General features: G+C 34.8%; 1 protein-coding gene, 2 long non-coding RNA genes and 1 pseudogene across 14 annotated transcripts; 2 read left to right on the forward strand and 2 right to left on the reverse strand.

Annotated features, from left to right (window-relative positions):
- The first annotated feature begins 188308 nt into the window (after window positions 1–188308).
- On the forward strand, window positions 188309–190681 carry LOC106008947 (protein kinase C iota type pseudogene; annotated as a pseudogene).
- A 119798-nt stretch (window positions 190682–310479) lies between these two features.
- Window positions 310480–930867, forward strand: Dgkb (diacylglycerol kinase beta). Of its 10 annotated transcripts, none has more exons than XM_004839601.4 (26): window positions 310481–310777; window positions 377224–377480; window positions 441760–441836; window positions 445608–445628; window positions 456009–456162; window positions 466113–466253; window positions 475406–475455; window positions 478335–478409; window positions 481908–482027; window positions 490217–490334; window positions 492630–492718; window positions 492798–492914; window positions 502922–503020; window positions 527231–527266; window positions 535665–535781; window positions 541531–541604; window positions 547115–547189; window positions 563548–563633; window positions 565758–565847; window positions 571384–571544; window positions 660155–660219; window positions 770909–770999; window positions 778152–778347; window positions 903960–904080; window positions 905022–905082; window positions 929830–930867. In XM_004839601.4, the coding sequence occupies exons 2-26, from the start codon at window positions 377411–377413 to the stop codon at window positions 929935–929937; spliced, it is 2412 nt and encodes an 803-aa protein (XP_004839658.2). In that variant the 5' UTR covers window positions 310481–310777; window positions 377224–377410; the 3' UTR covers window positions 929938–930867. The 10 variants fall into 10 exon arrangements, with proteins under 10 accessions (XP_004839662.2, XP_021109818.2, XP_004839658.2 ...); XM_021254156.2 differs by having other exon boundaries at window positions 310484–310777; window positions 527234–527266; XM_004839602.4 differs by lacking the exon at window positions 310481–310777 and adding an exon at window positions 310922–311300.
- LOC110348126 (uncharacterized) lies at window positions 585828–588876 on the reverse strand. The gene is made up of 4 exons (XR_002393119.2): window positions 588757–588876; window positions 587715–587767; window positions 587085–587316; window positions 585828–586223 (listed from the first exon to the last, which is right to left on the reverse strand). It is a non-coding gene; the product is annotated as an uncharacterized LOC110348126 (long non-coding RNA).
- Window positions 841847–862349, reverse strand: LOC110348125 (uncharacterized). 3 transcript variants are annotated; one of them, XR_015449377.1, is made up of 5 exons: window positions 861817–862349; window positions 860028–860118; window positions 858033–858192; window positions 852842–857659; window positions 841847–844059 (listed from the first exon to the last, which is right to left on the reverse strand). It is a non-coding gene; the product is annotated as an uncharacterized LOC110348125 (long non-coding RNA). The 3 variants fall into 3 exon arrangements; XR_015449376.1 differs by having other exon boundaries at window positions 852842–855830; window positions 857513–858192; XR_015449375.1 differs by having other exon boundaries at window positions 852842–858192.
- Window positions 930868–1046156: the final 115289 nt, after the last annotated feature.

Genomic DNA, 1046156 nt, shown 5'->3' on the forward strand with positions numbered 1-1046156 from the left:
TTTTTTTACTCTATATTCTATCTGAACTAAATGCTCCTCACTCTGAGAACCACACAACATTTAAGCACTTTATTAATGACAATTATTTAGATGTATTAGATTTTTACTGCTGCATAAGAATATCATGACAAATTTAACAGCTTAATTAACACATGGTTTTCTTTCAGTTTCTATGGGTCAGGAGACCAGGAATGGCTTTTCCTAGTTGTCTGAAATGCTGCAAATAAGCAGCCTGGGCCGTGATCCTATCTGAGGCTTGACTGGGGAACAATCTACGTTTCCTTACTCACATAGTTGCTGGCAGCATTCAGTTCTTGACATATGGGAGTGAGAGCCTCACTGGAATGTTCAATGAGTTCCTTTTCATACAGACCTTTCCAACATGGACCTTTTCTCCAAAAATCCAGAAAAGGAAGAGCATTGCAACTGGATGTAACCTGATCACAGAAGTGACAGCCTGCAGCCTTCATCCTGTCCTACTATTTATAAATAAATCACAAGCTCCACCACCCTCAAAGACACAAGAACCAGGAATTAGGAATCATGCAGCCCATCTTAGAGTTGGTCCATCACACGTCTACCCTATCTACCATTGTAATCATCTTGAATTTCTAGTCCTCCTTATTCTTTCCTCTTTCTTTTCTCCACAGTCCTTACCAACTTCTAATACACAGTATTTTTTTTTGAGGGGGGTAAAAGAGTTAGACACTCTTCAGCCACTAAATGGAAATCAGATCTTCAATTAAATTTCAGGGTCTGTTTCTCTGAAAAGACCTAAAAATGGTATCAACTCTTTGATGTATTGCCATTGCTTGTACTAATAATGACTCTTGATCAGAATTGGGAAGAACTGTGAATGAACTATAAGTACATAAAATGGCTGTCATATTTTGAGCTCTTCTAAAGGTTGTGAAGTCTTGAAAACAGCATGTCCTTTGCAGCATACACTGAAAGTTGGAGCTATGGGATTGTTGAAGGCAGCATTAGCACTTGTGTGGATGGAGCCCTAAGGCAGAGCTGTGCTGACAAACAGCTCCCTACCTGTTCAGATGGACTGAATTCCCTGATACTTGCCACTGTGCCACCCCCAGGACTCCACAGAAAGTGATGTGCAGCACTGCCTTTCCAGCAAGCTGCAGCTCTTGTCCTGCATCCTTTTGTGTAGATCAGGTAGTCCATGGATCTGAATTACTGATAGAGAACAAAGACACCTTGATAAAGCTTGGTAATTACTGTCTGCCTCCTGGTTTTAGAGCACCAATTCCTTAAGGGCAAGGACTTCTCACTGTTTTGTCCACCAGTGGTGCTAAACATGCCACCCCTACTTTTCTCCTTCATTCTAAGGGTGTAGTGGCTTCCTTTCTGCACTGACTCCTCCGTTTGGCTTCTTAGCTCTTTCTTTCACCACAGATGTAACAAATTTCCTGCATTAAATCTTGTTTTAATTACCCACTATATATATATTTTTTACTTTCCCGGTTGGTACTTGATTGGTATAAATCTCCAGTCTCTGATTAAGTTCAAAATTCCAGATCTCAGTGTGAGAGAATTTAATTGCCTTGTATTTGGCCAGGAATCCATTTTTAAATGTGTCAGCCATAGAACAAAGAAACAAGGCCACGTAGTAAGTGTGTGGCTGATGGGAACAGTAAGGGCTACCTGAAAGAAAGAGAGAGCGTTGTGAGCTGGGCTAGAATATTAATATTCCAAGTAAGCTGTCATGTATCATATTAACATACTCAAGCAAAACTTTCTGGAGGGCTGGGGATTTAGCTCAGTGGTTTCGCTGCCTGCTGCACATGTGCAAGGACCCGAGTTTGATCCCCGGTACCAAAAAAAAAAAACACTTGCTGGGACACAAAGACACATAGAGACATGTATTAATAAAGTTTGTTGACTCTGAAAAAGTGTTTTGTCTGCTAAAATATTCAGATACAAATTTTAAACATAGGTATCCCACTGTACTTTCTCATTTTAACCTTACAACATAATTCAGGGCTGAATCTTTTCAAATGTTTTTAAGTGGTCTTCTCTGGAATTTCTGCAACATTAGATTTATATCTGCAAATCAATTCAGTGACACAAACCAGTATGTGTGTATGTGCATGTGTATGTGCTTTAATTTCCGTTTAGGCTCATTTCTTCTGAATCTTCTACTCACTGGAATATATTACTAAAGCATCAGACAGTCTGAATAATGCTTGAATGCTACCAGACTGTGGTTCTACCTAGTATAAAATAAATAGGTCATTAATTTTCATAAGTAGCATATATTTCATTTATTGTACACCTTAATCTTTCATGTATATGAGTCTGATTTCCTTACCAAGGAAATCTAGCCAATTTTTTAATATCTTTGGATTCTTTCTGCAGTAGAGGGATTATCAATATTTTTTGACAACTAACTTGATCATTAAAATAATTAACAAATTGTGATGGTTTGACACAAGGCTTCACACACATTGCTCCCCAGGGTTCATCTAGGGTAACTAAGGTCAGTCAATGAACAGGTATATTGGGCTTTAGCTAATAAGTTTACAATAATAAGTGATGAGAGTACAATTATATTAAATTATTAAAGAGTTCAACAACAATTACAAAAAAATTGAGGACAAATCCGTAAGTGGAATGTAATCACTTGTCTACTAGCCTAGGATAAATACTGACAGATACAACCTTGTAAAAGGCTATTTATTTAAAAAAACAAGATAGTAATTCAAGATTTTAAATCTTTCTTTGGACATCATCGTAAGAGAAAATATTGTATGTCTACAGCTCTCCAGCTAAATTTTAGAATCCATTAAACTATGATATTAAGTCATAATTCTTTTCTGATTTTACATCTGGGAAAACTGTTTTAGGAGAAGGGAATTTCCTGCCCCTCACCCAGACACTAGTATGTCTCTGGGAAATTTGGAGATATAGGTGTGCTTTCTCTCGCACTATCTACCACCTCCTGGCTGTTCCCTTCTCTATCCCCAGGACTCTACGTCAGAATATCCATCGCCTTGATTCCAACCTGCACCACGCTCTTCCATGCTCTGCTTGGGCCTGCCTTCAGCTGAAACTCAACTTTTCTTCGTAAACAGAGTCATGCTTAATAATTATCTTTTAAAATATTTTTTCATCCTGATTAAAACTATCATTTCTTTCACACAGTAAATATGAGCTAGCAAAAATCAATGACATTAAAACATTTTACACTCCATGAAATATTATTGTATCTTTCCCATAGGTATTCTAATGTTAGGAGATCCTTATTAAATTAAATGACCTTACCTTCATCTTTCTGTATTCCCTTAGCTACCATTCATCTTTATTCCTCATCTTCACACAAGAATTTGTCACCCATTTTGTCATTGCTACACCCAGTTTTCTCAACTTACAATTTTCATGCTGATATTCTATCATTAAAGTCAGCAAAATACTTTTAGTTACTAAATTCAAGTGCCATTATTTAAATTTTTACCTAGCTGCTGTGAAGATTTCACAAGATTTAAATATTAACTCTTCCTTGAAAAACAATTGCTATTATTTTGGTTTCAGAGGCATATAAAGTTCAGGTTTTGTCTCTAGACGTTTCTTCTTAATTGTATAGTCTCCATTGTCTTGGAGTTTTCTTGATGTCCATAAATGATTTTTGTATTTTCTTAAATGATGGAAAATCAAGCTCATCAATACTCATCTATTAGATTAACCTTTTCTCAGAGGATGTAGAAAAATGCATCTTTCCATGTTATCAAAAATTTGAGGGTATGTGAGGGAAGTAAAAGAGCAAAGGAGGGCATGTCTGAAATGGTGCTATTGATTGACATTATAGAAACAGAATTATCAAGTCATTTCCTTGCTTAAAGTTCTATACTTTTCTCGAATCAAGACCTCTGAGGTCATCTTGGCTCTGAGGACATCAAAGCAAACTGATGTCATCTACATAGTCATTCAGCATCATTTCTTATCATTCTCCTAGATGGATCCTATGCTGTGGCTCTCAATTGGCCATAAGACCATATATATTTGTGTGCCACCACACTCAAATTCAATCTCCATGAGAAATGTCATGAATCTCTTGAAGCACTCATTCCTTCTAAACTTGGTTTAGTAAGAGCCCTGACATTTTTACCTTGGGGTGGTGGAAGAAAAATTTTCAAGACATTACAGGGCCTTATATAGTCTAGATGGGAATAAGATTTTTCTTAACATAGCTGTGTCCAACTAATAGTAATTAGCATCCAAGTTCAAAGTCCTTGCTATCCCAGTGCTATGTAATGTATTCTAAAATTCTTATTTGCTATACTATAACAATAAAAACCTTCACTTATTTTATAACTAATAAACACCTGACTAAAGAGAAACAATAACTCCATTCAAGATAATACAAAGTTCAAAACTGAATATTCACTGCTGTTTTTAGTTTATTCAAATACACATAAAATGAAATTATTTTTACTGTTATTCTTATATGGCAAAAACAATATTTGCTTATTGTAGAATTCTTTATAATCTCTACCTTTATAAAATGTTACAGTAGGTCCATTAACAAAACAAAAAGGAAGCCATCATTTGGTTCTGTAACCTTCCAACACTTTATATTTGTGTTCACACTATTTTTATAAATATAAAGATTGTATATAACATACAGTTTTATAACCAATACTGCAACTTGAAAATCTTTTGTGAATATAGGACATAAAATTATTTGCAGCATTTTAAATAGGTGATTAACACTTGTTTTGATTGGGAAACTATAATTTATCTTTTTCTATAATTTTGGAGATATAAATTATTTATCAATTTTTGTGGTATAACAGGTACTATAAGATTAATGTGCTAATATACTATTCCAGATACTCATGATTTCTTACTTTAGTCCATATTCCTAATAATAGAATTATATTTAGTCACGGCTTATTGTCTTATTTTAGATTTTTTTAACACTTCGCTAATTTTCCAAGGATTATTTCAATTGTTATTTTCAATAGCAATGTGTGAATTATTTTTCTCATATATTTTATAATAAATTCATACATTTATAACAAATTCACACATTTATAACAAATTCATTTTCTTAGTTCATTTTCTTCTGTTGCTGAGACAAAAATACCTGAAGACAGGTGAATATAAAGAAAATAAGTTTCTTTAGCCCATAGTATTGGAGCCTGAAAGTCCAATTAGCCATTAGAGCTAATAAGACAGTGGGCAGCGCCATTGGTTCAGCCTTTCTTGAGGGTTTTTGGCTATATAGCAACATGAAAGGTAGCATCATGGCCAGACTGTATTCCAGAGGGAGAGCAGTTACTTGGTGATACAGGAAGTGAGAGCTGCATTTTTTATAACAACTCACTTTCAGGAGAATGAGCCCAGGTACCATGAAAGCTGCAGTCACTAACCACTAGCCGCCAGCTCTTAAAAATTCCATGTTTCAACATCACTATATTGGAGACCCAACTTCTAACATATGAACCTTTAGGGGAAAAATTCAAATCATATCCAAACATACACCTTTTAGTTTTCATTTCATTGACTATCAGTTAATTTGTCATTTAAAATATCTATTTTCTCATAAAGAAAGTTGAAGTTGAATGGATAAAAAGATCAGGAGAAAATCTAAGAATAGTATCACAGAATCCAAAGAAGTAAAATTTCAAGCAAAGCTCTGTGACCAATGGCAAATGCTTCATAGAGGTGAATTAACTGAAGGACAGAAAGAAGACCCAGCACAGTGTACTTGACAAGTTTATGGGAGTCTCGGAAAATAGATTCCTATTCATGGTTGAAGCTTCAATTTGAAGATAGAAAGCAGGGCAATGACTATGGAATAGGCTTTTTAGAAGAATAGCTTTCAAGAAGAGAAAAGGATGCTCAGTAGAAAGGACAAAGCGGTAAGAGAGCAAAAGGAAAAATTGAGTCTTAAATCTTAAAATATGTAATAGGAAGTGAGAAGCTCTAGATCCAGGAAAAAAAATGCTATGTCTAGCCAGGTATGTACTGAGACAGCTAGATATTGGATCAAGACCAAGGGAGATGAATCATCATTGAAGACCCTCTTACCATGGGAAGAAGAGACAAGATGGTAAAAATATGAAGTGTGAGCTTACGTGGTGGCTATGAAAATTTGAGAATGCTCTGTTTGACAGCTACTACCTTTTGTTAGGGAAGAATGAATCATAATTAGTAGTATAAAAAATCTTCAAGTCATTTCTTATTAGCTCTAATGGCAAGTGGAAAAATCTATTGCATTTGGAATTATAAGACACAAAGTTTCATTTTTAGCAGCTTCCCCAAATTGTCAATATATAAACATTACTTTGATGGGTATTTTAATTAGCAGCAGGTCACAATGCAAATTTATTTATTAGTTAAATTAATTCTATTGTATATTTAATGTAACTTATTCAGTTTGGAAATGCTTATGTATATCATCCACTGGAAGCTATTTTGTAAAACCAGCATCCTTAGAGAGCTATTGCTGGGATATGTAATCATTCTGGCATAAAACTTAATCCCTAGATATGCAGTCTGAATTATTGCATGATTTCTTTATCTTTAGTAAGTGAAGGCTTGTGATGAAATAGACGAGCCATTTAATCAGCTTTAAAAAAGGCTATCGGTTATGTATTCTAGGAAAATACTTTTATTTTCTATGGTAAGACATCTCTTAATCATATTGGACAGTTTCATTGTATGTTCAATAAAGGGAATGAACAATGGAAACATTTATGTAGTGTCTGATTGTCTGGGGATGATGATCTTTAAGATGCAGACCTATTATTTAATCCTTTTGGGGATTCTCTTCTACTTCTCTGTCCTTCCTTTAAGCTCTGGTTTCTGTACTAATCCTAGGGAGAAAATATAAGCATTTATGTTATTTCTGGATTGGCAAATTAGACTTGTACTTGAGTTAAATAACATTCTTAATTAACTCAAAGTAAAGATGGTTAAGTTATCATGAGTAATCATTGTAGCATTGTCTCCCTTTTTAATAATAAGGAAAATGATCCATAATTCTGGGCACTGAGGATGTATATATGAAACCTTTCCAATTTGTAGGTTCATATTCTGCAGTTTGAATATTTATGGTGCACAAGATCTCTGTGATGGTGATTTATTTTTCCTGAGCCTCATGGGGTGCAGACTGACTTCCCAAGTTGGGAGAGAATCAAAAAAAGAAAGGAAAGCAGAATGCTATTTTGTTCTCTATTGGACTAATTAGGAATCTAGGGCTAATTTAGAAGACTGCAAATCTCCGACTCCATATCAGTCAAAAAGATTAGTTAAGACTTAATATAGTGTTTCCTAAGGTCAAAGGAGAAGAAGCATATTCCTGAGTACCAGATCATGGTGGGGGGGTGAAAATGTGTGGACTGCCATTGTAATCTGGTGGAATAGGAGACAAATTGGGAGCGAGGGCATCTTTCATTGTAGTTGAAGAAAAAGGAACTGAAAGCTTTGCAACGGAATGTTTCCTATATAACAACCTCATCTATTAGAGGCTAGTACTTCCCAAATGATCTAGAATACCCTGATCATTTGCTCTTGACGTTTTCATCCGTGGAGTCCACACTAATCTTTATTTTAAATTTTACATCGTCCACAATTCCGTTTGAGTAAATACTGTTTTATATTGTGTTTAGTTAAGATGGGAAAGAAGCTTTGATCTTGTCAGTGTACTTATAGTGTAAACTATTAATTCAATAGAATGGATAGGTTTATTCCTTTGCTTGCCTTTATTAGATTTTGTTCCAGGATATACACTAGTGAGTGGGGTGGTGGTGGTGTTTTAAAGTTCCCGAAATGCATAAAAAGGTACAAAATGGAATAAAAAGATAAACAATATATAGCTTCTATTTTGGAGGAACAACAAAAATATATGAGTGAAAATCAAAAATACATGATATTCCTTTTTAATATTTGAATATATTTTAATAGATAATAACCTGTTTCTAAATATCAAATTGATGGACAGAATTTACATATTGAAAACATTTATTTCCTATGATGTTATATGTTTTACATGTTTGCAAGTATTTCTTTATATAACTGTGAATAAATATGCATTTTATTTTCCCTTCATTCTTACAAATACTAACTTACTATACATATACCATTTGCCTCTGGTTCAAGTTTTACTTAGATATATAATCAAAATGCTTTACAAAAAAGATAAGTGGAAAATTACTTCTAGCTCAGGGGAGGTGAGGGTTTTCAAGGGAGAATATTTGATTTATGACCTAAACTATGTGGTTGCAGAGGTAAAAAATTTTGTATAAAAAGAATATCAAAAGCCCATGTGCTGGAAAATGGAAATTCAGGGGATTATTAAAAAATAACAAATAGGTTCTGGCCTATAAATAAAGAGGGTAGTAGGAGTCAAAATTGGGACACTGGTTTAGGGGGAAATGTGGGTAATTTTGGCTGAAATTTTCTGTTTTGAAAAACTCTACAGATCATGAATTTTTGGAGTTAGTATTTCTGTTTTGATGACTACTAACATCTCTTTGCCTCAAAAGCTCAAAAATTTTTATATTGCTACTTAAAATGTTTAAATCCAACTTAAAGTGTAACTGGCGTATGTTTTGATCACTCTGTAACTTCTCTCTTTGAAATGCTCCAGCCATGATCTCTGCGAATTCATCTCAGTTTGGTGTCAAATAACATTTACACTCTCCATGGCTCTCAACTGTGAGCCAACATTAGAAAAACAGAGATTTTTTCCAAGTCCCAAACAGAGAATAAACTAGGTAGATTTGAATTGATTTAAGTTTTTGCTTTGTCTAGTTAATAAGTTTTCTGTGTAAGCGAGGTCTGTGAATTTTAGCCAGATGCTTTTCTGGGTCTCCGGGTGATAAAATACTAGGATTCTGGAGAATAGCTGTTAGGAGAACAAAGAAACAGATAGATGTCTACCACCCACCTTCAAAAAGATACTTTGCTTGGGTTCCATTTAAAGATGTCCATTTTCCTCATGATCTGGAGCTAATGAGTAGGTTTGTAAAGGCAATTCATTGAATCTACCACTCTCTGAATATCAATATTAAAGAGCTTTTTAAATATAGATCTATTTTTACAGGATGTCCCATTATAAAAACAAAATAATAAAATGTGGTTTTAAAGTGATATAGGAAATTTTTTCATCTTTTCATCCTTCCACCCATACCCTCTATCCCAAATCCTTAGCTATTTGCTTGTTTTTCCATTTAAAAAAAATCTATCTTGTATTTTAAATTAGTGAACCTGGTATTTTTGTAGTGTCTATTGTTATAGATACTATACTTAATATCATTTACCAAACTTTTCTAATACAACAAATTAATGTTTTAGTATAGCTAAGTAATTACTGGGTGACATAATTTCTGATAATTATCCATGTATTTATTTTCTATTTTACGTATGTGGCTTAGGGTGTGTTTTTCTCTGAAGCTTTTATTCTATAATGAGGAAGGTGAAAATCATGTAAATATTTAGGTCCTTCTCTAGTACAATCTCAGTTTTATTGATTATTAATAGATGCTCCTAACTTGTTTTATATGGTATAGTTCCTAATTCAATGGTTCACTGGTCAATTTGTTTGATTTGGTACCTAGAATCCTTATATGCCCAGGAGGTAATGGATCTTGTTGACCACCACTATGCAGTACTCCCATAAGTCTTTTTTATTCTTCTCTAGTTTTCAGTCTTAAAACGATAAATATTACCAGTGAAATTTGATTCTAAACTCTGTGGTTAAAAAGTAAGTAAGATCCACCCTTAATTTCATCTCCCCAACTCTATATTGCAAAATACTTGCCTGTGGACGAAATTAGAATTTGAATCCAATTTTCACTACCTATTAGATCTTTGAACTAGATGGTTTTCAAATCCCTTATATTTCCTCTTGAGTCCAAGAGATCATATGTAGTAGGCAGAATCTTAAAATGAGTCTCCAAGATTTTCTACCCTCATTTTTGGACTGCAAGTCAATGCTTTGTTATGCCCTGATTACATCCAGCAAAGAGGTAATTAAGGGTAGCTATCATTTGATTTTTAAATTAATCAAAAGGTTGAGATTTAGGTGGGCGTAATTTAATCATGACAGCACATTAAAACAAAGAGTTTCCTCTGGTTGATGACAGATGATGAAGCTTCAGAAATCCCAGGCTTGAGAAGGATTCCATGTGGCCTACTCAGAAGCTTGAAGCTCAAAGATGCTATGCGACAAGGAATCTGGGCATGCTCTCAAGCTGGAAGACAGCAGCAGCAGCAAAACAGTAGACTCATTTTAAGATTCTGCCGACTACACATAATCTCTTGGACTCCAGAAGTATTTTGGAATATAGAGTTGTAGAGATGAAAAAGCCACTTAGAATTTGATTTAAAGAATTACAAAACAAAATGGTTGTTTAAAAAATTTATAGTATTTTGTTTTATATCTGTAAAAATATACAACTTTCAGTAACCACATCTCTTACTTGTATACCACCTACCATGATTTGCTGAATATTCCAAATTCCTTCTCCATGTGACATGAGCTCTCATATCCCACCTTATAAATAGCTGCTGTTCTGTGCTTCTTCTACCACCTAGCATAACCAGTGAAATTCCTAAAAGAAATAAAAGTATAGAAGCCAGAATAAGGAAACAAAATAATTTGCTGATACAAATGGAACCTGAATTAACCAGAGTAAGACAGAAATTTTCAATTTAGCAATGGTGCAAAAGTAATAGGCATTCAGTAGAAACTGTGCTTTGAATTTTGAATCTGGGTGTTGTCTGGACTAGTCGTATGCGCTACAGTCCTTTTCATGATCCCAGGTAGCACAGTGACCCATAGCTCCCAGTCAGCTGCGAAATCAGGAAGGGAAAATACTGCTACTCTCCAATGTACTGTGTCGCTAAGCATGATATTAAGTAGGTTAGATAGATTAAATGCAATTTGGGCCAGTGTTGTTTTCAATTTAGGATGGATTTTTTGGGATATAACCCTGTTGTAAGTCCTGGAACTGGAATTTGTATCTCCAAACTCTGCATGTCTTGAACAAAATGGATTGAGAGGAGTCCGTTGCTTGTGGTAGATGTACTGATTTGGTAATTCCACAATTGGATGAAATAAATTTTATCTATGTTTATTTCTAGCCCAACATCTAAAGCTTAGTCTTGTTATATTATTTGTATGATAACGAACAAAGTTGGGTCCAAACAATGTCATGACGAATGACAGAGATGAGAAAATTAAGAATATTTTACTAAGATCTAGAGCAGTACCGGGTGTCTCCTTGGAGCCAGTAGGCAACAGTGATGGGCCAACTGTAAAGACAGAAGCAGCACAAGCCCCGCTCCTGACATTAGTCCTTAAAAGTGTTGAAATCTAGAACCAGTAGACTTGTCTTTGTCTGCACTAAACAATACTGAGACCAAACATGCCCTTTCCTTGTTGCTCCTGTGTTAAAGAATACTGAGATCCACAAAGGCATTATTTACTCCAGGATGTAAGTACTTGGCTCTAGTGTTGAGACTGTAAATGTCTAAAAGCACTTATTTACCAAGAATAATATATTTTTATTAAGCCTCACTTCCAATCATAAACTATCCTAAAAATCCTAACATGACCATTTATTTTAAACAGGTTTCCACCCTTCCAGACTCATCTCTAAATCAGTTTTCCCAGGCCATATAACCCTATAAAAAAGGTCCTCCAAATTCCCTCCTCTATGATACACCGAGGAGTCTTAGTTTTCTCATAGGTAGTTACCTCTTCCTGAAGTAGGTCTAATCACAGGTTCTTTTGATGACCTTTACTGAAGACTTGACTTTCCACTGATAGAGAGAGAAAAACTTCTAAGAGTCCAATGAATGCTTCCACATTTACACGTTGTATCTGTTGTTCTCCTTTTCTAGGGTAGAAGAACGGACATGGCAACGTCAGTAGGTGAGAACCTTAACTTCCCATGGAGCTCATTGTTACCTAAAGGTCATCTCCTGTCTGATTTCCCTAATCTTAGCTACTGAATATCATAAAATGTTGGCTTGATCCCAAGGCTAATCTTAACAACGTGACCACATGGTATCTCTGGATATTTACCTTTCCTGATGGGAACTGACATTTCCTGACATAGATTATTTCTTCTTTTGGCACCATGTATTCAATATGGCAGAAAGTTAAGGCTGGACAGAATCTACATCCAGCTGGTATGATGCACAAACATGTGTTCAGTACATAAAGACAGAGTTTGAATTCTACTTTCACTGTCCCTTTTTTCTACACCCTAAAGAAATTCATTAACTTCACTGAGCTGGTTTGCTCATTTAGAAAAAAAGTCTTTTTGATGTTATTAGAATTAAATAGCAACAATTTAAAAGTGAAAGTTTATTGTATGGATCTGAACATACTGCATTTTTTTAATTCCTTTGTACTTTCCTTCGCTTTAATAATGTTGTAAGTCTCAAAAATCTAAGGCCTTGAAAAATTGTCCCATAGAATATATTGTCAATTGAACAATATCTCTAGTTATTAGAAATATGGAATATGGAATTGACAGTGACTTGAACAATCATTGGAATTATTTATATTCGACACAGCTTTTCTTTCAAGTTGATTTTCTTCTTAACCATAAAAAAGAGTAAGTTATACTCATCTGTAAGATAAAAAGATGCCCGAGTTATGCCTTTACTTACCGAAGTTCAGGTGAGAAGTGGCATGGAAAGTAAAACACAGAGGGAACATTTGAAGAGAGAATTGACTGGGCTAGAAGGTGCCCTCCATTAGCTTTTACCTTTTTTAGTTGTTGTCAAATGAAAACTGGTCACCAAGGGTTATTGTCAGATAAAATACAGGTGTTCAATTCAACATTCCTTTCAGATAACACTGATACACAGTTCCAGTATGTCTCAATATTGGAACATATTTATACTAAAAACATATTCCTTGTTAATCTTTCAACTTTGACTAAGTATCCTAAATATTTATTTATTAAATACAGTAACTATTAGGAACAGAATCGGCATACTTGGCATTTAGTATATATTTAATAAGGAGGCATTTATTATATTATCCTTTTCATGCACTTTGACTGCCTGTTAAGTGGTAGCATGTTTCTTTTTTAAAATTTTCTCTTGGCAAGAGCAATTATCTTTTAGTAGCAAATTAAAACATCAGAAGATAAAACAAGATATTTTTAAGGGAAAATATTAGTTTCTAGTGAAAGAATGAGGAAATACACATTTTACAACAGCTTTTTCTTACAAGTTCTAGCCAACATGTAAGGCTAAATATGTGAGGTTCCCTAAATATTTTGATTTAATGCAACAAGGTGCTCATATTATTACTATTATAAGGTTATCAAATAAGGACCATCTACATAGTTAATTGATAACAAGTTAAAATGTTTATAAGACACCCTGATTAATTTATAAATTGGCCTGATTGGGTTATTAAGATAAATGGTACTTTAAGCTCATATTAAAATGTCTACCTAAAACAGTTAAATTACATGGCAAGCATATTACTTTCAAACAAATACAAAAATTTCCCCAGGGCTATTTTAAGAGGCGTATAGAACTTGATGTGCCCACACAGAGTCAGACTGAGAACTAAATCATATGATTTCCATGTACTCCATGGCTATTTATATTTATTTATATTTATATTATATTTATTTATATTTCTATGTACTACATAACTACTATTCCCTTTTCTTTAGCTTGACTCTGTGATCTCCAGTAACTCTGGCCCAGGCAAATTGCTTTGGAGTTTGTTACAGAAACTACCGTATTGCACCATTTTATTTTTTAAAAATATTTTTGGTACGAGGGATTGAACTTGAGACCTTGTGCTTGTGAGGCAGGCAATGGAAACACTGAGCTAAATCCTCGGCCCAAGATTGCACCATTTTCAACAGAACTCATGAATAGTTTGTGCTCTGAGGTTCTTTAAATCCTTTTCCTCAAATATTGTCACATCCATGTATCTTGGACTATTTTAAAATTTTTTATTTTAATATAATACAAGTAGATATTAATACAGAAAATATAAAAGCTGTTATATGAAAAATATTTTTTCATAACAAAAATGATTACAGAATAACAATGGTAAATATGCTGTATCATGATAGAAAATGATTATATTTTCATTTGCTTATCTCTCAGCTCATTTCTTAATAATTCTATACCTTTTTTGTGCTTAAATCCTTTTAAATATTCACAAAGTATCTCACATTCTGTATAATTTTGAACAATGTCTTCCTACTTCACAATAAGTTTTATTCTTTTTGGTCTTTATTTTCACTTTCAGTTTTTCACACCAGAGAGACAATGCAATATTTACACACGTGTGTTAGATTTATTTCACTTAAGAGTACGTTCTTCAAGTGCATACATTTACCTAGAAATGTCTCAAGTTTATCCTTCTTTGTGACTGCATTATTCTTCTTTATGGCTCCATTATATTAAAAAAGCATATCTTTTTTATCCATTAGTCAGTTGATGGGAATTTGGGTTGTTTCCAAGATTTAGCCACTACAGACTGTGCCACTAACAAGATTATACACCATCACCAAGTAGGATTCATTCTGAGGATGCAGTGATGGTTTAACATACACAAGTCAATAAATGTAATATACCATATCAACAGAGCCGAAGGCAAAAATCACATGATCATCTCAAGAGATGCAGAAAAAACATTTGACAAAGTGCAACACCCATTCATGATAAAAAAAAAAAATCCACAGAAAAGTGGAATAGATGATCTTTACCTCAGTCTGATAAAAGACATCTATGAGAAACCAACAGCCAACATCATATTAAATGGACAAAAACTGAAAGCTTTCCCCGTAAAATCAGGAACAAGACAAGGATGCCCATTCTCACCATTCCCATTCAATATAGTTCTGGAAACATTAACCAGAGAAATCAGGCAAAAGAAAGAAATAAAAGGAATAAAGATAGAAAAGGAAGAAGTTAAATTATCATTATTCATGGATTACGTGATACCTTATATGTAAGACCCAAAAATTTCACCAAAAGATTTCTAGATTCAATAACCAAATTCAGTAGCGTATCTGGGTACAAAATCAACACTCAAAAATCAATAGCATTCCAGTACACAAATAACAAACACAGAAGGAGAAATTAGTGAAACAATACCTTTCACAATAGCATCAAAAAAAGGAAATAATTGGGAATCAGTCTCACAAAGGAAGTAAAAGATCTTTACATTGAAAGTTACAGTACTCTGAAGAAGGATATCAAAGAGGATATCAGAAAGTGGAAAGACATCCCTTGCTTGTGGGTAGGAAGAACCAACATAGTAAAGATGGCCATACTCCCAAAATTTTTATATAGATTTAACACAATCTCAATCAAAATACCTTTAGCATATCTCACAGAAATAGAGAAAGCATTCTTAAATTCATTTGGAATCAGAAGAGACCTAGAATAGCAAAAACAATGTTGGGCAACAAAGGCAAGGCAGGAGGAATCACAATCCCTGACTTGAAATTTTACTACAGAGTTTCTATGATAAAAACAGCCTGGAGGAATAGGCAAAACGAAACAAACAAACAAAAAACAAAACCAGACCTGAAGGTAAATGGAACAGACTAGAAGATGCAGAAAGAACCTCAAACACACTCAGCCACCTTATCAGCCATCAAACCCGTTCACTGGAAGAAAGATAGCCTGTTTAATAAACAGTGCTGGAAAATCTGGCTTTCTACATTTTGAAAACTAAAACTAGACCCATGTCTCTTACCATGCATGAAACTAAAATCAAAGTGGTTCAAAGATCTAAATATTAAAACAGAAACACTAAATCTGCTGGAAGAGAAAATAGGTAGAATGCTTGAGGACGTAGGAGTAGGCAAAGACTTCATGAACAAAAACAAGACCATGCGGGCGAAGTACTACAAAGAATCAACAACTGGCAAATCTTCTTACTGAAAAGCTTTTGCACAACAAAAGAAATCACCAACAGAGAGAAAAGACAACTCACAGAGTGGGGAAAAATTGTAGCCAGTGGTTCCTCAGACAAAGGAGTAATATCTAGAACAAAATAAGAATTGAAAAAATCAGTCTACCCAAATTTAAAGACCCAATTGAAAAATTGGCATCTGAGATGCATGCACACTTCTAAGATGAAGAAGTAGAAATAGAAAATAAATACATGAAAAAGTGTTCAGTATCACTAATCATTTGAGAGATGCAAATTAAAACAATGCTGAGATTCTATCTCACTCCAGAAAAAATGACTATTCTCAAGAAATCAACCACCAACAATGCTGGTGGGACTGTGGGGAGAAAGGAACCCTTCTCCATTGTTGGTGGGAGTGAAGACTGGTGCAACCACTGTGGAAATCAGTATGGAGATACCTCAAAGAACTAGGATTAGAAGTCCTATTAACCCAGCTATTACCCTGCTGGGGATCTTCCCAAAAGAACTAAAAGAATCATACCACAGCAATATATGCACACCCATGTTTATAATGTCTTGAACTATTTTATCTTGGTTTTTAATCAGTTCAAACAACACACCACTTTTCAAGAACTGTCTTAAGCCTGACATCCGGATTTGGACAAATTCCAACGTTCATTCCTTTTTCAAAGACATTGCCATGCCACTTAAAGTGGGAATTTCCTTTAGAACAGTCAGTGATGAGCAGCAGTATCTCATCAACAAGGTGTGTGGGTGAAGTTTAGGGAATTCGCTTTCAAGTTAATGATACAGATCTAGAACTAGACTTCCTGAGTTTAAATCACAGGTATGGCAGTTATTACCTATGTAACCTAGGCACGTTATTTAACCTCTCTGTGTTTCCCATTTCCTCATATGTATAAGGAAGATAGTGATACTAATGTCATTTTGTGGATTAATATATTTATATCTGCACAGCATTTAAAAATAACTGATAATTATTGATAAGGGTACAAATTATTAAAAGATAGCACATTTAAAGCATTTTTAAAATTTAAAATTAAATATTCTTATATTTTTAATGATTTTTACTGTATAAAATAGCTATATTCACAGTAGTAGTATGTAAAATTCTTATTGTTTTCTTTTAGTTGAGCAATTTTAACTTTCTCTAATTCTCTGAAACCCAGGCTTTTTGATTTCCCTTTTTTTTTTTTTAACCTAGATACTAATTTTAATTTACATGCTAATTTTCCCTGTGAATTTAAAAGTATTAGTTTATAAATAAAATGAATGATAAAGAAAGAATAATTTAAAAATTATTCTGAAGTCATGAGCCAAATGAATTGTAAAATGTGTGTGTGTGTATATATATATATATATATATGTATAAATATGGAAAAATGGAAAAATGCACCAGATATCTGTTTTAAAGGCAAGGAAGAATTTATTGAAATTGTTGCAATAGGAGACAAAACTACTGCAATACAGGAGAAAAGTGAAACTCAATTCCATGGACACAAAGAGAGGAGGATGGAGGATGTTAAATGCTGGGTAACCTAATGAGAAGGTCCTCAGGCCATTGAGGGGAAAGTTAGTGAGTGGGATTTGACCACCCTATTTTACTAATTGGCACCTGTTAAAGTTCAGCCCTCTCTCGGAAACCCAGACAAAGAGAGGACCCTGTTATTCCTGACAGTTAAATTTCTAAGAGTTGGCTACCACGTCCCTGAGAGAGATAATCCTGCTTGATAAATTTGGCAAGAACCTAGGCAAGTTTCATCACAAAGAAGTGAAGAAAAAAATTATAATTTCCTCTTCTCTAAAGTAAGTACAATACTGTAAGAAAAAGGAAGTTGGATTTAGGGTGATGTTGTATTGATTAGCCTTCTCATTGCTCTGACCAACACCTAACACTCACCACTGAAAGGAGGGAATGGTTGATTTGGCTAATGGTTTCAGAATATGTAGTCCAAATAACATAGCAGCAGGACGTAATGCTGCAGAATTGCACACTTAATGGCACCTGGGAAACAGAGCCCAGGGGAAGAGCTCCAGAGAGAAACAGACATTCCAGAACACCACCTCCTTCTGACCACCCCAACTGGGCACCACCTGATAAGAGAACATGAAGCTATGAACTCGATGGGTGAATCTGCTGGTGTTAGAGTGACCCTGTGTTCAGTCACCTCTCTAGAAATCTGAATCTGGTCAAATTGACAACTGATTTTAACTCCCACAGGCTTATATTTAAAAATAAGTCTGATTAAAATTAGGTCTCGCTCAGGGGAACATTAAAGTTTGTTTGTGTCCACGTATGGTTATGTAAATCTATATGATATAAAGAAAACCATAACTAGTTTCTACTTGCAGTGGAAATGTTCCTCCTAACTTTTAATTTTATTCTTATAGAAGTACAGGTTTTAGTTTTCCTGCTGTCTGATATTTTATTTTCTAAAACAAATTTTTAATTTCCTAGATTCATATGGGCAGATTCCAGATATAAATTACCACAAAAAATATCTTTCCTTAGCTCTAATCTGTATTAGTCCGTTTTTTCATTACCATAATGAAAAACCTGGTGCTGGTCACTTTATGGATAAGAGGTCCATTTGGATGACAGTTCTAGAGGTTCAAGAGCATGACACCAACATCAGCTCTGTTCTGCCTGAGTCCTTGGGACAGATAACATCACAACATGGGGACATGCATTAGTAAAAGCAAATGAGGAAGCTAACAAGTGCCTCAGGCTCAGGTTTCTGCTTCTGTCACTACTGTCTTGCACTCTAACTCAAGGATCTCATTAGAGCTACCCTAATTTCTTTCAAGGGCTGCATACCAAATGGTCTCAGCACCTCCCCTAGACCTCCACTTATTGCAAGTTTCACCACCACTCACAAGTCAACAACAAAGGACAAGTTTCCAACACATGAAGTTTTAGGGGCTCACAAGAACTGTCCAACAGTAGCATAATCCATATATGTTACACAGACGAGTCGCAGACTAGTAGACGCTAGCTTAAATTCCTCCTTCACATTTTTTCCCCTCAAATGAAAAACACACAGGGGAAGAAGAAAGAAAGGAACCCTGCCTGAGCTTTTTCCTTCCCTCCATGCTACTTTCATCTGCTCTGGTAAAAATGTCTGAAAATTCTGACACAAGCCTGACCCTGCAAGGAAGAAAGAACACACAATGTGGGAGACATCATTTTTCTACCCACAGGTTCTGGATCTCAGCTGCTGCTTCTGGAAGATGCTTCTTGTTCTCTCTCTCTTGTCTGGTGTGAACATGTGCAGGCTCAGAGTGTGGTAGCAAAACAATCTTTGGAAAGTACTAAGAGTTACAAGGCAAGTTTGAGGTTGATTGCACAATGTTGTAGAATGAAAAGTGGTCAGAGGAACTTTATTTTAATCATACATAACTCATCAAGTTTTATATTGAGATTTCGGTATCCTCTGTTTCTAAGATGACTATTTCTTAATTGATCATGTTTTTAAGTCATGAATGTGCCTATCATTCCCCTACTTCATAGAGTTACAGTATTTGGAAAAATCTCAAGAAAAATTTGGTGACTGAATAGAAAGTGGAAGTAGGGCATAGTGGTACACACCTGTGATCCCAGCTACTTCAAGATCTGTCTGGGGAGTTTAGCAATTGAGCAAGACTTTGCCTCAAAATTAAAAAGAAAAATGGGCCAGGGACAGAGCTCACTGCAAAGGCCCTGGGTTCAAACCTCAGCACTGGGGAAAAACAAAGAAATTTGAAGAACAATTTGAGGTATATAAAAGTTATCAGACCAACATGTTACCACTAACTAGGAATTCGATTACAGTTTTCTGGTTGTTTTTAATTAGCACAACTTCCAATAGGTAACAAGAGAACACCAACCCTAACTCTCTTCATCTTTAAAATGTATCTTGCCAGTGTACTTGTTAGTTGCCTTTCACTTTATTGAACCTTCCAATTCTGTAATCTATGACAGGTCACTCTAAGATATTGAGTTACACACTTCAGTCCTGTAACCAATTATTCTTTCTGTATGTTTCTTATGTTCCTTTCTAACCAGGGATCAGACAATGCCATTTTCACTTCTAACATCTGATATAGATATTTTATAACAGTAATCTTTATCTCCCTTTGCCACATTTACCTGTCAAAAGCTCCTGTTTTTGTTCTCCTAAACGATTTGTTAGTAAAGCACATAAGCATTATGACTTCCATCAAATTTATGATAAAATACAATAAAGCCTGACTTAGAAATAGCAACTATAATGTAGTTTAATTGAGGTCTATAAAATATTATCTTAATAAATCCTGTTTAAAATATTAGATAGTAGCTGGGGATTTAGCTCAGTGGTTCCGGCGCCTGCCTCGCAAGTGCAAGGTCCCAAGTTCAATCCCCAGTACCAAAAATAAAAATAAAATAAAATAAAATATTAGACTGTGTTATCTAACCATTTCCTGATGATCAAAGTTTATCTTTTTTCTTTAAAAATTCATAATTATTGCTTTCAGTAAAGAAATCATTCTCAAGTCTTTAAATCTTTATATACTGGTCATATTTTCTAGTGTATAACTCGAATTTCTTAGGTTTCCCTGACTTCCTCATGACATAGTGACATAGAGAATAGTGCATTATTTTCTTTCACATCATATTTCTTTACAATGTAAAAAGCCTTGTAGGAAGTTGCCCCTGAAGTCTTTGTCTGGTAATAACATTGTCTCTCAGAATCTTCCTGTGAAGCACACCAAACGACATAGGTCACCTTTGGTGGCGAAGTTCTCTATGGTATAATCTATCCTGATGGATCCATAAATGGAAAATCATGTGGGGTTTATATTGTGAAACACAGTGTTGCCTTGTTTACCAGTTTGTTTCATAAAAATAAAGTTGTTGGTTTTGTTTGTTTTGCTACTGGGGATTGAACTTAGGACCTTGTGCTTGAAAGGCAGGCTGTGGAAACACTGAGCTAAATCCCCACCCCACAAAAATAATGTTTTAAATTACTTTCCATAGTAAATTATTTCCTTCTTCTCTGCAAAGAGAGTGAAATGGACAGTCACCCGTGTTGGTGCCAGGTATTTCACATACATGTGCCCAAGAATCCCTGGCCTTTGGTGGTTATAGTGATAACAATCACTACTTTTCTTATTTAGGATCTGCGTGCCAAAGCAATAATTAGTTCAGTCCTCAGGAAAACAAAACAAAACAGAAAACAACTGATTTTTTATCATAGCAACACCAACTGGAACTACCACTTTCTAGTGATTGTTTCTAGTGTCTATGAACAGTGAAATGAATTTTTAATTATGATACTCTGAACCAAACTTACTCACTAGAGCATAGATGAGGAAACACTACTGAAGTCAAGCTTTAGAGTATTTACTTGACAGAACAAAAATTGAATTTCATTTTAGTTAGTTAGTACTCTATTCATTCTTTATGTATTTGCCATAGGGTAGGAGTTTTGCAAAGTTCTGGTGATGGAAACACAACTGACGTAAAACTTTTGTTTTCTGTTAGGAAAAAAACAGTGGGGAAGATAAACATGTATCAATAATTTCAGTCCAGTACAATAAATCATAAGAGATTGCTAGAAAACTATTGGATAAAACAACTCAAAGCTAATGGTCTGGGTGCAAGTTTTAGAGGAGGAGCTCATAGAACATGGACTGGAGTCATTCAAGGAAGAGGAAATCTGTAGCACAGGACATGTGTAGTAGAGGTACACATGCAGGTTGGGAACAGAAAAGACTGAAAATGTAGGTAGGGCCAGATCTAAGGATATTCCTGTTGGAAACCGGAGGTCTACAGTCTACCTTTTTTTCTCTACCACCTAAGAATGATATTTGATGTGGTTTTCCATGGCTTGCCATGTCTGAATAGAATAGGAAGCAAAAGATAAAGAATGTTTGGGGGGGCACATAAAATGTCATAAAATTCAAATTTCAGTGTGCATGAAGTATTATATGAGCATAGTTTTGTTCACTTAAAAGTAATTTAGGGTACTGTTATACTAGGATGGCAAAATTCAGCTGTTCAAATGCAGCTGACATGGCCTGCAAAGCCTGAAATATTTACTCTCTGGTCCATTTCAGCAGGTTTTTGCTGACTCTGCTGTAACCCAAAGACTTAAGAGTTTATCCTATTAGAGAAAAAAGTATGCTGAAAGGTTTAGTAGGTGAAAGCATCTAGGTAAGAGCTCTTTTGTAAACTGTTCTCTTAGGCTGCCTATTTTGAGAATAGTTCACAGGTGGGCAAAACCCCAGAGCAGGGAGTCAAGTTATTTTTGAACACTTAAGATGCTGGGAGGGTGAGGAAGGTAGGCAAATAATATGACACTAACCATGGGAGGAACAAACATTCACAAGGAATGAAGTGCTTAGGAACTGTAAAGAAGCAGCTATATCCTTTTGAGAAAGGCAATGAGGACATCCAATGGGAAAGCTCACGTTATGATTTTTGATAAGCATAAAATTGGCTATGATCTACAGAGAGAAGCGGTGGAAAGGGTTGTTTTTGAAGTTTTACTGGTCATATTTCAGGTGAAGATTTAATTTGATCTTTCCTAGTGTGATTTGTTTTATAACCTAGCTAAATCCTTTTATGTTTGATTAAAATCCTTTGAAATGTACCCAACTGCACACTTCAGGAATGTTTGTTGTATGAGCATTATTTGCTTGTTTGTAGTCAGACATATTTTCTGTCTCTCCCTTGCTTTACTCCATATTTCAGGAACTAAACTCTGCAAATGATACTGTCCAGGTCTTAATCCCCTCTGTTCTATCTAGCTTGGGCCCCAGTAAGTGAAGAGTGGGAAATTAATGGTTGAGAAGAAAGGAAAATCCAGAGCCTTTTGCCTTTCTCTGCTTGGGCAGCATATTTCACGGCCTTGTGTCTTCAAGTTTCTTGCTTTTATGGAGAGTTTTCACTTTGGTTTGCTAGAACATTGAGTCCCGTATTCTGTTGAGGCCATTCTCCCTCTTAGGCATTCCAGCCTAGATAGCAAAGGCTTCTTGCCATGGTAAATGTATTACTGTTGTTTTCTAAATATGACTCATTGTCTCTTGTCAGTTTTTATGTTCTTGCATAACTTTTTATTGACTCCTTCTTTACTACTTTTATTCATTTATTGATTATTTTTATATGTTTGCAATGCTGAGGCTCAAAGCCAGGGGCTCATGCATGCTAGGCAGGCACTCTTTAACTACTGAGCTACATCCTAGCCCTTCTTTTGTTTTTAACTGCGGTAAAATATACACAATCTGAAGTTGACCAATGTGACCATTTTAAGTGCAAAACTTAGAATATTTCAAGTAAACATCTTAAGGGTAAAATTCAGTGCCATTGAGTAAATTCCCAATGCTTTATAACCCTCATCACTATATATTTCCAAAATAAAACTGTTACACAGTAACTCCCTATTTCTCCCCACACCCTTGGGAACCTCTGTTCTCTGCTATCGCTTTTCTAAATGGTTCTCCATGTTCTGTTCCCTCTTTATTTCTTCCTAGAGCGGGCTGCATTTTCTTACCTGATGCACACTCAGGTTATAGGAAGATAGTGGGGTTTCTTCTAGCCAGGCAGCCAAGCATTCACAATACCAAGCTGTGGCTAGCACTCTGGACACATTCATTTACCCAATTCAATTTAAGGTGCCTTTCGTACTTATTAGCATTTCAAAACAAATTAAATACTCATGTAAAAACTGTAGATTTCAAGATTATTAATTCCCTTTCTCCTTTCCTGATGTTTTCAGTTTTCTTTCTTCTTATAATTCTTGCCTGTTTTTAAATTTGGCTTTCTTGGAGACAATCAATATGAATCAAAAATAACAAATGTGTGTTTCTTTGGAACAGTAGTAAAGAATCATGATGTCAGTTTCCATCTGTGCTACCATCTAATATTTTATAATCTCTCTCTCTTGCTCTTTTTTTTCCTTTCGCAGTGCTAGGGATTGAGCCTAGAGCCTTCTCTTTGAGTTCGTCTTTCTTCTTTTCTTTCTTCTCATTTATACTTTTGAGACAAGACCTCACTAAGTTGTTAAATTGCCCAGGATGGGCTCAGATTTGCTATTCTGCCTCTGCCTCCAGAGTGCTGAAATTATATGTACGCACCACACTTGTTTCAATTTATTGTTTAAAATACGTTGTTCATTTTTTTCTCTTAAAACTTCTGTACTCTTCTTCTTCCCTTTTTCTAAATTCCTTTCCTCCCAGTTCCTGCTGAAAAGCAACTACCTATATGTGTGATATGTTGGAATTTTTTCTATAGTATTGTGAATGTGCATAGTTTGTATATTTAATGTTTAATATTAGTGTAATTACTGTGTTTTTATAGAATATTGGAGTGCTGAACTTTAATTACAGCAATTTTGTTAGGCAAAACCTCCCTTGACTTAGGATCTACTTTTTGGCAGATGTTTTATTCACTGCTGTGTAAGACACATTCTTCAGATCTTAGCATGGATAGTCCAAGTCATAAAAACAGAACTCTTTCCATAAAATGCTTTGACATTTATTGCCCGATCACTTTCAGCTCTCCTACAGCCCTCTTTTCCTTCAAGTTAGTTGTGGTGTAAAACCAACATTTTTATTCCTCGTGAATTCTGATATGTGATTAAGACCGTGGTTTATTAAAGAGAGCACCAGGATGGGAACACTGGGGAAAGGGAGAGACAGAGGGGGGAAGTACATGAGTGTTAAATCTCTTTTATTCCCCAAATCTGTGACCTTGTGCAAGTCATGGAGCTTCACAAATCCTATTTCTCCAAATTCATGTGGACATTCCTGATGTCATCTCTTCCCATCTCTGCTAAGGAGAAGACTGATATTGCCAGCTAGATCCTTGGTCCATTTTTGTGTGGAATAAGCAAATGGGCAGTGGGATGAAACAAAAAGAATGCTTTGGATTAAAAATGCCACTTTCATAGCTGAAGAAAAGTGAAATAAACATTTAGAAAATGTGAGGAGAGAAATAAAAAATCATTTAGGAGAATTTTAGAAGAAAGATCTTTTAAGAAGGTATCATTATGTGATAAACACAACTTTGGAAAAAAGAGGATAAAGAGTATTTTTAAGAGATCCTAAAAGCATTTTATTTTCCACACATAGCACCTGTCATGGCTTGTGTCCAGATGTTCCCCCAAGCCTCATGTGGTCATAAGTGGGGCTTTGTCAGAGGTGTCTAAATCTAGAAAGTGATGCTGGGATTAAGGATGTGTGATAAATAAATTAGTTCACTGATTAGTTTGGCCTAATTCTGAGTGTAGATAATGGGAAGCCCCACCCTGGGTGTCAGTGCTACCTGCTTTAAGCATAGGTAGCCTGGACAAGATAAAAGGGACAGAAGGAACAGGAAGAAGACCACTTGCTGCTTGCTACTTCACTGCTTTGCTACCTGCTGCCTGTCATGAACTGTTTCTCCCCTACAATGCCCATCTGCCATGTCACCTGGCCTTCTAGCCAGCCAACTATGAACTGAAACCACTATAAACTGTGATATACAATAAACCTTTCTTTAACCTTAGATGTAGAGTATTTTGTCTCAGCAGTGAGAAAAGTAGCTATGACAGCAACCTTTGGGATTTTCTTGAGTCTGCAGTAGATGTGTACATTGCTATCATTTGGGATGTTCAGCTTGGTGTTACTTTAATCACATCACAATGATATATCTGAGCTACAAAGTTACATACCTTTTTTGCCACTTATATATTATAAGAGATGCTGAGGAAAAGGAAGAAACAGGTGTTGAGAATCACCTCTCATTTTACCCTCACAGTAACCTGCAAAGCTGGCAACACTATTGGCACAGATAATTTAGGAATGCCTAGAAAATGTACAGTCCTAGCCCAGATCCTGATTTTTTTTGCAAAATGAAATATGCATGATGATTTATTTCTTATGCAACGCTACTGAAAAAACAGTGATGCACACTTGCTTAAATGTCCTGGTGTTGAAAACTTTTTTGTTTGTTTGTTTCTTGAGACCGAGTCTCACTATGTAGTTCAGACTGGCATTGAATTTGCTATGTAGCCCAGGCTGGCCTCAAACTCACGGCAATCCTCCTGCCTCAGGCTCCCAAGTGCTGTAATTACAGGCGTGCGCCACCACACCCAGCTCTAACACATTATTTTTTTATTTTAAAACAAGCTGGCATCATAAAATGTGCAACATTTATATTATGTTAGGCACAAAAGAGGACCTCAGAGAAAGCTCTTGATATGAGAAATGATAATCTATACCTTCAGATGGGTGGGGCATTTTGAGGAACCATCATTGATTTACTTTGTTGGGGTCCAGGAAAGATAAATGTAGCAGCAGAGTCCTTCAAACCATCCTTTTTATAGGTTTCAAATATAAAAGTCAAGCAAGCTTTCCAATATAACAGAAGGTAGCAGGGATCATATTCCTATCCTACCGGAACTTTTTTTTTTTTCCAGTACCTGGGATGGAACTCAAGATCTTGTGCTTGGCAGGCAGGGGCAGCCTACTGGAAGTTCTGTGCTGTAAACTGACCATAAAATTGACACACTCAGTAATTAAGGAAAAACTAAGGAGGGAGAGTTAATGCTTTGTGATGGTCTACAAAAACCTCTGCTGTTGATGTTCTAAGTTATAAATGAGTTGTTTTGACATATTATTATTATCTGTGACTCAACTGGGTGAAAAATTTGAGCCACCATCTAGTGGAATAGCTAACTGAAGCAGCAAGCCAAAACTGAGAGTTCAGTTCTTAATACTATATGGTATAAGCCAGCCTGAAAATCAGAGAAAGAGACGACTCCTGAGACAGCAATCCAGTTTCAGGTGAGGTGGACCCACAACGACATGGGCTTAAAAGTCTCCAGCAGTTTTAGGATCCCTGGGCTGTAGAGAGCAAAGGGGAAGGACTAGGAGTGAATGCACTGGGTACAAAGGGAGAGTGAGGAAGTGTCTTCAAGGATTTCCACTCTTCTCCAAAGGCAGGGGATCCAGCCAGGCCTCAGGTACAAGAGCTCAAGGAATGAAGAGGCCTCCACTGGGAATGTGAATATGAAAGTGCTGTGCTCACTAGCAGCCCTGAGTCTGACACTGGAAATGCCTTCCAGAAGCACCAGGCACTGGTTGTGCCCCAGGTCTGCTGTGAGGAAGGCAGCTCTCCTTTGAGTCTTCCAGGTAAAGCCTTTTGTAATTGCTTATGCACAGGCCTGAAAAATTTCACATACCCTTTTCACTGGGAGCCAGCCTCAATTATCTTTATGGGTGAATTCTGACCAAGAAATTTGCAGAGTACCAATTAGCTTATAACTGTAAGTGGAAAATTACTTGAGCTTTTGTATTCTTGGTCATGGAAGAAAAATGACAATATTTGCCTTTTCCCCCTCCTTTTTGGCACAAAATTCTTGAAACTTTTGTACCCAGCTACCAGTATGTTCCTGTTATTGTCACTTTTCCACTTCCTTTATCTTTTTCTTTATAATTGTTGTCTTTTAATGGGAGAAGTAATCATTTTACAAAATATGGTTTAAAATTTTGCATGTGACTGTGTGTAGGCACTTATGGTTTTAAAATGAGGAATTAATCTAAGTTGTACAAGTTATAATATTAATTTGGAATTAATGAATTAAAAATGGGAAATATAGTTCATATTTAACTATTGCTGGGAGTTGCAAATTGACAATTGTAGGAATAATCTCAAAGTACCAAATATCAAGAAGCTATTTCTCATTTCCTTTACAGAATAGCATCTTACATATTTTGGGTTCTATAGTAGCCAATATTTTATTAGAGGATGCGAGCCTCCTCTTTATTTTGATTTGCAAAATATTTAAAAGTTCAAAAAAATATTTAAAAGTTCAAACAATTAGTAGTTTATATTTTCTTTTTAATTTTTCTTAAGCTTTGGCACAACTTACATTTTAATTCTTATGAGAGAATCGATTCTTTTTTATTTGAACTTGAAATGACTGGAAGTTTTAAGAAGTTTCCAAAGTTATCTGTTTTCCTTTGTGTTGAACCTACTTTTCAGAGGGCTATTTGTCATTTTTTTTTTTGAAGGGTAATGGGAAATGTGTAAGTGGAGAGAACTTTCTAGCATAAAGTAATGAGAGTAACAAGACAAAAAGCACAGCCTCTTGGGGATAGCCTTTATATTTAAAAAATGCAACCATTAAAATTTACCTTTAATCTTGCATGTTTTGTCTATATGAATTGAACACAGTGTGAAGGAATTTTGTGGAATGAATGTGTGCCATGTTTATGTCTAGTATCATTGTAAACATGATAAAATTATCAATGAAACTCACTAATTTGATCCTGAAGTGCAGAGCTGTTGTTCAATGAATCATCAGTGTTTGTAGGAGGCATCACTGTAGCTAATAGAGCAGGAATAGGACCCAGATGTTTTCTGAAAAGTCCGTTGCGTTGAGGCAGGGAGCCTCACTAAAGTGTAGGCGGCCATATGGAAGTGAAGGTTGGAAACATCCCATTACAAGTCATATATCACTGAGCTGACAGCAAAGGTTTCAGCTTGTTTTCATTTAAATCATGAAAGCAGCTGCTCAGCTGTCTAGCTGTATTAAGTTTAACCCCTTTTCCTGGCAATTGAATTCAGTAATTTATGCAATTTTGATTGGATCACTGCGTGAATATCATTTGGAAAGCGTTTACTTATCCTTGTCCCTTAAATTCACATCCAGATCTATGATTGGCTAATTTTTCTCCTGAATGAGAATGCTTACAGATAATGCACCTGGCTGAATCTATTAAGGTGAATCACAGAGGAATATTGTAATTTCAGCTTTGGCAGATAATTACCATGGCAAAACATGAATAAATGCCAGATAATTTTCTAAGAAATCATCTAATATCTACCAGTGTCTTTTCTTTTTTCTTTAATTTTTCTCTTTCTTTTTTCTGTTTCCCCTGGTGACTCGCTCTTTTACTTCTCTGTCCTGCATGTACTCTGAAAATGGGATTCTGCACATTCACATTTTAGTTTGGCTTTTGCACTTTTCCCCAAGTGTTCTTCCGGTTTCTTTCTCTTAATTTTTCCTTAACCCTCTCTCCATGTGTTTCTCTTTTCTTGTGTTCTACCTTTTTTAAAAGCCATTCTCTAGCTCTTTTAAAATCTTTTATCAACATTTGGTACACCTTCAACTCAGGTTTTGACCATACGTACCTCCAGTTACCTGTTAATTTAGACGCATTTTATCACTTGCCCACGAAGTGGAGACTTACACTATTGCCTGTTTGAAAAGTATACACTTTACTTTCCTGTGAAAAGAAACAATGTGGAAAGAAAAATGAGCTTTATTCCAAACAATAGGAGAAACTGGTAAAATGGAAGGAAGGTGGTTATAGGGAAACACATAAAGCTAATGCAAAGGTTTTGCATTTGTTTAGATTTTTCAGATTATTACACATGTAATAACACTCTTCCTTAGCTACAATTAAAGGTTTTACTTTTCCTCTACTAAGTGATATTTTGTCACAGATACTCAATGTGAGGGATGTGCTTTTTATTTTTTCATTGATCTTGTAATGACTTTTTGTTGAGTTATGTTTTATGGATATGATATTCAGATAGTGACTTCAATAGTGAGTTATACACATAAAGATCAGAATTCCTAAAATTGTTGGAGGTTAAGATATGAGAGTAATTTAGATTGCTGTTAAGTGATAAAATGATTTGCTATGGATCAGTGAACATTCTGACATCTTCGAGGTTATTTTCCTTAAACAAAATAAATGCCCTGTGCAGACAGACCTACCCCAAGTGAAACGCTTACCCCACAATTCTACTTTTCTTTAAAAAAATCTCATGGCTTCATAAATTAAGTTACACACTGGACCATCAAGGATTATTTGTTACTATGAGACATGTAGACAATTATGTTGTGATTAATTTTATATTCATTTTAGGAATAAGCACAAGACTGTCCTTAGAATTAGTGTAATATGAATTGACTTCACACATTTGATCTTGACTTTTCTAAAGAAGGTCATATCTGACATGATTAAATATCACAGTGTCCCTGTGGTGAAGATAGAAACCATGTCTTTCCTGTGGACCATTTTCCTAGTGTGCCTGTTTGATTTTTGATATGGCTGTAGTCTATTGACATCTGAAGAAAAGTGTGTGGTCAGGCATCATGGAGAGGTGTAATAGAGTGCATTCTTCTGAATTTTGGACAATTTCCAGGCTCAGGTTTGATGAGATTTTAGTCAATAATATCTGATGTGAGAAAGGCTGGTTTCTATTAGGGCTGAGGCCTACTAGGCCTGGGACAAATAAAGCAAGGGCAAACCTTGGCCACAACTACATATGCGGAATATGCAGTGAGAAACCACACATCACAATGGAAGCTGATTTGTCTCACCTAGTCATTCACAAAGTATTTACTGAGAATATCTTTGAGTCAGGCAGCAGGCTAAATGAGAGCTGAGTGGGAAAGACAGAAGCAAACTCTTGGCTCTTGGCTGTAAGAGGAATGTTCTTGTTCATGCAGGTTCCACACTCATGACCCAAGTGCCTCCTCCCATAGCATCACACTGCAGGTGAGCATTTTGACAACTGAAGTTACCAAGAGACAGAGGACCATAGGTGCCCAAACACTCAGCCCATATGGAAGCCAGAGACCTGTTCAAAACAGTAAAACCCTGCTGTGAATAAAATGTGTGCCCATAGTCATGTTCTAGAACTCTTCGGAAAATGAGCATGGCCAGGTGCACCATCCTGCTGGGGAAAGAGCTGATGTTGGACTTCTGTGTTTAATTTAGATCTTTATTTCTTCTTAGTCCCCACACATAGTACTCCTGAGAAATCAGTGTGAATACACTTTATATATCAGAGGTTCATCAGATTAATAAAGCTTCTATTTGACAGCCTGAAAAAAGAGGCTTCACTTCTGTTTGTTCAGAATATGTATGTGTGTATATATATGTGTATATATATATATACATATATATACACATATATATACCACACTTTCTGATAAAGCTGCTGCTGAAATTTAGATATTTGCATATTTATAATATACATTACCCTTTGTTAGGAATCAATTAATTATATAATTTGGAGTAATTCAAATGCTCTAAAAAAGCTATTCCTCTGATATTAAATTTAGTCATCATTACAATAAATGTTAAATGGATAGGACAAGTACTAATAAAGATATGGTGGGAAAATATGTGCTTCACGGAAAACTATGCATCATCTAGACACTAGGGAAAACCTACTGGGTATGAGAGCCTAGTTCCATATAAATTGATTTATGATCATATAAATTATAGATAACTGGTAACTTAATCCTTAGCCATAAACATGTAAATTCTCTCCTGTCTAGTCTTAACTATACTTATACCGGTGTGGCAAAGACAATTTTGCCTCCCCTGGGACATTTATTTTAATATTCTACAAATGTCTCTGTTCTTTACATGCTCTTTTAAACAAATTATAAACTCTGTGTAGTTGGCTCAGTGAATATAATCTTTAATAAATTGCCTTTATTATATCTATATGAGAATCACTTTTTCCTAAAGATTAGCTTTTCACTAGAACAAAGTATTTCAAGGTAAAAATAATGATATCACTGAAACTACAGTTTTATTAAAATTTATCTGATAATTTTTTGTTCTATGTTAGGTAATGATACAATTTTTAATAACCCTTAGTATACTAAATTGAACAGAAGTAATGATGGAATTAGAAATAGAAGTATTGTGACATCTTGGGTTTTCTTCACACCTTTTTTCTTTTTTTTTTTTGTACCGTGACTGCACTCAGGACCTTGCACTTGCACGGCAGGAGCGGTGACACTAAGATAAATCCCTGGCCCTTTTCACATCTTAAAGGTACTGATAGAAACTAGATTTCAATATTTTCTTTAAAGTGTCTTTTGGTAACTCATTCAATTTACTGGACTCTATAACTATTTTGCTTTACATCCACAATAATCTTAAAGTGGCATTTAAATCAAATATACAGTTTACTCAAAGTTAATACTTGATCCTTATGTATATCCAGGTTACACACACAAGCACACACATATATTCATCTCCATGCATAGCTATATAGTCATATTTTGAGGCATTTTAGAAAATTTTACTGTAGAATGCATATTAGATTTGTCAGTAGTGAATTTCTTGAATGTGGTAATATTTTTGTAAGTATGTAGGAAAATGTTCTTCTTAATAACTCTATGTTAAAGTATATAAAGTAAATGTCTATTCCCAATTTCAGATGTTCAGAAATATTTTGAAATGGGCAGGGAACAGAGAGGGAAGGAGGAAAAGCACACATGGTAAGGTGTACGTAAGGAAATCCACCTGTATCCGTGAGCTCTGAGGATTTATCCCACCTGGGATCAAACATTTTCTGAAAAATAATTGCATCTGTACTAAACATGCTCAGATCATTTTCTGTCATTATTTCCTGAGAAATGTGCTGTAATGATTATCTGTATAGCATTTACATTGTCTTAGTTATTATAAGTGACACTGAGATGAGTTAAAGGTTCCTGAAGGATATGAGTAGGTTACACACAATGCCCTGTTTTATACCAGGCACCTGAGCACCCATGTTTTTGATATCCCAGGGGGTCTGGACTGGGTTTACCACATATGGAGAGAAGACTATTTAATGTGTGAAAGACATAGAGACATAGAAATATCTGTAGTGATATCTTTGTCTTTTTTTATAAATTAAAAAATATTCATTATAAAGGTAGGGGGAAAATAAACATTTATTATAAAAAATAACAGGCGAGTAGTTATAACCACTTCATCCATAAAGACATACCTAGATATTATTTATAACTACTGAATATTGCTAATCATGAGCCAATTAGCAATATAAAAAGAGTACCAAACTTGAAAGAATTTTTGTTTAAGGAACTATTTGGTTAATGTTAAAGATTACCAAATTCAAATCCCTCAATTTTTTTGGTATCTTTTTAAATTTCTCTATTTTGTTTCTAAAATATTTTGAGCCTCTTGTCTAAACTTGTTAATCAGACTGTGTCTGATTTTATTTTTATTTCTAAAATCAAAAGTTAAATTTGTATCCCACTTATCTGTAAACTAATGGATTAAGCTAATTACCAATTCTTGACTAGCATCAAGATTCTATTGACCAAAACATAACAAAAAATTCCATTACAAGACTGTTTCCCAAACACATTAGGCCCATTAATATGAGTAGTCTTCTTTCTAAAATGTTTTAATACAGTGATTAAAAAGTAGCCAGCCAAAGGCATAGCTCCATGGTACAGCACTTGTGAAGCATGTGCAAGACCCTGGGTTCACTCCCCATTACCACAAAAGGAAAGGAATAGGGAAGGAAAGAAAGAAAGAAAGAAAGAAAAAAAGAAAGAAAGAAAGAGAGAGAGAGAGAAATAAAGGAAGAAAGAAAGAAGAGGGAAGGAAGGAAGGAAGGAAAAAGAAAGAGAGAAAGAAAGAAGAAAGAAGGAAGGAAGGAAAGAAAAAGAAAAAAGAAAGAAAGAAAGAAAGAAGGAAGGAAGGAAAGAAAGAAGGAAAGAAAGAAAAGAAAGAAATAAAGAAAGAAGGAAAGAAAGAAGAAAGAAGGAAAGAAAGAAAGAAAGAAAGAAGGCAAGAGAGACAGAAAGAGGGAGGAAGGAGGGAGGGAGGGAAAGAGAGAGAGAGGGAGAGAGAGAAGAAAGGAAGGTCAAATGGACCGATTTGAAACTTGTATTTTGCATTCTACTACTACTTGACAGTACAGTACCTACTATACTGTACTACTGTAGTATCTACTTGATAGTATAGTATCTCAAAGTGAAACTGCAGAGTTAGATTAGGAGTTTTAATATCCAAATTGAATAATTATATAATTATAAGATCACTATGTAAGCTATCTGCATTTTACTTGTGAAGTTTGAGGCATTTGGAAGTCAAATTGCTATGAAACAAATAAAACAGTATCCCCATATTGAGCAATCACCTGCTACTTCATAGATACTATAAAAGAGATAAACGTGCTTCTTATGTTGAGAGAGAGAGGGTGAGTGGGTATTTTTTGAAGCAAGCAAGTGTTTAAGTTTAATTCATTCACTTTAACAATAGTTTTACAAAATAAAAAAATGAATAGGTTGCATACAAACATTAGCTTTGTACAACTGATTCCACAACTTACTTCCAGGGAGCCTGCAAACAAAGCCAAGAAAGCATATCCTGCTCTTCAGCAAGAAAAAAAAAAATATCAAAGTTGACTGCTATGAAATCAAGACTCTGTACTTGATTTTTTTAGAGGGAAGAGAGGATTATGTGAATGGCTGTCATTATTGCCCTTTGTCTCAGCAAGGGAAATAAAGAATTCAAGGAGAAAAACAACAAGGGATTTTTTTCTTAGTCATGTCATTTTCTCCTCCTTTTCGGTGATTATGATGTAGGTAAAGTTGTTATTTCATGAAAGGCACCTCCGCAGCCCTCAGCATTATCAGCCAGCTTCCAGAGTCCTGATAGATGACTTATAAGAGCCCTGCTCTGGCCCAGGGAACTGACAGATGGACTTCACTTTCAGAGGGCTTGGAATAGATTCATGGAAATCACCCTGTCACTCTGATCCAACACACATGTCCTCAATATCCAGAAGCCAAATGGGGGCCAAATGATTCTTCTACCTTTTTTTATTGGCTCTGTACCAAGGAAAAATCCAGATTTAGAGGGGAAAAGATACTTACACAGTTTACCTCTCCTTCTAGTTTTGAGGATGTAAAACACCACCATCCTATAAAGAATTCCAGGGTTTTAATTTTATTTTTCCTATTGTCTCAAATCTATTGAATGCTTTCATGGTTCTTTTTATTGTTATACAATTTGTGAATATCATCACAGACAATAGCATGATTACCAGCCTACCTATCCTTCTGAGTCATTTAAAATTAGATTAATGCAGGGGACACATAACTGTGTATGATAATTATAATAGGATATATTGATATAGATGAATTTCTAGTTCTATGCTTATTGCACAGTTTTAAATTTAATCATCTTTAAAATGAGGCTATTTTCCCATTGAAATAATTTATAAATCCAAACTTAATGAAATATTCTGGATTAATATATTATTTTTAATGAGCCTTTAATATGCATAAAACAATATTGCAATTTAGAAGGAGACAACTTGTATTTGATATTTTCTCTCACATTAAAGCACAACTGAGTAGGTATATATGATGGATAATAGCCAATGTAATAGACAGGATGTACTTGATCCACTAAGAGAAACAAGGTAAAAAAATTCAGGAATTTATAGGAAGTAGATATTATCTATTTTTCAGTGGAACTGAGATCATGGAAAAATTCAGGAGAAGATAACACTGAGGCCCACCTTCAAGATCGGGCAGGTGTTGAAGTGGAAGTGGAGGTGGAACAGAACCAGAGGAGGTGATTGGGAAGGGAATTGTGCAACAGGCGAGATCTGGGTTGCATTCGGGAAACAAGAAATAAGCTGTCTGGCTTGTCTGGAAATATGTTAGAGGATTATCAGGGGAGCAAAAACATATTTTCTTACGGATATACTCCTTGGAGAACTCATTCACTCTCGTGGTATAATCCCTTCAAATGCTTTACATCCACCTTTCTCTATCCCCATAGCCAATATCACTGCGGTCTGGCCTCTGTCATCATTCTCTCATTGAGACAGTGTCCTAATGGAACTCTCCGGGGTGCCAGTCTATCTTCCCCACCACAGTGGTGTTTAAGAATGACTCTGATCATAACTCTCCCTGATAAGAACTCCTTAATCCATTGCCAGCCCTGTCGTACATGTAATTGTGGCATGGCTTATAGTGGCCTCCGTGCACTGGGCTTCCCTTGCCTTTGTCTTCCTTCTCTCCCTCATGTACCATCTCCCTCTCCAGCCGGTAGGAGTGTTACCTACTCTGAAATTTTCTTAAACTTTCGCAGCTCTTGTTAAGTCTTCTTTTTTTTTTTTATTTGAAAATACTTTTTAGTATTGGCTATGTAGATCAGTGATAGAGGGCTTGCCTGTCAGGCTCAAGGTTGCGGATTCAATCCCCGGCACTGACGGTAAAATCAAATTAAACCATAGCTTTTCCAAAATACAGAAAAATAAAAACAGATAGATACAACCATGACTTAAAATTATCCAAATTTAAGCAAATATAGTTTTTATCTAGATTTCTGAAAGGAAATATGCTTTTATCTAAACATTTGGAGTTCAACTCTCTACCTCGTCTTCCTCCCTGTGAGGGTGATCGTTCTGCAGCCTATTAGGAAAACCATGAAGAGGCGAGCCACACGGCTTCCAAAATAGTAAAACAGGAATCTAAAACACACAGCCCACTCACGCAGGCACACTATCATCAATACACTAATAGCATTTCCCATTCCTCTGCATGCTAATGTGTTTCCATGCATTATGTAACCTTACCCGATGGGGAGCATCATATTTTACTGCTTAAGTAATTAAACAAATAATAGCAGATTGTTGCATTTTCATTCAATTTTGTTTCTCAAACTTATTGACCTTAGAATATGAACCTCCAATTTTATCTACGTATGTAATTTGTTGTATATATCGTGATTTACGTATTTCCTTTTTTCTTATTTATTTCCTTTCTAAAATTTAAATGCATCCCATAATTATGATACACAGTATTTTGATTTAGTTGTATTTAATAATCTACCTTTAAAATTATGCTGACCTAAAAATTATTAAACACTATATTATTTTATATACTAGTGTTTGTTTATAATTTTTTTAATTTATTCTTTTTATTATTTGTCTCTATTAGTCATTCTGGTCTGTATATCGTATATACGTTTTTGATTTAAAATGAAACATCCTTTATTTCTCACTACATGGATTTGAAAATATAAATGTTCCATATGTGATTGAAAATAATCAATATTCTCTAATTGTTTATATGTAATATGTTGACTAATGTATAAATGTGTTTAATCATGCTTAAATCTAGTTTCTTCTTAAAATTTCATCATATAAACTGCATTTCTGAGCAAGATATGTTAAAATATCCAGCTATCCACCTATTTATTGTCTTGTGGATTTAATTTTATAACTATTGATTTCTTTTCTGTGAGTGCTCTTAAAATTATATTATTGACATATCCATATATATGTTCACTATATTTGTATTCATTTTAAATATCATTTAATTTTATTAAATATTTATTTTTAAATCTTAAAACTTTTGCCTTAAAATTGAGTTTGTCAGATATCACTATTGTTATTTTTCTTAAGTGGCTTGATGTATATTAGTCATTTTTGCTTTAAGTATTTCCCTGTCACTGTTTGTATGCATGTATGTATGTTTATATGTACATGTAAGTGTGCTCTTTACAGCAGAGGAAAGCAACAGATTGAAGAGACAGCCTACAGAATGGAAAAAATGTTAGCTACTCCTCAAACAAAGGACTAATATCTAGAATATGTAAAGAACAACAAAAAAAATCAGAACACCCCAATTTAAAGACCCAATTAAAACTGGGCATCTTAAATGAATAGACATTTCTCACATGAAGAAATACAAACAGCCTATAAATACATTTTTAAAAGTTCAACATCACTGACCATTCAAGAAATACAAATTAAAAGATCACTGAGATTCCGTCTCACCCCAGAAAGAATGGCTACCATGAAGAAACTAATCAGTAACAAATGCTGGCCAGGCTGCCAAGAAAGAAACCTTCTCCACTGTTAATGAGACCATAAACTGATACAACCAATATGGAAACCAGTCTGGAAATTCCTCAAAAACCTAAAAATAGAAATTCCACTTGACCCAGCAATTCTCCTTCTAGGTATCTTCCCAGGAGAGCTAAAGACATCATACCACAGAGATGTATGAATGTCAATGTTTATAACAGTGCAATTCATAATTGCTAAATCTTGGAAACAGCCTGCAGATCCATCAACAAATGAATGGATGAAGAAAATGTGATATTTATATACAATAGAGTACTATTTTGCCACGAAGGATAAACTTGAGTTAATTTAGGAAAATAGATAAATCTTGAGACTGTAATATTAAGTGAAGTAACTCAGACACACAAACTTAAATATTGCATGATTTCTCTTATTTTCCATATATATGGAAATTAAAGACAGATAGTGGGGAAAAAAAGAAAACAAAAGGTATTGTAATACAACATGGGCAATGTATCTAAAAGTGTACCTTGACTTACTACAATTGTCTTACATGTTTTCTTTGTTCTTTGGCCTTTTAGCCTGGTTTTCAATCTATATATGTGATAATTAACTTTGTAAGGTCATATAAATTAATCTGATGCTGGAAAAATAAAAGGGGATTGAAGGGAAGGAGAAAAATTGAAATGTGTTATGCACATGTATCAATTCCCCTCAATGAATATAATCATTATGTGCTGCAGTCATGTACTAATAAAAGCAAAAAAGTGTGTATATGTGTGTGTGTTTGTGTGTGTGTGTGTATGTGTTTATATATATAGTCAATTTCTTATTTGGCAAGTAAAAATTATTGACATATATTATAATTTCTGACTTATTTGATATATTATTCATCACATTTTGTTTTTGCAAGAGTAGTTTTTCCTACATTTACTATGCTTTTCTCCTCCCTTTTTGCTTTATATTACATTCACTATGTTGTGTGCATGTTCATGCATGTTTGTATATTTACAAAATTGGGTTTTAGTAATATGGAAAATATAATTGGAGTTCTTTTGGTGATTAGTCTCACAACCTTAATGTTTAGCAGATTTACTAATTTTTAAAGTATAACTCCTTTACCTTCAGTATGAGTGCCCATTATTGGCTATTTAATTCAACCTAGTTTTTAATATTCAATTAGTTATTATTGATTTATATCATTCAATTTATTATAAATGGGTACATGTTCATTAGCTCAACCACCCATCCCCAATACTACACTGGTCTCATTTTGCTTTTTGTTTTTTTTTTTTCTTTTCTGGATTTTTCCTTCCCCTATTTCCTTCCAGTTTAATTTTATTCTTTTGGAAGTATAAATTGTTCATGAATACTCAACAATGATTTGTAATTAGTGAACTGATTTTGTTATGTGAAAATACTTTTAATTTACCCTTGATCTTTAATCAACAATTTAGCTAATATTGTTCCTTAGGATGACATTTGAAATTTAAAGAAAAAAATTTGAGAGAAAATCATTATTTGATCAAAAGTGTGATACAACAATTTGTACTTTTACTGGTAATGTAACATAACTTTTGTTTTTGATTTTCATTAAGATTTATTTCTTTGTCCTCAATCTTTTAGACTTTTCACTAAGATACATCTAATCTTTCTGTTTCCTCTTAACCTCCTTGAGATTTGTTTTAATTCCTCAATTGAGGAGTCCTTGCATTCTTCCTTTGGTCAGTTCTGAAATGTGATTGCCCAGTATCATTTCTGGTGTTACCTCTGCACCACTGTGTTCATTTTCTCATACTTCAACTCCAAGCAGGCACATGTTAACACTGCTCATTCACATCTCCAACTCATTTTTGTATTTTTGTTTCTTGGCTGCTACGGCATTTCCTTCTTTCAGTTTCCTAATTTTGTTTACTCATCACTGTATTGGATTGTAATTTTAATAATTACATTTATTTTGAAATTCTTATCTTCTTTGTTTATATTTACTTTATTTTTCTTAATCTTTTATTCTTTTCTCCCTGTTTTTATTTTTAATCTCTTTAAAACTTTTAAGAATTATTTTTTGTAATGCATTTCCATCTTCCTCATTAAGGTTATATTTGTGGTGGAAATTCTTCATTTGTTACACCCATTACAATGTCACCATGTTTGTGATGTGCATGTGTGTGCCCATGCGTTTACATTATTAATATGAGCTCATTGTCAGTTGGGATTGTTGTATCGCTGGGCTTCTTGTGTGCCTTGGTTTATGAAAGAGCCTCTGTGTTCTCAACCTTTCTTTCTTTTGGGTCCCCAGCAGTTTCATGTGACAGGCCCAGATTTATGTTAATTTCTCAGCTTTAGAGCTCTGAGCCACTCCCACTTGTGGAAAAATTTGGCCTTTCAGGTTCTCACAGTATTCCCCCATCTATATCATGAGGCTAACTAAAAACTTCTTTACTACTTCTCTGGGCCAGAGTTTGTTTTCCTAGTACCTTTTTGTAGATTATTTATAGGATCGTTTATAGGATTATTTCCAGCTACCACAAGTTCCACAAATCCGAGGTCACATTTCCTGATTCCAACTGAGTATCATGACGCCAGCTGTCTCTGTGTTCCCTCTCCCCTCTGCTCTTTTTCCTAGAATGTAGTATTTACTTTTTCTCTTTTGAGATAAGCTATATACTAGGTTTTCAGAGAGCACTTATTTTGTGTATTTCAACATATCCATAGTAGAAGAGAATGTGAGAATGAGATATATCTATGTATCTATATTTCACACTGTAAAACATTGGCAAAGGCATTGCTTCTCTGTCACCTTGATTCTAAGACATATCTAGGAATACAGTGCACACTCACATGGTATCTGTTTCTATACTGATCCTAGAGCTTTTCACTCTGCCATGAAATAGTTTTATGCTCTATATTGAAAAAGTAGAAAAATAATAAACTTCATTTTATCTGGCATATGCTTGAATCCAGGATGCAATTTGACCCCAAAGAATTTTTATTACGTAGAATATTTGTGACACTTAAAAAGTTTTTGTCATTACTGTTTAATCTTATCACTGCTGTTGCTCATGACTAATACATATGGGATTCCAATCCAAAGATCTGCCTTGTTTGTTGACCTTAGTATAAATTAATTGTTACAGTGTGAGAACCAAGACTTGAGATTTAGTATTACTTACCACCGTGTCTACAGTTTTAAAAAAAATGAAAGTAAAAGAAATTCTGTAAAATGATAGCAATGGAGAAAGCAGTGTTTCCTAAGGCCCCAGGAGAGCAAGCAATTCCTTCAAGGGCCAGAGAGAGATGGGGTTTGAACAAAAAGCCATGAATTCTCTTTCTGATTGCTGCTTTGCCTGAAGGTTTTCTGGAAACATTACAGTACTAGTTAGAGTGTTTTCCAGCATTTAAATGCACTAGAGTATGATTGTATTATGTGTTGACCCTGATTTATGTTGAAAACTCAGCAATATTTTTCCAGAAGTGCTTTGTGTATGTGCAAGCCTTTGAGGCCTGGCTTCATCTGAGAGTTGAGTGACTCACCTCAGTGTACTGTTCATTTATTTAGATGGCTTGACTCTAAGAGGAATATTTGAATATCTAGTGGTATTTCAGTAAAATAAGTATCATAAAACAGATATGGCTTGTTTAAAATATCTTACCATGATGTAATATGTCAATGTTCAATTATATGTTTGCATCCACCTTAAAAAATTTTGTCTCCAGAGAAAAACTGATTGTCATAATACCACATTTCCATTAAACCCACATCCTAGGCATTCTGATTTCCAAATTCCTAAAACCCTCAAGTTAATATATTCCATGTTGTGGGGTTAATTTACATAAAGCTCTGGAGCTCCTGCTGCACTGTTTCACATCTTGGTAGCTTTGATATTCTCCACAGTGCTACACACAAATATTCTAACTGGTTTTCACAGAGACAAGTTATGATTATCAGCAGGAATTAGTTTCACACAGTGATCTCTAACCGTATTGTACTAAAACATTACCCAGGCCCCCTTATTCCTGAACTCTATTTTGCAGTCCCTATAAAACACATCTGCTCCCACGGTATGCGTTTTGAAGCTTAAATGCACTGATATCATTCCGACTGACCCGGCCACTGAACCCACGTGGGAGAATTGCTGTCCACAGCTCAAGCCGTGTTGAGTCTTCAGGCCTTATGGAACCTTGGAACTCACTTCACCACAGTGAAGAAAGGAAAAAGGAATAAAGAAAAAAGAAAAAGTGAAAGACAAAGAACATTTCTGCATATGAGTTCTTTCTTCCGGTTAGAGCACAAAGAAATTTAGCCGATAATACAAATAGAACAATATTCACTCTCGTGGTGGTATCAAAGGTCACAACAGTCTTCTCATTCCAGGATTTGCTGAAGTTTCTCTAATATTATTGATTCATAACAAGGGGAATTCTTGAAGTAAATACTCTCTGGTGGACTGGTTTATTGCAAAAGATCATAACTAAGTAAAGAAAAAGATAGAATTCAAATCTAAGATTATCCAGTTCCTCTTAGAAAGCCTTGATTTGTCACATTTGTTGTTGCAAAATTTATATCGAATTTTTCATTTGAATATTTGAAATAAAACTTCTGATTACGTAGTCTGTTAAAGCATCATCTTGGCAAAGATGCAGTCAGAATTAGCAATGGATACAAAAGGCAATAGGCAGTTAAAACATCATTTTAAAACATATTTTTCATGTCAAAGAAGCCAAATTAAATGTTCTGTATTATGAAGACATAGGAGAGTAAGATCATATGTACATTTAAACTACTGTCAGAATTTGGAAATACCACTAACACCAAGATGTGTTTCACCATCTCATTTGATCCTTACCAAAGTAATTACATACATTGAACACATACTAGAGTAAAAGAGGCTCGATTTTAAAAGTAGAAAATATCAAACCTTATGAGACAGCTTTATTTTATTTATAAGACAAATCTTATAAGACAACCAGACATATTAGAGTTTTCCACCCATTTTTCAGGCTAGATTTGCTAACTTGCCAGGTGTCTTCATATATACTTATCTTTGGTCACTTTCTTTAGCACACAGGTTCTCAAACCTGAGTATGTGAAAGGATTACCATAATGAGATTGTACACACAAGCTAAGCATGGTAGTGCAAGCCTGTAATTTCAGAATCCTGGGAGGTAAAAGTAGCAAATTTGCAAGCTCCAGACCAGCCTGCACAATCTAGGAGGACCCTGTTTCAGAAAATAAAAATCATCTAAGAATGTAGCTCAGTGCAAAGGGCCTGGGTTCTATTTTGAGTACCAAATAAAGGGGCATGGCAGATTGTATACATAAAATAATTTACTTTGTACTGTAGCGGGTGTTTAAGGGATTGTCTAAGGTGATTTAAACTCTGGTCAATTTTGTTGGATGTGCAAACTTCAAAAGCTAACTGAGGACATTCCACTTGCCCTTACTGATTCATCAAAACTATTAGCCCTTTTCCCCAGAATCCATAAAATACGCTTTTTTTTTTTTTGAAACAGGAGATGGAACTCAGGACCTTGCACTTGCCAGGCAGGCGTTGGTACCACTGAGCTAAACCTCCGGCCCTAAAATACACTTTTTGACATAATTATAATCACATCCGCAGCTACAAAGACACGTTCTGAATATTCGTACAGTCCTGAAGGGTAATTTATTCATTATTTAATATATTATGCTACAAGTTTTCCACAAAAGAATTAGATGCTTCCCAAAAGAAGTAAAAATAGTCAATAAGTACAAATGGTTAATAAATATATTAAAATAATATTCATTATCTTTAGCCACTAAAACTAAATTGAGAATCCAGCTTACTGTGGACAGCTTGGTTTTCATCAAGAATTCAAGAAAAAATAATACTGGCAAGGATGTGGGGCAAAAGCAATTATTCTATCCTGCTCATGGGAATATCAATTAGTTCAGTCCCTTTGGAAATCAATATGGAGTTCCTCAAGGGACTCAAAATAGAAATACCATTTGCTCCAACTATACCAGTGCTTGGTATATCCCCAAAGGAACTAATGTCAACTACCATAGGGATAATTGCACTCTCATGATTATGTGGTACAATATACAATAACTAAGATGTGAAATCAACTTAGGTGCCCATAAATTGATAAATGGGATATATATATATATATATACACAAATATGTATATACATACATATTTGTATATATAAATTCTGCCTTAAAAGTACAACATTTTGTCATTTGCAGAAAAATAAATTAATCTGGAAATCATCATGTTGAACAAAATAAACCAAAATCAGAAATGCAAATATCACATTTTCTCCCTAATATGTTGAATTTAGAGAATATGATATTATGGTTTGTGTCCAGATGCCCCCCCCCCCAAAGCCTCATGCAGTCATAGGTGGAGCTTTTCAGAGGTGCCTGGATCTAGAGTGTTTGATGCTGGGATTAAGGATGCCATGCTGGGATTAAGGGCAGGCCCCCTCCTGGATGTGAGGGGCAGGCCCCCTCCTGGATGTGAGTGCTATTTGCCCTGCCTCCATAGAATCCAGACACAGGAAGAAGGTGCCGTTGCTGCTGCTGCTTTGCTAATTTGCTGCTTTGCTGCTTTCTGCAGGCCATGAACTATTTCTCCTCTGCTATGCTCCTCTGCCAGGCCAAACCTGCCTTTCAGCCAGCCAGCTATGAACTGAAACCTCTACAACTGTGAGCCAAAATAGACTTTTCCTCCTTTAACTTTAGGAGTTGAGTATTTTCTGTCAAAAATGAGAAAAGGTAACTAAGACAGATGGCAAGAAATTAGAAAAGAGGCCACAATTAGGCAAGTGGAAGGAAAGAAGTAGAAGGGCAGAGGGATGTAAGGGCAGGTAATAGGGGTGTCTTAAGTTATTTTCTCATCTCTAGGAAAAAATACCTGACACTCATAATTTAAAGTAGGAGAGTTCTATTTTAGCACACGGATTTTAGCAGAATCAATTCTTCTTTAGCTGGTAACAAGGGAAGAAGGGCATGGTGGAAGGGACTGTTGCTAGCTTCCGGTAGACAGGAAGCAGACAGGGAAGAGGAGGAAAGTGCACTCTTCCAGGTCAAGCCCCAAGAGACCCCATCTTCCGTTCAGACCCCCCATCCTGCTAAGAGCACATTTGGCTACAGGTTTCATCAGTGGATTAACTAACTGATGAGTTTCGCTCCCCTGTGATCCAATCACTTGCCACATACATGAGAATTTTGGGAGATATTTTAGATCTAAACAATAGGGAGCATGGATATGATCAAAATGCATTATATATATTGAAAGCTCCCTTACCAGAGGGTAAGGAAGAGGAATGAGTAGCGTGTTTAAAGTGCATGTACAAATCTGCCAAAATTAAACTCTTTAATATGTATAGCCAATATCCACTAATAAAAACATGGGAAAAAAGAAAAATTTAGAAGATGACTATCCTGTATTTTTGGTGTCATAAGTAAAGAATTACAACAAGAATGATGCGAGGATACTAGGATATTTTTCAAAAGGCTGATATAAAAACATAACAAGAGCATTAAACTCCATGTTCTTAACAGATACAGTGCTTAATTTAAATATTCCAAACAGTGCTGAACTATCATTGCAGTCACCCACTAAACTCTTACTCCACTTTATAGAATTACAATTTCCCAACAACTGTCTTATGTCTACAGCTTTTAAAATATAATTTTGCCATATTAACCACAAAAGAAGAGCTAAAATCCCTCAGGTTCCAAATGGTACTTATAATACAAATCTCCTTATCTCCTTATCTGTTTTCATTTGTAATTTTGAATCTTTTTAGCAAAATAATAGTATACCTCAAGAGTCTATCTTACATCTATGCAGTACTCTATAGTTGTTAAAACTAATTCAAAAGTTATCTATAACCTTGTCAAAAATCAAGAAATCTATCATTCTCATTTTATAGATATAGAAATTTAAAATCTAAGTGACCTCCTGAGGCAAAATAGTTTGTTTTGAATTGGGACAGCATAGTCATCTTATTTTTTTTTCAGAGTTCTTTTAGTTTTACTAAGGGTGTATTAATTGCAGCATATACACAGTGTAAACTTTGTCTATTTACTAATTTAACAAGGATATTTTTTATAAAAGTTTTATGCTTTTGAATTTGATCATTTTATTCCAAACTACTTTTCTAATAAGTTTAAAAATATTCCTTCTACTTCTATTGCTTTTATTTAAAAGCATCTGTTATTTGAAAATGTCCAATTTAAAACCCAGATCAGAGAATAGATTCTACTACCTAGGAAGAAATAAAATTACCAAAAAGACAATGATGTATTAAAGAGAGTTGGCCGGACTCATTTTGGTGAATTACCAATGTAATAATAAGTGAGGATCTTAAGATGGAAAATTAAATACAATTCTAATCTTTAACTGTGATAGGAGCGTAACCTTGATACGTAGAAATTGAACGGTCAATTAGAGGTATATAGATTACCAAAGCTCCACTTAATTTTTATAATGTTTAAGTAAATTCTTCTTAAATATATCAAATATAAAAAAAGTTTTTAAAACTTTGCATTTGTGATCTATAAGAGTGAGTTATTTAGAATTTCAGTTTTCAAATATGAAATCCAGACAGTGGATATATCCTGTAAAAGCCAAGAAATTCTATCTTAGTTAAAACTTAAAATATTTGAACACCTTCTCTAGGATTGTAGATCTAATATTAATATGAGAAGAGAACCTGATGATATTTCACTACTATACTTTCAGGGAGATTTAACATATATTAAGATTTTCAAATTATATTTTTGAATATGTGTATATAAAAGGACATTTTGCTCTAATGCAAATGGATAATGAAATATGTGATTGCTTTTTTGCTTTGGTCGTTGGAAAAGGAAGAAATCAAATTAAGTGCACATTTGGACCTTGGAATTTTATAAAATACGTATTTAAAATCTCGTCCTTCAAATATGGAGGTTTCACATCTTCTCAGTACTTTCTGTAAGTTGAACACCTTCCCAGTAGACCATGATCTCATGTTCCCTTCAATAATTTTTGCTTTCATACTTAATACTTTTATTGTTATCATCATCATCATTACTTTTTAGAGCAGAGGAGAGGCGGGTTGTTGGAACGGGCTCACACCTTTTTTATAGCTGAAAAGCTAGAAAATATGCTGTTTGAATGTCTGTAGTGTTTATGTAATCAGTACCTATGTTGCCAAGGCTTATTGAAAACAGGTGGGTGCCTGCCGCCTGCTTTTCCCTTTGTTGGAACCTTTGCCAGAACAGGTAGTCAAAAATGGAAAGTAAGGGAAAATTCAGGCATCTGGGTGTCTCTCAGGAAACCAGCTGTGGCTTCCTTAGGAAGCAGTCATTGTTTCCCACCAGCCAAGGCTGCTTATACCCTTGAGTCCAGTTCTGGCACGACTGGCTTAGAAGGATGCAGTTTATGATTTAGGACTTATGCGAGAAGCCATTTGGGCAGCCCCATCTCTGGCAGAACACTGTGAGAAATTCCCCAAGCTGCAAGCCATATGTGGGCTGCTGGCCTTCTACTTGCCCGTCCTGGGAGACTCATCTATTTATTCAGGCTCCAATCATCCCTTTGACACAAGCAAAAACAATATGAAAGGATCATTTCAAAACATGTATTTCTAAGATAGACTGCCCTATTTTTAAAACCGGACATCACTATCATTTCTGTAGACATGGCATTTTCCTCTAAAAATGAAATCATTTTTCAGGATTTTAGTGTTTGCTTACTGGATAGTAGACAAATACAAAGACTTTTCTTGATGGCACACTAAATATCCTCAATAAACAGTAATGAATGGTATTCCGTCTTGTAAAAACATGCTCCTTCAGATTTAATTTTTTGTACATTAATTAGAGATTTTTTTTTCTGTGAGACACCCTAGGGTTCTTGATTGGTCATAAAGTTTCCAGGGGGAGCATTACTCTTGAATACACTGAAAATCATTGTGCAGTTGTGACAGGATTCTTGGAGATAGGGGGCTGCCATGAAATCAGCACAAATATGGTATTTTGATAGAAGATTAGAACTGCAAGGTTGAAACAGAGCTCTGAGATTAAAATCTAAGCCTTTTGAAATTCATTAGTCAGAAATAAAACAGTATTAGAGAGTTTTACTACTTTGAATTTAGATTAGATGTCATGTTTGTCATCTTCAGAGTTATATTAAGACATTTCAGATGGGGATTAATCCAACAACATTTTGTTAAAAAATCTTTAGTTTCAAAACACACTGGATATGAGGCAATTTTGAGGGGATAGTAGGCATATTCAGGAAAAGTTAAATACAGTTTAATTTCTAGTTGTAGAACTTTTGGACAGAAATATGGAAGGGAATAACAAAAGTTGGAATAATGGATTCTTAAACTCATTGAACTATCTTATAGTTCAAATGAACCAACCAAAAGTGCAGTCATAATTTCTAAGGCATGAGGTTGGGTTATTTTAATGGATTCAAGAGGGGCCTTGATATCATTTTCTACTCCTCTTTATTTCTAACTTCTTAAAAACTGTAACAGGTCCTTCTGAGAAAATTTTCATTGCCCTACTTTTTAAAGTTTCCTTTTCACATCCATAAAAAGAAAAGAATGTGATGTTTCTTGGGAAGTACAAGAGGAAGACTATTTATGTAGAAAGACTCTTTCTGTAAAATGTATCATCTTTTCTAAATTATTTTCTCCAACATAGTGGTGACCAATTTCTCCATTATCTCTTCCCCAAAATTGTATTTGATTCCTTATTCGTTTGATCTATTCAACCCCCTCTTTATTGTTTCTCTATTTTTATTGAAGGGAAGGCTCTAAAATCTCTTTATTTTCTATGGCATTCAGAGTCATTAGGATCAATGGGATCAATAGAAAAATAATGGACATAGTCTACTTACCCCATAAATATAAATCATGTTTAATCAACTTTTGTTTTCTCTTTAATTTTTCTGTGTGCATTAACTTTGGTAAATAGGGGATTATTTTTTTTTGTATCTGTTGTTTTCACAAACTTCAAACAAAAAAATTGAAAGCCTAAACATGAAAAAGCTCAGAAGGAAGCTATCGATATTAAGGGCCTATATAGCAAAATATTTAGAAATTTTCCAGAAAACAAACTTAGACAGGAGATATATCATTGTTTATAATGAAAAACCAAGAATTCATTATTATCAAAAGTAATTTTAAAATTTATATTGCCAGATTGCCGTATTCTCAAAAGAGTAACTGGCAATATTGGAATTGTTTAAAGTTGAATATCAAGAAAGTCACTTAAATTTTGAATTCAAAGAACAAAAATCCACAGATGTTTTTGAGAAATATAGCATGTATTTTCACTTTATGCTAATTATGGTTTATACAATTTCAACCAGATGGGTTTGTACGCACGGTAGCTAATTCATGCCAACTGTCTTGAACTATATTCTCTGAATTATAGGTAAACTTTAGAGATCTATAACTGACATTTAATCTTGTTACAAATATTTATGGTTTTAGAGTGTTGTTGTGATAGCTCATCTGTGACCTGATTGGACAATAGGGGAATGTCTGAGAATACTGTAAAAAAAAATGCACATTTTCTTGGGGAATTTAGACATGAATACATTTTTGTTCCCAATAAAAGATAATTCTGTCAGTGGAACTGAAGAAGTGGTTGAAATAAATGATACTGCATTTGTTGTATAAATTAAGCTAGTATTTTTTGACGCTCTTATGGTAAGTGTTCTTTGTTTCTACGAAGTACTAAAATAATGAAATATCTGATTTTTAGTGTTTACAAGTCAGTTAAAGGATTTTAAAACATTGAGTTAATTTTTTTTGTTTTCTAAAATTCAATCATAATGTCTTTAGTGTATTTTTTGTTAAAAATTGATATCAGAAAATATTTAATTACTGAAGTGTATATTCTTTTGAAAAAAGGCATCGTTACCATATTGACATTCACAAAAACTTTATTTTTATATTTTTTCAATTAGAAACCTTATTATACGTTTAAAACCTAATGTAAAATGTTTGACTTAAAGTTAAAATAGTAATAAATTCTCCTATGACCTCTTACCAAGCATAGCTATTACTATACTTTATCTTGAATAAGGTATATACATAAAGACAAAATAAGAATGCAAGACTTCAAAGTAATAGATAGGTACAATATCTGGAAATTATTTTTGTGAAGCTGTACTTTGCCCTTGTCTGCATATAACTAAATATCTTGGTCATCTACAGAATAGAAAGGACTTCAAAACAAAATTTTTATGTTTCTTTTGTGTTGGAATTTGTAAAGCTAAGTTTGTGAAAAATTCCAGGGAAAAACTATGACTTCTGATGTTTTCATTCCAAAATGACCTTCAATACATTTTGCTCCACTTTCTTTGCTACCTCTGTGCTTCTTTGTTCTCTTTCATTAATGAGGAAGAGAGATGTTTTCTAGAGATTCAGATTTGACTTCTGATTGAATTCTTATTTGTACGCTATGAATGGTCATCTCTCCCAAAACCAAAATGCATGTCAAAAATTATAGTTAGCAAATAGTTGGTTTTATTTTTATCCAAATAATTTAATAAAATAATGCATGTTTAATGTTTTTTCATTAAAATACACTTTTGCTGTTGTGGTTTTTTAAATAGTTGTGTTGAATTGCCAGTTACCTGGTATTTTAGCTATCCCCAAAATGCAATTTAATATTTAAAATAATTCTGGTTCCTTCCTTGGAAAGGTAGAATATGCAACTTTTCCCATCAATAAAATAAATTAACTCATTTAACATGTTTATTCAATTTATCAATCAGGGATGTGTACAAAATTATACTGTTCCCGTTACTAGGCATAAAATTAAGGGACGTAAATGTTTTCTATTTAAATAATTACCACAATAAATGCTTATCTGAGAATCACCATAAATTTTAACTTTTTCAGAGATTTTATTTCTCTTGTGAATAATTCTTCACGTGTCTTAAAGCTTTCATTTTATTGTCAGTTTACTGAAAGGTTAATTATATGAGAAGTCTTTTTATTTTATCAACTACATGAAGGTCATAGAATGTTGCTACCTATCTGTAATTGAAACAACCCACTGCTCCAGGTGATATTTTCTTCTTTGCACATCAGGTCATTGATTAATAGATGCAGTAGGTGTATTCTAGCCAGGAGTGACAGATACTATTTGTTTTACTTCCCAGGAATCTCAGCTCTGATGCCTGTACTTCTGACGGAGTCTGTACAGATGTTCTCTACATTTCTTCAACCTCTCCAAAAAGTTCGTCAACTGGCAGGTGGCTAATCTGAACAACTAATGAAGTTTTAAGATAAATGTTCTACCTTTTTCCATAATTTGAGGGTTTGCAATCTGAGGACACACCATATTCACACAATCATACTTACTCCTTTATTATTATATTAGATACCTGATTTCCTCCCTTTGAACAATGCCTCTGAGAAACAGAAGGAACTGGGAGAAGCAGCAGAATAACACTACAGTCGCTGCTGATGTTTAAATATGGAGAAGCTGCTCGGATTAGCCACCTACCAGTTGATGAACTTGTTGGGAAGAGCTGGAGGAAACAGAGAGAGCATCTGTATAGGCTGAAGTTCAAGCATCAGTGTTTGGGGCCCTCGGAAACCAAGGAAATAGCCTGAAAACAAGGTTCACTAATGATGTGTGAGCGTATGGAGGACGACACCAAGAATGAACTTCCTCTGTTTCATATTTTGCATCCAGCTGTTAAAATCATGGAACTTGCCCAGACCTAGGATAAAATAAGTGTGCATTGAGTTTGTATATATCCAGAATAATGTGGATTAGAGAAAAATATTGAAAAAAGAGCTGTAGTTTCCATTTATTATTCTGCTAGCCTAAGTGGTAATTCTCCTGTCTTCATTTCATAAATATTTGATTGACAAAGGCTTTAAGGAACTATTATCTGAAGTGACAGATTTAATCTAAACAGCTCCAGACGCCTAAAATCGGCAACCTGAGGCAAAAGTCAAGGGAAAAGTTAGGCAAAGGAAAATTTTAAATGGAATGACTACAATAATCAAGTAGTTATGAGTCTATGAGGAGTAATTCTGTAGCTTAGTTATATATGTAACATATATTTAAACTTATTATATATTATGTTCACACACCTTCAAAAATATAAAAGCAAATCTGTTTCTTTCTGTTTAAATATTTCTAAGAGAATAGGATGCATATTTCAGAGTCATACATATTTTTAGGAGGACATGTTTATTTTATTTAATTTCTACGATCTTGTGTACATCTTGATTTTATTTTATATAAGAACTTCAATTTTCATCTTCAAAGTACTGATTTGAAAAGGACTCAGAAACCTAGCTGTCATTGAAAAAAAAATACCAAGCAAGCCCAGGTGATTACTATTAAAAAGAAATGAATTCACTATGGACGTTCCCATTCATCTAACTGACTTAGCCAATTATGCATATAGATTTTGGAGAAGACACAGTAAGTGTGAAACATTTTCCCAGTTGTAATGATTAGTAGTTGTGTGACTCGTTGTAAAACCACACATATTGAGTCTGTTGCCTCATCACCCTAATGAATAACAGTCCCCAAGTGTGTCATGAGGATTAGCCATCATAATCTCATAGAGGGCCCTCAGACAATGCCTAGCCTGACCACTGACCTCTGCTGCACATTAGAAGAATGTGATTCATTCTCACCCTTGTGGTTCACCAGTTGTCTGTCTTTTTGGAATGGTAACACACAGGAGCCCAGAACAAACACAGATTGAAGAAACCTGCACATTCCAACAGTGGAGTTTTGCTAGGAAGTTAAATGTATTTTAGGTATTCGAAAAGGGAAGATGTTTGTGATTTCCTTAGGGATGAGGACTGCATGAAAGTGGGATTTCAAAGATGGAAGAACTTGGCTATACAGAGGTGAATTATTAATGAAGGCAGAAACTATAATTGTTGTCTTCTTCACTTTCTTTTTAGATCAAAATTCTTAATATTGCTGGGGATCCAGGCAAGAGTATGAATTGTAAGGGAGTGAAGAAACGGGAATTACGACAAAAAATTTTACATACAGTTTTAAAGGTTTGTTTGGAATAATTATCTTCATTTTTTTCTCATGGAGATAACCCTTATGACTGTAGATGCCAGATTCAAAACCAATAAAAATTTTATTGCCAAATATATTTCAGATTCCAATACCTTGACCAACACAAGGTACCTATTAGTTGTTTGATGAATATTCTGGATCCAAACTCAATTTTTATTCTGATGTTTCAGATTGGTAATCTCTGTCCCTCTTCCAAAAATGTCATCTCAACTAGCCTGTCAACCTGGGCAAAATCAACTCATTGTACAGCTCCAAGGGCTTTCACAAATACTCCCCAATCTCAGTATTGTTTTACCTGGCAACACCATGAGCAATCTCATAAGGTCATTTCTCTTGAATTACAGTCAAAAGAAGCAAAATGAAAACCAGCCTTTAAATATATTGTATTTGACTTCTGCGACAACTTCAAAATGTTAATATTATTCTTGACTTCTGCTTCAATAAAACTGTCAATTTTATTTTTAGTATTTTGTGTGTGTTGTAGGTGTTACAGGCTGAAAGGAATGCATGGATTTGAAGAAAGCTCTCAGACTGGCTATAGTGAAGGGTCATGGTTCTCTAGAAAGAATCAGGAGGTTTACATGAACGTGGAAGAGAACCCACTCATAAATCCAAATGTCAATGTTTGGCAAGTGTTTGGGTTCATATTATTTTGTTCTTTTGCTGTTTTTAGTTGTGGTGGTAGTGGTGTACCACCTCCCCTGTAATGGCCTTAATAGCAAATTCAGCACAGCTCAAGACATTTTTGAGAATTAAGTGTTGGTCTTTGAATGGGCCTTGGCTTCCCTTCACCACCCCATCCCAGAATGTTCCTAGGCCTCTGTCCTATTACTTCTTTTGTATATTTTAATAGGTCTTTCAGGAACTGTGATTGTCTTCCTGGGGACAGACAACTGGTCCAATTTTAATAGATTGGAAAGGAAATTTGCACAATTTTTAAAAACTGGAGAGACTCTCCTACTTCTATTTCAATAACAATGGCTGTTTGGACCTCATTCTCTTTCATCCTTATTTGGATACTTAGTCGCCCACAAGGGAGACCACGAGGCCACCCTATAGCTTAATTTTAGAGCACTGATGGTGAGAGGGGGAAGGATTCATTTAGGAAAACCTGATGCTGCAAATACTATCACCAGTGCACAGACCTATGTCTTTATGTGATTAGATTATGCAGAGTAAAAACATTCCACAACAGTAATTCTTACTAAAGATGTGTAATCTTTCTTTCTGGGATCACTAGAAATCAAACAGCATTGTACAGCTAATTTTTGGTGATTTATTGTGAGTGTCTGAATTATCTGAAAGCAAGGGAATGAACTGAATGCCCTCTTGAGGCTATTATGATTTAGTAAGGTCTTCAATCTTAAAGAGAATTTTGCAGCTACATTTTTACACTCAATAAGATCAAAAGTTGGAGAAGGTAAATCAGTTTCAGTGTGTTGAATTTAAATCATTTTGGGTGAAATTCACAGTAGGCTAGATCATTGCCTCAGAGAGGAATGATTCTTTAACAATGTTTTTATTCCTCCTATTCCAAATGCTTCTTAAACTACATAAGCAATGACATCATTTAATATAGTGCATACAGCAGGCAATACCCCAAATGCTAGAAAAAAGTTATATTTTGTTTAATATATAATTTATACAGTCCTATCCCTTACCCCAGATATGTGAGTTTAAAGAAAAAAATAGGAATGATTTTCTTTAACTTTCATTCCCTCCTTCACATAACAGGCTTTAAATTAAAGTGGCTGAATTCTATCAGTGAACAATTGCTGGATTTATTTTAAATAATTGAACTGTCTAAAATGTTTATGTTCATGTTTCCCTAGGAAGTTATTTTAAATGTTGAATGAAACTATTTATTCAGATTTTTTTCCAGACTTTTTTTTCAATTTGTATTGCTTTATGGGGAGTAAGAAGCATGAAACAACTTGCCTCTGGCCCTAAGTATACACTTCTCTTGTTTTAATCATTTGTCATAACTGTGATATACTATTAATGCATATGGAAATATAATTCTTACATAATGCTTATATGAATCATTTCTTTAATGAAATGTAAACATACTTGCTCATTCTTACTTGTTTTTTACATTTACTATTTTCTATTAAAATTAAAGTCCTTAACAGCAACTCTCCTTTTCTTGTAGTTGAAAAACAAATATTTCACATGCATTGATGTTAAATACATGGGTATTCTCTAAAACAATTATAAAAAGAGGAAGGAAAACCTCAGAAATAGTAAAAAAAAAATAACATTGCATTTGCTTGGATTCAACCACCTCTCCTTTGATGTCTTCTAAAATTATGCTTAGATACATATTTGTAATGATGAAAAGTTATTACAGTAGTGGTCTACCTAATCCTGCATTTATCTTTGCAAACCACATAACACAAGGATGCAGAAAGAAATGTAATTATAATAAAAATGAATGGAATTTGACAGAACAGTTTTTTCAACAGGTTCATATAGGATGCATATGCCTAATATATTTAGTCACTTTGTTTTAGGAGATTGAAGAGCTTGCTGTAATTCTGTGTTATTTAAAATTGTCAAAATAATATTAATAAAATTCTGTAAGTAAAGTTGTCCAAGGCACATGTGTACACTGATTATTGGAATCTTAAAAGCTGCAAGCATTTCATTACAAAAGAACTGACAAGAATGAGTGGCATAAAGTTCAGGTAAGGCAGACTGAAGAAAGTTTAAAATAATTTCTTTCTTTCTTTTGGTATTCTTAGATTTCATGTTATTAAATACTAAAAAAGAATTAATGTTCTTCACTCTTTGTATTCATGAATGGATTAAGAAAACCAATTGGTTGATTAACCTCATTTATAAGTATGTTATTTGAGCTTTGAAAAGAGAAAAATATGGAATTGTTAAAGAATCAGACTGACTCATGATGTTAAAGAATTGTTAAAGAATCAGAGGACTCATGATGCAGGACTGAGGCATTTATTTTTCAAGCTGGGACAGCAGCAGAAGATTAACTTCTGCATGATGGAGAAATTAACAAATTATATCTCAAGCATCAGAAGTGGGTTTGGCTTTACTTCATTCATCTTTTTATACTTCCTAATTAAACCCAGAGTTAGAGAAAATACTTAACTCCATAAATATTAAACCCTACTTTTATAATAATAAAGTCTACTTTTGTTCTTTACCAAGAATATTTGCTGGAGTTTGCAGATATAGAAACATACTACAGCAGGGAGCCCTCTGGTGGCTTGAAATTACTAAATTCATAGTGTAAAAGTTCTGGAGATCCAGATTCTATATCCTAAAGACTTTTCAGTCTATAGGTGACATTTGGTAATGGAAAAGAAAGGAACTTTTTATGAATCTTCAAATAGACTTTTAGTATATCAGAATAGTTTAATCAGTTTCTCGGGAATGATCCATTTCTCTCTTCTCGCTTCTTCTCCCTCTCATCCTCTCTTCTTTCTTCTTTCTCTTTCTCTATCTCCCTCCCTTCATAGGCAGATAGGTAAGACAGCTAGCTAGCTAGATGCATAGATGATAGATGCTTGAATATATGTGAATTTATAGGAGTGGCTTAAATGAGTTTAATAATGGAAATAAATCCAGTGGTACTTCAGTATTTCTCACTAATTGGTTCCAGGAGATGTGAAGAGTACTAAAAATGATGAGCACCAAACAAATTGTCTTGGCTGGAAAGGATCATGAGTCATGAGACAGTGGACTCTGGCAAGGTCTAGCTTGTTTCCCGAGTACCAATCAAACAAAGAATACCAGGACAAGTTTTTCATTTCAAACTGTGTAGTGTACCAAATCCTGTGTGTTTCAAAGCAGTGGGGTACTGAGTTATGACTGTAATTCAAGAATTACAAAATATTCTCTTCTTGTGAAATTTAGTTTTCTTCCAGTAAACTAACATTTGTCCATTCTCTCTTAGCTTCTTTCACTATGATTGTGAACAGTTTTGTTTTGGAAATGCATGTTTCAAGACAAAAATTCCTAGGCTTTTGAACATGAACACAGTTTCCAGTTAGGTAGCGTGTCCCTAGGACTGTGGTACCTTGACCAGGCTGTTTTGTTCTTCACCTTCAACCTTGCTAATGTTGAATTAATGTTCTAGTCCAGTTTTGTCTTGTCCAGCACTAAGAGATGTTGACAGATCGTATAAATTTTAGTAATGTCATAAATTGATCTTGAGTGATACCATGTAATTTATGCTTACTGTTGACTATAAGGACTTTAATTCTTCCTCCCTCTTCCCCTCAAGAGAAAAAACACTAAAAATAGGGCTCATAAATTACCTGTCACTTCTAATGGAGAGATGACAGCAAAGGCATAATTATTAGCTTTTGCTAATAATGATGAGGACAGTCAGTTTTGATGATCTAACATAAGGACATTAAAAGCAATTATTTATTGAGGAACACTCTATTAGCATTTTTACCTAATTTATCCTTTAAAATCCTGTGAATTGGATGCTGTTAACATCATTTTGCAGAAAAGAATTCTGAGCCTGAGAGGTTAAGTAAATTGTGGAAGCTCATCAAGCATAATAGGCAGCCAAAAACTTTATAATCTCTCTGAAATCAAACGTCAAATCCATGATATTTCTCTATATGTTATCAGGTCTCCAGGGCAAATCTGAGAATTCTAGGCAGGATTTTATTTCCACAGTATTGCCTATTCAACTTGATGCTCCTGGGTACAAAATAAAGTTTAAAGTTTGAGTATTTCAGTTAGAGTACTAGTGGCAACATGCATGACTCCTGAACTTTTAAGAGTGTTAATGCCCAAGGTTTATTTGTAGGCTTGCCATGTGTTTAGATAAAGTTTATTCCTATACTTGGGTTGTCCATTTTCTCTAGAGTTGTCCAACATTTTAGTTCTATTTCTTATATGATGGATTTCTCCATCATTTCATCCCTCTAATCATTTTTATGAAACCTAATGTAATCATCTCAAGGCCATGATATTCAGTAATCCATATCTTTTTGTTGCTGTTGCTGTTACCGGGGATCAAACTTGGGACTTTGTGCTTGCAAGGCAGGCGGCAGAACCACTGAGCTAAATCCCCAGCCCAGCAATCCATATCTTTAATTGTGTATCATGTGTTCAGTCAAATTCCCAGAGCATATGAACATTATCAACTTAGGTTACTATTTATTAGAGGATCCTAAAGTACACTTTACCAGTGCTATGCAATTTAATTCTTCAGTGAGGAATCTGCAATAAAACCAGTGTGTTGAATTCCTTAAAGCATCCTATACACTCCCTGTACAGTAGGAGAGCAACAGTAGAAAGAGTTCCCTTTTTTTGTTAGCCCTCATTTGATCACATTTATAATCCCAGAAATGCTAAGGATGAAAAACAGAGAAAACAGTTGGACTGTCAGAATCTTAATATATTGTTTATGTCATGATTTTCACAACTCTATGGAAGTAGCGGGGCTCCATTTTAAGCTCACTTCAATGAAAGGAAAATAACTGACTACATCCTACCTGTTACCAGAGCAGATTTTATTTTTCAAATCTCACTCCACTCCTGCCACCACTTCAACTCAGTCGCAGAACAACTTACCATCCTCCTTGCCCAAAGACACATGTGGAAAATGTTTTTAGCTGAATTTGTACACATTGATGGTTTTCTCTTGTGAGTTGGGTCTTTTGAAATTCTGTCATTCTAACACCAATTCAGTCATTATGTCCAACCAACCCAGGCACCCTGTATCTATAAACCACAAAAAGTTCATTGTTTGGATGTGTTTCTTCTTTATTTTAGCAGCATCAAACCTACAGTAATAACCTGCATATATTTACATTACAAGAGACAGGACAAAGAAATTTTTCTTGTTAAGCATCATGGTTACATGTGGGTTTATTTTTTAAATGCCTGGTTAGAATGTTGGATTTAATAAAATTCAGGTGATATGAATAAGACATCCTGGAGGTACATATCTGTAATTCCAATGCTCTGGTAGGGTGAATCATGAGGATCCTAAGTTTGAGCCCAATCTGGACAATTTAGTGACTTCATGAGAACCTGTCTCAAAATAAAAACAAATTAAAACACCCGAGGATGTAACTCAGTGCAAAAGCCCTGAGCTCAAACTTGAGTACTGAAAAAAAAAATTAAGGCCAGAAAATACATATTTTTCAAAGCTTTCTTAATGATACAGTACAAGTGATATAATCAATGTATAATGAAAGACGGCTCAGGTTGGGAGTATAGGTTTGTGGTAGAGAGCAGTGTTAAATATACTGGGTTACGTTAGGTAGACCTTATTTAATACTTCTAGTTTCTGCCAGGGTCACTTGCAATAGTGTGAGAGATACATGTGCATTGAAGAAAGAACTCTCTGTAACACAAAGTTAAATATAAAAGGTGTCTATAAATGGTTTCTGTTTCATTCCTCTTCCTATCTAGACAAAATAAAACTAAGGTTTCCCTTTTAGACAAAGTGCACAGCGTACATTTTAACTTGAAGATAAAATAATGTTCCATTATGACAATCAGTTAAGGTTAGCTAATTCGTTCCAGGAAGGAGATATTGGGAGATCATCTAACAATGACACCTGGCAGCCACTTTGTACACAAAGAGGTCTTGCCTTGAATTATGCAATATGCTATGAGATGAATAAAGTCATCAGGCTGCCAATATCCCTAAAATTTAAAAATGCATATTTAAAAATAGTTAATGTTTCTCCAAGAAATCTTTGCTTAATATATAAGTTTCATAAAATGTCCATCCATACATGCTATTTGCAGGGTGGGATAGCTCAGTGATATCACATATGGCATGAAAACTAGAACAAAGAAATGTACTGAAGCAACATCATTTTCTTTTTCAAAAGTTTGCACTTACTTTAAGAAGAATGTGTTCAAAGTGGCTGATGTAGCACAAACAACTATGGAAAGCATGGGGACTCTGGGAAATTTAACTTTATTTAGATGAAAAGACTTTCGAGTTCACTTCAGTTACTTAACTATTAAAATTTTTGTGTGCACAAACAGAAAGTGACACTAAAATGTCATTGTGCTGGCTCCCTTAGTCAAAAGACTCTGCAATCTGTTAAAAGATACCAGGTTCACCTCAGTGTTGTTTGATAAACAACCATCCAGCCACTGAACCAAAGCAATGTTTACCAGCTCATCTTATCAACTGTGAGACGTATGATACTGCAGTGCCCTTAAAGTGTTTAGTAGTGAATATCAGAATATATTTGGTGATGACATGGTTTTGGTGAATTATTGTGTAGTGATAAAATAAAGTATTATTTCTAAACTAAAAAAAAATTATGGCAGGAAATCATTTAAAATTGTTTTAGACATACAATTAGGAATAGATATAAAGAAGTATATTCTCAAACTTTAAAAATGCTTATAAATAAGTTACCTAAAAAGTTGTTACCTAAAATTTACCTAAAAATGTAAGTTACCTAAAAAATTGTTTGTCACTAAGATCCTAATTCAGAAAAGGATGTATCAACATGACAGTACATTTTGTTGCAGACAGCAAACATATTTAAGTAATATGTGAACCTTCAGAGAACTATTTTGTAAACCAAAAATATGTCTTCCAACAATATGGAAATTTTTAGTAGAGTCTGTTGAAGTTGGTACATTTTTTTTCAAGACCAGTTGGAAATCCTTCATAGGAATCAAGAAATACTGACAAAATTTCTCAGGTTTCAAAGCTGTAAGTGATATTCAATTATTGAAAACCAAGCTTGAGAACAGGGGATATTTATTGATATTTACCCTGGGAAAAGAGGGAAGGCCAGAAGAGAGTACAAAATAAGAGATGAAATGCCATGCGACATTTAACTCTGAATGATAATTAAACTGAAAAATACCTTCCTTTGTGAGGATTAAAAAATACATACATTAATAAAACTTCTATTTTTAAAGGTATAAGTTTACGTTGTACACTGAAATGGAATAAAATCTAAAAAGCCTACAAGCTTGCATTATCTAGATTTGGTGAAGCACTAAAAAAGTAATAAAGACAAATTACTTGATAAATTCAGTTTGTAAAATAATTTTGAACCCAGTAATTCTGAATGAAAATTTAAGATATATGAATACTGTTTTAGCTATTTACTTATCTATTTCAATAAGAAAATACCGCGAACTTCCTGTTTCTTCTAGGCTTAGTTTTTGGTACATGTAAGGACAATATTTTCTTACTAAAAATGCAGAGAAAAGTCAATTGCAAGTGTCAAAAATTGCATGTATTAACCATTGGATAAAAGTCTGAATAAAAATAAAGGTCATTTTAAGTGAAAATTTAAAATAATAAGACTAAGAAATTTATTAGTGTAACATTTATAAACAATAATTACTTTTTCTACATTATTTTAATATTCCAAAATTGAGATAATCAATGCAAGGTGTTTTTTATTATTTGTTTTATTTACATGGTTTATTATTTTTATTGTTTTAAAAGAATTTTATTTTTGGTGACACTTTTGACAATATTATTGCATACATCAAGCAATATATTAAAACAGATTTTTGGTAAAAGTACAAATGTGTGTGCATGTGTGTGTGTGTGAGTGTGTGAGCGAGAGAGACAGAAAGAGACAAAGACAGATTGACAGAGTAAGAGAAAGAGGGATTGATTGAACGCAAGAGAGAAACCTATTTGGTTTATAATTTAAATCAATTAACCCTTTGTAAGCAGTTCATAAGTATCTTAGAGAGAATAGATGTGTCTATGTTGAAATGCCAGATATGAGATTGAGCACTTATGATATTATGTATTCTAAACATATCAATTTAGCAAGTAAAAGCATTCCTGAGTTAATGCCTTAAAAACCTTTACTAAGTGATAAAAATTGATCTACTCTATTGAAACCCTTGAAAGATAATTTTTGATCATTGATCAACATAAGAATCCATTCAATTTGGTCATGACTTATTCTACAGCTTTTAGTTATAAGACAATTAATTATTTACACATGAAAACACATCTGATCAAAGCTCATGCCGAGCAGTTTGACACTCAGTCTCCACTATGGCATCTGAGTGGCACAGCATTTCTGTTTGTGGGCTGAATTTCAGTTGTATTGAGACACCACGTCCTCCCAAGGCAGATATACGAAATCTGGACCCAAGGAGAAGGCCTCTGGTATCTGCATAAATAAATAGCTCCCCAGAGGGATCATTCACAACCTAATAATCTGTAAGAACCCTTGTTTTAAAGGAGAGGAAAAGAGGCTTCATATGTTCTCTAGTGTTTAGCAAGAGATCATGTCACTTGATAGTGTTTCTTGTAACCAGAAGCTTCCTTTTTAGCTTGTGATTGCTGGTTTTCGACTTGTCTGAAATTTTCTTTCCTTTTGTATCAAGAAGAAAATTTTACCTCAATTTCTTTAAACTATGAATTCTATATGCTATCTTCAGCAAAATCCCTGGGACTACTTTTAAGCTATTTAAAATAACTCCTCCCCTTAAAAATGGCTTAAATGGTAACACTTATAGCCAGTAGTTGAGTTTCTTGAATTTTCCCTGGCTGTAGAAAACATAATGTGCCAATTACTTTTAGTAATGCCAATTTTGACTGTCTGACACAGAAAGTGGTTGAGAAACATTTAGAACACAGGTCTCATAACCATTCTGGTTGTCTATTACCTTGGAATTTTTGGAGAAAAATGAAATACCTTGTGAGGTATGGTGCATATGTTTATAACCCCAACTACTCAGGAACCTGATATAGGACATTCACAAGTTTGAAGCTAGCTTATATCAAAAACAAAAACCAGAACCCAATGAACAAATGGAGGCCAAGATCAGATTATGTCAATGCTCCCTCATGACTCTGAGTTCCTTATGAGCAGTTAATTTAAATTATACTTCAATCTTTAAAAGTAATAAAATTATTTATGATCAAATTTGAATTTCTTCAATAACATATTAGTCATGAATTAATAAGTCTTTATTTCATAATATGGTCATTAGAATCAACTCAATGGGGAGAGTCATAGAGAGAGGATAAGGGACATAGGAAATTATAGTGCAAAAATTAAAATTTCCATCATCCATTTAAGGATCATAGAACAATTTATAAATTTTAATTCTTATTTTTCAGATATACCTCACTTTTAATGTCTATTATCCTTCCTTTGCTATGGAGATTTTGTTCTGTTACTCCTATTTCTTTTACATCCCTTATTCTTTCCATTATAGTTAAGGAAAGTTTATATGGGACCATGGGAATAGCTCAGTGATGGGGCAATTTTCTAGCATGCGTGAGGTCCTAAGTTTGATCCCCAGCATCTAAAATCATGTTTTATATAACTTGTGGTCTACTTTATCTTCTCTGTGCTTTTTACATCTATTAGAGTTTTCACTAAATAATAAATTATCTTTAACATTTTAATCACTTGTTTGAATTAAAAAGCTGAGGTAGCTCCTTAATGAATATTTCCTCTACTATTAAAAATCCACTAACAGATGTTCAATGCATATATGGCATTAGGAATCTTGAGAACACAGACTTTACAAACAAATTGGCCAATTCAGGTCCTCTTGTGCATACATACAGATGTGAGTAACTGCAGGTTGAGGCAGGAGATTAGGGCATGGCAAAATGGCTAGGCAAGTGGGCCTGTTCCATTAATCATGGGGATCCAGGACACATGTGCAGAACAATTTCCAAGCCCTACACCTGGTACCTACAAGAGAATGCTATCTTTCATTCTTCTGGCACAAGATCAAGCAAGTTTTTGTTAGGACACCCTAGATAAGATATCAGAATGTGGGATATAGAAGATGGCGGCCATTAACCACGTGGCTGATGTGAGACTTTACACCACCTTCTCCGTAGTGTAGAATGTACTTCTTTTCTTACTTTTAATTGGCCTGCACTCACTCTGCAGAGCATGCTCTTTTTCCAACTTTAAAAATCTTTAATCAATGCAAAATCTCACTGCCCTTTGGGCGTTTCCTATCCAATTCTTTGTTCAGGCCAACAAGTGCCTGAAAAGACCCACGGAAGGTATTCACAGCACCCCAAGCCTCAGGTAACAAAATGGCAAAAAGGAAGTCCCCAGAACATAAAAGAAAATTGCCTCCCCCCTCAGGAACATTTGAAGGGTTTAATTTTTCATTAAATATGAATGTTGAAAAACATTTACTTAAGGAACTGGTATAATTTTTTAAATAAATGTAACTTATAAGCTTAAAAATATTTATCTTTCTGTGCTGGAATATTTGAGACCAAGATCAACTACATAATTTGCATCATTTTGATACTGTAATTGAAAATTTCTCCCACAACTCTGTGTCCCCATGAGACTCCAAAAACTCAGATGGAAAGAGGGAAGTACTGTGTATTGCTGATAAGAAAGAGGATGTTGTCCCAAAATACTTCCTAGCTGACTTAAATTCATCCAGCAGCAACTGCACCACAATGTTGAGATATTTTTTTCAGCCCTGTAATTAATTGGAGCCTTTGAAATTTTTATAACATGATATACTATTTTCCTAAGTCATTGGAAAAGAAAAATAAATTCTAAAGAAATGTTAAATCGGTTGACATCTTTTAAGAATTCTCGCGAACTCCTATTTTTAAGTCCCATTTATAATCAAGTCCATTTTGTCATGGCAGTTTTTATAACTCTTGAATCACTCTCCTAATTTTTAAAAAAACTTTTACTGGTGGCTTACTTTCACCTTCTCTAAAATCATTTTTGTCAGAATTCTCAGGATTTCCATATCCACATAAATTTTCTTCCTAGTAGCTTGGCATCTCATCTCCATGATGTTCCTGGCCCAGTGATCCATGTTGCATTAGGCACATTATCATCCCAAAAAAGAGCAATCCCTTACAGTGTGTTAATCTGAAACATCTTATTATATTCTCTTACCACCACATGCTGTCTTTCCATGTCATATCCCTTTGGATTCCACCACCATTTACCGTCTGAGACATTTCTATCATGTTTTTATTGTCTATCCCCTCCTCATGTATTTACCTACTTACTTCACAGGTAGTTTAATTTCAAGGTTAATTATATTTCTCTTTCAGTCTTAATACACTGCAGTGCAGGTTCAACCCAGGTCCATTATCTGTCTGTATCCATGTTTCTGAATATGTCTATGGAAACATAAAACTGCTCTCATCTATTCACAGTTACTTTCTCAAATGAGCTCTTAATTCTGTCCAGCAAGCATCCAGACAATTGGTTCATAACCCTCAAACTATCAGTACACTCTTGGCCTTGGTTGAAGAACTTGTTCATGTATCACTGAATTGAAAAAATAAAAATAAATTACCATCATCAAAGGGACTTTTATCTACCTAACATCATCACACAAAGATGTTCCTTTCGGTCAGAGTCCACCTTTGCTCAGAGACCCATTGAATCTCTGGACTTCCACCCCTGCTCCCATCCGTCTTGGCCTGATTGGATATAGCTTCCAAAATTCTCAATTCTCCTCTATGTAGCACATTGTTTTAGTTAATATGGATTATTATTATTCAGTTAATACAGATTTTTAAAATTATTCTTATTTTCCTTCTGTTTTAAGAAAGCTGTTTGCTCATCCCTTCTCTATTTCCAGCTTGCCCTATTTGTCTTCATCACTTTACCTTGAATTTTCTTCACACAGTTGGATATAATCAGCTAGCAGTTTCTCACTTCTCACATTTTCCGTGGCTACACTTCAGCTGCACTTCACCCTCACACTTCCACTGACACTGTTCTTATTGATGAGGCACAAGTCCAGTATTAATCCCCATAGTCAGATATCAGCCTTTACTTAACTCCCCACAGCTTCTGACTCTCAGCATTCTTTCCTCCTTTATATACATTTTTTTTAGTTCACAGAATGCTCCACATGTCCCACACGCTTTCCCCCTAAATTCACAGGCCCTTCTTGCTGGGGTTTTCTCATTTCCACACTGTCTAATATTCTCAGTGTTGAAGATTTAGAACTTCATCCTTAAATATTGTTTTCTTAAATGTTAATGCTATTTCCCTCCCTGTGTCATCCAATCCCATAGAGCTACCAAAACCACCAAAGTGCATCTCGCACTGTAACTCTCCCTGTAATTGCACACTCATGTCCTTATTTACATCACTTCTTCAAGCATAGAAAAAGAAAAAATAAAAAGAGAAAGAAAATAAAAAATAATTTAGGATAACATTTCCTATGTGCCAGGTACTATTCTTAGTAAGTTGTATGTAATACCTCATATAATCTTTACAAGAATTTCATGAGGTAGAAAGTAAAGTCCTCATTTTTTATCTTAGAAAAATGAATATGAAATTAAGCAATTTACTTAAAGTCATACAACAGGTAATGATACTAATTTAAGCCTACGCAGTCTCATTCCAAAATCCATACTGTTGCCCTAAAAAGCTGTTGAGCAACCACAAGGCATCTTTCAGGTGGTGACAATAGTGACCCTGTTGTTCCCTCACATCAGCAGTGTGTGCACTACACACACACACACACACACACACACAAACACACACACACTTCCCCAAAGCATGTTCATTATTTTTTCTCTTTTTAACATATCCAATCTGCTACAGATTTACTAATTTTTATATCTTCTGTTTTTTTTCACTGAGTCCCTAAGAGCAAGAATTTGTTGTTTTGCTCGCTGCTCTTTTCATAGATCCTCAAATAATGGCTAGCACATGGGAGGTGCTCATTTAATATAAATGGACACCCTTATATTAAAGACTGTATATATAACTCAAGGAAAAACTCGAACTCTTTCAATCTCAATTTTGGCTGGCTCCCAAGAAAATGGTTCCCAACCAGCTCCAAATTCAGGAAGATTGTAGAAACCCAGGAGGGACAGATATTCTCTAAAATTAACTGTACGACCCTTGATTGTTAATACAGACGTTGATGAAATTGAGAGTTCAGAAGAAGATGATGGTGAGAATTTCTGTGGAGAATTTGGTGATGTGAAGATCCAGCTGTGAATCCTTCCACAGGGGCAAGAGAACAGCCCTCTCCTCTTCAGAGTCCAATAAAGAGCTTTGTCTTCATTCTCGGAAGGCTATGTATTGCTCCTGTGGACTTCTGTTTGTTTCCACCTGTCTCAGCTAGTGCCTAGTGACTGCATTTGGGCTATAATCACACTCAGGAAGCACTGCATCTTCAGTGTCTATGCACTAAAGCAGGACAGGGCTATGAGAGGTGCAAAGGCATCTGGGATGACAGTGTCAGCCAAGAGGTAATGCAGATGTAAAGCTGGTTGCTGGGTAGAGTCAGAACCTGCTGCTGCTGAGGAGGCACCCCCTTGTTAGGAATCTGTTGGTTAGCTTTAAACACCTCTAGAGCAAAGACAAACTGTGTGAAATCAGAGGTAGCTAGGGAGGCCTTTCTTAACTCTTCCCTCTGCATTTATCTCGATTGGGCTCTGGGCTTCGGGAGAGATAGAAGATGTGATAGAGTAAAAAGAAATCAAGACCAAGTCTTCAAATCCCTCCCTCCCTCTCCCTCTCCCCCCCCCATAATTATTCACTGCACATGTTCCACCTGCAGTTGGAAAAATTGGGTAGATGGGAGCTGCGAAGATTAGACTCTAACTTCAATAGAGTGTGTTTTTCAAATATAGGCATTGGCCTATTAATTTCTAAACTAAGGATATTAATAAGATGATGGTGAGTCAAGGAGTTTTATTATCACTCAATAATCACATAAAATAAGAACGTTGCTTAAAACGCCATCCAATGAAAAACAGCTCTCTAGACAGGGTTGAGAACATGAAAGTTATTTTCTTTTGTTATCTATGAGTCCTGGTTTATCAGTTTACTGGTCACATATTCCAATATGCAAACAGGGAATATCTCCTTATAAAAATGACTTTACAGTTACAGGATGCAATGTTTAAGCTTTATGGAGGATAAATGACATGTCCTAAATTTGCAAATAAATGAAACATTGGTGGTTACTCTTATTTGCAAAACAATAAAATTTAAGAAAAATTGTATAAAAATCACTTGAAATTGCTGCTTTGAGAATTCTGGGTAAGGTTTATTTATTTACTCTTTGTTAAAATAAAAAGAAAATCATCTTATAAATTGCTTCTATGGCTAGTGGTGTGGGAAAGGTGACTAGGTCTAAATTAAGTTTCTTCTCTATTTCAGCATTTTTTGAAAGACTGAAAAGGAAATAAGACTGATGCAGAAATTCATTCTTTCTTTCCAAATTTTCCTTTTCCCATATGAGCAAAGCCTGGAAGTGCACAGACACATTAGGAAATGTTTCCACTGCGTGGGAGAAACATCTGCAGAGTACACCATGGACCACCAGAAGTGGAGTGAGAGGGAAGCATGTGGGGGCAGAGGCGGCAGACAATGGAAGAAAAACTGGAAGCTGCTTGGGACCCAATGCAGCCCAGCTGAATTGCCTAACCTTCAGTTTACCTTTTGCATTATGTAAGAAACCATAGCATTCATAGTTAAACCAATTCTTAAGAACAGTGATGAAACAGAGTTCATAGCATGCTTTTTTAGACTTTTTCCTCCTGTGAGTATGGGAAATATTGAGTGCACAAATCCCTTTACAGAGCCTAGCTGGGTGGTTTTCATGAGTTTCTGCCTCTTTGGCCTTGACAGCCATTTATTAAGGTGGCTATGTGAATGACCGGGAGCTATAGTCCTCTTCTCAAACCAGAGGGAAGCACAGGAAAGGCTGATGAATTCATTGTAAAACATCAGGGGTGAGAAGGGCCCTGGAAATGCAAATGATTATCATTAGAAAGTAATATGTGACTACTGAAGAAACATTTGAAAGAATAATGTGGTCTAGCAAAACAATCCTGCAATCTGCATTCAATCAAAACTGACCAAAAACGCTTGCAGTGATCCTTTGTATTGTGGGGAGCCAAATGCTTTCTGGAACTCATGAAGAAAGCTTACAAAGTGGCATATTACCAACAGAATATTAGCAAAACAATAACCAGCCTTAGAGTTGACTTTTCCAATAAAGAGGAGATTCTCCAACTGCAATGGCCAAGGTATTGAAAATGACAAGAATATTTATGTACCTGTCAAATGCTTATGGATATGCTTTATTTTATGGGTATGTTTGCTTTATTCTATGGCACTTGGGACTGGATATACTGCCTACCAAAAAAACTTATGTATGAGGACAATTAAAATTCAGTATACAGAGTGCTGAAAATCATATGGGGCAGAGCTATATTTAGAAAATTGGACAAGAAGAAAGAATACTAAGAACTGTTGGAACCCGCATAATTAATTTTGATTCTGATTCAATTTAATAAGACTCTTATGTGCAGCGGTACGGAAATTCTATTAACCTTATTCTCATAGAAAATAGGGTATAAATTCTTCATTGATTGTAGTTTTTCCTGCTTGCCTTTGGTTCCTAGCATTAGTGAGACAGGCTTTAGGGCTCTACTCTTCAAAAATAAAAGCTCTAACCCTGGCCATGATTAAGTTTCTGAGAAATCATGTGCTTTACCCTCTTCTGATCATGCCTGGCATCCATGAGCAAGGCAGCCTCCTTGGGATGCCAACAGGCAGTTGTAGGTAGAAGCCCTGTCATCTTCCAAGAAGAACTGCTGCTTATCCAGGAGATGGATTTGTAAAGTTCCCAGTTTAGAAGATATTAAGCAAACTCATGTATCCAGGTCCTCATTCACCTTCATACTAGAAGAGGTTGTTCAAAAAAAATACTGTAAAGTTAGAAAGAAATTGGGACCAACCCAATGTGTTTACTGCTAAAATGAAGCAGACAAATGAAAAGGCCAGTAAACAAGTACCTTAGATTTTCTAATTTAAATGTTCCGTACCTTTTAGTCTATATTTATTTTCCATATAAAATTAAAGCCAATATTTAATAAAAAATGGGGCATTGAAGATTGACATTAGATAAGCTGGTGCCCTCTTTAAATTTTTATAAAAGAAATATCTTTCTTGAATTTTGGCCCTATAGAAATAGCTTTTCTTGGTATTGTGGAAGAAGTATAAAAATAGATTTATATTTTATCATCAATGCATAGCAGAAAATGTACTTGCACAATAAAACAATTCATTTGTAGCTCTTATGATTCCCCTAAATAAACTTGCTTGATTGCTTTTTATTTCTTCCATTATTTCTTCCTTTCTTTATCTCTCTACTTTTTATCCTAAGGCAGATATCATCTAATTTCTTTGAAAGTTATAAAAATTCAAATATGCACCCTAGTATTAGGAAATGAGTTTTGAGACTTGCTAAGTGTATAATATTTGTAAAAATATTCAGATTTGGAGATATGAGGAAAGTAAATGAAATTAAAGTATATTTCTGCAGGAAGTGTTATTTTTAGCAATATTTTAAACTACTTATTAACACATACTGAATTTTCTACCTAATTAAAATATAGTCAACAATAACAATCATACTATAGGAAACTGCTTCCAAAGGAGTAGTTATCCAATTTTCTGAGTTTAATAAACTGAAATTATTAAAATCCCTGTTGTGTTTTTTGAGCTCCTCAATGAAGAAATTAAAAGTAATTGTTTTTATGTACTTTTTGATTTGAGTATAACTTTGATAAAAAAGGTCTAATTTGTTATAACTGCAATTTGGCTACAAAACAGCTAATAAATGCTATAGAATATTAATTCCTTGCATTTGAATTAACTCATGAATCATCCATTGACTCTATTAAGTAACTATTATCTCCATTTTATGATTCAGAAAATAGCCTTTGAGAGAATAAGCAACTTTCTAATACATAGTAATACAATGGCTAAAAGTTAGAATCCAAAGGAAAACCAGGAGGATGTGAATCTAGAATCTAGTGAATTAAAAGCCAAGAACAAGATCTAGGCAAATCAAGGTGTTGGAGAATGGTATTAATAAAGAAGCAAGAAAAGTGATCTATAAAATAATATTCTGCATATTGGAAATTGAACCCTCAAATATTTTAACAGGTAATTAAAATGAGTGCTCTACTTGAGAACTTCAAACACCTTGTACATTGTTCCCTTTCACCTTATAGAATAATGGAGCAAGAGTATTAGTTAAGATCCATTTCCTTGGAATTTCTTCCCATTGTGTAGGTTTTGGAAATGAGGAACTTTTATTTTTTCTAAAGTTAAAGCTTCTTTTTGGCAAAGAAAACACATAAATGCAATAGGATAGATATATAAAGGTGAATCTTCCTCAATTATTAATATATGGCGTTATGATGAAAACAGTTTAGGTTTGTTTGAACAAAAAAGGTATATTTTCCAAATCTTAGGTAAATTTTATTGTGGAGAAATACATATGACATAAATTTTTAGCATTTTAACCATTTTAAGTCCATGGGACAATGACATTAAATATATCATTTCATGCTAAATACTTCTCTTTGTTTAGTATGAACTGTTAATAGACAGACTCAGGGGGGAAGACACAGGAAGAAATATCAGGTTATAGGAGCAAGCAACATATAAAACAATGAACTCCTTAGACAAACTCAAAAAAACAAGAACAAACAGATCTGTATTCAAACCCATCACTACAGGATATCTTTGCACTGTGTCCATAAATAAAGACGATTACATAGTAAATGGTTCTCAGATTTCTCCATAGCAATATTCTACAGGAATACAGTGTAGGAAAACCCACAAAGGTCTCAGAGAAAATGAAGTTTAACCTAAAATCCTGTATCAGCTAATCTATTTGTGGGGTAGATAGGCAGATCGAGATACAGTCACATAATAACTCGAAGTTTTCACTGAAAAATTCCTCTCTTAATGAGTTATTACAGAAAGTGGGAAAAAGAAAATAATTAAGAAGAATAGATGGTCTGGGAAAGAGTTGATTCAATTCCTTCAAGAAGGTACTGAAAGGGTATACCAGTATAATGTTCAGTCCCACTAGCTAAGAAAGAACCAACAAGGAGGTCTTCAGACTGAGAAGGGACAAGGGACTGGAATACATCAGATATCATTAAGAACTTGGAAATAACTTAGGTCTTGTGAAAGCATAGAAATGAAAATTAATTTTCATTTTTGCCCCCAGTATTTTCTACTGAGAGACATAGCAATGGCCATTGGACCCATAAAAGAATTAGATACCATCATGTAGTGAACAGTTTTCACCTCTTGCAATCCACTCATTGAAATAAATTTACAGCTGTTGAACAGAATGTTTGCAGTTAAGCTTAGAATTATAATACTGTAGGTTCTGAAGGCAAAGAGGGAGGGGCAAGAATGGTGGAAGCCCCAACTGTTTTATGGAGCAGAGTCAAGTCATATTGTTCAAAGAAAATGGATAAAGACATTGAAGAAATATGGAGGCTTAAGAAAGTCATCTGAAGTCCAGACAAACTGAGTTATAGCAGGTGATAGAGGTAAGACGATTACTCTCTTATAAAGGTAAATCCACAGACAATGTTCACATTTTGTAAACTAAAAATGTTATAAAAGTGTTTTGAGATTGTATTACAAACAAGTAGAAAAAAAACCCCAAGAAAATGGTAAGATAATTTCAGCTTCTGAAAACTAGAACTTTTGGTAGACAGGGAGGTTTTTGTTTTTTGTTTTTCAAGCAATGCATTTTTGATAACAGTGAAAGCAATTATCTGGGCCATGGTAGAGCATGCCTGTATTCCCGGCACTCAGGGAGCTGAGACAGGAGGATAACAAGTTCTTGCCCAGTCCAATCAACTTAGTGACTTAGCAAGATTCTGTCTCAAAATAACTCATAAGAATAGCCTAGGGATGTAGCTCTGTGAGAAGGTCCTGGGTTCAATCGCTCTTACCCTGCCCTCCAAAAAGCAATTAATTGATGGAAAGTAAGGATTAGAATGATGGGGTGTTTAAAACCAGCAAACTACAAAAGGCACATAAGGCACATTTTCCTTTTTTTTCATTGACTCAAATATCAACCTTTTTTTTTTGTACATGTCAAAGTCATAAACCTCATCTCATTAAAAGCAATGAATTTACTGGGTTTTTTTGGGGGGGGTAATGAGTGGGTGGATTCTCTCATCTGTAAAAGTAATTTAGATTCTACAAAAAATGTTTTTAAATCCTAGATTTTCTCCTTCAATTTTAAGCTTATTACATGTGCATTATCTTTTAGTGTTAAAGAAGTACTTCTACAAATACATTCATAACAAATCTACCTTCTGCAACTATGACATACCCAGTAGTGACGGATTAAATGATATATCTTGGTCACATGATTAATCAGTGACAAGTAACAAGAAACCATGTCTCTTTAACTCTTGACCCAAGAGACAAGTGCTTACACTTTTTTTTTTTTTTTTTTGTACTGGGGATTACACTTTTGTTTAGGTGTATACAGCGTTTTGTAGATTCCAAAAGAAACTTTAATTTCAGTAACACAATTTTAATTCTGTCAAAGGGTACAAAACTTCCAGCTATAAAATGAATAATTTAGTTATTTTATGTGGACTATAGTTAGTAATATATGGCTTAGTTGAAATTTGCTAAGGCAAATTGCTTAAATGTACAATTTGTGTCCACATGTTTGCTCGTGCTTACACACACACACAATGGTACATAACTATGTGCTATGGAAGATGTGTTAATTAATTTAATTTTTAAATTTTGGTAATCAATACACACTACTTGAGTCATCATGTAGGGCACTACAGATATATACAAGTTTTGTTTGTCCATTACATCTCAATAAAGGTAAAAAAATGCTTTCTCAGTGTATTTTGCCTTGATACAGGAGAACATGGACAGTGAAACTCGGTCTCTAGCATTGTTTCTGGTCTCAGATAGGAAAGGTTCCTTCGCATGTTTACTTCTGGCACTGAAATATCACTTCGCTTACCAGCTCCCGGACAAAATGAGCGCGCACAGATGGGGAACTTGCATGTGGTTTGCCACTTATCCCTCTGGATCCCAGGACTCATCATCACATAGAGAAAGGAAGAGGAGCAAAGCCTGAGGAAACAAAATAGTGAATTTCTTTATTATGCTTCCACCATAGTAAAAGGAAATCTAAATGACAAATGTGTGGGTTTTTTTTATTTTGCATTTAATAAATTAAGTATGTTGAAGTATTGAAGTAGAAAAGTAAAATACGGTTAAGTTTAGATTAACAAAATGGTAATAATGAAAGAAAAATGGCTGGCATAATGTGAGTTTTGTTTTTTGTTTCTCTGAAGACTGTCCCACGGCTACTCTTCCTGTATGAAGGCATCATTGCTTCCTTATGACCTCGGTGTAGAAGATTTATGCATCAGCTCCGGGAACTACACACCTAATCCATGAAAATAGATTAGGGCTTGAGGCATCCTGATGAAGCAGGATTACATACAAATTTAGTAATTAATACCCTTCCCATTTTAAACAGATTTCTCAACTCTCAATTCTTTTCAGAATCAGGTATATTGTTGCTGAATTAATTTGAAAAATCTAGTAATAGTTACTCTAAACATGATGCTTTATTTATGGTCAATTAAAGTTTTGTGACAGTGAAAATGGAATGGATGACAAGGGCTGATTATGTTTTTAAATACATAAATACACATATATGGTATATCTATATCTATCTACCTATAGAAAAAGAGAGAATTTGAAAGATTAAAAAGCCATGTGAAAATATGTAATCTTTTTTTTTAACCATAAAATCATTTGTTATATCAACATTGAGAAGTGGAAATCAAAGATGTGGGAATAGATCTTATAATGATGGGAAATAGAATAAAATAGTCACAAACAGCAAAGGAAATGATTATCCAGAAAACTTCAGATGTTTCCTTATTATTTTTCCATTTTAAGTGTAAGAAACCCTATAATATAGTAATATTAAATGACTAGCTCTTTTCTTTTTTGCTAGTGACATCTATTGGAAAGCAGAAGAATATATTTTTATTTATTTTATGGAGGCAAATAAAAACTAATCAAAATTTAATCTCCAAATTCCAGTTAAAAACTACTCCCAAAGACTACATAATTCAAGAGATCCAAGATCTTAGAACCTGTTGTTGTCATCTTCAAAGTTGCCCGCATATTTCTGAACTATAAACCTGGTTCAGAAATACTGGTTTAAGCAGAGTCAGCCTAGAGTATTTCTTTTTTTAGGTTAATTTTTAATAATAAATTTTATTTTATTTTATTCAATTTTAATAAAATCCTTTTCTAATTGTCCTAAAACACAGTTAGATGGGTTTTCAATCTTTGCCTTTTTTTAAGTCAGTGATTTTTATTGTAAACCAATTGAATATCCATTAAAACTCATGCATGCCTGGTAATATGCTCATGATTCAAATTAATAATTGAACGTTAAGTAATAAAGGAGTAAATTTTTGCATAAATTCAAGTTTTTCATGTCAGGATCTCCGAAGAATGTTCTTCTTATCACTTGGACCAATAATATGGAGAGGAAAAAAAGTTTTCTGAAATAATTTAATTGATTAAATATGTGAATATCCTTTTACAATATTTTTGGAATATTTCAATTGACTTCTAAACCTGTTTGCTACTTCGACAAAGTTATTTGTGCTCAGGAAATCATTTAGGCCACTACTGGTTGAGCATCCCTGATCTGCAAATATGGAATCTGAAATGCTATGAAATTCACAGCTTTTTCAGTATTGTCATGACGTCATGGGTAGAAAATTCCAAATCTATCCTGGTCAAAATACAGGTGCACTAAAATACTTTGTTAAATATCCTCCATGATGTGTGTATAAGGTGTGCATGAAACATGAGTGAATTTTGTCTTTAGACTTAGCTTTCATACTCAAGATTTTTCAGTGTAAATTCCATATTAAGCTGGGTTGAAACCTTCTCAAAGATCCCATCTTTTTTCTCTGAGCTTTTACAAATATTAGAAAATCACACATGTGATGAGAAAATATTTTTCTCAAAATGTAACTTATTTCATTTTTTGATTAAATTAGATTTAAAATTGCAGGCAAATACAGTATTTATAATATATGATTACATTATAAATATGAATAATATAAGATAGTAAACATGCTAATTCTTATCTCACCTCTCCTAATGTTCTCTCCTCCTCCCAGGTAAAATTGTTAACTTTATTTTTCTGGTCTTCATGTATTTACATATCTGTGAAGATATATACAAAAAAGTTATGGTGCATATTTCTATATACTTATTTATACACATCTATATATTGGAAGAAAACATTAATTTTAGAAATTCATGATATACTTAGAAGTAACAAAACTTTATAAAAGAAGTAACAGTTTTCTAAATGTACTATCAAGAAACACTTAATCTTCTATATTTTCAAAACACAATTTCAGATTTTTAATATCTATAAACAAAATTATAAGAAAGCAGATAAAATAGGAATGTGATTTATGTTCTTTTAAATTTAAAATGTATTACATTTAATGTGAATTTTGCAGAATTAAGAAATTTGAAATAAAGCCAGAAAAATGACTTTAAATAATGATTTCTACACCCTGAAAGATATTATTCCTTAGGAAATATTCCTTAGCAAACATAAGAGGGAAAATTGAGTGATAATATGAAAGAAATAACATTTTTCCTTGAACCATGTTTTCAGATTTATACAGTATCTATTTCCTCTTTACTATGTAAAAGAAAATTCATTTGGTCCGAATTTGTTTTGTGTTACCTATCCCCCTTTTTTATCGGCTCTATCATGGCCATGGTGATATAATCATAAGGACTACTAGTAATAGTTTTATATTTATCTATGTTATATTTTTTTCTGTATTTCGATTCACTCTTCTGTGCTCTTCTCACGTTTATTCTGAATCTCAGAACAATCACCTGTGGGCCAGATACTATGGCTTAATTGGACTTTTTCTTTTTTAATAAGAAACAGCTCCTAATCTTAGAATTGTAAGAAATCAATGCAGCTTTAAAATTTTTTAGCATCAATATCATTCATATAAAAGGCCAACTGAACAGACAATTTATTCCCTAAAAGTAGATGACTTTTTCTCCTTTCCTATAAAACAAGATGTATCATGTTGTCATTGATTTTGCTTTCATTTTTTAAAAAAATCTATATTACAATAACCTTTGAATGGGCACCATTGTGTGCTTTGTTCCTTTCTGGAGACATTTAAGTAAATTTATTTGATAGAACTAAGGTGAAAAATCCAATTCACCAAGAAGTACACACACAGTAAGAGCAGATATAAAACCATCTTATTTTTTAAGCAGATGTAATAGGTTGTAATTATTTCCAAAGCCCCTGTCTATGACATTTCCCTCTGAGCTGAATTATTTGTATTCTTTGTGATACCAAGATGTCTCAGATAGGACACGATGACTGCATAGCGTTTGGATCCATCCGAATGCAGATGAGGGAAAGCAGAGGGCCATCTGTCTGTTCCCCAGATTTTCCTAGAGCTCCACGTACAGTCCTCCAAAACTGGCAGTTTGGCCTTTTCTTCTCAACTCCCCTGTCTCTTCCTCTCCACTCATTCTGGATCCTGGATATGCATACACCTAGATGTGATAAGAGCCTCAGCATGCTGAGCCCTAAGAATGGGTTGTACAACACCGGGACTGGAGTTGGAGGGTCTCCCCTGGGTCTCTCTCCAGACTTTCATAAGTGAATGTGCTCATTTATCGGTAACGAAGTTGCAGCCTGTCAACAAATGCTGTTTGTCACTCCTACTGAATCAAGTATCATGTTTTTAAAGTCTTGATGTTTAGTCAATCCAGACATGAACACTGACTCTCTCATTGCTGGGGTTAACAAAATGACTGGTTACAATCACGCGGTGACCACTGTGGGACTCACATTAATAAGTACTATTTTCAGCTGAGGATGAATGGTTTTGGTGGGAATTCAGACTGCAGAGTTAGCTGGTGTGTTCCCATCTACTGAGAAAGACTTACTGAGATTCACCAGGTGCCTGAGAATCCATCCACATAGACAGTTCCCTACATCATTTTGGGATGTTGGCAATCTTGTACCCGAAGATTAGCCATAAATAATCTTTTCTCCTCATTTCGGAGGCTGATGTTTACTCAGGGATACAATGAATCCTTATATTACTTTGGGTTTTTCTTCCCTACAAACAATTATCTTTAAAATACAATCTGAGGGCTGGGGATTTAGCTCAGTGGTTCTGGCGCCTGCCCTGCAAGTGCAAGGTCCTGAGTTCAATCCCCAGTACCAAAACAAAACAAAACAAAACAATCTGAGCCTCCAAGCTTTTCTGTAGTAGATGAACTCCCTGATATCTTTGTGTTGGAAAAGAAAAGAAGAGCGGTCTTTTTTCATGGTCTTTTTAGATGTGGTTGAGAATTTAGAGGTGAGGTTATCCTACACTCTGGTTACTTGTTCTATAGTGGCCTATAGTGTTAAATCACAGAGGGGGCTACTTAGATATCGTATGTTCCTACATCTTTGAGATAACTATTTCTTCACAGTTTCTGACATGCTGTAAATTTAGCTTACATCTGTGGCATGAAACTCCCTGTGAGATCCTCCGGTTTCTTGATGTTTATCGCAGTGTTTATAATGGTTTAAAGGAAATTAAATGTCAATTACTGAGAAATTCACTGGACATAAATACTAACACACATATACAACAGAATATTAGGCAGCCAATTAAATAATGATGAAAATCTTACTGCTTAATGAAAGAAAGTGCTGGCTCAAAACACCGATTACTAAAGGATGAGAATGGATATACCTTCCATGCAGAAGAATGGAAAATTTATGTGGAAACTGGGCCCTCAAGGAGTTCAAAACTAACTGCCTACACGGGAAGTATAGGCTCTTCATAGTGACTTCCTTCAAGAGTATGTCATGGGAAGGGAGAAAATGTACTCATTACACTGAGAAACACTATGTGATGAAGTTCATCTCCGTACTACAGAATATCGACAGGATGTGATGGAAATAGGACTATCTCTCTGGACATCCCTCCTGTGGATGCAAAGTCTGCTATGGCAACAGAAAGTCCTTCAAATTCAAACATAGTGGCATAGTGACATTCTACAAAGTTCCTAATTCAGTTTTGGTTTTTTTTGCTTTGTTTTTTCAATACTGAGCATACCCAGAGTTCAGTCTCACTGCATTGTCCAGGCTGGGCCTCAACTTGTTAATCCTCCTGTTCCAGTCTCTTAAGTAGCTAGGATGACAGGCATGTGCTGCCACACCAGTAACCAGTACTCTTTCAACACTAAAGAGGTTTTAAAATACAAGAAAATCTCAGAAACTACCATACCAAGAGGAAACTGAGACAAAATGATTGCTACATAGAAGGTGGTGTCTGTCCTAGTTGGGTTCCTTGGATAAAATCTGAGGAGATATGAATACAGTATGGATTTTAGTTAGTAATGGTGTGTTAACAATGGCTCATTAACTGTTATGACTGTACTGTGCTAATGTATTAACAGTATGGAATCTATGGGAACACATGATGTTCTGTACTGTATTTAACCACTTGTCTGGAAAACTAATTATAATATGAATATTTAAATATAAACATCATGCCTACTATATGCCTTTGTTATTAAAAAACACATATTCCTGTGTATACCTATATGAATTGTGAGATATCCAAAATTATATTATAATATGAGAACCTCGTTTGCTCCTTAATGATGGACTTTTTTTCCTTTTGTGTATTTGTACATTTTAATTATTTATTCCCTATATAATGAAAAATTAACAATTATAGACCATTCAGTCTGCTTCCTGTTTTTACACAAACTAGGAAATAAGAATGGGATTTTTCTTTTCTTATTTAAAAATTAATTTTATTGTTATATTTTAGATATACATAATGATCACATTCATCAAATGGAATTTGTACCTGTACATGATATATCTTGATTCTATTTTTCCCCTTCCCCTCCCCTCCCTTCAACCTCTCTTCTCTTCCTTATTTAAAAGAGCTTTGTTTCCATTTTTTTCCTTCTATTCTCTCTTTTTTTCTTTTCCCCTTAAATTGGACATGGTGTCACGCACCTGTAATCCCAGCACTGAGGATGCTGAGGCCAGAGGATCATTATAATTTCCAGGCCAGCCCGGGCTCTATAATGAGTTCAAGACCAGCCCATACAGTGAGACCTTGTCTAAAAAAAAAAAAACAGAACAAATCAAAAAAGAGTAATAAAAATGTAATATTGTGACACAAGAAAATAATAGACAAATTTCAATGTCCAAAAATATAGTTTGTTGGCCATCGCCATATTCATTTTTTCATATACTGTTGATGACTGTTCTCGTACTAGATGTTGGCAGAGTTGAGGAATCATGACAAAAACCATCTGGCCTCCAAAGCCAAAAATATTCACTGGCCAGCGCTTTAATGGGAATCTTTTGCCAACCCCTGAACTAGAGTCAGTTAGGAATGCCTGCACCTCTCTGTCATGGAGAGCATCAGACTCTGCAGTCCTCTGTCTTTTTCTTTACCAAGCCATACCAAGCACCACTCCTTGGCTTATTCTGCCAAAGGTCTGACAGACAAGTGGGATTTGCTGTTGAACAACTCTCAGAATGCTCTCCCACTGTCTATTTCAAATTATATCAAAAAATGTTGTTCCATTGAGTCTTCCAGAATTTCTGCAGAGAGTTGCATTAAAGATATAGCTGTGTCCTTGTAAAGTTTAGGAATTTGCAAGGAAAGAATTCACCAATTGTTGGATTCGTTTTCATATTCAGCATTATTAACATCTTAATTCTGTTTCCTTTGAGTCAAATATTTCTTTTCTTTTCCATTTTTTTTTTCAGTGGTACCAGGGATTGAACTCAAGACCTTGCGCTTGTGAGGCAGGCACAGTGCCACTGACCTAAATTCCTTGCCCTTGAGTTACATGTTTCTGCAGTCTCCAAACTGAACTGAGTGTGAGCTCCATCTAGTGACTGAGCATGCATCGTCTTCCAGTTTCTCTGGTGTCTTAGGAAATGTTTCTATTGGCTCTTACTAGAAAAATGCTTAGGCTTAAAAATGGTCCCAACTCCTAAAGAAAGATGGTCCCTCTTACAGAATTAAGCAGTGCAGAGCTAAATGGAAACCAGATCATGGAGTTGATACACAACCCTCTGGAACTGCTTTGAATCCAAGGTTAATCCTTCCCAATCCTTTTCTTGGCTGTTTGCATGATTGTATGTTGGGCAGTACTTACTGGATGACCAGGTGGTAAGCTAAAATTTTTGAGCTTTTAGAACCTCAATCATGCCTTTTAGATTAAAAACAATAAGTACTGGTCTAACCGTTATTCCATAAAAGACCTATAAAGCCTTCCTGTATTGTTGTAGCTGCTTTTCCTGAATCCTTTCTTTCTGTGCTGACTACTGACCTGTACCTTTACTGAGGCAGTGATGCTGGTCTTCAGAGTCTTCAGTGGGTTTCTGTGCTGCCAACAGGTCACCTAGAGCCTTTGTACTTATTGTCTTATGAGGTACTTGTGGTCCTAGGGAACTGCTGGGACTTTCTCCGACCCTGTGCGTTCTCTGAGATCTGTTGTTTCTACTGAGACATCCCACCACGTATAGGCAAGATTGCTCTGTGATTTCATGAATGATGTGACTATATCCCACATTTAGTAAGGTTTGGAATTGCTCCCCAGGACAAAGCATTTAAAAGTTCAATACCACTTCAGTTTCAGGAACATCTTCCAAAAGTGCACTATTTGGAATTTTCAAAGTCTATTGACACGCAGTTAAAAGATATGCAGGCATATGATGCCAAAGTACTGGTAATGGCCTGTAAATTAGGGTTTCAGGCTTGATTTGCTCTAAGAGAAACTTAAAGCGGTTGAAAAGCTTTCAGATTGGTAATGTTGGCCAAAGAACCTTAGAGACACGTGAACCTTTAGTTCTGTTTGATCTGAGAACACAGTGAACTGGCTGATGTATTATACTTGTTAAAACATTTCCCTATGTTATTTTCTTTCATTTTAGTATTTAATGCATAGAATTCCTCCTCAATATGCAAACTTTAAAGCACATTGTCTGCTGCATTCTACAACTTAAGCATGGGCTGCTATAGAAAGCAATATAATGTCGTTATCTGGGGTTCTTTGTTCCCGTGGACTCCAGCTTCCCAAGCAGAACATTGCTTGGAATATGCCTGATTATTATTAATAGACATACAATTCTTCCTAAATAGTTCTTGTGAATACACAAAGTTTAAAGTCAACTTTATTCCTTAAATGTAGATGTGTATTATATTTAATAACTAGCCTCAATAGTAGTGTTTTAAAAGTTGTTTACCTTCAAAATATATGTAATCCAATCTTATTACATCATTTATCATAAACAATATTTATAAATGTACCACAGAATATTCTTTCATATATTTCAGTGAAGCTTCATTTACATTTTGTTGGACATTGTTTAGATCTATATAATACACTCACTGTTACAAATTTGCATGACTCTTGGTGCTGTTGAGATAACTGTAAGTTTGTGTCAAATAAAGATATCTTGTCTAAGAATTTCTATACAAAATTTAGAATATCAATTAAAACTATAAAAATACTCCAATGTGGAAAAAGTGTAACAGGATTTCGCTTCTTGTCCCTCTAACTCCCCACTGAATGCTCTGCTGTAATGACTTAGAGCCATTTCACATCAAGCCATGTCTTGATCTTCCTCTTTCTCTCAGTCTTGCTCCATCTGAAGATTTCTCTATCTTTTGTCAGAAACACCACACTTCTATTTGCACAGGCTAAAAGCATTGGTCATCCTTGACTACTCTTTCCTGAATCCCCTCCATCAACTCCATTCCATCAAGAAGTACTGTTGGGGGTGTACTCACAAGAGCCTGTGTTGGGAATGTGGCCACTTCTCCCTGACATTGTCTTCCCTCTGAGTTAATGGTCATCTTTTCCATTTTGGAACACAACAACACCTTTCTCATCAGTATTTCTACTTTCTCTTCTTTCCCCTTCAGCCTCTTAAACTACAAAAGCCATGGTGATTGATTTTTTTTTAAATTAATTTTATTGGTACATTTTAGGTATACAATATGATAACATTCATCACTGGAAATTTTCACCTTTACATAATCTCTCTTAGTTTTTATTTTTCCCCTGCCCTCCATTCAACCCCTCCATCCCTCCCTATTTACAAAGACTTTGTTACCATTTTCTCATTTTCTCATATTAATTCCAATCCCTTCTTTCCTTTCCCCTACCCCCCCACTTCTTCTTTCCCTTTGTTCCTTTTTTTCCTATATCCCATTATCTATTATATCTTTTATTCCTAATTTACACTTTCAGTTTCTCACACTAGAGAAAATATTCGGTATTTACACGTGTCCTATTTTTTTCACTTAAGAGTATCACCTCAATATGCATCCACTTAGCAATAAATGTCTCTAATTTATCGTTTTTTATGGCCGAGTAGTACTCCACTTTATTTTAAAAAACCACATTTTGTTTATGCAGTCTCCAGTTGGTGGGCATATGGGTTGCTTCCAAGTTTTGGCTATTACAAATTGTGTGGCTATGAACATGGGTGTACATATATCACTGTGGTATGATTCTTTTAATTCTTTGGGGAAGATCCCCAGCATGGGAGTAGCTGGGTCAAATGGGACTTCCAGTCCTAGTTCTTTGAGGTATCTCCATACTGATTTCCACAGTGGTTGCACCAGTCTGCACTGCCACCAGCAGTGGAGCAGGGTTCCTCTTTCCCCATAGCCATGCCAGCAGTTGTATTGGTTGATTTCTTGGTAAGCAGCCCTTCTTTGTGGTGTGAGGTGGAATCTCAGCGTTGTTTCATTTGCATCTCTCAAATGACCAGTGATGTTGAACATTTTTTCATATATTTAATTGATTTTTCTACTTCTTTTTCTGAGAAATGTCTGTTCATTTCAGATGCCCATTTTTGGATTGGGTCTTTGAATTTGGGAGGTCTGATTCTTTTAAAGTTCTTTATAGATTCTAGACAGTAGATCTTTGTCTGAGGAACAGCAGGTGAAAATATTTTCCTACTTTATAGGTTGTCTGTTCACACTGTTGGTGGTTTCTCTCCCTGTGCAGAAGCTTTTGAATAGGAAGAGATCCCACTTGTTGATTGTTTGCTAGTTCATGGGCCACTGAGGTTTTGTTCATAAAACCTTTTCCTACAGCAATGCTTTCAAGAGTTCTACCTAACCTCTGTTCCAGCCAACTCAGCATTTCTGATTTAATATTTAGATCTTTAATCCATTTCAATTTCAGTTTAGTGAATGGTGAGAAATACAGGTCTGGTTTTAGTCTTTGGCAAGTAGAAATCCAGTTTCTCCAGCACCATTTATTAAAGAGGCTATCTTTCGTCCAGTGATGGTGTTTGGCTCCTTTGTCAAAGATGAGGTGGCTGAGTGTGTCTGGAGTTGTCTCTGCATCTTCTAATCTGTTCCACCGGTCCTCAGGTCTGTTTGCCAGTACCATGCTGTTTTTATCACAGTAGCTTTGTAGTATACCCTCAAGTTGGGGGTTGTGATGCCCTCTGCCATATCTCTGTGGCCTAGAATTGCCTTTGATATTCTGGGTCTCTTCTTATTCCAAATGAAATCATGGATTATTTTCTCAAGGTCCATGAAATATGCTTCTGGGATTTCAATTGGGATTGCATTGAATCTATATAGCAGTTTTGGAAGTATGGCCATTTTCACTATATTGATTCTTCCTACCCAGGAGCAAGGGATGTCTTTCCATTTTCTGATATTATCTTCAATCTCTCTTTTCAGAGTGCAATCGTTTTCAGAGAAGAGGTCTTTGATTTCTTTTGTTAGGTTGATTCCCAGGTATTTCAGTTTTTTGGATGCTATTGTGAAAGGAAATGTTTGCCCAGTTTCTCTCTCAGTGAGTCTGTTGTTTGTGTAGAGAAAAACGATTGATTTTTGTGTACTGACCTTGTATCCAGCTACTCTATTGAATTTGGTTATTAAGTCTAGACAACTTTTGGTGGAGTTCTTGGGGTCTTCTATATAGAGTATCATGTCATCGGCAAATAATGATCATATGAAGTCTTAGTTTCTTATCTTTATTCCTTTTATTTCTTTCTCTTGTCTAATTGTCGCAGCTAATGTTTCCAACACTATATTGAACAGGAGTGGTGAGAGTGGACATACTTGTCTTGTTCCTGATTTTAGTTTGAAGGATTTCACTTTTTGAACATTTAGTATGATATTGGCTGTTGGATTTTCATAGATGGCTTTTATCAGATTGAGGTAGCGACTATCTATTCTAAATTTTTGTAGGGTTTTTATCATAAATGTGAGTTGGATTTTGTCAAATGCTTTTTCTGCTTCTATTGAGATGATAATATGGTTTTTGTCCTTTGCTCTATTAATATAGTGTATTACATTTATTGATTTGAGTATGTTGTAACATCTCTGCATCCCTGGGATGAATCCCACTTGGTCAGGGTGTATGATCTTCTTGATGATCTTCTGCATTCTATTTGCCAATATCTTATTAAGGATTTTTGCATCTATTTTCATTAGTGAGATTGGCCTATCATTCTCTTTTTTGGTTGGGTCTTTCTCTGTTTTGGGGATCAAGGTGATGCTTGCTTCCAGGAATGAATTCAGGAGTTTTGCTTCCCTTTCAATTTCATTGAAGAGTTTAAACACTAGTAGCAGTACTTCCCCTCTAAATGTCTTGTAGAATTCAGCAGTGAAGCCATCAGAAGCCAGGCTTTTCTTAATTGGTGAGTTTTTAATTAGTTTTTCAAATTCAATGATTGATATTAGGTTGTTTAGAATTTTTAGGTCTTCTTCATTCAACTTTGGTAATTCATTGTATCTAGAAATCTGTCCATTTCTTCTGTGTTTTCCATCTTTCAGAGTATAGGCTCTCAGAGTCCGTATTGATGATCCTCTGGATTTCTGCATTTCATCCTTTTCATTCCCACATGGATTTGGGCTTTTTCTTTCCTTTTTCTGATAAGGTTGGCTAAGGGTTTATCAATTTTGTTTATTCTTTCAAAGAAACATCTCTTGGCTTCATTGATTTTTTGTATCATTCTCTTAGTCTCCATTGCATTGATTTCTGCTCTGATCTTTATAATTTCCTCCCTTGTATGGGCCTTGTGTTTATCCTGCTCTTCCTTTTCTAGAAGCTTGAAGTTGAGCATTAGGTTGTTTAAGTGGGCTCAGTCTGTTTTGCTAATATGAGTATTCACTGCTATGAATTTCCCTCATAAGACTGCTTTCATTGTGTCCCATAGATTCTGATATGTTGTATTGTCATTGTCATTTAATTGTAGGAACTGTATAATATCTTCTTTAATTTCCTCTGTGACCCATTGATTATTCAGAAGTATGTTAATTTTCAGGTGTTTATGAAATTCTTGGAGTTTCTTTTGCGATTGATCTCCAATTTAATTGCACCATGGTCTGATAACATACAGGGGGTAATTTCAATTCCTTTGTACTTACTTAAACATGTTCTATGAGTGAGTATGTGGTGTATTTTGAAGAATGACCTGCGTGCAACTGAAAAGAATATGTATTCTGATTTTGTGGGGTGAAACACTCTGTAAACATTTATTAAGTTCATTTGCTCAAGAGTTTGATATGAGTTCTAATATTTCTTTGCTTGTTTTTTGTCTAGTTGATCTATTTTTGACAGTGGGGTGTTGAGGACCGCCCTACTATTGTACTACTGCTGTTTTGATTTTTCATGTCTGTTAGCATTTGTTTTATATACTTGGGGACACTAGTGTTTGGTGCATATATGTTTATGATTGTCATCTCTTACTCTTGGATTGTTCCCTTTACAAGGATGTATTGTGCTTCTTTGTCTCTCTTAATTACTGTTAGTTTGAAATCCACTTGATTTGCAAAAAAGATAGCTACTCCTGCTTTTTGGGGGGTTCTTGTTGTTTGGGGTGTTGTTTTCCACCCTTTAAGTTTACATCTGTGAGTTTCTTTTTCAATTAAGTATATTTCTTGTATGCACAATATTGTTGGATCTTGCTTCTTGACCCATTCTGCTAGTCTATTTCTTTTGATTGGTGAATTGAGACCATTAACATTGATGCTTATAACTGATATGTATTTACTTATCATTGTCATGACTTCTTTTGTTGTTGTTGGATTCTCCCCCCTTGCATTTAATTTCTTGTCGTGCCTGATGGATTAATTCTACTGGGCTTCCTGGGGTTGTGATGCTCATTGTCTTTTCCTAGAGTATTGTCTAAAATTTTTTGGAGTGCTGGTTTGGTATTCATGGAGTTCCTAAGGTGCTCTTTGTCATGAAAGTATCTTATTTCTCCACCAATTTTGAAAGATAGTTTTGCAGGGTACATCAGTCTGGGTTGGAAGCTGTTTTCCTTTAGGGCTTAAAATTCATCACTCCAAGCTCTTCTTACCTTGAGTGTTTTTGTTGAGAAGTCTGCCGTGATTCTGATGGGCTTTCCTTTGTATGTGATTTGTTTCTTTTCTCTAAATGCTTGTAGAATTTTGTTCTTCTGTTGGGTTTCTGGAATCTTAACTATTATATGCCTATGTGTAGATTATTTTTTTGATCAAGGCTAGTTGGAGTCTTATATGCCTCACTTATCTGTATGTCAAGTTCTTTCCTCCTATTTGGGAAGTTTTCTGCCATCACTTCTGTGAAGTTTTTTTTTTTTGTATTGTCTGCACTCTCTCCTGTTTCTTCATTGACTCTGATCAGTCATACGTTATTCTTCTTTGCAGAATAACAGGTGCTAGACTGATCTAACATCCAGTAGCTGCTGGATTGATTTCTCGAGGTCCCTTACTATTTTAAAGAAATTTTTCTTTCCATGATCACTAATTGAAATCTTATCTTATATATCTGAAATTCTGGTCTCACACTGGCTCATTCTGCTGCATAGACTTGCAATGGAGTTTTAATCTCCTGGAAATTTGTTTGCATCTGTTTTATGGATTTCATTTGTTTTCTATGTTGGGATTCCACCATGTTCCTCAGCTCCTCTATTTTTTAATCTGTGTCATCTCTAGATTTATTAATCATGTCTTGGACTATGGACACAATCTATGCTGCTATCTGAGAAGTTATTTCTGATTTCATTTTGTCACCAGATCCTCTTTTGTTGCCAGTTCAGGGAGTCCAGTGGTTGAGTATCAGATTGTTCCATCTCGTTTCCCTTTGGGGTTGCTTTAGGTGATCTGGAAGTCAGGATTTGAGACTTGTTTATGTTTCTTCTTATTTCAACAGGGGGGAGGGTTACTGCTGGTGCCTGTGTGGCTCACCTCCTGGGTGCTAGGCGTGACTCTGCTCCTCAGCACTGGGGGCAGTGGTGATGGGGTGATAGTAATTGATTGATTTGAACATAGTTGAATCCTCTTTCTTCTCTGTTCAAGAGCTAAAATCAGCACCTTATTTCACTGAGAATTAAAGTGAAATTCTTTAGCCAAAGGGCCATGTATGACTGGTGCCCTATTCCTTTCAGACCTCTCTCTCTCTGTCTCTCTCTCTTCCCCCTCACATCAGCTTCTTTGTTATTGCACATCTTCCTGTCTTAGAGCTCTGCATGAACCACTCTAAACACCAGAGAGCTCTCCTCACATGCTCACATATCTCATGTCTAATCTTTCCATTGCTTTTCAATTCTTTGCTCAAGCATCCTAGGTGATTCATCTTAGTAGAGCTACCTGCTTTCCCCTTCTTCAGGGTAAGAGAGCCTCCTTATCTGTATCTATTTTATCTACTTGTTTCTATCACATTTCCAGCATCTTTATAATAGACACTTATTATGTTTATTATTTGCTATTTGTGACCCTCTATATGCAAAATCCCTGGAGTTTTTATCAGTTTTGTTCACAAATATCCCCAAAACACCTTGAGCAATGCCTGGCACAGGTAGATAGATACATGATTACTGAATGAGTGAGTAAATGAAGTAAATGCATTAGTGTAATTATGAATCAGTTAGGATAAGCATACATTATTTTGTATTTGTGTACAATAATATCTTCAGTTCTTTAGTATAAAGCATTAACATGCTTTCAATTTTCTTTTAACTTTTAATGACAAAGAGTACATATAATTTTACATACTTTACTTTCCAATTTTGTGCATGCCCTCCAGTAGTTTTAAAACATTCTAATTATTTTTGTCTTATATCTGATTGTAAGAAATAAAAATATGTCATTTTGATTCAAGTAACACAAGAATGCCATTAGAGTAAGAGGAGGAAAACTTTCCAGATCTGCTACTATAGAACTCTAGATAAGGTAATTGAAATACTTTAGTTTGTATTTCCCTACATATAGACTAGTATGTACTTTGTCAATCATGTCTTTTATTTTTTCCATACTGGGGATAGAACTCAGGACCTTGTGCTTCGTATGTCTTTTATTTGAAAGAGTTAAAATGGATAACACTAGTGTGATCATTTTGAGAACTATAAGCCTCCATTATTCTCTAACTCTGTTATAGTTATCTTTCAGACTCTTTCATAGTGGTATTTATCGTAACTAGAGGGAAATAGTTATTGTATTTTTCATTTCTAAGCACATACCCTGAATTAGCTTAGAAATCCTTTGAAGAGCTCTGTTATAGTTTAAATACAGCGTGTACCCTTCAAAACTCACATTCATATTTAATCTCCATAATGAAGTACTAAGAAGGTAGAAACAATGAAACTCTGGTGTTTAGAGGTGAGTCATTTGGGAAGTCACAGAGATTAAAATCATTGAGTTGGAACCCCCATAATTGAATCCTGGTAGCTTTAGAAGAAGAGGAAGAGAGAACAGGAAAGACATACAGCACTCCTCCTATGTAGAAGATAAATCTTGTTTATTTCTGCATCTATCATAATAGGAAGAGTATCAGACTCATGGTAGGTATATTATTCAGGATTCTCTGGAAAAACAAAACCCATAAGGCAGAAAGCAATTTTTTGACAAAATTTATGGAGGCTGGAAAGTCCAAAATCTACAGGGGAGGCTGATGGGCTGGAGATGCCACTCATGTCTAAAGGCTATCTGCAGGTAGAATTTGCTCTTCCTCAGTGAATATTAGCCTTTTTTTTTCTACAGGCTTTCAACTCATTAGATGAGATCCATTCATACTATAAAGTATAATCCCTTTAACTCAAAGGTTGCTAATTTAAAAATAATTAATATAATTTAAAAACACTTCATAACAATATTCAGATTAGCTTTTGGGCAAATAGACTGGGTTCCAAGGCCTAGCCAAGTGGGCATATGACATTAAGCACCATCGTTAGTGACTAACAACAAAAAGTACACTCTGAACTCAAGATTCATGATGGAACTGAGAAAACTGGAGAATCCAGAGAATCATTGTTTGGCCACTTTTTTCCTTCCAAGTAATATATCTGATTTGCAGTTAGTATTTTGTATCTCCAACATTGTTCTTCCTCGAATTCAGCTTTTTTGTTTCCCTGCAAGAAAGTTACACAGCTACTGAATTTTTATCATCTTAGTACCAACCACCTACAGAGAGCTGGTACGAGATATTTATACTTCACGAAAGGCAGACTGAAGAAAGTTTAAAATAATTTCTTCCTTTCTTCTTTAATTCTTAGATTTCACGCTACTATTCAGAGTTACAAATATGAAAAAAATTAATGATCTTCATTGTTTGTTCATCAATGGATTAAGAACACCAATTGGTTGATTAACCTCATTTATAAGTATGTTATTTGAGCTTTGAAAAGAGAAAAAATATGGAATCATTTTGTATTTATTTTAAGGGCCAAATTGAATTTAAATGTTTTCTTGGTTAATTTTATTGTTTCCTAAGGAGTCCACATTGATTAAAGTACTGTCCTAAGTCATGGGATATATTATACAAAATTTCCTTTGGGGAGGAAATTAAAATTTAATTCAGAGACAGGAAACAAATAAAGGCAAATTGATGCTGAGGCTTTACAAGCATAGCACTCTAGGCCATTTTGAATTAAGAATGGGCTTATTTTATTCATGTTCCCTCCACTTTGGGGCAGATTCATGTGTATGGCATTATTTCCTACAGCAAGAATACTATTGTGATTCTACCCTCACAGATGAGTAAGAGACAAAACTCAAAAAATCAAATGTGTTATGAGAAAAACCATAAGGCAGAACACATCAATGGTGGTTACTTGGGGCTAGATTTTACTGTTGTCATTGACATTATATTTTGTTATCATATGTTTTTTAAAGTATTTTCCCCACAATTGTGTTCCCCACAAAAATGAAATCATTTCTTAATGCTTCTCTTTTACCAAAGAATCTCAGAACTTCCCTCCGGTTCTAAGGCACCCATGTCTTCTAGCAATGCTTCTCAAACTTGCATCATGAGAGCAGTTGCCAAGGGATGCTCATTAAAATCCATATTGCTGAGTTCTAATCCAAAACCAAGTAACAGGGCTAATTTCTCCTTCAGCCACAGTCCACTACACTTTCAGAGATCTATGCAAAGGTAAAAATCTGAAGAAAAAAACATATAATCTATTTTGGCTTATATTTAGTTTCATATTAACATTGTCATAAAATGTTTAATATTTTATGGATAAAACAGTCCACTGAAGATAATAATAGAGAGCCCTTGAAAATGAGAAGCTGCCCTGCCTTATAACCAGAATATTCGCAAGAAGAGCCCATGGAAACTGTACTTAAACATTCACAAGCAAGTTTTTGAAACCCTTTCCTTGAGTAATATTTAAAAATATGACCTTTCTGGTTTCAGTCAGGACTCAGTCAGTGAGATGCAATCATTGTGAGTAGTATGGCCTAACGGATCTGTTAAAGGAGTTAGGCTTTACACAATTGTTGTAGGTGCAGAGGAACAAGATCTGGAAAAGTGATTTGGAGGACTGGAAAAGTCCCCAGCCAGATCTCCTGAGTATGAGCCCGGATAGAAAGGTGAGAGCTAGCAAGAGTCCAGGAAGCCACACTTGTCCAGCTCCAGCTGAGGGAGTCAGACCAGGATGTGAAGGCGGCCAGGCAGTCTCTTCCAGAGTGGGCCTCTGCTGGGAGGGTGGGAGGAGGGCCACTGTCACCAGGACATTCAGCCTGCCAAGAGAATGGGACACAGACAGGAAACAGGCAAGCTGGTATGCACCTGTAGGCCCTGCTGTGGACCTTCTGAAAGCAATGACAGCTTCTTCACTTCTGCCTTCCAAATCTCCTTTAGGTCTCTCATTCCCTGATACTGACCTGGAAGCATACAGGAAAATGATTCTGGGAAAAGTAATTATAGCTTGGCTGAGTTGACTACAAATCCCTGCATCTTTTGACCTTTCAATGCGGAATCATTTTCACCTACATAACACATGCTCCAATCTATGGGCTTAGGCAGGAGTACACTCTCCCCATGACTCTAGGAGAGATTTTGTTTGTTTGTTTGTTTTGTTTTGTTTGGTACCTGGGGGTCAAACTCCTGTCCTTGTCCTTGCGCTTGTGAGGCAAGTGGCGGCACCACTGAGCTAAATTCCCGGCCCAAAGACTCTAATGCTGCCTCCAGTCTTCTCATTTACTAGCTGTCTGCTCTGGTGAGGTTGTCCTACTTTCTTGACCCTCATGTTCTTTCTTTGTATGACAATGGAGGTAGTAAGACAACATTCTCCCAAGAAGTTTTGTGAGAATTAAATGAGATAAATAAGGTAGATTGTTTTTGTTTTATACCAGACTGTGAGATACATGGTAACTGTAAATTACTGCTATTATTATTAATAAAATAGATTAAAATTCAAGTGAGTGACTGTAAAATCTATTGAGATAGTTCTAAATCTGCATTAATCACAGCGTTATTTGCTGTTGTAAGAATTCAACACAGAAAGAAGAATCAGACTACCTATAAATGAAACCATGACTGGATCATTAGCTTTTTAGCAGCAACTTTGAAAACCTGTAGGGGCCAGGGATTTAGTCGGGCTGGAGATTTAGCTTAGTGGTTCTGACGACTGCCTCTCAAGCACAAGGTCCTGAGTTCAATCCGTGTGTACTAAGAATTAAAAAAAAAAAAACAGTAGGAAGAAAATGAGAATAATATTTTCAATGTGTTAAGAGAAAACTGCTGTCACTCTAGAACTATATCTACTCAGCTGTCTTTGGAGAATTAAGCTAACTTTGAAATGACCAATACACTTTTACTTTTTGCTTATAAAGCCAATCTCCCCTGTTCAGCTCATTGGAATACTTATTCTATTTTATGGAATAAAGTGTTGCCCAAATCTAGAATAAAAAATAAAGCTAAATAAAATCATTTAAAATAATGTCAAAATACACTTCTCACATTAGCGATCTACCACTAATAAATCTTTCCTTGCAGAAATACTAAAATATGTGCTTAAGTAGAAGAATGATTATCCCAGGAAGAAGAGCCCAAATATAAGAAATAATAGTGAGTAAACAGGTAAAATGTAATTAAGAACAAATAAATATTAACTAAATATTAACTAAATTAACTAAAAAAATTAACTAAATTAAAAATGAAATTAATTATTTTAGTTACTGACTCATTCTAATACACATTGTCACTGAGCTAGATACACCAGAGTTCTAGGACACTGTTAGAGTGTCATTGCTATAGGAAGCACTGCCAATTTAGCTGTCTTGCTTTAACTGGAACTTCCTATCTTACTCTATTAGAAAATATTCTAAAATTAGCATGTGACATTGAGGCTATAAAAAGCATAGTGTATACTCAATCAAAGTCAAAACAATAATACCCAATTAGGTAAAAGTCTGGTCTCTAATTCAAGGACAGAATATGTTTCATATTCTTTTAATCATTACAGCTTTTCAAGGACTGTTCTTTGGCAGTTTATGCCTGGGACACTGAGGATGAGGAATGTGTCTCCGAGATCACCAAGCAACAGCAGAGCAAGAGCCTTGGCTTCAGACCCTGAAAAGCACTTCATTGCCTGGACTTGGACTCTTCCTATGAAATATTTTGTACTATTTAACAATTAGCTGGATCTATAAACTAAATGATAGAGGAGCTATTAAAAATGCACATGCAAAACTATGGACACACTAAATTCTTTAGAGCAGAGACAGCTTTGAATCTTTACATTTAAAACCCATTAACTTTTTTTGCTATTAATATTTCAGTGATATTCAAAAACTGGTTTATATTTTAGAAGACAGCGTCATGATCAGGGATAATTACAAAAGTCTGTGGCGAACATGTTATGATGATACTTGCATCTGTATCCTCCAGGAAGGAAGTGCGCACCTTTAAGATTAAGGGTTTTTTTGATGTACAGGGGACTGAACTCAGGACTTTGAGCTTGCCAGGTAGGCGTGGTGCCATGGGCCTGTATCCCCAGCCCTAAGATTAAATTTTTATGCTCTGGCCAAAATGTATAAGTAATTTTAAAAAGTAACAAGAATAATAGAGAATGGTCTTTTTTGTTTTTAGTTTTAATAAAGCTGTCATGAAGACTCAGACCCAAGACAACCAATATATTTAACCATCTCATTTTAACAAAGAGAACTTTGACAAAAAAATAGCTGGTTACTTCTTTTGTCTAGACAAAATCACTTTGTAGATTGTACTGAGCTAAGCCTAGGAAGTGATAAAATTACACAATGTTGGAGCCAAGTTTTCTTGCAACACTAAATAATTCTATCACATCATTCTTTCTTTTAGTAATTCATTTGGGGTTACAATATTTGAGTCACATATTAAGCTTAGTGTTTAATATGTAACTTATTTATATCCTATTCTCTATTATTCCCTGCAATGATTGAGTTCTAATTTTATACAACACATATCTTGTTTTAACACACATTTTGGTGTTATGCTAATAGCAAAAGTACCAGTCAATGGCTATTCATATGCTGTAGAAATATAATGGAAATTTGGAACATTCTTAAAAGATAAAACATTTACACAGCATTTCTATGTCTAATATACATCAATTGCTTGCCCCCTAAAGACTCTAATGTATGACCACCAGGAGACAAGAATATTCACAAGAGCATTATGAAGAATAAAAACAAATTGGAAGTGATTCTACAGCTTGTTTTCATGAGTATGAATATCACAAGCACTGAAAATGAATAAATAACACCTGCACACATCATTGTGGATGAAACACAGAAACAGTTCTGAGTGGATAAAAAGCATGCTTGGCAGTGCCATTTTAGAAGACTCATAAACGAACTTAAAAATACATGCTAACTAGAGTTACAGATGATTTGTGATAAAACTACTAAAGACATGGCAAGTAAATGATGAATATAAAATTCTAGAATGTGGTTACTTAGTTGAGAGTAGGTTAAAGAAGAGACAGGAAGACACAGACTGAAGGAAAGGTATTGAGGACGGTCTAGAGATTTAATATAAGTGATTAGTTTGGAGAAGTCAGGAGGATGATTGTTTTGTTATTAAATTTCTTAAGTTACGTGTATCAGAGATATGTGTCTATACAATGCTATTTATAATGTGCCAAATAGTATTAATAATATTTTAAAACAACTAATTGAAATAGCTGATTTGCAATTTTTAAGGATTATATTTATAAAGTCAGATCTTACAGGAACCCTACGCATTTTTGTCTTCCTCTAAGAAGACTCAATTGTCTGTGGATCAGCTTCACTAAAGTTAATTGATATTTTACCATCTCAAGCTGTTTTTATTTTTGAAAAAGTAAGTATTGAAACATTGGCATTTATGTGATGGTTTGTTCTGCTGCTCATTGGTTAATTGAGTCTTGATTGTATGTTCCACAATGTATGGCCTAGAGAGCCAAGTTATTTTAAATGCTTTCTGCTTAATTTATGATTCTGCATTTGTGCATAGAATATATTTCTCACATAGATAATTGGATTTTTTTATGCCACTAAACTTGATGAATACTGACCCAACAGCTCATTACTTCAAGATTCTACACAATATTTGGGATGTCATAATGATAATTTAGCTTGACCAAGTGGAGCAGTGAAATCTAATTACATGCCATGTTGTATACTCTGCTTAAATCATCTAGAAGGGAGTGAAAACATCAGGCTTACTTAACATGTACTTCACCATTACTGTTTAACTTCAATTTCATAAATAAACATTTTCTGAACATATGAGCGAATGAGACAGCATGCCCTTGTCCTCAGGACTCTAAAAAATGGGTGCAGAATAAATGACAATTATGCAACATCAACCTATCAGTAGACTATGCACTAGAAAGGGGAATCTCAAAGAGAAAGGGTGATTTTAATTAGGTTTGGGCCCAAGGAGGTAAAGATGGAGGAACTTGGGAGTTGGGATAGATTTGAAATGAGCATTCAATATCATTTGGAGGGTAGAGAAAAAAATGGCCTTAGAGTATGAGCCTAAAAGTATAAGCAAAAGGGCAAAATCAACTTGGGGGCCCGAAAATGATGAAGAGACTGGTTCTCTAAAAATGGTGAAAGAATGAATTTTTAAAGTTAAAGCCTTCTATATTGTTTAAATGGCTCATCTCTCCCCTATCTGTTCTCCTTGACATTATCAGATTACTCCTTTAAAAGCATGTCCAATTGTTGCACTCCCCAGCTTCAAAATATTAGCTCACCTCCTTTTCTCATGGTAACTTCTAGGGCTAATCTCAAGAGCCTTCTAGATAAGATCAGAACAGTTCTCATGAGCCATTGTTCCTACTAATCTCCCGAAGTAAATCTGTTTCATAAAAAGTCAAATCTATCTACTATCTTCCATCTTTGATTTGTATGTTGGTTTCCATTTGCTTTTACATGTCTACGTCAGCCACCATGCTATCACAGCCTTTGGCAACTATTTCAAGATGTGTAGCAAGTCGTACTTCTTCCAGAACTTTCCCTCAATCTCTGAAAAATGATTTCTTCTTCAAAATTCTGTACAGCACATTGAAGATAATAATAAATCATTAGTAACTTGGATGAGAAGAAAGATCACTAAGAAAGTGGGAAAATCATAGATAAAAATAAAAGAGAAATCTCCAGGCCCAAAGAACGTAAGTTGTCAGATTAAAACATCCGTGAGGTTTCCAGTAAAAAGTATAATAACAATTTGTCCAATATACATCATGTTTACATTTTTGAAGGATGCAAAAGACATTAAAATTTTTCTAGAGATACAAATCATTGACAAATGGAGCAAAAATTACCAGCAACTCTGTATCCCTGAACTTTGTGGAAGAAAGGCTTCAAATCCTAAGAGAATAATTTTCAGTTTAGGATTCTAGATCCAGAAAACCAACAACTACATATGGAATGTAGATAAATAAAACATTTTCAGATATGCAAGGCCCAAGACAGCTTATATTCCAATGGATCTGTTTGTCAATATTTTATAGGGTTGTACTTTGACAAACCAAGGAATAAAACCAAGGAAAGACTCATGAAATCTAGAAAAAAGAGGCTTTCAGTAGAATGTAGGGCAAGGAATCCACTTGTGACATCGTTGTGGCAGATCTAGAAAGTATTCCAAAAGGAAGATTTTGGAGTGGAAAATCTTGACAAAGTTAAATAGTAGAATAAGTAGAGTTTCCTCCGTACAAAATAACAACAATAGCAAAGATGGTTTTGGTAAAAAATTCATTATTTTCATATGAAATAAAAAAAATACGGCATAACTTTTAGCAATTTATGAATGGCAAAAAAAAGCATACTGTTTTCCCTTCCTGCTAGGAACTTTCATTTTAAGTGGTTCAGAGTCCATGGGCACAAAGGACACAAAAGAAAAAGAATGTGGTCACAGCACAGTGCCACAGACTTGAATCTTAAGAATAATGTAAATGCTCCTTTTTTATTATTTATTTTATAGTTAACCAATAATAAAGCAATGAGCGCTCAGTTGTGGAGTAGAATGCAAGTGTAAATACTTTGTGTAAAAAGAATAATGCAGCCAGCAGCCTGTGGGGGTTAAAAACAAGGAAAACTGTGCAAGAGAGAGGAGGGAAACGTGTACCCTTATTTGACAGTGTGAAGTATCAAAGTCCCCTAAAGGTAAAGATACTTTGCCAAATTATGAAATTATCTAGTTGTTTCAATATACGTTTTAAAGATAGATATTTAGAATAATAATATAATTAATAATTATTTCATAAAGAAAGTGTGAAGAAGGGGTAGTGAAAGCAAAAAAAAGAAGAAAAAGGAGAAGAAAAAGGAGAAGACTAGAACTTAAGAAGAAAAAAGAAAGCAAAAGCCAAAAACATCCCCAGAACAGTCTTGATTTTTCAGAGGTGAAAATTAATATCATTTAATACAGTTGATATAATAATAATTAGAGGATCCACACATACTTGGTCATTGTGATAGCAAATACTGAAGAATAGAAAATGAAAACTTTTTTTAAAGGGGCCCTCTGGGGAGAAAGACTTTGGTATGAAAAATAATTGTCTTTTATCCTTAATTCTCTATTATTTGCTACTACATGAATGTACACTGATAAAAGCAGAGAATTTTTAAAGCAATATTCCTTGTTATTTAAACATAATATTTTTATTTTTGTAAAACAAAGATTTACATTCATAATTTAAATTAATCTGTTTGCAAACATTTAAAACAAGATTTGCCAAAGGCCAGGGATTTAGCTCAGTGGTTTCGCTGCCTGCTGCGTAAGTGCAAGGACCCAAGTTCGATCCCCGGTACCAAAAAAAAAAAAAAAAAAAAAAGATTTGGCTATGAAAAAATATATGGGTCATTAACTTACCGTGGAATTTTTTTTTTAGTCCAGAAGGAAAAAAATTCTGTATACAGATTTAAGAGGTGATATTTCACAGATTTAGAGAGGAATGGACTAATCAAGCAGAGGGACTGATCAAGGATTACACTCAATTTTGATCCCTTTCTGTGTTCTATTTTCACAGGGAGTCTTCATAATCAGACTAAAAATTCCCAAAAGTATCACATTTAGTAGAAAATAAACTATAGACAAGTATGTATATATACAAACACCAAAAAAGGTCTAACAAATTTGATTGCTATGCGTGTTAGTCAGCTTTCTGCTATTGTTAACAAATACCTGAGTTAAATCACTTATAAAGGAAAAGAGTTGATGAGCTAATAATTTCAGAGGTCTCAGTCTATGATAATTGGACTGGTTGCTCTGAGAATGAGTACATCACAGCAGAAGTGCTTGGCAGAGTACAACCAGGAGTAAAAAGGTAGAGAGCAGAGTCCCACTACCCCCTTGGAGGGAACACCGCTAATGACCGGTAGACCTTTCTGTGAACTCTAGTTTTTAACCTTAGATATAAAAGCAAACTCTTTCTTAAATAGTTACACGTACCAGGTGTACAATTACTATGGCATGAGTACCTACCTGTGTGTTTGTAGGTGACTGATGTTAAACTGTGATATTTAAGCCTTCAGTTTGGTTACAGCGTGTTTTGAGAGTGTGTCATCTTTTCTAGTGTGTTGTCTATGAAACATACCACAGATTATGGCAAATACTGTTATGATTATTGTTTAAATATTTATAGATTGTAACTAAAATAAAAATCATGTATTTCCTTATATAATCATAACAAATATAAATTTGTACTATTTAATTTTTTTCACATTTCAGTACACACAACTCACGAATATATCTTTGGGATATACATAACCAACACTGTAAAACTTTTGTAGTTTAATCTCCCTCTCAAGGGTTAAAGTTTCCAACATCTCAATAGTGCCACTGGAGGCCAAGATTTTAAACACGTATGTCTGTGGGAGATATTCCGCATTCAAGCTATAGCTCTATGTTGTTGTTCTTAAACATAGATAGTTGAAAATCCATACAGATAGATATTTCCTAAACAGAATGGATAGTGAAGTGTATTAGCCAGCTTTTCCACTGCTAGGACGAAATACATGACATATGCAATGTAAAGGAGAAAAGATTTATTTTGGCTCTTGGTTTCAGACCATGTAGGCTGTCTCCAGGGTAGAAACATCCCAGAAGGTCGTGACTGAAGAAAGCTGCTGAATCATTGGCAATTCAGATGCAGAGAGTAAGAAAAGAGTCAGAGGAACGACATGCTTCAAACCCATGCCCCGGTGACCTACTCTTTCCCAGCAGGCTCTAGTCTTAATAGGCATTCAGCTATCAATTCATCCGTGGTATTGATGAGACTGGCACCTGTGACCTCATCGCTTTCCAAAATTCCTACCTTTGAACACATCAGACATTGGGGGATATTTTGATCTAAACCATAACAGATAGAAATTTAATTTTAAATGTTTGTGATTTTAAAATAGAGTCAGCACAGAATTATATATTTGCTAAAAACATGTGAACTTCCTTCATTTGTAAACTAAAACTTCTCACTGTTGATTTCAGTTATTTCCTCATCACATCACCATCAGCTCTCAATTATGTAGATGGCAAGTGTTTTACAGTGTTTTTATACCTAGCAAATGCTATAGTAAATGTGCCCTGTTAGCGTTTGCATCTAAAATGTCCCCCAAAAGTCTCACCTTTGGAGGCGTGGCCTGCTTGGAAAGAGCGGGTCACTGGAGGTCTGCTTTGGAGGGTGTATGAGGGTCCCAGATCCTCCCTTCTCTCTCTGCTTCCTGGATGTCATGAGTTGAGCACCTTTCCTCTGCCATGCCCTCAATGCCATGCTGTTTCTGTCTTGAAGCCAGCCAACAATAGATTGAAACTGTGAGTGAATATAAACTGCCCCTTCTCTAAGTAGTAGGTGTCAAGTATTTTTGTCCCAGTTACAAGAAAGTGATTAATATATGTCCCAACCCCACTATCAGCCTACTTTCTTCCTTTCCCTCCTCAAAACTCCCAGTTCCCTTGATTCATGAAAATGGTATTTATCTCTTAACTTTATAGATGTCACTATTGGTTCCTAGGTTTTCTCTCTCATTCACTGGCATTTTTTTAGCTCCAGTTACATTTTCTCTCTGTTTTCCCTTTTATGATTTGTGGTAGATAGCCCATCCCAAGATCTTCACCTCCTGCTATTCACACGCTTATAATCAGGACTTGTGACTTGTTGGTGACCAATACAAAATAGCAAGAGTGAGGGGACATCAGTCCCACAGTTATGTTATGGACGGTCTGTTTTGTGAAGAGACCACATACCTTACTGGGGTTGATGAAGCAAGTGTGCACGTTAAGAAATGCCTGTGAGAAAGCGAACAAGGCAAATCCAGAGCTTCGAGAAACCTCCAAACAACTGAAGACTCAGGCCTACAAGTGTAAGGAGCTGTATTCTCCCAAAGACTTGTGATCTTGCAAACAGACTTATCCCTAAGTGAAACTTCACGATGAGACTCGGTCCTAGTAACATCTTAATTGCCACGTTGTAGAAATTCAAGCAGAAAAACCTAAGCAAACCATGCCTGGACTCCTGCTCCACAAATGTATATTTTTAAGCCACTAAAATATGGTAGTATTTTCAGTAGTAATACAACTAGTACAAAAATAGAATATTCTTGGATATCTGTCTATCTCTGTATATGTCTGTCTAAATGTTGGCTATATCCACCTCTAGCAACTTTCAGTATTATATTGGAAATAACCACTTCCCTAATGATACTCTTGATTAGGATATGTCAGTAATTATAACTCCAACAAAAAGTGTACTTCAAGAATTCCACTTTGAGTTTACCACCTTCCATTTCACAGCTCACATGTTCTGTTGTCTGCTGCAGTATATTTTCGATCACAAAACCTCTGGTTGTCATGACTTATCTCTTCCTCATTCTCTCCCCTTTCGATATCCCTCAGATTCCCTGGTCTTTATGATTATTATACCCCTAGAACTCATTTCAGCGCCATGGCTATCTTTTTATCTATTGTGTTACAAGTACTCTTGTTGGAGTTAATTATCCACTTTTCCTCTCAGCTAAGTGGTTGAATATTGCTACAGAAGCTCACACAATAGGAATAGCTACTGTCATTCTAAAACTATGATTACAATTCCTAAATGGGCTTGTCAATCATTGCTTGTCAATCATTACCTAGCACACACTCTCCAACTTTCCTCAAAGGAGTATAACATTCACAGTTCCCTCAGCAAATCTCCACAAAATGCTAAATAGCTAATTTGTCATAAACAATAGAGACCTTGGAATAAGTTCCATGGGTACACCCAGTTTCTCACTAAACAAAGTCACTTAACAATGGTTGTTGTAATAGAAAAATGGTTTTATCAGAGTTGAATCACACCACACCTGGACGAGCCAGTCATGTCCCCTCTTCACCTCCCGAAACTATGCCTGCATTTGTGTGTTTTTTCTCCTGCACTATAAATATGTCATCTTATTACCAGCATTCTTACTACCACTAGTAATCTTCTGTTGCAAACAAATACAAATGAGGAAAGAACCTTCCCTGACCTCATATCGTCTGTGCTATTTCTGTTTTGTTGTTTTCTCCCTTGAAAAGATGAAGACCTTCACCATTTTCAGTCCTTTGGTCCTTTCTTTCATATGCTATTTTTAACCCATTCCAGTTGATCTCTGATCACAATCATTTCCCTGAGGTTGCCTTTATTAATGTCACCAGTTACTTCCATGTTGTCACATTCACTTCCAGACCTTGGCTTCATGACCCAGTAGCAATTTTTGTGATAAATAGCAATTGCCCTCTGTAACCTGTCTTCTTTTGGATTCAATTACATCACTCTCCTCAGTGTGTTCTCTTGCCTCCAAGTCGGCCCCTTGTAACCTCATTTGCTGGTTTGTACAAATGGTCTACTGTCACTGTTGTCCCACTAGCGTTGGGGTTTTTGAAAGAAGAATGGCCAAATGTTAACACAATGTGCCATACAGTAATCATTGTTTACTTATTAACTGAGTTAAGAATATTATTTTGTCTAGTTGTGAAGAGGTAGCTTGGCCTGTGTTTCCCATTCTGGTTGCTTATGAGCTATGGGAACCTGATAAAGGCTAAGGGCTGGGAGAATATTAAGTGAAATACCACGCATTAGAATAATTGTAGTGTACTCCATGTGAATGCCAGAACAACTTCAGTTGTTGTCAGGACTCACTTTAGTGTCCTCTCCTCAGGGACACCTTCATTGACAGTTGTATCTAAAGAGACCTGTAGTCTCAAGTCACATCAGATCACTCTGTTTATGGTATTTACCATTCATGGATAGTATTTGATTGGCATTTGTCTTCCCACACTATTGGCTCATTAGGAACTGAATCCCAAATCTCAAGGTAGTGCCTTAAATAGAAAATGATTTCATTTAAATACTAATAAATTGCTGTTGAATGAATTCATGAACATATAAATATGTATAATATTCTTTTAGTCCCCTGAGATCAGCAAATACTGAGGTTGTCTATTTGTAATTTTTATTTGATAGTCTTCAGGGTTATAATCCAGTGCTGCGTGCTAACTTCTGTGTGGCTCAGGAACAATTCTCCACCCTTCTCTACTCTTCCAGGTCTCAGAAGTCTGAAGTATGCAAAGCCATTTATAGGTGTTTTCACTCTGGTATCTGAGAAAAAGCCAATTGGGAGGTCAGCAGGAGATGGGTCCTCCATCCTCCACTCTTTCCAGGAAAGACTCCTACTTTTATTGATTCATTTATTGATCATTAATTTTTTGTTTGGTGTAACTATGATAATTTTTTCAACCTTTGCTGTTACTAAATCTACATTACAGTTTTGTTCTCTGGATTTTCTTTACGTCTTTCAACTACATTTATAAATTGCACCTTATTAAACCATTCTCCAATATACTGAGTACACATCTATTTTTGCTGAAATACTGACTGATAAAAATGCAGAATGAAGATGACATGTCTGCTGTGTAAGCACATATTACCTTATATTTCTCACACCCTTCTCAGCCTGTAGTTGGGCTAGAAATGATTTCAGTTTATCTTCAGGCGTCCAAACCACTATTTCACTATCACTAAGAAGAGTCAACTCATTTCTTCATGCCTTGTTAGGGTGAGGATAAGGGAAAAGAGGAAAAGCACTGAAGTAAGCTGTGGATGTACTGGCCGCGGGTTAACAGCCCTTGAGTCAGTTTTAGGAAGCAGATGATCACTAACATTAGATGCTGTTACCCTTGAAGTCACAAAACTCTTATTCCACTTTTCTCCCCTTCCAAAAACACTGTCTTATTCAGTAAAGACAGAAACTATTCTACAGATAAACAAATTGTCATTTTAAAAATAAAACCATTGTCTAAAAACCAAGGCTATCAGCAAGCTGTGTCAAAAATCTTTACCTTTTAATATGTGCATCTGAAGTTGCCTCCTTTTGAAATAAGGGGTTTTCATCCAGCCACGAAAAAAATTGTAAGCAAAGACAGATTTGAAACAGAATGTTATAACTATTTTCACTTAAAATTATAAGAGTTCTTAAAACTTAATGAATTATTTTTAAACATGAAAGAAGAAAATGTAAATAAAGTTTCTGAAATGTAATTACAATAATAAATTTGAAAAACAATGACCTAAACAAACCCATGTAGTCAGAGAGCATACTTAAATGTATTTTGCACCATTTAAAATAAACTGTGTTTCTAGTTTGATTCATAAACCAAGTCAACTAACATTAAGAACTGCAAAGAGGGCATGAATTGTATGCAGCATTTTACGATTTCCTATTTCCATAACACATGTCCTAGACCCCCAATTCCTTTACAATGCAGGTTTTTCAATTCTTACTTTAAATTAAACCTTTGGGATTACTCAGGCATGACTGATACACTTAGACAATATCAGGCATGCAATACACACTACGTGCCTTTGATTTACCTGACAAGCGACAACAAGGGTGTTATTGAGCTAAGCAGAAACACTATCACCGAATGAATATTTGCAGGACTTGCCTGTGGTATTGTTATACAAGACCAGAACTCCTGTTCAATATCCTGTCTGGGGAGCAGACTTTACCAGATGCTTCCAAAGAAGGGCAAAGCCACCCATAATGCAGTAGGATGGATATGCAATTTTATACCTCGGAGGGAGAACACTTCATCCTGCCTCAGGTGGTAGGACACTCTACATACTGTTATATCCCTATGAGGTTTGGTATCCTAAAAGAATGTATATTTAAGGATTTTGGTAATGTAGACTTTATCTTTCAAAGAGTAACAAGTTTTTCCTATAAAATACCATAATAGGGAATATTAAATTGCTTATTATTAGTTGCTTTTCCCAATTTTTCACACAAAAAGAATTCTTTTATTTTAAAAATATGTGGAACATATAGTATCATCTTCATACGTTTACTGTTTTCTTAACTCATGCCCTATACATGTATACTATGAAAAAATTCACTAAACTTTGTAGTAGAGGTAAACACGACTCTCTGCATAAGTTGCAAGGCTATATGTAAATCTGATCAATGGCCAAAAAATACACGCAAGGAAATAGAACTCTGAGCCAAAACTCTGGAGCCACCAGCTGGGAAAGCCACATGGTAGCCTCTGTAGGAGACAGTCTAGGAGTCTGGCTCAAATTCATGAATCAATTGTGCCAAAGTGATTGACTTAGTGCAACACTTCCTGTTTCTGTATCCTGCCCAACTCCCCTGATTGCCTCTGGCTAAGGATCATCCAGAGAAAATTAAACATGCTGCCCAAATAGGTTTGCAAGTTCAAAAGCAGCCTGAAAAGCCGAACTGTCTGAAAATTTAAAAAAATAAAAAGGTTGGGGGCAGCTCAATGGGAAGGCCCTTTGTTTAGTCCTCAGTACTACACACACACACATACACACACATGCACACTCATGCACACACACACACACACACAAATTAGTGCCCAGTTCATCATATAAGAAACCACACTTCTGGCCAGGCTACTTTCTGCTTCCACCAATGATCTCCAGTTAGAGTGCAGCTCAAGCTGTCTCTCCTCACTAGGAACCCCGCAAGACTCCGGTGGCCTTTGAGTAGCTGGCTCCCTCACCACAGGCAGCTGCAAATAAACAGCCTCAGTTTTACAAGCATCTTTTGCCCCTCTACTACTAGTGATTGGACCCAGGACCTTTCCACTGAGTTACATCACTGTACCTTTTAATTTCTGAGATAAGATCTCAGTAAATTGCTAAGTTACCAAGACTGAGCTCAAACTGGTAAACTTACTGGCACAGCCTCTCAAGAATGCAAGCAACACACACACACACACACACACACACACACACACACACATTTACAATTTTCCTAAGATGTATCATTAGTGACATTATAGGTGAAACAGATGTAAAAACTTTAAATATTTATGAAAATTTACAGTGAGTAGATGGTAATTTCTAAATCAGAACCCATGTCTTATGATTTCACACTAAGTATAATTTCTATTACGCTGGTTGAGTCTCATAAGAAAAGTGTTTATATGAGTGAGACTTTAGGGCAGGGGGTGCTGTCATGCCTGGTTCCCAGCTCACTCTTCGTAAAGAATCTATAACTACATTGAATGCCTGAAGCTTGTGACTACTAACTCTAGTATTGGAATAGCATTCCTTACTAGGGAATACTCCTACTGTGAAATAACTGTAAATACCATTTCCTATATCTGGTGACTCAGAGATATTCTATTTAATTCTTAAATAAAACTTTGAAGGGAAGTGACACTGTCTTGATTTTTGGGTATGAAAATTGAGATTCAGGGAGCTGAATTAATGTGTCTGAGATTAGACAGCTGATGTTGTTAGGATTCATTCCCTTGTCTATTTAATTTTACACTTCTTCCAGGAGCTCCTCCTTCCTCAGAAATAGAGCACCTACTTGACTCTCTTGTTGTTTTACTTGGCCCTGAAGAACATACTGGTTGCTCAGTCACTTTATGCCATTTCTTTCAGCTGATGGTTATTATATCCATTATCTGGAAGAGAAGCACAAAAAAAATTGTAAATATAAACATTTTAGGGAGAATGTTCTTAAAAAAAAAATGCATTGCTGAAGGAAGAGTTTAATAATACTGACGCATTCTAACAATAAGGCAGAGTCAAAAGTTAAAAAATGAGAAAAGTTCTAGAACAAGTTTTCATGGCCCTGTCTTTATTATATTGTTATTTATATATAATAAAAATCTTCTTAGGAGTAAGTTATGAAGTTCTAGGTAGTCCAAATAGAAATATAACTCCATTGTATTTCTTTTTAATAGTATTTGTTTGCAATCCACAATAATTGCATTCATCTTGGGGAACTGGTACTCATGCATCTTGATGCTTTCTGCTCCCCCCCAGCATCCTCTGCTCTCCACTTCTACTTCTCCAATCCCCTTCTCATCTCCACAGAGTCTACTTCCTTGTTTCCTACCAGCTCTTTTATTTTTCTGTTTAAATTATTTATATTTAGAGTTTCTTATATTAGAAAAGCCATGAAATATATGACTTTTTGTGTCTCCAAATTTCTTCCAAAATTATGATGCATCATTGGTCAGTTCATAATCTGTGGCATTTCTGGCCACAACCTCAGACTAGAAATCACTCAGTTCCCCTTGCATTGGTTATTTTGAGAGGAGGGCACAGGAGGAGGGGAAAAGAAAGACACGGCTCAGTCTCTGCGCTCTGAAGACAAGCACATGCATTCAGACTGAACATGACAAAACTATTATATATGTTTTCCAAGATCTAAGATCTACACATGCATAATACCATTGTCATAGATAAAACAGGTACGATTTTGTGAATGGAGGTAAATTTTTCTTGGCTGTAATGAAAGTACTTTTAGTATTTTTTAAGTAGGTGGCTTACAGGTCAGTCATCATTTCTCCCCTGAAATCATATCTTTCCAAGGCTATAGTTGCAATTTTTCACATTTCCAAAGTGCTTTGTAATTTCACTATAAAATTTACCAGCCTTATTTTCACAATGATTTCTGGGCCCTTCTCTGTTCATCCACAACCATTAGGCTCCATTTTCCTTGGCAATGGCTCCTTGTGTCTTATTCACTTTCAGAAATTAGGGGCTACTCTGAGTTCAGGCTTTGTAGGAGACATTATTCTCCAAAATAGCCACTGAATGTCTGAATCCACCTACAACCAATCATAACAGTTATGTCACATTCTTAGAAGTAGTTAGCCAATATTTCCCCTGAGACACATCTAAGAAATGTATCTATGTTAGGGCCGAGGATTTAGCTCAGTGGTTTCGCTGCCTGCTGCGCAAGCGCAAGGGCCCGAGTTTGATCCCTAGTACCAAAGAAAAAAGAAATGTATCTATGTTGCTGAAAAGTGCTTTCTTTAGTTATACATGAAAGAAACATCGTTTGAATACTGAAGAGATGGAGAAGAAGTCAACAGCATCTTCAACCAACTTCCATATGACAGAAGATCAGGACCTTGTGAGAGCAAATCAAATATTTTGAGAGAAGGAGAAGGCTTTATGTAATTCAAATTAAGTGACGCTGGACATTGGACAAAACTTAGCAAATTGCTTCAGTGTCTGTTAAGAATTTTCTCATATCTTGGATCATGCTCCACTTACTACAGCACAAAATGTAGTGCTAGAAAATCCTGTAATCACAATAATTGAAATTCCAAAATACTGTAATTGAGAAAAAGCCTCATTGTGTACATTGAATTACACAGAAAGCGTGTATCCAAGGAGACCATGGCCACCAGGGAGGTAAGTGGCTCAAGTGAAAGAGAAGGTGGCCAGTGTTGCTGCTACTCTTGTTGTTGGCTTTGTTTTGGCTTTTGTTGTGTTTTGCCTGCCTGTTCTAGTCCTTAACTATATGTGTGTAACAATGGCAGTGCACCAAACTCATGGCTTTTTTGTCAAATATTCATCAGAAATGTAACCTGAAAACTGTGACCTTCCGGAAATCTTTAGACCATGCTTTTGATTACCAATTTGAGATACTTCAGAAGAATATCTGAGATTGGCATACATATTTAACAGACAAGCTATAAAAAGCTATCTGAGTAAGAACATTGTCCTAATGGTGAGAACGTGCACTCTCTAGGCTAAATTACTTGATTTTATTGCTGCTCATGTCATAATTTTTCTGTGATCTAAATAAACTGTTCAATGCTTTATTTAGAATCAGAGTTAACTAAATTATTCTTCCATTCAATAACAAGTATTTTATCCAAAATTACTAAGCTCACTTTTGCCTCATTATTACTAATTAATTTTTATGATCATGTTTCTACCTAGAAACTGGAAGATTTTAGGCAGGTCACTTAACTTCTTGAAGACTCATTTAAGGATTGGATATGTGGCATCTGCTTCATGAGTCTGTTATGAGAGTAAACAACAGTAATGTGCTATAGAACACTGTAAAATTTGATCTATGTGAATATTCACACAAAGGTTAATGAGTCCTTTCTCTATCCCAGGCACAGTTCTAGGCATTTAAAATATTAAAAAAATTAAGGAAAGTTTCATATGTCTTGTAGCTTTAAGTTTACAAAAAAAGATTAAATACAATTAAAACTATATGTTCTATTAGAATTTTAGAGGCTCTAAGATTTAAAATATATAAACAGCATAGGCAATAAGATTGGCAGTCTTGGGGGTGACTTACTGAAGTTTAAATTAGAGGTCAGGATAGATAGCATTGAGCAAGTAAGTTTATATAGCTAAAGGCTTGCCAGAGGTAAAGGAGTTAGTTCTAGGGATATCTGGGAAAGAGAATGACAGGAAGAGAGTGGGTAGTACAGGCCCCCTAGGATAGGAGCGTGGCTAGCATATACTAGACAGTAAGTAGGGTGAAGTGGCTGGAGAAAAGACACATGGTTCTGACCTCAGTCAGAAGGCCACATGAGGGCCACAGCAAGCCATGGTAATCCTCCATGGGTCACAGTAACAACTTTTATTTTTTCAGTACCAAAGATTGAACTCAGGGCCTTTATACCAATCTCCATCCCCAACCCCCTCCCTTTTATTTTTTTTTGAGATAGAACTCGCTAAGTCACCAAGTTACATGTTGTTTTCCCCCTGAGTGAAGTGTTTCGGAAAGAAATATAACCTGATCATAGTAATCTTAAAAGTATCACTCTGGCTACCTTGCTAAAGTAAAATGTAGCCACCCAAACAGGCCCATATCCAGGGGATGTGACTCGTACCAAGAGAGGCTGCGAAGCTGGAAGTGGATGGAATGTGGTTGGGGTTTGAAAGTTTTTAGCAAAAATTTCATGTTAAAGAATGGCTGTTGTAATGAGTTAAATAGTATAATAAAAGTCAACTGCAAGGATTTGGGTCTGAGTAACAAGAAGGCTAAAAGCATGAGAAAAATATGGAGTAAGCAAAATTGTGAGAAGAGCAGGTGTAGAGAAACAAGCGAAACAATGATTTCGAGATCTCTGTCTCAGATGTTAGGCAACTGAATATATGAATATCTCATTTGTAACAAGAGTTAGAGCTACAAATGTTACTTTAGCACTCAGGGGCACTGTGACAATACGTAAAGTCATGAAGTCTGTTAAGATCGTGGAGATGGTGGATTGCAGATAAGAATGTAGATAGAGTCAATGGCTGAGCCTGTAGGCAGATTGAAATTAAGAAGCTGGAAAGAAACTGAGGCACAAAAAAGTAGATTGAGAAGGAGGGAATGTGGTATAAGAAAAAAACTAAGGACAGTTGTAAGCAGGCAAAGGGAGAGAGGAAAAAGGCAGGGGAAAAAGTAGATAGATGATAGATAGATGATACATAGATAGATACATAGATAATTATTTTAGCTCAGGCTGCTTACTAAAGAAATGTGGATTGGGAGGCTTAAGCAACAGTTATTTAGTCCTCACAGTTCTGGAAGCTAGGAAATCCAAGATTAAGAAGTCCACACATCTGGTTCTATGGGCCATTTCCTGGCTCACCAATGACCTCCTAGTCGGAGGTGCCTCTCAGCGTGGAGAGAAGGCCAACTCTGGTCTCTTCCTACAAGAACAGTAATTCCATTACGGAGTCCCATTCTTGTGACTTTATCTAAAACTAGTTACCTCTCCCAAAGGCCACAGATCTAAAAACAACTCCATTGGGAGCCATGGATTTAATGTACAAATTGGAACAATCAGTGAACAACGTATTAACATATACCAAAAAGAAGATATGCATCAAATGCTGCTCATATGTCAGGTAAGCTGGTTTATAAGAATTGAATATGAGATTTATCAATTGAAGATCTTGAGTGACTCTGGAAAGTGCTTCTGGTGGAAGGATGGGGGTGAACCTGGTTGGGGGTGAACCTGTATGGGGGTGACTTTGAAGAGACTGGCAGAAAGGGATCTGGACTCAGTGAATAGACCCAACTTTTCAAGCTCTGGAGGGAAATGAAACAAAGTTCTGAAAAAACTTAGTTGTTTTTGCAGTTGGTGGGCACCCAAATAGCAATGTTTCTATACTTACAGAAATGACCCAGGAAAAAGTAAATGCTCAAATTATGAGTGCAAAGCAGAAATGGCTGGAAAGGTGTTCTGAAGTTGGGCAAATAGGAGAAAATGCAGTGAAGAAGAGGAGAGCCTGTGCTTTAATCTAATCTGAGGATTTGTCAAAGTGTGACGACTAAATCTGTGACAACTAAATCTGGGGAACTGGTCAATGTGTCCTGAGATTGCATCCTAATTCTCCTTTGTAGGTTATTATAGGGAACAGGGGAAGGGGACGTTACCAGAACCTCTGCAATGAGTCTTGGTCTCCTGCGAGCCACGGCAGCACACGGCGAATTACAGGAAAGGTAGAAAACTGAGACTGAGAAGAAGCTGAGCTTCGTGTCTGATCAGTGCTGCTCTGGGCAGCAAAGACGACAGCTCCTAGCTTACTGTACCTTTTATTCAGTACATGGGGAGAAACAAATGTGAGAGTTCAGTACATCCTGGGTAAACAAGATGTAACAGTCCAAGAACAATGAGGAACTGAGTAGATGTTTGTTCTCCTAGGATGTTTTCAGCTCCCAGGGTGTTTCTTGTCCTGGAGAATCACAGCATCACTGGATCATTGAGGTCTCAGTTGTGACCAGAGGCCAAAATGGAGTCATTCCGTAGCTGGGCTGTAGACAAGAGAACTAGGCTAACCAAATGATTTTACCCTAAAATTATGTAGCATTGCTCCTGACAGGTTATGAACTGTTTAGCCCATATTGAAGCTGAGAGAAAACTTTTCTTAAAAAGTTATGTAGTGTCTAGGCGAGTATACTGATTATACAGCAGTGTAAATGGCCCATTTGGAGTTCATGGTTTTATGTTAAAGATTAAGGCAGTCAACAGATTGCATGTTTTCCCCCATCCATACCTAGCATGAAGGGTATAAAGTGTCATAAATTTTATGTAATCAATCAGAAGACATCCACAAGTCAGAGAGGGACAAGGAAACTGAGGATGTGGACAAGACAGTGTTTATAATGCCTGACATGAGAGGTTAGGCTGGGAATGGATGGGAAAGAGGCATTTAAAAGAAGGGTACTTAAAGGTGTATATTGCTAAATGTTAACATTGTAAAAACTGTAAGTATTAACTTAGAGAAGATATTTTATTGATATTAGTCAAAGTATCCATTCCTGGCATAATCTTTTCTATCAACTGAATTTGTAACTGTGTATTCTTGATTATAGGGGGCATCTTAATACTACACACAGTGTATTACAAATAGATTCATAATTTGCTTATAAATTTATAGACTTAATTGGGTAGGGAGCAAAATTCCTATTTTATCCCAATTTTGAGAACCAGCCACAGATTGATATGTAAATTGATTTCTTCTTTTTCAATCCTTTGCAATTATGTTTTCCAATTTTTAACTTGGTTTGCGATCATTTATAAGGTTTCAATCATATCAGCATTTATGTTGATATATATGTGTGCACTATTTAAATTTAATTATATACTGCTCATTATTCATGGGCAATCCAAATGTCCCTAAATTTAGAGATCTTTGTATGTCAGCATTGTACAGTTTCATTTACAAGGATATATTCAACTTGCAAAGTAGCCATGCATTGTCGTGTAAATGAGTCCCTGTGTTTATTTTTTCTTCTCTGTGTTTTGAATGGCTACAACATGTTCGCTGCTTATTCATTTCTTTCCAAGCAGGTGGGTGGAATCTCTATCAGTGACATTCAGATCAAACAATTTTCTGTTCATATCCAGTTTTTCTAAAGGTCAAAAGAAGAAAGAGAAATTGATAGCTCACTTCAGTGTTTTCCAATGCTGGATATGTGACAGAATCACTAGGTAAGCTATTAAAAGATACAGACACAGGGGCTTTGTCTCAGACTGCTAAATCAGAACATCTCGAGGACGGGCAGCATGGGCGTACGCCTCCGTGCGTTTTAAAAATTCTTCCGGTGGTCCTTATGGGCAGCCATGGCTGAAAACTAACAGCTTAAAAACTTTTTATTTGTCAAGTCATGTCAAGCTGTGCTTCCTTCCACAAATATAATCAGAGTTTGACAAAAGCAAATTACAATCGTTATTTATCTGGTTTTATAAGTCCTGAAAATACCACCAGAAAACTACCTGCATGAAAGACAGACATTCATGATGCAAACGACCTTTTCAAAAAGGAAAAACCAATCATTTGTGACCTTCTGTTCTTTGTTAGAAAGGAAAACTGACAGACTAGTGAGCTTGTATTGAGAAATTATGATCAATTTTAATATCATCAATAGTGGAAAGTTTCAGTCAAATTAAAAATTGTTCCCTGGAGAGCACCTCTTACTAGAGGGCAGAATGGAATAGTTTATTACTGCATGGACCTAAAATCATAATCCACACTGCATTTTACATTAAAATGTGCTTATCATTTGTTTTTAAGCCAATAATAAATTTAAAATCTAAATTTCAATTCTATGAGTCAGTTTTGAGTTTCCCATCTTAAATATTTATTATGTTACATATATGTCATTTTAAAAAGTTTCACCTAATTTAACACTGACTGTCATGTACTTCTGGTTGTTTTATAAACTTGATATTTATCCATCTGCTTTTCAATCAACAGTATAGATCAAAATTATGGTCTCCACTAAAAAGCACAAGTTTTGGAAGTATGGCCATTTTCACTATGTTGATCCTTCCCACCCAGGAGCAAGGGATGTCTTTCCATTTTCTGATATCATCTTCAATCTCTCTTTTCATAGTGCTATAGTTTTCATAGAAGAGGTCTTTGATTTATTTTGTTAGGTTGATTCCTAGGTATTTCAAGTTTTGGGATGCTATTGTGAGAGGAATTGTTTGCCCTATTTCTCTCTCGCTGAGTCTATTGTTCATGTAGAGGAAAGCTATTGATTTCTGTATGTTGATCTTGTATCCAGCTACCCTACTGAATTTGGTTCTTAAGTCTAGAAGACTTCTGTGGAGTTCTTGGGGTCTTCTATATACAGTATCATGTCATTTGCAAATAATGACAATTTGATTTCTTCATTTCCTATTTTTATTCCTTTTATTTCTTTCTCTTGTCTAACTGCCGTGGCTAATGTTTCCAAAACTATATTGAACAGGAGTGGTGATAGTGGACATCTTGTCTTCTTTCTGATTTTATTGTAAAGGATTTCAGTTTTTGACCATTTAGTATGATATTGGCTGTTGGTTTTTCATAGATGGCTTTTATTAGATTGAGGTAGAGACCATCTACTCCAAATTTTTGTAGGGTTTTTATCATGAATGTGTGTTGGATTTTGTCAAATGCTTTATCTGCATCTGTTGAGATGATCTGCTATATAGATTCAATCCAATCCCAATTGAAATCCCAGAAACATACTTCATGGACCTTGAGAAAATAATCCAAAAATACATTTGGAACAAGTAGAGACCCAGAATAGCAAAAGCAATTCTAGGTAACAGAGACATGGCAGGGAGTATTACAACCCCCACCTTGAAGGTACACTACAAAGCTACTGTGATAAAAACAGCATGGTACTGGCAAAGAAACAGGCCTGAGGACAATTGGAACAGATTAGAAGATGCAGAAACAACGCCAGACACACTCAGCCACCTCATCTTTGACAAAGGGGCCAAACACCCTCACTGGATGAAAGATAGCCTCTTTAATAAATGGTGCTGGAGAAATTGGGTTTCAACTTGCCAAAGACTAAAACTACACCGATATCTCTCACCATGCGCTACACTAAAATCAAAATGGATTAAAGATCTAAATATTAAAACAGAAATGCTGAATTGGCTGGAACAGAGGTTAGGTAGACTTCTTGAAGACATTGGTATAGAAAAAGATTTTATGAACAAAACCTCAGTTGCCCATGTACTAGCACAAACAATCACCAAGTGGGATCTCTTCTTGCTAAAAAGCTTCTGCACAGCAAGAGAAATCACCAGTAATGTGAAGAGACAACATACAATGTGGGAAAAAATTTTTCACCAGCTGTCCTGCAGACACAGGTCTACTATCTTAAATCTATAAAGAACTTAAAAAAATAAGACCTCCCAAATTTAGAGGCCCAATGCAAAAATGAATATCTGAAATGAACAGACATTTCTCTGACAAAGAAGTAGAAATGGCAAATAAACATAAATGCATGAAAAAATGTTCAACATCACTGCTCATTTGAGAGATGCAAATGAAAATAACTCTGAGATTCCACCTCACCCCAGAAAGAATGGCTGCTCTCAAGAAATCAGCCAATAATAAATGCTGGTGATACTGTGGGGAAAGAGGAACCCTGCTGCGTTGCTGGTGGGAGTGTAGACTGGTGCGACCACTGTGGAAATCAGTATACAGATACCTCAAAGAACTAGGACTGGAAGTCCCATTTGACCCCACTATTTCCCTGCTGGGGATCTTCCCCAAAGAATTAAAAGAATCATACCACATTAATATATGTGCACCCGTGTTCATAGCAGCACAGTTTGTAATAGCTAAAACTTGGAAACAGCCCAAATGCCCATCAACTGGAGACTGGATAAAGAAAATGTGGTTTTGTTTTTTTTTTAAATAAAATGGAGTACCACTCAGCCATAAAAAATGAGTATTAGAGACATTTATTTCTAAATGGATGCACATTGAGGCAATACTCTTAAGTGAAATAAATAGGACACACATGTGTAAATAAGGAATAGTTTCTCTAGTGTGAGAAACTGAAAATATAAATAAGGACTAAAAGGTATAATAAATATGGTGAAATAGGAAGAAAGGGGGCAAAGGGAAAGGGGTAGAGGGAAGGAAAGAAGGGAATGGAATTAATATGAGAAAATGAAAAATAAGCAAACAAATTCTTTGTAAATAGGGAGGGATGGAGGGGTTGAAGGGAGGGCAGGGGAAGGGGGAAAAATAAGAACCAAGAGATTATGCAAAGGTGCAAATTTCCAATGATGAATGTCATTATATTGTATACCTAAAATGTACCAATAAAAGGACATACAGTTAAAAAAAATTCCCCACGATAAATAAATAAATAAATAAATAGCACAAGTTTTTAACATCTAAGCAATTAGATCAGTGTAATAATTTACAAATGTTATCCCTTTTTCAGAAAAACACAAAGCTTCTTTCTTCACCACTTGTCCACAGATATTAAAAAGCATGCCTCCTTTTAGAATTACAATTTTTTGAGTTTCAAAAATTCACAAATTTATTTAAGCTCTACTACAACAAGGTGTAGAATAGGACTCAAAAATTTTAGAAATTTCATACAAATCAAAGTTAAACATCCTAATACAGTTTCTACTAATCCACTAATCATTCCCTTCATATAACCCCCAAGCCTTGGAAACCCCTAAGTTCAACACAATGCCTTGCAAAACTGTTTCTGTTTAAATAAAACTTTACAAGCTAATACGATAATTTATGTGAAGATGATAATTATCTGGAAATTGCTAATTTTAAGAAAAATAAATAAATTTAGAAAACTTTCTGTCCCTTACTTCATACCAAAGAACTTACTTATAAAACTACTGTACAAATAGAGCATGATATTGTATTTTAAAATCATAAAGTTCAACAAAGCAGGACAGTGGGGTAAAGGAAACACTTTTCAAAAAAATAGTGTAAAGATACACAGATATGGAAAAAATAAACATTGATCTTATCTCACACCATAGAGAAAAATATAAATATCAGATATGTAAAATATAGAACAGTGAAACTCTAAAACTTGTATGAGAAAACATCGGACCTGCTTGTGCAAATGACATTGAAATGGAAAACGAGTTTTGCACACAAATACTGAGTCCTTGGGTATTCAGCAAAACAGTAACTCAGGTGCTAATATAAAGGAATTTTACGGATTTGATGAAAGTACCATAAACTTTGCAAGATTATTTGGAGCCAGACATTATATAATTTGAAAATAAAAATTGATAATCTGTAAAACATTAGTGAAATAAAAAGGATTAATATGTATTCTAGGTGACTGGGAGGGTTGAAGAGGGGGATGAGAAGGTTGTAAGAATTTTACAATATGCATCAAAATATTTTATTTTATTCAGAATTTCTAAGCATAATAACTAAGACCAATATCAGAAATCCAGAATTTGTAATTAGAAAGCAGTCAATAACAGAAATACATTATTATACCTATAGCAGAGTGACCAACAAAAAAATAGAAAATTTTAAGTTACTGAATGATTACTTAACATATCCATGATGTATTTTGAAAATACTATAAAATTAGTTGAATATATACTTTAGCAATATATCTAAACTTATTCTGATATTTATAGCTACTACTTTTTAAAAACTCTAATAATATGTAGTATTGATTTCTCCTTAATCTAAATACTAAACCTATAGTTTTAAAAATACCTTAATATAAAAAATTGACATGATCCAGTACTGTCCAAATCAACTGTAGTCTTTGCATTTAAAATTAAATGACAAAAATAAGATATGTAAAGAAGATTTATAGTGAGCCATCACTATAAAACCTACTGAAGAAAATAAACATAAAAGAAATAGAAATAATAGTAGGATACAAAGAAATCACATACCAAACACAAAAACACGTGAGTTAAAAATAGCAAACTGATTTATATAAAAAAGAAATATTTCATTAAAATATATAATTGAATCATTGCATATTACATTTACCTTAATTCCAGTTAGCCTATTTTAAAGTTTTTGTTTAAATAGAGCTTCAAGTGTGTGTAAAACAATTTCTATGTAACACAGCTTTGTAATCATTTGGTTAACTAATTATATTTGATTTGATGGTTTAGTTAATTGTATTTGCATTTGATTTCATGGAAGCATTTGAATGTGAGCACACATTTGCACATACACTTGGATGTGAGGAGAAACAGTTTATCATTAAGGCCTTAACAGAAACTTAATTGGTTTAATTGAGAAAAGACAATTGTAAGTACGTTTTTGGGATGTCTGTAGAAATGGGCTGGTAAGCAATGGATATGTCTACATGAAATTATGAAGTATGGAAATTGTCCTCCTCCAGCCTTTACTTCCATGTGCTAGTCCCTAATTTAGGCTTTGAGCATGTGCTTATTAAATACAGTCTCTGCCAATATTTGCTGTAAGAAAATTTCTGAGAGGACCCCTCAGCACGCCCAACAGCAACCAGCCTAGCGGTACAGCGGCCTGCAACTCCCCCTCCAACCCCCCTCCCCCACCATGTGTGGCTACCTGGCTGTGTCTCTACCTGGTTCCACACTACAGAGGCAGAGGAGGGCATAAAGGCCATTGTCCTGAGCTGCAGAACTGAACAACAGATAGAGGCCCTCTCTCAGGCTACTTGATGAAAACTGAAACCCATTGGAAAAGTGAAGAGAATCTCTGCAATAAAGGCACACCAGACCACTGTACTTGGTAAGTTGGAGGGATCATCACCTCCCATCAGAACCTGGACTGTCTTCAGGGGAAGGGGATCTGGAAGCTGCACTAGAGCCTTGCAGAGTTCAACTCAGCAGGAGGTCAGAGATCTCAACTTGGGCCTTGCAGCCATAACTCTGCTTGAATTTCATGGGTCTGTGACTGGCTTGCTAAGACTCATTAACTTATATCTGCACAATGCTTCTCATGTTGTCTATTGTGACAGCAGAGACATACCCAGAAGGAGGCCCTTCATTTTTATCTTTTGTTTGTTATTTTCAAAATTATTATTAGCATTCTTTTTGCTCTTATTTTTAATTTTTTTTTCTACTTTTTTCAAATTTTTATTTTTCTCTTTTGTTCTTTCTTTTCTCTTTTCTATCTCTTTCTCTCTCTCACTGGCTCCCTTGCTGTCCCACATTGTCCTTCATCTCCCTTTGTGTTCCTGTTCTGGCCACAAACCATATTTTTTTCTTTATTTTTCTTTCTCTTGCCTGTGAACTCTGGGCTCATTGCTAACCTTCCCCTATCCTTCTATCCACCTATCCCTCCCACCCCAACTCCTTCTAACTCCCCATCGCAAAGGGTAAAGTTGCTATATTGAAGAGTTTATTCACTATAAACGTATGTTGGGTTGGTCCTCAATTTTGATTTAATTCGCACAGTTAAAGGTGATAGATTAATAACTACCACAAATTGTCATTTTTTAAGACATACTTGATGCTATGATGTTGCTGAGTATATCACTTGGGCTAAGGTGTTTTGATTGATCTAATCAGTTGTCCTTCCTGATATAATTAAAAGGAGATAGCCTCAGAGTCATTAAACACTCAAAACCTAAAGACCGGCTATATTTGGAAGACACCTCTGGGAAGCAATAATTCCATAAAGTTTCTAAATACAAGCAACAAAGACACTTACAATAAGCAATTTTGGAGTATCAACCCAGGAATTAAACCAAGGACAATACCAAAAACAAAAAATGAGAAGACATTTAGCAAGGCACAAACTCAGACTTCCATCCCACAAAAGGCAAATTCTGGGGGAAATGAGACAGAAAATTCTGATAATCAACCACCTGTACACCCTAAACTGATAGCATAGGAAGTAACAAAACAGATGAATGAGGCTCTAGAAAAATTCAAAGCAGAAATAATTTCCCAAATAACTACAGAGATAGTGGCCAGAGTGAAAGACATGATTAGAGGCTCTAGAACAGAAACAGACAAAAAAATAGATGAGATCAGAAACATGCTGGAAGCCATAAATACCCAGCATAAGAAAGAAATGGAAACCATGATCGCCCAAATTAAGAGAAATGGAAACCATGGTTGCCCAAATTAAGAAAGAAATGGAATCCATGAAACAGATTCACACAAATATTCAGGAGATTAAAAACTCCATTGAAAGTATCCTCAGCAGATTAAGGGAATCTGAAGATAGAATATCAGATATAGAAGACAGGATCGTGGTTAAAGACCATGAAAACAGAGATTTCTTAAAAATATTAAGGGACCAAGAGAAATCAATCCAACAGCTGCTAGATGATGCAAAGAGAAACATAAGACTGTTAGGACTCCATGAAAAAACAGGAGAAAGCACAATTGACATAAAAAACTGTTCACAGAAATAATAGTGGAAAACTTCCCAGACAGAAGTAGAGAATTGGACATACAGATAAGTGAGGCATATAGAACTCCAACTAGGCATGATCAAAACAAAAAAAATCTACATCTAGACATATAATAGTCAAGATCTCAGAAACCCAACAGAAAAACAAAATACTACAGGCAGTTAGAAAACAAACAAATCACCTACAAAGGAAAGCCCATCAGAATCACAGCAGACTTCTCAACACAAACCCTCAAGTCAAGGAAAGCCTGGAGTGAAGTATTTCAAATCCTAAAAGAAAATAACTTCCAACCTAGACTGTTGTATCCTGCAAAATTATCTTTTAAATTCAATGGGGAAATTTGATACTTTCACGAGAAACAACACCTGAGAAATTTTCTGAACACCAAACCAGCACTCCAAACAGTTCTAAATAATGTCCTAGAAAAAGAAGGTCACAATTCCATGAGCCCCAACAGAGGGAAGGCACCAAGCAAGGTAAGAAACTAAAGGGAAAGGGGGGAAATAAGAAGTAAAAGAACCAATAACAGTAAAAGATAATGACAAGGATGAGTCAATATCTATCAATTATAACCATCAATGTGAATGGCCTCAATTCACCAATCAAAAGAAATAGACTGGCAGAATGGATTAAGAAGCAAAATCCAACAATATGCTGTATAAAAGAAACACTGCTAATTCAAAAAGAAATTCATAGACTGAAGTAAGAGGATGGAAAACAGTTCTCCACACTACAGGAACCCAGAAAAAAGCAGAGGTAGCAATCTTATTTGCAGACAAAGTAGATTTCAAACCAAAACTAATTAAGAGAGACAAAGATGTTCACTACATAATTGTGAAGGGAACAATCCAAGAGGAAGAGATGACAAGAGATGACAATAATAAATATATATGCACCAAATACAAATGTCCCCAACTACTCAAAACAAATATTAATTAAGACATCCCTTGCTCCTGGGTAGGAAGAACGAATATAGTGAAAATGGCAATACTTCCAAAATTACTATGTAGATTTAATGCAATGCTGATTGAAATTCCAACAATATACTTCACAGAACTAGAGAAAACAACTCAAAAATTCATTTAGAACTAGAAAAGACCTAGAATATCAAAAGCAATTCTAGCCAACAAAGACATGGCAGAGGGTATCACAATCCCCAACTTGAAACTATACTACAAAGCTACTGTGATAAAAACAGCATGATACTGGCTAAGGAACAGAATTGAAGCTCAGTGGAATAGTCTAGAATATGCAGAAACAACTCCAGACATACTCAGCCACCTCATCTTTGACAAAGGAGCCAACCACCCTCATTGGAAGAAAGATAGCCTATTTAATAAATGGTGTTGGCAAAACTGGATTTCATCCTGCCAAAGATTACACTTGATCTTAGCCAAGAGGCCGAGAAGAGATTCCTGCCAAAGATTAAAATTACACCCATATCTATCACAATGCACCAAACTAAGATCGAAGTGGATTAAAGATCTAAATATTAAGACAGAAACACTAAACTTGCTGGAAGATAAGTTAGGTAGAACTCTTGAAGACATTGGCATAGTAAAAAACTATATGAACAAAACCTCAGTAGCACAGGAACTAGCACAAAGAATCAACAACTGGGATCTCATCTTATTAAAAAAGATTCTGCACTGGAAGAGAAATCACCAACAGAACTAAGAGACAACATATAATCTGGGGAAAAAATTTTAGCAGCTGTACCTCAGACAAAGGTCTACCATCTAGAATATATAAAGAACTGAAAAAAATCAGACCCCCAAATTCAAAGACCCAATTCAAAAATGGGCATCTGAAATGAACAGATATTTCTCAGACAAGGAAGTAAAAGCAGCAAACAAATATATGAAAAAGTGTTCTACATCACTGGTCATTTGAGAGATGCAGATGAAAACAATGCTGAGATTCTACCTCACACCACAAAGAAGGGCTGCTATCAAGAAATCAACCAATAACAAATGTTGGCTGGGGTGTGGGGAGAAAGGAACACTTCTCCACTGTTGGTGGGAGTGCAGACTGTTGCAAGCACTATGGAAATCAGTATGGGGATACCTCAAAGAACTAGGACTAGAGGTCCCATTTGACCCAGCTATTACCCTGCTGGGTATTTCCCAAAAGAAAAGGATCATACCACAGCGATATATGTGCACCGATGTTTATAGTGGCACAATTTGTAATACCCAAAGCTTGAAAACAGCCCAAGTGCCCATAAAATGGAAACTGGATAAAGAAGATGTGGTTTTTAATAAAATGGAGTACTACTCAGCCATAAAGAATGTGAAACTAGAGACATTTATAACTACATGGATGCATATTGAGGTCATACTCTTAAGTGAAATAAATAGGACACACATGTGTAATACCATATAGTTTCTCTAGTGTGAGAAACTGAAAGTGTAAATAAAGATTAAAATGAATAATTGATAATTTGGAATAGGAAGAAATAGTCCAAAAGGGTAGGGAAAGTGGGAGGGGAAGGGGAAAGGAAAGAAGGAAAATGAAAAATTATGAGAAAAGAAAAAAAATGGAAACAAAGTCTAAGTAAGTATGGAAGGGTGGAGGGGGAGAAGGGTGTACAGGTAATGGGAAAAAATAAGAATGAAGATGCATCATGTATGGTATGTATGTATGCATGTAGGTACAAGCACCCAATGATGAATGTAAACCTAAAATGTAAAAATAAAAGAACTTAACCAAAAAAAAGAAAAGAACTTTTCTGAAACATATGTAACATTTATGAATACGCAATAAAACTTGGCTAATAGTATACACAAATAAAAGCAAAGAGAATTAATTCACTTTTCAAATGACCTGTTCTGAAATATATGCTTTTAAACAAAAGTTAAAACTTTATTAGATAAAATGAAAGATTCATTATAGGATATTCAGGTGTGATTCAGAAGATTTGAGTAATTTTATGTTTTAGTTTTTAATTTTGGTTTTTAGCAGAGCTGTAATAACCCTCTCAAAATTTTCTATGCATATAAAAATTTATTCTACATTAGGTTTGACTGATTCTGGAATAGGTGCTTCCTGTTTCCATAGGAAAATTAAAGAATTTTAGGAAAGAACCATAGAACAGTATTTCTTCAGATAAAAACAGAATAGAACATGTACTTTAATCACTATCTTATTCCTTAGTCTCTGCAATTTACTGAGATAGCATTTAAAATATTCCTGACACTTAGAAGGCTTGTGACACACACTGATTGAATGGATGAATGCATTTTATCTGCAGTGGGCATGAAAAATGCATTTATGCCAGAGGAAAGATTAAAAGAGTTAGATTTTAAACCTATCAAAAGCACATTATCTTTCCAAGTGTGGCTTCAATGTGACAAGATCTCTTCAAAATTCTTTCCTGAAAGAAATAGGTTATATATATTTTAAAAGCAGAATATCATTTTTGGTTAGATTATGTATTTGAATATATATTTTTATGCCTGGAGAGCATTAATTCTCAGTCGTTGTTTGAAAGAAAATTTTATTCTTCTAAGCATATCCTCAAAGTGAATTATTTAAATTCATGTCAATCTTCAAGAAATACTCATGGCTTCAAGGATTTAAAAGAGTAAAGGTAGTTTTAAAAAACAAGAAGTACTTTACAGCTATTAAAAGACTGGAAATCCTGAAGGCCAATAGGCAATAATATGATTTTTCAATATGCCCAATATATTTTAATTGATACAAATATTGTATAAGATTGCAAGACTACTCTTTATGCCAATTTAAAAAGTAAGAAAAATTTTCATCTCATAGAGCCTTTGTTAACAAATACTCTCAACTTTTCTGACATTCTCATCCAAGACATTTCTAATATATGTTAATGTGCCACATTATTGTTTAATATTTGGACACATAACATTAAACTGTACTCATTTGAATGAAGCATGAACCTTTGTCGTGATTTGTGATCCATCAACTGTTTTAATATATACTTTTAAGAAAAGCAATAAGCCAGGTGACAGAGAGTGTAGCCGTGATTTATGAGCAATGAATGATATCTGGACTGCAAAATAATTACACTGGATACTGACCCTTAATGAGCAGTTACCACCAACACTAGAAAAATATCACGACAACGTTATTAGAAATAAATCTGAAATGTTGAAAGACAAGAAAATATTTCTTTATTGTAAGTAGAAACTTAATAATATATGAAGCACTAAAATACCAGCTTTCTAGGGATGAGAAGCCCTTGCTTCTCAAATTTATAATTAAAAACCACATAGAGCCTGACTCATGTGGTCAGCGAGAATGATGAGTTTTGTTATGTGATTTAAACAGAAATGACATGGTCGGTTTTTGTACAGAAAGAAAAACAAAAACAAAAAAACTATAACCTCAAAGATTGGAAATTTTGCAAGCAGAAAGAATAATTGAGAATGTAACCTATCAGATGAGGATCATGAACAGAGATCTGAATTATTGTAGAGGAAGTAGGAGTACTGATATAAGAATAGATTCAAAATGATGCTTATGATAATGATGATGTTAATGTTAGTGGGTGATGTTGATGTTGATGTGATGTGACAATGATTACAACTTTGAGTACTTACATAATGATATATACTGTGGAAAGTTTAGTACATAAATTGCATCAGATTATCCTCAGGACAGCCCTAGGAAGTTAGGTTTCTTTGTATTTTCATTTGGAAGAGGAAATTAATCCTAAAAAAATTTGAGCTTGAGCAAGATCAGAGAGTTTCTAAATTTTTTAATTTTTAATCAGGCTATCTAGAGCTCTTGCTTTAATGAAAATTTATTATTTCATATCTGAGGAAAAATTCAGCAGTTAAAATAGTCAACTTGATAATAGAGGATGAATGGAATTAAGGAAGAATTTAGGATTTTCTCCAATATGCATAATTAGTTAATTAATATAAGGATAGTCTTATTTATTGTTGCTGAAACTGTGGAGGTAGCTGTTAGATTGCTGGATAATTACTAGTCATGGAAAGAGTAGCAGTCTATTGAAATCTGCACAAAATGAACGTTTGGATTTATTTATCTAAAGAGATAAACATACTAGGAAATTTCCTAAAGATGACAGAATAAAGAAAAGTATTTTGTAGAACCACATGGCCAGACCAGGAGTCAGCAGTTATTGAATTGACTTAATACAGTTTTGGAGTTTTTGTTCTTTTTTATTAATGCTTCCTGTTTTTTCTTATTCTATTTCTTCTTTAATATACTTTAAAAGTAATCTAAAAATAAAGTAATCTGAAAAATTTCAACTCAAGATTATTTTATTTTACGAGAAGCTAAAAGTTAAGTAAAAAATGTTAACAAAATTCACAAAGAGACCTGCATCTTCAAATATACATCCTCTGCCAGGCCTGGTGGCACACACCTGCAATCTCACTACTCCAGGTGGCTGAGGCAGGATTGCCATTCAACCCCAGCCTCATCAACTTAGTTAGTTGGCACAACCCTGTCCCCAAATAAAAAATAAATACACAATCCGTAGTACAATGATCAGAATGTTTACTGTTTCCATAATGAGATCTGAAAAATATTCCTATCCCTTCTCATTTAATTTCAACACTCACTCTTTGATTTTTATTCTACATATTACATTGCAATATTTGTACCATGTCTAATTTTTGCAACTTTATTGGATTTTCACATGAGATCAGCTGTTCTGATAATTATGATTTTATTGTTTCTTTCATGGATATCACATTTCACTGTAAAAAACACTGTGAACACCATTGAAAAATGACTAGAGTGTATATAATTTTCTTTATAACACAAATCTGTAAATTTTGATAATTTTTAATTTTTAAATTTATAATGATTAATCTTTAAAAGTCAATGAAGTCTGAGATAATCTTTTTAGCATGTTACAAAGAAGAAAGAAAAATGAAGGAAGGAAGAAAGGAAGGAAGGAAGAAAGAAAGAAAGAAAGAAAGAAAGAAAGAAAGAAAGAAAGAAAGAAAGAGAGAGAAGAAGGAAAACAGGGAGATTGGTAATTAAGATTAAATACTTCCAAAGGAAAAATAGAAAGTTTGATATTTTAGTTGAATGGTTTCTCGATTTCTAAGGAATTGTTTCATGTTGGCAGTGTGGGTAAAAACAGCCTGGACATCATGCAAGCTTGGTAGTGACATTCTGTCAGCATGGGGGTCCACCTGGGGAGAAAGAATGTCTTCTCCTAAATGGACAGTTAATGAGATATTTAAAAGATCATAAATGAAATGTGTTCCCAGAACGAGGTCTATACACATTTTGTGAGGCCTCCTGTTTATTGATTTATTCCTAAAAATCTCTTGGGTTCATGTACTGCTGTAGTGGAGTAGAGATTGAAGACAAATTGAACACATATTTAGAGGAAGTGCCCAGTGGGAGTATCAGAGGTAGCAGCTCTCATCAATAATATTTTAGGGTCTCTTGCTTGATTAAAAATAATTGACTAATTAAATAGATATTTCTTTTCTAATGTTGTTTACATTGTGTTCAATTTTGATTGTCAGTAATTTCTTCTGAACAAACAAAACTATGTTTTAAAGAAAAATTATTAGCCTCATTATCTGTCTCACTGCAAATAACTTAGCTGTGTCTAAACAAAGAAAGTAAATGAATATGAAAGTAAATCAATATGGAGATACCTCGAACCAAGTGGAAGTGGGAGGGTAGGAAAAAGGGAAGAAGGGAAAAGAAAAAATATGAGAAAAGGAAAAAATGGAAACAAAGTCTTCGTAAATAGGGAAGGGTGGGGGGGGTGAAGGGAGGGCAGGGGAATGGGGAAAAATAAGAACCAAGATACGTCATGTAAAAGGTACAAGATCTCAAAGATGGATGTAACTGTATTGTATACCTAAAATGTACCAATAAACTTAATGAACAAAAAAATATAGTAAATGAAGGATTGGTCAATTAAGGAAGGAATTGGTTATCAACTAGTCAGACTAAATCATGCTGTCTTTTCTCAAGTTTTCTGAATAATAGTCTCAATTCTCCACTTTCATTTTCTATCCATATAATGGAAAAAGAAAATTAAAATTGATGCAAGTATTTATATGGTTTATAATCATATGTTTAAGCAGAAGCTTTAAGAAGACAGAATAAAGTAAGCACTGGTAATAAGACTCTTGGAAAGTAATCAGCCAGTTCAAAACACACACAGCATTTGAGTGGAGAATTCAATGAAAAACAATTTGTATAAATATGATAGTGACATTCATTTGGTCTCAAGAAGTTCATAATCTATTGGGAAAAGTTGATACATTCACTGATATTTTAATGCAATTTTTCATGTTATCAGGGTGAGTATTTAGCAGAATTATGTCATACAAAAACATAGATCAGCAATATTTAACCAACATAAGAGTTCAAGAAAAATGTACTGTACATACATGCACATATACACACACGGATAAAAGTGTATCTGCACATATACATGCACATATGAGTGTATAGTTTCTCTACATCAAAGTATTTATACATATGTATATTAATCTAGAGTAAAAGCAACTCTAAAATGAAGAAATACAATAATGCCTCGATTCATTATGTGTCTGTTTGCAAATGATTTGGTAAGCAAACAGAAGCATTCGACAAAATTGTGCTTCCATTCACAAACTCTTTATGGGATGACTAACACAACCATGCCCATCTTCCCCCACAAAAATACAAATACAGCCATCTTCCCCAGAATTGTGGAATAAATGAAGTTTGTGAACTGATGTACCAGTGTATAGCAATCAGTAAAGGTATTACATTTACAAACATTTAAATGCATCACAAAACTCATACCTTTCATTAGTAAGTTTACAGAAATAACTATTAATTCCTTGTATCACATATATTCCAACATAGGAAATTGTTAGAAAAAGTGAAAAACTTCAATGATTTCTATTTTTTCAGCATTTCACAATATGTCTATCATGTGATGTTGCTATGCCTCAGACAGGATGGGTACACAAGTCAATGATTTGTCACTTACAGCTGAAATTACAGAGAACATTAACATTTTGAGATATTCAGGGATTAGAATGTCACTGAAAACTGGTTCAGTACACAATGAAGAGAGTTGAGCCAGAACCTCAGATAGGTTAAGGTGAGAATGAAAATCCACCCACACTGACCATTCTGTTCTTGTCTATCTTTCTTTGTGGCTTTCTTACTACTGGACCATTTAAAATATTTGAAAAAAGATGACTCTTAAAATATTTTATTCTTGAGTTTTGCATTTTTATCAGAAGGATATTTCAAAATATCAAGTCCTCCATGCAGCTAACAAAGAATTCTTGAGTTGTGCATCCTATTCATGACATTTACAGTGTCATTTAACACCATCTGTTGTGAGCACTTTAATCAGTCTTTTGCAGTAAGCACATAGCATTGGATTCAGAGCCTTGAAAGAATTAGCTCAAGTACATCACCCAATCTAGAGACTGCCAATTTTCTTTACAAAATTTTAAACCAATTAATATTCTAATTTAATGAGGTAGGATAAATTAAGTTATTCTGCTTTAAAAATACCAAATTAGGGGCCAGAATTTAGCTCAGTGGCACCGCACCTGCCTTGCAAGCGCAAGGTTGGGAGTTCGATCCCCAGTACCACAAAAAAAAAAGACAAAAAATCCCCCCAAAACCCCAGAAAGAAATACAAAATTAAAAATACCAGAATAAAACCAAGTATATTTCTTATTTATGAGATACTTTTTATGGTGAGTGTTCCACTCTAGCTGTCCTCACTATAGGATCCTGGCTCACAGAATAGTTGGCATCTAATTTATTGTTGAAAAAACAATAGCCCACAGGACAAGTTGAATGCACTCACACTCTTTTTGTAAATAAAGTTTTATTGCGTTAAGACCATGCACATCTGTTCACATATTATTTATGAATATCTCTAATTAAAACGACGCACTAATATAGCCACAAAAAGCTCCCAAAGTCTGAGCTGTTTTCTCTCTTACCCTTTAGTGACCCCTGAACTGGTACATTCTATTTGGGCACTGTGGCAGATGGAAAGAAAGCTAGCCTTGTGCATCATGATCTGGCTTGTGAAGTTTCATACCTAAACTGACTGAACTTCACGAACCGTCTTTTTCAAGCAAAAATCCCAGATTCTATTGATCATAACTTACTTCCAGTTTAGCACTCTCTGCTTGCTAACTTTACATTGTACAGATAGCTAAACTGAGGATGAAAATTGTGGATCACATTTTCCCCTGAAATTTTAGACTTTGTGCTATTGTTTTATAATGTTCAGTATTCATGTGAAGAATTCTGAGGTCATGCTTATCCCCTGACCTCTTTACCACTCACTTTTGTAGATGATATACTGAAAAATTATTTCCTTATTGTGAAAATATATTTTTTCTTTTATTAGTACATGTTTGCAGTGAATGATGAATAAATTTATCTTGGGGGGTGGGTACATGTACATAATGCAGCTTCTTTTTGTTTTTAATCCCCTCCCCCTTCCCACCTACCTCCTTCCCTCTCCCTCTAAGTCCACTTCTGCTATTTTCAGTCTCTGTTATTATTATTCTTGGCTCATGTTTTTGACATATAATGCTTACATTCATTGAGGTTAAGTTTCCTGTACGTGGCATATCTTAATTCTATTTATGTCCCCTTCCCCTCCCCCTCTCTGCTTGCCTTCAGTCTTCTGGACTTTTACACACGTGCAAGAGATCTATCCCCTTTTTACCTTGTATCCAGCCTTTATTATTCTCTTTGTACTTCACCTTATTCAAATGGGAAACACCATATTGTACTTAAGCATGTGTGATTGATTTATTTCACTCAACAGTAGATTTTCCAGATGCATCCATCTTCCTACAAATGTCTCAACATATATTCTTTTATATAGCTGAGTAGTATTCCATCATTTATAGTTACCATATTTTCTGTATTCATTTGTCTGTTGATGGGTATATCAGTTGCTATAAAAAATTGTGTTTCGGGTGGGGGATTTAGCTCAGTAGTGCCACTCCTGCCTCGCAAGCTCAAGGCCCTGAGTTTGCTCCCCAGTACCAAAAAAAAAAAAACAAGAAAGAGATTGTGTTTCTATTAACCAGAACACCTGACAGCGTAAATTGCTTGTGAAATAATCTAATTAGGTTTTTTCAGTAACACAACATTCTATTTCAATATACTGATTTAGTTCTTCCTTCATTTATATATTTCCAATATAAATTTATTGTTTGGTTCTACTAACACGAATGATCCACATGTTAGGTCATCTTTGTTCTCCATATCTAAAATATTTTTTCTAGTTGTCTTAATCAGTTCTTTTTTCCTCTAGTTGATACGCACAGTAATTATTTTAAGTACTTTCTTCTGCAATTATGTCTGTCCTTTTTTTTTCTTTCTTTTAAGCTTTTGGAATAGCATTTACTTACCGCATGATTTGGTTCCTCTAAACCTGTGCTCTTTTTATTCATGCTCACACATTATCATCTCATGTCTGATGTCTCTTCTTATTAAAAATTAGCTATCTTTAACTTCTTATTCACAAAAAAATACTGGTGAGTTTATTTTGTATGGATCTCCTGGGTTTCATTTTATTTCAGAATTTAATAATTCAGATTTTGGTGATCCTTACATTTTCTTCCTGTTGCCTTTTTACATTTTACTCATTTCTAACTTGAAGAATTTTTATTAATTATTTTCTGATGCAGTGCAAATACTTTCATTCATTTCTTTTATTATGTTAAGGTTTTTTGCCTCAACAATTAAGGTGCTATTTAAGAGATATGAACTAGACTGGAGTCTTTTGATTTGTTTTCTAAGGATTTGATTTGTTTTCTAAGGATTTGAGTAGGGATGTGTGTGCGTGTGTGTGTGTGTGTGTGTGTGTGTGTGTGTGTATGTGTAGATAGGTAGTGAAAGGATAAATGTGAGCTCAGGTCAAAATTGCTAAGTATTAACCACATGTCTAGGATGAAAATGACAGTTTTTTCAGTATATCAGATATAAAGTCTACTTTCCATTATTGGCATATATTTTATCATTTTGGAGGGATAATCTGAAGCTTTGAAGCGTTTCCCAGTTGCACTTGAATACTTTAGCTTTTGAAAAAAATAATACCCTATGTTTCATCCTTTCCTACTATACCCACATTCTCAGAGCTGCATAATATTTTCATGCCATCATTTAAAGAAAAGAAATAGGAAAAAATGGTAATGCACTTTGGTGATAATGTCATTTATTTGTCAGAACATGGGGTAGGATTATCCCTAGACTTTCTTTTCTGTGTTTTTCATAGAACACTCAAATTATCATATCTTTTGTCTTCCAGATGGAAAAATCCCAATATTTTTCTAGGAATAAGTAGCTTTAGGTAATAGAATCATTTCAGATCTTCCCATGTAATTTTTCTCTGATTACTGAAATAAAATGCAGTCTTCTATCAGTACTTCCTTCTACAGTAATACACGAGGAATTTCTCTGTGTTGGTTGTTAAGGCAACCTTCATCTTTACTTCAAATTAAACAAGATAGAAACATTATTTCCAAATCTTATGTGGCCACCAACATAAGAGCATCGCCAATCTTCTAGTAGTACAAGTTACTGGAATACTTTGTTTCTTCTTGAATATGGATATTATATATATATATATGTAAATTATACATGTGCTTAAATTGTAGCACAAGACTTTCATCCTTTGGTGAGAATGGGGGTTACTTTTGGCATTTATATTCTGGCTTTTTCTCAAAAAAATCAATTACTATACATTAGGTGTATAAATGAATAGTTAATGTATACCTGAAATCTATAAGGCCTTCAGCTTTTCCTTTCTTTTCTCCCATCCCTCATAAATATATTACATGAAATATACTACATGCTGTCTGCTTTTGGAAAAATTATGAATAACATTCTCAGCCATTACTTTAGGTTTTAAGACTAAGGATGAAACTCAGCTCAGTGCCTGTGGGGATAAACACAATCATTCATTCATTACAATTTATAAATAAATAAATGCAAAATGTTACCAAAAATTGATACTTGAGTAAACCACTTTCAGAATCAAGAATCACTGCTCTTTGACGGATCAATTAATGATTACTTTTTTCTATTTCTTGTCTCCTTCACAGGGCAGTTATGATACTCCATGTGGAAATACCAGAGCCGTCTCTAAAATGACATGTGACATTTAAATGTTTAAATCGCCATTTTCAGTCTTTATATAAATCTGATGATTTTCTACTCTCAAGCAGAGAGTCTGTAATTCCTTCCTGGTGTGTTTTGCACAGGATCAGACCAACATCACACATGGAATGTATTTGTAAAGAGACACACAGAATTATGTCATACCCAGAGGGGAAAATCATCAGGTAACAGCCCTCCATTCGTAGCATTAATCATATTTCTGTGACTGAGAGAAGTAAGAGTGGAGCTTGTTATTACACCATATGACCTCTGTCTCAGCTCCAATTTGGGTGTGGCAAATCTGTTGACCGCTCTTCATACTGGGTCATTGGATGTTAAGTCAGGATAATAACATATAATACCTTCTCACTGGCTCGGGCTTCATAAAGTGATTTTATATTTTTTTTTATGTTTCATGAAAATTTTATACCACTTAGGTGCTAATAATTCTTCCTGGCATAGAAAATTAAGACATAGTCTCCTATGATAATTTGGAGAAGATCTTAAGTTTATAAGTAGATTACATCACTTTGATATCATAGCTTTAGGGTTATTGGTATTAAAAAATTAAAATGTAAGGGATAGGGATATTGGAATTGGAGGAAGGTGATAGTATGGAATTTTAAAGACAAGATTTGATATTCAGGAAGATAATGTAAATTAACACTTGGGAAAATTTAGTAAACATCTTGGATAAAAGGGTAGTTGGCTGGCCTCAAATTCACAGCGGTCCTACTGCCTCAGCTTTCTGAGTGCTGGAATTACAAGTGTGTGCCACCAAGCTCAGCTCGTTGGAGTGTTTGTTACACCTCAAAGTTTGGTAACTTGAGTAGAGTGAGCATTAAAAGAACATTGGCATACATTGGCATACATTGGTAGACAGGGAAAAATAATAGAAAGAACATAAGTTATTACCATGTAATTTATCCATTACTGCAGCCAGTCATTCTGGTTATGATCATTTCCATATGTAATATTAAATTTCTGTAGTGCCAAGTTATTTTTTGTTTGGCTTTCTTTTTTATGTGTATGAGGGCTGATACTGGTTATCCAATACTTTAAAATATGTATTTATATAAGGCATTCTGAGATGCACTTGAAGGCATTGAAAAGAAGTTAGAATTGTGTTTGTTCAAAATTATAGGCTACATTATGCAAATTTAAAGCAGGGGAGGACCTTAGATAACTTAATTTTCTTTCCACTCATCATTTTCTGCTGAATACATTGAACTCCAGAAGTATTAATTGGATGACCAAAGCACTCCATGTCTCTATATTTAGAAGGACTTCATTTGGAGCTATATTAAAAACACTTGTTTTTATTCCTTGTTCAATTTTCTTTCCACTATACTATACTTTTCCTAGAATCCTAGAAACAAAATCAAGTGATTTTAATTATTACTTTGAAACCTTGTTATGTAGTTGACTCTTTTTGCAAAATCTGTGGTATTTATGAATTTTCCATGATAACCAAAAGACTGGGCTGAACTATTGGTGTTTGCAAGTCACTGTCCATGGTGCTACGGTACTGAAGAGAGCAAAGGTACTTTCTAATTACCATCGAACTCTTCTTGCTTTATGTCAGCAGACAATCATATCCACATGGTATCATTTTTAAATGTAAATTTTATGTGCTGATTTTAAAATAGCATGCTCTTCAGATTCCCTCATTTTTCTGGCAATTTAACTGAATATCTTATTACATTAGATTCTGTTATATTATTATCATCGGTATACAGGCATGCTATTAGTTTTTTCTCCTTAAATAAGACCTATTTTTGATAACATCTTTCTCTTCATTTCATTCATTTGGAACAAAATTCAAAAGAACTGTCTGGACTTACTATTTTTTTATTTCCTATCATTCTACATCTGATGCACTTTGATCAGTCTTCCCAAACAGTCTATTAAAAAAGATGCCAACACTGCAAACTCTAATGATGAATTCCTCATGTTCTTGTTTTATCTATTAACACAATTTCAGTAAACATGTATTTGTGAAATACCTGTGTATATTCAAAACTTTGCAAAAACCAGACAAAATTTCTGCTTTGGTAGGGTTAAATTCTAGTAACTTATCATAGTTGAAAAATCTATTCTTCCTTTTGTCCTGTGGCTTCCAGAAGAATAATCTCACCTTTTTTTTCACATAACTAACACTGCATACTTTCTCAAGATATTTTATGGAACATATGAAAAAATATTCAACATCGCTGGTCATTGGAGAGATGCAAATGAAAACAATGCTGAGATTCCACCTCACTCCAGAAAGAATGGCTGCTCTCAAGAAATCAACCAATAATAAATGCTGGTGATACTGTGGGGAAAGAGGAACCCTGCTGCATTGCTGGTGGGAGTGTAGACTGGTGCAACCACTGTGGAAATCAGTATGGAAATACCTCAAAGAACTAGGACTGGAAGTCCCATTTGACCCTGCTATTCCCCTGCTGGGTATCTTCCCCAAAGAATTAAAAGAATCATACCACATTGATATATGTGCACCCATGTTCATAGCAGCACAGTTTGCAATAGCTACAACTTGGAAACAGCCCAAATGCCCATCAACTGGAGACTGGATAAAGAAAATGTGGGGTTTTTTTATAAAATGGAGTACTACTCAGCCATCGAAACTGAGAAATTAGAGACATTTCTTGCTAAATGGATGGACATCGAGGCTATACTCTTTAGCAAAATAAACAGGACACACATGTGTAAATACCGAATAGTTTGTCTAGTGTGAGAAACTGAAAGTGTAAATAAGGACTAAAAGGTGTAACAGATAATGTGAAATAGGAAGAAAAGGGGCAAAAGGGAAAGGGAAGTGGGAGGGGTAGGGGAAAGAAAAGAAGAGAATGGAATTAATATGAGAAAATGGAAACAAAGTTTTTGTAAATAGGGAGGGATGGAGGGGTTGAAGGGAGGGCAGGGGAAGGGGAAAAAATAACCAAGCGAGTATGTAAAGATGCCTATCTCCCAGGATGAATGACATTATATTGCACACCTAAAATGTACCAATAAAAGGATATACCAAAAAAAAGATGTTTTACGGTTCTTTCTTTTCTCCATGACCACAGTATTACAGAATCACAAAGTTAAGCAAATTTATTCTCTTTTTCTTCCTGTAGTCACTGACTTGTTAATCTCACTGATTTTTGTGGCTTTGAATTACACTTTTTTAAAAAAATTCAAACATATATCTCTAGCACCTATCTCCTGTACTTGTCTATAATTGTTGATTAACTCGGATGACTACAAATTATCATATAAATAACATGACAATATTAATATGATTGTATCATGATTTTATCCTCAAAATCTTTTGCAGCTCAGTTGGTGAAAACTCCATCTTTAATGGTCACGTTCCTCTAAACCTCCCTGTCTTGTCTGATATTTTTCTACATACTATTGACAGTCTCCCTGATATGATTTTTGCCCTGCATCATTTATTTTCAGTTCAGCAGACAGTGTGAGCTCTATAAAGTATAAGTTGGATTGTTGTCCATCCTCTCCTCCAGGCCAACTAGAGACTTCTATCTGGTTTTCAGCAACGTCCTTAAAAAAGCTCTAAGACAACATATGCTCTTGTCCTCCACATCTTCTTTCTTCCACTGCTACTTCTTCCTCTCTCACACACTGCAGATACCAGTGTTTCCCTGATGCACTTCTAGTCTAGAGCCAGTGTGCTCTTGCAACCCTAGCTTTAGTTACCCTTTCTTCCTGAAATGCTATTTTGCCCAGGTATCCCTTGGACTTCCTCATCTACATCACTGTAGGTTAAAGAGTCCCTTTCTATAAAGGGATCACAAAAACAACAACAAATGTTGCTGAAAATGGTGAAAGCATAATGATAAGTTGACCATATAATAAAAAGACCAGTAAACCACATTTAAACCGCCAAAACTGTTTTTATATTCTTAACAGTACATGTGCCATACTTTTTTGACCCTAATAGCATAGATTATCTCTTTAAAATTATGTATTTGGCTCCAACAGTATGCACAAAACTTTAGTATATGTTTTCATTTATAAAATTTGATACAAGGACTAATATTGTCCCTCAATTACAGAAAAAAGAGACTCAGTATCTTTCACCAGGCCACATGGCTTGTGAGTGATTAAACTTTATAGATGCATGTCTATTAATTAATGCATTATTCACATGCCTTAATAACATAACAGTATGAACATTTATAAAAATAATTGAGCTTTTATTCAAATTGTCTACTTTTTTACAAGTCTTTTAAAAAGGTTAAATTATTTTGGTTCTAGAAGATTTTAATTTTCTCCTTTTTAATTTACAAGAATTTTTATACAGTCATATAAAACAATAAGTCATGGATTTCCATGTGAAAGTAGAATTTTGTATCATTCAGAACTTCAAAGTCTATAGAATTTTAACCAGCAATCAGATATTTCAATTTTCATCCTGATCCTGGCTGGTCTCAGGCATTATTCAATGGCTCTATTTCTTCAGGATTTGAGAAAAACTATTATATAAATGAGAATGGACTGGAAGAATCTTTAGTAACATTGAAAGAGAAGTTAAATAAATCTTGAACATCATGTTGGGCTAAGACCATAATGGATCCAACAAAGTTTGAAGACAACCTTGAAACTCTTTAGTATTTCTGTATAACATGCACAGCCAATTTAGAAATTTCCAATGCTTTCAATCAGTTCACTTCATTAAAATATGATAAGTTTATACTGTGATAGTTCAATTTTCCCACTACAGTAATTTAATGTTAGTCCATGACTACATACTGTTTGATTATTTATATAAATATAGCTATCTGAAACACTTTTTATAATTTAGTAATTTTAAAATAAACATTTCAAATATTAGAGGAAAAGAAATCTAAATTGAAAAGAGAGAATAAAAGGGAATTTAAAATCTTAGAGAAAATAGTATCTTGATCCTGGAGCAAGCAGGAAATAAGAGGCCAGTTTTCAGGATTTTTGTAGGAAAAAAATCCCAAGGAGCATACATTAGTGAAATCAAGTGTTTTCCTAAACTTCCTCATAATCTGCTGTGGGAGATAATTAGTAGTTTCCCACATCTTTGCCTGCTTTGATTCATCATCTTTGAAACGAGAAATTATGTAACAAATAAATAGGTTTCTGATCAAGAACCTGATGCTTTGGGTATAATTATCCTGCCAAAATTTATTTTTATACTTCATTCCATTCTTTTATTTTTACTTCTAGTTCTTAACATTTCTTCTTCAATTTATAATAGTGGTTGATGGCTTAGTGTCTAACCTTGATGAGACAATCTTGAAATGAAATAAAACGCTAGGTACATGATATAGTCAAGAGAATCTAATTCCTAATATTTCAGTTGCCTTGGTCCAAATATAATGAAGATAGCAGCTTGTCTAAAACAAAACAAAAAACAAGAAGAGAAAGGAAGAAGTCAATTGGCCTTGACCTGGTCAAAAAGGAAAATTGACTTTATTATTCTTGTAGAATATTAGGTTTTGGCACAGAAAATATTTCCTAGGACATGGTTTATAAGTTTATTTCACCAAAGGTAAAACAACCTTTTCTTTTATCAAAGAGATCATATAGTTCAACTTGATGAACCAATTATTTCTTCTGATATCTGCTATCTGTAATTGTATTTCCAGAGTCTCTCAGTAGTTTGACCACTTTGTGTATGAGTATGGGATGATTAGTGAGTGGAAAGATACATTTTTTTCCTGTGATATGAGGGGTTGTTGAACTCAGAGGCTTTGTACTGAGATACAGTCTCATGTTTTTATTATTGTCAATTGTGAAACAAAGTCTTCTCAAGTAGCTAGGTTGCCCAGCCCTGGAAGGGACTTGTTATCTTCCACCCTCAGCCTCCCAGGCAGCAGGGTTTAAAGCCCTTGGCCACCATACCCTTGGCCACCATACTCAGCCACCATACCTGGCTTACTCAATGATTTTAATGCCACTCAGACCTAGGTATAAAATACAGCTTGACTTTCTTTTATTCTTCTTTTCTTGTCCTTTTTCTTTTTTCTTTATGGATTCATTTGTTTCAATTTATTGCTATGAGAAAAAATTGATATCACTTAAAGCCATAACTACAGAAGTGTTCAGATATCATTGTTATCAAAGGGAAACTACAAGAAATTTAGATGTATTATTAAGATGTAATAAGATGAAATTAAGATGTAAATTAAGATGTAATAGCTCCCCATAATAAATGTAATGATTGTGTACAGCAAACACATACTAATACAAATTTTAAAAAATTTTAAACACACTAATAAGAAAAGAGAGGTTATACAACTGGATAGTAAGTATATGGGAAAGATTTGAAATGCAAAGTTTTCTTCATAAGCTTCATAATTTGTGCAGATGAATGTGACCTATATAGCTGTAGTGAATTCTGTATTCTTTATAAGACATGTCTCTTTTTGTAGTAGCTCTGAAAAAAAAAAATAAGAGAAAGGCATAGCTGGTACAGTGAATTCAAACGTTACATTAGGCTTTGATGTCCAAGGCTCGATACTCTACAGAAAAGGAAGATTTAAAATGTTATTCAAAAGGAAAGATTTCGCATATATTCAAGATTTTTCTCAGGTGCCTCCTCCCCTTCTGTCCTCTCCTTTGCACAGCAACGTGAGCATCATGTAGGGATAACTAGGCTTCCAAGTGGAGGGCAGAGGGAGGTTGTGGATATTTACCTTTCCTGTCTTACCTCTCCTCTCCTAGTCATGTATCCTGGAACCTCCACTCAACCTGGATTCAGAATTCTCACAATGCTTTAAAGCCACTTGTGACTGGCAGCCATTCAGTTTCCATTCTTCAAATTCCACTTTATGCAGACCAGAGTAGTGGAGATCATTAGATGAAATCCTAGACATGGAGCATTCATCTGTGGGAGCTCGGACTCTCCTCTACTGTGGTTAGTGTTTGACCACCCTGGGGGATCTCATCGCCTCACTGACTTCTGCATCCTTATTTTCCCACCATGGGCACCGCCGTGAAGGTTAACAATTTCCAACAGCACCCCAGGCAACCGTTCCCTTTTTTCACAACACTGATCTCTCGTTTACGACACAGTATTTTCCTGGTTGTCTTCTACGTCTTGTGCCTCTTTCTTAGTTTCAATTCTGCTGATTCCTAATGCTGATTTTATGTTCTAATATAAACATGGTGCATATTTTTCATTGTTTTGGATCTTTCTCTCTTCCACATAAATAATAGTATTCCTATATATATGATCTGTCTTTTTCTAGATAATGTATCTCTTTATACATATTTTTTCTATATATACATGATAATACATATAAAACACTATTGAAAAGAGAAATAGTTATATCCAAACAAATTCACAACATGTTGTATTATATTTTTAAATATTTGGAAATAGCTTCCAATCAATTATTGTGGTATAAATTAGAAAAATGCTCTATAATATTAGCATTGTTTACATTGGAAGATAAGCATTTCATATGCATTCATATTATTTATTTCATGTACTATGTATGTATATTGATATATTATTTATACATATATCATAATTAATTTGTATTTACATATATTAAAGAGCTAAAATATTTTTTAAAGGATCAATAAGATAATCTGCAAATTTTTTGCATATTTTATTAGTATTTATTTTGCTTATTTTTAGATACAGGTTTTTATTAGATTCATTAGATATATGTGGCATTTACGTATGTTGAAATGATAGCATATGTATCACATGCTGATAATATTTTACGGCTCAAATGACCAAAATTACCAATGTGGAAACACTGCTTATTTCTCATTAAATGTGTTCATTCATCTAAATATACTGTCTATCACTCTTCTATGATTCATTGAATTGTTATTGGAACTATCATGGGCACCAAGCTTAAAAAAAGGTGTCACTCACACAGTTTATAATAGCTAAAACTTGGAAACAGCCCAATTGCCCATCAACTGGAGACTGGATAAAGAAAATGTATATTTTTATAAAACGGAGTACTACTCAGCCATAAGGAATGAGAAACTAGAGACATTTATAGCTAAATGGATGCACATTGAGGCCATACTCTTAAGTGAAATAAATAGGACACACATGTGTAAATACCAAATAGTTTCTCTGGTTTGAGAAACTGAAAGTGCACATAAGGATCAAAATGTATAATTGATAATGTGAAATAGGAAGAAAAGGAGAAGTGTGAGCTCAGGGAAGGGGAAAGGAAAGAAAGGAAAGGATTAAATACAAGGAAAGGAAAAATGGAAACAAAGTTTTGTAAACAGGAAGGGATGGAACAGTTGAAGGGGGGGGGAATGGGGAAAAATAAGAACCAAGATACATCATGTAAAGGTACAAGATACCAAGGATGAATGTAACCATACTGTATACCTAAAATGTACTAATAAACTAATGAATAAAAAAGTATAGCTTAAAACCATGCATCAGTTTGGTTCTGACACTCTAATGCTGCATATCAAAACATCTGAAAGCTCACTCAATGGCTTCACATAGTAGTATTCACTCATGCATAAGCCTATGGCTTCGCCATTTCATCTGGGTTTGACCAATTCACCTGGAATCTTGCTGGGCTGGGAACTGAACCCCTGCGAGCTGATGCAGACTAACTGCAAAGAGTAGAGCAGCCAGCAGTGCCCCTGGGTGGTTAGTGGTCTGCGCTCCACTTATCTAATCCTCTACCCTGAGCCTGTTCTCATAGTGACCCCAAGGTTCAAAGGCACAGATGAAAGTTAAGAAATACATTTCTAAGCCTCTGCTTCTGAAACACTTGCCAGTATTCCATTGACCAAAGCAATTCACAAGGCCAGATCTATTGAAAAAGCACAGCCAGAGAGACAGAGGGATAGAATAAGCGTCTAATAGTGCGACCAATCTACAACATATGGTAGGAGTGCATGCAGTGTTATAAAAGATCTTAATCATTTGTAGAACATTACATAGCTTTTCCTCTTTGGCCATTCTCTTTTGAGGAGTCTATGCATTTTACACAGACATACAGATGATTGAAATTTATAATCTGGTTGAGGAGGATAAGTCTAATAAAATAATTCCAGAGTATATGGCATGGAGATCTGATAGACCTTAGCAAAGTATTCTTGTATTTGGGGAATTATCAAAATATTTCCGCATGTTTAGGCTATCCACAAAAGCTTTGTGAGAAGAAAGCACTGAATATAAAGGAGGTTGTCTTCTTGAGATCCTATGACTTAACCCCTTGTGCTTACTTTGCAAACTACAAGTCAGTAAGCACAGAAGTATATGTAACTCTCATAAAACCTTCTGGATAGATTCCACGTTTCACATTTGCACATGGTCTCACTACGTGCTTCATTTTATAATTCAGGTTTTTTCTCTTTCATCCAGACTCCCAAGAGGATCGACGTTCTGCAACTCACCCTGATTCAATGAACTGTACTAATGACTTAGTAAAGAACTCTTGACTAAAACCTGCATCACAAAATCACTCACATTCAGTTCAGTGTCTTTCAAATAACCAGTGAGGGTATGATTATCCAATTCCTTCATGTTTTACTAGAAATCATCTTGATATGCTGCAAATCAGTTTAAAATATAGAAATAAGATAAATATATATGGAAATTGGCACATGGCTAGACACAAATACACAGCAGTATTAACATGTCAGGTAAAAATTTAAACCATCTTTCCTCCCTGGTTTAATGTTCTGTATCAGCTGACTTTTAAAATAATTTGTCATCAAGAGACGTCAACTCTCATGTAAAACTAAGGTTACTCCTATTGATCAAGAATACTATTGGGTATACAATTACAATGAAGTACTTTATTTGAGGAAGCAATTTAAAAACTTGGCCTACCTATGCAAGCTTTGGGGCCTGGTTTCAGAAATTTGGTCCAGAGAAAGTGTATGAAATGCTTAGGGCATGTTTCCTGGCTGCTTCTTACATCACTTTTTCTGATTCTTTAGCCAAAACTCGTAGTTTCAAGAGTTGGATGTTGATTGCCAATGTGTTACTAATAAAAAGTTAAGCCCTCAGATTTCCAAACCAGACATATTTGCAAAAAACATTGAAATTTTTATTCTTCTTCCTGTATCAGCTATTCATCTCACACTCCTGAAAAGCAATGCATGACTTCATTCATTATGATCTGTGCTTCAGTCTGAACAATTCAGGAATATTCACCACGATTTTCTATTAATGAGTTAAAGATGTTCATAAACAAAGCCAATGAATAATTCATATAAAATCCAGTGCATGTGCTCTAATGATGAATAATCATGAACTGATCTGGAATTTGTTAATGACTTATGAATATTTATCTCTAGATGGTACTCCTGTGCAATTCACAATTTCATGAAAACCGTTTCCTTTCACATTTCATCCTGTACTTTGGCTGAAGATGCCTTTGGGACCATTCAGCATCTTTCCTAGACGATTTCATACTATAAAAATTGTGGATATGATGTCATCTGCAGACCTTACTCAACACACTAAAGCCTATTTATTTTCATAATTTCAATCTAGTAGATATTTCTCAGCTATGTTGTCTTTTGCCATATGATCTTCTTATGCATGATGGAAAGATTGCCATATGAAGCCCTCTTAACTGGTCAGATGTGAGGATGTGAAAAAAAAATAAACCAAGCTTAGAAGTGAATGCTGGAAATAGCATTTTCCTGAAGCAGCCACTAATCTTCTGCCAGGTGCAGAATGAGCTGCTTTTCACTGAATGTCTTACTATGCCCTCTGGCCACTTGCAAATTGGAAATTTCACAAGCAACAACTTTGGGCCCGGTATTTATAGGAGATGACACACTTCAGCCTGGGCCTGCCATCAGCTGGCCCTTTGCAGGGTGGAGAGAATTAATATGGAATATTTTTGAAACTCTTCTCTTCCTAGTGCTTGGCAATCATTTATCGGTTAATCCTTTTCTGAGGGAGGTCAGACCTCTGCTTGGATTTTCTCATGAAGTATTTCACACAGATGTGAAATAATCTCTAAAAGGCCACAGTGCAGCCAACTAGGGTAATAAAAATAATAAGAGACAGACTTGGGCAAATTGGGGCACAAAATTCTATATTTTCCATTGCCCACCTGGAGACGCTTTTTGAGCACTTCCCATAACAAAAGCAGAGTTATTGTTCATGATATATCACAAACCCTTCTCAACAGATCTGCATGGAAGCCCATTTAACTTGTAGTCCTACCCTAAGAAGTAGATGTTGTCATTATCTATGCTACACAAATGAGGAAACTGAGGCATATAGTGGATGAGTCAGTTGCCCTGGACAATGTTAGTTAGTCCTGCCCTGAGACTCAGATCTTTTCACCAAGCCTGCAGGCTGGGTTTGTAGCCCCTCATGTTTTTGCTGCCCAACTTTTGCCACCTCAGTCATGGTCATCCCGGCTTAGCTTGTTCGGTACATTTCTGCTGAGTCCTCCCCATGGAGCTTCTTTTCTATCCAGTTCCTCACTGTCTTTTCTGTGGTAGGCAGCTACTATATTAGGGTACCATAAGATTTTACTCTATCACTGAGGTATTTGAAAAGACAGAACCTTCAAAAATTCTTGTTAGATATCATCTAAGTGAATCAATACAGTTTCCCCTTTGAAAGGACCACCTCTTGGGTGAAATTTTATGCCACCGTTTTCTACAGAAGATCTTAAAAGTTACCAGGTCCGCGGGAGGAACAGAATTATGTCCTGCAGGTGGGGATGGATTCAGAACCAACTGATGTGCCAGACGTAAGGGTTAGGCTTACACTGAACCAGGAAAGCACATTGCATTTTTGTCCAAACTTATATTCATTCTGCCAGGATACATAGCTAAGTGCAAATGTCTTTCTGGGAGTGTTCAGGTGAATTACAGGTAAATTCCATTGGTGTCATACATTGGGTGGTTAAATTCCACAATTTAAAAGGAAAGCTAATGGTTCCTCTGAGATCACTCTCCATTCATGACGATTATTCCATTTAGGGTGAGAAAAGACAGGTCTGTGAGCTGTTTTGCATTCCTAAGTGTTCAGGACTCTTACACACTCTTTTTGTCATTCATCTGTAGACCAAGCTTTTAAATATATGTGTATATTTTAAAAATACTTTTTCATAGATCCCTCCCCATTGCATCAAAAGCATAACAGTATTTGAATGATCAATAATGATTCATAAATATTAATGGTATTGTGAGAATTATACCTTATAATTCCCCAAAAGTTTGCAAATAGTTAAAGGTAAAAATAATATACAACAAAGAAAGAAATTGTGAAGTGTATTTAAGATGCTGAACTGGAGAAGCTAGACTGTACAAGCATTTTTTAATCACCAAGAGCTTGATGTTCACAGCAGATATTTTCAACATAGGTTCAGTGTTTTCCAAGGAAGGACTAGTTAGTATTCAAGATGCCTGTAAGACTGTAGGAAAATTATTTTATTCTTTCTTATGAGTAACATGTGTGCATTTATCTCCAAATAAAATAGTCTGATCAAGCATCACGAAAATAAATCCTCTGTTACTAAAATTAATAGCAGTATTAAACAGGCATATCATACCTTGTAGCTTTTAAAATTTTTACCTTTTTCAACTTGCTAATGTTTTGGGTAACTGTTACACTTTATAACATAAATTATTCCTTTGTAAACTTTTATTTTGGGAAGGTAGTCTGCTCATTCTATACTTTATAATACTTTTTAAATCATAATTGCTCTTTTGGAAAATAATGTTTTATTTAGAATAAATACTGTGCATGTATCAGTTCATTTATCCTTTTATGTCTTTCCTAGGTACTAACTTTCATTATCCTTGTTTTAAAAAGAAAACAAAAATTGAGACACAAAGAGATTAATTTAGTTACTAAGAGTCATCAGTTAGGAAATGGTCATGTTGGGGGTAAACGTAAGCTTTAAAATATCTATCCTGAATCCTGAAGCAATATCCTTACATTGTTTATACTGCCCAGCGATACAAAGCTGATGATGAATATGCCCTTTCTTTACATTATCAGTACTACTTCTCTCATGCTCTGCTTTTCATTAGTACACGTTTGCAGTACATACTGGAGTGAACTTGAGTGGAGTTGGTATGTGGACATGACATATCTTAATTTCGTTATTCAGCCCCTTTCCCTCCCTCTTGCACTTCTCCCTCCATCTCATGATCCAATTCCCATATGAGAAAGTTCTATTTCCCTACTTCCTATTATCTTTTATTTTGTGCTTCATTCGTAGTTTGGATTTCTTATATAAGAGACACAATGTGATATTTTATTATCTCCAGATTCCTAACCATATAGATGATAAATATTTCTTTATGTTACAATGTTAGTTAGGCATTACTTACTGGCTTACATTACGGAAGGGGAGGGTTCAGCTAGTAGAGGTCTCCCCTACTTTGGCACTCCACATGTTCTATAGCCGTCTCCTGAAAATGCTAACATCTCACTCTCTGATTAAATCAATTTCCAGTGTTCATATTCTCATAGTTTTATAAATATCACTCTCTGTGGAGCCATTGACAGAACTTTCACACTTTATTTTTCTACTTAGGACACTTATACTTCACTTTGTAAATGGGTTTTTCTTTGTCCTGGAAATTTCTTTTCAGTTCTTTCACTATATGTATCACCATCTTATCACAAAACTCTCTGAAACTACTAGACAGATTAGTCTCAATATGCTCAAATACTCCATAAATAGTTAAAAGTTCCCCTCTTGCCCTGATATGTCCCTTCTTGACTTTCCTTTCCTCTTGTTCCCATCTCACCAATTTGTTCACAAACCCTTACATCTGGCCTTGGAAAATTACCATTTTTTCTTTTTCCTGGGAAATTCCTCCTCCTCTACGCTCTGCTAGATCCTCTTTAACTTGATCTCATATCTTACCTTTTTCTATGCGGTCTCTAATTTTCATGGTGTACACTGAATATACGGAATTGTGGGCTGGGTTTACTCAATCAGCCTTAGGTTTACACTTTCTAAGCAAAGAAATCAGATGCCTTAATTCCACAAACAGAATTTTATATTCTTCCTTTTTGTTATTCAACCCTATTTTCTTTTGTTCCTTGTTTATTTTGGCCAGATGTTCCAAATAAGTATTAATGTCTACCACATTTTTCAATATTAATGTGAGTGAATCTAGTATCTTATTAGCTCTTACTTTAAGTGATTTCTTTTTTATTTCCCAAGTAATTTTAACTTTAAGAACAGTTTAACTGAATTCCCTAGTGATGTCTATTAAGGTAATTGTGAACTTTGCTTTTTTCTTTTAGTGTCTCGAAATCTGGTATAGTGATTTTAAAATGTTATTCTTTAATTGCTAGTAAATTAGTCAGTTCTTCACCACCAAATACATGAGACAAATAATTTATGTAGAAAATGAAGCTTATTTAGTGCCCAGATTTGGAAGATAAAGTCCAAACAGACAACGCCAGCTCCTGGCACTCCATAGTTGTTTCAATGACCTAAGCATTCATTTAGGATTTTAATGTCTGCAATTACTGTTTTTTTTTGTTGTTTTTGTTTTTTGGGGGTACCAGGGATTGAACTCGGGGCCTTGTGCTTGTGCAGCAGGCAGCAAAACCACTGAGCTAAATCCCCGGCCCTGCAATTACCTTTTTTAAAAACAATTCTTTTATTGGTACATTTTAGGTATACAATATGTTTACATTTATCATTGGGTGCTTGTACCTGTACATGATGTATCTTGGTTCTTATTTTGTTCCCCATTACCTGTGTGCCCTTCACCCCCTCCACCTTTCCCTATTTACATAGATTTCGTTTCAATTTTTTCTTTTCTCATAATTTTTCCTTTCCCTTCTTTCCTTTCCCCTTCCCCTCCTTTTATTTCTTACATGATATTTTAGGCCTCCTAAATATTGCTAAATGTTTAGCATTGATTGAACCTGTGTTCTATGCATATGGGGCTATGTGTAAAAATTAACTATGCTAAGTCCAAGTGATAGATGTTATTCACCAAATTAATCACTTGTTTTGTTTGTGCCCCCTCTCCATGAGAGATTTCAAGTTATAGCTTCCAAAGAATGAGGAAAGTAACACAAAATCTGATTTTGGGGGGGGGGTACCAGGATCGAACTCGGGGCCTTGCGCTTGCGAGACAGGCCCCAGAACTACAGAGCTAAATCCTTGGCCCCAAAATCTGATTTTTAAAACACTGGTTGAAGCCTTTCAAATAAGCAGTGCCAGATCAGTTTTCACTGGACATGTGTCACTGAAGGGACAAGATAAATTGACCAATAGTGTTCAGTTTCATGGTGAGTAATCTTCCAATTTTTATTCTTTTGTGAAGTTTGTTAGATTAGCTTTTTCAACTTTTATAACTTCTCCATCCATCTATGAAACAAACTCCCATATTCTGAATTAAATTTTACATATCTTGATGAAGGAAACTTTAAAAGATTATATAAAATGGAATTACCCATTCTTTGCAAACTTTAGAGAGTTCATGTGTATGTTATAGTATACTAGACCTTAACTTTGGATGCAGTTCTTGAATTTTTATAATATTTTATGTGATTATCAATCTATACATATTTTCTTCATGAATCAATATATATATATATGCATGAAAATATATAATCATGGTTTAAAGTATTTTAGTCTGTATGTGGGCACAGTTTTTGTTTTTTAATAGTATTCTTAGTTTCATGACATATGTTAGAAGTATTCAGCCACATAAAGTCCTCAAAACTGAAGAAATACTACAGGATCTGGGAATCAAGAATAACAGTGCTTTTTATTTTATCTGAAGATAAAATATTCAGTCATGTGGAAACATACCAAAACTGGTTTGAAGAGGATCTGCTCAGATATTTAAAACTGAGGTTAGTTTCTCACTCATTTTTTCAGACATGGAAAGTATTTCTTGACACAGAAAGATACTTAATTAACATTACTGCAAAGGCAGTCACAGCACAAATTCAACATGAGAATTAGTGGAGAATTCTAGGGTTTCTCAAGGGAAGCCCACGAGATATGTGGGGCGAAACTAACTGAGAAAGGCATGATTTTCTGAGTCCCTGTATATATTTGTGTGTTCGAAATTTCAAAAAACGTAAAACAAAAGACCAAACATCTGTTAAATGGGAGCAATTACATGTGCATTTTTATTCCTCAAATTCTACCACATTTTCCAATGGTTATTTAATTTTAGATCAATCATTTTGAAAATCACTTGGTATAATTAAAATTTATTTATTGTATAGCTCAAATTAATTGTGGTTTTCTCCTGAAACTGTACATAGACCATAACAGAATGTCACAGGCCTAAATGACATTGCATGTAAAATATTCTGACTTTGCGTATTTGCATAGCACTATTTTCTAGAGGAAAAATAATTATCTGTAGAAATAGAATTATTCTACTCTAAAATATCTATCAAACTCTTAAGGGATACCAAATCATGAAAAATTTCAGGATTACTGATTTACTTTTTAACACCATAATAACGGTTTCATTGCTTAAAGCCTTTACTACTTATTTCGGGTCTTAATCGACACTAGCTTTTAGTTTATAACACTTTAGGTCTAAAACACTTTTAGGTTAATAAAATATCCCTAATAGCAGTATTGTATTATTGTTAAATTAATAAAAATGTCTCTGTTTTTTTAACCATGTAGCAAGATTTTGTTATCTGATTATAAATTACATTATGTAATATTTATCAATATTTCACTATGAGTTTTTAATCAGGAATGGATACTGTTTTCTATTTTTAAAAGTGGAGATTCATCAAAATTATCATTGGTTTTGTCCTTTAAAGATGTGTGAACAATCAAATTCATAAATTTGCTAAGAATATTCTTGAATTTCTAGTACAATGCAGTATAAAAATTATATAAGATAAGCACATGAATAAATCTGTTCACTACAGACAATGTGATGCCAGAAAAGATTTTCTCCCCTTTTCATACCACTCATAGCACAAAACAAGCCAATCCCTAGATAGTGTTACCTCAGTTCATGAACACTTTTGATTGTGAACAATTTGTTGTTCGCCAAAATTCTATTTTGTTTGGGACCTCTGCATGAGGTGATGAACAGGATGGCAGTCCAGTCACCTTTCCCTCCTGAACACAAACGTGGCCACCTTTTCCAAAATCATGGAACGAATTAAGTTAGCACACTGAGGAACTACTCTAGAACAAGAGAAAAGACATTAGCATTCAGTAATGAGCCATATATATTGAAATATCCATATGTTCGGTTAGGCTAAATTTGCGAAACTATGAAAATGCTTCTGAAAACTTAGTGAAGATATCCACTAGAGAAAGTGAGATGAACAAAATAATCCCACAGAATTTGGCAGCTTTAACAGACCAATTTGTTATTTCTTTTAATAAAGGAAGCTATTCTTTCTTTCTTTTTTCTTTTTGGTACCGGGGATCAAACTCATGTCCTTGTGCTTGCGGGGCAGGCAGTGGAACCACTGAGCTAAATCCCGCCCCCAATAAAGGAAATTATTAAGGGACTGCCCAAGAAGCACCAGATTTCAATGATTTCACAGATTTCTTCTACCAGAACTTCAAACAACAGTTAGTCTCAAGGGTTGGAAAATCACTCCAAAGCAGTGAGAGTGAGGGAAGCTTTCAAATCTCTTAAGAAATCAAGTCTAAAACCAAAATTTTTTGTCTTACCTAAAGTTGGTGCTTATCTGGGTTTGTTCTTGTGTGGAGGTAGTGCCAAGAAAGTATGAAAGACTTTTGTCCTGCTATTTGATGAATTACTTCTTTTTTCCTCATGTTATTTTAAAATACTAGTATTCTGTGTCACCATATTGTATTAAGGGTGTAGATTTGTGCATCATTAAGTTTCAATTCCTGCTTGGCTGTTAGTCAGTTATTACTAGATGAAAAGGCATAGTACGAATTTTAAGGTAGGTGTATCATACATTTGTTCTACTGTGGGCACAGGTTTTAGCCTTAATGTCTTTGTAAAATATATTCATGTTTACATTATTGTGTGACTTTTCCCATCAAAGTTTTTGCCTTGAGTTCTACTTTGCCTTATAGTCACTAATATTCATTTTTTCATTCTTGTTCTTTTTTCCATTGTTATAAAGCTTTTATTCTCCTTTTATTTTTAACTTTCCTAAGTCATACTAAGGACCTCATAAATTCTACTGGAGATTAAATGATTTAATATATGTACAGATTACTTTTAAAAGTGCCTGAAGCCTAATAAACTGCATGCCATTTTTGGTAAACAAAATATGCTTAGATTTAAAAAACAATCTTGTATAAGGGTTTTAAATTATTGTATAAAAATTGCTTATATTATGGGCCTTAGATTCATTTATACTTCAAATTTCTTTGCATCTTGGTTTTCTAGCTTCTTGGTCCATCAGTTACCATGGTAACCAACTCCATGTGGCCATGCTGTTCTGCCTTCCTGAGGCAGAGTCCTGTGATCCTCCTACAATGTTCATGTATCACATGACATATAATTGGCTTCCCCAGGGGCTGCCAAAGGATCAAACAATGCAGCCTGAAATTCAGAGATAGAAACTCCCATCAGGTGAAACTTCACCAGTGAGAAACTGGCTATACAGAGAAGATAAACTTCCCTCTCTACCCTTCTCTTCAGTTGAGTATAGAAGTAGACTCCTTAGAATAGCCCTGTTCACCTGAATTGATACCCATGTCTCTTGGTGAAACAGTGGCTGTTCATGAAATTTACACATTGAGTCCTGTCTTTATTGTACAATTTCCATCCCTTTATGAATTTTTGAAACAACAATGAACTCAGGACCTAGTAAATCAGGGATAATGAGTTCATGGAATAGCAATTTAAACTTAGGGTTGCTTATTGTCCCATTGTTGAGTTACCTCTACCTAGAAAACCCCAGCAACATGCTGACAGATGTTCTCAGAATCTATTCACAATCACATAATGGGATATGGAATTTATTTTATATCACCTACTGGTTTTAATCAGAGATCCCATTTGACATCCTACTCATCAAAAACAAAACAAAATCCTTGTCAAAAGTTTTGGATTACATACCTCCTTTGGCAGAAATATTTTCTTGTAGTTTACTCTTGCTTGAATTACTCATCCACTGGGACTCACTTACAGCTACCATTCTTCAACAGCTTGTGATAAATGAAGCAAACAATGTACTTCAGTGTACTATATGCTGCTTCTAAAATCTCCCAAATCATAAAATCACTGTATTTATTTCCAAGTGAGAGCAAGCACAAGGTACATTTATCTTGGAAGGTATATTCCAGAATACCTTACAACATTGGCTCCCTGTACCTCTAAAGTTTACCAATGAACTAAGTCTCTCAATACTCGTACAATTTCTCCAGAGGTGTGCTGATAATAAGACAGCTAGTTTAAAAACAAACAAACTATTTTTAGATTTTTCAATTTTTTCATACAAATACTCTGACTATGGTTGATTTCAAACTATTCACAGTTCAACTGAATATTCCTTGAAAAGAAGACACATGAATCTTTTCAAGTTATTGCAAACAGGGCCGGGGATTTAGCTCAGTGGTTCCACTGCTTGCCTTGCAAGCACAAGGTGCCAAGCCTGATTCCCAGTACCAAAAGAAAAAAAAAAAGTTATTGCTAACAAGCTCAGGCCAGATAAGAGACACAAGTGCATCTGCCAGTATAAATGAGGTTGTTCTTAAAGACCCTGAGTCACAAACGTGACTGACAGTTAGGTACTGGGACATGTCCCTGGCAGAAGAAGAACCCATGAAAGACACACTAGAAACGACTTCCCCCAATCCCAGTAGGCAAGGGTTGCTACTCACCCTGGCACTGAAACCCTAGGGTAGCTGATTGCTTTCCAAACAGATGTTCTGTGATGTAATCAAGAAAAAGAAAAGTCCATGCAGACACATTATGACAGAGGAAAGAGAACTAATATGAGTGTTGTATTGATCTTATACTGCTAGCCTTAATATAAAAAAAGCCTTCCTTGTGCATCTCATGAAGAAACTTTTGCCAAAGGAATTGCTTCATAGTAAATATCATAGGCCGCATTGAACCAATTCAATCTCTTTCACCCAGGCACAGCAGTTGAAGTGGAGATGACTCTTTGAGTACTTTACAGTAGAAGACCATCATCCCACACAGTGATACAAACAGCATGTTTGTACTGTCCCACTAGGGGCACGGAGGGAACAGAATGGAGCCCAGTGCCTTGAATCCTCCAGCTTTTCTTTTTCTTTTTTATGCTGACTTTTCATGTTTAAATTTGTTTTCATTATAATTGTAATTGTACACATTTATGGGGCACAGTGTAATAACTCTCTCTATATGTTATATAATTATTGAGTATTTTATGTTATTATACTGCTAATTGCTGCATTATATACTGATATATTTTATAACTATAACTGAATACAGCTGTAATGAAACTGTGTACTACAATTATGTGTGGCAATTTATTTGGAAAGAACCTTAGAATAGAAAGGAGTCGTGAAGATGCCTTTAGAATAGTAAGAATAATACATTATTTTACATATTTCTTTTCATAAATATAATTCTTGCCAAATGTTATCATCTTTCTTCATTCTCTTGGTAGCAAACAAAAGAGAAACTTTCATTTTAAAACCTTTGGCAAAGATAAAATACATAACAAGGACTATATCCCAAGCATCCAACTCAGTAAGTCGTCACAAAATTTACCATGATGTAAGTGTCGCTTGGGTAAGGAGAGAAGGCATTATTATCAGAATACTCCCTAGTGTGTTTGTTATAATTAGTAACCCTAAGTATAGCCATAATCATTTTTCTGACTTCTAAGAGCAAGAATCAATTCTGATTTTAAAAATCTATTAATATAAATAGAATCATACATGATGTAATCTTTCACACTGCTTTTCTTTTTATTAACATTTTATTTATTAAATTTCTCCACAGTGTTGTTAGTAGTATATCACACAGTGTTCTGGTGCAGTGTCCTGTTGTGAGAATATTTCGTCACAGCTATGTAGTGACTTAAGGAAGGAGAAGACAGATGAGTATTTGTAAAACATTCACAGGCTTTTAAGATAGTGTTTTGTGGAGTTTCTATTTGCATCTTTTGCACGTTCTTCTGCTGGGTTTTCTGCCTTTCTCTTACGGTTGAACTTTTTTTGGGTGTCAGTTTTTGTTGGTATATGCATTACAAATATTTTCTCTACGCTGTATGCTGATTTTGCTATTTTTACCGAGCAAAAGTCTAATTAAGAGAGAAAACCTAAAAGCTTCCATACATGTATTCCATCCTACACTATTTTTTAAAAGACCTTATTATATCCTTTGATGTATTCAAAAGTAAATGTGTGATTTATACAAGTTTCTAAGAGAACATTTTCCACCATTGACTTTCCATTACTACAATGATAAGGCTATTTTGCCAAAGCAAGACATTGGAATACAAAATAAGTTTCTATCAAATGATTAAAGAGTTGGGAAGTATCTATTTTTAGCAAACCACCACATGGTTGACATTGTGATCAGTATTTGTGTAAATTTATCTCTTATCGTTAGCACTTAAATATTTTCATATATTCCTTTTTCCCAGGGAATAAGAAAGTTATAAATTTTTTCTTCCACCTTTTTGGGTAGCTGAATTGATAATTCTTCTTATGGATGAGTGCACATAAATGAAGATGTACATCAAGTAATACATCTATACATGTAATTTTAAAATAACAAATTACCAGAGGGAATGATGAAAATAACATTTCACACATGAAGACATTTTAGGTAAAAGGAATAAGCTTGGAAGCTTTTATTATGATTTGCATAAAATATGTGGGTTTAGCTCAGCAGAGAGGATGTCAGATTTCCTGTAACAAAAACCATTGAACTAAAGACTTTTAAATTTTATATACATACACATATAACAATTTTCCCATTGGAAAAATAAGTTAGAATGGTGTAGGTAGGACTAGCAGATTAGTTTTGAAACATGTTAAAGCAGTTAAGTTTTTTAAAGTATGTCTTAAGAACAGTCATTACTAAACAAAATAATGTGCCTATAAGTAGGAGTGCGAATAAAACATAATAGGGGAACAGTAATTCCAGTATTATGATGGTATTATTATTTTGCAATTTTAACTGAATAGCCTAAGTTTTTTCTATTGACTGCAGTGATGAAATTGTACAACCTATTTTCTTGTCTGGATTTTTTTTTATGACTAATGACTGAAGAACAAATGTTTCTCTGAATTAATTTTCATGTCCAATCAATCTTTGAGTAGACATCTTCTTTTCTATTTTTCTAATGCTTGAATTGGAAATTTTAAATCTAAATTGAAATATGTTCGCTGATGTATTCCATACATTTTCCCTTGTGTTCTTGAATGTTTTTCGAGGAATAAGATGCCATTAAAAAAGGAGACAAAAGATATTTGAAAGTATTCTCTAACATAACTTTTATGTTATATTTGTAACTATGAAATAATACTGCATTTAAACCACAGCTACTTCTTTGCAAATTAAACCCTATATACACACATTCCAATATTCATGATACAAGTCAATTAAATAAGCCATGTGATCCTCATTTTCCTTGAAGTTTTATCTCAAAACATATATAACAAGGTGGGGATGGTAGCACATGCCTGTACTCTCAGCACTGTCAGAGGATGAGCAGAAGGAACACAAATTTGAGCCCAGGCTGGTCAATTCAGTGACTTAGTGAGATCCTGTTTTAACTAAAAATAAAATAAAATTAAAATAAAAGGGCTGGAGATGTAGCTCAGTGTGAAGTCCCAAGATTCAGTCCTCAATGTAAAACAACACACACACACACACACACACACACACACACACACACTAATTGGAAATAGATTAGGGTAGATGCATAGCTTCTTTTATTGCCAAATTTATTCAAATCAAGTGACTAAATGGAGCCATCACTGATTATGTGGAAAAGAAGGCAATAAAGGAATGGAGATATCTGCCCCTTATTTTGAAACCAAGGGAGAAATGTAGCAGGCATGAAGTAAGGACACTGATGGAAGACTCTCTGGAGGTCAGCGAGGGTGCTTTTAATCCTCTGTGTTGTAGGAAAGTGTAACTGGATTTGAGATTAGTCAGCTCATCTGTGCTTCATTCCCTTGGGAGTAGATCGCCTATCTTTTAGATTATAAAAGTTTCAGTAATAGTGTCCTCCTAGGAGTAAAGTTATAAATGTCCAAATGACCGGACCCATCTGAATATCTTCACACATAAAATACTTTTGACATTTGATTTTGACAATTATGTCAGGGTGAACACAGGGGTTTTACTTCTTTTAGGTAATAGGTCAGCATATTTAAAGTATTCTTCTTACAGTGTGGCAGCTTCCTTTACTGTAGTTACAAACTTGAACTGGTATATCTGAAGATATGTTGCAGAAAGTTGCAGCCTGTTAGAAAGAGATTAAAATTTTAGGTGACACCAGTGTCTGAAATATTTTAACGCAGGTACAATTTTAAAGCACTCTACACATAATGCAATATGTGCTGCACACACCCTGTCCTTTCTGTCAAGCCAGCCCTTTGAAGGTGGAATACACAAATATCTTATGTTTGCCTTCGAATATTTAAATGCTATATGAAGAAACCTTCATAGAATACTAACAAGTCTAAAACTACTTTTTGATAAATCTTTAATGTTCCTCTAATATTTACTAGAATCTGCAGAAGCAGAAAGCATCAGCAAGAAAAAAAGCCACTAGCAAAAATCATTGAAAACCAGTCACCTAGGATACAATCTTTGAGCCTAAAAATGAAATTATTTATATTTTAAATGTCTACATGAAAATATTCACTGACACAAGGAACTGACATTAAAAAGTGTTCTGGAGTCTTACACTCACATGTTCAATCAGAATGTAACAAAAGGTGAAATTTCTTTTTCCATTTAATCAATCTACCATTTGACATAAAAATCCTGATATTTGTTTTTATTCAGAAAAACATTTTTGCTTCACCCAAAGTAACATCAAAATAAACACCAGTTACATTTTCCCTAGGTAAATTTTCGTGACTTTTATGTAACTGGGCTTCCTTTATGATTTTATGATATTAATATATCATATAGGGGAGAGTATGCAGTCCTTTCCTCCAAGGGAGATTTTAGGGTGCTAGGACAAAATGCTGATTAGTCATGCTGCACTTTTATTATTGGAAGATATAGGAATAACCCTGATCTATCTGGCTTCTAGATCACCAGCTTATTGATCACCATCTGGCAGAAAGAGTCCACATACTTAGAGCAGGGTAGGTCCAATAGGTTAAAGCGGGAGGGTGAAAAGTACTTCTGATCAATGAAAAAGCCCTGAAAGTTTGCATGCTACCAGTCTCTCTTGGCTTCATATCATATGTATTTCAGATATATTTTTCATGGAGTTGGCATTCAATGTACTCTATGTACTATTTTTTGATAGGAAAGAACAACAAACATTGAATTTTCAGTATTATAATCTGAGATTGTTAATGTATGACCCCAAAATAGCGTTGGCATATTGAACACAAAATATCCACTATAGTGTTTTCCACATACATTTTTCCTAATACAAAAGCAATATAAATTCAATATAAGCATTTTAATTAATGCAGAAATTTAAATGTAAAAGTATTCTTCGGAAAGTATGATTTTCAAAATGTAAAATTCATGCACATATACAGTGAATATGTGTCAAAGTTTCTTTAATTGATTAACGGAGGAATTAATAGGATATACAAATAGTTGCTATTGCCAGTGGATATTTGTAAGCACTTTTAAAAGGAAAATCTAAGAACAAATAGTTTCTCTTGTTTATTTTTATTAATTGTAAAAGCATTGGATTTTGTTGACATTTTCATGTACGCATATAACATCTTTTGATCATATTCAACCTCCTCCATACGTTTTTGTTTTAGATATAAAAATAATTTATGACTTACAAGGGAATATAATGAAATACTTAAAGGCTTTTTTTGTCAGGAGGAAAACTGCGAGCTACTATGCTACATCATAATTTTTAAAATTCCAATCACAAAATAAATAGTAATATCAAACAGAAACAATCTGATAAAAATTAAAATAGGTTCTAACTGTCTTCATGAAAACAGCACACCAATATTACACTGAAAAAAATAGTATATTCTCTTTTGTATTTTTTTAAATCTTAAATGATTCTCGATAATCCTGCCATTTTGATAAGTACTCTTCAGAGATTATTCTTTGAATGTATATTTTTCAAAAATATGAAACTCATGCACATAGAGAATGAACGCGTGTCAAAGTTGCTTTAATTCATAACAGCAGTTGAATCGTTATGCAGGTCAACAGCAGGCATTGATACGTTGAGTGCTATAGTTCTTGAGTGCTGTAGTGCGAATCCTTGTGTCCCCCGAAAGGGCTACATTTAAACCTTCTCCTCTCCCCAGGTGACAGTAGAGGGTGGAGCCTTTGGGGAGTGATTAGATTGTGGGGACAAAAGTCTCATGAATGTGGGTTGTGCCCTTATAGGAGACTCCGGAGAGGGCTGTCACTTTTCCACCACATTAGGCTAGAGAGAGAAGCTGGTTGCAAGTAAAGATGTGGGCATTCATGGGACGCTGCCTCTGGTAGCACAGTGATCTTGGACCTCACATCCGCCTGCACTGTGAAAACCAATTTTCTATTGTGTATAAGCCTAGCCCCTAGTACTTTTTATATAGTAACTTTAAAAAACTAAGACATTAAGCATATGATTCTGAGCAATTATTGAAGCTCTACCAGAGAAATAAGTCTGTCTAGAAATTCTCATGAAGAATCTCATTTTTGATGTTTACAAGCTTATATTTTTTCATCTTTTACACCAAGACCAGAAACCCTAGCTCTCCTATATATTTGAGAAATTTTATTTTCTATGAGATGTGTAAAATCCTGATAGACCTCTGATCTATCAGGAAAGACTCTTTCCTTCCCTTCAATAAGCACACACTCACATGTAGAATTGCTCCTCCAGTATGAGTTTGCAGATTCTGTTAAATGAGAAGTGCCCTCAGTATGATAGTTTAGATATCACCCATCGTTTTTCCAGTTATATTTTAGTAAAAGGAAAAGAAATTTTTTACTTAATCTACGAAAAATCACTGTACTTTTTATAAAAGTACAAAAAACAATAGAAACATTTACTTCTGAATTATGAGTGAGTGAGATTGGCAAACTGAGGGATAGATTAAGAAAAGAACCAGCTTATTATGTAGCCAACAGAAAATAGAACAATAAAATTATTACAGCAATATTGCAGACAACTCCAATTCAATTTTTCGCTTTAGTTCATTGATCCCAGTAGTACTAATTCATTCTTTTGCTGAGTCAAATGTCACCTGTCTGCTTTTAAGGAAGTTTTAACTTCCAGATTTTAAAGGCCCTGGAGGCCCTGGCTCATCTTCAAGTACAGCAAGACAATTGTCTAAGTGATCTCAGCTTTGAGCTCAAAAACCAGAAACTGTGTCTGTTTCTTGAAGCTTCAATAGTCAAAGCCTTGGAATGTTTCTTTCTATGCAACTATAAGCATAGCATTCTTTTTTGCAGACAAAAATGTACAACAAAGCCTTCAGTCAAGCATAAGACGAAAGCAGAAAGCATCTGTAGATACCAAATGGATGTGGTGCATTTTTTTAAAGAAACCAAGTGCATCAGGTTAGAGAGCAGGCAACTTGTGTGGTGCAGTACAATGAATAACCCTTTCATAAGAACTTTATCAATGCCATTTCTTACAGCCTATTAGAGAGGGCATTGACAAATCTCGAGAGCCTTCAAATCTATACTGTAAATTGTACAGTTCCTGGAATATTTAATTTTTTCACATTTTACTTGTATAAAATCATCCTTTGGATTGAAATCTCTTCCCATGGAGTAATCTTCTAATCATGTGAAGCTAGTCAAGAAATACAGACCATATCAAATGAACCTAATTATTCCTTCTGGAGAAGATTCTTAAGAATAAGCTTGGATGATTCCTCACAAATTCTCTGAGGCGCCTGAACTTTAGTTTTAGTTTGAAAGACATCACTTTTTTTTCTACTAAATCAATGTTCTTATTTGATCCAACCACAATAAAATGGATTGAAGTAGCAGATTTGATCACTTAATTCAAAGTTTCATGGATGCCTAAGGAGAATTAATTAAAGTGGCAAGATGACATTTTAAGTAAATATTGATTGTTAAAGCTGCACAGTTGTTTGGACCTCTGCTCCTCTAGATATGAGCAATATTTTTTTTCATTGTTTAAAACACAAGAGCCCAAGAATTATGCAGTTATTCTGGTGAGGCTGCACAACTCAGCTGTCTGGGTACAACCACTTTTAAAACTCCTTGTTAAGAAAGGACTAAATATTTCCATTGTCACTTTAATGGATAAAATATTCAGTTCTGGATATGTGACAGTATGGAAATCATCAGTGTATTTATAAATGTATTACTGATAAACTCATCAAAGTAAAATTTTGCCATATGTAACATATTTTAAAATGCTTCATTTCATCTGAGGCTCATTTTGTAGAAAATTTATATACAGGGTAAATGAAATTAATTTCTCTGAAACTTTCTGAAACTGGCTAAAGCAAGTGTTCTCTTTTACTTGACTTCTATGTATTCTGAAATGACCGGAGAAGTTTATGTCAAAATCTCTCTTTTTTTCCTCTTCAAAGAAATTATTTCATAAACAGAGTTTGTTTTTACACCATTAGCCTTCCTTGTATAGTCTCAAGCATCCATATTACTTACAACTTTTAATCAATCTGACTCTACTACACAGAGAAAACTGGAAGGTGGATAAGGTTGGTAACTGGCAAATGGCAGAATGTTTTGGCAGAGAGCAAAGGCTCATTAGGAGAGTAATGGTCCTCTACAGATTGCTTCATCCATTTACTCATTCTTAGAGTGGATACATCGGCATGCTCATTAACTTGACCTAAAGTACCTCCACTTTGTGAAACATTAAGGAAACAAATAAAGAAGAATAAATATGGACATGCATATGTGCTAGGATTTGAATGTGCCCTCCAAAGATTTTATGTTGCAAGCTCAGTCTCCAATGCAGCAGGATGTGGACCGGTGGGATTTTGAGACCTGATCAAGATATGAGCACTCTGCTATTGTGAATGAATTAATCTACTCATAGATTCATGGAATAGTGCATTCATGGTTGAATGGGCTGTCACAGAAGTAGCACATGAGAGAAACAGGCTCTCCGTAGCTTACTTGCTCCATCTCACTATGTGATACCCTCCCTCTTGTTATGATGCAAGAAGAAAGCTCTCACCAGGACTGGCACCATCCTCTTGGACCTCCCAGCCTTCAGAAATAGGAGTTAAACAAATGTCTGTCCTAGGTTAGTTACTCAGTCTGTGGTATTCAATTATAGCAGCAGAAAACAGATAATATGTATGTATAATATATTTTATACATAACTAATATATATCATTTTAATTTTATATAAATATATGTTATTGCAATTATAGAAATGCACATTTCAGTATTCCATCATCACTATATCACCAGGCATCTAGATATTATTTATTAATTGCTCTAATATATAACAGTCCAAATCTTTAAGTTAAATAAGGCTATTAGAAGTTATTTTAAGTTCACATATCTAAAGCCATGTAGAATACAATTGTTATTTCCTCTTCAGACATTAGAATATTTAAAGTTTTAAATTTTAAGATATTTTTGTTTCCTTGGGGATTTTTGAATTCTCTAAAGTTTGCTTTACGTTACTATATTTAATCTCCAAATAAATTAAAACAAACTCCTTCAATGTAAGAGACTGTAACTCAATTTACTGATATACTCTGAAAAGAGGAAATTATTTCAAAGCCATGACAAGTGGAATATATCTCTCAGCACAAACACAACCACAGATAAAACTTGTCGCTCCAATTCTTCAACCTAAGTCAGAAGTCAACAGCAAGCAGAGTGCATCTGGAGTTGTGGCCCAGTGCTTGAACACTTGCTTAGCATATGCAAAGAACGGGCTTCCATCCCCAACCATAAATACACAGATAAACTCAGAAGAAAAGTGTCACAGCTATAGATCTGAAAGGGTTTCCTACTTTCAGTGGGCAAAAACATGTTTTCTTGATTGAGTTAAACTCCCAAATAGAAGAGCACACAAACAAATAAACAACTAAATATTCCAGAAAATAAGCATTTCACAGCTGACAAAGCATAGATGTTCATGTCAATGGAAATTACCAAATGCTCAGATGATAAAAACCAAACCTGATTAAGAACCTAAAACAAAAAACAGAATGAAGGAAGGGACACAGAGAGGCAGAAGAAGAGAAAGGGGAGGAGGAGGAGGAGGAGGAGGAGGAGGAGGAGGAGAGAGAGAGAGAGAGAGAGAGAGAGAGAGAGAGAGAGAGAGAGAGAGAGACCTATTTAGCAACACTTAAGAATAACTATAAGGATTCAAAAAATATTTATAACCTATTAATGAAAAATCACAGAAATAGTAAGGCTTGGACCTACCTTTGAGAAGCTGGGGAATTTTAAGCACAGAACAAAGAGTAGAAAGAATAAGAGTAGGTGATTGATGTAAGAATATGATTGTTAATTAGATTACAATATTGGCTAATGTCTCACATAGCAACAAAACCATAACCTTTGGGCCAGTATTTTATAACAGAAATCTACAAGTTAAGATGTAACATCACAGAGTCTGAGCTACAGTTAAATAATGAGTAGGAGATTAAAAAATATGTTCCTCTATGACCTAGAAAATTAAATGACACATTAGAAAAGGCCAAGAATGGCATTAAAAGAAAAATATGTATGCTCTATTCAATTTTTTTCTATTTCAAAGTTTGTATATTATTTCTTTATACTCTTTACTTTCAATTATCAGAGAAAACTTCTTTGTACACATTTTATTTTATGCATATACTTATATTTGGGAACTTTATAAGGATTCTTAGAATATGTAGCTTAATAGCTTCATATTTTTCTCAATGGGATATACTCTACCTATTTCATTTTTTGATCTCATAGTCCATTAAAATGACTAAATGATTTTATGTTGCATCTATTTTACCTTACTACATGCCTTCATTTCTTATATTAACTAACTACAATAACATCAGTTATTACATTTTGAGTTCTTAGTATTTTAAATTTTATATTAAAAGTAAACATGTAGAATATAATATATATAATGTTATAATATATATAATGTTAGAATATAATATAATGTTTTGTTGCAGTAAAGTGGTTTGAAAGTATTACTCTGAAATTATTTTTTTCTGTTTGTTGTGGACATCTGTCTCTGCAAATGAGGAAATGTCTTGTTAATAAATGAGATGTTGAAGCATGCTTAATTTTCCAATTGAATGAAAATAATACATAGTTGTGTTCAGCTGGTTTATTGGTAGTCATGTATGCTCACTTTTTATTTAGATGACTTGCTATCCCAGGAAGAGAAGCTAAGTCTCGTCATACTATATTATTTATTCTCTGTAACATCCCATGTATTCTATCTAGTCTCTCAGGCAAGCCCTGAAGGATACTAGAAATTATATAAATAGATTTTTGAGAAAAATAAGAAAAATTTGAATAAAGGAGATGTGATATAAGAATAGAAGGAGAAAAAAAGGGAGAAAAGGATTAAAGGGAAAAAGGATTAAAGGGAAAAACATACTTTTGAGAAGGAACAAAGCCCTATATACACCTTCATCTCTGCCTCAGTAAATTCATTATAGATTTATTGCATTTGTCTTGTTTGCTGATTTTCACAGATAATTCTAATATTTACTATATAATTATATTTTATTCTGTCCTTTTAATCTACAGAGAGCATTCCTTACAATAAAATCTTATGTATGTGGTTAAATATTGGCCAAAGTTTTAAATTATAACAATTATTTTTAATTTGTATTTCAAAGAGTTCATTTCAAAATATTTTTAAATTTTAGATGCCATTAAATTGCTGTAATTTATTACAGATTTTATTTGCTTCCCCTATTTTATGAAGACATTTCTTTCATGGTAGAGAGATCAATTTAACAGTCCTTTTAATTGAAATGCATAGTACTCTTTTGTGTGCTTTATTTTTCTACCCCAAACTTATTCTATGAAAGAAATATAAAACAATGTTTAAGTTTATTTATACATGTGAGTATATTTATTCAATGAAAAAATATCTTCTTAGCCTGCTTGTTTAGCAAGGCATTGTAAGAGGCTTTAATAGGACTGAAAAAAAATAAATTTCTGTTTTGAAAAGATATAAAATCTATTGCTTGAAATGTCATTAATATAATTTCAATATATACATATTTTACACATTAGGAAATTGAGATTAATTGCCAGATCTAATCAGTCACACCTAACTTTGGGAATGGTGAAAATCAATTATGCATTATACTTTCCCCCTTCTCCAGATTTCAAGGAGCTTTCAAATATGTTACTTCCTTTAATCCTTTCAACTTTAAAAAGGAAGAAAAGCAAAAATTGAAACAGATTTAGAGTTGTCAAATGACTTGTTTCAGGTAAAAATGTGGAGTTGAAGATGCTTTTCAGACTTCTGAAGAGTTCCAGTCCTTTCTCATGGTATCTTGAACTCCATCTAGGGAAAAACATTGCTTACAATAAAAATGGAACCATTGAGTGGGGCCCTTTCTCTTCTTCCCTGTCACCAGCATCTTTGTTCCAAAGTCCAAAGGACAAGGGCCTGGCTGTGTGCTGTAGAGTACATACACAGATGTGGATAAATCCAAATTGCAGACTTCTGTTTTCTCCACACACTGTAAGGAAAAATTGGATGGGTGTAAATGTCTCTGGTCCCACTCTTTTGAAAATCATTAAGGCAAATGTTTGCTCCAGTCCATTCCAGCCCAATTATTCTGCTTCACCTGTTGGTTATAACTCTATGACAAAACAGAACTTCCTAGCAAAAAAGGTGGATTTTTTTTGTATACAAGAAGTTTCTAATTACAGTCCTTTGCAGCTAATTTTTTAACTATCATATACTCCGTTACTGAGACATATATTTAGTCTATATTTAATAAAAACATAAACGTTCAGTTAGATAGGAAGCCTTACTGGGTCTAAAATCACCAGTATGTGTAATCATAGACTTAAATTTTCTGGAGCCTATGTTGCAATATATGTGTAATTAGTCTAAAAAAAAATCAATGTTGATCTTATCTAAAAATACTACCTGCCATAATATGAAAAGGTAAATAATTCCCTAATACCTAATATACCAGAAATATTAAGTTTTATAATTTTTCTAATAAATTTGAGAATATAAATTCCTCAAACCCTGCAAAGCTTTTATTTTCAATTTCTTGAATTGTTAGCCTTTTGAACAAGAACATTTCCTTTCAAAACAGTCTAAGTATGACGTATTGTTGCTATAACATGTCAATTTGAATTACATCTTGTAATATATTATACTTAGAAGAGTACACTGCTTTGGAGCTCTCTTATAAAGCTTTTATATGAGTGAATCTCTCATAAAAGGTGTAAATATGTACACTTTAAATTTCCCTTTTCCATTTTTTTCATCAAGCAGAAGGAATTGGTTTGTCATATTTGCATAATCAAATCATGTATTTATTGAGGTACTATGTTAGCATCATCAGATTTTTTTAAAAACAGTACTTACTGAGAAATTGAATAAGATACTTTCCTTAGAAGACACAGGATTTTGGTAAGGAACTTTTCGAAAATTGGGATTTTAGAAGAAAGTGTCAACAGCTTTTTGCACAACATATATATGATGTCAACAAGGATTAGTTTTAATTCCTCCTGACATTCAGTTAATCCTATCTTCCCTATCCAAAGCAGTTCCATATGATACATGGTGAGGAAAAATTCAAGCTTGCATTGACTTAAATTTTAGAAATGTTATATCACTTTTTTTTTGCCCATATGCCCAGTTTGTCTCACTAAGAAACTTTACCTTTGATTAGATTTTTTTCAAATAATGCTAGTATATAGTTAAGATGATACATCTACTCAGTCAATTTCAAGTTCCCATTATTTTGAGGCATATTCCTCATGGATTTGCTGTGGTCCAATTTTAAATTTTTAGAAACCCATTAGCAATGCTTATGCTTAAGAGTCCAAGTGTAGAAATTTTGATAATTCTAGAATTATAATAAGGATAATATTAAAACTTGCAAAATATTGAAGCTACACTATAGATTAAATAAGTAATTTTGTTAATGTAGTTTTAAATTTTTTTAAATTATCACAAAGAGGGTGAAATATAGGGTCCTTCTTACCATTTGACCCTTTCCAGAAATACTGGCCCCAGTAGCAGTCTCAGTAGCTCTCTGATGGCTTCAAACATAAAGTTTTATTTTTCTTTTTCCAGCTTTGCTAATTGTGTGCTTTGTTTTGTTTTGTGCTAGTGGTTGAAGCCAGGTTCTTATGCATGCCAAGTCCACCATTGTCACTGAACTGCACTGCTGACCCCTGCTATTGTTCTTGAGAAGATCATTGCTCTTATATCAGCTAGTTTCCCACAGAGAAAAACCTCTCTCTCTCCCCCCCCCTTTACAAGACTCAACATTAACTATAAGATGCATGTGCAATCATGACTTCTGGTGTTATAATACATAACACTGAGTAATTCATTTTGAAAGATTCAAAAACATTTCTAACGTACACAGGGAAAAACCGACATACTCTCTTTTCTTGGAATCACACTATTGCTTGTACAGTGACCAGAGCAAATTTAAAGAGAAGAGTTTATGAGCTCCCCTATTACACCCACAGCCCTCCTGTGGTTTGTCTAGGTTTGCACAGATGCAGTTGGTTTTGAGTAAAACAGTCACCAGAGCCTGTGCAGGAAGGTATAGCCTTGAGGACCCTAGCCAGAAGCAGAGCTGTAGTAAATGCCGGATCCAGGAAGTGCTTATGTATGGTCACAGTAACGTCTTCCAAGTTGTAGTGTGGCAGGTGTGTGGTGTGTTGGTGTTGTCATCTGAATCATGGAAACAAGGCTCCAGTTTGAGATTCCCTTGGACATTCTGATATGTGCTACTTTGGTTATTTTTATTGTAAAAGTGGGTATGACTTTGTGGGCAAAGAGCTAGCCTGGAGTCCTTCTGCTGAGAGTAAAGTAGGTCAGTGACAAGAGTGGACACGCTACAGCAGCCTTGGGAGCTCTAGAATCATCCAAGTGGAAGTCAGACTTTTGATGGTACAAACTGTGAGTTTGTCCTCACTGAGTAAAGATGCGAACAGGCCTAACTTTTTACTGAGGGATGCTTAAAGACATTCTCCAGGAAGAACAGAAAAGCCAGTAACAAACAATTGCATTTCAGGCAGTGCTGATACCTTGTCTCTATGCAGTACCACGTGAACCCGTCCAGAATTTCTTCAAGTAATTTCAGAAGCTATAAAACAGTGTCAGAAGGAAATTGTTAATGCAGTTGATGAAAATGTTCAGCTTCAGAAAGCTGCTTACCCAAGAAGCTGCTGGAAGGAAATGAATGAGAAAGCTGAAGGAACTGAAAAACATATAGCTAGAAAGCATCCGTATACAAAAGAGGAGGTCAATTATAAAAAGAGCCAGTCAAATTCTCTGAGTCAATTTGTGCTGAAGAGGATGAATTAACCTGCTTTCTTTAGAGGAGAGTACACAAATGAGGACAAATTGCCAAATTAAAAAAAGCGTCAGAAAAGGGAAAGCGAGATTATCAATGGGACACTGGTTAAAAGCTCAATGATCGTTCCTAAAGACAAAGAATCCTGAAAAGAATAACATAGGTACTATTTTGCTTTATTGTTCTTTTGTTTTGTATGTAGTAAGTACAGCAGCTTCATTTATTGCAGATTATGAGAAGGATGGTAGCAAGAACAGGGAGAGGGTGCAGGGAAAGAGGATGAAGGCAAAAGGTGCTGGAATGAAAGGAGAAAGGCGGCTGAAGTGTGAAAGGGGAGTGAAAGGGCCTCCACAACTCAGGCTTCTAGTATTGGCAGGGTCAGACGCTGCTGATCCAAGGTGCCTCCCACTCACTGTCTTTCTCTCTCTCTGATATCAGCAATCTGCAAGACTTCCTAAATTTAAACCCAGGTGATCATTAAGTTTGTCCTAAATTTAAGCCCCGATGACCATTAGGGTGGTCCTAAGCTTACACCTGCATGACCCTTAGTGTAGTGGCATTTATAGCTGAAAGAAGGGAAGGGAATGACTCAGATCCTTTCTTTTAAACTGTACTAGCCCCCTCCAGAGCCCTGGTCCCCTAAAATCTTTGAGGGGAGTTGAAGGAGGAAGTTCTCTCCTCTATAGCTACTTCCAGCTGAATAGGGTCATCTGCCGTACATACACAGAGCCCAAGGAACTCTTGCCCTGACTGATCTAGGAGTTCAAGGGAGCTGAGACCTTCCTTGGAAGATTTCTTGATGAACCCTGCATAGGGAAGCAGGCTCTGGTCTGAAATTATGGTCAGCATCAGTAGTTTGACAGTATTTTAGAACTATGGACAAGGAAAGTAGGATTCTTCCTTTAGGGACAAATATAACCCCTGTGTTTCAGCTGTTAGGAGACCTAGACCTCTCTGATATTGTACGGCCAGTGCTGTTAGTGAAGCCATCTGGTCTTGAAGGAAGGGAATACTTAGAGCAAGTTCATCTAGGCTGTTAAGTTCTTAGATGCCATGGATTTCAAAATACTATTTTAAAAAACTCAATCAAATCAGGCATCTTGACAGTGAGAAAATGCAGTTTATGAGCTGGATTCAAAAGCTTCCGCTTAAAACTCCAGACACTGCCTCAAGTAATAAAGAATGTGAAATGTGACTTTGAAGAAAATCAATTGAAGAGGAAATTTATGGCTTTGAAAAAGAGGAGAAACTTCCCAAAGCATATGAGCACTTCAACCTCACACATCAAGACTGTGACTCCTTCGGGAGTATGACAGAAGGGCTAGAGAAACAGCTCAAATATCCGTTTGCTTCAGAGATGGATTGTCTTTCAAAAGAAGGTTTGTCAGCTACTGTATGCCCTAGAAAATGCTCAAAGACAAGGAGAAAAAATGGTCACAAGAGGCAGAAACTGGCTCAGGTAGAGTCGGAATCTAGATGGTTCCAAGTGGGTCCCTTTGCACCTGCTGTTTCCCCTGTAGCCCGGGCAGTGGCCAAGAGGGTCAAGACAGTGACGGCACCCTTAGGTGCCCAGTGAGCGGTGGGGTGGGCAGGGATGGCTCGGGAACACAGAGTGAAGTGCAGTATGGATGAAGGATTACAGAAGCCAAATTCTTAATGTCCACACACACAGCAGAATGTTGGCTTTGGAGTCTGTGTTGCAGTTAATTCTGATTGATGCTTTCTTGATTTTACTTATTACTTACTTCACATGGCATTTGCTTTATTCAAATTACATATAATTATAAACTCTAAGACATTGTTCTCAGCGTATAGATGGTTTTAATATAGTGCTTCAGAATATATAATTATTTTATTGAACCCAGTCTGTAATTACATGTTCTAATTTCTTTAACTTTCTCACTATTCCTTAAACAATAACTGAAGTTAGACTTGACTAAGGGAACAATTGAAGCAGCTAATATCATTTTTATTTGATAGGAGATATGGCACCAAAATGTAATGTTTAATTGAAAAAATATGATTGATCTTAAAGCACTACAAGAAAATCACCAAATCAAACACAACCACACACCAACCAAATTCATTAGTATTTTTGTTAATTTTGTCTTAATTTCAAAGTTTGATTTTGGAACATTGATATTTGATAACCATTTATTCTCATTTTGTTCATTATTTGTACCCTCTTTGATGTTATTTATAATGTTGTAAGACCAAGGGCCTTACCAAACGCTCCGAGGAGCTGACTGCAGCGAAGAACAACCAGGAAGGAACACACTGGACAAGTTGGAAAGTAAAACAGACCTTTATTAGTCTGGCCAGACGGCACTTCCAAAGCAAAGTAGCTTAGAGAGGCAACTGGCTCAGAGTTTGAAGCTGTTTTTATAGGGGGTCTCAGGGGAAGTTGGCAAGCAGAAATACAAAAGCGGAGGAGAGAGATAAAACAGACCTTTTACAGATTGTCCTTAAGATAACATATTCAGATATGGAGTTGGGAGAGCATGACAGAACACTACGCACACAACAGACCTTCCTGGCACAACAATAAGCACATCCCTGGAACTTGATGTCTACCTGGTGATCCATAACAGAAGCAGAAAGTTGGGGCCCTATTACAAAGATGGAGTAACTGTTGTTCAGTCTTACAATGTGGCTTACTTTGTAAACATTCAGAAATGTTATGTGGTCAAAGAATGATTGTATGCATCTGTGTTTCATTTTTGATTTAGAAGCAATCTCCTCAGTATTATTTTGTTTTAAAATTTCTATTCCCCTCTGATGTTTTTATGCTCACAATTTTTTACATAAATCCTATTCTGCTTTGCATAAAGAAAGAATTAGAAATCCAACATAATTTTTCCCAAAATATTTCTGCAGTTTTCACAGCAGGGTTGTGAGGAAACACATACTTTCTAATTATTTAAACTGTCACTTTCATGAATTAAATTTCCATATGTTTTCAAGTCTTTGGCCAGTTCTTTTTAAACAGTAATCATTGGAATTTTAAAAACTCATATCAACAGTTCTGCATTTAAAAAACTGTTTAAGCTGTGTGTGTGTGCGCACACACCTGTAATCCTGCCACTCAGGAAGCTGAGGCAGGAGGATCACCATGAGTTCAAGGCAAGCCTGGACTGCATAGTGAGACCTTCTCTCAAAAAACAAAACAAAAATTAAAAAATAAAAAATTGTCCACTCTTCAATTTTTTTTTAAAAAATCTTTCATATGAATGTAATAAAATATGATCAAGTCTTCTTCCTGTTCTCATAGATGCAAAATTCAAAGATTAATTTAGACTTAACTTTTGTCTAATGCTTTTTCTCTAAGAACAAGCATATTTTATGTTTATTTGTAGTTTAATTCATGTATTAAAGTTTTCTTCATTTAAATACGATCCATCTATTTTTAAGTTTGTCAGTAGGCCTTTGATGGTACAAACAATCTGGAATATTTAATATTTTAAGATATCTATCCTTGTTTTCCTATTTCCCCCCTTTCTTTCCTTCATTATGCCTCAAGTATAATGCCTTAAGAAAGTGTTATGATGGGAGGATCAACCACAAATGTACAGAATATGATGGCCTTTTATTTGGAAAAACTTAAACTTTACAATAAGTAGATGATTTTGGACAATGAAGAATACATGTTGACAACAGAAATGATGATAACAGAAGCCACCCCTCTAACTACCGTCCCGCAAAAGCACTTGTATACACCCTACTTAAACTTCCCTAAAATCTTAGAAAAATAAAAGAGAGTGGGACAGGGCTAGGTTTTCTAGTATTCGTGTTTCTTGCAAACTTATTTGAGCTCATACAAGCTTTCTGTGCAGCAGGCTGAAGGACCTAATGATCTTTGATGACCACGGTGATACTTGCTGCAAGAGATACAGGGAGGAGCAAAGCTCATCGTCATGGAGAAAGCCTGGTCAAAATGTGGCCACCTTCTCAATAGGCAAACACAGTAATGCCCTCCAGAAATCTCCTTTACCACAAACTCATACTCAGTGCATTCAGTTTCTTTTTATTTGCTCCTATACCCTGGCATTTGTGGATTCACTTGAAATCATAGATACTACCACATTCATTGTTTTTGTTGCTTCACAGAAGTTATGAGCTGACACATCAGTCTGTTGTCTTTTACACAATTCCATAGAACGCTAAAACTAGAGAAAAATGTGTTTTCCTTGGACCATTTGCTTCATGTACTCCATATTTCACTAAATTTGGAATGTAATTTCATAGCATTGACACTTAGGGCTGTAATTCTTTCCAGGTTTCACTCTTAGGTCTTTATTAATGAACTTTTAATGTTGCATATGCCATGTAATACAAATGTAAATAAGTAGTCAACAGCACTAAATACCAAATAATCTGCTGAATCACAATAGTTTGGGGAACAGAAAAAAAAAAAAATACCAGAAGTACTTCCAAGGTCATCCTCCATGACTTGCAGGAACAGGTACAAAACATGAGATTTTGTTTTATTGATTTGAAGCATTAATGAGCTGCTGATCTTTTTTCATAATTATAATTAACATATAAGGCTTTACCATTTCCATGCATAACTCTGAGCGTTGAGAAACTTACATGCTCAAACTATAAAATGGTTTCATCACCCTCTAAAAAGATATTCAACTTCTTTGAAACCTTTCTTCTTCAGGCTCCAAGCCCACATCTGTTCCCTGATCCTTTAGTTTTGCTGCTGTAACAATGTCCTACAAATGGAAAAAAAAATGGTACCTAGGCTTTGGACCTGACTTCTTTTACACAGCTTTACTCATTTTGTTGCCTGTGTCAGAACTTCTTGCTTTCTATTATTAAGCACTATTCTATACTGTACCACAGTTTATTTGTCTACCCACTAGTTAAAGGAAATTTGGGTTGTTTCTATCTTGAGGTAATTACAAATAAAACTACTATAAACATGCTTATAGTCTTAATGCCAAAAAGGATTGCTGGGTCATAAACTAAATTAATGTTAATTAGTTACTTTCAATTTATTTTCCAGCATGGATGTACAATAGTATTTCCCATTCTTCCACCAATGTGTGAACATAATACTTGCCAGCACTTTATATTTTTCTTTTCAATAATGATATATGTAAACTGTGGTCTGAGGCACAGTGAATGTTTAAATTTTTGAAAAATTATTATAGTAAGGGATACATTGACATCAATCCCCCTCAGAATAATTCTCTTTGTTTCATAGTTATCCCATTTTTTTTGCCAGTTTCCGAAGCAGTTGTGGAAGTCTTCTTTCATGAATGTCTTTCGTAGTGTCATTGTGGTTACCTGAATATCCTGATTCAGTTGAAAACATTTACCTTGCATAGACATTTTCACTTTGGAGGAAAGCCAGAAGGCAGGTCCTGTGAATAAGATGTAGAGGATACACTATAATGTTTCCATTTGACAGAAACTTTGGTAAATGTTTTTAATCAATCTCAAGGCAGCACTTTGGTCTTGTATCAGAGAAATGTTTGCTTATAAAAATTTTCAAAGACTTGATATGTTTTCTGCTAAAAGAGTAACAGTTTTGGGATTTACATTTATGTCAAATCATTTTTGAGTTACTTTTTAAATCATCCAATGTACAATTGAAAGTACATTTTATGTCTTATATATATCCAATGATTCCAGCTGCCTTTGTTGGAAGGTCCATTCTTTCCACACTAAATTATTTTCTTTCTACTTTTGATGAAAATCAGTTGGGCTCATGTATTAGTCTATTTCTGGACTCTCTATTCTGTTCTGTTGACATATAAGTTCTGTTGATTTACATAATGTGTCAAAGACCACATGGTGATGAAAATTGTTGCTATCTATGATGTTAAATCTGGAGATACTGCAGTAAGAATTATTCAACATAGTTTTTATTTTTAAAATTGTTTTAGCTTTTATAGTTCCTTTGCCTTTCCATATGGTTAATTTAATAATAAAGTATTAGTTTCTGAACATGGTCCTGTAGAGTATTTGTTTGGGATTTTATTGTGTCTACAGAGTAGTATGAAAAGCTCTGGCTGGGACTGACAGGCTTTGCAGAATCAAGAGTGCAAGGTGACCCCTCCTTCCTGGGGGAGGATGTCCCTGGCATGTTTGAATAATTCACTGGGTGACAGGGAACTGAAATCTGATACTGGGGAATTTCACACAGAGGTATTATGCAATCCTAAAAAGGAACAAAATCCTGCCATTTGCAATAGAATAGATAAACTTGGATTGCATACACTAAAGGAAATAAGCCAGTCACAGGACAGCAGATGCTGCATTATTCCACTTATATGAGGTATCTACAGTAACCAAACTCACAGAAGCAATAAATAGAATAGTGATTGCCAAAAGCTGTGGTGATAGGAAAATATGGAATTATTTGATGTGTAGAAAGTTTGTCATGTAACATGAATAAGTTGCAGCAATAACTGTGCAGCATCATGCCTATTGTTAAGGTACTGTACTGTGTACTTCACATAGTGTTACGAATGTAGATGTCTTAGTTTCTTTCTCACTGCTGAGGCACAATACCTGCCATGTGCAAATAAAAGGAGGGTTTATTTTGGCCCACACTTTTTAAACATTTCAGTCTATAGTTAACTGGCTCCAAGGCAGGGCGATAGGGCAGAGGGCCATGGCAGAGGACAAGCACTCCATGGTATGGCAGCAGGAAGCAGAGAGAGCGGGATGAAGCAGGGAGGGAGGCAGATACCGTGGACACCAGAGCTATGATGGGGCCTGGTACACAACTTGGGTTACAGCCAGAATTTTAGATTTAACTTATAAACAAAGTCTTGAGTTATGACCCAAATGACAGCTGCTTATGCTTCCAGATGGTCTCAGACACAGATTTACCTCTTAAAGAACTCTGGAAGGAACATTACAACATCTTTTCCTGGGTAAGGTCAATTGAGAAATCCTGGGCCAATGACTCTCCAAGGACACTGAGATCGCCGGGGTACAGGAGAGAGACTTTGAAGACAGTGTAGAGAAGTGTGAGCCTTCAACTGACCAACTGGAGTTACAGCCAGCCCTCGGGAATGAATTGAGTTTTAAGTAAAGGGTGCACTGTATGCCCTTCCAGGCCACGCTCTCAGAGACCCACCTCCTCTGACCAGGTTTCACCTCCCTCTTCACATTTAGCTATAAGCTCATCGATGGGTTGGACAAATCACTGATAAGTACCATGCCCCATGATTCTGGGACCTTCCAGAAGCCCCAGCTGTGAGCTCATGAGGCTTTAGGGGGACGTCCAGGTAGGAACCATAACAGTAGATATCATGTGAAATGTCCTATACAGCATTAAAACAGAAAAGCAAAAGGAAACTTTTAGAGGTTATGAATCTGCCTGTCCCATTGGTTGTGGCGATGGTTTCCCAGGAGTGTGCACACACCAAACTCATCAAATTGGATTTGTTAGTAATACGAAGCCTCCCGACTGGGCGCTGAGTCTCTGTGAGCAGAGAGGAGAGGGAAACTCAGACAGGACACTCAAAGCGCACCTCTTGCATCTCCATTTTGTGTTCAGTATCTCTCCTGATATTATAGAATTTGCCATGTTTAAATGTAATGGGATCTCTGATACTAATTAAAACCGTAATATTTGCCAATTAGTGCATTTTGAAGATGGTAAATTTAATTAGAAAACTATCTTGCAGAAGTGCAAAAGTTAACTGAGTCATTTTTAATCTTTTTAGTACATGAATTCTTTTAATAAGTTTTTGGATTTCTAATTGGGATAATTTGTGGATTTTCTTTTTCAGTTTTGCGTGCCTGTTTGATTTCTCCCTTTGTGTCCAGGCTTCTCCTTCTTTACCTCGCTTCTATTCTTTTTTTTTCTGTTTTGTTTTTATTTGTCACTGTATATACATCAGAGCGTGTGGGGGCCCCTCTCCTCACTACTCATGCATACGTTGTCTTCCCCCAGAGATCCCCAATGTCAGTACCATTAGTAGCCTCCTACATGGCAATGATTGCATCACATGTTCTAAGGACCCTGAGTGAGCCAGTTTTGAGATAATCTGGGTACAGTAGCATCTTAGGCATTTTCCCTACCACTCAATATAAGTCAAAATGCTTGTTGCTACAGAGACAAAACAGCAGAAGATTATAGTGAAGAAGTGCTGACCCATAATCTACATGGGATGGCAATGAAGCCGTGCTGTGGGTTTATCTCTCCCTCTGTGCAGGTTTATCTTTCTTCCCCTCATTACTCTGTGTACAATTTCCCTCTCAATGTTTTAGATTCTAACCACATGTAATCAGGACTTTCAATTTCTGTTTATGTCTGATCATGCACAGAACAGGATGCATTCTGGGTGGTTACAGGGAAACACTCATAAACCCAGCAGCCTGATTCACATATGCTCATCTTCTCCTCCGAGAAGTGCCAGTCAATGTCCCTGGTGAAGAGCCCACATCTATTAGTGTTACTGAGTCACTGAGGTTCAGGGCCATTGAGCCTCATGAATACAAGATGGCATGCTGGTAAGCAGCAGTACTAACCAAAGCCCCAGAGCACTAGGTAGGTTTTATTTTTTTTTCTTTTGTTTTTTGGTACCAGGAATCAAACTCAGGACTTTGCACTTGTGAGGCAGGCAACAGAACCACTGAGCTAAATCCTCAGCCCAACTAGGCAGGTTTTATGCATTGGGAGAGTAGCTGAGTTACTTTCTTTGTTGCATTGAGAGAGGCAAATACCAAATCCTCCTTCCCCTTCTCTTTTGTAATCAGTTCCTGGACCAGAAGCTACCAGGGACATGTACTCTCTACCTTTGCAGGTCAGAAAAGAACACATGACAGCAACAAGGGAAGCTTCAGTACAGAAGATGAACAAAGGAGCTGACCTTGGCTGAAATCAGTGACTCTGGTGAAACCAGCAGTTATCAGGCTTGATTATGCCCAGGGTAGTAGTCTTCTCTATTTCCACAAAACTCACAAGGGCCCATTCTCAGCCCTTTCTTTCCTAAAACATTTTTCCTTTCTTGTTGGTTCATGCTATTCATCATGTCAGTTGTTTTAATTGTCTCCTATTGACCACATTTGTGTACAGTAATTTTAAAAATGCCTACCTCAAGCAGTCAGTGACAGTCACTAGGCCAGATACAATGAGCACAGAGCACATATTGGTTAAGGCAGTTTTTGTCGCCTTTACAGGTGGGAGCTTAGAGAAGACCTTGCAAACCCAGGTTGAATGTGACAGTAGATCATGCTGTTTGGTCAGTTAATGTAAAGTCTACTCTCAGGGATTTGAATGTTTTAGGATGGGAAGAAATGGCAGTGCTTCAACAAGGTAACAAAATGTGTTCAAGCAAGTTACCATGCTCACCAGCAATTGGTGAGTCCATTCTGAGGAGCCTTCTCTGTATCACAGAAGTTACTTAGCAAAGACTAGGTAGTTATAGCTCACCGGGTGTCCTAGATCCTGGCTGGGTTATTGTGTCTTTTATGCCATTTGTGTTAATATCCTTATATTCACAACATTGATGAAGGAGGGGCTTTGCCTTAGCCTTAGGCTGAGCAGGATTGTCAATCACATGACACTTAACACTGGACACGTGAGATCAACCACAGTTTACGGGCCACACGGAATCAGAGACTGTGGGAGGACACCCCATGACACACAAGTCCACACAGGGTTCACATTTAGGAAAGAATAAACAAGCAAGGGCTGTGGGAGGCAGGCTCTGTAGTACCAAGAAGGTGGGATGAACTCTTGATTTCTGAAGAGGATGCGATTAATGGACTTCTTCAAAAATTTCCTTGCACTGACAGAAAAATGAAACCCACTATTCAGAGATAGGCAGAAAGTGACTGTGGTTTCTTTGACTCTGGGACTTTCAAAAAAGAGGAACGGGAAAAGAACTTGTAATGAGGACACTCAAGCCTTGACTCTAGCCAGTCTCACAGCAGTTATAACATTTGGCTTAATTTTACACCATAAGCAACTTTTGGATTGTATCAGATTTTGGGGGATGCATTTTAAAGCTCTGTTAGGTACATTAACATTTAAATCTATTGCTCCTTCTTGAAACATGGATCTCTTTATCACATTTGAAAGCAAGTATTAGATAGGGGACTTTGTCTACTATATATAAAGGAGCTCACAGCTCAATAAAAGACAAATAATTAAATTTTAAAATGAACAAAGACATTACTTCCAAGTATAGGCAAGAAGCACGTGAACATGTTCATGTGGTCAACATTTTATGCAAATAAAAACCACGACATGTTATCAAGTCAGACACTTTACAATGGTTATAATAAAAATGACAAAATAAAAATTATCAGAAAGTATGCAAAGCAGTTAGAATCCTCATAATTTGTTTGTGATAATACAGGGTACTTTGGAAAAGAGTTTGGTAATTACTCCAAAAGTTAAAGAGTTACTATATGATCAAAAAATTTCATTGCTAGTTATATACACAAAAGCATTGGAAACATATGTCCAAATAAAATCTTGTTGGTGATTGGTAATAGCAACATTGTTTGGATTAATCAACAATACCATGGAATATTCTTGGATAACAAAGAAAAATGAAGTACTGATACAAGCTTCAATATGGATGATTCCTGAAAACATTCTTAGGGTTAAGAAGCCAGTCATAGGAAATTGCATATTGCATTATTTCATTTATAGGAAATGTCTAAATAGGGAAGTCTATACAGTTGGAAATTAGATTAGTGGTTACTTTGATTTGGAGGGTTTAGGAATAAATAAAATTGAGAGTGAACGTTGATGGCTATAGAGCTTCTTTTGGGGATGATGAATATATGCTAAAATTGATAGTAATGATGATTGTACTACATTGCCTTTATACAAAGGAATTGTAGAGTAGAGGACTTCATTTTTAATTTAAGAAGTCCTCAGAAGAGAAAAGAAAAAAAATGAGAAAAGAAGGAAAAAATGGAAACAAAGCTTTTGTAAGTGAGGAAGGAACATGGGTTGAAGGGATGGTGGGGGAATGGGAAAAAAGGGAATTAAGATATATAATGTACAGATGCAAATTCCCTGTGATGACTGCCATCATTATGTATATATCAGAAATGTACCAATAACCTTAATTAATAAAAAAATAATAAAAAGGAACTAAGTCCTACCAATCTCACAGGAGATACTCTGAGGGTAGTAAACAAAGACCTATGACTTATTCATTTTCCCCATCACTGAGAAACAATACTGGAGATCTGCAAGTTACAGGGGAAAGGTTTGTTTTGGATCATGGCTTTTCCACAATTAAGTCCATATTTGGCTGCCCAGAAAGGAAGGGCGTGGTGGAAGGATCTGGAACAGGACAGCTGCTCATGTATAGCAGCCAGGGAGCAGAGAAGGGAGGCGCCAGGGAGGGAGATGTGCCTTCCGGAGCAAGGCCCCAGTTTTTTCCCACTACTCGCAGCCAGGCCCTAACTTCCAAAAGCACACTCAGCTGGTGAACTTATTAGTGGGTGAATCCACTGAAGAGTATGGAGTCTGTGACCTAATCACCTTCCAAAACCCCACCCCTAAGCACATGTGTTTGGGGAGACATTGTGGATTTTTCAATGCATAAGAGCACACTGCCTCAACTCATTTTATGGGGCCAGCATAACTCATATTAAAAACAAAAGACTTTAAAAGGAGAGGTGCATAGTGGTCTATGCTAACATCCTAAAATAAACATAATTAGAAACACATAAAAGGCATAATACACCAAAAAAAATTGAATTTATTTCAGGAATACAAGGCAGCTTATAACATTCAAACTTTTATGTAGTTCATATATTTCTCGGATAAAAATGAGAAAAGTGAGGTAATTTAATTAATAGATGCATGAAATGCATTTAATAAAATTCAACAGCAAATCGCGAGTTTAAAAATGAAAACCTCATAAGCGAACTAGGAGCCAAATGATTTTCTCAATCCAAAATACTTTGTCACTATTCCTAATAGAAATTCCTAAATATATACAAATTCCTAGAACCAACACTAACTATAATGGCAAAAATTTGAAAACTCTTTCTAGCTCAAAAAAATTACAAACTTATCTCCTCTTGTTCTCTTATTCAATCTATTTCCTAGAGATATTAATTAATTCAGCAAAGTCAGAGAATAAAATATGTCATGATAGGAAATAAAACAAGGGAATTTTTTTCTTCCTATGTTTATGTGGAAATACAAAAGAATCTACCATTAATCTTTAATCTAAGAAGCCTGGTATCACTTATAGATTTCTTTGAATTAATTTGTAGATATTAAAAACTGATAAGTATTTTAAGTAATGATATTAATATCAAATGCAGGTATATTGGGGTCTATTTATAAAAATACAGATGCAAGAACCTTATACTAGGGTAAATCCACTAAATATTAGAGGAATATATTAGAGGAATTGAGAAAGGCTAAATAGAAGGAGATAACAGTCATAATACAAAGGCTTATAATGTACAGATATGATTGATCCTCTAATTTCACTGTGTCCATATTAAAATTCAAGTGGCTATTCTCATGAGAATTAAGGAGATTGTTCTACAATTTATATGACAACACAGAGGGAGGCTTAGAATGGTGAACAAATGAGATTTCTTCTCATTGCCTCGCTCCTTACTTGGTGTTGTCCTTCACTTATGACAGCACCATTTCCCGAAATCATTTCCCACAAGCCCTGTACTATTTTTCAAAAATTAGAATATCTACATTAAATTTGGAGAGATATACCATTTGTGAACCATTTCAGACACTGAAGCTAGCAGTCCTTAAAGCAAGAAAATACAAATAGTTATTTTGCTCTTCTCTGACAGACACAAGACAAATTGCATTCAGTTCCCTTCTGATGTTGATTGCAGGGTTCTGCTATGAAAAGTCAGGGATAAAATAAGTTTTATTTTGAACTTCATGGATTTACCGATTCTATAGTTACCTTACATTTCATAATTATTCTGGTCTCATCCAGTTTATATCTTCCACAAACTCCTCAGTCCTTTTGTTTGCAAAGTTGTTGCAATCTTTTGCAGTAATCAGAAGAGATATATTTTATTAATTTTTATTTTGGTACTCAGTTTTTCATAATGAGAGAAAAATCTAAGCATCCAATCACCCATGTTGACTGCTATATTTCATTACTACCCAGGTGTTTTCTACCAGTATAATAACTATTCTAAGTAACACAATAAAGGAAATTCATGATGTGTAGTTGCTCTCTGCACATCAAAAAATAAATAAATAAAATTTATAAAGAGGAAACCATCCTATACCCTTAAAAAAGTAACATTTCCTAGTTGTTTGGAGCTTTTATAAGCTGCACAGTAAAATATTTTTCATTCCTAGTAAAATTAAGCATCTCATATTTTATAAAAAGATTGTATAAAACAAAGCTTTCAGTAAAGGATATATAACTTGTATATCTACTATTCAAGCCCTGGAATTTATTATTAATATAGCCAAATAAAGTGAGTATATTTTGAACATTAGGAAGTGCATTTGTGCATTTTTATGAATTGGTTTCTTCCTTAGCTTATTGCAAAGCCTCTATAAAATTGAATGCCTGAAAGATTTTAATAGGAAATAATTGACTTTCCATTCATTTAGTACTCCTAGTGGTCATTTCTATTTGCTTGGCACTAAATAACCTAGACTTAGAAGCGAGGGTTGACTTTAGTAGCTTTGGCATAAATGGAAAATTGATATATTGTTTTTTAAAAGGAAGCAGAACTGGTTGTATTAAAAACATGGGACTATCTTACTTCTCAAATATAAAATACTGTATGTCCTAATTCCAACATCTTTAATACTTTTTGGATCTCCATCTCAATTGTCACTACCTTAGTTTAACCCCAGTTATTTCCCAGCTACATCTTTAGAGTTCAGCTACAAAAATTTCTCACAGATGAAGTTAGTTCTTATTCAGACTTGAATGGGGTTACCAACTCTATAGTGACCTTAATTTATACTAGTCTCATCCAGTTCATATCTATCTGGTCTTATATCTGTCTTTCTACTGTCCAAACATTTTCCACATTGGAGACAGAGAAATTCTAATAATATGCAAAACAATTTTATATCATTTTCTTGTTTAAAGTTTTTGAATGTTTTCCCAATGGTCCCATCCTGTGCTGTCTCCCTAGTAGATGTGATCAAAATATACAGTAAGTGCTTAAATTAAAAAATATAACATATAGGCATTCATCCCCCTCCAAATACTCTCCCTCCATTTGAGCACACTTGCCACTTCCTGAAGCAGTTCTACAAGTCCTCTTGGTACAATATGTATTAAAAATGCATGAATACCGCTGCTGAGTGTCATCCAATGGAAAGGCAGACAAATAAAAATGTTATGGTATTTCCTTGCCACCTTATTCAGCAGATTTAGTATCCTTGGAAGGCTGGCTCTTCTCTAGAGTCAAAATGAGCATGCAAAGTAAACATTGTGAATGAGTTCAGGATGTCAAGGCAGGCACAACCATGTAACAAGACGCTCGGGAAATAGGATCTCCAAAACTGCTTTAGAAAGGGGCAAGAATGTTGGGAGAAATGTGTTTAAAGGTAGATAGAATATATTGAAGATGAATGCAATATGTCGTTCAATGTGGTAATTTAAAAAAATTTAAACATAGCACACTTAGTGATTGCATCTCCTATTCTACGTATTGTGATCTTTGTAAGCTTTTCCACTGAGATGAGATTTTAGTCTCTTTGAAATCTTTATGTTTTTTCTTCTGTTGGGAAAACATTTGCTTTTTATTCCTTTACAACCAGATTAGTATCGTGTTTATATTTTGAGAAACTTCTATTTACTACCTACTGTTTGACAAGTACTGTGATAATATTGGTGAGAAACATCATAGTTACTGACTCCACGGACAACACAGTCATTGTTTGGTACTGGATTTTTTAAAAAAATCCATCAGATTTGACACTCTATGCATTTTGACATGAAACTTTTATTCTGGTGCTCATCATTTGTTTGGTACTTCAAGTGCAAGCCAGACCTTAGTGTCAAGTGCCTCGTGACTTTTATGCTTTCCAGCCAAAACATTTCATTTGTTACTCACTGGTGTTGGTATTCACTGTGACTCCCAGAAGCAATTAATGATGAATACTAAGGTACCACTCTATGGGCCAGGGACAAAAATAAACATGGAGCAAACCCTGTGCAAATAAACTGCATTTATGAAAGTGACTAAATAGAAAAGAAAACACTTGTGTCATGGAGACATATAATAAGAGCCCAATAAAGAGATTTCATATAATCGTAGAAGGCAGAGAAATTCTGCAAGAAGAAATGATGATGACTAATCTATAAATGAAGAGCAGTAAACTAGGCGAAATGAAAGCAGCAGCATCATAGGTGGAGATGGGAAGGGGATCTGGGGATTGGAGGGACAAAGAGGGGCACAGCAAGGTAGGGGTGTAAACATGATTAAGATGCAGGATGTGTGTCTACCAACACACTGAGACGAATATAATCATTATGTACACAAACAAATACCAAACGCAAAGAAGAATGATGGCCTGAATTTCAATTCCTGAAGGCTTCCTGACATCCAAGATGACACTAATGTGCCTGTGCAAATGAGTTCATTGCCACCTACCCTTCTGTTGATCTCCTCTGTCTCTCGGTTCAGTTTCCCTTTCTGAGTCACTTCCTGTCATTGATAATCTTCTAGTTTGTGGTTTGGGGTGATAGCTTTCATTACAAAGATTAACATCCAGAACAAGGATATAACCTTCTCTCCTTCCCCCACACCATGCACCATGTCCAGAGGACAGCAGTGACGGGCCTGCCAGGGCATGTGCGTGGGCACCACTGCAGGTTGGACCCGCTCTGTGTTCACTGCCATACCCAGGACCGAGGTCTTTCACCCAAGAAGGCACAGGGGAAGATCCATGGCAGCCAGAAGCCGCCATGCTCATATTTGAAGATTCTTCACTTCTTTGAGAGTAGTACTCATTTTGAGAGTTGACTTGGTTTTCTTTAAATACTTAGAAAAAAGAGACATTTAAACCCTAAGAAATCCTTTTCACTAAGGTAAACATTTTTTACATAATCTCAAATATAATTTTCCACATAGAAAGCTGTTATGGTGGAATACTTGAAATCCTATCATTTATTAGAATCCAGAAGCTTTTTATAACCACAGGAGACACAGAAAATTTTAAGAAGCTTTTCCAGCTTTTATAAGAGCTAAATCTTTTTCTACACTTACTCGTAAAGCCAGAATTGGTCATACTAACATTTCCATTTATATTTCAAATTATATTTTCACCCGTGAAATCCTTTAACACATGGTAAATTCCTCCATAGAGAACATGGTGTATCAATTATGGAAATATTTCACCATCCTCAATAAAATCTAGCATGCATGAAAATATAAATGAAGAAAATAAGCAGTTCAAAGTAAAATGGATAATATTAGACAAATTGCAATATTGATTGTGTCATTTTAAGAGCTGCCAATCAATGTTGCTTATAATAATAAATTTCAGAGCTGAGAGTGGCATTTTGCTTTATCCTTCAGAATCCCTAGGAATCACCTAATAGTACAAAGAAAATAATGCCATAATCCCTAATGTCCTACAGTAATATGCTTTTCTAAATTATGCTGAAACTATACATAGCAACAATTTCCTTTAAGAAGAATCAGTTTTTACAACACAAATATATTGAGCACTTAATGCCACTGGAGGTATATCAGTGAATAAAAGAAAGTTCCCTGAATTCATAGTTTATTTGCTAGAAAGTTTTAACAGCTATTTATTATCTTGGTCACTTTCTCATTGCTAGAACAAAATACTGCAATGTCTGCAATGTAAAGGATGACAGATTTATTCCACAACTTAAAGGATGAGAGATTTATTTGGGCACATGTTTTCAGGTTATGGTTGTTTGGTTCCATGGTGGGAAATGTCTGGTAGAAGAGTCTAAAGGAGGAAAGCTTTATGTCATGGCAACCAGGAAGCAGAGCGAGAAGGGAAGAAGCACTTAGGAATATAAACACTTCCAGGTCAAGGCCCCTGTGACCTCTCCCAACTTTGCCCCATCTCCAACAGCAAGTCAGCTATAATTCATATCATCTTCCAAATACCCTACTTCAGAACACATGAGGCTTTTGGGGGACATTCTAGATCTAAATCATAACAGTTATATTCATATGTATGCGAATACAGTACTTCACATTTATTTCTCAGTGCATATGTGATGTCAGTTGACCTGTCCTTCCCTCGGTCCCCTACAAATTGTTCCTTACCTTGGAGAAATGAGCCCATTTCATAAACTGGTTTCCATCCAAATAAATAAAGAAGGACCTCATCGAGCCTATCAAATGCTGCATTGTCACTCACAGGTAGAGTCCAATTAGCTAAGTTTTCAGACACCAAAAACTATTAAAATTTTCATATTATTTTCTCTTTGTCTGAGGAACAGCTGGCAAATTGACTTACATAGAAATAGCAACAAGTCTCCTATGCAGATACTGAACAACTGTAGGTAATTTTTCTCTGTGGACACAATCTGGGGAAAGCCAAACTGTAATCAGTAGATTGCTTTCAGGACAAGGCAATGGGAGTTAAAGGTAGGTCTCACGTGTTCACATCATCAGGCTGAAAATCATGTGCTAATTGCAGGGTTCTATGAAGTGCTGAGCTCTAACTTTCTATGGAAATGATTTTGCCTCCTCTGGTATCATTCTAAAATATATACAAAGAGAAAGGAACACACATGGCTCTGGGAGGCTGATTCTAAAAACAGCATCCTGATTGTCTAACCTGCAATGTTCTAACTCATTCCTCCCACTGCCCTTGACTCAGATTCACCATCCTGGGAAGGGAATAGAAAGAAGGGAGGAAAACTGTGCAAAATGAATTGTACCTGCCACTGCTTTCATTAAATACACAACATTCTTTACTTTCCAATTGACCTGCCTTAGCAAACTGTAACACTGAATTTCAGTCAAGCATTCCCTTTTGTTTTTCTGAATACACAGTTAACCTTTTTTTCTAGTTAATGACTAAAGAATTATTTAAAATTTAAGGTAATTTGTAACTTACAAGCCTCCACAAAATCAATCAATCAATCAATCAATCAATCAATCAAACTTCTTTCTACTTTTGTATAGCCAAAGAAAGATGTTTTGAGATTTGGTGAAGTGGTGTCTCCATTTTCTATAATTTCCCTTGTAGATATCTCCAGAGTATTGCCGAGGAGAATAGGAAATAAATGTACACATTTTCCCACAAGACATATATTGAGGGAGAAGTTATGATGAAAACTAAAAGTAATTCTATTTTCAGCCTGGTAGATGATATGTTTAATCATTCACTAAGTAGAAGGCAAAAACCAACTCTTTGTTTCCCAATGGCGTTTCTCCTACTTCCACCTCTTCCTCAAAAAGATTAACTTTGATTGCTTTTAATAATTTGGTATGTGTTTTACTCTCTACTCCCTATTTGGAACTGCTCTTTGGTTATTTTCTTTTTTTTCTAATCAATTTAGGTGACACCCAGTGCTCTAGGCCTAAAAATACTTGCAGAAAGGCCAACCACAAACTTTGTCCTGTAATCTTTGAACAAAGGTCAATCGGGGTGATAAAGTTAAAACACTCACACTTTTTAATTAATTTGAGATGAATAAGTGGAATTTGAAAAAGGAAGTCACGGTAACCTTATGAGTAGTTACTTACAAATAGAATTGTAAATTTGAAAATTCTCCTCTATTTTCAAATGGTTTTTATAATGCACATTCTCTGTACTTACTTTTGATTGGTTTTTCCTTAGATTGCTCAATTTTTCCTAGTATAGTTATATATTTTAGAAATTCACCTTAAATTTAAAATATAATAATATATAAAAAGAAAAATGATTGTGCAGTGTCTTGACTGAAAAGGAAAATGATAGTTTCATGGTTTAATGATTTCCTAGTTTTAAAGAGAAATCTCCATGCATTAGCTGGTAGAGTTTCAGAAGCTGGTGAGATATTTGTTTATCAGTTTACTTGTTAGCTTTCAGTACTCCAGTGTAATCTCCTTTATATCTTGAAATCCCCATACCCTATTTGTCCTTTCATATTTTTTTCTCTTAAATCCATATCTGACACAGCCATCTCCATTTATTCTAATCCATTTAAAGTTCTCTTTAAGACTTTAATTCCTTCATCTACATGGGCAGAGTACTCTACTATATTACCAAAGACTTCCTGAGATTTATATTCAAACATATAAATCTTTCCTAACTTTCAGCTTTAGATACCCTCTTTGTCTCTGAGCACACATGATTGAACTTCATTTAATATTTTAAGATCTTAAATTTTGACCTTTGCTGCCTGTGTGCCCCATGTTGTTTCTGCTCTGCCATATCTGTTTGTCATCCCTGCCTTGGAGTTGGCTGATTATGGACTGAAACCTCTACGAACTGGACTGGAGTCGTGGCTGAGAGGGGCAATGAATGCCAGCCACACACCAGAAGGTACTGACCCCCCTATAAACACACCAGCTGCAGCGGGAGTCCATGGCACTCCTGCCACCACACACAGGTGCTCAGGCCTCGGCGTCCAGCAGCCGCTGGGCTCGGCTCTGAGGCACAGCTCTAACTTCTACTGTGATACTGAAGAAAAATTGTGAGAAGAGAAATCTTTGCCATAGTTCTGCTCTCAGCAAGAAAGATTTGTGCCTCTCATCATGCACAGCAGCGGTGGTATCCATCAGTGTCTTGTAGATGTTCTTTCAAGGAATACTACTATGAATGTCCATTAATGGAATGTTGCTCCAAGAATGATGCAGGCAGGGTCAGCTGAAGAAGACACGATGCAACCAGACTCATGGTCCCTAATACTGAAGATATTTGATGTCTTTATATTCTGAGATGGTTCTTTATGCCGTGATAATTGAACCAGGATGCTGATTTCTGTGACGAGAACAGGATCTGGGAGTGAGGGGAAGACAAGGAGCTGTGCTGCCTCCTCTTGGACATCAGAGAGCCCCTATGATGGAGATGCAGAAGCCACACCAGACCCATATACAGGATCTTGTTCTGTAGTTCGGGCTGGCCTTGAACACAGTATGTAGCTGAGGCTGACTTCAAATGCATATCCTCAGTCTCCCGGTGTTGGGATTACAAGCATCCTCCACCACATCTGGAAGCAGTTAACAATTTGCTGGCAACACATGACCTGACACTCTCTTCCTAATAAAGGCTGCTGCTCCCAGCTGGCCACACAGTCATGAAGGGTAAACAAGCGGTGCTCCAAAGGAGACTGTCCTGTACAAGCTGTCTTCTTCAGGTTCACCTCTTTGCAGATCCTGAAATCAAGATATCAATAGCTCAACATTGCTGGTATCAGGTTGACCCTCACATAGAAGAAATTTGTTATACAACTTTCTACAGTAGGCCCAGGGACACCATAGCCACATAAAATCCTCAGATGCACTTCACAGTGCAAAACAGCCCAAAACTGGAGGAGCAGAGCGCCCCCCCACGCCTTGCCAAGGAGGTGAGCTGCGTGGGTGCCAGCAGCATCACTCTCCCCCAACCCTGGAGGCTGCGCTGAGACAGTATTGGGTTCCACAGCACGGACGTGCAGGGGGTCATAAAGGACATTGTTCTGAGTCCAGAATATAGAGCAGAAGTGAGCAACAGAAAGACAGCCTCTCTCAGGCTCCTTGATGAAAATGGAAGCCCATTGGAAAAGTGAAGAAAATCTCTGCAATAAAGGCACCCCAGACCACTGTAGTTGCACACTGAATCAGGCAGGATGGTGTGTGACTGCAGTCCCAGCACTCTGGACAGCTGAGGTAAGAAGGGCACATGGTGGAGTCCAGCCCAACAAAATTTGGTGAGTTAGTGAAACCCTTAGTGGGTATCTGAAGTAAAATATCTGAGGATATAGTTCACTGAGGAGATGCAGAGTACAAGGCCCAGTAATGCAAAAGTAAAAAACGAACAGATAGATGAGAAATAGAAAAAATATGCATAAATACTTAGATAAAAATAACAAAATAAGTGGCCACTGATTTATTTAGTGAAGAAAAAATGGCTGTCACAGGCAGAGAAAGGGGGAGAGTCCCCACAGTCCCAGGCCTGACTCTCTTGACAACGCAGAAGGTTGTGGAAGAATCACATAGAGACCAAAAGCTTAGACCCAAAGTCGTACTTTTATTCAGCAAGCATGAAAGAGTACAGCTGCCTTCTCTCAGAGAGACAGTCAGGGGTGCCTGAAACAGAGCCACCATTGCAGGGGGCTCAAGATACTGGTTTTATAGTAGTTGGGGCCTCTCCTGCCTCTGGACTGAGGGTGCCCCTACTTGATTGGTTAATAATTAACTTAGCTCATTACTAGGGACACCAGGGAATGGTCTTTTCAGGGGCCTTTTACGTCTTAGGGCCAAGGTTCTATTTCCTTTAGATCTTAGCAAACCAAGCTTCGCAGGGTACAGCGTGAAGAGGAGGTGCAACCTCAGCAGACTGTCAGCTTTTCATGAGTGGTTAAGCCTGTTCTGCCAGCTACCTGAACTCCTTTGGTGAGGGGCTCATCTCTCCTTGCCTAGGGGTCTCTATCCCTACAGGGCTATGGGTTTTTCTATTACATGGAGACTCAGGTTATGGAACCCCCAAGACATGAGGACACTTCCTTGGCAACATCTCCAAACAGAACGTGGAACCCTTGCTAACGACATCACAATCTAGTAACTGGCATCTCCCAAGCCCACTTGGCTGGAGACGCTCAACAGCAAACATGCTGAGCTGCTTCTCCACTTCGAGAGGCCACAGCCTCAGGACCCCAGGTAGAGAAAGTATCTGTGAAAGAATAAGAAGATGGCTGACTCCATCCAGATGCCGCAGGCCATGCTGCAGCAGCCACACAACTGTCACAGACACTCCAGGGAAGGTCTCCCCGGGAGTGAGCACCAGTGACCTACCCAAATCAAGGTACCCCAGTGAAGTCTCTCTAAGCCCAAATAGCAGCACAGAAACTGGGAAGAGCATGGGACAAGTATCACCAGGCCCAGAAACATGCAGTAGCTCTGGGCAGGCCTCCCTAGAGCTGGGCACAAAAAACCTAGAGTGTCAAAGTCCAGGAGGGGAGACTGAAGTCATAGCCACCGGCCCCTGAAAGACACCGAGAAGCCTGGTGTACATCCGTCCAGGCCTGGCCGGCACTATTGGAAACAACTTCACAAAGAGCCTTGCAGGATTCTGACCAGCATGGCCCCTGCAGGCAGTCAGGCCACTCTCATTCTCTGAGCCCTGCCTGCCTGTTTCCCTGGGCAGCCAACTCATCGATGGTCCCTTCTTCCCAGGCACCTCCACCACCCACACCTCTACGCGATCAGCCCTGATTTTGGGAAGAGACCTCATGACAAGGTCTCTTGATAATTCCATCCATTTTGAGGGCCTGAGTGAGAAACATAGAGATGTGTGGTATTTGGACAATAATCAGCTTTACACCACATGCTGGGTAGAGGATGAAGGAGACCGCTATTCTGTGTCACCTCAGTTGGAATTAGAAGAGGGCATTAGGCTTTCTGAGCTAAAGAAAGATTCTGAGCTCTTAATTCACGCATCGCCTTGTATACCCAAACATCCTAAAGTGCCTTGTCCAGGAGAAGAGAAATCTATCTGCCACAGAGCTGCAGGCCACTGGAGAAAGCTGTATCATGCAAACGGCCACACTTTTCAGGCCAAACGCTTTAGCAGGCTGCGAGCTCGCTGTGCTGTCTGCACAGACCATGTAGGGGGCCTTGGCCGCCAGGTGTATAAGTCCACCAACTGCAAACTCTCAGTTCACAAGAAGTGCCATAAACTTCTCACAATTGAATGTGGGAAGGATTCTTTACCATCAGAGCCCACGGTGCCAGTCGATCCATCATCCATGGCTTCAGACCCTGCACACACAGTGATCCCACATAACCTTTCCACTCATGAGGCTTTAGAACAAGTTGATGAAGAGAATGAGGCAGGGAACACCGGGAAAGTGGCAAAGCTTCATCTGGTCTAGGTCTTGAGGACTTTCATTTGCTCAGTGTGATTGGCAGAGGAAGTTATGGGAAAGTACTGTTAGTCCAACTGAAAAAATCAGATAGTATGTATGCCATGAAAGTAGTGAATAAAGACCATTTCTACATTCATCGGGTACAGAAAGAGAACCACATTCTACAACAGACATCCAATTATCCTTTTCTAGTTGCACTGCATGCTTGCTTCCAGACAGAAGGCAGACTGTTCCTTGTTCTAGACTATGTCAATGGGGGAGATCTACTGTTTCATGTGCACCAACAAAGAATGCTTCCTGAAGAACATGCCAGGTTTTACTCTGCAGAAATCAGTTTAGCAGTCAACTATCTTCATCAGCAAGGAATTCTTTACAGAAATTTAAAATTGGAAAATGTATTACTGGACTCAGAAGGGCACATTAAACTCATCGATTATTGCTTAAGAAAGGAAGGCTTACAGCCAGGAGATACTACCCGCAGTTTCTGTGGCACTCCTAATTACATGGCTCCAGAAATTATAAGAGGGGAAGATTACAGTTTCAGTGTGGACTGGTGGGCTCTTGGAGTACTGATGTATGAGATGATGATCAGAGAGTCTCCATTCCCTCTTGATGAGAGCTCTGATAGCCCTTATGAAAACACAATCGGGTATCTCTTGCAAGTAATTTTGGAAAGAGACATTTTCATACCTCATCATCTGTCTATTAAAGGTGCAAGCATCCTGGAAAGTTTTCTGAACAGGAACCCAAAAGAACGACTGGGTTGTCATCCTCAAAGGGGCTTTGCTGATGTTCAGGAGCATCCATTCTTTCAAAATGTGGACTGGGACATGATGGAGGGAAAGCAGGTAGTGCCTCCTTTTAAACCAAATATCTCTGAGGGATTTGGTTTGGACAACTTTGATTCTGAATATACTAATGAACCTGTCCGGCTCACCCCAGATGATAGTGACATTGTGAGGGAACTTGATGGATATGAATTTTCAGGTTTTGAGTATATCAATCCTCTTACAATGTGTGAAGAAGAAGGGGTCTGATCCCCATTTTTCAACTATGTATTTCACTTATTGTGCCATTTAATGCTTGGAAAAACTTGTTATCAGCCTGGATAGAATTAACCATTTCAGAATTTTCTGGAAGCTAATTTTAACTTATTGGTTTGAAGTTATATTTAGATGTAATACTGGATGCTTACAGTCTATGGTAGAGAATATGGAATTTTTTGTTCATAGATTAGATTTTTGTGAACTGATTTAAATAACAATGTGGTAATCACTTGTTAACCACACTTGTATATACATTCCATTTGTTGACTGGTGTGGGGGGCCTTGCCCCCCCGCTAGAACTCTTGAGTGCCTTTTACGGACATATCCGGGCCTGCTGCAAATCTACCCGGCAACAAGGAAGTAGCCCCAGTACCCTCCTCTTGCTCCTCCCCTCTAGCCCTACGGTATATATGTTGTAGCAGCTTCTGCAATAAACGGGACTTGATCAGAAACCTGTCTTGTCTCCATCTCTCGTGTCCCCTGTCCCCTGTCATCCTCGCTCCCCCTCTAGGGTCTTCGTTGACTTACCCGCGGGCCGGGACAAGTGGCGCCCAACGTGGGGCCAGAGAACGGGGGATCCAGTGAAGGACGCTGCTCAGGGGCCCTAAGATTAAGATTGAGGAACAAAGAGCACACTCGGCACAGGAGAGGCTTGCAATTGACGTAGACCTGCCATCTTTTTCGCACCTCGGTAAGTTGAGCAGCGATTATGGGACAGGGCATTAGTCAGCACGAATTGTTCGTGCAAGGTCTCAAGGAGACATTACAGGCACGAGGGGTAAAGGTTACAGTTAAACAATTGCTGAAATTTTTTGATTATATTAAAGATCTTTGTCCTTGGTTCCCTGCCAAGGGAACCATTGACGAAAAGAGATGGAAAAGGGTAGGGGAAGCTCTTCAGGATTACTATGCCGCTTGCGGACCCGGAAAGGTCCCGATTGTGGCGTTCTCTTATTGGAATTTGATCAATGATATCATTTCTCAAAAGACGAGGGACCCACTGGTAGCTCAAGCTATCCAGGTTGGAGAGATAGCCCTCCGCACTGGTGAAGATCCAACGCCTCCAGGCGACTCCGACACAGTCTCCTGGGATGCCAGTATGGCGCCGGGACCCAGGCCCGTCAAGGCCACCACTTCCTCGCCAGACGAGGAAGAGGACTTGATGTCCTTTGACAGTGACAATGATCCCGCCCCCAACAGACGTAACGCTCCCTCGGACCAATCCCAGACGGCCACGATCCCTGCCAAGCCCTATAAGGCAAAGCTTCGCCCGACCCCCGCTTCCTCTCCCTCCGCCCCTGCTTCCGAAGCAGCCCCACCCCTGCGGAAGGTTCCGCCCCTATACCCCTCCCTTCAAGCCTATCGCTGCCCGCCTCCATCCCCAGATCCGCCCCAAAATGGCTCCGGGACTGACGAGTCTGCGGGGGGGGCACTGCGGGGCAGCTCTGGGTGCCCCCCTCCTTACATTCCTCCGGGCCCCGACACTCCCGCTCTGGCATATCCTGTTGTTGATCCCCAAAAGGAACTCCGGGACAAAATAGACTTCCTCAAAGAACAGATAAGGTTAGAAAAGGAACATCAAGAACTTATTACCCAGCTTGAAGGCTTACGAACAGGCAAGGCCCATAAAAATGTCCGTAGAGAAGACACCCTTAAGCCACGACCCCCCATTAGAGGGGCGACCCCCAGGGTGCCATCTGGATCAAGGGTACCCCTAGAACTTGAACCTGTGGAAGTCTTCCCTGTAACTGAGACTGCTGACGCACAAGGCCAGGCATGGAGACACCATAGCGGTTTCGATTTCAAGGTTATTAAAGAACTTAAAATGGCTGCAGCTCAATACGGGGCCACTGCACCTTACACCATGGCTATTTTAGAATCGATGGCAGAAAATTGGCTCACCCCAATTGATTGGCAGACTCTGGCCCGCGCCACCCTTACAGGAGGTGATTATTTGTTATGGAAATCTGAATATGTTGAAAATTGCCAAGAAACTGCTAGGCGCAATGCTCAGGCGGGGAATGGATGGGTGCTTGACATGCTCCTTGGGGAGGGGGCCTACGCCGCTAACGACCAACAAATGCAATTTGATGTGGGGTTGTATGCCCAGATTCAGACCACAGCCACTAGGGCCTGGAGAAAACTCCCCTCCAAAGGAGACGTAAGTGCCTCCCTCACTAATATCCGGCAGGGGCCAGACGAGCCGTTTGCGGACTTTGTCCACCGCCTTCTCATGGCGGCAGGCCGAATTTTTGGGAGCGCGGAGACGGGGACGGATTTCGTTAAACAGCTTGCTTTTGAAAATGCCAATACCGCCTGTCAGGCCGCTATCCGCCCCTATAAAAAGAAAACTGACCTTTCCGGCTACATTCGCCTTTGCTCTGAGATTGGGGCCACCTACCAACAGGGCCTTGCCATGGCAGCTGCCATGCAAGGCTTCACAGTCAAACAATTCCTGCAGCGCCACGTCGGCAATAAGTGCTTCCGGTGTGGGGCCACCGGCCATTTTGCTAGAGAATGCCCGACCTCTAAAATGCAGGGCCCCAACGCTCCACCCCCAGGGCCCTGCCCCCGATGCAGTCGGGGGAGGCATTGGGCGAGTGAGTGCCCATCCAAGACTGACGCCCAGGGCCGGCCCCTCCCCCCTCCCCAGGGTTCGAATTCGGGAAACGGGAGAGGGGGCCAGCCCCGGGCCCCCAATTCCAAGCAAATTTACGGGGCGCTCAATTTTGCTCCAGTAAACAGCAATCCATTTCAGACCTTGTCAGAGCCACAAAAGGAAGTGCCGGATTGGACCTCAGTGCCACCACCCACACAGTATTGACCCCAGAAATGGGAGTCCAGGCCCTCGCCACAGGAATTTTTGGACCCCTCCCTAAAGAGACCTTTGGCCTCGTAGTAGGCAGAAGCAGCACCACCATGAGTGGACTGCTGGTATACCCAGGAGTGATTGATAACGACTACTCCAGGGAAATTAAAGTTATGGTTTCTTCCCCCAAAGTTATCAACACCATTCAATCAGGCCAAAGATTTGCTCAACTGTTACTCCTTCCCCTTCTCTCTACCTCTAATAAGATGCTTAACAACGCCCGAGGCAGCCAGGGATTCGGCTCATCCGATGTCTACTGGTCGGAGATACTTTCAGCACAGAAGCCTCTCATGACCTTGTGGTTAGATGGGAGACAGTTTTCTGGATTGGTAGACACTGGGGCTGACGTAACTATCATAAAGGGAGAAGACTGGCCTCGGGCGTGGCCATTAAAAGACACCCTCACCCATCTCAGAGGTATAGGTCAGAGTCAAAATCCTAAACAAAGTGCCAAAGATCTGACCTGGAGAGACCAAGATGGTAATCAGGGCACCATTCAACCTTATATCATCTCAGGGTTACCCATTAATCTATGGGGGAGAGGCCTATTATCACAAATGGGGATGATTATTTCTAGCCCTAATGAAATTGTCACTATGCAGATGTTTAAAAATGGGTACGTTCTAGGAAAAGGGCTAGGTAAAAACTCTACAGGCATTATACACCCCATTGAGCCAGTCCTTCGGCCTCCCCGAGCAGGGTTAGGCCATTTTCCATAGGGGTCATTGACACTCCTGCGGTCCATACTGAAAAGATCACCTGGCTCTCAGATGATCCGGTATGGGTCGATCAATGGCCCCTTTCCAAAAGTAAGTTATTAGCGGCTCAGCAGCTGGTGCAGGAACAGCTTCATGCTGGCCATATCATCCCCAGTAATTCCCCATGGAATACTCCCATCTTTGTCATTAAAAAAAGGTCAGGAAAATGGAGACTCTTACAAGATCTTAGAGCAGTCAATAAGACCATGGTACTTATGGGAGCTTTACAACCCGGTCTTCCCTCACTGGTAGCCATCCCCCTTGGATACTATAAGGTTATTATTGATTTAAAAGACTGTTTTTTCACCATTCCCTTACACCCTGCTGATCAAAAACGCTTTGCATTTAGCCTTCTGGTGACCAATTTCTGTGCCCCAATGCAGCGCTTTCAATGGCTAGTGCTGCCCCAAGGCATGGCCAATAGTCCCACCCTATGCCAGTCATTTGTGGCCGCAGCCCTCCAATCCACCCGAGACAATTGGCCTCAAATGTACATTGTCCATTATATGGATGATGTCCTAGTGGCGGGACAGCTAGGAAGTGAGGTTTTAGCCTGTTATGCTGACCTCCGGCAGGCCCTTGAATCTCGTGGCCTCCAGATTGCCCCTGATAAGGTTCAGCTAAAAGACCCCTACACTTACCTCGGATTTCAGATGAAGGGACATAACATTTCCTCTCAAAAGCTTACCTTACGGCTGGACAATCTTAAAACCTTAAATGACTTCCAAAAATTGCTCGGAGATATAAATTGGCTCATGCCATATTTAAAACTTACTAAACATGACCTAAAACCTCTCTATGATACCCTACAAGGTGATAGCCACCCCACTTCACCTCGGGAGCTCACTGCCGAGGGGCGCAAAGCCATTAGCACGGTAGAACAAGCCATCCAAAATCAAACAATTACCTTTATAGATTATAACTCTCCTTTACAGTATGTTATCTGCAAAACCTCTCTCTCTCCCACTGCTGTTTTCTGGCAAACTGCTCCCCTTATGTGGGTTCATCTCCCGGTTTCCCCTAAACGGGTCTTCTATCCCTATTATGTTGCAGTTGCAGACCTGGTTATCTTAGGCAGAGACCATGGAAAAATGTATTTTGGAAAAGAACCTGATATCATTATCCAACCCTACCCTAAAGATCAAATCGATTGGCTTATGCAGACTACCGATTCCTGGCCAATTGCTCTCGCTTCTTATTCAGGGTTAATAGACAATCACTATCCTCCAAACAAACTTATTGACTTTACCAATAGACATGAATTCATTTTCCCAAAAGTCACTTCCTGTTCTCCTCTACCAGAAGCCCTATTAGTTTTTACAGATGGTTCTTCCACCGGGATAGCTGCCTATGTGTGGGACAATAACATTGTCCAATTCCAAACCAGCCGTTCTTCAGCCCAAATAACCGAGCTACATGCAGTTATAGCGGTCTTTTCTGCATTCCCTGAACAAGCCTTTAATCTCTTTACTGACAGTGCTTACATTGCTCAATCTGTTCCCCTATTAGAGACATGTGGATTGATAAAACACGCTTCTCAAACTGGTGGTCTTTTTATTCAACTACAAGATCTAATCAGAAAAAGATCCAAGCCTTTTTTTATTGGGCACCTTCGTGCCCACTCTAACCTACCTGGCACACTTACAGAAGGCAGCCGGTTAGCAGATCTGGCCACAAGACCTCAGGCTTTTGCCAACTCACTAAGTATTGATGCCTCCATTCAGATTGACCAGGCACAAAAGGCACACCATTTACATCACCTTAATGCTCGCACGCTTCGCCTTATGTATAAACTTACTAGGGAACAAGCTAGACAAATTGTTAAAACCTGCCCTGCGTGCACTCTTCATCTTCCCACACCTCATCTGGGAGTTAATCCTCGTGGCTTGATTCCAAATGCCCTATGGCAAATGGACATCACACATTACCCTGAATTTGGAAATCTTAAATATATACATGTCAACATTGATACATATAGTGGATTTATATTTGCCACCCTACAGTCCGGGGAAGCTACTAAACATGTAATTGCCCACCTTCTAGTTGCCATCTCAGTACTTGGATGTCCACAGCAAATTAAGACAGACAATGGTCCAGGCTATGCCAGTTCTGGCTTCTCAAAGTTTTGCAAGCAATTAGAAATAACACACATAACGGGAATCCCATATAATCCACAGGGACAAGGCATTATAGAAAGAGCCAACCTCACACTCAAAATTACATTAGATAAAATAAAAAGAGGGGAATGTTACCCTATCAAGGGGTCACCTAGAAACCTGATATCACATGCACTATTTATTCTTAACTTCTTAAATTTGGATGCCAAAGGTTTATCTGCAGCCAACCGTTTCTGGCAACCAGAGACACAAAAACAATTTGCCTCTGTGATGTGGAGAGACCCCCTGGACCACTCATGGCATGGGCCTGATCCCGTACTCGTCTGGGGCCGAGGGTCAGTGTGTGTTTACTCCAAGGAAATGAAGTCAGCCAGGTGGCTTCCAGAACGCTTAGTAAAACAAGTTGATAAGCGTGTTGATGATGCCGATGATCCAACATTGTCCAATTTCAACCAGTTAACAATGGCGTCTACAATTACAATCTAATAATCATAAAGAGAATAGTATAATTCAATTTGGCTAGTTATATTTGGGTGCACCCTAATTTATACACTGTATCATATGTTTGTCTATTGTCTGTTGTTTGTGTTCGTACAGTTGAGCTCAATGTTTCCCTTCCTCTTCAAAGGATATTCGCCTATTGTTAAATTGACTTATAGATAATATTATTAAACTAAAGACATGCTTTTCTTCCCAGGTTGTTAATTGATCAAAGTACCACTGAAATTTATTTTATGAAAGTGACGTGCATTGTCACCCACATGCAACAATCAAATTGCAATTAACAGTTACGAAATAAAAAGATATATATTCTTAATTGTTTGTCAAAACGATTATAGATGGGAACTCCCTTTGATGAATATAGAAGTGGCCACCCAGAAAATGATTATTCTGGTCTTAATTCATTAAAGGGACCCCCTAGTAAATTTTATATTATATAATCTTATGGGAGACATATCACAATGAATATTATCTAAATATGTTATAAATTGATTGTATTGGTTGTCCTTGATATTTAAGCACTGAATATGTTGTTACAAAATGTTTATATTGGTTAAGTTCTGAATATGTTATTGTAGTATGTCCACATTGGTTATCTTCAAAAGCTTAATCAGGTTAGCCTAACTCTCTTATCTACAGCCCAGCCTTGTTTACATCGCAGGACGAAATTTTGCTTACAGGTTAAAGAGATGACATCCCTGAATCTGTTGCATGGTCTGTTGCTGTTCCTGGCCACCACAGGCCCCAATTCATGTATTTTATGGTGGCGGGCCTTCAGATCAGCTCAGGGAAGAGCGAATACAAAACAACTGGAGACTATCATCCAAGAGATGTACCCCTCCCTAAATTATCATCCACTGGTCCTTCCCAAACCTGGAGGCCCAGACCCTGACGCCCAAACCCTGAGTGTCCTAGAGGCCACTTATCATTTGATCAATACATCCAACCCAGCCTTTGCTGCAGATTGTTGGCTATGCTTGACTCTTGGCACACCCCTGCCCCTCGCCTTGCCAGTTGTCGACCAAACTAACTATGCCAACAGTTCTAGTTATAATTGCAGTTTTTCTCTGCCCTTCAGGGTCCAGCCAGTACAGTTCAATGCCTCAGTTTGCTATCTAAATACAGGCCACAACAATAGTTTCGATATACGTGTTGGAGTCCAAAATTTCTCTCTCTGCTCGGTAGTGCTTAATGGCCCTGCCACCATTTGCCCTGCCCCGGGTCACATGCTCGTCTGTGGAGGGAGCTTGGCATTCACCTCCCTCCCTACTAATTGGACTGGGCTGTGCATGGTGGCGACTGTCCTCCCGGACATCTCCCTTATTCCTGGAGATGAGCCAGTGCCCTTGCCCAGCTTTGACTATATCGCTGGGCGACATAAAAGGGCCGTCTCACTGGTCCCCTTGCTCGTGGGGCTAGAGGTGTCCGGCGCCCTTGCCACTGGCTCTGCTGGCGTCGGAGTGGCGTTACATTCCTATGCCAAATTATCCAACCAGTTGATTAATGATGTTCAAGCTCTCTCCAACACTCTTACAGATATACAAGATCAGAGTGATTCTCTGGCTGAGGTGGTCCTTCAAAATAGAAGGGGCCTGGACCTCCTCATGGCAAAACAAGGAGGGATTTGCATAGCCCTAAATGAACATTGTTGTTTTTATGCCAATAAATCTGGGATCATCAGGGGAAAAATTCACGAACTTCAGGAAGATTTAAACAGACAACGACAAGAATTCACTCAAAATCCCCTCTGGACTGGCCTCAATGGTTTCCTCCCTTATCTCCTCCCTTTGCTGGGACCCTTATTGGGTCTACTCTTGCTCATTTCTTTAGGGCCCATACTTTATAACAAAATCATGGCCTTTCTTAGAGCCCAGATAGAGGCAATAAAAACAGCGCCCATACAGGTCTACTATAATAGATTGGCAATGGCTGACCAGGACGAATGTCGGACCATCAATTAGGTCCTTGCCGTGGCGAAGTGTTCTCGCCCCACCTGGTGAGTGGGCTGGCAAGCCAATGACGGGCAACTGAGCAAGCGTGCCATGCAATGAGAGAGCCCTCGTGTGCCGCCTAAGACAGGTGCCAGAGCCTTGATTCTCTGGTTAACCGATGACGGGTAAGGTGCACGGTGCAGACACGTATGTTGCTCTGACCCAAGACAGGCTCAGCCCCCGCAGGCTTGGCTCTCCTGACGCCTTTCTTATAATTATAATTTTAAAGGGGAGGACCTGTGGGGGGCCTTGCCCCCCCCCCAGAACTCTTGAGTGCCTTTTACGGACATATCCGGGCCTGCTGAAAATCTACCCAGCAACAAGGAAGTAGCCCCAGTACCCTCCTCTTGCTCCTCCCCTCTCGCCCTACGGTATATATGTTGTAGCAACTTCCGCAATAAACGAGACTTGATCAGAAACCTGTCTTGTCTCCATCTCTCGTGTCCCCTGTCCCCTCTCATCCTCGCTCCCCCTCTAGGGTCTTCGTTGACTTACCCGCGGGCTGGGACAGACTGGGACACAATGCCTAATGCTTTTTCTTTGTACTTACGGTACAAGAAAACAACTTGTCTTTTCAGTAAAAATATCTTACCTATGCTAGTTTCTCTCCAACCACATTTTCGAAACTGACCACCTTTTGGGGTCATTTCATGTAGGCTTCAGGGAAATCCAAAAAATAACAACAATTGTGAATAAAAACACATATACCTGTATCTTTTTTATACAAAGAAAATACATTGTACGACCACAGGCTTTGGAAAGGTAATGGTTCTCATGAAATGGGGCATCTGAAAGGGGTTGGAGGATGATTTATTAAATGTTTATGTTTTGAACTGTTCTGAATTTAAAACTTGATCATTAACTAAAATTAAATTAAACTAAGGTTGTACGATTATAACTTATTTACATTTAGATGATGATGGTTACCTTTCAAATCCTTGGGATAAAAACGATACTTTTTAAAACAGAAGGATGATGTATAGCATCCTAATTTTAGTTAGGGTGGTTTTTGTTTTTCAATATTTTAAATAATAAGATTAACTGTATATTTTATAGAGAACTGCACTACAAATATGTTTTCAACTATTTTCTTAGTATTTAAGCATTATGTCAGTTCTTTTCATGTCATATAGAAACCGTCTCAAAATACTCTTTAGGGGAATAAGTCAGTTTATAATCAGAATGCTTGACATTCTGGTGTTCCAAAAAAATTTATTTTGCATAAACCTGTAGTCAGATCATTTTATGCATATGCAGCTTGGGTTAAATTTCAAGTACTGTGTTCAGCACTGGTATATTTACTGTATCAATTTGTTTTGTTTTGATTTCTGTAGTGTAGAACACTGCCTCAGTCATCATAATGTAATCTGTGTTGTGTTCTTCTTTTTTCATGTTACAGCTTTTAAATAAAACATTTAATATAAATCCAAAAAAGAAAGATGTTAAATTTTGCCATTATGCCTTTACTTATTGTTATGAGTTTTTCACTATGTCACATGAGGAAATATTGAAGAAATAGACCTCCTTTTTGTCATGGAAAAAATAACCTTCTGGATGCTTACTAGAATTATTTATTATGAGGGTGCTATCTAGGAACATGCAATAACTCACATAAGAATGGGCAGGAAACATTTCCAAACACATTGTTAAATAATTCATTTAAAAAGTCATTACTTTGGGAACATGTTATCCTTTAAAAAGATTTGGGTTAAAAATAAAGAAAATATAATATAATTTTTAAAGCACAGAACAGACCTTTGAAAGCATTTTGAAATTCAATCTTTTATTTTCTTAGATCTCTTTGGCAATTTAATCTAGATCTCACAAGAGTTCATTAACATTCTAAGACCATTACTTGAAAAAGAAACATGAAGGGAAAAATAATTACCCCTTAGTGAGAACTGAAAAATGAAAGTGAGGAAATACTTTGTAATTTAACTCTTGAGTTTTCAAGAAATTGAGATTAATTTAATATTATTTATAATTATTTTCTTAGTGAAGTAGATGGTTCTATGGACACTACCATCAAGAGTTGGAAAAAAAGCCCACAAAACTTGACTTTAGTTGTCCTAAGTTACCTAATCAACTTCTGGAGCATATATTTAAAAAATAATTGTAATTATCTTTTTATAATTTTTATGTATTTTAATTCAGAGTATGAATATTAGTCTAGTTATTGCAGAATTATCTGAATTTTATAAATATGTTGGTAAGATATCAATTTTAATAATAATAATATAATGAGGATGACATTTTTCTCCACATTTTCTATTTCATTTTGTGTTTGTGACCATCAGTGTCTGCTTTACTCATGTTTTCACCCTATTCCTTTTTTTTACCTTATTCTTTATTACTTACCTATTTTTCCCAACACAAAACTGTCAGATTCTGCTGTCACTTACACTTCCTGTTTTTAAGAAAAAAAAAAAAAAAAAGACCTTGATTTTTAGATTGGTGAGTCCATTTTTTGGTTAATTTACCACAGTGCTATTTTGACAGTAAATCTTTCATATCAGCGCAAATTCTCCTGGATGTTCAACCAGAGAATATGGATTCTAAAATACATTGAAAATTGCAAAAAAAAAACCAGATAAAAACTCATGTCGTGATCCCAGGAATTCAGCTGGAGGAGAATCCCCCAGGACCAGTTAATTTCTGCTGTCCTTTCTGTGAGACAGATCAAGGCACCATCCCTTTGCAGCCGAACATTCCACAAATGGTACTTCATGTGTGCCCACAATCCAGTGATCCATCAATGTGTATACTGTCAAGTCTTTCTTGAATACAGAGTTCTGTTAGCTTATGATCTTCTCTGTCACAGAACTAGCCTAAGAATTTATCCCATGTGATCATTTCAGTGTTTATTCTCCTTATTTCCTAAGCCCTGCACACACACAGTAGATAATAGAGGAATAGAGACAAAGAGGGTTTTTTCCCTACTGCTGGGAGAAACTATGCTTTATCTAAACTAGGTAGAGATTTTAGTTTAGCCTTTGTTTCCCATGGTACTAGAAACTCCTGTAAGAGAAAAAAAGCTCAGAAATGCCTCATAGTGACTAGTGGAATTTCTGATCCTTTCAAGATGGTGGTTGATGTTGACAAAATAGATTAAATGAAGCATTACATACAAAGATATTATTTGTAAAGTAAGTTTAGTTCTCCATGACAATAAATTCAAAGTATAAATGTATGTAGTTCATGTTTAGGATATTCTTTCACTTCTATATAGGATATAACAATCAGTAAAGTGGTTTCATGCATCACAAAAATGAGTATAGTTTATATAAAATATGAGCGAGAGAATGAAAAAAACAAAGCTAAAGATGTTTGTTGTGAAACATATTACTTTTTTCTTTCAGGTTAGCTGCAAGGCAGTAAGGAGGCCACTCAGGGTATTATGCCTTCAGACAACTAACTGGCCAATCAAAGGAAACAATTTTATTCATAGAAAGATTCCCTTGACAAGTTTTGGTGCACACATACCAGGTTGACTCTATTATACATATGAAAGTTACCTTCTAACACTTCCTTTTTAGCATATGTCTGCATATGCTTCTTTTGTCAAAATTTCACAAAGCAGAGCCAAAAATCAAGTGACATAGCTAAAATTGCTCACTGAAAAACATCACTTTCATTTGAAGTAATAAAAACTTACATTTCTTTTTTGTTTCACTATATTTTTTTAATCAGGATGTGCTTTCCATTTATAACATAATATTGATATAGTATTCTAGTAGATACTTCAAATTTCTGACTGCAAAACCAAACCTCTAAATGCAAAGCCACCACCAAACATATGCCCCTATATTAGCCTATGTAAACCTTATTTCCTCTGCTGTTTGAGAAGAGGAACTTAAATGTTCTATATCTGATCCTCCTATGCATATTACCTCTATAACAAGAGATCAGTGGGGCATTACTTAGGAAGAAAGTAGCAGAATTACAGACCCTGTAGAAGTCCTGCTCAGTAGTGTTTTTAGGCTACTGCAGACTCAGGCTTTTACTTGAGATGATTTGATGTGGTTTACATGTTATCAGGAACTCTGTATATAGTTATTGAAAGTATAATGTAAGGGAAGTAAGTGAATTCCATTAAAAGGATGTTGGTAATCATCCAGGAAAGAGTGGATAATAGCTTGAGAAGTGCAAATATAGAGGCGATGAGAAGAGTTAGGATGCTGGATAAAGCATTTGTTAATGGGAGAGATGGAGTGTAAAAGGAAGAGGAAAATCAAAATTGACTCTAGTCTTATCATTTCTATTGAAGCAGCTTTAATAGAGTTGTGTGTGCCTGTTGTGGAAATAATCTAAAGAATCAGATAAACTGCATTAAATGGGATTATTTCAGTCATCTAGATATTGAGCAGAAAATGTCCTGAATTGGTGAAAAGATATCCAGCCTAGCTCAAATACGTACCACTCAAGTAAGGAGATTTTTCTCTTATCAGTTTGGTAAAAGTACAAAGTTAGATACTACACAAAACCATAAGATGTGAGAGGGTAGGAATTTTCATACACTGTGTGCATGTGAGCCAGCATCTTGGAGGATCATTGAGGAGTAATGCGATCCATTAAAGGTAGACATTCTTGTTTAGTTTTTAGCCAGAGATTCTACACTTTGAAATTCAGCCAATAAAAGATTTTTAGATATCTTTCACATACAAGGATAAATTCTATACCTTTGCAATAAAACCCTGAGTACAACCTAAATGCTCATAGATCATTGATTCAATAAATCATTCATCTATTATATATGCATCACTATCCCATTATATTCCTATTTCCCATTCTTATTCCCTATTCTCACTCCCCATTCCTATTCCCCAGTAAATTTTCCTGCTTTAAAAAAAAAATAAAGTATGTAAAAAGTTAAACTAAAATTTTTAGGGTATATCATCTTAGTATAAATGTACACATTAATATTTATATACTATATATAGATGGATGCTTTTATGTGCAAGTGAAAATTTTTGATACAGATGCAAATTGTCAACATACCCCTTGTAAGGAGAATTGTTGCCTATGAAGAGATCCCTATGAAACAGAAATTTTTGAATTGACCAATTTTTATAAACACGTATTACACATTTAATTCTAAGCATAATAATTTATAAATATAAATGTGCTAATTTTTATAGTATCTGGGATTGAACCCATTACCTTTATATTTAGGTAAATTCCCAGAGTTGTTGCCACTTTTTTCTGAGGTAGGGTCTTTTTGGTCACTAATCTTCCCAGCCTGGGCTTGAACATGTGATTCTCCTGATTAAGGATGGCAGAGCGCTGGGCTTGCCACCATACCATATTCCATGTGTTAACTTTTGAATTGCTTTAATTTGAATTTATTCTAAAACATCTATGACATCTAAAACACCTGGTTAAAAATTACCTACCTTCCTTATTAAATATCTCTTAAATTCTTATTTTTGGGCTTAAAATAATTGAGTTGTTCTTTTATATTTAATAAAGATAGAACCAATTTACCAATTGCTAAACTTAACATTTGGTTTTCTGTATTTATTTTATTCAACCGCTTATAAGTATTGCATTGCATTTCATTAGCTACTATCTATGGGTGGATGACTTGTAGGTGACAACTGTCCCTTGAATATTTTTCCTCCCAATTTAGTCACTTTCCTCATTTCTGGGACAAAATACTTTACACACATGATGTAAAGAAGGAGAAGTTCATTTTGGGTTCATAGTTTTTTAGAGATTTCAGTCAATGTGTGGTTGTCTCCAATGCACAAAGAGCGGGATGGAAGGGTCCAGTAGAGGAAAGTTGCTCACATCCTGGAGGCCAAATAGGAGAGAGAAAAGGGAGACATTGGAAAGATTATATCTCTCCATGCCATACCCCCAGGGACCACATCTTCCACCAGATCCCACCTGGTATAAGCAAGTCAGCTATATCATCCTCTGATGATTCATTTACCTGCCGAAATCCCTGCCTATGAGCACATACAAATTGTGGAGGACATTCTTGATCAAAACCATAGCATTCCACTCTTGGCACCCAAAAGACTCATGCTAATCTCTATGCAGAAAGCAGTTAGTCCATCTCTATGAGTGAGAAATCTATTAAACATTTAAGCATTGCTAAAAAGTCAAAACACAAGTTCTCCTCTAAGACTCAAGGCAAACTCTCAGATATGAGCACCTGGCACAATAAAAAAGAAAGTCAAACTTCTGACATACAATGGCACAGGGTAAACACTCCATTCCAAAAGGAAGGCATAGAGGGATAGAAACCACTGAGACTAAAGCAAGACTGAAACTCAGCAGAACAAACTACATTCTCTGCATTTCTCTGCCCACCACATAGGAGAATGTGTTCTGACAAGATGTGAATTACAAAAGGTTTGTGTGGCCATGCTCCCAAAGCATTGCTGGTTTCAGCTCTTATAGCCTCTTTCTGAGGGTGGTTCCACTCACTCCCTACACTTTTCTCAAATGGACCATGTCACTAGTTTCTCCAACTTCCAGAAGATTCCAAAGTACCTTTGACTTCAGTCAGTGTCATGCACTACCCTCTTAGGGGCACATTGCCTGGCCTCCCCGGACTTCTGAAATTTGAGTGGAAGCCTCCATGATCTCATAACTTTTGAATTCTGAATGCTCTTTAAACCAGCACCATGTGGATGATGGCAAAGTCTTCTGCCGGCTCTAGAAATAGCCAGGCCCTTTTGTGTCATGGCTCCAGAAGCCTTTGAGTGCCTGAATGGTTGAACACTGTGAAAGGAATCCTAGTTAATCAATGCCTTAGGCAGCCTTTCTCAAGCAGAGTGCTCCAGTGGTCTCATCTCCAAGAAAAGCCTTTCGATTTTGCCTCTCTTAACTTGAATAGGGCTGTTACTGTCCTCATGCTAAGTGCTTGGCTTTTTTCAATGCTAATCATTTCAGCAATCAAGACTTCCTCATTCATAACTTTATAGTCCCCAATTTTACAGGCCCCAACAGCATAGAAGCTCTCTTTCTGGTCATCACCCAATGTTTTCTAAGTATTTTGTTCTGCTTCTCACATTAAATATGGCTCAAAGCTGCCAGCAGGACTCATGCCACAACATTGGGGTGCCTTGAAAGTTTCTACACAAGTTGATTAGTCTTCCTCCATTAATGTCAGTATTTGACAAAGTCTCAGAAAATGAGCAGAATGTGGACAAATTTTCTGCCAAAACGTAACACCTATGATCTCCAGTCCAACTGTTAATGGAGTCCTTATTGCAAGCTGAAACCTTCTCAGCCTAGCTTTTCCTATCTACATTTTTATCACCATGTGGTCTTCTAAGCTCTGACCAGATTCTACCAACAAGTTGGTTCATAGCATTGTGGGCTTACCTAGCCAGCATCTCCAAACTTTTCCAAACTCCTGTTAACCTATTCTAAAAGCGTCTAGACCACATTATTAGAGGTAATAGCTACAGCAACACCATACTTCTCTGGTACCAAAATCAGTTTCAGTCACTTTCCTTGTTGCTAGACAAAATACCCAACATCCACAAATTAAAGGAGAAGTTTATTTTGCTGCAGAGTTATTAGACTTTTCAGTCCATAGTCTGCTGGCTCCAAGGCAGAAAGAGCATGGCTGAAGACTTTGTTAGAAGAAAGCTGCTCATGCTGTAGTGGCCAGGAATCAAAGCCAGAAGCAAGGAATCAGAAATAGAGAGAAAGCATTCCAGGCCAGGCCCCAGTGGCCCACCTCTTTCTACTGGACCCAGTCTCCTAAGAGCAAGTCTGTTCTATCATCCCCCCAATTCAACCACTTTCCACAAGCCCTGCCTATGAATGCATGAAGCCTTTGGAGGACATTTTAATTTAAGCCATGACATCTCCCAACTATTTTTCCTTTAATTCTTTTACTGTGTCATAGTTTGTGTTTAGATGTTCTCCAAGAGCCTCATGAGTTCAAGAGCAGATCTTTTGGAAGGCAAATAAATTATGCAGACACTCCAACTAACTTGCTCTAGGAAGATAGAACCTGGTTAATGATATTCCTTGGGAGTGTGACCTGAAAAGACAGATCTCCATTTCCAGCTCCTTCCTTCTCTCTCTGTTTCCTAGCCACCACAACATGAAAAACTTTCCTCTACCCAGGTCCTTCTGCCATGCCACTCCTGTGTTTAAGTCTGCTGAACATGAGCTGAAAACTTCTGAACTGTGAGCCAAAAAAACCCCCTCTACTCTAAGTTACATGTGCTGGGTGTATTGTTCCAGCAAAAAGAAAAGTGAGGAAGGCAAGTTGGCGGGATCTCCTCTCCCATGGGATTCCTTTATGCCAAGGCTCTGTCTCCAAATCAGGAATTTTTCCCTGGAGGTGCACGGGCCTCAAAGTTACTCTTAGAACTTAAATGGTACATGAACGTGGAGTAAGAAAATGAGTAATACTCATACATTAACTAACCTTTTACTTAAAATTTAACCATAGACAAGAAGCCACAATCATATTACTATATCTGTATCTCTGTCACTAAAAGAAATTGAGTGCTCACATATCATACAATAGTTATTGTGAATACTTGCTTTATTGTTATTCTCAAATACCTAGTAGTCCCTATTTTGAAATTATAATAATTAGATTTTTCGGTAGAAATAGTGTTTCATTTACTAGCAAGGATGCAGATGTGTGACTATAGCTTGTATGGCCTTTATAAATACTTGTTTCATTATATTTTAATGTATATGTTTGTTACCTATTTATTTAATTCTATACATTTACACTTATACAAAAAAGTTCTTGCAGACTTCCCCGGTTTATTAGAGAGAACACAAAAAGGTTACAAATAATCTTCCCTTGGGTTAGCCTGCTCATCATTTCTCAGATTTCAGTACTTACAAAAATGAGTATGATCCTTGAATCTGTCTCTTCAGTAAGATTTCTCTTCTGAACTAGAATGTCAGAACAACTCATGGTCAGGTTAAACTTAGCTGTCCTAGTTGAAACTCAACATTTGTCTGTTATCCTACCCTTCTTCATCTGAATCCTCATTTTTCCCTGTAATGGTCACATGGGGCACACCAATCTAATTTGGCTCACTGAAAATCATGTAGCCATTTTCTGCTCTGGCTTAATAGAAAGACAAGGAGAAAAATTCTATTCTGCAATTTTTATGTCAAGACCTTTAGGGATTTGCAACTTAATTTCATTTTATTTTCACCACAGTCTGAACACAAAGAAAACTATTGAGCCCTGTGCATGCAAAAAGACTGTCTAGCTTGGGAAAACTGAGTATTATTAAATAGCAAACAATAAGACTCAGCATAGGTCTGTCAAATTCAAAAGCCTGTGCTATTGTTTTCTTTCCATTCTTTTTAAGAAGGATTGAAGAGAAAAAAGAGGAATGAGGAAAAAAATAATTAAGATATATTATGTGCAGGTACAAATTCCCTATGATGAATGCAATAATTATGTATATCAAAAGTGTACCAATAAAATTAAGTTTTTAAAAGCCTATGCTTTCTCTATCATATAGGATGTCAGTGGATCGCATTGTTTTTCTGATCATAGTTGAAATGTAGCATCTCAAGGAAGAAGGGTCCATTCTTTTCCCATAGCTTACAAATATGTAGATCACTATGATAGAATCATATGCTATCAGTGATGAAAATCTGAACTTTGCATATTTTATTTTCTCACTGTGAGTAAAACAAACAAAATTATCACAGACTAGTAGAATCTTGAAATGTTCCACCTTAAGTGTGATCTTTATATTTAATATAAAAATGCTCTCAGGATAACGATTTTTCTGAAAATAGAATATTTGCTTATTATGCAGTTTTAAAACTTCCTAATATCCCAAAGAAACAAGTAGAGTTTTATCTAATCTCTTATTGCGAATTAAATATTAGCAAGTATTAGCAATGTTTTGTTTTGTTTTGTTTTCTTATTCTGCATCCTGCTGTGGTTACTACTGGATCACAAGAGCATCACTCCTGGATTTTCTTCCTTTTGTGATGGTAGATGTTTCTACTGGGCAAGAATCTATCATCATCTTTCATAATTTCCTTCTCCATTCACAGCCAAGACAGTCACCTTTTGGTTAAGATTGTATATCTACCCGTAGACTGATTGTTCCTACTTGAAATAATTTTGTATGTAAATACCTGGATAAGTTACTGTCATAAACTACATATCCATATCAGGCCAAAAATAAATTAATAATTGTAAAATATGCGTAGCTTTGTACATTTTAAGGTCCATTGTATTCTTTATTTAAATAATTTAATAGTATCACAAAAGGTAGATTGCTACCTTCTCATACTTGAAGAAATTTTAAAAGTGGCATATTAGGGATTTACCAGAAATCTTAGAATGGATTATAGAATGAGTAGAGCCAGAAACCAATTGCTCTGGCTTCTAAAGCACAATATTGGGGCAGGGGATTTAGCTCAGTGGCTCTGCCACCTGCCTTGCAAGTGTAAGGACCCGAGTTCAATCCCAGGTACCAGAAAAGATAAAAAATTAAAGCACAACATTCCCCACTACATCAAGATCAATATTACCCATCTGAATGATTTATGAGGTATTAATGCTATAACAAACATATTCAAATTCAAATAGATTATGGTTAATTTGATTCAAGAAATATATTTTACTTGATTTGTTACAAAATTTATTGCAGTTTTTTTTCAGATTAATTCAACCAAAATAGAAGAATAAATTTTTCCATGCAATTTGGAACATCTATAAGTAGGTGCCATTTCTCTCTCTTTCTTTGTGTGTGTGTGTGTGTGTGTGTGTGTGTGTGTTTGATTCCTTAAACCAAATATAATTATGCCTCTAGAGAAAGAATTCCAGGTAGGTAAATTGAGTGTCCTAAATTTGACCTACATTTTTATATAAGATTATATTTTTCTTCCTGAACTCATATACTAATTGTAAAAATTTGTATTTAGTTCAAAAGCTGAACATTTTAAGCATCTATAACCTAGCAAATGCTAGCTCTTTAGTCCTACCTCCCAATAACTAAGTGATCTTAGTCATTTCTGGATATGAAAATAGACTTAGAAAAATTTAATATCTGGAAAATATTCCATTAGAACCTCAATATCCTTTTCTTGGTCCCTTTGCTCAGCTCTTTCTGTATTTCAGGGTCTCGATGTTCATGGTCTCGCTGCCCTTCAAAATCCATGAAGGTTCAGTTGCTATCAAACGTGATGATAATTTAACTGAAAATAAGTTCTGTTGATTGAACATAGAGACAGAATTCATTTTCCTCTTGAGTTATAGTCTCCGTAATTGCTGTGTTGAACCAATATATATGGGTGGAATTTTTTCTTACAGTTCTTTAACATTTAGCACTTTCATACCTGGCTTACAACATATTCTGTCAGCTGAAACCTAGGCTTTGATTTCGTGGGCTCAAAAGGATTGTCTTTGCACCGTAGTTTCAGTTCAGTTTATAATCCAGACAGAACTGCAGGCTATTCACTGTAGCCACAGAGGGTCCAATCACCAGGTTATATATTGAATCCAGAGGCCCAGAATATTGAAGTGTGTGGCCTTGGCAGCAACTGGCCTTTTAATAATGGAATGAAAATGTTTCAGCTGGTCTACCCTGACTAAGCTGGGGAGGCTTTTCATTATATTCATGTTCATATGCCATGATCAGACAATTTGATTTAACTGGTCTAGGGTGGGCCTAGGGATAGGAAAATATTAAATGATCCTTAAATGACTCTCATTTCCAGCCAAGGTTTAGGCCCATTGACATAGCCCCCATGAGTATCACTGTTCATCAGTTGAGTAGAAGACAGGATGCCAGGTGATACCTCTAATTTGCTTTCTATTTTGATCAAGATCACAGCAAAGGATAGACATGATAAGGTAAATCTGATAACTATCATATAAAGAAATATTAGAAAAAATAATTGGCACCAGTTGTTTAATTTAGGATTACTTCTCTTTGGTTTTTCGTTTGTTTGTTTTTTGTTTTTTTGAGATAGGGTCTTGCTATGTACTTCAGGATAGCCTTGAACTCACCATGTAACCCAGGCTGGCCTTGAACTCTTGGTGTTCTTCCTGCTTCAGTCTGCCGAGTGCGAGGGTTACAGGCATGCCACTATGCTCTGCCCAGTCTCTTTTGTTATGTTTAAAATGAGAACAGAGGACTGGGGATTTAGCTCAGCAGTGCCAGGCCTGCCTGGCAAGCCCAAGGTCCTGAGTTTGAGTATTGGTACCAAAAAAAAAACCGAGAATAGAATACATCTTAGTTACTTTTTTTGTTGCTGAGACAAAATACCTGACATTCAAAGTTAAAGGGGGAAGGGTTTATTTGGCTCAGTTTGTAGAGGTTTCAGTTCATAATTGGCTGGCTCCAAGGCAAGGTGGCATGGCAGATGGGCATTGCAGAGGAGAAACAGTTCATGGTGGGTGGAAGGTAGCAAAGCAAGACTTAGCAGAATCTTTATGCCCCTTTTATATTCTATCAAGGCTACTGAGATTAGAGTGGTGCCAAACCAATCAGTGCACTGATTTAGTAATTACACCCCCTTAATCCCAGCATCACATGCTCTAGATACAGCTACCTCTGAAAAACACCCACCTATATGCATATGAGGCTTTGTGGGGACATCTAGACAAAAAAATAATAAATTTGTATAACCATGATTTTGGCTTGTTTTTCTATATAAATAGTAGTAGGTTGGCTTTAGTAGCTTTAGTCTCTACTATTCTGCATGTAACAAAGACATGAATATAATAATTTCAAATACTCGTCTTTATTTCTTCTATTTTTTTAAGACTAACCTTCCTACTAAGTGATGTGCACTTGGTGCTTCATACAGAATAGCCATAGTTTTTCACTGATGTATAGCTTCTATACTTCGAAAGTAATTTGGGAGATATGATTTCAACACGGAGATATTAGAATCATTAACTGCCAGTAGTTTGTGAGGCATTTTCAATTTATACCATTCATGGGAACAAAAAAATCCAGGGTGTGTGTGTGTGTGTGTGTGTGTGTGTATGTATGTATATATATATATATATATGTATATGTATATGTATATATATAAAATTTATAAGGTTTGATCAAAAATTACAATGTATGTTTAAATTAAAAATCATGACAATAAAAGACACAACCATTCAACCCTCACAAAATATTCCTGTTTGCTTTAAATACCCCATTTTTTTGTCATTTTCTGAGGCAGTTCTAGAAGTCCTCCTTCTTGATTGTTTTTAGGTGTGCTATGGTGGCTATATCAATATCCTGATGATTCAAAACATTTACCTTTCATGGTTATTTTGAATTTGAGAAAGAGCCAGAAGTCACACAACTCCAGATCTGGTGAATAAGGCAGATGAGGACATACTATAATGTTTTTATGAGACTGCTCTTCCATTAGCTGGCACTGGGCAGAAGCATTCACCAAATTGTTGATCATGCCTCACGTAGATACAAAAGAGACTTTTGAAACTGCTTCAGAATGTGGCAATATGATAAATGTGTTCAAAGCAAGGAAGAGTATTTAGAGGGACATTAATGTCAACATGTCTTTTACTGTAATAATTTTTAATCACCCATTGTGATTTTGATCACACTTAGTAACTTGGAATCTGAGTAAATAAGTCTGGGTATTGAAGTTTTCAATGTCAGAAAATGCAAGAATGGAAGAGACACTAAAGGATAGATAAGAAAGTAGTTGGAAAGTTAAGATGCAGTGAAATATTTTGATTGCATTAGGAGTGGGCAGGGGCAGGCAGGAATGCACATACATCTGCATTGCAAAGGGAAAAGGTTAGTCTAAGCAAGCTTTCCTAGAGAAGGAAAATATTTTGTTTAAAAGGTAATGTATTTTGTTTTATTTTTTTAAAAGTGTTCTGAAAAATGATTTATTAGAGGTAGATACAGGGATGCACTCAGGTCTGGCGCATGGGTGCTCAAAGAAATAAACCACCAAAGGTAATGGATTAAAAGGATGAGCTGAAATATAATAATATAATATGTAATTTGGATGGCAACATATAATTAATAATATCCTTATTGAACATAAGAAAGTTGTAAAATATATAATCTTGGTTGGCCAGTTACAATCATCAACTAACTCTATGTGTCCTTAGAAAAAAGGATTGCAATTTTTTTCAATTTTAAATTACTTTTAGAGAATATAGTAATGTTAAATGTCTCCTCTTCTATCACTTTCCTAATCACGAAATATTTTATGCCAAGAGATAGGATTTCCTTTTGGTACTGTAAAGAAACAATACTGCTTTCAGTTACATAAAAATGAGTTTTAAAAAAGAACAATCAGTAAAACACTCTTGTGAAAATTTGCAATACCTGATCCTTCTTGGGAATGCAGTTTTAGAGGAGTTTAGGTAGTAGATATTCAGCTTTTGTGAAGGAACTACAAAGCTTTTATATGGTTTTGTGAATATCCGTGTGTATTTATTCCTTTCCCTTCTTCCCTTTCCATTACCTTCCCACTTAAGTCTTTGTAAATAGGGAGAGGTGAATGGGTTGAAGGGAGGGCAGGGGAATGAAGAAAAATGTAAGAATTAAGACGCATCTTGTAAAGGTTCAAATTTGCAATGATGAATGTCATCATATTGTTTACCTAAAATGTACCAAAAAAATTAATGAATAAAAATTTCATTTGAAATCCGTGTATGTTTCTAAATATTTTTATCTTCATAACCTTCCTGCATGGGTTAGGGAAATGCTGGGAAACCACAGGATAGCAGGGAAACAGTTACTGTGATTCAGTAATGACAATGCCACTTAGTCCACGACTTACTAAATATTAGCACTTGTCACTATCCTCCAGGGAGGAGTCTTGTAGGGAACTCAGTTTGTTTGAATGTCAAAGACCTTTAAACAGGCTTTTCAAGGACAAGTTTTCCAATAAATAAATTATTGTGTATTTTAAAAATCCACAATGAGAAGACGTATAATTAGCTCTTGAGAAAGTTTAAATGGGAATATACTCATGAATATATACATGTTTATAAATTTAGCCACCATTTGTCCTTTTTGTATATTTAACTTAGTTTACATTACATGCTCTGGGCCCTTAACATCTTTTATGCCGAAGAAATTGATCTTGATTTGCCTTCAATGTATTATGGAATTCGATGTCAATTTAGGGCCATCTCATCATAGGGATGCTTCTCAGAAATATTTTCTCTACACTGTAGAGTCAGGTACTATGCAAAAGGAGATAGAACTCACTGTTTTGCTCCTCAACTGGACAGTGTCATAATGCGATTAACACTGACATAAGAAAGCTATGTTTTTCCAGAGGACAACTGTGGACAGGCATTTCGGTTGAGATGAGATCAGGTGTTCTGTCAGAGCTGTGTAATATCTTGGACCCATCATTTATATTCTCTCATCCATAACCTTCTCTTCTTTTGAGACAGGTTCTCGCTATGTAGTTCAGGCAGAACTTGAACTCACTTTGTGGCCCAGGCTGGCCTCCAACTCACAGCAATCCTCCTGTCTTAGTCTCTTGAATTCTGGGATTATAGATCTGTGCCACCACGCCCAGCAACCCTTTTATTTATAAACTGGAGATGACAATTTTGTCTTGTAGAGGAAGTTTAAGGATTATTTTTTAAATCCTGTTTAAACTATAATGGATTATACAAATAATTGTTTGCTAATATTTTTATTACAATTTCTCAAAAGTAGATGAGATATCAAATACATAATGCTTCACATACTTTTGTTTGTTTGTTTTCTTCTCCAAAGAACCTTCTTGGAGAATGTCCTGGTTATCAGGCCTCACATACACACACACACACACTGCAATTGCCTCTCTGTATCTGTGGGTTCCACATCCATAGATTCAGCAAACTGCAGAAAGAAAACTTTCAGGAAAACATTACTTCTGTATTGAACATGTAGTTTCCTTGTCATTATTCCCTGAACAATATACGACACTTTTGTACACAGTTTTTACATTGTATTACGTATTGTTAGTAATGAGATGATTTAAATTATATGGGAGGACACATGTAGGCTATGCACAAACACTACCCTATTTTGTATAAGTGACTTGAGGATCTGTAGATCTGGCTTTTCACAGGAGAGATGGATTGGTGGGGGTCCTGGACCCAATCTCCCACAGCTACCATGGGATGCTTATACACTAACTTAGTGGATAGTAATTTTTCACACAATTTTGTGCATCAGGAATTTGAAAACCTTGGCTGGGGAAAAATCTGTGATCCACCTATGATGTCAGTTGGGGCTATTGGAACCAGACTCTGACTTCAATAGGCTTCTTCGCTCACATGTTTGGAGTCTTGGCTCCTGGGCATGTCCCTCCTTCCACTCAGCATCTCATTATTTTTTAAAAAATCTCCATGTGGATTTGGCTTCTCACAGCCCGCTGATCTTGGCCTAGTCACTCTTCTTGTGTGGTGGCTGCCTTAAAAGTGTGAGATACTGCCAAGCTCGGGTAAAGGGTCTGCTCAGAATCAGCAGCATGACTTCTCAAGTATTCTATTGTCTAAAACAGTCACAGGGCTCTGTAGGTTCAAAGGAGAGGGGACAAACTGGGCTTCTTAATAGGAGAATGGCCAGATCAGCTGTGTTTTGAATTAGATCTGACCCACTATCTTTTTTTGAAGCAGAGCATTTTTTGGTACATTTTACATATACATAAGGATATCATTCATCATAGGGAATTTGTACCTGAAGGTGATATATCTTGCTTCTTAAAAAACGACCCACTATCTTTTCAAACTTGTTCTTTTTCTGATATACTTTTATAAATGGGCACTTAGAATTTCTTACATGATACAAAACATACATATATACACAGAACATGGTATGCCAAAGGCAGCTGCAATCTTCTATTTTATCATCTAGAAATATCCATTTACTTGACATTTGCCCTTGCTTTTGGTACACTGGTAATTGATAGCACTGTAGTCACCTTCGGTGTCAACTGTGTGAAATTTCAAGATGGAATATTTACAGCTTATTTTGTCGAAAGTATTCTAAGTCCAGAGTATAACAGAAGGGTGATTCTGAAGACAGCCAGCCTGCTGATGAAAATATTTTAAGATATTGATACTATGGAGCATCTACCTCCTCTGCATAAAACCACTCATGTTTTTCCTAAACCTTAAGTGTGGAAATACATTTGTGGTGTAGATAATATATCAGTGTGGATGATAAGGTCACTTTATTCCTCAGAAGAGTTCATTAAGGACACAACTGCATTTCCTCCTTGTGTAGGAAAATAGAGCTTCCATTTTTCTAATACTTTCATGAGTTTTCTTATTAGTACTTCTTGCTATAATACCATGACCTTTACAATGACTTTAGTAACCATGACAAAAAGCTGACTGTGGCCATCCCTAAATATCCTGAAGTAGACAAGGAACTATTTGCTGTTGTTTGTTTTTAACCATATTAAAACCATCCAGGGAAATTTCAGCATTGGTTTTAATGTCCTATTGATTGTTTCATCCTCTTGTTATCTGTTGTTTTGTTTTCTCCATTCAATTTATTCCCTTTCTAAAAAGATTTGATCATTCAGCAAGGTCATGGACACCTCAGGAAGATTCACACCCTCCATCTATGTCAGGTTCTTGCATTCTATTATGGTCCTTTCTCTACCTCCTATCTATATTCCACTCACTTCTTTGATTTAAAATTTTATTTATGAAGGGGTTCACAATATCAAATGCTTAGCAGTGCTTCCCAGGAAACACTGAGGAATCATTCAGGCTGGATGCAAATAAAAATGGCTTCTGGCTTTATATATTTTTTTCCAATTTCTCCATTTGTTTACACAATTCAGACATAGGTAAAACAATATTCCTCTAGTGTAAGATGAAATATCATCAGTGGTAGGTGACACTCAACCACATGTGGAGAGCACAGGGAAGGGTGGAGAGTGTGAAACATGCGAGGGCACAGCCCTGATGATGGATCACAGGTCTGCTTACTTCAGGGGACCGAGGTCATGCGAAAATGTAGTTACTCTTACAAAATTCCACCTTAATATAATACAATATAAACTCCTCTAATTTGTCAATGATTATTAAAAATTAAAAACAAATTTATTCTATGCCAGTTGAACGTATTCACAATCCAAATTTTGTCTATGGACCATTAGTTTATAAATCTGTTCTTGACTGTTTACTTCCTCCTAATCATACATTGACATCCAACTGATTCCATGATATCTTCATCAACTATCTTAAAGTCACTACATTTAATTTGCTTTCTTTTCCTCTCAAATTTTACTACACAGGAAATGGCATCATTGTCAACTTACTAATCAGCCTTATTCGTTTTTTCTATTTTTCCAAATAATCTATTTCATCAACAAGTTCTGTCATCTCTAAAATCCAAAATCTAGCAAGAATACCTCTTTTTACTTTGTCTTCAGAAGCATCGTCTGTAGCTCTGCTCCAACTTCCTCCCCTGGACTAATGTAACAGCTTTCAGATTGATCTCTGCTTCCATCCTTTCTCCTTTTTAATGTATGCCCTGTCAGAACTTGAGACATATGTAACAACAATAAGCAAAACAATACGAACAACAGCTTCATTTTTCCAAATAAATTCTTTCAGTGACTTCCATTGCAGTTGGAATAAAAGTCATACTTTCATCCACCACCTACCTCTTGCTGACGTGGTTCCCTCACTCTCTGTTTTCAAGCCACATTAACCTGTGCCCTGTCATTGAGGATGCCAAGCTCTCATCTATTTCAACATGGCAGCTTTTGCTTCTCCCCCGAGGCTCTGAAGAATTGGCTCTGAATTTCATGTTTCTGCTATAATGTCTCTTCAGATACATGTTTTCTGACCATCTTATCTACAGCAGCTTGCTGTACTCAGATTCTCACTATAACATCACTATATCTAGGCCCGGGGGGATTTAGCTCAGTGTTTCCACCATCTGCCTCACAAGTACGATCCCCAGTACCCCTCAACAAAAAGTGCACATCCCCGTATCTATTTCTCCACAAATATGTCACACTTCTCTTACAGTTTTGCTTGTTTCTTTACTAGCTATCAGTCTCTCCTCCAATAAACACTCTGTGAAAGCAGTCTGGCCTGTGATATTTTCAAAACAAATACTTGACTTAATAAACGGTACGAGTGCATGTAGACACATATAGCATGAAAACATCGTGTGTGTGTGTGTGTGTGTGTGTGTGTGTGTGTTACTGTGTGTTGAACTTGGGGTTTTGACTCTGAGCTACTTCTCCAGCCTTTATTTTTATTTTTTATTTTAAGACAGACTTTCTAAGTAACTAACTTGCCCAGGCTGGGCTCAAACTTATGGTCTTCCTGTTTCAGCCTCCCAGAGCGCTGCAATTACATGCATGGATCACCACAGTCAGCAAGAACATCACTGTTTTATAGAAAACTTCGAGTTCTTACCAAGCACTGTGTACCTTTACCTGTATATATCAATCACACCTGTCAGCAACGGCATTCTTTACCTTTTTCCACCAGCCACATCAGTTCCTCACTAACTGTCTCCATAGATTCTGTTTCATCTCTCAATTCATACTCCCTTTAGCTAAGTAATGCACATTTTGAACTTCCTTCAAATGTCAACTGATGGTTGCTTTGTCAGTGAGGCTTTCCCTGCAGGATTCCTCTCCCATCACCTGAGATTGGCTCCGTTATTCCTAAATTTTACTTTCATGTACCTTTTGTATTCATTCTTCTCCTGATTGCAATTAACCTACTCTCTTGTCACTATTTATTTGCAATCCCTAAGGTCCAGGCTGTCATGTTCACTGCAACCTTACCACCTTCTTAAAAACATCCTGGAGCAGAGTTGAGACTACATCAGTATTTGTTGACAAGCAAGTACTTATTTACTTGTGGATTAGAGGCAAGTGGCAAAGAAGAATTCACTTTTATGCCACCCCTGTCTCTCCGGAGCACACATTAATTAACTTTAACGGAAATCAGTCAATCCGGCAGAGGTACTCACACTGATAATACAGGGCTTTCATTCTATAAAATCACCTCCGTTATTTGGGGATGAATTGAGGGATTTGCATGTGTGCTTATGAGCCACTCTTGTCAGCCACCATGAAGTCTGCTGGTTTCTTTCTTCTTCTTCATTCACTGGTTTATTCCTTTTGTCAGCAGCAGAGCCTAGTGAAGTTACCTTGCCTATATCCCCCAATGTGTCGGCAAGGGAGAGTTCCATGTATCACCCTTTGGTATACAGTCAATCTCTGTCAACATAAGCGCTACTGCTGGGCTGCAAATGTCCTGTTTAGAAACATTCAGTATGGACTCATTCCACCGGCTAATAGTCAAAAAAAGCAAGAAATTGCCCTGGTGCCTTTTGAATTACACCTTGTGACAATAATTGGATTCTGGTGGTATGCAGATTTTTTCAAGTTTTAATTTCTCTATACTTTATGTATTTCCCACTATCTCTCTAAGGAGTCAGTGATTAATCCATGTATGCCTTATTGAGATACAAAAACTCCATGCTTTTCTCAGAATCACTTGTCCTCTTAATAAATGGGTGTGTTAAGTTTCAACCACATTTTCCTCCTAGGAGAATCCTTTCATATACTTTGTAAACATAGATATCTGAAGAATACAACTCGTCCACTTCCCAGTCATGGAATACATTTGAGGATCTTCAAAACACTTCTAAATTTTATTTCAGTGGGAATCAACAAATGTGGCCACCAGGTAGAGCTGGGTGAGTATTGAGGGCTTGTGGAAAAAAAAAAAAAATGCTTCCGTTCAAGCATAATGAACTACCTGGAATTGTTTATTGTGACACTACATGGGCAAAATAATTCATATGGTTTCAGTACCACAGGGCAGGTAATGGACCTAGCAGACGTACAGATTTACAGCAGTCATCAGGGATCCAAGCCCAAGCCTCCTCTTTCTTGTTTTTTGCACACTTTGCATAAAAAAGGGAAAACTAATGTGAGATCAAGGACTAAGAATGGTGAAGAGTCTGCTCTTTTGCAGAAAATGTTCTTTCAATGTGAGCAGTGAGTACACTTTTCCACGGGAAAAATAAAATTTCCACTCAAATAAATCTGCCACACTTTAGGACCCAATGCAAAACAGCGATAGACACTGAGCAGTCTAGAGATCCCCAACCTGCCCTGGGCTGCCTTCAAGGAGTCAACTTGAGCTCTGAATACTGAAGTGAATCAGGGACTGAAAAATACAGAAACTTCAGGAGAGACTCCAGATGAGATATGGTGCTAAAATGAAGAGTTGGCCCCAAACAGAAACATTACTCTTAGGAAAATTAGTAAAGATGGAATCCTTGAGAGCAAACATTAAATCAAGAAGAATTAAAATCATTAAGGGAAATACAAATAAACTGAAGAAAGATTTTACCATCTGTACAAAGCCCTGCTTGTAAAGAGGGACAAATGAGGATGAATGAGTATGAAAAGTATTATGCCATATAACTTACTTTAGCAAAGAACTCATATATGTGTGTATATACATGTATAATTTTTGAAATATTTAAATACATTGTGTGATTCAAGAATGCATCCACATAACAATTAACACTGTTTGCACTGAAATGTCTTTGTTGTTTTCTTACCACGTGCCACAGTGCTAACATTAATACCTCCTGACAGTGGTGAGAGATTATAAAGAAAGCATTTTCCACAGTAGGTACAATGTACTCCAATGTGCAGAACCACTGGAATTCTTGTAATTAAATCAAACTCCCACCAGGGGGAGCAAGGGAATAAATCACAAAGCCCTGTATCCAAGCACCTTTCCAACCAAAGGTACATTTGATTCCAGAGGAAACTAGGAAAAGGCTCGATATAGATCTTTTTCTTCTCCTTCTTCTTTTGGTGAATCACTTGCAGCTTGCATTTCTCTGTAGGCAGTTTCTTTCAGATTTATTTTCTCGGTTTTCTCAGCAGCTTTTTTTGGTTGTAAATCCACGCTGTGACTGAGCAGCAGAGCAATATTCCAGCAAGCTCCAGCAGGGTTGCACTTTGCAACAAAATTTTTAGAACCTCGCACGCTCCTTTACAGCAGTCTTTCCCAGTGCCTCACCAGAGTCACTGAGAGGGGATAGAATTTGAAGAGGAGGGGACACAAGGCTTAGGGAAGCTTTTGGAACTACTTAAAACTCAGAAAGAGGAACAGGGGAAGAGGACAGGTCAGCACTGCAGAAGGTCATTACCAAACGCAATCAGCATCCGTTTCTAAACCCCCCCCCTTGACGTGTCTTTTGTGTCTCCCAGGCAACCCAGGCCTGCCCACCTCTCCACCCGCAGCCCACAGCCTGGCTCCCTCCCCTTCCCACTCCGGACTGACTGACCTCAGTGCAGATTTTAAAGGGGTTGTTTGTACCTGGATGGTCGTGGGTAGATGTGAAGAAGAGGAGAACAAGGGGGGGGGGGAGAGCGTGAAGACTTCTAAGGCCTAGCAGTTGTGATTTTTGTGTTTTATTGGTTCCCACTCTTTGTCGGAACATCACCCTTGTCAGTTTGGAAGTATCTTATTCCTTGCTGTGAACATCAGATGGCATGAAAAATGCTCTTCTTTGCCCTGGACATGGTAGTGTGCACATGCTTAGATGCATACTCAAGTACTTCTCTCCATTTTCCACGTGTTCTGGTTACAGGTGTAAATCTTTCATTAGAACTAGTTTCTTGTGAGATGAGCAATGTTTCAAGTTCATTCTAGGGTCTCTAGTAAACAGTAAAGAAACAGAATAATGTGTATATGTATGTATGTATATCACGGTAGTAATAGTTGAGTGATTAAGTGGTATTGGAAGAAAAAGATGGGGCACTTTAATTATTTTAAGTAATATTTTAGCATATATGTATGTGCTAAAGTATATATATGGAATATACATATATACTTCTGAACATTAGAAAATGAATTCAAAATTAAAATATATAGGTGTATTTAAAATGACATTGGAAAAATTAAGTTATAGATTCTAAATAACCAGGTAACTTCAATAACCCCCAAACATTTGTTGAGTGCTTTTTGGAGTCCAGGCACTATTTTAAGCACTCATTTGATTCTCAAAAGAACCCTAGGATATAAGTATTTTATCATATTTTTATTTCAAATAAGAGAACTGATGAATAAAGAAAATTCATTCAAGATTATTTACCAAAACATCCACCAATTGTACTACTGCTTCTCACGTTCAAATTTATTCATACTTCATTTATGATATTATATACGTTGTGTATTCTTTTTAGAGAGAGCATAAGAAAGGTACACAGCTTCGTAGCATTAAATTTAACCAGCCCTTGTGTCAACTTAACAAGTCTACTGAATAATCTCATAGATTTTGAGGTCACAATTGCGTTCACTTCTCTGCTCCATTATACAGCAGCCTGGCAGGCTAGATGGGGTTTCCACCTGTGTACACTGCTGTAAGAATCCTTCTTTCTTCCAATGTGCCCACTTCCCCTTAGATTTCCATTCTACGCACTGCCACCATGCATGTCACTTATTTTGTCCCCATCCCGATTTTAGATATTGTCTTCTTCCTTCTAGATAGAGAATAACAGATCTGAAAAGCTTATTTAAAAACACTGTAGTTTTACAGTCCTCTCCTAGGACACAGGCACTTGTAACAAAGATTCAGTAAGTACTGAAAGTGCTTACCCCAACACCATGGTTCATTTGTGAAATATTGAAGGGACGAGATCCTGACCGCAACTAAGTCCTGAATTGCATTATCTTACTTATTTGCATTTTTTTCTAAGCCTCAACTGTGGGCATCTCCACATTAGTCCTAGATAATGCAGAAGCGAGACTTTGCAGTGCTTTCCACACCTGCACAGACTCCTCTTGGGAACTCTAGTTGTGGGCTAATTGGAGTGATACAGCCCCAAATCAGGCCTCTCAAATCTTTGAACTGGTTTTCCTTGCAGGGGAAAATTTTATGGGATAGAAATCAATCTCAAAGACTGCCCATTTCATTTTATACAGTGTTCTTGAATGTGACATTGAAATGGTTTATCTCACAGAAAAACTTGCTCCCCTCATTGCAGACCCTGGACTTGAGAGGTAAAAAAAAATGTAGGGCCAGGGATTTAGCTCAGTGGCACTGTGCCTGGTGCGCAAGCACAAGGTCCTGAGTTCTTTCCCCAGTACCAAAAAAGAAATATTATTTCCAAAGGGATCTATTTCACTAGCTTGAAAACCTGCTTCTAATCTCCAAGAATAAGAAATTTTCCTTGAGCTCTATTCAGGCTATACCTTGTTGAACACTAGGGAAAAGAAGTACTTTGGTGCCTCTTGTATAGATGGTAGATTTGGTTCCATTTCTCAGGACCTTTCTCATGACCACAGGGTTTGGCAATGACCTAAGAGCATTCAGATTGAGGAAGAGTGCAGTTTGAGTTTGGAAAAAGACAATCCTCTGCACTAACATTCACACCAGAGAACTGTCTCTTTGGCTTAAATTATCAGGAAATATTAACTTGCCAAAGAATGGACTATCCCTGCTATTAAGAAATAGCAGTACTATGAAGTGAGGTAGGGCTAGAGCTAGAAGGTATCTGAACTCAGTGAGAATGATATTTCTCATTCCTAAAAGAAACTTCCAACTCAAAATATCTCAACAGGGGCCGAGGATTTAGCTCAGTGGTTCCGCCACCTGCCTCACAAGTCCGATCCTGGGTACCAAAAAAACAAAAACAAAAACAAACAAATACACAAAACTCAACAAATAAGACAATGTGTTATTTTGCATCATAAGGACTTTGGAGACAAGCTGAGGCCAGAATGAATGAATCAGGATCAAAAATGCTGGTCCTAGGGGGTTAGAAAGGCTGTGACACCTTTCCTCTTCTATGAGAGTAAAGGTCAACATGACATTTTTGTAACAGAAGCCACATTAAAGCTGGGTGTGGTGACCTAGGCCTGTAATCCCAGCACTCTGGGAGGCTGAGATGGGCAGCTGAGGCTGCATGTCAGCAAGTTCAAGCCCAGCCTGGACAACTTAGCCACTGAATGACACACTGTCTAAAAAATAACTGAAAAATATTAAAAAGGGCTTGCCAATGTAGCTCACTGCAAAGTACCTAGTTTCAATATACTTAGCATGCCAAAGTTCCATAATTTGAGGTGTTGTTTTCCACAAACCAACATTACTAAAGACAGAGATTTTTCATTGTGATTACCTTCTGCCTTTGCAACAATTTTGGCTGAGTTCCTTGACGTTGTCCATTTAAGAACACAGTATGATCTTTTACTTCCAAGAATCACATCCTCAAATTACACCATTTAATAATGCCCCAAAGTAAGGGGAGTAGGTAGTCTATAGGGAAGGGAATGCAGTCTCTTTGTCTGCTCTAGAAAGGGCTGGAAGTTTTCCTGGAGGCTGTCTCCGTTGACCTACCTCCCATCTCGCAGCCTCATTTTCCCAGTTCCAAGGAAATCACTGGCAAGATGAATGTCAGTGCCTTGATTGAAGTAACCAGCATCGTGGTTTATCCTGACACAAGAGCCACACCTGTGGAGCCAAGGGGATTCTGTCAGCAAAGAAGTAGGTGAATAGAACATCCTGTCTGAGAAGGAGTCAGTCAGTGCATCCCAGGGACAGCCTAGGAAGTTAACCATGAACTATCACCTCTGCTACAACTCTGGTCTGTTATGCTGTAGTCCCGACTGAAGTCTTGACACCTTTGTCCAGCTTCGCTGTGGGCCCTCAAGCTTCTGGGTGCTCAACTCTGAGTCAGAGTGGTACAGAGTGCCTTGGGGGTACAACCCAGAACTTTCAAGATTATGACAGGAGTGTTTAGGGAAACTAAACATGGAGGGAAAGCAGAATCTTGAGGCAGGAGTTGGAGTTACAAGATTCATCTGCCTGTGCTACAGTGATATTTCTGGTCCGATCTCCTCATTGAAAGATTCACCCATGAATTCAACAAATCTTATACAAACATCTAGCATACACGCAGGTTTTGTTGTAGCACTGAGGATCTATCAGTAAACAAAATGGACAGACATTTATGTCCATAGTGCTTACCTTTAAGGTAGTGAGGAAAGTAACACTTAAAGATAAATAAGATAAGGAAATTATTAGGCACACTACCAGATCAGAAGCCCTGTAAATAAATACAACAGGGAAGAAACTAGAAGGAACTAGGAAATGAGTAATTGTATATAGGGTAGTCAGGAACATTTCATTGAGAAATCACATATAAGGAAAGACTTGAAAGAGGCCAGGGAGTTGGTTATGCTAATGTTCCTGTGGGAAGAGCATTCTGAACAAGTGTGCAGACCTTACAGCATGAGGGTGCTGGTAGACCACAGGAACAACGGGGCCTGTCAAGTCTTTGAGCTACAGCTAGATGAAACCAGGGTGTCCATGGGCCCTGTTCTTTGTCAGTCTAATTTGTAAGGCTCTGCCCTGAATCTAAGCTAAGAAGAGGAACAGGATGTTTCAAAAGTCCTATTTCTCTAGTGACAGAGTTCTCTCCAGCAAAATGGCTTCTAATCCCGCAGCTGTAGAATCCAACTTTCTTAGCTTGGGCAGGTCAGGCCATCTTTCCAGATCTCATTTTGCTTCATGTATAACAGTACGTTATCTTTTCCATAGTACCTGAGACTGATTACAGAGTCAATATTCTGTAACACTTAGTGTTCCACAGTTGATGAGGCAAGCAACTCACTTTTCATATGTAATTAAGAATACTGTAACAATTTCACACAAAAAATCGTTCAAATGGCTTCCAAAATGGGCACAAGAAACAATTCAATTCAGAAAAGAATTATTGTGAGTACTATCAGCCTACGAACTGTAGGAATTTCTAATGGTTTGAATATTTAGTTACTAAAATATTTGTTTATAAATAAGATGTTAATAATGTGTTTTTATAAATTTGAGTAATTGCAATTTTTGCTTCTCCCAAAAAATACTGTCCTTTGGTCTTTGTAGGCTAACTGTAAAGGATCAAAAATGTTAATTAAAACCAAAGGCATTAGTTTTTTCTCAGTACATTTCAGAAAGTCTCAAATACAACACCGCATCAAATAAGCAGATCACTGTCAGGTTCTAAAGTCTGCATCAACCTTCAGTTTTTCTATCATATTCATTTTTAAAATCAACAGAAGATGTATTTTCTGAGCACAAAAGATTTATTCTACAGCCAGAATCAGCCCTCAGTGAGTCACATTACATAGTAGACATTTTTTATTCTTTCGTCCAAAGGAACTAATTATAAATTTGTTGAGAAAATGAAATGTTGTATAAATCATTCTCATAAGTTGCCCGTTCAAAGGTTGTTAATTCTTTCATTGACTACACATGAGATAGGCCTGCTATTCTCTAGGCACTAATTTATATCTTGGAGGGAGAGGTATTAATCCCCAGGCACCTGAAACTTTGCCTAGTCTGTTCATCTTCAGCACTTCAGTGTCAAATGGCATAACTTACTAAAAACCGCATATCATGTTGTTAGAGATATAATTCTTAAAGAAATCTTGCTGTATCATATATTTAAATCTAGTTATTGACCACGACTTGCCATTTTTCATTCTTTACCTGGGACTAACAAGTAAGATGGAATTTCAAACAACTTTTTGTAAATAAAGGATTTTTCAACTAGATCAGTGAAACTTACTTGTGCATCTCACTAACTGCAGGGACCATAGTTTAGGTTAAAGAAATTGGAGCTGGAATCAGAAGTTTAAGCTCTAACCATGTTCACTTCTGTGGATGAGAAAATCTGTCCCAATTTTTGAGTTGAGGCTCCATGTGTGCAGTGGACCCAGTGAATGGTGCCTCTCCAGGTTTTCTTGAGGCTTAGTAAAATGGAGTGTCTTATTATTCTCACTTCTCAAATTATACCCTATTATGCTGAAGTACAAGACATTAATTTTTAGTTTTAAAATAACTAAATTTGCTGTAGAATTATAATATAATATATATATACTAAAAGGAATACAATAATTAATAACTTTCAAATACTTGAAATTTTATTTAGAATGCTTCTTTGTTGATATAATTGATCAGATAAGAGAACTAAAAATGTACTAATTTATTTCTATTTTTTAAATTTTGTTATTAGCAAACCAGAATACAAACTCAAAACAAAGCAGGGACAGAAAGAAAGTATCTTTCCCTCTGTTTATCTAAAAAATATGACTAAGGGTAATTCATTCTGAAATGGGAACTTTATGCTTCCCAATAGCACACAAGACCCATGAGACTATTTTTCCTCTGCAGCACAATATCACCCTTCAGAGATTTACTAAAGGTGACAAAGGCATCCCACAGGTAGGATTGATTAACTCATCAGGATTTGTTAGGCTCAATGAGATAATAAAATAAGATACCTACTGAGAGATTTTAGAAGCTCAACAGAGAATGGAAAAGGAACTGAAGTAACTGAAAGGGTATCAACATATATGAGTTGAAATTATCTTTTAACCTTCTACAATCAATTTAAAGACTCCAAGGAACAGGATATAAATTATGACAATGCCCAGTATGAGAAAGTTTCCGTTATATATCACTCATCTCAAGAAGAAGGAGCTATCAATTTTAGCCAAATGTTAGCCTCACATTTTCAACACTATGTCTCCAAAAGCTTTCTAATTTTCCTGCCTTACTAAAGATGATGCTTTAAAATATATACTTTAGACATTTACACATTGGCATTTTGTCCTTATGGACTCAGCATGCTTTATAAGTGCTATAAGACTCTAAGATGATAGCACAGAAGTGGATACTTGGAACGAGAAATAAATTCTCAATATGATGGAATACATGAAGTATAATTCTCATTATAAAATAATTTTGTACCTAGTTATAGAACTATGACTTTAAAAACTCGCTAAAATTTCCCTTTTCTTTTTAAATCCTTTATGGGAACTGCAGCAAGAAACAGGCTAAAGTGATGATCATGTAAGGTGATGTTCTGAAAGAGAATGAAGGGAAAATGTCATAAATAATTGTTTAATATTTTATTCATGTTTAAATAGTTTAATCAAATGTTAACAATTATGTATGTAAACCAAATGCACTTGCAGCTCATGAACTGTTACGTGATGTATATTCCACATAAATACCTCTAAAGTTGTTCCTTTCTTCTATGGGATAGCAATTGAATAGTCAACGGAAATCACTTAATAGCTATGCTGCATTTGGTGTACCACTTGTCTCATGCAGTTCCCCACCAATTTTGAGGAAGAAAAAGAGCAAAATTAGAACTAAGCTGTTATGCCATTGACAAAATAATAAGTAGGAACCCAATAAAATATGGTGAAGGAACAAAGGCATGAACATCCCAGTACAGAAGACATTTATCTCCACCACATGTAAAAACTAGTTTAATATTTCAGAGAGAAAATATAACTAAAAGAATTGAGGAGAAAATAGTTGTCAAATCCCTGCATGCATTCAGGACAGGAAGTGGTTATTTTAAGAAAGTCTTAATACTGTGTTTAATAAGAGGCTCATTTGAACTTCTTTTTTAAATAAATCTTAAGTTAATATTTAACTTTGCTTATTCCTTTAAACAGGAGAGAAGCTGACAATATGTCCTACAACACAAAAGAGATATAAAATCATTGCAGTAGATGCTGATCTTGGGGCCAATGCACAAACTCCCTCAGCTAGTGCATGGCTCACAGCAATGGTATGGGGCCTCCCCAGTAAATGCTTTCTACCAAAAAGGCCATTCAGTGTAGGAATGGAAGGGTGTAAATGCCAAACCTCCTCCTGCCTTTGGGTGCAGTGTGAAGGGCTGTGGGATCTTCAAAGTTCCCCAATGGATCAACTAAATCCAGATTCAAATCTCTTGCCTTTCACCTTCTCTTTCTGCCCAATCCTTAGTGTCCTCCACCCCAACCCCTGTTCATGTTAAGAAACCAAATGTAAATGTCAGTCTCAGAGTCTGCCTCCTGGAAAGCCTAACCTTTCCAGTGACTCCTTCCTAATTGATCATATTTTAAAATTGCAAACACCATAACAAAAAATCAGAAAAGCTGTGCATTTTCCAATTACTTTGTCATGATTTTATTAAAACGTTTTGCTTATTTGTCTCACAAATTCTTATAATGATTCTCAGATGTTTTTTACTACATTGTTGATCAAATTCTAATCACATCAAGAATACAAGACACTATTTCTTTTCTATATGGTGACAATCTTGATTTAATAAGGACAAAGATAAATGAAAGGTCACTGAATTCAGTCTGGTTATAGTTTTCAAAAGCCAGTAGACTATGAAGATTCTCTTCAGCCCTCCAAATTAACAGTAGTCATCATTATTCTGAGACATCCATGCCAGACAGTACATTCAGATTTACATTCCCAGATCTTGGACTACTGAAAAAATAAGTTTAAAAGAAATAAATCAGGAGTTAAATCAGGAACAGTGCCTAACTTTTATTAGATGCAGTGTATATTAAAGCAAAAGTAAATATACTAATGGAAAATAATCTTTCATTTACACTGTTTACTATGTACTTCATCACACTAGTTATTTTTCATACATTTTGGCTAACCTTACAAATACTATAAAATAAATACTATTAGTATACACAAGAAAAAGAGAAATGAAGTTTATGATTATTAAGTAACTTGGATGGCTATATTTACTTATTTGTAGTTTTGAATCCTACTGACCAAAGGGACATACCTGGAGTCATAAATGATAATTTTATGAGTTTGGCTTAGCAAGAGAGAGCAATTTATAGGCAAGCCTTAAGAATTTCATGTTCTGAGGAAATTATAGGGTTCTGGGGCTTTGTTTACATGGCTTGAAAGAGTTTGAAATATAGAATCATTTAAGATTGATGGTTGAAACAGCAGACTTGCTGATTTGTTATTGACTGGTTATGGTCTCTTAGTATTGAGATTTTTTTTTCTTTGCAGCACTGGAAATTGAACATGGGGCCTTTGCACTGAGCTACAGCCCCGGTCCTTTTTCGTTTTTCATTTTGAGACACATCTCACTAAGTCACTGTTCAGCCTCCCAAAATATTGGGATTATGGACATGCCCCACCATTCCCAGCCTTTAGTAGAGATCTTTAAGAGTAAAAGTGCACTGTCATTTCCATAATCCATAGTTTATTATTGTGAGTTATAAATGAGTAGCTTAAAGAGAACCTATAAGCACTTCCTCAATTGTCTTGACTCCCATTTCTGTTATCTGAGGACATCTAGGAAAGTCTACCTGGGCCCACTTTAGCTTTTCCACACCATTAGTAGCATGCACAGGATAGCTAAAATATGGGTAGATTAAGTTGCCTTCATTTACATTTAAGACTTTATTAAGGGTAATTTGTGATACATTTTGGTATGAGTCGAATCATCAGCTTTCTCTTTAACTGGGTAAATACATCATTTTTTGTTTTCATTTTTCAGGATTGGATATTATTGATCTTAGTTACTTCTACTAACATTTTTTAAAAAGTAAATTTTGGAGTAAACAGCTGAAAACAGCAAAGTACAATGGAAGGATTTGATGAGGAGTTTATTGTTTAGCGTCATATAATTAGGAATCAATAAACTCTTCAGAGGTAGAAAATGGTATCACAAAATTATTACTGGAATTATATTGGGAAACTATATAAAAAGTAATGCAGATTTCAAATCAAAAAATAGGAAAAATTACTACAATAGATTTAAAAAGCTACAGCTGTTATTGAGCACTATATCAATTTCATTTCAGCAATAATTTCAGACATTTCTAATGTCTTAAACTCACTGAGCTGTTAATGTTGCTTTCTCCCTAAATAAGAAAATCAAATTGAGCTGGTTAAGAACAAATCATTTTGAAATATGTCCTCTTCTGTTTCTCCCAGGCCTTAGAAGGCAGAACATGAGTGACTTCACATGACCTTCCAACAATACAGAGATGGGATTTACTTTGCAAGTGTCAGGCTGGACACGCTCATGGCCACTGCAGAAGAGTGGCATGGGGAATATAATGAACCTTCACCTAGTTCTAGAGTAGAATCTAGTGATATGTCTTGACAAAGACCCTTTTCAACATTTGAAGCACTTATTCTGAAATTTCAGAGTGAGTCATTTAGGGTTGTTCTGACTAGTGGACCTAATAAATTCTCCTGTAAGCTAAAACCTCAGCCACTTACTATATCTTGGGAGTTGGGGCTCAGAAATTGAGGTAGAACTCAGCAAGACAATTCTTCTGCTTGACACGAACAGGAGGAAGATCACAAGTCTTATTCAGTGGGGGCTGAAATAAACTGGAGAACCTAAAGCTAGATCAGAGACAGGTCTGAATCCTTAGCAGGGCTGGTTGGAACACTGAGCTTTGCTGGGTTTCTCTTCTTTATGTTTTCACGTAGTCTGACCATATGATATCCTTAGCTAGGTAGCTGCACTTTTTAAATGGATCCTCAAGAACCCCTCTGCTCTTCTTAATAGGTAAATGCAGAAGTAAGATGGTTTTATTCGTGAAAACTCTGTGGGCCAAAGTTGCCATAGACTAGCAAACATTAAAAGACATGGTAAGGAGACCTTACCTCTTGGGGAGGAAAATGTCAAAGTTTGGGGGCCATTCTTAATTTGCTGTAGAAGTGTGAGAAGTGAGATGAGCCCTCCACCATCTGCTTTGTACACATGGCACACGCAGAATCTGCACACCTCAGCCTGTGCATGTCAGCCATGGAAAAACAAAAATGCCTGAAAGTCGTAAACACTGAGCATCACTCATTGTGAAGCCCTCTGGTGTCTTTTTCAGAAAATATATTATTTGCCCCCATCATAGAAAAATGTAGCTCGTGCACAATTTGGAGTGCTCACATTCACCAATTTTCAAAACAACTAAGTTGAGTTATAAAGTAGAGAGTTGGAATGAGGAGAAACTTCCGGGTAGTGATCTACACATTGAAAGGACATGCTTTTACTTTATGTAAATCAGATAATATATATTTATATATACTATTTGAATTTTATTCAGTGTATAACAACCTCAATTTTGAAAATGAATTTGATTCTTGAATATCATTGTTTTAAAACAAGACAGAATTTTTCTCTTGAATATTATTTATGTAAAGGTGTTTTCAAATCCAAAAATCACATGATTGATCACTTAAAATAATATATTATGGTGACTAACATGTAATTTCATGTTTTTCAAAATCAGTAATCCATTAAGAAACACATCCATTTCAATGCCCAACATCCTATGAACCATAAATCAAGAGTTACTGATGTATAAACATGCCATCAAGGTAAATTGGCTATAATTGTATAATTGGAATTATATAATTGCAAATAAATTGCAAGTTGAATTTTTTAAACTTAAATATTACTGTTTGATTTTATTTTAATAACTGAGCTTTATGACTTAACTAATTAAACATAAAACACATTCGATTACAATGTTCAGCCTAGTTGCAATTAAAAGTTATTTCTATTTCCATAACATTCTTAGGTTCACATACATATTCATAGTGTATTTGGAATGATTCCTGCCCCATCTCTGATAAAGCACTCTCTTGCATACCTCATGGATTTAATTGATTTTCAACAATGTTATTTAAGTCTAGAGAAGATATATGTATAAAGTCTTCAAAATAAATAATGTGTTCAGATATTCCTTTCACGTTTTATGTATGGATTCACTTATCTTCTAACACTAATGTTATTAAAGGTACAATTTTCTGATAGTTACATAATTTCAACATTGAGTTTCATAACATCTTTGGGTAGATCATATCTGCGCTCATCACATATTTGTATATCTGCATATGACTTGCCAACTAGATGTGAAACACCTAAGTGTATAACACTGTTTTGTAAAAGCAATATATACAATTTTAGGATTTTGACATTTACTGAGCTCTTTAATTCATTCGGCAATATTAACTGGGCACTTATAATTTCTATTCCAGGATATAATGATGAACAAGTTCAATCTAAGCCCCTTTGTACTGAATTTACATTTTATTGGAGGGAGAAGAAAATGAAATAGTAAGAAAAATAAATACATATAATGTGAGATGGGAATTATTGCCATAACAAGGTAAGCCAGGGGAAAGTTCAAATGATAGGTACATTGAGCAAGGAAACTATTTTAGTGTCTTTTCTAGCTTCCAGACCCCACCTGCACGTTGGCTTATGTTTCTTCTTCCTATTTCTCCAACTTCCTGTTTCTGAAATCATACATTCTGCATGCTCTCTGATTTTCTGCCTCACTCCTCTAAGAACTCCTATGATTACGCAGTGCCTCGCTGGGCAATCCAGGATAGTCTCCCCACCTCAAGATCTTAAACTAAATCACATCTGCAGAGTTTCTTTTACCTAGAATGTGACAGTCACATGTTCTAGGAAATACGATATAGATTTTAGGGGGCCAGTATTCAGCCTATTACATTTGCTTTGAGGATTAAATTAGATAAACTAGATAAAGTACCTATCTTGCTGTCTGGCACACACACATTAACAGTTAATATGTCCTATGTTTCTTTCTCTCACCTCTTTATTCTACTCAGTTTGTCTGTATTGCATTGTGGTTACAGCACCCAAATACTAATGAGGCTTTGCTGCTTTATCTGTAAATTTAAATATATTTATAATATTCTCTCTAGGGGTATAGTGATGAATGATATTGACTTCATTTCTGTCCTTAACTCACATTTGAGGAAATAAACAATAAAATCCACACACAAAAATTTTTGCAATTTTATATATAAAATTATATATTAATTAGTACCATAAAATAATTTGGCAATTTAGTCAGGAAAGAAGGGTCATGCATGGCTCACTGTCTCCGTTTCTTTAGCACGTCTCAAATGTTACCTTTATAGAAAGGATTTGACTGATCTAAAGTCTTGCCTCTTCTCTCTGTTCTGGTTGCTAGAAAAGGCAAGGAGACTGATAATATCTTAGCATTCCAGTAAAAAACTACTCTTGTCAACCACCACCTTGAAATTAGCTCCATGAAACAGACTTGAGCCTTCTGGCCTCTAGAACAGTAAATGCATAAATTTGCACTGCAGTACACCTCCAAACTTGGAATAATTTATTATGGCAGCAACTAGAAATTAATATAGAATCCCAGTTAGATAATTTAAGTAAGCTTTAAGTAACTTGTTCAATATCACAATACCTCTGTAACAGAAAGTTAAATGCTGTTTTCCTATGCTGTTAGCCAAACTTTAAATGCCTATCATAATAAACAGAATTCACTTCCAAATTCTAGAATGTCCAGGAGTTATCTTATTGTATTGAATAAAATATAGAGGCCACATTTTTTTGAGCCACCTATATTTTTACATGCTTTTGTACTTGTTTGAAAAATCTTTGGTAACCACTGACTCTCTTTAAGATTTTCTGTAGTTTTAAGGGTGAAATAGAGCATTTTAGGCAGCAATCACATGTGACTCACTTAGCACAAGGCCTGACCTTCACATAGTTATCCTCACAGACCATCCGGAAGAGATAAGGCCAGGTCTAGAGTTGACAGAAATAAGGAATCCATCTGGGATGTTGAGTTGAGAGTCCAAAGCGGAAAAATAAGATGTGGAGGTTGAGTCTCTCCCAAGGCAAGAGGATCTCAGAAACTCATGCAAAGACCAAATATGCCTTGAAAAAAAGCAGGCTGTGTCATCATGCATCAGAATCACCTGATGAGCCATATTGTGAAGTGCTCATGAGCCGTAGAAATTCAAATACTTATGAACTATAGAAACTCACAGTCCTTTCTTAGTGTTTTATAAATTTCTCTGTAGAACTTACATAATTGAAGCTTTAGGCCTGTTTATTGTTTGGCCTCTTCTATGGGAGAGTACACAGCTTAAACAGCCCACTACCTCAGAGAGAAGCGAGGTGCAAGGGATGAGATGTTTGCACTCTCATCAGGGGAAGTGGAATGGATGCATGGGCAAATCATAGAAGCTTCGATTTTCTTTAATGCAGTCTGTGAAAGAGGGAAATCCACCAGGAGGAGGAGACTCAGAGACTGACACCAATACTACAACACTATACATTGTGTACTCATAAAAATTCACAGATGTCCCTAAAATCAGTCATATAGGAACCCTGACATCCACAGACGGCAAAGGCTGGAGTTGGGTAATTAGGAAAGGAAGATCTTGGCATCTCTTCCACCAACTCCCTTTAATCTCCTAAAAGGGGGAGGAGGCAGAAGAAGAACAATGATGGAAAATGAAAGAAAAGTCAAAACACCCTTTCTTACTTGGAGACTTTAAGCCATACATTAGTTCTGAACTGTGAAGAAGAAACTCTGAATGGAGGTAGAGACTGGAGCTCAGATTTACACTGGAGTGGGATTGAGACTAGAACTCTCATTTAGACTGGAAGGAACATCTAAATAACTGAGAGTGAGTCATACCGTTTGAAAAGGAAGTAGGAGTGACTTGGAAGTTATGAGATTTGCATGCTGTGCTATTAGAGAGTGGGAAAGTTGAATAGTTGGTGGAAAATCAAGGTTATTCTGGCACACATTTCCATCAGATGTAGCCCACTCAGTGAATTAATCAACCTCTGAGGATGTGGGATGCAACAGCATTCTTACCTGACACATAGAGAGATCAGTGAAGAGTTCTGAAGACTGCTGACCCTACCTAGTGCCTTAATTCTCTCCCAACAGCATTTTTTGCCTGCATCCAAAACAGTGTACACATTTGCCACCCCGAATGATACAAGATGAATTTTGAAAAAAATACTATTTTCTTTTCTTTTCTATTGAAGTTCCAAAACATGTTATTATGTGAAGTGCCTCTTAACCTCTATTTTTGCCCTCACTTCTTTCATTCTAATTGTTAATATTTTATTCATGCATTTGAGCATCTTTGTCTGGAAAGTGTGGTCTGAGGGCAGAGGTCAGTTTTAGTCAGTAGGAAGAGGGAAAACCAAAAAACTTGTATGATTTCATCCATTTTCCAATCACACATTGTGTGTACAAAGGCTTATTTTATTTTATGCCAAATTATGTGCATATTACCATAGAAATAGGGTTATTTTAATCAACTTTCCATAATCACTTCTGAATTACATCTGGGAAGTTAAAGTGCTTTAAGAATGGAGTCAGATGTAATAGCTTAGAAAAACTGAATGTTTGTTTATATGGAATAATCTAAAGCACAACTTCCTAAAATCCAATCACTATAACCATTGCTCTGAAGCTGTTAAAAGTGAGAATTTTGAGCCTTACCTTAAATCTACTAAATCAGAAACTCTGGTACCCAGGGCCAGGATCCCTCAGTATTAAGCACACACTTTCCAGGTGATTGTGGTGGGTGCTAAATCCTGCGGTCCATGGAGAAATGTTCCAATCAGGTCTGTGTGTGTGTGTGTGTGTGTGTGTGTGTGTGTGTGTGTGCATAGGAGTGGGGAGTCTGCATTTTTTGTTCCACTTAGTCACTCAGAGACCCAAACCCCTGTATCTCTGAAATCCTCAGCTTACTCACATTAAAAACAGAAAAGAGCACAAAATAGTACATTTGAGAAGTTTCATAGGACAGTTGTATTGCTTCTCACATATCTTTGGAAAGAAATTCAATACGTGGTCACAGCTAATTACAAGGGAAGCTGAGAATATAATACAGCTAAAAAATAATATGCCTAGCTACTCCACAAGAAGGGAGAAGGAATTTTGTTGGACAGTTGCTATTCTCTACAACAGTTACATAATTATCTTTGGGTGACCAAGTATATTATAGATGTGTATTATTTCTTTTTCTCTTACATCTCTATTGCTTTTACTTTAATTCAGTCACCCCCTTTAATTCTGGCATTGATCAAGTATACTATTCATGGACATTCAGGTGAGAGGGTAATTAAAAAAGAGGAAAGAATTGATAGTGTCATATGCTAATGAAAAACCAACTAAATGCAGACTAATAATGTGCTCTAGATTTAGGAAAAAGGAGGCATTGGTAATCTCAGGAAAATGGTACCCTAATATGATGTACAGAAGATATGTTCATAAGGAGTGTGTAAGTACATTGGAGTTGAAAAAATGGAGATAGCAAAATATAAATAATTTTAAAAAGAAAAATGACTATGATCTAGAAGAGAGATTGGGGTGTAAGTGGAGAAAGACATGGAATAGAGTCAATGATTACATGTTGCTGTAAAATACATGTCTGAGATGGTATATTATTTACTTTCCAATCACTGGGAATAGATATTGAACACATTCAACTTAAAAAATAGAGTTTTGTTTGGGCTCACAGTTCCTAGGGGCTCAGTCCATGACTGGTTCCCTCCAAGGTGGAAACAGCATGACACAAGGATACGGAAGACGAAAACTGCTCAACTCATGGGAGGGGGAAGCAGAGAGAGAGAGGGAAGGAGCCACAGGCAAGCTAACACCCTTTCAGCCCCCACCCCAAGGACCTGCCTTTTCTAACCAGGTTTCCACCTTCTAATAGCACATATATGAGTAAATGCCCTCGTGATCCAAGCACTTTCCAAACACATGGTACTTTGGGGGGATATGTTAGATCTAAGCCATAAGAGATGGTGTGTGCAAATATTCAGAAATTGAGTAATATTCCTGCAAAGGTATAAGGGTCCAAAGGGACAGATTGGAGGATTGACAAAATGTAACAGGAAGCAGGATATGTTTACAGATGGAGTGGAAAATTGGTGCAATCACTGGGAAATTGAGAAAGAAAGCCTCAGACTAACAAAACTAGATTACTGAGTAGGACTAAAGACATAGACTTTAAGACATTTTGCAAAATCTACAATCATCATGATCACATGGTAATGTTACACTGGGTTGCTATATTCATTTGGATTTTTAAAACTCTAAAAATTAGACCTATGAGTTTCTCTTTCTATATTTTTTCCATTTTAAAAACATCTCACTTTCCAAGAGTAAGAATGCTGATATTTTATTTTTTTCTATAACTGCTTAATCATTGTAAGGAATTCCCTAGTCAGTAGGTGTATAACAAATACAGAACTTTGTAAAATTTACTAAATCTCCTAAGGCTTCAAAATAAGCACTCACATGGGAGGTTTTAAAGAGCTGACTTCATTTTATTGGAATTATAGAAAATTCTAAAAATGAAGTCATCAAATGAACTTATTCCTCATGTTTATAAAATTAATTAAGAATATTGACTAAAGGTTTTAACATACCATTTCTGCTCCAAGGAATCTAAAACCCATGCATTTCTCAAACATGTAATATAATAGGTAACATATTTCTTTTAAGACCAAATTTCTTGGTGTTTACAAATTGTGGGGCGACTTGGATGTCATGCCCAGTCCTCGCAGTCTGGAAGCTCTGAGCCTCTGAGTGCAGTAGGCACATGGCAGAAGGTCCTCATGTTCCCTTGAAAACTGAGTCAAGATTAGGCCATCTAGGAGATTAGGCCAATCAAGAGATTCTAATTCCTGCTCTAGTGTCAGGTTTCATACGCTATGCAAATGCTAGAGTATTGTATAATGTGTCACTTCTCAAGCCACAATATAGATGGTACGCAACTTAAAAATAGTCCCACTTACAAATTTTCAACTTTAGGATGGCAAGAAGCAAAATGAATTAAGTACAAACCTTAATTCATATTTTGAATTTTGATCTTTTCCTAGGGTAATGATACATGGTACGACTTTCTCTAGATGCTAGGCAGCAGCACTGGGCTGAAGCTCTCCGTCAGCCATGTGAGCAAGAGGGGAAACAACCAATATTCTATAGTGCACTTGTGTTGCTAAGCTATGATTTTCAGTTGGCTAAGTAAGAGAAATGTGTTCTCAACTTATATTTTCAATTTACAATGGGTTTATCCAGTTGTAATCCTGTCACAAGTCAGGGAGCCTCTGTATTCTTTTAGGTCTCACATAATTGTTCCTGAAAACCCTTGCCAATGCCCTTACAATTTTGAACACTTATTAGGAATTAAAATACTTAATTTGATCTACAAAATTATATTTAATTTATCAAACTAGGCATATGGTCTGTCTTTGAAAACAGTCTTTGAAGCACTCTAGTAGGTGGTTGATGGTTAATAGAGCTGTCCAAGTAACTGCTCGTGTTCTTCAGTCATTATTGGTAAAGGCACAGAAAACTTTTTGCTACTTGAGATTTCTGTACTAGTTCATTTTTCACTTGATCTCTACTAAAGGTGAATATCAGAAGAAGACTTCTTTTTTAAAATTAATTTTATTGGTACATTTTAGGTATACAATATAATAACATTTGACCCAGGTATTCCCCTGCTGGGTATCTTCCCCAAAGAATTAAAAGCATCATACCACAGCAATAAATGTGCATCCATGTTCATAGCAGCACAATTTGTAATAGCTAAAACTTGGAAGCAATCCAGTTTCCCATCAACTGGAGACTGGATAAAGAAAATGTGATTTTTAAAAATAAAATGGAGTACTACTCTGCCATAAAAAATGAGAAATTAGAGACATTTATAGGTAAATGAATGCACATTGAGGCCATACTCTTAAGTGAAATAAATAGGACACACATGTATAAATACCGAATCGAAGAAGACTTCTTCAAGGTTACCCTTTAGTGAAACTTTTTATCTCTTTAGAAGATTAAAAACAAAAAAGTACTCTATCAAATTAGATTGTCAAAGGTCTTACAAGTCAGTATTGGATTGTTTATCTTTTCTTTTCATTTTTCTTCCTGGGCTGAGAATTGAAGACATTGCCTCATATTTGCAGAGCAAGTGTTCTACCAATGACCCATACCCCAAGCACCAAATGATTTCTATTGTGATGAATGCAATGTAAAGTTGGGTCTCACAGACTGCATATATTGAAAAAATTTGTAGAATTACTATGTTTTTCTGGGAATTTTACAAGTTTTCTAAAGTTTTTGCACTGCCTGAGCTACAACAAAGCCCAAAAAAGGACCACAGACCACAGAAGAGAACTATCAGTTTACATGAACCAATTCATGTAAATGGCTTAAATTCTATATATGAATAATTTTTGGAATAATTTTAACATGTTTGTTTCTGTGGTCAAGAAGTCAAATACATAATCCCCTCAGAATATTAAACAAGATGAGAAAAAATATGTGTAAACTGAAATGTAGGATAGTTGCATTTCTTTCTTTCTTTCTTTCTTTCTTTCTTTCTTTCTTTTTTTCTTTCTTTTTTTCTTCCTTCCTTCCTTCCTTCTTTTCTTTTTTTTTTTGTACCAGAGATCATACTCCAGTCCTCAAGCTTGCGAGGCAGGTAGCGGAACCACTGAGCTAAATCTCTGGCTGCGTTTCATTCTTATAGAAGTGCTTTGAATGTTAGTTTGACTCTTATATTCTTAAATTTTATTGAATTTAGATTATCTAATTTTTAGAACATGAATTTTTATTCTGTAGTTATATTTAAAGCTTAGCTATGTAAAGATTTTCTCTATTGATTATACATTAATTTTTAGTTTTTGCTGTTTCACGAGAAAATTAAAATGTTTAATTTCCAGTTCAAATCTTCACTGTCTTATCTATTAATACAAAGTTCATAAATACTTGGTATTCTTCATTACTTTTATGTCCATTTCTTCTTTCAACAAATATTTACCTCCATTTTCTACAGGAGGCATTTTTCTAAAGATTGTTGATACATAAAGGAAAGATTTAAACAAAAACCTATCTTGATGAAGCAATTATTACATTTGAAAGACATAGAAAATAAGGTTACATAGTTGGTAATAAAATATAGAAAAAAGCAAAGCAGAATAAGAAAGCAGGGGGGTAATGACAGATATGGTGCTGCGGGAGGGTCTCTGATAGGAGATGTTTGAGCAAAGATATGACAAGTACATTCATCAAGTTTCTGTAGTGAAAGAGACCTACTGGGATATGTATAGAGATGTATGAAAGGAAATTTTGTGGGGGAATTGGCCCACGTGTTTATTGTAGCGGAGATGTTTTGCAACAGGCCATCTGTGAGCAAGAGACAGGTTTGCCAGTAACATATCTCAGTCTCAGCCAAAGTCACCAGCTAGAGAAGCCAATTGTGTAAGTCTCAGCCTAGGACCAAACCCCGAGACCCTGCAGAGATGCTGCCATATGTCCTGGAGTCCAAAAGCTTAGGAGTTCAAGCTGAGTACTCAAAAGCTGAGTACTGTTCAAGGCAGCACAAAATTCTATCCCATTTTATGTGTTAGTCTGTTTTGTGTTCCTGTAACAAAATGCCCGATTTATAAATCATCACATGATGAGACGCCAAATGTGCTAACTGGAGTCTCTCTCTTAATATAAAGCTACAAATGCCATCATAGGGATGCCACCCTTACAGTCTCATCCTAATCACTTCCTAAAGCCCCTGCCTCAAAATACTATTAATGTATACGTTTGAAAATTCAGTTTTTAACCCAGTAATTTTGGGGGCCACCTTCAAAGCACAGTAGTGTTGACTCCAATGAGGACTTCTGAGAGAAAGCAATAAGGCTGGTGTGTATTTAGGGAAGATCACCTGACCTATGGGCCTGGAGCAGAGAGAGTGCAAAGGGCTGGCTGTTCAGTGAGATGGTCAGCAGCAGTGGATGGGGCAGTCCATTTGGGGCTAGAAGCCATGGCAAGACTTGGACTCCAATTAAGGTGGAAACATACTGTGAGGGTCAGGCAGAGGAAAGGGATATTCTTATTTAGCAGCAAAGGATTATTCTGGCTGCTGGGTGGAATATAGCCTTTTGAGAGATGAGTTAAAACAGGGAAGCCAGTCAGAGTATTTTAATAACTTCTATCAAAGACTTTGGTGACTTGGAGAAAGGAAAAAGGTGGGATAATTATAATTATGAGAAATGTACTTTGACATTATTGGAAATTACACACATGAAATAGATAGTTGTAGGTATGAATCTGTAGTTCTGGAGGAGGACCAAAGCAGATAGATAAATTTCAGAAGTTTTAGTGTATAATTTTTTTTAGGATCTTTTTATTAGATGGGGTCACCCCATAAACACTATTAAAAAACAATAACAAAGGTAATAGTGGTAGGAACTAAGTCCCCTGACATTCAACATTAAACTGCTGGGGGAATGAGGGAAAGCCACTGACAGAGACTGGAAAGGAACATTAAGGAGTTAGCAAAAGATCCTAAAGAAGGTGGTATTGTTAAAGCCAAAAGACAGAATTGTTAACCAGATCTGTTGCTGTTAGGCTAAGAAAGCAAAACACTGAGATTTGGTCTTTAAAAGTAGATTTGCAAATGAAAATATATTCTTTTTAGATCATGATATACAATGTATTTACCACTGTTATTCTCTAATAATTTTGTTATGAAAATTTATTCTTTTATAGAATGGTTTTTATATTTTCTTTATTAATATTTCTTTGTGTTATATTAAAATTTAAAAAGAGAATGTGAAAGTTGCTGCTTCTTCTGAGAAGATAATCATGAAAAATCCAGTATGATTTTTATTATCTATAGTGAAACAATCTTGATTTATTTCACCTAATTTTTCTTCATATTTAATATTCCTTGTATATTGATGCTAAAGTACATTCTAATAAAGAAGGGAACAAAATATTTAATATCCCTTTCCTTATACTCAGATCTATTATTTGGTATTGTGTTTTAGTTTTGGTTATAAAATCTATAGCAACACATTAAATAGTTCACACTTCCAACTAAGCAAGTGAAACACCACTTATAGGAGCCTCACTGTAAAGTTCGCCATGTGAAGGAGCTGTAATCACTCATCCATGTGTTCCAAGTTATTTTCATAAATTTATGGCTGAGTTCTGCTTGGAATTAAATTTCAAATTAGATTCTCCCTACCCTAAGTGAATTATAAATTACAGACTAGAGCAGAACATGGTAGTAACATTTATAATTTTACCAAGATATCTTTGGAGTAAAATCTTCTAAGTCTCATTTGTTGTTATATATTTACAGAACACATAACCCTATATTAGGTTTTATTTCTTTAAAACATAATTAGTGTCACGATTTTCATGTTCTTTCATTTAAAATGATAATAGAATGTATTTGTTGAGTTTTTACTGGAGTGCAGTATGCTTTTATAGTAAATATCACAGTTTTTTTTATTTGCAGAAGTTGTCATAATTATGATTGAATTTAGATTTGCATAATTATGTAAATTGTCATTAGCTCATGCATTCACAGAGTTCAAACATATTCATACATTTTAAAGTATAACACCTACCCTACATGCCATCCAGTAATTCTCTCCCATCTCCTCCACTGACCTTCATTCACCCTTTTAGCTAATTATTAATGGAAAGGTTTTCATATTCACTTAGCTTATCAAACCAGTGTAATTCTTATTTTGCCCCTCTTTTTGCACAAATGTGTTTTATATATACTGATCTACACTTTGCTTTTTTACTGAGCAATATATGTAAATGCCACCTCTAGTTTTAGTTTTTTGAGGAACCTGATTTCACAGTGATTGTATTAGTTTACATCACGACCAACCATACAGAAACTTTTCGTTACATCCTCACCGGCATTGTGTGTTTGTGTGTGTGTGTGTGTGTGTGTGCATGTGAGAGAGAGAGAGAGAGAGACAGCCAGCATGCCAGCATGCTCTTAATGACAGCCATTCTGATGGGATTCAGATGGAATCTCAGTTGTTTTGATTTGTATTTGTCTAACGGGTAAATATTTTTTCATGTATTTATTGATCTTTTGTGGTTCTTCATTTTGAAATAAATGTCGTGATGTAAAGTTACTTCAGATGCTATGATATATACAAGAAATTGTGAATATTTTTTGTAAGAGCCACTATAACAATAAAACAGATTAGTAAGGTTGCAAGATCATGTCAAATGTGAATAAAGATAGTTTAATTTTTGTCTTGTCATTATGCGTTCCTGTTATGCATCAATTCCCTTTTAGCACTAGCAAGAACTTCTATTAAGTTTTATACAAAACAAACTCAAACAAAAATATTTCAAGTAAAAAATAATTATACTAATATCTCATGAATATAAATATAAATATTTCAAAGTAGCCAAATTCAACAATGCAAAAAGATAAAAGATCAAAATTAATAGATTTATCACAGGAATGCAAGATCGGTACAACATTTAAAAATAAACCATATTAACTAAATAGAAAATCATGTGCTCATGTCAGTAGGAGAAGGGAATTTCTTAAATAAAAATCCAACATCCTTGAGTGATAACAATTGTCATCAAATTAAAGACAAACGGAAATTCCTCAATTTGACTAAGAGCATATTGGGAAAGTCTACAACTAACATCATACTTAATGGTAAAAGACAAAATCTCTTGCTCTGAGTACAGGAAGAAGAACATTGTCTGCCACTTAGAAATACTGAGGACTTCTAAGTCTGTATTTTTCCTTTCACTTTCCAAAATATCCTTTTCTCCACAGGATTTTATGTTAAGAATTTCATATTTGTAATTCTACTGACAATTTCAATTTCCAATAGTTTTTTTGTTATATATGGAAATTGAATGAAACTAATTTTTGTGTTGAAATTGTATCCTGCAATCTAAACTGATGGATATGTGGGTATATAGATGTTTATAATATTCTCATTACCATTTTAATATCTCTAAAATATTTAGTGATGTCTCTTGTTCCTACTCCTCAGTATGTGTGTCAATCAAGTTAAAACTTTATTAATTACATTGATAATCTCAATAAAACATTATTGTATTTTCATTAATTTTTATCTAACATATTTCTTGATTGGTATTTCAGTATATTGTGCTCTGATCTTAACTATTTTCTTCTATTTACTTAGATTGTACATTGCTCCTTTTATTTTTCTAGCTTTCAAAGAGGGAACTGAGATCATTCATTGAGAACTTTATACTTTCTAAGTGTTCGATGCTATAGATCCCCCTGAGAAATTTGTTTTAGTATCATTCCAGTTACATGTTGGATTATTATTTTCACTTAGTTCAAAAGAAATTTACTTATTCTTCTATTTTTTTCTCAACCAAAAATTAAATATGTATATCTGTACATGTGTACACACATATATAACATATATAAAAATATCTAATATATAAAAATAAATATATATAACATATACATAAAATATATATAATATATATAAATAAATATATATAACATATATATGTTATTTGTTGAATTATGTCTCTCAAAAGTGTTGAACTTCTATCCCTGAGGACCTCAAATGAGATGGTAATTGGAGATAAGTCAAAAAATGTGATTAAGTAAAAATGAAATATTTATGTTGGTCCTATTTCCATAAAAGGAGGAGATGAAGACACAGGAACACACAGAAAGAAGACCTCAGAGAGAACTTGTGCATCTGTAAGCCAAGAGAAAGCCTGCAGAAGAAACCAACCCAAAGAAGACTCTCATCTCAGACTTGTAGTATCCAGAATTGTGAGAAGATTATTTTCTGGAGTTTAATTCACCCAGAGTGTGGTTATAGCAGCCCTAACAAACTACTACTTCTCTCTCTCTCTCTCTCTCTCTCTCTCTCTCTCTCTCTCTCTCTCTCTCTCTCTCTCTCTCCTATCTCAAAAAGGTTTTTTTCCTCTTATGTTAGTGCAAAGAGCCCGTGAAAAGACCAAAAATTTACAGTGACAGTCATTACCATTTATTCAATAGAACAAATTTTAACACTTAACCCCAGCTACTAATAGAGCTGAGGCAAGAAGATCTGAAGTTCAAGGCCAACGTGTTCAATTTAGTGACGCCCTATCTCAAAAAGGGGGTGGTGAGTTGAGGATGCAGCTCAGTGGTACACCAACTGCCTACTGGCCCTGAGGTCCTGAGTTCCATCCTGGGAGAAAAGAGAACTTTTGGAATAAGATAACTATATTAATTTATTATCACATTAGAGCTACATATGCAGTGTTAAAGGAATCATAAACAGAACAAAGAAATTATAAATATCTGAACTTTTATGTGAGGTGCTTTTTTGAATTTTTGTTATTGCTTTAGCTCATAATTAAAATGATATATACATCTATTTCTGAGTATTTAGGAATAAGTGTATATAACACATATATATACATACATATAATTTCTAAACACACAAAAGTTACTTGCACATCTCTACATAGTATATTTATAATATTTTTCTTCCTATCTCAGATAATAATGGGTTTTGAAAATGTTAATATCTCCCTAACCCAATCATTTTAAAACAAAATTTTTCAAAGAAAAAGGAAAAGATATTATTACTAATCTTGTTTTTCCTATGCTGTAATATAGATTTACTGTTTACTGTTGTGGTTTATAACTGATATTTTGACCCTGTTTCCAGGCCTTGGCTGGAGACTGCTCAGCTTCCCTTTCTGAGGCACTGATTGATTCCACATCCCAACCCTTTCCTTTATCAGGCTCTCATAGCCTTAGCCATCACACACCTAGCCAAATGAGCCCAGAGCAAGCTTCATACAACTAGGCAGTTTTAATCAGTCTAAAGGAAACCTGAGAATCAGAGCTAAACCCACCTTGCTGGCTGTAGCTACTCTGCCTAGCTGTACCCTACATCTCTTTGTTGCTCCTACTATGTCTCTGAATGCAGTTCTATGTGTGGGGCTGCCAGACTTACCTGTCTCAGTAGTAGTTGTATGGAAGAAGAAAATCTGCCTTTCATCTCTCCAAGTCTCATTGGGTCATATTCTGTCATCCAAAGAATCCTTAAATCTCATAAAACAATCAGTGTTGTGAGCTCAGCAGGATGGCTGTGACTGTAGACTCTTGGACAGCTTCTCAGGAAACTGTTTTGGGTTTCCTAATCAGTTCCAGACCACGGACAGAAAACGATCAACAGAACTTGAGCTTGTGTTTTAGTCTGTTGGCTGATGCTATGTCTGCCTGTGTTTGCCATGTCTCTTCAGGTCTTTTGGAATATTCTCAACAAGCTGGGATAATAATGGATTAAACTATGGAGCCAGACACAAGCCTAGCTGAAGACCTGCCTTTCAGCCATAGAAGTAACTGAGCTTTCTGCAGTTGGCATTTCATTGTGCTTTCAGTCAGTTTATGTTTAACAGAGACCTACTTCAGGAGCCCTCACTTCCTTGGCACCCATGTTTGTTATTATTTGATCCAGAATCCTGGATTACAAAATGGTTCAGGAAATGCCTGTGGAGGAAGATGTCAACTCAGTTACCCCATGATAGAGAAATGGCATCTGTGTCTCACTGTTAGAGTTGCTAAGGTGGGATAGCAGCCTCTCTTCTCTGCTGCATAATTTATTGTTGCCATAAGGGAATTTTCTGTCCTCCCTCCCAGACACTCAGGAATATTATGAATTCTTGGAGATATTCAGCCCAATGTCTAATTAGAAAAAGCCATCTGGGACATGGAAATAAATATCTCATCGCAGCATCTTCCTTGTATTAGTTACTTTCTTGCCTCTATAGCAAAATGCTTACAGCAGTAAACTAAAGGAGGAGAATTTTATTTTGGCTCACAGTTTTAGAATATTCAGTCCATGGTTGGTTGGCAGCAAAGCAGAAAATAGCATGGTGGAAGGGCATGGTGAAGGCAAGCTGCTCAGCCCATGGCAGCCAGGAAGCAGAGACAAGAGAAGGAAGGAGCTGGGGACAAGAATACTCTCTTCCAGGCTCCACCCTCAGTGACCTACCTCTTCCAACCAGGCCCCACCTCCTAACAACACACTCAGTTATGAACTCAACCATCCATTGATTAATCCAGTGATGGTACAAGACCCTCGTGATCCAGTCACTTTTCAAAAGCACCACTTCTGAACACATGAGATGTTAGAGGGACACTTACTTCTATAACACCCCTTACAACACCAGCACAAGTTACCTAATTGCTTAAATAAGGTAATGCCAGCCAGTGTGATCAGACCTTAATGTGGCCCTCTATGGCTGGATGTGAAAGCACTGCCACTTCAGACAAGGGAGCTACTGTACTGTGCTCCTCCAAGAAGAAGATGCTACAGTCTCAAGAGATACCCAGTCCTTTAGTGGTGAACTTGGAAGCTTTGGAAAAACAGGGAGGTCCCTGTGAGCCACACCAGCAGGCACTTTCCCCAGTCTTTTCCTGTGGCTATGTAGATTGTCTAGATTATCAATTATGAGATAGAAACAGAAACCAAAAAACACAGCTTCAGGTGACCAGTAGCCCAAAACATGGGGGAGGGTGGGGTGCATGGAATGAATATAGTTGTTCATAAAAGAAACTAACAAAAGATCCAAAATTTGATAAAATAAATTGTGTGACCACAAGAAAATAAGTCCTCTGGACTTTTATGCCCCTATGTTGTGAGTTCTAAATAAATTTTAACATTTGCTAAAATATTCCCATTGACAGAGCTTCATAGATTTAATCTTACTAAGTCTCAAATTATGGTTACACCATGAGATCCAACTGAACTTACATATTTAGAACCTGTAATATAGTAGCTGAATATCATATATAGAAAAATAGTTATTAGTCACTTTAACTATAATCTCTTTTCAATTTCCCAGTGCTGTAGTATTTATTGGCTTAAAATATCCCATTCTGGGCAAAGGAGCCTGGAAATCATGGGAGATAAATTAAAAACAAATAAAGATTGGGACTCCATAGATTCTCCATTTTAAAATAGTTAAGATGGTTCAATATACATTATAAAACAATATTCAAGAATTAAAACTAATTACATGAGATGTTGTTAATAAAGATGTGATTATACCCACTGCCTTTTCACTTAATAGGCCACTTTACCTGTTCTTGAATATTTAAGAAATTTAAAAATAAAGAATGGTTCCTCTGATGGTTTATTGAAACATGTTTTTTCTTAAATTCTTTTATTGGTGCATTGTAGGTATACAACACATTTACATTTTTCATTGGGAACTTGTACCTTTACATGATGCATCTTGGTTCTTATTTTTCCCCATTCCTAGCCCTCCCTTCACGCCCTCCACCCTTCCCTATTTACAAAGACTTTGTTTCCATTTTTTCCATTTCTCATCATTTTTCCTTTCCCTTCTTTATTGAAACTTTAATAGACCTATACACATCCCCATACTCAATGCCCGATGTTGTACAAAATTTTAACTTTATTCAACCAAACAGCAATAAATATTTTGATATTCTAGGCTTTACTAATATGTTTTCAGTGGCTGTTTCAATGCCTTTTTAGTTGGACTCTGCCTTCATATCTACCAAAGGAGTAGCTCAAAGGCTTCACTATTCCATACCCTCTGGTGCACCCAGACAAGAGCTTAGTGGCACGCACCTTTCTCCAGATGTGCAGGGGTGACATTGCACCCAAAACATCTCCCAGAAGCAGTTGCATTTGACACCCTCATGGACATAACTGTCCAATATCTTTTAGTCCTTTTGAGTTCTGATGTCATTATATTTCTCATTTCCCAACTCTTCTTAATCTCTCTGGTACTGCTACTGACAAATCAGATCATTTAAATGTGGCTCCTCTGACAAAATGCCTCTCAAGTCTGTCCAAATTAAAATCACCTGGCCCTGCAGGGCAGAGCATTGGCTGCTTTCCCCTGGCTACCTCAAGTGGCTCCTCATCTGACTGCATGTGACTGTGATTCTGTTGCCTGTGCAGTGGCCCTGACACGGGAACACCTGGCCTTAGTGTTGTCCCTGTGCGCTGAAGAATCTTCTTTATCTGGGCAGTTAGAAGCTCAACCACAGTGCACACTCATGGGATCACATGGTGGAAGGACCACTTGCTCAGCACTATGACAAGTGTGGCAAACACTTTAGCAGGGGCTGCCATATGAATCATCACATTCTGATTCACACTGTGGAAATGCCTTTTATTTGTGCATTTAGCAGATGTGATCTAAAAATTTAAAATAAAATTTAATTGGAAGAAAGATGTTGCCTGTGAAAGAAATATGTAAGCAATTTTGAAGGACATGGGAAGAAAATGAAAAACACCAGCAGCTGAAAAGCCATCAGTGCCAACATAAAAATGAACCACTATTCCAGTGTAACCCTGAAGGATATGGGAAACAGTTGCTTACCTTGCAGGCTGAAAAACATGATAAAGTCCACAAGGGAAAAATATGTCAAGAGAGAAGCCCTTCAGTGGCAAAACAAGGAAGGAGCATCCAAAATCCACAAGAGAACTCCGTAAAAGGAGAATAATGTAATGATGCCATAAAAATTCAAATGTGGAGTTATCTCAAGCAATGCATGAAAACTCACATCTCAGAAAAGGATATATGCTAAGGTCCAAAAGAAGACTGTAGCAGAACCCACACAGCTGTGTTTAATCTCTAGAGCTATATTCTCTTTTCATGAAGAAAAGCGCCCATTTACGTGTGAACATGACAGATGTGGCAAAATGTTTGAGACAAAAGAGTCGCACACGGCATGATTTCCACAGGAAGAGAATGAAGATCTCTTGAAAAATGGTGTTTGGTCTCTTACTTCAATGAATATATTCCTCCTAATAGAAAACATGAACAGATCTTAACTTTGCCTAAAAATAGTCATTAAGCTCTATTGATCTGAACAATCACAGTACTTATCCTCAGCTAAAGATCAGACTGGAAGGACTGAAGAACAATGGGCTCAGTAATTTTCTCTCAAAAGTCCATTTTTTCTTTATTAAAATCATTGATTTTGGGGAAATGGCAGTCCCTTCTGTTACTGTCCTTCAACACTTCCAGTGGGGGCTTTGTCCACCTCCTGACACACCTCCTAGAGTCTCCGGACCACCTGTGATGGCCTTGTTTCCATGAGCTGCTGATAAAAGATGCCAACCCCTGGCTCTGTGCTCTATACCATCAAACCAGAAGCGCTGGCCATATACTGAGTTCTCCTCCATACAGAGACCCCCACAGAGACTAAGCCCACGGCTCTTCATGCCCAGTTGTCCATTATGTTTTATGTCTTAAAATCAGCACCCCACAAACTCGGCACTGCTACAGAGATCTGGATACAAGATGGAGCTGAAGATGGGCCTTCTGCCATATTTCCCCTGGAGGACAGAGTGGCCTCTGTTTCCTTATCTTCCTTGAAAGACACCATCGTACTGGAGGAAATCAGCCTTTCCCCAGGCACTTGGGGAATCTGGAGGAGCTTTTTGGGATTAACTGAGTAAACAGCAACAACAATTCAGTATATGGAGAAACTGATAAGCGCCATAAGTGATTAACCTCGGTAGAATCCTGTGGCTTTCTATCCTTTATCGTGTTACTGATAAAGAATATGTTATGGTTTCTATTCAGATGTCCACCCAAGAGCTTCAAGTGCTCCAAGGTGAGACTTTGGAAAGGGGATTGGTTATGGAAGTCTATATCTGATTTGTTGTTAGGAGGTAGGTCTCCTCAGAAAGGTGTGGCCTGAGAGGTTTTACTTCTCTCCCCAGCTCCCTTTGCTTTCAGCTTCCTTTGCACATGAGATGAACAGCTTTTTCTCCACCATGCCCCTCTATAATGCCATTCCACCTTGGATCCAGCTGACTGTGGACTGAAACTTGAGCCAAAATGAACATCTCCTCCCTTAAGTAGTGGGTGTTAAGTATTTTGTCCCAGAAATGAAAAAAGTAACTAAGACAGGACAGGACCTGAGGGTCAGCAGAATTAGCCAAAGAGTCATTTTAGTACTGTCTGCTTGGTCATCATATTACCCCACCTGCACATTTGTAGACATTCTTGGATCATTGCATAAGAGGTGTTACTTCATAGTAAAGAACTTCATGATTTTCCTACCTTACAGATATCCGCAATCTAAATCAAAGTCCACATGTCTCCACATGTACTGAGGCCACAAAACAAATGTTCATGGAGACATTCTTCACTCTCTTTGGAGTTCCAGGAATTAGTGATAGTTAAAGACCCACATATCACTTCTCAAAATTCTGAACTCTGTGACCTTGAAAAAAAATTCAACAAAGCTTTCTTTTCCTAAATAGACCCTAGATAACTAGTTTAATTTAAAGGCCTAATGCACTCCCATGAGAACTCTTATTTAAGATGTAGAATAACAAATATATTCCTATATTTGTCTATGTCGTGATTCAAACATTTAATATCTTTCAATTCAAGGCCCTTTATCCTACTCAGACCTTATACCAACCTTAAAACCCATTTCCATTTCTTACATGTAAAGAGGATGTGATGCTTCACTTCTATAAACATAAATGTTTATTACATGGTTGGCCCTTTAATATTCCCTCCTGTTTTCAAGATTTTTAATTCAACCTTTATCCCCAAAAGACAGGAAGATGGATGAAAATCAAGGGTTTCTCTTGGAACTGTTAACCATAGATTACTCCCATTGGTATGGGAGCCACTGGAGCCTAACCACACAACATCTGAGAGACCTTCTTCAACATTTAGGTAATAAAGGGTAGATGATTGATTCAGTCCCTCCCTCTGGTCCTTTTCAAGGAAGTAAAAGTACTTTGCATGGCCATTTCCATTCCCTTAGTATGGACCACCAAGGAGACTGATAGAAAACTCCTCTTAATAAGTAAAATAAAAATAACACTCACAGATTAAAATGAAATCAACAGCACATCTCCAGATAGTGAAATAGACATCCTCTTATTGGCAAGATATGATGGAGGAAAGTTATGATCAGGTAGCTAAGCCCAGTCAAATGCAGCTATCCACCATCCGTTGGTTTCATTATTATTGGTGTGGATGTTTTCATGGGTTTCTACTCCAGGTTCAAAACGCCAAGTGAGCCATTATTTCACTATGATAAATACTGAGCAGGACATTTCAGGGAGTTGGGCCACAATGTAAGGACTTAGCTGGCAAACCAGGAACAAAAAACCAGAAACAAAGAGCCCGTGATCTACTTTGGATGGACTCCCTCTGCAGGCTACTTTTTTACATTTCAAAGATAATTGCTTTTTAATGGTTCATGTTTCCTTCCATGCTGAGTTTTATCCATTTCTATCCATTTTTAAGTCATAACAGAATGTGTTAGACTTTATAAAGACTTAGCACACCTCATCTTTCTTTTTCACATTAAGTTTATTGGTACATTTTAGGTATAAAATACAGTTACATTCATCATTGGGATCCGCAGGCTACTTTTGACATGCGAAGCTCCTCTCTTCCACAGGAGGAGAATGTAAAAATATGTGACACCCTATTAACAGCATGTACCTAAGTAGCTTAAAACCTATTACCGCAGAGCCTTGGAGTGTCTGGGAGCTTTTAGGTTCAGCTGTGCTTCTTGTAGCTTTGATGGTTCCAGTTGGATTTGCTTCCAGATTGTGTTACTTAGGATCTGGATTTTGGTCTAATTGTAGCAACATCACAAGGGCCAATAACTCCTTTTTCAGTTGTGCATGCATCCAGTGTCAATTTAAAGGATATTTACAACTCAAGCCTGCCGCTCCAACGTTGGCTTTAAGTTTAGCAAGAGGATCTGCATCACTATGACATCCACAGACAACACACCCTTCAACTCAGACAGGTATGTGCTGAGAAAAGATAGCTCAGTCCCATATCCTAGGCCCCATTCTCCTGGCTCGGGAGCTTGTCCTTGGAGTTGCCATCCTGTCAGATAATGTTGCACCACCCAAAGATCTCACAGTGAGAGATGGCTGCATCTTCTGTGCCAGAGTCAACTTGCATCCAGACACCGAAACCACCACACCAGAGGCATCTTCAGCCTGCCTCTCCTGAAGACCTGACAAATTAAACACAGGTTATAATTACACGTTGTTTTTTTTTCTTTTTGACATTAGGGATTCTATCACATTTCTTGAGGTACTCGTTTACTTAATTTATGATCTTGGTGTACTTCCATATCTAAAAGAAATTTTTGTGAAGATTACTACTGTCTGCGTTATTCTCTTCTTTTTAAAATAAAAGTAGAAAATTTTTATTAATTTTCTAGCTTTTACATTTTTATTAGTACATGTTTGTAGTACATAATGATCACATACATCTTGGGGCGTTGGTACACATGCAGAGCACATCTTAATGCTTTTTACTTCCTTTTCTCCCCGCCCCACCCTGAATGAATGGACATTATTGCCAATGACTGGCCAAGCAAAGACTGGACCACCCACTCTCTTATCCTTCAGCTCACTACCAAGACCTCCTGCCCTTCTCTCTGACCATCACCATCACAGCTCCTCCCTTTGCTTCTGTAAAATGATCGCTGATGTTTTCATAAACCTCACCAATCTACCAGTTCGTTTTCTCCAACAACAAAAAATGACTGTACCTGCCACCTCGGCTCATGAGACATACCATGAGATTATGAGAAAAATAGTACAATTCATACTTTAAACACTCTTTACAATTCCATCCAGGCATTATTTTTCTGATTATTTTTTTTGCCATGTATGTCTGACACATGCTTACCGACTGGCCTACCAGGACTCCTTATATTGCTACTTATTTGCTTTCTTTCAACTCTCACCATGATTTCTGACACTTTTTACAAATGTCATATGTTTATAGTTGTAAACCACTCTCCATTTTTGAGGCCTATCTGGGGCCTAGTCTCTCCCCCTTTCTAGGAAGTTTGTTCTTTTTTTTTTTTCCCAACCTCAGTTCACCATGCTGGGACTCCTGTAAACACACCCTGTTCTAGGACCAAGTACCAGAAAACCAGAGACAGCCTCTAGCCCCAGACTCTGCAAATGTTGTAACTAGCAAGTCCGTGGGAAGTCTGTGAGATCCAGCTTACCTCACCCATTACCCTGAAGCTATACCTCACTGCTACCCTGCACAGTTGCAACTGGCTGTGGGACGCGGGCTGGCAACCATCTCTCTGTGGAGTTGTAAGTAACAAAAACTCCTCATTTTTCTGTCTGTCAGTGCACCATGCACGCCATCAAAAAGTCTATGTCATACATAACATCGAGGCTGCTAGAATTATAAAGTGATTAGAGAAATGTCCTATCCAAACTTGAAATTTTCTAAATTATTAGAATTGGCCCAACCCAAGAAAAGTCATGTTATTTAAAAAAAATGGATGTGACATTTCTATCTCAATATGTCCACATAATTTAAATGTCAAAAGAAGAATAAACTCACATTAATTAATCAGAAAGGTTCTTTTTTGTCTCAGTGTATCTGTTCAAATCAATTTTATCTGTTTCTTCCAAACTCAGTGTCTTCATCATTGGTATTCTATATTGCACTCTTCAATACAGTAGCTAGTATATGCAATTAAAATTAAAACATTTGAAAATTTTAACTAAAATTATTTTTTAAATCAATTAAAATTAAAGATGGGCTCTAGATATAGCTCAGTGGTAAAGCCTTTGTTTAGCATGTAAGAAGCCTTGGGTTCAATCCCCAGTACCACAAAAATAAAAAGAAAGAAAGAAAGAAAACGAACAGTGTTCAAATCTAGTACTGGTTTTTGAGGTAGCCAAAGTATGGAAATTGCAGAAACCATCACCTCCCTAATGCTTCCTGTATCGCAGAACAAATATCTCTGTATTACAGGCGCATGTGTTTATACTGCTTCACCCAGCCATGGTCACAGTGTGAGACCAGGCAGGGTAGTCTTTGTGACTGCCTTATTCATCTACCTACTTTGCTTTAGTTAGAGTAATGTGCTGACATAGGTATGGTTTAACCAACTTTCTCTAATATTCTACATAATGTTGGCAAGGTACAATCTGGATTGTGGTTTCCTAGCCATAAGATTAACATATAGATACCTAACTCAAATGTCATGAGGGTTTTAAAAGCTAAAATATGCAGAGGTCCTGAGGCAGTTGTGCTCAGGAAATGTTGATTTTTTTAATATATAAAGGGCAGATAAAGTAAGTAGTGCATTTTCTACGTTGCATTCTAAAAATCCCTTTTCAATGTATATATCTGATGTGTATACCTATAAAATTCTGATATATAAATCTATTATATAGAGTATGATACATGTAATTCTGATATATGTCTGATATACAAATTTACTTGCATATAAATCTATATATATGCAAATTATATATATGTATATAATTTGAGATGTATAGCTTTTTCTGTCTTTTTATCTATCTTAGGCAGACATTGGGACTGTGTTGGTAGTGCCGAGTATCAGGTGCAAAGAAATTTGTGCTGAGACCAAATTTAGCAAGGCGGGAGGACCTCATCTCTGCCCATGAAAGCTGATGGGATGGCACAGTTGCCATCTCTGCAGCAATGGCTGAGCCAAGAAAGATTAAGGTCACATAACCCGACTCCAGAAAAAAGAGATTGGCAGGGATTTGAGCTGCATGGGGACGTGGGAACAGTGAAAAAAGAGCTAATACATAGGAGCCAAAACAGTCATACCATGTTCTGCCTCCGGGGTCCAAATTGGCTCACATTAAACCAATCTGAGATGGCAGAGCACAAACTAAATATTGAAAACTCCAAATATCAAATAGGCTAGTTGTTTAGATCTTTTATATGAAAATTCAATCTTTTATTAATAATACTGAAGCTAAAGCAGCTCTATGAAAGCTATCTTTTTTGATGGAGTGTTTAATTAACATAGCAACATTTTAATCAGCTTAGAGTTTTCACTGCAGATTGGTATTTATGATCACACCTAAGTCATTCCTTTTTACAAAACTTAGAAAGGGAACAAAAGATCAATACTGCTTTTCAAAGTCCGACCAATGAGAGAAATTAATGAAGCAAATAGGTAATTGAATGTAATTCAGCTAAAGCTTTCATCATTTATATTTGATGAATTGAGTGTCTTGAACAAAAATAGGCAAATGTTTAAGTGAAGATCTTTAGCTAGTCTGGAGTCTAGGTGTTATAAAATGTATTTTACCCAGACAGTCTCTGATATTCCTTGATTTAAATTATAACTAATTACTCTCAGCTGGTAAGGAATGGATGCCTGGCCAGATTCACACATCCATGAAGAACACCATAAGTAGTGTTCTGAAAATGAGGCTGCCTCATCAGCCAGGGACACACGTGTCTAGGATTCAGAGGGGGAGTCATTTTCTCCAAAATGTTCACCATGGGGTCACTTAATAGTTTGCATTGGAAGTTCTTTGTGAATGATTTATTTTTAAATAAATCCTCTGATTGTTTTTGTGAAAAGTTCGAGTATGTCTGATGTTAAAATAACTAGTTTTTTAAAAGAAACTATTTAAATATACAAAAATGCTGATTATTTTTCAATTTTAATATAATGCTGGACAGAAAATTGGGATTCTCTATCTCCAAGAGGCTTTGCCAATGCTGGTCTCATTGTTTTTCAGGATGACAGACTGCATAGCACTGGAGTCAGAGACTATTGAACCATGCAAGAGCAGAACATCTGAAGTTTCAGTAACAGCCAGGGAGGTGGTAACTGAAAGCATTTTGCCCAGGTTTTGTAGGATGAAATCCAGAATTGGGGATTATCACCACAATATCACTCTTGGAGTCCAAAAAAATTAAAAAGGATTTAAAAAAATAATTATACTGAACTCTTGGACTGGAGAAGCTTTAATATTTGGCAAAGGTGCTTGATAGAAAAACCTCCCTGAGCAACCATGATCTCTTGGGTATGCTCACCCATATCTTCATCATCCCTTCAGACATTTGCATTTTTTCTGTATACCACATTAGATATATTTATCAATTAGTCAAAGCCCTGAGTGTTTTAACTGAAGAAAAGTTCATTTACCTGTAATAGACAAAATAGCATATTTTACAGCATTTCCAACTGTAAAATACAAGGGGAGTCAGAGCTGATATTTTCCTCAGATAAATCGCTGCACTGATTACCATGAAGTACATTGATGTCACTATCACTATGACAACATTATGACAAGAACTAGTCACTGTAAGCTACCTAGTAAAAGGAAATGTCATCTGGATTTCTGAATAAAATGTAACACATAGGACCTCTGCTTTTGTACATAGATTACTAACCAAATGGTTAGGGAATGTTGAATCACACTTGGAAGAGGAAATAGTGGCTGCTAGTGTTTCTCCTAAGGTAAGATTTGAATATTTGCAGAATGTATACTCTAACTTTTTGGTGAATTTGAAGGCAAGTAATGTCTTATTGTCACAATACAGGGAACTATTTGATGTAATAAACACCTGTCTCATATTTACTTATTTGTGTTTTGCATTCAAGAGAATAAAACATAGCAAGAGAAATGAATGGGGTATCTAAATAATTCGGTGATCTATTTGAAGGTTATGTGAAGTAATATTTGATTCAGTCTTTGTATTTTTAGCATATTGTATAATTTTTAATTTTCAGCTTTTTAAGATAGAAGTGAGTCACCCACTTGTACTATTTCATTTTTAATTAAGCCAAGATTGAAACTCATCTTTTCTTTGTTAATTTAAATAAATAACTTGAGTCCCACATGTTCTCTGCTCCTCTCCCCTCAAGGGCATTCTATGAAAAAGAAATGTAGACTTTCCTTATGAAGGGAATACTAGTCATCACAAATACTATTCATTTGTAAATCTCCTCTGCCAATAGTTTTGGATCATTTATGCTCAATTTTGTACTTGTTTTAGTTTGTACAGTAGAGTGTCAGCATTCTGACATTTGCTGTTTAGAGAACTGTATCACCACATGATGTGCCACGAAATAGTTGACAAATGGCAATTTTCACAGTAATGTTTGCCTTTTATTGGATCTGAGCTAAATCTGAAACTCTTCCGAGGAATTCCATCCTCATAGGTCTGGGCTGATTTATAAAAAGAAATATATATATAATCTGTTTCGAATTCAAAATTCTAGAAGTTTTCAGTAAACAATTAAGAGATGTGACTGCCATGTATTATACAATAAATTGGCTATAAACATGGAAGTGGTCACTTTATACCCTTATATCCTCTTAGATACATAAACCTGATCAAAAGGCTATTTTCTTCTGTAATGCATCATTTGGTGCTGGATACACTGAAAGAAAAATAAAATATTCTTGGTGGGAGACTGTGTTATTTAGAGTATATTACCTGATGTAAAAACAAATATGTTTCACCATGCTTCAAATGCCCACCTGTGACAAGTGAGAAAAAGAAGTGAACATGGAGAATAAGTAGTTTACAATGCTTTTGAGAAATTATATAATTAATATCTTAGTATTCTTTCCATATTTTACTGTATCAACATCTACTTTAAAGCTCAGATGTCCATATTCTCATTATATTAAGTAGTGCTTATTTTCCTTTATCATACTAATGTATATGTATTATATACCATATAAACAAAGGAGAAAATAAATAATATTCAATGAAGAATGTTTTGAGTATAACTTAAACAGCATTTTAAACAAAAGTTAAATATGGAAAAGTGTAGATATAAATGGAAGAAAGAAATACAATCAAAAGTACATAGGCTACTTAGAAATCTCAAGAGAGGAACATTTCACACTTGAATTTTTATGAAAACACTTCAAAATTGATTGTATTGAGATTTATTTTCATGAAGTATACTTCCCTTACAAAATATAGTTTCTATTTAACATTAGTTTTAGCAGAGCATATTGTATGATGGAAGAAATCTGTTCAGCATCATCAATCTAACTTATTTTTCATTTATTACAAGCGTTAGATTTCCTACAACTTATATAAAGCTCACCTATTTTCCATGACCTCCACCCATATGTACACATGCTTTTTATTTAGAGAGTTGGGTTTAGTATGTGCCAATTCTTCCCAGTAATCTAAATTATATATTTCATAATTTTCTTATTATCTTTCTTTAAAAACTTTTAAACAAATACATTTGGAACCCACTTCCTGAATAATTTTTTATTTGAAGATTGAAGGAATATATTTTTGCACATTTTGACAAAATGAAGACATCAACAATCGTATTTTTAATAAGAAGCAACCAAATATTAGGAAATATATTTAAGATCTATTGGAATATTACTCAATGTTGTCTGCCACTTTAATGTGATGTTAATTCTTAGTGTATTATTTTCAATTTATGTAAGTTCAGTGATTTAATAGCAAGTCAGAGATATAAGTTAGACAGGTAAGGTTTTTCTTCCTCTTCCTTTTGGATTTAAAAATGCTCATGGGTTAGTTAATGGCTCTAGAATTAAATAGTATTGTTATAAAATTGAGACAAAAGATAAGCAAAATCTTTGCTTTCATACACAGACACTGATTTATTCTGGTTTGCCAGAATATGTTACAATAAATATATTTTGTATTCCTTATAGTGAGACTATATATGAAGAATTTGTTTATTTGCAAAGCATGGTGAAAATGACATTTGTGAACAGAATTGAGAGTCTAGACCCCGACTTTCAATATACATAGGATCTCAAGAAAAAATGGCTGTCATTGCTTCCTGTTGTAATATCATCTTCATTTTCCTTAAGAATATTTTCAATATGATTTTATAGCAAGTTTAAACTTTCCTGTGACTTAAAAAGTAAATAAATAAAAGGTTTAACTTATTCAAGAATTTTTCACATATGGTTTTGCCTTTGATAATTTTAATGGACTTGTAATTTTTTATTTCATTATTTTTCCTGAATAAGCCTAATTGGTTTCATAAATGCTTGTTTTAAATTCAGTTGACTCTGCCTTACAGTTAGAATATAGAACATTGGCTAGATATTTTTACTGAGCTACAAATCTTGATCTAAATAGTCATTTACAAAGCATTATATTTAACATCCACAGAGTTAGATATTTTTTGGCTCAAATTTTCTGCCAAGAATGCACCGCAAACCTTATGTTAATATTATGCAGAAGTGGAAAAGGAGGTAGGAAACTGTATTTTCTGCAACACAAATGAGTATTTTTCTCCTAGTGTCCCAGAGTTCAGCAAACATGGGAACACCTTGATGTATATTTATTTATGATTATTATTCTTTTCATCAGCCTAGGCATTCATCCACCTCTGAGATACACGGGTCTTATTTACTTGCTATCACCATCTGGCAGAAAATATTTTGAGTTGAGCAGAGCAGCAAAAGGATAATCCCACCTGCAGACACTGCTCAGCTGAGAAATTCACCGTAACAATGGAAATCATTATGGAGTATGCACCAGCTTCCTTTTCATTCGTCCCACAATAGTTTACCTTACTTGACTCCTGAGGGAAGAGGAAAAGAAATTTTAATTATTTTTCATTCAGATTTGCATTTGAAGTTAAGGCTTTGCACTAAGATAGTTAAGGAACCCTTTGACATTTTGACTCCCTCTGCCCACTCTGTGTTCTCCATCCCATCCTTCAGTACTGTGGATCTTCATTCCAGCTGCCTATTCACAAATGATGTCCATGGCAAGGGAGGCACTGGGGGTAACCTTTGAGGGAAAAAGTCTGAGGAATGTGACCTAGTGTGATCTCAGCTCCCAGATGCTAAATGGACAACTTTGGAGGATGATCACAAAAAAGCAACTTGGGGAATAAGCAGGAAAATGTGAGGGTGATTTGGGCTGCTTTTCTTTTGTGACTGATGAAATGGGAGCATTTTGCAGATGATTAACTGCCTTCTTGTCATTTCTCCTTTGAGTCACTAATTCAATTATTTGTTCCCCTTTTGCCTTGAGTTATAAATGTTTTTCATTTATACATTCAACTCATATTTACTGAGCACTTTGGTTTGATAAATCCCTTTATATTTACTTTATTATGTTCCAAACTTGTTTTTGCCTAGGGTTTACATTTTTCCATTATCTTGTGCTATTTCTTCACAGCTTTTGTCAGCTCTTGAAGCCATTCTGTTTATCTGCTACTCTATCTCTTTCCCTCTTAGAAAGCATAAGTTTAATGAGAAAAATAAATTTTTCATGTTTTGTAAAGGTGACTTTCCCAGACTCAGCGTGGCCCTTGCTTGGCATATGGAAATATTGATGCTGATAGTTAATCTTCCTTCTTCTCCTCCTCCTCTTTCTCATTTTCATCATCACAGGAGCAGTGAATAGTTACAGTTTTTAGATATTTACCCAACAAATGAAAGAATGTATGATTGAAGTTATACATTAGGATTTATTATATTAACAGGACTCAAGTCATGTTACTCTACGGGATGATTACTGTTAACATAAATTTTCACTTTCAAATAAATCAAATTTTCCTAGCCAGAGGTATCATCAATAGTTCCTTTTTAGTAACCCCCTACATTTGTGTTAGGAATTAAAATAACTTTGCTGAGCTCAAAAATGTGAAAGGGGTATTCACTTATTTATGGTACCCTAAGGATTAAGGGAAACCAACGGAAACATCCAGCTACCGCCTTCCCTGTGTCTCTGGTCATCAACTGGTGCTGCGATTATGGTTGCTGTTTTATCTTACATGCAGCGCAACACTGAAGAGGGAAATCAAAATTATTTTGATAGACTGTAAAAGTCAAAAGGAAGGGCTAGAATTTTGCAGAATTTTTAAAATACTTTTATTGGTACATTTTTAGGTATGCAACACATTTACATTTCTCATTGGGAACTTGTACCTTTACATGATGCATCTTGCTTCTTATTTTTTTCCCATTCTTAGCCCTTCCTTCACCCTCTCCATCCTTCCCTATTTACAAAGAATTTGTTTCCATTTTTTCCATTTCTCATAATTTTTCCTTTCCCTTCTTTCCTTTCCCCTGCCCCTCCACTACCTCTACTCCTTTGGACCATTTCTTCCTATTTCACATTATCAATTATTCATTCTAATCATTGGAACATTTTAGGTATACAATATAATGACATTCATCATTGGAAATTTGCACCTTTACATAATCTCTCTTCGTTCTTATTTTTCACTCTTTCCCCTCCCTTCTGCAAATGAAAACAACACTGAGATTCCACTTCACCCCAGAAAGAATGGCTGCTATCAGGAAATCAACCAATAACAAATGCTGGCGGGGCTGTGCGGAAAGAGGAACCTTACTCCACTGCTGGTGGGAGTGTAGACTGGTGCAACCAATGTGGAAATCAGTATGGAGATACCTCAAAGAACTAGGACTGGAAGTCCCAGTTGACCCAACTATTCCCCTGTTGGGGATCTTCCCCAAAGAATTATAAGAATCATACCACAGTGATGTATGTGCACCCATGTTCATAGCAACACAATTTGTAATAGCTAAAACTTGGAAACAGCCCAGCTTCTCATCAACTGGAGACTGGATAAAGAAAATGTGTTTTTTTTTATAAAATGGAGTACTACTCAGCCATAAAAAATGAGAAATTACTGACATTTATAGCTAAATGGATGCACATTGAGGCAATACTCTTAAGTGAAATAAATAGGACACACATGTATAAGTACCAAATAGTTTCTCTAGTGTGAGAAACTGAAAGTGTAAATAAGGACTAAAAGGTATAATGGAAAAATGGAAACAAAACCTTTGTAAATTGGGAAGGATGGAGTGGTTGAATTTTGCAGAAATTAATGGAATCACTTGTGATTTTATTTACCAAAATACTTGCTGAAGCACAATAAGAAATACATGGACTAGCAGTATTAATATAGAGAGGAAATATCATTATTTGTATGGTGAAAAGCATGGTATATATAATAAAAACATAAAATATTATATGTTTTAATAAACTGATGTTCAAATGAAACATACCATGAACTACATTTCAAGAGAGATACTAAAATCTGTTTTCATTTTAAAAAGCTCATTTTCCTTTATTCTATGCTTTCTCTCTGCAAGAGGCCAAAGCTTGCATAGGAAATGGTGGAGTAAAGAATGAGCAACTCTTTCTCAGTGCGATTATAGGGTGAGTCTTTGCAATAGATGTTAGAAAGGGATGGATGACACTCAAGTCCCTTCCGAGTCCCCAAATTAATGGAAAAGGCATTTAAGAGCTTTGTATTTCTATTCATCAAAAGTAGAACATACAAATGTTTTTTTCACAAAGAGTTCTATTGAAGATCTGTGAACTTATTTCATTTGCAATCTTTAAATGAGTCACAAATGCACAATTACTGTAGACCTCTTACCTTCCACTGTGAAAGTATTCCTGTTGCATTTAGCTTGATTCAAGGAGTCATATGCACAGACAATAAATAAATACAAGTAAATAAATTCAAATGAAATGTTCTAAAACCTGAAGTTAGGAACTCAGCTTATAAAAACTTGCTCACATTCTAAGTGTTCTTTTGCCTCAACTAAGAGAAACATTAATATTTCTCATTAATCTGAGAGTAAGTCAATGGAAGATTGTTTTTGTTATCCTTGTATTTCAGTGATTTGTTGAAAAGAGGAAGGGCAAATAAAGATCAACTTACTTGGGATACAAAGAGAATCATGTAGATATTCATCACTTTTGTACTCCTGGTAACAGCAGAAAGTGGTGAAATGTGTGTCAGTGTCTACCTTCTCTATTGTACAGAGTAGCTGAGAGGGCTATGACTAGCTCTATTTCTCCATGCCTTTGTCAGAAATAAGAATGGCCAATAGCTCCCAGCAATTATTACAGCAGGTTCACACTCTGGATTGACCTCCTTAGCGATCTCTGTCACTTCTCTCTCCTCTCTTTCTTCTCTTTCCTCTCCTCTCCTCCTCTTTCTCTTTCTTTTTCTTTCTCTTTCACTTTCTCTCTTTCCCTCTTTCTCTCTTTCTTTCATTCATTCTTTCTTTCTTTTCTTTGTTATCTCCTCCCTTTCCTTCCTCTCTCTGTCTCTCTATTTCTCTCTGTGTGTCTCTCTCTGTCTCTGTCTCTGTCTCCCCCCCTCTCTCCTTTTGCTTTAATATTTATCTGGCTAAATTTTTCCAGTGGATTTTATTAGTTTAGTATAGTTAACGTATTTTACTCTAAGTATTTTAAGCAAAATTATTGTCCCATAATGTAATTTCAAGTTATTAATCTCTAACATTATATTTTACAAGAAAATACATCTGAAATTATGTCAGAATTTTATGTTCTTTGTTGTTATGCTTTTGTTTGTTTGTTTGTTTGTTTTTGAGACAAGGTCTTGCTTTGTACCCCAGGCTGGTCTCGAACTAACAATCCTGCCCCAGCCTCTTAAGTGCTGGGATTATAGGCATGGGCAACATTTAATTATTATTGAAAAGCACTCTTCTTACAAGGATCACCCACATGATGTTAATGTCAGAAAGCACTCGTCCCTTTGGGTTCTCTGTGGATGAAATGAAGGGTTGTTCTTTACTTTCTTATGCAGGAGTTTTAAAATTCTTTCAGAGTTTTCCTAGCATATATGGACTAATTTTTTCATTTAAAATATTTCCATCTTTTGGGTAAAGACAATCTTGTAGCTAACCAGATGAAATTGCAGTCTAAAAAGTTATAATTAATCCAGATGTTCGGCTGAATAAATATGTATTATCTATGTACCACTAAATAGCTTTCGTTCCTTGTAAAAGCTTGCATTACATGTAGAATGAGTGTGTTGGAATCTACTGTAAAAGGTAAAATTCATGCATTGTATTATACCTTTTAAAGATAAAATTCTTTAGGGTTTTGGATAGCAAGACTTTGCTGACATTTTTATTTAACCTTCTACAATTTGGATTTTATATACTATGTTTTATCTAAATTTTCCTAATAATTGGTCATATTCCCTTCTCTAATTCACAGTAACTTGTATTTTCATATTTGAGTTTACAAAAATAGAAAAGAGAAGAAAAGAAAAGAGGTGAAAAAAAATAAAATTTAAAAATTAATTAGACTGTCTGAGGTTATGGAATTGGGCCAAAGAGAAAAATCTAAACAGATCTCTTAGCTGGTCAGTCTGATTCCACAATGGCAGTAATAGCTGAGGCTGTAAACAATACTGACTGAGTACCCCCTTAAAAACCTCTACCACTCTTGTTTAGGCCAAATGAAATTTGTGTGAGTATCATAAAACTAATTATCAGGAAAGAATATTAGAAAGCCATACCCTGTTTCCCCTCCTTTTTTGCAGGATTCACACTGAATCAGTCCATATCCTCTGTTATCTTGTTTGTGTCATTCAAAATGTATCCATCCATTCTTAGAGTATGTGGACCAATACTATATGTTGCTTCAGCTGGTTTTAATTGGGTCTCCAACACTTGGAAGTACTAGAATCCTAAATACCATAAAAGTCCCTAATTTCTATTTTAAGTTTCTCTGCCTGGTTCAAGTGATCATACTTCTTGCTTCTAATGTTATTTAATGGATAATAGTCAATTTCATGTTCACCTTTTCTCCATATCTTGGCAGAAAAATGTCTTCAAATCTTTCAGAGCTTTTCATTTCCCTTTGGACATCCAACTTCTGTTCACAAACTTTCAATTGTATTAGAATAAATTCCAGTATCCTGTACATAACATGCAAGTTCTTTTTTTTTTTCTTTTCTTGGATAAAGTCTTTGTAAAACTTACTATGTGCCATGGGCCAGGGATTTAGCTCAGTGGTTTCACGGCCTGCTACACAAGCACAAAGACCCGAGTTTGATCCCCAGTACCAAAAAACAAAACAAAACAAACAAACTTGCTGTGTGCCTTATTCTCTATTTGGCCACAAATTTATACAAAATACTACTTTGTTTTGAAACTCCATGTCTTATGGTTTAACATATTTTGTAAATCTGCCTTATTCTTATTCAAAACTCATCTGATAACACAAATAATTCTTTCCAAAATTCTCCAGATATCTCCAATGGAAAAATCTCTCCCCAGATTTCTATACTTTTCTCAAGTATAATCGATTTTCACTTCTACTACTGCAGTTTTTTCTGAATAAATTTATTATAACAAATACATATGTGTGTGCATGCATATATATAAAATTTATTTTTACCTTTTTTCCTATTAATTTTATCTAGTACTACTCAGGGCAAGGTCTGTACTTTCTATTGTCAGTTTGGGACAGTGCTTAGAGGATGATAGATTTTTTTCAAAATATTACAAAAATTAGAGTAAAATATCTACCTACTAAATACAAAGGACCTAAAAAAAACTCAGTAAATATTAGCTCTTGAATGTAAATACAGCAAATATATAAAACCAGGAGCTCTTGAACAAACCCACCTGGCAGTCAAATCTTTCTATATCAGTACCTAGCATATCAGGCAGTTGTCCAAAAGACATCTCTGAATTTTAGAAAGCAAACTGATTATCAAAAGTCAGATGTACTACCTTTTGTTTTATTCAAATTTGAATTAAGCTTTTAGGGAATATCTTGTTAATTTTGCATAAAGAGGTTAAACTGTTTTGGAATTCTTAAATATTTATTGATTTCACATATGTAGACTAAAAAGTTTAAATTCTAACTGTTCCTCTAAGATTTATTGTGGCTAATCGATTGATTACTTCAATCAGTGCTTAGTAGGAACTTACACTGAATTTGATTAAAGGAACAAAAGTGGGCATCACATGATTTTCCTCGGCTTACTCCCACCTTTTGTTAAGAAATTAAAAGCATATTTGTGTTTTTATGTATTTATTTGATCCTCTGCAAATCCCTTTTGCAGAGACACCCTGAACTTCCACATGGAGTTTTTGATCACAAATATCTTCTGAGACCACAGGAAGAACCATTAAGCAAGAAAAATAATCAAAGGCCACCAAATACATTTTTAAGCTTCGAGTTGTGGGAAAGGGGTCCTTTTTCTTGGAATGGGAACCTAAAAGATGAGATTCTGTAACCAGATTTGGTCAGTGGCTCCAGATTTGTCAAGATGACTTATTCCAAAGAATGAGACAAGCAGGCTAGGAGAAGCTGACACGGGAGTAGGAGAGAGTGGAACATGCAAATGGGCCGGTGGTCCATGGCATTCAGTTTGCATAATGAGCTAATAGAGAACACATCTTGCCCAAGCTATTTTAGTGCAGTTTCTGTCACTTGCAATCATAGTTAATAGATGAATATTTATATTTTGTTTAATGAAAACTAATAAATATAAAGAAATATTAATATTAATATTACTTGAAATAATTTTAGGAACATTTATTAACCTTTCTACTACAATTGTGTTTTCTACTACTCTACACACACACACAGAAATGCATGTATTTTCAAGGAATTTCATAAACATTAATGTCTTCTCGACAGGAGGGATACATGCTTCATTCTATTTTCAGACAGAAAAAGAGATAATAATTTGGTTTATCAGATAAGAGAAGGCTTTTGTTCCTAAACATAAATATGGTCTATCCCAGAATAAACCATTTCATTAAAAACATAAAAATATGATTTTGATTTTTGAAAAAGGCAACACAACAGTTTTTCTGTTATTGCTATTCTTTTAATCCCTGCCCGAGGAAGGGAAAAATTGCAATGCTTCTAAAATTCTACTGTATGAATACTGAATGCTAATAAAGGCAGTCATTCAAAAACTAAAAAATGACATTCATCTCTGAAATTAAAGAAATAGGAGCATTCAGGCTGAGATAGATAAGTTGTTTTCTCTATTTTGAGGATCTGGAAGTGCTTCATAAAAAACATGAAAACCTCTAAACAGTAATAGATTAAACTGATAGTGATTGGCGATTATAGACTTGTGCCATCCTGTTCAGATTTACAATTTTTCTCAAATAAATATCTTAAGGTTTGTGAGATTATGAGTATAAATAATTCAAAAACTTAACACCCCACATAATATCAAATCAAAGAGGATGTATTTTTACCTAATGGATGGTATTACAGTTAATCAGGCTCCAATACTTCGGCTTAGTGTTATATAGGAGAAAAGTTCTGTATTATGTGAATATTGTATCCTTTGAAAAGCAGAGTAGAAAATTTTACTCAAATGAATGCAGAGCGGGGAAAACAATCAGGATTTTGTAGGAGGAACTTTCAGACTATATTCTGGATTTGATGAAATCTACCATCCTAACACCGAGGTCTGCAAGAAAGTTTACCTATAACATTCCTGTTATACAAAATGGCCTGAATTTTCTATCATATTTTGTTCATTTACAGGCTGTAGCCACATCAAGAGCAGTGATCTTCACTTAAATTCTGGGATGGCCTAGGAGTTAATATCTAGGAACTGTCTATCTCCCTGGTCACACTCATCAAAGCCCAGCAGGGGTTCTTTCTCTATTCTGCATGAGACATTTCCAGGATTGCCATATCAATACATATAAGGCAAATAAGAAAGAATGTATTCTGATCAACTTGGTAAGAACAATTAATTGAGACAGAACCATTAAATAATATTCCAAATTATGTGTTATGAAATTAGGAAAATTTTTCTTATGAAAATATTTTGGGATTACCTCAGGACTTGCCTTAGTGGAAGAATGAGATAAAAGAGAATCAAGTCAAATGAGGTGAAAACAAGTTCAAATATTTTCAATATATGGCAAACATTCATGAATAAAATAAAAAATAGAAAAGCAAAACAGCTGGACACATGACAAAGACTGAATACAGAAAGTAGAAAAAGTAATTTCTAAACCAGAAAACATATCAAAACAACCAGTACAGTCTTTAAAGACCTGCAGGTTGCATCACTCTGGGAAATTAACCATGCTAATCCAACTTCTACAATAAACTATTTTCAAAAAGAATAGGAACACTTACACGTGAAAGAGAGTTTAAGGAATTGTAACATGTCTCACAAAGCTTTTAATTGGGAAGTCACACTTTGACATGTTTGTTCACAGCCATTTTGCCTGAAAGTTAGGAAATAAAACATTTACCAATGGCTTATATTTGACTTGGATTGACAGCAAGAGAAGCATTTGTTATTATAAGTTATGAAATCTGAGAGGAAGAGAAGATAAATGCATTTATAGTACTAAGTGTACAATATTCAGTTGACTTTAGAATGGATAAAAAATAATCTGTTGTGTGACATTGATATCAATATCACAAGTTGACACTAGTTAGTATAAAATAAAGTTTTAGGAAGCAATTACCATTTTCACTGTCAATCCACTCCTTGACTAAAATTGCTCTGACTTCATTGTACAAAATGCTATTTGTAGAATGAATTTTCTCAAATTATAATGAGTAATGTATATTTGATTTTTTTCTACTGTTGCTTACCTGTTAACACTACAGTAATATTTTGGAGGATATTTTTGAAATATATTTTATTTAAAAATAACGTAATTCTTAGATCAATCTTACAAAGCAGAAAAAAATCAAGTCAAGAGATTATTTGTAGTTTTAGTAACTATAAGTACTAATATTTAGCTAATTTAAAATTTTTCAAGAGAAATATTCTCTTTATAATCAAATGGCACGTAAAGCCTAAGGTCCTTTGTTTTGATTTAAGACATCGCAATGTGGCATGCTAGTACATATTATTAAAGCATTACGTATTTTGAAGAAGTCCGTAATAGTCTATCAAGTGAATCAAATGAATTCCACACACCTCAGTGTTTGAATCTTATGTCTTCAACTCTTCAACTTTAAAATCTGTAATGCTAACGGATGAAACAGGCTCATCTTCGTTAACACATATTTGCAGCTTAGTTGGAAAATTGGTCTCTGAAATACACACAGAGGTAGATCTCCAACTTGTAACCAATGCCCTTTGTCAAAAATGACTGATGATAAATTTCATCTTCCCCATGAAAATACAGTAAAATATGACCACTTTGTGTAGAAGTCATAAAAGGAAATTTATGTTCTTTCTTATGATTTGATATCAATCATTTTGCTTGAAGAAAAACATAGCTGTTTTTCTAAGACATTCAATAACTTTACATGGATTTACAGATATTCCTATTCACAGTCCTTTTCCTATGAAATGACAAAATCTTTTGGGTAAATTGGCTTAAAGTGAGAAAGAAATACTAGAGAAAACTATTGTTGTTTTTCTTTCTTTACTTTCAGTGAAAAATCTAATGATAAATAGCTATCCACATTTCTCCACAACAATTATTTTAGAAGAATTACTGTCACTTCTACAGACATGAAATGTTTAAATTACTGAGCTATCCTGTGACCTCTCTTAGGTTGACAACTTGGAGCCGTTATTTAGCTACCACAACAATATGTAATTTAGTGACAAATGTTGTTTCTAGGTTACAAATGAGTTATGTTCTCCTCAGTGAACTCTAGGACTGTAAATACGCAAATTAGTTTCATCTTCCAAATCCTAAATAAAAATTTTTAAATTCAAGAAACTAAGGCTGTGGCTAGGGGTGTATCTCAGTGGTAAAGTATGTATTTGCCATGTAACAGATTCTGGGTTTCACACACACACACACACACACACACACACACACACACGAACAAAAGAAAGAAAAATGGAGACAAGAAAAAGAAAATGAGTCATAAAGGCAAATTTAGTGAACCAAGATATATAACTCATCCCCCACCTAAAATTCTCTAAAAGAATAAAAATTGTTTTTAAAATTCTCTAGTCCACTGACAAACATAGGTGTAAAATCAGTAATCCAGGTAAAAAATCAATCTGTCAAAATCACACCTGTTCATAGGAACCAGCTATAATCGATGAGAAAATGTAACTTGAAAAAAATTAAAATTCCAAGCATAAAATATCAATAAATTTATGCTAGTTCTAAGAAGAAATGTAAATGTTTTATTGAGGAATACAAAAGATCTAAGCAAATAGAAAAATATTCAGTATTTCCAAATGAGAAGCTACATTTATAAAAATGTTAAGTTTCAACAATTTCCCCTCTTAGTTTTTTACGTAAGTCAATATGATTCCAAACAAAACAGAAAATAATAATACCAGATCAACACCAATGATTTTTTCAATCAAATGACTGAAATCTATTACATCAACAATGCCCAGAATAAAACTTTTGAGGTATGTTGTTAGGTTATTCTTTGATTTCAGACATACAAATCTAGATCACTTATTCAGAGAGCAACTTGGGCATTTCTTCATGCTCAGAATTTTAACCCACTTAAAGGTTCATTTCTGCAAGAGGCTTCCAGCACATGGAGGATGGAGTTCCTCCTAAAATTACCTAGATGTGTGCCCATTGGGTGGCAGGCTTCTTTCTTGAGGAAAATAGTTAGATACGTAAGTGAGAAGATGATAAAAATATGGCCAAGCATGTGCATAATACTACTGTGGAAATATACAAAGAAGCTGGAAAATTTGAAGCCATGAAAATGTTGGTCATTTTAATTCAAAGAAGCTTTGGCACACTTAGTAATAAAACCAACCATTAATGGAAGAATACCAGGCCTTTTTTGCTAAAATACTGAAAAGTGATTTTGGAAGTCTCTCTTTCTCTCTCTCTCTCCTCTCCTTTTATTAACATTTGTGTGTGTGTGTGTGTGTGTGTGTGTGTGTGTGTGTGTGTACAAGTGTTCATGGGGCAAGTTGGGCTTAAAAATTTAGGACACCTATGAATTCAGTTTTACAACTCCTCTATCTGCCATCTTCTCCCTTCACTCATCTGGAATCTTGTTTCATGTAGCCTTCTCTTCGGGCCAGCACCCATCTTCAGGGATCCAAGGAACCCACTACTAGTGGCTTTAGCTACTGACTGGAAAATGGGAAACAAATACTGATCATCAAATGGCGATGCTGATGTGCACAGTGATATGGGTGTCAGGGCTGACTGTATGTTAATTTGACTCCCCTGAACTGATGCTGCCAAAATTCTTCCAACGATGCAAGAAAATTTTATTTATTTAGTCAGTTTTTCTAGTACCAGGAACCGAATTCAGGACCTTATGCTTGCTAGGCAGTTGAAGCACCACTTAGCTATACCCCCAGCAAGAAAATTTAGATATTTATGAGGGAATCATATTAATTCATTTAAATTATACATGTACAATGTAACAGATTCTTCACGTGTGCAAGCATTTATCAAATAACAATTTATCAACTAAAATATATTTTTAAAACAATACTTATAAAGTTTATGTTTTTAGAGTGCTGTGTGGACTAAATTTTGCAATTTCACTGTATTTTTGTGTTCACTTGCATCACACATTTAAATCTCCATAAATGAGACTATTTGTTCTAATTCAATTATATAACATCAGGCACTGTACATATACTATTTTGAGGAAGGCATTTTAAAACCTGTAGTATACCTGTAATAATCATGGTAATATATTGTGTTAATTTTATGTGAAAAATAATTGCTTGCAAAGCAAGGTATGCGGCAGTGGGAAAGTTTCAAAACCATTGTCAAGTGAATAATAGCTAGTTTCAGGACATGCCTTCATATATATTCCTCTCCATCTTTTTTTTTTTTTTGGTACTGGGGATCGAACTAGGGTCCTTGCACTGGCGCAGCAGACAGCGAAACCACTGAGCTAAATCCCTGGCCCCCTCTCCATCTGTTTAGGCTGTTTTATATGAAGTCTTCCTCAATTTTTCCAGCTAGAGCTAATTTATTTCTTATCTTCTCATGCTCTTTTGAAACATAATTACTGTGTTCTACTTTGTACTCTAAGTGATTGCATAAAAAAGTGTCTCCAGTACTAGATCTTGTGTTTTCACCCATGTGGTTGGCAGCACGGAATAAATAACTCTTTATATACATCGAATCAGCATTTTAAACCTTTCTTCTGGTATATTTCCAGAAAATGCTATAAAAATGTAATTTAGAAAGAAAAGAGTGTCAGGAATTTTCAAATTCTATTTGGTAATTTATTTTTGGATGCACTGAATCAGGCTAAAGATTTTTCAAAATGTTTTTATGTTCTTTCTGTTCTACATAAAATGGGGCAAAATACTGAATCAGACACTACAATCCAAACTAGAAAATATTAACCATGAAACTATGAAACTGCAATGGCTCAAAAATTCAGATTTGAGGTTTTCATAGCCTCCAAAAAATTTTAGTGTATGATTGAGACTTTGAAGTTAGAGATTTCATTCCTTTGCAATGGATTTGTGAAGGTAGGATTAGAAGGTGGAAGCCAGACAGAGGAAGACAGGAAGAAAAGCTATAAGAATGTTTAACTTTATATAATTGCTCTTTGGCTCTGTGTGTGTGTGTGTGTGTGTGTAAATGTCCCTGTGTATATGTGGTATGGGGGATTTTCACCCTTTTCCACCTAAGAGAAGTACAGTATCATTTCTCAGATACAAAGAAAAGTCTACCTTAATACCAACTCAAGTTGGTCAATTGAAGGTACAGGCTCCTCTACACATCCTTCAGAGTTTCACCCCTGTATACAGGCAGGTCTCAGGGTCACAATTATACATTTTCTATGAAATACTCTGTAGAGAGAGGAGATAAGGCTTATTTATCACTAGCATCAGTTTCAGTGAAATATTTTAACTGACTTCATTGTTGCCTTTCTGTCCCTTTCTTGTGTTGAAGTTTTCAAGCATTTCTCTGTTCCTTTGGGTTCTGACTTCTTTCCTAAATTCAGCAATTTTGGAAGCAAGCAACTTAAATCTTTACTGAACTGGAAAGTTGATATGGACCATTATCCATTTCCCTGAGATGCCTACTTTCTTTTGAGTCACCTTTGGGGTGTTTTTATCCTCAGACATTTAGAACTTTCAGAAAGAAGTTAATTGAATATAAAGAAGTACCTCTGAGGACAAAGTTTCGTGTAAATGAAAAGGCATAGTCGGATAATTTTGGAAGAGCAGGCAGAATGAGAAGAAGTCAGAAGAATCTCAGCATTGAAGAAATTAAAAGAGAATGAGATGCATGTGAAAAGATTAAAAAGCACTAACTTCTAACAATCACTGTCCATGTATATTCTTTGTATTTTCACTTCTCTTATTCACACTGAAACTGCAAGAAAAAAAAATGATTTTGTATCTGTCCTATCTTCTCCATTAGCTACATTTGTACACCTATCTTGTCTGCAGAGCAGAGTCATCTAGAGGAGTCTTAAAAAACCCCAATCATATCAGAATTTCTGGTAGTAGCACTTGAGCATGGGTGACTTTAGAGTACCCGAGACAATTTTTACTACGGAGCAGCCGCGTTTCAGATGTAATGCTGTAATGCAAATGAGAGTGGCCTGTTTTCATCCCTCTCTCATCATGAAGTCTAGCTTAATGGGCTCATGAGTTGGTAACTACCTAGGTAGTTGTTGGCTGTTTGATGCTTGTCTTGACTGCAAGGTTGTAAGTCTCATGACACAAGACCACAGCAACACATTTTCTAACCTGATGCAAATTAGGTACTCAATATATCTATTTAAATAAATTAATTGAAGAACAAAAGGTGGGGGAGGAGACATTTAAAAACAATCACAAAATCAAATATTTAGCTTTCACAAATTAAGTGCTCGTTAGCCTCGGAAAGTCATGTTATTGAAATGAGGAGGGTATGAAGCATATTACTGAGTATTGATTGAATGAGTTTCAGAAAACTGTGATGAAATATTAAGGCTGAATTACAGTCAGAGAAATTAATAAGCTGAGATAATGAGGTTATTTATATTTAATTTTCCTTTTAGAGGTTAGGTACTTTCAACTATCCTATACACTGAGCAGAAAAGACTAGAAGTGGTAGATAACCAAAAGGTACTACAAAAGATATGACTAATTATACCAGATAACTGCATTGTAGCATTGAAATCAGGAATAAAAACAGAAGATTGGCTCTGAAAAGATGAAAGGCCACATATTATTCTGTGTTCAAAGTTGAATTGTAGGAGTATATAATGCTAAGGTAGACTGGAATGTGATGGAAATGAAATGGATACTGTAATTCTAAGTTATATTACTTTTCGCTTAATTTCAGAAATATTATGTATAGGTATTACATACAATGAATTCTTCCTCTACATAAAACATGCCATAAATATAAGGCAATAATAAGTAAACCAGCAATTCTAATACCAAAACTAAACCCCAGAATATTTCTGTTCTCTCTCTCACCATCTCTGAGTTCTCTTCCATCATGTGGCCCCTTCTATGCCTTTTCCTTTATGCAGAGGTAAGCACACTTTAATTTTGTGTCTACTAGCTATTCAATTAATTTTTACCACATATATGATTCTAACAGCCTATTGTTGTGTTTCATTGATTTTAGAATTTTATGAAATATTAAGTAGTCTTGTGTGAGATCATTTTAGCCAGTAACATATTTCCCGTTAATGTTGCTTTGGCTTTAGTTGTCCAAGTATTTCTTTCTCTATTTTTTGGAAGAGCAGTATTGAGATATAATTCTCTTTCCAAACATTTCACCCATTTAACATTTGTTTAGTGTATTTACAGAGTATTGTAACTATCATGGAAATCAAGTTTAGAACATATGCACAAAAGAAACTCTGTAACTATTCGCATTCACCTTCCATTTCTCCCCAAACATTACCTAGCCTTAGCAAACATGAATTGACTTTGTCTCTGTGGATTTGCTTGTTCTAGAAATTACATTTAAATGTAATTGCATAATATTTGGAATTTTGTGATAACTTTTTTCACTTAGAATAATGTTTTCAAGGTTAATACACATTGTAGTGTGTATTAACATTGTAGTATTTCATTTCTTCTGTCTGAATAATAGTCCATTATATGGAAAAAACATATTTTTATTTAGTTGTGATAGATATTCATTGAGGTTGTGTATTATGCTATTATGAACATTCAGGCACAAATTTAAATGCATGATCATGTTTACCAGGGGCCTAAAGAGTAGATTTGCTAGGTCAAATGATAACTTTTTGAGGACCTGTCAAGCTATTTTCTCCTGTATTAGCACTATAATACAACCCCACCAGCTGTGTATGAGTTTTCTGCTTTCTTCACATTCATGAAAATTTCTGTTTCTCATGTAAGAGAAATCATGATATTTAAGCTTGAATATCTGATTTATTTCATTTAACATTATGGTAGCAAGATCCATCCATTTACCTACAAATGACTCACATTTACCTTTCTTTATGACAGAGTAATGATACATAAATACCACAAGCTCTCATATGAGAAACACAAAGTATAAATAAATTAAAGTGTAAAATAAAAGATAAATAAGAGGAAATAAGAAGATAGAACTTTGGCAAAGAGACTAGGGGACCAGGAGATGTTGGGAGGGAGAAGGGAAGGAGAGGCTGGGGAAGGAAACAGAAAAAAGAATTAAAATGAGTTATGCACTGTTCCAACTCCTCTAAATGAATGCAGTCATTATGTACTGCAAACATGCACTAGTAAAACAATTGTAAATGTGTTATCATCTATACTTTTACTATATCATCTTAGTATGTAAAAGAGATGTGGATCGCATGATGAATTAGATTTGGATTTTCATGTGATTTTTGAGCATTTTTCATGTGTTTATTAGCTATTTGCATATATTCTTTGGAGAAATATCTGTTAGCAATTTCCCCCTTTTAAACTGAATTATTAATCTTCTTACTATTGAATTTTAAGTTCTCTTTCCTTATTCTAGGTACAATTTCTTTGTCATATATATGATTTGCAAATATCTTCTTTCATTCAGTGAATTATGTTTTAATATTTTAATGGTATTCTGTGAAGGACCGAAGTTTTAAATTTTGAAGTTCAATTTATTTTTTTTTCTTTTATTGCTTGACTTTTGGCAAACTATCTAGGAAGTCATTGGCAAATTTAAGATTGTAATATTTACTCTGATGATTTCTACTAATACGTAGTTTTGTGGTTTTTATTCTTACATTTAGGCTTATGGTAAAGTTTTAGAAAATTTTTGTAATGGGGTTCTGCATATAGGTAATCATCAGTGTAGCATGATAGAATCTTGGTCCATTCCACTCTATCCCACTTAAGGATGAATGAGTCCTCCAGCATATCCACACTGTACATGTTATCCACCCGTTAGTCACTTTGTACTCATATAGCTTATCAGATTGGCCATCTGATACTGCAGTACTTGTGTTTAAATAAGCCACATTTTACTTACTGTTCCCAAAGCAGAAGTGCTGTGGTGCTGGCAATCACATATGCCAAAGAGGAGATGTATGATGCTTTCTGTAATAAAAGAATGAGAATTCTCAACTTAATAAAGGGAAAATAACTCATGCTGGGGCTGCTAAAATCTACAATAAATTATTGTTAGACTCTTATTTTTTTATTTTGAGACAGGCTCTCACTATGTAGTTCAGGCTGGCCTTGAATTCACTATGTAGCTCATTCTGACCTCGAACTCATGGGGATCCTTCTGCCTCAAACTCCAGAGTGCTGGGATTACAGGCATGTGTCACCATGCCCAGCTGTTAGTCTTTTATTGTGCCTAACTTAGAAATTAAATTTTATTGTAGATACGTCTGGTATAAAAATATAGCATATATAGTGTTTGGTATGATTCTTTGTTTCAGCCATCCATTGGGGTCTTAAAACATACCCCCAATGTGAGGAAACACACACACACACACACACACACACATTCAATTTTGTTTGTTTTGAATGTGCTTCACATACATAAACCTGGAAGAATACTCTTCCTGTATGGATATTATTCAATATATATTATTGCATGATTTTAGAATTACATTAAATTGACTCCTAAGTGTTTAGTTTAATCTCATTACTTTAACATCAGAGTTCAGTTTAATATATACATATTTTCTATATAGGTTTCACAAAGTCAAGGATGCAAGAATAACTCATCTCAAGTACAAGTTCATGTGCTAACAATAATTCAACCAGAAACAAGTGAAATGCCAGAAACATAAATTAAAAGATTCTTAAGAGAACAGTTTTGTTTTTTTCCATTTCTATATAAAGGAGTTTGTTTTACAAGCAAAGTAACAAATGGCTTAAAACAATCATCTTGTTGCTAGGCTCCTGGATACCTAAACAGACCTTACACTTTTTAGGTTTAAGCATAACAAACTGAAGCATTATAAAGACCCTTAGTAAAATAAGAAAATGATTCATAAGAAAAATTGTATTTTCTCTTTTCTAGTAAACGTCCTTGGTATTATATACAAAACACATCCTTTTTTGTTAGATTTCTTTTTTCATTCTTTCCTTTATGTAACAAAAACCTAAGGATGTTAATGAATCTCTTTTAAAATATAACCCTTAAAATATTTATTGGAACATAGCTTATTACCTCTAATTGTTAAAAATATATTGCTTAATTTCAAAATATGTTTCACTTATGCCTATCAGATAAAATAGGTGGGTCATCTTGTTGAATTACACAAGCTGTGGAGTATAATAAAAATTAGATCTGCTTCAAGAGACTTGATTCAAATGTCAGAGGAAAGTTGAGAAGAAGTGTAAGATATTTGGTCAACAACATGAGAATGGTAAACAAGCCTTGAAATGGATCATAAGAAGACCTGCAGAATACTACCATTTCTATTATTCACTAGCCCAGTGATTTGTGGCAAGTCCTTCCTGCCCATTTTGGAGAGGTCTTATTTTCACCACTTATATAACCAAAAGGATCCCTTTGTGATGCAGGGCATTCAGAAATATGAAGATATTATATTTGTATATTTGTGTCTGTACATTTTTGAGGTGGTGATGAGGATATATTATTGAGCCACATTATATAAAAATTTACAGGTTGCAATATCATAGTACAAAACGTGAAGTTTACATGCAGTGCATATGTATGGGGGGGGTTCAGTCTGCACCAAAGATTCACATGATCAGGATGTGAAAAAATATAGCAAGCCGGTGTAAAATCAAGTGGGCATTTGGCCTAAAGAAAGGTGGTAGTTAAGGAAATGGAGATTTTGCTCTGAAAGCATTGGGCTATGACTTTTTCCCTAAAACTCTATGTCAAAAGTCAAGGTTAAATTCATAGGAAGTGTTACTTAGATGACAAAAAAAAATACAAATGCTGTTGATCTTATATGGAATTAATGTACTAAATCAAATGGGAAAAAAGTATAGAAAACATACAAAAACAAAATATTAGGTAGTGCACACATTATTAACATATTAAAATTCAAAAAAAAGGACAGGAATACTCACATGTTAATATTTTAATTATCAGCTCAGTCATATATCAAGTGCTAACACATATTCATATGTACATATATATTTAATTACAGCAGCATAGTAAAATGGGTACTAAAATATTTTCACCTTGAAATTCAAACTTTTTCTTTCTGGTAATTACAGGCATGTGAAGCTGCAGGTAAAAAATTATTAGTTGGCTGCTATAATTTTGTCATTTTCTTCATATGAATATATGGCATGTGATACTGATGAGTCATCAAATAATAAATAAGAATTGTGTTAATTCTAAATGGTGACATAAGTATAATAAATAAACATTAGCAAAGGGGACATTGGTGTTTGACAATACCTTGCTATTTAATATATCTTGTTATCTAAAACAGATGTTTTTATATTCACTTGACATTCTAGCCCCTTAATGCATTTTGAAATTATCATTTTAATATGTAATTCTTTTTAATACTGTATTTGATATTTAGAATTTCCATGATAGTAGATGCATCATATTTCTGGTTGAGATAACAATTATAATAGACTGATGGAGGTACTGCTCATTTGCGTTTGAAATATTACAGCGAAACCTTGGAGTTTCCAATGTTTCTCAAGGACACAGACTGTTGGTGCGTGTCCCTCAGCCTTGAGGATACTTCTCTCTGAAAGCAATGAAAGCTCACCTCAAAGTATCATTTCTCTGACCAGTCTTTGTGCCCCTTCTTTCTCTTTAGGGCAAAAAGAAAGACTTCCATACTTCCATTCTGGTCCAGTAGTATTTTAGTTACAGGATTACCCATTTAGACATCCCTGATTCAAGATAAGGAAAAAAAACCTTAAAGAACTTACTTTACCTAATCTAAAAATTTTTTTACTTAAAATCTAGAGTTCTCGTAACAAGGATATAGGGGTAAGGCCCAGTAGCTATAGAATAAGAAGACAATATTATTGGTCACCTTCTATTTTTCAGTCTATTTGAATTGATAAGTCTTTCATTCATAGGATGAACAAAGATCATCCTATGAACAAATGAACACAAATGAGTGTAGCTGTACAGAAATAAATGATTTATTGAATTCTAAATTTAACTCTTACTACTGGGCCTGGTGGCACACACCTGTAATCTAATCCCAACACTGGGAGGCTGAAGTAGGCATATAACAAGTGTGTAAAAGTTATAAAAATAAATGTTTTTAAAAAGGGCTTGGGTGTAGCTCATTGTGAAGGCCCTGGGTTCAAACCCTTGTACTAAATGAATAAATAAATAAATGCCATTTCTAAGATCAGAATTACAAGTGGTGATGTAAAAGACTTGAAAACTGCCTGTTTTTCTACCCATTTTTATTTTTTTCTATCCATATTTTATTTTTATGTTTATTTTTTATATCCATATTTTTATTTTTTAAATCTATGCCCACATTATTCATCTCATCCTTTCGGTATGTTTCTGTTCTTCTCAAACCTAAAATTGATTGTGAGTTTTAAAATTTTTATGTGATATGATTATGTGATTGGGGTTTGAACCCTTTTGCTAATTACCGACATATTTCTCTGAAGAAGCAACAAAATGAGTACAAAATAAATTTTCAAATTTGCTATTTTTTAATACTTAATTCCTCATTATTAGTTATTTAAGGACCACTTCAATAATTTATATAAACTATAATCATATATCTCTACAAATAACTGTATATATTCAAAATTATGCATAACATTTCTACGGTGAGCATTCATTCTCTTTCTTTTTTTTTTTTTTTTTTTTTGGTACCAGGGATTGAACTCAGGTCCTTGTGTTTGCACAGCAGGCAGCGAAACCACTGAGCTAAGTCCCCAGCCTGACCATTCATTCTCTCTGAATCCATTGAAGTATCTCTTACATCCAGGAACGAATGATACAAAAAGAAAGTATGTTTCAAAATAACACTGGTAAACATCATTTCTTTCCCATTCAGTTCATTCGACTAATTTTTATTAGCTAGATCCCATAATGATAGAGATCTATAAATTCAATAACAAATACTTTTACAGATACTGCAAATTCCTCATAAGAGCTGCCCTCATACAATCTCAGAATGAAATTCTTTTTCATTTCACAGAATACTAGTCTTTGAATAAACATTTTGCTAATTTTTGAACATATGTGATTTTAAAATGTTTGTAATGCAAAATGCTTGATTATCTTTTGTTAATACAAAATGAAAGTTGCTCACATGATTTACAAGTGCTTTGTTTGCATTTTAATTCTTTTCTCATTATTTTTCTTTTCCCTTCCTTTCCCTCTCCCTCCTCCCTTGTGTCCTTCCTATTTGAATATTTTCTTCCCATTTCATAATATCTATTATGAATTTTTGTCCTCATTTACACTTTCGGTTTCTCACACCAGAGAAACAATACAATATTTACACATGTGTCCGATTAATTTCACTTAAGTGTATAGTCTCTAGGTGCATCCGTTTAACTATAAATATTGCAAGTTTATCCTTCTAAATGGCTGAGTAGTACTCCATTGTATTAAAAAAAAAACACATCTTCTTCATCCATTCATCAATTCATAAACATTTAGATTGTTTCCAAGATTTAGCTCTTACAAACTGTGCTGCTATGAAGAGGAGTGTGCATATATCACAGTGGTATGATGCTGTTAATTCTTTTGGAACGACACCGGGAAGGGGTAGAGCTTGGTCAAATGGAACTTTAGTCCTAGTTTTTGAGGAATCTCCACACTGATTTCCACTGTTGCACCGGTCTATACTCCCACCAATAGTAGAGAAGGGTTCCTTTCTCCCTCACAGCCCCGCCAGCATTTGTTATTGGTTGGGTTCTTCATATATTTTAGGTATCACTCTTTGGTCTCTGGAACAGCTGTCAAAATTTCTTTCCCATTCTGTTGTTGTCTCTTTACTTTGTTGGTGGTAAATATGTGATTTTGATATAACACATTTCAGTTTGTAATCATTCTCTCTATCCATATGCTACTAAAGTTAATTGGCCTTTGCTTTGGGCAAGAATAAGTAAGTTACCTCATCAATTTTCATGAAACTTTTCCTCATGTCTAGTGTTTAAACCCTTCATATCATAAGAAAGAAGTATGATTTGTGTGCTGAATATTCAACTATACATACGTTTATATTCCTGAAGTCTGACTTCAAATATGTTACTTGAAAGAAACTAAAGAATTGTTAAAAATCAATTAACAACATGCTATATCACCATAAAATTAAAATACCTAGAATCTCTAGCAGGGCATGGTGTAATCACAACACTTGGGAGGCTGAGGTTGGAGGATCACCATAAGTTCAAAGCCAGCCTGAGGTACATAGTGAGTTCAAGGCCGGCTTGATTTAATACAAAATGAGACCCTGTCTCAAAAACAAACAAATAAAATTCTAGAATCTCATCTTAGTCTAAACAGTTGTTTAACAAAACTTAAATAGATCTTATCAATGCTTTTAGTTTTTATAGACTAATAACATACAGACTGTTAGATTTTGAATAAAGCTTTTGCATTCTTAGCAAATTGTAATTGCAGACACATGTGCCTTTTAAAAAGATTTGCATGATTTCAAAAATATGTTCGTCTTTGTCTCAACAGATGTATTTATATATTTGCTTTAATAAGGTAAAAAGTACAACTGAAAGACTTGCTTATTTATTTGGCTATGAGAAAAACTCATAAACTTAATTATGTGCTTGCCTATTATAATCAGTGCATCTCATGTCTACCAATGACCTTTCTAAGACTCTCTTTCATTGCTATATATTCTACTTTACCTCCTAGATACATTTCTTAGGATTATATTCAGGAGCCCTTTCAAACCTTTTGAAAATAGATAACATATGCACATTTTAAAGCAATTTGATATTTTGTGTATTCTGAATTTTTAGAGACCACATGCAGAATGTTCAAGGTTTCATAGCTCACTTTTTGCACATATGTGTAGACAAATGTGTGTGTCTACTTGTGTATTTGGGTGTTTTTATATGTATGCGCATATACATTAGAGCAGGAATGGGAGACACTATAAAACAGAGAACAGGACAGGCATCTTGTATACAAATTGCCCTTAATGTGTGCTACAATATTTTGATACATATATTAATCATCTTCCCATTTTACCAAATATATATGTTCTCATCTTCCTGTATTACAACTTATGAATGTTTACAAAGTATGTTATAAAAGGACTGACAATGAACTTGAAGTTAAAAAAAAACCTGCACCCATACATATATGTGATTGTGATTAGTTATGGCTTATTTGCCTAGCTGGATTGCTGTAATTTACATATGCATGACATTTGCTCTCCTTTCACAGGAATTATCTTTACATAGGTGATCCTTTAGTAAACTTTATATCCAATCAAATTTGAACATAATTAGAAAACTAAGCTACATTTAGAACATGAAAAAAGCATTTTTAATCTAAGTTCTAGTAGTAATAAATTGATTCATTCATTGATAGCAAGTACACTGTAAAAACCATGGTCACCCATATTATCTGGATAATAAAAATGTATATATGTGTGTGTGGGTATGTGTGCATAGAAAATCTAAAATATCTAGACCAATAATTGGTTTTATTAACCAATGACTTAAGGAAGTCATTATAAGGGTACATTAAACTGGTATGTGGTTTCAAATATGGATGCCTGTAAAAGTGTAATTTTACTTTTTAGTATCCCCCTAAAAACACCTCTGAAACAATGATCATGAGGTCAAACTAACTCAGTGTTTGTCATTTTCCTTGCCTCACTACTGAACTGAGTCCCTGAATTTATGTAATGAGTAAACCACGCATCTTGCCTTTCTTTAGTAACCATTAGCTTTCTACCAACTAAAAGATTTCTGAGATACATGAGTGTCAGTTGTGCTAAAATATCCTTGAAAATTCAGACTAAGTCACTTCTGCCACTCTTACAAGGCCTTTTGTTCTGTTTCGCAGAATTTGAATACTGCACACAGGATTTTGAGTAAAGAAACAATTTCTTGCTGTCAAGGTTAAGGATAAAACACAGTTCTGATTACTTCATAGGCCACAGAATACTTACATATCATCAAAATTTCATGCAAGTGATGATTCTAATGTTGAGATAGTCTTTAGAATATACAGAAAATAGTCTGACTATTACAATAACTTTAATACTGTGGAACAATACATATTGTTTGGGTCCCTACTTGTTGATTAGCACAAAATAAAATACATAAACTATAAATATTTAGAAATTATTTGGCTTTGAGGAGTTTAATATACTTCATGAGGAATATATATATGTGTGTGTGTGTGTGTGTGTGTGTGTGTGTGTGTGTGTGTTTCAAAATGTCCACACAGAATGGAAAAGCATTTAGTTGTGGAATCTGGAAGTTTGAATTTATGGTCTCAGAAAGAATGTGCAAAAATGAATTTCTCTGTTTTAAGTGTATCTCAGATTGTTTCTAATAAGAAACTGCCAAGCAGTAAGTCAAACTGTTACTTCTGATAGGTAATACTGTGTTGGTTAATATTCTATTGTTTGTAAGACTGATTTATTTCAATTTAAGTAAAAAAGAGAAGAACATTAGAAAAATCAAAGTTGAATATCCACACCTTGGGAGGAAACAAATATAGGGCAGTTACCGCTGTGATAGGAATTATAGGATCATGGCAATGATTTAGTTCTAACCTTTCTTGTGTAGCACTGAAAAAGCTAGAAAGGCAAGTTCTATTGGTGTAGAATTGTGGAGATCAAAGTAACAGTTGTAGCATGATCACATGGGAAAGGGAGAAGGATTTACCAAATCGCAAACTATGTGTGCTGGAAAACTGGGTGGAAAGAATGCTTAGCAGGCAAACAGGGCTCACTTCTCTTTCTCAGTTCTTCTTTTCTTCTTTTCTGTTTCCCTTGGAAACATGAAAGCTCTTTATAGGCAAATGAAAATTAACCAAGTCATTTAAGAATGAGAAAGGGATGGGAAATTTATAGTATGGATAGTATGTGCTACTCCCTCTACCCTCTAGAAACTTCCATAACCTTTATCTTTATCCTTCTTCTTCTTTTTTTTTTTTTTTTTTCATACTGGGGATCGAACTCGGGTCCTTGCACTTGTGCAGCAGGCGCCGGAACCACTGAGCTAAATCCCTGGCCCAATCCTTCTTCTATTCTGTTCCCAAAATAAGGTTCTTCTTCATTCAAACCCAATACTTTTACTGGTCATTTTGATCCAATTTAGTCTACTTTTCTCTGAGACTTCTCCATCAATTTTCTCCATTCTTGTTTGTTCAGTCAATTTCTTCCTGTCTGGTGACCTCACCTGCCTCTCGTAACACATCCTCTTTCAGACAAGACAAAACCAAATATATCAGATTTGTTATTGTCTCAACCAGACTGTCTCTCTTTCTCCTTGTTGCTTTTTATTAAAAACAATTACTCTATGTCCGCTACATTCATTTTCTGTTCCCTGTGTATTACCTATATCTTGCTGTTTGATCTTGCAGATTCCATAATTCTTTAAAAAGGATTTCATAGCTAACAAGTAAAATAATTTTATTTACATCCTTATGCTCTCATATTATATGTAGTTTCTGACTTCTGATAGACTTCTCTAAATATTCATGTTCAGATCAATTTTCTTCTTCTAAGGCATCCTTCTGTCACTTCTATGGCATTTCTTTATTGCTTACCTCCAAAATATGGATGTTCTCCCTCCTCCAATATTTCCATTTCATGCCACTCTTTACCATGAGATGAACTAAATGTGTGTGTGTGTATATATATGTGTGTGTGTATGTGTGTGTGAAAGTGTATATTATATATACATATATATATATATATATACACACATATGTATGTGGGAAAACACATTTCTAATAATGGGTTAGAGACTTTCACCTCATGGCATGCTGAAATGGAACTCATTTTCCCTATGAAATCCACAGAAGATACTAACATCTTCACTTCTGCTACTAACTCAGCTTTCTTTCCTCAACCATGTTAAAAACCCATACTAATAACTCTGAAAAAAATCACTCATCTTAATTTGTTCTTTCTCAGTCTCATGGTCAACATCCCCAGATTAGCTTCCCATTATCTGTAGTATCACTTCTCCAAGTATGATTGACAAATCAACAACACAGATATCTCCAGGAAAATTTTTGGCAATAAAAAATTCCCATGCCTTTTTGAATCAGGGTGAATTTATCGGAGCAATTTTGTAAAGCACTTTTCTACAGAATATGAGTTAGATATTGTGGAGAGAGAGAGAGAGAGAGAGAGAGAGAGAGAGAAAGGAAGGAAGTGGAGAAATGGGAAAGAAAAGAATGTGTGGAGATGAAGGAGGAAAAGGAATAGTAGAAAGAGGAGCTGAGAGGAGAAGGGAGGGAAAGACAGAAGAACAGAAACATTTTTTTCTGCTTTGGAAAATCCACACTATAATTAGCCCACTTAAAGGGAAGGTAGGCTCTTACAATAAAGAAAGAACCTTCTGCACGTACTATACATCGAAGGTCTTAAACACAGAAACATATGTATATACATAGTGACTCTTCTATGTTCACTAATTTCCTTTTATATATTTATATGAATTTATTGCTATTATTTATCTCATAATTTAAATGCAAATATGCAATGGACATTTTTCTGCAAATGCTTTTGGAATAATTTCATTAAATTTGTGTTTGTGTAAACTTTCCTGTCAGAAGTTGTCTGCTGGCATATTTTTAGAAGAAAAAAAATACTTGGTAGACCTTGTGATGATTGGCGTGTGTTATTGAATCTCACTGAGAGTCTTGTGATTCCTTTCAAATCTAGTTTGTCTTGCCACTGCTGTAAGAGAAAGTTTGGCTTTCTCCTCTATAAATACCTGAGGGTGACTCACTCACACCTTTTACATGTTTTCACAATAAATGTTGTCTTTGCTGTTAGCGATTTTCTTTAAAGCCATCTAGTTTGCAGATCGATAAATGCTGCCAAAGGGACTTTAAATGTGGATGCCATTTGCAGGCTTATTAGCGCACGCACAGAGGCAAGGCTTGGTATCACTGAGTTGTCAGCTGATATATTCAGAAAGAAGCAGACATTTGAATGCTTTTCTGTCCAATAATGCTCAAATTGGCTCTAAGGCTTATCGCGGTGTTTGTAATATGCTTTTAGAAACACAAGACTTCCAATGTAACATTGGGCTGGAGATAAAATTTTGACTGAAAGAAATTCAGTTATATGGGTTTGCTTGGGTTTGCTTCACTAACTGATGAAAAAAGCATGAATGTCAAAAGTTGGGCACATGTCAGATATAAATCAATATAGCACATGCAGTTTTAAACCAAGTTAAGGCGTTGATTGAAAGAGAGCTTCCTTATTTTTGGTACCGGGGATTGAACTCAGGACCTTGCACTTTCGAGGCAGGTGGCAGAACCACTGAGCTAAATCCCCTGCCCTAGAGCTTCCTTATTATAATTGCCTAGCTTTGACTGTTTTTCATGTGCTTAAGTGAGTATTAATTCTTAAATATACTTCTCTTTGCATATTAATTTTACATGATGGAATTTATTATATCAAGCAGAATATTATTTTAGAGATTTAATTAGCATCAGGTATTGATAGAATATGTATAAAACAATTACTTGAAGGTCTCAAAATCGACTCTTAATTATTTCTTATTAGTTAAATCTTCTCTATGAATGTCTTCAACCAGCACATTCAAAAAGTAGATGAATTTCAAAATGATAATTAAAGAATAAATAAGTGAATACTAATTTTTAATTCAGTGAGATCATGGATTGGAGATGTGTAATTTGCAAAATTTTCCTGCCCTCACAAGATTAAAAATCCAATAGATTACCAAGTAATGGCTTGTGTTTATTTATAACATATTTTGAATTTATATTTAAAATGCTTAGTTGAAGGATCATCACACAAATAAGTAAGTTTTATATAAATCTTTGTGTTACTGTGGATTTTTGTCTGCATCTCCTAGCCTTTTTTATTTATTTTGAGGCAGGGTGGTTTCAAAATTGTGATGCTCCTGCCTCAGCCTCTATAGTAACTGGGATTACAGGCGTGAGCTATTGCCCTGGCTCATTAAAATTTTGTTAAAAGTGACTTTTCTATGACCAATATGTTAAATAAGGAATTTTGAATATTAGTGATATCCGAGAGGAAATAATTGAATTTTCTACTCATCAAACAGAAATTAAAATTATTTATGAGATTGAAACACTGGAAACTTGCTTATTGAAAACAGAGTGAACAGGTAATTAAAATGCTCACTCCTGGAGAAACTGACCATCTGCAGATACAAAACAGTTAAAAAGTGGACAACTCTTAGCATTTTGCTGTTATGGTAGAAAAAAAGTAGTCCCGGCAGGACTTGGTTTTTCTACAGAGCCGGGGGGTAAATTCTAGAGAGGAATATATTGGGATGGCATAACTGAGAAACAAGCTTTCACAGTTCTTGGTTGATTAGGAAGATAGATAGATAGATAGAGATACAGTAATTCCTTGTAATTTTCATACATCAGCTGAACAGAGAAACATCTGAGACTATTGAAAATTAGACATTTTTAGCTCTTAAAGATTAATTGTAAGGGAAGAGCACCATAAATGAATAGCACCAGAGAACAAAGTATAAAAACCAAGAAATTCATATTCTGAAGAAGCTCGACTTCTGGTCTTTCTAAAATTAGAATTCACATATTCATAGTACCTCTTTTGCTTTTCTAACTTTGTGTACAAAAGTGCCACTGGGTTCTTCGAAAACAAGCACATACGCAACATTTTCCAAGAGAACCCAAGAATAACACACAGAGTTTTAGCCACCTGGGTTCCCCAGCTTCCTTGCTCCCAACCTCCACCCAGCAACGTTGCTAATTTCCTACCTTCTGATGATACTTCAGGCTCTGAAGCCTCGGGGGTCATACCCACTTTTTGTAGATCTCATTTTATCATTACCTCTCTAATGTTAATTATCTATATATTCATTAAATGACCTGTGCTTAAAATTCTCAGCTTGTTTTCTATATTTAAAACTGAAGGAGTTTGCCCATGGGGACAGCTTAAAGTGATGTGTTTCAAGGAGTGTAGTTCTGTAGTTTTTTTGATTAATAAAATGAATAATAATCTGGAAGAATGATGTTATTTGGAAGAACTGCTGGGAATTCCAGTAGCAGAAACGGTGCAACCTGGTTTTAACAACAAAGGTCACCGGTGACATATTGAAGAGCAGTTTTGGTTACATTGAGTAGGCTACAGGTAGGGAGGAGCTGAATGAAGCGTGAGGAAGTTAATCCAGCATGTGTATATCACTACTTAGAAAAAAACTAGCTTAGAAAGAAGAGAGGAAGCTGGAAATATGGCACAGTGACTGGAAACTTGCCTAGCAAGCCTGAGAACCTGGTTTCAATCCCTAGCACCAAAAGACAGAACAGAGAATCCTATAACGTGAAAGAAGCAAGTGTAATCAGTGATAACTATCTGGGTGTCACAGAGAAAAGAACGTAAGTGGTTGCTTCTTCTTTTTTTTTTTTTTTGAGATGCTAATACCTTAACTAAAATTCTGACAAAATTTTCATTACTTAGAGTATTTTAGGTATATCAGTCAGTGCTGACTGACAGAGAAATAGATTTAATGTAAACTATATAAATATACAAGGATTTACAAGGTAGGTTACAATGGCCAACTGCGTAATCAGGTGTAAAAGGATGCAAAAGGGCTGTCTGCATGCTGGAGACCCGAAGGGTCCAGTCCGAGGTCACAGGCCTGGGGCTCACTGTGGAGTCCGATGCAAGTCCTCTCAGGAGGCTAAAGGATCTGTGCTGGAAGCCAGGGGAAAGGTGAAAGTGAAGACTGGAGCTCCTCCGAAGAAACAGAAGGGAGCCTTTCTTCTTCTTCATTTCCCTTTTATTCCGTCCAGGCTGCAAGCCTGTGGGTTGGTGCCACTCACACCCAGGGTCTTCTGTCTTCAGCAAATCCCTGCAGCCGCACCCAGAACCATGCTGATCCAATTTAGTTGTCATTTCTTATTCAAGTGGACACAAAAGTTAACTACTATCATAGGATAACTAAGTATTTAAATGGTTACTATTTTTGAATAATTATTAAAAGTCTTTGAATGACTGCTATGAAATAATTTTCTACAAAATCACCCACAAGGATGCAAACTGTATTAGTTCAAGACCTCAGGTCTAAGGTACCAATGCATGGCAAGTAGTAGCTTCTCACTACTTATTTGCTGTAAAATTAATCTGTATATTAGTGTAGCCATGTCATTAACTGTTACACACAAAGGTGATTTTAAGTAGATTTTTGTTTCCAAGTTGAAAGCACATCAGCAATAAAATTTTATTTAGTGAGATTTTCAAATTCTCAAGGTGCTCCAGTTATTATCTTGTCAGATCATCTAGATATAGCACGATGAGGGATGTATTTGTTGGAGTAATCGTGCCTTGATTAGCCTGGCTCAGAATTTGTCTATAATTGCCTCCAAACAAACTGATCAACAATGTAATTCTCATAAATCGAATATGTAACAGGAACCTCAGAATCAAGTATTTTAAATCAATATGCACACATAAATACTTAGGAAAGAAAAAAGATGAAAACTGGTTTGTATTTTTGAAAACTTATTTTGAATTTTCTGGGTATGTTTTCTGACATTATAGACATGAATATAGCTTGAGGAAAAATGAGACAATTATTATCTAAAGACATACTATTTGCCTTCACAGTAAGCAGGAAGGCAGTAGACCTTTTGAAAAATAAATAAAATTTTATCGGTAAATATTAACTTCAGTATTTCTTGACCATGACTTCTGGGTATAGTGCTTCAGGTTTTGTCTAGGAGGCTACGCTGAAGTTATGGTTTTACAATTTGTCAGATAGAGTGCTGAAGCAAAACAATGCAAAGCAAAATAAAACCTAGCTAGCATCCTCGTAGGTCAGAATAGACTTTTTTAAAAGGTGAGGATACCATAGAACACATGTTCTGCCAGTCCCGCTTTTGGAAAACAAACTAAGAAGTTAGAGAAAGTATTTTAAATTTAAATTACTAAAATGGAAATAAAATTAGTACTTAATATCTCAAACAAGTGAATACAAGAAGCAGACAGATGAGCATAGACTAAAGCCACTTTTTCTGTCTCGAGAGCATCTGCTAAAATGGACGTGAGTGTCATGTCACCAGGAAACAGGAGACAGCCTGTGGTAGAGGAGACCACTGTCCTCCCAACAGTTCCATAAAATCAGAACCCCAAAATGTAATTCATCCCTGAAACAGATGAGTGGAAATATATATATATATATATACCACCTAGCCACTGAAATAGAGAGGAACCTTAAGCGAAGTGGCCTGCTTTCTAATTTGATGTGTAGTGTAAATTCACTATAGTGAATTTGTAATGATAAATATGCACCTTCACTACCTATACCCCAAATTCTCAATAAATGGTTTAAAAACCAAAGCTCAGAATATTGATTGGTTGGTTGATTGATTTTCATGTAGGACTGAACCCAGAACCTTCTCCTTGAGCTAAATCCCCAGCCCCATTCCAGTTTTTTTTTTTTTTTTCTTTTAATTTTGAGACAGGGTGTCCCTAAGTCACGACTTCCTCAGGCTGGGCTAAAATTTGCAATCCTCCTGCCTCAAGATTTATAATGAAATGGTTCTTTATTGGAAGGATCATCAGGAACTCTCCAGACAGAAGCAACTGCATGTCTCCAGTGAAGAATATTGGTTTACAGGAAAGCCATCTTAAAATTTTCATGGTAAATCTTTTTTTTTGGTGCGCCGGGCGGGGGGGGGGGGGCGCGGGTACTGGGGATCGAACTTGGGTTCTTGCGCTTGCGCAGCAGGCAATGAAACCACTGAGCTAAATCCCCAGCCCTTTCATGGTAAATCTTAAGGGAGAATAAACAGATTGCTAAAACACTTAAAACACACAAAAGAATGTAGACTACTAGCAAAAGACAGAAGAAATTAAAAATATCAGATTCAGGCGCAAACCCATTAAGTATTGAATATACCAGACATGAAAGAGAATATACATTCATTAATTAAATTCAAAATATAAAATTGTGAGCGAGAAGCTAACACATAAAAATTGGTTAATCCGATTGGTAAAAACAAAATAAAAGTATTTTTTAAAACACTGGAAAAATGGACTTCTGCTTCCATGACAACAGAAGACAACTTTTTCACAGATTCTACCATTTAATAATTTAAAAATTTCTAAACAAAATTTCAGAATAATTTTAAAAGTGGTCAGATTTGGGAAGATAGAAAAAGAAAGCAGGCTGTCTAGGAGCACACATTCAAATATAAAACAACAACAAAAAAACAGTTATTATACCAAGAACTAGAAAAATCATGAATTAAATCAGAAAAAAAAAGTAAACATGCTGATACCAAAAGGAATCAAAAGCTATAGATGTCAGATGAGAATTTTTAAAGAGCCATAATATAAATTGCTTCAAAAAGCAATTACAAAGTTTCTTAAAATGAGTAAAATGTTGTATAAAATGTAATTCATCACATCAACAAGTTAAAGAAAAACATATGTAATCATCTCAATAGATGTAAACAAAAGTGTTTGGAAAATATTTACATGTATTCTCGATAAAAATTCTTGACAAACAAGAAACATGAGCATGGGGTTAGAAAGGACACCTTCATTTAACAAGGAGGAAAAACGTTACAGTTAAGAATATATCTAAAGATAAAGGACTGCATGTTCAGAATCAGGAAAAGATTTCTGTTCTCCTCACTCATATTCCACCCCATACCAATAGTTTAGCCACTTGATAAAACAAGGAAGAAAGTAAAAATAGGTTAAAAGTGAAGAGAAAAGAATTATCTCTCTTACAGAAGACATGATTATCTACATAGAATATCTGATAGAATCTAAAACTTCAAACAAATGAAAAACTCCTAGAATAGTGAGTTTTGCAACTTTGCATAATATAAGATTAAACAGAAATTGATTTTGTTTGTACTAAAAGTGAACATATGAAAATTGAAATTAGAAACATAGTATCACTTATAGTTCCCCCCCAAAAGAAAATATTTCATATAAAGAAACAGTTTGAGGGCCTGGGATTTAGCTCAGTGGTTCCACCTCCTGCCTTGCAAGTGAAAGGTCCTCAGTTCAATCCCTGGTACAAAAAAAACGAAAAAGAAAGAAAGAAAGAAAGAAAGAAAGAAAGAAAGAAAGAAAGAAAGAAAGAAAGAAAGAAAGAAAGAAAGAAAGAAAAGACAAGAAACAGTTTGTTTGGGTTTGGTGGCACACACCTGTGATCTTAGCAACACAGGACACTCACAAGTACAAGAGCAGCCAGGGTTATTTACTGAGAGCCTATCTCAAAATAAAATGAAAAGGGCTGCAGATGTAGCACTGTGATATAGTACCTCTGACTTCAATCCCCAGTGCAACAAAAGTAAACACACAAATAAAACTAGAGGAAATAGTTTTATAATGCTCTTCCATTTTGACTTTTCTTCCAACATTCTATTCTACGTCTTTAGTTATGAAGATGCCTCCCTCTCTACCAAAACTTCGCGTTCATGAATATCACTTGAGAAAGATGATTTTTGCTCCAGGCTCTAAAATGTTCCTAAAAAGTTTTGGCTTACTACAAGTGGATGAACTAATACTATGATGGGATAACTTTTAATTTATGCATTGTGCTTTTTTATAATGCTTTTTAAAGTTCAGATGGAGCTATTACTAAAAAGCAGCTTGCAACACACTTTTTAATCAAAACATGTTGAAATGTCAAAACACTAAGGTTAGGAACAACTATTCCATGCTGCTACCAAAGTGAGTTTTTTAGAAATGTAAATTTCAATAGTAAAATTTCTTTTAAAAAAAAGATATAATCACAGTATTTGTAACAAATTTCTGTCCGACAAATTTAAAAATATTTAGTATGATTGCGAAAGTCGTGGTTCAAGTTCTTGCTTTTTGCTCCTGACCTCTACCTGAAATCGCTCTACCTGAAAGTTTTACACATCCTTCTATCTGAAATGTAAACCATTTCACTCAATATGAATATTTGAGGGCAGATAATTCTTTGTTGTGAGGAGAATTGTTGGAAGGTTTTTAGTAGACCCCTTGGTCTTTCATCATTGTACGCCATTGTCACTGCATGGACCTTGGTGAGGACATCAGAGACATGTGCAGATCTCACAAATGCTCTCCAGGGAGTAAAACAATACTGTGGGAAACCAATGTGTTATAAAAGCTACTTTCATTTCCCACATGACCCCTGTTAGTTTCTAGTTCAGTCCTCAGTTTGATACAGATATTACCTTTGCTTTTCACCTTTTGCAGAGCAGTGTAAACTACACAGAAAAATTGAGTAAACAATACAGAGAGTACTGACATACCTCATTTTCACCCCATTTTCCAAACACTTGTCTTGCAATAGTTTCCTATATTACTTACAAATAAAGGACCAGTATTGGTTGACATCAGTATTGTTAAAGTCCCCGGTTTACATTCAAGTTCACTATTTGTGCTGTATTGTTCTATGAGGTCTATTAAATACATAATTTATGTACCCATTATTAGAGCATCATGAAATTATTTTTTGCTAGCTCTCTGTACATGTTTGCAGTACACAATATTTACATTCATCTTGGGAAGTGGGCACATGAATGTGAAATAGCTCGTTTCTTTTGTAATGCCTTTCCCCTTCCCTCCTCCCTCCACCCTCTACCTCTAAATCCCTTTTCCTTATTTTCATTCTTGTTATTAATTTTAACTTATGATATATAATGCTCCCATGTATTGAGGATATTATGTTCCTATACTTGGAATAACTTTTTTTTTTTTTTTTGTACCAGGGATCGAACTTGGGACCTTGCGCTTGTGAGGCAGGCGCCGGAACCACTGAGCTAAATCCCTGGCTGGAATATCTTAATTCTACTTACTTACCCTTCTCCTCGCCTTGTCCCCTTACCCTCTCTTCTGGACGCTTTCCCATTTATAGGAGATCTTCCCCACCGTGTGTGATGGCACTTGCCTGTAATCCCATTACTCTGGAGACTGAGGCAGGAGGATCACCACAAGGGTGAGAGCAGACTGAATTACATACTGAGACCCTGTTTTGAAAAGCAAAATAAAACAAACAAATAAACAAAAAACTCTAGAGATCTATCTATTTTCTTAGTCTTCATCCTTTAGTATTCTCTTTGTTAGTACTTTACCTTATTCAAGTGGTAGATACCATAAGATATTTAAGCTTGTGTAAATAGTTTATTTCAGTCAATCTTATATTTTCCGATGTATCCACTTTCCTACAAATGTCTTGAATGTCCTTCCTTATACTCAAGTAATATTCCATTACTATAGATCCCACATTTTCTTTATCCATTTGTCTGCTGATGGGTATACTGAATGCTTCCAGGATTTAGCTATTATGAATTGTGCTGCTATAAAAGTTCATTTGGTATATTTATTTCTTTGAAGAAGATATCTAGGAAAAGAATAGCTAGATCATATAGAATTTCTGAATTCAATTCTTTGAGAAATCTCCATACTGATTTCCATACTTTGTAGTGTAGTAGTCTGCATTTCTACCAACAAATTAGGAGGGTTCCTTTATCATCACAGCCACACCAACATTTGTTATTCTCTGACTTCTTTATAATTGATATTCTTTCCATGTGAAAGGTGGAACCTTAGTGTTGTTTTAATTTGCATTTCTATAAAGTCTAGACATGTTGAAAAATTTTTATATATTTCTTGGTCTTTTTTACATCTTCTGAGAAGTGTCTATTCATTTAATTTGTCCATTTCTTGATTGTTTCTTTTACTTTAGGTGGTAATTTTTTCTTGAGTTCCTTACATATTCTAGATATTAGTCTTGTGTCTGAGGAATAACTGACAAATAGATTTTCCCATTCTATAGGTTTTCCTCTTCACTGTAGTAATTAATTCGTTTCCTGAAACCCTGAGGATTATTAGAAACGATTTTGAAAACTCATGCTACAATAAATTTAAGAATAATGTCCAGAAGAAATGGATAAATTTCTAGAAACACATTACCTACTAAAAATGAACAGAAATGGTATAAAATCTAAGTAGAATAATAGCAAGCAATGACATTGAAAGAGTAATAATACCCTCTCTCAATCAGGATAATTCCAGAATTTATTCTTGATTCACAGGTAAATTTTACCAGACCTTTAGAGAATTATTACCAATGTTCCTCAAATTTTTCTATGAAACAAAAATGGAGTAATGCTGCCAAATTCATTCTATGAAGTTAATATTGCCCTGATATCAAAACTAGACAATGACCCAACAACAATGAAAAAGGAAAATGACAGCTAATATCTTTGATAAACATATTTGCAAAATCTTCAAAAAGGTTCTCTCAAACAGAATTCAATAACACATTACAAAGATCATGAACAAATAAGTTTCATAGAAAGAATTCAAGGATGGCTCAACATATGCAAACCATTAAATGTAACACATCAGATAAATATCATCAAGGAAAAAATCACAACATTTTCTAAACAGATATAGAAAACTAATTCCCATAAATTCAACCTCCTTTCATTATAAACCCTGAAGAAAATAGTGAAATAAGTCCTTTTGCTCAAAGCAATAAAAGCCATATATGACAAACCCACAGCCAACATAATCATGAACAGGGAAAAAATGAAAATGTTCCCCATAAAATCTGCAATAAGAAAATGATCTTCCCTCTCTTATCTTCTGTTCATATAGTGCTTAAAATGCTATCCAGAGAAATGAGGCAAAAGAAATAGATACAAATGGAAAAAAACGTAGTCAAATTATCCCTATATGTAGATATGACTCTTTGTGGAAGACACGAGAAACTACTCTGGAACATGGTCCTGGTGCAAAAACAGAGATGTAGACCAATGCAATGGAACAGAGCAGACACAGAATCAAACCCATGCATACACAGCCATCTGATTCTTGACGAGGGAGCCAAAACACACATAGAGAAAACACATCATTAAAAGACATTGCTAAGAAAATTGGATATACACATGCAAAAGACTTAAACTAGATCACCCTCACTCACTTGTACTAAAATCAAATCAAAATTGACAAAGACCTAGGGGAAAAAAAGCAGAAACTGAAACTGCTAGAAGAAAACTGAAACACTTCAAGATATGGACACAAGCAATGACTTCATGAAAAGAACCCTGATTACTGCAGGAAGAATTTTCAAGTATGAACAAATTAAAAAGCTTCTGTACTGCAAAGGACAGTCAACAGAGTGAAGAGGCAACCTAGACAGTGCAAGAAAATATCTGCTAGTTACTCTTCTGGTGAAGTTTATTATTTAGAACACATAGAGAGCTAGAAAAAAATTAATTCCACAAAACAAATAACTAATCAATAAGTGAGTAAATGAACAGAACATTTCTCAAAAGAAGTACAAATGGCCAATAAATATGTGAAAAAAATGTTAAAAATCTTTAGCAATTAGGAAAATGCAAATCAAAATGACATTGAGATTCCATCTCAACCAAGTCAACATAGCTATCATAAAGAATTAAAAAAATGCTGGTAAGGATACAAGATGCGAGAGGAGAAGGAATTATTTTACATCGTTGGTGCAAATGTAAACTAGTAAAGGCATCATAATAATCAGTAGGGATATTCCTGAAAAGATCAAAGTAAAGATACTATTTGATGTAGCTATACCACTCAACAGTATTTTTCTGTTTAGTCACCTTCTTCCTGCCTGAGACACAGTAGCTACCACCCAGTACTTAAAGGAGGAAAGATTTATTTTGACTCACATTTCAATCTCATGGACTGGCTCAAAAGCAGGATAGCATGGCAGAAACACCTGGCAGAGGAGAGCTGTTCATGGCACGGTGGACAGGAAATTGAGAGTTTAGGAAGGAACTGGGGAGGGAGATAAACCCTTCCATACCATACCTATGAGCACATGAGGCTCATGAAGGACAACTAGATATAAATTATTACAATTCTCCCCCAAATTCAAAGCAGCTTATTGTAGTGATCCATGCGTACACATGTTTATTACAGGGTAATGCACAGTAACTAAGCAATGAAAACAGTCTGATGCCTGTCAAGAGGTAAATGGAGAAATAAAGCATGGTACCACATGGAATATAATTCTACTATAAAGAAGGATGTAATCATATTATCTACAGAAAAATAGATGAAAGTGGAGACTATTTTGTCAGTTGAAATAAACCAGTCACAATGTTAAATATCATATTTTCTCTTTTGTGAGCCATCTAGAAATAAGTGATAACAGGAATATAGAAGGTAGATTATCAAAGATGTGGAAAGGAATGGGGGAAAGGAAGAAGAGGGAAATGAGGATGAAAATAGTCAAAATATGTTATATGCACATAAAAATATAACAACACCAATCTTTTTATTTTATTTTCTATATTACTAATACTCACTGGTAAAATAAAATAAATTGTAGAGTTTAAAGACATAGAACTGTTACCTACCTTGATTCTATCATTACACTTATGTATATGTTTAAATTATCACATGTATGCCATAAATGTATACAATTAAAATAATAATAGTGTATTATAAAAAAGATTTTTCAAAATTTTAACTTCATTTATCACCCCTCTGATGTTTTTCCTTGCTTCGATAAATCTGAGTTTCTGAATTATATATTTTATTTCATTATATATTTTATATATATATATAACCCTATATATATATATTATATATATTTTATTTCATCTGAATAATTTATTTAACATTGTTTTTACAAGGTAGGAGTATAGATGATTCGCTGATTTTTTTTATGAGAACTATTTCTCCTTTACTTTGAAGCATAGTTTCATTGCATACGAAATCTTAGTTTAGTGAACATTTTTCTTTTAACACTTTGTTATACTCCAAATCACTGTTCTTGTTCTTTCAGAGGTCAGACATTTCTTTCCACTGGCTTCTTTGAGAATTTCCTGTCTGAATTTGCTTTCCCTCAGTTTGAACATTATAGGCCCAGGTCTGGTTTCTTTTGTTTAGTTTTCTACTCTGTTTGTTTGTTTTTCTTGGCTGGTGTTCTCTGAGTTTCTTGGATCTGTGATTAAGTGGCTTTCGTTAATTTTGGAAAATTCTCAACTGGGCAATATTTCTTCTTGTGCTTTCCTTTTTTTTTTTTCTTGTCCTCAAGATAATCTTCATTATGTAATATTTACGTTATAACCATTTTTAATCACCTCATAATTCTTTTATGTCGTTTTCTACTTTTTCATTTTTTTCCTCTGCATTCATTTCAAATAAACTGCTTTTTCATATCTTTATGCCTCTGAATTCTCTTCCTAGCTCTGTTCAGTCTGCTAATAAGACCATTTTAAACCTTCAATATTTTTACTATAGTGCTAGGGTTTTTGCCTTCTTAGATTCTCTTTTGAATTTTTCATAAAGTATTTGTCTCATAATATTACAGATCTCTTCTTGAATGTTGTCTGCATTAGAGACTTTAATATTAATCATTGTTAAATTTCCTACTTAATTTTTTGCTGTAAGCCAAACATCTTGTGTCATGTAATAAAACTAAGTAATTATGTTTTAGTATGATGAGTTATATTAATATGAGCTCATTCAACCTCTGCTGTATTGTAGGTAAGCCATGCAGGATTAAATTTCCTCTAGTTTCTTTTTCTTCTTATTTTGTGTTATTTTTTTGTCTGAGAAGTTTTAAATCACAGTCTGCATATTGCACATTCTGTTGTAATCCTGGTTGATAAGTGGTACATGTTAGAGAAAGGAAATTCATATGAACCTGTGGGTAAATCTTGATGTTTTTAGTGGATCTGAATCCCTTGGCAGTGCCCTTAGATAAATATATGAGCCTTTAGTTTTTCATTTCCTTATATAAAGTAAGAATAGAAGATGGAGTAGGAGTTGTTTAGCTGGACTTTCCAGTTCAGAGAACGCAGTGGCAAAGTATCTTCATTGAGAGCGGTCTTTTGTTATAGAATACATTCTGAGCTTATTTCAAAATGGATACTTTTCCCTGGCATATTTCAAAGCAGTTACTTTTTCCTTTCTCTTCCAAAGTGCAAGCCTAAGGGATTTCCTCCTGGCTTCACCGCGAGAACTTGGAGAGAGAGGCTTAAATGCCACCGCCATTCACTACCTCCACCCGTTTCTGCTGGTCAGCTGATCTCAGCTCTGATTTTAGGCAGGTATTTGATTGTCTCTTCAGCTTGGGGTGACACTCTGCCCTGTGACCTCTATTCTCTGATGGATCCAAGAGCACTGATTTTCAGTTTGTTCTTGGTCTGAAGGTGGGAGTAATGACTTCCAAGCTTTTGGAATGTGGAGTGGAAGCTGGAAAGTTAGGAGAATTTACCATTTTTTTAATCCATGAAAATTCTGATCAAGTATCAACTACTACTGGGAAACCTTCCATACCATTTCCTTCCCGTTATAATTTCATTTAACTTGTCCTCTTTTCCTTCCTAACACTCTCCTGCTCTGTAATCTTAGAATGGCTTGTCAGGCTCTGCCTCATGTAATAACCACAGTGTAAGTGGAATATGTATGTTTTGTGTTTGAATTTACTGTGCCTGTCGAGTACGTAGAACACAATGTTCTTGTACAAGGATAATGAATATGATGATGAGTATGATGCCTCCCTAAAAAAAAAAAATAAATAAAGTGGACCCTGGAGTTTTGACTGACCTGACATACAAACAACTTGGGTTACAACCCAAATTTTAGTCTTAAATTATGAGCAAAGTCTTGAGTTAAGACCTGAATGCTGACTGCTTGTGCTTCCAGATGGTCTCAGATACAGCCCTTAAAGAGTTCTAGAAGGGGTATTACAGCATACTTTCCTGTGTGGGGTGAATTGAGAAATCCTGGGCCACTGTCTCTCTAAGGACACTGAGATCTGCTTTGAAGAAAGTGTGTCCCAAAATTATATAGGAGAGAGACTTTGAAGGCAGTTGACCAACTTGAGTTACAACCAGCTCTTGGGAATGAATTGAGTCTCTATGTTGTGTCCATTGAATATGTTTTCATGAGAATTAGAGATATTAATATGGATTTTTAGAGGACATATGACAAATGACAATAATTGTGAAAAAATATATAATTACTGAACACATAAGTGATGTGGGAATTGACAGAAGGTCGAAACTGTGTGTTTTCCAGATGAAGGAAAAATCTTGAGTATAAAACAAAGAATTGCTGGGTGCTAGGCAAAGGTAGCTTGGGTCACAGAGGCATCAGTCTTGCAAAGCAAAAAGATATCTGAGCAAAGGTATGATGAGAAATGTCAGGACAGTAGCATGAAGACACTGATCCAAGGTGCCAGAACACTGTGTGTAAGGCTAACTGGCTGAGCAGAATGCTTGACACTCTCATTTCTTTATGTGGTGAAGGCAAGGTCATCTGCTCTGAGTCAGAATGTTGAATGAAGTGAGAGCCTTGAAGAGAATATCTTGCATAAGGGTGATAAAATTGAGAGAATAATTTCCTTTGACAAGATAAATAAGAGGCAGTGTCTTCATTGGGAAAATCTTGAGTGGAGCAGAGGAGAGTTTTCCGTATAAGTCAAGATGAAAGGTGGTCTGTAGGTGATTCAAAGCTGGGTATGTGTGGGCCAAACAGAAGTGTGGAACACTAAGCAACTTACAAGAGCAATGGAGGCTGAAGCCACCACTGACATCATGAAAATGACCGAAGTGATAAAGCAGGCACCTTGAGAAGTTGGCATCAGATTAATCCTAGTTGATTGTAACTAAGGAGAGAAATAATGATGAATTTTTGTGGATGAATGTACAGAAAAACTAAATACTTTTGATTTTTAACACCATTAAAATAGTTCTGAATTCTCATGTAAACTACTCAAGAGCCCACTTGCTGATCTTCCTGGTATTTGTCTCTTTTTATTTTCATATATTTTATGTATTACCAAAGGTTAGACCACCCTAACCATTCCCAAAATAAACTCATCCCTTCCTTTGAGGGAAACTCTACATGTTTAAATGTTGCTTCATTTAAATATTAATGTTCTTATTGCAGTCAACTTTTTTCTGGCTACTTGGTGCAAAATTATATCATTCAACAAATAGTTGATTAACTATGCAACTATCATAGTTTGAGCTTAGAAATATTAGGACTTAGGACTATTTGGACATGAATTATCTAAGGGTGTTTCTGCAGGAAATTTATTAGCTCCAATAGCTTCACATGGTTTGGAAGGCTAGGTTTGTGACCTTGGTAGCATGGATACCTTGATTTAATTCCAATAAAATTGGATTCAAGAAAAATCAGAGTTTCTTATCAAAAGAAACCTCTCACTCTGTAGAAGCAAACAGAAAATAAAATAGGTACAGAACAACCAGAATTCAGATGTGTTTTGAACATAGTCCAGGCATTTAGCTCTTTGCCTCTGCCTCCTTTTATCTGGCATTTTTGTACTGATTTAGTGACATATATTACTTTAATATGTTACTGTGCAAATGGATAAAATGCATATCAAAGAAACCTCCATTAAATTAACTATTTTCCCTTGTTTTTATTGTCACATCTTCGGTTTTTCATCTAAGGTTAAATGAAACAGTGTTGCATCTATTTGGCTGCCCTGGGTCATGGATCCCAGACGCTGACCCAAATTTTGAGCAAAGGTGAAGCTCTTATAGCTGAGGGCACTCATGAGAATCTCAGGTGGACAAACATAGACTTGGAAAAATCAGTCTGCATTTTGAAGAAAAACTACAAAAAAAAGAATAGATTAACCAAATATTCCTGAATTTCTTAGTTCAATTTAAACTTGGACTGGACTTGTGTGTCTGTGTGTGTGTGTGTGTGTGTGTGTGTGTCACTGGGAATTAAAGCCAGAGCCTCACCCTGAACTACATTGCTAGCCCTTTTTATTTTTATTTGCTGTTCTGAGACAGGGTCTTGTGAAATCACCAAGTTGTCCAAACTGGATTCAAACTTGCAATTCACCTGCCTCAGCTTCCCAGAGTGCTGGGAATTACAGGTATTAACCACCATCCTTTGCATAGACTTTGATCATTAAACTCCAGTGAAGAAGTGCCAGACACAGGGCTAAGTGTTGATGTTATATTGTTGTGAGTGACAAATATTAAATATTAAACAAAAATATACTATGTAAAAATATTTATCCTAAGTCTCATGAAAGAAAAATAGGAAAATATGATGTATACTGAAATATAAAATTTACAATACAGTACTTGGGATAAGCGGCTTAAAATATTTTCAGCATTTGGACAGATCCTTGTAAATATACGTGTATGTAAGTATTGCAAATTTCTGATCCCATACATTTTCAAAAAAATTTAAAATAGGAACTAAAATAAGATTTTTCTGTTCTACCTTTTAGTTTATAATGTAATTGGAGAGAGACACAGAAAAACGTACAACGAGGACTAGCGATATAGTTCAGCTCACAGTGCTCACCTAGCATACAAAAGGCTCTAGGCTGGATCATCAGCATAGCAAAAAAAGAAAAAGACAAACAAAACCATTGATGAGTATAAAAATATAACATGTTTCACTGTACATTATAAAGTCAATGTGAATTAATGGCTCTAAATAGTCATTTCTTACTTTGGCATAAAGTATATCTTACACAAACTATAAATTGCAGTAAATACTCAAATAGTTATGAAAAGTATATAATGTGAGGAACCTTGAATTTGAAGCTTAATAAATCATCTTATGTCATGTATACCCAATACATACATCAAACAGAGTATACCTCATATACTCAACATTAAGTGGTCAGAAAGTACATATTAAAAACTGTACTTCCAGTTGATTCAAAGCTAATATAAAGGATAGACATTTCAAGTATTAATTATATTTGATACTTGTTAAACAAAGACTAATAATCACCTGTTATATTGCTTTAAACATCCTAATTACAAATTTGAATGGCATTTACTTGGTAGAAGCAGAGAAGCAAAATGGCAGAACTGTTAGTTTTCTCCTCTGGAGCTGGATTATGAAGATTCAGTTGGTTTGTTTTCCCAACAGATTATATGTCCTCAGATGAATTAGCTGTGTGTATTTCTATAATTCATCTGAAAATTGGAAGTGATAACAGTATCTATCTCATAAGATAGAGGTAATAGTTAAATGAGGTGACATTTGTTAGTCATGTATCTCTTACAGACGAGCATGAAAGTGTGTGTTCTTAATAAAAATGAACACATTTTGGTGAATAAAAAAGAGAACAAAACATGAGCATAAAGAAAAATGCTACTTCAGTTTTTAAAAAAGTATTTTGGAAGAAAACTTTTTAATAAAAATAAATTATTTTCTATAAGTATTATTTTTATAGATTTTAATAGCATATTTTTGTTTATATAAAGCATCATGATAGCACAGCTTCCCAAGATTATTACAGTGAGGGGCAATTTTTCCCCCAAAGTTTTTATGTCCTATTGACATAAAAGTACTTCCAGGGTAAATAATCTCTCTGAATTTATATCACACAAATGGAGTAAAGAGTAACTGATTTTTAAAAATCTAAATTATTATTTTAATTGTGCAATGTATTCTTATCTGCTCCTTGACATTTAAGGAAGACCATTTGAAATTTTAATTTTGGATATTAGCCAAGAAAACTTAGTTTTAAGTCCTCAGTTTTACTGGAGACCCCTGAAGAATTACTGGAAACCTCTGTAGTAGGCTCCAGTTTCCTGCCCTGTGTATGATGCAGGCCTGAGAAATCAAACTAAAAGATCAACCTAGGAGAGAAAGTGGGGTGCCAGGACAGCCAATGCAGGTGCAACTGATGAAGGCACTGGTCTTTCCAAGCCACTGATTTTTATTTTTCGTCAGTTAGGATAAATGCGAGCTATGTGCAAGGGCAGGACTATGTGTGAGGATGTGCAGTCGTGCAGTTTCTACGGAAATCAATCTAAACAAGAGTGATAAAGGACAAGACAAAGAATTCTCAGATTAGGAACAGAATAGACAAAATATATGGTTGTAATTAGAACGTTGTCCTAATACAAAGGTTTTAGTTGTGGAAATGGAATTTGGGTGCTAGTTACTCTGACCTCCGCACTTCGGATTTGGTCAGACTCACTTCTACAAACAAGCCTGTTGTGGGGTTAACTCTTTACAGCCTGCTTTGGGAATAATCAATATTGCTGTCCCCTGCAAGTTGTGTATATTTATAACTATGTTTAAAACCTCAAAGAAGAAGTCTTTTTATTTCCGTAATTATAATTAAATACATTTTCACAATACTCCAAGAAGATGTTTGAAGAGGAATTCCAATAATGTGATATATATTATCATATTGATATTTATAAAAAAGAAAAGTCTTTTAAAAGCACATAGGAATTATTAGAAGAAAACATTCAAAAAAATATCCCCTTTCAGGTAATGTTTCTTTATGCTAAGATGTTTGCAAATCTGACATTAAAAAAATGGTTACAATATCCAGACAAGAACTCATTCACTATAGATGAAATGAATTGACTTTAAAAGCCACAGCTGTTTGTGCTGCATGTGTCACAAACATGATTAAGGTTTTCCTCTTCTACTCTTTGAGCTGGAGGCAAAGAAATTGTACAATAGAAAGCCATCACAAAGAACATTAGACAGACTTTAATTTTGCAACATTTATTGAGGATTATAAAAAGTTTTTCTATTTTCCAAACACATTTTATTATTTTAATATCCATACTTACCTGCCAGCCAATATAGACCAAGAAAGTCAATTGAAAAATGCATCTTCGGTTTCACAAACTATCTTCAAAGACAAATATCACACAGGGGCTGATTTTACAACAGTGAGGGTAAGGATAATACATTTTGTTCTTCAGTTTCTGCAACTGTATTTCATCTGTCTATTCAAAAAAAAATGCTCCATTAAATGCATCCCTAAACCTTATCTATATGTATTTCCATTTTTAATGGACACTGAAGGTAGCTATGATTACAGTTGCAATTTTGTTCAGACTCATTTTTTCAGGTTACTGACCTTTCTGGAAATTACAGAAATCCAAATGGCAATTTAGTAAAATTTTACCTTAACATTAAATCACATGTATAAAATACAGCACAGCAGCAGCAGTAACAACAACAACAAAAATTATTCAAGCCCCTTTTTATCTGCATTTTCACTTAAAGTATTCTTTTATTATAAATTATAAACTAGATTTAATCATTTCAATTCCTTAAAGCTTCTGTAGCAATTTGCTTGAAATTTGTAGATGATCTTTCAAAAATTTAGGTATTGAATAGAGATTATCTTTTCTCTTTAAAACTGTGATTTAATATGATTTTTTTATCATATTCTGTGCCAATAGAATAGAAAAAATCTTTTTAGTGCCTTCTTTTTGCAGTTTTGTGCAAATTTGAATTTAATTTGTCCTGTAAGTCCAGTAAAGAGACAGAGAAATGGCCACCAGCTTGTGGGGGAGAGCTGAGGGGTTCCCTTCCAGAGGTAGATCAGGCATAGACGAGGTCAAAGTTAAATCTACCTATCTTGCTTTTTAAACAAACAAACAAAAAATCACCACAGAATATGCATGTCCTGTCCTTCTGTAAATCATTGGTCTAAATAATAAAGTGAGGTCATGCAATATAAAATATGAGCATTTTCAGGAACTCTGTGTGTGCTACCATTGCTAAATTAATTATCCCGTACTCTGCATCCATCACGAAGACAGCCAAATAAATGGCTGGGCTCTATTACATTCTGTTCATTTCCCACATAAAACCTCAATTGCAAAACTACAATTTCTCTGTCACAGGTTTCCTATTTTACACTTTTAATCATTTTTTGTTGCATTATCTGTAGTTTCTTAATTATGTATCTAGCTTGGGAACTCACATGTTGGAGGTGCCTAAGAAAGTTTGAATGAAGAGTTTTTCACCAATGTATATTATTTATCATTGCTCAGTCAGACTGCCTTCACCACCTTTATGTTTTCTGAAGTAGAGCAAGAATTCTTGCTCCATGATTTAACAATTGTCTCCCAGTTCAGCGATATGCTTACTACCTCTAAATAAATCATATGTATCCTCCCATCTCCACTGAGATACAGCTTTGCTTATAGATAAATAAATGAAAAATAATTCTTGTTATATACTTAAACAAAAACTTCAGAAATGGTGGTTTCAATGAAAAGAAGAGGCACTAGTCTTAGAATCTGCTCTTCCTGTGTGTGTGTGTGTGTGTGTGTGTGTGTGTGTGTCCATGTGCACACAGAGGCACATGAAGAGCTCTGCCAGGCACCCTTCTTTGTTTTACATGTTCCATATGCCTTGATTCACTCAATGACTCTATAATTATCCTGACTTTATAGGTGAGAAAATTGATCCAAGTCATACAGCCAATCATTAAAAGAGCTGGGAATTGAAATGTGCCAGCTTTGTGCCATCCTAGAATCCAGTGGAAAAACTGCTAAAATGGCCTTCCCAGCAACAAGGTGCAGTGATCTCTTTGGTTAGTTCCCTCTGCTGTAAAAGATGAGAATTGGATTACATGAGGTCTAAAGGCCAAGCCAAATCCAATGTTTTATGACCATTATTCTTCTAAAGGGAGTTCAATAAAATCAAGACTTTTCCGAGTCTCTCATAACTTTCCAAGCTACATCTAGTGATTCATAGATTTGAATCGAATGGGAACGTTTCTATATGTCAATCAGTTCCACTTAGAAAGTAGCCCTCATCACTTAAGATAAGTTTGGTTGATTTAAATCATGTGTGCACATATATTTAAATGACTTGATTGTTCTAAGACATAAAATATTTAAGCATTTCAAATAAAAATTAAGAATACATTTATTTCTGAGACAATATTTTCTTTAAAAAGCAGATGTATGACCTGATGCTTAAGAAATGTTTTTTGGATATAACTAATATGACAAGGTAATTTTTGAGCATCAGTTTACACCAAGGGCTGTGATTAAAATAGATTCATATCTGCAAAAAAGAAATAGTTGTACTTTATGATGTAAGTCATTTCTTCTCATTTTTGTTTCTTCTCCTTTTGTTTGCTTTTCATTTAACAATTATCTTATTGAGAGGAACAAAAAGTCAATGACAATCCCTAACACTTTAGGAACTCACTCACATCCATAACTGTGTACTCACCTATTTTCTTTAAGCTTGTAATCTAGTACACACAAGACTAGGGTCAGACTTGGAATTTAAAAGGCTGTGGGAGGGAGCTCTACATTTACCAGGGATTAAATAAATCCTTCATGTTTCTGGTTTGTCAAATGGTCAGGAAATGAGATTTAGAGAATTTTATTGATTGCATTTGGAGAGTAAAAATGCATTTTGGAGTGCTATTGGGCATAGATATTTATTATGCATTTTTGTGAGGTTTGTGAGTGATAGACCTGAAAGGATACTTAGAGACCATGAAATTGAGTCACTTCCCTAATGTGGCACAGTTATTTAACATCAGAAAAAAGATAGAAAGGATTCAAGCACCTTTATTCCCAGCTAATTTATCTTCCTAATTCCCTGAACTCTTAGATTATTTCCTTCACTCACTTTTTTACTCAAAAACTATTCGCTATGATCATGGCATGTTCTCAGCACTTTGCAAGATACTGGAGCTACATGAATGAACTATAGGGACTTGGCTTCTGCAGTAGCAGATCTTGCAAACTTTCTCCAGGAAAAGAGTATTACTGAACTAATTATTTGAGAACACATATTTTTATGATGAATGAGATTTAGTTGAATGTAACATTAGGTATTTCCTGTTTTCATAAAATTTATTTTATTAATGAGTGTGTATAGAGCAAGTTCATTTGCTATCACTATGTTTTTAGATTAATTATAAAAAGATATCCATGAAGTTTATGAAATCCAGAGAATCATCTTAGAATAATGGACCGGGGATTGTAAAGCAGTGATCGGTAAAATTTCTCACAAATTGGAAATTCCTTAGTTCTAAGAGTCAGGAATTAAGAATTACTCATCATTCTTCAACTGATTTTCTTTCTCTATTACCAAAGTGTTGTGATTTTGTCAAGAAAATTGTTTTACCTTGTTTCAAGAATGAAATATGCAATTTAAAAGCCCTCCTACTTAGTGCTACTCATAACCAATTATTTTAATATCTTGTGTACTTCTGTCACTACCCAGACCAGACTTTTAGACACTTGCTTATTTGTAATAAAAAAACTAATAAATTAAGTCTCTGAGGAATGTTTAAATGCTCTTTCTAGATATACTTGAAATGTAAAATATTAGGATAATGTTGAGGGAGAAAAAAACCACTAAGATAGGTAACTCTTACTAATTCTGGCACAATTAGTAAGTGGTAAGTGGGGGGGGGGCAGAATAAACTTAAACTATCTGTGGATAAGTTGGCTTTCTGTATTAGAATGTGTTTCCAGGTGGTGAGGACTGCTATTTTACACTGACATGCATACACATATAAAAACAGAAAGATCCTCTTTAGAGTTTTAGAACTGTTGTGCTTTATATAATAGTTATTTGATACAAAAAAAACATGAAAAGGTGAAAATACGTGGCATCATGTTTTATTAGCATTTTGAGATTTTCAAAATACTGGATATGCTTAGCACTTAAGCCATTGGGGAATTTTAAGATATACTATTAACCAATAATGATTTCTGCTGCAAATATAGTTAAGTTGATTTTGGTAAATAGATATTTATTGGATAATTGGTAAGATTTGTTCATTAGCTGGTCTTTGCTTAGCTAAAGGAAATAATTTCTATATAAATGAATCAGAAAGAAGCAGTGTTTAACTATTTTGTGTTCTTGTCTTCATTTTGGGTTTTTTTTTATATTCCCAAGGGCTGTCTTCTTTCTGTGTTCTCTTCTATACTCCGGTAAATCCTCACAACTAGGTAAACACAGAGCAAACATGGAAAGTACTCAGAGCAAGGCTGAAATATATAAGGTATGCATTACAAACAATATCCAAAAGAAATGTTTATTTTAGCTCAGACAAGTGAAGGCTGAAAGTAGATTAAAAGTACTGTTAAATGATGTGGGGGAGTTAGGAGGAGTTCTTCATGATTACTCATTTTATTACACAACAAGAACACGAAGGCAAATCATTGCTAGAGTAAATGGTGTGAGACATTAAGATGCATTATACTGGGAGTTTGGGGGTTGGAGAATGCCTTTAACTTCTAAATTCTGGTAAATATCTCCTTGCTTGAGATTACGTTGGAGACAAATGAGGGCAGAGGATGAGTGCCTAATAAGCATAAGGAGGGTGAGTAGGTGGACAGCAGTAAGGAGTTTTCATCAGGATATGTAGCTGATGGAGTGATATCAGTAGACATCGTCTTTAATAACTATCAGATTTTGCAGTTCTATAAAATAACGCGGTTACTGACTACCATACCTTTTATTATCCAATGCATTATTTTGCACATTTGGCTCAAAAATCATCATTTTCATCTGAGCCCTGATTGGTTGCATATGCATACAGTTTCCCTGTTAATACTCAACTGTTGTGCTACTTAATCCTTCTGGACCCTCCAGTTACCTGCTCCCAGATCACTAAATTGGAAAGCAGGAGAGCGCGCCACTGCTGGAATTGGTGGAAGGGGGTGAGGTAGCTGGTGGCTGAACAATAAATGACCCATCAAAAAGTACAGTTAGAATGGCGAGGGGAGAAGGTATCGATCCGCTTTCCCGGTGGAGGAGGGGAAACGCACCCTGAACTGTAGCAATTGTGGTGAATAATCCAGTTTAAAGTCTCATTCCCAGCCACTCATACCTGCACAGGCTCCCCGCGTCATAACTCAGGCAGCAGTTAAACAGCTGTGAAGCCAGCCCTGTCTCCCTGTCTCATTTTTCCCTGAGCTCCAACAGCTATAGTAGCAACAGCGGCGGCAGCCAGAGCCAGGCAGGGCTGTTGCTCGCAGCCTCACAGATTTCCTCCTCTCGCCACACACACACTGCACTGACTTCCAGTCTCCACGCGTCTTGATGCAAAGCAAGGACTAAGAGAGGTGAAAGCAGAGTGTTAGTCACGGACAACAGGTATTCGCTCCACGACCAATTCGGGTTGCTCCTGGGTGTTTATGGGCGCGGGGAACGCGATGTTCGTGCGTGACACCTAGCTGGAGCGCGAGCCCGGAACCCCGGAGGTGGCCGCGGTGCAGGAGGAGGGGGGCGCGGTGGGAGGAGTGCGACGTGGGGAAGGGGGAGACGCCAGAACTGTCTTCCAGGCTCCGGAAACCCACGTCTTTCATCCCCCGCTGTTTTCGAGTTGCAAGTGATCAGGGGGCTGGTGGACGGCGGGCAGCCTGTGGTGGTGTCGCCGGGAAGTCGATTTCCACCTCCCAGGCGCTGGCTCGGGCCGTGCCTTCGGGAAGGGGAAGGGGGCAGCAGGAGGGAGGTGGACGCGGTGCGCGGAGCTCGTGAGGCTGCGCTCCCAGGAAGCCGAGCAGAGGGAGGGCGCGGGCACCGAGCCCTGAGAGCGAGCGAGCGAGCGGCGTCCGTCCTCTCCCAGCTGCCGGCGCGCTCACCTCCAGCTGCGCCCGCCTGCTTGCACCGCACTGCAGTAAGTTCCGCCGCCGAGCCCGAGTGAGCGCAGTGGCTTGGGGTGCGGGGGGGACGGGACCCGCGGAGGCTTGGCGAGCGAAGTTGGGAGAGCACAGCTTCGGGTTTCCGTGAAATGCGTAATCGGTTTGGTCCCAGACTCCTGTCCTAGCTACGCTCTGACCCTGGTACTCTCTTTTGCTTTTTGCTGCTGGATACCTTTGCTTAGTTAGGTCTGCAGAAAGTGCCCGGTCCCTTGTGATTTTAGGCAAAAGCACCGGTAAATGTGTGCTAGATTTATTGTAAGAGCGGTCTCCTGAAAGTTACTGATGAGCTAGCAGCTTCCTTATTACAAATCAAACCCTAAGAGGCTGGTTTAGAATTTCAAATGCCCTAGTAAATTGTTATTACAAGTTTCACTCCAGATTTATTTCCTAATCTGTAAAATAAACAAGCAGAGACAGAATAAAATGTCATTGATTGACATTATTGAAGGAAAATAAAATGTGATCTCTGTCTCTAGATAACTGCTAAGCAACAGCCTAGGGGACACTTAAGTGATAAACATTTAAATGCTCTTTACTAGGTGGGATGTAGAGTTTCCTCAGTTTCTTACTGGGGCAATGATCTCCACTTGCTCAACAGTGTCTTCCTTGTAATTTCAAAGTGGTGATTTTCACATAGATGGGTTTATACTTGGAAACTAAGCAGCATTATGTTCACTGGCACAACAAGAAGGCTGAGTAAACTTTTAAAAAACAACTTCAGCTGGTTGCTCAAATTGCAGATAACCAACTCTTTTAAAAATAGGTCAGCAAAGGGCCAGGCCATTGTGAAACAAATGACCAAATACACATGAGGACTGGCAAAGCACTAAAGGTCTTTTTCTAAAAGAGAAAGTGGAAATAATTAATCTAAAATGTTGGGGTATCTAGCCAATTCCTTTCACACAGACTAGTTTTTTGTTTTGCTTTTTAATAATGAAAAAGAAAGAGTAAAGGGGGCATGGAACACAAAAATGTTAGACTTAGTTGGAGGATCATGGGAGAAATCACCATATTATTACAAATTTCTCCAAGACAGATTATTGCCACAACAGAAGTCACCTAAAACAGGATCTAGATTTCTATGCTGGGCACTTCCATAGGCTAGCATAAATCTATAGGAAGAAGTAATTTAAAACTTTTTAAATAGCTATTGTGAAATGCAAAATAAGTCTGGAATCTTCTGTCTTGAGAAATGAAGAAATTAAGTATCATTTTTATTCTATTATTTCAATTTTAAATTATATTACTCATTCCCTAATCTATCTAATTTTCATTATGTTGCTAAAAATAAAGCGTCTTCCACATGTAATTTGAATTGTTTTGTGAAATTAGCTACTCATCTTAAATATTTCTAAGATATAAAGGCTTACTTAGAATTTTTGACGTTGTTGGAATAACTAATTTGATATAGGCAATCTGTTCTATGGGCCAAATTTCTTTATGCATAAATTCTAAGGGTGACTTTTGAATCAGAGCAAAATATCTAGGGAAATGTTATGATAGTGCCTATCTGGGAATAGTTAAAATTTTTAGCAACAATTAAAAAGAAAAGGAAACATCTTCATAGAACCTGAGAATATAAGTTGGAGTGAGTTTTCAAACATTTTTGTGTTACTCTAAAATGGACTATGACTTGAACCTGAGATATTTCACTATGGAAATGGAAAATCAAGGTAGGCATACTGAAAATTTTATTAATGATAGAAACTTAACTAAGTAGAGTTGAGCTGCAGACACTTTCCTTGTCCTACTGGTAAACAGAGCTTATATCTGAAAAGGAGATTGGCAAAAACAAATTTTAAGTAAAGTAATTATTTTCATATTTAAACCATTGGTGAGGTTTGTTGGAATGATGTCTGAACTGGGAAGCATCCTCTGTCTCACGATGAAAGACCTGTGACTTGACAAACTAAAGGTTGCTGTTAGTCCCTAAATGTAATGTTGTCCACCAATAATGACGATGATGTGCTAGCTAGACTTGAAATGACATTTTAAGATTATGCTCTCCTGGATGTTTCTGCTCTCAACTGTCCTTAGGAACAGAGATGTATTTAGATATATCCATGACACTGATGCACAATTCTCTTAAGAGTAATACCTCTTTCCCAGGAGCACTGGCCACAGGACACTTCAGGCAAAATTGTGAATATGCCTCTTCCTTTTGCCTCTCTCCTGTCTTCAGCATTTTCTCTCTTTTATAAAACATCGACATAAAATAACATCAAGTAAGAATTGCAAGCACTTGTTCACCATTTGGTATTAACAGTGAAGAAGATTCACTCCTTGAGAGCCTCCTGGATTATTTCCATGTAAGATTTGGTCACACAGTGAATGAATGAGTATTGGCAGTTACTGTGACCACAGTGACTGCAGGTAGTATAGTAGGTCAAGTGGTTTGAGTATGGCATTTCTTTTATGTTATAACAACTTTACGAGATTGCATTCTCTCCCATTGAGAGGAAACTCAGTCCCACGGAGAATTAAAAACCTGCAGAAAGCAATTTACTTGGTATATGATCAGTCAGGATTAGATCCCAGTGTGACTAACTCCCCTAATCACTTTGCTGTCTGTTCTATTAAAATGGTACTCTGCTATGGATCAGGGGAGGAGTAAGCATATCCGCTGGGAATGCCATGGGTGATGAATACTTGAGAAATCATGCCTGGCAAGAGATTTCCCTTCTCTGCTGATACCCAAGACTGCAACCACCTAATTTGGAACCTAAATTGAACCCACCTCTAAATCTGAGATAATCACCATTGCAATTTCAGTTCCCCTTTGACTTCACAAACTGTGGAAATGAAACTGGGAACATTGTCAGAAAGGAAGATGATAGAGTTAATAAAGAAGGAAAGAAGTTGGAAGATAAAGAAATTAGATGACATGGTTGCAGGGAGTATTAAGATGCATTTGGAATCCATCCTGAGGAACTAAAAAAAATAACAAATGCTTTAGTCTGTGTATGGCATGGAGATCTTTAAAGTTCCATACTTGAATGATCTCTTTAAGTAGTGGTTAACATCTCTTCAAAGGGTTTTAAGGGTCTGATTATAAAAGGGAGGCATATCTTCAGATAACCCTACCATACTTTTGTAAAGCAGAAAAAATTATGATTCAAAGAAAAGTGGGTTGTGGAGGAGTCCAGATGATTACTGGAAGGTTAGAACAGTGCTGAAAAGACCACTGGTTCTTGCACCGTCATCTCCTGCACATTTGTCAGGAAGCAAAAGACCATTTCCAACTAGTAAGAATAAAAACAGAAAGGTTCATGTAGATAAAATTTGAAGAGTAATGGAGGCTAACATGATTACTGTCACTTGTCTCCTTGTCACAAAAGACAACAAACACTAAGAAAGAATAAAGGGAAAATGTTATAGGCACAGAGCCAAGTAGTATTTTAGGATCGGTCTTTCTCAGGATGCTAAATTTAAACAGCTGATATTCTTTTTTAAGGATAATCTGAGTCAACAATTTGAAATGAAAAATTTGTCTTTAATAGGGAGTTAGTGTTGCATTGTAAATTTGAAACACTATGTCCTTGACTCAGTTATTTCTGATTGGCAATATGCCAACCACTATAGATGCAAGGAACACAACAGCTGTTACCTTCAAGTTCAGAAAATCAATGAATATGCCACATAACCAGAGCTAATGCTGGTAAGGTGCTGTCAGATTCATACGTGGGGTAGAAGATTCCAAGTACATTCACATTGTTGGCTCTGATTCATTCTCTTGTCTTTTTGACATTTCACACTGGGGATGGGAATGGAGTTCTGAAAGCTGGCTTTTCAATGTAGTATTGCAATTGAGTTTCTTGCCCATCAGCTCCCATCCTCTTCCAGTTTAAAAATAATGGTAGCGAGTTTGCTGAGGGTGTACTATATGCCAGTTGCTCTTAAAAACATCTTGCACATTTAATCTTGACAGTACTTTATAGACTATCCTATTAGAATTCTCTTTCCTATTTTATAAAAGAGCAAGCTGAAGAAACAATAATAATGTTAAGCAATTTTTTTCCTCGCTGTAAATTGGCAGAAGTAGAGCCCGGTCTTCAGTCCAGCCTGGGTCTATGGACCATTCTTTTAACTAAAAGTCTCTAGGTCCACTATTCACTGTGACTGCCTTATAACCCTCTAAGCTTATGCTATTTTGCACCTCCTCCATCTCTGCTTAGACTTGTCTTTCTGTAATTTATTTTTTGACAACCAAACTCCTCTGCCGTCACTCCACACTAATGTGTCATGACACTATAAGGATTCTGTTTAGATTCTACAACTGGTCCACCTGCCTATGCTTCCTCTGAAACTTCTGTGTTTATCTTTATTATTTGAATATGCTACAGATAGTTGAAATCTTCTGGCTTCTACATTGAAGAACAAAATGAAGATGACTTATTTATCTATGGAACTTTAGTACTTAGAATATTGTCCAACAAAGTATTAGAGCTCAATAAATAAATACTTCTTTTAAATAATCAACCCCATGGCGAGAGGGGGGATACTCACTGTCACAATATTTAGCCTTTACCCTAAAAAGACTGGAGAATTTTCTTTCAATCTATAAGTTATGAGCCAGAGAGTATTTCAGGCAAATAGCCTGAAAATAGTATTAAACAGTAATTTAGTGTGTCTGTATTTTGACTGTGATCTGTCACATGAGGTCAGGTGTGAAGTATTTTACTTGGGGTATCATAACAACACTCAAGTTTCTGATTTGGGAGCATTTCAAATTTTAGATTTTTGGATTAGGGCTGCTCAACTGGCATTACTTGCTTAGACTATAGGAATGGGGTTTTTGATGTATGACAGATGGCATTTATTTCTAGACTACAAAATAGACTTGTTATTTGTATCTAATTCATTGCATTTAAGTAATTGACGTATCTTTAGAGAGAAAATAAAAGCAAATATTAGGATAAGAGATGAGCCGACGAGGTTCTTTTCTTTTAGGACAGTAGTATGAAGTTGTGAAATGATTCTTCTGTTGGTTTCTTGAATTCTTCCTTTGAGCAGAAACAGCTTAGAAGATTTAATTCATTCAGAGTTAACAAATGGAGAATCATTTCTGCAAGCAGACATGAGATACTTCCGGACTACTAAAGAAGAGTGAATATTTCACTATTTAAGAATATCTAACTCTTTAAGAGTTACTGGATATAAAATATGACTTTCTAAGTACATTTTAAAGCCTAACATTTTAGCTCAAATCATTGTATTGTATTCTTTATAGTCCACATGAATCAGTTACTAAAGAATTATAATCAGGGGGAATACAGATGGGTAGGAAAATGTGGCAGTTATTTAAAACATATTTGGACTTTCACCAACAGAGTGATCTTAGGATAATATTACCTTGGTGAAACACCTGGACCTTACTTTATATTTTCTTTTCCTTTAAAGAATCTTATGTTTTGAATGTGCAAGGGGAGATGGGTTGGTGGATAATGATGTGGAGGAATCAACTGCACATATACTTTCTCAGTAGGCAAAGAGGCTTACTTGAACTTCATAATTCCCTTCTTAGGTAATGACATGGGAGTAAAAACTTGGTCTTCATAAGCAGATATCTTGGGTTCAAATCCTTACTACTTGGCTAAACTTGAAGAGGTGATTTAAGTTCTGTGATTTAGATTTCTTCTTGTGATGGAGAGATAATGAAATTTTTAACATGGATAACTTAGATAATACATAACCTACCCAAGCGAGTGATTGATATACTATTAATTCACAGAAATTTTTATTCCCTTCCCATTACATAAAACCATGATGAGAGCTCTTTTTTCTTCCTTTCTCATTCTTAAAACATAGGGTTGCTGTCCATTTGGTATACCAAATTATATTCTGCCTTGCTTTGCATTGACTGCTCTTCTCTTTGCAGCTAAACATACTGGGAAAATGTGACCTCTTATAAGGAAACCTGTTATTTATCACCCAGATCAATTCCCTTTGATTTATATGAGCCAGAAAGGAGGAAGAAATAGAGGCACTGTGGGAAAGAATTACAGGCTCCTTGACCTGAAAACAGCTTCAAGCAGAAAAGATGAGTTTGTAGCTTACTCAGCAACTTGTTTTGCTGATACAGGAATATAAGGCGGTGCTTCTTCCTTGGCCTTGCACCAAGGAATCCCTTTGGTGGTTAAAGAGAAGAAATAAGACAGGAATTTTGCTTGTCATGCTTTTCATGGTGTGTGTTTTGGAAATTCTATGTCATATTCAGCTATTGATGGGAAGGTGGAGCTATTAGGTGGAGCTATTAAGAGTATAACCTTAAGAGACAGAACTGCGTACAGCAAGACCTTGCATCCCATTTCATGCCTGGGTCATCCACAGGCTACTCTGAAGCTCTGTGCCAGGATGGGTGAAGGGTGAGGAAGCATAATAGACAAGGTACTACAGTACTAATCGCTGCCCTTTGGTGAAAGAGACAGACAAAAGCAAACACACCTTAGCAAGGGAACAATAGCATCATTTCTTGTTGCTGCTCCTCCTGCTGTTGTAATAGTGCTGGGAAAGAAACACAAAGCTAATATTGAATTACCTGGGAACCGGCTGGTTTCCAGTCTCATAAAGACCGCTCCCCCACGTCACAGTTTTCATTGTAGGCCTGGTCTGTGTGGGTGACAAAAATGTAAGAGTAACGGTGAGTTCAAGGCATTGTACATCGGAAGTAATGCTTAAGACCAACCCAGATGAGTTCACAGTGAATCAGAATTTCAGAATTATCAAGCAAAACATTTCCATTCAGTCAAAAGCATGACTCCCACGTTGCTTTTCCCTTTCCCTTTATATTACAGGATTATTCAGCTTGGGGCAGCGTTTAAAGATTAGAAAAATGCAAGTGCTTAATGTTGCTTAGTAACTTATCTTGCCTGTCATTTTGTGCTGCACATCAACGACTTGCAACTTCCCCACACTTGTCCCAAATTACTAGAATCGAGAAAGAGCACACAGGCTGATGAGTCACTTTGCTACCGTGTTGTTCTTAGTAAGAGTTCTGATTGCCAAGAGGGGCACAGTATTGCTTCATAATGCTGCTTGCCACAGGATATGTGAGAACTTTCTATTTTGCCGTAGAGGTTCCTTCCCTGAGACACATTAAAGAAAGCATACTGCAAAAACCATTCAGGGGAGGGCTGTTGTTTGGTCTGGGCTCTCTACTTCTCTGGATGTGGTTTGTCCAAACTCTGCTAGACATATTCGGAAAGTGATGTGGTCAGATTTTTGAGCTTCAGATGGAAATTCTGTTTTGGGCCTGTTGATGCTTTTCCTATTCAAGCTACTTGCTACTTGGAGGTAACTACGTGGTGGTACACATGGTACTTGGGCAACTATACTGTTTTTATAAGGACACTTAAACATCAAAGAATGGCATGAATGTGGCTGTGATAGTCATTTTGAGAGCTGAGTGAATATCCTTTTATTCTTGATATTAATAACATTGTATGAAAAAAAAGAATCTATTAGATTTGTTGTATTTGTCAAGACTTTAGCAATGATTTATTGATCAAATGTTTTACTGAACAATCGAACAATCAAAGATATATTGAAGTATTTAACACCTGTATTTTATTATCAAAAAGGATCCTGGACAGAGCAAACATACCGTATCCTCTGCTTCTTTAACATCTTTTTGATTGAAACTAATGAGCCAAAATGCAAACTATTTAAGAATTAAAGAAAAACTATTTGAAGAATGTGAATATATGTGTTAAAAGAAGGAAAGAGAAAGAATTCTTTATTTAAGCATTAAAGTTAAATAGCTATTTTTTTTAAAAAATTAAGAATGCTATAGTTCTTGGGATGTAATCATATGTTGAAATCTGTAAATTAGGATGAAGTACAAACTTTCTTGACCTTCTTTCATCACAGAATTCCTTCTTCTATGAGTAGGCATGAGCATGTTTTTGAAAAGTCCATTGTACAGTTTAGAAAGCACTGTGCTATTAGCATGCCGTTAGTCTTTCAAAAATTTTAAGCACATATCAGACATCAGACCAGTAGTTTCTGGAAAGAAAATTATGACTAGAATCTGACTGTAACTCTAAGGAGCTCCTAAATTGGGATTAAAAGATATTGATGTAGACATTTTAATACTGTGTTCTATCTGCAGTGGTACAAGTAGCCACATGTTGCCATAGAAGATGCTATTTATTTACTAGGCTGATAATTTTGACTCTGAATTGAGTCTTGTGAGACTAAAAATTCATTTAAAAATAGCCAATAAAAGCACCTCTAAATGTATTAGAGATAATTTTTCTTTTATTTTCTCATGAAAACCAAGATTCCAGTCATCCAAGCCTAACTCTTGAGTGAACAGTTATATGAAAAAGAAATGAGAACAACAAATTAGGAAAGATTCAGTTGTATAAATGGTAATTGAACCCTTGGGAGAAGAACTGGAGTGAAAAAAGATGATAGTTTTAGGAAGAAACCTTAGGGCATCCTAATAGAGTATATTGAAGTAGATAATCTTGCAAAGATTTGAAGTGAATTGTCAGAGAAGGAGAACCTCAACAACAAAAATCTGTGGCATTCTAAAAACCAGGAAAGAACGACCTGTAAAAAGGACAAAGTAATTGTCTCTGTTGGACGTTGCCAACAGTTTAATTGAGATGAGGACTACAAAACATCAGATGCATTCGAACACAGGGTGAACATTGGTAAAGATGGATCAGCTAAAGATGTATTTGCTGAAGTCATGGGAAGGGGGCGAAAGCCAGATGAAAATGTGTTGAATGAGTGGGAGTTCAGGAAAGCAAGGCAGAATGACTCACTCAGAAAGTTTTATCTATGAGGGTTTAACGAAAGACAGAGCTTTTTCTGGAGAATAATAGAAGTTTGAAGAAGATTTTATTTTTCTGAGAAGGTAATTTTTTTTGGAGCGTGATAAAATTGTAGAAAAGAAAAAGGACACTTGATGAGTATGTAAGAAGGTGGGAGGATAAAATCTAAGACATATGTGTGGGGCAGGGGTTCATTTTGATGCAGAGGAGCAACTGCTACAAATAAAGGGGGTGAGAAAGGAGCAATCTGGATGGATGTGCAGGTTTTGTAGTGCTAAGGTGAAAATATACCAGGGATTTAAATTTTCTTGATAGTTTGAGTAAAGTGGACAAAATTTGAAGTTTTGGACAAGTTCTGATACTTAACAGAGTCTATATTTTTATGTGGGCAATATTTGGAGGAGGGGTTCTATTTGAATGGTGATCCCAAATTTTCAATGGTAACAATTTATCTCAATGTATAACTCTACTCAGCTGCTTGGGATGTGGCACAGAAAACACAAATAGAAAGCCAGGAGTGGTAGTGCACGCCTATAATCCAAAAACAAGAATAGAGTTGATTCAAGTTGTATGGTTTTCATTTGCTTTGATTTTTAAAATACTACCACCTGTACTCCAGGTTCATCTCTCTTCTTCTATTATTCAATCACATTTAGAAATCTGAAAGGTGATGTCTTCTTACCCATATCTCCTTTCGTCATTGGGTTTGGCTAAGAATATGGGTTGGCAAGTCAACTGCTTTTGGCAGAATCCCTTAACCACCTTATCTACGTTAACATTCTTCTCCATTTGATGTTAATCATTGGTAATTAATGTCTCCAAATCTTGGTGTTCCTGGGAACTCTCACTTTTAGAATCATGATGCAGTAATCACATTCCTTTCCCTATTTCCACCAAGCCCCAGTACCTGGCACACCTCGTTTTCTTCCAATGATGCTTTGCTCTTTTTCCATACTATTCAACTTACTCATATAGTAAGGGTGGAACTTAAATGACTGCCTGGCTCAAATTTTTAATTCTTTCAACTCTTTTCATTCCATTTTATATCTGGAAAAAAATCTTTCCTCTTTTTGACCAAGGAATCTCACTTTACTTTTTCACTTGAGACATTGATGCTATTGAAAATCAAAAACGATGAAAATGGGTGTCATAATGAATTTATAATCTTCCGTCTCAAGCGGACCTAGGTAATGCTGCTAAGTGACCACGTTCTCTTTTTCATTCCACTCTTCTCAGCAGCCTTCTCATGAAACCCTCTCAAACACTCACTTCATATTTCTTTAAGAAAAGAGGAAGTTGAGTGGTTTAACCTTTTTCTCTTTGTGTCATTTATTTTTAATTTTGGTACTGGCATTTACCCATTGAATTACAGGTGGATCTTAATTTTAGGACGATTCTTATCCATCATACTTCCACCTTACTTCCCACCAACCCTCACCTTTTATGTATCTTTTGCTTTCAAAGAGTCATAGTGTATCTCTTCTTTACATCTTCAGAACTGTCTGTTGCCACTCTATTCCTTCAATCCTGTGTTCTTTTGACCTCAAGCTGCTTAAAGTATCCTAACTGCTAGCACTGCTTTTTCACCTTACATGTACTCTCATCGTGTCTTGCATATTTTTTTAACTTCTTTGAACAAGTACCTGGCACAAAACAGATACCTAAAAAGCACTGAATTACTGAATGAGCTCTGATAATTATCCCTTTTAAATTGGAGATGCTGAGTTATTTCATAAAACATGTCTTTGGGTCATTGGTATTTTTTTACCATTAGTCTACCTACTCTCTTAAAGAGATTTATGACCATTTCCTTTATTCTCTTCCAAAATACACTATGTCTTCTTTATCCATTTATCAGTATTATTTGTACTTTCTCAAGTGCTGTCACTTAGCAACTCACCCCCTCCCCCAGTACTTAATAGGAAGTATATTTTCTCATCCAAGAGATAATATTAAATTTCCCAATTTTGAGAGAATATGAGTATTCTCAGTTTGACCAAGTATGATATTTAGAGCTTTGCTTTAGCAGTTTTAGCAGCCTGAGTTAGATATAGCCATTTGTTTTAATTGTTACATTTTATGAACTGATTATTGGTATTCAAATTGAGAACCTGGACCTACAAAAGGGAAAAGATAAGGGTTCTTTTGAGTATTTGACAAGAATAAGCATGAAGACTTTGAGGACTCATAGCAAGTAAACAGAGGGTTAAAGAGGTCACACATGTGGATGGAATAGAAGATTCCCTCCTCTGCTTTTTCCAGCACTTTGTCACTTTCTCAGTGTCTCTGATTTAAATAATGCTTTGAAATAGTAAGAGAAAACAATGTTTTCCCCAATCATCTCAAATACTACAAGAAATGTGAAAAATGTTCATTAGTGTTTGTTTTTTAAAAGCATGCTTTCTAGATATGTTTTAGGAGTAGGCAGTCTCAGGTCCTTGATTTCTCAGAACCCTGTCTCCCCACACTGGCTTTCTTTCCATAGAAACCTAATGGATTTTCCTAATGAGGCAAACAAAGACATTTTAGAAGGAAAGCATGATTTATCAAGGCTCATCTTCAAGTGGATTCATCCATAACAGTAGACTATTTTGCAAGTGGGTATTTTGCATTTAAAGATACAAATCTTTAAGAAATCATAGACTGAGGTTGTACCTGGAATAACTTTTGAATTTATAATATATCTTTTCTATATAATTTTACCTGAGCAATATGAATAAGATCATCTGTGACCTAAAAAATAGCATATCTACTCAGTTTGGCTGGAATACAATATACCATGTGTTCTCATTGATTTTATCCATGATTTTTTTCATTAATTTTATTCATATATTTTAGGTATAATATGCTGACATTCATAATTGGGAATTTGTACCTTTACATAATATATCTTGGTTCTTATGCTTTTTCCCCATTCCCCTGCCCTTCGTTCAACTTCTTTTTTTTTAAGCCATAATTTTGTAAGGAAGAAAAAAGAATGTGGAATGAGAAGATTCTCAGACTGGCAAATTCCCATTGATTTTTTGATTAGGTAAATTATGATAAACTGATGCATTTCTAAATGCACCTGTACTTAAAATGTTTCTTTTTTTATTAGTACTAAACATTACTGAGAGGGGCTAATGTATTTCTCTATGATATTTATCCCAGGCCATACAGGTAAAAATGAAAAGCTAATTTTAAGTTTGGAGAAATGAATTCCTTGATAGATCAAAACTGACAATTATGTCTACCTTGGTTGGGTAAAAATTCACCCTGTCTTATGTTGTCCAGATGCCACTAATTCTATGGTTTGAATTTTTTTTCCCAAAGGTGGGATTTTTATATTCTCATTTTATGGCCTTTTCTCTTCAGTCTCTTCTTCATTTGCTAAAGAAATTAAGCATAGGGGCCAGGGATTTAGCTCAGTGGTGCCGTCGCCTGCCTCGCAAGCACAAGGTCCTGAGTTTGATCCCCGGTAGAAAAAAAAAAAGAAATAAAGTATAAACTATTCATTTACCCCTTAGAGGACTTACATTTTTTTCCAGTGAGTAGCTACGGTTGGCTTATCGCTGCCCAAGGGATAGTAATCATCCTCTGCTGGTGTGATTGGCAGTTCCAGTTTGCTAAACGAAGCACTGACTTCTGAGATGAATGTCTGCTCCCATCTCCTTCCAGGGGAGGTCTGTGACAGGTCATGACCAGGCCTCCTGTACTGGCAGTGTGGATGGTCTGGTGAAGTACTGAGGAATAAGTTGCAGAACCGTGATTCTCTAGATCAACATAGTTCCCCAAAATGAAAGTGACCAGTCCCTTAGTGCTGCCAGGGTTTCCTACCCAGGTGGGTATAAAAAAATCAAACTCGTGCTCTACACTTTGCTGATTGGGAAGATTACTTGCTCTGCATGGGATGCTGGTGGTGCTGAACTTTGGAAATCCCCTTGTGTGGAATAAAACAAAGCCTCAGGGAGGATCTACTCACTTGCATGTTTAATCTTGTGCTTATTCTTTGCGAGGATTATTTGCTAGTATGATAGTAAATCAAAGAGAACACTAAGCATAGCTGAGTCATGGTCCTCTTCCTTGCCAGTGCTAGAACCTGAGCAAGCTTTTCTGTTTTGACTAGTTTAGAGTCAATAATAATGTCCTTACTGGACTGGCTTGTAGATTCATTGTTGCTTTATGTATAATATAATTAACATTTTCTGGCTGCTCCAATTCTGTAGAATTTCTCTTCATCCATGTCATACTCACCAAGGTGTAAACTGTATAATCTTGTTAATGTTTGCAAAATCATTAAGCATAAAAAAAATTCTGGTAGGCCAAGAAGCATTACCAGAATCTTATTCACTTTAACTTCTCAGTTTCAATATTCAAATAAGGTTGAATCACTACCTGCATGTATCCAACTTTAAAGCTTAAATCCAAAACAATATTCTTCCCACACAGTTTTCTGATATATAAATTCACTATAAAAAGATGAAAATGAAGGAGAAAGACCAATACAATTTTTGAAGAATTAACAAGTATTGTCTTTCGATTACTCAGTCTTTTATATCCACTCTGGTTTCAGTTTACCTTTCGGCCTCCCAATGACTTTATTTTCTTATTTTCCTAAATCTCCCTTATATGTTGACCCTAATGCTTGAACAAAATGTAATGTATTCTAAGCAATGATCCAATTTTGCTATTTTCAGGCGTGTAGCTCCTTATTTACACAAAGAGGAAAATGAAGAGGGCCAATCTTTTACATTTTAGGATAGAGAATAAGCAAAACATTTAAGTGGACAACCGAGGGGTTTTGGTCCAATGGTGCAGGACATTAAAACACTGGTATATGGAATTAAAGGAACCTACATGATAGGAATAATACTTACTATGCCGTATTAAACATTAGGGGCTCTGTCTCTGCTTCCCATTACTTAATTGGCTAATTGTAATCTTCTGTCATGTGGCTCATACTTAAATTGGTCTTAAATATATAGTAATTTCCTAGTTATGAAATGTATTTACTTATTAGCAACTGTTGTCATACTTACATTTACTATTTTGGGTATCTTTACTCTTCATTGTAACTTTATTCTCTTTTGTCATTGGTAAGACCACAGTACTCTAATAATTTTTTTATTTATTCAAGCAGTCAAAAGCATTTAATAAAAGCAAATTGACAGGCTCTAAGAAAACAATGTTAGTCAAATGCATAAACAGTTTCTATCCCCAGTGAGTTTTCAGTTTAATGAGAGTGATTGACATTATTTGCTTACCCATTATCTAATTTAACAAACACATTTTGAACATCTCCTTGATACCAAGTTCTAAGCATGGGAAATTCAATGTTCAATATTGATTTCAGTGCTCAACATTATATTCAAAAACTCATGTTTTTGTAGAAGAGATAGAAAGTAAAGATTGAATGCCTACTATAATTTTCCATAAAAGAAAATAAATAAGAGCAGGAAGAAAGAATGATGGAGAGCGGGTCATATATTAAATGACTTATTTTTAAAATATGACTTATTCTTTGTATTAGTCAGGGTTCCTTGGCACAACAAAATCAGTAGAATATATAAGTATAACTAGGCAATGGGATATATATGAATAATTATGCCAAAGCAAAATGATATATACTTATGAATAAATATGTACAATTATGCATATATATATTTAAGCAATAGATTTGTTAGGCAGCCTTACAATATCACAGCTGAAAGAGTTCACAATGGCTGTATCTGGGATCAGAGGTGGAAGAATACGCGATGGCCATGTATTCGAAGGAGAACTAGAGGGTCCAGTAGCTGCCCAGACCAAGAAAATGGAAACCAGAGAACAAGAAGGGTCAAGGATAAGCATGAATCCAAGCTCACTGAGTTGCCAGTGCATATCTGTCTTGGAAACCTGAGAAACTGGAGATGACTGTCCAAAGGCAGTGGAGAAGACTGGACCTCTTCCAAAACAGAAGCATTTCCTTCTTTCCCTTTTTAATCTGTTTAGTCTATCAGCCTATTGGCTGATGCCACCCACATCAGGGAGGGTCCTCCCCGCTCTGTTTCCTGATTTATGTTGATCATCCACAGATATACCCAGAACTGCCTTACTAACCTGTTGGGAGGTTCTTTCTCAAGTCATGTTGACATATCACAATTAATGGTCACATTCTTCTACAAAAATAAACGTAAATATTAAATGCCTTTAAGATATTCAAGTGGGGATAGTAAATAGATAGTTGGATATATGAGGCTGAAATTAAAGGAAGTTGTTGAAGATAAGATACGGAAGGTGTATGTATACCTAGAAGGTGCAGAGATATCCTAGGCATTGTGTATATATGGGAAAGAAGGTCCAGTGCCAAGCCTTGGCATGAACCAATGTTTTATATTAGAGAATAAGTAGAGAAATCTGCAAAAGTAACTGACTGAACAGCAAGAGAACGCCAGAAGGACGCTCTGCCCAGGATGACAAGTAACCAAGTGTATCAAGAAGAAAATGTGACTGAAATATGTCAGTTATTTCTGAGGAGCAGCAGGAAGACCTTGGATTGACTACAGGATGGAAAAGAATGGTTTTTACTCATCCTGAAGAGGGAAATTTCATTGGAATGGTTGAAACAAAAGCCTGATTGAAGCAGATTAAAGTGTTCATTGCTGGTATTGAAAAGGAAAGACAAATTTAATAACCACACAAATAAATTGGAACTCACACCTGAGATGTTCTAAATTAACAGTATTATTTGATTTAATCCAGAGGATTGAAATGGGTTTCTTCAAAAAGAAAGCATGATTATAAGTAGAGAAGTGTGAAGGTTGTATTAGTACTAACGAGATCTATAATGAAGGTAAAGCGTGTATAAGGGGGTGAGTGCAAGGGAAAGTTGAGAGCTAAAAGAAGCCCATTTTGCCTGGAACAGATTAAATGGGTCTTATGGTTCAAGACTGTTTTGTCTTTGACCTCAGGGCACTGGGAATGATAGGGAATTAAGTGACATAGGAACATGTGACAATGTAATGTACTAGAGGGCACGGGGCAAATTGTAGGTCAGCCAGATGGAAGTTGGCATCCTGTCAAAAATCCTTGTAGTAATAAAGATGAGGGGATATTTTAGCCTGGATTATACTAGTATTATTGTAATTGGTGAGAAAGATGAATTTTAGTGATATTTATGGAGTGTCACTTGACGAGGTTTGTGACAGTCTAAAGGTGACTATCTCAGGAAATGGGTTGGGGGAGTCAGGAATGACATGTAGACTTCTGGCGTTTGCAGCAGAAGAGGTAGTTTTGCATCAGTGGAGCAAGAACTGGGACGAGATTTCTTTGGCTTCCTATTATTTCTGCGAAGCTAATGAATTCAACTTAAACAGGAATCTTCTGAGGCATTCTGGTAAGCCTACAAGACTGTTCTGTCTATACAGTGTATCCTACTCACAAAATAATGTCAAAACTGAGTTCATTAGCATCTCTCCAAACTGTCCTTCCCATATTCAGATGATCTCAGTCATCTCGGAATACTCCCTGCTCCTGGCTTCCTCCCTCCTAGCTTTCATTTTATCTTTTTTTTTTTTTTGGTATGGGGGAATCGAACTCAGGACCTTGCACTTGCGAGGCAGGTGGCAGAAACACTGAGTTAATCCCGGCCCCTCTAGCTTTCATTTTAGCTGGTTCAAATTCCATCACTTGAATTTTGCTGTTTCTCTCTCTCTCCTTCCTTTCCATTTCTGCCCTTCCTAGGCAGTTTCAGACTTTTGAATGTAACCCAGCTGTACTTACATCCTGTTCTCTTCTTCATTTCTGGCCTCTTCCTTGTTTATGCATTTCTTGCTTGATCCTTTTTCTCTATCTTTACTGTCAATTTCTCTATAGCATCGTTATGATTTACATCTAAATACTCCCCAAGCCTCAGGTGCTCAAAGGTGGGGCTTTTGGAAGGCTGTTGCGTTATGGGGATTTATAGTGCCTTGCTGTTAAGAGGCGGGGGTCTGGTCTGAAGTCTTGAACCAACTGGTTATCCAGGAGGCAGACAGCACAGCTACAAGCCAGTGGCTTTGCACTCTGCTTCCGCCCATGAGGTAGCAGCTTCCCTTCTCCCCAGACACTCCCACTATTACATTCTGCCTTGGAGCTGGAGGGCTACTGACTGAAACTTCTACAGATTGTAAGCCAAATAAACCTTTCCTCCTTTAATTCGCAGGGGTCAGTTTTTGTGTCTCAGTACAAGAAAGTAACTATGACAAGCATATTCATCTTTTCCTGTTTTCTTTCCTAACATAGTTCCCCTTCCCTTCTAAATAAGCTATAGATCCACTTTGTTGGGGCATTTAGAAAATAACAAATTAAAAAAAAAATCTGTAGATTCCTCTTAGCTTGTCACCATGGTTAGCACAGGGATTAAAAAGTACCTGGTTTAAATTAGTTACTTAGTAGTTCAGTTATTTTGGTTGAATTATTTAATCATAGTATTCAATTGTTAAATAGACTTAATTGCAACAGTTTGTTTGCATGGCTAGTGTTTGACCTAAATTTATCCTCACAGGATAGCTTATGGTACAAAATGAGCACCAGTGAATGCAGTTTCTGCCATTCCGTCATGCTGGTGGCCTGCACTACGCCGCGTCTGTGAACATGTGCACACTGGTCCATTTATTGAGCATGTCTTTCAGTTTCTCTTGTTGGGCCATCTTATACCCCTTGCATTCTTCTGCCTGGAATGTTTTGCCCTTCCTCTCTCGGCAGATCCTTCTCAGGGCACAACTTCATTCCATCTCACTTCTTTCCTCTTTTCCAGCACGTTATCACTCAGAAACATCCTTTTTACTCCCAACCTTTCTTCTACCTCAACTACAGGTTCTGTTATACTGCATTTTACATAGTTTGACATGTTATCTTATTAGCTCATGTACTTATGTAGGTTTTTTATACGTGCAGTGCATGGTAGCCCTTGACTACAGGGAATTTATTTACGTGCCTTTGTAGTCATCACATTACTTGTGAATGAATGATTGCAATGCAAGCGGACAGTCCCTTCGGTACTGGTGTGCGCTCTCTCTTTGCCTTCCTGCACAGAGTGGTTCTGGCTCTCTTCTCCACAAGGAACATTGTATTACCTGTCCCAGATCTTCTCTATTCAGGACAGGAGTTGTTAGGTCAGCAGCCTTCAAAACCAATCAAGTCTAATGCCTTTTCCTATGCTCAGAGCTCAAAGTGCATTTTCACGAAGCTCTTCTGGCAACCTTGTATTTTGTGTTCTAAATTTCTAATTTCTTGTTGTTCCCTCACCTCAGTTTTACATAATTTGAAAGAATCAGTTTTAGAGAAGTGATGGTACACAAGCCTCCAACCATTTCACTCAGAGATCTCCAATAATTAGCTTCTTTTAAAATGGCATAGAAGAGAATATTCAATATATTTTCTGTTTCCTGCCTGATTTCCTCTAGTCTGAGCTCTGCCTCACAATGGCCGTAAGGAGCATGAGCTGCCGGGTTTTTTTTTTTTTTTTTTTTTTTAGGATGTTCCACAAGCCTGAATTGAGATTGATTCTCATTTTATTCATGGCTATACTTGGTAGTAATTTACAAAGCCTGAGATGAGGGTTTATTTTTCCCCTCTGAAGGCTTCAAGGATGTTTTTGTCAGGATTTGGAAAATGGGCTCTAGGAGCAGAATGATAAATGGAGTGCTGTCTCAGAAAAAAGTCAGGCTCTCAGGGAACATATTTATCTCCGTTTGGGAAGCAGAGCAGGATAAGTACAGATCTTTTAAAAAGCTGTGAAAAGTTTCTAAGGTAAAGGAGAAGGTCAATGTGACATGGCTTTATATTTATTTATAACTTACGGTCTGCCTTGGAATAACAAAAAAACTAAAGTCTATGGTGATTCAAAATTGAACTTTTTTCCCAATGCTAGCACAGTACTGAGGAAACTTGACAGCTTCATTGCTCTTAATGGGACTTGTGGTTTTAATGTATCGTACACAGAAAGTAAAAACAGAATTTATTTAGAAGGGGGCTTGATTCAGAAAGGAGAGACAGAAGCCTTTCCTAATAACCCAACTGTATATTGTAAAGGAGCAAAGTTAGCCTAAGACAAGAAGAGGGAAGGAGGCAATAGATCTAAAAAAAAAATCTTTGTACATTCATTCTAACATCTCATTCTTTTTCCCTGGAAAGTATGTCTTTGTTTTATCTGGAATGACATTTAACTTTTCTATGCTTCTTAAAACTTCTGCCATTATCTTTAAACCCACTCTAACCATGGCCCATATTTCATGGAGAAATATAAAGGAGAAATTAAAACATTAAACTCAATGCTGCCCACTGATGTATAAATCTGCCCCAGCCCTGCCTTCTCTCCTTTCTGCTATTCAGAGAGAAGCAGCGGGGGTCACCTGTGGCATCCCACCCTTCTGTGTCCTACCCATCAGTTACTCATTGCCATGTGCACTTTCTCCCTCCTCACTGACTCTTCTCCACACTGCCAAACACTTCCATACTTAGTTTTTGACTTTTTACCTTCAAAATATATTTTTCTCTCTTTAAGCATTCTATTTGAGATCGCCAAAATCTCTTGCCTAGGAAATGGGTAGATTTAAAAGAAAAAAAATGCTAAAAATATGTCATTCATAAACTATAAAATGAAGTTATTTCAAAGATTTTACTTAACTCAATAATGAAGAAATAAAATATCAGTAATGATTAAAAGAATAATTGGAACATAGGAGATTTATAGCTTTGAGAGATTAAAAGAATGCATAAATAAATTTATCAAAAGGCACAAAAGTACTTAATGTATAGAAGGTAATAAATACTAAACTTTGGCTTATGGTACAAAATTCATTTGTATTTCTTATAGGGATAAGTCATTTCAATAAGTTTTTCTTAAAGACTATTATTGGGATTTTGTTCAATTTTTTAGAGTTAACCATTACTCTTAAAGGGTTGTAGCAGATCCAGATGAAGAGTAAACAGGAAGATAAACAGAAAGTACGTAACCTAGGAAATGAGAAAGTGTCCAGACAGTGTGTTCCTGGCATAAAACAGCCTGACTATGGCAAAAGGAGAACTGGTAATCATTTGCATATTTTCAAATGCTAATAAATGTTTATGAATTAACTATATGCATACAGCCTGGACTCCCAGTCTACTTTCTACAAAATGGAAGAATGTTGTTTTGACAGTTTTAGTATATGAAAATTTAAAGCATCTTTACTAAAAAGTTACATAAAAATCAAAACAAGTGATTTGTGGCGGGGGGGGGCAGTTCTCGATATCGGGCAAAAGATTAATTTTTCCAGTGTTCAAGGACATCCTAAAATCCCATTCCATATTATGACAGACCCATAGAAGTAATTCAATAAAAACAATCGATTTACAGAAGTCATTGTAATGGCCAAACATGTAAAAAGAGGAATAATATGAGTAGTTGTCATAGGAATGAAATAATGATCACAACACCAACAATAACAGTAAAATCCAAAGTTCATCCATAAGACTAGGAAATTTTAAAACATTTGATTGCATCTAATGTTGGCAAGGGTGTGAGGAAATGGCTTTTTTATGAACTGTCAGCAATTCTGGAAATTATTGTGAAATACTAGGAAAGTATTTGGTCGTAACTTATTAAAATTCAAATTTTTATGTATTTTGGCATAAGAGAGCATTGGTATTTATTTACTCAATAAAATAAAGATGCAAAAGTAGAAAGATGTATGACAAAGAATTTTTATTGCAACATTATGTAGTATAACATAAACTTAGGACCAGGAGCAAATAAACTTCAATACTGATATAGCTGAGGTAGTAGCAAAGGATTATTCCCTAAATATACAATGAAGTCATTGTATAAACAATGAAAAATTTATACACAGAGCTTTATTAATGATTATAAGTTAAGTTTAACTTTGGTTTGAGGCTTCTAGAGATGTTACCAGTTTTGATATTTACACATATTGTAAAATACACCACTAATTTCATAGCAATATATGAGATTTAAAATTACTCCACAATATTATGTCTTTATTCTCATCTTTAATGTCTTTCAGGATTTTTTCCCCTCATTAGAACGCAGTCCAAAACCTATACAAGCATGCAGTGCAATTCAGCTCTTGCCTATTCCTCAAACTTGAGAAGTTTTCTCAAACTCCTCAAACTTTACTGACTGTAGCACTGTCCACCTATTTCTAGAAACAATATCCAGCTTTCAGATTATTTTGAAAAATTGCTGATCTTTCTTATTTGAGAACTTGAAAACTTCCTGCTCACTTCCTCTGCCTGGAACCACTTTTGCCATATTCTGGCTGTTAAAATTTTGTCTCTTCCCTAAAATACCACATTAATCTTTTAATAGAAATTAAGTTCTCTAGTTATGAATTTTCATAAGGATTCTGAAGAATATAACTTTTCAAATAGAAGCTAAATTTGCATCTTATGAAGCTGAGAATTGCTAAGCAATATGAAGATTTTGATATGCTTTCTATGATGAGCTAGAAAAGTATTCATTAAATGTAATTTTGTAAAACCAGAGTCCTCTTACAAGAGAAAAGGGGGATGAGACATACAACTGATATGCATTAGTCACTTTGAACAGCTCCTGGATTATTTCACTTATAAAGAATCTCAACTCATCACACAAAAGCCTTATGCCCTGGGATTCTTTCAGCGTACTGTTAATTTACTGTGGAGAAGAATGAATATCCTGCTTGATTTTTTTTTTTTTTTCTTCTCAGCTCCAGGGTCCACTACTATAGACATTTATCTTGGATAATGGGATTTTACAAGTTTGTTTATTAACATACATATTTAGAATCATAGAAAAAATTTTTAGGCTTTATAGTTTAAGTCATTGCAGATATTGAAACAAGTTGGCTACTAGGGTTACAACATTTGAAACACGTACATATTTACATAGAAAGCAACTATTAATTTAAGAGATTTAGACAAGTTAAAACACTAAATATCAAAATAACTTGAATGAAGAACCAAATGATTTATGCTTAGGAAACTAAATCACACCTGAATTGATTGAAACTATCCACACTTTTCAAGTGATATATATTTTACAGCATTCACTTACTAAATACAAAGTATAAACGTTTACCATAATAAATTGTTCCATTACATACATTTGCCCAACATGAACATATTATACATCTAAACAGGATATTTTATACCTCAAGTCGAAAATAATTCCAAAGATAGTAATATAAACCATTTATATTCATCCTTACTGCACATTACCATATGAACTACCATTTAGACATACTTTACTTTTTTCCTAGAGCAAATTTATCTGGAATCTGTTTGATATTTTGTGCTTACTCATCAGGTAAGATCATAGTATTTTTAATTTTCCAATAAAAGCCTGAATTGTGAGCTCTAAAATACAGTGGCTTGCAGAGCTACAGAATTTAGTTTTTTGGGGTTTTTTTTTGGTACCGGTGATCAAACTCGGGACCTTGCACTTGTGAGGCAGGTGACAGAACCACTGAGCTAAATCCCGGGCCCAATATAGAATTTATTTTGGTAGTGGTGTTGAAATAGATGTTGATGGCCTTGAATACAAAGTTGAGTGGCCTAGAAATCTTATAACCTGTAGCCCATTAAGCAAAATATGCAAGACTCATAATCAATTTAATACAATGGATGCAAAATTAGTTTGTAGGATGTTTTAATATATCACATGATATGAATAATAGATATCTAGCTCTTAATTTTTTATACTAGGTAAATGTGTAGTTTATAAGGCCTCTATTAACATAGGGATTATGTAATAAAATATGTAGTATGATCGCTGATAGTCGTAAATCTTCAACATAGAACCATTACAACTATAAAAAAGAAAGATTAAAAACAATTAGTGAAGAGTATTATTCTGCATCATTACTTATGAAAGCAGATGAAATAAAAGTGGAAGAAGAAAGTATTCTGAATTATTATCAGTATGCTTTTTCTTTTTTCTTGTCAATATAGATTATATATTTATTTGTGCAAGTCATACAATTTTTGTTGACAGACTATGTGTTATCTATTTTATTGGAATAATATTACTGAATTGTTTTATGTTATCAAATAATCAAAAAGTTACCATTGGTTAGTTGTAATGAAAATCTATTTCTGTCCTTCTGTAGAACTTTTGTTACAAATGTGAATTCTTCTTTTCAATACGCAACCAAATAAAATAGGTACTAGATCTACAGAAAAGCATAAAATACTGATTATCCCCTGAAATCTGGATGTTTCATTTGAATGTCTCATATGTGATTTTATCCTATAATATATTGTCATATTTTCAAAAACTTTGACAGACTGTTTGTAGAACTCTGCACTGTAGGTGATTATTTTATTATCTCCCAAGAAAAGTTAAACTTTTACATTAACTTGGTAAAAAACACTTAGTAAACATCTGTCACGAACTTGATTGTCTGGACACATAGAAACAAAAGCAGTTACATATGAGTTACCAACCATTATCATATGCAAACCAGGCAAGTTGTGTACGGGGATAATGGAATGAAACACCAGAGTGACTGCCCAAATTTTTCAGAAGAATATTTGATATTTGAGTAGGAATGAGACTAAAATGTTGGTCATATTTCAGCAATAATATCACAGGGGTTAAATCACATGTGTAAATTCTTAAAGATTGGAAAGAGTAAGAATGTGGTACATTTTAATAAGGCTTCCCTAGCTTCCCAGAATTATCACATGAAAAAAACCTTTTTATTAAATATCGTGTGTATGTTCTTCACACTTTTTACACACAAGTCTAAAAGTACAAATATATTCATAATTATCTTCTCAGTGCTAATGAGTTATTAGCACTTAAAATGCAAATGATAAACCAGGAGCATTGATTAATTATCTTTGTTATGTATTATTTTCTTTGCTTTTCTTTCTTTTTTTATTCTTTTTGCTTTTTTCTGCTTTTTCTGTGACAGGGTCTTTCTATATGGTTCAGGCTGCCCTTGAACTCACAGAAATCCCCTTGCCTCAGTCTCTGAAATAATTTTCTTTTATTAAATTAGTGTATATTACTTATCTTTTAGGTAACATAAGCTACATATGAAAAGTAATTTCAAATGAAGTTTAGGTTTACTGATTTGATTCAAATTAATACAAATATTTGCATTGAATAGTATATTTTTTTGAGTCACAGTGCACTTTGAGTGTCAAAAAAGATATTAGAAAGAATAGAGAATTCTAGATGGTAAATAAACATAGAGGAATTAAACTTACTTTATATGTATCTTGTAGACATAGCTCCATTTATTTGTAATCACTTCTCTTTATATGATATTGATTAAACTGTAGTTATAGTATCATATGTTTTATATTCTTTCTCTGTCCTTCAAGAAAATTTATCTTAACTCCTTCCCATTTAGTTAATGACACATCAGACTTCCAAGAAAATGAGTTATTTTTTAAAAGAGAAGAAAAATCTCTTACTATGAAAAGATTCCTATAGGATTATGCAAAAATAACTAGTTGTTGAAAAATTTTTTATCCACAAGTTAGCAAAATAAAAATAAAAGAATTTGAGATGGGAAAACTAGTCCAAAGATATTTTTTCCACCTACTTACTTGAAAATTTACATGCAGGGGGCTGTGTCATCTGAGACATTATGATGCATCTAATAATAAATCTGAGTGGGGGACTGATTCTGCATAAAGTTTTTAATCTCAAAGTACGATAAATTGTGCTGCCATTGTTGGTTTTCCTTTTTGATGAATTCAAACTTTTGTACCAATAGTTATCAACTTCTTTTGTCAGTTTTTTCACATAGAGGAAAGATATCCACTATACCATTGCATGTGTGTGTATAAATAATTTCCACAATTATATACTGTATTATAAAGTAGTACAAAAGTTTTCCTCACTATAATTCTTTGGTAAGATTTATAGATAAGAAAATTGAGATTCTGATATATTATGTGCCCCAATAGTATTAATATAAATGATTCAAACAGTATGTTTATATTATTTGTCTAGATTAAATTTCAAATGTAGGCAATGCATGATGTTTCTGGTGCTAAGCTATCAAATAACTTGTCTCCACAAAGATTGCATTATGGTAAGTGTATGTCTACTCAAATGATCAATGAGCTCAATTGTGGAATAATAAATCTTGATGAAGCAGAAATGGTCCAGGCAACCAAAGAGCCTGAGGCAGAGCAGTGGATCTGAGGCTTGATTTGTGTTTACCAAACAGATTTCTTGGTGGTAAGTCTGCGCTTGTGTGTCCTTATAACTTTTACTGAATAGTCACTGAATATTTACTTCATCTTAAACTAGAATATCGAAACTTCTTTGTCTAATGCATTGAGTCTCCTCATTAAATTTTTTTCAAAGACACATCTCTTTTCCCAAAGATATCTAAAAATTATGCTGTATATTGTATCTTTCAGTTTCAGAATTGCAATCTATATTTTTTCATGTTTTGATTAATAAAATTGTTATTCATACTTTTGAACTTATCGCCTATGTAATATTTTACAAGGAAGTTACTAATATAATATATAAATATAGCCGTTACTGGATGATACATATTATATTTTTAAAGAGAAAAAAATAAATAATATTTATATAAATTTCATTCAAATTAGAGATCTTCATTAATAGTGTATTTATAATTTGAACTGTAAGGATAACTGTGTAGAAACTATGGAGCACACAATTATAATGATTGTGCATGTACATCTTATTGCAAAATATGTACATATATATGCATATATAAAGTATATATGCTTCTATGATTAGTTAATTGGGGTGATTAACATCAGGATACAGATATGTTTTCAAAATTTTAAAAATGCAATGTAATTGAACTTCTGTTGTTGGCTATGATTGACTTTCTAAACTTAAAATAAGCTTATCGTTTTCCTGCTTTATTATTTCCTTTATCATTTGATTAGAGTATGAGAAAATTAATCCATTACATATTTTAAGATATTGTCAGTAATGGTACTATTAATCAGTCTATTACAATGATGAGAACATTATTTGAAAATGCTGATTTGTCTTTACCATTGAGTAAGTAAAGATGGGCTAACATGAGTGAGTGAATGGATGATTTAAAAGGTGTAAAGGCAAAAGGCAGTGGCTGCATTGACCTTCTGTGTCAGAAAGCTACAAACAGACAAGAACTTTCTGAAGATCAAAAGGATTATTTCTATGATGATTAGCTGACAGTGTTCAAACTTCTGTTTCTTAGCTAGGATGCTTTTCATTTTAGGGTACTTGGAATTTTCCCTTATTTGAGTATTTTCTTCTACATGATTCTTATTTTGATTACCTGTCTAGAATTTACACTTTGGCATTAGAGACAAAGAACTGTATTCAAAGGATTCTTAATGTGTTGTCATTTATAAGTGTTTGTATTCTCATCTTCAAATAAAATCTGGAATTCTTAACTCCTTTCAGACTGGCTCACAATTCTAAGTTAAACATATATTGCACAAAATATAAATATTTTAGAAACCCAGTAGCCATTCTTAACAGTCAGAATTGAGGGTAGAATAGTGTTTTAAAGCAAAGGAACCTGAGTGCTTACTCTTGTGAAAGTGTCTAATGTCATCAAAATGACCCAAGTTCAATTTTAGAAGTTTTGCTGTAGCTTGCGATTTTGAAACAATTATGATGATGGCACTGTACTGTATAAGCATTATTTAATAGACTGTATTTTTAATTCAACCAAAGCTTTACCTAAATCTACCCTAAATCAAGACCTGTGCTAGGCATTGAGAGTGCAGAATTTTAAGATGAACACTTCTATGTAGTTACTTAGTGCAACATCCATGATTCTAAAGCAAGGGTTGATAAATTGGTTTCATGGAGTGTAGTAGCATCAATAAACTACTAGTATTTGTCTACAGTGCTGTGTAGAGAGGGATTCTGAGCCTGCCTCTAGGCTCAAAACAAAATACTTGAGTCATTTATTTATGACTCTGGCTGTTTGAGTATTGGGGAGTACATTGGCTACTGGTAGCAGGTATATTATATATTTGTTACCTCTGTTCCATCACTTTCTTAATTAGAAATAGCATTTCATTGTAGAAATTAGCATAATTTTAAAATGGCCCATGTATGTAGTGAATAGTATAAGCAAATTGATACATAACAGATTCTTACTAAACTAAACCCCAGTGATGACTTATGATGCTTGAGTCTTCATTTTTCATAAACTCACATTTATTTTTAGGTCTAGTGAATCACTGTTTTGCCCTTTGTTTGATGAACTTAAGGAGTTTTATGTTCTTGAGACTCTCAATCCTGTCTTGGAGATAACTTTATTTTGGTCAAAGCGCTTTATCAATCATAGAAGTTTTAACAAAATCTTTAGAGAACACTAACATTTTAAAATTCTAAAGGTTAAAAGTACAGAAACCAAAAGAGTAGATAATGGAAATTCACTTTTCTAGTATTTTAGTTACTTTCTTGTTGCTGAGACACAATACCCAACACTCACAAATTAATTGGCTCACAGTTCGCAGAGGTTTCAGTTCATAGCCTGCTGGATCCAAGGCTGTATGGCAGAGGAGAAACAGTTCGTGGCAGGGCAGGCAGGAAGCTGAGAAAGGAATTAAGGTGGGAGAGAGGGAGATACATCCATCCAACCACACCCTCAGGGACCCACCTCATTTCACCTCCCAACAACATATTTAAATATAAACTCATCACTGCACTATTCCACTGATGAGTATCATGTGTCTGTAACCCAGTCACTTCCTCTAAAGGCCTGCGTATGAATTCATGGGATATTAGGGGGACATCTAGATAAAACCATAACAGCTACATAGTGATCAGATAACACCTGTACATGCCATCCATTTTTATAACTTTCCTGTATATAGCTCTTAGCATAATAAATATCTTAATTTGTTTATGAAATATAAATAGTGCTGGATATGCAGTAAAGGGTCATTAGATGCTTATAATTCATAATTTGATAAATGATCTGTGTGTTCCTGAAATATTTTTCAACATTTCTATACATGTTTCATAAAATATTTTTAACAACTCTGCTATGCATATTTTGTAAGACCTGAGTCCCAGTACTTGTTAATTAACATTGTTATATAGAGTATACCAAACATCAAGGCATTTTAGCATATCAAAACAGAAAATAAGAAGAAATATATAAATACATGATTATGTAGTTCTGACTCTAAAGAGTGAATCAGAAGAAGGTGGGCCATAATAGCTAGTGGGAAATTTTCTGATGAAGATCAGACTTTGTACATTGACAAACTCCCCTTTCTGGGTCTGTCTTTCAAACGTCAGCCCCTGGTAACAGAACCAGTAAGTTCCCATGAACCATGGCACAGTGAAGTGGGTGCAATTGATAGCAATATATATTTAAAAATTGCTAATACAGATTTTACATATTCTAAAAAATGGTAAGCATGTGTTAGACTGATTTGATCATTCCACGGTTTACATATTTATTGAAACATCACATTGTACCCCACAAATATGTGCAATTATTATCTACCAATTAAACATACAATGCTATTTATGGAAAGGAAGTCAGAATTGTTAGTCTTTGTCCATAAGTAGACAATTGGGAAAAGAATTTTTCATAGATGATTGGAAAAATATCCTTAACTGAAGGCAAAGATATTTTCTGAATGATATATTCGTAAATTTATGTATTTATTCATTTCATTTTGCTCAGTTATTAATAAATCTTGTTTAAGTGCACAAAATGCAGAAGCTACTAGGTAGTATAAACAGGATATAGAGAGGGTACTTCAGTAGAAGGATCTTACTTCAGGGGTACGATACCTAGCTGAGGATCCCCAGTCAATATATGATTATGTGGGCTTGGAGGTCAGGTGAGAACAAGGATCAGTGATAAGTTTAGAAGGCTTTTTCACATAGGTGGAAGTGGAATCCATAGATATGAATAAGAATCCTCAGGGAATAGCATGTAGAACCATAGGACACAAAAGATACAAATCTGGGTTCAATATTAAAAGTGTTGACAAAAGAAGAAAAATTGATAAAGGAATTTTTAAAATGTTGATTATGAAACATTAATATTGTCTTCCAAACCATGAACTGAATCTTCTGGTATAGTATGAACAGATTAGTGAATGATCTCTCTTTTTTTTTTTTTCTTTTTTTCCCCCATTAACTTTATTGGTACATTTTAGGTATAAAATACAGTTACATTCATCATTGGGATCTTGTACCATTACATGAGTCTCTTGGTTCTTATTTTTTTTCCCCTTCCCTTGCCCTCCCTTCACCCCCTCCACCCTTCCCTATTTGCAAACACCTTGTTTCGATTTTTTTCCTCTTCTCATATTTTTTCCTTTCCTTTTTTTCCCTTCCCCTACCCCTCCCAATTCCCCTGGTCTTTTAGACGTTTTCTTCCTGTTACACAATATCAGTTATACATTTTTTAAATTACAATATTAAGATCTAGGAGACATCACCACAGATTTTACAGAATTTAAAAGGATATAGAAAGCATATTACAAAAATCTTTTTGAAATAAATTTGACAACTTCTAAGAAGTAACTTCAAATTAATGAAACTAATTCTGGAGAAAATATAAAATTTGAATAGCACCTATTAAAGAAAGTATATTCCTAGCTTGAAAACCTACCTATATGACAACAGCAGGCTCATAAACATTTTAACTGATACATTATATCAAACATTTAAAACAGAAAAAAGAAGGAACACTTCTCCCCTTATTTTAGGAACTCAACATTGTGGTAATCCTAAAACTGGATAAAGATAATAGAAGAAAAAAGTATGAACATAGATAGAAATTTGTTTAACAAAACAAACTTTTAGAAGTCAGATCTGGCAGTATGTAGAAAGTGGTTTTATTATAGGGATGGCAGTGTTGGTTCAGCATTGGAAGATCCACCCCCAAAAGTAATCATTTTAACAGAGGAAAGGAGAGAGCCATATGATCCTGTCACTAGTTGGAGAAAGAGTATTGGACTAAATTCTACAGCTGTTCATGGTAAAAGCTATCAGGAGAGTAGAAGTAGAACAGAACCTTCTCAACAGATCAAAGACATGTACTCCATACTTCCAACAAAAACTCCTTCTATGAATGGAGATGATACAATGCTTTCTCTCTAAAGTGGGGAACAAGGGCATATATGCCTACTCTTCATCTGTCCATTAGACTTTGAAACACAGGTATAAACCAAAATAGTCTGGCAATAAAATAACACAATTAAGATAGGATTGGCAAGATAGAAGCAAAATCTTTATATGTAGATGAAATGATCATCTACAGAGAAAATACTAAGAAATTTCTAGGAGCCACTAGAACTTGTACTTGAATTTAGCAGGATTGGAAAACACAAGGTATATATAAAAATTCAGGTCTTTGTATACTTGCTATAAATGAAGAACTGGATATTGAAATTTAAAAGTTATGTAGGAATGCAAAGGACCCAGAAAAGCCAAAAACAAAAACAAAAACAGTGTTGGAAGATGTTTAGCACTCAATTTTAAGACTTCTTCTAAAGCTACAGTAATCGAGGCAGTGTTGGTGTAAGGAAAGAGATATAGATCATTTGAATAAAACAGAGAATCTAGAAATAGAACCACACATATATGGTCCACTGAGTTTTGAAAGATTATTTAACATTAGCATTTTATAGAATATAAACTCGATTCAAGAGCCTAGGAAGAGATAGTGTCTTCAACAAATGGCACTAGAACACCTGGTATCCGTATATAAAAAATTAACCTCAATCCTTTTTTTCCATACATGAAAATAACTTGAAGGGATCTATGAACCTAAATAAGAAAGCCTAAAAGTATAAAACTTTAAGAAGAAATTATAAGGGAAAATATTTATGAATTCAGGGTAGGCAAGAACTACCTAGGATACAAAAAACATGATGTATAAAAGAAAAAAAATTGATGAGATTCCATCAAAATTTAGAACTTTAAATGACATCATTAAAATGAAAAGTAGTCCTTAAACAGACCATATTTACAATGCATATAAACTATGACCAGAATATATAAAGAATTCTTAGAGCTCATTAATAGACAACCCAATTAAAATGTAGACATAAGAAGATGATAAATAGCCAGTATAGCACAAGGAACTGTGTGCAATTCTAGAATCAGAAAAATACTAATCAGTACAATAATAAGATTGAATTATACACTCATTAGGGAGACGAAGTCAAAAGTTTTAAAAGCCTTGTCATGACTTTTTCTTTTTGTTAGATTCTCCCCCTTTGCGTTTAATTTGTCATGCCCAATGGATTCATTCTGCTGGGTTTCCTGGGGTTGTGATCCTCATTGTCTTTTCCTAGGGTATTGTCTAAAATTTTTTGGAGTGCCGGTTTGGTATTCATGAAGTTCCTGAGGTGCTCTTTATCATGAAAGTATCTCATTTCTCCATCAATTTTGAAAGATAGTTTTGGAGGGTACATCAATCTGGGTTGCAGGCTGTCTTCCTTTAGGGCTTGAAATACATCACTCCAAGCTCTTCTTGCCTTGAGGGTTTGGATTGAGAAGTCTGCTGTGATTCTGATGGGCTTTCCTTTGTATGTGATTTATTTCTTTTCTCTCACTACTTGTAGAATTTTATTCTTCTGTTGGATTTCTGGAATCCTAACAATTATATGCCTATGTGTAGATTTTTTTTGATTAAGGTTAACTGGAGTCCTATATGCCTCACTTATATGTATGTCAAGTTCTTTTCCCCTCCTTAGAAAGTTTTCTGCCATCACTTCTGTGAACAGTTTTTTCATGTCATCTGCATTCTCTCCTCTTTCTTCATTGACTCCAATCAGTCTTATGTTATTCTTCTTTGCATCATCTAGCAGCTGCTGGATTGATTTCTCATGTTCCCTTACAATTTTAAAGCATTTTTTCTTTTCCTCCTCACTAATTGCAATCTTATCTTCTATATGTGAAATTCTATCCTCACATTGGTTCATTCTGCTGCGCAGACTTTCAATGGAGTTTTTAATCTCTCGGAAATCTGTTTGTATCTGTTTTATGGATTCCATTTGTTTCCTATGTTGGAATTCCATCATGTTCCTCAGATCCTCTATTTTTTTTATGTGTCCTCTCTAGATTTATTAATCATGTCTTGCACCATGATGAAAATCTTTGCTTGTATCTGAGTAATTATTTCTTATTTCATTTTTCCCTGATCCTCTTTTGCTGCCAGTTCCGAGAGTCCAGGTGGTTGAGTATCAGAGTGTTCCATCTCATTTCCCTTTGAGGTTGCTGTAGGTGATCTGAAAGTCTGTTTTTGAGACTTGTTTATGTGTCTTCTCATTTCCACAGTGGGTGGGGGGTGCTTCTGGGGCCCACGCAGCTCACCTTCTATCCCCTAGGAGCTTGGGATGGCAGCGGGGGAGCTTCCTTCCGGGTGCTGGAACCTGCTGAGCTTCTCTGCCCTAGGAGCCTGTGATGGAGGCAGGGGAGCTTCCTTCCCGGTGCTGGGACCCACTGAGCTTCACTCCTGATCTCTTGTTTCTTTTCCTGTCATGATCTAAAAATACTGACCAGATAACTGAAAATTCATGTAAATGCAAGCCACATTACTTTAAAATATATATCGAAATGGTATATAATTGTTTAAAATGTAAGTTAGATAATGGGTACAGAAATTTTAATGTATAGTGATGTGTATAATATGGTTTCCAATCAGTGACCTATTTTTATATCATTCTGTAAGAATTAACTTTCAGAAAAAAACCCATTGAGTTAAAATTGATCATATTCTTTTTCAGAAGTAAACTAAGTAACTGTTTTTATGAATTAATTAATATAAGGATCAGCATTAATAATACTATTATATAATGGAAGATTACACATTTTCACAAAATGGAAAGAATGCTCCCTATTTAGAGAAATGTATACTTATAAAATTATAATTAATTATTTTAATAATAGAAAACCTTTTGAGCTTTAAAATACACAGGAAATTATGACTTAGGTAAAACAAGTCTTTAGTTCCATGAAACAAGACAGAATTTCAAAACCTCCAAAGTGGATCCTGATGTGAAGTAAAAACCAATGCTGAATTCTTAATTAAATTTCATTTTCCAAAACTATGCAGGTTGCTTTTAGTTTTTCATTACTCATTGGGATAAGAAATGGAAGGTTTCCCTGTGTAGAATTACCAATTTAACAAGATAGCATTTCTCAGCTTTGCAGACTTCATTGTTTTACCAATTGTCATGCCAAGACAGAATTCTTAACATTTAGTTATGAAAAATACTGGTGATATTTAGATTACAACATCTAGAAGGACTGTCCTCACAGTTTGATAAATATGTTCTATCTTTACCTCCAAGACAAACAGTGGTGAGGGTTTCTTTCTTCCAGATATCTTCATGGAGCTGTTTTATGTCTTCATCTTCCTTGAGGAATTCAAAATTTGCATCCAGGCAGAGGAGCAGAAAAGGAAGAGTTTAATAACACTGAACAAGTGCTTAAATATACAACAGGGACCATGCTAGCTTCCGAAGCCTTTAATTTCACAACTCCTTGGGAGTAGACACTTTCTTTTATTAAATGAAAAGAGGATGAAAAATAGAAAATTGGTGAATGTAAAAGGATGAGAAATTGTTCATGAAAAATAAAAGGATGGGAATAGTCAGATGGGAATGGTGAGTAATTGTGGGTACAGTCTAAACTTTTCAGGTCTGTGATGTGAAAATCCTCAAAAAGATGATAGAGACAAGCTTGGGGCCAAGTATCAGAGGGATCAGCAATAAAGGAGATAGGTAGGGAGATGCTTTGTCTCAGAAAATGTGTACAATAGCTGCTGCACATGTATTTTACTGCACAACCTTAGGTAAAACCCATATTATTGTCAATGTAAGATTTACCCCAAGAGGCTTCTTGGTTAGATCAGAGCCAGAAGATGGTCTGGTTTCATGAAGGGATGTTCCTGAAGATAAAAGGTTGGAATCAGTCAGTCTATCTGACTCCAAATTGTGTTGTTCTGTTGCTACATCCTTGTGCGAAGAATTTGAAATCAGCTGTAAATCCAGTGGGCAGTACCAGAAGAGCACTGCTGAACCTTCCATGGCAGTACCTTAGTGCTGTGTTAATTATGTATCAGAAGATAGCTGGTTTAATTGCTTTGTTCAATATTTAAGTTAAAATTAGAAATCAGTTAAAAATCAATCCCAGTTGTCATTATTCTACGGATAAGAATCCTAAGAAACTGCTTTTCTTTGGCTCTACTATTTATTTGTAAACATGATTCTCAAAGGACAAAATGGAGCACTCAGTTTCTCATATTATTAAGGATAAAAAAGAAAATATGATTCATTAGGGGTATGTATATTGGTTGATTACATTTGTTTTAAATAATTTATAAATATTTGAAATTATTATTTTTCACAAACAATTCAGCAAATGAGTCTGAAAAAAATACTGCTTTCAGAAAAAATAGTGTCTTCAGAAAACAAAATTACCTTCTAAATTTAAGGTGTCATTTAACCACTAATATTTCGGTAAAAGAAAATTCCATATTTTATTTATTATTATAAACATATGTGAACAGAAAATGCTGGCTTTAAAATATTTACCTCCCATTACAAATTAGTTCTTTGGTTTTGTACCGTGATTGAACTCGGTCTTTGCGCATGGGAGGCAGGTGGTAGAATCACTGAGCTAAATCCCCAGCCCATGCAAATTAGTTCTTAAATCACTAGAAACAAAATACATGACCTTTCAGAAATACAGCTTAATTAAAAATGGACATTATTTGAAATATTACTTAATAAGTACATGTGAATGTATTAAAAACAGGTCTGCTCTTTTCAGATACTTAGGTTGCTTATTACATAATCATCAGCATCAAAAACAGCCCACTAATCTTATGCCTTACAATATGTAAAGAAATACTACTTTTTTTTTCCTGTTACAGGGTTTGTCAGCCTGGCATTATTAACCTTCAAAACCAGATGAGGCTTTGTTGTGACAGCTGAGTATAACCAGGATACTCCCAGCCCACAGCAGTGAAAATATTCCTCTGGATATTGACCCACATCTCCTGGAGACAAAAATATCTCTAGTTGAAACTCATTGCTCTATAAAAAAATTAGCTTTCTCCATCTGAAATATGTTAATGATATGTATTTTATTGCTTAAAAATTACATAAATTTTTCATAATTATTGCAAAATAATTTAAACATCTTCTTTACATTTACTTTTTAGAAACTTTTTTAGTATGGCTCCAAAATTTAATATTAGCACATAATACTCTATTCCTATGATCTAAAAACATTGTTTCCTGCTAATGAACAAATCAATAAAAGTTATTTTATTTGAGGAAAATCTTCAGAGGATTTAAAATAATAAGTTGAGATACCTAATTAGGCTGAAAACAAATATATTTGACACTAATTAACATCTATTTGGCAGTCTCCATACATGGGTCACACTTTGGAAAGTAATAGGAAGAGAAGAAATCCATCCTTGAGATTAATTAAAATTTGAGTATGCTCAGCATAGAGTTCTGCATGTTCTTCATGGTTGCATTTGTAGAGCATCCTGTCTATGAATGGATTATTTTGTCAGGGTCTGTCAAGTTTATTGGCTGCTACTCTCATTTTACTTTTTGAAATAAAGTTATTTGATATCAATTGTGTTTCTCCCTAGTATAATAAATGACAATTAAGGTCACATAATTTTCTAAAGAAGAGTCAAATAAAAATATTATTGAAAAATTAGGCCTCATTATACTCTAAATTTGATTGAAGCTGTTTCAATATATAAAACTAGACCATTTTTCTAGTTTTATCATGTAAGTTAGTTCTTAAATGACAATTAAGATCTTGATAACAGAACATAAGATGCTAACTGCTAAATATTTATTGAAATAAAAACCTTAAAAATCTATGCCCCAGGCCTATTGAAAGATTGAGACTCAATTTTGAAATCATCCTAGTTACTTTCTCATTGCTGGGACAAAATACCTGACACACAAATTTAAAGAAGGAAAGGTTTATTTTAGCTTACTATTTGTAGACGTTTCAGTTCATAGTTGGCAGGTACCAAGGCAGGGTGGCATGGAAGAGGAGCATGGGAGAGGAGAAACAGTCCATGGCATTGTAGGCATAAAGCAGAGCAGCTTTAAAGGAGAAGCAATAGAAATAGAGATAGAGAGATAGAGATAGATAGATAGATAGATAGACAGACAGACAGATAGATAGATATAGACTTGTTTGGCCACACCCACAGGGACCCGTCTCTGCCTACCTTAACTTTTACACAAACCTACTGTGGTTTTTTTTAGTTCAATTAAAGAAATGAACATTTATAGATGTCATCCACTGTATTAATCACTCCTTTCTTAGTTGATAAGTCATCATCCATACTTTAAAATTTTTAAAATTAATATTATTGGTACATGGGACCGGGGATTTAGCTCAGTGGTTCCACCACCTGCCTTGCAACCACAAGGACCTGAGTTTGATCCCCTGCACCAAATATATATATATATATATATATATGGTACATGTTTAACATACATAATGATCACATTTATCATAGGAATTTGACCCTGTACACAATCTTAATTCTTTTTCATATTTCCTTCTCTTCCCTTCTATCCTTCTTCCCCTCTCCATTTACAACAACTTGTTTCTATTTTTTTCCTTCCATTCTTATTTATGTCTTATCCTTATTCTCTTCCTTCCCTTTGCCTTCTTCCCTTCCTTGTTCCCATTCCTACTTGAACACTTTTTTTCTACTTCCCAATATCAGTCCTCAATTTTGGTCTTTATTTATCCTTTGATTTTCTCACACAAGAGAAAAAATGCAATATTTAAACATGTGTGTCTGATTTATTTCACTTGAAATTATGTTCTCAAGGCACATCCATTTACCTAAAACTGTATTGAGTTTAGATTTCTTTATAGCAGAGTAGTACTCCTCTGTATAAAAAAAACCCCACATTTTCTTTATCTATTTATCCCTGGATGGACATCTGGAGTGTTTCCAATATTTAACTATTACAAAATGTATTGCTGTAAACATAGATGTGCATATATTGTTGCAGTAGAGTGTTTGAACTCTTTTCAGAAGACACCTAGATGGGGAACTAAATAGACACTTCTCAGATGAAGAGTACAAACAGCAAATAAATACATGAAAAAATGTTCAACATCATTGGTTATTCCCTCTGACTCCAGAAAGAATGGCTATCATCAAGAAATCAGCCAGTAACAAATGCTGTCAAGGCTATGGGAGAAAAGTAACCCTTCTCCATTTCTGGTGTTAGTGTACATTGGTACAACCAATATGAAGGTCACTATGGAGATTCCCCAAGAAACTAGAATAAAGGTTCCATTTTACACAGCTCTTCCCCTTCTAGATATCTTCCCAGAAGAGTTAAAAGCAATACTTTATAATTTTAACTGTGGAATATCTCTAGAATTGCATTTTCTCCTCATCTGTCCTGGTAGGGGAGTCATATCTACACGTCTATATTTCTACTTGTACCCATGGAAAGCCTCATAATTACTAGCTCTGTCTCCAGTCTCTGCTGCTAAGGCTAGCAAAATTCTACCTGAAATATGAAAGAAACCATGAAATTCTCCTGGTGGTACTTTTAAAACATCTACTTATCACCTAAAGAATAACATAACTTCAGCCTAGATTCTAACTCTGGTTTGTTTGTTTGTTTGTTTTGGTTTTCCTCGTGGTTTTTCATCTCTTTGTCCTCACCTCCTGCTTATTGCCCTCAACAGACTTGTAACATTCCAGGCTGTTACACATTTCTCTGTACATGTATTATTCCCTCTGCTTGGCTAATTCCCAGGGGCTTTTATAGGATCCTGCTCAGAATCCTGTTTTCTGTGAAACTTTCTATCTAATGCTCAGAGTCAGCTGTTTTTTATGCATGAACATAGTTTATAATTCCGTTTGTGTTTATTTCCCTGTATTTTGAGTGGATACTCATGCTTACATACCATTCCCAACCAGACTGTGTGATTCTCTATCACAAGCATAGTAATTTTAATTATCTTGGTACCACTAGAATAACACTGGGGCTTTTTAGATGCTATTTAAATGTTTATTTGCTTTGATGGAGCATTTTTAATGTATGAATGGAACATTAAAATGTTCTAGTCCTATAATACGAGTGTATATATGAGTGTGTGTGAGGTTTTTTTGACCTTTTTTAGGGGAATTCTCCCATAGACTTTATTTTTTAAATGATTTAACAAATCATAACTACCTACAGGAGTGTATCTATACAAAACCTTTGTATAAAATTAAAATAAGGTAGGATAATTTCTGAAAACAAACTAAATTAGTTGAAAAATGTTTACATAATATTAATTTTGCAGAGTCAGTGTCTCACTTCTAAATTAGTATTTTGTAAAATTTAACATATACTTGCCAAAACTCATTCTTGTCACAAAAAATAAGTTGGTGGGGAAATGGATTTGTTAATTTGAATGACTGACTATTCCTATAATGTATTAATAGATCAAAACATAACATTGTGCCATATATATGTGCTTATCAATTAAAATAAATTACATTTTACAACTCTATTTTAATTAATATTATAATATTTTAAAAATTCGACTATATAGTTAACAGTTTTAACTATATAGTGTCTACTATATAGTGTCTATAAATATATATCTATAATAATGTGCACTATAATATAAATAATATAAATAAATATAATATATAAATAAATATAATATAATATAAATGTATGGTCATATAAAATAATATAAATAAATACATAGTGTCTACTATATAGTTAAAAGTATGTATGCATTTTCTTTGGGGCGTGTAGTGATTTTCCACTTTCTCGTTCATTAAAATTACATGGTTTAGAAGTCAGTATAAAACTAAAATATTCAGGCCGGGATTTAGCTCAGTGGTTTCGCTGCCTGCTGCACAAGTGCAAGGACCCGAGTTCGATCCCCGGTACCAAAAGAACCCCTAAAATATTCAAAATTGTAACTAATATAAATATTGTAACCATAATCAAATTGTACAACCGATGTCTTCTGAAATATAAAATGAGAAAAACAATATTTGCAAACCTTAAGAAACAAATGATGAATACATAGTATGAAATGTTATATTAAGAAAATTAGCAAGAAAAATTAAAGAAAACAATAGAAAAATAGATAACAGATAATTGACATACATATTTACTAATACAAACATCTAATAAACATAAAAATTTTCACAACTCTGTAAAACTGAAAGAGCTGCAATTTAAAATGTCTTCACACTTCTGGACTATCAGATAAAAATAAATTTAAAATAGTTCTGTTAAAAATAACATTGAACAGGGCCGGGGATTTAACTCAGTGTTTCCAGCCCCTGCTTTGCAAGTGCAAGGTCCCGAGTTTGATCCCCAGTACCAAAAATAAATTAATAATAATAATAATGAACAGAAGCTTTCTGCTGTGACCCAAGATGTATTTCCTGGTTCTTTATGCTAGTAGTTTTATGATTCACTTATATAGTATCTGCATAAAATTATTTCTTTTGAAAATAATTTCAAATAATCTTTTCAGTGCAATTACTGGAAATAAATTAAAAGTAAATTTTGTGGTTTTATGATCTGTGGAATACACTTCATAATGTAGGACTAAAGTAATTAAGACAGGATACACATATTCAAAAATGGTAAAGTTGAATCAGAAGAAAGTTCATTGCATGTGAAAACAAAACTAAACACAGTAAATTGTAAATGGAAATGTACAAATTTAGTCTCTTCACTTTTTTCATTGAAGCACAAATTTTAAATGAAAAATTAAATATGAATTTATGCATAAGAGTATTAACAAATATGGTAGATACACATGGCTGAGAGTAAGGTTCTTCTATTAGACTACATGAGTTTGAATTGTTTCCCTCACTTACTAAGTGTATGATTTTGGGGAAATGGTGAAAGTAATTTAAACTCTTCAACTTTTTTATTTATAGCAGAAATATCTCATCTAGAAAGTTGTTGTAATGACCAAGTAAAAAACATACCTAGTTATAGAGAGCTCTTTAGAAATGTTAGCTCTTATTGTAACACAGAGCATGGTGATGGAATAGAACATTAAGGTCAGGTTTCCATCACACTGTTAAAAATGTTAGATAATCAATTTGTAAGGAGGAACTTTTTATTTCTACTTATGGCTTTGGAATTCGCAATTCCAGGTGATTTGGCTCCATTATTTTTGTGCCCTTGATAAAGCAGAGCATTGTGTTGGGAAGCCCATGGTGGAACAAAGCTGCTCACCTCCCAGTGGCCAGGGAGGAGAGAGAGTGGGTGGAGGGAAGGAGGGAGACTGAAAGAAACACAGACAGAGAAAGAGACAGAGAAAGAGACAGGAAGAGAGAGAGAGAGAGAGAGAGAGAGAGAGAGAGAGAGAGAGAGATACAAGGTGCCCAATATCCCCTGGATGTGTATGCTTCACAATGACCTAACTTCTTTCCATTAGATTCTGCCTCCTAAAGGTACACTAAGTCTCAATAGTGCCACAAGATAGGGACCACACCTTTATGCCTTTGGAGGGAATTTAAAATGCAAACCATAATCTCAGAGTCACAGAAGTCTGTTAATGACAACTTATTATTTACTGTAAATTTGATATGATGACAGATGTTGAGCATCTTTACCACATATGTAAACACAAACAATGGCAACCTTGCACTAATGGATATGTTGAATTGATTGTAGTAATCACTTTATAATATATATCAAATCGTCCCCTTGTACAATTTGAATAAACAGTTGTCCTTCAGTATCCATAGAAGTCTGGCCTATGATCTCCATGAATGCCAATACCCAGACATGGTCATTTGCATATAACTATGAACTTCCTAAATTATCCCCCTAGGTTACCTAAAATATCTGACACAATATAAATATTATATGCATATTTGTCTAATATAATGTAAATATTATGAACATAATTGTCATACTGTATTGTTAGTAACTATTATGAAAACATGTCAGTACATGCTTAGTACAGTCATAAGTTTTTAAAAATATGCTTTCTATCCATGGTTTGTGTGCAGTTGGTGAACCTGTGGATATACCACTCATGCATGCAGAACTTGCAGAGATGGAGTTCAGCAGTATGCAATTTTTACTTTCAATTTACTTCTATAAAGCTGAGTGAAATAAGAATGAGTGTGAAAAGGTTCTCAATTTCATTAAAGTCAAGGAAATTAAATTTAAAAACATAGTAGGGTGTCATTTCACACCCACCACACTGGCATTTACACAGTGCCAGTGATCATACAGAGGTATCATTGGTGATAATACAGAGCAGCAGGACCTGGTGGAGGAAAAACAAATGGGAAAACTTTGCAAAATAAGGAGGTGTTACCTCACAGGTAACACAGGAACAGAGTGCTTATGGAAGCATTTCCATAAAAGACAAAAATTATAAGCATCTCAGTAACCTCAATGATGGGAGGGAACATCCTGATATATTTGGACGATGGAATAGAGCACAATGGTGAAAATGAATGAGGTGCAGTTTATGTCAGCATGGAAGAGCTCGAATACAGACTGAAAGAATGAAGCAAACACAGAAGAAAAAAATGCATCATGAATCCATCAGTACAAAGCTCAAACAGGCAAATCTGTACAGACTATTGATTCTGGATGCAGGAGATGGGGGAAAAACTATGCAGAATGATAAAGATAGAGTTAGGAACATGGTGGGAAAGGAAGGCTCTGAGGGAGAGACAAACAAGATACTTGAGTGCTGGTAATATCCTCTTTCATAAACTTGGTCAGGGGTATAAAGGAGTGTATTGCTATTCTTTCAACTTTTTACAAATATTTTACGTTTTCTATAGGCATATTTTACAACTAAAATATTTTCAATAGTGAAAAATAGAACTATATTTTAAAATTACTCCCAAGAATTTTTAATTTTTAACTGTATTGGTAATTTCTTAAATACGGCTTATACTGAAAACCCAATATTTTAATACACATTTTATTAAATTATCTATTCAGAACTTACTTCCTTTTTGAATATGTAACTGAGAAAAAGAGCTTTGTACATCTTATTGAATACTAGGGGATCTGAGAAATATAAACTATAAAAATAATCATTAAACATAAATTTATAAGATTCATATACCAAATATTCTAGCAAGAGAATTACAATAGTCTAGAATTTACTACACACATATGCAATAAAATAAATTGTGTGAAAAATCACATAAGTTTTGAATTTCAAATTTGATTTTCCCCAGTATCGGAAACTTACATCACCAGTAAGAAAAAATTTTTTTTCAATTCATTAATTTTATTGGTACATTTTAGGTCTACAATATGTTGACATTCATTATTGGGAATTTGTACCTTTATAGAATATATCTTGTTTCCTATTTTTCCCCATTCCCCTCCCCTCCTTCAACTCTTCCACCCTTAACTACATACAAAGACTTTGTTTCCATTTTTTTCCTTTTCTTATATTATTCCTTTTCCTTCTTTCCTTTCCCCTACCCCTCCCACTTCCCCTTCCCCTTTGGACCTTTTCTTCCTATTTCACATTATCTATTATACCTTTTAGTCCTTATTTACACTTTCAGTTTCTCACACCAGAGAAACTATTTGATATTTACATGTGTGTCATATTTATTCACTTAAGAGTATGGCCTCAATGTGGATCCATTTAGCTATAAATGTCTCTAATTTCTCATTCTTTGTGGCTGAGTAGTACTCCATTTTATTAAAAACAAAAACAAAAATATTTTCTTTATCCAGTCTCCAGCTGATGGGAAATCGGAGTGTTTCCTTTTTAGCTGTTAAAAACTATGCAAGATGAACATGAGTGTATGTATATCGCTGTGGTAAGATTCTTTTCTCTCTCTCTTTTTTTTTTTTTTAATGGACCAGTGATCGAACTCAGGACCTTTCACTTTCGAGGCAGGCGGCAGCACCTCTGAGTTAAATCCCCTGCCCCGTTTCCTTTAATTCTTTGGGTAAGATCCCCAGCAGTGGAATAGCGGGGTCAAATGGGACTTCCAATCCTAGTTCTTGGAGGTATCTCCGTACTGATTTCCACAGTGGTTGCACCAGTCTACACTCCCACCAGCAGTGGAGCAGGGTTCCTCTTTCCTCACAGCCCCGCCAGTGTTTGTTATTGGTTGATTTCTTGATAGCAGCCATTCTTTCTGGGGTGAAGTGGAATCTCAGCATTGTTTTCATTTGCATCTCTCAAATGACCAATGATGTTGAACATTGTTTCATATGTTTATTTGCTGTTTCTACATCTTGTCTGAGAAATGTCTGTTCATTTCAGATGCCCAATTAATTTTCAGGGATGTAATCTAGAATGCACTGTTAATGAGGAAAGTACATGCTATCTTCTATGCTTTGGCTTTGTGCCCCCAAAAGTTCATGTGCTGGAAGCATAGTGCCTACTGTGATGAGTTTTGAGAGATGGTAGAATCTTTAAAAAGTGGAGCCCAGGACTGAGATATAGCTCAGTAGTAGAGGACTTGCTTAACAAGTGCCAGGTTCTAGGTTCAAACGTCAACATCAGAAAAAAAAAAAAAAAAAAAAAAAAAAAGGAAAGAGGCTGCATGGGATGTAATTGGGTCATTCGGAGCAGTACACGCAAAGATTTCATAGAGGGAGTTTGTTTTGCAGCAGTGAGTTGTTGTAAAGCCAGGCCACCCCATGCATTTGACTTCTTCCATACAGCCAGTTTGCTCTCCATTTCTCCACCATTTTTTAACCCATTCAGGGAGGTCATAAGCAGAGGTTGAACAAATGAGGCTGCTAATCTTCTACTTTCAGCCACAGTAATTGCGATCTAAGTAAACCTCTTTTTTTTATAAGTGTCCAGACTCAGATGTTTTATTATGGCAAAAGCAAAGAAACTAATACAACATCTTTTTTAAATTCCAAGAAAAAATCTATGAATTCAATATTTAGAGTCACATAAACTTTAGAAAAGGTAATAATGTCCATGCATTTTCTTTTCAAAGCATGCGCACAGATTTACATAATTTGGCATACTATAATAGAGTGCTCAAAAATTACTTGAATCTGTGCATGAATAACAACATCCTGTGGAAAATACTAAAATATAGAGAAGATTGTTTTATGCAGTCTTCTAGACATAACGTACAATTGTGCCCTTTGAAACTACAAAAATTATATCTAACTTTAACATGTAATTAAAACTTGATCTTGATTAATATTCTACCAATGAAATACTTATCTCTGAGGAATTACATTTTAGCCCATTTTAGAATGTGATGAAAACAGAATAGAACAGTTATCTGTGGAAAATCACACAAAATAATACCATTTTAAAATAATTTCATTTTTATTCCCAATTTAGATTTTATCTACAATTCAGTAATTAATTTTTCCAAGCACAAATCTATTAGGCATCATGCACACATAGGAAAGAAATTGTCAGGTAAAAGGGCCGAAGACCAAGACCAGACCAGGCCACAACAAGCCTTTATTAGGGGAATAGATCTGCCGGGCTGTCTCTGAACAAAGGAGAGACAAAAGCAATATGGCTGGGGCAGGGAGAGTCTTTTATAGAGACTGGGGTGGGGCTTGTAGGGGCTGAGGCGGGGTTGAGTGAGGTAGTGACTAGGGAATGGAGGAGCCGGTGATGTCACTAGGTGGTAGGAGGTGAGCAAGTATTAGGTTACTGTCTAGGTTGGAACAGGGGCATGCTGGGAAGAAGGGTTTGTTCTTTGGTGGGAGCAACCATCTTGGCATGATGTCACACAGGGGAGGGGGCAAGGCACCATAGGAAGAGGGCAGCTACTATACTTAATAGCTGCTGAGGTGGTGGGAGACCTATCAGAAATAAACAATGTGAGACATATAAATTTATTTATCATCAGAGTTCAGATTTAGGTCAAGAAGCACTTATGTTAGAAGAGGGAATGAATTATAAAGAATCAATGAAATTTCTCTTTTGTTAGAAAAACTACTTTTTTATAGGTTAGAAATTGAACACATTTTAAGTAATTGCTTTCTACTTTAAAATTGAAGAAATTAAAATGACAGAAATTGTAGATTATATTTTTAGTGTACATTAAGCTGTTTCTAGAGGCACATTAGTGTTAGTATATAGCATTAACACTGAAACGCCAAAGCTGCATATTTATTATTTCATTGCTCGATGAAATATTTTTTATTGTAATCTAATTCATGACAATGAAGAATAAGTATGTGTGTGTCATCAAACTACTTCTTACTTCATGGTAAATTTTTCTGATCATATTGCACATATTTTTGCTTCTAGACTTGACATATAACATTGGATATATGCTATGTTCAATAGAGTGTCCATCATCTGTACTGTGATTATAAACCAAATACTCACCAGATAAGCAGATATGCATTTTAGTTGTTTGCATTTATATGAGAAAGGAAAGGAGAGAGGAAAGAAAAATACTTAACCACATAAACATTTAATAAACTTATATAAAGTATATTTTGACTTGAGAATTTAGCAGTCATCTTCAAAAGCTTGGTAAACAAATAGATAAAGTTATTTGTGAATTCTAATGACACCAATGATGAAAAAATCCAGAAAATGCATCTTTCCTGTCGTTTGAGCTTTTTCTTTTATACTATTGCTTTGGTTTCTCTTTTGTTCTATGGACTACATCTTGCTTACTTTGAAGATAGAAAGCAGTGGTCCCAAGTTCTCTTGGTGAACCTTTTGAAGTCAGACTTTTCTATCTTCTTTCTCACTCACATGTACAGTCTGTTTCTGATTGAAAAAATACATATGTAATGAAGTAGAAACAACATACTGTGACTGTTTTCATGTGTGACTAGATAATCCAATCTCATTACTGAGAAAAATAAGCATCATCAGAATTGCACTTCTCTTTTTCCTTGATATTCAGATCTCTTGTCCAAGACCAATCTCTTTTTGCCCACACTTCGGTTTCCTGCTCCTGACATCTGCTCACAGCCCACCCTCTGCCGGAATCATTCTTGATTACTTAGCCTGGTGTTTTTATTGCCTGGAATGCTTTCATATTCTAGCTTTCATATTCTAGCAACACGTAATTCAAGATCAAAATTCATCACACTTCTTTTTGTAGCCTTCCTTAATCTCTTCAGTCATAATCACACTTCCACCTCTATGCTTCTGAAGCCCTCCATTATTCATTCCACTGCTTCACAGAAAGAAAAATATGGTTAAATCTGTGTTTGTAAACAGGCTCTGAGATCATGAAGATCTGGAACCAGTGTTTAATTATTAACCAGTATTTTTCCCAGAACCTAAAACAGTGAAGCACACTTGTACTCAATGAAAGTTTGCTTTGAGTATTTGTGCACTGTCTCTTCTAGTTTTTATTGACTGCTTTGATGATTTTCTTGATACACTTTCTCTTTTCCTGTAGTCCTTGATCTACTGCTACCTCACAACATGAAAACTTTGTATTCTTTATGCTACTTTGCCAAATAATGACAACACATCATCTGAAGACTGAGCATGCTGTGTCTGAAGCAGCCACTCCACTTGAAAAGTCTTACTTGTCTCTGATTCACAGGGCAGGATCTTAATCAAATTTAGATGTTACCATTTCTTTTTACACATCTTCTTCTCCTTTCACATGCATTCATATTTCTGTGCATATTTTCTATTTTATTTTTCTCAAAAATGCATTAATATCTTAAAATGAATAGAAAATTATTATCTTTCTTTGATGTGTTTTACTGTTAGTCTTTAATTTGCTTTTATCTGTAGTCAATCTTAAACATATAGATAAACTGTGGACAATCTGGAAGTGGCAATTAATAGAAGAACATAAATTAAAACCTAGGCATTTCCTGTAAAGCAACATCTTATTGAAGCAATTAAAACAAACAAAAAAAAAGACAAGCCCTAGAGTGTGGTTCCTGGGTATATTTTGCAGTGTTGTATGCCAATATTGAAAAAACACTTTTACCTTGAAACACCAATTCTTAGCCAGATTCTTGGGTATTTACTTACACTATGATAAACTATGCTGTTATATGTTATAGACATATGAACCCTAATTATAATTAAGATCTGGCATCTTTTGAGCATTATTCTAAAAGGTCACAAGACAACAAAATTATTTTCCATATTGCCAAAGAATTATTCACATTAGGCACATATTTCTAGATTTGATGTTTTTAAAGCATATATTTATTCTTTCCTATAATATTAAAAATGTACAATGAATTATAAAAGTCAGTACATTTAGGTAAAGTAAAGTTTTAAATCTTGACAAGTGCACCAGCAAATAAACATACATATATAGTAAAAAAGAGGTTTATAGAAGTTATATAGTAGAGTGTAAATGAAGAACTGCTGTATATGAGAAATAAACCAAAATCATGTATGTAGAGCTCTCATCTGCAGATTCCACCAATTGCATATTGAAAATGTTTGGGGGAATGAAATTGTGTCGCTGCTGAACATATACACACTTTTTGTCATTCCCTAAACAATGCAATAAAAAGCATTATTTTTGTAGCTTTTATACTGCATTAGGTATCATAAGCTATTTAGGGATGATTCAAAATATACAAAGATTTATGTAGAGTGAATGCAAATATTCTCCAACTGTGTATAAAGGTCTTGAAGATCTGTAAAATTTGGAATCCACAGGAGACTCTACAATAAATCCCTCACTGGTAACAGGGATGTCTGTATTTCAAAGGCAACATGATAAAGTATATATAGACAGGAAGTATATCAAACAGGATATCTGAATATTTTTGGACATATCTAAAAGTTCTCTGTGTCCTAGAATCTGAAATATGCAAATGAACGTAAAATAAAATGCCAATTCAGAACCATTGTACTGATTTTCTACACTAAAACAAATGCAGTACTTTAATTTTTTCATATTCAAAAAATACCTGTACATTATCTCTTGGTTTCTATAAATCAGGATTCTGGGCATAGTTTGGCTGAGTTGTCAGAGCCTCACAAAACTGAAATCAAGGTGTTTGCCGGACTCTGTTCTCATCTGGAGGTTTGATTAAGTTCCATTCTCTTGCTTTTTGAGGTTGCTGGTAGAGGCTGTAAGATTCATGGAATCTTCTCTCTTCAAAGTCAGCAACAGAGGAGTGGGGTGGAGAGAGAGAAAGTCTCTGTTGCTTTAATTCTCAGCTTCTAGACCCTCTTCTAAAAGTTTTACTTCACCAGATAAGTCAATGCAGAATTATCTCCCTCTTGGGTGTACAATTAACTGATAATGAACTTTCATTAAGTCTCAGAATATCATTAAGTGATTTATATAATGTAATCTAATCAAAGGAGTGGCTTCCTAGCAGCATGTTCTATTGGTTAGAAACAAATCACAAATTCTATTCAAATTCAAGGAGAAGGAATGACCCAAGGGCAACTTCTGGTGTTCATCCTAAGGCATTGTCCTCACACTTATGAGGAAGGATTTAAGAAGCTGGCTCAGTTCATCCTGACTAAGCGTTTGATAGCTTACAGTAAAACATACTTTCAATTCAGCAATGCCATGCATACAGAGACATCCAAAAGATGCATATGATATGTTTATTGAACGATTGGTGCAATTTTAGTGATGATAACTTATATTTAAAATGTAAATGCTCATGAATAGATAAGTAGAATACTAAATTTGGTGGAAGAGCACATGGTAGAGGAACTTGTTGACTACATGGTGGATGGGTAGCCAAAAGAGAGAAGAGCTTTGGGTCCCAATATCACCTTTGAGAGAATGTCCCTAAAGACTAATTTCTTTCCATTAGACCCCATTTCCATCCCAGTGACTCCAAGGCTTTCAACTACTCGCCTTTATGGTATGTATTAGTCAGCTTTCCAATCACAGAGAAAAAACACAGAGACAACCACAGTTTAAAGAAGAATCCTGTACTTAATTTGGCTCACAGTGTCAGGGGATTCAGTCACTGGGTGGTAGGTACCAAGGCAGAAATATCATGGCATAAGTTTCTAGTAGAGCCAGGATGGTTTGTTCACAGTAACTGTGTAGCAGACCAAGGAAACTGTGCCTGAGAGGATAAGACAAGAGATCATGTACAATAGAGAAGGTCATTCCTGCAAGTCCCATACAGATATACCAGGAGTGTGCTTCACTATTCTTCTAGGCATGTCTTAATCTACTGAGTTGATGTGTCAGGATTAACAGTCATAATCCCTTTCAGGGGTTTGATGCATGGCATTCCAATCCTTCCTTTGAAATCTAGGTGGAAACCTCCCTGAACCCATGATGCTTACACTCTGCATGACAGTAAAAGCAGCATCACATGGATAACACCAAGTGGAACCAGAGAGAGGTCCCATTGGTCCATAGTTTCAGCAGCAGGCTCTGAGTACATGGATGGCTGCACCTGGCAAAATCAATCCCAAGGAAGCAATTCCCTAGGAAGTATTTCTTTCTCTTTTTCTTTTCTTTTTTCCCTTTCTTTCCTTCCTTCCCTTCTTTCTTCGTTTTCTTCCCTTCCTTCCTTCCTTTCTTTCTTTCTTTCATTTTTGATAGAGGTTTGCTACAGGCTGGCCTCCAATCCAGCATATAACCTAGGTTAGACTTGAACTCATGGCAATCCTCCTTCCTCAGTCTCCCTACAGCTGGGATTACAGGCAAGTGCCACCATGCCCAAATTGAGGCTTTTCTTCAGTAGGTGTCCCAAAGACTATCCTTTCAAAAAGAATTTGACATGTTTTCACCCTGAACCCTGTTGTGGATGGAGTCTTAGTGATTCCTGAGATGCTCTCAAGGCATCTTTTTTCATAGCTCTGTACAAAGTACTTGGATTATTTTTAACCACACTAGTATCTTTAGGAGCCACACCTTCTTTGGCCCAAACTTAACACATGATTGGTTTTGAGCCAAAATTTAAGTTTTTCAAATTTTTCTATTCTGACATTTGCCTCCAATTCTCACTAAAAACCTGGTAAAAGCAGTCAGCAGTACCCATGTCACAGTTTGAATGTCAGGATGTCTTATTTTTTGTACCAGAATAGTTAGTTCACCATCCTTAATATCAGTCTTCTGTAAAGTCTTACAAAATGGGAAAAATATAGAAAATTTTCCACCAGAGTATAACATACATGACGTCCAATCCTATCTCCAATAGAGTTCTTGTTCTCAGCTAAAACCTTCCAAGACTGGCCCTTTTATTATCTACATTCCTATTAATATTCTAGTCTAGTTCTATTCTAGAACTCTAGCAACTTTTGCCCATCTAGCACTGCTCACAATATTCTAAGGTTTCTCTAGCCTACGACTCCAAACCTTTCCAAACTCCTGCCTCAAACCAGTTTCACCTTCTGAACCATATGGTCAGATATAGTCACACCAATTACCACATTTCTCTTGTACCAATTTTCTGTATTAGTCACTTTCCCCCTCCCTCAGACACAAGTCTAGATATTTACAAGATAAAAAAGAAGAGATTCATTTTGGTTCACAGTTTTAGGGATTCACTCCAGGTTGGGTGACTTTAAGGCAGAAACATCATGGCAGACAAGCATGACAAAGCAAAAATATTTGTTTCATGGCAGCCAGGTGTAGGGAACAGGGGAAGGGGACGTTACCAGAACCTCTGCAGTTAGTCCTGGTCTCCTGCGAGCCACGGCAGCACACGGCGAATTACAGGAAAGGTAGAAAAATGAGACCGAGAAGAAGCTGAGCTTTGGGTCTGATCAGTGCTTCTCTGGGCAGCAAAGACAAAGCCTGCACCTCACCACACCTTTTATTCAGTACATCGGGAGAAACAAATGTAACAAATGACTTGCAGAGAGTTCAACAGTTCACATTGGGATAAACAAGGTATAACGGAAGGCTTGCAGAGAGTTCAGTACATCTCCGGCAAACAAGATGTTAATCAGTCCAAGAACAATGAGGAACTGAGCAGATGTTTGTTCTCCCAGGATGTTTCTTGTCCTGGAGAATCACAGCATCACTGGATCACTGAAGTCTCAGTTGTGACCGGAGGCCAAACTGGAGTTATTCTGTAGCTGGGCTGTAGGCAAGAGAACTAGGCTAACCAAATGATTTATCCCTAGAATTATGTAGCATTGCTCCCAACAGCCAGGGGGCCCAGCAAGGAAATAGTGCCCAAGAAAAACAGTGAGAGACCACTTATAGTAACCAAAGGGACAACCCTATGATCCACCCGAACATACCCACTGGGTTGCTTCACTAATCAGCCAGGGGTTTCTTTATCTAGTGAGCTTGACATATCAGGATTAGCAGTCACAATGCATAATTAAGATGCAAACCATAAGATGGTGTGAATTTATCTAAGTGCAGAAAAATAAAATATCTACTTACCAGTTGGAGAAAATCCAATTGTAACTATAACTTTTATATTTTCAATGAGAATCTGATTTCAAAGCATAGTACAGATTCTTTGTGTGTTCCCTTCTACTGAGAAAGTTTTCTAATTTTAGTCCAGAATTTTTCAACTCGTTGAAATAAGACTCAGGAGGTTAAGGAGGGAATATTCATAAGTTAAAATTTGTTCATTTTTGAATTCCTTATAAAAATACTGTGAATGCTATCAGAACATTTTGTGATCCATTGTGACCAATAAGTCTGATATGTAGACTTTATTGGATTTAGCAGATGAGTAAAGCGTTCTCCTACAGTATCTGGATGGCATCTCTTGATTTCCTACAGACTCCACTACAACTTTGGATTTATTCCCAGTTTCATGCAATGGTTTTTCAGTGAATCCTTACCTGGCCTTCCCGGCCTTCCTTTGAAATCTAGGTGGAAGCTTCTCTCACCTGAAACTCTTACGTTTTGCATGCAGGTAGAACCAGCTGCACATGGATGATGTAAAGGTCTGCTGTCAGGGTAAGCAGAGCCAGGCCCCTTTGGAACATGACTGCGGCAACCTTTTTAGCTCCTGGATGGCTGATAAGAGCAAAATCAATTACAAGAAACCAGTCCTTAGGGGGCCCTTCCTTAGAAAGTGTCCCTGAAAGTTTGACAGTTTTGCACCCTTGTGTCTTCAAAGTGTGGAGTCTTGTAGACCCCCGAGATGCCATTAAGAGATTTTAGTTAATATCCCTATACAAAGCACTTGGTTCCTTGTTACTGGTGCTAATTTACTCAGCACCCACTTTTTTTGGCCCCAAGTTTACGCATGGTCCCATTCAGGCAAAAATTTAAGTTTTCCAAATTTTTCTGCTCTGTCTTTAGCCTCCAATTCTCACCTGTAAATCTGATTAAAAGCAGCCAGCAGTACCCAAGCCACAGTCTGATGTTGGTTTGTATTGAAATTTCCTCTTCCAGATTAATTTCCCCACTGCCCTTAATCTTAGCCTCTAGTAAAGTCCTGGGGTATTGACAAAATATAGACAAATTTCCTGCCAGAAAATATCACACATGGTCCCTACTGCCTGTGGAGCCAGAACCTGGTCTTTACCGTCTGCGTTTTCATCAGCGTTCTGATCTTCTAAGATCTGTCCAGATCACCCATCAGGCACTGCTTACAACATTCTAGGGTTTAGCTTCCAAAACTTTCCAAATTCCTCCTACAAACAAGTTTCAAAGGAAGCTAAACCATATGGTTAGGTACAGTCACAACAATGACCCTACTTCTCTGGTACGAATTTTCTGTATTACTCAGCTTTCTGTTGCTGGACTTAACACCTAACATTCACAACTTAAATGTGGAAATGTTTAATTGGCTCATGTTTTAAGCCTATAATTGGCTTGCTCCAAGGCAGAAACATCATGATGGAAGGTTGTGAAAAGAACAAAGCTGCTTAGCTCATGGTAATCAAAAAGCAGAAAAATGGAACAGAGTGGAAGAGTAGCAGGCAAGAGCAGTGCATGAAACTCTGTGGGAATGCGGGCAAAGTTGCAGTGGAGTCCTTAGGATGCCAAAGATGCCAGAAAGTGGAATGTTCATGGAGGAAATACATAGGCAATTAGTGGACCCATTACAAGATTGAGGCCAAGTGGTCCATGGAATTGGGGATACCTGAGCCTTTTAGAAGCCATATTTTACCCCCATCTGCCCTGGATGTCAGATAGAGATATAGGACTTGGTGTTCTCCCTGTTGAATTTTAGTCTTTCTTTGCTCCTATTCCTTTCTGTCTCCTGTTCCTCCCTTTTGTAATGGGAATATTGACCCTTTGGCATGGTGCCTTGGGATTATGCAACTTGTTTTTGATTTTTAAAGAGATTCACAGCTAAGAGTATGCCTTAAGTCTAAGACAAGTCTGGGATTTGTACTTTTGAAAATGCTGAAAATATTAAGATTTTGGAGAAAAGATTATTGCATATACAGTTGTATGTGGGGCTAGTTGTATTATGTTAGTCAGAGTTATGTACTTGTTATTATTTTTAATTGGAGATTAATAACGGTTTAATGAGATGTGTTTGGGTGTGAAGATGCAAAAGATGAGTTCTGACCATTGGTTCTGATATGTCAAATTCATTGCATTAAGAAACACCTAAGAAATTAATGAAGCATACTCCTGGCTTTGTCTGGGTGGGTCGTGGGCTTGTGGCCTTGGGTACTAGATATGGTCCCTCACTCACTCCTGTCTGGCACTATTCTTCAGCTCTTTTTCCCAGCACCACATACTGAGAAGCTTTCTTCCTCCACGTCCTTTTCCCATGATGTTTCTGCCACGAAGTCTGCCAACCATAGACTGAACACATGAGCCAATTAATCCTTCCCTTTATTAAGTGGCATACAGCAATATGGAAAGCTACATTGCACCCTGATGATATCTCATTGTTAAGTGTGATAAAAATATGTGTTCCAGAGATTCAAGTGCATTAATAAGTTTAGAATTATAAGCAATTATTTGTTTTCATGTATATCCTATAACTTAATACATTGGTCCTAAATATCATTATACAATGACAACATTTTTATATGTTGTTTTCCACATATTCCAAATTAAGTTTTTATCTATAGATTGTGCCTTCTTTATCAGAATAAAAATATTAAAGATAGGTTTTAGCCAAACTTCATAGGAACAAACGTCATATATAATCAACAACAACTAGTAAGTTACTATTTAGAAACTAAATTGAAAAGAAAAATTATCTCAAGAAAGGATCTAATCTCCATAAAATTATTGTATTACAAAAAACCTTTTAGTAAGTAAAGTAGTATTTGAGATTTTACTTAAAGAGCTTAAGCAGTTACAAGTAGAAAGGCAAAACTATGAATCAGTCTCTGAGAAAATGTGTACATGGATCTTTGTGTGTGTGTGTGTGTGTGTGTGTGTGTGTGTGTGTCCTATCTGTGGTGGGAGTGTGCAAGTTCATGCCTGTGTCTGTGCTTGTTTGCCTATTTGTTGTGTTGGAGTCAGCTATGTCTGTTGGTCAATGGATACGGATTTACATAATCTAAATTCCAGTACTCTGTCCTTTTCTAGCGTGTCCTATAAAAATATTTATAACAAATGCCTCAATAGTAAAACTATATCTACTTAAGTAGAAGGAATGTACGTTTTCTCTGTGACCAAACTGTGAAGAAATAATCTATGAGTTGAAAGTGATCACACAGGGTAATTTAGGCCCTCCCTGGACTTCTAAGTGCTGCTAAATATAGGCCATCCTAGCCAGGCGATGTGGAGGTGCACACTTTCTCCATTAATATCCATGCAGCTCCAGCTCTCTGATAATAGACCTGATTTAAAATATTTCAACCTACTTTCACACTTTGAATTCTTCTTAAGAAGAGTATTTTAAATTTGGGAGTTCTGATTTTTTAAAGTTCTTTATATATTCTAGGTAGTAGACCTTTATTTGAGAAACAGCTGGTAATTATTTTTCCCACGTTGTGGGTTGTCTCTTCATACTGTTGGTGGTTTCTCTTGCTGTGCAGAAGCTTTTTAATAAGATGAGATCCCACTTGTTGATACTTTGTGCTAGTTCATGTGCGGTTTTGTTCATAAAATCTTTTCCTACACAAATGTCTTCAAGAGTTCTACCTAACCTCTCTTCCAGCTGGTTTAGTGTTTCTGTTTTAATATTTTGATCTTTGATCCATTTCTATTTAAAGACACAATCCAAAAATGGGCATCTAAAATGAACAGACAAAGAAGTAGAAACAGCAAAATAAACGTACAAAAAAATGTTCAACATCACTGGTCTCCCAAGAGATGCAAATGAAAACAACCCTGAGATTTCACTTCACTCCAGAAAGAATGGCTGCTATCAAGAAATCAACCAATAACAAATGCTGCTGGGGCTTTGGGGAAAAAGGAACTCTTCTTCATTGTTGGTGGGAGTGTAGACTGGTGCAACCACTGTGGAATTCACTATGGAAATACCTCAAAGAACTAGGGTTAGAGATTCCTTTTGACCCAGCTATTCCCTTTCTGGGTATCTTCCCAAAAGAATTAAAAGAATCATACCACGGTGATGTATGTACACCCATGTTCATAGTGGCACATTTTGTAATAGCTAAAACTTGGAAACACCCGAATTTCCTGTCAACTGGTGACTAGATAAAGAAAAGTGTGTGTGTGCTTTGTTTTTTTATAAAGTAGAGTACTACTCATCCAGAAAAAATGAGAAAGTAAAGACCTTTATAGCTAAATGGATGCATATTGAAGCCATACTCTTGAGTGAAATATATAGGACACACATATGTAAATACTGAATAGTTTCTCTGGTGTGCAAAATTGAAAGTGTTAATTAGGATCAAAATGTATAATAGATAGTATGAAACAGGAAGATAAGGCCTGGATGAAGGAGGAGTCAGAGTGGTTGGGGAAAGGAAAGGAATAAATATGAAAAAAAAGAAAATACGGAAACAAAGTCTTTGTAAATAGGGAGAGGTTGAGTGGTTGAAAGGAGGGCAGGGGAATGGGAAAAAATAAGAACCAAGATGTATTGTGTCAAGGTGCAAATTCCCACAGATGAATGGCATCATAATGTAAACCTAAAATTTAGTGATAAACTTAATGAATTAAAAAAAGAAAGAATTTATTTTCATTATCTGTTTTTCCAAAGTTGTATTAGAATTTTTGTTATTTGGTTGTCAGTAATTCTTTTCTTTCGAGGGCTGTTCCTCAGTTATCTTGAATGGATTACACTCTATTACACAATTATTGTAGTCCAAATTCAATTTTTTTTAAAAAAAATCATTTTTGCTTATAAAAACTTACTTTTTCTTCCTTTCTATGGGCCCATTAGCATATAGAAGAGATTAAGTAGTCAATTACTCCTTTCCCAATTACAGAGACAAGCTTCTATAGATTAAGATTAAAAGTATATAACATGTGAAACATAACCCTTCTATCAGTTCAGTCATCTAATGTAATAGATGTGGAGTATGTGGTAATCTGCAGGTGCCTTACACAAGAGACTACATCCCCCTGATATCATTTGTATTCTTTATCTCCAAGATAGGAATCAAGTATAAAGAATATAAATATCGAAGTGACAATTTTAGATAGTTTCAGCTCCAAAGTTGCATGCCTAAAAAGGCATACATTTAACCACCTTAGAATTCATGGTTGAATTATATATGTTTAACTTTGCAAATTGGACATTATCCTATGGGTAACAAAGGACTGTTAAAGGAGGTCAGATGTGTGGGGGGGTCACATATAGTGATGGAATTTTACAAAGAGTTTCTTGATTGTAGTATAAGTAATGGAATAAAATGAGCTTGCTACTAGAGACTGAAGAAAGATTTGATTAAAATGTGAAGTATTCCAATGGCCAGAGGAGCAGACACAAAGTATAACTTGCTTTTAGGATTTCATGTGAAAATTCACACAAATTGCCATTTTTAGACAAATTTTTAAAAATTATATTCTAAAACTTTCTCAAATTCACTTCTAAAAGATTTAACACTTTGTTATTAAAACATTTCTAGATTTACAACCTTGACAATTAAGCAAAATGATTATTTTATCACGCAAGGAAAGGCAACATTTCATATTTCAATACTAGCAACAATAGAGAAAACCAAAGGAAAAAAATGACTTTGTAAATGTTTCTCAGTGGTGTTTTTGGTGAACCAGGATATATGTACATAACTTAGGGTAGTGGATATTTTTTGGACCAAAATAAAATTATACACAGTCAAAATATATTTCACTGTGTGTAAATTGAATGTAGCTCTTTGTTTCTATATTCTGTAATTTTGCAAGGATTACTTGTTTCTCTGAGCAGACATCAAATATCATTTTGTAAAACGGTCCCCAGTGTGTCTCAACATTGATTGTCCTTAGGCAATTGTGTACTCTAGCTTGAAGTTGAGTAACAGCATTAATTTCACTAGGAATTAATTTTTCTACAAACTAAAGATTGGAATATATTAGTTTCCTGCCGGTGGTCATCAATTTCCAGGAGGTGCCCAAGGAGACTAAATTTATTACTTGTAAGTAATACAAAAATTAGTACAGTTAATAAACACATGCATTCTTAATTTAATATAAAGTTTGAATGCACATTATGTTATAGATTCTTTGAGAAAAGAGTTAATAGTCGGATAATTATTTTTAGTAGTTTCCACTTTCTTAAACTGGGCACAGAACATTGTAAAGATAAATTTATCAATTTGCAATAATCAATATTCTAAGGAATATCTATTTCTGTTGAAAATGCCCCAGGTCAGACAGATTGAGAAAGCCATTCAGTTATTCCTCCTTACTCAGTTTTCAATCTTGAGCCTGAAGAAAAATGTCTTTTATCTTTTTTTGTTTTTACCTCTCAATTTCAGCTCAAATTTATATTTGAAAAATCTTGAAAAGAGACACAAATATGCCTTGTTTCCTGACAAAGAAATCAAAATCAGGCTTACAAAATCAGTCTTTTCTGCTGCTGGGTTCGGGATTCTTAACATTTAAAAAAAATTGTTATTCCAGAGTCTCATTTTTTTTTCTTTTATTCTCGGACTCTTACTTCTTCAGCAATCCATGTCTACAGGTCCCAGTTTGGAAGGAGACACAGAATAAATATTTACGTCTAAGAGGGGCATGTTAATGCATGCCTGTGATTCTGGAAGGCTGAGAGGCTGAAGCAGGAGGGTTGCAAGTTTAAGCTCAACCTGGGCAGTTTAGTGACCTATGGAGAACATGTCTCAAAAAAATAAACTGCTTTGGATGAAGCCAACTATGAAAGCACTGATTCTGATTCATAATACTGAGGGGGGAAAGACATAGACAAAATCCTTTAGAGAAAAAACAGAGTTCTCAAGGAATAGAGTCAGCCACCTCACACTCAATTCAGGATTGCATGTTGAAAAAGATTCTCTGCCTAGGGGTGATTCTCATTTTCATCCAGCCTCCAATTCTCTATTCTACAAAGAGTTTTTAAAGTCATATGTGAAAAGAAAGAGAACTAAAAATTCTCTTAAAGTCACTTTCTTAAGCACAATAAAGTAAAATAATAAACCAAGCTCAAAATGCTGACTCTATAAATGTGCACAATACAAAGCTGGTTATATTTCTCTGTTTTGCATCACCAAAGAATTCCCTGGAATGTTCTCTTTTGGATCTTTTATGTATCAGCAGAGTCCCAAAATAACACAATTATGAATCTTATATTGAGCCACCCACGTATTCTTTCATAAGGGTTGTAGGTTTGCACCCCCTGGGAAATATATGTATATATTCCAATACTATATATAGATCTTAAATCTTTATTTATAAAACAAAAGAAAGCAAGCTTTCATTTCTTTCGTACTGTGCACATGTTAATTCTTTAAATTCTAATGGCTTTGTGAAGTGTGCGGCTGCTACCCACTTTTTATAAGAAAGGAAATTGAGATTGAGATAAGTGAAGTAATTCACTTTCCACAGGGAAGAAACCAGGAAGAAACCTGGCTCAGAATCTGAATGCAAATGCAGATCTCTCTGGTTCAACATGGAAAGAATATAATTATTTTTCCTTCAGATGCCTTAGTCTGCAAATTAATAATTTAAGAGCAAGGTGACCATTATAGTTCCAAATTAATCAAGGATAACATCCCATCGACTTAAATCTGCCTGCTGTTTTTACTGCATGCCTTCATTAAGATGGCTTTCCTACATTCCTATAATTTTTCATAGTTTTTCACTGTTATTTCCTTCTTTCCTGTTCAATTCCTAACTCCATTCTCAGCTGATTACTGAGGTTTATCCATTGTTGAGAAACAGAAGTAATTGACTAGAAATTTTCCACTTCCTAAACAATCTTCAAAACTACTTATGTTGGCACTCCTAAGATTGACCTCTACCCTCACGTGTTTTCTAGAACTTGCCTACTGGTGCCTTTTGAAGAATTTTGAAACAGTTGTCAGTTCCTTTGTCTTCTGGTGTTTGAAACTCTCTTGTGAATAAACCCTTTAAACAATTCAAAAATATGTTCCAATAATTTCTATCAAAAAGTGGAAGAAGACACACACACACACACACACACCAAAACAAACAAATGAACACAATAACTGAGTTCACATTCTCCTCTGTTAGCTACTTCTCACAACCACACTTCTCAAAAAGTTGATGATCTCCACAGTCTATTTTTAAACTGACTTTCTCTGATCTGACCTGCCCAGATTCAAACGAACTATCCTTGCTACAATCACCTTGTTGCAATGGGTTCCTTTAATCATCTTACTTAATTGCTCAGCAATTTTAGAGGTGTCTTCTACCTTCTCCTTAAAGGCTTTCTTTCTGTGTTGCTGTTGTTGTTGTTGTTGTATTCTTTGACACCAGATTCTTCTACTTCTTTTTCTAGGGTACAGTAGATGAAGTCTCTTTTCTATTTCCAGTTTCTAAATGTGGGAAATTCCTTGGGGGTTTATTCTTTGCCCTTTTTCTTCCACTACAGTTTTGCTCCAGATGCATCAGGCAGTTCATATTTGCAAGTTTAGGTCTGTCCTTTGCTTTCCTCATCTTACTCTAGGCCTGGTGAGACTGTTTGGTGTTGGTGTGACTTCATTAAGAGTGTTCTTTGCCCTCTGCCTTAGCGTTAGGTTTGGTCAGGCTGAGGCACTGGATCATATTGAGGTTTTGGAGAAGGATAAATCAGGGAATTTATTATCTCAACTCCTTCCCAGCTAAGTCACTCTAACAGGGATGTGTGTTTTCCCTCCAAGGCATAACTCTTGTCTCAGCCTATTTTACGCTGCTAGAACAGTATCTCAAAAAGTGAGTAATTTATAATGAAGAGAAATATATTTCCTTACAGTTCTAGAATCCAAGGTAGAGTTGATAATAACATCCTGCATGGGTCTTTTTCTATGTTACCACATAGTGGAAGGTAGAAGAACAAAGAGACAAAAGGAGACCTGCAGAGCCCTCAGAGCCCAATCACTTCTCAGAGGTCCAAACTCTCATCGTTTCTCGGACTTTTGGCTAAAATCACGTGTAGAGGTCCAAACTCTTAATGCTGTTACAATGGCAGCTAAAAGTTAACTTGAGTTTAGAGGGAACAAACAAGCCATAGCCACTCTTGTCACATAACACATTGTATATAGAGTCCCTTCAGGCACAGGGTTGCTAAACTCCCAACCATTAGAAGTACAGGACACAACCCCATCCTCTGTTAGCTTTTCTAATACTTTTCCACACATCCTAAATAATCCTTTCATTATTGAACTCTTAATTACCCAGTTTAAGTGCCCATCCATTTTGTACTGGGAGTTTTGACACTTGAGACCCTTTGCCAGAAAACACGGAGATGGAATTAGTAATCTAAAAGCTTCCGGTAAGTTGTTCAAAGGAAACATAAAAGGAGTGGAAAAGCAAGCAGGGTTGGGCAGGAAAATTCTTGAGATTATGATGCAGATCTGATGCAGGTGAAAAAAGAGGAGATACAGGATAGACTCAGACCGCAGTGTGGGACTGAACATTGTGTTTATTTAAACAAATATGGGGCAGTGAAGAATGCTCACTGACCAAAGAGGTGTGGGTTTTCCTCTTGTGTCTCTGGTCTCTGTCCAAAAAGTGGGATCTTTGTGTAAATGCTACGTCAGTAGAGGCTGTGGGCCAATTATGGTCTTTGCCGCTTCATGGCAAATCCTCTCTTAAGGCAGAGCTTAGTGGCTCAATGGGTGTTGTTAACCCATAGCATTAAATACTGTCTATACTGGATAACTCATAATGTTGTATCCCCTATGTCTCTTTTTGTAGCTTAACTTATCTCTACCTGCTAGTGCTTTCAACTATGTTGTATGACATTCTTCTCAAATTTTGCAAATCTCAAAATAAAATATTGAAAGTTTTCTTGCTAAACCTGGAACTCTCTTATTGAAGAATTCTTCAAATTCTACCTTTTTATTTCTTGTGTTGAAGCCAGAAATATAGAGGTCATTTTTACTTCCCTCATCTTGAGTACAACATAGTTTATTTGTTATCAAACTATGTTTCAGATATACATCTAGACTATGCCTTTTAGTTCATCTTTAAGGCCACGTCTCCCCTTACAGCCATGAGCTCTTTTCTAGTACTGGAACAGCCTACTAAATGATTTTCCCGCTTCTATTCTTGTCCCTTTCCTATCCCCTGGTCAGAGTGGACTTCTTAACATATTCATCAGAAAAGTTAATCTTCTGAATAAAATCCTTTATTGGTTTCAGCATTTACTTCAAAAATCATGTACTATCCTTAATCTGACCCCTAAGGAGAGTCCTGATGTTGCCTGACCTATTTTTCCATCTAGTCTTCCTGCTGCTTCTTGCTCACCAGAGTCCAATCACAGCTGCCTTCTTCAGAGACTTTCTCAGTATTTCTAGTTTTTCCCCTCCCTTCTGGACTGCTTCCCAGACTGTTTGTGGCCTTACTCAGGGGCTTAATTGTTAATCAACTTTTATTATTCAGTTTAAAGGAATCTTTCTCTATAGGCTGCTTACTGGGTATTTCAAACTGATCTAGAAATCCAGAATTCCTACAGAATTCTGGTGCCTTTTTTTTTCATATAACTCTCTACACTTTACCTGGGGCAGTTGGTTTATTTAATGTAGATCCTGCATCCTAGACAAGATCGACGAGCTCAGATCCCTTGTCTACCTAGCCACTCACTATATCCCCAGCATCTGGCACAGTGCCCTGCATGGCTTTGGGCTCAGTTTAGAATTCTTTCCACAGTTAAATTAATACATACTTATAAATACAAACCATGCATTCAATAATCCATTAGTTTGATCCTACTTTTCATTCAACTGTTCTGTGATTATACTTGGCCTTGCCCTTTTTCTGACCTCCAGGATATTTCCACTGCTTACCATACGATTTGGAGTTTATAATCTTTGAGACCCACTGAATATTTCCAGTCATTATAACACCTTAAATTTGTATACACATGTTCTTCAGTGTGCCTTAATGCTTACCAACTCTTTTTTTTCGCTTAAATTCTTTTATTGGTACATTTTAGGTATACAATATATTTACATTTATCATTGGGTACTTGTACCTATATATATGATGTATCTTGGTCCTTATTTTTTCCCCATTCCCTGTCTTCCCATCACCCCCTCCATCCTTCCCTATTTACAAACTGAAAGTGTAAATAAGGATTAAAATGATTAAAAAGAATAATTGATAATTTGAAATAGGAAGAAAAATTCCAAAGGGGTGGGGGAAGTGGGAGGAGAAGGGGAAAGGAAAGAAGGGAAAGGAAAAATTATAAAAATGGAAAAAATGGAAACAACTCTTATTCAATGATTGGGCTGACTTCTAATAATTATTTAAAAATCTACTTAAATGTGACTAGCAAATAATGCATTTAGCCCATCAGATGTATTTGTCTAGATATTACCAAATGGCTATTTCATGAAAAGATTGACTCGTTCCTCCTTAATTATGGAGAATGTGTTTTAGCCCAGGAACAATGGGCCAAAGAGCCTTCTTCAACTCCTCCAACATATTATTTCTTGCCAACAACTAAGCAAAGTGGCACATCTATTGACTAGATGAAAAAGCCAGAATTAGACTGCTTTCCAAAAGCCAGTAAAGTGGATACCTCCTGGCACTCGTTTTTGTGCCTAAAGAAAGCCTTCTGCAGTAGAACAGAAAGTCTGTGAATGCACCATAGGGGTTCCCTGCTGAATATTGCCACATTCTTTCTCCTCATTTATGAAGAGACAGAAACTGTAAGCTCTGCTGTCATTTTCATCACCCTCTGAACATGAAGAATAGCTACACCTCTGAGCAACATTCCTCTTTTCACAGGCTTGGGATGTATTGGTTTAACTAGTGAAAAAATTTCACCAAGAAAGGATTCTCCAGCTACACCCCAGTTAATTAAGTCTAGCAAAACTGAATTTAAAATGACTAATCAACTGAGATCCTAAAGTCTTTATAATAATACTATTTGCTGAGCAGTAGTTCACTTGGTCATTCAATTTAAAATCACCGACTCATACAAACTCTTTCTCCATTAGTTTTTTATTTCTTTGGACATAATATTTTATCATAAAATGTTTAACTTGCAATATCCAATATTTGTCTCCTGACACTAGAATTTGGGGCAACAAAAGTGGCTTTGTGCTCTGATGGGCTCAATTAATTATCTCTATTACAGTTTCTTAATCAATTGCTGATAACTTGTCAGATGACCTGTGAGTCATTTTAGCTCATGATTATGCAAGGACAAGTGGGATTTGGGAATTCACCACATTAACAAAAGAAGAAAGCTCAATGGGTAGTTAAGAAGTTATTGTAACAATAAAAAAGAATGAAACCATATGAAGATACTAACTTTATTTTCCAAAATTCAAGGTGATCAGTTTTCTGGACTTTTCTTGTAGTCCTCTCATTATTTCTTATTGCCTTCAAGACAGTGTCCAAATTTCTGTACTCAGAATTGAAATCCCTCCAAATGCTGGCTTCTTGCTGGTTTCTCTAATTAGTATCTTTGCTCTACTAAATTTTAAGCTACTAAAACAGGAAGTGGCCCGAATTTGTTCTGCTGTCATTTGTTCGCCCTCTCTGGTCTAGTTTACTGGAATGTCCTCTGCTGAGCTCATGGCTTCCATTCTGAAATTTAACTTGACAGTATAAGGAACTGCTGGGTTTACAGCCAATGTGCCACCATCCAAGTAAGAAGAAGGTGTAAGCGATCAAATTGCTTAAAGACTTCTTCCCACCTGTTTATTCCAATAAAACTTTCCTGTTTGGGTGGACCACTATCTTCTTACAACTCTTGACCACTTCTTTATGAGGGGAAACTGGAGATGCAGTCACATGCATGGAGATACATACACCCAATAAAATTGGGCTCCTGTTAACAAGGGAGCAAGGAGAATGGATATTGAGGGGACTTCTAACAGTCTCTGCTGCACCTACCAGATTCTAGTTACCCACTGTCACCTTCCTCACATGTTGAAATGGGAAATTATAGCATCTCCCAGAGTAGCGCGGTGAAGCCTCAGTAATGAAATGCAAAGTGCTGTTAGTCAAGTGGCATGCAATGCTGTAAGCCTTCGATAAAGCTAACATATTATTAGAGTGAGCATTATTTTTGTGTCTTGTATATGTTTTATCTTTGCTATATCTTCTGTGTCTTAAAATTTTGGCTAGTATCCAAGGGAGCACAACAGATAATGTTAGAACAAACTAATCAACTACTATTATCATCAGTTGAGATTTTGGGGCCACAGAAACAGATTTGTGCCCATTTAATCTTTGAGTTTTAAAATATTTATTTAAAAATTTTAATTAAATTACAACTGTACACATGCATGGGATACAGTGCAATATCATGGTATATGAATACAATTAATCTTTACTAAAAGAATGACACTAACTTCTGCAGGTAATGCAGTAGTTGGAGAGTTAGACTTAGACAAGGACAAGTATCCAATTATTTCTGTATTGATGTAGGTCCAGCTGTTTTCACCCCATCCTCCAATCATTCCAATCAACATTTAAAGCCTCGGGAGACAGCGTGTAACGTGTCAAATGTGACTGAATCATCGGTCTCCCCCTGGATAGGGGGACAGAACACATTGTTTTATACCAAAGCTGCAAGCTACTGGCCAGAAGCAAAAGAGTTAGGATGAAATCAGTGTGAACGATGAAATTAGCAGAAGAATACTGGGTAGAAGACGTACAAGAATGTTCATCTCATGCCCCCATCTCTTTTAGGTTCCTCTACAATTTGTACTCTTCACACAAGTATTATTTTGTTTTTCTCATTAAATAGAAAACTGCCATCTTGTAGAACTGAATCTAAGAAGCTTGAAGAAGAGCCCCCCACCCCGGAGTGATTTTTTTCTGTTATTTTTTTTTAAGGCGAGAATGACAAGGGTGTATATGACAAGGAGGCCCTGGGGTTGCTACTGTAGAATAGCAAAGAGATGCAGAAGAAGGTCAAGGCCATAAAACCAAATGGACCTTGAAACTTTGGCTAATGAAGCATATATGAATAATCCTATTGATACTATCAGAAACTAGATAATTCTTTCTAAATACTTCCTTTTCTATGAAGACCATAATGTTCGTCTGATGGATTACTGAGGAGCAGATTACAGTCTCCAATAAAAGCTGAAAACAGATGGCTTTTCACTTTGTTTACCTTTACAGATTTGCTGGTGAATCTAAAGTCCATGACAACCTAGGGATTTATTTAAAAAAATGATTCACACTAGAATCATCTACTGTCATTTAAAAGAGTCTTTAAAATATTTGAAATTACTTCAATATGGCAAATTTGCTGGATTTTTTTTAAATCACAAAACTAAAATTATTCTCTTTATTTGATTGTTATGGAAAGAATTTGTAGGACCCTCAAAATAAACTTGCGTGGTGGCAAATATATGTGCTACTGCAAATATATGTGCTTCCCACCAAGTATTAGAACTCTATTAAATTAGCAAATTTTATTTGCATTGGCCTACAGTACTGATTTATAATCCTTTAATGATTTGGGTCTAGATTTTTAATGTAATATTTACATTTTAAAATATTGATGGGTCCAGACTGATAAAAATGATGTCTTGGTCTTGGAATGTGGAATTTATAAAACTTAACATAAAAATTTACTTTGGTAGAGCTAGACCTTGTAAAATATTCTTCACATTTGTTCTCTTAATTGTTTTTGTTTCTATTATTTACTCTTAGGAAATAGGAATCAAATATAATAAAAGCAAACATTGAAAGATCTAGTATTATACAAAGTAAAATAAATTTGAAATTCATTACTCAGAGACTGACAGTCCTTAACATTTTATAAAAATCACTCAATTTTCCTTTTGCAACATGATGCTAATCTTTTGATCTGTATGTTTTTCTTCTTACAGTCCTGTAACACATTGTTGAAACTGCAGACATCCACGGCAGTTCCACGTGGACAGATTGTATACTTTGACAGCTGTAGGTATTTCATCATGAAGTACACCATGCGGAATCTTTGAAGCATACAATTCTGCCCAGCACCCTAATAAAGAATCCCTAGCCTGGTATGTAAGAGAGCTCCTCGTGTCCGCCATGACAAACCAGGAAAAATGGGCCCACCTCAGCCCCTCAGAATTTTCACAACTTCAGAAATACGCCGAGTGTGAGTATTTACATTTATTATGTGTTTTCATTTGGCATTTGGGTTGAAGAAGGTATCATTCATTTACAAGAACAGATCACGGAGCCTGTTTGTGGTGGGGACAGGTGCAGATGTGTCCTCTGTGTTTGAAACTCAGTTGAGTTGAGGCACGTTTTGCACATGTGAGAAAAAAGAAAAGATAACATTAAATCCATTCTCAAATCTAGAAGGGAAGAAAGTAGGATGTGAGATGCAAACTGGCATGGAAAACTCTGCACCTATAGTAGAAGCAGAGCAAAAGACTGGAAGGAAGCCTGATAGTAGTGTAACAGAGAACAGGAGGACAGATGGCAAAGGCAGTGAGGAAGCAGAGGGTTGGGTCAAAAGCAATGTTTTACTTGAGTCAATGTGGTTTAACTCAGTTGTCAAGAGGAAGGGGCAAGTGATTTCATTTCTATTTGTTAAGCAACCATTTCAAAAAGGACTAGAAGTAGTGAGTCATCCACGCACTCCCGAATTACAATGAGAAGATTGCAAAAAAGAGAGAAAGTGTGGAGGACCTTAAAGCAAAGTGTTTAGAGTGCATACGGATCTAAATGATAGCCCATAATTGACTGCACACTAGGCTATTTTAAAATAAGTTTCTTCTTGCATATGCAATAAGATTTTACTCCCAAGATTTTTTTAATCTGTGGATTTTCAGGAATACATCTTTTACACAAAATGAGTTTGGGCTAAAATATACACAGCAGCTGAGTCAAGGTATTGAAGAAAGAAATTGAAACAACTAATAGTAGGTAACCAAGGGGTTAGAATATGAGTAGGGAAAATATGTAGAAAATGTGATAGGAATGTTATCGGTGGAGGGGAGAACTTAGTAATTCACAGAGTACAGTGTAAGAAATGGAAAAGAAAAGAGGAAGCGACAGAATGTAAGAATGAAAGAAACAGAAATAGAAGTCACTGGTACTATTATGCAGAGCGATGGCGTGGTATAGAGAAGATGAGCACCAGGCATGGATTGAAGGGTATGAAACAAAACCAGAGAAAACGGTTAAACATGAGAGGGGACTGAGAATGTGCCGAAATAAATCTGATTAAAGTAACAAATACCAACACATGTATAGGATAATGATATATTAGGGAATGCTAATAAATACTCTATACTCTGCAAATGCTAGATTTGGAAGTATCCTTCAGCCTCCTTAACCAGAGAGCTGAGGTACTCTAAGTGAGGATATGAGAAAACTGCTGAGAATTTTAAAGAAAGTTCTAAATCTAAATTACACATGTCTACATATTTGGGCAATAATCTTAAAAATATTACCATCATTATGTTTGGTGAGGTCAGAAACTTTTTACAAGAAATAATCATCCTCATACTCAAAACTGTGTAGGTCACTGAAAGCCCAAAGCATTCATTTATCCAAAGGAAAATATGGCACAAAATGACTGCATACACGTGCTTCCATTCTTACATGTAATATTTCCTAAACTGAAAAATATGATCTTCCTATGATTTCCAAATTTTGTATACCCCTTGATACTATAATATATCCAATTATGAAGTCAATATTTCTGGACAGTATCTTTAGGGTTGGAATTCATGCTAGTGCCACAGGAGGTGCAAACATGAACAATTATGGATACTTCTCTCAAAGAATTTACAGTTTAATGAAGAGTGAAAAATAATGGATAAATAATTGTATATGTTGGTAGAATCTTATAAGTGAAATCAAGCAAAGTTTAAGGATCTAGAGGGTTTTAATATTTATTTGGAGGTTAAAAAAAAAAAAGAAAGTTTTCTCAGAAAAAGTAGGATGTGAAAAGTATCCTGAAAAGAAGATTTAACATAAATGACAAAGAAACTGAGAGTGATAAAAAGGAGATTTCATATATATTTGAGGAAGGGAGATGAGTCACATTCAGCCAGGTCACAAGTTGAGGTAATAAGTGTAATTATATTTTATTAGCTAAGGAATATGGGAATTTGGGAGCATAGTTTGACTTACAATGATATTACTTTCCAGTAAGTATAGTTTTAGTAAAACACGGGTTCACTTGAAATTATATTTAACTTATATAACTTATCAAACATCATAGCTCAGCCACACTTAACCATGTAGAGTATCAGTCGTTCATCATCATAATCACATCTAACTAGAAATTGCAGCTCACAGCAGCTGCTCAGGGTTGCCATAGAGTATTGTAGCTCAGAAAAAAATCAGAAATTATAATTTGAGGTAGAGCTTCTGCTGAGTGAAAATCACTTTTACTCTGTTAATGTAAAGTTGAAATTTTGAAAGTCAAACCAGTGTAAGCGGGGGAACATAGACATATAAGACTGTAAGAATGCTGGAATTAGTAATCAATTGTATAGATACTTAAAACAAATCCTAATAAAAATGAGTGTAAGTGTAAAATTGGAATATATTGATATTAAACTTAATAAGTGTTTAGTAAATTGGTAGAAGGAAGTGACCTAGTATGTTTTTAAAGGACATTGCTAAAAAGTATATTATGAGAGGACAAAGTAGAGATTAATTGTGATGAAAAATATAGTTCCCATACCATGATCATAATATATGTTACTAAATTGTGAAGACAACATAAAAGTGCTAAATTTATTCTTCCAAGACATTTCTAGGAAAGAAATAGGAAGCAAAGAATCTCACTGTTAGAATTTATTGCCATTGTCAAAAAATAAATAAAAAAACTAGAACCATGCCTATCATTTGAAGATCATACAAGTAATTCACTTTTCATGCTGTTCAGTACGTGTGAACAATTCTCGAGGGCATTTAGAGGTCATATTTTTCATTGCAATATGGTAGCAGCAAAATGGCATTCTTGCAAAAGTAGTATGTTGAATATTGATATTAATTATTTTCTGTCTTTTAAAAATTAGTTTATATATATTAAATAAGTAAATTTTAGCTGATGATTTAAGGGTAAATTTACAACATGCTAAGAGTGTACATGCTATATATTAAGTATTTGTTTTATATTATTTTTGAAATGAAGTGGGGCTGTGGAACTCTTGAACAAGATGAGTGAGCTTATGGAACTTCTAACCTTGGAAAACCAAATCATGTGGAACACCATAGAGTTTACTTCCTCAAATCGTGCCTGATTTTGGATTCTCACAGTTGCCATGATACACACTGTAACTCTGATTGTTCTCCTAACTTCTTGGCTATTCTTGAAATTAATAGAGACTCAATGTGGTGACCCTGGCACATCTTTCTTGGTTTGGCAGATAGCACTTCAGACCTCTTATGTGGACCTCCTGGCCCAACTCTACTTTAGATACTGGACTTTGAACAAATTATGTAACATCTCTATGTCTCATTATCTGTGCTTGTAAAATAATAAGATATGAAAAAAATAAATACGATCAGTGTTGTAAGTCTTAAATTGAATGAACTATTTACATGAAGTAAGGAGGACAGTGTCTGGCATATTGTTAGTGAAAAACTGTTTATAATCATTACATTAATAGAGAGAGAATGCTGTGTTCTCTTGGCCGTCTGAACATATTGTTAATGACCAAGTAGAAAAGTGCCACACTTTGCAGCATGAAGAGTCAGTATCTTTTAAAAAAATTTTTTTGCTATAGGACTAGATACTGCTCACAAGGTAGAAGCTTCTGGTGCTTTTGGCAGCTTAGCCCTGTGTTGTCCCCACAAATGCTGGAGGCAGCTAACGTGGAGTGTGCTGTGGCTGCCTGCAGCATGCTGTGACCATGCTCTTGTTTAAAACGGGTTTCAGACTGTGTCACTCCACAGGAAGCTTCTGTATAATTTCCTGCTCTACTTTTTATATAAAGTCATCTGAACAGTTACAAGACAGAAAGCTCTCACTCCTGCCGTGAGCTTATCACAAATTGAGTTTGTCACATTATTGGTCTGTGAATCTTTCCTGCTTGGTTTCTGAGGATGGCAAAGTTTTAAGGGACTCCAAGTGTTTCCATGAGTAAGAATATCGTCTATCCAAAACCTACATGATCTTTTCAAGTGATTCATTATCTGCCCACATAATGTCACTTTGGATTAGCTTTTTGGTTGTCATAATAAAGTGTGTTATATGGTATGGCATCTAAATAATTTGTGGAAAATCCTGTGTTGTTATGATGGGAACACTTCCAAATATTCATGAGTTTCATATTGTTGATAGCATCCACGTATGTAGAGATTTGCAAAATACTGGTGAGTTGTGGCCCAGTGTACCTAATGTTAAAATCCAGTTTCTTCCATGGGAGAGAAACACTCAGCATGACCTAATGAAAAGAACACTAGGTTTGCAGACAACAATAGTTGATGGTAATAATTGAGTCCCAGTTCTCTCTTGTAGCTATTAGTAGTAAGTCCTTGGGAATATTACGAAACTACCTGGGCCTAAGTTTTCTCACCTAAAAAGTGGAATCAAAATATTTCTCAAGGCAGAATTTAATAAAACAACCATCAGCATCACTGTAAATAATAGAATTTTAGTTCCCTTTTAAAAATAATGTACGAGTACTACCTCACTTAATCTTTACCATAAACTTGGGAAGGAGGTAGATTATCTTCCCCTAGGATTAAATGTCACTGGCAGATTAGCTGGCACAATAATTCTTTGCACAATAAGTGACAAAAAGATCAAAACAGTAGTAATTTAAGATTGGCATGTAAAAGATCTTTTATAAATAATATTTCCAAAATAGGAAAAGATAGAACCCAGGTTTAAGATGCTAATATTTGTATTAGCCACAGTCTTCCTCTGAAGGTTTTTTTTCATATGACAATGCAAAAGAATCCCAGCTGCTAAGTAAACCATTGGACCCAACAAGTATTTGTGATTTCCTACTCTGATGCATTGAGCTGTGCCCTATGTGGACCTAGAGTTGCTCTACCTAACACAGAAGCAGGTTTCATCATTCTATCCACACTCACTCTTTTTGTCTCCGGAATCACATTTAATAAACACACGGGGCCGGGAGTGGTGATGTACACCTGTGATCCCAGCACTCAGAAGGCTGAGGCAGGAGCATCACCTCAGGTCCAGGCCAGCTTGGGCTACAGAGTGAGTTCAAGGATAGTCTGAATTGCATAGCAAGACCCTATCAAACAAACAAACAAAAAAAGACAAACAAAAACATTGGAAGAGGAAGAGAAATAATGAGAAAATCATGAAGCAATTGTAAGGAAGACATAAGTCCTTTTCCATTTTAAGAGTTTCTCTTCTCTCCTCCAGAAACCCTTCCATCTAGTAGGAGGATCTAATAGCATGTGTCTTTGAGAAATGTTTTGTGCTGGATTCACACAAGATAGGATACAGAAAGAGCAGGAGCAAAGACTCAATTTCCTTTGATATGTGCATTTAATTCATTGTTAAGCAAATTTAGATCTCATGTGAGCCCTCTTTCCAATGTATCATGCTGAGATTAGCTTTTACTTCTGTCCCATGCCCTGTGTTAGATTGGCTCTATTTTGGGAGGCCAAACCACTTATTGATAATTACTCTCTTTATACAAGACAAAAGGATAAATGGCACAGGGCCACTTAGCATAGTGTCTGAGAACACAAAATTTGTTGTCAGATAAAATTGGACTCTAGTTCTCATCTGTGGGGTATACCTGAGTTTTCATATAGGCTTGTGCTGATGATTGAATGTGAAATGGTATGGAAGTACTCTAAATTCAGTGTTTTTGTTATGCTTTTGGTCATTATAAACATTGTGACAGTGGTGGCTCAGGTACTTTAATTTTAGAGGACTTCATTTCTCCTTTGATTTAGACTTTCTCAATTATACTACCTATCCAGAATATCTTGATTTTCCTACAATGTCTCGATTTTGCTCTAACACTTGGTTTGAAATTTGAATCTGTATCCCTATTTCACATAATGTATGTCTCTCTTTCCTGACCCTGTTTCTTCGGAATCACATTGATTAGCTCAGAAGTTCCTGGCCCTGACCCAGATAGTATTTCTGGAATGTATGTTGGCTGTATAATCTCTCTTGCCTCTTCTCTGGGTATGCTTCATGTTTGTTGAGCTGCTTCAAATAGAATTTCCTTTTGGTTTGTTTTTCCCTTGTCCATATGTCTCGGAATCTCTCAATATCTAAATCTTGTAAAGCAAAAGAAAATAATAGCTAGGAATGCCTAAATTCTCATTATTTAATGCCCTAAAATGTGTAATTTTTGATGTTTTAAATATCTCTCCTTCAATTTTTCAAATGTACCCCAGATCAGTTTTATTTGAATTTGTGATTAAATTTGAAGTGATGACTTCTGTAAAGTAGTGGTCAGATTGAGCCAAATTATGCTATGAGTGAAAAGTTCATAAATTCTCAGTGGCTTAAGAAGTTATAAGTTTATTTTTTTGCTCCTATTACATTTTTGATGAGTCAGCAAGTGCTTTCATCTTACACTCTGCTCAATGGAGTCGTAGACAAGACAGAGCAGCCTTTAGCTCTGAAAATGGGGGTTTGCTCTCGAGGGAGAGAAAAAAGAAGTGGATAGTGCCTCTTAGATCTTTCCTCTGGTAGAAATAGCCTAAATTTTTTTTCCCTGGGGAAATCATATGACCATATTACTTCCAGGTCAACGTAGAAAAGTTACTCTTCTTCCATCTTCCCAGTGTATTTGATCCTGTGATCAATATTGCAGGAGGAAAACGCACCCTTTGGAACATTAGAAAAATCATTAAAATCTCTTTTAGCATCTATTTCTTCATGTATAAAGTGAAGGTAATAATCCCTAAGTATAAATAATAAATCCTGATCTTATTATTGATAATATTTCAGCAAACTATAAACAATATTACTAAGGTTTATGTATTTTAACTATATACTTCAGCGTTAACTCAATTTTAGTTTAAAAGTTGTTATTTGCTGATATTTCCTTAGTTGCCGCCATCTGTATTGTTATAAGAGATGCCACAGGAAAAAAGAAGATAAACAATAACTACTACTGAACTAAACTAAAACAAAAGCAAAAGCAAGTCAATATATAGGCAAGGAACTTAATTTTCTTCCTTCATCATTTATTTAGCAAACCGTATTTAGTACTACTTACAATCGGTATTATGGTTGAATAGTGTGATACTTTTAATGAAAGCATTTACAGTCTGGACAGAGAGACATGGCAAATGAAGATATAGTCATGGAATGCATTCTCTGAGTCATATATGCCAGATTCTAAGAAAGCTTTGAATTCTGCTTTGTGTGGATAGAAGTTGAAAGAGGAACGGGATTTTAATTTTTATTGAAAGGATTGCATAGAAGTGAGAGATGCAAAAAAGGTCCAAGCAGTTATTAGAACATGTTCAGTGACATGAAAAAATTTGGCCATTAGGGAAGAATTTGTGGTGCCTGTTGGTGTATGTGCATATTGGAGTGTGAGCATGGATGTGTGTATTAGTACTGGAGGTGCGGGGGGTGGTGAGGAATTCAGCAACAGTCACAAAAGTTTAGCCATGAATGGCATTAGTAAAAAAATTGTCTCTCAATTTTGGGAGACAAGGTGGATATTGAATTTAGGGATGATGAAATTATAAGACTAGTTTCAGAAGGAACTAAATGTATCTTCAATGAAAAGGGAAGTAAAAAATAACTCAGGAAGATGTTTTACTAGTAAAGCTTGTTGAATATGCAAGGTTATCAGAAGGTGAAGGCATTGTTATGAGTGAGGCAAGCATATATTAGAAAGAGTACAGTATCTGGAGGGAAATGAACCAAATGCAATCTTCAATTAGATATGGGACTAAGGAAGAAGGATAGGGTATTTCAGAACTAAGCCAATGTGGTTCATTCAGTCCAGGAAAGGAATAAAATGGAGAAGGACTGAGGGATGGAGGGAAAGAGAGGGAGAGGTAGAGAGAGAGGGAGAGGGAGAGGGAGACAGAGAGAGAAGGAGTTTAAAGAAAAAAACAGAGTGTTTTTATTTTGCACAATTGAATCATAGGCTCCCATAGGTATCAGACTGAGGTATAAATTAAAAACTTTTACATACAGGTCAGCAAAACTATTGAAGCCAGAGATCCAGAGTGGAGCTGCCTTTGCACTGTGAGTGGTAGGACAGTCATGAACATAGATGAGATGGTTCAGTGGAGGCTGACTGGGGAGAGAAGGAAAGGGAGGGGACTCTAGGGAGCATTGCATCTCTAAGACAGCTGGAAGATGAGATCCGTGGAAAACACTGGAAAATGGTCACCAAGAAAGAAGGAAGAAGTAAATGATTTTCCTCAATCTAGAGAGGAACAGTATTTTCAAAAGGTGAGGTCTAACTTAAGAAAATAACCAAGATGCATGCAGGGTCATCAACATTTGGAAATGGATTTTAATCTATAGTTTTAAATGAATCATGGAAAAAGTGAAATTAATGGAAAAGAAGAGAGGCATAATACATATAAACTCTTTTATGGACTGTAACGCTGAAAAGACTACAGCTAAGGTGAGAGATTTTATTCTTCACATAAGGAAGACACACATGATTGTTTGGCAAATGGGGCAAAAAGAAGTGAAAATTTCATAATATAAGGGAAACAATTTGTGACAAAGTCTGTAATCCTATGACCAAATATGTATTTTGTTGTGGGTTTATTTAATTTACTTCGGTCTATCTGTACTATTATTTTCTTAATATATTAGTTTTGGCTTTTAGCAAGTTACATAACCTTTCTAAATTTTAATTTTCCCAACTTTGTAATTAAGAAAATAATTGCTTTCTCAAAGATTGTTTTAAGATTCAAAAATATTTTATGTGAAAATGCTTTTTAAACAGCAAAGTAGCATATGTAAGTTAATTATTGATTTCATTGTTACCATTAGGATGTTTTGCTTTTTCTTTCTACTACCTCTACTTTTTCGGGGTTCAATATCTTTGCTACTCCCCAAAACATATTTCTGTTTTTACTCTTTATTGAATTGTGCAGTTTGCGTCCCTGAAACACTGTGAAAAATGCACTCCTGCTCAAGGCAGCCCTATTTTCCTCTTTTCTGCTTTGAACACAACTTATCTTCAAATCTTGCAGCCCCTTTTAAAGCCTTCCCTAGGCATCTTAAGAAGCAAGGATACCCAAACTGTATATTGAAAACCAGAACATCGCCGAGAATGTGGAGGGTCTGAGATACTGCCATACACCATGGTCAGTTAGCTGCAGGTCCATGGCTGCTAGAGGGAGCTGTGAGGTGCCCAGGTTACAGACAGGACTGTGGGAATCATGTCACAGTAGGCAGCATGTTGGCAGTGCTTTGGGTGCTTCAGTGTTCACAGAGACACAAAGAGAGCTGAGGGTCATCTGCTCAGTGTGTTGTGTCACAGAAGGAGGGAAATCTACTTTTAGGAAACATGTTTGGACAGGTAACAAATCTGCTCTGTGCCCAAAGAGTCCGAATCTCTGTCTCCCAAGATTATTTGCTACAAAATTGTCCTTGAAATGGCATTCTGGAACAAAAGCATTCTGCTTCCCAGACCAACAGAAACATGAAAGAAAGCCCAAGAATTGTCTTCGCATAAATATAAACTTATAGTATCCATGAAAACCATGGTGTCCAGATTGTGATGAAAATATAGACTTTCCCTCTGGGCTGCCTTTTGGTACGTGCAAAGCTATTCTTGAGTTGTTGCCAAGAATTTCTTTATTTTGTTCTCTGACCCCTTTCTTTTCTTTTCCCTTTGCCTTATTCTTAACATTCTCAAATTCATCCCATTGGTGCCCTACAATTTGAAAGCAGGATTCTTACTAACTTGTTTGTATTTGCCCAGGGAATATGAAAGGGAATCTAGTTTCTGGCATTTTACAGCTTACTCATGAAAAATGGACTCAATTCTTCCTTTTTTTTTTTTTTTTTGAAAAAAGAAACAAGTCTTTAAAAACACATTCACACATATAGCATACACACCTCTTTTCTGTAAGTATCAGTCACTATTAACTGTAGGTGCTTTATTGTAGAACATAGAATGGGCAGATTTGGGAGAAGGTGACATTCAGCTCCAATCTACCCCATCTCCAGTTTTTCAAAATGCTTTGAAAACTCCTGGAAGTGAGTGAATGTCCAGGGCACTGTTGACCTTCCTACCCTTGGAGCTCTGTGCTATTTGAGCTGCTGTGGTTGCTAAATGATGAATGATTTCCAGAAATTTTTCAATGGAATTTCTTACCAGATTAAGATAATCACTGTCCCTTGAAACTGACCTCAAAACTAAGGTCAGTGGGAAGCCAAAACTCTCACGGTGAAATTTTCTAAAAGAAGTAATATGCTGGTGGCAATCACAGCTTTGCAATGGACAGGATAGTCCCCCAAATGTTTATAATATTCTGTCGATATTCACGGGTTTATAGTTTCCCTATGAATATTAGAGAATTGATATCATATTTAAAAAATTCTTCCTTTCAAAATTCTCTCTTTAGAAATAGAATCAAAAGCATTGGCTTAGTTAGCAGGGCTTCAGGGGGAAAGTCTATAATGAAAAGAAGCCAATAACTTTCATGGAAGAGAGAATACATTTTAATTATTGGTGGGATATGATTTGGTATAACTATTGAAATTTATTAAAAAGATCAACATGGGCTGGGGATTTAGCTCAATGGTTTTGCTGCCTGCTGCACAAGGGCAAGGACCCGAGTACCAAAAATTCCCTGGTACCAAAAAAAATGGTCAAAGTACCTGATTCTGATATGTATCTCTTTCTGTCTAGAATCATTCTAAGTATACTTTCCTAGAAGGACACAATATTCCTCCCACTCTTCTTGCCATATTTTCCTCACAGGTGCCAGGAAAAAACAAAATGAACAAAACAAAACAAGAACAAACTTAAATATTTTGGACTCTCTTGAGCTAGAATAACTGCTCAGCAATATCTAGTGTCTTCTCTTTTCCTAGTTGTCAAATCATCTCCAATGCTCTCCCTCTTGTTGTGTTTCAAAGACATCAGGTATTACTCTCAGCATCTCTGAGAAATATTTCTGAAGCTGCAGTAACTGTTGCCACATACCATTTATGAGGCACTACTATTTGGTGCCTCTCGGTTAGTGATAATTTCTGCCATTTGAAAAGATGCTTTCTTACAATAGCACCTGGGACATCTTTTTCTTCTTTCATTATTGGCTGTCATCATTGTGCTAATTTTCTTTTTCTTAGTTTATTGACCATCATGATATAAAGGGCATACTGTTTAGAACTTCGAAATTCACCATTAGCTGATCAATACAATATCTCATGGCACATGGCCACGTAAGGGCAGCATGCTAAGATGCCAGTCTATCTGTATTGTAAGTGGAGAAAGATGTTAGAATTGACTCCAGTTAGTAACATTATTCTGGGTATAGACTCTGGGTCCACCTGTACCACTTCTCCAATATTGTTCTCTTCTGGCGGCTCCAGGGCCTCCTGCCATGTGCAGATAACTTGGTATACTCAGACTGGCAAGAGTTATGCCAACAATCACTGTAGGGAAATGTGAACAGCAATACACATAGAAGGACTAAATAGTCATAGTCCCCTGAATTCTTTCTCTGGACCTCTTCTTCATGTTAGCATAAACAGTTTGGATATTTGCACCTTCCTTATGCTACTGCAGGATAGGAGCTCCTGTGAGATACTACTTATTACCAGCAGCCCTACCCAATCCTATACTATGGAATTTTGTCCAATTCTAGGAAGGAAACCTTCAGAAACATAATTTTCCAGTTGTGGCACACGCTCAGCCGACTGTACTGGTAGCAGAAGGTGGGGTGTCCTTTTGAAGCAATCTCATGTACTTACCCAAGATACCACCCCTACTCATGAAGGTGAGAGTTGGAAGTGCTCACTCCAACTATCTATTGTGTCCACCAACACCTAGGCTTTCAAGTGGAGACACACACACACACACAAACACACACACACAAACACACACACACATATATATTTATATGTATATATATTTATATATATATATTTCTATGTGTATATATATATATATAGATAGATATAGAGAGAGAGAGAGAGAGAGAGAGAGAGAGAGAGAGTTCATATATAGTCATGCCTCTGGAACTATTTCTATTTTTTCCTGATTGTTCATAACCACTGTCTTGTCTTTTGCTTTTGCTTGAAACAATCAGAATCATAATGATGTCCTAACATCTTAGGGAGGGAGATTGATGTTGGTGGCAGAATTTGACACTGGGTCATATATTGCTCCTAACAGCTCTTGATTGAGTCTTAACATGGTTCTTTTCCTTAAGCTTTCCTTTCGACCTTTCTTTGGAAAACTACAGTGTATCACAAAACTGCACATAGTTTGTTTTTTCTCGCTTGCTGGTCAAGGACTCACGTGTGTATCCTGGCATTTTATGACATTTTGAATATTTTCTCTTCAATCTGTTGATAGCACAGACGTCCGTGAGACAGGTGCTTTTGCTTTCTGCAAGCATCTCCAAATTCTCCACATCAAAGCTTTCATTTTAAGCCTCCCGCAATTCACTTGTGTTTTATAGCCAGTATTTCTGATGTATAAATATAGCTTATTCAAATATTTCTTCCCCGAAGCTTTCTTAGTAGTCTCACAAATATTTTGAAATTTAGCACCTAGTGACATATGGTAAAACCCGGATTCCCTAACCCTTATTGCCACACAAAGCCTGTGTGTGCCTGGTTTATGTATATGCCACAGTGTATCCCAAAGAACCTATCTTCTCCGTAATGTGTCCCCAAATTTTGTTATAAATATTGCATAATAAATATGGGGTGAATTCTATAACCCAGTCCCTTACCCAATATTTCTTGGAGGAAATTTCTTTGAGGGATCATTCTGATATACTCGCATAATAGAGCTTGGTCTTAATCTTGGAGTAGAAATGACATTTACAAAATTTGTGTTCCTTCATCATGTCCACTGCTGGGGACAGTTGTCTCCACATTGTTCATATTTCTCTCTCAAAGTGCTCTGTACATCTCTGTCATCAATGCACATCCACAATAGAGTGTGTTGGAGCTTTCAGGAGAGACAGTTGTGCAGATTAAAATTTTAAGCAATGCTTCCTCCAGTTGTTTCCATAGTATTTATTTCTCCTCACTGTGCATTAAAGGGAGGCCAGGTACAGTGTGTCTTCCACAGCCAACATGAGTAGCTCACAAAAGGCACAAAGAGTACAAAGAATGGGGAAGAACACATGCTCATTTGTTCTGTGACCTTTCCTCTCTTTCCCTTCCTCTTTCCTTTGTCATCATTTGTAGCAAGTTGGCTTCCTCCTGCCTGAGTACTGCAAGCTCAGAGCTAGTAAGACTATTATTTTGGTGTCCTATGTAGAATGTGTCAGCTGTTTATTATTCACGGGATCATCCCACAGAAGAAAAAGATGCTTTCTCGCGTCTATGTTAGAGTATTCAGAGTAGTGTTTTTAAAGCAAGCCAAAGATTTACATGGTGATATTTATTATCACTCAGGGCATAGCTTTGATGTCAAATAAAACATAATATCTAACATTTAGAAAGATCTTAGTATGAGTGCATTATAGGTCACATTATTCTATATGCCCATGTTTTAACTATATTAACATGTTACTATCCACAGGAAATCTACAAGGCAAGTGATTATTACTATTGTCATTTACAGATAAGGAAGTGAAGCTCAAATAAGTTCAATAATTTTCCTAAAGTCACAAAAATTTTCAATTATAGAGGGATCATTCAAACTCAGTGGATTATTTCTAGAATCCATGCATTTAGCCACTCTGCTGCACTTGCTCTTGATACAGTGTCTTTTGGGTGATCATTCACTAAAAACCAAAGCACAAACCAGTCCAAATTGCTCCTCAACACAAATGAAAATAGAAAGGAAGACAACTAATAAAGGGGTCAGGAAACTAAATTCCACCAAAAATGGAATAGTTCATAAAACAAAAATGATTACTGTGACCAAGAAGATGAAATACAAAATATTGTGTTTCCTGGAACCCTCTGAGATGGGAAATGAGTAATTTTGCAAGTGTTTTCAGTGTATCCTTAAGGCAGATTGGAAAATAGTTCTGATGGACAGGGAGTTTACAGTCATTCTGAAAGCAGTGAGAGACTCATGAAATAATCAGAGTTTATGGGCAGAGGCTTCCTTGAGAGGGTGTATTTTTTCTGGGCAGAATTCATTTCCAGGATTCAGTAAGAAGGAGGATGAGGTCAACCAAGGAGTTTGAGCAAGTGCTTAAAGGCTGGCCTCATTTTCTCTGCAAGTTTAACTCTGCTTGTGTGTGCATGGCCCTGAGCAGTGCAGGCCAAATCAAACATGCTGCCTCAGGCAGCAGCAGCAAGGTATAATACAGTAAGCATGCAGAGGAATTTTGGAGAGTTCATGCAACTGACAAAAATGACACAAATTAGGCTAAAGCTCCTCCATATGTTAAAGTCCCTTTGCCCTCCATCTTACAGTATATCCTTTATTAATATATTGCAGAGGTTACAGTTCAGTGGTTTTTTTAATTACAGAGTTAATTTTAAAGAAAAGAGAAATTGCCTGAACCTTTTAAAATATATTTTTGGCTAGTGACAGTGTCATATTTTTAGCCAGTAGCCCCTGAAACACAACCCCTATCTGGAGAGTAGTACATAAAGTTAGATAAGATGTAACATAGGGGTCTCTTTTCATTGATTGTAGAATCACACAATTTTAAACTTTTTGATTCTTTTCATAACGTGATCTGTTCCATGTTTAGTACTCCCAACAGCAATAGCATTTTAGTGGACACATAAATTGAAGCAAGGCTATGTTTGTACAGAATATATGTATACACAGAACACATATATCCATACTGTATATTATATACGCACGTATACACAGAGCTCATGTCTACAAGGTAAGCAGAGATTTCTCAGAGCATTCATTGTCACCACCACTGCTCCACTGTGGCCTGAGCAGGGTGAAATGCTCCTCCATCCACACCTGCTGGATGATCACCATGATCCTCACAGTAAAAGACCAGGTCAACATAGCAATTTTAATAGGTTGATTATAAGTAAGCTGAATTGCTTTTGTTATCTCTGAGGCAGTGGACTTTAGTTGTATCAAAGCAAATCATAATACAAATTTTTTCCAAATTGAGAATAAAGGAAGAAACTTTTCAGGACCTTAATGCTTTTGTAATGTTTATGAAATAGCCTTCTGAATTCTGATGAGGAATATTTAATTAATTTTATTCCTTAAAATACATTTTGTCCTCCTCTCACTTTTTCTCTATCCTCTCTTCCCTCCTCCTTCTGTTTCTCTCCTAATTCTTCCTTCACCGCCCACTATGACCTTTCTCCATCATAAAATGAAAAAGAGAAAAGAAGATATCCTATCTGGCAAAAATTATTATATCTTTAACAAGAAACCTTATTTACTTGATCAATCAAGACAAAATAACAATAAAGAGAAAATCATATGAATATAAATCCGTGGGTGTACAGGTTATATTAATACAGTTTGGTGACCAAGAGTAATTGAAAAAATAAAATTATATTCTTAAAATATATTCTGAAGTGTATATTCTTTTCAGGTAATCTGCAACTCCCTTATAGATTTTTTAACCTGAATTTCATTGTTTTTATTGTATTTATTTTAGTGGCAAGTTGTTTATTTAGGGATATTAAATTTTAAACCTTTCTTTTTTTTTTTCAGCACCACGAATCAAACTCAGGACCTTGTGCTTGGGAGGCAGGCACAGGACAAAAATCCCTGACTGCTTTCCTTTTTCTTATTAGACTTTAGTGAACTTAATAATTTTAACTCTGACATTATTAAGCATGGACAGTGAACTTTTTAGTTAATTCTTTGAAACTTGCCAAAAATAATAAAAATCCTTTATGTCTTTGTTGTCTTTTCTTTAATAAGATGTCATAACTATGTTTTTCCTCTAAAATCTAATCTCTGATATATAAAAATAGCATATATTTAATATACCACAGAGATCAATAAATTCCCACCTTTAGGAATAAAAAACACTAAATGAGAAGACAAAAATAGTTTTTAGAAGAATAAATTAAAATTACATGTTGTACCTTATCTACATATTTCATTACTGTCTTCATTAATTTAGTAGTTCTTTCTCCTTAATTTAATCTAGTTTGTGCTGAAACCTCACTGCTTCCTTAATTGCAGTTTTGATCAGCTTTTTCATTTAATTATCTTTTAATGTGAAAAGATATGTTCAACTTTTATATTTGAGTGAAATAAGAAAATGAGACATACACTTAATTCTTAAATTTTAAATTTTAATTTGCAATAAGAGTATATAAATTGTTTCAGTCCTTGGCGAATTCAATTGAAAATGGATTGGATCATCCCATTGTACGTATAATGTTGAGGCCTGGGGATTTAGCTCAGTGGTTCCTAAGCCTGCCTCCCAAGCACAAGGTCCCATGTTTGATCCCCTGTACAAAAAAAAAAAAAAAAACAACAAAAAGTTGAGTTAAAAGGTATTATATATGAAGATATCCCTGATTTCTGAGATGGGATAATAATGTTTATGGAAATAGGACTTCACTACCAGAACTTTACGTGTTTAATTGTGTTTGTTAGAGCAGTAATGGAAGAAACTAACTCTTATCTCTTATTCCATTTTTTATATTCATCCTCCCTTGAACTCACTAGCTGCCATGTTCATTGATTTCAAGGACTTCCCCCAATCTGTAACTCTTCACCTACTTAACCCTTCTATTTACTTTCATTCTTTCAACCTTTAAGAAAGAGCTGTAGAATTGCTTGTTCTATAAGAGCTTGGCTAGACTTCTCTATATACTGTTTTATTTATCTGACTGACTTCTGCTGTCAATAATCTCTGGAACCATTAAGGCTAAGATTGTAACTTTCAATGTTTTTTACTTATTTCACCTGAGCTCTTCAAAATATATGACTAGATAACCAATCATACCTTTAAAATCCTTACTTTTAAAACTAGACCCATACCTATTACCATGCACTAAACTAAGATCGAAGTGGATTAAAGATCTAAATATTAAAAGAGGAACACTAAACTTGCTGGAAGATAAGTTAGGTAGAACTCTTGAAGACGTTGGCATAGGAAAAGACTTTACAAACAAAACCTCAGTAGCATGCGAAGTAGCACAAAGAATCAACAACTGGAATCTCATCTTATTAAGAAGCTTCTGCACTGCAAGAGAAACCACCAACAGAGCTAACAGACAAACTACAATGTGGGAAAAATTTTTTAGCATCTGTACCTTAGACAAAAGACTATTATCTAGAATATATAAAGAAATGAAAAAATCAGACTTCCCAAATTCAAAGACCCAGTTCAAAAATGGGCATCTGAAATGAACAGATATTTCTCAGAACAAGAAGTAAAAGCAGCAAATAAATATATGAAAAAACGTTCAACATCACAGTCATTCAAGAGATGCAGATGAAAACAATGCTGAGATTCCACCTTACCCCAGAAAGAATGGCTGCTATCAAGAAATCAACCAATAACAAATGCTGGCGGGGTTGTGGGGAAAAAGGAACCCTTCTCCACTGCTGGTGGGAGTGCAGGCTGGTGCAACCACTGTGGAAATAAGTATGAAGATATCTCAAAGAGCTAGGACTAGAGGTCCCATATGACCCAGCTATTCCCCTGCTGGGTATCTTCCCAAAAGAATTAAAAGAATCATACCACAGCGAAATATGTCCACCCATGTTTATAGTGGACCAGTTTGTAATAGCTAAACTGTGGAAGCAACATAAGTGCCCATCAACTGGAAACTGGATAAAGAAGATGTGGGTTTTTTTATAAAATGAAGTACTACCCAGCCATAAAAAACAAGAAACTAGAGTCATTTATAGCTAAATGGATGCATACCAAGGCCACACTCTTAAATGAAATAAATAGGACATACATGTGTAAATACCGAATAGTTTCTCTAGTGTGAGAAATTGATAATGTAAATAAGGGTTAAAATGATTAAAATGAATAATTGATAATTTGAAACAGGATGAAAGGTCCAAAGACGTAGGGGTTAAGGGAGGGGAAGGGGAAAGGAAAGAAGGGAAAGGAAAAAATTATGAGAAAATAAAAAAATGGAAATGAAGTCTATTTAAATAGGGAAGCGTGCACAGGTAATAGGGAAGAAATAACAATCAAGATATATCATGTACAAGTACAAACACCCAATGCTAAATGTAAATGTACTGCATACCTAAAATGTACCAATAACGGAAATTAAGAAAAAAATAAAATAAAATACTTTACTTTTCTTACTTCCAGATCCATGATTTCTTCTTTCTTAGCCAAATTCTGGACTATTCTTTCCCCCTTTTATAAGTTTTTCCTTCCACTCCTCCTGACTTCTAAATATTGTGCTGTTCCTGTATTACTCTCCCTTTGGAAACTTAACTTTAATTTCCTATATGATCATCTGTTCCAGTGCTTTAAATATCACATATGTGACAATGACTCCCAAATGTATATTTCTGAGTCAATCTCAAGTTCATTTCTAAATATGCAGCTGTCTAGTTCACATCTTCGATTAGATGGTTCCCTAGATTTTCACATTTAACAATTTAAAAATGGAATTCATGATTCTCTTTATGCTCCATCGAAATAATGTAAAAACAAAGCACAACTCTGCTCCTCCTGTTACTCCTTGCATTTTGAGTTCACATTATCATGTTCATTGTATAAATTTTAAAAAATTATTGCTCATACTTGATACTCATGTTGTGTTAAATCTCAACATATAAACTTTAACAAATCAATTTACTAAAAACAATCTCCCCATTTCTACTTTTTGCTGCACTCCTAGTTACCTGTGTTTCTTCTAAACTACCACAGTACACTCCTTCTTGATTGTGCTGTTTTCATAGTCCAACTGCCAAGTCTTTCTCCAACATATTCTCTTCAGAGAAGCCTCCGAATCCCTTGGAAGATATAAATCAAACTATGTCATTACCCTGATCAAAACCTTGCAGTCCCATTGTATAAAAGGTAAGGTCACTTCCTTACTGTTCACTGTAAGATGTACATGACCAGACTGTGGCCCACTTTTCAAAAATACCAGCTATCATGCCCTCTTGCTTGATATGCTTATCCACAGTAATTTTCTTGTCCTCTATTCCCTTCTCCTACAAATATTTTCCTGTTGATTTTCCTCAGGATACATACTTTTCATCTTTCAATGTTCAGTTAAAATTGAAATTCCTCTGGGAGTCTTCTACTGGAGAGTTGAATTCTTCCTCCCAGATATTCCCTATCTCTATGTTCTCTTCATTTCCTTCACCATAATGAATATGATTTCGATTTATGCATTTGTTATTTTAATTATTTTCAATACTTCTAGTTTTTGAAGGTACTTGCTTATTCACAAATATCTAACTTACACTGATAGCACTTAGCACCTAATAAGCACTTAATAAATATGGATCAATGAATCAATTAACTCAATATAAATAGAGAAAATAACCCCAACCTTCATATATAGAGAGGGACATGTTAAAGAGTAGCAGGTGATTTGATATAATTTAAGTTCTACTGACTTTAAGAGTTCACTCTTCTTTATCAAAGGTATGTTATTGGCTTATGTGCACATAGACTTTTAAAAAAATACCTAAGTGATTGGATGACTATGGACTTAGGGGAATAAAGCTTCCTGAAATCTAGATGAACATACCCAGAGAGGAGACAGATATTACGTATGTGAATACCTGAGGTTTTTCTTAAAAGCCTGGTTTGAGATAATTATAAAGTCTTTGCCAAAAAAGTGTTTTGTGGACACACTGTGGTTCTCTGGGTCTCAACTTTAGGTATAGAGCCACATGATGCTCCAGACTTTTTAAAGTTCTAGCCATGAGGTGAATCTCTACAACAATTTTGGGTTAGAGTTTCTTGCCTTAAGCCCAGCAGAAAGGCCCTGTCAAGGCAGGAGAACCACACCCTGTGGCATTTCACACATGGTGCAGTCAACATTTTCCACCTATCCATCCAATATCAACTGTACCAATGTTCTAAGTATTTGCTGCTTTCTTGTACTTCTGATTAAACTTGAAATGATTTGAATCTTTTAGTAAGTTTAGCTGATTTAATACTTTAGTTGATTGGTAACCACGATGGTAAAACATTTAAATGATTTGAGATGATTTAAAATGACCAATCTAGGGAAATTTTTGCGTGTACTATGATGATAAACAACAAAAAGACTCTCACTTTCAAGATTTCTTTAAGATCCTAGAATTTTATGAATGATACTATAAACTATCTGTTAAAATATACTGTGTTGCGAGCAATTCTGAAAACAATTAAAGAAACACTCGTATATCCTAATGTTGCAGAATACAAGATTGCCTACCTATTCTAATAAAATTCTCATCAATGAGAAACAATACCCAATACCTGTAATGCAAAAGAGGAGAGGTTTATTGTGGTTCAAAGTTGGTAGAGATTTCATGTTGACTGTATCCAAAGCAAGGTAACATGGCAGAAGAACATGGTGGAGGAAAAGCTGCTCACCTTATGGAATCAAGGAAGCAGAAAGAGCAAAAGGAGAAGCCTGAGAGGGAAAAAACCCCTTCCTAGGCATGCACCTACTGATCTGCCTCTTCAGACCACTTCCTGACAGCAAGTTATTAAGCCTACATAATCCACTTATCTTCCAAAAGCCTCACCTGTGAGAGCACATGAGAATCTTGTTATATATAACTATATATAACTATATATATAGTTATATATAGTTATATATATAAAACTATATAGTTATATATATAGTTATATATATAGTTATATATATAGTTATATATATAGTTATATATATATAGTTATATATATATATATATATATATATATATAATAGGTTCCCAGTTATGCCTTAAAGCCATAGAGCATCATTAGATAAATGATGTTGTGTTATTGGATAACTCCTACTATGAGCTGGCATCAGGAAATATACTGAAATAAAGAAAAATGTTGTTCTCCTCTTCTCTACTTTCTTTCTTCAGAGAACCCTTTTCCCAAAAGGATTCCCAAACACTACATGAGATTTGTGTGTCCGGTCTTGGGATTATAAAGACCTCTGATACTTATTCCTATTCTAGTTTCAAAGTCTTTGGAGTTTGTTGCATTTATTGGTGATGCCATTCATCTGACACTTCATTTAGTTTTATGACTTTACCTAGTATGTTTATTTCATACATTTTTAAAAACTTTTAAGGCATACTGTGTAGGTTAAAAAATGAGCTTAGAATAAAACTGCAAATATTAGAATTTAATCTACAGTTACACAATTTTGCATATGAAACTTCATCTTTAAATCTCAATTTCTTCATCGATAAAATGTAGATAAATCTGTGGGCCAGGGATTTAGCTCAGTGGTTCCTCCACCCGCCTTGCAAGTGCAAAGTCCTGAGTTTGATCCCTGGTACCAAAAAAAAAAATGTAGATAAATCTCATAGGAACATAGTGCTAGTAATTATATTACTGTTCATTATTGTTATTGGTCTAGAAAATAAGTATCTTACAAATAGAATATGTGTATGCTGAGGGCAAGTTTCTATTCTCATTTGTCGTCTAGGACTATACACATGCATACTTTGTATAGATGATATTAAAAAAAAGAAACAGAATGTGGAAAGAGAATGAAGTGTTGGCATTGGAAGTGACAGAGTATAGGGCAAAAGAAACCAGGAAGGAGAGAAATATGAGGAGAGCAGTAGCATAAAGAAGAACTCAAAGACCCTAAAGATTAGATATGCTCAGTCATTTCAACAAATAGCTAAATATTAGCTACCCTATATTCATTTTAGGTCCTGCAATTTAAAAAGTAAAATAAGGTAGATTTGTAGTAAGTATAACATCTGAGTTCAAATTTCTGTGCTTCTTTATAGTGACGCTCCTTTTACTTTTTCTATGCCTCCTTCAAATATCACCACCTCTATATGTAGTTATGGATCATACAGTAATTCAGATACAATGTAGTCTGTTTTCTGTTGCCACCAAAACAGACAGGAGAAGTCTTAGCAAAAATGATTTTGACTCACATTTCTGGAGGTGCAAGATTGGGGACTGCATCTAGTGATGGCCTTCTAGCAGCTGTGGTGGCAAGAAACAGTACAAATGTGTGTTCTCTCTTCCCTCCTCTTCTTATAAGGTCACTGGTATTCAGTCATGAGGGCTCCGCCTTGATGACTGTATCTAATCCTGCTCTCCTCCTAAAGCCCCCACGTCTAAATATCACAGTCATATTAAATTGCTGTCCTCTTAATACCTCAACAATAGGGCTTAAATTTCAGTTCAGGAGCCTTTAATGGACACAGTCAAAATATAATCAAACCATAGCAATTCTCAACAGTAATTAACATGCCATATCTCTAAAATGATTACCTTCTCTTTACTGGCAAGGTAGACTCCTCCATTCCACACTTAAAATTTGAATTGAAAATCCTGACTGACAAAATGATCTATCTGGAAATGATTGTATTCTGTGTTCTTTGCATTGTTTTCTAAGCTGCTACCACCTTTGTTTCTGTTTCCCTTGTGGTACTTTTGTTTTATAGTTTCTTTCTTCATCTCCTTTGCTCCAAGCTTTACCCAGAAGTTTGTAGAGACTGTATCAGGAGGCAGGGGGCAGAAAGGAAAGGGTTGCCCACCGGAATCTAATGAGTTGTTTTTCCTTACTGCTGGGAACCATGGCAAGTCAGCCTGGCTATTTATTGCTCTCTTTTTTGTATGCACGTTAGCATTTTCCTCAGAACCTGCTGTTTCAAGATTATAGAACTGTATGCATTTGAGGGGGCAGAGTTAAGTTTTTGAATTAATAGTGAATAGAAATCGGACTTCCCCTGATTCATATATTTCCTTTATAATTTTGGAAAATACCTTTAAACTGTTCTCAATAGTCACTTGGAGGAGGGACAATGGACAAATTTCCCATTATTTTTCAGACAAATGTGCTTAGCTGTTAAAGGCCCCCTTCAGTGAATGCATGGAGGTTTAAGGCTCTTAAGAATTCATGTTCTAATCTTGTGGAACATTGGTATTATCACAGTTTCCTAGCAGAAGTCACGATTTGTATCCCCAGGGGAAAATCTGGAGTTTTTCCCAGTTGGTATCTGGGTTGCTCTCTCTTATATTAGCACATAATAGAGAAATTCAGAGTCAAGCTTGGCAAATATATGAGATGCCTATTGATTGTTTTTGTTACCTGAACTGATTCTTGCTATCAGCATCATGCCATAATGCGTGCACCTCTATATGCACATACATGTACATTTCTGTTATTATGCACTAATAGGAAGAGATTTAAAATAGACACCATTGTGTACTATATCATTATTGTCCATATCTGTGGCAGTAATATGGGGATAGACACCAAGTAGACAATTGGTTTTGAGAAAATAATCTAAACATTGTGTCATTTGTGGTTATTTTAGATGAAAACGTGCATTTCCCTGGCAAGAAGGAAAAATGTATGTTAATTAAAACACCTAATTCTGACTTAAATTCTAAAACTGAATGCATTTCTACAGAAGAATAGATATTAAGCACTTCAAAAAAAGAAAAAAAATTTGAGTTTGGGCTTTTTTGCAAATTAATTCTTAGTTTTAGTGTAACTAGATACTTATTATGATTGACAAAGTGAAACTTGCAACATGTCAAACTAAGATAGGTTGGTAATCGGACAAATAAAATATCTCAATGACAATTAACATTTGGCCACATGGATATATTACGTGTGGTAGATATACCCATAAAGCTCTATCATCAAAAGTGATACTTAAGATCCCAGAGAAAGAGGTTATTATGAAATTAAAGTAGCCTGGACACAGGCTTCAGGAAGGTCTTAACCCTAGATATTTCCCTAAATCTCAAAAACTGAAATTGATTCTGAACTCTTAGTAGGAATACAAAAAGAAGAAAAATATCTGTTGATATATATTATGAGAAGAATCGTTATGCATACAGTAATAGTCTGACCTTTGATGTGTGAAGTGTGTACTATTAGCGGTGTAGAACATAAGGTCAAACTTATTGTCAGGAGTGTATCTATGAGTGACATTTGTACAGAAATACTTGCTATCAGCACATATTGGTTTAGTGTTCTTGTGGCTGGTATTATAATCAAAGAAATGACAGAATGCAGATATTTCCCAATAATGATGTTTATCAATATGTAAATATTGTGTTAAGTCCTTCACTCACGTTATTCATTTAATATTTGCATCAAATGAATGAGACTGTAAGCCGGGTTTAGAGGGGTAACATATGTTTACAGGCAGAAGCTGAACTTAGGTCTGTTATTTTGATGAGTAGCCACAAATCTGTCTAATAAAAGCCAGAGACCAAAAGAAAACACACACACACACACACACACACACACTCACATGTAGTGATTGTTTCAATAACCTACCAGTGTCAATATGGATAAGAGTTAAGAAAAACAAATGGCAAATGTCAATCTTTGTGGAGGAGGCAATAATAGCAATCCTGACTCAAAGTGGCAACAATATATGTCTCTCTCTCTCTCTCCCTCTCTCTCTCTTTCTCTCTCTCTTTTTTATTTAACATAAGGGAGAAGTAATGCAGCTTCAGTGTGGATTTTTAAAAAGCTCAATATTTTAATTAAATGTTTTTTCATCACTGCAGTTTTCTACTCTTGGTGCTGATTTGACCTCGGTATCATAATAAAGTGCCAACAACAGACATAGCCAATATCTAGAAGTGGATAGAAGACTAGCAGTTCTTGTGGCTGTGTTTTATAAGAGAAGATACTTTCTCCTGAAGCTCCATGCAAGACAGGCTCTGCCATCCCACTGAATAGAATTAGTTAACACAGCCACACCAGAACCAATCTCTAGTCTTCGTGAATTACACATGTGAGAATAGATTCAGATTCCTTCGTATCTTTAACTTTGGTTCTTGAACAACCAAGAGATAAACCAAAATGCACAGTTGAGGAAAAGTCATGACCCAAAAAGATTAGAAGCAATCACTAAAACCAAATATAAATAAAATGATTTTCAAGTCAATACCCAAAATGTGGTGATAGAATAGAAAGTTCCAAACTGATTCATCAAAAACAAATACATAACTTTAAGTTCTTAGTTCTTAGTTCTCCTGTGGCAACACAAATTCCTTAATAATGTAAGCATTGTATCATAACTTTTGAGGATAATTTAATGAAGATTTTTTTTAAAAATTGCTCAAGTATTCAATCAAAGAAGACATGTATCACAGAAGACATGTATCACAGAAGACATGAAATACAAAGGTTTAGAAATATAAAACAAGAAGACAATAAATGCAGATTTAATTTCTTAGAAAGCAGGAAGGAAAAGGGGCTGAATAAAGGAACGAAGGTATGCTATGCATATGTACCAACTTCCGACAAAGAATATAAACCTTTTATACTATACACAAGTATGAATAATCCAAAATAAAAAATAAAGTTAAAGTCTGACTACAAAGAGGTTCTAATAGATACATGTAATAGGAAATGAAGCAAGAAGACTAAGTAAGAAAGGAATGAGGTCAGTGTTCCTTTAGACTACGGTATGTGGCGGCTGTTAAACCGCTCTGCATTCCTCCTCTCTGGTGCTGCTGCAGGCGTACCCAGCCTGGTGGGGCTATACTGTAGCGTGCTTTATGTTTGTGTCATCTGTCTTTCTCCATACTGTTTACTTATGTGATAGCTTGACATTTCCAAGAGCACTCCTGATTAGGAAAATTGGGGAAATGCACTTGATGGGTATACTAAATATGAGAGTACTTTGTTTATTGCAATTGAAGTAAAAAGTTAAATGCTGCATTATTTATAACTGCTTATCTATATATTTATTCCTTTCCTCTAAATACAGGCTAATAGAAATAGCTGGAAGTAAGGGACACTAAATGTATTAAGAATTCAGGTAGTGAAAGTCCTTGGAATAGTTCTCATTATTAATGAAATTATGATACTGTTTTCACAAATGCCTTGAACACTCTTACGAGGTCATTGAAAAAGAAACAGATGACTTTTGCTATGAGTATTGGTTCTCTGAATTTTATGAGCTTAGGTTTTCTATTTTTATATCATATACATCACTGTGTTTATTTTTCTCCTTGGTTCAGATCCTATGTCCTTAAGTCTGTATTTACCAGTAGGGAAGAAGTTTGGAATTTGTATTAACTGTGGGTTGGGGGTTAAAAAAGGACAAGAGCTGCAGAGGCACTGAGCTGGTGCTACAAATTTGCTGAGGCGCAATTTCACAAGGCTGAATTTAACTTCACCAAGTACATGTGGCATTTTAGTTGTTGAGATAATATTGTCTTAAAAACGAGTTTTTACTGCCAAAAATAGTTTGCATGTGGGAGCTGAGAAAAGAATTAATTGAGTGAATAAGGTTGAAGGATTGAAGCCTGGGGTATTTTACAAGATAGATTCCAAAAGAAAATGTGAACTGGGATAATTTATGTAGGACTCTGGGAGCTCTGGCTTAGAATATTCTACAGATATTTTTAATTTTCAGAAGTCTGTGTGGTAATATTTCCACATGTGAAGCAAAATAATATTAAAGAACGATTTTAGAAGGGTATAGTGGAATCAGAAGTAGGAAATAATGAGCACTGAAAATTACAATATCCATGGGAATGAATACATTTGTTCTACTACAAAGAAAATCTGCAAGTGCTATAAGCACAAAATGGAAAGATTTTAATTTGTTCCATTCTTAAGTGAAAAAAAATTCAGTATCGTTTTAATGAAAGAAAACCAGGAAAGATAATTGAGTCTAGCTTTATGGCTCACCTTTCTTAGTCTCAGGGCAATTTCTTATTATAACATGTCATTTATGTTTGCAGTATGCATACATTGTTTCAAGTTTGCAGGAAAAACTTAAATAAATTAGGGATTAAGCCAGATAGAACCTTATCATCTGAATGAATTAATTGTTCAATATAGTTCTGGAAACATTAGCCACAGCAATTAGAAAAGAGAAAGAAATAAAAGGAATAAAGATAGGAAAAGAAGTTAAACTGTCATTATTTGCTGACAATATGATACTTTATATAGAAGACCCCCAAAACCCCACCAAAAGACTTCTAGACTTAATTGACAGATTCAGTAGAGTAGCTGGATACAAGGTCAACACTCAAAAAACAATAACCTTCTTGTACACAAATAACAGACTCACTGAGAGAGAAATTAGGGAAACAATTCCTTTTACAATAGTATCCAAAAAAATGAAATATCTAGGAATCAATCTAACAAAGGAAGCAAAAGACCTCTACACTGAAAACTACAGCATTCTGAAAAAAGAGATTGAAGAGGATATAAGAAAATGGAAAGACATCCCTTGCTCCTGGGTAGGAAGAACCAATATAGTGAAAATGGCCATACTTCCAAAACTACTATATAGATTTAATGCAATGCCAATTGAAATTCCAACAATATACTTCACAGAACTAGAGAAAACAATCCAAAAATTCATTTGGAACCATAAGAGACCTAGAATAGCTACAGAAATTCTAAGCAACAGAGACATGGCTGGGGGTATCACAATCTCCAACTTGAAACTATACTACAAAGCTACTGTGATAAAATCAGCATGGTACTGGCAAAGGAACAGACCTGAGGATCAGTGGAATAGATTAGAAGATCCAGAAACAACTCCAGACATGCTCAGCAACCTCATCTTTGACAAAGGAGCCAACCACCATCATTGGAGGAAAGATAGCCTATTTAATAAATGATGTTGGAAAATCTGGATCTCAACCTGCCAAAGATTAAAACTAGACCCATACCTATCACCGTGCCCTAAACTAAGACCAAAGTGGATTAAAGATATAAATATTAAGACAGAAACTCTAAATTTGCTGGAAGATAAGTTAGGTAGAACTCTTGAAGATATTGGCATAGGAAAAGACTTTATGAACAAAACCTCAGCAGCGTGGGAACTAGCAGAAAGAATCAGCAACTGGGATCTCATCTTATTAAAAAGCTTCTGCACTGCAAAAGAAACCACCAACAGAGCTAACAGACAACCTACAATATGGGAAAAAACTTTTAGCAGCTGTACATCAGACAAAGGACTACTATCTAGATTATATAAAGAATTGTAAAAAATCAGACCTCCCAAATTCAAAGACCCAATTCAAAAATGGGCATCTGAAATGAACAGACATTTCTCAGACAAAGAAGTAAAAACAGCAAACAAATATATGAAAAAATGTTCAACATCACTCGTCATTCAAGAGATGCAGATGAAAACAACCCTGAGATTCCACCTCACCCATGAAAGAATAGCTGCTATCAAGAAATCAACAAATAACATGCTGGGGGGGTTGTGGGAAGAAAGGAACCCTTCTCCATTGTTGGTGGGAGTGCAGACTGGTGCAACCACGGTGGAAATCAGTATGGGGATACCTCAAAGAACTAGGACTAGAGGTCCCATATGACCCAGCTATTCCCCTGCTGAGTATCTTCCCAAAAGAATTAAAGAATCATACCACAGTGATATATGTGCACCCATGTTTATAGTGGCACAGTTTGTAATAGCTAAAGCTTGGAAGCAGCCCAAGTCCCCATCAGCTGGAAACTGGATAAAGAAAATGTGGTTTTTTTACAAAATGGAGTACTACTCAGCCATAAAGAATGAAAACTTAGAGTCATTTATAGCTAAATGGATGCATATCGAGGCCATACATTTAAACGAAATAAATAGGACACACATGTGTAAATATTGAATAGTTTCACTAGTGTGAGAAAGTGATAGTGTAAATAAGGGTTAAAATGATTAAAATGAATAATTGATGATTTGAAATAGGAAAAAATGTCCAAAGATGAAGGAGTGAAGGGAGGAAGGAAAAGAAGGAAAGGAAAAACTATGAGAAAAGAAAAAAAATGGAAATGAAACTTATGTAAATAGGGAAGGGTGGAGGGGGAGAAGGACGCACAGGTAATGGGAAAAAAAGTAAGAACCAAGATACATCATGTATAGGTACAAACACCCAATGATAAATGTAAATGAAATGTATACCTAAAATGTACCAATAAAATTAATTTTAAAAAAAGATAAAGAATTGATTAGTACCAATTTACTTATGTGCCAGACTTTGTGGAAATAGAAATAAATGCAATCCTAAAATTTTTCAATTGGAAATGTACACAGATATATTTTTTCATATTAAGACAACACCTTCTCAGCCCTAAAGTATACCAGGGGATGGCATAGAAAGAAAGTGTTTTGTATGCCCGTCATGGCAGTACAGGGTAAGAAGACGAATTATCTTGAGCAAAGAACTACATTCAATATTTTAAACTTTCTTTTCTCCTTTTCCCTTCAAACCCTGAAACACTACTGTATCATTGGCAATATATTATTATAGAAATTCAGTTTGAGAATTTTTTGGGGGGTAGGTACATAGTGCCTTTTAAATTTAAGAAAAAATAGTACTGGCCCCAAAAATTCTCTTGGTATTATATAAATTTTTAGTAATAAAAACATTTTAGAGGTTCCATAATTTGTTTGGTATTTCTTGGGGAAATTCTACATTTGTTACACTTATAGAAGTTAAAATATGACCTCTATGTTCCTGGGGATGGTGGCACCGCCTCATTTAATTTACCTACTCCTCACTCCTAGCTTCTCTTGAAATTAAAGTCTCAAACTTGATGTTCACTCACTCTTTGATATGATATTGGAAACGTGGCCTCTATTAGGATTTAACCTCAAGTGTCACAGATTGACAACTCCTAGGACTATAATTTAAGATATTAAAAGAATTGGAAATTGAATCATAATTAAAACTATGTGAAAAACATCAGAGAGAAACGAAATGCCTAATAAAAGTAAAATCATGTAAATCCTTAGATTTCTAGGTAGACTTGTGAGGTATGCTGAATGTGTTTGTCTTTTAAAGTAGTTTAATTACACTTCTTCACAATAGGTATAAAGATAATTCTAGGAGAAAATTCAGCCTACTATAAATTTATCAATTTCACATGATTTTTTTCTTATGTTCTCTTTAATCTCTGTTAAAAATGAGTTATTTTAATTTTCATAGCATTTGTAAATTTCGACCAATTTCAAATATAAATGGAGGATGGCTTATAGGACAGACATATTCCAAAATTAAAAAGAATTTGGAGCTGTACCTCAGGTGTTAGCTATTTAGCCCTCTATGTTTTCTGCTGAGGATGTTGAAAGTTAACTATGTGTGTTAGTTACTTTTCTCTCATTGCTGAGACAAAATACCTGACACCCAAAATTAAAAGGGAAAGGTTTATTTGGCTTACAGCTCTTAAAAGTTTCAGTTCATAATCAGCCAACTCCAAGGCAGGGATGACAAACAGGCACGGCAGAGCAGAAACAACATGGCACATGAAGCAGCAAAGGTAACAAGGGATTTTAGCAGCATCTCTCTGCCCCTTTTATCTTATTCAGACTACAGGGATTAGGGGGGTACCAAATTAATCACTCACAAGTTGTGGTTTAGTAATCACACACCCTTAATCCCAGGATCACACATTCCAGATTCAACTACCTCTGAAAGAGAAAGTCCCACCTCATCCCCATGAGGCTTTGGGGCGGGGGGCATGTAAACACAAACCATAACACTATGTTACTTGAGTTTTATAAAGGTACCCTGTTGATGAAAGACAGGTCTCGGTGAGAACCTAGTGTACTTGTATCTTAGAGTTTTTCCCACCTCTACATGAGGACCCTCTTTATCATTTGCTGGTAAAATGAAAACTGAATTAAAAGCAAACATTCTGGTTTCTTCAGTTTCTACCTGGGTTGCTGTAAATACTGGTGCCTGTGTTTTACTTCCTTTTTGAAAATCTCTTCTGCTACATTCATTTTTCTGCAATTATTATTTTCATCAAGTCTTTACCCTGTGTAAAACTCCTTTACTGTCCACAGATTTAAGCTCAATGTCTTAATTATATCTTTGAAAATCTTAATGGTGAAATCTTTTTTTTCTGTCAAATGTTCTTATTATAGTTCATTTGGACTCGTCACACACAGTTTCGGAGGAAGACAGTGAACATTTTGGAAGTATAGATGCACAGTTCTTGAATAATATTGCATACTTTCTACAACCTGTCCCTTCAATTTGCCTTCTTATATTCCTGTTGTGTTTTATATAGGGCTTTTCTTCCTTAAGAACTTATTCGCTTCACAATTCTATTTTCTGTGTAATAAATAGAAAATATTTTTGACACAAATGTTTTGAGGAACATTCAGGAAATTATTTTCTTTTATATAAATATCACTTACAGAAATATTTGTTATTCTAGCATAAAGAGAATAATTATTTGTAATTCATGAACTTACTTAAAAAGAAACTGCTAAAATCATTCTTATGACAAAAGAAGATATTGAATTATCGTTTGGATATTAGATTATGAATGGCGCTCATTTATTTTAGGTATTTTAATGGTGGACATTATCATTTTAGAAGAGAATATTTTTCCTAGGAGTTGCATGCTGAAAAATGCATACATGAAGTGTCATGAAGTCTATGAAATAGTTTTAAACAATAACAAAAATCTGTATGTACACATACATATGAAATAAAAATAGTGCAAAATACTACAAGTGTCAAAGCTAGTTGGTTGCAAAACTTTCATAATGTTGAACTTTTTACACCAAAAACACAAAGGACTGTTACCCTATCCAGATGCTCTGGGGCAGTGATACTCAAGTCTCTCCTACCACCACGTTCTCATGAAAAACAGGAGCTTCCAGGCCTGAGATGAGAGGATTTGTGTGTGGGCAGTTCGCAGGACTTCACTATCAACTCCCCCTTTCTACCTCACTTATGTAGCTTCTGATACGCAGGAATACCGATCTCTCTTCAGTGTGAGTTGACACCAGTTTGGTTAACTATTTTTCAAATCCAGTATTTCATTTCTTCATAGTGAATACTGACCATGACAATTTCTGAAGTTAATGAATATTCTTTCCATGGGTCAGAAGGAAAACTATATTCATTTTCTGCCAACTCATGATATTAGACTCAAAATTGTAGATAAATTACTATTAACTATATTAATATAAAATTACTATTAACTATATTAATATAATCTATGAAAACTAGTGCTTACTCATATTCATTCATTCATCTTACTAAATAGTTGAGGTGGGTATCCTGATAGGAAATGAGCATGAAATGGTTAACAAGACATGACCTATATCTTACAGAAACACACAGTCATCATATAATAGGTATTACACAGGAGAGAATAAGCAATTGTAATAGATGGTCAGTGAAGTAAGACTCACAGAGAGAAACTAAATTCTAAAAGGCTACTGCAAAGAGAGACAACGTAACAAAGAGAATTTCTATTCTAAACTGAAAAGTTCCAGTACTGTTCCACTTTCTGATACAACTCCTTGCCCTCAAGAATTTGTCTTTATCTTTCAGTGCTCATTTTTCTCTCCCAGAGCTTTATTGTCTTTATTGCATTTAGCAAGGAGACTCCAGTAGTCTTGGGTGAATACCCTATTAGTTTGAGACCCTGGCAGAAAAAGCTCTCATTATTTCTAAATATTCAGGGAAAACCTAAGAGCTAACAATGCCAACGAGTATCTCAGCTCATTACCACAAAAAATTACAGTGGTTCTGCTTGCTCAGACCTATGTATATGTTCGTGCCTGTGGTCATGGATTAGGGCAGACCTCGAGAGCAACATGATTTGACAGCAGAGTCAAAGGGGGAAGTGGAAATTTCTACGAGTACCAAATAGGGAGATAAGATGATACTCATTGCTTAGAATAAAAATATGTGATCATTAAAAGGTATTAAGGAAAAATACTGGAAGAAACTATATATTCCCAAAGATGATACCTGAATTAAGAACATGAGTATAGTGCCATAGTTTTAAATTTCCAACTTAATAAATTGTATATAGCAGTGTAGGTGCTACTTATCTGATTTTATAAATCAGAAACAGTTATTAATTGCCCATTTATGTTTATTATTGTTTTTATTTGGAATCAGGTTATTTATATTTCTAGTAGTAAAAAACTAGAAGTGGTATGAGTTTAAAATTTAAGTTGTGTGTGTACATGAACCAAATTATTTTTATGATCTTTACTGCGGGCTCTATACCCATTAGTGAGTTGTGTATTATAATGCTAGGCAATAATCCTTTATAGAGAACAAACAAGATTAAGTTAAAATGATCCAAATATCAATTGAAAAGAAATGCTTTCTTTTTGAACCTCACAACATTACACTTTGAGCAAAATTTAGACCTCCATGAAGACTGCAAATTAAGCATGAGTCATCACAAGAATGGATGCAATGTGGCTATGCAAATAGATGATGGTGTAAGCAAAGCATGCCATGCCACTTGGAACACAAATTTGTAAAAACAAACAGACAAACAAACAAACAACAAAAAAAAAAAAACTTCAACTCTTTTAATGTAAAATATAAGGAACTACTATTAGTTATTGTTTCTAGCATATTAAAAAAAATACTGAAATTATTACATCCAAAAATTTTAGAAGATTAAAATTAGACTACCCTGCAGTAATTTAAGTTAGTATAATGATATTTTCTAAAAGAGAATTACAAGTATGGAATATACTTTAATTGAAAGATTTTAGGTTCAGCATATTTTATACAAATTTGGGTAAAATTATTTTGGATGGAAGACTTGCAGGTTTAGAAAAAGCCTGTGCCAACAATAAATAAACATAAGGATCATTTACTTGGAATTCTTTTTTTTTTTTTTTTTGGTGCCAGGAATTGAACTCAGGACCTTATGCTTTTGAGGCAGTCATCAGCACCACTGAGCTAAATCCCCAGCCCTACTTGGAATTCTTGTAAAGACAGAATTGTAACTTCACATCTTTCATATCAACACTTTACTAGTCTTGATAAATTAGATATTTTAAAAATTGATAAAAATGATTGTTTTTGAAAAAAATAAGGCATGCATCTCCATGGACTACAAGAAAAGAAACGCAAAACTGTACATAAAATAAAATATGCAGGCTTGCTGAACTTTGCTTTTGGCTCCAACAAAAGGAAATGAGAGTTCAGGTTCTTTATATCAATGAGTACTGGAAAAACCCTGTGAAAGATGAGATACCAGTGGCAGACTCAGGTACTATAGTGAATCAAATCAGTTAATGAAGAAAAGTTCAGCAACAATGTGCTTGCTACCTGGGATATCATATATAGAGAAGAACAAAGCAGTTAGACATTTACAACTAACTTGTTTGGTGATGCTCCCCATTTTACTGTTGGTGCTCCCCAAGGCAGCTGCCTACAGTGTGTAGAGGGTATACTACCCAGTTCTCAATGATCTCACTCACTTTGTTGTCTAAGTGGATAGGCTGATAAGAGTTATGTAGTGGTAATTCCATGCTGAAGCCCAGAAAATAATAATTCAACTATATAAATCTTGCTTATAGGCAGTAGTCTTTAAGACTGAATGGAAGCATTTATAAATCTGAAAAGAAAGAGGTGAAAATAGTACAAAGAGTATCATCCACTCAAGATGTATCTACAAATTAAGGCATGGTATTCAATAAAACCAATCCAAAGGAAAGCAGCCAGCAAAAAATCAATTGTAAGGAAATGGTTAATAAGGAAAATAAGACTAAAATGTTCAGCACCATGAAAAAGAAATGGAATTTATAAGCAGACAACAGCAACAAGTCATAGTAAATTAAAATAAATAGAAGAAAAACAATTAGCAGGTGTACTTCAAACGAGCCAAAAAATCTCTTGGAAATAAAATAGTTTCTGAGCTGATGTCAACACAACAGATGGGGAAAATATTCATATTGAACACAAAGAAATTAGTGAATTGAGAGAGAGTAGAGGATTATTCTCTAAATATAGCATTTAGAATACATTGAAATAATAAAGAAACAGTTTAGACATAACTGAATAAATTCACAATATGTCACATATGATTATTAGGAGTCCTGGGAAAGAGAATGAAAATTGATAGGTAATATTTGGAAAAAATAAATTACATGGATTATATATTATTGATGGAAGGCATGAGTCTTCTAATTAAAGTGAACACCCACTGCTGATTAGGAAAGATAGAGAGAAGGTGATGGGCAGATGGGGAGTGGATGGAATAATAGAAATGGGTAAAGTGACTGGCATGAATACAGATGCATAAAGGTCCTTAGAAAGGTAAAAATAGAAATATAGGAAAAAGATCCATAGAATAAATGGGAAAACTGCAATATACACAAAATAAGGAGAAAAACCTTAAATTCAGCTAAAAAGAAAAAATCTTACCTGGGGATGCAGATCAAGAACAGAGTACCTCCCTAGCTTGCTCAGCACTTTGGATTTAATCCTCAACACTGAAAAATCAGAAATTGATGACAGCATCCCTGCATCTTCTTCAATAACAGATGTCAGGAATAAATGGAAAAGTAACCAGAAATTTTTGAGAAAACTAACTATAAAAGCAGAATTCAATAAATTAGTAATGTTTCATTTATGTGGGAAGATAAAAATGAAGTCAAAAATTTAGTATGTTTTGTTTGTTTATTTGAAAAGAAAATAACAATCTAGGTAACAGTTACTTCGGAAAATGAGGATGAGGTTTACTTGTAACTGAAATGTGTAAAAATTCTTTAGAACAAATACAGGGATATTGAAGTATTTTAAATATTGTTAGAAAATTATATTGATCATTTTATTATAATTAAAGGGTAGTCAGTTTAAAAGTGCTATCTGTAGTTTTCAAACACCATATTAAACACTAAATATACAGCGAGTTTTACTTATTCTCCAAAGTCAGAAACAAAAAAGGAATGAGCAAATAAAAACTCATTGTAGCTGAAACAGAGATACAAAACAGGTGGAAGAAATAGATTAAAAAGCAATCATAATAAATTCAAACATGTTAACTTAGCCACAAAAGGGCCATGTTCAACAACTTTGGTGAAGAAGAAAGCCATTTGATGTTTTAAAAGCAAACAAAAACTAACAAGTAAGACACATACGATATCAAAAGAGAAAATGAAATGACAAATAATTATAGAAATTATGACCACTAGTTATAAATACCACACACATATATAGCTATATGACTATTGGGTAAAAGAATTAAAAACAAAAGCATTGATAAGGGCAGAGAGATATTTATCTTTGTACTTGGTGATTCAAACTAATATACGAATAAGTGAGGCAAATAAATCATCCTCTCTTTCAAATGTTTGCTCACATGACTGCATGTGCTCCCAGAGGCTGCCATTCAATCTTCTATTTAGATTATAAGCTACTCCCACTGGCAAACTTTAAACCTTTCTCATCTGCTTTAGTTTTCATGTCACTATCACCTTCTCAATTTAAAAATTATATTTATAGTTAATTTCCTGTTTTTATATCATGAGTGGAAAATTTTGAAAACATTTATGAAAATGAAGACATGTATATAAATATTAGAAAAACAAATAGTCTTTCTAAATGTACATGCGTGGATAAAAGTTTAGAGAACACATGAACATTTGGGATGGGAAAGATCCACTTCAGCTCTGGAATTGTGATATTGTGATTATTTTAAAAGAGAATGGGAGGAATGTATACACAGACTTTAATAGATCTATAATTTTTATGTTGATTTTCGTAAATGAACTGAAGAAAAATACAATATTTTAACATTTGTAAAATCCATGAAATAGTTTCACAGGCTTTCATGATTTTGCTCTCTAATTGTTCTGTTCTGAAATATTACTAAAAATAATACCACCCAGTATAATTTGATAAAACTTCAACATTATCTTACAAATTAAATTATTTTAAGAATGTTAAAAGAAAAGGTTTTTTAAATGCTCAGAGAAATTCACAGCAATTAAAAATATTGCTTTGTAAAATCTTTGAAAAATAAGCTGAAAAAGAGAAACATACTATTGACATTATCAAGGTGCTGAGATCTTGTTAAGTCTGTGCTTTATATACAACAAAACTTATAGCAGTTTAATGATTAGAATAGGTATTTGCAGAAAAAATTATTGCATTCATAAAATCAATAAAAAGAGAAAATAAGAGTAACACAAAAAGGAATAGAAGTCTTTACTTGTCATTTAACATTAGATTGTTGTATGACTGGTGGCAGTAGTTTTGTTAATTGAAAGGTAAATCAAGTCTAGAAATGATTAATATCATCCTAATCATATGTTATTTATAATATAATGGCCAACTCTTGATGCGAAAGGACCATTCCCAGACTTTGACAACATTAGAGTTGTCCAGTAAAAGAACCAGCAGTGTGTGTGTGTGTGTGTGTGTGTGTGTGTGTGTGTGTGTCCATGTCAAGGGATGGGGTTGGACTATTTTGAAGAGGAGGCTCACAAGATTGTGGAAGCCAAGAAATTCCATAATCTGCTGATGCAAGGTAGGGACTCAGAAAAGCTGATGGTGTAATTTGGTCTAAGTTTGAAAGCTTTAGAACCAAGGTAGCCAATGGCATAAATAGCAGTCCAAGGGGTGGAGAAGATGAGATATGATATTACAGGTCAATTTGGAAGGCAGAAAAAGGGGGTGGGTTCCTTCTTCCTTTACTCTTAATCTAATGTCAGTGTATTGTATGATGATAACCCACACTTGGGAGAGACTTCTACTTTATTGAGTCAACAGATTCAAATATGAATTTCCTCTAGAAACACTCTCATGGGTACACGCAGAAGTAAAGTTTAGTCTGAACCCCCCACAGCTGATCAATTTGACACATAAAACTAGTTATCTATCATAAGTCTACCACATGTCAACTTGGAACCCACACATACTTCTTAAATCATACTTAACCTCTAAATAAAGACAATAATAAAGTCATTATTCTGAGGAACATGATACAACTATCCCTCCTGCAACCAGAACTGCACTTGCTCTTCCTTAGAAGAGGAAGTAAAGACCTTGGATGATGTGTGATTGTCTTCATATTCCCTAACTTAAGTAGTAAGATGTCAAATTAGCAATGCTTTACTATGATATAAAATGTATCCACGCTACATGACAAGACAATAGGAGAGGAAATAAATACATGTACACATACTCATAACAAACTAAGGAGGAAATACTTATGGCAATTACCACTCTTATTTCCTTTTTCTCTGTAACTGGTATCTTGGTAGTAGTTAGCACTTAAACTACTTTCTACCATTATCCATGTTGCATTCGCTAGCATTCACCAAGTACCTCAATCAGTCATGGTTCTTTGTCTTCAATCCTGAGGAACTGAGACCATTATTATTCCTACTTGCATTGGCTTTATATTGTTTCCAATTGACGTTAGTCACACAGTGGGTTAATACTACGAGATGTCCTAAAGAATGTCCTGTATTACAGACACTCTGCCTTAACTGTATTGTGAAATATTTCAGTTCTCCCCTGGTAGTCAAGACCTGTGACACCGGCCAGCATTGTAACTCTCTTTTTTTGCCTGTTGATTCAAAGTTATCAGGCACTCAATTGGCTGGGTAAAAATCTCAACCTCCAGTCCAATGGAAGCAATGTGTACCCTGGTGGAAGTCTTCTTTTCTCTTAGGCCAGCAGACAATAAAGCTGTGAGTATGGGAATCAAAAATTTTGCCAGTGGTCACTCAGGATCATATTAAGTTATGCCACTTCCATTTTCACCCTTTATTTTGGGACTCATAAGTCCAGGCTATTGGAGAAACAGTACCACATATTGGACCCAGGCTCAGAATACACTGAGTCTCCTGGATGACCTTGCCTTAAGCCTGCAAGGTATTGCCACCTCGCCGGCACTATATCTGTCTTAATAGACATTATGTCATGTTTAATCCAGGTTCTTCAAAATGGTAAAAGATATAATAAGACCCACGAACCCCATGAGCACAGGCACATTTTGTACTTTATTTGCTATGAGGTGAGTTGGTAAATTAAAACCAGTGCTGTGAAGATTGCAATGTTAAGACAGTCTATAAGACTACAGATGAAGATGAGGATAGTAGTTTTGGCAGAAGCATGGGGTACAGTAAAGGCAAATCCATATCCAAAATGTCTATTCCAGTACAAACAAAATATTTCCCCTTCCAAAATGGAGGCAGTCCAATGGAATCAATGTGGCATGAGATAGCTGACTGATCCCCTCCAAAGAATGGTGTTGTACTGGAGACTCAGTGTTGGTCTCTGCTTCTGCAAGACTGTACACTCAGAGCGGAGCATAACCAGGCTAGCCTCAGTGGGTGAAATCCGTGATAATTCCCATCATTCCCAGCATAGTTACTCTTTGGCTAATGAAGGTGGTGGCGAGGGAAATGGCCACATATGGTTAGACTTCTAACGTTTAACTGAAATAGAAGTTCCTCAGTTTTACTTTGGTTTCCATTCTCTGACAGGCAAATGAGTTACGATACATCTAGAGAAGTTCATACTTCTAATTCCTAGGGTAGTTAGCAAACTGTTCTCAATGGAATGGATCAACATGACATTTTGTGGAAGTGAAAGGCAAAGAAGGCTCCTCTCAGGTCCTAAATCATGTTATAGGACCTGAGGATTGAATTATTCCTGAGATGAGATAGTGAGGTTGTATTGCTGGCCCTGTAGGTGTGGAAAACAACCTACTTCTGGTTGACTTTATGGGAAAATATGCATTAAAGCAAATTTTCTAGGTGAATAGCTGCATACTGTATACCAGTGGATGTGCTAAATTGCTCTACACATTTGGTACAGAACCTTCAGTTTGAGTCAACACCCAGTTAATCTTATGATAATGCATTGTTACTCAACCTTATAGTTATCCTGTGTTTATGAAAGCTGAATGTACTAATGAGGCTCAGAAAAACAAACATAGAAGGCACAGTAGTCAATGCATCTAGGAAACAGAAAGAGACAATATTGTACTTGAAAAAGTGAGATGTGTAGGGAGGAACAAGCAGGATCTTTATTCTTGAAGTAGCATAGCTGGGAATGTCATGTGCCAGTCAGGAAGAGAGAAATAATCCAATAATTGTCTTTTCTGAATCTATGTTATATTATCTGTCATTTCTGTCTTGTAACATGTATTTTGATAGCTTTCTTCCAGAATGGCTACTGTTGTTTTTCTTAAATGTCACTATAATATTTATGCAAAATAGCCGATGTACCTGTTTTTTTTTTCTAGGCAATCTAAGTTTCTTTTGTATTTTCAACTTATTTTCTGTAAAATGTATGTTATACATAAATAAGTTTGGCTTGTACCCTTTTCTTCTCAAATCGTAATTGTCGATTTTCCTTCACAGGATTTTTTGTGTTTGTGTATCTTTTCATATATCTGTGTTTTGCTTTTTAAAATTTTTATTAGCACATATTTGCAGTGCGTGTGGTTACATTCATCCTGAAGAGAAAGTACATGTACATAATACAGCTTGTGTCTTTTTTTGTTGTTGTCTATTTTGGTACTGGGGATTGGACTTAGGACCTTGTGCTTGTGCACCAGGCACCAGAACCACTGAGCTAAATCCCCAACATCCTAGCTTGTGTCTTTTTAACCCTTTTCCTCTTCCCATACACCTCCCTCCCTCTGCTTCTAAGTCCACTTTCCCCGTTTTTATTCTTGTTGTTATTATGAATCCTAGTTCATGGTTATGACATGTTTTTCTTTTTTCTTTAATCAAAACATTAGTGTTTCAGATGAAAGAACATTTTCTTTGTATTTTTAATTTATATTTTCTTACCTGATGCAATCAAGACATTTAAAGCAGAAGCAATTTCCAGTAGAATATCTTTCTATACGCATTATGTTTCCAAGAAACATTTGCTATAGTAGATATAATGGAAAATATTTAGGGAATATTAGGAAAATTAAGGAATAATAATAATAATGCAGGTTGTGGTCCCTAATCTTAAAATCTCAAATCTGAAGAGCTCCAAAAATCTCTCCAGTACTAAGCTGATACAATGGAAAATTCCACACCTGACCACATGTAAGAAGGTATAGCTAAGATACAAGTAAACTGAAAATAATTTATAAAATTTCCACTGCAATATTTGGGTAACTATATGTGAAACAAATAAATTTTCTGCTTAGGCCTGGTCTCCTCTCCCAAAATAACTTATTATATACATATGCTAATATGCCAAAATCTGAAGAAAAAAACCCTAAATCCTGAAGCATTTTGATTTCCAAACTTTTCATATAGGGAATACTCAATCTGTGCTGTAAATATGGTGCCTTTTACTTAAAGCCTTTATGCAGAAAGATGAAGAATAATCACATTAAACAAACTAAAGCTATTCTAACATTACATTTGCAAAGGAATATTCAAAGTTTACTTAAAAGATTCTTTGTTTGATTTATGTTTCATTGTCTCACTTGGGTATACCAGCCCATAGTAACTGTGTGTCGAAAGCTATTTCAGGGTACTAGGTTGTCATTTATGGAAGGATTAGAAAAGGTGTCTTATTTTTCCCAAAACATATAAAAACCTTTCTTTAGTTTTGTCATTGCTCAGCTACTTGAGTTGAGGATTTCCTAGTCCAGGCCTTCTCTTAGTCTTCCAAGAAGTATTATTTATTGCCTTTCTATTTCTATATCCTAACTCCCAGAAATAAATAGAGAGTAGTGGTGATAATAATAGAGGTTTTTAAATCTATTAAAGCACATGATAGTATACCAAGTAGTACTTTACATTTACTATTTAATTTTGTTGCATCATTTTAAGGTTAATACAATAATTACCAGTAATGTAATAGATTATATTAAAATATATTAAGAAATCTGCAAATATCATATGGCTAGAAAACAAAAAGCCCTGGACTTTAAATTCAGGGTTGTTTGAAACTGTGTCCAGTCTTGCCTCTGACTGAAGTCTCAGCTAAGCTTTCTAAGCATTTCTGTGAAGACAGCAAGAAAATGCTTATGGGAAAGGTCATTCCCTTCATAATAAAAATTTCCCTTCATGCATTTCCTTACCTCGGTTTTCTGTTGATAAATCTTTTATTACTTTCTTATTTACCTCTCCATTATTTATTTTTGAAAACATAAGAAAAATCTAATATACATTAATTTCCTTTCTTAAACAAAATTTCTCTAAAATATGTATTCTTTTGTGTTCTGATTTTTAATTAAATCCTTGCTCTATTGCCATAGTAGTTTCCAGAGTCTTTTCTCATTATTTCCTTGTAGCTTTTGTTTTCTTCATTACCTAATGAAATCTTCTACCTGTCCTTTGCTGAGTATCCTTTGTGTATATTTGTCTCATTATTTGGATAATATCCTTCTGTCACTCATAGCAATTGGCGAATTCATCTCTTATTTGTACATAGTTATAGTGATAAAGTCATTTAGAATAGATATCCCATAGGGTTATTGGGAGAAAGTAGTTACTGAGAAGCTAAGAAGTTAACTGATAAATTAGAATACACAATTAAATTGTAAATGTGGGAAACACCAAAACATACCTCCAAACATATTTTTATCTTTAAGGTTAAAGATACATGGACTTAAATCATTTCTCTACTTGGGGATCAACAAACCTGGACAAATGGTTTAGCTTCTCTAATCTTCATTGAGTTCCTCTGTTGCAATGGGGAAAACAACGTACCTCACATTGTTTTGAAGATGAATGAGATAATTAACCCAGTTCTGAATACTGTGTGATGTATAGTAGGTACAAGAGGTATACTTTCTTTCTTTTCTATATCATATTGTCCTAATTAATATTACACTAATATGACTATTAACTGGTTTTCTATTTTCATCTAATTTGTCAGTAAAATATTTAAGATGAAACTGTCTATCTTGGAATATATCACTGATATTTCCACCTAGTTGGCTGTTTTAAGGAACCCAGTGTAAAATTTTTTAGAATATTCTTTAAACAATTTCACCTGCCAAGATGCCCTGTGGTCTTTGTCATTTTGGCAAGAGGAACAAGTTGCTATGGAATATTTGATAAAGGAATAGCCAATCAGAAGAGTGGTGCACGTGTATCCAATTTCCAATGGAAACTATTAGATGCTTTATGTTAAAGCTAGAAACAACCTCTGTAAGGCATGTGGATAAACTAAGCAAGGATCATATGCTAGCACAGCATAGCATATTATTATAAAGACTATAAGTGAATAGTATATGGAAAACTTACAAATTAGTTTAATTGCTACTTACTGCTTCCACGAACTTTCCCCCAATTATAAATGTTACTGCTTTGAAAATTTGGGGACATAAACATTTTAATTCTCTTGCATCTAAATGTACGTGAAGAAAAAATTTTAAAACAATTACATTATTGGGAGGAGAGAATTGAGCTTGGGGAAAGGTGATACATTTCCATTTCATTTAGACTGGTAGAATGGTGACCCCAATAATTAATTATATTGTTTATGTCCACATATAAAATATGAAGCAACCACAAAACACATGTGAGTAAATACATTGAAAAACACTGAATGTAAACCCAAATAGACTCTGGTAGGTGAAATTTTCCAGTCCATTCCTCAGCTTCTGCACTGTGTAGAGCAATTATGCAGGATTTGTACTTGACAACCCCTGTCCCCATGCCACAGTGAATGCCAGTCACAACAGATGCACCTGCACCACATAGGCAGGAGAAATAGAAGACACCTTCTCAGTCTCTTCCTGCACAGTGCAGTTCTTGTGGGCTCTAGCAGATACTGGTGGGAAAGAGCTAGTGAGATGTGGTCCTCCAGACTAAGTTGTCATGCTGGACCACACCTGGGCTTCAAGGATTGTAAAACATTTCTATAATTTTCTTTTTATCTACAAATAAGCTTCTCACTCTATCCTCATAGGCTCTTCCAGAAATCTATTTATCTTTGTCCATTTTGTGGTACTATAAAGAATACCTGAGACTGGGTTATTTATAAAGAAGAGAAAATAATTTCTCACAGTAGTGGAGGCTGAGAAGTTCAAGGTCAAGAACCGCAATCTGGCAAGAGTCGTCTTGCTGTGTCATCCCACAGCAGAAGGCAGAAGGTCAATGGAGAACATGAGGATATGCAAGACCAGAGGTCCAGCTCATCGTCTTATGAAGAGTCCATTCCTGATTCACTCCTGTGATAAAGGCATCAACCCTTTCATTAGACCACAACCTCACAATCTAAGCCCTCTTAAAGTTTCCACTTGTCAATTCTCAATGCAGCAATATTGAAAGATGGGGAGGACTCAAGCCATAAAACAATTCATCTGCCCTATCTGTACTTCAAAGAAGTTGCCATTCTTTGGAATTAATTTCAACAAGTTGTTTTGAGATCTCATCTCACTGATGGATTAAAAATTATTTGTTTACAAATTAATTTTATTAATTTTATTGGTACTCTTGATATACAGAATGATCCTATTCATCATATGGAATTTGTACCTGTACATGATATAACTTGATGCTTCTTTTTTTTTCCCATTCTCCTCCCTTCCTATCTAATTTTGTTTCCTCCCATATTTACAAGTGTTGTTTCGATTTTTTCCTTCTAGTCCCTTTTTCCCATTTTCATTCCTTCCTTTCCCCTTTCCCTTGTTCTCTTTCACATTTGAACATTTTCTTCCTGCTTCCCAATATCTATCATCCATTTTGGTCCTTATTTGCATTTTCAGTCCCTCACACAAGAGAAATAATGTAATATTTAAACACGAGTGTCTAATTTATTTCACTTAAATGTATAGTCTCAAGATGCATCCATTTACATAAAAATGTTTCAAATTTAACCTTCTTTTTGGCAGAGTAGTACCCCATTGTATATCAAAAACACATTTTCTGTATCCATTCATCAGTTGATGGGCATCTGGGCTCTTTCCAAGATTTAGCTATTACAAATTGTGCTGCTATAAACAGGAGTATACACATATCACTGTGGTATGATGCTTTTAATTCTTTTGAAAAAATACCAAGAACAGGAATAGTTGGGTCCAATGAAACCTCTAGTTTTAGTTTTTCAGGAATCTCCATGCTGATTTCCGTATTGTTTGTACTAATTTACAATCGCATCAGTACTGGAGAAGCATTCCTTTTGCCTCACAGCCTTGCCAGCATTTGATATTGGTTCGTTTTTTGATGAAAGCCATTCTTTCTGGAGTGAAATGGGATCTCAGTGTTGTTTTAATTTACATTACTTGAAAGACCAGTTATGTTGAATATTTTTTGAATATTTATTTGCTATTTGTAATTGTTCATCTGAGAAGTGGCTATTCATTTCAGGTGCCCATTTTTGGATTGGGTCTTTATATTTTTTTGAACCAGAGATCGAAACTCAGGACCTTGTGCTTGCGAGGCAGGCTGTGGAACCACTGAACTAAACCCCCGGCTGGGATCTTTAAATTTGAGGGGCCTGATTTTTTTAGTTCTTTATATATTCTAGATATTTGCCCCTTGAAGAATAGGCAATAAAAAGATTTTTCCTATTTTGGGGCTGTCTCTTCACTCTATCAGTGGTTTCATTTGCTGTTCAAAAGCTTTTTAGTATGATGAGATTCTAGTTGTTGATTCTCTGTAATATTTCCTGTGCCATCAGTTTTGTTCACAAAGTCTTTGCCTACATCTATGTCATCAAGACTTTTGCCTATTATATTCCAACAGATTAAGTATTTTTGTTTTAATATTTAGATCTTTGATCAATTTTGATTTTAGTTTAATTCTTGGTGAGAGATATGAGCCTCGGTTTAATCTTCACCAGGTGGAAAGCCAGTTTTTTACTAAAAAAACCTATCTTTCTTCCAGTGAAGGTGTTCGGCCCCTTTGCCAAAGATAAGATGGATGTATTTGAAAGTGTTTCTGTATCTTCTATTCTGTTCCATTGATGTTTGGGTCTGATTTTTATTTTATTTTTTTGCCAGTACCATGCTGTTTTTATTACAGTAGCTTTTAGTATAATTTTAAATTAGGGATTGTGATGTCGCCTGCCTTTCCTTTGTTGCTCAGAATTGCTTTTGCCATTCTAGGTCTCCTTTGGTTCCAAATGAATTTGTTTTCTCTAGTTCTGTAGATATGCTATTGGTATTTTGATCAAGATTGCATTAAATCCTTGTAACAATTTTGGAAGTATGCCCATTTTGACTACATTCGTTCTGCCTATCCAAGAACAAGGGCTATCTTTGCATTTTCTGATATCTTCTTCCATCTCCTTTTTCAGAGTGCTGTAGTTTTATCTCCTTCATTAGGTTGATTCCTTAGTATTTCATTTTGTTTCATGCTATTGTGAAAGGTGTTGTTTCCCTAATTTCTCTCTCAGTGTCTGTTATTTGTGTACAGGAATGCTTTAGTTTTTGAGTGCTGACATTGTATCCTCTTACCCTAATGAATTTGCTTATTAAATCTAGAAGTCTTTTGGTAGAATTTTTGGGGTTTTCTGTATAGAGTATCATGTCATTCACAAATAATGATAATTTAATTTCATCCATTCCTATCCTATAAGATATTTCTTTTTATTATATTTGCTAGGGATGATATTGATTTACAGATTTAAGAAGATGTGACTCTAAACTTAGTTTTATTTTACAATAATTTTCTGCTGGTGAAGTTTTTTTAAAAAAATTGCTAATATATGTAAAATTTAATGTGTACATATTCTAATCCAACATTCTACTTTAAAATTCTATCCTACTGTTATTGCCATAGGCAAAAAGACTGTGTTCATTGAAAAAGTTGGCCTTTTATCAAACCAAGTAATGGTGTGAAAATTGCTGTCATAAAAACTACTATCTGGTCTTTTGTATTGCTATATAGAGCACGCAAAATGCAGAATGAAAACACGAGATACTTTTGTTCAAAGAATGCTTCTTCTAGAATAAATATAGAATGAAGAACAGGTTGTTTTTACTGAAAAGCCTTCCTAACGAGTATCATGTAGCTTTTAAATTACTCGTAATTTTTATTAATACTTTTCTGAATCCTGTAAAGTTAAGTCAGGTAGAAAGTTTGGTATTTATTATTTTTGCAGTAAAATATAAAATGCACTAATTGTAATAAATAGCTACAAAATTTCATAAAGCATAAAACAAAATTACTTGTAATTCTATTAAGCACTGTACAAAGCTAAATAAAATAATACAGTGATAATAGCTGTATTTTACAAAATTGATTGGTAAGCTTGATAGTCTGTGTATTTCCAATTTAACTAAAAAAGGACAAAAGTGCTCTAAAAACATAAATCATGCTGGTAAGATATGAATACAACTCACACACAACTAGTCATAGTCCAAACAAGAAATTTCTAAGGGAGATGAATTTTGAAAATAATTTTCTCCCAAAGAAATTAAAAATTGTTTTGTAAATAATTCTTTGAAATTAGGGAATAAAAAGTTACATCATAGTTTTCTTTAGTCTCCAGGTCTTTCAACTGTTGCAAAAAAAAGACCTGTTCTCCTTCATATCTGAAAATTATGATTTTTCAATTATGATTGTTCAGGTAAAATTTATTCTAAATTTTGGCAGTAATATTTTTAAATTGATGCTTTAGAAATAATGTAATTCATGACATTTTAATGCACAGTGGCTGTGTATTTTGAGGTTAAGCTTTAGTATTTGATTTTCAATTTAGAACTTCAACTTTTTAGAGTATGCTTAAGTTGCTTTGTGACACACATTCCCACTTATGACTTCTCTCTCATATATTTTTGATGTAAGTGACCTTGGATATCTAATTCAATTCTAAGAAGACCTTGCATTGTTTCTGTTCGGTCAGGAAAGGAACATCAGTGAGTGAATTTAATTAAATTTAACTGAATCATATTAAGGTTTATGTGATATCTATCTGTCTATCTATTTATCTATCTCTCTCTCTATATATATATCTTTAATTAGCTAAATGTAAGGAGTAGATATTTAGAGCCAAAACAAATCAAATGTCAAGGCAAAAAGATTAGAAAATGAAGAATGAAATCTTTTCCTAGAGTTAATGAGTGTACCAGGTATTTTCTATATATTTTCAAGAAACTATTAATAAGATACATGAGAATCATTGAAAAACATCAATTTGCTTTTTATAAACATTTTCAACGCCATGTTATTTATACCATAATCCTTTTTCTTTTATAATCTTAGACATCCAAAGTTTTATGACTAAATAAGTGTGTAATACTAATGACAAATGGGAAAATATAAATTTAAAAAATTTCAGAATATTTAGTTGACTCTTGCTCTTTTCCTGAAGAAGGTACATTGTTACTGTGACCCTACTATAACCGCCAGCAGGGATATTGGAGATTTTATTGTGAGAGAGTTAGAACTTTCCTTCATGATAGCTTTGTATCCATAAAAGAAAGAGGAAATTCCTCCTCCAGCAGTGTGGCAAACCAGACGTACTGAAAAATCTTTCAAAAATATACATTGAAATATATCAGAGTTCATAAGAAGTATGGAAAATTTTCAAATCACCTTTCAAAAATGAATGAATAAAGAAAAAGAAAGAAAGACAAAGAGCTGATATGGGAAAGAGAATAGAAAAATGGAGCCAGATTGTTCTGGAGGCCAGCCTAATACCAGGAAATTAATGCAATCTAAGTGTACAAATAACTGTAGTAAATTTCTTATAATGATTAAAAAAAGAAGATAACTAATATCCTATGGAAATGTCATAAGACTTGGAAGGAAAATGAAGACAGTCAAAAAGTTAAATGTTTATATTTGAGTAAAATCATACTTTAATAATGTCTATTCCTCTTGCTCTGCTTTCTATTAAATTGTACATTGTTTCTTACTGGTTCATGGAGGTTTTCAAAATATATTCAGGACACTGATCCATTGTCAGTTTTAAGTGTGGCCCAATAGTATTTTCTGTTATGTGACCTCTTCTTACTTCCTCCATGTTGACTTTGTATGGGTAGCACCTTCTTGCTGCACCCTATTCACATGTTTCCTGTCTTCTTCTTGTGCCTTACAATAATTTATGTGTTGTTTAAGAAATGTTTTCCTGTTACAAAGTCACCGATATAATCTCTTCCATTTTTTCAATGAAAATATTAGGTTTTTGCCTTTTTAGCATAAGCCTATAATGTGATTTTATTGTATTTTTAAAATGTTTCCAAAGAGATTCATTTTCTCCAAACAGTATCATCTTTTAATTGATGTCCACTATCATTCCTATCGTAGTGTATTTAACATATCCCCATATCTTTTTCTTGATTTCATTATTTTTCTGTTCGTTTGATAATTCCACATTATCTAAGTTGATACAATTTTATTTTAAAATTTACTGTTTCACAAGACAGGCTGCCCCCCTTGCTCTCCATCAGGAGAGAGTGATACATTATTATTTTTTTATCTTTCATTTAATTTTAGGATCTATTTTCTTTAACTCTTGCCATTTTCTTAATTTTCACTGAGATAATTGTTATAATATTATTAAATCCACAGATTAATTTCTGAAGAATTGATTTTTTTGAACATCAGATCTTCCTCATGAAGTATCTGTTATTGTTTAATTAAATAAATTTTAACATTTTTGTAAAGTTTTAAATTTTCTCTATTTTTAACTTTGTTTAAATTTAGTTTAGGAAGAGTACATTTTTTTAAATTACATCTTTCTTCTTCAATTTATAATTTTTATTTGTTTAGTATGAAAAGTAAAACAAAATCACATTTTTTCTATATTACACTTACTATAATCAACCTGGTTAGCTCAAAGATTGACGTACTACATTTAGCAATCTATGAGATTTGATCAAAAGGTATGGTTTATGTTTAAAATTTTAAAAAAAATTGTCACAGTGAATCATTCCCCTTAATCCCTCTCAAAATACTCTGCCCTCTGAACACACTAATGCCATTGTTCTTGACATTTTCTGAAGCAGTTCTGGAATCCTCTTTCATGATTGTCTTTCCTTGCACTTTCTTATGCTGTTGGGCTGCCAGCATGGTTTGAATCAACTCAAAACATTTATGTTCCTGGTTGTTTTGACTTTGGGGGAGATAAAGAAGTTTCAACTTGCCAGAGCCAGTAGATAAGCTGGGTGAGAAACATACACATGTTGTTTCTAAGTTCCTGCCTTTCCCTGGGATAGTGCTTGTCAACAGCATTCACATATTTTTTTTATCACACTTCATAAAGACAGTCATGAAAGAGGACTTTCAAAATTGCTTCAGAAAGTGACAAAAATGAGATAAGTCTGTTTGAAGCTAAGGGGATGGGGTATTTAGAGGGGAATTAATGGCAGGATTTCTTCTACTGAACTAATTTTTAATTTAAACCTTCATCATACCTCATATTCTAAGTAATTATTCTGTTTGTAGTTTCTTCTATCATTATTAATTACTTTATTCATACATGTTTTCAGAACATAATGATTTCATTTATCACAGTAAATGTGATTGTACATGACACATCCTCTTTCTCATTCGCGACTCCTCCTGTCTGTCTCTGCTCCTTCCAACTCTTGGTTCTCTTTCCATTTACAAAAGCTCTATTTCCATTTTTTCTTTAATTCTTTGTTTCCATCCCCTTTCTCTCCCTTTGCTCTCATCTTTCCATCTTGTTCCCTTTCCCATTTAAGAAAAATCTCCATACTTCCTATTGTCTGAATTTTATTTTGCTCTTTATTTATTTTCTGGATTTCTCAAATAAGAAAAATCATGCACTATTTTTCCTGTGTGTTTGATTTATTTCACTTAATAGTATGGTCTCAAGATGCATCCATTTACCTACAAATGCCTGGCTTATCAATGCTGCTTACTGGTTTTGAAAATGTTATATACAAAGAAAAGCTAAATACTGAAGTAAATCGATATCTCTACATAAAATACAAAGTTATTTATTTAAAAATGAAATTTGAAAGTCAACTCTTCTTTCAATCTCTTCTAACTGAATGTATAAAATATAAAACCAGTTATTTTTAGTTGACTGAATATTTCCTCATGAATAACTTTGCATGAGCCCACAAGTGATTATTTTCTCTTTACTCTGTGAAAAAGCGAAACCTCAAGCAAGAGGAAAGATGATACCATCTGCCAATGACTACAGAGTAATTAGTACTAGAAAATCAATTACTTATTTTTATACTATCTATGAAATGAGATTTGATTCATGAGTAGCTAGAATGGTTATTTAAAAATAGATTTTAATGTGATCCATGTAGCACATAAAATGACTTTTATGCAAGGTATTTTATGTGATAGGTGCTATGGGGGAAAATCTAAGAAAATAAGTAATGATCATTTTCTTCAGAGCTTGCAGTACAAAAGATTACCCAAATCGTCATCTCTATTTGTTCATGCAATCATCATCATCAGCAGCATCAGATTCAAGGAATATATTTCCCATAGTACCACAGGAATCTTTGCTCTTTTGTCTCCTTTCTGCTTCACAAGAATTTTCATCAGCTGTCCTTTTTATCTTAAAGAACATGATCCTCAAAGATCATTCTATTACAATGCAAGTAAAACAGAATTTACTACTAATGCCGAGGTTTACTTAATTATTCCCTGCGATATGAAACCTGGGTGGACATGGCATTTTAATTTAAGCCTACAATTACTGTAGCTAGAATGCAAGTAGATTTGCTTCAGTTATACAGTTTTTCCAGATTTTATACACAAGAACCATGATGTCCCTCTTTTACTCAAATCAGTTCAAACTTCCTGAAGGTCAGTTTAGCAGGATGTAACAAAAATCTTAAAATGTGGGAAATTTTTGACTGTGCTGTTTTGAGGAATTTGTAGTGAGAACAAAATGAAGTATATCCCCATGAAATATGAATATTGCTTTTATTATATTATTAATATAAAATTATAGTAATTTAAATCCTCAAAAATGAATGAAAATCTGGCACAACTATACAAAGAAATATTATTCACCTGATAACACAGATAGTAAACATAAGTACTTATGAAGAAAATTGAAATATATGATATAAAAAGCACCTTGAAATTGCCACATAATGTATGAAGTCATGGTTATGATTTCTGATCGCAGTTTTAGAAACATATATTATGTTCACTTATTGAAAATATCCTAGAAATATATCATTGAACAGATAACATTAGTCATTTCCAGATTTAGAAATTATGAAAGGTTACATCTTTTTATATTTAAATTAGTGTTCATTATTAATTATATCATCATAAAATTACAATAATCACACCTGTAATCTAAAAACCCCTTCTGGTTTAACAGCAAAAGAATACAAACCACTTAATATGATCCAAGCAATAAGAGTCAAGACATGTAAAGCAATCTGTTAGGGAAAAAAGATTAACAAAAGGGAGGAAAGAAATAGGAGAAATCTAAGACAATAACAAATTGTTTTTTAAAAGTCTCACAAGCTTGGATAAATTGGCTGCCGATTTCACTTAGGTGACCATCTATCTTTATTAACTAAGATTTCCTAAGAAAATTTAGTGATTTTTGAATCTACTGCATATGACATTATAGATTCTATGATTGATAAAAGACTCACTGATTTCCAATGACAATCTAATTAAGATTTAAATAACATTTTCAAAAGGCCAGTTGCATAAAAGTCATTAATTAGGAGACCTTACTCATAGCAAAATTCAAGAAAAATCAGTATGCTAAGTAGTAAATAATAAATGATAAATAATTGATAATCCTACAGGAATAAGAGGAAAATTAAAATTTCTACTTTACACTACTTGTTCCTTGTTCTTGGTTTTTCTGAAATTTCAAAATTTTTTTTCAATATGAAATGAACTATATCTTCAGCTCTTTTTTTTTTTTTTTTGAGACAGGTTGCCTTAAGTTGCCTAGGGGCTACACCTTGGGATTCTCCTTCTTCAGCCTTCCAGAGTGTTGGAATTACAGGCATGCACCACCATGATCATTTTGTAATTTCAGATTTTAAACGAAACAAATATGCAATCAGCTTTGAATATTCACTCCCATTCTGTGTGTGTTTGGACAATTTGCTTTAGGCAGCTCTCTGACAAGGTAACAATTGTAGTTCAGTTTTTTAGAAGTCACTTTACTTAGACCAGATCATCTTTGACTTTGCAGGAAGAAATATTTTCCTACTCTTAATGTCTTCCTGTTACAGAGAGATTAAGACGTTTTCTCCAAGGCTTGAAATCTTTTCATCCCAGTCATTCAGGTAGACTGATAATTGTCCCTTACATCCCTGTCAACCTATAGGTCAGGTCAAAGCATACTACTACGAATAAAGACCAAGCAGCAAGATGGTGACTGGGTGTCACAAACTGTAATAACGAAAGTCTACTTACAAATCCATGCTCTTAGAGAAAATGAGTTTATTTTCTAGAGAAATTTCATCCTTTGTTGTGACAGTATAAAAAAACTTGAAACAACACGAGTTCATGAAAATGTAGCTGTCCAATATTATCATGCCTTTATCATGATGTATGACAGGCTGGATCACAAAGAATTTAGACACATGCAATCCAGTATGACTCTTAATATTTGTGGCCATTTATCTCACCCAGTGACTGCAACTCTTGTTTCTTACAACTGAAACATTCTGCTCTACTCCAGAATTTTCTCCAAGGTGTTTTCATTCTATCTTTCTCTGAGCTTTGTTATTTATTACTTTACAATTTTCACTGTGAATATGAGTATAGGACCCTTTATTTACATCAGTTAACACTGGGGACTGCACTGGCTAATGTGCTTGGTTAAATGTCAGTGCTGTTCGTGACTTCTCTTGCTTTTTTTTTTTTTGTCTTTTCACTCTCTTTCTTACTTTTTTTTTTTTTTTTTGTACCGGGGATTGAACTACGGACCTTGCACTTGCAAGGCAGGTGGTGGAACCACTGAGCTAAACCCCTGGCCCCAGTTACTTTGTTTCAATGCACTGGACATATACAGTACTTTCTATTTTGACTCAGTAAGTGTAATGGGTGTGTATCTCATCATCTAATTCTAATATATTATTGAAAATGTGTTGAATATTGATTTTGTTTAATAGAAAGATTTTGCATACCATTATTTTCAATAGAGAAAAGTACATTCTCAACTTCCAAAAACACCCATCTAGACTTTGTCAAGTAATAGTAATAATATATATTTAAATACCCAAATGAAACCCAAGAAAGACTTTTGCGCAACATAAAGATCTAAAGCACCAATTACTTAATGTTTTAGTGATCGCTTTATTTATTGCTTTAAGTGACTATTAATGCCTACCTGTACAATATACAATGATGCTGTCTTGCAAATATTTGATACAAATTTCATGTTTATTCTAAGCAGAAATGAAATGAAAATACTATATTAATATATAATAAATAAAAACCCTTGAAAATACAACATAAAGAAGCAAGTGTTGTTTTTTTAATTAGCTGAAGGTTTGAATATTTTCCAATTAGGGTTGGTGATGAAAAGAGAAAAGATGAAGACATAATCAAAGGAAGCTGGTGAGGGGCGAGAGAGGCAGGAGGGAGATGCTTTAAGTTAGTACAGACCTAAATCCAAGGAACCAATGGGTGTTTTTCTCCTTTTGGTTATTTTGTCTCTAGAAATAAATGGCTGTGAATTATTAACTGATCCCACAGACAGCAAAAATAGGAGAATTGGAACTCACATTTCACTTCTGTTTCCATCAGTATTTGTGTCAGTATAACTGGTAATACGGAGAATGTATGATCCTTTGATCATAAACACATCTGATCTCCAAATGATTTTTGTCTTCATGATTGAATACTTGCATTAGAGATTTGCATCAAGTATTTAATTGCATCAAGTATTTATGATCTAATACTTGCATTTGAGATTTGGATCATGTATTTATGTCCTTCAGATGCTCCCAGGCAATGACCCAGTGCAATGGTGGTGGTAAATCCAGGACATTTCTTTACAAAAATAATTCTTTCAATGGGTGATGTCTGCTGGGGAGCTCCTCATCAGCCTGGAGGACACTTGCTCAGAGAGAACCACAGACTGACGCCTTGCTACACAGCCCTCTCCTTTCTTGTATCTTTCAGAGGGACCATATCTGCTTCACAGTCTGAAGGTTCTCCTTACCTACTCCTGCCCCTTCTCCCCTGTAGTCTTCCTAGTTGATTCTATCAGTATCATGCATTGATTCTCAATGGCCATGAACTAACTTTCTTTATTTTAAAATGGACTTTAAATGGAAACATCCACTAATGAGTTTACCAGGTGAATGTGAATTAGAACGTGGGTCCTGAGTAGAGAGAGTTCAGTGGAGGGTGTGATGTGGAAGGGTCTGTCTCCCTCCCCAGCTCCTTCCTTCTCTTTCTGTTTCCTGGACTCCATGATGTGAGGAGCTTTCCTCCACCAGACCCTTCCAGCATGCTCTTCTACCTTGGCGTCAGCTAACTATGAACTGAAGCCTTTAAAATCCATGATCCAACATAAATTTCTTCTCTTTCAACTTATAGACATTGGGTATTGTGTGTCATAGACGAAAAAGTGACTAAGACACTAGTGGGCTGAGAAGGAGCTCCAGAAAAGATATGCCAAAGTCATAACCTCTGGGAACTGTGAAAGTGACTTCATTTGGCGACAGTCTTTGTAAATGAAATTAAGTCGAGGATTTCAAGATAAGATCATCATGAATTTAGAATGGGCTATCTCTAAGTGCAGTGACCGGTGTTAATAAAATGCAGAAGGAGAAAAGACCATGCTGAGGCAGAGGGAGAGATTGGAGAGATGTATCCACAGTCAAGGGTCACCAAAGAATTCCAGAAATCATCAGAAGCCAGGGGAGAGACAAGAGACAGATCCAACCCTGCTGACTCGTTGATTTCAGACTTGTGGCCTCCAGTCCTTTGAGGGACTGTTGTCCTAAGTCACTAATTTGTAGTAACATTTTGCAGTAGATTTAGGAAACTAAGGAGCGCTAGCTTATCTTTGGCAGCTTTTATGTTCCTGGGTGTATATTAAATTACTAAATAAATTCATGAGATGGTGTTAGTATTTAAAAAAATATACACATGACAAAATTTTCTCTGTGGTGGAAGGATATTGGCCAAAGGAATCCTGCAATTCCCTGGGAGACTGCTGCAGCCTCACTCATTCTGGTGCTCATGGCTGATTTTTAAAATGTGCAATGATGCTTGAGCTATAAATCTCTCAAACCAACTCAGACTAGCTCTGCAGCTAAGCTCCTTTAAAAATCATTACCATTATTTCATTTCTTTCCTTTTTTAGATCTCCAAAAGTGTTTAAACAATGTGGGACTTGCCTGTGTCCTATCAAGTGAATGTCTGAGATACAGCTAAGGTCTTTCAGAAATTTGCTCACCCAGAACAACCTACACACTTGAATGTCATGTGAGCAGATATTTCTCACTTAATAGAAAGTAGGGACATTTTTGGAAATTGTTATAGAAAATATTATAGTGTTAGGAGGAAGATCGTGAGGGATGCCATTTCATAAAGCATCAATGTCCCTTCGAACTAAGGGACAAGGACTACATACACATTATGTCATGTGCAGTCAACTCTTCATCCAAAATTTTGAAGTAAAGAATGTTGTTGGAAAGTATGTAAGTTCACAATTTGGTATAGACAATTTATGCTTTAAGGCAGTTAGATTCAAACCTGTTCATGTTTCATGGAAATAAGCATAATTCTAAATGTATTTCAGAAATATTACGTTAGTGTGAATACTTTAGAAGTCTGATGCCAATGGAAAATTTTACATGCTAGAAAATCAGGTTTGTCTCTGAAGTGGATATTTTGCCTCTTCTCTCACCTGGCTCCCCCTTTATAAAATTGGTTCACTTGGTAGTGAGATTCAAAATTTCCAAGTTCTTCCATATAAACTTTGTGTTAAAAAGTGTGGTAAAATTGAGCGAAGTTAAAATTGGAGAGTGGAGTGCTAGTAGAGGAATATTTAAGTGTGGAACTGTGAGTCCTCCTAAGTGTTTCTAGAGAGATTCATTATCATAAAATCACAGGATACTGTAGCTAGAAGTGTCCTGAAATATAATTTCTTCGAAAGAGAAACTAGTTCCAGTGATCATCTAAAAGCCAAGGTCTAGAAGCAAGTTTCTGTATTCTACCTCTAATTAAGTTCACAGTTGATAGTCTTGTTCTCACATTAAAACTTTCATAGCCTCCTGAACTATGGTAAAGATGAGAATTTATGTAAATTCACACAATATAGGTGGCACATTTCCCTGACTTTTATTCAGAATTTGAGATTTGGAGAAAATATTTTGGAGTTTTATGTTCTTAAAAGCATCTATATGAGTACATTATATTCTTTAAAATGGAAAGCCAACAGGATAAGTAGTTTTTCCATAGTGTACAGAGAACTGACCATTTTAATTTGGGGAAACTAATTGGGATTGGGTGCACTGGTACGTGCCTGTAACTCTATCATTTCGGGAAGCCGAGGCAAGAGGACCACATGTTTAAGTTTGTTCTCAACAGCTTAGAGAGTCAGAAAGACCCTATTTTAAAAAGTAGATGGCAGAGTTAAAGATGTAGCCCATTGTAGAACACCTCTGGGTTTGATCCCTAGCTTCACACACAAAAAAAGAAAAAAAGCTATTTGGAAGCTTAAGTAATTTGTATTGTTCTAAAATGGAATGTTATTAGCATTGTGAATAGAGAATACAGTATTGTTGCCAGAATGTCTGGTTTCTCAGTGTTTGGAACCTACATATGAACTTTAAAAAAATAAATAAAATTGTCATCTTCTGAACTAGTGTGGGTTTAAACCTTTTTAATAGTGTACAGACTCAAAATTGTAACTCATAATAACATTTCATTAAATGTTTCAACACGTGATGGCTGTGGTTAATTCCATTGTTCATAAAAGTAAATGTCACAAAAGTTTTCAAGTGGCCCATTAAATACAGCTTCATAACAATTTACATTATATTCTTCTTATTGGTTCAAAAAGTAAGTTTAAAGCAGCTAGGTAAAATACAAACAACTGAAGAAAATTGAGAATTATATGAAATAAAAGTTATGGAAAACAAAACAAAAAAGTCCTAGGTGTCAGTGAAAGTCTGACAGCACAGATATGATAAGGGTTGCAGCTTAAGTGATATTTATTTTGCACATATATAAATTCCAGCAAAAGTACAAAGAAGATAAGATTGTTATCAGACTCATTTAACAATAGCCACACCTTACTGAAACTGGCAATCTTGGCAGTGTTTACTTTGGTAAATAAGGGACTAAATTATGAATCTACACTCAGTCTTTTAAAAATGTGCCATTTATAAAAATGGTAAATGTATTTCAGATGTTAGGTAGTCTTGGTGATATCATGGTTTTATAGACTCTATGACTACAGGTAAGGTGATAACACTATTTCCCTTTGAACTTAAGTATATTTATTTTGGAACAAACAGAAACAGCTTATCTCATGATGCAGGTGAGGATGTGATATTTGCAGAACATTTTAAAAAATTTGCATTTCTTTTTTATTTTGCTTAAATTCTTTTATTGGTACATTTTAGGTATACAATACATTTATATTTATCATTGGGTACTTGTACCTATACATGATGTGTCTTGGTTCTTATTTTTTCCCCATTCCCCTGCTCTCCCTTCACCCCCTCCACCCTTCCCTATTTACAAAGACTTTGTGTCCATTTTTTCCTTTTCTCATAATTTTTCCATTTAGTCTTGTCTTTTCTATGTGCTTTTCCCTAATAATGCAATATAAACAATTTTATGTTTATTTTTTGAATGCGTTCTTATGCAATTACACTAAATAAATATATTCCACAAAACCTTCATATACTTTGAAGTTTTCAAGAACAGGCATATACATATATTGTCAAAGAAAAACATAATCCTGAATAAAAATAAAATATAATAAAACACTTTAATTTGAAAAAGATCCGTATTATTCTTTTTGTTTTATTTTTACCTATATAAAAGATATATTATTTATCTGTTAAATTTGACATAAGGAGGTGAAATAATTATATGTACTATAAATATAAATAATAAAATTCATTGAAGTAAATTAATGAAAGTGGTAGACTACTAATTAAATTCCACAGCTAAATTCAAAACTTCCATAGGTTCTTTTTCCAAAGTAAAGAAAATTATTTTGAATCATATATAAGAGCCTCACTTATTTCAACTCTTTTAGCTGTGTGATTTTTAGTTGTATGATTGTGAGATTGTGAATAAGCCATGATTTCTTCAAGTGTTGAATGAGAAAAGTGATAAAATTATTGTGAGTTTTTAATTTTGGGGGGCAGTACTGGGGATCGAACTCAGGACCTCATGCTTGTCAGGCAGGCACTGTTCCACTGAGCTGGATCCTTGGCTATTGTAAGTTTTAAATGAGATAATAAAAACACTTGGCATGTGAAAACACACTACACATGCAAGCTATAACTAATAATGTTAATAATACTCAATACATTAGCCAGATATACATTTTAAGAAGAATATAATGAGGAGTTCCAGAAGGGTAAGTTGCTCCCTACTGTGGTTTCAGTGGTCCTGAGAGGTTTTGTGGACATGGCAGGTAAGCTATTTAGCTATCTTTGAACTTCATTTGACTTTGAGGAAAATCCTGGGCAAAAGGAACATCATGAACAAAGCAAGAACTGCAGAATTTTAGGATGTCTTAGGAATTGGATGGCTGAATAATGAGTTATAAATATGGAGGGCAAGAAAAGAATTTTTGGTATGACTTTGGATAATATTTGGACATACTTATGATGGCAAGAAGAATGTTTGTATTAACATTTGAAAGTAATAAGAAACCGTTAATGGTGGCATGTTGGAAATCATCCTTAGGATGGAACAAAAGAACAGGAATTAATTAAGACACTAGTCACTCTGCTACACTCAGTATTGCAAGGTCTATATGATTATTCAAATTTTAAGTGTTAAAATCCTGAGCCACAGATAGATAAGAAATGTGCGGAGCACTTAGCCAAGAATTCTGGAGCCATACTGCAAATCCAAATCTACCTGGCCTTATATCTCTCCATTACTCTACAGTGCCATTGAGATTAATCTGATAAATGCACCCTGGGTTGTTGTTGTTGTTGTTTTGAATAAAAAAGAAAAGAGGCAGAGACATTACAAAAGAGGCTCATTCAGTGTGTAGCAGATGGCCAAAGAGATGTGAGATAAACTAAAAACGCTTCATTTTTCATATAGCACCTTTTTGGGCCCATTAGGTTTTTTGATAAACACTGCCAAATGCACTTACTAGTTTACTTTTATTTCAGAGTAATGTAAAAGAAATTTAATTGTCCTTGAAAATGTTGTAAAATTTAGAACATGTTAAAAGTAAATAGTAATTTAATGTTTATTCCTAAACATAGCTAGTTGTTTCTGCCATTGTTATTCTATGACTCAGGCAAAATGACAGGATTCATGGGGAGTGGGCACTTTGCAGTAAGTGCAGCTACTCAAGCTCCACAGCAGGTGCTCAGAGACAAGCCATAGAGAAAATCAGCAGCACTCACATGCATTTTCTCTGTGTTGGTCCTAGCATATAATAAGGGCACTTACTGAATAAAGTAACTCCTACTTTTGTAGTTGCCACTCCCTCAGTTCTTAAGTTATTCTGTGATAATGATGGAAAAGAAAACTGAAGCACTTTGTTCCTCTTGAGGTTTTGTGGTTTTCTGTTTGTTTGACATACTGGGAAATGAATCCAGGCCTTCACACTGAGTTACATCCCCAGCTATGTTTTTGTTTGTTTATTTGTTGTTTCCTTTCTAAATTTTGAGACAGAGTCTCAATAAATCTCTGTATTGCCCAGCCTAGGCTTGAATTTTCAATACTCCAACCCTCCTGCTTCAGCCTTCCAGAGTGCTGAAATTAGAGGCATGCATCATCTTGCCCAGCTATTTGTTCTGTGACTACATTGTTGCATCTCAGAACTGCCCCCAAGTTATAGCCCTTCTTTGCTTTCTAGGAGACTCAACCTTTTGTGTTTTGTGCTGTGCATTTGTCTTGGTCCTTATCCCAGGGATTAAAAAACAGCCTGAACCTACCTGCCCAGCACCTGGCTGCCTAGCACTTCATTTGCCAATTGTCCTGGTCATCTGACCACTATTCCATTATAGATCTGTATTAACTGTGAATTGGGCTCCCAGATCACAGCTGCCTGCCTGCCTGGCTGGCTGGCTGCCAGGATTTCTCAGCCTTCCGGAGCCCAGAAACTGTCACTGTGCTCTTGCTTTATTTGGAATTCTGATATTAGCTGCAGTGTGACTGACACCAGGTCTTACCTATAATCTTTTCATCCAGGTATCTCTTCCTTAGAGTCTTTCTTGTGCTATAGGGAAGACCCAGTCCTGGATCATTTCTCCTCTTTATTGTCCAAGGTTGGTTTGCTCAGAACATGATCCAGAGTTGACATAATCAAAAAGTTAAGAGTGTCTGTGATGATGGTTGATATGAAGATATTCAGAAAGGCAAATAAGTTGCATGTGTGTTCCCCAAGAAGGCAGGTAAAACAGAGTGGTAGGTACTTCACACCACAGTACAACTGAAAATCTGAACAGCTGTGTAGGCAGCTCACATGATAATTCTGTTGAGTGGTTATTGATGTCTGCATTCCATTTTTCATATCTTGGTCATGGATATCTATCCCTCATATACCAAAATCCCGTCTGTGCACATTGGATGCACAAGTTGGGCCTCAATATTGACGATACCGGACCCAAAGGAGATTATTGATATAAGAATAGAAAAACAGGGGGCTGGGGATTTAGCTCAGTGGTTTCACTGCCTGCTGCACAAGCACAAGGACTGGAGTTCAATCCGCAGTAACCCCCCAAAAAAGAAAAAAAAAAAAGAGAAAGAATAGAAGAACAAAACGATGCTTAAATTTCTGAGCTAGATTGTGGAGTGGAGATTAGATCATAGATAAATGTCATGTCAAGATGTCCAAACTGGAACTTGACAATTAGAATAGGAACAAGTTGAAGTGCTGATGAGTCATCTGAATATGAATTAGTTTCTTAAATTGGCCCAGATCATGGTGATAATTGAGTGCCAATTCACAGAAAGAGCAATCATATATCAAGATTTTGGCTCTTATTTTAGTTCATGTTCTCCCTACCAGCAATAATCCAATATAAACTATGATGGATAAACAAGTAAAATATGACAAGAATAAATTTCAGAGTTATTTCCCTTTTTAGGACATTTAAAAGTATTATGGAATGTGTGTTTTAACCAAATAAAATCTTAAAATGGAAATAGGCAGTGTCTCTAAAGTTGTATGAGAGACCTAAATATAATAAACTATTTTTTCTCTCATTTCATCATGAGGCTAAAATAAACAAACATGGTCTGCTTGGATGTGAAATATTAGAACACGTGCATTGGTTTTCATGTGTGTGTGCAAAGAAGGGTGAGCATCTGCATCAATAACCAAGGAGTCGTGAAAAATGTTCTACCAATTCAGAATAGTACCTTACAAACAAGAATTTGGGAAGAAAGCATCAGTTTCATATATCTTTGTAGTGTACAATTTGATCTCTGCAGTAATGGAAGTTTCTAACAAAATATATGGATTTTCAAATCTAGAAAAAAACCTAAATGTACATTTGAGAATATACATAACATATAAAACTAATACAATACTATTTACCCATAAAAATAATAAAGTATGGAAGTATGCTACTATATGGTTATAACTTGAAAACACTATGAGAACTGAAAGAAGCCGGACACAAAAGCAATATATTATGCAATTCTATTTATATGAAATGTCCAGAATATTCTAATTTGGAGAAACTGAAGGTATATTAATGGTAGCCAAGGACTGGAGAAACATGAAAATGGAGAGTGAATTTTTAATGAGTATGGGTTTTCTTTTCAGGGTAATGAAAATATTCTGGAATTAGACATCAGTTATATTTGCTGTTGTTGTTTAGAAGTAAAACATCTCCCGATAAGTCTCATGTGTTCAAGATGTGGCTTTTTGAAGGTGATTGGGTATTAGGTATGCTATATTTATTGGAGAATTAATTCGTGGATGAGTCCACTGCTGGAAGTTAACATAGAAGATGGGGTCTGGTCGCAAGAGACACTCAGTGGGGCTGTGATCTGGAGGGATATACTCTTGTTCCTGACTCTTTTCTCTGTGCTTCCGGCTGCCATGAGATGAGCAGCTTTCCTTGCTACACCCTTCCACCCCACCCTTCTATCATGCTGTTTTTGTCTTGAACCCCTCTGGTTATGTGCCTGGACTGAACCTTCTGATATTGTGAGACAAAATAAACCTCTCCTTTAAAATGTGGATTTTTGGACATACTGTTCCAGTGGCAGGAGAGTGGCTAATATGGTTGCATAACATTGAGAATTTACTGAAAACTACTGAATTGTATATGTACTTATGATGATAAATAGGAATTTTATGCTGTGTGAATTTTGTCTCAAATAAAAGAATATCGTCTCTCACACAGACATAACAACCCACAGAATTAACAATGCAATGAAAGGAAACTATACATTTCAAATGAAAGTAGAATTCAAAAAATATAAATTGCTTCTTTTTTTTTTTGGTACCCGGGATCGACTCAGGACCTTGTGATTGCGAGGCAGGCGACAGCACCACTGAGCTAAATTCCCAGCCCCAATATAAGATGTTTCAAAGCTTATTTAAAATTAGATTTTGGAGATGAGAAATATTTTATCATGGTTCAGATATAACTGGAGCCTTGAGAAAAGTCAGGAAAAATTGTATTCAGTTGTGGGACACAAATACCCACGCCCCCTTCTAGAAAGGAAAACTAAAAATCTATGTATTTCACACATTTTAATTTCAGTATTGCTTGTTCACTGTTATTTAAACCTGATTAAATATTCAAATGACGTATTTATCTTTGTTAACTATCATTTCTATCATGAGAACAGCATAGACTTGAGTCTGCTTTATCAAAATTATGTGTATGAGAGTATTATTTTAATACACTGAGTGCATATGTTTATACTAATATATGTATATATAATTTTAATTCTAATAATCTTAATGTTAGTTCACGATATATTCAGATACTAATACAAGATTGCTTATTACCACATAATGTGATGAAAGGCCTCAACACTTGTTAATGCAGTTACAGATGGAAAATATAAACTATAGGGTATGGGAAGCAATGAATATAATCTTTTGATTTTTGACATAAGTTTCTTTTGTTCATTTAAATGTTACATTTTCAAAATAAATGAAGAGGGCCGAAGATTTTGCTCAGTGGCACTGCACCAGCCTTGCAAGTGCAAGGTCCTGTTTGATCCCTAGTACCAGGGGGAAAAAAAAAAGAAAACAAAATAAATGAAGAAAACATACTACCTATTCATTTGTTTGCTCACTATTTGGTATAATAGATAATTTACCTGCTGTTTAGCAACGAAAGTGAGCATAATATAGTTTTCATGTTTCTTTTGTTTCTTTATTCCTATCTTTCCCAATTAAATACCTTTTCAATAATGTTAAAAGGCATCTTACATACTGATTTTTAAATTTAGTTTCATTTGGTGATTATTTACATTTACATCTTCATTGCTGAATTGTGACATATATACACAGTAGGCATATATAAATAATTTGTGTATTTTCTATTTTTATAGATTCTACGAAGAAATTAAAGGATGTTCTTGAAGAATTCCATGGTAATGGCGTGCTTGCAAAGTATAATCCTGAAGGGGTAAAATTTCTTTCTTCTTTGTATCACTTTAAAATATATGCTTGGGAGAATTTCTTCATGAAGAGTCATGAAAAATATGTATATGTGTATTTCTATATGCATATACATACATATATACACATGCATGTATATATCTCACATACCATAAACCATTTGCCATCTACACAAAGGATATCAAGTGCATAACAAATATCAATTCTGGAAGATATACTAAATGTAATACATTTCTTCATCTAAAATTTGCTAATGAAATGAACACTTCTATGGTGCTGTACTTGTGTGCCTGAGAAAGTGTACACCATTGAAATACAGTGTTGGAATTCTTTATCTACAAGTCAGAAGAGAAGATTTTATAGAAAACATGAAGAATATGCCTGGCTCTTGCTCTATAAATTTAACCCAAAGGAGACATTGGTGTGGGGAATGAGGCTTAATCCTTTAGAGGAGTTCTTTCCTTCCACAAAGCAAGCATTCATGATAGACATAATTATTCTATCATTTTAAGGAGAGAGTTTGTGCCAAAAAAGATTAACTTCAATTCCCAATTCATGTTTAACCTTTTCACTAGCAAACTTTTGAGTTCCTAACATTTCATAACAACTTTTCATATCCTCTCAAATATGTTTTAGCTAAAGGAGTGCCTTTCTTTTCCTAGTTATTTTTAAAATAACTTTCCACTTAACATTAGCTGAGAGCTATTATAGATTGAATGTTTGATCATTACAATTAGTTTATTGATGTCTTGATCAAGAGATGTTTCAGTTGTATGGAAAAAAATAAAATGATCTCTGCAAAAGACAATTTTATCTAAATGTATCAGCTAGATAGGTTTCTCTACAGAGTAAGTTGTGATGTCTTTTGAGTTATCATTTTGTTTTCCCAAATTTAGAAGAGAGTAGTTCTTGGTTCTTTCAATATTATTTTGGAAGGATATACAGAAATTAATTTTAGTTATTTCAGTCCAATCTCTAAATTCAAACCTCAATAAATCCATATAGTTTTAAATTTTCCTATCAGAATTTCTCATAGGTAGTTGTTTTACACATCATATTTTTTATTCTAACCATATTGTATTACTATACATTGAAGAACTCTTTAATCTAATATTCCCTTTTAAAAAAAGTAAAGTTGATATTCTTAGCATTATAATCATGAGGAAAACTAAGATAATTTAAAAGTCACTCCTATTTTTTTCGCTACTGGGGATCAAACTCACAACCTTGCACTTGCCAGGCAGGCACAGCTACTGCTCTGGACTTCTATTTTCTTATATAGCGAAGAAAACTGGAAGTCTGGCTGGCATTTCCCTCACATTTTCTTTTCTGAGATGCTTTCCAGTGAGGGAAACAGTGCTGATAGATCATCTTGCAGAACTGAAAAATCTCAAAGCCCCAGCAAGCAGAGTGGGAAAAGCAGAGATGACCAGTGCATAGAAAGATGTCATTAATAATCTCTGAAAATATGCATTCTCATCTAATTTGTATGCAGGAATAAAACTTGTTTTTTTTCTCTATCTGAAGATAACTCTTTGCTATAAATTCATTTGGAACATGATTTTCTTTTCATTGTAGAATTTCTCCCACAATAATTTCTTATTTTAAGATCTCCCAAGACTTAGTCTTCCTGACAACTGTTTTATGAAGATTATGAGTCAATGTGCAGTGGATTTTCTGCCATAATTACTAGGTTCAATATTAGATGCACAGATAATGTCACATGTTTCAATAATGTAACGCCACTGCATAAATGTACAGATATGTTGGAATGTATTATTACAATAATACAAATGAGCAAAAACCTCGATGCAATGACACATAATTAGTAATTCTAAGTTAAGGATGAAACCATACTCTGACCTGAATATTGATAGGAATTTTTTCTTTAGAAGAAAATTTTAAAGCTTTATATGGTTCTTTCAAAAACCAAGTTCATATTTCACACAAGCCAAGCGGAAGTAATTAGGAATATTCAAAATTGAAAATGAAAGTATTTAAGTTCTTTTTAATACATGACTTCATCCACTTCATTAAAATCACTCCACTGGTATCAAATAATCTCTGTCCAGTCACATGTGACATTTTCACTCATTATTGACTGATCAAGATCAGCTCGAAGTTGTTCCACTCAGACAGCTACTTATCGATTCTCAGTCATACCAAAAAAAATTGAAAAAATGATTTATCCTGCTAGACAAAAGAATGAATAATTAAATCATATTTTCTAATACAAATGCAATTGTTATCATCCATATGAAATATTTAAAATGAGAATGAATTGAATATCATTAAATTATATCTCTCTCCTACAAAGTAAAGTTACTTAAATGGAAGATGCATTATTTTGCTTAGAGTTCATCTAAATTAGTGAATTTTAAAGTTGTATTTAAAACATTAACTCAGGCTTGGGGATGTAGCTCAGTGGAGCTGCATCTGCCCGGTAACTACAAGGTCCTGAGTTTAATCCCTGGTACCTAAATAAATAAATATAAAAAATTACCTCAAAGATGTGACCTGTTTAAGTCTATTTTAATAGAAAATAACTAATATATATGGATGAGTCATTTATTTTTAATTCCTATCTTTTAAACATACTTAGCATATTTTAACTTGAAGATATGAATAAGAAAAGTTATAAACAATGGCTTTAAAGATTTCTAAAAATAAAAACCTTAAAAGGCATGAGATTCCCAAATAAAAATTGCAAATTTTTTAAATAAAGATACTTTAAGAAACTTAAAATGATGGTACCAACATTAAGCTGCTAGCTTCATGATAAATACCACAATCAAAAACTAATTGTCCAGAATCCCAGTGTTCCTTACATTTCCTTCAGATCATAGAATGAATGGGAAGATCCTGGGAGATATAGGAAGAAGGACAAGGGGAAGATATTGGCTGACATTGCTTATGTAATGAGAGTGGTATATTCCAGTACATTTAATTATTACTAATTCATGCCTGACACGGTAAAAGATTCCTATTATTTATCTCCTAATCTTATACCAATAAAACAGTGGTAAGGTTCTCATCACAGCTAGTTTGTAGCAGAGAACTAGTCTTACTCAGAGATTTTCAGTAAACACAGGGCATATAAATAACCTCACTCGAATAATGGAATTTGGTATATGAGAAAGAATCAGTTTGGCTTTGCATGCAATTTTTTATCTTGGATTTTAGACTCCATTCCAGATTATTCCATTGATTTCTGAAAACTGGAAAGAAAATGGCAAATGTATGGAAAGATATATAAGTAGTAAAGGCATGGGGAAAATCTTGTTTTATACTGATGGAGGAAACACTGGGAGTGAAGAATAAATATTCATAATCTAATATACCTTTATACACACTGCTATATTTTTATTTTTTCTCTCTGGAAGGTTTTGTTATCTTATTTGTATTATTCATTATATTTGTCTCATGTCAGTTGGAAGCATTTGCTTATTATATTCAGAGACTGTTCCTACTAATGATTCCCAAAATTTCATGTATATCACAATCCCTTGGGGGTTTATTAAAGCACAGATTGCTCCTCCCCCCCATCCCCCAGTTTCTGACTTGGTGCTTCCTGCGTGAGCTCAAGAATTGATATTTCTATCAATTTTCTAATTTGCTATTCCTGTTTCAAAAAAATATTTTGAGACCTATGGACCCAGGATATATTTTAAAATCAATTTGTAAATTTAAACTTTTAGTGAAATCATCAATGATAAGAGATAAGAGTATAAATTACCTTACATTAACACATGTATTCTTTCTCTCCTTGCATGCACAGAAACAAGACATTCTTAACCAAGTAAGACATTTTCTTTTCTATTAAACTCTGTCTTTTCTTCCTTTATTCTGATATAATCTATGATTTTCTCATTCATATCACTAAGCTCTGCTTCTTTACCAATAAGGTATATAGTATGCTAGATTACATAACTTTAATGTTCAAAAACTTACAATTGAGGTAAGGTACGACTGAAATTTTTTCAAATCAATGTATCAAATGGAAACATGTGTAACTTAATAGAATCAAAAAAGGGTCCAGAGTGTGGCCTTGGGTTTCGTAGACTCTGAAATTTAATTTTCTAATTTAGACCAGACATATCAGACTCCAATAAATTAATTTATTTTATAAAAGTCATAATTTATTAATTTACATTGGGAGATTTAAGATTGCATTGAAATGCAATGGTAAGGGTTTTTGTTTTGTTTTGTCTACAATTTTATGTTAGATCCTGCGAGGCAAACATCACTGAAAAGCTATTGATTTTGCTCTCGTGGGAAGAAGGGTAACCAGTCTGTTATTTCACCCACTTTCTCCCAGTGAAATCCATTTTGTAAACCAGTTTTTAAATTAGCAGTTCAGTGAAGTACACAGAATTACAACACATTACTGATTGCTGTAAATAGACATTTCTATCCCACCAGAATAGCTATATGAATTGACTTCACCAATATAAGAATAGTTCTTACTAAAATTCAGGAGTTGTGTAAAATCATAATGATGCATCTGTAGATAATGCTGTATAGGTACAAGCTATATCTTGTTCTCAAGTACTCCAACGAATTCAGTGACAGCAAGCCCTATGCTTTCATGTCCATCATGAAAGTATAATTGGTTGCATTCAAATGATCTTGCTGGATTTAAATATAGGTCTTACATACTACAGTTTTCCAGGATGATACACAAGCAAAACAAGGACTTGCTTACTGATGACATGAATTAGCTTCCATTTCAGGGGATGACCTATTCCTAGCTTCTTTTCCCACATTGGTGAAAACCTATTATCTCCTTCAAATACAGACAGTATGGACTTTGGGACACTGAGAGGGCAACTTCTCAGAGTAAATGGTTGTTTTTATGTGTCCGCAATTTCAGTCTTTACCAATCAAATAGCATTTGTTGAGCAATGTTGGTCAGAAAATGCATCTTTCTTTTGCAAATCTGCATCCATGCTCACGGCTGGTGAAAAACTAGTGTCACAGCTGGCCCCTTCTTTCTTGGGATCAGCAGAATGAGTTTCTATGCCCTTATTTCTTACCTGGGCTCTGTTCCATATGTCCTTCTGTACTAAGCCAGGGATTAATGCGGAGCAGAGTGAACAAAGCGGAGGGCAGCCAATAGGAGAAGAGATGGAGGAGACACACGCAGTATTGTGTATGCATGTTCCTTACCAATATTCTCCTCTGTGTGTTTCTTGTCAGTAGATGCTCTTTGGGCTAAGACAGTGTTGTGCTTCCACACTCCAGGCTTTCTTTTAGCTTTGCACTTGGTGCCCTGTGCTATGCTTTCTGTTAACATCTATACACCTTACATTCAGATAAGTGAGTTACTTTGGCTCCTTAAAAAAATTATCTAAAAATTCAGGACCTGTATGTGTGGTGCTACTGCCTAATATATTTTCTTTCAGTTTTGTTTAGTTGGTGTTGTTATCTTATGGGGCTGGGCCTTGCAAATGCTGGGCAACTGCTTTGCCACTGAGCCACACACCAGCCTGAATATTATATTTTACATGTCTTTAATAAGGATATTGACATTGATGTAAATATTAGCAGTGATATAAACACCTTTCTATCATAAGCTATAATTAGCCTTCCAGAATCAAATTTAACATTTCCTAACTAAATAAAGCATAAGGAAAACATGGTCTTTGGATTTGGAATGAATTGAGTTCAAATCTCATTATCTTTTACCTTAGTGGTGCTTGAATAAGTTTCATGCCCACTTGTGAAATGTAGACAGTATCAGCTGTACTCAGTTGGAAGAGGTATAAATTCTAAAGTATATCTAAAGTACTTAATTGTATCTGGCTCATTGTGGTTTCATTCATATTTAGATAGTGACTGTGGTCACACCTTAATAACAAATTAATTGCATAAAATAGTCTTGAATCATGAACCAAAGGTGAAAGTGAGGATATGAGATACACCCCCAATTGATCCTGTATCAATATTCTCAGAGCTTCACTTTCTTATTATGTAATGAGAAATACAACTCTGTTGTTTTTTCCAATTCTAATATAATATCCTTAAGGAATATAGTGGGGAAAGGGGCATGACATAGTATTTGCTCTCCCAGACAAGCCTGGCCTCAATCCTGAGTGCCGTCCTGATTGTATGTGATCATGCTGTTGCATTTCTTCCATTTCCCACAGCTGTGTGGTACCAGGACAGTTAGCAAGATACAGAAGTTACATGTGAATCAGCATTTGTGTCTCTTCCCTGTTACTTCCAATGATCTCAGTGGCTTTCCTCTTCTAATCAAACCTACAAGTAAGACAGAGTTTTGAAAACATACCACCAGACAAGAAAGTAGAGTGTCTACTACAATTCTCCATTATTAACCTGATAATGACCATGCATCAATCACTCTTGGAATATACAGCACCTTTCCTTTCTATATACAAATTGAATTTTTATGTCTTGATACTCAGAAATGCTCTAGCAAAGAACTAAATCAGGTCCCACAATTGGAAAAGGCATTTGTATGGATAGGGATGTGATTAATTAGTCCATTATAGGATAATTTTAAACAAATCAACTTGACTAGCTCCCTCCAGGTTTTTAACAATTACACTGAGGACCAAACTTCAACATTTACAAAGATACACTATCTTATGTCCATGAAAACACTTAGAACCTCAGAATGGGCCATCTGTTAAATCTTTCCACTTTGAGAGCTTAGATTAGTGATTTCACTCCATCAAGTTGGTAAATGACAGCTATCAAAACTGATCTAATTCTATTCTAATCTGCAGTCATAATTATGCAGAAGTAAAATATAGGTGAATATTTAGAGGATATAAAATAGATTACACCAATTGTATCTCAATATGTTCATTACAAATAGGATTAAAAACAAACAAATAGATTTGGAAAGTGAATTAATAACTCTGTGTAGTTTAAAAATAAGAGCTAACTTTAAGTGTACATTTTAGGGACTATATAAATGTTTTGTCCCTTTAATTTCTTCCATGGTATGTACCAAACAAGAATTTAAAACCAAGCTAGAGAAAAAAAAGAGATGTTGGCTTTTTGCTACTTACCATAACATGTAGAACTCAGGATAGCCCGCCACACTGAGAATTCATTATTAGGATTTTATTTTTTGTTTCATTTGTATTTTTGTATTTTTAACAACAGGAAACTACTTTTTGGAGTCAAAGAATATTGAGCAAAATTAATACTTTGGTAGGTAGGCTTATAATGACTAAGAATTTTAAGGGTTTTTTCAATAAATAGAGGAACTTACAGTTAATATTTTTAAGATGACCAAGTTAAATTTTGTTTTAGAACAATACCTCCAAAGGCAATGTGTGAAAATAGATGAGTAGAAGACAGGATACCAGTCATGAAGCAGTGTAATCAGGAGAAGACAACCAGGGTGCCAGTGGGGGTTGTACTGAAGGCTACAGGCAGATTTTGATTGCATTTCAGATGCATAGTCAAAAGTAAGAGACTACATTGAATGTCATAGGGTGCAAAAAGAGCTACAGATACTTTTTAAATGGGACAGCTGAACAGTCTTGTCATTAATTTTCATTTTTATTCTGTTTGTGTGTGTGTGTGTGTGTGTGTGTGTTTGCTGAACTAATAGTCTTGATAGTCAGTGTAACTTAAAAAGCAGTGGCAAAGTGTCTTGTGCCATATGTAAATATTGAAGAGCATGTCTCTAAAATTTTTCACTGATTACTTATAGCATAAGGCACATTGTAGTTAGAAATGTTGAGGTCCTCAATATTAATTAGGAGCTTTTAATACAGGACAATTTGATGAAATTTTCTGAGTCTCAATTTCTCTATAAATAGGAATAATAATAGTATCTACTTATTGTTAAGTGATTTTATATACATAACATACTTAGCTCCTTTCTTGAAGCATAGAAAAATTTAGTGTTTCCATTATGCAAGTAACATTTTAATGAAATTTCAAATATTATCTTCCATTTAAGGATAGTAGAGCAGAACACTGAAGATGAAGAATAAAAAGAAAGCATAGCAGCCTTGAGAAGTTGCAATAAAAACACCTCAGTGAAGCATGGACCTAATATATAGAGAAAAACACTTTGAACAGAAGGAAACTACTGAATTTCATCCCAGATGCAGTTACTATTGCACATCTAGTATATGCTAGATGCTAAATCTGGTTTGGTGGAAGAAACAAAATGGTCAAGATAATCTGTACTACTAGTGTCAGATAGTACTACTAGGTCCACTTTACAATCCAATGGCAAAACACTTCAACTCAATTCTCCAAATAATATAAATCCCTTACCTGTAAAAATCTTAGCTCCACTCTCCTTAGATTTGAGAGAATATTTCCTACTTTCATTCTGCTTTTTAACTTGATGTCCCATTGCTCACCATGGTAGCAGAATATATAAAGAACAGAATATATAAACTAGCAAGCATTTGAAACCCTTGACCATGTTGTTCTTATTTGCTATGTTTTGTTCTGCTAACATATTAAATATATAGTTATAATCCATTATACTTTGAAATAATGGCATTTTAGTTTTATGAAGTGAAAGAATATATATATATTATATATATGCTTAGAAGCTTTCTGAATTTATTCTTTCTTAAAAATTCTTATCTCATCTGAATTATTTTTGATAGATCGCCTACAAGAAGATAGCTGAGTAAAATTGTACTATTTTTCCCTTCCTAGTGTCCATATTTCACAAACACAATGAAGATCTACAGTGTAACAGACAGTGTTAAACACCCTGTCATGAAAGTAGTGATTACTTTCTGTTCTGGCAGGAAACGAATTTCACATGCAAAGCTGCCTGGAGGCATATCTGTTATTAAGAGTACTCTTTTTAGAAATATTGTCTAAAAGTAAACATACCAGTAAGGGACAGTTAAAATCTGACATCATTCTTAGGAATTATATATACATATGTGTTCATGACATCTTTAGAGGATTTCACTCTTCAAGGAGATTATAAATGTTTATTTAAGTGTATGTTTCAGGAACATTCAAACCTGTACTATTGACAATGTTGACCAGATGATGTCACATTAGATTAAAAGGGATTCCAGATACTGGAATACAAGTTATTTGAGTAAAAACTCTTGATTGCAAGGTATATTGAAAAATCACCAGAAAAATGTTTTCCTTAAAATTTTTCCAATGCATTGCTTGAATGTTATAATTAGTGAAATAACTTGGAGTTTCATTTCTTGCCATGTATAATACTTTACTAAAAAAGGTCATTCCTAATTTTCTCTCTACTGAGTCTTAATAAATGATAGTCTTAAGCAGAATTAATTATAGACAGTGCTTGTCTTGTGCATTATATGCTATGGAGATAGTAAAACATGCTTCATTTACTAAAGCTAATTTAAAAATTAAAAGTGTTGGGATTTTTGAAAACATTTTTTACATGTTTTCTTTACAGGAATTTACCAAATGACAGCTTTAGGTGACTATTGAGGAGCTCTCTGTATTTGTGTGTAATTAACATTAATTTCAGTTCACGCATAAGATACGAAAGAAATTTTTTTTCAAAAGTGTTTTAATATAAATAATATATGCTTGAAATCAGCAGCCATGTTACACATTTAACATATATTCTTTGGCTCAATGATATTTGTATCAGTTTTCAGACTTACATAATTAATTAATCTTGTAAATTAAAGAGTAAAATTGAAAAATAAAGAGTGAAAGAAAACCTCTGACTAATTTAAAACATTACCTGCTTCATTTCACCAGAGTTCTTTTTCTAGTAATTAACATGGTATCTTAACCAGCACTTGTTGGGAGATGAATAAAAGTCAGTACTCATTTTGGAGTTTCATTTACTTAACCTATAATAGTTCAGTGATACATATTAACTAATTAATGAGTGGACCTTAACACAAAAAAGTTCGCTAGAAAAATGTACAAACTTAATATGAACCTTATTTTGTCTTTTATAAAAGAGTGGCATTATGGTCATATGATCCTGTTAAAATGAGTCAGATCACGAGATTCCTGCTGACACCCTCCAATGATTGCTTCTTCCACTCCACGGTGTAACTGTCCTTAGATAATTTAAAGTACTACATATTCTGCCGCAATCCACACAGCTCTAAAATCTCAGCGGCATTTTCTCCGAACCCTCCTTCTTGCTTCAGTCTCCCTGTTCTTGCCAGGGATCCTATTGACATTTATGTCTGAGACAAGAACCTTTATACCTCAGTGCAATTGCACTAGCTGTTTTGTCTTCCCAGAATGTTCTTTCTCTCTGATCACTTTTAGAATTTTTTCTCTCATTCCTTTTAAATTTTTGCTGAGAGAATATTATCTCATTTTCTTACAATCAGATTTTAAACTGAAAGCATATCCTTCCCAATATGTATTGCCCTCCTTCATTTATTCTGTTACACTTAATAGTGTCTGACATGGTAAATAGAATACTTTATTTTTCTCTTTCCTTATTCCCTTCATTAGAAGATTAGCTCCTTGATGGGAAGATTTTTGTCCATTCCAATAACATCTTTACTCTAACACCTAGAAAAGAGCCTGGTGCAGAGTGGGTACTTAACAACCATTTGTGGACTATGAGAAATCTCCAGTCCAAAACTGCCAAGAGAAATTAACGGTGAAGCAACAACATTTATTTTCATTTATTTTAAATCTACTAGGGGTGAGTGGATGAATACTAGTGTTGCATCCTTACTATTATAAGGAATTTAAATGAAAGGACCCAGATGGTCTGATATAATAAAGAAAATCATGTAGAAATGTGTTTTGGATTTGTGCCATTTTGGCAACAATATCTGAGCAGCTCTCTCATTTTGTGTTCTTTGCAGATTTTCTATGTTATCGCCCTGAAAAGGCGGTGCTGCTCCTATAGGAAAAAAAATAGAGAGAGGTTTTAAAATATTAACCATTGTATACATGTGTGTCTGAGCTTACAGCCAATTCAATTTTTAAATATTCAATTCAATTAAATCTTTCCCAGTTTTTCTCATTACTATTTCCATTGATATGTATATATGTGATTTCATTCTTCTTGAAGTCCGTCCATCTTCAAAAACCACTTTTTGTGACAACAGTAAAAACTGATACTTAATTTTGGACAATTTCCATTGAGTCATGAGATAAGAAAAACTGTATAAATTGAAGACATGTTCTATTAATCAGAAATATCTAATCATTTTGTTCAACTTAGAATTTTAGGAAGTTTTCAATAATCTTTTACAAATGAGAAGAAAGGAGATGAGTTACTCAGGAAAAAGATGGAAGAACAATTCCTCAATGGATTGGAAAATACTGATTTAGCTAGTTGGGATGTAAAGAAGTTTGTGTTTTGCAATATTTTAAGTCATGTATGATACTAGAAAACGCAAGAAAAGATTTACTCTCAAGATCACAGTAAAGAAATTGGGACGAAAGTTATCTACTGTCAATAACACTTTAGCAATAAATAATATGACATCATGTGGAAATCATTTGAGAACTAAGAAAATTCTTATTCATTTATCATATCTGTAACAGGATTTCATATAAGAGTAAGGTACCCATTTTTATATTCCTGCTTTCTGAACACAGTAATTCATCAATGTTGCCTAATGCAGAGCAGTTATAGCAAAGTATCTAAGACAAAGTGTGAAGTTGTAATTTGGGAAGATGCAGTGAATTTTAGTGCTCTGGATCAATAAAAAGGCAAGTTAAGATATAAAAAAATCCATCTAACCTCTAGGCAGTGCCTCCTTTTACTAACTTCTCTTTTTATTCTACAAATTTTCATATTATGTGCTCAAGTGTATGTTAAGTGCTTATACCAATTTGTATTACATTTAGACAACAACTCGGAACTGTGCATCCCATACATCATTTTATACAGAGGGAATTAAGGCCTCGAGACATCAGAAAATAAAAGCAAACAGAATATTTTTGCTTGTTAGTCTGGAGAGGACTGAGACTCTTGGGACAGCTGAGGAAGTCTTCCTGAGAGCTGAGAAGGGGGTCCAGGAAGAACATGTGCTACTCCTTAGGACACTGGCAGGGATGCTAGAGAGTTCCGTTCCTGTTTGCCTATTGAATATTTTTCTGGTTTTCATGGTTAAATCACAGGGATTGATCTCGGTATGATTCTTCATGGATGTGTAAGGCACACAATTGAGATTTGTTACATGTTTTTCTTAATAAAGCAAATACTGTCCCTGCTCTCTGTTACTCAGGGGGCTCTCTGTTGCTCTGCTCTTCATCATCTGTTTGGTTCTAAAAAAAAACACTGACTAAGAAAGGACACAGAGGAAGCTATACCATAAGTAATCTTGCTTCTGATCACCGTGCCGATAAATATTTTCTTCTACAAATGCCCCTTAGCTTTGCAGTACAGTGAATTCAGGGTTCATCCGTGTTGAGGATTATCCACCGATGTTGGTCACTCATCCAACTGACTGTGGATTATGAGACCTCTAAGAAATCCCATTAGGAAGAGGTAGCTTCCTCTCAAAACTTGGTAAAATACAGTTGTCTGATTGTTGGCTCAGCTTTGTATTTTGAAATGTTAACTGCATACACTGTGGTAAATTACTCTTTGAAAGTATTTCTATCCAAAGCTATTCTTCATATTTTCATATTATTCAAAGGTTTAGTTATATAATTTACTTTACTAGTAGATTTTATAATATTCTGTGGTACTGATGATTTATTAAATTTAGAATAAAATGAAAGGTTTTTCTATACCACTAATATAAAATATCTCATTTCTAAAAATAAAAAAGCAAAGGAAACATAATAAAACTGAAAATGTCAAATTGAGGTATAGGCATTCTTGAAATTATTAAAAAGTGAAGCTTTTGATTTTTTTGCTTGCATTTATATTAAGTAAAAAATAAAGAAATTACAGTAAATATGCTAATTAGCTCATAATCCAATCTTCAAAAATGTATTTTCTCTCCTGAAATATTTGAAGGCCATTTTCCAAATCAGGCCTATTCAAAATAATATAATAACAGTACAATAAGTATGAAATAATCAAAATTGATTATAATCATTCTTTACCACCTTCCTCCAATATTATTACATGGAAAAATAGACTAATTGTAAAATAACAGTTTAAATAATTAATTTTATTATCACTTACCAGGAGTTTGAACAAAACTAAACACTTCAGCTTGTCAAGTTTCATTTTTGTCTCAGATTCATCTCAGTAAATGAAATTGAATAAAAACATCATGGCCCCTCTAGGGCTCCTATGAGGTCTACGCTTCCTTTTGCTCTTGACTAATACATCTTTATGCTACCTTTTCCTCTGTATGTCTACTAGTCATCTCAAGGCACTAAGACAAATCTCCAAATCTTCTCTTCTGCATGGTCTACATCTGTTTCCCAGAAAACACCCACACATCATTAAACATTCAGTCATGAGAGTTTTGGCCAAGTTCACTCCAATACCATTCATCCACAGGCAGGTTCACAGTTTGCACAGCAAAGGCAAACCCTAGTCCATTGTTCTCCTCTGCTGGAAGAAAGCAAGCTCTCTGGTAGCTGCTGTGAAACCCTATCATTAAGCCTTGAGATGAGAAGGCGATTCCCATCACCTTTCCCCTATGTGGCTATGGAGTTTCTCTGAGTCACACAAATTATCCACAAATGAATATTTAACCTATTGGTTCTGTCATGAAGAAGGCTGTGGAAGCATCTTGAAATGTTTCTTGAAAAGTCTGCTCATAAACTTTTAGAACATTACAGCATCAGTTGGTCTTGGTGTATAGCTGAAATATTAATATTATCCAGTTTTTGTAATTGTCAAAAGCAATGGTCAGCATTATTGAGGAGGAAAGGAGATGAGAAATGCATTTCTTGTGTGTGTACCTTTGGTATGAATGCAAGACACTGCATTGGTTTGTTCATATTAATCACCTGGATTTAATCACCACAACTCAGTTGGGAATGGAAATAACTGCCCCAGATTATAGAGAAGGAAAGTAAGTTTCAAAGAACTAATCATTAAAGTCATACATATACCATGGAAAGAGAAGTATCTAAGTGGAAATAATTTCTTTCCTTCCAGCTATATCAAAGCATAAAACTTCCTAATGTATTTCTCAAATCAGGATATTCATTTTATAAACTTGGATATATAAATATTCAAAGTAATTTCTCTACCAATAATTTTGAACATGTGCAAAATTGAAATACTTTCCTGGATCCTAAAATGTATGCTTAATTTTTTTTTCAGACAATAGATTTTGAAGGTTTCAAGCTATTCATGAAGACATTTCTGGAAGCCGAGCTTCCCGATGATTTCACTGCACACCTTTTCCTGTCATTTAGCAACAAGTTTCCTCATGCTAGTCCAATGGTAAAAAGTAAGCCTGCTCTCCTTTCAGGTGGTAAGTTTATTTACTGTCAAATGTGATAGAGAATAAAACTCTCAAAAGCTAAATCAATATCAAGTGCTCATGAAAAAGAAATGACAACTTGATTAAAAATTGTCCTTTTTGCAAGATACATACTTTCACACTGTGATAGTGTAAATCATTTAAAATGCCATCAATTTAATAATAGTAAAGCTAGAAATAATATAGTTTTTCATTATTTACCACTTGTCTTTTTTTGTTCACTTTTGGGTCATAATTTTAAGAAATACTTCCATTATATTTAGAAAAGTTTTTGAAAAGTATTATTTTTAAATGATTGGAGAAATATGGATACTATATTTGTATACACTTTTACATATGAAAATGTAGACACAGAACAGTCATGGAATAAAAGACGCATTTAAAATCAATCATGGCCTTTGTCACCAAATTTTTACCCTTTGGATTTGTAAACTCAGAACAGAGTTTTGATATTTTTTCTCATAGATAATTAAATGTTTTTTTTTAATGTTTTTTCTCTTATTAGGGTTGCTTTTTGAGGCGTATGAGTACATTATTGCCCTTTGCTAATTCTATCACTCTCCATCCTATCTGGAAAACAAATTTCTCTGTTTACACAAAATAACGCACACAGTAAGAGATGGTATTGCTGGATTGATGAAGCAAAGAGAAGACATGATGGGAAAGTAGATAGACCCACAGGATGCCTGTGCTCCTTTTAGGTTGGAGTAATCAAAATCCTAAAGCCTGGAGGAAGGACCTCTTGGAGTGGGGACACAGTTCTGAGACGGAAACACTGCTGGGCAGGTGGGGGCCTGGGGTGTCCATAGAGGGAGTATTTCCTGGTGGGCTTTTGTAGATCAGATCGTCAAAGAAAGACCAGGACAACAGAGTTCTCCTGAGGGTACATCTCCACAGCCTGTGTAGAATCATGAAACGGGAAGCTCATTGTGTCTTGATTAGTGAGAAATAAGCTGAAGACAAGAGACTGTTCCAATGGAGATGAAATGCTGAGGAGATTCAACACAAAGAGTGAGTTGTTGGCAGGCACTTTTCCCATCTCATTCCTCCTGCTTCTCACCTCTATGTAGGGCACTTCTGGACCCAACAGAAATCCAGATGACCATGGAGAAATGTAGTCTTATTGTAGTGTTTCTCACTCTTAGATATCAGGAAACTTTTGAATTATTAAAACTTTCTTTGTGTGATATCTATGGATATGTACTACATTAATGGTGAGACAATCTAAAAATAGTTACAGTTAACACATTACAATGCTGATAAAAATAAACTATAACAATAACTTCAAAAACTAGATGTAATGATCATTTGTATGTGGATGTGGATGTGTGTGTGCGTGTGTGTGTGCATTGTACAGCTGTTTACTTTGACTTGGAATATCTAATCAACCCTCTGACATTTCATTAAATGGATCCATTGCTTTGCAAAGTACTTTTTGCCACATAAGTTCCTCTCATAACCTACTTAAATATAAGATGATAATTGTACTGATTCCATCTTGAACTTTTCATATTTGAAGATGTTTCTAGCATCGTATCTTTTCAACTTTCTCATACCTCTTCTGTCTCCTTTTAAATATCACGTTCATAATTTAATTATTCTGTCAGGCCAGTGAACAATTTCTGATCTTTTTCCACCCTAAGAGTCTATCACTTGGATCACTCCCTTTATAGATATTTTAAATCAAACAGAACTTTTTTTTTTTTCTGCAAGTGACTCACAAACTCCCAACCCTGCATGGATTTATGATCTTAGATTAGAGTCATTACGTGTTGAACACTTACCAGAGAGAATTTTCATACATATGAATATTGCTGCTACCATTTATTCATTTAATTTAAAATTAGTTTTTGTAGATGTTGGGTATTATTGGTACATTCCCATAGATCAATTTTCTTAATATTTCAGATTTTCTTCAGTTTATTCAGAAATTTCCCCTCAGTCTCAAAACGTTTCTCCACATCACATAAAAGACACTGTCATGGGTAAAATTCCTCAATGACTCCTGAAACAACCCAGAACTGTTTCTTCAGCTCACCAAGAATGCATATTTACTATATTCCAGATGGAGCTTGTTCTCTAGGGATCCTATGAGATATCGAAGTCACTGTGCCTGAAAGCTAATTATATCCTACCCAAACCTGCTGTATTGGTGTTTTCTCTCAGGGTGGATGGTCCCCAAGAATCTATCCTTTCCTCAATACTAAAATATGGAATTCTTCCTACCCTCCACTGCCTTACTCCTCCTCATATTGAGTTAGCCACAAAATGCCATCTATTACTCATGATGACCACTTTTAATGAATCATTCTTGCAGGGTTACAGTTTAATTCATCCTTGTTTGTATCTTGATCTATTAGTGTGTCTCCCAGCTAAGTACTGAGTTTAATCTTCGAAATATTCTTTTTTTTTTTGGTACTGGGGATTGAACTTGGGACCTTGCACTTGCAAGGCAGGCGCCGGAACCACTGAGCTAAGTCCCGGCCCTGAAATATTCTTTTTAACAAAAACTTCATATTATTCCTAGTTTTCCACATTTCAAGTTTTCCCTGTCCACTATTGTAGTGTTTGATCCCATTAGGGTTGCTTTAGTAAAGGAAGTATATAGAAAAGGAGATGAACACATGGAACCCTGGTTACTCATCTTTTGAGACACCCTCCCCCAAGATGACAAAATCTTACTCAATAGCATGAAGGATAATATTGTGTAGGTTATAGAGATTGTCTATAGCTCTCCTGCTTTAACTCTCTCCCTTATGTACTCCAGTATTCTTTCATATTCAGCTCCCTGCTATGCTTAAATCTTCTCTGTTCGCTTAAGAGTACTTTCTGCATGATATTTCTTCTTCCTTTGTCATTACAGCAGAACTCAACTCTTCCTTAAAGGCTCATTAAAGTTTCACTCTAACTAAATAGCATGTGGTAAGTTCCAAATTAGGAATTCTTGACCTCTAAAATGACAATCTAGGGAAAGCCTCTTCCTAGAATCCATAGTGCCCTTGTAAGACATCCCATCTGCTTCTGGTTACAACCCTGTCCCTCTCCATCTGGGCTAGGCCACTCCACACAGACCTGAGCGACATTAACAGAGGACTTTCAGAGTTCAGAAGAAGGTAGGGTTATTAGTAGTACTGAGGGGTCTGGGTCTATGCCTTAACATCTGCTGGGCTGCTGCAGATGGAGTGAATGGAGGAGAATAGCAGGAGAGGAGAGAGAAGTAGTCAAGACCATGTAGGGATGAGTCAGTCATGCTACTTTATTAATTTGTCCAGGGTTCCCAAACATGCAATTTGAGACTACAGGGTTTATGTGATTATAAGACAAGGAGATTTCTTGCATTGAATCAGAATTTAAATTGTATCGGTACATTCATTAATGCTGACATACTTATCAGTGCAATAAACTTACATACCAACACAAAAATATTCTAGAAATAAAGACAAAAGGCTTTTTATCTACTGGATTAATGACATTTATTTTTTCAACCATCATATTTCTTACACCTCTATAGTGTCCTATTGATAATTTTAATGATTATTATTATTAGTAGTAGTAGTAGTAGTAGTAGTAGTAGCTGTAATCCAAACATTACTTTACTTCAACAAATATTTTATGCAACAATCAGAAAAACCTCACAACTACAAGGTCCTGTTCATGATAAAATTACTCTTAGTAAAGAAAAAGTTCTCCTCAAGTCTCCCTTTCAATTATTAAATGACTTTTAATACATTGGACTTGGATATACAGGTATCTTTAATCTTTCACTTGAATAGTACTTGTAAATTATGATATGCAATTTTTCAAATTTTACCATTAAATTTATTCACTGAAAATAAAGGATTTTAAAAAAAATTTCAGTCATATCTTAATTATTGCCAATTAAACAATATTATTAGTATTTATGCACTTTCATGTTCAATAATATTTATGAACACCTGTGATATTCTAACAATGACAGTGTAACTATGTAATCTATGATACACTGTAAAACTAGTAGCAACTAGAAAATATACAATGATGTTGAGAATTTCCTTTTTTCAGCTAGAATTAAAGCTCTATGGAAATGAAATTTTTTATCTGCTTTGTTCATTGATGTAGTCTCAGTACCTAGGATCTGGTTTTACATAACGAGTGCTAAAGGTCCCAAATATTCATTCCAATATATGTTTAGAACGGGCATGCCAGTTATATAACAAAGAGATAGGCAATAAAAATATTCATAATCCATTTCACTACAAACAATTTCTGTTAACATTTGGCAAATACCAGTATGTTTGACCATGCAGAATCACACGTAGTCATGCTCAGGCACAGACATGTTTCTAATGAATAGCCCAAGGCATTGGCTGAATGGAAAGTGAAAATTTAGAGCTGTTTACTATGGGTGAGATTTCTAATTTTTTTCCAAAATTTTATTAATTCATCAGTATCCCTCTCATAGTAAAGGTCACTTTATTGACATGCAAGAGGCAGATTCTCTGATTTATTTTTGTCTTTCTGCTCTACTCCAACAGAATCATGCTTGTAATGTAATACTCTCATTCAAACTGCCCCTTAAATTGTACCTGTGAAGTTTTTCTTTGCCTTTATTTTTTAAATGCAAAATAGAAATAAGTGTATCTAATTCACTGAGAATAGTGAAAGTAAAAATTTTTACATATATAAATCATTTAAAATACATAGAATTAGATACACTATAAATCCTCAATAAATACCCACCCTTATTACTATTTATTAAACAGACTCTATTACAGTGTTGTTGTTGTTGTTATTGTTGTTTTTTTACATTTTTTGGTACTGGGGATTGAACTCCTGACCTTGTGTTTGTGTGGCAGGTGGCAGCTAATAGTGTTTTTGATCCATATATCACATAAAGATGAAATTCACCTTAGGTTTTATCTAGGATGCCATCTATTCTGAAATAATAGAGACAATTTAAGGAGTATCACTATGATTTCTTTTCATTGTGAGAAATATGGGCAATTTGGAATTATGGCCTATTTAATACGTGGAGGTTTACTTTTTTTTTCTCATACTTAGATATATTCATGTCACTGAGAGAAATTCATCCGACTCTCAATTTTCTACCTGCAGACAGGATACGGCCAAAATAGTCTGATATAGGAGCCATTTGCTTCATGTAGCTACTTAAATTTAAATTCATTAAAAAATAAATAAAACGGAATTCCACTTCTTAGTCACACAAGAGATGTTTCACATGGCCAACAGCCTTGTGTGATGAATGCTCTTGAATTGAACAAGTGCATATTTGGACCATTTCCACCACTGCAGAGAGTTGTATAAGACAATGGTATAGACAGATCCTGTTTTTCCTGTTTTAATGACACCCCAAAGTTTGCAATTAGGTGATCTGCCTTCAACTCTTGAATCCCCCAATTGACAGCACTGTGACTGAGGAGCTCACTTTATTAACTGACTTTCTATTTTCTCATTTCTAAAATGGAATGTTAGGGTCAAATAAGACAACTGTGCTGAAATGCTGTATGCCACCAAGAGCTGTTACAGTGTTACTATTTCTCCTCCAAAATGTTGTTCTGCTGCTACAGTACCAGCCTCAACTAGCTGCACTTCTTCAATTCTGGCTCTTTGAATTGTTTGTTCAGGAGTTTTGCCCATGTCAATACAGATGAAGCCCAGTGTACGTTCTCAGAGTTGCATCTGGCCTCAGTCTCCTGTCAGGGACTATACCCCATAATCTGTCTTCGTGTCATAAGGAATCAGTCTTTCACAGTTTTGTTCATTTGTAACCAAATCCATCTCACTTTGTTCAGGGTTTGTGTAAGCGAACATAAAAGTAATTATAATTCTCTCCTAAGACAAGGTTAAGGGGTCCTGCATCAGAATCATACATGACAATACTGTATCACCTGCTTTTCCTCTTAGGTATCTGTGCAGCTCAGCACAATTATTAGTATGGATATTAGAAGTATCACTGTTTTATGTAAAAAAAAACTGCTTCATAAGCCTGATAAACTTCTGTAGATTGAAATAGTCTAAAAATGGAAAAACTAAATTGGTAGCTTTTATTGCTTTACACATTTAGAGGTATAATTTATTTTAATAGTTTTGCATTTTTTCATCTTAAAAGAAGAAGGAAAAGCAAAGATAATGCCACCATTTTCATTATCTAAAATGGAAGTCTTTGGAAATGAAATGAGCTGCAATAGAGGCATTAAACTGACATGTACTCAGAATTTATTTGCTAATAATTGAACTTTCAGACTGGCATTAAAGATACCTATTAGAACAAAACCTTTTAAAGTTTAGTACTTCAAGAAGTAGATTGAAGTAAAATGAAAACAATGTTTTGAAAAGAATAATCACAGCAGGCAATATTCAATTTTACAAATGCTATTTTCATAATTAAAACATGGAGAGAAATGTTCTTAAATACATACATATATATGCGTCATCATGAAAACACAGAAAAATGTTCTCAAAATACGAAGTGATTTTTCCTAATAAACCCAACACACTGTAATTACAATGCTTATTTTTCATTTAATTTTTTACTCTATTACAGACCATAATAAATATGCATACGTATATAGATATATATATATATATATATGTGTGTAGGAATATTTACAGAGAGGTTATGCACTTGCTTCACTTTGGTGGGGAATAATTAAAGTAGGATACCTGGGACAAATGAACAAAGAAGCAAGTAGAGCATCAATTAGTCACAAGATCTTCAGAAGTAACTATGACCAACTGTATGGAAACAAAATCTTTTGTTGTACCTATCTTTGTGTTCAAGTTGCAATTCCAAGGGGAAATTTTTCTCAATGATTAGCTGGGTAAAAATGGTCCTTCTTAATGGATCATGGGATTTTAAGCCTTTTGAGCTGGGGTTGTAGCTCAGTGGTAGAAATCTAACCTGGAATAGTTGTGTTCCATTCCCAGCAATGAAGAAGAAAAATAAAAGGAAAAGAAAAGAAGAAGGAAGGAAGGAAGGAAGGAAGGAAGGAAAGAAAAGAGAAGAGAGAAAGGGAGGAACCAGGGACTGAGAGAGGGAGACAGGCAGGGAGGGAGGAAGGGAGGGAGGGAGGGGAGAGAGAGAGAGAAAAGAAAAAAATTTGAACTTCTTGATTAGAAGCTATTGCTGCCCCAGAGGTCTGTGAGATTCTATTTACCATCTAACTGAGGAGCTATAGCGGTAATTTCTTGTTTGCCCTATGTGTTACCTCATGTGCTTCTAAATCATCATTTGCACAAACGGCTTATAAGGAAAAGGACTATTCTTCAGGGGGGCAATAAACTGTAGCAGAAGAAAATAACTACTGTGAAGCATTTCCAGTTAAATTTAAGGAAAGGATAAAAAAGGTGAGGGGAAAAGTAGGTTGTAAAAATAACCTATGGAGAGTGACTGTTTCAGGAAACAAAATGACAATATAAAGAAATATTTTCACTGGATAAGAAAAGTGGGCAGAGCTTGTGGGTCAGGAGCAGGAACAAACCTATAGCCTGTTCTTCAGTTATTCACCTCAAAATTTAATAAAATCAGTTAAAGTAACTCTGGTACATCCAGATAAGCTAATGTTTTCTGTACTAAAAAGAAATGAGCTATCAATTCATGAAAAGATCCGGAGCAATTTTTTTTACATATTAGTAAATGAATAGGCCAACTTGAAAAGGCCACACACACATGATTGCAACTATAGAATATTTGGGAAAATGCAAAGACAGGGAGACAAGGGAAAGTAGCAGCACTTTATTGTAGGTTATAGGTGGAGAAAAGGTGAGATGTAAATGTTTGTGTTTCTTTAAACTAAATGAAGCAATATTGTGTTCTTTTCCTTCTTCTTTATTTTGCCCTGAGTGTTTGTATTAAAGAGTTAAACTGAGCTAATTAAATCACTTCAGTAGTGTACAGGGGAAGCTTAGAGTCGAGGATTAGCTCATGAGTAAGGATGAGTCAGGTAACAGTTTATCCAACCATAATTCAGTTGCTGTGTTCTCCAAGTCTGGAAAATATGGTTATGTCAAGGGTCAGTGCCAAAGTGTCTTTTGTCAAAAATTGGAACTTCTTGTTCCTGCAGCTGCTTAAGCTTTAATTGGCTAGTTGCAAGTATGTGGAGCATTTTAGAGCTCAGAATTATCCTCATTTCTCTACTTTTTGGGTTGATAAAAATAACTACTGGTTTGTATTAGATATACAGTGATATTTCTGTTATAAAGAAAAATCCGTCTAACAAATATAGTGTATTTTTAATGGATAACTATAAACAAGCATAGAATGAATGTGAAATGTAGAGCTATATAGATGTAATAAGCCAGACTTTGGCAAAAAAAAATGAAGAAAGGGGGCAAAGTGATGTTTTTCAAATCGCACTGTGACATATTGGTTAGTAAATTCAATTTAAAGAGTTAACGAAATTTTAAGTATAAATTCAGATATGATAGAAAAAAATAGAGGAGGTTAGAAAAGAAAACATCTGTGCAGTTATGAAACCCACTAATGATGTGTGTTTGTACACATGTATGCTAGCTAAAAGATAACTTCTTTGTCTTACTCTTGTTATTAGGGTTGAAGAAATACGCACTCCATAGCCCCAGGTGTAGAATAAACAGGATTGACTTGTGTTGGTGATAAACTCCTGGGAAATAAGCGTTAAAGTGCTGTTTCTCATCTGTAAAAGAGGACTACTACAATGTACCTCACAAAGCTAACGTGAGAATTACGTGAGATGATAGGTGTTAAGAGCCTCTCATGGTTTTTCCCATGTATTAGACGTTTGATAAATGGTGCCTTTTCTAAGTAGCAACACTGACAATGATAAAATTATACTAATATGTTTGACAAAGCATTAAATGTTATGGATGAATATCTTTCAGATGGCTGATGAGATAATAGTCCATCGGGATTATAAATTAAAGGCAATAGAGTAGCCAAGAGATGTCCAGGCAGGTACACGCATGCTAAGGAAGGACAGACTTGCACAGCTGTATTTGGTTGGGATTTCTTTCTCTGCATTTCAGTAGCCTGAATCCTGTAGGAATCCAGTAGCCATGCTGCCATTATCAATTCCACCCAAAGAGCTCTTTGGTTTCCAAATATGCAGCAAGGTATATTTGGAGCTTATCTTCCTGCCTTCTTAGGAGCACATGACCTAGTTTCCCAGGCTTCTCTTTAAGACGGAGCTGAACTTTTATTGTGACCAAGTTTCAGTTAGACTATCAGCAGCCAGGTGCTTAACAGTGACAGCAGTTTTGAACAGGATTAAGTTCTCCACATTTGTTTTGGAACAGGACAACTAACTTTTTGTAAAGATAAAGTAAGGACTCTCTTAAAATCAAATGAACAGACATATGCTTTTACCCCTTAATTAAATGTCCATCATGTTCATCCAGATTTTTGTTTATGCTTTCCACTTTTACTGGTGGAAAATTCCTTGATTGCAGAAAGGGTGACTTATTTATGATCCTGGCAAACATTTGCTATAATTACTTGGGTTTTTTCAATAAATAAATGATTCCTTATTATCAATATATAAATCAAATTGACTCACATTTCTTCTTCAGTTCTTTGTGAAAGGTCAGTTTTTGTGTCTTCCCAGCCAATGTTTATCTGTCATTGCCTAATACAGAGAAAAGTGGAACAGAATGATTCCTTTAAATTTAACGGTTCCATTCAATTTGTGTAGCGACCCCTGCTGGACAACAGAGTGTATGAGCCTAACAACCAGCAATGACAGACAGTGCAGCCCCTCTGTCCCTGATACCTCCAAACCCTCTATTGTTCCCGCGAGTTGTAGGATACATATGGCTCTTCTGTATTGGCGCTCCAGAGAACTTGGTTATTCTATTTCTAGGAAGAGTATGCAGATATTTACATACTCTATGTTTTATCCGTTTTCTTTTTTTATGTTTAAGAGCACTGTGAACATTTTTTAAAAATATAAAATAATTTTTTCCAGGTCTGAAAATGAATAAAGGTGCCATTACTCCTCCCCGCTCTTCTCCTGCAAATTCATGCTCCCCGGAAGTAATCCATCTGAAAGACATCGTGTGCTACCTGTCTCTCCTGGAAAGAGGAAGACCTGAGGATAAACTTGAGTGTATGTACTTCTTACTTCAGTTTTTTCATTCTGGTTGGGACAGTAGGAGGGGCTGAACATTCACGAACTCAACATGCATCAATTACGTTTATCCAAATTCTTAGTCAGTGGTTTTTCTTAACGAAGACTAATTTTCCTACTGAGAGTCAATAAATGAAAGGATATTAAGATCTATCAGTTTGTGATTATTTATATATCAATATCCATTTGTTACCCATGATTTCCCAACCTTTTCACACTGAGCTATATCACCAACCCTTCATCTCTTAGTCTCTCCCCGTCTGTCTCTGTCTTTCTCTGTCTGTCTGTCCTCACCCCCGCAACTTTTTTTTTTTAATAAAGGTCTTTTTAAGTTATTAACTCCCTCAGACAGTGCTCATACCTGCAATCCTCTCAGAATGGCGGCAGTCCCTGCATGTTGCCACCAGGCCAGGCACAGCTATGATTTTTTAAATTTTTGTTCCTTGGGTTTGGTTTTGTTTTTTGAGTTAACAAGATGCTACTGGAATGTGTCCTTTTAGCTGTTTGGAAAAAGAGTTTATTTCTAGTGTGCAAAGAGGCCTTCCTATCCCTGAACAGAATTTCTGTTCACACACAACCTGCACCATTCTCCCATAGACAAATCTCCCTTGCAAATGTAGCACTAACACGCCCCTTGGCAGAGGCAACTTGTTTCTCCAAAACCAAAGCTGAGATTTCCTTTACAGGACTTGAATCTGGGTACTATAAATAATTAAACAATACCATTGAGTCTTCTAGGATGTGGCAGGTAGAGAATTATTATGTCATTGAAAGCACATCACCATTATTCTCTTTAATAAAAAACAGTGATTGAGCTCGCTCTGCTGGCAAACTATACTCATTGCAATGCAAAAAATTATTTTTCATTTATTCTTTTTCTGATCAGTGGATAGTTTATTCTATCTTCAAAATTCTTTATGCACATAAAACTGACAGTTTATTCAATAATATCATTAACTTAATTGTTTTGACATTATGAAAACAAATTTCAAAATTTTGGTACTAAAATAACAGTGAAGATAATGAGTCCAATTTTTAATATTTCTAAAGCAAATGTTAATTATTTTGATGTTTCAGAATTATATGTAGGAGACTTTTTAGGTGAACTTTATAGTAATTTTGACATGTTTTCCTATCAATAAGAAATTTATCATAAAATGATTAAGAGTCACATCTGCTTAGGTTATGAATAAATCATAAAAATGTCAGTCTTTATATATATTTATTATTCATAAATATCGAATATTTGCATTTCAAGATTTACTTTGTATTCCAAAGAACCTACAGAAATGTCTCTCATTCCAAAATAAATATTCCTGTTCAGTGAATTTCCACTGAAGCGACAGCCAGAGACAAAGTTTGCTCAGGTGTTATCAGGGCCACGTTTGAGATGATTATAAAGATATAAAGACAAATATTTTTCCACATCTGAGAATGAATGAAGGCACCATCCATCCTCCTCCAGAGAATCTTCAGTGTTGCAGTTTCATCATTTTTACTGTTAATGAAATTATTTTTCTTTTAATGTGGAATTCCTAAGAAGCATGAGTTTTCATTTTCAGCTGGAGGCTTAAATCCATGCAGCCTTTGGCCACAACGGCAGGCAGCATATTAATTCATATGCCATTCGGAGACATTTGATGAATCAAGTCAAACTAGCCTGCTGTTTGCTATTCTTTGATGTTTTCATCATCATTCCCTCTGTTCTTTGTCTGAGTTTCCCAGTGCTTTTGTAAGCTTGTGTGAAATAACACCAATTTCCTTGTTTTTGAATCATGTCTTCAAATTCTTCTCATAGGCTGACATTGTAACCTGGCATTACTATCATGATTTTCACCCCACTCCTCAAACTAGATGACCCTCTCTAGTTTTCTTCTTGCTGTCTTGGCTTGGTAATTCTGGCCATGGCTAGGCATCATATTCATCAGGAGTTTGTTTTTTTTACTTTTTCTTCTTTACTGTCAATATCTGACAATTTCTCCTACCAATTTCTCACATCTGAACAATTTACCATACAGATTACCCGTCTATAACTCCACAAACTTCTAATAGTCATGCAATTTTACAGCTGTAATTTGCCAGAATGTTCTCAGTAAGACTTTGAAAGTGATTTAACAGTGTTTACTTAAGTATGTACTTACTTCCAAAGGATTATGACATATTAAGCACAATATACGTTAGAAGAAGAACAAGAGAAAGTAATTACAATTAACACAGTAGTAGATGTAATCAAGTGCCAACACTAGTTTACTTTGTAGATGAACATTCAGTTGGGATCTTACGTTCAGGTGTTCAGGTAGCCAACCTTTCAGCTGCATTTCTGACACATTGCAGGTGAGGCTAATGTTGTTGGTCTAAGGACCACATTTTGAGAAGTACTAATTTACACAGCTTTTTCTGTCCAATAGACACACACACACACACACACACACACACACAATTTAACTGAAATGATGTTTGCCTTTCCAAGAATTACTGAATATGCTAGTATTTAAGATTCCTTTACAGGGGGTATTAGTCAAATTAAATACTTTGTCAGTGTTTACAAAACAATAGGTTTTTCTTCACATTAATGTTTTTAAAATCCGTTTGGTTCTTTGCACCTCTTTCTATCTCCTCTTTCATCTATTTAGTCAGGTATTAGAAAATGTTCACTGTAAACCTTGTTCCACTGAATAGATGGTGCCAACAAAAGCTTGTGAACTTTCTTTGTATGATAAGCCAGCCATATCTTCAACTTGTTTTCCTTAACCCAATGCAAACTTCATTCTGAGGACTTTGCCTACTCTGAGGCTTTCAGGTACAAGCTGCTTATTAACCAGCTGGCTCCTTTGTACACTCAGAAAGTGTGTGAGCTTGTGTCCATCTGTGTGTGTGTGTGTGAATTTCATTTTTATCTCCCCTTGTTGGTGTCAATTACCAACCATCCTGATGAATGGCTGAGGACATGGAGCAAGGATGAGTTGTACTCCCAACCCTAAGCCTCAAGACTGCATCATGGAGACACTTTTAATTGCTCTTTATCCCTTGCATTCCTCAAATTCTGTGACTTCACCCTCACTTTGTTTTAGCTATACACTTTCATTGAAATACCCTAAGCCTTGTGATTTCCAAGAACTACTCTTCCTCTAAAATTTTAAACTCTAGAATCTTACTTGGACCACAGCTTACATTCACTTAACTTACCACTGTCCTACTTTTAATTCAAATATAGCATGGCATAGTTCTTAAGAATCTGGACTCTTGATTTATACCGACTGACTCTAAACTCCTACTTGATACCATCTGAGTCTCCTGTCAAGCTTGTCAAGGACTCATTTTCTTCAACTGTAAAATTAGGCTCATATTTGCTTGTACAAATTTCTTCCAGTTAATCAGTGCACACAGATGTGTGTTGAGTGAAATATACAGTTCGTTTAAATTCTCGACCCTTCACTAGCTCACTTACTGCTGAATTTGCTGGCCGTCTTTTGACCTCCCACTATTCCAAACAGTAATTGATCCCAAAACCTTGATTTCAGTTATGCTCTCCTATTTAGCTCCAAACACCTAATTTATTAACTCATCTATTGAAGTGGGTGAAATTAAGTGAAATATAGAGGAATATCTTGTAGATATTTACAAAGTGCTTTGTCAGCCCTCAGAGCCCAGTGTGTTTCTTATCTTTTACTAAGAGGTAATCTAGATGCTTGGCCTTTCAAAACCCTACCTATTTAACAGTCATGTCACATATGAGGTGTGAATTCTTGAATTTCTCTTGTTTTCTTAAATTGCTGTTGACTATTATCCCTACTCTTTTTTTGTTTTTCTTCTGACTTTGGATGAAAAAGTGTGACTTTGATAGTTTCCCTTTGAATACTATGTAAAATTTAAACCCTTAACTTGGGATTGCTAATCTGATCTGGCTCCACAGTTTGACCCCCACCTTTCCTGCAAGTCTTTCATTTGGCTCTGAGCTACACGCAAGTGCTGTTAGACAGGTCAACCTTTCCAATCCTGCTATTGCTAGTGCAACACGCATTTCTTAAAGCATTCTTTCCGAGTGTGTTTCTATCACAGTGCAGTGCACACTTAAGGCCTACATCACACTATGCATCTTCTAGTAGGACTTAATTTGCTTTACTTCATTCTTCATTGTAAAATGTATCCCTAAGGAGAAATAGTCAGAAACATATTTGAGAAGTAGAGAATTGATATATAGATAATGAAGAGTAGCATACATGGTAAAATTATTGCTATGTGCAGTTTTAACCTTAGAAACACTGACACTTCACACTGAAAATGCCCTAAGTAGCGCTTGGTCAACTTCCCTATAGTTTGTCAATGAAAAAACTGAAGTCCAGAGAGACTTCTTATTATTTTTACCATCAGTTTTTCTAGCTATGACTAAAATGTATGATTTCTGACCGACTATATAGTAAGTTCCATTTTTATTTTGAAAAGCTATCTTCTGTTATTTTCATTGTCATATTGGAAATACATATAAAACTGAAATATGTGAATTAAAAGAATTATTTTCACATGAACAACTTATCCGGGAAAGTAAAAAAATATAACATAGAATGTTTTTCCCTAAGAAAAACAGAAACTTTCAAATCTTTTGGAAGTTAAAAAATATAGACATTTTAAAAAATTATGTATCTTATATAATATGCCCTGGATCTGATCTTTTAATTAAATCTATGTGTGGGCACATAATTGCTTCTATATAAAGTGAAATTATATGAGTGTAAAAATAGAAAAAAAGGTGGGTTCAATTACCTTTTAACTGTGTAGCAGGTGCCCACATTTGGAAGCTTTCATGTGAACAGAATAATTTGAATATTGGCCTTATTTTTGCACCAGAACATTAATATGCTTTTACTGATTTTTAATACTAAGATAAACTTATTCTAGCATTCACTTGACCTGGGGGCCTGCCTTCATTTTTAAATTTTAAGAAGAAATAGTATTATTATAATATTTGAAGAACAATTGTTAATTTTATCAATATTATTTATTAGTATAGTTTTAAAATGGAAAGGTTTTCTCACGTTATTAGGGCAATTTTTTTTCTCATGGACTTAATAACTGCCTTCTTCCTTTTACTTGATAATTTTATTTTTATAACTCATCAATTCTCAAATTCTCACTATAAATTCTGGCTGAGAACCTTGTCTCTTCTTATGTTCTATAATGTTTTTCATTATAATTACCACCTCCTTTTATTTTACTTTTTCTGTCTTTCTAGAACCACTCGCATTTGGTTGTTGCACTCCCAAGACATAATTTTGAATGATCTTCTTTCTCTCCCTATTTTCCACACGACTTGACCTTATGTCTTTCATGGCATAACTGGCATTACATGTAGTCTACATCTTGTGATGACTTCTCAACCAATTTTTCACTCATACTTTTAACTTCACGCAGAACTCATTTTGTTCTCAGCAGAATCCTTAGATCCTCTCAGTCCTATGTCTTGGATTGAGACTTTCATTTTATTCATAATGTCCCTCTTCCTTTGCTACCTGAGGGCACGGGGCTCACACGAGTGTAACACTATCAGACAGGTTTACAGACATTTATTCCACCAAAGACTAACAAAGAGGTAGTGCCCCTTGTTCTACAATACAGCCAGGCTTGTGTGAGCCTGTGCCTTCTTTCTAGTGTTAACCTCTTCTCTGAGTGATCTGGGAATTCTTGTTACTTAAAAAGATATATTTTACCATTTGCTGCTCTCTTAAAAAATCTTGAAATGCTCAGTACCCACGTTGTGGTAGATATATTTAGTCCTGCATTTTATTTTCACTTATTGAGATATGAAAGGGAATGGTCCCTGTGATGTGAAACTAAAATTTAAGTCTTTGAGCTGGCCTAACACTTATTTCCCTTAATGTAATACATACACTTCTCCTTTACATTTTAACACTGTTAATATTTGTTTGCCTTTTGCAAAAAATAAAATGTCATTGTTAAGTTGGCAACATTTTTAGTGGCATAGAGATCAATTTTGCATGTTATAAAAAATCATAGATTAGTGAAATATAATAATTATTAAATACAAGAATAATAATTACAGTTAGTCATCAAGGTCACTGCATAATTAGGTCTCCTAGTTACTATTGTCTTTATATTAATAGTATAGACCTTTGACATCCCATTGCCTTGGATCTGCACTATTATTCTTGGAAATTCAAATTATGAATGAATCCACAGCCGAACCATCAAGATCCTCCAGGAAATGATACAAATCCAACACAAACCATTATTTCCACTCTGCTGTTTTTACAGCTGGATCATTCTTCACTGTTTATCCCCAAGCAGCACCTGCAGCCTCTTCCATAGCATCCCAGTGGTCTGCGGATTATAGGCTGGTCACGGCTTTTGTCATGCTTTTCTGAGATCAGTAGCATAGAGTCAACACTTTCCCCTTTCTTAGTGGGGAGATTAATTACCTTATGAAGCTCACCACAGGTCTAAGCATGTGGGCCACTCCAGCCATACTAACACTGCACTTACATGCTGGCCTCTTCCATCTAAAAAGGGTCCTTTGGCTTACACTCCTCCAGTTGGGCGACATGCACTTGTGCCTACCAACTCACTTAACTATTGTTGCAAAGATGTGTCACATGTCAAAGAGACCATTCTCATGTTATGGGTAAGAAAACAATGTTTCACAAAACTCACTGAATAGTGGATTCTAAGTTATAATTTATTTTGAAAACTCCAAATCATTTTTTCTTACCAAGATTCTGAACATTTGAACCTCTCTTCTGTTATATTTGAGTTCATATTTTTTCCATTAAGTATATTGGTACATTTTAGGTATACAGTAGAGTTACATTCATCATTGGGATCCCGTACCTTTACATGATGTATCTTGGTTCTTATTTATTCCCCTTCCCCTGTCCTCCCTACACCCCCTCCACCCTTCCCTATTTACAAAGTCTTTGTTTCAATTTTTTTCCTTTTCTCATGTTTTTTCTTTTCTCTTCTTTCCTTTCCCCTACCCCTCCCACTTCCCCTGCTCCTTTAGACCTTTACTTTCTATTACACAATATCAATTATACATTTTTTAATTACAGTATCAAAATTTAGAGGACAGTACCACATGTTTTACAGAATTTTAAAGGATATAGAAAGCATATTAAAAAATCTTTTTTGAAATAAATTTGACAACTTCTAAGAAGTACCTTGGAAGACAAATTAATGGAACTGACTCTGGAGAAAATAAAAAATTGGAATAGCACCTATTAAAGAAAGTATATTTCTAGCTTGAAAACCTACCTGTATGACAACAGTAAGCTCATATACATTTAACTGATAAATTATATCAAACATTTAAAGCAGAAAAAAGAAGAGACCCTTCTCCCCTCATTTTAGGAATCAACATTGTGCTAATACTAAAACTGGATAAAGATAATGGAAGAAAAATGTTGAACATAGATAGAAATTTGTTTAACAAAACAAACTACTAGAAGTCAGATCTGGCAGTATGCAGAAAGTGGTTTTGTTATAGGCATGGCAGTGTTGGTTCAGCATTAGAAGATCCACCCCAGTCATCATTTTAACAGAGGAAAGGAAAAAGCCATATGATCCTGTCACTAGTTGGAGAAAAAGTATTGGACTAAATTCTACAGCTGTTCATGGCAAAAACTATCAGGAGACTAGAAATAGAATAGAGCCTTCTCAACAGATAAGCCATGTATTCCATACTTCCAGCAAAAACACCTTGTATGAATGGAAAATATACAATGCTTTCTCCCTAAGGTGGGGAACAAGGGCAGATGTGCCTACTCTTCATCTGTCCATTAAACTTTGAAACATAGGCCCAAAGCAAAATAGTCTGGCAAAAAAATGACACAATTAGGATAGGATTGGCAAGGTAGAAGTAAAATCTTTATATGTAGATGAAGTGATCATCTACAGAGAAAATACTAAGAAATCTCTAGGAGCCCCTAGAACTTGTATTTGAATTTAGCAGGATTAGATAACACAAGGTATATATAAAAATTGAGGTGTATGTATACTTGCTATAAATGAAGAATTGGATATTGAAATTTCAAAGTTATGTAGGAGTACAAAAGACCTAGAAAAGTAAAAAGAAAAAAACCACCAGTGTTATAAAACATTTATTACCTAATTTTAAGACTTTTTCTAAAGCTACAGTAATCAAGGCAGTGATGGCATAAGGAAAGACATATAGATCATTGGAATAAAACAGAGAATCTAGAAATAGAACCACACATATATCATCCACTGAAATCAGTCCAGCAGCTGCTAGACGATGCAAAGAAAAATAACATAAGACTGATTGGAGTCAATGAAGAAACAGGAAAGAGTGCAGATGACATAAAAAAACTTTTCACAGAAGTGATGGCAGAAAACTTCCCACGCAGGGGAAAAGAATTTGACATACATATAAGTGAGGCATATAGGACTCCAGTTAACCTTAATCAAAAAAAATCTACACATAGGCATATAATAGTTAGGATTCCAGAAATCCAACAGAAGAATAAAATTCTACAAGTAGTGAGAGAAAAGAAATAAATCACATACAAAGGAAAGCCCATCAGAATCACAGAAGACTTCTCAATGCAAACCCTCAAGGCAAGAAGAGCTTGGAGTGATGTATTTCAACCCCTAAAGGAAAACAGTCTCCAACCCAGATAGATGTACCCTGCAAAATTATCTTTCAAAATTGAAATATGTAAGATACTTTCATGACAAAGAGCACCTTAGTAACTTCATGAATACCACACCAGCACTCCAAAAAATTTTAGATAATATCCTAGGAAAAGACAACGAGGATCACAACCCTAGGAAGCCCAGCAGAATGAATCCAGTGGGCGCAGAAAGAAATTGAGTTTGTATTTAAGTATCTAATATAAAGAGTTTGAGCAAACAATATTACATTTCAGTGTTTCCTATATACAACCAAAATTTGAGAGATCTTAGGTCTGATATCCAGTATTTTATTAATTCATTCATTTATTTTTAATTTGACTTGGTAAATGATCTTCATGAAATAAGCTTCAGCAGGGAAGGATATTAGTATACGTTTTCAACAGAATCGAAATTTTAAAGAATGTGCTTTAAACTAACCTTGATCCTGTTCATTCATGGTTTTTTGCAACACCTTTTTATTCCAGTTATGTTTCGCCTTTATGATACGGATGGGAATGGCTTCCTGGACAGCTCGGTAATTTTTTTCCTTCAAATTTTCTGTGAGAATTTTAAAGTAATTTCTTCTGAAAAAAAAAAGCAATGAATAAATATATAGCTATCACCACAGAAGGCACACTTTATATAGTTTACAACCGCTCACACAGCATTTTTATCATGTGACATTTGGAGAGAAAGTAGTCTGAGGAGACAGGATTATGATTGTTCTATTAAATAGCTTTGTTGCCAAACATGACTTTTTCTGTGCTGAGCTTAGATAGAAAAGGAAGGCTCCAACATTGTCCGAGTAAAACATAAAGTAAAGTTGAGACCATTGATTTAGAAAGAAAGAAAAACCATTGGTGAGCTGACACCAAGGAAAGTACTAGGAGTACAGTAAATACTGTAAAGGAATTACAAATTCAATTTAATTTTTTTTATTTGCTTATTTTAAAAAAGTATTCTTGTCACACACACTGTTGAATTAAATATATTTATAGATTGATTTGACAAACTTTTATTTTTAAAATATTTCACACAATTTTATAGATAACTTACATGCTATAATTTAAGTCATAAAATGGAAGAAAAATATGGTTTCTATGTGATTAACTGGAAAGAACAATTACATGTTCATTTTATTTGTAAGACATGAAAACCATCAATAACTTTCTGAGAATTAGAAATTAGTCTCAGTTCCACTGCACACACCAGGACTTAAAGGCTATTTCAATTTCCATCCAATAATCTCTTGTATATTTATGTATAATATTTGTAGCATATTTTCTGTATAATATTATTTCCCATTCTCTCATGAAAAACAAGATGATAAAACAATAAAGATATAAAGCAATAAATAAATAACAAGAAAAGTGAGGAGTTTGAAGACAGGTTTACATACCACTGAGTAGGATAATTGGTATATTAGCTTTTCTGGAACATGCTAGATGTTGTGATTGTAAGATTTCTTATGTGTAAGTCTCAGTAATTTCTCTCATACTATTCCTTTTAAGTGCCTACTAATCTTCACTTTTCCTTTCAGGAATATTAAGGTACATAACAAATTTGCTAATTTTCTGGTGCTGTGTCACAGTTAGGAATTTAGATTTTTTTTTCCTAGATAATTTCAATATGCTCATGTTACACTTATGATTACACTAATGCAAATTATATTTTAATGAGATTTGTTTTATTTAATTTCTCTTTGTAATTAAATTTAAATGAGGTGTCTTTACTAGGCTTTAAGCCATGGGTTGGCAGCTGATCTTTAAATTCAGTCAATTTTTTTTTGGTCTCTTGCCATTTTCTGATAACATATATCAGAAACATAGATCACTAGCATTAATTACAACTGTGTTCCCAAATCGTGAACAATGAACTGGGAATAAATTTAATTGCTTATGATGAGTCTTTTTTTCTTCTATGTTTCTTCTTTCTTGTTCAGTATTTAAATATTTGGGTTTAAGATTTAGGATTTGCTCCAATTTGCTGTACCAATAATTTCCCCCAATATCACTTTTAAATTCTACCTTCTTAAATCTTTTCTGTTAATATTTTAAATGTATAGCAGTTTACTTTTTGGAAGTAAAATACTCTTCATTTGCAATATACCAAATAATAAGATAAACGTACTTCACATAAGAACATGTTTAATCTTTGAGTTAATTTCATGATGATGAAAATGAACATGACCTTAGATGACTTATATAATGTCACATCAAAGTCTGTGCAAAACAGCTTTAGCTCTTAAAAAATAATCCCAGCACTCTTTGACTAACACAGATTGTTAAACTGGTTATAAGCAAAGATATAGTAGTAGGTGAGCAATTAGTAACACACACACATGTACACACACAGTTTAGCAAAATTAAATTTTTTTTCTAAAAAATACTTCTGTATTTATACTATTTCAGGGGTAAGTTGTCATACGTAAATAGAATTTATAATTATAATTTTTCTGGAAAGAAGTAGTACAGCATTCATTAGTTTCTTAGAGGGACCTCATGACTCCCCAACAGATAATGCTTTTATAAACTATGTATTTTTTTCTGTGCTATGAACATTGACCACACAGGTTATATCGGGGATTTGAGTAGAATAATGTTTGATTAACATACTTTCAAGTTTTATACTCTTTACATTTTAAATTATACTTTAAAACACTACATTTAAGCTATATTATGTCTATATTTTAAAAATGTCTTATAAAGCCATGTTTAATTTTTTCTGTCTATAGAAATGAAAAATTTAAAGTATTAAATATATATATATATCAAAAATGTTTTATTGGCCCAAGTCATATTTATTAACTAGCAGTTCTTCAGACGATTTACCTTTGAACAGAATAATATGAAAATCCAAACTAAAATTTCATCCACTCACAAAATAAACTGTATATACACTTAGCCTCCAAAACTTGACCCTGAATATCTTTTTGCAGAGTGAGTTATCCCAATAAATGACTTTAAGAGTCAATAGATATTCTCAGTGTATCAAAATAAAAATAAACCTTTCCGTTGCTCTCAAATACTTCCTTCCACCCTTCAACATCTGTTCTCAAGCCAAAAGGTCAAGATATTCAAGGACTTAGAAAAATTCCTTCCTGTGAAAATATACATTGGTTCCTGCTTTCATGAGGCTCTGCTTTCCAGAAGAAAACCTTTCTTTGTATAGCTGTGCCCTCTCGTGGTGAACATTCCTAGACAAAATACAAGATAAATTTATATTTAAGCTCCTCTTTCTGAATAGTATATAAGATCTTTTAAAAGCATTTTGTGTAAACATGAATGATCATGTAAAATTGATCATGTCATTCTAATTTTTGAGCTGCTTATTGAACAGATATTGAACAGTTTCCTCTAAGTGAAAGATTAACAAGTCTTCTATTTCTACTCCTCGCCTCCCTTTATTCTCCAGGAGTTGGAAAACATCATCAGTCAAATGATGCATGTTGCAGAATACCTTGAATGGGACGTCACTGAACTTAATCCAGTATGTAGATGGCGGCTTTAGCTGTTGACTATATTCTAGAAGCCTCTTTCCTTGTTATCTTTTCAGACTTTACTACAATTTCATTTTGTCTCTTGATAACTGTTACCATTTCTAATTAGAGGTGAAAGTGAATTCCGAATATGATAATAAGGTACATGTGATGATCTAAAGCTTTAGCAGTAACTTTTGCTTTCTTCTCCATTAAAAGTAATTTGAATGCTTGACTTACAAGGAGGTAACCAGAAACTGCCCAAGGTCATTTGTTTCATAAAAAGATCATGATGAAGTATTTCTGGGTAGCTTCCATTTTGTTATCACATGTTTATACGCTCGTGACTGCTTACAACTCTCAGACACATCATTTTCTTCACTATACAGATGAGTGAATTAAGACCCAAATACAGGGGAACCTTGAAATTCCCTGGGGTTAGCTCTTATAGCATCCGCGAATTGTGAAAAAACACTCATTTCAGATATGGTCAGAAAAATGACCATTTTATAGTTTAAACCTTAAATCTGCTATGTCTCCTGCAGTTATGTAATTTAATTTAATAAAATACTGTATTAATAAAAGCTTAGAAGGTGAAGGGCATTTTGGGGGCATCTTAGGGATCTTAGGACTTTAAGAAGAACAAAACTGAGAGCGCTGGAGACAGCTACACAGTACAGCAACCCGTTATGATGGGTTACAGGGCAGCAGCCAAGCAGCAGCAAGAACTGAATAAGGCTCTTGGATTGGCTATCACCAAACCACACACACACACACACACACACACACACACACACACACACACACACACCCTTGTGGTTTCCGTAATATTGCGGGGGTTTCTGAGAACAATTATTCCGGCCAGCTACTGAGGCCTGAAACTCTGAACCATGACTTCGCGGCGGGTATACTGTAGGTTGAAAATACCTGCCTAGTCCTCTTCAGCTGGTTGAGCCAGGAATTTTTAATCAAGTTATTTAAAGTAGTATCCAACAATGCATCCAAGAATATAAAGATTTCTGATTTTAAAGAGAGTTAGACAAATTTTTCAATATCATTTAAATGTATATGTAAAATTCTTGTTATAAAAATTTTGACTTCAGCCATAGGTAACATTTTGTAAGAAATTTATAGGAGATACTGATTTTAGTTTATTTTTAAAGCCAGTTAAGTTTAGCAAAGTGTACGAGTAAAACAAATATGGCTCAAATTTTTCTTTAAAAGGTTTGCATTTTATATGAATTCAAGAAGGCTAGTTATAAGGTAATGTTCACGATTATCCAGTTGATAGTACAATAACGGCAGGATTATGTAATAATGTTTCCCTTTGTTTCTAAAGTAAAGAGAGTAAAATAGACGTTGCCGTGCAAAGAGCATACCATGTGTACAGGGGTTAAGATTTCTCCAGTTTTAACCCAACCATATTTGGGGTTTTGTTTCTTTGTTTTGATGTGGAAAAGTACATGCTGTGGCGCCATGAGTGGCAGCTGTCATTAACAGGTGGCAAGGTGTCTATGGAATCATAAACTCAATGGTGCGGTGTGTTTAATTCACTGCTTGTTTCACCTTCACCCTCTTTTCACTGAAATCCAGGAATTTCTTAAACTTTTGTTGCCCTTTTGGATTACATGAATGTAAACTAGCTCTCTCTCTCTTCCTGCTCAGCTTTTTATCTGAGAAAATTGTTCATCTATCAGTCAAGCCTGCTTGTTTTCATGGAAGCAAGGGAGGGAGGGAGATTTTTTTTTCGTGTCAGCTTTTTTTGTTGTTGTTGTTACCGGGGATCGAACTCGGGACCTTGTGCTTGCACAGCAGTCAGGGAAACCGCTGAGCTAAATCCCCGGCCCAGTTTCCTGTCAGCTTTTAAAGCATAAGTGGGCCCTATGACCTCCTGGCAAAAATTATTTTTGATCACAAGAGATATAAGCCCAGATATGAGGAGGACCTTCTGGAAAATACAAACAATGCTTGTTGCATTATTTGTCATGTGTGTTCCTGATACATCCATTTCCAGTCTGAATAGTTTAAATTGTGGAAAATCAAGATAAAAGCTTTACCTCCAACACTGTGTTTACAGTCACAGTAGCTGCCTCAGCTTGAATGCTTCAGTAGCTCTCTTCTTTTGAGACAAATATACACATTTGCTGACTCTTATTAACTCTGCATATATGAATAAAGAGAAGAGAATATTTGATACTGATCTCACATATTAGGGAAAGATGCAATGTCCTTGGAAGGAGTTTTTATCAACCTAACCCAGGCTGCAACATTAGATTCATTAAGAATAAAATGAAAGCATCAGCCACCCGCAACAGGTGCTCTGTGTTCTAGTTTTCATCTCATTTATTCATTTTCCACTAATTTGGCACCATGCCCCCAGGAGGCAGAGGATTTTAACTGGACCTTATGTCCTTTTATCAAATTATAAATATTTTCTTTTATTTAATTATGAAACAATTATTACTGCATCATTTTACTCTTAAAAGTCCCCTTCCTGATACTTATAGATCAGTGTGTTGTTCTGAAAGACAATACCTGATTTTTAAATACTTGGTGATGAAAGACACCAAGCAACCAGCAGAGAAATATTTGGGCAAAATAATGTTTCTACTAGGAGATAATGTATTTCTTTTATTGAAACTCTTTTTATCTTTTTATTAACCTTCTTTCTTTCTTTTTCACCTTTAACAATTCCTGTTATCTAAAAACAATTAATTCCCTTCTTTATTGGAGTTTTTACCAAAATTGCAGTTATAGATATGCAATTTTTTCCCTTTTCAAGCAGCCAAGGGTCATGTGGTTGGAATCCTTATAAAATCTGTAATAATAATAACACAGATAATACTCTGTATGTGCTTATTATATATGCCAAGGTGTCTCCTATTTATAAAACCTAAACTCATTTAATTCTCATAGCAGGCCTTTGAAGTAAGTCCTGATATTATTATCATCAATCCATAGAGGTAAAAGTGTTACAACACCGTGGAGAACATTTTGGAATATTATGTGCAAATCATCTTTAGAAAGGAAGTCTAATCAAATATGATTAGATCATTTAAACTTTTGGCTTTATTAAGTTCTGATAGGCAATTAAAAGCAACTTAATTCCCTCACTCTTTACTACTTAGCAAAGAGTTATTTGAGCTCTTTGCCATGAAGTTAATTTGTTCAGGCATTTTCTGGCATATATATGAACCTAAAAAAAAGAAAAACTCTAGAAAGTAATTAAAGACCACTTTCACCCTTGCTGTTCATTGGAAAAATATTAAAAATTTAAGCACTTATTTCTCGGAGTTGATTGGTGTTGATAGTCAAGTTGTAGAAATTATAACAGTCACTATTCTCTCAGTAATAGGATTAATGCTGTATTAAGTAACCAAATTATGTATGCCAACTCTCCACTTAGCTACTGGTCACAACTTGTGTAATTCAATGTAATGTCTAGTTACATTGCAAGAAATTTATTTTATTGATTCTTTGCAAGTTTCCTCTCATATCCTCTTCTCCAGATCCTTCATGAAATGATGGAAGAAATTGACTATGATCATGATGGAACGGTGTCTTTGGAGGAGTGGATTCAAGGAGGAATGACAACAATCCCACTTCTTGTACTTTTGGGCTTAGAAAATGTAAGCATTTACACAATGAGGTTCTCTATTACACCTTTTGATTACAAATTGATCTGGCCATTTTCTATCACTAAGCATGTAGTAATTGCCTGGAACTTCTAAAACATATACCAAGGTGATGTTTAACAGTAACTACTTGTGTGGTAATAATTGCCACAAACATATTGATTCATTTTAAAGTAATATCTGAAGTTTGTATATATATTTCCTCTCTTGTTTTTTCTATTTAAAGTGCAATCTACTTTTGGAAAATTATTGACCTACTCATATATCATCTAAGGCAAGAAACTCACTAATATTATTGTATCATATGGTTCTTGTGATCCCATTCCATATATCTCTTCCATCAATGTCATCTAGTTTATTGATACCCAATAATTGAAAGAAGTAATTTTATGTCTGAGTGTTTGAAAGGATATATTTTCTATAATTCTTTTATATAAATTTTATATAAATTTATTTTATAAAAATTATTTCTTTTCTTTCTTAAATATATAATTTTCTTTTATGTAATTCTTTTATAAAAAATCTTTTATAGAAAATTTCTCTTATGTAAAAATGTATTGTATTTTTAACCTAATGCCAATTGCATTGGTAACTAAATAGTGATTTGGGGGGATAAAACAGATGAAGCTAAGATCATAATGTGAAATAATAATGACTTTGAAAGCAAGTCTTGCTAACCCATCCCTGAAGTAAATTTCAGTAATTAATTTAAAAACCTGATGACATCAACAGTCAGTGCTAAATTTTGTACTTAGTATCACTTGCTGAATAAGAATTAACTCTAATATGTACATAGTAACACATTTACTTACAGTCAAAGAATATTAGGGGTGAAAGGCTCCATAAAATTTACAATATTTAAGGTTCTGAGAGGCAAGAATATAGTGTTCATCACTTTATTGTGTACCTGAACATTTCTGATGATTCCTGTTACCAAGAAAACAAATTTTGCAGATTGAAGATGATACCACAATTATTCAATGCACGGACTTTAAAAAGTCAGCTCTTACAAGCCATCTTACAGTCTGCATTTGTAAAATACGTGAGCATGTGTACAAATATGAGCCTATGGATTTAGGAACATACAAGTGGGCTTAGGGTTCAGGAACACATTTGAATATAATAATCAATTAGTGGGCTTCAGAATATTATTTCTTTTGTATGTGGAAATTAATAGGGTTCAGCGTTTATTTCTTTTATATCTGGAGCTTCAAATATTTTACTATTACTTTTGCCTTGCTTTTTATAAGACCCAAGAGATTTTAGTCATGGCTAGAGAAAAGAAATTTTTAAAAAAATGCTAGTAGGCACTACATATTAAAATAGATAATGAATGTAGAACTTCTTGGTCATAAATACATATTTTTGTACTTTGATAATTAAACAGTATTTCTTCATATGCTATATTTGTACACTACATATAATAAAGCATCTTTTTAAAATAACTTATTCTATATTTCTATATTCTAAATATTTAATTGTTTAGTATACCTTATGATGAAAGTACCATGTAATTCAGATGACTAAGAGAAAACAAAAGAAAAATTAACAAAATAGCACCATTTTGAATTTAGTGTATTCTTTGTGCTGAAAATAGGGAAATGACTCCATTCTTGAAATTTCACTAATGATTCCCAACAAGTTAATTTTATATTTTAAAGCTGCAACTTGTATATTCCCTGTGCTACCAGAAATTATCTTATGAATGAAGGTGCTGTATTGTAAAAATGTGTAGATAAAATCTTTCCTAGTTGAAAGTGAGGCAGACGAAGGTGAAAAGGTGAACTTATTCACCTGTATGTTAAATATCACATGTGTTTTGAAATGGTGTTTTTCCTTGGATATTATTGTTTAGAACGGATGGCTAATACAGTTCACAAAGCTACATAAATGTAACTCGAACTATTTTAAACAAATATAATATGGACCTTATTAGTTTCTACCGTAACGGTACTTTTAATCAAATGAAAATTCTTTTCCTTTAATGTTCACTTGGTTAATTGACTTTAAAATTTACTTATAAATTAATATTTTGTGTTTTTAGTCCAAAAAGATTGAAACGGGGAAAATCTGTTAGGATTTGTAGTATGAGACCTGTGTTCCAGAACTGCGTTCCCTATTGTTCCCACTAGATGGCAGGGCTACATTGCTTAACGTAAGAGGGCAATTTAAGAATAAGCATTTTTTACATGTAAAGAACAATTCGAGGGGAGGGGGAGGAAATTTTTTTTTTTACATCTCTTAAAACGTAAGGCGACTATGTTTAAAATTTGCTCTTAATAAAATAGTAAACCCTGTAATCACGTGTAATGATCATAAAACAGAGCATGTATTTGCTAGAAGAAACAGCTTTTTAAATCTAAGGCATGGCACATATTTCAAGTAGCAAGAGTGACACTAAGACAGTTGAGTGATGACAGCCTTTTTTTGGTAATTGAGATTTATTTACTTTCAGTAGACAGCTAATGTGTTATGTTATTACCTATGATTTGATCCAGAGTACCATACCTCCCACTTCCCATCTTACTTTTTGATTATTGAATGGAATTCTAGAAGCTTGAGCTTGAAGTTGGCCATTAGTTGTGAATCCTGCCTTGCTATGTCATCCTACATATTCTTGTCTGTTATTTCTGAGCCTGAGGAGTAGATTATAATTGAGAGTGAATGCTAAGCACCACAGTGTCTTTGAAAGAACTGTGAGAGTAACCAAATTATACAGTTAGGCGAGTCACCCTGGGAGAGCTGGCCTCAATTCTAAGTTATGGTTTCATTGTAGTTTATTTTTCTTCATCAATAGAACTGTAAATGCCACTTTACTTTAAATGATATGTTTTGCTACCAGAACTCAGAAATGTAGTTCATTTGGACCTGATTCTATGCCAAATAGTAGACAGCAGGAGTCATTTCTTTTCTCTTACAAAGGCTTCTGTAAGCCTCACAAAAATCAAGATAAAGAAATCATACAAGATCTTGATGTCTGTACATGTGAAGGAAAATTGAGAGTTTGGATAGTTTTGAGATTTTGATTACCACTATAAAAAAATGCATACCTGAGACTGTTCAGCCATTCCTCAGCATTCATACCATTGAATAATTTTTAAGTGTCATCAAAGGAAAAACATTTTTCTTTGTTAATAATTATCTGCTTTAGTGATTGGCATCTAAAAGGGACAGATATTAAGCAGTTTAAGCTTTGGGGCATAAGGTCTCTCTCACAACTGCTCAGATCTGCTGCTAGAGCACAAAGCTGTATCAGTTATTGTGCAAATGAACTATCACAGCTCTGTTACAGTAAAATTTTATTTGCCAAAACAGGTTTCTAGAAAGATTTGACCCAATGTCACATATTCCCAATCACTGATCTGTTCTGTCACTAGTTTGTCATATTACAAACAGAAGGAGTTTTAATTCATGTTTATTCATTCAGAAAAAACACACCTAACACCTCTTAGCAGAGCAAAACCACACCAAGATACGGGGACTGATGGAGAGATAGCAGAGAAGCAATGGACTTCATCAAATTGACCTTTACCTAGTTCTGCTGTCAAGTAACTGGGCTATATTGTGCAGAAGAGGTATCCTCCCCAGAAAAGAAAAATAGCTAAAGACCTGACTTTTTTTTTCAATACTCTTCTAGTTCTAATATTCCTTTTTCCAGTTGAACAAAATAATCAATAGTGCTTCACTCCCTGAAACTTATAATCTCAAATCTTCACTAAATTATTCCAGGGAAATTTCTCAATACATACCATCATAAATTAGAAGTACATATTAAACATATGGAATAGATTCAAGCATTGCACACATTAAACTACCCTTGAAGTAAAGGTACCCTAACTTGCTGATTGTGGATTGTAAGTTTACCTCAAACCTGTATTGATTTCAGTGGGATATTTTCCTCTTATACCATGTATACAAAAGAATCTCAGCCGTTAATCATAACATGGATCATAAACTTGGCCTTTGAGATGATTCAGGGCACTTTTTTTTTTTAACTTGACTCAAAAAAGGGCAATGTCTTGTGTTCTTGATGAAATGTATGAGTGATAGACTTTAGAAGATGATGTGTTTTTTAATTAACTAAATTGGAAAAATGGTATTTCACACTCCAATTTTTAAAAATTTAATTGTGTTATGGTTTGTTGTTCTGTTCTCTAAACATTGCTCAATCTAAAATGAAGTTGCAAAACATGAAAGACGTGATAATTTTCGAGATTTCGGTTTAGGTCATTCAAAGAAAGTGACTGTGTGGTCTTTCGTACTGTTGAGTTTACATCTGAACCATAGGAATGGCAGGGGCCCATCCTGAACCCAGAAATCCTGTCTGAATAATACCAATTGTTTGCAAGACAACCCTGAATGTTAGTACTTCTCCCTGTATTGTCTGGTTGCAAGAGAGCTCATTTTTTGTCTCACACCACAGTTTGTTTTATATTAACATGTATTTTTAAATCCTTCAACAAAATAGTAATGACATTTACTGGTCTTTATTATTTAATGAGTTGGAGTAATTTGCAACATTAGCTATGCTGTATGTCCCATGTTAAGACGGTTGAAACAGGGCTGATAGGACTTGGGCCGAGAGATTATAGTCATTTCTCCTTGAAGTCTTTGGGGAAAATATTATTTGTATTAGCTCTAGTTCACTTGAACATTATATATGATCTTAAAAGTATTTAGGAAAAATCTAAAACTTTACAAATTGCTAAGATGGTGAAACGGTTCCAAAAAGTCCCAGTGGGCATTCTTCCTATGGAAACATCCTTTTGGGTTTTCGGGAAATGAACTGAAGAATGTAAAGCTGCTTCTCAGCAAGGACTAGCCCAGGGTTCATTACAGTTTTCCCTTCTCTTGTGAGCCCAGAATTGAGCTGCACCATTGTAAAGCATGGTGTTATGTCTGGCAATGACACACACACAAAAGCGAATTTTGTGAGAAAGTATAGTGAACCTACAAATATCTTTCTGAATTCCTTTGGCTGAAACTTTGGGATATTATGCAACTCAACCCACTCGTGCTAATAATATTTTCTATTTATATAACACCAGTCTGCTGAGGAGCTAAATTAACTTCACAGGTATTGTATAATGAAACCTCACACCTTGGCCTGGGGAAGGAAAGTGGTTACTTCCATTTTATTAGAGAGTAAAATAAGAAGAGAGGTGAAATGGTTTATTCATAATTTTCATCCTAGGCCAGGAACCAAGCTCTTTGGATTCTCTCTTCATTTTTTTTTAATAAAAATGAATTACTTTCTTGGCAATAAATATTTATTTGCAACCGAAGTACTAATAGAAATATGCTGTACTGGCTGATAGAATATAAAAAGAGACAGATTCTCTCTCTTTCCCACTAAGTTTACAATCTCAATAAGACAAACAAGACAAGGCATGAAAATACAGAGAGTTGGAGTATAATTTGCACTGCTGAGAAGTAGTTGGTTCCTGGTATCAATTTCTTCTCTTAAAGAAGTCACATACATATTTCATCCCTTGCATATTTTGGCAATGCATCCGGCTAAGAGCTATAAAGCTATTTAATTTGTGTTTTGGTGAAGCATTGTATGCCTGGGTAATGACTTTGTACATCAGCTGCAGCCTGTAACATGGCTAAGTGTTCTGATTGACAGAACACCCACATTCAGCCGTGCTTATTTTTTGATAAGGAAAATGCCAGATAACTTAGTCCATATGTGCTCTGCAACAGGATGAGGCTGATTCACATGGAATGGACAATCATTTAAAAATAAAATGACAAGGAATATAGAACAGTAATGCAGAGGAAATTAAAATGTTTCTCATTTCTCCCTTTAGTTAAAATATTTTTAAATAGCCTTTCTCTCTACTGTTTATTAGTTTATTTTTTTAAATTAATGGCCTTATATTTAAATTTTTGCCATTAGATATTTAGTATTTTAGTGTAAAAAAATTTGTAAATACAGAATGTTTGCAAAATATAGCAATGTTAAACATATATTCTGTACACATTGCATAGCTGCTATGAATTTTATGACTCGTCCAAACCAGAATGAATTCAGAAATTACTACAAAGCATTTTTTCTTAGGTTTTAGAAGAAAATGGAACCAGCTACATGTTGAAGTTCTCTCCATGAAACCTTCAGCATGGCTGCTTTTGATGAGATTTTGTGAGCCCGTCAGAAAAATAAACATGAGTATTTTTGATATTTGTAAAATGTCTGAAATTCACCCCACTTATAGGTGAATAGTTTTTACAGTATCCTGACTACCAGCACAAGACATGAAATTCCTGGATCAGAGACAATGAGTGAATTATTCAAAGCAAGCAGCAGGAGCTTCATATTGGAGTCACTTTGCCTTTCTCCCTAAGTCTCATGGGAATGGATGACACACGTGACCCAAGTCAGTGCAATGCAGCATTAGAGCTTAGAAACGGGTTCAGAGAAACTAAATCTCTTACAGTGTGCTCAATAGAAACCTGTTGAACCTTTGGACAATTAATAAACCCACCCTCTTCCCTTGGGGGAGACACGTCTCTATTGTCCAAGACTGTATGATTCAAGTACCTTTGAAAGATTGTCTGAAAAAAGTGCCTCTGCTAACAAAACACACTAGCAGAAACTCAAGAGACCCATGGAGTATTATCTCCCAGGAGGCATTTTCATTAATGTTTCATATTATGATGCAAACTTGACATTTCTGATTCTAATGTAAGAATTAGTTATTATAGATTTTCTTTGCTATTTCAAATCTAGTGGCTTATCTCTTGACTGAGAATAAAAAAATATGGTTGGGGCATTATTATTAATATTTTATGATCAAGATAAACAAGATGATCTCAGCATATTTATATTATTCTATTACTACATAATTAGTATCAGTTCCCCAGAACATAGTAGGTGCTCAAAAATTAGTCAGTGAATGTATTCTAAGAAATATGACGTTTTGTTAAAAACAACTATATATATATGTATGTATATATATATATATGTGCTATAGTGATGTCAATAGTGACATCTGAAGTTAATGTAGGTTTCAGATAAATTAGTGAAGAGAGTAAAAAGAGTGTATTTTAATGGAGAAAATGATATTAACTGAAGTAACTTCATTCAGTATTTCCACCTTCTTTTAAGGAGTTCAAGGTTCATTAGCATCATATTATTTCAAGTTTTTCTTTCTTTCTTTCTTTCTTTCTTTCTTTCTTTCTTTCTTTTTTTTTTTTTTGGTACCAGGGACAGAACTCGAGACCTTGTGCTTGAGAGGCAGGCAGCAGCACCACTGAGCTAAATCCCTGGCCCAATTTCATGTTATTTTTATCTTGAACAATGCTTCTGTCATTAAACAAATTAGAGAAGTAGCTATAATATTTTATAATGATAGCATCATAAATAATAATTATTATATTTTAGTTAATATAAACTCAAGGTTTAATTTGTGGGAAATAACAATAGTGATTTTTTCCAAATGTATTAATAAAGTTTTAATATTTTACCATCTTTCCATAAGAGTAAAATCATCCCTATTTTACAAAAGATGAATAAACAAAATGATAATGTAGCTAAGCCCTTATTTTGTCTACTAAAATTTCTTATATGAGACAGAGAATATGTTATACTAAATTGCAACACATTAGGAACCCATAGTTGAAGTCCCAGAATATCAACATATCTTACTTATGTTGCTTTTCCCATCAGATCCTATCCATTCCTCAGCTGTCCTACATGAATAACTACCATCGCAACTTTTCCATAATTTGCTACCAACTAAGGGTTGACATAGTCTTTGCAAATGTTCATCTCTCAGGCTCTCCCAGTGAAGAGTATTTTCTGTATCTTTCTCATTTATTTATTTGTGGAATTATTCTAAGGATAAAGTATGGAAAAGCAATGCAGGCACATCCTTGTTCTTAGGGAGTGCTCTGTTTGGCAAGTTATAATGATGGTTTGGGTGTACTGTTGAACTGTTGACATTAGACAAGAATTTGTGGGTTACTGTAGCATCAGATATTTGTTAGCAGTCTCTCATTCCACAAGAGCACATGTGTTTTTCTAAAGACTCAGTGGCGGTGGCGAACTTGGAGAAAGTCAGAGATGAAATAACAGATTGTCTTCAAATGCTGCAGTCCAGCTCTAAATTTTATTGGCACCTCCATATCCTACTGTTTATTTCATTAAGTGAAATCTGTTTCTTTTTCGCCCCGTGCAGAATGTGAAGGATGATGGACAGCATGTGTGGCGACTCAAGCACTTTAACAAACCTGCCTACTGCAATCTCTGCCTGAACATGCTGATTGGCGTGGGAAAACAGGGCCTGTCCTGCTCTTGTGAGTATGTTCGCTCTGCCTGGTGTCTTCATTAGGCTCACTTGGACAAAGGCTGCTGCATGGGCTGATCCTGCTTATAGATAGAGAGCTGGGAAATAATCTGACCCTGCCTATTCCTATGATTGTTGGTTTTGGTTTATTTTTCTGACTATTTAGTTCACCTGAGTTTTACATTTCTTTAATTTGGGAAAGTCATCCTTGGATAAAGAACGAAGGACATTTTCTAGTTTTTTAGTTCTCTTCTTTTTACTATTGTTAAATTTATTTATGATTCCCATTTCTTCTGGAATTATTTTGAAAATGTCCTCTAATTTTGCACATGCATAACTTTTTCATGGCTATTCTCTTTCTCTAAGTTATCAACTTTATTCATATGGTCTGAGTCAGTTCCTTTAGGCCTTAGTAAAAAGTCACAACAATTGATTTAAAATAGAATTGCTTTGAAATTAAGAAATTTCATAACTGAAATACATTATTCTCATGCTATCATAAAGAAAATACATGGTTATGGATATTGGAATCCAAAGCATCGCTGGTTCAAGTGTTGTGCTCATCTATTTAATTTCATTTTACTGATCTTCTCAAGTTTTATACCATTAATTTACTTCTGCCACTTAGGATTTGCTAAGAGGGTATATGAGATTATTTACAAAATCACCTATGTATTTTTAAATCTATTATAGTTTTACCTGAGAGGATTTTATATTCCCTGACATTCCTGTTAAGTCAGAGTAGATACCATCCTCTCTTCTCTTACAGATGAAATTGTCCCTTAATACAGCAGTTTAATTATCCACACCCATTTCTACTGTGTACAGAGTTACTGAAACTCGAGTTTATCATCTATGTAATATTTTATGCATATAATTAAATCTAATGTTTTAAATCACGCTTCCATACAAGATTTTCATCAATGCTACATGCTTCTTTAATACTATGTTTGTGAATTTATCTTCAGATACATTATTTGACAGAAAAAGTATGTCTCAGTATTATATATCCACATAACTTCTTAAGTGTTTTGGGATTTTAATAAAGTTGTATGAAATTTACCACTTAACTCATTGTAAGACAGTTTCTGAGGACCATTAGTTACACCAGAACATTCTCCGTGCACAGAGGAAATGCTTTGTTTTGAAATTTCCATGATTTTAAAGAAAATAATATTTTATGGTAGATCTTATTGATAGAAGCATATGGAAAACTCTCAAATACGGTGAGTTGTGCTTACTGAGAATTTTGCTCACGATTTCTTTTATACTTACTAATGTAATAAAGACAATATTTGTAAGTTATTGCTCATAGAGAGTAGAGAAATTATGCTTTCTTCCTTAGTTTTGGAAATAAAAATCACAGATATGAATATTTTGGAAGAGTTTTGCTACATAAATATTATGTGAATTTAATATTTTTCATTCAGTTTTTAGGAAGTGATTAGTTTTGTTTCCATTTTTATTGTATGGACTACCTGTTCTTTTTAATATTCTACAAATTCATGCATTTAGAACTCATTTAGAATGAGGATTTTGTTAAAATAATGCATGTGTATTACTCTGATTTTATTCAGATTCAATCCCAATGTGAATATACCAAAATTATATATGTTAGATTTATAACATATTATGCATATACACACATACATATATTTGCTCATATATGTTTATATATACATGTTTGCACATAAACAAAATGTTTTGCTCATTCATACCATATGATGCCTAGTGAAGATTATTTTGGAGGGTAAACGATCCTATGATGTCAAGGGAAGCATGAAGTTTTACTAAAACCCTGCCATGTATGATGAAATCTTTCCTCTAGAAATAGAATAATCAGCCATTTAAGGTTTAGATAAATCAATAGACAAAATACTATAAACCCATAGGCTTTTACTCCCATGCTCAGCAGCTGCTGTCATGCCTATACTTTGTAAAATATAGATCTCTTCCCTCTAGCAATGACACCAAGCCATTTGGCAGTCATCAATTTGTCTTTAATATTTTTGTCATCTGGAAATTATTGTGAAAAATTTGACTGAGGATTGATTTAATTAAGCATTTCCTGCTATGCCATGATAGAGGAGTCTTGGTTTTTCACATGCATAATATTTCCTGTACTAATTGGCCTTTTGTACTCCATGGTAAAAACAGTCGACTTGGACTTTTCCTTGATGTGGCTGATTGGATTGATTAAGGAGCAGTGGATATGAAATGAGGCTCTCTTAATGTCATTCTTTCCCTATAAAATTGCAATCAGGACCAGGATTAGCTCTGTATTTGTGTACCTGTTTTCTTTCAGTCTGCAAGTACACAGTCCATGAGCGTTGTGTGGCTAGAGCGCCTCCCTCTTGCATCAAGACCTATGTGAAGTCCAAAAAGAACACTGAAGTAAGTTTTGTGACTTTGCTTGCTGTGGGTGGCAATTATGGATGCTTCTTCTTACCTACATGCTGTTTTTCTGTTCTAGGTCATGCACCATTACTGGGTTGAAGGCAACTGCCCAACCAAGTGTGACAAGTGCCACAAAACAGTAAAATGTTACCAGGGCCTGACAGGACTGCATTGTGTCTGGTGTCAGATCACAGTGAGTAATCATGGAAAGCAAATCCTAGCTTCCAGTCACAGAGAAGGCTGCCATCCAATCCTCTCTGATAGCTGAATCTGGAAGTGCTGCTTTAACTTTGGAATAAATTAACATAAAACCATGGAAGCTTCTTTTTACCTCAGGTTTCCAATGGGATCAGGTCCAGGTCAGATTTGTCTTCAAAGAATCCAGAATTTTAGAACTGATGACAAGCTTACAGTTCATGGTATCATATGGTTTTCAAACTGTGTTCCATGGAACTGTAGAGGTTCTCAGGAAAGCAAATGGAGACCGAGGTTAGAGGTAGGCAATAAAAATAGATACTGGCTGGGTAGAGCTCGACTTTGCCTGTACTTAACAACTTTATTTTAGAAGTGTTTTCCTTTTTTATAGATGGTAAATTTATTTTAATCCAGGTTCTATGGATAAACAAGTGGTAGCAAAAATGAATGAGGTGTCCCAAAAATTTAAATATATAGTAAAATTAAGAATAAATTAGGGCCGGGGATTTAGCTCAGTGGTTTTGCTGCCTGCTGCCCAAGCGCAAGGACCCGAGTTTGATCCCCGGTACCAAAAAAACCAAAAAAATAAAGTTAAGCAAATTGTCCTTGGCGACATGATGAGGTAAAAAAGGAAGAGGTCCATATTTTAGGTCTTGCTGCTCCTAAGAATTCATTTTACCCTGTTTCCCAACATGTTGTAGGCTTTCTCATTCATTTGAATCTTAAATAGGAGGAAAAGAGATTTAGATGCAAATACTAATCATTAGTAGTACTGACAATTAAGAAACATTGGTCTTTCTTGAGAAACTTTAGGACTCTACCTGGTTTCGATGATTGCTGAAACCAGCTTCAAATATTTTTTTTGGAATAAAACTGATATATGGAACCTCTAATGTTTTATTTTTAATTTCTGGAAATTAATTAGAATTTATATTTTCTAGAGTACCTGTTTTTCTTAATAGAGTATAAAAACACTTATGAGACTGGAATTTTTCTATTTTTTCCCCATCATAGTGATTCAATACTCCTTTTCTAGGACTAATTCTCTTCCTTTGGCAGAGTAAAACAGTAGGGGTCACTGAGTCAGTTAAGGAAATAAATTTCTCTGCAGTGTCCAAATCCCTATCCCCAACCCACTGATTAAACAATATTCTTATAAACACACACACACACACACACACACACACACACACACACAGCATAATGAGAAAAACAATCTATGACTTACATTTCAAAAATATAATTAAGTACATTTTTAAAAAAATGAACATACTTTCTTCAATCATTTTCAGCTATTACCCAGTTACATTGCATTTACATTTTGAAAACTTCTCAATTATGAAAAACACTTTTTTTTTAATGTTGGTTATTATAATAAAATGCCTAATGATTTAAATCGAACACATGAATTACTTGTATTGAGTTCTCACTTTTAAGAAGATGATAGTTTTATTTTTTAAAAAAATCATGTACATTAAAATTAATTTTTTTGCTACATATCTACAAACATAGAGTTTTGTTTCAGATCGTGTAGGAGACTGTTCCTCTTGTTTTTATTGTAGAATTGATTATATCTTAATGTTAAAATAAACTGAAATTAGAGAATATCAGAATAAATTTTATCATTGTATTTCAAATAATGTTCCTTTTAAAAATAAATTTTAAATGATGCCTTAATTTTATAATATCTTTTTTTAATTTCTTAAGTAAAAGCAATATTTTAAATGTATGAGAAGCTTGAACACTAAAAATTGGATTGCTGCCACACTAAATACAGAAACTTTTGAAGATTTTGGATTGTTTTATCGGAGTTTTCTCCTGCACTCCCTATTTAATCTCCCTGAGTGCATCTTCCACCCTGCCCCTTCTGTAGGATCTTTCTTCCCCCAGGTTATCATTGTTAGTGGTCTCCTATTGGTACTTTGCATTTTAAAATGTTTTCTTGTTTATATGCCAATTTGTTTTCCTTATTCTCTTTTTTGTTTGTTTTAATGCTTTCTTCGATTTGTGGCTTCATAATCTTTATCTAGCCCTGTCCTTCATGAATTACACTTTTATCTTTAGTCAGTGCTTGCCTTCCCCTTGCAAGGGATGATGCCTTTCATTTTACGATAAAATGAAGGTGTTACCAATAAACTGTTTTTAAAATGTAAGGATTTCATGTCCTAAATCAGTTCTGTCAATATGTTCCTAACACTTTATTCTTACAGTAAAGATAAATAAATACAAGAAGATGATTCTCTTCATCCTTATAGCAGAGCACAACATAAATTGTCAACATCTTTAGATCCAAGCTCTAAATCAATTAATCCCTGAATTTTATTCAGGAAAATAAGACCCATCTGGGCGGTTTGAGGGAATTTATTTAGAGTTAGGAAAAAAATCAAAACAGCTCCCTTCCTATTAAACTCTTGCAAGTTCTGAGTCTTCTGGCCTATCGCAGCTGGAACTCATATGAGTTCCAGGGTTCCCGTAGTCTCAAAGTTTCCTTTCTTTTTTTTTTTTCTTTTTGATATGGGAGATCAACTCAGGACTTCATGCTTGCCAGGAAGGTGCTATGCTGCTGAGCTAAATCCCTGGCCCTCAGGTATTTTCTTAAGCAAGACTTGCACAATTAAAAGGAAGTTAGCATATACGAAAGAATATATAGCCTTCTCAAAAGTAAATTCAGACTTCAGACTTTGGATACTTTTAGAATTTTAATTTTAAAAAGTTGTTGGAACATTTTCATTAATTTAATGATTTTCTTGCCTAGTTAACACAATATATTTATTTCAGAACCCTTATGTATTTAATAGTAATCATAATTTTTGGTTGGGCCATTGTTTGAAAATTTTAGTATAAAGCTGATCTGCACTTGAGTACCTACTACTTCTGATTACTTCTAAACAACTAAATCTACTTGCTTCGTCCTTATAATTTCCATAAAGTGTCATGATGTAAAAAGAGTTCTCACAGTTATTAAGAGAGCGATGGGCAGGGACATTATTGAGATGGAGCTTAAAAAGGCCTCTTACATAGGTTCCCAGGGCACTCCTCATAGAGGGAACCAGAAAGAATGAAGGATGATTTAATTTTGAGGTATTTCCAAAAGCCCTGACTTCCTTTTTATTAATGATTTTTGAAAATCACTTAATAGTATAAGTCAGGTCAACCAGATTTCTAAAATGATCTCTGTCAGTTACTAATTTTGTCATTTTGGGTCACATATATAATTAGTATTGACCAATCTTTGACTTTATAAAAAGGAGTTAATGATCACTTTGTGATAGGGATGTTATCAAGATTAAAGAGGTAAAAAAAAATCCATGTAGAAGGGTTTATGAAAGAACTCCGTATCTAGTACATGCTCAGTAAGTCACACAGTGAGTGAGGCGAAATATCACACAGGTGCTGTTAAAACCAACCCTGGCATCCAGAGGGCACTTGCTGAATATGTCTCATGCCCTCTGTCTGTCACCTCTGGAGGGACCTGTAAGGGCCCAGTCTGCCTTAGAACAGCACCTGCACATCCTGAAAGCACTCAGAAGGCTGTGGATCCTATGGCCCAGTCGCGCTGATTGACTGTTCAGGAAGAGCAGCTCTGACTGCTCTCATTCATCCAGTCAGATGTGATGGATCAGGCCTCTAGTCATTGGAAAACGAGTTAGGACTAAATTCCCTCTACTCCTGTATTTTACCTCTCGCTCACTTTTACCACCTATCACTGAGCCTTGATATTTCTTCCTTTAAATATCTGTCTCAATTCTTGAGTTTTTGTCTCCACATTCACAACCCTAGCACAAGCTCTTAGCACCTCTTGACTAGATTCGAGTCAGAATCTCTTGGCTTATCTCCCTGACAGAAGGTACTTTTTCTCTATTGCAGCCTCCATACCACCTCCAGGAAGATCTTCCAAAAATACTAATTTGTTATCATATGCTTACTTTAGCAACCTATAATGATTCTGCTAACCTCAATACCTCCAAACTCAATTTGGTTTTCAGTTCCTCAAAACTCAGACCCAAACCTAAGCCCTAGATCGAACTACTTACTCCACATACACTCACTCTGTGGTAGCTGTGTGTGTCAGCTGGCAATTCCTTGGTAAGACTGTTTTTTTGGCCCTTACTTTACTCACCCCACTCCCCCAGTGCACTCTTTATATTCTTACTATAAATCAGGGACCCAATTCCATATCTTCTTTGAAATTTTCTTTGACACTAGTATTTTCTTTTCCTAAATACTTTTTTCTACTTTTACTTCACACCAAAAGGAGAGACTGAATTGTTCTCCAGGAGTTTTAAGTCTATGTGATAAACTTGTCTACACTGGTAGACTACAAACTGTTCCAAATGCATGTCGGTGTCACATGGTTTTTTTCCTAATCAATAGAAATTATTGATGGAGCATTGGATTTAGAGAAAGTCCTCAATAAATATCCTTTAGTGACTCAAATACTATTCTTCTTACAACTAAATATTTAATTCCAAACATACCATATAAATTTTGTTTTCAGATATCATTCTTCAATACTCCAATCTATATCTGATAGCTAAGGTGATATTAAAATATATTAAGAAAATTTTAAAGATAAAAATCTGTTTTCACATTTATTTGCCAGTCTTTATGGTGTTGTAGATACATAGCTGAGCTCTTAGAGTGAACTCTTACTTTCTTTTGTAAAAGTAACCATTTTAAAAATAAAAACAGAAACAGCCTAAATAAAAAGGGTGGGAAATCATGTTCTATCCCTTGGCCAACTCATTTTCTGTGTTTCATCTTTGAGCCAGGCAAAATACACACAATGATTCTCTCTTCCCTTTCTTGCTACTTTCTGCCAGTTTTAAGATGCCAGTGCTTATACCTGTGCACTTCTGCTGACAGCACTTCCCCATGACCTTCTGTTTAGAGCATGTTGTGAATTGATCCTGGGCTACATAATGATTCCTGGTCAGGCAGGATTCACTGGGATAGTTTAGTAAGTTTTATTTGGGCTTTACAAAAGAATGTCTACTTTATAAGTATTAATTATTAACATTTTGTATCATATAAAGATACTTGTTTTATTAAAATATGAAAGTTCTAGCAATAATGTTTAAAAATCCACAAACCTATAGAAAGTTTTACTTTTACAAAATAACAGTATTAAGGTAGCATCCTGTACCTATGTATGCAAAACATTAGAGCCAAAGGAAAGTAGCAACTAACAAATATATTTCTCCAAATCAGATGACTGAGTATTTCATGATAAGAATGATTTCTTTCTCTTCATTAATATCTAAATTTTCATGAAAAATTACCTATTTTTTCTCTTTTTAACTCTTTAGGTTCTCCTATTTTCTTCTGTTCTATACATTACTCTTTTCTCAAGTCTTCTCCATGAACACACACACACACACACACACACACACACACACACACTTCTTTTTCTTCCAAATTCAAGACAGATTTTTCCAATAAACATTGATCTGGCTCTAAATTAGGTGTTACTGTCATATACTTTGAAATTATTTCCAAGTGTTTATTCATTTGCAGTGAAAGCTGTTTCATATTATAGGACTGATAGGGCTAAATTTCTTAACAAGAATTGCTATTTCTGGACATATAAAAATAATGATCTGAATATTTCTGTCTTATCTTTAAAATCGAAAGAAAGTTGTGAACATTTTTTAAATTTAAAAAACGGGTAGCAATTCCTTTTCTGTGGTCCATTCTGCTTATTTTACTCACGAAGCAGGATTCATCAATGTCCTGCTTTATTTCTATTCTTGACGGGGACTTTTGTGTTTAGTCCTTTACTGACTTAGAGTCTGGGTTAACAGGCAGATAAGCATCAATCTTTATCATCTCTTCCACACTGGGAAGGACTCAGCTGTGTTTCTTTCTTCTGTTCTCACCTGTGAAATTACATTTGAACAAGCCATCTTGGTATGTTTTCTGTTGCTGGAACACAATACTGCAGCCTAGATAATTTACAAAGAAAACAAATTCATTTCTTTTAATATGGAGGCTGAAAAGCCCAAGGTCCAGAGGACACATCAGGAGAAGGCCTTCTTGCTGTGTCACAGTGTGGCAGAAGGTACTGCTCAGCAAGCCAGAGGAGTTGTCCAGGCTTGTGTTTCCCTTTCTCTATTAAAAAGCCCCTAATTTCACCATGGATTCTCACCATCAGGATCTCATCTAACCCTAAATTCTTCCCGTAGGCCCTGCCTCCAAAAACTATTAACGTATGAATTTCTACCACATGAAGTTTTGAAGAACACATTCAACTCATAGCACCATCTGCTATTGTTGATGATATTCTCTTCTGTTCCTCTTTTGACTTTTTAACAAATAATAATGGACACATAGAAAAGCATCTATATTTAAAAAATAAAGCTTAGTGATTTTGTCCAAATGAACATACCATGTAAACAGTATTTGGTCAGAAAACAATATTTCCATCAGCCTTTAAAATTATTTTGTTTTTGAATTCGACTATATGTTTTCTCTTTTGTTAATATTTATTCTTTAAATACACTTTTTATTTTAGAGAACTTTTAGGTTGACAGCAAAAATGATACTTTTATGTTTGAACAGTAACCCTACAATATACAGCTTTTCTCATTGGTTTTTTTCATTACCAGGGATTGAACTTGAGGCCTTCACACTGAGCTGTCTCCCTAGCTCTCTTTTTATCACTTTTTACTTTTGCGAAGTCACTAAGTTTTCCAGCCTAGGCTTGAATGTGCAACCCTACTGCCTCAGTCTTCCAGAATGCTGGGATTACCTCTTTGGCTTTCTTATATATTTTGTCAAGTATGTCTGAACAATTTGGCATATAAATTAAACCTGCCATACAGTCTTAGTTCACAGTTTATAAAATGATCAGTACATCTAACAAGATGCCCTCAATTCTGAGTTTCCCATGACAAGCAATTTTGTGAAGTTGGTGGCTATTGGTATATATATATACCGCTGCCAGATTCCATTCCTAACAAAAGCACGAGGCTGTCCTGCATAGTACAGGACTTAGTACAGACTTGTTAGGAAAATACATTTGCACTGTGTTTTACTGATGACAGTATGGGTTCTGACATTACCGACCCTGCTTTGTGTTGGCACTTCTGTACCACTGTGTCCACCCGGAACTCAGGGACATGGGCCACTGAGGGGGTCACACTGAAGAAGTCTGTATGGGCTTCCTTCATCCCTACAGAGGCCAGTATTTCCTGGGACCAACTGCCAGCTTCTACCCTCTGAGACTCTCAAACCCCAATGTGCTGACCTTCACTCACACTCTGGTCACCTCCTCAACGGCATGATTCTGAGTCCTTAGTTCTTCTTTCTGATCCTCAATGCCAAAGTCTTCAAGTTAACTCGGTATCCCTGTTGGAAACTCGGGGATGGAGGCATTGATTTACGCTGAGGCTTGCAGACTGTAGCGGTGAGCGGCCTCCGTGATGCTCTGAGATTCCCTCCCCTGAGCTTCACCAGCGCAGCTCAGTGTGCTGTCAAGAATGAAAATTCGACCCTTTGCCATTCCACACGCAGACATTGTTACCTTGGATTGTGCTGTTTGTTGAGGGGACTCAGAATCTGAGTTTTCATTTTTAGAGGCTTTGAGTGGAAGTCAAAGAGCTCAAGCTTCCTCTCTGTGACAACCATGGCATAGGAGAGCTTTAAGTCCCAGATGCTGCCTTTGGTTGTGGTTCTCTGTTCATGATGCTTTGGGTATTAATCTCCCAGGGCTGCTATTCCAAAATGCCACAAAGTAAGTGGTTTTAAGCAATAGAAATGTATTCTCTCATAGTTCTAGAGGATACAATTCTAAAACAAAACTGTCAGGAAGACAGTACTGCCTCTGAAGGACTAGGGAGGACTTCTTTGCCTCTGCCTGGTTTCAGCTAGTTGCCAGAAATCATTGGCTTTCCCTGGCTTTTAGCCATGTCACTCAAATCTGTACTACAGCAGTCATGTGCCCTTGTTGCCTCAGTGTCTGTAACTTTCTGTTCAGATTTCTCTCTTCTTTTACAGATATTAGTCAGTCATTGGATTAGGTCTAGGCCTAATCAAGCATAATTGCATCTTAGCTTGAATACATCTACAAAGAGTATTTCCAAAAAAAATTCACTTTCATAGGTACCAGGAGTCAGGACTTGGACACATCTTTTGGGGGTACATGGATTCACTCCACAGAACTGAATAAACTATTACCTGTGAACCCAAATATCTATATCTGGGGCCATGAATTATTTATGACAATTAGTAAGTCCAATACACTAATGATATATTTAAGCTATCTTAAAGGAAATCATACATTTTCATTCACACATTCAGAGTGTAAGTTTATTTTGTTCTATTGTGCATGAGGATTCAAATGCTTCTGTATCTTCAACAATTCTTTTCTCTTGACTAGGACCAGTAGAGCGTAATAAAAAGACTCAAAATATATTTTTTACAGAGAAGTTTAAATACCGTTGTAAAGCAGAGGTGTTAATTATGGATAAACGTGCAAAGATACTTTTGTTTCATGCAATGCATCTGAATGTGCACTAATTATGGTACAAATGGCCTCAACTCTGAGGCTGGGACTTATTGAGACAAATGAATTCTAGGACCAAGGAAATACCCCTTCAGTGACATTCATTGTCAATAATAAATCAGCACTCACAAGTCTCTTAAGATTATCTGCTAATTAACTCCTTCCAAAGGTGATTTAATATAGCCAAGTCTTAAATGGAGTAGCCCTCAGTGCAAAACTACAAAAAGCTGTGTCTCTTTAGTGTTTTGAACATGACATGCTATCCAATTAAAATGCATAATTTTTCTAAAGTAGAGTATTTGATGTTCAGTTGATGTTGGGTGAAGAAGGGAGAATTTCCTAGATTATTTTAAGGAAGCATAATTTTACTAACTGTGTTATCCCATAAAAACTAACATCTTTAATTAAAAAAAAACAGTACAGTGGACCCTCAAGTTATGACTGGCCTAACATATGAACAACTTGGGTTAATTAGGTCAATGGAAGATTCATCTCTGTCTCTTGTTATCTATAGCTTGCATCGGGGAAAACATCCAGATCTCAGCTGTATTGTATTACAACCAACTTGACTTACAACCTCCCTTGGGAACTTATTGGGTTCATAAATTAAGGGTCCACTGTATTTAGCCAGGCATGGTGATACACACCTGTATTCCTAGCACTCTCCAAGCTGAGGCAGGAGAATCACTACAAGTTTGAGGCCATCCTGGGCTACATAGTGGGTTTGAGGTCAGCCTAAACCACACAGTAAGATCTTGTCTCAGAAACAACAACAATAAAATTAAAAATAAATAAAAACATCAGTATTTATTATAACATAATATCTTCATTTAAATTTATGAACAAGGTTGGAAAAAATCTTGGTTTGGGGTCATACATATTGGAAAATAAATATGCATCATATAGTTACACACTAAAATAATGTTGGGCTTATAAATACGATATAAAGTTAAATTTTTATAATCATAATCATTGTCTTTTATTTATATCCTGCTCCTACTGAGATTAATCTCTGGTTACATTTACATATTGAATTACAAAGTTAAAACTAATGATGGGATCAATTATGCCCCATACTGAGCCGTGCACTTTGGAATGACTTTGAGAAAACAGGAGGGTCAAAAAAAAAAAGCATCCACAGTGTACAGAGGATTCAAGATTATGCTAACAAATAAGCAAAGGAAGGACTGTAATGGCTGATAATTTAGATTTGTCAAAGAAATTAGGCTTCTTTGATGTGAAACTTAAAGCACAGTTTTAATGTAAAATTTTCTGAGAATTAGAAAATCTATAGGCTGAGTCATGAAAGTTGCTTCATTATTTTGGGTAAATATATGAGAGCAAGTGTATTGTGAATCCCTTTTGTTTCCATTTATTTGCTCTTGTAATTTTTAAATGTACTTTTAGTGTATTTGCTGTATCTCAGGTGAAATATAATCTGTGCCGTGTTTGCTCTCATTGTGTAGAATTTAATACTATCCCTGTTCCTCCATTTCCAGCTGCACAATAAATGTGCTTCTCATCTAAAACCTGAATGTGACTGTGGACCTCTGAAAGACCATATTTTACCACCCACAACAATCTGTCCAGTGGTACTGGTGAGTTTTTCTGTATCATTCTGGTATAACTTGGGGATACTATGAATAATTGGTACACTGCACCACTAAGTTCTTCTTGGGCTAATTTTCATTAATCAAGGCAGAGCTATGCTGATCTAAAATACCTCATTGCTTCAGAGGAGAACAACTTTGCTCACTGTACTTCCTTTATCCCTCATTTCACAGCACACTTTTTAGTAAGGTATGCTTGCACTGAAGCTGACTCAGGTTTTATCACTTAGTCATGCAGTACTTACCAGAAATTGTATAGGCAGAACAGTTCTGCAGTCTACATACTTTATAGATCTAGCTTCCCAGAATAATGAAGTTATTCTTATGGGCAATTGTGCTGGGGATGCACATTATATATCTGCAATGTTGAGGTCTCTCCTTTAGGTCTGAGGGCACCAAAACTGACGACACAAACCTTGAACAAAGTTATGAACTGTCATTAGGTATTTTTAAACAAAAATTATTGAACAATAAATTTAACTAGGTGCAAAATAATTACTCAGTTCAATAAATGCAGAAGTGAATATACATGAGGGAAGTAACTTTGTAAAGCACAATCCTCAATAGGAAGAGGAGCAGGTCTATTCAAAGAAAATATTCATTTTCAAAATTCAAACTGTTTCTAAAATGAAAATTACAAAACAAACTCTTTTATACTCATCCCACACTTCTTATTCTTTAAAACAGCACGGAAATTTTAGGGCTGGAACTTTGGTTTGTTATAATAACAATATAAGAACTAAGAAATGTTAGATAAATACTTTTGTAAAGGTCAACCTAGAAATTAATCAAATTACTCAATTTGCACCCACTTATGATTCATCTTGTAATTATCTGTAAAATACTGGTTATACTTTTAAATGCCTTTGTTTAAAAATTATTAAGAGCTCTTCATTTTCTCAAACCACATAAACAGAAGGAAAGAACATGATCCATATTGCTGAGGATACCAATACCTAATATTAAATTTCCTTTCTTCATCCAAGATTTATTAGGCAATCTTAAATAAATGAAATTAACTAAAACTAATACGAGTCATATAAAATTTCTTTATATTTTCAGTTAACTTGGTATCATTTTTATTCATTTAAAGCATTGGCCTAGACAAAGAGGGATTCCAGAATTTTTACAGTATTTTATTCATCTCTTTAAATATAGTAATTTTACTGGTTTAGATGCATCCTTGACTCACATTTTAACTTTTGAAAAATTTTATTATGTCGTCCTCTACCCAGCTGCTTGCTCACATCTCATTTACTGGAAAAATCAATCCCTTTTGGCAATCTCTGGCCATGTAGCCAGACATGAGATGGATTCTTCTTGTTCTCCTATTGTTTCTTTCTTTGAGAGAATCAAAGGTGAAAATGTGTCATTTGAACAGTCTTCTAACAGCCTTTCAAAACCATACGGTGCTGGTTTTAGACACTTGTGAACCTGAAGATTTATTTTTAATCATTAAAAATTTCTGTGGTGTTAATCAAGATTTGTATCTCAACATTGCCAGTTTGCTCTTTAGTGGTATTCTCCACTCTGAAGCATTTGACTCCCATGGATCATTTCTTTCCTCCCAAATGTCTACCTGTCATTGGCTTCCATGATACCACACTCTGCCAGTCCTTTTTCTGCTTCACTGGATATTTCCCCCAGTATCTTTCCTGGGCTCAATGTCAGCCTGCCTATGTTTTTGCTTCCCTGTGTTCTACCTTCCTGTGTTATAGGTTTACACACTTAATGTTCTTCCTAATGGGATCTGATTTGTTTAGTTGATTTTATTATCTGTTAATTTATATTCAGATGGAGGTTTTATTCTGAATCTCAAATGTACAAGCTGCAACATAGATTGTCCCATCTTGTTTTCTTGTTTTTTTGGTGCTGGGGATTGAACGCGGGACCTTGAGCTTGCGAGGCAGGCAGAACCACTGAACTAAATCCCCAGCCCTGTCCCACCTTGTTTTAAGTGCACCGTGCCCAATACAGTACTATTAGGTAATGTAATAATCATAGCTCTTATTCACTGACCACATACATTTTCCCAAGAATTATGCCAAAAGTATTAATTAATTAATTTAATAAATATTTATTGAGTGCTTAGTATTTGCCACACAATATTATGGATGGGAAGAAAACAGTAAGAGGCAAAAACAAATTTTTGCCTTTGTAGAGTTTTCTTTCCCCAAATGGGGAGAAATAGACAATAAATAATACAAATAAATACATTATTTAGTACCTTCTTATTTCGAAAAACATAGAAACAAAGACTATAGTGGAGGTTAACAAAAGTTGGAAAAGTGGAGGGGTGAGATGCGGGTCAAAGGGTACAAAGTTGCACTTATGTAGGATGAGTAAGTCCAAAGGTCTAACATACAGGAACATAGGATGATTACCGTAGTTGATAATACTGGCCATTTGCCAGACTAGATATCAGGTGCTGTGATTGCACACACAGGCTGGCGTATACCCACACATGCACACATATACACACACATACAGGCAGGAGTTAACTTTGTATGGAATGGAATATGCCAATTTGTGGTAATTATTTCACTTTTATATACATATTGTCAAAGGATAAAATCACAAGTTTAGCTTTAGATCTAATTGGAGTTTATTGTTATTCGTGAATCTAGGATGCCTTTATGGTACACATTGTCATGAGAGCTTCAAATGGGCAACAGCAGAACTGCAGATTTTATAAGACTGGAACAAGAAAACAGAATACAAAACTAAAAGATGATTGGTTCATTAGCAATACCAAGTTACTTTTAAAGTAACTATTACAAGTAGTGTATTGGAAGGAACATCTTTAATTTATGGACACAGGTAGACTAGAATCTCTTCTTTTCAAGTAAGAGGATCTGTTCTGGGATTTACTTGCTAGGTTGTGTGGCATTTAAGAGGAGTAACTCCATTTTGATTCGGTCTTCTCTGTGGGGTCTTGTGTAGGAACTCAAGCCAAAGTAATGGCCTCTTATTTTTAAAAAGTAATATCTAAATGTTATCTGTACATGTATATATATATAATATATATTATATATATATTATATATAGTAGAATTACTGTTTCTATTTTAAATTAAAGCAGATAAAAAGAAGAAATGCTGGGACTTATAAAAGGCAATCAGTAGAGTTCACTGAAGAGATAGTTGTGTGAAGAACTGGGGGTTTGAAAGAGTCACCATGTGACTCTCTAGTGACAAAGCTTCGCAGACAGAAACAGCCAGCTAGGACTTAGACTCTGAGACAGGAGGCGCCTGACAGTCTTGAGGGTCATTGAGATTAGTGGCTGGACCTGAATATGTAGGGGGGATATCCTGAAAAGACAGTCTAAGATGCCACAAGATTTTCACATTGCACAAAGCAATATAGCCTATTGTGAGACATTAAATTTTTACTCTGAATTCAGTAGGAAGCTTTTAGAGGATTTTGATAAAAGAGGAAATGATTGATTTGTATTTGAAAACACTATTCTAACTGTTTTGTGAGCACACAACAATGGGGGAAAAGGTAAAACACATACATTTTCTCAGTGAGATGGAGAGTCGAATCGTTGGCTGAGAGTGAGGATAATGTAAGTCTTATAAGGAGTTTGAGAACTGGCAAGAAGTTTTACAGCAATCACATCAAAAGGAGGCAACTAAATGTTTGCCAAGGAATAAAGCCCCGCCAGTTTTAGTTAATAATAAGTTATTTTGAAAAGAGACCAATAAGCTTGGATAAGTTGATTGCTCTGGTTACATTCAGTTCTGTTTCTTCAGTTGCACTCCAGGTCTAGGAGCAGAGTGACCATAGCTAAATCATAGTGAGATTGTGCTCTTTTCCCAAAAGAACACGTGATGAACAGAGAGAAGCTGAGAGGTGAGGCGGATGTATGCACAGGAACAATAATAAGAATTGGAAGTAGAATTTAACCTAGGAAATGAGGAATGCAAAGATACAAAGTATGTGGTACAGGAAGAGATATTAGGAACGATACACTGGAGAGTGCAAGGCAATCAAGGATTATTGGAGTCAAGGTTAATGGCATCAGGTTATCACAGTAAATGAAATAAAAATACAGACTTTGAAGGGGTTGCAGTTATTGGTAGAGAAAGATATCAATTCATTTAATTCTCACAGTAAGCTATATAATTAATGTAAGTTTTACATATGAGGAAACTTAGAAATCAAAGAATAAATAAATTCCCCAGTGTCACATGCTAGTAAATGGCAACCTGGAATTGCAACCTATAACAGTAAAACTTGATTGTGTAAACTTGTGTAAACTGATGGTCTAGGTAGCCTCCCAGGGGACTAGTGGAGCACACCTGTGGGTGAGTCCTCCTGGGTCATGGAGACCTGACCTTGGGGTCTATATTGGGTTCCTGGCCTCTTCCTTTCTAGTGTTATTCCCTTGTTCTGCTCTCCAGCCATCATGAAATAAGTATCTTTGCTCTGTAAAGCCCTTCCACTAAAGTTCTCTTGCCTTGGGACTAGAAAACCATGGACTGAATCCCCTGAAACTGTGAGTTAAATCAAACCTCTCCTCCTTAAAATTGTGGACATCAAGTGCTGTCCCTGCAACAGTAAAGTTGACTAATATGGAGACCAAATTTTATTACTCCAGAGCCATAAGCAAGATTATTTTTCCCACCCTGTCACCAAATTCCTATTGGCTTTGCTCAGTGAATAGAACCTTCATACTCCAAATTTCCCAAAGCAGAAATCTAAGAATCATTTTGCATTCCTTCATTATTAAATTAATGATTAGGTATTCTATTCTAAGGTTCTTAATTTTGTCTCATTTTCTAACTCTAAATTCCTCATATGCTACTTTGACAAATTTTCTCTCTAGGTTCCTCCTATTAGCAACCCTGTTGTACTTCCATCTTTTCATACATCCCCAATTTGTGTTTTGGGTCTACATTCTAAATTGGAAATATCATATGTCTTTTTCATGCATAAAGAATTTTCAGTGATTCCTCATTTAAATCCCCAGCTCTCTAGCATGATAAATAAGATTCTTTACTTGATCAACCCACCCAGTCTCTCACAAACCACATTACACACCAGAAATCAAGGCTAATTGAACTACTACTTGTGGTTTGCTGAGTACACCTGTTCTCCTGACCCTTTGGGGTCCTATATATGTTAGTAAATCAGCTTAAATCACTTCATTTAAAAATATTCCTATTTTACTAAATGAGCATTAAAGATTACTTTCATTTAGTAGAATAAATGAATTTATTGTTACACCAATTAACTGTTTTAAATACTCACATTTTAAACAGATTAATGAAGTTATTATGCCTAAAAAACTGCTTAACTTGCTCAAAATTATGGGCATCGAACATTTTTTATCTGTGAATTCTCATTAATTTCCAAATAGAAAATTCACAATTCACTACCTGCTGTAAAGTTTCATCATTTTTAAAAGAAAAGTCCAAAGGGTAAAATAATATATTTAGTTTTTAAATTATTAAATAGTGGTTTCTTTATTTAAAATTATTTGCCTTAGTATCTTAGGTTAATATTCTCCAGAAGGCCAGGGGAGATTCAGACTTCATTATTACAGTGGCCACAGATATCATCCTTATGTTCTAAAAAGTTTAAAAGAAAGAAATTATGATAACAAGTTCACAAAATTTTTCCTTAGCTTCAACTCTAAGGTCAAGATTGTTGCTCTGTGTGCTATAAAAACTCAGCATGGGTGTCTGACTCCTGACTGAAGCTTACATAACCTTCTGTCATAACAGAATGCCACGAGGTCCAGATCCATGCTGATGGTCTACCGATATCCTAGAATACCTCCACAGTTATCAAATTAAAAAGTTATAGGGCCGGGGATTTAGCTCAGTAGTGCTGCCACCTGCCTTGCAAGCACAAGGTCCCAAGTTAGATGCCTGGTACAAAAAAAGTGACAGCATTCTTTTCAGATTCCTGCCCTCCCCCAACACCTGCTATTCACTTTAGGTTAATTGTTCAGTAGATATACACTCCTTTGATGTGGTTATTAGCATGTTCTCTTCACACAGGGGGCAGGGCTTTTTATAACCATGCTGTATGGTTTCCATAGATTATAAGTTGTAATAATGTCTGTTGCCATAAAAATGAGTCTAAATTAACTTCTTTGAAACTAAAATCACTATCATTTTTTTTTACTCAAATGGAACAAAGTCACCAATGAATCCATATATCAGTTATAGTCACTGTTTTCTTAAGTTGCAATTGGCATGTAGCAGTTTTTTAATAGTACTATCAAGAACTTGTATTCACTTGATATGGGGTTTGTCTCAGGATTCTGTCATGATTTTACTTAAGTACTTAGACTGCTTTCCTTGAAAAGTTTACCAGCAGAAAGTATTACACTTATATTGCATTTACTGCTATACCGAGAAGAATCCAGAACCATCTAAAAAGATAGATTTCTTTTCAGTCTTTCTTGTTTTACAAACGTAAACTGAATCACAAATTTTAGTCAAAATTCATGATAAGGAACTTTACAAAAAGCCATTCACTTATCACAATCGGTTGTCAAAATAGAATACTCTGCTTTTAATTTACTATTAAAATGCATCCTTGGTTCTTGCTACAGATCCCACCCCGAAATCTCAGCTATTTAGTCTTATATAAAGTGATATTGCAAAAAAATTTAATAATTTCACTTGGAACATGTACACTTCAGCACATGAAAACTATCCCCTCTTCTATGTTCTAAATTCTACATCTAACTGAAGATAGACAGGGACTCTGTTATTTCAAGCCGTCCTAGTTTTACTTGAATTAAATTGGGCTTCATTATTGCATTATCGACCTGCATTGGAAGGCTTTTAAAAGATAGTCATATGATGTCTCTTATTGCAATTAAAAGTTATGTTGGATATGTCCTCCATTACATGACAAAAATCACATTCATTTCTTTTTATCATAGTTTTCTATCCTTTGGAAGCCTGTAAGTCATTACTGTCATGTTGCATATTCTGTACTTCGAAAGCTGAGATTTAAATTTATACCAATATTTGACTATGATGTTAAGGTATTTATTATTCACTTGTATGTGCCAACTTATTATTTTACTACTATCCAATCTCTTGACTGTAATGTTTTTCACTCGAATGTTATCAATACTTTTTAAATGATATTTGATAGTGCATATATTTGTGTAGTCACAGTAATCAATAAAGTAGGCTTTACAGATTCTTAAAGTAATCTCACAGAAGAAAGTATAAATTTCATCAACTCTGAAACTATGGTTAACTCTTATGGCCTCTCTTAAGTTTTATATGTAGTATTTAGAGAAATTATGCTTTTTCAATGATTATTTAGTTGGTGGGAGGCTTTTATTTAATTAATTCTTCCACCATCAGCAAAAATAATATTTAAAACATCTCATGTTGAAATCACATTTTAAGCTTTATTTTTGAAGCATTAAATGAACCAGGTAAATCATTTACATTATATTTAGCTCCATGATTTAATTTAGATGTAAATGTGTTTAAAAGTATTATTTTTATTACCACTTAAAAGCAAGGCTTTTGCTCTCTAAAAAGAAGATGTTATCTATGTCATGTTTTTAATATTAGTATTTAGGGTTGACAAATTACAGCATAGGGATGGTACAATGTTAATATGCTGACTACTTAGATTTGAAGTTTTATGCCAGATTAGTATCCACTCTTCGTGTACTAATTGCTATTACTATGTCTTTAAGATCATTACTGATAGACAATGAATACAATACATGAAGTGCTAGATTCCTTATGCTTTAATTGCTTCCTTCCTTCCTTCCTTCCCTCCCTCCTACCTTCCTCTTTTCTTTCCTGTCTCTTTATCTCCCCCTTCTTTGTTTATTCTTTATTTCCAATGACAAGAGCAACAGGGAATTCACTGTGTAATCATGGAACTTCAAAGTGTCTTCTAGTGTTTATGTAAAAAGGAGAGGTTGAATAGACAGATAAGCCGGGAACTGCACTAGTAAGAACACTGGCATGTATTGCTAAAGAGTTAATCTTTATTGAAAATAGACATGAGACCATGTGGGTAGCATTGTGCTTTAGAAAGACAACTTTGGTATCAGTGTGATGAAAAATAAGTAAATCTGAGGCATGGAGCAAAAGAAATATGAGAGTATTAGTTTGAGATTGTGATATGAATGGGCAAAGGGAACCTGAAGAACATCATAGAAGAAATGAGAATGTTAGGGTTTGATTTAATTTCAGAATAGATAAGTTCCATAAAACACAACCAAGGATCCATAGATCCTCCAGGGAACTTCATTAAATGTTAGAAAATCAAGGGACTCCAAGAGTGGTTATTGGATGTCACCCTTAATAGCATCCAAGATAATTGCAGGATCTGGATGAAATTGTTACTATATGACTGTAATGAAGAAGAGTAGAGGGATTAACTTAGCTTTTGTGAGCATCCAATGTTGAGAGATTTTACCTTGGGGGTGGAAGAATGATGATTTTAGTAGAAATCTGGGAGTTTTCCCTTAGAAATACAGAGCCATCAGTGAAAAGAGAAAGTGAACATTGAGATTTTCAGGAGCCTTGTATGTAAAGTGGCTATGACTTAGAGAGGAGAAGGCTGATTTATTAGAGAGAATGTTTCCAGAGAAATCGGGAAAAATTCTTAGAGAAAAGATGAGGTACAGAAGATTAAAAAGAGTGAAATAAGCGTGGAATAATGATAGAAGGAATGGAAGGCTGGGTACTAGATTTCGAACACGAACTCTAGATCTGTAGCCAAGTAAGTCACTTCCATCAAATAGCTCTAGAGTAGTGACAAATGACTTTTTTCTAAAGTATAAAAAGAATATTTATATATACATCAATAATAAGCAAACAATCCAATTAAAGAAGAAAGAGATGTAAATAGGATTTAAAATATATGCACATGAATAATAAGCAAATGAATCTACACTCATGTCATTACTTATCAAGAAAACGTGTATTACAATATCATATAATGTTTTGCATCCATCTGAATAATTAAGGAAAGGAAAATGACTAGGCATAGGTAAGAAGTAATGAGGTGTGCACACATTGCAGGTGGGAGAGTAACTTGGTTCAACTCCTGTTTGACAGTATACCTCAGATATATGAATTCTGGCTTCATCATTAATTTTATAGGAGGCTAGTTATTAACATTATCATTCTTAAATTTTTGTTTTTAAAATGCAATGAAATGTACTCATTTATGAAAATTGCTTTTCAACTATGCCTAGTTGTTGTAAGTGCTCAGTCAGTATCATCTGTTATCAGTACTATGCTGGAATATAAAATATTATTTTAACCTCTTATTATAAAATAACTATGTGCTCATTAAGTAAAAATTTGTAAAAATGGAATAGAGAAAATATTTAATATCTATACACAGTTATATTTCTATTATTTATAGATAGGATCTTATTAAAATTAGCTATTTGAGTTTAGTATTTTTTATTTATTTGTAATTACACTGAATATAACATGTTTTAACACTTAAACATTGATATAAATAAATGTTTCATATTTTCATATACTGTGGAAAATCACTATTAATGACAACACAATCTCATTACATGAGAACAATAATTCAGTTGCAACAGTTTGTATCTATTATCTTTCCAACTGTTTACTATCAATAATGCCTTAGTTAACATGTCTGTGAGAAATGATTTCTTTTAGTTTCTCTCTAATCACTTTTCCCATGCTGGACTATTTTCTTTCTGTAACAGAGTCAGATTTTATGAGATTTTAGTTCCTTCTGTACTAGAAATTCATTTCTACATCAGGAGAATAGTAATTGGGATTTATTATAAAACAGTTAATTTTAAGTGATAATTAGATCTCATTTATACACTTAATCATATCATCGAAATATAAAACAATACTGATATTTAGTCGCAGAAAGTCTTTTTCTTTCTTTTTTTCTCCTTGGTACTGGGGATCAAACTCAGGACCTTGTGTTTGTGAGGGAGATGCAGCACCACTGAGCTACATCCCAGGCCCTGCAGAAAGTCTTTTGATGTAAAACAATGAACATATTTAGCATTATGTCTTTTTGGACCCATTGTGGTGTCTTCTTCCTGGAATAAATTCTCATATTATATGAACCTATTATTCTTTAAGAATAGAGTTTATAAAAGCACCAGTGGGATAAATAATGAAGCTTTTTATCTCACAGAGAAGGAGATAAAACTATCTGGAAAATATAAGTTCTAAAAACATTCTTTAGGTTTGGTTCAAATGGTCCAAGTTCTACATCTCTCTCTTCTTCACTGCGACTGCAGCTTGGCCAACTTGTGGTGTGACTGCAGGAGCCATCCCTGGAGTTCCACATGCAACACTCTTGGGAACCATATGCCATATTAACTTCTCTTCCGCTCTTTCTTGCTCTTCCACAATTTTAAGATTTTCACATTATATATTGTAAATATGGTGATTAAGTCTTAAATAGCATAGAGCATGTGAAGTCTTTCCCTAGAGCATGTGTTAAACTAAGTCTTTACTCCTCAGAGTGTCAGAAGGTCTGTTAGTGAATTAGGGTGCATCTCTTCTTCACAGCCCCAGGATTATGGGATCTAGGTGGTGATTTTTTTCTCTTTCACTTCTCTCTAACCAGAGTTAATAATGACAAACTCCACACTAAACTTCAGCCAATTAAAGGAGGGAAGGAGACATCTGAATTCTGTGTGATTCTGAAATTTGTTATTTTGAATTCCCTGAAACAGGCGCTGAGAACACTTGACTAAGGATGAATCCTGGTGCACTGAACTTACTTTTATGTTATTTTATTTTGGCTGCTTCGCCCTTTTTTTCCATTGACCTCTTTAACCTTTAGCCAGAATTACTAAAATCATCTATTATCTTGAAATTCTTTAAGTAATCTACCAAAGGTTTGTACCCATGCAGTTTTCTTTTTTGGTAAAAGAGTAGGGATAAAGCACGTTGTCAGTTCTCATTAAATGTTTCATCATTGTCATTACTTAATATTCATTTAATTAATATTCATTATAGATCAATTCATAATTGTCATCATAATAATGATAGGCAAAAAGAAACCTTATCTTTTTCTATATTTTGCGAATCTAACTCAGGCTCAATTTTAAGGTATTATTCAGAAGGGATAGCTCCTTTTATTTATATAATTTTTTAAATGTATATATAGAATTAAAGTATGTTGTGCCCACTCAAGTATTACAATGCTATAGTGTTTAAAATATACTGTAAATCTACATCATTTTCCTTTGACCTATTTTTCATGTACATGCACTTTAAAGAACAAGGAGTAGGAAAAGGGGAAACAAAAAGAATCATCAGAATACTTGAGGGATGAATCATTTATCTGTTACATTGTCCTAATTAGATTGGCTTTTTTGGCTTCTAATCAACCCATTTTTATGCTGATTGGGGCCATATTCTATAGAATATGTATATTTGTAAGTGGAGTATCTTCAAGTAAAAAGATCATGTATTGTGGCTAATTATATTTTTTTACCCAAATAAATACAGTAAAATTTAATGGTTGGATGATTATTTTTAATAGGGCTCTAAAAATATTCCTAGAAGTTTCTATGATGTTTCTTATTTAAAATATAGATGTACCAGGGCCAGGGATTTAGCTCAGTGGTTTCACCTCTTGCCTCGCAAGTGCAAGGACCCAAGTTTGAGCCCCCGTACCAAAAATATAAATAAATAAATAAATAAATAAATAAATAAATAAATAAAATATAGATGTACCTAAGGCAAGTGATACTTTTTAAGGAGACAAATTTATGCTATGTCAGATTTGTCATGATGTATAGAAAAGGCCTATAACATGTAATTTAGAAGTCCAATGGAGAAGAAATCTGTTGAGACTTTAAAATATTTACCTCCACATGAGCTTTTCTAAAACACGTTTAAAAATATTCAAAATTAAAAATTTTAGTGGTTTCGCTGCCTGCTGCATAAGCTCAAGGACCTGAGTTCGATCCCCGGTACCAAAAAAAAAAAAAATTAAAAATTTTAAATAGATTCAAGCAAAACATATGTTACATGAATCTGATTCAAAAGTGAGAATGTAAAACTATATATTAATGAGAAATTTGTTATTTTACAAGTTATTGCAAATGGTATACAAAGCACCTCATTTAAACATACAGTACACAACAAAACGAAATGTTATAAAGGCATACCAAAATTAAGTTACAACTTAACATTTCATGTCACGAAACATAAAAATCTGGCAATAGGAGTTTGCATTTTCCCCCTAAGTTTCATAGTAGCTTAGCAAAAAGTAAAGAAAAAAAAGTGTTTGATAATGCTCTTATAGAGGAAATTTTCTTGTTGGTTTGCTATTACTGAAACCTGAGATTGATTGGTCCAAAGTGATATTGTGTCCGTAGTCATTTCAACAATATTCCAATAGTACTGTGGTAGAGTTACATGGAATTTATAGTAATCAAGAAATACAGAAAACAGTGAAATTTACTTTTCTCATCAAATGGGGCAAATATTTAAATAAGAACAACACCCAATATTGTAAAAAATATGTCAAATTGACTATTTTTGTTAAACACTAATGAGATTAAATTGCCACAGATTAAACTTCTAAAACACTATTCTAGTTGCACCCTTCAAAGGAAGATTGGGGTAGTCCCGGGGAAAATCTCTAGATAAAAGTAAATTGTTTATGTCATTCCCATCTGTTATTTTTTGCTTATAAATGCAATCTAAACTAGACTCCCCTACCCACCTCTAAATATTGAAGGATAAATGCCACTTTGCAAAAGTGACTTTAATGATTCCTGTTGAAATGCAGAAGACATATAGGATTTATGTACACATCATACTCTATTTTAATGTTAAATATAGCTTATCTAGTGTCAATTTTGCTTGAAATCTGAGGAAAAAGTCATTTGTGTAACTGTTGGTTTAGTTTTCAGTAAAGTAAAATGATCTCTGTCTAGGTACTGTATTTCTTTCCTTGTTCAAGCTTTCTTCCTCCGTACTTGGAAAAATGATAGTCATAGTGAGGCATTCTTGTCCCTCCTTGCTGCCCAATCTAGATAGTAAAGTCTATCCCTTCGAATTCTGTTGCTAATACTATCTAGAGCATTGCTCTTTTTGGCCACATACGCCCAAGAAACTCAAATCCTGGAAGAATACAGCAATATACCAATGGTCTATGAGCTATTACATTACTTTTAGTTCATCTCAACTACAAATATTTCCAAATTATTTTGTTTGGTTACTATTCCCTATCTTCAAATCACTCAATGCCTATAGTTGCCCAGGTTTTTTTTTTTTTTTTTTCGTTTTGTACTCTTTATTTTCTCTCTTGTAAAACTCTTTATTTTTTCATGATACTTGTTGCGCTTTTAATAATATATATGTATGCATATATATTTTTGGTACTGGAGATCGAACTAGGGACCTTGTGCTTGCGAGGCAGACTTTAGAACCACTGAGCTAAATCCCTGGCCCTTAATAATACATTAATTCCCTAGTTTACTAACGAAAAATTCAGACAAGTTGTGATCCACTTAACGGCATCATAATTTGAGTCAAGTGGGCCAACTTCATTGCGTGTTATAGAACCTCTATCACCAGAAGAGCTGTTCTTTCTCATGTGAGTACTATTTCCTGTGTTTCTTCATGGGTTGGATTTTTGTCTCCCTCTTCACATAGCCTTAAAATTTCCCGGTGTGTACATAGTCCACTGTGTGAAATTCTTCTCCCCCTTCCTACTCCACCCACAGAAGTCTAACTTCTAACTACAGAAATTCATGCAAATCTGCTCTTGCTATCCTTTTTACGTGCAATTGCCCTATCTTGAGTTGGATTCCCAAGGAGAAGAGTAAAAGCATGGACTTACCTTTGTGTGATTTGGGAAGGAAGGAAAGGATCTTCCGAACCAATATTTAAGGGAGAAAGAGAGAAGCAGAAGAAGGAAGGGACAAATGCTGAACAGGAAAATAGTCATAAAAATAGTTTAGCGTTGGCCTGAAACATGATGGACTTTGGTTCAAAAATCATACCACAGGACTGTTCTTAACTTAAGCCAAGGGTCCAGTCTGGTATAATTCATTCCAGTCCTTCTTTGACCATGATCCCTCAGGATAGCAAGTATTCCTGGATGACACTGATCCTGAGAGCAAAGGAGGTATCTTTGGAAATAGGAATAGCAGGGAACTCTTGGTGTTTAGCACCAATAACAGCTACTGTGGCAAACTAGAGGAGGATCTGCTTTGGCCTATCAGCAGGATCTACTGGAGACCCTTTCCAAGAGTGATATTTATTGATTTATTCACTCATGTCATTCTTTGCAGTATTTCACACTGTCCAAAATGCTCTCCTCTCATAGATGGATGATTGACGTATACGGTGAATATTTAAATTTCAAAAAGATTATTACAGTAAAAGACACATCATTATTAATTCCCCTGAAAATTCTCCCCCTTTCTTTGATCACATCCATTCCCTGGCTCTTGCCACTTTCTGGAGTGGTCCTGGAAGTCCTTATTTTTCTGAGTGTCTTTAGCTGTGCTGCCATAGCCATCTCAATATTCTGAATCAATGGAAAATGTTTACCTTCCGTAGTCATTTTGACTTCAGGGAAGAGTCAGAAGTTGGACAAAGCCAGATCTGATGGATAAAATGGATGAGTCCCCACCATGAGTTTTCATGAGCTTGCTTTTCCATTGGATGGCACGTGGCAGCAGTGTTTTTTATCAGGCCCAGTAAAGATACTCACAAAGAAGACTCCCAGAACTGCTTAAGAAAGTGGAAGGAACCATGGAATAAATATGTTTGAAGTGAAGGGGAGTATTTTGAAAGGGATTAATAACAAAACACTATTTACTGTAATAAATTTTTAATTCAAACATTCACCATGTATTTTGCTCATATTCTATGTTCCATAATGCTCATCCACTATATTTTTTCTCATTTGTATTTTTCCTCTCCAGACATACTTTATCGATATTGTCAAATTCCTAGATTTAATCCCATTCTTAAATATATGTTAGGCTTCCATTTTCCATTTTAATCCCATCTTGTTATGGTCTTTCTAAATTATCTCATCCAATTCAAGAACTTCAACTACCTCTTTTGAATCTATCTGTGAAACTGTTTCTCCCTACACACAGCTGGAGCTCAGTGGTCTGCTTCATGCTATGAATTTCCTCCTAGACATCCCACAGAGCCCAATAGTTGATGCAGCAAGACTCAAACCTAAAAAATGCATGGTGAAACTGTACCTGGTGACTACTGAATGCATTACCATCATTACCATCCCTACATAAAAGGATTGATTACTTCAACACTGTTCAATTCTGACAGAGACTAGATGCTAAACAGATATTTTCTGGGTGAATGGATAACCTGTGCCAGTCCTTCCAACTTCCGTCAGTTATCAGTCTTTCCTTGAGTCAAAAAGAAAATCTACCAATCGCAGAAATATTGAGTAAAAGTTACACATATGGGACAAGGGGGCATATTTTAATTATTAACATTCACAATTGAATTTGATGGCTACAAGCTAGTAAATTTGAGTTTAAAGTATGTGATGAAATGATATTACCAGTGGTGAAATAAGCCTCACATTTGGTTTCTGGGATGGCGCCTGAAGCATCTGATTATGAAATTTTGAAGTTGTGATTATTATGATTTTCTCTTTATACAAAATTTCTGATAGATTATATTATGAAATACCTCACATCTAAAATACACTGATATTACAGGTAGGGATTTTAAGGAAGCATTTTAGAATTCTAAGAAGACTCAAAGTATTCTCTCTAATATTAAATTATATTTAAAATCAAATTTTAATCATGTAGCTAAAGTAATATAATCTTTTATTTAAAATACCAAAAATATCCATTCGTAGTATACCTTAGCAATGAAAACTGATCTTTAGTCCAAAATGAGATTTTACAAATATTCATGTTGTATAGTTCATAATTTTTGTGGTTTCATTTGGAGTAATTACCACCAATTATTATATCTTTTTAGTGAATATTACCCAAGTATAGGATTTTTAGCAAGCAAATGTAGATGTATAACTCTATTACAGAAATTCTAAGAAACCTTTATGTTAAAAATAAAGCAAATCTGTGTGAGGCACTCTATCAGTTTCTTTAGAAGGACTGGCCAATTCAGTTATTTTTTAGTCTGCAATAGATGGGTCTAATATTTGAGTGGAACATTATACTAGAACATAAATAAAATATGTATACAGAATTTTTAATCATATAGCTGTATGTATATCACATATACATATATACACATATATGCATATGTATATCATACTAAAGAGTTCAAGATTCTTGTATAAAAAGTGATTTTTTATATTTGGTTGGCATTTACTCTTTAAAAACATATGAAAAATAGCAATTTGTGTATGGCCTAATTCATCTTGGTGCTCATCTAACATTTCCATTATATAGTATTGAATATCTGTTTGTAAGTGTGAATGCCAAATTCTGAATATCAAAACTAAGTTTCTAAATCTAAGAAATTCTAAGGAAGATATGATAACATTAAAAGGTTAAATATACATATATATCTATTCAAATATATATATTTGAATAGATATATATGTCAGTGTATTGCATATAGCTGCATATAGCTGCTTACAATCTTTATGTCAATGCTTATTATATCTTCTTCACTAATGCCGATTATTACTTTATATAAGGATCATTTTTATATATTCAATATACGTTTATTGAATATGCCTAGAAGACAGGCTCTAGAGAAACAAAGACACACAACTTGTAGATATAACCTCTTCTGTGTGAGTCAGCAGCTTCTTATGCGATGTGCCTCACTTGTCCTCCAGTTTCTGTATGCATTTACTATTTTTCACTGAGTTTTATATAATCTAAATGTGATATAATACACATCCTTTTAAAGGGAAGTATCTTAGGTACATACAAATGTTCTTCTTAGAGAAAGTATACCATTGAAAAAAATTGAACTAGGTTAAGTAATTCAGGAATTTTATTGGAAGAAAAACTTCACATTTTTAATTCTGGACTTTTCCAAGAATTTCTCAAACTGTATTAGAAAAAGCACGTCAGATCTGTAATATAAAATATAGGGTTAATAATTGATTGCTTAGATACTTTAAGTTAAAAAGGGTTTTTGTCCATTCAGTATATGTTGCATCATGGTAACTTCTTTATGGAACTATCAGAAAACAATAATACTTCTAGCATCCTGCTGAATTCTTGAAGATTTTGTAGACATCGTGCACTATAAACTTTCAAATACAGTGACACACATTGATGCAGTAACTCAGAGTACCTAGTGCACTGATATACATTACATGGCAAAGTTCCTGTTTGAGCTAAATGGGTCTAAATATAAACTGTGCATGTGGATTTCAATGATAGTCTCTTAACAGATGTCAGATACTCTTTATTGTTATCCTCTTTTATTTCAGTAACATTTTAATTAATTCACACTGATTGAATAAGTGTACATTGAGACTTGTTTCCTAATGAGAGTGCGTTTAGAGGAAAGGTTCTGCATCATTCTGATATCCTGTGGGTAATTATATTCTAATTACATGGTCAGGGGAAAAGAGTCTATAACTCAGTACTGATATTGTTCATTGGACCCAATTAATTATATGCGCATAATGAAAGTTCATGATAAGGTTGACTGGCAGTCATTGTAAAATTTTAACTCAATTGAATCTTAGCCTAATGTGAGTACAGAGCTGGACTTTAACCTGGTTAGAAAGTGCTTTGGCATGAGATCAGTGGGTATTTAGAGAGCAAAAGGACGCGAACAAATTCTATTATACACTCTCTTTTTAATTCAAAGTCCTCATCAAGGATGATGAAAAGAAAAACTAAATTTTAACTCTAAATATTGTAATAAATATTTTTTCATTACCCACCATGATTCTTTTTTATTCTGAAGAGCAGCAGTATGCTACCTATGCAATGATAAATTTCTAGAACTGGCTCATGTTTTATAGAAAGGAAGCATGGACCAATAGAAAGATTTATAGTTTATTTTAAACAACATAAAACTTATGGGTAGTAATCTCTTATCCAGATTCAATGCATGGGGAGTCTAGACACCAACAACCTTAAGACTTTAGCCCAAACATACACAGACATTACTATACATATATACACTCACAAAGTGTGTTACTTATCTATATGAATGTATTAATTATCTATATGAAAGCAAGAATGCCAGAAAACTATCTAAAATATAAACAGCCAATAATGAAATATGTTTTGGAGATGCACATTCTAATTATCAGCTCTTTGTCCTTTTCTCTCCTCAATTTCTGTATTTTCTTTATCTTTGGAAAAAAAGTTATCAAGGTTTGAGGAAAACAGCAGTGAGAATTTTGTTCTTCCTTTCTCTAAGCCCCACCTCCCCTTTTTCTCCATCAATGTCAATCTTTGATCTCTTCTCTCCACTCTCGCTATGTTCATTCTTTCTTTCCAAGCCTCACCATATATATCATTAATAAAATATAAATCTGTTGGTTCTCATCTCTTCATAAACAACAAAATTTTTTTTTGATATAGACATTCAAACTGGTCCTTTTTTGCTGAATCCTTAAGCAGGCAGTGGAAACTAAGAGAATATTTTCAGTTCTAATGTTAATAAAGCAGTTAACAATTCAAAGAGAAAGTAAATGTACTATATATTGCATATGATCCTTTTAAACCTATGGGGAAGTATAAATGAGAGACCCAGTGAACACTGAGGGAGGTGAAGTACAGTGAGATTAAGACATTTATGTAAAACCACACTACTTGGAAGTGTGAGAAGCAATCCTTTCTTTACACAATGGCCATATTCTAAAATCATTTCCATACCATGCTTCAATCTTCAGCAACTGCTAATGCATGAGATACAGTAGGCAGATACATTCACCACACACAATCGTTTAACACAAGGGATCTAAAGAAAAGCAATGGAGTCAAGTAAAGGAGAGTAGAAATGGAGCAAACAGAATCCGTCTGAGACTGAATCTCACAGATTGAGTGGTTTTTGTAGAATCATCTTATGGGTATGTAAATATACAAATGTTCTTACTGTTAGTGACAACTTAAAAGTAAATTGAAGAATACTTCTTCAACCATATAGTCTATTAATGATTTTATGATATTTTTATTAATTACTAATTATTTCTTTCATTGAAGAATCAAGTAGGCAAGAGAATAACAAGAGAAAGATTTATTTATTTTTTTCCAAGTGATTTTATATTTAAAAATCTGTTTTAGAGTGAGTAAAAAATGATCACGGTGTGATATGTATAGGTATCAATCCCCCACTCTTAAATTAATAGATATCATAAACATATACTAATACAAAATAAAGGAAAAGGAAAAGAAATACACATGTGAAATAATTTGGATATCTCCATAAAGATATATTATTAATATTTTTATTGAAAATGTTTGTTGCCCTTGAAGTTTTCAAACATCATTGCACTACGCACACTGTGTCTTGGTTGAATTTCCTCTATGGACAAAAACATGCACACACACACACACACACACACACACACAAACAACACACACATGCATGCATTTTTGAAATGAAGTAGGAAGGACTCTCACTCTTTTTCCTCCAGCACTGCAGTAAACTCTGCTTTATGCATAAATGATCATATGTTTGAGAGTAGACATAGAACATTTCATAAGCAATTATAATTTAAAGATAGTGAAATAATCCCAGATGACAATATTTTTACCATTAAACTCTGTAAATGCAAATTTAAAAATTAAACTCAAGAATTGGTTAGTCAAAGGATCCCTGCTAAGATTATAATATTCATGAGTGCTAAAATGTTTTGTTTTATAGTTATGTTTAACTTAGATGTGTCAGTGTTTCAGCAGAAAAGTAGTTTATGACTTTTATGATTGAAGTATGTGTAATGCATTGAAATAACCTTTACTTAAAGATTTTAATAAAGACAATAGTAGCATAAAATCATTTTTCTCCTACTTTTCTTTTAAAATGTTCATTTTATTCATATATGTGAATATACACCCTTAAGGACACATATAATATTACAGTTTCAACAAAATATGAAACTAAGACATATAAAGAAATTTCATGGAATCAAAAAATGTATGCAGTTTCTATATCCTAGAGATGTTGTTGTGTATATTTTATTAGCATATGTGATGGAAAAAACAGCTCCAACTCTCCACCTGAGACAGGGGGCCACTTTACAAAGAAAAGTATTTTTACTCTTATTTTCTCTTTATCTTTCATTTATTTTGATGCCATAAATACTTAATTGTGTATGAAGGAAAACAAACTATTCAAAATAGCTTCATTTGGCTACTTTAAGTTTACTACTGTACTGAGTGATAAATTAATCTATACTGAGATGCAAGTAAATTATGTTTGACACGAACATATATTTGTAATATTCATCAACATTTTGAAATAAGTTTGTTTCTAAGTTTTAAAAATGGAGAGCTGGTTAACAAAATTAACTTTCGGAAAAAATGTCTTGTCCTATCTTCTGTTGTTTAATAGCGCATGGGTCTGAGAACAAATATTCTGTCACTATTTTTGTTTTGGGGTGCTAGTCAGTGAGTCTTTTTGGTTTGCAGTTTCCCAGTATGAAGAATGGGGTATCTTGGTTTAGTAGGAAAATTACATGAGATTAAAAATGTGAAAGTTGCTTTAAAAAATACAAAAACTCTTTATGAGGCCAAATGTTGTTAATTCTACTTTAGTAGTTTTAAAATAACTGATGACCATTTTAATGTGAGTACCGTATTCCTATGATATTTTAACTAAGTAAAAACTCCAGTAATCTCCGCCAAAGATTTTTCTTTGTCCTATGACAATTTGGATTAAATTGTCAATTTAAAATGATTACACATGAGAAAATATGAGGACAAGAAATATCCTAATACTTAAGAATAATAGGAATTTTAAAAATTATTTCATATTAGATTGCACTTAATAAGTGCCTGCAAGGCAAATGCATCTTTTAAACTCATTATCTGTACTGTGTATTCCATTTAATATTAAAAGATACTGATTAAATAAAATCAATCACATCCCTTTGTAGTTACACCTCTGATTTGATTAAATAAAAATATAAAGTTTCTATATTAATTCTGATTAAAAATAGATTACATTTAGAATTATCTGCTCATGATAATTTTCAGAAAACTGAAACATTACTCATCCTTGATATTGAAAAATATGTACAAGAGACTAATAGAAGGAATACAATATCTGAATTTATTTTCTAATGTGTTGTTGCTTTTTTTAACCTGGGTATGATTTTCTTATTGTAACTCAAAATAAACTTCTGATGGGCGTGTTCATTTAATAAAAACTCTTTGCCCAAACACTTTCATGGTGAGTTAATACATACTTTGTTTTGATCACCTTATTCTGCAGTGAACTACTAGCACTGCTCTCTGAAGGCTGAGTGTTGCTGGAGGAAATTCTCAGGACTGGTGGCTTCCTCTCTTACATATTCATAACGTATAGCCCCTGCTGAGCCCTTGATTTCACTTGATCCTGTTTCTCATCCTTAGTCACCTGCTTTCCCGTTCCCAGAGGAGGAGTGACGAATCGCCATTGCCTTACCTCCTCCATCTCTGCTCCTCACTTTCTCTCAATCTGTAACAGCTGCTGATCAGTGTTCCTATGGCTCTGAGAAAGAGGAAGCCTCCGGCCAGGCCATGGGTATCCACGAATTACCAGTTCTCCATGTCCTGCTGCTAAGATGGCAGCAAGGGTTCTTTTGCATCTCATGATGTCTCTTTGTTGTCTTAAATTGGGATGTTAATTATCCTATCTGTAATAGTCTTTGGTCTTTTGACCTTAAAACTGTATCACTCATTTGTATTATTGTCCAGGTCCCTGTAAGTTTCTGCAATGAGATTTCCATCAAAGTAAATACATACTTATGTTTCTCCATCATTAGGCACACATGAGAAACACAACAGGAACCATACAATACTTGTCTGTGTGGGCTTCTGACACATCTGAAATTACTTTTAAAGAATCCCTTGTTTTTTTTCAATTTTTCACAATTCCCTCTTTGCCTTTTTTCTGATCATATCTTATACCCTAGATATTTAGCTATGTTAACATACATCATATATTTTATTAAGTTGAATCTCTTGAAAATAAATCACATAGAATTAGATCCTATGGCACTATCTGCTGCAGGAGGCATCTGCTAAGACTGAGGGCAAATTTCTACCTAGTGATATTAACATCTAAGAAAATTGTCGCTACTTTGGTAATATAAAATATTATCCTGCCCACAGTTGCCTTCAAAATTTCTATCATAACTTTTATTTACATTTTTGGTAGAAGTGTGGGACAGGATCTATCTGAGGTGCTTGTATTGCAGTGGCTGTTCTTCTGGCCACTTGGACACCCATAATCTCACACTGGAATTTCCAGTAAATTGCTCTCTACAGACCCACGTAGAAGGTACATATGTTCTTCCAAGCAGACAGTAGCTACAGCTTACGCTCTGGAGGATACTTGAGAGATACTTTATTTTGGTTGCTTGAGACTCTCTGAGATTCCTGGTCCATAGCATAGAGGATAAATACATACAAGTAGAAGGCACTTAATCTGGATTTATAGATGAGAAAAATGGAAGGTTTGCATTGATGTCTCCAGTGTTTATTCAGAACTTATGCTTCGATTTAGAGCTGGAAAAGAGAGTAATTTTGACAAATGGCTTTGAACTGGCCCTGATAGAAACTACCACAAACATTTCTCTCACTATCCATTGTCTCAGCTGTTACGTGGACTGAGTTGGACTGGGAAGTCAGGAATATCATTAGAATCAGAAAATTTTCAATGAAATCTTTACCAAGCCTATTGTCAATGCATCTTCAAAATAACTTCAAGAGGAAGTAATTATTTCTGTATGATTTTCCTGTCAATGTCATAATCACTTCTTTGGATTATAAATCTGCAGCTCCAGTATAGTTATATTATACAGATACATTTTAAACAGTTGTATTCCTGAGCACTTTAATTGCCTCTAGAGCTGCCCTGGGCAAGTTCTCCTTCTGCACCACTTTTAAATGCATTGGATTCTTGAGGTCTATCACTATGCTCGGCAAACGTGAGGGTGTCTAAGGTTTTCACCTCCTCAGATGTAGTGTTCTTTTGTGTATTCTTTTGGTTCCTGATGCTTTCTGGAAGTTATACTGGGTAAGGGATTACAATATCTGTATTCTGAGATTTTCCCATCCATCTCCAGATCGAACATCTGCCAGAATCTTCCTTCACACAGCTTGTATTTGCAGAGGAAACTTGTATATCGGTGGCCATCTCTTTTGCAGGGACACACAAATGTCTAAGGAGTTTTCAGCTTTTTATCCAACTTTCCTACTCCCCTTCATCATGGACAAATTTTATTGAACATTATGTATGTGATTTGTCAAATATTTTTGAAAGTTTGTGTTTTGTGCTCTAATTTCCACAGAATTCAGGCTTTTGGAATTTAGCAAACTTTCCTCTCTTTCTTTTCTCATGGACTTGTGCAAGTATGTGCACACACACACACACGCACACACACATGCACACACACACAGCCTTTCCAATAGAGTAATGGTTGAAGAAAATTCAAGATGTACTGTCATGATGACCATTGTTAGTGTATTGAATCACCTCTTTTAAAATTACTCTCAAGTTAAAATCTTATTACTGATCAAATTATATTTTATTTATTTTTACTGATACTAGTGGGATATTTTTTCTCATTTCCAGAGTATAATGAAATAAAATCAACACCATATTCTATGATTATATCCAAAAGACACTGAATATTTTAAGGAAGGAATGGGAGTTAGACTGGAAAGTGTAGTGGAAAGAATAAAGGGAAAATTTTAAATGTAGTGGGAAGTGTTTAGGAAGGATGAATGGAACTGCAAGATGAGTTCCACCAAAATATAAATGTAATACATTTAGGTTGCAGAGAAGCCTGCAAGTTAGCTAGGAACGTTTACCAGTACACTTGAGATAGAAGAAGTTGTATTTTGGGTAAATAATTTCACAACCAAGCGTACTCTGCATTTTGTATTTCTTATTTAATGAAAAGGTATTCATTGATTTAGCCCATAGACACAAATATTGAAGCAAGGAAATGTATTTTTAAGTCATTCATTTATTTCAGAGAATTATAGTGATATAACAAACTTCATTGATATTTTGTTTTCAGTTTGACTTTTTTTTCAGATTTAATATGAACTTCTCTTTTTCAGCAGAATCTGCCCACTTCAGGAGTTTCGGTTCCTGAGGTGCGTAAGCAAAACAAGCAAAAATAAAGTTTTCACACTTGCAATTGTAGTTCATTATACACTTATATTGTTATTGTAAAATGTGTTGTATTGAATGACTGACAGATTAATATTAATTTTTATATCTTATATCCCCATATTCTGATATTTATAAATTAATTCACTTAGATATTCAGTAATAAGATAATCTTAACATTTTCAAATTTAAATTTGTAATGAGAATTAGAAATACAACAAAGCATGTAACAAAAATTTACAGAGAAAAATAAAGTATACTTTGCAAAGAATTTTGATCAGTGTATAAAATAGCATCTTTCCTATTTTTTATGTTAAAGTATAAATATATTGCAGGAAAATTCAAAACAATTCAATCCCTTAGAGCCTTAAAATGTAGATATTAATAATAGTATGTGGACAAAATCTTGCTCACTTTGAAATGTCTGTTACTGTGAAAAGAGTACATCTACATTAATCATGTAGCACATCATTGTGTAGAAAGTCATTGGAATAAAATATAGACACAGAATAAATTTCTCTTATTTTGAAAATAAATGTATGCATTGCCACAACACTTATTTTTAGTAAAATTCTTGCTTTACCTTTGTATTAATGAAGCAAATTGTTCTGTGACAATATTTTATTCAATTGTTCTTATCTCTGTAAGAAATGCCCAAATGCTATTGTTTGCTTCAAGACTGAATCTGCTTTTTTGCAAAAATCTACTTATATGTATAACCCAGAAGGATAGGAATTTAATTAACAAATAACATAATTGCACAAAAGTAAAATGTTCTCTCCTCCCAACCAAGAGCTAGTTTTCTAATCATTAAAGATTGCCTGAGTAAATTCAAATCAAACTTTCATTTTATCCAAATACATACTTGAAAATGGACCAGGAGATATGCTTATTATATTTTCTACTTTAAAAGATATGATAAACTTATTTTGTGTTCTCTAAATGAATTGATACTATTATGATTATAAAATAAATTTTACAAATTATATTTGTGGTAGAAATATAGAAATGTTTATCATTTCATGAATTAAGTGTGAGACAATTATTTTTACATCATCACCTTCTTGATTATTTTTGTTCCTGTTTATGGGCCTATCACAGAAGATAGGCACTGGTTTCGAGAAATAAATTTTTCTCTAAAGTTTTGATACTCTCCACTCCAGACATCTCCCATATTTAACTATATAATTTAATTAGCATTGAAGAGACATCAGAATTGCTGTTTTTGTATTTTTCATGCTTTAAAGCATGTTTTACTTATGAAAGTTTCCAAAGTGTCTCTACATTACTTATTTTCTGGCAAGATATATTGATTTACATTACTTTAACATTTCCACTGTTCCTCAAAATCACTGTGTAAGTTTTTTTGCATATATTGTTCAAAATTTTCTTAAACTCAAGTGCAGATATATGCATGAGGGAATGTATGAATGCGCATAGATACACACTCAGGCTAGAAAACTTATGTTCGATTATCAGGAATAAGCACTCTGGGCTTAACTAAAATGTGGTTAAAGTATCTGTGGGAAAACATAAAACGCTATATAAAGACATTAAACATTTGACTTCAAATATATACATGCATAATCCTTGGCTTCACATTTAACATAGGCTTAAGGGGCTTTCTATGAAGACACCCTTTCTAGTTGGATGTGATAGATAGCCATTCTAGTCTTATTGCCCATGATGTTCACCCTCAGTTTTTAAAAGTATAATAAAAACTCCAGGATATCTATGAAACAATTTTAGTATAAAAAATTGTGAAACAATTGAGTGTAACAAAAAACATTAGTTTTTTTTTTCTGAAAGCACACTTGTGCCTAAACTTGACTGTTTTTCATGCACATAACACACACACACACACACACACATGCACACACACACACAAACACACAGGGTTTTTTTTATTATTGTGTCTTTCCAAAGCACACAAATTATTTTTCATAGCAATTAATCTTTCATTATGCATTCATAGTTAAATGGTGTGAGTAATAATTAAATTACGCAGTTACAATAACCAGTTTTACTTGGAACTGGCAAAAACAGATGGGGATTATCCAGAAATCACTCTGTTGAAAGTTTAGCTAAACCAGTTGGGATATGTGTGGGCCTCTCCTACAAGAGAGCTTCCTCCTCCCTTTTAAGTTTCTATTGCTGGAACCAATAATTAGTGCACTTTATAATGTTATCTGTGGGGAGAGTTGAAGCTGGTTACGAAGTCTGCCTTTATATATAATTATAAATATGAAATCATATATGTATATAATATAGGCACATGACATGGAGTTATGATGCCATATACTAGGACACAGCCAAAATTAAATTACTCTGACATAGACTCACTTCTAAATTTCATTCTCTCTAATCGGGTTTTCTTTAACAAAAATTTGGTAGTTTTTCCTCAAAATATAATTATCCTAGGAGAAAATATGCACATCATATATGATGTGTAAAAACCAGGACATGCGGGTAACATCACTATATATATATATATATATATATATATATATATATATATATATATATATATATAATGTTCAAGTCAGCAAATGAGTAGCCCTGCTAGGTTCATTAGCAAAGGCTTCATTACTTTTCACTTTGTTGCTTTTCATCTTCCAAGGACAGCAGCAATATCAACACAACACATACTCTAAATTATGGTGATGCAGTCGACAGGTAAAGTGAATGAAGTGCTTTGTTACAACACTTGTCATTTTGTAGTACAACCTAGGACTAAGTGATGAACTTAGTAATGAAATACAATAAACATTTATATTTTAAAAAATTACTGTCACTGGCTGAGTACCTATTTTATGCCAGTACTGTTATCTACATTTTTCCAATTAATTCTTACACAAAACTTCTCATCTTATAGATGATATAAACAGTGACTTAATCATAGTAAATAACTCACCCAAACTTACAAAGTAGTCACACAATTCATTTTGTAATTTGGATTCTAAGCCCACATTTTTACTTTTGCCCAGAGTTGTTTTGTTTTCATTTAAATAAGTACTTATTTATAACTTTTAAAAAATGGAAATCAATAGTCCTTATACTATATCCCTTACAATATTTATGTGATATATATACTTAAAATATGTTTTTAAAATGAAGGCTAATTAGCTAGTCAGCAATTTTGCTGCAACTTCTAAGATTTAGAGCCTTTCTCATTTTCAAAATGAGTTTGTTTCCTTTGGACAGCAGAATGTTCAAATTTGAAACTAAGTCCATGCTAATTAAATGTATAGCTTTGCAAGAGCAGTTGGTGTCCTGGAGTTCTTAACTTTTGTGAGCTGTGATGAATATGTAAGAGAGACCCTAAATGCTGTGTCTATGTGTGTGATACCTTGGTTAAGAGTCTACACTTTCTCAAAGATTCTTGTGGCCTTGCTCAAGTGGCGGAAAAGCCTAAGTATCCAACCAGGATTGTTGTGTGGTGACAGAACAAGTTCCAGAATTCAAATGACAGATGCTGTTGGCAGCAAAAACTTGCTTTTGTAGCTTTGTTCCAATCCAAGTGCTTTGCTGCTGTCTGTCTCTCATGCTGAGATTGGACAAAAAGGAGAAAATCCCATGGTTGTGGTAATCATCACTTGCTGCTTGTAGTTTGCTAGTGATCGATAGCAGCAGATTTAGGTATTGTGGTAAACAACCGTTTGGAGAAAGCAGTTTTCACCAATGTACAAAACTACCTCTGAGAATCAGCATGGTATAGAAAAAGATTTTTTAGAGCACATATTTAAAGTAAGGCATTTTTTATTTCATTTATTTCATCTTTCTGTTTTCTGTGAATGGTCTCTTTGGCTTTTCTTCTCTGTTTATTACGATGATTGTACTTTTGGAATTCTAATACAATATATTCCTCAGTTAAGATTTGTTGTGCTTCTTGTGGAGTCCAGAGATCACAAAACATTGCATTCTGTATTTAAAATGTCTGCATAGCAAACACAAATGGCTGATATTTGAAAATGCTCAAATATCAATAAGTATATTTTATATTTTGTGGTTATATGTTCTATATTCTTTCATGACTCTTTTAGTTGCAGTAGTTCTTTTCAGTGTTTGCATAATTTATATTGATTAAAGCAACAATTTTCCAACTCACTATATCTAGGATACTTTATCCAGCAGAATGAAATTTGCCTTAATTATAATAATATCATTTATTTGGTGGTTTAGAGCCCAAAATTTAAAAAAGAAGCTGAAAATTAAATGGTGAATATTGCACTTTATTTTTCACAGAGCAATTTTATCCTGAATGATGATGTATAATCAGGCTGGAGAGTTTTTTTCCTGAAACTTTTTAATAACTTTAACAATAGGAATTAACTCTTTTAAATATCATACTAAAGCCTTGGCAGTCAGGGTAAATCAACCATCCAGACAGGCTAGTGAAATCCTTGTGGACAGCAGATTTTTCAAGGATGTAATTGCTTTGTCTTCCCTATTTCTGATATAAAAAGAAAAGAAGGAAACTTTTTCTTACTAGATATAGGTGAATATACCTAACTATCCTCCTGTTGGCTTATGTTACTTAAATAAAATATAATGAATATCTCAGGTATATTTCTATTCAAGTTGGAAATGAACATGATATAAGTGAGTATAGTAATAAGAAAATTCTGTAATAAATTAAATTATTATGAATGTTTCCTGTTTTTAAATTTTCACCCTTGATTATTTCCAGAAATTCTACCTACTGGTATTTTTCTCCAAAACAAAGAAATCAGTTGATTACCTTGACACATGCATTTGGTTCAATGAATGTTTACCATTTCAGTATTAGCTAGATTATGTGATAAAACATACATAAAGATGTACATGTTGAGATTTGAAAAAATTACTGTCTCCTGTTTTCATATAAGGTGTGATAAAAGTACAGTGAACTCTTAATTCTTCTTAAAAATTTCACTGTTAAAGACACATTGCCATTAATCCTCCTCAAGATACTTTCCCCTTACTTCAAGCACACTAACGCCCTCATTCTTGAGACTTTCAGCAGCTGCGCTGGAGTCCATTTTGGTGAGGGTCTTCAGTTGTGCTATTGTGGCTTCTTCATGTCCTGAATATGTTTAAAATGTTGACCTTTTGCGATTATTCTACAATTCAGAAATAAATCCCATCAATCTAAAACTCATTTTAGGATTTAAAAATTTGTGTTGTTTTCATACTTGTGTACTCTAAGACTTTTATTTAGTCTTCTCCCAGTTTGATCAGAAGGATATATTCACAAAAGAACAAGAAGTCCCTTATGCACTGCTATCTCAGGTAGTTGGAAGTTCTTACTACACAGAAATTGTCTAATCCTGTGTGTGGTCAAGAATAAAATAAGGCTAAAGATTAATTTGTTGTTCTTTCTAAATATACATTTATACAGTATGGCTTAAATTTTTAGTGTTTTTCACATATATAATTTTGTACAAATACCCAGATCCAATGTAACTAACTTACATTTTATTTGTCTTCTAATCTAAGCATTTTAATAATAAAATGCTAAATGTAATTCATAGATGATATTCCAGAAAAATTGTATTAAGGTGTATCTTTCCTATTGTAGACTTTTAACAAAATATTGATTCCCATATTTTATATACTTATATTGAAGAATGATGGAGTAAACTTTCTGTACTGATCAACAGCATTGTGTTTTTTAACTCAAATATAAGCACTGAGCCTTGCTTCTCTAAATGTATGCCTAATGTAGCTGGTGAAATTTTTCATATTTATACATTTTGAAATAAAACAAATAGTTTGAATAATGATGATATAAATGAGCACCCAAGAATGGAACCTGAATTTACATTTTTCATAATAATTTTCATTTATCAAGCTCAATATTAAGGAACTTACAGATTTTTTAATTTGTACTAAGACTTACACAAATTTCAGAAACAAATAGCACTATCTCCCTTTTGAATTAAGTGTAAAGTCTCCAGATCACATAATATTTAAGTAACAGAAATGTGATTTAGCTTTGCAGATTTAAACCTCATCCTACATGCGTCACTTTCTTTAAAGGATCAATATTTTTGCCAGAAATTATGCTTATATAAAAATACATCATATGCTAAAGAATTTGAACTTCAGAAATAATATTACACCACCCATTTTCAACCATACACATAACGCATCCAGTGTTGTTGCACCATGCAAAAGCAAGGTAATTACACTGATCAGCATTTATTTTGCTCAAAGAAGATTTCTTATCCAACTGGCCCTAATATATCTGAAAGTTTTACATTTTAAAGCTACTTAAAATATTTTCTTAAACTACATAATTTTGAAATGATATTTTAACAACAACTAGAAGGACTAAGAAATATGTCTGAATAAGTGATAAGAAATATGTGCCACAAAGCACATAAGTACCTGTGGCCAGACGCTGATAATTTGCACACTGATCATTTTTCACATGAAGTTTAGGCATAGTCCAGAAATCTCAAACACAATGTATTAAGCATTTTGTAAATGAGCTTTTGAATGTTAAGTTTCATTCTTTTCTTTATGTATCAGTACTGACTTTTGTCATGCACTGATTTAGGAAAATCTTCCCTTAATGGACCTTCAATTAAAATGGAGAACACTGGCCTTGAATAGATCAAATAACACTTCAGGTCACAATACATATTTTTTTAAAGGATGATAAAACTAGAGAACCCTTTCTGAATTTGCCTAGAGACCTGATGTCAGGACCAATCCAACCAGTGTACGGGGCAGGTTTACCAGTGGAGTGCACAGTAACCTCAAAAGCCCTGAGCTAAAGGCAAAATTGTTTTGATCAAGACATACAGATGAGGCCAGTGGAGCTGGGATGGAGTACAAAGAGATGAGCATTGTTGTTCTTTTGAAAACTGACAATAGTGAGACTAACAAGGAGACTGATCCAGATGGAGAAGGTTACCACAATCCAGGCAAAGATATATGGCTCAGTGAAGCCATGCAGTGATGGAGGTGATGAATAGAGATCCTAGCACTGATAGGTGTTTACACCTTCATGTGCAAAGATAGAACCGGTATTTTTTTGCTTTCATAAATTGAGTTTCAAAGGTGAGATGTGAATAGGAATTTTGCAATGAAGAGTCTTAGTCACTTTCCTTGTTTCTAAAACACAATAACTGACATCAGTTTAAAAGAGGAGCAGTTTATTTAGCTGAATCTGGATTTTCAGAGAATTCAGTCCATAGTTGGCTGGCTCCAAGACAGGAAGGGTGTGGTAGGAGAATCTCCAAGGAAATCTGCTCAGAGCATGGAGGGCAGGAAGCAGAGAGAAAAGAGAGGAGCCTGGTAAGGAGGTACACCCTTCCAGGTCACACACCAAAGACCCACCTCCGATCAGACCACACCTCTTCCAGCTCCCTCGGCTGCTGAGCTCTTTAGGAGATGAGTCCACTGATGCAGACAGTGCCCCGTGAACCAAGCACCTTCCAAACCTCCACCTCTGAGTTCATGAGAGCTCTGCAGGACACTGGAGATCTGACCCATGACAGACGACTTCAAACAATTGAAACTGATGATTGGGAGGGTGACATTAGTAGGAAGCAAGTGTGGATGAGAGCTTTGTCTAAGGAAGGAGATACGTCTTCAAAGCTGGAGAAGGAAGGCACAAAAGAGACAATGAGGCAGCAGTTAGTGAAGTAAGAAGAGAGTGAAGAGAAAGACACTTCCTGCAAGCACAGAGGGGGAAGCTTTCAAAAAGTAAGGAGATTAATTTCGTGAGATTTTGCTGGATGGTTGAGAGACAGAAGGTATTAAATGTGGCAAAGAAAAGGTATATGGGGATCTGAATAAAAGTGGACAATAAAGTTGATTGGGTTGGATTGACGGAGTGAAAAGACAGAAAATTGAAAACAGAAGCAGACAACTTCTAAAACACACACACACACATCTGAGGAACAAAAAAATAGCTACAGCTGAATGTGAATTTTTTTCTGTATGCCATATCTAATATAAATGATAGCCATAAAATTCATCAGATAATTGGAATTCACTTTCAATATTGCATGTATTTATAAGCATTGTTTTTAGTACTACCAAATTCTTTAATAATTCTATTTTAGTTATCTGTCCCATCGTTTAAGAAAATAACCAATTTTAGTGATCCTTCAGAACTTTTGATAAAGTGTGATAATTGGGCACATAGGGATAATTACAATTTGGCTTTCATTCACATCATTTAATTGCTATTGTGAGCATTCAGCTATCATCTGCATCAAGCCATTGACCCCAACAATTCGGTAGGAATTCCAATTTAGGAAGTTGGACACATTTTGTATGAACTAAACTCTTATTAACCGTCCCTTTTAGTAAACCATTTTCTTGTTTCGCTGGTAAGTTTTCATTTTTATTAAATGTTTTTAAAAGGTTATTTTTTTATTACAGGAAAGACAGGCAACGGTGCAAAAGGAAAAGAACGCCTCGCAACAGCCAAACAAAGTGACCGACAGGAACAAGATGCAGAGAGCCAACTCTGTGACTGTGGACGGACAAGGCCTGCAGGTCTGGCTCTGGGATTCACATTTCAATGCCTCTGTCGTTGTTATTTGTCAGCTCGGAGAAGGGCATATGTTCAGTTATCAACACGTTTATTTAACAACTTTATTAGCTCGGTAGACTGCTTTGGGATGATTGTTATTAATTTATCAAGATGTCAGGCTTATAGTTGATTGACAGAGTGACATTCTGGTTGGATTCATCATTTATGATGTTATCTCCACTTAAACTCAAATTGGCAAAATGTCTTTTGTCAATCTGAAAGTTTTTGCAAATTACTACTAAGCATACATGCTTATTATAAACATTTGTGCTATTTACACATGTTCTCTTTATGTATATTTATATATTTATACATAGACACACACATTAGGATGGTATATTTTGAAGAGACATTGTCATTGTGAAATTATGTCTTAAAAGAGAAGAAAATGATATCTGCTTGTATGGATACTTTTCTTACTAGATATAATCATTAAGATAAAGAATTTATTCTAATTTATCCAGATCTTTAAAAGTTTTCAACAAAATACAAACCCAATCTATATTTTTAGGTTAAATAGACTCAAGTAATAGAAGAGCATTTTTAAGTGCTTTAAAAATCTATAAATTATTCTTATGATCTCTACCATCAAAATGACTTTTTTAATCTACATTTTAAGGAATTTTATACAATGAATGAAACTTGTCTTTCTTTGTCTCCATTTCCAATTCCAATAAGTACACAGTCAAAAAGGTGCCTAGTCCATGAAATTGTACAGTTAGTTACTTCAATTGATTATTAAGCTCAAAGGTTAAACAGAATTCCATATTATAAAAACTATAAAATTATCATAATTGAGACTACTATATACTTCATTTATTAAGACTAACTCATGATGTAAATTTTGGAAATAGTATTTAGCAAGTTCATTGAAGATCTCAAATGTGAAATCTATCCAAAATTTTAATAGTGAGACCAAATAATTATTATGTGATCTTATGAAGTTTTTATTGAAAAATGCACCATTTTAATTCAATGTGTTAAGTACCATATTGATTAGTTTAGATTTTTTAATCACTCTGAGGTCCTGTAATGAAATTAATGAAAGGAAATCCAAATGTGAAATCTAAGTATATTTCACATGTGATGAAGCACATATTTCTCATGCTGGAAAGAAAACATGTATAATTTGTTAATATTATGTAAAATTTATGCACTGTAGTAAAATTTTACATGTATTAACCCATATAATTATCTCAGTAAACATGAGATCAATGCTACCATTATTATCACCATTTTAAAAATTATCCTATTGATGTCCAGAAGTACAGTGGTGTCTCAAGTCCACACTGGTTGTCAGTGGTGAAGCCACGAATTAAATAAGGGAGATCTGACTCCAATTTTGTGTGCTTTACTCCCATGAAGTCAGCCTTTCTGCTTCTCTCTAAACAACTGTTAAATTTAGGACTTCTTTCATCTTCCATGCATTTTTATATTGTTTCAGGCTTTGAGATAAGAACCATTCATTCATTATAACTTCTGTTTCATCAGTTTCTTAAGATTTAAGAAGTCACGTCTGAATGTTCTCATTTTTAAAACCAAGTTAAATGGTACTTACAGACTGTATGAAAGCTGGAAACAGACCTAGCACATTAAAAACTACATAATTAACGTTCTGTGGATGCATGAATCTTTCTAAACACATAACTTTCATGATTCTCATAACTTTTTTTGGCATACAAATGTGTCAGTTTTATGGTAGAAAAAGTTTGTGGTAAAAAAAATCTAGACAAAACAACAGAAAAGAAAGACAAAACAACAGAAAGTAGATAATACTGTAATTTTCATAAATAATTTTTGACTTTGAAAACTTGGTATGTTATGTGCAAAAGTCTGTTTCATGTCTACACATAGATATTTACATAGTTTTAGAGAAAATGTAAAAAACCAAAAGAATAAGTTCCTGAATACTTATTTCATGGAGAATAGAAGAAAAAAGTTTGTGTTGTGGCTATCAATCTTAAAATGATAAAATGGTTGTTTTCTTAATCCAGAAAGGCCAAAATATCTACCAAAAATTAATTTCCTATGAGTTTTAAAAATATGTATCATGAAACAACATTGAGTTGCAGTCCAGTTTGCATAAAACTCAGTGACAGAAGAGATCTACACTGCTTAAAGAAGACTATTAATCATAGTTAAGCACATTCATCTTACTTCTTTGCAGCTAACCAGTATAATGATCAGGATTATTATTTCTAATTAGAGGAAGTAATAGATCATGTATAACCTTAGGATGAGTCTCATTAATTAACCTGAGTCCCAGAGGACTTCAAACAGCGGCGGTGAGGCACTCTGTCTCTGTCATCACTCACACCGTAGGTTTACACTTGAGACATATGACCAAATGTCACTGAAAAGACAAATTTTAACATGCAAGAGATGTAAAAGTATAGGTAATTATCTCGGGTGTGAATAAATAAGGAAAACTGAAACAATTGTTTAAACTCTTTTATGTTGAAGTTATCTTGTGCCCTACTATTATTTGAAATGTCCCAATGACGAAGTCACTGCAGAACTTATAATGACCTTTACTTGTAATGCTTTACACTCAAGGAAAAAAAAGGGGACCTTTATACCTAGTACTAAAAATGTGTCTTCCCCCATGCAATTGCTTCTCCATGTTGTCTTTCTTATTCCTTAATTTCTTATTTTTTAATTGCCAAGTTTGCAAACTAAACACACACAAGTAGTATACTTAAATGCATAGTATGTATATACATTAATTTACGTCCTCTCATTAATGTGTGTATATGAATGTCCTTTGCTCACTCAGTACCTTAAACCCTACTAATTCTTTCATAAACAGCCTCTCATTATTATTTTAACTACTTAAGTCCAGAATTATTGTTCTACAATTTTAACTATTGTAACAATCATTCAACTGAGTCCCTTTCTCCCTATACATGAGGATATGATAAGATATGTAAAAATAGAAATGAGGAAAATATTCTCAGGGCTGAGAGTTCTAGACTTCTAAAACTAAATTAAATGGGCAAAGAGGTGATATTTGGCCCAAGGTCAGTGCTGCTAACCATGTGTGTTTATGCGAAATGAGCAGCTCCACACTCTAAGGCAAATGCATGTCCAGGAAGTTCTAGGAGGAATAGAAGCACTGTGGTCAGAGAGAAGCAGAGAGTATTTTAGAGGAATAAGAGGCTGCTGTCAGTCTGGAAAGTTTGCATGAGAATTTTGACTTTCAATGTGAGATGAAGCATCACTGGGGGAAGCGGTATTTAAACAGAGGAATGACACGAAGAGAATTCACTTTATAAGGCTCACACTTGTTAGGTCTAGATTGGTGAAAAACTGAATCTCCAGTGGATATCTGCAGTATCACAATTACCTGGGTCTTATAGGATGGAGGACTGTCAGGAAGGAGCTGTAGAGGTGGAGAAAGATTTCGGCAACTTGATCAAAGGCCTATGCTAAAGGCTCAGATGCAGAATTTGTAAGAAATTGAGGACTCAGGGACATTGCCAACTTGGTTGGGCCCATGCAAGTGAAATAACGGAATTGCTGTCAACTAAGAGGGCCACATTATATATTATGTTGTCATATTTTAAAAGCCTGCTTTGTGGTTAGGGGTGGTGTGAAGGAATAGCTGTTAACTGAAATATCACCATTCTCCAAAATACTTTAATTCGCCTCTATTCTTCTAATTCATTTGATTTATTTCTGCACCTAATTACTCTAAAAATATTACCAGATTTGTACTTTGTTTTGGAATACTCACTAGACTGTAGTGAGAGATTTATTTTTAATAATAATATGCATTTTGTCACAATTGTTATGGAACTTTACTTTGTATCTTTCTTATAATGTTCCTTTAAATATTCCAATAAATAAATATTTCTAGAAGACATTTTAAAATACATTTTCAAGACAATTCCAAATATCAAACTCAATGTGAATTTATATACAGTGGCACATAAATGACAAGCTAAATGTTGAGTTTAAGGAGGAAAGGAAAATTCATCCTAATGAGTATTTGGGTTCAGATTTAATACTTTGTCCAAAAAAAAACCTTTGAGATTCTCACTTCTATTTTAAAACATGAGATAACAATACAAATTAAGCTCAAATTCCACTGAATGTACATATGTCATCATTATTTTTTGCCTATGATAAATTTAGGAGTTCTAATTTTGTACAAGGAAGAAAAAAAGAAATTGAAATGTAGTCTTTGAATATAGGTAGTTTTGGTATCTCTTTATTTTTATTTTTAACAGGTGAGAGGGGAACACATTAAACGCCAGCAGCAGCAGCACAATAGCTTTAATATAATTAGCACTTGATATACATTAATTGACTAAATACGTTTGGTTTAGGGGAAATGACTCAGGAAGGCACTACCAAAGTTATTCCCGCTCATCATTCTTCCAGAGGACTTAGAGGCAAATTAGGAAAGAAGAATCTTTGTGCTCCTTACCAACAAGAGGTAATACAGAGGCAGACACAATGATACATGTGGATGAAAATTAGTCGGGAGAGAGAAGAAAAATTAATAATATTTCACTCAACTTCATTCATGTAATGAGATGATTGTAACATTATTCACTGATTACATTCATTAGAAAAAGGCCATTTCATTTCAGTGCTGGAAGGAAATATGTTGATAAAATATTTTTAAATGATTTAAATAAACCGGAAAGAAAGGCATGATATGATGAAATTATTATTTTCAATTGTTTCATCAAGTATTTAAGGATAATTTCTAGGGAAGAAATAACACTGCATTAAGAATAGTTGGAATCTATGTTCCAAAAATAAATTGATCTAAAATTTCTCACCTTAATACTAGAGAGTTGCATTAACTGTATAATTTTTAGAAAAAGGAAGTCTTACTATTTTTAATTATTTGCATCAGGTCTGGTTAGTTTGGTTCTATGTAAGTATATATTGGGTAGGGAAACCAATTTACTTGAAAGAGTTTATCTTGTAACATTTTATTCAGGGAAAGTATAGGATTCTTCCCACTTTATCTAAAAACAATACTCTCCTCTATAAGTAAATGCATGCTCATTTGTTTAGTGTTTATTTCCCCTCTATACTATGAGCCACAATTAAGTTAAGCCATTGGTCATTCTCCCTCGGGAGAGCAGGCAACAGTGGAAGCAGCTGTTGGATATAGTAGAGCCACCAGCCCTTCCTCCTTAGGTGAAGAGGACACTGAAAGTTAATGGACTCCTCTTGCCAAAACAGACTTGATACATGGGCACCATGTGCACCAAGCAGAGAAAGAAACCACTGAGGAAAGATTGTGAAGAGAGGGGAATTTAGGCCGACAAGAGTCTCATGCTATTGAATTTCTAGTTCACAGGTGCGTGGGAAGACAGAGCCTCATGTGCCTCAGAGCTCTGTTAGGGACCTCTAAGAATGCTTTCTATCATTGCTTCTAATCTTCTTTCCTTCAAATTCTGATTTATTCTGTATCTTTTTCTCCCTGTCCCACAAATTGTAACTTTTATTTTCATATCATTACAAATGACCATGCTTCTTCCTAGTGGCCTCCCATCTGCCCCCAATTCTGTACCTAGTTAAACTTACCTCTCAGGGTATAGGTAAATGCCCATTGGTACACTTCATAGAAAAGAAAAGCCATGTTCTTGAATTTGTGAATTGGTATTTTATGATGTAGAAATAACAAAAGTCCCATCTGAGGTGAAGTACGCCTAATAATTTGTCTATATATCCAACATTTTTTTCTAGATCACTCCTGTTCCTGGTACTCATCCGCTGTTAGTTTTTGTGAACCCCAAAAGTGGTGGGAAGCAAGGAGAAAGGTATGTTTTTAAATGCCGCATTTATTTTATATATCACAAGTGTAAAAATATAAACTAAAATTGTGAAATAATAGTGTGTAAAATATTTCTTCACTGTTTACTTTTAACAGGCAATATATGATGCTATCATCTCTGAATATTATCTGGCTAAGAAATTATCTTCTTTTATAGTTGAAGCTATCTCCTATTAGCTTTTGGTAAATATTTTATTATCCTCACTCATTATCTGCATTCTTTACACATCCTTATCTTCTCCATCCCTTAAGGAATAGCTGCGTGTACACTAAGGCTTCACAAGCACTGTGGAATAAAAATTTATTCTCTAAATGGTCAACCAGAAGACTTTGAGTAAATCACAACCCAGAACTAAAGAATAGGATTTATATCAAGCTCATAGGGAAAATGTATTAGAAGGAATTTCTGCTGGTATATTTTGGGGAACTCACAGTAGAGTTGATCTGAATAAGGATGAGCTACACCATCAGGTGGCTCAATATTCCGGCTGATAACATAAAAGTGTTTTTGTGATGCATGAATGATTAAATCATCATACTTAATTTTAATTTTTAATTTTTAACACAAATATGAAAAGCACTACTCTGAAAATAAATGTTGTGTCGTACTACAGAAGACAGTCATAAACAAAAATGCAGCCATACCTGCTGAAGGTAGTTTAGATGCCTTAACACAACTGCTATAAAAATAAAACAAATTTGCATTGTAGTTTACCAAATAAAAATGTAGAGAAGTTTCTGTGAATAATAAAATTTTGAAAGTAATTTTCTTTCCTGCCATTAAACTTTTGAGTTTATTCCAATGAAATGAAGAGTCCTCATTTTTCAATCAACATAATAGATTTTGCATAAAAACTATTACTTTTCATCAACATATAGTTGTATTTTGCTTTTCTAAACCTATCCATTATTTTAAATAAGTAGTAGCTTAACAGTTAAAATTTTCATGATCCTTTATTAAAAAATAGTTGCTTCATTCATGTAAACATAAACTAGTAATAAAATTATTTTCTCCAATACCACTTGTGGTATTGGAGATGGAGATATATTGGTCATAAAAAAATTAACTTAATGGGGAGAAGGTGGCAAGTTTGAGTACTTGTAATTTATATATATGGTAAACTGAATTTACTATTTAGCTAATAATGAAAGGCCAAAATGACATATTTTAATAGGGTACCAGGTGATATTGTGATACTTGCATATATTGTATAATGTTTAAATCAGGTTAAACACATCTATCTCCTCAAATATTTACCATCTTTTGTGGTGAATGCTTTCACAGCTCTTCCTTCTAGCTTTGAAAAATGTACATTATCAAGAATCATCCTGCTACACAATAGCACACCAGAACCTCTTGTTTCTCTCTAACTGTAACTTAGAACCCAGTTATCAGTCTTACCCTTTCCTCCTGTCCTCCTCACAGTAGTTTTTATAATCACCAGTCTACTCTTGACTTTTATGAGATCAACCTTTTTTTATTCTTCCCATGAACGATATCATGCAGTTTTTGTCTTTCTGTGCCTGGCTCTTTCATTTGACCTAATGAGTCCCAGTTCTATCTATGTTGTTACAAATGACAGACTTTCGTTATTTATGGCTAAATAGCATTCCATTGTGCGTATGTGCCACATTTATTTTATCCATCCATCACTTAAAGGATACCTTTGTTGTTTCTAGATCTTGGCTGCTGTGAATAGTGCAGCAATGGGCACGCAGTACAGATCCCTCTTCTATCTACAGATCTCCCTTCTCTGCTTTTGTGGTGCTAGAATTCAAACCTAGAATCATGAGCACATTAAGCAAACCCTCTGTTCTTGAGCCACATCCCCATCTCCCCCCACTTCTTTTGATAACATTCTCAGTAGTGGAACTGCTAGATCTTATACAACTTTTATTTTTTAAATTTTGGGAACTTTTGGACTGTTTTACACAATAGCTCCACTACTTTTCATTCCCATTAATAGTTTCCAGCCTTCTCATTCCTGCACATTCTTGACAGCACTTGTTATCTTAAGGTTTTTTGCTAGTAATCATCCTTACTGGAGTGAAAGGAAATCGAAGTGTTGTTTTGATTTGTAGTTCCCTGAGAAGTAGTGAAATGGAAGGGTTTTTTAATATATACACCATATCTGTTCCCTTTTGTTAATATGATCACTTAAATACATGCATATGCAGTAAAGGAATTTGATAAATTTCAATGTCCCTTCATGATAAAGTGCTGAACAAATTAGTTAGAGAAGGAACATAAATTCAACATAATAAAAACCTTTTATAACAAGCCCACAGTTAACATCATACTATATGAGGAAAAACTGAAAGTTATTTTCTTAAGATTTGGAATGAGATAAAGATTCCAGGTTTCATCACTTTTATTCATTATAGTAGTGAAAAATCTTAGCTAGAGCAATCAAGCAAGAGAGAGAACTAAAAGGCACCAGGTGGGAAGCAGGGAAGCCAAACTGTCACTGCTTAGAAATGACATAATCTTACACATATAAAATCCCAAACATTCCACCAAAGAAATTTTGGAATTAGTAAAGTTTCAGGTGAAAAGTCAACATTCAAAAATTCAGTAATGTGTATAAATGCCAATAATGAATTATCTGAAATAGAAATCAAGAGACCAAGCCTATTTACAATGACTCCAGCAACTTAAATACCTGAGAATAAATGAAACCAAAGGGGTAAAAGATCTCTGAAATAAAAAATATAAAACTTAGGTAAAAGATAGCAAAGACATCACACACATACACACACACACAAAGAAAAAGTAGAGCTATACACTATGTTCACAGATTGGAAGAATCAATATTCTTTAATAGTCCATGCTACCCAAATTATCTGTAGATTCAATGCAATCCCTGTCAAAACATGAATGATAGTCTTTACAGAACTGGAAAAGACCATCATAAAATTGTTTAGCACCACAAAAATACTGAATATCTAAAGCTATCTTGAGGAAAAAGAAAAAAGTGGGAAGAATTACACTATTACACTTTGAAATTCACTACAAAGCTGGAGTAATTATCACAGTGTTGCACTGGTATATATTGTTTCACAAAACAAAATAGAATAGAGAATCTATAAGTAAATTCATGCTTCTATAGCCAACTGATTTTTGACAGAGATACTAAGAACATGCATTGGAGAAAGGACAGTCCTTTCAATAAGTAATACTGGTAGAAATGAATATCCATATGCAGAACAATAAGAGTGGATCCCTACCTCACACCACTTATAAAAATTAACTCACAATAAATTAAATACTAAAATATTAAATCTGCAACAATGAAACTACTAGAGAAAAGATAAGGGATTTGGGCATAGAGATATTGTCATGGGCAAAGATAGTTTTGGACAAGACTCCAAAAGCACAAGAAAGAAAAACAAAAATATATTATAAACAAAAAGGTAAATGCCTCACAAAGAATTAGATAAGAATCACAAAGAATTAGATAAGAATTACATCTAATTTGCACATTATATACAAATGAAGTATTAATAAAAAAATTCAAAACATATTTTCAAAAGAAAATATGCTCTCCTCAAGATAAGATGCTTTTGTAGATGACACTTTGCTTAATATCTAACTTCCTTTTTATTCAGTACATATTTTCATTAAATTAAAATGAGGAGATGGAGATATATTGGTAATAAAAAAATTAACTTAATGGGGAGAAGGTGGCAAGTTTGAGTACTTGTAAATGCATAGTCACTTGTGTTTTGTCCTATATACACTAGTGGGAACCATTCAATGCCAAATAAAATTTAAATATGATTTAAAGAGATCTACTTCTCATATTATGAATGTAAACTTGAATGTTCTTGCATGTATAAGAGGTAGCTTTCACAATGAAATACCATACAGTGTTTTCCTTCTAAAACTTTTGGCTGGTTTGACATTGAATTGTTACATAAGGTACAAAAGGTCACAGACTCATATATTCACACAAAGTTTCCCATCACGGACAGTAGGTTTGAAAGTATTCACTCATTCATTCAGACAGCAGCCTTTGAGCAAATTACACTGAGCTGGGGATAAAAGACCTAAGCCATACCTTTGTGTGGGGTCAGACACATAAACGGATACACTGCAATACTATAGGGTAAGTTTTAGACAAGAAACGGAAGTTCAAAAGAGAAAATATAGATGAAAACTGAGAAATCTTGGAGAAGTTGCTTGTAGCTTTTGAATTGGTTGTTATATAAGTTGATCTTTGCATAGGAATGAAGGAGGAAGCCAGATTCATGAAAGAGCGTGGTGTCAACCAGGAGGAATTTACCAAGGTTAAAATTAGGGGAAGATAGATAGTAACTACATAAAATTACAGTCATGTTAAAAAGACGTTTTAGTTTTACAATGTGAGAAACTTGACACTAGCAGTTTCATTATGGGAACAACATGAGTGTACTTGCTTATTAAATGCAGTAGAGGAAGAAGCTGGATTGCTAAAAATTTAAGAGAGTGGTGAGACAAATTGAAAACCTAAAGTAAGGCTGTGAGTGCGAACAGTGAGGGTGGCAGGCATTTCTCAGATCCTCTAATGAGGGTCAGGTGGTAAAGAAAAGGAAATATTTAGAATGCATCTAGTAAGATCTTTCTTTGGCACTAAGTGACATAATGAATCAAGCTCTAGAATGTGGGGTCATTGCAGATTTCCAGGGTGGGGGGGTAATACAAGCAGAAACTGTATTACATAGTGAGTTGGGAGAGTTTTTAATGAGTAAATATCATATATATGTGTGTATAAAATGTGTAGCAATATTTTCATAGCTAGTATATCAAAACTAATGCCCCAAATTAAATATATCTCTTCAGTTTAAATATTTGTGTAAGAATTCCAATCATACGGGATGGGTGTGTACTTGAAGTATTTCTATTGCATTTGTTAACCAAATATTGATTTCTTTCAGAAAAAAATCAGTTGTTTAATATTTGCCAGTTGAGATGGCTTAGCAGTTTTGTTAGCTGACTGACCAACATAGTTGATTATGTGAAATGATTAAACAGGTGGGGCTGCATTCCTACATGAATACTTATAACATGTAAACTCTCATTTGCTATGTCTGGTAGGTGAAATAATATGGAGTTCCACAGAGGGATTTATACATACATGACTAGTTATTGAGGAGAAAATTCAACAACTTTGTACTAAACTTTTAAAAAAAGATTTATTTGAAATCCAGCAAGAGAACTAAATAATGTTCAAATTGGAGTTGCAGAATATTCTAAGTGCTTATGCATATTTAGTATGCAAGCATTATTTTTAAGTTCTAAGCTATATCTCCTATGTAATGACCATTAAGTCTTTCAAATACCTTTAGATGCTATTGATCTGTTATATATATTGCTAGTGTTATTAATGCAAGCTTGTCAAATATATTTTTATTAAAACTATAAATTTATAACTCTAACATATGCTACTTTTTTGAAAAAACAATTTGCTATTACTTAATTTTCTCTTTTTTTTTTCCTCATCTGCACCTATATAGAATTTACAGAAAATTCCAGTATCTACTAAATCCTCGTCAAGTTTATAGTCTTGCTGGAAATGGACCAATGCCAGGGTAAGTCTGAGGATACTATTATTAGCATCAACCTATGTAATAGTAACCAATGAAATGAGCAGACTGACATATCTAGAAATAATGTTATTTGAATACAGCAGCCACGTCAGTACATTTAAAAAACTGAATGTCAACTACATAACAGAACTTATAACAGATGCTTTTCAAAATCACTAATGGTTCATTTCAAGCAGTTTCTTCTATTCTAAACATTGTGAAGTGATACTAACAACACTACTACTACTACTATTAATAACACACAAACACACTAGACAACTGCTTAAACTACTAAGACGTGTTTTGAGAACTACTCTCCATTCATTCACTCATTAAATATAAAACACAAACCAGCAACAGAGTATAGAGAAATGTAGTTAACAATGAAATGAAATTGTAATGTGATTTTTTTCATTTACTACTTGCAAAATCTAATGAATATCAGTCTATTATACTTCATTGCTAATAGGTAAGAGGCAGTGAAATAAAATTATTTTTTCAACATAAGACATACACTTTTGATATCATAAGTAAGAACTGGAATAAAATGTAATAATTTTGCAAGTTAAATAATTAATGTCATCTTTTTCTATCCACATCTTTTCTCTCTATCAGCATGAAAATAAACATTCGACAACTCAAAGTAGACAGAAGCTTTATACATGCTGTTTTTTAAAGAAGCAGTATAACTTAAAATAAGTCTCATAGGTCATTCTCAAGAACTACAAACTAAATATTGAAATTGTTTTTACTCCTGAAAGTGCAGGAAAGAATTGAAACCATTGTGGTTTATGCTAAATAAATGTAAAAAAGGTAGGACTGGTTAGCATCAGCTCAAATAAATGTAGTCCTTCCTGCCTTCTAGTCCCTTGCTGCTGCCCAAATGGGGAGCAGTGGTGTGCAGAACCCCCTTTCTATAGAAAGCAGGCTCGCCGCAGGAACTTAGTTGCAGATACTGCTTTTACCTCACTACACAGTCCAGAATCCTCAGGCTCAAAATCTGACTGTTGGCTAGCTGAGCCACCTGCAGAAAGTCCCCATGTCAGTAAAGCCAGCCAGTGTTATGGTTCCATATTAACTCGGATGCTTACATTACTATGGTTCTTTTGCTTGCCAATTAACATGCTCTAGGCTTCCACATAAGCAGCTCTTATTGTGTAGGAATAAGAAATTGTGCCTGCAAGCATTTACTCATTCTAAGACCTTTCTAGGTCCACCAAAACCAGACAAATGCAAGCTTTCCCTGGTTTCATAAAGTAACAACTGGCTTTCCTGATTACTAGCTTTGTAACTTAACCTCTGTGTAATTTCATTGTCTTATCTGTGAAATGAGCACATGCACCTTCTTCATAGGATAGTTGTGAAGCTCAGTGGGATGATATCCCTGAAGCATATAACTATGTGCTTCCAACATAGTATTTTCTCAGTACTATTGGTCACTATCAATGTTATTTGTTATAATATTAAGTAATAATTACTGATAACATGGTTGCTTTGGTAGCTCTCCGTACATATGCTGCAATAATATGTTTTTAGCATTGCTCTACCATTTTACTACTATGCTTTAAATATTTTTAAAACAGTTTTTTACTCAGTGTTAGACATTTTATTATCATCTGCTTTATTTTAATATATTGAAAGAAGAAAATTTCATATATATGGATGAAAAGTCTATACTACAATGAATATTATTAGGAAAGCAACTTTTGGAGCTGACTTCAAGAGCTACTACCCTTAAGAGATTACCACTGAGATTAGGTTTGGTTATGTGTGATTATCTTTCTGTTTATCTATCTAATATATTCAATATATATAATATATGCAGCTATATGTTGCATAGATATGTATTTTATGTAACTTGCACTTCAGACTTAATATTGTGCTGCAGTTTTCTCCTTTTGATGGGCATTTTTTCATTTCTGTAGTTATCAATAGTGTCATTTCTAAGATCTGAACCATATTTTACAAATTTGCTAGCTATTTCATTATTAATGAATAAAGTACCTGTTTTTTGTTTACTGCCAATATCCCAGATTAATGTACCTATCAGTCTATCTATATATATTTGAAAGCATGTTCAAATATTTCATAGAATAAATTGTTATAGGTAAAATTGCTTGGTTGAGAATATTTTTGATTTTAATTCTGCCAGGTTCTACCAAATTACTATCCAAAAAGTTTCTATTAAACTATAATTCCAGCAACAGTATATAATGTGTATTTCTCGCAACTTCCTTAAATTAGCTATCTTCAGTAATTTTTATTTTTGCTCAATTTGATAGATGAAAATACATTCTGGTCATTTTTCTTTGCATGTTGTGATCACTTTAAAAATTTACATATGTATCAATTATGTTTATTTTACTATAAGCAACAGAAATGTACTCTAGTTTGTTAGTAGAATGAAATTTACTATATCCAGATGTGGTGGCGCATGCCTGTAATCTCAACACTCTGGAATGCTGAGGCAAGAAGATTTCAAGTTTGAATTCTGCCTGGGCAATTTAGGGACTTAGCAAGTTCTTATCACAAAATTTAAAAAAGAAGAAGAAAAAGAAAACTACACTTGGGAAAGTAACTCAATGAGAAGGCCCTGTGTTCAATCTCCAGTACTGTAAAAAGCAAACAAAAATACCTGGAAAATTATGAGTTGTTCATTGAATTAATAGAACAATGATAAATGAGTTTCCAAAAGGATAAGATTCAGGACAATTTAAGCAAAGTAGGAAGAATCAAAAGACATAGTTCCCGGGAGCTACTGTACAAGAGAATTTATTTCACTTGTTTTCGGTGTTCTTTCTCTGTTCCAAGTCAGTATCTCAGAGAGAAACATACGTATTTGTTATTCCAAAGCCATGGGAAGTGTGGAATTGAGTGTCTCGACTAAGAATCCTACCCAAATTGTCTTTGTTTCCTCAAAGCAAGTGAGAATGCTGTAGCCAACAAGGAAGAAAGATGAATTCCCTGTAGGAATAAACAATAGGATGTAGCTCACTGCAACAATGGAACAGAAAAGTATTCATTCTTTGTGAAAATATGAGTTGACAAAAAAATTATAACACTCAACAAATTATTATTACTAGCCATGTAACTAAAAGCACACTCACGACTCTAAGTTGCAGACAACCCAAAGTTGTCATCTACTTACCATAGCCAGGTTCAAGGTCTGACTCCCTGGAAACCCCTTTGTAACACCTCTTCTATTACCTCTTCTATTCTGTCTTTATCCATTCAGTCACGTTTTACAGATATATAAGCTGAGTATTTCCAAATTGAATCAAAAATGTGATTTAACTAAATAATATTGTTAATAATGTAAAGAATAAAAGATTTGTAATGTCTATAGTCCCACTTTTACAACTAATTGAAAGTTTTAGCTGAAACTGAAAATATTTGTCCTACCTCTATTTCAGCTGATTAAATATCTACCCAGAGAGTGGCCTGTTTTTTTCTGATAGGTCTCAAGCTTTGGTAGTAGTGTTGATGAAAGGCAATGTACCTTTACTGCTAGGCATGTTGGTACATGAAAATATTAGTGCTCTCAAAAATACTTTCCTGTTTCTTCTTAGCACTTACTTGATTTTCTCATATTTAATTAACCCTTGGTATTAAGAGTGATCCTATAGATTTCTTTTCTGTCAGGCCAAACTGTGGAATGAACAGTGTTTTCCACACTTTATTTTCCTTTGTTGTAGTGACCAGCAATATTCTCAATATTGACTCATTCATAAGTTTGGGTAATGCAGTAAAGACAGGGATATGGAGCCTCCTAGTTACCTCAATATCTAAATAATGAGTGATTAAAAAGGCTTGGGAATATTATGGCAGTAAATTTGGATTGCTTGCTGCTCTGGGTAACTTCGGCAATAGTGACAAAAACCAAAGTTAGTAGAGAACCCTCCAATCCTTCCCACCCTATTGTATATCAGCAAACCATTTTCCCCTGGGTAATCTAAGTTGATTACACCAGTAAACCTGAGATCTTCCTTTGTGCTTGGTTGTCCAGTGGCATTAATTGCTTGAAAATGTCCACAGGGAAGATGAAGCTGAAAACTCTATTGTCTCTCATGGTAGTTTATCACTCTCTTTGTTTCAAAAACCTATATAGATTAAATGCCGTGAAAATCAAGAGGGTACAAAACAAAATGTTCATATTAGTGGTCCCTAGGGAGACAGAACCAATCTGCATCTATCTACATATTAGAAAAATAGGTGTTTTTTTGTTTTTGTTTTTGTTTTTAACTGGACCCAAGGTCTTCTCCCTGACCCACATCCCCCAGGCATTTTTCTTTTTCCTTTTCTTTCTTTCTCTTTTTAAATCTCGAGTCAAGATCTTGCTAAATTCCTAATTTGCCAAGGCTGGGCTTGAACTTCATATCCTCCTACCTCAGCGTAATGGAGTGGTGAGATTGCAGGTGTGCACCATGACACCCAGCTGACAAAGTTAATAAAAGGAATTGACTTGTGAGATTAAGGAAGCTGGTGAGTTAAAACTGTGTAGAGCCCATGTTCCAGTTTGAATCCTCTCAGGCAGGAATATTCTTTCTTAGGGAACGGTCAACCTTTTGTTTTATTCAGACCTGTAGTGGAATGGATGAGGCACACTCACATTTTAAAACACCATCTCTTTAGCTAATCTACCAACTTAAATGTTAATCTCTTAAAGACATTCTCATAAATACCCAGAATAATATCTGGTCTAATATGCAGTCACCCTGTGACCTAGGCAAGATGACACCTAAAGTCGACTACCACGGTGCTCATTAAGTGCAAGTGAACTTCTCATCACCCAAGCTTTACTATGTTTTGGTCGCAGAACCCTGTGCTCTAGCATAGGTGGAGTGCCGAGAGGTGGAAAGCTCATTGTACCTTCCACAGCTGTTGAGTGATATGTCAGGCAGATCTCCAGCTGATCCAGGGACTGAACCTTCAGTGGGCTACTTCGGTGTTCTGCTTTCCCCATAGCTTGTGTTTCATTGTATATATATTTTTCCATGTAGCCATGTAAAACTACCATCTGCAAATTCTAGATTTCATAACCTTTTATAATTTATATGAATATTTTATCCTTAAGGCAGGGGCCTATTAAAATATTCTTTTATGTTTGGTCTTAGTGTTTTTATATTTTGTTTCAAATTGTTGTGTTTATTCTTTAAAAATTTCATTTTTCCTCAAGGTGCATTGACAGGGATGATGTCAAGATGAAATGTATTTTTCTCAGGTTGAAGTCTAGTTAACTCATAAAAAGCTGTTCATTAGTCCAGTTTTTTCACTCAGATGAGGCATATTTCATGTAAGTTAAAATGATAGGTTTGTAGGAACATTACTGACTCTGGCTTTGCTTTTTTTATCTATTTGTTCTTTCCTATCGGAGGCTGTTTTATGCCCCACCACTCCATAGTTACTTTCTCAAAAGTTAATGATATTTATTCTCCCTAATGCATTGTGTCTCAAGATTTTTTTAAAAAAATGAGTTTAAAGAGCTTTTTATAAAAATTTCTATTTTCATCTTTATCATCATGAGAATGTCCTGTTTTTTTCTGATACCGGTGACCCCGCTGCATTCCAGAAGACCCTTTCAGACTGTTTCTCTGTCGCTGTCCCAGAGGCAAACGCCCCAAGTGGTTGCTCTGAATGGGGATTTGGCCACACTGTGATGCTCCCCCCTTAACTCCAGCCACTGACCTGCTCACAGGTGTCTCCATGTCTGCCATCCCTGCTTCTTGCTGTGCCGTCCTTGATCATGGGTCTGCTGCAAAGAGGGTCCTTTTGCAGTTTTTCCCTTTCAGGGTGTTGCTCTATAAACCACTCTCTTCTGTAATGGCTCTCTATTAATCTAATATCCTTTGTGATGTATACATTTTAGTTTAATCACTATTTCGGGTGTATGACTTTTCCCATGCTACTATACAGACTTGCTGTTATTCATTCTTTTAATTTATTTTCCTCCAAATGTCTTCTGTACTACATTCACTTAAAATTTTTGCGCACTTCTCCCATCCTGTCTTTATTTTTTTTCTTTTATTATTCTTTGTTTTAAAATGCAGATTACTTTCTTAAGCATGAAAATGATACCCAAGTAAAATTATATAGTAAATTCCAAAACTTCATTTTTAACTTTGTTTACACAACAAAATTGAATGTTATATTTCTATTGTATCTTGGTATATAGATTTTTTAAATCCAGATTATTCTGTTTCAAGGTTTCTGAAAATACAGTCATGCCATAATTTTTTCCTTCTCAATTGTACATGTTGTCATACAATTAATAGGTTATTCGGAGGTATAAACTACTTGAGAAAGTTTAAATATGAAATATAAATTGCCCACTTGTATTCATAGAATGAATTTTCCTTTACAACATTAAAACAGACATGCATATCTCTAGTTACATACCAACTCCACATGCTAATATAACTTTTAAATAGTTAATATCAAGATTTTGCATAATTGTGACATTGTTTTTTTTCTGACACCAAACTTCATGAAAGTACAGATCATTTATTCTCATGTTATCTTTAAAAATTTTAAGTAAGAAATAAGTATTTAATGAATTAAAATAAAATGCAAGATGATTATTTTACACATTGTGCATCATAATTAGGTATAATGAATTTTTTAAAAAATTACTTCATTGAACCTGTTTTAACCTGATCTAAATACAAAACATAAAGTTGTAAAAACAAAACTTAACAGTCAACATACAGACACATATTCCAAATATAAGACATATTTTTATAGTGAATACTTGGAAAATGGTCTCCTATGAAAATAACTATGCAACTTAAATATATAAATATGTATATATCAGATTTCTATTACATTTTAATTTAAAATACCATTATATTTAGCAAAATTATACCATGTTTTTATTTAAGTAAAATTCCTCTTGTATCAGAGCATATTAACTTGTACTATGTCTCCTTTTATGGATTATGTCAGAAAGATGAAATAAATTCTCAAAAGACAAAGGGGAAAGAGAAGTGGGAGGGGTAGGGGGAAAGGAAAGAGGGGAATGGAATTAATATGAGAAAATGAAAAAATGGAAAGAAAGTCTTTGTAAATAGGGAGGGGTGCAGGAGTTGAAGGGAGGGCAGGGGAAGGGAGAAAAAACAATAAAGATATATTATGCAAAGGTACAAATCTCCAATAATGAATGTCATTATATTGTATACCTAAAATGTACCAATAAAATTTTTAAAAGGACAAAGAAAATGTTCTTCAAAATTCAGAAAATCTCTACTAAAAATGTCCAAATAAGAGAGAAATTCATTACTTTACTAATGTAAAAATGTAACACTCAACTCACCTTCTCTAGGATTAATCATAAAATACAATACAGATGATGTTACAAACCCTCCTCCTGTTAAATATGCAACCATAATTCTGACTCAGCCTTGGTCAATTCAGTAAATTTTAAAGCTCCTTTATGCTTCCAAATTTCAGACTTACATATTGCTAAAAGTAAAAATATAATATTCTGACACAATTAAAATCACATAATAGCTTGGCTTACATTTGAGGTATTATAGCTCTTCGGTCATTTTCTGTATAGATTAACAAATACAACATGATTTTAAAGATGTTGAAAAAACTGAACTTTCAGAGCTCATTTCACAGAGAAATGAAAAATATTTGACTTAATGGCAGTGAGACTACAGAGGTCAATAATTCTCTAATCTCCAATCTTCTTTGAACAAAAGAGACAATCCCATTGGTGTTCATTGCCTTATATTTTACAGAATTAAAACAAGCATCATCTAATAAGCAAATAAAAATATATTATTTTAACTAGGAAGGTAGGCAAATTGTGTACGTGTATGGTAGTAAGAATTCTGTGATTCTCTTTTGAAATAGTTTGTACAAGGAGGAGCTCAGAATATTGACAGAAAGATGAATGAGCCGCGAGATACTTATTGAAGACAAGAATTTCAGCTTTCTTTAGAATCTGTGGAATCTAATTCAGTGCTTGCTTCACAGTTAAAGTTCATAAATAAATATTAAATAAGTCAATGGGTGCTGGTGTTATGTCATTTATAAAGTCACATTTCTGAGTACAGTAATGAGGATTTTCTATGAAATCTGCCTCTTGAAAGAATTTATAGCTATTCTTTTGTATTCGATCCTAGGCCAAGTAATGTTTTTCTTTCTCAGTAGGAATGTAGTTTTATTTTATTTCAAAATATTTCTCATCATATTCTAAGTTAGCTCAAAAGAATTATATAATCCATACAGAAGAGAAATTAATTCTAATTACTAATAATGAAAACAGTATGACAGTGATTTTGAATAGATTTTTCAAACAGATCTGAGAAACCTTATCACATTTACTGTTCCTTTTAATGCCTAATATTAAACTGTGAACTTTGGACCACAAAGGATATCTCTGGGCTTTCAAATTGTAAATATTGGGATTGAATTCTTCCATGATAGCATCTTTGAAAGTTCAGGATGATCAAGAAGTATGTATAATTTTTATTCAATTAAAATTCATATTTTTCTCTTCATCCACATTGTACACTTCAGAATTATCATCGGTTCTACTTAGATGTTAGTTATAAGTCACCAAAATATTATAAATTGCATTTTCAAGCAATATACATGTATATTGGTAAATACATAACACATATATCTTTCATGGTACTTTCAAGGATGGAGACTCATGCATGACCAAAAACTTCATTGCATATTTGTAGCACTAAGTATAGTAGATAAATTTGAGTTTCATTGACTTACTGCCATTTTAATATAAAAAAAAAACTTCTTACAACTGCAAGTGAGAGGAAAAGGCAGAGGAAAAATAGTGTTTTATAGTCTTAGGTACCAAAAGACAAGATTTGGAAAACATGTAAAGATCTTAATTGAGTTTTATTTACAATTCTAAAATTGGGCAATACTTCATTCTACAAAATAGAATGAGTGTTCCAGTGAACTTAGCAGACAAGGTTGGCTTTGTAGGCAGAAGAGGACTGAAGAAAACAGTAATAAGAAGTAAAAAGGGAACTGGTCATTCCCAAATTATTTTCCTTTCTGGAGTAAAATAGCATCTTGGCTCAGATAAACTAGGGCCTTCTGATCTATTGATGTGATTTGCTTGTTATTTTGAAAAAGCAACCTACTACAAAGTTCAGTTTGATTACATTGCACTTACCACAATGCTGCCATTCTCATTTGGACTATCTGTGGGGTATAGCATGGGAGCTGGGTCCAAAATAATAACCTCCCGTATTTGGAGAACATCAGTTACTCAATGCTTAAATGCTAATTTATATTCATATCTATTTTAAATGTCCTTAAAAAGTGACTGTGACTGTTTACTGAGTACCACAATAAGTCTATATTTTAAGAAAAGATCTTTACTAAAATGTCATAATAGTAGTGAAATTATGAATATTTTTATACAAGATCAAGAAATGTTTAATTAATGTGTTTTTAATCATTATAAAATGACTTGAAAGAAATTTGATATTCCTTTTACAATAATTTTTCAGGAAGTATGTGCATGACTCAAAAAAAAGGAGAAATATTTAGACCACATTACAAGGCCTGTTTTTCACTGACTTCTCATTTCTGACACATTTTACACTCAGCAGAATATGCAAGTTACTTAATGACATAAAATTATATCCTCTAATTTTCTATCTTTTATTTTCTCTTTTGTAATTTCTGTCTTTTCCCTTCACTTCTACAATACACATAGGCACAAATATTTTTTGAGATGAAGCATGTATTTCTCAAATACACTGAGAGTTGCTTTGTTAAAACTTTCAACTCATCTGCATAGAATGCCCCCTGCAGCAGTGTAAATTTACCTTCAATACAATAACTCAAAAGACTAACCAAGTTTGTTGAATCAGGTGCATTTTCCACTTTATCTCAAATTTATAATTCATTGTTAAAATAAGGTAATAAGAGATGTGAGAATGTTTATAATTAATTTCACATTTAGTTGAAATAATAGAGAATTAAATTAAATTAAATTGATGAAGATTTTGAAGCTGACCTTATCCAGATCCACAGAAAAGAGAGTGAATAAACTCCCCTTCCCTGCTGCTCTTTTGTAATTTAAATTACAGAATAAAACTTTGGGGAACATACATGCTTCGTGCACGGTTTTCTAAATACCATAGCAATAATAATATCAATGATACTAAGGTGTGTATAGATCCAGCCTGGATATTAAAAAAAACTCAACAAGTTGGAAGTCATTAAAAATTGGTTTTCCAGACTCTAAATACAGTTTCAAAACCAGCAGTAATACTGCCGTTCAGGAAATGCAGTTTGCTTTTAGTGAGTCAATTGCGAAGCCATCCAATCTTGTAACTTTGAAAATAACATAAAACTGTGCACATGCAAGTATGCATATGAATTGAGCAAAATAATAACTGAAAAATATGCTTGTTTCTGCCTTGAAATGCTTAAATCAGAATTCAGATCTTTCCTAAGTTAAGCTCCTGAAGTAAACTATTTTTTAAAATAAGAGATAAAACAAGAGCATACCTGATGCCACACAGTAAAGTCATCGTTGATCTTTCAGCCTTTTCACAATATAAAAAGATATGAATATCTTTAATTAAAACAAGCACTTATGACTTGATATGCTAAAAGTACATAGGAATCACCGTGATTTTTCTAAGTGTCAAATAATATTTTATGATATATAATTCATAGTCTGTACACAGTTTAATAGATATACACATTAATTTTGCATGTTCAATGTGATTTTTAAGCAATAAATTTACATAAATGGCAATTCCTTACTTTCATTAACAGTAAAATGAAAGACTGGAATCAAAACAAATGCCTGGATATTTTCATTTAAAAATCTGATTATAAGACACTTTCCAAAGTTCTGGAATATCCTAAGTGTACAATAGAGTATTGTTAACCATAGAAACATTCTTTTACAACAGATCTCTTAAGTTTGTTTTTCTTGTATAACTGAATCTTTAGTGAGTTTTACACCATAGTAGTGGCTATGGAAAAATTATGTGAAAGTATCTGACATAGAACCACAAAACCCACACATTAATGTAGGATCACTTTCAAATGTAACCGTTGCAGATGAATAGTAAATTCTCCCAGAGAATGCATGTCATAATGAGCAGCAAAGAAAACTTAATCATCATTAATCATAAATCATTTGATATTTTAATTTTTCAATGTCCATTAAAATAGCATAAATACATTTAGGAACCAATCATGATTGTTGTAAAATGTTTATACAAATTGATTCTTCAAGTGAATCTTTTGAAACTGGTCATTGAAAAACTTAGCTCACAATGCTGAAGTTTCTCCAGGGAGCCCTGCTTCCAGAATCTGCATTCCCTCACTCTTCCTCATTGGAAAATGAACAGTGTAATGTGAAGCCACAGCTGCTGTCAGCCAACCTTGCTTGTTGAAAATTCAGTGGTATGTGGATCTCTGCATTTTGGCACTTGCCCAGTCTCCTGGATCTGCTTGTCCTCAATGGCATCTGTATCGTCTTTCCACAGGGCTGTAAGCAGGTTTCCCAATTCTTCGCTTGCTCCCATTTCACACTGTAGGTGGAAGTGCCCTCACTGTCCTGTCCAGTTTTGGTTTTTAGAACATTCTCTTTGGGACTGTTCTGTCACAACAATAGAGATGGGAGCACATGTGGTGCTCTTACCTAGGACACACACATACTACTTTAATGAAAGGAAAAGACAAGTAAATTAGCATAACCTATACATAGTGCAACACATAAACGTTTTGTTCAATTGTGCATAAATAACCCAGCAAAGCAGGTGGTATTAATCCTATTTTTAATTTAAGAAATCTGAGGCTCAGAGTGATTACATAATTTTCCAAAGTTAAGATTCAATGAATGAATGAACTAAGGAATGAATGAATCTCTAGGGAAAACTGCATGGACTGAATGGATTAAGATACTGAGATAAAGAAAGGTCAATTTTTCAAACCATTTAGCAATCAACTTATAGAGAGTAAGCTGGTCTGACAGTCACATGGGTTTATGTTTGGGGGTAGGATGCTGCTGAAGAACCAATGATGACAATTTTAAAAGAAAACAAGAATGAATAACAGATGAAACTTCATCATGGAGTAGAAGAACAATGGTGAGTCAAATGGATGTTAGGCTTTCACCAGGAGCAGTCAGCCTCATGGTAAATCTTTCTGCTAGTGGCATGTTTTGAAGAACTTTCTTAAGCTTCAATGCCGAATATTGGAATATCTGAGAGAAATACACAAATTACTACAGAAATATAACTGGCAAAACCTGACTTAGGAAGAATTAGAAAGCATAATTACTTTCAATTATTATTAAAAGAACTTAATTATTTAAGAAAATTCTATTTTAAAAGACTCACCAGAAATTTTATAGTTTTCATTCAAATACTACCAGGTTTTTTTTAAAGAAACTTCCAAAAGTATACATTTTTTCCCCAAAAGAAGCGGAAATGATGGTATGTTCTGCAACTTACAATGAGGCAGTATAATTTTGATTTTTAAAAATAGACAAGTAGCAAAAAGAAGCATCAATTGTGGGCCTTAATATAGTTGCAGAACTTCTAAATAAAATGTTCATAAACCAAATCTACTTCTCTATGAAAATATTAGGAAATATTGACTGGTTTATTTGCATGAAAGGATTGTAAGAATGGTTTCATAATGTGGAACTGTATAAATCCATATTTCCTCAGTATACTAGAATGAGAGCAGGCATATCAACATCTGAAAAGATGTGAAAAAATTAACATTTTTTATAATAAAAATAATACTATACGAATAAAAGAGAAGGAAGTATTTTATTTAAATTCAGGAACAAGCTATCAAATGGTCTGTTTGATCCCTCATATTTGATGATAAATTGGAATTCTGGCCAGGGGAATGAAACAGAATATGACATAGTAATTATAAAAATTGGACATTGCTGATACCATTGTTATTACCATATGGTACAACTTTATACATACAAATCCAAATACATATACAGACAAAATACAGGCAACAGAAAAACATGAGTAGTAGGGTCATTTATAAAGTCAGTCTATACTAGTAGAACCTAAATACACTAGCAACAAACACTTTAATATTAATACTAGCAAAAGCAATTTCAAAAATATTTGAAATAAAAAATATAAAACAACCACAAATATATTTATATTAGACTTTAAGGAGAAAATTATTTTTAAAAAAATACAGATGAATATTTGCAGACCTGAACAATCCTGTATTCATGAATAAACAAGCTTGTAATACATATGTCATTTATCCCAAAACTGATCTATGGGTTTAGTACAATTTCAATCAAAATCACGACTGATCTTTATGTGTTTTTATTTTTATTTTTGTGAAAGTAAGTTTAAAATGTATACATAAAGGAAAGAAAAAATAATATCTAAGATTCGTCACACCCTATGAGATGTAAACTTAGTAGAAAACTATAGTAATTTTAAGAGTGTGATATTGGTACAAAGGTAAAAAAATGCATGATCGTGCTGAATAAAAATGCAAGAATAAATGAACAAATATATAAAATTATATTTATGACTGAGTTTGCATGGTGGAAGCTGAATTAATTATTCAATAAATTAAAAGATGGTTAAAATAAGTAGAAAATTTTGGTGCACTACAACCAAAGAAAGGAAGAAAGATAAGAAAGGAAGGAAGAAGGAACAGAGGAAGAAATGAAGGAATCAAAGAAGAAGGAAGGAAGGAAAGAAAGGAAATGAAAATGAAAATGACAGGGATGCATATTTTATACCACAATCTACTGAATAATTTTACATCAAAAATTACTCAGCAATTTTAAGAGCGTATATGGAATCCTCTTCTGACCTCTGAGTAGGGGAAGCTTTTCCTACACAAGACTCGTTAAAAGTGATAGCCATTTATCAAAAGATTGATGAATTTGAGTATGTTAAAACTGAAATCTTATTTATTAAAATACATATTAACAAAAGTAGCAGGAAAATTTTTCTACTTGTAAAGGATATTTAAAAATTGCAAGCCATAAAAGATTAAAATTTGAACCAGTGAAAAATTTTTACTAACTGATATAAACAAGAGTAGAAAACAGAGGAAAAGACTAAAAAAAAAAACAAAAAAAAACCCCATGAATTTAAGATGAATGACATTCCACGTGTCAGAGAGGATGACTTCCATCAAGTGTCTCCGCTTTACATTTGTGCAACTTCTTTGAGAAACACATTGGTATTGCCTTATATAATTGCATATATCTTTATGAAAGAAGACACTGCCGACCCACTAGGAAGTACATTTAAGAAGGCATTTTTTATAAGAATATAAAGCTAATCCATCGAAATGGCCATTGATATGGATTTTAAAAGCCATATTTATATAACTAGTATTTTACACAGCTGCAAAAATGAAAAAGAATAGTTGTACATGGAAAGAACTTCAGCTTCAACACTAATGGATTTAGTACCAGTGCTAAGTAGAAAAACGAATAAAACTGTATGTCGATTACAGCACACATATGGCACATTCAGAGTAGTGTCCACCTCTGTGAATGAGGAAGAGCCATGCTATGGTGAATAAGCTCAGAAGTCTGTGGAGATTATTGGAAATGTTCTACCTCATGCTGGGGGAAGTGGCACATAGGCATTTATTATAGTACACATAATACAAGCAGACCAAATGGTCTAGAAGAAAATATTTGTAGCATATCTGGAAAAAGAAAAATATACACACATAATATTATATGTAAAACAGTGCGTGGTAATTTCTTGCCTTAATGACCAGGGGTATTAATATGAGATGATGGGCTTTAGTTAATTTTTATACATTTGTCACTATATTTATGCGCAGTTTGTGTAACTTTGAAAAGATATTTTAAATAATGTGAATTTAAATGCAAGATAACACTTGTAGTATGTACAGAGTTTATGGCCAAGAATCAAAGGATAACTCAGTTGAAAAGAGGGGCAAGGCTTTGAAGGTGAGGTTCATGGAAGAGTCACACAAGTCCAGCACACCTATGAACATATGCTCAACCCTCCAGTAAAAAGGGAAGTGAGATATTAGAAAAAAAAAAGATTCAATATTTTCTCATTGTCAACTAAATGTTAACGATTTGTTCAAATAAAATTGTTTTAGGGTTGTAAGGAAATTGGGACTTGCATAGTCCACAGTGGGAGACTAAAATTTAAAGAGATAGGATGATGTCACAGAAATTTTCTCTAAAGAAACCCTTGAATACAAACAAATGTTCACAGAAATGTGCTTAAAATATTAACTACAGTACTTTTAATAATCGTGAAACACTAGGAATGTTTTAAAAATCTGTAAAAAGAAGTCATTTATTTAATGTTGAAGTGTACTTATATTATCCTGTGACATTGAATCATTATACGCTGTGGTTTGCCACATTATTTATGCTTATGGTATGTGTTAATACAGAAGGATCTCTTAGACACATTTTAAGTTAGGAAAAAAACCCCACACATACAGGTAAATGAACAGTAGGTATACCACGATCCCCGTCGTGTTAAAAATCAGTGTGATAAAATTTTACATATATCCATATATATATGAATAATATATAGTATATAGAAAATTACTTGGTTGTTGCACATTGTATTATTCCTAGTGATTATCTCTGAGGCAAAGGAGAGGAAGAAACAGAAGTTTCTTCCCTATTTAAATTTCTCTTGCAAGGAAAGAGGACCGTATGACTGTACAAGTGCCTGCATTGCCTGTCTTGTGACAAGTAGCAGCAAGAGCAGTGGGTATTTGTCACAGTTGACCCAGCAGTTAAGCATGAGTGGTCCCAAGGGGCAGACACCACTGACCAGGTCAAAAGATGAGATGAAGGTTGGCTCCTACACGCAAATTCGAATTCAAAGGAAAATGCCAAAACAGTGGGCTAGAGCCTCACTTGGAGCCTGATGAACTTCTAGCAGTAATGAAGAAAGCAGCAAAGTATTAAAGGCTCTATATTTACTGATTTGGTAATCACATTTACATAATAACTCAAAAGAGAAATTGTGATTAATAAAAATTATTAAATGAATATTATAGCATATATCATTCTGTATTATGTTATCTGATGCCACATCTGGAATAAAATGTTAATTAAACTTATAATTTCTTAATTATTTTGTTTTTTACATTTTGGAGTTTATTAATATAACAAACAGTCATTATAGAATGTAGAATATGCAATTACAAACTGCTTTTAAAGAACAGAGTCTGGGTTATATAATGGCAAATTACCTTGATATGTAAAATATCAACCAAACAATTTATGATTTTCATAAAAAGGTATATAGTTCATTCGACAAATGCTAAGAGTAAAAACTGAACAGGTCCTCATTTTAAAATATCAATAGTACCATAACGTGCTTCTTTTTCAGGTTAAACTTTTTCCGTGACGTCCCTGACTTCCGAGTGCTAGCCTGTGGTGGAGACGGAACTGTGGGCTGGATTCTGGATTGCATAGGTAATGGTGAAACGTAGGGAACACGCCTTGAGTGAGAGTAGTAAGCTTAACTTGTCTGTCTGTCTCCAGCATTAATGTATTTAGATATACTGATATAATTGGATGTCTTGTAAATGTTACACTATTTACTAGTTTAATTCTATTATCTCAAAATCTGAATGGACATAATAATTTGTAATTATATAGAAATGCTTGTCCCTAGTTCATTGCTCATAATACTTCTTAAATCTTCAGATTCATTTTCAAATTAAGATATAGGAAGTTTGCTTGTGTTTTTGCCCGAATAGGGGGGAATCTTAGCATTTCTAATAAAATCTGTGCCAAATAGATATGTTGACCACATTTGGATATGAAATCTCAAAATCTTATTCTTGTGTGTATTCATATGATTCCTAACCATCATCATCACCACTTTTATTTTTTCTTTATACAGATGAGATGGTCCTTTATTCCCTCATAAATCTATTACATAAACATTTTTAATGTAACAGTTGGAGAAGCTAAGGAGCTAGAACTAAATCCTGTAGCTTAAACTGGCAGACTTGGGCTTGAACCCCACACGTGAACTTTATTCTCCATTGTTAAGTAAAGAGTTTGAGTTTATAAGCCCACAGAAGAGGTCTAAGATTCAAAATAAAATGTGAGCAGGCAGCACTGGAAAAGAATTGATAACTTCTGAAAATTTATATAGGTTTTCAGATCTAGACAGTTGTCAGAACTGATTGCTAGTTACAACATCAGTAATGATGTCAAAACATCATAAATTGGCATTTATGAAGAGATCAATTTAAAACAAATGCTTATTTTTAGGTCTTATTTCAGTTACTGAATTAATGAAGTCTTTGTTAAAAGCAAGCCCTTTCACAATTAAAGTTAATTCAAAAAGTTTTGTTTTATCTATATAATTTAAAACAAATTTCTATTTAGTCAATGGAGATAAGAATATTGTATTTTTCATACACTACAAAATATTCACTTTTAAAATAACTACATATTTTCAGCAAAATTTTAGTAAGAATCTACCAACTTAAATCTACTCATATTTTATAAAATATTCAGTGAAAATTCTGATTTTGGCATTCAAAAAAAAAGTGAAATAGTATATAAGAAGTAACTAGATTTCAAGAATTACGAGTAAATCAGCAGAAAAGTGAGGATTTGTGAAGTTTTTGAGTGAAAAAAGTAGGAATTTTTGGCTTATTTTAGCCAAAATTGTCTGTATCTTGGCATTTCCTTGCAGCCCGTTTCCGAATTATCCAACACCTGTGTTCTTGCACTCATTCACATACGGAATTAATTGGGCTAAGGATGGAGAAAAAAAATAAAATAATAGAGGTTTGTGAGATTCACTCTAGTCCTCTGATGGATTCATACAAGAACATATGAGATTTCAGTGACAGCGATCTATACTGCCATAAACCCTTAGCAGGCAATGTAACAATTACCCTCATACGGAAACCTACTGATCTCACGTGCCAGTATTAATGTTTTGTTCCTTAGCTTGGATACAAAGCAGGACTGTGACTAGGAACAATTCAAAGACAGTGTTGGCAATTCACCCACTTTTAGAATGAACCTTCTTTCAGAAGTTTTATTCGTTAAAGTAAAAGGTCCCCAGCTTTTTGCAAAAGGACTTTATATAAGAATCGACCCATCCACTCTGGTCACATCCTTGTTCGTGTGTTACATGTACCTGTCTACTGTGAGGATTTTCTTTTTCCTTTGGTACCGGGGAACAAACTCAGTACCTTGCACTTGTGAGGCAGGCGCTGGAACCACTGAGCTAAATCCCCGGCCCTACTGTGTGCATTTTAATGGAGAAAAAGTACACATGCAGAGCACGAGTTTTAGCTGAGTTAAGGTACTTAAAATGCTTTTTATGGTATGAGTTTTGAAAATCCCTTTTCCTTTGTGAATAATTGCATTAGTTTATATTTTCTCAATTGTCACAAAATACATAAAATTGTCATAATCTATAGTCGAATATGTCTACAAATGCAAGGTTTTCTTTTCTGTTTAGAAGTACCTAATGGGATTCTTTCTTTTCATCTCAGATTGTCTTTTTCTACAGTTGTACTCTCTGGGTTCAGACTTTAATTTTATTTTAATTTTTCAATTCCACAGAAAAGGCCAATGTTTCCAAGCACCCTCCAGTTGCTATTCTGCCTCTTGGGACTGGTAACGACCTAGCGAGATGTCTGCGATGGGGAGGAGGTAAAACAGCTGCACAAGAACAGCTCAAACCCAGCCCACAAACCACACACACACACAAGCCCCGTGAACACTACCCAACATTTCTTTACTGCATGACAGTCACCATATTGTTTTAGCAAAAATAATATGAGTATATGATTTTGAACAATAGTCTGGGTTAGAGGAACTGCTTGACAAGGGATTAGACTATGGGTGTTGGGCTTTAGTCCAAAACTGATTATCAGCTTGGCCTTGAGAAGACACATTTTCACATAGCTCTGGTTTTGGGTTTTCTTGCTTGGAAAATGAGTTGAACATGGTTGACTCTAAGGTAATGTTCAGATTTTGTAAATTTGTATTTTTGTAATGCAGAACATAATGATTACATTCTTCACTGAGAGTTGATGCATGTACATTATATATATATATATATATTTAATCTATGAGTTGAGTGATGAAATCCCTAATAAAGGAAAAAATGTAAAGACTTAATGCATGATTTTCTAAGGAAGACAAAATAAGAATTAATGTTTGAGGCCTGCCTTGTGCTAAACAATGTAATCCAGGATACAGAAGAGTGGGGAGGAAAACAGAAGGACCTAATTTATTTGCAAATTCTGAGACTTTCTACTAACAGTTAAACAGATACCAATTTATAGAGAAAGCCTCACATAGCAGAAAAATCAAATGGCTAGATAATGACACAACCATGTAAAAGTCAGAATGGACTTCAGAGGCAGAGAGGCATTAAGTTCAAAACCTGGAAGTGACAGGTTCTTGGCATACTCAAGGACCTGGAAATGGAGCAGAGTGTGTACAGGCTATTTCAAAATGAGGTCTCCAAATATTGTGGAGTCACTAATAGATTGTACTTGTCTGAAGGTTACTAAAAAGCACCAGATTTTGCTAAAGAAGGAGAATTCAGTGCTAAATATTTTTAGCATCTAAACTCACACAAGAGGAGGTTGAGTCTACCAAGACTGTGAATTGGAAGGCCTTAGGGAGCTTGTTAAAAATATAGTGGCCTGGCCTTCCCCTAAATACGTTGAATGGGAATCTCTAGGGCTGAGACCTGAGTAGGTGGCTCTTTCTAAACAAACTCTCAAAGTAACTCTGATTTACAACAAAGTTTGAGAACTCTTGTTCCATGACTGTCTGTTCAACGCCTGTGGATGTTAAACAAACAGAATTGAAAACTAAGTAAAAAATGTAGTAAATAACATGTTTGGGTTTTTCCTCAGAATATGCTGTTGTGTAAGAAAAATATCCAGTATTGAGTTAAATGTCATGAATCTACAGAAATAAACATATAACTATTGTTTATAAGATACTTACATTTGACTGTTCTCACACTTGTGCACTGATTTTAAAAAGGGAAATACATATGACTTCTTGCTATATTCTTCTGGAAAATATGTTTGATATTTGGAAATTAATAAATTTTGTTTCCAAATTAGCAAGTAGATTAAATCTCAGCTTCCATAAAGAAATCCAATTTATACAGTCTTGTGAGTCATATAAAATCACATAAAAGTTATTGTCGATGGACAAAGGCAATGGCTATAGCATATGTCAAAGTATACAAATAAATGCTACCTACCCTTTTGGAGATTACAGTTTCATTGAGTATGAAGACAATAAATCAATACATAATTAAATATATAGTTACAAAATAAGGTCAGGACCATAACAGTATGAATAATAGAGAATTATTTAGACAGATGGTGAGGAAGGCCTGTCTGAGGAGGTAACACTTGAGCTGGGCTAAAAAAAATGAGAAGAAGGGAGAAACAACATCAGGGTTGAGAGGACAGAAGGAAGGAAGGACGGTGGGTTACCATAGGAGCGGTGAGGCGCTGGATCGTTAGCGATGGTGAGAACTGCGATTATGGGAAGGTAATCAAGAACTAAACTAAAGCATAAAGTGAAACTTTAAAGAATTTTTCCAAGGTACAGTGATATATGAGCATTTATATTTTTGAAAACATTATTTATTTTGGAGTAGAAAATAAACAGGTCAGAAAAGGTGAAAATATTTTAGGATTAGTTGTTTAAATAAAAGCTAGAATTATAACTGTCCCAACTGGAGAAGAGAAGAATTAGACCAAGGTATCTTCGTGCACCTGAAGCAGGTAGACAAACAGGAAGAATGTTTTCAGCCTTAGTCTGGTGAAACTTGCCAGAAGAATGAATAGCCACCTTGGGAAAAGCCAAGTACTGTATCAAAGTTGCCAAGATGAGTAATTAAGGAAATGGAAAAGCCGTTTGCTAGAGATTGTTCATAAAGACACACGTGTCAGAGTAAGATTGTCTCTTACCAGGAGTGTGAATTCACACATATTGCTGAATAAATGTGTGCCTTCCATTCTTTCCCAGACTTTAAGGAAAATAACAGTTCCGCCTTCAAGAGACTTGGGCTGAGGTAGCTTACTTGATTAAATGGCTTTGTCCAGTGTTTTTCTGAATGCTTATAGAGCCTTAGTCATTATTATTAGGATTAATATTTGTGAAGCAAAGTACTTGACAGAGTATCTGTTATTAGGTTTATTCAAGGTCAGTGGAATATATTGACCTGAAGCTAGTTTTAAAACCAGAATGTATTTCCATATTTTGGAAAAATGTAACAGTGTAAGAATTTGGATGTGCTAGGGCATTTGAAAATGACTAAATTAGCATTTTATAAAATTTTCTGGTAATAATTAATCTGTCTAACAAAAACTTGAAGAGTATTGGAAGCAAAAGTTTGTGTAGCTGAGGAGATAAATGGTAGAGTTTTAAATAAAACACACTTATGAATATTTGTTATTGCCATTCCTCATATTATTTCATTTACAAAGATTGTTATGACTTTTCAGATAGATTTAGTCATTCATTTCTATCATAAATATTGAATCAATGTTATAATTTAATTTTATTTCTAAGGCCTAGAATGATTTTAAGTTCTAAATCAAAATAATAAAAGTAAAATAACATCATTCTTTTCTATAAATAACTTTTGTGGGTTTTTTTAGTGGATTTGCTTTGACATTTTAAAACATTATCTTCTTCAGTTCAGGAGTACTATTTATAGTTACATATTATTCTGTAAGGAGTGTAGGCATAAACACAAAGAAGTAGGTCATAAATATTTGTTAAATGGAGGACTATAATTTGAAATCATTTTGTAAATTATTCCTCAACTCCAAATGTTGTAATTTTCATCTACTTATTGCCTCTTTCCTCTTTTACTTGCCTGGAAGACTAATTGATATCGTCCTTTTTCATATTTAGCTATAAAATATTTGAAAAAAATATTCATCAGTAAATATTCTTAACTGAGTGACCCTACTAAAATCTAGCTGTGGTAATTAATTGTTAATAAATCATTCCTATCTATTCCTACACTGATATTCCTACTTCATGTTAGTGTCAGTTGGAACAACTCTGGCATAAACCTGAGACATGGCTAAAGACAACCTCAAAATTGATTTGAACCCTTATGATTTACTCACATTTCTGCTGAATACACAAACACACACAGTAACTATTCACGCATATTATATTAATTCATTTATATCTGAAAACCATCATGCTTATTCTACACTTAGAGCATAATTTGGAAAATAAATGAATATATTTAACTGTTTTTATTTAATTCAATAGGGAAAAATATGTATACATAGCTATATATCTATGTATTTATATATTTATATACATGATATATTTATATACATTTTTTCTGCCAGCTATGACTTATACTTCTGAAAATAATTAAAATTAGTAGGAAAATTTGAATAAGAGTAGAACTATTAGGAAATATCTGAAATATAAATAAATATAATTAGTTCAGTCTTTCATTTTTAAGCCATTCAATATTTTGCCACTGAGTTCATATTATTATTATTCATGTTTTAAAATTCTTTTTTTTTTTTTTTTTTTTGTACCGGACGTTGAACTCAGAAGCTGTGCTTGCAAGGCAGGGGCCGGAACCATTGAGCTAAATCCCCGGCCCCTTGTTTTAAAATTCTACTGTGACATATTTGATGTCCCTTGAAATGATATTTAACTCTTTCTGTGTAATCATTATTTATTATACTCTGCTCATGTATTCAGTAATGCATAATTATTTTTTAATATCTATGAAAGTTAAAAGGTGATGATGAGAACCAAAAGCGATATTTCTAGGTTTTGGCTGCCTTCATCTTCTTTCAGGTAATTAAACAAGTATATCTTCAGTGTTATTTATTCTTCTTTAGGGAATTTATTCTTATTTGGCATAAGAGGCTGCCTATTCTTTTTCCTTTTATCCCATTGAATTTTTCCAAAAATATGTATGCAAACAGCTCTAATGAGAACTCAGTCTCTGGCATTTCTTTGTTCACCAAATAAATTATTAAATTATGAGGTAAAAGTTGGACACGGGAATAAAATCTACTGAAAATACTGTACTAACTCAAAACAAAACATTGGAAATATGTGACTGTATTTGTGTGTATGTGTGTATGAGCTCAAATGTGTGCATATGTAAAGTGATAGAAATTATTTACATTTATATAAATTCTGATATTAGCAGCATCAGTAATATGTGTTTATAGGCCTCATATTAAGGCATTATGTCTTTTAATCCACACAACAAACTAAAAGTTTTAGAGGGGAAGAAACTAATGTTTAGAGAGGCTAAGAAACAGAAACAATAAGTGACACAGTCAGTTGTAGGCTACAATCTTAACTGAAAGATTATATACTCTCAGATGAATTAAGAGAAAGTATAATATTAAGCAAACACTTTCTTTTCTGGCCACATTAGCCAACTATAGTAGATCCACACTAAAATAGAATTTATTCAACATTCACTTGAGACAGACCTGGGAATGGGATTCTCTAGCACAACTACCTACGATGTAGTGTACTAGTTCTAGGATAAGGCTAGATTTGAGGACTGCCTTCTGTGTGGCTTCATTAGCAAAGCATCTGATCCCTTTTGGGAGAGTAGTTTCCAGACAGTAGTATTAGTGAATCTAAAACCATGCTGAAGATACAGAAACAAACTGTCTAATGAGAAAAGGGAAACTCTGATTGGACAGAATAAGAAATGAAATGAAACAAAGTACTAAAATAGAGGAGGATCTTTTATTTAAATCGAAAGTGGTTCTGTATCGCTAGAGGGAAAACAATCATGACGAGAGGGATAGACAATGTGTCAAGGCATCTAGGTTTTACATTTCAACTGTGGAGAGAGTAGTGTCTTTCTGAGATAGAATGTGCAGGATGAAAATATCAAGCAAACAATTATTTACATTCAGAATGTATTTATAAAGAAATTTGTTGGGGATACATTGGAAATGTTCATTTGACAGTTGTGTATGGATGAATTTGTACCACAGGAAAGAAATATACTTTGCAGATTAAAGTTAAGGATAACATCTTGATGTGAATGTAGTAGCATTGTAGTTCATTCTTCATATGGTGTTACAATTAACTTTAAACACATTATTTAAATGCATAAATACTTAAACACTATGATACAACTTTGGTTATTTGATTTTTTTTCCCCTCACAGTATTCTTATTTTCATTAGGTTATGAAGGTGAAAATCTGATGAAAATCCTAAAAGGTATTGAAACCAGCACAGAAATCCTGCTGGACAGGTGGAAGTTTGAAGTTGTACCGAATGACAAGGACGAGAAGGGAGACCCAGTGCCTTACACTATCATCAACAATTACTTTTCCATTGGCGTGGTAAGATTTTCCACTCAATCTTTTTTTAACCTTTCCTGGATAATCACCCTGTGAAAATTCTCCTTCTATGAAAATTTACTGATTTTAAATAATTTATTTTATCTTTCTGTCAACAAAATCTCTTCTAATGGACAATAATAATGTTTTTGAATTTATTTAATGTCAGTATCAAGAACTGATAAATTTTTCATGTGTTACACAAAGGAAAGAAACTATATTGTTATTGGTGTTTGACCATTTCTGGCAAAATGAGCTTAAATAGTTTATAAGGTACTTACAAGTTTTAGAGTATAAAGTAAAGCACGATGTTAGGAAAAATGTGAAAATATTGTATCAAATTTGATCGTACTTTTGATTTCTGTGACAGTTTTGTTATACCCTACTAAAATCTATTTAAAAGCTATTGCTATTCACAAGTGGTTAGTAAATCAAATGACTGACTTTATTTCTTTTTTAACCATATAATGAAAGTAAGATATCATTTGGCAGTTGAAGGTTATTCAAATTTTAATACCTAAGGAATTAATAATTTTAACATTTATTTTATTTATATGTATTTAGTCAATAATTATGAGTTAAATATATTATCTATAGCATTATATTAAATTTAAGGTATTTCACTTAGTGTAAATCTATCTCATCTCTCTCTCACCTCACACACATACAAACACATACACACAGACAGACATTAGTAGACCATAAAAATCATTGGTTTTGTCTATGAATTTAAGAGTCAATCTACATCAACATGGGACCTTCAGCAAATTATGTAATATGAATGTCTGTGCTTTCTTGTATTATCTGGCTTATTATTTCCTCTTTCAGAGTTGCAAATAATATGAATATACACTTTAAAGCCTCAAAGAGTGTTAGATCATAAAGGCAAAATACACAATGCTATTAATATTACGGTAGTTAATATTGTCGGCTAAAACTGGAAAGGTGGTGTCCACATTTATCCTAAGAAGCACTATAATGCATATTACTATAAAATGTATTTTAGAAGTTTTAGTACTGTATAACTTATACACAACCTAATTGACTTATTTTATGTGTACATTTCAATGGTTCTTATAAACTTTTCAAAAGTTAAAACACTTTATCACCCAATCAAGAACCTTAATATCCAGTTGTAGTCAATTCTATCTCTTTCCCGCAGCTCCAAGCAACAAGTAATCCTTTTTATCTAGTATGTGTGTTTCATGGACATGTCATAAAAAAGTAATCATGCACTGTGTGGACATTTCCATTTCCATTCTTTCAGTTAGCATTAGATTTTTGAAGTTCACCCATGTAAACATGTTAATACTGGTTTTTATTTTCTTAGTGAGTAGTAATAGACTATAGGTATATAACCCTTAGTTTTTATTCTCTCAAAGACCGATGGACATTTGTATTATTTTTAGTCATTGGGTAGTTTGAATTATGTCAATTTCTTGTTTTTATCTCGGAATCATTTTATGTTTTGGTTAATATACTTTTTAACTCCAGTGTTCATTTGGTTCTTTTTTTGTAATTTCTATGTTTTTAATTATTATTTTCTCTTTGGAAAGTTGTTATATACTTTCTCTACATTTTCCAGTTGTTTTGTTTAGTTTGTGACATATTTATAATAGCTGTTTCGAAGTCTTTATATGCTAAGTCCATCTGGGGCCCATGAAAGAACTTGAGAACATACAGTTCTTATCAGAGCCTTTATTTGTTTTTTGGATTATTTGGATTTTCCTAAACATGCAACATACTTTAATATTTCTTTTCATATTTTGTTGAAAACTGGAAGTTTTATTTGATACATTGTAACAACTTCAAATCCTCATTCTCCCACATCTCCTATGTTTAATTATTTAATGACTCAGAGGTGGAGACCTGCGCTACTCTGGTGTGTGAATGCTGATGACTCTGTGGAATCTCATATTTAATTCTTCTTTCATTTTGATCCTGGTTTCCTAGATATCCCCCCCGCCATGTCAATATGACTTACTGGAGACCATGCACAAGTTGAGCTAATAAATCTTCTCTTTTTCATTGCATGGATCCATGTGTTCTTTAGGATCAAAATTCACATAATTATAAGATAATTTTAGTTTTTAGTATTTCTGACTTTTGTTTCTTCTACTCATGCTCAAAGCCACTCCTTTAAGCAATTATATGAAGATAACCGGGACTCTCTTTGCACTTCTGAGCATGTACACAACCTTCAGTCAGCCAGAGAGAGGTAACAGTTCATCACGGAGCACTACGATTGTCATTCCTGAGATTCCTGTTTAGTTTTTGCTAGTTCTCTGCTTAGTGGCTTGTTCAAATCGGTTTATCAAGTTCATGCGTCCTTGACCTTCCCTAATCATTTGGCACAGAGGTCGCTGCTATTTCAGACATCTCTCAGGGCATGAAGATTTTCTGGCTTCCATTACAAGTCACTGCCCTGAGAAGGGAGGTGTTTCTTTCCCTGCTTGTTCTTCCCTGATGGAACTGCAGCACCACTGGAGTAGGAGAGGAAGGAAGCAGCACAAAGCTGACTCTGAAAATGACCAGTGAGTGTTCTTGTTTGAGGTGCAGCGCTTTTTTCTGAATGAATACTTCTCAATTTGCTTTATGCCTTCACTCAGTTACCTGTGGGTCTCAACAGGGGGTAGTTGCCACTCTTTCCAGAAGATCCTTGGTGATGTCAGGTCCCATGTTTGACTGGTATGACTAAAAGAAGGATGCTTCTGGCAACTAGGGGGTAGAAGGCAGTGATGCTGCTAAATATCCTCAATGGCTAGTACAACCTTGCAAGCACGCCTCATAGAATTACACAGCTCCAAGTATCAGTGGTGTTGATAGTGAGAAATACTGACATCATCAAACACAAACATTTAAATACAAAATCTAAAGATTTGGAAATGGAGAACAGCAAAAGTCTAAAGAAAAGAGATGAAAAGTTTAAATATAAAAACCTGAAAATAAGCAGAGTACAAAAACACAAAATACAGAATATTAGCAAAATCCAAAAAACGAATTATTGAAAATAATTACTCAGACCTATATAAAAATTAAGTCCATCAATTTGCAAAATGAATTTCAATTTAGCAGTGTAGAGTAAAAGAGAAAAAGTAAACACATAGGTAGTGAAAAAGTGAAAAAAATATGATGTATTTGTTTCATAATTGGAAAAAAAGGCTTTACTCCCTGTTGAAAATATATTTTGCCACTATAAGAATGAACTAAATTCACCAAATGTAAAATCAAACTTAAATATTCATTTGCATTCCAATATATTAATAACCAATGAATCTACAAAGTCAATAGCAAGCACACATGGAAATCATCTAGAAATTAATGAAGAATATACATGATTTTTTATAGAAAACATTTCAACTCTGCAAAGGCACAAAAGATCAAAATAAATGGAGACATTTTCTATTCTGACATGAAATTTCTTGGCACAATACATGAATTAATTTATACATTTGTTCTATAATTAAGATGAGAGCTGGGTTTTATGACAAGTTTATTCTTTCCACATATATTTAAGTTGTACATAATTCAAAACATGTCAATTTTAATAATAATGAAAAGAGGAAAGCTTATTTAGCAAATTGGACATGCTGAGAGTAGATTGCCTAGTTAGAATTGTGGTACTGAAAGAATGGTTGAATGAATCAAGGGTAGGAGAGAGACAAATACTAGAACTTTGTATAGGGCTTATTCAAAATCTCACTGGAAATGACAGATTATGTATTGCTAATGTTGAAAAACTAGCTTCCTAGCAGAAAAAATTAAATAGAAGTCTATTTTACATTATATAAGTAAAGGATGGATATGCTGAAGAATTAAATTTGAAGGATCAATAGAAGGCCTAATAAGGGAATAATAATAGAATAATATTTAATAGAATATATTTATGATTTTAGGACAAAGCATGACCAATTAGATAAACTAGGTAGGTTTTGTTGGGGTTTGCTTTTTGAAGCATATAGTGTCCCAGAAAGGCAAAAGAGCAATGCTCAGGTCACAATCAAAGCAATAAATCTCATGGAGCTTTTATGCTTCAAATGTTGCTCAACAAGTCTGCCTTCTACTCAATAACTGGAATTCCACTTCCAGAGTCAGTGAATCTACACAAAAATAATATGAAATTCATAATCTAGTTCAAGCTATTTCTGAAAATATCAAAACTAGTATTATTACAGTTGGAGACCAGGGTTCAAACTCGGGACCTTGCACTTGTAAGGTAGGTGCCAAAACCACTGAGCTAAATCCCCAGCCTTGGGATAACTCTCGATAGAATGCTTACCTTGCAAATTGGATCCCCAGCACCATACACAGAAACACAAAAAGTAGTAAAATGAAGTATGAGGGGGATATCTCAACATTTTGTCACTCCAGGCATGAGAAAGAATGAGGTGAGGGTATAAATTGAATGTTCAGTTGTCTCTAGGAACCCTCTTGCCACTAACTACAACATGTAACCAAAGTCTGACTGTATTTTCAGTAGTGTAATTTTCAAGTATTCATCTTCACATACTGACTGAAAGTGCCTTACAATCAACAAAACACTTTGCCTCAAATTTGTAGGAGTATCATCTTCATATTCCCTGAGTTGCAGTGGGTTAACAGCTGGCACAAGCAGCCCTAAAATATCAGTGCTTTAACAATGAGTTAACATCAGTTCTCCTTCACATGACATGTCAGGAAGTGGTGACATTTGTGAGAAGTTCTGCTTCATTTTGGCAATCAATGACACAGGATCCTATAGCACTACCTTCCTATAGATACATAGAACCTTCTGTATCCAACAAATGGAGACAAAAGAAAGTGGAGTCTTGGAGAGTTTTATTCTTTTTCTCTTTTTAAAGAGACCAGACCTGGAAGACTAACATTGTTTCCACTCATAACACATTGGCCAGATCTCAATGGCTTGCTTCCTCCCAATTATAAAGAAGCTACCTGCCCCTAATTGTAAGGAATGCAGTTTCTGTCTGCCCAGGAGGAAAGAAAAGTTAAAAAATAACTACACACTCTACCATTTCCTTGTTTGTATTTTTTTAAATTTAACCAGAACTTTTGAAAATAATATGAACTCATAAGAATAGATGTACTTCTGCTATGGTGGTTCAGCATGAAAAGTGTATTTAATAACAGTAATATTCTGGGTACTCTTGGAGGATCAGCTGTGAACATGTTAGAAGACTACTGACAATCTTTTATTCTGATTTTTCATTTGGCCAACCATAGTTAATATCAAACTTCCCAGGAATAAAACTTTGTGACAACTGTATCAACAAGAAATTCACGTCATTAATTTTGTCTTTATCATAGATTCTTCATTCATTCATTCATTCATTCATTATTTGTAGGCCCTATCTTTATAGCAATGAATTAAATAGACAGAGACAAGTCATTTCATAATTAAAACTATGAATTCAATGTAAGAAGGAGGCATTGGTTCAAGAAGAAATCCACACAAACACAAATTTTATTTTATTTTATTTTATTTTTTTACAAACACAAATTTTAAAGTTATAATAATTGATGGAAAAGAAAATAAAATCTACTCTAACCTAGAAGAAGGGACACCAACTTTAGATCTGATAGTTAGGAACAAGTTTTATTAAAAAATCCTCATTTAAGAAGGGATCTAAAGAATACTGAGCTGGGTAGCTAAAAAGTGTAAAAAGAACATAGGCGGCAGATGTAACTGCATGTGAAGGGCTTGAGGTGAGAAAGAGCTTTGTGTTTTCAAAGATTCGCTAGATCAGTGAGGCTGGACTAGAGAGAGGGAGAATGGGGTGAATCTCATGAAAGAGCTGGAGAAGTGGCCGCTGTCCTGTCCTAAAGGCTTTTGGAAGCTGTGATGTGGGCTTTGACTTTCAAGCGGTAGGGACTGGATGATTGATCAAGGAATGGAGTAGTCCAGTTTATGTGCACCAGATGTTCTTCTACCACACGCGATGTTTTGAAATTAATTGAAAAATGGATAAAACAAATGTCATACAAAGGCTACGTACAACTTTAAATATTTCCTATTAACTCTATGAATATAATTGAAGCCCAACCAATATCCTTTCTTCGATATTGGCTATTTACTGAAAATTGACAACTCTCACGTGAAAACCACACACCATAATAAATCTACGATTTCCTTAAAGTGAAGCAACAAATCGAAAGTATGGAAGCAATCTGAGTGTAAAATCCTTCTAGACGTTTAAAGTCATTTAAAAATTGTTCATAATTATGTCTCTCACATGTAATTGTAGAACAGAGTTTTCAACATCATATTTATAATATTAAATCATCCCAATTTGACTTGCTTCCTTAAAAAACAATTTGTTTTTATAACTGTACTTTCATTTATATGTAATTAAATTCTGTAAGTATACTAAGGACTAAATTTTGCATACATAGAACTACAGGCAACATAAATGACTTGTTGTAATGATAAACCTCAAAATACAAAGAAAAATATGCACTTTTACTAGACACTAATCTATCCAAGATATTTTAGGTTTGATATGATTTATAGTTAAAATTTTGTTAAACTGCCAACTCACTGAGGGAAGTTTAATTAAAACAATAATTATTTTAAAAATCATTTTGATTGCTACCTGGAGAATGATATGGAGATTTATAAGAGTAGAAACAAAAAGACTAACTTGTAATATCTTATGTGAAAACAGAAACGGGTAAGGACACAATGAACCATGAATACTGACAGAATTAGACATAAATAAGAAATATTTCTGAAACAGAATTCATAATTTTCAGGACATTAAAAAGAATGAAATTTCAAAACTAATCCTGATATTTTATTTTTAACAACTAGTTAGTCTCATTTACTGAGATGGAGTAGATTGGATCAAACAGATTTGGTGAAGAATATAAACGTACCTGAAGAAAAAGACACATGTGAGTGGAAATGTCATGCCTACAGTTCAGTGTGGAGCTCAGAAGAGTGTCTCAGTTTGAAATCATTTGGAATTATGAGCGTATTTATTATTGATTTGTTACTGTAGTAAAAGTCAGCAGCTTAAAACAACAGCTATCTATTTTTTTATAATTATTATTCACAAATCTGTAGTTCAGCTAGATGGTTCTACCATCAGTGGCACGTTATCTGGGGAAAGTTAGCCTACACTTGCCTCACTCAAAAATCTATTGGCATGATGATGACCTTGACTGCACGTTATATCCATCATCCAGCATTTATGTAAGACTGCATAATGTGATAGTGGAGAAATTCTCAGTTGTAAAAGAGGATAACCGCAATGTCCATGCACTGTTCAAGTCTCTGCCTCAAATTTCCAAATCTCCTTGGTCAAAGAAGGTCAAGTGTCTAATTATAAGAAATAGGCAAAACTTGCCTCTTAACGGAAGTTAGTCATATTGCAAAAGGACATGCATCTCAGGAAATGGGAGAAAAATTTATCCACTGTTTTCCATCTACTGCAACATATATTTATATCAATGTGGCTTGAAGAAATTAAAAAAGATGTAATTCGAAAAGAGAAGAAATCTGGACTTTAGAACAAAGTAATATCTACAATTTGATAGGGAAGGGGGATGTGGGAACTTCCCTTAAAAGAAATGACCAGTGAAAAACAATGAGAAAATGAAAGGATGAAAACAAAAAGACTAAGTTGTTAGGCACACACAAAAAAGGTTATTTCTAGAAGATAATAAAAACTAGATAGAAAGCTACCAAGATGTTTCATAAACTTGAATTAAAATTGAAGAAATAGGGCTATTCAAGGTAAATCCTTAAAGAATGACTAAATTTTTCTAAACGTGTTTTGAACTGATTCATAAAAATATTTAAAAACTAAATTTTAAAGGTTCTCATGTTATTTTTTGATACATGTACTCATTGTGTAATTAAACATGTTTTATTCAATCTTTTGTTACTTCTTCATAGCAAAACTTTCAAAATCATTTTTATAGATTGCTGAGACCCACACTGTCTAGTTACTATTTACAGTCACCTGTACTGTGCAGTGACATACCAGAACTTCTAAATTCCATTTAGCTTCAACTTATTACCCATTGATCAAATTCTTTCATTTTTCCCTTTTCCATATTTTCAATAAGCAACTTAATAGTATAGCAAAAAACTAGAGGAGTAAACTAAGCCCAAAGTTAAATGAGGGAAGAAATAACAAATTTAGAAACACAAATTTGAATTATGAAATATAAAAATGTTTTAGTAGGAAAAATCAATGATGCTAAGAGAGTCTTAAAAATATTATTGAACAATCCTTAGCTTTAATACAAAAACAGAAAAAGACTGAAATGGAAAAGCTAATACAATAATAAAAATGTACATTATACATATCTGCAAAAATAAAACGTGTAAGAGACTATTGTAAATAATTGTATACCAATAAACTGGACAATCTAGAGAAAACGGATAAACCCATAGAAACACAGAACCTATTAAGAATAATACCGAATAGTTTATCTATTGTGAGAAACTGAAAGTGTAATTAAGGATTAAAATGATTAAAGTGGATAATGGATAATTTGAAATATGAAGAAAAGGTTCAAAGGGGTAGGGGTGGCAGAAGGGGAAGGGGAGAGATCAGAGTTACAGGTTGAAATCTGGAAAGAACCCATATATAGATTGTGTTTAAACTATAGGAAGAGATGTAGATAGAGACTAGGCTGGAGCTCATCAGTGGGTGGAAAGGAAGAATCACTGAGATCAAAGGAGAGAAGGGTATGTTCCAGAAGAAGCACATACAACTATGTATAGTACACAGTACTCGATAATGTGATAAATGACTGTTACTGTTTTAGGTACTTATCATAACATGCTGTGTTTTTCATCCTTTAGAGCATAATCCTACTTATATAGAAGAGTTTACTGTAAAACAATGTGCTGTTATGTGGTAGCCAGTGGTATCCTCATGTATCTCATGTTTAACTGCATATTTGGATAATATCAAGGGGCCATCACAGAAGATTGACGTATACCTTTTCAGTTTGCACTTAGAAGTTGGCACTCTGTGTAGTACTTTGCGATACACATGGATGAAATTGTCTAATAATATATTTCTCAGATTATATTTCCATCACTTGTCACATGACTGTATTGAAATTTAAATTTTAAAAAACTGACCTATGTCCACATATGTGGACTATATGTACTAGTTAATTTGAACTTTTTCTCCAGACCACTATTTGTTCAATATTAGTTTTGAAAATTTTTCTAAAACAAATCATATCTTCTGATATCTTGTTAAATGCTTGAGATTTTTTTTAATTATATGGAAAAATGTTTAAGTACTTTTCAGTTTTGCTTTGGTTGAATTCTATTATATTTGAATATCATTATAGTTTTTTTCCTTGCATTGTTTTTCTTTGAATAATTTTAATTTTTTATCTGTATGTGTTTAGTGAATGATAATAATTATAAATTAATAAAAAAGAATCAATCATGTAAAATATAGAAAATGTGAATCTATCTATAATGAATATGGAGGTTGAATCAGTCACTAAAATCCACCCTCCCCCAAAAAACACAAGACTAGATAGCTTCCTTAGTGAATCTTATCAAACATTTAAAGAATTCATGCCAATTTTTTTCAAAAAAATTTGATGAAAGAACACTACCAAACTGATTTTATGAGATCAACGTCACCCTGAGAACAAAGCCAGTGATAGACAACTGAAGAAAATAGAACTTATTATATAGATATTATTTTATCTATAGGTTAATATCCTGATGAGCATGGATACCAAACAATAAAAAAATTCTAGTTTTTAGAATCCAACATTAGATTAATAGTATAATACTTCACAGCCAACTGTGACACAAGGGTTATTCAACATATGAAAATCCATTAATGTGGCACCTATAATAACAGAATAAAGGAAGTAAATCACATGATATTCTCATTAGATATGGATAAAGTGTTTGGAAAAGTTCAATACCCTTTCATGATAAAAATCTCTGAACAAATGGAATATAAGGAAATGACCTCAGCATAATCAAGTTCATATATAAATAATCCCTACTCATTGTGGAAAATCTCTGTGCTTTCTTCTGAGATTAGAAACAAGGCAAGGATATTTGTTCCTACTGCTTCTACTCAAGATAGAATTATGAACCCTAACAAGAACAATTAAATGAGAAAAAAAAGACATCCAAATCTGAAAGAATTAGCATGTATATTTTTTCACAAATTACATGATGTCATGGGGTTAAAGCTGTGAAGAATAAATTAAAAACACTTCATACTAATCAGAGAATTCAATAAAGTCACAGGACACAAAAATTAGTTGCAATTCCTGAGAAGTAAACTAGGAAAACTAGCCCATTTACAATAGCATTAAAAATAGTAAATTGAATGCCTAGGAATAAATTTAGGAAGGAAGAGATTTGTATTGTGAAAACTACAAAATATCAATGAGAAAAATTAAATAAGAAACAAATGAATGGAAATCCTTCCCATGGTCATGCATTTGAAGAGTTATTCAATGTCATCTCTATGAATAGCCCAATTGCACATAGGGCTAAATGACATATTTTATAGGAATAGAAAAAACACTCATAAAATTTATATGGAATCACAAAAGCCTACAAATAGTCAAACCATAAAACTCCTAAAAGAAAACTATAGAAATACTAGAAGAAAACAGAAGAGGAAACTTGACTGACAGTGACAATACCAATGATTTTTTTTTTAATATGGCACACAAAACACAACAAAAGAAGAAAAAAATAAGACTAGATCAAACTAAAAATGATTTCATGGAGCAAAGGAGAAAAGAGTTTGAAAAGACAATCTATGGAATAAGAGAATATGTGTGTATATATGTACATATCTGATAAAGGGTTAATCACCAAAGAAAATAAAAAGTTCCCACAACTAAATAACAAAAAACAAAAATAAAATTACTAACCTGATTACAATATCAGTAAAGGACTAGCAAAAACATTTCTCCAAGGAGACATTCCAATGATAAACAGGTATAGAAAATTATGCTAAATATCTTTAATCATAAATGACATTCAGATAAAAAAATTACAAAGATCTCTTCATATCTGTCAAGATGACTGTTTTCCAAAACATTAAAACCAAGTGGTTTTGATGAAGATGTGGGAAAATTGGGGCCCTTGTGGTGTTTGTAGAAATGCTAAATTGTACAACCATTCTGAAAAATAGTGTGGATGCTCTTGAAAAATTAAAGAAAACCTATCATATAATACAGATGCCACACTTTTGTATATGTGTCCAAAAGAAATGAAATCAGGATCTTGAAAAAGTATTAACTGTCTTGTGTTCACTATCCACTCCTCAGTATCCAAGGTATGGAACAACATAAATGGTTTTCTATCATCTGAAGAACATTTTAGAACAATATATAGAGATACAAGATAAATAATGTTGAAAAGGCACCAATGTCCATTAATAGATGAATAGATAAAATGTGGTATACTCATACAATTGAATACTATTTTGCATTAGAAAGAAGGAAATTTCTGCAGTATAATATGCAATAAAATTGAGGAAATTTTTGGACATTATTCTAGGTGAAATAAACCATTCACAAAAGACAAATACTGAATAGTAAATAATCATATTTACTATGAGGTTTCTAAAATAATCAAATTCATATAGACCTGAATGAAATGGTGGTTACCAGGGGTGTGAGGAGAGAATGTAAGAAATTATTAATTGCTAGGTATAAAGTTTCAGTAAAGCAATATTAATAAATTCTAGAAACCTGTGATAAAACATTGAATCTCTGGGTCATAAATATGGGTCATTTATACAGAGGGTAAAGATCGTTACATCTTCTTATAAAAATAAAAAGTAAAAGAGTGAGAGACAGAGAGAAGAAAGCAGAATGAATTTTTTACTTTTGTAGCCTAGAATCTATAGAAAGGAAATAAGGAAAGAGGGGAGAGAAAAGGGAGGGAGAGGAAGAAAAGAGCCAAAAAAATTAAAGATGCTCAGATCAAAATTAGACAAGTTCCCTCTGGGGTCAGGTGCCACCCCGAAGTTTCACTGAATAACATCTATCTTACCACTGATTACAAATGTTTCAGATCCATGATTGAAATCTTAGTGGTTTTAATAATATGTTTGGGAAACTTCCACCTACTTTATTTTAAGAAAATGCATCAAATTTTTGTGCCCCATGATTAGGAGAATTTTGACAAAATGTTTAATAAATTCACAATCCGGAAAAGGATCAAATTACAAAAATAGCTTGAGCTTTCTATTATAATAAACTATAATACCTTGGCTTCCAGAGAACATATTGCTGTTGTTCCAGAAATAAGGTCAAATTGAGGGCATTCTGAAGAGACTGCCCCATTTGAGGAGAGCTGCCTCATCAGACGGTTTACTGAGAGATTTCATTTCAGAATGAGCACACTGTCATCCTCTACCATGTGCAAGTCCCTAAAATTGATATAAAAAGACTGAGAATAAAATGGTAACAAGGATTTTAGAGACATAATGTGGTATAACACCTAGGGAGAGATTCTTTGGTAAACTTGGTTGTGTCATAGGTGAAGATTTTGCCAGAAAAGTATAATATTTTGTGGGGTGTTCTAATCAAAAGTACCATGGAAATGTACAGGGTAGAAATATTTTATGCTAACAACATTGTGGAATTAGTGGACATTTCTTCATTTAAAAAAATCACCAGTACATTGGAAATAGTATTAAATAATATTGGTGCCAGGGATATACAAGCTCACATTTCCTAGAATATTTGTGGACTTTCCCAGGGAAATTTTTAGAAGCTTCCCAGAAGTGAAGAACAAAAGCAAGATCTTTGTAATATTGCTCTTTATCTCCTTAGTAAAAGAGAACTTGCAGACTGGGGGCTGTTAGCAGCTGATAGGGCCAGGTGCAGAAATTTAGTGCAAAGGTTTCTCCATAGGTGGGTGAGTGAAGAGATGAATTCTAAGGTCAGAAGCCTGGAAACCACTGAGATCTCAGGAGTGACAAGTGTTTATGGAGCCAGAAGAAGGAAACACACTGGGGCACTCGTGTTCCTGTACTTCTTGGTCACTACTAGTTATGAGCCTGATGAACAGGTTGGTTGACTTTCTTACTCAGGTGTCCAGGTAAAACTTTTGTGCTTTCCTCACAGCTGAGAGGGTTTTAAAACATCAAGAAACATTCCTTATGGAAAACATGTTGTCCAGTATATTGTTAAATTTTTATTAAAATCAATCATATGTGTGGCCACAAAGAAAACCAGTTTCATTTTTAAAAAGTAGACATCTTAAAAGCAAAATAACTAAATCATATGGGAAGTACATAAAAAGCTGATCTAAAAATCCTAACATTTGAGAATTTTAGAACAGATTCCTGGATAATTCTTGGATTCAAGATGAAATTCAAAGGAAATTGGCAAACTATATAGGAAATATATTCATACTATTCTTAACATACTGTGAAATTTCAAAGAAAAATTTATAACTTCTCATTTGAAAAATAAACCTTAATATTCACCCGAAGAAGTTGGGTCTAAGGATAATAAAACCCAAAATAAAACATTTATTAACATATATGTTATAATCATAATACAGTAATTATCTATGTATATATAATCCAAAAATGTATATATATGTATGTAAAATGAATATATCATTCATATGTATCCTATAGACATTAATTATAAATGTGTAACTATGAATGTACGTAGCTATAGATTTTTATAGGTAGGGTACTGATATAGATATTGATACAAATAATATAAGCAATGATGCATATAAAAAGTGTTTTTGTGAAAGATCTATAAAAGAGAATACTTTGGGAATTTGATTAAAACAAGCAAGTAGGAAAAAGGAAATGTAAATTATTGAAAATGATGAATAAGGTAACCAAATTTTTAACCCAATATTTTAGGAAAACCATTTTTAAGAATTTCTTCATTCTGTAACAATAAATATAAAAGATTTCTAAATGATGATTTCCTTGGTCATGATAAGCTAGAAAAAATATTGAAAAGTTTAAGAATTTCAAGTAAGCATTATTATAAATAATTTCTTAAGATAAAATGAAAATAAAAACTGAATTAACATTTCATATATATATATGTATATATATATATATATATATATATATATGGAGAGAGAGTTCATATCAAAAAGCAGTGGGATATGGCTAAAACTCTACAGAAAAAAACTTTCTGGCTTTATTACTCAAAAATGTACATTTTTAAAAATTAAGACCTTGAAGTAAGCCACAAAAGAAATAAAGAAGTTTAGATGTAGTTAAGAACAACAAAAGTACTTGAGGGAACATAACCAAATATATAATATACAAAACCCAGAGCTCTTTATTTCCAAATAAATAGAATACAGAAAATTCTGGCAAGAATTTTTAGCTGAAAAAATAATTATATAGCATAAAATATTTAAATATATACCCTCAGGTATGGAAAATATTTAAATAATTTTGAATACATCATGTATGTTTTTCTGGCAGTAAACTTTGTCATACAGAAGAAATGGCATGTTTTCTATCTAAATATAGAAAACACTCTGAAATTTGCTGAAGAGGCAGGAGTAGGATATATGAGCCAGGGGTTCTCAAACAAAGTGTGTATCAGAATCATGCAAAGGTTTTCTCGTATTGCCAGATTGCTTGTTGCAGCATCCACATTTTGTCATTCAAATGAGGATCCCAAATTTTTTGTCAAAATTGAAGAACTGCTGTTCTCTGCATGTAACTGAAAGGGAAAAGTAAAATTTTGTTAAAGAACTCCTAAAGGTGAGGTATATTCAATGTGCCCTTCACGGTACAAATAATCCTCATTTAAAAAAGAATTTTCAGAGTACAGATTAAAGTGTGAAGTTTTCCCAATTTATTTAACATAGCTAGCAAAACTCAATATAAACATTTTATAAATATGCCCCCAAAGAAAAATTATGTGTAAATATAAATATAAAATTCACACACAAAAAACTAGCAAATATGTTCAAATATTATATTTAAGAACAAACACTTGTTGATCAAGTAGAGTTTGTTTCAAGAAAGCAAAAATCAGTCAAAATTTGTACAGTTACTGAATTTTAAAAAATGAGGGTTGCTATTTTTTATAATTAAAAACTAATTAGAAAAAGTATGCAAGATATTCTATAAATGATTTGTTAATTACATCAATTATGGCATCCTAGAGACATTCCAAATAACACCAGAAAGAGGACAAAACTTTTCTATGATTATTCCAGTCAACACTTCTATAAGTGAGCTAAATGCATGAGGAAAAATTTAAATGTCATTTAAATATTGAAATATAAGAGACAAGGTTTTTAGTATATGAAGGTGATATACAACCATAGTAAATTGCATAAAATAAAACTAGAACTAGTAAAAGCAATACATGGTGATGAATATTAAGTAGATATCTTTTTAAAACCTGTAACTTTCCTTTATATTTTGATTTATTATGATGAATCAAATTTAGTTGACAATATCAGGAAATCTATAAAATGCCAAACTTCAGTTTTAATAAGAAGAAAATGCATTTTACATGGGGAAAACTAATATTATGCAAAGTTATAAATAAGACTTCAATCTTAGAACTTACCTGATTTTTCTATAAGAGAAGATGCAATATTATTAACAGATCAGGTCTTTCCAAATTAATTTACACATTTAGTCCATTGCTATTGAGAATTCTAATAGGGTTGCTGGTGGTTGCTTTTGATTAATTGTAGTTTGCAGTTGAACAAAGATGCCATTATCATTTTCTGAAATAATTAATGTGCTGCAGTGGTCTATTCCCTTGCCAAGTACTACATATTGCCAAGTTAGTTGAACTAAAATAGAGTGACACAAAAATACATAAATATCTCTGAATACAAAATTAAACTGAACAATAAACTACATATATGCAAAGAATATAATATTTGGTAGATTTTGATAATTTAGATCATTGTGTGGGATGAAAGGCATGATAAATTATGATTTTTTAAATTTTTTTTGTACCGGGGTTCGAACTTGGGACATTGTGATTGCAAGGCAGGTGTCATGCCACTGAGCTAAATACCCAGCACTCGGCATGATAAATTATGTGACAGAATTGTTTATTCATGTGAATGAAAATGAACTCATTTTGCTATTTCATATTCATGTGAAATATATATCAACTAGATTAAAAATACAAGTGGAAGCAATATACCAGAAGATATTATAAGAAAATATAAAAGAATATTACTATCACTTTGAAGCAGAAGAAACTTGTCCTAGGCAAACAGGAAATTTCCAACCCTGAAGGGAAGAGGAATTGCAGTTAAGGTTTCTTAGTCTTGGCATAAATTTTTTTTTTTAATCATGGCTAATTGGAGTTCTATATGCCTCACTTGTCTGAATGTCCAATTCTCCACCTCTGTCTGGGAAGTTTTCTACTATTACTTCTGTGAACAGGTTTTTTTATGTCAATTGTATTTTCTCCTGTTTTTTCATGGATTCTTATCAGTCTTATGTTATTCTTCCTTTCATCATCTAGCAGCTGCTGGATTGATTTCTCATGGTCCCCTACTATTTTTAAGAAATCTCTGTTTTCATGGTCCTTCACTGCAATCCTGTCTTCTATATCTGATATTCTATCTTCAGATTCCCTCAATCTGCTATGCATGGTTACAATGGAGTTTTTAATCTCTTGAATTTCTGTTTGAATCTGTTTCATGGATTCCATTTCTTTGTTATGTTGGTTGATCATGGTTTCTATTTCTTTCTTACACTGGCCATTCATGGCTTCCAGCATATTTCTGAGCTCATCTATTTTTTTTTTTTTATCTTTTTCTGTTCTAGTGCCTCTAATTATGTCTTTCACTCTACTCACTCTCTCTGTAGTTATCTGGGAGATTATTTCTGCTTTGAATTTTTCTAGCACCTCATTCATCTGTTTTGTTACTACCTGTGCCATCAGTTCAGGGTGTCCAGGTGGTTGATTATCAGACTTTTCCACCTTATTTTCCCCAGAAATTGCCTTTTGTGGGGTGGAAGCTTGGGTTTGTGACTTGCTTAAATGTCTTTTCATTTTCTGTTTTTGATACAGTCAGTTATAAGTCAATGAGTCCCAGTAAGCCAGTCACAGACTCCTGAGATTCAGACAGGCTCATGGCTGCAAGTCAAAAATTGAGCTCCCCGCCTTCCCGCAGGGCCGAAGTCCTCAAGTCTCTACTACAGGTTCCAGCTGTCTTTCCCTCCGAAAATAGTCCAGGATCAAATGGGAGGTGATGATCCCTCCAACTTACCAAGTATGGCTGTCTGATGTGCCTATATCACAGATTCTCTTCACTTTTCCAGTGGGCTTCAGCTATCATCAGGGAGCCTGAGAGAGGACCTCTCTCTGCTGTTCACCTGTGGAACTCAGGACAATGCCTTTTATGACCGCGCCCCCCCCCCCATGCCTCTGTAGTGTGGAACCGGGTAGCTGCAGAGCCAAGAAGCCAGAGGTGGGGTGGGGCGGGGGTGGGGGTGGGGGGGTGTCTGTGGTCAAGCCGGGGGCCTGTGATCCTGCGGGGGAGGGGGTGTCCTCACTGTCTCCTGGATGCAAGCGGGCAGGGCCTCTTAGTCTTTATTTAAAGAAAAACTTACGTTAAAACTCTTTTAGAGTTAAATGTCACAAAAATATTTCCAACAGAAATAATAAAGGTAGGGTTAATAAAGTATCAAATTCTTTTTCAGTTTGTGTGTTTGGTATCAGGGATCAAACTCAGAACCTTGTGCTTGCGAGGCAAGTGGTGGAACCACTGAGCTAAATCCCCAGACCCAAATTTTTAATTATAAAGTAAGCATCTACAGCATAATGGATCAAGACTGAAAAATATTTATAATGAATAAAAGATCCTTAATGCTTTTTATTAGGAACAAAATGTAAAATTATACAGTGGGTTACTGTGTTTTGCCTTTCAAATTATTAAAAATTATAAAGCTTGTGCATATCTACTGTGCATATATTTTTAAATGGGCCCACTTATATTGTGTGATGACCCGTTAAACTAGAATAGTCTTTCGGAGACTAATATGATAAGATCTATCAAAATTTAAAAATGTGAATACTGTTTGAGTCATCCATCCCATTTTTAAATATCTATTCTACAGGGGAAAATATTACAAAAGTAAATGTACCAGTTATATTTAATGGCATGCAATTGGGAAGAGCCTAAATATTTGTCAATACAGAAGTTATATCTAACCAGAAAAGAGATCTCAAAAAATAAAGTAACAAAAGCAAAATGTCTTTAAGTAAACATATTTTCTCCTATCCTTCTTTTGTGAAAAAAGACAGTATAGATACTATTTGAAGATGGTTGTAGGGAGTAAGAAGTAGGAACTCCTGAAGCTTATGATCTAGAGTCCAATACCTGGCGAATGTTACAGATGACAATGGTAATCAAATAGGAAAACTTTCCTATAGCTCTGTCTCTAAAGACATATTAAAAAGTCTTCAAATGTACCAAACTGTTAACAAAGCTCACCTCTCACATGTGCAGATACAGAGAGAAAGGAAGATTTGCTTCTTATACTTCATATAATTTTCAAATGTGCTGGGGAAATGGGTTATCCTTAAAACTTCACAGGATAATTGAATGCATTTAAATGTCTGTAAGCTCATATCATGATGCTTAAATTCTCATTTAAATGTTGTCTCTTAACCTACTCCTAACCTTTTCTGCTTGTTAATTATTTTAATAATAATTTGAAATTTGATGTGGTTTTAGTTGCCTAGATCCGATTTTAAGTGCATAGGGCTGCTATTCTGATTCTTATTCTTTTCGTGCTTTTTTTCTTTTATCTTCATTCATTTATGCAACCATTGAGTATTTACTACCATATATAATGGAAATGCTTCAAATGCTGGAAGGTTAAAAGGAAACAATATTGGGGAATACTGGAGACAAAACCTGCTCTCATTCATTGTACATTTTCATAGGTGAGAGACAATAAACAAATGGATTTCAAATGGCAGTGCGAGTTTTCAAATTAAAATTGCAACTTCCCATGATAGAAAGTGGCACAGTGCACAGTGCATGTGGACATTATTTGAAGGCTGGATGGTAAATATTTTTCATCTTGTACTAGATTATTTGATGTGATTCATACAATGACTTCATCTGTGCTGAGCTGACTGGCAAATTCTAGTTATTTTGTTCTTTCCCTTTACTTCTAAAAATTCACCTTTCTCTTTGGTTATCTCCCCTCCAGGGAGTAGGGCTTAGGCATCCCAAAGGTCTCAAGGCCCTGACTATTAATTAGCCTCAAGTCTACTGGCTCATTAATTTTATTTTGCAGCCCTCTGATTTTGTTGATAGCTGTGGCTTTCCCAGTCCATAACAAAACTGACCCTGCCTTGTCATGTCCTTATCCTTGTGGCTTTGAACTAGATGATAAATTTCTGGATAAAATGGTGGTAGAAAGCCCGCAGAGCTGACAGATGTAAAATCCATACTCCATGACAGCTCACTATCCAAAAATACTCACTTTTTCCATTGTACATAGAAGAAAAGACGCTCCATACTTAAAGTTCTTTTAAAGATTAATTTTTCTGCCCTTCAGCATATTGTTTACCAAGGTAATGCATACCATGTTGCAGCAGGAAATGTGCACATCAAGGAGATATGTGTACAGATATTGTTACACAAAATTATGTCCAGTTAAACAGATTTTAAAAACATTTCTTTTATGGTTTATTTACAATATTTTGATCATATTAAGAGCCCAATTTTAATGACCTTGAGACAAAACAAACAAAAAAATTCTACCTTCTTCATCAGTCTGTGACCATTACTAAATTTCTATAGTTAAGATATTTCCTTTAGATTTTCAGTAAGGAAAAATGTGTAATGTAAGTAAGAGCTGATAATGAGAGAAATTCTGATCGGTAGCTATTCCTCCAACTTGAAATTTATGGTTATGAGAATTAAGTAGTCATATATTTCCTACTCTGGCAGAATAAGAGGCTCTTAGTGACTGACTAAGGCTGGAAGATTGTAAATCATGACCATGCAAATATCTATTTGATAGGACATTTGGGTAGTAATATACACAGTGCAGTAAAAGTCCACTTGTCTTTGTCAGATTTCTTCTAAATTTGGAGAATATTTCTACAGTGAGCATAGACTCGATTCTGATTTCAGAAAAACTATGTGGATAAGGTTTTCATTTTCATGTTGGCTTTCAATTTTTCAGTGTGTGATACTAATTTGTTTCTGGATATGTTCTGCAAAAACTGGAGGACCTTTCCAGAAGCCTTTGCGATTCTTACTGCCTTGCCTGTTTTTGCTCACAGTGCTGACTTCTGTGTTGAAGAGTGTCCAAATTGGAACTTACTGGGATGATTAACAGCTGCTACAAAATCAATACTCTATGTAGGGAAAACAGAATTGGGCTAGCATGGTCTAACATGAGCACTGTTCTGTGGCTGAATATCTATTGATGTCAAGAAGCCAAATACAATTTATCTTAGTGGAAGCATTTCCATGGATTTCCAAGGGCTTCTCAAACTCAGCTGAAGGGATCTAGGAGGTGGGGCAGATAATTTATAAGTCTTAATCATACATAATTATATACAGCCTCAGTTGCAAAGATGATCTCTGTTATACTTAGTAAGAAGTGATGTGCTTAAAACATCTGATCTTTGAAGATCAAATGTTTCATTTACTTTAAAATATTTCAATAAAGCAAAATAAAATAATAAATATAATATCTAAATATAACCATATAGATTAACTGGAGAGAGAAGAAAATGAAAAATATGTATCTTTCTTTTTTAAAAAAGAGAGAATGCAGAAGCCACTTTTTCATTGGATCCAAAAATGCCTGATGAAATGGAGACAGTTAACAATAATGGTTTATCTCAACTGATTGCCTCTTTGTCATGATCCCAAAACTCCACTGTCTTTTATCAACCTTGACATCAAATTAACCTGTGCAGAAGTATCTTTTAAAAAGTTTTACATCACTTAATCTTGAGATTGCATTTCTTAAAATTTCCTTCATTTTTTTAGGCTTTCTTGAGCTTTCACAACCTCCTAGATTCTCAAGACTTAAAATTCTCTGGCCATCTTGCTGGCTCTGTAGGACCTTCAGGTTCTCTCACTTCACCAGCCCTTTTACAGTTGACAACCACAAGGGTAGTGTTCATCTTCTACTCTTTTCTCTCTGCATCTCCTAGGGTTGTTTCACTCCTCAGGTTTTCCACTACCCTCTGTGCTGATGACAGCCTTGTGTAAATCATCTACCTAGATCGCTTCTTGCCACTTCTCAAATACCCAAAACTAATCAAGGGATATTGTTGATTTTTATCTTTGATTGCCCACAAATCATTAGTTTTTGTTTATCTATGACCCAAATATCTCAGATTCTCCTCAGTTTTCATGTTTACTGTGGCCAAGCTTCCCATTGCCCTTTGGGGTCCCTGTAGTGATTATTTGGAGTCCTGGTGCTCCTAGATAGTCATAGCTCACGTGGTCTGTCTTTGTAAGCAGATGAATTCATACTTTTAGCTCTGCCTTGCTTAAAGTCTGACCTACAGAACTGAAGATTTGGGGTACTTTGTCTTGGCTCTGTTTTTTTACTCATTTCATAAACTGCATATAACTGACAGTGCCAATTTCCCTCCTCCAATGTTCCCAAATATACCTGCCTCTTTTCTCATTTATAAGTCTGGAATCTATCCATATTTGTACAATTTACTCAGGCCATTTTTCTCTCAAATGTCATTTTGGGTTCTTTGTACTATGCTTTCTTTTTTTTTTCTGGTATCGGGTATTGAACTCAGGACCTTGAGCTTGTGAAGCAGGTGCACTGCCACTGAGCTAAATCCCTGGCCCCTCTTTGTAGTACTCTTTACATATCTTTGCTTAACATTAATTGGATCTTTAACATTGTTTTTCAGTGTTCTGCTTGCTTATCTCCCTAAATCTGAGGGAATGCAAATGATTTTAGTATACCCACTCATTATACATACATTGATATATAGCAAATCTCAAACAGGCATTAAATAATCATTTACCTATTTTTATTTGAGGCCACAGACAAATTTTTGTAAGTAATTTTATGGGTTAACTTAACACTGTCAGCTGGATTAGGTGGTGTATACTTATAACCCCAGCTCTACTGGTTATGATTAATTATCTAAATGATTACCTTGGTAGCTGCCTAGAAGATTAGCAAAGCACATTTTTTAGTGTGTCTGGGTGGGTTACAGAGCCATGAATTGGGTTCTATATTAAGTCCTTACTGCTTCTTCTCTGGTGCTGTTCTCTTGCTCTGCTTCCCAGCCACCATGAACTAAGTAGCTTTGCGCTGCCATCCTCTTCAATCAGATTTTCCTGTCTTAGAGCCAGCCAACCATGGACTGAATACCCTAAAACTACAAGCAAAAAATAAATCTATCTTCCTTTAAGTAGTGGGTGTTGGGTTTTTGGTCCCAGTAATGGATAAACTAAATAATACAGAAAATTGGTACTGGGAGAGGAGTTATTGCTATGAATGTACCTGAACAAGTTGTTTAGAAGCCATGGAATTGGTTGCAGGGAGGAGTTTGAAAGGTTTGGAGATGCAGGTTAGAGAGGCCTTAGAATGCTTTAGGCAGAGACTGATGAGCTGTTCTTGTCATAGCTCAGGGGACAGAATACTAATAGTATCACTCACAGTAATGTCCAGGTTCATGAGGATTTTGCTGGGAATGACAATGCTATTGGGAAGTGCAGTACAGTCTTTGTATGTTACACTCTGGAAAAAAATTGTCTGTATTTTGCTTCTGTCCTGAGACAGCAGGCAGAGGGCTGAGATTATGAGCAGTGCATTAATTGACCTGGCAGAGGAAATTTCGAGGGAGTCCAAAGTTCAGGCTGTGGCATGGCTACTGCTGGCTGCTTTTATACAGATTTGCAGTGATAATAAGGGCAAAATGCAGAGCAGAAAAAATTGAAAACTTACATTTTGACCTAAATGATACCATGTGTAAAGTCAAAGTCACAGAAGGTATGTTTGCTGAAGAAACTAGTATCACTAAGGAGAAACCAAGTGCTTTCACGGGGAAAAGAAGAAAGATGATTGGAGGGCATCTCGGGAATCAGTAAGACCCCATCTATTGCAGATTCAAGGATGCAAAAGTGTAAAACTTTCATTTTTAGAGAAAGGCCGTGGAACCCCTGCCAGAGAAGGGCCTTGTAGGAAATTGATTTCTTGGGATTTATTTCACCATGCTCAGCCAATCAGGCACTCCAGATATGGTCCAAGCAAAAAGAAAGCTGATTAATATGCCAGTTACTTGGGAGGCTATGGCAAGAGGATTGAAATGTCAAAGTTAGCCTGGGCAACTCAGTGAAACTTTACCTCAAAAGTAAGCGAAAAATAAATGGGTAAGAATGTAGCTCACTGCAAGGCTAATCAACATCACTGGCAAAACCAAAATAAAGAAATCAAAAGTTTTCATTTTTAGTTAGAAATTACTAATATAAATTTCCTACCAGAATTTAAATTGTAAATGCATTAATTTATATTATATATGTACTAAACATGTTATCCCCTTGGATATTTCTAATACTTTTGGAAAATGAGAACATTTAAAGATTACCCACTTCATATTAAGGAATTCATAAGGTACCAAGAAGTTTTCAAACATTTATATCAGAAAAAAATCTTCTCTAAAATTCTATAATATATGGGAGAGGACTCTGCCTGATTTGAACAATTTTAACAGAATCTTTACTTCCTTACAGTCATTTAATTTCTGGGACTTGAACTTTCCTAATGTTCCATAGCTAATTTAATCTTACCCGGTTTTAGCTGTCGTGTGCTTTTAATGACTAAACTTGCAAAATGTACCACAGCTAAGGAATTTTTTTAACAGTTAAAAAAATGTCTTACACTCTAGCTAGAAGCTATAATGCTGCAAGTGACAATGATAAATGAGAGTGTATTCCTGAAGATGTAATTAATCTGCAACGGGGTCAGAACAGCGCCTTAGGTAAATGAAACTAAATCAGCTGTGTAGTCTGTAATTAACTTACAACCATATTAGCCAAAGTGTAATATTATTCATTATATATGTAAGGCATTATTTTCCCCATATGAAAGTTGTAATTTGGTAAGTAATGATTAACAATTCATCTTAACATTTCAGTCATATTATCATAATATAATTGTCATACATTTTCATTTTATCCCATTTACCTTTTCTATTTGAACAGTAGAAGTAAGTGTCTACCCTTTATCTTGTATTTACAGAAATGACAAATTTGAAAATTAAAGCCTAATTTCTTCTTATGAAATTGCTACTTACTGGCACAAGATGAACAAAGTTTATTGTGAATTTTCAGAGGAAGTGGAGCTTTTTATGTTGAATATTAAGCCAAACTCAAAAGTATAGTTGGTTTGAGTAGCTGTTAGTACAGAAAAATTGAAAGGTAGAAGCTTGCAAAGTAGCTAAGATTTGTCAAAATATCTAAATAAGAGGACTCTCTTATTTTCTAATAAAATGGAGTTGTTAGTTTTGACTTGTAAGCATTTTTATAGTATAATAATTAGTACTAGATAAAAAGCAGAGTAAAACTTGTAGAAAAAGAACGTGTGTTTTCCAAAATAAACTTAATTATGAAGAAACCTTAAAATGTTTGGATTAAAAAACTTCAAAATTTGTTTTTTGGGTTTTGTTATGTATATATCGTAGGCCAAAAGGGACTCTATTCTTGTGGCACTGACTAAGGGACACAAGCTGATGATGTTGTGCCCAGATCGCGAAGTCCCCAAAGACCACCAAGGAGCCGTTTCGGATGTAAACACACGAGGGTCGTTTATTCAAGCTCGAGCAGGGGCACTCAACCGTCACCGACGCAGCGGATCAGGATTGAGAGCCCCGAATTCCAAATCAGCAGGGTTTTTATTGTGGCTACCGCAAGGTTTGGGGATGTTCTATTTAGCAGTTACATGATTGGTTGATATTTAGCAAGCATGGGGGGTTGAGGGGTGGCTACATGTAGAGTTTATGGGAAAAAAGAACGATCAGCACATTGACAGAATGTTCTATAGATAATGGACCCGGGAGCATCTGTTTTCTGGGCAGACAGAGGATTGAGTTAGGAGCTATGTCTCTTTTTTATCTGTTGTCCCTCAGCAAGGACATTTTATCATTAGTTTATGGGCACAAAGGAGACTATGGGAATAGTTGACTTCAGTGAAGTGGAATTTATGTCAAGGCCACTTTACTGTCTTATATTTAAGATGGAGTCAAACTTTAAAATGGAGTTAGTTAGGTCTCACAATGAGAACTCTCCCTATCTGGTCTATCTACCTTCACTATTTCGAAGGGATGAGAAAATGATAAATTCAACACTAACTTTTAAAGGCTTTTACTACAAATTGACATCAATCTCTTCTGGTCACATATGGTTGCTTAAAAGAAGTCCACACTCATGTAGAAGCAACTTTTTAGAAGCCAGTACATTCATGTCCTATTCAAAAAGATCATCTCAAAGCCCCTATTAATTCGCTATAGCCTGGTCAGATTCCATACTTTCTGATTTGAGGGTAATTTTCTCTTACCCAGCAGGTCATACAAATAGTCTATCTCAGTTTTCCATATGGTCTTTGTTAAGCTGAAGAACTGCAACCAAAAATAACAAATTGTCTTCCTCTTTCTTAACCAGCATTTGATGATGGATCAGCAACAAGGTGACCAAAATAACTGCTCCCAATAGGGGGAAGAATACTTGTCATCCAGTAGACTCAGATAGGCAGCAAATATTAAATGTTTTGAGCAGATTCTGTGAGAGTTCCAACACTAAGATGTGTGTTGGATGCTGGAAGCCAGCAAAGCCTTTATAATGTTCTCCAGATTCTCCATTTCCTATTGTTCTTTATAGGTCCTTCTTTTGGTCTAGTTTTCCTTTTTGTTTTTAATATTCTCTTCTGTCATATCTGATGTAGGCATTGCTCTTATGTCCTTGAAAGTTGTGTTTTCTCAGTGCACTTTCTGCTCACAGATTGTCCAAGATCCATGTAGTCTCTCAATTCTTGTAGATTCACAACCTCTTTTACTATTTTTGGAAGTATATTTCAAAAACATCATTGTTTTTTCCTCTGCTCGAATCCACTCTGCGACATGGTCCAATACCCACATCCACATTTTATCTTACTTGAGGTTAACTTGACCCCTAAACTTCAGTGGGACACTGTCATCTTACTCTCCTCCCCTCGCTGTCATCTTGTGTAATGCTTGACTCTCGCATCATACTTCTCATTTCTCTCCGTATACTTTAACTGTTTAGAAGTTCTAACCAGAGAAATAATTATGTCATTTTTCTGAGGCACTTTAATAAATAGAAAGTCTTAGACAAAAGAAATGCACCTATATCTTTTTTGTTGTTGTTTTTTAAAAAGCTGAGTTTTAACCTACTTTTGCTTCTCTGAAGTTGCCTGTACTTTATCTTTGATTGCATGGGGCTGAGAAGGTTTCCTCTTCCAGCCCTAATGAATTATTTTTATTCTTTTGTTCCTTCTTGAAAACTCACCTGTTCTTTGGTTTGCTCACCTCTTTCTTGGAATATGTTTCCAAACACCAACACTGGGAATCAATGTGCACTACTTCCATTTTTAACCTCTTTTCATAGAGATCAGAAAATTTAAGTACACAATCTATTCCTTTCCACCCATATGCAACACGCATAATCATCTTCCTTCCTGGTGCCAGTACTAAAAGGTTCCTCACTCTACACTACCTTAGATCAAGTCACTAAACCAAGTTTTACATCTTTTCATTTTTAAAAATCATGACATCATCCTCCTGTAAGGTACCAATTTCCCAAAATATGAGTATGTTATTGAACTGTGTATTAAGCATATGATACCAGGATTATCCAGTGCACGTTGCCCTCATTCGTGGACCCAAAATTAGACATTAGTCGCCATGACTCCTTGATTTTTGTTGTTGTGGTTGTTACCGGGGGTCAAACTCAGGTCCTTGTGCTTGTGAGGCAAGTGGCAAAACCACCCAGCTAAATCCCTGGCCCATGACTACTTGATTTTGACTGCCAATTAAATGTATCATTTTGTTTTAAATTTTTTTTTCTTAACCAAGCAAGTTGCATGTCCACTCTTGATTTCTGTTGGTTCCCAGAGTGAGGGAAATTCAAACATAGGCCATCCACTCCGATGAGTACCTCAGTCTGGATGCATGGAAAGAAATAGAAAAAGAAAAAAAAAGCTCTAGAAAAACTTGACAGAGATAGAACATTTAGCCATAGAAGCAGGATGAAGAGGATGGAGAAAGAATGGAGGCAATAGCAGCAGGTATAAAGGAAATGGGAGTATTTAAAAATTGATTTTTAAAAAAGATATATTTTGGCATTGACATGAAGAAGCATCTGACAGTAAAAATACAAGTGGGAGGGAATGAGAGGGAAAATTGTCATTTGGGAGAAAGCCTAGAAAGCAGAGAAAGAAAACTGACTTATAGGGGAAAATCACAGTGTGAGGGGCCTGGAAAGCAAAGATAGATTTTATGAAAAAGAAAACAACACTGTTAAGGAATGTAACACCCTGTCCTAGAAGAATTTGTCTGTCAAAAAACAGCATGTCATATATCACCACGACTGTTTTCCAGGCCACTGAATATTTCACTACCCATATAGTTATGAATGTGACTGATTTAACTTAGAAATTATTTTTATGGGATAATAACCTCAGTAGTTTTCCATTAGACACTGAACTGCATCACAGATTGCAGTGTTAGAGACCTATGAAAATGTTATTGACATTTTATACATAAAAATGAGGAAATTTACAAATGTCTACTAATGATCCTTCAATTTCTATGATTTGAATATTTCCATTGTTTGGATAAGACTGTGTTTTATATTTATGCACTTTGTTCTAAAAGAAAATGCACTTCTTGATAAAAGAACTTCCTAGTTGATGAAATCCATTGTTATTGTAGCAGCATTTGCAAACACAAAATTATAGAAACTGACACTGTAATTCCCATAGTGTGAGTTTTTTCACTTCATATTTTTAGTGATCATGTCTACTTTGATCTCAAGGAATTAAACCAGGTTTAATTTGTCTTATATTACCTGATAACCAGAATCATCCCCAAAGCTTCCTTCTGCTGTTCTGCAGAAATTTCCTGCAGAATAATTTATCCTGCCAAATAATTGTCCTATTGCTGTAACTAAAATATTTTAATTACCCACGATCATTTGAATTTTCTGAATAATGATTGAATTCTAAATAAATAAAATTATATACTAATAAAAAGGATTAGGCTTAATAATAAGTGGAAATGAAATTTTAATCTACTCAATTTTTATTATAATGAAATTATTTTTAAGTGTTCATGACATCTTCTGTTTTAAAAGTTTTCTATCTCTCCATTTAATTGTTACAAATCCTTATGTTGTATGCAGATACTTGGAAAGTAATTGTAGGACTTCCTCTATAAGAATTAAAAACAGTATTTTCTGAGCTTGCAGTCTTGATCTTTAAAATTGCAGCCACAATAATGAGCTTCTATGTGTGAGAATTTGTTCTAGATGCCTTAGAAATAGTATCTCTTCTGTGCATATGGAGGTGAGCAAGTCTACTATTCTTATCCCATGGAGGGAAACATTGATGTTCATGGAGGTTAATTTTCTTAAGTTCATGCAGCCGGCTCTGGGAAGGCAATATCAAAATGCAAACATTGTTTACTTTTTAATTCTTTTAGGTAGACTTCTAACTCTGTTATAATTAGATCTGTTTAAATTAATAAATCCTTTAACATTCTATAGCATTTAAAATGAACACTTGTTCGTTTTATTTATTAGAAATTGATTCAATTTCTAAGTTTTAAGACAGAAGAAAAATGATACAGAGAATATGTTACAGTTTACTGTGTGTGACTAGTTAATACACAAATACATACCATTGCCTTTATCTCAAAATTGTTAAATGGCCCAGATTAACCTATACATTGTTTTTTAAATTTTATTTGATTGGTACATTTTAGGTATACAATGTAATGACATTCATCATTGGAAGTTTGCACCCTTACATAATCTCTCTTTGTTCTTATTTTTCCCCCCTCCTCTGCCCTCCCTTCAACCCCCCCATCCCTCCCTATTTACAAACGCTTTGTTTCCATTTTTTAATTTTCTCATATTAATTCCATTCCCTTTTTTCCTTTCGCTTACCGCTCCAACTTCCCCTTCCCCTTTGCCCCTTTTCTTCCTATTTCACATTATCTATTACACCTTTTAGTCCTTATTTACACTTTCAGTTTCTCACACTAAAGAAACTATTTGGTATTCACACTTGTGTGTCCTATGTATTTCACTTAAGAGTATTGCCTCAATGTGCATCCATTTAGCTATAAATGTCTCTAATTTCTCTTTTTTAAAGCCTGAGTAGTACTCCACTTTATTAAAAAAAACACATCTTCTTTATCCAGTCTGCAGTTGATGGGCAATTGCACTGCTTCCAAGTTTTAGCTATTAGAAACTGTACTGCTATGAACTTGGGTGCACATATATCACTATGGTATGCTTCTTTTAATTCTTTGGTGAAGATACCCAGCAGGGGAATAGCTGGGTCAAATGGGACCTCTAGTCTTAGTTCTTTGAGGTATCTCCATACTGATTTCCACAGTGGTTGCACCAGTCTACACTCCCACCAGAAATGGAGCAGGGTTCCCCTTTCCCCACAGCCACCCCAGCATTTGTTGTTGGTTGATTTAGTGATAGCAGCCATTCTTTCTGGAGTAAGGTGGAATGTCAGCATTGTTTTCATTTGCATCTCTCAAAGGACCGTGATGTTCAACATTTTTTCATCTCTTTATTTGCTATTTCTACTTCTTCGTCTGAGAAATGTCTATTCATTTCAGATGGCCATTTTTGGATAGTGTCTTTAAATTTTGGAGGTCTGATTTTGTAAGTTCTTTATAGATTCTGGATAGTAGACCTTTGTCTAAGGAATAGCAGGTGAAAAATTTTTCCCATATTGTGGGTTGTCTCTTCACACTGCTGGTGGTTTCTCTTGCCGTGCAGAAGTTTTTAATAAGAAGATATATTACTTGTTGATTTTTTGTGCTAGTTCACCAGCAACTGAGGTTTTGTTCATAAAATCTTCTCCTACACCAATGTCTTCAAGAGTTCTACCTAACCTCTGTTCTAGCCAGTTCAGCATTTCTATTTTAATATTTAGATCTTTAATCCATTTTGATTTTAGTTTAATGAGAGATATAGATCTAGTTTTAATCTTTGGCAAGTTGAAACCCAATTTTTCCAGCACCATTTATTAAAGAGGCTATCTTTCCTCCAGTGAGGGTGTTTGGCTCCTTTATCAAAGATGAGATGGCTGAGTATGTCTGGAATTGTTTCTGCATCTTCTAATCTGTTCCATGGGTCCTCAGGTCTGTTTCTTTGCCAGTACCATGATGTTTTTATCACTTTAGCTTTGTAGTATAGTTTCAATTTGGGGTTGTAATACCCCCTGTCATGTCTCTGTTACCTATATTGCTTTTGGTATTCTGGGTTTCTTCTTGTTCCAAATGAATTTTTGGATTGTTTTCTCAAGGTCCGTGAAGTATGCTGCTGGGATTTCAATTGGGATTGCATTGAATCTGTATAGCAGTTTTAGAAGTATGGCCATTTTCACTATGTTGATCCTTCCTATCCAGGAGCAGGGGATGTCTTTCCATTTTCTGATATCATCTTCAATCACTGTTTTTAGAGTGCTATAGTTTTCAAAGAAGAAGTCTTTGATTTCTTTTGTTAGATTGATTCCTAGGTATTTCAGGTTTTTTTGATGCTATTGTGAAAGGAATTTTTTGCTCTATTTCTGTCTCAGTGATTCTGTTTTAGGAATGAAAAGGGTGAAATTACAACAGACCCAGCAGAAATCCAGAGGATCATCAATACCTACTTCAAGAACCTATATGCCAATAAGATGGAAAGCACAGAAGAAATGGACAGATTCCTAGATATGTATGAATTACCAAAGTAGAATGAAGAAGACCTAAAAATTCTAAACCCAATATCAATCAATAAAATTGAAAACATAATTAAAAACTTACCAACTAAGAAAAGGCCAGGTCCTGATGGCTTCACTGCTGAATTATACAAGACATTTAGAGAGGAACTACTACCACTAATCTTTAAACTCTTCAATGAAATTGAAAGGGAAGCAATACTCCCAAATTCATTCTTGGAAGCAAGCATCACCTTGTTCTCCAAAGCAGAGAAAGACCCAACCAAAAAAGAGAACTATAGGCCAATCTCACTAATGAACATAGAGGCAAAAATCTTTAATAAGATACTGGCAAATAGAATAAAGAAGATCATCAAGAAGATCATACACCTTGACCAACTGGGATTCATCCCAGGCATGCACGTATCATTCAACTTCTGCAAATTAATCAATGTAATACATTATATAATTAGAGCCAAGGACAAAAACCATATTATCATCTCAATAGATGCAGAAAAAGCATTTGACAAAATCCAACAAGGATTTATGATGAAAACCTTGCAAAAAATTGGAATAGATGGTCTCTACCTCAATCTGATAAAAGTCATCTATGAAAAACCAACAGCCAATATCATACTAAATGGTCAAAAACTGAAATCCTTCACACTAAAATCAGGAACAAGACAAGGATGTCCACTATCACCACTCCTGTTCAGTATAGTTTTGGAAACATTAGCCACAGCAATTAGAAAAGAGAAAGAAATAAAATGAATATAGATAGGAAATGAGGAAGTCAATTTGTCATTATTTGCAGATTACATGATAGTCTATATAGATAACCCAAGAACTCCACCAAAAGTCTTCTAGACTTAATAACCAAATTCAGTAGTGTACCTGGATACCAGATTAACACACAAAAATCAGTAGCTTTCCTCTATCCATTGTTTTTTAAGCCATTACAGTGAAGTTGATTGAAATGCAACTCCTTAGGATCTCAGTGAAGATCTGGGGACAGGGTGACTTCAGAGATAGGGCATTTTCTTAAAATAAATAAAGATCCCTACAAAGTCTTCTGGCTGCAATTAATAACTGAGCTTACTATCCTCTGGGAGAGGGGAGGACTGGTTGAAGACACAGGGAGATATTCTCAATCATTATACTGCCCAAAGGAGAACCTATTAATTGTGTGTGTGGACCACTGGCAGACAAAAGCATTGTGTCTGTATTTGACTGGTGGACTCTTTTGCCATTTTGGAGTGAGGCAGTTACAGGTTGGTTCAGATGACCAGGAAAAGTACTGCAATGCAAAACCAGTAAAATTATGCAGAATAGCTCCTTCTTTAAGGTAGTTTAATATACTAGATTTAATAACTAGAGAAATAAAACAGACCAGTTTTGGGGGGCGGGGGAATAGATGAGATGAATAGTGTGAGCAAAGGTATGAAATTAAGAATACAAATGGTACACATCCGGTTTATGGAAGAGTAACTACTGAAATAGACACGGGTTCTTGCAAGTGAATTAGATGATTCTAGGAGAGCTGGAAAAGTGTAGCCATAATCATCATAGCCAAAATCATCATAAGGAGTTTAGAAGCTCAAATATAGTCGATGGGGTGCTTGTTGGAAGATTGGAAAAGCAATTGATCATTTTAAAGACATACTGTTTTGAGAAAAATAATCTGACTGAAACCAGAAAGTTTATTTGAATTTGATCAAAATGGAGGCAGGAAAGTCAGTAAGAAATTTGGAGGCTAGCACAATTTCCATGCTATAATATGGTAATGTAATGAAATAGAATAGAATTACTAGCTTGGGAATATTAGAAATCTAAATGTGCTAAGGAAAAAGACCCAGCAGAGAGCACTTGGTAATTAATGCTTGTAGTTAGTTACTAATGTCAATTGAAAACGCAAGTCTGGAGCACAGAAGAAAGTGTCAACAATGTAAATCAGAGAGTGCATTGACTCTTAACTTAACTTTTATAGTTATGGCAAGGAAAAAAACCTCTAGAAAATAAAAGAAAGTTGCTTAAGGCTGAGTAAGAGAATTATTTATGTGTTTTGGGAATTTGGGAGTACAAGAATTCCTATGTCCCACTCTACTAGTAGCTATGTGTTATCTATTGTTTCTAAATAAGACTTCTATATCCCAAGTATTAACTTTGAAAATTGCTGTTCTAACCATGGTTTTTTTGTTGGTATCTCAGCGATACACCATATGTTTATTCCTTGCTTATCATCAGGGAACTCAGTTCATTCCTGTTCCACTTGATGTGTTGCAAGTAGGAAGATAGCGACAATGCTTTTCATTCCATTTAGAGGCCCTTCATTGTGGGTCACACGTAAAGTGGTATTGATGATACCACAGGTCTGTAATGATTTTCATTTTCAGTTTTACTAGCACAGAATTCCTAATTATCACCACACTACTCAACTGCCACTCAGTTTATTCTTGGATTTCAAAAATGAAGGAATCTCACAAACCTTGAATGTGGTATCACTTTTCATATGAGGGAATCTGAAAAAAATAAACCATGATGTTGTTAACGAAGTGTTTCTCAAAGTATAAATCATGAGCTACTTGTGGACTTTATGATCTTTTAAATGTGAACAAGCTGTTCGGTGGTTTCAGCTGAAACAGATTACATAGGTTTATTCACATGCATTGCATAAATGCAAAATGTTAGAATAGTTACCATTTTCTTAGCTATTATATTATATTAATAACTGTTGCATTCAAAAGGTTATATCAGTTCTAAAAAGGCAATATTGATCCATTTGCCTCACAGCACATGAAGTAAAATGCTAAATTTCCTTTCACCTAATATTTTCATATTATTTATATGTCATTGTTTGTATGTTTTAAATATGCAGATGGTATTCTGCTATTATTTGAGTCCCATTCACAACTCATGAAAAATGAAGTATAAGCTCAAAATAAGTCAATGTATTATAAAAGTACTGTGCAAATCATTCATGAATTGTAACTCAAATGGTGAATCAAACTATATTACAAATTGTAGAAGGTGAATCTATATCTTCTTAGATAACCAAATTACCAAGTGTGATAACTTTGCATAAATGGACAAAACAGAGGAGTGTGATAGGAATTATGAAGATAAAAATCTTTTAAAATGAGATTTTATTGAAGCAATGGTTTTTTTAACTTACCCCAGAGCTTTTTAAGTTAGCCATCTCTGCCAGTTTGGGTCATGAACTTTTGTTTAATTTTCAAACAAAGCACAATAACCTGTCTTGTAAACCAATTGAGTTATTTCAGAACGATTGTCATACAGTATTTGCAATATAAATTACTATTATTTTTTGCCGAAGGCAAGGAAGAGACCAACACATCTAAGGCATCATTAAAATTACATCTTCATAGTAAATATGTCACATATCGTCTGAGAATATTATAACAACAATGGCAAGGTTAATAACTAATATTATACCTAAAACTGATCTATGAGAAAATGTCTTTATCAAGTGACATTGCCAACTAAGGCAGAATATCATTTGTCTACACCTTGAAGGGCCAAGAACAGGGTTTGTGCATGCCAACAACTATTGCAATAAAATACAACCACTGATGTGAAAAATGCACGAAGTGAGAGACATGCTTAATGACTTTTTTGTGATTATCATATAAAAAATTCATGTATAGGAGAACATTCAAAACTATTTTGAAATTTATTATGGAGAATTTAAAAGGTATAATATAATCAGTAATGAAAGACCCTAAGATGCCCCCCTGAAGTGGATCCCTCTGAAAACCAGTCCACATGCTGGAAACATTCAGTTAGAGGGATAATATGTACCTCCAGATCTTGATTAAGTACTGAACCAAATGAATACAGTACATGTACTAAGTACAAAACCTTTTTAGTATGTTGTTTGAGGAGTTGGGTGGAACCTCTAGGACCATGATTTTTATTACTGAATTACGAGGGGTGTAATGAAGACTACATGTTACATGAGTTGTGCAATTATACACATGTTTAAAACTTTGGAGACAAAAGTGTAAAGTAACTTGTTCAATTCCTATCTCAGCATTATTTTTAGAACAGAATTAGGAAATACAATTTACATACCATGTAACTAGCCTATAGTTCATTGATTTTTAGCAAATGTACCATCTTCAAAAAAGATTTTTTCATTTTATCTGTTAAGTGTTACTAATCGTCACAATACTTCATATACAGCATTTTATTTTATTGCATATTCAAGGAAAATGTGGAAGTGGGAGATTTGACTCATTGTTGACACAGCTCTATCGAGGTGTAGTTGATAAATAAAACAAAAACCCTGCGTGTTATTCACTTATACAGATTGGTGAACTTTATTTATTATTTATTTATATTTTTTGTGGTATTGGGGATCAAACTCAGGACCTTGTGCTTGCGAGGCAGGCAGGGTGCCACTGAACTACATCCCCGGCCCTCAGATTGGTGAACTTTAATGTATGTATACACTCGGATTTCCTCCATTAAGTCAAGGTAGGAAACCTATCAAGCATCTCCAAAAGTTTACGTATGTGCTTTTGTTCTGTTTTGGTGTTTTTTGTAATGCGAACATTCAACAGGAGTTAATCTGTTCTGAATATTTAAGTATGAATAATTTACTGCTCACTGTACACACAACGTTATACAGCAGATCTCTAGAGCTTACCCATCTTGCATAACTGTAACTTTATTCCCATTGAGCAAATCCCCATATCAGCATCCTCCCATTCCTTGGTGGATTGCATCTTATCAGCTGCTTCTATACATGTGATTGTCCTAGACGCATAGTATAAGAGGAATCACACAATATTTGTCATTCTCTTACTGACTTTTTTTCCCAGTTGATATAATATCCAAGTTCATCTGAATTTTTGCAAAGATTTCCTTCCGTTTTAGGATAAATTAATATTCCGATGTATGTAAATACCACATTTTCTGTATCCATTCATCTGGTGATTGACATTGAAGTTTTTTCCATATCTTGGCTATTGTGAAAAGCACGGCAGTGAACTTGGGTCTAACGCATCTTTCTGAGCTAGTGATTTGCATTCTTTTGGCTATATACTCAGAAGTGTCTTGGCTGGATCATATGGTACTTCTGTTTTTAATTTTTTAAGGAACTCTATCATATTTACCATAGATGCACCATGTGCATGCACCATGCAGATACACCATTTGACAATCCCACCAGCAGTATTTAAGAGTTCCAATTTTCCAAACCTCACCAAATCTTTCCTTCTTATTTTTTATTGTAGCTATCCTCATTTGCATTTTCCTGATGATTAAGTATTGACTATCTATTTATACACTTGTTGACTATGATCTTATCTTTAGAGAAATATCTGTTCAAGCCCTTGACTATCTTCAGCCTCCAATTTTTTTGTAGTGCTGGGTATGAAACCCAGGCCTTTGAGCATGGGCTAATATTTTTTATTTTAGTTTTCTATGCTATCGACTTGCGAGAGTTCCTTGTGGATTTCAGAAAATAGCCACTTATTAAATGTATGGTTTCCAAATATTTTGTTCCGTTATGTCAATTATTTTTTTACTTGATCGTTCCCTTTGCTGTGCAGAAGCTTTTTAATTTGATGTAGTTTACCTGTTTGTTGTGTTTGTTTCTTTGTTTGTTTTGCCTATGATTTGGTTTCATATCCAATAAATTACATATTAGCAAGACCAAGAAGGAATTCCCTTGTGTTTTCTTTGGGAAGTTTTATGACTTCAGATGTTATGTTTGACTATAATCCACTTAGAATTAATTTTTATATATGGCATTTAGGACTTGCATATCCAAATCTCCTAACACTGTTTACTGAAGAGACTTCTTTTCTCTATTTCATATTTTTTGCTCAGTTGATTATACATTTATGAGTTAATCTCTGGGCTCTCTGCTCTTTTCCTTTGTTCTACATGGCTGTTCTTATGTTAGTACAATGCTATGTTGATACCTAGGAAATGTGACACCTCCAGCTTTGTTCAAAATTGCTCTGGCTGGTTGTGGTCCCATATGAATTATACTACTGCTTATTTCTCTTTCTATTATAAATCTCTTTGGTATTTAGATAAAGATTACATTTAATGTATACATTGCTTTTGAACAGCACAGAATTTTAACACTATTAAGTCTTCCAATCCTTGATCATCAGATGGCTTTCAATTTGTTGTGTTTTTAAAGTTTTTTATAAATCAACTTTTCCTGGTCCTTGGTCACCAAGTCTTTCATTTCCTTGACTAGGCTCATTCCTGTATACTTTTCTTTTTGATACTTTTATAAATAAAATTATTTTCTTTATTACATTTTTGGATAGTTCATTATTGTTTTTCAGAAGTGGAACGATCTTTAATTAATTATAGATTCTGCAAGTTTACTCAATTTGATTTTCAGTTCTTTAAGTTTTGTGTTGGAGTCTTTAGTGTTTTCTATGTAAAAGATCATGACATCAGCAAACAGTTAATTTTAATTCTTCGTATCCAATTTGAAGTCATATCCATGGCTTATAGTTCGGCTCTTGTTTTTTGGTTAATTTCCCTTGCTAGGTTTACCAGTAAAATGTTGAGTAAAAGTGGTCAGAGTGAGCACCTTTTCCTTGTTTCAGGTCTTAGAGGAACAGCTTCCAATTTTTCACTGTTGAATATGAGTTTAGTTTCAGGCTTTTCAGATACAAAAAGTTTTATATTTTATTTTGAGATAAGTTCCTCTTATCCCTAATATCTACCTACTTTAGTGAAGTCTTTTAAAAATCATAAAATAATGTTGAAAACTGTTGAATGCTTTTTTTGTCAAATTTTGAGATGATCATATGAATATTTTTCTTGATTTTCCTAAAGTACTGGATGTATCACATTGATTGATTTTAAACGTGGAAAAACTATTGTATCTCAGAGGTGAATATCATTTGGTCAGTGTATGATTATTTTATTATGTTGCTGAAATTAGTTTGCCAATATGTTTTGTTTAGGATCTCCATGTTCATGTTCATCGAGTGTATAATTTTTTCTTACATTTTTGTCTGGTTTAGGAATCATGGTGATATTGATCTCATAAGTGATTTTGGAAGTACTTTTTGCCTCTTCTATTTTTCTATTGTTTAGAAGAATTTTTAAAGGATTGGTATTAATTCTTTTTCAAATGTTTGGTGGGATTCACCTTTGAAACCATTTCTTCCTGCACTTTTCATTATCATCACGTTTTTTATTACAGTATTGATTCAATCTTCTTATTCACTTTGGTCTTTTCAGGTTTTCTATTTCTTCTTGATCTGTCTTAGTTTGTATGTTTCTAGGAATTTATCACTTCAAGTTTTTCAATTTGTTAACAAATTTGGGTTTTTTTCAAAGTTTTTTACTACTCTAACTCCTTTGAATTTCCATAAAATTGTAGGAATAACTTATTAGTTAAAAATTAGTCTTCTGGAATATTGACCACCCTTGCATTTTTCTTATGTATTGTGGATATATCTGATATCTTAACTCTTTATGTTGAGATCCCTAATAGTTCAATATGGAATGTATCACCATTTATCTAGATGTTCTTTATTTTCTCTGGGAAATATTTCATAGTTTTTCAGCATAAAGATTTTGAACTTCTTTTAAAAACTGGTATGTAATTCATTTTATTTAATGTGATGTTGAAATGAAGTCTTAAAAATTTCATTTTAATAAATATAATTGACCACTTTTATTGATCTTGTACATAAAACCTTAAAGGTTTATTTACTATTCTAGATTTTCTACATTTAGAAAACTGTTTTCTGAGAATTGAAAGAGTTCTACATCTTCTAGTCAGACTTTTTTTTTCATGTATTACTGTACTGACTACCACTGGTACTTTCGTTGGACAAAAATTTAGGAAAGGAGCATTATCTTTCTCTAGTATGTTTAATAGCTTCATTTATGAATCTGAATATGTTTTGCTCTTAACATAATATTGTAACAATTTTTGTTTTTCATGATGATAGTTGAATTTTGTCAAATTTTGTTGTCTGTATTGAAATGACAGCATGTAAAACTATTCATATATTTCTGAGCAATTCTTTAGTTGCAGCCCATAAATTTTGCTTGTTATCTATTATTTGCACTCATTTCAGAAATTTAATAGTTGCCTTCATAATTTACATTTTGATCAACTTGTATTTAGAAATGTAAAGTTAATTAACCAATATTTGAGGATTCTTTACTTTCCTCCTCCTTTCTTCCATCTCCCTTTCTCTTTACTCTTTTATTCTTGAGGCTGATTTATTTCCAATTTCTCTTTGTTTTGGTGAAAGTATTTTCTTTAGATAAATACAATAAATTTGAATTACTGAAACAGTTTTCATGGTCATATGCTATCTATCCTGGAGATACACCCTGGAAATTTGAGAATTTGTATCTCTTGTTCTTGAATTTAATATTCTATAGATATTACTTTGCTCCATTTTGCTCTCAGGTTTCTCAAACTAACTTCTCCGTTTTATCAATGATTAAGAGAGGTATTTAGACATCAAAATGTAATTGTTATTTCAACTTTGTCACATTTTACTTTCTGTATTTTACAGATCTATTATTACGTACATACACATTTATGATTACTCTATTTTCCTGAGGTACAGACCATTTTGTCCATATGAAACATAAATGGTTCTAACTCTGTGTTTACTCATAGTCAATTTTCTCATGTTTTGATAAATCCATTCCATCTCACCTGTGGTTATTGTTTATATGATATATCTGATTTTGCTTTAAGCTTATCTGTGTCTTTTTCTCTAATTATAGACACCACATACCTAGATTTTGTTGTATATTCAAGATGACAAAGTCTTCATTTAACTCTCATTTTATTCCATTGATGTTTATGAAGTCATTAACAAATTTGGTTTTCATAGGTCTTTGACATTTTGTTTCTTTGCCCTTCATTTACTCCCCTTGTGATATTTAAAATTTTCCTGTATAATTTTTAAATTTGTGGTTTTCTGAAAGTCACTGACATATTTATGAAGTCTAAAATATACTCCTTGTCAGGGTACAAACATTTCTTAGATTCACTTTCAGTTAAAACTAACTACAACTTCTAGTCACAATTACTCACATACTTCCTGTCTCTATAAGATTGTCTTTCCTACAAATGTTATAGAAATGGAATCAAACACTTTGAAGTTTTTGGCATCTGATTTCTTTCAATAGCAAAATGTCTTAATATTTATAAATATTACAAATTATAGTATTTTAATCATATTACATAGTTTTTTATTGTTGAATTATGTTACATGATATGCATATATCAAAATATATACTTTCATCAATTAATGTATATTTGTTTTATTTTCAGCTTGAAGTAGTATAAATAATGCTGAATTAATGTCATTTCACTCTGTGTAAATGTAGCTTCTTTTCTTTTGGATAAGTTCCTAAGAGTAAGATTTATGAGCTGGATGGCAAGCACCTAGTCAATATATTAAGCCTCTGAAAAACTCTTTTGCAAAGAGGGTCTGCCATTTTGAATTTTCACCAGCAATTCATGAACATTCCAGTTTTTCTACATCAGCAACTCTCATTGTATTCTCTGTTTATTACATCACTGTTGGGTTGACATTCCCCTGCAATTTTTTGTTTTCCTAATCACTAAAGATGATGTTCATCTATTCACATGTGTATTCAGTATAGATATTTCTTCTTGGTAAAATGTCTATCCAAACCTTTGGCCCATTTTTCAAACTGGGTCCCTTATATTGGTTTTAAGAGTTATTTATAAATTTATGGACATAATCCCATTTCAGATATGTGACTTCTATATATACAGGGTATATCTTTTCCATCTCTTGAGGCTGGTTTTTGAGGTTGCTTTAGTTCTTTTACAATTTTCTCAATTTCTTTAGCTATTGCTTCCAGAGAAATGTTGATTATAAGCAGAATAACAAGCATTCCATTTAGGGTCAGCAATTTTTCTAGGAAGAGGCAAGTACATTTGAGAATCCAACTGCTCTTTCCAGGTATTTATCAATATAGCAATATAAAAACAATCACAGCATATTTGTAGCACTACTTGGTAATATTATTAAACAGACTAAGTTTACCAACATTTTACTCTCTATGAAGAATTTAAGATTTTAAATTGTGATACAGGTAAGTTGATGGCAATCAAGTGAAGTATGCACAGATATGTGTATATCAATCATACCACAATAAAAGTGTTTTTAAAACAGAAATGAACAGAGAAAGTAATGTGAAATAAGCTATTGTATTTAGAGAACAGCAAGCTACGTCAAATACTTATTAATTCCTTTTCACAAGATAACTAAAGATGTAATTTTAAAAATAATCTCTATACTCTCTGATTTTTGTGACTCATAAAACGATGTAGAAAATTATTTTACAATTAGAAATGTAAAGATTTATTTTTTGCAAAATAATCTTAAATAATATTTAAGTTACTCTATCAGAAAATATAGCCTTAATAAACTAAATTCTAGTCTTAGAAGGATTATTGATGTTTTGGTGTAAGGTAGAGACATCTAATGAGCTCTTAATCAAAGGAAATTCATCAATAATGATACATGAATTAATTGATGATCAAATACATCTCCTCTGGTTTATTTTGGCTTTCACTTCATGAGTAGCTGTTCAAGTCAAATAATTAATAAGTTCAGAAGTAACAACTAATACCAATTCACTTGACTATGCTGCTGTATATAGCTGATTGTACAAGACAATATTTAAAAGTACTTCCGGCTGCATTTATTTTAGTGTAACATTCCAAGGAGAAGAAACTTAGCAAGCAAAAGAATATAGACAGAAGGGCCAGGGATTTAGCTCAGCGGTTCAGGCACCTGCCTCACAAGCGCAAGGTCCCAAGTTCGATCCCTGGTACCAAAAAACAAAACAAAACAAAACAAAACAAAAAACCCTAAGAATATAGACAGAAGACTAATCTAAATTAAGCCATCCAAATATACTAGAAAAATGTATGGAACTCTTGGAGATACTGTATAAACACTAAAAAATAGTAATGACATTAAAATGCGCTGAGAAGTATAATGAAGTATTTGAAAGGAACCAATCTCGACTTTGGTGGTATTATTTGTTTGAATGCTGTGAAATCATTCTCATCCCTCAGATAAAGGATTTTTACAAGTTATGGAGAATGAATATATTAACACATTCATAGTTCCATTACAATTTTACATGCAAAATATAATCATAATTACATCATGAGGTAATCATTACGATGTTTCATTCAGGTCTTTTATTATTGGTGTTTTCAATCATGTTAGCAAAATGTAGCTTCCTGCTTAAATAGATTGTAAAGATTATTCATTTTAACAGAATTGCTCAATGAAATATTTGCTGTTCACCTTTTATAGCAAACATATCCAGAAAACAGTGTCCCCTTCTCTTGCAGCTTATCTGTGCTACTCCTTAATTTTTTTACTGGTATAGGAGGTACCTATATTGATCTAAAGATCAATTTTCAGGGAAGAATCTTTTATTCTTTTCTTTTTAAATTCATAGAAGGAATTTTGAAAACAATTTTATATAAGCATGCTTAGTATTTCCACATTATTGTATGTAGTTATCCAGACAGATTTTATTCAGGTAGCTTTTTTAGGAAGAAAACAGAGAGGAATGTAAATGAATCTAAAATGAGTCCCATCAATTACTAACAAAATTCAGCTTCACTACACTCCTGATCTGGGTTCAGCCAATGTACTGCAATGCATTTGACCAATTTCTGAACTTTTGTCTCTTTTGAAATTAAATTGTTCAAAAACCTCAGTAGCATGGGAACTAACCAAAAGAATCAACAACTTGGATTTCATCTTATTAAAAAGCTTCTGCAATGCAAGAGAAACCACCAACAGAGCTACAATGTGGATAAAAAATTTTAGAAGCTGTACCTCAGACAAAGGACTACTTTCTAGAATACATAGAGAACTGAAAAAAACTAGACTCCCCCAAATTCAAAGACCCAATTCAAAAATGGGCATCTGAAATGAGCAGACATTTCTCAAAGAAGTAAAAGCAGCAAATAAACATAGGAAAAAATGTTCAACATCACTGGTAATTCCAGAGATGCAGATGAAAACAACACTGAGATTCCACCTCACCCCAGAAAGAATGGCTGCTATCAAGAAATCAACCAATAACAAATGCTGGTGGGTATGTGGGGAGAAAGGAACCCTTCTCCATTGTTGGTGGGAGTGCAGACTGGTGCAACCACTGTAGAAATCAGTATGGAGATACCTCAAAGAACTAGGGCTAGAGGTCCCATTTGACTCAGCTATTCCCCTGCTGGGTATCTTCCCAAAAGAATTAAAAGAATCATACAATAGCACTATATGTGCACCCATGTTTATAGCAGCACAGTTTGTAATAGCAAAAGCTTGGAAACAGCCCATGTACCTATCAACTGGAAACTGGATAAAGAAGATATGGGTTTTTTTTTTATAAAATGGAGTACTACTCAGCCATGAAGAATGATAAACTAGAGACATTTATAGCTAAATGGATGCATATTAAGGCCATACTCTTATGTGAAATACATAGGACACATGTGTAAATACCGAATAGTATCTCTAGTGTGAGAAACTGAAAGTGTAAATAAGGATTAAAAGGATTAATAATGAATGATTGATAATTTGAAATAGGAAAAGTTCCAAAGAATTAGGGGTGGTGGGAGGGGAAGGGGAAAAGAAAGAAGGGAAAGGAAAAATTATGAGAAAAGAAATAAAATGGAAACAAAGTCTAGAAAATAGGGAAGGATGGAGGGGGTGAAGTGCACACAGGTAATAGGAAAAAAAAACCCCCAAAACCCACAATACATCATGTACAGGTACAAGCACCCAATGATAAGTGTAAATGGATTGTATACCTAAAATATACCAATGCAGTTAAGTTGTTCAGTCTACTTCTCTATTCCTACTCCAGTAGAAGTTTGGCAATATTATTGTTATATTCCTGTTTGTGAGATTTCAGCTTTTCCCTTGTCATATCAGTATTTCTTTTTAGTTGTTCATTTTCACCTCTCAAATTGTGTTGATATTCAATGGTCTGCTGTAGCCCTTTTATCATATCTTGAAGAGCAGCACATTTTGCTCTTGTTCCTGGTTCCTTAAAGTCTCCCCCACCTATCATAATATTTTCAAAAGAATAAGCAAATAAATTGTGTAAGAACTATTAAAAGGTACAGTAGCACTTCTATATTTTATACTCTTACTAAAGTAACTCTTATTTCAAATGCTGGTTACCTGTCTTGTGAATATATACATACATATATATATATATATATATATGTATATATTCATATGTTTCTTAAATGAATAATGCAATTTTTGGTTGTATATTTATGTTCTATTAGCATAAAGTATTGATTTTTTTTACTATTATCTCTTCATAGAATGTGTGTTACAATACAGCTATTGTACAATTACTGTTCAGGAAAACTACAATACAAATACATTTTCCACAGATTACTTCATAATTATACTTCAAGTTACCATGTAGTTCAATGACTAATCACCATGTTACTTGCAATTTTTATATCTTGTAAGCCTGCAGTTTAAAAGACAGAAATAATCAGATAATTAGTCTTTGATTATATAGTACTCACCCTATTCTTAAATGTACTTAAATGGTCAATAATTACCATGTAATTACAGAGCAATTATTGTAGTGCATTCACACTACCATATGCAAGGCACTGTCAGTGAGTTCATCCCCTGTGCTTAGGGATTTATGACTCAGTCATAAAAAGGTTACTGAAGGCTGAACCAGGGCAAAAACTGTCTGAGAGAATGGGCTGTTGTGTAAAAGTAAAAGCAGGTATCATCACAGTGGAAAAGCCTGCTAAAAGGAGGTTGTACTAAATAGGTTTTTAAATTATTGGCATGGCAAGGAAACACAAACTATGCACAAAAAGGGGGGAAGCATGATATATATTGACTGTTGAAATTTTTTGAAATCCATCAACTTGTTCTTTTCTGCAAGTTGTTTTCTCTAAGGTATTTCATTTTATCCAAAGTTTTTTTTCCGATACTAATAGACCATTTAAAATCACATAGTACAAGGTTCACACACTAAAAATTTCCCTCTCACTTTCATATAGCAAGAAGTTTTAAGTGCCAGCACCTGGCACCTTAGGAAAAGATCAGAGTTAGCACATTTTCTTTTTATTGAGTTGTTGCATGGCAAGAATTGATAATTTTTCACTCTGGAAGTTAAGGAAAAGTTGCTGTTTTTACAAACAGATTTACATAGTTGTATTGTCCCCCTTGATTTGTGTAATTCATTTAATTATGTAATGTTTTATTTTATATATGTTTATCTCCACTACAATCATTTTTCATTAAGGGAAGTTGGGATTATTCATGTCAGAGAGAAAAATATAAACTTAGCAAATTAGAGCCCACCCTTTGCTTGAAGCTTCAAAATATGATTTATTTTGGGTCAGGTGTATGTAAGAATTTCTGGAAATTTTGAATTGAAAATCACTCTAACAGTATCAACCTTTGTATATTCTTCAATTACAATATTTGGAAAATTGCTAGTTTGCCAGTAGTTTGGATATTTACTTTCACTCTTCTTTCTCATTGTGTCTATTATTATAGAGCTCCTAAAATGTAAATAGTCACAAAATAGAAGAAAACTCAACGACTTAAAATATATTTTAGATTTATTGTATTGCCAATTCTGTTCCATATACAATGAATGATGCTAACCAACAAATTAGGCCAAGGATAGGACTTTCTCATTCTGCTCAAGATAGGGTGCATGTCCTTGGTATGTCACTTAAGCACCTTTGCCTAATGAACCTTTCAGTTAAAGATGAAACACAGTTCATGTTAGGTACAATGTGATGAACTAAGTGAGATAACTATGCGGTTGCAGAAATGAAAGAAAGCTTCTCAGGATCAATGCTCAAATATGAAGGCAAATTTAAAGTAATGGTGGAATATCTTTAAACATAAATGCTGAAAATATGTGGAGTAAAATAAAGATCATTCAAAGCTAAATAAATAAATTGAACATATTATTACAAGTAGGAATGCTAAGAGCCTAAGTGTAAGCCCAAATAGCTCTTGAAACGGCCAGATTTGATATTCATTCCATGTAAAAAGACAAGAAAATAACAAAAGATGATGGGAGAAATAGATGAAGAAAGTAAATGAAGACTACAATATTTTCTATCACCAAAGTGTATGGCGGTGTGTGTGTGTGTGTGTGTGTGTGTGTCCAACTTTATTTTTCATGCATGAAGATCTAAAATTGCTTTTCTCGGGGCTGGGGATTTAGCTTAGTGGTTCCAGCACCTGCCTCGCAAGCTCAAGGACCCGAGTTCGATCCCCGGTACCAAAAAAAAAAAAAAGTGACATAAAATTGCTTTTCTAATATTGATGCTGATGAAAAAAAGATCAAAAGCAATTTGATGGAAATCCATTCTACTATTTCTCCAAGTTTTTCAAGTATCTCAAGCTTTTAAACATCAGGTCTTAAAGTATTCTCTTGAAGATCTTCATATCCAACACCAATTACATGAAATTAGTTAGCTGAGAAAATGTTTTTAATTGAAAAAATAAACCTACCTCTTATCACAATGCATTGTTCAATGTTATTCAAGCTTTACTTTATTGACTCTTTCCATTTCTTGAGTTGTAATCCTTTGAAAGTAATTGAAATTTAGGCAAATGATACAAAATTTATTGTTTTTAAAACGAGTGGTTTCCTGGGATTTAGCTCAGTGTTGCTGCCACCTGCCTCACAAGCGCAAGGTCCTGAGTTTGATCCCTGGTACCAGAACAAAAAAAAAAAAAAAAGAAAGAAAGAAAAAAACGGAGTGGTTCTCAACGTAGGTGGTTTTGCCTCCAGAAAGACATCTAGTGATGTCTGGAAACATTTTGGATTGTGCCAACATCATAATGGGAAATGCTACTGTTATCTAATAAGTAGGGACCGTCGATGTTCACAAGGAACAGCTGTATTGCACGGTACAGCACAACCCTCTTTCAAGCAAAGAATTACTGACCTCAGTCCATTGTGCTGAAATTTTAAAATTGTGCTGTAAAAGAACAAGCATAAATAATCAGATAGTATTTCACCAAAATGTACATTTTCCTCCCAAAATTATTTAAAACATAAAATGCAGAATAAATCGGGGGGTGGCTGCAATAAATACAATTAAACTTTTAAAATAAAATTAGGTGAACTATAGCATAAAACTTAGTCTTTCTGATTTTTGGAAGTATGCACATATTTTTAGCATATAACAAAGTCACACTAAATCATTTTTCTGAGTGACTTATACATTCTAAAATGTTCTCTTTCTGGAACCATATATATATATATATATATATATATATATATATACACACACATTCTATTCCTTCACAACTTTTTTTTGAATTTTATTATAACTATATTAATAGTAATGAGTTCTGGAAATTATACTGTTAGTCCTTAACTAAATAATTTTCAAAGACCGACAATAAGATTTGTCTATGACTTAATTAAAACGATTCCACTTTGTCAACTGACTTGTTTTAATTGTTAGCATCTCTACACACATTACAGTAGTGGGTCATCACATCTTGCCTACTACTATCAATAGTTTCATGTCTCTAATTTAAAGGTCATTAACCAAGACACTTAAGTGACCTGCCAAGGACATGTACCCAATCATTAATCTAACAAGAGAGAATTCCTTCTTGGGCAGAATGATTTTTTTCTCTGCTACTTAATGGAGACAACTTGATAACACTCTTTTCAAGACAATGTATAAATGTAGCAAAAGAGTATAATTTCCAGAACAGTCATTCTTCTTTCTACAAGAGTTAACTTGAACTGCTCAGAGTGTTTTCTTTTTCATCTGGGAATAAGGTCACATATGCACTTTCAGCTTGCCCGGAACAATGAAAATGAAGTTTGGAACATTGTACAAAAAAAAAAAAGTTTTTAACTGAAAAGGGGACAGTATCACCAGGATGAGGGCGACAGCATGAACAAATGAGATAGAGTGACCTACTTGTCTTAGAAATGTTCATGCTATTTGTATTCGTGATAGGGCCACAAGCCAGGGACACTAATTAAAAATGACTTATCAGAAGGGTAAAAGCAATACTTTAAAAAATTCTGAAATTTTGAAATGGAATCCTTCACTTCAACCTCAAAATGGAGCGCTGCATGGTTAGGTGCCATAGACTCACTGTGCAGTTCAATAATTATAAATATCTCATTGATTTTCTTCCCTTTCCATGCTTTTTTGTGTGGAATATTTAAGGAAAATCTCAGAAATCATGTCACACTACTTACAAATATTTTAGTATGCCTCAGTGCAAAAGACATGTCATTTATTATACAGATAATATTGTTTCATCATATATTACAGTCTTAACAGTAATATTTTAATCTCTTTGGATATCTAATAGGGAAAAGAAGGCACTTTCAATGGGGCTATTGTATGGGTTTAAGAAATGGATATTTCTGCAGGTGTATGCAAGTTTGAAGATACCATAAGGCACATAGGATAGTTCAGGAGCCAGGCTAGCATCTAGAAATGGTTGTTGCTATTACCACTCCCTGAGCCTGAAGCAAGAAATGGGAACAGTTATCGAAACCAAGAGAGAGAAGCAGCTGGAACCATTTCACCGGGAATGTGGTTTTCCAACAATACTGGATATTTTTTCAAGTTTAAATTGAAACTATTGATGTATCTTCTAAGAAACCTCAGAATATGAAACACATTTATATTTTGAATATAACCCAATAAAATTAAATATAAAAATTCAAAACACAGTTTCTTAGTTCTCATTAAATAGAGGAAAAACATAGATTTCTAAAGTGGCAGGCAGTGTGAATAATTCAAACTTATTAGTTTATTTGATAATGCCTCTGTGACTCCTTACTGAGCTAGCACATACAGAGTAGCGAACAACATTGGCTGTGGTCTGTGTGTTATGCAATGATATTCTCTATGCTATGAGGTTTATTCAACACAGCAACACAACACAGAAGATACTGTAATTTCTCAATCAAATTAGGCACATCTAAAAAAGGGAGAGACTACGTTACACTAAATCACACAGCTAATAAGTAGTTGAGTTGTAATTCAAACACCGATATGTCTATGTCCAAGCTGTTTCTACTATGACATGCAATGTTTCATACATACATCAGCAGCAGTTTTACATCCAGTGCCTCATAATTGTTTGCAAAGAATAAGTGTTTAAATCAATTATTTCCAAATAATATCCCATATGACTATCTCATTGGTATTTCTGGTACTATATCATACAAGTATTTATGTTTAATATTTGACTTTAATTTAGAGTGTAACTTTAACATAAATATCTTCAGAAGCCTGAGCTTACCTGTAGGAAAAGCCACATTGTAGGCTGGTTACTGAACTGCAGAAAGGCAATATTTCTTCAATATAAATCACTGACCAAGTTTTCAGTCAAGTGAGAAGGTTGTATCTGGAGATGGTGCATAGGATATGGCTTGTACCAGCTACTAGAAAGACATAATCATCTAATTTTGAAACAACTTCCATGAAGGAAAGAAAGGGTAACAGGTAGTGTATCTTTTCAGATGGTTTCCATAAGCCTCTTGTCAAAGAAGATGATGTCTAAATAAATGCTCTTTAGAGCATTTATAGCTGCTGAAGAAAACTTTATTTTCAAATATGTTTTGAAAGATGATTTATTATGTAGGAAAGAAGTATATTTAGAAGGATATTCATTTGATCTGCATTCATATCTTCCTGTTACTAAAGTTTACCATCTATTTTATAGTCAATACATATTGACTATTAAGTAGAATTCTAAATCCGGTTGCTTCAGGAAGCATAAGGCCATAGAAGGAATGTTGCTGTTACTGAGAAAGTTTGCTTTCAGTTCTATTCTGTAACTACATTTTGGTGAAAACTGGGCCAGTCCCATATTCATCTTGGTCTCTACTTTTCAGATTTTTCATTTGCATGAGAAGAGGTTAGATTTATTGCTCCAAACTTTTGTTATTCTTAAATAATAGCATATGAAACAATCAAAGTCAGTGGATGGTATGAAGAAATAAGGAACTGACAAATCCTTTCCCACAAGAACAATTATACTCCTGGACAGTCTTTACAAAAACAAGTAAGTGTTGCTCCAGAATTCATTCAAAAACATAACATCAAACCCTTTCCCGGTTGGGTCAATGTTGTAGCTCAACCAGGCAGGGGCAAGCCTTGATTTCCCTCCCTGATTTGCAATATTGTCAATAAGGTATCATCTCAGTGGCAAGCCAGCAGGAAGGAATGGCAGTTTCACTAAACTGACCCTAAGGGACGGTGTGGGGCATGCAGTGGAACATTGGAATAGCCAAGGATTTGACCAAGCATTAGGTAAAATTATGCACGTACATTAGGTAAGTTTGACAGTTTATAAAAAGTTAATCCCACACCTAGAAGTACGCCCAAGAGAAATGAAAATGTATATCCATGCAAATGCTTGTATGTAAATATTCATGTTGGCCCTCTTCATAATAGTGAAAACCTGGAAAAATTTCAAACACTGATCACCTGGTGAATGGATAAACAAAATGTGTTACACTCATACAGTTTACTTAGCAGTTTAAGCGCAATACTAATAAGTGCATGCTATAACACATTTAAAGCTCAGAAGCATTCTGTTAAGTGAAAGAAACCATTGTGAAAGATTGCATATTACATGTTGCATTTATCTGAAATATGTAGAAAAGACTCATAAATGCAGAAAAAAGAATGCCAGAGATTGTCTGGACTGGAGGTGAAGGAGGGATTAATTCCAAACAGATTTGAAAGAATTTTTTAGGACAAGGTTAAGGAGTGATAGAAACATCCTAAAATTGAATTTGGGTATGATTATACAACTTTATAAATTTAATAAAAATCATTGAACTGTACACATGCAGTAGCAGAATCTGATGGTATATATTTATCCTTAATAAATTTTAAAAAAAGTTAATGGAGGCTCATGTTTTGTTCCCTCTCATTACAAGACCCAACCTGTAGGTCAGTGGTTCTCAAAGTGCTCCCTGTGAGAGCAACATTAGCATCACCTGAGTTCTCCTTGGAGATGCAAATCATCCAAGCCCATTCTAGACCTACTGAGCAATTGGCCAAACCATCTTATTTTAGCAAGCTTTCTGATAACTGTGGTACATGCTAACATTTAAGAACCAAATGCCTATAAATTGCCTTGGTGTTATGATTCTCTCTTTCCTTGGGCAAAACCCCTGTTATTTCCTAAGTCCTTACAAGACAACTTTTTTTTTGAGAAGTTTTAAAATATGAAATTGGGAAACACTACTTTAGGAGTCTTACATGTAACTTTTAAATTTCTCATTTTTTCTGCGAAAATCACAAATCCTGGCAATGTGCCTCTAGTCCTTTGTATACGGCAGTGCTGAGCTGGAGTAGAGAACTGGGCTCTGTTGAGATTCAGCTTTCTTCACTTCTCTTCACTATCTTTTTGTCCCTTCTAGGTTGGAGTTGTTCATTTATTTTCTTTGATGCAACTCTAAATAACAAGTAACAAATTGCATATTTTGGAAAGTGCACCAAACCCTTTAAGAAGGCAAGAAAGTATTAAGGGTATTTCTATCAGTGGCACTGTGAGAGATTCTGTAGAGCTTGATTTAATAGCCTTGTTTTTAATTAGTTCAATGACTTCATTCAAATTATGTATTTCTTTGTGGTTTCTGTTTCTGTTTTATATATTGGGAATTCCAACAGATTACCTAGAGAAATAGATTGCTTTATTTACTTTGTGTTGTGAAACGATTATTTTCTTTGTAAAAATTCTAACTCATCTAATCTAGCAATTTAGAATGAGACCTTTTCTTATAATAATTATGTTGTTTATATATAACCAAATAGCTTTAAGAAAAATAGTAAAGAGATTATTGAGATGACTTAGTGGCAAAGACAGAAGGTTGAGTTTTTTAACCAACTTCCACCAATGCTGTATGATTAGTTTGGTATTAGACACTATAAATGGGAAATGTATGGATTTTTTGTCTCCTTGATTCATAGGCTTTTATATGAATTATCTAAACCCTTTCTTGAAATAGTCGACAAACAAATTAATGGACAAATAAAAACACTTTTATAAATTTTAATTACTGAACACGTTATACTTTTTGATTCAATCTCTGATTTATTCATAATAGTAGAAGAAAAGTGTTTGGGCTACCTGTCACGAACATCTAAGACACAATACATCCCAATAGAACTGCCTTACTACAGGATCCTGAATTCAGTCACCTATTCCATTTTTTTCCTAGTAAATAATGATATAATATGCCATAACAATATCCTCAGGGATTTTGAGTAATTTTCTTATAGTTATTCATGAAAAAAATATCTTATAGGAAAATAAATTTTTATCAGGCCAAAAATATATGTATATAATGATAGTTTCATTTTTAAATTTTTACATATTAACATCTAACTTTTTTTACCGTTTAAAAATTGTTAGTTATAAAATTTTTATTCTCCAAAAAATGTCTCAGCTCTGAATGATTGATCTTAAGTTACTAATCCTTAGTCTCCTTTGCTTTAGGGACACTACTATTATCCTTCTTAAAAGTTTATTGTAACAATTAAGTGAAAATGAGACAGCATAAGATTAAAAATATTTATTTTACACAAAATAATATTCCACTGTTTGTTAAATATATTTGGGATTCTTGAAAGCATATGTTTTGATAATAACAGAAATATGTAATAGCTTGCTTCTTTATAATTAGGTTGCCCATCTATAATAAATTTTATATTCAAATCTGTCAAAAATTACTTGCAGTTATAATCAACTTATACACAATGCAGGTAATAACTGAATACTGTATATCTTCCCATTGTTGAAGTAACTCAGATGGTAAGTCTAGAGCTCTACCTGTGAATAACACGTAAGAAAGTCAAGTTAATAGGGCTGTAGCTAACTTAATAGTAGAATGCTTTGTAACATATGCAAAGTCCTGATTGGATCACATCACAGGAAACAATAAGTCACATTAATATATTATTTTTCTAAATTATCTTGAGGTAGAAAAATGATCTCCATATATGTTTTCGCTTGTCAATTCTGAACTAATTTTTTTTAAATGTGGAATACATTTTTGTATTTGTACATTGGAGGACACATGCCTGCATGTTTCAATAAGAAAATCAGTTTGTTTTAACTTACAGCATAATTTAGAAAAAGAATAAAGAAATTCATTGGATAGTAATGAAAAAACCTTGCAATTTAAACAGCATCCAAAACATAATCAGTGCTCAAGTTAATTAGTAGAGTTTTCATTGGCATTTTTTAGCTATTTAGCATTTATCATTTATCCATGTATTTTAAGATTTTAATTTGAATTGATAAAAAAAGAACATTTTAGAAGAGAGTAAGATTCCTTGTGTGGTAATCAACAGCCTAGAAATGACAGTAGACCAAAACAATCCCATCAAATTTCAGTACAAAACAGAAGGTGGAACATTTTAACTAGTTAGTAGCTAGTATAGCTAATGAAACATTGTTATATTTAGAAAATATGTTTATAATTAGAAAATCATGTATATGTCCATGTTAATTTAATTCTAACACTTTTCATTAAATAAAACACTATTCTGGGTCCTAGGATATATTCAAGAATAGAAAACACACTTCCTGTACATAAAAACATTAGCAATCTAGTGAAAGATTGTATTGCATTTATATTTCTATATAAAATTGTGACAATAGTAAACAAATCTTGAACTTTGAATGTAGTGCTACAATGCAAAAGATACATTTAAAAAATCATGTTTTAATAATTTTTGTATTTTTATAGTATGAAAAGGTAGGTAATGATTATTTGAATATTAATTGTTAGCAGAACTTGAATATTTGATTTAAATTTGACTGGGTAAGCTCTCAAAGATCTTGTTCTGGTCACTTTAACTTAGTGAGAAAGTGAGAAATACACACAAAATTTTGCACTCAATGAAAGCAGATTAAGCTATTCGTGTAAATATGATCTAAATGGATATAACAATCTACTATGTCTCATAGGGATTAAAAAAACTTTATTCTTAATTATACATATACCCTCAAATATGGTCAAACCTACTTAATACATGTAGAAGATAGAATAATAAAGTATGGATTCTGTCTTAATCACTCTGTTCTATAAAATTTTAAAAACCTGTTATTAATAGCACTTTTATAATGGATGTCATTTTCTACCTTGAATGAAAATCTCATCTCCTTTCATGTATTCGAAGTTATATAATCTTTTCAATTCCGAACCTTGTACCAAGGAGGAATTTTCTTACGGCTACATGTCATGTCTACTTTCTATCTGCCTCAGTTCTTTGCATGTAATAAATGCTCAAAATTACTTGCTGAGTAAGTGATTGAAAGAACATAAAAGAGTAAATAAATTGCCATACAGCAAAAATCCTTTGTTTACGTCAAATTGGTTATTTCAGGTTTTGGTATGTAAAGTTTGGCTGTCAACATTTTGTGACTTGTGTTGTTTCAAAATCTATGTAATGACAAGCTTTGTTATAAATTATTTCTGCGATGTAATTAAGGGACAGAGATTCTTAATTATATTTAGTACCAAAACCATTGACAAAACAGAAAATTGTCACAAGTTGTATAGAGTAATTATAATTTAAGAGAATCTTGTAATACTATACCAGGTTCTTTGTTTTAGGCATGGCTGGAAGCCCCTTTCTAAAACCTGACATACCCATGAGATGTTTTATGACAGAAAAGAAAAGGAAAAACAAAGACTGAGTTCTCAGGGGGAAGTTTTAGAAAGAATTCAAGCAAACTGAGGCGATTCTATTCTGTCTAGTGACCAAGTTGAACTTCCAGTGTAAGCTTATTTCTTAACAGGCTCATATATTACAAGAAAAACAGTCTGATAGAGACATTATTTTCTGAGTCAGTGGATACATGTCACATACAAAATCCTTGGTCGTAAAAAGAAACCACATAATTTCATCTTGTAAAGGAAGTCAGAGTACCATGGGCCATTCAGACATCTGTTTCTGCATGTTTTGCAAACACAAATTTTTTTGCTATTGTTCTGAAGTGTGCATTCACCATTTGGTAAACAAAATACTCTTGTAGACAATGGAGGTAAATTGGCGAGTAATGATAACGTCAATGGTGGCATGGTGTACAGTCATACAAAGGACTAAATGTGTGCTTTAAATGCTGTTTTGTAATGTGGCAGGGTTTCACCATATACTTGGAAAGAACAAGTAATTTTCTCTATATCAGATTAAAATACAGATCTTATATGTCCTTGGTCATACATTAAATGTTCACTTGAGAAGTGAATGTAATATTACTACTCACATTTTAAACTGTAAATATCATATAAAGAAACTGATCCAAATCAACAAAATGGCAGCATGATAAAATTATAGCAAAAACACCAGAGTTGGGGCAGGAGACACAAGTGAACTATGCAACTCACTTTGTAGTGAATTAACTAGATCTAGGTTCCAAATTAATTTTCACAATAGTTTTGATCTTGCCTTTAAGAGTTCTGCATCAACTTATGTAATGAAAACTATATATATAATACTAATGTATCTAATTAATTTTATACCTAAAACTTATTTAAAAGGTACTATCCTCAGTAAAGCTTATGGCTGAAGAAGATTCTGGGAGTCTTTCCCAGTAGGTGCCAAAAGATTTTTCTGCAGTAATCTCACCTTATCCTTACAAATATCTAATACTTTCTTATTCTTGTTTCCTAAATATTTTATTTCCCTCAATCTTTAGGAGATCTGATAGCTTAACCTAAGTGGAATAAATTGAGAAATTTCAGGCAATCTTCCAAACAACAGGAAAGACATTCTTTAAGTGGGTGATCCATTTAAAGATACTAAAATCGAGTACTATTGTTTTATGTGTTCAGAAGTCCAGATTTGATAATGACATTTACTAGTTTACAAAACACAACATTTTTTGTTCAAACAGGCATGAAAGATCCCAGGTGAATATTTAATACAGTTGCAATTTGAAGCTTACAATGACGCTAATAGTGTTTGATTTTATCATATACATTATTGATATGTTTCTTTTCATTTAATTGTGCAGTCTATATAAATAAATCCAAGATAAGCAGTTTTTCTTTACTCATACTTTATGTGGGTAGAAATGATTTTTAAACATATTTCTTGATTTTTTTTTTAGAAATCATCTAAGGAAGAACAAAGGACTAAAAGGCAGCCTTAGCAGATTATTGCCTTGTAACTACCCTCAGGAGCCAAATATGGCTTTTAAAGTATTTTTTAAAATTAATCTAACTCAGTGCTAGATTATTGTTGGCAAATCTGTAGCTGTAAGTATGTACTATAAGCTTAGGATGGACAAGTGTTTGGACCTCCATGTCTGGGAATTATGCCATCAATACCCACAGTTGATTCACATGTTTTTTTGGCACTTTCCCCTCATGCCATCTGCGTGTTTGGCGTCATGCCTGCTTGCAAGTTGGTCAGACCTGTGCCAGCATACTGGGATTTCTATGGATAGTACATAGAATGCTGTAAGATGTAGCAATTTAAAGAAGAAAACCTGCTTCCTGGGGCACCACATTGGTTCCACATACGGCCTTCCATGGATACCTGAAGAGAAAGAGTGAAGAGACATGGAATCCACAGAGATTTTCAAATGTCAGTAAACAATGAAGACTGTAAGTCTGTGCAAGATACAAAATGAAAATTTCTTCAAACACTATGGTCTAACATATTTAAATATTAAGTGGTATGTGGATTCTCCGTGATAGTGTCGATTAGTGAGAAATCACTGATACTTCCATGGGACACATTTGATATTTCAGATGCATTCCTGAAAGCATGCTCAGGAGAATTAATTATTTTATTAAAATTGGCAGTATTCCTCCCAGGGTGGGTGATGGGGAGAATATCAGAGCCCCTATGCTACTCTTTTGTTTTGGGGGCCAGTGAGTGAGATGCTGGGTTTTGGAATGGTCCCCAAAACAAGAAAATATATGTAAAAATGCTTTTAATTTTTGAGGTCAGTGAATGAGACTTAAAATAGTGGATATCTGTTTAAATTAAGCACACAAGGCTAAATCATGGTGCAGTAAGTTCTCCATATCCCTGGGCCTAACACAATGAAGTCAAAACTAGCTTGTTGGTCAGGATGCTGTCTTTTAAATAACCAAAGCATCAGGCACTGGCAGCTAGTGTCTCTGTCCTATTGTAAGTACGCTGTTTCCTTGGCATCATGCAGCATGCAGTTGGAACAGAAGAGAGGTCAAAAAGAGGGAACCCGAGTTACATAAGTATCCAGGCCAGAAAAGACACATACTACCTCCCCTTAAGAACCAGAGACAGTTGATGGAAAACCTGCTGGGAAATACAATGGAACACAGAGAGGACGATCAGTCCTCACCAGAGCAGATGATGTCACCCAGCTCTGTGGAAAAATCCAAGGGAGTAATTACATCTCAGCTCATCTGCTCGTAGACCCTTGGCAGGGATCCCACGGATCTCAGGAATGATCTCCTCAGAGGTCTGAGTGTGAATCTGCAATTCTGCCTTCTAACCATGTGCAGTCTATGGCTCTTCTTTGTTTTTCAAGTAAGTGAATAAAAATATAACTGCTCTTTCTTATCAAATCAAAAGGGATTACAGAACTTTCATGAGTTCCCAGAGTTAGCTAGATATTTCAACTCCAGCTGTAACTCAGTGCCAATCTAGGGAGAATATTTGCATATTGTTTTCCATTTTTGTATAAATGTTTTGAGACTAGAAAACCTATTATTCCCTGTAAGAACTTTAAGGAGATGACTAAGAAGTAGTTTTTGACTGTAGGAATTTGCCATTTTGGCTCCCCCGAAATTCTAGTTTACAAAAATCTTTGGACATACTCTGAGGACTCTCTGTTGAGTCAGGACAGGACTCTTCACCTCAGTGAGCTTACATCTATTGGTTTGTGGGGGGTCTGGAATTTTGTTCTTCTCTAATCAGGAGATTCTGCCAAAATCTTTATTCTGAGCTGTAAGGAAATGCGCTTAGTCATAGTGTGTTTTGTGGCCTACTGTGAGCTAAAGAATATGCATTTAACAATGTCACAGCCCTGCTTTATGGTACACAGACATGAAAATATTAGAAAGATCTTCAGAAATATCTGGGCATGACTGAAAGGGAGAACACTTTAAATCACATTACTGGCAATGGAAGAATGTTGCTCTGTTTTTAGAATCAGCAGTAAGCAGACTTGAAAAATAAACAAGTGTACAGTAAATCAAGCAAAGGGATAGAGAATTTACATGAAGACATGGTAAAGAAGCAAATATATGGGTGTTTGAGTGTCACTCATGTTTTTCTACAGTATCACATTTCCTACCTCCATAACTTCTTAAGGTAGGTCTGCTAAACATTTATTTGTTTCAAGTAAAGTCTAAAGCATGCTAAATCATAGTTAATGACAGATAGTTGTATACCTATGCATGTAAGAGGCAATCCCAAATTGATATTTGGAGGCAAAATTATATGGGTAACATATACTAAGCATTTTCAAAATTTTCCCCAGGCAGCCAGTGTATGAGTTGTAGAAGGTATTCTGTGAGATAAGATAGGATGAGCATGAGTGGAGGACATGAAGTTAGGCAATCTTGAAACAAAACAAATCAAAAAAAGGTTTGATACATGTGACTACTTACTTTATAATACTCATTCACTTTGAAAAGCAGAAGAGGAAAAATAAGCGGAAGAGGGCTTAAAATTTTACAGTGCATTAGTAATCACACATCACAAGTAGATGAATGATACAGTCTGTGAATCACAAGAAGAAAGCTATAGGGAGAAACAAAGTCAACAAGTTCATTTCTAGATGCCTCTTAGCCATAAACCTCTAGCCACTTTTGGTTTGTCAATACTGAACTTTAATGAGTCCGGATAAGGAGCTAGTCAATGGATATCCATTTAGCTAGTGATCATCTGAACTCCGGCTGATTGTCCTAGCAGCTGTGTGACTTCATTATCATTAGAAAGGCGTACAGCCAAGCCAGCTGGTATCCAAACCGGCTACTCCAAGCACAGTGTGTGTCTATTTGTTGGTTTACACATCAGAATTGCACAAGGCTCCATGAAAAGTTTGGAGGATAAAATAGAATCTGCATAAAGATTTAATTTAAAGGGCTGATCATTACTATGCCAAGTGCAGCTAGTTTGTTTTGTTTCTACTATGTTATACTATATTGTGGTTGTTTTCAGTTCTTCCATAAATGCAGCCTCCATGCAAAATTTGCATTTAGATACCAAACATCATAATTTCCCAGTTAAGAAAGCATCTTTTTGGTTGTGTTTGTTTTAGTGCTTACAACAGTGCATTTTCATTTTCTAAGGCAGCTTTAATAGAAAGCAGTTTCAGGAACTTGTTAATAGCTAGTTTAGCTTCCATCTGTCCCCTCCTTCCTGTTCCTCATGCCATGTCTAGATCAGCCCCTGTTAACACACTTTGCCTCTTGCAAAGATTTTCTAACTGGACTTGGTCCTCTAGTCTCTTCCCACCTTGTCATTATATGAAAATGGTCTTAAGTCACATTCACATTTTCTATAGCACATTTTGTAATATAGTTTTTGGGTCATCTGCACCTGAAACAACTGGAATCCAGAAACAACTAGAATGCAGATTGCTAGCACCATTCTAGACTCAGAGAAAGAGTTCATCTTAATTACACTAATCCTGAAAACCACTTTTGAAACAAGGATACCACAGATGATAATCCACTGCTCACCTCAAGGTTGGTTCAAGTTTAATTACATGATTTACACTTTGCCTTAAATAAAAATGAGCCAAAAAATCATTTGTGAGATAAATTGAATATAAGTGAAAAAGAAGATTATGTAAGTAATCCACATGGTGCTGTAGCAGAGAGAAAGCAGTGTATTAATTTCAGGATCTCCTCCTAAGGACAATGCAGTAGACAAAATTTGATACGTTCCTGGAAATGAAGGACACACAAATATTGTATTAGATTTTTAAAAGAATTTTAAGAAGGATGTCTTATCAAAATTTCTCCTTCTAAGAACAATTTCTATCAGGCAAATTCAGCAGTGGACCTTAAACAGATGTTGAAATAGATAAAAAGTATATTTTTGACCAATTAAATAGCAAAAAAAAATGGCAGTGATAGAAACAAGCACGTATTGCTCTCTGGCAGAAGTTAGATTCTAGAGAGGTACATAACACAAAGGATGGGGGAAAATGAGAATTTAGTTACTGGAATGAATGTAAAACATTAAAGAATGACACAATGATCTTTTTCGAATGTTTAGCCATGTTCTGTGATTTCCTTGTAAGTGAACTGATTTTTGAGGGGAAGACTGAGGAGTGTTTAAACTGAGCATGCTGGGAATTTCTTACACAAAGAAGAAAAAGATTCTGCAAGTCAGAGAACTGGCTATATTTGTGCCTTAAAGTCAAGAAATTTTGCTAAGGATTGAATGATTAATGAATGCTGCAAGAGCGGTTTTATAGTTGGTGTAAACTATGACAAGAGAGGTGGAATAGATTTTACCATATTTTCCAAGACCATATGTAGATATGTTAATTGGAATTATAAAAACCAAGCCTAAATTGAACATCAAATTAAAGTTGTCAATCTCGTCAAAATGTGTGTGTTTTATATTCACATCAATGATATTTAAGAATGTATCATTCACAAATAATATTGTATTATGAGAAAAAACTATGAGCAGAAGTATTTCAGATTTCTAAATGAATACTGAAATGGCAGTATAGTTGGGAGTGGCATACTAAAGAGATCTATCGCTGTGTAATATACAACTTGAAAAATGTAACAGCTTTGAGAGATCATTTTATTTTGCTTTAAATTTTGTATGGTAGAAATTTGAAAAGTGCCCAGGTAGCTTTTCATTGTTACATGAGTATTAGCTCTGGCAGCTGGAGTTGGAGGATCCAGTTCCAAAATAGTTTCTTCACCCACCTGCCTGGCTCCTTGGTTCTCTTTGGCTTTTCTTTCTCCAAGATGAGAAAGCCTGTCTCCATTCTCAAAACATGGAAGTCTCAGGTTGTACTTCTTATATGGAAGGGTGAAAATAGAGATATTTTACAAAGTACCCAGAAATGCTTCCTTAAGGCCTAACATTCCAAGAGCCGCAGGTAGAAGCTACAAGGCCCAGTATATCACTTATACTTAGTCAAGTCCAAATTCAAGAGGGAGAGAGAAATAGAGACTTCTTCAGGAGAACTCTTTTAGTATGATTCACCGTGAAATAAAGACTATTAACTAAAAAGACAAGTGTGGTCCACATATACACCAAACATAAAATGGCTTAGGATAATCACAATGAACATTCCCATTCAAAAAGTGAGGAAATGCCAAGAACATAGGGGTTGTAGCAATTCTTAAACACAACATACCACATATTGCCAGTTTCATGTTTGGATCCCAGTATGGCTTCCTAGAGACAATCCTTGAAAGTCTAGGTTCTATTATATTGGTCATTACGCATTTCCCAAAAAATAATATCGTATTTTTTATTAAGTGGTTTTCTTGGCTGGCAGTTTTAAAACTTTTTCTCATTTTATACTCTCCATATCCACTTCAGCCAAACTAAAAGAGCTTCTTTGAAACTTTGTGTGTTTCCTATGTATGAAATTATCGATCCATTTGACAGACGCCATACCGTTTATCTCTCCGTGATAGACTTTGATCTTGCTGGGGTTTTATTTGAGAATTCTATAGGACAATGCTCTTGAGATTCTAAAAAATAAATAAAAATAATGGAAAAAGGGCCGGGAATTTAGCTCAATGATTTCACTGCCTGCTGCGCAAGCTCAAGGACCCGAGTTCGATCCCCGGTACCAAGGTACCAAAAAAAAAAAGGAAAAATCTATTAACTGAAAGAGTCGACAAAGCACTCCATTAAAGTCTTTAGAGTTTCTACTGGGCAGCCTCCTAAATACTTTTGAGGTCTTCACAAAGAATCTTACAGTCACAGCCTTGAGCGTTTCTATTATTCTAAATCCATATGTTACTGGCAATGCACCTGACTGGACTCTTTCCCTGAAGCAAGTTCTTAGCTTTTGAATCTTTTACTGAAGAAACTGGAGGTGGAAAACCAGTTTTATCTTGCAACCCATCAAGCTCTGGCTCCTTAATATTTTCTCTAAATTGGGCTTTAAAGCTTATGAATAAGTTATTTTGTTCTTCTTTCCTTTGTGTTTTATTACGGGCAGCTAGTTTGCGAATGAGCACTTTTTTACATTTTGCCTAGAAATTCTTGCATTTCTAGAATTTCACGAGTCTGTCAGATCTGTTCCTATTTTCCATATAACAAGAAAGAGAAGTGATGGTAAAATTTTCCTGCTATACAGCAGAGGTCCCTGTTTCTTTAGCTTCCAGTAACACTTTCTTCACTGTCCTTCAAATCCATCCCAGTAGCCGCTGCCCCTACCCCTTGAGCTTCCATTCATCAGCAAGTTTCCAAGCCAATGTTATACCCACCTATGGGGCAGTATCCTTACAATACCACCAGAGTTCTTGTCTTCAAGAGTAGTAGGTATTAATTATTGTTTTAAAATTTCTGTCATGGTTAAACATGATAATAAGATTAGAAGAGTAAATTGAGGATTTTTACAAAAATCTAGAAATACTATAAGAAATTCAACTTCTATTCCTGAAAGTCCACATTAGCAAAAATGATAGCCATAGAAAAGTAGGGAAACTTTCATAGTTTACCTTGTCTTATCTTAAACCCGTACTCCAATGCAGAACATACAGTACAAGTCAGATGAATAAACAAATCGATAATAAGAAAATGAACAATTTTTTAAATGCTGTGAAAGTTAAAACAATTTTATTTGAAAGGTTAATCAATAAAAGTAAAATACAAACTTATGAAATTTTTCTCTCAAAAAAGATTAAGCTTAAAACACTTTGTACTCTAGGTCAATACTGGTAAATGACAAAAATACAAGTAAAATATGATGCCATTCTTTGATTCTTAAAAATACAGCACTGATTTTATGACAAACAAAAATGTACACAATTTTTCTAATTTTCCAAAGCAAAAAAATTAAGAAACAGAAAAATATGTAAAGTATTTTCAAAGTGGGACCAATTTGTGAGTAATAACTCCTTAAGGAAAAATAAGTTGTTTGTGTTATAATAGTCATAGAGTAGCAATGTATTTGAATTTCTAACACCGAAGGTTAATCTGTGGGAGAAGAAATGTCTTCTCAATGTCAGGGTGAGAGTAAAAATACTGAGATGAGTCATAAATTTGATCCACTAAGGCTGCTCCTACAGAGGCTGGGGATTTAGCTCAGTGCTTCCGCTGCCTGCCTCGAAAGTGGAAGGACCTGAGTTTGATCCCTGGTACCAAGAAAAAAAAAAAAAAAAGACTGCTCCTATGTTTTCTGTTTACAGCATGTAGAAAATATTTAATCATTCTGTCCTTTATTTTATTACACTGCACTATGCTTTGAACAACTTTTACTTTTCATAAGGCACCTGATTTCTTTACTACTTTATGTTAAAGTTAGTTTACACAATATAAAGTTTAGATGCGTGGAAACATGAGACATGGTTCTGCCACTAGCTCATTAATTATGGTGAGTCATGCTATTTAGGGCATGCTCCTTGCTTTCCTTGCTTGTGAGAGGAATTTACAAACAAGGTGCTCCATGAGGTCCCATAGTTACGGTTTTATGACTGTCTAAGTCTATCCCTGATCTGAAGATGTTTTTATTTCCTATTTTGGTATTCAAGAAGGCTTTGTCCAAAAAAACGAAAGAACCAAATCCAAATAAATCATTCAGAGGTGATATTGATAGATATTAAAAATAATGTCTTCATATATTATATAGCAAATACAACACCATATTTCTTTTGAAGTTATTCCACATGAGCAAAACTTAATATAAATGACTCATACCTTAAAAAATAAAATGAATTTTTGTTTCTTTCCAAAGTTGGCAATTTTCAGCTTAAAACTACAACAATAAATGGTACTAACTCCTAGATACCAACCAAGAACAACCCAGAACTTAGCTATATTGGCTGGATAAAAATTAGTGAAAGGGGTAGAAAACAACTTTGAGCATAAATAGATTTAGAACATTATTTACTACATCTTAGCACTCCTAAAACCCATGTAAAAATTTTCCCTATTTAGTAATAGTGAAGCTGTGAGAAATACAATCACAAAGGCATCTTTCTGGAATGATGTCCATCACTAGGAAATATCATTTTCATCCTTCTGTTCAATAAATCATAATGATGGGTCAGTATTCAACAAAATAAAATTAAATCTCTACCTTAATCTTTCTTTGTCCTTAACACCTAGTTTCTTCCAGATCCATCTCCAAGTGATCCCTCCCTCTAAAATCTTTAGATCTTTTTCTAAAATTAAAATCCATTTTCAAATCTAAACCATCAGTAAACTTAAGGCAAGTGAAGAAACTATCACTATATAACTATATCATAATATAACTATTTCACAATATAACAAAACTGGTAATTTTTAGTTTGTTAGAATTAATGTTATCCCTTTGCAAAATCTAAATTAGTTTGGCTCTCTTCCTTTTTAGCAAAAATCTTATTTAGTGTTTATTGATAGATAAATCTCAGAACTCATAGACAGAGTAGTTCGCATTTTGAGGAGAATTTATCAAAATTACATGCAATAGACCTTAATTTAAATGATTTAACATAAAATAAAAAATCTGCATTTTAAATCAGAAGATTCTATTCTATTTATGGTTCTCCATGAATATTTCGATAGGTTATTTCATTTTCTGAGTCTCTGAGTTCTAATTTCTAAAACCATTTCAAGTTTTTAAAATTCTGTGGCTTGTCACCTATTCTATTTTTATTTTAAATTTTTATCACTGTGATTATAGAATACAATTCTGTACATCAAGTTGGATATATTAATGTATCCTTAGCAGAGCAATTTAAAAAATAAAGCAGTTATGTTGATGAATATACTGTAATGAGATTTAAAGACATTTAAGCTAACTAAGCATCTTTAAAAATGTTATTAAGGAGAATGTGGAAGGTAACCAATTTGCTTCACAAAGACAATGTTTACAAAGATACTTTTCATAAATTAAGAAAGAGTATATGTAAATCACATGTTTTAAAATGGAAAATATTTCTATATTGCACTTAAAACCCTCATAATAAAGCATGATTACTTCCCGTGTATTTTAAAATTACAAACATCTAACTTGATTAACATGGACCAAAATCCACAAATATATAAGGTGATATTAAATGTATGCTCATGTTGATTACATTAAATGCACAACAAGGCTTGTGCTTTGAGTCATGATTGTTCTAAAATGTCAACTGTGCTTCCAATAGTCAACATTCAATGATAGTGTGTAAATATGATAATCACCCCTCTCACATAACAGAGGAAGGCATTTGAACTCAGTTCAAACTATCTCATGAATTTGCAATGTTGCACAATTTACCTAACATTGTTGGACATCTGTTTGCTCAACTCTCAGTTTAGTAATATCCAACCTTCAAGCATCTTATGAATTATTGTTATTTGGGGGAGGCAGCAAATTAGCAGTTCACTTTGAGCTCCCTGCCCCTCCGTGTTTTCTAGACACTGCCACAGAGGCTGTTCATGCTTAGGGGTCTCTGGCTGAGTGTGCACAGAGCAGTAGAGTGCCATGTCCTGCAAAAAGAGCATAGACAGAGCTGACCACGGAAGACATCCGTGGAAAATGAAGACTGCAAACTCCATGTGAGTTTACCTTAAAGGAGAGTGCAATCTCATAAGGATGAGACGGATGTTCACTTTTCTAATTATTCACCCACCTTTTAAAACCTGTATCTTGCAGCATTATCACCTATGTATAGTAATGCAAAACTATTAGTATGTTGACTCTTGGCCTAAGTGAAAATGGTACTGAATAATCACTGAAATAATTTTGGTAGTAATCAAATTATGCATATATACATATATATATATATATATATATATATATATATATATATGAAGCAGCTCTTCTCTCACTTTCTATTTCCAGCTTTATTGCCAAAAATATTGCTTCTGTTTTAAAGAACTTCAGAATAATGGTCCTGTTTCTTTGTCACCGATTCTCAGTTAATAAAATAAAAAGATGGTAAAGAGAAAAAGAGATTTACAAATATGACTTTCCTAAGCACGGAACCTATATTTATTACTGGAACACAACATAGTATGTGGCATATAGTAGGCAGTCAATAAATATGTGTTAAGAAGGTGATTTTGAAATTTTGATGACTGATACTAGTGGCCTTTTTGAGCAAAGTGTCTACTAATTGTATCATTATATCACTTTTTTGCGGGGGCCTCAGCCTATTCTGATTAAAACAAATCCACAAACTGTTTTTTCTTTGTATATGAATAAGTCATTTGTACCTGAGAAGCGAATACCCATCCATATTACTGTCTTCACATTTTTATACTTTTATCATACCATTGAAGTTTTTCTCCAAGAACAAATTTCTTCAGACAGTTATTATAAGTTGACCATATGGGCATTAATTCTCCAATCTACATTTGAAATTGAAAAATAAACTGTGTGTACATGTTTGATAAAACATGGACTATTCATTTGTTAAAGGAAAAACAAGAAAATGCTACTTCAGTAATTTTTTTAAATGTGCAAACCAAGAGGTTAAATATTAATTTGAATATCTACAATAATGGGTATCCCTGCTATTTAAGGAAGTCATTATTCCACTGTGTAGTCAATAAGCATATTGATTAGAATTAATTCACTACAAAAAGTCTCCAATCATTTTTAACATATGTTTTTCCTTTTTAACAGTAACCTGATGCCTGTCAGCTTGTCCATTTATTTTTGTAGTCAATTTAGCAACAAATTTGTAATTAATCATTTGCTGATTGCAATGAATCGTATGTCAATAATATGCAACTCACACAGCTAAAAGGGCTACAGTGAGCTTTATTGTTTGCTTTTTGTCTTGGGAATACTTTGTGTAACTACGTTTCCTAGAATGGATTTTGAATAGTTGTTTTGAAGTAACGCATGCCAGTTTTAAAGAGACACTGCAGGCTGCTCTGAGGGTATTAATGCAGATATGCCCCAACTTTCTTTTGGCATTACAATATTTGGACATCTGTTCTGACTCCTTATATGTGAACTAAAACTCATACCAGATAGTAGAGTAAATGAAGGGCTTCATTATCTTAAATGTCATAACATTTGTTTGAATTATCATGTGTAGATTTTAAATGCTGAAATTGTCATCTTGGTTTTATTTCATCTATTTTGCTGTCCTTTCTGAAGACTATTATAAGACTGAAAAATTCTTTATTCAATTGAATAAATAATTTAACAGGGATAATTTACAATTTCATGTAATAACAGTGAAATTGTTGTGGATGAGCTATATAGTCTGGTAATTTCTAAAAGCATAAATATTTTACTGAGAAACATACCCTTTTAAAGCACAAAAGGTTTCTTGTTATAATAGCATTATACTTAGTGGCAAAAAAATGCTTTCTAAAGAACCCATTTGTTGACCATTATTATGATACTCTTTGTGTAATGGTATTTTAGATTCTTATGTGTTCCCTTATTAAAGTATTTCCCATTGTGTGTACCAGGAAGGACTTTTCTCCAAATTCCATGGTGCCACTAATTAGTGGGGACTCCACTTAGAAACTTGAAATATAATAGGAATATATTTGTGCTTTTCATTTAAAGAATAAATAATTTTCCTGGGACAGATTTCAACAACACTATCAAATTTAATTTAGACTGCCTTTGCTTTCCTCAAAGTCTTTCACTGAAGTAGTGTTACTAATCACGTGAAGATAACCAGTTGTCATGAAGCCAGCTAGCATGTAATCCAATAGGTTTGCAAACAGTAGTATTTAATTTCTTTTCATTTCGTGTTAGAGAAAAAAGGCTATGTAATTTGACATACATATATATGAAGATTTAACTAGATTATGGAAACAAAGCAGTGTTTTACAAATGTGTAACTTTGAATACCTTGAAAAAAGTCACAGGAGCTTTCATCCTTCTATTCATTTTGCATATTTGATGTCAGAAGATGTTTTGCCTGGCAAAACATTTCAATGCAAGGTTCCCCATAATATTTTGTTTGCAAAATTAATTTAAAGTGGTTGTAAGTCTTAATAAGTATACATCATTTTTTAAAATGTTGCAAATTTGAAAATGTTTAAATTGAATTTACACTAATATATTTGCAAAAATTAATTAATTTTTTTATCTCTTTTGGGTTCTGATGTTTGAATTACATTCACCATAAAACAGAAAAGAATTATCACATTTGAAGATTTAAAAAGAGATTATGTCAAATGACTCATATATTTTGAGTTAGATGCCTAAAATCTAGTCAGTTTAAAAAGTACTTAATAAATAAAAATACTGTAGGGACACAGAAGATAAAATGCTAGATAAAATGAATAAAAATTAATATACTAGGAATCATACTCTTTAAAGGAAAACTTCCAAAAATTAATGCATTTTAATTATTTTCTCCTCTGAGCAAGGAGGATGTTTCCTTTAAAATTTTATATGAAGGTCATTTTAAGAATTTCAAACTTCAAAGTCCTTAAAACATTGCATCTAATACATTGGTGCGAAAATAACATTTTCACCATACTTTTATTTATAGATCTTATATTGGCTATGACATTTGATTAACATCACGTTTCATTTTAATTACTCTGATGTGTATGTAGACATGATATATAATTCTGTGATGATTCCTTTCCTTCTTAGATTTGGTATGTGAGAAGCTTTCATGATGTATAACTCCAGAATTATGGAAGGCTTTATATTTTTAGCATACATTGATTTATGAAGTGTTGATTTACTATTTCTTCATCTTGTTCTTCAAATAGCAATGTGGAACATGAAATTCCATTTACAATCCATAATTGATTTCGATGAACATAATTGAGCGCAAATTTTTAGCTAATCATGGAATCGTTTTACTAAAAACTAATATAAAACTGTTTTATCAGCAATAACAACACTAGGCAAATATGCCTCTCAAAGTTTGCATAGATTAAGTAAGTATTCAAATTAAAAGCATTAAACCTGGTTTTGTCTTCATAAGCATACATGAATGGTTCTATCTTTTGTGAAATTTGACTGCAGTTATTACTGTTCATTATGATCTATAAACATATAATTAAACTTTTCTCACTCCATTCAACTTTAACTCTTTGCTTTCCATGCATTTAAAATTTGTGATTTTACTATATTTTTATTGCTATTGAATATAAAATATGGATTTTGAAAACACGGAATTGAACATGAAGATAGGAATTAAGACTGCGGATGTTGAACCAGATGTTATTAGGATATTTGGAATCTACAGAAGAGAATGGAATAAAGATGGGAGATTTTAATACTGAATTTTGAGGGAAAAGAAGGCGTTCAGAATGAACAATCCTGAAAGTCTTTGAAATTCAGTGATTTGAGATCATTTTATCAATCTTTGAACTAAGAACTTTCATCTTATCAGTGCTAACAATGTAATATGTCCCGGTGTCACTCAGTGAAAATTTGAAACAAATATACGGCATATTTTCAAATGCTTTTATGTTAAGAACAGTGGACAAAATAGGGAAAAAAGGTAGAAAGAAAAATCAATAGTTCATGTTTCAAATTTTAATACATGAAGTTACAAAGGAACTTTTTTGGTTATTTAAAAAGATTATATCAATATATTTAATTCATCTTAAAGCAAAGAGATTGTTTTTAGCTGGCATATTTACAGGACACAGGCTGATTTTCTTTTTATTAAATTATTTTATTGGTACATTGTAGGTATACAACACAATTACATTTCTCATTGAGAATTGTACCTTTACATAATGCATTTTGGTTCTTATTTTTTCCCCATTCCTAGCCCTCCCTTCACCCCCTCCACCCTTCCCTATTTACAAATACTTTATTTCCATTTTTTCCATTTCTCAGCATTTTTTCTTTCCCTTCTTTCCTTTCCCCTGCCCCTCCCACTACCCCTACCCCTTTGGACATTTTCTTCTTATTTTACATTATCGATTATTCATTCTAATAATTGGTACGTTTTAGGTATAAAATATAATGACATTCTTCATTGGATATTTGCACCTTTACCTAGTCTCTCTTGGTTCTTATTTTTCTCCCTTGCCCAGCCCTCCCTTCAACCCCTCCATTCCTCCTTATTTATAAAGATTTTGTTCTTATTTTTCCATTTTCTCATATTAATCCCATTCCCTTCTATCCTTTCCCCTAGCCCTCCCACTTCCTTCCCCTTTGCCCCTTTTCTTCCTATTTCACGTTACCTATTATACATTTAGTCCTTATTTACACTTTCAGTTTGTCACACCAGAGAAACTATTTGGTATTTATTCATGTGTGTCCTATTTATTTCACTTAACAGTATCACCTCAATGTGCATCCACTTAGCTATAAATGTCTCTAATTTCTCATTTTTTATGGCTGAATAGTACTCCATTTTATTAAAAAACCACATTTTCTTGATCCAGTCTCCAGTTGATGGGCATTTGGGCTGTTTCCAAGTTTTAGCTATTACAAACTGTGCTGCTATGAACATGGGTGCACATGTATCACTGTGGTATGATTCTTTTAATTCTTTGGGGAAGATCCCCAGCAGTGGAATAGCAGGTTCAAATGGGACTTCCAGTCCTAGTTCTTTGAGGTATCTCCATACTGATTTCCACAGTGCTTGCACCAGTCTACACTCCCACCAGCAGTGGAACAGGGTTCCTCTTTCCCCACAGCCCCACCAGCATTTGTTATTGGTTGATTTCGTGATAGCAGCCATTCCTTCTGGAGTGAAGTGGAATCTCAGCATTGTTTTCATTTGCATCTCTCAAATGACCAGTGATGTGGAACATTTTTTCATGTATTTATTTGCTATTTCTACTCCTTTGTCTGAGAAATGTCTTTTCATTTCAGATGCCCATTTTCAGATTGGGTCTTTAAATTTGGGAGATCTGATCTTTTTAAGTTCTTTATAGATTCGAGATAGTAGACCTTTGTCTGAGGAAGAGCAGGTGAAGATTTTTTCCCACATTGTGGGTTGTCTCCTCACACTGCTGGTGGTTTCTCTTGCTGTGCAGAAGCCTTCTAATAAGAAGAGATCCCACTTGTTGATTGTTTGTGCTAGTTCATGGGCAACTGAGGTTTTGTTCATAAAATATTTTCCTACACCGATGTCTTCAAGGGTTCTACCTAACCTCTGTTCCAACTGGTTCAGAGTTTCTATTTTAATATTTAGATCTTTAATCCATTTTGATTTTAGTTTAGTGCATGGTGAGAGATAGAGGTGTAGTTTTAATCTTTGGCAAGTTGAAGCCCAATTTTTCCAGCACCATTTATTAAAGAGGTTATCTTTCCTCCAGTGAGGGTGTTTGGCTCCTTTATCGAAGATGAGATGACTGAGTGTGTCTGGCATTGTTTCTGAATCTTCTAATCTGTTCCACTGGTCCTCAAATCTGTTTCTTTGCCAGTACCATGCTGTTTTTATCGCAGTAGCTTTGTAATATAGTTGCAGGTTGGGGATTGTGATGCCCCCTGCCATGTCTTTGTTACCTAGAATTGCTTTCGCTACTCTGGGTCTCTTCTTGTTCCAAATGAATTTTTGGATTGTTTTCTCAAAGTCTATGAAGCATGCTGCTGGGATCTCAATTGGAATTCCATTAAATCTATATAGCAGTTTTGGAAGTATGGCCATTTTCACTATATTAATCCTTCAGGCTGATATTTTAAAATCTGATAATTTATGAAGTCAGAGGTCAGACATTTTTTAAAAAATAAATTTCCAATGTCAAATTTTGCATTCATAAATTCATATATAATGAAAAATTGAAGTAACTACCATTCTTGAACTTTTCTCCATTGTAGTGATTAGTTTGACTCCCACCAAATTATTTTTCCCTAAACCTAACAGTTACCTCCAAATGAGAAAATACTTTTCTGATAATTCACTACTGGAAAGTGACAAGGAAAAGATGCAAAGGAAAACATTTTGACTCTGAAATAGTATCTTCATTTTTTCTGCAATGACAGATCATTGGTTGCTTATTTACAATTTCCAAGTTTAAAAATAGCATCAACACTTTTCAAACGCTGAAGCAGAAAAACCTGAATTATTAACTATTGTATGTAAGTGTTCTGTATTTTTCCATATATTTCACCTTAAAATGTTTTGTTTAAACAGATTATTATTGGCAGCTTTCAAAAGAAAGATAAATTCTTGAAAAAAAATTTTGTATTGTAGTAATATTTCACACACATTTTATTTCAGATTCCAAGTCATTCCTATTTTCTCATGAATAGAGTTTATCAACATTCTCATAAATCATGAATCTAGTATCTTTTTTGTTAATTATTTGAATATCAACATATACCAACACATAAGTATAGATGGCTATACAGCCATAGGTTCCAGAAATGATTTAAATAGGCCTTTATTCAGCAAGTCAAAGACTTAGACCATATCTACAGTTAAGGGACTTGTTTTCCACAGACTTCTTATTTTATCTATATGTAGGTGTGTGTCTGTATAATTTTCACATATGATCAAGGTTCAAGTCAAAGCTAATTAGGAAATTTTGAAAGATTAAACTTCATGGTCTCATGAAGGGAGCTGGATTTGGGTATTTGGTGTAAACATGCTGTTTATTTTATCTGGGTATGAATGGTACAGTTGTATTCACTCAACATTTTGAGTATTTTATACAACAAAATTACATGTTAATTTTTTACTTAATTTCAGTAAAATGTTAAATAGAAAGTTTTAATATAATCAAAGCAGACTTTCATCTCTGCTGAACTTCCTGTTATTTCTCTCTCAGTTAAAGGCACCTGATCAATCCAGTTGCCCAAGACAGAAACCTCTCAGGGATATGTGGCCCATGGATACCTACTTTGTGTCCCTGTACATGCAGTCCATCACCAAAACCAGTGCTTCCCTCTTATATATTTCATAAACACTTTTTCCAAAAATTCTACTACTGCTATAGTTCAACTATCATTATCCATACATTTTAAACCTAGCCAAAGAATTATCACTACAGCGCATAAGTGATCACTTTAAAACTCAAATGTGGGGTCCTGTTTAAAACATCTCCATGGTTCCTTGCCTTTAAAATCAATTCACCCTTACATGATTATATGGCATCCCTTTCCAGTCCTACTTGTATAGAGTTAGAAAGCACAGTGTGTGGATGACCCCAAACTTCCTCATTATTAAATACTTACGCAGTAGTGGCCTGGAAGGAGATAGACTGGCCTGGAAAATGGGGGGAAAAACAAGAGTTGGTCTGATCCAATTCCAAGGAAAAGAATATTAAAAATAGAGGAAAAAATAGGAAGGAAGGGAGGGAGAAAAAAAAGAAGGGAGTAAAGGAAAAAAGGAGAGAGGCAAAGAGGGAGGGAGGGAGAGAAAGAGAGAAACAGGAAGGAGGGAAAAACTACCAAGAAGTCCAGGATTTAGTTTATAATAGAGTAGAGGAAAATGTCCAACTGCAGTAGGATATGGAGGCAGACTTAGATGGTGAACAAAAGAGACACATCCTATAGAGAGTGTGTGTGTGTGTGTGTGTGTGTGTGTGTGTGTGTGTGTGTGTTATTGGGAACTGACCAGACAATAGTGGGTTAAATTCAGGGGAAGTGAAGAAATGAAGATAGATATTTTAGTCACTACTTTTAAGAAGTTTCAATGAAAGATGGAGAGGAAAGTGACAGCAGGCATAGGAGATTTAAAAAGTTTTATTTAGGTACTGAAGCAGTTTTTGGTAAGGAAAAAGAAACTGTGGAGAGGTGAGAGGATAAGAATATAGGAAGGAAAGAATATATATCTCTGAGGGAATATGATCCCTAAAAGATGGAGAAGAGACAGAATACAAGCACAGATGGGGATCTAGTTTCCGAATGGAGAAAGAAAACCACCTCCTTTATAATAGGGCAGAGCAGAGAGAAGAGTGAGAAATGTGTGAAATGCCCTCAAATCCAAGTCACTGGGTGAAATACTGGTGGCCGAGTGAAGAAGACTTTTGCAGACACCATCAGAATTGGGTAAGACATCAGGTCTAGAGCAACTCTAGAGAACTGTACTTTCAGCTCAAGGAATTGGTAACAAAGCCCACATATTTGTCAAGAAAAGGTGGGATTGACAGCTCCACTAACATGAAATAATCTAAGGAGAATCTTTTTTATATCATTCTTTTTCTAGGAGAAAATACCATGAAAAATAAGTGTTCACTGAAGGTGTTTTCAAAGAATAATAGTGTTAAAACTGTAAAATAAATAAATAATAAAATGGCTGTACTGCTTATAAAGAAATAACCTCTGAAGTCCCATTTTGGAGAAAATTTGAATTATTTTAGATGATCCAAAATGAAACTTTCACCTATACTCATACTTCCCTCGAGCATGTTAATTCATATTAACATTGTCTCTTTCCTCAACCTCAAATACCTCTAGTCACTCTGGCATCTTGAGTTGGCCTCTGTCTTCCATGACTAAGCATAATAAGGTGTGACCCAGACAAATGGCATTGTCTCTCATAAGGAGCCATCTCAAGGACTATAATTCCTTCTCAGATTGTGGTTTTTCCCCAGTGAATCAGTACAAAATGTAACTGAACTTTCAACTTTGCTCAGAACAAGGGAAGAGAGTTTTTAATTGAAGGAAGACTGCAGAGGGTAGTGGTGGGTCCTTGTGAGCCAGTAGTTTATGTCCCATTGCAAATAGAATTGTATATATTATAACATTTACAGGTTACATGCCTTAATAACTTACCATGGTGACAAATTTTTGTAGAACACACAGGACTGAATTAGGTATAACAACTCCTCAAGGAAGGCATGGGGCTGATGTTTAGAAGTTGAAGATTTTTTGACCAATCCTACCTTGGACTTCCCAGGGGGAACACTTCCCTTGGTAACATTGGGAGATTCAGGATTTGTGTGAATCACAGACTGAGGTAATATTTCTAACATCCTGAAATCTGTATCACACTAACAAGTGTGACAACTATATTTACTTATCATCCAAAAATCCAAAATTGCAAGACACTTTTGCTTGCATAAGGACTGGATATTTTAAGCTGGAAATATGAGCAAATATGTCATATATGTTCTTCCATTGTTATTTTTGGATTCTCTCTGAGGGCTTTCGACCCCAGCCATCTGCCTCAGACTATAGCTGCCGCCTTCCTCCAGCAGAACTATGCCTGCTCCCTGCATCACACTTGTTGACATCTTGGCTCCTTTCTCCCCTGCCCCAAGGAAAGCCCACAGTGGATTACTTACAGCCTTACATCTTGGGGAGGGGCGGGGGGGGGGTGGATATAAGAAAAGCTTAGCAGAAGCAATTTTGCCTTCTAAGTATTCTTCTAGAAATGTTTTATACATATGAACAGGTTTTGATTTTTATATTGTTTTAGAATTAGTATTTTGTAAATTCAATCGTATTTGTCAGGATGATTTCATACTTCTTTATTCTGTTGTAAGTCTATTTTAGTGGGACTTCTGTGGTCGCTTTTTCTGAAGATTTTTTGCTGAGGAATGTTGGCCTCAGGTCTTCTAAATTAAGTTAGCAAAACTAAGAGTCTCTGATTACATTTTCAAGCTATTTATTTACTGATTTGGCTTTTTCTAAGGACTATGATTACATAAAAAGGATATTTAAAATAACATTTATTCTTAAGAACAAAGAGTACATACAAATATTCTTTGTTACTTAACAAGAACCAATCAACATTTTGTTTTCAAACCTTTACTAAGATTACTGACATTATTAAATGAAAGCTTCCATTACGTTAAGAATCGATATATGGACACATGCAGCTTCGCCTCATTTTCAGAAAAATATTGATTAGTTTAGAAAATACGTTATAGCTGTTAAAGGGTTTAAAAGCAAAGAATGTTGGACCAACTTAGAGAAAAAAAACCAGAGATGTTCCTCATCAAAACTAACCCCAGGGCCAGGGATTTAGCTCGGTGGTTCTGTCACTTGCCTCGCAAGTGCAAGGACCAGAGTTCGATCCCTGGTACCAAAAAAACCCCCAAAAAACTAATCCCAGACAAGTGGGTAGAACATGCCTATAATTCCAGCACTCTGGGAGTCTGAAACAGGATGACAAATTTGAAGACAGCTTGGGCAATTTAGCAAGTGAGTGAGGCATGTTAATATCTGCCTTATTTTTCTGTTTCTCTTTAAAAATGTCAAATATCTACTTTACTGAAACTAACAGGTTAAAATATGTAATTTATCCAAAGATCCTTTAGAGCAAACTGATCATGGCCTGAAGTCTCTGAAATTATGGGCCAAAATAAACCTCTCCCCCTTTAACTTGTGAGTGTCAGGTATGTTGTCTCCATAACAGGAAAGCTCATACACTAATCAAACCCCAGAAGAACAAGTCTCTGCTGAAGTTTTGTTATTTTAACTGAAGAAAAAACAATTTGAGTGAAATATTTAATACAAATCACCATTGCAGACTTTGTAGAACGCCTATCTTTAGGTTCTGAATGGAACGAGATATGGAGCTAATGAGTATGTATGTTTCAGTTAAGATTGTGTTTAACTTCCTGGAACAAAAAGTTATAAGTTGCAGGCTTTGTTCCCAGGTATCAGGACATATGGAGGAAGTCACTTTGAGGTTAGCAGAGCAGCTTCCAATTGTTTTAAAAGCCAACCTCCTTCCTACCTGGCTCCCCACAATTCTCAGCAATGGCTTTAGTCCTAATGCTTTCTAATTATCCACTGTATCATTCAGGAATTACACCTGCATTGCTGTGAGTTACTTGGTGGTGGTGGAGGATGGAAAGGAACAGTACCTAGATAACCATTCCTAAATGACAAAGCAACTAAGGAGACCAAGAATAATTTATTAGCTGAGCACATGGCTGCCAAGATGAAATGAGACTCAAAGAAAGATACTATATGCTCTCATGCCTTATTCAAATCACCCAAACTGTTGATTTCATTGCTTTTTAACATAAAGAATATGATCATATTTTGAAAATAATTGCTCTAATAAAGCTAAAGTATGTTTGGAGGTAAATGTTAGAAACAGTACATAAATATAAACTATTAATATGCATACATATAGTTTTTATTTTGGCTACTTAGTGACTTATGCTGAGTTACATGAACCAATTAATCTTCAAGGTTTTGTTTTATTTTTCTCTGAAACAGTTTTATTGTAAAGTTTTCTAAGGATATCAAATGAAATAAAAACTATAATTATACTTTGCATCTTATTCTTGATTGCTACATTAATACTTTAAAAATACATTGACTTTATGAACATTATAGCAAGCCTTTTATACCATTGCTCTGAAATTTGCATTATTTTAATTCTGATTCTAAAAATCTATTAATCTTCCTATCCTAAAATAATCCTTTAAGGGCTGACTCAGATTCTTAAGCAGACGTATTTCCTTCCTCACTTTGCCATCTCTTCCCATTCTTCTTACAGATAGTAAATCAAATTTTTTCCTTTGTTTCTTTTTTCTATTCCATTTCTCCTCCTGACATCCTACCCCTGCTGCTTCCTGTGTCACTACCTCTTCCTTCCCACTGCATCCCAGTTTCCTGGTTGTCATTCACTGTCCCAACCATGGTGTAATGACTGGTGACCTTAAATGAGGTATACACTGGATTCATTTTCCAGACCCAAACATTATCTTTAGCTTGAGACTATGGAAGATGCTGTTACCTTTCAGGGTCCTAAGTATTCAAAAGCAACAAGACCGTCATTACAGATTTGCTGAAATTACATGGAAGCACTGAGCACATTTGGAGCTTTATCTGATGAATGAGTACTATAGTGACCAAATCAAACTCAGACATAAATGTAATTCGTAGGTCCAACATTTCTACATTAAGTGAAAAAGATTTTGTTGTCATTGAATATGATAGATACCAGAAAAAAACACTAAAATGTTGTTAAGTATCTAATTTACAATGTATAACATCGACCTGATTTTCTGAATTCAAAATCTCTGGCAAGTGTAGTGATTTTTTAAAAAATTAACTAATAAAGTTGATGTGTTTGTCATTTTTTTTCTAAATGGAAAAGAAAAATGAAGACAATGAGATAAGAATTCTATTGCAGGAGATGAGAAATTTGAAAAACACACTGAAATCCTATATGATTCGGTGGATCCTGCCAGAACTTTTGAAATCTTTTGGGTCTATGATGACCACAGAAAAAATGTATCCATAAGTATTTTCTAGTCAGGTGACATGGAATTAGATGGATACTGTCTAAGACACAGTTATGGCTTAGATCCAGAATGCTGCCCTCCCAACACTAACATGCAGAGGAGTGTACTATTAGAAGGTGATTGGGAGGGCCTGAGATTTAGCTCAGTGGTGCCTCACCTGTCTCACAAGCACATGGTCCTGAGTTCGATCCCTGGTACTGCCAAAAAAAAAAAAAAAAGAGGGTTATTGGGGGCTTGGGGTCATACAGGGTGCTGCAGTCATTACTGGAATAATGCACTGATGAATCTATAGCTGAATGTGCAGGTAGGAGGTGGGGTCTGGTCAGAAGAGGTAGGTCACTTCATCTCCCTGCCTGGCCCCTCCTTTCTGTTTCGGTTTCCTTGATGCCATGACACGAGCAACTTTCCTCCACTCTACCCTTCTACCATGTTCTGTCTGTTCCACAGCCAGTCAACCAGGGACTGCACCCATGAGCCAAAATACACCTCTCTTCCTTCAAGTTGTGAGTATCATGTGTCCTGTGGTAGTGATGCCAAAGAGACTAAGAAAGACACGATTGATTGATTTCTTCTGTGACATGTTATTTTTTCACTGTTAGTTTATTATTGCTTATGTTCCAGCGCTATAATAACAGCTTTTTTGTTTGTTTACTGAAGACTCTGTAAGAAGGGATAAAGAACTTTATAAAAATAATTTTATTTTTATTTGTATCAACTTGATAATGTAAAAGTGAACTACTTTCACATTTTAAAGGAGGAAGCAGGATTGGAGCTGTCTAATTGCATAGCAAGTGCCTACCCTACCCAAATGCTTGCAAGACTCCACCTTCTTCTGTTCTAAATTTGTCACTATCTTGTGTCCTTATATCGTAGTGTAGTCTGGAGTCTTGGCCTGCTGTCATGGGTTCACTTCCTGTCCTGACCTCACATGTGCAGAGTGTGTTGATGCCTCTCTTGTCCAGCATGAGCAAAGCAGCTTCTCAGCACATGGATTGAGGTTTGCCTCTGCAGATGAACAGCAGGGCTTTCTCTGAGGGGTTTGACCCATCTCAGTGAAGGGGTAGGTCCAAGGTCTCCCTTTCCAGGCCACTGCTGTATTGCCACAGCCTTCCAGAGAATCCCAGCTTTATGTTAGAGTTTAGGCAAATTGACTTCCATCATTCAACTTATTCTATTCCTGCTTCACCAAACTATCATTTTACTCTTTTCGATAGTTATTTATCATAGATCTTTAATTTTACTCTACTGTTTTCCAGTAATAATTCTGATCTAACTGCCTCTTTGCTACTGAGCATATGATATAAAGAGCACAGTTTCCTTTTCCAGACCTTTAGCTCTGTACAAAGAAATCTCCTGATCTGATGTTCAGCTGCTATCAAAGCTGCTGGGAATGAAGTTTCAGAGACTGGCAGGGTCTCACTGGCTCACTCCTCACTGGGTTTCAAGCTGAAAAGAAAGCATTTGCACTACATTTTTAATTTGAACACCATTGTGTGCTCTCATTTCATTTGAGATTTTTAGATTTCCAAATGTAGACATTTTTCATTAAAATAGATGCTCTGAGAGAAAAAAAAATGTCCTTCATTCAGTAACAACAGATCAGGACTTTGTTCAGTAGGATAAAATTTATATTTAAGGGAAAATTTTGATCATAGAGTCATATTGTATATAGTAATTTTATTATTCTTTCTACAAGTTTACTCACAGGGCATACACTTATGGGAAGAAATTCTCCCGGAAGTTTCTGGCAATGTTAGTACTGTGGGTTGTTTGCAAGAAAGAGCAGAAGTGGTAGTTAGCATTTTTGTTCTCTCCTTGACATGGGACTCTGGATTCTCTAAGGTCAAATATTTTCCCAATTTCTGAACTAGCATTTCCAGTTTCATGAGCTCTTCTTTATGAAATATATGTAAATAAGGAATTTTCAATAAGTAACATTTCTATCCTATTCTATGGTTTTAGGTATAGGTTTTCTATTTTGGAATTAAAATTCAGGTAAATCCTTTGTACATATCTGAAACTAACTCATTTGAGGGTGTTCTGCTTTTTTCAACTAATAGAGTGTAATATTTCTGTATATCTTAATAACCATTATCAAAATTTGTGAAAATTAAAAAGCTATGAAATTTAAATATATACTTATTTTATAATTATAGTGTTCACCTTACTACGAATGCTTCTTAGATATCTGTATATTCATAGCTTTCCATTCTCTCATCACCACTTTTGTTGGTTTTTCTCTGTCTCTCTGTCTGTCTGTCTGTCTCTCTCTCTCTCTGCTTCTCCACCCTGCTGTCTGCCCACAAAGTGTTCTACATAGGGGACATCAGAGTCCCTTGCCCTCTTATTTCTAGTTGATACAACTGGTTGTAGTCTGAGGTGGGAGATAGGAGAGAAGAAAACAATATTAAACTTCTTTCTTTCTCAGATACCTCCATAAAAATGTATGTGGGACCGGATGTCTCTTCACCTCAAGGCCTTCAGACCTCACTTTTTCTCTTTGGATTTCTTTCAGCAATAGTTTCAGTTTACTTACTCTAGTATTTTGTACAAACCTATGTGATTTTCAGTGATAGTTTTAAAAAGTAAGTAGACTTTCCTTAAGTTATCACACAGTGCCTAATCTGATTGGTTTAAAGCCAAAGTTGATTCTCTCTGAATGTTAAGCAACTACTTTCCTAGTGGTCTCATCAGAAATGAGAGGTACATTAAGAAAATGCTGAAGTGGGGTCAGCCTTTATCTTCCCCATAGCATAATGCACAATTAAATGTCACTGCCTCCAATAGCATGGCCACTCAGAGATTCATGGCTGTGACAATCTTTAATAAAGAATTGGACACAAATATGGAAACTACAAGATATACGAGTAACAATTTAAACCAAGTCTTAATTATATCCTTTGCTATCATCCAGTAGAAAGTGCTCCCAGGGTTATATAATTCACAAGTAAGAAACCTGCATGTAAGTGCTGTATCTTCTTTCCAAAGTCTCCCTATTTCCCTGTTCAGAACTCTGCAAGTGAGTTTGCATTGCTAGTCACAAAACTCTAATACCCAACCCCTGGGATTGGCTTTCTTCTCAAACTTGTCATATCATCATCATGTATTTTTCTAAATCTCCGAGTTTTTAATTGTAGGAAACACATTGGTGATATAGCAATGTGAACTAAAGCTAAGTAACAGAAGTCTGCTTTGGTTCCATAGACAACACTCACAGTAGGCATCTCCCATGGTCTCCATCTTCCCCCAGTGCTCACCCCAGTACCGTACACATCTCAAAAACAAACAAGTACCACCAAATAGGGCAAAGGCCAGCTGCTTTCCCCTGTGCTCATACACAGAACTGGTTTCATCTCCCACATCCTGCAGGCCCCAAACTGTAACTCAAGGTAATCTATAACTCAAATGATTTACTCTTATTTTGTGACCTTCAGCAAATATTTTCTCCTCTAACAGTCACATTGATGTTTCCATCATAAATAATATCACTTTCTATTACTTTGTTTTACTGTGAAAAGCTCTACTAATTTTCCTATGCTATTCTTATATCTGGACAACTGTGTATGTACTTTCTTAATTTATGTGGATTTCATTTTACTGCTTTGAATTTTATATTCAGAACTCCCTATAATCTATTTTTAAAATTATAGTTTTACTTTATTGTACCCACAACTCTTATTTTATTCTTGATTTATTGTATCTCTAAGTACTACGTTAAATATTTAGCAGTATTATCTTGGGTTATGGTCTTCCTTTTCAAAACAAAAATTTCTAAATTTGTAAGGTTTTTTTCTTTTTATTGTTTTATGCTATTTTATGGAGTTCATATAGATTTTGTGATTCCTATCCTAACATGCAAACATAACTTCTTCCTAAATTAGAAAATCTCAGCATAACATTAAGTACACAAATATTAAAAATTAAAATTGAGCAATTTCAAATAACTATGCATTTAAAAAATAAAATATTACAAATAATGCTTTTTCAAAAATCTGTATGAATAGATGTTATGTGAAGATCCTATGCCTGGCCTTAATAAATTGCCACACACCTGGTGGCTTAAAAAAGCTGAAACTTCCTCTCAGAGTTCAAGAGAACACAACTGTGAAAGTGCTGTCCCTCTGTGGAAATCAAGGCCTCACCAGGTTTATGACCCTTCCTGAGGCTGTTAGGAAGAAAACATTCCTTGCCACTTTCCACTTCTGTGAGCTCCCAGCATTCCTCTCGTGGTGGCAACACTCTCCACTCAATTCTTCTATAGTCACGTGGACTCTTCCCCTTGTTCTGATCCATCTCCTGTTCTCCTTCTCTTGAAGTAACTTTGGGAGGGCAATTTGATCTACTAGAATGATCTAGGATAAAATCCTTTCGTCTCAAGATGCTCAATTTGGTAACAATTACAAGAACTTTAACACATACCTCCGTCTGTTTTTCTGTTGCTATAACACCATGCTGAAGACTGAGTAATTTGTAAGGAAAACGGGATAGTTTGGCCCACAGCCCTGTAGACTGACTAAGAAGTCCAAGAGCATGGTATTGACATCTGCTCAGCTTCTGGAAAAGACCTCATGGGCTGCAACTCATGGCTGAAAGCTGAATGCAAGCTGGCATATGTGGAAGAGGAAAAGGGGGCCAAAGTCTGAAAATAGCAAACCTATCCCTGTGAGAAAATCATTGATCCAGCCATGAGGCCTCCATCCCTAACACTCAAATGTTTCTCACTGGGCCCTGCCACATTGAGGAATTATGAATCCAACATGAGTTTTGCAGGTTATTACTCTGGTAAAAATTCTTAAGAAAGCAAAGGTTGTTTATTGCATATAGAAAATAGACAATAAATACACAGTTGCTTATAGAAATGCTTAAAATCTGACAAAGCTTTTAAAATCAAAATTATCTTAGTTTACTTGGTAAGAAATATAACCTGAACTGACATGCTCTTTGCAATGTTAATTTATCTTTCCTTGAGTTAATATTAATATGTCCTAGTGCAGAAATATTTATGTGAAATTTAATTACAGTATGCTATTCATGACACTTTGGGTTCATTATATAATTTATCACATATGCACAACACAATCTTTCTAAAATCTGCAAAATTTTGAATTCCAGAACACAGCTTTCTCATGTACTTTATCATAAGAATTACAGAGTTTAATTCACTAAATTAGTATACCAATGAGACAAGTAGTATAAACCTCAAAGCCATAATAAACATACTTCAATAACAGAAAGAGTTACTATGCATTTTTCTTACTTTCTACATGTCAGACACAGATTTCCCTTCCAGGTATTAGAACATCAGCTGTAAAAAGCAATTATCATGAATATAATTATTTTAAGATACATAAATTGTAGTATTGAAAATCTGTGCAAACTTTTTAAGGACAACTATAAAATAAAATTGAGAACTGGGTCTTAAAACCAGTCATTTTAATATACAGAGTTGAAAAGGATAAAAGTTGTCAGTAGGTATTCAGAAAAGAAATATGCATGAACAGAAGCATTTGAGATTGTTGTTATTTGTCAAAACTCATTGAATTGAATATTAAAAATTGGTACTAATACATCAATAAAAAGGAAAACTCCCTGGAAATGTTTAATAAACCATTCAGTTAATAGAGTACCAAAAACTTCAGCTTTTGAAACTACAGCAAATAATAATTATCGAGGGGATAAAAACTTGCACAGAAGGGCAAATTGGAATTGATCCCTCCAAAAACAAGGAAGAACTGAATTATTTCAAGCAGGAAAACTCAAATGGAATGTAAGAATTAATTTTGCATTCTAAAGTTACACTATAGGGTTACTTCTGATGATACTAATTTGTAGCAGACTGAGCTTGTTTTCTATGATGAAATGGAATGAAAGTGAGAAGGTTTCACTCCAGTCTAATGGTCATATAAAAAAACAACAATGGTCATAAAATTAAAACAACTTGTTTGCAAAATTTTAAAAAACATTTGTGAAAGAAAAATTGTCATACATTTATTGATATATGTGTACATATAGATTGATATATGGTGTTTACATGTAACAATTTCATTCATCTTGGGGAATTAGTATAATATGCATAAAAATCCAATCATTTTCACTTCCCCACCCTTATCCTTCCCCCCCCAGGTCCCCTTGCTAGCTCCACAAAGTTGACCTCCCTATCTCTTGTCATCTCTTATTTTATTCATTTATTTATCTTTTGGTTTTCTCACTTAGAAGAAACTACATGGTATTTAACCTTCTGTGTCTGATTTCTTTTACTTTGCATTGTCATCTCAGGATCCATTCGTTGTTATAGAAATGACTCCAAATCTATCCTTTATGTCTTAGTAGTAATTTACAATGCATATATGCACATATTCTTTATCCACTCATGAAGGGCGTATAGGCTGCTTCTAGAAAGATTTTCTTTTTTTTTTTCTGGTACTGGGAATTGAACTCAGGACCTTGTGCTTGCGAGGCAGGTATGCTGCCACTGAGGTAAATCCCTAGCCCCAAGACTTTCTAAACATAAGCCCAGTGGCACAAGAAATGATACCAAGAATTTAAAAATTAGATTATATCAAATTAAAAAGCTTCTGTACAGCAATGGAAACAACCAACAGTGAAGAGACAACATGAAGAATGTGGGAAAAATTTTTTTCCAACTTCTCCTCAAACCAAGGACTAATATCTAAAATGTATATATAACTTCAAAAAATTAAACTCCCCTAAAATAAAAACCCAATAAAAAAATGGGCAATTGAAGTGCATAGACACTTCTAAAAAGAATACTGATAGTCAATAGGTACATGAAGAAATATTCATAGACTTGATATATGAATATATGATATGGGTTCTTTGGCCATTAGAGAAATACAAACCAAGACACTGAGACACTATCATCAAGAACTGAGAAGACACCAAATGCTGGCAAAGTTGTAGGAAAAAAGGAGCTCTTCTACATGGTTGGTGGAACTGTACACTAGTACAATCACTGTGGAGATTCCTCAAGAAAACTAAAACTAGAAATTCTGTTTGACCAACTCTGTCTCTCCTGGGTATCTTCCCAAAGAGGTGAAAGCATCATATTTCAGTTATACATGTATACACATGTTTGCAACAACACAATTCATAATAGCTAAATTATGAGAAAGGGTTTTTAAATGGAATAAAAGAGATAGTACCCATGACAAACTTAAGCAGGTATATATTGCATTTCAATAATATTCTCTTCTTACAATTTGTCTTAGGCTCAGCTATATAAGCACTTATAGACTAGTCTATCAATTGAAAATGTTATAATCCCCAGAATAGAATCTTTTTTTTTTTCAAATTAGCATCTTAAAATACAACCTTGTAGATTTAGGGCTATTTAATTTAAATAATAATAAACCTATATAAGCGGAGAGAAAATACACTTTTCAGAAGAATAATAGTGAAACATTATTTGAGATAGGTAATAGCTAAAAACCTGATTCTCCTATACATGATTATTTCAATGTATTGATGTTTCTATCTAGAAAAACTACCCTGAAAATTACTGCTTAAAATATGAAGTTTGAATTTGTGTTGCTTTATAAAACTTAATACATATGGCCCGGGGATTTAGCTCAGTGGTTTCGCCGCCTGCTGCACAAGTGCAAGGACCCAAGTTTGATCCCCGGTACCAACAAAAAAAAAAGGACCCTATAAAACTTAATGCATTTTTATTTTAATTAAATATTTTTAAAAATTGATTTTCAAAAACTATTCATAGGTTCATTAGATAATAACAGTTTGAAAGTAAGAAAATATGTATTTGAAAATTATGTAATTTAAACATGTTTAGCACCTTCTTTTACCTTCAAGAAAATCCTGCTATTTTTATAAAATTTACTAGCATCTCTGCTCCCCAGAGTACTCTTTGAATTGCTATAGAGAATAATCTCATTTAATCACCCTCGTGGTATTTGAGGGGAATGTAAGTATTTTCTTTTAAAGATAAGGAAGTTCTGGCTGTCGGTTAATAAACAAATTGTTCAGTATTTCAAGGCTTGTGACTCGAAATCTGTTTGAATTCAGTTTCTCTATTCTAAGAAGTGAATATGATGTTGATTTGATTTCTGTTCTTTTAAAAACTATACTACATAACAAGAGAAAGCTTAAAATTTATAAAAGTGTCATGTTTGCTTTTTCTTATTTGGCGTCTTGTTAGAAAATCCTAAGCAGTCCTGACATATAAGTGCTGAATCAGTTTGCAGCTTCTGGCAGTACTCTTTCAAACCCCTTGGAGTGCTGCCAAAGGGACAGGGTCCCACGCGCATGTGGCCTGAATTCGCATCCAAATGAGCGCCTGCTGCCACGGCCCCATCAGTCCTGTAGTCAGCAAAGCCAGCTCTCTCTCCCTGGTGGAACCCATTCAACAACGGAAAGCCTTGCCAGTATTCCGTGCTAGTTTTTATTTTACTCCTCTTTTTACTAAATGGTCCATTGCCTGAGTATCTTGGAGACAGAGCTAATGAAGTTCATCTTTCACTAGTTGGTATTTTAGTGTTCCACAATAGTAGTTTACTCGGTTTTAGTCAGGATTACTTAAATGACCTTTTGATATCTGTCTGTGCCCTCCTGTCCTCTTCCTCTTCCTCTGTCCTGCGTTGCTTTGGAAAAGACAAGATATTTTCATTACAAAAATACACTCTTGTAAAGAGAATGATACTGCACAATCTATTTTTTAAAGTCTGTTTCCCCAAATTAGCAGAAACAAATAATTCAAGGAGAAGTAAATTCAATGATATTCTCCCTGTGGGTAACTAACATTGATCATCCTTAATCCTTGATATGTTCATTTTTCTTTGACTGTTATGCTGGACATGTGCATTTAATTAGAAGGTATTATAAATTGATTTGAAAAGGGATAAATTTGCAATAAATAAAAAATTAATGACCACACCACATATATCCCCTAATATCCCAGTTCAAAATTTTCTATAATATCATCCCACAGTAAGACCACTTCAAAATCTAAAATATGTGGTTACTTTTAAGTCATAGAGTCATGTTATATTTTAAAAATATTATTTATTTAAAATGAATAGAAACAGATTCTGTGTCTTCTGGTGAAAGTTCTCAGGCCAATCAAAGTGAACCATCTTGATATTCTTACTTCATAGCAAACCAGGAAAGTTGGCCTTCTTCTTAAACAAAATTATACATTAGAAAAGCAAAACATAAAAGGCTGTTTGTATAACTTTTACTATGTGTTGTTTCTGTACTCATTTCTCTGTACCTTTTTGTCCTTTTCATAATTCAGTTACTTGACAATTTTTGGAGTGTGAAATGCACAGAAAGAAATTACAATTAGCTCTCTCTCTTGCAGGGAAGCAACTCAGCCATCTGCAGCAGGCATTGGTCCCTCTCTTACTGGGCCTCATGCTTTGTTATGCATGAGTAAGCACATTAGCCTTTTCATTTCATTCATTAGACTTTTAATCCTTGATTAGTGTTTTCAGGAATCTCTCAAATATACAAGTTCTTTATTTCCTTTGTCTTGTGCTGTCTTTTTCTTTTATCTCCACTCTGAAACAAAATTAACATTTAATCACAACAATAGCCCTGTTCTATTGAGATGACTGGTAAATGTATTTGTTTGTCATCTGAGTGATTAATCGTGCGTGGATGGAGACTGGGAAAATATCTCCTCACTTGGAATAACAGGGTTAATTGTTCCATGTCAGTTAGCGGGGTCTGTGCTTGAAAACCTTACATCACAATATTCTACCAGTCTCACACATTCAGTGTAATTCTTATATCAAAGAAATAGCTGAAGGGTTTCCTAAAAGTAAGAGACACCCCATTGGACGCAGAAGTATTGCACTGGGGGTCTTAGAGATGAGATATACTTGTACCAAATTCTCCAAAAATAAATCTTTCCCTTTGTGGCTCTATTTGGCAAGATAGTCCAGAAACTCATTTGTGGTATGAAGAGTTCCTAATTACACATCTGAGAAATAGAACCTACTATTTAAAATAAGTCAAGTATTATTCTAGCCTTTACTTGATCACACCTTCCAACTATCTTTTTACCCATAAATAAAGCAGCAGAAGCTCTCTATTTGACCATTTTCACTTAAGCTGTCTTTTCATCCTTCTTTAACAATACTTTCAACTGCTATTTGGCATTTTTTTTTATCACAATTACTATCTTAAACATGCTTTGAGCATAGGGGAAAACAGTTATTAGAAATACATAAATTAAAACCAAAATCAATTCCTTGATATAAATATGACAAATAACCAATTGTGACATGATCATAGAAATCACACTGGCTGAGAATTTATATTCACCTTTGCCAAATTTCAGAACATCTTTTTGGCAATGATATTGAAAAGAAAAAGGTCATTACAAATATAATGTTTTTTCTTTCAATTTGCATTTCCACAAGATAACAGGATCATAAACTGACTTTTTTTTATTCTCCTGTTTCTCCTTTTAGGATGCCTCCATCGCACATAGATTCCACATCATGAGAGAAAAACACCCTGAGAAATTCAACAGTAGGTAAGGTAACAAATGAAAACATATCACGGTTGCTGCTGATGATGAATTGTGTCACAATAAAAGATTTAAAACATTTTATATGGAATGACTGAATGAGGGTCTACGTGGTGTGTGTGTGTGTGTAACTATTAAGAGGAAATATAAATTAATTGAAAATTTTAACTTTTAGAATGACAATGAGGAATGCAGCATGGCCATCCCTTCAATTTTCATGTGTTGTAAGACAGATTTCAAGTATATGATGAAAATAATAGTTTATTAACACGTACTAGAATTCTTTATGTGGTTTAGCACAAGGTGATCATCCTTAATCTGAAGGAAAAATGAGAGGTTCTAAGTTGATAATGCTGAATAATATAGTTATTTCTAAAATAGATTACAGCATAGATAATGCTGAAATAAAACACAGGTTTATAAGGGATATAATCTTTGGAATATCCATCGCATATTGGCCTCAAAAAGCTCATGGTAAACTAGAGCAATATATGTGACAATTTAAACTTTTTTGAAAGACTTTCTTTTCACAGAAAAAGTAGGTTTTCTCATAATAGCAATAGGCAAACGTTTTCCTCCAACATGTAAACGTTGACCTTCGTAGTTAGAAGAAAATTCAGCTCTCTCCAACTCACTTCCCTAAAAAAATAGTAGAGAAGTCGATTATCTTTTCTTCTGGGTTTACTCCTTTCCAAAAGAAAATCAGAATTTCTGTGTAGGTATTTCAGTGACTTTACACAATTATGTTCAAAGCCAAAGTTTCCGTTCTCTATATTTGGCTAAGCCCGGCATCATGACATGAATACTATTCACTCACTATGTATTACATAACGGCACCTGGAAATGCTTATGTTTCTCCCCCCATTTGTTCACACACATGTAATGACATACTTTTCTTCCATGTAAATTAATAATAAATAACCTGTATAAAAATTTATTTTCAAAATTGTTTCAGATCTTTTTAATCTGTTGACTTGAATGTGCTATTTTATGCAAGAATTGTCTTGGTAAATAGTCTCACAGATTCTAAATCTCACTAAGCTCATTAAATTCTCTTGAATGTTTTGGTAAGACAAATACTTCTATACTTCAGGTGTTGGCTTTGTTCCTTACTCTACAAATAAATCAAAACCTTATGGTTTACTTGTTCTCTCATAGTTTAGAAAGCTATAATATTTATTTTAAAGGAAATAGAAAATACATATGCTGATATTTATGTGTGTTTTATACTTTTAGAAGGATTTGGAAAAGTTTTGCAACCCTGTTTGCTCTGGAGAGGGGAACCAAGTGGTGTGGTTACAACTGCATTTTTCTTCGGTACTTTTAGTACTTGGATTTTTGTTCAAATGTATCACAAAATCAAGTGAAAAATACTCTGGTTAAAATTTTGTACCTCTAAACATTCTTTGTGTCTAAAATGAAGACATTTTTCATCTTACAAGATTTTGATCACTTCATTGAAATTATTTTCACTTTCTTGGTTTCAGCACTTCATGATTCATCTTGAATAGCCTACTTAATAAAGTTATTAACCTACATACAGCAACTGTATAAGGTAGAATAGCTTAGGCTTTCTTAAATGGCATTTATGACGCATTCATAAATTTATATTCATACAGTATAAGAAGTTTTAGGACAGAAAAAGCTGCTTGGAAAACACAGCATGCAAAAGTTTCACAATGTACAAGACCGTTAAAGGTTTAAGAAATATTCAGGGGGGAATGTTTAAAATCTACAAGACTCTAATGCCCCAGTCTTATTCAGAGAGGAGAAACACAGGGAGAAAAGGAGAGAGAAAGTGATGGACTGGGAGGAAGAGAAACAAAGGGTGGAGATAGATGATTAAAAATATAAAGAGGTAGGGCCGGGGATTTAGCTCAGTGGTTCTGGCGCCTGCTACGCAAGTGCAAGGACCCGAGTCCGATCCGCGGTACCAAAAAAAAAAAAAAAAAAAAAAAAAAAAAAAAAAAAATATATATATATATATATATATATATATATAAAAGAGGTACAACAATGTGTTTTGTGATAATCAAATTTCACAACCTATATATAATAATGACAATATTTATGATCCTTCCTCAAGTGTCAGAGGCTAATGAGTTCTTTTTTGCAGAATAATTTTAATTCTTCTTAATAACAAGGCTTCTATTATTCATATGTCTATTAAATTTTTATTATCAATAGCACCACTAATTTATGACATCCCTCACAGCACAATATGTGGTTAGATGCTATTTGTAATAATGTGTTTGTATGCCTCAATATTTTTTTAGGATGTAACACTTCACCTTATTCACATTTCTTTATAAAATTTAAACATGAGTAAATCTTGCTTATAAATAGGTTACAGTAAATATTTCACTTTAAACAAAAAAATGAGACTGACAATTCCTTCCACAATGTCTCATGATCACACATTTCTATGATGAGTTCAAGGAATGCTGGGTATGTGGTGATGTCAGAACTTCTTTCTGCCACACCATAGCAGCTGGCCTCCCTCTGGTCTCCAGTGGGTTGGGATGCCTGCACAGTGCCTGAGTAGAGGGAATTGTAGGCATTGAGATGAAGCAGGGAGCAGAGAAAGAAGCCAGTAGTACACGGCACAATAGCTTACCCTGGTGAAGGCCCTCTAGATGAAGCCAGAAAGTTGTGGTCTTCCTCCCTTTCTGATGAGCTTGGAAAATGTATGTCTTGGTCACTTTTCTTGTCACTGAGACACAATACCCAACACTCCCAAATTAAAGGAAGATTTAAGTTGAATCACATCTTTAGAGGATCCGGTCAATATTTGCCTAGCTCCAAGGAAGAAAGGGCATGGTGGAAGAGCCTGATGCTCATGGCAGTCAGGAAGCAGAAAGATAAAAGGGGGGAGATAGGAAGGGAGATGCACCCCTCCAGGTCACATCTCCAGTGACCCACTTCCAACCTAGCCCTTCTCCTAAGAGCAACTCAGCTATAGAGCCCTGTGATCCAATTGTCTCCCAGATCTCTTCCCCTGAGAACATTAGAGTTTAATGACACATGATGACATATGTGAATAAAAACCAACAGATATATGATCACGCAGATGCCTTCAGTGTGGTCCACAGTCCATCAAAACTGACCATCTCAGTCAACACCCAGGGACTCATCTGTAGATGCCAGGATCCCCGGCCCACACACCAACAATGAGCCCTTGGTTGGTCTTCTTTTTCTTTTTTTTTGATACCGGGGATTGAACTCAGGTCCTTGAGCTTGCGCAGCAGGTGGCAAAACCACTGAGCTAAATCTCTGGCCTGGTTGGTCTTCTTGCTCTGGGTTTTTATGTCAATTTCCTCTTTGACTAATTTTGATTTCTCCACCAAGATGCTTTCTGATTTTCATCAGCCACTCATTTTGACTCTTATAATCTTATATAAAGACTGTGAAAGAGTAGAAGCCAATGTTGAAACTCAAATGAAGCTCTTCTCCTGTTCAGGGATCCCTCAAAACCCTCAAAAACTATCTTGGATACCCACATCCTTTTAGTATCACCTACTTCTACTGAGCCTGGCTGGATAAAAAGATGGAGCAGAGAGATAAAAAGATTGGGAACTTCATTAGAAAGGTCTTTATTTCATATAACTCAGATCATGAACCACTTAATGATTCTTTTGTCTACTACATAAAATATCTAGTTTTCTACACTATCCAGGCTATATTCAAATCTAGAATTTATGACTCATTAACCACGTGGCAGGGACCAGTGTTTGACCACTGTACCATTTCCTCTCCCGGAAAATGAGAATAACTGTATTGGACACATCATAGGTATTAATATCAAACTCTCTCTGGGGCTCACCAGCTACGTGCCCAGAGTTTTGTCTTTTTCCACCACTTCTGGATGTAGATGGAATACTTCATTCCAAGTAGCCACTAGCAACCTAGCAGCATGGGCAAATTAATACTCATGGGATAACATCTAACTACTGGAAAAAGGGAGATGGGAGAGCACCAGGAAGATATATTCTGTCTTCTTTGTTCCTTTCCATGATTTGCTGGAAGATATCATTTCTGACACATGTGGGAGAGCCACGCAAGCAGCTGTGCCCCATGAAGTGGTTCTCAGCCCGGAAGTGCATCACTTTGCTTTATCTCACATTCTTACCAACCTCATTTCATTACATTTTCTTTCCTTCTGATGCCTTGGCTTTGCTCCTCTGGAACAAAATATCAGCATTTAGTTCTTCTTACAGCTTCTGATTTCTAGCAGAGGTGAGGATAGAGGGAGAACAGGACATTGGAGTAGAGGAGAGAAGGATGAACTGCAGTGTAAATTTTCACCCTTCTGGCATTTAACTCATGTACTGGGACTTCCAAGTACCAGGCATTAAGGAGCCTATCCTGCCCTTCTCTCTCTGGATAGGGTTGTAGGAACAATGAATATACTGACAATTCAGCATGGCAGTTTAGAACCTTATTTCTGGCTCAGCAGGCCATTTTACTAACCAACTAGTTAAGAGTAAGATGGGAATTGGGACAAGCACTTGAGTGGCGATCTGGGATCTCAGCCAGAATCTATCTATTCTACCATGAGGCTCTTACCTAACAGACGATGCCTTTGGTAATGTTTGCCTGAGCCCATTCCAGCAGCATGCACAGCTAGACGATGCTCACAGAAAGATGAATTTGGTCCAGTTCCTGTGCTCAAGGAAATAATCTTGTTTGGGGGCTGAGAAGTCTACCTAGGAGCAGTGGCCTTGAGAAGAGGAGCCCCTAAAGGTGAGGTTCAGAAAGGCTTTCTGGAAGAGGTGGCCTGTGAAGCCAGTGAGAGCGGATAACATCAAGGAGTCCCTCAAGTGGTCAAATAAGCTGAGCAGGGAATGACAGGGAAGAATATTCCAGCAGAGAGCACTTTAGATTTGGCACCTGCTTCAAAGAGTCAGCTTGCCAACTTTCACTCTTCCAACTAAGGTTTTATTTTATTTTATTTTATTTTTCAGTACCAGGGATCAAACTCAGGACCGTGCACTTGCAAGGCAGGCAAGGTGCCGCTGAGCTACATCCCTGGCCCAACTAAGGTTTTTTTGAGCCCACAGTACAGACAGCATCAAAACGGTGGTCATGATTCGAGGGGAGCACAGAGATAACCAAAAGCTGTGTGAGGGAAGAAAGACTTCTCCAGGAGGTACCTGAGTCAGACCTGAAGGACTCATGAGCAGTAGCCAACACTCTTGTTTCCTGGGTAGATACCCTTAGCCGTGCCTGTACTGGACACAAAAGCATGGAGGTACATGAAGACACTGCCTCTCTTGTGGAACACACTGACTGTACAGAAAGATTGGGAATGTGCCCAGTGCCCACAAGGGCAGGAGCCAGACCTCTGCAGGAGGAAGCACCACAGCCTTGGAGCTGTTTGGCCCTGATTTCTCAATGTGGTCCCCAACTCTTCCTACATGATTGCCTTATTCTGTCCCGATACTGGACCAAGTGTTTCTAGGGTATCCTTATGCAAAGTCTACATCAGGGGAGTAGACATGACAGAAAGTATAGATTACAAGGACTATTGTTGTGTCCCAGTCATTGGGTCCCCCATTAAGTTCTTGACACCAAATGTCTCTTTCTTTCTCAGTTCCCCACTAACACCCTTCCATGGAACAAGCCGTGATATGTTGAGTGGGCCAGCACTACTCTCCACCCCCACCTGACCCTGCAGTTAGGGTGAGCAGGTCCCATTGCTTGTTACGGGGATGCAAAATGAGAGAGATCTCGTTGGCCACCCAATATTTTTGCTGAGAACTTGATGTAGGTAAGAACCAAGGGAGGTAAGTGTGCTATACATGTCCCGTAATGGTGGCAAAATAGGCTCCTACCCTTATAGAAATCAGTCTAGTAGAGGAGGAGTGTGATTATGCACGTACAAAGTACCGTGAGAACAGATATCATCGACTTGTAATGCAAGGGGATTAGGAAGACATTTCAGTACTACTGTTGCTGTTCTTTTTATGTTTATTGTCACTGTATAGATACCTAATACTAAATTTAGTAATTAATTTAACATGACTTTGAACTCTACTTTGTTTTGAGTTTCATTAAAATTCTTCAATCTAAAGAGTTATAGCCTTAATAAAATTTGGAAGAACTTAAAAAAAAATGAGTGGCAGTTGTACAGCCACTGTCCAATATGCTATTGACTGACTATGTTTTAAGATAGCCCTAAAATTGCACATATTAACAGCTCACTTAAGCATGTGTATTTCAATCTACACTTTTATAGACTGTGTTGAAGCTCTAAGAATTCAGATAATTCCTTAAACTATAATGCAAATATTCAGGATATAAATATTTTCTGACAAATTTCTATGAAGACATATTGTACACAAGCAATTTCAGATGTACAAGGGCAGATTTTTGAATTTCAGCCCTGAGACAAGCTCAGCCATACAATGCTTTCATATTTTCAGGAATTTTCGAACAGTTTTTGTAAGTACTACACCTAATAATGGTGTTTCTGATTAAGATCACTTGTCACAATAAATCATATGTCATTAATATCATCCTCTAGCATGCTCACCTTGAAATTCATTTATATTTTAGGGAACATGATGTCTCTAACATTATCTTAAGGAAATTAATTACCAAAATATATAGTTCTGCTCTCTATGCTTCTTATGACCGAAATTGAAAGAACTGGAAAGGGTAATGATTTTTCCGGTGCTTAAGAGAGTGCTAGTTGAAGGATTTATACAGTATTCTTTCCAAATTCCTATGCACATCTCAGTTAACTGTTAAGTAGAAACACACTATTCAACTTTCTGAACTTTATTATAGAAGTAAGTTCATATATGCTTCCCATCTTCAGACTCGGGAAAAAAATAATCTTATAAGTACATGTACTACCATCATTTAAAACCATGTATTTTATAACATTGGCATTTAAAATATTTATATAATTTGACTGTTATTATTTATAATCATAGTTATGTTCTGCAATTTCATATATTTACACCTTTCCTAGTCTGATTTTGGTAGAAGATATTAAGTTCTTCCTTTTTAAAAAAGAGAATATTAACAATTGCTCATCAATACTTTAAAATATGCAGCCATTAAAATATTTATGAAGACTCATAGCAATTTATTTAAGTATTTTTTGAAGTAGTGGGAATTGAATCCCAGGGCTCATGTCTGTTAGACAAACACTCTACTACTAAGATACACCCCATCTCATAACAATTTTAGAGGAAAAAAAAAGAAAAGTGTTGAATTCCATGAGTAAACCATGTAACACTGACAAGATCTTTCAAAGAATATGTAAAATGGATTTAGCTACACAAAAAACATGTGTGTGTATTATATATAAATATATATATATATATTTAGTTTTAGTAGTAGCTTGTTTTCAAAGAATCAATTCAAATTCTTAATGTACTACACTTAAAATCTTTTTCCTAGAATAAATTGGAAGGAAGCAGCTAGCAAGCCAGTGGCCAGTAATCACAGTGATACTACTTCATTCAGTCAACAGGCTTATGAAAAGTACATAGTTTCAAACTTCTGGAATGAGACACAGATAGTTCTTTCAGCTCCCTGCTCAGAAATATGTGGCTGATTTTTGTACTGTTTTCTGCTGTTTCATCGAAGAAATCTACAACTAAAAAAACCAATCAATATGGCGTTTAAATAAGGCAGTTACACTCAGAATCTATGCAGTGATTATGCTCTCTAAATTTCTCAAGAAATTAATATCACACATGATTTTTTAAAACTTTACATATGCCTTCAGAATCACACCAATTATTCTGTGGAGTGATTTTTTTGGTAACAGTAGGTTTTGTGAGCTCATGAAAAATGTCTCTTTTATCTTTCTCACCTTTTAGTATCCATATATATACAGTGTGTGAAATAAGTCCTCAGTAGATATTTATTCATTAAATATTGACTACTTCAAATTATGTTTGTGTTCCAAATACCTTATTACTTTTATAGTTTATTTTTTTCATAATGCCAAAAAATGTAACAAAAATTTGACTTGCATTATTTCTAGAATAAGCCTTAATTTTATATACTTGTTTTCAAGAATTAATATCGTTTAGTCTTCTCAGACTTCATATGCCTAACCCCTTATAACCAGCAATGCAAAACAAGCAAAAATTATACAAGCTAAATCAATGAGCATTGTCTTCCTATTAAATAATACACACTTGTAGGTTAGTTTTGCCTTCTTACATATGTGCTTGTTATTACTAATTTTAAAGTCAACAATATGCAGTTATCAACTACTTATTGTTTACCTGGTGACAATAGTGAACTGAAGACTAAATGTAAAATATCACTCCGTTTATGCTTACATATGTGTATACTATCATTTTGTAAGTTGCATAATTTATGATATTAAGGTGTATGCAAAAGTCAGTATAATTCCACCTTGCATAAATGATATCACTCTGAAGAGATATATTACTGAAACAAATACTTTATTTGTTAAACTAGCTCACAAATCATTTTTATTGATTCTAAAGTTGCAATTTATCCTGTACATTCTTTACTTTACACTGTGCATAATTTTTAATCTATGCTTAAATTTGCCATTGTAGTTTTCTCTGATAATACATTATATTACATAAGGAAATTATAATTTCATATTATGAATAGAGAAATCAAACCTAGCTATATTTTAACCATCTACATTGATATTGTAGAGAATGATCTGGAGAAAGTAATAATAAAACACTAAATTTCCATTTGTTAGCTAGACAGACAAAATTTGGTTGAAGTTAGAAAATAAAATGTCACTTTAGAAATAAAATAACATTTTAGTAGTGGCAGAAAAATTCTGTATTATAACCAAATATTATTTAGAATGTCAAGTACTGTTTAGAAGTTGTTGCTCTGGATTCAGTGAAGTTTTGAAGTTCCAAAGCAATGCTCTAATTTTCTTTACTGTCATGACTAGGTACTCATATGCATTATTTTTTTCATCTTCTATAACTATTTTAATGTATATTGAATAAAAGCCACTTAAAAATTGTCTTCCAATAAGTTTAAATATAAAAGTATGGCCTACATGTAGTTTTGCTAGTTAGGCACATTATAGGCAAATAAAATACAGAAGATATTCTTATATCTTGCTCTGGATATTTTTATTATTTATTTTGTGGAATTATATTTATAAATATTTATTTTCCTTTCACATTAAGACTTTTCATGTGTTAACTTTTATTTGTAATATATTTTAGTGTGTAAAACAATAGATTTTTAAATTTTTGACATTCTAAATTCTTTAAATACAGTGAACACAGAGGCAAAATAGACTCTACGTCATACTGTCGCCATTGAGGTATTTTACTTCACTTCTATGTCATTCAGGACAACTTCACTATTAGTTGGGTGGTGATGTATTTTCCATTTGAAAATACAAAATTTTTTTGAGTTACATTCTCGACGTCTGTAAATGGTACCATATTTGTAAGCCAACTAGTTAAAAAAGACTGGTAATATTAAAAATTAAATATTTCGCATTTTTAGTATTTTGATAAAGTGTTTATTAGAAACATTAGCATGGCACAGGGAGATTTTGGACAAGATTATATACCCATGAATATTCCACTCCTGAGCACTTTTGTTTTTATTTTCTGCTTAACAGCACCATATTTTGTCTTTCTTTTAAAGAAAATACCTATAGTTTTATTTTAGCTTTGCATGATTACTCAAATTTATCCTTAAGGTAAAATTTTTTGAATTTTTTTCTGTATAAGCATTTTTTATGCTGACTTTTTCAGATGAGTAAACTATCATTTGCATATAAGCCATACAGTGCCAAATTAGAGAGAAAGGCACTAAATGTATAGATTTCTGTGTACATGTATACATTTTGATGCATAGAAGTATATACTGTACACATGGTTTCATAGAACTAATGTTTTCATATTATATGTAAACAAATCGTTCATAATTATTTCTATGCATGTACCTCTAAGATAAGGCTTTTAAAACACTTTACAAACTATGCTATTTTCTTCTTGGATGCTTGTTTGTATGTGGAGATTCCTTCCTTTCGCCACTGTGGTAGAGTAACAGAAAGATCAGGGGGCTGAACTTAGGAAAGAATATTGCTTATCTCCTATTGATTTGGTTGATTACTGATTCTGCAGACATTTACTAGGAAATGTTTATTTAATAGCCATCCAGCTAGATGCTGAATCCATACATTCTTTGAGCAAATGAGAAAATTGAATTTAGGGTTCTAGAAATACATTAGTGAGAGATTCCACGTAAGAGCATAAACTGCAGGAAAATTCTTCACTGCAACTGCACAGAGAGGAGAATATGTCCTGGGGCTCCCAAGTTTTGGTGACCATTGAACATAAAGGGACATATGTTGAAGTAAGTGTTGCTGATATGTCCTTCAAATGAAATATAGAGGAAATTCAGTACTTATTTCTAGGTTCTGTTTACAGGATACTTGTATTTTATTAGTATCTTTTCCATGCAAATATTTTAAATACTTTCCTCCTTGATTTTGCCTGTCCATTTCTGGGGTTTGTATATGTTTTTACATGAATTTGCATGTGGTCTATGCAAAAGTTTTAGACACACACATGTACACATATTACCTTCCTATGGTAAAAAATAAGGAAGCAAGATTTATGAAGTTATAAGAATTAATTCAGACATGTCCACAAAAATCATAAGAATAATGTAATGAAGAGTATTTTTTTAATAAGGAAGAGTGCTAAACAAAAAGAGAGCAGGTTTAGAAAAAATGTTTCCACTCCTCATTATGGCTTCTATGAACTATAAGAAAATTTGTGAAAGTATTTGCTAAATGAAAGCACAAAATAAATTACTTATTGTTCCTAACAATCTGACAGCATGTATAAGTGTAACATAGATATTATATGTATATATGTATATAATTTAAATTATTCCATAGTAATAATTTACTTAAAGGAAAGAAACCTGATTTGAGTTTAGACAGTAGTTAAATCACCCCAGTTTATCAAGTGTCTTCTGTGAAAAACATTGCAATTGTGTCCTACTGTGTTCAGGCCTACCTCTTATTTAGCGTCAGCATCCCTCACTGAGACATGATCCAATTGTGTTCCAAGATGGAAGCAATTCTCTAAACTCATTAGCCAATAGGCAACCTTCTTAGGGGAATGAGTTTATAATCTTGATTGATGTTAATGACAGAATTTTTTTTCCTCTGATAGTCTACGGACAGCATTTGGAACTGATTAGAGTTGAATTGCTGTTTTCTTAAAATAGAAAAAGTCAGTGCTATATGTTAGTTGGTTTAACATGATGTTAAATGTTTAATTCCTACTATCCATATGCATTAGGATTCACATTTTCGATAATATAATAAAGGTAAATTGTTTTTTCCTCCTGGTTAAAATCAACTGATTCTTGGTAAAATTATACCAGGGAACAATTTTAAGAACCCTTGTTGGAACACCTTTTTATAGGAAATTATAAATATAAAATAAGTCTATCTGAACTCTTTATAAAGGGGAACAATTTTAAGGACCTTTGTTGGGTCCTTTTAATAGGAAGTAATAAATATAAAATAAGTCTATCTGAACTCTTTATAAAGAAGTTAATCACCTCACTGTAAGGTAATCGTAACTAGAAAATAATCCCTTGGAAGGACTAATTAGAACTAATTAACTTCCCTCTCTTGCTTCTTACTCCACGAAAGCACTGGTTAGTAATCCCTTTCTACTGGAGTACATGTAGGTACATGTGTGTGTGGTCAGCATTTTTTACTGCCTGAACAAAGTTACTTCTAAAATTCACCATGAATGTCTTATTTTATTTGGGGAAATGACATATATATATATATATATATATATATATATATATATATATATATGGCTCTTTGAAGACATAAATAGTAGTCACATAGGTAGCATTTTGAGGATTGGATTGTATTTTTCTTTTTCTTTTTCTTCTGGTACAGGCAATCAAACTGAGGACCTTGAACTTGTGAGGCAGGCAGTGGAACCACTGAGCTAAATCCCCGGCCCTTGAGGATTGCATTTCTGCTTTGTGTTTCTGTATGAATAATGCTTTCGCAAAGTAGGGGATCTTACTCAGGCAATCCAAATACTCCTGTATTATCTTATATATTAATATGAACTACTTCTAGAATAGGAAGAAAATAATTCCTTAATGGATAAAATTACTCAAGAGAGATAGAAAAACACAAAACTTCAATTTATTATGTATGTTTTCACATAATTTCTAATAAGCCTCACCCTTCCCATCTTCCATCTTGCAAGAAAATATAAGAAATGCTCTAACTTTATTTTATTTTGTAATATTTTATTTGGCAAACATTTATATAAGACTTAAAAATATAAAAAGAACAGCTTATGCATCCTGGGTACTATTGCTTCATATCAAACTGTATGCCACCATACATATTTCTAACAACATTGTTATTTTCTCCAAGCCCTTGCTGACAACTTTGTAAGACCTGTCCTCATGTCCTTTTCAGCTTCTTCCCATCCCTCAGTTCCAAAGCAAATGTCAAATGTTTTTGATTTTTATTATGGCAGCACCTTACTTCCATCTATCAACATATTTTGTTTACTATTGCTACATAAAAAAAATGATTCCAAACACAGCAAAATAAAACAACCATTTATTATATGCATAGCTTCTATGGGACAGAAATTCAAACAAGGCACAGTAGAGATGGCTTGTATCTGCCTCACAATACCTGAGCTGTCAGGTGGAAATGCTCAGTATTTGGAGATTATTTAATAACTGGAGGCTGGAATCACCTGGAGATCTTGGGTCTCTTATGTCCTTCGGGTGATGCCACTTGGTGACAGAGACCTTTCCTGGAGCTCCTGCACATGTCTTGTCCATGCACCCGGACTTCTCACAGTGTGGTGATCGAGGTTAGCCAGTCTTCTGATACATTAGCTCATGTGTACAAAAACATGAGCAATAGGAAAGAGGCAAATGTTATCTTGCCTTTTCTGACTTAGCTTGAGGGAGTGCATCATGATGCATTCATTTAATGTACTTTTATTGACTAAAGCTGACATTTAGAGGAAAAGGACATATGCCTCAATCAGAGGCATATCAAAATATGTTCTAAAACCTCCACACAATAATCTGGGAGGTAAATAATATTAGGCTCACATTCTAAAGGAGCTTAGAGTTTAATTGGAATAATATCTCATCATACTATTAGAGTAAGACGACTTTATTTAGAAACAACTCTCCCTAGTCATTAAGTTGTGTGTAGTATGTGTTGTTTTCTTCATTCGCCAAAGTAACTGTACAAAGCTTGTTATTTCCTCTGGATGCTGTTATTTTCATCTTACCAGGCTGAATGTCTTCCACATACATTTCACAGTAGCAGAAACATATCTCTTGCTCTTAGACACAAGTGTAAACTGTGCCTCCAAAATATCTGCCTGTTTTTTCATGGCCATGACACTTATTCTCTTGATCTTGACTTGTATCTTCTATGGGAATTTCCAGTTCTTTCCTTTCCATTCCATTTATTGCATCTTCCACACCTGTAATGTTTAAGCAGGAAATAGGATCTAAGGCCAATACCCATAGTTCCTTCATGCATCTATTCACAATTGCTATGGCTTGGACCCTGAATGTCCCCAAAGGACTATGTGTCCAACACTTGAATGTGTAGGGAGGTGGTGGACCTTCAAGAGGTAGATCTTAGTGGAAGGACATTAGATCATTGGGGGTGTGCCCTAGAAGGAGATATTGGAACCCCTTCCTGCTCTTTTGCTTCCTGGGCACCATGAAGTGAGCAGTTTACTGTCATAGCCTCCCTGCCATCACATGCTGCCTTGCCATAGGCCCCCAGAATGCAGCCAAATAATCATGGCCTGGAACCTCTAGTACTATAAGCAAAATAAATTTTTGTCTTTTTCAGTTGAGTATCTCAGGTATTTTTCTGGTAACAGAAAGCTAACACAATAATCTCTGGATGATGGCTCATTTCTCCCCTTGGACTGTCTTGTGTGCACATCCAAACATCTACTTACTCATGGAAATTCTAGGATAATGTGTCCCATAAAGTTCCAATATTTGTGTTATACAAAAGCTAGGCATAAGGTTCTAGCTTTATATCGTATATGGATAAATGTAGCTGTGGGCCATATTTTATGGAGAAGACTTAAAAATAACACTAATGATCAGAGGCTCTAAATGAAAGGTCATTCCTGGATTGCCTCCATTCACTTCAATCCCACAGACATTTACAGTGTGCTAGTCCTCATTCCTGGGCTTCAAATAATGGCTTTTCCACCCCCTACCCCTATGATCATGAGAAAAGTGCTCCTCTATCTGTGCTTATTTTTAATGAGTGCAACAAGGAGTGACATTAATAGTGGCTGTTTTGAGAGGATGTTCTGAAGATAAAATAACAATGGATGGAGAATATTTTGATAGTGACTTACAAATATTAAGTGCCAAATAAATATTATTAATTATAATTCTTGTCCGTAGCACTTATTTCCAACCTCAAAACCAACCATCTGGAGTTTCTCTGGCTTAGGGTTAGAGGAATGTCTGTGTTGGAGTTGAATCGTTACTGTAGTTAAGAAGCTATTTTTGCTCCATCATCTTCCATCTAGAGCATCAGTAAAATACAAGAGTTCATCTGGGCTATTTGAGTGGGTTCCATTATTTTGAAATATACCAGTTCTAATAAATAGAGTTATATTGTAGGGAGAGGTTGAGTTTAAATCTTTGGCAGACTATAACTCATATAGGATGAAAAAAAACATTAAGCATACTTTATTTTTATGTTACTGGTTTACCAGAAATATTTACTTAACATTTATTTAAATAATTTATTTAAACTGTGTTATTAATTTTTAATTAGACTTTTGTCTGAAGCACTTATTACTGAGGTATAATAATTTACTTAATTATTCCTCTTATTTTAGGATAAATGATTTAGGAACTAATTTTTCTGCCATCTTCACAGAAATATGACGTTAGAATGTTAGGAAATTTGTTTGATATCTAAATTATTTTAAGTTCCCCATGGATTGTTAATTCCAGCAAGCAAGAAAGAAACTTGCTCCTGGCATCGTAATTTTATTAAGCGCAACTTGAAAAGTTTTTGCGTTAAGTACATACTTTACAGAAATTGAATAATCAGCCAGCAGAGGGCGCGAGCGCACACGCACTCGGCCTTGCAGCAATTGCAGTCTTCCCCGGAAGCCGGGGGAGCCCAGCCTTAACACACGTACACTAGCAAAGTCACTGTTTTGCTGTGTGTGACATTGCCAAGGCTTAGATTATCTGCCTCAGTAGTCCTCAGGCGGCAGTGTGCACCTCTTTTAGCGAAGTGTGATTTGAGTTGAATTTGAACACGAGCCAGCACACTTCATTCTGTTAGACGATGCCAGAATCGCAGCAATCTGTTGCAGGGGGTCAAAGGGCATCTATGTACCTTGGTCTTGCAGACTAATTTAGGAGCTTGTGATCCTATCTGCTGAACAAGACCAGTTTTAACTTGATGTGGAAAGGACTTTGATTCAGTCAAACTGAAAGTCAAAGTGTGGATACTCTAGCATTAATTGTAGCATTGCTAATTAAATAAATGTCAAAATGTCTCAATTAATATTCTAATTGGAAGTGAGGGCACTCAAAAATTTCTCATGCTTTTTACAAGTAATTAGATGTGGAAATAATAACATTACTATTATATACTATGTAGACTCTTTTATTTATAGTTTTTTCACACACTTTGATTTTCCAAGTATTTAGTTATCTTGCAAAATAATATTTTACAAAGCTTTTTAAAAGACACCCATATTACTATCATTTTTCTTCTATTTCCATTTAGAGATACGTACTAGCTATGTGAGGACCAGAAATCGTTGGCAATTCTTCATAAGCAGTTGCTTAATAATGCCAATTAGTTTTTAAAGATGCAGACCCCTCAGTGTAGTGTATGAAATCTTTTTTATTTTTAAAAGCTGATATGAAACCAAGTTGCTCGTTATGTTTTAAACAGCAGTTAATGTTGTTATTTTTCCTTTATGATCCAGGAGAGTGAAAGTGTAGTAAACAGATTAGAAGCCTGTGAGAAGTTAATTTTAATGTGTAATAGAGTGAGGGGGTTCCATCTCCTTCCTTCATTCAATGAAGCTTATACAGTTTTGTTGCCAAAGCTGATGACTATTTAAGAATGTGACAAACTGTCCGACAGATAGGACACATTAGTTTTCCTGTAAAGTTGTCCCCTGTCTTCCATAAGGAGGTGATAATTAGGTTTTCAGATTGGAACAAAATAATCAAGTCACTTATGTAGATGTTTGTTCAAATACATTTAATCTTTTATACAAACTTGAAACAATTAAAATCTGTAAAATATTTTTCCATGTGAACTTTTAAGTCATTATAGCTCATATACTATGTTAATAGTCAACAAGGTTGACTCTTTGGGAGTTTAGAAATTTGAAAAATAATAAAAGAAAAGATTACTTTTCATGTAAATCATTGGCATAAGGTTTTGCTAGAATTTCTATTTAATAAAATAGCATTCATTCATATCTTGATTTACTATTTCCCTTTGTGTATACTGAGTGTCTAATTTAATCTTAGGAAAATCACATACAGTTGTCTTTCTTCAACTTCTAATGTTGTTGACAGCTTGAATCAACATTAGATGCTGCAAATGATCACGTTTAAAAAATTAACTGGATTACACATCTGAGTGCCTAAAAAGGTTCTGTGTGGTATTTGAATATAAACCGAGGAAAACACACAATTTATAAACCCAAACCACCGATGACTTTATGGAGGAAGATCCTTTTCCGTCTTGGGGTTGAGGACAGCACATTGTCTTACAGGTCGAACACCCATTCTTCTCCAGCTTTAAATAACTAAACGTAATTTCCTCTTCTTAAGTTAGCAGGGTATTAAAACTTCTCTAAATCTATTTCCTGAATCAACTTGGAGAATGTTCAGTGCACATTCATTTAAAATACCTGTAAATGTTCTGACTCAATTACTTTTAATAGAGCGGAGAATGTTTGGTGTAGCTTAGGGTGCACAGCATGAAAGATTGGGTTTTAGTTAGAAAACATACAGAATTACTTCCTGTGCAAAGGTAATCTCTAGAGAAATATAAGTAACCAGAAAACCCTACTGAAAATCATTGTAAGTACTGCAAATTCCAGGTACTTTCTTTGTGTTCATTAGGTACAGAATTATGACATAAATGAAGTTATGGTAAGGCATAGACAAGATAAAATAAAAAGATTTTTGTTGATAACATGTAAAAATGCCACATCTGTTTTTATTCATTCTGGACTTATTTCTTTGAGGGAGCATTTATACAGCTGTGAAAACCTACGGCATATTGTACAAAACAATTTTGACAAATGTTCATGATTCCTCACCAATGAAATGCATTTTAATTTCATTCAGAATGTTCCAAGCTGTATGGCACACAAACAGTAATAAACTCACATTGAAGTTATTTCTGTCATTTTTAAACTTTACTCTTCAAATTATATATGCACATTTTCCTGATTTTCACTAAGAAAGACAATTCTATGTGGGTTCATAGGAACAAAGAGTATATTAATGGATAGGAAATCTGAACCAGATATTGAGTTGCATAGATACCCATGAAACACTTGGTTATGGTTTACAAAGAACACAGGACTTTAGTCCTGTGTCTGAATTCTAATTCTGTTTCTTAACAGCTGTGAAAGCTTGAGTAAATTATTTAGAACTTAGAAGGCTCCTTTTTATCACCTTTAACAATGGGAGAGTAATTCCTACTTCTCGGGGTTGTTATATAATTAAATTAAATTGACTTAAGCATTTAATATAGCTAATGCAATACCATTCCTGTTCATTTCCATCAAAGTTTACCATCAAAGCTATTATCTGACTCAAGTACCTGAGAAATATTAAAAACTATTATAAAGCAGCTCAGTCATGCTCTGGAATTTTTCTAAAAAGTGTCAGAAATATTAGGTGATTCTTGAAAAGTGAAATATGGAATTGGAAGTTTTAAATAATTAGGACTTAATATGCCTGCTAAAAAATCACATATGATTTTTCTATACAATGGAGAGACCATCATATAGAAAAGAAGAGCACAAAATCAGGTTTAGGAAGACATATTATACTTCTTGCTTATAGAAGTTATCTCCTCTGTAAATTGGAATAATTATGGTAAGATAACTAATAGAGTTCTTGTGACTACCAAACAAATGTTTGTGAAAACACAGGTTACACAAGAATTGGCTTAAAATTGTTTTCCAGTCAAAATCATGCCTAAGAATAGAAGACAACTTTGATAGAGACACACAAAGGATATCAGAATTAAGTGGCTTTTCTAAATATGAAAGCATTTCCAAACTTTACTACCTTCAAAAGACAGGAACAAATAAACATTTCCCCGTATTTCATAATAAGATGAAGGGTCAGCAAACTATGACCCCCACGCCAATTCCATCTGCCTGCTTCTCTGTTTAAAAAACAAAAGTTGTGTTGGAGTCCAGTCAAGAGGACTTGTTTTTCTGTTGTTTATGCTTCCATGTGAACCACAAGGGTGGAACTGAGCTGTGACAGAGACCACAAGACCCACAAAACCTAAAATATTTACTATCTGTCCTTTATAGAGAAAGTTTGCCACTTCTGCGACAGGTGGAAAACTGTTACAGTGAAGGTGTTCAAAGGCAATGGATAGACTCCAGAGCTGATGAAAGGAGTAGAAAGTACAGGTTCTGAGACTTAGGATCAATTCAATAAAGAAAGAAAGAAACTCAGTAAACTTAGAATTTAAGTCGACTCCTTTATCTTAAAGCAATCATGAAGAAACAGATACTTTGGAAAGTGCAGTATATTTGAGATCTGATCTATAATGTGCTTTGCAAAATAATGAATTAGAGAAGCATGTATAGAGACTCTGGAACAGACGGTCCCTTAGCTTTGTCAGCTTTGCTTATTTGTTTGCCTTAGAAAAGACAGCATGTAGCAGAACCACATAATTTGGTGTTTGCAATGGCTGTCATGGCAACAGCACACACCCAGGATCCTGACAGCCTACATCTGAATCTAGACCCCTCTGCTTACCAATTAGGTGGCCCTGGACAAGTAGCTTAACCCTGTCTGCTCCTCAATTTCTTTTTCTGAGAGTGTTACAGTTAAAGACCCTTCTTCATAGAGGAGAAAGGAAAAATGAGTTAAGGCGTTGGAAGTGCTCAGAACAGCACCTCATATACTGTCTTCACTATATGCATAAAGTGCTGCTTTCTCCATAAGTTAATTTAATTATTTCATGCCCATGTACCACCTAAGTTCTCCTTGTGTAGTATAAAGTTAGTTAATTTTACTTGTTCCATTTTTTGTTTTTAGAGGTTCTGAGTTAAAATCCTCTTCAGGGCCATCTTATCTCACAACTTCAGTCAATAAGTGCTTTTAACAAGAAGTATTATAAATAATTTGTAACTAATAGTTATTCAAATGTGAGTGACTATATACATATTTCTTCAGAGCCCTAATAGTTGAACTGAAGCATAAATACTTCCTATTAAAGAATAAAATCTCTGTGATTCCTTCAGGTCACTGGTTTTTAATAACTTCAAAATAAATACTATTTTAAATATAGTGTTAGTTTGGAATTAATATAAAAATAAGGCTATTGACAGATCCTAGGAAATTACTTTCTTGTTTTTACATTCTAAAACTATCAACCTTTATCATTATTGTGTAAATAAAAAAGAACATATGCATACTGATTTACAGTTTTAAATTTGCTTTTATGTGAAATATTTTATGGGTTCTTGAGATGCATAAGCCCAGAGATATATGCCATGCATGCTCTTTTCTATTTGGCAGGAAATATTGCAAGCATATTGATAGTGATAATTAATATTTTCCAAACAGTCAAAAAACAGGTGTACCTTTCCAAATAAATCCAAATAAAATTCAAAACAAACTTGAATGATTTTTTAAAGAGTGAAAAAAAAAGTAGAAATTCTCTTGAAAGTCTTCAGATTAGGATTACTGTGAGAAGTGATTCTCATGCTAAATTATTTAAAGTAGGGTCCACATCTTATTTATCTTTGTGTGGTCATTCCTTACTGTGAGCCTGATCTGTAGTGAGAATCCAAGAAGCATTAAATTCTATGCATCTTAATTTTCTCTTATTATTATTTAATGGAATTTTAAAGATCACTTTCTATTCTCTCTACATGTTGATAGTGCAGTTAATGGTAAGAGTATCTGAGTTAATTGCCTTATTATGTGAAAATGACTAGCTTTGGCAACAACCACAACAATACAAGCAACAAAATACACAACAATCAAGTTTAACCGTGGAAAAAAAATGATTTTCATTAATTCTAGAAGTGATCGCACCTCATTTTGTTCTTGCGTCATCACATTCACTGATGAAGTAAGATTTGATTTTGTCAATTAAAAGTTTTTCAATAACTTCTATATTAAAACTTGTTCTCATTTATGTAACCTCTCAGTTTTTCCAGGTATTTTTCTATACATGCTGGCTCTGTCCTTCCTTGTCTCTTTCCCATAGCAAAGATTAGGTACAAAAGTGTCACAAATTTCCTCTTGACATGGAGATATCAGGTTCCTTCAGAGAAACAGAACTAGGTGATACATCCCAGTCACCAACTACTCCTGAGAATCTAGGGTGCTTTTCCAAATGACCCCACACCTCTTGAAGCCCTTGTTGCTTCACTTTTCCCATGATATAGAAGGCACTAAATTATGAAAGCAGCATTATCTTTCTCAGTGGCAGAAAGGCTCTTCCATGGCTACTCCTAAGATTCTTTAATTCCTTTGTTCTGCTGGCACTTTTCTCTTCCACTTCAAGGTATTCACCCAAAGAATGAGGGGACCAATCAATGCTTATGATAATTTCCTGCCATTCTATGCCAATGATTTTGACTCTGCCTCAACAGCCACCACTTCCATTCAGGACTTTACCCTTCTAGTTTGCAGAATTCTCCCACTGTGCTCTCTTAATATATGGCCTAAGTGTATGATTTCGTCTGTCTCTAGTCCTCTGATGTCTCTCTCTTGATCTGAAATCCCTGCTGCGGAAACACAAAGAAAGATCCTTTATCTTTAGCAAGCTCTGACTTTTGCAAGAGTCAGAAATGCATGTCCTTACTTCATTACCTGGACAATGCCATCCCCATGAAGGTATGCATGCTATTGACATAATTGAAAGGGGATCCAAAGGCACTCATGAATTTGAGATTATCCAGTGTGGATAATGCTTTTAAATTTAAATGCTTTTAAAATTTCAAAACTAAAAAGAACTTTTCTAGTTTTTATGAGAAAATATTTTTGTCACATTTTTTATTCCATTAATCAATTTCTCAAAAATATCATGAAATAGAAGTTAGTTGTCATCTAGAAAATAACTATAGTAAATGTAAAAAATCAAAGTATATAAATTTAAAAAACAATTTATTATGTTGTTTACATTCCACACCATCATATGTTCACAAACATTCATTTAGGCAGTTTGACTGAACATTCTCCATGAGAGTTTGGCACAAAACCTCAATCAAAGCACCTAACTAGGTTAGCTAAATCTTGATCCAAGAGTCAATGTTAATTCTCTTCCTGTTTTAAATCTCATATCTCCTTGTTCTGTCATGGAAGAAACACTTGCAAGAACATGCCATTACTCTAAAAGAATGTAGACATTTGAGAAGAGGTTAAATACCACTCTAATTTGGAAAATTCTTGCCTCCTAGATTTTGTAATGATAGAATATGTAAGCATTGCTCAAGAAAGTGGATGCAGATATTATAGGCAATTGAAAGTAGTAGGTGGTTATTGTAGCTGGAACGCCTTCCAGAGCAGATGGTTTTTTAGGAGTTTTTGAAGGAGATGAGCAAGGTGGCCTGCCTGGCATATATTAATTGGGTGCCTGTTCCAAGAGGAGGGGGTGGTTGAAGAATGTGTGATGTCTTGAGTGGGCGAATGATACAAACAGGCATAACTTCAAAATAACCTGGAATTTATATCCCAGAAAGCTCACAGGCAATTCATAAAGACACAGTTTTGTCTGTAAAGAATCAGTACAATACAAAGGTAGAAAAGGAAAAAGTTGGAACCACGTAAAACAGACTGAAACAAACCACGATTGACATTTTCACACGGAATACTCACCGCCAATAATAAATAAACAATTTCGTAAGCAGGAAGCTCTCACTAAAACTACATGACGAGTCTTTGTTTAAAAAGAACAGATCTGACCACCTACCCAAAAGAAGATTATTAAGTTCTAATATTTTCTACATATGTTTGGTAGGCATAGATTCTTTGAGAAACAATGTAGTTTCACTTACTTTGTACACATTTTATTTATTATATTTCATTTAAACTTATTTTTAACTAACAAAAACTTAAAAATGATTCATATTTATGGGGTATCATATGGTATTTTCATACAGACATACACTGGGTGATGTTAAAACCAAGTTAAACTTATCTTTCTCCCCAAATATTTGATATTTCATTGTGTTGAAAACATTCACTTTTTTCTAGTTTTTTTGGAATCTAAAGTACAGTATCATAAACTGTAGTTTATGATACCACAGCGGAAGATCTTTTCTTCTATGTAACTATAATTTATTAACCACTAATCAGCGGATCTTTATCTTTTCCTCCCTGGTATATATTCCTTTCTCTAGTAACCACTATCAATTTCTCAATTTCTATAAAGCATCACTTTTTGATTTGACATAAGTGACCTTATGCGTTTTTTTGTCCTTTTGTGAGTGGCTTATTTCACTTAACATAATGTTTTCCAGTTCCATCCAGGTTGTCACAAATGGCAGGATTTCATTTTTTTTATAGCCAAAGAGTATTGCGTGGTAGAAAAGTACCACATTTTCTTTATGCATTCAGCAGTTGATACACACTATCAGTTGATGATGGTTGAGAGATATTATCAACTTGTTCTCATTTTTTGAGTTTTGTGAACAGTGCTATAATAAACAAGGCTGCTTAGAGACCTGTTTGACACAATGATTTCACTTTCTTTGATTATACCCAGTATTGGGGTTACTGAAGTGTGTGGTGGCTCTAGTTTTAATTGAAGATCCTCCACACTGCTCTCCACAATGGCTATGCTAATTTAAATTCCCACCAGTATTACAAAGAGGTTCTCTTTTCTCTTTATTCCTTGCCGATATGCTTTACCTTTTTTTTCTTTTGATAATGAATTGTTACTGGTGTGAACTAATATTTCTTTGTGGTTTTGAATTGAATTACTTTAATTTTTAGTGATTTTTAGCAGTTTTAGACCTTTTGTCCATCTGCATCTTCTTTGGAGACATGTCTATTTATATCTATTGCCCATTTTTTAATTTGAGTTGTCTTTTAGTAATGAGAATTTTTTAATTCTTACATGTCTAACATATTAACTTATTGGCAGGAGTATAGTTTGGAAGTGTTTTCTCCCATTATGTAGGTCATTCTTTACTTAGTTGATTGTTACCTTTCATGAGCAGAAGCTTTTCAGTTTGATCCAATTCCATTGGTCTATTTTTTTTGTACCGGGGATTGAACTCTGGACCTTGCGCTTGTGAGGCAGGTGGTGGCACCACTGAGCTAAATTCCCAGCCCCTCCACTGGTCTATTTTTGATGTTGCTTCTTGTACTTTGGGGGTCTTGTCCAAAAAAATTTCTTGTGTATTTCAATGTCTTGAAGTGTTTTTCTTGTACTTCCTTCAATGTTTTTCATAGATTCAGATCTCACATTTAAGTTTTTTACCTCTTTTGAGAAGAAGAATTTATAATTGGGGAGATAAAGAGACTGGGTTTCATTCTTCTGTATGTAGATGAACAATTATTCCTGCAGTGTTTGTTGGAAAAAAAACTCTTCCTTTTCTAATAAAAATTCTTTATATTTTCATTGAAAATCAATTGACTATAAATGTGTAAGCTTACTTTTACACTCTATTCTTTTCCATTCTTCTAGTTCTATTACAATACCATCTACTTTGATTATTATAGCCTGATAGTATATTTTAAAGTGAGCTACTACAAAGTCTTCTGGTTGTTACTTTTGTTCAAGGTGATTTGACTGTTCTAGGTATTATTGTGATTCCATATAAATTTTAGAATTTTTTTCTAGTTCTATGAAGAATGTTATTGATATTTTGATAAAGATTTCATTGAATCTGTAGGTTACCTTCAGCAGTATGTACATTTTAACAATATTTATTCTTCTAATTCATGAACATGTGATGTATTTCCTTTTTTGGTGCCCTCTTCAACTCCTGTTATCGATGTTTTACCATATTCATCATAGGAATCTTTCATCTCTGTTTAAATTTCTTTCTGGATCTTTGTAGCTATTTTTAATGGGATTGTTTTCTTGGTTTCTATTTCAGGTATTTCATTATGGGCACGTAGCAATGTCATATGTTCTTACACTGATTTTGTATTTAGCACCTTTGCTACATTCATTTATTAGAGATGATATTTTCTTGATAGAGAAGGTGTAGCTTTCTGTATATAAGATCACATCATCTGGATGGACACAGTAATGATTTGACTTTCTCTTTTCCAATCTTCATGTCCTTTTTTTTCTTTATTTCCTCCAACTACACTGAGCACAATGTTAAATAAAAAGTGATGAAAGTGGACATCCTTGCCTTCTTCCAGATCTTTCAGCCTTTCCCATTTGATGTGGTATTTGCTGTTGTCTTGCTACACTTGGCCTTTATTATGTTGAGATATGTTCTTCATATTGTTTAGAGTTTTTACTAAAGAGCATTGAAGTTTATCACTGTCTTTTGTGCATCTTTGAGATGATCATATGGTTTTTGTCCTTCATTCTTCAACCATTACATTTAATGATTCATGCATATTTGACCATTCTTGCATGCTTCAAATTAATCCCAGTTTAGCATGGTGAATTATCTTACTGCACTGTTTGGTTTCGCTTTGCTAGCATTTCTCTGAGCATTTTCCATCCAGTATTATCATCGAGGACATTGGCCTATAGGTTTCTTACTGTTGTTATTTTTGTGTCATTGATTTATTTTGGCACCATTGTAATGCTGGGCTCGTATAATGAGTTTGGAAGAATTCCCTCCACTTAAAAATTTTTTGGAATGATTTAGGAATAATTAGTACTAGTCTTTAATTTTAATTTTAATTTTAATTTTTTTTTAGAACTCAGCCATGAAACAATCTGGTCATAGGCTCTTATAATGGGAAACTTTTTATTACTGACTCAGTCTTGTCAATTATTTGTATTAAGACTATTATTATTTCTTTATCTTTCTTAGTATTGGTATTATGTCACTTATTGGTATTATGTTACTTATTTGTAAGAAGAGCTCCTATTTCTTCATATTCAGTCTTCATAAGATGTCTATTACTTCTAGGTTATCAAATTGTTGGTAATGCAGTTGTTTACAATAATTTCTAATAATCTTTATTATTTCTGTGGTGTCAGTTATAATGTCTTTTTATGTCTGATTTTATCTATTTGAGAATTCTCCCTCTTTTTCTTAACTTAGCTAAGGGTTTTTCTGTTTTATCTTTCCAAAAACTAGCACTTTGTTTTGTTGATCCTTGGTATTATCTTTAGTCTGCATTTCTACTCTGACTTTTTGCTGTTTGTTTCCTTCAACAAATTCTGGTGAAGTTTGATCTGTTTTCTAGTTCCTTGTGATATAAAAATAGATTGCTTATTTGAGATCTTTCTGACTTTTTGATGTATACTTTGATCAGTATAAACTGCCCTCTTAGTTCTGCTTTTGCTATATCTCAGATTTTGGCATTTGTATGTCCATTTTTAATTATTTCAAGAATTAAATCTTTTTCTTTTTTCCCTTAATCCATCAGTTGTTCATGGGTAAGTTGTTTAAGTTTCATGAAATTTGTATACTTTCAAAAGGTTTGCTTTGTAATTGCTTTCATTTTATTTCAGTGTGGTGAGAAAAATGTTTGACACCACTTCAATTTTTAAAAATTTAGAGACATGTTTTGTGACCTATCATATGATCTTTTCTGGAGAATGGTTCATATGCTGATGAGAAGAATGTGCATCCTGCAGTGGATTGGTAAACGTTTTGTAGAAGTTTGTTAGTTCTTTTCCTTTGGGGTTCAACTTAACTTTGTTGTTTTCTTCATCTTCTGTGTGGATTACTTGTCTGAATACTGTTAAAAATTGAGTGCTAATGTCTCTTATTATCAATGTATTTAAGTCTATCTCTAACCTAAGTTCTATTAATATTTACTTTATACATTTGTATGTTCCAATATTGGGTGCATATATAACTAGAATTTTTTTTTTCTCTTGCTGAATTGGTGATGATCCTTTGTGTAACTTTTTACTGATTTTGATTTAAAAATGTATTTAAGTGTGGCTACTCCCACTCTCTTTTGGATTCCATTTTCATGGAAAATTATTCCATTCCTTCACTCTCAGACTCTGCATGTCCTTAAACGTGAAGAAATGAGTTTCTTGTAAGCAATGTATAGTTCGGTCTTGTTTTGTTTGTTTTTAGTCCATACAGTTACTCAAAAAGAATGTTGGTTCTTTAAGGGCCAGGGATTTAGCTCAGTGGTGCCACTGCCTCCCTCAAAAGCACAAAGTTCAGAGTTTGATCCCTGTACAAAAATTAAAAAATGTTAGTTCTTTTAATTTAATTATCAATAATTACTTTTACTACAGTCATTTTTAACTTGTTTCTAGTTTTACCATGATTCCTATTTTTCTTCACTTATTATAGTCTTCTTTGTGGTTTAGATTTTTTTGAGTAGTGTGTTTTATTCCTTGCTTATTATCTTTGGTATGTCTAGTACAGAGTTTTTTGCCTTGTGATTACCATGAGGCTTAAAAACTCTTGATTACAGTAAGCTATTTTTTAAATTACAATATAACACAATAAAATAACAGCAAATAGGAAACAAATATTCTTTTAAAAAACCCTCTTCTACACTTCTACTCAAAACCTCCCCACATTTTGAATTTTTTGTTTTTCATACATATTTTTATATTACCTATTAATACATCAACATATATATAATATATATAATTGTTTTGTCTTTATACTAAAGATAAAAATGGCATCTGCAGAATGTTTACAATATTAAAGCACTCTGAATATGTCTGTACATTACTTTGACCAGGAAGTCTTATACCTTCTGAAGTTTTCTTATCACTCTTCTGTATCTCTTTCTTTGATTTTGAAGATTTCCCCTTAGCATTTCTTATTTCTTACAGGACAGATCTAGCGAAGTTATACTCTCTTAGCTTTTGTTTGTATGGGAATTTCTTTATCTTGTCTTCATTTCTCAAAGACAATTTTGGTGACAATTTTGGTCAGCAGATTTCTCTTCTGGAAGTACTTTGGGAATCTCATGTCTCTTTCTTTGATATATGTGCTGGAGAAGCAAGCACTCAGGTCTCTCTTTTATGTCCTGTAAGAACTCTGCTGAGAAGTCTGCCTCAGAGGAATTGGGAAACCCCTGGATTATTTGCTTTTTTTCTCTCCTTGCCTTGAGAATCTTCTCAGCCTTCATCCTTTGTGAGCTTAATGATAAGATGTCTTGAGTTAGACTTGCTTAACTCTTACAGATGACCTTTGACCTTCCCACAGCTGGAAAGCTGTATTATTCTCTAAGAAAATTTTCAGTTACTATCTTTGTAAATGAGCTTTCTACCTCTTTTGGCATTCTTGAGTCCTCTTACACACGAAGAACCCTCTATAGAGTGATTGTAATGTAATTTCAAGGAAAATAACTCTGTATACTTTACAGTGTAGATGGTATTCCCTTTTGGTAAGATTTTGAATTCTAATGAATTCCCACAGCTGAAAGAATTTATGTTTCATATGATGCAATACTACAAGACTAGCTTTTGCAAAATTATAATTTTAAAAATAAGAAATAAAATTCTGATATTACGGTATTTGTTCATAAGAAAGAGGCTTATACCTGTTTAATGAGTATGTTTATGCATATATATTAATCACTACATATATTTAATTATAGACACTTTATCATTTAATATGTACTTTTATATATGATTTTGGGGAAAAAATTCTACATTTTAAGATTAGAAATGATAGCCACTACTGAGCAATTATTTCAGTTTGTCTTATATTCTTTGGTAATTAAGTCCAAATTGGGCCTAATGTTTGTAGAATTCAGGTTAGGCATTTTGGCTTTGTTTTATATTCCATTACTATGCTCTTCTCTCTACTATCTCCTTTCTGCTGTTTCTTCTTGTTTAAGTACATTTCTGAAATTCATTTCCTAATAAAACATTTGTAAATAATTGAAAAATATAAACATAGCCAGCAAATTAAGAAAATATACTATTGCAAACTTTGGAGGATATTTCTATTTGTATTTTCTTGTGAGTGCCATTCAACTCTCATGTGATGATGATCACTGATTTCACCTGGAACACAATCATAACAGGGTTGTGGCAGTCTTTGCAATGAAATATTTAAAGTATGTGTTATGAATATAGAAAACCCAGAAATCAGAGCCTTTATGCTTTTATTTACTTCAGTGTTTATCATCCTAGCAGATATACAAGTTTTTACTCTAAACATCATAGCAAGAAGCTATAAGGGAAAGAAAAGAATAAAGAAACAAAATAAGGGAAAAGATTAACTAGTTCAAAATACTTTTCAACTATTTTCTTTGAAGTGTCTTAAAATGCTTTCATGAGTTAATTTTAAGTAGAGTTTGAAATACAAGGCATTACCACTTTTTCTCAACTGTCATTGGATGTCTCTATTAAATAGTCATCTACTAAAAGGAATTGCTAAAATATCCCCTCAGAAATTTTCATGAAAGTACTTAATCCAGTTTTGTTATTAATTTGGCCATAATTGTTTTATAATACTCATTTATCTTTTGCAAATTCCTTGAAAATAATATTAATGAATTTTCAATGTAATTTGTTTGGAATTGATATTATGAATGACAGTTGGTAGCTGCTTTTGTTTTCTATATTAAATTTTTAATATATAAATTCTTCACATATGTAAGCCTATGTATTTGTGAATCTTTCAAGTTATATTACTTTATTGTGTCTTCATTTTTATTCCTATATAGACATTTTTAAAGCCAATGTGTACATGTTTTGATTTTTTTTTCAATGTTTTAAATTCAGGCATTTAGTACAGTAGAAAAGAAATAAATACTTTTCCATTTATATCATGAAAGTTATGAGAAAAGATCCTTAATAAGAGTAATCATAACATAAAATTTGTAATTTAGAAAGAAAATTTTACTTCTTACCTCACTTCATTATTTTCATATTATGAAAATTATTTTCTATGTATGTTAGTAGCATAGAAAAAGCAAGGATTTGTTTTGTGCAACCATAATGTCCAGAAACTACTCAGCATGGGATTTGATAGGCAAATGAAATCTTAACTGTGATTAAAGGAAGAATTAGAGTATATAAGAAATAGGGATGTGGATAATAGAATTATAGGTAGAAAGTGTGAAATATATATATATTAGGAATTAATATATCTCCATTATTCATTAATTTCAAAAGAAGAATTTTGAATTTAATAATCAAATATTTAATTATAATATTTCTGAAATGAACTGTTACGGTTAATAAAGAGAAATATTCTTTAGTGGTCTGTAGCATTTCTATTGTGATAGTATGTTATTTGTTCTTTATATTTTGTCAGTACCATAATTATGAACATAATATTTATGAGGACATATTGAAATTGTGGAATTTTAAACATAATATTAATAGAGATTATTTAATTGAGCATTTACAATCTAACAGTTGTTGTACATGCATCCCACATTCTTATAAAGTGGAAATTATAATAGGATTACTGCCCAATCACCTTTGAGTATGATGTCTGATCAATATCAAATGATTAGTATAGTGTCCAATAAACACCACGTTTCCCTTTATGTGGAATTTTTTTTGTATTTTAACACTTGATGACAGTATTTGCTAAACAAATTTTCAAATAGAAACAAAACTTCGGAGAGGTGAAATAAGTTACAGAATTTACAATTGTTAGAGACTGCATGTGAATTCATATCTATCCACTTTCAAAGTCCATATATTTAGCAACCATACTGTAATATTGATAATAAATATATAACTTTTTATTTTGTCATCTGTGATGTTGATATTATATTACATTAAAATTTTACCAAGAAAATAATAAACACAATTTTCAATGAGTTAAAATGATGTCTGTATCATCAACCAAATAAAAATTTTAATGACAGTTCACATATAGAATATAAAAATTAGCCACAATAAATTTTGAATTTTTAGAGAAGTAAAACAAAAAAACATCATGCATTTTTATTACATTTTATGAAAAACTAATAATTGCTAATATATTTGAGAACCATTATTATTAAACTGTTACAGTTGTAGGTATAAAGATAATTTTTAAAATTCAAGTGATATAATACCAAAATTGTTGATAAGGTCATGAAAATATATATAATATGTGTATTATTATTGTGTATGATTTATTTGTATTATTTATTCATATATATTCTATATGTCAACATTCACATTTATGAGGAAAATAATTACTTTCAACTTGCAAAAAGAATAATTGAGTATCCAAAATTAAAAATGAAAGGAATTAAATGTGGTATGTCTAATTTTTTTGGCTTTATGGTAATTCTGAGAAATCTCAAGCCAAACACATACCAAATGCTGGATAAAATATAAGAAACATATTTTAAAAGTTTGTATTGGTATACGTTTGTGATACATAATATCCAGATTTGTTTTGGAAAATGGCTGCATATGTATATCATGTCTAGATTATTTTAGATCCTCTTTATTTCTTTTACCTCACCCCATTATCTCTTTCCCTGATCTCCCTTCCCATCTCTGAAACATCTGTTTCTCTATTTCCTATCATCTCTCTTTTATTTTACTTCATAATTTATTTTGGTTTCTCATATAAGAGAAACCATGCAATATTTAACTTCCTGTGTATGACTTATTTCACTTAACATTAGAGTTCAAATTCCACTCGTTTTCCTGTAAATGACATGAAGCATTCTTCTTTATGGCTGAATAAAATTCCATTGCATCTATCTACCATATCTTCATCATCTATCCATCTGTCGACGGGCATTTGGGTTGTAAGAAACATCTTTTTTTAAGTGCACGGCAATGTTGCTAGTAAGAAGGAATTTCCAAAGTCCAAAAACTAAGACAGGAGGAAATTCAGATGTCTGCATTGAACTGGAAATACAATTCCCTTGGGCTTGTTTTTATAATTCAATAAACTTAAAAATTTCATTCGCTCTGTTCCACTGAGGTCATACACAAAGTTCAGCCTCTTCAAATTGGAGTTGCAAAGAGACTTATCACAAATCTGGACTTATGACATGCTTCTGAGTGAAAAAGCAGAGAGTGAGGAGGAAATCCATTAAAAAGAAAGAAAATAGGAAAGGAAGAAAGGAAGGAAAGTACAAAAATAACTACTTTACAAAACCGGTACAATAAAAGTATATGCAGAAGTAAAACCCTTAGGTTTTCATGCAGGTTTGAGGCTGACCCTTCATCTTTAGGTCTGTCCAATTTTAAGTAAGAATTTAGTTTAATGTGACTCAGGACTGGTACAGACACTGAGCACTTGGCAAAGCCAAAAGCAAATTTTATCTGGAGGCTGTCTTTCTCAACCCAAGGGTTATTACAGTTTCTACCCATACAATCAGAGAAACCACCATCAATCAGAAATCACAGTAACAAATCTAAAAATGGATGATAATCAATTGCCAAAAACCTAAATCATAAGAAATAGCACAAACATGCTAATAGCAAAAATATAAAATAAGAAATATATTCTAAATATTAAAGTTAACATATATATAATTTTAAATATTAATGATGGGTATCATTAACATGACAAAAGAATGTGACTTTTTAAATGACCAATCAGTTTGGAAAATAAACTATATTTAATGTCTCTAAGGCAAAATATGATTATTAAAATTTGAGAAAAAACTTTGAAGAATAAAGAAACACAACTGTTGCGCCGGGAATTTAGCTCAGTGGTTTCACCGCCTGCTGTGCAAGCACAAGGACCCGAGTTGGATCCCTGGTGCCAAAAAAAAAAAGAAACACAACTGTAGAGATTATTAATGAAATGGAAGATAGAGGAGCACATGATGAAAGGAGTGAAAAGAAAAGAAACATGAAGTAGAGAAGATCAGACTTGATTCTAGAAGTAGATAATAAAGAAGTCAGAGAGATAATTCTGATGATGATGGTGTATACAAATTGCAGCATTACAAAATACATAAATTCTGGATCCAGGTATCAATAAATCCTATGGAGGATAATACCATCACTAAACCAACAATAATAAAAATCACAAACTTCCATATTCATTTTAGCAAAACAAGGAAATTTCTCGGAGAGGGTCCGGGGGGGGTGGGGGCGCGGGGAGAAGACAGAGACAGACACAGAATGAAACTTTAAAAGTGACATACAGAAGGTACAGATTCTCTTCAAAGAACTCAACAAAAGGAGCAGCTGGATCCTCAACATCTGCAATTAGAAGTCAGCATACAGCAGAATAATATCTTCAAAGTTCTGAAAGGAATTGCCAAGTCATGATTTGAAAGTAAGCAAACCTATCATTTTGAGACCAAGGGGAAATGAAAACATGTTTCTTCAAAAAAGCAAGAGAGTTTATCTTCAGTAAATCTTTACTCTCAGAAGTTCTAAAATGTATTTCTTCTCAAAAATAAAAAGTTTAGCAAATGAGAATAAAATAATTTATGTAAAAGCCAAATATAAACAAACATTAGCTGAACAGTTTAACAATGCATGAGATGTAAGCAACAAAGTACAATTCAAATATGTAAGTTAGGAAAAAAATGACAAGATATTATGGTTATAGGGATACTATATTCTTATGGAGAAAGACCCTACTTCCAAAGTAGGAAAGATAAAAATGACAAAATGAATCTCAAATAATTCAAAGGAAGATAAGAAGGGATTTCTAGTCTGGGTTTGGTGGTGCACACCTGTGATATCATATACCTGAGAGGCTGAGGCAGGGGGAACACAAGTTCAAGCTCAGCCTGGGGAACTTAAACATTTAAGGAGACCCTTTATGAAAACAAAATTTCAAAAGAGCTGAGGATGTAGCTCAGTGGTAGAACATTTACCTATCTTGTATGAGGGAGAAGAGAGAGAGGAGAGAGAAAAGAAGAGAGAGGAAAGAGGAGAGGAGAGGGAGAGAGAGAGAGACAGAGAGAGAAAGGATTTGTAAAAGATGCAAGCAAAGGAAATAAATGTAGAGAGCATAAAATATATATTTCATATAGCACTAAAAATTAAGCTAGACAGTTGAAAATCAGATATGGGTAGTGTAAATCTATAAAATTGATATGTAAATTATGCCCTGCTTTTAAGTATTATTATCATGTATACCACATTTTTAATGATGATAATCATTAATATTATCGTGAAATCATTATCAACTAGAGAAAAAATATGTCATAACCTTGTATTTAGTAATCCAAAGTCACAAATAAATTACATCAAAAGCATACTATACTAATGGATGGTAGGAAAATAGTTAGAAGTAGTAGAATAATAAAACATTAAAGAGTAAAACTTTAATGACTATAAACCTGAAAATTTATCACCACAAATACTTTGAGGATGATGTCTAAAAACATTAATGAACCAGTCATTCAACTTAAAAATTTAGGATCAATTGAAAGGAATTTGAAGAGAGCTAAAAATATATGTAAGATACTATATTAAAAGTATTAAGGATCAGGGATTTAGCTCAGTGGTTCCACTGCCTGCCCTGCAAGCACAAGGCCCAGAGTTCGATCCCTGGTACCAAAAAACAAAGTATTAAATACTCAAATGTAGAATGTAAACAAAGGTAAATATTTTATCCTTTCACTATTGAAATGACAAAACTTCCTCCAAGCTAGGTTATCACAATAGAAAATAATAAAGAATAATAAAAATCAATAAAGGAATTCAAATTTAGAAACCAAAGTAATAAAAACAAAAGATTATCATAAAAAATTTTATTCTAGGTATTTAAAAAGTGGAACAATTTTCAAGAAAAATAATATTACAAAAATAACCAAAGAAAACATTCTTAGGTATAACCCCCTAAAAAAATTAGTAAGTTTTTTAGCCATGTATGCATTCATTCCCTGATATTTTTAAAGGGAATTCTTACCAAATATACCAACAGCATACTTACTAATTTAGAGAATGTAAACTTCACCTCTCATTTTATGAAGTTTGAACACATTGATTAAAAAATGCAAACCATAAGGAGTTATGAAAATTAAAAGCTAATTTCAAGTATTAGCATAGATGCAACATTCTAAGCAAATGCTAGGAAATCAAATCCTAATAGACACACATATAAACACACACAATTTAAAAAATATCTATTGTATCTACAAGGTTGGATTTTATCTCAAATTTCAAAGATGACTCAATATCAGGATATTTTTTAGAGAAAAACATTTCAAAAGTCCTTTTTTAATGTCTAGTTAAAAGCAAAAAGTAAATGAAGTAAATTCAGTGAGTAAAATTCAATATCCATTCCTGATAAAAAATTTTAGCATATTGGGAATAAAAAATGAGTTGTTATACAAAAAGTTCAATAAGCCTGATATAAAATGATGAAAATTGGAATCATTTCTTTTGATATAACAAGGATACAGAAATACTGTTAATCTTTATTTCTGTAGGAGGCTCATAAAATTCTTGCTGTACTAAAGATCTAAATGCAATAAACAAAACTAACATTTTTAGGAGAAAGTACAGGAACAATTTTTGAATCCAGGGTGGGAAAGAATTTCTAAACTTACAAGTCATGAAACACTTTTAAAGTTACAAAATAAAAATTGCTTCATCAAAATTGAAAACTTATGTGTATCAAACACCAGCAAAACAAAAGCAAAAGGTAAGGCACATGTAGAGAGGTGAAAAGTATGTCTTCATCTGACAAAATATTAGTGTTTGGAATATGAAAAGGACTTTTGTGAATCTGAAAAAGAAGACAATATAAAAGGAGCAAATGATCTGAAACACAGTATGAATCTGAAAAAGAAGACAATATAAAAGGAGCAAATGATCTGAAACACAGAATTATAAAAGAAAATATTTGAATGCCCAGTAAACCCAAGAAAAGCTATTCATCGGGTTTCAACTAGAAAATGGTGAATGAAAATACAAGCCATTTCATAGCCATCAGAAGAGTAAGAATTACAGTTGTTTCATAATGCCAAGTGTTGACGTGATTAGTCGGCAGAGGCAAATCTTATACCCTGTCTGTCATGAATAAACTGATTTAAATACATTATAGAGCAACTTGTCAAGAAAAATAAATTTATAAAATCATTTTGTGGAGGGTATTAGAAATCGAACTCAGGGCCTCATGTCTGCCAGACGGATGCTGTGCCAGAGATCCATCCCCGGCCCTTAAAAGCATATATGTTAACATCCAACAATTGCATTCCTGGGTGTGTATGATTATAGATCATTTCTCACATCATATGTAAAGGAGATATTTTAAAGATTGTTCATCATTCTTTGAAATTATTTATACTTGTGAAACAAATTGGAGCAACTTACTATGCCATCAACTATGGTAGAAAATCTAACAACAGAGTATCAGTGGCAATGAAGGCCTTTGAGTTACATCTATTAAGGTTGACAGAGCTCAAAGAGCCAAATGTTGCATTTTACAAGTAAACTGCAGAAAAGTCCAAATTTCTTTACTTGTTAAGTTTTAAAACTTGTAGAAATGTTTATGTTTCTATGATCCACAAATACATTTGTAGGGAAAGTGTGAACTCATGCGAAGGATGCATGCTAAACTGCAGTGTTGATCTGTGTATCCAGAGGAGAGGAGTGTACATAGCCGACAGAGAGAACGTGGAGCTTCATTCATATTAGTTGCATTTTTATCTCATCATCGTGTTAAGGAACCATGGGTTTTCTTACAGCATATCTAAAATGTTTTCTATGAATATTTTATCTCCAGAGAAAGAAGAATGCTGTATCGCCTTTATACTGAAATTTTGCTTAAACATTTACAAGTGTCATGAGAAGCCTCATTTTCTTATTTGTTGAAATATAATTAACTGAAAACATATCATCTTATGTCAAAAATGTGTCTAGTGCAGAAAAAAATGTAAAGAAGACAATTTCGACATTAATACATGTGCTAAAATCAAACACCCCTCAAATAAATTGTTCCTCTTCATGTTTCTTTTGTTTTTGTTTTCTCTTAAAGACGTATTAGCTCAAATCTCATCTATGTTGTTTCTAATGAAATTCAAGGCATTATGGTCTCGAAAGAGCTTGAACAAAAAAAGGAAAAAAATCATGCTTCTTCCATTATTATATAATTTTCCTATTAATGTAGGATTTGAAATGTTAAAAATCTTCGAAATTTAAAGGTTAGAGAGAATATTCAGGTCACTACATTTTTATTACTTAGATTTTAAAACATGAAAGTGTAACCTTTCAAAAAGTATGGAGAAGATAATTAGGTGATACTTAATTATCTGTTGCTTTAAGGAATGTATCACTGGACTGAAACCTATTCTTGCTGCCAACACTTACTAAGATTGCTAGAAGGACATCTTGCTTCACAATGTCTGGCTCTAATTTGAGACAAAGTAATGCACCTAAGTATGCTGTCATCTTTAATTCATGGCCACTCATAAGTGTAGTTCATTCATTAATTTCACCCATGCCCCAACTTCTGTCACTCCAGGATGTACAATTCATTACACTTCTCTTTCTGTTTTTATCTAAATTATTATGCTAACTGTACAGAGGGTTTGGCAAGTAAATTGTTCTCAATAAACACACAATAAAATCTGGCTTGGCAATATCCTTTTAATGAAAAGGTCTGCATTTAATTTTTGTTCCTTTTTAGAACAAGAGTGCAATAATAACTAAATGTTTCTGGTGCGCTTTTCTAGCAAGTTTTTCTCCAAATGTCACATGTTTGGTAGGTTGATTTTTTAAAAACCAGCTAGCTGTGCTCTTTTGACCTGCTAATGTGATCTGTCAGCTGCACTAAGCAATAGTGACAATGTACAACCTGATAAGGAGGCGGAGACCGAGCCCCGTTTTCTTAATCTGACTGACTATTCAGGTGTTACACTGACAACTTGGATCAGCAATTTGTCAAGTTTGAATTAATTTCTCCTAGCATCCCTGAGTTTTTATTTGATTGGGGTAGTTTTGGGTAAAGATCTTGCTTAGAAATTTCAGTGTGCCAATCATGAGTGTTGCTAATGAGGCTTTGTTATCCAGATACAATGACATATACTGAGGTTTGTCCTTCTAGAACCCTACAAGAAAAATTTCTCTACTTTTTTCTTTTTATAATTTTATCTAGTATATGCTGAGGGGAATATATTAAATTTTCAGCTTTTATTTATTTGGCTTATTTTTCAGTTACTTAAAATGCAATAAGTTCTTCTTTTAAAATCCTTTCCCTGAAATTCTCTCAGGTGCAGTATTATTCATTTCCTAAGAAAGATTCAAAGAAAACCCTAGGGGGAAATTTGGAGATTATAGAGTAAGAGGGGAATTCACTTTTAAAAATTTCGGATAGATTATTGAAAATATTTTTTAATTCACCAGAGATCACCTTCTGTTTTGAAAGATTCCCTTTCAAACATATTTAGGAGGTGGGCAATCAAAATAATAAATCAGTTAAATAAAGCCAGAACATGCAATTGCATGTGCAAAGTAAATAATTTCTAATGAGAAACTTTAAAGACTATGTTTAACGTATTTTTAAGAGTGGAACATAGGTTCTGTTGAATCACGACTTCTCCTCAGGATTTAGTTTTATTCTTCTAATAGAGATACCAATAAATTAATAAGTAATGCATAGGAAACTCAAAATAAACATGAAACATGAGTAGTTTTAGAATGATCAAAGTCATTTCATTTTAACTCTATATTACTGAATATTGTAGAAAAATTGAAACTGTACTCTAGACTTGGTTACTGAATTAGTAACTTCAATTTTCAATTACAGTTTTAATTACAGCCTTTTTCTGTGTGTTTTATCTGCTATTGTTGTTGTTCCAGCTATTTTATATACTTAATAAGAAATGCATCTCCATAAATCATTAGGTCTTGGCTCCCACAAAGAAAATATTTTGTGTTAAAAAATAAAATTTATGGTTTGCTGATGCTGGCAATTCTTTACTGGTAAAACACACAAATAAGCAGAAAAAAAAAAGCAAGAAAGAGAAAGAAAGCCCAAATGTCAATTGAGTTAGATTCATTAAGGAAGGTGAATTTAATTGTGTTAATTAATGAATACTACAAAAGCATTTGAACAATTCTATAATTTTAATAGTTCCCCTATATAATTGCACTCGAAGTTTATTATACCACTTCTAAAGATTATACTTTCTTTTGGATACTTTTATTAATACATATTGCAATTTCATTAACTAAAAGGCAGAATGCTTTGAGCTGAGGCCAGATTACGTTGAATGAATTTTGTGCTTAGAAATATGTGTATGTATTCCCAATGAATCCCTAAGAAATCACTGAGAGGGAAATAACACATAAAAGTAATATCCAGCAGCATCAAGCATGTAATTATTGAATTTAGATTAAAAAGAAAAACATTAAACTTTGGATAGGAATGTGGTGGCCTGCCCTTCCTTACAAAAGTGAGCAGAGTGTGGTCAGGGCCACAGGAATTGCTCCCCAAATGTAGAGCATCCCAGGACATTTGTACAAGTTAGAAACATTCATGAAGACAGGACAGAAATTCACAGTCCTCAGTCATGGCCAACAGGAAAAACAGCATCTATTGTGTTGGTAAGTGAATCAAACCCTTGTAATAAATGTTAGCTTGTAGAATTTAACATTAAGCTTATATTATTTAACAGTACTCTGTTCAGAGCTAAACATTCAATACTATTAAAAATTAATAGGGAGTAATAATTGTTGTTTGGAATTAATTTTAAAATTCTATAATTCATTTTATTTTATTTTATTATGGTAGGAACACTTTACATGAGATCTTCCCTCAGTAAAACTAAGTGTACAGGATAGTGTTATTATAGTGTAATGACAATATTTTATTCTGAAACTCACTCATTTTGCATAGTTGAAACTTCATGCTCACTCCAATGGTCTGTTTCTTAGTTAATACGCATATATATATATATATATATATATATATATATAGAAAAATTAAGCATTATATTCCATATCAAATATTTTGAGCCAGAACAATGATGATTTATATTGCACTTTCTTTTGATAATCTAATTCATACTTTTTAGAATATTCATTTACCCCATACATGCACAAAAGAAGTGTTACTTTAATATGTGCCAACATTCAATAATGATATATGATCATTGGTGGGTCAGGATATACTATTTTTGGAAGTAGCTTTTCTGAATAATAAATCATAAAACTCCTTTTTGGCACAATTTTCAATAGAAAATTAAATATTTTGAAGAAAATTAAAATTCCAAATTCATAAATGAAACTATTGTCATTTCCCTTCATAAAAAACTATTGTTTATGAGTAAAAGAACATCAATTAAGGGTATATGGATAAGAGCACAAAGAAGCGATTGGAAATGATGACACTGACTATGAATTGAGGAGCTTTTTCCGGGCATCATTAATTCTTATAATAAAAACAGTATTAAATAATATTTATTGTTTTTGTTTTTGTTTTTAATTTTCACACCAGAGTTGTTTATGTTCACAATACACTCCTACCACTATGCTTTGTTGTGACAACCCTTTCTTTAGAGGTGAGAAATGAAAATTAGACCTTTAAATGATTTTCCCACTATCAGACACTGAGTGAGCCAGGCTTTGAGCAGCTACTGAATTCAGGTCTATCTGCCTTCATTTAATCAACTACATATTTCTTCCTTATCCTGAACATTGTCTTATGTCCAAATTATATAAAACCTCAGAGGTCTCCTTTCTTTTATTTGATGAATCAAAAGATGATTAATCATAATAAGGTCTTTGGGATACAAGTACACTATAACAATAAAAAGCAAGAGAGAGCAATACTGATTTCTGGAGAATTATGAGGAGAAAATTTAAGTAGAGGTGAATAAGAGAGTTAAAAAACTAGGGCTGGGGATTTAGCTCAGTGGTTCTGCTGCCTGCCTTGCAAGTGCAAGGTCCCAAGTTCAATTCCCAGTGCCAAAACAAAACAAAACAAAACAAATCTAAAGTAAGTTTGAATGAATAGGGTATTGATATTAGGCTGAAAAATACGGAGCAGTAACAAGACAAAAGGATGGAAAGAAGCTTTTCTCACAATTTCCCTGGAGATGACTTTGTAGACTGGTAACAATGTATCTTCTCTGGGAAAGGGATGAATTTGAAGGAAGGTTGGGAAGGCCAAGACAAGAGAAATGACTACACAAACTTCAAGTGTGGCACAGAAATTACACAATAAAATATATTTCTATATATAACAAATGCACTTTATAAATATATATGTCAAATATATTTTATTCCAATAAGTAACTCCATACAACGCCAAGAATATTTTCTCAGTCTTAATTCCTTCTTTTCCACATAACTGAGGTCCTTTGGTGCCTCCTTCCAAACCTTAGGCCTGGTATAATAGCTTGGAATCTTCCTGCGAGTAGTGGAAGCTGTATTTGTTTTCTTATATCACTGTCACAACTTACCTGAAACCTACTTGCCTCAACAGCAGAGAGGAACAGGTAACACACTCTGCTGTCTCTTCTAAGAGGGCCACGAATCCCAGTCATGGTGGTTTCACCTTCGTAACCTAATTACTTCCGAAAGACTCCACTCCCCAACGCTACACATGCAGGGGTACAATTTCAATATATGGGTGAGAGGCACAGACGTTCGGTTCATAAAAATGAATGATTATTATATTAGCAGTGATGCAAAAGTCTTATTTACCTTTCAAAATAGAATTTTCTCTTCTCATGATTACTGCCCTTGTTAGTATTTCTATATTGATCTTCAGGGTCTCTTGTTTTATTTCTATATTATTAACCCACCATTTACATACAGAAACATTAAATGGCCATTTTAGGTTAAAATACATATATAAGTTTTATATAGCACCCTCAGTAGAGTAGCAGTAGTTTTCTTCTCTTTTCAGTCTATTTTCTAGGCATCTCAATGAAATTCGCCCCTTGCTCTATGGTCATGGCTCCATAGCTCCACCAGGAAAGACAAGATTAAAGGAAGAGAACTTATAGAGTATAACACATAAACACACACGAATGTGCTCACACATACTCTGTCCTAAGAGACTTACTGTTTATCAGGGAGTGTATCACTCAGTGCTGACTGGAGAAACAGATTTAATACAAAATATAAAAATGTATAGTAATTTACAAGAATGGCTTACAGTGGCTGTCCACAGAGTCAGGTGTGGAAGAGTGCACAGAGTCTGTCTGCACACTGGGGATCCAAAGGATCCAGTCGAAGGCCTGGAGCTCCCTGGAGTGTCCCATGAGAGTCCCTATCAAGAGGCCCAAAAGGTCTGCACCAGAAGGCTGAAGGCTCTGTGCTGGAGGCTGAAGAGTGCAGTGGAAGTCAGAAGAGAAAGTCCAAGATATGAGGGTGAAGACTGGAGCTCCTCTGAAGAAACAAGTGAGCCTTCCTCCTTCGTTGCCCTTTTGTAACATTCTGGTGATGATCCTCCCTAGGGTGGGTCTTCCACACCCAGAAGGATGCTGAGTCAATTTAGTTGGTTGTTTCTTAATCTAGTTGACACAGTCAAATAGCCAACCCAGGGAGAATCCCTGATACTTGTGCTACCATTCTGAAGTCATCTCCATGATCAAAGAAGAACTCACATGATTTAAGAGCACTAATAAAGAAATGGAGCCAGTACAGGTTCTGTACAATGATATATGGAAACAAAAGGAGGAAGAGAATGAGGGGACAGGAGAAATAGCCAGGTGAAAACACTCACCAGGAAAATATCACGATGAGCAAAAAATAGTCATAAAATGTTATTATCATGAACACCCAATTCCTGCAGACCCCTAAAAAAACCTCAGTGTAATGGATCCAAGCAAAAATTCAAACTTCAAATGGACATTGAGATAAAGAAATCCTGAACGCGAGACGATCAAGATGTGAAATGTAATAAAAAACAATTATAGAAATGGAAGCCTAAATGGGAACAACACAAAAAAATTTGTGATTGAAATTTTATGAGGCTCAGAGGGCAGAATCAATGATTAATTATGGAAGCAAAATGAATACAATTTTTAAAAAATGGAATATGATTATATATATATATATGTATATGCCAAAACATAAATCCTAGAACAGTAACTACCACTAAATAATCATCAATAATTTATGATTGCCAGTAGAACAAATGAATGGACCTGTATAAAATTAATGCGCCAGTAGAATAGAACTGCATAACAGAAATTTTAAAATATATACAGATATAATTCAAGAAAACCTTCAAGAAATTAATAAAGACTGATACAGATTTGAATTTGGTTTTTTAGGCCCAAACATGTTTTAAGGTAATGGTATGATCGATAGTAAAACATACCCTATCACATAAAATTAACTTGAAATACAGGAAAAAATATAGACTTCTTTGAGTATGTGAGCAAAAAATTTCAAGCTGACTACAAAGATTTCTCATTAGCCTCAGACATCTTAAATTCTGGTAAATTATTTAGAAAATAAATTTACAAAAGGTGAACCTCAAAATGTATAATTAGCTTAAAAATAGTAATGCCAAAAGTGGTTATTGGCATAGCTTCAATAAAAGGACTGGGAGTCTGGCATTTAGCTCAGTGGCACTGCCCCTGCCTTGCACGCTCAAGGTCCTGAGTTTGATCCTTGGTACTGAAAAAAAACAAAAAGAAAGAAAGGACTGAATTTGCATACGATTAATTTTAGACTAAGAGTAAAACAGATTCTTATGAAATTCTGTAAACAGCTCTTATAAAATGAAATAAAAATATAGATACAAACATATAAAAACTGAAAAGTTAATAGATGTAATTTAACATAAATGAAATCTATAAGAGCATAAATATACTTGATCCATAACTGATAACACTGCATATAAAAGGCTTGAAATATATGCTTAGCTTTGTTACCTTGATCATGCTTAAAATTTTTGTTGCAATCATAGATAGTAAGAAAAGCCTCTTAGAAAGGTTATTCAAATAAGTGCTTTCGAGAAGCCAGAGCACTAAACACCGTGATCTGCCTTACCCAGCTGCCTTCATCACATCTCATTCCACAGCCTCCACTATGAGGTCCAAGGAAGAAGACTAAAGATGAAATAATAATACAAATATTGTAAAATGCCCTAACAATGGCATCTTAGATATCAAAATTCACATGAATCTGCATAAAAATTATCTGCAATGGCAATTTTATAATTAGAAACAGCAAAGAGACAATCCATTTATTTTGCAATTGTTTTGGCATTTTTATAGAATTGTGACTATTTTCATGTTCACATTTAAAAGATATGTTATTAAAATAGAACAGTTAAACATAAATAAATATAAAACATAAAGAGAAAACATATGTTTGTTCATTAAAATTTGAAAACATTATTTATTTATTACTTAGTTTTGTATTGCTAGGAGTTGAACCTAGAGCCTTTGCACTAGCTTACTCCCCAGCTGTTTTCATTCTGATTTGCTTTATTATAGTATATTATTTTATTTTATTATCTTTGTGACAAAGTTTCACGAAATCACTAGGTGTCCAGGCTGAGCTCCAGCGTGCAATTTCCTGCCTCCACTTCCCAGAGTGCTGGGATTATAAGCATAGGCCATCACACATAGCCTAAAAATTTTTAAACCCTTTAAGTAAAGTAAGAACATAAATTAAATATCTTAATTTGACAACACTTAAATTATATATTTTAATGGTGTGAGAAATATTTAATTTATTTGAGGCATTAAATCTATATCTTCTCCTGTAGATAAACTTAAGAACATTTTAAAAACCAGTTAAATTTTCACTGATTCTGCAATATACCAATGAAGAGAAATTTGTTTGAGAAAATGGATTTAGAGACATTTAAAAGCACTCTTCTTATTTCTATGAAAAATATAAACAAAATTTCAAAACCAAATTATTAGAGCCAGGCATAGTGGTGCACGCCTATAATCCCAGCATGTGGGAAGCTGAGGCAGGAGGACCCCTGCAAGATTGAGGCCAGCCTAGAGTACATGGTGAGTTCAAGGACATCCTGAAATTCACAGTGAAACCTTGTCTCAAAAACCAAAACAGAAAACACCGTGCTAATTATTTGAGAATAACAATAGTTAATACACTGTGTATCACAATCTAAAAAAAAAAAAAAAAAGCCCAAAATGTTACTCAGGAGTACAAGTCATAGACAAAAAAGATTCTGTGTTACAAAGAACAAACAGATAAAAGCACAAAACTTTCTCTTCAATGAAGAGAAATTGGTAGTATAAATGAAACAAAATACCACATATATTAAAATATTTTTCCAACTAAAGAATAAATAATTTGGGGAATTATTTGGATTTCTCTCTACTTCCTATTCATCATATATATGACATATGTATGATATGCTATATGGTAATCTTGGTTTTTTTATAAGAGAAACTATGGAATATTAAAGTTTATGTGTTTGACTTATTTCCCTTAATATTATGGACTCAAGTTTCATCCATTTGCCTATGAATACCTCAAGTTTATCTTTATTGCAGAGTAGTACTCCATTTTGTATAAATATCACATTTTCTTCATGGATTAATTTGTTGATGGACATATAAGCTGTTTCTGGGAATCCACTACTGCAATATGGATTGTGTTGATATACACATAGCTATGTATGTCTCATTATGATGTGATAGCTTTAACTCTTTCAAGAAGATGGTTAGAAGAAAAATGACTAGATCAAATGGATTTCATTTTTTGAGGAGTCTCCACACTGATTTCTATAGTGGTTCTACTAGTTTACATCCCAGTAACAATGTAAGAGAGTTCTTTCTTCCCTAAATCCTTGACAGGACTTGTTTTTATCTGATTTTTGATTGATAGTCCTTGTAGCTATGTTAAAATGGCATCTCAAGGTAATTTCTCTACCTTGCATTCCTCTAATGGCCAGTGATTTTGAACATTCTTTCATATATTTATTGGCCATTTGTAATTCTTCTTCTGAAAAGTGTCTATTCATCCCAGTTGCCCTTTTTTATTGGGTCTTTAATTTTGGGGCTCTTTTTAGTTTTTTTAATATATTATAGATATTACTCCTCTGTCTAAGGAATAGCTGCAAAAAAATTTTTCCCACTATGTAGTTTGTTTCTTCTGTTGGTTGTTTCCTTTGTTTTGCAAACTTTTTAATCTGATGTGGTCCCACTTGTTGATTCTCAGCATAATTTATTGTGTCATTGGTGTTCTGTTTAGAATGTCTTTGCCTACACATGTATACATGTCTTTGATAATTATACCTATTTTAACTTCCAGCAAACTAAGTGTTTCTGTTTTGACATTTATATTTCTTAACCATTTTGATTTTAGATAAGTACATGATAAAATATATGCATTCAATCTTCTACATGTGGATATCCAATTTTCTAAGCATCATTTATTAAAGAGCCTATGTTTCCTCTAGTGTATGTTTTTGACCCCTTTGTCAAGCATCAAATGGCTTAATATGCTTGTAGTTGGTCCTTTTACCTGTATTCTGTTTCCTTGATCTACAGGCCTAGTTTTGTGCCAGTACCATGCTTCTCTAATCACTATAGCTTTGTAGTATAACTTCAAATCTGGGATTGTGATACTTCCTGCTTTGTTTTTGTTACCCAGGATTGCTTCTGGTTTTCCAGGTCTCTTCTGGTTCCATATGAATGTTGAGATTGTTTTTTCTAGATCTGTAAGACATGCTGTTTGATTTTAGTTGGGATTGCATTAAAACTGTATATCAGTTTTATAATTATCATCATTTTGATTATATTAATTCTGCCTATCAAGAAATAAAGGATATTGTTCCATTTTCTTATGTCCTTAAATTCTTCTTTCATAGTTATATAATTTTCATCATAGAGGTTTTTCACTTCCTTAATTAGGTTAATTTCTAAGTATTTAACTTTCCTTGATGCTATTGTGAATGGTATTATTCTCCTAATTTCTTTTTCAGTGAGTTCATTATTAGAGTACAGGATAATTTTTTTTTTTCATTTTTGGAAACTTGTGTTTTATTTTCCATCAATCTTGTTTCCATTTTGTGTGCAGGATAATTATTGATTTCTGTGTGTTTATTTTTATCCTTCTACATTGCTGAATTTGGATATTAATTATAAGAGTCTTTTGATGGAAGTTTTGGGATCTGGTAAGTAAAGGATCATTTCATCTGTAAACAATGATACTTGACTTCATCCTCTCTTATCTATACCTTTTAATTCAGTCTTCTGCCTGATTGCTCTGGCTGAAGTTTCTTGGACTATGTTGAACTGGAGTGTAAGTAGACATACTTGTCTCATTCCTGAATTTAGAGGGAGAGCTTTCAGTTTTTCACTATTAATATGATATTGACAAGAGGTTGGTCATAAGTGGCTTTTGTCAAATTGAGATAATGTCCTCTATACCTATTTTCTTCAGAGTTTTTCTCATAAATAGATGTTGGATTTTTTCAAAGGCTTCTTCTCTATCTATTGAGACTTTTATTCTTGTTTCTATGTATATGATGAATTACATTTATTGATTTGCATATGCTGAACCATCCTTGCATCCTGGCGATGAAGCCTACTTGGTCATGATGTAGGTCACTTTTAAAAAAAAAAAAAATTATTTATTTTTTTATTAATTTTATTGGTACATTTTATTGGTACACTTTAGGTATACAATTTGTTTACATTTATCATTGGGTGCTTGTACCTGTACATGATATATCTTAGTTCTTATTTTTTGCTCCATAACCTGTGTGCCCTTCACCCCCTCCACCCTTCCCTATTTACATAGATTTCATTTCCATTTTTTTTTTTCTTTTCTCATAGTTTTTCCTTTCCCTCTTTTCCTTTCCCCTTCCCCTCCCTTCACTCCTTTGTCTTTGGTAGGTCACTTGATGATTCATTACATTCTGTTTGCCAGTATCTTATTGAGTACTTTTACATCTATATTCATTAGAGATACTCACCTGAATTTCTCTTTTTTGGTTGGATCTTTGTCTGGTTGTGGTATCACAGTATTGCTAGCTTCCAAGAATCATTTTGGGAGTACTCCTTCCTCTCAATTTCATTAAAGAGTTTGAGGAGTATTGGGGTTAGATCTGCCCTGAAGTTTTTGTGAATTTGGCTGTAAATCCATCAGGTCCTGGGCTATTCTTAGCTGATAGGATTTTTTATGACTGCATCAATTTCATTGCATATTATGGTATTACTTAAGATTTTTCAATATAAAAAATGGTTCCATTTTGGTAAATCATATACATCTTGGAATCTCCATTTCTTCTGAGTCTTTTGGCATATAGGTTTGTGAAATAGTTATTAATAATTTTCTGGATTTCAGTGGTGTTCATTGTGATTTTTAACTATATTGATTTGTATCTTTTTTTCCTTTTTTGGTAAGATTAGCTAAAAGGTTTGTCATTTTGTTTATTCTTTTAAAGAACTAGCTCTTCAATTCAATGTTTTTATGTATTTTTTTTAGTCTCAATTTCACTGATTTCTGCTCTGATCTTTACGATTTCCTTCCTTGTACAAGCTCTGGATTTGGATTCTTTGTGTTTTGTTCTTCCAAGACATTTAGGTGCATTTAAGTTATTTATTGGGCTCACTTTTTTCTGAAATGGGCTTTCACAGTTATAAACTTCCTTTGTAGGACTACTTTCATTGTGTCCCATAAGTTTTGGTGTGTCGTACTGTCATTATCATTTAAATCTAGGAACTCTGTATGTTTTTCTTAATTTTTCTGTGACCCACTGATTAATCAACAGTGTGTTGTTTAATTTCCATACATTTCATAGTTTCTGCATTTTCCTTTGCTATTGATTTCTACTTTCATTGCACTATCATCTGATAATATGCATGATAAAATTTCAATTCTTTTGCATTGACTTAAACTTGCTTAAGTATGATGTGCGGCTGAAACAAATTTGTGTTCTGTTTTTGTTGGGTGGAACACTCTGTATGCACGAATGAAGTCCATTTTGAACACATGTCATATCATTGTTTGTGCCCAGTAACAAGGAGATTAATTCTTCTTTTGGAAGGCAGTGTGGTGCCGAGGAGTAATCAGCACTTACCACCACAAATTATGTGACCTTCGCCAGTTGTCTTAAACCATTGGACCTAGCATTTCCTGCTTCTGAAGTTGACAAAGTTGTGAAGAGTAAATGGGCTTAGATAACTAAAAAATTCAAAGGGTTCTCCAGAAATAGTGGCACAAACTCATAATCCTAGAACACTGGGAGGCTGAGGCAGAAAGATTATAATTTTGATCCCAGCTTGGAAACCTTAACAATTTAGAGAGACCCTTTCTCAAAACATTTTTAAAAAGTGGCTGGGAAAGTAGTTCAGTGTGAAGGCTGTGGGAAAAGAAAGAGAGAAAAAAACAAAAATAAATAAAGGATAAACAGTCTGGAAACCCTGTTTGAATTTTAGTTATACTTCTAGGGTGTTATGTAGATTTTAGTCAGTTCCCTAAAGTCTCTAAGCATAATTATGAAAGAGAAATAATAAAACTCGAATCTTGTGAGTTTTGAGGATCAGGAAAAAGTACAAGGTAGTACATTTACCAGAGTACCTATAGCATAGGTGAAGGCTATCATTAGTCTAACAAAGCTTTTGGTGAATGATGAAGCTGTCTTTATACAGGAGAGTCAAGAGGTGGTGTTTTGTTAAGTTACATTTGTTTGCACAGAGAGATTTTTTTTTTTAAAGCAGGGGATGTGACAAGCAGAATCTGAACAAAGAGCATTTCGAACAAGGGATAGCCCAGGCAAGAAGTCTCGGGGTCAGATTCAGTCTTGGTCGATTCAAAGCAAGGTGGCCAATGTGACAGGAGCATGGTGATTGAATGGAAACATGAGCCAGACAGAGCAAAGCATGGTCTGGGCCACATATGGCCTCAGGGCCAGTGTAAGGAGGGGTTTTATTGAATAATGGGGTTTGGTGAAATGGACAGGAATAAATCTGGTTGCTGCACTAAGGACTCAGTGAATAGGTGTGTCTATGTAAGGGGTAAGACTGTTGCCCAAGAATAGTCAAGGAATGATATCAATTGGGCCGAGATGGTGATGGACAATGGAGATGAGTGAAATCTTGATACATTTTGAAATTAATATTAAGGAAATTTGTAATCATTTTTATTTCAGATGTGAAAGAGAAATGAGTGATTAAAAAGTTAAATATTTAGCCCTGAACAGCAACACTAGAGTGGCAGTATAGGAGTAAAATTGAGGAAATGGAGACCAGGAGTTTTGGTTTTAGTATAATGACATATCCCAAATCAAAAGGTTAGAGCAGTTCTAAATGTTAAATATGTGTCGATGGTTTTAATGTAATCATCACTCTGTGAAATGTCAATGATTTCAGTAAACTTTTTGAAAGAAATTCTCATTTGGAATTTTAGTCCAACTGTATGTTTTTACTCAGGCTCATGAATTAAAAATCTCAAAGCCATTGCTTAACCTCTCAAAATACATTCAAACAAATTTTATGAGCTACTCAGCAGTAATTACACAATTACATAAAAAAGTATCTGTGCTTGGACTCATTGGCTTTTTTAAAATACTAATTACAGGCCAGATGATACTTGAAAGTCTATTTTGTAATGACTGTCTTTACACTAGTTAGGAGACAGATTAAAACTTCTTAAATGTCAGACAATTGTATTAGTTTTCAAGTAATTAATATTCGACTGAGGCTTCCAAAAGATAAATAGCATTGTTCTTTTTGACAGTTTAAAAAATATAGGCCAATAAAGTTTTTTCTTGCATTTCACAATTAAATAGGAAGATATGTTGAAAATTTAAAAACCAGTTTCTAGGATAGCAAAAATATATTCAAAAATTTAAAAATAATATAACGATATTCTATTATTCTCTCTACTGTATAGCAATCTGGGGTATCCTAATGTCTAGTTTCCCATCTAAAACTTAGGCCAGCTGTTTCTGCTAGAACATTTAATTTAACCAAATCATAACGACTTTCTTCTAAAGTAGAGAAATAAGTACAACTTGATTGTAAAATATAGGCTTCTAGAATTTGGGTTCCAGAACTGACAATAATTAGCTATATCTTCATACATCAGTCATTTCATCTTTGGGGTCTACTTTCCCTATGTGAACAGTATTAATTTCACAGTTATTCTGGGAATTTAATAAGATGGTACATATAAAGAACTAAATGCCAAACAAGGGATACGGAAAGTACTCAAAATGTACACTTGATTAGTATTCCTTATATGCTGTTATTATTTAATCATCATCATTAATTATGAAGAATCTATTTTACCTGTGACATTTTTAGAGACACAGTTTCATGCATGAAGGCCAAAAGATGAAGTTTAAAAAATGTGCTAATGGGGAGAACTTTTCAACTGTTAAGAAGAAAATCAAACCAATGAGAGAAATATAATCCTATGACTTCCCTATATAATAAAATATAACAAAAGTATTTTCAAAAGAATTCTTTGATGTTTGAAATTATTACAGTCTGGGATGCCTTTGTATTTCCTTGGGGCTACATGTGAATAAATGGGGAAAAAACTGGACTAGTCTTTTACATAAATCCAATGTCCATAGATGTCAAACCTTCCTGATTCTAAATAAATCATCAAAGACAACATATGTATTCCATACAGTCTCTTTATTTCTTTAATGTAATAGCAAATTTTTCTATTGTACATAATTTTTACAAGACAAATTTTCAATAGTAACAGTACAAAAATGAACTTCAGAAAAATATACACTTTTCCCACTGAAAAGGATTGACTCACCCCTTGATTATTTAGAAGACAGCAAGCCGGATCTGAACAGTGATACTTTGTTGACACCAGATTAATCATGTTTAGTAAAAATTGAAGGGACAGACTGAATTTAATTGTACTTTTCCTTTTAGTTTAATGGAACTGAAGAATGTAATATGATTCAGCAATTTGATAAAGGAGATTAGTTGTCACAAGTGCATTTTTAAAAATAGGTAAATATAATATATCAATATTTATATACACATTCTATAAATATGCTTATTATTTTCCCAGGAGGCTGTAATGGATGATAAGGAGTGCCTGAAGTGAATTTTTATGGCCTAGTTATAAACTCCTAAAAGAAGGGTTTGTAATGGAAACATGGTGAGACATTTAATATCAGCACTGAAATAGGTACTGTTGAGTCCCATCTTTGTTTGAAAATAGTAACATCAGTTAGAGTTTCTCCCAGAGGTATATTTTCTGTATCTACAGGACTAAGTACAGCTAATTACAACAGTGGTCTCTGTGCCTCTTCAAAGTTGATATGAAATCTTGTTTTCCATTATCACCATAGTCTTATTTTAGAGCTTTTGAAAAGAACTCTAATCAATAAAGTATTTGTTGAAATATTTTGAGATTGAGTGAAATGTTTCCCTTTGGTAAAAGTTGAAAGATGAAACATCTCCTTCTTTTAAAATAAAAATTCTGGAGGCAATTTACCGAGGATATTTTAATAAATTATTTTAGAACAAGTATTACCTACTTTAACTGGAAACATGAGTAACATTAATAACAATAACTAATATAATACTATGATAGTTTATAGTTTACAAAAAGAAATCATTAGAAATAAATTATTAAAGTCTAAGCAAAATCTTGAGAGTTAAGTGTTGTCTTTATTATTGACACTGGTCATGCAGCTGGTATATGGCAAGTAGAAGGGCTATTTGAAAATACTTGAGGTCAGATGTGATGGTACACAGCCCTGGATGGATTCCCCAAGGCAGAGGGATTGAGGAGATGGGCCAGCCTGGGCTGTTTAGTGAGTTCAAGGTCACCCTGGTTAGCATGGTGTGACCCTGCCTCAAAGCATAAAACCAACAAACAGCAAACGAAAACAATACAAAAAGAAGACAAGCTCTTGGAGCACCCAATTCTCTGTTTTTTGTAGTTGGATTAACTTTTCTAAGATTCCAAGATACTAGGAAACATTTTAATGGCTAACCATGTAAATTATAGAAAAATTAAATTGTTAAAATAACCATATATGTTTGCAAAATCGGAACATTTTTCCTTTCTCATCAGCCAGTGAGGTATTTAGTAACAATATTTGAATTGACATGGGTCAGCATCTCATCTATATGTGGATGGGTCTTCAGTATACGTTTCAGACTCATGAAGTTGGATTCAGTAGTCTAGGTCATTAATAATTTCCAAAAAGTGAAGCTTCTGAGTTCATGCTGTGGGTAGGGTAGAAGATTAAGGATATTATAAGTCAATTTCACCCTCAAATCTACCATGAGTAGTGCAGAGCAGACATACAGAGAAAACAAAAAATCTGAAACATGGTCCAAAAAAGTTTATCCATTTAATACTTAGGGGAGATATTTTACCCCAACTTTTCTAAAGTGATTTTCTAGAAGTTATATCAAGAGATGAATTGAAAATGAAACCTGAAAATTGTGCAGATTATCTTTAGAAGACTAAATATCAGTGAGAGAAGTTACTCAGAATATTCAAACACAATTTTAACCAGATCATAATGAAAATACTGCCCCCTGAATTTGACTTTAATTTAGATTATAAAATATTTTATTCTTTTTATAAGAAATCATTCTAGGTCACTTATTTTCATTTATTTTGTTTAAAATATGATTCTTTTTTTAAAATACAAGTTTTCAACACCCAGGGCTCCATTGTATTGAAAATTCCTAACTATGTAAAAAAAAGTAATAATATTGATATTTGTCCCTTTTAAGTTTCAAGCTGGGTGTATTTAAAGCCCGAAACACACCTGACAAATAGAAGCACTGAACTTCAATTTGCTATTATTATTTAAGAAATTAGATATTCTGCTCTTATTTCTCAAATACCACCCGGATGCAATGCCCACTTTACTCTTTGATCTCACCAAATTTATTTCTCTTCTTAAACTCTTGAGCCACAGTTTGGAACAGGGTCTTTGAGATTGTTGTTCTCATATTCACAGAACCAGGCCAATGCTTTGGTATTTAGCACTCATTTTCATTTATATGTATGGAGAGTCATTTAGAGCTAACAGGAAGGTCCAGACGGCTGTAAGTCTAGTGACATTGTGCACTATTTTCCGTGTTCATAGTTTCATCCAATTCCATTGGAGCAAGAGCAGTTCTATTTTAATGTACATGATTCTTTTTCAAATTAATCTTCTTTACCTTGAACAGTTTCAGAAAAGCTTTGAACATGGCATTTAAACTGGGGATGGTAATAAAGACCTCACAAAATAATATTTTTTTCATGCTCTCTTTGGTCACATAACAAATATAAGGAGATAATCACAATTTTCTTCATTGTAAATAAAAGGCAAAAGGAGTGATTTGAGATTTTTCAAAATTCAAAGTTTCTATCCACAAAAGTCAACAGTTTTACATTTAACTGGCTATTAGACAAGGAAATATGCTGGGATATCTTTATATGTGTATCTTCTAGTGAGATTTTGTGTAATTCATACTTTATTCAGATTTTCTATACATTGTGAACTAAGAAATGTGTTATATATCCTGTTACAGTTTAATTACTCAGACTGTTTTCTCAATCTATTTTCTATTTTCTCCCATAGGAGAGACAATTTTGTGGAGAATTATTTTTTATGTATTATAAAACAAAATGAATTTTTTGAATAAAAATAAATCATTATAATTCTATAAATGATTTTTGTAGTAGCAATGCTTTCTTATTTCAGAGTATAACACATTCTTTCCTGTGCTCTCTCAGTTACACTAACCATTTTTAATGATTGGCTCCTCAATGGAAGTGAATCCTATCCCCATCATGTGTGAAGCAGAGTATTGTGAATGCTTACATTCAAAATGCATCTTAAAAGCTAGGAATTTAGCTCAGTGGTGCTGCACCTGCCTGGAAAGCACAAGATCCTGAGTTTGATCCCCAGTACAAAAAAAAAAAAAAATTCCAAAATGCATCCTTATTTCCTGATGCCAGTTTCACCTAACTTCCACTGAATGCCTCTGCATGAACATTGTGTGATGGACCATTTCTTACATATTTTATTACATTTGTTTTTTAATTCACTGCCTTTAACATGTCTGAGATAACTCTTACTGCTTCTTCTTGAAACCTCAGATAACAATACTGATGAAATTAGAACAGCCATTAAGTAACATATCCAGGACCACACCCAGGTATTTATACTCCAAAAGTAAACTGGTTTTCAACATAGTCCATTTTTATTTTTGCAGTAGAATGATTGTATCTTCTGAGAAAAAAATAACAACTACATTGATGTAAACTGTCAGACCTTCTAAAATTACTTAATACAGTAAAGATAGCTAACATTTGTAGAGCAGTTGCTTGGTACCAGACATTGTACAATGCTTTGCATTGTATACTCTAATACTTTAACTAGAAGAAATGGGTACTATATATCCTACCATCAAAATTTATATATATATGTATAATTTTATAGAAAACTTTAGCCCTAGAACCATCATAATCTGAGCTACTTAATGAAGATATACACAGATCTACTGAGTCCTGCAAATCCCACTGTTACAGGAAGCTGCATTTGTTAGTACAATAAGGAAGGGCTGAACTTAGCTTAAGCAAACCCAAGTTCACTTATATTTTTAACTTCTAGTTTATTTAACAATTAGTATATAATATATTCAAAGTTTCCACCCAAGTTTTCTCTCTTGTTATCAAGTGATATAGAATCTCAAATATTCTAATAACATACCTAAGCTGACCATCCTCTTTATCCAGTTTCAGGAATTAAAGTATTACTGAATTTTATTTTTAATTACTTGCCAGCATTCTTAACAAGATAAATGTATACTTTGCACTTGAAAAGTATAAAAAATACCAGACACAACTTATTATTCTTCCCAGTTTTCACATATTGATGCAAAAATTTCAGCAAAATATAATTGCTGGTCATCATTTAGAAAGTTCTCTAAGTTGAGTAAGCTATCTTTAGTCATTATTAACTGATACCCAATGTTTTTGTTGAAGTTCAAGAATAATTTCTCTAGCAGAGATAAAAAATATAATTACTCAGTCTATGTCAAATAATTCTGAAGGAGTGAGTGCCTAATAATCCAACAATTCTTGCCAATCAAAGTTTTATAACATCATTCATTGAATGAGAAAAACTTCACCTTTTGTTTTCTTTCAAGTTTATTTTATGCAAACATTTCAAGTTCCTGATCATTTCACAGTTTTGTTTTGTGCTGATTCAGTATCTCCGTATAGCAATCTAAAAATAAACTAAAACTTAAATGTTCAGATTTAACCTTCTTTAACCATAACATTTCAGAGAACAAGGGACTTCAGAAAACACCTAATTGTTACCCAGACCTATAGGGGCATAGAGAAACCAAGTGTTTTTCTGAGAGTTACACAGTAATGTATTAGAAAAAATAAAATACCATTTTCTGTGATGCTAATTCTTCATTAGATGTACATATCCTTATAATCAATAAAGACACAAAAGTGTCAGAATATAATATTATTGGATTGCTTACACCAAAGAAGAGGTTATGTGACATGTGGTGAGCAGAGTACAGTCTTCTCCATTGGAGAAATGGGTTGCATCTTGTAAATATGTTGAGTGCATCACCAGACAAAGGGAATGTTGAATAAATATACCTGGAGATGTAGAACTAAACTAATTGAAACCATTTAAGAAAGAATTTGAAGTCAAGGGTAAGATTTTGTTAAGAATTCATGTATAAGGTATTACAGGTATACATTTTATATACAGCGTATATTTTACCAAGTTTAGAAGGAATGCATAAGAGTTGGAATGGGCCGCTTTTACCTTCCAAAATTTCACAAGTTATCCTGATTCTATAAAACATGGTTGAAAAGAAATTCTATTCACTTAGATGTAATAAAATCAAAGCAAAGTCCTATTTTAAAATACATGACATTATCATTGATTTGATGCATAAAGCCAGGCTAATTTTAATATTCTCCAGAAAACAAAAAAAAGAAAAGGAAAAGATATTTATATATAATCATTTTGTATAGTATATATCATATATTCATTGTTTCATGTGCCTATTTCACCTGCGTATTTACAAAAATCTTTTAACTTTTAAATATTTTCTTTACTGAGATTATACAGTAATTATTTAAAACATAGACCACATCAAGAAGTCTCAAAATGACTAGCTACTTTTTCATAGTTTTAAATTTTATATATAAAATTATGTGTGCAAAAGATAGAATTTTAATAGACAAGTTACATGGGGAATAATGTCAAATGACTCAGCTTGTGAGAAATGTTAAGTGTCCTCCACACATCACGAAGGCTGGAGAATGTCATTCCACACCCCTGCTAACCTTTTTTGAAATAAGTCAAGGAATGTGTGGAACTTTTATCCCCATTTACACAGAGACCTACAATAAAAAATTCTGATAACATCATGCCATACAGATACTTGGAACTTTTTTGCTACAGCATGCATTTCTTCTCTTGATAATAATAGTACAGAATTTTAATGTTGTAAGAGACTGTCAGATAATGCAGGAAAACAGTTTAAATACATATATTAAGGAACTGAATTGAATTAACTAAGTGACATACCCTAGCTACTCTTTCCACACCTTTCCACACCATCTTCACCAAAATGTGTAAGTCATATGGTATTGCAGTGCCCTTCCTATTAGCGTAAGATTCTTTTCTTATCTACCTTGTTTTTAGTTGTTGAAATAAGTTATTAATTCCTTCTAAACCCTGTTCTGTTCTGATTTCAGAGGTTAAACTTTGCCTACACCCTCAGATGCTGTGTGCTCACTTATCTCAGAATTGTGCTTTCCTAGTCTCTTACAATGAGCTCTTCTCCCTAAGATCTAGGCATTTGGAAAAGATGCACACATCCCCCTAATTTCATATATATAATATATATAATTATATTATATATATTATATATATAACTACAAACTGTTTATTTTCCCAAAGTATATCTGAAAGATCACAACCCTGTAAACCTAAAAGATTGATGATCTCTTAAAAACAATATTAATCCTGAATATAAATAGTAGGTTTTTAAAATATTAATGGAAAGCCTTGATGTAGGTTTAGCCTTTAACTTCTAAGACCAAATCTCTTCCACCAAGACATATTTTCTACTCTAATTTTCCTCAGTCATGTCCTTCTAGTTAACGCCCTTTACTGTTTCTTTATTTTCTTTGTAGCCAAAATACTGAAGATTATATATATATTTTTTTTTTTCCATGACTAAAGTCTGACTCAATCTTGCCTACACATCAGTCACTCTTGGTGTGAGCGCCAATGTCACTGATCTAACTTTCTTCCTTGAGACCTTTTCTACATATGTTGCAGGAGTTCTCTGCAAGACCCTTGTGCTTGGATGTTTCTTGCACCACTGTGGCATTCACCTATCCTGCTCTATCCTCCATCTGGCCCACTGTCATTTGCCTGGAATGTCTCCATCTTCGTTACTGGTCCCTTTCATTTTCAGCTTTATTCACATCATATGCAACCTTCCAGGTTGAATACACCACCCAAACCTCTCCTCTTAGATCTCACTGCCACACTGGGATCTCTCCCACTGAATAATTTCAAAATAATTAAAAGCCAGGACATCGAAAATGAATTGATGCTCTTCTTCCTCACTCTTGATAATGTTCAGTTTTCCATTCCCTTTGAAATGGCAATGCTATCCATCTCCTTTTGTATGAGTCAAATAAATCACCTTCACCAGCATCTTTTCACTCTGTATCAATCTTCCTGTGCCTGACCTCGTACCAAGCATTTAAAGGACTTACTGTTTTTTCATCCACACAACCAAAGGAGGTGGACATTATTATTGTCTCCACTTTGCACTCTTCATATTTAATCCATTGCTATACCATTTTGGTCTTGCCTCATAAGCTCCTAGATCCACTTCTTCATTCCATTTTTTGCCACGTCTATCCCAGTCTGGGCTGCTGTCACCTGACACTTGCATTGCTCAAATAATTTCAAAGTTCTCCTCACTGACTTTTGCTTCTTTTCAGTCTGTAGCCAGTGTGACATTTTTCTAATAGATCTCTGATCATTTTACTCAGACAACTACTCCCTCAAATCTCCTTAATAACACCCAGTAATTCCTATGTGCTTGGTCTCACGTCTGCCTCTCCAGCCTCAGTGAACAGCCTTCTCACAATTACATCCGCGCCAAATGTCCTTGCTGCTTTTCACCTTGGGACATTTCCTGAGCCATTGTCCCTTCCACTTCCATTACATATCTCTAGCTCTTCTCTCAGACTTCTGTTCAAAGCCATCTTTAGCAAGGAAATCTGATTTGACTTGTTTTTAGAAGTTAATGTCTTCATTACATCTTTTCAGTGAATCTTCCTTTTGTAGAACTGTTCTAGCTAAAATTGGAAATCAAATGTTGTGATTATTCTAACAATATCTATCCCTCCATTATATAGTTTTCTATCAAACAAAAGTTTGCATTTGTCTTTATTTGCTTTTTATCACCAAAAGTTAATATGATATCTCTTTTATAGGAAGAATACATCAAAAATGTTTGAATAAATCAATGCTTATAGTCCAAGTTTTTCTCTATTCTTGTGCATACACACATGGTTTTCACACATAAACACCTGCCTTACAAATAACCCTCTCCTACTCCTACATACATGTAAAACAACATTGTAATAATAAAACACATTTTTATATCCTGATTGTTTGAAATATCAATAACTCCTGGTTATTTTTATTGAATAATTGCATTGCTTATATGACTACATATTGCTTCACTGTATGTGTTGGGCATATCTTATTATGCTAATGCCTTCTTATTTTACTCTGGAGATTATGCCTTAATTAACAGCTCCATGAAATTCACTGAGTTTATATTTATAATTCTTTGCAGATAAGAGCAAGAGGAGAAGTGGAGAAGGATGAGGCAGTAACAGATTCCATTTGAAGAACAGATATTATTTGCTAGAGAATATACTAAGATGTACATGCATATTATACTAGGCTCTTTTACAACCACCTATTAAAATGACTATTATAATCCCTATTATGCAGAAAGCCAATCTATGATTCATAGTACTGAGATTATAGAGCAAACAAATAGCTGCACAACAATTTGAACCCAGAACTCTCTGATTACAGTAAGACATGTTAAATAGTTCATTGCCAACGCCCCCTCAGAAGTTTTATATTAATCTGTAAATCTGAACTTCCATATTTGAGCCATCACTGCCTGTCATATATATGTACATGTATATATATAGTAATATATATACTTGTCATTTGAAGATATTGGGATTCAATTTCAATACATTTATATGTGTGAATACATGTAAAATTTAAAACATTTTATTTTTATTGTGAGTTATCTGATCTTATGCTTCACAATTTTTATTGCTATAATTTCTTCCATGAAATTGATTCATCTAAGCTCTTTCTATATTAAGGACATGAACTATGTATGTCTTGTAAGCAGTTATTCATATTTTCTAATTCCAATTAATTTTATTTATGGAGTATGTCTGTACACTTATGCATATACTTTTAATGCTGTGGTCATTTAACCTCTTTATATATCCAAATATATTCAGTCATAGCTTTTGCCATATTTGAGATTTGATTTTTGAAAACATTTTAACAATGGATACATGTTAAATAATTCTTGAAAGAGATGTGCTTGGAAATATAAATTATAAATGTGGTTGGTTATATAAGTGAATGTAGATGAAATCTATTTTAGATGCATCTTGCTGAATAAAAATGTCTTAGAGATAGGAATAGCAAAAGGTTTTGGAAATGGAAGGAATGTACACATGAGATGAATTTGGAGCAAAATGAATAGAAAGTTATATAGCACCAGACTTTATAAAAATATACAACTATATTATAAATTTTAAAGTATGTTGTTTCTCTGAAAGAATATTATACAAAGAAATATTACTTTAAACAGATGTTGTGTAATTAAAAGATCCAAAAATGGATGGAAGAATATCAAAGATATTTGAACATAGGTGGAGGGCTTTGTTAATTGTGGTATTGTAGTGTTTGAGTTAATTATTTTTAGTTTGTTTTCAGTTCTTGATAGCTAATGATTACTATGTAACAAACAAGAAAACATAAAATTTGAAGTATTAACATTTTAATTTTAAAAAGCAGTGGAATAGAAGAAAAGAATTACAAACTAAGATAGAAGTGGCAATTGTTCCCTGAATTTAGAAGCTGTTATTGTATCTTCTAATGGCATTTCGCCCTCACTTCAATACAATAAATTATTCAAACATCTCTGGTTCAACCAAAACCAGGTAACATTAATAGTGTGATCAGTTGTACCCTGTGGATTATTTTGTCTTAGAATGCTTTCCTATGCCACCTCATTACCAGGTTTCTACCAGTCACATGACAGCACATTAATATAAATCTTTTGCTTATTTTGAGATGCTTATTTATCTCTGTACCTACAATACCCAAGACAAAATCTATAAGTTCATTTTGATAAATGACCTGGCAGTGGGCACTTCTTCTGGCCTGAGAGCTAGGGCTTATTACCAACAAGTTCAATATAATGCCTATTTCAATTACTCTTCTATGTCCTTAGAGATGAAAAATTCACCTAAGTTACTGCTTGCTAAATTGAAAGAGATACACCAACTTTATGAAGAACTATCATGTATTCTCTTCACACATAGGTTTAATGTACTGTATTTTGTCTTCTTGGACTGTGTGTTCCACAGTTTTAATGAATAATAATTACATCCCCCCGCACCTACTTTTCTGGTTTATGGAGGGGAGAGGAAGATGGCCTCTTATTTTTACACAGCTTTGCTGCCCTATCTCCTTGTAGCTTTGAGACAAATTCATGTTTTATTTTAAGTTTAGTACCTCGCTCCATCTACTCCACACCCCCTTGTTGCCAGTGTCTTTTGACCTCCTGTAAGTCTCTAGGGATCACTGATGCACCTGCTTTGTAACATTTGTCTTCATTCATCACAATTTGGATTCTTCACTGTGTCTTAACCCACAGATGTTGTCATATGATTGTGCACTACAATACGTTAAAAAAAAATAAATCCCCTGGTAGCTCCTATTGGAGTCATGAGATTTATTTTGGTCAGTGAAACAATAGCAGATATGCACTGAGTTGAGACTTTCATTTGTCTGTATAGTAAGGCTGGTCCGTTCTGCTTTTTTCACTCACGATGAGAAGACCATGCGCAGGTAATGTCTTCTCTGTCAGCCAGGTGTCTAAAATGAACACACATAGAACAGACCTAAATCCTGAAGCAAATAGCACCAGAACAACTTGGACCAAAATGTCTCAGGTAAATCCAGTCTAGGTCAATATAATACATCCAAACCACAGACCTATGAGCAAGAGACACAATGTTTGTTATTGTAAACCAGCAAGATATCTGAGGTTGGTTGTTACTCAGCCAAACTGGCTAATAGATGCCACAAGCATACTACATTTCACAGATAATTTCAGGAAAAATTCCACATCCATTTGCCCAACTTTCTGACTCCTTATATCTTAACTCATGGATGGGACTCTTGAACTAGAAGAACTTCACTTTCAGTCTGTTCAGCCATTCCCTGTCACATTCATACACTAGAATATATCACTGCCTTCACTCTCTGACTTCTTTATATAATTTTAATGCTCTCTGTTACTCCTCTTCTACTGCTCTTTGAAATTCTGTAGACCACAAGTAATTAACCTCTGCATTTTCTTCTATAACTTTAACCATCTTATTGTGTGAAAATTTTTGCTCAATACAAACACACAGTTAATCACTTGGTCATGTCCCCAAACAATGATGTTCCTCATTCATTTTCCATGTGTTCCCTGAAAACATCAAATATAGTTAAATCCTTCAATTTATTCTCTTTACTCATGTCCACACTAGTAATAGCCTTAGGAAAGTTTTATATAACAAGAACTCCACAGAATGATACACAATAATGCCATATATCATGCAAGTTTATTGTTCAAGAGGCTAAATAGCTTAATAGCAGTAAATTTAGAAACTTGAAGAGATTTATTTTACTCTGTAGGTTTACCCAGGTCCCTAGCTTTAAATAGCCCAGAGAAACTCAGTCTACTTCACCCTAAGAACTTCTTTTTTCCATAGAAGCAAGGACCAACATTTAAATTTTTTTCTGTTTTTCTACATTCAGACATCTTTCAAGCAGCCACCTAGATACAGGCGTAGGCGGTGAAGTTTTGATTCAGAGTAGACCAAAGTGTAGATCCATGACCTTTATCTGATATTTTGCTTTCTTTATCTCAGCCTCAGGTGGTGTTTTTCTTTATGTCCCTAAAATACAACATTTCTGAAATTATTTTCTTTTTCAGTACATTGGGGGTTTTACCCAGCATGTTAGGAAAGTTAGGCCAGAACTCAAATGTCCTCTGCCAATTGTGAGCCAAATTGCTTTCAGATAAATTCCTTGTTCCTTACTCTTTTATTGAGTGTATAGGGAATAATTATTTGGCCACATTTGCAAGTCTATTGTGTCTTCTGACATCTGAATTGGGTCAGTCACTGGTGGAAAGGTGGGTGGAGGGTTGAGAGGGAAATTTAGAGGTATTTCTTCTTCCATCTTGCTTAGTAGCATCTGGATGGTGACGGTATTTTCTTGTGGGATTCAACTTCCCTTCATGGGATCAACTAAGATTCTCACTTGGCCTGAGTGACTTTGCCTCCGTGTTCTGTTAATTGCATCTTCTCCTTTTGCCTCTGCAGCTAGCAGTAGTAGTGTCTGTGGCTAATCTTGTATTGCTTCATCAGTCCCAGCTGGGATTTTTACCTCATTCTGAAAGTCGGCAAGATCTTTCCTGTCTCCATTCCTTTCTCCTTCCTAGTACCTTTGGCTTAGAATGACTTTTTACTCATCTTTTATGTATAGAATGCTCCTTCTTCAGGTGTCTTCCCTAGTATTGTCTCCTAAAAATCTGTACCTCATTTCCATTACTCTCTCACACATGGAATCCTTTCATCTCATCTGTCCCAATCTACACAGCTTACAGGAATGTTCTCTGACCTACATACTGACTTTATTCCAACTTGACTAGAGCTCCATAATATCTGAAAACTTGTCTCTCTTGATTATCTTTTTTATCCACAACACCTAAAATTAGATTGAGGATGAATAAAAGTAAAAATATTTGAATAGAGTCTGATGATAGCCTTTAAGGAAATTCATTCATCTTATTCTCACTTCAAGCTGATGTTATAGGCACTATTAGTATCCAAATTTAACAGTTGAGGGAACTGATATTTATAGAGATTAAGTAACTTGTCATGAATTATTTCAGAAGTCATAAGATTGAGTAACTTGTTAAAAAGTTAATACATAGTAGAATCTCTATTTAAAAGGTGGGAGTTTGTGATTTTCTAGTTTGTACTCTATTTCAAAAAATGTTACCTGAAAGATATTGGCAAGTTCATATAGGATAATCTTCTCTCTTATTTTGTTTGCATATATAATGTTTTAGTTATATACACATACAAAAATAAATAAGATCTGTAGCTTTGAGAAATCTGAGAGAGAGTAGATTTGAAATGTTTGAGTTAAGAATTAGGGCTTATGCACATTGGATGTGAGATCTAAACAGTGATATCTAGTCACTGGTTGGACTTGAGATGTGAGTCATGGGGGGATAAGTGCTGTCTGGTGTTTTCAGTCTCTGAGGTGTGGAACTACCCAGAGATTATCCCAGGAGAGAATGTGCACTCAGCACACGGACTAAGGTGTGGGTCTCACCAGTGTTTTATGTTTATGGCTGAAGGGAGAAGGGAAAGTGAGCTAAAGAGACTGAAAAGGAATGGGCAGGGAGGTAAAATGAAAATGCAGGGAATGTTGGTTCAGAAACATGAACGGGAAAGAGTGATTCAAGAAAAATACATCATGATGAGTCCATCCTAAGAAAAGAGAACTCTAGACAAGGTGGGGGATCCTGAACAACAGGATCAAGTGAGATATGGGTGAAGTAATGGAGAAAGTGACCAGATACAACTGTATTGGGATGCTCTTGTGTAAGGTGGAGCTGGAGCTCTATTTCCAGCACAAGGCTCATACTGACTCCTCAGCAAATGCTCATTTCATGCATCTGCACTAAATTATAGAGTGGATTTTAATTTGATTTAGGAATAAAGTATACCAGGGTGAGCAGTTGTGTATGTATATTAACATGCTTTTAGGTAGAATGGACAACGAGAAAGGTACTTGTATAGAATTATCCATTTCAGCATTTGGCTCCCAGCAGAGTGGAAAGGTGGGGATGAAATAGCATGACATTCAATAGAGAAAAAGTCATGGTAACATTTCTTGATTCAGAAGGCATGAGAGAAGGAAGAGCTTTCCCTCCAAAGAAAACACTAAGATAAATTGAGTTATCTGAGACACGTGTGTGATGCCTTACAAAATACCAGCATCACAGTTTCTAACCCATTCTGGTACTTTTCCTCTACTGTCTGTTTTGAGACATTGGAAGAAAGCAGATATCCAACCTTCCTATGCTAGTGAGCTTAATTTGGCACCTCACGTTAAACATGCTTACTTTATTCTGAATTGAAATTCGTGGACTTTCTGAAAACAACTTTCCTCAAAAGAGTTTTTATTTCTCTTTTCATAAGAGGTTTTGTTCTGCTGGCTAAAATGTGCAATGATTATATAAGGGGCACACTATCATGACGTGATCTAACTTTTATCTAAGGGAAAAGTGAAAAACATAATCATTTAGTGGACTACAGCGCTTGGATAAGTACCACAGGTGTGGATTTGGGGAAACTGTCCAGCCTGATTTCATGACTCATGTAGGGTTTAGTGGTCTCAAGAACACTCCTCATGAAAGGAAGCAGTATTTGAAGAAAAAAATAAAAAAACAAGTCAGTGAGGTGGTTGGAGAAATGGCAGAGCAGTCACATGTAAATAGTTTCTGAGATCTTTACATAAGAAGTTTATTTTCTAACTGAAAACTATTGGATAAAATGGGCCACTAGTTAGGGTTCCCTAAGAGTTCTCCAAGAGGAGTAGCAGTGGAGTTGATGTGAATTGGCAGAAAGCAGCAAAAATTGATTTGCTCACTAAGAGGCCTTGCATTTGAGACTTTTTTTTAAATGGAAAATGTTCCCCAAAGTAAACATATATCATAGGAGAATGAGAGGAAGAGAAGATAAAGAAAATTGAATGTTCATCGCTGAATCGCTGATCAATTATTCAGAATCAATTATGACTTGCTAGGGAAAGCATGCAATGCCAAAGCCAACCAAATTTGAGTGAGCATAAGGATTAATTACTCACATGCTTGCATAAGACTACAGGAAGGAGGAGGTGGTATCTACTGGGAGATCTTTACTGCTCTCTAGAAGCAGAAAATACTTATAACACAATGAGAGAGAAGACCCTACTCCAGAATGAAGACTTTACATTATTAAGAAAGAGAGAGTCTGAATTCCAGTTATAGGAGGCATTTAAATAAAATTTCTTCCAATAAACACTATATAAGAGTTGTCCAGTAGCTTAAGGATGGACAAGTGCTCTTCCTCATCTGTGAATCCACATCAGTGGATTCAATTTCCAAAAGTATTTGGGAAAAAAACTGCATCTGTACTAAATACTTACAGACTTTCCCTCTTGTTATCCCCTAAACAAGAGAATATAATGATTATTTACATACCATTTAAATTTTATATGGAATTTAGAAATAATCTGAAGATGATTTAAACAATATAGAAAGATGTGCATAGGATATACACGGTATGTTGCAAAGTTTTATAAGGGACTTGAGCATACAAAGATTTTGGCATCTACTGAGGATCCTCAAACCAATTTTCCCACAGAACTGAGGGATTACTCTGTATTTAGATAGACAGAGAGATTTTATTTTAAAACACTGGCTTATGTGATTATGGAGTTACCTTTTCCAAAATCTCAAGGGCAAGATGGCTGGCTAGAAATTCTAGCAAGAGTTGGGGGTATAAAATGTAATCCAAAAGGCAGATTGCTGTGTCATAATCTAAAAAGTAGAATTCTTCCCTCCTGATGTCCTTTGTCTCCTTTCTTAAGGTCTGTAACTGAGTGGATGAGGCCCACTTATATTATGAGGGTTACCTGCATTATTCATAATCTACTGATTCATAGGTTCATTACATCTATAAAATAGTATCATCTCACCAATATCTACACTGATATTTTGCTAAATAACGGGGCATAATTCCCTCATCAAGAGATACATAAAATTCACTATCACACTTACTGTTCTTATTTATGGCCCAGGTGTATGCTATAGATAGTAACCACTCACATTTTGAAAACTATTTATACACTGTGGTAGTCATAAAAGTCATATACTCACAACAATATTGCAAGTTAGGGAAGTAAAATTTACTCCAATGACATTAATTAGGAAATTGCATCATAAAAAGCTTTTAATTTTTAAATTGTAGATTGGAGCTCACATCCATGGTCATAGAAAATTTTAGTAGCAGGCAGCAAGGCAGGAAAAACAATTTTAATATCAGAATGACATTGTCTTCTTTGTAATTTGAGATGTAAGCATTTAATATCAAGTATGAGATAAAGTAGACTTTTTTCATATAATTTATATCTAAAGAGAGAAAAATTATAAAGAAAATTATAATTATCCATCCCTGCCCCAAGAATCTGTAAAACTTTGAACCCTTTTTATTGAAGGAGATTTGAAAGTCTTTCCTCCATCATATCTTAAAAGAAAAAGGACAATGTGTGTGTGTGTGTGTGTAAATTATTATTTTTTTTCTGTTAGACAAACTCTTTTATTCACAGGTGTCTTACATAGGGGAATAAAAAATCTTATCAGTATTAAAATGCTCTCTCTAGTAAGACAGTATTTCTCTTTCATATTTGACTTCCAATGAGTGAAATTCTTTTGAGCTGAGAGAGATGGAAAGATCTCTCATTTTAAGAGAATGTACTGGTTAACTGTAATGCTAGGAAGGGACGATTATGCCAATTATTTGAAACATTTAAAAACTAGCCTATTGCAAGCAATTATGCTTGGAGTTAATGAAGCTCTGATTCCCCTAACATAGTTGAGTAAAGGAAAGAAAGATCTTTTGCCAATGAAAATCTCATCAGGTGATGGCCTTGACAGAATATCCCACTATTCCTGTCAGCCAGAGCTGTCATAAACAAACCACTGATGAGACAATGACAATAATTAACACAGTGTTAATGGGATATGGAGCCTCACAGTTATTTTTTCAGCTACAGTGAACTGAATGAATGCCAAACAGTGCACATGGCTTAGCATCATAACATGTTTCTTTTTTATTTACTGTGGTTATGTTGGCTCTCTTGAGTTACAAATCACAGATATGCTTGCTCAGGCTTGGGGGATGGTAGATGAGGGAAGTAGATGCTGAGAATCCAACCATGTTCACATTATTATTAAAGGGTAAGAGTGAAGAAACCGGCTTAATCTGTACTTTGTTTAGTTAAGACTATGGCAATCTGAAACTGCACAATGGAGGAATTTTGGACTATAATTATAACTCTAAGAGGGAACATTCTTTTAATAATTGGAAGCTTGAGTCAAAATTTAAACCAGAGACAATGGAATCTATTAGAGATGTCACTAGAAGAATCAGGTTATTAAGGTCATCAGAGTTGCTGGCCACAGCTGCTCTAAGAAAGCATATTTGGTCACTGTTGTGGATAAGAAGATAGCATATCTAGAACAGGGCAGCAAATTGAGCTGAGAAGCAGTTAAAGACAGTTTGGTGCATAGATTCCCTACAACTCTCCATTTACTACAAATCTGTGGACCTCTCAAAGCCATCTAAACTGCTTAGCTCTTAGACCTTACTGTATTTTCAACTGTGTGCCTAAGAAGTTTCCCTTTTGGCATTTCCACTTCTCATAGAGATATTTATGGAACATATAAATACTTCCTTAAACCACATCTCAGGCTTAATAAGTTTCATTTTACAAAAGGAACAAACATGGTACAACTAGACAGAAGTGTTTTTTTTTTTTTCATTTTAGCTTCCCTGCTTGAACTCAAATCAAAGGAAATAGCTGCCTGACATAAAATGCATTCACTTGTGGAAGTGGAAATGTTTTGATCTCTATTAAATACTAGAAATAAAAAAAGTTTGAGTGTGCTCTTAAAAGTGAGATTATTTTTACCATCCTGAATGACAAATCTTTCTGAACAGGCTTTCCAGCAATTAGTCTTGCTCTAATGCTATTTCTACACTGGCAAGATGAAATCTGTTACTTGCCAGATCTCTGGGGAATATGGTGCTTTCTGTAAGGCACCAGTGTCTGTCCCAATGCCAGAGTATATGCTTTTACTTGGCCAGTGTAGAAACAGGAGAAGAGGCTGGAAATATTCAAATATTTTATTGGATCCATTGGGTGATTTCTCTGAGGAATAGCTGCTTAAGTTTTGATAGGTTCACAGATTATCAATATGATGCAAGAAATCTGTGGGTTATATATTATGTGTGGTATTACTCAGAAACAAAAGGAAATGCTATAATAGTGGTGAATTCAACGGACTCTTAAAGAGTGTATGAAACTTCAAAATGAATTTTATAAAGTATTTTTACACACACTTCAGTGTAAAAATGTTTTTCGTGTGTGTGATAGTTTATTAAATGCTTACGTAAAACTTTCCTTAAAATACTTTGAAAAGAAATCCCAGTGTCCTTGCCAAATTCATGGTGGTTTTCATAATAATCTAAAATTCCTGTTAATTTATTATTCTTTATGTATCTCTCTTATCAAAAGGAGGAAATATGGCAGTCTATGAAGATTATTTTTTAAACTTTCATTTTATTAGATTCAAAGGCTTCAGCATAGTCTGTGTCCTATTCTATGTCTTTTTGAGAACTTCAAGAGAAATGGTTTTTTCAAAGAACAGCCTGTTGAAGTAGATTTCCTCTGCCATCCTAGAAACACATAATTTGGATGACATCCCATAGTCTGTCTCAATTGGAGGACTATCGAGTCTTAAGTTTTCTTTTATCTTAGGCCAAATTCAAAATGAGGTTTTTTTTCATGGAAATAAACATATAGGATAGTCATTGGGCATATAATCAATTTACATTTTAAAAATCAAAATTAGTTACTGACTATAGAATTAGGTAAGATTATTTGTTTACATTGCAGATATCTTTTTCTCAGGATAGAAGACACTATGAGTAATCTTAAATGTTGATAGTAAAATATATTTTTGTTAATTTCACTAATATAAGACAAGTCAACTGCTTCCATCAAATTAATATTTTGTTTTAGGACAGTAAATAGGGCTATAGATTATTAAAGAACTAACAATTTAAGTGGAGAAAATAAATTCTTTTTCATCTCAAAAATGATCCATATCTAAAAATGTTATGGATAATTAATGACTGGTATGACTAATTTATAAAAATAGATGACATTGTTTTATGTACTAAGGTTATTTCAAATATCTTGTTGATAAAATCTCAAATACTTGACACCACTTTTTGTTCTAGGAGCTGCAATAGTGGTGATTATACTGGTTTTACTCTTGTTTTGCCAAGGAGAGAATGAGGTGTAGAGAAGTGAAAAAAATTAACTCATATATGCATGTTTTATAAATTGCAGAGCAGACTCTTGGATTCAATTAACTTGATTCCACCTCTTACTACTTTGGCTGCCCCTTTGCTTCACAGCTAATACAGGGAACCATGAGTAGTGAATGCAACTGCAGGATTTCCAGGCACACAGCACCTCTTCTCTCTTCTCCAGAGAACTTCCTGAGGTTGCACTTCTGCAGCTCTGATGTTCTCTAGCATCAAGCTAAGCTTACCACATTTGACCAACTTGAAAACAGTGTCCTTCAAAATCATGGGCTTCCACAGGCCAGTATCTTGGTCACTCTGTTGGGTATTTTTTTCACCATAGGCCATGCGCTAAAATCTGAGCTCATGTTACTTGATAGATGCCTCCATATCACAGATTCCAGCTATGGTTCACTCTGATTCCATTCCCATGATTGATGTGTTTCTAATCCCCGTTCTGGGAATGGTCTTATTATTTGGCTCATCAGAGTGAAATTACTACTGAGTACTTTACCTCTGTAGATGATTTGTTCATCTGTGAAAAGCTAAAGCAGAGTCCAAGATTTTATCTTTGCACCTACCAGTTGGTTTTCTTTCATATGAAAGTAGGAATGTGTAGTTTTGTCTCATTATTTCTACAGAGTAAATTTGTCAAAATCATAATCTGAATTTTTGTTCAAAACATTCAGTTGCTCAGCTTTTGGATGAATTATGCCTTAGTGCCATATACGGGTCAAACTGATGTTCATTATAAGATGTCTATTTTCTTACTTTTTATTTTGTATCTGCCAGGTCATTTTCAAGGTCTCAGCTGAAGGAAATATACTAGACTATTTATTTATGGGTAAATGTGGTTTAGCATAATGTTTCACAATGGATACTATAAAATTTGGCATTTCTTCATTTTTCCCATCTTTAGTCTATTTAACTGGTCATTATCATTGATCAAAATCATTCAAGAAGATGAGATCAAAGTAGATACTTAGGTAATTGCAGTAGGTGAGCATTTATGGTGTCTATGTCATATTTTCTGAAAAGCATAAGGCATTCTTTGAAGTGATTCCAATGTTTACACCAAAGTGTCCAGAGATCTCAGTAAAATTCCGGCCACTCGAAATCAGACTTCTTGCACCCCTACTCACTTTAAAAGATCATAAACACCAAAGATCAAGTCCTTGAAAACATAGCTGAATTGTCAGGCAGTTAGAAAGAATTAATTTATTTAAAAGAAGCAAAGATCCAAAAATAATACTTGATGTATAAAGCACCATATAATAAATGCCCTAATTAGCTGAAAAAAAAGTCACTCCTTTAAAAATAAAATCTAAGAAACAGAAAACCAACATGAAGCAAAACAGAATATGACCAAGCAAAAGTGAGAAAATTGTGGGCAATACACACTAGAGAGGGGTCCACTTGATCTTGGTAGTGATGGAAACGTTGAAGAGCATGTAACGCTAAAGTAAATGAGCACTGAAAAGACACAACAGGACAAACAGCTGGCTAGAGCACAGCAATTCTGATTGCAACAGAGGTGATCTTTCCTACCCTGGAAAAAGAATAAAGGAGAAAAGAGCTAACAATAGAACTCAAAGCGACTGGGTAATGAAAATGGGGAAATGTAAAATATGGACTGTTTTTTCTATACTACTAAAATAGACTGCTTGTTAAATGTGGGCCAACCGATAGATTAAAGTCAGAGGGAACAGCTCAGTGTGCTCACAGGTCTTATCCACTGTCCATTTCTGCACCAACAGAACTGACATTCATAACTTTAGCTCATTCTGCAGTACAGCTTGACTATTAATCCCTATAACCCAATCTTCTCTCATCAAGAAAATTTAAATTGTCTTGTCTATCTAAAAATTTCCAAAAAATGAATGACTCATAGAGATTTTTGTACCCCATTTCTTGTTTAAATAGATAATACACACACACACACACACACACACACACACACACACATAACGCAGAGTTACATTTAATTATCAACTTGACTGGGTTAAGCAACTCCTGGAGAGGTAATCATTAAGGAGCTATACTCTTCAGTAGATTAATCTACTGATGCTCATAGCTGAATGTGCCATTAGGAGGTGGGACCTAGTTGGAGGTGGATCACCAGGCTGTGCCTTTGGAGGGTATACTTCTCATCTGGCACTTTTCCGGTCTTCTCTGCTTCCCGCCACCATAAACTGAGAAGTGAGCACATTTGTTCCAATGTATCCTTTTACATGATGCTTCTGCCTTGAAACTAGTAGACCATGGACTGAAACCTCTGAAACTATAAGCTAAGTAAATCATTTCCTCCTTCTTGACATTTATGCCAGGCATTTTCATCCAACAGTAGACAAACTAACCCATGTGCATGTGCGCGCACACACACACACACACACACACACACACCCAGAAATCTTGAAAAACTTTCTTATCAAGAATATTTTATCTGTTAAATATTTATGTTTTATAAAAAATTAATAGAAAAGCATAGAAATGAAGTATAGTAGACACCTTTTCACCATGATTCAAAGTTGGGAATTCTCTTTATTTTAACTCAATAAGATATAAAGAATAAGTCAATGTATTCTACCTCCTTTATTCAGTAAAAAGAAAATCTGCATATGTTCATTGTTTCTTTCTTGTTTAGTTTTACTACTTTATAAACTTAGTATATAGTTACATAGATAGCATGCCAGCTTGGCTATGAGGGAATTGAGTATGGTTTGAAACACTGTCAAACTCTATGAAATTAGCCTAGAAGCAGTTTGAAACCTAGAGCTGGTAGCCTTCTTAAAATATAATGTTATTCTATTTAAATATGTTGTTAGTGTTGATTTGCATAACCATCACTGTTGTTCAGTGTCACCCTTTTTGTAGAAGCCCCATCAATGAAAACAAGTTCACAGTGGCCTCTTCCTCCACAGCCATGGAGGGGTTGGGATTCTTCCTGCTTTGGGTTGTGTAACAGATCATTTTTGCATTCCATCCCAATATGTAAAGGGTAACAGTTAATGCCTATAAATCCAAAATTAATGAGATTAACCAGCATAGTTTTTCCTAGAAAATATGATCTTATAAAAATTACGTAAATGAGCCAAAATAGGTTTGACACTGTAATCATCATGCAAAGCTGGGTGGCCTATGTTTCCTACAAGATAAATGACTTTATTTTTACTCTGCCGTTAACTGTTTTTCAATAACAAATCTGAAGTTAAATACAAAAAATTGCCATTTCTTAGGTAAGTTTTCATAAAAACTGAACTTTGACACTTTGCGTTTATTCAATATATTTAAAACACATATTTTTCTATCCAATAAATGTACCTTTCATAAAATGAAGAAAGTCATATCCTAACAGAAATGTGAGGTGGACCTGCCCTGCCATTCCCCAGTGACCCAGACACATAATTACAATCCAGGAGAGCAAACTTCAGATCACATATTGATGATTCACAATAGGAAAATTTATATTGAAGGCAGTTTTTCAAATACATATTTTATAGCCAAAAATATTACCTTATTAAAGTGACATATAGAATAGCTTGCATTTGTTATGATGAAGCTAGTTTTAGGGGAAAGATATTTTCTTTTTCTTTTGGAGAAAGCAGTAATCCAATAGGCTACATAAACATTCAAGAATTTATTTTAAATTTACTGTTTATTTTATTACCAGTTAAAATTTTATAACTTAGTTTTTGCAGATGAAATAATATGAAGAATAAATTAATGAAAGATTGATATTAATAAAGTTAATATTCCAGAATCTAAAATTTTGCATGTTTGTTCTTTATATATACTTTGATATGTGGCAAGATACATATTTGTACATATAGTAAGATATTATTTAAGATATTATTACTTTCTAAAGTTTTTTGCTTGTCTGCATTTCAGAATGTTGGAATTATTATTCAAATCTGATCATATGGGGTATATCTGAGTATCAGGTCATATTAAGCTACTTTAAAATTTCTGCCTACATCTAGGATGGGAGGGAGGGTAAAAGGGAGGGAGGGAATAGAAGAAAAAGGAGAGGCAAGATATATTGTGTACAGGTTCAAATTCTCTATGATGAGTATTATCATTATGTTTATCTAAAATGTACCAATAAAAGTTTTGCTTAAAAAATAAAATAAAATAAAATTTTTACCTAAATCTTTAACTATAGGATTAAATGAGATTCCTCCCCCACTTTTCTTACATTTTTCCTGGATATAGCATCAAAATATTGTGCAGAAGACACCCACTAAAAGAAGTCATAGTAATAAAACTATCCAAAATGTTTTGTTCTAAAATTTGCTTTGAATTGCAGGGATTATTTAAGGGTTCTATAATGTGTAAGCACAACAGCAGAAAGTGGAATGGGAGTAAGAGATACTAGTGAAAATATTTCATCATTGTGTTCATTACCATAAATCAAAGGCACTGTAAGATTTGCCTTTACGTTTGGAAGAACAAGCTTTTTATTGACTGTCTTTCATAATTAATAGCATTTACTCTTTAAATCAAATTAGTCCACTTTTCCTATTAAAGCCTTAGTGCAGGATCATTTTTTAAAGCACAAAGTGACCTTGACAAAATTGAAGGATCGATAATATGTTGATTAGGAGTCTATTTGCTCTAATAGCAAATGTTTCCTTGTCGTTAGTTCCTGTTGCAAGCCTCTTGGAGGTCATAGTTCATCACTATCTCCTGGCAGTGGTATTTCTACGTATAGAAAAAGTTGATCCTACTGAGCAGAACACTGATGGATTGACTTAGTCATATATATGGATTTTCTTAATACTTCTTTAATCAGCTCATTTTTGGATTCATGATTGTGTTACATGATATCCATCAATTGGGCAGGAAGAAGAGAACAATATGCTGTTGAACCTAGCATCCTCAGAATTTCTTGAGTTAGATTTAATCAATGAGGGGTAAGGGAGCCAGGCTTTATTGCAGAAAAAGAAAAGCTTAATGTGATTGAGGTTTCAGAAAATAAAAATATGCACAAAGATGGGTAAAATGGATCACAGGAAGAACGTGCAGATATAATGGCAAATTATATGGGTTTTCGTGGTTCGTAGGGTTGAAAGTATAGTTTATACAGAAGCTACTGGAACCCTCGCTAAATTTAAGAAAATTTTCTATGAAATGCATTTATTTTTATTACAAACGGGTCTCTTTTACTCTGTAGTTTCTGAGCAAAGAAATGCAAATATTTGAGCAACAATACATAATCTAATACATAGAAGCTATAAATGATATATTCTTGAACGATAATATGTGTGGATGAGCTGATCTAAAATAAATCTAGTCAAAGAAAAGAAAGTTTGCTTTGAGTAGCCAAAGGGGAATAAAGGACAAATGAGATGCAATTAAGCTGAGAACAATTTAGTGTAACTCTAATAGCAAAGTCTTTAATGATGCTTTGGTACAGATGAATTTGATATAGAAATATCTCCCAAGTTAAGTTGTAGAAACCCATCTCTTCAGTCACTTAAATTTGGACAGACCAAAGTTAATATGCTGAATGAGAAAATTGGAACCTTGGAATGAAACTAAATGACCTAATTGATCTTCTTTTCCATCAGTGATTTGTAGATACCACTATGAATTAAATGAAGAAGGGTGATTTTTTTTCCTATTTAAGATAAAAAGAAATGAACTGAACTTGGAAGTGCATCTTTTAAACCCACTATGTAGCTGTGTCACAGCCTCCCCTGTGTTTTGGCCTGTTTCACTAGAGGCATCTTGTTCTTAGTTAAGCCTCTGAGGTGGGCTCTAAAAGCTTCAAGTTACATAAGTCAGATCAAAATGTTTCCTTAGTTTTTATAGAGCCAAGTAGTAGGCCCAGAGTTTCCTGTCCTGATTTAGAAACAAGTCATTAAACACAATAAAAACATTATCCTTGACTATTACAGTCAAGTGATAGGAGGAAGGGAGAGAATATAAATTCTCAAAGACATATTATCGGCTAACTTAGCAAATTATCTTATGATCCTTTGAGAGCAATGTGATATACCCTGGAACACGGGTTGGCAAACTTAATCAGTACAGGCCAAGTTAGTAAATACTTAAGATTTGCATCCTGAGATGCAAAATTAAGGCTATTATACAAATTATTATATAATAGGAAATAAAATAGATTTCTATATTATATGTATTAATAAAAATATAATAGTACCTGAATGCAATCTTATTATAATATGATTTGCTAATGAGAAAAGTGGACTTCTGATTGCAGAAATAATATTTTACTTAAGTGGGGAATCAAAATCATTGTTTCCTGTCATCCAAGTAATAGCGCACTTCCAGCCTGTAAAAAAGAGGCCTGTTTGGGGCCGTGGTTGATAGATAGCTGGTGAGATCCTTCCCTAAAATTCTCCTATCCACAGTTTTGTCTTCTAGTAAGGAGAATATTACAGTAATTTTTACCCAAAAGTTTTCTTAGTGCATAGGATAAAAGTCTCCTCTATAGTAGAAAGTGGCTGATCAAATACTCTTGAATTCTTATTTTATTAGTTGTTATTGTGTGTTAGAGCTACTTTTTGCCAACAGGATTTGAAATTTCTGGTAGATGATTAAAAGCATATATGGTCAACCGTTCTTTGTTACTCTCTGAGTGCAGATAGCCCCAAGTCTGCTTTATCAAAATATTTATCCTGTCTGTGGCTCTGCATGCCCTAGTGAAATCACAGGAACCACTATTTAAATGGACTAACCCTCTGGTCAAAAGAATAGTATTAATGTATAGTCATATACATAAGCCTACTTCTTCATTTATCTGCATAATTTCCCACAATCATATGCTAAATATACAATACGTGCCATTCACTAATAATTATGAAGACATAGAAATATTTTTAAATATGCTTTTTGTACAAATGATGTTCACTAGATAAAATAGCTAACATCTAGACTTTTGCTATTTGTTTGTGAGTCATTATCCAGCAGTCACAACTCTCACATAAAATTTATAGTCTTATAATGTGAAGTTTTGACTGACAAATTCAATCCTATTGATGTAATAGTGCTCTTTCTTATACCTCCAGTAAAAAGTGAAGAAAATATAAATGCAGAGAAAAATTATTTGTATTTAAATTTCCAAACAAGTTAGTATCAAATGTTTTTTGACAAGCAAGAAATAGGTACTCTATAGTAATGCCAGGCTATATAGTTTACAGTCTTTCAAGAAATACATTGAATTTATATTATAAATGTACTGAGTTATTGCTCTCAAATAATTAAAGTAAAACTTTCTTTTAGTAGGGATACTCTAGCATAATCAAGATAAAAATATCAACCTATTTGCGAATACATTTGTGCATAAATAAATTTGCAAATAAATTACATTATACCTGGCTGATTCTTACTTTATATGATGAGCAGTATCTTTCCAACCCAATGTTACCATAATAATATAGTCAGCATCTCGCCTTCATTTTACTAAAGAACTAGAAGTATGAATTTGAAGTATCAGTATAACATATGGAAGGGCAGAGAAAAGCTCTTTATGTTCTTTCGAGTTGCTTTGTTTTACCCCTTTTAGACACTAAGCACTCAGAGAAAACTGGCCCAGTTTTCAAGAGGAAAGATCTGTTACAGTCACCATGGACTTATTCAAAATACAGCAAACAATGAAATAGATAAAATTATATATTTCAGAACAAATTTTGTAGTTAATTAAATTCTTTAAAATAAGTTAATTATTAACATTTATTTTAATCCCTCTAGCTAGCAAACAGAGGTAATAAATAGGTTGAACTGAATACATACTGTTTTTTTATTGATTTTTCTTGAATATATTTTTCCTCATAGCATATATTCATATAATTAAATATTTCTCTAAATATACTTTCCAGAAATTGAAGAGAGAAACAGCAAAAATCCTTCTTCCTTGATGAAAAAACAAGGAATATGTTCTTCTTGGAACATACCAGTTTCTCTAGTCTAAATATTAATCATTAATGATTTTCTTTCCTGAGTATATTTTGAATACATATTTTACTCTCCCAATTTTCTTGTATCTTTATCAAAATAATTATATTTTCTCTTATTAGTTCTGTTCTGATAATTTTACTTAAATAAAATTATGAAAAAAACTCTAAATAAAAGACTAAGACATAATCAGAGACAATTTTAACCCTTGGGTTCATAATATCGTTTCTGTTTTGTTATTATGGTTGTTGTTTTATTGAAGAAATATCTTGTACACTATAAATACTTAACATTTAAAGTTTTCAGAAGATCATAATTCATATTTTTGGTTATTCTTTTTGGGAAATCTATAAAATCTTGAAAAGACTAAGTGTGTAAGATAGTCCAGAAATGAATTGTTCCTACATTATCACTTCTTCACACCAAGCTAGGAAATACGGTACTTACAAGAAAAATTTGGGTTATCAAGTTGAAAAGACAAATGGAAATTGATTCCTTTATAAAGAATTATCATTTAAGATTCTCTTCTTCCGAAATCTTACTGCCAAGCTATTATTACAAACTGTGCAAGTGAAATGAGCAAAACAATGAGAGGTATTTTCGTTGGTTGATGTGGAGAGGAGACATTTTGGTTTGTGATATCAAAACTGTGAAGTTCTGACTAACTTCTCTTGTCCAAAATCACAGGAGTATTTAAACAGGAATATTGGAGAAGGTCTAGTAGAAATAATGGAAGGTCCTGTAGCCTTATGTACATATTCTAGTTTAGTCAGAAATGGGGTAGTTGCATTTCTTGCCTTTCAAAGGCAGTACTTTTTGTCTCCTCATAGCTCCATCATTGCTTCACACTGTGCCTAGGGTTTTTAGGTCACTTACCTACTGTAGGACTTGAATTATAATTTCCTCCTCAGTCTGTTGAAACTTTTCGAATGTAGAGCAAGCTGAATGGGATGTCTTCATCCCTTAAGTTTAATGGGGACCACTGATGGATGTGGTCCATTTAAATGTACAACAGAGGGCTGAACTAGATAAAGAACTTATTATTCCTCTTGGAGGATTATAGGTTAGTCCCGAAGGAGTGCAGTAAGCCAGAGTAAATCCATATCTACTGGCTAAACAATAGCCAGAAGGCTGACTAGAAATATTGATTTACTTTCTAGGCCATTTAGGCCTTAATGGCGGAGAAAAGCTGAAGTGCTGTTTACTTTTCTGCCAGAATCGACCAAACAACCAGTCCATTTTTTACAGGTTTTTGATTGATTTCGCTTAGAGGAATTAGAGGTGATTTATTTTTAAGCTGAAAGCAACTCGTAAATATCTTCAACGGCACAGGTTCCCTGAGAGGAAATGTTAAGTGGAAATACTTACTGGGAAAGACTTTGTTGCAAATCAATGGGAGCGGGTACCAGGCCTCACTGCCAGCCGTCAGGTGTCAGACACCTTTCCAGAGCCCTGTCAGGTCTATAATCTCATCCCTTTAGCTCCTCTCCTTTTGAAAGCTCTCAAGTTCACCAAGCTTGAATAAATTTAATCGCCTGACTGAATTTCAGCCAGATGCACCCTGCTGACTTTCAAAGGGTCCTAGATGGGACAACATAATGGTGTGCAAGGCTCGCATGGAGCATTTTCGATGTTTGATGGGTGAAAACAGTAATTTATCACACAAGTGGCAATTTTCCACGATTCCTCAATCCCACACACAGAAAATGTGTAACTCCAACAAAGGAATGAAGCAGCTACACAAAAGAAGGCTTATCCAAGATGCTGCCATGTTAGTCTGACTTTTAAAAAGACATCAACTCTTAAATCAGAGATAATATTGAAAGATACGCTTCAAAAATAACTGCAGAGAATGGCTTGTGATTTACTGTTCAAGCTGGCAAGGTGTGAGGGGCTGGAGTGAAAGGGCAGGGGGTGTTTGAAGTGATCTTTCCCAGGGCACATGCCTTCGTGCTTAGAATGAGTTAACAGAGGGGTAAAGGCCAGCATTTGCAATTCTGTATGAAGATCTCCATTCTGTGTGGGCAGGAGGGAAGAAGTGAGTTCAATGAGCTTGTGATTTCATCTCTACGCTTTTCTGGGTTGTCACCACTGGATCCAGAGTCTTGTAAATGTTTTTGAGATGGTGCTGCTTGGGAGAGTTGTCAGAGTTGGGTTTTTTCATTTTTTTCTTTTTTGTTCTAGTGTACTGAAATAATTTTTTTTTCTTAAATTCTTTTATTGGTACATTGTAGGTATACAACACAATTACATTTCTCACTGGGAACTTGTACCTGTACATGATGCATCTTCGTTCTTACTGTTTCCCCATTCCTAGCCCTCCCTTCACCCCCTCCACCCTTCCCTATTTACAAAGACTTTATGTCCATTTTTTCCATTTCTCAGCATTTTTCCTTTCCCTTCTTTCCTTTCCCCTGCCCCTCCCAGTTCCCCTACCCCTTCGGACCTTTTCTTCCTATTTTGCATTATCGATTATTCAGTCTAATCATTGGTACATTTTAGGCATACAATATAAAGACATTGAAATTATTTTTTAAAAAACTTATTCTTAATAAAAATCAATTCCGAACCCTAGCATTCATCCATTTATCTAACCTTACAATTAAAAAAGATACACAATCATCTTTATTACATGAGAAGTTCTCTTTCCGATGAAAGACACTTGGTTGCATGTTGTAGGAACTTGAGATAACACCTTAAATTTTACGTATTAAAGAAATCCTATAATTCCTTCAGCCTTGAGTAAGTACTGTTACCTCTTTAGTATTTTTTCCTTTCAGTTCTTCTTTCCTTAGATGTTTATTGATATTTGCTTAATATTTTAAAAAAGCATGGAATAAGTGTGTGTGGACATTGTTTTACTTCATATTATTTCAGGAGCATTTTATTTAATCTCCAAAAGACTATTGTCCCTCAAATCTTGGTACTAGCATTGCCTAGCAATGAGAACTTCATAATGTCACTTCAGCTGGCCAAAGTAACCTGTAAAATGAAATCACAGTAAAGAACCTATCTCATAAGATTACTGAGAGAAAAAAATGTGATTGTATGTTACTCATTATAGATATCCTAATAAGGCTGATGACCATTTGTTTGAGATTATAACTCAAAAAGGGCTTTCTGTGGATATCATACTTATTTTGCCTTCACAGAAAACCTTTAGCTCCCTCCATTCTTTCTACATCTATTGCCTTAAAATGGCAAGCAGCATTTAGAGAAATCATAAAACAGAAGGCTTTTGCTATAGATCATTAAAGAATAATAAATATAAAAATTAATCTAATTCATGTTAATTGCTATTTGTTTTTCTTTTCATTTTTCCCCTCTTTTGTCCTTTTCCCCCCTTCAAAATGTTGACCACTTAGAGGAGACCAATCCTCCTGGGAGGGAAGCCACCCACACAGGTGCACACCGAGAAGCTTAAAGACCAGTTTGGTTGAGTTCACTGGTGGGGTGGTTCACGACGGCTTTGCTGTAACTGCTGTGGACCACGGGCAAGAGTAATTTTAGGGGCTGATGATTTCCACTTTCTTTCTCAATTAGCTCTTGCTTTTTACTAAAATCTGTGCAACTATTTCGGCAACCGGCATGCAGCTGTGTCATGATTCCTGCGGTAAAAATTACCTTTGGCCAGGTCTTGCTTGATGAATGATGGTACTTAATTAGAAGGGAATTGCACTGGTACAGGCCTCCTGTATTAGGGCGAGAGCCCACAATCTGCTGCAGACTCCTTAAGAATGGAGGTGTGAGACGACTCAATTTTCCTCTCATTCTGGGAATTTAAATGTAGATAATGTCTCTGAAAAAAATATGAAATTCAAAGAAATTTTTCAAGAATCATATCTGAAAGTGAAATGTAGCAGCAAAGAAAACAACAGCTGTTATCATGGAACTGAACTGGATTTAAAAACACTACTTTACAACAATTATTATAAATGCAATATTGCATCAGCACCTTGGAAGCTTCCAGGCCTAGATCGCTGGATGGGAGCAGAATTTCCCACATGCCATGTGGAATTGTAGTTTTGAAATATATTAAAAGTTCATTTATTCACATAAGTTCAAATAACTCCCACAGCCCTCATTTTAAAAAATTCACAAGGAGCGTAATATTTTCAAGAGCTTTATAATGTTTTGGACTTCAGTTTTCACTTTACTAAAATGTATCATGTTTTTCAATTTGAAGGAACATAGCTATTAGCAGTACCTGTGACTTTGTCCTCAATAAAAATGCCAGATGTTTTCATATCACATTACAGCTGTTACAGCTGTCTTGAAATATAATTTACATTCATTGCTATTTCAAAATTACAACAGTTATTAGAACTACTGCTAGGTCTTACTCCTTAATGTGTTAATAAAATGATACTTGCATTAATATCCCAAATTTACTTCTGTATTCAGATAATTTGCTCCAGTTGCACTTCATAGTTTGTTTCCTTTGACATCTTTCACATTTTGTTGACTGTATTAAATAAAATTATTCCAAGAAGGGATATATGACTGCCTAAGAGGAGGTCATATGAAAAATGAGGTTAAAAACCTTTATTATAAATAAACTAATTTAGAAATCCCCAAAGTCTTTTACCTAGGAACCCTTTTATATTTTATTCTGGTGACATGTTTGAAGAAATCATCTGAAGAATGCATTTAGAAGATCTGCCATGATCTTTTTTCGACCACCCTAGTACATCTCTAGAACTGTCTACAGCCGGCCGCCTTGGTAGGTTCCCCTTATCACTGAATATTTCACAGATTAATTCACCATCAATCTTCTCCGTGCCATTTATTGGGGACAAAAGTGGACCTCTGATGATGATCTTACAAGATGCCCTTCCCTCTGATCTTTTGCCCAGGAACCTTTTTCTCTCTCAGAACAAAACTTGGGACCAGAGTTTAATATGACACCTATGTGTGAAATATCGTGTCTGTCCACTAGGTGACTAATGGAAAACTTTGAAGTATTATGCAGGGGCTTCATTCACAGGAGAGAAAACAAGATGAGCTCATACACCAAAGCTCCCGCCACCAAGAAGTAGTGCTACAGGCAATGCTGTACTTTGATTTTACTAGACCGTGTTTACAGTACATAATGTTTACAGTCCTTGTGTGAGGTTGGTACATGGACAAAATATGTTTTAATTCCTTTTCTCATCCCCTCCCCTCCCCTCCATTAACCCTCCCTCCGTTTCTTGATCTCCTCCCATTTGTGAATTATCTGCCTCCCTACTTATTGTCTCTTACATTTTGCTCTTTATTTATAATTTTGGTTTTCCATGTAAGAGAAACCATGTGATATTTAAGCTTGAACATCTGAATTATTTCACTTAATGCTATTGACTCAAGGTGCATCCATTTTCCTACAAATGACTCAAGTTTATCATTCTATGGCAGAGTAATAGCCCACTGTGTGTAATAGCTAAATCTTAGAAAGAGCATATATGTCCATCAATAGATGGGTAGATAAAGAAAATATGGTATTGACCCTGTACTTTTGAGGACAGTAATCTTTCTGTTTGGTGACTATAAACCACCTGGAAATCCTGGTGGTTTCTCACCTTTACTTAGTCCTCTTGGCATTTGAGGGCAAGTAGTTCTTGCAGTGGGTGCAGTCCTGTGCTTTGTAAGATGTTTACCGGCACCTCTGGTCTCAGCTATTTAGATGGCATAACAGCTCCTCCCAGACTCAAGCAGTGACAGCTCAGGATGTCTCCAGATAATTGCCAAATGGCCTTGGTGTACCCAGTTGTCTCACTGGAGAATTACCGAAGTTAATGTTTGTAAAATAAAGGACTCTTGTCGTTCTCTAGGCATACTTCAGAATTAAGATTTTTTAAAACTGATGAACCTGCTGCATAATTAAATGACATAGGTACATAAACAGTTTCTCAGGAGACTTGTGTGGGGTCTTTTATGTATAAAAGAAATTCAACATATCCTGTATTTTGTCATACCTTATGCCAAGCCTCAACAAATGTGTTCTTCATGAATCCAGAAAATAAATATGTTAGGTTTTGTGGGCAGGAGAGTGTCTCATACACTACTCAGTGCTCCAGATATATGATAAAGGCATGTACTGCCACTGTCTGTATGTAAACATACAGTGTGGCTTGGTTTCAATGAAACTTTAGTTGCAGAAAAAAGTCAAGATATGTTTGGCTTACAATCTGTATTTTGACAATCCTTGTACCAAATATTGCATATTAATTTTAAATCTAGAGTCAGGTAAAATGCATTCAAGATGCAAAGTGTTGTTTATTTTACATATATTTAACCATTAAAACACATGAATTTTCAAAATTATCATTGGCTTTTATCTAAAGGTTTGTTTACATAAGTTAATCATATCAGTCTGGTCTGTTGGCCTCAGACTTGTTAACATTTTGGTACGGTGGATGTGAAGTTAAGGTGGATATTGCTAAAGGGGTAGGGACTGATTGTATGCTGATTAGTCCAGAACTCATCTCTAAAAGCCCCTCAGTCCATGATGCAGGCTGCACAAAACCAGCCCAAGTACAGGCACTTGACTTCTTATAAACAAACTTTACTGCAACATGAGAAGGATGCCAATTAGCACATTCTCTATAGACAGGCTACACCAAATGTCATACAAAGCAAACACAATTTTCTTTTTACCTACAACTAGAACCCTGGTTTTAATTTAGAGGGATGATGCATTCCATTCAAAGAGTACGCTTCCAAACTTCTACTGTCATTTTCTGTGCCCATGTGACTGAGTTTTGGGCCTATGTAACATGATGCAAAAGTATTTGTGGGATATACAGGAAAGATGTTTGAAGCTGAGTCGGTTAGAAAGGGTCTACATTTTTTATTTTTTGTAGTTCTGGGCATCAAAACTGGGGACTTTCACATTGAAGCCTATCCCAGCCTTATAAAAGGATTATTACTTTTTTATTTGAGACAGGGTCTTGCTAATTTAGTAAGTTGTCGAGGCTGAGCTCAAAGTTTCAGTCTTCTTGCCTCAGGCTCCCATTAATGCTGAAATTACAGTATGTGCCACCGTGCCTTGCAGAAAGGCACCATTTTGTGTTCCTTTGCTTCCACTCTGTTGGCCTGGTAAATTAGTGAGATGACTAGAGCAACAGAAGTGACTTTGAACCATTGAGAATAGAAACCACACGTTGAAGATGGGAGAGCAGAAGAATAGGAATCCAGTCCCCTGATGACACTGGGAAGCCAATGTATAGGTCTACACTACTCTTGGTTTGTTCTCTGCGTGACTCAATTTGATCACAGTTGGTTGGAATACACCATGAGCCTGACACTGACTCCAAACCTCACCTGAGGATTGTCTGAAGCCTTGATTTCTGCAGACCTTGCTTCAGGAAGTTGTTTGCCTCCAAGAAAAGCTAAGACTTCAGTCCCAAAAGAAAAAGGGAGGAGAAAGAAGAATGACACAGAGTTATCCTGTGTTCCCGTGGATGTTCTTGTTGAAATGTGAAGCCTCCCAGTATAAATAGGAGCAACTATTTTAAAAAATTACTCTTGTTGGATCTTGTTTTTATCACAGGCCTTCCTCCGCAGTCTACTCCAAAAGAAAAGGAAAAGGAAGTTCTTGCTCAGAACTATCAAAATATTATCAACTTAAAAATCAGAACAGGGACGATATTATTCAATTTCTTTCCTGGCCAGCAGATTTTTATCAGATTTTTATCTAATTTTAAATTTCCGGAAGGAGCTTCTGTTGGTCAAGCCAAGATTTATAAACACTGTACTAACCAAGTCTCCATTTTACCACACGCCAGGTACTTTCTGGTATTTCTTCTTGTCGGCACATACAAGGGAGAGTCCAAGGGAGTAAAAACACAACACATACGCAGTCCTTCTTGTGACAAGTACTCCTCTCATAAGTCTTCTGTTCAGTTCTCTAAATGCTTAATTTTTAAGAACTGTTATATTGGTCGTAATAAAGCAGTAAGGCTTCCTAACTAGTTATGCTGAATTGTAGTACTGTATAAAAATTATCCCTGAGTAAGATCAGATCTTCTTTTATTTTTCTCATATTTTTTATTTGTGCATATTGTTTATACAGATTGATAGACTTCATTTTGGCAGATTTGTGCAGGTACATAAGAAGTCTTTTCCTTACATAAAGCAAACCATAGCTTCCCACTTTGGGTTGTTTGTGTATGTGTGTGCACATGTGTAATGTGCATATTTGCACATATTTCAGTATCTGAAAGATCACTGGGATTAATGCATTAGTCACCTTTTGTCACTATAACAAATAGCTGACATAATCAATTTATAATGAGAAAAGGCTTATTTTGGCCCACAGCTTTGGAGGTTCATCTTCCTCTCTATGCATGGTATGTGCCTTGTTGAATAATTGTTTCATGAACCAAAATGCAATTTTTTATCTGTGCCCCAAAACTACAGTGACTACATCTAAGAAGTTCAAAGAAGTTATATTTCTACTCCTCTCTTCTAAGTGTGCTCTTTCCTAGTACATTCACCTGTAGCCACGTGGTCCTCTTAGCAGAACCAGCCAGGCAGTAGTGGATAGAAGCTCTTTGTATTTCCAAGACTGAATTGCTTTGTATAAATAAAATTGAAAAGAATGATGGTTAAATTTGAACCCATGTGAACCCTGGTCCTCGAGATCCAGGAAGAAGCCATACTAAAAAAACAAAACAAATTGCATTACTACAAAAAGTTTGCAGAATCAAGAACAGTGTTCTTTATTGCTGAATTTGGGTGCTCTTCCACTTTAAGCACAGATGGAAATAGAAACTGCCAAATATCATCAGTATCCCTCTGAGACCAGTTTCAATCAGGAAAAGCTTTGTGATTAGGGAATGGCCAAAAACAGGAAAAAAATGGGAGGGCCACATTCTTCCTAAATGACAAAGAGCGAAGCATTGTTGTGAAATCTGTCTCAGCAAATGGAGGATTTATTAATAAGATACTATACTCCTGTAATTCCATTTTCTAATCTCCAAAATGTGTATACAAATTGTTTCTACCTTAAAGCACTGTCATCTAAGTTAAATATATAGAATACACAAAGCTCTTTGCATGGTATCTAAATGGAAAGCAAGTTTCTGCAGATGTTGGTAGAATTCAGTCCCTTGGACTTAGAGTACTAAGGTACCCATTTCTGTGCTGGCTGCAAACCTTCTGTGCCAGACACCTCCCTCCAGTCCTGTGCTGGACTTGCCCTGGGCATCTCAGGGCCAGCCCTGTACCTTTTGCATCTCCCCAACTTCCCTTTCTGCTCCAGCCAGAGAAAACTTTCTGCTTCGTAAAGCTCATTGGGTTAGATAACAGGACTTCCAATTTTGAGGCACTTAACCTTAATTAGATCTGCAAAGTTCCTTTAGCTATATAACAAAACATATTCACAGCTTTCAGTGATTGAGTTTGGTAACCATTCTGCCTCACACAATGCCTACAAAACTAAGTACAGTTCATATGCTTGGATTGAGAAAGGAGTCAGAAAGCAACAATTAAAACAAAAAAGGAGCAATATACATAATAGTGTAGTCTTTAATACCCAATATACTCTCAAAAAAGTTATATTTAATCAATGTGTGATGAAAACAATATTCCTTGATTTTGAATTTCCCATTTTTAATAATTAGAAAGTATATTTCAAATTAATAAGATTTACTATATTAATGTCACAATCATTAACCACATAATTATATGTTTTGGTGATATATAGCACTGATAAATTTCCTACTTAGACACTGAGGCAAAAATGGATAAAAACAAAGACTAATACTTATTCTCTAGTCTAATGGGAACTCTTGCTATTCTGGTCATTTGATTATTTCACTGAATTTTATAGCACTTTGATATTGTTTACAGAATTTACCTTGAGATGAATTTTATTTTCTTAAAGAAAAAAATACCAATTACCTGGCTTTTCATCTATTTTTCTGTATCTAATTCTCAAATATTTCCATCTATTACTTTTTCAATTGATAATTAAAAACAGACTGCTCTCTCTTCTGGAGATAACAAGATATTTTTTAATTTTAAAAGTGTTCAAAAGTCTTACAGGGAAGGACAGGGATAATGGTTTCCATCTCTGGAGGCAAAATTTTGGCAGACATGGATACAGCTAAATATGTAACAAGTATTGTTCACATCAAGGACAACAGAATGACAAGTGTATAGAGCTTATCAGTGTCCAGGTTCCACCAGTCCTTTGGTTGGACTTCAAGATTACCAAAACAGATGTCTCCCAGAAACTGTACTATGAATTTAGAAGAGTATCAAAGCAATTACTTGAAGCCAGCTAAGGTTAACAACTGGTAGGTTGCTTGACACCAATTAGAATATTCCCCATTCTCTTTCCTCATTCTCCAAGTTGCCAAATTTCACAAGAACAGACAAGAAGGTGAAGGGAGGAAAACAAAAAACAACTCTGTATTTTTGAGCCACCTAATGATATATTTCATTATAGAATTTCTAGTAGCAGTGGCGCGTGAACTGGAAAGTTGGTTCAACAAAAAATGATTTTATACATAGTTAAGAACTTACAGTGATGAAAAGAAATGGGAGCTCTTATTTAAAGAAGGTTTCAAAACAAACACTCACTGAATTCAACATAATGAGACAAGAAAATGAAGCCAGAGAAATGAATTTGATTTACAAATAACAAATTTAGAAAATGAAGAAGTCTAGTGTAATGGGAAAAAGTCTTAAAAATATGTTCGTGGCATAATTGTCTAGAGTACTCTCAAAAAGGATGTTGGTGAAAAACTGAAAAAAAAAATTAAAACTTTTTCCAGATAACATTTTCCCTAGTCCCATTACGCTATATTTTATTTGAATCAAAATTTTCTCCTTCCAGATCAGTTTTGCTAACCACCACTTTCCTACTTTACCAACGTGCAAATATTTATAAGGGACAAGAGCAACAACATAGATTTTTTTCTCCTTTTAATTGGAGTTGTATAATTATCTATTAAAAGCGAAGCCTAAAGAAAAGGAGCATATCTTTTTAAGTGCCTCATTTATTTGACATAAAGATGACTTTTGCACTCTTTGAGTTTTTAAGTTTTTGTTATTCATCCTACTGCAGAACTTCCCCAAACCTCTGTCTATAAAAAGCATACATTGGTTTAGGTAATCGTTACTGTTACTGTTCAAAAGACTTAATGTATCTAGAATAACTCTTGGGTAATTTTCAGCCCTCTACTAATACTGACTGGATCACTGTCTGTAGTAAACATGATTGTCTGAATCACTGGCAATTCCTCTCAACCATTCACTAAATTTTTGAATAAAAATTTTATTTTCAAGTAATTTTATATGTAGAGGACATTTATAAATATATCACAGAGAATTCCTACATCAGTATAACCCATTTTCTCTTAAAGTTAGTATCATATACAACCATAATACACTTGCCAGACTAAGAAATGAATATTCTAAAGCAAGCAAGAAATTAACAGAACGTAAACTTTATATGGGCAAATATACAAGTATACATACGTAGACTTTATATGGGCAAATAGATTACAATGCCATTTTCTCTACCCTTGGAAATGACTGGCTTTCCAAAGAGAATCAATATCCATAAGAGTTCAACTTCAAAATTAGTAGAATGGAAAAGGAGCCCCAAAAGCCTAGAATTAAATTCATTTATCACCCATTCTGGTCTGTTTTCATAGAAGCCTTTTGCCTGCCTAGCTACACATTGAAACAGCTCTGCCTCAGTCATTGATAAAGTCTAAACTATCTCAAGAATATTTAAATAATTCAGCTATTTTAGCCACACTACATAATCATGGGGGATCATCATAGCCTGGGAAATCTATGAAATTCCCATTCTAGGAAAACCCTGTGCATTGGAAAGTCAGCAATCTTAGAACATTGTCAAAGGAGCACACCTAGGACGGGACAGTGCTATATTGCGTACAAAGCCCCTCCAAGGGACAATCCCAAGCCATGGCTGTGAAGAGTTCCCCACATGGTGGCAGGAAGGCACCTCACTCTGGGAGCCATGAACCTGGAATGGTAAAATTCCTGAAACATCCCTGATGTCCAAGAGAGTAACCCAGCCCGTGTAAGTGACAGGTGATGTGCTTAGTGACTGACGGCTGTGACTATGTCTCATAGTTTGTTCAGACAACTTGAGTCCTGGCTAAGAATATTGCTTCGGTATTCACCATTTTAACATGCTCCTTTGGGAATTGCATTTGTTACCAGTTATAAGAACTTTTTTTTTTTTTTTGGTACTGGGAAATGAACTCGGGTCCTTGCGCTTGTGCAGCAGGCGACAAAACTACTGAGCTAAATCCCCGGCCCTATAAGTACTTTTTAATATTAAAGTCACTTAAGTGTCTCCTACCTTTCCTAGGCAGATAACAAATGTTCACTGAGGACTTTTAAAATAGAAGAGAGAAGCATGGCCAACAAGAAAAGAAAGTCCATACTTTAAAACAGAAAGCCAATCAAAAAAGTCCAACAAGACTACCATCAGTGCGATTTTTCACTTTTTCATTTTAAATTAAATCATAGGAATAAAACAATTCTCCTTTTTCTTTCTCCCTTAAGAGCTTAGTACATTATGATATATATGACATTGAATGATTGCTAAATTAATGAAACCATTGTTAGAGTTCTCTACAAGTTTAGAGATAGATTTATAAAAGGTGCATTTGGCTGGCTGGCTGCTCGGCCCTATTTTTGTCCCTTTTCACTTTGAAACATTCTAATCAAGAAACAATTCTCTGCAATAGGTCAAAGGATGAAATCCCTTAAGACAGTGCTCAGAATATCATGACACAAAATGGTCTCAGAGTTAGGGATTCTCGTTATTCAGAACCCTTCATCCTATACCCGAGTTGTTGTAATAAATTACAGACTATAACATACAGGGATAGCTTTACTTATACCTCCCAGAAATTGGCTGATATTTTAAAATTTCATATGTGGCCTTACATTGTGAGTCTCTTGGAAAAGTTTCTCCTGGACTCAGAAGCAAGTAAGGCAACCCTGATTCTCATGTTTCCAGCAATATTTTCCTTCCAAATTTTGTCATTTATAGAAATCTGACTTCTGCTTTGTAGGATGTTTGCAATTTTTACAATTTTAATTCCTGAATAATCTGCCTCTATGGAAATATTAGTGTAACTCTAATCATCTAAGAAGAGTCATGTAGCATAAAACTGGTCATAAAATTGTTCTACATAGATTCAGTATTCAAATAAGCAACACATGTGCTACCTAAAGGGCAGGGACAGTCGTGGTTTTATAAGGTTTTTATAATTCTAGACCCTAAAATTTAAAGCACTGTAACCATGGTTTCATTAATTTGCAAATCATTCAGTGTCATCTCTGCTATAAAGAACTGGACTTTTAATGGGTTCAGGGAGAGAGGAAAATTATTCCTATGATTTAATTTAAAGTGAAAAATTGCCTAGTTAGTAACTTTGTCAATTTGGAGGGAAGAGGGAGTAAAATTTTCATCTGATATAACATTATTTTGTGATGAGCATATATACCTGTTTTTATCATTTTTGAGACAAAAAGGATAGAAGATGTATTTAAAACAGAGCATAATGGATTTAGGCTACTTCACAAATTAAAGAGAATTTTGAGAAAGAAACAATGGTGGGTGATCACAGCAGGTGGCTTTTTGCACCATGATGTACTCTCCTGGTTTATTTGACACTGCAGGTAGCTTCTTGGGACTTTCACCCTCACCTGAAGCTTCAGCTTTGCCCAAATGTAAGCCAGGTGTCCGCAGGGCAGAAGCCAGAGAGGCAAGAGGAAGCCATCTTTACTCTCAGCACACTGAATCATCTGTGTGCCATTTGCATGGACAGCATCTTTGTTTGCAGAAAATGAAAATGAAAACATTCTTGCAATAAGGTGAAGCCTATTCTTCAACTCAGGACTCTGTGCTTTCTGGCCTCCTTCAAATACTAAGACCTTCATGATGAAGTTGCACATTTATTCAAAAAATATTAATAGAGAACACACCATGGGTGAAGCATGTTGGTGGTTCAGAGAAAATACCATTGAAACAAAAGCCCTGTCCTCCAGGAACTTTGAGTTTTTGGGGAGAGGGGAAATCAGCAAGTAAGACAGCCCTGTATCCTGCAGGTTCTACACTAAATAAAAACATGAGATAAAAATCTTGTATTCTTTATATTTAGGTTTTTAATCATTTCATAAACATTGCCATAGAACAACTGTTTACCTTGTATTTGGTAATGAAGTAACCTGGAGATAATTTAAACTCAGTTTAAAGTATATTGAATCATCTTATTAAAGCATTTTATGAAGGATGTACATAAGTTATATGTAAATATTGTGGCATTTTATGTAAGGTATTTGAAGCTGTATTTTGTTATGGGGTCCCTTGAACCAAACCCCTACAGATACTAATGACAACCAGATTGATTTCTGCCTGAATGGAGAAAGCTCAGCAATGATGCCAACACCTGACCTTGAAATAACAATGTATTCGTTCTGTGTCTCAGCTTTGTCATTTGTCAAATGCATGTAGTACCAGCAGCTAACTCTTTGTGAGGACTGAATGGGCCATTTTATGCCAGGCACACAGTATATGTTCTCTCTCTCACTCACTCGGCTCCAGCCATTCCATTCACACAGTGTCACTGTCTCAAAGGCTTTCCATTAAGGCTCAGCTTTTCCTGAGCCCTCAGTTGTGGGTATCAAAGGCCTCATTTGCTGTTCTGGGATTGGTGTGTGACATGTGCCATGGACAAAGGGTTCACAAAACATCTCTTTGGAAATTAGGAGGAGGGTTATAAACATCAGACTAGGGAAAAGAAAGGTAAATATGAGATACTCTAACAAAAAGAACTGATTTTGTTTTGAGAGTCATGCAGGGCTAAAGATGAGTAGGATTTTCTAAGTGAGAAATTAGAAAGAGAGATTCCTATGCAGAGGCAGATTTATCTGTACAGTCTATAAGTCAGTGGATGGACAATTTTTCTCCTCCACAAGGAACAGATGCTAATGTCTGGAGCCATTTTTGATTATCACAGCAAGGTAGCCAATGCTAGTGGCATCCACAGGGCAGAGCCCAAAGATGCTACTAAGTGTCCTGCAATGCACAGGACAGTGCACCCCATCAAAGAATAATCTTCCTCTTAGGCATGAAATATGTTGAGACTGATAAAGGTGGCTCTATGTCACGAAAGTGCTTTAATATAAGACAAATGAAAGACCAGTGTGAAGAGCTCTTATTATTGCAGGGTTGATAAACCAGTCAGGATCTAGATCATGTGGGATTTTATAGGTTTAATTAGATTGCATTCTAAATTCAAGTGAAGCCACCAAAGGATTTTAATCAGGATGTCAGCAGTGGGTGGTGGGGGCTCTGAAAATATGGGGCACAGAGGTGAGGTCGGCAAGACTTGCTTTCTGCTTGAGGAACCTTATTGCAGTGGAGGTTTCAGTTGAGGCACCTCCCAAAGGAGATGCTAAAGCAGAATCAGCTTGGGAATGAGGAAGCACTCTACCACTGCAAGGTTCCTCTGAGTGGAGATGGCAAAATTTTGAAGAGAATTTTTGCAAGGAGATACGCAGTCAAAGCCACCTTGTCCTTCCTAATGGGGGCCCTCCCTGTCAGCCTCTCTTAATGCAGTCAGGAATGCAGGTTTGAAGAACTTTCTCAGAGAGCCTTAATATGTGTCCATTACCTTGCAGGTCATTGTGGACATCTTAGCAAAATAAATAGTGGGAAGCAATAGCGGAATATGGGACTGTAGGTTAAGGAAGTGTTGCATGGTCTCTGAGATTGCTAAACACAGAGCATGTGAGTGAGAATATTGACATCATTGCTGAACTTTCTCCATCCAGGCAGAAATTCACTTCCAGTCTTTATACCTGCTGTTCCTCTGCCTGCTGCTGTGGAACTGGCCTGTATTAGATTCTACAGGAAGGCAAAAGGACCTCAGCAGAGAAAATGGGAGTTGGCTTAGCAAAGTCCCAGGGGAGGTGGAGGAAGCCAAAATGGACCAGGCGAAGTGGGGATGCACTTGACCATATCAAGGGACTGTGGTTGAGATATTGCCTGTGTTGTGAGTTAAGGATAGGGCAGGACATAGCAAAGAATCTCTGAAAAAGGAAAGCTGGAGCTAAAGAATAAAATAAATTTTAAAATACGGCAAAATTAAAAAAAATACTAGCAGAAGTTTTCCTACCATGGTACAAATCAGGTAAGAATCGTCCTTACTTCTTCCTCTACTCTTTGCTCCCTCTCAGATGGGTCAGGGAATATAGGTATCAAAATGGAGTGAAGAAAAGAAGCCCTCTGTGAGCACTTAGGGCAAAGTTGCCTCTCCTCCTTTCCTTTTCATGAGCTTCGTTCTGCTGTTAGCTAAGCCAGGGAAGAAACCTACTCTTCAGAACAGTCAGTGAAAGTGCATTTTAATTACCAAACAAAAATGTTATTTGGGTTAAAAAAAAAAAGTAACTCTTGGGCCTGGGATTTAGCTCAGTGGTTTCACTGCCTGCTGCGCAAGCCCAAGGACCAAAGTTCGATCCCTGGTACAAAAAAAAAAAAAAAAAAAATTACTCTACAAAATAAATAGAAAAATTATTTTCAAAATGTACTTACTTTATGATCACATTACCTTATTCATTTTATTCAGTACAACAGATACTATTTCACAGATTGTAACAAACATATAAAAACATGAAAATAGTTTCTGGAAATAGTTTGGGAGCAGAACAACAGTGTTAAAGCACAGTTTGAGTGTAATAGGGAGTGTTACGCCAAGCCAATAAATAGCCCCAAAATAACAGTGACTGAAACCCACAAATGAGTATTCTCTGTTCTGGACCAACTTGTTTTCAGGGGTTGGAGAGCTTGGTTGACTGCATTCATCAGGGGTCCGAGCTGACAGTGCAGCCACTAACTTGAACCTTGCCCCTCAGTGTACAGAAAGGACAAAGACTGAAAGTCCCAGTCTCAGAATGGTCACATAATACTCTAGGGCATGGTACTGAACAAAATTGAACACATTGCTCCATCCCTACCACACAAAGCTTAGGAGATGGAATCCCGCCTTATTCTCGGGGAGAATGGAGAAACAGTTGTCAAGTTGCACTGATGGCATTAGCAAGAAAATGTTGATGATGATTTGGACTAAAATAGTAGATGTAGATTAGGACAAAACTAAAAAGGACAAATTTAATAAAAATGCTTGGATAAAGACCCAATCCAAAAATGGGCATCTGAAATGAGCAGACATTTCTCAGACGAAGTAGAAATAGCAAATAAATACATGAAAAAATGTTCAACATCACTGGTCATTTGAGAGATCCAAATGAAAACAAAGCTGAGATTCCACCTCACCCCAGAAAGAATGGATTCTATCATGAAATCAACCCATAACAAATGCTGGTGGAGCTGTGGGGAAAGAGGAACCCTGCTCCACTGCTGGTGGGAGTGTAGACTGGTGCAAGCACTGTGGAAATCAGTATGGAGATACCTCAGAGAACTAGGACTGGAAGTCCCATTTGACCCCGCTATTCCACCACTGGGGATCTTCCCCAAAGAATTCAAAGAATCATACCACAGTGATATATGTGCACCCATGTTCATAGCAGAGCAGTTTGTAATAGCTAAAACTTGGAAACAGCCCAAATGCCCATCAACTGGAGACTGCATAAAGAAAATGTGGTTTTTTTAATAAAATGGAGTACTACTCAGCCATAAAAAATGAGAAATTAGAGACATTTATAGCTAAGTGGATGCACACTGAGGCGATACTCCTAAGTGAAATAAATAGGCACACATGTGTAAATACCAAATAGTTTCTCTCTTGTGAGAAACTGAAAGTGTAAATAAAGACTAAATGTATAATAGGTAATGTGAAATAGGAAGAAAAGGGGCAAAGGGGAAGGAAGTGGGGGGGGGCTAGGGGAAAGGATAGAAGGGAATGGGATTAATATGAGAAAATGGAAAAATAGGAACAAAATCTTTGTAAATAGGGAGGAGTGGAGGGGTTGAAGGGAGGGCTGGGCAAGGGTGAAAAATAAGAACCAAGAGAGACTATGTAAAGGTGCAAATTTCCAATGACGAATGTCATTATACTGTATACCTAAAATGTACCAATGATTAGAATGAATAATCGATAATGTAAAATAGGAAGAAAAGGTCCAAAGGGGTAGGGGTAGTGGGAGGGGCAGGGGAAAGGAAAGAAGGGAAAGGAAAAAATGCTGAGAAATGGAAAAAATGGAAATAAAGTCTTTGTAATTAGGGAAAGGTGGAGGGGGTGAAGGGAGGGCTAGGAATGGGGAAAAAATAAGAACCAGGATGCATTATATAAAGGTACAATTCCCAATGAGAAATGTAATTGTGTTGTATACCTACAATGTACCAATAAAAGAATTTAATACAAAAAAAATGCTTGGATAAATTCTTCTCAAGCAAACATTTTTGAAAAGTATATTCATTTATTTGTTTTCTGAGAAAGGACAGGAGCCTCTTTAAACAATGTAGGTAAGAATAATAGATGGATCAATAAATATAATTTATGTTGAGTAGATACTAATTGCTCCAGACAATCATCACTTTCCACCAATCTTCCTATTATACGTGGCTCTTATAATGGTTAAGATGCCACAGAACATGCAGGAGGCTAAGGCACTCACATGGATGCAGGTGCTTGTGACAGGAGGTGTACTTTGATTCACCTACTGGTCACGATGTAATTGCCTTACAAGCTGGATTACAAACCAGACATTACTTCACAAATCCTAATGAAATAATTTTCTACAAACGTTAACACAGAAAGGTATGTGATTATGGAAGTATATTCCGTTTTAGAGGAAATCTTTTAATGAAACTTTAAATTCAAATATAATTTTAGCTTTTATTTTCATCCAACTTCACAATAATTTCTTGTTTTAAAATATGCCTGGTACCAATATTTCATCCATAAAATCTCACTCTCAGCTCACATTATCTGTGGAATTGATAATAAATGAGACATCTTTGACATCTATTATGATTAATAAAAGAGAAACAAGGAGCAAATTGATAAAGTATATTGTAATATATATACACATATGTTTGTCTCCCTAAAGACAAATTAGGTTCTTATAGGTCAAATGCTAACATATTTGAGATATAGCATTGTAAGTCTGCCTGAGGCAGAGGTATGTACTAACTAGCTTCTAAATGTTAAAATTTACTCACAAATTTAACAAACACTAATTTTTAAAATTCTTATTAGTACTGAATAACATTCTCTGAATGTGTCATTTTCACATATATTTATTAAATGGTAAAATTTGCCTTCAGTTTTAAATGAGTCATCACTTAGTTTCATATGGATTTCATGTAGATACATGAAAATTGTGTTTGTGATCTTACATGATAAATTCTTGTATCAAATCACTTTGAAAAATAAAAATTGTCTGCATTTGATATCTCTCATATGATACATATTAACTAAGATCATTGCTAATTCCCAAGTTTGCTAAGTCAACTACAGTCTGAACTTTTGAAGTAGATGTAAATAGTTACGGGCACTGTGAATAAATTTCAAGACTGCAAAACTCCTGAAGTTTTAGACTTAAACCCATATAAATATGTTATGTATAAATTTCAGGAAAGAAGGTTCATGACTCTCATCAAATTATCCTTGTATCTATGATCCACAAGAAATATAAACTACTGCCCTAAGTATCACCTCATGTAATTCATAAAGGTATTTTGAAGACTAATTGGCTCTAGCAACTAGATTTACTTTTAGTGCTTTCCAATTTTATTTTTTACAAAAGTGAGATTTTAGAAGACTTTTTAGCATGTCAGTAGTATTTCTGTGTGCATGGAAGGAAGTGGAGACCAAATTTGGCTGGGAATGGTATGGAACTGTCATTTATAGCTAAATGGATGCATATCGAGGCCATACTCTTAAGTGAAATAAATAGGACACACGTGTAAATACCGAATAGTTTCTCTAGTGTAAGAAACTGATAGTGTAAACAAGGGTTAAAATGATTAAAATGAATAATTGATAATTTGAAACAGGAAAAAGGTCCAAAAACAAAGGAATGAAGGGAGGGGAAGGGGAAGGGAAAAGAGGGAAAGGAAAAACTATGGAAAAAGAAAAAAAAATGGAAATGAAATCTATGTAAATAGGGAAGGGTGGAGGGGGTGAAGGGTGCACAGGTAATGGGGAAAAAAATAAGAACCGAGATATATCATGTACAGGTACAAGCACCCAATGATAAATGTAAATGAATTGTATACCTAAAATGTACCAATAAAAGAACTAAAAAAAAAAAAAAAGAAATCTTATGCCTCAGCTTACCTTTGATTTCACATCCTTGCTAATTTGTGAAAAGCTAACAATACAATCATTAATAGCCACAAGGATAGATACAGTACATGTTATACACTAACAGAAAGAATAAATGAATATTTTGTCAAGTTCTCAGACTTGAATATTTTGGGACATGGGATTTGAATTTATTGCTGGTGATAGGCTGTCCCTTATCCCTCTACCCGTATTCTGATTTCAACTGTGGATTTCACCCCAACAATGATGGAGCAGTATATGAAGCTGAGGGCTATAGATGGCTGGGAGAAAAATAAAAACACTTAGAAGTTAAATTGATTGAATCTTAGAAGACAAATACTATGTCTGGTAGAACTCCTACCCAATTTAGACTTGGTTTCCTTATCCACTGGAGAAAAAAATCACCAGTATTTTCCTGCTCTAAAAGTAGAAATCCAAACTAAAAATAATTTATTTCCACCATCATTCTCCAAATACTGAGAACTTCTGGGTACAAAGCACTGGGGAGGAGATGAAAGTTTCACTGGCAAGGAGAGCCCCTACCCTCAAGATGTTGACTGTCTAAAAGGTGATATGTCATAAATGATCATAATATTTAAAAGTACTAAGTTTAAAAAAAATAACACAGAGATTGGATGTTTACAGCCAGTGTCATAAAGTGCCATTGCAACCACCAAATATATTCATTTATGTGACACATTTGCAGATGGTGACCTTCTATATGATAATACTGGTACATTTCCTCAGAAAATTCTGCTTTTCTGAGGTCTGTTGCTCCACGACTTTTGGTTCTTGAGATTTATGCTCCTGTGCAGTCTGGGCCTAAGCTTCATTAGCACCTGATTTACCATGAGTGCAGATGGTTATTGGAAATAAAAAGTCAGCCATTTCCTATGATTAAATCTCTCATGGGCTGCATCTCCCTCTTAGCTATTTCCTTACTATTGCATATGATTCATTCGCAAGCAGAGCAGTGATTATTACATGATTGTTAAATCTAAAGTGGAAAGGAAAGTAGAATATTAGAAAAAGTCTCGTAGCTTATTAATATATATTATGTGCTACAATGAAAATGACTTTACATAAGTATTAGCAAGATGATAGATTTATAGATGATGAGAGAAAATTACTCTATTGTGATGATTAAATGTAACAAAAGGAATTCAGAATTTTTCTTTTCTTTCTTTATTTCTTTTTTCTTCTTGCTTGCCTTATTTTGAGAGGTGATTGCTTATACCCATAACCCTCCCAAGTGCCTCCTCATCTGGTCACCTGACAGAACTTCTGGTCACTGATTTTATTATAAACCTAGTAAGCAAAGGAAGGGAACATGAGATTGCTAATTGATATGTCTATATTTTTAGAGCTTAAAGGACAGCAGTGTTTTGTTCCCAACAGAAACATTATACTAGTTTGTTTCTAAGTAGAAACAATTGACAGATTTTTTTCACTTTTCACTGTTACATGAATATTAAAAGAGTTTGAGAATCTCACCCTGATTTAAACATTTTTGCATGCTCTTTATGTTATACTGAATTAATAAAGTTGATGGCCACATAGCACAGAGTCAATCTATAAAAATATAGACTTGTTGCTTTGCCTAATTAAATTACTATTTTAATACCCTATCATGTTCTATGTAAGAGGGCAATTGTTCAATTAAAAGACAAATAACAACCATAATGCCAAAGCTCATTTCTCTCTCATTCATTTTCATAATTAGATTTATTTAAGTTATTCAGTTTCAAATCTGAGAGTTGGGATATGTAAGAAGGTTTAACAATGAAATTTAAATACTACCTCTGCTGATTTTTAGGAGTATGTTTTGTTGCCTTTGCTAGAATGCTCATGTAGCAAATAATCACTTCAAAAGAAAAACTACATACACAAAGAAACACAAAATGTTCTATGTATTTTGTCTTACGAGTACTGCCTTCAATGGTATATTTCATAAGACAAAGTGCTGTACAGCTAAATAGTGGTGCTAAGCTGCTGGCATGGTCCCTCCTCCCACTGAGCTAATCCTGAGGGCCCCGCAGCCCTCCTTCCAGTGGGGTTTGGATGTCTACTCCTTTCTACCACAGGACCTTTGTGATAATGCTCACCCATGACACAAATCAGAGGAGCTCTCCTTTCACATGGCTATAAAGTCTCATGAACTAGTACTACTTTTTTCTTCTTAAACACCACAGCATAACAATTTTAAGACATTTGTGTAGATGAACAGTGCTCTCTTTCCCATTCTTCTATAGGACAGAGGTTTAAGTTCAGGGACTTTTGCAGACTTTATTTTGTGCTTAGCACTCTGGTACATGATAGGGGCCCAGGTCCTTTTTCTGTTCTTACACTGCACACCACATCAAGATGTTCATGACTGAGAGACAAAAAACCAAAAGGAAACAAAATAAAACTCTCTCTGGAAATATGCTTTAGGCAGCACTGAGTCTAAGCAGCCATAATTTAGTTTTTATATTTCTGTGGATTTGCTGGGTAGCTCTTCAGCTGCAGTAAGCTGGTGGAGGAGCTGGCTGGGGAGTGGGGTCAGCCAGGACCCTGGGTCTCCCTCTCCAAGTTCTTTTCCACCTTGGACTTTTAATATGGAGTTCTCAAGACAGTGCTCAGGGAAGGGAAAGTGGCATTTATAAGCCCCTGAGGACTAAGCTCAGGAGCACACACAATAATGCTTATGCACCCTTCAGGGGTCAAAGTCAATCACAGGGCTGTTCCAGATTCCAGGGACTGGAGACAGAGATTTACCAGAGGAAAAGAGAAGCAGGCACATAAATGGGGAGAATCTGAGTTTGAGAAGCATTGCTCTGTTGAACTCAATACTGATTAAATATTGGTGACATTTTATTTAAATCCTAGAAATCAATGCAATATGTTTCTGTTGTCTTACTATAGAACAAAATGATCGTTTGGTGATAAAGATAGTTGTCATTGATTATAAGGATCAGTTTAGGAAATGGCTGAGCTAACTATTTTGTATTTTATGCATTTGGAGAGGGTGTGCTGTTGTACATACAGTCTGCTATCAGAATGAGAAGTGGAGCCAGCCATGGTCATCCACACCTGTAAACTCAGCTGCTCAGTGGGCTGATGCAGGAGGATCTCAAATTCAAAGCCAGTCTGGGGAATTTAACAAGATCCTGTCTTAAATTTTAATCTAATTAAATTTAATTTAATTGAACTTAAAAAGGGCTGCTATGTACCACAGTGGTAGAGCTCTTTTACTTAGCATTTATGACAGTTTGAGTTCAATGCCCAGTAAGGTAATCAATCAATCAATCAATCAATGGAATGATAAGGGGTGTAGAGAGTGGATCATTGATTCTGAGTGATAACCAGCAATCTATTCTAGCATTTAGGTAAATAATGGCTATGGACAATATAAGGAAAACTTTATTTTTATTCTTAGTTATCTCAAAAAACTAGGTTCCTAATATTTAGTGAAATAGATAAATAGGAAATAAAGGTTCTGCTCACATATTTTATGTGGCTCCATGAATTCATAATAATACACTGTAGAAAGATTTAGGGACAGTAGAAATATTAAATAAGATTTATTTTGTGAGTATTTAACCCCACACTAAGAAAGGTCTCTTGGAGATTTTGGATTTTTATTGATAGGTACAAAATGAAAAAGGATATTCTTTCTAATCTCAGCAATATGTTCAGAACAGGAAGCACTTTTAAAGGAATCATAAGCCTAAATGATTGGCCATAAATATGGAACAATATTCAGAATGTGCAGTACTACTTTTGTGGACCTGGACCTCACTTTGTCCTGACTCAGTGGAAAAATACAGATGTCCTTTTATGTTAATTCCTGGAAATCAATCCAATATGTGGCTGTTTTTGTAATAAAGGAAAAAATGATGGTTTGTTGATTTGTTGATGGTAGTGCATATTGAAAATAGCTTTATCTTACAAAATGATTTCCAATTGGAATTCATCTCCATTTATTATCTGCTTATATTTTCAAACAAGAGAAAATAATGGATGGGCTATGCATATTTTAAAAATAAAAATTGTAGAAAATATCAGAGAGAAAAGAAGAAATGTTTCCTCTACATTCATCTTAGAATTCTCTTACATCTATTTGAGTGTGCTGGGGCAATGATTAATCCTCAAATGATAATGACTACATCTGTCAATTAGTTTATGTATAAGTAAGCCTGAATATTTCTTATAAATTATAGCATCATGACTGGAAACAAAAACAAATCATGATATTTCTGGGAGTCATCTGGGTCCCTCACGATGTAAATCAGTGACAAAAAATGTAATCTAAATAATAATGGATCTACTGATTCATGTGTTCAACTATGCAATCATTCAATTTGATTAAAAAATCAATATTTTCAATATAAATCAAGTAGTCTGATTTCTACCCCTTATCATTTTTGCAAGATAATTAATATTTGTACAGTAATAGATCTGCAGTGTTGGAAAACAGAGAGCTGTCCATTTTTTAGCTGTAGCATAAGAGAAATTTTAAGTGAACAGCATTTTCAAAATGCAAAGTTGCTCTTCTTGTTACAGAATTGGAAAAAGCCTGATGATGTGTGAAGAAAAACAAAAGGTAAAAAACACTTTACTAATTTTCAGAGAAGAGAAACAAGTTTTATCAGATGTATTTTTTTTTAAGTTGTGATACTGTGGTAGTCTTCACAGAATATAGGTAAGGGAAACAATGTGTGAAGGAGCTAGAGAGGTGTAATTTTTTCTTGAATTTTGCAAGTTGTATAAAATGTGGCATCTTAAATAGAATCAGAATCTAGAAAATTTAGAATGACATAGAATATTTTAATGACATATATTACTGACTTAAAATTATACTGCAACACCAAGGATAATAGGAAAGTATTACTTTGCCTCTTGGTGATGAAATAATTTCTGTAAATTATAGCATTTATGGGCTGGGAATTTAGCTTAGTGGCATTGTGGCTGCCTGGCAAGCACAAGGCCCTGAGTTCAAGTCCCAGGACCAAAAAAAATTTTAGCATTTATATAAGTTATAACATATATATCCACATATAGAGAGGAAAGGAGATTCTTTTTCTCATATTGAACTCTCTCTGTCAAACTGCTTTGCCTAGTGCTGTTGGCTGTCATACTTATTTGAATATGCAAAGCAAATAGTATTGAACCAGTTTTTAACATGTGAGATGACTTCCAATATTTGTTGAACATACAAAGTTACCAATGAATTTATATCATAGTTGGGAAGAGTTGTCCATGCATTGAAAAGGAAAAGCTAAGTTGTCTTCACTCTAAGTCTACTGAAGCATCTACATTTAATTAACTTTCTGGAAACTTAGTAGACACTCCTTAAGTATGTGCTAAGCCATGTAAAAACTAAAAGTATATTGTATTCTGTATTCTCATACTTGATGACAAATGGTGCATTGAGTAAAAGCCAAAAAAAAAAAAAAAGGGAGAGGGAGAGCTCAGAATGTCAGGCAAATGAATTTGTTTCACCAGCCAGTGGAGCATGTTAACTTCCCCTTCCCTCCAGGGTCAAGCCCAGAAATGCACTAATTCCCACATTAGTAGTACCCTCTACTTTTTGTTTTTGAGTTTATCAAAGACAATTTGTTTTTCTGATGGACAATTTCTATTCATGAACATCATAGTCCATTTAAATAGACCTTTACCTTCCTTTTATATAAGAGTATAATACTTTATTGCATTGTGCTTTTAATTTCAGTTAGACTATTTTTCTATTTATGTTACTGAGAAACATCATATCTGAAGTATATCTGTAGAAAATCTCAGGTGACATGGTATGTCTCACTACTTCAAAAATCACCAGGTGACTAACTTGTTGGATATGAGGTTGGGGCAGGTGAGAGGCATGGACAGCCTAGCTGTGTACTAGTCTACAAAGACTTCGTTGACAACTGGAAAAGCATCAGTTGCAAACTGGGAACACTTTGAAAGGGCCTGTTTTGTTTCCCCGATGATTTCAACAATATACATGTGTAAATAATTCTTAGAAAATGTGGAGGGACAGCAAGTCACAGGAAAAAAGGACATTCATTGATCCCTATTTGCTCACAAGATTAGCACAAGGAATCATGTATGCTAAACCGAAATTCCCCACTTATGTAACTCTTTTATTTCAGCCACTGCTGAATTCCACATTTAGAAAAATAGTATTGCATGCCAAATATATTGCTTCTCTTAGGTTTTTCAAATACTGTATCTCATTGGTTATATATGTATATAATGTCACCGATTCTCTTCCAAACTATGATGGACTCTGTTGTGAGTTTGCCTTTGGCTGCAAGGAACAGAAAACAAAAATAAACAGTGAGTCCATTTATAATTCTCTGGTGAGTAGAAATCCAAAAACAGATTGTTTGAGGGTAGTGGAGTAAGCAGTTCAGCTTGGCCAGGAACATAGGTTAGGATCTCTGGGTTTCCCTTGCCTTTCCCTTCATGGTGGCAAGACAGATGGCTGTCCCAGGTCCTTCCTAACATGGGAGAAAGAGAGGCTGGCAGGGCTTTCACTGTGTTCATGCGTCCTTGTCAGAGAGGAGAACGGTCCTACAAGCTCAGCACATGCTTCCTTGAGGTGCCATTCATCAGCCTCAAGTGAGTCTTTGCTTGACTTGCTTCAGAAGTGGTTAGGAGAGACCTTAAATAGGAATGTGGACCAAGATAACGCCAATGGTGACCCATCTGACCTCTAATACTATTTTTATAGCAGATACCACTACTGTAAATTTTGTTCCATTTTCCCTAGAGCATCATTTATTATTAGGAAACATTTTAAGTAGTAAAAATTTAAATATTATTGAAAGATGCTCAGTTCTAAACATGTTTAGTTGTTGTTTAAATACTTTATAGGATTAATTTTACCCTTCATAGAATCATAAATTTATCACTGCTCCTAGTTTATGTATATGCACCTCCTTGGATCAGACCCTCCAATGTGGTAACACTTCTGCTCCTTAGACTGTTCCATTTACACTCCATTAATTACACCTAGTATACAATAAAAAGGTGAGAAAAGAGATCATTTAGGTAAGAAAAAATTGACTAGTGATAGGATACAAAATTCTTATGCATTAAAATCCTCTTATGTAACCAGTAGTTTTCTTTTTAAAAAGGAATTTTAAAATTATTTTTTGAAAAAAAAGTAGTTAAAAAAAAGAAAAAAGAAAATAGTTGATATTTTGTTGCACATTTTTTACATTCTTATCTATTATACGAGAGAGTTTCTTTAGTCTTGTAAAAGTAATTCAGGTTAAAAATCACATTTTTATAATATCCATCTTTTTTTACAAACTAAGATGGAGTATTATTTGATTCTTGGACGTTTCTATAGCTTGTTTCATTGTCTCCCTGGGACATAACAAGCACATTGTATGAATGAGCATTAGATACAAACATTTTTATATGTCAGTTTTTACAAAATATACACCTCTACCTGTTGTCTGAAAACATGATAAATGTTTGCTCTCTTTGATGTGAATATAAAGTGTCTTCACTGTAGTTGTTAGAGCAATGTTTCTTCTTTGTTAAATAATATCATCAACATTATTCTCTTACTATGAAAGAAAAAAAGAAAACAGGCATGACTGCGAGTTTAAATAAAATGGAATTCTTTATATAAGGTTTAATGATAGAAAGCATGGGGTCATTTTCGCCATGAAATAGCTATGTACCTGTGGATAGTAATTGCTATCATGTTGTCATCTCAAGTATCTGCATGCAAATATATAAGATTGATATGCTTAAATGTTTCATATTGTAATTTCTAGAAGGTGAAGTGGATTTTCCATTCATTCTGTCATTTCAGACTTTGAAAAACTATTTTTCATACTATTCTTTGGTGAATTCTTAGCTGTCAATGAAAAGAAAAATTAAATTGCTGATTCCACTTGATTTGGGATAGGACTGAGTTCTTAAAAACAGCTCTTACTGTAGTCCCTAACATCACTTGAAGAAGTAATGACATAAACCACAATATACTTAGCCATTGCACATGCTGATGGGGGCTGCCCTGACCAGCCCTGGCTACAGCTACCCTGTGAGTGCTTTCAGTCACTGCTCATTCACTGGGGAAATTAGGTCCCCCTTGAGGCTCTTCCTTTTGACTTGCAGTGTATTTTTAAGAGAAATACTTCACTATCCTTAGGAATGAATGAGTGACTCTATAACTGATGTTGAATACAATATTTCTTGCCACTGTAAAACTACTAAAGCTAGGGCTGGAGATTTAGCTCAGTGGTTTAGCCACCTGCTGCGCTAGCGCAAGTACCCAAATTCGATCCCCGGTACCAAAAAAAAAAAAAAAAAAAAACTACTAAAACTAAACTGATCCCATGACATAAATATATCACTTTAAACACTCACACTATTACTAGAAGTCAACAGTAGTGCATGTCGCCTCACCAACACTGTTCGACAAGTTCAAATTCCCACTGTATTTCAGAAGTGTACAACTGTAGATTACTTTTTTTTTTCAAATTTTAATTTTATTTTATTGGTACATTTTAGGTATACAATATAATGACATTCATCATTGGAAATTTACACCTTTACATAATCTCTCTTGGTTCTTATTTTTCCCCCTTCCCCTGTCCTCCCTTTAAGATTACTTTTGAATTAAAGATATTGAATTGTTGAAAACTTTCTTTCCTTTATGAGATAATCATTTTTCAACTTGAAATGAATGTTAAAATACTTTAGTAAGAGGAAAAAAGTCAAAGAAAACTGATGAAAAAGATGGAATTTTGATATATTGTTGATAAGTAAAGAACTTATTAGTTTTAAATCCATTTTAACTAATCCACTTAGGATATTGTTTGCTTTCATTTGAAAACCAAGTGCTAAAAGGAATTTACATTTTTATCTGTTGAGTATGCTACCTATCCAAGGAATGTGTATAGAATCATTTAGTTAAGGATGCTTGAAAAGGGATACAAGAATGTATAGAAAACTTATTTTTGTACATATTAAATAATCTGCCTGTATCTTCTGCATCCACACTAAACACATAAAAATTAATAAAAAGTGCATCTGTAAGATAAAAAGTGACCTTTAAGAATAATTTCATTGAATCAAAACTTTTTGTGTATTTATGACTTTGAGCTTTTTAGATAAGATAAATGAGGTAATTTCATGCCCTTCTTTGTGACAGATCTTTGTTAGAAATGAGTTTTATACCTAATTAGGTTCTTTTGTATTCTTGTTGGGAAATGCAGGGTTTATTTTATGCTTGTGGCATTAACATTAGCAGATGAAAGCCAAAACGAAAAACTTGAGCTAGGAAGAAATATTTTTAAAAATCTTGTGAAACTAAATTAACCATTTGAAAGTTACAAAGTTAGGGAACTAAATATTAATTACATTTCATGTTGAGCCAAGTGATTTTGGTTGCACAAAATCTCTGATACTTAAGTTTCTCTGATGATATATGAAAGAAGAAAAATTATTGTTAGTAAAAACATGCTGGGTACAGGGAGCAAACTGAATGATCTTTACCTGAATATCTGGTAACCAAGTACGTTAAGTATTAAACTCAAATCTGGAGATTTGCAATTAAATTCACTGGAATGGGATTTTTTAAATTAAATAAAATTACAATTGCATTAATAACTGCTTTGTGGAGTTTTTAGGGCATTTGTCATCTTATTTGAAGTCACAAAATCTGTCCAAGAATACAATAAATATGACTTTGGTAGGACTATTTCACAATGGGTTATTGTCCCGTCACCACATTCTTATACTTCAAAGCCAAGAGTTTTCTCTGACAAATTTGAGTTTGAATTATTTGGATCATTTTCTAATGTGAGTCATAAAAACAGATAGCATACTTGCTTCAATGTGCTTTTTTGCATTTCTACAACCTAAAGACCAGTTTGGCTTAAAAAATAAAATTTAACAGCCTTTAATTTGTCATGTGGAATCTGATTCTATGTGCTCTTTATTACCTCCATATATTTATCTAAGTGAAACATAAAATGGTTGTAATAATGGAGAATTTAAAGTAGCTTTTGCACATGAGCAGTAATGCTAACTAATATGATGAATAAAAGCTGAATGTAAATTCTCAGAATTTCTGTTTCTTGTGATGTGTGTGCTAAAGTGAGTACACCTAGGTTACTGGATACAATTGCTACATTATCCTAATTCAACTAAGATGAACTTTGATCAGTAGAATGGAAAAAAATAGGGAATATAGTAACCATTTGGATGCAATAAAAAAATCTCATGTGGTCAATTTTCAAACTGTAATGCAGTACACATTAAATCATAGAATCTGTCAAAATAAAAACCCATGGCCCTTTATATGCTAGAGGATTCCTCTGATATTCCCACATATGCATTCACAGATAACGTAGGTATGGCATAAACCAGCATGACCAAGTATCTGTTTCTATTGATTCTGCTTCATTGATGTCTTTTGAATTGAGTCTCCCTTCTCTATTTCCCTTGTCTCATGGTTTAGGCCTTTGATCATATTTCATTTGAACAATTCTAATAGGCTAATAGGTGCATTTCTGCCAACAACACCAGTACTTCAACGTTCAAGCCTACCTTTTCATTTCTGCCCTACTTATTTTCCCATAGAACAAAGCTGGTCAAGTCATTGCACTGCTAGAAGACTTCTATCAGCCTCTTGAAATCTGTAAGATCAAATCAAAACCTTTTAAGTTGGGATACAATGTTATGAAACAGTCTTCATCTTGCTCCTTAGTCCACACTCAGTGGATTCTTACATCATACTGAGCTGCTACAAAATGTCAGAACTTGTCTCTCTTCTTTATTCTCTCCTTGCCTACTACTACTTGTCCATTAAAGTATGCCCTTTTCTTTTAAAGCCTTTTGGATTTCCCAAAGCAAAATTAGTGGAATCAGTGGTATGTGTTGGCACGATACATTTCTCGTATTTATTTAGGAAATCAACTGTTTATAATTATTTTTTACAGTTGTAATCTTACAACATTCTTTTTTCCTTGAAACAAAAAACAATTGCATTTATATTTGAATCTTTAGAATTTAACATATTAACATATAGGGGTGAAAGTTCTCATTATATTTTTGAATGATTGAACAACTGAATGAATGAATGCAGGAAATTCTGGAGAAAAGTCCAACTCAAAAGTGTTGCAGCTGCTGATTATGGAAAGATAATTCCAGGTGGTCATAAAACATCCAGGAATGATGCCTTGATACCATCTCATACCAACTAGTATTCTTTTCTTGATATGCAGGACTATGTAATTTTTGCAAAAATGATGAATCAATAATTATGTATTTTAAATTTTACATAACTTCAACTAATGTGTATATTTATCAAAGTATATCTGTTACATAAAGTATATAGTTGCATTACTTTAATATAGACTTATATACACACAGAGCCATAGATCTGACCATTAAATGTCTTTGTCCCATCTAATTATGTATTATTATTCATATCTACTCAAATATGTGATTATCAGTCCATACCATAAAAAAACTATTCTCCAGAAACGAATTAGAATTTGTGGTTATGGAATCCTATGTAAACTGAAACCTCTACTGATCTTCAAATTACTGGCCTAAGTTTGGCTGATACAAAAGGGCTTGTAAAAATTTTGTCAGCAAATAAAACCTTGTAGGAGTCTACATATCATTTTTATATTTTATAATTACAGAAAATTACATAGCATAGCAATTAGCACTGTATTAGGTTTCATGTCTTTTTCCAAACCAATAAGGTGGAATTAAGTAATAACATCCTAGCAATAAGTTTTTTTTAATTTTCAAAATGTTTCGATCCTAATATAAGAGGCAGATATCAATAATATCAATATTTGTTATTCAAATTGAAAAATATAATGTAATTGTAACAAAAAATATATGTTTTGCCTTTTTGTGTGAAAATTGTTTGTCGTTTTACCTGTATTTTCTTCTAGTTGAGGCATGATACCTTAGAAATGTGCATAGTTAAAAACTTAATACTTCATAAGAATGCATATTTAATCCATTAGTATATAGCATAAAATCCTAGTCAACCTTCATAAAGTTACATTAAGTGGTCAGAAATTTAATTACCTAGTACAAAGGGTCCAATTTATCATCATTGGTTTATGGAAGAAAAGAATTTCTAATATTACTTTAAGATTAAATACCAAAATCTTTTAAACTGTATTTTCTTTGCAATTTATGTCACACTGATATTGTAGTTTCCTTTGTTCCTTCATAGTGTATCATAATTTGATACTATTATTAACATGAAAAAACATAATATCTTTTTAAAAATTAATGATTATCCCAAAGTCACTACATTTTTAGCCTTATAGGTAACCTTTGTTTCTTTCTTTTTAATATGTTGACCAATCATGTGTATTTATAATGAATAAAGAGTCATGCACAAGCATTTAGCATATTTAAGCTTTGTCTCAATTTTCCCCATTAAAATCTCAGAATTTTTTCCCTCCTCATGACTACAGAATGGCTAGTTCTAAAATCAAGTTACCTAACATCGGAATCATTTGCACTAAAACCATTTTTAAAAATTTAATCAACCAATAGATAGAAAAGTCAAAGATACACTTGAATCTGTCAAAGCAACACATTCTTGTAATCCCCTCAGGGGCTAGAATACAATTTGACACCAACATTTAAGCTTTGAAAATTATGTGATTATCCATTACATTTTTGGACATCACATCTCCTCAAACCTTTTTCTATTACTTACAGTGCAAGACAGAGTTAGGTCATTGTAAAAAAAAAAAATCCCTTCTGCTATTGATAATTGCCTAAGCTGTATCTTTCTTTCCTTTTTCAGAATGAAGAACAAATTTTGGTATTTTGAGTTTGGCACATCTGAAACTTTCTCAGCCACCTGCAAGAAGCTACATGAATCTGTAGAAATAGAAGTAAGAACAATGAATTCACTTTTGTAAAAATATAAAATGGCTTGTGTTTTGTTGTTAATGTTTGTGGCACAGATCTTGAAATGAAATATACCTTGATCAATGCATATAGCGTTATCCAGGATCCTAAAATATCTTTTTGGTCACTCATAAGAAATGAAATAGTGGTGAAAATCTCTGAAATATTAGTGTAAAGTTAAGTACGGGAATGAGTTGTTTTAATACAGCATGAAAAATGAGAAATGGAACATAACTTTGAGAAGCAGTGAAGAAATGAGTGGGCATAGTGTGGAGAGAAAGGTGTAAGACGAAAGAAAGTAATTGAAGAAAATGAAAAAAAGTTGCAAGATATATAAAAAAATATTTTCAGGTCTCAATATCTCATAACCTAAAGTTCACTAAAACTGTCCTTACTTTCATGAATAAATGCTTTAAAAAATTGACTTTCTTATTCCATTCCCATTCGTTAACTGGGCTTTCTCAGTCCCAAAGTTGCCATTTCCCTGTTACACATACAAGAAGTGAAAAATGCCAATAAAGAGAGCAAAGATAATAAGAAAAGACATTCTCTGAAAAGATGTGGAGCAAATAGGTCTACCAAAAATATACGGACACCGTAGGAGTCAAAATTTTGAAGACGTATTGTAAAAGAATATGGCGCATTGAGATTTTAAAGATTAAAGAAAAAGAAAGTTATATTCTGATAAATGGCACAGACAAAAACAAAGCATCAGAATTAAGAAACATGAACACTGAATGATTCAGTGATATGACCTGAAAAATACTGACTTGATATTTTTCATTTTAAAAATAAATGGATAAGTGCTCCTCTGATACCCATGTCGTTAGTGGTACATATTCAACAGATAATTTGGTAAACAGAAGCAGTTATGAACTACAGAAGTTATAAGGGCTAAGTAGGCTCTTTGTTGTCCTAACTTTCTATTTGGTAATACAGTACTCAAAATGCACTCTTCCCAATGTGATCGTGTTGTACTTCTTTTCTCATCAGGATAAGAAAAATAAATAAAGTATTAGAAATAAGCCAGTGGTTATGGAATGGGGAAAGCCTTTTGTGAGTAGATTAGACCATTTCTTTGGTAAGGAATATGATCACAGAAGGTGATGGATTTGGACTCCAAATGGACTTACTGTGATCATTATCCATGACCATGTATCTTTGAATGTGTACTACATAAATTATGAATAACAATATTTATTACTAGTAATCCATAATATATTTAATAATATATAATATAACATGTATGTGTCATTTATGTTTAAAGAGGTAACTATATATATGTCCTATCCATTGTTATATGTAATAATATATGTACATAAATATTTACTTAAAAACTAAAATTTCCTTAACATTCCAAATCATTACTTTCATAAAACTGCTTTATACAGTGGATTCTGAGCACCTTTGATTTTCAGAAACCTATGTTCAAACAAAATCTATACCTTAAATAAAAAAATTTTAAAAGCTAGAAGCATTGCTTTGGTTGAATGCAGCTGGAGACCCTGATGCTCAGCCCTGTGCTTCCTTTGGCCTGTCCCTCAGTGCAAATTGAAGAGCTGTTGATCTATAAAGAAATATTATGTGTGCCACTAGTTTAAAAAAAAGGGCCAAGAAAAAAAGAAAGGGCCAAGAATAAAGTGCATGATATAGCCAAAGACATTGGAATGAAAATAAAGGTGGAAACCATTGACGTTTTACAATATTAATTTGTATTAGCAGTGTACATGTTTACAGTATATAACAATACAGTCATCGTAGGGAGTTGCAACATGTACAGAATGCATCATTATTCTTTTTACCTCACGTCCCCCCCCCTTTACTCCCCTTTAAAGTTCTAAATATGATAAAACTGAGTTGTTTTGTTGTACAGATTTTACATCGTATAGAAAAACTAGTTAGGATACTCTCCAAGAAATCTGGACAACTAGAACGAAGTTATTTTTCTTAGATTCATGTTCCTACATGTTTTCCAAGACTGGCTTTCTGGCTCTGCATTACTTGCTTGTTTTAGGAATCACTACAAACTGCATGCACCTCCCATTATATTCCTCTGTCTTATGTGTGTGTGTGTGTGTGTGTGTGTGCGCGTGCACACATCCATGCCAAATCTGCCTCTCTACTCACATTTTAATGAATCCAGTCTATCATATTAGCAGAATATGCCTTTCTACCCTCAAGGTTGCTCCGTAATTAAATATAAGAAAAACAGCAATTCGGAAATGTGATTCTGCTTGCTATTGCTTCCTATGTGGCTTAAACTCATACCAACTATGGTTTGAAAAATATATAACAGAGAACAGACCACATTAGTAGCAACAGAACCTCAAACAATGGCTATATGTTTCATTGGCAGCTTCTTCAAAAACAAACCATTTTCTGTGTATTTTTTAATTTCACTCTCCTCTTTCATATAGGGACCTCCTTTCAAAAGGGACAAATGTTTGGAATGATATAAAAAGCATGAGGTAGTAGTTGATAATAATAATAATAATAACTAAGATTTATCTATTAACTCCAGCTTATGCCTGATGCCAGGCATTGCACATGCATTATCTGCATTAGTCTTGAATTAGAGAGGTACTATCATGTTTCCAGTGCTGAGCTGATCATATTCTTTAAACATTTAGAGAAATAGGAATTATATTATTGCAAAATGTTTAAATCTAAGGAAACAAATATATGGAAAAAATAAAATAAATATAGATCAATAAAGTCCTGAAACTTTATACCAGGGAAAGGAAATGAGAGAAGAAGAAGAAAGCCCCTTCTCTAGTATTTCCATCTCTTGGTTGTTGCTGAGTCTAGAAGTATGTTGTATCTATCAGCTTTTGTTGCTTACACAAAATACCTGACATCCACAACTTAATGGAAAAAAGGTTTATTTGGCTCCTGGTTTCAGAGCTTTCAGTCCATTGTTTCATGACCCTAAACCAAACACATCAGAGAAGAAAGGCCTGGTGTAGAAAACCTGCTGAACTCATGGTGTCCAGGAAGCAGAGAGACAGGAAAGAGGCAGAATGGAAAAAGCCAGAGATAGGAAAAAACAGATATTATCCTCAAGGTTATGCCCCGATGACCTACCCACACTCCCCCAAAAATGTGCTTAAAAATCACCTAGATGTCTCCCAAGCCAATCAAAAATAAATGCCATCCATCACAAATGGTAAATTTTAAAGCCAAGAATTTCCATTCCAAAATATTGAGTATTGTACTGATGCTTACATACTTTTCTAAACCTATCTGATCTCAAGGATTAACAAATAAATTCATAATAGCTAAATCTTGGAAACAGCCTACATGTCCATCAATAGATGAATGGATTTTAAAAAATGTATTTATATACAATGGAGTACTACTCTGCTATAAAGGATAAACTTCAGTTATATGTAGGAAATGAACACATACTGAGACCATGTTTGATGAAGTAACTCAAACATAAAAGCTTAAATATCACATGGTTAAACATCACACAGTTATATTGATATATTTATATATATATAGAGAGAGAGCGCTTTTCCTATAAGATATATATATATATGTGTATATATATATATATGTGTATATATATATATATATATAAAACAGATAAGAGGAAAAAAGAGAAAGAATAACAATTTACTGTAATGCACCGTGGACAATGTATCTAAAAGTGTCCCTTGACTTAGTCCAATTGTGTTAGATGTTTTAAATGTTCTTTGGCCTCTTAGTCTGATTTTCAATCTGTATATATTATAATTAAATTTATAATGTCTTTAGGATAAATGAATATGATGCTGGGAAATCCAAAGGGGTGGGGTGGGGGAAGGGGGGGAATTGAAATGCTTTATGTCCATGTGCCAGTCCCCTACAGGGAATGGAATCATTATGTGCTGTAAACAAGCACTAATAAAAGTGAGAAAAAAAATGAAGAAGAGCATCAGAGGCACAAAATAAGTTATCAGAATTTGAAAGACAAGAATCTTAAATCTAGTAACCTGGCAAACAGAATTCTTAAAGGCAATAAGGTTGCTTTCCAGAGCAATCATCCCTCTATCTCTCAATACAAAGAGTATCTATAAAGCAATGTTTTAGGTCTCATTGGGTAAAATTGTGAATATATTTTGTCTGATAATGACACAGATTCAGACTCACTATGGGAAAAAATTACAATTTATCATTAATTGTAACTCAACAAATTTACTGTCTCTGCTTATACTTGTCCAAAGTTTAAAAACTAAAACTAATTTATATATTGGCAAAATATGTAAACCTGCTTCTTTTCATCTACATTTCTCGTGGAAATAGTGTCTTCCATTTTAGAACTAAGAAGAGTTGATAATGGCCTCACAGCATCACACTCTAGAAATAGCTCCTCTAGTATTATGTTAATAACATTTTCCTACATAATAAAAATACTCAGGATTTATTGACAAACCGAGGCTGTTAGCTTTTAAGCTTTTATATTCTTTGCCTCTGTAGTTACCTTTTTAAAAATCGTAAATCTCCAAAGAGGATGAAAATATTATCTGACACAGTATTATAACTTGCTTATATTTCACAGCCTTCACCTTAGCTTTCATTTTCATATACTCAACTGGTGTGCTACAAGTCCTGGTCTCCATCACCACTAGCACAGAAATTTTCCAGACTAATGAACATAATGTTAAAGCAAACAGAGGAAGGTTGCCTGGGGTCAAGAACTAGTGGGAACAAATCATTAATAAATAGCCATGTATTTAAGTACATTGTCCTGCTCTCAACAGAACATCAATGTTCTTCATCAGTCCTTGTTCTTGGCAACTGCTTGAGAATATTTTTTCACTTCTCCGAGAATGATTTGCTCTGTTTCCTTAAAACTACACATGACATGGCTCTGAAGAGTGCAAACATGAAAAACAGCATACGCTGGGGTTTTTCCATTGTTGCATATAACTCCACCAGTTCAATTAAAAAGAAAAAAAAAAGTGTATTTGCAACATGCTCTCTATTTCTGCAGATGAACAAAGGAATCCTCCTTCACTAATTCTGAAAGTAACTTGTCACAGTGGGGTTCTGAGGCCTAGTCAAATAATTGTCTTAGTGTACTACCTGCTGTGTTCAATATTGAGTGAAAATGGAAGCTAGGCCCTGACTCCAGCTTATTTCACGATTCTTCTGTTATTTAAATGATTTTAGTCAGTTTGGGGGAAGCCAGACCTTTATAAATTAACAGCAGGGAAATACCAAAGGTGTCAGATTGCATATTTATCATCTTTTTCGTGTAATACTTAAATATGTATTAAGAAGTGACTGACATAAATTAGGCAGATTTCAGAAGCCACAGGCCGTGGCTTGTAGAGGACCCCCTTCTGCTTGACATTTCATCCTTGTCAAAGATCAAATTATTTTAATTTAGGCTGCAAATTATAAGGAATGAAGACTTCTTTGTGGGAATTCCCTGTGGTAATCTGACTTTTGTTGTTACTGCTGCTTGTCAGTGTGCAAAAGATATAATATGCATGCAAATAAGGTTAAAAAATATGTACTATCTAATTATCAAGCTAGTACATTCCACTTGAAGACAGTGGGAGGCCTGACACACAGTATGTGTTTGATTCATTGAGGCCTGCAGGGTATTTACACAAGATTACTTTTAATTATGAAATTAATATCTGTTTATCTAGAATATATAGCGGTAAGTGAATATACACATGAGCAAAATTCTTTAGTAAAACGAAATCATATTAATTTAATACATAAAAAGGAAGGGAAAGAATCACTTGATTCTGGGAAAAAAGAAAGACATCATCCAGTCCTTGCTTTTGCTGTCCTTGAGACAAAGTGAATGAAAACTTGGCGCTTTCTCTAGAATTTGTTTCTACTCCTGCCAAGTAGCCTCAAGATGTGTTGCTTTATTTCACAGTTTTTATTTTTTGGTGAACAAATGCAATCCTAGATTCAGCATGATGAGGTGAATATGGATAAAAAGAGCGTTTTGTTTTGTTCTCATTTCAGTGGCCAATTATCTCTTCTAAGTCTAAAAATGTCATGATTTCCAAGAGAAATGAAGTTTGTCCTGATGACTTATTTTGTAAAACAACATGGAGAATAAAACAGCCCCGGTGCAGATAAACTTCAAATTATGAGCTACTTACCCCTAACAAAGTCTTTTTAAAAACAAAAAAGTTATGTGTCTTCTTAATACCTCGTAATCTCTTCTCATATTGGCTTATAATTGAAAGGAGAACAATTTCTGGAATATATGAATATTAATTCCTATTTTAGAAAACCAAAAGCAAATAATAAACATGGAGTCATTTACGAAATAATAAACACAGTCATTTACAAAATGCAGAACAGCCTTACTGGTCTTCACAAACATTCATCAGCAGCAATGAACAGAAAATTTTTAAAAATTAAAAAGTGACTCTTGTAATTATACCAAGGCACTGTTTATTAGTGTTCTGCATATTTTTTTTCAATAGAATGTTCCATCACCAAGTAAACCAAAAAGTCTGAATGAAGAGTTTTTTTCAATCTGTTGTCATTTACCCCACTCTGCCTGTTCCTCCATGTTCATGCGGACAACCATAGCTCCCACTGCCTTTCATGTGCTGCTTGGTCACCCAAAAGTCTGAGATCATCTGAAGTTCTGTTTCACACTTTTCTTTTATGAAGTCTTTCAAGCCACTTCATTCACGCCCCCCCCCAAAAGAAATGGAAACCATGGATCACGAATACTAGTTTTTTACTTTCCTCCACAGTGCTTTGTAATGTGCAGTGCTTTGCGATAAGTGACAATCATTAAAATTACTGCCTGAAATTTGACCATACTTCCCAGAACCAACCTCCTTGTAATAGGCTGGGAATTTGCAGCTGGCTATGTATGCAGGTAATACTGTGCATCTCTCTCAAAGGTTTTCTATAAACAAAGACACACTGGTGATTTAATCTCAGCTTTTTAAGGATTATAAATGATAACTGTCTAATTTTAGTTGTCTGCATTGTATTTTATATTGACATTTAGCATAAGCATTTAAGTGATTTTGAAACGTTTGTCTAGAAACGATAGGATTATATATTTAACAGCCCTGATTAGAAAATAAGTGAAAAAAGAAACCAAGGAAGGAAAGAGAACATGTGACAATTTCTCTTTTTTTCCTTTTGCTGACTAGTGTGATGGAGTACAGATAGATCTAACAAACATCTCCCTGGAAGGAATTGCGATATTGAATATACCGAGCATGCACGGAGGATCCAATCTTTGGGGAGAGTCTAAGAAAAGAAGAAGCCATCGACGGATAGAGAAAAAAGGTTCAGACAAAAGGACCACACTCACGGATGCCAAAGAGTTGAAGTTTGCAAGTCAAGGTAGGGTTTCCAGCAGTGCAGTGTTAACCTGCTTGTTAATGGGATTTGAAAGGCTGCCTTGGGAGGAGTTTTCCATTGCACTATAATAAAGTGTCAATTTATGCAGTTGTATTTTTCATATTATCAGATACTCACATGTGCTTAAATAATGTCATAATAGATTTGAAAATTATATATGGTTTTCTTGGATTTTTCTCTTTCATTTTCTTTCTTTGGTAAGAGCATTTCTCACATAAAATAAGGTAATATTAAGGATGTATTATATATTAAGCTCTTCTGGAATGTGATCATTTTGGTCAAGATGTTGAGTGACCATAACGAGGTCCTAGTGAGGACATTTCTAAGGTTGCATTGTAAGAGATTTGGGTTTTGTCTTTCTCTAGTCATGCTATGATATAGAAACAATATATATCAAGCTATTGTTCTAAGTACCATCTATAAGAAAATGTTTAAATAACAACAATTAGGAGATCTGGGAAACAAAGAGCATAGGGTAGGTAACAAAGTAAGATACAAAAGCCATGGGACAGAATGTTTAAATTCATTTTAATATAATTCACAATGGCATATGACCCCTGATAGTTTATATATTTTTTTTACTTTTTAGAATTTATCTAATACTATTGATGGCACTGGGAAATATGAAAATATATGGTCTCAACTCAGTGTAGCAAGGACAAAATATAAGGTCACAGACTTAAGCCCTCAGTACAAACAAACAATCGGATAAATAAGATGGTTTGTGAACTTGCTGGCAGTGGGCAATAATTCTGTGGCTTGGTTCCTCTGTTATGTAGAATTTGGTGTCATGGGGGTGACAAGGATTGATGGAGACTGTGTTAGATTGTTAGACCATGTGAGCCTCTTGAAACCAAAGCTCCCCGCAACTTGCTAATGACGGGAGGCTTGGTAAAAACAAGCCTGAATAATTCTCTAATTTAGTACAAGCAAGATTACAACAAATCGATTAAAATATTTTATACTCAGAATGCAATGTGACTATGAAACGTGGAAGAAAAATATCATTTTGAAGAAAAAAATAAATAAAAATGAGAGAATTGTCCTATATGAATTAAGGATAAGTGCACTATAAATATGATTATTAGTTTTTAGAAGTCATTGACCTTAATATTGTCATATTTAAATACTAATCTCAGTGTAAGATAAATATATTTCTGAGAGTAGTAAAAAACTTCTAAGAATTAAAATTAGCTTAAAGATCATACTCAGAACCCAATTTAAAAACTCTCAATTATACAGATTATATTATTATGTGCTATGTATGTACTCGGTTTTCTCCTTACAAATGTCTTTATGTATATATGTATGTATATATATAATATTGATATTTATATATATTAGTAAGTATGAAATATTCCAGCGCTATTATTCTATCACTATGTTCCAATACTAGGCACGGCCTTTCCAAGTGCAGACTCCAGATATTTAACCAAAGTACTTCTCAAACTCTCAGTGGCCAATGACATTCACCCACAGCGCTGTTGAAAGCATGGAAGGCACGCAGCTGTGCTCCATGCAGACAGATGTCTGTTGAGATGCATCTGTATATGGCCTGTGTGCAGCTGCTTCAAGCAGGCCATTGGCCTTGCCTCACTCACCTCTGTCTGTATGCTCTCCTCAGGGACGCAAATTTGAAACACAGAACCGACCATCCACAACTATTGGGCATATATGTAGGAAATGCTTTCTTCTTCCCTGCTATCTTCTTGTTTTCTGCTGTGGAACATTAGAATCAAGTCTCCAAAATACTCACAAAGGAGACAGTGGGGACATTCACAGTTTGTGACTCAAGAATACACATCTTACATTAAATAGTTTTTGAATTCTGTGTCCCTCTGTAAAATTTTTTACTGCACTTTGGAATAGATGAACATTTTTCTACAGTTTGAAAAAAATTTTGTTAGGGTAGGTTCAGAGAAAGTATAAGTTCATATGATAGAGATAAATTATTTTATGTAATAAAAGTTTTTAAAGTAAGGAAAACACTTTATTTAAAAAAATATCATAGACCAAAGATCTGGTTTTGTGCATCAAATCCTCAAAATATTAAAGTCTGTATGATCTGGAATTCCTAAACTATTTACTTTTTGAGGAGACTCACATAAGAACAGAATATTCAATCAATTTATTGGTTGAAATTTTTACTGTAGACTTAATTCAGAGTGAACGAAATTATAAGTATTTCATCTAATTGTATTATTCCATTGAAATATGCTAAACTGTTTGCATGCAATTCTGAAACATATTCACCCTCATGCACTTCTAATTTACTAGCCATTTTCTTTGTGTGTGTGTTTGTAAATACAAATGAGTTATTATATATAGATGGCACAGTCTTAAAGCAAAACTGTAAAGTAGGCCAAGTTTATCTGCAATGTTCTCTGCTTTAATATTTAATCTTTCCCATGTCTTTCAGTTTGAGTTCATCTTTACCTCCTCCTCATCTAAATTAACCTCAGAAAGATGTCTAATAAATTCATTCACATTAATGTATAAATGACTGATTGCAGATGAAGGTAGCAGATTTGCATTTTAAAAGATATAAAGGCCTTCAGCTAAAACATTATTTTTCATACTGTGCTCCATTAAATTATAACTGCAATGCTTCAACAGTTCTATAAAAACTTGGCTCAAATTCATTGCTTTATTTTGGACCAATAAAATGGTTTAATAAAAGTACACAAAAAAGTGTTTTATAAAAAAGCATTTGCCATATTAACAATTCTGAAATCATTAATTTGTATTATCAGACAAAAAAAAAAACATCCTGCAGGCTTCCTCTTCCTCCTCTTTTCTTTTCTTTATGTTTAGTTGAGTAAATAGAGAGAGAGAGAGAGAGAGAGAGGCCTACACATACACATTTATATAAATGTGGCTTTGATTAGAAAGTTGATAGCCCCTCTTTGTTATTTAAAAGAACATGGCTCATCATATTTAATAGGAAAATTTTACAAATGGACGTATTATCATCATAGCATATGTGATCACCATGTAATGAAAAAGCCAGCAAATTCAGATATTTTTGTTTCTCACAAAACCCAAACAATATATAGCCATCAGTTGAAGGGAAAACCAGGTGACAAAATCAGTATTTTAAATGCAAATTTATATATATTCTTTTGGAAATTTCTATTATTTTAAGTAGCATTTTCCTCACAAACAAATCACATTTGTTAACTAGTTTCAACAAATAATAGGCTTGTAGTGGCTCAAGCAAGCTTTCATCAGAGAATTGATTTAAATAGCTCACAACTGCAGCTAAAGAGTTAGCCATAAAATTGAAAATTTTTAGGTCTATATGCAGAGCAAAACAAATCTGAGTAATTTAAACTTTGAGTGACTATCTTAACCAGAGCGCAACATGATATCATAATATATCATAAATTTCTACTGATGAAGTTGCAAAACTATGTTAAATTGACACCTTTTGAAAAATATTTTTTAATCAAAGAACTAGGATCTCTCAAGGACAGTGAGCCATTATTTGCTCTAATTGATTTAGCTTTGAAGAAGCAAGTCTATGATTCCACATTCCAGGAGTGGAATTGGAAAGGTTCAAGATGGCTAAGTGCGATTTAAAAAGTTCACATCACTTAACTACATATCTGTGTAGATCAGAATAGGCCCAATATTACGTAATCAAAATAAAATGTAGAAATCAAGAAAAACAGGATGGCTATGATATTGGAAATGTCATGAAAATAACTCCATTATTCTTGTAGTTTGACTATCCAGAAAAGTTGAACAATTTGAACTTTAAAATGTATTCATACATATGTGATTCGGATTTTGTCTTTTATTTACTGCCTTTAAAATACTGTCTCAAAAGAGAAAAATTGTCAATGACTTTAAAAAGTTTGAAAAATGCTGAGCAAAAGTAATTACACTCAAACCATAGAGTTTCAAGCATTTGCCAGAAGCTAGGGGAGGAGCTGCCAGGAGCAGCTGGACGTCCTGCTTGAAACCTCATTAAGTAGGTGACTGTAGGGCCTGTGTATGAGTACAGCTAGCCAGGTACTTGTCATAGGAAAGTTTATCTTAAAAACTAATTAACATACTAATTCATCCAGGAAATTTTCAATGATTTCATTCACAACACTAATTCCGTTATTTGGTCAGAATTTTCCAAAGCCCAGAACGCTCACTGATGAAAATTGAGGCAGTTTAGCAGGTACACCAATGAATATTTTAAAGCTTAGTACACACAAACACACATACGCACAATGATTGAAATACAGAATGAATGTTTGAATTTTCAAAATGTATTACAATAAAAGATACATCGTAGTTCATCCCTTTCAATATATTTCCCTTGCTTTTAACACAATTATCCCTCCATTCTTGCAACTTTCTGAAGAAGCTCTGGAAATCCTCTCTTGTGAGTCTCTTTACAAGGTGAGATGAGAAATAGAATGAATGCTGCTGCCAAGTGCCATCCAATAGACGGGCAGGCTTGTGGAAACAGTACGGCATGTACTCATCAACCTTATTCACTAGATGTGTCACCAGGCAACATCTGGTGCATTCCTGAAGTCAAAAAGACTGTGAAAGCTGAACTGAATTGATTCTCACCATGAAGGCAGCTCTGGCAGCAGCAATAAAGACACTCATGGAAGATCCAGAACTGCTCCAGAAAGTGGCAAGAATGATGAGATAACTGTATTCAAAGCAAGGGGGAGGATTTTGAGGGTAATAAATGGCTGTACTGTAATGATATTTTTAAGGCTTAAAAAGTGTTCACTGTATTCTTGATTATCATAATTGTGTGTCTGTATGTTAGTTATATATGTGTTTTTATATATTAGTACAATGTCTTCTCTTTATGTTGGTTTTATTATTTATAATAGCAATCCATTCTGTGGTAAAAAACTTATTTAAATAAAATAGAGTAAAGCAACTACCCCTACCTTCTATCTTTTGTACAACCCTATCAGCGTAAACATTTGTATTCTTAATCAAATTTGTATGAAATTGACCATGTATGATCCCCATAGGAAGAAGCTTTCTCATGTACTATTTTATACAAAGTGTGCATTCTTTGATTTCTCTGGGCAAAGTATTACCATAGAATACTATACAGCTGTTTTTCGTTTTTGGAGGGGTTTTTAAAAATTTGTTTATATGACCTGGAAGGGAGAGACTGTGTATCTGATTGGCTGTCAAGAAGTTTCCCTACATCATGATAAATCCATGATCATTTTTGTAAACTCTGCAAAGCTAGGAAGGCAAAAAAGCAATTAAATTCTAACCAAATTGATCAAAGAGAATAAATAAGAGGATATCTACAAACATCTGGCAAAACCTGTTTTATTTTTTCTTGAAAGCTAATTAAGGTAACTACTATTCCAACGTCTTCATGTTGAGAATGTGAGTGTGATCATAGGATAATCCATGAGGACTGTTCATTGTATTATCCAGATCATTATATAAACAGCATTTAAATAGGAAGACTGTGAATCTTTCTATACCTGGTAGAAGTTCAATATAGTGGAAATATTGTGGTAATGGACATTTGTCATCCATCATTACCAATTTTTCTTGGTATTTTTAAGGGTTATTTAGGGTAATTTAGAAGTCAATGTTTTAAGTTGTCTAAATATAAATGCAATATTCATTTTAGAACTGTAAATGATATATTTGGTATTCAAATCCCAGCAAGCAGAACAATTTCCAAGTATTTAAATTCAGTGATTTAATTCATTAAATTTAGAAACAAGAAAAAGATTTCATGCAGCAAGCATTATTATACCTGGATGTTAAAGCTGTTGAAAAAAGATCATGGCATTTGAAATGTTGTGTTTCACAAAAATATATATGTATATTAATACTGTGACAATTTCATTGGTTGAAAGTAGATCAGTCCAAACATTTGCTGTCTAATATCCTTTAAAGAGGTGTCTTAAGGGCCGGGGATTTAGCTCACTGGTTCCAGCACCTGCCTGGCAAGCGCAAGGTCCCCAGTTCAATTCCTGGTACGAAAAATAAATAAATAAATAAATAAATAAATAAATAAAAGTCTCAAAATAAGATCTTAAAAAAAAAACAAACCTCAACCTTTATTCACAATATGCAGCAAAATTTATAATAGCTAAAACTTAGAAGCAGCCCAATTGCCCATCAACTGGAGACTGGATAAACAAAAAGTGGTTTTTTAAAAATAAAATAGAGTACTACTCAACCCTAAATAAATGAGAAACTAGAGACATTTATAGCTAAATGGATGCACAATTGAGGCAATACTTTTAAAGGAAATAAATAGGACACACATGTAAATACCGAATAGTTTCTCTAGTGTGAGAAACTGAAAGTGTAAATAAGGACTAAAAGGCATAATAGATAATGTGAAATAGCAAAATGAGATCTTAACTGTGTGTTTTTAGCTGACTTTTTGACGTTTTTAAACAATGGGTGAGGGAAATAATAAAGCTCCATAAATATCAAAATTGTGGTTTGCAATTTAAGATTATGTATCTGGGTATTTAATATGATAGCACTCCATATATTTCAAAAGAAGCAAGCTTTTAAAGTTTATAAAAGCAGTAATAAAAATAAATTAGAGAATATAAGGCAGATTTCTTATATATAAAACAAAAATATTTTGCAAAACTAAGACCAAGCAGTCTTTCTTTTAGTCTGCTTGTCCTATAAAAGCATATATTTTTTTACTTGAAGTTTTTAATTAAGGCTCAGTCTGTTCATCTTGTAGAACCTCTGAGACACAATACTAAATGCTATTCTGAGAACTTCTACATTCCTAGCTATTGGTTTTAATTGTAACTATAGAGATGAGTGGAAGATATATACTTTAACATGTCATTTTCATACATGTCATGGTATGATTTCATTGATAAAGTTATCATCTTGTTTATTTCTGTGACATGTGTGCCCAATCCTGTGTCTGTTAAAAACAATAGCAACTGCTCTACCCATGTTACACAGCAAGATAATTTTAGGTAGATTTAACTAACGCAGAGGTGGAAATATAAAGCAGATTTTCACATTAAATAAATATTGGCTGATTACATAAACTTCAATTAATTAAATAACATTTGAGGAGCATGAATTTAAATGATGTCTCAAAAAGATTTATATTCTAAATATGAAATTATCCATACATATTTTCTAACTATAAAGCCCTAAAGCAGTTTTGTCCTTTGAGCGTGATGGTTTGAAGCTCAGGTGATAGATGTCCCCCAGAGAACTTGTAATGATTTTTTCCTATTCTTCAGATATATGACAATAAATTAGGAAGGATTTTTAAAAATTAAAAACATGAAATAACTATCAAAAAAGAATTAATTCAACTATGTTAAGCATTAAATATAAGTCACAGTTCTAATTTTTCCCACTAGTATTAAAGGCAGTGTTTTCCATCAAGATTAAAAATAATAACCAAGAAAATTTATGACATAACTGAGAATGAAACTTCAATTGCACCATCTTGTGGAATGACCCCTCATTTAGAGACCTCAAGCGATATCAGAGAGATTAGAAACTTTTATTTTGCCTGTATTTATATATTTTTCTTTCTTATGACCTTTATGGATGTGGTGAAATGGCCACCAGCACCTGGTTCTCTTTGCATATACTTACCTAGCTACAAAAGGCGCTGCGCGTATCCAGTAAAAGAAAGGAAACCTGTTTCTTAAAAGAATCAAATCCTACCATCTACTTAATTATCATTGAATAATGAATTTGGGTTACCCAAAGCAACTAATCACTAGAGTTCCCTTGCCATGAATTTGGTTTCCATGAATATAGTCTTTTATTATATAGAGCTAATTAACATATGAATGGTGGCTTCTTGGACAGTATCCAGCCCACTCCATTTTTGTGGAAATCGATAGAGATTCGTATAGATCACAGTCCCTTTACACTGAATAATCATTCTTCTTGCTTAATAAAAACAGTTCCATTGTTCTCCTTTTGATAAACTATGAATTTATAAAGTTCGTTTTTTAAATGTCTGATTTAGGCAGAAACGATTGGCTGCTGTACAGTATCAGCTATTAATCAGATTAAGCTAAATACTGAGGCCTGAATATTATAAAGTAGCAGTCATTTAAAATAAGACTAAAATCTCCATGGATAAACATGACTAATTTAAATGAGCCCTGGGGAGCTTTTTTGAGAAAGTTCAAATGCCTGATGAATGCTGCACTGTTATTCTAATTATCCCATAATATGGTACAAAATAACAATCTCATTTCACCCTTTTATTTACAAAGCTGCTCCCATTATCATTACATTTTACCTGTTCAAGCACTGAAAAATTGTTCCTTGTTGAGAGATTCATTAAAAGAGAATAATTATATTATATTTCACAGATTGGCAGAAAGAAAATGTGTCTTTGAGCAATTCCATTTCCCTGAGCAGTTGTTCATTTCAGAGCTGGAGACAGGGCTATTAAGTACTTTCTACCCTTTTTAAACATGTCAAAGCTCACCATTAATACTGAAATTAGTAATTTGGTTCTGATTTAATGAAAGAATTAGCTGCTATTTGTAAAATTCAATTTCTATGAATGAAACACTAATGTAACAATATTTCCAAAAATATTTAATAACAAAAAAGCATGAATTATTTTTTTAAACAGAATGTGTTATATGCAGGTCTCTTTTGCTAGTTAAAGCTCTAGCATATTTTTGCCATGGATAATGCTTCTCTATCCAAACATTACATAAAATGTATTTTCTTACTAAGTCTGTGGTATTCACATTTTCAGTGTCTTGCTAGAAGAAGAGTAGAAGAAAGAAGAACCAATATCAATGAATTTCACTTTTAGATTTCCTGACAAAAAATAATGGACTTGTGATTAAAGGTCTTTTGAAACTTCAAAAGACAATCAAATGCATAAAAATATGATTTTGATAGAAAATAGATCTGAGATCATTTGATATTTGAACATGTTGGTGCTGTGAAGGAAGTTATCCATGGTCATGTTTAAGGGGATATTTAAATTTCTTTGGTAAGCAATTGAGCAATAATCAATACATTAATTAATGATGGTTTGGCTAAATTTTCTATGCTTGATGATAATGAATCCTCCTATTTTAGTCTTTGCTTCTCATCTCCATGGCTGGCTCACCAATGTTGAGCCAAGCGGGAATCAAGAAACTGATACATCTTTTACCCAGTTTAATGGTATAAAAGATGCTCTTCTGATTTTAAAAGGCTGTAATTATTTCAAATTTAAATAGCAGTTTAAACTGTGTGTAGATTTGAGGAGCTCTCAGAGACATGCAATGAATTTCTCTATGTGTCTTATTTGAAAAATACCTAGCTAAAATATGCTGATATATTAGCAGGGTTGTTTTGAGTCTGAGCTGGGATTTTAGGTTTTGTACACTTTTGTAGTAAGGGATTATTTTTAAATTCTTCATTTATATATTTTTTGTCCTTTTTATTAATGAGGACTGCTTTTTCCAGTGAATTTCAAAAAAATTGCCTTTATTTTTTTGGTATAATAAACTATTTTAAAGTTTGTTTTTCATTTCCACAGTTTGGTTTTTTGAATATTTTATATATACTACCTTTGTAAACATTACTTTTCATCCAAATGTTCATATAAAAATCAGCAATCAACAAGGAACCATAACAGGTGTTTTCATTCTTTTGAAAGCAGAATGAATATGCTGTTTATGGTAGATACTGAAATTTAACTTTCTTTACAAGCCTAGAAGCCTTGCTGTTATCCAAAACATTGCAAACAAACAAAAATGAAATAAATAAATTAGTTTAGGCATAAAAGGCTGAATAAAATTAAGAAAAAAAAGAACACACAAAACTCGTGTGGCAGACTGTAATAGATAAGGTTAATTTTCTACTGAGTAATCAGATAATATGTACTGTAACACTGTGTGTGTGCATGCTTGGATGTGTGTGTGTGTGTGTGTGTGTGTGTGTTTGAAATGAAGTAGAGGTTAAAACCATTATTTTGGGAGTCTCAGTCAGAGAACCAGGGATTTAAAACATTACTTTAATAAAAAACTGGTGAGGGAAGAGGGCACCTTTTGTAATTGAGGAAGCTGCATAGGAGAGAGCAAAGCTGTCTTCTCCAAGACAATAATCTTTATCCCATTTTCCCAAGGGAAAGGTGGATAAAGTGGGCAGAAGCAGGGAGTTTCTTCTTTCCAGTCCTCCTTTCCTTTATTTTATTCCCTGTCATCCTTTGAGAAGTTTTTTCTTATTGAGATATCATTACTGTTCCTTCCCTAGATAAGAAAGCTCATTTGAAAGCGATGCCTGACTCACTAGTTATTCAGTTTCCTAAATAATTCCTGTGGCACAGTTACACCTCCGGACTAGAAGACAATAGCTTCTGAGGGTGTGTAGGAAAGTTTATACCAATCCTGTATTGACTTTGACTCTTCATTCCTTTTATTTTTTCTTTTTGGTCTTGTGGTTTTCCATGAAGTATGTCATGAAAAAGAGTTATCTTATCACATCCTGTGGGCAAGAAAAATACAATAAATTTGCATCACATTGACTGGTTTATTTTCTCATCCTAGATTGTCTTCAAGTCCACCAATCTTTGGTAGGAAAGACTTTGGACATGGACATTGATTGGTTTTTAGTTTGCTAGACTACAAGTTCATGGCTATAAATTCTGTAATAAGGAGTGGAAGAAATCTAGGACCTCATACCAATTATTAACTTGAGCAAATTTCTTTCATAGCCTATGACAATGGAAATAAATACTTCTGGATTTTCTCATAGGATGATTTGTATATCTTGATACATAGTAAACAGTAATTTACTCTAGGACTGTAAGATGATTTTATTGCCCTACAACCTTTAAAATGTGTATAGAACTTCCACTCTAGAATATTTAAAGCACTTCCAACACTTGGCTCATGTTTGTGAGGACAGCAGAGGTCAAGAAGAGATCATTATTCAGCTGCAGAACGAATAGCCTTTCTAAGAATTAATCCTGGCCCCGGAGAATGGTAAAAATAAATAGTATCCACATTGCAGTTTATGGGCAATGTTTTCATTTCTTGACAAAGTGTATTTTTAGTAAAGTGGTAGAGTTCTCAATACTTGAAATATTTAGATAGTATTTAATGAAGAACTAGATTTTGTTCGATTTCTGATCAATTATTTATGATTGATTGATTGGGTCCACCATCCCTTCTGAAGAAAAAAACCAATTACTATTATGTAATTTGTTCCAATAAAAGTTTATTAGGATACAGTCAACACTTTTGAGGTATTATGACCCGTGAAATAGCTCGTTTATGCTAGTTATTTCCTGATGCTGTATTTACTCATTTATCCATATTTCCTCCAGGAGAATCCACAGAACACAGAATTTGCTTTCTCCATTCCCTTTGGTTACCTGCTCTCTCTCACTGAAAATTTGGCGGCCACAGTACTGATTTCCTGGGACTGGCATAAACAAATGACCACAACACCCCAGTGATCTTGCCACAGAGTTGAGTCACTTTAGCAACCAGGGGACGTTGTACCTGCTTCTCTTAAATTTCTGATGTCTTCCTGGAGATACAACACATTACTGTCTATAACAGCCTTCTCCAAAGTAGGCTTCATGGAAAGAACCAGCTGCCTAGCAAATTAATGACCTTGTGAGGTGCTGCTTGCTGGAGTGAAAATAAATTATAAGAAAAACAGGGGACAGGTAACGGGCCCCAGCTACAGTGCACAACTCTTTTCAGACTAGTGCTGACTGTGCCAATAGATGTGGTAGTAACTGTCAACAAGATTTACAGCCCTTTAACATGGACTCGGTAAGAGACCAAAGTTGTGAGTACAATTTTGTTTAAAGCTTATTGCCTCTTGCTTCTGAAGCAACCCTTTTCAGACAACAGGGCCACTGTCTCAGTGCACCTCATTTACAACTCTCAGAGAAATTCTGCATGATATCAAGATTTTGAATATGTATTCTGTTGTTCTTGTGAGTGCTGTTATTGCTTTACTGTCAGTGATCACGTTGATGCTTCTGCTTTTAAATTAGAAAAGCTCTCAGAAGTTTAGAGTATGCATCTTTAGCTTCTCATGAAATGGGAAAAGTACAATCATTTTGCCATCTGATAATTTGCAGTCACCTCAAATGACATTGCCTGTTCTTCTTGGATAACCCTAGGCTAATCATGACTTTGAGAGTAATATAACCCTTTAAAAAATTATTTTCTATTGTTTCATTTCCATGGTTGCTGGTGTCGTCTCTTAAATCTGACTTTCTCTCTATAAAAAAAACTTTTATATGTATCTATAAAATGTGCACATAACTCTTTTTCCATAAGTGACAGTCAACAAACAGATTATGCTTTTATTAACACTTTTTTTAAGTTAATTATGTTCTTGATTAACTGATGGTTTCTGTCTTCATTAGGAATTGTGTAGGCTGCACAAAACTTTAAGGATTAAATGAAACGAGTCTCAGCTCTTAAACAGAGAAAACTGATTGCCTTTGTGTTACATCCTTTTTTTTTTTGAAGACTTAGTAGATAGGTTTTTAAAAAATATTTTACAATATGCCATGCGTATTAGATGGCAGATAACAAGAAAGAGTCACATGAAGACCAGAAATGTCAATATGTACATAAGTCATTCACTCAACTGCTTGAAAGGTACCCAGCCAAAGTGATTTGTGACACTCCAGGCAAATAGGCTTTTGGGTGCTCAGGAAATATACCAAACACGATACCATCTCCAAGCGTTGTACTGATGCTTACCCTGTCTGGAATGTTATCTCGGATTTCACATGGCTTTTTCATTTCTTTCTGGTAGCTCAAAACACATTGGTATTGAAATATACTTTCTTGGAAAAGGATTTCTCTGGAAATCTTGTGTAAAATATCATCCTTTTCCATCATATCCCCTACCTTCTCTCCCACTATGTTTTGTTCTTTCTTGAAGCCTGAACCTTGTAATGAACTATAACATATGCAGAAGAATGCACATATTATAGATAAAGTTGATGAATTTTGACAAAGTATATGACCACTCTCTCAAATCAAGAAACATGGTGTTGCCATACTAAGAAATCCCCTAGTCTCAAGCCCTGGTCAGTATCCTGACTTCTATCAGCATAGATAAGTTTAGCCAGTTCTTAAAATTTTACATAATAACATATATCCATTTATACCTGCCATCTTTAGCTAGTATTTTAATTTTTCAATAATATTCACAGTATGGGCCTAGGGTTTATTCAGTGTCAGTCTACCACTAGCTCTATTTTTACCAAAGCTCTTGTTGAATGTTGTCTTTCTTCTGGGTGTACACTGAGGAATGAATATTGCTGATTCATAAACTATGTGGATGGTCAGCTTTAATAGATGCTGCTACACATTGTGGCAACAATTTATTCAACAACCCATGTATGAAGGTTTCAAATTGGTGACGTAAAGGTGCTAGAACCTTTAGGTGGTGTATATTGAACTTTTATAAATCTCTTTAATGTCTGGCCTAATAGACGACAGCTGGGTGCTTAGATCTGGTTTGACATTCAGCTTATTTATATCTTGTTATAATTGAAGCTGATGAGGAAAATTCAGTCTCACACAGCTCTCTAGTTGGATAAGATTGTATGCTAATAATCTTTTCAAATACTTTCATATATGATTCTTTGGCCCAAATCAAAATAGAGCAAGTTGTAGCTTCCTAAAAGTTACTTGAAATATGGAATATAAATAGGTAGTAGTGAATGTTAATACTGTGACACTAAAATCTATAGGAGTGTCTTGAATTTTGAGTGGTTCTCTTTCTTACATCAGATTTATTAGCACTGTGAATTCAATCATTTAGAGACATATCAATTCTCTATAGTTTTAAGATTTTAAATATCAGCACATTTCATTATACAACATCAAAAATGACACTTGTTAGCCTGAAGCTTTCAATGGTAAGGCTGAAATTTTTGAAATCCCTAGTTTTCATTTTAAAGATTGGAGCCTATTACTGGGAACAAATGCTACCAGTTTTTTTTTATTTTAAAAAGTCTGTCAAATATCTAATTTTGAATGAACATAATTTCACTGTCAGTAGCCTTTGAAATTGAGAAAAAAAATATGTTCTGTGAAAATATGGCAAGTTCAGCTCACAATTCTTAATAATCATACAAATATTCTTTAAATAAGTATCTTAGTTTGGTATGGAGCAGAAGAGCCTCTACATATCTCTCTACATAGCTCCAACTTTACCACAAAAATTTTTAAAAGATATACTCAAAAGTAAAGTTTTAATAAAAATTTTACTCCTTTACCTAGGGTGGTTGCGGTTGTTTTTGAGACACAGTCTCATTAAGTCAGTAAGTTGCCCAGGCTGGGCTCAAACTTGGAATCCTCCTGTCTCGGGGTTCAGCACACTCAGCCCTAAAACAAAAATATCTTGTAATTCTTGGCAATGAAGAACACATTAATTACTGCCACAGTTTACTCTCTACATGTTTCATGATAAGACAGAAATTTTACCCAACATTGTTTTGCCAGTCGGTACCAATGTCAAAACAACGTATGAAAATAATTTTGATCTTTTCAATTTGAAATGGTTTCAGGGACTGCCAGGTCCACAGTTGGTGAATTAGTGATATAATGGACCAATTTGACACTGTATACTCTGTAAGTTTCAGGCCCGTTCACAATGTATGATTAAGGTAAAGAGAATTCAGAGTCCCAAATTAAACCCAGATATGCATACTGTTGCCTGCTTCACATGGCTCGGTACTGGTTCTGATTCCTCTTTCTGAGAGGGAAGGAAATTAGTGCATTTTTCATTTTCATGTCTATTCACACTGAAGACTGTGTTCATCTACTCAAAAAACTAAATACTCTATCCTGCCCTGGAATTCACAACTGCAATTGCTGTTACCATTTGGTTAGGTTACAGCTGTCTACTGTCACCTAACATGATACATCCGTATCTTAGAGATGCTGACCTGGTGTCCTAATTGGCAAAATCCCAGAGATCACCATCTCTGCTCTCTTTAAATATTTGTCGGGGGGGCAATGATTGTTAGTGCTTGTATACAGCAAAAGAAACCAGTGTGAGAAACTGCCAACTACCAAGAGTGTATAGTCCAAAGCACGAGCCAGTGGCACACCCAGATTTGGGTAACTGCCTGATTTTCATAAACCTTCATTCTGTTAGGGGGAATATAGGATGCGGCTAGGTTTTGGGAGATCAGTTGCACTTTTGGCTTTGAATTTAGCTACTCTCAAAACTTCTGCATATTCCCCTTTACATAGTGCTTTGACACTTAAGATAGTGGCCTTACATCTGCTTGGAAAATAACTGGATAAATTACTACTTCATAATCTCAAATATTGCTAAGTTTTTCCCCTGAGAGGTTCTTTCCTTCAATCAGTAGTCTTCAATAAAGGTCAGGTCTAGAAAGTGGAGAAAAGATGATTTGGGAGGAGCAGGGGAAACCTACCCTTAACTTCCTGATCTTTCATTCTTGATATCTTTTCATTGTAAAACTTCAGTAATACCCTTGATGGCTGCTCATCTATCTTGCCTATAGAAATTCCACCGTCTATTTATTATTTTAATGTTGTTTTTAAAGTCAGACCCCATTTTGCTACTCCCATCTTTCTGCTCTTTGCAAGAGTTGTATCTACATTTCTTCTGGCCATTAAATACGTCTTGGTATCTAATATTTAGAAATTCTATCACTCCCGTTTTTATCATGAATCCAGGTCTGTAATATAATCTCCTATTGTCTCCCACCAGCTGGCCTAAAGAGGATAATTACCACTGACCTTTTCAGTGACACTACTGTCCCTTCCAGGGGCACAGTCATTTTGGGTTTTAACCATCTAGCATGTGGATTATATTTATCTATTCTGTTTTCCAGTCTTACATATAGATGGCAAGTAATATAGTCAGTCTTTAATCCTTTCTCTTTATCTTTCATGGGTATTCTAGAATTTCTCCCTCACTGAATATGGGCCATAAATTTATCCAAGGTTCTAAGAAACACTACCTGTTATTAACGTAATCTCTTGGGTTATGTGCCAGAATTTAAATCTTATACCACAGTAGTGCTCCTCTTTATCAATTAATGGCACATCCAGTGGTACTGTGTATTCTCTCAGCCATCGCCAAGGACCCTCAAAATCTATGACATGTACTCACTTAGCTCTTGCAGAACCTTCAGCAACTTCTGTGACAACCCCTCTCCTCCCAAAGCCTTCAGGGCACATTGTGTTCTGAGTGTGCTGGTATTTGAGCCCCAATATTTGTCTGGATTTCAAGGAAAATAGTGAGAGTAAATCCTGAAGAAGATCATTGCTATCTTACAAGAAATCTGGTCCTTTCTAGGACTTTACATGATCATTAAATAAAGGTGTGGAGGGAACCTGTTGTCTCAATGAAAGAGGAAGTGGCCCAGAGACTATCTAGCACCACCAATGTCTGAACTGCATCTTTCCAGATATCTGTGTTTCACTATCATAACTATTGGGGTTTTCATTTTGAATAGGAGACCTGACTTATTTGAATGCTACTGCTTTCATGATTAAGCTTTGCTCCTGGTACTCTCCTTGCTTTTTAGCTGCAAAAACTAATTGACTTTGCAGAAAAGGCTCTTTGGTTTTCACTTCTGGTCTGAATTGGTGATTAATCAGATTAAAAAAAAATATTATTGAAGGTCTACTGTGTGCTAACCCTGGCAGATCCATGATGAACACAGGTAGAGGTTCACCGCTAACAGGTTATGCCATTTAATCTAATGACAATCCTAGAAAGGAAGTAATGCATTGCCATTTTTAAAGCTGAAGAATCTTAGAACATTTTTATCAAGTAGCTGAAAAGAGCATAAGACTGTTGGAGACCTACTTGTGGAACTGAGAAAAATATGTCACGAAGAAAACTATGTCCTCTGCTTTTGGCTTGTTTTAGAAACAAAACCTGATTCTATCCTAGCATAGCCTCTAAGGGCTTTTTCTCTTAGGCTTTCTGCCAGGTTTAATAGCTCTCTGTCCTTTGTCATAGCCTTAATGTAGCCCACATATTTTCCTTTTATCTACCAGAAGATAGCCTGTTTCTTGTTTGATGTTAGATTTAGCCAAGAGCTTTGTTAAGTATTGTTTAATATTTATTGACTTCTAATTAAATCTGTATCCTTTGTCACTCATACAACATATCACAATAAAGGCATGTGTCTATGTATTACTTTCTCTGTTGATTATAAGATTTGGCAAATATATTTGTGATTAAATGAAAATTTCCACTTATACTTTGATATCTTTTGAACATACATTTTATACTATTAAATATTGTGGTTATATTAGAAATACCTACAAGAAAGAAGTTTGACTTTTAGTAATCATTGTAAAATAAATTTATTTTAAGTTCATAAGCATAGAAAAATGATTGATATATGAATATACTCATTCCATAAAGGTAAAGTATTTAAAATTAAGACTATTACTAAATTTGGCATAATTTCAAAAATTTGAATAATATTTGGGAATATTTGTGATGTAAAATTACATGAAGAGACCCTAATATGAAACTATGTGAAGAGTATTGATATTATCTTATTTTTAATATATGAATCTACTTAAAGCATACTTGTGTATAAAAGAAAAATGATTATCTCCAAAAAATAGATTTTTAAGCATTATTTCAATGTTTGCATATTTTCTAAAATTATATTATTTTAAATCAAACACGTTTTTTCAAATTATTTTACTTAAAACAATATTAGGTTTGTCATAAAGCCAGAAGCCAATAAAATCATGGATAAAATTTTTTGATACATAATAAATTGAGATGAAATAAATAGCAACATAATTTAAATATGTCAACATGCGAATGTTTGAATAGCAGAAATGAGCTTATATAAAATTTTGAGTAAGAGATTATGATCTTAAAAGAAAAGGAAAAAGTAAATGAGTGACATAATACCATATTTAGAGAAAACCACAATGGAAATAGTAATGGATACGTGAAACAAATCACTTGCTTTGAATTGGCCAAATTACTTTTATTAATATTAAATACTTATAGTAGTTTTTTTCCATGGATTGGATGATTCACTGGTTGACATTTGGTACTGTGCCTGGTAAAGATTTGTATTTTATTTGTACACATATGGACATATTCCTTTAGCCCTAAAACAGGTCCAGTTGTGACTCTCCTGTCGTGCATGCATGCATAGATACCAGCCTAAACCCTCAGCTTTCACTTCAATATTCCCTCATCTTTAACCTTTACTGTTATTTGAGTCTATTCAATTAATATGCAGAATCATACTTTAGAAATATGTTAAAAAATTGTAATAAATGTCTCAGATGAAAGCCTATAATACCACGTCATTTTCTGCAGAAGACTTTAATTAATTAAAGTCTGAAAATATAAAATGACTGCAAGCATTTTCTATACTATTAAAATTCTTCTGTTTTAGAAATTAGAGTCAGAGATAGTAGAAACACTTATTAGGAATATAATTCTACTCTACTCCAGCTACAAAATTAACCATACTCTTCAGTTATTTATCCATTTTCCACTAATATTTTTGGACTACTAATATTTTTATAATAATAGTGTGTTAAGAAATGTGATAAATTCAAATGGGACAAAAAAGGCAAGAGAAAAATTAAACCAGTAATTATGACAAAGTCATTTTAGTGCTATAATGGGGAAGTATGGTGATACAAACATACTGGGGACCTCAAATCTTGTTGAAAGTAATAGAGAAGCTTAGCAGCACATTACATTAAGTTGAGGTCTGAAGCATGAGGATGAACTAGGTAGCCAAAGAAGGAATGTTCATATGAAGCTTGCTAGTAGGACAAGACAACGCATTTACAAAGACAGCCTACTATGAAATCACAGGACAATTAGCTAATTGTTGGTGCAATTGTGTGGCTCTTTTTCTTTCCCACTGAACTGGACACACCATGAGAACAGGGAATATGCTCCTCTCGCATTCCCAGGATTGGGTTTGGTTTCTCCACACCACAGGAACCCAGTGAATACTTGTGAAAAAAATGAGGGAGGGCTGGAAGGAAGTGAGGCTGAGGACAGACTTTGTGCACACCACAGGAACTCACTCACGCTGACCTTCATGAAAACATCTTTTATAGGGGAAAAAACTGAGACTGAGCATTTAAACTCTTGCTCAAACTCATGAAGTATGTACACTGTGAAGTGACGAGCCAAGCATGCAGCACATCCCTGTAATCCCAGCACTCTGGGCGGCTGAGGCAGGAAGTTTGCAAATTCAAGCACAGCCTGGGCAATTCAGTGACTTCCTGAGATGCTATCCCCTCCTCCCCCCTTCCAAAACAACAATTTTAAAGAGAAAGTTAGGGTGTAGCTCAGTGCAAAGACACTGGGTTCAATCCTCTGTACTACACCCATAAACAAAACAAAGCAAAACAAACACATAGAAACAAACCAATAAACAAAAACCCCTGAACTGTATTCAAAGTTGATGTGGTTCCTTCTTAAAAGAAAAGGAACGATCTGGTTCTGAGGTAGAAAACCAGAGTAGAGGGATCATTTCGTTAGTTCTCCACGAACTGAACTGAGCTGTCTGAACATACTGAGAAAAGAATCACTGTAACTGTGGCAGCATGGAATATCATTTAATGCCTACCATCCTGTTAAGCACCTATTCCATTACGACTAATACTAACATGTAAAAGCATTTGTTTAAAACCCCAGCTAAACTCTTGCAGAATCAATTACCAACTCTTTACAGATCAAATGTAGCATCATAATTTCCTCATTTACTTTATCTGCTTTCCACCAATCTTGTTCTCTTACCTGTCCTTCCTTCCTTCCTCCCTTCCTTCCTTCCTTTCTTTTCTTTTCTTTTTCCTTCCTGATTTTCTTCCTTTTTTCCTTCTTTCTTTCCTCACTCCCAACACTCCTTCTTTTTTTGGAATCAAATCCAAGGGTCTGCACATGTTATACAAGTGTTCCTCCCCTAAGCAGCTAGTTTGTACTGTATTCTATTTTTATTTGTTTTCTACTTTATTTTAGTTTGACTCATTATTAAGTCCCTTATTGATTCCTAATTTTTAACTTGATTTATTAACAATATATATGAATATGTTCATTAAATATATATTATGAATATGTTCATTGTCATTAGGATAAAACTAAATGGTTTCAAGTAAGTAAATAATTGCTCAAGATTTTTTTTTTTTTTTTTTTTTTGGCACTGGGGATAGAACTCGGGTCCTTGCACTTGTGCAGCAGGCGATGAAACCACTGAGCTAAATCCCCGGCCTTTTGCTCAAGATTTTTAACTGCTGTTGAATCAACTTTGAAATCCTAGCTGAAAATATCAGGTCAAAGGAAAAAAGAAAGAAAAAAATATTATTTATGCAGTATTTCAACTGATTGTATAAGTCTAAGCTTCAAAATTAAGTTGTGGAATTAACCTAGGTTTCACACATTATTTTTTTCCCTTGAATGTTCATCTGCTTTCACTCTGTGAAATTGTCAAGAAAATAACAGTAATCATTTGGGAAAATGTTTAAATATAGAGCTCTGGAAAAATGAAGTCAAATGGGCTGGCAGTTTAGTCATTGTATTTGTTAAGAACTGGTCAAGCTATGGTACTACTGTAGAACCTCTGCTTTCCAACATTTTATTACAAAGTATGAAACCTGGAAAGACTACAGTGACCACTGCTATGCCCACACTCTTGGCAAATCAGGGCCTTGGAATTATCCTGACACGTGTGTAGGACAACTTCAGAAAGACCTTCTAGTCCCTGAGGTTAGTGGCAATTTTGCCATCTGGCAGGTCCTAAATCACTAGACCTATACCTAAGGGGCTGCTATAAACTTGTCCAAAAGCTTTGAATTTCATCTTTGAACAGCAATCCCAAACATTTTATACATACCTGAAAGAGATATTTTTATAGCAGTTCCTCCTAATCATGATTGCTTTATTCTCCTCCATGTCTCAGATATAACTACCGGAGAGTAGACCTCTACCGAATACCACCATCAAAAATGAAGTGTGAGTTTCAAGTACTATCTTCACAAGATATGCATGTACTTAATGAGAATGGAAAGTCATAGATAACATAGTAGTAATCTTAGTAGAGTAAATTCAAAGCTAGAAGCTGCCTCTATTGAAATAGTTCTATAATATTGCCAAAATTAGTCAATGTCAATAATATAAATCTCTTAATACTTTCATTATGCTTAAAATAGGCCTACCATGTCATGAATGGACAAATTTTTTATTTTAATGAGCAGTTGCAAAAGTCCACAGACTTTCCATTCAAATTCACAGAATATTGAAAGAAACAATTTATTTCTCAGTTTAAAAACTGAAAATCAAATGACATTTATGAGCTGTAAGCTCATTACTGGACACTAAATTGGCAATGGTTACTCACCAGGGGAAATGTGTGTGAACTGAATATTGGCTACCAATTGAAGAAAAAGCAAACTGTTTGGGCTATAACTTGGAAAAGGAAACCAGCTGTTTCTTTTTCTGAAGTTCATCTCATTACCTGGCCTTCTGAGACAAACAAAATGGCTGTGAGGAAATGCTAAGAGGCTTAGCACAAGTGGTGCTGTGGAATGTTGTGTATTATGACACGAAAATCTGGGACTATGGCAGAAATCAAAATGCTCTTAATGGTGCAATAAAAAAATCTATAAAACCCCGCAATATAAAAATAAGCTGTCTTACATTAACTGAATGTAATGTTGCCAAATGTGGAACACTGACAGCCTAGGTAGATCTCAAAAAATAAAAATAAGAAGATAATTCATCTGAAAGATAGTGATTTTAACTTGAAACATACACATAAACCTTACCTTTAATGTGAAGAATAACAGGTTAATTTGCTGTTTTTGTAAAAAAAAAAAAAAAATAATATATATATATATATATTTGCAACCTCATTTGCTTGAGGGGCGCATTTGGGAGTGTATGATATAGTCGTTCGACAAGAAAAAGTCACAGACTATAGACCAACAGATAATATAAACAATAAAGCATAACAAAAGCATGAAGACATACCTTTTCAAACCCAGCAAACATTAAAACATTCAATTATGTGCGTGCATGTGAGCTTTATTCCATTTAATACCAGAGAGACTTTGTTTGTGGATGGCTTTCATGATGACAAGAGAATTTTCTAGAAACAAATTGCATGAGAACCCGGCAGAGAAGCCTGGCCCAGACTCACCGTTAGCTCCGGGCCACATCACTGCTCATGTATGAACAAGCCCAGGGCTCAGGGCAAGTGATAGTTGACCTTTGGAAGTTCTGTCCCTGCTCTACGGACATTGCTTGCACCAAGTGATACTTGTGCAGTGATAAAGAGAGCTGCCATAATTCACTAGGTGTAGTTGAATTTGAATGAAAGCATGTTGCAGCTAGATGAAGACTGAGTTTGGTTGGAACGAAGAGATATGTAACAATGCAGAAAAAATCAGGTAGAAAAATAAATCAAAATTCATGTAGTAATTATGGCAGATCAATTATTTTGTTTAATGAAATGTAAGGAAGCAAAGTATCAAAAAGATTAATAATACATAACAAAACCATAGTTTATCAGTTTACAGCTAAATATTTATTTTTATAGAAAGATGAAATGACTTTATATAAGACATTCTTCCAAATAAATAAACCAAAAGAAACCAAGGAGGGAGAAAATAGTCATAACTACCTGAGCAAAGTCCATATGTAATTCCAGAGATGAAATACAATATTTGTCATGGCATTACAAATAAATTTCATTATAAAACATTGTCATTAATATCTCAATTAAGGCAATTCTTTTCCTTGTTACACAATGTATCTGAAAGAAATACTTCACTTAGATGTGGCAAGAATAAATTGTCATTTTGAAAATTGTCACTGAACACAGACATTTGTCTAAGAATTCTAGATATTTAGTCTAAATATCCTTATTCCTAGCAGCTTAGCTAAGATAATCAAATTATATAATGAGATCTCGAGTTTCTCCTACCATCTATAGGATGATAAAATAACATTTCTGAGCTATAAAAGTCCCTTATTAAAATTATTTTTCTTGGCCAATGACTCATTCAGTGCTAAGAATAAGGATCAAAATTCTCTCACCCTTAGAGATCTTGTGCTGTAGCTAGGATTTTACATTACTGAAACGTATTTGTAAAATTTGCAAATTGGATTCCATTCTACAGAACTTTCCAGTGTGAACAAAATAAATAAAATGATATAGAATAATTGATGAGTTTTCAGTCATCAGTTTGAGTGGTCAAAGAATGAACCTCTGAAAAAGTTACACTTACTTTGAGGCAGAAGGATGGGAAACAATTATCAGACACGCCAATAGATGTGTAGTGCAAGGCAGAAAGGAAGTTCAAGTGCGAAAACTTTGAATTGAGTAGGATTTTTTGCATTTTGTGGAAAAGCAAGGAATTCCATATCCCTAACATCAGAAAGAGGGAAAGTGAGCCATTTGCAAATGCGAACCATTTGATGGGGGTATGAAAGGGTCTGGGAATTTAAAAGCTTTCAATAGAGGGAAACAGCACCCGGTTTACATTTTAATATACTTAGTCTAAAATATGACACACATGAACATAAATTTCAAAACCAAGCATGTACACAAAACATCAGTAGTACCCAAGAAGACTGTAATATGCTCCTTCTCCATCTGCAAGCTCCTTCCACCAAAACAGCCCATCTTGACTTTTACTAAAAACATTTCTTGAGTTCCCCTTTAATTTTAACACCTGAGAATGTATTCCTAACTATTATATCTTAATTTTTGAATAAAAATACATTTTAAATAAAAGTATTTAGTATGCATTCACCTGTGTCTCAATTCATTTACTTAATATTATGTTAATGAAATATACTCAATTTTGTGGTCTTTGGCTTTACTTTGTTCACATGCATTGCTATGTAGGATTACAGAGATGGAGAGAATCGTAGCAGAGCTGCACTCCTCCTCAGAGGTTGCCTAATTCTGCTTTGCTCTTAATACCTATGTATTGCCATTTGGGGCCACAACTGAAGATTAGGGGCATTTGTCAAACCTCCTATTTTGATGGACTTTTTTTTGTACCAGGGATCGAACTCAGGACCTTGTGCTTGCGAGGCGGACACTGGAACCACTGAGCTAAATCCATGGCCCTTTGGTGGACTTTTGATGCCTTGTTCCCAGGGGTCAGACCAAAGCACTTTACCCTTGTTTGCTGAAATGACCAAAACTAAAATAACAAAAATAGCCCACTCTTTCAGATCTCCATCTTTAGCCACATAATGAATCTGTTTCTTTACTCACAGATTAGCTTTCTAAACCTTTGTGTCATTGAATACTGTACACATGATGTATATATATTTTATTTGTACATGTACATATATGAATATGAATTATATGTATACATGTATATGTATACAACTGTGCTAATGTCCTCATTGACAGCATTAGCCCAAGTCACTGAGTTCTCATTACATTAAACATAATCCCTTATAAAATATCACCGATTGTTTTATCATGAATGGATTTAGACATAAGATAGATATAGCAGTAAGATGTGAGGATGGGATGCAAATTAGCTCAATATTGCTCATGTCTGTGCAATAGATGAAGATAGTCTTCTCTGGGAAGAGCATCTGTGGAGGGATTTCTTTACGGTAGAAAACTCAGGACCTGCAAATTATTAAGATGTGTAGGACAGAAAAAAAAGAGGAAATGCAGAGATTGATGTTCAAGGAAAAAATATGTCTAGGATCAACTATTCCTATTCTATAGTTATGTTTTATTTTCAAAACCACAGCTATTAAAATCATTTCAAAAACATACAAATACCTTGCAGCCGGTGTGTGCCATATGAAGCTCTGATGCCTGATATTGTAGGAAAGCTAAAATCCAATCAAATCTGGATCCAGTTAAAGGATTTTCTTTAAAAAAAAATCCATCTGGCTCAAAGCAAATGTCATCTTTGACTGATAAACCAATGTCTAATGAATTTCTGTGCTGAGTGACTCACTGAATTCAACAGTCATTTGTTCCAGTTAAAATGAGGTACCTTAAAGTTCACTGTTGATGCTGGCAAAACTGTTCAAAAGGAGAAAACCGAAAGAAGTGCAGACATAAAGAAGACATTTTTATAAGTGATGTATTTGTTAAAACTGGTTTCTGGATGTCTTATGAAGTTGATGTGCTTAAGATTCAAGTCAAGCATGGCAGCCTCAACAAGGAGAAGATGGTCCATTTAGGAGAAAGTATGTAGCTAAGAGAACACTTAGATTGGCCTAAAAGTATCCAGAGATGACAGAAGAGTTAAGTCTATCCAATAAGTTTGTGATGATTATTTAGAAACAGACAAACAAAAAAGCCCCCAAATGATCAGTTTCACATAGGAATTTTACAAGTAGTTATAAACTAGGTGATTAATAGCCTGCAGCAATCCGTTAGTTATACCATTGACCATTTATGAACAATCAGATTGAAGAAGAGAGGAGAGAGAAATGAAATAGGAAGAATGAGAGATATTCTGCTACTAAATGTTAATATTTAATATGATGGTAATATCGGAAATGAAATATCTGGGGTTTTTTTTGAGACAGGGTCTGACTATGTAGTCCAGGATGACCTGGGACTCAATATTCACCCTAGACTAGCATCTAACTAGAGGTTATCCTCTGCTTCAAACTCCAACATGCTGGGATAGCTTCTTTTTAAAAAGAAACTATTTGTATCACATAGAGTTTGAATATATTGACGGACTTGGGAAACTATACTGGAGCTAGTTTAGGGTTATTAGTAGATGACTTTCAGCAATCATAAAAAGTGCAATTATACATTTTTAAAAATTATTCTGAACAAGTGATTTTTGTATGTTTTTTCCTTGCTAAGTAACTTTCACTGGTATACTACATTCAATTAATCACTAAACGGTCCTTCTCTGAAACCAGGAGCAGAAAGCATGCTCTTGGGAGATGTATAGCAACTCTGAGGGAGGGGCAGGAGTAGAAGCCCCTTCCTCAAGCTGATGCACTGTGGCTTCTTTTTCTCTTTTCCAAAACGCCTACTCTTGTACATTGTTCTATCCATTCAGCCAAACAGTGTGTCTGAATTTTCATCACCAGGAGTGTGTATGCATATACAAATAAACAGATATAGATGGATATAAACAGTTTGTGTAAAGAGGAGAGAGAGAAAGAGAGAGAGAGGCTAAAAGGTGGGTAAAGTTTTTTACATGTTACATATTATAGATTTTGATCTAGATGAGGCAAATTAATAGTGTTAAGTGTATTTAGCTTTCTGTGTTGTAACAAGCCTATTTTCCCCCATAAAATCTTTTAACATACTCTAAAATTTATCCATTCATTCAAGTACTGTATTTAAAATGTATCAAAAACTATTTTAGAAGATTGTGATAAATTGGTGAAAAATTTTTGTTATACTTATATAATCTTACATATTATGTAGGTTTCTCTATATATTTTTCTTTTACTGTTGCCTTAAAAATTATGCATTTGCACCCATGAAATTACTATATATGCTGTTTTATTTTTGTGACTATTATTTACCCTTCCTCCAGTACTCCCTGTTCATTATCCACTAACATCCTGATACAGTTAGATGGATTTGAACTGGAATATTGAGAGTTAGATTTTTTTTTGCTTGTTTAAATTCTTTTACTGGTGAATTTTAGGTATACAATACGCTCACATTTATCATTGGGTGCTTGTACCTGTACACGATGTATCTTGGTTCGTATTTTTTCCCCATTCCCTGTGCTCCCTTCACCCCCTCTACCCTTCCCTATTTACATAGATATTTTTCCATTTTTTCCTTTTCTCATAATTTTTCCTTTTCCTTCTTTCCTTTTCCCTTCCCCTCCAATTTCTCCTACCACTTTGGTCATTTTCTTCCTATTTCAAATTATCAATTATTCATTTTAGAAGTTTTAATCCTTATTTACACTTTCAGTTTCTCACACTAGAGAAACTATTCAGTATTTACAAGTGTGTGTCCTATTTATTTCACTTAAGAGTATGACCTCAGTATGCATCCATTAAGCTATAAATGTTTCTAGTTTCTTGTTCTTTACAGCTGAGTAGTACTCCATTTTATAAAAAGAAACTCCATCTTCTTTATCCAGTTTCCAGTTGATGGGCACTTGAGCTGTTTCCAAGCTTTAGCTATTACAAACTGTGCCACCCTAAACATGGCTGCACATATATCACATATATCTCTGTGATATGATTCTTTTAATTCTTTTGGGAAGATACCTAGCAGGGGAATAGCTGGGTCAAATGGGACCTCTAGTCCTAGTTCTTTGAGGTATCTCCATACTGATTTCTACAGTGGTTGCACCAGTCTGCACTCCCACCAACAATAGAAAAGGGTTCCTTTCTCCCCACACCCCTGCCAGCATTTGATATTGGTAGATTTCTTGATAGCAGCCATTCTTTCTGGGGTGAGGTGGAATCCCAGCATTGTCTTCTTCTCCATCTCTCAAATGAAGTTGAACATTTTTTCATATGTTTATTTACTGCTTTTAATTCTTTGTCTGAGAAATGTCTGTTCATTTCAGATGCCCATTTTTGAATTGAGTCTTTGAATTTGAGGGGTCTGATTTTTTTCAGTTCTTTATATATTCTAGATAGTAGTCCTTTGTCTGAGGTACAGATGCTAAAATTTTTTTTCCCACATTGTAGGTTGTGTCTTAGCTCTGTTGGTGGTTTCTCTTGTAGTGCAGAAACTTTTTAATAAGATTAGATCCCAGTTGTTGATTCTTTATGCTAGTTCCCATGCTACTGAGAATTTGTTCATAAAGTCTTTTCCTATGCCAATGACATTAACAGTTCTACCTAACTTATCTTCCAGCAAGTTTAGTGTTTCTGTTTTAATATTTAGATCTTTAATCCACTTCAATCTTAGTTTAGTGCATGGTGATAGATATGGGTCTAGTTTTAATTTTTGGAAGGCTGAAATGCAGTTTTTCCAACACCACTTATTAAATAGGTTATCTTTCCTCCAATGAGGGTGGTTGACTCCTTTGTCAAAGATGAGGTGGCTGAGTATGTCTGGAATTATTTCTGCATCTTCTAATCTATTCCACTGATCTTTGGGTCTGCTTCTTTACCAGTGCCATGCTGTTTTATCACATTAGCTTTGTACTATAGTTTCAAGTTGGGGATTATGATGCCCTCTGCCATGACCCAGTTGCCTAGAATTGCTTTTGCTATTCTAGGTCTCTTCTGGTTCCAAATGAATTTTTGGATTGTTTTCTCTAGCTCTGTGAAATATATTGTCAGAATTTCAATCGACATTACATTAAATCTATATAGCAGTTTTGGAAGTATGGCCATTTTCACTATATTGGTTCTTCCTACCCAGGAACAAGGAAAAGGAATGTCTTTCCATTTTCTTATATCCTCTTTGTTCTCTTGTTTCAGCCTGCTGTAGTTTCAGTGTAGAGGTCTTTTTTTCCTTTGTTAGATTGATTCCTAGATATTTCATTTTTTGGATGCTATTGTAAAAGGAATTGTTTCTCTAATTTCTCTCTCAGTGAGTCTATTATTTGTGTATAAGAAGGTTATTGATTTTTGAGTGTTGACCTTGTATCCAGCTGCTCTACAATGTGTCAATTAAGTCTAGAAGTCTTTTGGTGGAGTTTTTTGGGTCTTCTATGTAAAGTATCATATCATCAGCAAATAATGACAGTTTAACTTCTTCCTTTCCTATCTTTATGCCTTTTATTTCTTTCTCTTTTCTAATTGCTCTGGCTAATGTTTCCAGAAGTATATTGAACAGGAGTGGTGATAGTGGGCATCCTTGTCTTGTTCCTGATTTTAGTGTGAAAGTTTTCCGTCTTTGACCATTTAGTATGATGTTGGCTGTTGGTTTTTCATACATAGCCTTAATCACATTGAGATAAAGACCTTCTATTCTGATTTTTGATAGGTTTTTTATCATGAATGGATGTTGGATGTTGTCAAATGCTTTTTCTGCATCTGTTGAGATGATCATATGGTTTTTGTCCTTGGCTCTGTTAATATAGTGTCTTACATTTATCGATTTATGTATGTTGAACCATCCCTGCATCACTGGAATAAATCCAACTTGGTCATGGTGTATGATCTTCTTGATGACCCTCTCTATTTTGTCTGCCAGTATCTTGTTGTTTGCATCTATGTTCATTAGGGAGTTCTCTTTTAGTTCTCCTTTCTGGTTGGGTCTTTCCCTGGTTTTGGAATCAAAGTAACACTTGCTTCCAGGAATGAATTTGAAAGTATTGCTTCCCTTTCAAATCCATTGATGAGTTTAAAGAGTAATTGCAATAATTCTTCTTAAAATGTCTTATAGAATTCAACAGTGAAGCCATCAGGACCTGGGCTTTTCTTTGTTGGTAAAGTTTTTATTATATTTTCAATTTCACTCATTGTAATTGGGGTGTTTATAATTTCTATATCTTCTTCATTTAACTTTGGCAATTCATATGTATGTAGGAATCTGTCCATTTCTTCTGTGTTTTCCATTTTACTAGAATACAGGCTCTCAAAGTAGGTATTGATAATCCTCTGGATTTCTGCTGAATCTGTTGTGACTTCACATTTTTCATTCTTAATTGCATGGATTTGAGCCTTTTCTTTCCTTTTTCTGATAAGGTTGGCTAAAAGTTTATTGATTTTATTTATTCTTTCAAAAAACCAACTCTTTGATTCATTGATTTTTTTGTATCATTCTCTTAGTCTCCATTGCATTGATTTCTGCTCTGACCTTTATAATTTCCTCACTTGCATAAGCTTTGGGTTTGTTATGCTCTTCTTTTTCTCGGAGCTTGAGGTTCTGCATTAGGTTATTTATTTGAGTTCTCTCTGTTTTCCTAATATGGGCATTCACTGCTATGAATTTCCCATGTAGAACTGCTTTCATTGTGTCCCATAGATTGCTGTATGTTGTACTGGCATTATCATTTACTTGTAGAAACTGTCTAATTTCTTCTTTAATTTTCTCTGTGACCCATTGGTTGTTCAGGAGGGTGTTATTCAATTTCCAAGTGTTTGTGGGGCTTTTGCAGTTTCTTATGTTATTGATCTCCAATTTTGTTGCACTAAGGTCTGATAATATACAGGGGGTAACTTCAATTCTTTTACATTTACTTGGACATGTCCTATGAGCTAGCATGTGGTCTATTTTGGCGAATGACCTGTGTGCAGCCAAAAAGAATGCGTATTCTGATTTTGTGGGGTGGAACACTCTGTAGACATCTATTAAGTCCATTTGTGCAATAGCTTGGTTCAATTCTAGAATTTCTTGTTAATTTTTTGTCTAGATGATCTGTCTATTTGTGATAGTGGGGTATTGAGGTCCCCCACTACAATTGTATTAGTGCTTATTTGGTTTTTCATGTCCATTAATATTTGTTTTGTATAGTCGGGGTCATTCGTATTTGGTGCATATATATTTATGATTGTCATCTCTTCCTCTTGGATTGTTCCCTTCACAGTGATATAGTGACCATCTTTGTCTCTCTTAATTAGTTTTGGTTTGAAATCTACTGTGTCTGCAAATAAGAATTGTTGGATTTTGCTTCTTACTCCATTCTGCCAGTCTATTTCTTTTGATTGGTGAATTGAGCCCATTAACATTGATGGTTGTAATTGATAGATATTGACTCATCCTTATTATGATGTTTTACTGTTGTTGGCTCTTTTATTTTTTATTTTTCCCCCTTTCCCTTTAGTGTCTTACCTTGCCTGGTGGATTCCCTCTGTTGGGCCTCATGGAGTTGTGACCTTCATTGTCTTTTTCTAGGATATTGTTTAGAATTGTTTGGAGTGCTCAGGTGTTCTTTGTCATGGAAGTATCTAATTTCCCCATTGATTTTGAAAGATAATTTACAGGATACAACAGTCTAGGTTGGAAGTTATTTTCTTTTAGGGACTGAAATACTTTACTCCTGGCTCTCCTTGACTTGAGGGTTGGTGTTGAAAAGTCTGCTGTGATTCTGATGGGCTTTCCTTTGAAGGTGATCTTTTTCTTTTCTGTAACTGCTTGTAGGATTTTGTTCTTCCTTTGGGTTTCTGGTATCCTGACTATTATATGTCTAGGTATAGATTTTTTTTGAATTTGGCTATTTGGGGTTATATATGCCTCACCTATCTGTATGTCCAATTCTCTACCTCTGTCTGGGAAGTTTTCTATTACTTCATGAACAATTTTTTTATGTCAATTGTGCTTTCTCCTGCTTTTTCATGGACTCCTATCAGTCTGTGTTATTCTTCTTTGCATCATCTAGCAGTTGCTGGATTGATTTCTCATGGTCCCTCACTATTTTGAAGAAATCTCTGTTTTCATGGTCCTTAACTGTAATCCTGTCTTATATGTCTGATATTCTATCTTCAGATTCCCTTAATCTGCTGCGCATGCTTTCAATGGAGGTTTTAATCTCCTGGATATCTGTTTAAATCTGTTTCATGGATTCTATTTCTTTCTTATATTCGGCAATCATGGTTTCTATTTCTTTTATGCTGGGCATTCATGGCTTCCAGCATATTTCTGAGCTCATCTATTTTTTTTTATCTGTTTCTGTTCTAGAGCCTCTAATCATGTCTTTCACTCTGCTCACCATCTCTGTAGTTATCTGGGAAATTATTTCTGTTTTGAGGTTTTCTAGGGCCTCATTCATCTGTTTTGTTACTTCCTGTGCTATCAGTTCAGGGTGTCCAGGTGTTTGATTATCAGATTTTTCCACCTCGTTTCCCCCAGAATTTACCCTTGGTGGGGTTGAACCCTGGGTCTGTGACCTGCTTAAATGTCTTCTCATTTTTGTTTTTGGTACTGTCCTTGGTTTAATTCCTGGGTTGTTACTTCAAAATTGCTTATTGTAAGTATCTTTGTTGCTTGTAATTAGAACCCTTATGGAATGATTGCTTCTCAGAGGTGTCTTCCAGATATAGCTGGTCTTTAGGTTTTGAGTCTCTAATGACTCTGAGGCTGTCTCATTTTCATTATACCAGGAAAGACAACTGATTAGATCAATCACAATACCTTAGCCCAAGTGATACAATCAGCAACAAAATAGCATCAAGTACATCTTGGAAAATGACAATTTGTGGTAGTTATTAATTTATCACCTTTAACTGTGTGAATTAAATCAAAATCAAGGACCCACCCAACATATGTTTATAGTGAATAAAATCTTCAATATAGCAACTTTACCCTTTGGGTTGGAGAGTTAGGAGTTGGGGAGGCATGGATAGATGGGTAGAAGGAAAGGGAAATGTTAGCACTGAGGCCAGAGGACACAGGCAAGAGAAGGAAAAAGAGAAAAGAAAAAGAAGAAATCTGAATTAGGTCCAGAACAGGAACCAAAAGGTAGATGAAGAACAATGTGGGACAGCAAGAGAATGAGTATGAGAGAGAGAGAGAAAGGAAAGAGAAAAGAAAGAAAAAAAGAAGAGAAAAATAAAAATTTGAAAAGAGTAGAAAAAAATTAAAAGTAAGAGCAAAAAACCCCAATAATAATAATAGTTTTGAAAATAACAAGTAGAAATTAAAATGAAGGGCCTCCTTCAGGATATGTCTGTGCTGTCACAATAGACAACATGGGCAGCAGTGTGCAGATATAAGTCAATGAATCTCAGCAAGCCAGTCACAGATCAGTGAGATTCAGGCAGATTTCTGGCTGCAAGTCCCAAGTTGATCTCCTCCCTGTCCTCCTGCAGGGTTGAACTGTGCAAGGTTCTATTGAAGGTTCCAGTTGCCTTTCCCCTGAAGATAGTCTAGGTTCCGATGGGAGGTGATGGATGATCCCTCTAAAATAAGTATGGTGGTCTCGTGTCCCTTGCGCCTTTGTACTGTGGAACCAGGTAGTGGCACAGCCAGGTGGCCAGAGGTGCAGGGGTGGAGAGGTTGCAGGCACCTGTGCAGCTAAGCTTGTTGCTGCCATGCGCATGGCAAGTGGCAAGAGGTCCTCACCTTCTGCCTGGTTGCCAGTGGGCGTGGCGTGGGTGGGACGGAGCAGGGCTGCAGGTGGCCTGGGACCTCTCTCTCTGATGGACTAAGTGCATTGCCATCATGGAGATGAGAGAGTTAGCATTTTAGAAGATAACGCCAAGGTCATGAGACAAGGGAGCCAGAATTACAAGTTGAGATATTTATGGGACTTAAAGAGTAACATTTAGGTATTAAGAGAATGTATTAAATATAACCCATCCCAGAAAAATAAATAAATAGACAAATAAATAATAAATTTTTAAAAGGTGAGGGAGCAGGATCACAACCCTGAACTCAGGAGGGAAATGGAGATAAGGAAAGACCTGAAGCACAAAGGGCTTTCAACAGGCACTTGTTTTACAAATGCATAACCCTAACCCTAACCCAAACCCAAAACCTTTCAGATTTATAAAACTATAATCCAAACACATACTTCTAGGCTGTGCAGCTCCTTTAAAAAGTAAAAGGAAATTTTCCAAAGGCATAAGTAAAGGTGCATAATTTAGAAAAATCTGGATAAAGAAAAATTTATTTGGTACTAAATTTCATTTAAATGGGATCTGTCAATGATGATGGCATAAAAAGGAAAGCAAGTGTGTTCCCAAATAGGTCATTCAGTATGATAACTTTTCTGTAAAGTAAAACTGCATATTTTAGGTACACCAACTCATTCTGATATTAAGTACGTATCTATAGAGAACCTGCTATCTACCAGGAAGTAGTCTACATGCTGGAGAAACAGTTGCAGCATGATGGGAATAAGATCATTCCTATCTAGTGGAAGAAAAAATACAACACAGAAAGACACCCACTGGCAGATGCCCTCCCTCAGCAGCTGTTTATCTCACTTTGTATAGAACGTTGCAAATCCTGATTATATTGGATGACTCTGGTTACTGTCTTCTGAACTCTAATAAAAGACTCTCTAAAACCTACATTAAAATGTTCTTGCTCTGTATACTAAGCAACTGTCTGATGCTCTCATTAAACTGGTGAGTCACTTGAAAGCCAATCCTGTTGCCATTCATGACTGTTTCCCCAAAGCCATCCATGTAAAGTCTTCAATCATCTCTGAATAATAGAATAACAGACAGCCACCAGAACACTTCATTTGCATTACCTGTTTATGAAGAATTTGTAAAAGAAAAAAAGTCTGTATTTGACAAATCACGATGAACCAGTGTCAGAACAATGAAACAAATGCTTTTTTTGTCCTTTATATAAATAAATTTGCTCTCCATCCTGATGTCCTTCTCACTTCTTATACAATTCTAAATTTTCAGTTATTCCTTAGGCCAGTTATGGCAATCTTCACATCACAGTGGCTCTATTGGGTCACAAGCTTGCTGCAGCTATGAGTACTGGGTAGCAGTCGTTGATGCTTTAAGAGATGCATGGGAATATGTTAGGCAGAATATGGTCCCTTCCTTCAAAATATCCAAGTGCAACTCTTCAGAATCAATGAATGTCATGTTAAATAACCAAGAAGAATTAATTTTGCTAATCAGCTGGCTTTATAATAAAGAGATAATACTTGGTTGGCTGTCTGGGTGGGTCCAATGTAATCTCAAGAGATTGTCTAACTGCAAGAGAGGGAAGACAGAGGGCCAGAAATGTAGCACAGTGAAACTCAGCACAATGTTCCTGGCTTTTAGGGGTTCATGAGCCAAGCAATGCGGATGCTGTCTAGAATATGGAAATGAGAGGAAACCAGACTGTCCCCTAGAGCTTCCAGAATGAATGCAGCCTGCCAACACTGTGACTATCACCCAGTGATACCTGTTTGGATATTTCACTTTTCAAACTTAGAGATAAAATTTTGTTTTTCTCCAATCCACTAAATTTGTGGTAATCAGTTTCAGCAACAGAAAGCAAACAAGAAGGGAATGGAATTAATATGAGAAAAGGAAAAAATGGAACCAAAGCCTTTGTAGATGGAGGGGGTTGGTGGGAGGGCAAGGGAAGGGGGAAAAATAAGAACCAGGATGGGTTATGTAAAGGTGCAAATTTCCAGTGATGAATGTCATTATATTGTATACCTTAAGTGTACCAATATAATTAATAAAAAGAAGATGAGGACAGGAAAATCTGAGTGTACAGCTGGAGAAGAAGGTTTTAAAAGACTCAGCAAGACCACCATACCTAGAGACTTTGAAGTTTATGACAAGTGAGGTAGAAAGCCATTGTGGAGTTTTAAGCAGAAGAGTTTTCAAAAGTAAGGTGCACCTTTGCTGTGTAGGATGGATTGCAGGCACACCAGGTATCACCTAAAAACGTATGTGTCAAGAAAACAGAAGGGGACCTAGACAGAGTTGAGGAATAGACATAACAATAAATACTGGAAGGGCAAACCATATGTTACCATAAGCTATTTTGGATGGTTACTTAACAGATGATTTATGTGGGTTTTTTTTAAAATTTCTTTCTGTCTTACAAGTTTCTTTATTGAACACACTTTCCATGGTAATTAAAATAAATAATAAATGGCATACCACACAGAGAATAAATCCACCACAGGTTTAAGTTTCTACCCAGTAAGAAGAGGAAAACAATGAATGAACCCAGAATAGGGTAGAAAACAGAAACCAGGGGAAGATTCCACTTGGATCAGCTGACTTCGTCAGTTCCTTGGCGAGTACTAACAGAAGCTGAGCACTAAGATAACTTTATCATTCCTCTGCACATTCCGCTAGCTCTTTTCTTCCCCAGACTTCAGAAGTTTTCCTATTTTTATGTGAGAGAATTTCGGAGTCTTACTTTTCAGATTATTCAATAACTGCTGTTTTAGTAAGTATAATATATGTATTAAACTAATAATGTTCATACAGAATGGACAGCTAAATCCCTAAGCAAACTATGATCATTTTTAAAACAGTTTCTCAAAGGACATGTGAATATGTGTTCACTGAGATGCTTCCTTTTTATTCCTCTTTCCTTCATTCTATGGCTGATTTATGTGCAAATATTTGAGTTTCCTTAGTTTCAGTATTGCTCATTCAGGAAGCCCAGAATACTGTATGACTCATCTTGATCTAGCATTTTGCAACATATAGAGGTGGCATGGCATGGAACCAGCAGTGGTCAAAGTTCTGCTTATTTGTCTTGCTCTTTCTTTATTACATAGTCGCCACTGTCAAAATCAGCATCTGTGAAAAATCTGATTTCAAAAACAGAAGCAACTCATTTTGTGATTTGAAATCAGACAGTAAGTACACAGAAGGCATCTCTGAGTGCAGATAGGTTAAATGGTTTTCTTGGGATAGTAGCACAATTCATCCATAAGTAAGCTCACCCCAGGATCTGAATTAGAATGAGCCATTTAATAAAATGTCGTCTCACCTGCTGGTTTAAGGATTGATACTCCCAAAAAGAGAATGGTATAGATCTGTCTAAAAATTGGTTTCTCATTTGGGAGCTGAAAAATACTGCTGAAGTATTCCTTTTATTTTGTGATTGATAAAGAAACAAATAACCAGGTTTGAATTGTAGTCAATCCAGGATATGAATATGAGCAGATACCGTTCAGCTGACACAGAATGGGAGCATTGCTGTGACACTTTTCACAGCTTGAATACACATAAAATATTGTGAGAAGGCAGCCTTACCATGCTCTGCATTTTAAGTCAGTGTGGATAGTTCAGCGGCATTTTGCCGGGGAAGGGCCAGCAGGAAGGAGAAAAGACAACAGAAAGGAGTCATTTCACAGCCACCATAGATGACTGTCTTACAAGTTAGAGTCACAGACAAGGACTCTTGAATTTAAACATTTTAATTAATAACTTCCCAAAAGACTCCCAGAATTACTTCTTTAAACCCAAAACATACTAGACTAAAATGAGTTTTCACAAACGTAACTAATAAATTGTCACCTTTCCACTGCTTTGCATAACAGTAACAAACACAATGTTTACACTTCAAAAACTTAGTATTTGTCCCTTCAAGATTTTGCCTCTTTTGTGAAGAAATTGAAAAGGAGGTAAATAGTAGATGCTACTAACAATTTTCAGAAGTTACCCTATCTGAAACTCCTGAGATCAGCTCCTGCCTTTCTATGTCAGTGTTTGCTTTGTTGTCTAAAATGACAGTATGATTTGCTGCTTAGAGAAGCAAAATGTTTAGGCCAACAAGATCTTTGTTGCCTACTAACAGGGTTTGTGGTTTTCATTGGTAATAGCAGAAATTTCTGCTTACAGTGAATAAATTCACCTGGGTATATTCTTCATATTTACTATAAAAATCTATAAGATTTTTCTGACAGTAAAATCTTAAAATTGAGACTTTTATCTAAGCCCCTCAAAAATGATGACATTGAAAATTTTTCCCAAGACAAAAATATCACTTTTAAACTTATGTTAAAAGCAAGGTCTTCAGGACTCCCAAAACTACAAGTTATTTATGACAATGACAAGAGAGTTCACTGTGAGGAGGACTGAAGTTTCCCAAAACAAATCAATTTGAGGATTATGACGGAAACAACCAAAATCTGAGAAGAAACTTTAGAAGCCTTTTCTAAACAGTGTAATCTCATAACTACTTGAAGGATAAGTGAAATTTAATCTTACCTTTGGGCCATAAACAAAGAAATGCCTTGAATTTATAAGTGAAAAAAATGGCGGGTTATTCTTCTCCCTGTTCTTAATACTGCACAGCATTTGCCTACTTCTGAATAACATGATTCTTAGGAATTTTCTGTTTGTTTGTGGGTGGCACCATGGATCTGTTATTTGTAGTCATTTTACTTGAGCCAGAATCATGGTCCACCAAATAGCTATAAGACTAACATTCCCTACCTAACTGCAAGATAGTAGCCATTCCTCTTCCTTATTTCTGGAACGTAAGTGCCTGAAGCTACCTGTGGCAAACTGTTACTGTCCACAAAAGCTTTCTCTTCATAGGAACGAGGGTTGCATTTGTTCCCATGGCATGTTGATATCCACTGTGACGTGAAGCTCTTTGCCTAGTAGCATGCGAGCACAAGTTACTGATGTCTGCTCTGGTCAGAAACTGTAAAAGCTAGTAAATAAATTGGGTGTCTTCATACCTCTCTTGTCACATCAAACAGCAGTGATCCATGTAGAGGTACTCTGGCATCCTCGGTGAGAAGGAGAAACAGGCAACATACAACTCACCTCTGCTAGTTGTGCAACAGAAGTGAACAACAAACTCTGGTTGCAAATGGCGAAGACAGTGAACGCTTTATGTGACCTTGACTTCCTCAACTGATACAGTTACCATCTCTCAAAGTTTTAAAACTTTCAGGGCATCTGTTCCTAGGAATGAGTGGCATTAAACATTTGGAAATGCTTGGAAAGAGGTACACACTTCTTCCCTGGAGTTGTGTTGTGCTTTGGGGTCAGGTTAGGGCCTCCCTTTCCATTATTTGTCTGTGAGTCTGGATAAGAAGATGGTTCCAAACACTCCAAGATGGTGGACCCATGTGGCTTCTAGTATCTATCACATTTGTAGAAGCACAGTGTTCGTTTTGGATTGGATATAGCATTCCAGTGGGCACCCATCTTGATTGTCAGTCAATGAGTTTGTATGCAGGTTGACCCCTCTAAAGTAACAAATATAAAGGACAGAGAATCACTGCTTTTTTCTTTCTACTATTATATTTGCAGAATCTCATTTGTTTTGATCAAGGTGTTTGCTAAGCAGAATCTGAGGATGTGTCTCTCTAACCTCATTTTCCCTAGAGAATCACTTTCTTTAGGGAATTTATTTCATTTACTCATTTATCTATAGTTTATTTTTAAAACACAGCCATTGAGAAATGAAGGGATGTTTTTTAAAAAAGGAAACTAAGCCAGTGATTTCTTAGTGATATTGTGCTTCTTGGCTGTGGTACATTGCTGTAACTTAGGTAGAAATCTGTAATGGACTGTCTTTTAATAGCATTTATAAAAAATAATTTACTGAGTGCACCTGTGTGAATAGCCCATATTAGTAATCTTCAAAATAGAATGTATAATGCAATGAAGTGTTTATTTTACCAGAATTTTAGTATGATATGTAAAGCGAATGCATACTCATGAAATATATTATTCTTGTTCAGAAACTGTTCATGTTTGTGAAAGGCATTCAAATATGTTTGTTTCCATTTTTAAGCCTTCTACCTTTACTGGTAAATCTTTAATGCATCTAATTAAAATCAAAGCTGACCATCGTTGTCCCATTACTAACCTTACCATTCCACACGCTGAAAATATATATTTAAAATCAGATGATTCCTTCAAGTATGAGTTCCTATTGCAAAGTTTAAAAGTAAATTTCCAAAATACCCATCATAAAGATTGAGTTTAGCATTAAATTAATCAATTGCCTTTAAATTTATAGTCATTTTTAAAGCCTGATTTTATAATAAACAATGTGTCTTTGGAAAATTAGGAGAAGTCTGTTTTTACATTCTGAAGAAGCATGCCAAAGAACAGCATGCTACAAACAGCATTCCAAAACTCTGTCATTGTCACATCTTTCTGTCTCACTGTGTGTGCTGAGGGCTAAGTGTTGGCTGAGGCCCAGTCCGTGTGGATGGTCTCGCTGTCCTTCCATTCAGGAGCAACAGTGCATATGGGTGTGGGCTGTTCTTTCTGGTAGCAGCACCAGCCTGACCCACCACAACACGTCAGGAACCTCCTGTTTGGATACGTCTGTCTGTGGGGAGGTTTCCAGCTGGTGTATTTGCTATACATTTGGATGCTTTCATGTAAACAATGAAAACATTGAAGAAATTGCCCATGGAGTCTGACTAACAACCAAAGGCTGACTTGGCTACTCTACAAGGACACAATGACAATGCTGAAGGCAAAGAGAGTTAAAGGATATGAGGTGAATGCCTGAAAGGGAAATCAAGAAAATTAGGGGAGCACAAATCCCAAGGCAGAAAAGGATAAAGAGTAAAAGTCAAAAGTGCAAGGGACACTTTCTTCCTGGGACTGGGAAATTGGTCAGAAGTAAATGACAGCAATTGTCAATTAGGCCTAACTTCTAGAAATGTAACCCTCCATGGAATCATTACCTGACTTCCAAATTAGAAACTTGAATTCAGTGTGTGGAATACACTGGAGGCATAAAACTAAAAATCACTGTAAGGTAAAGATAACAACTCCCTCCCAGCTGAGGGATATGCCTACTTAAAGAAACAAATAAACAAACAGAAAACTCAGAAATAGGCCTCTCAGGATTATGAAGATTCTCAAATTTTGTGACTCAAATTCTCAAAATAGGTTCAGGAAGTTTGAGACATAATTTCTTACATGCAAACAAACATGGTCTTCTTGGCTCCCGCATGGCACTTGCTGTTGCATCTATTTCTAATCTTAATAGCATAGAAAACATGAAAATCTTAAGACTGCTACTTACAGAACCTTGTACTATTCCCAAACCCCTGGCTGCTTCTGCCCTTCCCTCTCTATCTTGCATTCTCCAGTGTATTTCAACAGGACTAATGTGGAAATGAGGTGGTACCATGGGATGAAATTATGTTTTAAATTCTCACTTATCAGATATTCTTCACAGTGATTGCTGTAAGACCAGGGTGTCCTTCCCTTAATTAAATTTCTAAGGTGATTTAGATCTAAGTATATTTATTAAAGAATAATTGGACAGAAAATTCTAAAAAGTCAGGACTTCGGGACTCATGTATTCAGACATCTCAGGACTCACCTTTCTTCTGCTCCATCTTCATTACTTCCCTCCTAATTAAAAAAGATGCTTTGCTTTAATGCTCTGGTTGAGGGCTAGCAGTTGTCAGCATGTTGAGGATGTCATAACACAGTATCCACAGACACGACCCATGTATTTCCAGTGACTTGGTTTGGTTGCCAGTCATGTAGAGCATACAATGGAGCCAGACAAAAGATAACAATAGGAAAATGAGTGGATATTAATTCAACAAATTTTTATCATGCATCTATCAAAAGCCAACCATGGAGACAGCATTTAGAACAACTCAGACAATCCTAGAAATTCCCCATTTAAAATGTTGCATGTAAGAAAAAGTGACATCAAAAACTCTACTTCAGTGAGGGAAAGCTAACTTTAAAAGAAAAACACTGACATGCAGAACTCAATAACCCTTTAATCCATTGTAAAAAGACATATGGCAGAAGAAGCAATTAAAATCTTGAAATCCATTGTTTCCTTTTCTTTCAACAAATACATTCCACATACTCAAAGTCTAACTTTTATTCATGTGTATATGAATTTTAGTTTATAAGGTGTGATGAATACCATAAAAGAGTAATAACTTTGCTTTTCTAATGAACAAAAGTATTACAATTTAAATCATAATCATAGAGTTTTAATGCTAAAAGAGGTGATAGAGATCACGTGGTCCCTCCACCCCCACACATATCAAAAATAAACATGTTTTTTAGATGTCCATATGTATATATATATCACTTTACATGGAAAGGTGTGACCAACAAGAAAAGTAATCTAAGTGGCTAATGTGTGTTGGTTGTACATTAAAAAAAATGCACATCATTGGTGCCTTTTTGTCCATTGAATAATTTTTCTAAAATTGTCTTAGAGTTTTGGCACACGTTTTATAATTCTAATAATAACCAAAATATGTTAAGTTATAATATGCTTATGTATTTATAACTACAGTTATTGAAACACAGTCTGGAATCTCAGAAATTATCCAGACATTTACTGTTTTGTGAACTTACAGAAGTATCCTACCCAGAAAGATCTTTTAAAAAATGTCTTTTACAACATATTTAAAGCACTGCAAAAAATCAGAATTTAGGCCAATGGGGAAAGTATAAATAAGGTTAGTTGTAAGTAGATGAGAAAACTTTTCTATTATATGAACATTTATCCAATTTCTAATTCTAATTCTTTCCTCTTTTTAAACAGTGATGGTTACCATAGAGATTCTGAAATCTAATTAGAGATTTTGGTTTCTTTCTTACATTTTGGTGTAAAACTTTTGCTCCCAAGTGATACTTTCACCCCATTCTCTCATTGTGCAAAGTCTAGATGCCAAAAAAGTCCACACAGCCACCACACTAGCATGTGAAGCTCTATTATTTCCCAAGCTTCCCCAAGTATAAGTTCTCTGCTTTTCCAAGCATTATGCCGGAATGCACACTTCAGATGGATATGAAGTGATATCAGACAGCCCTGGCAAGGGAAATCCAGCTCACAGGTGTTGTGTGAAATCTAGAAGACAGACTCCATGAAGGGCTTCCCATGGTGGTTGCAGAGAACACCTCACTGTATGATGACACTAATTATAAACAATGATTTCTGACATGGAAACTATCTGGGTCAGTGAGTAAGGAGATTCCTAGTCTCTAATTGCTATCACCTTCTAAAGGAAATTCAAAAACAACAAAAATGCTATTCTGATCCACTGATGTATACAATTTCTAGTAAAACAGAAAAGGAAGTTGAAGACATAAATCTTTCCTATAATTTATTTTAACACAAAGTTGTTATATATTTAAGTATTTGACTGTACTCTGATAGTGCTGATTGCCAGTAGGGATGTTAAGGTCAAAGATTTTTCAAATACAGTACAATAAATGTGGATTTGTCCCATAAATGTGTTCTTTACTTTTCTAAATTATTTATGTAACTTGCTTCTACATACATAGGTATCCCTTTCAAAAATATGCATCAACATTGTTTATAAAATCAAAGACATTTAAGATCCATTCTTCTGTACATACTGGTGTCCAAGTAGTATACAGTGTGAATTACCAGATGCAGTGTGGAATAACCTTCAGAGTGCCCTGCCCATTTGATAACCCTTCTATGAAATAGTAGATAACATTTAGCTTTGAAAATTACATGTGCCTGGACTATGCTAAATGGCTGTGTGTGTTTAATTTTAGAACTTTGTTCTTACTCAATCTGCTGTACTTAGTATCCCTTGAGAAAGATCAATAGGATGGGCAGCTTAAACACCCAGTAGAAAGGGCATCTCCTCCATGAGACATTCACTTACTATATCTTTCTAACCACTTTGCTCCAAAGGCAGTTTGAAGGCCCTCTCTATTCTAGCAGTAATTGTGGGGCAATCAATCAGTGATTTGACTCTGGACAAGCTAGTAAGTTTCATGTCTTGTTCAATTTTGCAATGGCAGTATATTTTAGGAACTCATTTAAGGAAGGGTGTACACACTTGTGCAAATCAACAAGAAGCAGAGAGTAGGATCTAGGGGAAAATCAAGTTATTTTGATTCAGTGTAAAGCAATTCTGGCCCATAAGAATGCAGATATGAGCAAGTGTAGCTAAAGTAATATTTAAGAGTGGAAATTTCCAATTCATTTTTTAAAATAAACTTTTATTCATTTAAATTGGGTTATCTTTTAAAAATTTTTGCTGTAGAGTTCTTTGAGTTCTTTACATATTTTGAATATTGACCTTACTAGATTTATGGTTTGCAAATACTTTGTTCCATTCTGCAGGCTGTCTTTTCATTTCCTTTTCATATTTCTTTTGCTTTGTAGAAGCTCTTTCTTTAGTTTGATACAATCCCAAATGTGCACCTTTTTGGTTTTAGTGCCTGGTGCTCTTGGGCTCATACTTAAAATATCATTGCTCAGACTAATATTTTGGAGAATTTTCCCTATGTTTTCTTCCAGTAGTTATACAGTTTCAGGTTTTATATTTAAGCTTTTTAAAAATTGACTTTTTGTACATGGTGTGAGATAAGGATCCAATTTCATTCTTTTGTATGCAGATATCCAATTTTCTCAGCGCCCTTTTTAGGGGAGATTGTTCTTTCTATATTGTGTGGCACATTTGTGGAAAATCAATTGCCTATAAATGTGATTTATTTCTGTTTTTCCTATCCCATTCCTTTGGTTGATATGTCTGTTTTTCATTCCAAAATCATGCTACATTGAATATAATCATTTGATAACATATTTTTTAAGTCAAAGAGTATGTGGCCTCCAGCTTTGTTCTTTTTTGCTCAAGACTGTTTCTGCTATTCAGGATTTTTTGTGTTTCCATATGAATTTAAGGATTGTTTTTAAATTTCTCTGAAAAATTCCATTGAGATTTTGATAGAGATTACCAGAGTTTGTTGATATTTCTTTAAAGAAAGAAAATAGGTTCATGGGGAAAATAGTTTAGCATCACTAATCGTTAGGGAATTGTAAATTGAAATCATAATGTTTAACTGTCATTAAATAGTGTGGCCACAGTAAAGTATGTGATTATATATAACTGAGCTATGCTATAAGAATAAAGCTTCAACTATATTAAACTGATATGAATGTTGTGCCATCTAACTTTTAAATATTGAAGAAAGCAAATAATGTTCATTGTATACTAGTAGGTCTATTGGTATGCAACTAAAGCCTGACCTGGATTTCAGATCTTCACTCAATTACTCTTTTTGTTCTTTATGAATGAAGAATTAAACACCTGCACTATAGGAAGACATGAGTGATAGCGTATTCTCTTATTTACAAATTACACTACTGGGCTCATCAAGTTACTACTCTGTCACAAAAAAGGATAAACCATTTGTAGGAAAACAGATGCACTTAAAGATCATAAGGTAAAGTGAAATAAATCAGACATACAAGCTTAACCATCATATGGCTTCTCTTATGTGAAACACTCAAAGTACATATATAAATAAGAAAATAGAAAGTAGATAATAGGAAATAGAGAGGTAGATCTTTTGCAAAGGGAAGTTGGACCAAGAGAAGGAGGGAAAGGAAAGGGAGTGGGGAAGGGAACAAAAAAAAGAATTAACAGTGTTATGTACAAGAACCAACTCCCCAGTATAATCATTATGTACTGCAAATGTACCAATAAAAAAAAATTAAAAAAATTAAAAGACACCATGGCAATGATGATTAGCTTTGGAGATATGTTGCCAAAACTTCTGGAATCCTTCTAATCTGTTACTGGCAGTTTGTCATTGACATAGTGCACTTGTCAAACCTAGGGCTATTAAGAATTGCTAGTTGATTTTATTAAAACTCATTCTATTTATTTTAACTGTTTCTTATCTTCTGTCAAGTGTCTGAGACAGAGAAGCCTGGCCTTTCCAGCAGCAGGCCTTGTGTGAATTGGAACTATTAAAAGTTCCACACATGGACAACATTTGTCTCATTCTACACATGCTGCAATTAAGTGCTTGCTAAATATTGCCTTCCTCTCTCTGAATGAAAGGAATTAAAGGGAAAAAATGTAAAAGGATTTAAGTGTAAGACTACTTTATCAGAGAAAATAGACTTATGTTGAATTGTGACCAAGAGCTTTGTGTTTCAGTTCTTGTGGAAAGAATGGTCTTGATCGAATGTTATTTCAAGAAGGTTTCATACAAAGAATTTGTATTGTTTGACAACTCTGCATCAGAGCCTATGGTATGAGCTGGAACTACAATAATGTCTGATGGAGCACATCAAACTCAGGAGAAAGGAACATTTAAAAACAGAACAAAACAAAGCAAAACTAAATTACAATGTCAAAAAGCTTAGAAATTAAGTTTATTCAAAGCAATGGTTACCTATAATGTGTTGATTACTTATGTCCATGAGTGACAGGGAAGCTTCAAAAGTGCTTATGTTTAATACAAATTTTTCACAAAGAAAAAGAATTCATCTAGGCCAATGGAGAAGGCCACTTCAAGCAAAAGAAACCACATTTGTAACACACACACACACACGCATACACACATTGCCGTGACTGAATGTGCATGCCCCCTTCCACACACAATTTTTATATTGAAGCTTTAATCCCCTTTGTGATGGCAATTGGAGATGGGGCCTTTGGAATGTAAGCTGAGGTCATGAAGTTGGAGTCCTCATGATGGAATTAGTGCCTCTGTAAGAAAGGGGAAATCTGAGCCCATTTTCTCTCTGCATGTGAAAGTACTGTAAGAAGATGCTGTCTGTCAACCAAGAAGACACCACCATGACCTTGAATGTGGACTTCCTGAAGTTCTAAACTGTAAAAGATAAATGCTGCATAAGCCATCCAGTCTATATCAACCCTAACTAAGACACTTACAAAGGAAAACACTGGAGAGCGAGAGAAACTTTAAGTCTGATGTTAATGAGGAAATGTGTCAAGTTATATAGATAAATAAGACAAATAAGGAAGAGGCAGTTTACAAAGGGCTTTTTGTGTCAAACTGATAACCTAATTTAGGACATCAAACCATCACTGGATGCTTCTAAAAGGATGTGATTTGAGGAGATTTGCTTTTTAAGAAAAATACAGCCAGCCATATTAAAATAGGACTAGTTATCTGGAAGAAAAGTAGGACAATATTTGGAGGCTGTTGCAAAGACACAACTGATCACTGCATATCCCTGTACCTTTCGGGATCCTCCTGGATATAATGGCAAAAGCCAGGGGAAGAATATAAAGCATGAGATTGCCACATTCTTTTGTGGAGCTACAGAAGAGCAAACAAGGAGTTGGGGGTCACATAAGCAATCACCTTCTACCACAAATCCTGGAATAGTTTTACAGATGAGCAAAGCAAATCATTAAATTCTCATATCATCCAAAATCCTTCGTGGTTATAACTGCTGAGGTCCAAGAAAATCTTACACAAAACAAAACACTCTTCCTCATTGACAACAGATTTCCAATATCTTACTCTCGATTTTTTTTTTTTTTTTAGGTATCTGTGTCTTAGTTGGGGCAAACATGATAAAGTGCCATAGACTGCATGGCTTAAGCTTTTATCTTCCACAGTTTAGAAATCTGGGGAGCTCAAGGTCAATGTGACAGCAGATTCAGCATGTGGTGGGGCCAGCGCCTGGTCTGCAGCTCCAATCTTCTTGTGGCACACTCATGTGGCAGTGGGGAGAGGGCTCAGGTTTCTTCTTTTTCATAGGAAGGCACTAATCCCATCATGGGAACTCCAAATCATGACCTCACCCATATCTAAGACGTCAAAAATTGTTCTGTTTTTGTTTTTGTTCTTGTTGAAAATTGTCCTAGATGATCTTGAAAACACTCCAAAATAATTAAAACCTCCTGATATAAATTTAAATCTCTGAAAAGACATTTCTAAAGTAAATTTTTAGATAATGTTAAATAATTCAGTGTAAATAGTTAACTGTAGATACTGTCATACTGATCATCTCTGAGGGCCATACTAGTAATACTCCAAAGTCTTTCTTTATTCATTCACACACATACACACTCACCTCCATAAAAAGTGATGAAAATACATAAATGAAAGGATGAAGTCAGAGCCATTTCTTGTAATAACTGACTGATACCACTTCTATGTAGTTTTAGAACATACCTTTCTAAAGAAGAGAAAGGAGCTTAGCCTGGTGAGATGACCACAGCATTTGTATGTAGATTTGTCATTCAATTAAAATATATCTTTTGAGCCTTATTACTAGAAGATTCACGACTGATGTGTTAACAAAAACACTGATATCCCAAATAATTTTCAAAATTAGTGTTCCAAACTTGCTGTCACTACAATGTGATAAATCAGATAACCCATGGTGCGCAATATAAATACACTGACCATGGCTATAAAGCAATGAACCTGAATCCGTAAACTGCAACTGCAAATCAGTTCCATGTCCTTACTCTATTGTTACATCTGAAAGGAGATTGCCTAATACTACATCATTAAATATTCTGTTGAGCATCATTCAGTTCCATCTTATGAAATTAGAAACGATATTGGGACATGTTGTGGGTAATCACACATCCTATTGCTAGAAACATCTACTCCTCAAAACCTCTACTTCTTCTCAATACTAAAACCTACAAATCTTATGTCCTTCTTTCCCTTTGAAACCCTCTGGTTATTCCAAAAGGATCTGCAACTGTAATTTGTCTTTCATTAAGGGTGCTAAAACAATAGTCATTTCTGCAAGGTAAGTGAAATTGTTAAATAGTTAAAAATCAACCAGGTGAGCTACCCACATGAATTGGTTCCTACAGAATTTATTTTGTTATATGAAACACTAATGAGTCTGATGGGAAAGTTTTCCATCGTGGATGACATCTGCTTTAGAAAACAAAGTACAGTGACAGTTGATATAGTCAAGAAGGTGCTAACAGTCTGGCAGATAATGCAGGCTACTGTGAAAACCAGCCTTCTAGTGATTTTGTGCATAGCTCCTTCCAAAAAAAAATCTCCACAGAAAAAGGGCTGGAAAATACATTTTTCAGAACTAAATCTTTAAATATTCTTTTATAAACTTAATATTATCTGCAGAGATTTATGAAGTACGTTATTTTTTATCACATGAGATTTTCTTTCAAAATTCTTAAAAATTCTATGTATATGCATAAGATAATAATATCTGGCATTTACACAAAATTTTTCACAAAGAACTTTATTATGAGAATTTATGAACAAAAACCTTGCCTATCTGATTAAGATATTAAAAGGCTATTCTCAATACATTTTTTTTAAATTTCTTTAAATTGACAGACTATTAATTAGTCTAGTTCCCAAAAATGTTCCTGATAGATCACTGTATTCTATTAGTGATTATGAGGGATAGAAAATTAAAGACATAATTAAGAAGAGTTACTATGTTTTAAATCTCATTTACCTTCAAATCAAATTGTCACAAATATGCATACATAGAAATGCATGCATATCTTTTCAAAATCAAACTATGAAAGAAGACAAAAGCCTTGCAATTTTAGTACTAAAGTAACATGCAAGAAGCAAGTATTGTTGTATGCATGCATAACCTTTCAATAACCAAAAAGTCACAACCACAAAACTATCTCTTTTGCTTCTTGATCTAGTTGGAAAAATAGAGTTTCATCCTAAATTTTAAAAAATAATATGATTAGGTCTGGGGAAATGAGGGTTTAACTGTAGTACACATACACACACACACACACACACGCACACACAAGGATAATGGTGAAACCAGTTTATAAGGAGCTATTTTCTTTTTCCCTTCTAAGTCCCTATAAAAGCTTTTGTGTTTGGGGCATTTCGGCCAAGAAGACTTTTTTGTAGTACCTTCTTTCAGAGCATTCAGGCCATGTACTTCACCATTATTTTAGAATGGTAATGCTTTCCTTTTAAATGATTCTTCCTTTGCCCCACAAAGGCCGCATTGTCTGCCAAAGATCCTCAGTTTGGCTGCTTTTAGCCCCTGATAAATTAGTAATGGAGCAGAATCAGGAGGCTTTGCAGCCTCGGTACCCTGTTATTAAATTGTGGTTTGGTGCTAAAATGTACATATACACCACAGCTTCTGTAATGACAGGTAACTCTTTGACTAATTGGACAAGACTCAATAGAATCACAGAGCTACAAGGACCTTCTGGATTCTGTGGTCTAAATTATCTCATGTTTGCAAGGGAGACTGAGGCCTCAGGAGTTAAAAGACTTGCACGAGATCATAGAAAAGGCAATCAACATAGCTTGAGCCACTATATACACTCCTTAAGTTGTCTTTGTTTGAATGAAAGTTCAGATCTTGTTATAATATTAAGGAAAGTGAATCTTAACTTTGGCACAGACTTTTTTCAGAAAGATAGGAGAGTTTTACAAAAATGTTTCAAATAACTCAAGTAAGATTTTTTGAATTGATTAGTAATCAATTTCTAAATTACTCATAAAAGAACTTGTACCACTGTAGGACTCTGGCCTCAAATTTTGTCCATATAAGTTTGTCCCCTCAAAGTCTGTACCTATGTCATATCAATTAACATGCTTACCTGTGAGGCAAGTCAGGAAGATGTTATTCTATCTGCTACAAATTATTTCTAATTTGAGCTCCAATAATAAGCTTCTTCTCATTTAAAAGTCATCTTTTTTTTTTTTTTTTTTTTTTTTTGGTACCAGGGATTGAACTCAGGACCTTGCACTTGCAAGGCGGGCTACAGAACCACTGAGCTAAATCTCCTTCCCTAAAAGTCACTTTTTACATCAGATATTACTTATTTCCACTTATACTTCACCTTGTCCTCCATCAATCACCAAGAGCTTTTGAAAAGAGAAATCTTAGACAGCACTCAAGACCCCACAAATTCTACACATGTCCTTGAACAAGCAATAGATTCTCCTTGTGTCTAACTAGCCAATGAACAAATGAACTTCTCTTTGACAGGTGAGAAAACATATCCTTAAAAAAAATTTCTCAAGATCATAAAAAGAACTAGTAGAAGAAATAAAACTAAATAACATTTTTTATTTACTTATTTATTTACCCCCGTACAACTTAGGCAAAGACTTGGAAGGCCTGTATTGCTAACAACCCAATTTTGAAAGGAATAAATTTGCCCACAGAGCTGACTGAGGAGTCTGTGCTTTATAAATACTGTGATTCTTTCTGTCCCAAGGAGAGCTGACTGTCTGATAGGATGGGAGAGCCCTGGCCCATATTAGGCAGGACACACCAAAGCCTTAACAAAGAAGGGCTAGAGAGCTTACAATGGGCTATTACCAGCTAGAGCTGTGAGCAAACATAAAGTCAGAGTGAACAGGAGCCTGATTAGTTCAGCTTGTGTCAGGTAAAAATAAAGACACCTTGGGAAGCACAGCACGTGGCCTGTAAGAGAGAAGCAGAAGGTAGCGAAAGGCCACAGCTGTGTTGGTGTTGACATCTTTACTGATGTTTCCACCATCGTGCACGTGTACATTTTGAAGGACAGCCCTTGATCATGCAGAACACTGAAGAACACCTTTCTTTTGAAACAACAGTAAAAGCGTTACAATAAACCCAAAGAAAGGCAAAGGAATCAGTGACCTGATTCAGAAAGGACAGTACATTTCTACCTTGCCACAATGCCCATCTATTAATACTGTCTTGGTGTTAAGAAGTAGTGCAAAGTTCTACCTAAGAGTTCCAGCCGGTTCAGCGTTTCTGTTTTCTCCACTGCTGGTGGGAGTGTAGACTGGTGCAACCACTGTGGAAATCAATATGGAGATACCTCAAAGAACTAGGACTGGAGGTCCCATTTGACCCAGCTATTCCACTGCTGGGTATCTTCCCCAAAGAATTGAAAGAATCATACCACAGTGATAAATGTACACCCATGTTTATAGCAGCACAGTTTGTGATAGCTAAAACTTGGAAGCAGCCCAAATGCCCATCAACTGGAGACTGGATCAAGAAAATGTGATTTTTTAATAAAATGGAGTACTACTCAGCCATCAAAAATGAGAAACTAGAGACATTTATTGCTAAATGGATGCACATTGAGGCCATACTGTTAAGTGAAATAAATAGGACACACATGTGTAAATACCAAATAGTTTCTCTAGTGTGAGAAACTGAAAGTGTAAATAAGGACTAAAAGGTATAATAGATAATGTGAAATAGGAAGAAAAGTGGCAAAGGGAAAGGGGAAGTGGGAGGGGTAGGGAAAAGGAAAGAAGGGAATGGAATTAATATGAGAAAATGAAAAAAGGGAAACAAAGTCTTTGCAAATAGGGAGGGATGGAGGGGTTGAAGGGAGGGCAGGGGAAGGGGGAAAAATATAAGAACCAGGAGAGTATGTAAAGGTGCATATCTCCAATGATGAATGTCATTATATTGTACATCTAAAATGTACCAATAGAAGGATATATGAAAAAAAGAAATTAAAATTAGAAATAGTACAGGAAAGCAAATATGTTGGAAATTTTTCTGAGTAGCTGATTTTAAGATTTATTTTGGACTCAAATCACATTACAATATTTCTCAGGGGCAAAAATTAAATTTCCCTAACAAATAAAATAAAGAAGATAAATGAATTGCATTGAAATAGGAAGTTTCTAAATCCATGAACTGCAATTCAGTGCTGGTTGTTTTCAGCTTTGCATTATTTCTTCTGATCTAGCTATCATCTTGACCTGGAATGCTCCCACTCTGCCAGAATATGAGGTTAAACCTTGAGAGTGTATTTTAGATTTTTATAAGACTCAGAGGTGAACTGAGGGAAATAGTGAAATCAGAGAGAGCCCCCAAGAGAATACAGTCTTCCAAAATATACACTAACTATGGTCACAGCACTGAAATGTTCACTAGTTCACCGTCATCTCAAATTCAGAGTCAGACAAAGGCAATGGAGCCTGAAAGACTTGCCAAGAACCAGCTCCACTGCTTTTGTCTGACTCTGAATTCTTTGATACTCTTCTCATTAAGGGGAGCTCTGTTCCCCTCCCCTTGAGTGTGCTGTTGGTTCCGTAGTTGTAGTGTGTTGTAGCTCACTTTTAATGAACAGAAGGAAGTGTAAGCAAGGGCATGGTGCAAAGGCTAGGTCACACAAGGTACTGTGGTTTCCTCCTTTTCCCTAATCCCTTTGGGGTCAGCCAGCTGCTGTGTTATGACAACTAGGCATGCCTACGATGAGGTCCACATGATGAGGAGCACGGTGCCTGCCAACAGTGGGTGAGGCTTTGAGGTCTTGGCCCAGCAGCCGTGAGAGTGAGCCATCATGGAAGCAGATGAGACCTAGTTAAACTCACAAATACCTGCGAACAATCTCATGAGAGATACACAGAATCACCCACCTCCAAATACCTGACCTACAGAAACTGAGGTAATGTTTGCCATTTGAACACACTACGTTTAAATATAATATGTTGACCTTAATAAATAATTAATACACTGCTCTTTCATCTTCCAGAGACACCCTCAATACAAAAGTTACTTGATGCTATAATATTCCAGTTATTTTTCAATAATACCTTTTCCTGTCAGAAATGATACATAAAATATATTCAAATATTCAGTCTATCGTCTAACTGTGGCATGTTTTGTAGGGATTAAATGAATTAAATTTCATAATCAACATAATATGTACATGCTTTTGTTAAAAGAAAAGCAAAAATGCCTTTCTTCAAAACTGATTAGTAATGCTAGGACCCGCCAGAGAACCCACATCTTATCATATATTTCTTTTATTCATTTCTTAAATTGCACTTGCTTCATTTCTAAATCTTAAGAGAAATGTGTTTTTACATTGTTATTCGGAGAGTATTGGGCACTTCTTCCTGCTGAATTCTAAATCAATAGTCCTGCATATGCTTGCAGTCTCTCTCTCTCTCTCTCTCTCTCTGTATATATATGTATATGTATATATATATATGTATATATATGTGTGTATATATATATATGAATGCTAAAATACGTATGTTGTTTTTCATTTCATGATTTATTTATTTATTTACTTGCTTTTTGCTATTGTAGCTAATTCTTCCCCAGAAGCAGCTGCCTGTGAATAGTGGATGAATCTCACAGCATCTCTATACACAACTCATAAAGTACTTTTAATCTGGTGAGAGAAATATTGGATATGTGTGTGCTATTTTAATGCACGAAATACAAGTCCTTACATCCAGAAGTTAGACAGTTCTACAGGTTGGGTGGGCCAGTGGCCTAGGTCATAAACTAAGAGACCTGACTTAGTTCCACATGTGGAAATGAAAATAGTTACCTGGCAAAATCCTGAATTTTTTCATTGGTGCTAATCTTGTAAACTGAATAGTTTCAATTTACATTCCCTTTTGAGTAACTTGCTACTATTTAGTGTTTGTAATGCTTTACCCTAGTTAAAACTGTTCTAAAATAATTTAGTGAAAAAAAATTTTTAAATACACCTTCAACCTAGAAGTTCATACCATGTACCCTCTATTCTCTTTACTGGTTTCTGTGTAAAAAATCACTCAAAACTTAGTGACTGACAGCAGCAAATATTTATAACCACTCATGGTTTGGGGGTCAGTGTTGCTTGGTAGTGTTTTGTTTGTTGTGTCAGAACGGAGGGCTGAAAGGCTCCATCCATCTGTATCTGAGTTTATTTTCCTCTTCCCATAGGCCCACGACCTCTCTGAGTGGTTTCCTTAGCTGAACACTTGGACTTCTTACACAATGGCTCAGGGACCCATGAGTGGGTGTTGGGACAGGAGATGAGAGCTGCCATTCTTTCTTAAGGTCTGGCCTACAAACAGGCATAGTTCACATCTGTCTTCTTTTGTTGTTGTTACCTTTGTTAAAGCAGGCATAGAACCTTCTAAGACCTGATAAGAAAAACAAGCAATTTGTGGCATATTTACTCTGCCACACCTTAGAACACCTTGAAGATATGCACTAAAATACAAATATATCTCCTAGACTGCTGATATCTCCCAAGGGAAGCTCAATTGTTCAGCTCATATAGCAAAGAATTTAAAATAGCAGCAAAAAAAAAAAAATCAAGTTACTCTAACCATATAAAATTGCTTATGTACTAACGTATTACAACGTTGGTAAAGATAATTAATATCAAGGAATTGATGAGAAAATAATTATTTTAAATTATGAGGTTATATTAAAATGAAAAGTAAGTATCCATTTAGTTAAGCCAATGTATATGAACTATTAAAATAATCAGAGAGTGAAAATATATGCAGGTATATATATTGATGCTGTGGAATACTGTCCCTTTTTGAGTATTGTTGAATAAATAATGGTAGATATATTTTCCTACATTGGTATTTATAATCTCAGTAGTCATACTTAAAAGGTCAAACACAGAAGCTTCTTTACCTGTGGCAGCGTAAAATGACATCATTTCTAGCATTTATAGCACATTTTTTCAAAGACAGCAATTTAAGGATGTTTTTCTGAGAATTAGTCAATACATTAGCTTTTCTTTAAAATATAGAGCTGCAGTGAGTGACACACCACAGGTATTTTATTTGGCCTTGCTAATTTTTTTGTGACTTCTAGGAGCTATGGATTTTTGAGATGTTTGGCTGAAACTCAAAATGAAAAATCACTTTAAAAAATAGAAAAGCATTTCATTCTTTAAAAATGCTAAAAATATATGATGCAAAATGTCATAGTTTGGCTGTAATAGCAAAATTCTTAGAATCAATCAGTCAAAAATAACTGTGTTATTTAGGTGCAATTTGAAAGCATACAAACTAAAAACAGTATTTTAAAACCATCTATAAGAGCCTGATGGCTTCTCTATGCACTAACAACTATTTGCCTTGTAAAAATAACAATTGAATGAGCAGATAATAGGCCACTATAGAAAAAGTAGCCTTTTGTGTAATACTCACTTGTATTCAACAGCATTTAGCTTAGTTTGGGGCTGGACAAGAGGCTATTTCAACAACCACCCAAACTACTCTATTTTACTACAATTATCACTCTATAATCCCCTCATACAAAAACAAACTAAAATTCACATAAACACCCCATTTGGAGATGTTTTACACCAGTTCACTTTGCCAGAATGAACATGGTATTTGGCTAAAAGCACATAGAAACTTGCCTCAATTGCTTATTCATTTTTATTCATTCATTTTTCTAAACACATTTATAAAGAACCTACTGTGTGTCTCTATCCCAAGGGAATTATGGAGAAATGGACACTGCTCCTGCCTTCAACAACAGGGTCTAAGAGAAAATACAAGTATAAATAGAATAGTTTTACTACACTATGGAAAACACAATCAGTGGAGCAAAGATGAGATATTGTGGGATGCATAGGTGGTCATCCAACCCAATCGTGGAGAAGCTGGGAGAGATTTCACAGAAGCACCAGAAGGACATGTGAGAATAAGTCTGGCTAAGAACAAAAGTGGTTGGCACAATTGAAAGTAGAGGATATGAAAGTGATGAAAGTTCCAGAGGATTAGAAAAAAATACATGTTCTATGGAACAATTAATAGAGTATAAGGAGGATAGCAGAGAAACATGGAGATGTAAGCAGCACAGTGAATAACACCTGAACCAAGACTACTGAGGAAAAGAAAATTAAGATAGAATATAAGAGAAAAGAAAACATTTTAAATACAGAAAAAAATACTTGAGTCCCACAAGTGCATGGTAACCATTAGAACAAGTGGGTAATCACAAGCCAAAACAGGAAACCCCTCAGATGAAATTGGAAAATGTTATCTAATGCTTAATTCCTCTGAAGATTTCCGAGTTGGTTTTAGTGCGATCTCTGGCTTCATAAAACTGGACTGAAGACATAAGATGAGGACTTTGTCCCATAAACTTGGGTGGCGGTTGGAAACCTGAGAAAATCTAATTCCGTCTACATTCTACCAGTCCGCATCACACAGCCAGCACCACATATTTTTAACTCATGTTAAACAACATTGTATTTCTGGTAAAGTTTGTTTTAGTTCTTTATTACTGTGGGCAAAACCATCTCCAAGTTCAGCGGTTTAAAATTACAATAGCTCCTGTCACGGGTTTGCACATTTATTGGGCGCAGCTCCGCAGCTATCTTCTCCTGGGGAAATTGTTGGAGCCGTGGTCATGTGGGCGAGATGTGCAGGGTGGCGCCCTCACGGAGCGGTCACCTATGTGAGACCCATCCACAGCTCTGCTTCTGGCTTTCCATATTAACTCTGGGGCTCTGGCTCTCTGTGTGACCTCTCTAAAGGTCACCAAGAAATAGTGAGACTTCTTACTTGGTGACTACAAGCTCTACCATGTACAAAACCAGAAGTTACTTTGCAACATACGCATTTCCAAATGTAATCAGACTCAGACTTCAAGTTCCACCTGAGATGACACACCTCCAAGAAATTTTTGATGGTAAAAAATTTTTATGGTTCCTTCTGGTTGAAGGATATCTTATCACATCTTAAAGAATACAACATAAGGCAGCCACTAGAGTATCATCTGTCAATATTTATCCCTGGCCATTTGCTCTTCCACCTTATCACTGGCAATTCAAGATGCATATATCCTGATCATAAGGACCTTATGATTAGCTGTATGTAGAGCTGGGTAAGTGTCAAAAATAGAATAGCATTCTCTCTATAGCTTTATTTCAAACTACAGAATCTTTCCTGTTACAGAAATCTTCATACAACCACAAAAGCTTATGTTCACTAGATGATAAAACTCTATATGTTTACTGTTTCTTCCTACAGAAGACTTGCTGTATATTAGGAATAAATAATCTTAAATACTTGGCTATATTACAAACTTCTGGTTTTAGTTGCATATAAAATAAAAGATTCCTTTGGCTTAAGATAGAGACAAAGTTAAAAAAAAAAAAAAAAACTAGCTCCTAACATGTAAAGGAATCTGAAGTATCAATTTTTAGGAAACTTGGGTCCCCAAATTTGGCAGATCTTGCCCTTGGCTTTATGAACCCTTCATAAAGTAGAAATTGGCCAAATCTCTACCTTGATTCTGAGGAATCCTCAAAACCAAGAAAGAGTGTTGCCCTTCTGATTGTGGCCAATGTCAGCCTAGAAGATTTTCTGGAAGAGATAATGTCTGAACTCATTCCAATCAACAGGGGGATGTAGCCAGGCATGGAAAGTAAGAGGTGAGAGAAGCATATGCAGAGTCCCAAAGGAAAGAGAGAAGATGGCATGCTTCAGTATCAGTGATCTATCAAGGATGCTTAGAAATGAGTGGTGTGTTGAAGAGGAATATATGATTTTAGGAACAGAAGCAGGTCTTAGAAAAGGAAGATCCATCTCAACATCATATTTTCACCAAACTTTTTAAAGAAGGATACAGTTACAATGTATTAGAAATATGAAGACTGAAAACTAATAAAATGAAGAGGAAATGATGATGATCTTATAATACTACCTGTTACTATGTGTTGTATATTCACAATTTACATGGGTGTATTTTTAACTTGTTTCATCAATAATTAATCTAGTCTAATTTGCCTTTCTGTTGAGTAGCAGGGGGGAAAAAGGAAAGTATAATCCACTCTATTTTCAAAAACATTTGTCTTGACACTTAAATCTCCTTACACACTGTTCAGTCTAAATTAAATGTGCACCCCTTTAGAGCTCTTTTTCTTTTCCTTTCTTGTCTTCTCTTTTCCCTTTTCCTCCTCCTCCACCTCCTCTTTCTTCTTCTTTCTCCACCTCTCACTCTTCTCCCTCTCCACATCCCCACACTTCTCCCCCCCATTCCTTTCTCTTTCTTCTCTCTCCTCTGTCATTCTCTTTCTCTCTTTTTTTCTTTTTGCAGTGCCGAGGAATGAACCCAAGGCCTCTGCATGCAGGCATGCTTGGCAAGTGCTCTACCACTGACCCATGTTCCCAGTCTCTTTTGTTGTTTTCAATTTTGGAGACAAGATCTTGCTAAGTTACCCATGTTGGCCTCAAACTCTTGAGCCTTTTACCTTAGTGTCCCAAGCTGCTACCACTGTGCCTGACTCTCTTTGGAGTTCTTAACCACTTTTCTCCTCCTAAGATCCTTCCTAAGATATGATCTTTATGTGAGAAGGAGGGATATGGCCCAAGCCCTGCCTGTTGGTGGTAAGGGGAGGATCTGACTTGTTGGGTGAGAGACCCCTGACTCTTGGGCCTCTCTGCACAAGGGCCCAGTCTAGTTAGTTGCTGTTTACCCAGGCAGTGTTCTGTGCCCTAGAATGATTGTGGTTTAAAGTTGTCTACTTAGTTTAAGCTGGTTTGACCGTAACCATCCCACATCCACTCCTTTTCTGAGTGTTTCACCCTCCTCTTCTTAGACTGGCCTAGGGAATATCCCCATGCAGTCACCTCACTCTGAGCACAGAAGTCTTCCAAGCCACTCCTATAGCAACATGACTAAAACTGGGTTCCATCTGGCATCGTCCATTCAGGTCTCTATGGCAAAATCATCACAGGGTACATTGCTTAGTGACAATCAACATGCATCTCACAATCCATGTCCTAGTCTGAAGCCAGGGAGGATCAATCTACATTTCCATCACTATCTGCCCCAACTATTTATTCAAAGCTTTCTGTACTATAAAAAGTACCTTTTCACTGAGCATAAACCTATTTTCATGACATGTTTTTAAACTGTTTAATTGAGGAGCTGTACATGGAAGATTATATTTCTGCTTTGTGTTCTTAATGACATTTAATACCAATTGCTTTTCAAGAAAGGACATGGTATTTAAGCTTTTCGAATACTGTGGATGCAGTTATAAAAGAATCAGACTGATAGGCATATTGAATTCTGATAAACAAAATTCAAAACATTGCCAGATACTTCTTTCTCTATTAAGACATCAAAAGTTATAACCCTCATTGGAGGAAAGATAGCCTATTTAATAAATGGCGTTGGGAAAACTGGATTTCAACCTGCCAAAGATTAAAACTAGACCCATACCTATCACCATGCACTAAACTAAGATCAAAGTGGATTAAAGATCTAAATATTAAAACAGAAACACTAAACTTGCTGGGAGATAAGTTAGGTATAACTCTTGAAGACATTTGCATAGGAAAAGGCTTTATGAACAAAACCCTCAGTAGCATGGGAACTAGCACAAAGAATCAACAACTGGGATCTTATCTTATTAAAAAGCTTCTGCACTGCAAGAGAAACCACCAACAGAGCTAAGAGACAACCTACAATCTGGGAAAAAAATTTTAGCAGCTGTATCTCAGACAAAGGTCTACTATCTAGAATATATGAAGAACTGAAAAAAATCAGACCCCCCCAAATTCAAAGACCCAATTCAAAAATGGGCATCTGAAATGAACAGACATTTCTCAGACAAAGAAGTAAAAGCAGCACATAAACATATGAAAAAATGTTCAAAATCACTGGTCATTCAAGAGATCCAGATGAAAACCATGCTGAGATTCCACCTCACCCCAGAAAGAATGGCTGCTATCAAGAAATCAACCAATAACAAATGCTGGCGGGGCTGTGGGGAGAAAGGAACCCTTCTCCATTGTTAGTGGGAGTGCAGACTGGTACAACCAGTAGAAATCAGTATGGAGATACCGCAAAGAACTAAGGCTAGAGGTCCCATTTTACCCAGCTATTCCCCTACTGGGTATCTTCCCCAAAGAATTAAAAGAATCATACCACAGCGATACATGTGCACCCATGTTTATAGAGGCACAGGTTGCAATAGGTAAAGCCTGGAAACAGCCCGAGTGCTCATCAACTGGAAACTGGATAAAGAAGATGTGGTATGTGTATATATATATATATATATATATATATATATATATATATATATATATAATGGAGTACTACTCAGCCATAAAGAATGAGAAACTAGAGACATTTATAGCTAAATGGATGCATATTAAGGCCATACACTTCAGTGAACTAAATAGGACACACATGTGTAAATGCTGAATAGTTTCTCTAGTGTAAGAAAGTGAAAGTGTAAATAAGGATTAAAATGACTAAAATGAATAATTGATAATTTGAAATAGGAAGAAAAGATCCAAATGGGCAGGAGAAGTGGGAGGGGAAGGGGAAAGGAAAGAAGGGAAAGGAAAAATTATGAGAAAAAAAAAAGTCGAAAAAAGGTTATGTAAATAGGGGCAGGTAGAGGGGGTGAAGGGCCCACAGGTAATGGGGAAAAAATAAGAACCAAGATGTATGATGTACAGGTACAAACACCCAATGATAAATGTAAATGTATTGTATACCTAAAATGTACCAATAAAAGAATTTAAGCAAAAAAAAAGTTAGATCTGTATGAAATATATTTTGGTTTCTTTCTTATATCCATTTTAAGGAAAAGGGTGTTACTCAATTTTGTTTTATATTTGGAAATTTTATTTTATATTTGGATATATATACTAGATATTATTATATATTATATAACATATTGAATTGGCTATAGATTCATTGAGTCTGAATATAAGGTCCTTCTCCTCTCACTTCCACAAATTTAGTTGAGATTATCAAGAGAAAAGGTAAAAATATCAATTCAGCCTTAGATATGTCCAAAACTTCTGTTCCTCATTCTTTAGCATAGAGTATATGATATCTAAAGTTTACAAGGGGAGAATATTATATTTGTTTAGAAAGTTTTATGCCATCACTAAAGTATTTATGTAAAATAAAAATATGGAAAGTATCTATATATTATTAAAACTTTGCTCTAAAGCAACAAATCCAGAATGAAACCCTAGTTGTTTTATTTCTATGAGACCAAACATTTATATTCTGACTTTTTAAAAACTGCAGTGACATATTTTTGCCAGTGCAGTGTTTGTCTACATTATGTTAGACCCAACCCAACATACTGAAGAAGAGAACGAAAACAGTTGTGCGATTAACTTAAATCAAATGAAACTTGGTTAAGAGGATCTAGCAAATAACCTGTTCATTTCTTCAATTTTCTCACATTGTTCACAAGTCAATATTACCATTCTGAAGAAACTATACCATTTATTTAGTTAATTTTGTCCAAAAATAACAAAACACTGCTTGTTATTTTAAATTGGTTTTCAAGACTCTTCTGAGTTTCACTAAAAGTGTAATTGAAATATTCCACTCTCTACTCTGTAGTCAAAATCTTAATGAGCAACAAATTGTCTCTTTTTGTGGATTTAAGGCAACTTTTTAATCATAACCTTACTCAAGTTAAATGTTAACATTTTGGTTGGTAACAAGGTTCACTAAAAATAAAATGTTACTGTAATTCCGTGGTATTAAGTGGCCACATTTAAGCCAAAGAGTTGCTAAAATTAACTAAAAATGCCTACTTGCATGACCTTTAACAAGCTGAAGTCTCACTGATAATTACATTGGTAGAAAGTTCCTAACCTAACTGATGTTATAGAAAATGAAAGCTAGAAAAGCTGCTGTATTTTATTAGTAATAATACTGTCTATTATTTTAATGATGAAAATGCCTAGGAGATCTTATAAAGTGATGAATATCATTAAAAAACAGGCTCATTGAGCTCCAAGCTTATTGGCTTGTGCTGCTGCAAGATCACCAGCATACTTTAATTTTAAACTTGCTAACACAAAATAGTAACTGGAGAGTAATTTGTTTCACTTTTTCTTAGTGAAATTATGATGGAAAACTGTTCACCTGGGAAAATCCAAATTCATATCATAAACATAATGCTGCTTATAAGGAGTCCTAATGATATACTTTATGAATTTTAATTTCTGTTTGGAAGTCAGCAAGTGTGCATTCTATAAATGTAAACCATCTGTTGGCACCTCCTAAAGACTAGATTTCAGTCCATCCTAACATGAATTATTTATTTTGATAGATTTCTTTCCTAAGCAAATTCAAGTGTGTGTGTGTGTGTGTGTGTGTGTGTGTGTGTGTGTGTGAATCTGTTTTTAATCTGTAAGTAAAGTTTCAAAGTCAGGATATGCATGATTGCAAACCTAGCTGATAAGAGTTCTCAACAAATTGAAATGTATTTATGTTACATAATTTTTGTGAAGTTAAGAAATATCACTTAATATTAGATCAAAAGTAAAAGAATAAATGACAGGAGATAATAAGACATTTCTGTAACTTTGATGCTTCAATGACAATACCAAAAATTTCTATTACCAGAGAAGAGAATGTCATACCTATCTACTGAGGATCTCCCATGTTTCATAGTTATAAGGCAAGAGAAATGACAACGAACATTTTAAACATATTGACTTCACTTGATAAGAATTTACTGGGCCAGGGATTTAGCTCAGTGGTTTTGACACTTGCTGTGCAAGCGCAAAGACCAGAGTTCGACCCTCGGTACCAAAAAAAAAAAAAAAAAAAAAATTTACTATACCTTGAAGAAATGCAAAAGATTTAATTAGGATTAATTTAACATAATTTGTTATAGTGTCAGCACTTCATTTTATATAATTATTCTTGATGAATATTTAAAATAAGCTCTTATATGACAATGATTACTCCCAATAATTACACTTTTCTCTTCAGTTTGTATCTAACTTTTGCTTTTCTATGAAAAACATTCATTAGGTATGATGGAGTGACTCTGTACTGCAGGCAGAAATTAAACAGATGCTCAAAGGTGTTTTTAAACCAGGTCCATGAGAGAATCATACAGTGTTAGAATAGAAGTTACGCCATTAGATATGTGCTTTGAACCTGTTGAACAAATTGTACAGACAAATGAATCCACATTCTGCATTACAAATTAGAGCAGGATTTAAATGAGGTTTTAACAATCAAAATTTTCTCAGCTGAAAATAAGGGCCTTCAAATAATAATAATGTAAAAACTATATTTCCTAGGGTATTAACTTTTTTTCATAACATAGCCTACTTGAAGCAATACTCTTACCTTAGGGCTATTGGATTCTTTTTTATTCCTTGTATGTTCACTATCATGGGAAGATTAAATCAGCTGGGAGAAGTCTGTGCTTTTCTGTATCAAGAACCCAGTTCCTGCTGCACCTAGGCTGGATTGGGCGTATGTGTATTTCTATAACATATGTTGCCCTTGGAGAGTTACAGCTGCATTTGCATCTCTGGGTTGGTCTCTCCCACCTCTTTCACCCTTTAGCAGTTTTTGTTCTCTTTCATTCAGGCAAATTTGAAATGATTAAATGTTCTTGGATTATACACGAAAGCTATAAGACAAAGAGGCATTTCATCCCAATTTCAGCTCTGAATTCTATCTATAGATTTTAAAATATATCTTTATTCCTCTAGTCAACAAATTTAAAATGTATTTAATCCAGGGTAATTATTGATTCTTAATTGAGAAAAACATAATGCACCCTCCAAAAAATTACCCATTTTCTTCTCTTAGCCAAAGTTCTTTGTCCAATCATAATTCTCTGTACCCTTAATATATGAAGTCCTCTTAAGCTGGATGTCTATTAAAAATAACATTTAACCATATATACTGAATAAGTGATATCATAACTATTTTTTTACAAAAAACATCAATGTCAAACAGGATTTGCATTAAGCCTTTCAACAGGAAATTCTCTGTAAAGTATGTCTGTTAAGTATGTCAACTTTCCCTCAATGTAGTGCTCCGTTCAGTAGGTTATGCTATTCAGGGACAAAACAAAGAACATTATTCTTTTGTAATGACACCATTTTAAAATCTGTTTTCCAAGTTAAAAATATCACATCTTTGCTTTGGTTGAAAATTACCAATATGAATGTAGGTAGAGTTCAAATACCTGAACATATAGACCTAATATGAGTTATTCTCATCATGTAGTTAAAAGAGATGTATATAGAAAAGGCAAGAGGAAGCTACTGAATCCTGAGGCTTGTGCATCTCTTCATTTACAAAAATAACGTGTGTCATGCTACTAATAATTGTCTTTTCAGTGTACATTTTGAATCTATTTCTTTTCTGTCTTTATTATGAGAATCTAATAAAATCACTGTCTTCTTCCAGTGTGCAATAACCTCCAATTTGTCTCTCAACATCCATTCTGCCTATATTTAATTCACTGTCAACACAAAAGCCAGAGAAATACAAAAGAGATCATTTAATTTCCCACTTAAAATATTTTTTTTAAAATAGAAAATGATCTATTTCAAATACCCATACATTTTGGAAAGTTTTAAACATCAAAATGAAATTGAGAAAATATTAGACTGGGATTAAATATAACATAATGTAGATTATTTTCAAGGGAGTTACCTCAAATAGTATTAAGAAATAGAGTATGAAAATTAATTATTTTAAAAAAACTGTAAATAAATGCAAGAATAAGAAAAAAGAAAAGTGTAAGTAATAAAATATATAAGTAAAAGGAATGATGAAAACACGGGGAGCCAGGTGTGGTGCTCATGCCTGTAATCCCAGCACTTGGGAGGCTGAGGCAGGAGGATTGCCTGGAGTTTGAGGCCAGCCTGGGCTACATAGTGAGTTCAAAGTTAGCTTGAATTGTATAGCGAGGCTATCTCAAAAAAGACAAAAGAAAAATGATAAAATGTAAATGAAAGGGTAAAGGAATATAAAAGTAAAAATTAGTTTCAAGGAAAATGAAGATTTAGCATATAAATAAACTACTTCTGTAAAAGTCAAGTTAAATGGACAAAACTGGGTCAAGATGTAGAAGGAATAATCAATAAAGCATGAGGGGAATCTATGACAACATCATCATAAGCAGACAGATTCTGGCATACAAAGCTATCCCACAAGCTTCAGAAAAGTCACGAAAATAAGGACTGAAATGTGCATCTCTCAGTAGCATGTCAGAAGTCAGTAGAAAGAAGCAAGATGGATGCGTTGTGTGTGTGTGTGTGTGTGTGTGTGTGTGTGTGTGTGTGAGTCTTTACCAAGAGCATCATTTTAGTCTTGTTCACTCTGACCTTTCGATAAAATAAGAGTAGCCAAGTAATCTCTGGATAAATTTCCTGTTTCATAATTCTCTGAAAAGAATTCAATATATCTTCATTGCTTTTTCTTTCTCCCCACTTAATTAGGGGCCAAGCTTGATGCTTGGAGTAGGGTGAAAAGTCTTTAATTGAATTCTAGGTCTTGGGCTTTATCATCATAAGAGTATACACATATTGACTTTGCTGATTGCATTATGTGTGGTAGCAATAGGAGGGTGATTAATATTGAAATATTTTAATCATTAAAAGACCTCCAATTAAATTATTTTTTTCTAAGTCTTAAAATGGGAATGTTTTCATTGTTGTTTGCAAATGTACATCTGTCTTTCAATAGAACTTTTTCAAGTTTGTTGTTTACAAATAATTCTTTGCCAGCTAATAGAAAACAATGTGAAGAGAATGGTAATTTAAATGCTTTGCTACCACACTTGGAGCTCATCACATTATCCTTCACATTCATCTTTCCTTTCATAATCCTCTTTCCTTCCATAATTCACCCTGAAAAGCTTGTGCACTTTTAGTACTGAGTTACTGTAATGAATGAAATGTTGCACGTTGCACTTCCTTCTACTTCTGTTTACTGTTTTGCCCAGCAAAAATGTAAAGCTCAGTTGTTCATATTACATTGTTTACCCTAGAGAAATCCTGGGTACTCTTTTTTTTGTGGGGGGGGGCGATACCAGGGATCGAACTCAGGTCCTTGCGCTTGTGCACTCATGGGTACTCTTGAAAACTCCCAATATGAGATATTGAAATCGAGTAAGAAAAGACAAGATCAGAGCTGCGGTCTTCTTTTTTTCTTTCTTAGATTTAGGATAAACTTGATCACACATTGTAGTGATTGCTCTGGAAGGAAAGCAAAGAAACCAAAGAATTAAAATTTGGATATGAGACAGCTTTTTAAACATTTTAAAGTAGCTTGAAATAATAACAAACACATAAAATAGTCTGTGTGTAATGTTAATAAAATCTATAAAGAAGCATTTTCTCATCTATCAGCACTGTTTAAAAAATAAATGATGCATCATTATTATACTAATTAACATGAATATGAGTAAACTGAGACAGACTGAATTATCTAATGAACCAACTAGTGTATATTTGTGTTGAAACTCAAATGCTCATCTCATTCTGCACCCCACGATCCATTTTGTGTAGTACTTTTCCTCTCTAAAATGAATTTCTATTGTCTACCACATGATGTCAAGATTAGACCAATAAGAGTCCTCATAGACAATAATTCACTAGCTGATTCTATCTTCCCACATCTCCAATTGCATATTTCCAATGAGATTTGGTTGAGAGTTTAGGGAAAGCCCTTCAAAAAGAACCTGAAATATGTATTGATAAGCAGCGCAAGACTATAGCACAGACATAATGCTTTCAACTCAAGTTCTTGGTTCTTCTTTTTATTTGTTCCATACTCAGGAACTCTAGATTTCATCTATAGAATACAGTCATTCTCTTCCTCTTCCTCCCTTTTCTGTGTTTTCATGAGTTTACATAAAACAAAATGAAGCCCATGAAGTACTGATTATAAACAACTTAATGTTAGGGAAATATTTAACATGTAGGCCATAAATAACTCAAGAGCTTTTTACTTACAATATCCATGAACTAGTCAACCATACTTTTTTTTCCAACAAAAACTACCATTTGTTTTAATATGATTCTCTTTACCTGTTTCTGACCAAAAATCATTAGTACTTAAATGAGAGGCATAGTCAGCACCCTACAAATTTGGAAGACCATTAGTCATACATGCCACCTAACACAAGGACACTGCCCAGCAGAGCTGCTCCACTTCTAAAGGTGAGGAACTGACCCAAGCAGATCTTTTCTCTTGTGTATTTTGGAAGTAAAGAATGAAGGAACTGGGGAGGAAGGCAATCAGAGGGGTGAAAGTTGAGTCATGAGTATGAATAAAATTGCATTGACCAAGATGTATACTTCTGAGAGGATAACATGGCGAAGAAGTCTTCTTAATTTCCCACAAGCACAAAACATTTTAACTGAAGATATTTCAAAATTTTATCATTTTCACAGTGGTCAAAAACTTAATCCTGGAGTAGGGAAAAAATTAGTTGCCGGAAAGATTTCAGACATAAGTACATTAAGAATAGCAAGACAGGAAGTTGTAGGTATTGTAAGCAATAGAGCCTTCAAAGAAATACTAAAAAAGCAGTGCTGGAAGTTTGAGACCTGATGGCTGGAGATACAGAGGAGAACACAGACACAAAATCAGGGAACTCGGAGTGACCTTTGTAAAATGACTCTCACCTCTTTGTATAAAAATCAATTTCAACAATGATCCACGTATAAAAATACTTTCACAGAACCTGAAGAATCCAGATGACAGATTTCAACTATTGGCTGGACATAGAAATAGGAAAAGATGGAGAGGAAGGGTGTTTTTATATTACCCATATCATCATTCTCCAAGCCCATGCAGCAGGTCATGCAGAGAGTTGTTTTCCACATGGGGAGGAAGAGTGAAGTGAGCACCCAAATCTCCATGGGACCTAGACTGAATTGTAGTACCATCTATCCAGGTTCCACAGATAGCCTTTGTGGATCTAGGTTCTGGGCTCACCTGACAGAACCAGAATCTAGGGTGGACTGCATATATCCAAATGCAAGGCCTTTTTCTTGTGGACCCAGGCACCTAGTAGACCCCAGTGGAATCAGTTTCCAGGTCTCCCTACTAAAAATCTCAGATACTGTATCAGTCCCCTGAAGTACTCCTAATAGCAAGTTTGCCCATGGAATGCATGAGTCAGCTTTCAAAACGGTCTGGGTGAACTAACTTGTGAGGAGCTTCCTTTGTTAAAGTTCCTCTACGAACACTGGACAATGTGCAACCTCTTCAAACAAAAAAGACACAATGCAAAGCCTCAATGATTGTGAATAGTAAGAAAAACATGACACCACCTAAGTAACAAAATAAAACATCAATAGCTATTCCTAGAGAAATTGAGATCATGGACTAGTTGAAAAAGAATTCAAAATATCCATCCTAATGATGCTCTGTAAGCTACAAATTTAATAGAAGTCTTGACCAATTAGATGTAAGAAACAGTGAGTTCAAAGGTAGGTTATTTGAAACTACGTCTTTCAAAAGGGGAAAAAAAGGAATTAAAGAGAATAAATAAATCATGTAAGACTTACCAGATAACATCAAGCAAACCAATAAACATATTATGGGGGTTGAAGGAGTACAGCAAAAGAAAGAGGCATAAAACTTATTTTAAAAGATGGCAGAAAACTCCCCAAATATGGAGAGGGAAAAGAACATCCAGATCTGGGAAGCCCAAAGAAATTAAATGCAGAAATCATTATTGAGTGATATTATAAGTAAATTTTCAAAAGTCAAAAAAGTTTGAAAATAAGAGAAAAGTGAATTGTTTCATACATGAAAATTCCTAAAAGATTACCAGTGGATTTCTAAATAGAAATCTTACAGACTAAGAGAATGAGGTGATGTGTTAAATATATTAAAAGCTTATGATACTCAAGAATGTTGTCCTTCAGAAATAAAGAAAAAAGAAAGACTTTTCCACAAAAACAAAAGTTACACTAGTTCATCACCACTTTCCCTGTCTTACAAGAAAGGCTAAAAGGAGTTTCCCAAGTTGAAACTAAAGAATGCCAAAAACTAAACACGTGAACACATAAAAAATTTTTAAAACTCACTGTGAAAGCAAAAATATAGTCAAATTGAATATATTCTAATTCGGTAACAATAGTAATATCTCACTTCTAATTTAATATAAAAGACAAAACTATTACAATATGTACTGTGCTAAAATATGGTGAATGTTTAAATTCTTAAAATTTATTACAGTAAAAGACACATTGTCATTAAGCTCCATTAAAATACTACTCTTAACTTTGAAGGCCCTTATCCTGCAGTTCTTGCTACTTTCTGAGCTGTTGTGGAAGTCCTCTTACATCAGTGTCCTTAGGTGCACTCTCCTGGATGTCTTGATGATTTGAATTGGTTCAAAATGTTTACTTTTCATCATCATTTTGATTTTGAGAAAGAGCAGGAACCACATGATATCAGCTCCTGTGAATGGGGTGGATGAGGACATACTGTAATGTTTTGACTAGCCTACCTTTCTGTCAGATGGCACTCAACAGGACCTATAGAGAAACTCACAAGAGAGGACTTTCCAGAACTGCTTCAGAAAGTGACAGTAGTGAGATAAGTGTGTCTGAAGAAAAGGGGAAAAGTTTTGAGGGGTACAAATAGTAATATATCTTTTACTGTAATCATTTTTCAAAACGTAAATGTGGGCCGGGGATTTAGCTCATGGTTCTACTGCCTGTCCCGCAAGCACAAGGTCCCAAGTTCGATCCCTGGTACCAAGAAAACAAAAACAAAAGAAAAACAAAATGTAAACATTCGTCATGTATTTTGATCATACCTTGTAACTACAGATATAATAATTTGTTAATGGATACCAATCATTAAAAGATGTAAATTGTGATGTCAATAGCAGAAAGTATTGGGGCAGAAGTTATATTGTCAAATTTTTACATATGTTCAAAGATACTATCAGGTTAGAAAAAACTTTTTTAAACTTAAGACCATTGCTGTAATCCCAAAGATAGCCACAAATAAAAATCGACATGGAGATACAAAGATTTTTAACATTTTTATTAAAGAAGCATAATAAATTCATTAATTATGGGGAGTTGGTTCACATACATATATCATGTTGATTCTTTTAGTTTTCCCCCCTCTCCTTTTCCTTTCATCTCTCCCAATGTCCAGATTCCCTTTCTATGTCCACAAAGTCTATCTCCCTGCTTCTTATCATGATTTTTTTATTTTGCTCTTTAAATTATTTATACTATGGGTTCTCACATAAGATAAACCATGTGATATTTAAGCTTCTGTGTCTGACTTATTTCACTTAGCATTATGGACTCAGCATGCATCCATTTTCCTACAAATAACTGAAATTGTTCCTTCTTTATTAACGTAATACAAAAAAATAAACAAAATATACTGCTAAAAGGATCATTAAATTGTAAGAAAAACAATGAGGAGAAAAGAAATAGAACTAGAAAAAAAATAACAAAATGGCAATGGTAAGTCCTTTTCTAGCAATAATTACTCTAAATGTAAGTGTATTAGTCTCAATGAAAAGACATAAAGTGGCCGAATGGATGGCAAAACAAGGTTCAATTGTATACTAACTATAAGGGACTTCTTACTTTAACTTAAAAAAAACACACAGATGGAAAGAAAAGGGATGTAAACTACATTTCCTATAAACGGTAACCAAAAAAGAACAAGGGTACCTTTACTTCCAGAAGACAAAAGTGGTTATTAAGGGAAAAACTATCACAATAAATGAAAATGGTCAGACATAAAGGTAACATGATCAATAAACCAAGAGGAAAATGGGGGTAGGAAATGTTGACCCAAAGCTATAAAAATTTGGCTAATGCAGAATGAATACATTCTGCAGGTCTAATGAATAGTATGTGTGTGGTACAGTTAATAATGTGTGACAGGGCCAGGGATTTAGCTCAGTGGTTTTGCAGCCTGCTACGCAAGTGCAAGGACCCAAGTTCAATCCTCAAGTACCAAAAAAATAAAAAATAAAAAAATAATAATAATAATGATGATGATGATAATAATGTGTGACAGTACAGTTTAAAAATGTGTTGCATAAGGGAAGGTTTTTAAGAGAGTAGGTCCTTAATATTCTCATCACACACTCAAAAAAGGTAACCATGAGAGGTTCTGTTAATTAATAGGACTGGTAATCATTTCACAATGATAACTTCTATATATATCAAAACACTGTGACATACACCTTGAATACATATCACTATAACATAAGTTGTATATAATTTTTCCAATTGTCTTCAATAAAACCAGTGGGAAAAGTAAATGATTCAGAGGGCTAACCTCTGTGCCACATTTACTAAAGTCATCCCCAATTCTTTAGACAGAAAGCAAAACAAAGCAATGAGCATGATTTCAAAACTTACTGCATGAATTCTTTGTAATTTGTTTTAGAATGAACTAGATGACACTCAGCCTAGAAGGTGGATTTAAGCATTTTCAACTTAATCTGACAAGCAGCTTGCCACAGAGGTTGAGAATGTACATACACCTGTGCAGATGATTTTCTTTTGAATTCTTGCTCCTCCATTTCCTGCTTGTATGATATCGGGCAAGGTGCTTAGCACCTCTGTCCCTTATACCCTTGGATGTAGCATGGCTTTAATTTAGAAATGTATAACATAAGGTTATTGTCAAAATTAGACATGAGGGCCTTAAAGCAACATCTGGAAAATAATAACCACTCAATAAATATGCTTCCACGTACACTTAGATTTTATTTCTTTAAAATATATTGATAGAGAAAATCCATTCAAGCAGTATTATCCAGAGTCCTGGACTGACTGAAGCTTAAACATTACAGACAAAACAGTCAAGAAATGTCTTTTAAAGAAGCTTCTTTAGATTTGCAAAGCTAATTTCTAATCAGAATGCTAATTTTTACTTACAATATGAAATAATTATTAATTTTATTTTCATTTTCATCTTGCCAATATATTTTCTTCAAGAAGTTATGTATTCAATGGAGGAAAAACTTACCATAATTCTTGTTAGCCAATTTGTCCTTTAGTTAAAATACTTAAAACATTCATTTCATCATTGTTCTTGCCAAGCAAACCACAATTTTTAAATGTTGAAGACCTCTTGGTGACAGATGCCTCCTGTCTTGGCTAGAATCTACCTTTGCTGCAGGGTTACCTGGACCACTCAATTCCATTCTTCTAGTATTTGAGTCTTTTCTCCAATGAACTATGTTGTAATGAAACATGCTTTTTAGATTTCTGATTAATTAACTACATTCGAACTCATCTCTTCCTTACCTCACATCACTGCTAAATAATCATAGAGTTTAGACTTTTAGCAAACTTTTCTGTCAGACATTTAGTTTAGTGAGTAGATGTTTATAATTCCCAAAGGTTATCAAAAAGTATGTATGGCTAGGTGAGTGTGCATGTAAGTATTTGTGCAGATGTGTATCTCCCAAATGTACATAAATATGAAGACAAAATTAGCTTCAAATTTAGGAAGATTTTTTCATGGCATCTCCATGAATTTCATTCCTCCTTTCATACAAAAATCACTCCATGCATGTCTCTCGCTCCACACAGGAGACACAAAAAGTAAAATTATGAGAGTCATTGTGCCATAATTATAGGTGGAACTTCATGACTGCTACTCCCCTTGGGCTATTATGCCAAAAATACCACAGATTAGTAAAGAACAGAAATTTGTTTGTCATAATTCGTGCTTCCTAGTTCACAGATATCCATTTTTTCACTGTCCGCTTACATGGTATAAGGGACAAAGTAGCTCTTCCACCCTCTGAGAAGGGCACTAATCCCTCTCAGAGGGCCCCACTCCTGACCTAAGCATGGCCCCAAGGCCCCACCTCCTAAGGCATTATATTTCAGATTAGTACTGACCACATGAGTTGGGGGCCTGAAAATATTCAATCAATAAGAGTGGTTTGATACTAAAAGATCTGAAAAAATGAATTTGAGGAAATTTTTGACAAGACAAATAATCAGTGGTAAACTCAATCCTAATGGCCTCACTCTACCATGTCAACACTGTTCATTTTACAAGGCTTGGTCCAGCTTCTCTCTTCTCTTGATGCCATCTCCAATCATTCTGCCAGAAATTAGTTTATCACAAGTCACCTCGTGTCATTTTATTGTTCTTATATGATAATGAGTACCTGGATAGTAAAACTTATTCTCTTTATTCCCCCCACCTTCCTCCCTCCCCCCCAAATGTCCCATAACACTTTCTCATAGAAATTCATAAGAGAAATTTAAGAGAAATTTCAAGACATTTAACCCCTTCATTTAGTAGAGTTAGATGGTTTGACCAGGATTAAATAGCAAAATGACTATACAAAATAGTATCATGGCTCCCAGTTTAGTTTTAAATTATAATAATGCTTGTAGAATTTCTTTTTAAAAAAAGACAAAATGAGCATGATTTTGACATTTCATTTTGGTTTTGTTTTTCTTGTTGTTGTTTTTTGAGATGAGGGTCTTGCTATGTTGCCCAGGCTCGCCTCAAACTCACCCCCCCCCCAGTCTCCCAAGTAGTTGGCATTGCAGGTGGGCACCACAATGTCCAGCTAAGTGTCATTTTGAATGACTTGATAACATTATGAATTTATCAGAAGAAGAGGCTATGGTCAAAGAAAATTGAATTCTCAGTCTTATTGGGAGAATAGTGGTAATGTTAAGAGTAGAAATTTTATTTATCAGATGCAGTGCCCAGGAATAATTCAAGTGGAATATTTTATTTTTGAAAAGCAATGTGTTTTGCTATATTAATACTTCAACATTCTTGAATATATTTGTTTTGGAAACAGAAAGGCCAAGATAGGCTTGAAGTATGGCCCCCTATTTTAAATAGTATTTTAGTTGGATCTAGCACATGACCTTGACTCAAAGGAAAATCTGGATATTTGAGTTAGTTATCCATTATTAAAAGCTAATGCATTAGCATCCATCTGGTTCTGGCAATTTTAAAACATCTAAGTATTCATTGCTCTCACCACCAGTGTCTCTCACTGGTTCAACACCCTGGTTTGCCTCCCCCTTGAAGGAAATGGAAAGACTAGCTCCATTCACACCAGCGACAGGTTTCCAGACTTCAGGGTCGCAGCTCTGTGTTAACTGTCAGTTCTGTCACCCCCACTTCACTAGGCATGGGGCATAACTCTGGCAACATTTACACAAACACAGAGCAATAAGCTTCCATGTCAACTTAAACCTCTCCTGTGCCATCTTACTATTTTTTCCTTCTCTTTCCTCTTTTTTTCTTTTTCAAAAGAAGGCTAACTTGCCTAAAAATGGACTTACTACATTCATTAATGGATTTTTCATTTATTTACACTTCATGTCTAAATCTACTTCTTTAAAGAAAAGATTATTCTCTTCCTCTCTCAAACCCTTTGTCATCTCCACTCTCCACTCTGTTAACAAATGTGCATGTGCTTGCTATTTACATAAAGTCCAAATTCTCAACATTTATAGTATTACATAGACACCCAGAAAGCTTCATACACCTTCTAAAAATCATATATTTGGATGTGGTTCTTGTATATTAACTGCTGCTGACACTTCTATTGAATTTAGAAGCACTCACATCATCTTCGGTTATTATTATTGACTCGGAGGTTATGAAGGGTATAGTTGAATTTAAGAACTATGACCTTGCTCAGAGGTCACCAATTAAATTTTATGACTTACCTTATGAAAAGCTAGAGTCACAAAAGGGACAGAATAACTTTTTCTCCCTTCAGGTTGTAATATAATTTATGAACAACCGTCGGGATTTGCTCAAAGTATTTCCACAATGTAAGATATTGCTTTGAAGGGCCTGGGTGGCATCACTGGATGAATTTTGACCTAGATTCCTAAGAGAAGCAGGTCTCACGGCTCTCTGCCCCTTCTCAGACAAACAGTAATCGGATTCTCTAGCACAGATGCTGTCACAATCGGTGACCTTTACTGTGAGTGATAGAAGCTAAGCCAAAGGAAAGACAGAATTACTTCTTACCTTGAGGAAAGTCACACGTGAGGCTACTTTCAGGACAATGTAGGGACAGGCGCCCTACTGCTTCTTTGCCCTGTGAGGCCTTTCTGTTGGGCTGATTTATACACCCTGGCATACGCCCTGCTCCAGGAATGTGAAGAGAACTCTTCCTGTGCTGAAGGAGATCAAGACTGGAAACCACTGGAGACTGGTGTCTGTGAAGGAAAACTGTCAGCCTGCAGGCAGGTCAGGGATGGAGGGAATCAAATGAAACCAGCTACAGTCTTCACACTTATCAGGCATCATTGCCTAATGAACGTGGACCCAAGAATGTTCATGGCCTTTTTATATAGATGCCCTGAAATGTATACATTATGTGTACGTCATTTACCTCATCAGTTGCTTCTAAAAATAATTTATTACAAGTTGTTTTCTTTATTATTTAAACATTAATTTGTAGGCATTTTATAATGTTTGTGAAAGTTATTTTTCTCGATGTTTTTCCTGAATTTTGCATATTATATTTCAAATATCCCTCCATATATATATATATATATATATATATTCCTCATATATATATATATCCTCATATATATATATATATATTCATATTCATTTCTGTTATAGTTACAATTTCCCTGGAGTTCAGGCAAATGAATTTTACTTGTTCTGGTAAAAACCCACCAGTTATAGCAAAATACTTCCAAATTAAATTCAAATTCAAAATGACTTTTAACTTGCAATATATTTTATTGTGTTAAAAGTTGCTTATGGTAAACTTATTTCTTGACAATTTTATGATACACATAAGAACTGTATAATATTACTTATACGTCACCTTTTGTAAGAAGCTACATGACTTGCATTGAGGTACATAATAACATGTTTAATTATAATGTATTAGGATTTACATAGACTTCTTTACATGGTGAAAATAGGTTCACATTTTCCTAATCTTCATAAAATTATGGCTAGCTTTGAAGGAAAAAGGTAAGGTAAAAATTTTAAGTAGGAGAAAATGTATGTTTTAACTATTAAATAAAAATTGGACTGCTGATTGTTTTTATAGTGTGAACTTTTGTTTTACATAATACTATACCTAAAAATTAAGATAGCATTTATAACAATGATAATAACCAGCATTTATTCTTAATAGATGCTGGTGGGCCTCAGTTAGAAGAGAGTGTCATATATTTACTATATGCTCTGAAAGAATAAATCTAGGTCAGAACACAATTTAAGTCACTGCCAGACCATTTCCGATAATGCTTAAGTTTCTGAGCACTAGTAGACATTCATGAGTGAGTGTCAAACAAGGGGACAGAGCTGAAGGGACATCGGGCCCAATCGGTGACCCCTGCTACTTGAAAAAGACAGAGAGAACTTCTCAAAAAGGCTTGTGAAAGGATGAACTCCCAGGGTATACAAATTCACTCACAGACTCATATAAACATTTTCCAAGACCTCTGAGACCTATAAGAAATAAGCAGCTTTTATTAATATTTCTAACCATTTATAGTCACTTAGCTTATTAAGATTTAATTACTTGGGGCCAGGGATTTAGCTCAGTGGTTCCGGCACCTGCCTTGTAGTGCAACGTCCCGAGTTCAATCCCTGGTACCAAAAGAAAAAAAAAAGATTTAATTACTTGGTGACTAAAGAGATAACAATAAAGAGCAGCATGTCAGAGAGGGACACTTCTGGCCAATTGTTTTTTCTTTCTTTATTGCTTCAACTAAGTAGGAGACCCAAATGGCAGAAATTGAGTCTTTTCATGAGTGCTTTTCTTTTGCGGAGCAACGAAAGGTAAGGGGCACTGTCTGACATTTCCGATCTGGAGTGTAAGAGAAGAAGGTGATTTACTTTTTCTTAACAATTATCTTATGTGTAGTGACAGCAACAGCTCCAGGAATGAAAAGGAAAATCCGGCCTAGGTTTTGGAAGAGTCCTGGATGGCATGGACCAAAATGGACCAAAATAATATCATTTGGGCCCATTTCCCTTAATGATAGCCTAGGACCTTCAAATATAACTTTAAAAACAATTATGCAAGTGTTTAAACATTAACCCTCCTTGGTTGCTTGAGGTGAAACCCAAATAGGTTGATAAAGTTCTGATTTTTCTCATGCATTACAAAGTTACTATAGAAAAGTTCTTCTACACAGAACCTAGGCTGTGGGGGATGACCCAGCTGTGCATTTATGACAGTGGGATGTGGAGTGTGACAATAATTAAACAAGGAAAGATAAAAATGAAATCTATTAGATAGAAAAGTGATCTTTGGTGAATATATTGGCCATATGCAATTGGTAAGGCAAGATTTAGATTATATATATATAATATGTTAATTTTACCATGTCCTCACTTTTTCCTTTCCATGTTTTAAATAAAATGTATTGATAATGGACAGTGAAATAACAGTATCAAATTATTTTTTAATTGTATCTGCACATCAACAATATGACCTAAAATGTATTCCAATAATGTTCTATCAATGGTAATATGATAAAATAGACCTCTCTAGACTTATCTTTAAACTCCACTCTTGTATTTATCTCCTTTATTAACTGGATTGCAATCCCATAATAATCAGTCTAGCTGGAGGATAGTGCTTGGCCCCAAGGACCTAACTGAGCATTAGTTTGAAAATCGTAACTATCTTAAATGACTCACCAAAAGTTGTTGACATTTAATCCAAGAATTAGTGATGAAATTCTTCAGACTCTGGAAACAAGGACTATTTTTGCATCATCTGGATAGAAATTCTTGCCCTATCAGAACCAGTTCTAACCATTGTTTTCAGCATTTGAAGCTCAACTATGACTAAGTGGTAAACAAGGACTTTGTTGCAATTTTCTTTGTTTTACTGTACTTGTCAAAATTTAAGGATTTTTCATGTTTTGTGATTAATGGGCTTTCTATTAAAGAAGGTGAGACATTGTGGTACTTGCCTTTGAATGGCTCTTCACGTTTTTCATGGTTATGAAGGCTTTTTGAACAAATTAACAAGTGCCTGAAAAAGGAAAATAACAATTATTTCTCATAACATAGAAATCACCTCATGTAAATATGTGAAGTTTTCATGAAGAAATACATAGCATAGTATCAGTGGAAGAGCTTATACAGATGTCTTGTTTTTGATTCTTTAAATTGCCTTTATATACTTTCAATTTATTTGCTAAAAATAACTTCTAAAAGAATTATATTTTGGGCCCAACCTAGCAAGTTGAATCAGATATTTAAGAAATAACAGTTCTAGGAGACCCAAGCAGAGGTGTTCAGAAGGGTTTCACAGAATCCGTGTGCCTCTTAACATAGAAAGCAATGTTTTTTTTGTCCTTGGGTAATGAACATTAATTATCATGAGAGATTTATTGAGTTTTGAAATACAATAATGATTTAGAATCACAACAAAAGAAAACAAAAACCTGTGCTTATACAACCTAAGATACCCAAAACATATTTTACCCCCCCCCAAAATAAAAGCAACAACAAAATCCTGTGCTTACATAATCTAAGATCCCCAGAACATATTTTACCCCTTGGGCTTGGGAGAATCTGGTGCAATTTTATACTGGGCAGAGTCTTCAGGGCCACACTGGGCTGGGTAGACATGCAGTGAACACAGCTTCTAGTCTATACTTGGAGATTCACTGACCTTTTCACCTTTGCATATCATTTAACAGAGTCATTCTCTTTTTTGAATCCTTAAAACGAAAATGCTAATTATCTACTAAGAAAGAGTAGAGGACATAATGAATGAGAAAACACATAATAAAATTATGAAGTGCTATATAAGCATAAGAAATTACCATGACTTCATGGCTTGAATTTTAGGTATTAAAATGTACAGTAAACAGAAAATTGCATACAGCAGCCTGCCATATAAAGACCAAACAGTAGTGAGCTGTTTCAGAAATACTTTTCTCAATTCTATTTACTCAAATTTTCAAATTCATCATACCTATGAGCTTCCCACTTTGCTGGATCCATGTTAACATTTTTTATAAAAACTTTTTGAAATAAGCAATAATGTTCTTAGAGCTGTAAAAACATGATGTTCCAACTGCACTTTTTATAGGCTTTGTACCCTTTTCTTGGTTTTATTGCCAAAACAACCCATGGAAACAAAAGATGCAGAAAAGATATGAAAGGAAGTAACGACTGCTGAGCAGTTATCCTGTAGATGAATAATAGACAAGTACATAAACAGATGCAAGCCTAACGCGGATGCAAAATGAATGAGAGGAAGCAAACAGCAAAAGCAGTTAGAGTTAGGCTTGGGGAGTGGGCATTCATTGATCGTACTAGGAAAATGCTCTACTGCTGACAAAACAAAATCTTTCTTCCTTTTAATACTATTGTTGCTTCTGCCATTCCTATCTCCTTTTGACAAGTAAAACAATTTTTTAAAAATTAATCCTGTTCAAATGTAAGCCTTTAACTTCAAGACAAAAGCATGCTAATTTTAAGGCAGTATTCCTATCATATTTCTACAAGCACCAAAAATTATTTACCAAGCACACCCATATATAATATGTACTGTGTCAACTAACATTTCTTGAGGACCACCCAATTGCTGCCTTGATTCCTGCTCACTAATAATTATCTGTCTTGACTAATTGAATTCATTCAATCAATATTTCTTCATGAATGTGTATAATCCAATTTTAGAGTAATAATAGCTATACTTACTATACTTTCCTGGGTGCTTACTATGTGCATTTCACACGGATATTCTCCTTTTCATCTGGTACAAGCTGTTCCATTAGTATAATCATTCAAGAGATCTTGAGCATACACTTGAATTTAGACTGTTGTAATTTTTATAAGATGTTCAAGCTTTATGGTAAAAGATACAAATATAATACAATTGAAAATCTTTAAAGTAGGAATAAAGTGACTACGGTAAAAAGCTAAAATGGTAGATACTTGAGAAAGAGTGGGGGGTCTTTAAATTCCACCGTAATCTGATGAATCCAATCCCACAACATGCAGAGCTGTCTCACTATAAATTGTAGTGAATTGGCTGCTTGCTCCAGCTGAGAGACCCACATATGAGTTCACTGTCCTCATCTTCCTGTGTCTCAACTAAGCCTTAGAAAGAACTGTCTTCTCAATTTTAAAGATAGGTGGAGATGTACAGGTCTTGTGGGATTGGAACTTTTAGGGCAGAAATGGTAATGCCAATAATTTTTGCACCTGCCATACTCACCCAGGGATGTTGGGCCAGGAGGCTGTGGGGACATGAAGATCGACTCATTACCACCTAGACAGCCACCATTGAGAGCATTGCTGGTAACTTTCCTGCTTAGACACAACCTCACCTTACATGTCTGTAGCAATGTGTGTAATGGTGAACTCTGGGGTTTTACCTGTAAGTTTAAAAATGAACAACATCAATGAGAAAAGATTAAATCTCAGAAATTTCTCTATACTCTAAACTGATCACTAGGAATAGGATGTTCCATTCAGTAATTATTCTTTTACCACATTGCCAAGAAATTAAGAAAATGAAAGGTAAATGTTTTAAAAATTGAGAAAAACAAAAAGTATTTAATATTATATTCTTAAAATATCTAGGAGTTTATTTGCTTATTATTGTGGTTTTTTTACTTCAATTTTTAAGAATTATCAGATTACTAGAATTGCTTATATAGGGCTTGAATTGACTTACATGTATACACAATTCTTGGTAACTCTCAGGAAAAACGAATTTGTAATTAAATTATATTTTCTGATATATAATTCATAGTTGAAAAAATTTTAATCATTTTACATTTTTAAGCAATGTTATAAATCTTATTTTGTTTTCACAAATGCAGGTTTCCCACCATTTTTAAAATCATTTGAGTAGAATTACAGGATTATGCCATATCTATCTGCTGCATAAATTTTTATTTCCAACTTGAATTTCATTGAACACAGAAAGCTGGCCTTTTATCCAAATGTATGAGTTTACAGTTTTTCCCTTTTTTCTCCCTGAAATTCAGGAAGACACTTACGATGAGCTATGTGCTTTGGACAATGTTAATACTGAAAGTCTCTGGTTCTGCTTTGCTGTTGCTTATTTTCCCAAATTTGTAAGAAATTATATTATATTGTGTTTTCTTCCTAAATTAAATTGAACATTTTCTTCATTTTTCTATGAAAATCGTTCTGCCTATCTGGCTTATTTTTAAAGTAGTAAGTTGCTTCCTGTCTTGCTAATTATCTATTCCGATGCTTACTTAAATTCTAATGGTTATAATTCATTTAATGAATGATTTTGAAGTATTATTGTTCCTTCAAATATTTTAAAAGTCAATAACTGCATGATGTATCTCTTTAAATTTTATTTTGAAAGCATGAATAAGCTGCATATTTTAAAATACTATTTGAAACAATATTAAATAAGTGAATTTGTTCATTTTTATTGTTTAAAACTCTGGAATATTAGTAGTGTAAACTGTGTGTGTGCCTGTGTGTGTGGTGTGCAGTGTGTTTCTGTATATGCTACACATGTAAAAGGAAATATTCCAGAAATATGGCGCTCTGTTTATGGGTATCTCTCATGTTGTCACAAAATTTCATAGCTTCATATAACAGCTAAATTACCTTCTGAAAGCTAAAAATTAATACAGTGTCATTTAATTATGCAATAGATTAGCTTTTTAAAGAAGTTAAAGCAGAATTAGATAAAGTAAGTTAGTTGCCATTTCCAAATATCCTTAACTGTTTCATGGTGCTTTAAATCACGTATTTCCTGATTACACTTTTAGGAAATACCATACAATATGCTGCAATAATTTTTAGTTATAACATTTTATTTATAAAACTACATGACCACTAACTTTCAAATTGGTAATGATCAAATATTGACATCCTATTCCACTAATGAAACTTCTGATAAAAGTGATATCTACTCTTATATCCTGAAATAAGGTCCCACTTCCAAAGTCCCTCTCTGTTGTACAGAATGACAGTTTAGTTTCTTAATATCAAATTCTTTTGCCTGTTCCAAGCAAAACAGATGGTTAAGATAATTATAATGAAAATGGCATGCTGAGAAAACTGTTGAGAGACCATTCATTCTTGGATTTTTCCTTTCTCCACTTTCTAAATGCAGCGAGTATCAGTATGGCAGGATGAACAAACCACATTTGAAAGTTACTTTCAGGCTTACTCTGCAGGCCACCTGGGAGACTCAGATCAGGCCAGTTAAACCTACCTGCTCTCCGCTAAGAGAACAAATCCGGGGAGGGGCTTGTTTACACCAGCAGCTCTTCCAGTACTCAGGGAGGGTGCCTGGGAAGGGCTTCCTGGAGGAGGAGGAACAGGGGGAGGAGGAAGAGGAGTCAGCCTGAGAAAAAGCAAAGAGGGTTCCTGCGAAATCAAACCCAAGTTACTTTTTTGTTGACCAAAAGAATTTTTATGCAAAAGGCATTTCAAATGAGTTTAAAACAGAGAGCAAAAATGAATCTGAAATGCCTACCGTATGCTTTTTCAGCACTTTCTAGCAATTATGACAATTTAGGTGGTTATGTAAATTACACAATTCTTGTAAAATGATATAATTATGAAATGTTGGGGCAAAAACAGAAAAGGATTACATTGCTTTAAAGTGAATACTGCAATGATAGAGGATTGGGAATACACTCTATCACCTTTTATAAATCCCTTGAGATTTTAGAGTTTCGGATAGGAAAGTATAAATAAGAACTAATTTTCTTTGGGCATAGGTTTTAGTAAAAACTACTTAGGGTGCTAAAATGTACCAAAAATATTGTGAACTGATTTTTCATTATTTGGATTCAGATTATTAAATCTATGTTTACCAAAATAATTCATTCACATAACATTAATTTCAAAAATATTATCATCATCCCTAGTGTAAGTTATTTGCTTTCAAAATGCTTAAACCATTATGGTTTATAACAAAGGTTTCATTTAGCATTGAGTGGCTCTTGTTTTCTAGGGAAAATTTTATTGGGGAGGTATTTCATGGCTAAGACACGTTTAAGAAGTATAAGAGCCCTAAATATCCATATACAACTTCAGAAATCTCACAATTACTTTTGGAGAAGAGTATGAAATTTCTTTTCCATTTAAATCTGTACTGATTGCCTTATCCATTATTCTCCAGTTAGTCAGCAATGCAACGTACATAGCTGTGTTTATCAACAGTAATAGAATCATCTTCTCTTTACTATTTAGCAAGATTATATTATGTTGAATTTCAAAGTCCTTTACAAAGGTCCTTACATTTTTTGGGACCGTTCCAACCAAAAGAGACACAGAGAAAGAACACATAGCAGGTTTGTGCTTTGCCAGAGGGAATTCCAAATATAATCACGCCTTCTAGAGCCCCAAACTTTTGCACTAGTCACCCTGAGGTTCGGTATTTAAATTGCCCTTGCCAAGCCTGTGCTCAGTTAAACCCACTTGGGATGTGTGAGTGACAACAGAAACTTGCCAGCTTTCTTTCCCTCTGGGGATGGGGGGAGTAGGGAAAGGTGGAGAGCTAGGAGGGGATCATCTTCCATCCGCCTGTGGATGTACCACGTGTTCTCCCCATACTACAGTTCTTTGCCTTAACAACTTGTTCTTAATGATACAAATAATTTCCCTCTGGGCCTACCTCTTCCCCTGATCCATTCACTCATTGCTTGTACTAAATTTTAGTTGATGATCATCAATTTTAAGCAACTTATAGAGATGCATATTGAATACTCATTTCAATGAATACAAATGCCTTCCCGCTTTATAAACTACCTCAAGGATACAGTCGCAGCACCTCAGCCTAATGTGTCATGTGGACTTCTGAAGGGGGAAGCATTTTCCCAATTTTGCCCCACTCAGACTTGCTGAGACATCACAAAAGGAAATTCTGAAACTCTATTTAAGAGCAAGAACAAAGAGTACTGGCATGAAATCTTGCTTTTAAAAATAGGAAATACGAACATCCTCCCTTAGCCAATGTGTACAGTACAAAGAAAAAGAGAGACAGAGAAACTTACAGTGCTCTTCACTCAAGAGTTGCTTCAGATACATTGTCCAATTTGTCCCTGGCTCACCAGACTAGGGTGGGGAATTGTTTGAAAAATTGTTTCCCCGCCACTTCCTTTCCATGTCCCTTTTCTTCTTTCTTTGGCTGCACATAGCTTAAGGCAAGCCCTTGTAATAAATAAGCTTGCATTATCTTGAAGGCTCTTCGTGTGTTCCCCTCTATCTTCCAACTTTAGCCAAGACACCTCAAGAAATGTCTCTTCCTTTTTGCAACCATTACGGCAAAATAACAAGCATGGATAATAAGCTTGAACTGTTTTTGTGTAATGAACACAAAATGCTATTTTAAAGCAGCCAGCAGACTCTTCCTGTTGCTGTGGATGTAGTTTAGATCTTAAAATTGTTGAGGCTTGGAAACTGGCATGTTAGGGCTTGTAAAAGAATTCTTGTTGGTAGGGTGGAGCCTGGAATTTGTCTTTAAAGCAGGCACACCCTTTATTCTGGGAGTTGTCATTTTAGTGATCACTTTTTAGTCTTACAAGTACCTTTCCATTACTTTGACAGCAGTGAAACACTTCCCTGCTGAAATAGACAAGTTCCACTAAATATTAACTTTTCTAGTTAATAATCCATCTTGGTTGCTTCTACCAGGACTGCACCCATTAAAAAGTTGGCTGTCTCCCAAATTCAAGTTGGTCCTGTCTTAGTGCATGCTCCAAACTGGGTTCATTAGAACAGGTTTACACATATTTGAGAAGTATTTGGTCCCATTAGGTGATTCTTTTGCCTTTGTCCCCAAGATCTAAATCATTCTATATGGTCAGTGTTTTTCTTGTACAGAATATGTAGTCGTACTGCCAAGCATTCTGTATTCCAGAAAAATATAAGAAGGCAACCCTGGACTCTTGAGGGAATAATTCCTTTTATTTTTTCTCCTTGAACTTACCCTAAACTTTAAGAGAAAGGAATTTTGAGTAGTCATTTGCCTACAGAGGACACATGGTTCTTGAAACACCAAAGCATTACAGGATTTAGTATAAAGTGAATTGGTAGAGATCCTGAGAAAGCCATGCATTCTAGAGAGGGAGATATCTAACATTTGCCTCTACACTTTTGCTGGTTTCATTTATTTCTCTTGTATTACTCTTAGATTTTAGCTTAATATTTTAAAAAAAATAAATACAGCTTTTATAACAAAATGGATCAATCTCCCAAACTTTATAAAAATGAAAAGAGACAAAATAATATACATAGTATAAGTCTGTTCATATAAATTTCAAAACCAATGCTTTAAACAGTTCAGCATATAAAATACCCATCTATAGGGCTATAAAGAAAACATGACAAAATGCTAACAACTGGAATTGAGGTGAAGAGCATGAAAAGTGTCAGGTAAAAGGCCGAAGACCAAGACCAGACCAGGCCACAACAAGCCATTATTAAGGAAACGGATCTGCCAGGCTGTCTCTGAACAAAGGAGAGACAAAAGCAATATGGCCGGAGCAGGGAAAGTCTTTTATACAGACTGGGTTGGGGTTTGTATGGGCTGAGGTGGGGTTGAGTGAGGTAGTGTCTAGGGAATGGAGGAGCCAGTGATGTCACTAGGTGGTAGGAGGTGAGCGAGTATTAGGTTACTCTCTAGGCGGGAACGGGGGCATACTGGGAAGAAGGGTTTGTTCTTTGGTGGGAGCAACCATTTTGGCATGACGTCACACGGGAGGGGGCAAGGCACGATAGGAAGAGGGCAGCTACTATACATAATAGCTGCTGAGGTACTTTCCTTCAGGTTTGAGGTTTTTCAAAATAAAAGAATAGGAAAGGTTAAAAATCAGCCAAAGCTAATGTATACTGTTTTGGAGTAGTTTGGGTACTAAATGATAAAGAAAATAATCATCAAAATTCAGCACGGGGCAGACTAGGGAAGAAGGGTGAACCAGTGATGACAGAGAGTCTGGCGGGGCGCTTCCGGTGCGGGCGGTTTCTTCCTCCACATATAAATGTTATGCATTTCCTTTATCATTACTATTTAAACTATCCATAGAAATTCTATGCATTTTGGATGCATATTTCACAAGAGGAAAAACGTAAAACCTGAGAAAAAATGCTATACATTTGAAAAACATTATTTTTAAAGAATAAACTTTTTGCTTTGTAACAAGTAAACATTAAGTAAAGGGGCTTTGGCCAAGTGCATCGTTTTGTATTTGAAGATCAATCATTAAGAGGTACTTTCCATGGAGTAATTTTTTAAGGCTAATTAAACTCATGTCTTTTAAGGGCCGGGGATTTAGCTCAGTGGTTTCGCCACCTGCTGCGCAAGTGCAAGGACCCAAGTTCGATCCCTAGTACCAAAAACAAAACAAAACAACAAAAAAACCAAATCATGTCTCTTAGTTTTACAGTAGATAGTTTTTGTATGTTTTTTTTGTTTGTTTGTTTTTTGTTTTTGAGACAGGGTCTTGCTGTGTAGTTCAGGCTGGCCTTGAACTCACTATGCAGCCCAGGCTGGCTTTGAACTTGTAGCAATCCTCCTGCCTCAGCCTCCTGAGTGCTGGGATTACAGGCATGTGCCATCACACTTGGCTTAGATAGTTCTTACACAAGCAAGAATTTTGAATCTCATTAAATTTGGTATTAAGTAATACATTCTTCTAAGTAATTCCCACAAACTGCAGCATGACACCCTGATTTTATCTGCTTTTGGGCAGGTATCCTAGTACATGCAACTTAAAATTTTAAGACAACTAGATACAAGTTTTACAATTATGTAAATATCATGCCTAATTCATATTGTTCCTATGTGACTTTTGCCTATTTTCTATAGCTTTTTCTGACTTCCTCATTGGGTCTTGACAGTATTTTTGTGTGTGACACTGTCAAAGGCAAAAAGCGATCAGAATTTCACATTCCTAGACTGACTTTTAATGTACATTACATTAATCCACTTGATTATCACCTGTGTCATCTAAATCATTATCAGAATCTAAGTCATCATCACTTTCTTCATTCCTTTTGCAGCTTCTTCTATGATTGGATCTTTGATTATTTTCAGTATTTCCTGTCTTTTCTGGTTCTTTATTAAAGAGAATAACAATGTCTTCTTTCCTTCCACATTTCGCAGACTTCAATTTCACAGGCACATGGTCTACACATTATGTGGTAAGAGCCTTCGCGGTCTTCTGTAAACATTTAAGGCTTTTAATTCTGCTTGGATTCTCGGAGATAGCATATATGGTTCAACTCTCTTCGTCCCAATATCCTCAGCCATCACAAATTTACTTTGAAAATAACCTGCACAGTTAAGACATGCATACCTTACCTCCCAGCTTTGCCCCTTAAAACACCTTTGAGAAGCGGGGTGGGCGGGCAACCCACTTTCTGGTCCTCCTTCTATCTCTCTGAGAAGCTATCTTTCTCGCAATAAATCCTTCCAAGTCTTAATCTCCGTTGTCCCATTTTTTAGGTTTTGATAATGGTTTATATTTGCTGTATTTTACCCGCCATTCAAGAACTTCTTTACAACGCTGACATCCTCCATCATGAAGTTTTGCATTAATTCTCCAGCTTTTCCGCTCCCAGTCTGCACACGTGACTCCCAGCAGAGGTCAAAGGTCGACCTCCCGCCCTCTGGTTCCAGGAGCAGGATACTCCCCGCGCCCAGGTGCTGCTGAGGCCCAGCACGCAGGCTCCTTTTTCAAAACTGCTTAATATTATCAAATATAGGAGGAGAATTAAGGGAGGGAGAAAAGGATGCAGGAGGAAGAAAGCAATCTAAAGAAGATGTCTTCAGAAAACTAGGGTGAGCTAGCAGAAATCTGGGAAAAGGTTACAACTAGGCAGATCTGAGTTAATTTTAGGACTAACAGGAAATCAAGAAAGCATAACAGTTTCTCTCAAAACCACAGCATGGGACTTAGGCAATGTTCAACATTATAAGGAAGATTTAACTTTGGTATGTTTGAAGACTATTAGTAATATATTTCAAATGCAATCTATATTATATGCTCTTTTCTTTAGAAATGTCACAATTACACATTGGCTAGAGTTATTTTTCCTTTCTTAAAAAAACAGTAAATATGATCATATCTAATTAAAATAACATTATAATAAAACTTCAAGGATTAACAGAAAATAGTAATTAGCTTTAAGTAATTTTGTATGGATAACAGAAAATTATCACCTCCATACCAAGCACACACACACACATATATTGACACACATACTGTATATGCACCATTTAACAAAATGTGTTTAATTTATACAAAATAAATATATACAAAGGACATAACAAACTTTATTTAACTGCATGGTAAAGCAATTATCCTCTTGCTAAAGCTCTTTGTGAACTCCTAGTATAGCCTGTTCTTAAAAATGCTAATTAGTTTTGGACACTCTTTCTTTTATAGAATGCTTTCAGAAAATATAGTGTCCCCTGAACAGTATATTCTACCCCTGCTTAATCCAATCTGTCAACCAACAATGAACAACATTGGCTCAGCTCTTGCCCTCTTTGAGGTTATAACATAAATGTTAAGATACAAATAGTAACATTTATTATCTGCTGTGAAAATGTTTGTGATAGACTTACATGTTAGGGACACATATCATCTAGCAGAAGAGGATGAAGACTTCCCTGAGGTATCTGGACTTAGTAGAAAAGGAGAGAAGGTTTTCCAGAGAGAGGTAATAACAGGTCTGAAGCCTGCTTTGAATAGAAGAGGATTTCTTTATGGGAACTGAAATGAGGAAAGTAAACATCACAGGGAGTGAAGGAGATAAGACAAATGGTCTAAGAAGTTTGTCCTGAAGTCGAAGCCAACATTTAGAAATACTTTCAAATCTGCACGACTCTAGGAAGATGTGTATTATTAAAATTACAGTATTTTTCTGACCATACCAGTTCTCCACTTGAAACAGTTACTGCTGTATGTTATCTTGATGTCATGAATTTCTATTCTGTTTTTCTAATTTGTGGAGGATTTGTAATTTTACATCACATAACAACTCTTGTTAGTGACATTTCAACGTAAAAGATTTTTAAGATATTATACCATTTATCAGGCAAGAGTTCTTCTTTCACAGTGTAATGATTTTTCCCCTAAAGCATACTAATTAGCTAGACCAAATAAGTATTTTATTGACTGTATAGCTTTACATACAAAGTTACCAATTTATAAAAAGTGTGTTCTGTAGTAAGAGAAATCCTGGAATAAATCTGAATTGCATGTATTTGAAAACAAAGAGTGAAGACGCTATAGGAGAACTCTGTTCTATTTTAAGGTTCTTAGTGGTAAATATTCATTTTGCCCTAATAATATTAAGTTTATGTTTGGTACAGGATAAATATGAATCCAAAGGAAGTAAGATATTGAAAAAATGGTGCAAGAATGAACTTTCCAAAGACCAATTCTTTTTCACACCTCCTCCACCAGCTATCTCTCACTATGAAGCAGTTTCTTCTTTTGGCAAAGAAAATAAAATTCCACTATATTGCACTCATGTAGGAGCTGTAATATTTAGTTTTTTATTACAATTTATATTATTATTGCAAATTACATACAATTTTTCCTAATTTTCAATTTCTACCATTTTCCTGTCAGTGAACATTATTTGGCTAGTTTGGCATGAGATAGAATGCATTATAATTTATCCTACCATAATTACTTTAAAAATTTGCTTAAAACTTTCAGAGAGAGAGGTTTATCGGGAATAAATGACAGTCATTAAATAAAAGATAGATCTATTTTATAATTATTCAAAAAGCAGTAATCCTAAATGTTAACCCTAACAATTTTGTGTTTGAATAACTTAATTTTCTGGCATTTTTATTCAGGTCCAATTTTGTAGGAAAAGTGGGACACTAAAAACATTTAAGAATACATATAGACATGTATGTATACATATGTATCTATGTATCAATAATAAGGACAAAACTTTGAAAACAAGTGAAATAATGTAAAATGTTTAAAATTGGAAAACATCTTTAGTAAACAGATTTTCAGGTATAATATAATTCAATTTATTTGGGGTCATTCAAAATTTGTTCTTTCCGTGTTTTGTGGAATATACTTTTATACATATGTAGGGATCAGACTGTATAGTCTCGAGTTTTCTTTTGAAGCTTAATCACTACATATGTGTATGTATAATATATAATAGATATATACCATCATACATGCATTTATATATTTGTGTGTGTGATCTCAGTACCACTTCTTCCATTTCTTAATGGAATCTATATGATCAAACTTGTTATAAGTAATCCTAAATGCTATTCTTCTTATCATTACCATAATTCATAGGAAAATATTTTGTAAATACACACACACTCAAAGAAAAAAAAGAAAATAAATAAATAAGGATAGGGAGTTAAGCTTTACTCTTTGTTGATGATAGAAGTATTAAATTTAGAGACAGAAAAGAATAATTCTTCATTTTACTTATTTATTTATTTATTTTTTGGTACTGGGGATCGAACTCAGGTCCTTCTGCCTGCGCAGCAGGCGGCGAAACCACTGAGCTAAATCTCCGGCCAAGAATAATTCTTTAAAATAATGCTGTATATGGTTAGAGCAATGACAGAGGGTTGAGGATCTATTTGACCCTGAAAATCCTAGCATTCATTTTTCTCTTATGCTTCTCTCACGAAGTGCAAAATCTTTGCCCAGTGTCACCTTTGCTCACATTCACTTGTCACAGGCTGAGCCACTGTGCTTGGTGGGTGGCACAATCATAGTGTGGCCAGCACAGTATGATACACTGTGTGTTAACGTGTGTATGCTCATTTGCACACACAGGCTATGCATATCAGACTTAGTGTCTTCTCAAATGAGAATCTGGTTTCACAACAAAGAGGTGAACTTCTTGGTCACAACAGTTAGGCCACTTTAAGAAGGTAACAGCGTTAAAATAACAGTATCTTTTCTGCATGAACTTTGAGCTTTTTGCAGTGGGAACTGGCCTGTGTGCCAGAGCATGGCCAGCAACAACTTAGTCTTTGTGCTTCAGTGTTGTCAGCTTCATTATTTCCTGAGAGTGAAGAAATAATAACACAAATTGCAGCTGTTTCTAACCCATGGCCCACAAACCTAAGAGGCTTCAGTTGTAAAAATAAAATAAAAATAAATTACAAAGAACCTGTTGTCATTGGAATTCGTGAGCCACAGAAGTGGAAGATTGTCCTAAAAACCAGAAATTCTCTAGGATCCTGAAATCGTGAGCTTATAGAAAAAGTTGGTTAAACTTCTCTCTACAGCAGTTAGTTCAGCACAGAAAAATTGTCTTAATTGATGATATTCTTATACTCAACCAAACAATAATAACAACGAAAAAGAACTTGTTAAATTATATTACTTCATATTCTCTAGGGGGACACACTTTGAGAAAGATGGGATTTTTATGGGCAAGAGATGAAAAAAGTTCATACAAATTGAATAGAATTTCAAATGTTAGCCTCCTGTTTTTTTCCCACTGATTTCTGTTTTAATAAAATTATGAATAAGAATTATTACATAGATAGATGTGAGATGCATAAACAATTATATGCCCTTGTTCAAGGCTTTTAGCATTTGTGCATTTTTCTTTTTTATGTACTACAGTTCAACATTAAAAATTGCACCAATAAACAAGATTGCTGCCTTTCTTTCTCCTCTGCCCACTTGTTCTTTTCCTTCTGTGCAATTTTACCATAATAAAATCAAATGGGCTTTAGTGATTCTATATTTGCCAAAGAAATGTGGTTGACTCTTATTTCTGGTGACTTGTCCGCCACAAATCCTTTCCAGTTTTTTTTTTTATTATAGCCTGTTTAGTTATTTCCATAGTCTAGATTTTAGCTAGTTTTGTTTGAATATTTGCTCATAGACTTCTGTAGTAGTTTGTACATTTGGAAAATGTTTTGGAACTCCAAAGCTTATCCAGTATAACTGTTTAAATAGATATTTAGGAAAATAGCTGGGTATGGAGCTGCATGCCTGTAATCCCAGCTACTCAAGAGGCTGGGATGGGAAGATCACAAGTTTAAGGCAAGCCTGGGCTACTTGGAAGACTTTGTCTCAAAAAAAATAAAAAAGGAAGTACAGAGCATACTGAAGGTCTACTATAGTTCTCTGGGTTCAGTACCCAGGAACATACAAATGCACACATGCATACACACACACACACACACACACACACACACACACACACCTGTGTAAATTTAGAAAATTAAGAAAAAAATTTTGAAAAACAATTTAAAATTATAGAAAAAAAGAGCTGTTCAAATTATGGATCTAGTTCAGTTTCTATTGTGGTATGCATGCAGATGGGACAACTGTGTGTGTGTGTGTGTGTGTGTGTGTGTATAGTACAACTGTATATATATATATATATATATATATATATGTTATATAATATATTGAAAAATATATATGTATATATATTAAGCCTTCAAAAGTTAAATTTTCCAGACAGAAGTTCATCAGGATTGTGAAAGAGACAGTAGAGTGCAAAGTTGAATGGACCAAGACCCACGATATCTGTAGAGTAACATTAGACTTCTTACCAAATAGCTACAGTGTTTAGATAAGTTACATAACTTTTCTGGAGATGAGCTTTCTGATTTTAAGAGTGAATTTTTTAAAAAATATATGAGCAATCAGCTACTAGCTTTAAAAGTTTATGATTCTAATAAGTGTTAAAATGCAGAAATACTTCACACACATAGATTTCAATACCACTTTACATCATTCAAATAATTGATTCATTTCATGTATTATACATAACATGAAACTAGATATTGATGAAACATTTGATCACTATCTGAAAGTTTTGGCCAAAATAGATTTAGTGGGCAGTAAGATTTAGATTGACATATATCATGTATGTAAATATCATAACTATAAAGTCTTTATCATCTCTGTAAAATCTCAATTCATAATCTTTCTTCAAAGAAAGTAGTCATGAGGCTAAAATTTGAGAGAAGTTACAGAATGCCAATTAAAACAGTAAATTGTTAAAGCAATATATGTTTAATTGCTGTCGTTTTTAAAAATAGATATTAAAAACCATTTTTTCTCTCTACCCATTTGGTTTTCACATTTCAAAGCTAAATAATGTACAGGCCTTTAAAAAATCTTAGTTAGAAGGAGAGAAAGTATCTATTTTGCTTACATATAATCCTTTAACATGTACATGCCAGATGGTGTTTTATATCAGGTCAGAAATAATGAAGGAATCTGGCTTTAAATCTAAGAATCACAGGGAAAAATGAGTAACTAGGGATTATATATTTATACTAGCATTTTTTCCTGAAATTCAACCATTTGTAATAGTTTCTGATATGCTTCTGTCTGTGTTTGTAGATTTATTTTTACTTATTTCATTTCTATTATACCATCTTGGATTTCGGAAAGGTTATTTATGATGTGATTGGATGCTTTCTCAAAGCTTAGATCTCTACAGCAAAGTAATAATTTGACCTTCAGATATTTCAAACAGAAATTTGCTAACTAGTTTAGAAACAAAAAAATTAGTGACTCAGAAAAGGAAACATTAAACAGAAATTCTATCAAGTATAAAGGAGAGCAATATTTGTTTAATTCATTTTAGGGAAAGTAGTGTATACAATGAAATTGTATGAATTTCTCTGCTAAAATATAAATTTCCTCTCTATAACAATTTTATAATCATGAATAAACCCAGCTGGCTATATTAGGAGAATAAATTTATTTCCTCTTCTTGTAGAAAAACTAGAAAATTCTGTTCTTTGCTAATTCACTAATTTTCCTTACTATCTTGATTTCAGTTCCTTCTTAAAAGATCATGTGATGATCTATATCATTAGTTAACCCAATCGAAGCCAATTCATCACAATATTATTCTACTGGTTACTCTCTTTTAAATGCTATTAATGATCATTAGTATTCATGGCCTTGACTTCATTCAGAATATACAAAAGTGAAGAAGCATTTTTATATACATATAGGTGAATCATGTAAGTGCAACTCCCTACTTCTGGCCAAGAACAAAAAATAAACTAATAAAAGTTCTGTTACAATATGGCAGAAACACCATTTTTATTGCAGGGTGATGGTAGCCATTTCCAAGGCTACATCCCCTGAGGAGCAAGTCAGAGGCCTCAGACAACAGGCACAGGGACAAGTGTGAGGTTCTGTGGTGAGAGTCGAATAAACTTTATGGAAATAACTTAGATGGTCCCTAAACAAACAAACAAGCAAATAACAACATGCCCTTGGAGAAGAGAGTAGTGATCAAAATAGCTAATGCGTATTATCTATGCAGTCAAGTTTTATAAAAAGGATGAGACCCAAAGAGAAATTATAAAGTAAAACTCACACACAGAGGGGGAAAGAATGTGTATGATTGTGAGCAGATGACTGAATTCAATGTAGTCCTTAAAGTAGACATTATAAATACATTCAAAGAAGTAAAAAAAGGTGGGATAACAATAACATATCAAATAGGCAATATTCCTACTGTATTGATAAAGAAAAATATTTTTTAAAAGCAAATTTAAATCTGGGCAGCAAAATTGATAGGAACCCATATAAAAACTTCACTAGATTTCAATAAGCAGAAATAAGACTTCGTGTCTTTGTAATGTATCAGTAAAGATTATGGAGGTAATCCAAATAATAAAGAGAATACATGAGGAAAAATGCAACTCAGAGAAATACGGAACACCAGTAAGCACCTCAGTGTATGTGTGATGGAGCATCAGAAGGAAAAGAGGGGAAGGGGGTGGAAAAAATATTTCAAAAATAATGGCTAACCCAGCTCCCAACTTGATTTAAAAATACGAATCTACACATTTAGTAAGCTTAGCAAAATCTAAGTGTAATGAACACAAACATTCAAACAGCATAGTAAAAATGTTGAAAGCCCAAATAAGGAAAAAAATCCTGTCAGAAGCAAGAGGAAAAGTCTTTCATACTTTATAAATGAATTTTAAGATTAACAAATGACTTCCCCTCAGAAATAACGAATGCATAAAGCACTGAGATGATAGGGCAGAAAAAAAAAGAATTCAAAGGACTTCACATTGTGTAAAACTATCATGTCTAAAGAAAGACAAAATGAAATACTCTTAAACAAAAACTGAATTTGTTGCTAAGAAACACTTTACATGAAGTACTAAAGGAAAATGTTCTGACTGGAGGCAGTGATCACAGATAGTAACTTGAATTCAGATAGTAACTTGAAACAGTTGTATAATGTGTACAATGTATTATTGAACCCATAACATAGAAATATAAAATATTTGTTAAAAGTAGAAAGGAGGACATTTATAAGAGTAAAGAAGCATTAGCCAAGAGATTAACACCAGATTACTCGACACCAAATAAATGGATCCAAAAATGATAAATAAGATTAATTAGCAAAAGCTGTAACTTTCTACATGCTATCTTTTCTTCTCTCAGCTTCAGTAGAAGACACCAATTATATAGTGTAATATATATAGCAATATAATACTGGATTTGTAACATTTATAGTTGCAATAGTTACAAAAATAATATTACAAATGGAAAGTGAATAGAGTTATATAGGAGTAACTTTTCTATATCTCACTCAAATTAATTAACCATAAAGAAGAAGTTGATGCTGATAAGAGGTAGATGGTAAAACCTAAAGTCACTATTAAGGTTGTTAAAGAAAATATATTTAAAAAAATCATTAGCATAATTAAAATTCCGCATTAGAAAATGCACACTTAATGCAAAGGAAAGCAGTGAAGAGGTCTAAATAAGATGTGACATAAAAGCAAACAGTAAAAAATGGCAGACACCAATATAACAATATTATCAATGGCATTAAATGGGAATGGATTAAACACAATCAAAGGCAGGAATGATCAGAATAGGAGAAAAATGCAAGGTTCAATTATGTATTTTCTTACAAATGACAAACTTTAAATTCAAAACTAGAAACAGATTGAAAATAATGTCTGAGAAAAGATAAATGTGCCATGCAAACAACAATCACAAATTTTTACAGCAGTCAAAGGGCTAATCCTTCAGTACAGTATTTGTATTATAAACATATACGTCCTAACAAGAGACTATCAAAATCAAGAAAAAAAGACCTGACAGAATTGAAGGAATAAATGGGCAATTCAGTACTCCTAAGTAAGTGTCTCAGAGAAATGAAAGAATTCATCTATACAAAAACATGAACATTGGGGATTTAGCTCAGTGGTTCCGCCATTTGCCTCACATGCGCAAGGTCCTGAGTTTGATCCCCAATACCAAAAACAACAACAACAACAACAACAACAAACATGGTATTTCTAATACTTGTGTTAGCTTTCATCATTGCTACAAAGTACCTGAAAGCAATCAATTTAAGAAGGAAAGATTTATTTGGCTCATGGTTTCAGAGGTTTCAGTCCATGGTCAGCTGGCTGCAGTGCTTCTAGGACAGTGTCAAGGCAGAATATCACGGCAGGGAGCATGTGGTGGAGGAAACTTGTTCACTTCATGGTGGTCAAGACTTTTATACAAAGCTTCTCCCCCCAGTAAGCTAGGAATCCATCAATGATCAATGCTCATGATCCGTTCACCTTTCAAACCCCTTGCCTCTGAAATGCTGAAGTGCTCCACACTGGAGCTTTTGAGTGATATTTTAAATCCAAACCATGACAATAGACAAAGTACTCAAAATGTCAATCACTGGATGTGAGGATAAGCAAGATATGATATAAGCATGCAATGTAATATAATTCATCCATAAAAAATTAATTACTAATTAAGTGAAAAAATAAAAGTAGAAAAGAATGCATATTGTATGGTTCCAATTACATGGACTATTTGGAATAGGTGACTCTATAAAGGTGGAAAGTATGAGGTGTTATCATAAAATATGATGAATGCTTAAATTTAAAAAATTACAATAAAAGATACATTGCCACTAATTCTCTTATAAATATTCCACCTCTCTTCATTTACCACATCATTCTTGCCATTTTCTGAAGTAGTCTGGAAGTTGTCTTTCATGAACATCTATACTTAGCTGTCATGGCTGCCTCAATGTCCTGAATCAACTTGAAACATCTGCATTTCATGGTTATTCTGACATGGGGAATAGTTCAAAGTCACATGGTGTCAGATCTAGTGAACTAGGTGGTTGAAGACCTGTCTTTCTGTTGCATGGCACACAACAGCAGCATGCACCATGTTTTTTTATCACATTTCAAAAAAGACACTGACAAAAGAAAACTGTTTCAGAAAGTAGCTAGAATGATAGAAGATGTGAGAGAAGGATGTTTGAAGTGAGGGAGAATATTTTAGAGGAGGATTAATGGCAATGTATCTTTTAATGTAATACATTGTTTTAAAAAAATTGAAACACACACTACTTTGATCAGTCTGTATAGATTATTAATTGCTCTCTGACTAGTAGAGCTGAAGGAAAAAGTGGGATTGGAGAATAAGGAAGAAATCCAAAATACCCAGAGGATGCAAGGTATACAGACTTCTTTCTGAAGTGATAGAAATGTTCTAAAATTTTCTGTGTCAATCATTGCAAATATCCTTGAATATACTTTAAAAAATTGAATTCCATAATTTAAATGGATGAAGTTATGATACATGAATTACATTTCAATAAAGCCATGAAAAAATTCTGTGTCCCAGGAATGGTGGTTCAGAGTCTTTCTCAAAGGAAATAATGTAATATTATAGTGTGGAAAGTCTATAAGTGGACAAAAGTGTGATCAGTTTCTCCTTATCTTCCTCCAAGACATCTATGCATCATGGGCAAGAACCACTTCCAAAACAGATCAGGTCTTCATCTCCATTAGCATTTGGCCTTCAGTCAACTCACAGGACAAAAAGAGCTTTTGTTGGCAGATACTGTAGACCACCAACACATTCACCTACAAGGTTGAGCAAATATCATTGTGGTTTTCACTAGTATTTTATTAGAATGATATTTTTATTTAACTATTGCATACTTTTTCAAGATGGTTTTAGTACTGAGACAAATACAGCAATTTTGATCGAGATTTATAACTTTTAAGTTATGACTTTGTAAATATGACTTCAAGAGTCATGGCTAAGTGAGGATAGAGCTCAAATTTATTATCTATTTGGAAAAGATTTCAAATCTTTTCTTCATTTCTTCTAAATAAACCAGTATATTTCTTCTTCTGTCCTCTACTTTGAACATGTTAATATTGAAATACCTCACACTGAAAATGATTTTTTTTAAATGCTTAATGATCTGAACTCTAAAGATGGGAGTTTTATAAACATAAATCTCTGTTGAGTTGTTATATCTGTGTGTTTTTGTGAATCCACCTTACCAAATAAAACTTAATTTTAAAGACAAATGAAATCCCACTTATTACTTAGAGTACTAAGAGTAAACAGATTAAATATTCATGTTAGGATAGTTTAAGACTAGTTTATTTACAATGCTACTTATTATTACAAAGGTACTGCTAGGATGTGTGTTCATTTGAAAGGGAGCTGTCACCACCTAGATCTCAATGAACAAAGAGAGGAAAAAGTAAAAAGGAAATGAGAAAGGGGGAAACAGTCACCTGTCCTGGGTTGAATGTCACTTTCCAATGAAGGTCACTAACCCTGTGATGCCTGTGGTGACAGCACAGAGAAGGAATAATCCTGTGAATGCTGTGTTACATAATCAGACAGGTCAAGATGTAAGAAAATGTTGTTTGTCTACTTTTCTTTTTCCTACTTACATCTATCTTGCTTTTAGCTTGTTTTGAAGTCCATTGTGTTCATTCCCATTTATGTGCTTTAGTAAGTCTTTTGGAATTTCCAATGGTCACCACAGACCTTTTCAAATCTGAAGTAATCATTTCAGAACTTGACAACAGTCATGGAGCTTTTGAATAGTTAAGAATCAAGAAGACATACTGGTAATTAAAGTTAATGAAACTGATACAAATGAAATGATAGAGATTGCAACTGGAGAACAAGTTTCAGAGATTTGGCATCTAGCAAACTCTATCTATTAAGGGAAGAAACAAAATCCAAACACTGATTTCAATCAAAGGCTGAGAAAAGTAGTGGATAGTTTACGTGTAGATGTTCCCCTAGAGCCTCATACAGGGTGTTTGGAAGGTGATAGAATTCCAGGGGCTTGTAGCTGACTTACTATAAGGAGAGAGGGCCTGGTCAGTAGGAATGGATCCTTGCTCCCCGCCACCAGGCAGGCCACCAGCAGCTTTTCTCTGCCATGCCCTCTGCTGAGCTGTCCTGCCTTGGAGCCAATGCACTACTGACTGAAAAACCGCGCCAAAATATACCTCTGCCTCTTTGAGTTCTGGGTGTTGGGTATTTTGTCCCACAAATGAGTTAAGTAACTGAGACATGCTCAATTATGAAAAGTATTACTGGAAAAGATATTTAGAAATATAACTGAATTACTCTCACTTTTGAAAATTTCCAAATTTCACTTTAGAATCCTTACCCCTATTCTTTAGAAATATGAAGTACTGCAGATCTCTAAGGGACCTCAGAGGCCACCTTTATTTTTTCATTTAATGAGAAGTTTGGTCTGAAAGGAATGAAGTCACCTCCTCAATCCACTTATGTTCCCTTTCCATGAGTAAGATGAAATAAGAAGGTAGGTTATAGCTTTAGAACTTTAAAAAAAATTGCGCGATTTAAAAAATTAAGTCAATATTAAACACTGATACATATATAGCAAAAACAGATTTTAGATTATGTGAAAAGTAATGAAAAAGCGGTACTTCTTCCAAAGTTAATCATTACTGACATTTTGGTATAAAACTCTTAAGTTATTTTCTGAATGTGCATAACTCCCTTACCACTTACACATATTACGGAAGAGACATAGTACATTAGGTTGGCCTCAGAAAGTCCAAATAAATTTTACATTGGCAGAGAGATAAAAGAATGTGATGTGTAAAACCTCACTAGAATAATAACCAGGAATATGAAAAAGAAAACAATGCAATACTGTTTTTATTCTCTTTCATGGAGAGTAAAACAGAAAAAGTTGCTACTGTCAACCATTGCTTATAGTGTAAGAGATCTGACATGGTCCATACTCTTATGATGAGAGAATACATTGGACCACCATTGTGAGTTTCATAAATACTAGTGGAAGGTACAAAAGTCCTGGGTCAGAGATAAACACAATATATCACTCCTAACAGTAGCTGGAATACTACTATTTTTACACTTGTTTTCTAAGCCTAATACCTTAGGCCAGATAATGCTTACTTATGCAATGGTTTGCATTATAAAGGAGCTGGAAGTTTAGGAGAAGCATTGTTATGTAGAGAGTATGTATCCCTTTCCTTTTCTCTGGAATGTGACACACAATCTTCTATGGTTGTTTTCTACACATTTTTTGAAAGATAGTGCATAACAAAGGATAAACAATGCATTGCATGCCAGAAATAGAGAAATGTAACAAATCTTTGGAGAATTGTCTCCCAGCGTCACTGGAGAATATAATCTGCCATTATCTTTTAAGTGTATATTTCTTCATCTTGAAAAACACTCCTAGAGCCATGCATGAAGATATTCATTCCAGCATTGTAACAGATAAAAAAGAGAAAGCCTAACTTTAAATACAAGTAGCTATGTGATATGTCTATACTGTATTATTTGGGGCATTCATTAAAATGAATATATCTATTCTGCAAGACATATTTTTGTCTGAATAAACCAAGTTACAGAGTATGTTATCTTTTTTTTAAACTGACATACAATTTATGCATTTAAAATGTAACTGGTATATCTTTAAGCACAAATGAAAACAGACAAAAAATAAATAAATAAAATAAAATAAAAATTAAAAAAAAAAGAAAACAGGCAAAAGATTTGGATGGATATATTTCACAATTAGGATTACTTCTGGGTAAAGAAAGATAGTTAAGGATTAAGTGTGAAAATTAAAGGATGTTGTTGCCATTTTTCACAAAGAACCGTAGTCATGGATGACTTCTTTAACTTTTAAAAGTTATTTGTCAAGACTTGGAAATTGATAGTTTTTTTGTAAAGTGAAAGAGACGTAAAATATGACTTAAATTATGTCATAATTAACTGTTTGAAAGGTAGTGAAATTTGAAAGACTAGGAACTTGAGAATAGAATAGGTTTTGGTGTGAAATTAGGAATGATAAGTTAATGTCAGAAGTATTGGATTTGAGGTATTTATGAGTCATTCAAATCCAGGTGGTCACAGAACAGTTTGATGTGAGGTTTTGAAATTTAGAAAACATATCTAGTCTAAACTGGAGATAAAAATATGCAGATCATCTGTAAAATGGTGGTAATCAAAGTCATATTGATGAATGAGAATTTCTGAGAAAGAGTACATATAATAAGAGGACCCAGGATGAAGGCCTGCAGAAATTTCATTGTTTAATTACTAAATAGAGGGAGAAAGGAGGGGAAAGTAGACTAGGAATAAATATCTAGATATAAAACAAAACAAAATATGAAAATGAATATCACAAAGCCATGGCTAAAGAGAGTGTAGAAATATCTATTAAGTCTTTTGATTTTAGCATCAAGAAGGGATACTAACATGGCAAACTTGAACAAAACATTGAGGAAATAAGCCAGATTTGAAAAGTTTAAGAGTAGGAGAATATAGTAAAGAAATTTGTAAAGACACTTTGTAAAGACTGTGAAAAAGAACAATGGTAATAGTGATGATGGTTGGGGAGGTGTGACACTTATAGATGTGTTCAGGACAATTCTAAGCAGGTTAAAATTCAGATGGCAAGAATACAGTCAGCAAAGAGTCCATGAAAAATGAAGGGAAGAAAGGATAGAAAGCAGGAAGGTATAAGTTGCTTTATAAACACAGGTGTCCCAAATTCATTGTAGCAGGAAGCGAAGTGAAAGTGTAAGTGCTGATTTGTGTGGTAAAATGCTGAGCAGTGGCCACCTGGTGGGTGGAATGGGCTTCCATTGAGAGGGAGGGCAATTTGATGAGTTAGTCTTTGTCTAGAATGGGTTGGTGGATCTGTGAGGCTTTGTGTCATAGCGACTCCTGGATGGAGGACCTCCACCATTCTCTTACCCTGCCATGTTTTTTCATTATGAAAATCAAATGGATGTTGACACTTTGGACTGAGCCAAGTCACATTAAAGCTCTGTTATGATTCTGGCAATACACAAAATCCCTGTCATTTTCCTGGCAATAATATTTAGAAACAGAATTTTAAACGGAAGAGTTAAATGTCTCCAGATTATGCACATGGATATGCGACTAAACTGAGAGGACAAAGCAGCCATCATGCTGAGTACTATCTGCTAATCAGTCTTGCAGAGTTGGCTGGGTTCCCACCGGCCTGCAAAGAATTTCTAGCATCCTTTGTATTGAGTTGAAGAGTCAGACATTTGCCCCCAGTAACAGAGGCATCACTCCTTCCTGCTTAGCCAGTGCACCACCAGATGTGTCATATAAATACTCAAACAGATACTGGTGGACCAGGAACGCAGGAGATAATCCGATGCAGGCAGTTGCTGGCAGTCAAGATTACTCAAGCTGTATTGAAATTTCCTTTGCACCTGGCACTGGAGGTGTTAGCCATGCCAGTTCAATCCCCCCAACACAGATGTTCTTGTTGTACCACTTTGTATGTATAACATTTAGGTTTCTGCTCAGCTTTGCCATAATACACATAAATACTGTAATCCAAAGACCACCCATTTATTAGTGCACCTGCATCTTCAACTAGATTTCTTTCATTCCTTTCAACAAATGTTTAATATTTTTTTTAAAAAAGACATCTCTAGGGTGAATAACCTTTTCAATGTGCCAGATAGCTTAACAAAATGATAATGATAAAAATAACAAGTGCCCTAATTCTCTGAAACAATGTTACTAAAACTTGAAATTAAAGTGAACTTTATTTAAGCATAAAGATATTTTATTAACTTTTCATACACCAGAGAATAGAGAGAATAAATAGATCATATCATGTTTTTTTCTCGAAAATAAATTCACCTTTCTTCAAATGACAGATTGGTAGAATTTACCTCAGAAGGGACAGACTTTGCTGACTGTGAACTCCTGAAACCCCCACTTTATATTAATAGAAGCAGAGCTGTGTGCAGCTGAAGACTGAATATGACCTCCTGAATATACTATAAAGAAGCCTTTGGAGAGACACAAGATCATTACTCCAGAGAATAGCCTTGTGTGGTTGCCGTCTTACTGAAATGAGAAAGAGCATCCAAATGTTTTGATCTTGTTTTTATAGCTGTAACCAGTCTCCATATCTTTCCAAATACCTAATTTTTGTCCTGTATCTCTATATGAAAAGAAATTTCCATGCAACTTAATATTGATTTAGGGTTGGAGGAGGAAATGGCACTTCCTTTCATTTTCTATTTGACGCAAATAAATGCTTAAATAAGAGACTCATCTTAAAAATTGATGAGTGGTGGTGCTTTTCTAAGTATGACTTTGTTATCGGTAACAATAGTCATGTCTACACACATAACCTCATTATATAAGTGCTGCTTATTTCCCTATCCGCATAAGGCTGGTTGTATTTTGCTTGAAGTATGTGCCCAACACAGAAAAAAGAAATAATGTATGCCATTATACCAATATTTAGTACATGATCGCCTAGACTACATAGTGTTCTATGAATCCAGCTAATTCAGAGATGGAGTCAAAGGAAGGAGAAACTACAAATGGACACATGAAAAAGAAAACGGAACAAATGAAAAAATCAGAATAAATGAGTCAGATCTAGGAGGCTATGAATATCCTTTTGTTTATTACTAGTAACTCTTAAAGCACAAGAATACAATGGAACAAATGGAGCATTGTTTCCAGCAAGTAGAGAATCAAGCTGAGTGCAGAGGATATCTACTACTCCTGGGGTCCCAACTAACAAGATAAAGTTAGGACACAGAAAAGGAACAAGTAACAGCCATCTTCTTCAAATATTCTAATATCAGTGCAACTGTTTTTATTTTGAAGTCTTGTTCAATACAGAAATGTAAATATGACTTAGGTATACACATAGGCACAAAGAAACATCAATCCATAACAGTAGAAAGAGAAATGGAGAGAAGATGTGAAAAGAAGGAGAAATTGGGGCAGTCTGACAATCCCTTGCACCCAAGAGTTGGTTGAAATAGAAACTCTCCATTAATTCATCCTGAATCCTGCTTCAAACATGAAGATTAAATAGAAGACATGTCTTTGTCCAAGACCAATCTTTGTTCTTTTCAAGTTCTTAAGACCTTCTAATACAGCACACCCGCAGTTCAAGAATTTGGAGTACTAATCTTCTGTTTCATCCTTGAGATTTATTTCTTCAAGTTCAACCAAATGATTTTTACTGTTGCTGATATTAATAGGAACTTTTGAGGCTTGTCTTACACAAAACAAGATACTAAGTGCACTGACTACATTCTCTCAGTAGGTATTGTATTTTATTTTATTTTACAGATGAAGAAACAGACACTTCCAACAACTAAATACCTTTTAGAAGGTCACACAATTAATAACGAGGGGCAACAATCTGGACCAGAACATGTGTTACAAAGTTTGCATGGTTAATCATATTAACTTTTCTGAAAAGACCATAGAGTAGAACTTCAGAAACAAGAGTCTAGGAAAAGATTCAAGGATCACATAAGAAATTCTGCTGATAAATTATATTTGTCATAATGTTATTCAGCTAATTAATACATATTTGTTCACTTTGAAGACACAATATTGGAATCAGTATTTTTCAGTATTTTGTTTTGCATCTACAGTCCTATTCTCACTGTTCTGCAATGGCTCCCAAGTACAATAATGGACTTGGACTAAAACAGAAGTGTTCCCTCAGGATGGACATCATGGTTTTTCTTGATTACATAGCTCAGTTGGGACTTTTAATTCTAAACGAGCAGATCCACTCTCACTTGAGTAAGGAGAAAAGGCATGTATTTATATTGGTACCCTAGAGTTTCTCCAAAGAACACAGGATGAGAATTAAGAATCACACAGCCAGGACCTGCTCACAAATGGCAGCACACAGCTTTTCCACAGGGAGCCCTATTGTCTCTGTTTCTGTAAAAGTGTACATTCCCACATGTTGGAGATGGTAGATGAAAGATGCCATTCTTAGGACCTCTACCACTGACCCCTCAGGGAATATAATGTCCCCATGTCAGCCTAGTTAGATTGTTTCTGCCTAGCACCTTCTTTAAGCCACTGTTTTCCAAGTCTTCCACTGGTGACCCTTACCAGCAAAGCCTGGGTTTCATGGTGGTAGATGATAGTCTAGTTAGGTCCCACATTGATGAGTCACAAACTGATGGATTATTCGTTGATGATCACAGGCTAGTAGATCACACACAGAAGTCAAATGCTGACCTAAAGAAGGCAGAGGAAGTTCCTTTCTGCCTTCTTCTGAAGGCAGAATTTATACTCCTGAAACATAGAGGTGTCTGTTTGTACATGCTGGGCAACAGGGAAAGCATGACAAACTTCTTCAACTTCCAATACAAGAAACAATAAATGATTAATTAAAAGTTTTTTTCAAAACCCAAGAACTCCATCTCACCCTCTTCTCATGAGTTAAGTTCACAGCACCATTTCCCTTTCCCTTAATTGAATACATGTTTGCAAATAGCTAATTTAAGTTATGCTTTACCATCATATCTCACCTAGTAAACTTTATTTACATATCAGGGAACCTGCTCACTCATGTCCTACAAAAAACAGCAAAAAGTGTTGTAACATTAAATGAACTTTATCAGATATAATGTTTAATTTTGTCACAGAGTTTGCTAAACTTTAGCATAGGTTATTGGATTTGATTTCTGCCAGGAGACATTATTTCTACTTTATGTATAAAGAAACTGGATTTCAGAGACCTCACATGATTTCTCAACATCAAAAATCTGATTATGTTGTCCACTGCATAAAATTTTTAACTGGCAACCAATAGTCCTTCCAAATAGGTCCAAATTCTTAAACATAGTTTATAGGATCATATCCTCATGCACTTGCTTGTGTTACTGAGCCTAGTTAACTGCATGCCCCTTGAAATGCTGTGGCATAGCTGTATTCAGTGACACATAGGTCATTTTCAGCATCAGCTTTATATCACATTTTGTTGTGCTATTGCATGTGCTGCTCCACTGTCTGTAACCATCACCTGCCAGCTTACCTGAATGAGTCTCATATTCTTTAGTCTGTTACTTACTATTATCTTTATAAGGTATGATAAAAAATAAACTGAATGCTGCTGCTCTTGGATGCCATTCAACAAAAAAGCAGGCTCTGAGAAAACTATCTCTTCACCCACTTTCTTCTCCAGATCTGGCACTGTGCGATTTCTAGTTCTTCTCTAAAGTCAAAATGACTGTGAAAGGTGAATGCTTTGAATTGATTCCACATGTTAACAGCACAGCTAAAGACAAGAAAGAGGACTCCCACAACTGCTCCAGAAAGTGACAGGAAAATGGAATGAGTGTGTTCAAAGTGAGGAGAAGGATTTAGAGGGGGCTTCATGGCAATTTGTAATTTACTGTAATTTTTAAACTTAAATATTCACTATATTTTGTGATCACACCTCATATATATGGTATCCTTGAGGCAATCTTCATTTAAGGTTGGCTTACTTCCCTCCTACAAATTACCTACCACTTTGAACTTGGCCCTGTCCTAATCCTGTCATGATTTTCAATTGGTGCTTTAATTAATTGTCTACCTATATGGATCCTACGTGCCACTTTCTCTCCAACTAACGTACAATGCCAACTCTAAAGAATTAATATGTTTTAGTTAGCACACTTTTTAAAAATTTTGACTATGTACATTATTAATTGCTTAATGTCATATATAAGAAATTATCTTATTAAAAGTCTATAATTTTTCTCACCTCTAACCATTTATTTAATTATTAATTTGTCTAATATAACAAACATCTACATATTTTATTATATAATATAATATATTTTGTTATATAATATATTATATTTTATTATATAATATATTATAATATATTTTGTTATATAACATATTGTAATATAATATATTTTATTATATAATTATAATATAATATATTTTATTATATATTTTATTTGGTTGTCTGCCTATCTTCCGACATTCTAAGTTTTAGCAAGATGAAGTAAGGCTCTTCTTTCCAGATAAATTAAAGCCCTTTCACACATTGTGGCCCTGGATTGGCACAACAAGCTTTGCAGAAGGGCAAGTACTCCAAATGTGGTCCAATCTCCAATCTTTCAAGTGTCTTATTTTTTCCCCCTTCCCTTGCCCACCTTTCAATCCCTCTTCCCCTCTCTATTTACAAAGGCTTTGTCTCCATTTTTTTCATTTTCTCATATTGATTCCATTCTCTTCTTTCCTTTCCCCTACCCCTCCCACTTCCCCCTCCCCTTTGCCCCTTTTCTTCCTATTTCACATTATCTATTATACCTTTTAGTCCTTATTTATACTTTCAGTTTCTCACACCAGAGAAACTATTTGGTATTTACAAATGTGTGTCCTATTTATTTCACTTAAGAGTATGGCCTCAATATGCATCCATTTAGCTATATATATTTATGGCTGAGTAGTACTCCATTTTATTTTTTAAAAAACACATTTTCTTTATCCAGTGTCCAGTTGATGGGCAATTGGCTGTTTCCAAGTTTTAGCTATTACAAATTGTGCTGCTATGAAAATGAGTGCACATTTATTTCTGTGCTATGATTCTTTTAATTTTTTTTTTTTTTTTTTTGTATTGGGGATGGAACTTGGGACCTTGTGCTTCCAAGCCAGGCAGCAGAACCACTAAGCTAAATCCCTGGCCCTTGATCCTTTTAATTCTTTGGGGAAGATTTGCAGCAGGTGAATAGCTGGGTCAAATGGGACTTCCAATCCTGATTTTTTGAGACATCTCCATACTGATTTTCACAGTAGTTAAAAAATAAGAACCAAGATAGATTGCATAAAGGTACAAATTTCCAATGATGAATGTCATTATACTGTATACCTAAAAGGAGCCAATAAAATTAATTTTAAAATTTTTAAAGAGTTCTTAGAATCACAACCTTATTTGGAATCTTATTTTTTGAAGTGTTGGAAAGCATTAAAAACTTTAAAGCATAGTATAGTATGAACCAAACAGTCCTATAGAAAAAATTCAGCCTTCCAGCCAGCCTTCTTCTCCCCTACAAAGGATGATATAGAGCAGTGATGGCAAACTTTTTGGAGCTTTCAATGGTAACAAGCAGCCCCCTGTGGCACACATGCCATAGGTTCGCCACCCCGTGATAGAGTATCCCAAGGAAAAAGAATGCTTAAGGCTTAAGAGAGAAGAGATTCTGATGGCTGGGGGAGCGGACTGTGGGTGGCTTTGAAGAACTATGTCGAACCTCAGCTGCTCCCCAAAACTTTCCTGAGGAGGCAAAAGAACATGGTGAAGTGGAAAAGATGTAGTACATCTGGAGGGGACAGAATCCAGGTAGTCTCAACGAGTCTTCTGAGCCCTGTCTGTGTGTGGCACCAGAAAGCAAGTACGTGTAATATGAATTAGAGGGGCTATGTGCCATCCAATACGAAGAGGCTGTTTTCAGATGCTTCTGGATACTATACAGTCTTCCGCAAGGAAACTGACCTTTGAAATATCTGAGGTAGAATTTACTGATAGGATGAAGGCATGGGAGCATGAAGACAGAATTGAATTGACCAGGTTAAAAATATGAGACTTCCTTAAGAAGGAGTAAGATGTATGTATATGTACCAACTCCCCAGGATAAATGTATTCATTGTATGTTACAAACATATAGTAATCAAAAATAAAAATATGATAGTTCTTGAAAACCTAATGTAGTAAACTAAAAAGTGGTATGCACAAGCTCACACACACACACACACACACACACATACACACATACACAATGAAAACTTATTTAGGTATGTTTTTCCAAATAAAAACTCCCTCATTAAAAAAACTGGTAAGAAATAATTAGAGATTAATAATGAAGCAATTCATTGTCACATATCTCTTTTTCCTTGTGAGTTCATTCACAAGAGCATGCATTCCCTTCCCACATCCATGACCCTGTTTTGAACATTCTCTTTTATCTGGAAAATAATTGTTGCCCTATTATGACAACATGGGTCTTAGATATTTTCTAATGTTCTAAAAACACTCAAAACTTCCTTCTAACCATTTGACTAAGAGATTGAATCATTTAGTTTTCATGGACGAAGAGCCAAAAAAAGATTTTTATGAGACAATTGAAGCCATATTAACTCCTCACCAAAACATACACCTTATATTTTCTCAGCTGTTTTATACGCCCCAACTTACAATGTGTACAGAAAAGTCTCCTCTAATGAACTAAAATACGGTCAGGGAATCAGTCAGAGACCTCAGGGTAATTATTTTCTTGCTCACATTTATCTATACAGAAACACACATCAACGTATTTAGATGTTCAGCTTATCAAAGCTACTTGTAGAACTTCGTGGGACAGCTGCAATAAATCAGAATATTTAGGGCTTTGAGTCACATCAAAACTGGACGTGAATGCATGTAAAAGGTGCTTCACTATACGAGTTTGCACGTGTTAAAACTTCTGTGATAACAGAACATGTTAAAATTTGCTGCGGGAGTGCGGGGATTTAGCTCAGTGGCACAGCACCTGCCTTGCAAGCGCAGCTCCTGAGTTTGATCCCCAGTACCCCCCCCCAAAAAAATAAATAAAACTTGCTGGGGGTAGAAGAGAATAAGGTGATTCTTAAGTACCTGTTGTAAATGCTTTTTGACAAGAACTTCCAGATCATCTAATATTATGGATTGTAAACAAGCATCACGTTTCCTTTTCCCCACATGTCAAAGTAGATGAAGATTGGATATCCTTCCAGTGGCCACCAAAATACACCTTACTGAAGAGATGTTGCTTTATGAAGCACTTTAATCTCAGTTATCCCAGGTAACTATCTCAGTTAGTTATCTGAACTAACCTCTTCACATTCCTGATAGCCTTTAGGTGATTTCAAGGGTCACTGTGCATATGATTGTGAGGAATGTGCTCTATAAAATTTAAGGAGGTGGCATTAGTTTAGACTAGGATGCTAATGGTAACTCCTAGAGTTAGGAAACAATGTATGCAGCTACATGCATGCACTCCCCTGTGGGTTTGAGGTTCTTCTTTATGTCATTGTATCATTGCTGGCCAGACCCTACCAAAACGTTTTCATGCTAAATATTCTGCTTTGTACATTTGTAACCTTCTCTAACTGTGTGGACAATCATTGCTGTTTTGAATTTATTCAGTATGGAAAGAGAGAAATAATTAACTGATGGTCAACTTGGAACACCCAGCTGAACTGAGTCAGCATGATTCTTGGCATGAAAGACTTACCTGAGGATTGTTGCCAATGGCATAAACTGGAGGGGAAGAGCATTGGCTGTTGATTTTCTTGGAGAAGCTTGCCACGGCTAGTTTTCCTGATGTGAACTTGGCTGTTATCCTAGGAGGGTCCTCACTGTCGCTGAAAATGGCTGTTGTTCTTGTCGGGGAGCTTTGATCTTCACTTTGAGTATAGCTTCCTGGCTTCCTGCAGATCCCTCAGCCTGATGGCCCAAATCCTTCACCCTGCCAGGTCAAGCTTTCTAGCTTCCACCACTGCCCTTTGGGCCTTCCCGGTGCAGATCCTCAATATGGACTTACATTAGACATTGCTGTGGGCTTAGGCCTTTAGCTGGATTTGTGCAGGGCATTGCCACGGGGTCCAGACCCTCGGCTGGATTCTTCGGGTCTATAGTACATGGCTAGATCTCTTACACTCCTCTGCATTTGTCTCTTTGGGTATAAAATAATCCCATAAATTATGTGTCCTGTATTAATCTACTCCCTTGCAAACCCTAACTACCAGTACAACAAAAACCAAACACATATCCCTCTCTAAATACTACTTTTGACTTTGTAGCTTATTATTTGCTCCCCAGCCTAATTCATTGTGGATATTTAATCTATTACCATAAGAAAAAGCACTGAGATGCATGTGCATCCTTTAAATTAGGTATAGAAAAATCTTATAAAAAAGAAAGAGTAAATGTTGAAACTTTATTCTTCTTTTTTGGATACTATTCTTTCTGATACTGCCCCCCAAGCAGAGATTATTCGCACATCTGTTGATTTTTTTTCACGTTGCACACATTTGCACCTTTTTTTTAATGTTGACTGAATCACTTAATTGTAGACAAGCATTCATTTTAATGTAAATCTTACAGTATTACATGAGTGAATGTATGAAAATAGCTTGGAACAGTTTAAATTGGGCAGAATTCTGCTTTGATCATAATGTGCCTCTTCAGCATTAAAATAAACTTGCAACATATGCTGAAAAACATGTGTAATAAGTAAGTGCCTCTTGCTTGGTGACTTAACTGGAAAAAATAAATTATCATTTAATAGAATTCAAAAATTCATAAAATAGTTTTAGCAACCACCAACATGATGATGTGATTAGCATCTTATAATGACAAATAAGTACCTGGATATTTCTGTTTCAAAGAAAGTACTTTTCAGTTTTACAAATGCTATCAAATTTTAATCATTTTTACAGATACTTGAAAACATAAACTTTTAGTAGGGTGTTATTTAACATATCATTGCATTGTTCTAGACTTACTCTTAATTTATTTATGCTGTTCCAAAGAGTGTGGCAAGGTAATTTCAATCTTTAATCAGAAAAATAACAGCTATTAGTATTCTTGAATTATGTAAAAGGTTGAGAAAACTTAGTAATGACAAAGACTAAGTTAAACAGGGGGAATGACTGGATAACAGCACCTCTTTGACTTTATAAGGTATTAATTAATGACAGATATACAGAGAGTCTTTTCATCAGTAAGCTCAAGTTGTAGGGAGAAGTTGTGATGTCACATTAGGAACTCTAGACATTTGCTGTGAAACTGTCAGCAGAGAGCTTATCCTCTCTGATGTTTTTTCTCCATCTGTAATCTGTAAAACTGTATCAGCTTGGGTCAGGGATTTAGCTCAGTGGTTCTGCCCCCTGCCTCGCAAGTGCAAGGACCTGAGTTCGATCCCTGGTACCAAAACAAAAAAACAACAACTATCAGCTTTTGGCTACAAGTGTTTTAAAAATTCCAGTTAACAATGGCTTAAGCATAATAGATAAGCACCAGGAGCATATATTAAATCTGCAAATTGTGAGAGATTAAACAGCTAGGCAAATATAAGCAGTGATTACTACATAAAAGATAACTTGCCATTAATCAAAAAGTACGTATTTGCCATGTCAAGAGATTTTTCTCTGAAATCCTGAGTCTTTTTTCCCTATCGAGGACTCATTGTAAACTAAATTTAAAGGTGAATCCATCTTCCTTTTGGAGGCACTTATAGACGCCTATCAGGAAAGCTTCAAGTGTACTTAATTCAGCACATTATTACTAATTCAACATATGCCTATTGATTGCCTTCTCTGTGCCAGCTTGTCCATTTAGGGATCTAAAAACAAACAGCAAACTCCAAAGCAACACCATATATGATTCTCATCCTCAAAGACTTTAAGTTAATTTGGAAATAATGTTCACAGATTCCAAAATAAATTCTCCAAGCATTTCTCTCTATAGAGAGCTTCCCAGGAATCTTTCACAGAGCCCATGTAACAGCACATCCCAAACCACACTGACCTTGCTTTGGACTTTTCAGTTCCCCTTCTCAAGGCTTTGCCTACTGTGCTGAGTGCCATTCCCACCAGCTTGTCTCATGAGCCTGTACCTGGGCATCTCCGTGCCTTCTAACTCCCCTCTGCCCCTGCCTTGTTCATGCTACTAGTTCTGTGCCCTGAACAACCTTCACTTTACACACATGGACATAGACTTACTGTAGGTCATTGTCACCTTCACCAGGACTGTATCAGCGCTTTTCTGATAACCCTCCTTCTTTCTTCATTCCTTGACAATTCACCTGCAATACACTGGGTATTTAGGGCCCCCTGAATTCATATGTTAAGATAATGGTATTGGAATGTGGGACTTTGGGAAGTGACTGTGTCCCAAAAGCAGAGCCGTCATAAATGAGATAAGTCCCCTTACAAGAGGGGCCCCAGGAATCTCTCCCTTTCCACCACATAAGTTTGCAATGAAAAGATCCTGTCTAGAAAGCAGCCCCTCATCATGCACTGCTCATACTCTGACACAGGATTTCTCAGCCTCTACAACTGTGAAAAATAAATTTCTGTTGTGTATAAGTCACCCAGCTTATGATATTTTTGTTGTGGCAGGCTGAATACTGAGATAGTGCTTACACGATTCCCTGGATATTCTTTTAAAATGCAACCTAACCACTTTCTATTCAGCTTGGAAATACTAACTGCACCTCAAAGGCCTACAGAAAATATCCAAGCTCTCAGGCAAGGTTTGTAAGGCCTTTCCTGACTGAATCCCAATTTCCTCATTAATAGCAATTCTGGCCCTTTGCTAAACTCCTCCCATTCCACTGTCCCTGCTCCAAGCTTCATTCATGAAGTTAAACATCCCCAAGTTTTGGCAATACTTTATTTTTTGCATGTCACCTATTTTACTCATTAAGTTTGTTGGTACATTCTAAGCTTACATTATGATCGCATTCATCGTTGGGCATTTGTATCTGTACATAGTATACCTTGGTTCTTGTTTTTTCCCATTCCCCTTCCCTCCCTTCCACCCCTCCACTCCTCCCCATTTACAAAAGCTTTGCTTCCATTTTTCCTTCTTTTCTCATTTTTCTTCTTTCCCTTCTTTCCTTTCCCCCATAGCTCAATGGATGGACCTTGAGACCATACTCTTAAGTGAAATAAATAGGACACACATGTGTAAATACCAAATTGTTTCTCTGGTGTAAGAAACTGAAAACATGTCACTTTTTTAATGTCAGTTCTCTTGAGAAGTCTTGTTTCTTTTAGTTTTGGAACTATGCTTTTTGTATCCATTTTTGTTACTTCCAGTTTACCTGGCAGATAATGATCCACTGTGTATACACTTGTGCTCAATTAACTTTGTTGAATGAAATAATTGGGTAAATGAACAAAAAATATTATGTAGAATTATGAAACAATATATAAAATAATACAATACAACAAAATACATATGAATGAAATTTAACCCAGGAAAATTAATATCCTTGCCAAATTTTCAATCAAGAAGGAACAAAAAAACCCCTGAAATCCACAGTAGGAATTTGGGGGACTACTTTTCATAGTACGAAAAAAGGGGACTACGTTTGTGGATAGTGTGGAAGAATAATGGTAGTTGGACTAAAACTTTCATATTGACCATGCTCAACTGACAAGTTAGAGGTGGTGTGTCTCATTTGTAACTGCTAGGTCTTACAGGCAAAGGATTTTTTTTGTGAATCTTGGTTCTCTGGATTCTCTGATTGCTGTATCACAGTGAAATGTTGAGTACCAAAGGGGTCATAAAGATACTGTCCTTTTATAACACTTAGAAGAGGGCTGTTGACATAGGACAAAGCATTAAAGGAGAGTAGTTATTAAACTGAGCCTTAAAGGACTAATGGCATTTAAGGAGAAGAGAAAATACTTTCTATATTATTGGACTGAGGCAATCAGGCCTCTTTAGGGAATAGAAAATAGTATTTTGTAAAAGGTCTTAGAATTTGCATGGAAGAGTATTGGAAATAAAGTTAAGATTATGGATAGTTGAATGCCAAAGTTCTTACTCTTTAAGGAATCTGAACCAATTAAAGGTAGCAGTGAGAGAGAATAGCACCACTGAAGTATATAGAGGACAATGAATCTGGCAGTGGTAAAGACTGGAAACCATGTCACTTGGGTATCATTCAGTTGCTAGTGAAACAAATCCAAATCAACTGGCTAAACAAAACCAGACCTTTTTTGTATTATATGTTTAAATTTAACATGATTTTAAAAGATACGAAGTGGATCTACTTGTTCCTGTAAGTAAAAATATAGGACTAGTTAAGTAATGGCCAAATCCATGCACTCAAACGATTTCTTAATTGAACAATCCTCAGATGTAGTAGCAAGTTGACTGCCAGCAACTTCAGGTTTGCAGCCTGTTCTGCACCTACAGTGAAATGTGAACACTTTCTTTCCAATTTGTATGCAGTCCTTTTTATGCCTTTTTCACAGCTAGCCTAGCAACTGATACATATGATTTTAATATGGTTCTTTAATTTTTTTGTTTTGACCCTTCTGTTGTAATTTCCTGATATTGTAAATAGCTTGTGGTAAATAACAAATGCCTTGTTTTGTAATGTTGTTATCTAGACAGCTAAGAAATTGTACTTTTGTGATCACTATTACTTTTGTTTCAGAAACCATAAAGCAATAGCATAGTAAAATCATTGCATCAATGTAATAGCCTTAAAAGAACTGCATTACTATGGACCCATTATGGTGCAGCTTCTTCTACTTACTAAGTGAAACCACTGAATTTCTTATTTTTCTAAGCCTTGCACCTAAAATATCTAGGTACAATTTCTATGTCCACATTTCTTGTGGAAATAAGACCAGTCTGAGTCTTATTTCTGCCTTTATGTTCAAAATGAGCCTAGTCCTACCCATGCCTCCTGCGGAGTGCTGACCTAGTTAGTTAATTTATCCTCCTTCGACTTCATGGGGGGAAATGCTCATACTCTGGCCCTCTCATGAGGCCTCCAGCCTAATTGCATTTCACATTTGTTTATATTTCATATTTATCTTACCCAAATGATTTCTTAGATCCTATTTTTTAATCTGTTGTTCTTTTGTTCTATTCATTCTGGATCCCCTGTCTCACCAACTCAGTATCTGTCATCAAATGTCTCCCATCTAAATTACACTTCCTTTAATGAGTTTACCTCCAATATATTTTTGTGGAAATATTGGTTCTTCAAAAGTGTAGTATTCACAGAATTCATAATTACATCACATACTCATAAAGTGTATTTAGTCTTGGGGATAAAAAAGAGAACAAATAAGAAACCTATCCTATGGGATGGATTAAGACAGGAGACTTAACCAGAAAAATAAAATTAGTACCATTCCTTTTTAAAGATAGAGGACTTGGTGTCTGAAATACTAAATTAATTGTCTAAGGTTAACCTGTAGCTAGAACAAAAGTTATAAATCAGAACTTCTAAGACATATTTAGTTTAGTAGCTTCCACTGGATCTGCTACTCAGCATAACTGGGCCTCATATTAAATTGTGCAAATGCGCTATCTCCATACAATTGCCCATGTTCTTCCTGGCTTTCCCCATTCCTCCCCACGACCTTCTAGACTTTCAGATCTAGCAAGCAGCTCATACTGCTTCGTACCTTTGAGGGCTTTTGAACCCTCTCGCCTTGCAATAGTAAAAATCTACTCTGAACGGTAAGTGATTTTGACAATTAGAATATATTTTTATATCTCACCTAATTCATTGATGGCTATTCACATATGAGCAAAAAAGTCTTAGGAATTAATGGTTTTATTTTTAAAACCAGTTTGGCAGTTTGGAAAAGATCAGATGAGCTTAAGACTGTTACAAAAAAAAAATCGGTTCCCCATACTTGAGTTGCTCTTTACAACACCTCTCCCTCAGTTTGCAGGTATCTCCTGGTCCTATTTGTTTTATGGAAATTGGCAGTCATGGGACTGATATAAACACTGATATTCAGCTACTACTGCAGCTATGGGTAGTAAGGTCTTAGGTAGGAACTGGAGATGTAGCACTTGAGTGGCATTTATGAGGCCCTGTGTTCATCCCTAGCCCAAATGAATAAGTAAATAGATAAATAAATAGATGTCTAAGCCCCAGAGACTCCTGCCTTGTATCAGTTTCCATAAAACTGTGCCAGGCTAACATCTTAGCATTCAAGAATGATAAATACTCAGCTATTTCATGCTTTGGCAGCTGTTGTACATTTTCCTAATGAAAGCTCCTCTCTCTCCCCTAGGCTCTCCTTAGACTTTTGCTTTCTAGTTCTTTCTTCCCACTCTCCATTTCTGAATTTAAAATGTTCTTACTATTATTGATAATCCACACAGAACAGATTCTTTTTATTTCCAACTCAAATTAACACTCCAATATAAATCTGTTTAGCTCGAAAAGCTAGTTTCAAGCCTTTGTTGAAGAAGAAGAAAGAACTGAATAGACTTGGCGGTGAATTCTGACACTCGTTTGAATAATTCAATTCTTTAACCCAGTCTCCACACACTCTGAGCCTAGTATTATGAGTATCAGTCCAAAATAGACTCAGTTTGGGGTGACAGTGTGTAGACTAATCTATTTCACACTCTATAACCTTGATCAGGTGGTTTGGATGAGTGAGAAGTTATGACCCATTTGTACATTTTGCTCAGTAATGCCTACCTTTCCTCTGTATGGATGACTATGAGTTTATCAAACAGGAACCACTCCTGGTGTTCTTTGAAATGTGCCTCTCAACTGTACAATGGTTATTAACAGCTATACAGATAATTCTAATAATATTTTCCAATGAAGTAGATACTCATCTCCTTTTTACCTAGTGGGGAAAAAAAGAAGAAGAAGGTTCTATACAGGAGCTTTAAACTAGCTGGTAAAAGTGGCTATCAGTCCAAACACATTAAAATTCTATTTTCCTTTACAAGTGTTTGCTGCAGATGACCCCCACTGATCTTAAATATATTTCTGTATCTGTGACTGAATAGAGGTTTTCCGTACAGCATGTTCTAATGGCACTCTGGCCTTTAGCCAACAAGGCACTGAATAAGGCTATTTTTAAAATACAGAAACTGGGAACAGCTGCAGCAATCAAATTTGATAAAAACAGAGAGGAACTTTGCTTTTTTTTTTTTTACGGTTTGTCCAAGTTTAGTCTTCTTTCATAGAACTGCTTTTGTTCGTTTGTGTGAAGGGCTACAAGACTCATACAGTGAAGCCCTTTTAAACAAATAACTTTTAAAATAATACAACTAAACAGAATAATTTTTTTCTGTACCAAGAGTATCGATGCAATAGTACTTTAAATCTTTAAAAATGATATATCTCTTGTAAAAGGAGTTAGAAGAATGAAATTCATTGGCAAAGTTTATAACATAAAAGGTTTTGGCTTCTCCCATCCCTCAAGTCTCCATGAAAGCACAGATAAAGTTCTCAGTCTTTCATTGTTGAAAATCTGAGAGTTGGCATTTCAGCTTCTCTTATATCCTCTAGTGTGGCTAAGAGTGAAAGTGCTTGTTAACATCCCAGTTCTATCTTTCATGGAACAATTAGTTATGATCTTGCTGTATTTTCTAAGATTAAATCAGTATAATTCTTTTGAGAAATGAAATGACATGCTTTGTAAAATGTGGAGGAAAACATTCTCACAGAGATTTTTTGTATTTATCTGAATCCCCCAATATGTCAATTTACAAAAGCTTGTTTTTTTAAAAAAAGTCAAAATCTTTGGAAATTTGTAGCACATGATTAATAAATGTTATGAGGTGACAGAATACTAAGAATTGCCTATACTGAAGCAGGTTGCAAATTCTCTCTTCTGAGTTTTACATGTGCAGAATGGATTTCCCTGCTCATGTAATAATTGACATGACAAGGGATATTGTATTTCTTATGGAATTCAAATGGAATTAATTTAAAAATCTTATTGAAATAAAGCCACTTGTGTCAACATTAATTCAATTTAGTAAACCATGACAGTAGCACAATTCCTTTTCTGTAGACATAAGGTCATGAAATAAAATTACCTGCACAAGAAAGAAGGAGAAAAAGAGAATATATACAAAATAGAAATGTCCAGGTGTATATTAAGTTGTATTAACTTGTTAACAGGGTGTCTATTAGATACAGTGTTCCATCTGTCAACAATCTGCTATAAGCTTTCAAATAAGTGACAGAGTAAAATTAGTAAAATCTTCCCTGACTGGAATAATTCTTTCCAAGAGGCAGTGATGAGCCCAAAACTGTTCATCTTTAAATGGTGAAGCAAGGATGTTATGAAGTATGTTTAAGGCTGGAGACAATAACATTTCCTTTCTGTGTTTGTAAGTGAGGAGTCCTCAGTCCCATGTTAACAGCAAAAGTCCCTACACAGACACACACACACACACACACACACATGCACACGCACACACACACACACACACACTAATGTGTACGGTGCTTCCAGAAATTAAATATAAAGTCTATGTAGTTATATATAAAGAAATTGGTTCTGCCACCTTCTAACTTGGATTTTAATTTGGATTTTTTGTTATATTTTCTTTTATAACTGCTTGATTCTTAAAATAGGGGTAACTGATCTCCTTGGGACTTCACCACCTTAGCCAGCTAAGAATTAGGGTACAGATGTCCTTCCAGAACTATTCAGAATCTGCTGACATCAGCCTTCATTCATGAGCACTGGCTTTGTTCAGAGGTGCCAGTAACATGAGGAGACGTGTGAAGTAGCCTGGTTTATAGAAGAGGGCAGAGGAGCCACGGTGCTGTGAAAACATTCCCACACACTAACGGCTCATTCACAGAGAAAACAAGTGAATGCCTTCAGTCCCTCCACAAAGCGCTGGAGAGCAAATCCACTCAAGGACCCAACATTAGCAGTGTCCCTAGTCCCCGTTTGCCTCTGCTCCTCAACTCTGCACTTACATTTCCTAATCGCAGGCACTGCTGGGTACAGCGATGAATTGCTGTGGGAAGTCTTTAACCTGGTTCTCTATGAGTCTTGTGAATGAAATGCTTACAATTTCTTGGGGAGTGTGTCCTGTGGTGAAGATCACGTTTCAAGTACAGAGGCACAAAGTGATTTGCAGGCCCTGAACCACTCTGGACACAATAGGCAGGTTGCTGACAATGAGTCATACTGTGATGTCTGGTCTTTACTTCTCTTTGGATCCATTTCAAGATGCTCAGATTTTTAGAGTGAAAACATATAAAGTGATAATCAGCTCTGTTGGTTGTTTTTACAAAACCAGATGGCTTTATAAGATATGATTAAATCCATTCTTTAAGTCATTTTTGAAGCCAGGCATGTGATTTTACCTTTACCCTTCATGTTTCAGATTTCAGTAGGAAATGGGATGTTTCCTACTGTTAGATTTTCCAAATAACTCTAGTTAATCCATTTATGTAAGACTGATCTTTTTAGTTTTTATGTGTTAATCATTTTGAATAGAAATCTTTCAATTTTTGTTTCCCATTTCTACAGGAGATTTTTAGAGTATGATTTACAAGTGACGTGGAGTAGTCATTATAAATAGTAGTTTTGTACTGTGTTTTAATTTTATGATGACATCTGAGACAGTTTAGTAATAGGACTGTAGGATTGTTAGCAGCACTATTTTAAGGTGGTATATATATATATATATATATATATTAACATGATATATACATATATATTCCTTTGTAGTATTTTTGTCTTCCTATTACTGGTAACATTCAATTAGTTCCTATTGTTGTCAGTGTAAGATAACATGGACTTTGGAGGTATAAAAACATTTTAATTATATATGAAGACGAGCAAGTGTCATAGTTTCCTCGTCAAAAAACAAATGAGAATATTACCAACTTCAAAGATGATTATAATCTTAAATGGAATAATGCTTGTAAAACTCCTAGCAGAGAGTCTGTTCTCCTAGTTGAGAACGATGCAGTACATATTTTAAACCTCCCAATTCCCTCTCTCTTTTGTGAAGAGATCGACAGTTGTGTGGTATTTTCCTTAAGGTGTTAAAAGTATGTCTTTATGCTTATGTACATCAAAACAGAGTCTATGTTAGTAATTTTTTCTACAATTCTCTCTTCCTTGCCTCCTTTTCAAATTTGTATCTTCTGATTCATGGAGGTTAGAGAAAATAGCTATTTACACTTGTGAGATGTGCATCTAAATTGTCAATAGACAATGGATGGATATTGAAGAAGGCTTCTTGAAGTGTCCACTTTGATGGATTAAATTATACATATATTCAACATATATTCAAGATATTTTGACTTTTTAAGGTTTATTCTAGAGGCTGGAGGTGTAGCTCAGTGTTAGAAGGTATGCTTGGCATACTTGAGTCCTTGAGTTTAATTTCAGCACCAAAAAATATTTATTCTAAAGCCCAACACGTTTCAAATAATTGATAGAAAAAAAAAAATCACTGGAAGGTTCACTACCTACAAACACTCAGAATTCACAGCCCCATAGCCAGTCTGGTCTTACCATAGCCAAATAAGGACCTGGTAAGTGGATCATATGTCGATTGCAAAGTGCCCCTGCTGAGGCATGAACACATCTCTAGGTGGGAGCCATAGTAGAACAGGGTAGTAGCCTTGCTAAGAACATATCTTCAGTGGATCCATCCTGGGCAGCACGTTGCTGGACACACACACACATGAGGGTTTCCTGCTCTGCCCTACTCCCCACCCCTCTCATTTGGGACTCACTCTGTGCTATGAAATGCTACAACCCACACACAGTCTGTGTTTGCAGTGAGTGCATCTTCTTCTGTTAGCTCACATATGGCAGTCTGAAACAATTACATAACGAGACATACCATCAGGCATAGCTGTCCAAACGAAGAGACTAAGCTCGATGAATAAACATTGCCCACTTATTAGCCATGCTGCTTCCATGTTCTCTATCTGTGCCACTGACTTTCAGACTTTACATTCATACCTTGATTACCTGTGTAAGAAGAATGTATCATCTAATGTTCAAAGAACAATTTACAAAGTCAAAGGCAGCTTCCACTTCAGAGTAGGGTTCCTTACCATTTTGGTGCTATTCTGGTGAAATCTTCTGACTCTCCCCAGAACAAATGTGCTAAAATCCAAAAGATAAATACATTATGTGTTAAAAGTCAAAGGATAAAATATATAAATGATAATGGCTAAAAAAGGAAGCCATATGTTAAAATGGCATTAAAATTTGATTTATTTATATATGTACTTAGTTACTAACAAACTAAATTTAAAAATCTAGCAGAAGGCCAAATATTAAAATTTCAAAATGATAATAAGTATAGATAATATGTGTAATTGTTTCACACAATTAAATTTTTAAAATTTAAATAAAATTAAAATTTATTATTTTATAGATACTGCTGATGTTTTGGGATTTGGGATAATTTTAAATGGTTAAAATCTTTAAAAAATGAAATTATGATAATAATAATATAAAATACATGTAATATCTGTCAGTCACAGTCATTGGTATTGCCTCAAGTATGGTTTCTTGCCTAAATTAATATTTGAAAGAAGTATTTAATTTCAATTACATGCTAGGAATAATTAGGTTGTATTTTCCCACATTTCTATCTAATTTGAAAGATTCTCTTTTCTCCATCATCCCCATGGAAGTATTTGGAAAGATGTTAGCTCTTTAAGAAACTTACCATTTTCCCCTTCAAACATTTATCTCAGAACATTAAATTGAACCACAGCGAGATACCCCCAGGACACATGTATGTCCCTGTAATACAGTGTCTGATTTCCCATCCCCTGACCCAGGGCTCTGGAAGGTGGGGCTGACTCCCACCTGGAGCTCCAGGTATAGCTGCTACTTCTGCCTTCCTATCTGCAACTCCACTTCTTCCACTCAATACAGCCAACAAGAAGGCAATGACTGAGCATAAAGCTGAGCATTAAGATTTCTAGTTTGTCTATCTAGAGATAAAATTATTTGGAAACTTTGCTATTTGATCATGCATAAATAATGGACTTATGGACTGTGACACACATCCCGTGACTTTAGTGAGATGCTATGGTCAAGAGCAGCTGTTGTACACATGGATATGCCCTGTGGGATCAGTGTTGGAAATTTTATCTTCTAGGTCATAGCAATGGCATTTAACATTTGTAACAGGAGAACTAAAGTGAAAGTGTTAATGTTTTGTTAAGCAGACGTTGGCAGACTTTTTATCTAAATGTCCAGAGTAAAGATTTTAGACTTTGTGGGCCATATGGTTCTTGTCAAAACTATTCTCTTCCATTGTACTACTAAAACTGATGGAGACAAAACCGGAATGAGTGTGTGTGGCTATGTTCCAATAAAAACTACTTTACATACAATGAAATTTGAATTTCACATTATTTTCCTATGTCACCTATAGTATCCTCTTTTAAACTTCTTCCACATTTTAAATATGTACAAATTATGCTTAATTCATAAGCCATACAAAAACATACAGTAGACTGGATTGGACCTATTGGCTACAGTATGCTACCCTTATTGCTAAATATGAAATCAACCACATAGCAAACCAATTAAGTAGGTTAATGTGGTTGCTTAGAACACTCAAAGGAGAGCTTTGCTTAAGGTATTAGCTACAATGTGAGGTGAAGAAACCTTTGATGTTTTCAAAGGATAATACATACAGAAGCAGGTTTCCAAAATATGTACAGAATCTGCCAAAAAATTGTATACACATTTAGCAGTTCACCCTACTAATAAACATCTGGAAGCTATGACCACTACTTTGAGCACTTTTATACATTGTAGAGGCCAAAAGTAACTTGTATTAATCTCATGTTGTTTCAATAAATTTAGTATTAAAATGTTTATACAAATTTGTCTTTACCTGATGTATACATTTTTTTCTTTTTGGCACGTACCATAGACCTGTAGATAGAAATGGTTGGAAATCAAGACAAAATCTCAATGAGAGCATGCGGGGGATGTCAACTGTATACAGACAGACACTGCAAATGATGTTGCATCTAAAAAAATGTGAATACATTTGCACACAACAAATTTAAAGTTCTATTTTGTTGTTTTTGGTTTTTTTCCTCCTACATACCTAATTAGGAGGAATATGATAGTATTTATTTGCCTTTGCCAATGTTCACAGACATTCCACAGTTCCCACGTAACTATTCGTATTAGAAGAACATGAAAATTTGAAAGCTTAAACTTCTAAATACATAAGAAATATCTTCATACTGATTATTAACAGTAGAATTGATTTTAGGGTATTTTTCAGAAAGAAAAACAAAGACGAATTAAAAGAAAGAAAAAAATCAGAAGGAGGGTGGTAGACAGTAGCAATATGGTGTGTGTGTAGACAAATCCCTGTGATTCATGGAAAAGTTAAAACTCACAGATTAACTCTGTTGTGAGAAAGTGTTTCAGGCCTTATACTTCTCATCAATGAGCCTCAATTCATTACAAAAATTAACATAAAATTTCACCTACTTAGAAATCAAGGAGTGTACAACCTATATGTAATACCAATTGTGAATTCCAGTCCTATGGTGGTGTTGGTGATTGTTATTGCTGTTTTGTCACTACCATCAGGCACACATCTGGGGACTTAGTGCTTGCCACAATGCCATTTTCTGGTTGATATATATCTGAGAGATGCGTATATTAACAGCCAGGCTACAGAGCCAAGCACATTTTAGTGCCGGCTACAGCTGAAAGAATATGTTTCCATTCCTTGTCCATCTGTTCTTGGCAATACAAATTTAAACTAGAAACATGGAATAAGCTTCCTGAGAAATAACTCTGAATGGAGTGACAGCAGCAAGGTGGGTACCCTAAGCCATGACTTTGTAACATTTGTTTTTGTAGCAGAAAGATTGGTTTTACTTGGACCAATCTCACGTGGCAGCTACAATTTAAAACTTAGAAATTATAGTTTTTTATCATTTGCTTTAAAAATATGAAGGCTTGGTCACATATTTTGTGTTGTGTGTGTATTAAATTTTCCAGTGTTTCTGGTCTAATGAACTTTGAGGTTTCAACATGTTATTTGCCACAGTTGAACTATGCTGAAACATAATTATTAACATCCTGAACTTGGTGCTAAGAAGGATTCATTAGTGAGGAGTGAGAGTTCTTTGTACAGATAGATTCCACACAAAACACATGGGTTTTTGTTTTCTACCATTCCAACCATGGCTAAGACCATCTATCATGGCCTTATTTTCTATAAACATCAAGCCTTTATCTGTGTGCACCTTATATAAAATTTTTTTTGCTATGAAAACAAAGTGAAATTATTTATTTACATTTGAAAGTACACCTGAGAGTGCAGAGGAATAATGAAATAGAAAAGGACCATAACCCACAGTTCTGGCTCCAAATCAAGGATCTTATCACCCTGAGTTCAGTACATGAGAGGGCGACTCTCCTGGCATTTGAAACCAGGGATTTCTGGGGTTTCTAATGGTCTGAGTTCCAAGACTGCTATCTGGCTCAGTGTGGATCTTGCAGTTGGCAAAGGAGCTTGACAGTCACACAATCTAACCTCCCCTTGCATGTAAGAAATACTTCTGTAATTTTTTAAAGTATTTCCTTTTCATGTGACAGGTTTATCAAAGATTAGTACAGTATTTATGCTTCAAAGCGGTTGGGTTCATATTTTGGCTTTAACCCTCCCCTGGCAGGTGAATATAAAAAGGAAATTAATTTCCCTAGATTTCAGCGTCTCCTGTGAACAGGGATAATCATATTTGTCTTAAGTTGGTTCTATGAGGGAGCCAATGGAGATAAGTACAGAGTGATTAGAGCTGCCATAGGTACTTAGTAAACACCATACAACTGATAACTACTCCTATCAGTCCCTTTCTAATGCTTCCTGTTAATCATAATAATAATGGTAAGGGTACTGTCCTAATTATCTAGTTTACTCCTAAATATTGCTTTGGTAGACTATGTATTCCTTAACATTAGGAAAGCATTTCAAGAAACTATTATTATTCCTTGAATTGTTATGAAGTTATCTATGATTGTGGACAAGCCATTCAATGACAAAGGTGCTCAGGATTCCAATCTGTATAAAATGAGAAGTTTTAACTCTATAATCTCCAAAGCCTCTTGTTTGAGTGATTTAACAAAATCATGTTTGACAGCATATCCTCATACTTTATTTATAGTGATGAAAATGTGTATTTGCTGCCAAATGTCTGATGTGGGATGTCTGAATGTTCCATATATACATGTGGAATAACATTAGGTTTGTTGATGTTAAGAACTACTGGTATGTTTTGGGGGCGTTATTTTGGCTCAGAATTTGTTCTTCCCTCGTTTTAGAATAAGCTGACAGTAAATCGTTTTCCATAAAACGAACTTCAAGGTTTAGTTAAGCCAAGAGTTCCAGAAGTAGACCATCTTTTCATTACTTCTGGTTTTCAGATAAAAAAGCTTTCTTTGTGAAGTGGCTTTCATTATTTGCACAATCTCTGTGGCTTTTAGTTGTGGGTATATGCACACTCACCGCAATTCACACAGCATCTGTTTTCTTTCAGACCTGAGTGACCAGCTGGTGGAAGTAGTTGGCTTGGAAGGAGCCATGGAAATGGGGCAAATCTACACAGGGCTGAAAAGCGCTGGCCGTCGGCTGGCCCAGTGCTCCTCGGTGGTCATCAGGTACTTCTTTCTCTGTCACTGAGGGAGATGTTGGACGGGGCATAGCCACAAGCTAATTAAAATGATGCGGGACTCTGAGAATGTCATTTGTCTTATTTTTGTTTCAAATTATCAATGACTAATACTTCTATATGTCAAAATAATTAAATTGGCAGGTTTTACAGAGTATTTGTTAGTTATCTCTAATCAAATTCTTTGGAATCTGATTCTCTCATGGTGACTACCATGGATACAGGGATGCAGTAATTCTAACATGCAAATTTCCTCCCCCCGTACTCATTCATACTCAGTTTATTGAAGCAAACCATGTATTTACTAGGCAAATGAGCAAAAAAACCCCCAAACAAACCTGGTAATACACTATGCACTTAAATTCTCTCATGGATTAAAATTCCATATTGTTTCTGTAAAATGAATAATGAATACTTGCATAGTAAAAGTTTTGTGCATTGAATGTGAAACTTACAAAGTTTTCCTAATATTTCACATGTAGGAAGGGAGAAAAAAAAGGTTTCTTTTGATCCTAGGGTAAAACTACAAATTCTAATGCAGATCCAATGGATGTTATTTATATAAAAGGGTTGATCCCGGAAAATCTGAGATGTCCAACATCTTTTCTCCAGGTTTGCAATGTGGGCAGGCATGAAAACAAGGAGTCTCTTTTGGTTGTAGGAACTCTGATTATGTCCTTAAGCATAAACCCTGACAGTTTCTTTTGGCATTCAGAATTTTTGTTTATTATCACTACATTTACCAGGAAACTCTTAACATTCCCATGACCACAGTACTTTACAGGTATTCTTTAGTAGCAAATAAACACCTCCCTTTCAGATGAGGTAACTTTACAGTCCAGCTATTACCGTACTTGCCTTCTAACATACAGTCTGCTACATGAAATATTTCAGTGTTATACTTAAAGTGAAAGAAATGTCTTCCTCCAGGACCAGCAAGTCTCTGCCGATGCAGATCGATGGGGAGCCGTGGATGCAGACCCCTTGCACGGTGAGTATGAAGCTTTGAAATGCTGTGTCAGTTTCATTTGTGCTTTCCAGATATCATATATTCCTTTAACAAAATAATCACAATGTCTAATCTTTTGTCTTGCCTTTTTAGTGCCTATCAGCATATACTTTTTCTCCCCTTATTTATGTTTCAAAGCCATTGCATTCAAATTGTGGTACTAACACAATGGCAGCGATTGAGCTCTTGAATGTGGGTATGTTAGCTTCAATACTACGTTAAATACCGTCAGTTATGAACTCTGGATCTGAGCAAAATAATGGCTTCCCTTAAACTTGCCTGTCCATTTCAGGACACCTTATGAGATAATTACTGAGTCTTCCTGAGTGTATCAATCATCTGTTATTCTGTCTACATTTAGTGATTTGAGGGATTCTTTATTTATTGAAAAATGTCCCCTCTATTTTTTACCATAATTTTTTCTCCATAATGAGATGTTATTTACTTCCCTCCAAATTTTGATTTTTAATTTGTACAGTAAATATTTCATTGCATTTCAAATACATGGTAGGTGCTGCTCTTGGCACTGGGGATAGAAACATGGAAAAGGTTAACAATGTCATCGTCTTTAAAATCTTATATTCTGACAATAGGTGATGAAATAAATGATAAAAAACAGATGTATAATAAATATAACATCATATTATAAGAGTTATAACAAAAATAAGGAGAAATGATGAAGAGGACCAGATGAACTATGAAAGATACTACTTTTAATACGTAGATCTGGTAGACTTCTTTAAATAGGACAAATCCAACAGCTCAATGCATCAAGGATAAAGGATGGTGTGGCCAAAGCTTCTAGAGTTAGAGATAAAGCAGTAAGAGGAAAAGCAGAAAAGATGGACAAGGAACAGTTCGTGACCAAAAAGTGATGGTATAGGGTATGAGTTTGATTCTAAGTGAAACAGTAAGCTAGCGAAGGCTTTAAGCATTTTCTGCCTGCCTTGTTCAAAGTTTGCACTAGCTGTGATGAGGAGAATGTATTATCCTGAGTAGCAGCTAAGAGAGGTCTAACCTGCTCCTTTGGGCTTGAGCAAAGATAGCCCACAGGCAAGGAAAATGGAAGTGGATGGATTGAGCTACATTTGAAATTTGGGACAGGAAGAATTTACTAACGACAATTCTTCAATTCTTGAGAAAGGGGTTGATCCTTGAGGGAAAGGCTTGAGTTGAGGTTAACTTCCCTTTGAATGATGGCACCATTAACATAGTAGTTATAATTAGGAGTAAAACCGGTTAAGGAATAAAGGAGTAAGCCTTAATCTTATATAAACTTTGTGTTAAGTGCTTATGTTGAATGCACTGTTTAAAGGTTCACAAAAATTTTAAGTAATCATCTAAATTTTCAGATGGAGAATATTGGAGTGCATAATTAACTCACTCAAATATTGATTTGGGGAGCATAATTAACTCACTCAACCTCTGATATATAGCAGATATGAAACTCATACTGTCTCTTTGATTAAAGTCTATTCTTCAACTTCTGATTCAAATAACTTTAACTATGGATTCCAAATGGCACAAACTAGTATAGAGGGCACTTTTAATTTTACCCTTCTAAACATTTTACTCTGAACCTCTTTTTCTCAAGCCTTTTATGCAGCACAGGAGCATGACTCCTTTTTTGTTTCTAGAATATTCTTTGTAGCTACCTGCACTCCAAGTTCATGAAACCTAGTATTCTTTGTAACAGTAATTTAAAGCAAACTTGCCTAAAACTTTTCTAGACTGGCTATGCCTTCTGATTTATCTTACACTTAGTCCCACAAATCCATTTAGAAAATCGTCTTCCTCCATTTACCAGGGTGTGTACCTTGACATTTTCCCTGTTTCATTTAGACTCTCACAATTCACTTCTAAATTCACCTATATATTCAGGTGGATGTGAAAGGTGGAGACAGTGATAGCAGTGAGGATGATGGTGCTGGTAATGCTGCAGGTAGTGATGGTGGTGATGGTGGTAGCACTGTGGATGTGGTGATGTCTCTCACAAAAGCAGGAGAGCAAAAGTGGTTATGATGGTTATAGTGGAAATTGAGTAAAACTTCTGGTGAGGATTATGTGATACTGATGATGGTGATAATAGCGACTATAATGCAGGGTGGTGGTAGTGATCATAGTGATAGTACTGGTCTTGTCTTTAATAAAAGGTCACACTTTAGCCATTAAAATGGGAGAATTCATTTTTTTAAAGACAAAAATCAAATACCTTCCAGAAGCATTATTTGTATTCTTTGAAACTTTTGTATGGGAGGAAGACACTTTGGTTCCTAGATCATGTTTTGAGTAAAGAAGTAGTAAAGGCCATGATAACACTTCACGTACAAATTCTTAGTATGGGTACATATTAAGACACTTGATCTGTGCCGACACACTTCATTATTGCAAAAAGCCTGTTTGGCCTCATTTAATGAATATAGCAAGTGAGGCAGACATGTTTAAAAGTTTGTCTAGTTCTACATAGCTGAGAAGTGGCAGCATAGACATTGAGGCTCTCAGACCGCCAGGTCCCAGAGACTGCCTGCATTATCATTATGCCTGCTATGGACCTCAAAGTGCCCTGCACATTCTGGAGCTGCCCCTGTAAAAGGTGGCCTTTGGTAGATCTTTTACTCTCTCCCCTTCAGAAAAACTATGTAAACTGAAATTTAGTCATTTAGAATCACTTTAGCATATTTCACATAAGGACTCATCAATATTATTTTTTCAATTAGTAGCAGAATATTCACTTCACTTATTAACTATCATAATCTACAATTGTTAAGTTAATAATATTTGTTATATAATTTGCATTTCATTTTCTCTTCTTGTAGACTCATTCATGTAAAACATGTATTACAGTCCACAGTGGGCCAAGAAGTGGCTCATTATTGTCATTTATACTCTGTTATAGTCTACTTTTTCTAGAGCCACATGGAGCTCTAAACTTTAAATTTTCTTTTAGCTAAAGAGAATATTTAATATATGTAGCATTGCTATGGTTTAACTAGAATCATTTTTCCTTCAATCAAGTGACACAAAATTTTGTATTGCAAAACATAACAATTGGTAGAATGTTAAAATTCTTTGCTGAATTTAAAAATCCATAAGCTGATTTTCAATTTGTGAAGGAGTTTCTCTTGATATAATTTTAGAGGAGAGCAGAAGTTCTGTTTTATTTTAAATGGAATATATAAAGTTGAAGGGCAGGCATTGATTCTTAAATCAATGAATAACTTTTTGAAAAATGAATGTAATTCTCATTTTTTAGGTGGATGGTAGTTGAATAACAATGTAAGTATACTGAAAGTTTTTGAGCCTAAAACGGCTAAAATGGGAAATTTTACATTATCTATATTTTATCTTGATAAAAAAGTGATTGAAAAACATCAATGTAATATTTATTTACAAACTTTACCAGTCATGATTTTGAACATATTAAGAAAAGCAAAAACCAAGATCTTAAAACTAACTTTTGAAATACAATGCACAATTATTCTTCAACTTTCTAAATTCTCTCACTAAAAAGCAATTGTTTGAGGTGGTTTTCTCATTGCTGAGACAAAATACTCAACACCCAAAGTTTCAGAAGGAGCGATTTATTTTGGCTTACAGCTTGTAGAGATTTCAGTTCATAGCTGATTCCAAGGCAGGGTGGCATGGCAGTGGGGCATCACAGAAGAAAAACAGTTCATGGCAGGCTGAAGAAAGCAAAAGAAGCATGCAGCAAGGAAGCCAACAGGCCTCTTTCTGTCCCTTATGTTCTGTCCCCTTAGGGTGTGTAGCACTCACACACAGGGCTGGCTTTCCCATTACCTACCCCAGAACTATGCCAAACCAATCAGTGGAATAATCTAGTGATCACACACCCTTAGTCCCAGCATCATGTACTCTTGATCCAGCCACCTCTGAAAAGCTCCACCTATAACCACATGAGGCTTTGGGGGGACATCTAGACACAAGCCATAACAGCAATCAATAGAAATTCATTTAATCAATCAATAGAAATTCACTTAATAGCCCTATATGCATAGTATTGTAATAGTCACTAAGAATGGATTTTAGACATATAATTATTGATTGTGTTAATGAGCACAGTGAACTTGAGAATATTAACTTTAGAAGAATGTCTATTGAAATGATGCTAAAGCAGAGCCTATTTTCTCCTTTTTAACTTCTTCCTCCCTTGATCCTTTCTCTTGCACATAGAAACACACTGACCCTGCTGTTTCTGTAAGGAGAAGGGCAGCTGGGGGTGGGGGATGAAGAGAGTAGAGTGATAGGATAGGGAAAGGCATGCATCGGGCCAGGTTTATCTGCATCTGCTCCACCAGCACCGACATAGTATCTGTGTTTTACAACTGCTGGGTGCCAAGTAAAGATTTAACAAGTGACTATACAAAGCCTTACGAACCTCATAAGGATTCATAATCTTCCATCTTCCCCTCACCAAATACTGACCTCTTCTAGCATCCCAAATATGTTACTCTTCCCTGTACCATTTTTATTTAATGGAATCATCATGAACCCATTGCTCCCTAAGCTAAAAATCAAAGAGTCATCCTATACTTCTGAAATCTGTTCCTTTCTTTCTGTCCCTACAACCACCATCCTAGACTTGACCTATTAGGTTTCATTTGTTCTTGGAAAAACCCATACCAATATTTTTATTCTATTTAAATCCATCTTTCACATTTCCATTAGAATTGTCACTATAAAATACATCACCATGACAATTTCTATTTTAAATCCTTTATTACATCTTTATCTGATAAAATATAACTTGAGTCAGGCTTCTTGTCTTACCAACTTCATCTGTTACTTCTTTTTCATCTTTTCATGTACTTGTCCCTCATCCAAACTTATCCACTGCTTTGAGTGTCACAGCTAATCCTTTGAGACTCATTCCTTGCTATCCCCCATAAAGCCTTCCTGGAGCATTATCGCTCTGTTCCTCCAGGCCAATGCCATTTCAAAACCTACAAGCTCAATCTCAGTGCCCTGTAGCTTTATCAAAGTAGTGACTCCATTATTTTGAAATTATGTTTTCTTCCTTGTAGATACAAGTTTACTGAGATCATGAGAAGACTTTTGGTCATCTTTGTAATCCTCAGAGTATAGCACTGTGCCTACATGTAATTTGATTGCCCATAACAAGTCCATTTTGAATTTGTGAATTTCTTAAATACTCCATGGAATAGTATAACATCTTAAAAACTACTTTCCACTAAAGCTTTTTTACTGAACATAATGTAGTTTGGCTAGCAATTCATTCACATATTTTTCACATATAAATATATATATATATATATGTTATTTTGAGTTATCTTTATTCATTATATTCTCAAAGCAAAGAATTTGAATGTATCAAAGAAGAAATACTTTTCTAACCTCCAAAGATGTAATCCTTCTGTTTCCTCCTAGGGTGTAACTGGACTTCTTTGGGTTACCTCCTGCATTATCAACTATGTGTTTAAATTACATATTCTAACTGGCTACATTCTAATAATTGTTTGAAATGCGAACAATCTTGTATTAGTACCAGTGACACTTTTACAAAAAGTAATGTCAATGAGATTTTAATCAAAGATCACTCTGTCACTTTGTCTGGGATTCCGGGAGAGAGAATTCCTAAAAATTACTTCCATGCTGTAGAGCCTGGGAATGAAGTTATGAACATATCATAATCCAAATAGTGAAAATACCATAGGTAAAATATGAAGATCCATCAAAGTGATAGCTGAAGTCAAGGTAGCTTCTGGAATGCATTTATATATGTATGATCTCTTTCTGTCCATTCATGGACATTCCCTTGTAAAATACCTCTCTGAACACTGTCTCTGCTTCCCCAAACTCTCAGTTGAAAGTTTAAATACTTTCAACACGTCACACAACTTTGGCTAGCACTCAGCCAATCCCTGCCAAGCCTGGTAGTCTTGCCACCTGAGGTCTGACCCTTGGTATTCTTGAGGCAAATGCTCTGTTGTCTAAGAGCACATGTTTCCTCTACCTCAGTTTCCACTGTGAAGCCTATTTTATGAGACACATTTATCTGACTTGAATTCCTTTTTTGACACTAACACCCACTTTACTTCAATACTGAATATGCACTAAACATTTCCTTGTACCCCCTACTAAAAACGCTGAATTTTTTCCCATTGCCCTAGATGCTGGGGTTTTCTTGAGTTAATCTTCATCTTGACACCTGTGTTCACAAACTGCAGCAGCATCAGTTCAAAATGCAAACCCTTTAAAAAGAAGAACATAGGGGTCTAAATTTTTTTATTTGTGTTTGTTGTTTTCATTATTAAAGCAATTGTAATTGTAAGATGTTAATCTTTACTCATTTGTTAAATTCAATCAATTTCAAGCCATTAACATTGAACATGAAGATTCTATTAATTTGTATTTTTAGGCCCAGCAATTTACTTTCTGGTAGATGAAAAGTAATGGGTTTTTCAAAACATCTGAAAGGCCTGGAGATGTTTGGAGGGAACCATGGTAGCAGTGCCTGATGTTTATTAAATATCTAGCTTGTACCAGTTTCTATTCATTGTGCTCACATTCATTATTATTTAATGCTCACAAAAATCCTAAGAAGCCTGTAAAGTTATTATGATATCCATATCATGAATTTGAGGGAAAACTAAAGCCAGAGAAGTTAAATAACTTGCTCAAGGCCACATAATAAGAGCTAGAAGCAGGTTATTGTTTCTGCTGCCTTATTTCTTAATTAGTTTCCTTTGCTGCCTCAGTCACTTTTCAGAGCCTTACGAACGTCTAATATTAGTAATTGATTAAAAACATCCCTACAACAGAATTCAGTCTTTTGTCTGCTTATTTATATTTTAGCTTTATTTCGTACATTATATTTTGCTTCTTAATATAGTCAAAGGCATCCATCACTTTGCACTGAATTACTACTGAACCACACAGCTGTGAAGACCCCAGTCCCTACACCTCCAAGTTCAAAACCACCTCATGTCACATAGAATGCAGTTTAGAATGGTTGTCATGGCATAAATGATAGTCCCATGGCTGATAGCAGCATGTCATGCTCCTGAGGGCCAATTCACAGATTTCTGCCTAGACTGCTTCCTTCCGTGTTTTGTCTAAAATCCTCATTCTCTGTTTGTAGTTTAGAAATAAGTTCATTTCCTGGTCTCCATGCAGGCAGACATCTTCTTCAAACAGTTTTCTAAGATGCTTGGTTTGCATTTCTTTCAGCCAATCTTACCTATAGTTTACTATTTTCATAGACCCAATTTTTTCCCTTATACTCAAATTGCCTGATTTAATTATTTTATCCTGTTAGGATATATGCATTTTTATTAGTTACTTCAAAATCTTCCTGGACGATGGGATATAAATTCATACATATATTAAAAAAATCTCTTCATTCAATGCCAAACTTAAAAAGCAATTTCCTCATGAAGCCTTTTAAAATCCCCATCTGTCTGAAATATTTGCCTGATCCTTTGTACTCCTGTGACTCTTGACATCTTCATGGTGTCCCAGGCTGCAGCCTGGTCTGTTAGCTCCACATGAATGCACCCAGTTCTCCTGACTCAATTGTGAGCATGTTAAGATTCCTCTTTAGCTATCTTCATGCCTTGCACAATATGTTTTCCATGATGTGCTTTCTGATGATAAATCCATAATCATTTGAAGTATTGCTCGCAATATGCAATATGTCACTTTACTCAGGCTGCTTTCAAGATTTTTTTCCCTTGTCTTTAGTTTTCACCAGTTTGATTTTGATGAATCTGGGAATGGGTTTCTTTGAGCTCATCCTCTGAGTTTCACTGAACGTTAAGAATCCATAGATTTGTGTTTTTCTAAATCAGAAAATTTTCACCCATTATTTCTTCAAATATTGATTTCTAAACCACAATCCTCCCCTCTATTTCTTAAACTCTCATGCTGTGCTCATGTTAAACACTTTATATATTGTCGCATAGATCTTTTATTCAGTTAATGTTTTCTTTTTTCCTTGTTCTTTCTGTTATTCAGATTGAATGATAAATATTCACCTAATTTGAGTTCACTGTTATTTCCCCTTATATTATTCATTCATTCCTTCATTTATTATCGTACTGAGATTAAACTGAGGGCTTTCACACTGAGCGACTTCTCTAGCCCCTTTTTTAAGATAAGGTCTTGCTATGTTGCCAAATTGGCCAGCATAGGCTTGAACTTCTGGCCCTCCTGTCTCAGCCATGGACAATGCTGGGATTATGTGCACGGGCCATAATGCCCAGCACCCTATTTTTGACCTCTTCAAGTTAAGTTTTTGTTTGTTTTGTTAATTATAATTTTTCAATTGTAGAAGCTTTGATTTCTCTTTAAATACCTTCTATGTCTTGCCTAACACATTTTAGTTCCTTTTATTTCAGGAATATCTTCTATTGTTCTTGAGGTAGTGCTATAACAGCTGCTAGATCCTTGTTTGTTCATTCCAATCCCATATCATCCCAGGATTTGCACTGTTGACTATCTTTTCCCATTTGTATTTTTGAGGTTTTTGTGGTTCTTTATATGTTGAGAAATTTTGGATTATATCCTGAACATCTTAAATGTCACATTATAAGACTCTGGCTATTGTTCAATTCCTTTGGGAAATATTGATTCCTTGCTGCTGTCATCTTGTTCTTTTAGCAGCTAACTGACCAAGTTCAGGTCCCATGTGACATCTGTCTTCTGTGAGTTGTGGTTTCAAGATCCGGTCAGTTTTAAAATCTTTTCAATATTCTTTTGAATTTTCCTGCATGTGAAAGATCTTTAGGCCTATCTGGAAACCTGGTGTTAGTCTACACTCTACTTGAGTTCTCAAAGTCATCAGTATGCTACTTAAGATCCAATCCAAGGGGATAAAAAAAGAATTAAGATATGTCATGCTTGCGTACCAGTTCTCCATGGGAAATGTTCTCATGTACCACAAACATATGCCAGACAAAAAACAAAGGTCCAGACTATGCCTACTTAGCTCAAGGACAAACTTAGAAGAGGCTGCAATGACTTTATGAGAGAGCTTGTTTGATCCCCTTCCTTTCCATGACCTGTGACTTTTGTGACTCTTAAGGTTATGATATTGCTCCTCTGGCTACAAACCCAAGGCTTTAGGGTTCCTGTTCTGCCATCCATTTCCTGAAATAACACTTCATCCAAGACTGCGGTATGGAGAAACAGAGAGGAAATTAGCAGCAGGGATTGCTTTTGTGCTCTTGGGACTATAGCTTCTGTACTGAGGAAAGTTCTCTCCTCCATGGAACTTTTAGGAGTCTGCCACTGCCATGTAATCACCAGATATCTTGAATGGAAGAGATTGAGATTCGGGTTGCAGGGAGGGGGTCAGGTTATTTTTCTCACTCTCTTTGATCTGAAGAATTCTTCTTTCCTATTTCTAAACCAGGAAGATATAACTGTTATACAATTCCAGTATAAATAAAGAGGCTGTCTTTAAAATCCAAGCCAGAAGATTTAAAAAATGGAGAAAAAAATATGAAGAAATGCATAAGTGACTCAGTGACACTTCGTGCTCTGAGTTTCTTCCCAAATTACATACTTTTTCAGTGTCTTTGGATAATGCTCCATGTAGAATGTGGAGTGTTTTTAGTTGTGATCAGTGAGAGAGAGACCATGAAATGTACTTCCTCCCTCTTGACTGTCATTGGGACCACGCTCCCTCACACCTTAGATTTTTATTACTGTGGCTATTATGAGATTGCTCTGAGTTCTCTCCAACAGGTCAGCATATTATCAGCCACCAACATCCACCTCCCGACTTAGAGATTTCACAATATGTATTTATATTTCCTTATCTCTTACAAAACACAAAATCAGTCTAATAAATGTCTTGCATCCTGTTTGTTTGTTTGTTTGTTTTGGTACCGGAGAGCGAACTCAGGTCCTTGCGCTTGCGAAGCAGGAGGCAGAACCACTGAGCTAAATCCCCGGCCCCTCTTTTTTTTTTGGTTGTTTTTTTTGTTTTGTTTTGTTTTTTTGTTTTTTGGTACCGGGGATCGAACTCGGGTCATTGTGCTTTCGAGGCAGGCGGTGGAACCACTGAGCTAAATCCCCAGCAATGTCTTGCATCTTGAATCTTCAAATCTTATCTATTTTAAGAAAACTTCATTTATACTTTTTCACTCCTGTGTCCTATGTCCTGGCAAGTTGAGACTGTGTCTACTCGTTGTTTGAGTGAAAATAATGTAGCAAAGACACATAGCTTTTTGCACATACTAAAACGTTTTAGATATTTCTCTACATCAGCAATGAGATGAATGAACACATGGGATTCTTTTTGTAATTACTTTGTAGGCAGAGACATTTAATGACTATTGCAAATAATTTATCAGTTATTATAGGAGTCTTTGAGACCATGCACGCAAGGTTAGAAGATTTCCAACGTCATGGAACAGAGTATTGCGACTATGACATTTCATAACTTGTTTTTCTACTTCTAAATTTGTCATCATTTCATTAGGTTTATCTGCCTAAGAATAAATAGTTGAGAGGAGGAAAGACCGTTTAAAATAAAGTTTTCTGAAGTGCACAGAAAAGATGAAAGGAGCACAGAGGTGAAGGAGGTGCCAGTCCAAAGACACCCGCATATGCTGACTGTACCTAGCAGCTCTAACCTCAGCGAATCCTCCAAAGACATTTGAAAAGCAAAATAAGTCATTTTAAGAGGGGATTGTTTTAACAACCTTTCAAAGTCTCATTCAAAGTTCAATACCATGAACATCTTTTCTAATGAGGAATATCATTTATATGAACATTTCATATAATACCATACTAGAAAATAAAATGGTATCTCTTACGGTTTATGTGTCCATATCTCTCTTGATTATTAGCTAAAGATATAATAAATATTGCTAAGGGGCCGGGGGTTTAGCTCAGTGGTTTCGCTGCCTGCTGCGCAAATGCAAGGACCCATGTTCGATCCCCGGTACCAAAAAAAAAAAAAAAAAAAAATTGCTGAGTAAGCTCAGAATGTAACTGTTTCCTGCCATGAAGCTATAAAGGCCTAAGTATAAACAAGGAGATATTTATGGGAAAATGGGGCAATTTTGAGAAGTAGGAAAAGAGAATTTGCATTTTCTTATGGGAGGATCCTTATACCTACTAAGTTAATTTGTCACAGACCTGAGGGCTAAAAACAAATTTGAAGTTATATAGCTTTGCCACTCTCTTATTATAGAATCTCAACCATTTTTATTAAGCTTCTGTTTATCAGCTATTTAAAACCCATACTAGGTTTAATTATTTTTAACATTACTTTGAGCAAGCTGGTTTCTACAATTGAAGCAGTCAACTTTTCTTGCACTTTAACAGAAATTAAATGTAATCATGAGTTGAAATTATTTTTTACTCCCTGAAAGCAATGTTTGATGCAATTTCTGTAAGGAAAGAGGGGAAATATCACTTAAGAGGGGTGCTATGTCAAGTGTCTCCTAACGGGTAAGAAGCAAGAATGAGGGCCAGAGTCCAAGATATTGTCTTTTTTTTATAGTAGTGATTTCTTGTTTTCAGAGAGTAATGTAATCTCCTTGAAATTGTTTCCTTATTCCAAAAATCAGTTGTTACAAATCACAAAGGTGTATTTAAGGCTTGTTGAAAATTATTCTATATGGTAATTAGCAGCACAAAGAAAGCTTTATTTGTATTATGGTGTATATTAAGTATTGTTATATTTAGTGCACCTGAAATTTTTCCTTTTTTATAATTTAGACTACTTTCCCTATAATCCTGAATTACGGAGAAAAAAGTTAAACTCATGTGACCTTTTCATGGCACAAAATACTGACATTGTTTTAAGATTTGTACAGTTACAGAGTATGAAGCAGTCACTATTATTATTTTCCCATTATCATTTACAGATAAACTCAGATTGGAAAAAACCACATTTGACCATGATATGTAGCCTCTTTAATAATCATTTAAATCTAAGAGGAAAATTAGGCTAAAATTTATCCAGAATAAATAATGCTGCAAAACTTATTCCAATTTACTGAACTTGAATCTTCCAAGACCTTTGCATTAAAATGATAAACCTTTAAATACTATTAAGGAATATTTCATGCAACAGGTTAGTTTCCTAGTAATTAGTCTTGGTTTGAAATTTTGATAAGAATATTATTTTCTAATTAAAAGTTAGGCAGCTATTGTAACAACACTTGCTGACACCTGACATGTTATTTTTAATGAATCTTAACGTGCTCTAATGACTTAGTTTAAAAATGGGGAAGAAAATCCAACAAGAGAACATGTGTATCTTTAGTAATGAAAGAAAAAGAGTAACCCATAAATTGTCAGTAAAAGAATGCTTAACAGGTAGGTGCAGATAATGAATATTTTGGTGTGCTTCAGAATTGCGTTGTGACTAGTATTTAAATAGTGATAACTCTTAAAGAAGGAAGTACTAAAATTTGTTATTTAGTGTCTCTAAGTCTTGATATTTTGAGGAAGAAAAAATTAACCAGCAGTCTTCTGCAATCTTGATACATATCTGAATAAACAGACTGCTGTTCTTTCAAAGGTACCATGTATATGTTTTAAGGTGTGAGAATTCGTAATGCCCCCAAAGCAGTTAAATAAAGCATAAAGCAAAAGCATCCTTTTACCTAGATCTTAATTGGTAAATGTTTTTGAATAAATTTACATTTGTAAGGATTAATTTTTTTGTCAAAGACTGACTCCTTAGACTTTAGTTGGGTATTATTTTCTGTGCTCCTCTGTTACTTATGCATTAATTAGTTTTGTTTACCTGTACATAATTTTTTCCTAATTTCACAACAGTTGTTGTGTTTGTAATTTGACAATGCAATTTACTGCATGTGTGCTTTCTGGCCCCCAAACAAGAAAGTTAAGGTGTAAAGCACCGATCTCTTCATGTCAGGTTGTTAAAGAAAAGATTGTTTGTAACTAATTTCCAATTAATTTTCAGTGGTTACAGGAGAACAAAACAATTGCACCTACTAATTAAAATTTAAAATATTCCAAAGTGTCATAGTTAGGTGTCTCTGGAACAGATAATTTCCATTGTGGTTCCTTGCTGGAGCTGTAGAAACCATGCGCTTGACAGCTCTATTCATTTAAAGGCTCAGTGATACCTATTAGTACAAAATGTGAAAAAAATACCATTAATCATTTATTTTAATTTTGCAGCTCTGTCATTTTCTCGGTATGTTTTAAAATTATGATGACACCATAATGTGCACAAATCCCCTGGATGAAGGGAAAATGGATCACACTACTTAGGAGATACTGAAGTACAGTATTAGAGCTTAATTAATGCCAAACTGATTAAATTTGCTTGCATTCTGCACAAAAAATATTTGAAAGATTTTTTTCTTGCCATATCACATTTTTAGTTATCTCAAATATTATATTTATAATTAGACTTACCTTTTTATAGGTCTTCACTTTAATATACTCAACTGAAATATTATAAATGCACCCAAATTGGTCTTTTATTGTTAATTTTGAAGTAATCATTGGTTTCAATCTTTTAAAATTTCATTTTGACTAAAAATAATAAACTATTATATTCATACTTTTTGATAAAAACTCCAAATCAAAGCGGACAAAATGTCCAAAAACACATAAGGACAAAAATTAAATAAGAAATATGCCAAGTATGTGATGTGTAATGCATTTATATTAATGTGATTCCAGACCGTAAATATGCCACATAGGATAAAATTGCATGTACCTAGCAGAATTTTAAGCTTTTATATTATCACCTTTCAAGAGGAACATTATTCACATGTAGTGTAAAATTGAGTATTTTCCTCTAAAATGGGAAAGTTAGAAGTTACTGGTTGATGAGCATCATACTGTCTCACAGGTTTGATTTCTGTCAGCAGTTAGAGATCTGCCTCCTGGTGGATTCGGGCTACAGAATCAGCCTGTCTCTGCCTCAATTCTCTCTTTATTTGCCTTTCTGGCTTACCTTATTTAGCTCTTCATTTTCTCTGATTATGTGTATTAAAATTAGGAAACAAGGCTAAACTAGTTTCAGCTTTTCTATTAAAGGCAACAAAAGGTGTTAAAAATTGTAAAGAGTAAGCCTTCATTATCAATTAGTAATGGACTGGCTCAGTGTTTCATAAGGATCTTACCCATTTCAAATAAAAGTATGAACTTAAAAACTCTTAATGAGATAAACTGAATAGAATGTAATAATTCATTGTTTTTATTTCCTTGAGCATTATGAACACAGTTGTAGATGTTTCATTTGAGGGGACTTTAAAAATTGAAGCAATCTAGCATATTACATTTTTACCATATCATCCTCATGACCATTCTATAGGTGAACAGAATAAATATTATTAAATATTATGTTCAAATCAATAAGTAATTAATAAAAGGATGCAACTCTTTTTTCAAAGTCAAGAGTGTCAGTGATTCATTGATACTATATATTTCCTTTAACAAATGTTTATTAATAAAATGTTATATTAATATCAATTATAACTTCTCAATAAGGTGTGAGCATTTTGTCCTAGAGTGTTACAGGAAAAGAAAATGAAATCAAACATGACATGCTCTCTGAATTCAGCACAGGTATTCATTACTCAAATAGCCACACCCTTAAAATTTCAATAACGATATGAAGTCTGTGAATGGAAAAGCTTCGTGGTTCTGTGCTGCAGTGACCGTAGGGTGGGAGACAGTCAGTAGGAGGATTTGATCTGTCAAAGGAGATTCTGGAAAACTCTCAAAGAGTCTCATAATGGCCCTGAGAACTAAAAGCTGAGGAGGAAAGCAAATCCCAAGCGAAAGAGTAATGTCACCCTGGAGAGAAAACAGCACAATGTGGTAAGGACCATGGCATTCAAGGAGCTGAAAAAAGACAGAACAGATGCACAGTAGAAAGAGAAGCATAGGAGAGCAGGCAGTTCAGTAGCAATCAGGGCAGTAGGACTTCCAAGCCCACAAGAGGGATTTTTACCTTTGGTTTAAAAATCAATTGGAACTAAAGAAAGGTCTTAGCAAGAGGGTGAGCAGAGCTGACTTGTATGGTCCGGAGACCATTCTGGGTGGGGCTAGAGTGGAAGGAGAGGAAATGGCCACTCAGCGGACATTGGTAAACATTCAGGCCTTAGAAGATGGTAGTAGGGGAAAAAATTGCAAGACACAAAATGTACTTTAGGGAGAAAATTAATCCGATTCAGTAACACACTGGTTGTAGGTAAGGAGAAAGGTGTCAAGGATGACCAAATGGGAGAATAATCCTTTGAAATAGGAGAACCTAAAAGATGAGCAGGTTGTTTTCTCTGTCCTTCACTATTATTTCAACCAAACTGTGCTCCATAAACAATGTCTTAGACATAGTTGGGATTGTCAGTTATTGTGACATGTAATGGAATTTTTTATGGATAAGATGTCAACATTGGCCTCCCCTTGGAATACCATGAAATACTTTAGCATCGAGAGGAGAGGAAAGTGTTTGGGATTAGTGCTATTATTCTCCATAGACAAGAGTATGGCTGAGTCTATGAATTAGGCTCTCTTCTTTTAAAAACAGATAATTGCTTTCTAAATGTCCCATATTGATGTTTGAATAATCTGTCCTTCGCGGAGAAGTGAAGTGGAACCTGGCATGTGACAGGAATGCTGTAACATTCACTATGCATCGTGTCATTTGGTACTTTCAGTGGTCCTACAAAGTAGGTGCTACTGTTATGTGCCTCTAGCAAATTGAGGCTGGGGTTCAAAAACATGACCAGTGGCCTTGGTGAGAATCAAACCATTGCGCTGTGTCCCATTTCTATATCCTTTATCCCCTTGCTAGGCGAAAAAGAACATATAGGAAATTTTATATGAAACTTCTCATTAAGAGAAGTAAAACCCAAGGTGAATATTACTTTGGTTATAGTCAGGATGGGGAATTACTGTGTTGTTTTCTTTTGTTCTATTGTCTTATTTTTTCATATATCCAAAGGTTTGTTGGTTCCTCATGAAAAGATAAAGAGTTATTGGTTTAAAGTTGTAGGTATAATTTCTTGGTAAAGACCCAATACTAAACATGCATTCAAAATGTCTTTGACCTTCCCTGGCAACCATTCTAGAGCCATAAAAATATTTTGGAACCTAAAAGAGATTTCAAATTCAGGTAAAACTATTTCTCCTGTAATGTGGCCAAATAGTTCATTGCTTTTAGGAAAATGTTTTCTCTTTTCCATCCATATTTAAAACTCTTGTGAATTTCATCAGCAAGGAAATCTCATAACCTCCTTTTTTAAAACAAATTTTATTTTAAACCTTCATAATGATTTTTTTAATGTAGTGCTGAATAAAAGACATTAACACTAAACTTGGAAATTACTATCATTTCAGAAAACAATGGCTAGAAGCATAAAGAAGTTGGGGCAGAATTTCAGAAAATTGCTATATTTCATGGCTTTGCTTTATTTTTTTGGCAGCTATGGACCTGAAAAATTTAGCACACACTTTATCCCATTGTCATATGTCTCTGTTATATACTTGAATTCAGAATGATGTCCATTATGAAAAGGATACAACCTTACTTCAGAATTAAGCTAGGTAACTTTTAATATTCAAGGTAATTGCTAAATTAAGCTCTCCCTGCAGATATTTTATGGCATTTATTTTGCTCCAAAAATCCATTTTTAAGGCAGATGAATAAGTCCAGTGATAATAAATTCTTAAAGAGATGAAGTGGGATAAGCGATATTTGGCTAGCTATAGGAAGAATATTTTAAAAGGCAGATGCTACATGCTGAGGGACTTTCAAAGAACTACAGTATTATTAATCTTATCCTAATGCAGAACAGTGAGAACAGCAAGAAATTATATATTCAAGACAAATTTGATCAGTTGATATATTGCCAAAACAGAGGAATATAATATATATGCATATATATACTCCAATTCAGAATTTTCATAGAATAAATTCTGAATGGTGGCACTCTGTAGAATAAAAATATACTGTACAATATTATTGCCACTTTTATTCATTTTTCCACTATTGAATCAATAATGATTTTAAAGTAAAACTGGTTCCCTTAGCTTTGTTTTATTATTCTAGATTTAATTTTCAATATTTGACTTAAGTACACTAACCATCAGCAAAATATAACCTATGGGTTATATTTTTATGTAGTCAGTGTTAAGAATATTTCACACATCTTTCAAGGATTGAAAAAGTCAAAAGAAGAGTAATATTTCATAAAGTGAACATTGCATGAAACTCAAATTTTAGTTTTTACCTAATTTTTTCCTGGAACATCCCCACCTTCCTTCATTCACTCATACTCTAAGAATGCCACTGGTCTACAAGGGCAGTTTTTGATTCATCCAGATAGATTCCATAGCCCACAAAGCCTAAAACACTTACCAACTAGTCCTGTACAGAGAACGTTTGCCAACTTCAGAGTTAGATGGATATGCACTTAAATGTCCTGCGAAATATGACTCAAATGTAATAATTTTTATATTTAGAATTAAAATAACATTTTAATAGCTTGCATACTTTCTATGCAGACAGTTATGATAAACTGCATATATGCCATTTAATCTGAAGATTTCACCCTATTTAGTAGAAGAAAAGCAGACAAACTAAAAATAGATTGGGAATTCTTATATGATGAGACTTCTTTCTAGTTTTTCTTCTACCCTCTGGCTACTTGTGCTCCTATCTTTCATAGAAGGTCATTCTCCTGCTTCCCTCAAAGTGTCAATATTTCCCAGGTACAGAGTCTAACATCTGCTATTCATGTTTACTACTCCACCCTCAGTAATCTCCCCTCAGTGAATGATAATATGTGCATCAAACCCAAATCTATCTCAAGTCCTGTTTTCCCTTCAGAAATCCGAGCCAAGTAGCCAAAAGCCCCTGAGCCTCTCCCTCAGATTGTCAGTCAGCACTGACTTCACCAAATCTTGTTTCTCACTCTTGCCAAAAATACTTCTTTTCTTATAAAAAGCATCATCCTGCATATAATCAATAAAACCCGAACCATGAGAGGCACACTAGAATCTTTCCCTTTTCTAACACCCCCACACCTCCAGTCAATTACAACATCACACAGATTGTGTGTGCCTCCTCAATGTATCTCTTAAGTATGCCCCTTGCTCTGTGATCTTCAGAATAAAGTTCCACTTCTTTTCTGGATTACTGTGTTCACCTTCATCTTATCTCCCTGCCTCGGGTCTGACCTCCACTTCTTATCTATACTGCTGTGACTGAAACTCATACTTAACTATGTCATGGTCCTTCCACCGTGATCTAAATGGCATTTGTGGTGCTCCTGTTGAATCCTGCCAGTATCTGTTCTGCACAACGCGTACCACATTTCACTATTGCATATCATTATCCTATAAACTCAGGTTTTTAATAAAAGAGTTGATTCAACTTGGAGACCCAGCACTGAACTAAAGTAAGCTGGTACCTAATTAACAATAATGGTAATTGAATAAATTAGGATTTTTATACCCATTGCTATTAGCTCTCGTTTATCTTGGGAATGAGTGAAAAAAAGAGCCTCCTCAGTCAGCAAGCCAGTCACACAGCAGAGTCTTATTGTCCTCGCCTCTTAGGAAGAGAAGTGAAATGACAGACAGACCAGGCTTCCCAAGTGCAAATGTGCATGCCAGTCATCTGGAGTTCTAGTTACAAAGCAGAATCTGTGGAGTCTGCATTTCTATAATACTGTTAATGTCACTGTCTTTGCACCCTACTTGGAGAACTAAGACAACGGAGTACAATAAAAACATCAGCATAGGAACTTTAAGGAAAAATAATTGAACATTTATATGGAAAAGAATGAGCACATTGTAAAAGCTAGTTACACAGTCAAAACAAAGTCATCTTCTGTTTCATCAGGACTGTGACCTAGTATTGGCCTTCAAATGAACCGCAACTGTTCTTTCTGATAGTTTGCTCCATATCCATGAATAATGTTACTTACGGCTGTTTTGCTATGCTAGTCTTTTTGTATACTCTACCTAATCTGTGCTATAGAAAGTTAGTTTAATACTCATATTACTATAATTCTCTTACTAATAATTAACATTTACTGACTGCATCTTATGTGCCAGCTAACATCCTAAGTATTTTATGTACGTTGATACGTTTAGTCCTTACATGAAACTCACGAGACATTGTATTAAAATCTTTACTCTATTGATGAGGAAAATGAATCACTTATCCAAATTTCCCAGATAGGAAATGGGGGACCCAGGCAGTCGTTACGCTGTTCTGTTTCGGAGAATAATTTTGTAATAATTTTATTTAAATCAATAAAATATATTACCATTGCAACTAGAAAAATACTGTCAACTCCAGAACTAGTACTGATATAAAATTCCATTTTCTTTTCCGTAGTTGTTATACTTTTCATTCTTTCTCCTCCTTACAAAGTCAACCTTATAATCTCATTTTTAAAAAAATTTTATTTCATACTTAATTTGTCAATTATCTACACTCCTCTTATTTTTATAGAAGCCCTTCTCTGTAGATTTCCCTCTAGATCTCTGTAAATCTGAAATCCTGGATCTCAGTTCAATCCTCTGTTTTTTTAAAAATTTCTTTCTTACTTCATTCACTTGTTTCACTGAAGAACATCCACAAATATTTTAAAAGGTATACAGAAGAAGCAAATTCTCTATATCCTTTGGTGACTTACAATGTCTTCAATCTATCCTTGTATTTAGTCATTACTTGGACTGGGGATAGATTTCTAGGATAAAATTAACTTTTCCTCTAAGGCTTCAATGTGTTTTTCCTTTGTGTTCCAGCAATAATGTGTCATAGATGCCTGGTGTCATGCTGATTTTTATTTTTCTGTGAGTGACCTGCTTTTCCTCTATGAGGACATTTAGAATCTTCTTTGCAACTTTTAAGCTAGACCAAACAGGCATAGGTATTTGTTATTAAGAGAGATGATTATACAGGACGAAATGTAGCACAAAAGTACGGGGGGGGGGGGATTTGCAAAGGAACCCTGGAGCATCTGAGAGTCAACTCTCAAACCTAGCTCTTGCACTTATCAACTTGAGAGGTGTGATACAGGTTACAGACCTAAGTTGTTTTTTGGCCTCTAGCATGAAATAAAGATGTTGACACCTACCTCCTAAGATTGCTGGGAAGATGAAATTTGATACTATAAAAAACTGTTTGAGAAACTATTTTGATAGCTGGTGTGTTAGTCAGCTTTCTGCCATGTGACAAAATAACTGAGAAAATCAACTTCAAAGGAGGATATGTTTATTCTAATGTTTTCAGAGGTTCCAGGACATGATTCCTTGGCTTTGTTGCTTTGGTGCTGCGATGGAATCGTGTGTCATGGCAGAAGCACATGTCAGAGAACTCCTATTTGTATCATGTCAGCCTAGAAGATTTCAGTATGTCCTTTAAGGCCACAATCCCACTGACCTACCTTCTTTCGCTAGACGTGTCTCATATGTTCTGCCACCACCTGGTCACACCACAGACTGGCAACCAAGCTTTTGGTAGATGGAACTTGGGGGGGGGGGGGGGTCCATTCCAGATCCAAACCATGGCAAGTAGGGAGAATTCCTTAAAAGGAGTAAGTTCACTCTTTTCTAATTTTATCAAAATGATTTGCTTTAAATAAGTAGATATAGGAAAAAGTGCTGCATAGAGTGTTCAGATAACATGAGGAAGAGAAATGCTACTTTTCATATAAAGGGTGACAGAAATATTTAATACTGGGAAACAGGGAATGTGGAAAAAACTTACCGCTGAGCTAGGGCAAATACTGCTGGAAAACTAATCAGTCAAGACTCACCTCTCTTCGCTACTGCTTTAACTAAGCAACATTAGTATCTACAGTGAAGAAAGCTATTAACATGTGCTCTGAGATATAAATCCCCTCTGATATCCCTTTTGTGAAATCATACTTTAATTATACACTTCTCAGTAATTTTTCTATGCAATTGGCTGGTTATTGAGGCCAACTCAAAGGTGAGTAATGTGTGTAAAACACTTAGCATAGAAGCTAGGCACACAGCAAGACCCAAATACATCTTGCTTGGTTTAAAAATATTTTTAAATTGAAAAATAACAATTGAATGTGTTTATGCTAATGTTCTTAATATTATAATAATAAATTAAAACTATAACAGTGCACAATCTTAAAAATGTAGTGAAAACAAACTATGCCTTGTTTCCTAGTGGATAATTATAAATCAGATTTTTCATCTTCATAATTTTAAATGTGGCCAGTCTGAATTTGAAATAAGAAGACAGGATGAGAAGGAGTCATAGGCCAGTGAAACTGCCTCTCCTCTGTCAGGATCACTTTCCAAAAGATTAGGTCCTCAGCAGAATGGGGAGTTTTGACAGACGGACACCTCTCTACTTATGGCAATATCTTTCTAGCATTTTTAAAACAGTCCTCTTCTACCCTCCCTCATACAGTGGTTCCAGCTTCATCCTTAGTGAAGTCATCCAATAAGACAACATATGCAAGGAAGTTGGATACTTATGGGACAACGTGTGAATGCTAATTTCCTCCATTTATTCTCCCCTGCCCAAAACAATAATATAGCATTTAATTTTTCATGTCAATTAAGTTTGACTTTTGTTTTAAAAGTTGGGTACTTGCAACTATAGAAAAGATTAAACAACCAAGAAGACGGGCTATGGATAATTGCAAAAAAAGGATTGACTGTTATATACCTTCAAAACTGAAAACTGTGCATTAAAAAACCATGCATTTGAAAACTTCAGAATTGTGCATCAGTGACATAAAGTGAGCACTCTGTTGTGTCAAGAGCACTGAATGAGATACTGCGCTGCTTTTAAAGGAATAAGAGTATGTGATTCCTTTAAAAAAAAGATATCCAAGATAAAGATAGTCATGAGCAAACAAAATTCAAATACCTTAAAAAATACAAAGAATAAACATAATCTCAAACATAATAATTATAGAATACTTTGCCTATAGTTTTGTCATAAATTGATACTCATTTTATGTAAGTGAAAACAAAAATTTTCTTCCAAAGTCTTAACATCAGTTTGGTAATAATTATCTAATTTTTCAAAATATGCTAAAACTATTTTACATGCTAAAGGATTTAGTTGAGCGACTGTGAATCAGAAATCTGTCATTTTTTTTATTGGTACATTTTAGGTATACGATTCATTTACATTTATCATTGGGTGTTTGTACCAGTACATGAAATATCTTGGTTCTTATTTTTTTCCCTATTACCTGTGCACCCTTCACCTGCTCCACCCTTCCCTATTTACATAGATTTCATTTCCATTTTTTTCTCATAGTTTTTCCTTTCCCTCTTTTCCTTTCCCCTTCCCCTCCCTTCACTCCATTGTTGGTGGGAGTGCAGACTGGTGCAACCACTGTGGAAGTCAATATGGAGATACCTCAAAGAACTAGGACTAGAGGTCCCATTTGACCCAGCTATTCCCCTGCTGGGTGTCTTCCCAAAAGAATTAAAAGAATCATACCACAATGATATACATGCACCCATGTTCATAGTGGCACAGTTTGTAATAGCTAAATCTTGGAAGCAGCCCAAGTGCCCATCAACTGGAAACTGGATAAAGAAAATGTGGGTTTTTTTAAATAAAATGGAGTACTACTCAGCCATAAAGAATGAAAAACTAGAGTCATTTATAGCTAAATGGATGCATATCGAGGCCATACTCTTAAGTGAAATAAATAGGACACACGTGTAAATACCGAATAGTTTCTCTAGTGTGAGAAACTGATAGTGTAAATAAGAGTTAAAATGATTTAAATGAATAATTGATAATTTGAAATAGGAAAAAAGGTCCAAAGAAATCTGTCTTTTTTTATGCTGCTTCATTTGTCTAAGGTTATTGTGTAAGTAATATGTGATAACTTTTTCCCCAGATACTCATTTAAAAATGACATTGTTTGGTGAAATTACTCATTTTCATTTTCATCACTAAAAAGCATAATGCAATGCTGCTTAGCCTCTTATTCTAGCATGTATGAGAGTACTGAATGAGTTTCTTTAATTTCTCTTTCCTACTGGACCATCATTTTTGGGGGGCAGAGACTGTGTGTTGTCTATTTATTGTAAGTTCCTGGGACCATTTTTAAAGTATGATATGGGCTGAATAGATTTTATGAAGTGAATAAATGGTGAATGATACTGCATTAGATATTGTCTAAAGCTAGAATTCAGAAGAATTTGAAAATCAATGACTTAAAATTCAGTGTACTCAAAAACTGAATTATTAAGAGGGAAAATCTAGTAGAGACTATTTTCAATCTATGTGGATAGGTGCATTTTGGCATCTTAACTGTCTATCAACTCCTTAGTTCATAAGATAAAAAATAAAATAAAATAAAGTCAAATAGCTAGAGAGTTTGGGGCTAGCTGAGCCTAGTGACCTTTTATAAGCACAATGTATTTTTATAGTGAAAGAAGAACTGAATCCTTCCAACATACCCTGATTCCAGCAGACTTAAATAAAGTTGTCCATTCTTTAAAAGTTTTTTACATTTCTGTCTTTCTAGACTTTGACGTAAATTTCCATTTCCCAAAAGCCTTGATGCTGATTGTTAATGATCTTGTCCACGTGACAAACATTTTTTTTTTTTGTTTCATTGCTATTAGTGAATGACACGTAAAGGATATTCATTTCGAATTGAAAATGTCAGGTATGCACTTTAAAAGATATATTTTTTGCAGCTCTTAATGAGGTGGTGTTTCTTTTTGAAAGAAACACTCATCTCTGATGCGGACGCTCTGCAGATGACAACTGATATTTAATAAGCGATGGTTCTTGTATTAGTTGCAGTTCACTAAAGAAAATGTCTCAGATTGCTTTTGAAAAACTCTTAGCATCACTAGCCCAAAGGCAAGATGTGACCTTTTTATTACATAATGAGAATCATTTATTATCTTACAATGTATCTTAAAGTCACAGACAAAATGCCACTTTGATAATTGCTTTCAATTAGCTTTGAGCATAGCATATATTCATAAAATGTCTTCTCTAATTTAGAGTTGAATTAGAGAAAATTGCAGACATAATCTACTTTAAGGTTGTCTCATTTAAGGTGATTCGTAGTTTTATATCAAAGAAATCAAAACGAGTAGCTTTAGAACACTCTCTCCAAGTGTTTTGAAGAGGCTTTTCAATATTTGATTCTATTCTATTACCAATTAATTAACAAATTAGAAAACTAGTTCATCATTTATGACCTTTTGTGCATGTTAACTTTTGACTTCCACTCTTAATGATTGTTTTAAAATTAAGCCATGCAGTTCATGTGGAAAGAGAGAAACAATCTGATTAGCCAGATGAATAAAGCCTGTCTGATACGAAGTACATCTTAATGTTGGCCATAACTGGAACTCTAAATCCTGTAATGACACATGTTTTCCTGCTTTCAATAAATAAAACATAACTAAAGATCAAGAAATTCTACTGGATAATCATGTAGCCTAAATAAAGAGTTTGGAGATATTATACTACTCCAAGTGAAGTTAGAGATAACATGACATTTAAAATGGGACTGCAGCTAAATTTTATTTTTTTTTAGTATCCTTAGCACTGAAATATTATTTAAATGCTTATCCTTTTCTCTTAAAAGTATTTTTTGAAAAAAAAAGTATTTTTGAAATAAGGAAACTCTGAAACCAGATTGTACTCTTGGGCTGTTTCAATGACTCACAAAATATTATTAATCAAGATTTGCAGAAATTGCTTTATAGCTGGAGATTACTTTTTCTCTCTGTCTTTTTTCCTAGATAAAAATTACACACAAGAACCAAGCCCCGATGCTGATGGGCCCTCCTCCAAAAACTGGGTTATTCTGCTCCCTCGTCAAAAGAACAAGAACCCGAAGCAAAGAATAACCCCCCCTCGTTTCATTCTTAGAAATCCAATTAGCATAATTGGGCCATAGAACACTTGTGCTGGAAATCTTCGAACCATTTCAAGTCTCCTGCTCATGCAAAATCATGGAATTGGTTTAACAAGTTTTTGTTACTGAGCTAATGTGAAATTCAGCTATTAGAAAATTTATTGTCTCAGTTTCTATAGGCAGTTTGCATGAAGAAAGCAAAAGTTTACATGAAGTAATATTGCATATTTTTGTTGCATGCATTCCCTTAGATTTTTATGTCTCCCACCCACATGTTACCCAATTCCCATTTACTAAACTGTGAGAAAAAGCTGTGAAACACAAAAAAGGAAATACCATGGGAGATGTGATTCTTGGTGTGATTCCAATTATTAATAAGCACTAATCAATAATGCTACAATGATCCTGATTACAGATTGCTATACTTTTCCCTTTTAGAATCAGTGTAACAATGATTTTTGATCTATGACTCGAGGATAAACTTTTAACTCAAACATTTTATTAAATAGTTGTCTATGATATATTGCTATATATAAATAGTTTTTCTTCAACATCTAAATTCTTCTGAGTGGAAATTGAAATACCAGGTAGAAGACTTACTTGTGCTTAAAAACAGAAAATGGTTTTTATTTTGTTGAGTTTGGTCTTTAATTCCAAAAAATTAGTGAAAATAAGTTCCTTGGCAGTAAAGTGTGATAATAAGACAAGCCTTATTCCTTTCTGCATGAGAATCTAGAAGAAAATTCACAATCATGCCAGTAACCAAATAGATGTTTTAAACTATGTGCCTAATTCATGTGTTTCCCACCAAAGATTCAGGAAAAGATGCTTGAGAGAAATGGGTTAATGCATAATTAATTAGCATTGAGAAGATTTGTGGATCTTATGATTAATTTTGTGACAATTAAAATGCTGGAAGACATTTACCTATTTATTATTATTCTCCCCTTTCACAGACAATGGTTCATACAACACAATCTAAGCTCCATAGCTGACTTGGTTATTTGGTTCTCCACAAATCGAGGTGTCTGTAATCTTTAATGTATCAGTTAAGTGTACTTGATGAAAGTGAATGGTTGTATCATTTCCCTTCTAGTATAAATTAGTACTGACAATAATTTTGAGTTTATCGAGGGAAATCATGCTTGAAATTAGCCCTTCATCTCACCTACTCCTCTCCCATCTCTATGATGCTTTGAATGTTTATTTGGAAATATGTATGGAATGGCCTAGATCACTGTTTCAATTGTTGATGGCATAGTTGGAATCTCTGATTGTATAAAGAAATGATGGAATTATTACTTTTCCTAATGTCTCATTAAGCCTATGGTATAAAAGGAAATGCTTTTGAGAAGTCTTGGTATTGTTCATTCATATTTACCTGCATCTCATCATTGCATGTTTTATGTTTTTAAACATGCCATAAGGAAAACAAGTTCTTGAAATGCATGATTTATTAGTTTTTCTCTCCACTCTGCATTAAAGTGCCAATGATTTATCAGTTCTATTTTTCTATTGATTCATTCATCTTTGAATAACAAATAGCATTTAGTGTTTCTGTTGAATGCGATCTTGTGCATGGATTTATGGATTTCAAGTGAAATTGCTATAATTTTAGTTCTTTGGTTTGAAAACTCAACTGAATACTGCTGTACAAAATAGCTACTCTCAAGCAATGTGCTGTAATGGAAGATTATATATAAAGCATATTCTTTTAGTATTCCAGGAACATTGGATGGTAAATATCAATCAACAGTAAGTTTTATTGTTTTAAAAATGAAAGCTTTTGAATATTATTAAAACATAATTTAGCATTCCCAGGAAATTATGATTACAATCGCAAATTTAGTACAGCGATCCCTTGGTGTAGTATAATAACAATAAATAAAAAGTTATTATTTGGCAGAATACTAATCTAGACCAAAAGAAATCTCAAAACAGTAACAAGTGCATTACTGACATAATGTTACATAACATGCATTGATTTTTCTGTATCTATGGTTACAGGTAATAAATATTTTCACATGAATCGACAAATTTTTCTACAATGGGCAGGCAGGCTTTGTGTCACAAACATATTTTGAAGCCACCAATTATTTTACATTCAGTACAACATACAATTATTTCTTGGCTACATTTAACAGTATGTAGTTTGAAGGCAGCAACAGTTTGTGAGTCATTTTTAACACTCTGTGCACTCCAAAGCATTTGGATAGACAATGAGGTGAGAAAAATTAAACAACATGCCTATACCATTTCAATAATTGAAATAATGGGGTGCAGCCTCGCTTCAGCGTAGCTATATAACTCTAGTTAGTGCTAATGGTAGTTACTCACATTTTCAGTCACTTGGATTCATCGGCACCACTAATAAATGTTCAAATATGAATCAAATATGACTTTTCCCAACTCATTTTCTAAAGATACTGACATGCTTGCCCTTCAAGTACACTACTCCTGGGATTGAGAAAGTAGTTTTTAAAAACCTACTTTGATGGTTTTGAAATCAGAGAAGATATTCTTTCTTTTTTTTTAATGACAGCTTCATGTGAAGAATATATATTTTAAGGAAATTTCTAAATGGATAGTTCTATAGCATATTAAAATACTGAATAATGAATATTAGCTTTATAAAATGGAAACTTTTCTTCTATGTGTGTGAATGAGTGTTTAAGTTGAGAGTTGACCTCTTTTAAATATAGTACACAGAGTGGTGTAAAATTTTAACTGGATGGAGCTCTTAAGTATAAATTAACACTGAAGGTCAGAGGAAAGGGGCAAAAAGATATGCATTCTGGTACACACTGCCAGATACTGTTTGTGAATAGGAGTTCCATGGTGATAACCCTAGATTCACACACTATTAAGAAATAGGAATGGAGATCTCTATGTAAACCCCCAAATTTTAAAAGTTGTGAATGTGTTTTCCCACTTTGGTGTCTATATATTGCATATTTAATGTGAAAAGTGCTGGTCAATGTTCTGTGGTGGAAAGAGATATTTCATAGGAAATTAAAAGGTTACATTGTAAAACAGTTTTTATTTTTAAACAAATTATATTGTGATAGCAGAATAAAACAAAAACTTAGATATTTAGATAGTGCACTGCAGGAAGAAGTGAAAACCCTGTGAGAACTAATAAAACATGTATGCCTTTCCACATTTTGTTCTATTTTCCTTTTTTGAGGGATGAAGAGCAATTATGATTTTCAAGGAAGAAAATGTTTTGAATCTGAGACTGTGTGCTGCTTGAATGAGGCAAGATTTTTAGATTGTTCCTTTCTGTGTTTGTGTTAATTTGTTTACTATTAGTTATAAAATGGAAAATGGACTTTTTGTAGCACACGTAACAAAGAATTGTTTAATGTATATCTTATATTTCATATTAAAAGGTCTAATTCTTGTAACCTATATTGACACTGTAAATTTAAGAAAACAAATTAATAAAAACCTTCAAAAGAGCTTTGATTAGGGGGAAAGTAGACATCATTCCTTAAAATGTCCACTTAAATTTCATTCTATTTAAATAAAGTTGGAGGAAACTCACATTTGAAAGTTTCTATATATTCTTATTGTGTTTAAACAAAGGGTCCATTTAATTACAGTATCTTAGTTTTTTTGAGAAAGTGTTATATACAGTGTCCTGCTTTTTGAAATAAAAGTGTTAACTACCCAATAATGTGTCATTCCTTATTGCTGTTTGAGCCAGAATATCTCTGTAAATGGACTATTCAAGTATTGCAATAGTCAACTTACTTCAATGGATACCCCCTGGGAATTCTAAGACTGCCACCCTGTTCTGTGTCTTTAAAACCTGAAACACTGGGCCGGGATATAGCTCAGTGGCACCGTCCCTGCCTTGCAAGTGGAAGGTTGTGAGTTTGATCCCTGCTACCAAAAAACAGAAAAAAAAAAAAACAAACCCTGCAACATTCAACTTTGGAGTATTTTTTGTCCTCAGTTGTTGATGCAAATATTATTTTGGCAATTTCATAGACTGCAGGAAAGCCAACAAATTAGATAATGAAATTGTGGAGATTTAACTTGAATTTTTGGGATGAAATTGATATCTAATTTTAATATATGTGACAATCTTCCATAAATATCTCTTGCATACTAAGTAGAAGATAGCTGCAGCAATTAAAAAAATTAGAGGACACAATCTCTTCTCTAAATCTCTTCTGCTTTGTATCTGTTGTAAGAGTTAAGTGTATATCAGTGAATAGATCACATGACTGTATAAAGAATTCAAGCAAGTAATACATGACACAAGTTTAAAGGAGGAAAAGACAATTTGGTGGAATAAGTCAAAAGACACCTAGAAAAAAGTAAATCTGCAAATGGCTACTTGAAAAGTCTAGAATTTTATATGGCAAAAGAGGTAGAGTTAAGGAAATTCAGAAGAGAATGTGAGGGAGGCCACACAGAATTGAAGACCTGGATGCATCCCTGGCCCACTCCATACAATCGTTAGGGATTTATAAATGGAGCTCATGGACAGTACTTCCACTTAAAGTTAAAGGAAAAGAAAAAGGAGAGTGAGAAAAGGGAAAGAAAAAGGAGACGGAAGCCAGTAAGCAAGGGACAGAAGAGAAAATGAAGCCAAATTACCAAAGTAGGATTAGGGAAGTAAAAATTAATTTCAATTCAGAAATTGATAAATATAAATAAATAATACTTAGATATTCTAATTTACAAAGCTTCAAAGTAGTATCTTTATCTCCAGATGCCATTCATCCATTTGAGCTTTAACAAAGGGGCCAAAAGCATGCACCAGAGGAAAGACAGCCTTTTTAATAAGTGATGCTTTGAAAACTGGCTATCTACAAGCAGAAGATTGAGTCTAGACATATATCTCTCGCCATATACTAAACTAAAATCAAAATGGATCTGAGGTCTAAATTTTAAAACAGAAACATTTAATCTATTGGAAGATAAAATAAGTAGAATTCTTGAAGACATAGGCACAGACAAGGACTTTCTGGACATAACCCCAGCCACACAAGACATCATACCAAGAATCACTAAATGAGATTATAGCAAATTAAATAGCTTCTGCACAGCAAAGGAAACAACCAGTAGAGTGAACAGTTGATGGAATGGGAAAAAAATTGCCACCTAGTCCTCTGACAGAGGAGTAACATCTGGAATACATAAAGAACCCCAAAAAATAAAATAAAAGATCACAAAAATTTTTAAAAATCCAAAATAAAAGACCCAATCAAAAAATGGGAAACTGTAATAGACACTTCTCAGCATAAGTGCAGGTAGTCAATAAATACATGAAAAATGTTGAACATCTCTGGTCTTTAAATAAATACAAATTAAAATACTGAGATTCTGTCCTACTCCAGAAAGAATAGCTATCATCAGAAATCAAATAGTAACAAATGCTGGTGAGGCTGCAAAAAAAAGGAACCCTTCTACAGTATTGGTGGAAATGTAAGCTAGAACAACTATTATGGAAATCAACATGAAGATTTCTCAAAAAAGTAAAACTAGAAATTTCATTGGATCTAGCTATTTTCCTTCTAGATATCTTCCCAAAAGAGTTAAACATTATATTACAGTGATTCATGCATACCCATACTTATAGAAGCACAATTCATAACAGCTAAATATTGCAAATGTCCTTTATGCTCATCACTGGATGAATGGTTAGAGAAAATGTGGTATTTGTACACAGTGCAATATTACTCTGCCCTAAAGAAGGATAAACGAGTTATTCATAGGCAAATGGATGCACCTTGAGACAACATTAAATGAAACAAATCAGACACACAAGCATACTTATTACATGGTTTCTGATATATGAGAAACTCAAAATACAAACAAAGAGAAAAATAAATAAAAGATAATAGGAAGTAGGGAGATCTTTTTCAAATGAGAAAGAGAATAAGAGACAGAGGAAGGAGAGGGAAAGGGGATGGAAAAATAAACAATTGAAAGAAAAAGTGGAAATAGAGCTTGTTCAGCAAATGGGAAGGGGGCCAAGACATGGGATGAGTAGGAGTGGATAGAAGGGCAGGGGATGAAAACATAGTTAAGGGTTGTTATGGACCTGTACCAACTCCCCATGATAGATGTAACCATCATGTACTGTAAACATACTAATGAAAAAGAAAAAAACCTATGTAACTTTATAAACTCCCTAGCTCCAGACAACTAAGTACACAATATTACTTTGAAAATATGTTCACGATAAATGTGAAAAATGAAGAATTAAAAAGATACATAAAATGATACAGATTAAGTGTTCATAACAGAGCAAGTCTTTCTGACAACTGAAAACCAGGGCAGAGTCACCAGCAAGCCAAAATGTCTCCTCTCTTTCATCCCATTTTTCTTTACAAACATTTATTACAGAAAGTCAGTCAGCCTTAGAAAAAAATCTGATTAAAACTCTATTAATGACAACTGTAATAACACTCAAGTTATTAGATCCTTTAATCCAGTAACCTCCCCATTCAGATACAGCAGAGAGGGCCGGGGATTTAGCTCAGTGGTTTCACCGCCTGCCTTGCACAAGGTCCCGAGTTCAATCCCGGTACCAAAAAAAAAAAAAAAAAAAAAACAGATACGGCAGCAGAGAAGATGGCAGAGCTCACCTGCCAGCCAGCATTTCCCCCACCCGGCCCTTTCAGAGGCTATTGTGGATTTTGCAGAAGGGAGGCACTGCACAGACTCTTGGCTATGAAAAACCAAAGAGGCTGAAAAAGCTGATGTGTGGACTGATGAGAGCCCATCTTGCATTAGCAACCAAACACTCACAGGAGGAGGCAGAGAAGAACAGAGGAGTGATGTAGAACTATGAATCGCTCCTCCGTTTAGGTGGATGGGGTTTTTAAATTCCACCGACACCTTACCCAGCACAGGCATCGACAAGACTAGTTGTATCAATGAGAGTAGAAGCCGCTGCTTATGTAGCAGTTGCTCTGTTCCAGGCATGATTCCACACCGAAACGAACTAATTTCAGTTCTGTGATTACCAACACCATCCCCACTGCACACATTAGAAGATGGAGTTGGAGAGATGTTTTTAAATTTTTCTGTAACGTAGTCAAGAATGAAGCCCAGAGACCCAGCCGCCCAGGTTTTTCCATAATCACTATGATATAGGGCTTCCTCCCACCTGGCCTAGAGGTTACACTGAATCCAGTTGAATATAACATGATAATAAACAGACTCGTGAACTAATTTATAATAGAGATAGTAAATAAAAACTCCTGTCATAGTAAAAGAGGAAAAAATTTAATCAAAATGATGAGGAATTTCATTCATGTTAAGGGAACATTATTGAAACTCAAAACTACATCATGAGTATAAATTAAATGGGGACATTGTAAGAAGAGTTTGGGGTTGTTCCTTATGTCAAATATGGCTTGGAGGTAGAGGTGTACATCTAATAACAATCATACCATGTAAAAAATTACAGCAGCAGCTTCTGAAACTCAACAGGCAATTTGAAAATCATTAGAATAATTTGATCAATCACTAGTACTAAAATGTATATGATTTGAGTAATAAATAGATACATAAGTATATAGATATTTTCCTTGGAGAAATAAAAGGATAATGTTAACAATTTTGAGTCATAGATTCACTTATAAGTTTAAACAGCTATTGGATATTTCAAACTTCGGCCCTCACACATTGGTTTCTTTTTCCACTGTATATCTGTTAAACAATGCTCTTGGCATAAAGCCTCTCCAGCCTTCTTTCATTTTACTTTATATATGTTTCCTGGATAAATATTACTTGCATCAACGGCTTTAAATATATCTATATAGAGAATTCTTAAATCTATACCACAAAGCCAACGTATATTTCACTGCCTGTTCCTACACCCTTACTTGAATGCCCCACAGGCCTATTAAATTTAAAAACTCCACTATAAAATTTAGCTCAACTACTGGCATCAACTTTTTCTACCCAGTGAGTTTCTCAGTGAACTTAGCTGGTTCCCACATTTGGACTCAAGTCAGAGTCCCAGGAAGGCCCTCAGTCACTCTTCTAGATTGCCACTCCTATCAGTCTCATCCAGCCTACCATCTAAAAGTGAATAAAATCCATTCACTTCTCACCAGTCCCCTTTGTCTTTGTTCACTCATCATTTCCTGCTTAAATTACAGCTACTCATGGCATGAGTTTCTCTCAAGTTACGGTAGGTAATATTGTGCCAGAGAGTAAGTTGACTATTTTTTTGGATCTAAGATTTACCTCAGAGTTGGGGTAAAACTGCTTTGTTATCCGAGACTTAGGGGAAAAGTTAACTTCATTAAAAAAAAAAAAAAACTAACAAAATCCATCCACATGTTTCAGATGGACAAGCAAATAGAAGAATTGTTTACACTTCAGCTTTCACTTAAAATTATTCCACCAAGCCCAGATTAATGTAATGAGAGCTTTGCAGTTTGCTTTGGGAAAACACAGTGACCTCATTCAAATTGTTACCTGCAGCCTGGGTCTCATTTCTAAGCTACAAGCCAGAAACCAAGTGCTACTTGTATCTCACGTAGTCTCTGCAGCATCACAGACCCAGCATGCCTGAAACTTGACCCATCACCATCTCTGATGATGCCTTCCTTCCTGTCTGCATTTGTCTTCATCATTTAGTGAACACTAATCAGCTGTTTCATATCTAATTAGTGACCCAGTCTTTCCACTCCCATTTATTTTGCATCATTTCATTCATTTTCTACTTCTATTCCCACTGCTATTGTCTAATTTTGTTCCTTATCTTTTATTTAAACTTTCAAAAGAACCTAATCAATACACCTGCTTTCAGTACTTTCTGGTTTTAACTGATCTTGCCACATGAATCAAGAAATTTTTCTAAAACATAAACAGTATCATTTATCTGTTGAAAACTCTCGCTAGCTCCCCCCATACCAAATGCGAAAATTTAAATTATTAGTTCAGTAATCAAAGCCTTTACTGATCAATTCCATATCTATCTATGTACATTGTCTGCTCTGTTCTATACATTCTATACTCTATCTCTTTTAATAGTCTATACTCATGGCATTCTTTAATATAATTCTCAAAATAGTCCATCCTACAAGATACCTCTTTTTTTGCTAATTACCCTTCCAAACACTTTGCAAATTCCTGTTCCTCATTTATTGGCTGACTTAATGATTTTGCCAAAACCCTTTGTGATCATTTTTCCAAGAGAGAATCTATTAATCTCACCAGATCACCTCTCCATTTTATTGCACTACTTCTACTGTAGTACACTGCAATAATATAAGTAGATGACTATGAGATTGTGGTCATGATAATAACTGTATATGTTTTACACTTTCCATAATTATTTTGAGTTAACATATTAATGGCTAATAATATATCTGTTCATCTTTTATGAGAAGGTAGTTATAATAGAAAGCATAAAAACAGGCCCCAACTGGAGAGAATGGGTCAGTTATTACACCATTCTAGCAATTTGACTTCTGGAGAGTTAGTTAACGACACTAAACTTCATCTTATTCATTATAAAATGGAAAGAAAATCTTTGCTACTAAGGTTTCTATTAGAATGAATGAGTATTTGTTCAGGGCTTGTAACAAAATCCACTAAGGATCAAGTACTCAAACACTAAAGTCTTACATAATTGTTGCCGTCATAATTATATATAGATCAATCATGTAGAAACAAAAATCATATAGAAACAAAATCATGTCTTTTTTTAAAGAACAAGGGGGAAATTTATAATCTAATACAGAATTTCTATTGCATGGCAACCTTTTGTTAGTGAAGTTCAAATTACAAAGTTAAAATTTTGGAATGAAAAACTGAAAATATTCATGTCGTCTCAAACACTTCCATGGCTTTTCTCTACCGTCAGAAGTTATTTAGAATTCTCTACATATTCTATCACCTTCCTTCCTCTCCAGCCTGTTACTTACTGTTCCCTCTTCCCCTTGCTTTCTGCTCTTCAACCATATGGGCTTGCTTCCTATCCCTAACGTAGACCTCCATATAGGGCTATTTTGCATAGAATGTTCATATTGAAAATGAGGAAACAAAAATGTGTAGGCAGAGCAAACAGCCTGTAGTTTCTTACAGCTAAAATATCACTTTCTAGCAAGGACTTTGGGAGGCTTGCTGCTGGTAAACTGTTGGAAACACTGGCATTACAACCACACCTACTGGCACCACAATGACCCCTATGTACGGAAATTGAGAAACTCAAGTTTCCACTGCTGTTACCCAAATCTCCACAGATGCTACTGGAACCTGCAGCCTCATTTAGTCATCTTGTCTGCTACTATTACCACACAGGCACCCGTAAAATGGAACAGGAAAAAAAATGCCTAATGCCTTCTTTTGTGTACAAGCCTCCTATGGGTGGCTCCTATTAGCATGGTAGAAAGATCACAAAATTACATAAGAAATGTAGTTTGCAAGCTTCCTTCCCTGGAAATTCAAAAGAGGACAAGAGTGGAGATGTAACTAACAGATAACTTGCAAAGTTCCTATTATGTGTTCTTACAGTTTTATATACCTCAACTTCATGTTACCTATCACTGCTGCAATCTTGCATGTACTAGTGTTTTCTTTTTGTTTTGTTTTTTCAGTGCTGGGGATTGGACCCAGGGCCTTTGCACTGAGCTATAACTCAGCCATTTATTTGTTTGTTTATTGACAGGGCTTTGCTAAGGTGCCCAGCCTGGCTAACGGTGCATTTCTTAAATTAGTATCTCTCTCAAAGGAAGGTGCTCTTTTTGAAGATAGTGGAAATTGTCTCAGATTTGTTTATTATTTTATTCAACAATTAAGATAAAATGTGGCTGTTAGCAGACATGCAACAAAAATTCAAAAAGGAATTCATGAATGGTATGACAAGAATAATTGTGAAATATTACAGTTATTTGATCAAATAATTCCGAGTATACAACTAATACACTCTATAAAAGGACTGTATAATGGATAAAGAGAATTAGTTTTCCACGTAAATGTGAAAATTTTTCTAGGACAATATTTCTTTCATTTCTTCTATCAGAATAATCTATTTTGATGAATGAAGAAAAGACAAAAATAATAAAAATACACATCAACAATATCTTTTCAAAACCACCCGTCCTCACTGTGGTGGTGATGTAAGAACCTTAAACATTGTACCAGTGAAGAGGGCTCAGGAATTGGCTAACAGCTGACATGGAGAACTTCCATCCAACCCAACTCAGTTTGCCTAGGCATTCTGCACCCTCTGCCCTCAAACTTCCTTTACACCTATCCATTTTTGCAATCCTAGAAAATGCACAGCTTATAATACTGAATTGTTTCATAGAGAACTTGCTACTGCCTTCAGAGCTTGTTTTACTGTCTCTAGTCATTAAACAAATTATTGCTTATAATGTAACTGGTATAGGAAATAATGGGTAAAATGGGAGTTTAAAGCATTTAGCATATATAAGAGCTGCAGATGGACTAAATATTATTTTCAAAATATTTATATATATTTATAATTTTTTTCTATGCTCTCTAGTAACTACATGCTGTGAGCACTATTTACACATCTGTGAAGAATTAGTTGGGTTTTGGCTTGTAATATTTCAGATTACCTTAACATATGTGGTTTTAAATACGTGACTGGAATTTCTTCTAAAGTTGTTATATCATAGATTTCTTTTTCTTACTCTTAGTATATATATTCTAGATTTTAGAGACTTTTAGAGAAACATAAAAGTTTTGTCTAATACTTATTTGTTCACACACTTATATATGCTGCCTCATACACAAATTCCAAAGTCGTTTTGATTAAAGAATGAAAGAAATCTTTAGTCATATGTGATCTACATGAATTTCAAGGCATTTCTACTAGTTTATATTTAATGGCAATAATTTTCAAGTATTATTGAAAAAATAATCACTTGTTACTTTATATCATTTTGGTAATTTTAAGTAAGAAGAATAGTGGGTCCTTTAGTTCATGCAACTGAAAGCTTAGTGATGGCTCTTTGACAAAAATGTTTTGTTGGTAAATGAGTAAGTGAAACTTTGCAAATAACCTGTCAATTTCAAATCATTTTTTTGCTGCCAAACTCATAATACAAATATATCAGGACAATGATATTTGTAAATTAAAAAATAAATTCTTTGCTTTTTGATCTTATATTAGATTTTAATTGTGCTCCTAGTTTATAATTGTTCTTAAAATAAATAACTCTGACAACTTAAAAGAAAATAGACATTTGAAAATAAGCAACAATAACATCAATACTTCTCCTTAGACTTCAATGTTTCTTTGATTTCTTTTTTTTAAATTCTTTTAACTGATAAATAATATTTCCACATATTTATTGGGTCAACCTGATGTTACAATACATGCATACATTGTAAAATGATCAAATAATGCTAGTTAACCTATCACTTCACATACATACTTTTTTTGTGGTGAGAGCATTTAAAATCTACTCTTTTGACAGATTTGCAATCTATGATGTGCTATCATTAATCATAGTGGTCATGTTGTGGCATAGCTCTCAGAACCTTCTGCTATCCACCTGAAGCTTTGTCCCCGTTTTTCAAAAATTTTAAATTTTTGAAAAGCATAGTAGTATCTGATTTTATAAATATTAAGTTAGTGAGAATTTCAGCTTTATTTCAGAGCTATATTGGAACTTCACTCTTCAAATTTAAAAAAGTTTGTTTTAACGTATAACCTTATGTTAATTATTAAATTATACATTCTTCTAAGTTTTGCTGATGGATATTTCAAATATTTGAATACTATTCTCACTATGTTATCGCTGTCTGAAGAAACTTGTATATATTGTATCATATTTTAAATACCTATCATAATATTCATTTGTACATTTTAGAATCAGAAAATATTATTGAATGGATGATCCATCCCCTCACTAAACTATTTTTTTAAGTACATGGGAGTGAACTTTAGGTATCTGCCACATTTTTGCATTTAGCTTGTGTAGTAAAGCTAGGAATACAGCACCTGCTTATGCCAAAATATACTCCAGAAATAGCTCAAATTGGAAAAAAGATAGAGACAAATCCCTAAGACTTTTAAAACAAGTATTTGTAGTCAAATCTAAATTATCTGAAAGTCTAAATACAATAGAATTGTTATTTCCAAAATATTTGGCTTCAGAAAAGAGTTTGATTAATTTTAGAGACAATTTACATAATTGTGTTTTATTAGACAAAATCAAAATAGCTTTGCTTCCCCTGAATAAACAATGCCTGATGACAATGGAGACAATGGGGGAATGAGGCTGACAGTCAGTGATGTTTTTCCAAATTTGAATTTATGCCTTGAATGAATCCCCAAAACATTGTAAGTACATCACTGAAAGTTATAACTGAAATGACTAAACTAGCAAAAAGGCCAGAAGAAAACATACTCATGCACCTACTTGTATTAATTATTGAGATATTATTGGCAATTTAAAAAAGTTTATATCTTACCTTCAAGCATTTTTGGTTTAGAAACACTTCAGCCAGAAAATAACATTATCCAGGTATAGTAATCAGCGAAAGTAGCATTGTCATCTCATTTGATTTTTAGAGAAGAGGATACTTTTCTCCTTTTATTTTAATAAGAAAGAAATTTGTTTACTATAAGCTACTATGGTGATTTTACCAATACAATGAATTATTTTGTTCAACCCTTAAAAAAGTGGATATCATAGTATGTATTTTGTAATACACTCACTCGCTGTTTGCTTTTCTTTACCAACAGTAGGAATTTTAAATTAAGGTTAAAAGTCATCCCAAGACTAGTCCTCAACCTTCTGTTGGCCTAGAGGGGAGAGAGAAGTATTCTCCTTTTCACGTACTACTACTTATTTACAAAGTGTGAACAAACAATAATGAATAAATTAAAACAAATTATTACAGCCAGATATGGTAGTGCACACCTAAAATCCCAACACTCAGGAAGCTGAGGCAGGAGGATTGCCACAAGTTCAAGGTCAGCCTGCACTTCATAGTGAGTTCAAGACCAGCCTGGACTATACAGTGAGATCTTGTCTCAAAATCATTACAGTATAAGACTAATTGTCATTATTCCTCTCAAAATATTCTCCCTGGCCTCAAATATTCTTAGCTCATCCTTCTTGGCCCTTTCTGAAGCAGTTCTGAAAGTACTCTTTAATCAGGTTGCATTGTCCTGGCTACCCTGACCACCTGAACCAATTCAAAAGATGTTTCCTGTCTGGGTCATTTTGACTTTGAGGAATGCCCAGAAGTGGCCCAGTGCTAGATCCAGATCTGATGAATGAGATGGATGAGGACACAGTAATGATTCTGCGTATCTGCCTTTGCATTGGAGAGGACTCAGCAGCTGTGTTCACGACATTTTTGGTCACATTTTCTAAAGAGTCATGAAAAAGGACTTCCAGAATGTCTTCAGGAAGTGGCAAGAATGATGGGATAAGTGTGTTCAAAAGTGTGTGTGTGGGGGGGGGGGTATTTGGAAGGGGATTCGTGGCAATATGCCTCTCATTGTCGTTTTTTAAAATGCTATGAGAAGGATGACAGCACAAGCAAAGGCTCCAAAGTTACATTTTCCTTCCTTCACTCACACCCTTGTTCCCCAAAACGTTAAAGCCACACAGCATTTGCGTTCGGCACCCTCCTTCTGGTAAGGTGCTCATACCAGTTCTCCCTCATTACTGCTTTCGCCTTCGTCCGTCCTTTGCCATTCACCTTTCCTTAAGGATATTTTACTTGGGAGATTTGGTTCCCTTTCTCTAATAGCAGACCTTTTTGAAAACTCCTATTCAAATTTCGTCTTTACTTTTAAATCTTGCAAGGAGTTGAGATTTCTGTCCAGTCTCTCACAGCCGTGCTCATGGTTTCCTTCCTATTTTCTGTGACCAGTGAGGAAGAGCAAGAGCCCCGGACTTGAGAGAAATGACGCGCAGGAGGTTCTATCTCACCCTTGTACGGTTCTTGCCGCCCTCAGCTGCTCTGCTTACGACAATCCATGTACCTCTTCACCTGTACCTTCTCTTGCCGTAATTTCTGCCTCTTCCAGCACTCTCTTAATACCATTACTGTACCCTAGTCTTAGTCAAAATTGCAAAATCAGCAAACTACCCTCCTTTCTACATACCTCATCTTCCTTCAGAATGCCCTTGCCGAGGCAAACGATAGATTGTTGTGTTTTACCAAAAATAATTAATGTTTACCGCTGAAACACACTGCTTTAGGGGTCACATAACTGAAAATATCACCTATATTACTGAGGAATGTTAACAACCAGATCTGTTATATTTAGGGTTCAGTTTTTTTATAAAATGCTTCCTTTAAGAAACAGGCTCAGGCAGCAGAAAATTTACTGGACTTGCAGTCAGTCAGACTTAACTTTCAAAATCCTGAGAAAAGGAAAACGAGAGAAGGAAAAGAAAGAATAAATGTGCAATGATGAATGAGAAAAGAAATAAAAGCTTCTCTTGTGCTCATAGCTATTATTGTACTTGGACGGTACCACCTGGAAACTGAAATGCATGATGTGATGTTTGTATTTCAAGGGAGTGTGCCATGATCTCAACCAGTATAAATAATGAAAACTGAATTTTTTAAAAGGTAGGTGTAATGAAACTGTAAAGGAAATTCCAGGAAAAAATGTACTCTGACTTAAACTTGTCTAAAAAAGAAATTGTCGCATAACAAATAAACGAAATGTCATGAGAAGAAAACCCCAGGGAAAAGTTTTACTACTGAATTCAATAGAAGGAAGCATCTTCTGTGACCGTTTCCTCCCATGAATAAGGAGGCCAGCCAGGTCCTGGTATTTCAGCTCATGGCGTTTGAAATGACATCCACAACTTAATCTAAACGAGGAATAGAGGAACTCTTCAAAGTGCAGGACAATTATTTGCATATCACAGAGGAGAATGAAATGCATTAAGTTAAAGAAACAATTCAAAAGTTCAGTTTTTTATAAATCTAACTCAGGAGTAGGTAGACACAAATTTATGATAGTTTGCACAAACACTGCTTCGCTACTTTTTTGTTTGTGTTTTTTTTAAGAGTCAGCAACTCTCTTAAATACAGAAAAAAGAGTGAAAATACATATATATTCATTTCTTTATACATGTGTAACAATTTACACAAACACCTAGCTTTCCAACTTTTCTGTATTTATTTACTGCCCTGTTGATAAAATTTTTCATTTCATATGTAGAAGTCATAAATTTACACTGAAATATGACTGGCTATTTATCAAACATTCATCCATTTTGAGAAAAAAATATTTGTACTTCTTGGCGGCTTTGTACATTTAGTTTGACCAACAAATCAAAGTGATTGTTTACTTTTTCCCTTGTGATGTTTTCTTAGTCATTTTCTAATTGTCTAATTTATTTTTCATCTGGAAATAGAACAATTCTTTGAAAATTAATTCAGCATAAATAAATTATCAGCACACTTGGATTTTGGCAATACAAGTGTTAAAGTTAGCCAATACTGCAATCTGCATTTGATTTCTGTGCTTTTCCAGTTATTTACTAAGTGTCTCCTTCTGTGTCGTAAATAATTTAGACTTCAAAGCAAACCATGCCTCTAAGTGCTACAAAGACCCAAATCACGCTTATTTCATTTGCTAATGTTTTCCTCATATAACCAGACTCTGAAACCACTCCACTTGCCTTCTAAAGTTAAACAAAAGTCTTCTTATAAAACCAACTTTAAGCATTCTTCTAGAAAAGGGTTGAAAAGTAAAATAAATATGCAATGTGACTTGATTTTATAAGTATTTCCAGTCACACCATAATTTTACATGCAATTCATATAGAAAAATCTAAGTTTAACATGATCAGTGTAAATCAGAACATGAAAACAATCAATATGGGTTGATTTTGAAAGTATTTTATCTGTTACTGAAGAGTGGCATCTAAAATGTGAGGGAGTTTAAATTTATATGTAATTTGAGTCACCACATAATTAACCTGCAACCCTTGAAAGAATAAAATTACAAAAGATACTTTTATAATGATGTGAATAATTTTAAATATGCAATTCAGCACATTGTGAAACTGATACAGCAGATTTTTCAGTCATGGGAACTATTTTACTGCTTTATCATGATCCTGTTCTTACCAGAAAAGCAGCAGTTTCAAACCTGTTTGTATCATGTATGTGACTCTAAGAGTTTTTCAGAACTACCAAATGGTCCAGCCCATGCTCTAGTTTTAATGATTGAGAAAAGAGAGGTTCACAAAGTTTTCACTTTGCCAAAATTTCCAAGTCATTTTGAAGTAGGTCAGTGACCTCTATGATCCGTCCTGGGAGAGAAGGTTGGTGGTGATGCAAGACCCTAGAAAATACACACCACATACTCATGATGATATCATTATTAAAATGTCACTACCTAAAAAAAAAAAAAAAAAAACTATTTCCAAAGATTGACTCCCAGGCTGTAATTTAAATGTCTTACTTGAAACAAAAGTACTGAAAATTTTTGTTTCTCTTGTGATTTAGATCAGATAAAAAATAATCAAGAGTTTAAATGAAATGATCTAGAACTTCTGCACATATTTATGTAAGTGATGCTCTGACTGCTTTCCTTCATCTTTTATATGGAATGAAAATTATTTAGTGCAAACCCAAATGATAATCACAGCACTAAATCTACTGCTGTTTGTTCATTTATAAAATGTGAATTGTTACCACAGCAACTTTTGTTACAGCAACTTTTCTAAGGGTTGTGATGATGTATGTAAAACACTTAAACAATAGCTGGCTCATCATAAGAGTTTAGTAAAATAGTTTTTAATTACTCTTTCCAGTGATTTGCTTTCCTGAATCATCATCTTCTAATAGCAACTGATTCAATTACTCTATTTTATACACAACATCTTTGCTTATTCATTTCCAGATGCCTTCTAGCTGCCACAGCCCCTTTGCTTAATTGTGATAACCCCATTATTATTAAAGGGAAAGGGACTAACATAATATTGTTCAACTGCTACAATAAGCCAAATGCTGTAATATGTGTTTCATATGGTATTCACTTTGATTTTCACAATAATCCTGAAGATAAGTATTAAAATTCTCTAATATCTCAGCAAGGACACTCAGTTCAAAGAGACCAATTTGACTAAAATTTCATAGCATTCCTGTCATGTGCAGCAAGACAGATGGAATTGTAGATCATTATGTTAAGTGAAATCAGACACACACACACACACACAGACTGCATGTTATCATATATATGTACAATCTTAAAAAGCTGATCTCATAGAAGTTAAGAGTGGAATGGTGGCTAGCAGAATAGGACAGGAGAGGGATAGGAGAAGGTTGATGAATGAGTAATAAGATGTAGATAGGGAAAATAAATTCTAATTCTTTTTTGGACAGTAAAGTGGCTATAGGTGATGATAATGTATTGTAGAGGTTTTTTAGTATATATGCTGCAAAAATAAGCATGTAGTTTTTTTAAAGAAAATCCTAGAACAAAGAAATTAAAATGTTTTCAACTGGAAAAGTATTAAATTGTTTGATTATATAAGTATGATCCTATATGATTTGATCATTATTCAATGTATACAGGTACCCAAACATACCATGCTACCCCATAACTTAAATATGTACAATTTATAGGTATTGGCTAAGATAAACTCTATATAATTTAAAAATTCAAATACTAGTATGAGAGATGCTGAATTCAAACAACTCTAAAGCCTACCAGGAGACTTCAAAATCCAAAAGGTCAGGCAGCACTAAATTTTTTAAGATCTCTTTCATTTACTGTACTGCTAGAAAACTAAATTTTGTTTAAATTGCATAATTTGCCTCACTCTATGTCATCCAACATTGTGATGGCTAATCTTGGTTGGTAATTTGAGTGGATTGAGAAACACAGCGAGATTGGTAAAACATATTTTCCAGTGTGTCTGTGAGGCTGTTTCCACAGATGATTGGCATATGGGTCAACCAACTGAGTGAGGAACCCCGACTAGATGTATGTGGCAAGGTCCCATAGGCAGGGCCAGCATGGAACAGAAAGCAGAAGGGCAAGCTCACATACACCCATGTGCACATTCCTATTGACTGGGCACATTTTTTTCCTTGTTTATTTGATTTGTTGGATTTTCCATCACCTGTGGACATCAGACTGAAGATTCTCCAGCTTTTCAATGTGGACTCACACTAGTGAATCTCCAGGAAGCTTCTAGGCCTTCAAACTCAGACTGGGGAGGCACCACTGGTCTTTCTTGCTGTGAGGCTTCCAGCTTCTTGGACTGAGCAGCTATTGATTTCCCAAGCTCACCGACCTGCAGATGGCCATTGTGAGACTATCCAGCTTCTGATCATGTAGGTCAATCTAATATTTCCCTTAATACAAATACATACATATATATATATATATATATATTAATTATATTCATTCTGTTTCTCTGGAGAACCCTGACTAATACCAACTCTAATGAGCAACTGACTGGGAATGAATTTCTCTACACTGTTCCCTGCTCCACTGGACTGTAAATAATGAGACAGTACTTAGGACTTAGGACTTCAGGATTCCTGTCTACTATAACCTCAGATATTGTTTTTCTCCTCAAATGCCAAACAAGAACCCTACACCATTCACCTCCTTCCACTCATACCTCCACCCCACACACACATACTGCACACGCAGACACACACATTTATACACAGACACTCACAATATGCCTCATTTCCTTTTTGAGATGCTAGAGTTTTCTTCCAATGGTAAGAATCATACCTGTACAACACGGCCTGGCCACCTCTCAAGCCCCTTTTAGGAATGGTTACAGAAGACATTAAAGCCTCCAGGACACTTTCTGAAGCTTTTCATAAGCCCTGTCAAACAAGGTTTTTATTTTTCACATGTTGAAAATAAGCTCATGATAAATATCTTCATGTTTTATGTGAATGAATCAATCATTTTCAACCTTTAGCAATATGTTCCAGGTAATAAGCTAAAATCTAAGCATACAGTATAATATCTAACAGTTACAATAATTCTGTACAAGTGATGCTATTCCTTATCCCTATTTTTTGATTGAATAAAATCAGAGATGGAAAGTAAATTACCAAAAGCAGCAGAGCTAGTAAGTACAGAATCCAGGTTGACAGCGCAAAACTAGTAGGGATGTTTCTGAGTCCTTTGTATACTTTTTATGTTGAATAAACCAGGTCCTGAGCTCAGCACACTTATACTTAAAATCATGACATTAGTTAATTTCCAGCAGAAACATTGGGAGTATTTTCTCCAACTTGCGTTCCCCAAACTTTCCCAACAAGAAAACAGAGAATCAGATACTGAAATCTGTGTGTATGGAAAGTAGGAACCTGTAACATGATCATCACTTTAAGATTATTAGGTCAAGACAATCTTACTGACCAACATCTAGGCAGTAGCAGATACTTTGCTTCATGAAAGAAACTCTGTTACCATTTCATTCTCATTTATTAATTGTACAGCTTTCTAAAGCCACATTTGTTATGCAAAACAAAAGAAATAAATATCTGGTATATACATATATATATTATATACTCTTAAAATGTATTCTGTGTACGGTTAGGAAGTTTTAAAGTGATGTTATAAAAACTCTTTTTTAAAGTTTAGCTATGATGAATGTTTTGGGAAATTTTGGACTTGTTCTATTAGCTCTCAGATGGCTGTAATGAAGACAGCTGCTGGGGTGAGTTGGCAGGTGTACAAATGAAGTTAGAAACATACATGTTTAGCAACTAGAAGCTGCATACACCTACTATTCTTCTTTGCCAAAAGACATTTCTACATTTTATAGGCAATTGTCTTTCCTTTGTTTTGTTCCAGAAGCTCACCAAAATTCAATAAGTTTATTTTAGTAAAAACCACCTTGCTGCACTCAGCATCTTGCTAAGCAAAATTCCTTAAAATAAAATGAGCAGAAGCCATTACTGCAGAGTGAACAAAGCTGATCACGAGCCCATTTCTTTCCAAATGAGCTCATTACTATTAATTTCTCCTGTCCTTAGAGAATATTTGAAAAACCAAGTTCATCGGGAGAGTTAAATGAATGTAAAAACAAAGTTGGTTAAAAATATCTCTCCCCTTCAAGATTGCATCCAAAGTAAGGTGACCCCATGAGACACTAATTCACTATGGTGCAGGCGCTGGGGACACATATTTTAGATAATTAGCCATGCATGATTCTGGGAGCACACATGGATGTTTTGACACTGGTATTAAACAGAAGCTAAATGTTTGGAGAGTTACTTCAGTAAATACATACAACTTGATAGATTACATTCCCAAGAAACCTATGACATTCCCTCCTTGGAAATTCAGAGAAACGATACAACTGGAAATAATATAATAACAGAGGTTAAAAATTATAAAGAAAATTATGGGATTTAAAGACTTTTCTCTATTCGTCAAATTTGCCAATTGCTCATCCAAAATCCTAAATTGGACCACTACAGTGTGCATGATAGACACACATGGCTAGAGGGCAAAGTTTAGTTGAGAAAAATGAAGTGACTCCACAGTCTCATTTCTTTGGTACCTTCTCAGAAGTCCCTTTGAACACCAGCTCCATCACCAGTTCTGACACTGGACATCAACTGACTTTTAGCACCCCAATTTCAGCTATTTATCTCCAAAATGACATTCTAAACAGGAAAGTAAGAGTTTATGTATAAAGGGTCTAGAGTGGCACATGACACAGACAAAGAGTTAGAACTGTTAGGAACTTGTATTCATTTTATACCTTTGGGCATTTCTTGTCTTCCCTTCTCTAGATACTTCCCAATAGAGAGTGTACTTGGAGAGGTGCAGGCCATCCTTTGCCTTTGAACAGACTGGCAGGTTTGGTGGAGTTTGGAGCCACAAAGAGCACACAGATTTTTAAAGGAAACATTACTCATCCAGGAGTGAAATTTCCTATGATTTCTCAAGAGCAAAGTAGAGTAGTAAAGTTTTAGGTCTAAACTCAGGAGGAAAGGCAGCATAGATTGTTTGGCTTGACTTAGTCTGAGTATTACAGGGAAAGTAAAACAAATCTTCTCTGAGACAAGGTCCAAATCTATTTCAGTAAGAAGAAAGAACAAATATTTAGGGTTTCTTGCCCCAATCACTATTGTACACTTTTCTTGTAAGCTTTAAATATTAGAAAGCTGCTGAAAGTTGGAAGTTTGGGATTCTTGTTATTTCCTTAAGGACAGTAGCTTGCTATACTCATATTCTCTTTCTCTCTCCCTTTCTCTCTCTCTCTCTCTCTCTCTCTCTCTCTCTCTCTCTCTCTCTCTCTCCCCCTCTCTCTCTCCCTCCCTCTCTCTCCCTCCCTTCCTCTCTCTCTCTCCCTCTCTCTCTCACCTCTCAGTGCATGTATCTATCTATATTCAAATGATTATTTTTTCAGAGAATTTTGACCATTTGTTCATTTTCCCTGGTGAGTTCATTTAATAACATAAACACCATATGAAGGAAGGGGAGGGGAATGGGGATAAAAAGAAGAATCAAGATATACTATGCACAAATGCAAACTCCCTATGATGAATGTTGTCATTATGCATATCAAGAGTATACCGATAACATTAATTTAAAGAAAAAATATGTGCACAAAATTAGAATGGTGCTGGTTAGCCTACCTCTCAATAATGCTGACAATCTTTTCATTTCAGATCAGAAGCACATCTTTCAGATGTTCATGGAAAGGGCTGCTTCTCTTTATTAGCCCTCAGACTATTAAAGGTAATAGTACAAAATGGAAGGTGAAAAGTTTTATTTTATTTAAAAACTAGGGATGTCTAAGTATTAGGTAAAAAAAGTTTCAAATAGATGACAGATGACCATTCAAATAAAGGGCACTACAATATATCAATTTAATTTTTACTTCCAGCACTTACAGTCATTAACTCTTTATATACCTATGAATAACTAATATAAGATTTTTCAAAGTAAAGGCTTTAAACTCGCTAAAGATGAATTGCTTCTTGAAATGTATATCTGTTTATTATTTCATAAAAACAATAATTTCAAAACAGAGAAAGTTTTTAAAAATTAAAATTTCAAAAATCACAGTGTTTCTTAGTCGACCTGACAATGATTGCTTTAATGATGGTTATAAATATGTTAAGCCTGAAATATAATCTTCTATACTATACCACACACTTCCCTAATCTCTACATCATTTTTTAAATCAAGCCATGAAGAACACCTTGCAGAAAGAGGTTTTGTCCCCGATAACCCAAAATATATAGAAGGTTTTGAATAATTAATCTCAGGCTGTCAATTCATATGCCCTAATGTACTCTTTCAACATGAATGCCACACAAGGTGAAAGATCCAACTCACTCATCCTTTGTCCTGTAGGCTCAAACATTTTACCACTGTTTCAAAAATATCCAAACAGTAGCCAAAAACCCCTGTATGAATAAGATATTCAGAGAAAATCTAATATATAAACCAAACTCAGAAGTTTTTAAAGATGATTGCACCTTATTTATATCCTCTAAATATGATTTTGTTTGATTTTCTCTTGAGCATCAAGCAAGCACATAAAATATAATTAATTTTACAATAATAGGTTTATTTCTTAATTTTTTAAACTTCAGGTATTTTTCACCTTTTGTTTGTTTGATTTTTGTCAAAAGCGTACTCCGACATTCCTTCATTGTTTCTCACTATGAAAAATAATGCTATCTATAGTACATCTTTTTCTGAACTCTCTGGGTTAACTATACTCAGGTCCAAATGCTATTTGTTTCTAATTCAAGATTTTCAAGCTACAAATACTCAGTTATAAATGGTGGAAGAAAACAATGTTGAGGAACTGCACCATATGGTTCAGTTTATGAGTGATTATGATAATTTAATAAAAAATTATCACGAAGAAAATAAGAAGAGTCTGTGTTACAGAGACAAAAATCAAAGTACAGATGATATGCACAAGAGGAAAAGAGCATGGCACAAGTGACTTTCAAATTATTTATTACTCAGCAGAGCAATAAAGTAATCTGTGTACTGGTGTCATACACACATGTACACACAGAGTTGCAAACACATATGCATGCACAGAAAAGAAAACCAAAGTACTGATTTACGAAATAACACTCGCCATTATTAGATGGGACATTTTCAGGTGTTTTCCACCTTTTTCTCTCTTAAATTATTCCATTTTATCCAAATATTTAGCAAAGTCTTTGCTGTACATCCAAGTGGTAAGATTTTCTTCAAGTGCGTGCAGTATTTCTTGCTTCTCTGTGGCTTCTCAAATACATTTGCTTAGGACTAGATGAAATAGATGAATAAAATTAAACGGGTGTGATGAATAACATGTTTGGGGGTGATACTGACTATCAGGGCACTGGGGACAATGGAAAAATTCTCCTCCCTCCCATTCTTCTTCTAAAATATATGATACAATTTTCCAAAATTTTACCAGTAATATCCTGTCTCTGATTGCCATAGTGATGACCAAAATAAGACACTGTGGATTGTTTTTCCCATCTTCTCCATTTCACTACTCTCAAGATCATATTCCAAATAAATCACTTGCATATATATTCTAGTCTTAATGCCTATTTTGAGGAGAACCCAAGATAAATGTATTAGTCAGGTTTCACATTGCTGGGACACAATGCCTGACACCCACAACTCAAAGTAGGAGACATTTAATCTGGCTCACAGTTTGAGAGGATTCAGTTCATGGTCAGTTGACTTCAAGGGGAAAACATTATGGCAGAAGGGCATGGTGGGGCAAATACATTTAGTTCATGGTAGCCAGGAAGCAGAGGAGAGGAGCAGCTACCTATGGGAAGGGGCCAGGGACTAGACCTATTACCCAAGATAAAGCCACCATGATCCACTGAGAAACATCCAAAAGTGAGCTTTATTGATATGCTAGGCGTTTTTTAATCCATTATGGATTGACATATAGATTGACATATCATGATTAGTGGTTAGAGTAAGTTAGCATTTGATTGACAAAAGGTATGCTAGTTGTGAACTGGTCTCATGATCCATTAATATTAATTTGCAAAAGTATAATCTATGCCCTGAGAAGAAAGAGAACCACAGTGAGAAGAATGGCTTGTATGTGATGGTAGAGCTGACGAATACTCATATCCATTAGAGAACCTTGTGAACAATTCACTGATAAAGGATATTCAATTGACTAAATGTTACAAGGCCGATGAGTGTTCTCTATTAACCCATTCACCACTGCCTGATTTATAATTTCACATGAAGACAAAATGTAAGCGCTGAATTTCAATTCAATTTAATAAATATGTTGAGTTTCTGTTACACAATGCCAGAATGTTTCTTGTTTCTGAAAGAGAGATGAAAGACATCTTACATCTTTCCATGATAAAAAATTAGAAGTCACGTGAACCCCATGAATTCATTCTCTCTTTCTCTCTCCCTCTCCCTCTCCCTCTCTCTCTCTTTCTCTCTCCCTCTCTGTCCTCCATCTCCCTTTCTTTCTTTCCATTTCCTGGCTTGGAGCCAGCCAAAAGTGGGCTGCAACTTCTAAAATGATGAGCCAAAATACACATTTTCTCCTTTTAGTTGATTTATTTAAATGTTTTGTCACAGTGGCAGAAAGCTGCTAATACACAATGAATACACATGACTAAAAAACATATTTAAATAAAATTTGATTTTAATTTTCTGTATATTTCTTATGTAATTTTAAAAAAGAAATATACAGAAAAATTAGAATAACAAGTACAGAAATAATTAAAAAGTGTCATGAGCACAATATTTTAATGAACATAATATTTATACAAGTTTATGGGGTACATGGTAATATTTCAGTGTATGTAAGCCTTGAGGAGTACACTTTTGGTATTAAACACTTATACATAAATGCCCAGGTAATGATAAATAAGATAAACATGAAAGTTTATTTTAAGTAAGTGCATGTGTCCACTTAGGTATTACAGGGCTCTCCACTGCAGATTTCCTCTTCTGTACACTTTAAAATTTTATCTTGGCCCATCAACCTGCTAATTAGTTTTTCCTGTGGATCTCTATATTTTTTTTTACATATGCTGAACAGCAATCTTCTGTCCTTTGTACGTGTTATGGATAAAGCAGTCTAACTTCATTAGTATTCTGATAGAGTCCCAGTAGCATCTGACAAGCTCCTCACTTGCCAGGCTGAATTTAAGTCAAAAATAGATAAGGACTCTGAATGGGGGCTGCTTGTTTTAAGCAGATATATCTGTGGTCCAGAAGCATAATACCCCAGGATTCTAAACAGTCTCTGTCATTATTTTTGATGACCCTATGAAGATAAGTAGAGACTGTAAGTTGAGAATTGTGCAGAAAGACTCCTGGTAGAAAAGGAGGTTAGTGCTCATTCCTATCTAAATCTCAGAATACTGAAAATAACCTAGAAATATATATAAGGGACAAACAGAAATAGAAAGTTTCACCTATACTCGTTCCTGGTTAAACACAGGGCTTACTAGACTCGTGTCTAGTGCAGTGACATGCAGTCAGAGGTAAATAATGATTTACAAACAATATTTTGGTACTGAAGACATCTCATCTTAAGAGAGATGTCAACAACTGGGAATGCATCCAGTAATAAATGATGGACATAATGAGGCGTCTAAAGATCATGTCACGTAAGAATCATTGAAGGAGCTCATTTTATCAAGCCTTACAGAAAGATGATGTTAGCAGCATGATAACTTTCCTTAAAAAATCTAAATGGAAATAACATTAGAATCAGTTTCTTAATGGCAGAAAAGGCCTATGGAAGGAAGTTAAAGGGGAACAGAAGGACCGTTCTGATTTAATTTAGCAATAGCAACAACAAAAATATATTTCTTCACCATATATTCTGTGCTGCAAAGTGTGCTAAAGGCTGAAGTATGAAAATACATGAGATGAGCTATCAGTTCTAAGTGTTTAAAATAAGGTAGAAAGCACCAATAGCTACAAAATTCAAATTAATAAAAGCGGTAAAGCAATTCAGTGTACTAAGGGATTTCAGAGAATGTGATATTTAATATATTTAAGTATGTGCAATAAATTAATGGGTTATTTTGAGAGGTACTTAGATCCTAGATAAAGAAAGCATTGAAGCCAAGTCTGATTTGGGCTCAAATGCACTTAGAAGTATACAATAAACACAATTGTATTAAACCTGACTGAGACTAAAACAATAACATTAAAATGCCTGCATTTCTAGGATGTTTGCTTGATATATTCCATCTTAAAACATGGAATCCATAATACTTAAGGCACACTAAACTCATGACCATATATTAGGCCTAGATCAAGGACATATGGTCCATGATCTAGAGCAGGGGGTTCATAATATACGGCCCATGGGTCAAGTTGAGGTCACTGCCTGTTTTTATAAACGAAGTTATATGGAGCACGGCCATATTCATCCATGTATCTGGCCTGAAAACCTAAAATATTTGCTATCTTGCTCATCACAGAAAAATTTTACTGACTGCTCATCTGGATGACCACACATTGGTCATGTTGAATGAGGGGGGATTATTGCGTTAAATTTTGGACAAGTTTATTTTAAACCTTACATGATACTTCAAATTATAATTATCACGTACAGTCATGATTTGATCTTCAGCAAATTGTTTTACTAATGTTGACAACTATGTTTTTATTTGTTAACAAGAACAATTCTGACTCTTTAAGAGAGATGAAATTCTCAGTGTAATCCATCTGAGTTAATAAGATCAGGCTGTTTTTTACCTGGGACCTGAAGTTACATTGTAAATGTATCGATTACTTGGGCTTCACCACTATTTCCGTTCAAAAATACATTAAATTGATTAGAAAACAGTTGAACTGATAGTACTACAACAACAGGACCTACACGGTGAGGTAATGTTTGCTGGGTATTTAATGTTAAATTAATGAGGGTTATGCAACCATTACTACTCTTGACTTGCCAGTAATAGATGTTTTATTATTATGTGAGTTTAGAGAGTCTGTCCTTGCTTGTACCCTGATTGATCTGGCCAAGCTTCCTGAAGAACTGAAAGCTGGGGAGTATTTTGAATGCAAGCGGGGAGATATGAATTAGAAAGGGTTTTTTTCTAACATAAACAACGGAGTTAAAGTACCTATTTTTATAACACTTTTAAAATCTATTCGTCCAGGACTCAGGATTCATGCTCATTCTTTTGAAAATAGAATGATCGTCCTAGAACTGTGAGAACTGGTTTGCTCTTGGACAGCTGTGTTAGCCTTCAAAATTGTCCCTCATGGGCCCTATCTCCCGATACGCACATCTCTGTCTTGTGTCCTCCCACATAGATAAAGCTAACTGGGGTGATCAGGGACATTCCAGAAAGAATGAAAGGTGATATCTAAAGTCATAAATAAAAGATAATGAGCCTCACTCACCCTGGGGAGGTAGGCTGTTATTACGTATGAATACTCAAGAAGCCTTATGGAGAAATAGTTGGCAAGAAACCATGACCTCTTTCTAAGAATCAGCAACAACTTGCCAGCATCCTTCGAAATATATCCTTTCGCCTCAATCAAACCTTCAGGTGATTGCAGAAGACATCTTGACTATACATTCATGAATGACTCCAAGCCAGAACTGCCCAATTATTCTGCACCCAAATCCATGAAAGATGGTAAATCCTTACTATTGTTTTAAGCCACTGAGTTTTGGGTACATTACTGTGCACATTAGATGACTACTGCAGCAGCAATGCTCTGCCTTAAGTAATTGTAGAGCCTTATCCCACTAAATAGTAATTGTCATCTTGGCATAAATGGCTTCGGTCCAAAAACTGTTCAGCAACTTCATACAAAATAAACAAAGAACAACCGCAAAGTAGATTTAGTTCTATCCTAGTGCCCCAATTAATGCCTGGGATGTTGCAAAGGGAAATATTTCAGATTAAGAAGATGCTAGATCTACTCCTTTGAAGACATATGACATTCAGCATGGCACAAAACTTGTAAACTTAATTTCAATAAAATTAAAATAAATATGTGCTTTTTTCCAATGGTATGGGTCATATAGAGGAACACGTGTGAAAACATGTTGGAAAGCAGGAAAGGGATGATGAATATGCCCATGCTAGTGATGTGCAATTGATTCGAAATGTGAAAACTGCCTCCTATTTGCATATTTATATCTACCTGTGAGGCAGCCCATCTTTCTTGGTCTGAATTACTGGACATATTGGACATATATGTAGCTCATAAAACTGTCTTTCAGACTTTGATTCTTTCCTTCACGTGGGCATAGGTACATGTCTTTAGTAGCTCTCAGGTTTAACTCTGAATCCACAGAAAGGGGGGCATGCCTATCTGCACTGACTGTCTTCATCTTTCCTTTTAAACCATTTTCATGCTTGCCCATTATATTTATCCAAATAAGATTTTAGATATGTCACTTTTGTTCATCTCTATGGCCTCTATGTGCTAGGAACCACCCAATGTTAAATGCCCCCAAAGGAGCAAAAGGAACAGATACTAAAATTTGCAATGTGAATCCAGGTAATACTTATTACTAATGGGTTCTTTTGGTAATTAGTTGTAGAAATACCATTAATATTTTTTGTTTTTGTTTTTGTTTTTTGGTACCGAGGATCGAACATGGGACCTTGCTCTTGCGAGGCAGGCAGTGGCACCACTGAGCCAAATCCCCGGCCCATCATTAATATTTTACTGAGCATTGAGCACTATTCTAGGTGCTAGAAATATAACAGTGAAAAAAAAGCAAAATCCCTACTTTTACAGTAGTTTTAGTTTATTAAACTAAATAATGGGTGGGTACAGACTACAAATAAACTCTATGAAATACATATCATAGTAGATGACTATAAAAAGGGAAGAATTAGAGAATACATGGAAGGTACAATTTTTAAAAATGCTGAAAAGTCTTCATACAGAAGGTGACATTTGAGCAAAGATTAGTAATGGTAAAAGCATCACATGGCTCTCCCAAGGAAGAGTAATTGCTGGCAGAGAAAATGTCTATCCAAAGTCCCTCATGTTAGAGAATAACCAGATCAATGTGGCTGAAGCAAAGTGAGCAAGGAGCAAAACAGTAATAGATGGGGCTAGGAATTTTAACAGGAGACCAAATCTTTTCCAATAACTTGGCTTCTACTTGGGGTGAGATGAAAAAACATTGAAAAATCATAAACAGATGGCTGTTCTGATCTATGCTTTACAGAAAGTGATCTGACAGGTATAATAAAGTCATACTGCAGGGGTCCATGGCAGAGGCTGGAGATGAGGATGCTGGGGCATTAATTCCAGTGGATGATAATGTTTGTTTGAACCAGGATGGTAAAAGAGGAGGTGATGAAGAATGGTCATATTCGTAATGGATTTTGAAGGTACCGCCAAAATGATTTGCTCATAGGTTTTATTAGGATGTCATAGAAAGAGGGTGGTTCAAAAATGTTCTGCTTGAACAGCTGGAAGAACAGAATTATGATGAGAAAGACTGAAGGGAAACCAGCTTTTGGAACAAATAAGGCAAGGGATGTAGTTATTAAATGTATTGATTTTGAGGTATCCAGTAGAACATTAGACATACAGAAGAGAATGTGAAGGAGGAACTTGGATATCCAAGTTGGAAATTCAGCAGTGAGGAATGGGCTGAAGATATTAGTCAAGATTTAAATGAACTTTTATGAGATTTTATGAAAAGCAAAGATGAAATGTAGATACAATGAAAAGAGATTTCAAGATCAAGCCCTGGGACTCTTCCATTTTTTAAATACTGAAGTAGAGGAGAAATTAGCAAATGGACTTAATGAGCCACCTGTAAATCAGGAGCCAAATCCTGACAGTGAGAGATCCTGGAAGCCCAGTGAGAATGGCATTTTCAGGGCGAAAGGACCATCAGATCCATCAGATGCTGTTAATAGGGCAGTAGATGGGAATTAACAACAGAAGCAACACAGAGGTCATTGGTAATTTCATCAGGGTAATTTCTGTAGAACTGTAAGTATAAAGCCCTGAATTCAAGAAAAAATAAAGGAAGGGAAACTAAAGAGTGTTTGTGAAAACAACTTTTTCAGAAATTTTGTTTTGTTTTTTAAGTAATGGAAAAATCTGATGCAGTTACTATAGAGAAGAGAAAAGATCAAGGAGAATTTTTTTAAAGTAGGTGATATTACAGAAAATTTGATGTTTACCTAGAAAAAATATCATTTAAAAAAAAGAAACAATGATAGAACAGAAGAAGTTTTCCAAAGCACTGTATTTGAGTGAGCCAGTAGGAACTGGTACATAGGTGAAAAGTGGTCAATTCTTAGTGTATAAATAGTTCATGGCATCAGACAGTTCACACGCACAGGTGATGATTAGTGAGTAGATGTGTTTATGGAGACTCAATTTTTTTTTATTTCTTCAATATTTTTAGAAAAAAATAGCAAGCTAGATTATGGAACTAAAGTAAATATAAAGGAGGTGTCAGAGATATGAAAAGAGAAAAGACAATTTGAAATGGTCATGAGAAAGACAGCACAGTGACTGGATTAGGAAAATATGTGAATTCCAGGCACCATTAAAAGCTCATTTAAAACTTCCTGTCACATTTAATGGTGCGGTGTGTTTTTCTCCAGCCATATACACTCTACTCTCTGAGCAGGTGTGGGAAAGGAAGCAAGTAGAATTACAGATGACATACACGAACTTGGCCAAGAAAGCAATATGAGTCAAAGATAAGGGACATAAAGGTAGCAGTTAGGCATTAGTTATAATGAGTAAGCATGATATGAAAGCAGGGAAATGTGAGAAGCAGAACTATGAGGAGAAGTTTGGGATACTAAAAGTAATGGGTCAGTCAATCATAGGATCACAAGTTAAAGAGACTGTGGGAGCTGGGAATTTGGACTAAGTGAAAGGTAAGGTAGTTGTTGGAAAGTGGGATGTCTGTGAATGAAATGGGGAGGAATTGCAGGTATAGTTAATGACAAGTTCTGGGAAATTAACTCAGAGCTGGAGAGATAGGCCTTAAAGGAAAGAAGGTCAAAATCTGTAAGAGCAAGATGCTGAAAGAATCATCTAAGTGTATGTTAAAATTCTTGAGAGTTATGATGGAGACACCCTGAACCAGGAGGTAAACTCCTTGAGAAATGAAGAAAAGTCACAAGAGAGTCAGACAGCAACTTCAGCAAAGTGGGATGATGGATTATTCTGCAAACCACAATGAGGAACTGAAGGTAGCCAACTTCAGAAGGTGGCCAACTGCACCTCTACCAGAAGGATATGTAAAATTACAAAGAAGTGCCTGTGCTGCTTTGAGGGCTGCAGGGGAGGCAGTATCCCCAGGGAAAAGATGAATTGCGACTCAGACCAAGAAAGTGAAGAGCTGATTCACAGAGTGGGAGAAAGTGGGTGGTTTTGCTGATGACAAAATGTGGGTAGAACAATCAGCTATATAGTTTCACATTTAATTCTCTACTAACCTTATTATGTACCTGAGAAAATAAGTGTAGAAAAGCCACCAGTATATAAAAAGGCATTACTGACCCACAGCATAGTGCAGTTGCGTTAGAGATTTCCCTGAAGTGGTGGACTAGCAATCCATAGTGACAGACTCAAGGGACCAGAATCAGAACAGCCCCTGGATTTAATAAGTTCCTTCTACTTCTAGAGCTGCATGGTGTTTTTATGATAGAAGAAATCCTGTGTGCCATTAACTTAGTCAAATGGGAAATAAAACAAAGGTGTAAGGTTTTGAGAATAAGACAGTGAATGGTATTAAATGTAAATTTGATGAGCTGATAATAATATGTTCAAAACAAGGAGAAATATGATAGAGGGGAAAGAGCACTCTTCTAGGTGAATTCAATGGTTATTTCTCTCAGTATTTGTCCAGTGTCTGTGGGTTTTTATTTTTTTCTGCATATAAAGTGAGAGAGTCAGATCAAAAAAAATCTCAAATCCTTGGCTCCAAAATTATAATATTCCTATCTACTGACAAGGCAAATAATCAAATTAATTTTTCATACAATAACGTTCTACTTACTCTGTTTCAGGTTAGTGCTTGAAAGTTATATCTCTTCATGGGTTTGAACTTTAGAGCACTAAACAAATAGTATTAAATATGCAGTGCTTTTATTGTAGAATCCAAATAAAAGAATGAAGCAAAATAAATGTCTACCCTAAATAAGAATGATGAAGTTTATTATATATTTCTCCAATTCCAAGCAAAAGATAGCATTTCCCTAGATATTCTCCCAGGAACCATTCCAAGACATTTATTAGTCAGTATTCTGATTTCCTATTAATAATTAGTAAATACAAATCCTAGAAAAGTATGAAGAAAGAATGAATACCATAAAAAGGTAGTATAAAATTTAAAAATTAAAAAAAACTTAAACCTTTCCAGGAAATATAATAGTAAGATTTAACCTTTGTCCATCAAAGGTGGCAGACATGAAATAAGCACTATTCTTGAAACTGCTTACTCTATCATATCCAAAGACTACTATTAATACTAATTAGCCCATACTTGTTCCTACTATATATGCCTTTATTTTGCAATTTAAATGGAGAAATATAAAAAAGCACTAAGCTGGAAATAAAGATTGTATAAAATAATAAATAGTGTCTTGAACTCAAAAAGTATATAATAAAAGGCAAAAATAATACTATGACTAAGTATTATCTATTGCTGTGCATTTATTGCTATTACCTCAAAAGTTCAATGTCTCAAAAAAACAATGTGTGCTTTTTATCTCTCATAATTTCTGTGGGTCATGAATTCAGGAGCAACTTGGCTGAATACTTCTGGCTTGGAATTTCCCCTGATTTTGTAGTTGGATGCTGGTCAAGTTTGCAGTCAGTCATCTGAATATTTGACTGGGACACAGTATCTAATACAAAAATGTCACTTATATGATCAACAAGTTAATGCTCATTGTTGTTGAGAGACTTCATTTTTTATCCACATAAAACCTTCTTAGGATAGTTGAACATCCTTGCAATATGGCAGCCAAGTCAACACTACCCTTTCGGGACCTAGTCACACAGCAAGATTTTTACCACATTGTTCAAAGTGGATCAATATCCAGCCCATATTCAAGGTTACAGAAATTAGGCCCTTCCTTCTAAAAGAAGGGCAAGCAGTGGATTTATAGGAATATTATTTTTTACTTAAAAGACTATATTAGTCCAGTATCTATTAAATTCATTTAAACATATTTGTATTTTTCAGTAAGTAATTTTTCTCCCTTCTCTTTCTCTTGTTCCACCTCCTCTCCCCCTTCTTCTCCTTCCAAAATCTGTCACTTGATTACATCAGCCACTTCTGTTTAGGAATCTAGTAGATATAGCATACTTTTTCCAAGGTCACCTAACAAAATGTGGAGCTCAGTCTAAGTTTTCCAAGTGACAGATTTGCTCACATTATTTTTAGTTATTTTGAAATAACCTATCAACAACAGCAGCTTGGCTTTTATTCCCAGGTTATGTGATTGTGAATATAAGATTCAGGGAAGTGAGTTTCTAGTGAATATGAGACAGATTATGACATGGGGGAATTTATGCAAACTTAAAGTGACAAGGTCACAGAGAGGATTTTGTCAGCCGCATAGAATAAGTTTGGTGTGTGATGTGGTAAAAGAAATTGAATTGATGACTAGATAATGCATTACAGAACTTTCAAATAGCAGAAGCAAAAGTCATTTTTCTTTTATTTCTTATTTATTTTAATTAATAATGTATGATGGTGATCTCAGCAGTTTAGCACAGCAAGTTCCAATTCTCTCATTTTCCATCTGCAGTAGAGATGTGACTCTGCTGTCAGTACAGGTTGTGGCAGTTGTTATATAACAAAAACCAAAACCTTACTCACTAACTTTTTAAATCTCTCCACAAGAAAAGGATATACTGTTGTCTGTGCTGAGATTCGATGTCACGTCACGGCTTGCTTGAGATAAGAAGGTGAAACTATGTTGTGGGCAGAGGCAGGAGTTGAGAGCCATTTCTTGTACAGAACCAAATGGAGAGAAAAAAGTCACTTTGTATATTCATAGGATGTCATATTTGTAAAGAAATCTATTCAAGATGTATAAAACACAGTCTGCCTTATACATCTAGCATATGTACTATCAATATAGTCTATATTTAATTTGTTGTAAATTAGCTTTTTGTGTATACTAGAGATCAAACCCAGGGCCACTGCACTGAACTACATGCCCTGCTCATTTAAATTTTTTATTTTTATTTTTAATTTTGAGACACGGTCTCCCTATTTCACTATCTTGCCTAGATGACCTCCAACTTATGAACCTCCTGCCTCACACTCCCTGAAGGCTTGGATCACAGGTGTGGGCCCCCCAGCATAGACTAAGTTAGCTTTTTGAAAAGCACTTTTTCAGATATGTAAATATCTTTGCTACTCTCAAGGTAGATTTATGCTGTGCTTTCCAAGTTAATTACTGGTAAACTTGGAGCAAAGACTGGCAGCAAGGTAACTTTCTTTGACATTGAAAGTCAAACACTTCAAAAATTGTGGTAAAATAATAAGATAGTAACAGAAAAATGCTGTCCAAGAATGCCTGTATTTAGTGCACACACAGACATCTGAGTGATTTTTCCTTATTAGTTATGAAGTAGGTATTCACATTCTAACTTGCATTTGACAAAATTTTAAGTGGTTTCTTATGAAAAAATAACTTCAAGGTCATTTACTAAAAAAAGTAGCATGATTCTCAGTTTTTATTCTGTTATTTACAATAATAGGAGTTTCTGTCAGCATGAAAACTGAATTTTGTATCTCAGGGTTGTATCTGTTACTGTAACATTATGCAACAGGCAATTTTGTAATTTATGAAAAATAAATTACCAACTGATCTTTGATTTCTAGACTCTTACAAAGAACTGTGGAAAACTGAAGAAAAATTGATAAGATCCACGTAAGTATTTTTAAAGGATAAAATAATATCCTTTCTGATCAGTTGGTTAAAACAGTCTTTAAAAGTACCATACTACTGAGTTTATGCATTTTGGAAGGTGCAGAACATTCTAGGTAGCATAGATATCCCATGAAAGAAGTTGATACCTGAATTAAATAATTCCATCACCCAGAAAATTGTTCTAGCCTAGAGATGAAAATGTCAACTTTTCCCTAAAACTCTGGCAGGTAAACCCGTTGCATTTTTCCCCTTTATCTTTTTCTAATATGGAAGAATGGAAAGTCTAAAATGGTGGAAAACATACACAAAAAATCCTAGATGAGTTTTGTCAACCTAGGCAAGAGCTAAGTCAGTTGCTATAAGGCAACATTGATGTCTTTTATTTTTTTCATAAATAGAACAGAGCCAGTCAATGAAAGGGATGCTTTGCATTACCAGCATACATTTCTAGTTAAAGTCTCTGCATGACTTGGGTGATTCAGAGGCCTGCTATCCTCTGTCAGTGTAGCTCATACAGAAATGACCAGGAAAGAGTTACCTTGTAAAGTTCTGTGCCATTTCAGGTGGCTTGGAGAATGGAGGAGCTGTTTGATATTGCGATGCAACAAGTATCAAAGAAGGTTTAGAGTCAAAGTCAACCTGAAAGCTTCTTTCTTTTATCTAAAAGACAGGTCAGACAGTACTATTCCTCTCAGATTTTCAGAGAAGGACAGGTACATAGAAATGGAGCAAAGACTATACTCAAAGTGAAGATACAGGCAGCAAAAGGAGAGGACTTTACACTTTCCAAGGGTGAAAGACAGCAGAATTTTGAGAAGAGTGCACAATAAAGGAGTGATGATCTCACCAATAGTGAAAACCATGGAAATACAGGTAACCACATCTGAGCAACTGCAGAAATAAATTGTCATGAAATATTTGCTACCAAAGCAATGAAAAACTACAGAAGATGCAAGTAGGACTATAATGTTAATGTAGAAACTTTTACTTAAGATACTGAAAGAATAAAAGGTACTTTGGTACCTTTTGTATTGCTTTACTTCCTTTTATCCTCTTTCCTTGGGGAGTCCATAGTTTTTTACTTTCTGTTTTCTCCCAGGGATTTGGAGAGATCATTTCCTTCTGACATAGCAAGTCTCCATTATTTAGATAAAAGTTTTAAGTAAGTGGAGAGAAGTGTGAAGATGTTTCTAGGCCTACACTGGTGGTGGACTTAAATATGACACTATTAATCTTTTGTGAGGTAAGGAAAGGATGAGGTTCTGTAGAGATTGTCATAATTTCTTGAGTAATATATATGCAGCCACTCTTTGTCCAAAATCAGGCCAGTGGAGCACAGATTAGAAGACTTCTGTAACACTGGGCTCCTAAACACAGTGCTGAGGAGTAGCAGTAACTCAGCTACAATTGAGACTCACATCTGAGCATCAGTATTTGACAGAAAAAGGAAGATATTCTCACTGGTTCTGCATGGATGGAGAAAAACAATCACAGGATTTAACTAATTTAAGAATCAACCCTTCTTCTGTCTTCAAAGGGCCTGGTAAACCTCAAAGATTCTCTCAACTGCAAATCTGAGTCAAATTAATTTGCTTTAAAATAATAATACTAATATGCTACTTTGTGTTGGAATGTTGGAGAGCAAATATTTGTCCACTAAATACATAAGTTGGGCTTAGTACACTGTGAAAGATTTTCGGTCTGAGTGTGGTATAAGTTTCATTTATACATGGAAATAATCTGATAACTGAAGATTTCAAATGAAAAGTTTAACTCAGATTTCTTCCCATAATTAAAAAAAAGACAATAGCAAAATATCAACCTAAGAATAGTAGTATACTATACCAGAATTTTTTTTAATTCTGGAGATATAAATAATAAAGAATGATTCTGTGTTCCTTATCTCTGAGAACATTGAGGTAATAAAAATACAAAGCAAACATAGTGTATCCAATAAGTTGAGCAGCCCTAAATAATCTTGGTGTATTACACATTCCTTGTTCCATTCTAAGCTTTTTTTCACTGCTTTTTCTTTTTTTCATTTCTATGAACTCCCAACTCCGTCTTGTTAAAATATTAAACATTTTGTCTGTAGCCTATTAGATTTGTCTTCATTTTTACCACTATTTTTATTTTCCTCACTCTTTCTCTTATGTTATATATTGCTTTGTTCCAATATATCAAATTTTTAACCTCATAATCTCCAAGACTGAGCTTCTGGTTTTAATTTTCATTTTTCTCTTTCTCATATAAACCAATTTATCTTGGCTCTAATTTTGCTTCCACTTGATGTCTAAATGTCTCTTCTGTTTATGACTATATTTTCCTTTTCTCAAATTTATCTGTTCTTGCTTCTCTTTCACAGTAGATCTTGATGGTGACTGAACAATAATAATGACAGTGGACACTACATATAGAAAGATGTTGTCCTTCCTGCTCTGGTGTGGGCCCCCTCTATTTCTGAAGCCTGTTATTTCTTTGTTTTTTAAGTTAAGAATGTTTTTACATAAGTGTTATGATATAGGAATCCAATTTCATTTTGTTCCCTTCACATAGTTAATTGTCCAGTGCCATGTATGCAGTAGTTAAGCTCTAACACCTTCCAATACTACTTGTAGTTTTCACATTTTCCTATATATGTTAGTCACTTTCAGGACTCACTACTGTGTTTTAATTAATCAATGTTTTGAAAATTAGAAACATTAATTATATCCTGTCAGGCCAGGGATTTAGCTCAGTGGCACCGCTCCTGCCTGCCAAGAGCAAGGTCCTGAGTTCGATTCCTGGTACTATATATATATATATATATATATATATATATATATGTGTGTGTGTGTGTGTGTGTGTGTGTGTGTGTGTGTTGTCAATTTATCTATATATCTATTAACTAGAGAGAGAGTTATATACTTCATATAGTTACATTTGAATACCCACAAAGACAGCTTTATAGATAGCTACATATATATGGTACAACTACAAAGAAATTTGAAAGAAGTCAGGATTGTGATTACTTGAGGAAATGAGAAAGAGGGGGATATTTGAGAAAGGAACACACAGAGGCCTTTAAAGCTACTACTACTTACCTATTTTTTAAGATCAGTAGCACATACGTATGTGTTTAGTTTATTAATACCCATTATTTGTATATAACATACAGAGAATGTATAAATGTCTTTTGTATCTATGCTTTATTTTTCAACAATAAATGCATGAACAAAATATTATTCACTATTATTATTTACTGGAATGCAAAATGCATATGTAATACAAAGTAGAGGCCTAAGGAGGCAAAAGTAAAACTCTGTTTTGTTTTGTTTTTTGGTACTGGGAATCAAACTCGGGACCTTGTGCTTGCCAAGCAGGTGTGGGACCACTAAGCTATATCCCTGGCCCAAAATTCTGTTTTGTTCAAATAAGCTTCAGTTGGATGCAAAACATCTATGTTCAGATACACATTCATTTCTGGAGTTCAAAGTAGCATTCTACTATAGACACAGGTGTAAAAATCTTTAGGATGCAATTGGTACTTAGCTGATGAAGGAGTGTGGAGAAAAAGAAAATGACTCAATTTGAACTCTGAAGACAATTTTCCTTTAGAAGAAAGGTAGAAAATTTCAACTAAGAGACAGCAAAAAGTGTGTTGGTGATAATACAAGAGAAAGCTGTTTGAAGGAAGACCAAAGGGGATCATCTTTCAAGAAAAAGTCAATGGGCAATCAGAGTAAATTATGTTGAGAGATTTAGGGATACAAGTTCAAAGACAGAGGTCAGTATACCCTTGATGGTAGCAGAAATGTGCTGAGAGCAGTTTGGAAGGATTTAAAAATGAGTGGAATCCTCTACCCTAAGAAATCCTTCACAAAACTTTTCTCTTTCCATGAATACAAAAAACACAGGATAAAATTTACAAAAAATAACCGAACAGACAATAGCAATAACCTGAATAAGTAAAAATAAAACAAGAAATACCTAGAATTTTACACCACAGTGAGAAAAAATGCCTATTCCCCTTTGTGTTTCAAAGCCATCCTGCCATTTGCACACACACACACACACACACACACACACACACAGTCCTGAGCAATATCTCACAATCTTGAGTGAAATAATTGGAGTTGCAATAATTTCTTCTTTTCTTCTAACCACAATGCAAAGCAAGCAACGTCTGGTGAGAAGGTTGTAAAATAGGCAAAGAAAACAAAGAGGATGACTCACCACCATAGAAGAGCAACTTTCAGAGCTACACATCCCATAAAAAAATCTAAAGTCTCATGGGTACAGAATGCACAGAGTTAAGGCAAATTTACTGGAAACTAATGAACCTTAAACCTCAGGCTTGCCTCACTTACATGAGTCTTTTCTAAGATCTCAAACCTAATTTTGTATTTGTAATTGTGCATTCTTTCATGATGAGGTCCCTTACACTTGTAAAGTCACTAAACAACAATGCACACTTGTCTCTAACTAGGAAGTATGCAGTTGATCTTAATTGTCAACTTGACTGGATTCAGAGACTCCTAAAGTGGCAATTGGATTATGTAGTGGTGTACTCATGGATGGATTAATCCATTGATGTTCACAGTTGAATATGCTGCTAGGAGGTGGGGACCAGCTGACTGGGGATGTGCTCTGAGGGTGTATCTCCAGCTGGCAGTCTTCTCCTGTGTTCTGCTTTCTGGCCACCATGAAGTGAACAGCTTTGCTCCACAACATCCTTTCGGCCTTGGTGTCAGTCCTCATGGACTGAACCTCCGAAACCATGAGCCAAAATAAACCTCTCTACTTTCAATTGTGGGGCTCCAGTGTTTTGTCTCAGTAACAGGGACGTTGATCTATACAAAGAGTGAACTGGTATAGCACATAAAATATTCAAAAAAGAATACACCAGGGATTCTGCTGCAAATGACATCACCATCATTTTCATCCTGTTCCTTGGTCCATAAATATTAGGCAGAGATAATTTATTCAGGTTTCATACCATAATTCATGGAGACTTTAAAACAAATCTGGCCTCTGCACTACAGAAGGAGAACCTAGTTACTCTTCGCAGTTATTCTACCAAATGGAATATCTACAGATATAAATGAGAAAGATAAAAAGAATTGACTAGAAGTCAGGAACATGACTACACTGAACTATAAGAAGGGTAGGAGGTGTAGCTGATCTGAGAGATGAGAAATAGGAGGAAGTGATGTGGTGAGGAGCTTTCCTCTCAGAAGAACAGTTAAATGCCTGTGACCAAGACCATGGTATGAAATACAGTAATTCCAGGTTGTAGGGAAATCAGTGTATTTGAGATGTACTATTATTGTTGGGCCATGAAGAGTGCAAATCAATAATATATTAAATTAATGATCTTAAATACATGGCCAGGCATGTTGATACACACTTTTAATCCCAGTTTCCCTGGAGGCAAAAGCAGGAGGATGGCATGTTCAAGGCCTGCCTGAGCAAATTTGTGATAGCCTATCTCAAAATAAAAAATAAAAAGGGATGGGGGGGAGGGATTGGGGTATGGTTCAATGTGGAGCACTCTTGGGTTTGATCCCTTCTATCACAAACTCAATGTGTGTGTGTGTGTGTGTGTGTGTATCTGTGTATGTAAGCGTTTCTGGATGCTTTAAGCCATCTTGGTAAATATCAAAAGTATTAGGAAGATGAGACTAGAAAGATAATACATTAACTGCAAAGATCCCATACCTTGTGGTAACCGGTGATTAAAGTGAACAGAAAAAGTATGACACGATGGAATGCAATCAATGCTCATATCATTACTCTGAATTTTTTCCTAAAGTAGCTGTTCTTAGTATCATGGAAGAATACAAAGAAAGTAAAAGAGATGAAACAAACCTAAGATATATGCCCATCGCATTGGACATATATCTTAAATAACTATATTTTCAAAAGCTGAAACAAAGATACCATGCAGAGTAATGAAAATATAACTCATTCACTAAAAATATTTAACTTAAAACTACTATTGATCTTATCAGGTTCTAATGTACAAGTTTATAAAAAGAACCTGAAGTTGAACCAATAAGAAATCCTTTGATAATTTAGGATATTCCACGTTTTATAGAAAAAATAATGTATACTGAATGAATGTATGTATTGATCCATCACAGTGAATCCCATTACTATGTGTGACTGATATGTGTTAATCAAAAATAAAATATTTTTTTAAATATATATTCATGGCTGGGGATTTAGCTCAGTGGTTTTGCTGCTTGCTGTGCAAGTGCAAGGACCAGAGTTCAATCCCTGATACCAAAAATAAAAATTATATATATATATATATATTCATTATTTGCTCAGTACTATAATGACCTCTGGAATCAGCAAATTCAAAATTTGTTGTACCATAAAGGGGTTCATGCCAAGTAAATGTCCACTTTCTGTTTATCCCCCCTTTTCTTTCATTTCCTAGTAAGTCTTAGATTAATTATATATTTTCCTCACTACTTATGTGAAACACAACAATCTATTTGTGTGAGTAAGAGGGAGTCTCAGATACTAACTCTTCAAGATGGTCCATATTGTTTTGTTGCTGGAATCCATAAATCTGCATTGTCATGCCTTGCTCTTCTTGTCTTGACAGCTATCATCAGGTGGCCAATATAGCATTGGGACACAGTGAGGCCATGCAGGAAACGCAACCACGAGAGTGTGCCCGTGTGAGAATACCCAAAGCCTCCTGGAATTGCTCACTGGCTGAACGATCTTAGCTGCAATAAACTATGTGAAAGAGCAGAGTAGCACATTCTCTCAGATTTATAAACCAAAGTCAATGACAAAACAATTTTTGTGAGACTAGTTTTCTTTCTAAACGGGACAATCCTTCACATTTATCTTACAAAGCTGATTCTTTTCTAATTAATAAAACCTATTTTAAGTGGAATATTTTTAACCCGTATAGGTGAGCATGGGTTCTTATGAGTGATGTTTTCCAATCCTATTTAACTAAGTCAGCTCTATAAATTACAAAAATATGATTCCACCTGGGTTATGACAGCATAGTTTAAATAAACCATGACACAAGGTGAAGAATATTAACATTGGAACAAGACTGCCTGGCTTTGAGCCATGACTCACAGTCTGAGTGACCGTGATGAAATTGTTTAGCCCTTCTGTGCCTCAGTATACTCATCTATACAATGGGAAATATACCGTTATTTTTTACATATGATTGTATAAGGATTAGGTTAATTAATATATGTAAAGAACTTAAGACAGAGCCTGTGATGAAATAAACTCTAACTAGATATTAGCCAGAATAAAACTTAGCAAGAATTCTTATTTCTCCTATTTTCCAAAGGACAAGCTCAACTCCTCCTAAATTTTTTATAATTAATTTGTTGGGCAGAGCTCAAACATCATCTGTTGCAGATCTTCTGCCAAAGAAATTCCAGAGGGTACAACTACAATCTGGGAAGAGTTACTCATACACTTATTCAACATGCATTTTTTTAAAGTGCCTACTATATGCCAGGCACCTCCTTGCCTTTTGACTAGAAAAAGAATGAGCAAATCTGTCACCAGGCTGCTCCATCCTATTTGCAAGTGGGTGAGTGGATAGATTGCAGGAAGAAGTATTGGGCTCTGGAAAGTCTGTATACCATTAGTCACCTTTCCATTGCTATGACAAAATACCTGAGAAAATCAACTTAAGGAAGGAAAGATGTATTTTGGTTCACATTTCAGAGGGTTCAGTCCATGGTCCATTGGCCTCATTGCTTTGGGGCTTGTGAGAGGCAGAACATCCTGGTGGATACACATGACAGAGGGAAGCTGCTGGTGTCCTGGTGGCCAAGAAACAAAAGAGAGCAAAGGGACTGGAGTCCCAATATCCCCTTGAAGGTCACAGCCACAGTGATCTCCACTTCTTCTCTTAGTTCCTACCTGCTAATGATCCCACCCTCTCCCCATATTGCCATCAGCTGAGGACAAAACCTTCAACACATGAGAACAAATGAGCATTTGGGGGATCCTTAAAATCCAAATCATAACAAGGAACTACAGTACAGGGGGAAAAGAGGAACCAAGTCACCTCAGCAAGGGGTGGAGGGGAGGCAGGAATTACAGAGGGAAACAAATCTGAATACAGCCTTGAAGCCTGGCTGAAAATTCAGCCTATTTCAGTGATTAAAATCTTAGCTATCAAGGAGTATTATAAAAATCTCTGCCCTTTAAAATTAAATTTATAATGGAACTTTATCTTGACATCGCTCTCGAGACTTTAGGTGGAAGCATAAGGTTAACATGAGCTCTAGATGTCTGGCTCTTTAATTCTAACAAAAGTCGCAAATGAATACAGGGCAGAAGTTATTTGTCTTATTCTAACCCATTATTTTTTTCCCTTTTCACTTTTTCATGGGTAAAAGAAAATGTCACAAACATTATTCTCAAAGATGGAAGGATGATGGGGCTGAGCTACAGAAATATTTGAATACCAGAATGTGTTTCCATGAAAGAATCTCATCAATGAATGCTTAGATGAAGGGTAAATGGAACCGTAGGCAGTTGTAACAGCATTTAACTTTTTCAGTATTTTAGGCTAATGTTCAAATCCACAGTGTCGTCAAGTTTGGCTTGGCAGTTGCATCCCACTCATTCTGAGGGCATATGGCAGAGAGAAGAGAAGCCAGTCTGCTCACAAAGTAGATGGATCCTAGGCTCTTACTCATCTCTCCTAGCAGAAAAGCCCTGCCAACGCATCAAGTGAGGAGCAGTGGAAGTGGCTTATACTCATCTGCAGATTCTTGGGGACATGGGCACCTCTTATGTGTACAAGAACATCAGAGGAAGCACAGTAACTTAGACTAAGAAATGATACCCCCGATTTACTATTTCACCCCTGCAGTTAAAAGAGAACGGGTCTAAAATAAAACCCTAGAAAGATCAAATGGACTGAACAAAATCATACATTTATCCAGTAACAAAATCAAAGTTAGAATTCAGATTTTATGTAGTCTAATCATGTTTCATCTTCACTGCACCACGAATTCATCCTAACAATTTCAAGTGAAATGTAGTACAAGCTTCACATTCTGGTAACATGCTTTTTCAGGGCTTCTTAAGTTTGAGAACCATGAATTCTGTTCCTTCCAATTCAATAGGGGATAACTGAAAAATGTCAATGATACCTCCAGCCTTTCAATGCATGTATGATATGGGACCACACTTTATTTATACAGCTATTAAAATAAATGTCTCCAAAAGCACATTTCCTTCTAAAGTGGCATGTTTCACATTAAAAGTTAATTGCTTTTTCAGATTTTACTTAAGTATTATCTTTCACAATATGAGGAGATTTTGGACTATTTAGAACATTTGCTAAATCAGCTTCCAAATCACTTTTTCTTGTCTCTGCATAGAGATCATGGTGGGCCTGACAACTTTAAATTTCCAAGCTGCCTTATAATTGGACCACTACTTTTCAATTTATTGAAAATGTTAGCTTTCAATGAATGGATTAATAATTTGATTAACTCTTCACTACCACTAGCACTGGGATTTCTTTTCAGAGTCATTTTCCATTAAGCATCATGGTTTTGTACCAGTACTTTATTGGAATTTTATATACTGCAAACTTAAATGAGAACACAGAACCGCCATGAAATTGAGGGCTCAGTGACCACCTCGCTTATCCTCTAGGGCTCATTTCTGTGCAAGCCTTGTGTTGTGAATTACTAAAGCTTGTAATCAGCAAAATTACAAATGGATCTACTATATAGACCTGTGGGCTCAAAACAATCTAGAGCAGTGTGTCAACTTTATTGATAGTGTTCTATATGTCATCATACCCATTTTCAGCCAGCACCTTGGAATGTAGCACTTCCCCATTTGGATGAACGTGAAGTTTGGTTACAGAGGATGTGTCCCTCTGGATATTTTGAACCTATATATGCATGCAATAGACAATTCAAAACCTGCAAAGATTTCCAAAGCAAGCACAGCACATTACATAACAAAACCTTTTCTTCTCCCTCTTTTAACCAGAGAACTTTCAGCTGTTAGCTAGTCTTCTTTGAAGAAGCCCTTCAGTGATGTATTTAAAACATTTTTGGAATGATTTTCAAAATTTCAGCAAATTCATTCCAAGAGGAGAGAGCTTATTTCTATGATCTCCTCCAGAAATTTGCTCTTTGCAGTTTTTCTCTGTCCTCAGAGCTTTCATCCTCTTCTGAAACAGGCTTTTTGTCTCTAGGTCAGAACTCTTCAGTTCCTTATGCAATTGTCTCAGATTCATGCTGATCTTCACTATTCTTTCTTCTACTTCTCTTCTGGTGGGCAGTGATCTCTTTGTACTGAAAATATTCCTTTTCCAATATGTTAGTCATACTACCTTATATCAACACTATTTAATCTATAATTATATTGCTGTTTTTGAACCTTGGACAATATATACATTTAGTAGTATAAGGATTACATCCTACAGAAGACCCTATCTTTGAGGTTATAATTATACAAAATCTCTTTTAGTTTATAGTGCTTAAATATTAGCCTATAACGAATAAGAACTTATGAGCAAATCATACTAAACAATAATTTTTTTGACAATTTCAGTGTATATTTAGCTCTCGTGTTTCATATACATTCAGGAATTAACTCCCAAATATAGAAGATGTAATCAAGTAGTAAAAGTTTGTATTTATATTTATGTTCTACAAAAAAAGCCATCTAACTCTTGGCATTTATTGTAATATAATGAAAAATCTGCCTTACAATATCATAATACTGTGTATCAAAAAAGAAGCATTTTTTAAAGCTTTTCATTGCATGGAAAAGAATGACAGCAATTTGAAAAGGAAACTTTTCAAATAACCTTAAGAAAAATGGTTGATTTCAAATAACTCAATACTTTGATAAAAAAATCTATCTTATAGTTTGAAATGAGAGTGGGAGGATTGTTTTTTAAAAGAATACTCTTTGATTTAAGATTGAAATGTTATGATTATCATGTGTTTTCTTGTTAATTCTTTTAAAATGGACTTACCACATGCTCTCTAAAAAAAGCTAATCAAATTATATTCTGAAATACTTGTTGAAGTTTTCCAAAGCAAAGTTAGTGTTTGGGAATTGCTAGCTGATCTTATATTGGCCTAGTACTGTTAGAGATTATCTTTCCTCCCAGGATATTGCTGCCTGAAAACAAATCTATAAGAAAACAGAAATTAGAAATTGAGGCAAAAGATCTTGTTTAAGTACGCCTGATCACTCCTAGACATTCCACTTATAAGTGCCAAGAAATTTCATTTATTGCTCAAGCAAAAATAATCAGAAAAGGAAGGTTTAGCTGTCATAATGTAAAATCAACAGTGGGAAAAAGAAAGACCAAGAAAACTAAATAGAATGTTGAAACCCACAAAAAAGAGTGCAATGAAAAAAATGTTTTTAAAATTATATAAATTTTTCATAAAGATTTGAGAATATAACTAAAAATAGAGGAAAATCTATTTGTGAGAGTAAATCATTAACATAGTAAAAATTTACAAAAAGTAGAACTAGTTGAAAAATAAATATTATGGAAAGTAAAATTTTAAAAATATCCTAGAATACAAGGCAAAAATGTGAAAAAATAAAAATCATCTGTGCCATTTGAAGACGGAAAAGGGTACATTCAAGGACTCCAGGATCTAATCCCCAGAGGACTAGGAAAATCGAAGGAAGGAAGGAAGGAAGGAAAGAAGGGAGAAATAAAAGAGGGAGGGAGGGCGGGGAAGGAAAGAGTAGAGAAAAATTTTCTAACCTGAAGAAAGACTCAAGCTGTCAGATGAAAATGGAATGAAATATCAAAACAAAAATTGGAACTGGAGGGCCAGGGATTTAACTCAGTGGTACAGCACCTGTATGGCAAGTGTGAGGTCTTGAGTTTGATCCCTAGTACCAAAAAAAAAAACAAGAAAAAAGAAAAAAACTGAAGCTGGATATATGCCCATAGTCCCAGCTACATGGGAGAAGAGACAGACCAGCCTGGGAAGTATTGTGAGACCTCATCTCAATAAAATTAAACTTCAAGATAAAAAGGATAAAGATAAGGTAAGGATAAGAATAAAAGTGTGAAATACTATAAAAAGAATGATATATAATCCTTTTTAAAAAGAGAAAATGAAATTGGAATCAGATTGCTTATCAGAGAAAAAATGTAAATTTTTCTCTTTTTGATGTAAAAATACATAAAATAGTGTTTGCTTGGAGAAGTAAAAATAGATATTTTCAGTTGTGTATGAAATCTATCTACACTTTTACCTTTTCTTCAAAGTGTTTCTAGAGGTCTTAGCCAAGGTAATAAGGTCAAAAAAGGAAGCTAGTGTTGTCTTAGCAAACATTCCTCAAGATGCAGACTTTGAAGCAAAAGTTCTTGTGCTACCATTTGTTTTAGGAGTACAATCAAAGGAATGCATGGAGAAGAAAAGACCAATTCAAAGTTGCACTTGCAAGCTGTGCTTCTTCTCACAGAATTGTCTTCAGAAAGTCTTCTCTCAGAAGAAACTGACTCCTATGTTCCATTAGTGTCTACAGAGAGTCAACACCACCAAACCTCTGTTTTTCATGTGCTTGGAAAGTGATAGTATCTCATACCACATTACCAAGAGGAAAGCGATGACACTGGGTTAGCAGGCAGGCAGTGGGGGACATTGGGAGAGAATGGTGATCTCTGAGTCAGACAGCACCTATATAGCACGGAAAATGGGTCTAAACGAGTACTATAAATATTAGGAAAGAAGAAATATAACTAATATTGCAGGTTATGTGATTGCCAGCTTGGAAATCTAAGGCACTTGAGAGTCTGCTAAGTGATTGCCTCTGAGAAGATGCAATTGGTGGGAACTAAAAGAGGATTTTTATATTTTCTTCTAAATATGTGAGTTTCTTTTCTACAATGAACAACCTCAGTTTAAAATCATCAATAAATCTGAAAAACATTGTATATAATTTTATTTTATTTGCAGTACTAGGGATTGAACTCATAGCCTTTTGTGTGTACATTGCTTTAAAATAAGAAAGAGGCATCTCTTCACAGCCTTCCCTGATCATTCCCCCAGGAAATGAACTGTCCCTCAAAGGGACTATCTTAATTATTTTCTATTGCTGTATGGGAAGAAGAGGCTGGCAATGTGTAAGATTGGGGGGTTATCTCACTCGTAGTCCTGGAAGATGGGAAGTCCGAGGGCCTCAATCTGACAGCGATGAGGGCTCTTTCTTGTGTCATAGCATGGTGAAGAGATTCATATGGTGAGACAGAGAAAGCAGGCCAGCTAGCTCTTCTCTCTTCTTCCTGTGAAGCCACGCTTGCCATCGTAGTGTCACACTCTTTGACTTCATCTAATTCCAATTACCTTCCAATGGTCCCATTTCTGAATTCACATAGGATTTGGGAATTAAATTTCCAATACATGAAATTTGGGGGAACACATTCAAACCACAGTGAGAGCTTAGCTTATAGGACATAATATTGCAGCTCTTACTTAACCTTCTGTATATGGCAGAAGACACTGGATATCAGTTAGCAACGACTGTAGGATTGGGATATTTCTCAACCATCTCCCTTACTGTGACTTTTAGATACATTCACAAATCGTCAGTCAGATTAATGTAACATAATAAGATAATGCATTTCTTAAATTTTTGATCATATGGAAAATAATTTAACTTAAAGGAGCCTCGCATTAAAAAATGAATTTCTTATTTGAGTGATATAAAAAGCATAAGCACTTAAGGAGTTTACACTACAACCAGTTAGTAAATGTTATAGATACTATTTCTTAATATTTAGAATTATTCTTTTTTATTTGTTCTGGAAAACAACAAAACTGATGATAATTTTATAAATTTAAGTTCCATGTACAAGCTGTAGTATTTACAAATATTACCGCAGAACACTATAAAACTCACATTTGCATTTATTCTTAATATATGTTTTTAGATTCTTAGAAAAGGAATGCAAGCCATTTCCTAAATAACTATCCAACAAAGAAAATTTCTCAAAAGATCATATAAAGAAGAACAGATAGAGTCAAAATTTCAGTTTCTAACATTGGAACCTTCTAGGCAGTGGTCTCCAAAGTAAAATAGAAGAATGAAAATAGATACAGAAGATAACTTTTGGAATCCCGGATAAAATAATAAAACATTCATTTTCATGGTGACCTTCTTTTATCAATTCTTCTCTTCATTTATAGTTTTGTATTTTATGTTACTATATTACTGGTTACCCTAAAATTTTCAATATGTACCTTTAAATTATTATACTCTATTTTAAATTAGGACTTTACCACTTTCTATAAAATTTCTTATATGAAAGCACACAGACACACACACACACACACACATATATATTTGAGTTCTTAAATATAATACTATTTTCTATTTGCCCCACATTTATAACCTTTATATATCTTTAATTTTTTAAAAATTTCCATTCTTAGAGTATAACTGCTGGTAATAACATCTCTCCTTGTTGGAAGATATTTTAATTATACCTTCATTGAAAAAATACATTTCTAATGGATGTAGACTTTTTAGATTTTTTTCTTTGATTCTTTTTAATGTATTTCTCACATTCCTGGGCTCTGCTGAAAACCAACCATTAAAATAGTCTTCTAGTCTCAGTTCTGATAGATAATATATTTGGAAGATATCACATCTATGTTCACAATGAGAAAAAAACTGAACATATTAAAAATCAATAATTCTTAATTCTATCAGAGAATTGGGGTGACAGGGTAATTAAAAACCTAGAATCCTGTATTACGTAAAGTCCCATCTGAGATCAGAGTACTGGGAGGAAAAGGTGCTAGAGCTCATAATTTATAGGAACTTCGGAACAGCTAGAGGCTGACCATGGACTCCTTTGAGGTTTAAAAGCACCTCGCATCACCCTTTTAGGAGGATTATGCACATTTTTATGAGTCTTTCCTCCAGGACATCCACTAGCTTCTCACGGAAAACAAATAAAATAAAATAAAACAGGGAAAAGGCCCCTTATACTGTTGGAAAAGGAGAGAAAAGTAACCTGAAATATACTCAGGTTAAAAGTAACCATTTTGAAATATGCTCCAAACATTCAGTTCTCCACATCAAAGTCCTACCCTCAAGACCAACTGCTGTACTAGAGTCTTCTCTGGCCTAGAAAAAGGGCAGTTAGAAAACTCCAGCTCATGCTATTGTTCCTGCCTCAAACAAAGGGAGGGAAAAAGAGCTATGAAACTTTTCTAAAAGTTAAATTCTGGGAACTCAGGTCCACTAAAAAATACCTGAGTTTTAAATCCAACACATATTATTGCTCCCCTTTGCCTGTCACCCCTTTGCCCAGTACAATGGAGAGAGATGGAATATAGACTCTTTTTAAGGAGTTTCTATGGAAACCCAACTACAAGGAAGGGAGACATAAACAAAAAAAACAGAAAAAGCTTCTGACACCTACAGAAAACATTAAATACAGCCTAACTCCTCTCTGGATCAACATGAAACTTCACACAAAAAGCCTATTTTTCTCAGTTCCTGTTACCAGTTACATCATGTCCAGCTTTCAAGGAAAACCTTGAAAGACGTGCTACAAAGCTAGAAAATACATAGGCTGGAGAGACAAAGCAAGCTTTGGAACCAGTCACAGATACAGAACACTTTGTAGTAATCAAATATAGAATTTAAAGAAACTATGATAAATATTCTAAGAGTCTTGCTGAAAAAAGTAAACAATAAACAAGAACAGATTAGTAAAGTAAGCATAGAGGAACACTCTAAATGAAAATGAAATGCTAAAAATCAAAGGCAACGTTAATAAAAATGAATGTCTTTGATGTCCTGAGTACTGGACTGAACCCTGCCAAGCAAAGAGAAAAACAATAATGAAAACTAGAATAGAAGAACCTACCTGTGGGTATGGGACAATTACAAATTATGGAATATATACTCAATGGGAATAGAAGAAGGAGATGAAAAAAATGGAAAAATATTTAAAATAATAATGGCTCAAAAATTTTCAAACATAATCACAAACACCAAACCATAGATTTACGAAGCTCAGAAGACATCTAGAAGCACAAAAAAAATCTTCATCTGGGGCCAGGGAATTAGCTCAGTGGTTCTGCTGCCTGCCTCGCAACAAGGACCCAAGTTCTATCCCCGGTACCAAAAAAAAAATCTACATCTGAGCACATCATGTTCAAAGGGCAGAAAACCAAAGACATAGAAAATGTTAAAAGAAGCCAAGAAGGAAAAGTAAGTGCTTGCTTAAACTGGTTTAGAAGATACAGAACATCAGGTTTCTCTTCAAAAAACAAGAAAAGGAGAATGGAGTGAATTATTGAAAGTGCTAAGCAAGGAATGAAAGTTCAATCTGGGTTGGATTGGGTTTTAGTAATATCGTCATTGAGCTTTGATAGAGCCTGGTAGATCTCTGCTTCTATACCCCTGAAACACTGCCAGGGATTCTTTTCCACAATTTTCAGGTTTTGAGCATGTCTTTTCAACCTTCCACTCCATGGGAGTTCAAATCACACACTTCTTGAGGTGGAGATGTGATTTCTCCAGGAGGGCTTTGTCTCCTAGGTGTCCAACACCAAAGACTACTTCACTCTGCTCTCAGATGTTTCCAACCCAGTTTACAGAGTACCCTGATGATCGAAAATTATGATTGTATTATAAATTATATTCCTTTAGTTTGGGTCATTATGACAAGACCATTTGCCTACCACAATGTATCACATCCATTTTAAATATTTTTACTTATAATTTGCAATGTCATTTAAATCCTAGAAGTTTAGCTTTATTGTTTATTAACAAAATTAATATAGATACACTGGAGGGTCACACCTTCAAATGTTTCACAGATATTGGAATGTGATCTAAAATGCTTGCTTATCCAGTTAATAATTGTCCTCTTACAGTTTCCTAAAAGCTACTGTTATGGTTTACGTATAAAATGGCCCTAAAAGCCTCAAGTGTTTGGAAGGCGATTGGACTATGGGTCACCACAGCTGACTTGTTTTAGAATGTGAGGTCTGGTCAGAAGAGGCGGGGTTGTGACCTAGGAGGGTTCACCTCCTTCTCCAGCAGATTCTCCTTTTCCTCTCTGCCTCTTGCTGGCCATGATGTGAGACATTTCCTCCACTATGCCCCTCTGTCACACCATTCTTGACTTAGACCCAGAAAACCATAGGCTGTGCCTGTGAGGCAACATAAACCTCACCTCCCTAAAGTTGCAGGTGTCGGGTATGTTGTCCTAGCAACAAGGAGAGTGACTCAAGACAGCTACCTGTACTTTATTTCTTGTCAGCCTCATATATCTACCAGTGATATCAAGCCACTCAATGAATCTTGCTGAGAAATGCTCATACATATGTAGAATCTATTTTTATAAGAACTATAGATCTGCAGACATTTACAACTATCCCTTGATAAAAAATAAAACAATATTCGGCATTGGTGGAATTTTTTTGAAACAATGATTAACTATAGGATTGCTTAAAAGATTAGAACCATATACCTTTTTCAGGGACTTATTTTACTTGTTTAAACTAGTACCAACAAATAATTATTTATTTCTGAATTACTGATGCTTACAATAAAGGCTTAATAACAAAGGGATAATGTATGTATTACTACCCAAATTAAATAAGTATTATGAAATGAATCTTCTACCAAGTGAGACTTATCCAGTTTCCTATTTTCTACTCAAAATTCTGTATATCTTTCGAATGTTTCCATCATAAGATTTTTTGAATATTCACTCCTTTATTGTAGCTTCATACGTCTCAAATTTCAGTAGGGTGTTTTTTTTTTTTAATTTCTCATCTGATTTTACTTTCTTGGAGCTGTTCTGCCAGCTTTTTGTGTTGCCGGAAAAGCACTCAGCTATCAACATCTGGAAATAAAACCTTGCAATTAAGAGCCACATTTTCATCACTGGAAGACTGTTAGTTTGTGAACGTCTTGCATTGCCTTTCTACTAGGTATGTTGAGAAACTTCATTGTCTGGGTCTAGTGAAACAGGAATGAAAATGGAGCATCACAGTGCTTAGGGCAAAGTTACCCAAAGCGTATTTGTACCCTGTTTCATTTAGTCATTTGTTTTATGATTTGGGGGGCTAAGTATTGTTCTTTTATTTGCACATTGCTAAATTGCCGTTGACACAAAATAAGTACCAATGTCCTTTCAACAATGATTTAAAATTTAAATGGTTTTGATGGAGTGAGGACTCTTAACATGTTCTGAATTTTAATAAAACAACATGTATCTCTTGTGTACTTATTCTTGTTTCTACTTGAATTAAATCAATGATTTAGGAATCTCATACTTTCCCTTGGCTAACACACAGAAAACGATCCTCTGTAATTTATGAGGCTCTAGGCCACTGCATCTCAAATTCTGGCCCCAAATATAAAGCAACACATTGTTTTGTCAAGCAGCTTTCCAGGGTAAAAATACAGATGACATTTTATTTCATTCCTCTAAATGATGAATTAGAAATTTTCTAAACTATTTGTTTGACGTTTTTACATAAGTCATTTAAATACGAACTATGTTTTGCACTTAGAATTTTAGGCCAGTGAATAAAATTAGAAATAGATGAATCCACAGGTTTTCAAAAGGAGCCAGATGAATTCACAGTAATTTGAAGAGCCCATTTGGGTGCAAATTTGGTGGAAACAAGGGTGTGGGGATGTGGAGGATGTAAGCAAGTGGAGTTCTGATGAGTTGGGCACCTTCATCAGAGAAGTCTGGCTTTCATCTGTTTTTCATATTAAGCTTCTTTGTAAGACTTGATTTGAATAAACTTTTCTATGACTTAAAAAATTAATTTGTCATAGCAGCCCAAAGTGATTAAGATGCTAATGTAAGAAAACAACGATTGCAGTTTGGGCTCTAGCTGTATTGTTCAGTGTTGCAATTACAGATTTAGGAGTTATAATGATTCTGTTGGTCATTAAGTACCCACTTGTCTTACAATATTGCATAGCCAAAAAAATAATCAAAGTGTACATACAGATCGCATTTACTACCTTTGTAATCCCCTGTTAAGAGTTGGTGTGGAATTAAACAAACAGCTGGACCATGCAACAATATCAGCACAAACTTTCTCATGTTTCTGTGTTAACTTTACAACTCTCTTGTTTCTCTGATAGTTAGCTATTTGTACTTTCCGGTATAGATCTGCTCAGTGACTGAAAACTGTAAAGAATCTATCATAATAAAGTCGGACTTTTTAAGTCCAATTCTTCTCCATAGGTATAAGGCCTAGAGGAGTTTTTTTTTTTTTTCTAATTTAATCTTCCTATGCATTTGACATCATATTAATATTAAGGATTTTTTAAAATTTGACTCTGGTAAAAGAAAACATAAAACTCACTGTTAGCTATTTTTAGTGTACAGTTTTTAGTACTAACTATATTCACATTGTTATAAAAAAGATCTCTATAACTTTCTTTGAGAAAGTGAAATTCTATATGCATTAAACAACAAATCCACATGTCTCCTCCTCTGACTCCTGATAATCAGCATTTTATATTCTATTACTAATATTTGTCTACCCTAAATATCTTATATAAGTGAAATCATACAGTATTCATGATTCATTTCAGTTAACATAATGTTTTCAAGGTTCTCCCTGTGGTGACAAGTAACAAGATTTCCCTCTTTCTAGCCTTAATAATATTCCATTTGCATTATATATGTACCAAGTTTTCTTTCTCCAATTCATCTGATGATGGACATTTGGATTGTTTCAGATAGGACAATGGTTCAATGCTTCACGAATAATGCTTTAATGAAAATATATGCAAATATTTCTTCAATATCCTTAATTTCAATTATATTGGATCTATGTCCAGAAGTAAATTGCTGAGTAAACTGATAATTTTATTTTTAGCATGTTTTAGGAACCTCTATACTGTTTTCTATAGTGGTTGCACCATTTTACATTCTCATCAATAATGCACAAAGATTCCAATTTCTCCACATCTTTGCCAATACATTATATTTTGTGATGTGGCCACCCAAAATATTGAGAAGTGATATTTCAATATGATTTTGACCTGCATTTCTCTAATTATAAAGAAGTAGAACTTTCTTTCATGTGCTTGTTGGCTTTTTGAATATCTTCTTTGGAGAATTGTCTATTCAGGATCTTCGCCCATTTTATTATCAGGTTACTTTTTTGTTGTTGCTGTTGCTGAATATTTTCAGTATTGGTTTATCATATCTTATTAGTTTTGCAATATTAATTTTCTATCAACAAAAACAGGGTGTATTTATATCATGATAGATGGAATACACAGCATAAAATCTGTAATTGAGTTGGAGCTGGGCGTGGCTTTGGCTGGAAGGAGAGGTGTGGCAGGATCCCAGGATCTACGCAGCATCACCTCTCAGGAGCCGGTATGTAAAGTCCTCTCAGGTTCCAGAGAGGTGTGGACAGCATAAAGGACACAACAGCCATGAAGTGTTCCCTATCCTGCCGCTTCTGGAGAGCACACCGTATGTCCCCCAGGGTGTACTTTTATCTGTTTTTAATTTTTCTTCTCTTTTGTTCAGCTCAAGTTCACTCTGCAGAGTCAGTTTCTCCCTTATCCTACACCTCCAGTTTTCAAATAAACTTTGTCCTGTTTTTGGCTTGTTTCATTTAATTCTTTGTTTGAGAAGAGAACGGTATGGAACCAAGGGAGCACCCCAAAAACCTGGTAAGTTTATTTAGTGAGGCATTTGTAAAAGGAGCTACCTAATAAACTGAACACATCTCAGCAACTTTTTAAAGACTTCACCATTATAATCAATGATTTTACAATATTCATTCAGATTAGTGTGAACCTGTGTTCTGCAGATTTCATGCAGTAACTATGCCCTTTAAATTACCTTATTTCATGGGTTATTATTAACAGACACATTGTAGTAAACAGGAAGCAATAATGCAAGGCCATATTAATAGTTTTTTAGGTAATTTTCAGAGCTCCTACCCGATTGTCCATTATGAGGACATAGACAACCCCTGAATGTCTATTAGGATGGACAGTACTCAGCTCACTTTAGTTCTTAGGAAGAGGAGGGGAATCCAGTATGTGTTCATTCCAAGAACATCTGATTCAAAGCAAAGGAGTTATTGTATTTTTACTTCAAATCCCCCTCAAGGTGAAAGAAAATTATATTAACATTTCTCTTTTCAGCATCCCTTGATTGATTCCCTTTGCCTCACCGACAATTTCATCTTTCTTCCATTTGTCATTAATTTCCATCTGAAGATTTCTCACTGAAATAGGTGTCTCTGATTCATACATTGGTCTATCCATATTTAGGATAGCAAGATGACACATGCAAGGCATTCTCCTTTCATTCCATTCCCAGTCATAGTGAGTTGGATTGCATAAGTAATGATACCATTACATGCAGTAGACAGCAAAGTATTTGCCACTCTCAGACCCAACTTAGCAAGTTGTGGAGAAGAAATAATCTATCCTGACCCTCCCTTTGGAATTCTTTCAGTTTGGTTCAGATTATTAGACATAATTGTTTTGGAATCTTAGCCTTTCAGACAGTATCTCTAGTCTAGAGACTAGTGGGTCTGCCTTTGAAAAAGACCATAAAAGTAAGGATGTTTAGGTAAGCTCCTGTATCATCCTCCCTCCTGCCTCACTCGTGAATTTCACCACAAATATATAGCAATTTATCTAATAAAGACTGCTAATTAGTCCTCTTGATACTAAATTGCAAAACATAAGGCTGGAAGTTTGTTGGCCTCTTATTCTTTTTTACTTGCATCTTTTTAAACAGGTATTTTTATTTCTTGGTGTTCATTTCTATCAACACACTACTTCTCAGGGTGATAAGGAATATAGAACTCCAGAGAGTGATATTTCTGGGGGTTTTTATCCACCATTACACTAGAAGTGAATTCCTTGATCTGATGAAATGCAGTAAAGAGAATCAAACTGTTACAATATCTGTCCTTGCTGCTTGTCTGTTTTTAGGTACTAGGGATTGAACCCAGGGCCTTTCCACTAAGCTACATTTCCAATCCTTAAAAAAAAAATTTGAGACAAGGTCTCAATAAGTGATTAAGTTGTCCAGGCTGGGCTTGAACTTGTGATGTTCCTGCTTCACCTTCCAAGAATGCTGAGCTCACAGGCATGCACCACCACACTTGTATAAAATATTATTTTTGTCCAACTCTTTTGACAGCATTAGCAGTATTGGCTTCAGTTAGTGAACATGGGAAAGCAAATCCAGAATATGTATCAAGTCCTGTCAATATCCATTTAAGTACCTTCCCCCCAGCAAGAGGTAAAAAGCCAATGGAATCTCCATGCCAATTGTGTACTGGCAGGGATGAACCACAGACTTTGCTTTTTGTGATAGCAAACAGGAAATTTTTGCTAACAAATTGGGCTCTAGGAGAGACCACTAGTTTATGCTGTCATCTGGCACAGAGTTGAATGATTTGGATTCTCTTCTGTTCACATACATCACAGTCACGGCTCACTATGTTCACAAATTCAACTAGAGCATCACCTCCTTAAGTAATAATCTGAGGTACCAGCACAGGTTTTTGTAGAGCAGCATCAGCATGCCTTTAATTTCCCCTCAGAATTTTCCATAAAAATTTTCAAAGATAGTATCCTATACTGACGTCTCTTTATAGTTCATTTGATTCCCTTTCTAAAACAAACCGAAAACCCAGGAATCAGTATAGACTCAATAGTGGGGCTTTTGCTTCGAGTTCTTCTGTGTAACAAAGAACACAACATGTAATTCAACCCTTCTATGAATATTTATTCTTTGCTGGATAAAGGGTAGCTGAATTTTAAGCAAAGCCTTGACTCTTGCTTCTGAAACTGCTCTCTGTGAAACAGGCCAACTCCAGGGCATCCTTGGGCAATTCCTCAGAAAGTGCCCATTTAGCAACTGCACCAAGTAAGTCCTAATGCAGCACTATAGTACATCATAGGAGGGAAAAACATACTTGCTCATTAATACATTGGCATTTTCTTGTAAATTCTCTGATAGGCTGTTCTACTATATTCCACTTCCATTGGCTCTTATGAGGGAACTTCTTTGGGCATTGCCCTTTCTACTGGAATGATTTTCTGAAATCATCAATCATGATGGCTATTTTAGGATATAATATAATATTAAATCATTTATTTATTTGAGGTATCCTAAGAAAGTGCATAATAATAAGCTAGTGACTATGTATAGAAGAAGTACACCAGAAAGCAGAATCTGATAAATTTGGACTTCAGAAGTCCAAGGCCATAGTTATGTAGTGGTGGTCATGAGCTATGTGAAAGAGACCACTGTAACGGGCCCATACTTCTAACATCATTTCAAAGACCACAGCTTGGATTTAAGAAGAGGTTGTTTTTGTTAAAGCCCCAAATTAAATATGGGCTTTTATCAGTGACTTTAAGAATTAGGGAAAAAACTATCACAAAGTGAAGGTTATAATTTCTCTAACAGTCAAGAAACCTCAGTGAATATTATTCTGGTTGAAAGACAGGCAATAAAGATGATTTATTTTTAGTAGTCTGTGTTGGTCAAATTTTCATTGCTATCACAAAATACCTTAGACAAGTTAATTTTTAGGGTAAAGAGTTTTATTTTGCTCACAATATTGAGACAGAAAATCCAAACAAGGCCAGATGAGGCAGCCTCATTGGCTGTGCCACCTTATGACAGATCTCAATAGTGAGAGCAAGTGTGGGAACCAAGACCAGATTGTCAGACAAGAAGTCAGGGAGAGAAACTCGGCTCCAAAAACACCTTTCAAAGAAATGTCCCAGATGACCAAAGGATCTCCCACAAACCCTCACCCGTTAAAAGCCCACCACCTCAACACCATCGCATCGAGGACCCTACCTCCAACATCGCAACCTTTACTAGGGGGCACACAAACCATATCTGAACTGTGGGGGGGTATGCATAAGTCTTGGGTTGCTCCAGTTCATACAACCCTCAAAAGATTCCCAGTTTGCATGGGATTCTTAAGTTTGAGCCTCAATTTCTGAAATGATATCATCAATAATTACAATAACAAGTCTCATCTCATTCAATTGTAACATCAGGACGAGTTCAAATGCCTTTAAGATACTAGAGTAAATACACATTGATGATACTGCAGTCAAATCTAAATAGCTGCAGATTGTTCCTGATAACTAATACTGAGAAAATTACATTAAGCAGATTAATTACAGAATAATGGTCCCTATTATATTTTAGTAACCACTGTTAGAGTCTTGACAATATCACAAAATAATAAGGCCGGGAAATTGGGAATTGAAACATGGAAAATGTATGTACCCTGCAAAAAATTTCAATATATCAGTGTAAAATCCTAAAAGTTTAAGTGATCCATAAGAAAAGATTAAAGAGAGGATAAAGAACAAATAAACAAATACAAACACAAAAATCCCACATAATAAGCCAGATGTGGTGGCACACTCCTGTGAGAACAGCACTCTGGGAGGCTGAGGTAGGATGATCACAAGTTTTAGCCCAGCCTGGGCAACTAAGTCACTTGGCAAGAACCTATCTCAAAATAAGAAACAAGATAAGATTGAAATATAGCTCAGTGCGGAGGCTCTCAGTTCAATTCCCAGGACCACAAAAAACAAACAACAACAATACACCAAAAAAAAGCCTACATAAGGAAGTGGAAGAATTAAACCCTATCATATGAATAATTTCCAGAAATGTAAATAACTACCGTAAGTGTCAATCAAAAGGCAGAACTTATAAGAAATAATGAGTCAAATTTATGTTATTTAGTTATAACTTAAGAGGAACTTAAAATGCAACTATACAAGTGGAAACTAAAGTTAGACAAGGATATGTCATATAAGCATTAATCAGAAAAAGAGGTGGATATATAAATATTCAGTAATATAGAAGTGAGAACAAAGACTATGACTAGAGACAAGAGGGTAAAGATGTAAGGATTTTTTTTTAAGTCAATATACCAGGAAAACATATAATCCTAAGTATATGAGCACCAAACAAATGAGGTTTATGGTCTATGAAACAAAAACTGATTGAAACAGACCCACATAAATGAGCTCAAAGCTCCTCTTTCAGCAACTGATGGTAGTGCTAAATAGAAGACCACCAAGGGGAGAAATAATTTGAACACAGTCAATCAAGAGAATCAAACTTACATGCATACAATTCTACATACATTACAATACTAGCAATTGTGCAGTTCACATTATTTTCCCAAGTACCCATGGAAAATTCACCAACATAAGCCACACCCTGGGCAGGAAAACAAACTTTAGGAAGTTTAGAAGGATTGAAATTATATATTGCATTCTCTACATTTGAGTCTACCTAGAAACCAAGGAAAGAAAGAAAATGGGGAAATCTTTAAACACATGCAAATTAAACAACAAATTTCTTAAAACTCTATGAATAGGACCAGAAGATTCAAAAGAAAAATTTTCAATTCCATCATAGCTCTCTAGAGAAAATAGCACACTTGCTTGATATAAGGCATTCACCCAGGATAGTGGTCGCACCACTGTATGTGGGGGTGACAAAATCCACAATGGAAATATAACCTGAACAAGAGAGCAAACAAGCCAAAGGAAGAAGTGGGGGAAGCTAGAATTATAACCAACACCACAGCCCCATCAGTGATGCTTGCATGTTAAGTGCAAAGACTGCAGCTTTGTAAAGCACCAGAAATATTCCAGGTGTACAAACTCTTAGAGTTGGAAGCCAGCTTACGGTTTACCCTTACTGCCTCTGCCTTACTGAAGTTGTGTTGGATCCCGGAGGCATTCTTGCTGAAATGTGGAGATCAAGAGAATGAGACATATGTTCAAGGGCAGGCACTCTTGATTCTAGGCACTGAGAGCTAACAGGATTGTGAAAGGGCTAAAAGTTCTGTTCACCCAACAGCCCAGGTGGGGCTTGTGCCTCCAGGGTACTGGGCCCTGAGGCATCTGTGACCCAGAGAAAGATTTAGGGGACTGAAGTACAGGCAAAAGTGGCAAACACTGTGAGTGGAGAAATGGTATAAATGATTCTCCCTCTACTTTTGTCCACCTTTCTGCCCCACCTTCAGCATCATATAAAGTGAGAACCATGAACCTCAGAGAAATCTAGAGAAGCAGGCAGCTCGTTTGTATGAGCATCAGCAGAGGAGAAAAATGGCAGGTTGGTGTAGAGCTGGCCCATTTGTGACCCTCAGATGCCACTGAGTTTATAGCTAGAGGAAGATTAGATAAATTGCTCCAGAACTAAAAGAAGCCAAACATATCTGGAAGCAGAATATGCCGGTGATTAGAGAAAAGGAACAAGCAGAGTTTCTCACAGAGGCTGTCCATCTGGGACCCCAGACAGACACTGGTTGGAGACAGTGCATAGAGCCCACTGCAAGCCAATCTGGGGCACAGATTGAGACCCGAGGGCTGAGACACCAGACAGCTGCTTCAACTCAACACCATGGTCCCTGGGAACACTAGATCCTACTGAGCAAGTTACTCTAAAGAAAACCCCACTGACAGTTTGCTCAAAGATGTCTATCCTAACAAACAGAACAAGACAACCCTCTTTTCCTTTTTCCTTTTTAAAACATTGTTTGGGATATTTGTTCATCTGCAGGTTTCATTTGTTTTATATGATATGATCCTTTACAGAGAAGACCCAAAAACTCCACCAGAAGACCTAAGCTACTAACAAAAAAAAATTCAGCAAAGTGAAAATATAAAAAAATCAACATAAAAAACCAATAGCGTTCCAATAATGAACCCATTAGGAAAGAAATCAGGAAAACAATCCCATTCACAACACCTTCAAAAAAATTAAATACCTATGAATCAACCTAACCAAGGAGATGAAAGACTTCTACAACAAAAACTATAGTATTATGAAGATAAGATTGAAGAGGACAATAGGAAATGAAAAAGACATCTCCTGTTCTTGGTTAGGCAGAATTAATATCATTGAAATGATCATATGGTGATTCCTATTAAAATCTTAACAGTATTCTTCACAGAGCTAGAAAAAACAATCCTAAAATTTATATGGATCCAGAAGATGCCCAGCATAGCCAAAATAATCCTGAGCAATAAAAGCCAAGAGAGAGGCATTACGATCCTAGATTTCAAGATTATTTTAAAGTAACAAAAACAACTTTGTACTGGTACAAAAATGTACATGTAGACCGCTGGAATAGAATAAGACACATAAGTACCCCCATGCCCTTTCATCCATCAGCTCTTGGACAAAGAGGCCAATAACATATACTAGGGAAAAAATAGTCTCTTCAATAAATCGTACTGGGAAAGCTGGCTATCCATGTGCAAAGTAATGAAATCAGACTATACACAAAAATCAAATCAAAAGTATTAAAGACCTGGGTATAAAAACAGAAACACAAAAATTTCTGGGAGATAACATAGGCGAAACACATGAATCCACAAACACAGGCAAGGACATCCTGAACAAAAATCCAACAGCACAAAAAATAATGTCAAGAATCAACAAATGTGATTATATCAAATTAAAAATCTTCTGCACAACAAAGAAAACAAACTATGAAATAGGAAAAAATTTTGACCACTACTCTTCTCTTAGTGAACTAATAATAGAATATATAAAGAACACAAACAAGTTAAGCTTCAAACAACAAACAACCCAATCGAAAGATGGGCAAATGAACCAAAGAGATACTTCTAAAATGTCAAGTGGCCAATGAGTACATGAAAAAATGTTTAGCATCTTTGACTGTTAGGGAAATCCAAACCCAAACAACTCTGAAATTTCATTTTAATACTGTCAGAATGACTATCATCACAAAATAGCAACAAAGGATGGCAAGGATGTGGAGAAAAAGGTACACTTTCAGGTTGTTGATGAGAATGTAAACTAGTACTAACACTGTGGAAATCAGTACGGATATTCCTCAAAAAACTAAAAACAGAAATTGCATATGGCCCAGGTGTATTTTTCCTAGGTATATTCTCAAACAAGTTAAAGATGTCATACTGTAGTGATATATGCATACTCATGTTTACAGCAGTGCAATTCACATTAAATAAGCTCTGGAAAGAGTCCAAATGCCCATTAGGTGACAAATAGAAAAAGCAAATGTGATATATATATATATATATATATATATATATATATATATATATAATGATATTTTATTCAGCTATAAAGAAAAATTAATCCACATTATTTGCAGGCCAGTGGGTGGGCCCATAATGTTAAGAGAAATAAGTCAAACACAGAAAGTTAAACATTACATGATTTATCTTATATGAGAAAACCAAAATATAAATAAGTTAAAGAGTAAAATAAAGGAGGGATGGTAGGAAATAGGAAGGTACACATTTTGGAGATGGGGAAAGAGAACAGAGACAGGGAAGAGGTAGAGAGTGAGGGGGTGAAGAGAATCTAAAATGATCAAGATATATATGCACCAATTTCCCCCAAAAATGGAAGTATTACATATAACAAACATTGAAATAAAATCATCAAAAGAAAAATTTCAAAACAGTACACAGATCTGAATAATTAAGTTACAACATAGCAACGTAGTGTATGTGAGATGTACCCAGAACAATGATGAGGAAAAAAATATAGTACTGCATGCTGACGTTAAAAATGAGGAAAGTTCTTAAATCAGTCAGTCATCTCAAGCCTCTTCTGAAGAACCTAGAAATACAAGAATTAAATAAACACAAAAGTAGAAAGGAGGAAATAATAAAGATAACAGAAATCAGCCAGGTATGATGGTGCATGCTTGTAATCCCTGAACTCTGGGAGGTTGAAGCAAGTGTATTGAAATTGAAGCCAAGCCTGGGCAACAGAGCAATGTAGCAAGACTCTGTGTCAAAAGAAAAAAAAGAGCGAGAGAGAGAGAGAGAGAGGGACAGAGAGAGAGGGAGAGAGAGAGAGATGGGGAGGAGAGAGAGAGAGAGGGAAAAAGAAGGAGGAGGAAGAGGAGGGAAAGATATCAATGAAATTAAAAATAAGAGAAAAAGCAATAGAGAAAATCAATTAAGCAAAAACTGACATTTTGAAAAAATCCATAAAATTGACAAACTTCAACAAGAGTGAAAACAATAAAACAACTTGAATTACCAATATTAGGAATTAAATAGGGGATAGCATCATAGATATTGTGGTCATTAAAAAATGAAATGACAGACTTTATGCTCATAATTTGACAACTTCAAGAAAGAGTCAAGTTAGTTACAAGATGCCTGTATTGGTGAAAGAAAAAAAAAAGAGTATCCAAATAAATGGTGAAATATATTATTGCATGCATTGACTAAGAAGTCTCAACGTGACGTCAGTTCTCTTCAAATTTGTCCATAGATTCAATACAATATCATAAGTCCTACAGCACCTAAAGCAATTATGAGACAGAGGAGAAGAAAAGAGAATAATGAGTGTTTGTATAAATTGTGGTAACTCCGTACTATGTAAGATTCATCAACAATTAAAATGAAGCAGACACTGACACACACACAACAACTTGTATACATCTCCAGGGAATTACTCTTAATGGGAGAAAAAAGGCCCATTCTAAAACATTGCATATTACATGATTCTACTTATGTAACATTTTAAATGACAACATTTGAGAACCTAAAGATTATCTACCCCACACACGATAGAGAATACTTCCATCAGTCTTTTTAGAAAACATACCTAAAATAAAGAGCTCACTGCTTTCCCTAACTGGAACTTCCAAAGGAACACTGCCTTTGAAATTGGTTTGATCACATTTGGGTTCTATTCTCTGAGATCTTCTGGTCTCTGTTCTTTGGTTCTCAGATTCCATCTGAAGCTGATTCCTCTTGTAGCAGCAAAATGGCTGAAGAAAATCCAAGAAGGGAATTCAAATTTCATTTGTGTACTCCATGCTATCCAGAGTGGAAGAGCCAACTTTCCTTCTTACAAACACTTGACTCAGTTATACAGTCATGCTCAGGGGTGTCTCATGCACTGGATGAGTTAGTCTTGCATCATTGCCCTCTCCCAAACCATTGACTTCAGCAAGGGGAAGGATTATTATGATGAATTTGTGCCAACCAGGGCCTACGTTGGAACTGAGGAACTGTCAGAGACAAGTAGCCACCGCATTTCTGTGAATGGATGCTAGGGAGGAGGGGAGAACAAAATGAATCCCTTCTATACCAGGAAATCTACCCATGGAAAAGATACTTTCAGACAGTAGTAAATGCTATGACAAGTATTCAACAGGTAATGCAATAGATACTGACCATAGACAGGGTGTGTGCTTCTTTTAGATAGCGTGGTAGAAAAGGCATCTACAGAAGGTGCTGCTAGAGCTGAGATGTAAATTAGGAGCACGTTCAGACTTGCAGAAGAAAATCTGGGCAGACTCATTGTGGTCTGGTTGCTGATTTCTTCGCCCTTCTTCTATATAGGTTTACATTGTCAACAAGGCCAGGGTCCACCGACTCTCTTTTATTCATCCTTGTGCTTTGCAAAGATGAGAAACCCAAAGATATTTCTGACTAAACAATAAAGAGGAGGGGAATTCCAAGCACAAAGGTGCCTTGATGAAATGCTGTGGAACTGGCTGACTCTGAAATACTGGAAAAAAGAAAAGACCAGTTGGGCAGATGAGATGGAAAGGCAATGTAGGAGAGATGGGATACAAGATTGGTAAATAGAAAAGGGTCTCAAAGAAGTAAATCTACTTAGTTCTAGAATCCAGATAGACTGTACCTCTGATGGTGTTGACATCAGAGAATCGCTGTAAATTCTTCAACAATAAATAGAATGGTGAAAATATTTTAAAAGTAAGACAGTCCTGGAATAAGAGAAAAACTATTTGTTTAAATTGTCAATTACTTCTGTCATATGTGTATAAAAACAGTGTTTAAAGGGCACTAACTAAACCAGAAGTTATCTTAATGTTACTGAGTGGTAATGTTGACTTGAACATTATGCTAAGCACTTTCTAGTACTTATTTAATCTTTATATAATCTTATGAAGTAAATATTACTTTTTTTCTTTGGTTTTGAGGCATAGATAGCTAAGAAAACTGTCCAAGCCAGCCCAGATAATATGGGGAGTTGAGTGGAACTGTATTCATAATGCCCAATGTTATCCTTGCATAGTCATATGGAGATAACATTTTAGAATTTTTTAAAATGTGGAAAAAGACAGCAGACATATAATACTATAAATTTGAGCCCAGCATTTCTAAGGAATAATTGAGCTCTTTTCAACAATTATCATCCGCTAGTTCTTAACCTATATTAATCAAAATTTGATTAATAAAAACAATTTATATACTTTCTGTATAAATTTTTATTGTATTATCTCCACAAATTCCCTTTTTCCTAGTGCAAGAGTTAGATCTTAAATATTTTTCCTGTGTGTCTTTTTTCATTATTCTTTTTACGTTTAAATATTTTTCACTAATAATCTGTAATGTCTACTCTTTTGGGAGTTTTGTTATAATCTTTTTATTTCAATTTTGTTGAACGTTTTTAACATTGTGGAACACCTTTGGTTTATATTCTACTTATAAATAATACTTAAATTCCACTTATAAATAATATGTTTAGGTCAGAAAAATACCCATGCAATACTGCTTAAAAGCATGTTCCTTAGAATAAGGGTATTTGCTTTAGAAAATCATCATTCCATGTACAGTACACCACTAAATACCATGTGTTGACTTATTTCAAGAGAAAGTGTGTCCATAGTAATCCAAATTAGCTTTCGACCGCTCACTACCAAAATTACTGATACTTTTATTCTTTTTAACCTCCAGACAGTACAAGCATAGATTTCAATAGAATGCTATTTCAAGAACATACTTTAAAGCATTTAAAAGCTTTTTCCTCATATTTGATTTGTAATTCATAGTCTAATCGTATAATTTTCAACTATAAAAAAGTAAATTATCCACTCTTTTTTAGTGTCTCCTTTCAGTGTCACTCTCTAATGTGGCATGATCTAGCCATAATTTTCTTGGAGGGGTTAACATTTAGGTACTAATTTTTGATGTTCTGCAAATACTATATTGATTGCACACTATAATGTTTAATCAGCTTTTCTAAGCAGAGATGCTCTTCATCTTTTCATATTCTGCAAGACGTTTATCTGTAAAGAGTCAGCTATCCTGAAAATCATTGAATGTTACTTTCTCAAGCATAACTGAATAATTCTTGATTATAAAAATACTTTTAATTTGCTTTATTAATACATATCATTTAAAAATATTTATTACATTTTTAAATCCCTAAAAGTACGACATTATACCCATTAAATCTTTTCTTCCTATCCATTCTGTACTTTTATAGAACCATTTATCAAAAAACAAATTGTACAGCAGATTTTCAGCCTGTTAGAGCTATAATTAATGGCTAAGAACATTTGAATGCAGAATTGGTGAGATTTTATAGGATCTTCACTCCTCCTTTCTATGTTTTAAAGTTTTCCATGCCAAAATGGACTCATATCTATGAATCTAACACAGCAGAAATTGGTTGGGCGTACATCCTAAGGCAATCAATCACTGTGGAACTGCTGATTTTGTTTTGAAGATTTTTTTTCTTAAATGCAAGAAATTGACCTACAGTCACAGATCATATGTTGTATATCAGAAAAAAATACATGCTTTTTGAATGTATAAATTAACCTGCATGGCTAGTAATCAGCTAAGGGAAACTCAAGCAAAAACTATTTGTAAATTTACTATTTTGGCATATCTTTGCCCTAGTTCATTGATTCATGAACTTGGATAGAGTTAAAATAGAAATAGGGACACATTCAGCTTCTCTGAGTCAGTTATTCCACATACCCTTCACCTTAATTATATTGGTTTGCCCTTCTCCTGTGGCTCTTAAATATTATAGTACACAAAACTATTCCTGGGACTATTGATAAATATGTCAAACCTTGTGTTCATCAAAACTGATTTAAGTGTTCTGCATCTTCCATAGTCAGCTGTGGGCCTTGAGGTCTGTTTCATGAAATTCTGTGAAGTCAAAGGACAAAGGCAGAAACACCTGAATCTCAAAGAGAAAAAAATTAGTCTATGTGTGCTGCCTGTTTGAAGCCAGCTCTTGTGATCATGAGAAAGAGAAATTCATTCAAAACAGAATAAGAGAAATGGAATTTATTCTAAAGATGATGTAGCCATATGAATTCAATCAGGAAAAAGAAATCACAGTAATATGAACAAGAGAATTATAATATAAAGACTATGATATAAAATAATATAATATAAAAACTATGATAGAAGGGTAGCTACAAGGATGTAAGGAGGACTCTACAGGTTAGTCCAGGGCTGAGGAAAAGTGTGCAATAAAAGGTAAATTTGGAAGGAGGATTTCAAGGGGTACAGGCTACACCTTGTTGGAGAAGGTATAGCTCCATCTCCCTGGAGAGTCTGCTGGGTCACTCAGTTCAGAGTCAGTCCATGGTAGCTGGACAAGAAGAAAACCAGGTGGCAGAAGGTCAAAGTCCACTAACAGGTATATACAGGTGGAGTTGGGGAGCATGAGGGTGCCTGTCACACAGATACGCTCAGGCAGGCAAGTTGCACAGTCAGGAGACGTCATTATCCTCCCTCAATGTCTCTCCTGCTTCCACTGCTGACTCAATTTGACTTGTGTTCATTAGCATCAAAAAGTACATGGAGTCCAACCTAGTATTGCAGTGAGGGTATTGAAGAGTGAACTTGGAGCTGAGGTGCAATAAAGAGATAGTTGACACCAGTGAGGATGGATTGAACTGACAGTGTAAGTGATAAGGAACCAAGTCGCACTTAGGTACCAGTTCCTTATCTCTCTTTCTCTCCTGACTGAGTTCTTTTTTCCCCAGAAGGTATCTCAGGTAGCCTACCCACCTCACCTCATTCTTCACTTCCTTCTTTATAATTTAACTTGTACATGAGCAACTACATGGTCTCTCGAACTACTTTCTGTGTGAGGTATTTTTGCTTCAATGTCCATTGCTCACAGGTGCATTCCATCAGTTTTTAATAGTTGAGTTCTTGACAGAGAAAATTGATTTACAAAGTTCATTTTTTTGCAGCAGACCTCATTAAGCATATAGATTACCTGTCCTGGAGGTCACTCCTAATCTAATTGTTTTTTACCTGGCAGTGGATCACATAGTATAAAACATCTCCCAGAAAAACAGTATCATAGATGGATAATTCCCATTATAAGTTGCCATGGGGTAAAAGACACTCCTTGATGATGCTTCTATTAGATTTGTGTGTGTGTGTGTGTGTGTGTGTGTGTGTGTGTGTGTGCGTGCATGTGCAGGTTCCCCTGCAGCCTGAATAAGTGTGTTTCCTCAAAATTAATATGACAAAATCTTAACCCTTCAGGTGATAGAATTTTAAAATAAGGAGTTATTTGGAGATGATTAGGTCATGGATAGCCTTCTGCCCTTATGAATGATACCAGTGGGTGCTTGTTTGCTACTGCTACCATGAAAACACAAAAAGAGAAGTTGCGGTTAACGGGAAATGGGCCCTCAATAGACAATTGCCAACATCATGATCTTGGATTTTTCAGTCTCCAGAACTGTAAAAAATAAATTTCTGTTGTATATAAGATACCTAGTTTATATTTTGCAATTACACCCCCAAATGGAACAAGACACTAGTTGCATCTATCATTTATTTGGTAAAATTTTTCATAGAAAAAAGTCAACTATATCTAAGAATTTTATATTTTACCCCTTCTGTGTATGTTATCAGCTTCATTCATAAGATCCCTTTTCAACCTTATAAAATGATTTTTTCTTTTTGCATTTACTGGATTACTCTCATGTTTTTTTCATAAATTCTTTTTTTGGTATGCTAACATCAAACTAGATCTAACACAAGCCAAAATAAATTTTTTTCTCTTTCTCAAAAAAAGGAACCTAAGAAAACTCAAAATGAAAGAATTATATCCTGATTCTTTTTAGTCACACCTTACTACATTGCTCAAGATCAATCCAGCTGTGAATGAAGGAAACACAACTCAAATCACTTTAAATAAAAAGAGAAGTTCATGGGTATTTATGTTTAGAAATACTGACTTCAATTACTGCTGGATTCCCAGACTCAAATGGTGTCATTCATCCTCAGCTCAATTTTCCTCTCTGTTGACCTCATTCTCTGCAGTTTTTTTCTATATCCTCATTCTCACTACCCCAAACATACCATGTAACATTGTCAAAGTAGTCACAGGTAATGGTTGCTGTCCATAGGAATGGCAGTTAGCAACAGGTGACTAGGATGACAACACAAAAGCCACAAGAGTGTAAAAATTTTTTTCTCAAAATTTTCTCTGTCCATTTCACTTGCCACTACGTAGGAAAACAGCAGCTAATTTTCAAATAAATGTTCATTGTGTGCAACCTTCTGATGAGTTGTCTGCATGCTTGACTTAGTCTAAATTGGTCTGGAAAGCATTGTGCTTTTTTATTGCCTCCTTGCTATCCCTTGCAAATATCTCTATCAGCAGCTCTCAATCAAGGGCAATTTTGCCTGCAGGAAATGTTTGGCAACATCTGAAGACATTTTTAGTTGTCACAATTGGGTGAGAAGATGCTCTGCCATCTAGAGATAGAGGTCAAAGATTCTACTGAACATCCTGCAATTCACAGGATGACCCAGCAACAAAGAATTTCTGGGTCAAAGGGCTGGGGATTTAGCTCAGTGGTTCTGCCACCTGCCTCACAAGCACAAGGTCCTGAGTTCAATCCCCGATACAAAAAAAAAAAAAAAAAGAGAGAGAATTTCTGGTTCAAAATGTCAATTGCAGACAAGCTAAGACTCCATTTCTCCTCCGTACCCTAACCATGTATTTCTGACTGACTCACTCCCAATACAACGGGGACAACAGTTGGCTCTAGGTTCTTTCAAGAGACCATCTGAAAAACATTAATTATATAAGACTGCACCCTTTTGATTACATGTGATATAGACCCAATTTCATCTCTCATAACCTGCAAGAATCTCATTAATAATAAGATTCCATGCCTCATGGAGCCCAAGAACAGAAATATGCCTGAAGAAGAGAAATCACTAGATATAGAGATACAACTGCCAATAGGCTTTCTCTCCATCTCTCAACTTCTCTCTTCTCCCCACGTCATCTCTATTCCCCACCATCACCTCAACCAAACCAGACTACACTTTGTATCTCATTGTTGCCAGTAGAAACAGAGAGTTAATATTTGCCATGCCAATTCCAAAATTCCTGAGGCAGGATTTTGAACAATCAGACTTAAGTTGAATGTCTACTTTGGGACTGATAAAGTATAAGAGAACCAGAGGGATAGTTTCTGAAATCTCCTCCATAACCATTAGAGTTGGAAATAATTTTCACAAGAAAGGAGTATTGGTCGTCAGTCTCACAGATGTCCATTGTACTCACATGCTTTCTCATTCCCAGAAGCTTTACACTGATTTTAAAAATATTTGATTGACTTGGGTAAAAATACTTCTCCAAAAGTTCTAGTAATTATGCCTTCAAGTATATCACTTCTTTTCTCCCATCTTCCATCCATGAAAGAATTAGTGTAAAAAAACCTGTGAATTCAAATTAACTGGCAAAAGTTTATTCAAACTACTATAAAACATAAATACTTGACTGCTTTTAAATGATCTATTTATCGGGCATGGTGATGCCTGCTTGTAATCCTAGCACTCAGGGAGCCCAGGAAGGAGGATTGCCCCAAGTTCAGGGCCAGCCTGGGCTACTTAGTAAATCCAAGACCAGCCTGAAATACATAGTGAAACCCTTTCTCACACATACACACACACACACACACACACACACACACACACACAAAAGGCTTATTTAACAGATTTTTAACACTAAACAAGCTCAATTAAATAACAATTGAAATGAATATAATAAAACACCAATCAAAACCGACAGTGCTTGTCTAGAACTAAAAATACAGGGTTTGTAATGGTGATATATTTCAGATTACTGGGTATTTATCTTGAGTTGAAAGTGTTTGTTTCTCTTAAAGGAATATTTTTCTTTGTCCATAATGCTCACTTGTTTCACAGTCCCTTTGATGTCTCCTGGAGAACAAAAATAAAGGTCTGCCCAGCCATACTTGTGCAACATATTACACATTCTGAAACAGATCTTCAGGAGCAGCTGTAGAAAAATCTTCATCATGATTTCTCAATATAGACTGCAAGGTGCTATAAGCTTGGCTGCTACATGGAAAAAGTAAAAAATCATACAGCAAAAACTCTCAGCTATAGCAATTTCAAATATAAAGAAGAAATATTTCAGACAAGTATTGTGTTCCATACACATTAATTAACATAGACGATACTGACACCCTTGGCCTAAAGGAATTCCTGAGGAAGAAATACTTCAAGATGAATCAATAACAAGATGATAATCAGCTGAATAATAATTAATCATTATCTTTTTGTTTCATTAAAAAGGACAAGGCCTCCAACCTGCTTAACATAGTGCTAAAGTAACAAGTCAGTTCGACGGTGGCCATAGGAGGAAGCTCAAGGTGTGAGAGGAAGACAGGCAATCATCTGAAAAAGACTGAAATTTTGTCAAATATTGACTTAAAAAAAGAGATACTGTTCATATGGAGTAATGAATCGCACAGGAAAGAATTTGAGAAAAAATACTTCTGTTACTTTGGTGTGGGGAGCTTGACATTTGTCCCCCTGGGCTTCTGTTACTTTGGGCTCTGTCTAGAAATACATATTGCCTAATGGATCCTATTTCTAGATCGTTCTATAGACTTAAATCCTTCTAAATTGATAAAGCTCACTCATCTCAATTTCTTGATATGTTAATGCTGCTAGAAGGCCTTCATTTATAATTGAAGATATGTTGACTATGCTTTTTTGTGTTCAAATAAATAAATAGTAAATATACATAGTTCAAGTAAGAAATAAACAACAAAATATATTACTTTTTATAGAACTAATGCATTTTGGAAGTGGGTATATATATTTTTTAATTGTGAGCTTATTTTGGAAGAGGCACAATAATGTATTTTGAAAGGTATAATAATTTTTAAATTCCTCAAGAGCATGCTGTTTATTTTCTTTTTACAAGAAAGATTTATTTCCTCCATAACACAGTTTAATTTAAAAATTTAAATCTTAGTAGATATAGGTTCACAAATAAATATTTCTGCATATGTTTATGTGTCTATATACTCTAAATATTTATAGATGTTTTCATCCTGGCACTTTAAGGAAACTCCTCTCTACCTTATGAATCCGAGCTAGTCCATATGGTTAGTGTGGGGTACACACAGTGTTCGGTGCTTGTGGCTGCAGAGGTAGATGCTGTACTGTTTACATCATGGGACCCCAAGAGGTGAAACAGTGGGGCTCCCTCTGTGAAACTGCAGTGAGAAGGATCCTGGTTCTCTGAGTGCCATGGGGGCAGTGCGACCCAAGAAAGGTCCACCTGAGGACTCTGTTCCTTCAGGCACAGTGAATGAGTAAAGGCTGGGTATGTGATACCAGCAACCTCTCTTCGCGCCTTCTTTACCTCAAACTTTTATGGTTCTTAGGGGAAAACTCGATTTTTATGGAGTTTCCACAATAGTAGGATCTAAGTTTGAGCTGCTGATGGTCATGTTATGTTTTGTTTTTGTTTGTCTATATAGGGAAAGCCTGAGTAAGAAAGAAGCTAATTCAAAGAAAGAATATGCAGGTTAAAATAACAAGACTCTTCGATTGAGCCCTTTGAACTAACTATACCTGAAATATGCACTGGACTTTTATTTTATTATAAACAGAAATAAATCAGACACACAAGCTTAAATATCTCATTGTTTCTCTTATATGAGAAACCTAGAGTAAAAATTTCAAATGCTTTTTCTCTTTTTTTGTTTTTCTGGCACTGGGAATAGAAATCAGGACCTTGCACTTGCAAGGCAGGCATGGTGCCACTGAGCTAAATCCCTGGCCCTTAACCCAGAGTTAAAACAATGAACAAATAAAAGATGGATAGTAGGAAGTAGGGAGATAGATTGTTTTCAGCAGGGAAGGGGACAGAAATGAAGGGAGAGCGAAAGGAAAAAAAAGAATAAAGGATAGACTAATTGGCATGCATCATGCACATGCATCAACTCCATAGAAAGAATGTAAGCATTATGTGCTGCAAACATTTACCACAAAAGAAGGAAGGGGTCAAAGAATGCGGGGATAGGAGAGGAAGGGAAGAGTTGAAGAAAGAAATTGAGGTGTGTTTTGTGTATGTACCACCTTCCCACAAGGGATGTAAACATTATGTACTCCACACATGTACTAATAAACTAAAATTTAACTAAAGAACAAATCCCGTTTGTTGCTTAAGCTTCCGTACTGCAATGTGAACCTCTACAACATGGCAGCCAGAGTCCTACTGACCACCATTACCAGTTAAGATGATCAACATATAAATTTCTATAACACATATTCAGTGTGATGCATTGAGTCACTTAATACATGCCTCAAGCAGTTTAAGGGAACAGAAGTACATCCCCATTGTGTCTACTTCATGTTACACTCTTTCTCTCAACAAAGCTTTTTGGATGCCTACTATGCTTCTGACACTGTTGTTACGGAGATATAGTCATGGACATGATTTTCTAAACTTGCTTTGTAAACTCATTGTAGTGGACCTGTTCAGACCACCCCTCAGTGGAACCATTTCCTCAACTGCCAAGAATTTTACCCAAGACTGAGGGTCCAGACCTCAGTCCCTGTCCAGAAATTGTCTTTGGCCTGAGGACTTTGTCTGTTGGGAGTAAGAGTTCATAATACAGTCTCCCCTGGGGTCCAGTTGATGGAGAACAACAGAGGTGGGGCACTTGGCTCATTTGGTACCTTCGGGTAGTCCTCACTAGCTATGCATGGCATGTTCCAAGACTCCCCATGGATACCTGAAACCTCTAAGAGTACCAAACCCTCTATGTGTAATATTATGTTTTTCCTGCCTACCCTGGCACATAGTACCAAAATTAATCTGTTCTTCCACGTTTTAGGTCCTGGTGCCCCCTTTGTATCATTACCGTGGCTCTTTGAGGCTATTATTAGTATTTTAAAGTGTTTCTTTAACACAAGCACTTAGTCAATGTGATAACCCAGACAGTTATTCTGTGACTAAGGGCCGGACAGTGTATACAACGTGGGTACGCTGGACAAAGGGGTAATTCTCATCCCAGGCAAGAGGGAGGAGGATGGTATGACATTTCATCACACTGCCCAAAACAGAGTTCAATTGGAAGATTTATGAATGGTTTATTCTTGGAATTTTCCATTTAATATTTTCAGGCTGCAGGTGGCCATAGATAACCGAAACCACAGAAAAGAAAGCAAAACCATGGGGAAGTGGGCTTCTATACCCTAAAAGACATCCTACTCTCCAGATCTCTTTTCTGAAACAGCTTATGTAATTCCAGCACAGTTTTAGCTCTCCTCTCCCACCCGCTACTCTCACCCTTCACATGTGTTGGGCCCCAAACAAATCTCTTGCCAAAACTACCCATGACCCAAGGAGTCTGACCTACATCATTCATTTGCTTATTATTAAATGTTTTATATAAGGTATATATTATAGTAAGTAAATTTGTATTTATTCTAAAATTACCCAGACAAAATTTTGGGAAAACTGAAATCAAATGGCAAAGGCCAAACTGTACAATTTCTATAAGGAAGTATACTTTTAATGAACTTGAAAGATTCCTTACCAAGGCTCCATAATAGCTAATGCTAAAGAATACGTTCCTCTTGGTTGTTGTAGCAGTGCTGACATCATCAGCATTTTTCTGTGGACTAGATTAAACTAAGAATTTGGCTTATCAAGTACTACCAAACAGGAAATGAAAACAGAAGCTACAACTAGTAGAAAATATTTCAAATCAGGGAAGTAATAAAAGCTTACTCTCCAGAAAAGTAACATCTCCACGTTAATAATTTTTAAAAGTCAAATAATCCAACAAAAATAACAGATTAGTCCCTTTATGGTACAGGGAAAGTTTAATGTTAAGCATTCATATGAAAAGATGTCTAACTTTGCTAGTGCTCAGAAAAATACACATAAAAATCAACACCTAATAACACGTCATTAGTTACATAGACAACATTCAAGATTTCTGAAAATTCTTAATTTGGTAAAGATATGCTGCAATGAGAATTCTAATGAACTCCTAGTGGGAATGTTAATTGTTATTAGCACTTTGGAAAACAATTTGACATTGTTTTGCAAAGTTGAATATGAAAATATTCTATATTCTAGTAACTCTATTCCTTGGTTTACACTATAGAAGTTTTTATGCAAGCATATCAGGAAATATATTGTTCATAGAAATTGTCCATAATAGAAAAGGCTAGAAATAAAGAAAATGTTCACAAACAGAAAAGGTACATAAATAGTGACAGCCATTCTGAAAGACTATACAACAGTAAAAATGAATTAACTTCAGCTACATGAAACAATATGGATGAACTTTAGAAATATGGTGAATAAAAAAAATCAAATTACATTATAGGATATTTTCCTAAAGCTTCAAAACAAGCAAAATTAAACAACGTATCGCTAAGAACACATATATCTGTGGTAAAACTATTTTTTTAAAAAAAGAAAAAAGCAAGGGAATAATAAATATAAAAGCCAGAATGGTGGTGACTTTTGATACAATTCAGGATTTAGATTGTGATGGAAAAATAGAGTATCAATATAAAACTTTTAGTTCTTGAGATAGAATTTGGGGTTTACAATATTCTTTTTGTGATTTTTTTAATTAATTAAGCTTATTAATACATTTTACTTTTGGGGAGGGGCACCGGGCATCAAATCGGGTCCTTGCGCATGCGCAGCAGGCTGCGAAACCACTGAGCTAAATCCCTGGCCCAATACATTTTAGATATACATAATGATCACATTCATCATAGGAAATTCGTACTTGTACATGATATATCTTGATTCGTCTTTTTTTCCCATTCCTCTCCCCTCCCTTCAACCCTTGTTCCCCTCATTTATAAAAGCCTTGTTTCCAGATTTTACAAACTCAAAAGCCTCTAATGGTTCTCATTACTTACAGAAAAAAGTTCAATTGTATTTTATTAGCTTTCACAACCACCTCTCATTGATCATTTTTGCTTTTCTAAATGTTCATTTTTCACCCTCTTTTTCAAACTGCTACAGCCACAAAGAGCTCACATGCATTACACTACTAGTCCCACGTTGAAACCCATCCTGCAGTCTTCAGTAAGTAGCTAAATAGTTGTACGTTTCTAGTCCAAAGTATATTCACTTTTTAAGATGTCTTTTCTTCAGCTAGTCCTTCCTGTCTGGTCTTCAAGAACTTCCCTCCATGATGAAATAGTTTTTTCCACTTGAAATTTATAATAACATACCCACCTGAATTTCCTTCTAATTCCTGCTTGATAGTCTTTTCTGACTTATCTTTTATTTTATTTCTGAAAGTTTGAACCTCCAAAATTGTCTCATAGCACTTTTATCTTATCTACAAGGAAACCACATCTAGTTCCATGACTATTACTTAAATACAAATGACTCCAAACTCTATCTGTATTTCCAGGTTTGAATCCCCTCCTCCCTCTCTCTCTCTCCCAAAACTACACATTTCATACAGGAAATGACTTAGGGAACTACAGATTTATGCAACTGTTGGTAGGACCAGGGAAGCCACAACTAGGGAAAAATTACGATATGCAAGGAACCCAGAAGCCACTGTTAGTGGTTTCAGCTACTTGCCACACTCAGGTTGGTGACTCTCTGGAGGACATCTAGAAGCCATGTGGGAAAGTCCCAAATCCACTATCTCCATTGTCCACACAGCTGCCTGCAGCTCCCAGCAGAGAATCATGTCTTTTGCTTGTTCTTCACCTTTCAAATCTCACTCAAGAGTTCTTCACTGGCAAAACCTACATAAGTAGCTGCTAGCAAGCGAGTCTGAGAATGACAGATTTTATCTTCTCAACCACAGCAATACGGAAGATAATTTTAAAATGTGGAGAAGGTTCTAAGAATCAGTAAACATTATTTAGACATAACCAAGCTTCTTGCTCTCCAGTCTTCCTTACTTGGTAAATAATATTTCCATGTATCCATTTGCTCATGATAAATTCTAAGATTCTAAGTTCTAGCAATGATTTTCTTTCTTCTCCAATCTACAAGCAGGCCCTGTGTGTTCAACCAATAAACCATCACAAGTTTCCCACTTTTTGGCATCTTCAAGGATACCTTCCTTGTCTAAGTGTGCATATTTTCTTAGCTGGAGGATGGCTGGTTGCAACAGTGTACAAATCAGCAGTCCATCTTCCAATCTTGCCTAACTATAAAAATGTAACCAAAGTGATCTTTAAAAATGTAAATGAGATCATGCTGTTTCTCTTCATTAGAACTTCCTGTGGTTGCCAATTTCACCTAGAATGTAAGCCAAAATTTTTATTTCAGAGCTTATGAGGGTCTCATAACATACCTCTCTGCACCTCAACCAGTATGCTATAACCACATTATCACTCGCTTTCCTCAGATTTGCCAGGCTTATTACATTGACCTGCAATGCTGTCCCCCAATGTACATTGGCTAGTAGCATTTCATCATGCACATCTCAGCTTGATACCCATCTCAGAGGACTGCCTTTCCCAAACTAAAGTAGCACCAGCTGTCTAATTTTAATTCTCTGCATAACATTCACTACTGTCAGCATTTCCTTTATTTATTTCTTTATTTTCTATCTTAAACTCTAGCACTAATTTATTCTCTGTCTTATATTACAGCATTAATTTTTTCTCTACCGTGTTGTCTTGCTTAGAACAGTGTGTGAAGATAAAATTTGCTCAATAAATCTGTACATGACTGACCACACTAACATATACTGTGATACTTCTGCGATAATTGCGATATTTTTTATATCATCATGATTGACTGAAAAAACCAATCTTGATGTCATAATTTGCCCAGGAATTTTTGATACTGGTGATATCTTGTTTAGAGGTAGTTTAAAGAAGTAGTTTTTAGGAACAAATATGTGCTATAAGACACTATTGGCATTGTCACAGATGAGGTAGTTGGTGTGTGTTTAATGACAGCCAACTCTTAAGCAATTACCTAAATTATAAAATATTTGCTAAGCAACATGTTGCTGCTCATAATTTCTACACAGGAGCTAGAGAAAAGCAGTTAGATCAAAACTGCTTTAGAAAAACTTCTAAACAGAAGTGAAAATAAAAGGAAAATGTGTGATGAACAGAGCCAGGAGTGTGGAGGGGGAGCTGGAGGATATACAAGGGCTCCCTTCAAGCCAGTTTTACAGGACAGAAATTAGCAATCTGGAAAAAGACACAGTACATGGATGGATGGGAGAAGGGAAAAGAAAAGCAAAACTTGCCGGAGTTGCTGAATTAATAGTGTTAGAATACCAATCCTTAAACTTTTACTACATGAGTCCCCTAATTTGACTTGGAATTATCACAGAGTAAACCTTGAAATTCCTTTCTTCTGAAGACTGTGTATTCATAATCACTTCCTTCAAATTTGGAGAAGCTTGACAGTGTTCTCTTTTTTTATGAAATAAACCTAGCTAGATAGTTCATTGCTCCAATTTCTAAATTTGTGTCTTGTCATTGCATCTTTTATTCAATGAATATTTATTTTATCAACTACTACACATTAGATGATGTTCTTCTAGATTGTTGGGTTTGACAGTGAACAAAAGGAAAAAAAGTCCTGTTCTTAAAAATACATTTATAGACAGGGAGGTAAATCATAAAGAAGATTTGTAATTTGTAAGAGAAAAACAAAGGGAGTACTGAATATTGAAAGAGGGCTGGGGGTTGATTTTTATCCAAAATGGCCAGGGAAAGCCTTGGTGAGAAGATCTCTTTTGAGTATGAAGAACATAAGAGCACTTCAATGAGCGTATTAGAAAATTCTAGGCATTGGAAAAAATAAACACAGAGGCTCAGTTTGGGGAAAGCACCAGGTGCTTTCAATGAACAACAGATTAAGAAAAGAGAAGAATACCAGGGATATGAGGTCGGAGAGACACTATGGACAGTGGGTAGAAGGAGGCAGGAAAAAATGTATATCATGACAGACTTTCTAGTCACGGTACAGATTTTGCCTTTTATTCTGGATGAGATGAGTTGCCCTTAGAAGAGGGTAAGCAGAAAAGCCATGTGTAACAAGATCATTCTAGTTGCTGCTTTGGTACCAACTGCAGGGGGTTAAAGAGATAAAGAAGGAAAAGAAGTTAAAAGGTTATTGTTACAATGAAGGTAGGAGTTGAATGACTTAGAACAAGACAGTGGCAGTGGGGATGTTGACAAGCTATCAAATTATGTATCTATGTTGTAAATGGCACTAAAAGGATTTGCTTTTTGACATGAAATTCTGGGTATGAGTGAAAGAGAAGAATTAAGATTTGGTTCTTAAAATGGGAAGACCAAAGCAGGATCTTTTATAAGGTTAGGTAGAGGGCAGGTGTATCATGGCTCAGTTTTAAGTTTAAGACATATTAAACTTACGATGCATAGCTTCTAAGTGGAAATGTCTGGTAGGACAAGGACATACAGTGATCTGGAGTTGTTGGGAGCTTTCTGAAATGGAGATAAATCAAGCAGATAGATAAGATGGCAGATAGGTAGATAAGTCATTATAATGCCTCGAGATGTGATACAATGCCCTTTTCACAGTCCAATACTGAATATTCTGAGAAACCAGAAAAAAAACCCAAAGGAGATGTTGCAGTCAGAAAGGTAAGGAGGAAAAATAGCCCATAGTGATATTCTGGAGGCTCAGAGATGAAAGTGTTTAAACAAAGAATGCTCCATTATCCATGGATACTAACAAATTAACTCAGAGGAATGACAGGCCTAGGCAGATAGAGCATATGTGGTTTAGGAGCTTAAAGAAAGTCTCTCTTGGGTCCATTTGCATTGTGGGTAGAAAGTAAAGTCATCAGAAGAGAGGAAGGATGCAGAATGGAGTATTAAGTTTTCACTGTAAATTTCCAATTATGACAACTTTTTATTGGGGCACTCATGCTGGTAGACCATGCAACTGATGAAAAAGAAGCAACAACTGATGAAAGAGAACAAAGAGGAGAAGAGGAAGAAAAAGAGCAAGAGGAACACGGAACAAAAGGAGGAGAAAGAGAAAGAGGAGAAGAACAAGGAGAAGGAGGAGAAGGAGAGGCAGGGGGAGAAGGAGGCTGTGAATAAATGTGTAGCAGAGGTCTCACTCTATATAGTAAATTCTTCCTTTGAGTTCTTTATGATTCATTCATCTCACTAGTAAAATTAGGTTACTAATAGTAAAATAATAACTACTGAATGGAGGAGGAAAAAAATCTCATTGGTAGCATTTGTCACAAAATAATTAGGAAATGATGAGGATTTAGTAAATTTGTTTTAAATATAATTTATGTGATTTTAAAGTTTATATAATTTAAATATTTTATTTCATTAAAATTATTCCAGAAAATAAACCATTAGCTATCAAGAAGGACAAGCTGGCTCACTGACACCTCTATACCTACCCCTGACTACTAGCAAAGATTGGATAAAATAATAGAGAGTTTAAATTTGGTAAAAATTATATAGATATGAAGTATTAGTATTTTAAGATGTTCTAGAGAAACAAGAAACAAAAGACACAGCCAGTACCTGCCTTATCTGTGCAGGAATTTACATGTATCCTCAATAGAGAATGATTCATAAGTTAATATACATATAAAATCTCCCCATTTCACGGGATAGAGAAAACACTTCCTGGTTCAGAGGAAGATTTTAACACTTTTCTCACTTAATGTTTAAAAATTCCATCAGTTTTCTGCCTTGTGTTTTGTTATTATATTGTTTCAATGCACTTCTCTCTACAGACAGAACTATAAAACTCCTACAAAATCCTATAAATATTGTTATTGTTAGAAGCAAGAATCAGATACTATTGCACAGCATGGTGACTATACACTAAAATGTACTGTGCATTTGAAAAAGCTGGAAAGAAGAATGCTGAAAGTTTTCAATCATAAAAATGAAAAATATTTGCAGAGATAAATATTTAACCTGATTAAATCATTCTATAATATATATATATATTGAACCATACAAGGTACCCCATAAAATTTTTACATTTGTATGTATCAGTTTAAAAAATTAAAATACAAAGTAAAATTCCTGTAACTTATAAATTAGTAATTTTTGGAATATTGCATAGCATTTGATATAATGAACCTTTTTTACACAGTAATAAAAGAAAAGATTTTAAAGAGTTAACCACTAAACTTTAAAGAATGACATTTTCTCACTGTGCATAGAAAATAAGCCAGTGTAAATTTTGGTGAACATTGTATATTTTATTGTCAGTTGTGGTGAATACACTGCTTATCAAAGTGGAGAAATAAATATGAACTAGATGGTTAGTTAATGCACATAGCTTTAGTTTTATAATTTCTAAGCATGTTACTCTATTTTTCAAGAACTATGTGTATTTTTAGTGTAACCTCTCACAAAATGCTCTTTTAAAAAATCCCTATGGAAAAATTAAAGTTCATGATAATGTCTATTTTAGTAGATGAATTGTGGTTAGAAAGAAATGATATCTACTATATCATAAATTTTTCAGGCAGGATTGAAAGGAACTTTAAAAATATCTCATTATCATCCCTTATGCCTTTACCCTTACCCCATAAGTTCAAGAAAGATAAATAAAGAGAAAAAAACTAGAAGACCTTGGGTCATGTTCATGTACAAATCATAACCATTATGCAAATGACTTAACAAAATCCAAGTATAGCTGTTCTAAAATTAATGATAGGAATTTAGTGTATTTTTAAACCCACTGCTTTTTCGAATTAGTTTTAATTCCTTGGTTTATTGATCATCTTCGCTACCTATATTGGGCTTATTTTTGTTTGTCAACATGTCTTCTTATCTTCAGAATGTATCTGGTCACTTCTCAATGCTCTATAAAAATTTTTTAAAGGAATGGTTAAAATTCAATATGTTTTATTCCACTTCAAAAAAATCAAGGAGGGCTGGAGATGTAGCTCCGTGGTAGATAGCTTGCCTAACACATGCAACATCTTACATTCGATGCCCAGCAGCACAAAAACAAAAACAAAAATAGAAGAAGGAAACAATACTTCAAAAGAATGTAGAGACCAAGGAAGTGGGGGAAGCATTACTCACCTGTATTCCCACCACTTGCCAAACCTGAGGCAGGAGAATTGCAAGTTTAATCCTGGACAAAATAGTGGTTTAGTAAGAACCTCTCTCAAAATAAAAATGGGCTTGGGATGCAGTTCGGTCTGAGGGTCCTGAGTTCAATCCTTGGTATTGCAAAAAATAAAAAAATAAAACTTTTCAGTTATGTTTGGTAGACACAGACATAGATGACCTCAAAAATAGACACTGATAATTTGCAGTGCCTAAAATCCCATGTGGAATGTAAAGACTTCTTTTTCAGTTTTCTAAAAGAAAACCAGTTTTTAATATTTCTGTCATAAAAAATGTTGTCTTGAGAACTTTTTAACATAAATGTCCAAGTAACACAGAAGTTAACATTAAATACAACAAGAATTCTAATGCTGCTCAAGATGCATCACTCGTGTGTCTTCAAAGGTAGAGTGAAGGTCATGGAGAGTCTGTTTGGGTGGCCACAGATCCACACTACAAAATCTGTGCTGAAAAGTCATACAGTTTGATTCTTTGCATAGGACTGGTGTTCAGGATTATCTTCCTATAATTCATTGAAAGAGTTGCCTTCCCATTCAATTTATAATGTATAAATGTATAAATATATACTTTTAAAATAATTTAAATAATACTTCAAAAAATATTGGCCTCATTGCAACATCTTTTAAGAACTCTTTTTACCTTCAATTCTCATTGTTATTTTATCCTTTAAATTGGATTTTTTAAAAACAAGTTTTAGTAAAGTATAATAATTTTAATTCAAAATTAGCAGAGATTCTTTTTTGATGCTATCAATCTTTTTGCTAACCTCGTAAAGAACAAGTTTCTTAGAAAAATGTTTTGAAATACAGAAATCAAAATACATACAATTATGAAAGAAACCAACTGTATTGAATTAGTTACTCAAATACTACTTAAATTGTGTGACTCTTTTAAAGAATTAAATAACAGAATTTATCAATATGTACGATGACCAGTAAAGTAATCATAAACAGTGAAGTTGTGACACTACCATGAACTGTGAGGTGATTTAAAAATATCTCTTATTTTAATTGGTGATGAAACTCTAATGAGTACTTCTATGTTGCTGACATTCATAATTGAAGGAAATGCTAAATTTCTGTTGTAGGCTAATGAGAATAAAAGTGAAAAAATTTTCCCATTCCAGTTCACAGAGCCCTTGAAATTGATTTAGGGACCTTGAGGCTGGTGGACTTGGTTATAAAAAATAAATCCTTGATGTGGAATTTTATATTTTAAAAAATGTCTTCCTTGTAATAGCTGCAATTTGAAATACAGTATCTTCTGTTAAGTACTTTAGTTTTTTAGATTCGTTATATAACGGATGCAGCTTTGATTCCTTTCTTTTCTTTCTTCCCACGCCTCTAGGTGGTAATGTGTTTAACTCAAATGAAAAATTGTCTAAATTCTAGTTGCTTGGTCAATTGGAAAGAAAGCAAATTTTTTCAATTTACATGTCATGGCCAGAATACAAATTTTAAGTGTGGAAACCATATCTTGGACTCCCCTTAAGTTCCATGTAAAAAAAAAGCAAGAAAAACACATCTAACTCTTCATTTTAGGGAGTTCTACAACTTCCCTGAACTCTGTACTTTCAAGAAAGGAATGAATCTTCATCTACAAGTATGAATAAGACATTGTTCAAAGAAGAGATGATAAGGCCCTGTACTTAATGTATCTTTATTACTACTTTGAAGAAAATACATAAGAAAGCTGAGAACCTAAGCATGTAAATTATTTAGTTCTAAGTAACAATTATTATGCAATTATACCTCAATCTGATTTTCTGAAATTGGTTCTCGGACTCTTATACCCAGTCATATTATGTAAAGGATTTTTCCAAAATATTTTCTATGAGCATAAATTTTTAGCCAAATTATGTATTTTTCCTTTGTGATAAGTGGTCAGTATTTGTTATCTATATGGAATCAAAAGCCCAGTTTATAAAGTTAAAATTACTATCCAAAATCATTCCAGAATAGACACTTAATGCATTCTTTAGTTAGGTATCTAATGTATCCATTACGACTTTTTTCTAAATGATATACAGAAGATTTTACACTTTTTATCAGTGCTACAGGGGTCCTAGACAAAAGACTTTCCATTACAGAAATGAAATATTCTTGTTTCTCTGGATATTTAACACAGCCACATTATAACATATTGAAAAATGATAACACAATGTAAAAAATTTGAAAAAAACACAATAATAGCATACTAAATTAAGAATAAACAATTCAAGGGATAGACCCTCATCTATCACTGAATAGTGATAGAAGGTTTCAAGCACGATCTACATGAGGACTCCTGCCACTCACAGAATAAGAACCTCATGTGAAAATAACTTCAGCAAATAGTCTTGATATTGAAGACTGGGCAAAATATGACCAATAATCCAGAACCAAAATGTGAAATGTGCCTGCGTTGAAAAGTGTGAAAATATTAATAGACTCATCACTGGGCAATAACTGTCACACCTATCATGAGACTCCCTAATTCTGGAAATACAGCAATGGTAAAATAATGTCCCTTCTCTCAGAACCTATATTCATGTAGCAGAGGTAAATAGTAACAAATCAATAAACAGATACTGTTAGGTAGTGATCAATGCTACAATGAGCAACATAAGTGAAACAGGACAAAGGATAGAACGCAAAGTGCGTTGCTAGTTCAGGTCTCATAGTCAATATGGGTCCCTTGGTAGGAACGGTGATTTAGTGGAGCCTTGAATGGGATCCCTGAAGTCTATGCGTAGATAGATTAAAGCCTAAAGGAGCAACAGATCCCAAGTGCTGAATTGAGAATGTGCCTAGTGCGTCAAGAAAAGCAAGACCATTTTTGCTTGAACCAAATGAGAGAGCAGATGACAGGAAATGAGATCAGGATTTGATGCTTATGCTAAAAACATTAGGTTTTATTCTAAGCATGACAAACACATTCGGTGGCTTTTGAACAGGAAATCAATTTGCTCATTCTTTCATACATATTTGTGTGTGTCAATCACATTTTCATCACTGTACTGAAATGCCTGAGATAATCAATTTAAAAGAGAAAAAGTTTGTTTTGGTTCATGGTTTCAGAGGTCTCAGTCCCTGGTTGATTGATCCCATAGCTTTTGCCATGTGGTAAGCAGCATATCATAGAGGATCTGTGTGGTGGCAGAAACTTTGTAGAGTTTGGATCTGGAATGTCCCCTAAAATACTTGCTCACTAGGCTGTGGCACTACTGGGAGACAGTAGAACCTTTAGGCAGAGGGTCCTGGTGGAAGAAGATGTTTAAGCTCTTGGTTTCTAGTGGCCATGAGAAAAGCAGGTTCTTCTGCCACATGTCACCATCATGAATTATGCTTTGCCACAGAAGAAGAGGAGCCAACTGACCAGGTACTAAAACTTTCTGAAACCATACACCAAAATAAGCCTTTCCTCCTTACAAGGTGATTTACCTCATGTATGTGTTACAGAGATAGAACTTCAACTAACATAAAAGCTGTTAGGGTCAGGGTTAGGAAGATGAAGGGTTGAGACCCCAGGACTGCCTTCGAAGGAGTGCATCCAGTGGTCAGAAGATCTCTCACTAGGCTCCACCTCTCCGAGGTTCTACCATCTCCCAGTAGTGCCACAGGCTGGGGAACCAAACCCTTAACAAGTAAGCATTTGGGAAATACTTATCCAAGCCATAGCAATACATAGCATCATGTCAGAGCAAACAAGATATAAGAACTTCCGATCACTCAGAAGGGTAGGCAGGCATGATAAACAAGGCAATGCTATCTGAAAGGCAATGTTTTGATGCCCTGATGGAGATGTGCACCAGTTCCAAATAAGGTCTTGTTTTAAGATGTTTCACATGAGCACTTCAAAATATCTTCTATCGGCGGCATGGGGGTGGAAGAAAGGGACACCATCCCACTCATAACATAACAACTGTTGGATGCTAGGATTCATTTTTTTTCCTTCATGGAACTGTATGTTCAGTTTTTTAACAAACGTAACAAATATGCAGGATTCTTTTCTCAAGTGATAGCTCAACTTGCAGGCTTATCCTTGCATCACTCTGCGTATGCTTTAGGAGTATAATCTTAAAGAATTATAGGACCGTTCCTCACCCTCTGCACAAATGGCCTGCAGAAGGACTCAGCCTAGCCATGTCTGGAACCTGAGCAAATGACCGTGGCGTTATAGGCATGGTTATCACGACCTGCAGAGCCATAAACCCAAATTTTTTGCTCAATACAGGAAGTCTTTTATAAACAAGGAGAGAAAGTTATTGTGCATACGTATATTAGTTGGCTAGGGCTGCCATAACCAAATAGCATAGGTGAGAAAATAGATTTTCTCACAGTTTTGGAGCTTAGAGGCTCAAAATCAAGATGCTGGCAGCTTTGCGGTTTTCTGAAACCTTCATCCTTGCCTTGCAGATGGTCTTCTTGCTGTGTCCTTATATGGTCTTTCCTCTTTATTTGCACACGTATATGACCTAATCTCCTCTTCTTATACATGTGTCAGTCAGACTAGATTTGTGCTCATCTGGCCGCATGCTACCCTAATTACTACCTATCTCCAAATACATCCACATTCTGAGGTGCTGAGGATTAGTATTCCAACATACAAATCTTGCAGGAATCAATTCGGTCGGTAACAGTAGATAAAATTAAGAACCAACAAGTATTGTCTGATAATCATCATCTCGTGTGTGCTGGGTGCTCTGTTAAACAGACTGTAGCCTGGAATCTTTACAGGAATCTTGAAAGGTTAACACCATCATTGCCTGGGAGTTTACATTTGAAGTTAAAGCTTAGAAAAGCTAATATTTTGTCCAAGATAATACGAAAGAGATGAGATTCAAACACAAGTTTATCTGGTTTCAAGTTGTGCACTGCAAATGACTACAAAGTAATTGCAGATTGTGAGGGAAGAGAAAGTCAAGGGTGAGCTTTTGGAATGGGAATGATGCCAAAACAAAGAATACATTGAAAACCTATAGTCTTCTGTATTGCAGACTTTGTGTGGCTTTAGAGAAATGTTTAAGAGTCCCAAGTGTCTCTAAACAGTTTGAGTTCAGAGGTACAAAACTGACAGCTCATTTCAGCAGAAAAATTGATGAACTTTATTTTCTTAATAAAACATCAAAAATTCAAGCAACATATTTACTTCTGATAGTGGAGAAAGCTGATTTTAATTGAAAGCTCACTTTAGCCTATACATTTTCATTTGGAAAACTGCATGTATTAGCAAAATAACTTAGCTTTTGATCAGAAGAAAAATGGAGACCTTTTCAGGTCTGTGGCACCTGAAAAATTATTTCATATCCCAAAAATCAAAATTTCAGAACAATGTGTTTCACTTGAATTATTTCTTTAGGTTAGTGCTTATATTTCCAAAACAGAACTACTGTTAACTTTTTTTAAAATTACTTTTACAATATCATTCCCAAAGTAACCTACACATTAGTAAGTGCATTGGTGAAAACACATTAATTGTTACTTTTTCAGCACACCTATACTAATCTTTTGGGGATCTGAGCAAAGTTTGTGGTTGGCTATAACATCAGTCTAATTCTTCATAGAAAATGAAGAGGGGAAGAGTACCACATTCACTCATTTGTTTGTTGATGATGTATGCTCCAAATCAATAACTAAAACCTCACATAGCACAAGAATACTAAGCCATTTTATTTCATAATAGGTTGTGGAAAGTGACCACACTTTGCATTTCCTGCCTTTGTGGTGGTTTAGGGCTTTCAGTGGCTCCATCAACATAAAGAAAACGAGAGTCTGGTGATCTTTGCTTTCATAGTACTGCAAAAATATGTGGAAAAACTTACAATCAAGAGGAAGCAGACAGATCTATAGGGCAGTTCAAGTTTCAGTCCAAACTCCATCTCCACATATACTTTTACATTATTTTGAAGTGCTTAAAACTTCTAAATGCTATGCAGGCCAAACTATTAGTACTTGAAACCTATTAGGTCTCTAAAATTAATAATGGTGCCTTGTCTTTTGAACTCAGTTTGTAAAACTAGTGTTACTGAAGCTTATCAGTTAATTGATCATGATTTCATATTATTAAACTAGATTTATTTGCTGAGCAAAATGAGAATTAAGAACTTTATTACAGTCTCAGCTCAACCTTTTGAAATAATGGGATTAACATAATCAGAATATATCTGATTTTTTAAAATTATTGTTATTAGTACGTGTTGGCAGTATGTAATGATTACATTCATTTTGAGATGTTGGTACATGTACATAGAACATCTTAATTCTTTTTACATCTCCTTGCCCTCTCCCTTCATCTCCTGGTCTGCTTCTCATTTGGAAAAGATCTCTCGGTTTCCTAGGATCATTTTAATAGCCAAGTAATCTAAGATCCTCATTAAAACAAAGAGTCACCAGAACAACATGACAGAATATGTATTATTTAATTAGGATTCAATGTTACAAAATTCATAAGATAACAATAAAAGAGTAAGACACATGATATTTAATATTAAGATAAGGATGTCTACACATTGACTTTATTATAAACCAGTGTAAGATAATCAGTATTTGTTTTCAATTTTCCTGATGCAGTGGCTAAGATGGCAAATGAAATTCTAGAACCACCCTAGAAGCACAGAAATAGTAGAAATGAATGAATGCCAAGTTCACAAACATAATCATTTCAAGAAGCCTTTACACGGTGACATTAGATAATCTTTATGTCTGAGAGTTTGCTAAAGACATAGCCATCTATGCACACAGAATATAATAAAACTCTCCTCTAAAGCTTTTTTAAGTCTTTGTCTAATCCAAAGAGCTTCTAGCACTAACTCCAAAAAAGATATAGTGACACTATAGTACTGATTTAAGAGCAGCAGATTGGCATGGCAACTAATGAAAACAGTGAAAAAGATTTGGGTCATCAATGATTAAACTTGACTGGGGAAAAAACTTTAAGTTATACAGAAACCAAGGTGATACATATTTCTTTTATTTTCTGGTGCTACATGTTATTATAGTGATACAAACAGTTAGATATGTAGTCCCAAGTAAGCTTTAGAATCTATTGAAACTTAATATGGCCCCTGATGAACTTTATATATGCTCTTTGGTCTGCACAGAACATAAGCAATAAAAGAGTCTCTTTCAATCTGCTTTAATTTTACTTCATGATTTCATCTCAGAAGAATTTAAAACACACTTAGAGGCCTGACGTACAAAACCCTACATAATTTTTATTAATATGTTGGCAGTTTTACAAAATGTTTGTTTTTAATTACCAAAAGGAACAAATCCATATTAAAAATTAAATGGTTGCATTTAAAAAAAAAAAACTCTGGCTGCTTATTAAGCTAGAGTTAGCCATAAAAACATTTTTGGCTCCCCTACAACAAAAGGAAGATTTATCTAAGCTACACTATTAAAAAATCCATTTAAGCTGTCAACAAATATGTCAAATATCAAGCCAATATGATTTAAAGATTTGAAGCCATAAAAAAGAAATATTCCTTGGACTCTTCTAGAATCTGTATGGTTTCAAAGAATCAGAGAGAGTGACAGGCTGGCACCAGTATGAGAGGAAGACAGACAGTTGCCTGGGGTAGCAGAGCTGAGGGCTGATCAAGTCCTCTCGCGTGTGCCTGTTTCCTGGCCTAGCCTGGGAATGACCTCTACTTTCCCAATTCTGCTTCCTTTGTGTACACATTCCTGCCCAGTGTCCCAGCCAGGTCACCTTTGTAGTTACAGTTTTACTACTCTCGTTTCAAGTATATTTTGCATTGCAGTTCCATTTCTCTTTTCCCCCAGGGCCCCTTTTCTTCCATCAAATGCGTAGGCATTGATCATTTACAACAATTTTTAGGGACAAAAAGTGACAGGAATTTGATTGATTTCTTCCTTATGAAGCTCATAATCAGGCAATTATCTGGTAACACTATTCAGAATTTTTTTAAAAAGATAGGGCTATGACTAATCCTTTATAATGTTATGCTTTTCAATTTGTATTTTCTTAAATTCCTGTAAATACATTTCCTATCCTTCACAATCTCTCTTTTCATAGGTCAAAATAATTCATATCCATTCATGGATAAGCAAAGTAGCATGCCTTAACTTTCTATGCACTATATATTCACAAAATATACAGCTATATAATAACAGCATGAATGAATGACCTTAAGAATTGCATTCTTTGACTTCTTAGTGAAATTAATGCTGCTTATTCCCTCTACCATTAGATTCCAATATCTTTACAGTGGACCCTCAAGTTATAACTGGCCTGACATGCTTGACCCAAATTTTAGTTTTCACTTACAAAGTCTTGAGTTATGACCTAAATGCTGGCTTCTTGTGCTTCCAGATGGTCTCAGATACAGATTTAACCCTCAAAGAGTTCTTGAAGGAACATTACAACATCCTTTCCTGTGCAGGATTAATTGAGAAATACTGGACCAATGTCTCTCTAAGGACACCAAGATCTGTCTGTATACAGGAGAGAGACTTTGAAGGCTGTGTAGAGAACACTGAGCCTTCAATTGACTAACTTGAGTTACAAGCAGCCCTCTCGAACAAACTGAATTCATCAGTCAACAGTCTACTGTATAAGGAATCATGATTTAATTTTGGCAATCCCAAAAGCAGAGGCAAAGGAAGCAAAAATACACAAGTGAAATTGTATCCAATGTAAAAGCAAAGGAAACTATTAACCTGTGGATTGGGAGAAATATCTGTGTATTTTTGCATACCTGACATATGATAAATTGTTAATATCCAAAATATATAAAGAACTTCAAAGCAAAAAACAAAACAAAATACAAAAACAATTAAAAATGAACAAAGGACCTGGATGGGCCTATATCAAAAGGAGTTACAGAATGGACAATAGGTATGTAAAAATCCTCAGTATTAGTAATAGTCAGAGAAATGTAAATTAAAACCCTAATGAAATCTCAATCTCACCTGCTGCAATAGCTGTCATTGAAAAGATGATAGATAACAAATGATGCCAGTGAGCAGATGTAGGAAAAGAAACCCATGCACACTATTGCTGAGAAAGAAAGGTGCAGCTACTATGGAAAGTAGTAGAGAATTTCCTCAAAAACTTAAAAATAGAACTACTATAAAATCCAGGAATCTCACTACTACATAGATAAATAGAGATATCTAGAGAAAAAGAAATCCGTATGTTGAGATAACATATTCTCATGTTTGTAGAACTGCTATATATGTATGACAGATAGAGACAGAGATCCCATTAAGCATACCTCTGTCCAAGTCCACATACTGTTATGATCTTATATCCTCACTATGGAGAAACAATACCATAAAATGGATGCAGAATATATACAGCCATCTGAGGGACACTGTCTCAGATCTGCAAAGTATTCCCACCGAGTTGGCATTGTACCTTGATTCAAACACTTGATCAACCATTCTATAAAACTAGATCCTTTAGGATGATGGAGAGCATGGCAATACCAGTGAATTCCATGAGCACCTACTGCCACACTCTTCTGACCAGAGTAGAAGTATTTCAGTTATGGAAACTGACAATACTACAAATTAGATATGGTGGAATGGGTGAGTGGGAGGGGACTGGTTTGTCAGCACATCATTGGATGGAGGATCAGGTTATACTAATTGGATAAGAAAAATTACTAAAAGAGATAGTAATTGAGATGGAAGAATAAAAATAGTCAGTACTTGAAACCCTGAAATTGTCTATACAGAAAACACAACAAAATACCTGGAATATCTGTATAATTCATAATAGGGTTTAGCAAGTATTTTTAAAGTAATCAGTGAAAAAGAGAAGAACCACAGAAACAAATAACTATATGAATTTCATATGTGAAACATGTCATTGAGTGAAAGAAGAAACATATGGAGGCCGGAAGTATGACTCAGTGCTAGGATGCATGTTTATAGTGTATGAAGCTCTGTGTTTAATCTCTGGCACACGCGTTTGCATACGTGCACACACACAGAATATAAAATACAAACAGTAGATTCCACTTTATACTTTGTTCAAAAACAATCAAACCCAGCAGTGTTGGCACATGTTTGTAATCCTAGTTACTGTGGAGGCTGAGGCAGGGGGCTTTCAAGTTCAAGACCAACCCAGACAATTTAGCAAGGCTCTGTCTCAAAATAAAATTTTAAAATGGTTGGGGAATCTAGCTCAGTGATAGAGTACTTGCCTAGCATGGGCAAGGCCCTGGGTTCAAATCTAGTACCTAAAGAAAATTCAAATTCAGCACTAAATTGCTGGGAACATATACCTATGTAATAATATTATATCTAAAAAGCAAAAAGTGAGAAACGATTATGTCTATAGAGTAGGAACAGGTAAGAGATGTGACAAGATAGTAGCACAAAGAGCTCTTACATAAGAAAAATAAATGGGAACAACAATAGGCAGGTACAAAATATTTGCAACTGCTGCTGAATACAGACACAAATATAGCTCACACATCTGTAATACTAGCACTGGGGAAACTTAGGTAAGACCTGCAATCCCAACAGATTGCCTCAAGATCGAGGCCAATCTGGGCTACACAGTGAGTTCAAAGTCAACCTGGACTACTTAGCAAGACCCTGTCTCAAAAGACAAAAAACCACTTTTTTGTTTTCTAAGCAATGTAAAAATAATAAACTCCATACACATATGGGACTCTAAGGCAGGATAATGCAACTCCAGTCCATGCAACTTAGTGATTTAGAGAGACCCTGTCTCAAAATTTAAGAAAGAGGCTGCAGATGTAGCTCAGTATGAAGGCCTTGCATTCAATCCCCAGTATTAAAAAATAGGGAACAAATGACAAGAAAAATTAAGTTCCAAAGTTAAAATTAATAAATGTCAAATGTATAACATGATCATTCCTACTAAAAATTAAATAAATACCGATTGTTTTTTGTCCATCAGAGTTATAAAATTTGAAAATATTTTCCCATGAATTTTAGAGACAAATATCCTCAAGATTACTAATGAGAGTCTAAATCGATACATTCATTTTTAGCAGGTAAATTACTTTAAATTACTCAACAGAAAAAAAAAATTACTCAACAGTTTCACTTACAGATTTATTCTACATAACAACACAGGAGGCTGAGGCAGGAGGGTCACAAGTTCAAGACCAGCCTGGGCAATTTGTAAGACCTTGTCTCCAAAATTTTAGGAGAGTAGGGAGGCTGGGATTGTAGATAAAACAGTTACGTAGCATGCACAAGGCTTGGGGTCAATCTCCAGTGTTAGGAAAAAGAATAATCTTAAATTTGTGCCTCTATTTGTGTATGCATGGATTTTTCACTGCATTGTTTGCAACAGAGAAAAATGAAAGTGTCCTGCATGTCTATCAATCAATAAATCAATAAATAAAATATAAGATTATTCTGCAGCTATTAAAAACAATGAGCCAGTACCATTTATATTGATCTGGAACAATGTTAGAGATACAAAGTTACCAGGATCGAATCGCATGTTTTGATGTCAGTTCATGGGAAGAAGAAAAGAACAAGATTGGGGGGGGGTGGCAATTCTCCTTGATCTTAAAAGAGTTCACAGGGATCGTCTTTAAGGCTTGGGGTTGGAGGACACATACAGAGCTTCCTTGGTACATTTCCCTACAGTTCACTGTGAATATGAATCACTGTTCACTGATAATACATAAAAACATGGAAAAACCCAAGTAACAAGTGACATCTTGAAGCTGTTCTTGCTAGTTTTGAAGAACGTAAGAAAAGTATTTGAAATACAGATTGCTGGAGTATTAGAAAAAGATATGAAAATCGGATGCCTAAAATTTTTAGGTACACAAATTAGGAATTGTCAAAATATGATTTTCTTACTGAAATGTCAATACTGGTGTTTATCTTCTGAGTATAAATAAAATGCTGGACACTCTGATTCTTGGTGACTAAGAATAAATATCAAGGCTCACTGCAGCCAGAAAAGAAATTCTGCTTAAAAAATCTTACCAGATTGGTTGTGATTTTCCAAAACCTCTGATGATATAGGAAAAGAAAATACATAATTATTTCCATCAAAAATTTGCCAGCATAGAAAACCTAGAAGAATTTGGAAGGAGGAAATGTGACTTTTTAGACAGTCTAGTTTAAAGAAAATGAGTAATTGATACCTTAGAGCAGATATCTCCATTCGTAGAAATTCCTCATGGAAATAAGTGCCAATTGTGCCAACTGAGGAGTGTTCAGGTAGAAAAGGAAGCAGCAGGTGCACATGCACAATGTTGAGTCTTGGTTGAGCAAGGACTAAGGAAAGCTTGTGACCAGCATCCTTCCAGCACCAGTAGTAGGCTCCCCCTCACTTAACCTACCTCAACAAAATGACACACCTACATTCAAAGCATATCCACTTCTAAATCAGATCTTGGAAGAAACTCCACTGAGATTTATTTGCCCATAATTTCTTCTGTCCATACTAAATCTATCTCTGACATTGACTTCACCTGTAGACTGCCTGGTTCCAGTTGAAATGCTTTCTTATAATTATTCTTTTATTGACAGTTTTGGTTTTATACTTCTTGTGAGCTTCCATCTACTAAATTTACTATACAAAAGTCTTGCTGCTCTATCAGTACAGAGGGAGTCACTAAAACGTGGATGTCTCTTTATCAAGAACTTTCATCGTTACAGGCTGGAATCTGTCCCGGGAAAAAGCTAAATAGAGAAGGAGGAGACACAAGTGTCTCTAGGAAATTGTCTACCTTGGTTATTGGGCCTAGAGTTCGTCTTTATCCTGCCACTAATGCACAATTGGATTAGGTAATGCAACATTCTCCTGGTTGTTTAGTCATATTTCTCTCTGAAGAGCCTGAATATAAACTCAGTTAAAAATGCAGGAGGTTGTAAGGTAACCATAGATTTTAAACCCACAGCTATAGTAATTTATCCTCTCAGGAAAGATATACTACTTAGGATGCAATTACAAATGGAAAACTCTAAGGGGAGGGAGCTATTTGAGCCTGAATAACTCTGAAACCAAGTGATAACTTCACAAATAGGAATTTCAGATGAAAAAGATATATGTAGCAGGGAGGAATAAGGTAAAATAGATATTCTGACTGCAGTACAAAGTTTTACATGCAAAGATAAATGTTGAGATGAGAGACTACGCTAAATCCGTGATTCCGGTTTTTTCCCCTCCCTCTGCTGCTCCTTTGTTAGGCAATGCTTCTTTTCTTCTTTTTTTCTCTGAAGTCTTAGAATCATCCAAGGTCCTGCTCCTCTTCTCTTTTCTTCTTCTCCTTCTTTATAACTCAAAATTGTCCTGAGTCATTTATTCAGGCCATTCCCATAGTATTTATTTTTTCAGTAGCACACTTTGAGTTTATTGACCTATGTAAAAAATAATAGGTCTGAAAAAGTCAGAACTTTAAAAAAATATGCAAAAGGGTATTTCTGTTTCTAGAAGGCTATACAAATATGCAAAAAGGAATAAATTATATTTTGCTTGTGGCTTTTTTCCCCCAAATTTCCCCCAAACATCATTTCTAATGATACAAGTGAGTAAGGATCAGTTTAACAAGTCATTTTTATGTATATATTACATGCTTTGGAATACAGATACAAAAAAGTTCTTCAGAAATTTCTCTATTCACAATATGAACAAGTAAATTGTATAAAAGGAGATGGGGCAAGGAGAGCCTTTCAAGGAATTCTAAAGCAGTCAAGAGGACAAAAATTAATCTAGAAGAAGGAAATCATTTGTTCTACAAGAAAACAAAACCATACAATAAACCATAGGTCATCAGTTCTTCCAAGGAAAGTATGAGGTAGAGTTAGCCTCATAATCCAAAGCACTGCAGCTTGGAGTCTTTTTTAAATGCTGATCTTGTTTTTGTCACTTGGTGACTCACAACTATTCGTGGAATCCAGACAGTTATGTTCAACTTTCTAATGTTCACCATTTTGAGGCACATGATCCATTTATAATTATGTGGCTTTGTTTTGTTGTTGTTGCCAAACATAGCATATGATCTTAGCCACTGACTTACCCTTCGTTCAAACTGCAGAGATTCATAGGGATCCAATGTTGGAAGAGATACGAAAAATCATATATAGCCTAGTATGTCCTATATGGAAATCTTTTCTGGCACATCCTAAAACAAGTAGTGGTACAATCTATACTTAAAATCTCCTGGTACTGAACACATCACAGGTTTTTAGTTGTTTTGGGGAGGTGGCAGAAATTAGGTCTCTAAAATGTCCATCCACATATTTTATTTGACTGTTAGGATCCAAATAAAGGAACTTTAATATCTATTCCACATTGCATTACTTCAAGTGTCCAAGAATAGCTACCACAGCTCCTGTATTAGGCTAAATAAGCCTAATTCTTTCAACCAATCTTAATGTGCTGTGGCTGGGAGTAAATATAGTAAGTTGCAATACAATAGTCACAAATCCCTGCAGCACAGGCCTTTGCAGCTTGTCCCCAGCAGAGTGGGATATAGTTTATAGTTGCATCACAGCTTTGAATCCTGTGGTCTGCTTGGATCAGTACAATGCAAAGCAATACAGCAGAAGTGAAGTTAGGAGTGTTTCAAACACTCTTTTTTCTCTTCTGAAGGTTGTTTTTTACTCTTTCAATTGTTTCCTTTGCTGTGCAGAAGCTTTTTAATTTGATATGATCTCATTTGAAGATTCTTGATATTATTTCTTGGAAATTGAGGTTCTGTTCAGAAAGTCCGTGCCAATGCCTATGTCTTAAATAGTTTTACCTAGTCCAATTCAGTGTTCCTATTTGGATAACTATGTCATTGATCTACAGTATTTTTATTTGATTAGAGTACAGGGTAAGAGATATGGGTCTATATTCACTCTTCTACACATGAATGACTAGTTTTCCAAGCACTATTTGTTAAAGAAACTGTCTTTTCTCCAGAATATGTTTTTGGGTCCATTGTCAAAAATCAGATATCTAAAGGTCCCTGGAATTGGTTCTGTATCCTCCATTCTATTCCACTGGTCAAAATGTCTATTTTTGTGCCAGTACCATGCTGATTTTATTTTGGTAGTTTTGTAGTATAATTTGAAATGACAAAGAGTTGGAAACCTAGGAGGAGAAACAATGTACCTGCTCATTTTACATGTAAATATTAAACCAATATTTTCACTTTCCCTTCCCTGCCTCACATCTTAACTTCCTTGTGTTAACTGCTGACTTTAAGTTCTGAGTCTCCCTGAAAGTTGGCACCTTGAAGTTTGCATTGGCCCATTTCTCATCCACATGCTCCTCTGCAGTGCCTTACACTCAGTCTCCTCCTCACTTCTGAGTCACAGCTGCTTCTGTGTCCTACCTTTCAAAAGTGTGTTGAGAATTCTGATCCATCTTTCTCCCTTCCTGTTCTTGCAACTTTGTGGGGTTATATCTTTTAAATGTATCTTATTGGCATTTTGCTGGGTTTCTCAAGAGGCAAGGGTGAGAGATGAAACAAATCAGTATAAGCATCAAAGATACTGAACATTTTTTAAACTTAAAAAGCATGTAATGCACTATTTAAATCCTATGTATTGTCTAATTTATTAGTTTTCTCTCCTAAAGACATGATGCCAATGATAACACCAAAGATAGTTTTTAAAAAAAGAAATCTCATTGAATATAATGATAAGTTTTATTTTTAAAAAGGTATGCCAATTCAGGAGATCTCTAGACATAGCTTAGAACAACTGTATCTCCAGACTTTGCTGGTAATTTTATTTTAGAATTGAAATATTCCTGAACTGAAGCATCACAGCAGATCAACATTTTGGTCCCTTATTCTGCAATCACCACACTTGAGATCAAGGTCACAAAGCCCAGGGGCCGTCCACCTGTTCTTGTTAAGGAAGTTCTGTTGGAAGAGAGCCCCACTTCCCTCCCACTCACATTGTCTCTACAGCTGCCGTCATGTTGCAGACATCAGCAGGGACCCCTGGATAAAGCAGTTACAACATATTTGCTATCTGTTGCCTTAAAGAAAAAGTGTATTGACCCTTGCTTTCGTTGATCAAATGTTAAGGAATGAAAAAGCTAGTGATGTTGTTAATAAACAAAGTGGAAAATCAGAGATGAATAGTAGTGAATAAATATATTAACTTCCTGAAGTAGAAAAGTATTATTTTAGATTATGTTGTCTCTAGTATAAAAAGTGAGAACACCACACGAAGTACAGATTACATTTGAAATGTATGAAAGTCAGAATCTTTTGTAACAAAAATCTTTATACCATTAATCAAATTACATAAAGGACCAACAGCTTTGGGGACTAAATTTAAATTTTTACTCTGTAATCATGATGGGCACAGCACTGTGCAAAGGACAAAGGATCCCAAGGTTTGAGTCTAGTCGGTGGGAATAATATTCACCATAGCCTTGGGCAAGTCACAATTCTAGGTTTAAGTTTCCTTGTCCATAAAGTGGGGTATAAAATTGTACAGTCGTATACTGACTATGATTTATAAGGTTATGAAAATAGTGCAACTGACAACTTTGTCCCTTGCACATGATGTTATCAGGCTGTTCCACTGGTATTAATATTTAAAAGAAAAGCATCAAACACTAAACTGAGAAATATGGAAACTTTGGATATATTATGATTCCTATACTTTATTTAGATGCGTTAGAAAAATCACTTATGCAATTCCATGCTCCAGTTTCCCTTTTACTAAAGCAGCAATAATAATGTTTGTATCTTTAGTATATCAAGATATACTATTCTCTTTGTCAAAGCTATTTGGGAAGACTTGGAAGTAAAGAGAGGCATAAATACTAAATTCTTGTTTTTAAATTAATTTTAGGTTATTATAATATTTCAAAAAATACTTAACCTTGGCCTTTAGAACATTGCATATAAGAATGCAAATTAAATGCTAAATTTTACATAGTCCTTACTCATGTGTGAAAAAATTAGATATTCTGCATCGTAGACAACTCTTCTGAAATAATGTCACCATGTAATATCGCTGTTAGCTTTCTCAGCTGAGAAATGCTGTTTTCATGAATAGTGATAAGAAAGGAATTTGAATGGAATTTTACATTCTCATGCCTTGTTACATAAAATTGTCACCCAGGACTATAAATTTTATCCCTTTTATACCAAATATAAACTATCAATTTCAAATGTGTAGCATAGATTTAGATGCATTTCTTTCTATTTAATTTTTAAATGTCAAGTAAACAATGTTGGGTAAAGAGAACCCAGAATATTATTAGCTAGTATTAGATATATTTAATCAAAACCATGATCTCTACTTATTAATATATAATATTAAAAACCTTACTGTTTGTACACTACATAGCAGTTGGGAATGCTTACCTTAGTAATCAAACCTATGCTAACATTTTTTTACAGAATAAGAATCTTTAAATGTCTGAACCTTTTAATCATATGGTGAAATTACTTCTTTGTAAATATTCTTTCTTAGGATTTGAATCTTAGACTAGCAATTAAAATAGTCAAAAATTTTGTTGATATTTCAGTAGAAAGCATGATTACCTATTAAATGAACTAGAAAGGTGTTGCAGGAGATGGTAAATTAATAAGAAAGACATATTTTATATAACTATATTATTCTTATATATATTCATATATAGAGAGAGAAATGGTTTGGAAAGACTAAAGTTCTTGTGGAAGATCCTTTTTCTGAAGCTTTTGTTTGCTGAGTTGAAATTGATTATTTAATATTTATGAAGCATCTCTGAAGTTCCCTGGAACTCACAAAACCTGATCCTTGTCTGAAGGAATGTGTGGTAGCATATCCAAACTTTATAAACAGTGACAAAGATCTGATAGAACAAATATTTTACCAAACTGTGGTTCTAAGAATATTTTTCTTTTTTGACTCTCTTACTTATCACTGTTCCATCAAAACAGATTATTGATATACATTATTTCTTACAGTCACCGTACAGAGTCAAATATCTGGGCATATTCTAACCATGTCCTAAGACACTAAGTTTTGCACTTCATTTCATAAGGCATTTCTTGGTTGTCAGTAGTCTTTGCTTCCAGTTCCTATGAAGCTCAGTCCAGTTAACTTTCGTTGCCAAAAAAGTTTTGTTTTCCTCTTTTTAAGAATTTTAACCCACCTTTTCTGATTTCTATATGAATTTGTACTCTGGAAATTCATATAGTATTTCTACTCTGATTATTATGCATATTGTAGCCACAATATTCTTATCTTAACCAGAGAACAAGCCTTGAGATCATTGAGATTAACTTCCTGTTAATATAATTGTAACTGGATAAAAGAATCCCACGGTCCACAAAGCCAGATCCTTATAACTCCTGTGATATTTGCAATCACAAATAATATTATAAATTCACGGTAACACATTATATCATCCACTCTCAGCAACAAGACTGTAAACACTCTATTGACTTCAAAAACAACAATGGACTCCTATGAAGTTCTTATGTGATCACCACTATCCTAGTTGTTAAGATAACTTCTTAGGATTTGGAAGCAACCATTAAACATCAAAACTCCCTTCACATGTCTAGCCCAAATGGCATTAAAGGGTATGACTCATACATAGAACAACAAAGAAGCCAGTGTAATTCAAGCAGAGTGATCAACAGGAAAGTTGCTAAAGTCAGATATGTAATGGCAATGGTGCAGTTCTTTGTGGTGGGCAGCTTTTGAGTTGGCTCCTAATGCATCCCATCTCCTAGTACTCACTCTTGATTAACATCCCTCTTTGAGTGTGGGCTGGACCTAGTGACTTGCTTCTAAAGAACAGCAAGCAGCAAAAACATTACAGAATGTCACTTCCAAGCTTAGGTTGCAAATGGGCTCTTGTTGAATTTCTTTATTCACTCTCTCTGATGGAAACCATCTGTCATATTGTGAGGAGACCTAAGGAGAGGCCCATGGCAAGAACTGAGGGAGATCTCCCTCCAATGCCCCGTGGGCACCTGAAGCCTGCCAACAACCACAGGAACAGTACTAGAGGTGGATCGTCTACAGCTAGAGCCTTCACTTAAGACAGCAGCATGAGGTGGCCCCTTGTGAGAGAACAGGGGGCAGATGAACCACATAAGGGGCACCAAGATTTTCACCCCAGGAAAAAAATCATGTTACACAAATGTTTTCTTGTAAACTAGAAGTTTTCAGTACATTGTTATGCAACCATAGATGACTAATATGCCATTTAAGATCTTATAGGGACTATGATGATTTTTTCTTTCATCTTTCTGGAGGAAATAGAAAACCACTGGAAGGTTTTAGAAGAGGAATGATGTCTTATAAAAGAAATACTCTTTCTGTTGCATCAGTCATGGATTTAGAAGAATAAAGACAGAAATATCAAGAAGATTTAAAAAGCCATTGCTTTAGTTCAAGTGAGAAATGACAGAGGCCTGAACTAGGGTTGGAGCAGCGGAAGCCATCAGAAGTCGTCAGAATCTGGTACATCTGAAGAAAGAACCAAGAGGATTTGCTGATAGAACAGAGTTAAGGTATGAGGAAAAAGAAAAAAGGAAAGGAATCAAGAAGGTCTCTAAAGTGTCTGACAAGGTGAATCTGCCATCTACAGAGATGGGTAGAGCCATGAGAGAAGTAAGTTTGCAAGTGAAGAGCTTAGCGTGTGGCCTCTTCCATTTAATACATGTATTTAACATTAAAGTGAAACTTCAAGTGACCAATTGAAAGCATGAGTCAAGTGGTCAGGGGAAAGCTGAAAATTGCAAATATAAGCTTAGGAATATTCAAAACATGAATGATATTTAAAGCCTTGAGTATAAATAAGACCATCAAGAGCTAGATATCCAAAGAAAAGAGAAATGATATAGGTGCCAAACTAAGAATTACCCCCAAATTTAGAAACTAGAGTTGAGAAGGATCCATAAGTAGGAGGCTGAAATGAGCAGACTATAAAGAAATAAAAAGATCAGGAAAGTGTGTGTCCTGAAAATTATGAGGAAAAAGTGTTCCAATAAGTTTTAATAAATACCTACATTGTGTTCAATGCTATTGAATAGCCATACACAATAAGGATTGAAAATGAGCCATTAGTTTTATCATCGTGAACATCACTGACAGCTTTGATGAGCGCATGCTGTTGGAGAGTTCCAGGGAACTGAAGAAAGAATAAGTAGACAGGAAAAATTTAAAATGTAGACAAATATGTGATGAAGTCTTGCTGTAAAGTGGAGAGAGAACCAGTAACTGGAGGAAGAAGTGAGGTCGAGAAAGGCTTTTTTAAACTGGGAAAAATAACAGGAGGTTTGCGTGCTGATAATTTATTTAAAGAATATAAATAGTTGCCAGAAAGTGAAGCAAAAGTTGGAAGTAGAAAGTCATTTCAAAGAAAAAAAATTCACTAATTTCAAGGAAGAAACTAGTCTGTCATAATTATTTTTTAAACTAAGAGAACAGATTTTTAAAATTCTACCCTGAGTATAGAGTGGGGAAAAAAAACACAAGTAGGAGCATAAATCTAACAAGAAAGCAGTAAATCTCTTTATTGCAAACTCTCTCTTTCTTACTCTTCAAATCTATTTTTTAAAAAAAGAAGAAAGGAAAGAGAGAGGGAGAGAGGAAGGGGGAGAAGAAGAAAGGAAGGAAGGAGGCAGGGAGGCAGGGAGGGAAGAAGGTACAGGGAGGGAGAGAGGTTAAAGGGTAGAGAGAGGGAAGGGGAGAAACAAGGCAGGACAAACTAGATTCTGAAATCAACAGAATGAGATGTCCTAGTGACTGCCTGTCAAAAACAAGAGAACTTACTGCTTGTGATGTGACAAACAGCAGAAAAAGTTCTACCTGCTTTTTTGTTCTCTGTGTTATAAACAGAGATTAGAATTGGAAGAGGCAGGTGAAAGTACATTAAATGGAGGTTTTTAATGTGTTCACGAACATTTCCTGGGTTTGTCTTGTGCAAAGATGGTACCTAATTCTCATGGCAAAATAGATGAGATATAGTTAAAGGAATCTCCTACCACCTTTCAAGCCAAATGGCCTTACTTTCTTCGTGATTCCGACATGCTGGTCTTTTATAACTCAGTAAATGAGCCCTGATACCAATAACTTGAGAATTCATTCCCACAAGATTGATGTGGGTGGCAAGTCTATCAGAGTGGCAATAAAATTTTGGCTTGCATTGGAAGATAATTTATTTTCTGAATTTTTCATCTGTTTCATTTGCTAAGATAGAGGAAATAATATTTTTCATTCCCTTTAAAATTTAAAAACAGACTGTATTCATATTGGAAATTTTAAAAGTTCATGCAAGCAGAATTTTGTAAAAAAGAAAATCACTAGTGTTTTGATAAGGAAGATAACCACTATTAAAATTTCCATATATTGCCTTCAAGTTATGTGTATTTATAAACATTACAAAATTATACTTACATATGTAAGAAAATGTTGGTACAGTGAATAAACAAGCTCAAATGAACCATTTCCAGAGTCATTGTAAATAGTTGCAGAATATTTCATTGCATGACTATGCCATACTGATAAATCCTGGACTGTCATCATTTAGTCAGCTCTAATCTTTCCCTATTCAAAAATATGCTAAGTTCCTAAACATAAATATTTTCACATGTGCCCTGTGAGTTGGGTCTGGAGCTCTAGAGGGGTGCTATTGGGAGCTGTTGAATCTTTAAGCAGCGGGCCTTTGTGTGAGGTCATGAGTCACTGGGGTGGGCCCTTGAGGGGATGTGGGGATTACCAGTCCTTTCCTGGGCTGTTTGGCTTCCTGACCACCATGAAGCCAGACGTTTTTACCTCCACACACACCTTCCTGCCATGATGTGCTGCGCCAGTGCCAGGTCAAAATAACACAGCCCTTCAGTCCCGGGCTCACACCTATCAAACTGTGAGGCAACTCTTTTTAAATTGATTTATTTCAGGTATTACTTTAATATATGTAGTCAAATATTTTGATCAAAATATTAAACAAGTGATATTCGCTACCATTATTTTTAATATGTTCAAATCTTAGAGAGAAAATAGTAGAGATTGATGTCTATTGGCATATAGTTTCTAAATGGCTCGCCAGTTATCTCAATACCAAATATTTAATTATGTCTCACTAATTAAAAACTACATCATTATATTTGAATTAATATATAGAGACTAGATTAGATTATATTTCAATATCTTTTGTTTTCTTTTTCCTTTTTCTTTTTTTGAGACAAGGTCTCACTGTATAGTTCAGATGAGCCTTAAACTTTCACCAGTCCTCCTGCCTTAGCCTCCTGAGTGCTGGGATTACAGGTATACACCACCATGGGAACCGCTCTTTCATTCCAGTTGTCTGTTTATTAATCTCGGCCCTATAATACATTATATTACTTAATAATGATATAACTTTATATCTTTAAAAATCTTCTTGAAACAAAATTTTGGAACAATTTCTCATGGTTTTTTTTTAGAAATTATTAGGCATATTGCAAAAATAATGTTAAATTTGTAGACCACTTGGGATGTTTTTAAGTTTGAGTATTTCTTGTGTTTTCTCTCGTTATACAGGATTACATAAAAAGTTGAGAATTTTTTATAGTTTTTAATACAAATTCTCTTTTTAAAAGTTTACTGCAGGTATTTTTGGTTGTTATAAGTAGGACCTTGTTTACATGCAAATTATTATTTATTATATATAAAATATTGATTCAAATGTATTGCTTTTTATCTACTTTTTATATTTATACATTAGTTTCAATTTGCTTTAGTGAATTATTTTGTTTTCCAATAAATAAAAAAATTCAAATAAATAACAATTTTACCCTTCTATTCCTAGTTTTCTATTTCTACAAAAAGGTGTCAGGTTGTCTTTATATTATCAGGCAACGAAAAAGTGCATACTAAGTGTGTAGATCAAAGAACATGTATGAGGTGAAGTTAGAAATGTGTCCAATGTATTTTTATCAGGGCAAACTTCCAGCATCTATGATGAATAACTCCTTAAAAGAATTTAAAGAAATTCTATAACCCGTGCACAGGATGCATTTTTACACACATATTCTTTATCATATATCAAGCTTTCTTGCTAATGGCAGGCTTTTTATTTTTCTCTTAATTCTTTCTGAGTTACTAAGTTCCTTGAAGATATAAGAGAATACACAAACTGGGTATGGTGGTATGTTCTTGTAACTCCAGCACTCAAGAAGCCGAGGCAGGACAATCACAAGTTTGAGGCCAACCTGCACTACACAGAAAGACCCTGTTGTCTCAAATGCAAAACAGAACAAAGCAAAACGAAAAACACAGCAAGCTGGATACAAATGGAAAGGAAAGCAAATAAATCGATTCTCATACATATGGTTTAACTAGAAAATAGTTCATTTTGAATAATTTTTTTAAAATTTCACTTTGTAATTAATTATATTTTTTTCTTAGCACATGCTTTCAGTACATAATGATTACATTTATCATGGGAGTTGGTTCATGTACATAACACATCTTAATTCTTGTTTGTCTCTTTCTCCTCCCATCCCTCCCTGCACCCTCCAACTCGTGATCCATTTCCCATTTAAAGGATTTTGGATAAATTTTAAACAAAACCCATCTCCAAATGGTCTGGGAGAATAATAAGCATTTGTGATTTTTTTTTCTGATATTCTCATCTCATCGCTGGGGAAAAGAGAAAATGTGACAACATGAAAGGTCACTGTTCATAAGAAAGGAAATAAAATCTCAGCACCAGTTAAAAGTGATGATATACTATACTTTTTCCTTACTCATCATCTTCAAGAAGAAATAAAATCACAATAATTAGTTGTTAGATTTGAAACTGAAAAACTATGATCCATACTGATCATTTGCAACTCTTGCTCACAGAAATTTTATATTTTTCCAATGTTTGAGGAGAGGAAAATATCTATTAAATATTCTCTCTCTGAGCCTATTTCTCAGAGTGGAGAGTATTAACATCTATAGTGAATTGATTGAATTTTTTACTATAACCCAAAACATATTTCACCTTATTTCCTTTGCTTGTGGAAACATAATCTTTTACTGCTTCCACTAGCATAGAAAATGTAGGTAAATGTGTTGCCCTTCAATCTAAAAAAGATGTAGTAGTTTTGGCCAAGAGACAATGAAAAGAATAAAGTTAAATCTGACTTTCGTATTTTGCTGTGGGCCATTCCTTTAGACAATTAATGCTTAGGCTTCAACATCATAAATTTATTTTGAGATGTCAATTTTAAGACAAGGAGAAAAAAAATGTTCAAGGCAATGATAATGTCCCACTTTAAAGTTCTTCTGTTTTTGCTTAAATGGTTATAATAACACATGCTGTAGAAATTTTCTATATTTATTTTGGAATTACTGCTATGTGCATATGTATTATTCTTGGTAGGGTGGGCATCTTCATATCTAGGGCAACCCACTATGATGACTGATTATGTTCCAGCTGGTCTTTCTCTACTTAGGAATGAAATTTTTTACTGGAGTAAATTTAATCAGGCAATCTTGTTAAATGTGGCACTGGTCCCAATCAGTTGAAACTTTTGAAAAGAGAAAGAACAAGAGGAAAGACAAAAGTTAGAGTTTTTAATATCATGAATTTCTCCAGTGTGAGTTATGAAGTTGAATAACCTTTGGTTTGTATCCTGAATGTATCCCTTACTAGTGTTATGATTTCAGAGTGCTGCTTAATCCCTCCAATTATTGGTTTTCAGTTGGAAAATGATATTAATAGCCACATTTTAAACTTACTATGAGGATGAAATGAGGTAAAGTATGCATGCACTTAGCCGAGTGTCAGGTAAACAGGAAGTTGGCAATAAAGTTTCCTTTTATCGTTACAGTTATGTAACCCAACTAGTGTCAAAGAGCGACATGCAGACCATCTGCTTCCTTTCACTCAAGGTACTTATTAAAATACAGCTTTCTGGGTCTCTCATAACACCTACTGCTTTAAGATATCTATGGTTGAGAAACCTATGTTTCATTAAAAACCTCAGGTGAATCTCATGTGTAGTAAATTTCAAGATTATTACCCAAATATTTGAATTTCATTTTAAAAATACTCTTTTCTTATGATATAACAGTAGTGTAAGGCCTGTTTTTTTGCAAGACGGCATGTTATTTTATCAACATGCTCTTTTCTTGGAGTAAAATAAAGCACACTATTGGAGTTTCTGTTTAAATGCCCACATCCACCCTCACCTGAGCTCAGTCACCTGCAAAACTCGAGCTTTCTTCCTCCTCCTCCTCCCTCTCCTCTCCCTTCTTTCCCTTCCCTTCCCCTTCTCCTTCTGCTTCTCCTTCTTCCTCTCCTTCTCCTTCTTATTCTGTGGTATTTGACCTTGTATCCAGGGCCTTTGCCCTAAACTATATTCTCAGCCCTTTTAAAAAATTTTGAGACAGACTCTCACTAAGTCACTAAGTTGACCAAGCTGGCCTTCAACTTGCCATCCTCCTGCCTCCACCTGGAGGCAGACTAGGATTACAGGTGTGCGCCACGACACCCAGCTTTGGAGTCATTTTCTCTTGAGTCTGTTTATGTCCTGCACATTACCAGTTAGATCTTTCTGAAAATTAAAGAGAAAAAAAATCAGAGACTCCTTTAGTCGTTCTCTAGATAAAATACTCTAAGCTTCCAAGCACATAGATCAAACTAAACTCTTCAACACAGATGGTCCCTACCTCTCTTTTTGACCATAGCTCCATCTTGTTAGTTACAGAGAGTATGCCACTGAAATACGAAAAAGTATCACTTTAAATTACTTTTTCTGCCCTACTTCCCTGCCCTTCTTTATCTCAGCAAGTGGCCTTAGATTTCTTCCTGTTGAAATCATGTCTGCCAAGATCCAGCTCAAACACCAAGAGTTTTTCCTAATTTCTGCAGCTAGAGGAGATTATGTTCTTAAAACTCCCAGTTCGTAATTCCTATAATAATCAAATTTTCCATTTTTGTATTGCTTTGCCCCACCCCCCACCCCGGTTAGGTATTTAACTTCATACAGGGAAAGAACACATCACCTCTCCACCTTATGATACCTCACAGTGCTTGGCATAATTCTCAGCTCAAGGTGGTTGCTCTAAAATAACAACAGAGTGAATAATAATAGTAACATATAACTTGCAATACTGCTTCTTTAGAGACATTCAACTTATAAAATACTTAACTTTTTTGCACTTTTAATTACTTTGGGAATGGAAAGGCATCCTTGGTTTATTGATTGCATGCAGACTTTAAATTTTCTATCATTCATGTAAAAATGGCCAATAAATACATAAAAAATGTTCAACATCTCTGGTGAGTAAGGAAGTGCAAATTAAAACCACAATGAGATTCCATTTTACTTTAGAAAGCATGACTATCATCAAGAAACCAAATAATAACAAATACTATTAAGGCTGTGGGGGAAAAGATACCTTCTATACTGTGGTAGGAATGTAAACTAGTACAACTACCATGGAAATCAGTATGGAGAGATTCCTCAAAATATTAAAAATAAAATTTCCATTCATCCTAACTATTCCTCTTCTAAAAAGGTATCTTTCTGAAAGAGTTCAAGATGTCATACTTCGGTGACGCATGTACACCCATGTGTATAGTAGCACAACTCATAACAGCTAAATCTTGGAAGTGACCCATATATCCATCAATACATGTATGAATAAAGAAAATATTCTATCTATACACAATGCAGTACTGGTATCTATACACAGTGCAGTACTGCTCTACCATAAAGAAGGATAAATTTGAGTCCCTTGTAGGAAATGGACACACTTTGAGACCATAATGTTAAGTGAAATAAATGAGACACACAAGTTTAAATGTCAGATGGTTTTACTTATGGGAGAAACGCAAAGCATATAGTGCTTAAAGAGCAAAATAAAAGATAGTAGAAAACAGAAAGATCATTTTCAAATGGGAAGGGGACCAAGAGATAGGAGAGATGTGGGAGGGAAGGGAAACAGAAACAATTAAAATGTGTTATGGGGGTCGGGGATTTAGCTCAGTGGTTCCGCTGCCTGCCTCGCAAGTGCAAGGACCTGAGTTCGATCCCCGGTACCAAAAAAAAAAAAAAAAGAAATGTGTTAGCACATGTACCACTTCCCCAGGATGAATGTAATCATTACCTGCTGGAAACATGTACTAATAAAAATTTATTTTTTTTAAGCCTCACCTCATCCAACACTAATAATACAGCTGAAAAACATGAGAACGCCAAAGAGCTGCCCAAATCATACAGCTGAAAGTGACCAGAGGTCTGTTGCATTACTTCTGTGTCCAAATTATTTAAATTTTTATTTGATCATGAACTTTTTAACTTTTGTACAAGTTTGAAGCAATGCTGCATAATCAACAATCACAAAGTTCCAGGGACACAGAAGGAGCATCCATCCTCATGGTTAGAAGACTAGTTGACTGGGATGCATCTGAAATAAGTGAGGTTCAGAATGCTTAGCTGCAAATCAGCAGTTGGGGTAATGTTTTGTTTATGTGAGTTCCTTCTGGCAGCTGAATTAAAGTTGCAGCAACCACCTAAGGCCCTTGGTTTTCTTCTCCATATGCTGCTGGCTGTATGGGAAAGTGTGTAAAAACATGAGAAAGATGGGAAGACGTGAGAACAATGATCCACCTATGTGTATCTCCACGATTACTTTTTATTATGCATGCAATTATAGTCAATATGTAAAAATGAATATGTTTCAAAGTAGTCAATTTCTAAAGATACAGTATAAATGTTTTGTACTAGGACAAGTACAATTTTAGGAAAATTAAAACTAAATTGTTGAAATTTATTTTCTGCATACTAACAATGAAAATGGAAAACGCATATATTCAATATTTATTTCATTCTTGACAAAATGTTTTTATGGCTGTTTATACTAATTATTCTTTTACTAACAGGTCTAGAAGGGGTAAATGAAAATGTTTGAATAAAAAGAACTTATTACAGTAGAAGACACTTTACCATTAATCCCCCTCAATTTACTCCCTCTTGCTTTGAACACATTTATCCCATTGTTCTTACCACTTTCTAAAGCAGTTCTGCAAGTCCTCTTTCAAGAGTGTCTTTAGCAGGTGTGATAAAAAATACAGTGACTGCTGCTGCCAAGTGCCACCCAATGCAAAGACAAGCTTGTCAAAGCATTACAGTGCTCTGGTCTACTTTTTCCCCAAATCTGGCACTCTGATTTCCAGCTCAATATCAAAGTCAAAATGACTGGGAAAGGCCAAGGTTTTGAATCAATTCAGAGCATCGAGGCACACCTAAAGGCACTCACCAAAGAGGACTTCCAGAGTGGCAAGACAAATGGATAAGTGTGTTCAAAACAAGGGGAAGTATTTTGAGGGCAATTAATAGCAATGTGTCTTTTCTTGTAATACATGTAAATATTTATTTGGTCACACTTCATAATAGTGTGAGCAATTATACTTTCATGCATGTGAGCAATTCAAATTGAGTAAAATTGTTCAAAATATTAATGGATTTAGGATTTGTTTTCTGTTTGCAATGAATAGAAAAATGAAAGGTGCAATTTTTAGTAGGAAACCTATCTGTACAGTAATACCTCGGTTCATGAAATGCTTCTGTGGGTGAACAATTTGGAAGCAAAATTTTGCTTCCATTCAAGAACTCTGCATCCCGTGACAAACAGGATCATGGCCATCTTCCCTAGAATTGTGGAATGAGTTAGTTTGTGAACTGAGGTACCACTATATTTCAATATACTGTGTATTGCATAATACTACTAATAATACTAATCCTACATTGTGAAAAATAGCAGAAGATTCAAACAAGAGACTGTGGGTTTATACTTTGATTTGGGAATTTAAGATGCGATGTTTCCCAATTTAAGATTGATAGTTTTCCAATTCTGGCTTATAACCAAATGCCCAGATAAAAATATCACGTGTGTGAAGCCAAGTGAAAAGTATACTTACACATGTTTTCAAGGTTGTCAAGTTTAATGTGTAGGACTTATTTTAAATATATATATGCTCTTTGTACTTTATTTTTTGTTAAAATTTATTCTCTTTTAAAATAACTTGGTAGTCAGAGGTGGGTAATCCTTCTCTACCAATATTTTATTGAAAAATAAAATATATATTTGTCATGTACATGATGTTTTGAACCATAGTGTATGAACATTATGGAGTGTCTAAGTCAAGATAATGAGGTAACAAACATACACATTACCTTAGTTATCATTCTTACAATAAGAATGCTTAAAATATACATTTAGCTTTTTTTTTTCGGTATGATACCGGGGATCAAACTCAGGACCTTGTGCTTGCGAAGTACATTTAGCATTTTAAAAACTACATTATTCTCTATAGTTGCTATGTTGTTTAATTTGTGTTTTGCCAGGTAAAATGAAATGTTAGCTGTCTCTTATTTATTGTTTGTATTATTTTATTATTATGTTAGTCATGGATATATGTATAAATATGTATTAAATTCTATCAATCCAAAATCTGAGTAAACCATCGAATCTCCAGAATGGTCTCATACAACTCTAAGTGAGAAATGATTCCTCCATTTTCCTGAGTGGGATCACTTGTGTTATAAGTGCCTAAGAGTCTGATAGACTTTGGATTCTGAGGGAGGAAAACAAATAGAGAAGGAGAAAAAGCAGAGAAAGAGATGACCGTCTAGCTGTCTTTTAAGATAATATTAACTGATACCAATTAGTATCACTCTTTTAGAACCTTTCCTTAGAGGAAGCATCTTTTATGTCCATGTGGTGATATCCAGTCAGGACGATGAGCCCCTGTGCTGGTACACTACCTCAACAGTGCTGCTTTCTCTTGTTCTAGTAATTTAAATAAGTATCTCACAAACTATAATCCATAAAGTCCTACCTGATGCCTAGGCAGGGGCAAACTTAGATAACCAGATCGATTTGGAAAGTACAGTGTACAGTGTACTCAGTCTCCAACTGTACCCTCACATCCATCCCCGGATCCTGGAGGCTTCTTTCCCAACAAACCACCCACACTGAGATTTGAGCCTGGGGGACATTAGCATGAAATGGGCTCTGCTACGTGCCATGGGGATTTTTGTTCTGTTTTGTTTCCTTTCCTTTGTTTTAAGTCAGTTGTATTCAACCCAGCATTTCTCACTTTCATGCTTTCCCTGGTCACTTTGTCAGACTTTTCTGGAGAACATCTATTAGCAGGCCAAGATAATATCCTTCCCTTAAGCCACCGTATAGGAAACTGCTCCTGTCCTTGTTGTATAACCACAGTTGTCCAGACTACACATTGCAAAGACTTTGAAACAAGGCATAAGCCATTGTCCACTGTGGTCTCCAGGCTGGCTCTTTGCTTTGGGTGAGTCCTTTCACTTTTGAGCATCTGTTTCCTCTCCTGTGAAATGGCACGTGAGTACTGCTGTGAAAGTGTTGTTTCAAAGATCTAGTAGAGAATTCATGCAATATATGAGCTGTCTAGTGTTTGCCTCTACAGAGGTGAGCTCTAATAACTATCTTTTCCTAGCCCTCTCCTCCATCCTACATTTTACAAATGAACATTTAAAAATTACAAGGGAAACTAACTTAAAAAAATCTTCTCCAACCTAAATTTTTGTAAATTCCTAGAAAATGGTCTACTTTAATCATCTTGGGCTACTGGGCTACTTGCTGTTTCCACAACAGCTGGAAAATAATTTCACATGAGGCTAATTGCAAGGCAGATCGATTTTTAGAACAAATGTCCTTGAAAATGTCTCTTTAATTTTCATTTAATTTGAACAGATTCGTTTGCAGTTCTTATTCATTCAAAATTCACATTGACTTCACTTAGTTCTGAACTAAATTAGGTAATGTAAGTTATGGTAGCAGAATCACGAGCAGCCATGGAATATTGTGCTTATTTGGTGGTGCCACAACTACAGAAGAAACTAAGGCAAGTTGGGGAAGCTGTCAGTGATAGAACACTTGCTTAGCCTACCCAAGGGCTCAGGCTCAATCTCCAGCACAGTAAAAAAAGATAGATAGATAGATAGATAGATAGATAGATAGATAGATCCCCCACAAAAAAACTAAGGAGTTGGAGAGGACTCAGTGGAAAAACAAAACAAAGATCCAAATGTTAAGAGGTTAAGACCTTGCAAGGTGAAAATACTAATGAAACAAAGCAGAATTCTTTGCTTTGCCACGGACAGTCTGAAAAGGTTTATCAAATAATATGGAGTAATAGATTCCATCTTGCCCTGAACAATTAAGTTTTCTGATGAAAATAAAACATATTAATATGATAGTGATTGAGACAGGAGTGTTAAAAACCATTGACTTTTAAAGATTTAATTTTGTTATATTGGGCATTGAACTGAGGACCTTCACACTGAGCTAGATTCCCAGCCCTTTTTATTTTTTTGCATTAAGACCAGGTCTTGAAAACTCACTAAATTGACGAGATTGAGCTTGAACTTGCAATATTTCTGCCACACCCTCTCAAGTAGCCGGGGTTACAGGTGTGCACCACCTTAGCTAGTGCTTGTGTTTTTATTAGTGATTTGTGAACTATAGAACATCCATTTTACAAAGCAGAAAGAAAATGAGCTAAAGTAGAAGGGTTTTACAGATAGGAAAAAAGGGGAAAACCAGAAAAAAGGAATAGGACATTGGTTACTTTCTTTGTAGGAATACAATAAATATCTTGTTGGCTTTTTTTTTTTTTTCCGATTTTTTGGAAGGTCAGATTTTACACATAAACTGCTAGGGTTTCAGCTTGATGATGTGGAAATCTTAGCAAAAATGACTCCATTTGGGGCTTTTCTTCAACAGGGGAAACATGAGTGGGCTCATGGAAGGGTCCTCTGAAGAGGTGATTTGGAGTTTTATGTCTCTACTCTCACTTTATGCTTTTGATTTGGTGGGAGATGCTATATTACTGTGTGTTTGTAATATAACAGTCTTTGAGTGATGATGAATGCTGAACAGGAATTTAAAATGAAGAAATAAATTCAAACATCAGCATAATGGATTTAGTTTAGTTTTAACTGAACAAATCTTTACCCTACGATGTCAAATCCCTGGCCAATATTGCACCTGGAACTTCTGGATTTTCTATGCCTTACCAGATCTAAAAATAGAGTGTTTATTTATTAATTCCTTCAACAAATAGTCATCAAATATCTACTACTTGGCAACTACTATGTTAGGCAATGGGAATACAACCATAAGTAAGATAAAATCCCTGTCCTGAAATCTTAGGTCTGCTAGCAGGACCCGTTTTGTATGAATAAGGACAGCAAATAAATTTGTTCAATCTGCAATGGTTTAGAGATTTTGAAAAGAAAAAAGTTTTGTA

Source organism: Heterocephalus glaber, unplaced genomic scaffold (genome assembly GCF_053883595.1).
Source record: "Heterocephalus glaber isolate CG9 unplaced genomic scaffold, H.glaber_assembly_v1.0 deba00000676, whole genome shotgun sequence".
Taxonomy (NCBI): domain Eukaryota; kingdom Metazoa; phylum Chordata; class Mammalia; order Rodentia; family Bathyergidae; genus Heterocephalus; species Heterocephalus glaber.

What these genes read in the sequence shown, in the direction of transcription:
- Dgkb (XM_004839601.4), top strand. Translation starts at nt 377,411, where the DNA reads ATGACAAACCAGGAAAAATGGGCCCACCTCAGCCCCTCAGAATTTTCA. An exon ending in TACTTTTGGGCTTAGAAAAT is followed by an intron (nt 482,028 to 490,216) that starts GTAAGCATTTAC and finishes CGCCCCGTGCAG; the next exon opens with AATGTGAAGGATGATGGACA. An exon ending in AGTCCAAAAAGAACACTGAA is followed by an intron (nt 492,719 to 492,797) that starts GTAAGTTTTGTG and finishes TTTCTGTTCTAG; the next exon opens with GTCATGCACCATTACTGGGT.